Source organism: Heptranchias perlo, chromosome 7, assembly GCF_035084215.1.
Source record: "Heptranchias perlo isolate sHepPer1 chromosome 7, sHepPer1.hap1, whole genome shotgun sequence".
Taxonomy (NCBI): domain Eukaryota; kingdom Metazoa; phylum Chordata; class Chondrichthyes; order Hexanchiformes; family Hexanchidae; genus Heptranchias; species Heptranchias perlo.
The window spans coordinates 15281248-16434680 of NC_090331.1; the positions used below are offsets into that span (position 1 = coordinate 15281248).

The window sequence follows — 1153433 nt, forward strand, 5'->3', positions numbered from 1 at the left end:
TGATGGTGGGGATATCGGGAGGAGGCTGAGATGGATTATCCACTCGACACTTCTGGCTGAAGATGGTTGCAAACGCTTCAGCCTTGTCTTTTGCACTCACGTGCTGGACTCCGCCATCATTGAGAATGGGGATGTTTGCAGAGCCTCCTCCACCCGTTCGTTGTTTAATTGTCCACCACCATTCACGACTGGATGTGGCAGGACTGCAGAGCTTTGATCTGATCCGTTGGTTGTGGAATCGCTTAGCTCTGTCTATAGCATGTTGCTTCCGCTGTTTAGCATGCATGTAGTCCTGAGTTGTAGCTTCACCAGGTTGGCACCTCATTTTTAGGTACGCCTGGTGCTGCTCCTGGCATGCTCTTCTACACTCCTCATTGAACCAGGGTTGATCCCCTGGCTTGTTGGTAATGGTAGAGTGAGGAATATGCCGGGCCATGAGGTTACAGATTGTGCTGGAATACAATTCTGCTGCTGCTGATGGCCCACAGCGCCTCATGGATGCCCAGTTTTGAGCTGCTAGATCTGTTCTGAATCTATCCCATTTAGCACGGTGGTAGTGCTACACAACACGTTGGATGGTGTCTTCAGTGCAAAGACGGGACTTCATCTCCACGAGGACTGTGCGGTGGTCACTCCTACCAATACTGTCATGGACAGATGCATTTGCGACAGGTAGATTGGTGAGGACGAGGTCAAGTAAGTTTTTCCCTCGTGATGGTTCGCTCACCACCTGCCGCAGGCCCAGTCTAGCAGCTATGTCCTTCAGGACTCGGCCAGCTCGGTCAGTAGTGGTGCTACCGAGCCACTCTTGGTGATGGACATTGAAGTCCCCCACCCAGAGTACATTTTGTGCCCTTGCTACCCTCAGTGCTTCCTCCAAGTGGTGTTCAACATGGAGGAGGACTGATTCATCAGCTGAGGGAGGACGGTAGGTGGTAATCAGCAGGAGGTTTCCTTGCCCATGTTTGACCTGATGCCATGAGATTTCATGGGGTCCAGAGTCAATGTTGAGGACTCCCAGGGCCACTCCCTCCTGACTGTATATCACTGTACCGCCACCTCTGGTGGGTCTGTCCTGCCGGTGGGACAGGACATACCCAGGCATGGTGATGGAAGAGTCTGGGACGTTGGCTGAAAGATATGATTCTGTGAGTATGGCTATGTCAGGCTGTTGCTTGACTAGTCTGTGGGACAGCTCTCCCAATTTTGGCACAAGTCCCCAGATGTTAGTAAGGAGGACCTTGCAGGGTCGACTGGGCTTGGTGTTTTGCCGTTGTCGTGTCCGGTGCCTAGTGGTCCGATGCCGGGTGGTCCGTCCGGTTTTATTCTTATTATGACTTTCGTAGCGAGATTTTACAACTGAGTGGCTTGCTAGGCCATTTCAGAGGGCAATTAAGAATCAACCACATTGCGATAGTCACATAATAGAGTGGTTAACGTTTTGGGGCTCAGTGGTTCCTGCAATTGTTTCTCTTCTATGGTAGATCCTATGGATCTGTTAGTGAAAAAATCTTCACAATCATTGCCTTGGTAATGGAAATATTCCGAAATATTGGGCTCTTAGGCCTATACTCACTAGGATTTGGATTGAGCATGGGCAAATTAATTCTGTTGCAGGATCCTAATAGCTTTCAGAGATTGATGCTTTCATTTATTTTAGGCTAGATTTAAACCCAGGTCCCATTGTTCCAACCAATTCCCCTTACTATCAATCTCTATCAATGTGTTACAAAACGGAATTGTTAACTATTCAGCAGAGCAGCTTTGAGACAATACTGTTGAAATTATAGCTGGTGATGTTATTGTCCAAATGCTTAATACTCTCAAACCAAATTTATCTCTTCGCACTTTTAGAGGAGATGTTAACCGGTTTTATTTTAAACGTTTCCATAAAAAGAGCAAATGAATTTGGTAGGTCAAACACTGCTGACAGTAATTTCTATCCGACTATCTTTTCCTCTGAAGATATGAGGAAGAGCCAGTTCACAGATGAGGTAGAAATGAAAGGTTAGCTGATTGCTTTTTAAAAAGGAATTGCTAACTAATCACCTCTCAAAACCATCAACACATCAAGCTGTTAGCAGAAATTGTGTTTACGTCTGGAATTGTGTAACTTCGAAATATTGAAAAAGACACATTCTCCCTTTGACATTCACACTGGTAACAGTTTAGGGCACAACACATTGAAATGTGATCTCAAAATGCATCTTACCAGAAGGAACATTATAAGTGTTAGATTTTCAACAACTCTGCGCAGAGCAAGTTAACCTACCAGTCTTTCCTTTCACAGTAATTAAGCAATACAATTAACAGCAACAAGGCAAGATCATGGAGGGCTTGGGACACAAGGATGAGAATTTTAAATTTGAGGTGTTGTTGGGCCGGGAGCCAGTGTAGGTCAGCAAGTACAGGGGTGATGGGTGAACGGGGCTTCGTGCGAGTTGGGATACGGGCAGCAGAGCATTGGATGAGCTAAAGTTTACGGAGGGTGGAAGATGGGAGGCCGGCCAGGAGAGTGTTGGAATAGTCGAGTCTAGAGGTAACAAAATTAAAGTGAGTCACAATAGTTTAATTGCTAGTCACAGCACACATCTGCTAATTCAGTTGTTACGAGCACAGTGATTGGGATTCAGCTGCAGCCTCCAGATAGTGCTGAGGATCAATACACTGATCTGTACATATCTGAGCAAGAAGCAATCTCACCAGGTGCAAACTAGAGAAAAAAACAGACAGATGATTCATTGCATTATTTGCATATCACGCCACTTACACAGTTTAACTGCAAGTCCACTGATTTAGTAGAACTACCTGGTTTTGGCCCATTAATTTCATGCACAATGCGAATCGTTGGGTCCACTTGGAGCTATTACACTCATTCAATTTTATTCATATCCTATAATGCGGAGATGAATGCTGCTTTCGGAGACCAAGATCCTATGACATTTACTAATCAAATCAAAGAATTCCCGGATGCCGTACTTATTTGAAATTGCCCTGAAGGTAAAATGTAGCTGGTTAAGGCCATATGTCAAAATAATACAGACAAATAAAACGATGCAACCTAGAGCAATCCAGTATCCTGTGTGAAAGGTAGTGTGTTCTGTAGGGTGCATTAGAGCTGCCTTACATAGAATTACATAGAACATATAGCACAGAAACAGGCCATTCGGCCTAACTGATCTATGCCGGTGTTTATGCTCAACACGAGCCTCCTCCCAGCCTACTTCATCTAACCCTATCTGCATATCCTTCTATTCCTTTCTCCCTCACGTACTTCCCATTAAATCGATGCGATTTGCCTCAACTATTCCATGTGGTAACAGGTTCCACATTCTGACCACTCTCTGGGTAAAGAAGTTTCTCCTGAATTCCTCATTGGATTTATTAGTGACTATCTTATATATATGGACCCTAGTTTTGGACTCCCCCACAAGTGGAAACATCTTCTCTACCTTCTACCCTATCAAACCCCTTCATAATTTGAAAGACCTCTATCAGGACACCCCTCAGCCTTCTGTTTTCTAGAGAAAAGAGTCCCAGCCTGTTCAATCTTTCCAGATAGTTATAGCCTTTCCTGAGCACAAGTGATTCCAAGCAGTAATTCAGATCCTCATGTGGTTCTGTTTAGCTCAGGAGCCTCATCATTTCCTTTGTAGCTCTTCAGACGGCACCAACCTGAAGTGAAGAAAATGAATGAAATTCATAGAAATGGGCAGAATCGCTGCTCAAGGTCGAAAGGAGGGTGTCAAACTTGGAAAGAAAAAGATAAAGCTGAGAAACCTGAAATGCTGAAAATCTGTAATCTTGCACCTCAGGAAGGATATATTGGCCTTGGAGGGAGTGCAGCGCAGATTCACCAGAATGATACCAGGGCTGAGAGGGTTAAATTAAGAGGCCAGGTTGTAGAAACATGGCTTGCATTCCCTTGAGTTTAGAAAATTGAGGGGTGATCTGCTTGAGGTGTTTAATATGTTTAAAATGTTAAAAGGATTTGATAGGGTGGATACGGAGAAACTATTTCCTCTGATGGGGGAGTCTTGAACGAGGGGACATAATCTTAAAATTAAAGCTAGGCTGGTCAGGACAGAAATCAGGAAGCATTTTTTCACACAAAGGATGGTAGAAATTTGCAATTCTCTGCCCCAAAGAGGCTGTGAACACTGGGTCAATTGGCACCTTCAAGACTGAGATTGACAGATTTTTGTTAGGTAAGGGGATCAAGGGAAATGGAGCAAATGTGGGTGAATGGAGTTGAGGTACAGGTCAGCCATGATCTAATTGAATAGCGGCACAGACTCGAGGGGCTGAATGGCCTACTCCTGTTCCTATGTTACTAAAGACCCAAAAACCCATGGCCGTGCTGTGGATGCCCTGCTGTATGTCCGGCAGGCTTCCGCTGGAATCGCTGCATGCTCACCCGGGGGCTTGGCTACTCCAGGGTGGCCCTGTCAAGAATTCTCCCTACTAGGCCCTCAGATAAGACCTGGCAAATGATTTCACCTGGCGTACCTGGCCAAAGGGGGTGATGGGGGAACCTAAGCGTTCAGGCTGGACGTCAGGAAGCTACCAAAGCGCCCTGCCCCTCCGCCCCCCACCAAACGTACTTTTGAGCCAATGTTCTGGAAATATACAGTGTAGGTCAGTTTGTATCTGAAAGATGAAATAGATTAATGTTTCAGATAGGAAACATTAACCTGCTTATTTCCTTCAGATGATGATTGATCTGCTGAGCATTTCCAGCAATTTCTGTCTTATGTGAAACTTTTTAACCCATTTGAGTTTTTTAAAAAGTAATATTGATATAGAAACTTAGATATTTCACATAAAAGTTGCACAATAAAAAATAAAGTTATGTTACTTGGGCTGTTTTTAGAAGTTTACAGTCTAACAAGAAATTATTACAAATTTCCACAAGTTGCCATTCTGACAGATCGTGTGAGCTGTGGGTTGAATTATGTTATCTAATATTAGTAATTACTGCATTAAAATAGCACTGCGTATCTTAAATAGGTTAATGCGTATGTTACATGGGATAATGTCTGTATTAAAGGAGTCCTGTGCAGCCTAACTAGGTTAACATCTGCATTAAAGGAGAGTTGTGAATCCTAAATAGGTTAACATCTGCATTAAAGGAGTGCTCTGCATTTCAAATGGGTTAATGCCTGCATTAAAGTAGCACTGTGCATCTTAGATGTGCTAATGCCTGTTCAAAGCAGTGTGGAGTATTGTAATTGGGTTATGTCTGCAATTATTAGTGATATATATTTTAAGTGGGTTAACGCCTGCCAGAAGGTTACATGGAGTATCATAATTGGGTTTACATAAGAACATAAGAACATAAGAAATTGGAGCAGGAGTAGGCTAATCGGTCCCTCGAGCCTGCTCCGCCATTCAATAAGATCATGGCTGATCTGATCCCAACCACAAATCTAAAGAACACAAGAAGTAGGAGCAGGACCCGGCCACACAGCCCCTGGGCCCTCTCCGCCACCCACAGGGCATTGACCGATCCGAACTCAGCTTCATGTCCAATTTCCTGCCCGCTCCCCATAACCCCTAATTCCCTTTACTTCTAGAAAACTGTCTATTTCTGTTTTAAATTTATCTAATGATGTAGCTTCCACAGCTTCCTGGGGCAGCAAATTCCACAGACCTACCACCCTCTGAGTGAAGAAGTTTCTCCTCATCTCAGTTTTGAAAGAGCATCCCCTTATTCTAAGATTATGCCCCCTAGTTCTAGTTTCACCCATCTTTGGGAACATCCTTACTGCATCCACCCGATCAAGCCCCTTCACAATCTTATATGTTTCAATAAGATCGCCTCTCATTCTTCTGAACTCCAATGAGTAGAGTCCCAATCTACTCAACCTCTCCTCATATGTCCGCCCCCTCATCCCCGGGATTAACCGAGTGAACCTTCTTTGTACTGCCTCGAGAGCAAGTATGTCTTTTCTTAAGTATGGAGACCAAAACTGTATGCAGTATTCCAGGTGCGGTCTCACCAATACCTTATATAACTGCAGCAATACCTCCCTGTTTTTATATTCCATCCCCCTAGCAATAAAAGCCAACATTCCGTTGGCTTTCTTGATCACCTGCTGCACCTGCATACCAACTTTTTGATTTTCTTGCACGAGGACCCCCAGATCCCTTTGTACTGCAGTACTTTCCAGTCTCTCGCCATTAAGAAAATAACTTGCTCTCTGATTTTTCCTGCCAAAGTGCATAACCTCACATTTTCCAATATTATATTGCATCTGCCAAATCTCCGCCCACTCACCCAGCTTGTCTATATCCCCCTGCAGGTTTTTTATGTCCTCCTCACTCTCTACTTTCCTTCCCATCTTTGTATCATCTGCAAATTTTGATATGTTGCACTCGGTCCCCTCCTCCAAATCGTTAATATAGATTGTAAAGAGTTGGGGACCCAGCACCGACCCCTGTGGAACACCACTGGTTACTGGTTGCCAGTCCGAAAATGAACCATTTATCCCAACTCTCTGCTTCCTGTTCGATAACCAATCCTCCACCCATGCCAGAATGTTACCCCCAATACCGTGATTTTTTATCTTAAGTAATAATCGTTTATGTGGCACCTTGTCGAATGCCTTCTGGAAGTCTAAATACACTATGTCCACTGGTTCCCCTTTATCCACCCTGTACGTTATATCCTCAAAGAACTCAAGCAAATTTGTCAGACATGACTTCCCCTTCATAAAGCCATGCTGACTTTGTCCTATTAAATTATGGTTATCTAAATGTTCCGTTACTGTCTCCTTAATAATAGACTCCAAAATTTTACCCACCACAGATGTTAAGCTAACTGGCCTATAATTTCCAGCCTTCTGCCTACTACCCTTTTTAAATAACGGTGTTACATTAGCAGTTTTCCAATCTGCTGGGACCTCTCCTGAGTCCAGGGAATTTTGGAAAACTATCACCAAAGCATCCACAATCCCTACTGCCACTTCCCTCAAGACCCTAGGATGGAAGCCATCAGGTCCAGGGGATTTATCCGCTTTGAGTCCCATTATTTTACTGAGTACCATCTCCTGAGTGATTTTAATCGTATTTAGCTCCTCCCCCCGTAGAGTCCCCTGTTTGTCCAGTGTTGGGATATTCTTAGTGTCCTCTACTGTAAAGACTGAAACAAAATATTTGTTCAGCATTTTTGCCATCTCCATGTTTCCCACCATTAATTTCCCGGTCTCATCCTCTAAGGGACCTACGTTTGCCTTAGCCACCCTTTTTCTTTTTATATAACTATAGAAACTCTTGCTATCTGTTTTTATATTTTTTGGTAATTTCTTTTCATAATCTAACTTCCCTTTCTTAATCAATCCTTTAGTTACTTTTTGCTGTCTTTTGAAGAATTCCCAATCTTCTATCCTCCCACTAAGTTTGGCTACCTTATATGTCCTTGTTTTTAGTCGGATACTATCCTTGATTTCTTTACTTAGCCACGGATGGCTGTCATTTCTTTTACACCCTTTTTTCCTCAGTGGAATATATTTATTTTGAAAGTTGTAAAATAACTCCCTAAATGAACACCACTGCTCATGTACCGTCTTACCCTTTAATCTATTTTCCCAGTCCACTTTAATCAATTCCGCTCTCATACCATCATAGTCTCCTTTATTCAAGCTCAGTACGCTTGTTTGAGAATCAACCTTCTCACCCTCTAATTGGATATGGAATTCAACCATGTTGTGGTCGCTCGTTCCAAGGGGATCCTTAACTAGGACATTATTAATTAATCCTGACTCATTACACAGGACCAGGTCCAAGGTTGCCTTCCCCCTAGTAGGATCAGTTACATACTGCTCAAGAAATCCATCCCTGATGCACTCAATGAACTCAATGAACTCGTCCTCAAGGCTGCTCTGCCCAATTTGATTTGTCCAGTTAATATGATAATTAAAATCCCCCATAATTATAGCTGTTCCCTTATTACATGCCCCGACTATTTCCTGATTAATACTTCTTCCAGCAGAGTTGCAATTATTAGGAGGCCTATATACTACGCCCACTAATGTTTTTTTCCCCTTATTATTCCTTATCTCCACCCAAACTGTTTCATTATCTTGATGCTTTGTCCCAATATCATTTCTCTGTATTACAGTGATTCCTTCCTTTATTAACATAGCCACCCCACCTCCCCTTCCTTCCTGCCAGTCGTTGTCACCCTGCAGCCATGTTTCTGTAATGGCCACAAGATCATACCCATACGTAGTTATTTGTGCCGTTAACTCGTCCATTTTGTTACGAATGCTACGTGCATTCAGATAAAGAACTTTCAAATCTGTTTTGTGACACTTAGTTCCTGCTTTTTCCTTTTTTAACACTTTACCTATTACTCCATACCTTCTGTCCCTTCCTGTTACGCTTTCCTCTCTCTCCCTGCTCAGGTTCCCAACCCCCTGCCACTTTAGTTTAAACCCTCCCCAACAGCACGAGCAAACACTCCTCCTAGGACAGCAGTCCCGGCCCTGCCCAGGTGCAGACCGTCCGGTTTGTACTGGTCCCACCTCCCCCAGAACCGTTTCCAGTGTCCCAGGAATTTGAATCCCTATTTCTACTCTGACTAGCACGTGCACTGGCAGCTATCCTGAGATTACTACCTTTGAGGTCCTATTTTTTAATTTACCTCCTAACTCCCTATATTCTGCTTTTAGGACCTCATCCCCTTTTTTACCTATATCGTTGGTGCCTATGTGCACCACGACAGCTGGCTGTTCGCCCTCCCCCTCCAAAATGTTCTGTCGCCGCTCCAAGACGTCCTTGATCCTTGCACCAGGGAGGCAACACACCATCCTGGAGTCTCGGTTGCGGCCGCAGAAACTCCTGTCTATTCCCCTTACAATTGAGTCCCCTATCACTACAGCTCTTTCACTCTTTTTCCTCCCAGCCTGTGCAGCAGAGCTACCCATGGTGCCAGGAAGTTGGCTGCTGCTGCCTTCCCCTGATAAGTCATCCCCCACAACAGCATCCAAAGTGGCATATCTGTTTGAGAGGGGGATGGCCACAGGGGACCCCTGCACTACCTGCCTGCAGCTCTTACTCTTCCTGGTGGTCACCCATTCACTTCCTGCCTGTATACCCTTTACCTGCGGTGTGACCAACTCGCTAAACGTGCTATCCACGAGTTTCTCTGCATCGCGGATGCTCCACAGTGAGTCCACCCGCAGCTCCAGCTCCGAGATACGATCGGTCAGTAGCTGCAGGTGGACACACTTCCCGCACACATGGTCGGCAGGGACACTGGTAGTGTCCATGACTTCCCACATCTTGCAGGAGGAGCATATCACGGGTGCGAGGTCTGCTGCCATGACTTGCCTTAGCTGAGTTACCCCTTTTAAATTACGTTGAAATTAGAAAATGTTAACTATACCAGGGACCTAGGTTCACTAAAAAAACACTATCTGCTATAAAACCTGCAGATCTTTCCTTTCTTATTACTTTACTTACAGTAAAATGGTAGAAATACTCACCTGAACCTACTCACCAATCAGCTGCCTCCCCTGTGCCGCGTCACTTTCTGACTGGTGACATCACCCCGAACTGCCGCTGGTCTCAGAGTCTCGCTCTCAGAGTAAGCTCTGGTCTCGCTCTCTCCGCGCTGTTTATATCCCCGCTCTGGTCTCACTCTCTCCGCGCTGTTTATATCCCCGCTCTGGTCTCACTCTCTCCGCGCTGTTTATATCCCCGCTCTGGTCTCGCTCTCTCCGCGCTGTTTATATCCCCGCTCTGGTCTCGCTCTCTCCGCGCTGTTTATATCCCCGCTCTGGTCTCGCTCTCTCCGCGCTGTTTATATCCCCGCTCTGGTCTCGCTCTCTCCGCGCTGTTTATATCCCCGCTCTGGTCTCGCTCTCTCCGCGCTGTTTATATCCCCGCTCTGGTCTCGCTCTCTCCACGCTGTTTATATCCCCGCTCTGGTCTCGCTCTCTCCCGCCGCTCACCGACTGGACTCTCGCTCTCTCCGCGCTGTTTTTATCCCCGCTCTGGTCTCGCTCTTTCCCGCCGCTCACCGACTGGACACTCGCTCTCTCCGCGCTGTTTTTATCCCCGCTCTGGTCTCGCTCTTTCCCGCCGCTCACTGACTTGTGAATACTTGTGTTTAGTAGTACTGTATATTTAAGAGGTTTCATTCCTGTATTGAAAAGTTGTGAAGGGCACAGCAAACTATAATTATTTGTGGCTCACACTCTGGAGCACACTGTAGAATCCCTCCTGACCTGTCCAGTGAAAGCGTGATGGTCCTCTCCGTGACCAATCTTGTAGAGGCATGTACCTCACTGAAATGCCCCTCTATTGCTATTTGGGCCACTCTTAACGAGGTCATTATCCACGGGGGCTTTGTACCCAAAATCCATCCATTGACGCAATTTCCTTCCCTGAAGAGGTCAGAGGACAAATTGTGAAACATGGTGACAACTTCTAGCATATTGGACATTGAAAGGTAGGATCCTCTGCATGTTGTCACACACAATCTGTATGTTGAGGGAGTGGAAGCCCTTCCTGTTGAAGTAGTTGAGGGGGTGCTCTGTGGGAGTCCACATAGCAACGTGGGTATCATTTATTGCACCTTCGGGAAGCCAGAAACCCCATAAAAATGGACGGCCTTATCTCACAGTGCTTTGCTGTGATGCCAAAACTTGTCAGCTCTCCTGTGGCCCGATAAATATAAGCCCACACCGTAGTCTGGATGATATGGCAGAGATCGCCCATGAGTGGGTTGCCTGAAATATGCCTGCTTCAGATAAATTGAGTCACCTTCATCGCCACAGAGAGAGCAGTGAGGGCAGATGAGTGTGGCCGCTGGAGTTCTCGCAGTAGCTGACAAAGCAGCCTCTTTGGTGAAGCACACTCTTATACACATCTCCTCACTAAGGCCCTCATATGACAGGTGCCACCTATATATTCTATAAGGGGTTGGTTAATATCTGGTGGGCAGCAACCTCCTTAAATGCTGCCTGACTCTCCTTCCTGTGCTGCTCCTTCTCCTCCATGATAGTTGGAAATGCTGTACCTGCTCCTGAACAGCTCTCACTGCGGGTGAGGGATGCAAGGTTCAAAAGCAGTCAGTAGTCAGTGACCTTGTCAGAAGAATTGAGAAGCAGGTTCAGTTGCTGTAGGCAGAATGGCCGGGAAAAAAAATCATAGCAAAAGACATTTCCCAGCTGTAGAAATCGCTATTCAAACTCTCCAGACTCTCCTTTCTCAAGTACTCCTCACTTCAGCTCATCCTGATACTTGCTGCTCCTTATAAGTCTCAGTTATAACTTATCCCGAGTGTTTTATGAGTGAAAAGCAAGCAACTCGGAACTGCAGCGCCACTGGTCTTAAGAACATAAGAACATAAGAAATAGGAGCAGGAGTAGGCCAATTGGCCCCTCGAGCCTGCTCCGCCATTCAATAAGATCATGGCTGATCTGATCCTAACCTCAAATCTACATTGGTCTTCAATGTAAGGAGGAAAGGGAGAGAAAGTTGCTGTACAGTCACCAATTGGGGAAAGTTTACGTGAAACGTGTCATTCCAAAGAAGCTAGTTGGAGAGGCGGATGATCAGGCATAGACTCAAGCCGAATGCAAACCGTCGCGGACTGAGGAAGAGGACGAACAGATGCCAAAGGAAAGTCACGAGGGGAGATAGGAGGCGAGTTGCCAGGAAGGAACTTATGTGGAGGGAAGACCATCACGGTCAGAAAAGCGGCCTTGTCACTTCAAGGACATTGTGATGATCGAGTGAAGCAAAAAGTGAAAGATGTGAAGAATCATATGGTACTGGACTTAATGAGCATGTATGGGTTGTGTGGGGTAAAGGAAGGGATGAAGTGTGAAAGTCAAAGGTCAGATCCACCATTTTATTTGTTCTATGCAGTTACAAAACAAAGTGCCAGATCATACTGGAGTGGAGCATCTCGTGGCGTACGCCGTTAGTTAGCCGTTTTCCTGCACCCTTCAGCTCAAAAATTTTTAGCGCCCTAACTTGCTGGAAGTGTGAGCTGATAACGGCATGGTGAGGGCAATGGGGCATCTGGGACCTTAGTGAATGGTGGGACCAACAGTGTGTCTCCTTAACTAATGAGATTTAAGGATTGAGAAAGAAGCAGAGGAAGGACTGAGAAGGAGAGTGAATTAGAGTCAAATCAGGTGTAGAAAGAGAAATAAAGAGACGGAAAGATTGGATTAAGAGAGAAAAGAAAGAGACAGAAAGGAAAAGTAATAAAAAAGCAATTAAAATGTTAAATTTGACATTTTTAAAATCTCCAACAACAATTCACAACCTGAAGGAATGAGACTCCACAGTTTAAATTGTTCACTTTCAGGGCAAAAGAGGTTGATTGGCAGTCATTAACAATTATCACATCGTTAAAAGGGTACCTATGCTATTAATTACTAGACTTATCTTTCTGTGGCGAGTTTAATGGGCAATTAATGTGCAAATCCAGTTCTTAAAAATAACGGAGCGGCTAAAGACGAGATGCTGTTTGTGCACAATAAGCAGCAGAGGGGCAAAAAATGACCAGCAAGTCCTGGAGATAGGCAGCTCCCGGCGTATCTCTTAATCCCCTGAACTTGCTGGCCGATTTGCACGTTAAGAACGGCGTATGTCATTAACGCACCGTTATTTTTTCAGCAAGTTCCAGCCCAAATGTTTGATCCTCTTATAAACGGTTTGATTACTCTGGCAACACCAATACACTACAAAAATCGCACCCCAAATCTCTGTAAAGACATTTGAATAATATGTAACTGTGCAGCATATTTGGCCTTCTCAATTTAGTAATTTCTGCAAGTTTACAACACTTGACTTAGATTCTTTATCAAGATAATTAATAATGTTGTGAATAGCAGAAAGTCTGGGGCTGATCCCTCTCGGACTATACTAGTCATTGCTGCCCAACTGAAACGATCACAGTTTATAACTATCCTCTGTTTCCTATTGACAAGGCAATTTTCTTCAACTTGCAACTTCTCTCTTGATCCCTTGAGTCTTTACTTTAGCTTCAGTGAGAAACCTTGTCAAATGCTTTGCGGAAGTTAAGATTTATTTACTACATTATCTCTGTCGACTAACTCAGTTACAGTCTCAAAAAAAAATTGTTAGCTAAGAAGTCCCATAAGGAGGAAAGATGGGGAATCCAAAGCTAGAGCTCCCTGGGTGACAAAGGAAATAAAGGTTAAAATAAAACAGAAAAAAGGTTTAGGACAAATGTCAGATACAGAATATAATCAAAAACCAGGCAGAATACAGAGTGTGCAGGGGGGAATTGAAAAACGATATAAGAAGCGCAGAGAGAATGAAAAAAGACTTAATGGGTAACATAAAAGGGAACCCAAAAATACTTTAGAAACATAGAAAAAGTAAAAGGATAGTTAAATGAATGGTGGGACCAATTTGGAACAAAGAAGGCCATCTTCTTGTGGGAGCAGAGGGCATGACTGAGGTACTGAATGAGTACTTTGCATCTGTCTTCACAAAACAAGAGGATGAAATTAATGTCGCAGTAGAGGGGGGAGTAGAGATATAGGATAGGATAAAAATAGATAGAAATGGAGGTGCTAAATAGTTTGGTGTCACTCAAAGTTAACAAGTCACCCGGTCGAGATGGGATGCATTCTAGGTTGCTGAGGGAAGTGAGGGTGGAACTAGCAGAAGTTCTGACCACAACCTTTCAATCCTCCTTGAATATGGGAGTGGTGCCAGAGGACTGGAGGATTGCAGATGTTACACCCCTGTCAAAAAAGGGGAGAGTGGTAACTATAGGCCAATCAGCCTAACCATCATTGGTGGGAAAACTACTAGAGACCATTGTCAAGGACAGAATTAATTCTCACTTTGAGACCACATGGGTTAATAAGGGACAGCCAGCACGGATTTGTTAAAGGCAAATCGGGTCTGACTAACCTGATTGAGTTCTTTGATGAAGTAACAGAGAGGGTTGATGAAGGAAGTGCAGTAGATGTCGTATATATGGACTTTCAAAAGGCATTTAATAAAGTGCCACATAAAGACTTATTTGGAAAATAGAAGCACATGGGATTAAAGGAATGGTGGTAACTTGGGTATGTAATTGGTTAAGGGATAGAAGGCAGAGAGCAGTGGTGAACGATGTTTTTCTGACTGGAGAGAAAAATGCAGTGGGGTCCCCAGGGTTCGGTATTAGGACCATTGCTTTTCTTGTTATATATGAGTGAGCTGTACTTGGGTATTGGGAGTACAATTTCGAAGTTTGCGGATGATACAAAACTTGACAACGTAATAAATAGTGAGGAGGATAGTAGCAGAGTTCAGGAGGACAGAGACAGACTGATGAAATGGACAGAAAAATGGCAGATGCAATTTAATGCGGATAAGTGTGAAGTGATGCACTTTGGGAGGAACAACATGGAGAGACAGTACAATCTAAATGGTATTATTTTGAGGGGGGTGCAAGAGCAGGGGGACCTGGGGGTGCACATACATAAAATCTTTGAAGGTGGCAGGACAAGTTGATAAGGCAGTTAAAAAAAGAGTATGGGATACTTGGCTTTGTAAATAGGAGCATTGAATACAAAAACAAGGAAGTTATGCGAAACCTTTACAAATCACTAGTTAGGCCTCAGCTGGAGTATTGGAACATAGGAACAGAAGTAAGCTATTCAGCCCCTTAAGCCTGTTCTGCCATTCCATGGGATTATGGCTGATCTGTATCCTAACTCCATCCATCTGCCTTGGCTCCATTTCCCTTAATACCAGCAAAAATTTATCTGTTTCAGATTTAATATTATTAATCGAACTTGAATCTACTGCTTTTTGTGGGAGAGAATTCCACACTTCTACCACCCTCCGTGTGAAGAAGTGTTTCCTAACTTCTCTCCTGAATGGCCTGGCTCTGATTTTAAGGTTATGCTCCCTTGTCCGAGACTCCCCCACCAGCAGAAAAAGTTTCTGTCTATCTACCTTATCAATTCCTTTCAAAATCCGAAAAACCTCAATCGAATCATCCCTTAACCTTATACTTTCCAGGGAATACAAGCCTAGTTTGTGTAATCTCTCCTTATAATCTAACCCTTGGTGCCAAGGTAACATTCTGATGAACCTGTGCTACACTCCTTCCAAAGCCAATATATCCTTTCTAAGGTGGGGTGCCCAAAACTGTACACAGTACTCCAGATGTAGTTTAACCAGGGCTTTGTATAGCTGTAGCAAAACTTCATCCCCTTTACATTCTAGCCTTCTAGTTATAAAGGCTAACATTCCATTAGCCTTTTTGATTATCTTTTGTACCTGACCACTGCATTTTAGTGATCCCTAAATCTCTGTTCCGAGCTTTTCACCATTTAAAAAATACTCGGATCTATTCTTTTTTGGTCCAAAATGGATGATCTCACACTTACCTGCATTGAAATCCTCCTGCCACAATTTTGCCCACTCACTTAATCTATCAATTTCTCTTTGCAATTTTATACTCCCATCTACACTACTTACTATGCCACCAATCTTTGTGTCATTAGCAAACTTGGATATATGGCTCTCTATTGTCTTAGGGTTATGAGGGAAAAGCTGGGGTGTGGGACTAAATTGGACAACTTATTTGTGCTGTAAGATTCCATGATTCTATGTCCTTTTTTTTGTTGCTTTTTTTCTTTATTATGTCTAGTCTTGTCAGATTATCCTGACTATAATAATTCTCTACATTTCCTTCTGATATTGATTGTAAAATGACAGGACTATAATTACCAGGGTGATCTTTCCATTGTTTTTTTTGAAGTTTGAAACTACTATTTTCAATTGTTGTAGTGTTACCATATCTTAGAACCATAGAACCATAGAAAAGATACAGCACAGAAAGGGGCCATTCAGCCCATCATGTCTGCGCTGGCTCGAAAAACAACCAGGTGCCCATTCTAATCCCACCTTCCAGCACCCGGTCCGTAGCCCTGGAGCTTACAGCACTTTAGGTGCAGGTCCAGGTACTTTTTAAAAGAGTTGAGGGTCTCTGCCTCTACTACCAATTCGGGCAGTGAATTCCATACACCCACCATCCTCTGGGTAAAAAAGTTTTTCCTCATGTCTCCTCTAATCCTTCCGCCTATCAGCTTAAATCTATGTCCTCTAGTTCTTGTACGAAACCATGTATGACTTCTTCCATTGTATGTTGTATGTTCTCATTTGCTTCATATCTTTCCTTTCCCTCATCTTCTTAAAGCACTGATACACGCTAGAGTATGATTCCAAAGGCATTGGCCACCCTCCAGCACTTCACTCAAGTGGCCATTCTCTGTATATCAGGTAACTGAAGTGCAGGGATATCATAGCCCTGCCTGATCTTGTCCTCAGTTTCACATGCATACATTTCCTAGCAGTGGCATGGTGTGGCAATGAGCAACGATTTTTCCCCTCCATAGACCACAGTTGCTAAGACCAGTTGTAGAATTCCTACCATCACCCTGACTCAGATCAAAGAATTAGGCATAGAACGGTCATAGAAGCACTGGAGAAGGTGCAAAAAAGATTTACCAGGATGATACCAGAACTGAGAGGTTCTAACTATCAGGAAAGACTGAACAGGCTGGGCTCTTTTCTCTAGAAAAGGCTGAGGGGTGATCTAATAGAGGTCTTTAAAATTATGAAGGAGTTTGATAGGGTAGATGTAGAGATGTTTCCACTTATGGAGGAATCCAAAACTAAGGGTTGAAATATAGGATAGTCACTAGTAAATCCAATGAGAAATTCAGGAGAAATGTCTTTACCCAGAGAGTGGTTAGAATGTGGAACTTGCTATCACATGAAGTAGTTCAGGCGAATAAGGGGCAGCTAGGTAAGGACATCAGGGAGAAAGGATTGAAGGATATGCTGATACAGTTAAAGTAGGGTGGGAGGGGACTCATGTGGTGCATAAACACCAGCATAGACCAGTTGGGCCGAATGGGCTGTTTCTATGCTGTAAATTTTATGTAACTCTATGTAACAGGATTAAACCTGGCAGCTTTCTGGTCTCTATAGCTTTGTGCCATGTCGTAACAAACTCAGCTTTGTTGATTTCTTATAGTATTCTCACTGGTAGTACTCATACCTGTGAGTCAAGGTCATGGTTTCAAGTCCCACTGGAGGACTTGAGCACAAAATCTAGGCTGACACTCCAGTGCAGCACTGAGGGAGTGAGACGAGAGAGATGAGATGTTAAACCGAGGTCCCATCTGCCCTCTCATGTGGATGTAAAAGCATCCATGACACTATTCCAAGAGGAGCAAGGGATTTTCCCTTATATCTTGACCAACATTTATCCCTCAACCAACATCACAAAACTAAATTACTCGGTCATTCATTCCATTGCTGTTTGTGATATCTTGCTCTGTGCAAATTGGTTGCCGTGTTTGCCTACAAAACAACAGTGACTACACTTCAAAAATAATTAATTGGCTGTGAAACATTCTGCGACATGCTGAAAATGTGAAAGACGCTACATAAATGCAAATTCTTTCTTCTATCCTTTACAATCCTTACAGTAATTTTCAATATGTTTCTTATACTTTCCAATCTAGTTACATTGCCTCAAACCTTAAAATGTTTAAGCATTCGATTGTCTTTTATGTTGGGAAGTACCTAATTACCATTTGTAGATGGATTTGACCTGGTTCCTTGCTATTTAATAGTCTGTTTAATTTAATACAAATGGATCCTACTGCCCACACAATACAAAATGGGTTTTCTCTGATAATCATATGAAGCTACTTGTGAGGTGACATCTAAAACAACTGATGTGAAAGCACACTTGGGGCCCGATATTAGGAGGGAGGCGGGTTGCCAGTGGGGGGTCGACTGGGAGCGTGGGTAACCCGCCCAGTAAAATCGGTGGGTTCCCCACACGATCGTAAGTAAATTGAAGCCACTTACCTTGGCTTCCGGGTTTCGCGCTGGAAAGCTGCGCAGCGGGCAGACTGCGCACCCGCATCATAGGCTGTCAGCTGGAGGAGCCCTATTTAAAGGGGCAGTCCTCCACTGACTGATGCTGCAGAAAGGAGCCAAAATTACAGCATGGAGCAGCACAGGGGGAAGGCTGCTCCCAGGTTTAATGATGCCTCACTCCAGGTCCTACTGGATGGGGTGAGGAGGAGGGGGAGGACAGAGATCTTCTCCTAGGCGGACAGGAGGAAGTGGCCTGCCTCTGCCACGAAGAAGGCCTGGCTCGAGGTGGCAGAGGAAGTCACCTGCACCACCAACATATCGCCCACCTGCATACAGTGCAGGAGGCGCTCCAATGACCTAAGTAGGTCAGCCGAAGTGAGTACACTTACTCATTCCCCTACACTCTGTCTGCCACATCAACGTCCCCACCCCACATCTCCTTCTGTACTGCCAACACTACTCTATCACATCACTCCTCACACCCACTCAAAGCTCATCCTCATCTTACCTACACTTACTCACCTCGCCAGTACTCATCCCACCACTACCACTCAACCCAATCCACATACAATCTCATGGCTCTATCTCATACTCACCCTCTGATGCATCTCTTTCACGGTCAGCCTCACCCAACTTGCCACTACCTGTGCTGCAGCCACAGGGCATGCATCACATATGTGTAGTAGGAAGCGTAAGGCAAACGTGACGTGAGCATGTAGGGGATGCACAAGGGTATTTGAGGGTTTGTCATGGTTTTTACTTATATTGAATTTCTGATCAACTCACATTACATATTATATTGTCACCACTGCTGCCACATCTCGGCCATTCTTGACTGGCTTGTGCAATAATGCCCTTTCATGAGGTTCTCCGTGAACATCCTTGATGCCACCCATTGGGTCACCCTACAGTGGGTGTATGTGTAGTTGCACGACTACTTTGTGCAGATGCCTGTTGCGCAGCACTGTGTTGTGTAGCTCCACATGGCGGAGGTGGACGGCATGCCTGGCGAGGCTGGTGATGTTGCTCGTCCTCCAATGGAGTGATGAATGCAGCAATGGACACCGCCCCCCCACCCGGTGTGAGTGTGAGGGGGTCCACAAAGTAGGTAATGTGTTTTGTCAGCAGAGATTAGGGTATGATTTAATAATTTGGAGTGTGGAGACAACGGTGGGGCAGGCAAAACTTTGTCTGAGGTGACAGAATGCCCTGCTGCAATGAATGAGGTATTCCCCCCAACTGTCAAGGAATCCTTTGCATCTCCCAATGGCTGCTGACTGAAACACATCTGCAACAACAGGGAGTGTTTCCCACAACATGGGAAACACGCTGAGGAGAGTCCAAAATCACATCCCTGCTAAAATCTCTTCCCAATGACGTCTGTCAATGACATCAAGTACCTCCCTATCTAAACTGTCATCCGGCCGGCTTTGTTTGCCAATGGGAGTCCCGCATGTGGGGGCTGCGCGCGCACGGATTCGAGCCATTGGGGAACCCGGAAGTCGGCGGGTTGGAGCCGGGCTCCGGACCCGTTCCGGGAGTCCCCAATTTTAGGAGCACCCCCGCCACGAACGCACCCGCTCGGCCATCCGAAAATTGACTCCTGGGTCTCCCAATGGTCGTTTATGAATGTGAATGTGAGCTGGTTTAACTACCATATTTCAACTATCCTGGGCCTTTTATTGATTACTCAATCTACTAATTGATTTTCATTCCTTTGGCAGCCATTTGAACTAAAGCCCGAGTATTAACCTTTCACTTCTATAAGCTGCACACTTCATTTATACACTTTCCATTTTATTTTCAAAACTCTTTTCCTCCCATTTAAGAGGCTTACTAGAATGGTACCAGGGATGAGGGACTTCAGTTATGTGGAGAGACTGGAGAAGCTGGGTTTGTTCTCCTTACAGCCGAGAAGGTTAAGAGATTTGATAGGGGTGTTCAAAATCATGAACGGTTTTGATAGAGTAAATAAGGAGAAACCATTTCCAGTGGCAGAAGGGTCGGTAACCAGAGGACACAGATTTAAGGTGATTGGCAAAAGAATCAGAGGCGCCATGAGGAAAACATTTTTTTATGAGTTGTAATGATCTGGAATGAACTGCCTGAAAAGGTGTTGGAAGCAGATTCAATAGTAACTTTCAAAAGGAAATTAGATAAATACTTGAAGGGAAAAAGTTTACAAGGCTATGAGAAAAGAGCAGGGGAGTGGAACTAATTGGATAGCTCTTTCAAAGAGCTGGCACAGGCACGATGGGCCGAATGGCCTCCTTCTATGTTGTACCATACTATGATTCTATGATACTGTGATATACGTCCAATTAATCCTGCCCAGTTCTTCCCTCGTGGCAGGAAATAAAGCCTTTGAAATGTATATTTGATTGGATTATTTGTAATATGAATATGACTTTTGTTCCACCCTTATGTGCTATGACGTAATGTTTTGGTTTTTATTATAATGGATGATTTTTAAAAAATTTATTCATGGGATGTGGGCATCACTGGCGAGGCCAGCATTTATTGCCCATCCCTAATTGCCCTCGAGAAGATGGTGGTGAGCCGCCTTCTTGAACCGCTGCAGTCCGTGTGGTGACGGTTCTCCCACAGTGCTGTTAGGAAGGGAGTTCCAGGATTTTGACCCAGCGACGATGAAGGAACGGCGATATATTTCCAAGTCGGGATGGTGTGTGACTTGGAGGAGAAAAAGAGTGCGAGAGAAAGGTCACAGAGTTCTTTGATAATATAAATATTTATGGTAATCCAAATGGTTATCATCTGTACACTTTTAATTGGTCAGTGAGGCTGCACGGTGAATGGTTCAATTAGAAATAATTTTTAACTTGTATAATTTAAAATATTATGGCAATTATTTGCTCTTGTGCCTCACTTGCCTCCTCCATCTCCAATGATAAATATATGTAAATGGCAATAGTTGGAGACCTAGAAGGATTCTCTCTCTCCCCATTTGATGGTCCCTAGCATGTATTCTGACTGGTTAAAACACTCCCAAGTTACCAATAACTTTGATCAAATACAACAGGCTCACTATTTTGGATCTTGTCTGCTGTGAGTCAAAATCCAGTTTGCAATAAGGTTAACTGGGCATGGAGTAAGTGAACCACTGTAGCATTTAAGACTGTCACAAGCACACAATTTTCTGCAAAAGTTGTTTTAATTTCAAATAAACTATCCCATTAATCAATTGAACAAGTTCTGTTGACTCATTGCATGCTTGGACCTTTGGGCAAGGCCCAGTAGAAATGAAAAGAAAATTCCATTACTGAAAAGGTTATGGATGTTGTATTGTTAGTTTCCATTGTATTACTTTAATTGGAAATGTAAGAGATTTCTTGTAGATGTAAAATACAAGGATGATGACAACCATTGTCTGAAATTACATTTGACCACTTTGAATCCATTATTAGTGTTAACACATCTTAGGATGTTCCGTTTTCTTTTTACAAAAGAGCTATGAATCCTTCACACAGCGAGGTACTTCAAGAAGAATTCAGAACACATAACAGGACTTTACAAAGCACTTTTATAAATATCAGTAAGGCTGCAGCAGTCATTTTAAATTCCGCATCATAGCACTTCAGTCACATTCTAGAAATGAAAAAGGTTTTGATTCTTATAAATTAGTCTATTGTTGGCTTTAAATGTCGGTGATAGCATTTACCAAACAAAGACAGACTATATAATAAAGGACAGATTATATATTATAATGAAAGAGTTGAAATAGAAAACTATCTATTCAGAATGTACTATTACACTTGGTAAATCCAGACCACATTATTAACAATCACATTTTTTATAATTGATATCACATTTATTTGCAGGTTGTTAGTATTGGGGAAGGCAACACTTTCTATTTCAGATACCCAGTACGAGCATCAAGCACTCTCAGCTCAGGTATAGGGTCATTAGGTCAAGGATCAAGTTCCCTCCACTCTGCACCAGCAGTGTGTGAAGCAGCCCCTTGCTGCATCAGTGAGATGTTTTTTAAAATCCCATACCGTTAGGGAACTTTGGGAAATAAATAGTGATGTCTTGAGGAGTGTACATATTACAGAGAGGGAGGTGCTGGAAGTCTTAACGCGCATCAAGGTAGATAAATCTCCGGGACCTGATGAAATGTATCCCAGGACGTTATGGGAGGTTAGGGAGGAAATTGCGGGTCCCCAGCAGAGATATTTGAATCAGCGACAGCTACAGGTGAGGTGCCTGAAGATTGAAGGGTAGCAAATGTTGTGCCTTTGTTTAAGAAGGGCGGCAGGGAAAAGCCTGGGAACTACAGACCGGTGAGCCTGACATCTGTAGTGGGTAAGTTGTTAGAGGGTATTCTGAGAGACAGGATCTACAGGCATTTGGAGAGGCAGGGTCTGATTAGGAACAGTCAGCATGGTTTTCTGAGTGGAAAATCATGTCTCACGAATTTGATTGAGTTTTTTGAAGGGGTAACCAAGAAGATAGATGAGGGCTGTGCAGTAGACGTGGTCTACATGGACTTTAGCAAAGCCTTTGACAAGGTACCGCATGGTAGGTTGTTATGTAAGGTTAAATCTCACGGGATCCAAGGTGAGGTAGCCAATTGGATACAAAATTGGTTTGACGACAGAAGACAGAGGGTGGTTGTAGAGGGTTGTTTTTCAAACTGGAGGCCTGTGACCAGCGGTGTGCCTCAGGGATCGGTGCTGGGTCCGCTGTTATTTGTTTTTTATATTAATGATTTGGAAGAGAATTTAGGAGGCATGGTTAGTAAGTTTGCAGATGACACCAAGATTGGTGGCATTGTGGACAGTGAAGAAGGTTATCTAGGATTGCAACGGGATCTTGATAAATTGGGCCAGTGGGCCGATGAATGGCAGATGGAGTTTAATTTAGATAAATGTGAGGTGATGCATTTTGGTAGATCGAATCGGGCCAGGACCTACTCCGTTAATGGTGGGGCGTTGGGGAGATTTATAGAACAAAGAGATCTGGGAGTACAGGTTCATAGCTCCTTGAAAGTGGAGTCACAGGTGGATAGGGTGGTGAAGAAGGCATTCAGCATGCTTGGTTTCATTGGTCAGAACATTGAATACAGGAGTTGGGATGTCTTGTTGAAGTTGTACAAGACATTAGTAAGGCCACACTTGGAATACTGTGTACAGTCTGGTCACCCTATTATAGAAAGGATATTATTAAACTAGAAAGAGTGCAGAAAAGATTTACTAGGATGCAACTGGGACTTGATGGTTTGACTTATAGGGAGAGGTTGGATAGACTGAGACTTTTTTCCCTGGAGAGAAGGAGGTTTAGGGGTGATCTTATAGAAGTCTATAAAATAATGAGGGGAATAGATAAGGTAGATAGTCAAAATATTTTCCCAAAGGTAGAGGAGTCTATAACAAGGGGGCATAGATTTAAGGTGAGAGTGGAGAGATACAAAAGGGTCCAGAGGGGCAATTTTTTCACTCAAAGGGTGGTGAGTGTCTGGAACGAGCTGCCAGAGGCAGTCATAGAGGCGGGTACAATTTTGTCTTTTAAAAAGCATTTGGACAGTTACATGGGTAAGATGGGTATAGAGGGATATGGGCCAAGTGCAGGCAATCGGGACTAGCTTAGTGGTATAAACTGGGCGACATGGACATGTTGGGCCGAAGGTCCTGTTTCCATGTTGTAAACTTCTATGATTCTATGATTCTATACCGCTTATCATGTGGCCCCTCTGAATGAGATTGCCAGTTCAGTGCCAATTAGAATTGGATTCGGAGCAATTTTGGGTTATGGAAACTGGGTTGAGACGACTAATACACAATTTTGTTTTATTTGAACCGAGTGATGGTTTGTGGTTAACGCTCCATGGTATTAAGATGGTTAGTTGTGCTGTGTATGGAACACATGCACAACAGACTGTGTTCACATTTAGCGTTTGTTTGCTGATGTTTTGTTCACAACACACCAGGTGCAGTTTGTAAAGTCGGTCGTACAAGTTCTGTTTTGTTTTGACTGTTCCAAACGTCAACTTCATCGGAAAATAAAATCTGACCACCTTTCTGGCTATTGCGCTAATAGTAGACCGAATTTTTCCTGGTATATCCCTTTACAATTACAGGCACGCACGGAATGGCCAGGATGTTTTTGTAATATTAACTTGAACGCAGGAGGAAGAAATCAGTGGAACCTTCTTACATAAAACAATCGGAGCAGATCACTGAATAAAAAGAGGGGCTTTCTATCAAAATTGTATTAGTTTAATCAATATTGAAATTACGATGGTCAGAATCTCTGAAGACTCTGATTTAGTTTAATTGTGTTTCTTTGTATGTCACTCAACTGCTTAGGTGGAACTTTCCACTATTTTTATCCAGTCAGCTTTTAAAATAATGCTTCTGAAATAAATAGGATATCTGCTTCGGACCGATTAAAGTAAAGTAAAAGATTTTTACCTTTCAATCGCTGCTTCTAAATCCTTTTGAAATTCTATAAAATTTGTATTTCTACTCCCCTGAGCTCACCCACAGTTAACAGGAAACAATAAATTCTATCCCACCCCACCATGTAAACCAGTCATATGCTGGGTACTTTGAACATAACTTTTGGCCATTCAGCCTGCAGAGTCTGTAGCTAACTCATAGCACAGACAGTGAGTCTCGGCTGTTGTGTTATTAATCTGCTGTTGTAACTGTAGTAATGAGGAGGGCCCGTATCGCTGTCAGATGAAATACTCCTTCTTGCCTTCGCTCACGGAGTCCTGGTAATTGGCATTGTTCTTCAGCGTGGCGTCTGCATTCTCAGCATATTCCGTCCCCTTTGTTTCGTTGGTGCGGTACGTGCCTTTGTGTCTGTACAACAAGCGTCCCATTACAGCAATGATACAGAGGATGACAAAGATCACGATCGCTATCACGCCTGTGGATAAGAAAAAATATTTCAAGATGCAAAGGTAAGTGAGCAGCAGGTATAGCAGCAGATGTATCAGTCCCAATGAAAAGTAAAACCAGCAGTCAATCAGGTAATGGAATAAGTACCAATGTATACAATACTAAAAGCAAATTTTGGGTATATCTTGCTGAAAATGAAGTATTCCAGCACTAAGAAAATGAACATTTGACCACTTTTTGACCCCAACGTCAGCATCAAATACCCTCAGGCAGTGGTGGAATGACAACTTTAAAAGTAGGCACACTGCAGCAGAGCAGCAGCGAGAGACAGCTCACAGACCAGCACCAGCAGACGAGGAGTGAGGGAGAGGGAGCAGACTCAAGAGTGGGAAGAGTCACCTTTCTAGTAGGGAAGGAAAACTAGCAGGCCAGAACAAGCAAAATGACAGTGTAGCTAGAGTGTAGTTGGAAAGATGGAAAAACCAGGTTCGTGAGAGGTGCATTAAATATGGTTGGCTTCCATATTAACTAATGCCACTCTCACGTTCAAGATTTTTGCATCTCTCCCACTGCCGCTTCCTTACTTCTGTGGCAGAGGAATAATTCCATCAGACAGATGACAAAATTAATGCTGATGTCGATAGCAGCCAAAAACTGAGCATTTGCTTGTCTCCAAAATTTAAAATGGACATGCACCTGTATATCCATGACTATACACCTGCTCTGAGGTCATATAAAATGCAGGCCAGATACAGAGTTCACTCTACTTTGCCCAAACTGTCTCCTAACTCCTACTTCAGAATAGCACTATTTCTTCTACTGAGTGTAGCTGAGAATTTATTGTATGTTTGTATCAAATGTTGGAGATTTGTTTTAAACTGGCTGAGAAAATTATGAACTCATGCCCACCGTGAACTGGGTTGAGACTAATGAAGCTAATTTCACATAAGGCCCTGACAGCCAGCAGAGAGAGACTTTCATCCTAATTGTACCTTCTGGAATTAAATCCAAGTCACAGTGGTAAAATGACAGTACATGATTCCATTGTGTCACCTAATCATCCTTTGTCCTTCCCTCCCCCAGAAAAAGCCTCTAGCCAATTGTGGCCAATCTCAAGCAACCACCTGGGTGATGGTTTCATGGGACAAGATATAATGGGCATGATTTTGGCCCCGAGCCGGGAAGGGGGCAGGTGGGTCAAATTGCGGATGGGAAACTCGGAAGTATGGGTTTCCCGGACGTCCTTATGATTTTAACATAAGGACGTCTTTTATTTTTGTTAGTTTGCCATCCAACTGACCGGCCTGATTGACAGGCTGGTCTCAGTCGAGTGGGAGAGCAGCCAGGGAGAGTACTGCTTCAGGTAAGTTTTTGATTGTATGGATGGGGAGGATATGGAGAGGCACAGGGCACTGGTGGGCATGGGTGACTGGTGGGCATGGATGGGCAAAGAGGCACCAGGTCACCGGTGGGCATGGGGGTCACGGGGGAAGTCAGTCATGGGGGGAGGGATCGGGGTTCAGTCATGGGGGGGTGGTGTCGGGGTCGGGGGTCATCGCGGGGGCCCGTGATCGTTGGGGGAGGGGTCGAGGGTCATCACGGGGGTCCGTGATCATCGGTGTGGGGGCCGAGGATCGGGGGGGGATCCGCAATCGTTGCGGGGTGGGGTCGGGGGGTCTTCCGTGCTCGTGGGGGAGGGCGGAGATCGGGGCGGGGGGGGGGGGTGGGAGGCTCGCGATCATTATGGGGTCATTGCAGGTAGGCTTCTTGGGCCTGGGGAAAGCACTCCTGCTCCTCCAGGCCCACAAGCTGTGCCAGAAAGGCACTCGCCTATTAGTGTTGGGCCTTCTCGCCTTCTTTCACATGGCGTGAAGGAGAAGGCCCAGGAATCCAGGCCCCCAGGGGTTGAAATTGAAAATTCTGCAAAAATGGAGGCCTGCAGCCTCCTTGAAAAGTTTTAGTCACCAACCCACCTCCTGCGAGCGGGTTGGTCACCTGTCCCTCATCCCGCCTCAGTGAAAACCGGAAATGGGTGGGTTGGAGACTGGTTGGGGACGGGTCTGAAATGGTTGCGATTTTGAATGCCCCCCCAAGTCGAACCCACACGTTTTTCAATGTTAAAATCATGCCCAATATTTTGGCGTAACAGCATGATGTGTCATGGAGCAGGATGGTACAGAATCCACAAAAGTCCAATTTGTAACTTTGCCTAAAAGTGTGTTGCCAATTTTTGCTAAGTTCAAAACTGAATGGACAAAGAATAGAAGCAGTGCATGGCATTTAATACTAGTGTATCCTTGCTGATGATGAAAATTCAGTGAAAGCCCGAGTAACCTTAATATCTAACGTCTCTACATCATATGACAAAGAAGAGAGGGGGTGTGGGAAGGATTTATGTCATTTTAAAAACAATACTTTATGTCCAGTTTACATTTTGATAATATCTATACAGCTCATTCAAAAAGAAGGCTGTCCTGAACAAAACTGGACAGGCAATAGCATCAGTCTCTACTGTTAAGGAAAGGCCGCAAGCAGAGAATCAGGCCTACAATGCTTTAGCCTTGTATCCGACCCACACTCCCTGCAAGTGCACGTCCCTGCTGGAAGCACAGGATTGTGGAACTGTCCCTGAAGTATAAATGATGGTAAACAGTGCTTAATCGGAAAATAAGCTATTGAGTGACATCAGGACAGCATAGCAAAGGGGCCTTAAGGATGAGTAGATAAGATAGTAGGAGCACAGTACCCTGAGGCAGCTTCGGCTTGCAAGCCATTTGTTTTATACTGCTTGCTGCACTAGAATCGATAAGTAGTCCTATCAGTGGCTCCTGAGAGAAAGCGACCGTTGCTTACGTATGGTATAAAGTTCATCCACTTAAGGTCAGGCCCATTATTTTTCTACATAATGTTTATCTGTGCAAGATATTTACAGGAGAAGGAAAGGCCAAGAGGAACTTTTTCTGCACAAGATATTCCCTCATCGCTCACATCAAGGGCATCTCCTGCATGCGAGGAGGATTCTTGATTAAAGCAATGTATTTTTTGGATTCATGGGAGGTATGTCTTTTTCAGGCCTTCAGCTGCCCTCGTGGCGCAGTTTTCAGGGGGTGTGTTCTCTTAAAATGCTAGAGCGATTTTTATAGGAGCTGGCACTTTGTTTCAGCCTGCAGCACCTGATCATGGAGATACCAGTACAAGTGAGGCACTGGGGATTCTCACGCTACACTGAGCATTCCAGGGTCAGGAACCTCTACTTTGGTTTCCAGGCTAGTGCAAAGCACCAGTTCCTATCAAAATCAATACAGCTGCTCCAGATGTGCGCAGATTGCTCCCATAATACACCTTAAGCAAAACGACTCAGCATGAGAGCAAAGGCTCAAAATAGTGGCTCTTCATGAGGCCAAAGATAGATAACTTCAATTTAGGTACCTTGTAGAACAAAGTCTTATGTGAGAGATGGGAGAGTATTTTTGTCTAAAAAGCATTCCTCCTAGATTTTCCTTTAAGTAAAACCGTGATCCACAAAACAATGTCCATTTAAACTGTCAGTTAACCTGGAACTGACAAGTTAATTTGCTTATGAAATTTGTTGACCTGTACTTTTTTTTGCTTTTATAAATGTCTCCTGTCATTCTCCCTTTCTTTATGCAAGAATCGTAGCATAAATAGCCCCGATTTTATGAAGCCCCACCAGAAGCATGGGGCCTCACATGCCACAGTTGGGGATATCGGGCACTTGACCTCATGTGACCAATTCACAGGACGCCTGATTTTCCGATGGACAATTTGAGCCCAAAATGTGAGGCCATACCACATGCATGCTGAGGTCCATTTTAATATGTAAATATCATCTAACAAAGGTCCCACAGCAGGTCTCGCAATTGTGGGCAAGGATCCACTCACAATGTTCTACTTGCCCATAAAAACTGTGCACAGAGGAAGCCCCGGGCACTGGCCTGCTCAGGTAGGCCACTTAAAGGCAAACGATGATTTCTTTTGATGCAACTTTTTATTTGCACCATGAATTAGTTAGTTTCCCTGGGTCCTCCATTTTGCGTCTTTTAGTCTTTTTTTCTTCGACAATACGTAGCTTCATTATGCTTGGTTGAAAAAACTAAAGTTATTCCTTCACTTGGTTATTTCCTAGTTATCAGCCATGGCTCAGTTGGTGGCACTCTCGCCTCTGAGTCAGAGGGTTGTGGGTTCAAGCCCCACACCAGAGACATAAGCACAGAATCCAGGCCGACACTCCAGTGCTGTACTGAAGGAGTGCTGCATTGTCAGAGGTGCCGTCTTTCATCTGCCCTCTCAGGTGGATGTAAAAGATCCCATGGCTCTATTTTGAAGAAGAGCAGGGAAGTTCTCTCGGTTTCCTGGCCAACATTTATCCCTCAACCAACATCACCAAAATAGATTATCTGATCATTATCACATTGCTGTTTGTGGGGCCTTGCTGTGTGCAAAATTGGCTGCTGTGTTCCTACATTACAAGAATGATGAGACTTCAAAAGTACTTCATTGGCTGTGAAGTGCTTTGGGATGTCCTGAGGTCATGAAAGGCACTATATAAATGCAAGTCTTTCTTGGGATTCTGAATGTGCTGTACATCCAGTGAACAGGGCACACAGATTTAGTTGTGTCGCAGTTTCCCTTGAGTGTATGGTGTCATATCAATGCCAAGGCTTTCATGAACAGAAAAGACTATGGGAGTGAGTGGTAACACTAAACCTGAGAGAATGTCTAGAGCAGACCCAAAATTTGTACCAGTGTTTATAAACAGTATAAAAATATATCACTGGACTCCAAATTGAACTCTGTTATCCATTTCTTATAAGTCAAAGCAATTGACTTGAAATGAGTAATTTTCCTTTGAAATTTTCAACAGCAGATCTTAAAGGACTTCAGTTCTTAGATGTCTTTGTCTGGTGATTATACCAAATCAACTCTTCATAATTTCCTACCGTATTCATGTTCCCTGATTATAAAACAGCTCAAATGCCTACCTAACATCATCATGGGAAGACCATCGCCTCAAGGACTGCAGCGGTTCGAGGACCAGGCCCACAACCATCTTTTATGGGCAACTAGGTTTGACAATGAATGCGGCATTGCTCACATCCCAAGACCAAATAATAAAAAAATTAAAACATTCTTATTGAGTCACTCTGCCCACCTTTATACATTTATTTAGATGTGTAAATACAACCTGGTTTTCAAACTATTTGCCTTACACCAACTTTCAATAACAACAACAACTTGCATTTATATAGCACCTTTAATGTAGTAAAACGTCCCAAGGGGATTCACAGGAGAGCGTTATCAGACAAAATTTGATACCAAGCCAAATAAGGAGATATTAGGATAGGTGACCAAAAGCTTGATCAAAGAGATAGGTTTAAGTAGCACCTTAAAGGAGGGGAGATTTAGGGAAGGAATTCCAGAGCTTAATGCCTAGGCAGCTAAAGGCACTGCCGCCAATGGTGGAGCGAATAAAACTGGAGGTGCGCAAGAGGCCAGAACTGGAGGAGCGCAGAGATCTTGGAGGGTTCTAGGGTTGGAGGAGGTTACAGAGATAGGGAGGGGGCGAGGCCAAGGGTGGATTTGAAAACAAGGATGGGAATTTTAAAAGATTAGAATATGATAGAGTCTCACAGCCAATTCACACCCTTACCTCCAATGACTGCTGAGTCACTTCTGACTGAATTTTTTAATGGTTCCCCCACATCTATCGCCCCCGAATGATCTGTAATTGAAAGGAAAACCAAAGTCAGAATTATAAGAGGTTAACACATTAGGATCAATTTTAAAATGATGGCGGGATGGGCAGCGGGGGGGGGGGGTGAAGGTGCACGTGGCAAACCCGAATAAAAAAAACTTACCTTTTCCGACGCGATGGCGATGTAATTGATGGTGATTAAAGTTGTTTCTGGGTTTCGCACCCGGCAGTCAGCCTGATTGACAGACTGGCTGCCGACAGGAGCTGCAACGCCGAGGGGGAGGAGAGAAAGAGTGAGCGAGAGAGAGAGAGAGAGAGAGAAAGAGATCATCTGAAAGAGATCATCTGCTGCTGGAACAGAGTGGAGGGCGCTGAAGATCGGGGCGGAGAGGGGGAGATCGGGGGGAGAGGAAGACATCGGACATCGGAGCAGGGGTTGCAGGTGACATCAGTGGAAAGGTAGGTTTATTTTGTTTTTTAACTTTGTGCAATGGTTTTTTCATTTAATTCATTTAGTTTATTTTTGCCTGATCCGGCCCTTCATGCCTGGTTTTACTAGGCGTGAATCAGAAGCCGTGGGAAAACCACCCAGGTAAGTTAAAAATCGATTTAATTATGTACTATGTCAGAAATAAAATACCTTAACTACCTCAATGAACATTTGGTTCTTTAACTATCATCCTACTGGCTTTAATTCCCGGCGGGACTTCCGCATTCGGGAAGCGCACGCGCACACAGGCGCAACTGTGGGAAACCCGGAAGCTGGCGGATGGGGGCCGGCTTCCGAACCTGCGCAGGATTTTCCCGATTTTCGCAGCCCTCCCACCCCCAAGGCGCCCGCAATTGAAAATCGGGGCCATTCTAACTCTTTTACTATAATATAAACAGAAAATGCTGGAAATACTCAGTAGATCAAGCGGCATCTGTGGAGAGAGAAACAGAGTTAACATTTCAGGTCGAAGACCTTTTGTCAGAACTGGAAGAAGTTAAAGATTTAACAGTTTTGAAGCAAGTACAGAGCCAGGGAAAGGGGGGTGGGGAGAAGAAGGAGAGGGGAGGAAAGAACTAAAGGGAAGGTCTGTGATAGAGTGGAGGACAGGAGTGATCAAATGACAAAAGGGATGATGGTGCAAGGCAAGGAGGGTGGTAATGGGACAAGTAAAGAAACAAAAGATGGGTCTAGAGGAACTATGAATGGCAACAGCAGAACCATTACCAGCACCTGCTGTCCGCAAAAATGGGAGCAGTGGTTAGGATCTAAATTTATTGAAATCAATGTTGAGTCTGGTAGGTTGCAAAGTCAGTAACTCTTTTACTGACATTTTCTTCTGTCCCACCTCTGTGTAGTATCAAGTGCAAATGCCCTTGGTTATACAGTCCACATCTGTTTGTTTTTTCTTTCTCTTTTCAGATGGCTTTCACCTACACATGGATCCAGAGTAGGATTCCGACCAGTAAATAGGACCAAATTAACCATCAGATCCTCACGTTATTTGTCAGCATTCATTTTCTTCAGATAGCTTCCGAAAGCATAAGGACTAGTTCCAAGCCTTGGCTTAAATGCCATCAATATCCTCACCTTTAGAAGTAGAAGTATTGAGAACTGACCAAACTATAATTAGTAACCTCAGGGCTAAAAATCCCTGGTCTTTATGCTTCACTCCCACCATAAGTCCAGTGGGAGTGCAGCGGAAGGGCCACAAGTTAAGCCGGGATCTAGCTATGCGGATCCTGGCCCTCCCTGGGCAGTTTCCGTAGGGATTTGCTTGGGGCAAATCCTCTGTCCACTCCAAACAGGGCACCTGCTTCAGAGAAGTTTCCTCAGCCCCAGTCTGGGAATCGGCCAGCAGACCGACGTGCCCTGTGAAAAGAAACATACCGGTCGGCGGAAAGAAAATCCGACTGGGAGTCTAGTCTTGGCCTAGTCCCTGGAGATTTTTACCTTTTCTTTGGCTCCCTTTACAAACTGGGCTGATGGGCGGCAGTCCACATATTTGCAGGGAATGGACCCAGCACACGCACCCCTCCCAGAGCAGGCAGCTTCTGCCATATTTTGCGGCCTTCCCCAACTAGTGGGCACCTGAGACGCACCACCACCCAGATTATTAAAATTAGGGAATCGTCCCGTGACTGAAAATTCCAGCAGGATTGAGCGCCAGGGGTTCCTGGCGGACGTATTTTGGCACTTACACAGGTCTTCGTGGAAAGAAGAGGCTTGCACTCAAATTATGCTTCCGACCACAGAAATATCATCATTCAAGACAATCGGGGCGAAATTGAGCTGTGTAGCGCCCATTTTGTAGGCGTTACGTGGACACCTAAGCCCTGAAAATGGTGTCCATTTCTGACGTGAAGTGTGCCATCTTGGTAAAGGGGTTTGCGCACGCGCCCCTAATGAACGCCGGCAGCATGTAGAGTAGGGAGATTATGACGTGAATCAGTGTGCAACTCTGAGTTGAAGCAGCCAGCGACATTTTGGAACTCCACACTCCAGCCAATGCACTGACTTAACCTCGCACAGCTGAACAGGACTTAAATGGCATGAAGGACCCCCAACCAGCGCTATTTAAAGGGGTCATGTAGGAGTTACAGCTTATTTATTACAGATTATTTATTCTGGCTGCTGGTGCAATTGTACGTGTTTTTGGAAGTTTCCTATACTTGACTAAAGTTAAAATATTCTATAGAGAGTGGTCTGGCTGGTCTTGCAGTACTGTTAGTGGAATTTAAAATAGTGTGCTGAAAAAAGTTGCTTCCAGACATGGGTGACTTGCTAGGGCTTCCTCTGGGAATTAAACATGACTGGGAGAATGAAGAGTGGCCATGCAGAGCAGGACAAGCTGCGAGAAGAGGGAGGACAAGGAGCAGGGCAATCAGCAGGAGGCCATATCGGTTGGGGATCTTCAGGGAGCAATTCTCTTACCTCAACTTCAGCGAGGGCCAGTGCATCAGATGTCTATGGTTTGCTAAAGAGGTTGTGACTGAAATTTGTCAACTGCTGCAGCCACAATTGCAGCCCCAGAGCAGGTCAGGGTCAGCATTGCCTGTGGCTGTCAAGGTAACCATGGCTCTTAATTTTTACGGCTCTGGTTCCTTTCAGGCTGCTGCTGGAGATATAAACAACATCTCGGAGTTTGCAGTGCACTGCTGTATAAGGGAGGTCACTGAGACTCTGTACGCACTCAGAAACAGATTCATCTCATTCCTTCTTGCCGGAGACAAGCAGCAGGACCGAGCACAAGGGTTTGCTCGCATTGCAGGCTTCCCCACGGTGCAGGGTACCATTGACTGTATGCATATTGCCTTGCGTGCTCCACATCTCAACTCAACCATATTCATGAACAGAAAGGGATTCCACTCCCTCAATGTGCAGCTGGTGTACGACCACAAGCAGCGCATCATGCAGATGCTTGAGGTCATCCTCCAAAGCCGTCTGAAGTCTCCTCAATTGAAGGTCAGCGACCTTCCACCACCCATGCTCCAGCCACTGGGAATGTGCTCGTAGGAAAGGTAAAGGCACATGAAAGACAGGGACGAAGGGAATGCACAAGGGTGAATAGTCTCATTTTGCATCACCCGCTATCCTGGCAGCAGCCATGACTCCTTCATTCTGCGGGCAGTCCAACGTGCTAACTATATTTCAACCGGCACGGCAAGTCAAAGGCTGGCTACTGGGCGACAAGTGTTATCCCTTCATGAAATGGCTCATGACTGCAGTCTGGAACGCAGGCATACATGCACAGCAGGCCTACAATGAGAGCCATGCTGCCACATGGAACATCATAGAGCACACCATAGGCGTCCTCAAGCAACACTTCGCTGCCTGGACCACTCTGGAGGAGTCCTGCAGTACTCAGCTGAGTGGGTATCAAGATTTGTCATTGAATGCTGCATGCTGCACAACCTCGCCATTATGAGAAAACAGCCCTTGCCACCGCCTATCAGGCGAGAACCTGAGCAAAACGAAGAGGCAGAGGAGGAGGAAGAGGAGGAGGAGGAGGAAGTGCGACAGGAAGTGGAGGAAGAGGCAGGGAGGCTACAAGGTAGACAGGCCCCGTCTGCCAGGGCTCTGCGTGAGCAGATGATTAATGATGATACCAGTAACCTCAACGACACCTCCCCATTCACCAACAGTCCCACACTCCTTACCTTTCCTCTCTCACATGACCATCAAATCGCCCTGTATGATTACACATTGCTTCTTCCCTCAGCTCGTCGCAGAAGTATAAACCACCACCAAATGCAAATTCAAATCCACATTTATAAATGAACACATGAAATGATGCAAACAAAATGAGACTATTCACCCTTGTGCATTCCCTTCGTCCCTGTCTTTCGTGTGCCTTTACCTTTCCTACGAGCACATTCCCAGTGGCTGGAGCCTGGGTGGTGGAAGGCCGCTGATCTTCAATTGAGGAGACTTCAGACGGCTTTGGAGGATGACCTCAAGCAGCTCTGGGCCGGGATGGCTCGGCTTCAGACTGCACCATCCCAGTCTGGACTGCAGCAGTCTGACCTGGCTGGCTGACAGACAACAGCAAGGGCACTGACGGAGTGGCTGGGGTGGGCGCAGGAATGCTGTCATCCTGAGAGAGGACAACAGGTTCGTCTTCCATGGCGCCACTGCCACTCTCCCGGGGCGGCGCCTCAACAATCCTGGTGATCTGTTGGAGAACAGATTGCTGGAGCGCTGTGATGCCCTGGAAGCCCCTTTCAACAGTGGTACTCAGAGTCATGATAGCAGCAGTCTGAGCTTCTAAGGCAGCAGTCAGCGATGGCCCTTCCAATGATCGACAACACTGTCTCCTCCATTGGGGTGAGGACATGTAGGCATGCCTGTCCTCCCCCAGTTCTTTTCTGCTGCCTACTGTTGTGCGTCACCTAATCCTGCAAGAAAGAGGGAAGTATGTCAGTGAGTGTCCTGCAAGATGTTTGGGTGATGTGGCTGTCATGGTTGAATAGCTGCCAGTGTGTGCGATCTGTGAGTTGTGGGTGTGCGGCTTACAACAGTGGTAATGTGTGAGGGTGTGATAAAGCATATGACTTGAAGGGTTGAGTACTGATTGAAAGAGTTTGTTGGTAGGTGGGTGATGGAGGGTGTAGTGCCTGGAGCATGGGTGTAGTGGTGCAGTTGGTAGGATATGCCACTTGAAACTTGAACTCACTCACCTTGAACATTCGTGTCAAATTATTGAACTTCTTCCTGCACTGTATCCATGTGCGTGGTACGATGCTCCTGGCATTGGCCTCATCCACTATTTCCTCCCACTGCCTCTTGAGCATATGTCTGGAGGGCCTCCTGCCCCCCTGCGGATAAATGACGCCCTCCTTCTTTCCACCTCTTCCACCAAGGTCTCTAGTGCATCATCCGAGAACCTCGGTACACGCTCTCTCACAGGCGCAGCCATTCTTCCAAGTATTACAGCTCAGGAATCACTTCTCACGCGACTCTCACCACTTCTTGCAGTCACAGTGCACCTCTCCTTTAAGAGGTCCAGGCTGCTTTAAGTAGCACAAACCACTCCCGATATCGTGGCCCCCTGCTGCTGCGTGCAGCCAATCAACAACGCAGCAAGCTAACATTGAAATCATCAGGCAGCACGAATGTTAAGTGCTGCCTGCATCGCAACCAACGGGCGCGGGTTAATCGCGGACCGCGATCCCAGTGTCCGTTTCCGGGGGTTATCCAATTTAACTCCCGATAGCTGCTATCCAGCAAGCAGGCATTATTGGAACAATGCTATCTATCCTCTGCATTCATTGTTGCTGACCCCTTTGAGAAACTCCCTAACAACAAAGGAGCACATCAATCTTTCTAGATAAACATAAAAGTTTTGGGGGGTGATTTTAAACCCCAAGAAAGGTGGGTTGGGGGCGGGTGGGAGTTGAAAATAGTTGTTTTTTTGAGTTGCAACCGTTAAATTTCCAGACTTGGCATTCCCAGTGGGAAGCCTGTACTTTTCCGTGCCGACGTTAAACCCGGAAATAAATCCGGATTGTGGTCGCGACCCAAAAAACAACTATTTTCAACTCCCACCCGCCCCCAACCCACCCGTTCTTGGGGTTTAAAATCACCCCCTTGATGTGGTGTACCATTTCACAACAAAACTCACTAATTTCTACATTCACCACATGTCGCTCAATTTGCTGTATGTAGCACTGCAATTTTGCATAAAACTTCCAGAGATAGTGAAAAAGCTCATTTCTGAGCCAATTTGAATGTTGCCTAATCACTCGGTGCAACAAATAACCACAGTTTACAAGTTTTTATGGTATAATGTACATATTCATAACCCTTGATGTTCCTTGGCTGAGCTAGATCATCTAACACCATTAGACTGCTGCTGTCATGGATGAGGAAACTCATCAAGTGGCACCAGGTCTCTATTTGACATCAGAATATCAGATAAAAATTGACCTAATCACAATTCTGCCACGATCATTGGGACAGGGTGAGGGCATCTGCTGCTGTCAGGAAGCACTTTTTCACACAAAGGGTAGTGGAAATCTGGACATTTAAAGTAATTGGTAGAAGGATTAGAGGGGAGCTGAGGAGATTTTTTTTCACCCAGAGGGTGGTGGGGATCTGGAACTCACTGCCTGAAAGGATGGTAGAGGCAGAAACCCTCAGCTCATTTAAAAAGTACTTGGATGTGCACTTGAAGTGCCGTGATCTACAGGGCTACGGACCAAGTGCTGGAAAATGGGATTAAGCTGGATAGCTCTTTTTTAGCCAGCACGGACATGATGGGCTGAATGGCCTCCTTCTGTGCCGTAACTTTCTATGATTCTATGATGTATTTTTGTTAGGTCAGGGTATCAAGGGACATGGAACAAAGGTGGTTAAATGGAGTTGAGGTACAGTTATGCCATGATCTAATTGTTTGGCGGAACAGACTCAAGGGCCTGAATAGTGGATGTTTCTATGTGTACAATCCTAGCTTCATTGAATATCTGCACATGCACATGTTCCAATCAGGATTACTGGATATGGATCAGTGGCAGGAACCCTGGCCAGTTTTCCCTTCCTTAACACAGAGCACTGCGACCAATTGAATTACCACTACTGCTGTCCCAGCTAATGCAGAAAACCTGGGACCCTTCTGGTCTATAAATACTATTGAATAAATTCTCTGACCCATAGAAGGAGCCCTTCAAGGTGTTTATTTTAGTTGTATATGGTTAGTATATCAGTTCTAAACCAATTCTCGATAATTGAATGTTTTCTTTTCAACTATAATTATTAGTGGGGTTTTTTTTGCGATGCTACATGGGGTGAAATTTTCACATGGGTTTTTCCCCGGTTGTCTGTCATAACTTCGGCAGAAGATCCGCAGAAACCTCGGAGGAACGGACGTATTGGAAGAACCCCTGAAGAAACTAGCTGGCTTAGAGCCTACTGTCATTTCTCTGGATCTACCGACATTCTAAATGGTAATTGTGGTGCAGAGGGGGGGACTTATTTTAGCGTAGCGTCGGGTAAGCGGTGAGGAAACAATTTAGCGTGGCACACTGAGATTCCTTTCACTGGATAAGTGTAAACAGAGGAAGAACCCTGTTAATCATTGTGCATGAGGATTTGTGGACTGTCAGGAGGTTTTAAATGGTGGAGCTTAACGAATTTTATGGTCTCATGGACAAAAGAGAATTCCAACAAAAGAATCTCATCTTTGTGTTATTTCATGCATGAGGTTCAACCATGAAATAACATTTCTTTTCAATGGTTGCTTCCCCACAATTGGTGGATAACAATGACCCACTCCAGATGGGAAAGTATACATACATTATATCATATTGTTTCTCTGATATTGTCAATCATTGTTGATACCACACAACAAATTGGATTGTCACTTTTTCAGATCTCGCTGTAAGTGATAAATATATTAAGTTAACTTTTAAATCCTCGGCCATTCTTATTGCACAATCCCGATAAGTTAACAAGTTTATTTTTTTTAAATTCGCATATGTTAAAGAATCTGGGAAATAATTAGAACTGCATCAGTTTTGCATTTGTATAAATTAGTCTCCAATGTATTGTTTTATGACAGGGGTCAGGTTGTGTGGGAGGACTTTGTGCAAGGAACGCCTACGTCCATGGAGAGGCCGTAATCTAATTACTAAACAACATTTTATACAGCTAATTATTTTTTGATTAAGAATTTAGTTTGCAGGCAGGTTCCTGATTTGGCAAAGACTTGTAGCTCCAGTTGTCATTTGTTCTGCTTGTCTGTCTTTTCAGTCTGGTTCAATGTCGATGGACAAGGTCTCTGCTTGGCTTCCTCAGCTATCTGAAGACAGGACAACAAATCGTACTCCCACTGTTGGCTAGAAATAGATATATCCTCCACTGCTTCTATCTTCCATATATTTAAATATTTGTTTTTGTTGTCAGCTATATTTTTTGGCTGGAATGTAAAATAGTTTCAGAAGGCAAGGGAGGAAGGTATATCTGAATCTCAAGAACCCAAAAGATAGTGGGCACATACCTGTTTGATGCGCTGCCTGTGATCACAAGCCAGCTGTACATTGAGATTGAGAGAGTTAAATGCCTTTCCATTGATAAAGATGACTGGCTGGTGATAGGGAGTAGACAAGGCAATATGTGTGCAGTCAATGGCACTCTGCACTCTGGGGAAGCCTGCCAAGAGTGCGAAACCCAGTGTTAAGGGACGGGAGAAGGAGGTGTTTCTCCTGGTGTGGAAAGCCTCGGTGACCTCCACGATACAACTATGAGATGTTGCTGATGTCACCTGCCGCAACCTGAAAGGAGCCAGTGACATAAAAATTGAGGGACACAGTGACCTTGACAGCCACAGGCAGTGCTGTCTATGTTCTGGTTTGTGGTTCGAATCATGGCTACAACAGGCGACATAGCTCGGTGACAGCCTCCTTGGTGAAGCAAAGGCACCTCGTACATTGCTCCTCAGTAAACTCGATGTAGGAGAAGTGCTCCCTGAAGACCCTCTGTGGACATGGCTTCCCGTGCAGTTCCCTCCACCTCCTCCTCCCTCTCCTGGCAGGTTTTCCAGCTCTGGTGTCTTCCTTTCTACTTTCCCACATTCTCCAGCCCCAAAGGCAGACCTCTGAGACCGCCCATGTCTGCAGCCAGACTATTTGTGAGGCAAAGTACAACAACAGCGCAAGAACAGCAAAACCTCTCTCTGTACAGACAGACAAAGTGAATTTTGATGCAACACAGCAAAAAGCGGCTAGATGTCAAGCAGCAGCCAGAAATAATAAAGCACCAACTAACCTTTCAGTACTGCATGATGCCTTTAGATAGCGCTGGCTTGGGTGGGGGCCTTCCTGCCGGTTATCGCCATGTTGTGCTGTGTGAGGTCAGCATGTGGCGAAAGAAGCACTGGGCCGATCGAAAATGGTAAATGGGTCCTGCAAGAAGCGCAGGATCCTAATTTACATATATTACGCAGGCCTTAGAATGTTGCCGGCCCCAGACCAAAATGGCGGGCGGCGCACTTCCGGCCTGAAGTGTGCGGCCGCTTCCTGCCCCCTGTATCGGGGGCTTGGTAAGCCCACGAGAAACAGGCGTTGCGCTACCAAATTTATAGGCCAGTATATTTACTGGGTTTGAAGAAGCAGAACTGAATAGAGGAATGCTTGAAGAGCATCACTACAGCCAATTGTATAATGGAGTCTTGAATTTACTTCTGCAAATACATTGAGAATAAAAGATGAATTTCACAGATGGGAAAGTCCAGTGTAAAAAAAAGTCATCACATAAAGAGTATGTAACCCTTTTTATCTCTTTAGGTTATATAAGGATTGACTCGTCCAGATACAGCACCTTACTGTTCCTCAAGACAGTCTCAAAGAATAAATGTTGAACCAAGCACCATTGATAGCAGTGTCACACTCTACAAAATGGCTTTTGTAATTGTTTGTTTTTTTTTACATCTGCTGCTGATCTTGGGCACGATGTCCACTCATCTAGCAGCGTTGACTGGAATTACACTATCTACGAAAGTTGTTTTGGTAGAATTAGATTGTTTCTTCCTAGACCGTAGCGAGGGGAAGTGCACAAAGCTCAGCAGCCCACAGATTCTGGTCCTACAGCCCATGGCCATGGCACAACATTAGGTTTTGGCCCGGCATGAGGCAATAAAAAAGTAAATTTACAATCTATCCTGATATATATTTAAAAGGGTATGGATCAAACACACAGGTTTCATACCCCGGGCATCAGATTCTAGTTGCCACACTTAGTTGCAAAACAATCTTAAAATGCTGGATGCTTCTGACCGACAGCCAGAAATTGGTAAGCGCTTTCCAATTTGCAAAGGTCCCTGGCCAAACATTTCATCATTGATTGACCTGAGCCATGTTTACTTAACAACAATAAGATTTTGTCTCCTTAAATTAATACAGCCTCACATTAACTCTGTGCAATATGTCACATAACATATCAGTCCTTTACAAGACAGTGTATCATCTTACTTATTATCAGCAATGCTGTAGGAGACCTGCTAGTCTAAATAATGAAAAGCCTGCATTTTTTTTTATTCGTTCACGGGATGTGGGCGTCGCTGGCAAGGCCGGCATTTATTGCCCATTCCTAATTGCCCTCGAGAAGGTGGTGATGAGCCACCTTCTTGAACCGCTGCAGTCCGTGTGGTGACGGTTCTCCCACAGTGCTGTTAGGAAGGGAGTTCCAGGATTTTGACCCAGCGACAATGAAGGAACGGCGATATATTTCCAAGTCGGGATGGTGTGTGACTTGGAGGGGAACGTGCAGGTGGTGTTGTTCCCATGCGCCTGCTGCTCTTGTCCTTCTAGGTGGTAGAGGTCGCGGGTTTGGCATGTCACACATTAAATGTGTAAGGTTAAATCTGTAGCACAAAAATAATCAACTGGCATGCAAGAGATGGCCGGTGATTAGAAATGAAGGCTATTTGGAGATTAATGATTATGTTGGGGGGAAGTACTGATCGACTATACTGGTTACCTTCTTTCCTCCAGGATAAACTGCATAATTGTTGGAGCCCAAAATTTGCTTTTACAAACCCTGTTTAACAGAGGGCAACTGTACAGGGATAGTTAAATTCTGACTGTCACTTGGCACTATTTTTGTATGGTGTTTTCTTGTATACATTACTTACAATAAAGTATATTTTTCTGTGTAAAAAAAAAATCAACTGGTATGCTTTTCTGATTGTCTCAAATAACTCCTGTCTGTTAAGTTAACCATACTAATTTGCTCAAAGACACCTCAAGAAAGCTGCCCATCAGGCATGAGGATGCTGCATAAAACCAACCAAATCAATTGCCTATATATTCTCTCTGGTAACCAATCCAGTAGCAGAGGCTACCACATAATGAAGCAATCACATTGTTCAACTTAATTTTTCAAAATGGTTTCAGCTGCAATTTGAGTTTTGATCTAGCTGAATGACCAGTATGTGGAGATCAGATGATGGAGAACTAGCTACGACTAGAGTGTCACTTATGGTTAGGGGGTGAAAGAAGTAGGGGTGTCCAAGTTGGTAACTGGTGGTCACAAATTTAAAATAATTGGTAAAAGAACTAGAGGGGAAATTAGGAGAATTTTTTTCACACAGAGGATTATTAAGATCTGGAACGCACTAGCTGAGAGGGTGTTGGAATTAGATTCCATAGGAACTTTCAAGAGACAATTGGACATGTACTTTAAGAGGACTAATTTGCAGGGTTATGGGGAAAAAGCTGGGGTGTGGGACTAAATTGGACAGCTCTTTCAAAGAGCCGGCACAGTCAGGATGGGCCGAATGGCCTCCTTCTGTGCTGTGAGATTCTATAGTTCTACGCTTGTACTATCAGGGTCTGTTGGTGAATAATTTGAATGGTGTAAGAAGGAAGAAGCTTTGGTGGTTACTTCGAAGTCAGACAAAGACTATGGAGCCAAGCCGGACAAAAGTAGCAACAGCATCAGCCACAGTGGCAAGATCATCCCGCATGGTACCTGAGGCAAGTTTGAGCTCAATGACACTGACTGCAATGACAGCATGCGAACGGGGTTGAGATCTCCCTGCACAACATCTCATAAGTGGCAAACTAGGTAGTCTGGACTGATGTGAAATAGCAGAGGCTCAGTAACGGCAACAAGGAGATTTCTCACATAATTGACCCCAGTTGTTAAAAATACAAAAACAAAAACAATGTGATTCATGTAGCAGATCAAATAATCTCACTGGATGGTCCAGTATTTTTGATAATCTGATACAAATTTTGAAGCTTTGCTTTATTACATAGTAATACATAATAATTACAGCACAGAATCAGGCCACTTGGTCCAACTAATCTATGCCGGTGTTTATGCTCCACACGAGTCTTTGCCCACCCTACTTCATCTCACCCTATCAACATACCCTTCTAATCATTGCTCCTTCATCTATTATCTAGCTTCCTCTTTAATGCATCTATGCTATTCGCCTCAACTACCCCAGAAGTAGCAAGTTACACTTTATACATGTAAAATATATCTTTATAAGTAACTAAAATTAATTTGGTGTGGCAACCTGCGGTGTTCAGCAAGGCTCAGTACTAGGTCCCTTGCTTTTTGTGATACATATCAATGATTTAGACTTAAATGTAGGGGGCGTGATTAAGAAGTTTGCAGATGATACAAAAATTGACCATGTGGTTGATAGTGAGGAGAAAAGCTGTAGACTGCAAGAAGATATCAATGGACTAGTCAGGTGGGCAGAAAAGTGGCAAATGGAATTCAATCCGGAGAAGTGTGAGCTACAACTCAGGACTCCATGCATGCTAAACAGCAGAAGCAACATGCTATAGACAGAGCTAAGCAATTCCACAGCCAACGGATCAGATCAAAACTCTGCAGTCCTGCCACATCCAGTTGTGAATGGTAGTGGACAATTAAACAACTAACAGGAGGAGGAGGCTCTGTGAACATCCCCATCCTCAATGACGGCAAAGACCAGCACATGAGTGCAAAAGACAAGGCTGAAGAGTTTGCAACCATCTTCAGCCAGAAGTGTCGAGTGGATGATCCAGCTCGGACTCCTCCCGATATCCCCACCATCACAGAAGCCAGTCTTCAGCCAATTCGATTCACTCCACGTGATATCAATGGCTGAGTGCACTGGATACAACAAAGGCTATGGGTCCTGACAAGATACCAGCTGTAGTGCTGAAGACTTGTGCTCCAGAACTAGCCACGTCTCTAGCCAAACTGTTTCAGCACAGCTACAACACTGGCATCTACCTGACAATGTGGAAAATTGCCCAGGTATGTTCTGTCCACAAAGAGCAGGTCAAATCCAATCCGGCCAATTACCACCCTGTCAGTCTACTCTCAATCATCAGCAAAGTGATGGAAGGTGTCATCAACAGTGCTATCAAGCGGCATTTACTCAGCAATAACCTGCTCACTGATGCTCAGTTTGGGTTCCGTCAGGACCACTCGGCTCCAGACCTGATTACAGCCTTGGTCCAAACATGGACAAAAGAGCTGAATTCCAGAGGTGAAGTGAGAGTGACTGCCCTTGACATCAAGGCAGCATTTGACCAAGTGTAGCATCAAGGAACCCCAGTAAAATTGAAGTCAATGGGAACCAGGGGGAAAACTCTCCAGTGGTTGGAGTCAAACCTAGCACAAAGGAAGATGGTAGTGGTTGTTGGAGGCCAATCATCTCAGCCCCAGGACATCGCTGCAGGAGTTCCTCAAGGCAGTGTCCTAGGCCAAACCATCTTCAGCCGCTTTTTCAAAGACCTTCCCTCCATCATAAGGTTAGAAATGGGGATGTTTGCTGATAATTGAACAGTGTTTAGTTCCAATCGCAACCCCTCAGATAATGAAGCAGTCCGTGCCCGCATGCAGCAAGACCTGGACAACATGCAGGATTAGGCTGATAAGTGGCAAGTAACATTCACGCCAGACAAGTGCCAGGCAATGACCATTTCCAATAAGAGAGAATCTATCAACCTCCCCTTGACATTCAATGGCATTACCATCGCCGAATCCCCCACCATCAACATCCTGGGGGTCACCATTGACCAGAAACTTAACTGGACCAGCCATATAAATACTGTGGCTACAAGAGCAGGTCAGAGGCTGGGTATTCTGCGGTGAGTGACTCACCTCCTGACTCCCCAAAGCCTTTCCACCTTCTACAAGGCACAAGTCAGGAGTGTGATGGAATACTCTCCACTTGCCTGGATGAGTGTAGCTCCAACAACACTCAAGAAGCTCAACACCATCCAGGACAAAGCAGCCTGCTTGATTGGCACCCCATCCACAACCCTAAACATTCACTCCCTTCACCACCGGCGCACAGTGGCTGCAGTGTGTACCATCCACAGGATGCACTGCAGCAACTCGCCAAGGCTTCTTCGACACCACCTCCCAAACCCACGACCTCTTCCACCTAGAAGGACAAGGGCAGCAGGCACAAGGGAACAACACCACCTGCATGTTCCCCTCCAAGTCACACACCATCCCGACTTGGAAATATATCGCCGTTCCTCCATCGTCGCTGGGTCAAAATCCTGGAACTCCCTTCCTAACAGCACTGTGGGAGAATCTTCACTACACTGAGTGCAGTGGTTCAAGAAGTCGGCTCACTACCACCTTCTCAAGGGCAATTAGGGATTGGCAATAAATGCCGGCCTTGCCAGCGACGCCCACATCCCAAGAGCGAATTTTAAAAAATGCATTTGTGGACGGCAAACAAGACAAGGGAATATACGATAAATGGTAGGATACTGAGATGTGTAGAGGAACAGAGAGACCTTTGAATGCATGTCCACAGACTCCTGAAGGTAGCAGAACAGATAGATAAGGTGGTTAAGAAGGCATACGGGATACTTTTCCTTTATTATCCGAGAAATAGAATATGAGAGCAGGGAGGTTATGCTAGAACTGTATGAAATAATAGTTAAGCCTAAGCTACAGTATTGCGTACAGTTCTGTTCACCACATTACCGAAAGATGTGATTGCACTAGAGAGGATGCAGAGGAGATTTACAAGGAAGTTGCCACGACTGGAGAATTTTAGCTATGAGGAAAGATTGGATAGGCTGGGGTTGTTTTCTTTGGAACAAAAGAGGCTGAGGGGAGATTTAATTGAGGTGTATAAAATTATGAGGGGCCTACATAGATTGGATAGAAAGGACCTATTTCCCTTAGCAGGGCGGTCAATAACCAGGGTGCACAGATTTAAATTAATTGGTAGAAATATTAGAGGGGAGTTGAGGAGAAATTTTTTCACCCAGTGGGTGGGGAAATCTGGAACTCACTGTCTGAAAGGGTGGTAGAGGCAGAAACCCTCATCGCATTTATAAAGTACTTGGATATGCAATCGAAGTGCCGTAACCTACAAGGCTACCTACAAGGCTATGAGCTGGAAAGTGGGATTAGGCTGAATTGCTCTTTTTCGGTCGGCACAGACACCTTGGGCCAAATGGCCTTCTGTGCCGTAAATTTCTATGATTCTATGATTCCAACCCAGATAACAGCCAGAAATGGGTTATTCAATTGGTTTGCTACTGGTCTGGTTGAATGTCATTGTGTTTATAAATATAGTGCATCTCATAATAAATTCCAAACAAATATACTTTCTAGTTTATGACTTAACTGGTGAGTATAGATGTCCTGTAAAAGCTGACATTGGTAAATGTATCATTTCTTATCACACATCATGCGAGCTGTTCACACTTGTATTTAAAGAACTGTTGTACCTATTTTCCTTCCTCGAAACAGTTTGTCATGTTCTGAAATATTTATTTCCACTGCTACTGTGAGGTTGTCTAGTTTACAACATATTATGTGCTTTAGTTATAGATAAACCGTACAAAAGGCTTACAGAAGCAGGTGTAAGTGAAATGTCTGCTTATACTTCTATATGTGATTCTTATCTAACCCATCCCAAACCCTGTCAAGCTAAATATCAGCTCGTAATCTGTGAAAGTGTTAAATTATTGACTTGGCTCATGGGCCAAATTGCAGGCATATAGTTCGAGCTAAGAGGAAAGAGAAAAAGGTATGATAATTAGTTTAAGGTCACTTTTGGGTGACTGCATCTGGATGGTTTAAGTACATTAAAATGGCTGCCTACTATTCACATCAGTTTTGCCTTTCTCTATATGTATAAATATCTTATATTTCTGTGGTAAATAATGTATTTGTAAACAAAAAGAAGCAATTCCATTTTGGTTGGATGTGAGCCTCAATCAATCAGGATCATTACATAGAATGTACATCACAGAGACAGGCCAATCGGCCCATCAGGTCCATGCCAGTGTTTATGCTCCACACGAGCCTCCTCCCTCCCTACTTCATCTAACCCTATCAGCATATCTTTCTATTCCTTTCTCCCTCATGCTAATCTAGCTTCCCCTTAAACGCATCTACGCTAGTCACCTCAAATACTCCTTGTGGTAGCGAGCTCCACATCACAACCACTCTTGGGGTAAAGAAGTTTCTCCTGAATTCCCTTTGACTCTCTCCTTTGACTCCACTCACTTCCTCCAAATAAAAGGTGTCGCTATGGGAAACTGTATGGGTCCTAGCTATTTGTGGGATACGTGGAACATTCTTCGTTCCAGTCCTACTCAGGTCCCCTCCCTCATCTATTTTTCCGTACATCGATGACTGTATCGGTGTTGTTTCCTGCTTTTGCCCCAAACTGGAAAATTTCATCAACTTTGCTTCCAATTTCCACCCTTCCCTCGCCTTCACGTGATCCATCTCCAACTCTTCCCTTCCTCGACTTCTACCAATATCTGCTATAAGCTTACTGACTCCCACAGCCACCTTGACTACACTTCCTCCCACCCCGCTTCCTTTAAGGACTCTATTCCATTCTTCCAGTTTCTCCGTCTCCGTCGCATCTGCTCTGACGATGCTACCTTCCACACCAGAGTGTCCGATATGTCTTCCTTTATCCTCAATCGAGGATTCCCCTCCACTGTAGTTGACAAGGTCCTCGATCGCGTTCGTCCCATTTCCCGCACTTCTGCCCTCACCCCTTCCCCTCGCTCCCAGAACCACGATCGGGTCCCCCTTGTCCTCACCTTCCACCACACCAGCCTCCACATTCAACGTATCATCCTCCACCATTTCCGCCACCTCCAGCGCGAGGCCACCACCAAACACATCTTCCCCTCGCCTCCCCTTTCAGCATTCCGAAGGGACCATTCCCTCTGCGCCACCCTGGTCCACTCTTCCTTCACCCCCAATACCCACTCTCCTTCCCATGGCACCTTCTCGTGCGAGCGCAGGAGATGCACACCTGCCCTTTCACCTCCTCCCTTCCCACCGTCCAGGGTCCCAAACACTCCATTCAGGTGAAACAGCGATTTACTTGTAGTTCTTTCAATTTAGTATGTTGTATTCACTGCTCATGATGCGGTCTCCTCTACATTGGGGAGACCAAACTCAGATTGGGTGATCACTTTGCTGAACACCTCCACTCAGTCTGCAAGCGTGACCCTGGCCTTCCAGTCGCTTGCCATTTTAACTCTCCGTCCCACTCCCACTTTGACCTTTCTGTCCTTGGCCTCCTACACTGTTCCAATGAAGCTCGACGAACAGCACCTCATCTTTCCATTAGGCACTTTATAACCTTCCGGACTCAATACTGATTTCAATTACTTCAGGTTAAAACCATTGCTTCCAATGGTGCTGGTAATGGTTCTGCTGTTGCCATTCACAGCTCCTCTCGACCCATCTTTTGTTTCTTCACTTGTCCCATTACCACCCTCCTGGCCTTGCACCATCATCCCTTTTGTCATTTAATCACTTCTGCCATCCACCTTATCACAGACCTTCCCTTTTGTTCTTTTCTCCCCTCCGCGCCCCCCCCCCCCGCCCACTTTCCCTGGCTCTGCACTTGCTTAAAAACTGTTAAATCTTTCACTTCTTCCAATTTTGATGAAAGGTCATCGACCCGAAACATTAACTCTGTTTCTTTCTCCACAGATGCTGTCTGACTTGCTGAGCTTTTCCAGCATTTTCTGTTTTTATCTCCTGAATTCCCTATTGGATTTATTAGTGACTTTCGTATATTTATGGCCCCTAGTTCTGGTCTCCCCCGCAAGTGGAAACATCTTCTCTACATCTACCCTATCAAACCCTTTCATAATCTTAAAGACCTCTATCAAGTCACCCCTCAGTCTTCTCTTTTCTAGAGGAAAGAACCCCAACCTGCTCAATTTTTCCTGATAGGATTAACGTCATAATCATAATGTCACATGCATAAATCATGAGCATGATAAGGGTTAAATGACACCAAACAATTATTTGCATTGTGCCCATTTTAGAATTTGCCTCCATTAACACTATTGTTATATTTCCTGGGTTAGTTCACTTCACTAAAAAATAACTTATTCTCAGAACTAAGCAATGGAACCATAGCAATAGAGCCAGGGGTTATTTTACTTATAAAACTTAAAAATCATTGGTGATTAATTGTCTTGATCTCTCTTCCTTCTACTAAATCCGAAATTGTATTTCAAGACGTTGAAGGCAGTGGTTTAGCTCTGTCTACCAATTCATTCTCAAAGCTTTTGCTTGAGGCTGTATTGAGGTACACCAAAAGAAAATTACAAAATGCAGTGGAGATTTAATAAATGTCTATCCCTACCCCCAACTTCTGCACAAAATCATTCAATATTATGCACAGGGGATACACAACTCAGGTAAGGTGGCATATTTATAGTATTCTCATAGCAGCTGCACATACCCCAAATTTGTATTGAAATTCCTCAAAAATATTCACCTTGTTCACATCTAGCAGCAATGCAATTCAGCCAATCTTTGAGTTTGGGAAAAGTGGTACCTAAAAGCGTCAACTGAGGTGTAGCTTAACTGATATCTATGCTTATGTGCTACATTGCCCCCCAAAAGAAACACACCAGCCTCACAAATACCTTCTTTCCAGCTTTAGCCTTTAGGCCCCAGAGCACACTCTCCCCATTCCAGCTTCAGGCCTCAATCCTCATTGCACTTCCTCCCTACTCCAGATTTGGGTCTCAGCTCCTGTTGTGCTCTGTGCTTTTTCAGCCTCACCTATGTCCTCCCAGGCCCAGTTTTGGAACCTACTGCTTCCTCATTCCAGGTCCCAGGTCACCACTTCCACCCACAGCCCCAGTTTCTCCATCATCCATGTATCTGAAGCATGAGTTAAACAACTCAAATGGTTGCCCATTGAAAGTGATTTGGTTTGTCCATGTGTATCTTTCTACTTGGGCTCTGTTGGAACATGGGAGCTGTGCAGAGATATCATCAGCCAGGGCTGGGCCATTTAGTTCATATCTTTGAGGGCCCAGATGTCAATTTTTCCTTCTCCTTCAAGGAGCTGTGTTATTTTTGATTGAGTCTGGACTGGAATCCAATTCAACTCTGAGACGTGAAAGGACAATATAACTTACTGTGCTACCCAGTTTCCAAAAATATGAATATTTCTAACATCTCTCTTGATAAGCTGCTTTTTTAATTTCATAATTTTTAGCTGGAATCTTGTCATTCAAGGATAAAACAACACTGGACCTTTTAAACAGAATATTAAAACATCAAAGTAAATTTTCATCTTCATCGACTGGGCGGAGTGGACAGTCCATCTGTTATGGAACTCGTCTGATTTTCATTCTGTTGAAATCAAATCTATAACAAATGAGTGATCCCTTTAGCCAGATTATCACCCATGTGGGGAAGACAAAAATTTGCCCCGTCATCACAAGAACCAGTTTCATAATGATGTTCCTTTCTGCTAGGAACTTATTAAAGAAGTAAATGAAATGTAGAAAATGGTCTTAAAACATTATTAGGTTTCAGGGAAAGAACAATAACGGAGAACTGAACACAACCAGGTGAAAGCCTAGAGATTGAATTTATATTTTAATCATAAAAGATTTTATTATAAAGTGTGTCTTTGTTTGCTGTCATATAGATCAAGAAAGCTTTCATTTTAATATTCGCTTCTTATGGGTTTTTCTTTCTGTGAGTTTTAGAAAAAAGTAAAATATCACAAATCAAATATTTTACTTTAATAAAAAGTAGTACATTTGGGAAATTAAAAGATTGAGCTTTACTTCACCATGGCATTTATACATATCTCTGTCTACTAAGAGTTATAAAACCTTAGGCAAAATCAATGCAGGTTTTTTATTGTAAATAAAATCCTCTGCAGGATCACAAAGCCTTTCCCCCTCACTTAACAATGTAGCTAGGGAGCGACCAATATTTCCCAACATTTTTTCACTAATAGAACATGAGCAGAAGCAAGGAAGTTATGCTAAACCTTAATAAATTACTGGTTAGGCCTCAGCTAGAGTATTGTGTCCAATTCTGGGCACAACACACTATGAAGGATGTCAAGACCTTGGAGAGGGTTCAGAGGAGATCTCACAGAATGGTACCAGAGATGAAAGACTTCTTTGTGGAGAGACGAGAGAAGCTGAGATTGTTCTCTTCAGAGCAGAGAAGGTTAAGGGGAGATTTAATAGAGGTTTCCGATTTCTGGCACTGCACCCGTGCCCTGGAGATGATGCTTCTGGCATTCACTTTTTCATGTTTTTTTTTCCAGGCCTGCTACAGCATCTGCCTGAGAACCTGTCTGCCACCTGAGGGGTACAGGACCTGTCTCTGGCCCCACACCTGCTCAACCAGGATCTCCACCGCAACATCAGTAAATTGTAGTGCTTTGGCAGGAAACAGCTCACCCAAAGATTTGAAATTCACGGAAGAAATAAGTGACAAGTTAAATGACATTTCTCCTTTAAGAGGTTTAGCTTTAAATGATTTTCGGGTCCGCCAGATATCCTACCCTCCAGATCGACGAGCTGCCAATCAGCACTGTAAATGCATTGACAGCTCGTCTATGAGATTCAAATGAGGCCCGATTATTTGGTTCGTGCCTCTCTCTGTTGCCATCGAGCAGGCGTTCCGATCACTCCACACATCACCCATCTGATATGCACCACACATCAAAAGTGACCCCAATATTAAGTCAAAGTATCATGTGGATGTAAGTAGAAAGAACGTGATCCACGTCAATCTAGACTGTCGAGGAGAAATTTGGTTCAACCGAACCCAGCGGATATCGGAAATCGAGTGGGTCGAGTCCATACCTGTGAAGGGGCCCAGCTGATTTTCCTCTATTAACCACAAGTGCAATTCTTCCCCCCACACCCATTATTATCCAGTGGCTCTTACTGGAAAGTATACATGTGCAGTCCTCCACCAACGTTGAAGTGAGAATTCAGTAGAACCTCTGTGGAAATTACTGGCGAATAACTCCTTTTGTAACTGCAACATTCATGGTTCCTCAAGTCAATGTTATCCTTTAAAAAGACTCTGAAATAGAAGGGACGGTGATGTTCCTCAACAGCAATGTGAGGTATTTATAACAATCTCAGCTTCTCTAGTCTCTCCACATAACTGTAGTCCCTCATCCCTGGTATCGTTCCTTCCATGAGCAATAATTAAAACAGTCACTAAAGGCACAAGACAATTAATGTTTCAAGGGTAGTTATTTGACTGTGTGTTGCGGAGTGGGTGCCTCACCTGCCAAGAGCGTATGTTGGAATTTCCAACGCATGTTGTGCATGACTTTGTAACATTAATCGGTTGCAAAGTTGTGAACAGTGTATGGCAGAATTTTCAATAAGCACTCCCAGCAGGCAGGGTATGAATAAAGAAACATACCCCCTATATTTTAAATATTCATTGGCCCTCACAACAGCCAAAGAAAAAACTGAGCATAGATACCGGGGTATCAATAGATACTGTGAGAGGCTCCCTGATCTCCTGCCATAACTTCAGGGGAAGATCAGTGAAAACCCAATGAGAAACGATGGAAATGGTAGGGTGTCCACTAATGTTTCGCCAACGTTACTGGAGAAGATCAGAAGAAATCCCTGTGGTAATTCCAGGCGCCTGTTTGTACTCAAGTTTCCACTATTTTGCATCTTGCAATATGTGAATGACTTTAGTGAGTCTCCATGAGGTACAGAAAACCATACAGTCCTAAAATAAGGTCAGTGTTCATAGTTGATTACTCTCCAGTTGATGGGGGCTGGTTTTCTTTTGTGCCAAAACGTACTTAGTGCTCTGCTTAGTTCCATTCAAAACTACAGACTATAGTAGTGCTGTGTATTTTTGCCTTTTATTTATTAAAATGCTCTTTGTTAAACCTAGACTTGCAGTTTCAGTTATTTTGGCTTTCATTATAAAACAACCTATCACTGTATTATACAATTAATAATGTTTTTGGCAGTTTGGTGTCAGAGTTTTCTGAATTGGATAACATTTTCAATAAAACTCAAAAGCTTCACAGCAAGGATTGTCTTTGAAATCATTCATGTTAATGGGAAAAAAGGGAGACAGTGAGAGGAGTATAAAAGAAATGAAAATATGTAGCCTTTTTGCTTCGATACTTTTAATTTCTGAGCCAGAATCTTAAATTAGTCGGAAATGTTGGCACTGGCTGTCATTCTTTATTTTGCAACCGGAATTTGCAATCTTTATACTTTCTCTGTTTTTTTCCCTCTATTTTGAAAAATGTCTTCCTTTTTTTAACGAACAGTCAAGCAAACATCATCTTAGAGCCTCAATGTCATTTGTTTCATTACAACAAGAAAACAGACAACAGTGAGCGTTTTAACATGATGACATCTTTATGGGAAATTATGCTTATCACTTCGGGACTCAGGTAAGTCCAGACAGCTACAGCTCGGAAGAGAGCAGCCATACCCAAGAGAATCAAAGATGGAGGGAACTTGCAAGAAAATTGCCTTCAGTCATCCGCAAATAAAAAATAATTTTAAAATCATCATGGAAATAAATTTTATTGCAAATTATGCAGCAAGTTGTGAGTGCCTGTCTTGGCTGATTTCCCCAATTTGCTCTAATTGATAAGCCTCATGGAGATGAAGATGAAGATGATACTCTTCTGAGTTCATGAGGAGATAACAATTGTACCTGAGCTATTTGACCACACCCTGGGATCTGTATTTATAAACCCTCCAGCTATACCTGGAGATGTCAGAGAACAGTTGCCTACACTGTCTCCACTTCACAAGAGAAATGTCTATAGTTTTATGCCATCTGTTGTACAATAAGCTGCAGACAATATTTGGATTAAAGACTGGTCTTTCTCTAAAAGTGAAAGGTACCACAATATTTATGAAGTGTTCATGCTACTGCAGCCTTTCCAGTCTCCCCAGGAGACTTCATGCAATCGGGGTAACAGGTGTAGTCAAATTGGGGTTGTAGTCAAAATGGAGGTATAACAATAGCCTCAGCTATTGTTATACCTCCATTTGTTGGCCCTTCACAAACTCCTCTTCCTCGTCCCAGTTACAGGAGTAGAAATTAGTATGCATTGCACCTGTTTTTTGGGCATAAAAACTCAAGAGCCAGCACAGGCACAGTGGGACGAATGGCCTCCTTCTGTACTGTAAGATTCGATGATTCTATGAGATAAAAAGGAATGATTTTAGGAGAATCAATGAGTGCATTTAAACTCAGATTATTTGGCTGGAATGGCTCAGAAAAGCAAGCATTATAGCAATGTTAAGAGAAGATTCACCCGGCTTGCTAGCTCATCTTACGTTTCTCAGCAAGACTTCAAATCAATCTGATTGGAGCAAGTAATACTTTCAAGCGATAGAGAACTCAGTTTGCTATTTCTCAGCTGGCATGGTAGCAAGTTTGAAAGTTTAAGATGATGGTACAATATTCTTGGCTGATGGTCTTGTCAAGATTAATGCCAAGGGCAAGTTGTAGAGTGGCAAAAATGAGGAACAGGCAACGTTTATAGCCTTCCCTCCTAACTTACTTCCTTTTTTTTGCTGCCTAACATAAATGACCTCTTCATTTTATAATATATTAATAAAAGAAATTATGAAATCCTTAACAAAATCAACACACTTACATCCTATATTACGGTACATAATCACTATTAATTAAAACTGATACAGAGGAGATTACTGCAGCGAATGTGTAAATCTTTGGGTTTAGATGATTGGATCTATTTTCACTGTAGGAGATAGTCCATAGAAGCGGTTTATTAAATTATGTAGTTATATGTAATTAAATTGTTTCATTGCTGGTTGTGATCTCTCAATAAGGTTCACTCCCAATGGATTAAATTTGCAGTGTTGAATAGGTGGAGCGAATGGGTATTAGGAGTGATCAAATATTTCAAATAGCAACATTTCAAGAATTAATAACAGCAAAGATTCTTATTGAACGAAATGTAACTTAAGAAATGTAACTGCCGGTCAAACCCACCAACAGTACTATCTCGAGTAACATCAGTAACTGATGTTATTCGATATGTCATCATGAGATGAGATGTCATCATAAAATGTGTAGTGCATTAAACATCCAATTAATTAGAACAAAACACTAGTCCTTTTGAAGAGGAAGCAGCTCGCAAATAATTTATTTTGTAGGAAACACATCTTCAAAAAGAAGCATCGGAGCTGTAAGGGGATAGAAGTGGCCAAAATATATCACTTTTCCTTTAAAAATACTAATGGATCACTGGATGTTTCATTCCTCACACAGTTAAATATTACTAACAAATGTTAAAAGCAAAGGGTTGACATCATGCTGTGTGATATTAATAAAAGACATATTAATGCTCTTAAATGAAATTCACCTGTTTATTATTTTAAAAAATACATGAATCCATTTAAAATGAGCCAGCTAATGCCTTCCTTAAGACAGTGCAGAGGAATTTCATCCAAATGCATCATTACTATTATTGTATTGTGCACTTTCAATTCACAAGAAAATAATCTGGAGCCATACAGGAGATGTATTATGAAAGAGAAATTGGGGGTAAAAGAAAATAATTATTTGTCATCTCTGTTCACTGAATGAAGATTACTCAGATTTTTAATCCTAATAACTGAGTCACTCACCTCCTGACTCCCCAAAGCCTTTCCACCATCTACAAGGCACAAGTCAGGAGTGTGATGGAATACTCTCCACTTGCCTGGATGAGTGCAGCTCCAACAACGCTCAAGAAGCTCGACATCATCCAGGACAAAGCAGCCCGCTTGATTGGCACCCCATCCACCACCCTAAACATTCACTCCCTTCACCACCAGCGCACTGTGGCTGCAGTGTGTACCATCCACAGGATGCACTGTAGCAACTCGGCAAGGCTTCTTCGACACCACCTCCCAAACCCGCGACCTCTACCACCTAGAGGGACAAGGGCAGCAGGCACATGGGAACAACACCATCTGCACGTTCCCCTCCAAGTCACACACCATCCCGACTTGGAAATATATCACCGTTCCTTCATCGTCGCTGGGTCAAAATCCTGGAACTCCCGACCTAACAGCACTGTTGGAGAACCTTCACCTCACGGACTGCAGCAGTTCAAGAAGACGGCTCACCACCACCTTCTCAAGGGCAATTAGGGATGGACAATAAATGCTGGCCTTGCCAGGGATGCCCACATCCCATGAACAAATGAAAAAAACTTTTATAAAATGCACAGATTTTCTGCTATTGTTGATGGAGGTGTTAATCAAGTACCAGATATGTTTTTGTATAAACTCCCACGTTGAGCTATTCCTATCATTGTAGCACAAAAAATTAGTTCAAAAATTGAATTAAAAAATGAAATGTTAAGATCTGATCACATTGACATTCTAATGAATAGCCATCAGTCATCACACTGTTATCACAACTTTTAATCTCCAAAGGTCTCATTAAAAAGGCTAAGAGGAAGCAAAATTAAGGTCATGCCTCATGTTTCATCATTCCCCTCTTCTAACACAGAATTACTTGAAATTGGAAATTATAGGAAACATAGGAACATAGGAACAGGAGTAGGCCATTCAGCCCCTCGTGTCTGCTCCGCCATTTGATAAGATCATGGCTGATCTGTGATCGAACTCCATATATCCGCCTTTGGCCCATATCCCTTAATACCTTTGATTGCCAAAAGCTATCTATCTCAGATTTAAATTTAGCAATTGAGCTAGTATCAATTGTCATTTGACGAAGAGAGTTCCAAACTTCTACCGCCCTTTGTGTGTAGAAATGTTTTCTAATCTCACTCCTGAAAGGTCTGGCTCTAATTTTTAGACTGTGCCCCTTGCTCCTAGAATCCCCAACCAGCGGAAATAGTTTCTCTCTATCCATCCTATCCGTTCCCCTTAATATCTTATAAACTTCGATCAGATCACCCCTTAACATTCGAAACTCCAGAGAATACAACCCCAATTTGTGTAATCTCTCCTCATAATTTAACCCTTGAAGCCCGGGTAACATTCTAGTAAACCGACGCTGCACTCCCTCCAAAGTCAATATGTCCTTCCGAAGGTGCGGTGCCCAGAACTGCTCACAGTACTCCAGGTGCGGTCTAACCAGGATTTTGTATAGCTGCAGCATAACTTCTGCCCCCTTGGGCTCTACTCCTCTGGATATAAAGGCCAACATTCCATTAGCCTTATTGATTATTTTCAGTACCTGTTCATGACACTTCAATGATCTATGTACCTGAACCCCTAAGTCCCTTTGGACATCCACTGTCTTTAACTTTTTACCATTTAGAAAGTACCCTGTTCTATCCTTTCTTGATCCAAAGTGGATGACCTCACATTTGTCAACATTGAATTCCATTTGCCACAATTTTGCCCATTCAGCTAATCTGTCAATATCGCTTTGTAATTTTATGTTTTCATCTACACTGCTTACAATGCCACCAATCTTTGTGTCATCGGCAAACTTAGATATGAGACTTTCAATGCCTACATCTAAGTCGTTAATAAATATTATGAATAATTGAGGCCCCAAGACAGATCCCTGCGGGACTCCACTAGTCACATCCTGCCAACGTGAGTACCTTCCCATTATCCCTACTCTCTGTTGCCTTTCGCTCAGCCAACTTCCTAACCAAGTCCGTACTTTTCCCTCGATTCCATGGCCTTCTATCTTAGCTAACAATCTCTTATGTGGGACCTTATCAAATGCCTTCTGGAAGTCCATATAAATAACATCGATTGACATTCCCCTGTCCACTACTTTAGTCACCTCTTCAAAAAATTCAATCAGGTTTGTCAGGCACGACCGACCTTTCACAAATCCATGCTGGCTCTCTCTGATTAACTGAAAATTCTCGAGGTGTTCAGTCACCCTATCCTTAATTATAGACTCCAACATTTTCCCCACAACAGATATTAGGCTAACTGGTCTATTATTCCCTGGTTTCCCTCTCTCTCCTTTCTTAAAAAGCGGAGTGACATGTGCAATTTTCCAATCCAGAGGGGTAGTTCCTGAATCTAGAGAACTTTGTGAAATTATGTGTTACATTCCTTTATTATTTAAAGAATAAATAGTTAAAAAAAGACTGTTTTTATTTAGAAAACATAAAGGTTCAGTAAGGTCTCTTGTTAAATTTACAAAAGGCTGGGTTTTCCTTTTTCATATTTTGGAAGTATGGAACAAGATACCACATGAAACTAACGATAAATTTAAACTAATAGCTTAATGTCCAAATGTTGTATAATTGTTTTCATCAACAACTCTATAAACACAGTGCATCACTTGTTTGAAGAATACAATCGAAGGAAACTAAGCTTCTTATTCCCCATAATCAATTAAAGAGCGAAATAATTTCTTTGGCTCCAATGATATGATGAACAATTGAAGTGCTTTTACCAAACTGTGTTTTTTTAATAGTCTGTCACTTGAGAAACTTACAGAATAATAAATGGAAAAAAAATGCTTCTGCTGCCAAGAGCAGTTATCTTGGCCTTGATTTTAACTCGCCCTGCCTGGTTTCTGGAAGTTAAAATGGACGGTGGAGGGGCTTACCCACTTCTTTCCCGCCCTGAACTGACCGACTGCAAAAACATTCACTGGGGTAGAGAGTGGAGTGGCAAGGTGCCACACTGAAATTCCGGATCCCTGCGAGGTGGACCCCAAGGACCACCATAAATGGCATGGGTGCTTGCCGATGTTCTCGGGATTTGAGACGGGGCAACACCAAGATAGACAGAAGTCCAGGAATTCAGTAGAAACTTCATTACTCAGAGAGTGGCGAGAATGTGGAACTTGCTACCACATGGAGTAGTTGAGGCGATTAGCATAGATGCATTTAAGGGGAAGCTAGACAAGTACACGAGGGAGAAAGGAATAGAGGGTTATGCTGATAGGGTTAGATGAAGTAGGGTGGGAGGAGGCTCGTAGGGAGCATAAATTCCGGCATAGTTTCTGTGCTGTAAATTCTATGTAATACTTTGTAATAATTTTACCCAACATTTACTATATTTTGAGGATTATTCCTGTAGTTTTGCCACCTACTTTTCAAAGAATTAAATAGTAATAAACCACTAAAGACGTTACATAAGAAATCAAGGCTTACTCTTACAATGTAGGATTTTAAATTATATCATCTTGCATTTCAGGGTACATATTATACTGGATCTTACTAACTCTTCCATCACCAATAAAAAAGCTGATTAATTGAAGAACAGAGCAAAGCAAACCCAAATTCAGATATGTCCTATTTAGGAAGGAAATGCACACAAGTTGATAAGATAGTAACTTTTTCATCGAGGTAAAAAATCTGATTCATTATGAAACCATTTTTCATAAGGCTGCCAATAAACCAGACTATTTTATAAGTTTGCTACTTGTATATAATAAATGGCTGTCATTTCATGGCCTGCAAATTAAATTTAGCTATTTCCTAATCACATTTTTCTGTTTTACAGATTACAGTTGCAATAAGGAGATATGTCACCCACTATAAAGGAATCAAAAGTGATGAACTATCTTGTTGGAGCTTCACAGAAATAAGCCTAAGGTTACATTGAAAATATGCAGTAGATTATTTAGCTAATGACTAGATGGAACTATTAGAAATGTATGTAATGGAGAGAGTGCAGAGGAGATTTAATGGAATGATACCAGGGATGACGGACTTCAGCTATGTGGAGAGACTGGAGAAGCTGGGATTTTTCTCCTTAGAGCAGAGAAGGTTAAGGGGAGATTTAATAAAGCTGCTCCAAATTATTAAGGGTTTCGACAGAGTAAATAAGGAGAAGCTTTTTCCACTGGCAGGAGGGTTGGTAACCAGAGGACACAGATCTAAGATAATTGGCAAAAGAACCAAAGGGGAGATAAGGAGGATTTTTGTTACACTGTGAGTTATTATGATCTGGAATGCACTGCCTGAAAGGATGGTGGAATCAGATTCACTGGTAACTGTAAAAAAGGAATTGGATAAATACTTGAAAAGGAAAAAATTGCAGGGATATGTCGTCGACAGTGCTATCAAGCGGCACTTACTCACCAATAACCTGCTCACCGATGCTCAGTTTGGGTTCCGCCAGGACCACTCGGCTCCAGACCTCATTACAGCCTTGGTCCAAACATGAAAAAAAGAGCTGAATTCCAGAGGTGAGGTGAGAGTGACTGCCCTTGACATCAAGGCAGCATTTGACCAAGTGTGGCACCAAGCAGCCCTAGTAAAATTGAAGTCAATGGGAATCAGGGGGAAAACTCTCCAGTGGCTGGAGTCATACCTAGCACAAAGGAAGATGGTAGTGGTTGTTGGAGGCCAATCATCTCAGCCCCAGGACATTGCTGCAGAAATTCCTCAGGGCAGTGTCCTAGGCCCAACCATCTTCAGCTGCTTCATCAATGACCTTCCCTCCATCGCAAGGTCAGAAATGGGGATGTTCGCTGATGATTGCACTGTGTTCAGTTCCATTCGCAACCCCTCAAATAATGAAGCAGTCCGAACCCGCATGCAGCAAGACCTGGACAACATCCAGGCTTGGGCTCATAAGTGGCAAGTAACATTCGCGCCAGACAAGTGCCAGGCAATGACCATCTCCAACAAGAGAGAGTCTAACCACCTCCTCTTAACATTCAACAGCATTACCATCACCGAATCCCCCACCATCAACATCCTGGGGGTCACCATTGACCAGAAACTTAACTGGATCAGCCATATAAATACTGTGGCTACAAGAGCAGGTCAGAAGCTGGGTATTCTGCGGTGAGTGACTCACCTCCTGACTCCCCAAAGCCTTTCCACCATCTACAAGGCACAAGACAGGAATGTGATGGAATACTCTCCACTTGCCTCGATGAGTGCAGCTCCAACAACACTCAAGGAGCTCGACACCATCCAGGACAAAGCAGCCCGCTTGATTGGCACCCCATCCACCACCCTAAACATTCACTCCCTTCACCACCGGCGCACTGTGGCTGCAGTGTGTACCATCCACAGGATGCACTGCAGCAACTCGCCAAGGCTTCTTCGACACCACCTCCCAAACCCGCGACCTCTACCACCTAGAAGGACAAGAGCAGCAGGTACATAGGAACAACACCACCTGCATGTTCCCCTCCAAGTAACACATCATCCCGACTTGGAAATATATTGCCGTTCCTTCATCGTCACTGGGTCAAAATCCTGGAACTCCCTTCCTAACAGCACCATGGGAGAACCTTCACCACACAGACTGCAGCGGTTCAAGAAGGCGGCTCATCACCACCTTCTCAAGGGCAATTAGGGATGGGCAATAAATGCCGGCCTCGCCAGCGAAGCCCGCATCCCATGAACGAATAAAAAAAAAGATATGGGGAAAGAACGGGGGAGTGGGACTAATTGGAGTGCTCTTTCAAAAAGCCGGCAGAGGCAGAATGGGCTGAATGGCCTTGTTCTATGCAGTATGATTCTATGAGTCTAAGTGGTTTTAGAACTATTTCTCATAACTAAATGAGTATGGATCTTAAAAATAACATTCAATGTTCATTAAAGACTTATTACGAGACTAATCGTATCTATGCCTATCCATTTAATCAACTGGATCTCTGCTGAATTTCACAGAGGCGGTCCATCCATTCATGCATCGTCATTTATGCAATGGGGTTCAGTGGGTATATTCTTACACAATGGGGAAAGCAAACAGCTGCTAGCCGCCCATTTGTCACCTGAAAAGCAAACGACCGGCAGTTAAAAAACTTATGCACCCATTTTCCCATCTGAATAAACTTTCGGGCAAGCCTTTAAATAGACGACCAGCAGTCACACCGAAAACAGCCGGGAGGCTGCTTAGGCAAGCAAATCTGTTTATACCCCTGAGGGGCAAGAACTCTACTTGCCAAAAAAAATCAGCGATGGGCAACTAAAGAGGTAAGGGACAATATAAGACATAAGGAAAGGGCATACAAAAAGGCAAAAAATAGCACAGATTCCTGGCGAATGGGAAAGATACAAAGATCAACAAAGGGTCACAAAACAGATAGTAAGAGCTACAAAAAGAGAGTATGAAAAGAAACGTGCAAGGGATATCAAAACCAATACGAAGAACTTTTATAGTTACATTCGGAAAAAGAGGGTGGTCAGGAGCAGTGTTGGCCCCTTAAAAACTGAAAGTAGGGATATTGTCATTGACGATGGGGAAATGGCGGACATGTTGAATAATTACTTTGCGTCAGTAATTACAGTAGAAAAAGAGGATAGCATGCTGGAAATCCCAAGAAAACTAATACTGAATCAGGGACAGGGACTCAATAAAATTAACATAAGTAAAACAACAGTAATGAAGAGAATAATAGCACTAAAGAGTGACAAATCCCCAGGACCAGATGGTTTCCATCCCAGGGTTTTAAAGGAAGTAGGTGAGCACATTGCAGATGCCCTAACTATAATCTTTCAAAGTTCTCTAGATTCAGGAACCGTCCCTCTAGATTTGAAAATTGCACATGTCACTCCGCTTTTTAAGAGAGGAGAGAGAGGGAAATCGAGGAATTATTGACCAGTTAGCCTAACATCTGTTGTGGGGAAAATGCTGGAGTCTATAATTAAGGATAGGGTTACTGAACATCTCGAGAATATTCAATTAATCAGAGAGAGCCAGCATGGATTTGTGAAAGGTAGGTTGTGCCTGACAAATCTGATTGAATTTTTTGAAGAGATGACTAAACTAGTGGACAGGGGAATGTCATTGGATGTTATTTATATGGATTTCCAGAAGGCATTTGATAAAGAACCACATAAGAGACTATTAGCTAAGATAGAAGCCCATGGAATCGAGGGAAAAGTACGGACTCGGTTAGGAAGTTGGCTGAGCGAAAGGCGACAGAGTAGGAATAATGGGGAGGTACTCACGTTGGCAGGATGTGACTAGTGGAGTCCCGCAGAGATCTGTCTTGGGGCCTCAATTATTCACAATATTTATTAACGACTTAGATGAAGGCATAGAAAGTCTCATATCTAAGTTTGCCGATGACACAAAGATTGGTGGCATTGTAAGCAGTGTAGATGAAAACATAAAATGACAAAGGGATATTGATAGATTAGGTGAATGGGGAAAACTGTGATAAATGGAATTCAATGTAGGCAAATATGAGGTCATCCACTTTGGACCAAAAAAGGATAGAACAGGGTACTTTCTAAATGGTAAAAAGTTAAAGACAGTGGATGTCCAAAGGGACTTCGGGGTTCAGGTACATAGATCATTGAAGTGTCATGAACAGGTGCAGAAAATAATCAAGAAGGCTAATGGAATGCTGGCTTTTATATCTGGAGGACTAGAGTACAAGGGGGCAGAAGTTATGCTGCAGCTATACAAAACCCTGGTTAGACCGCATCTGGAGTACTGTGAGCAGTTCTGGACACCGCACCTTCGGAAGGACATATTGGCCTTGGAAAGAGTGCAGCGTAGGTTTACTAGAATGATACCTGGACTTCAAGGGTTAAGTTACGAGGAGAGATTACACAAATTGGGGTTGTATTCTCTGGAGTTTCCAAGTTTTAAGGGGTGATCTGATTGAAGTTTATAAGATATTAAGGGGAAACAGATAGGATGGATAGAGAGAAATTATTTCCACTGGTTGGGGATTCCAGGAGTAGGGGGCACAGTCTAAAAATTAGAGCCAGACCTTTCACGAGTTAGATTAGAAAACATTTCGACACACAAAGGGTGGTAGAAGTTTGGAACTCTCTTCTGCAAACGGCAATTGATGCTAGCTCAATTGCTAAATTTAAATCTGAGATAGATAGCTTTTTGGCATCTAAAGGTATTAAGGGTTATGGGCCCAAGGCAGGTATATGGAGTTAGATCACAGATCAGCCATGATTTTATCAAATGGCGGAGCAGGCTCGAGGGGCTGAATGGCCTACTGCTGTTCCTATATTCCTATGTTCCTATAAATGATGTTCCTACACCTGTTGTAGGAGCCTGAATTCAACTTTCAACAGGAAATGTGCAGCGTATATCAGTCCCATTTTTCCAGGTGTTGGGAGGTCTAACCGGCAATCTTTAAAGGAACCTCTCCAAAAGGTAACATTTTTGGGTTTGCTCAGGAGGGGCAGGATGTTAATTGTATCCATACAATTTATATCAATTGGTGTTAATTGTATTCCGGTGGTACGTATCAATTGGGAACCCTCTTGTATCCATTTATAAGAGAGCTGATCTAGGGTGTTGTGTGGGGCGCGTGGATTTTCTGTGGATAAAAGCTTGGAAGCAACTGAAAATCAGGCTCTAGTATTGTATCCTTCGCCACCTGGCTATCCAATTTGTAACAGGAGTGCTCCTCCGGACTCCACAAAAATCTTCTGTCCTGCTGCTGGCCTATTCTTGCACCCCTGCCTCCCTTCCCCTCTGCCCCCCCCAATATCCGCTACTCCCCAACAGACCTTAACTGCTGGCCGGTGGGGTGGAATAGCTGTCCGAGTTTTCTCCTGAGGAAACCGGCAGGCAACAGCAGTTTGGCGCCTGCAACTTGCAGAGAAAACGTTAATGAGGCCCGAACTTGAAAGTGGTACAGCCTCCCCGACTGCTGCTTTGGGTGGGTAGCATAGGCTAATATCGCACCCGTTCTGCACCCAACCCGATAGTTACCAAATGCAAAGGTTTGGAATGGAAACAGTATAAAAACTGTCTTATATATTAAATTTGAATCTTCCACTTGACCCTGCTTTAAATATCTTTTGTAAACAATTTTACAACACCAAGTTATAGTCCAACAATTTTATTTGAAATTCACAAGCTTTCGGAGGCTTCCTCCTTCCTCAGGTGAATGTTGTGGAAATGAAATCCTCGAACCCTTCGCATTTATAAATCACAGAACAATGACTGGTGATTACAGATAGTCTTTCCAACTGCCCGTTGCCACGGCAATCACAGTGTGCAGAAAGAGAGGTGTTACCTAAAAGGCCACCGAATATACAAACCACCAAAAAAAGACAGAGAGGCAGAGACATAGAAAAGACAGCAAATGACCCGTTATATTAAAAACAGATAACATATGTTCGCTGGTGGGGTTACGTGTAGCGTGACATGAACCCAAGATCCCGGTTGAGGCCGTCCTCATGGGTGCGGAACTTGGCTATCAATTTCTGCTCGACGATTTTGCGTTGTCGTGTGTCTCGAAGGCCGCCTTGGAGTACGCTTACCCGAAGGTCGGTGGCTGAATGTCCTTGACTGCTGAAGTGTTCCCCGACTGGGAGGGAACCCTCCTGTCTGGCGATTATTGCGTGGTGTCCGTTCATCCGTTGTCGCAGCGTCTGCATGGTCTCGCCAATGTACCATGCTCTGGGGCATCCTTTCCTGCAACGTATGAGGTAGACAATATTGGCCGAGTCACAGGAGTATGAACCATGCACCTGGTGGGTGGTGTCCTCTCGTGTGATGGTGGTATCTGTGTCGATGATCACACGAGAGGACACCACCCACCAGGTGCATGGTTCATACTCCTGTGACTCGGCCAACGTTGTCTACCTCATACGTTGCAGGAAAGGATGCCCCAGAGCATGGTACATTGGCGAGACCACGCAGACGCTGCGACAACGGATGAACAGACACCGCGCAACAATCGCCAGACAGGAGGGTTCCCGCCCAGTCGGGGAACACTTCAGCAGTCAAGGACATTCAGCCACCGACCTTCGGGTAAGCGTACTCCAAGGCGGCCTTCGAGACACACGACAACGCAAAATCGTCGAGTAGAAATTGATAGCCAAGTTCCGCACCCATGAGGACGGCATCAACCGGGATCTTGGGTTCATGTCACGCTACACGTAGCCCCACCAGCGAACATATGTTATCTGTTTTTAATATAACGGGTCATTTGCTGTCTTTTCTATGTCTCTGCCTCTCTCTCTGTTTTTTTTGGTGGTTTGGTGGCCTTTTAGGTAACACCTCTCTGTCTGCACACTGTGATTGCCATAGCAACGCGCAGTTGGAAAGACTATCTGTAATCACCAAGCATTGTTCTGTGATTTATAAATGCGAAGGGTTCAAGGATTTCATTTCCACAACATTCACCTGAGGAAGGAGGAAGCCTCCGAAAGCTTGTGAATTTCAAATAAAATTGTTGGACTATAACTTGGTGTTGTAAAATTGTTTACAATTGTCAACCCCAGTCCATCACCGGCATCTCCACATCATTAAATATCTTTGGTTGACTTGTCTAAGATGGAAGATTTTTTAAAGAAGGAATTGTTTGATCATTAATAGCAACCAAGTGACTTATAATGAGATTAGGTTTATCACTGAATCTTTTTATTCTTAAATGTTATTGTTTGTTGTGTTCAAGCATATAAGCAAATTTTACACTGGATAATCCCATCACTTTCAATCTTCTGATTTAAGTAGATGGAAAACATAGAAGTACATAATTTGCACTTGCTTCACTGTCATTTGGTAAAGAAAGAGTGAGTTAATAAGAAAACATGGATGCAAGCTACATTACTGTCAGTGGGTTACCCTTCTTTTAAAGTTTAGACAAAGCCAATTTTATAATCTCCGCATGCTGCTTCTTTACATATTTGTTAACTGTGTCTAATTTACATTTGTACGGATCAGATCTGTCTGATCAGCTTCGCGCTCCAGGCTCAGAACATCCAAATCATTAACTCATTCTGCTCTTGATGATGGGAATTCCAGAAAGGCATTTGGAGATAAAGCAATCAAAATGATTATCAATGTCACAGTAATCTGTTTGATATTACCAAAGTACCTTCTGGAGAGGCAGATACCCTAAGGCAACCTCAAATCATGTATGGTATCAATCCCACATCAGACTTATACAGCAGAGGATTCTGAATATATCTTACTTGATTTTCTGTGGTGTCATGCATGTACCTTAGCAATATTTGTAGGCTAGTACTTGTAGCAAAATGATTATATTATGTTGCATTATATCAGTTTTTGTGTGCCATAATGTAATTTTAATTCTATCTCTTTTCCCCATCATCCATAAAATATAATGTGTTTATATTGCCATTGTTTGGATGCACTACTTGATAGCTGTGATATTTTATAGGATTCATTTTCAGTTTTAATCTTCAATGTTTTTAGAGGATAATCTTGTTAATAATCATGAATAAAACAGTAATATTTTAAATTGATCAAATATGAAAATGCTTAATGTACAGATGACATTATTAAATAATAATAGTATTCATACGTAAGTAATTTGTAAAGAATCATAGAATCGTATAATGATACAGCACAGAAGGAGGCCATTCGGCCCATCATGCCCGGACTGGATTTTTTTTGTACTGACCAGAAATGGGTAGTAAGAGGAGGGGTGAGGCTGATTAGGGACCAAAAAGGAGACCTATGCATGGAGGTAGAGGGCATGGCTGAGGTACTAAATGTGTACTTTGCATCTGTCTTTACCAAGGAAGAAGATGCTACCAAAGTCACAGTAAAAGAGGAGGTAATTGAGATACTGGGTGGGCTAAAAATTGATAGAGGAGGTACTAGAAAGGGTGGCTGTACTGAAAGTAGATAAGTCACCGGTCTGGATGGGATGCATCCTAGGTTGCTGAGGGAAGTAAGGGTGGAAATTGCAGAGGTACTGGCCGTAATATTCCAATTCTCCTTAGATACGGAGGTGGTGCCAGAGGACTGGAGAATTGCAAACGTTACACCCTTGTTCAAAAAACGGTGTGAGGGTAAACCCAGCAACTACAGACCAGTCAGTTTAACATCGATGGCGGGGAACCTTTTAGAAATGATAATCCAGGGCAAAATTAACAGTCATTTGGACCAGTGTGGATTAATTAAGGTAAGCCAGCATGGATTTGTTAAAGGCAAATTGTGTTTAACTAACCTGATTGAGTTTTTTGATGAGGTAACAAAGAGGGTTGATGTGGTGTATATGGACTTCCAAAAGGCGTTTGATAAAGTGCCACATAATAGGCTTGTCAGCAAAGTTGAAGCCCATGGAATAAAAGGGCAGTGGCAGCATGGATACAAAAATGGCTAAGTGACAGGAAACAGAGAGTAGTGGTGAATGGTTGTTTTTCAGACTGGAGGAAGGTATACAGTAGTGTTCCCCAAAGGTCGGTATTAGGACCACTGCTTTTCATGATATATATTAATGTCTTGGACTTGGGTGTACTGGGCACAATTTCAAAATTTGCAGATGACACAAAACTTGGAAGTGTAGTGAGGAGGATAGTGATAGACTTCAAGAGGACATAGACAGGCTGCTAGAATGGGAGGACACATGGCAGATGAAATTTAACAGAGAAGCACGAAGTGATACATTTTGGTAGGAAGAACGAGGAGAGGTAATATAAATTAAAGGATACAACTCTAAATGGGGTGCATGAACAGAGAGACCTGGGGGTATATGTGCACAAATCGCTGAAGGTGGCAGGGTAGGTTGAGAAAGTAGTTAAAAATCTATAAGGAATCCTGGGCTTTATAAATAGAGGCACAGAATACAAAAGCAAGGAAGTCATGATGAACCTTTATAAAACACTGGTTCAGCCACAACTGGAATATTGTGTCCAGTTCTGGGCACCGCACTTTAGGAAGGGTGTGAAGGCCTTAGAGAGGGTGCAGTAAAGATTTACTAGAATGGTTCCAGGGATGAGGAACTTCAGTTACGTGGATAGACTGGAGAAGCTGGGGTTGTTCTCCTTAGAGCAGAGAAGATTGAGAGGAGGTTTGATAGAGGTGTTCAAAATCATGAGGGGTCTAGGCAGAGTAGATAGAGAGAAACTGTTCCCATTGGCAGAAAGGTTGAGAACCAGAGGACACAGATTTAAGGTAATTGGCAAAAGAACCAAAGGCGACATGAGGAAAAATTCTTTTACACAGCGATTGGTTATGATCTGGAATGCACTGTTTGAAGGGGTGGTCGAGGCGGATTCAATCGTGGCTTTCAAAAGGGAACTGGATAAGTACTTGAAGGGAAAAAATTTGCAGGACTATGGGGAAAGGGCGGGGGACTGGGACTAGCTGGGTTGCTGTTACAGAGAGCCGACATGGGCTCGATGGGCCGAATGGCCTCCTTCTGTGTTATAACCATTCTATGATTCTATGATTCTATTCTATGAAAAACCTACATTTATTGTAAAAAAACAATCAGGTTAGTCTGTTTGCATTCTCAGATGTCTTCAGCCAATAACATCATAAGCAAAAAATTATTTTCCATTTGTAAGGCACATTACAAAGAAGCCCAATGTAATTACTAAAGCTGAGGTTTCTCAAAGGGAACACACTAGCATATATTACAATAGCAATGGTTCAATGGACTTTCTTGATTAAATATTCTGAGATATACCATAATAGTAAAAAGTGTCAGCGTCATTAGGTTGGTAGCACTCTTGCCTTAATCAGAAGACCATGGCTTCAAGCTCCATACCGACTGGAGCAAATCATCTAGGCTGATATTTCAGTATAGTGCTGAGGAAGTGTTATCATTAACAGAGTTGCCACATATTGCACATGAGATGTATAACCAAGGCCTCACTGTTTGCTCAGATGGATATAAAAAATCTTGACCTCTATTTAAAGATCAGTGAGTTCTCCTGGTGGTCTTGCCAACATCCTCCCCCCAACCAATGCCAGCCAAACAGACAGCCTTACTGGTCATTCATTCATTTGCTGTTTGTGGAACCTTGTTATGTACAAATTGGCTGTCATATTTACCTCTATATATCAGTGACAACACTTCAGAAAAGTAATCCATTGAATGTAAAGTGCTTTGAGACGTCCTGAGGATGTCTTCTTTATTTCTTACATAGAATCATGCTTCACTATAAGTGTAATTCCCACAAATTTATACTAACAGAAAAGTGAACCATAGACATTAGCAGTGCAGAAGGAGGCCATTCGGTCCTTCATGTCTGTGCCAGCTCTTTGTGGAGAAATCCACAACTCATCCCATTCCCTCACTCTCTCCCCATAGCCATGTATCTTTCTCTGCTTCAAATAGTTATCCACATTTCCATTAAAAGATGCAATGGTCTCTGCCTCAACCATTACCTGTGGCAAAGCATTCCATGTTCCATTAACCCTCTGCTTAAGAAAATTTCTCCTAACCTTGCTCCTCAACCTTATGCAATCATTTTAAATTTCATGAATCCTCGTCATGGACTCCCCAACCAGAGGAAACAGTTTTTCCCTATTAACTCTATCAAACTCTTTGTAATTTTAAAGACCCATATTAAATCTCCACTTCGCCTTCTCTGCTCCAGTGGAATTAGTCCCAGTATCGAAGTCTCTCATCATAACTATAGTTTCCGATCCCTGGCATCACCCTGGTGAGTCTATGCTGTATAATCCCATTGGCTTTAATGTCTTTTGTATAACGAGGTGCCCAAAACTATACTCAGTACTTTAACTGTGGCCTAACCAATGTTTTGTATAAAATTCATCATTACTTCCCTAGTCCTGTACTCTAGCATATTTATAAAATCCAAAATTCAACTGGCCTATTTATTGCCTTTAGTTACCTGCACTTGCACTTTCAGGAAATTGTGGCCCTGAAAATCCACAGGACACAATCCTGGCATAGCCACCAGGATTGTATCTGCAGGTGCCGTCCAGTGCTATTTCCATCAGAACTGATGAGTTTAGCAGGAAGGCACCAAATTTGCATAATTTGGGCAGGTTAAGTGCTTCTTTAGTACTGGCCTATCCAATGCAGCTGGCTTCCTTTCCTCAGGTTTTCCCCAGACCCCATTCATTCATATTTGAAGATTTACCATTGCTGTGCCCTGAAATTCAACTTCTCCGGGGTGTGAAATGGACAGTAATGGGTCTGCTGCCTGTCATACACCCCACCCGATTTTTCTTTCCATTGACTGCTGTACCTGGCGGCTAATCAACTGCTGTCTGTTTTGCGCCCCCAACAAAGTTGAATTTCACCCCCTCCCATATTCCTAACTAAAAACCTACCACAGGATTATGAAATTACAAAATGGTGCCCACAAGTATGCCAACTTAAGAGGAAACACAATAAGTGGAATGACTCATGGACAGGTAATCCAAACATTGCTAATATGTCATCTCAGTTGCCCTGACACTTTGACCTACTATTGACACTATGATCTGCTATCAAACCGCCCCTCCCCACCATTATAATGACAAAGTGAGTGTACTAGAACAAGAGTGTGCCAAGCAAATTCCAAATACTTTTTTTTTGTTTAAAAGACTAACTTTTGACAACAGTTTTGCAGGAAGACAGACCAAGCCCCAGGTGGTGTTATCTGTTTCTAAGACAGTTATGAATTTTGGGAAACCTGTTAGACAGGCTGGCAGGCAATGCCACATGTGTTATCTGTTTACACAATTATGCTTTGACATCATTTTTTGAGGAGCGACACAGGGAAAGGAGACAAGTGTAATTGACTGTTTAATATACCAAGCTCTGACATATTGTTTGGTAGCTGACAAGTGGACCATATGTGTCATTGTCTGTTTACAAGACCAAGCTTTGACTTATATTTTGTGAGACTGCCATGTAAAAGAACAATTTTTAAAAAATGTTTGTGGCTAAGACTATTACAATATTGTCATTATTGCTGATGTTCCACTATTAATCTTGTCAATTCTTGCAACTGATGCAAAGTAACAAAAAATAATTTGAGAACTGTCAGATTGCGTAGGTTCTACGTTGAATGAGAGTGGCAGGCTGGGCATATTCAGGTTGCCAATTTTTTTAATTAATTAGCACAAAAATCATTTTTGCAAGTATAGAGCTAGGTAGTTGACTACTAAGAGGCATTGACCTGTTCTCTTGTCAACAATCCAATATATTCTTTTCCATTTCCATTAACTACTCCTGCTGTGAATGTTGTGTTGAAGGATTTGATGCTTTCGTCCATAGAGTTGTTTGTCTACCGCCATGCTATGTGCTGTGCTAAAATACCAGCATCCTGATATATACATAGCGTGGGGATGAAATTCTGTGGAGGTTCGTCTGATTGTCCAACCTAACTTTGTTGGAAGAGCCATGGAAACCCAAGAAAAACGATGCAAACGCCGCCTCAGCCTTGGTTCACTGGTAATACTGGTTGTGGGTTCAAGTCCCATCCCAGTGATTTGAGCACATAATCTAGGCTGATACTCGAGTGCAGTATTGAGAGAATGCTGGACTGCTGGAGGTGGTACCTTTCAGTTAAAATGTTAAACCGAGGCCCCGTTTGCCCTCTCAGGTGGATGTAAAAGATCTCATGGTACCATTTGAAGAGCAAGGAGATCTCCTGGTGTCCCAAAGCACTTTACAGCCAATGAAGTACTTTTGAAATGTGTTAGTTATTCTCATTGCTTCACGCAAATTTTCTGCCACATTCCCTTACGACAGTCTTTCTTTCTCTCCCTCTCTCTCCTATGGTTCCGAGGCAAACAGGAAATCATTTACATATTTCAAAGGGAGCGTGAAAATAGCCTGCTCAAATTCATGGCTGGCAGGTGTTCTGGACACCAAGTCCAACGCGCACCCATAAACCCTGCATCTGTTGTTAGGGGTGGATCTTTCAGGAGGGAAGTCATTTCAAAGGCAAAAAATGTAGGTAATTGATTCTGGGCTATTCCTGGACAATTTTTGATCCTGGTTTTACTTTTCTTCCTTGCTGGCATTTGGGTTTGAACGAGACTTTGGGGAAGATATTGGAATGCATCGCATCTGATTTCTGGACACAAAATATGGGTTAGAGTGGCAGTATCCAATGTTTGAACCCCCACCCCCTCCAAATTGCCAGTCAACGACTAAAACAGGCGTTAGACCCCTTGATTATGCTAATCTGGAGTCTAACGTCTGTTTCAGGATCAGGATGCTACATTAGGCAAAAACTGCATGGATCATGTGCTGTACTTGCTCCCCTCAGTTTACAATGGCCTAAACAGCGGTCCTTAAAGGAAAGCTACTGTTTCCTACATTACAACACTTTTTCCTACATTACACCAGTGGCTGCACTTCAAAAGTACTTCATTGGTTGTAAAGCACTTTGAGATGTCTCGAGATCATAAATAAATTCAAGTCTTTCCTTTAAAGAAGAAGTTTCTCTTTTTTACTTACCTGAAAGTGGAGCCAGGAAGGGCAAGAGTGTTCCTTCTGTCCGCAGCACTACTGCGGGCTGCTGACAGCCCATGCTCGCGCACTCCCATTCATCTCCCCTCTCCCAGGACCTACCTTGGGGGCCGCTAGCAGCAGTAAAATTGAAGTCTTATATGGTTCAGTATAATATAAAATGAAGACGCATACACTTTCAAAGTTAATCAATTAGTGGTGAGGTAGTGGAGGTACTCGATGGTGCAACACAAGATTGCTTGCCATATTGTAACCAGGTACATGTTTCAAAAACATTAGCTTCAAACGATTGGTTGTTCCGATGAAAAAAGATACCTGTTAAAGAGTACGATGTGGTGATTGCTGTCGATTCACTCGTCACTGAAGATCCACAATTTGATTCAACCAAATGCCCTTTCACAGAGACTGGAGGAGAGCCTGGATGATGCAATGCAACTTTCAGTGGAGCAATCCCATTAAACTGGACTGATGAGAGGCAGCCAACGTAGCCCGCCGTGTTTGCCCCCAGGACCTCTTTATCTAGATTATCGCTGTCTGCAATGTGAATTAAACATCATGTGGAATTAGTCTGGGGCAGTTGCAGGACATGAAAAAAGTTGACAACTTTTGTTTAATTAGCTTGTTAACACATATGCTGCCCACACATTACTTACCGAAACCAACTACAATTTTCACCAGAACAATTTTTTTAAAGAAATCAAATGACCCCCTCCACTACAAAATGAAATTAGATGTTATGAAGTTTTAAGTAAATCCAGTTTTTAATGAATTTTTTAATTATTCATGTACTTTGTCATCCCTTCCATTGATTCACTCCATTCCCTGAGTGCACAGAGTGCAACTAGAAATTGATTGTTAATTAGACCTAGGGGAGAATAGAAAACATTGAAGTCAATTTTTCACCGGCTGTAGTCACTTAATTGTAAATTCACAGAATTTTAATCAAACGTACCTGTGTGTCATCCTTACTTTCTCAGTGACATCCCTAGACCATCAGCAGATGAAACTAATTACTATCATGAGAGCATTTATCATCAAGTTTACTTCCAGGAGATCAACACTGAGAGTCATAAGTCTTCAGGGAATCCAGCACCGCTCTTTAAATGTTGACACTTTCTAGCTCTCACTTTCTCTGATGTCTTAAATAGATTTTTCCTGATGCTTTCTGACTCTTATTTAAGTAGTTCCATTCTGATCACAGTTGCAAGCATTTAGTAAGTGGCACCTTCGTACATGACAAAGTATTAGGTTAAAAATAATTGCTATCAATTACTACGATGTCAGGCTTGGCTCAGTGGGTAGCACTCTTGCCTTCTGATGTTCAAAAGGCTATGGGTTCAAGTCCCACTACAGAGACCTGAGTACATAATCTAGGCTGGCACTCTAGTGCAGTACTGGGGGAGTGCTGCACTGTCAGATTTTTGGTGGGAGGTTAAACTGTGGCCCCATCTGCCCTCTCAGGTGGATGTAAAGAATCCCATGGCATTATTTTGAAGAAGAGCAGGGGAGTTCTCCCCGGTGTCCTGGCCAATATTTATCCCTCAACCAACACCTAAAAACAGATTATCTGGTCATTATCTCATTGCTGTTTGTGGGACCTTGCTGTGCATAAATTGGCTGCTACATTTCCTACATTACTGTGACTACACTTCAAAAACTATTTCATTTTCTATAATGCGCTTTGGGATGAATGGCGCTATATAAATGCAAGTTTCTTCTTTCTTTCCTTCTTTAAAACTTTGGCACTGCAACGGAGAGCTGAGTAAGAAGGGAGTGCAGGTCAGAGACAGTGGTACAACACTATAGTGCCAATTCTCCGAACTATGTTTCCTTTAAATTCGGTTCCTCCCTGGGAATACATCCAAACCCAATGCCAACACAAGGTACTTGCATACTGTATATTCACTGTTGCTGCTGGCTTGAGCACTTGGGTGGCAGATATCTTCCCTCAGGTTCCTCATTCAAATTATATCCACTTTCTACCTGCCTGCACATAACAGGTGTTACCTAACATATAACCCTTGACTCTTTATGAGAGGAAGTCCCTGGAGGTTCTAGCAATAGAAGGATTGGGGAGGGTGAGGTCCAAAGCTTCACCTAGGTTCATGGCCGACATCATCCTTTGTTTTTCATTCATTGTCCCTTTACTCATTCACTCCCTCATACACAGGGATACACTACAGCACCACAGCATAACATATTGGAATGTCTTCCTCTTTCTCAATAGGGTTTCTTACTGCCAGCATTCTAAAATCTGCTCCTCCGTAAGTCCCCAACTGTCAGAGGTGGGCCAATGCACAGCCTCAGCTAAGCATCTCACAGTACCCTGCATCACCCACTGTTACAGGGTCACGCACCATCAAACACATCCACTCTGTGGGTGGGGCTCAGCTAGTGAGTTGCAGGAGGGGTGGTTGGTAAATCACAGAGCACGAGTGAGGAGGAGCAAGTGGCAGGAGGAGCTGCAACCTGCTGGCCAGAGGGTCAGCTTGAGGGCTTCAGCTGCTGCTGAACCCAGGGATCCGGACCTCACAGAACCTGCTTACCAATGTTGTTTGTTAACTCAGCACCCCCAATAAATCGGGACAGATGTAAAATAGGCTGCCGGTTCGCTATCATACGTTTTACACTATCGCACAAAGTAAAAGTTACCCCCGATGTCTTCTCACTGCCTTTGAAAGTAGCTGAGCTGCGGAGGATTTCTTTTGCCTAATGTTGCTATGGTACTTTGCATACTGTTACAGTATCAGCTATTGTCCCATTCTGGCTGTAATGCAAGCAGTGAGTTCTCACTGCTCACAGTTCGACTAGTGTGACTAGTGGCCCATTCACAGTGCTACTACAGGGTAATGGAGCTGTACACCTGAACAGAATGTGATTTACTGGCCTCTTTTGCTGTCGTCATGCTGCCTGCTGATTGAAAGGAATTCCATCAAGAAAACCTATTGGAATAGTCAACTGCTTTAATTCGCTTTGAAGAGTAAATACCTCCAAAACTGGCTGGAAAATAAAAGTGAATAAAAGCACGTGGCCTAATTTTCTGATGTTGTGCTCCCAATGGGGAATCTTGCCCGTCAGGAGCACATATTTAAAATTCGGGCACAACCATTGATTTTAAGCTATCTGAAAACTGGGCACAGCGCATGTCCAAATTGCCCAGGCTGCCCGCTGGGAGCATGAAGTCAGCAAATGACCCCTATATTGTGCAGTTGGGGCCAGTGAGATGCAAAGCCAAAAACTAAACGACATCTTGGAGGTTATTTTGCTTCCATCAATGCCAGATTTTTGGCACCGCCACGGCATAAGGTTTAGTACGGAACGTGCTGAAAGTACAACTGCCGCACCGGTGAATTCACGACTCTGACCTCTTTCTTCGCAGTAGGAAATGGCGATCACCAGCTGCTACTCCCCAAACCAGTACCCTCATTAATAAACAAGCTGAAACAGCTTGAAACTGACACCATTGAGAACAAGTAGGCATATTTGCATGAGCCAACTTTGATACAAATCCAGCTCAGACCAGCTTTCTTAACGTTCAAACATGTAAATGAGTTGTTATGTTTTGAAAGCTAATAATAACCAAACACTGGCATCCTTAAAACCATGCAGCGTATAAAAAATACTGGGTCCAATTTTGAGATTGTCCCACTACCAGTGTGAAGTGCTGCTTGAGGTCAACTCAAGTCTCAGAATCACCTGTATAATGTCATGTGACCTATCTGTGGCCCAATCTCTGCCAGGAGCTTCTCTTCCCAAAATTATGTACTGCTTCATAGTCACTCACTTGCTACACACCAACCTGCTGTTGTTACTGGGCTTTGTCCAGTTAACACAGAAGCACAAATCGCGCTATTTGGCAAACCTCTGGAATCAAGTCATTGCACAAGGAATATTATCAAATGGAGTATTTAGTGATGAATAGTATGAATAAAATGTGATTGAATCTAAGTTTTGTTTATTAGCACAGTGGATCCTTCATTATGTGCAAGTAACAGGCCCACACTGGTGGATAAAGGAAACTGGAAGATTCGGGGCTGGGGGAGGGGGGTTCTCTAATTTTTATCTTAGAATTCAGCAATACTTTAGCTTAGAATGAAAATAAGTACAAGATTAATTTTTTAAAAACTGGGGGAAGATTTCCTCTGTGCGCTATTGTAGCAAAATCATAAACATATTTATAAAGAACACATTTACGATTTCACTTCACGTAACACACAAAGGCAACCTTTCCCATTAAGTCATTTTATTCACCACGTAAAAGACATCAAACACAAACAACAAAAGTAACATTATGTAGACTTGATGTCTTGCGCAATTTTTTGTCCTGTGCAAATTCTGATGGATGATTGGAAGGGCGGATAATTCAAATTAGATAACGGAGGTCCTGCTATACAGTGAATCTTATTCGCAGAAATAATTGCAGGACCACTAAGGCAGTGCTTGTTAAAAGTTCATCTCAATCAGGTTTGAGAACCTACTTTAGTTGTAATGGAACCAGCACAGGACTGAAGGAAAGGTTTGTTACAATGAATGCAATTGGAGTTTATGCTAATGTAGATTCACGGTGATTTATTTGAGAACCTACTCAAATGAACAGGTAACTGTGATTACCTATAGGGTAATTCAGTGGCTGGAGTGTGTCACAAGGTAATAGCACATTGAGGGGATGAAGTCATGTCACAAAATATATGAAGGAAGCTAGAACGCTTCATTAATAGAAACACTGGAAATTCATAGAATCATAGAGCACCAGAAGGAGGTAATTTGGCCCATCAAGTCTGTGCCGGCTCTTTGAAATAGTTTTCCATTTAGTCCCACTCCCCAGCTTCTTCCCCAGAGCCCTCAAATTTCTCCTTTTCAACGATATATCTAATTCCCTTTTGAAAGTTACTGTTGAATCAGCTTCCACCATCTTTTCAGATAGTGCATTCATAGAATCATAGAATCATAGAGAGTTACGCCATAGAAGGAGGCTATTCGGCCCATTGTGTCCGTGCCGGCCAAGAAACTGCTATCTAGCTTAATCCCACTTTCCAGCACTTGGTCTGTAGCCCTGTAGATCATGGCACTTCAGGTGCACATCCAAATACTTTTTAGATGAGTTGAGGGTTTCTGCCTCTACCACACTTTCAGGCAGAGAGTTCCAGACCCCCACCACCCTCTGAGTTAAAACATTTCTCCTCAGGTCCCCTCTAATCCTTCTACCAATTAGTTTAAATCTATGCCCCCTGTTCACTGACACCTCTGCTAAGGGAAATAGGTCCTTCCTATCCACTCTATCTAGGCCCCTCATAATTTTTATATACCTCAATTAAATCACCCCTCAGCCTCCTCCGTTCCAATGAAAACAACCCCAGCCTATCCAATCTTTCCTCATAGCTAAAATTCTCAGTTCTGGCAACATTCTCGTAAATCTCCTCTGTACCCTCTATAGAGCAATGACATCTTTCCTGTAATGTGGTGACCAGAACTGTACGCGGTACTAAAGCTATGGCCTAACTAGTGTTTTATACAGTTCCAGCATAACCTCCCTACTCTTATATTCTATGCCTCGGCTAATAAAGGAAAGTATCCCATATGCCTTTTTAACCACCTTATCTACCTGTCCTCCTACCTTCAGGGATCTGTGGACATGGACTCCAAAGTCCCTCTGTTCCTCAACACCTCTCAGTATCCTCCCATTTATTGTGTACTCCCTTGCCTTGTTTGCCCTCCCCAAATGCGTTACCTCACACTTTTCCGGATTGAATTCCATTTGCCACCTTTCTGTCCACCTGACCAGTCCATTGATATCTTCCTGCAGTCTACAGTTTTCCTCCTCACTATCAACCACATAGCTAATTTTATCATCTGCAAACTTCTTAATCATGCCCCTTACATTTTGGTCTAAATTATTAATATTTATCACAAAAAGCAAGGGACCTAGAACTGAGTCAAAAGCCTTGCTAAAATCCATGTAGACCACATCAAATGCACGACCCTCAGCGACCCTCCTTGTTACCTCCTCAAAAAATTCAATCAAATTAGTTAGGCAAGACTTTCCCTCAACAAATCCATGCTGACTGTCCTTGATTACTCTGTGCCTTTCTAAATGACAATTTATACCGTCTCCAGAATTGTTTCCAATCGTTTGCCCACCACCGAGGTGAGGCTGACCAGCCTGTAATTACTCGGTCTATCGTTTTCTCCCGTTTTAAATAATGGTACAACGTTAGCAGTCCTCCAATCCTCCTGCACCATGCCTGTAGCCAGAAAAGATTGGAAAATGATGGTCAGAGCCTCCGCTATTTCCTCCCTTACTTCTCTGAAGAGCCTGGGATACATTTCATCCAGGCCTGGCGATTTATCTACTTTCAAAGGTGTTAATCCCCTTAATATTTCCTCCTTCACTGTGTTTATCGCATCCAATATTTCACACTCCTCATTCTTAACTACAATGTCTGCATTGTCCCCCTCTTTTGTGAAGACTGACACAAAGTATGCATTAAGAACCATAACCATTTTTTTTTTTTCGTTCGTGGGATGTGGGCGTCACTGGCGAGGCCGGCCTTTATTGCCCATCCCTAATTGCCCTTGAGAAGGTGGTGGTGAGCCAATTTCTTGAACCGCTGCAGTCCGTGTGGTGAAGGTTCTCCCACGGTGCTGTTCGGAAGGGAGTTCCAGGATTTTGACCCAGCGACGATGAAGGAACGGCGATATATTTCCAAGTCGCGATGGTGTGTGACTTGGAGGGGAACGTGTAGGTGGTGTTGTTCCCATGTGCTTGCTGCCCTTGTCCTTCTAGGTGGTAGAGGTCGTGGGTTTGGGAGGTCCTGTCGAAGAAGCCTTGGCAAGTTGCTGCAGTGCATCCTGTGGATGGTACACACTGCAGCCACTGTGCACCGGTGGTGAAGGGAGTGAATGTTTAGGGTGGTGGATGGGGTGCCAATCAAGCGGGCTGCTTTGTCCTGGATGGTGTCGAGCTTGTTGAGTGTTGTTGGAGCTGCACTCATCCAGGCAAGTGGAGAGTATTCCATCACACTCCTGACTTGTGACTTGTAGATGGTGGAAAGGCTTTGGGGAGTCAGGAGGTGAGTCACTCGCCGCAGAATACCCAGCCTCTGACCTGCTCTTGTAGCCACAGTATTTATATGGCTGGTCCAGTTAAGTTTCTGGTCAATGGTGACCCCCAGGATGTTGATGGTGGGGGATTCGGCGATGGTAATGCCGTTGAATGTCAAGGGGAGGTGGTTAGACTCTCTCTTGTTGGAGATGGTCATTGCCTGGCGTGAATGATACTTGCCAATTATCAGCCCAAGCCTGGATGCTGTCCAGATCTTGCTGCATGCGGGCACGGACTGCTTCATTATCTGAGTAGTTGCGAAAGCAACAGTGCAATCATCAGCGAACATCCCCATTTCTGACCTTATGATGGAGGGAAGGTCATTGATGAGCCACTGGGTACGGTAGCATAGTGGTTATGTTACTGGGCTAGTAATCCAGAGGCCTGGACTAAATCCAGAGTCATGAATTCAAATCCCGCCACGGCAGCTGGCGAATTTAAATTCAATGAATTAATTAATTAAATTCAATTAATTAAAATAAAATCTGGAATTAAAATACTAGTATCAGTCATGATGGCCATGAAACTACCGGATTGTCATAAAAACCCATCTGGTTCACTAATGTCCTTTAGAGAAGGAAGCCTGCCGCCCTTACCCGGTCTGGCCTATATGTGACTCCAGACCCACAGCAATGTGGTTGATTCTTAATTGCCCTCTGAAATGGCCTAGCAAGCCACTCAGTTGTAAAATCTTGCTACGAAAAGTCATAATAAGAATAAAACCGGACGGACCACGAGGCACCGGACACGACAACGGCAAAACACCAAGCCCAGTCGACCCTGCAAGGTCCTCCTCACTAACATCTGAACACTTGTGCCAAAATTGGGAGAGCTGTCCCACAGACGAGTCAAGCAACAGCCTGACATAGCCATACTCACAGAATCATATCTTTCAGCCAACGTCCCAGACTCTTCCATCACCATCCCTGGGTATGTCCTGTCCCACCGGCAGGACAGACCCACCAGAGGTGGCGGTACAGTGATATACAGTCAGGAGGGAGTGGCCCTGGGAGTCCTCAACATTGACTCTGGACCCCATGAAATCTCATGGCATCAGGTCAAACATGGGCAAGGAAACCTCCTGCTGATTACCACCTACCGTCCTCCCTCAGCTGATGAATCAGTCCTCCTCCATGTTGAACACCACTTGGAGGAAGCACTGCAGGGTAGCAAGGGCACAAAATGTACTCTGGGTGGGGGACTTCAATGTCCATCACCAAGAGTGGCTCGGTAGCACCACTACTGACCGAGCTGGCCGAGTCCTGAAGGACATAGCTGCCAGACTGGGCCTGCGGCAGGTGGTGAGCGAACCAACACGAGGGAAAAACTTACTTGACCTCGTCCTCACCAATCCACCTGTCGCAAATGTATCTGTCCATGACAGTATTGGTAGGAGTGACCACCGCACAGTCCTCGTGGAGATGAAGTCCCATCTTCGCACTGAGGACACCATCCAACGTGTTGTGTGGCACTACCACCGTGCTAAATGGGATAGATTCAGAACAGATCTAGCAGCTCAAAACTGGGCATCCATGAGGCGCTGTGGGCCATCAGCAGCAGCAGAATTGTATTCCAGCACAATCTGTAACCTCATGGCCCGGCATATTCCTCACTCTACCATTACCAACAAGTCAGGGGATCAACCCTGGTTCAATGAGGAGTGTAGAAGAGCGTGCCAGGAGCAGCACCAGGCGTACCTTAAAATGAGGTGCCAACCTGGTGAAGCTACAACTCAGGACTACATGCATGCTAAACAGCGGAAGCAACATGCTATAGACAGAGCTAAGCGATTCCACAACCAACGGATCAGATCAAAGCTCTGCAGTCCTGCCACATCCAGTCGTGAATGGTGGTGGACAATTAAACAATTAACGGGAGGAGGAGGCTCTGCAAACATCCCCATTCTCAATGATGGCGGAGTCCAGCACGTGAGTGCAAAAGACAAGGCTGAAGCGTTTGCAACCATCTTCAGCCAGAAGTGCCGAGTGGATAATCCATCTCAGCCTCCTCCCGATATCCCCACCATCACGGAAGCCAGTCTTCGGCCAATTCGATTCACTCCACGTGATATCAAGAAACGGCTGAGTGCACTGGATACAGCAAAGGCTATGGGCCCCGACAATCATCCCAGCTGTAGTGCTGAAGACTTGTGCTCCAGAACTAGCTGCGCCTCTAGCCAAGCTGTTCCAGTACAGCTACAACACTGGCATCCACCCGACAATGTGGAAAATTGCCCAGGTATGTCCTGTCCACAAAAAGCAGGACAAATCCAATCCGGCCAATTACCGCCCCATCAGTATACTCTCAATCATCAGCAAAATGATGGAAGGTATCGTCGACAGTGCTATCAAGTGGCACTTACTCACCAATAACCTGCTCACCGATGCTCAGTTTGGGTTCCGCCAGGACCACTCAGCCCCAGACCTCATTACAGCTTTGGTCCAAACATGGACAAAAGAGCTGAATTCCAGAGGTGAGGTGAGAGTGACTGCCCTTGACATCAAGGCAGCATTTGACCGAGTGTGGCGCCGAGGAGCCCTAGTAAAATTGAAGTCAATGGGAATCAGGGGGAAAACTCTCCAGTGGCTGGAGTCATACCTAGCACAAAGGAAGATGGTAGTGGTTGTTGGAGGCCAATCATCTCAGCCCCAGGACATTGCTGCAGGAGTTCCTCAGGGCAGTGTCCTCGGCCCAACCATCTTCAGCTGCTTCATCATAAGGTCAGAAATGGGGATGTTCGCTGATGACTGCACAGTGTTCAGTTCCATTCGCAACCCCTCAGATAATGAAGCAGTCCGAGCCTGCATGCAGCAAGACCTGGACAACATCCAGGCTTGGGCTCATAAGTGGCAAGTAACATTCGCGCCAGATAAGTGCAAGGCAATGACTATCTCCAACAAGAGAGAGTCTAACCACCTCCCCTTGACATTCAACGGCATTACCATCGCCGAATCCCCCACCATCAACATCCTGGGGGTCACCATTGACCAGAAACTTAACTGGACCAGCCATATAAATACTGTGGCTACGAGAGCAGGTCAGAGGCTGGGTATTCTGCGGCGAGTGACTCACCTCCTGACTCCCCAAAGCCTTTCCACCATCTACAAGGCACAAGTCAGGAGTGTGATGGAATACTCTCCACTTGCCTGGATGAGTGCAGCTCCAACAACACTCAAGAAGCTCGACACCATCCAGGACAAAGCAGCCCGCTTGATTGGCACCCCATCCACCACCCTAAACATTCACTCCCTTCACCACCGGCGCACTGTGGCTGCAGTGTGCACCATCCACAGGATGCACTGCAGCAACTCGCCAAGGCTTCTTCGACAGCACCTCCCAAACCCGCGACCTCTACCACCTAGAAGGACAAGGGCAGCAGGCGCATGGGAACAACACCACCTGCACGTTCCCCTCCAAGTCACACACCATCCCGACTTGGAAATATATCGCCGTTCCTTCATTGTCGCTGGGTCAAAATCCTGGAACTCCCTTCCTAACAGCACAGTGGGAGAACCGTCACCACACGGACTGCAGCGGTTCAAGAAGGCGGCTCACCACCACCTTCTCGAGGGCAATTAGGGATGGGCAATAAATGCCGGCCTTGCCAGCGACGCCCACATCCCGTGAACGAATAAAAAAAAAGATGGTTGGGCCTCGGCCACTGCCCTGAGGAACTCGTGCAGCAATGTCCTGGGACTGAGATGATTGGCCTCCAACAACCACTGCCATCTTCCTTTGTGCTAGGTATGACTCCAGCCACTGGAGAGTTTTCCCCCTGATTCCCATTGACTTCAATTTTACTCGGGCTCCTCGGCGCCACACTCGGTCAAATGCTGCCTTGATGTCAAGGGCAGTCACTCTCACCTCACCTCTGGAATTCAGCTCTTTTGTCCATGTTTGGACCAAAGCTGTAATGAGGTCTGGAGCTGAGTGGTCCTGGCGGAACCCAAACTGAGCATCGGTGAGCAGGTTATTGGTGAGTAAGTGCCACTTGATAGCATTGTCGACGATACCTTCCATCACTTTGCTGATGATTGAGAGTATACTGATGGGGCGGTAATTGGCTGGATTGGATTTGTCCTGCTTTTAATGGACAGGACATACCTGGGCAATTTTCCACATTGTCAGGTAGATGCCAGTGTTGTAGCTGTACTGGAACAGTTTGGCTAGAGGCGCAGCTAATTCTGGAGCAGAATGCTTCAGCACTACAGCCCGGATGTTGTCGGGGCCCATAGCCTTTGCTGTATCCAGTGCACTCAGCCGTTTCTTGATATCACGTGGAGTGAATCGATTTGGCTGAAGACTGGCTTCTGTGATGGTGGGGATATCGGGAGGAGGCCGAGATAGATCATCCACTCGGCACTTTTGGCTGAAGATGTTTGCAAACGCTTCAGCCTTGTCTTTTGCACTCACATGCTGGACTCCACCATCATTGAGGATGGGGATGTTTACGGAGCCTTCTCCTCCAGTTAGTTGTTTAATTGTCCACCACCATTCATGACTGGATGTGGCAGGACTGCAGAGCTTTGATCTGATCCGTTGTTTGTGGAATCGCTTAGCTCTGTCTATAGCATATTGCTTCTGCTGTTTAGCATGCATGTAGTCCTGAGTTGTAGCTTCACCAGGTTGTCACCTCATTTTTAGGTATGCCTGGTGCTGTTCTACACTCCTCATTGAACCAGGGTTGATCCCCTGGCTTGTATGGTAATGGTAGAGGGAGGAATATGCCGGGCCATGAGGTTACAGATTGTGCTGGAATACAATTCTGCTGCTGCTGATGACCCACAGCCCCTCATGGGGGCCCAGTTTTGAGCTGCTCGATCTCTTCGGAATCTATCCCATCTTGGCATGGTGGTAGCACACAATACGTTGGATGGTGTCCTCAGTGCAAAGGCGGGACTTCGTCTCCACGAGGACTGTGTGGTGGTCACTCCTACCAATAGTGTCATGGACGGATGCATCTGCGAAAGGTAGATTGGTGAGGACAAGGTCAAGTAGGTTTTCCCTCGTGTTGGCTTCATTCACCACCTGCCGCAGGCCCAGTCTGGTAGATATGTCCTTCAGGACTCGGCCAGCTCGATCAGCAGTGGTGCTGCTGAGCCATTCTTGGTGATGGACATTGAAGTCCCCACCCAGAGTACATTCTGTGCCCGTGCTACCCTCAGTGCGTCCTCAACATGGAGGAGGACTGATTTATCAGCTGAGGGAAGACGGTAGGTGGTAAACAGCAGGAGGTTTCCTTGCCCATGTTTGACCTGATGCCATGACATTTCATGGGGTCCAGAGTCAATGTTGAGGACTCCCAGGGCCACTCCCTTCTGACTGTATATCACTGTACTGCCCACTCTGGTGGGTTAGGACATACCCAGGGATGGTGATGGAGGAGTCAGGTACATTGGCTGAAAGGTATGATTCTGTGAGTCTGGCTATGTCAGGCTGTTGCTTGACTAGTCTGTGGGACAGCTCTCCCAATTTAGGCACAAGTCCCCAGATGTTAGGTGAGGAGGACTTTGCAGGGTCCACTGGGCTTGGTTTGCCTTTGTTGTGTCCGGTTATATTCTTATTATGACTTTTTTTTTGCGAGATTTTACAACTGAGTGGCTTGCTCGGCCATTTCAGAGGCCCATTAAGAATCAACCACATTGCTGTAGGTCTACGAGTCACATATAGGCCAGACCAAGATGGCAGGTTTCCTTCTCTAAAGGGCATTATGACAAATCCAGTAGTTTCATGACCACCATTACTGATACTAGTTCTTTTTTTAATTCCATTTTTTTAATTCCCCAGCTGTCGTGGTGGGATTTGAACTCATGACACTGAATTAATTAGTCCAGGCCTCTTAGATTACTGGTCCAGTAACATAACCACTATGCTACCGTACCCTTCCACCTCCTCACATAGGTTACCTGTTTGGTCTCTAATAGGCCCTACTCTTTCCTTAGTTATCCTCTTGCTCTTTGCATATTTATGAAACATCTTTGGGTTTTCCTTGATTTTACTTGTCAGTATTTTTTCATACCCTCTCTTTGCTTTCCTAATCTCCTTTTTAATTTCACCCCTGCACTTTCTATACTCCTAAATGCTTTCTATACTTCCAGGTCATAAAAACTAGCTGCATAATTTTGGAAAACTGAAATAAAAACGGAAATTGCTGTTGGCTATTTCCAGTATTTTTGGTCTCAATTTATCAACCTTGAAATATGTTACATCCTTGAAATGCAATTCAACCTGTGTTATTCTATACAAGATAAAATTGAAATTTGTGGGTGGGTGTAATTTTCTGCTGTTGTCAGTAAGTTTTTTTTCTGCTAGGGGAAAGTGCTAGGTGTCGTCACAATAGAATCCTACGATTTGGAGTGGTATTATGCCACGGGAATAAATGAGAATCAATATAGAGGTAATAGCCCCAGACATCCCTATTCTTTCATGAGGAACTCAAATGAACCTTCAGTGCTCTTGGTATTAATCTGTCTTAGTTGTTCCAAAGTTGACTCCCGTCACCCTGGTGATGGATTTTTTTGAAAATTAACAGTGAAGAGAATTCCAGCAAGGCTGGATTAAGAACATGCTGTCTCGGCACCGTCTGGGCATAATTTGCCTGTCTTAAATGCTTTCTTACTTATGCTTTGATTTGACCGCACTGATGTTGGATATTACTTTGTTGCATACTACAGGAGCATACCACACTCTGCACACATCTTTACATTTAATGTTTGAGAGAATTGAGAACCATGGAATATGAAATAGGTGTTTCCCTAGCAAGAAGGAAATCTGAAAGATCAACTGAAAAGTTATGCCACTGGAGTGGTTAGAATGTGGGTCAACTTTTGACCTTAAATAGATCCCAAATAGATTCATTTGAATCTGAAATTCACTATAATGCTGGAATGTTTAGCTTTCATTGTAAGTTTGCATTTGCTGCTTGCTTCAATCTCTAATTTTAATAGCTTTTGGGATAAGAATGTAGAGAAACTTCAAATCCTCTCACAGCTTTGAATTCAAGAGTCAGCTACAAAGATTCTTTAAGGTGTTAAGTAGCAAACAATAGAGTTTGGTTATGTCTATATCAGCTGAAGAGCATAACATGCAGGAACAAAGGACTTGGAGAATCTGAAATCAAAGCAAACTTAAAATGAAATGAAATTTATTTTTGATTTGACAAAAATTGCTGTGAAAGAGGCTGGTTTTCACTTCTGGGTGGCCAAAGGAAGGCACTGGCTGTCCATGGGAAGGCCCCTTTAAAAATGGCAGCAGCGGGAGCATTGGCGGCACCTTCACCTTCACGCTATCTTATTTTTTGGGTTAACTGGCATGGAATGTGATCGCTGGGGAATGCCGCATTTTCCACTATTTTCCAGTCAGTGTTGGCATCTGACTATTGAACCTGCCACATGCAGAGTAAAGCTCTCTCGACTCTGACTTTGTCCAACAGATGCGCCTCAAAGAAAAACTTGTATTTTATATGGCACTTTAACACATCTCTCAAAAATGTCTTGAATTGCTGCATGGAAGGAATTATGTTGAGAGTAATATGTAGTTATGTAGGCAGCCATTTTGCACACAGCAAAATTCTCCAAAAAATGAGTGCGATGAATGACCAGTTGATCTGTTTTTGCTGGTGCTGCTGCTTATTTGTTTTAGTGATACTCATTAAAATAATACAAAAAAATAATATGGCGGAAAAGACAAGAAAAAGAAGAAAGCACTTTTACTTAATTCCAGAGTGGTCGGATCATGACTGTCCTGGCCACATAATGATATGGAAAGCTCTTCATTTTAGTTTAAAGTATCCATATTTTTCAGACCAAAATATCTTACAGACCCTCTAGATGGACAGCAATGGTTTTTCCCGGTCCTGTACATTCCTATTACTTCAATGGTAAGTTGCTGAAATAAAATTAAATATTTCCGAATAACTGCTTTAAACCAGACTGATAAAAATACACAGGAACAGGAGTAGGCCATTCAGTCCCTCGAGCCTGTTCCGCCATTCAATTAGATCATGGATGACCTGTATCTCAACTCCATTTATTTGCCTTGGTTCCGTAACCTTTAATACCCTTGCCTAACAAAAATCTATCAATCTCAGTTTTGAAATTTTCAGTTGATCCCCAGCGTCAACAGCTTTTTAGTGGAGAGAGTTCCAGATTTCCACCACCCTTTTTGTGAAGAAGTGCTTCCTGATATCACCCCTGAGCTGCCTGGCTCTAATTTTAAGGTTGTGCCTCCTTGTTCCGGATTCCCTCACGAGAGGTAATAGGTTCTCTCTATCTACCTAATCAAATCCTTTAATCTGTGCCACAACTCAAAGGGTCAGATTTTTCTGTAATAATAACGGTGAGGCTAACAGTGCTCACCGTTATTTATGTGCAAATTGGACAGTAACTTCCGACGACCTCACATGCGCAGTTAAACGCGGAAATCAGGAAGTTGTTTGTTCTAGATGCGCTGCTCCTCCAAAATTTGTACAAAAATGACATCTCGCTGTCTGACTCACCGTTCAAATATATTGAACACCGTGAAGTTCCTGTACTTAACTCATAGATATGGACTAAAGTCACCACAGAAAGTTAAGTCGAATCATTTCAAGTCTAAGTACCCTTTTAACGGTGCGGTAAGTCTTAATTTTTTTTTATTCGTTCATGGGATGTGGGCGTCGCTGGCGAGGCCGGCATTTATTGCCCATCCCTAATTGCCCTTGAGAAGGTGGTGGTGAGCCGCCTTCTTCAACTGTCCGTGTGGTGAAGGTTCTCCCACAGTGCTGTTAGGAAGGGACTTCCAGGATTTTGACCCAGTGACGATGAAGGAACGGCGATATATTTCCAAGTCAGGATGGTGTGTGACTTGGAGGGGAACATGCAGGTGGTGTTGTTCCCATGTACCTGCTGCTCTTGTCCTTCTAGGTGGTAGAGGTCGTGGGTTTGGGAGGTGCTGTCGAAGAAGCCTTGGCGAGTTGCTGCAGTGCATCCTGTGGATGGTACACACTGCAGCCACAGTGTGCCGGTGGTGAAGGGAGTGAATGTTTAGGGTGGTGGATGGGGTGCCAATCAAGCGGGCTACTTTATCTTGGATGGTGTCGAGCTTCTTGAGTGTAGTTGGAGCTGCACTCATCCAGGCAAGTGGAAAGTATTCCATCACACTCCTAACTTGTGCCTTGTAGATGGTGGAAAGGCTTTGGGGAGTCAGGAGGTGAGTCACTCACCGCAGAATATCCAGCCTCTGACCTGCTCTTGTAGCCACAGTATTTATATGGCTGGTCCAGTTAAGTTTCTGGTCAATGGTGACCCCCCAGGATGTTGATGGTGGGGGATTCGGTGATGGTATTGCCTTTGAATGTAAAGGGGAAGTGGTAGACTCTCTCTTGTTGGAGATGTAAACAATTTTACAACACCAAGTTATAGTCCAGCAATTTTATTTTAAATTCACAAGCTTTCGGAGACTTCCTCCTTCCTCAGGTAAATGTTCAGGATCTCCTTGAAGCCTACGCATTTATACATATAGAACAATACATGGTGTTTACAGACTGCCCCTGCAACTGCCCGTTGCCAAGGCAATCACCGTGTTCAGACAGAGAGGTGTCACCTGCAGAACCCCCGAATACACATTCAACAAAAAAACAAACAGGGAAAAAAAACAGAGAAGAAAAACAGAGAGAGGCAGAAACATCCGGAAGGCAGAGAGAGCCAGCAAATGACCCATTATATTAAAAACAGATAACATTTGTTCGCTGGTGGGGTAACGTGTAGCGTGACATGAACCCAAGATCCCGGTTGAGGCCGTCCTTATGGGTGCGGAACTTGGCTATCAATTTCTGCTCGACGATTTTGCGTTGTCGTGTGTCTCGAAGGCCGCCTTGGAGTACGCTTACCCGAAGGTCGGTGGATGAATGTCCATGACTGCTGAAGTGTTCCCCGACTGGGAGGGAACCCCAGTCCATCACCGGCAACCCCAGTCCATCAACCCCAGTCCATCACCGGCATCTCCACATCATTGTTGGAGATGGTCATTGCCTGGCACTTGTCTGGCGCAAATGTTACTTGCCACTTATGAGCCCAAGCCTGGATGTTATCCAGGTCTTGCTGCATGCGGGCTCAGACTGCTTCATTATTTGAGGGGTTGCGAATGGAACTGAACACTGTGCAATCATCAGCGAACATCCCCATTTCTAACCTTATGATGGAGGGGAGGTCATTGATGAAGCAGCTGAAGATGGTTGGGCCTAGGACACTGACCTGGGGAACTCCTGGGGCTGAGATGATTGGCCTCCAACAACCACTACCATCTTCCTTTGTGCTAGGTATGACTCCAGCCACTGGAGAGTTTTCCCCCTGATTCCCATTGACTTCTGTTTTACTAGGGCTCGTTGGTGCTGCACTCGGTCAAATGCTGCCTTGATGTCAAGGGCAGTCACTCTCACCTCACCTCTGGAATTCAGCTCTTTTGTCTATGTTTGGACCAAGGCTGTAATGAGGTCTGGAGCCGAGTGGTCCTGGCGGAACCCAAACTGAGCATCGGTGAGCAGGTTATTGGTGAGTAAGTGCCGCTTGATAGCACTGTCGACGACACCTTCCATTACTTTGCTAATGATTGAGAGTAGACTGATGGGGCGGTAATTGGCTGGATTGGATATGTGCTGCTTTTTGTGGACAGGATATACCTGGGCAATTTTCCACATTGTCGGGTAGATGCCAGTGTTGTAGCTGTACTGGAACAGCTTGGCTAGAGGTGCAGCTAGTTCTGGAGCCAGTTACTGCCAAACAACCTCTCTGGCACTGAAAATTAATTTTTACAAGTGCGGAGTCTCATTCCTGCAGCTTTTAATTATTGTTGGACATTTAAAAAAGAATGTAAATACTTTTTAAAAACTTTTTCTTTCTGTTTCTTTTACCTCTGTCTCTTAATTCAATCTTTCTTTCCCTCTCTCTATTTTATTCTCTGTACCTGATTTGACATTGAATTCATTATTCCAGCTTACGCTTCCTGGTTCAGACTCTGCGCTGTTATTAACGGTGCTTCAATCTGATTGGTGAAGGAGATACACAGTTGCTTGCCCTGTTCGCACAGGTCCCACCGCGTTGAATGGATCTCTAATTTACATGAACTTGCTGTGTAAAAGCTCGTAGACAGTTTGTGGGCAAGTGCAAGTCTATCAAATGTCTGGTGCCGTTCGCTCACTGCTCACAGCAGAATCCGGCCGACTAGCACACCATCACACCACATTAGCAGAGCAGTGGGATGTGGATTTTGAGCCTGTAATTTCTCAAACAGTGAGGGGTGGAGGATTGGAGGGAAAAGGTATCCCATGCCCCCTCTTGGAAATGGCCAACTTTTGCACACTTCCTAATACTTAGTTACCAAGCGGCAAGAGGAGAGATAACGTGCAAACCACAAATAGTGTAAATTTGAAATAAAAGCAGGAAATGCTGGAATTGAAAATGAGTTTGATCCAACTGGAGTCTTTACTGAGCTGGCTGATCTTAGCTGAGGTGGCCTTACAATGCTAGACATGGCCTAAGCATTCTGGGCTAGGGAGGGGGGGGAATAAAATTGTCCAAGGTTCCTGCTTCTGATTGTGATGCAACGTGCATCCAGCAAGTTCTTAAAAATAACGGGGAGGCTAAGAGCGAGATGCGAATCAAATGGCAGAACGGCGTGAATCGATCATCAAGTTCCGAATATTCACAACTCATGGGGTATCTGTTAATCCCCTTAACCTTCTGGCCAATTTGTGCATCAATAACGGCGTGTGTTGTTAACATGCCATTATTTGTCCAGCAAGATCCGGTGCAATGGCTCCTTCTGGAAAGTGTGTGTATGCACATATCAGGTGAAGACAAGTTTTGGGTCACCTGTGTTGCTGCTCAAGTTCAAGCTCTGTTTAGGCTCACATAGGGAATGACTTCTTGAGTGAAGTCACGTGCACCAGCACAATCCAACGTCTCATTAGGGGAGGGGAGAAAATTGGAGAGGTAACAAAAAACAGAAAAAATTGTGCTTTGCATTGCAGAGATTGCTGGAGTATTTATGTGACGTGAATGTTTTAAATCAATGTCTGATGCATGTCTGCATAGACTTAAATCATGTAAGAATTTTTCTCCTCTCTCTCTCTCTCTCTCACTCTCTCGAAAACCTTTTTTAATTGATGGCACCCAAAGCCAATTTCATCTTGGATGAAATTCATGAGGACTTGCCACTGAATGACCTTAGATGGATGCTGTGGAAGTTCTTCAATTTTAAGGTTAGATTGAGGCTACATCTATCTGATAAAACACCTGCCTTGGTGCTGGTTCATGCTATACCCACTAATTCATTCTTCGGAGTGTCATTTCAGAATTAGATAATTCATTGAAGTAACAAAGGATAAGCCAAATGACTAACAATATTGCTGTTTGTACAGATTTTTACACGTTAAATCTGGTTATAATGCTCTCATCAGCAGGTTGTCTTCTGATTAGCGCTGAGGACTCAAGTGAATTGGGATCATTTAATCTGCAGAAAATGGAATACCAGTGACCACAACTTAAGAAGGTCTCAACACTCACACATTGTAGCTGTAAGCTTATTAAGCCCATGAACCGCTCTCAATTGAATTGAGGTTGTGTAAGAGGACAAAAGTGTTTCTATAAAAACTCCATCATCATGTGGCAGACACCAATCCCACTTGTTTGAAATTAGGTGTCAACTTCCTAACAGAGTTGAAACTCCTTAAACACACTTGTGACTTGTGATTTGAGATTTTGTTGTTATTACCGCTTGTAGATTTTAACACTTCTTGGTTGTGATGTTAAGGGAATGTCTATATTTGGATTTTCAAAAGGCCTTCGATAAGGTACCGCATAGTAGACTCATGACTAAGGTCAGAGCATGTGGAGTCAGGGGACAAGTGGCAGAATGGATAGCAAGCTGGCTACAAAACAGAAAACGGAGAGTAGTGGTTAAAGGTAGTTACTCAAACTGGCAAAAGGTGGGAAGTGGTGTTCCACAAGGATTGGTGCTGGGACTGCTGTTATTCACCATTACATAGTATTATATTAGGTAGAGCAGAGGAGGAGGCCATTCGGCTCATCATGCCTCTACCGGCTCTTTGAAAGAGCTATCCAATTAGTCCCATTCCCCTGCTCTTTCCCCATAGCCCTGTAATGTTTTAGAATCATAGAATCATAGAAAGGTTACAGCACGGAAGGAGGCCATTCAGACCATTGAGTCCGTGCGGGCTCTATGCAAGAGCAGTCCAACTAGTCCCATTCCCCCGCCCTGCAAATTTTTTTCTTTCAAGTACTTATCCAGTTCCCTTTTGAAGGCCATGATTGAATCTGCCTCCACCGCTCCCTCGGGCAGTACATTCCTGATTCCAACCACTCGCAGTGCAAAAATGTTTTTCCTCATATCACATTTGGTTCTTTTGTCAATCACCTTAAATCTATGCCCTCTGGTTCCTGACCCTTCCGCCAATGGGAACAGTTTCTCTCTATCTACTCCGTCTAGACCCTTGTCCCTTCAAGTATTTATCCAATTCCCTTTTGAAAGTTACTGTTGAATCTGATTCCACCACCCGTTCAGGCAGTGCATTCCAGATCATTACAACTCACTGCGTTAAAAATATTTCCTCTTGTCACCTCTGGTTGTTTAATCGATCACCTTAAATCTGTGTCCTTTGGTTACCGCTGCCGCTGGAAACAGTTTCTCCTTATTTACTCTGTCAAAACCGTTCTTGATTTTGAACACTGCTATCAAATCTCCCTTTAACCTTCTCTGTTCTAAGAGGAACAACCCCAGCTTCTACAGTCTCTCCACATAACTGATATCCCTAATCCCTGGCAATGTTCTAGTCAATCTCTTCTGCACCCTCACAAGGCCATGACATCCTTCCTAAAGGGAACAACACCACCTGCACGTTCCCCTTCAAGTCACACACCATCCCGACTTGGAAATATATCACCGTTCCTTCATCGTCGCTGGGTCAAAATCCTGGAACTCCCTTCCTAACAGTACTGTGGGAGAACCTTCACCACACGGACTGCAGCGGTTCAAGAAGGCGGCTCACCACCACCTTCTCAAGGGCAATTAGGGATGGGCAATAAATGCCGGCCTCGCCAGCGACTCCCACATCCCATGAACGAATAAGAAAAAAAATCCTTCCTGAAGTGCGGTGCCCAGAATTGAACACAATACTCCAGCTGAGGCCTAGCCAGTGTTATATAAAGGCTGAGCGTAACTTCCTTGTTTTTGTACTCTATGTCTTTATTAATAAAACCCAGGATGCATTGTGCTTTTTTAGCAGCCTTCTCCACTTGTCCTGCCATCTTCAAAGATTTGTGTATGTGTAGCCCCGATCTCTCTGTTCCTGCTCTCCTTTTAAAATTGTACCATTTGGTTTATATTGCCTCTCCTCCATCTTCCTACCAAAATGCATCACTGCACACTTCTCTGCGTTAAATTTCATCTCCCATGGGTCTGCCCATTTCACCAGTCTGTCTATGTCCTCCTGAAGTCTGTTACTATCCTCCACATTGTTTATTACATTTCCGAGTTTCGTTTCATTTGCAAACTTTGAAATTGTACCATCTATACCAAGTCCAGGTCATTAATATATATCATAAAGAGCAGTGATCCTAATACTGACACCTGGGGAACACCACTTTCCCTCCAGTCTGAAAAATGACCGTTCACCCCTACTCTCTGCTTTCTATCCCTTAGCCACTTTTGTACCCACGGTGCCACTGTCACTTTAATCCCATGGGCTTTAATTTTGCTAACATGTGTATTATGTTGTTACTTTATCAAATCCCTTTTGAAAGTCCATATACACATCATCAACCCCAAAAGCCCTCCCCGTTACTTCATCAAAGAACTCAATCAAGTTAGTCAAAAACGATTTTCGTTTGACAAATCCATGCTGACTTTCATTTATTACCCCATACTTTTCCAAATGCCAATTTATTTTGTCCTGGATTATTATCTTTAAAAGTTTCCCCACCACTGACATTATGTGGACGGGCCTGTAATTGCCGGGTGTATTCCTCTCCCCTTTTTTCAACAAGGGTGTAACATTTGCAATCCTCCAGTCCCCCACAGATGCATTTAAGGGGAAGCTAGATAAACACATGAGGGAGAAGGGAATAGAAGGATATGTTGATGGGGTTGAATGAAGAAAGGTAGGAGGAGGCTCGTGTGGAGCATAAACACCAGCATGGACCTGTTGGGCCGAATGGCCTCTTTCTGTGCTCTACATTCTATGTAACTCTATGTAATAAAAACAGCATCATCATATGGCAGACGCCAATCCCATTTGTTTGAAATTAGGTGCTAAGAACATAAGAACATAAGAAATTGGAGCAGGAGTAGGCCAATCGGCCCCTCGAGCCTGCTCCGCCATTCAATAAGATCATGGCTGATCTGATCCCAACCACAAATCTAAAGAACACAAGAAGTCGGAGCAGGACCCGGCCACACAGCCCCTGGGCCCTCTCCGCCACCCACAGGGCATTGACCGATCCGAACTCAGCTTCATGTCCAATTTCCTGCCCGCTCCCCATAACCCCTAATTCCCTTTACTTCTAGGAAACTGTCTATTTCTGTTTTAAATTTATCTAATGATGTAGCTTCCACAGCTTCCTGGGGCAGCAAATTCCACAGACCTACCACCCTCTGAGTAAAGAAGTTTCTCCTCATCTCAGTTTTGAAAGAGCAGCCCCTTATTCTAAGATTATGCCCCCTACTTCTAGTTTCACCCATCTTTGGGAACATCCTTACTGCATCCACCCGATCAAGCCCCTTCACAATCTTATATGTTTCAATAAGATCGCCTCTCATTCTTCTGAACTCCAATGAGTAGAGTCCCAATCTACTCAACCTCTCCTCATATGTCCGCCCCCTCATCCCCGGGATTAACCGAGTGAACCTTCTTTGTACTGCCTCGAGAGCAAGTATGTCTTTTCTTAAGTATGGAGACCAAAACTGTATGCAGTATTCCAGGTGCGGTCTCACCAATACCTTATATAACTGCAGCAATACCTCCTTGTTTTTATATTCTATCCCCCTAGCAATAAAAGCCAACATTCCGTTGGCTTTCTTGATCACCTGCTGCACCTGCATACCAACTTTTTGATTTTCTTGCACTAGGACCCCCAGATCCCTTTGTACTGCAGTACTTTCCAGTCTCTCGCCATTAAGAAAATAACTTGCTCTCTGATTTTTCCTGCCAAAGTGCATAACCTCACATTTTCCAATATTATATTGCATCTGCCAAATCTCCGCCCACTCACCCAGCCTGTCTATATCCCCTTGCAGGTTTTTTATGTCCTCCTCACTCTCTACTTTCCCTCCCATCTTTGTATCATCTGCAAATTTTGATATGTTGCACTCGGTCCCCTCCTCCAAATCGTTAATATAGATTGTAAAGAGTTGGGGACCCAGCACCGACCCCTGTGGAACACCACTGGTTACTGGTTGCCAGTCCGAAAATGAACCATTTATCCCAACTCTCTGCTTCCTGTTCGATAACCAATCCTCCACCCATGCCAGAATATTACCCCCAATCCCGTGATTTTTTATCTTAAGTAATAATCTTTTATGTGGCACCTTGTCGAATGCCTTCTGGAAGTCTAAATACACTATGTCCACTGGTTCCCCTTTATCCACCCTATACGTTATATCCTCGAAGAACTCAAGCAAATTTGTCAGACATGACTTCCCCTTCATAAAGCCATGCTGACTTTGTCCTATTAAATTATGCTTATCTAAATGTTCCGTTACTGTCTCCTTAATAATAGACTCCAAAATTTTACCCACCACAGATGTTAAGCTAACTGGCCTATAATTTCCTGCCTTCTGCTTACTACCCTTTTTAAATAACGGTGTTACATTAGCAGTTTTCCAATCTGCCGGGACCTCTCCTGAGTCCAGGGAATTTTGGAAAACTATCACCAAAGCATCCACAATCCCTACTGCCACTTCCCTCAAGACCCTAGGATGGAAGCCATCAGGTCCAGGGGATTTATCCGCCTTGAGTCCCATTATTTTACTGAGTACCATCTCCTGAGTGATTTTAATCGTATTTAGCTCCTCCCCCCCGAGAGTCCCCTGTTTGTCCAGTTTGTCTCAAATCACAGGTGTTTAAGGAGTTGCAACTTCCTAATAGAGTTGCAACTCCTTAAACACCTGTGATTTGAGATTTTTTTGTTATTACCTCTTGTAGATTTTAACATTTTTAGGTTGTTGTTATAGGAATATCTACGGATTACTAACAAAAACAAATCACAACTCGTTTGTTGCAAATCTAGAAATGTTTCATCACAGAACAGTTACGTGTCATTTACAAAATAGTTTGACCCACATATCACAAACTCTTGTACAAGTACCTTCTTCCAAAACATCTACATGAAGAATCGATATGATGGCAATTGAAAGAACTTAGAATTGTATGAGGAACAGATAAGAGCTTTTTGTAACTACCTGTGGACGTGTCAAAACACAGTGGAATCATATGTAATGAAATGAGACCAGCCGATAGATAAAACGTATGAGGAGCTAGTCCAAATGGTCAAAGAACATCTGAGCCTTGTTATTGCAGAACAGTTGAAGTTTAACCAGAAGAGGCAAAAGGAATGACGATAATGTTTCTTAGTTTGTGGCAGAACTGAGAAAACTGTCTGAAACTTGCAAATGTGTTTCTTAACGATGTGGGTTGAAGCAATCTTCGAAGCAGAGGAAACTCATGTCTGCTAGAGCTCCTGAAATAGCTCCTGGGATGGAGACTGCTGCCAGGCATGCTAGTGAGTTACAGGCCACAGAGTCCAACAGCTCCGGAGTGAACAGAGTCACTCAACCATGTTAGAGGTATGGTAAAAATAATCATCATCCAGACCGATGGTTTTGTAGGAAGGTTAAATCTCCGAACTGCATGGAATTGGTCTATTTAGCTAAGTGTTGCCCGAAGCCAATAGGTGCTGTTAGATTGAAGGAAGGGAGAAGAAAACAAGTCCCCAAGTCATATCATAACGCTGTGAGCAATCAACAGGAGAAAAAACAAAAATCCAGTGTTCATTATGTCGATTCTGACAAGGAACTTGAGGGAAAAACCGTACCACAAGATGAGACTAGTAAAGAAGAGACGCGTTTTCTTGTATGTTCCATAACAGGAAAGGGGCAATGCAAAATGATGGTCCCCATCTAGATAGAACATATTAAATATGAATTTGAATTGGACACTGGAGCTGCGTTAACTATTATGTCATCAACAGATGCAATGATTGACGTGTCACAGTATATGTTTGCCCGATATAGAAAGACTTCATGAAGATCTGTTCTCTGACAATGGACCACCTTTCTCAGTCATACAACTTTTCTCAATTTTTGAATAAGAATGGTGCGTCACATATTACTTCTCCAACTGGACACCCAAGGTCAAATGGAGAAACTGAGAGGGTTGTACCTACATTCAGAACTTCTCTAAAGTAAGTGTTACAAGATCCTTGCACAAGACATCAGAAATTCACTCTATTCCTTTGGCTTTGTCTTACGACACCTCATACCATTACCAGAATAAAACCTGATGAGTTTTTTTTTATTCGCTCATGGGATGTGGGCGTCGCTGGCAAGGCTAGCATTTATTGCCCATTCCTAATTGCCCTTGAGAAGGTGGTGGTCAGCCCTTCTTGAACTGCTGCAGTCCATTTGGTGAAGGTTCTCCCAGAGTGCTGTTAGGTAGGGAGTTCCAGGATTTTGACCCAGCGATGGTGTGTGACTTGGAGGGCAACGTGCAGGTGGTGTTGTTCACATGTGCCTGCTGCCCTTGTCCTTCTAGGTGGTAGAGGTCGCGGGTTTGGGAGGTGATGTCGAAGAAGCCTTGGCGAGTTGCTGCAGTGCATCCTGTGGATTGTACACACTGCAGCCACAGTGCGCTGGTGGTGAAGGGAGTGAATGTTTATGGTGGTGAATGGGGTGCCGATCAAGAGGGGTGCTTTGTCCTGGATGGTGTCGAGCCTCTTGAGTGTTGTTGGAGCTGCACTCATCCAGGCAAGTGGAGAGTATTCCATCACACTCCTGACGTGTGCCTTGTAGATGGTGGAAAGGCTCTGGGGAGTCAGGAGGTGAGTCACTCGCCACAGAATACCCAGCCTCTGACCTGCTCTTGTAGCCACAGTATTTATGTGGCTGGTCCAGTTAAGTTTCTGGTCAATGGTAACCCCCAGGATGTTGATGGAAGGATATTCACTGGAAGGAAGTTAATTTTGGTACTTTTAAACCTGACTTGAAAACATCAGTGTCGAGAAGGAAACTTTTTAATGCTGAATTGCCAACTGCGAAGAAATGTCGCCTGGGAGAAAGAGTATTATGCCTTGATTTCCATGGGAATGTGAAAAAATGCAGTGTTGGTGTTATTGATCAGAATATTGGAGCTGTTAGGTTTTTAGTTTCAGTGGATGGTTTGCTGTGGAAGTGTCATGAGGTTAAATTCTGAGACTGTGTTGATCTACTGCCTTTGATGTACTAAATGATAATGTTGTATGTGACCTACCCCAAGTAACTGTTACAGTTCCTCAGAAAGCTTCAGATATTTCACCTATTCCCATGTGTAACAAATTCACCACCTCCCAGGACGTTGTTCCTGTTCCTGATTCTGGTGTGAACTCTCCAGCACGTTTTCTGAAGAAAGTTGTGAACCCTGACAGTGTTAAAACTGAAGCTGAGAAGTTACCATCTCTGCTGCTAATATTGGTAAGGAATCTTACAACACCAGACTATAGTCCAACAGTTTTATTTGAAAATCACAAGCTTTCGGAGCTTACCTCCTTCGTCAGGTGAGTCACTCACCTGACGAAGGAGGTAAGCTCCGAAAGCTTGTGATTTTCAAATAAAACTGTTGGACTATAACCTGGTGTTGTAAGATTCCTTACATTTGTCCACCCCAGTCCATCACCGGCATCTCCACATCATGGCTAATATTGGTCCCAGCTCACCCACTGTCAATCCTACTCCTCAAAGGTCAAGGAAACCTCCAAATTGTTTGGGCTTGTAGATAGTTATGAGTGTCACGGTTTTCATTATGATTCTAGTGTTGGCATTACCCATCTTTCTTGCATATTACCGGGAGAGTTCTATGTTTTTTTTTATCAAGTTATTGTAAGATGTGGTTGCTGTCTTTCTTTACCTGATGTTTTTGGGCTGTTAACCAGGCTCATTTTTGAGATGATTATTTTCACTTTGTAATTCTGAGGGAGGCAGTAATATGTAAGGTACTTGCATATTGTTAACTTAACACTACATGGCCTTCTGGTGGGAGAAAGCATATTGTAGCAATTCTAATTCAATGTATTCTCTGGTATTGCATTGTTATTCTTTTGGCGGCATGTTCTAGAGGGTCTGGAAATTTAAACAGCGAGTTATTAACTTCCTCTTTTCCTTTAAGAAATTTCTTAAAATCCATCTCTGACCAAGCTTTTGGTCTCTTTCTTTGGCTCACAAGTCATTTATCTCTGATTACGCCTCTGTGAAGCCCCTGGGGATGTTTTACTACATTAAAGGCAGTATATAAATGCAAGTTGTTGTTGAGATGCAATCTATTCAACATGATATTTATACCAGCACTAGGTTGTTAGTGTGTATCATAGCCTTGACATTGGATTATAAAAGGGTATTAATATTTTTTAATGTCATCTCTGTATGTTTATTGAGAAATAACCTGCAATTGATTACAGGACTGTTCTATGTCTTTTAACTAAGTTACTCTCAAAAGAAGGAATTAAATAGTGATCGCGTGTCAAAAAAGGGAAATACATTTTATCCTGCCATAGATCTGAAAATAATCAAACTAAGTGGCCTGGCTTCAGTTCAAAGGTACTTTAGGTTGTAAACCACCCAATCCACTTGAAATCAAAGCTGACTTGCTGCCACCTCTACAGATAAAGACATCCATTATACTTCAAATCCAAAAGTATTTACTGCTTATGGCAAAAGAGATCATCAAGGCACATGACTTCAACCTTTCACATTGATACTAGTGCTGCATTTACACTGACAAGGCCATCGACCAACCAAAGAATTACATCGGCTCCCTGGTGCAATTAAATTGGACTCGGGCAGGAAATGAGGGAAGTATTTTCTGCCATCTGCATCATTGCAGCGCTGGATGCCAGCTGATCCCAAGTGTTCAGCGTTGCTATGGCAGGGGGACATCTACAATTAATATGTCCCCAGAGTCAATGCAATCAATCATTCAGCAAGTGATTGCATGTACTTAGATGCCAAGTCCCAAAATATTGTTTTTTTTTTGATTTACACAGGCTACTGGGAACGCAACATTGCAGGAAGCCTTGGAGCCAATCTCCACCCCCAATACAGGCCCACTTACTGGTGAGGCCAAGGAGCTAGTCAACGACGCCAAGGCTGGAACATTAGCCAGTGTCAGGGATGTTTCTTTATGACAAGCAGGCGCCCTGCCTTGCTGAAGTTGTGCCCCAATTCTGCAAAAGCAGGTTATCTAGACCCAGGCCTTTCTGTTTCACTTCCTTGCCCACCATTCACACTCATCGCCATCTGGCTAAAGGTAGCCCCTCCCCTCACCTACAGATTACAGTCAGTCAATTTGTCCCTAGCCATATATTCACAAACATGTCACTGACTGGAACGTACTGTTAGAAATGCAATGATTAATCAATCTGTTCATTAACAGCCCGTGCTAATAGATCTGCTGATGGAATAAGCAAAACTCATGAATCACTACACACCTTCAATGGATCTCTTATAAACTACTATAATTTGCTTGGCAAATACACAAGAATCTTTGTGCAGTGAGAAGTGGAACAATTATTCAACTAAAACAGCCAACAGCTGTTTGCATATTTCATTTCTTCTTACTGACAGAGAGAGAAAAAACTGAAGGTGGGAATTTTTTTACATTTTCCTGTTCAACAGAAGATAGCTGATGCCATATTTACATATTAGAAACCACAAGAAACATAGTCACAGAAATCAAATAATTTTTCATTAATTATTCCTTAGAAATAGTTTGTCTGTATGAAGTCTCCATTTATCACATTCCCAGGTACCTGCTGTTTGTGTTGACAGTACTATAGTTTAAATAGTTGCAAGGATGTGTTTATGGAATGAATGCCAACTTAAAATAATGAACACAAGGTCTTTTCTGACTATTGACAGTAGCGAGATTTGCTTAAGAATATTCTTGACAGGTTAAAAATATTGATGGGAATAATGCTACTGCTTTGTCAGATTTTCCATGTTGGATAAACAACACAAGATATGCCTCTGCCTTAATCTTAATTTATAAATAAATTGTTTTTCACTTGTCAGTTACGGGTTTATTTCATTAATTTGAAGCAAACTCGTCTCTGGTGTCTCTGTTTGTGGACTCATTTTAAAGTAGAACAATTAGTGCAAAGCTATGACAGCAATTTCAATTTATTCTTTTGGGTAAGCAAGCTACAGTGTTGATATGGCTGGTTATATTAGTTTATAGTGCTGGTTAAGCTGGTCAATAGTGACCTCAGGAGATTGGTGGTGAGGGACGTTCAGCGATGGTGGTGCCGGTGAAAGCCAGGGCGAGGTGCTTGGAACTTTTCTTGGTGAAGATGGTCATTGCCTGGCACTTGTCAACTCACATCCCATGTTCCTGTCCTCTTGGAAGTCTGGTGGATCTTCACAGCCTGCTACACTGAGAAGAAAGAGGCATACCACCGTCTTTTTTTTCTCTATACCAGCTTCTGAAGGCAGTTGCGAAGGTCCACTCTTCAAATTATTTTTCTTGCTCCTCACTTAAATTGACTTACTAACGTGACATCACATTTGTCCAGCAGCAGCATGGCACTCGAGGTATTAGCATTGCTATTGTGTGTTCAGCCATTTCATGGACAATGGGACCAGATGTTTCTTTTCTCTTCGTGTAGAATTCACTCCAAGATAAGGTAACTGCCGCCAGAACAAGCATAAGCATCTGTCATCACTCCTGAGTACACAGGTGCCAGATCAGATATATTCAGGATGGGCGATAAATGCTGGCCTTGCCAGCGACACCCACATCCCATGAACGAGTAGAAAAAAGTATTCATAGAATCATACAGCACAGAAGAAGGCCATTCGGCCCATTGTGCCTGTGCCGGCTCTTTGAAAGAGCTATCCAATTAGTCCCACTCCCAATAGCCCTGCAATTTTTTTCCTTTTCAAATATATATCCAATTCCCTTTTGAAAATTAGTATTGAATCTGTATCCACCATCCTTTCAGGCAGTGCATTCCAGATCATAACAACTCCATCTTGTGGGAATCAGATAGGAAGGGTCAGGGGGGAGTTCCCGGAGAAACAAATGAGGAGGTGCAAAAGGAGGTGGTTGCAGAGGAGCAAGATCAATCTGAATAGAAGACCAAGCTCAGACGTTAATCTGTTGCAGGGCCCGCAGGCTATTAGCTTACAGGGACTCAATGGAGGTTATTAATGAGGAGCAGTGCTTCAATAATGAGGAGAAGTGCTTCATGCAATGCTTTGACAATATTCCTCTATGGCATGTTGGAATTCTGCAGAAGTGTTGCTGAAATATCTGTGCAGTAAATGCAACATAAAGAAAGAAGTACGAACTTGCATTTATACAGCGCCTTTCACATCCTCAGGATGTCCCAAAGCACTTTACAGCCCGATTAAGTACCTTTGAAGTGCAGTCACTGTTGAAATGCAGGGAGCGTGGCAGCCAATTTGCACACAGCAAGATCCCATAAACAGCAATGAGATAATGACCAGATAGCCTGTTTTATTAATATTGGTTGAGGGATAAATATAGGCTGGGACACCAGGGAGAACTCCCCTGCTTTTCTTCAGAATAATGCAATGGGATCTTTTATGTCCACTTGGGAGGGCAGACGGGGCCTCAGTTTAACCTCTCATCTGAAAGACAACACCTTTGACAATACAGCACTCCCTCAGTACTGCACTGAAGTGTAATCCTAGAGTATTTGCTCAAGACAACTAGGCATGCGTCTGAATGCAGCCTTGCCAGCACCGCTCACATCCCGAGAACAAATACATTTTAAAAAAATTTAATGCCATAACCAAGGTAAACAAAAACAAAAACATTCAATTGCTTACCCATAATCTTGCCCAAAATCAGAGATTTAATGGCATTGAACTCCAGATCCGTAACAGAGGGGAGACTGAATTTCACGGTAGCAAACTGGTCAATCTGTAAATAAAGGGTAGAAATACTAAATGTCACATCGTATTCCTGTGGCACGCTCTCCGTTGATCCTGCATTATTTAGCATTGATCAACATATGTATTAAGACAGTAATTTTAGGAGTGATTCTTCAATGTCGCTAATACTGGTTTTTCATTTTAAAGCAAGACTTCAATTCATCCATCTCTCTGGGTTTTTAAAACTTTCGATGAAAAGACAAAAGCACAACGTCGCTGTAAATCTGAATACCATATCATCTATGGCAGTTGGAATGGCATTGCAAAATATTACATTTAAAGAGCTGAGCCATGCAGGTCTGGGAGCCCCCTGGTTTGTACTGATTTCCGACAGGGTGCTATTTTTGCCTCTGAGTCAGAAGGTTGTGGGTTCAAGTCCCACTCCAGGGAGTTTTCGGATGGCCGAGCGGGTGCATTCGTGGTGGGGGGGGGCTTCTAAAATTGGGGATTCCCGGAGCGGGTCCGGAGCCCGGTTCCAACCCGCCCACTTCCGGGTTCCCCAATGACTCGAATCGGTGCGCGCACAACCCCGCATGCGGGACTCCCACCGGCAATCAAAGCCGGCACGATCCCACTTAAGATCATTATCTGGGTATTTGAGGTCGTTTACAGACCTCATTAATTGGAGATTTTAGGAGGATTCGGATTTTGGACTACCCAGAACGTGTTTCCCATGCTGGGAGAAACACTCCCTGTTTAAACAGACGTGTTGCATCCAGCAGCCAGTGGCAGCTGCAAAGGTCCATTTAACAGGTGCGGGGTAAACCCTCATTCATTGCAGCAGGGCACTCTGTCACCTCAGACAAAGTTTTGCTTGCCAAATTACACTCCAAATTATGAAATCATATCCTAAACTCTGCTGTCCAAACACATTTACCTACTTTGTGGACACCCTCACACTCACACTGTCAGGATGGTGGGGGGGCTCCATTAGAGGACGAGCAACATCACCAGCCTCGCCAGGCATGCCGTCCACCTCCGCCACGTGGAGCTACACTACACAATGTGCGCAACAGGCACCTGCACAAAGTAGTTGTGCAACTACATACACCCACTGTAGGGTGACCCAATTGGTGGCATCAAGGGTGTTCATGGAGAACCTCATGAAAGGGCATTATTGGACAAGCCAGTCAAGAATGGCCAAGACGTGGCAGTAGTGGTGACAATATAATATGTAATGTGAGTTGATCAGAAATCAAATATAAGTAAAAACCATGACAAATCCTCAAACACCATTGTGCATCCCCTTCATGCTCACGACACGTTTGCCTTACGCTTCCTACTACACATACATGATGCATGCCCTGTGGCTGCAGCACAGATAGTGGCAGGTGGGGTGAGGCTGATTGTGAGAGAGATGCATGAGAGGGTGAATATGAGACAGAGCCATGAGATTGTATGAGGATTGGGTTGAGTGGTAGTGGCGGGATGAGTACTGGCGAGGTGAGTAAGTGCAGGTAAGATGAGGATAAGCTTTGAGTGGATGTGAGGAGTGATGTGATAGAGTAGTGTTGGCAGTGCAGAAGGAGGTGTGGGGTGGGGGCGATGATGTGGCAGACGGAGTGTAGGGGAATGAGTAAGTGTACTCACTTCGGCTGACCTACTTAGGTCATTGAAGCGCCTCCTGCACTGTATGCAGGTGCATGATATGTTGGTGGTGCAGGTGACCTCCTCTGCCACCTCGAGCAAGGCCTTCGTGGTGACAGAGGCAGGCCACTTCCTCCCGTCTGCCGGGGAGAAGATCTCTGTCCTCCCCCTCCTCCTCACCCCATCCAGTAGGACCTGGAGTGAGGCATCATCAAACCTGGGAGCAGCCTTCCCCCTGGGCTGCTCCATGCTGTAATTTTGGCTCCTTTCTGCAACATCAGTCAGTGGAGGACTGCCCCTTTAAATAGGGCTCCTCCAGCTGACAGCCTATGATGCGGGTGCGCAGTCCACCCACTGCACAGCTTTCCAGCGCGAAACCCGGAAGCCAAGGTAAGTGGCTTCAATTTACTTACGATCGTGTGGGGAACCCACCGATTTTACTGGGCGGGTTACCCACGCGTCCAGTCGACCCCCCCGCTGGCAACCCGCCTCCCTCCTAATATCGGGCCCCAGAGACTTGAGCCCATAATCCAAGCTGACACTCCAGCGCAGTATTGAGGGAGAGCAGCACAGTTGGAGATGCTGCCTTTCAGATGAGACATTAAACTGAGACCCCATCTGCCCTCTGAGGTGAACATAAAAGATCCCATGCAACCATATACCCCTGCAAAAAGTCAGTGCCTTGAGATTAAGGAAAGAGGGGTTAAAGGAGGGAAAAATTATGGACCACCTCTTGATGCTTCAATACATTATTGACGGAATCTCCCGAAGGTTGTAAGTATACAGGAAAATCAAGAAGAAATAATCTCCATTTTTTCTTCTAGGTACCAGAGAGAAAAAGATTATTTATATCTTATATACAAATAGTCTCAGGCAGAGACAGAAACATGTGCCTTTGGCAATCATTAAGCTACTTGTCTATGAGAGGACTGTTTGCCTGCAGCACTGGTAACCATTTGGTTTCATTTCCTTTGTGCACTAATTTTAAAACAGCACTTAAAATGTTTGCATAAATTACTTTAAGAAGGTTAATATCTGCATTAAAGCACCACAGACAGTAATTTATGCCAACGCTTTAATCAAGAAGAAAGTTGGATGGTCAAGCAATGATTATCTGTTGAAGTCACAGCACTGACATTTTATAGCAGGCCACTGTACCTGCTAATCCTTATGGATTATTAAAATATTTTTTTTACCAATTTTTTTTTCAGGTGGTGGATTCGTAATAGATTAATTTCACCATGAACTTTCCTCAAAACTCCCTGAAAATCCCTATAATTTCCCTGCTCAAAGATAATTCTCATGCATAACCTATGCAGCGGGAAACTGACGGGGTTTTACACCCTGCCCGATATCAGGCGGGGTATGAAGCAGATGGCCGATCGAATGTCGTCTGTTTCCTGTCGGTTAGGTTAAAATGACCCTACTAACTTTTGCTTCGTCTCTCATCTTTATGGTCTGTCCACGCCATGCCTGTCTTGAAGGATGGCCAGACAAAATGTTTCTGGTCTCCACTGTTCATTATGTAACCCAGAAGTGGCCAAGAATAACTTGCCGTTTGGTAAGAAAGAAGAAAGAAAGACTTGCATTTATATAGCACCTTTCACGACCTCAGGATGTCCCAAAGCGCTTTACAGCCAATTAAGTACTTTTTGAAGTGTTGTCACTGTTGTAATGTAAGAAACATGCCTGCATGTGCCCGTATGCAGCAAGATCTGGACAACATCCAGGCTTGGGCTGATAAGTGGCAAGTAACATTCGCACCAGATAAGTGCCAGGCAATGACCATCTCCAACAAGAGAGAGTCTAACCACCTCCCCTTGACATTCAACGGCATTACCATCGCCAAATCCCCCACCATCAACATCCTGGGGGTCACCATTGACCAGAAACTTAACTGGACCAGCCATATAAATACTGTGGCTACAAGAGCAGGTCAGAGGCTGGGTATTCTGCGGCGAGTGACTCACCTCCTGACTCCCCAAAGCCTTTCCACCATCTACAAGGCACAAGTCAGGAGTGTGATGGAATACTCTCCACTTGCCTGGATGAGTGCAGCTCCAACAACACTCAAGAAGCTCGACACCATCCAGGACAAAGCAGCCCGCTTGATTGGCACCCCATCCACCACCCTAAACATTCACTCCCTTCACCATCGGCGCACTGTGGCTGCAGTGTGTACCATCCATAGGATGCACTGTAGCAACTCGTTAAGGCTTCTTCGACAGCACCTCCCAAACCCGCGACCTCTACCACCTAGAAGGACAAGAGCACCAGGCACATGGGAACAACACCACCTGCACGTTCCCCGCCAAGTCACACACCATCCCGACCTGGAAATATATCACCGTTCCTTCATCGTCGCTGGGTCAAAATCCTGGAACTCCCTTCCTAACAGCACTGTGGGAGAACCTTCACCACACAGACTGCAGCGGTTCAAGAAGGCGGCTCACCACCACCTTCTCAAGGGCACTTAGGGATGGGCAATAAATGCTGGCCTCACCAGCGACGTCCACATCCCATGAACGAATAAAAAAAAGCACAGCAGCCAATTTGCACACAGCTAGCTCCCAGAAACAGCAATGTGATAATGACCAGATAATCTGTTTTTTAGTAATGTTGGTTGAGAGATAAATATTGGCCAGTATACCAGGGAGAGCTCCCGTGCTCTTCTTCGAAACAGTGCCATAGGATCTTTTATATCCACCTGAGAGGGCAGACAGGGCCTCGGTCTAACGTCTCATCTGAAAGACTGTACTTCCGACAGTACAGCACTCCGTCAGAACTGCACTGGAGTGTCAGCCTAGATTTTGTGCTCAAGTCTCTGGAGTGGGAACTTGAACCCAGGACTTTGAGCTGGTATCCATTACATTTCTAACACCTGTTCTATTAGGGTAGTGGTATAAAATTGCAACTGGGGAAAAACTTTATCTTACACTTGTGATGAGAGAAAATTCTATCAAGTGGGTAACGTTTCTGCCCAATGCAACCAGTAAAAATAGGTCCTAAGAATATTTAATTTTATTTCTTTCCAAACAAATTATTGTGCAGTATTTACTAGCCATGTACACAGTGTTATTCTTTTCTTTAAAGATATACAGCAGGCTGCCCATCAAATATGAATTGAATCAAGATTATTGTTCAATAAAACAAGTCTGACAAGACCATAAAATATTTAGCCCCTTCTGTCACCACAAAGAAAAAAATCAAATTTTGAAGGCATACATTGCGTAAATTATGTCTACAGCATCTATTCCAAATAGGTCTGTCTTGCCTAAGTTCATGCATTCAAACCAGCTGTCTAATGGCATGTGAGCACTTTGTAGCTGTATTCCTCTAAAAAGGATAGTGGGGTTGACTATCTCTGTTGGAGTGTGAAGAGGCACACATCTGGTCTTCAGTGATCTCCTGATGGTGTTCATTGGAGTCTCTGATGTTATGCCAATGATATTCAGCTCTACCCCTCCCACATCTCCCTCGATCCCTGCACTGCCTCCATGCTGTCAGATTGCTTGTCTGACATCCTATCTCAGATAAGCCTTAATTTCCTTCCGTCAACCATTGGGAAGACCTAAATTATCGTCTCTGGCCAAAACTCCATACCCTCGCCACCAACTCCACCCCGTTACCTGGTCACTGCCTCAGGCTGAAGCAGACGATTCAGAACCTTAGCATCCTGCTTGACAATGAGCTTCCAATCCCAATATTCTCTCCATCATCAAGACCAACTCTGTAGTTTTTTTTATTCATTCATGGGATGTGGGCATCGCTGGCAAGGCCAGCATTTATTGCCCATCCTTAATTGCCCTTGAGAAGGTGGTGGTGAGCCGCCTTCTTGAACCGCTGAAGTCCTTGTGGTGAAGGTTCTCCCACAGTGCTGTTAGGTAGGGAGTTCCAGGATTTTGACCCAGCGACGATGAAAGAATGCCAATATATTTCAAAGCCAGGATGGTGTTTGACTTGGAGGGGAACGTGCAGGTGATGGAGTTTCCATGTGCCTGCTGCCCTTGTCCTTCTAAGTGGTAGAGGTCGCGAGTTTGGGAGGTGCTGTCGAAGAAGCCTTGGTAAACTGCTGCAGTGCATCTTGTAGATGGCATGCACTGCGGTGACGGTGCGCCAGTGGTGGAGGAGTGAATGTTTAGGGTGGTGGATGGGGTACTAATCAAGCGGGCTGCTTTGTCCTGGATGGTGTCGAGCTTCTTGAGTGTTGTTGGAGCTGCACTCATCCAGGCAAATGGAGAGTATTCCATCACACTCCTGATTTGCGCCTTGTAGCTGGTGGAAAGGCTTTGGGGAGTCAGGAGGTGAGTCATTTGCCGCAGAATACCCAGCATCTGACCTGCTCTTGTAGCCACAGTATTTATGTGGCTGGTCCAGTTAAGTTTCTGGTCAATGGTGACCCCCAGGATGTTGATGGTGGGGGATTCGCTGATGGTAATGTCAAGGGAAGGTGGTTAGACTCTCTCTTGTTGGAGATGGTCATTTCCTGGCACTTATCTGGCGCGAATGTTACTTGCCACTTATCAGGCTGGTGTTCTGCGGTCCACTATCCAGGACAAAACAGCCCACTTGATTGGCACCCCATCCACCACCTTAACATTCAGCCCAAGCCTGTATGTTGTCCAGGTCTTGCTGCATGTGGGCAAGGATTGCTTCATTATCTGAGGGGTTGCGAATGGAACTGAACACTGTGCAATCATCAGCAAACATCCCCACTTCTGACCTAATGATGGAGGGAAGGTCATTGATGAAGCATCTGAAGAAGGTTGGGCCGAGAACACTGCCCTGAGGAACTCCTGCAGTGATGTCCTGGGGCTGAGATGATTGGTCTCCAACAACCACTACCATCTTCCTTTGTGCTAGGTATGACTCCAGCCACTGGAGAGTTTTCCCCCTGATTCCCATTGACTTCAATTTAATAGGGCTCCTCGATGCCACATTCTACCCTCCTCTACTCCTACATCAGCCCAACTCCCACTAAAATCCTCATACATGCCTTTGTCACCTCCAGACTCGATCACTCCAAAGGTCTCCTGACCAGCACTCCATTCTACTTCCTCCATAAACATCAGCTCATCCAAAATTCAGATGCCCATATCCTATCCTACATGCTCACCCTTCACTCCTGTCCTCGCTGACCTACATTGGCTCCCAGTCCCCCACCACTTCACATGTAAAATTATTATTCTAATGCTTAAATCCATCCATTGTCACCCCCTTTCCTATCTCTGTAACCTCCTCCAGTCCTACAATCCCATGAACTCTTTACTTTTCTGACACTGGCATCTTGTGCATCTCCCCCTCTCTCTGCCCCAACACTCTCACTGTGCCTGGGTTCCAGTCCCTGGAATTCCCTCCTTAAATCCTTCTGTCTCTTTTATGACCCTCCTTAAAACCCAACTCTTTTCCAAGCTTTTGTTCACTCTCCTAATCAGATTATACCTATCAGGAATGATTGAGCAGGCTGGGGCTCTTTTCTCTAGAAAAGAGAAGACTGAGAGGTGACCTGATAGAGGTCTAAGATTATGAAAGTGTTTGAAAGGGTAGATGTGAAGAAGATGTTTCCACTTGGCGGGGGGGGGGGGGGGGGGCGCAGATCTAGGGGGCTATAACTATAAGATAGTCACTAATAAATCCAATAAATAATTCAGGAGAAACTTCTTTATCCAGAAAGTGGTTAGAATGTGGGACGCGCTATCACAAGGAGTAGTTGAGGCAACTAGCATAGATGCATTTAAGGGAAAGCTGGATAAACACAAGTGGGAGGAAGGAATAGAAGGATATGCTGGTAGGGTTAGATGAAGTAGGCAGGGAGGAGGCTTGTGTGGAGCATAAACACCAGCATGAACCTGTTGGGCCAAATGGCCTGTTTCTGTGCTGTACACTCTATGTAATTCTATGTAATCACTTCTTCTTTGGCTCGGCATCTCTCCTCTTCAAGCCTCTATGAAATTATTTTGGCATGTTTATCTATGTTAAAGACACTATATAAAATCACAGGTAAAGGGGAGATTGAGAGGAGATGGGATTACGGTTTTTAGGATTCAAAAGAGACTGATAATATAGACCATGACAAGCTGTTTCACCTTGTCCAGAACAGCAGAACCAAAGGACACGACCTGCACTTGAAGGAGGGGGGTAATTTCAAAACTAATCAGCAGAAACATTGGTCTCAACATTAACCCCCCACGATGGGCAGGAGAGGGTCGAGGGGAGTTAAAAATTTTAAAACGGGGAACATGTCCCCAACGCATCGTGTGTCGTCCAAGTGTCCTACCGTGGAGAGGCGGGACACTTTATTAACATATTTAAATCAGGCTCCCACAGTGCATTTGGGAGCCTAATTTAAATTTAACAGTTGCCGCACGGGTTTTCCAGAGCTTGGGAAACCTGGCAGTGGAAGGGAGGCGGAGCTGCGGGCTCCACAAGGTAAGTGCTTTTTATAGCATTCCTTGTGGGCCAATAGGAGCAGGAGTGCTCTGCCCGGCCCTTTAAGGAAGCCTTCGGCCTCCTCTCTTACGATCGCGGTCTCTTGCTCCCCCAGGCGCGATCGCAGACCTCCCCTCCCTTCAGCCCCGGTCTCTCGTTTCCCCCCCCCCACTCCTGCGATGGCTGACTTACCCCCACCCCCCCTCCAAGCCCGATCTCTCGCTCCCTCCCCCCTCTTGATTGCCAGGCATCATCCCCAAGAGTACTCGGCTGTGGCCTCCTGCAGCTGGTTTTTCCAATCGGCAGCCGGCCAGCCTGTCAATTTGGAGTTGCAGTCACATGGAGTTTAAGGATCCTGCTTCCACTTTTATTGGAAGGGAGGTGGGTTTACATATACATTGATGCTATTGCCTTTTGGGTGAATCCCTTTTGTTATACACTAAACAGGGAGATGATTTCTACCCTGTAGAAGCTTAACTTGGCAGCAGAGAACCTCCCGTTCAAGAATAATATCCAGATAGATTTATCCTTTGGCGCTTTTTAATCTGTCCTTTTTTTGATGCTAAACATTCAACCCCATTGTAACTTTTTTTCCCCGTTCACTGTTATTTAAACCGGGCAGGAAACGGAAGAAAAAAATTATAACGAGGTCCTGCCGTTAAATTCATTAGGACCTCAACGTCCCCAGCCTTGCCAAGTTTTTCCCACGCTACCGTGTCCCCCGCCCACCACCCCAGGCCCATCCCACCTCCGCATAAATATCAGGGCTATTATTTCAGCAAATCAATGAAACAGACTCTCCAGGGAGATGGTGGAAGCATATAGTATTGATGTATTCAAATGCAAATTAGATTGATTTCTTTCAGAAATTATATTTTGGGAAACAGTATGAGAAATGACATATGGTAAGTGTAGCATGCTTGGGAGGAACAGGTGACTTTGGAAAGCTCTCCACCACTGAAGGTTTTCCTCGTGTCATGTCTGGGTCTGTCATACACTAATTGATAGAGATTGATTGCCATAATTAGTCAACAACTCCATTATCATTGTATCATGCGACCACCAGAATGGCAGAAGGCAAACTAGATGGACTTTGGTCTTATTTATCTAGTAATTCCTATGTTTCAAGCAGGTGCTGTGTGTCTGGAGCACTGTAATTGGGAAAGCCCATAATTTTACTTAAGAACTGAGGTCATAATAAGCTTAGCGCACAGGAGTTGCACCGGCTCTGAGCAACAGAGGCACTTTGGGACATTACGGTGCGCACCAAATGAACGGGACACGAAGCTGGTGTCAGTCGACAACATCCCATAATTCCTGCTGCACAAGTGGCGCCAAGCACTGCATGATCGGTTCAACGTATTTAGAACCATAGAACCATAGAAAAGATACAGCACAGAAGGGGGCCATTCGGCCCATCGTGTCCGCACCGGCTCGAAGAACAACCAGGTGCCCATTCTAATCCCACCTTCCAGCACCTGGTCCGTAGCCCTGCAGCTTACAGCACTTTAGGTGCAGGTCCAGGTACTTTTTAAAAGAGTTGAGGGTCCCTGCCTCAACCACCAATTCAGGCAGCGAATTCCATACACCCACCATCCTCTGGATAAAAAAGTTTTTCCTCATATCCCCTCTAATCCTTCTGTCAATCAGCTTAAATCTATGTCCTCTAGTTCTCCACTAGGGGAAACAGGTACTTCCTGTCTACTCTATCTGGGCCCCTCATAATTTTGTACATCTCAATCAAGTCTCCCCTCAGCCTCCTCTGCTCTAAGGAAAACAATCCCAGCCTATCCAATCTTTCCAATCTTTCCTCTTGATGCAATTTTCAACCCCTGGCAACATTCTCGTACATCTTCTCTGCACTCTCTCCAGAGCAATTATGTCCTTCCTGTAATGTGACGATCAGAACTGCGCACAATACTTCAGCTGTGGCCTTACCAGTGTTTTATACGGTTCCATCATTACATCCCTGCTTTTGTATTCTATACCTCGGCTAATAACGGAGAGCATTCCGTATGCCTTCTTCACAACCTTATCTACCTGTACTGCCACCTTCACGGACCTGTGCACATGCACTCCAAAGTCTCTCACTTCCTCTACCCCTCTCAATATATTCCCGTTTACTGCACATTCCCTTTTACTATTTGCCCTCCTTAAGTGCATTACCTCACACTTCTCCGGGTTGAACTCCATTTGCCACTTTTCCGCCCACTCCACCAACCCATTGATATCTTCTTGGAGTCTACAGCTATCCTCTTCACTATCAACTACACGGCCAATTTTTGTGTCGTCTGCAAATTTGTCAATCATGCCCCCTACATTCAAATCCACATCATTAATATATGCCACAAACAGCAAGGGACCCAAAACTGAGCCCTGTGGCACACCACTGGAAACGGATTTCTATTCGCAAAGACATCCATCGAGTTTTACCCTTTGTTTCCTGTTACTGAGCCAATTTTGGATCCAATAGGCCACATTTCCCTGTATCCCATGGGCTTTTACCTTTCTGACCAGTCTGCCATGTGGGACCTTATCAAATGCCTTACTAAAATCCATGTAGACAACATCCACTGCACTCCCCTCATTAATCCTCCTTGTCACTTCCTCAAAGAATTCAATCAGATTTGTAAGGCATGCCCTTCCCTGAACAAATCCATGCTGACTATCCCTGATTAAACCATGCCTTTCCAAGTGACAGTTTATCCTATCTCTCAGTATTGATTCTAATAGTTTGCCCACCACCAAGGTAAGACTGACCGGCCTATAATTGTTCGGCCGTTCACTTATACCCGTTTTAAACAATGGTACTACGTTTGCAGTCTTCCAGTCCTCTGGTACCTCCCCTGTATCTAGTGAGGATTGGAAAATGATCCTCAGAGCATCCGCTGTTTCCTCCCTGGCTTCCTTCAATAGCCTAGGAAACAATCCATCCGGCCCTGGGTGACTTATCAACTTTCAAGGATTCCAGTCCCTCTCGTATTTCCTCTCTCGTTATGTTTACCTTATCCAATATTTCACACCTCTCCTCTTTAACTACTACGTCCAGATCATCCCTTTCCTTTGTTAATACGGAGACAAAATATTCATTTAAAACCCTACCCACATCCTCTGCTTCTACACACAAGTTACCCTTATCCATGATAGGTCCCACCTTTTTCTTAGCTATCCTCTTGTTCTTATGTACTGATAAAACATCTTTGGGTTTTCTTTAATCTTACTAGATAATATTTTTTCATGCCCTCTCTTTGCTTTCCTTATTTCCTTTTTTACGTTGTCCCTGTACTTTCTATACCCCTCTAAGCTTTCTGTAGTATTTAGTTTTCTGTGACAGTCATAAGCTTTCTTTTTCTGCTTTATCTTACCCCATATACTTCTCGACAACCGGGGGGCTCTAAATTTGGCAGTGCCACTCTTTTTCGTTGAGGGGACGTGTCTGCATTGTACCCGTAGAATTTCACTTTTTAGTTCCTCCCACTGGCTTGCCAGTGATTTCTCCTCAAGTAGTTGTGTCCAGTCCACTTCTGCCACTTCTGTACAGTTCTGTAAAATTTGCCTTCCCCCATTTTGAAACGTTTACTCCTGATTTAACTCTGTCCTTTTCCATAATAATGCTAAAACTAACTGAATTGTGGTCACTATCCCCAATATGGTCACCCACTGTCACTTCACCCATTTGCCCATCTTCATTTCCCAGGACTAAATCTAGAATTGCATCCCTTCTTTTTGGGCTTGTCACATACTGGCTAAAAAATTTCTCCTGGACACCAATCAAGAATTTTGCACCCTCTGTGCCCCTCACACTGTTTGAATCCCAGTTACTGTTAGGGTAGTTAAAGTCCCCTACTATTACTGCCCTCTTATTTTTGCACTCAGAAATTTGCCTACATATTTGTTCTTTTATCTCCCTTTCGCTATTCGGGGGGTCTATAGTACACTCCTAGTCGTGTGACTGCCCCTTTTTTATTTCTTAGCTCAACCCATATGGCCTCGATTGATGATCCATTCAGCATATCATCCCTTCTCACAACTGTAATTGATTCTTTAACCAATAATGCTACCCCCCTCCTTTTTTATCACCCAGTCTATCCTGCCTGAAAACTCTATATCCAGGGATATTGAGCTGCCAATTATTCCCCTCTTTAAGCCAGGTTTCCATTATAGCAATGATATCATGCTGCCATGTGTCTATCTGTGCCCTTAGCTCATCTGCTTTATTTGTAATACTCTGCATTGAAGTATATACCCTTTAATCCTGTCAAATTCCTGTGCTGAACACTATTTAACCTTTGCTTCTTTTTCCTTTCTGAGTCGCTAACTACGTCACTAACTTTTCTACTTCCCATTTCCTGGTCTGAATTTGTCCTATAATGTCCTTGTTTCCCTTTACATCTGCAAACCCACTATCAATGGTCGGATCTGGAACCAGATAACTTTACAATTTCACATAATAAAACCATAAAATGCTGGAGATACTCAGCAAGTCAAGCAGCATCTATAGAGAAAGAAACAGTTCACGTCTCAGGTCGACGACCCTTTGTCAAAACCGGAAAAAGTTGAAGATTGAAGATTTACAATTTCACGTCTGATTGCCTGTAAACTGCTTTCCTAGTCCATATCCTCAGCCAATTGGGAGACAGAGCAGTAAAGTTGCACTGGACATTTGGTGGCGACGGTGACCGTGAGACACCCTGCACGATAGTCACATCCATTAACTTCAAAGGAATTGAATATCGGGTAAGGTGTATAACAGACGGCCGGTTTGATAGCACCCGTTTCTCACTTCTGCACAAGGCGAATTTTAATCCCCTGTTATTTAAATTTTTTTAATCTGGTGTGGCTGGTAGAGGAGGAGATATTTGTGCAGGTAGGAGGATCCACTAAAATCAGTCGTTTCTTTGAGGGGTTAAGAAAGACTAAGAAAGAATAAAACACGGTGAAACAATTCTTTCTGCATCATCTGATTCATAAACTGTCACTAAATGAAATGAAGCTTACTTCTTCAGCCCTGCTTCCATCTTAAAACCTGAATTGGTTATTTTTAACTCATCTGATTGGATGTTGGTGCTTCTGGAGTACCTCAGTGATGTATAGAGTTATATGACATTTGATGCCGCTCATACATGCCTATGTGGATGCTAATTTGTGCTTTTTGACTATTGCTAATTCTGAATTCTGAAGGGACTGGAACATCGCTGTGTGTTCAGTCACTGTAACAAGCCCCATCAAAGCGAATGCCCCAGTTTTCACGCTATCACTTGAACATGGTGCAGGTATCAGATAACTAGCCACTCTAGGGATTGAGGCGGCTGAGATTTCGACAGGGGGGCGGTGCAGGCAAAATTTAGGTTCTTATAGACATGAATGCTGCAACTGTGGGAAATTGTACATCGCAGATGACTGCAGGTAGTTTCATTAGCCCAAAACACCCTCAGGGTATGGCAAGTCAAGTCAGTGAATAGCAGGTTCTCAGAATCGGTACCTGCACCAATTAAACTGGAGCCACTGTTCTCATTACTTAAACATTACCCTGACAAAGCTACAGGGAAACTTTTAGCTAACGGCTTCCTGTAAGGCTTTCAGATCCATTTCAAAAGATCTGGAACCTCTGTAGCAGTCAGAAATGTGGCATCAGCTCACAGAACTGCCAAACTAAAATTCAGGACAAGGTAGTTGAAGGATATAGAACAGGCAGGACTCTTTTTCCAAACTGTGGAAACTTATCTGTAGGAATACTCTCAGTGACAGTGTCGGAAGCCCTTTTGGCATATAGAACATTTCTCTTTATATACAAGGCAATTCCATTAGAAGGCAGCTTTAGTGTAATGTAGGTTTCAAAATCAGACTGACTGCCTATCTCTGTGGAGTTTAGAAGAATGAGAGGCGATCTTATTGAAACATATAGGATTCTGAGAGGTCTTGACAGGGTAGATGCCGAGAGGCTTTTTCCCCCTGGTTGGAGAGATTAGAACTAGGGAGCATAGTCTCAGGATAAGGGGTCGGACATTTACGGCTGGGAAGAGGAGGAATTTCTTCACTCAAAGGGTGGTAAATCTTTGGAATTCTCTACTCCAAAGGGCTGTGGATGCTCAATCGTTGAGTATATTCAAGACTGAGATCGATAGATTTTTGGACTCTAAGGGAATCAAGGGATATGGGGATCGGGAGAGAAAGTGGAGCTGAGGTCGAAGATCAGCCATGATCTTAGTGAATGGTGGAGCAGGCTCGAGGGGCCGTATGGCCTACTCCTGCTCCTATTTCTTATGTTCTTATAAAGAGGGCACACTATCTACTATTTTTATCCATAGATAAATAATCTCTCTATTGAAGAATTCATTGTAGTGATCCTTAACAATTGTTTATCCAAAACTTCAGCATGTATGGGAGGTCTGATGTTGCTGGTATATAAGTTTCAATTCAGCATATGTTATTCTAATGTACAAATTAGTCCGAAGTTCACCTGGTATGCTGACCTGAATTCCCACCCACTGCTCATGCGAATACCATCTAAAAATTGGGCAGTAAGAATAGGTAAATCCAAGCTCTAGTATCAGCATCAAACAGTCCCAGGTAAGCTGCAACACGAACATTTGCAGAGTGAACATCCCTCTGCTCTGCTCCCGATTTCTTTAACCCCATTATTGGTGGCCGTGCCCTCTGCTGCCTAGACCCTAAGCTTTGGAATTCCCTCCCTAAATCTTTCTGCCTCTCCTTCTCTCACTCCTCTTTTAAGACACTCCTTAAAACCTACATCTTTGACCAAGCATTTGGACACTTGTCCTAATATCTCCTGATATGGCTTGGTGTCAAATTTTGTCTGATAACGCTCCTGTGAAGCACCTTGGGACGTGGCATAAGAACATAATAAAGAGGAGCAGGAATAGGCCATACGGCCCCTCAAGCCTGTTCCGCCATTCAATCAGATTATGGCTGATCTTCAACCTCAACTCCAATTTCCTGCCCGATCCTCATATCCATTGATTCCTCTAAGGTCCAAAAATTTATCTATCTCAGCCTTGAATATACTCAACGACACAGCACCCACAGCCCTCTGGGGTAGAGAATTCCAAAGATTCACAACCCTCTGAGTGAAGAAATGCCTCCTCATCTCAGTCTTAAATGGTCGACTCCTTATTCTGCGACTATGCCCTCTAGTTCTAGACTTTCCAGCCAGGGGAAACAACCTCTCAGCCTCTACCCTTGAAAGCCCCCTCAGAATCTTCTATGTTTCAATGAGATCACCTCTCATTCTTCTAAACTCCAGAGAGTATAGACCCATTCTACTCAACCTCTCCTCATAGGACAACCCTCTTATCCCAGGAATTAATCTAGTGAACCTTCGTTGCACCGCCTCTAAGGCAAGTATATCCTTCCTTGGGTAAGGAGACCAAAAACTGTATGCAGTGTTCCAGGTGAGGTCTCACCCAAGCCCTGTACAATTCTAGTAAGACTTCCTCACTCTCATACTCCAACCCCCTTGTAATAAAGGCCAACATGCCATTTGCCTTCCTAATTGCTTGCTGTACCTGCATGCTAAATTTTTGTGTTTCTTGTACAAGGACACCCAAGTCTCTCTGGACACCAACATTTAATAGTTTCTCACCTTTTAAAAAAATTCCTGTTTTTCTATTCTTCCTCAAATTTCCCCACATTATACTCCATCTGCCACCTTTTTGCCCATTCACCTGTCTATATCCCTTTGCAGACTCCTTGTGTCCTCCCCACAGCTTACTTTCCCACCTAGCTTTTAATCTTCAGCAAACTTGGATACACTACACTCGGTCCCTTCATCCAAGTCATTAATATAGATTGTAAATAGCTGAGGCCCAAGCACCGATCCTTGCAGTACCCCACTAGCCTGCCAACCTGAAAATGATCCGTTTATCTCTACTCTCTGTTTTCTGTCCGTTCAATCCTCTATCCATGCTAATATGTTACCCCCAACCCCATGAGCCCTTATCTTGCGTAACAACCTTTTATGTGGCACCTTATTGAATGCCTTTTGAAAATCCAAATATACTACATCCATTGGTTCCAACCTTTTATGTGGCACCTTACTGAATGCCTTTTGAAAATCCAAATATACTACATCCATTGGTTCCCCTTTACGCTGCTAGTTACATCCTCAAAAAACTCTAATAAATTTGTCAAACATGGTTTCCCTTTCATAAAACCATGTTGACTCTGCCTAATCATATTATGATGTTCCAAGTCCCCTGTTACTACTTCCTTAATAATGGACTCCAGCATTTTCCCAATGACTGATGTCAAGCTAACTGGGCTGTAGTTCCCTATTTTCTCTCTCCCTCTTTTCTTGAATAGCGAGGTTATATTTACTACCTTCCAATCCGCTGGGACCGTTCTAGAATCTAGGGAGTTTTGGAAGATCACAACCAATGCATCCACTATCACTGCAGCCACCTCTTTTAGAACCCTAGGATGTAGGCCATTAGGTCTAGGGGATTTATCGGCATTATATAAGTGCAAATTGCTGTTGTTCTTGCAACTCCCAACCTCAAAATAAGCAATCTTTGCTGCACCCTTCCAAATTTTCTGCTTCCTAAACCCCCCCACCCCCCCAACTTCGGCTTCTCTAACTGAGATTGCCAAATTAGTGCCAGACTGTGTGCAATTGGAATTTAGTTGTACTTTGTGAGGAATTTTGTGCTGTTGCCCATCCACTAGAAACTGGATTGATACTATTCACACTCATTTCATGTAGGATCCATAAAGCCTACTTTCGGAGGAAACGATTATCCCGCTAGTCTGGGCTAATTCAAACCCAGGTGCAATCGGAGAAAGTGCAATACTCTAACCCAATAGACTATTGTGATCGCAAAGGAATACGCCTCCATCTAGTGGTGGGGGCTGTTACTTCATGATAGCATCATGAGAAACCATGCAGGGTGGCTTTTCCTCTGACTGTTTTGCCACTGTGGGTTGGGTTCGTCAGTTATTCAGGGCATGCTGAGACCAGTAACCCTGCTCCTAAATGGCTGACAGGGCAGGAAATTCAGTGCAACAGAAGTATTTGAATTGCTGCAGCTGCTTCAAGTGGCAGGTGAGACTTCCAGTGCCGAAGTTGTAGTTTTGTCTCGGAGTCGGAGCGGCTGACGTTATAACAAATTTCAGGTGTTTCCGTGGAGTTTCTTCTCTCTGAGATATTAGCAAGGTGGGGGCCAACTCTTAGGAATGGAAGAAAGGAGACCAAACAGGATTGCGGAGGTGGCAATGGCGATGGATGGTCTCATCTGATTGTTTAGTGTCATTAGAAATGGAATAAGCTCCTGCTTACAGTGTTTCCTTTTCCATCCTCCTAGATGTTCAACAACAAGCAGAGGAAGAAAGTCAAGAGAAACCTGATAGCTGTCCTCACTAGCCAAGTCCTGGGATCTCACTTATTCTAGCATCAGACCAGATACACTCAAGCGGGAGGAACTGCTTAGTGATTCTGAGGGAAGGTCACATGGTGGTGTAAAGAGCACCAGTGACAAGGAGGAGCTGAGAGTGGAGAATGAGAAGAGGCTCACTGACCAGAGGCTCTGGAAATGGCTGCCCTCTGCTGAGAAGCCTTGGGACCAGATTTCAGAGGCCTGGTATTCAAATGAAAATGCTTCTGGAGCATCAAACAAATGTATAGCCAATGAAGATGGTGTCCCAGAATGTGCTGCAGATGGTGAATAAGTTGGAGTAGTTCACTACCCCACCATGAGGGACTTTGTAAAGTCATTCAGTCAACCCTGGAAGGTGTGGCATCTCAGGAGATATTTGTGGCATGAAGGGCAGCTAAGGACTGGAAATGGCAGCTGTGAGTACTCGCATCGATGTCTTGGCAGCCAGACTTGAAAATACTACTTCTCGGGTCTTCAGAGACTTGAGTGAGTCTTCTCTCTCACTGACCATCTGAACCAGTGCTCAGCAAACAGTGGCCTGGTAGGTGTGGGAATGCATGATGACTTTGTCTCTCAGGGCAGTGGCACATTTGTTCCCTCCTTCCAGACCGCTCCGATGTCTGCGCATTGAGAAGGCTAGTCCTTCTAGCACCACACCTTAAACAAGGGCCACCTCAGCCCTTCAAGGCTCCTGCTACAATGCAGCAGCCTACCAGCAAAATAGATAAAAGGCAAGTTCAAGAGTAAGAAATATGACAAACGACACAATCCCTGCTTATTGTGAAACTCATCATAAGTGCCAGTAAAACAGGTGGAGTTGGAGGTGAATGGGCACTGGACATAGACAAGGCAATAGGCAAAGTAAGGCAAGAATGGACATTGCAATGTAACTACATTTACAGGTGAAGGAGGAGGTCAATGGATACTGGGTTTAGAAGTGATTACACACAAAGAAGGAGGAAAATAGATTTCTTTAACACTACAGTTAATTTCAAACTAGATTCAGAAGTACAGGTAAACCTGCAAGGTGTCAACCATGGCGCAGTGGTGGCACTCTCACCTCTCAGTCAGAAGGATGTGGATTCCAGTCCCATTCCAGAGACTTGAGAACAAAATCTAGGCTGGCACTCCAGTACTGAGGAAGTGCTGCGCTGTCGGAGGTGCCGTCTTTCGGATGAGGCATTAAACCGAGGTCCTATCTGGCCTCTCAGGTGGACGTAAAAGATACCTTGGCGCTATTTCAAATAAAATGTCATATTCTGAGAAACCTTAACAAAGTCATAAAAGGGGAGCTTTTTAAAGCTACTCTCAAGTGAGGAAATCATAGTTCAACCTGCAAATTCAGATCTCTTCAGTATATCAGCCGGTTCTCCTCTTCTTGTTGCCAGCTCCTCAGATAAGGGCATTCCGTATGGGAAACACATTGATGCCAGTAAAGTTGCTTGTGGCAAAAAATATAAAAATCGGAACAAAGGCTCTTGGGGACACAAGTGCCAGCAGAAAGAGAAAGAAAACAGACCAGAAGCTGCTAAGAATTGGTTCCTATTAGTGCTAGCAACTCTTGTCGCACTTCCATTGGTGGTAATTAGAAATGACAGGCACCTAAAATAAAGGTTGGAAAATTATGCACAAGGCATAGTTGCATCTCTTCTTGGTAATTATCACATCATTTGCAAGCACCCACTGATTTCAGGTATGGCCGACTTCTGTTTGTCACCGAAATGTATGTCATGCGCAAAATGGGTAGAAATCCAGTCATGTGCCTCCACCCTTTCCTTCATGCCATTAAAGCCTACAATTTGGCACACACGGGTGTTAATGAGAGGAAAGTTAGCTTGCCTAATTTTGGCCCACATTGTGCCAATCCAATTTTCACAGGAACATTTAATGCAATCATAAACTTCATCAAGAAAGCAAACACAGTGATCAAGGTGCGTATTAAGTGTCTTCTGATCTACAGGAGCACACCATTAGATTGTGGTGAATCACCCTCAGAACTGCTCAGAAGTTACAAGGTAAACTGGCCATGAATGAAAAATTTGATTCACTCAGAGGATTTAGAAATCATTAGGAAGAAGCTGGTGCAGAAATACAAAAAAGTGTACTGTGACCCTCCCTGAGGCTAGCAATCAAGTAAAACTTCAGAATCCCAGAGATCAAACAAGGGGGTTGATTTTCTGAATGCGCCTACAGGTAGGAAGCCTCACTACACAGCTGTGCATCTTGTGAAATCATGGGTGCATTGCACATGATTTTCCATGCATTAAAATTAACAAACAGAATATCCTGGGCAGTCCAACTTCGATTTCCCGATATGCACAGCCAGTGGGGAAATCTCCCTGCTGGTAGCGCAAGGCTATCTGCAGTGAAAACCAATGCAGTGGTGAAACTCAAACATCTCAGTAATAATTCTGTTCGGTGAGAGTTGTCAAGAAACCAAACTATTTGATTGAAATGCTCTCAGAAAAAAAATGAGTGATACAGATTCGTCTCAAGAGAAGTGCTGGCAGCCTTTCTTCACACCAATACACTGGATTAGAAAGTTTGTTCGTATAATACTTAAAGTTAGTAATTTGGAAGGAAAGAAAAGGTGGGTGCATGCAAGATAAAGGGCCTGATTTTACCAGGCCTGCGGGTTTCCGGCGGGTTGGGTTTCGGGAGCGTGGTCAACACGCTCAGTGAAATTAGTGGGTTGCCCGCGCGATCGTAACAGGCAATCCACTAATTGGATCCAATTACCTGCTCCTCCGGGCTCCGCGCTGCTGGTCTGCGCGTCGGGTGGGCTGCGCATGCGCAGTACGATCTGTCAGCTGGAGGCTCTCTAGTTAAAGGGGCAGTCCTCCACTGACAGATGCTGCAACCAATAGAACACATTACAGCATGGAGCAGCCCAGGGGGAAGGCTGCTCCCAGTTTAATGATGCCTCACCCCAGGTATCACCAGATGGGGTGAGGAGGAGGGGGAGGAGAGAGCTCCTCCACCCGGCGGGCGGGAGGAAGCGGCCTGCCTCTGCCACCAAGAAGGCCTGGCTCGAGGTGGCAGAGGAGGTCATCTGCACCACCAACATATCGCCCACCTGCATACAGTGCAGGAAGCGCTCCAATGACCGCAGTAGGTCAGCCACAGTGAGAACACGTAGTCTTTCCCCTACACTCCGTCTGCCACAACACTGCCCCCACCCCACATCTCCTTCGGCACCGCCAACACCACTCTGTCACATCACCACTCATACCCACTCAAACCCCATCCTCATCTTACCTGCACCTACTCACCTCGCCAGTACTCACCCCGCCACTAACACGCAACCCAATCCTCATATAATCTCATGGCTCTATCCCATACACACCCTCTCGTGCATCTCCCTCACGGCCAGCCTCACTCAACCTGCCACCACCTGTGCTGCAGCCACAGGGCATGCATCACATATGTGCAGTAGGCAGCGTAAGGCAAACGTGTCGTGAGCATGAAGGGGGTGCACAAGGGTGTTTGAGGGTTTGTCATGGGTGTTACCTATATTGAATTTCAGAACAACTCACATCACACATCATATTGGCACCACCACCGTCATGTCTCCGCGAATCCTGTCTGTTTTGTGCAATAATGCCCTCTCCTGAGGATCACTATGAGGACCCACCACTGATGCCACCCATTGTGTCACTGCAGAGTAGGTGCAGGTGTATTTGCAGGGCTCTTCCGCGCAGACGACTGAGAGACATCGGCCGTGTACCCGGCTGCACCCTGGAAGGATGCGGAGGAGAAGTTGTGGAGGGCAGTGGTGACTTTGGCAGCGACAGGTAAGCAGATGGTGCTGGGGCGAGCCAGGAGCAGCTCGGCATGAAAGAGGCTGCAGATGTCCACGACAACATGTCGAGTGAATCTGCGCCTCCATGTGCACTGCTGCTCAGAGAGGTCCGGGGAGTTGCGCCTCGGTCTGTGGACCCTGTGGCGAGGGTAGTGCCCTCTGCGACGCATCTCTCTCTGCGGTAGCCCTCCCTCCTGCTGTACAGGTGGATGTGTCACAGCACTCTGTTGTGGAGCTCCACGTGTCAGAGGTGGACGGCGTGGATGGCGAGGCTGGTGATGCTGTTCGCCCTCCGAGGGGGTCATGACTGCAGCTACGATGGCCCCCATCCGCAATATGTACATCTGAGGGGGTCCGCAAGGTAGGCACATGTCTCCGGACCCCGGGGTGAGTGTGCAGGTTGTTGACTTTGACCGTCAGGAGGGGGGTGGTGGAGGCCACACTTTGTCCCAAGTGACAGAGCGGCATCCTGCAATGGGTGAGGGTCTCTCCCCCCCCACCTGTCAAATGGACCTTTGCAGCTGCCACAGGCTGACGGCTGCAACACGTCCAGTTCAACAAGGACTGTTTCCCCCAGTGTGTGAAACAGTCCCATGTTCCTCCAAAATCACACACAGTCCCTTAATCAGGTCAGTTAATGATTTAATTGCCTGCGGGATTCCCACCAGCGGGGGCTACGCACGCACCCCCGCACATCATCGGGGAACCCGGAAGTGGGCGGGATCGTGACGCGATCCGGTCATGTGCCTGGATATCGGGATTTTCGGGGCCCCCCCCGCTGGAAACACACACGAAACCCGCCGGTAAAATCGAGCCCAAAGTGACCACACACAAAGTTGGTTTGAATTTATGATTAAGTTTCAGAAGCAAAGCGACTTACCATTAATACCGATGAGCTCAAGAAGTGCAATGCGGAATCATAAAGTAACATGATGTCAAATGGGCACTTGAACTACAATACAATCGGTGTTGTTGAACTACTTAAAGTTTGTTCAGAAAGAAAAGCTTAAACCAAAAATTGGGGGATATGTAGTGATAGCAAAAGAACAGAGTAGTGTCAACTAGCGATGGGAATTGTTACTGAAGGTGTTCCAAATAAGCGTGCGAGGGTAAATTTTCCTCTCTGGGTGCCCAGTGGATGCCTGACACTGGCAGTGTACCTGGAGGTGCAAAGCAACTGTCAGGGGAGAGGATCCTGCTATTTTCCTCTCCCAGGACATTTGCATGGGTCTAGCGGCAGAAAGCAGTGCAGGTAACAGGACTGCAGTTGCAGGCTTGAAAGGTTTGCGGCTGATCTCCTGTTGCCAGCATTGGGGCCTTCTGGCTGTTAATGGAGAGCAGTAATCAAAAGATCCAAAGATTGTTTGGGTGAAGAGATGGAAAAGTAAGCACCTTGCCACTAAAGATCCTTGCCTCTTCTACGATCTTTGGCCTGTCCACGGGACTTCTGCAGGCTCCCCAATGCATGGAGGTCCTGGTGCAAGCTCTAATGCCAGGTTTCTTCAGACATCCCTCCGCTGGGGCATCCAACAGTCTGCTGATGAGGAAATTGAAGCAGGAGGCCAGGAACACCACTTCCTGCCTCATTAGCATTACAAGGCTCGGCCTGCTTTTACTCCGGGCGCAAGGCAAGTCACGTTATTTTGGGAAGCCGCAGGAAATTTCAGGCCAACGTACTGAGGAAGGAGAGCTGATGTAACCAATCTTTGCCCATTTTTCCTCTTTGCTCTACCCGCAAAATGAGCATTCACCAGGTGCATCGAAGAGGAAACTCCACCCTGCTGCTTTGAAGGCGAATAGTCAGCTGTTGTGCCTTGGAACATTTTACTAAGTCAAAGGTGCTATATAAATGCAAGTTGTTGTTGTTTAAAATCCACTTCATCTATAAAGGGCATGAGATCATCTATATAAAATAACAATAGAAAGGCACTTTAAATATTCCCAATAGTCCCATAATGATGCAAAGATTTTCTTGTTCCCATTTTTAGCACCAACAAGAATAACCTTACATTTTCAATATTAACTGCTATCCCGCTGTTCACTTGCACAGTTGTTGTCTTTCCAAGCCTGTTTAATCTGTATGCCTCTCCTCAGGAATGCATCATTTTCCCACAAAGCTTGGCATGATCTACAAATTCAGGAATCCTACTCACAATACCCTTGTCAAGATCATTAATAAATTCTGTGGTAGAAATATTGGTCCCAGACCTGAGCTTCAGGAAACTCTGCTGATCACAGCTACCCTAATATAACTATTATCATTGATAAGTACTCTCTGGTTCATATTATCTACCCAATCATTATTCAGTTTACATCTTCCTTCTTTGAGTTTCTACTTTGATCTCTTGCATGGGATCTTTTAAAAAGCTTTTCAAAAATCAAGATATAAAAGATCAATTATATTACCATCATCCACTAACTCTATTACATCCTCAAAGATTTCCAATAAATTTGTTCGGCATGTCCTGCCTTGCATAAACCTATAATGCCTCGAATTTATTAGCATAATTCTCATTGAATCTGAAATATTTCCATTTCTTAATAAAATCATTTTTGTCCCCATTTTAGATATCAGACTAACACGACTATAATTCCAAGGATCGTGGTTCTGACTTTTTAAAGCCTGAAATAACATTAGTTACTTTTTGGTTTTCTGCTGCCTTCTGTGCCCAACAAGCCATGAAAAAAATGCCCAAGGCTCCTTACTTCATTCCTTCAAATACTCCTGAGTGCACCTTTTGCTGTTCGACATCACCATCACACAAAGTGCAATCACCAATAGCCTTATTGTACCTTAAGGTAATAGGCTATTAGAGTCAGCTATTTGATCTAATCACCCTAAGTCAATGGTTTGCAAATGTCTCTGAGTGGGAGACCATCTGCCAATATTGACCACACCTCTGGAGACTTCCTGTCCTAACTTCCCAATTAAAAGTTTTCCAATTAAAATTAACAACATCCACTGGGCTGTATTTTACCTTTAATAATTCACACTAGCCTTTAAGCTGTACTAGCAACATTGGATCAGATCATGTCTACACCATTACTTAACTGACTTCAGAAAATGGAACAATTAGATTTTGCGTTGTATGAAAGCCAAGATAAGGCCATTGTTTGATGAAATATTAAGCATCCCTTTTCCCCAGTAAGTTCCATGCCAGACTCTGTTCACTGGACTATCTCAATCATGTGACTCGCTCACTCCATGTTCCTCAGGAATATCTTCATTAGTGGCTCTCTGAACCAGTATAGCTATATAAAATTAGTATTGGAGTTGTTTAAATTCATTATCCTTCTCAATCCTAAAAGGATAAATTATTTCTATGCTTCTCTGTACAGTTACTATGTACTAGTAAAGCTTATGAATGTGCATGCTTTAACATGAAAGCTCTTATCTAAGTTCTACATACATTATTTTTGTAGTATAATGAATGCTTATTATCGTATGCAGAACAGCCTGCACATCACTCAGCACAGATCAGGGATCTAACCTGGGATCATTTGGTCTGTAAGGTTCAGAGATGGTGGCTTTTTCTCTGTACCTTCAGGGGACTCTCCTTTTGTCATTTTTTTATATTAAGTAGCATGGTTACAGGGTGCAAGCAGCTGAAGGCAGCTGTCACATTGATAAATGTCTCACAAAGCCAATCTTGGCTGTTGTTGAAAGCACAAAGGCTGTGAGATTTAATGTTTGGGTACAATGGGGTAAACTACAGGAGCCTTCCTGTAGTTTAATCATTATCTGGAACATATTTCAACAACTCTGGATCAGCAGGTGCCAGTTATTTCTATTTTTGAAATTTGGATTACAAAGGATAGAGCTCCAGGCAACCACACTGCCTGAGAGAAAGTTTTACCGTCTTAAAGAAAGAAGGAAGGAAGGAAGAAAAGAAAGACAGACTTGTATTTATATAGCACCTTTCACAACCTCAATACATCCCAAAGCACAAATTCAGTGCATTTAATTACTTTTAGTGCACTAACCCAAGTTGCTCACCCTTCAGGTCTGCCTCAATTATCTGCCGCAAAACCCTAAGGATTTGGAGATTGTACAGCTGACAAAAATAACATCTTATATTATATGAATAACCATTGTATTGCTGAAGCCTGTGGGATCAAATATTCTTTTAAAAATTGTACGACTTATATTATGCATTACCTGAATGTAGACGTCCTTCCCTTCTCGATCGATTTTGACACTGTGAAGCTGGCCATTTGCCCAGTTTCTGGTATCAATGCTGAAGAAAACAGGATCTTTATCATTATCCAGTTTGTATCTTATTTGAAAACTCCCTGGAAGGAAAGAGTTGATTGATTTCAATTGAAGAGAAACTATCCGATTAATAGAATAAACTTAGGTCAAAATTCAATTACCACATCTGTTTTTGTATTTAAAAAGCACAGATAATTATGTTATAAAAACCCAATGCACAAAAAAATGAGTGACATTTAAAATATTCAGCCTGCTTGCTAATATAAAAAGATCTGTCATCTCTGATACTGTAAGATAACTATTTTTAAAATATTTTATATATTTTATATATATCATTTGGCATCTTAATGTGCTTTTAGTTTCCATATAAATGATTTTTCACACTAATAACCTACTATTCAATATTAATATATTAGAAAGTAAAATGTTCAACCACCTTAGCACATTTATTGCACTACAGATAATAAAGTATAGCATGCAGTAATAGTGTCCCTTTAAAATATAGAACGCATAATAAAGTACCCCCTTATAACTTTTTCATATGGCACTGAAAGGTGAAAGTATCATCAGTGGCAGAATGGTGCTTCAAGGCAGAATGGTGCTTTTAATGTTTTGTTCAGCTGTAGTAATATTCAAATGATTGATGAAGAACAGTACTGCACTGAAAGCCCAAAGCAGCCCAAGTTTGGCCACTTGAAGTCTATTCAGGAAGATCTAAATTGAGGCTGCTTGAGAGTTCATGTTCCCTTTTTGAAAATAGCACACAAATGCAATGGGACAAATGGATTTCTGTTTGCACTTGCACCCATTTTCCATACTTCGTAGTAGTGTACATATATATGACTTAATACGATCTTACATGGTTCATTATGAAGCTGTGACAACAATACTAAAGGGAATTAATTTTTGAAAAACATTCTTAAAAGTATTTTCATTAATATTTGCTGATTGCTCCCCTGATAACATAGCGGCATGGTATTAAGCCAGGCCAGAAATTCCAAAACTCGATTCCTAGTTTGTTCTGAGTTGGCATTGCAGTTGTGACGTTGGGAAGGTAAAGAATCAGCCAAGGTTCTGGCTTGTGATCGAAATCCAATAACCACCACATACGTGGATATTAGGTGTGGTCAGGATCTGGCTCAACTGCAATAACTTCTGTGATCGAATGGCCAACACTCACTGTCTAGGCTCATACAGGAAGGAAGGTGCTTTGTTGAGGTAACAGAGGGAGGACAGTGCTAGTGGAACTGTACCACAGCGAGAATCAGCACCTTCTGGAGAAAAAGGAAGACAAGAGACGGGGAAAACCTCGACAGTTCACCTCAGTGTAGCTGGATTCCTGCTTGCTGGGGAAAGTACAAATTAATTTTCTCCTGAACTGGCAGTTTAACGCAAAGGGGAGGCCCATCCAGTGGCCTTGGTTATTGAGATTGACACTTATCTTGAAAGAATATTTATTTCTGAATGTCAAGGTGGCTAAGAATCCCTATTTATAATATATATAATATTTATAACAATAATTAGCCCAGAAATTACTGTTTGTGTTTTACTATTAGGATAAATATTTGTAAAATAAAATTTTAAAAGATTATGGGAAAGAACAGGAAAATGGGACTAAGTGATAACTCTCTCAGAAAGCTATTTTAATGGAGACATTAAATGGTTTAATGCCTGGTTTAAAATAGCGAACATACAAATACCATATGAATGTATTTTAAATAGCAATTTCAAGCCTATTTTCTTTAAATTCTGAGGGCTTGAAATTCTTCACTCTGTTAGGCAATGTACCGACAAGTGAAATAAGGGCCAGCCATCAACAACATTGACAGAGATACGAAAACATGGGCACATCAAAAAAGCCAGATCCAGGAATCCAACTAACACAATAAAATATCCAACTGCAGAGCAAACATCAACCAAACACCATGTGAGGCAGCTGGTGACACCACTAGCTGACAACAGCTGAACATAAAAGTCACAGAATGAAATTAAACAGAAGTAGATTTTTTGGCATTTGAATTATGCTGCTTTTACTGATGGTCCAAGAAGTTCGCATTCTGCCTCTTTAAAAGTAGACAACACCTGAAGTAATTCAAGTTATTATAATATTATTATAAAAATAGAAAACCACCTTCCTTGCTTTGCACCATCAACCCTTTTGTCATTTAATCACTCCCTACCTCCACCCTATCAGACACCTTCCCTTTTGTTCTTTCCTCCCCTCCCCTTCCTTTCCTCCCCCAATTCCCTAGTCTATACTTGCTTAAAAACTGTTTAATCTTCAACTTCTTCCCGTTCTGACGAAAGGTCATCGACCTGAAACGTTAACTCTGTTTCTTTTCCACAGATGCTGCCTGACTCGCTGAGTATTTCCAGCATTTTCTGTTTTTACTTCAGATTTCCAGCATCTGCAGTATTTTGATTTTGATAGTGTAATATTATTGGTTACTTTGGCAATTTAAGACTTGAATTAAAAAGTGCTTTGTATAAAGCTGATAAATCGTTCTTTTTCTATGAATGAAGTATTTCGTAACATATCATCAGCCTCGGGATTAAATCCTGACATTTTTGGATCTGACAGTACGAACTGAGCTGCACAGAATATTATTATGTTCACTTCATCCTCAGCACAGTGTGAAGTGTAATTGAAATAATTGGGCAGATTCTGCTCTGAGCTATCATTTAGTGGACAGGCTACATTTGGGAAGTCAGTATCATGATAGGGGACACAACTGAGATTGCAGCAATTAAATGAGAATAGGGGGAGGGAGAGATGGGGATGTGGAGGAAAAGTACTGCTGGTGAATAGAATAGTGTCAGCCTGGCTCAGTTGGTAGCACTCTCAAAGGGTAATTAGTACTCCAGAGACTTGAACATAAAATCTAGGCTGACACTCGAGTGCAGTACTGACGGAGTGCTGTACTGTCGGAGGTGCCATCTTTCAGATGAGATGTTAAACCGAGACTCTGTCTGCTCTCTCAGGTGGACGTAAAAGATCCCATTGCACTATTTCGAAGAAGGGCTGGGGAGTTCTCCCCAGTGTCCTGGCCAATATTTATCCTTCAACCAACATCACTAAAAACGGATGATCAGGTCATTATCTCATTGCGGTTTATGGGAGCTTGCTGTGCACAAATTGGTTATCACGTTTCCTACATTGCAAGTGACCACACTTCAAAGTACTTCATTGGAAGTAAAGAGCTTTGAGGTTGTTAAAGGCGCTATATAAATGCAAGTCTTTCTTTCTAACACCTGTTTTAGGCAGCCTCCAGGGATTTGTGAAAAATTGTCCGACCCAAATTGGATTGGGTATAGTTCAAGCGGCTTTGAGGCACCTGGATATTTAGACCATTGGTTACTAGGAATTGTGACACTAGTTTCGGTAAATAGAAGGAATTTGTACTTTTGTTGAAAATATTTACCACTTGCATGCGGAATATGAACGTATTATGATTGAGTTAAGTGGTTGAGGTATCTGCGGGTGCAGATCTATTAGTCATATAGTTTGTTGTATTATATTTGTTTTTGTGGTTCAGCACCATGAAATTGGTGCTTTCTGGCCTCCTTCCGTGCACAACAAATGGGCGCAGCGAGATCCAATTTCTCCCCCTTGACGAATCCCATTTTCCTGCTCATTATCCATACCCTTTAATATTCCTCTTTTTCAAACAGCTGTCTAATCCCCTCTGAAAAAAAAAAGATTTATAGACTCTGCTTCAACAACTGTTGGTGGCAGAAAATTTCACATTCCAACCACCCCTCTGTGCAAAACTTTTTTTTATGACTTCCTCTGGAGGTAAAGAGGATATCCATCAGCAGAAGAATCTCCTTCATGGCCTTACTGTCATTGAAATTCAATGATGTCTCCAGACTTCCTTTATTCCATTGATAACTAAAATGGCACCCCATTGTGAAGCCTTCAAATCTGAACCAATTCGTAAAATTTATCAACCATCCTGAAAAACTTCTGTCTGCATACCTATTATAACAGCAGAAGGACATTCTGTACAATGCTATAAATACAGTTATCGGGCAGTTTCCTTCCTGGAGCGAAGCAGGTGCAATTCAAAAAGCTTTAATGGGTCGGGTTTAAAAAAATCTGTCGCTAATGGATGTTAGGAAAAGTTCTCATTCAGCGAGGAATCAATTGATAATAACTTAATACATGGCTGGAGCTGATGATTTGTGGTGCATGAGCACTATTTAGTTATAAACACCTCGATTTATTTTGCTCACCAAGACTTTCTTATTGAACAGTGTTGTTAAGCCATCAGAAATTACTTTAACAAGCAAAATCATATTGGTGGCTACTACTAACATCCATTTAAAGGTCAGCTTTATTACACACTTAGTACCAATGAATAGTGGTTTTGGCTCAAAGTTGATGCAAGCTGTGTAGTGTAATTTAGATGTAAAAGTCACCTAAATTAAATTTTGATGAATGGTGGAAAACCACTAACAGGAGACAGTTGGGTATGAATTAATCATAAAATCATAGAAAATTTACGGCACAGAAGGAGGCCATTCAGCCCATCGTGTCCGCGCTGGCTGAGAAATGAGCCACCCAGCCTAATCCCACTTTCCCACATTTGGTCCGTAGCCCTGCAGGTCACGGATCTTCAGGTGCACATCCAGGTATTTTTTAAATGAGTTGAGGGTTTCTGCCTCTACCATCCTCTCAGGCAGTGAGTTCCAGACCCCCACCACCCTCTGGGCGAAAAAGAATTTCCTAATTTCCGCTCTGATCCTTCTACCAATCACTTTAAATCTATGCCCCCTGGTTATTGACCCCTCCGCTAAGGGAAATACGTCCTTCCTATCCACTCTATCTAGGCTCCTCATAATTTCATACACCTCAATCAAATCACCCCTCAGCCTCCTCTGTTCCAAGGAAAACTACCCCCAGCCTATCCAATCTGTCATCATAGCTAAAATTCTACAGTCCTGGCAACATCCTCGTAAATCTCCTCTGCACCCTCTCTAGTGCAATTACATCCTTCCTGTAATGTGGTGACCAGAACTGAGCGCAGTACTCAAGCTAGTGTTTTATACAGTTCCAGCATAACATCCCTGCTTTTATATTCTATGCCTCGGCTAATAAAGGAAAGCATTCCATATGCCTTCTTAACCACCTTATCTACCTGTCCTGCTACCTTCAGGGATCTGTGGACATGCACTCCAAGGTCCCTCACTTCCTCTACACCTCTCAGTATCCTCCCATTTATTGTGTACTCCCTTGCCTTGTTTGGTCTCCCCAAATGCATTACCTCACACTTCTCCAGATTGAACTCCATTTGCCACTTTTCTGCCCATCTGACCAGTCCACTGATATCTTCCTGCAGTTGACAGCTTTCCTCCTCACTATCAACCACACGGCCTATCTTAGTGTCATCCGCAAATTTCTTAATCTTCCCCCTACATTTAAGTCCAAATTGTTAATGTATACCACAAAAAGCAAAGGACCTAGAACTGAGCCCTGCGGCACCCCACTGGAAACAGCCTTCCAGTCGCAAAAACACCCGTCAACCATTACACTTTGCTTCCTGCTACTGAGCCAATTCCGGATCCAATTTGCCACATTCCCTTGGATCCCATGGGCCTTAACTTTTTTGACTAATCCGCCATGTGGGACCTTGTTAAAAGCCTTGCTAAAATCCATGTCTTGGATGGTTGTGCAAAAATGGGCGATTGTGAATCGGTGGCCTGTTTTACACTCCGCCCGATTTTCTTTTCATTGAGGTCAAATAGCTTGAAAAAAAACCTTCCAAGAATATTATGAATTAAGAAATGTTTTTAGTTGCATATTTCTTCAATTCTACATTCCAATATTTCTCTTTAGAAAGCTGCAGAAATTGATTTTCTGAAATATATTAAAATGTTGGGGTAAATTATTGTCTTCATCAGGTCATTTTAACAAATGGAAAATTGTGGATATGTGAATCAGGGAGCTTTTGAATTCCCAGAAATTAAGGCCTAGAAATTATTGTAATAATAAAGGGTGAACACTTAATATCTTCATCTGACATTGCTCGCTCACTTAATTTAGTGGAGGCATTAACCCATTTAAAGTAATGGGTTAACACCTGTGCTGGATGCTGTGATGGGGATTGTAAGCTGTTTATTCTGGACAGATAAAATAAGGCAAACAAATTGGTCTTCCTACCTGTATCAATTTTGTGATTTTATGTTCCCTTCTGCGTTTCCTGTGTCCAGTGAAGGAATATTGTCTGTTATCACAAGGAAATATTGGGAACATTTGCTGGTCCCACCACTAAATTGTTGGGATTGATGAGAAGTAAGTTTAGCACTTGCTGACATATTAGGATTTCCTGAAGTCGGCCTAATTATGCAATGACAGTGAATTGTCAGCCCAGATTTGGCCTGTCAGTGGGAACTTGCTATCATTGTGGTCACTCACTTGCTCTCGTGCTTACATTCCAGCAAACAACCATGACACAAACGCCGTTCATAGGCCAGCACGAACGAATTTCTACCCCTTACACTCCTATCTGCTCCTACTCACTTATGCTCTTTATATCACTCAGTGGGTGCACCACGTGATACAAGGAGTGAGTGAGAAGGAACAGATGGGGTGGCAGTGAGGGAACAAGAATCTGCTGGCCACAAGATCAACTCACTTCCTTCCTTAGGAACAAGAGTCCTGAGAATTTGAACAGAGTGGTACCAGATCCAATCCCTCTACATCCCCCACCTCCTCCACAAGTGACAAAAATTTCGATAGAAAGCAGGCAGGAGTGGACAGCCACTGAATTATTGGATGTGACACGAGGGGGTAAATTTTAACATACCGGCGGGAACTCAGCGTGTGAGAAACCCGGAAAACATTTTCATGCATTGTCTCGAGCAATTGCGACTCAGTTGAAGGCCCTTAATGTGACCTCCTTCATCTCAGTCCCTTCATCTAAGTTATTAATATAGATTGTAAATAGCAGTGATCTTTGTGGCACTCCACTAATTACAGCCTGCCAACCTGAAAATGACGCGTTTATTCCTGCTCTCTGTTTTCTGTCCATTAATCAATCCTCTATCCATCCTAATATATTAACCTCGACCCCATGAGCCCTTATCTTATATAACAACCTTTTGTGTGACACCTTATCGAATGCCTTTTGATAATCCAAATATATTGCATCCACTGGCTCCCCTATATCTACCCTGCTGGTTACATCCTCAAAAAACTCTAATAAATTTGTCAAGCACAATTTCCCTTTTATAAAACCATGTTGACTCTGCCTAATCATATTATGATTTTCTAAGTGCCCTATTACCACGTCCTTAATAATAGATTCCAGCATTTTCCCAATGACTGATGTCAGGCTAATTGGCCTGTAGTTCCCAGTTTTCTCTCTTCCCTCCTTTCTTGAATAGCAGGGTTGAATTTGCCAACTTCCAATCTTCTGGGACCATTCTAGAATCTAGGGAATTTTGGTAGATCATAACCAATGCATCCACTATCTCTGCAGCCACCTCTTTTAGAACCCTAGGAAGAAGGATATCAGGTCCAGAGGATTTTTTGGCATTTTGTCCCTTCAATTTCTCCAGTACTTTTTCTTTAGTAATATTAATTACTTTAAGATCCTCACTCGCATTAGACCCTTGGGTTCCCCACTATTTCTGGTATGTTTTTTGTGTCTTCTACTGTGAAGACAGGTACAACATATTTATTTAACATCTCTGCCATTTCCTTATTCCCCATTATAATTTCTCCTGTCTCAGACTCTAAGGGACCCAAAGTTACCTTTGTTACTTTCTTCCTTTTTACATACTTGTATAGAATCATAGAAAATTTACGGCACAGAAGGAGGCCATTTGGCCCATCGTGCCCGCACCAGCCGAAAATGAGCCACCCAGCCTACTCCCACTTTCCAGCACTTGGTCTATGGCCTTGTAGGTCAGGCCTCTTCAGGTGCACATTCAGATACTTTTTAAATGAGTTGAGGGTTTCTGCCTCTACCACCTTTCAGGCAGTGAGTTCCAGACCCCCACCACCCAATGGGTGAAAAATATTTTCCTCAGCTCCCCTCTAATCCTTCTACCAATCACTTTAAATCTATGCCTCCTGGTTATTGACCTCTCTGCTAAGGGAAATAGGTCCTTTGTCAAAAGCCTTGCTAAAATCCATGTAGACTACACCAAATGCACTACCCTCATCGACCCTCCTTGTTACCGCTTCAAAAAATTCAATCAAGATAGAAACTCTTACAATCTGTTTTTATATTTCTTGCTAGTTTACTCTCATATTCTATTCTTTCCCTCTTTATCAATTTTTTGGTCATCCTTTGCTGGTTTCTAAAACTTTCCCAATCCTCAGGCTTACTACTCTTCTTGGCAACATTATAATCCTCTTCTTTTAATCTAATACTATCCTTAACTTCTTTAGTTAGCCATGGGTGGATCACTTGACCCATGGAGTTTTTATTCCTCGATGGACTGTACATTCGTTGAGAAATATGAAATATTTCTTTAAATGTTCGGCATTGCTTATCTACTGTTATATCTTTTAATTTAATTTCCCAATCAATCTTAGCCAACTCGCCCCTCATACCTATGCAATTCGCTTTGTTTAAGTTTAGGACTCTAGATTCAGACTTATGCACATCACTCTCGAACTCAATGTGAAATTCTATCATATTATGATCACTCTTCCCAAGAGGATCCCTTAATATGAGATTACGAATTAACCCTGCCTCATTACACAAGACAAGGTCTAAAATAGCCTGTTCCCTGGTTGGTTTCATGATATATTGTTCTAGGAAACTGTCTTGGATGCATTCCATGAACTTGTCCTCCAAACTACTTTTGTTAATTTGATTTGCCCAGTCTACATGAAGATTAAAGTCCCCCATGATTATTGGATTACTTTTGTGACAAGTTCCTCTTATTTCTTGATTAATACACTGACCAACAGTATAACTACTGTTAGGGGGTCTATAAACTACTCCCTCCAATGTTTTCTGCCCCTTGTTATTTTTTATCTCCACACACACTGTTTCTACTTCCTGATCTTCTGAATCAAGATCCTTTCTCACTATTGTCTTTGTCTCATCCTTTATTATCAGGGCTAACCCCTCCCCTCTCCTTTTCCATTTGTCTGTCTTTTCAAAAAGTCAAGTACCCTGGAATATTTTGTTCACAAACTTGGTCATCCTGCAACCCCGTCTCAGTAATGGCGACTAGATCAAACCCATTTATCTCTATTTGTGCCATTAATTTGTCTATCTTGTTATGAATGCTTCGTGCATTCAGATAAAGTGCCTTTAATTTTAACTTTTTACTATTTTATCCTGATTTGACCTTATTCACTGATGCACTATTACCGTTAAACTCTCTGTCCTTTCCTGACACACTCTGCTCATCTTTACCCAAATCACTACACTGCTCTATGGCTTTGACTTTTCTCTTTAGACTTATAAATTTACCCTTACCTGAACCCTCCCCCCCACCCCTCCCCACTCCTTTTTAGTTTAAAGCCCTATCTACTGCCTCAGTTATTTGATTTGCCAGGACACTGGTCCCAGCCTGGTTTAAGTGGAGCGCCTCCCAATGGAACAGCTCCCTCTTTTCCCAGTACTGGTGCCAGTGCCCCATGAATTGAAACCCCTGTCTCCCACACCACTCTTTGAGTCACGCATTTAACTCTCTGATCTGTTTGACCCTATGTCAATTTGTGTATGGCTCAGGTAGTAATCCAGAGATTATTACCTTTGAGGTTCTGCTTATTAATTTGGACCATAGCTCCTCAAATTCCCTCAGCAGAACCTCATTCCTAGTTCTACCTATGTCATTAATTCCTATGTGGACCACGACAACTGGATCCTCCCTCTCATGCTCCAAGTTCTTCTCCAGCCATGAGGAGATATCCATAACGCTGGCACTGGGCAGGCAACACAGTCTTCCGGAATCCCGGTCATTGCTGTAGAGAACAATATCTATCCCCCTGACTATACTATCCCCATAGCCCCTACACTACCACATTCCTTTTTACTCCCCCCACTTGAATGGTCCCCTGTACCATGATGCCGTGGTCAATTTGCCCATCCTCCCTCCAGTCTTTGTTCTCATCCACACAGGTAGCAAGTACCTCGTACCTGCTGGACAAGGTCAAAGGCTGAGGCTCCTCCATCACTGCATCCTGGGTCCCCATACCTGCCTGACTTGCAGTCACATCCTCCTGTTCCTGACCACTGATCATTTCTAAACTACTACCTAACCTAAAGGGTGTGACTGCCTCCTGGATCAAAGTGTCCAGATAACTTTCCCCCTTCCTAATGCATCACAATGTCTGCAGCTTGAACTCCAGCTCAACAACTCTGAGCCGAAGTTCCTAGAGTTGCAGACACTTACTGCAGATTTGGTTGTTCGGGATCTCGCTGGTCTCCACCAACTCCCACTTGCTGCAGTTACGACACACCACCTGCCCTGCCATCTCTATCTAACCTTGTTTTAATTAGTTGAAATTTTTATTCACTCGACCTTCAGTTTGCAGATCTCCTTATCAGATATGAGTGACTCCCTGGCATCACGAGCAGCGTGTGTGCCACTGCTCTGCCAATGGATTGCCCATCTTCGTCTTCCTCCTCGCCTTCTTCAATGATGCCGGCAGATGCGGATACTTCATGAGCGCATGGGAGCTCCTCACTTGTAACCCTCTCTGTCGAGCGATGTTGTGCAGGACGCAACACACGACTATTATTCTACACACCCTCACTGGTGAGTACTGAAGGGATCCCCCAGTTCGATCCAGGCACCTGAAGCGCACCTCGAGCATTCCAATGGCCTGTTCATTGACAGACCTGGTGGTGATGTGACTGTCGTTGTACCACTGCTGTGCCTCATTGGTGGGGTTTCCCACAGGTGTCATGATCCAGGTCTGCAGGGAGTCATCCCTTGTCTCCAAGGAGCCAGCCCTTAAGTCTCTCTTGTGCGTGGAAGAGGGCCAGGGTGTTGGAATCATGCAAAATGAAGGAATCTGTGCAACTGCCAGGGAATTTGGCACACACCTACAGAAACCTCGACCAATGGTCGAAAACCAGCTGTGCATTGATGGAGTGATACCCCTCTTGGTTGATGAGCAGTCCTGGCTCATGTGCAGGTCCTTGGATTGCTACGTGTGTGCAATCAATTGAGCCCTGCACCCGTGGGAATCCAGCCAGAGAGTGGAAACCCACTGCCCTCGCAGTCTGGCTGATGTCATCGCAGGGGAAGTTGACGTAGCCGGATGCCCTGGCAAACAAGCCATCCATGACCTATCATATACACTTAAGTGCACACCACTTAGAGACCCTAGAGATGTCACTGTTGGTGCCCTGGAAGAAATTGTGGCAACTTTTACCACAATGGGGAATGCATGGCCACCAGACCCAGCCGGGAGAAACTCTGCATGAAGGAGACTGCAGCTGTCTGTGACCACCTGGCAACTCAATCTGAGCCTGCGTAGGCACTGCTGCTCAGAGATGTCCAGGAAGCTCAGCCACTGTCCGTAAACCCTCTCATGTGCGTAGTGCCTCTTGCAACGTTGGTACATCCGTTGGTCTCCTCTCTGCTGTTCTGCAGGTCCTTGTGGTGCCCATCTGTCTTGTGGACCTACAACTCCCAGAACTGCACGCCGTGCCTGCCCTGGATGATGATCTGCCTCCTCCTCAGATATACTGTGGAATAAATCCAATGTGCCCCCCCATCCTGATGTTGTCAGTTTGAGGGGGTTCAAAATGTAGGTGAATATGTGTGTACACAAGAATTCTGAGCATGAACACAGAAACCTCAGTCTAAACACAAAAAACTCCCAGCGAAAGGTTTGTCCAAGAGAACTGACTGCCCTGCTGCAAATACTCACCTTTTTTTGACGTGTCAACCACTGGTTTAAAGGTCCAAATGAGGGTCGGCTGCAACTCGCCTCCATTTCCATGGTGTGTTTCAGAGGCCACGGGAGACACATTCAGTAGAAGTTAAAATGGCTTGTGTAGGTCAATACACAAAAAGTTAACAGCTTTAAGGACTTTAAGTACCTCAATTGGCCCTTTAAATATCGTCCCGCCCGCTTTAAGTGTCCCGCATCTGGGTCAAAACCAGAAGTAGAAGCGTTGGAGCTGGGATGCGGTTCCGCTCCGAAAACGCAGAATTTTTATTCCCCACCCACCCCACCCGTTCTTGGGGATTAAAATTTACCCCAAGGAGTTGGAGCAGCATCTTATGACCCAGCACAAGAGGGCAGAAGGTTATCTCATCCCATGAGGCTTATACTGACACCCAGCAACCAGACACCTCATTTACACAAGCCGCTGGAAATTCTGGAGCACACCAAATGTACATCACCACCAAGGAGGACCAGGAACCAAAAACCTTAGCCACAAACACAATTAAGTCACAAATGACATCCTACGTGACCATGATGATGGTAAACTATCCCTCCACATCCTTCTCGACCAGTCTGCAGCCTTTGACAAAGTTGATCACACCGTCATCCTCCAACACCTCTCCTCTGTCATCCAGCTGGGTGGGATTGTACTCGCCTGGTTCCATTCTTATCTATCCAGCCACCTGCAATGGCTTTTCTTCCCGCTCCCGCACTGTTACTTCTGGAGTCCCCCCAAGGATCTATCCTTGGTCCCCTCCTATTTCTCATCTACATGCTGCCCCTCGACGAAATCATCCAAAAACACATCAGGTTCCACATGTATGCTGACAACACCCAGCTCTACCTCACAACCACCTCCCTCCACCTTTTTACTGTCTCTCATTGCTTGTCCGGTACTGAATGAGCAAAAATTGCCTCTAACTAAATATTGGGCAGGCCGAAGCCATTGTCTTCGGTCCCCGTTGCAAACTCCGTTCCCTAACCACCGACTCCATCTTTCTACCTGGCCACTACCTGAGGCTGAACCAACCATTCGCAACCTTTGCATCCTATTTGACCCTGAGATGAGCTGCTGACCAGATATCCGCTCCATCACCAAGGCCGCCTACTTTCACCTCTGTAACATCGCCTGTCTCCACCCCGCCTCAGTTCATCTGCTGCTGGAACCCTCATCCATGCCTTTGTTACCTCCAGACTGAACGATTCAAATACCTTCCTGGCTGGCCTCCCATCTTCCACCCTCCATAAACTTGAGCTCATCCAAAACTTTGCTGCCTGTATCCTAACTCGCACCATGTCCCGTTCTCCCGTCACTCCTGTGCTCGCCGACCTACATTGGCTCCCGGTCTGGGAACACCTCAATTTTAAAATTCTCATCCTTATTTTCAAATCCCTCCATGGTCTCACCCCTCCCTATCTCTGTAACCTCCTTCAACCCTATAACCCTCCAGGATCTCTGCTCTCCTCCAATTCTTGCCTCTTGCGCATCCCCGATTTTAATCGCTCCACCATTGGCAGCTGTGCCTTCAGTTGCCTAGGCCCTAAACTCTGGAATTCCCTCCTTAAACCTCTCCGCCTCTCTACCTCTCTCTCCTCCTTTAAGATGCTCCTTAAAACCCACCTCTTTGACCAAGCCTTTAGTCACCTGTCCTAATATCTCCTTATGTAGCTCGGTGTCAAGTTTTGTTTGATAACGCTCCTGTGAAGTGCCTTGGGACGTTTACTACATTAAAGGTGCTATATAAATGCAAGTTGTTGTTGTTACTAAATGTGGTTGTATTTTATGGCCGATTTTATACTCTCTGGGAGCATTTCACAGCAAATTGTGGACACACAGTGCGTGATTTTCCACCTAATTAACATTTAATAGCTTTGCTTTCTCCAAGCATGGCTCCCCACTCGGATGATGGAACCGGTCTTTTTAATTCCAAGGCTTTTTTTGGGGAATGGTTTTGAATAAGCTGTTAGCAGATGAAAGGAATGGTAGTTGAGTTATTGCAGAGAAAAACTGCCGAAAATAAAAATTCAAATCTCACGCACTCAAAAGTTCACTTTCATAAATGTTCCATATAAAAAATATGGCCTGTCTCCTTACAGCTCAAAACATACCTATCCCTGATTGCCCCCTTTTTATATTTTGCATAGTGATCTGCACACACAGTATATTCTGTGAGAAAATTGGAGAATTGTGCCTGTGCCAATTTTCATCTCATTATTAAACATTGTTACATTAAAATGAATCTCTCGCACAGCTTGTGAAAGAGCACTTCAGGCCACTTCTCAAGACCACTGGCTGTGTTGAACAGAAAATCCACCTACCTATTTTGCACTTTTCGTCTATTAATATCACCGACAGCATTTTCTAGGCTTCAAAAATATAATGGAACTGAACATTTATTTGAAGAACTTTCACATTTAGCAAACAGTGAAGGACTTTATCTGATAAACATACCATGTACGGTGAATGACTACCTGATACTAGATATTATTGTTCTTGTAGATTCTGTCAGCCAATGAATGTCCTAAGTGAAAAGGTCAGGCTTTACATATTACAAATCAGAATTAGAAAAAAAAATGATAAATATTAGTGCAAATTTAAAAAGCAATTTTGTAAAGTAACTGATCATCTTGTAGAGGGCAGTTACATTAAAAAAAATGTGTAGACATTAAGTGAATGTTCTGAATTATTTGCATATAAAATAGCTCAAGCCTATTAACTGCACATTTTGATATATAATTCCTGATCACACAGCGAAAGTGAGCAATCTTTTTGCTAACACTCGCGGGGAAATGTACTTCTATCAGCTGCACACTGCTGAGGTGTCTCAATAAATGGCTTTGATTTCAGAGATGAACTAATAGCTTTCCCTCGTAGTGTAACAGGTAAGAATAGAGAGGGGAAAAAAGGTTTTTTATTTGAACTGGTTCCCTTGGGCCCTTCTTCAGAAAAAGAAACATTTTAACTTGGCATTGTTGCTAATATAACTAGAATCAAACAGCTGATCCTAGTCAGGCTAGACTAGAGTGCCTTCCCTATACAAATTCACACCTTCAGATGGATTTAGATTAACATAAGTTGCCAGTCATAATACAGCATTATCAAGTAGGAGCTGATCAAAGATTCAGCAGGGATTTATTGTAGGGTAGGTCATGTCTGACTAATCTAGTTTAATTTTGTAAGGCAGTCACTAGCATGGTAAGATATTAAACAGTAAAGAGCAGGTAAATCCGGAAGAACACCAGTTAAAGTTAGGCCATGACAGTAACACAAGGGAACATTGGCTCAAACTGGTGAAAAATAAACGTTTGGGTTGATGAGCTGCTGGGACCACTGCCTGTTAGGTGCTGCATTTATATTTGGATGAATGAGCTGACCTCACCCCATAATGCAGGGCCAGCTCATTTAAACATTTTTCTGCTGCCCTGCTGTAATACTCATGCTATGCTGGGAGTGCTGGGAGCAGGGAGGACAGGACACCTGGAGAACTCTCTGCTCTTCATGAGATCTTTTATGCTCACCTGAGTGACAGACAGGGCCTAATTGTAATGCCATCCAAAATAATGGCACCTCTGATAATGCAGCACTATCTCAGGGCTTCACTGAAGCATCAGCCTACATAATGCTTAAACCCACTCAGAGGCAAGACTACTGTCAACTGAGCCCAGCTGACATTTATCTCTTTTCAGAGATGAAGCTCCACTTTGAGTTAAAGTTAGCACAAGTGCTAGGTGCAGTAATTCTCTGTGTTAACAATAAAGAAGTAGTCACTAAGCTTTCCTTTACAATTGCTATCAGGAGTAAACTGGTTTAATGTAAGTTAATGCACAAACCTGTCATGAACAGTTACTTTTCTTTGTTATGGTCTTGTTAAGCAAAATTAATGGTGAATGTGCATACATGTTCATGTTAGCCTTGAAAAGCACGTGGCATTAATGGCATTTACATCAAAGTTCACGTTGAGACAGTGCAGTCAGAAAAGGTCCAGCACCATGTATAGTAGGAAACACTGAAAGGACCATTTCAATTCTTTCAATCCAGACAGCAATATGGGTGCATCACCAAGTCTTATTTTGTTGGAGGAGGAGCAGCTTAGAAGGACTAAATAGGTCTGAGGAGAACCACCAGAAGCTGCTATTATCTTAGACAGAGAGTCCGCTGCAAGCAACAGAATTACCTAATGCACACTGAGAAGTAGCTTGTGAAGAGGTCTTCACATCCAGGGAGCCATTAATGAATTCTACTGTCCCTTGGAAACAGGCTTTCAGGCAAGGAAAAATATCAGCAGTGTGCTGCCAGTAAGGGCAGAAGTGTTGGTGGTACTCAGCATTTTTGCCACTTGCTCTACCAGGCAGATAACAACTAGCCAGTTTGAATTTAATTATTGCATTATTAAGAAAACAGGATGTCCTGTTTTGACGTGCTGGTTACTTTTTTTTTATTCGTTCATGGGATGTGGGTGTCGCTGGCAAGGCCAGCATTTATTGCCCATCCCTAATTGTCCTTGAGAAGGTGGTGGTGAGCCGCTGCAGTCCGTGTGGTGACGGTTCTCCCACAGTGCTGTTAGGAAGGGAGTTCCAGGATTTTGACCCAGCGCCGATGAAGGAACGGCGATATATTTCCAAGTCGGGATGGTGTGTGACTTGGAGGGGAACGTGCAGCTGGTGTTGTTCCCATGTGCCTGCTGCTCTTGTCCTTCTAGGTGGTAGAGGTCGCGGGTTTGGGAGGTGCTGACGATGAAGCCTTGGCTAGTTGCTGCAGTGCATCCTGTGGATGGTACACACTGTAGTCACTCTACGCCGGTGGTGAAGGGAGTGAATGTTTAGGATGGTGGATGGGGTGCCAATCAAGGGGGCTGCTTTGTCCTGGATGGTGTCGAGCTTCTTGAGTGTTGTTGGAGCGCACTCATCCAGGCAAGTGGAGAGCATTCCATCACACTCCTGACTTATGCCTTGTCGATGGTGGAAAGGCTTTGGGGAGTCAGGAGGTGAGTCACTCGCCGCAGAATACCCAGCCTCTGACCTGCTCTTGTAGCCACAGTATTTATGTGACTGGTCCAGTTAAGTTTCTGGTCAATGGTGACCCCCAGGATGTTGATGGTGGGGGATTCGGCAATGGTAATGCCATTGAATATCAAGGGGAGGTGGTTAGACTCTCTCTTGTTGGAGATGGTCATTGCCTGGCACTTGTCTGGCGCGAACATTACTTGCCACTTATCAGCCCAAGCCTAAATGTTGTCCAGGTCTTGCTGCATGCAGGCACGGACTGCTTCATTATCCGAGGGGTTGCAACTGAACACTGTGCAATCATCAGCGAACGTCCCCATTTCTGACCTTGTGATGGAGGGAAGGTCATTGATGAAGCAGTTGAAGATGATTGGCCTAGGACACTGCCCTGAGGAACCCCTGCAGCAATGTCCTGGGGCTGAGAAGATTGGCCTCCAACAACCACAACCATCTTCCTTTGTGCTAGGTATGTCGCCAGCCACTGGAGAGTTTTCCCCCTGATTCCCATTGACTTCAATTTTACTCGGGCTCCTTGGTGCCACACTCGGTCAAATGCTGCCTTGATGTCAAGGGCAGTCATTCTCACCTCACCTCTGGAATTCAGCTCTTCTGTCCATGTTTGGACCAAAGCTGTAATGAGGTCTGGAGCCGAGTGGTCCTGGCGGTACCCAAACTGAGCATCAGTGAGCAGGTTATTGGTGAGTAAGTGCCGCTTGATAGCACTGTCGACAACACCTTCCATCACTTTGCTGATGATTGAGAGTAGACTGATGGGGTGGTAATTGGCCGGATTTAAAATTTACTATTTTAAATTCATCAGGTGAAGAGGCTAACAGTCTTTTTGTGACATTTCCAAGGTAGAAGGTGTTATCAACTGCACCTCTGGAATGTTCCATGACATTCAACAGAGAATGATTCCACTCTACGAACATCCAAATTGTACCCCTAACAAAGCGTGTACAACAAGGCACATTCAAGATGCAGGATGCACATTGGGCAGACATTTGGTTTGCTGAAACAATGATTCTAATGTTTGGACCACACAAAAGGGTTCATACAATATGCCCCAAAGAGAGCTGGCAGAGTGACAATGGTGTGCTATTTGCTGCATAATACAACCACTGAAAGACATCAGAAGGCTGTGGGTTCAAGCCCTACTATAGATTGGATTTCAGCTTGACAAGGAGTGGCACAGGAGAAAGAAGCAAAGCAACTATTGCAGGAAGCAGCAGAGGTTCAATATGTTCTGGTTGAGATCTTCTTTCCTTGAAGTCTGCTATTATATTTAATTGGACATAATCTTCTGTTTTTTTTAAACTAATGATTTCTTATTACTGCTGTTTATCTGAAAAACTTTTATGTCTTTATCACGAGCTGCTTTGCTTTCCCTATACTGGTGTACTGTGATCTTTCTATTGTACTACTTAATATCAGTATCCTAGATTTCCCTTTCTAATGCCATTGAGACAGCACCATCAGCACAAGGACTACCCAAACTGAGCATCAGTGAGCAGGTTATTGGTGAGTAAGTGCCGCTTGATAGCACTGTCGACAACACCTTCCATCACTTTTGCTGATGATGGGGTGGTAATTGGCCAGATTTAAAATTTACTATTTTAAATTCATCAGGTGAAGAGGTTCAAGGAGAAGGCCCACCATCACCTTCTCAGGGAAACTAGGGCTGAGCAATAAATGTGGCCTTGTCAGTGTCACACCCATACTGAGAATAAGATTTTAAAAAATAAATAACATTTAAAGGAATAAGTGTAGATATTTCCTGATGTCTGCTGAGGACCTGTTTGTGATCCCCGTGGCCAAGTAATCCAACAGCTTGTAAACGCTGATGGCCCTGCCTATGTATTAGGAATAGATTGTCCTATTCCAGCTTGCTCGCTTTGTGATCCTTCTCCTCTCATTTATCCAGAGGTGTTGACTCGGAACGGGTGGCTGCTTGAGAGCTCGCTGCCTGTTCTGTGCTCCTGCCCACGTGTCCATGTTGGTGGCCACTGACCTATGGAAGTGTGCGCTGATGCACAGCAATGGAAAAAGAATCTGAGGGATCTGGGAAAATATTGACCAGTTATTCTCACATCAGAACCAAGGAAAATTCTACAATCGATTGTCAAAGTTAAGCTGATGGAACATTTAGGGAAATATATAAGGCAAATTGTGCCAGAGCAATTTAGTAGAAGCTTTATTAAAATAACTAAGGATATATACAGGGATGGCATTGTTTACTTGGAATTTAGTAAAGCTTTTGATGAGATGTCTCACAGAAAATTAACAGGCACAGTTTTGGATACAGTGCATTAAGGCAGATCACATCATGGCTGGATGATAGGAAACAGAAGGTCTGGGTGAACGAGAAGTATTCTGGCTGGAGGAGAGTGACAGATGGTGTCCGGTAGGGCTTGATGTCAGGACATGTAATTTTCAACATTTTCAAAAGGATCTGGAGGAAGGCACCAGTGGCTTTATCTCAAAGGTTGTGGATGACACCAAAATAGCATGAGTGGTTAATATGGTGGAAGATGCAGACAAGCTACATGGGGACTTGGCCTGTTTAGAGAAATGGGTGGAGAATTTGCAGATGTAGTTTACTGTGGATAAGTGTAAAGTCTTGCACTAATGGGTAAAACTAAGCAAATGAAATATCGGATTAATAGACGGCAAAGACGATTCAAGAAAGGGATCTGGAATTCAAAGCTGTGAAGCACTTTGGGATATTCTGAGGTTATGAAAGATGCTATATAAATGCAAGTTCTTTCTTTCCTTACTGTCAAGAAAGCAAATGCCATGTTAGGTTGTCTAAAAAGAGGAACAGAGGGTATATCAAAGAAGCATATCCTGCTACTGTGTAAGAGTCTGTTGAAACTTTCTTCCTAAAACTAACTCACAGTGAGTAAAGAACTCACTATTCCCACTTATCATACCCTAAACAAAACTACAAGAGTTTGCTTATCCTTAAGAAGCATTTCTTTTTTCTTTTTGCAAACACTAAGCAAGATGGTATAGAAAAGTAATGACAGAAACCTACATTATTCACAACTGCTATTTTGTTCAGCTTTATCCACAGAGGGAAATATAACTCAAGGAGAGCAGTAACCAAATGAGTACTCTACATCCAGCTGCAATCAATCAACCTTTGCTACAGCTACCCTGAATAGCGTTGAATAAAAGTTGATCACTGTTGAATACTGCATTGGCTGGTTGTACAGATGGAACATCCAAGGGCTTGAAAAGGTGACACAGTAGGTGAAATTATTCTGGCAGCCTGACAGGCTCACTCAGCTTGATGAGCAGTGTTGAAACCTTCAGCTGGTATTTTCACACCTCAGTGATAACTGTTCAGTTGAAGCATTTGGTTGAACCTTGGCAGAATTCTTGAATATCGCATTAATTGAAATCAAGAATTCTTCTTTGGTTAGATGGCAACTATCTTATGTATAACCTTCAAGTGGTACCCCTGGCTACTCAGGTTGGGTACTTGTAAAAGCTTGGAAGGTGGTAATAAACCTTTTTTGTCTTAAAGCTTCCTGTAAGAGCTGCCTTGTAGCTGCTTAGTCACGCTGAATTCAGCAAGTTCGGTATAGCAAACTACATTAACAAAGACTAGTCTTGTAAGTAGCATGATATCTTTGTACCTGCTATGTTGAATAGATTTTTGTTAGGTAAGGGTATTAAGGGATATGGGACCAAGACGAGTAAATGGATTTAAGATACAGATCTAATTGAATGGCAGAACAGGCTCGAGGAGCTGAATGGCCTACTCCTGCTCCTATGAATAACTCCACTGCAATGAGATATGCTAATGTTTTGGGCGTCAGAACTATTAAATCAGATGAAAGGTTATGGCTAAAATATTAACTTTCACTTTTTCATTTGGACTTGCTTTGCATTTCCAGCATTTTCCTCTTTTCTTTATTTCCAGATTATTTTTACTTTTTATCACTTGCTGTTACACTCTTCTCTTATTGTGGTAATGCCAATCCAAAGCTTGAAATACAACTCATAAAATACTCTTCCAAGCCAAACTAATGTCAGTCGATAGTAAGACTTGAAGTGGGTCGTGTCTGCTCAGTCTGCTATTCTTTCTCTCTGTAATGCACCATTTTTCTTGATCTATATGGCCATGTACAGTTTATGTAGTGGAAATACATTTTGCAGCATACACAAATGCTAAGATTTTTGTGCAATATTCTTGCAAAGTTATTATTTTTTCTTCAGAATTTTTATTGAGGGGTTTCCAGCAAAATTACCCATTTCATTCACTCTTCAATTCACCCTTTCTCTGGAATTTTGATAGAAGCATAGAAATTTCAACATTTGGCTTATTGCACCTGCGCTGGTGATTTCACATTGAAGCTATTCTGAATCCATTCCTGGCTGTTTTCAGCTTTTAATGTAGTTTCTCTGGGATTTCTGCCAGTCTCCTACCAAGGTTATTGCTGGAGATGAATATTAGCCTTGTTTCAGAGCCTATAGGCTGATTTTAACCCTGCTCACCTGGCAGAAACTACTTAGTCGAGTGGTTAAAATCCCCCAGGTCACTTACCTGCCCTGGAGCTCCCGGGAGCTGATCCCCTGGGATTTTCACCGCAGGTGTTACAGACATTTGCCCAAATCAGGCAGAGTTCTTTTTTTAGCATACGCATATCAGGTCCCGATGACGTCATCGGGACCCGACCGCAATATCCGTTTCCCACGGGAATGGATCAGCGCCGGAAGAGGCTCATAAGGGTAAGTTTGATTTTATTTTTATTATTTTCTTGTGGGGCCAGGAAATCTTAGGCTTCCCCTGCCGCGAACTCGCCCCTCCCCTCCCCTTTGCGGGGACCCCCCGTGGGACGACCAGGGAGCTGATCCCGCGGACTTACCCGCTCGGAGGCAGCCTCTAGGCTTCCTGCCAGGGAGTCTTTACCACCTGAACCCGAACTATTGGAACAGGCAGACAGAGCCTCAGTTTAATGTCTCAACCAAAGGACAGCACCTTGGATAATGCATCACTCTTTCAAAACACTCAATTATATGGGGTGGGTTTGAATCTATAATCTTCCAATTCATAGGCTAGAGTGCGACTGAGTTAATAAGAATAATGTTGCAAATTGACAGCAATTTAGAAGATAAATATTATAATACAGAATTTGGCATTGAGCAATGTGGCTACTGTACCTTTACACCGAAATATCCAAGAAGAACCTTAAGAGTTTTAACTGAAAAGTTTATGCATATTTACAGAGCATAATGAAATTACCATGTTTGATCTTGTGAAGGTTTTGCTGAGATATCATTAATGTTTGTTTAAGGCGCAAGTTTAAAAATCCAGGGCTTTGCGTAAGATTATTAGTTAATAATTTGATACATGCTACTAAATAATTCAACGTATTTGATCAGTCTGCAATAAATACAATTCTGTGTTTGATTTTAAAACATAGCCATGAAAGCCAATAACCAGAAGTCCTTTGAAGGTTTGACAAACTTGGACAAATAACGATGGGCCTATTGGAAAAATGTTGATTGCAATAAAATATTTTGGAAATGCATTGGCACTCACAGAAATTACATTGCAACATTCTAAATTAAATTTTGCAGAAATAATGGTTTAAAATAATAATACAGATCCCTTAATATATGTAAACTAAAGGAACAGGTTAAAAATGACCTGGTGGCGGTTTTTCTTTTAATATCTTAACATTCATCAACGTCATGTAAAAGGCTGCATGTTATATGAATTTTGTATAATCCTACATGATTTTTAAGTAAGAGTACAGCAATTCCATTAGATAATTCTATAATGGTGTCATAGAATCTTGAACCTTCATATTTGCCAGTTTGAGGAATGACTCAAGCAGCTAGTTCTTTTTATTAAAAAGGAAATCCCAGTTTAATTCTTGATAACTTCAACCATGGATTGAATATAGCTCAGCTTCTTGGCATCTAATGGGTACATGTCTGAGTTTCCATGCCATCTAGTGGGCAGTCGTCAAGTTCTCTTGCCATCTAATGGGGATGCATCCAGGTTCACTTACAGCCACATGTCCTTTGTCAGGAAAAAAAAAGTTAAATGCTCTTTTTCCAGATTTTAATGACCTCCAACCAAAATGGCTGGTGTATATGATTTTACTGCGAGCAACTTAACGCAACATAATTTTGTAAAGGAATATCAGGAAACTGGTCAGTCAAGGTGCTAATATTTCTTTGACTGCTGTGTGGTTGTTTGACATTTGTTATGGGGCGGTTTGGCACATGATGTGTGGTTTTGATGGATGTCTGAGGTTGTCCAGTAGAGTTTTGGGGTTGTTTGGATATCATTTGGCGGATTCTGTGGAGTAGCATGGATATTTGGGAGGATTTCATGGATGTTAGGGTTTCTGGCCAGCTGTTGGGGTGTTTTGGAAGATATGTTATTTTGGTGGGTATCGTACTTTTTTGATAGACTTTGAGGCAGGGTGTGGTGTGGGGGTGGGGGGAGGTTGCCGACGTTTTGCTGGATATTGCGGGTGATTTACCAGAATTTATTTTGCACAGTTTTTATCTGAAATTTGTTGGTGAATAATTTTTTTTTCAGACATGGTTTGACTTTTCTTTCTCCGATGTCTGTTGGGGGGGATAATTTTCAACAGCCAGACACCCCGTTTATACCATAAATTGGGGTGTTAGGCCCCTGAAAAGAGCATCCTGAATTCTCCTGCCCATTTCAAGCTCGAGACACGACCAACGAAGCGAGTTTTGTTTTAGGTGTCCAATGTGCCCGCCTGACACCTAATATATGCTAATGAGGACCCTTCACCTGCTTCAGGATACAAATGCCATTTTCAGTTGAAGCAACGTTCTTATGGACAGTTCTACAACCTGCCCACAAACCGTGGGTGGGCTTAGTTGGAAGGGCACTGTTTGCAGCGTTAATTACAGAGTTCCTCAGCTGCTCTCAGGTAAAACGCTGGGAAGTACATTTTTACTGCAATTGTGCTGATTTTGGTGATTTTTGTGAGCCAACACTTTGGAGACAACTGTAATATTGAGCCTAGAGTTCTACTTGGAGCAGGGGCGTCTGGCAATACCTCTTTGTACCATTATGGATGTACTGGTAATAATGCCATTGTGACTGGAGGAAGAGGAGCAGCAGAAAAGAGTAGCCAGAGCTGCGACTTCAGGAAGAGGGGGCAGAAGGAGGAGAGCTCATAGGAGCATTACTCCTCCTCCCTCACCAGAGTCTACAGGCCAAGGACCTCCTACCTGCACCTTACAGAGGAGCAGTGTGTGCAGAGGCTTAGGTTCTCCAGGGAGGCAGTCCCTGGGCAGTGTCACCTGCTCCAACAGGACTCCCAGCCAAGTACAAGTTCCTGCCCATTGCTGTCTGAGTAACTGTGGCCCTTAATTTTTATATCTTGGGGTTCTTCCAGGCTGCTGAAGGAAACATTAGTAGTACAAACCAGTCTACTGTGCATGGCTGCGTAGCAGAGGTCACAGATTGCCTATTCCAATTCATATCATTCCATATGGAAGACACAGAATAGCAAGATATAGCTCTGGGCTTAGCCAGAATTACAGGCTTCCCTAGGTGCAGGGCATCATCGACTACACGCATATCGGCTTCTGTGCTCCAGCAACCAGGCCCCGGAGCTTTTATGAATAGGAAGGGATTCCACTCCCTCAATGTTCAACTGGTGTGCAATGGATCATGCAGGTCTGTCATGATGCTTTATATCCTGCACCAGTCCTCCATCCTCTCACTCTTTTATCGGGTGAGAGGCCAGCTACTTGGGGACAAGGGCTATCCCCGAAAACTTGAATCTTAACATATGTCAGGAAGCCATGATCCGAGGCCGAACACAGTTTCAACCAATCCATGCCTCCACCAAGAGCACTCATGCAGCAGACTACTGAGTTCTTAAAGCAACGGCTCCACTGCCTGGATAGGCCTGAAAGTGTCCTGCAGTACAGCCCACACAAAGTGTTACACATCATCGTCATGTCCTGCATGCTGCACAATTTCGCCCTGCAAAGGGGACAACCCATCAAACTACCAGTAGAAGGAGGACACTGTGGTCAAGGAGCAAGAAGACCAGGAGGTACCAGAGAATGGTAAGAGAAGAGCAAAGCCCACCTATCTTGGCAGTTGCACGAGCTTTTTGGTAACAGCTCATCGAGGAATGCTTCACTTAATCCCTTCCTGCTCCTCTGCACCAGCAGTTCTTCCCAACATCACTCCCAGTCCTTCCACACTCCAGCGGACTGCATTCAACCCAAACACCAACGTGAGTACATCTGTTAGTCGCATTGCCCGGTCAACAAATACTCACAAAACAAACTCCGCAAACAAGGTTTCAGAAAAATATAATGTTGAACTGCCGCTAATATGTAACAATTCTAATGTTCACCCTAGAGCCTCTCTTAGATATTCTCTCAACTGATCTTGTGCTCCTCCGAGATGCTTCCCCAGTGGCTTCCGATAAGTGCTCTTGAGATGGCCGTAGTTGGCGGCCTCTAGGAACTTAGGCCTGAGAGGGCCCAGCCGCAGACTGCAGCATCTCGGCTGCTGCTGGGGCAGTCTGACCCAGCTGGCTTCCTGAAAACAGGATGGGCATTGGATGAGGGGGTGGCAGGGGAACAGGCGTCTGCCATCTTGAGAGAGAGTGGCATGTGCAACTCCAAAAGTGTCACTGCCACTTCCACGTGGGCTGCGGCTCAACGCTCCCACTGACGTGCGGGAAAGCAAACTGTAGGAGGTCTGTCATGCGACTGACGTTCCTCTCTATGTCTTCCCCGAAGCTTTGCAAGCTGGTGTAGACCACAGCCTGATCAGGACCAGTTTGAGCATCGATCAAAGTTGCCAGAGTTGCTGAATTGCGGGAACAGCTGCATCTCCATATAAGTGGCCACATGCTCCACAGTTGACTGCAGTGTGTTGATGCCATGTGCCAGGATCCCATGCAAATTGGGACATAGTGCAGAAGCTTCCTGTGAGGCAGTTGAATGCATCCAGTAATTGTTGGAGCACAGCAATCGTTCTTGTTTTATAGACTGGAGCCTGAACTCCACTCATAATGCGCTCCATGCTCAAGCAGGACTTGGGGTATGAATCTCTGCCAAAAACAGGCAAGAACTTCGTTTGAATATTACAATTACATTGACGTTAATGAAAATCAACCCAAGTTATCTTGTTTCATGCGGGAATGTGCTGTGCCCCTAAAAAAACAGGCATCCGGGGCATTAGGTTCTGTTCTGAAAGGATTGAGGATTTAAAGGGTATGGATTTAGAGTTTTTGAGCCTGTGGTATAAGAACAAGGATCAAATTTTCACCTTGGTTACACCAGTAAACCTGGATGGGCCAGGGCAAAAAATGCGTAGTGAGGCGTTCTGCTAATATATTTACCAGCTGTGTTCCAGGGGTCCAGTGTTGTTATGGGGCATTACGTTTTAAAGGGTCACCTTGTCCAGTGCAATTGATTGCAGAATGATTGATCTCATCAGTCAAAGCAGCAAATTCATAAATGAAGAGAAAGCATTCGCATCTTCAGGCAGCATTCAAGGCCCAACGACTGCCCCATTTATGAAAATAAGCCTCTGACCCAGGAAGTCGGGTTTAGGCATGAGGAAGTTCTGCCCACCAAAGATCCGTCACCATTGCAGCAAAGAGGAAAATCCCTCCTTTGTTTTTTTTACTGACTCATTTTAGCCTGCTTCACGTTCTTACTGCTTGTGCCAAGAGTTTTGGCCCTGTCATTTTCATTTGGTGCCATTTAAATTGGTAATATGGGTTTTCCATTGGGAACAGAGTACATTATGTGAGGCAATATTCGCTGGCTGCATGCATGTCCTTACTGGCGGTGCGGGGCCTTGTAAAAACTTATGCCTTTCTCTCTATTTATGTTATGTGGAGAAAGAAGAGGAGGATGAGTAAAGGTTGGATGTTAGGCAGTTAACGTTGTATCCGGGGCATTCTTACTGTACCAGCCATTACCCTTCAACACATATATTTCAACAGAGATTGACTGAACTGTATTTGTTTCTGTGTCTGCATAGGCTGCGATCGACAAGAGAGCCTGTGCCACATGCTACAATCTGACATCCAGCCAAAGCCAATGGCAATGGTTGTCAACTTCACCACACCCTTCAACTTTTATGCCTCAGGCTCTTTCCAGCATGTCACAGAGGACATCAGTCAGCACTACACGGGTGGATAAAGGATATAAATGGTGCATGGTTTGCAACAGTGGACCAGTTCCTCACATTGCCCATGGATAGCTAACACCAGCATGAGAAGGCTCTGCTTTTGTTCCGAATGACAGGATTCCTCAGAGTTCAGGGCATAACTGACAACACCTGTGTGGTCATCTGGTCCCCTGTCCACAATTTGAGCATACTCAAGAACCGCAAGGGGCACCTTTAATCAATGGGCAGCTCGACTGTGACCATCAGGGTAGAATAACGCAGGTCAATGCTTGGGTTTGAGCAGCAGTCAGGGTAGGTTTATCTTGAGTGCCTCCAGTATTTCAGACAGGCAGAAAAATACAAGGTCGGCCCTCAACAAACCATGCTACCCACTGGAGCCATGGCTTATGATATCTCTCAGACAGTCTCAGACATCAGTAACCCACATTTACAATGAGGTGACTTCAGTCAAGTGATTATTACCCATTAGCAACCTTAAGAAGTCAGAGGGTGTGTTCCACTTAAGTCATAATGTTACAGCACAGAAACAGATCATTTGGCTTATCAAGTCTACGCCAATGTTTTTCTCCACATGAGTCATTTAGTCAAATCCCACTGTTCTGCTCCTGTACCAGTCTAATGAAAGTATCCAACATCATTGCTGCACAATTTTTCTATGCAACGAGGCATCAGCATGAAGCAGCTGGAGATGAGCACTGTGCACAGGAAGAATCAAAGGATCTGCCTGCAAAGGAACCTTTATAGGCTGCTGTCTAATTATAACTACCCAACCCACCCAAAACATCAGCAGTCAGCTCTGCCCATACTACACTGTCAATTGATGGATGCAAAATACCATAGGACCCATGCCTTCCCTCTGTTGAAACATTATGCAAAACTATATTGTTACAATTTTAGGGATTTGCCTTACATACTCTGTTGGGTACAGTGGTGCATCCTGTAAGTAGTCTGAGCAGCTAATTCTTAGAGCTATGCCCATACTGCCCGATATCTATCTATATAATAGTGTAAACCAGGAGGGTAAAAAAGCAAGAACTTACATTGATATAGCACCATTTACATCCTTAGAGTATCCCAAAGCCTTCACAGCCAGTGAAATATATTTGAAGTGTAGTTACTGTTGTAATGTAGAGAAACACATCAGCCAATTTAAGCACAGCTAGGTCTCACAAATAGAAACGAGATAAAAGACCAGATAATCTGTTCTGATGTTGTTGACTGAGGGATAATTGATGGCCAGGGCATCAGGAAAATACCCCTCCTCATCTTCAAATAATGTCAAATAATATTTTACGTATACCTGATAGGGCTTTGGTTTAATGTCATCTGAAAGATGGCCCCACTGACAGTGCAGCACTCCCGCAGTACTGCACTGAAGTGCCAACCTAGATTATATGCTCAAATCTCTGGAGTGGGGTGGGTCTTGAACCCATAACCTTCTGATTCACATGAAAGATTTTTTTTTATTCGTTCATGGGATGTGGGCGTCACTGGCAAGGCTGGCATTTAATGCCCATCCATAATTGCCCTTGAGAAGGTGGTGGTGAGCCGCCTTCTTGAACCGCTGCAGTCCGTGTGGTGACGGTTCTCCCACAGTGCTGCTAGGCAGGGAGTTTCCAGGATTTTGACCCAGCGACGATGAAGGAACGGCGATATATTTCCAAGTCTGGATGGTGTGTGACTTGGAGGGGAACGTGCAGGTGATGTTGTTCCCATGTGCCTGCTGCTCTTGTTCTTCTAGGTGAAAGAGGTCACGGGTTTGGGAGGTGCTGTCGAAGAAGCCATGGTAGGTTGCTGCAGGGCATCCTGTGGATGGCACACACTGCAGTCACAGTGAGCCGGTGGTGAAGGGAGTGAATGTTAAGGGTGGTGGATGGGGTGTCAATCAAGCGGGCTGCTTTGTCCTGGATGGTGTTGAGCTTCTTGAGTGTTGTTGGAGCTGCACTCATCCAGGCAAGTGGAGAGTATTCCATCACACTCCTGACTTGTGCCTTGTAGATGGTGGAAAGGCATTGGGGAGTCAGGAGGTGAGTCACTCGCCACAGAATACCCAGCCTCTGACCTACTCCTGTAGCCACAGTATTTATATGGCTGGTCCAGTTAAGTTTCTGGCCAATGGTGACCCCCAGGATGTAGATGGTGGAGGATTCAAAGATCAGATCAAAGCTCTGCAGTCCTGCCACATCCAAGCGTGAATGGTGGTGGACAATTAAACAACTAACGGGAGGAGGAGGCTCTGCAAACATCCCCATCCTCAATCATGGCGGAGTCCAGCACGTGAGTGGAAAAGACAAGGCTGAAGTGTTTGCAACCATCTTCAGCCAGAAGTGCCGAGTGGATGATCCATCTCGGCCTCCTCCCGATATCCCCACCATCACAGAAGCCAGTCTTCAGCCAATTCGATTCACTCCACGTGATATCAAGAAACGGCTGAGTGCACTGGATACAGCAAAGGCGATGGGCCCTGACAACATCCCAGCTGTAGTGCTGAAGACTTGTGCTCCAGAACTAGCTGCGCCTCTCGCCAAGCTGTTCCAGTACAGCTACAACACTGGCATCTACCCGACAATGTGGAAAATTGCCCAGGTATGTCCTGTCCACAAAAAGCAGGACAAATCCAATCCAGCCAATTACCGACCCATCAGTCTATTCTCCATCATCAGCAAAGTGATGGAAGGTGTCGTCGACAGTGCTATCAAGCAGCACTTACTCACCAATAACCTGCTCACCGATGCTCAGTTCGGGATCCGCCAGGACCACTTGGCTCCAGATCTCATTACAGCCTTGGTCCAAACATGGATAAAAGAGCTGAATTCCAGAGGTGAGGTGAGAGTGACTGCCCTTGATATCAAGGCAGCATTTGACCGAGTGTGGCACCAAGGAGCCCAAGTAAAATTGAAGTCAATGGGAATCAGGGGGAAAACTCTCCAGTGGCTGGAGTCATACCTAGCACAAAGGAAGATGGTAGTGGTAGTTGGAGGCCAATCATCTCAGCCCCAGGACATTGCTGCAGGAGTTCCTCAGGGCAGTGTCCTAGGCCCAACCATCTTCAGCTGCTTCATCAATGACCTTCCCTCCATCATAAGGTCAAAAATGGGGATTTTTGCTGATGATTGCACAATGTTCAGTTCCATTCGCAACCCCTCAAATAATGAAGCAGTCCGAGCCCGCATGCAGCAAGACCTGGACAACATCCAGTCTTGGACTCATAAGTGGCAAGTAACATTCGCGCCAGATAAGTGCCAGGCAATGACCATCTCCAACAAGAGAGAGTCTAATCACCTCCCCTTGACATTCAACGGCATTACCATCGCCGAATCTCCCACCATTAACATCTTGGGGGTCACCATTGACCAGAAACTTAACTGGACCAGCAATATAAATACTGTGGCTATGAGAGCAGGTCAGAGGCTGGGTATTCTGCGGCGAGTGACTCACCTCCTGACTCCCCAAAGCCTTTCCACCATCTACTAGGCACAAGTCAGGAGTCTGATGGAATACTCTCCACTTGTCTGGATGAGTGCGGCTCCAACAACACTCAAGAAGCTCGACACCATCCAAGATAAACCAGCCCGCTTGATTGGCACCCCATCCACCACCCTAAACATTCACTCCCTTCATCACCGGCGCACTGTGGCTGCAGTGTGTACCATCCACAGGATGCACTGCAGCAACTCGCCAAGGCTTCTTCGACAGCACCTCCAAAACCCGCGACCTCTACCACTTAGAAGGACAAGAGCAGCAGGCACATGGGAACAATACTACCTGCACGTTCCCCTCCAAGTCACACACCATCCCGACTTGGAAATATATCGCCATTCCTTCATTGTCGCTGGGTCAAAATCCTGGAACTCCCTTCCGAACAGCACTGTGGGAGAACCGTCACCACACGGACTGCAGTGGTTCAAGAAGGCAGCTCATCACCACCTTCTCAAGGGCAATTAGGGATGGGGATTAAATGCCGGCCTCGCCAGCGACGCCCACATCCCATGAACGAATAAAAAATACTTCGACGATAGTAATGCCGTTGAATGTCAAGGGGAGCTGGTTAGACTCTTTAGATGGTCATAGCCTGGCAGTTGTCTGATGCAAATGTTACATGCCACTTATGAGCCCATGCCTAGATGTTGTCCAGGTCTTGCTGCATGCGGGCTCGGACTGCTTCATTATCTGAGGGGTTGTGAATGGAACTGAACACTGTGCAATCATTCAGTGAACATCCCCATTTCTGACCGTATGATGGAGGGAAGGTCATTGATGAAGCAGCTGAAGATGGTTGGGCCTAGGACACTGCCCTGAGGAACTCCTGCAGCAATGTCCTGGGGCTGAGATGATTGGCCTCCAGCAACCACTACCATCTTCCTTTGTGCTAGGTATGACTCCAGCCACTGGAGAGTTTTCCCCCTGATTCCCACTGACTTCAATTCTACCACAGCTCCTTGATGCCACACTCGGTCAAATGCTGCCTTGATGTCAAGGGCAATCACTCTCACCTCACCTCTGGAATTCAGCTCTTATATTGCCTCGCCTCGTTTTACCTACCAAAATGTATCACCTTGCATTTTTATGTGTTAAATTTTATCTGCCACACGTCCGCCCATGCTACCAGCCTATCTATGTCGTCCTGAAGTCTACCACTATCCTCCTCACTGTTTACTACCCTTCCAAGTTTTGTGTCATCTGCAAATTTTGAAATTGTGCCTTGTAAACCCAAGTCCAAGTCATTAAGAAATATTAAGAAAAGCAGTGGTCCTGGCACTGACCCCTGGGGAACACCATTGTACACCACCCTCCAGTCCGAAAAACAACCATTCACCACTATTCTCTGTTTCCTGTCTGTTAGTCAATTCTGTATCCATGTTGCTGCAGCCCCCTTTATTCCATGGGCCGCAATCTTGATGATAAGCCTACCGTGTGTCACTTTATCAATTGTCTTTTGAAAGTCCATATACACCACATGAACTGCATTGCCCTCATCCACCCTCTCTGTTACCTCATCAAAAAACTCTATCAAGTTAGTTAAACACGATTTGCCTTTAAGTAATCCATGCTGGCTTTCCCTAATCAATCCACACTCGTCAAAGTGACTGTTAATTCTGTCCCGGATTATCATTTCTAAAAGTTTCCCCACCACTGAGGTTAAGCTGACTGGCCATTCGTTGCTGGGTTTATCCTTACACTCTTTTTTGGGTGTAAGGATAAACCCAGCAGGGTTCCTCTAAAGGGAAAGAAAAAGAAAATTTAATATGCTGACTACAAATTAATTCAAAGAACAAGGAAATTACACCTAAAGTTGAGTAACTCTTTCAACTTCTTCATTTGTTACTGTGCTACAACAACAAAAACTTGCATTTATATGGCACTTTTAACATAGTAAAATGTCCCAAGGCGCTTTACAGGAGCGATTAGTGAACAAAATTTGACACCGAGCCATATCAGAAGAAATTAGGACAGGCTTAGTCAAAGAGGCAGATTTTAAGGAGCGTCTTAAAGGAGGAGAGAGAGGTAGAGAGTTAGAGAGGTAGAGAGTTGGAGAGGTTTAGGGAGGGAATTCCAGGGCTTAGGGCCTAGGCAGCTGAAGGCACGGCCGCCAATGGCGGAGCGATGAAAATCAGGGATACGCAAGAGGCAAGAATTGGAGGAGCGCAGAGATCCCGGAGGGTTGTCGGGCTGGAGGAAGTCACAGGGATAGGGAGGGGCGAGGCCATGGAGGGATTTGAAAACAAGGATGAGAATTTTAAAATCGAGGCTTTCCCAATGTATGTCAGCAAGCACGGGTGATGATGAACAACACTTGGTGTGAGTTATGATATGGGCAGCAGAGTTGAAATGAGCTCAAGTTCATGGAGGGTGGAAGATGGGAGGCCAGCCAGGAGAGCATTGGAATAGTCAAGTCTAGAGGTAACAAAGGCATGGATGAGGGTTTCAGTAGCGGATGAGCTGAGGCAGGGGTGGAGACATGTGATGTTACGAAGGTGGAAGTAGGCGGTCTTGGTGATATGTTGGTAATTTTCCTTAAGAGTCACTTTTTTAGTGGGTTCCCCTCTGTCTAAGATGCAAGGCAGAGGTCAAATACGCACACGTATTGCAGCCAAATCCAACAAATTTTTAGTGATAGTTTGTGGATTATTCCTTTTGAATGCTTGTTAAATGCTCTCTAGAGCAACTTGCTTAAAACTAAGCAAGTTTAGTTAAAACTAAGCCACATTGTGACTATTGCCATTGTAAAATGGCCCTTATTCCTGTGATGTGGAGATGCCGGTGATGGACTGGGGTTGACAATTGTAAACAATTTTACAACACCAAGTTATAGTCCAGCAATTTTATTTGAAATTCACAAGCTTTCGGAGGCTTCCTCCTTCCTCAGGTGAATGTTGTGGAAAATTTATTCCTGTGGCAGGGATCTTTTACTGCCAGCTAGTAACAATGTAAAATGCATTTCAACAATTAAGCATTTGTCCGATGCTTGATGGGAGATTTATCCAAATTTCAATTCTGCATGATGCAAATATTTATGGCTCTGTTTGCACTATTGCAGAATACCCATCTCGTATTCACATTTCCCAACTTTCACTTTTGTGATGAAAAAAATAACAGCAGAATAGTGATTTCTTGATTCAGGACTGATTCAGACAGTGTTCAACGACTGTGAAGTGTCTTGGGACTTTGTTACTACCTTAAAGGTGCTATATAAATGCAAGTTGTTATGGTTGCTGTGAACAAATTTGCAATGGCACTGAAATTGGCAATACAATGCAAATTGAGTTTGGTCATGCATATAAGTTTTACTGCCAATCAAAGTAACGTTCTGGAACGTAGTATTTCTTGTCAAATTACTGTGGGGAACTGGGACTTGAAAACTTACTCAAGTGGAGAAAGAAGGACAAAATATATGAACAGTGATGTAGCAGTAGGAATGAAATGCCAGAGGGTCAGGAATGAAGTTGTCAAGGAAAGAGCACAACTATCTTCAGAGTCTCAAACGATTAAGCAAAAGATATTGACCTGCTTTAGTCATGTTACCAGAATGTCTGATAACAAATTCTGTAAGAAGCTTTACACATAGATTCCAACAGGAAAGTAAACAAAGGAGACCCGAGGCGACATGGAGGGATACAGTCACTGAAGATGCAGAAGATTGAGTTACAAAGGTTGTAATAGTGAGCAACGGATCACAATGTTTACAGATATATTATTCTCTGGAGGCCTTGAGATAAACATCTGCTGGTTAGGGGAAAAAATTCTTATAGATGGAAATACAATACAAGCAAAACTATCGTAAAACATGGAAGGTAATTTCTAATAAATTAAAATGACAAAAAACTGATACAAATTAAAGTCATTTCTTTAAATTAAGAAGGACATAAGTGTGTAAGTTGCTTGCAGGGCAAAATTGCCTGGACCACCTGGAAAACACTTTGAAAACCCACTAAAAGGGAGATGAGAAAGGCTAGGAAGAACTATGAGTGAAAATTATTTAAACAAAAACATAAAAGGGCCATTAAAAGGCTTTTATTGACACACGGTGAGTAAAATATTACTTGTGTTATTTGTTATAATAGAGAAATATTAGGATAGAGTCGATTTTATGAATTTGAGCTCACAGCACAAAGCTTTACAAGTCTGAGAGTGCATTCTGGAATTTCTGGCACAGTAGTTAATGGGCCATTACATTTTCCATCCATTCATCCATTGACAACTTGCCCAAATTCACTGGAAGCGCAAACTCAAAACATTTACCCTGTAAAGATTTCTTACTGTTACTCTGCCAACTTTTAGGACAGATACAGAAAGACTCCATTCTTTCTGTAAGGCACACCAGAAAAATAGCTGTTTAGGGTCCAGACCTTCAGATATGACATGCATAGGCAGCTGGGATCAAGTAAAGGGGACATGAGATTGCTTTGGCAGATAAGGCAAAGGAGAATCCAAAGAGCTTCTACAAATACATAAAGGGCAAAAGGGTAACTAGGGAGAGAGTAGGGCCTCTTAAGGATCAACAAGGTCATCTATGTGCGGAACCACAAGAGATGGGTGAGACCCTAAATTAATATTTCACATCGGTATTTACGGTTGAGAAAGGCATGGATGTTAGGGAACTTGGAGAAATAAATAGTGATGTCTTGAGGAGTGTACATATTACAGAGAGGGAGGTGCTGGAAGTCTTAACGCGCATCAAGGTAGATAAATCTCCGGGACCTGATGAAATGTATCCCAGGACGTTATGGGAGGTTAGGGAGGAAATTGCGGGTCCCCTAGCAGAGATATTTGAATCATCGACAGCTACAGGTGAGGTGCCTGAAGATTGGAGGGTAGCAAATGTTGTGCCTTTGTTTAAGAAGGGCGGCAGGGAAAAGCCTGGGAACTACAGACCGGTGAGCCTGACATCTGTAGTGGGTAAGTTGTTAGAGGGTATTCTGAGAGACAGGATCTACAGGCATTTGGAGAGGCAGGGACTGATTAGGAACAGTCAGCATGGTTTTGTGAGAGGAAAATCATGTCTCATGAACTTGATTGAGTTTTTTGAAGGGGTAACCAAGAAGATAGATGAGGGCTATGCAGTAGACGTGGTCTACATGGACTTTAGCAAAGCATTTGACAAGGTACCGCATGGTAGGTTGTTACATAAGGTTAAATCTCACGGGATCCAAGGTGAGGTAGCCAATTGGATACAAAATTGGATTGACGACAGAAGACAGAGGGTGGTTGTAAAGGGTTGTTTTTCAAACTGGAGGCCTGTGACCAGCGGTGTGCCTCAGGGATCGGTGCTGGGTCCGCTGTTATTTGTTATTTATATTAATGATTTGGATGAGAATTTAGGAGGCATGGTTAGTAAGTTTGCAGATGACACCAAGATTGGTGGCATTGTGGACAGTGAAGAAGGTTATCTAGGATTGCAACGGGATCTTGATCAATTGGGCCAGTGGGCCGATGAATGGCAGATGGAGTTTAATTTAGATAAATGTGAGGTGATGCATTTTGGTAGATCGAATCAGGCCAGGACCTACTCCGTTAATGGTAGGGCGTTGGGGAGAGTTATAGAACAAAGAGATCTAGGAGTACAGGTTCATAGCTCCTTGAAAGTGGAGTAACAGGTGGATAGGGTGGTGAAGAAGGCAGTCAGCATGCTTGGTTTCATTGGTCAGAACATTGAATACAGAAGTTGGGATGTCTTGTTGAAGTTGTACAAGACATTAGTAAGGCCACACTTGGAATACTGTGTACAGTTCTGGTCACCCTATTATAGAAAGGATATTATTAAACTAGAAAGAGTGCAGAAAAGATTTACTAGGATGCTACCAGGACTGGATGGTTTGACTTATAGGGAGAGGTTGGATAGACTGAGACTTTTTTCCCTGGAGAGTAGGAGGTTTAGGGGTGATCTTATAGAAGTCTATAAAATAATGAGGGGCATAGATAAGGAAGATAGTCAAAATCTTTTCCCAAAGGTAGGGGAGTCTATAACGAGGGGGCATAGATTTAAGGTGAGAGGGGAGAGATACAAAAGGGTCCAGAGGGGCAATTTTTTCACTCAAAGGGTGGTGAGTGTCTGGAACGAGCTGCCAGAGGCAGTAGTAGAGGCGGGTACAATTTTGTCTTTTAAAAAGCATTTGGACAGTTACATGGGTAAGATGGGTATAGAGGGATATGGGCCAAGTGCAGGCAATTGGGACTAGCTTTGTGGTATAAACTGGGCGACATGGACATGTTGGGCCGAAGGGCCTGTTTCCATGTTGTAAACTTCTATGATTCTATGATTCTATCAACTTAACAATTTAATAATCATTCTCACCTCCAATGCCTCACCAAAGTAGCCATTCATCTTGTGTAAGCCTAGAAAATGAGACCTAAATATCCTTGGGTTTCCCCTGGATTTCCGCCATATCTCCAGCAAGACCTCTCGTAAAATGGTGCAATGGGTCTCTGCTGATCTCAAGATTTACCTGTCAGCCTTGTAAGGGGAGGAACTCTGTTTGCTTCTTATAGAGCCAATTACATCATGGGTAACCCCAGGGGCAATGCCTGGGGTAATGCCCCTGGGGTGCCCTATGCTGGGTGTCCCCACTTCCCTACCTCGGTTGGGACCCAGTGCATTACTGGAGGGAAGTACGTCAAGGTGAGACGAGGTATACTGACCTCCAGATGTGTGCAAGTGGGCCCCGCTGGGGTGTGTGCATGGTGGCGGGGGCGGGAGAGGGGGGAAGGCAAGGCAAAAGGAAGACTCTGGACCCTTGAACAAAGTGCAAGTTTTTTCAAAAAGGGATTGGCTCCTTTGCATCGCGGATCAGAAGGGTACAATGGGGAGGGGCTGGGATTTTCTTGTTCAATGGGGCTGGCAGACAGGGGAGATGGGCCCTTCGTGACATGAACGATTGCCGGTCCTACGTAAGTTAGATGCCCTCTCGCTGACACCAAGGCCAACTGTAGAGCTCCAACTGTAGCCTCATTGAGAATAACTAGCTTAGCACAGAGGAGGGATCAACCTAAAGACCTTTCTGATCTGGTTGGCTCATCATTAGAATTTGTGGTACATTTACACAGACTATGCTATTGGCAGTACGGCTTTGAAAATCTGAAATAATTCCATCTAGAAATATTAACTTGTCATTCAATTTTATAGCAATCATAGAATCATAGAAAGTTACGGAACAGAAGGAGGCCGTATGGCCCATCATGTCCGTGCTGGCTGAAAAAGAGCTATCCAGTTTAATCTCACTTGACAGCACTTGATCCATAACCCTGTGGGTTACGGCACTTCAAGTGCTCATCCAAGTATTTTTCAAATGAGTTGAGGGTTTCTGCCTCTACCACCCTTTCAGGCAGTGAGTCCCAGCACCCCCCACACCCACCAGGTGAAAAAAATTCTCCTCAGCTCCCCTCTAATTCTTCTGCCAATTACCTTAAATCTATACCCCCTGATCACTGACCCCTCTGCTAAGGGAAATAGGTTCTCCCTATCCACTCTATCTAGTCCCATCATAATTTTATATACCTCAATTAAATCTTCCCTCAGCCTTCTTTGTTCCCAATGCCAACCTATCCAATCTTTTCTCATTGCTAAAATTCTCCAGCCCTGGCAACATCCTTGTAAATCCCCTCTGTACCCTCTCTAGTGCAATCACATCTTTCCTGTAATGTGTTGACCAGAACCGTACGCAGTACTCAAGCTGTGGCCTAACCAATGTTTTATACAGTTCTACCATAACGTCCCTGCTCTTATACTCTATGCTTCAGCTAATAAAGGAAAGTATCCCGTATGCCTTTTTTATTTACCTGTCCTGCTACCTCAGAGATCTGTGGACATGCACTCCAAGGTTCTTTGTTCCTCCACACCTCTTAATATCCTCCCATTTATTGTGTATTCCCTTGCCTTGTTTGCCCTCCCCAAATGCATTACCTTACACGTCTCTGGATTGAATTCCATTTGCCACTTTTCTGCCCACCTGACCAGTCCATTGATATCTTCTTGCAGTTTACAGCTTTCCTCCTCACTATCAACCATACGGCCAATTGTTGTATCATCTGCAACTTCTTGATCAAGCCCCCCACATTCAAGTCCAAATCATTAATATATACCACAAAAAGCTAGTACTGTGCCTTGTGGGACCCCACTAGAAACAGCCTTCCAGTCGCAAACACATCCGTCAACCATTACCCTTTGCTTCCTGCATCTGAGCCAATTTTGGATCCAACTAGCCACTTTCCCTTGGACCCCATGGGCTTTTACTTTTTTGACCGGTCTGCCATGTGGGACCTGGTCAAAAGCCTCGCTAAAATTAAACGCGTTACCCTCATCGACCCTCCTTATTACCTGTTCAAAAAATTCAATCAAGTTACTCAGACACGACCTTTCCTTAACAATCTCATGCTGACTGTCCTTGAATAACCTGTGCCTTTCTAAATGATGATTTATGCTGTCCCTCAGAATCGATTCTAATAATTTGCCCACCATCGAGGCTAGACTAACTGGCTTATAATTACTCGGTCTATCTGTTTCTCCCTTATTAAACAATGGTACAATGTTAGCAGTCCTCCAATCCTCCGGCACCACACCTGCAGCCAGGGAGGATTGAAAAATGATGGTCAGAGCCTCCGCTATTTCCTCCCTTGCTTCTCTTAACAGCCTGGGATACACATCATCCAGGCCTGGCGATTTATCTACTTTCAAAGATGCTAAACACCTTAATACTTCCTCTCTCACCATGTTTATCCCATCCAATATTTCCTCCTCCTTAACTACAATCTCTGCATCGTCCCCCTCTTTTGTGAAGATAGACGCAAAGTATTCATTAAGAACCATTAAGGTCAAATGTTTTATAGCTAAATACCATTACCTCAATCTGACAACATAGCAGATGTAGGAATATGATCAATAAACAAAAGCAAAATTGAGTCTTTTAAAAAAAATCAACTATATATCTTTGTTTTTAGTATCATAATTGTTCTCAGCAACATAAAAGTATATAAACCTTTGAAATAGACTAATATATTATTTCTAACTATTCATTATATATGTGTCAAACTTACCATTTTTGGAGAGAGTCACAGCCAAATATTCCTCATTAAGAGAAGTGATATAAAGGAGCATACTTGGTGTGTGTGTAGTTCGAAAACTGAATGCAATATTCTCCCTTAAAAGAGTGATATCCGGGGACATGACAGGTGAAAGAACACTTAAATTCTTGACAATGGTGGAAGACTCCTGTAACGTGTAAATCAGCGATGTTCCAGGCTCAAAGAAGGCAGAAATCTCTGAAACCAATAAAAAGAACCCACAAAAAGTCATACTTTGTAAGGTCAAATATTTTATAGCTTAATACCACTACCTCAATCTGACAACAAAACAGTTGTAGGAAAGGAACATGATAAATAAACAAAAGCAAAATACTGCTGATGCTGGAAATCTGAAATAAAAACAGAAAATGCTGGAAATACTCAGCAAGTCAGGCAGCATCTGTGGAGAGAGAAACAGAGTTAACGTTTCAGGTCGATGACCTTTCGTCAGAACTGGAAGAAGTTAAAGATTTTACAGTTTTTAAGCAAGTACAGAGCCAGGGAAAGGGGGTGGAGGAGGGGAGGAAAGAACAAACAGGAGGGTCTCTGATAGGGTAGAGGGCACGAGTGATTAAATGACAAAGGGATGATGGTGCAAGGCAAGGATGGTGGTCATGGGACAAGTAAAGAAACAAAAGATGGGTCTAGAGGAGCTGTAAATGGCAACAGCAGAACCATTACCAGCACCTAATAAAGAAACACTCAGTCCGTTGAGTTTGTTTAATTATAATCTAGATTTTTTTTAGATCGATTGTACAAGCTGTCATTTCTATTCAATTAGTGCTGCTCTGGCTTATAACACAGTACATATACCAGGCAAAAAAAATTTTAGTTTCCATGCTATTCACCCATGTTACTGTGTTTGTGTGTCTTCTTAAGCAATACTGAAGGTCCTACAACCTCACAGTGAGTACAAGTGAACTAATTATAGAATAACAGTTGAGACTGTAACACTATTGAGCAGGTTGTAAATATCATCGAAACCCCCTCATAATTGTGTCATGTCATGACTCACTCCAACTCAACTACTATTTTATACTTTCGTATTTGATGCTCTGCATTCCACTATGGTCATAGAGTCTGCCTTTGTCTGGACAGGTCTACCACCGTGGACTCTTGGTGTTTGTTATATTATGTGACAGGACGAGGTGCTGAAGTAGACATTATAATGAAATCTTCAACATATGAATAACACAAGGCGAAAACACATTATGTGATTGACATTGCAGCATAAGCTTGAGCAGTTTAGCAACAACGGGGGTAAAACTGGCCTTGGGCACTGGCGCAAAGCGGGCGATAGCGAATTGGCAGCTCGTTTTACACCTCACTCGATGACCTGTTCCATTTAAAACAATGGAAAAGGTAATCGGGCGGGGTGTAAAATGGGCTGCCGAATCGTTATCGCCCGCTTTGCGTTACTGCCCAAGTCAAATTTTACCCCCATCATCTCAACCATGAAATTTGTAACTGCCTAGGAACATTTTGTCCTTTATGGTGTAAGAGATAGAGAGTATATCTTATGAATTTGAGCTCACAGCATAAAGCTATATAAAACTGTGAGAGCATATTGGAGGTTCTGACATAGTAGTCAATGGGTCATTAGATTTTCCATCCATTGACCACTTGCCCAAATTCACTGGAAACACAAACTCACAACATTTAACCTACTTTGTTTGACATTTTTTCTCAGTTTGTTGAAATGTTTTCTGTATTCATTGCCAGTGAGGGGAGTCACTGGGTATACTATAATGATTAGACCAGAGATGGTATTGTAACATAGTCTAGAAATTATACTGTGTGATACCAATATGTGAGCATATTTGATATTTGCATGAAATCATTTTATCTGCTATTTTAACGGAGGCATTAACCCATTTATTTTAATGCCTCTATTAAAATAGCAAAATAAGTTCATACAAATGCATTAAGAGTTTCTTATGCTTATTTTGGGCAGCCTAATTTCTAGGCTCATTGGATCTATACCAGAAGTGATATCAGGATCGAGAAACACCATGGCTGTCAAAAGTTACATGTGAGAAAAAGGGCCATGAACACTGGCCCATATTTGCAGCTGTAATCACACAGCCATTGTACATTATACAATATTATTTATGTCACAAGTTTTATTCTTTCTGCATAGTTTAACCAGAAGAGTTTTGTCAACTGTAACTAAGGACAAAACATTTGTCAAGCTAAATATTTCATGTAGACTTTTAAGTTTCAATAGATTGTGTAGGGACAGTGGGAAGCTTGACTGTAACAATTTCATGCCTGTAAATTTACAATGTGTGGCTATACATATATATAAATATATATATCTTTAAATTATGGTGAAGGATAATAGGAAGCAAAGTAATTTAAATAAATTATAGTGCACATCACTTTAGAGAACATGCATCCAATTTCCATCATAAAATAGGAAATTTTAAATGCATTTCCTCAGATGTGGCCCTCACTGTTAAAATGGATTGGGACCTAATGAATCCAGGGAGGCTTTTGTGAAGCAAAATGCCTGCAGCTACCTTAAGACATTATGCCCTTCTTTCCAATGTGTGTAAAATTATAATTAGCAATAAAAGACACATGCAATGTAATGCACTATGTTACTTTGTATTTCAGAAGCTTCAAATGAAGCTTTTGAAAAGAAAATATTAGAAAGCCATCTTCACATGTCACATCATCAAGCACTATCATTTCAGCAGCAATAAATATTCATAGCATTGATAATTGATGATTGTTGTACCATTTGTTCATACAATGTAATATTTAACCAACCATTAATGTGACACAAACATCTTATTGAGGAGCTACATTGATGAAAAGCACAAGATGCTGTGTGAATTTAAATATTTTTGCAAGTGGTGATGAGAATATAATATAAAACATAATACATGTGTTCTGCTTATTTTGTTCTTCCGATCCCGATCAGAGACTTGCTGGAACAGTGTCACTTCTGGATCCAGCTTCACACTAAACACACTTGCATTTTTCTTCAGGTAAAGAACTCTCCCCAGAACTTAACCCTCATTAGGGTCGATTTTCTAGTTGCATCATACAGGAGCCAGGACTGGAACACTGTTAGCACATCACTTGCCGAAATGTTCACACCGTGATCTCAAGCTATTTTGTGAGGTTGGACGACTTAAATCATTCACGAGCCTGCACCTGTAGCCAGTCACTCGCCAGAGATGGAGCCAGGAAATCTTGCAATTTAAAGGGATGAGGCTACTTAAAGTGTCTTCATATGGGACGGGAGGAGGGGGGTGAGTATTGCTTGAGCCTTTAATGCAGCCATTAAAAATGGTGTGTGGGGAGGGGGGGCAAACAAATGGCAAGTAAAAAGCAAAGGAGGGTAAACCCGATATGGAGGTTCAATATACAGCCTGTGGGCAAATGAAAGAGCAACCCAGCACCCAACCTAAAGTACAGGAAAGCAATGCAAAATCAAAAGGAATTACAGGCTCGCTAGGTAATAAAGAACAAGTAAAGACATCAAACACATCTGGAGGAAAAGGTAAGAAAATGGAAGAGGTAGCGAGTCCCACATTCTAACCACTCTCTGGGTAAAGAAGTTTCTCCTGAATTCCCTATTGCATTTATTAGTGACTATCTTATATTTATGGCCCCTAGTTCTGGTCTCCCCCGCAAGTGGAAACATCTTCTCTACATCTGCCCTATCAAACCCTTTCATAATCTTAAAGACCTCTATCAGGTCACCCCTCAGTCTTCTCTTTTCTAGAGAAAAGATCCCCAGCCAGCTCAATTTTTCCTGGTAGGTATAACCTCGCAGTTCCGGATCATCCTAATAAATCTTTTTTGCACCTTCTCCAGTGCCTCTATATCCTTTTAATAATATGGAGACCAGAACTGTTCACTGTACTCCAAGTGTGGTTTAATCAAGGTTCTATACAAGTTTAATATAACTTCTCTGCTTTTCAATTCTCTCCCTCTAGAAATGAACCCCATTGTTTGGTTTGTTTTTTTTATGGCCTTATTAACCTGCATCAATACTTTTAGTGATTTGTGTATCTGTACTCCTAGATCCCTCTGCTCCTCTACCCCATTTAGACTCTTATTATACCAGCAGTACATGGCCCCCTTATTCTTCCCACCAAAATGTCATACCTCACACTTATCTATATTGAAATTCATTTGCCAATTACATACCTATTCTGCAAATTTATTAATGTCTTCCTGTATTTTGTCGCAGTCCTCCTCGGTATTAACTATACCCCCCAATCTGGTGTAGTCCGCAAATTTTGAAATTGTATTTCCGATTCCCGAGTCCAAATCATTTATGTAAATGGTGAACAACAGTGATCCCAGAGCCGATCCTAGTGGAACACCACTTTCCACCTTTTACCAGCCTGAGAAACTATCTTCAACCCCTGCTCTCTGTTTTCTGTTTTGTAGCTATTCATTCTGCTACTTGTTCCCTGACTCCTCATGCTCTGACCTAAGTCATGTGTCCACTATGCAGTTCCTTATCGAAGGCCTTTTGAAAATCCAAATATATTACATCTACTACATTACCCTTGTCTTCCCTCTTTGTTACTTCAAAGAATTCAGCAAGGTTGGTCAAGCGTGACCTTCCCTTTTAAATTCCGTGCTAACTATTCTTTGTTATATTTTCAGTTTCTAGATGTTTTTCTATTACATCTTTGCGTAAGGATTCCATTATCTTTCCTACCATCGACGTTAAGCTAATTGGTCTATATTTCCCTGGCCTGGTTCTATCTCCCTTTTTAAATATAGGAATCACATTAGCTGTCAGTCCTCTGACACAATTCCCTTTTCTAATGAATTTATATATATATATATATATATATATATTTGTAATAGTGCCTCTGCTATCTCCTTCCTAACTTCTTTTAAATGCATAGATGCAATCCATCCGGACCAAGGGTTTTATCCTCTTTAAGTTTGATTACTTTATCTCCACCCTTTCTATCTTAAATGTCTTGATATCTTTTTTGGTCTCTTCTTCTAATGTTGTGCCCACCATATTAGTCTCCCTGGTAAATACTGAGGCAAAGTAATTATTTAATATTTCTGCCATTTCGCTGTCATTACCTGTGAGTTTATCATTTGTATCCCTAAGTGGCCCAATCCTTATCCTGATTTTTCTTCCTTGATAATTTAATTTCCTAGTTTCTCTTTGCCTTTCTAATTGTTTTTTTAACTTCTTTCCTAAACTTTTCATATTCCCTTTTGTTATCCCCTCCTTTGTTGTCTATGTCCTTAGTGTATGCCGTTTTCTTTAGTTTCAATTTTGCCCTTATTTCTTTATTTATCCATGGTGTATCATTACTGGCTAGTTTGTTCTTGCTTTTTAGTGGGATATATTTCTCCTGGACTCTATTGATCACCATTTTAAATGTTTCCCACTGCTATTCTATTTCTTTGTTTGTCAGTAAATTTTTCCAGTTTATTGTCCCTTGTTCCATTCTCATCCCCCAAAAATCAGTTTTTTTCCAATTCATTACTTTGGTCTTTGACTTACTTATGTCCTTCTCAATCTTTATCTTAGACCTTATTATGTTGTCATTGCTATTGCCAAAATGTTCCCTTATGCTTACTTCTCTTATCTGTTCTGGTTCACTTCTCATTACTAGATCCAGCACTGCTTCCTCTCTTGTTGGGCTTTTTACATACTGAGTAAGAAAGGAGTCCTGTTCACATTGTAAAAACTCCATTCCCTGTACCCCTTTACCTAAGTCCTCTCGCCAGTTTATTTGAGGATAGTTAAAATCTCCCATGATTATTATTCTATGACTTTTACTCATTTCACATGCTTGCTTACATATTTCTTCCTCCACCTCCTTTCCACTGTTATGTGATCTGTAGTATACCCCTATTGGTGTGATCGATCCCTTCTTATCTTTTATTTCAATCCATATAGATTCTGTTTCTATCCTTCTGTTAGTCATGTCCTTCATCAGGGCGATTTCCCGATGTAAACACATTTCGAGTTAAACTATATATTTGATTTATCAATATTAGTACTTTTAAGGGAAAATTCTTCAAACCATGCGGGGGGGCCAATGGATTAGATACTTACCGTGTGCCAAGTCTCACCACTGTTTAACAATCCAAAGACTGAGACAAATCTAGGTGGCTGGAAATGTAATGAAAAATAGGCCACATGGTCAGGCAGACAAAGGAACTGAACGAGATTACGTACCAGTTAGGAAAAAAGATTCAGCAAAGGTCATTGTGCTTCAGGACCATGACTGTGGATGGTCACAAAGGAAAGACATCTTTAGTGATGATCGATTTGTTTACCTGAGAAAGTCTAGACACCTGTGTTCAGTGCTGTTTTTTTATTTAGTGAGCATGAGTCAATCTTTTGACCCTTGGAACAAATGATTTTGCAATAATCTCAAAAAGGAAGCTTTCTTTTCAGTTAATGAAATCCAGTATACAACTGTCAAAAGAATATTGCACCTGTTATTTGAATTGAATAAAAATGGAACAAATTTGCTTACCTTTTTTACAGAACGGCCCATCATAAGCGGAGTGACTGCAGTTGCAGGAATACCCGTTGTACTTCTCTATACACCTCCCTCCATTATGGCATAGGTTACCATAACTGCTACAGTGTCCCAGGCATCCTGGCTTCACCCCAGGGGTCATTTTAGCTCTTTCTTCAAGATCAAGGGAGACTCCATTTAACCGTAAAGAGCGAATGCATCCGAGGAATCCCTTCTGTCTTGAGGCAGTTCCTCCTGGAAGTAGATTGACCAATTTTAAGTACATCAGGAGGGGGGAAAAGCTAAAAGACTTCTGTTCTTTCCCTTTTCTTTTTGCTGTATGCTTTGTTAACAGTTAATAAACAAATATCACACTAAGGAAGAGAAAAGTCCCCATACTAAATGCAGTTTCAAATTTTTTGCTATCATTTTCAATGTAAGGTTGACTCCAAGAAGCCACATAAATGATTGCAAGGTACAAAACCACATCTCATCCACCTCGACGGTACAACTGTTTTGATCTAAGAAGGAGTACACACTAATCTTCCAGTTTTTAATACTTAGAACACAGAATATAATCAATTGTCTGCTAAATTTCATCAACAGACATCAGTACATTTTAGAATGAATCACTTTTGTGTGAAATCTCTACGTTATGTGTTCCTCATCTTTAGATTAAATTATACAACAGAATATTAAATATGCAGATTAATTAATCAGGTGCTTGTAATGTCAGGTTAGAGAAATCCTGTTGCAAACACATTTCTTTATAAATGAGCAAATGAGTAAGAATGTAAGAGTAGAAATGACTGTTGTTGATGTTTGCACTGGAAGATTAAACACATTCCTCTGTGCACTATTTTAACACAGGTTTAAATAATCTGTTTATTTTAAATGGTTTAACCGCCTATTAAAATAGTACATAGAGGAATGTCAAATGAATGTCTTAAATGATCATTCACTGATATCAGTAACAGACATTCCGAGGCCTTTTGGGAGTGAAGAGATGTGATATGTTACTGATGTGAGTATTTTTAACGACTTTCTTTTCCTTTACTTTCCCAGCTTTTTTTTTCATACACATTCTCCAGGAAGTGGCAGGTTGGCAAAATATGGCCAGATCTCGTCAATGTCAAAATGACATTGAGGAGATAAATAAGAAAGACCCATGTTTCCAGTTTAAATCAGAATGGGTTTTCGGTCGGTAGAAGGAAGCTGTGGAAGCTGCATCATTAAATAAATTTAAAACAGAAATAGACAGTTTCCTAGAAGTAAAGGGAATTAGGGATTACGGGGAGCGGGCAGGAAATTGGACATGAATTTAAATTTGAGGTTAGGATCAGATCAGCCATGATCTTATTGAATGGCGGAGCAGGCTCGAGGGGCCGATTGGCCTACTCCTGCTCCTATTTCTTATGTTCTTATTAAGATGGGGCGAGTGTGGATCACACACTCTCTAGACTAAATTTCAGGCCTGGGAAATTTTAACTCTTGGGCTTCATTAAAATGGCACCGGTCCACTTCCTGCCCAGAACAGGCAAGTAGATGGCACGGAGCAGCTGCTGGTAGGTGAAGATTTCTGCTAAGGGGATGGGATATTACATCGAGTTACATCAAAACTACAGCACAGAAACAGGCCATTTGGCCCAACTGGTCTATTCCAGCATTTATGCTCCAAACAAGCCTCCACCCTCCCTATTTCATCTAACTCTATCAGGATAACCTTCTATTCCTTTCTCCCTCATGTGCTTATCTAGTATCCCCTTAAATGCATCTATGTTATTTGCCTCAGCTACTCCTTGTGGTAGCGAGTTCCACATTCTAACCACTCTCTGGGTAAAGAAGTTTCTCCTGAATTCCCTATTGGATTTATTAGCGACTATTTTATATTTATGACCTCTAGTTTTGGGCTCCCCTACAAGTGGAAACATTTTCTTTACATCTACCCTATCAAACCCTTTCAATATCTTAAAGACCTCAATCAGGTCACCCCTCAGTCTCTCTTTTCTAGAGAGAAAAGCCCCAGCCTGATCAGCCTTTCCTGATAAGTATATCGTCTCAGTTCCGGTATCATCCTTGAGAATCGTTTTTGCACCCTTTCCAATGCATCTATATCTTTTCTATAATATTGAGACCAGAACTGTGCACAGAACTCCAAGTATGGTTTAACATAACTTCTCTGCTTTTCAATTCTATCACTGTAGAAATGACGCCCAGTGCTTGATTTGCCTTTTTTATGGCCTTAATAACCTGTGTTGCTATTTTTAGTGATTTGTGTATCTGTACCCCGAGATCCCTTTGCTCCTCGACCCCATTTAGACTCTTATTATCCACATAGTATGTGGCCTCCTTATTCTTCCTACCAAAATGCACTACCTCACACTTATCTCTATTGAAATTCATTTCTCAATTACACACCCATTCTGCAAGTTTATTAATGTCCTCTTGCATTTTGATGCATTCTTCCTCTGTATTAACTACACCCCCCAATTTGGTGTAGTCCGCAAATTTTGAAATTGTACTTCCGATTCCCGAGTCCAAATCGTTAATGCAAATAGTGAACAACAATGGTCCCAGCACTGATCCCTGTGGAACATCACTTCCCACCTTTTGCCGGTCTGAGTACATACCCTTAACCCCTACTCTCTATATTGGGAGGCTCTCACAAGACGGAAGGGTGGGGGGGGGGTGTTTCTGGGGCATGGGAGGTCGTGACTTTTCTTGTGTTGCCTGGAAGAGCACTCCTGCTCCTCCTGATCCCACAAAGGAAAGTTTTAGACTTATCTGACAGGGCCTTTTCCATATTCCGACCTGCTTCTGCCTGGCAGGAAAACCGTGGTGGTTTCCCTGCTCAGGTCTTGGTTAAAACTGCATCCGGGTGCCTGTTGACATAATAAGACCCTGCTATGCATGAATTCGTGAGGCTGCCGCCTGCTTTAGAGGGACAGCTCATCCGCCTGCAAAACCCTGCAAGTTAACATCGGAAATGGTCGGATCTGAATGGATAAGTAACCTGCTCATCTTTAAATCCTCACCTTCCATTAATCAAAATCAACCCCCGCACCCCCCCTGCCAACAGCGTGAATCTCTCCCTGATTTTCCCATCCCTCCCTGTAAGGAAACATCTCTGCTTAGCATGTTTCCATAGTGACATAGCTGCGATTAGTAACTTGGGATCGGGGGACTAAATTTGAGGTTCATCACGCTGTGGTGTAATGTAATGGTGAGTCAGTGCACTGGCCTAATGCACTGCTTGAGAAGCAAATCTTCACTACATGAGTAACACAATGTGGAGATGCCGGTGATGGACTGGGGTTGACAATTGTAAACAATTTTACAACACCAAGTTATAGTCCAGCAATTTTATTTTAAATTCACAAGCTTTCGGAGGCTACCTCCTTCGTCAGGTGAACGATGTGAAAATGAAATCCTCGAGATGAAATCGCATTTATAATTCACAGAACAATGCTTGGTGAGTACAGACAGTTTTTTCAACTGCCCGTTGCCAAGGCAATCAGTGTGCAGACAGACAGGTGTTACCTGCCAGGTCTCACCTGACGAAGGAGGTAGCCTCCGAAAGCTTGTGAATTTAAAATAAAATTGCTGGACTATAACTTGGTGTTGTAAAATTGTTTACAATTGAGTAACACAATGGCAGTGAAGGCAGAGTTGTTCTAATTGTCTTCCTCCATGGTACAAGAACCCCATACAAAACTGAAAGAGCTCCGTTACCTCCACTTTTACCCAACTGCATCTGCACAAATGAAAAATGGCACCCAATAAATCAGCACTTTTAAAAGATAAATATTTAAAATTTATAACGCAGCGTTTCAGTTTTAATAACATTTAAACACTATTAAATGTATTGTATTATTAAAACCCTCTGCAGAATTAGTCCAGTAGGAAACTTCATATTCACTAGAAGTGTTACAATCTAAGGAAAGAAAAGCTGAATTCCCCTTTCTGTTGTGTTGATGTATGCAGGTATTTATAAAGCCTAAGAAAGGCAATAAAACTGAACAGCTAAGGCTCAGTGATTAATGTACTCTATTATAAATACTACTACTTTCAATAATCCCTTTAGGCATCCAATGCTTTACAAAACATACTTCAACTGTTTTCTCCTCTGAAGCATTTTACTTTGAGCTCTTTCTTTTGACATGGTTTGACCTTAAATAAACCTATACAAAAGATATTTAAAAAAATAAATATGTCATTAAAAAAACACATTTATAGATTAGGTTATGCTTGGGATTTTTTGTCGCTTTGCAAATAAGCCCTCTTATCCAGCTTTGCTGCATTAAGTCTGTGCTCCGACAGATATCGGGATACCTGCCAATGAATCTTTTGTTATCATGCCGGCAGATATCAGTCCAACAGATAGCAAAGAGAAACTGTGGCACTTGCATTAACCTTGTCAATTCTAGAGGGGCATTTCTTCATCCAGATGCAGTACACTCCTGTTAATTAAGTAAGTAATTTCCCACTGTTTGTAAACCCTTATCCACTTCGGAGGTGTAAACATTAAAAAATACCAGACTGCACAAAATAATTGATCTGAAAACATAAAGGGATATTTTAGCACTTCTCAAACAACTGTCATATCTACAATGGCAAAGCTCCAGAACATAAATAAGCAATTGGGAGAGCAGTGTTTGTAATAATGAGAATGAGGACATGAACCACACAATTATATACTTAAAAAGAAAATTACTAGTGCTATTAGTTTAGGTGTTTGCGCATTAGTTTTAAAGGCACAAAAATTAAGCTGTTATGAAATTAAAGACAGATATGCCAAAACCTGGCCTTCCCATGTTGAATGGAAACAATACATTTTTCTTCTGCTTGACAGCAAAAGGTTAGCAAAAGGGGATTAGTTTATATATTCACTTGACCGTCAGGATTAAAAGAAAAATTTTCATTTATATAGCGCCTTTCATGACCCCAGGACATCCCAAAGCGATTTATAGCTAATAAAGTACGTTTGAAGTATAGTCACTGTTGTAATATGGGAAATGCAGCAGCCAATTTGCACACAGCAAGGTCCCACAAACAGCACTGTGATAATGTTCAGATTATCTGTTTTTTTTATGTTGGTTGAGGGATAAATATTGGCCAGAACACCAGGGAGAACTCCCCTGCTCTTCTTTGAAATAGTGCCATGGGATTTTTTCTTACAGAAATATACAGATGATAGACCATAAGGGATTACATAAGTACACATTATTAGCCTGCCAGGAACATCACCCCACTTACCTCAACTAGACTCACTGGGGCCAGTTACATTCCAGGAGGTTAACATGATTCAGCACATATGCACTAAGGAACCAATGGAGGTAGGATGCATATTCTCTAGACCAGCAGGAAACAAGGCCACACATCCCCTCACACATCCACCCTTCCGCCTTTTGAAACCCTGACCAGTGTTGAAGACAGTGGAAAGGAAAATCAGGTGGGTTGTATATCGGGTGGCTGATCTGCTACTGTCCATTTTGTAAGTCCATCGAAGTTGAATTTCACCCCCCACAGTCTCCACAAGACCATCAAAACTAAGGCCCTGAAAATCCACAAGAGGGCATAAGTGCCGGAAGATGCCCGCCCACAGCATCCGCCACTGAGCCCGGTCAGGGGAAAGGGGCTACAAATAGCGAGCCTATGGTGTTTTTGGGGCTATGCAGCTGCAATTTTATGATAAGCACCCAGCTGTGTGTGAGGCTCAGCTGGTGGTGCAGGGTCTCGAAATACCGTGCCTCTATTAAGGGAATAAGGTATCCTGATGTGTTAATCTTTTGATTAGAAAGTTATTAACGGTTTTTGCACCATAACAGCCATAGTCAAGTAAGGAACCCATTAACTGAGTTCACAAGACTATAAGTTGTTGGATTGTTTTGCGAACAGTTTATTTGTCCTGTAAGTGTATTAGGACTGACTGTCGAGAATTACTGAAAAGGAAACTGCTTCTAGATCCGTAACATTTAGAGGGACAAAGCTAAAATTTAAAGGAATGCAGCAAATTAAAGGTAGATGGCCATAAAGGAGGGAAAAGTTGCTGAAGCCATTACAAAGGTTGTAGATATTGAAAAAGTATATTTCAGCCTTAAAAACAGAAGTAGTGGGCAACACAAGTGGCTGCTAAAGAGGCAATAATGGGAAGATGAGAAATGGGGGGGGGGGTCAGGTTTCCCATCTAAACCTGACCTCCCCCCCCCAGCACACTTCCGGTTTTAACGGAGGCGTGTCGGAGGGGTGGGCGACTAACCTGCTCTCCAGAGACGGGTCCCTAATTAAAATATTTTAATTAGGCTGCATGCCTAAGATTTTAACTCTGTTTCAGGTTTAAAACTGGCCGGCCGGGTTTCCTGGGCCTCGGGAAACCCGGCAACTGAAGGGAGGCGAGAATGGCCGGATCCAAAGATAAGCGGTTTTCCAGCACTGCTTGTGGGCCAGTAGGAGCGAGGTTGCTTCTCCCCGGCCCCCCAAGCAAACCGGCTTCCATCCTGTGATCGGAACCCCGTAATTGGTCCCGCCACCCACCCGATCTGACCCCCCCCCCTCACCGTGATCTGACCCCCGCGGACGGACCGCCCCACTCGCGATCGGACCCCCTGCGTGCGATTGGACCCCCCCCACCCGTGGGATCGGACCCCCCTGCCTGATCAGAACCCCCATGCAATTGGACCCCCCCCGCTGATTGGACATCCGCATGATAGGATTCCCCCCGCAGCATGCGACCAGAACCCCCCCCCCGCCCCGCAATCAGACCCCCCCCCCCCCCCCCAAGATCGGACACCCCTAGCGCACGATCAGACCTCCTCGCAATTGGAGCTCCCCCCACACCGATTGGACCGCCCCCCGGGAACTTTCCGGAACTCCCCCCCACCCCCCACCCCTCCAATGTCCACCCAGACCCACGATCTCTCCCTTCCCCACTGCCTGGTGCTGCAGGCCTAACCGCCCGACAACCAGCCAGCCTCTCAATCTGGCTGTGGCCGGGGAACGGAGTCCAGAAATGTGAATCAGGTCAGACAGGTTTACATCGATTTACAGCACAGAAACAGGCCATTCGGCCCAACTGGTCTAAGCTGATGTTTATACTCCGCACGAGCCTCCCCCCAACCTACTTCGTCCACCCCTATCAACATACGCTTCTATTCCTTTCTCTCTCATGCGCTTATCTAGCTTTCCCTTAAAGGTATCTATGCTATTCGCCTCACGACTCCATGTGGTAGAAAGTTCCACATTCTAACCACTCTCTGGGTGAAGAAGTTTCTTCTGAAATCTTTATTGGATTTATTAATAACTATGTTATATTTAATGCTGTGCACAGTGCTCACAGCAGCTGGGAGGTGATGTGCAGAAGATGGCACACCTTAAGGAAGCTGACGAGGTAAGAATACCCAACAGTATCATTGACCAGGTAGATGTTCCAAGTATGCATGTTATAAAGTGTTGCCTATCGATTGGTTTCGCATTTACTGTTAGCCCATGTCAAATCCAAACACTACCTTTTGGTCTTTCATTGCTTATCATACATCCCAATATTCCAACAGGTCACGCATTCAAAATGCAACTTACAAATGACACCCTAGACGAAGTCATATCTTCAAAGGGCATAAAATCACTGTAACATAATTTACTTTGTGATATATTGTCATTTCCTGACACGAGAAGTATTCCACTGGTGATTAGGGATTCTGTCACGGGGGCTCAATTGAAGATGGCACTGATATTATCACACAATCTATGCTCCACTGTTGTTCTGTTATATAGTCATGCACAACCTCACAGATGTGAGTAATGGACTCCTTCACGGTCACCTCCAGATAGTACCCCATCCACCACCCGAAACATTCACTCCCTTCACCACCGGCGCACTGTGACTGCAGTGTGCACCATCCACAGGATGCACTGCAGCAACTCGCCAAGGCTTCTTCAACAGCACCTCCCAAACCCGCGACCTCTATCACCTAGAAGGACAAGGGCAGCAGGCACATGGGAACAACACCACCTGCACGTTCCCCTCCAAGTCACACAACATTCCGACTTGGAAATATATCGCCATTCCTTCATCATCGCTGGGTCAAAATCCTGGAACTCCCTACCTAACAGCACTGTGGGAGAACCTTCACCACACGGACTGCAGTGGTTCAAGAAGGCGGCTCACCACCACCTTCTCAAGGGCAAATAGGGATGGGCAATAAATGCCGGCCTTGCCAGCGACGCCCACATCCCATGAACGAATAAAAAAAAATGCAAGGCTCTGTGTTTGTTTGTTCTACTCTGTCCCATCCTTTCATATTTTTAAACACTTCTATCATATCACCCCATAATCTGCACTGCTCTAACAAAAAAACGCTCCAATTTCTTCGTATTTGTATTTCCTCATATCTGGCAGCATCCCAGTAAATCTGCATTGTGCCCTCTCTGAAGCGACAATATCCTTCCTGTAGTGTGGAGCCTAATTTTGCTCACAGTACTCTAACTAACTGAGTAAGGTCTTATTAAGGTTTTGAATAGGCTCATCATTATTTCTTGGCTTTTATACTCTGTACCTCTTGAGATAAAACCTAGAATATCATTAGTTTTTTTTACAGCCTTATCAACCTGAGATGTTGCCTTTAATGTCTGGTGAACCTGCATCCCCAAATCCCTCTGCCCTTCTATAGCACCAAGCCGACCTCTATTCAGAGTATAATTATTGCTGTTATTTTTTTAACCAGTCCTGGGTGAAACAGAATTAAAAGTGACTGCTGAGTCTGTTGGTAAAGAGAATCTCTACATTTACTCCTCGTGGAATAGATTGTAGATTTAAAGGGCTTGGCAGTTTCTGCTTTTGGTGGTAATCAGAGCTAGAGCTTTTCTCTATATCCCTGATTTTAACTGGGGACAAGGGTTAAGCGTTAGACCATTTTAACTCCCAGGCCTCACTTAAATGTACCAGGCCTGACTCCTGGTGTCAATGACGTCAAGGCCGGCAGGTGGGAGTTGGGCGAGTATGTCAATCTAATAGGGGCTTTTATTTTTGTTAGAGCAATGCAGATTACGGGACGATGTGATAGAAGGGTCAGACAGGAGGCCGGGGACCTGCAGGAACAGTCCATGGCAGTTAGGTAAGTGGTTGGGGGGGGTGAGGGGTGGGGATGGGCGATCGCGGTCGGGGAGGAAAGCCCGGGGTCCTAGGTTTCCTTCCGGGGCCCACAGGAGCACTCCTGCTCTTCCTGGCTCACAAGGAAACCATTTTTAAAAATTGTACTTCCCTTTTCAGCCCTCTTCCCAGCCTGCTGCTCCTTTGCACCCGGTGCTCCTGGCGAGGCTGGCACTGAGTACCGTAGACGGCTGCCGATGGTTAAAATATAGTCGGCATCCGAATGACTTCATCAGACCCCACCTTCTGATTTTCAAGGAGGCTTTTGCCTGTCTGGTGCGAGGGCCTGACTGACTGTTCATAAACGCGCCTGTTAGAATGACACGCAGCACAAGGATAGGGTAAGTCGCTGGCAATCATTTTAACCCCACGCCCGCATGCCCCATTGTCATCGGGCCCTGAGGGTTAAAATCGGGGCTTATAGGTCTCACTTACTTTATTTCTGTAAATGAATCTCATTAATTAATTTGGTATCTGACGTCCAGCTTGAGTATGGTATGTCGATACTATCGTCTTCCAAAGTGATGTGGAGAGGAATAAAATGCACTTGCAACCTGGAGATCGATAAGTCCTCAAGGGTATGAGGGCTCTGCAGCGCCAGAAAACCACAGGGCTGCAGTTTCTGGATTCAATGGGGGCACAAGATCAGTGGAAGTGTGTCACTAGTATCCCAGATATGATACTCTTGGGCTGCAATTTCACTGCAGGATATTAACTAATGCATTTGTATGAAATTCTTTTATGTACAATTTTAACAGAAATGCTTATTTAAATGTTAAAATAGCTATTTTTTAAAATAAAGGAATTTCATTCTAAATGTGTTAATGCATTCGGCATTAATATCATATTAACGGCACATATTTGCCATAGAGAGAGTGCAGCGAAGGTTCACCAGACTGATGGCAGGACTGTCGTATGAGGAGAGATTGGGTCGACTCGGCCTGTATTCACTCGAGTTTAGAAGAATGAGACGGGATCTCATTGAAACATATAAAATTCTGACAGGGCCAGACAAACTGGATGCAGGGAAGATGTTTTCCCTGGTTGGGAGGTCCAGTCTCAGGATACGGGGTAGAACATTTAGGACTGAGATGAGGAGAAATTTCTGCACTCAGAGGGTGGTGAACCTGTGGAATTCTCTACCACAGAAGGCTGTAGAGGCCAGGGGCCTGATTTTAGCAGGCCTGCGGGTTTCCGGCGGGTTGGGTTTCGGGAGCGTGGTCAAAACGCTCGGAGAAATTAGTGGGTTGCCTGCGCAATCGTAGCAGGCAACACACTAATAGGAATCAATTACCTGCCCCTCCGGGGTCCGCGGCGCTGGCCTGCGCGTCGGGCGGGCTGCGCATGCGCAGTACGATCTGTCAGCTGGAGGCTCTCTAGTTAAAGGGGCAGTCCTCCACTGACAGATGCTGCAACCAATGGAACAAATTGCAGCATGGAGCAGCCCAGGGGGAAGGCTGCTCCCAGTTTAATGATGCCTCACCCCAGGTATCATCAGATGGGGTGAGGAGGAGGGGGAGGACAGAGATCTTCCACCCGGCGGGCGGGAGGAAGCGGCCTGCCTCTGCCACCAAGAAGGCCTGGCTCGAGGTGGCAGAGGGGGTCACCTGCGCCACCAACATATGGCCCACCTGCATACAGTGCAGGAGGCACTGCAATGACCGCAGTAGGTCAGCCACAGTGAGAACACGAAGTCTTTCCCCTACACTCCATCTGCCACAACACTGCCCCCACCCCACATCTCCTTCGGCACCGCCAACACTACTCTGTCACATCACCCTTCATACCCACTCAAACCCCATCCTCATCTTACCTCCACCTACTCACCTCGCCAGTACTCATCCTGCCACTAACACGCAACCCAAACCTCATACAATCTCATTGCTCCATCCCATACTCACCCTCTCGTGCATCTCCCTCACGGCCAGCCTCACTCAACCTGCCACCACCTGTGCTGCAGCCACAGGGCATGCATCACATATGTGCAGTAGGCAGCGTAAGGCAAACGTGTCGTGAGCATGAAGGGGGTGCACAAGGGTGTCTGAGGGTTTGTCATGGGTGTTACCTATATTGAATTTCAGAGCAACGAACAGCACACATTATATTGACACCACCACTGCCACGTCTCCGCGAATCCTGTCCGCTGTGTCTAATAATGCCCGCTCCTGGGTATCACTATGAGGACCCACCACTGATGCCACCCATCGTGTTACTGCAGAGTAGGTGCAGGTGTATTTGCAGGGCTCGTCTGCGCAGACGACTGAGAGACATCGGCGGTGTGGCCGGCTGCACCCTGGAAGGATGCGGAGGAGAAGGTGTGGAGGGCAGTGGTGACTTTGCCAGCGACAGGTAAGCAGATGGTGCTGGGGCCAGCCAGGAGCAGCTCGGCATGAAAGATGCTGCAGATCTCCACGACTACATGTCGAGCGAATCTGCGCCTCCCTGTGCACTGCTGCTCGGAGAGGTCCGGGGAGCTGCGCCTCGGTCTGTGGACCCTGCGGCGAGGGTAGTGCCCTCTGCGATGCGTCTCTCTCTGCGGTAGCCCTCCCTCCTGCTGTGCAGGTGGGCGTGCAACAACACCGTGTTGGGGGGCTCCACGTCTCTGCGGCGGACGGCGTGGACTGCGAGGCTGCTGGGGCTGGTCATGCTGTTCGTCCTCCGAGGGTGTCCACGCACCACCCATCTGGCAGGTGTTGGTCTGAGGGGTTGTGCAGGGTAGGTGGGTGGTTCCTCGGACTGGGGCTGCGGTTTCGTGTCGGTCTGTCCTCTGGCTTGGCGGGGGATGGTGGGGGGCAGGGGTTGCCCTATGTGATGCGGTGGCCTCCTGCATGGGTGAGGGCTCTCCCCCGTGGAGTGCACCTTGGCACCTGCCACAGGCTGCTGGCTGCAACACGCCTGGTTGGAGAGAGACTGTTTCCCCCAATGTGTGAAGCTCACTGCCTTGAACCTAAAATCCCACACTTCCTCTTTTGACAGCTGATTCAGCTCATTAACTGACCTCAACAAGCAAGGTAAGTACACTCAAGTGGAACCCCGCTGGCTTTAATTGCCTGCGGGATTCCCACCAGCGGGGCTTGCGCGCGCAGCCCCGCACATTAGCGCGGTACCCGGAAGTGGCCAGGATTTCGTCGCGATCCGGTCACGTGACCGGATATTGGGATTTTAGGGGCCCCCCCGCTGGAAACCCGCCGGAAACCCGACGCCAAAATCGAGCCCCAAGTCACTGAATATATTTAAGAAGAAGCCGAATAGATTTCTAGACATAAAAAGCATCAAGGGGTATAGGGAGAGAGCGGGAATATGGTATTGAGATAGAGGATCGGCCATGATCATATTGAATGGCGTAGCAGGCTCGAAGGGCCGAATGGCCTACTCCTGCTCCTATTTTCTATGTTTTTCCCAGATTTCTATGAATTTCCCAGATTTTTTTATCCCTAAATTGGCATTTTTTTTTCCATCTGTTTTATTTGCCTCTCCCAGTAGTTTATAGGACTGCTGGAGGAAGGGAGCGGGGCGGGGTGGGGTGTTGGGAATTGTGATGCTAACGGCATTGTGTGTGAGGCAGGCTCGATGGACCAGCTGGTCTTTTCATGTCCATCATTTTCATATGATTTGTATGTTTTCATATTTTCTCGGTTTCTCAAATTCCTTTAAGAATAGGCTTTCACCTATTGTCTTTTCTCACAGGAAGTCCAATTTTGTGATCTGCGCACCCCATTGATGAGACTCCCTCCCTGTGCTGCAGATTCATAAAATTGTTCCCAGGAAGCTATTAACTTTGATTCTATTGCTAACTGGAGTAATACAATCCAGCATAAATGTCCTCTAAATTTTCCTAGCTATATTACCAGATCCTTAATCATCTTATCGCAGTCATTAAAGCAAAATGTTTTCAATAAAATTTACATTTCTGTAGCATTCGTCAAATACAAAGATACGTCCCAGAGTGCTTTGTGGGGCACTGTATATGTAACCAGAGCATTTCCATCAATGGCTTCTCTTCCCACTCCTGTAACCTTTGGAGTCCCCCAAAGACCTATTCTTGGTCCCTTCCTCTTCCTCGTCTACGTGCTTTCCATTGGCGACATCCTCCAAAGGCAGGAGCTCAGCTTCCACACATACGCTGGCAACACCCAACTTTACTCTGCCTCACCTCTCCTGATCCCTCCACTGCCTCTGTGTTGTTAAACTGCTTGTCCAACATCCAGTCTTAGATGAGACGTAACTTCCTCCAATTAAATATTGTGAAGATCAAATTCATCGTCTTTGGCCTTCACCACTATCTCTGTACCCTTCCAACTGATTCCATCCCCCTCCCTGGCCACTACGTCAGGTTGACCCAGACTGCTCACAATCTCCGCATCTGATCTGGCCCTTAGCAGAGGTTCCGACCCCATACCCTCTCCATCACAAAGACAGCCTACTTCCACCTGTGTAACATCACCCATCTATTAATGACCTGGACTTGGATATAGGGGGCATCATTTCAAAGTTTGCAGATGACACAAAACTCAGAAATGTAGTAAACAGTGTAGTAACAGACTTCAGGAGGACAGAGATAGACTGGTGAAATGGGCAGACACATGGCAGATGAAATTTAATGCAGCAAAGTGTGAAGTGATGCATTTTGGAAGTAGAATGAAGTGAGGCAATATAAGTTAAATGGTACAATTTTAAAAGTGGTACAGGAACAGAGAAACCTGGGGGTTCACATCTACAAATCTTTGAAGGAGGCAGGACAAGCTGATATGGCTGTTAAACTAGCATACGGGATCCTTGGCTTTATAAATAGAGGCATAGAGTACAAAAGCAAGGAAGTTATGCTAAATCTTTATAAATTACTGGTTCGGCCTTAGTTGGAGTATTGTGTCCAATTCTGGGCACCACACTTTAGGAAGGATGTCAAGGCCTTGGAGAGGGAGCAGAAGAGATTTGCCAGAATGGTACCAGGGATGAGGGACTTCAGTTATCTGGAGAAACTAGAGAAGCTGGGATTGTTCACCTTGGAGCAGAGAAGGTTAAGGGGAGATTTAATAGAGGTGCTCAAAATTATGAAGAGTATTAATAGAGTAGATAGGGAGGAACTGTTTCCATTGGCAGAAGGGTCGGTAACCAGAGGACACAGATTTATGATAATTGGGAGAAGAACCAAGTGCCCGTATCCTATCCCCCACCAAGTCTCATCATCACTGTCCTTGCTGAACTACATTGGGATCCAGTCCCCAATGCCTCCCATTTAAAATTGTCATCCTTGTGTTTAAATCTCTTCCTAGCCTCACCCCTCCCTACGTCTGTAATCTCTTTTAGCCATACAACCCTCCAAAACTCTGTTTCTCTGACTCTGACCTCTTTTCCATTCCCCTCCCTTTGGCCCACCTTTGACAGCTGTGCCTTTACCTATCTAGGCTCCACACTCTGGAATCTCTTCCAAAAATCGCTCCACCTCACCACCTCACCACCTCCCTCCCCTCCTTTAAGACCCTCTTTAAAACCCACCACCTTGACGAAGCTTTTCGTCACCTCTCCTAATAGCTCCATCTTTGGCTCTGCATCCATTTTTGTCAGCCTTGCCTCAGTGGTAGCATTCTTGCCTCTGAGTAAGGAGGTCATGGGTTCAAGTCTCAGTCCAGAGCACAAAATCCAGGCTGACACTTCAGTGCAGTACTGAGGGAGTGCTGAGGTCACTCTTTGAAGTGGAGCAGAGGCCTTTTCCCAGTGTCCTGGCCAATATTCATGCTTCAACCGACATCGCTGAAGCAGATTAATTGTCTCATTTACCTTATGTCTGTTTGTGGGACTTTGCTTTATGTAAATTGGCTGTTTTGTTTCCCTACATTACAACAGTGACTTCATTAGCTGGGAAGCACTTTGAGAATGCTCTGAGGTTGTGAAAGGCTCTATATAAATGCAAGTTCTTTCTTTAATTCAGGTAATGATCAATATTTAGACTGCTCTGGTCAGATCACACCCTGATTACTGTATCCAGTTCTGGTCGTCAAGAAATAAGAGATACTTTCAAGCACTTGAGGGAGTGCAGAGAAGATCTACTAGGGTATTCCCCAGTGTCAATAATCTGAGTAATGAGGAAAGATTGGACTAATTGGCCAAAATGGGTGGGAAGTCAGCCAGCGGGATTTAAATGTGGCCCGGGGAACAGCGGATAATTTTCTAACTCACATCGCATTTCACTCACTCAGAGTTAAAATCAGGGCCTTAGACTATGAAATCACGATGACTAGCAGAGCAATGTAATAAATCATCTCCATCCCTCACAGCAGTTTATCTACTCCCACGTATGCCACAATGAGCTATATCCAAAGAAAAATAAAGTACTTCTAAATAGGAATCCCTGTTCACTTGATGTTTCTCAAAAGTCGATAAAAAGAACGTTTTTCCTTAACCATCATCAATTCAAAGACATCCGCACAATATTTTATAAACCACTCTTCCAAATTACTATGCTGTACTTACACAACATTGATTCCCAATTTAAATTCATCACTGCACTGCTAATCCTATGAAAAAATACAGTGTAATCATACTCTTGAATCACGTCCTTGGAAAGTTCTTAGTATATGTCACTTGTTTAAAAACCATTAGTTTTATTCAAGGTTGAACACTCTGTCATATCACAACAGTGTACAAAATTAATTTGCTCCAGTGCTTTGAGTGTGAAACTCAATTTGCATTGAATACATTTTCAACATTAATGCATTTATTTTTCCTGTGGAAATAACAAGACAACCTACGGTATGCAAATAAATCTAGGATTCATTCAATTGGATAATGCAAGATAATTGAAAGTATGGTACTTGAAAAATATTTCCTACCTAGAGGCTCCTCTATGTTGCATCAAGAGATAAAGAGCTGTAGGATATCATTTGTATCCTCCAGGAATGCACGAGTGTCAAGTGGGAGGTAAATTGTTTGTCAGGTCCATCAACATGTATTCTATCCATTGTATACATAACCTGATTAAAACTAAAATGAAATGAATCACGGAGCAGTAGTGAGAATGAGGACCTGGGAGTGGAAGAAAGGGAAAGGGCTGTTCCTCCATGGAAAGGTGAAGCAACGAACTAACAGAAAACAAAGAGTCGGGATAAAAGGGTCATTTTCAAAATGGCAATCTGTAACTAGTGGGGTGCCGCAGGGATCAGTGCTGGGGCCTCCACTATTTACAATATATATCAGTGACTTGGATGAAGGAACAGAGTGTCTTATGGCCGAATTTGCTGATGATACAAAGAGAGGTGGAAAAGCAAGTTGCGATGAGGACACAAAGTGTCTGCAAAGGGATATTGACAGGTTGAGCGAATGGGCAAAAATTTGGCAGATGGAATATAATGTGAGAAAATGTGAAGCCATCCACTTTGGGAGGAAAAATAAAAAAGCAAAATATTATTTGAATGGAGAAATACTACAAAATGCTGCGGTACAGAGGGATCTGGGTGTCCTCATACATGAAACACAAAAAGTCAACATACAGGTGCAGCAGGTAATCCGGAAGGCAAATGGAATATTGGCCTTTATTTCTCGAGGTATGGAGTATAAAAGCAGGGAAGTCATGCTACAACTGTACAGGGTGCTGGTGAGGCCACACCTGGAGTGCTGCGTACAGTTCTGGTGCCCTTATTTGAGGAAGGACATACTTGCATTGGAGGCAGTTCAGAGAAGGTTCACTAGGTTGATTCCGGGTATGGAAGGGTTGTCTTATGAGGAAGGATTGAACAGGTTGGGTCTATATTCATTGGAGTTTAGAAGAATGAGAGGAGATCCTATTGAAACATACAAGATTCTGAGGGGACTCGATAGGGTAGATACTGTGAGGATGTTACCCCTCATGGGGGAATCTAAAACTAGGGGACATAGTCTCAGAACAAGGGGTCGCCCATTTAAGACGGAAATGAGGAGGAATTTCTTCTCTCAGAGGGTCGTGAATCTTTGGAATTCTTTACCCCAAAAAGCTGTGGAGGCTGAGTCATTGAATACATTCAAGGCTGAGTTAGACAAATTTTTGATCAGCAAGGGAGTCAAAGGATATGGGGAAAGGGCAGGAAAGTGGAGTTGAGGTAAAAATCAGATCAGCCATGATCTAATGAATGGCGGAGCAGGCTCGAGGGGCCGAATGGCCTACTCCTGCTCCGATCTCTTATGGCCTTATGGTCTTATGGACTGCCCTCAGCTAAGAATCCAGCAAAATCAGATCTCAAAATAATAATGGGTCAGAATTTAATGCCAAAATAATGGCGAGTTTAATGGCGCTCGCCTTATTCATGTGTAAATCGTCCAGCAACTTTTGGTGAGTAAGAGATACCCCGTGAATTGTGAATCGCCACAAGTTGCTGGACGGTTTGTGCCACTCCGCCATTAGCCTCACGAAAATGGCAGCTCACCCTCAATCTCCCTGTGAGTTTCATTAAGTTGCTGCATTTGTGCATTAATTGCCAATTAAACTCGCCGCAGAAAGTTAGGGCTGCGAATTAACAGCGTAAGTACCTTTTTAATGAGAAGATTTATGTTCCTACAATGCCCATCAACCTCTCCGGTCCAGGAAGGGAACAATTTCAACCGTGGAGTCTCATTCCTACAGGTAGTAAATTGTTGATAGTGATTTTTAAAATTTAAAACATTTTTTCTTAATTTTCCTTTTTGTCTCTTTTTTTCTCTCTCTCTTAATCCAATCTTTCTTTCTCTCTCTTTATTTCTCTTTCTGTAGCCGATTTGACTCTAATTCGCCCTATTTCCTTCTCCGTCATTCCTGTTTCTTTCTCAATCCTTAATCTCATTGATTAATGAGATAGACTGTTGGTCCAGTTGTTCACCAAGGTCCCAGTTGCCCCGTTGACCTTGTTATCAACTTGCACTTCCAGCAACTTGCGGTGCAAAAAATTTGAGAGCTGCAGGATGCGGGAACAATTCTAACTAACGGGACACGCCGCGAGATGCCCCTCCAGCAAATTTTGGGCCAATGATTTGGAAGTGCTGGAGGCCGCTCAAAAAAACGTTGAAGAATGTTTTAATTTTTATGGGCCCAGGAGAAGCAGGCGTTCTCCTCCTGGGCCCACAAAACAACTCCGGCCCACTGCCGACACCTTTGCAGTCCCTCCCCATCTCTCTGGGATCGTCTTCCTACCCGACAGAACTGACCTGCCGTCCGGTTCCGCGTGAGTGCTGGCCCATATCTCACCCCTCCCGCCCGACGAGCTGCAGTGGGGTGGGCGTTTGGCGCCCGCAGTTCATCGGCAGCGTTGATACGAGGCCGGAAGCCGGACTTTGTGCCCGTTTTGGGCACCGAGTCGAATTTCTCGGCCTTCATGTCCAGAGTGGTAAGCAGTAGTTTGAGCAGAGCTGAATGAAAGTAGCAACACAAATCCTGACTTATCCACCAAAGCACTTTAAGGAACAGCATGCAGGCAAAGAATCGCCAATCTTCTATATCAGCAGACATGGCTGTACCCTCCAAGCTGTATCCACCTCAAGGATACCTTCTGCAGCCTCTACCACCACATTTATAATTGTGTTAATTATCTGGGATGGAACCAGATGGGTATGGGTTAGAGGAATTGGCCATGCCCCATTTACTCTATTTACCTGGGATCGGAAACCTGGATGAGTGCAGCTCCAACAACACTCAAGAAGCTCGACACCATCCAAGATAAAGCAGCCCGCTTGATTGGCACCCCATCCACCACCCTAAACATTCACTCCCTTCACCACCGGCGCACTGTGGCTGCAGTGTGCACCATCCACAGGATGCACTGCAGCAACTCGCCAAGGCTTCTTCGACAGCACCTCCCAAACCCGCGACCTCTACCACCTAGAAGGACAAGGGCAGCAGGCGCATGGGAACAACACCACCTGCACGTTCCCCTCCAAGTCACACACCATCCCGACTTGGAAATATATCGCCGTTCCTTCATTGTCGCTGGGTCAAAATCCTGGAACTCCCTTCCTAACAGCACTGTGGGAGAACCGTCACCACACGGACTGCAGCGGTTCAAGAAGGCGGCTCACCACCACCTTCTCGAGGGCAATTAGGGATTGGCAATAAATGCCGGCCTTGCCAGCGACGCCCACATCCCGTGAACGAATAAAAAAAAAAGAAGACTGGTGTTTTTTGGGAGAATGCAGGTCCATTTTTTGGAGGCAGATTTGAGGGGATAGCCTTTATAGCCCCATTTTTGTCTTTTTATTGCCCCAAAACAGGCAGTAACTCATAGAGGAATTCCCCCATCCCCCACCCCCCTCCCAGCCAGCACAAACAGGAGAATATCATCCCATTAAATCTCAGCCAGGCTCAAATGAGTCAAGAACTCACCCACATAATGTAAATTAAGATGACCCTTACGCAGAGTCTGCGTGCTGATGGTTAGGTGTGTACTCATGATGCCTCACCTGACTATTACCTGATTAAAGGCCTGGTCAGAAAATTGTTTTGATGATCTTAGTGAACTTTTATTTCAGCACTGATTTCATTCGTTTGTAAATTAGCAAAGAATAATTGCGGGAGAGCGAAAAGCGATTCGTCTGAAGATCAAGACAAAAAAATTAGCTTGCTGGAAGTCAGTATGGAGAGAGAAATTTTACAGCACAGCTAACTAATGAATCTGAATCTCTTAGCTGTGTAAATCTGTTGTGAGACTGTTTCCTTTGGTGCTGCAGATTTTTTATTGCAATCTGCATTTGGAGGTTACTGCTTCAGGGAAGGTATCTTGACTTAATGCATTGATGGGTGTAATTAAAACATGTGAGCTTTGATGGCAATGCTTACTTTATATTGCCCTATATTTAAAACTGTAATTCAGTAACATCAGTTTACTGGCACAGATGGTTCTCCAGCTAATGTGTTTAGCGGCAAGTGTGTAACAAGCGCATATCGAGATAGATCAGAGTCTGAAAGTCGGTGTAAAGAGTTTAGGAGTAATGGGAAGCGTATAATAGGGACAAAGCTGTGACACTGGGAAAAAAGAGAGACAGAGTCAGAAAGAGTGCACCATAACGGCAAAGAATTAAACAATCAGAGGTCACAAGAATGGACAATGAAAGATTTAGAAGGTACGGAACGGAGTCAAGGATTAAGAAAATGAAGGTGAAGGTGAAAGTGCTAGAAAATAAAAGTTTGTTCCCCTGGCAGCTAAATGGTTAAACACATCAGGGAATCTGGCAGTGACCCATATAGATAAGCAAGTCCCCAAGCTCAATCCCTGATTTGTATTAAGTTAGTTGATCTTAACTGGGGTGGTAGTAGTAGCACCAGAAATGGCTTCGATGCCTGTGAGCTAGGGAGTGGCAAAATAATCAGTCAGTCCCTGCTCTTGATCACAATCAGTAATCCCTGCTGAAAACGACACGCGCAAACAAAGAGAGAGCATCAGGCTCGGCGAAGATATCCCTGTTAAATAATCAGCAACATTCATTTTGTCAGCTCACACTTGTAGACGGCCACTCGAGTGAGATAGTGGAGAGCTGTTGGCACGTTTGTGGAACAATACCTCAGCATGAGAGAGTGCCTTTTGAGGGAGGTGAAAGATGGACCTACACCAAACCTCCAACATTGGTATCATTGCTTTTTTTTTCTGCATTAGCATCAATCTGTAAAATTATGCTAGTATAATTAATATACGTTTAATAATAGTCTAATTAATTGTTATTGTTGCTTCTGGAAAATCTTCTATTCTATCTAATGTATATTATTTCTATGAGAAATCTGTTGAATTTTTCTTACTGTGTGAAAATCCGATATATATGTATGTATGTGAATATGTCCACACACATATATCTTATATATTAAATATATATGAGAGAGAGAGAGAGATAGAGCAAAATATATGATTCTATGTGCACCATCTGAATATTTTCCTTTTTTTTCACACTGCTATTTTCTTTTTACAATTTTCTTTTGAATTAAGACATTTTAATTGAATTCCAGAAGAATGTAAGGTAACCAAGGCAGATATGTTTCCTTGCGAATTTGCTACACACCTCCACTTTGGCAGCTTTTCAGTCTGAGCAATCGTCTGCCAAAAGATCAATTTCTGTTTTATTATTAAAAAGTACATAACAATAAGATGCAAACATGCACCAGTGTGTGGCACTTTATTATTAAGTCAACTAATTTGACTACAATCTTGTACTCATATGTTATACATGTATGTTAATAAATGTCAAATATATTGAACTGAGACAGAAGAGAAACAAGTACAATATGTGGCTTCTGTGACATACACGTGCTTTCACAGTGGGAGCTCTTTATTTTCTTCATCAAGGTTCACAATCATTTTTTAATAAGGCTCAGTGTTAAATGTGCTACAGTATAAGAGTGTTCCCTCTTTGGATTATATATAGAACTTAATAACTGTAACCATTTAAGAACTGAATATCTACTACATATTCATAAATGTAGTTACCAAAGAATTTATAGAGCATTCAATATGCAATCGTATAGCAAAGAGCAGTCTAAATAGCATAGAGTATGTCTTCTCTAAAAATTTACAAGCTCAAAATCTGATTACCTGTGACTTTAATCATCCTGTAAAGGAATACAAATTGATGCATTAGTTTCAGGCTACAAGAAGTAATAAAGTTTCATCTTCTTCCCACACTGAAACCAATTTAATCACGCAGTCTGAGTCAGCCATAACACTTCAGTAACAGCCCATTAGTAAAGAGATCCAAGAACAACCTATTGCCTTGATGCATCCTTTTTCCTGATGGTATCTCTTATTGCAGCTTGTTTTCCAGGACATTTGTGGGCTTGGAACCCTGCTATGTCTGCCTGATTGCAGGCAAAGCCACTACTATTCAGAAGACTCTAATATCTCAGGTTGAATGTGTGAAAGTGACAAATAAGACAAGTTAAAAATAAATCATCCAGCTACGCATACAAATTCTAATTATGTGAGAGCTATATTCTGAAGTAAGGCATATTCAATTATTCTATGTATGTTTCTAAGCGGTGTTAATAATATCAGAATCGAGACAAAATAATTCCAATGATGCACCACTTTGATGCACTGGTACATCACTGAATAGTAGAAATTTAATTTCTCCCAATTCTCCATGCAGCAAGATCATGGTCTCAGCCAAGCCTTTTTTTTATTCGTTCATGGGATGTGGGCGTCGCTGGCAAGGACAGCATTTATTGCCCATCCTTAATTGCCCTTGAGAAGGTGGTGGTGAGCCGCCTTCTTGAACCACTGCAGCCCATGTGGTGAAGGTTCTCCCACAGTGCTGTTAGGTAGGGAGTTCCAGGATTTTGACCCAGCGACGATGAAGGAACGGCGATATATTTCCAAGTCAGGATGGTGTGTGACTTGGAGGGGAATGTGCAGGTGGTATTGTTCCCATGTGCTTGCTGCCCTTGTCCTTCTAGGTGGTAGAGGTCACGGGTTTGGGAGGTGCTGTCAAAGAAGCCTTGGTGAGTTGCTACAGTGCATCCTGTGGATGGTACACACTGCAGCCACAGTGCACCGGTGGTGGAGGGAGGTAATGTTTAAGTTGGTGGATGGGGTGCCAATCAAGCGGGCTTCTTTCTCTTGATGTCAAGCTTTTCGTATGTTGTTGGAGCTGCACTCATCCAGGCAAGTGGAGAGTATTCCATCACACCCTTGTACCTTGTAGATGGTGGAAAGGCTTTGGGGAGTCAGGAGGTGAGTCACTCGCCGCAGAATACCCAGCCTCTGACCTGCTCTTGTAGCCACAGTATTTATATGGCTGGTCCAGTTAAGTTTCTGGTCAATGGTGACCACCAGGTGTTGCTGGTGGGAGATTCGGCAATGGCAGTGCCGTTGAATGTCAAGGGGAGGTGGTTAGACTCTCTCTTGTTGGAGATGGCCCTTTCCTGGCACTTGTCCAGCACGAATGTTACTTGCCACTTATCAGCCCAAGCCTGGATGTTGTCCAGGTCTTGCTGCATGCGGGCACGGACTGCTTCATTATCTGAGGGGTTGTGAATGGAACTGAACACTGTGCAATCATCAGCGAACATCCCCATTTCTGACCTTATGATGGAGGGAAGGTCTTTGATGAAGCAGCTGAAGATGGTTGGGCCTAGAACACTGCCCTGAGGAACTCCTACAGCGATGTCCTGGGGCTGATATGATTGGCCTCCAACAACCACTACCACCTTCCTTTGTGCTAGGTATGACTCCAGCCACTGGATAGTTTTCCCCCTGACTCCCATTGACTTCAATTTTACGAGGGCTCCTTGATACCACACTCAGTGAAAAGCTGCCTTGATGTCAAGGGCAGTTACTCTCACCTCACCTCTGGAATTCAGCTCTTTTGTTCATGTTTGGGCCAAGGCTGTAATGAGGTCTGGAGCCGAGTGGTCCTGGCGGAACCCAAACTGAACATCAGTGAGCAGGTTATTGGTGAGTAAGTGCCGCTTGATAGCTCTGTCGAAGACATCATCCATCACTTTGCTGATGATTGAGAGTAGACTGATGGGGCGGTAATTGGCCGGTTTGGATTTTTCCCGCTTTTTGTGGACAGGACATACCTGGGCAATTTTCCACTTTGTCGGGTAGATGCCAGTGTTGAAGCTGTATAGGAACAGCTTGACTAGAGGCGCGACTAGTTCTGGAGCACAAGTCTTCAGCACTACAGCCGGGATGTTGTCGGGGCCCATAGCCTTTGTTGTATCCAGTGCACTCAGCCGTTTCTTGATATCATGTGGAGTGAATCAAATTGGCTGAAGACTGGCTTCTGTGATGGTGGGGATCTCAGGAGGAGGCTGAGATGGATCATCCACTCGGCACTTCTAGCTGAAGATGGTTGCAAACGCTTCAGCCTTGTCTTTTGCACACATGTGCTGGACTCTGCCATCATTGAGGATGGGAATGTTCACAGATCCTCCTCTTCCTGTTAGTTGTTTAATTGTCCACCACCATCCACGACTGGATGCGGCAGGACTGCAGAGCTTTGGTCTGATTCATTGGTTGTGGGATTGCTTAACTATGTCTATAGCATGCTGCTTCCGCTATTTAGCATGCATGTAGTCCTGTGTTGTAATTTCACCAAGTTGGCACCTCATTTTTAGGCATGCTTGTTGCTGTTCCTGGCATGCTTTTCTATACTCCTCATTGAACTAGGGTTGATCCCTTGCCATGACTTGTTGGTCAGAGATGAGAGAGAACATTTGCTCATTAAACCTCTCTGCTTCTCTACCTCTCCCTCCTCCTTTAAGACACTTCTTAAAACCTACCTCCTTGACCAAGCTTTTGGTCATCTGTCTTAATATCTCCTTATGTGGTTCGGTATCAAATTCTGTCTAATGACGCTTCTGTGAAGTGCCTTAGGACATTTTACTACATTAAAGACACTATATAAATGCAAGTTATGTTTGTTGTTTGAACCCCAGATGTAGAAAACTTAACATTACTTCATACATATTTAGAGTTAACAAGAGAAAAGCAAATGTCACAAATACAATGATGAATATCTGTTAGACACGAATACTTTGCATCAATTGTACAAAACTATGCTGAGGAACAAACCATTTGCCTCACATTAGGGGATCAATGTTAATTAAATCAAGGAAATGAACCAGTTTGATCTTTAAACCAACACTGCAAACCTACTGCACCATCAGGGAGTTGAACTCTTCTATTTTTAAATACATTCAGCAGGTAACCAATAATAGATCCAGAAATAGCTCAAAATATCAGCTTTCCCATGACCCAGCTGCAGCAACAGCAGCCAAATTTCAAACAGGGGCTTGATGCTTTTTCCAATAGCTTGACAACAATAGATTGCAACAATAGATATGCCTCCGAGCATCTTAAGAAAATGAAAGCATTTAAATGTGTAACAGGAAAAGTTTTCACTCAGCGACCATGAAGCTGTTATTGCTACTGGCGGCCCAGGGTTGCTGATGGCTAAGTGTTCGGATAGAATCGTGTCACTGTGTGCCAGTTATTGCTTCTCGGTGTAGGATCTAAGAAATCTCGCCTTCCCTCACTATCACAGAATTTTCAATGTTGAGGGCTTTTGAAAATCAAGATCATAGTTTTTAAGCTTCTTTTACCTAAAATAATGTGAACTTTATTATGTCAGTGATGTGAAAAAGACAATTTTTCCAGTTCTAAATCTTGACTATTTAGACCAATTGAAGGGAAATGGTTCCTTTATCAGGCTATTGCATTCATTCTGATGTTCTCTGTCTAGCACCAAACTTTGCCCAGTATGAAGTTCTTTACTGTTTATTTCTGTTCTTTTTTTTATTTGTTCATGGGATGTGGGCGTCGCTGGCAGGGCCAGCATTTATTGCCCATCCCAAATTGCCCTGGAGAAGGTGGTGGTGAGCCGCCTTCTTGAACCGCTGCAGTCCGTGTGGTGAAGGTTCTCCCACAGTGCTGTTAGATTGGGAGTTCCAGGATTTTGACCCAGCAACGATGAAGGGACGGCGATATATTTCCAAGTTGGGATGGTGTGTGACTTGGAGGGGAACGTGCAGGTGGTGTTGTTCCCATGTGCTTGCTGCCCTTGTCCTTCTAGGTGGTAGAGGTTGTGGGTTTGGGAGGTGCTGCCGAAGAAGCCTTGGCGAGTTGGTACAGTGCATCCTGTAGATGGTACACACTGCAGCCACTGTGCGCCGGTGGTGAAGGGAGTGAATGTTTAGGGTGGTGGATGGGGTACCAATCAAGCAGGCTTCTTTGTCTTGGATGGTGTCAAGCTTCTTGAGTGTTGTTGGAGCTGCACTCATCCAGGCAAGTGGAGAGCATTCCATCATACTCCTGACTTGTGCCTTGTAGATGGTGGAAAGGCTTTGGGGAGTCAGGAGGTGAGTCACTCGTCGCAGAATACCCAGCCTCTGACCTGCTCTTGTAGCCACAGTATTTATGTGGCTGGTCCAGTTAAGTTTCTGGTTAATGGTAACCCCCAGGTTGTTGATGGTGGGGGATTCGGCAATGGTAATGTTGTTGAATGTCAAAGGGAGATGATTAGACTTTCTCTTGTTGGAGATGGTCATTGCCTGGCACTTGTTTGGCACGAATGTTACTTGCCATTTACCAGCCCAAGCCTGGATGTTGTCCATATCTTGCTTCATGCGGGCACGGACTGCTTCATCATCTAACTCAAAAGAGGTATTTTGTATTGTTCAACTAGATCAGTACAAAAGAAAAAGAAACCTGCATTTATATAGCGCCTTTCACAGCCTCAGGATGCCCCAAAGCGCTTTACAGCCAATCAAATACTTTTGAAGTGTAGCCACTATTGTAATGTAGGAAACGTGGCAGTCAATTTGCGCACAGCAAGGTCCCACAAACAACAATGAGATAATGACCAGATTATCTGTTTTAGTGATGTTGGTTGAGGGAAAAATATTGGCCAGGACCATGGGGAGAACTCTCAGGCTCTTCTTCGAATAGTGCCATGGGATCTTTTATGTCCATTTGAGAGGGTAGACAGAGCCTCGGTTTAACATCTCATCTGAAAGGCTTTCAAAGATCTTATATTTTGATCTTATGAATCCAAAATGTTAATTTTGGGGTTTGAAAATGCAACCCAAATGGCAGTGTTCATCATAGGTGCCGATTTTCACAAAACATTGATGGAAGCACAACTGAGATTCACATGCACTCTGTTAGGAGTTATTAGGGCCAGTACAATGCGCCCACTCATTAAGAATAACACATTCCATGAAGCCACAATGACTGATGGGACAGTTCCCTGCCCCACAGAAAATTTGAATCCACTGGTTCAAACATAGATAAGTGGGTTTGCAAATTCTTCCTCCCGTAAGTAAGGCACAAGCAATGGGGTGATTGCTTTTGCCTTGCTTGGAGTGGGCTTGTTGCTGGAACGTCCTAGCCCGCAGGCCCACTTGTCCACAGTTGCAGTTAAATCAGTAAGTGCATATTTCCTGTGCCCTGAGGAGCTGCACTGAGCCATAGCTGATTTACTGGCAAACACAGACAAATGGGCCACAGGCCAGCAAGTTCCAATAACAAGCTTATCCTGGCTGAAGCAAAGACAATCATCTCAGAGTGAATGTGTGCTACACCTCCAATATTAACAGTGAGGAATAGTCGCCCTACTGCTCTTCCTCTGTTGGCACCTATAGTATTCATGATTAAAGAAAGAATTTGCAGTTACATAGCACTTTTCATGACCTCAGGATAAACGCTTCACAGCGAATGAATTACCTTTTGAAATGTAGTCATTGTCGTAATGTAGGGAAATGGAGCAGCCAATTTGAGAACAGCAAAGTCCCACAAACAGCAATGAGATAATGATCGGACAATCTGTTTTAGTGATGTTGAGAAGGATAAATGTTGACCAGAACACTGGGAGAACTTCCCTATTCTTCTTTGAATAATGTCACAGGATCTTTTACATTCACCTGAGAGGGCAGATGGGGCTTTGGTTCAATATCTCGTCCGAGAGATGGCATCTCCAACAATGCAGCACTTCCTCAGTACTGCACAGGAGTGTCAGCCAGGATTCTGTGCTCAAGATTTTGGAGTGGAGCTTGAACCCAACACCTTCTGGCTAAAAGCCAAGGCTAACATTTATTAGATTAACATGTGCATCCAACCCAATTAATAATCCAAATCGACATCATAGAAAGGATCCAATGTATCCATATTGGGCTCCCTGCCAGTGTAATATAAATAAAAGCTGTTGCACTACTGATACTCTGCAACTAGATGTCACCATCACATTTAGTGAATAGAATATCATAAGGCGTTTGTGAAGCATTCCAAGGGCTGATAATTAAAATTTGACCAACTTTTTTAAAATAGCAGCTGCATAGTCATTCCTAAATATTGGACTACTTAAAATTGGACATAGAAGTCTAAATAGACTAGCACCTTCAGATTCATAATCATAATCATTCACCATGTCTTGTAATGCAGGTGAAACCGCTGTATGATGTTACACGGTAGGTTGGTAATGTTAAGAATACTTAGGTTTGCAGACTTCATGTGCAATAGTGCAGGTAATACAACTGTTTAACCTGACATAACCGCCTTTACATTCAGCACTCGGCTGTCAGAATTTCCCTTCTACTGCTACAGTCTTTCTTAAAATGTCTTTCTTTCTGTAACAGTCTTTCTTAAAATGTCTTTCTTTCTGTAACAAGCATGTGTGCTGTGATTCTTCAAGGAGTCTATCAAATGGACCTTAAATTGACCTTAAAAAGATCCAGGACTCTTTGGGGAGTTAAACAGCTCATTCAGCAGTACAGTTAAATCTTTGCAGACTTCTCACTCAGGAGAATGTAAAGCCTTTGTCATTTCTCATCTAAGTAGAAAATTTAAAGAGCAAACAGATTCTTATTGAACTATAACTGTTTGATGTATTTTCCATTCACAGAATGGTAGTTGGATGTAATGTTATCAACCGCACACAAAAACCATTAAGACAACTAATTGGATAGTTCTTTCAAAGACACAATGGGCCGAATGGCCTCCTTCTGTGCTGTAAGATTCTATGAAGAGTTGCGCAGACTGTAATTTACATTAGTATTAACTTAAAGGTCTATCATTCAAACTTAAAACAGGTTAAAGCCAATGAGAGGGTTGAATGATTCTCCCAAATTGAGACACAATGGGGCATAAATTCCTTATTGCCCCAATCCAGGCGCAATTCCGGCAATGCACAGCAATGTTACAATTAATTCACCCTTGGGCCTCATCAGAATAAATCAGGCGCGCTGTGGACGCCAATCAGGAAGCAGAGCTCAGTCATGCAAAATATCAGCTAATATCACAATGAGTAATGTCTTGGCTACAGTTGGGAAACAAACAAAAGCAGAAAACCCTTAGCTTGAAGGAATAATGTTCCTTGGACAAAGAACTGGATGAGTTTGCAGTTGAATGTCACCAGAAGTTTTTTGAAGGACCAGTATGCCTCAGACAAATAGCAAAGCGACTTTCCCGCAGGTTTTGTATTTTCTATAGATTCCATTTTCAAGCCTTTCAGAATCGCCTAAGTCCCAAATTTAACCCAGCCCGCGGGCAGGTAGTCAAAATGGCGGTCAGGGGGTTCGCGCCAGGTTCCTGACTCATTCCTGCCCGATGCTATTTTAACTTGACAAATAAATTGCTCTGGGAGGCAGCCCGCCCTCATAGGCGGAAGGCCAGTTAACACACTAAAGTCGCAGCATTGTAACACTATGTTATCTAGGAAGATCGGTAGGCCCACATGGCACCAAAGGCGCCAGTGAATCCTGACGGGAGGCAGCAAAGTCGCCACAAGAGGCCAAGGTAAGTATTTTGTAAAATTTCTGTGAGGGCTCCTTGTGGGCTAGAAGGAGCAGGAGTGCTCCTCCGGGATCCACAATGATTCCTTGGGCCTCCCCAGCTCTGGCCTTACCTCTCCCTCCCAGCACCAGCATCGGTTTGAAAACCATTAGCCTTACATTGGGGTACCATTCCCTTGGGTCCACGGCGGCTTTCGGCTCCTGCGCAAATTCCTGCTCCTGCCTGTCGGCCTTGATGTCATTCCTGCCCACCTCGCATCCCACCCGCCCTGAGTTAAAATTGGGTTTTAGTTTCTATCATGTGCACATTGCCCTCATTAAAGGAGCTGTAGAACAAGTGCTGCTAAATGCCATAGAGTCCATTCTACTTATCTTTATATTCAAGCCCTATTAGTACTGTAAGTGAGGCCGATATCCAAAACATGTTATAACATATAGATTTGTTTGCATCACAGAACATATGAACATCACAAATCTATGACTTTTTTTTAAAAAAGGACCATCAATAGGAGCATTGTTAATTTAGTCTCTCTAAGGAAATGTTTGCGCTTTGCTTGAAGTTAAATCCATATAACAAACCCAGGCCTATGTAAAATCGTTACTATCACTACACTCAATGATCTTGTCGGACCTCTTGTAACCAATAACCATCAGAGATAGAAATTGAAAACAAAATCCATTTCCAGAAACCAAAAGAGGCTGACTGCGCCATTTGAAAATAATTGATCTGCATTTAGGCAGATAAAATGTAATTTTTTTTTAATCTATGGAGTTATTTTAAGGGAACCTTTTTTCAGGGGAGCCGATTTATTATCTTATAGTCTGTGGACTAGTTACAATGGAAAGAGAAAACGGGCTGGGTGTGTAACGGGCCGCCGCTCCGATACTGCGAGCTTTACGCACGCACTGAAGGTGAAAAATTCCCCCCTATATTTCCATAGAGTTCCCTATGTATGGACAGGCATCTCAGAGTACTTTACAGGGCAGTAGACAAAGGATAGACAATTAAAAAAGGGTCAAAGTGAACGGTCTTTTGAGAAGTTTTGACGTGTTGCAGGAAGGAATTTCAGCGGGGAGCAAATTGGATGAAGGACTGTCTACTGATGGTGAAGCAGAGGAAGGGAGGGATGAGGATTAGACCAGTGGTGACTGGGTCATGCGCCTTCGTGTGGTGATGACACAGGCTGTGATATTTTGTATGAATTATAAGTTTTTACTCACCCCACCTAGAGGGAATAGGTGGGGAGGGGCATTTATAATTGAGCAATTTGACTTACCGCCTGATCCCATTTTAACTGCTCACTGCATCCAGGTGGCTGAGGCACTTACTGGAACCAGACAGGAGACTCATAAATTTATGCAAGTCATGCTGCTATTTTGTCAAAGTGACCCCGATTGCATTTTAACTGGGGCTTGAGCAAAGAAGCCTCTGTAGCTTTTATGACCAAGCTGAAACAAGTCCTCAGCGGGTCGGCAGGCAGAAGAGGCCCTCCAAGGTCAGTGTAAAACTTTTCTTTGTGGGATTAGGAAGAGCTTCCCTTGTGCTGAACTCTCTCTTCCCTCCCATGAGATCTTCCAGAAAACCCCTCCCCATGACCTACCTACTTTCTGGCGAGCCTTCCCTTAAGTTAAAATCTATCCCTTTGTTTAGATATATTTTTCCATAATCGGCAAGAAGGTGGGGTCTCTGCTAGAGTTTTATTTGTGGTTGGATGGCAGGAGATGTTTGAGAACAGCCGGGTGATGTATATGCCACATTGGCACCGACAGCACCGTTGTCCTAAATTAAGAGGCCATGTAGTGGGAATTGACAAGGTGTTAAATAATTTGTTACTATTTAGTAACTTGGCGGAATATGTATGGAACTAGACCAAATTGCAAAGCATATTTTGTAAGTTCAGAAGACAGGTCCAATATCTTGGCCTTAAGCACCCTTCCTAGCTTTGTAAAACCATTGCTGAACTGATCTTTTAAGTCAAATCTTTTAACTGGTAAAATTCAATATGGAAGCCCTTTAACTTCACAAGAAAGTAGAAAGTGGTGGAATGTAGACAGAAAACACCAAAGAGCTTTTCACCTGGGACCTGCTGAGTAAAGAGGGCCTATTCTCTCTGGAGTTTAGAAGAATGAGAGGTGATCTCATTGAAACATATAAGATTATTAGGGGGCTTGACAGGGTAGATGCTGAGAGATTGTTTCCCCTGGCTAGAGAGTGTAGAACTAGGGGTATAGTCGCAGGATAAGGGGTCAGCCATTCAAGACTGAGATGAGGAGAAATTTCTTCACGCAGAGGGTTGTGAATCTTTGGAATTCTCTACCCCAGAGGGCTATGGATGCTGAGTCATTGAATATATTCAAGGCTGAGATGGATAGATTTTTGGACTCTAGGGGAATCAAGGGATATGGGAATCGGGCAGGAAAGTGGAGTTGAGGTCTAAGATCAGCCATGATCTGATTGAATGATGGAGCAGGCTCGAGGGGCCATATGGCCTACTCCTGCTCTTATTTCTTATGTTCTTATGTTCTTGCTCTCCAAAAAAGGACCTGGTGTCAATAAGCTTAACAAATAGAGAAAAAGATGGTGTCCATATATCAAAGATGAAGGGACAGGCCAAAAACTTTGATATATTGAAACTTTGCCTAATCAAGATTTTTGCTCCAGTGTCTCTATCCAGTTTGACTTCTCCCAGGCTGCTACCACAGACTGCATTCTGAAAGCGAACCTGACCCTCTTTGTATATATATTTACTTGTGATAGCTGCCTGCATTACTGTTCAGTACGTTCTCCTGCTCACCTGTTTACCTCCCTCTGACCCTGGTTAGCTAGCAGAATGGCCAGCATAAGACTGTAAGTCAGTACAGTCAATGTTACTGGTCTCCGTGACGTTGAGTTTGCTTGATTGAATTTGCCAGTGGCATAGGGAACATTAAGCCTCAATGTTGCCAGCAGAGCTTTGATCATCTAACTCACCACAAACTGGGGTCTGAAACTGAGATCTTCCTGATCTATATGGCTTAGTAACCAAACAGGGAAGAATAATTACCAACTGAACTACCAGAGAACACAAAGACACTTTCTAGACTCTTAATAATTGTAGATTCAAATACGATGTTAACATTTTTTTGATGTTTCATGGTTGCACAGTACAGATGACATGAAACTAGAAGTCGCATGCACCATACAGAATCCAGCATCTTAACACAATAGATATTATTTTGTGCTGGTAACTCTTCTCTCTGTGGGTTAGCCGTACAAGTCATTTCACTTTTAGCAATCATAAATTATACAAAATTTTACTACATCAAATTCTAATGTATACATAAATAGTTCTCAGGGTATGTTATGTACGAATTGGGAATATATCTGGATCACTGGATGTACGCAACAGAAATAAAATAAATCAAGAATGTTAGAATTCTCCGCATAAATTAAAAATATTATTTTGAGTCAGGTATACATTTGACCATATCTACTGTATCTCCATTACTACAATAAATTTATCTTTGGATCAATGATGTACATGTACTCACCTTGTTACATTGCACATTTTGCACTGTCTAAATAATGCAAAAAAAATCATGGTTCTACAAATTGAATGGTATTTGTCATCAGTGTATAAATGTCACAAAGAATGACAGGCCATTTGTAAACAATGGGCTCCTACCTACAAACAGTTGGCTGCTGAGCTGTAAGTGAATGTGTCCATCAGAGGGGGCCTCCTGAGTTTTTCTTGGCAGGTGATCCACTTGAAGGGATGCCTCTCTGATATTTCGTTCTGCTTCAACATAATGCCACTGATTGTCGTTCAAATGCGTGGGCGATTGCACAGTAACCTCAAATGGTCCATTACCCACGTCAAACGAGAGATCCACTTCCATTGGAGCTGAAAATCAGACACAGTATATAAACAGAGTTAACTATCTTTGACCTGAGGAGCACAATTCTGCAAGAGTGTCATAGAGAGAATAATGAGTGTGTGTTTTTTATCACACAAAATGCAATTAGTTCCCACTCTATTAACAATGACCTGTCTTTGAAATATCGCACAAGGCATGGATTTATTATTGATGTCTAACTTGGGTCTCTTCACATATCACAGGTACACTGCGAGTGAAATAAATTTTGATTACAAAGGTAGTTTTTATTTAATTACTCCTAGCAGTCTCTGTGAAAAAGGAGCAAACCGTTTTTGTTGATAAATATATATGCGTCACATTGAAAGGTTTTTTAAAATTCATTCCCAGGATGTGGGCATCGCTGGTAAGGCTAGCATTTATTGACCCTCCCCAGTTGCCCTGAGAAGGTGGTGATGGGGTTTCTTCTTTAAGTGCTGCAAGTAGTTTGATACAATTGAGTGGTTTGGTAGGCCACCTCAGGGGGCAGCTAAGAGTCAACCACGTTGGTGTGGGACTGGAGTCACATAATAGGCCAGACCGGGTAAGGACGGCAGGTTTCCTTACCTAAAGGGCAATGGTGAACCAGTTGGGTTTTTACAACAACCGGACAGCTTAATGGTCACTTTTACTGATACCAGCTTTTTATTTCCAGATTTATTTGTCAAACTGAATTCAAATTCTCAAACTGCCATTGTGGGATTTGAACTCACGTCCTCTGGATTATTAGTCTAGGCCTCTGGATTACTAATATAACTACAACACTTCCATGCTCAATATCATACACATATTACACTGACAGGAAGAATACACAGAACTCTTTTCCCTCCCCCCAAAAAGGTTTGTCAAACACTTTTTTCATGAAAATAGCTGCTTTAAATTGCAATGAACCACATTTCTTACCGTTAGGGCAGGAATTAGAACAGTAATACGGTTTTGAATAAATTCTCTTTGTTGCTGGACATCAGAATAGATTTTCCAATTGGGTCCACTTATTTATCAGGCTTTAATTGAGCTCAATTTGTTCTCAAAGTTCGGTGGAAATCCATTGCACAGAATCTCTGCCCATTTTGCACACGGTCCACAGGTCTGGAGCAAAACTAACAGGAATGGAAAACTCTCACTTGAATTAGGCAGGCACCTTGTCACATTATTGAAATGAAGGGAGAGATGGCATCATTTTGACTTGCGCACAATTTCCTGCCATGTGTGCAAGCAGAACACTGAGTGACATTCACATCATTTATAACGGGAATCCAGATGTGCAAGGGGCTCAACTGTAGACAAGCTCATTTAAAGGGCATAATTATAAGGCTCAGTGAACAGCTTTTTTTTTGCAGTTTCACTTTTTACTTTTTCCTGTTGCTACTTATATTTATAGCTGTGCCAATTATTCTTCTGCCCCCCTATTTTCCTCCAATAGCACCATTAGCGCTACCTGGCGGTTTCCCCATAGGAATCTCCTTAGAGCTGTCCTTTTGAACATTAAGACCAACGGAGGGATGCCAGTCAGATCAGGCAGCACCAGTGGTGTTCTGTGCTCTACTTGCAGAACTCTCATGCCCAAATCTATAGACAGAGGTGCACATATCTCAATTTGGCAGAGGATTAATGCATCTGGAAGTTCCAGTCACTAAAAGATATCAGTGATGGGTGAGCAGAACTTGATGAGTAACAGGATTTGGGCAGCAGAATTTTGGATGCTAAAATTGCGAAACCAGTTGTGCGCCAGATGCACTCAAGTCTGTGCCCCCTGGACTTCAGAAGTAAAGGTGGGGGCCATACAAGGGGGAACAACCAGGGTGTGCTTTACTGCGAACAAGGGTATCAAAGGTGGAGGAGAGGGAGTGAGTGAGCAAATCGACAGTTGCAGAAGTATCGTGAGCGTCAAGTGCTAGGCAGTTGGGAGTTTCAAAGTGCCATTGTAAGTGGCTTGGGGGAGAATTTTTTCCAGGGGCAGACGCAAAGTGAAGTGGCATTGGAATGGGGTAGGGGGATGTGAGTGGTGAGGGATACAAGGAAGTGGTCAGAGATGGCCTTGTCTGTGATCAAGATGATGGGAATAGAGAGACCATGTGAGAAGGCAAGATCATCAATCCTCTTTCCTCTTTGTTAATTCAAGTCAAGTATGAATATGCATCTGTGCTTTTTCTTGTGATGAGTAAGGGGAAGGTTTAACACTTACATTATCTAGATATGGATTATGATGTATCTTAGATTCTTAGGATCCAAACCTGCCCCAGGCACAGGGGACCAAATACATACAAAGTCACACTTGACAACTGCAATTTTACTATCCTTCAATATTCTATTTTCTAAACGCGCTGAGTAGAGATAAATTGGATTGCTAGTGTTGTGACACTCTTATTATCTCTTGTTTCAAGTTCATATCCACTTGAACCTCTTCATTTAACCGTGTAGCCAAGAAACCACAAACTCATTCAAAGCAGGTCAACATAACTTATCTATATTTACTACATATTGACAAGAAAAGGATATCTATTAAACTCTTCGAAAGCCACAATGTAATTGACTACTATTATTTTCTCAGTCTGCAAAGACAACAGTGATATCTATAAAGTCTGGAAGATTAGAACGTAGAATTTTTTTATTTGTAAGATATTTCTCTATTTTCTACTTAACAGAGGCAGTAAACCATTTAAAATAAATAGGTGCTGTCTTCATTAAATTAGCAAACAGGAATGTCATCCGAACACGTAAAGTGCCCATACACTAATATCGCAAACAGTGATTTGTAGGGTTAAGGAAAGAAAAACATGCATTTCTAATTGTTTTAGATAGTCATAATTTAGAAAAAGCTATAGACAGCATTAAATCAAATTATTGCATCTTGCAGCTTAAAGGCCCTAAAATTACAGTCTAGGATACTAACGTACGAACATGTAATACTCTCATCTGAATCCTCTCTCTGTTAGTTTAGCAGAGAGAGGAATTTCAGACAATAGCATCAGTACATTATTGTCCCATGGCATGATTTCAGGACCATCCATTATTAAACACAAGCGATTAAGAAAATAGGATGAAAATCCAGTGGTAGTTGATCCTGTCACAGTAAAGGTTATCACTAATGCATTAAATTATTCTGTTCCTCATTGAAGAAAACAATACAGTTAGAGAACCTGCATGTATCATTTAGCATGAAGGTACTTGTATTCTGGCTGAGGATATTCTTTACAGTCGTATTATTAAGACTTTAGTAAGAGAGCAACAAAATTCAGCTTTAAAAATCACAACAGTCCAGAAAATTTATGGTAAAATAGCAGCATTGGACATTAATTATATTGAAGTATTCATTATATCAAAATACATACAGATAAAGTGGCAACAGTTAATCTGTAATAATAAAAAGACAATGCTTTAAGATAGCTTGTGTAATAAAAATCAGCATCAAAACAAAAATATTGTAATTGAAAATTATTCCACTCTTGATAGTGTTTTGTCAACAATTAAAACAAGGTAAAAAAGAGAAAAAAAGTGTCTAATAGTGTAAATACTAATAAAAACAACCAAGCAGGATTGTTAGGGAACCAGTATGATATAAAATAATGGATAGGTGGGACTGATCACAAAAATTAATCTGATCAAGCAGCTTAGCTGCCTCCAAAAACCATGAGTGAATCTTATAATTCAATAGATCAAAAATGTTCAGGTTCCTATGTTAAGAATTTCCTCGGGCTTCTCCTGCTCCGCTGTTGTAAGTTTGGTGTAAACCCCGTTGATGTACGTTAACAGGGTTTCCACCAAACTTCCGCTAAAGCACTGGTGACGGAGCCGAAGTTCCAAGGAAATTCCTGATGCTGGTCCGTTAAATTAGTCGGGGCTTCCCACCCCTGGTTGCTGTCCAATGACCCTGCTAGAAAGTAAATGCATGGGTGCCAGGTGAGAACAGTATCAAGCTCAGCTGCGATGCCGCTCTGTGGTTCAACAGCCTGCCAGAACTCACTGTCTAGGTTCCGAGATGATATCCCTCTTGGGTGAGGTATGTCATGGCTGCCTTTGATTCATACTCTAGCATGAGCTAGTGTTTCCAGGACAGTAGGGGAGAAAATGGATTAAAAAGTCAATCTCAGTTTAAAACCTTTATGTAGCCATTCTCTTCTATCTGTTATTTATTTTAGTGAAGGTATCTGTCATCAACTGTAGACTGAACATCTTGTGCAACCTTACTGTTACTGTGGAACTACTCCAAGAGCATCGTTAACTCATGTATATTTTGACTTACACAGAGAAATTTAACTAGGCTAAAGATTGCATTTTGTTATATTCGCATCCTACTTACAATTCTCATTGCCATCTTACTTACAATTCAGTTCGATCCTTATGAAGTCCTTAATTCCGAGGTTCTCTAGGAAAACACCCGAGGAAGCAGTCGTTTTGAAGAAAAATGAAATATCTGCACTTAGCTCACCGTGGAACGTAGGGAAGTGGAGATACGAGGACTCGGTGTTAAACGATGCTGCATTCCAGTAATTTCCTGGATGGGTAAAAAGAGGTTTGAGTTGATGATTAATCTTTAAATGTTGAACTCTCGTTTAGAAACTATTTTGATTTTTTTTTTGCTCCAGTTTTCTTCTCTCCTCTACTGAAGAAAGAAAAAGTAAGACGTGCATTTATATATCGCCTTTCATGTCCTCAGAGCGTCCCAAAGCGCTTTACAGCCATTGAAGTACTTTTTTTTTTAAAATGCAGTCACTGCTACAATGTAGGAAATATGCAGCCAATTTGTGCACAGCAAGCTCCCACAAACAACAATGTGACTATGACCAGATATTGTGTGTTTTAGTGATGTTGGTTGAGGGATAAATATTGGCCAGGACACCAGGGAGACTACCCTGCTCTTCTTCGAAATATTGCCATGGAATCTTTTAAGTCCACCTGAGAGGGCAGATGGGGCCTCAGTTTAACGTCTCATCCAACGAACGGCATGTACAAACGTGCAGCATGTCCTCAGTTTCAGCCTAGATTTTGTTCACAAGTCCCTGATGTAGGACTTGAACCCACAACCTTCTGACTCAAGAAGTGAGAGTGCTACTAACTGAACTACAGCTGACACCTAAAGGCACTGATTTATACTGGGATACGGTTCCACGGGCACTGGCCGCGATCAGGTACCCTGCCCATTTCCGCCAAAGCGTTTTTTCTCAGCCAAGACAGGGTGTTGACAGGCCATTCAACTGCATGGGCATTACAGGTGTGCTCACTCCTGTCCTCATCCAACATCCACATATATGGGCATTTTCCATCAGATGTCAGTGGATGGCAATCAGGAGCAGGAACTCTGATGATTTTGTGCGTAAGTCACACAGGCTTCCTGCCCAGGAGTCTCCGGAGGAAACCCGGCTGATATAAACTGCCAGGCCTCATTCACATCCCGCCAACTGGCTGTCTAGCCACTAAGGTAAGTTTATGGGGGGAGGGTGGGGGGGGGGAAGGGAGTATCGGCAGGGTCTCGTGGTGGGAAGGGGGGCTGATTTTGTGATAGTAGAGGTCCAGACTTTCCTGGCCCCACAAAGTTTCCAACCTATCTTTTAGGGCCTCCACTTGTTCCCCGACTGGTTTTACTGAGTGGGGGGGACTTGCAGCGGGTGCCCTTCTCAATACGCCGTTAAAATGCTATCGAGGTCCTGTGTGCGTCATAGGATTCCCATGAGAATATATTAGTGAAGCTGCCACTTGAGCCAGGTTGGTGCCTCACCCACCAGCAAAAACAGCACTGTGGTAAATACCGTCACTCAATTTTAACTGCCGTTCTGCCAGATTTCCGTCGGGCAGGGGGAGTTAAAATTGCTCCCAAGTGGTTTAACATTTTCTGATATGAGAATCAAACTTCATCACACATTTCTACAAGGGCCAATTTTCAGTCTGTTGACGATGTCTGTTAATTTTGTGTTGGACGTTGGTTCAACTAAGGCCGATTTTAACTGCCTGCCCGATAATCATCATTCTATGGCCCGCATCATTTTGATGGAATGAATGCATCTCTTAAAGCAAAGTATCATTCTACTCAGTTTAATTCAGTGATGCTCTGCACATCAACATGACTCAAGCAAGAGCACCTTGCTTCTCTGAAAGAGTGGTGGAGGTGCCAGTGGAGCAGGTGAGGGCACGCAGGTTGGTCCTGTTCCCCTCAGCTAGCAGGAAGGTGCCCAAACAGACACTGTCTTCTGCCTGCACCATCAGCACCAGGACATTAAATGACCTGACCCAGACTGCAAGGGTGAATGTGAGGTCTTCCTAGCTCTCTTTCTCTGCAGTGCACCTGGCCATAGCAATTTCAACTCCTCCCTCCCCCAGCGCTCCAAACACTTCCCTCCCCTTCACCGCCTGCTTTTTCATCAATCACAATGGCTACTGTACCAGCTCTCCTTACTATTCCAATCACATACTTGCCTGTTGCTGCTGCCCTCACAACAGGCACGAACAGTATTCTGCTTTTAGCTGGTAACAACTACTAAGCATTTCACTCCTCTGATGACTACATTCTCATTTCACAGTGGAACCACTTTCTCGCACAAGACCACTTTCCTGTCTTGCTCACAACTTGCTGCTTCTCTCTCTCAGCAGGCACACTTTTTGAAGATGCCCCACACATCCACACAACCCTTTTCAACAACCACTCACCAAATCATTCCCTTGCTTTCTGCACGAGAAGCTGGCTCATACTAATGGAAACCAAAACCAGGGAGGGGCAGGGCTATTCTCCATCCAAGTCCTCACCCACATGAAGAAGGAAGCCATAGACATTGTCGGGACAGGCAGATCAAGGAGCATCGGCCATGGCAGGATTGGAGGCCACACACAGCAGGGTGTGTGCCTATTGCTTGTACCCTTTCTCAATCCTCAAGCAATCACACATACAAGCAACCTGGTACTGCATAGTGCTGCCAACCATGTGCTGTTCCCTAGTGTTTCCATGCCGTACTGACCCTTGTCCATCTTCCATTTTTCTTCGCTGGCTGTTGCCACCTGACATTCCAACGCTGACACTCCTCGCATATCATCAGTGGCACATTGAGATAATGATGTAAATAAGTTGCTACCTTGTGTCATCTCACTAGGTGCCCTCATTTGTGCACAGGTGCACGGATTTCCTGGACACTGTAACTTGCTGATCATGTTGTCCATCCCATTGTTTTTCATTACAGCTGGCTTCAAAATCAACACCCATTCGATCACAGTATTTAAATAAATATACATCGGTGTATGTAGTGAGTGTGTTATTTGCGTTTAATTAATGATGAATTCTCATTTGTTAAAGCGATTGAGTTACCATCATACATTAAATATATGGAGAGCACTAACCATTTTTGTCACCATTTGGAAAAAGGACCCACTAGAGATTGAAACTGTACCCCTGAACACCATGGTACATAAAATAATTTTAAGGCTGTAAACTCAACAGCGATAATGGCATGAAAACATTTGAGTTTCATTCTTATGGTTAATGATGACATTTGAACACTTGATTGGATTGTTGCCTTGTTACCAGCACTAAGTGTCTATTATTATCAACACAACTAAATAGGAAACATGTGGCCAAATAAAACAACAATTTTGGGCATCAGAGAAAATGGCTAATATGTATATTTTAACAAGAAGCAGCACAATGAGTTGGAGACAGTTAAACAAGCAGGAAATGATTGTGAGATATTGTGGATTGCTAACGACAGTTCCTAAACTTTCACGAGTACGATCCTGAAATAGAATATGACACTTACTGTCACCATAGCAACGAAGTGGTCCAAGTCTGTAGGCAACTTCTGAGTTTGTTCTGTTTGTGTCCCCAATAATAATCTGCGTTACAGGCAAATGATCTTTGTATGAAAGATGTCCTGTGTCATTAGTCCTGCCAATAAGTAGAATGTTATAAATATACTTTAAATAAGGATACCTCAATATCAATAACCTGTTAACAGAGATTGGGGTAGATTTTCTACTTACTGCCTAGGTGTAAAACTGATATTGTGGATCAGCTGCTCATCATAGAAACCGCCTGATTTTCATCATCACTGATTTGAATGGAAATTAAAAGTGGGGCGGTTTCTATAACAGACAATAACCAATTTTACGCCGGGGCAGAAAGTTGAAAATCAACCCTCTCGTGGTGGCTGTGCCCCAGAACGCAGGAAGTGTAAATAGAACAACTTTCATGAAAATGTAACTATGATATAAGTCACACACATGGATAACCTATACATATATGGGACGGCTCATGAGATTGTACAATTTAAAAGTGAACCTGATTTTTAAAAAAATCATTCCTTTGTGACTTGCACAATTGAAACCATGTACTTTCTTCAACCTTCTTTTTTAAATGAGGTACCTGGTAATTTTATAATGTACAATAGAGTTACAAGAGGACCTCTGGACAAAAAGGGGTGATTTCAGAAGGACGGGTTCAGAGCTGCATAAATGTTTCTCAAGACTGAAACATAACTACAATTTTTTTTGTTAAATGAAGCATTCCATATTGACTACCTTCCTATAATGTTATACTTTACAAATTTGCATGTTGCCTTATCTGATGATTGCTAACTTGAATCAAGGAAAATCTCTCATTTGGTAGGTTTTCCTGGGTGTTCTGATTAAAAAGTCTACACCCATACTGTTAACTATGTCCTTACTCTTTATGGATGTTGTTAGACCTGCTGTGTATTTCCAGCTTATAAGTCAAGTTCAATCCTTCTCTTCGGTTTTTATTTCAGATTTTCATAATTTGTAGTTTTTCTTTTTGTTTGTATTCAAGCATATGTTATTTTACATTGAAAAGTAAGAGAAATATGAAAAGCACACTAAAAACTATCTCTCTCGTAACCCTAACTTCCCATCATAGCATCTCACTAAAAATTTTGAATGTCATAGAATCATAGAATAATACAGCACAGAAGGAGGCCATTCGGCCCATCGTGTCAGTGCCGGCTCTTTGAAAGAGCTGTACAATTAGTTCTACTCCCCTGCTCTTTCTCCACAACCCTGCAAATTTCTCCATTTCAAGTATATATCTAATTCCCTTTTGAAAGTTACTATTGAATCTGCTTCCACCACTCTTTCAGGTAGCACATTACAGATCATAACAACTAGAGAAGCTGGGGTTGTTCTCCTTAGAGCAGAGAGACCTGGTGATGTAAGTACACAAGTCTTAGAAGGTGGCAGGACAAGTTGAGAAGGCTGTTAAAAAACACATACGACTTGGCTTTATAAATTGAAGCATAGAGCACAAAAGCAAGGAAGTTATGCTAAACCTTTATATAAAACATTGGTTAGGCCCCAACTGCTTACTGTGTCCAATTCTGGGCACCGCACTTAAGGAAGGATGTCTAGGCCTGAGAGAGGGTGCAGAGGAGATTTACTAGAATGGTACCAGGGATGAAAGAAATCAGTTATGTGGAGAGACTAGAGAAACTGGGGTTGTTCTCCTTACAGCGGAGAAGGTTAAGAGGATATTTGATAGAGGTGTACAATATTATGAGGGGTTTTGATAAGGAGAAACTGTTTCCTCTGGCAGGAGGGTTGGTAACCAGAGGACACAGATTTAAGATAATTGGCATAAAATCCAGGGGGGAAATATTTTTTTGTCTCTAGTCCCTGTCAGGAAGATTATTCCAAACTTTTATCTGGTCCAGTTGAGTTTCCTCCTAGCTCCTGCGCCAATTAAGGTAGTCGTCAACAGCTTTACTGCCTTTGTTTGTTTATACTTAAAAAAATACTCCAACAGAAATTACTAAAAATATATCTGTCAATTGAAATGCAAAATAACATTTGAAGTGTGACAGGTAGGAGTTATGACAGGATTTCCCCATAGCTTTGCTCTTGATGAGCTAAAGAGTACTTCCTAGTCATTATGATGCATAATATATCATCCAAGCCACTGATTGAATAAGTCAACTTGTGTTTTTATTGCAAACTATTGTGAGGGTGCTAATGATATTGTCAGGTTAATTTCCCTGATTTAACAGTGTCAGCCATAGCTCAGTGATGGCCAGAAGATTGTGGGTTCAAGTCCCACACCAGAAATTTGAGCACAAAATCTAAGCTGACACTCCACAACAGTACTGAGGGAGTGTTGCACTGTCGGAGGCTGCCGACTTTTGGATGAGATGCTAAATCGAGGCCCCGTCTGCCCTTTCAGGTGGCACTATTTTGAAGAAGAGCAGGGGTGTTCGCCACAGTGTCCTGGCCAATATTTATCCCTCAATAGATTATCTGCTCATTATCACATTGCTGTTTGTGGGACTTTGCTGTTTGCAAATTGACTGCCGTGTTCCCTACATTACAACAGTGACTACACTTACAAGGTACTTCATTTGTTGTAAAGCGCTTTGGGACGTCCTGAGGTCATGAAAGGCGCTACATAAATGCAAGGCCTTAAGAACATAAGAACATAAGAAATAGGAGCAGGAGTAGGCCAATCGGCCCCTCGAGCATGCTCCGCCATTCAATAAGATCATGGCTGATCTGATCCTAACCTCAAATCTAAATTCATGTCCAATTTCCTGCCCGCTCCCTGTAACCCCTAATTCCCTTTACTTCTAGGAAATTGTCGATTTCTGTTTTAAATTTATTTAATGATGTAGCTTCCACAGCTTCCTGGGGCAGCAAATTCCACAGATCTACTACCCTCTGCGTGACGAAGTTTCTCCTCATCTCAGTTTTGAAAGAGCAGCCCCTTATTCTAAGATTATGCCCCCAAGTTCTAGTTTCACCCATCCTTGGGAACATCCTTACCGCATCTACCCGATCAAGCCCCTTCACAATCTTATATGTTTCAATAAGATCGCCTCTCATTCTTCTGAACTCCAATGAGTAGAGTCCCAATCTACTCAACCTCTCCTCATATGTCCGCCCCCTCATCCCCGGGATTAACCGAGTGAACCTTCTTTGTACTGCCTCGAGAGCAAGTATGTCTTGATGTCTTTCTTTTATGATAGCGTGTATCTATGCTGTTTGATAAAGAGAGGATCATATGGGGTAATGGAGATTGTATTATTGTACTGGTACATTTAGGTACTGTTGGAAATGCAAGGAATGTTGGTTATAAATTTTAAAAAAACATAAAATAGAGCTAATGGCAGAGGAAATTAAATAGAAATTTAATTTTAAAAAAATAACATAATTGAAAAACAAGTTGAAATTGTATATTGGAAGTTCTTATTGCAGAGGATTTTGAATAAAGGGAATGACATTAAATAAATTAATGTGAAATACATGAAATAATATATTAAAGCATATTAATATATACTAGTTGATCTCCCCAGCATTACCAGTAAAGATGAAGTAAATTCCCTGAGATTGTAATTGTAAGCACTGATGTGAAAGTGATGTGGAACATCCCATGTCGTAAAATATAAAGCAATGCCAAATTAATATATATAATGATCAAATATGAAATATTAAAATCAATTAAATATAATATCATCAAAACAGAATATTTTGAAATGATCATTTAAGATGAAAATCATCTATCTAATCTAATTCAGTAAATCATCATTCATCTACTTGAAATAAGTAAAATATTGAAATATTCATTAATGCAATTTTATTCAGTGAACATTTAAATCATTCATCCAATTTTACTGGACTATTAATCAAATACAATTTAGTAAAATATTAAAAACATTATTCGTCACTGAATTCATTGAAATACAAAAATAACCACTAACCAAATTTCACTAAAATATTAAAATCATCTCTTATCCCATTTAATTGAGTTTAATACAGAAATCATAATTAATCGAATGTTATTTAGTAAAATATTAATATGAACAGTAATCTAATTTAACCTAGGAAAACGTTAATATAATCATTTTTAAAATTAAGTAGAAATCAGCAATGTTTGGAATGTATTTGAATCTGAATGATCAGAGATTATTTTAATCACATAGCCTTTACGGCACCAAAGCTATTAAAAATACTTATTATTGAACAATTTTTAAAAAATTAAATTAAGGATTCTGAGGAGAGCAAAGAATAAATTATTCATCAAGTGTTCTGAACCTGCCTCTACCCAGGCAGAGAGGGTGCATTGCTGGCTGAGCTGTGGGGATTTGAGCTTATGAAACTTTATCCAGTAGTAGAGGTGAACCTACTGGTGTGACTGGGACTAGGATAGCTAATCGTTGCTGAACTTTACAATGGGAAATCCTATTGAGGAGACATCTCATGACATGACAGTGAATGCGATAGTCAAATGTTGATACTTTAACATGGCAAAACGCCAAAGGAGATGTTTACTTCTCTGTAAAATGAAGTTCACGACACATGTGGAGGGATGCTACAATTGTCCTCAATTGCCCTTTAGTAGGGAGAGGAAAATTGCAGAGCAATCCTATCTCTGTTTAGTATTCAGTGTTGTAAACAATTTTACAACACCAAGTTATAGTCCAGCAATTTTATTTTAAATTCACAAGCTTTCGGAGGCTACCTCCTTCCTCAGGTGAGGAAGGAGGAAGCCTCCGAAAGCTTGTGAATTTAAAATAAAATTGCTGGACTATAACTTGGTGTTGTAAAATTGTTTACAATTGTCAACCCCAGTCCATCACCGGCATCTCCACATCATGACTACCATAGTATTCAGTGATTATTGATAAAAGTGCATGTCTGTGAACAGCAGGCGAAGGCAGGATGGTTTATGATATGTTAAAAATCTTATTTCTTTGAACACTTGCTATCCACAACACTTTGTTTCCCGTCATCAACGTTCCCTATTAAAAACTTTTCCACCCTTTAACCCCACTTTACCTCTAGACTACTCTTGGTCTTAATTCCATGGGCAATTGATTACATAGAATTACATAGAATTTACAGCACAGAAATAGGCTATTCAACCCAACCGGCCTATGCTAGTGTTTATACTCCACACGAGCCTCCTCCCACCCTACTTCATCTAATGCTATCAGCATACCCTTCTATTCCTTCCTCCCTCATGTACTTATCTAGCTTCCCCTTAAATGCATCTATGCTATTCGCCTCAACTACTCAATCAATAGCGTATTGAAAATATTATGCCTGCATGCACTTCCTGCCTATAAAACCTTACTTCCCATTGTTAACTTTCACATTGTAAATTTCTATGTCCATATTTAAAATGGAAACTTTCTATGTAAACTTGGCATGCTGTAATTGCACCCTTCTGCCAGTGGTTGTACTGTAGTACCTCATTTTTGTGTCTGCTCAACCTGTATTGCAGAGATGTTCCGATGTTCCAGATTGCCATCAGTTTTGCTATTTAACTATGAATCATCATATAAAATTAAAGTACTATAGAAAATAAGGACGGAATGTATGACTTTCAGTAAATAAGTACAGAATGATATCTACTTGACCTGGACCAATTATCTCCCACTGCACCTGAAGACTACATTTGCTCTTGACTCCCAATGTGTAACCCACAGTTGATTAGCTGGTGAAGATTTAAATTCCTTGAATTTTTGAGTTGGTTATAACTGTGTCACTTGATGCATTGAAATCAATGGGTAACACTTCAATTCCTTTGGTCTATTTAAATTAATGGTAACGTTGTACAGGGAGGACCAAGGAGGCCATTGATCTCTTGACCAACTCAGCCGGAGCTAAGTATATTCAATAGATCAGCGCAACAGTGAAGCCTAGCATCGGCAGTCAGCAGGACTGAATCAGAGTTCAGTAAAATAAATGAGCAAACTAAAGCGTGGCGAAAAACCATGATGGAAATGTGGTAGCAGATAAAGTGTTACAGAAAGTGTGACACGTACAGGAAAAGCATGCTATAACGACGATAGATAGAGATAGATAGATAGAGAAATAGATAGAAAAATAGATAGAGAGATAGATAGATAGAAAAATTTCCACTGCTTAAATTGAACAGTTTGTCCCACATTTGCTCCATTGAAGAGGTTTAGCCAAAACCCATCTTAATTACACATACTCAGATAGTCAAACAGAAACATTTTTATAATTAGTCCACAGAGACATGTTTATAATTTCAATGCCACTACAACATATGTTAAAGCATTTGAAGCATCAACTTTTATATATGCACAAATGCCTAAATATAGAATTAATTGTTCAAGCGCTTTTAAAAATACTATTTTGTCATTCCAGCAAGAAACAATAAGGTGCATTTTTTTCCACAACAAAGCCTGGCATACCATTTGTCTTTGTCAGCGTCACAGTTACAGTGATAGCTCGTATCCAAACAGTTCTGCTCCAATCCACAGACACATTTTTGAATTCCAGGTGATGAACCACCCCAGTAGGCCTGTTTTTCATTGGTCCTCCCAATCCACCATGTGAATGGTATTCCATCTGAGGGGGAATAAAAAAACAGCAAAGTTCAGTGACTGCTGCGACAAATCTGGAGCTGTGACTTTGGAGTTTTGTTAAGCTCTTGCTTTTAATCATTTTAAAGGGCTAATCATTCTGAAGATTTTGCACTCATTTAGTCTAGTTTTCAAGTCACAACAGTGCAGAATCTGTGGTATAACTTGTTAAAGGCAACTGACCGGAGTGAAAATTGATTTAACAGAAGTGATGTGAAACCATTTCAAGAAGTAGCCTGATGCTGCTTCAACTTCGCACTGGTTCTAATTATACAGTGTAGTGAAACTTTAAAAATACAACCAATGAACCACATTTTACAACCAATGAACCAGTGCTACAAAGGAGCCAAAATGACAGTCTAAAAAATTTCACCAGCGTTCAGATGCTGTTGAGCAGAATTCTGTAAACATAAAGACCTCTGCTTTTCCTGAGCAGGGAGCAGTATGACTCATAGCAACAAAACCTGGTATTATCCGCTTAAACAGCTCTCAAGGCAGCGTTAAGCAAATTAACTATCAAAGTGCAGTACATAAATGGGAACAAAACTCTACTATTAATGTTTTTTTTTGTTCATGCACCAAACCCCACCATTAAGAGTTGGCAACATTAAGAGTTGCCAATTCAAGTTACTGAGAAATCTAACACCACCTGCTTGCCCAGTTTGCAATACACACTCTCCTATGGGGACACATCCCACTTACCTAAGTCCAGAGAGTTTAGGTCCAGGTTGACAAAGATAAGATTTTGGGCCCCCCAGAATGGCACAGGGATTTTGCTAGAGCTTAATTAGCTAAAACCAAGCAGATTACTAGTCACTCACAGACTCTCTCTCAACACCAGTGAAATCAAAATGGAAAATTATTTTTTATTGTTATTTACTTATTGTTAACCTAGACTGGAAGTCACCTGCTGGAATGTTCTCCATCAGACTCTTATAACATTTGCAAACTCCCTCGTAACTCAGTACGTCAATTCACCATATCCTGTGTTATACTGATTCATCAGACCAAAAAGGTCCCAGATTCGATTCCTTGTTTGTGCTGAACTAACTGATCTCAGCTGGGGACGAGGGGGCAGTAGGGGCACCGTTCCTGGCCTTAACACATGCAATCCAGTGTCCCATGCAAAGTATGCATGTATGTCGTCATTCGGTGAGAACTAGACCAAACTCAGCTGTGATGTCCCCTGTTCCCCCATGCCTCATTAGCCAGCCAACATACACTATCTAGGCTCGCACACGAAGAATAGCCACTTGGATGAGATAGCGAAAGGCCACTTGAAGCTTTGGAACAATACTTCATCATGAGTCAATCCCAAAGAGATTCTACCCACTTCACCCCCAAAGATGATACTCACGAGTTGTGTCATCAGACAGATGGCAAGCATTGGTTTGAAACCTCATCAGGTGGACAGCAAGTGATAGGGGCTACTCATAAGCATCATAATGAACAGTGCAACTCATTACAAAATATGTGAGAGCATTGCCATTGTTCTTCTGACCATTGGGTGGATACGCACCATAGCTCATTCAAAGGTGATTCCACCTGTTGGTAGTACAGATTTTCAGTAGCATCGTCTTGCTGCTTTACAACCCAGTCATGGTACATACAAAGTCCTGGATATGTAAATGTGTATTCTCATACCTGGCTTCCAGGTAATGCCTTTTAGGAGCTGCTATCCTAAGACTCAAAGTTTCCTTATCAGTTACACTATAAGACATCTGCCTTCAGCATTGTGGTAAAACCTATGCAAGGCAACTTATATTGTGGTGGCCACTTTGATTTCTAGACATTCAAGTCCAACGCTGCACACCAGGCGTACACACCATCAACTGCTTAATCTAGGTCCTCACATAAGAAGCTTTGTCAATGAGGCAAGCCTGCTGGAGACTGACAGGCCTCCAGAGTACTCAGTGGTGTAGGCAGTCCCCTGCAACTGCTTTCCTTTTTTTCGACAATCTGCTTCACAGCTTGGTACTGGATCTCACACACCAACCAGAGGAAGCTCTTCCAATGCTGCATGCCCTAGGAGTTCTCAACTGTGGAGGACACCACAACCTTAACCTGCACTGGTATTTTGCTGTGCTTGAAAAGATTTGGAAAGACCAGAGAAGCCCTAGTGGCTGAAGTTGACAGGACCTCTTGGTTACTGATATAAATAAAGAATTTGGATAGATGGCAAGTATATAACTCCAGAACACCTTTGTGGGTTGGGGATTTTTTTCAAATAAGTTGTTTTTTTCCACATATTTGTACCACATAACTATGTTGAAGAAACACTGTAAACATGATTTTTTAACACAAGCAGCTGAATTCATGGAGGGGCTCCTTATGGAGTTTATCAATATATATAAGGATTTACCACAAATAAAACTTAGGTACAGAGTTTTGGTCACCATTTTTACGATGCAAGTTACTGTTGATGCATCATGGAGGAGGGTGGGGGGAGAGGGTATTAGGTGGAAATGATGTCCAATAGGATATACATCTGATGCACTTGTGTATTTCTGTTCCCTCTGGATCTTCCAACTGGACTTTTAATTATTTAAGTATAACTAGTTGTTGCCCTTGCACTAGGCAATGGAATTCAGAATGCAGCTGCAACAAGTTAAAGGGCTGCAGCAGTGAAGTGCAGAATGACATTCTTTCCCTCCATACTGGATTAACAGATCAAACAATGGATCTTAAAATGCAGCTGGCAGACCGTACAGTTGCAAAAAAAGTACACAAACAAGAAAAGAGAGTGCACAATTTTGCTTACATTAAAGAATGGCAAATCACAAGGTAGTCAGCACGGTGAACAAAGGCATTTTGCAATGTAACGATGTTGATAGTCCAGCATCTTTCAGTTATTCTTCATTTCCTTAGGTATGAACTTTTAGGACGATGTGATTTCCTTTAAAATCAACCTCTGTAATGATGATTAAGCTGCAGCAAAAGACTTATTTGAGGTTATACCTCATGATCCTACTAATAAAATACATTAATTAAAGAAACAAAAGAAAACATTTGAAATTCAAATCAATAAATCCCCTGAATTAAATTACCATATGAAATGCAGGGAAAGGGTTTAAAGACTCACATTATTTCTCATCAATAGAGGCTTGTTGAAAGCATAGAAGCACAATTATATATTACTGCCCTGGAGGTACTGATGCATGCAGTAAGGGAAAGTAGGGTTGCCCTAGTTGCCATTCAAAGGAGCTCCTACCATAGAATCATAGAATCATATAAAATTCACAGCACAGAAGGAGGCCATTTGGCCCATTGCGTCCGTGCCGGCCAAAAATGAGCTATCCAGCCTAATCCCACTTTCCAGCACCTGGTCTGTAGCCTTGTAGGTTATGGCACTTTTAGTGCACATCCAGGTATTTTTTAAATGAGTCAAGTGTTTCTGCCTCTATTACCTTTCAGGCAGTGAGTTCCAGGCCCCCACCACCCTCTGGGTGAAAAGAAAATCCTCAGCTCCCCTCTAATCCTTCTACCAATCACTTTAAATCTATGCTCCCTGGTTATTGACATCTCTGCTAAAGGAAATAGATCCTTCTATCTAAGCCCCTCATAATTTTATACACCTCAATTAAATCACCCCTCAGCCTCCTTTGTTCCAAAGAGAACAACCCCAGCCTATCCAATCTTTCCTCATAGCTAAAATGCTCCAGTCCTGGCAACATCCTCGTAAATCTCCTCTGTACCCTCTCTAGTGCAATTACATCCTTCCTATAATATGGTGACCAGAACTGTACACAGTACTGAAGCTGTGGCCTAACAAGTGTTTTATACAGTTCCAGCATAACCTCACTGCTCTTATATTCTATTCTTCGGCTAATAAAGGAAAGTATTCCATATGCCTTCTTAACCACCTTATCTAATTATCCTGCTACCTTTAGGGATCTGTGGACATGCACTCCAAGGTCCCTCACTGCCTCTACACATTTCAGTATCCTCCAATTTATTGTGTATTCCCTTGCATTGTTTGCCCTCCCCAAATGTATTACCTCACACTTCTCCGGATTGAGTTCCATTTGCCACTTTTCTGCCCACCTGACCAGTCCATTAATATCTTCCTGCAGTCTACAGCTTTCCTCCTCAATATCAACCACACGGCCAATTTTTGTATCATCTGCAAACTTCTTAACATGCCCCCTACATCCTCGTAAATCTCCTCTGTACCCTCTCTAGTGCAATTACATCCATCCTGTAACGCGATGGCCGGAACTGTACATGGTACTCAAGCACCATGCTCCACAGAAGAGACATCCAAAATACCTAGCAGGAGATAGCTGACAGGGTGTTTGTTTTCTGCAACACCCAGTGCTCCTGGCTGCAAATGTTGAAGAAGATGGCAAACCTGAGGAGAACTGTCAAGGCATTGCCACCCAGCAGATTCCTGCAGCAAGTATCTGTCCCAAGTATGCTTACCACAAACCATGTCCTTAGAATCTGTTATTTTGAAATGTCTCTCTATCCAAGCAATCCGGGAAATTTGAATACTGATTTTACTGATCTCATTGTGTATGTCCTTGGCTGCTTCATCAAATGCAGCCACCCCTCCCAGTTTAGTATTGCTTCCAAATTTCACAAATCTGAATTAGGTTTCTGAATTCAAGACAATGGTATAAATTAGAACTTCCTAATTTTTAAACTTGTGTCCTCTGGTATTTGAATCATAGTGAACAATTTGTCTGCATCAACTTTCATAATATTGAAAGCCACTTAAATAAGCTTGAAGTATCCCTTTTTCCAAAGAAAATAAGCCCAACTTAAATCTCGAGGATCCACTGACACCCAGAAAACAACCAGCGCACATATAGCTGACAGAGCAGAAGCACCAGATTAAGAAGTGGAACACAAAAGATAGAGGTAAAACACATTGAGCACACATACACTCTTATCGGGCAACAAATTGCATTCAATTTATTACCACATTGTCCACAGTCATTTTTTTTAAGTTACTACAGAATAAGGTGCCAGCAAATATCTTCTTTTATCTTGTACCACTTAAAGCATGAAATACTGTAATTGGAGACTTTCAATACAACTACGAGCATTATGTTTGCAATGTCTTGCCAAACAGCAATGGATTCTGTAGCTTCCAGTTAGATGCACTGGTGCCCCCTGAGATGGAACATTGGAACATAACGTAGGAGCATAGGAACAGGAGTAGGCCAATCAGCCCCTCAAACCTGTTCTGCCATTTAATTATATCATGGCTGATCTGTATCTTAAATCCATTTACCCATCTTGGTTCCATGGCCCTTAATACCCTTATCCAATGAAAATCTATCAATCTCAGTTTTGACATTTTTAATTGAGCTGAGCCTCAACAGCTTTTTGAGGGAGAAAGATCCAAATTTACACTCCCCTATATGTGAAGAAGTGCTTCCTGACATCATATCTGAACAGCCTAGCTCTAATTTTAAGGTTATGTCCCCTTGTTCGTGACTTTCCCACCAGAGGAAATAGTTTCTCTCTATCTACCCTATGAACTCCCTTAATCATCTTAAACATCTCAATTAGATCACCCCTTAATCTTCGCTATTCAATGGAATACAAGCCGAGTCTATGCAACCTGTCCTCACAAGTTAACCCCTTTAGCCCCAGTATCCATTCTGGTGAATTTGGGTTGCACCCCCTCCAAAGCCAATATATCCTTCCTGAGGTTTAATGAATGAATGTGGGTACGGTAGGAACAACTTTACAGATCACTGCTTCTTTAAAGCTCTTCCTTTCTGCTGAGCTCTTGCAAAGACTTCCCTTACAGACAGTTTCTATGTATTAAGAAAAACAATTATTCAGCTGCTTATGTACTAACAAACATTTCTTCTGTGCTCTATTCTGAAAAAATCTGACTAATAAAGTCAGTATCTCTTTAACAGTTGCCTTCTATGAAGAATTTACCTGTAACATTTGGTCTGAGTGGACGGAGGGAACATTTGGGCAGTACATCCACATGAAGATTGGCAATATTTAACAAGACATTGAAAGCTCCTCAGTTGCATGCAGGGACTGTAGTAAATTAGAAAGGAGTAAAGATTAAACAGAAGATGGTGTTGGGAGTGTTACCAACAGAGTCTTGGCGAGATTGATAGATGGCTAATTTCTGGACCCTAGCATGCCCAAATATGGTTATGTAAATATCAGGTAGAAAATCATTATTTAGATCGAAATTATAAAATATATAGTACTTTGACTTTCAAAATGCTTCTAATACAGGTAACTTGAAACAACATTTTCATAGAGATGCTTCCAAACATTTGAGATGCTTTTAGTGCATTCAATGCACATAGTTCTTCACAGAAATAATCATACTCTTATGCGGCATTACTGGTCTCAGACTGGTAAATGCATAGAGTGATTTGTATCTGCCAATACTGATTAATGCTACAGGCTATGAGATATGCTAATAGCCAGAAGACACAGAGCTTTGTTCCCAGATGGTATTTTTTTAATATATGTTGGGAGCACAAGTAGGAGGGTCCATTTTCTCAAAACATTAAAAGACTCTGTTTAGGTTTATAAATGCCCACAATGTCCTAGTTGACTGCTTGCTGCATTGATTGCTTGGCACCACCTTCGAATTATACTATCTGCAGTATGAAGCCAAAGGGTGTAAGATAACCCCACCAAAGGCACCTCATATCACTATGTTCTGGAGGCAAATTGGTACTTGGGTCAAAAATTATACTGTTGCTTTTGCGTCACTTCAAACAAAAAAAAATTCACAGAGATGCAAGAGTGACAGTATAACTTAATTACAAATTCTTGTGAGCAATTCACTTTTTGTCCAAAAAAGGTTTAATTCTCTTTTAAATTAGACATCTGTTTTGTTAATTCAGCTCCTCATTATTAACTGAACTAAAACCCTTTTGGCTCAATATTTTTTTAATTCATTCTTGGAATGTGGGGGTCACTGGAAAGGCCAGCATTTATTGCCCATCCCTAGTAGCCTTTGAGATGGTGGTGGTGGGTCTTCTTCTTGAATCGCTGCAGTTCATGTGGTGAAGATTCTCCCACAATGCTGTTATGTCGGGAGTTCCAGAATTTTGACCCAGCAACAGTGAAGAAACAGCTATATATTTCCAAGTCAGGATGGAATGTGACTTGGAAGGGAACTTGGAGGTGATGGTGTTCCCATGTGCCTGCTGCCCTTGTCCTTCTAGGTGGTGGAGATCGCTGATTTGGGAGGCGCTGTTGAAGAAGCCTTGGCAAGTGGTTACAGTGCATCCTGTAGATAGTACACACTACAGCCACGGTACACTGATGGTTGAGAGAGTGGATTTTAAGCCAGTGGATGGGGTGCTGATCAAGCGGGCTGCTTTGTCCTGGACAGTGCTGAGTTTCTAGAGTGTTGTTGAGCTGCACCCATCGGGCAAGTGGACAGTATTCCATCACACTCCAGAATTGTGCCTTGTAAGTGGTGGAGAGGCTTTGGGGATCAGGAGATGAGTCACTCGCCATAGAATACCCAGCCTCTGACCTGCTCTAGTAGCCACAGCATTTATGTAGCAGGTCCAGTTACGTATCTGGTCAATGGTGACCCCCAGGATGTTGATGGTGGTGGATTCGGCGATGGCAATGCCATTGAATATCAACAGGAGTTGGTTAGACTCTCTTTTTGGAGATGGTCATTGTCTGACACTTGTGTGGTGCAAATGCTACTTGTCACGTTTTGTAATAATTTTGAATGAAAATCAATATTTTTGTGACAAATACTTCAAGAGCAAATCTGACATTTTGTGTGACATTCCTTTCAGTCAAAAGTCTAACAAATTTCCAGAGCGTAATTACTGTATGAGAAGTGCTTTAGGATGTTTCGGAGGTCCCTATATAAATGCAAGTATTTCTTTTTTTTTTACAAGGCTGATTGTCTCTTAGCACAGTTGTTGTGTTACCTTTAGAACAATAAGAATTGGTAAACAGAACCATCCCTTTGATTTATGTCTATTGATCTCTTATTTTAATTTTTCTTTCCTCTAAGATGGAATTCAACTTTTTTCCCCCAAAACAGTGCTGTGTTCTAGCATTTTCTTGTGACCTTTTACTTCAGCTAAGGGATATCCTCTCTGCAGTGAAAAGGTTACCAAGATAGCAGAAAATAGTGGCACTGTAGTGAAAGTAGTGGCCCTTGTGGTTTGGTGAAAAATAAATAAATAGCTAAAAAGATCAAAGCACATCACATCAAAGAAACCATTCTCTCTTCATTATTATTATATATTAATGTGATGACTAGAGATAACACCACAGAGTAACTTTATAGGTCATTTCTATTTTTAACATAAAGAAACTTTTAGTGCATAACTTATTCATATTCTCAAAGCAAACTCAAGTAATTCCATGCTTCTCTCTATGTGTTTCGCAAATATAGTCTTGTGACTGTAAAATTAATACATTTTAAAACGTGAAAACAGCCATAAGAGACAGGACAAACCCTTAAATGACTAAAAAAAAAGTACAAATCTGAATTGTATTAACTTTAAGGAAATTCTACAAGAAGTACAAAATTAGTTTAAAACAAAGACTTACTACATCTCTACTACCTTTCCATGAAAATATTCTCAGCAGATCTGGAGGAAGATGTGGGAATCTGCTAATAAGATGTTAATAAGAGAAAGGGACTGATCCCTCGTGTCGGAGGACTCAGTTATGAAGGAAGGTTAGAAAAACTCAAGATGCTTTAGTCTTCAAAGGGGATTAATAAGAAAGGAGCTTATAAATTTATAAAGAATATTAACTGGAATAGAAAAGGTTAAACCAAGCATTATTTCATGCTAAAATACAATCGCAGGACATTGGACCATAGCTCCTAACTATTAAAGGGCAAGTTCAGGACTGATGTCAAGAAGCACTTCCTTACTCAAAGAGTGACTAGTATCTGGAATTAGATCATAGCTGATCTGTGTCTTAATTCCATTTACCCACCTTGTTTCCATACCCCTTAATGCCCTCGTCTAACAAAAATCTATCAATCTCAGTTTTGAAATTTTCAATTGATCCAGCCTCAACAGCTTTTTGGGAGAGAGTTCCAGATTTCCACTACTCTTTGTGAGAAGAAGTGCTTCCTAACACCACCCCTGAATGGCCTAGCTCTAATTTTAAGTTTATGCCCCTTTGACTGCCCCAGCAGAGGAAATAGTTTCTCTCTGTCTACCCTATCAAATCCTTTAATCATCTTATACACCTCAATTAGATCACCCCTTAATCTTCTATGCTTAAGGGAATATAAGCCTAGTCAATGCAACCTGTCCTCTTAATTTAACTGTTTAGCCCCGGTATCATCCTGGTGAATCTGCATTGCACCCTGTCCAAGACCAATATATCCTTCCTGAGGTGCGCTGCCCAGAAATGAGCACGGGACTCCAGTTGTGGTCATTTCAATTCCTTTGGTAAATCAGTAAAACTATTTTTGGTAGTGGCCAACTGCACACATAACAACAAACTTCTGTAAAGCTTTTTCTTTGTTATTCAATTCTGCATTACACCACTGTTCATTTATATCTAAGGCCTAATGTCAGAGATCAGGTAAGTCACCAATTAAAGAAAATTAGTGGGTAGGCAACTTGAGGAGCCACCCTGGAGAGCGTGATATATATTTGGCACAGAACAAACATGTGATCCCTATGCTTCAGTACATCTATCCCACATTCGGCTGTAAATTCTCTCGAGTATTCTGCCAGTTGATAAGGCTGAAGTTGACTTTTATCAAGCTTGTCCGACTATGTTGAAGGAGAATCTCAAAATACTCTAGCACAGTATTCCATGACAGAAGACGTGGATGTTGAAAGGGTAACATTAAACTTTGTAGCTATTTTTGATTTTAATTTTTGTAAAACCTTTCTATTGCTGGTTTCCAGTCTGTGGCAACCCTAATGCAGACTATATGCTATTGTAACTCTTAGGGATTTGATAAGTTAATCTCTTTAAACTCCATTATTGATTTTATGTCTTAATAGAGCAAGTACACTGGACATTGTATTGTGCACAAGCCCTCCGCTCAGCTCAAACCTTCACTGTTTAATATCATGAAGCATCCTGGAATGCAACAAATCACATTTTGGGATAGTGCAATTCATGAAAAGGAAAGGAAATAACTTGCATTCATACAGCACCCTTCATGACCTCAGGGTGTACCAAAGTGCTTTACAGCCAATGAAGTACTTTCGAAGTGAGGTCACTCTTGTAATGTAGGGAAACGCGACAGTTCATTTGTAAACAACAAGGTCCCATAAACAGCAATGAGATGCATGAGCAGACAAGATATTTTAGTGATGTTGGGGTTAAATACTGGCCAGGACACCAGGAGAACTCTCCTGCTCTTCCTCGAATCGTGCTATGGGATCTTTTACGTCGAGCTGAGAGGGCAGACGGGGCATCGGTTTAACGCCTCTTCTGAAAGAAGGCCCCTCTGACAGTGCAGCACTCCCTCAGTACTGCACTGAAATGTCAACCTGGATTATGTGCTCAAGTGTCTGGAGTGTTGCTTGAACCCATGACCTTCTGACTCAGAGGTGAGAGTGCAACCACTGAGCCACGGCTGACACCTGCATGGTTAAGCAGTTAATATTCTAAGTTTACGTTATTAGTGGGCATTTCATGGAAAGTGCTTCAGCCAGTTTGGGGCTTACCCCAGGTGTTTAAATTTGTTTTCTGACTGTAGTTCCTTTTTGTTAGTATTTGCCTTGTTTTCATTTGTTGCATCTGCTTTTGGCATTTTGAAGCAGGAGCCTATTTTCCATCTACAGTGCTCACACCTCCAATGTAATGTGGAACTACCACAATTTCCAAAGATGGCTATCCATCTAGCTATACCAGTATATTTGTGGTTTCCAATGGAGGAACAAGAGAATCCGAGGAGGCATAAGAGAGACGTACATCTCCAGCAGTCCTGTCTAACTTGCCCTTATCCAACCAGCTATTTGCAGAGATCCTCAGCATGTCAGAAGAAATCGTCCTTAGCATGAGGGAGACAGAATACACAGTTCTCATGAGCCACACCTTCAGACCAGTTTTAGAACAGGGATAACTCTGCCAGTAGCTGCCAAATTCACCAGGGTCTTCAACATTTATGCCACTGACTCCTTCCAAGCAACAGCAGGGAACATGGCAAAATATTGTGTGTTATGCTGCTGTGGTTCAGTGTATGCCACATGTGTGAAGTAATGCAGAAATTAATGAGATGGGGATGATAGGATAAAAAGCAAAGGATGATGCTAGACCTCAGTTCAGGGTACATCACTGACAAACTCATACACATCTTCTATTGTTTCTGGCTTCAGAATCTGGAAAGTCCTCTCCGCGTAGGGAGTCAAGGGACCCAATTTGGAAAGTTTCATACTGGGACATATTTCCTTGCAGTTTGAAGGGAAAGCATTTGCAGAGCTATGGGGAAAAGGCAGGAGAATGGGACTAATTGGATAGCTCTTTCAAAGAGTTGGCACAGGCACGATGGGTCGAATGGCCTCCTTCTGTGCTGTGCTTTAAAAAAAATACAGGCTCACTTACAGAAAATAGCCCAGCTTGTTTTGATATAATAGCCCCAGAGTACAGACGTGAGGGGCAATTTTCCTGTCCCATCTGCCCCTCTTATATAGAAACTGGTCAGGCAGAGCACACCGGAAGTGTGCATCGCCTGTCCATGCCTCAGAATTCCTGAATTTTGTCAGTTGGATCATCAGCATGGCCTGGTTTTAGTCTCAAAGCCGGCCCAATCCCTGGCCAGGCCTTGCGCCAGAAAACAGCTTGCAGCTGCAGGACTAGCTGCCAGCCTTGGGGCCCTCTGTCTGCTGTTGGAGAACGGTAGCCACAATGGTCTAAAAAATACTTGCACTTTATTGAAAGAAAGAAAGACTTGCATTTATATATAGTACCTCAGGATGCCCCAAATGCTTTACAGCCAATAAAATACTTTTTGAAGTGTAGTCACTGTTGTAATGTAGGAAATGCAGCAGCCAATTTGCACACAGCAAGGTCCCACAAACAGCAATATGATAATGACCAGATAATCTGTTTTAGTGATGTTGGTTGAGGGATAAATGTTGTCCAGGACACTGGGGAGAATTCCCCAGCTCTTCTTTGAAATAGTACCATGGGATCTTTTGCATCTACCTGAGAGGGCAGGCGGGGCCTTGGTTTAACATCTCATCTGAAAGATAGCACGTCCGACAGTGCAGCACTCCCTCAGTACTGCACTGGAGTATCAGCCTGGATTTTATGCTCAAGTCCCTAGAGTGGGACTTGAACCCACACCTTCTGACTCAGAGGTGATAGTGCTACCCACTGAGCAACAGCTAACAGTTGGATTATCATCAAAGCTAATTTATATTTCATTATACAGCTTATTAGAGTCTATGAACTTTTCAAGGTAGAATGGGAGTACTTCTAAACATATCATTTTACTAAACTACATATTAGGAGGCCAGTGTTCAAAAGAAAAAAAAGGCAATACAAGTTGATCTTGATATGAAATCTGAAACTTTTGTTTGTAAATTGGTGTCAGTACAAGTTTATGTTATAAAGCGAAATCTACTCAATGAAATCCATATTCTGCATTGAGCTGCTCAGTGTAATACACATTTATACAGTGAAATAATCTGAATAAATGTATGAAGGAATATTGAAACAATCCATCCATACATGATAAGACATGATCCCAAATATTCACACTTATTAGTCAATGTGTGCTCAAGTTTATTGTCAGATTTTACTTGCTGGCAATTTGAATTTGTGGTATCAAAACAAGCTCTTTGCTAGCAGAGGTTATGTTGCTGATTGTTGGTCATGACCAGAGACATATGTAGGGTAACCAGTGTGGGATGGTTGAATTATCAATTTGTGTCATGATTTCCGAGTTTTTAAATGTCAGCAGCAACTATGGCAACCATTCAGACATTTTCTAAACAGCTTATTAACTTTTGCATGTGCTGGATTTGTATCCTCTGCAGGACAAGACCTTATCATGTGTTCAAACAACATTCATGTAGTAAAGTTGGAACAAAGAAATTCCCTGTGTTGGTACTGGGTCCCTACTTGTCTACTAAGCTGAAGTTCTCATTCACTTTATACCGTCTACAGTGACTGTATATCGGACTGGAATTCATTGGAAAGTGGTGGTTACTGACAATTGGTAGAAAATACATCAAGCAACACATAAACAGATTATCTAAAACATAATGGAATTAATATCCTCAGAGTTTCAATGATTTCACAAGCCTAACCAGTTTTTACTTGCCTAGCATCCTGGAGGTGCAGTTACAAATTCACTCTTTATTGCATTGGTTCCTTCCTTTGCCACTAATATAATTTGACAATGTGATTCTCTCCACAATGAGTACATAATAGTCTGGTCACTGATATATGCTTCACTTGGATTACACTAAGTAGGGAATACATGAGATGTCTCACATCATATCGGATATTAGGGCATGGGAGTAAGAGTAACGGGTTCCATAATCCTGATTACATTTCAATGATACCACTGCAAAGGAAATCTAATGAGGGCATTTTTATACTGTTTTAAAAAGTGTATTACAACATGGTTTGGATTTTGCACTCACAATATCATACTATTGAATATGCAGTTCAATACTGGTGTAACACTGTAAGTATAAATTCAGTTTTATGATGTAATCTAAAGAACACATCATTTCTACTTCCATTGGTCTTCTATAAATGTAATAACTACCATCAGTTTAAGTGCTAAAACTGAATAATAGTAACAATGTACTTGACACTGGGGCCTATAAAGACAGTCATTACCGATTCCTAACTATCTTTACTATAGGAACAAAACAGCCAGTTAAATTCAAAGAGGGATTGTTTCACACCTAATATGTGAATTTTCTCAAATTCTGGCATTTATCTTGGTTGAGTAATCAGAATATAATTGATCGCAATCATGGTTACATGTTAAAGAGAGATATTGGGCCTCATCTTGCTGGAATGGGGCATCTCGCGACATAAACTGTAAGACTTTTTCCTACACCCATCAGTTTGAAATTTTTTGCGCTATAACTTGCTGGAAGTGCGAGCTGATAACGGTGCGGTGGGGGAATGGGGCATCTGGGACCTTAGTGAACGGTGGGAACAACAGTGTATCTCCTTAATCAATGAGATTTAAGGGTTGAGAAAGAAACAGAGGAACAACAGAGAAGGAGGGTGAATGAGAGTGGGTGAATTAAAGTCAAATTAGGTACAGAAAGAGAAATAAAGAGAGAGAAAGAAAGACTGCATTAGAGAGAAAAAAAAGACAGAAAGGAAGAGTAAGAAAAGACATACTTGCTCTCGAGGCAATACAAAGAAGGTTCACTCGATTAATCCCGGGGATGAGGGGGCGGACATATGAGGAGAGGTTGAGTAGATTGGGACTCTACTCATTGGAGTTCAGAAGAATGAGAGGCGATCTTATTGAAACATATAAGATTGTGAAGGGGCTTGATCGGGTGGATGCGGTAAGGATGTTCCCAAGGATGGGTGAAACTAGAACTAGGGGGCATAATCTTAGAATAAGGGGCTGCTCTTTCAAAACTGAGATGAGGAGAAATTTCTTCACTCAGAGGGTAGTAGGTCTGTGGAATTTGCTGCCCCAGGAAGCTGTGGAAGCTACATCATTAAATAAATTTAAAACAGAAATCGACAGTTTCCTAGAAGTAAAGGGAATTAGGGGTTACGGGGAGCGGGCAGGAAATTGGACATGAATTTAGATTTGAGGTTAGGATCAGATCAGCCATGATCTTATTGAATGGCGGAGCAGGCTCGAGGGGCCGATTGGCCTACTCCTGCTCCTATTTCTTATGTTCTTATGTAAGAAAAAATTTAAAATTTGATGTTTCTAAAATCTCTAACAAAACTCACTGCATGCAGGAATGAGATTGAACAGATTAAATTGTTCACATTTTGGGCCAGAGAGGTTGATTGGCCATTAAAAGGGTACTTACGCTGTTAAAATGTAGGGTTGTTTGTGAGTTATGGTTTAATAAATTCCCGACACAGTATGATGAACATTATATCTGAGGTAGGAATCCTGTTCTATTTTAAATTGCATGGAATTCATTGTGTTTCCTCACTAAGAAGCATTCTCCCCCCCAAGCAAAACTATCAACAAAAAATGCTTCTCCGAGCTACTTCCTGTGATGGTTTAGAGCAGGCCTTGGAATTTAACTAGCTAAAACCACACAACTTACCAGCACAGAGCAGTGGCAAGCTTACTACTGCTTGTCCAGCTAGGACCACCCTACCAAATCGGACATTGGTGTGCAAGGTTCTCCGGAGCAAAGTTTGTACACGCTCATTTGTACACAAATTTCAATCGGGGTCCTACAACCAGCGTTAGAACCACGATTTGTATATGCAAGGTTTCTGACGCCTGCTTCTGTACACCTAAAAGTCGCCGGCTTCCAATTTGGTAGCCAGCACACGATTCAGGGAGGGGTTGAGATCGGGTGTGCGAGATCGTGACCTTAAATTTTCCCCCCGTCCTTCATTTTGCGGCCAAAGCACGGGTGAAACTATTTTAAATTTCTCCCCCATGGGCCCATCCAACTCCTAATCTTAAATACTTGTTCCTTTGCCATGCCTGGCAGTTCTATATGATTTCTTAACAAAGATATACACTAATGTACACAATACATGGGTATGGATGAATCATACATTACCTTCTACTCAATGCATACACTGTACTTGTACATACAAGAGATTGACACTGAACACGTACTAACTAGACAGTTTAAGATATGCATACACAGTGCATACAATGCTTATATTTCTCCTAGCACTTTCAAATCTTTTAGGAATAGCAAGCTGAGAGAAACAAAAGCTAGCAAACTGTATGGTGCAGAAAAAGCTGTTCGTTTTGTATAAGTGGGGCTTCTACTTTTAGATGTTTATTGATATTTCACAGCAGAGGTTGATTTGAAAAAAAACACAGCAAATTGATCCAACTTACTTGCAATCAATAGAGCTTGGTTCAAGAGCATGCATGTGACTATAAGATTAAAGCTCCATTGCACATATTCCTCACTCTATATAGTAACCAAATGAAATGAGCTAAAGATAATCTTGATTTGAAAACTCTTGAAAACAATGTTGTGTGAATTAATGGGTAAGGACTATGGTTCAAATGTAAATTCTTACCTATATATAGAATCATAGAATTTTACAGCACAAGAGGAGATTTGGGCCATTGCAGGGTTATGGGCCAGAGTATACAGGACTATGGGGGGAGACTAGGGCAGTGGGATTAAGTTTGGATTGCTCTCGCAAATAGCTGGCACAAACACAATGGCCCCGATATTTATGGGGAGGTGGGGAGGGAGCGGGGGAGCAAGGGGTTGAACCCGGTGTGTTCAGGGATGCAGAGGTCCTGCCAAATTTAACAGCAGGACCTCATCATAATTCTTTTCTTCTGTCTCTTTCTTCCTGTCAATTTGGCCGGCTGCCGGGTGGGAAAGAGAGAGGCCACGATCGGCAGAGAGGAGGCCGAAGGCATCCTTGGGGGTCTGGGGGCAACACTCCTGCTCCTCCTGGCCTACAGGGAGTGCTATAAAAAGAACATTGTTTCTTGAGCCAGCAGCTCCCGCCTCTCTTTCGCTGCTGGGTTTCCTGAGCCCTGGGAAACTTGGCCGGCAGCTGTTAAATTTAAATCTGGCTCCCAATTTCACTATGGGAGCCTGATTTAAATATGTTAATGAAGTGCTTCGCCTCCAAGATGGGACACTTGCACGCCACACTACCCACCAACATAAAAATGGCAATGGGCGCGTATGCAGCGGGTTGGGGTTGAGAACGCGTTCCCTGTTTTTAAGGTTTGACCCCATCACCTCCGATCTCCTCTCGCTCATCATGGGTGTGGGGTGGGGGAGGAGGGGTTAATATCGAGGCCAATGGGGCATACGGCTTCCTTAAGGGTTGTTAACGTCCATGGTTCTACGGTCCGTGCCTGAGCTGACTCTCCAATTAGTCCAATCTATTTAATCCCATACACCTGCCCTTTTCCCCAGACTTTTCAAAACACTTCCGCTGGAATTATTTATCCTTGTCTTTTAAAAGCTTTTATGGATTCTGCTTCCATTACTGATTCTGATAGGGAACTACCAACCCTCTGTGTGTAAAAAAAATCTTCTGAACCTCTCCCTTTGCTCTTTTGGTGATGATCTGAAATCTATTCCCTCTAGTTACAAACTCACTGACTAGTGGAAATAGTTTTTCTCTATTTACCTTATTAAAACCCCTCATAATTTTGAACATCCAAAATTTATCACATGAATTCAGTAATTTCTGCAAAAATTGACAATGGGTTAGTGCCTTATCCTTTTTTCTTTCAGACTGGGTTAATAGAATAAAAAGTCTTCTTTTTCTGCCAGTTGTAAGATGTCCACATAAGATAAGCTTAGACAATCTCAACAACAAGACCTTGCATTTATATGGCACCTTTAACGCAATAAAACACCCCAAGGCTCTTCACAGGAGCGTCAGCCATGTGAAGAGATTTTATGACAGGTGACCAAAGGCTTGGTCAAAGAGGTAGGTTGAAAGGAACAATTTAAAGAAGGAGAGAGGGAATTCCAGAGCTTAGAGCTTAGGGCCTAGGCAGCTGAAGGCAGCACGGCTGCCAATGGTGGAGCGATTAAAATTGGGGATGCGCAAGAGGCCAGAATTGGAGGAGCGCAAAGATCTCAGAGGGTTATAGAGCTGGAGGAGATTACAGAGATAGGGAGGGTTGAGGCCATGGAGGGATTTGACACAGAGATGAGAATTTTAAAATCTGGTCCCAGTTCTTAGTGTGTTGTAGTCCACAACATAAATGTGTTTGTTACAAAATTAGCAAAGATTTGTCACAGGGATGGCTAGGGTTATATTGGTACAATAGTGACTGTTGTTCTGAGGTCAGTCTGAGGTCGTTGTTGAAGCATAGTGGATAAAGTTTCACTCCACATTTGAATCAGGACTGCTCAATGCTGAATCAAGGTGCTGAAAAAGTGGGAAAGTGTTCCATTCCTCATGATGACAACATGTGGTGAGCACAAAGATTCCCCCCAGAACTATGTAAAATTAGCAAAAAAATATTTGTAGCATTTCTGTGCGAAATCTCATATAGATCTTCCATTTTTAAACCAATCTGTGGAATGGCTTGTTGGGTTAGTGTATTTTAAAAAAATATTTCAAGAGATAAGGCACAGATGTACGTGCTGCAGTAAGATTCTGTTTACTTTGCAAAATACTATGGATGCTGGAAATCTGAAATAAAAACAGAAAATGCTGGAAATACTCAGCAAGTCAGGCAGCATCTATGGGGAAAGAAACAGAGTGAACTGGAAGAAGTTGAAGATTAGGCAGTTTTCAAGCAAGTGCAAAGTCAAGGAAAGAGGGGAGTATTTTGCTTCTGATTTAGTATTTAATTCACTGCCACTTCTCTTCCACCCTCCTCTCCCCTTCCTCTGCCCTTTCCCCAATGGGTAAATGCTTCATTGAATTTTTGGATTGTAAAATACACACCACTGCTAACTTTGATTTATTAAATGAAGTAAATATCAAAATGAAGCTGTTCTGAGAAATGAAGGGCCAGAACTTGCTGTCAAAGTAGTGGCGAGGTTAATGATGCTCGTCGGTATTTATGCACAAATGCTGCAGCAATTTCAGGCGAGGGGCAGATGAACCATTAAACGCGGATATATAAACGTTGCTTCGTGAAAATGGCAGCTCGCTGTCTGCCTCATCATTGAAAGGCATTGATTGGCGTGAAGTTGCTGTATTTGCACGGTAGATAGGAACTAAACTCGCCACAGAAAGTTAGGTCTTGTCTATTTAAGTACTGTTCTAACGACGTGATAAGTGTTAATTATTGCCAGTCAACCTCTCTGGCACTGAAAATTAACTATTACAAGCATGGAGTCTCATTCCTTCAGGTTTTAATTGTTGTAGATTTTAAAAATGTAAAATTTAAAATTTTAATTTAAAACAGATGCCCTGTCTCCCTCACTGCGATTATATCAACTCGCACTTTCAGCAACTTGCCATGCAAAATAATTAAAAACCTAAACATGCAAGGGCTTGTCTAACTAACGGCAAACGCCATTAGATGCCCTGCCACAGCAAATTAAGTCCCCCAAATCACATTAACATGTTTTGTATCAGTTTTTGATTCAGATTCACTCTTCGATTCCCTTCTACTGTACAGCAAAGACAAGCACTCAACATAGACTCGATTGGCACAGATTAGTCACAAGGATCGCTGAATTAGGCTAATTTGGGATCAATGTTTTTATCTCCAATTTGCAGACCTTGCTCAACATTCCCTCACCATCGTGGCTGCTGACAAACAGGCATTAATCTGTAGATCCAAGGCAACTGAGATTTCTATTTTAAAAGCTTTTGTCTCCAATAGTTTCAGCGATTGTCACAGCAGCGTCTGATCTCTGCAGATTAAATGGTGTTTGCGCACCTGTATTCCCTGATAGTCTGCTGGGGTGAGACAGTCGGTGATGAGTAGGTAGATATGCAACTGATATCTGGCTATTTAATAAGTGGATTTTTTGGGGGGAGGCTTGCAAACTAGTTTACATTAAGATCAAAATCCCCAAAACTCAAATAAGCATTCATGCTGTAATAGCTGCTGGTGCAAAAATTAAAAGTGAAGCCATTATGTTTATATTTCTTCAGAGTGAATTTGACAGAGATTTACAATAAATACCAATCATTGTATCACTAGGCAAAATGATTATTCGCTGCTGGCAACCACCCTCAATAAAATGTATAAATAACCACTTGTTTCTAATTTAGTTTCAATTCTCGTCAATGAAAAACTCAATCATGATAGGTTTTTAATCTTTGAAACAGCACTGATTTGTGTCTGGTTAATTAGCCTGCCATTAGATTTCTAATGTTATCCTTATGTAAGGTGAAAAATACACTGACATTTCTTTTTAAACAAAGCTCTCACCAATGTGATTTGCCATTCAATCACAAGGAAGCTAAACAACAACAAAGTATAGTCATTCTGATAGGGGTGCGACTTTAATGGTATTCCTTACTTTACACTCACATCTAATGTTTTTGCTATAGGTAGTGAACAAATATTAATTTCAGTCCTTAGTTTATTGGGAACAGGATGTTCGAGTATTGTCCATTCCAGACTATTGTTTCTAACAGCTATTCCACAATGTTCTACGTCCTGACTGCAATCATATTATCAAGCAAACAGTTTTGCTTCAAGTTCAAGGTATGAGTACATTCTACGATAATTTGAATTATGTGCGAAATGAAAAATAAAATCAGTAGTGGTAGTCTTCCGAGATTGAAATCCACAATAGAGGGAACTTTAATAAGTATCTGATCTGTTTATTATCTGACTTGGGATGTTTGAAGCTGAATAGGAGTTAAAAATGTGAAAAAAGTGCAGTATTCCCAAGACCTGATAGCTTTCCCATCAGGAGCATATGCAAAAAATTGCAAAAACACATTAAAACAGAAGAGCCTCATCCTATCACATATTACGTTTCAGATATTATCCTTTTACTATTTTGTAGCATAGATTGAGATTCTCCAATCCATTCATTGTTCAGTTAAAACTGCGGGCTGACCTGGTCCATTAGTCCCTATAAGGTGGGTATCAGAGGCTTGGCATTGGGGATAAAGGCTGATTTCAAGCTGTAAGGGTGGGGAGGCCAGAAAAAAACATTGTTGGACTCACAGTTAATTTGTTGTCTTTCCCTCAATTGTGTCCCTCCATTTTATTATCTCTCTTCCATCTCTCTTAGTTTCACTGGCCCTTTCTATTGTCTTCCTCCTTCATTTTACATCCCATCTCTTCACACTCGTTTCCCTCTGTGTTTTGATGATTGTATTCTCTCTCTCGCATTTATTATTTGCCCTATTGGTTGTCAAGTCTAAAGAATATATTAAAATTAGCAACAAATCTTTCCTTAACACAATGCCGAATCCTGTCTTTCCTGAGAGTTGCTATCAACATTGACTAAACTCTCCAACCTCATACCACTCGACAAAAGCTCCCATATTTCTGAGCACAAATATTACAATTTGTGGTGCACAAATGAAAAAAGTTAATGTATTCATGTCCTTATACTCTCCAGTGGCTGGAGTCACACCTAGCACAAAGGAAGATGGTAGTGGTTGTTGGAGGCCAATCATCTAAGCCCCAGGACACTGCTGCAGGAGTTCCTCAAGGCAGTGTCCGAGGCCCAACCATCTTCAGCTGCTTCATCAATGACCTTCCCTCCATCATAAGGTCAGAAATGGGGATGTTCGCTGATGATTGCACAGTGTTCAGTTCTATTCGCAAGCCCTCAGATAATGAAGCAGTACGAGCCCGCATGCAGCAAGACCTGGACAACATACAGGCTTGGGCTCATAAGTGTCAAGTAACATTCGTGCCAGACAAGTGCCAGGCAATGACCATCTCCAACAAGAGAGTGTCTAACCACCTCCCCTTGACATTCAATGGCATTACCATCGCCGAATCCCCCACCATCAACATCCTGGAGGTCACCATTGACCAGAAACTTAACTGGACCAGCCATATAAATACTGTGGCTACAAGAGCAGGTCAGAGGCTGGGTATTCTGCGGCGAGTGACTCACCTCCTGACTCCCCAAAGCCTTTCCACCATCTACAAGGCACAAGTCAGGAGTGTGATGGAATACTCTCCACTTGCTTGGATGAGTGCAGCTCCAACAACACTCAAGAAGCTCGACACCATCCAGGACAAAGCAGCCCACTTGATTGGCACCCCATCCACCACCCTAAACATTCACTCCCTTCACCACTGGCGCACAGTGGCTGCAGTGTGTACCATCCACAGGATGCACTGCAGCAACTCGCCAAGGCTTCTTCGACAGCACCTCCCAAAACCCGCGACCTTTACCACCTAAAAGGACAAGAGCAGCGGGCACATGGGAACAACACCACCTGCATGTTACCCTCCAAGTCACACACCATCCCGACTTGGAAATATATCGCCGTTCCTTCATTGTCGCTGGGTCAAAATCCTGGAAGTCCCTTCCTAACAGCACTGTGAGAGAACCTTCACCACACAGACTGCAGCGGTTCAAGAAGGCGGCTCACCACCACCTTCTCAAGGGCAATTAGGGATGGGCAATAAATGCCGACCTCGCCAGCGACACCCACATCCCATGAACAAATTTAAAAAAACTACTTAAAGAAGTGCTTCAGTTCCAATTTTTATTTCAATGTTATCTGGCGGAGAGATTCTTTCAATGTCTCGGTGGGCGGCACTGGGCAAAACAAACCAAGAAGGTCCCAGATTTCGGAGTTAGCTGATCACAGCTAAGGCAGTGATGGGGCACAACCATTGGCTGGAATGTTCAATAGGTCAGGAAACAATAAAAGAAAGAAAATGGCCACAGTTCCTGCTCCAGACTGCTATCCAGTAGCCCCTGCTGGAAGAGGGAATTCATGGATGTCAGGTAAGAACAGGATCCGGTTTAACTGTGATGTGTCCCCCTCACCCCCGCCCCTTTCATAATCAAATAGCATGTTGATAAACACTATCCGAACTGACACAATGCCAGATTTTGCCGGAGTGGGGCACCCTGCGGCAGGACCGGGTAGTTAGACTTGTTCATGCCGTTTAGGTTTTAAATTTTTTGCCCATTATATTGCTGGAACAAGAAAAGGAGATCTTCTTGTGAAGGCAGAGGGGATGGATAAGGCACTAAGTGAATACTTCGCATCCATCTTCACTAAAGAGGATGCTTGTAAACAATTTTACAACACCAAGTTATAGTCCAACGATTTTATTTGAAATCTACAAGCTTTCGGAGGCTTCCTCCTTCCTCAGGATGCTGCCATTGCAGCAGTAAAAGAGGAGGTAGTAGCGATATTCGTTGGATAAAAATAAAGAGGAGGTAGATGGGAACATAGGAACATAGGAACAGGAGTAGGCCATTCAGCCCCTCGTGCCTGCTCCGCCATTTGATAAGATCATGGCTGATCTGTGATCTAACTCCATATACCTGCCTTTGGCCCATATCCCTTAATACCTTTGGTTGCCAAAAAGCTATCTATCTCACATTTAAATTTAGCAATTAAGCGAGTATCAATTGCCGTTTGCGGAGGAGAGTTCCAAACTTCTACAACCCTTCGTGTGTAGAAATGTTTTCTAATCTCGCTCCTGAAAGGGCTGGCTCTAATTTTTAGACTGTGCCCCCTACTCCTAGAATCCCCAACCAGCGGAAATAGTTTCTCTCTATCCACCCTATCTGTTCCCCTTAATATCTTATAAACTTCGATCAGGTCACCCCTTAACCTTCGAAACTCGAGAGAATACAACTCCAATTTGTGTAATCTCTCCTCGTAACTTAACCCTTGAAGTCCGGGTATCATTCTAGTAAACCTACGCTGCACTCCCTCCAAGGCCAATATGTCCTTCCGAAGGTGCGGTGCCCAGAACTGCTCACGTTACTCCAGGTGCGGTCTAACCAGGGTTTTGTACAGCTGCAGCATAACTTCTGCCCCCTTGTACTCTAGTCCTCTAGATATAAAGGCCAGCATTCCATTTGCCTTCTTGATTATTTTCTGCACCTGTTCATGACACTTCAATGATCTGTGTACCTGAACCTCCAGATCCCTTTGGACATCCACTGTTTTTAACTTTTTACCTTTTTTTTACTTAAACAATCGGCAGTACTCAAAGTAGAAAAGTTACTCAGTCCAGATGGGATGGGTCCTAGTTTACTGAGGGAAGTAAGGGTAGAAATTGCAGAGGATCTGGCCACAATCTTCCAATCCTTCTTGGATATGCAGACAGTGCCAGAGGACTGGAGGATTGCCTGGCCTGTCCACAAAAGCAGGACAAATCCAATCCGGCCTATTACCGCCCCATCAGTCTACTCTCAATCATCAGAAAAGTGATGGAAGATGTCGTCGACAGTGCTATCAAGCGGCACTTACTCACCAATAACCTGCTCACTGATGCTCAGTTTGGGTTCCGCCAGGACCACTCGGCTCCAGACCTCATTACAGCCTTGGACCAAACATGGACAAAAGAGCTGATTTCCAGACGTGAGGTGAGAGTGACCGCCCTTGACATCAAGGCAGCAATTGACCGAGTGTGGCACCAAGGAGCCCTAGTAAAATTGAAGTCAATGGGAATCAGGGGGAAAACTCTCCAGTGGCTGGAGTCATACCTAGCACAAAGGAAGATGGGAGTGGTTGTTGGAGGCCAATCATCTCAGCCCCAAGACATTGCTGCAGGAGTTCCTCAGGGCAGTGTCCTAGGCCCAACCATCTTCAGCTGCTTCATCAATGACCTTCCCTCCATCATAAGGTCAGAAATGGGGATGTTCGCTGATGATTGCACAGTGTTCAGTTCCATTCGCAACCCCTCAGATAATGAAGCAGTCCGTGGCCGCATGCATGCAAGACCTGGACAATATCCAGGCTTGGGCTCATAAGTGGCAAGTAACATTTGCGCCAGACAAGTGCCAGGCAATGACCATCTCCAACAAGAGTCTAACCACCTCCCCTTGATATTCAATGGCATTACCATTGCCGAATCCCCCACCATCAACATCCTGGGGGTCACCATTGACCAGAAACTTAACTGGACCAGTCACATAAATACTGTGGCTACAAGAGCAGGTCAGAGGCTGGGTATTCTGCGGCGAGTGACTCACCTCCTGACTCCCCAAAGCCTTTCCACCATCGACAAGGCATAAGTCAGGAGTGTGATGGAATACTCACCACTTGCCTGGATGAATGCAGCTCCAACAATACTCAAGAAGGTCGATACCATCCAGGACAATACAGCCCGCTTGATTGGCACCCCATCCACCACCCTAAACATTCACTCCCTTCACCACCGGCGCACTGTGGGTGCAGTGTGTACCATCCGCAGGATGCACTGCAGCAACTCACCAAGGCTTCTTCGACAGCACCTCCCAAATCCGCGACCTCTACCACCTAGAAGGACAAGAGCAGCAGGCACATGGGAACAACATCACCTGCACGTTCCCCTCCAAGTAACACACCATCCCGACTTGGAAATATATCGCCGTTCCTTCATCGTCGCTGGGTCAAAATCCTGGAACTCCCTTCCTAACAGCACCGTGGGAGAACCTTCACCACACGGACTGCAGCGGTTCAAGAAGGCGGCTCACCACCACCGTCTCAAGGGCAATTAGGGATGGGCAATAAATGCCAGCCTCGCTAGCGACGCCCACATCCCGTGAACAAATAAAAATAAATGTTACACCCCTTTTCAAATAAGAGGAGAGGGTTAAACCCGGCAATTACAGGACTCTTAGTCTAACGCGGTGGTGGAGAAACTTTCAGATACACTAATCGGCACTTGGAAAAGTATGGGTTAATAAATGAAAGTCAGCACTGATTTGTTAACGGAAAATTGTGTCTGACTAACTTGATTGAGTTCTTTCATGCAGAAACAAGAGGGTTGATGAAGGTAGCGCAGTTGATGTGTATATGGACTTTCAAAAGGCATTTAATGAAGTACCACTTAATAGACTTGTTCGCAAAATTAAAGCCCATGGGATTAAAGGGACAGTGGCTGCGTTGATACAAAATTGGCTAAGGGACAGAAAGTAGAGAGTAGTGGTGAACGGTTGTTTCTCAGACTGGAGGGAAGTGCACAGTGGTGTTCTCAAGGGGCCAGTATTGAGACCACTGCTTTTTTTGATATATATATGTTAATGACCTGGACTTGAGTGTAGATGGTATCATTTCAAAGTTTGCAGATGACATGAAACTCAGAAGTGTAGTGAACAGTGAGGAGGATAGTGATAGACTTCAAGAGGACATAGACAGGATGGTGGAATTGGCGGACACGTGGCAGATGAAATTTAATGCAGAGAAGTGCGAAGTGATACATTTTGATAGGAAGAACGAGGAGAGGCGATATAAACTAAAGGGTACAATTCTAAAGGGGGTCCAGGTACAGAGAAACCAGGGGGTATATGTGCACAGGTCATTGAAGGTGCCAAGGCAGGTTGAGAAAGCAGTTAAGAAAGCATACGGGGAATGGGACTAATTGGATAATTCTTTCAAAGAGCTGGCACAGGCACGATGGGCCGCATGGCCTCCTTCTGTGCTGTAACCATTCTATGATTCTAAGGATCGGTAATCAGAGGACACAAATTTAAGGTGATTGGCAAAAGAGCCAGAGGCGACATGAGGAAACATTTTTTTACGCAGTGAGTTGTGATGATCTGGAATGCACTGTCTGAAAGGGTGGTGGAAGTAGATTCAATTGTAACTTTCAAAAGGGAATTGGATAAATACTTGAAGATAAAAAATGACAGGGCTATGGGGAAAGAGCAGGGGAATGTGACTAATTGGATAATTCTTTCAAAGAGCTGGCATAGGCATGATGGGCCGAATGGCCTCCTCCAGCGCTGTAAGTGCAAGCTGATAACGGTGCGGCTCGGGCAATGGGACAAACAGTGTATCTCCTTAACCAATGAGATTTAAGGATTGAGAAACAAACAGAGGAAGGACTGAGAAGGAAATAGGGTGAATTAGAGTCAAATCAGGTGCAGATAGAGAAATAAAGAGAGGGAAAGAAAGATTGGATTAAGAGAGAGAGGAAAAAAGAGACACAAAGGAAAAATTTTTAATTTTTAATTTGATATTTTTAAAATCTCCTAAAACAATTCAGCAAAAGTTGGTCCAAGAAGACTGATCATTTGATTGAGGTTCTGGAGGATGTGCACTGCTTAGAAACATAGAACATAGAACATAGAAAAATAGGAGCAGGAGTAGGCCATTCGGCCCTTTGAGCCTGCTCCGCCATTCAATATGATCATGGCTGATCCTCCATCTCAGTACCATATTCCCACTCTCTCTCCTTACCCCTTGATGCCTTGAAGCTTACTCAAGCTTGTGTCACCAAAGAAGAGAAGGGAGAAGAGAAACAAAATCTATAAATCTATAGGTGTTGAGGAGAAACAAAGACAGACATTGGGCTCGATTTTCAAATGAAAGTCCGGGTGCGTTGGAGGTGGGGGGGGCAGCGAAAATCGATAAAATCCCGAGTGGATAAGGAACCTGGCTCGAAGCCGGCGGGACGATATTTAAAGAAGCAATTGTACCTCATTGAGGAACTTAAGGTACTTTATTTGTTACATAGTAGTTACAACGATTTTCAACTTACCTGGGCGGCTTTCTCACGGCTTCCGATTCACGCCTGATGTTACCTGCATCTCCCGCTCCGATGTCCGATATCTCACCCCCCGATGTCTTTTCTCTGATGTCTCACCCCCGACGTCTCTTCTCCGATGTCTCACCCCCCGATGTCCCCCCCCCCGATCTTTGTGTCCCCTCAATCTTTGTCCCCTCCCACTCTCTGTTCCAGCGCCCGATGATGTCTCTCTCTCTCTTTATTCCCCCCCCTCACCCTTCGACGTCACAGCTCCAGTCGGCAGCCAGCCTGTCAATCAGGCTGGCTGCTGGGCGCGAAACCCAGAAACAATATTAATGAGCATCAATTACCTCGCGATCACGTGGGGAATGGTAAGATTTTATTATCCGGGTTTGCCGCGCGCCCACTGACCCCCCTCTCCACCCCCTGCCCTGCTGCCATCCTGCTGCCATTTGAAAATCCAGCCCAATGTCTTTCCTTTCTCCACCACCTGTAACAGGACTCCAATATTCCCAACAAGGAACCAAATCCTCAAAAGCAGAGATCAATGGAACTTACAAATAAACTATGCTTTGCAAAAATAGTTCAGAATAGTGTGATTTCTAGTAGAAAAGTTTTAAGAAAAAGGGGCGGCAAATTGTCACTTTAACATCTGGGATATTTTAACAGCTCTTTACCACAATCATGCTATTTCGCTTTAATGTGGAATGTCAACTTGTTATAAGTTTGAGGTAAACTTTCGCCTCAGGTCATTTCACATTTCACAATTTAACAAAACAGTAATTTCACAATTCATAGAGATGTAAATCACCGTTGACAATCTCCAAAAGGATAGACTTCAGAAATACTGAACTTGCTGACCCATCCTTTATATGTACAGATGGTGTATTGAAGTTTACCACGGTACTGCAGGGAGAAACGGCCATCATTAACTGAGCTGACAACAATGATTTTAACCATATGTTCTAATTTATAAATGATGTTTCGTGATACAGAATATTAACAGCTTAATAATTGAAGTATTTGGAATTAATCCAGTTTCAAGATATAGTTTGCAATTGTTACTGTTGACCTTATGTTGAAAGATAGGGTTATTACCATTAATTAATGCCACTTCTCCAGCTGTCTGTACTTCTATGTAAGATTTTGCCCTTGGAAAGTGGCTACAAGGACAATGCCAGCATTTACAGAACATTTAAAGGAGCTTGTGCGATGTCTTTAGGGATCTGTTAAAAAATGGTGTCAAGTGTCATTCGTGCTTGATTCAAACCAAACCTCAACATTATTTAACTGGAAAGACATTTGTAAAATGCTTTATCCCTAAACTCTCTGAATCCAGCTTAGAAAGTTAATTAAAGGGACATTGTGACCTTAGTAGGGGAGTCTTTAAATTGGCTGGTTCTAAAATAGCCAATGAGTGAATGATTTGAAAAATGTTTTACAACACCAGCCATGTTGGCTATTGGGAAAATTTTGCCCTGCTTCTGTAACAAAAATGTTGTTTTCATACTTTACACTTGATGTGATAGAATTTTGCATCACATGTTACCCATCGCATCATTGCGCAGGCCTTTGTTCACCAATTTGGTACAGGATTTTACAAATTATAGCAGTAAATTCCTCAATATATTTTGGAAGTCAGGCCAAAATTGACATGCGTAAATGGGAGAAATGATGAATACACCCAGAACATTAAGGTATCAAATACACCGACATCTATACCGGGATAACAAGGCCTTGGAAATCCACGTTAATTAAATGTGAGATTTTTAGAAGAGATTGAGTGGGATGTGCCCCTAAGGAACAAGAGCATGTAATTCACATCAGGCAAACAGAAACCCTACAGGTGGGTGTAAATTTCTCATTAGCTTGTTTTGGAGCCTCTTAAACAAGATGATGGATTCCTACTTGTGTCCCACGCCCAGCTGACCGAAGAAGAAGTAATGATTTCATCTGAAGGATATTTGATTATAAGTCAAAACAACTCATTCTAATCATGTTTGGATCATTTCAGAAACTGAGTTAAATATCGGGTGATTTGACTTCACAAGAGCCAAAATTCATTGCAAAGTGTTTAAAGAGGACTGTCAGGGGAGATTCCAGGACTTAGGTATCTAGGGAAGGACCAAGGAAAATTATTTTCATTGTAGAAAAGTCTGAGCGAGGCCTTGATTAAAGGTGTTACAAATGCTAAGAGGCAAGCGGGCTACTTAATTCTGACTGTCATCAACATTACCAACTGTTGCAATTCCCGTGAATAATTTATTGACGAAGCACGATTTTAATGCGTGCAATTCATGGCACCAGGGGAGAGTGAGAGAAATTTTCTCTCTTCTATCATGTGCAAAGTACACATTAAAACAATTGTGTAAAGTCAATAAATCATGAACCAAATCGTGAGTGTTGGCAATGCTCTATTTCTACAGGAGATGGCACATCTATAACATTAACAAGCTTAAAGTGCGAAAATATAAAGAATCTTTTCTCCCCGAGAAGAATTAGATGTGTGGAGCTCACTCCCAGCAAAAAGCTTTCTTCGTATACATGATTATTTCTGTTATACAGTTCAAATGAATAGTTTTCCAAAATATTTTCTTTCAAAATGACAAAATGGCTACTGGGAAACCAAATTTTACAGAGCCACCCTTTCTGTATCTTGCATTCTCACATAAATGAACATTTCCTTCCCCTTCAGGACAGGAATTCTCTTGTCGACACACTTTACCCAAGGTACACCACGTTTTCTGCATTTTATGCACAATAATAAAAAAATTGACATCAGTTATTAACATTTAAATGACTAGTGCATTCACATGCTGTATGACAATGCCCAAGGGTAATTTGCAATAGTAAAACTTGACTGGTGTTGAAAAAAAAGGCCAAGATTCAATTATATGTGTTTCTCAGTTTTTAAAACAATTTCAAATGGCTGAACCTTTACCAAGTGACTTTGTCCTGTGACTGTATTTTAAGAGAGCATATTTTTCACATAAATGCTCACGAACATTAAGATTGCTTATTGCGGCAATTTGGAAACATAACTGTGTGATGCCTGTCCTACTGTTGCAACTGTTGCATTTCCAGCCGACTGGTTGAAAAAAATAAAGCATGAAACTAATGTTCAACAACATTAGCACAGCAGCATGTGGTGCCAGTTTGGGTGAGGTTACTATTCCCACCACTTGGCACCACTCCCTTGAAGATTGTGGTTAAAAAAACCATCACTGGACTGCATCAGGCATTACTAGAAACTTGGGCTTTGAACTTTCAGGAATTATTTATGAATTCAGCGTATGCTTTCTTAAATATACTTCCAAATAAAAATGAACCGAATGCATAGAATTACTTAGAATTTTACAGCACAGAAACAGGCCACTCAGCCCAACTGGTCTATGCCAGTGTTTATGCTCGATACAAGCCTCCTTCCACCTTACTACATCTCACCCTACCAACAAAAGCTTCATGTACTTATCTAGCTTCCTCTTAAACAAAGCAAATGCAACATTTAATTAATAGTCTGGTAAGTATAAAGAATCATGCGTTATTTAGCATCTCCACATTATGATTCAGAGAAGTAAATGGAAAAATTGACTCATTTTAGAAAAGGCTTTTGGTTTGCCTCTTCCAAGTTTCTTGTAGATTACTGCAAAATCAATAAAGGGGGCAACTGCAGAAAAAGTACAAGTAGCCCCCATTAAAGCAGTGGATTTACTCTATTTCATGTCAAACAAAAATGGCAAACTATACGCTTGGCCATCGTCGTATTAGTTTATAATGATTTGTTTGCTTCTATGCGCTGTTTACAGATTGGGCATGGGATTTCTAGAATCATTATCCAACTGCCTGTACAGCAGACTAGTTTTTATACTTCACTGACTCTGTTCACATAGGAGTTTGAAACAGACGTGCAGCAATTCGGTTGATTTGCACAAATGCATTGAAGATAGATGATTCAGGCCAGATGGATGTATAATAAACTCCAGGGTATTATAATGGACTCATTTAGAATGTACAATCTTCCATGCTAGGTCTACTGGACAACCAATTTACCTCAATGTAGAAACATTTTGCCTCCAAACTGCAGCATACTCTTTAAATAATTTACTTCACAAATATGCAAATTAATCTTTTCATGCCAACTAAAAGTACAAGGAAATGGAATGCCATGTTCAGAACTGGATTCAGACTGTAGATTCATCCAGTTATGCTTCTCTCTAAAAAAATAAGCTGTTTGCAACTGTACATACCCTGGACTTGTGTGAAAAAGTTCAAGTAGGATGTGCATCCTTTTTTATTCAAATTCAGGGCTGCTTTATATATACTAAATAAAGATTGAGATTTTTTTTTAATAAGCAGGTTTTCAACTCTACAGATGCCAACTTCCCATTTGATTGGGTGAATCTTTTTGAAGGTTCGGTTGTACAAACTGCTGCAGCAATCCATGTAAAACGAGGGCAATATTTAACATTCTGTGTGCATTTTCCAGTCAGACTGGATAAAACCAGTTGATCATTCTGAAACCTTTTTTTTAAACTGACATGAATATAAATTGCACTCTTATTATAGAAAATCAATCGCAAAGCACTGGCAAAATAAACTTTTTTTAAAAGCAAAAATGATTACAGTATGATGCTTTCCTCATGGTGCTTTGAAAGTAATTCTAAAACATTAAAGCAACTTTGATTTTGGAATATATATTAAATAAAGAAAATGTTTTGACTGCTTTATAAAAATCAAAAAGCTGTGGAATTACTTTGGTTATTGATCATCTGTTCCATGAATGTCAATGATAAGGCTACTGTCCACCATCCAGATATTTCACTGCAACGCATTAACTTCTTAATGGTCCGAATAATGCACGCAAAAGCTACAAATGAATGAGGCGTGGAATGTACTACACAGGACAGTACCAATGGTGCATCATGTTCTTTCATTCTTGTAGCAGATAATCATAATGCAGTCACACATACAGTACTCATAGTTTATGTGTATTTCATATTTGTGAATGACCTCACACTGCTTTTGAATCATCACTTCTGTGCATACTTGTTACATTACTGTGACCCTCTTGTCTGCGCTGTTATAATGTACATATAATAAACATAACAAATTTCTCTGGCACTCTCAGCATCAAAAACTACTCTCGGAGCACTTTAATGATCAAATAGGTGAAAATGGATGAGGAGAAGGAAAAGATAGGATGGATTGAGGCAGAGCTGAAAAACAATAGGCTTTATAAAGCATAGAGGGAAGAGGTATGGTGAAGGGATTTTGAGATGGAGTTACAGAGAGCAGAAGCAAAATTGCCAGAAGAGTGGCTACCAATAGTGATGATGTGGAAATGCCGGTGATGGACTGGGGTTGACAAATGTAAAGAATCTTACAACACCAGCTTATAGTCCAACAGTTTTATTTGAAAATCACAAGCTTTCGGAGATTATCTCCTTCGTCAGGTGAGTGAGTGGGATTCCTTGAACGTTTCGCATTTATAGTCAGAGAACAATACCTGGTGATTACAGATAATCTTTCCAACTGCCCGTTGTCAAGGCAATCAAAGTGTTCAGACAGAGAGATGTTACCTACAGGACCACCGAATATACAAACGGCCAGAACAAAAGACAGAGAGAGAGAGGGAGAAACATCCGAAAGGAAGAGAAAGACAGAGAATGACCCGTTGTATTAAAAACAGATAACTTTTATTCGCTGGTGGGGTTATGTATAGCGTGACATGAACCCAAGATCCCGGTTGAGGCCGTCCTCATGGGTGCGGAACTTAGCTATCAATTTCTGCTCGACGAGTTTGCGTTGTCGTGTGTCTCAAAGGCCGCCTTAGAGAACGCTTACCCGAAGATCGGTGGCTGAATGTCCTTGACTGCTGAAGTGTTCCCCGACTGGGAGGGAAGCCTCCTGTCTGGCGATTGTTGCGCGGTGTCCGTTCATCCGTTGTCGCAGTGTCTGCATGGTCTTGCCAATGTACCATGCTCCGGGGCATCCTTTCCTGCAATGTATGAGGTAGACAACGTTGGCCGAGTCACAGGAGTATGAACCATGTACCTGGTGGGTGGTGTCCTCTCGTGTGATGGTGGTATCTGTGTCAATGATCTGGCATGTCTTGCAGAGGTTGCCGTGGCAGGGTTGTGTGGTGTCGTGGACGCTGTTCTCCTGAAAGCTGGGTAATTTGCTGCTAACGATGGTCTGTTTGAGGTTGGGTGGCTGTTTGAAGGCGAGTAGTGGAGGTGTGGGGATGGCCTTAGCGAGGTGTTCGTCATCATCGATGACATGTTGAAGGCTGCGGAGAACATGGCGTAGTTTCTCCGCTCCGGGGAAGTACTGGACGATGAAGGGTACTCTGTTGGTTGCGTCCCGTGTTAGTCTTCTAAGGAGGTCTATGCGATTTTTCGCTGTGGCCCGTCGGAACTGTCGATCGACGAGTCGAGCGTCATATCCCGTTCTTACGAGGGCGTCGTTCAGCGTCTGAAGGTGTCCATCGCGTTCCTCCTCGTCTGAGCAGATCCTGTGTATTCGCAGGGCCTGTCCAAATGGGATGGCCTCTTTGACGTGGTTAGGGTGGAAGCTGGAAAAGTGGATCATCGTGAGGTTGTCCGTGGGCTTGCGTAGAGTGAGGTGCTGAGGTGCCCATCTTTGATGGAGATTCGTGTGTCCAAGAAAGAAACCGATTCTGAGGAGTAGTCCATGGTGAGCTTGATGGTGGGATGGAACTTTTTGATGTTATCGTGTAGTCTCTTCAGTGATTCTTCACCGTGGGTCCATAGAAAGAAAATTTCGTCGATGTATCTGGTGTATAGCGTTGGTTGGAGGTCCTGTGCAGTGAAGAAGTCCTGCTCGAACTTGTGCATGAAAATGTTGGCGTATTGGGGTGCGAATTTGGTCCCCATGGCTGTTCCGTGTGTTTGGGTAAAGAACTGGTTATCGAAGGTGAAGACATTGTGATCCAGGATGAAGCGGGTGAGTTGTAGGATGGTGTCTGGAGATTGGCTGTTGTTGGTGTTGAGTATTGATGCTGTTGCAGCGATGCCGTCATCGTGGGGGATACTGGCGTATAGTGCCGAGACGTCCATCGTGGTGAGAAGTGTTCCTGGTTCAACTGGTCCGTGGGTGCTGAGTTTTTGTAGGAAGTCTGTAGTGTCGCGACAAAATGAACGGACGAACGGATGAACGGACACCGCGCAACAATCGCCAGACAGGAGGCTTCCCTCCCAGTCGGGGAACACTTCAGCAGTCAAGGACATTCAGCCACCGATCTTCGGGTAAGCGTTCTCTAAGGCGGCCTTTGAGACACACGGCAACGCAAACTCGTCGAGCAGAAATTGATAGCCAAGTTCCGCACCCATGAGGACGGCCTCAACCAGGATCTCGGGTTCATGTCACGCTACACGTAACCCCACCAGCGAATAAAAGTTATCTGTTTTTAATACAACGGGTCATTCTCTGTCTTTCTCTTCCTTTCGGATGTTTCTCCCTCTCTCTCTCTGTCTTTTGTTCTGGCCGTTTGTATATTCGGTGGTCCTGTAGGTAACATCTCTCTGTCTGAACACTTTGATTGCCTTGACAACGGGCAGTTGGAAAGATTATCTGTAATCACCAGGTATTGTTCTCTGACTATAAATGCGAAACGTTCAAGGAATCCCACTCACTCACCTGACGAAGGAGATAATCTCCGAAAGCTTGTGATTTTCAAATAAAACTGTTGGACTATAACCTGGTGTTGTAAGATTCTTTACATTTACCAATAGTGAAGCAAAGGAGGACAGGAAACAAGGAGTAGACCAGTGTCAGAGAAGCAGATGGTACAAAGAGAGACTTAAGACTGACGGAATCACTGAAATAGGATGGGTCGAGGCTGCGGAAGTATTTGGAGTGAGAATAAGGATCTTAAAATTGATTTGTTGGATCATGGGGATCAAATGGAGGTTGGCAAGGAAATGTGGGGCTTTGAGCAAGTGAGAACATGAGCAGTGCAATCTCACTGTGGGAGGAGGAGCAGGAGGACTACAAGAAGCTGAAGCAAACAGAGCTGCAACCGGAGGGAGAGGCAAATAGAAGGAGGTGTGTTTGCAGGAATAATTCCCCTCCCAACAGAATTTCATTGCTTTCTGTTTCCCTTCTTGTTCACCCTCAGGATTTAGAGGCCCACAACCTGACATTCTCTGTACAATGTATAAGAAGACTTCGATTACCTAGTGACAAGAATTGTGTCAAGAAAACCTGCAGCCAACTGCTGTAGCTAGCACAGCATTGCCTGTTCTAGTCAGGGTCACGGCACCCCTGAACTTCTTTGCCTCGGGATCCTTGCAGGCTGCCACAGACGATATCAGTAACATCAGTTAGCCTGTAGTTCATGCTTGTATTATGCAGGTGACTGATAACTACAATCATAATTTTCCCCATGGACACCCAGAGGCAGCAGGACAGGGTTCTGGGGTTCACACAGAATTCAGAATTGCCCAAGTCTATTGCCTACACCCATATCGCCCCATGTGCTCCTTTACACAATGCAACTACCTTCATGAATCGCAAGGGCTTCCACTCTATTAATGTGGTGGTGAGTAACTGATCGAGCAGGTCTCTGCCTGCTTTCCTGGCAGCACCCACGATTCTTTTATATTGCGCCAATCATCCATTTCTCAATTCTTTGTCCCTGTACAGCAAGTTAAAGGCGGGCTCTCGGGAAACGCCAGGGCTAAATTGGGCCACGCAGCCCCAGTTTTGTAGGCACTACGCGGCCTCCTAAACTCCGAAAATGGCGTCCGGAATACGGGGCACACTTCTAGCATGACGTGCGCCGGACACCATATTGGTAAAGGTATTTACATGTGCGTAGATAACGAACGCCGGTAGCATGTAAAGTAGGGAGAATATGCGGTAGATCAGTGTACAATGCTGATTTAAAGGGACAGATGCGATTTTGGAACTCAACGCTCCAGCCAATGCGTCTTAACCTCACACAGCTGAACAGGTCTTAAACAGCATGGAGGACCCTCTACCAGCGCTATTAAAAGGGATCATGCAGGATTCACAGGTTAGTTGCTGGATTATTGCTTCTGGCTGCTGACACATTTGTACCTGTTTTTGGCGGCCTCCTATACTTGAATACTAGGACTAGAGGATATAGCCTAAAAATTAGAACCTGGACTTGCAGAAGTGAAGTTAGGAAATGCTTCTAAACGCAAAGGGTGGGAGAAGTTTGGAACGCTTTTCTGCAAACGGCAGTTGATGCCAGCTCTATTGTTAATTTTAAATCTGAGATTGATAGATTTTTGTTAACCAAAGGTATTAAGGGATATGGGGCTAAGGCGGGTATCTGGAGTTAGGTCACAGATCAACCATGACCTTGTTGAATGGGGGAACAGGCTCGAGGGGCTAAATGGCCTACTCCTGTTCCTATGTTCCTATAATAAAGTTTCAATACTCTACAGGGAGTGGGCTGGCTAGCTGACAGGCAACAGCAAGGGCACTGGCAGAGTGGCAGGGATGGGACAGGAATGCTGCCATCTTGAGAGAGGACAGGAGGTTCATGTTCCATGGAGCCACTGCCACTCGCTGCCTCCTGTTATGCGCCACCTTCTCCGGCAAGAAAGTGGAATGTGTGTCGGTGAGTGTCCTGCAAGATGATTGAGTGCTGTGGCTGTCATGGTTGAATAGCTGCCAGTATGTGTGACCTGTGAGTTGTGGATGTGCGCCTTGCAACAGTGGTAATATACGAGGCTGAGAGGAAGCATCTGATTTGAAGAGTTGAGTACTGATTGAAAGAGTTTGTTGGTAGGTGGGTGATGGGGGTGTAGTGGGTGGAGCAGTGGATGCGGCTAGTGGTGCAGTTGCTAGGAGATGCCACTTGACAGTTGACCTCACTCACCTTGACTACTCGTGTCAAAGCATTGGACATCTTCCTGCACTACATCCATATTCGTGGTGCTATGCACCTGGCATTGACTTTGTCCGCTACTGCCTCCCACTGCTTTGGGAGCATATGTCTGGAGGGTCTCTTGCCCCCACTGCGGATATAGGATGCCCCTCCTTCTGTCCACCTCTTGCACCAAGGCCTCTAGTGCATCACCAGAGAACCTTGGTGTACGCTCCCTCGCAGGACTGGTACAAACTCAGATCAGCAGATTGGTGGGGTCTGGCGTGCAGATTGGAGGATGTGGGATTTAGTACTGTGCAATCTTTATTCAATGTTTTAAAATAACTCAACAGTTTGTAAACATAGGGATGGGACCTATGTCTGTGTTTTACATGCGCGATGTCTGATCTCCGTTCAGGCTCGGTGCGGACCCATATCTTATATTTTGCAAATATCAGAGTCCTGCAAATGTTGAGCATCCCAGTTGTTGCTCATTAAAAATTCCAGAGTTCCCATCATCACCATGCTGCACTGTTTTGCAGCACAGATTCACTTCCCAATTGACTTCCACCACTTCCCACAGCCACAGTGCACCTTCCCTTTAAGAGGGGCAGGCTGCCTTTAAGCGTTGCTAGCCACTCGCGATATCTGGGCCCCCTGCTGGTGAGCAGCCACTCACCAGCGCAGGTAGGGCTGGCTGCACGCAGCAATCATAGAAATCACCAGGCAGCACGAATGTTACGTGCTGTCTGCATCTCCACGACCGGGCACGGGTTAATCGCACACCATGACCCCCGCGCTCGATTTCAGGAGTTATTCAATATAACTCCCAAGGGCTGTCCCCTGCATATGTGATTCATGACTCCACTTAAGAACCCACGCTTGGATACGGAACTCCCTTACAATCAGATCCATGGCTCAAGTGGAGCCCTCATCAAGCAGTCCGTTGGAGTCCTCAAACAACAATTCATGTTCCTGGACAGGGTGGTGGCTTCCTGCAATACAGATCACAAAAAAAATGCCCTGCATGATTGTGGTTTGCTGTATGCTGCATTACTTTGCTCTTCAATGGCAACAACACTTGGAGCCACCATTGGAGGACAACCTTCAACAACAACAAGAAGCAGCTTTTATATAACACCTTTAATCTAGACAAATGTCCCAAAGGCACTTCACAGAGACAGTATCAGAAATAAATGGATGCTGAGCCAAAGAAGGAGGTATTAGTAGGGGTGACCAAAAAGCTTAATCAAAGAGTGGATTTTAAGGAAGGGCATAGGGGAGGAGAGGCAATGGAGGGGCTTAGGCAGGGAATTCAACAACATGGGGACGAAGTGGCTGGGTAGGCTCTTCAGCCCCTGGGCTAACACATCCTGATCCTCTGCTGAGGAAGTAAGTGTCCTCATCATTCACCCTTCACTCTTCATTCACATTCACGTCCAGTGCTTCACTCTGTGTGATCTCCTCATGCTCATTATGTACTGGCCCATCCCCCTCCCCCACCCCAGATGCCTGTTTCTGGGAGAAGGTGAATGATGGCGAGGGCCATGTAACGCTGGCAGGGCCCTGAAGCAGAGGGGCCTGGTAGATCTATTTCCTTCTTCATGCTGCCTTTCAACTAGAGGAGGATGAGAGGAGGATGAGAGGTTAGAGGGGGTGGCAGGAAAATCAGAAGCTTGATGTTGGATCTCCCACACAATGTAGCCTGTCTCTCCCATTCCATTATGGGTTGTCTTCTCCTGTAATGGAGTATTTTTTAAAGTTGTGAGGCCAAATGCAGCATCTCTACCATTGCCTTGTCTAAATTAACTGACTGAAGATTGAAAAGATGGTTTTCCAACTCACAAACATGCATGTCTGTACTTCATTCTCATCTCATGCAGTAACATTTTGTTTTCATTCAGAATCTTTAACCTTTTTCTTTGTCAAAAAAAAGCACTGCTCTTTAAATACAAAATACAAAATTTACAAAGTATGAATTACAAAGGGTAGCCAACGTCCACCCACTCCTGGAGTCAAATCAACGATTGCTGCAGAAAGTAGGTCTCAGAAAATGGTAATTTAAGAGCTGACGATAGATACTTTGCAAATAGATATGTCCTAGTAAGTCTCGCAGGGATAATGAAGGCACTGGTCCTTGCAACTGCCTTGATTCTGTGAAGTGTGATTTTTAATGCCACAAAGTCCTCTTGACAACAAGCATCTGCTGATTACTAACTGGAGAGGCTGTGGAAAGCTGTATTCAGCAATAAGGGGAAAGGAGTGCTGCAAGAAGAAAAAATAATGAAATTAAATCTCTCTGCCTCTCTACCTGTCTCTCTTCCTTTAAGACGTTCCTTAAAACCTACCTCTTTGACCAAGCTTTCGGTCACCTGTTCTAATATCTCCTTAAGAAGCTCAGTGTCAAATTTTGTTTGATATCACTCCTGTGAAGCGCCTTGGGATGTTTTTACTATGTTAAAGGCACTATATAAATGCAAGAAGTTGTTCTTGTTATACTGGACAGAGACAGTGTGCTGATGAGGGACACTGTGTGATTCCCATATTCTACAGCAACATGAAATTAACTTTAGTTAATTTGTTCTTTTTTCACCTTGCTACAGAATTCATGTCACCTGGTAGATAGGTTTATGTGAAGTTGTCATCTTTTGAATATATTTTATCTTGAAAATGTAAGTCTGGGGGAGGTTGACCGTGATGAGACAGATAAGAGGCGAGATCCTATCCGTTTTATTTATCGGTGTTAGGTATATTAGTTTTTAGATTGTGTGTCATGAAGATCCTGCCAGATATTAAAAAAAACAGGATTGCTCTGAGCTGGTGCTGGGATTTGGTGATCAACCAATAAGGGAGCAAGGACGTTATTAAATTGTCACGATTGTCCCAACTTTAAAGTTGCACCACTAATAACACCACTTTGTCACTGATTTAGTGAAGGCACTATGCATTACAGAACTGGTGGAAGCACTCTCAGCTCTGAGTCAGAAAGCCATGAGTTCAAGTCCCACTGTAGAGATTTGGGCACATAACTTATGCTGACACTTCAATGCAGTACTGAGGGAGTGCTGCACCATCAAAAGTGCATCTTTCAGATGAGTCATTAATCTGAGGCCCTGTGTGCCCTCTCAGGTGCGCATAAAATATACTATGACACGATTTGAAGAATAGCAAGTCAGTTCTCCTGGTGTTTTGCCCAACATTTAGTCCTCAATCAACACCACTAAAACAGATTATCTGGTCATTTTATCTCATTGCTGTTTGTGGGATCTTGCTATGTTCAAATTGACTGCCTCATTTGCCTACAAGACATTAGTGGCTTCATTTCAAAAATAGCTGTGAAGCACTTTGGGACATCCTGAGGATGTAAAAGGCACTACAGAGATTCTCGAAAGTATTTCTGTCTTTTTAAACTCAGTATATAATATGGAGGAAGAGCAGGCAATAACAAGGCGAAATTAGAAAATAGATGACAACCCACCTTGCATTTACACAGTGCCATTAACATGGTAAATAACCTAAGGTGCATTTCACAGCTGCGGAACAAACAGTGAATAGCCGCAGGAGAGAAATTAGGGGAGGCAATTGAAGGAATAATCGAAGAAGCAGGTTTTAAGGAGGTTTTTGAAGGTGGGCTGAAAGCTAACAACGCAGACAGGTGGTCAGAGAGAATTCCATAGTGTAGATCAAAACGGATGAAGGGTCGACCACCAATGATGAAATGGAAGGGGTGGATGCAAAGCAGGCCAAAGCCAGGAAAGTGGAAGGTGCATGCTCCAGTATATGGCTGGAAAAGGATGTAGCAGTATTGTAGGGCAAGGCTTCGTAAATTAAAACGAGGATATTGAGTTCAATGCATAGGTGGATTGAGAGCCATAGGAAGTTGGCAAAGACCTATGGCGTAGCAAGCCACTCAGTTGTACAATCTCGTTACAAAAAATCATAATAAGAATAAAACCGGACGGACCACCTGGCATCAGACGACCAGGCACCGGACACGACAAAGGCAAACCAAGCCCAGTCGACCCTGAAAAGACCTCCTCACTAACATCTGAGGATATGTGCCAAAATTGGGAGAGCTGTCCCACAGACTAGTCAAGCAACAGCCTGACATAGCCATACTCACAGAATCATACCTTTCAGCCAACGTCCCAGACTCTTCGATCACTACCCCTGGGTATGTCCTGTCCCACCGGTAGGACAGACCCATCAGAGTTGGCAGTACAGTGATATACAGTCAGGAGGGAGTGGCCCTGGGAGTCCTCAACATTGACTCCGCAGCCCATGAAATCACATGGCATCAGGTCAAACATGGGCAAGGAAACCTCCTGCTGATTACCACCTACCGCCCTCCCTCAGCTGATGAATCAGTCTTTATCCATGTTGAGCACCACTTGGAGGAAGCACTGAGTGGCAGCAAAGGCACAGAATGTACTCTGGGTGGAGGACTTCAATCTCCATCACCAAGAGTGGGTCGGTAGCACCACTACTGACCGAGCTGGCCGAGACCTGAAGGACATAGCTGCCAGACTGGGCCTGTGGCAGGTGGTGAGCAAACCAACACGAGGGAAAAACCTACTTGACCTCGTCCTCACCAATCTACCTGTCGCAGATGCATCTGTCCATGACAGTATTGGTAGGAGTGACCACCGCACAGTCCTCGTGGAGACGAAGTCCCGTCTTCACACTGAGGACACCATCCAATGTGTTGTGTGGCACTACCACCAAGCTAAATGGGATAGATTCAGAACAGGTCTAGCAGCTCCAAACTAGGCATCCATGAGGCACTGTGGGCCATCAGCAGCAGCAGAATTGTATTCCACTACAACCTGTAAGCTCATGGCCCGGCATGTTCCTCACTCTACCATTACTAACAAGCCAAGGGATCAACCCTCGTTCAATGAGGAGTGTAGAAGAGCATGCCAGGAGCAGCACCAGGCGTACCTAAAAATGAGGTGCCAACCTGGTGAAGCAACAACACAGGACTACATACATGCTAAACAGCGGAAGCAACATGCTATAGGCAGAGCTGAGCGATTCCACAACCAATGGATCAGATCAAAGCTCTGTGGTCCTGCCACATCCAGGCGTGAATGGTGGTGCACAATTAAACAACTAACGGAAGGAGGAGGTTCTGTGAACATCCCCATCCTCAATGATGGCGGAGTCCAGCACGTGAGTGCAATAAACAAGGCTGAAGTGTTTGCAACCATCTTCAGTTAGAAGTGCCGAGTGGTTGATCTATCTCGGCCTCCTCCCGAGATCCCCATCATCTCAGAAGCCAGTCTTCAGCCTATTTGATTCACTCCAGGTGACAACAATGCTTACTTGTTCAACATAATTGTGCCTGTAGTACAGTGTCACACTAAGAACTGTTAAATGAATACAATATTTGGCAAGTGCAAAACAAAGTCTTCAGTTGCTCTTACATTATCAATAGTTGGAAATAGAAGCAGGAAATGTAAAAAAAAGTGTAGAGGGATTCTGTGTAAAAAAGTTTTGTTCGCATTGGACAAAAATGGTGCAGTGGTTATTTGATATACAGATATTAAATAATGTTAATTAATATCTGTATATTAAATAACCACTGGGCTGAGTGTACTGGATGCAGCAAAGGCCATGGGCCCTACAACATCCCGGCTGTAGTGCTGAAGACTTGTGCTCCAAAACTAGCTGCGCCTCTTGCCAAACTATTCCAGTACAGCTACAACACTGGCATCTAACCGACAATGTGGAAAATTGCCCAGGTATGTCCTGTCCACAAAAAGCAGGACAAATCCAATCCGGCCAATTACCGCCCCATCAGTGTACTCTCAATCATCAGCAAAGTGATGGAAGGTGTCGTCGACAGTGCTATCAAGCGGCACTTACTCACCAATAACCTGCTCACCGATGCTCAGTTTGGGTTCTGCCAGGACCACTCAGCTCCAGACCTCATTACAGCATTGGTCCAAACATGGACAAAAGAGCTGAATTCCAGAGGTGAGGTGAGAGTGTCTGCCCTTGACATCAAGGCAGCATTTGACCAAGTGTGGGAATCAGGGGGAAAACTCTCCAGTGGCTGGAGTCATAACTAGCACAAAGGAAGATGATAGTGGTTGTTGGAGGCCAATCATCTCAGCCTCAGGACACTGCTGCAGGAGTTCCTCAGGGCAGTGTACTTGGCTCAACCATCTTCAGCTGCTTCATCAATGACCTTCCCTCCATCATAAGGTCAGAAATGGGGATGTTCGCTGATGATTCCACAGTGTTCAGTTCCATTTGCAACCCCTCAGATAATGAAGCAGTCCGTGCCCGCATGCAGCAAGACCTGGACAACATCCAGGCTTGGGCTCATAAGTGGCAAGTAAAATTTGTGCCTGACAAGTGCCAGGCGATAACCATCTTCAACAAGAGAGAGTCTAACTACCTTCCCTTAACATTCAACGGCATTACCATCGCCAAATCCCCCACCATCAACATCCTGGGGGTCACCATTGACCAGAAACTTAACTGGACCAGCCACATAAATACTGTGGCTACAAGAGCAGGTCAGTGGCTGGCGAATGACTCACCTCCTGACTCCCCAAAGGCTTTCCACCATCCACAAGGTACAAGTCAGGAGCGTGATGGAACACTTTCCACTTCCCGGATGAGTAGCTCCAACAACACTCAAGAAGCTCGACACCATCCAGGACAAGGCAGTCCGCTTGATTGGCACCCCATCCACAACCCTAAACATTCACTCCCTTCACTACCGGCGCACAGTGGCTGCAGTATGTACCATCTACAGGATGCACTGCAACAATGCACCAAGGCTTCTTCGACAGCACCTCCCAAACCCACGAGCTCTACCACCTAAAAGGACAAGGGCAGCAGGCACATGGGAACAACACCACCGGCACGTTCCCCTCCAAGTCACAAACCATTCCGGCTTGGAAATATATCGTCGTTCCTTCATCGTCGCTGGGTCAAAATTCTGGAACTCCCTTCCTAACAGCACTGTGAGAGAAACTTCACCACACGGACTGCAGCGGTTCAAGAAGGCGGCTCACCATCACCTTCTCAAGGGCAATTAGGGATGGGCAATAAATGCTGGCCTCACCGGTGACGCCCACATCCCATGAACGAATTTAAAAAAAACAAGAATGAAGGGGAGCAGGGCTTAGTGTGAGGTAAGATGAGGGTAGCAGAGTTTTCAACAAGTTGTAGTTTATAGAAGATAGAGAATGGAAGGCTGGAGGAGGGGAGTGTTGAATAAGTCATGCCTGGAGGTAACTAAGGTGTGTATTCGTGGTGATGGAGGCAAGGTAAAAATGGAAATGGGCGATATTACAGTGGTGGAAATAGGTGGTCTTGAAGATGGATAAGATTTGGGGTTTGAAGCTATCGACTGACCAAGCTTCCAGGGATTGTGTTCAATGATGTGAAGCTTTTTGTGACAGCCAAATAGCCTGCTTCTAATCTTGCTGATGTTAAGTTGGAGGAAGTTTTCATTCATCCACCACTTAATGTCAGACAAGCAAACACCACAGTGATTATTGTGGAGTGAAAGGTGGTGGCTGAGAGCCGGAGCTGGCTGTCATTAGCATACCCATGGAAGGTGATCCAATGTCTAACAGGGAGGAGCTGGGCATAGGGCCTAAAGTCCTAAATCCAGGAGGAAAATGAGGTGGGAGGCTTGAGAACATCCTTTCTTGCCTCACTTACATAGAGACTTACATAGAGGCCCCTTCATGGGAAGCCACGGAAATCCCTGAGGTGTCCACCCCCTTTTTTCCACCTTTGTGCTTGGGAACTGAACATTTCTCAGGCACATTCAGAAATATGGGGAGGGGGGAATTTTATCCCCCCACAGCAGGCAGGAGAGGGGCAGGGGCGGGGGATAGGTTAATATTTCAAAATTCTAACACCCAACCCCAAGCCACCTTGAACGGGCCCACTTTTGGTTTTAGCGGCGGCAGGTTGGGGGATGGGCGACTAACCTGCTCTCGAGGGGCGCGTCAGTTATTTAAATATGTTAATGAGGCTGCGTGCCTCAAATTTTTACAGACTTCCAGATTTAATGGCTGCGGGCCAGGTTTCTCAGGATTCTGGAAACCAGACAGCTGAAGGGAGACAAGAATGGCTGGATCCAGCAGGTAAGTGCCTTTCCAGCACTGCTGTGGGCCAGGAGGAGGAGGTGTGCTTCAGCCCCCGCCCCCCCTCAAGCAAACCTGCTTCCCTCAATGCGATCAGCCTCCATCCCTGAGAAGCCCCCGACCCGCAATCCAAAGCCCCCGCCACAATCTCCCCCTGCCCCCGACCTCTTCCCCCCACAATCTCCCCGACCCATGGTCTCTTCAACCTCCCCCCCCCCCGCGATCTCCTCCCCTCCACGATCTCCCCTGACCTGTGATATCACCCCCGACTCCCCCCCGACCTGCCATCTCCCCCCGACCCGCCATCTCCCCCATGACCCGCGATCTCCCCCCGACCCGCCATCTCCCCACGACCCGCCATCTCCCCACGACCCGCCATCTCCCCACGACCCATGATCTCCCCCATGACCCGCAATCTCCCCCCGACCCCCCCGACTCATGATCTCTCCCAACCTGTGACCTCCCCCACGATCCGCGATCGTCCCCCGACCCATGATTTCACTCTGACCTGCAATCTCCCCCCGACCCGCCATCTCCCGCTGACCCATGATCTCCCCCTGACCCGCGATCTCCCCCACAACCCGTGATCTCCCCCACAACCCGCGATCTCCTCCGACCCATGATTTCACTCTAACCTGCGATTTCCCCCCGACCCATGATCTCCCACCAACCCGCGATCTCCCCCGACCCGCGATTTCCCCGTGACCCATGATCTTCCCCTTGACCCGCGATCTCCCCCGACCCCCCCGACTCATGATCTCTCCCACCCTGTGATCTCTCCCAACCTGTGATCTCCCCCACGACCCATGATCTCCCCTCGAACCATGATCTCCCCCATGACCCATGATCTCCTCCCGCCTCACGACCTCCTCTCGCCTCACGATCTCCCCTCGCCTTACGATCTCTCCCCAACTCGCGATCTACTCGACCCCTGATCACTTCATGCAATTCTTGGAATGTGGGTTCACATGACCAGGATAGTGAATATGATAACAAAGCGGTCCTTATATATAAATCTGCTGACCTACATTGGCTCCCGGCCCGTCAACGCCGAGAATTTAAAACGCTCATCCTTGTTTTCAAATCCCTCCATGGCCTCGCCCCTCCCTATCTCTGTAACCTCTTCCAGCCCTACAACCCTCCAAGATCTCTGCGCTCCTCTAATTCTGGCCTCCTGTGCATCACCAATTTTAATGGCTCCACCATTGGCAGCTGTGCCTTCAGCTGCCTAGGCCCTAAGCTCTGGAAATCCCTCCCTAAATTTCTCTGCCTCTCGACCTCTCTCTCCTCCTATAAGAGGCTCCTTAAAAGCTACATCTTTGACCAAGCTTTTGGTCACATGCCCTAATATCTCCTTATGTGGCTTGGTGTCAAATTTTGTTAGGTAACGCTCCTATGAAGTGCTTTGGGACGTTTTACTACGTTAAAGGCACTATATAAATGCAAGTTGTTGGTGTTGCTTAAAATGAGTCACAAAAAGCACAACGTAGAGCCTCTATAGTTGATGGGAGCGTGTCATAGAATTGGCTCTATAGTGCTATAGCCCTATCTATTCCCTGCACTGCCATCAAGTGAGGCTCCATGTCAGAAGTAGAATCTCACAAAGATACCCTTATAAGTTTCTTAATAGAAAAGAACCCAGTTACACTACTGCTAAACCTGAAGAGCGTCACTTACCAGGGCACAAACCATTACCACCCCCGCTTAAAGCAGACATTAGCACAAATATACATACTGAGGGAGAGATAAGTAGTGATGTTGATGAGGAAGCACAAGGCGAGTCACCAAACAATGGTGAAGAAGCAGGCAGCAATGGCTGAGAAGGAGCCAGTTGGCACAAAGCGGAGGTCCAGCTCGTTGCAACCCCCTCTTGAGTTGTATGGGCATACACACTATAGTAGGCGTGCTTTCCAATGGTGGCTAGTAAGCACCACGATTGTACTCATAAGTGACTTACTTCCTTGCATCCTATTTTGGAAGGTAGTGTGGCATTATGTAGGAGTCCAATACCAGGTATGTCATGCCATCTCTCATCTGCATGATATATGGAGCAATTGTTATCTGCAGCACAATTTGCCATTGAGCGTATAACAACAGTGACATCTGCAGTGCAGATTTCAGTCATGCAGGCCATATATACAGTAGCAGCATCTCTTCTAACTGCACTAACTGCTTTGGGGTGCAGCCTCCAAAATGCAATGATGTTCAGCTTCAACTCATTTGGAGAACAGTTACAGGTTCCAATACCTGATCGATGTCTACTGTTCGGACAGATCAGTGGCCTTGTGAGGAAAGAAAGAATTTGCGTTTGTACGGTATTTTTCAGGACATGCTAAAATGCTTTAAAGCCAATTACTTTTTTATTTAAAAGTGCAGTGACTGTTGTTTCCTAAGAAAACATGGCAGCAAATTGGCAAAATGCAGCAGCTAATTTGCAAGGTCGCACAAAGAACTATTCAGATAAATGGCCAATTAATCCATTTTTGTTGGTGTTGGTTGAAGGATAAATGTTGACCAGAACAACTGCCCTGCTCTTTTTCATATAATGCCATAGTGTTTTTTATATACACCTCAGGGGGCAGCTCAGGCCTCAGTTTAAAATGTCATCTAAAAGATGGCAGCTCTGACAAAACAGAACTCCCTCACTACCTAACTAAAGTGTCAGCCTAGATTTTGTGCTCAAGTGCAGGAGTGCGGCTTGAATTCACAACCTCCTGACTCAGAGGCATGAATACTACCTTTTTTATTCATTCATGGGATGTGGGCGTCACTGGCAAGGCCAGCATTTATTGTCCATCCCTAATTGCCCTTGAGAAGGTGGTGGTGAGCCGCCTTCTTGAACCGCTGCAGTCCGTGTGGTGAAGGTTCTCCCACAGTGCTGTTAGGTAGGGAGTTCCAGGATTTTGGCCCAGCGACGATGAAGGAATGGCGATATATTTCCAAGTCAGCATGGTGTGTAACTTGGAGGGGAACGTGCAGGTGGTGGTGTTCCCATGCACCTTGTCCTTCTGGGTGGTAGACGTCGCAGGTTTGGGAGGTGCTGTCAAAAAAACCTTGGCAAGTTGCTGCAGTGCATCTTGTAGATGGTACACACTGCAGCCACGGAGCGCTGGTGGTGGAGGGAGTGAATGTTTAGGGTGGTGGATGGGGTGCCAATCAAGCGGGCTGCTTTGTCTTGGATGATGTTGAGCTTCTTGAGTGTTGTTGGAGCTGCACTCATCCAGGCAAGTGGAGAGTATTCCATCACACTCCTGACTTGTGCCTTGTAAATGGTGGAAAGGCTTTGGGGAGTCAGGAGAACATCAAACCTCAGACCTGCTCTTGTGGCCACAGTGTTTATGTGGCTGGTCCAGATTCATTTCTTTTTTTTTATTCGTTCACGGGATGTGGGCGTCGCTGGCGAGGCCAGCATTTATTGCCCATCCCTAATTGCCCTCGAGAAGGTGGTGGTGAGCCGACTTCTTGAACCGCTGCAGTCCGTGTGGTGACGGTTCTCCCACAGTGCTGTTAGGAAGGAAGTTCCAGGATTTTGACCCAGCGACGATGAAGGAACGGCGATATATTTCCAAGTAGGGATGGTGTGTGACTTGGAGGGGAACGTGCAGGTGGTGTTGTTCCCATGTGCCTGCTGCTCTTGTCCTTCTAGGTGGTAGAGGTTGCGGGTTTGAGAGGTGCTGTCGAAGAAGCCTTGGCGAGTTGCTGCAGTGCATCCTGTGGATGGTACACACTGCAGCCACTGGGCGCCGGTGGTGAAGGGAGTGAATGTTTAGGGTGGTGGATGGGGTGCCAATCAAGTGGGCTGCTTTGTCCTGGATGGTGTCGAGCTTCTTAAGTGTTGTTGGAGCTGCACTCATCCAAGCAAGTGGAGAGTATTCCATCACACTCCTGACTTGTGCCTTGTCGATGGTGGAAAGGCTTTGGGGAGTCAGGAGGTGAGTCACTCTCTGCAGAATACCCAGCCTCTGACCTGCTCTTGTAGCCACAGTATTTATATGGCTGGTCCAGTTAAGTTTCTGGTCAATGGTGACTCCCAGGATGTTGATGGTGGTGGATTCAGCGATGGTAATGCCGTTGAACGTTAAGGGGAGGTGATTAGACTTTCTCTTGTTGGAGATGGTCATTGCCTGGCACTTATCTGGCGTGAATGTTACTTGCCACTTATGAGACCAAGCCTGGATGTTGTCCAGGTCTTGCTGCATGCGGACACGGACTGCTTCATTATTTGAGGGGTTGCGAATGGAACTGAACACTGTGCAATCATCAGCGAACATCTCCATTTCTGACATTATGATGGAGGGAAGGTCATTGATGAAGCAGCTGAAGATGGTTGGGCCTAGGACACTGCCCTGAGGAACTTCTGCAGCGACGTCCTGGGGCTGAGATGATTGGCCTCTAACAACCACTGTCATCTTCCTTTGCGCTAGGTATGACTCCAGACTGGAGAGTTTACCCCCTGATTTCCACTGACTTCTATTTTACGAGGGATGCTTGGTACCACACTCGGTCAAATGCTGCCTTGATGTCAAGGGCAGTCACTCTCACCTTATCTGTGGAATTCAGATCTTTTGTCCATGTTTGGACCAAAGCCGAGCGGTCCTGGTGGAACCCTTTGATCTAAAGACTGCGAGAAGTTATGTACATATCCACATCTATTCTCTCCTCTTCCTTCACCAGATTACTCCTCATTCCCCGCACTCTCCACTCCATCATTTGTGATTTTTCTTTTGCTATGCCCCGTTTTCTGGAATCTCTTTCCAAAACCTTCCTCTTTATTAACTCCCTTCCCATCTGTAATATTCCTCTCTTTTAATGTGCTTTCCCTCTTCCCTCCCAAACTTCTGTTTCTTTCCTCCCGTGTTCAGAATCGAACTTTTGGTACAGCATTTTTGACCAGTTGCCCTCCACTTAAACAGAACTATGGGGATGCAAGTTGTTATAATTGACAGTCCATAATCCTTCCTTTGTGAAGAAAAGAAATGCATCAGTGTCCAAACATTTTTTAAAAAGTGGCTGATTTTCAAAGGAAAGAACGTGACATAATTTAATTGAGGAACGTTGAACTGATGAAAGAAGAGGAAACTGATGTGGGAAACAATGTAATAGAATACTCACAAAACGAGCCACAAAATTAATTTAAGCAGAAAGAATAATTCAACTAGACCCTTTTTAACCACGTCTTAGCAAAAATAATAGTCTAAATAATTGCTCAATGTACCGATGCTTCTTGTCCAGGGAACAATTGTCGTCCTCTGGCTCTGGAATGATTTCAAACCATTAAATCTCGTCTGGGTTTGTGCACAGCCAGTGACGTAATTAGATATAAGGAGTGCAGCAGTAGATAAAAACAAGCTGGAGTATTGCTAATCCATAATGAGCACATCTCTGCTAGTCTTATTTACACACAATGTATTATAATGTTTACTTTGTGCGATAGCATAAAACAGACTGATATTTATTTCGACAATGGAAATACACTATCACACAAAGTCACAATTATCCCTCCATGTCTTTATGTTCCTCTCCCCAACTCAATTCCTCTTTCGTTCCATAATACCCAAAGGGGGTGATTTTAACCCCCCAGGATGAGCGGGAGGAAGGCGGCGGGGGGTTTAAATTTTCAAAAATGAGAAACCCCAACCTCGACGTGCCCCCAACGCGCCAACTTTCAGTTTTAACCTGCTCTCCAGAGGCGGGTCAGTAATTTGAATATTTTTTAATGAGGCTGCATGCCTAAGATTTTATCTGTGTTTCAGGTTGATCGCTGGCCTGCCAGATTTCCTGGGCCTCGGCAAACCCGGCAGCCGAAGGGAGGTGAGAACAGCCGGATCCAGCAGGTAAGTGCCTTTCCAGCACTGCTTGTGACCCAGTAGGAGCAGGAGTGCTTCCCCCACCGACCCGATACACCAAGCAAATCTGTTAACTTCCCCACAATTGGACCCCTGCGATCGGCCGGCTCCCCCGTGATTGGAGCCCCCCCCGTGCCATTTGAACTCCCCACCGTGATCGGTCAACCCTCCCCCACCCCACAAACTCTCCGACCCCCAACCGATCTCTCCTGGGCACCCCACCACTCACTCTGATGTCCACCCTGACCCACGATCTCTCCCTCTCTCCCTCCTTTCTTTCCGCTCCCTGGTTGCGGCCTGGAACCACAGGTCTACCCGCCTGACAGCCAACCAGCCTCTCAACCTGGCTGGCTGTGGCTGGGAAATGGATTCCAAAAACGTTAATCAGATCCTACCGTTAAATTCGGCAGGACCTCCGGGAAAATCCGTACTTCCAGGTTTCCCGGCCGCTAAAGCTCCCCCACCGCTCCTTTCCCGCTTCCCCGTAAATATCGATGTCATTGGGGTAATTTTATCCCCCAAGAACGGGGGGTTGGAGGCAGGTGGGCAGCAAAAATAGTTGATTTTCGGAGTGGGCCTGCATCCCAGCTCCAACCCGCCCACTTCTGGGTTTAACCCAGGTGCGTTTGGATGCGGCATGCAACAGAAACCCAGAAGTCCCCACTCAAAGCCGACAAGCCAATACTTAAAGGGGCACTGTACCTCATTGCGATAGTCGAAGCATTTAATTGTTTGTGTATTAAATGCCAAACAAATTTAACCTTAACTCTTCGGGTTTCCCATCGCTTCCCATTCACGTCAGTTGAAAGCAGGCAGGAAGGACTTGATCCAGGAGGTAAGTGCCTTTATTGCACTGCTTGTGGGCCTGGAGGAGCATGGGTGCTTCATCCAGGCTCAACAAGCTCACCTGGTGTGATTGGACCCCTGTGAACAGCTGACCCCCCCACTTCCGAAGGTGAACCCCCCGATGCTGGAACCCCCCCCACATCGGTGGTGGACTCCCCGATCTTCTCCAAGGCCCACCTAATGTCCCTCCACTTCCCCCCACTCCCCTCCGGTTTCTTCCATGGCCCACGATCTCCCTCCCTCCCCCCTCTCCGATTCATGGCTCCTTTTCCTTCGGACAGGCAGCCAGCCTGTCAATCCGGCTGCCTGGCGCATGGGAAACCCAGAAGCACAAATACTTACCTTCGATTGAGTTGCGATCGCAGATTACGACACACTCATTTGGCTTCCGGGTTCCCCATGCGAACACCTACGGATGAGCTGGGTTCCTGGCTCCCGGCTAAAGTCATGCCCATAGTCTCTACCCTTTCTTCATTACAACTACAGCCTATAATTTGATTCAATCTAAAATGTCAAAAGGAGGGGGAGCAGTCAAAGATAAAAGTACCTGACACGAAAGAAAGTAATAAACTAAACTATCGCAGTTAGATTGGAATGAAAAAACGGCAGATATATCGCTAGATAAACAATGAGGATATATATAGGGTGCAGACTAGACTCCCACAAGTAAATGTGATGCAGCAAAAACTATTTTCTTGGATGGGTAGAGAAATTAAAATTGAAATGAGGCTAAAAGAAGACATATGACAAATCTGGTAGTACTAATACCTAAGAAACTTCAATATAGAACTTAAGAAATTTACAGGGCTATGAGGAAAGAGCAGGGGAGTGGGACTAATTGGATAACTCTTTCAAAGAGCTGGCACAGGCACGATGTGCTGAATGGCCTCCTTCTGTGCTGAATCATACTATGATAGAAGATATAGAGGGAGAGCTAAAAAGATTAAAAGGCTAAGTGGGGTATGCAGAAAGCCTGGCAGAGAACATCAAAGGAAATAGTAAAAGATTTCATAAACACAGAGGATGTAAATAAAATAACTAACAAAGGATAAGACCGTTTAGAGACAAAACAGAATCTTCCCTTGTAGGATAAAAAAAAGGCAGACATACTAAAAGAGATACTTTGCATCGGATTTAACATAAGAGTGTTATAGTGAGAATGAAAAGGTATAACAAGAGGAGATGGAGCAAATGGAAAGGATAAGTAAAGATAAAGAAGTAGTACGGAAAATAATTGATGGAATTCAAAGTAGAAACCCTATGATGTGTTGAACCTATACTTCAAAAAGGCATTTGACAAGGTTCCACATAAAAGTTCAGGAACGTTTGGTAAACGGGTGGGTGATGGACAGGGTGTGCATGGCGACTGCACAGAGGGCTCAGCATGGGACCCGATCAATTTTTCACGATTGTCCCTCGTTATAATGCAGTCAGTGAGCTGCCAGTGCGAGACGCGCTCCCAATAAGCAGCTGATCAATTTGCAGACGGGTAGCCGGGTGGTATGGCCACTTGTCAAATGCTCGCAGCAGGAGCTTAAAGGGGAGTTGCATTTAGAATCGGAAAGAGAAAGAAGCAATGTTGTGGAGCATCAGTCAATGAGTGCAGCACCTACAGCAGCAAGTGCATAAGAATTCAGATCTGGTAAAGGTGGAAAACCCACAAACGACTGCCAGAAAAATGCCTCCATAAATAGCTCCATCCATCGTTACCTGACAGTGCCTGAGGATTCCTTTAACTATTGCTCCAAATGATCATGCCCTCAGCATGTATGGTTGGGGGACAAGAGTGGGAATTGGCAGTAGCAAGAGGGGCAGAGACAGAAATGGCACCGAGATCTAAATGATGCCAAATGACCCCTACTTGCAGTTATGCAGAAATCTCTTAGTCTTTTTGATGCCCGTGCTCCCCCCTTGACTGCCTCCCGAACCGTAAACTTCTGGCTCGACTTCGCAAAGGAACCACTGGATTTCCCCCCTGCACCCCCCCCCCCACTATTTTTATATATATATGAGGTTTTTTTTTTATCTTTCCCTTTGAAAGATTCAGAGGAGAAATACTTCTCAAGATCAGTTTATTCAGCTTGAAGAAGACAGATTCAAATCATTTGAAGATGACAATTTTTAGCAAGGAAAACATGAGTGGAATTTATTTTTTCATTTTATTAAAAAGTACATTCGGCCATGAGACTGAAAAAGTGAAAACATGCCTTATAGTTCGTTGCCAATTGAATTAAAACGCACGCACCACTGGGGGCAGAGTTTTTAAATTTGATTTTCAATTTGGCTAACAAATATGTTTACTATTCATTTTGTTCTTTAATATTTGTCCATTCTGGAAAAGTGAACCAGGAAGTAATTTAAGCTATCACTTAGCACTCAACTAATTTTTACATTTTTGTTCGGGTATTAAGAGATATGGAATCAAGGTGGGTAAATGGAATTGGGATACAGATCAGCCATGATCTAATTGAATGGCAGAACAGACTCAAGGGGCTGAATGGCCTACTCCTGTTCCTATATCAATTTCATCTAGCCTTGTAGGTTGTGAAATATAACTTGATTAATGTTTTTAGTGAGTATAAAGGGCAGACTGAAGCTAACTACAGTTACAACTTCATATTAATTACTGAACTGCTCATCTTTAACCTTGGCGCTAGTCCCAGATGTTTTTTTCAACAGATGCCCTGGAATGTGGGAAGACCAAGGTAAGAGTCCATCGAATTAAATGCACAAATCAGTGAGGGCGAGGGGAGAACTGAGTGGTTCAGTGGGTTAGTACGTTATCCTTTCAAATTCATACATAATTCTTCAGTATAAATTTTACAATATACATTCCTTTACCCTAGGTTGGAGCCATCGTTTATTAGCAACAGAATGGCACTGGTGAATACACTATAGGCCTCGGAGCAGGTGCAGAGGAGATTTACTAGAATGGTACCAGGGATGAGGGACTATGAGAAGCTGGGATTGTTCTCCTTAAAGCAGACAAGTTAAGGGGAGATTTAATGAAGCTATTCAAAATTATGTGGGGTTTTGATAGAGTAGATAGATAGAAACTGTTTCCACTGGTAACCAGAGGACACAGATTTAAAATAATTGGCAAAAGAACCAGGGGGAAGATGAGGAGATTTTTTTTTAACGCAGCGAGTTGTTATAATTTGGAATGCATTGCCTGAAAGGGTGGTGGAAGCAGATTCAATAATAACTTTCAAAAGGGAATTGGATAATTACTTGAAAAGGAAAAATTTGCAGGACTATAGGGAGAGATCAGGGGAGTGGGTCTAATTAGTTCGCTCTTTCAAAGAGCCAGCACAGGCATGATGGGCAGAATAGCCTCTTTCTGTGCTGTACAGAAAGATTCTGCACTTGAAGGGAGAACCTCGCCTTAACCTTATCTGCTCTAATGAGAGCAATCCTGGCTTCTCCAGTCTCTCCACATAACTGAAGTTCCTCATCTCTGGTATCATTCTAGTAAATCTCCTCTGCAGCCTTCTCCAAGGCCTACAATGCTACAGTGCTGGGCCATATCGCTGATCAATGCTTTCTTTGGCAGTGTTGAATTGCTTAATCTACCCTAATCCGTACAACAATTATCATTACTTATCTGATACATTCAGCTCTTTGTGTGTTCTACAGAACAAACAAGCAAAGTTCAACAGTCAATAGGATGGGCTAATCAGTTTCTCATTGCTTTGTCTATGTAATTAATTGGTTAACTGAAAATATTTAATTGGCTTAAAACTGGTAACCCTGTGGCACAATCTGAAGATCACCGATTGGTTGTCACATTAAAATTGGACTGCACAATATTACCGTCACATCAAAGTCCAAAAGTGAAATAGGAAAAAATAAGTATTAATTATAACTGCAGAGTTGTTAAAAGGTCATCGATCATTATAGCAAGTTTATGTTTGTGTCTAGCCGAGTGAACCAGCTGGCACCAGAGACTCATGCAGCTCATTTGGGCTTTCAGAACCTTGCCACATTGTGCTGCTCATTCTTCTCAAGTTGTGTTGGCAGGAATGCTCTTATGTAAAGGGTTTTTTCCTCTGCTGGGATAATGGACTATTAATTGTAATGTTCAATCGTTTTTTATGTTTAATTCCATGGAGTAAGATTAATAAGGAAACAGAAGTAAATGGAGCAACATTACTTTGCTTTCCACCTCAGTAAAACTGCAGAGCTGAATTTACTGCTCGCTTCCCGCTCCTGATCCTGAGCCGCCATTTTAAACCAGTTGTGGTTATGGGTGGCCAGAGGGTCTGCCTGTAATATGTAAATTGGGGTGCTATGCCATTTGTAGGACCCCAATTTTTAGGTCGCAATGGGCGGAGTTTGCATTGTGCATGCTGCACCCATTGGCACTAGACACAGAGCGACCTAGTTGGTGGTCCTTAAAGGGATTGCTGCAGGCTGCTCAGAAAACGCGGCAAAGCATCTGTGACACTGATTTCTGGACGCAGAGATGGTCTCCGCCTGTTGTTTGAGTCTAGCTCGGCTTGGGTCAGTGGAGGAGCTGCTGGAAGTCCTATTCCCTCCCCGCCCCCCGATCGACGAGTTACCGATGAGCGCTGGTTCAGCACTCATTCGGAACTTGCTACAAATTCAAGGTTCTAGACCTGCCCAATAGTCTATACTGTTGAGATAAAGCCAAGTATCCATTTCATGCTGTCAGACATGCTGTTTTCTGAGTTCCTACGTGTATTTTTTTTTTGCTTTGCTATGCAGTATGATGCTTGGCTAGGAGAAATTTGGATAACTTGTACCTTCTTTTGGATGAGACATTAAACGGAGACCCGTCTGCCCTCTCAAGTGAATGTAAAAGATCCCAAGGCACTATTTTGAAGAAGAGCATGGGAGTTCTCCCTGGTGTCCTGGCCTATATTTATCCCTTAACCAACATCATAAAACAGATGATCTGGCCATTACCTCAATGTTGTTTGTGGGATCTTGCTGTGCGCAAACTGACCGTCACGTTTCCTACATTACAACGGTGACTACACTTCAAAAGTACTTCATTGGCTGTGAAATGCTTTGACGTGTCCTGAGGTTGTGAAAGGTGCTATATATAAATGCAAGTCTGTCTTTCTTCTAAATGTTAACAATAGTTCTTTGTACCTCGTTCGCAAAAGCTAATTGTTGTACATTTAGCTTTATTTGTTTATGTTTTTAGAGTGTCGTTCCTCAGTCTTGTTCATTTTATTCCATTCAGTCAGTGTCACTTAGAATCTATTTAATCCCTCATTTCATTCCCATACACCGGGCCTTGCTTCTCATATGTTATCAGTTTTTATCAAACAGCATTAACTTTGTGCATTTGCTACATAGTATTATGTACTGTGCAATTTCATACCGATGATATCCCCACTCATTTCACCAACCACAGTATTCATTTTCGACCACTCGGTGTTTCTTCAGTTATAACTTATTGTATCACTTTTCGTCAGTCATAACACATCAAATCACATTTTCGTCAACCCCAGCAAATTTCCCAGTACTACTTTCCACAGTACTAGGTTCTGATTCAGTATTCGCTCTACTGAGTAGATTAGTTCAGTAAAGGATCTGTTTGAATTTTTTTCTCCAGCTTGTAGCATTTGCACAGTTTCATTTAATTTGGATCATCACTTTCTAAATAGTACTAGTCATTTCTCTTAATGTCTAGTACGGGTGAAGGGAACACACATTTCTTGTGGATAGTAGGCAGGTAATTGTTCCCAGTAAAAACTTTATTCATAGAGTCATAGAGTCATACAGCACGGATAGAGGCCCTTCGGCCCATCGTGTCCGCGCCGGCCATCAAGCCCTGTCTACTCTAATCCCATATTCCAGCATTTGGTCCGTAGCCTTGTATGCTATGGCATTTCAAGTGCTCATCCAAATGCTTCTTGAATGTTGTGAGGGTTCCTGCCTCCACAACCCTTTCAGGCAGTGAGTTCCAGACTCCAACCACCCTCTGGGTGAAAAAGTTCTTTCTCAAATCCCCTCTAAACCTCCCGCCTTTTACCTTGAATCTATGTCCCCTTGTTATAGAACCCTCAACGAAGGGAAAAAGCTCCTTAGTATCCATCCTATCTGTGCCCCTCATAATTTTGTACACCTCAATCATGTCCCCCCTCAGCCTCCTCTGCTCCAAGGAAAACAAACCCAATCTTCCCAGTCTCTCTTCATAGCTGAAGCGCTCCAGCCCTGGTAACATCCTGGTGAATCTCCTCTGCACCCTCTCCAAAGCGATCACATCCTTCCTGTAGTGTGGCGACCAGAACTGCACACAGTACTCCAGCTGTGGCCTAACCAGTGTTTTATACAGCTCCATCATAACCTCCTTGCTCTTATATTCTATGCCTCGGCTAATAAAGGCAAGTATCCCATATGCCTTCTTTACCACCTTATCTACCTGTTCTGCCGCCTTCAGGGATCTGTGAACTTGCACACCAAGATCCCTCTGACCCTCTGTCTTGCCTAGGGTCCTCCCATTCATTGTGTATTCCCTTGCCTTGTTAGTCCCTCCAAAGTGCATCACCTCGCACTTTTCCGGGTTAAATTCCATTTGCCACTGTTCCGCCCATCTGACCAACCCATCTATATCGTCCTGCAGACTGAGGCTATCCTCCTCGCTATTTACCACCCTACCAATTTTTGTATCATCAGCGAACTTACTGATCATACCTTTTACATTCATATCCAAGTCATTAATGTAGACCACAAACAGCAAGGGACCCAGCACCGATCCCTGTGGTACCCCACTGGCCACAGGCTTCCAGTCACAAAAACAACCTTCCACCATCACCCTCTGCCTTCTGCCACTAAGCCAGTTTTGTATCCAAAGTGCCAAGGCACCCTGAATTCCATGGGCTCGTACCTTCTTGACCAGTCTCCTGTGGGGGACTTTATCGAAGGCCTTACTGAAATCCATGTATACCACATCCACTGCGTTACCCTCATCCACACGCCTAGTCACCCCCTCAAAAAATTCAATCAAATTAGTCAGACATGATCTTCCCTTGACAAAGCCATGTTGACTATCCCTGATTAATCCTTGCTTCTCCAAGTGGAGACTAATTTTGTCCTTCAGAATTTTTTCCAATAATTTTCCGACCACTGATGTTAGGCTCACTGGCCTGTAGTTCCCCGGTTTTTCCCTACTCCCCTTCTTGAATAATGGTACTACATTAGCGGTTCTCCAGTCCTCTGGCACATCCCCTGTGGCCAGAGAGGTTCTGAATATATGTGTCAGAGCCCCCGCAATCTCCTCCTTTGCCTCACACAGTAGCCTGGGATACATTTCGTCCGGGCCTGGGGATTTATCCATTTTTAGGCTTGCTAAAACCGCCAATACCTCCTCCCGCTCGATGTTAATATGTTCGAGTATATCACAGTCCCCCTGCCGTATTTCTATGTCTACATCGTCCTTCTCCATAGTGAAAACAGATGCAAAAAATTCATTTAGAACCCCTCCTACATCTGCCGGCTCCACACACAGATTGCCATTTTTGTTCCTAATGGGCCGTATTTTTTCCCTAGTCATCCTCTTACCCTTAATATACTTATAAAACATCTTAGGATTTTCCTTTATTTTGCTCGCCAGTGTTATTTCATGGCCCCTCCTTGATCTCCTAATTTCTTTTTTAAGTATCCCCCTGCACTTTTTGTACTCCTCTAGGGCTTCCTCCGTCTTTAGCCTTTTGTATCTGCCAAAAGCCCTCCTTTTTTTCCTAATCTATTCTCGTATATCCCCTGGCATCCAAGGTTCCCTGGAGTTCTTGGAACCACCCTTGACCTTTACGGGAACATGTTGCCATTGTATGGTCTCAATCTCCCTTCTGAAAGACTCCCATTGCTCCGATGCGGATTTTCCTACAAGCAGCTGATCCCAGTCCCTTTTGGCCAGATCCTGCCTTATCCTATTAAAATTGGCCTTTCCCCAATTTAGAACCTTCATTTCCGGCCCCTCCCTATCCTTTTCCATGACCACCTTAAATCTCACCGAATTATGGTCACTGTCACCAAAGTGCTCACCTACTAGCACTTCTTCCACTTGGCCGGCCACATTCCCTAGAATTAGGTCCAGTACCGCCCCCTCTCTTGTAGGACTTTCTACATGCTGGCTCAAAAAGCTCTCCCGGATGCACGTTAAGAATTTTGTACCCTCTAAGCCTTTTACACTCTGAGTATCCCAGTTAATATTGGGGAAGTTGAAATCCCCCACTATTATTACCCTATTATTTGCACAATTTTCTGAGATTTGCCTACATATCTGTTCCTCTATCTCCCCCTGACTGTTTGGGGGCCTATAGTACACTCCCATCAAAGTGCTTGCCCCCTTTTTGTTTTTAAGCTCCACCCATATGGCCTCATTTGAGGAACCTGCTAATATATCATCCCTCCTTATGGCAGTAATTGATTCTTTAATTAATATTGCGACCCCCCCCTCCTCTTATACCTCCCCCTCTGTCTCGCCTGAAGATTCTGTACCCCGGAATATTGAGCTGCCAGTCTTGCCCCTCCCTCAACCATGTCTCTGTGACAGCAACAATATCATACTCCCATGTGTTTATCAACACCTTCAGTTCATCCACCTTATTCGCAAGACTCCTTGCATTAAAATAGATGCCATCCAGCCTTGCCCTCACATATTTGCCCTGTCTTCCAAGCTGACTTGTTTTTTTCTCTATATTTGGCTGCACATCACCCCCTATTGTAGCTCCACTCTGTATCCCATCCCCCTGCCAAGTTAGTTTAAACCCCCCCCAACAGTGCTAGCAAACCTCCCCGCAAGGATATTTGTCCCGCTCTGGTTCAGGTGCAACCCGTCCAACTTGTACAAGTCCCACCTTCCCCAGAAGCAGGCCCAGTGATCCAGGAAACTGAAACCCTCCCTCCTGCACCAACTCTTTAGCCACGCATTCATCTGTTCTATCCTCCTATTTCTATACTCACTAGCCCGTGGCACTGGGAGTAATCCAGAGATTACAACCTTTGAGGTCCTGCTCTTTAATCTGCTACCTAGCTCCCTAAATTCTTGATGCAGGACCTCATCTCCCTTCCTACCTATGTCATTGGTCCCAATGTGGACCACGACCTCTGCCTGCTCACCCTCCCCCTTGAGAGTGCTCAGTGACATCCATGACCCTGGCACCAGGGAGGCAACAAACCATCCTGGAGTCACGTTTACGGCCACAGAAACGCCTGTCTGTTCCCCTTACGATAGAATCCCCTACCACTATAGCTCTTCCACTCTTTTTCCTCCCAGCCTGTGCAGCAGAGCTACCCCTGGTGCCAGGAAGTTGGCTGCTGCTGCCTTCCCCTGATAAGTCATCCCCCTCAACAATATCCAAAGCGGTATATTTGTTTGAGAGGGGGACGGCAACAGGGGACCCCTGCACTGCCTGCCTGCTCCTCTTACTCTGCCTGGTGGTCACCCAATTACTTCCTGCCTGTACAACCTTTACCTGCGGTGTGACCATCTCACTAAACGTGCTATCCACGACGTTCTCAGCATCGCGAATGCTCCTTAATGAATCCATCCGCAGCTCCAGCGCCGCAATGCGGTTTGTCAGTAGCTGCAGCTGGATACATTTCCCGCACACATGGTCGTCAGGGAATTCAGATAAAATTATTCCTCTAAACAGGAGAAGGAAGAGTAAGCACATTGCTATTTTTGAGGAATTAGCTCAGTGATCATTACTATAAAAGTAAGTTATATCAGAATGTTAGTTTAACTAATCACACTGGGGAAGATTACCTCTGTTTGATTTTGTAACAGAAGCTAAACTGTGTTCAGAAAGATTCTTTCTATTCTCTATCTTTAAGGCTTAAAGTTTGGCCCGACAAGCTGTCCCCTTCCAATTCTCTAGGTGGGTGCAAGTAATCTAACTGAAGAGTAATGGATTGTCCAACATCTAAAAGGAAGAAGCTTATAACTATAAGGGGACATTTTGGATAAAACTCTGGAGATGGGAGCACGAATCTTATTGATAATAATGAAGTTCCTCAATAATAAAACCTGAAAGTGTCTGTCCTGCTGAAGGTTCAATGCATGCCAATTCTTCTAAAAAGGGGAATCATTGTATTGGTTAAGTGCAAGCAAGATGTTTTTGACAGCTTACTTTGGTATAGGCATCATCAACAACAACAGCGCCTTTAACGTAGTAAAACGTCCCAAGGCGCTTCACAGGAGCGATCAAACAAAATTTGACATAAGGGGATATTAGGACTGGAAACGAAAAGCTTGGTTAAAGAGCTAGGTATTAAGGAGCGCCTTAAAGGAGGAGAGAAAGGTAGAGAGGTAGAAAGGTTTAGGGAGGGAATTCCAGAGCTTAGGGCCTAGGCAGCTGAAGGCACAGCCGCCAGTGAAGCTCTCTTAGAAAATTCGATCCTTAGATGACTTGTAACATATTTACACCTCCTGTACTGTTTTGATGTGGATCAGAATTGATTTCGGCTTTGGCTTTTAAAGCAGCAAGCTGCCATATTTTTATTCTCTAACAATTGAAATGGAATGAAGTTGAATAAACCTGACTTAGTGTTAATATTTCACTGGGGAGTTTTACACTAAATCCATTTTTTTTGTTGTGATGGATTTGTACCTAATTTAGTTGAATTATTTGCTTATTTTAATTAGTCTAGTTAATGTGGGTATTTTCTGATGGGTGGATAGTCCACTAGGCAAGTGTAGTTAATGCTGAATGAACCGCTAGTGCAAAAATAATCTACAGCAAATATGTTCTGCCCCTTGATTCCCTGACCGAATCAGGCCTTAAATGTTTTAAGCATGATTATACTCCTCAAAGGCAATTTAATTATGCATGGCCCATTAGCCAGTTGTGCTTCACAGGTCTGTCACTTTGCTGCGAAAGATTGGCCACCCCATATCTATAGATTCTCCCAGCTAGTTTGATTAATTAGTTGGTACTGGAAGATGACAACTAAAAACTCAAGATATGCGATGGGGGAAGGGCGACAAAAAAGGAATATGTTTTGTCTATGGCATATTGTGGCTTCATTCTTTATGTCGTGGTACATATGGGATTCACTCACAGAAAATGGCCCAGCTTGTTTTGATGACCAAAATCCCAGAATTTAGTCACTGCGACAGATTTTTCAGGCCTGGGCATATTGGATCATCCAACCACACAAATAGGAGAAAACTGGGTGGGAAGGGTGGATAATGAAACACGCTCTAATTTTCTTCCACTTAAATTAACAAATGGAAAGTCAGGCAGGTTTGTTTATAAGCGTGCGATGCTCCCCACCTGTTTTCTCTCTAAACACTGTACTGAAGCAATCCAATATGCTCAGGCACAATAACAGGAAAACGCATTTCATTATGTCGGGACAGGTGAACGGAAGAGTGACCAAGTTATTCAATTGAGTTACAAGCATCTTGTTGGGTTTTTTTGTATATATGTTTGATTGGTATTCCTTTTTTAAGATAAGAGGCACATATTTAAATTTCCTTTAATCCAGTCAAATTTTGAAACCTATTTCTCAGCCTGTCGTGCTCAAATTAGGTCTGAAGTCATATGAGAGAAATATGTCAGAGAGACTCTGTGGATAGTCAGCAACAAACCACCATGTAAAGATAAATCTTCCAGGAACTTGTGTCCAGTCTAAGTTGCTTCAGCGCAGTAGCCTTTACTGTTTATCAGCAACTTTTGTCCTTCTATCCGAGGAGTGATTGTTAACAATTGAAAATCTACAGTGTCACTCCTTTTACTCAGTTATCCATTTACCGTTTAATGGACAAAATCCAAATACTTTGGATTCAGGAAATGCCCAACGGGTCAGGCAGCATCTGTGGAGAGAGAAATAGAGTTAACGTTTCAGGTCGATGACCTTTCATCAGATTGACCTGAAACATTGGGCTCGATGTTACCAGGGCTGCGGGTTCGCGGCGGGGGGGCTATTGGGCGCATGGGTAACGCGCCCGGTGAAATTAGTCTGCCCCGCGCGCGATCGCAGCCCAATTGGATCCACTTACTTTGTCTTCCGGGTTCCCCACTGCTAAGCTGCGCGGCGGGCGGGCTGCGCATGCGCAGTAAGATCTGTCAGCTGGAGGAGCTCTATTTAAAAGGGCAGTCCTCCACTGACAGATGCTGCAACAAATAGCAAAAATTACAGCATGGAGCAGCCCAGGGGGAAGGCTGCTCCCAGTTTAATGATGCCTCACTCCAGGTGTCATTAGATGGGGTGAGGAGGAGGGGGAGGACAGAGATCTTCCACCCGGCGGGCGGGAGGAAGCGGCCTGCTTCTGCCACCAGGAAGGCCTGGCTCGAGGTGGCAGAGGAGGTCACCTGCACCACCAACATATCGCCCACCTGCATACAGTGCAGGAGGTGCTCCAATGAACTCAGTAGGTCAACTAAAGTGAGTACACTTACTCATTCCCCTACACTCCATCTGCCACATCACTGCCCCCACCCCACATCTCCTTCTGCACTGCCAACACTACTCTGTCACATACCCACTCAAACCTCATCCTCATCTTACCTGCACTTACTCACCTCACCAGTACTCATCCCGCCACTACCACTCAACCCAATCCTCATACAATCTCATGGCTCTATCTCATACTCACCCTCTCGTGCATCTCTTTCACAGTCAGCCTCACTCAACCTGCCACTACCTGTGCTGCAGCCACAGGGCATGCATCACATATGTGCAGTAGGCAGCGTAAGGCAAACGTGTCGTGAGCATGAAGGGGATGCACAAGGGTGTTTGAGGGTTTGTCATGGTTTTTACTTATATTGACTTTCTGACCAACTCACATTACATATTATATTGTCACCACTACTGCCATGTCTTCGCAAATCTTGTCTGGTTTGTGCAATAATGCCCTTTCCTGACGATCACTATGAAGACCCCCAACTGTTGCCACCCATTGTGTCACTGCAGAGTGGGTGTAGGTGTATTTGCAGGGCTCTTTTGTGCAGACGACTGAGAGACGTCGGCGAGTCCCCGGTGGCACCCTGGAAGGATGCGGAGGAGAAGTTGTTGAGGGCAGTGGTGACTTTGACAGCGACAGGTAAGAAGATGGTGCTCGGCATGAAGGAGGCTGCAGATGTCCACAACTACATGTCGAGTGACTCTGAGCCTCCGTGTGCACTGCTGCTCAGAGAGGTCCAGGAAGCTGAGCCTCTGTCTGTGGACCCTGTGGCGAGGGTAGTGCCCTCTTTAACGCATCTCTCTCTGCGGTAGCCCTCCCTCCTGCTGTACAGGTGGATGTGTCACAGCACTCTGTTGTGGAGCTCCACGTGTCAGAGGTGGACGGCGTGGCTGGTGAGGCTGGTGATGCTGTTCGCCCTCCGAGGAGGTCATGACTGCAGCTACGGCGGCCCCCATCCGGAAGATGTACATCTGAGGGGGTCCGCAAGGTAGGTAAGTGTGTCCTCACACCGGGGTTGCGGTTCCAGGTCGGTGAATTTTCTTGTTCGGAGGAGGAGGGTGGTGGAGGCCAACCTTTGTCCAATGTGACAGAGTGGCCACCTGTCGAATGGACCTTTGCAGCTCCCACAGGCTGCTGGCTGCAACACCTCCGTTTGAACTGGGAGTGTTTCCCCCAGTATGGGAAACAGTCTCAGTTCAGTGTAAAATCCCACCCCTCCTAATAAAACAGCTCAATCAGGTCTGTAAACGAACTGAACAAGCAACATAGATACTTTTAAGTGGAATCCCGCTGGCTTGAATTGCCTGCGGGATTCCCACCTGCGGGGGCTGCGCGTGCACGCCAGCGCGTCAGTGGGGAACCCGGAAGTGGGTGGGTTGGAGCCGGGCTCCGAACCCGCTCCGGGATTCCCCGATTTTCGGAGCCCCCCCCCGCCAGGAACGCACCCGATAGCGGGTGCTAAAGTGATGCCCATTAACTCTGTTTCTCTCTCCACAGATGCTGTCTGACCTGCTGAGTAGTTCCAGCATTTTCTATTTTTATATTGTTTAATAGATCTGTTTGGCAGTTTATAACCTGAGCCATGTTCTAGTGAAGTGTTTATTCCAACACCTTCCGAAGTTGAGAAATATTATGTTACGGCGTGTGCTATAACCAGTAAGTCAGCATACAGTAACAAGGTTTTTCAGTTTGATTTGTGAGCACGCTACAAGTTACCTAGATACTGAACAGGCAAAGGCACAATTCAAGCTTTAGGGAGTCACCACTTGCTCACTGGAATGTGAAACAGAGAAAATCATCCAGACTAAAAACTCAAAAAACATTAAGAGAGGTGTTTTTTTATGTATTTGTTCTTGGGTTGTGGCTAATGTTGGCAAGGCTGCATTAGTCAGATAAAATGGGCTCGATTTTTATCTCCGGATCTATACGTGCAGAATTCTACACTCTCGTCTCAGGCATGTACAAGGACATATTTAAGAATTAAATGACTAAAAATCACATGGCCCAACCACACTCATTCTCTTCAACAGATCATAGATAAGTTTGGGTGCTATAGTGTGTCGCAAATTATTTAATAAGGTGTGAACAGCCACAGATAATGCTTCAGATAAAACTTTAGAATTGCTCTTTTACCCACAAGATAACTTTTTTTTTTAAAAGTACAGGTTCAAATATAACATACATTATTCAGCCTTGATCAGTTACACTGCAGAGATGATGTTTCTCTGCAAAGCCATTGTATTCAATAGTATAATTATCTTAAGCCCAAACCTTTCACAATATTCTTGTACTCCATTCATAACCAGATATTTGTCCAGTTATTATTAAAAGGCTTTATTGACATAGCATTAATACACTTTGATGGGAGTTAGCTCCAACATTTTGTAGAAAGAGTTTTTTTCTGATCTTATGCCAACTTTGTACTCGTGAAGGGGCTGGTATGCTTGTTCTTTCAGAACACTAATTTGAATAAGCTAAGTGACAGAGGAAGCTTGGATACAGTCTTGGAACACAGGTGTTTATGCTCTGGACATGTCTGTGAGGTATTACACATGTATAAATTGCAAACACTCATATTTACAAAGGACAAATGTTCTCTCATGTTTTAACAAGCATATTGCTCTTCAGTTTTCCAAATTCAACATTTCTGCCACTTTGCAGTTATTAAATACGCACATATTTCCCCTCTCCTTCCCCACACACAACAATCCAGGACTAGAGCAGGAACCCATCTCTTGGGAAATCACTAACGTGAATTCAAATCCTATGCCAAGTTACTGCACAACTTCACTTATTTTAACTGCATAGCATAATTTCTAAATGTGGATGCTGTGTTCAAAATAGGTTTATGCCAAAGCTTCAGAGTGACTGCATGCTGACTTAAACACTTTCTCAGTCACCGACTTGTCATACAGAAGCATGATACTTTTTGCATTACATCAAGGACGACGCCATAGGCATGATTTGTATCTGGAGCCAATAATTCAGCGGGTGGGTAGATATGTCATGGGAAATCCGGAAGTAAATTGAGCCTGTCGGAATCTGCGATTGCAACTAAATTGAAGGCAATTAATTTTACTTCCGGGTTTCGTGACTCCAAGCTGCACAGCAGGCGTACTGCGCACCAGCATGACGTGATCTGAAGTCCACTATTCAAAGGGCCAATGCAAAAATGGATTTTGGAAGAGAAAGGATGAAACATAGGAATAAATTCAAGAAGAGCAAAGGCAGCACCCAGGTTAACCGATGCTTCACTGAAAGTACTGCTGGGTGCAGTCAAAACCAGGAGGGAGGGAATTTACCCAAGCGATGGGAGGAAGAAACCTGCTTCTGCCACCAAGAAGGCGTAGCTACAGGTGGCAGATGAGGTGAGCAGCAGGAGCATGATGCCCAGGTCTTGGCTGCAGTGCAGGAAGCATTTTAATGACCTAACCAGGTCAGGAAAAGAGAGTACATTTGCTGATTCACCCACATCCTGTGTTACTTACGAACATACGAATTAAGAGCAGGAGTAGGCCATTCGGCCCCTCGAGTCTGCTCTGCCATTTAATAAGATCATGGCTGATCTGATTGTGTCCTCAACCCTACTTTCCAGTCGACCCACTATAACCTTTGACTCCCTTGTTAATCAGGAATCTATCTAACTCAGCCTTAAAAATATTCAATGACCCTGCCTCCACCGCTCTCTGGGGAAGGGAATTCCACAGACTCACAACCCTCTCAGAAAAAATTTCTCCTCATCTCCTTCTTAAATGGGAAACCCCTTATTTTTAAACTGTGTCCCCCAGTTCTAGTCTCTCCCACAAGGGGAAACATCCTCTCAGCATCGAGAACCATACGACCATAGAAAAGATACAGCATGGAAGGGGGCCATTCGCCCTGTTGTGTCTACGCCAGCTCGAAGAACAACCAGGTTCCCATTTTAATCCCACCTTCCAGCAACGGTCCGTAGACATGCAGCTGACAGTACTTTAGGTGCAGGTCCAGGTATTTTTAAAAAGAGTTGAGGGTCCCTGCCTCTACCACCAATTCGGGCACCGAATTCCATACACCCACCACCCTCTGGGTAAAAAAGATTTTCCTCATGTCCCCTCTAATCCTTCCGCCAATCATCTTAAATCTATGTCCTCTAGTTCTTGAACTCTCCGCTCGGGGAAACAGGTACTTCCTGTCTACTCTATCTGGGCCCCTCATAATTTTGTACACCTCAATCAAGTCACCCCTCAGCCTCCTCTGCTCCAAGGAAAACAAACCCAGCCTATCCAATCTCTCCTCGTAGCTGCAATTTTCAAGCCCTGGCAACATTCTTGTAAATCTTCTCTGCACTCTCTCCAGAGCAATTACGTCCTTCCTGTAACGTGGTGACCAGAACTGCGGACAATACTCCGGCTGTGGCCTTACCAGCATTTTATACAGTTCCATCATTAGATCCCTGCTTTTGTACTCTATACCTCGGCTAATAACAGAGAGCATTCCGTATGCCTTCTTCATAACCTTATCTACCTGTACTGCCACTTTCTGGGACCTGTGCACATGCACTCCAAGGTCTCTCACTTCCTCTACCCCTCTCAAAATATTCCCGTTTACTGCGTATTCCCTTTTACTGTTTGCCCTCGCTAAGTGCATTACCTCACACTTCTCCGAGTTGAACTCCATTTGCCACTTTTCCACCCACTCCACCAACCCATTGATATCTTCTTGGAGTCTACAGCTATCCTCTTCACTATCAACTACACGGCCAATTTTTGTGTTGTCTGCAAATTTGCCAATCATGCCCCTTACATTCAAGTCTAAATCATTAATATATACCACAAACAGCAAGGGACCCAACACTGAGCCCTGTGGCATCCCACTGGAAGTGGATTTCTATTCGCAAAGACATCCATCGAGTTTCACCCTTTGTTTCCTGTTACTGAGCCAATTTTGGATCCAATTCGCCACATTTCCCTGTATCCCATGGGCTTTTAACTTTCTGACCAGTCTGCCATGTGGGACCTTGTCAAATGACTTACTAAAATCCATGTAGACAACAACCACTGCACTACCCTCATCAATCCTCCTTGTCACTTCCTCAAAGAATTTAATCAGATTTGTAAGGTGTGACCTTCCTTGAACAAATCCATGCTGACTATCCCTGATTAAACCATGCCTTTCCAAGTGACAGTTTATCCTATCTCTCAGTATTGATTCTAATAGTTTGCCCACCACCGAGGTAAGACTGACCGGCTTATAATTGTTCGGCCTTTCCCTTGTACTCTTTTTAAACAATGGCACTATGTTTGCAGTCTTCCAGTCCTCCGGTACCTCCCTGTATCTAGTGAGGATTGGAAAATGACCCTCAGAGCATTCGTTATTTCCTCCCTGGCTTCGTTCAATAGCCTGGGAAACAATCCATCCGGCCCTGGTGACTTATCAAATTTCAAGGATTCCAATCCCTCTAGTACTTCCTCTCTCGTAATGTTTATCTTATCCAATATTTCACACCTCTCCCCTTTAACTACTACGTTCAGATCATCCCTTTCCTTTGTGAAGACGGAGACAAAATATTCATTTAAAACCCTACCCACATCCTCTGCTTCTACACACAAGTTACCCTTATCATCCCTGATAGGTCCCACCTTTTCCTTAGCTATCTTCTTGTTCTTAATGTACTGACAAAACATCTTTGGGTTTTCTTTAATCTTACTAGCTAATATTTTTTCATGCCCTCTCTTTGTTTTCCTTATTTCCTTTTTTACATCATCCCTGTACTTTGTATACTCCTCTAGGCTTTCTGCAGTATTTAATTTTCTGTGACAGTCATAAGCTTTCTTTTACTGCTTTATCTTGCCCCGTATACTTCTAGATAACCAGGGGGCTCTAAATTTGGTAGTGCCACCCGTTTTCTTTGAGGGGACATGTCTGCATTGTACCCGTAGAATTTCACTTTTTAGTGCCTCCCACTGGCTTGCCACTGATTTCTCCTCAAGTAGTTGTGTCCAGTCCACTTCTGCCAAATCACCTCTTAGTTCTGTAAAATTTGCCTTCCCCCAATTTGAAACGTTTACTCCTGATTTAACTCTGTCCTTTTCCATAATAATGCTAAAACTAACTGAATTGTGGTCACTATCCCCAATATGGTCACCCACTGTCACTTCACCCACTTGCCCATCTTCATTTCCCAGGACTAAATCTAGAATTGCATCCCCTCTTTTTGGGCTTGTCACGTACCGGCTAAAAAAGTTCTCCTGGACATCAATCAAGAATTTTGCACCCTCTGTGCCCTCACACTGTTTGAATCCCTGTTGATGTTAGAATAGTTAAAGTCCCCTACTGTTACTACCCTCTTATTTTTGCACTCAGAAATTTGCCTACATATTTGTTCTCCTATCTCCCTTTTGCTATTCAGGGGTCTATAGTACACTCCTAGTAGTATGACTGCCCCTTTTTTATTTCTTAGCTCAACCCATATGGCCTCGATTGATGATCCATTTAGCATATCATCTCTTCTCACAACTATAATTGATTCTTTAACCAATAATGCTACCCCCCCTCCTTTTTTATCACCCAGTCTATCCCGCCTGAAAACTCTATATCCAGGGATATTGAGCAGCCAATTATCCCCCCTTTAAGCCAGGTTTCTGTTATAGCAATGATATCATGCTGCCATGTGTCTATCTGTGCCCTTAGCTCATCTGCTTTGTTTGTAATACTCCTTGCATTGAGGTATATAGTCTTTAACCCCGTCAAATTCATGTGCCGAACACTATTTAACCTTTGCTTCTTTTGCCTTTCTGCGTCGCTAACTACTTCACGAACTGCTTTTCTGCTTCCCGTTTCCTCGTCTGAATTTGTCGTATGGTTCCCATCCCCCTGCCACACTAGTTTAAACTCTCCCCAACAGAACTAGCAAATGCCCCCACGAGGATATTGGTCCCGGTCAATACCGGGTCTACCCCTTCAAGTCCCCTCAGGTTCTTATATGTTTTAATAAGAACACCTCTGATTCTTCTGAACTCCAATCTATACAGGCCCAACCTGTCCTTATCCCAGGAATCAGTCGAGTGAACCTTCTCTGAACCGCCTCTAAAGCAATTATGTCCTTTCTTAAATAAGGAGATGTGGTCTCACCAATGCCCTGTACAAATGTAGCCCTTTGTAGGTTGTGTAACCCCTCCCCCCCCCCACCATACCCACCCCCACAATCTGTGTTGGCAAGCCTACTCCATCACATCATTGCTCACACCCACTTAAGTTTCAGCATCAACCATCCTTCACTTTCTATGCACTTACTCACCTCACCATTGATGCAACCACCACTGCCACTCACCTCAATCCTGATGCAATGTGATGTATCGTCTGATAGCCACCCGCTGATGCATCTGTTTCATTGTCAACCTCACCCAAAGCAATGCATCCATCGGGTGAATACATCACCTTCAGTCACTCACAAGTCTGATCTTTCCCCCCTTGTAGGAGAAGAGAGCGCAAAACTCAAGGGAGAGGAGGAGGACTGGAGGTGGACTAGGACAGATAGTCCAGCTCACAGATGCGGAGGAGGAGACCATCGAGATAAGTCGCACCGTTGTATGCCTATCCATTGGGGATGGAGAGACTGGCAACCTGCAAATGGCTGGTGACAGAACTTTAACATCTTTCACACACACAATGAATTGATTTTATCAATGATTGAACTGTTTCAGAGCTCAGTATGGCCGGTGGAAAGATTGCCACTTTTCCGATGAATAATTAATATCGGCTTCTGTAGTCTCCCAGGGCCTTCATGCCTTCAAAAGGAAAGTGCTGAGATGGAAGAAAGCGATTCCTCAGAGGATCTCATTCCCTCTGAGGGTGCACCGTCACAGGACATACAACCATGCACCAGCGCAGATACTGGCACTACAGTGGGTCCTGTTAGACAGTTAGAATGGTGAATCACCAGGTGCCACACTAGTTTAAACCCTCCCCAACAGAACTAGCAAATGCCCCCACGAGGATATTGGTCCCGGTCAATACCGGGTCTACCCCTTCAAGTCCCCTCAGGTTCTTATATGTTTTATATTCACCATTCACAAGTGTGCACAAGGAGCAGCTGTGGAGAGTCCGCTTCGGGGGTAGGGGACACTCCTCTCCAAGCTCTATTCAACTGGATGCAGGTGCTGAAACCCAGGAGCCATCGTTGAGAATGAGAATGATGGAGGTACAGCTGCACGTTTGTGAGGTACTGGAAAATGTGTCACGCACATTCTCTACAACAGCAGAAAGGATGGAGGAGTCCAACCCCATCGCTAGTGGATTGGTGGCGCAGGTAATTGTGGGAATGTCTGCGATGGAGAGAATGGTAGCCTCCATTGAGCTTCAAGCACGGCTCACAATCAAGTCCACGCAGGCCATGACAATGGTCGTGTGGACTCTGGATGCCAACATGTCTGCTGCCTTAAACAGGCAGACAAATACTTTAGCTGTGGCCTTAATACATGGCATATCTGCTCACCCACCTGCTGGCCAGCAGAGTAGTGGGAGTAATGTTCCACTGGAGAGGGATGATGGTAAAAGGGGACATGGAAGTGGGGACTCCACTGAAAGAGCTCCCACGTCTAAACCATTGCCTCCTCCTCAACCAATACCCACAACACTGCCTCCTCTCCCGACATCCGAGTCTGCCCCTGCACAGGTGCAGGCGGAGCAGTCTTTGTCGGGGCCCTCATGGGCTCCAAAACCCAGAGGTCGTAGGTTAAGAGCATCTCAGCAGTCAGGGCAGGGATCTGAGCAACCTTCCGTTACCTGAGCTGAAGCCACAGGGGAAGCACCATGTAGAAGTGATTGAAAGAGAAAGGCTAAGCAATTGTAATTCACCAAGAGTTAAACGTTTGATGAGCTGTCATGTTGTTAATTTATATATTTTTTAGTTATAACACGTTAAATTTAATCATTATCACCACAACTGCCATGTCTTGGCCATTATTGAATCCCTTTTGAGTATTCGCTCTTTCATGTGCTTCATCATGAATGCCAAGACATTATGCAGGTATGCAATGGGTGTATGTGTGGTTGAAGGACTGTTTTGTGCAAAATGGGGGCGGGGTTTGGGGGTGGTTGTTGTTCGAGGCGGCCTGAGTATTTCAAAGTCTTCAATTTGCACATCTTATTATGAGAACCTGTTGGAGATGAGGGAATCCCCGATATCACGAGCAGCAATGTGCGCCGCTGCTCTCGCGATGGGCTCCCCATCTTCATTTTCCTGCTCCTCCTACTCCTCTTCCTCTTCTTCAATGTTGCCGCCAGATGAGGATGCTTGATGAGCGCATTTGACCTCCTCCAACTGTAACCCTTGCTGCTGCGCTATGTTGTGCAGGATGCAGCACACGATTATAATTCTGCACACCCTCTCTGGCGAGTACTGAAGGGCTCCCCCAGATTGATCCAGGCACCTGAAGTGCATCTTCAACATTCCTATGGCTTGTTCAATGACAGACCTGGTGGTAATGTGGCGCTGATTGTACTGCTGCTGTGCCTCTTTGTTGGGGTTTCTCACAGGTGGCATGAGCCACATCTGCAGGGAGTATCCCCTGTCTCCAAGGAGCCAGCCCATAAATCTGTCTTCTGTGTGGAAGAAGTCCAGAATGTTAGACTTGCAAAACTGAATGACTCATGACAGCTGCCAGGGAATCTGGTGCACACCTGCAGAAATCTCTTCCGGTGGTCGCACACCAGCTGTGCATTGATGGAGTGATAGCCCATTGGATTTATGAACAATCCTGGCTCATATGGAGGCCCTCGGATTGCTAAGCGTGTGCAATCAATTGCGCCCTGCATCAGTGGAAATCCAGCCAGAGAGTGAAAACCCACTGCCTTCTCAGTCTGGCTGATGTCGTCGCAGGGGAAGTTGGTGTAGCCGGATGCCTTGGCAAACAAGCCATCCGTGACCTGTCGTATACACTTCTTATGTGCAGACAACTGAGAGACCCTGGCGATATCACTGTTGGTGCCCTGGAAGGATCCGGAGGTGAAGAAATTGAGGGCAGTGGTGACTTTAACCGTGACGGGCAACGCATAGCCACCAGATCCAGCCGGGAGCGGCTCTTCCTGAAGGAGGCTGCAGACGTCTGTAACCTGGTGGCTCAGTCTGAGCCTGTGTAGACAATGCTCCTCAGAGAGGTCTAGGAAGCTCAGCCTCTGCCTGTAGACCCTCTCACGTGGGTAGTGCCTCCTGCGACCTCAGCCCCTCGGTTGGTCCCCTCTCTGCTCTTCTGCAGGTCCTTGTTGAGCACTTCTGTCCTGTGCAACTGCAGATCCCAGAACTGCACTCCGTGCCTGTTGTGGATGGTGATGTGCCTCCTTCTCAGATGTACTGTGGAATAGATCCATTGTAACCCCCCCCACCATCCTGATGTTGTCAGTTTGAGTGGCTCCAAAACATTGGTAAACATGTCTGAACACAAGAATTCTCAGTCTCAACAAAGAAACCTCAGTCTAAACACAAATAACTCCCAGCCAAACGTTTGCCTGAGTGCCCTGCTGCAGTACCTCACCTTTTTTGGTTTAAAGGGCCAAATGAGCTTTGGCTGCAACTCGCCTCCATTTCCAATGGCATGTTTCAGAAGCCACATTCAGGAGAAGTTAAATCCATTTCTGTTGCAGAATCCACAAAAAGTTAATTACCTAAAGTGTTTCAACTACCTGAATTGGACCTTTAAATATTGGCCAGCCAGCTTTAAGAGTGTACAGCTGTCAGCTGTGATATTAGTCATGTAGCAGAATCAAAATAGGCATTTAGAAACACTTTCTCCCAATTAGGCAGCTGACTTGTCAAATCTGACGAAAAGTCATCGACCTGAACTCGGTTTCGTTCTCCACAGATGCTGCCTGACTTGCTGAGTATTTGCAGCATTTTCTGTTTTTATGTCAAATCACGGGCCCAATTCAGCCTTGAAATAAAAAAACTACAAGCTATCAAACAATCGAAAGAAGTTGAAAAGATGCAACTTTTTTGTTTCAAGACTAGGATATTTTAGTTCTCAATAATGTCTTGAATTTAGGTTGCACTGTATGCTGAGCAATGCTTTGAGTCCATGCATTTAGCCAGTACAGAATGGCACCTGTGCAACTATGTGTGGGGTGATTTTAAACCTGCCCGCTTAGCAGAAACCTGGCAGTTGGGCAGTTAAACTCACCGTGGTTCTTACCTGCCTGAAAGCCGCCATGATCCCAACATTTGCAATTTTAACCTGCTCTCCTGAGCAGGTGGCAAGGACACCCACCCAAGGCTGGCGGGGTCCTTCTTTACATATGCATGTTGCAGCCTGATGACATCATCGAGACCTGAATGAAATATTAGCTCAGGCCTGAACGGGAGTTAAAATCGGAGTTGTGATCTCATGCTTTCTACCAATCAATAATTTCTTGAATGAGGCACCATTTAATGTATATGAATCGACACGTTACTCCTATCGTGGCAATTCTGACTCTACATCTTGTTGACGATCATATCGAAGGACTTCAAGGGTTAAGTTACGAGGAGAGATTACACAAATTGGGGTTGTATTCTCTGGAGTTTCCAAGTTTTAAGGGGTGATCTGATCAAAGTTTATAAGTCTAAAAATTAGAGCCAGACCTTTCAGGAGTGAGATTAGAAAACATTTCTACACACAAAGGTTGGTAGAAGTTTGGAACTCTCTTCCGCAAACGGCAATTGATACTAGCTCAATTGCTAAATTTAAATCTGAGATAGATAGCTTTTTGGCAAACAAAGGTATTAAGGGATATGGGCCAAAGGCAGGTATATGGAGTTAGATCACAGATCAGCCATGATCTTATCAAATGGCGGAGCAGGCTCGAGGGGCTGAATGGCCTACTCCTGTTCCTATATTCCTATGTTCATAATTCTTTAAATATCTTACAACCTCTTTGCAGAATTTTGGAATCAATCCTGGACAATCCTACATGACAGGTTGTAATGTTCCTTTCAGATATTTTAGCATGTTATATTGAATGATAAAAAGAATACTTCAAAATCCTATAGGATTTTGCGACTTTCGTAAGGGAATAAGAGGAATGCACTACAATCTATATTATTTTAAGTGCCAGGAAATGCATTATGTAGGTTTATTTTTGACAATATAAACATGTAGCCTTAATAGCTTTAAGTCAGAATAAGATACTTTTGCACTGTATATTTTCATGATTTGATAATAAAGTAAGCACGATTTCTGTGAACCATAAAATGAGAGGCTTTCATGGTTTGAGATCCATTGGAAGAATATTCCCTAAACTTGGTAAAATTAGGAGGAAGCTGTGATGTTTCCATTTCAGATAAGAACATTTTATCTTGTTGAAATGACAGAGCACCAAGAAAAACAATACCAAATAATTGTATGACAAGAAAACATGATTAGCTTTGGCAACCAAAGAATTAAAGGTTACCAGCCGAGATTAAAGATACAACGAATAAGATTTACTGTGTGACAGGACTGTGGCAGACACAAAGGAAAATAAAACCTTGAGGAGTTCAATAATGCCAGAAACAGAGGGCTCGAATTTAGCAGGCCTGCGGGTTCCCAGCGGGTGGTCCTCCGGGAGCGTGGAAAACGCGGACGGCTAATTGTGTGCGTCCCCCACGCGATCGCGGGATAATTGGACCCATTAAGCCCTGCTTCCGGGTTCTGCGCTCCCCAGCTGCGTGCCGGCCGGCTGCGCATGCGCAGTACCGTCGATGCGATGTAGGAGCTCCAGTTAAAGGGGCAGTCTCCCAAAGCCCCTCCTGCTGCAAGCAAGAGGTCTGGGAGAATGGCTCAACAAAGGGGAAAGGCTGCGCCCCGTTTTTCAGATCTGGCACTGCAGCTGATGCTGGAGGGCGTGAGGAGGAGGAGGGAAACACTCTTCCCAGAAGATGGGCGCAAGTTCCCTGCCGCCGCAACCAGGAAGGCATGGGCAGAGGTGACGGCGGAGGTGAGCAGCAGGGGCAACACCCCAAGGACTTGGGAGCAGTGCCGCAAGCGCTTCAATGACCTGACTAGGTCTGGCAAGGTGAGTACACCAACGCACCCTCCCACATCCCGTCCCCACCATCACGCCAAGCAGATCACAACCCCCTCCTGCACAGCCACCACTGCGCTCCATCAGCAATCCTCACAGCCACTCATTCACCATCCTCGCCGTGCACGCAAGTACCCACCGTCCCTGACCCCACCCGAACACTACCACACACCCCAATCCCCATGCAATGGGATGGGCACGTGGCCCACGCTTCCTCCCATCCGTTCCGCGCCACGCTCAACCCAACCACACCGATGCTCGATGCGTCTCACGATGCAAGACGCACCCACTCACACATCTGTGTTTTGCCTTCACAGGAGAAGAGAAGCAAGAACAATAGGGAAAGGGCACGCACCGGAGGTGGGCCGCCGCAAGTGGTGGAGCTCACCGACGCCGAGGTGGAGGCGCTCGACCTCGCCCGCACGCGACATTGCCTGTCGGTGGCCGATGGCGAGTGTGTCGCTGGCGAAACGGCCGGTAAGGGAAAGCTGACACTCAACACCCATGATCGCGAGTTACCGTCTCATCACCTGCCATCAGGCGCACTGTCAAGTTGGTCCACATGCCTCAAAGTGCCCTCTGTTCTCTTGCAGGTCCGTCTTTGGGTCAAGCGAGCGTGGAGGGCGATTCCTCAGAGGACATGGCGGTCTCTGAGGGTGCATCGTCACATCAGAGCCAACCATCCACCAGCGCAGAGACACGCACCTCGGTGGGTCCCCCTCGCCAACTAGTTGGGGTAGCACTTGGTGAGTCACCGCGCACGAGTGAGCATGAGCAGACCCTGGTGGCAGGGGCAGCCGCGGAGGGTCCGCGACGGAGGGAGCACTCATCTCCAGGCTCTGCTCAGCCGGACCCAGATGCTGAACCCAGGGGGCCACCAGTGAAAAGGAGAGTCGTCGAGGGCCACCAGCTAATTGCTGAGGTACTGGCAGAGGTGCCGCGCGCATTGTCCACAATAGCGCAGGCGATGGAGGAGTCCACCTCCTGCATGTGGGCATTGGTGGCGCAGGCACAGGAGGGTACCGGCGACACAGTGTCGCGGGTAGGTGCGGGACTGTCTGCGGTGGAGGACAGGCTGGCCTCCCTCGAGCGTCACGCACAGCTCCACTTCGAGTCCTTGCAGGCCCTGACAACGTCTGTACGGATTCAGGGTGAGCAACATTCCGACGCCACCAACAGGCTGAGGGATACACTAGGGGTGGCCTTGCAAGGCCTCACACATGCCATCCAAACTGCCGTCCAGCAGGGTGGAAGGGGTGATGTGGGCCGAGGCCAAGAGAGGGATGATGGTGACCGGGGACATGGAAGCGGGGACGCCTCTCAAGGCGTCCCCACGTCCCACCCGTCGCCCACCTCTCAACCAGTACCCGCAATGGTGCCTCCTCTCCAGGTGGCCGAGTCTGCCCCTGCCCCGGTGCAGGAGGAGCAGTCTGTGGAGGTGCCCTCACGGGCACCGAAACCCAGGGGCCGTCCGCCAAAAGCATCTACCCGGTCAAGGCAAGAAGATGAGCAACCTGCCACTACCTCTGCTGGAGCCACAGGGGTAGCACCACGTAGGGGTTCCCGGAGAAGAATTGCAAAGGCCTTATAATCACAAAGGGAATACACCAGGGTGTTTATTATTTTGTACTTTGTTTCTTATATATTGTCACATTCCAGATATTAAATAGTCTATTCTCACCACTCCTGCCACCTCTCGTCCATTCTTCCGCGGCTTGTGCAGTAGTTGCGTTCCGTGGAGGCCATCATGATGGCGAACACCTGCTGCCACCCATTGGGCACACTGCTGTGGGTGCAGGATTACTGGCAGCACTCTTCAGTGGAGGGGGCTGGTATGGCCACTCGCATGTGCAGGTGAGGAGATGCGAGCGCCTCGCAGTGTCTGACTCTAGGAGAACCGTTGACGTATGAGTGCGTCCCTGGCCCGGCGACCATCCCGGTGAGTCGCGGCTCGGCGCATGGGTCGTCCAACATCCTCTGGCGCGTCCTCCTCCTCCGCCTCCTCCTCCTCCGCATCCTCCTCCTCCTCCTCCTCGCCCTCGCCTTCCTCAATGTGGGTGGCGGGTGTGGATGGGGCCTCCTCCAGCGGCACCCCTCTCTGTTGGGCCATGTTGTGCAGGGCACAGCAGACAACTATGATTCGTCCCACTCTGAATGGTGTGTATTGGAGCGCTCCCCCAGAACGATCAAGGCACCTGAAGCGCATCTTGAGAAGCCCTATGGTCTGCTCAATTGTAGACCTGGTAGCAGTGTGGCTGTCATTGTACCGACGCTCCGGCTCGGTGATGGGGTTCCTCAGAGGTGTCATGAGCCACGTGTGGAGGGGATACCCCTTGTCGCTGAGGAGCCAGCCGTTGCCGGCGTTGGGTGCCTGCAGGATGGGCGGGACGGCGGACTCCCTGAGGACGAAGGCATCGTGGCAGCTGCCGGGGTATCTGGCGCACACATGTAGGAATCTCTGGCGGTGGTCACAGATGAGCTGGGCGTTCATGGAGTGATACCCCTTCCTGTTGATGAACAGCCCTGGCTCATGCGGAGGTGCCCGTATTGCGATGTGGGTGCAGTCGATTACACCCTGCACCCGTGGGAAGCCGGCCATGGCATGGAATCCAACCGCCCTCTCCATCTGGCTGCGCTCGTCCATGGCGAAGTTGATGTACTGGGAGGCCCTGCGGAACAACCCATCGGTGACCTGCCTTATGCACTTGTGTGCAGAGGACTGACAGACCCCGGTGATGTCCCCGGTGGCACCCTGGAAGGAACCAGATGCGAAGAAGTTGAGGGCAGTGGTGACTTTGACGGCGACAGGTAAGAAGATGCTGCTTGGTCCATCAGGGAGCAGCTCGTCGTTAAGGAGGCTGCAGATGTCGGCGACTACCTGGCGATTGACTCTGAGCCTCCGTATGCACTGCTCCTCGGAGAGGTCCATGAAGCTGAGCCTCGCTCTGTACACCCTGTGCGGAGGGTAGTGCCTCCTGCGACGCATCTCTCTCTGCGGTTGCCCTCCCTCCTGCTGTGCAGGTGGGTGTGCCGCAGCACCGTGTTGGGGGGCCCCACCTCTCCGAGGCGGACGGCGTGGACTGCGAGGCTGCTGGGGCTGGTCATCCTGTTCGTCCTCCGACGATGTCAACGCACAACCCATCTGGCAGGTGTTGGTGTGAGGGGTTGTGCAGGGTAGGTGGGTGGGTCCTCGGACTGGGGCTGCGGTTTCGTGTCGGTCTGTCCTCTGGCTTGGCGGGGGTTGGTGGAGGGCAGGGGTTGCCCTATGTGACGCGGTGGCCTCCTGCGTGGGTGAGGGCTCTCCCCCGTGGAGCGCACCTTGGCACCTGCCACAGGCTGCTGGCTGCAACACGCCTGGTTTGAAGGGTACTGTTTCCCCCAGTGTGGGAAACTGACTGCGTTGAACCTAAAATCCCACACTTCCTCTTTTGACAGCTGCTTCAGCTCATTAACTGACCACAACGAGCAAGTTAAGTGCTCTCAAGTGGAACCCCGCTGGCTTTAATTGCCTGCGGGATTCCCACCAGCGGGGCTTTCGCACGCAGCCCCGCACGTCAGCGCGGTACCCGGAAGTGGCCGGGATTTCGTCCGAATCCGGTCACGTGATCGGAGATCGGGATTTTCGGGGCCCCCCCGCTGGAAACCCGCAGGTAACCCGACCCTAAAATCGAGCCCAGAGTGTCTCTCCCGACATAATGTCCAAGTTATCCAACCCTCAAACGCCTCCAGTCGGCAACTGAAATGTAGATACCATAGGCCATTAACATATAGATTTTTCTAGTAGGATCTGCACAAAAATATTGGAATACAATATTTTTCATAGTTGTTTGAATTTGTATTGTTTGAATTTCTTCATCTGTCATTATTAAGCCATTGCCGAACAACTTTGAACTAGCCAAGCAGAAACAGGGAAGCAGACAACAGACAAGTCAGCTTTGACTATACTAGCCCCACTGTGTCTATTGACACCACTGTGTCAGCCAATGAATTCCACAGTGTCAGCCAATGAGTTGGAGGCAGGGCAGGATTTACAGCAGGACTCACAGCAAACAAGTGTATTTTACAGCAAACAAAGTCTATTTACTCAGCAAGCAAAAAGAGTCCATTTAAACAGTGCATTACAGCAAAAAGTCCATTTACTCAGCAAACAGAGTCTATTCAAAAAGAGTCTCTATGAACTACAGCAAACAGAACACATGACTGAAATTACAGCAAAGTCTCCCAATAAAAGCAGGATTATTTCTCCAACAAACATAGAAACATAGAAACTAGGAGCAGGAGTAGGCAATTCGGCTCTTCGAGCCTGCTCCACCATTCAATATGATCATGGCAGATCCTCTAACTCAATACCATATTCCCGCTCTCTCCCCATAACCCTTGGCGAGTGGAGGATAGTTACATAATACGAATTGATTACTGCTCCAGCAAAATGTAGTGCGTGGAGGGTAGTTTCATACAAATTATGTGCATAAAATCAATCCCAGTCACGTACAGCAGTGCGGTCTCCAGGTGTGATTGGTGGGGGAATTATTCAATCATCTCCTTTCTGGCCGGGAATAGTGGTGTCACTATATGCAGCCTGCTAGTTCTGCACCATGTTTTGCATGTCGAATCTGAATAAGCCTTTGTGTCCTGCTACTGCAAGCCTGTTGCAATTCTTTGTTATGTGAATAAAGCTCTTTGAACATTTGACTCAAGCATCATTTTTGTGTTTTACACTGCATAACTATGGAACTCTACAGCTGGATTAACTGCAGTGATTGAGGTCAGGCACACATTGTTGTATTGGGATCGTTCTCCCTATTATATACTTAAAGTTAATCCACTACCTGGTGGTGAAATGGGCTAGATTATTAACACACTGCACCCGAATGGTAGGAAATATGCGTTAAGTATAGAGGCCTTGAAATAGTCTATTTTGTTAGGGAAGGTGGTGAGCAAGCTTGGCTGTGAATCTACAAGGATTAGAGGAAACCCAGCAATGCGTCAAGCCAGGGTGCTGTAGTTACATTATGTGCCTTCCCGCAGTCAGTTACAGGAGACCTAGGAGCCAGGGAATGATGCAGGTTACCAAGTGGAAGGGAAAGATAAAAATACATTCATTCAATTATAATAGTGATTTTTATGTGAATCGAAGTATCTAATGCTTTAATTGTTACAGCACAATCGGTAAGTTTTCCTGATCATTTTTGCATCGCGCTCATGTTCTTTAATTCAATCTCCATCCATCGAGATTTGATTTAGGGCAATCATTATGCATCCTCTGTAAAGATTCCCTGTTTCATAGGATAGCACTGCAGTGTCAAACATAGGTAATGCCTTCTGACTGAAGCTAATTTCACAGTAATCATCTCTTCATCAAACGAGAAGGAAGAGAAAAGTGCAGTCTGACTTTTGAACAGTAACGTTCCATTGTAATTAGATTTGTAATTTGCGGCACTTGTACTTACCAGGCGTGTTTAAAAGGCGAGACTTCTTGCAGTGGTAGGCCACTTTCTGCTCACAATAGTCCATGCTGTTAATCATGGCTTGAAGCTGTTCCATGCTGGCACTGTAGTTAAACTGTACGAGGTGGGGTCTTTCTGCACTAGAGCCTCGCACTTTGGTTCGCTCTGTGTTGTTGTGCTGGATCACAGTCCATGTTTTATCTTCTGTTTTTTCATTTATGAAAGAAAATACAATCATTAATGGCCTAAGAACATTACGGCAGTGATGTGTAAGAACTGTAATTGATTTGTAATGAAATCTGAAAGAGTTTTTTTTATCCCCAATGCGATTTTGCGGCAACTAACACTCGATCTTGAAGAGGCAGAATACATTAATATATTTCACGATTTTTTTGGCCTTTGTTCACATAAAGATTTGGAAAAGAGTTACGTTCAAAGCTTGGGTTTTTAAAGTGAAGTCTATTCACACAAGTTTAAGGAGAAAAAAAGCACTGAGACAAGAGTTAGTTAAAATCATAATGGGCTAGGCCATGGAGTTGTTTCCTCAATGACTGAAAACAGGAAGGTAAAATTGTTGCAAAAGAAAATGTCCCCCTGACGCCACCCTTCATACACCTCATCTCACTTGATGTACCAGCCTCCAAACATGCACCGGGTCCCATTCAGTCAAAGAAACGGGAACTGCCAGAATATTGAGTCCCATCATCTCTGCAATAATAGCCTTATTTGTGAGAGGGGATATCTCCGTCCCCAAGCAAGGCCATAGGAAGCTCCTGTGCAAGGTCAAGATCCAGCATATTCGGGTCCTGGCAGAGTTTCTGGCTGTTCTGCTGGAGTCCCACCAAGTAAATTCAGGGCTACTCATTTAATTAAAAACTCTTTCCACAAAAAAAGGAGCTATTTTTGTCCGGACTACGGGAAACATAACTGCAAGTTACCCTCCTCTTCGCTATGCTTCAGATTGTTCCTATTTCCCAATCAGCATGTAGTGTATGCGTAGACAAGAGGGAGTCTCGTCAAAAGAACCAGATAAGGAGAACTTTTTTTTATGCACCGAGTTGTTATGATCTGAAATACTCTGCATGAAAGGATGGTGGAAGCAGATTGAATAGTAACTTTCAAAAGGGATTTGGATATGTAGTTGAAAAGGAAAAGTTTGCAGGGCTTTGGGGAAAGAGCAGGGGAGTGGAACTAATTGCATAGTTCTTTCAAAGAGCCGGCACTGGCATGATGGGCCGAATGGCCTTCTTCTATGCTGTATGATTCTATAATTCTGAGTCAGTATCACAACAGGCATCCATCCTGGAGATATCAAGAAGCCAGACAGGCAGGACTGCCTGATTTAAGAATGCATGTAACCTCGGTGAATTTGAAACACTATTTAAAATTTAAACTACTTTCTATAAACAGGCCCTCAAGTAAATTGAGAGCTAGTTACAGAAAAAAATATATTTTGCCAGTCCACCTCTTTGAGGCAAGCAATTGGGATTTAAGATGTACCAAGTGTGGAACTTTGACATTAAAGGACCAATCCCACGCTTCCATGGAGGAGATTCACTCACAGGGAGTACAGTGTGAGAAGTTGAGGGCGTACCATTTGTGCTTTTCTGACCATTAAAATAAATGGAAAATCATCAGGTATGTATCCCTAAATATCCCGTGACTTGCTTCTTGTGCGTTTGGCTCCTTGCTGGAAGTGTGGGATCAACCCTGAACGACAGGAATCGATGAAAAATGTGTTGTCACATCCATATCCTGCCCTTTATCTTCTGGGCGACCAGTGTGCTTCTTCTCAGAGGTAGAGGATAGAAGCAGAAAGCACAGCTCTACTCACGTTCAAATTATCACTCTACCAGGGGCTGCTATTTCTCCATTCAAATTGCATGACAGTGTAACTAAATGGGTACGATTCACGTCCAATGACTAACAGAAGGTTCAAGGTGCTTGAGACGGATGTTCTGATAGCAATTCTGTTTACAACACATGGAGCTTAGGCTCCTCCGAGGTGCAATTGCTGAATTATAGCCAGTTTGCGCTGTGCAGTAAAGCACTTTGGGAAATGTACTGTGACAGAAAACATTAATTTCACTCATGACCCATGATAGCAAGGTCTAACCGATTACAGAAAATCATCAGATCATTTCCCCACTCCAAAAAGCACAAAGAAAAATAGCCTTATTTAACATTTTTGCAATTTATACAGGTTTCTATAGGTTCACTAAAGATGATTGGTTTTGTATGCATTTAATGTTCTTTAGGGAAGGAAACCTGCCATCCTTACCCGGTCTGGCCTATATGTGACTCCAGTTCCACACATAGGAACATAGGAACAGGAGTAGGCCATTCAGCCCCTCGTGTCTGTTCAGCCATTAAATGAGATCATGGCTGATCTGTATCCTAACTCCATTTACCCACCTTGGCTCCATATCCCTTAATACGCTTGGCTTGCAAAATCTATCGATCTCAGATTTCAAATTATTAATTGAGCTAGCATCTACTACTTTTTGTGGGAGAGTATTCCACACTTCTACCACTCTTTGTGCGAAGAAGTGTTTCCTGACTTCTCTCTGGCTCTGATTTTAAAGTATGTCTGCTTGTCATAGATACCCCCACCAATGGAAAAAGTTTCTCTCCATCTACCATATCAATTCCCTTCAAAATTCTAAATACCTCAATCAAATCACCCATAGCCTTCTATATTCTCGGAAATACAAGCCTCCTTTATTTAATCTCGCCTCATAATTTAACCCTTGGAGCCCTGGTAATATTCTGGTGATTGACTCTTTACTGCCCTCTGAAGTGGTCTAGCAAGACACTGAGCTGTGTTACCACCTTCTCAGGGCAACTAGAGATGGGTAAAAAAATGCTGGCCTTGCCAGCGACACCCACATCCCGAGAATGAATAAAAAAATAATAATCACTCTAACCTGATGCTTTTGTCAAATCTCACGGTAGTCAGATAAAATAAGCAGGTTCAATGTTAGCATTATATTTCTATTTCTTCATGTAATACAGAGGTTAGTGACCTTTCCTTTGCAGTCATACTTTAAAGTTCTGAATTCTTTGTGTTCATTGAAGTGAGAGATGTCACAATCGGGAAATAGTACATTTTTCTACTTTTTGACACCCGGTATCAACATCCAGCGCTCCCATGTACACGTCAGATGTATGATAGTGCTCTTGTCACTGTCCAAATAATGTGCCTGATCTCAGAAGAGTACTCCTCCCAACTGCACCACTGTGATCTTTCTATTTCTTGTACTAATCTACATTAATGTACGTTGTGTGCGATGGCCTCATGCTGACTATAGACTGGGTAACGAACTGCCCAGAACTCAATATCCTTAAGATACTTAGAGCTGGTCGAAAGGTTTTCTTCGTATCCTGTGCTAGATTCAACCTCACATTCCAACTAGGGGAAGTGTAAAGCTTTCAATTTAGTATGCCATCTCGTTGAAATTTTAAAAACTATATGTAAAGGCATCTAAAAATTGTAACAGAATTTTATTTTTTTTAATTTAAAACTTTATTTGTAATATCAAAAATTAGAATTATGTTTTTTTGGCAAATAAACAAACAGTCATGACATAAAAATCAGAGATCAAAAGAGAAAAAAAAACAGATGCTGGAAAACTGAAATAAGATCAGGAAATGGTGGAAATACACAGCTTGTCACTCAGGAATGAAAAGAAAAAGAAAGGCTAATAGAGGTGATTCTGTGATCTTATGCTCCAAGTAGGGAGCATCATTCATAGGGATTGTGGGTTGCAGAATTGGCGCTATAATGTTGTAGCATTATCTTCAATCATGCTTCCTGTGAGCATAGCTCCCCACTGGGAACACAGTATTACCCCTAATAAACTCACAGGTAATGACAGTGAAATGGCAGAAATATTGAATGGCAAAAATATTTGCCTCATTGTTTACCAGGGAGATTCACAAGGTTGGTATGACATTAGAAGAGGAGATCAAAAAAGGTGTAAAGATATTTAAGATAGAAAGGGGGGAGATAATTCATTAGAGAGGATAAAACCCCTGGTCCGGATGGATTGTATCCATGCATATTAAAAGAAGATAGGGAGGAAATAGCAGAGGCACTAAAACATATGTACAAAAATTCATTAGAAAAGGGAATAGTGCCAGAGGACTGGCGGACAACTAATGTTATTCCTATATTTAAAAAGAGAGATAGAACAAGTCCACGGAACTATAGACCAATTAGCTTAATGCCGGTGGTAGGGAAATAATTGAATCTTTACTCAAAGGTGTAATAAAAAAACAACTAGAAAACAAAAATATAATAAAGAATAGTCAGCACGGATTTCAGAAGGGAAGGTCATGCTTAACTAACCTTATTGAATTCTTTGAAGAAGTAACAGAAAGAATAGACTAGGTTAATGTAGTAGACGTAATATATTTGGATTTTCAAAAGGCCTTCGATAAGGTACCGCTTAGTGGACTCATGATTAAAGTCAGAGCATGTGGAGTCAGGGGACAGGTAGCAGAATGAATAGTAAGTTGACTATAAAACCGAAAATAGAGAGTAGGGGTAAGGGGAGCTACTCAGACTGGCAAAAGTGGTGTTCCACAGGGATCGGTGCTGGCGCCACTGTTGTTCGCAATTTACATCAACAATTTGGACTTGGGAATCAGAAGTACAATTTCAAAATTTGTGGACGACACCAATTTGGGGGGTAGAAAGGAAGAATATGTTAATATGCAAGAAGACATTAATAAATTTGCAGAATGGGTGCGTAATGGCAAATGAATTTCGATATAGATAACTGTGAGGTATTACATTTCGGTAGGAAGAATAAGGAGGTAACATATTGCTTGGGTAATAAGAGTCTAAATGGGGTAGAGGAGCAAAGGGATCTCGGAGTGCAGATACACAAATCACTAAAAGTAGCGATGCAGGTTAATAAGGCCATAAAAAGTCAAACCAGGCACTAGGGTTCATTTCTAGAGGGATAGAATTGAAAAACAGAGAACTTATGTTAAACTTGAATAGAACCTTGGTTAGACCACACTTGGAGTATTGTGCACAATCTGGTCTCCATATTATAAAAAGGATATAGAGGCACTGGAGAAAGGGCAAAAAATATTCACAGGGATGATATCAGAACTGAGAAAATATCCTTATCAGGAAAGACTAAACAGGCTGGGGCTCTTTTCTCTAGAAAAGAGAAGGTTGAGGGGTGACCTGATAGAAGTCTTTAAGATAATGAAAGGGTTTGATAGGGTAGAAAGAGAGAAAATGTTTTCACTTGTGAGGGAGTCTAAAACTAGAGGTCATCAATATAAGATAGTCACTAATAAATCCAATATGGAATTCAGGAGAAACTTCTTTACCCCAAGAGCGGTAAGAATGTGGAACGCGTTACCACAAGGAGTAGCTGAGGCAAATAGCATAGATGCATTTAAAGGGAAGCTAGATAAGTACACAAAGAAGAAAGGAATAGAAGGGTACGCTGATAGGGTTAGATGAAGTAGGGAGGGAGGAGCCTCCTGTGCAGCATAAATGGTGGCATAGAACAGTGGATGTCCAAAAGGACTTAGGGGTTCAGGTACATAGATCATTGAAGTGTCATGAACAGGTGCAGAAAATAATCAATAAGGCTAATGGAATGCTGGCCTTTATATCTCGAGGACTGGAGTACAAGGGGGCAGAAGTTATGTTGCAGCTATACAAAACCCTGGTCAGACCGCACCTGGAGTACTGTGAGCAGTTCTGGGCACCGCACCTTCGGAAGGACATATTGGCCTTGGAGGGAATGCAGTGTAGGTTTACTAGAATGATACCCATATTTCAAGGGTTAAGTTATGAGGAGAGATTACACAAATTGGGGTTGTATTCTCTGGAGTTTAGAAGGTTAAGGAGTGATCTGAACGAAGCTTATAAGATATTAAGGGGAACGGATAGGGTGGATAGAGAGAAACTATTTCCGCTGGTTGGGGATTTTAGGAGTAGGGGGCACAGTCTAAAAATTAGAGCCAGACCTGTCAGGAGTGAGATTAGAAAACATTTCTACACACAAAGGGTGGTAGAAGTTTGGAACTCTCTTCCGCAAACGGCAATTGATACGAGCTCAATTGCTAAATTTAAATCTGAGATAGATAGCTTTTTGGCAATCAAAGGTATATGGAGTTAGATCACAGATCAGCCATGATCTTATCAAATGGCGGACCAGTCACAAGGGGCTGAATGGCCTACTCTTGTTCCTATGTTCCTATGTTGAATTCTCTGCCTAAGCCCCTACACTGCCTCTCCTCCCCTATGTCCCTCCTTAAAATTCACTCTTTGATTAAGCTTTTTGGTCACCACTACTAATACCTCCTTCTTTGGCCCAGCATCCATTTATTTCTGATACTGTCTCTGTGAAGTGCCTTTGGGACATTTGTCTAGATTAAAGGTGTTATATAAAAGCTGCTTCTTGTTGTTGTTGAAGGTCGTCCTCCAATGCTGGCTCCAAGTGTTGTTGCCATTGCAGAGCAAAGTAATGCAGCATACAGCAAACCACAATCATGCAGGGCATTTTTTTTGTGAGCTGTATTGCAGGAAGCCACCACCCTGTGAGATAGATAGCTTTTTGGCAATCAAAGGTATTAAGGGAAATGGGCCAAAGGCAGGTATAAGAAGTTAGATCACAGATCAGCCATGATCTTATCTAACGGCGGAGCAGGCACGAGGGGCTGAATGGCCTACTCCTGTTCCTATGTTCCTATGTTCCTCGGCCAGTTGGGCCGAATGGCCTGTTTCTGTGCTGTAGCATCAATGTAACTCAATGTAACAATGTAATATTATAACACAGTTCTGATGAAGAATCACCCTTCCCTGGCCCCTCAGAACATTATGACTTTCTCCTTCAAATGGTGACTGACTTGTACATATCTGCTATTTTGTGTTTATGTCCTAAACATTAACTCGTGTAAAACTGATCTTTACCTTACAAAGAGAGATTAGAAAAAAATAAAACTGTTCAGCGGGGGTGGAAGGAAATGTGTTCCATGGTTTTTGATTTCCTCTCGTTCTGATTTATTGTCCCTTTAAACCAAAAATGATCCAAAGCAGCTCACCTGTCATGTTACAGTACACAAGGAGCGGTCCCACTGGACCGCTGCCATCTGGATCAATGGAGAAGAAGCCTGATGTATTCCCTTTGTGTTTGTAAGCTTCACATGACTGTTCATGCACCGCTGCAGTCAGGGAAAAGAAAATAAACAGCATTTTTTTCAGTCTAGTTTTTTGACAATGTTATAAAACCAGGATATTAAAGAAGGGAAACATTCTGCCAAACATTGAGAGCAGAGTGTTTTCATTCACCCCATATCATCAAAAATTCATATCAATAATTAAATTATATTTTGAAGAAGGAAAAAAACAATAGACTTAATTGATAACACTGCTCCGTTAAGAAATTTCTTCTAACCTCTCTCATCATTTTCTTAGTGTCAGTGGTGGCTCCAGTTGGTATCACTCTGACCTCTAATTCCAAAGCTTGTGGGTTCAAGTCCCACTCCAGAGACTAGGCTGGCACTTCAGTGCAGTAATGAGGGAGTGCTGCACTTTTGGAAGAGACGTTCAAAACCGAAGGCCCGACTGCCTCCTCAGATGGACATAAAAGATCCCATGGTACTATTTCTTAAATGTAATAACCTCTCATTATTCATTTCCCAACCAGAAGAAATTGTCTTTCGCTAATCACTCTATCAAAAGTTTTCATAATTTTAAAAACTTTTATTAAATCTCCTCCTTGCCTTCTCCGCTCACATGGAAATCGATCCACCAAGATGGTGCTAGGGATGGGAAACTATGGTTATGAAGAGAAACGAGATACTGGAACTATTTTCACGAGAGTAAAGAAGGCTAAGAGGAGATTTAATAGAGGTTTTCTAAATTAAGAAGTCTTTTGATAGAGTTAATAGGGAAAGACTATTTTTGGTTTTAGAAGTCGGTGGTGAGGAGTCATCAATTTAAAATTATTAGCAAGCGAATGAGAAAAGATTTTAGGAGAGATTTCTTTACGTAGAGGGTTGTTGCAGCACGGAATGCATTGCTACATGGAGTGGCTGAGGCAGAGACCATTGCTTCCTTGAAGGGAAAACTGGATAAATATCAAAAGCAGAGAAAGACATAAGCAATGGGGGGAGTGGAGGGCCGTGGGATTAGTTTTGGATTGTGCTAGCAAAGAGGCAGCACAGGCAGGATGGGCTGATTGGCCTTCTGTGTTAGGAACTTTTATGGTTCTATGAACCTATCATTTAGTTTTGAAAATGGAGTTGACTGTGCTCCAACAAGCAAAAAATTGAGATTCAGAGTTAATATATAGCTGTGGCAATGGAATCTTTTGTTTGCTAGTTTGGAAAATGTAAGTATCATGAATGGAACCAATTCTACTTGTCCTTTTTCTAAAGGGTAGGGAACTCGATAGACCAGATAGATTGACAAGGGTAAATCTTACCACTAGATTAGTAAAGAGTTAGGAGAAAGATGTGCCAAATAGATGTCAGGCAGCTTATGAGCCAGGGGAGGGAAAATCAAAGGGAAAGTCATTTATTGTTCTTGTGCTCCATCTAATACCTGGTTCAATAGTGCCATGGCAGAGATCAGGAACAGGTAGTATGTGCCTGAGAGAAAATAAAGGAATTCATATCTTCACACAAAAAATAGAATTTTCATAAATAACATAGATGAAACATGTTAAGTGAATTAAACCATGACAGGATTAGAAGGCACAGGTTTAAAATGATCAGCCTCAAGAAAAACTAGAGGCATTACATATGTGGGAAAGTACGCAGTTGATGTTCTATTGATTAACTCCTTCACAAAGGAATTGGATAATTATCTGGTTGGGAACAGAATTGGTGGTTTTAGGCATTGATATAGATTAAGATAATCAAACATTCCATGGTATAATTTTTATGTGTGTGGAAGAATATTCTCTGTAGAGAGCAGTAGACCAATGCTTAATAATGGAGATGTGGAGGTGGATGAGTATCCTGGAGTTTTGTTTGATTTTCTTCAGAGATCAGGGAATATTTAAACAGAACTTTCCCTTGGAGGATTTAATAGGTCATGCAGAATTCATGATAGAGTGAACTATAGACTTGATAAGCTAAGTAGCCTTGTCTCATTCACCCCTCCTTGTGTTCTTAAAAAGTTACATATTGGTATGCTGAACATTGTCACAACCACAAAAGCTTATAGAAGCAAATGAATGGAACTATAATATAAACCCAAGTATAAAACACAGTGGTTGCCTGAGTAAGATGGTTGACTTAGCAGTACTCTGCAATAAAGATCCAATAATTATAAGAAAGAAGTGGTTCACATGGCATTACTCACAGTTATGGCAGGTGGCACCTGTGTAGTCAGTCCTGGCGCAGTCACAGTAAAAGGTACTCCAGGACTGTGAGCATTCTCCACCATGCTCACAATAATTTGGTAAACACCTACCAAAGAAAAATTGAAGGAAGACACTAAACAAATGTATCTCAAAGCAACAAGAACAACTTGCATTTATATAGTGCCTTTAACGTAGTCAAACGTCCCAAGGCACTTCACGGGAGTGTTTTCAAACAAAACTTTACGCCGTGCCACAAAAGGAGATATTAGGACAGGTGACCAAAAGCTTGGTCAAAGAGGTAGGTTTTAAGGAGCGTCTTAAAGGAGAAGAGAGGTAGAGAAGCGGAGAGGTTTCACAAGGGAATTCCAGAGCTTAGGGCCTAGGCAGTTGAAGGCGCGGCCGTCAACGGTGGAGCGATGAAAATTAAACCTGAATAGAATCCATGCACAATAATGCAAACTCATATTGAAGATGCTTTCAAATAAAGCTGAAGGAATCGCTGCTCTCATCTAGCATCATGAACTTTTTAGGGGAAGTGGGAACCTAAAGTAAATTTCTTAAACCTACTACCCATAGCCGGTTGACACTGTGGGGCCAATTTTGGTTTGCTGTGGTAATCAGATGGTGGCGAGCCTGGCGATTGTGCCGCCTGCTCCACCGCAGCAGCGTGAGGCCCGAACCATCTTGGCGGTGGGTCCTCAAGTAGCACACAGCCAATGAGCTACGAGCGCCAAATGGGCAGCTCGACAGTCAGGGAGGGCGGGAAATTGGCCGAATCCTTTCCCAAGCCGGCCGACAATACATACCAGGAGTGGGGTGGTGGGTGGGGGGATGGGGAGAGGCAATATAGGGCAGGGGCCATGCAGGAACCGGCAGCGGACCAAAATATTTTTGTGGGGCCAAGAGGAGCTTGTCTTGGCCCCGCAAAAATGAAAGAATAAAAAAGTGGCCGTTTTTGGAGCCGCCTACACCAGTCCCTTTAAGGACCACTGGTTAGGCTGCTCCACACCTGGGACCAATGGATGTACCCCAATTTGATTATTTAAATATGGCTCCTGCTTGTTTTGGCTGGGACTGCTTCACACATCAGGTGGGCCTCTCATGAGATCATGGTGGGTTGCAAATCTCGACGATTTTCATGCTCTCACTCATTCTCGATGGGGTGGGCAGCAGATGATAATCGGCCCCTACACAAAAAGCCACTGTGTGGGCAATACAGGGGTAAAACTGATCTTGTCCTCACCCAACACATACAACCACACACACACACACACACGCACATAGACACAGACATACACACGCTACTAGCAGAAGTCACTGGATAGTGTTCTGGGCTGGGACCCCTGGGCAATTTTCTCCTTCCTAGCCCAGGGGCACTTACAAACAATCATAACATCGAACTGTTGAATCCTGCTGAGATCAGCTATCTCAGCACAAATGGAAAATTGGTTATGGGATCTTCCTGGTCTGTGTGGCTCAGATGCTCACTGGCTTATGTCAGCTAAGCGACGGAGAGTTTTTCACCTTCTCCCCTCGATTTTCTCACCTTTCTGCACTTTAGCCTCCACAACTGAGAGAGAGAGCAGGGAGCTATGATGAACACTTTTCAGGATTTCTACTTCTCAAGATGAGATATCCCAACCACAGATATACTGGATCAAAGCCTTGAAAAAGCACATACATGACATCTGGGAAAGTTAAGTAGATTCCAAACAGAGATTGAGCAAGAGTTGAAAATGAACTGAAACTTAGCTCATCTGATGGAGGTACTTCAGTATTTTAATTTGGTGTAAAATGTTATCCTGAAAATCAGATGTAAATGCTGGCACTGAGTTGAAGTTGCTTTTAATTCCTCCACTGGCTCAGATAACAGTTCTTAGGTAGGGATCAGTTTCAATTGAACTGAGCCAGGCCAAGTTCACATGTATGGATTTGAATCCTTTGGAACAGTGTTAAGCTGCACACAGCATGGGGCAGACTTATATTTCTTTTTGTCATTACCTACAGTTCCCAAGCTTTGAAATAAAAGAAACAAACTGTAAAACATGTTATTGAAATAGAAAATGCTGGAAATTCACAGCAAGCTGCTCAGCACATAGAATCATAGAAAGGTTACAGCACGGAAAGAGGTCATTTGGCCTATCGAGTCTCCGTGCCAGCTCTATGCAAGAGCAATCCAGCTAGTCCCACTACCCCGCCCTATCCCCGTAGACCTACAATTTTTTCATTTCAACTACTTATCCAGTTCCCTTTTGAAAGCCATGATTGAATCTACCTCCACCACCACCTCAGGCAGTGCATTCCAGATCCTAACCAGTCACTGCGTAAAAAAGTTTTTCTTCATGTCACCTTTGTTCTTTTGTCAATCACCTTAAATCTATGTCCTCTGATTCTTGACCCTTCCACCAATGGGAACAGTTCCTCTCTATCTATTCCGTCTAGACCCTTCATTATTTTAAATACCTCTATCAAATCTCCTCTCAACCTTCTCTGCTCTTAGGAGAACAACCCCAGCTTCTCCAGTCTATTGATGTAACTGAAGTCCCTCACCCTGGAACCATTCTAGTAAATCTTTTCTGCACCTTGTCTAAGGCCTTTACATCTTTCTTAAAGTGCAGTGCCCAAAATTGGACACAATACTCCAGTTGTGGTCAAACCAGTGTTTTATAAAGGTTCATGTTCATCATGACTTCCTTACTTTTGTACTCTATGCCTCTATTTATGAAGCCCAGGATCCCGTATGCTTTTTTGACCGCTTTCTCAATCTGCCCTGCCACTTTTTTTTTATTCGTTCACGGGATGTGGGCGTCGCTGGCAAGGCCAGCATTTATTGCCCATCCCTAATTGCCCTCGAGAAGGTGGTGGTGAGCCGCCTTCTTGAACCGCTGCAGTCCGTGTGGTGACGGTTCTCCCACAGTGCTGTTAGGAAGGGAGTTCCAGGATTTTGACCCAGCGACAATGAAGGAACGGCGATATATTTCCAAGTCGGGATGGTGTGTGACTTGGAAGGGAACGTGCAGGTGGTGTTGTTCCCATGCGCCTGCTGCTCTTGTCCTTCTAGGTGGAAGGTTCAATGGTTTGTGCACATATACCCCCAGATCTCTATGTTCCTGTACCCCTTTTAGAATTGTGCCCTCTAGTTTACATTGCCTCGCCTCATTCTTCCTACAGAAATGTATCACTTCGCATTTTTCTGCGTTAAATTTCATCTGCCATGTGTCCACCCATTCCACCAGCCTATCTATATCCTCTTGAAGTCTATCACTATCCTTCTCACTGTTCACTACATTTCCAAGTTTTGTGTCATCTGCAAATTAGGAAATTGTGCCCTGTACACCCAAGTCCAAGTCGTTAATATCTATCAAGAAAAGCAATGGTCCTAGTACTGGCCCCTGGGGAACACTACTGTACACTTCCCTCCAATCCGAAAAACAACCGTTCACCATTACTCTCTGCTTCCTGTTGCTTAGCCAATTCTGTATCTATGTTGCTACTGCCCCCTTAATTCAATGGCCCGCAATCTTGATGATAAGCCTACCATGAGGCACTTTATCAAATGCCTTTTGAAAGTCCATATACACCACATCAACTGCATTGCCCTCATCGATCGTCTCTGTTACATCATCAAAAAACTCTATCAAGTTAGTTAAACATGATTTGCCTTTAACAAATCCATGCTGGCTTTCCCTAATCAATCACATTTGTCCAAGTGACTGCTAATTCTATCCTGGATTATCATTTCTAAAGTTTTCCCCATCACCAAGGTTAAACTGACTGGCCTATAGTTGCTGGGTTTAACCTTACACCCTTTTTTGAACAAGAGTGTAATGTTTGCAATTCTCCAGTCCTCCGGCATCACCCCCGTATCCAAGGATGTTTGGAAGATTATGGCCAGTACCACTGCAATTTCCACTCTTACTTCCCTCAGCAACCTAGGATGCATCCCATCCGGACCGGGTGACTTATCTACTTTAAGTACAGCTAGCCTTTCTAGTACCTCCTCTTTATCAATTATTAGCCCATCCAGTATCTCAACTATATCTTCCTTTACTGAGACTCTGGCAGCATCTTCTTCCTTGGTAAAGACAGACGCAAAGTACTTATTTAGTACCATGGCCATGCCCTCTGCCTCCATGAGTACATCTCCTTTTTGGTCCCTGATCGGGCCCCACCCCTCCTCTTACTACCCGTTTACTGTTCACATGCTACAGAAGACTTTTGGATTCCCTTTTATCTTGGCCGCCAGTCTATTCTCATACTCTCTCCTTGCTCCTCTTATTTGCTTTTTCACTTCCCCTCTGAACTTTCTATATTCAGCATGGTTCTCACCTGTGCTATCAACTTGACATCTGTCATATGTCTCTTTTTTCTGTTTCATCTTACTCTCTATCTCTTTTGTAATCCAGAGAGCCCTGGATTTAGTTGCCCTACCTTTCTCCCTCGTGGGAATGTATCTGGACTGTGTCTGAACCATCTCCTCCTTAAAGGCCACACATTGTTCAATTACAGTTTTGCCCGCCAATCTTTGATTCTAATTTACCCGGGCTAGATCTGATCTCATCCCACTGAAATTGGCCCTCCTCCAATTGAGTATTTTTACTTTAGAGTGGCCCATATCCTTTTCCATAGCTATTCTAAACCTTATGATACTATGATCGCTGTTCCTTAAATGTTCCTCCACTGACACTTGCTCCACTGGGCCCACCTCATTCCCCAGAACCAAGTCCAGCAATGCCTCCTTCCTTGTTGGGCCAGAAATGTACTGGTCAAGAAAGTTCTCCTGAATACACTTCTAAAATTCCTCCCTCACTTTGTCCCTTATATTATTATTGTTATCCCAGTCTATATTAGGATAGTTGAAGTCCCCCGATATCACTACTCTATGGCTTTTGCACCTCTCTGTGATTTCCCTATAAATTAGCTCCTCTATTTCCTGTTGGTGGTCTATAGAATACACCCAGTTGTGTAATGGCACCTCTACTGTTTCTTAACTCTAACCAAACAGATTCTATCCTTGACCCCTCCAGGACATCCTCCTCTCTCCAGCACTGCAATATTCTCCTTAATCAATACTGTGACCACCCCCCCACCTTTCTTCCCTTCCCTATCTTTCCTGAACACCTTGTATCCCGGAATATTTAGTACCCAACTTGCCCTTTTTTGAGCCAGGTCTCCGTATCACCACAACATCACATTCCCATGTGGCAAATTGTGCCTGCAGCTCACCAACCTTGTTTACCACACTTTCTGCGTTTACACACATGAAAAAGAAAGATAAGCAGAAGTTTCAGATGTGACTCTTTATTAGAACTAAATATGTTAATTGGTCTTATGCATCACTGTCTATTCTAAGAAATACGTTGGCATGTGCAGTAATAGTGTTTTACTTGTCCAGCGCAATTAAGTATTTTATAGATTTCATGTTTTGATTCAGAATTAAAGCATACATGCCTAATTATCAGAGAAATGGTACTTGTTAATAATATCTGTCTGTTAATTTGTGACTACTTGTGTGTAATCATTCATGACATACCATTACATCCATGTCAAAGGGTTTTTATTACATTATATTTGACAGAATTTTTTCACTTGATGGTGGTGCTGTATTAATAGGGACAACAGTCTCTATAAAACAGTGTATTGAGTCCAAGGGACAAAACCTGCTTCGTTACAGTATTTCTAAATGTCTGTCAATTCAGTCCCTGTTTCTTTACTAGAAAATTATAATAACAGTGGCTTGAAACACCGGTGAAAAATGGATGTCATGTTAAGTTCAGATAAGAAGGGACAAAATGATAACTTACTTAATCTACACAATAACCCTTAAAGTAGTGTTTTGCCAGCACTTAAGATATTCAAATGTTTACTGTTAGAGAACATAGGAACAGGAGTAAGCCATTCACAGCCTTTTGGGAGAGAGAGTTCTAGATTTTCACTACCCCTTTCATGAAAAAATGCCTCCTGATTTCACTCGTAAATAGCCTAGCTTCAATTTTAAGATTATGCCTCCTTGTTCTGGATACCCTCACCAGAGGAAATAGTTTCACTGTGAGCATTTAGTGAATTTTTCACATTGGAATACCTCTGTCTACAATGCACTGTCTAACAGATTATTACAGACATCTTTCACCATTTACATTCAATACCTTGAACATTTGAAAAATCTCGATTAGATTACTCCCAGCTGTCTAAATTCAAGGGAATATAAACTAAGGTTATGCAATGCTCCTCATAATTTAACACTTTAGGTGCTGGTATTCTGTTGAATCTGCCCTGTACCCCTTCCAAAACCAGTATATCTTTCCTGAGGTTTGGTGCCCAAAATTGAATGCAGTGCTCCAGATGGGGTCTGACCAAGGCTCTGTGCAACTGAAGCATCGCTTCCTCACTTTTGATTTCCATCCCCCTTGAGATAAAGGCCAACATTCCATTAGCCTTTTTGATGACTTTTTCTATCTGTGCACTAGCTTTTAATGATTTGTGTACATGGACGCCTAAATCCCTTTGCTCTTCCCCAGTTCCTGGTCTCTCACCATTAAGAAAATATATTGATTTGTGTTTCTCAGATCCAAAGTGCATAACCTCACACTTCCTCACATTGAAGTCCATCTGGCCACTCGCTTAAGTCCATCCATGTTTCTTTGTAAATTCCTGCTCCCACCTACACAATTTACTGTGCCTCCTAATTTAGTGTTGTCTACAAACTTGGATCTGCAACTCTCTATTCCTTCATCCAAGTCATTAATATAAACGGTGAAAAGCTGAAGCCCCAGAACATTCACTAAAACTGATTTTTTTTTTGCAACTAAATTTTTAGACATGAAACTGAGGCCATGGCTGTCTGTCCAAGTAATTATTAAAGATTTCATGGCACTATTCGAAGAAGAGCTGGAGAGTTCTTCCAATGTTCTTGCCAGCATTTATCCATCAACCAACACCACCAAGACAGATTATCTAGTCATTGATCTTATTTGCCGTTTGAGGGAACTTGCTGTGCACAAATTGGCTGCCGTTTTTGCCAAATGACACTTGTTAATAAAATCATTACTCGATGGATACAATTGACAATTATCCAGTGACTGTGACATGGTTTGAGGGTGTGAAAGGCACTATATTGTTTCTTTCTTTAATATAAGAACGAAAGAAAAGTCAAGGATGAGAAAAAGCCATTTGACCTTTGTCTCCTCAGAATTCCATCATCAGCCTAGCTTGTGTATCTTCACATATCTGTTGTGAGCATTTAGTGAATTTTTCACATTGGAATACCTCTGTCTACAATGCACTGTCTAACAGATTATTACAGACATCTTTCACCATTTACATGAAGAAGTTTCTTCAGCTGCCTGATCTAGATTTTCATGAGTTGAATTACTTTGTTATGTAGGCGATTGTGGCAACAATTTTTTCCAAGACAATGTTCAACAGAACAGCAATTAAATTAAATGACCAGCTAATCTACATTTCTGGTCGTGTTGGTTAAGAGAAAAATGTTGGCCAGAACACCAGAAGAACTGCCTGTCCTTCTTCAAATTAGATCTTTTCCATCCAACTGAATAACTGGAACTAGCAGACATCTCATTCAAAATCACAGAATCATAAAATGATACAGCACAGAAGGAGGCCTCCTGGAAACAAGTTTCTCCTTATTTACTCAATCAAAACAGTTCATGATTTTGTACACCTTTTTCAAATCTCCCCTTAACCTTTTCTGCTGTAAGGAAAACAACCCCAGCTTCTCTAGTCTCTCCACGTAACTGAAGTCTTTCGTCCCTGGTACCATTCTGGTAAGTCTACTCTACGCTCTCTCTAAAGCCTTGACATCCGTCCTAAAGTTTGCTGCCGAGAATTGGCCACAATACTCCAGCTGGGGCCTAACCATTTTTTTTAATAGATATTTAGCATAACTTCCTTGCTTTTATACTCTATGGCTCTGTTTATAAAGCTCATGATCCCATAAGCCTCTTTCACAGCCTTCTCAACTTGTTCTGTCACCTTCAAAGACTTGTATACGTACCCCCCTTAAATTTGTACCATTTAGTTTATATTGCCTCTCCTCATCTGCCATGTATCTGCCCATTTCACCAGTCTGTCCATGTCCTCCTGAAGTCTGTTACTATCCTCCTCACTGTTTACTACATTTCCAAGTTTCATGTCATCTGCAAACTTTGAAATTGTGCCCTGTAAACCCAAGTCCAGGTCATTAATATATATCAAAAAGAGCAGTGGTCCTAATACCAGCCCCTAGGGAGCATCATGCACACTTCCCTCCAGTCTGAATAACAACCGCTCACCACTACTCTCTGCTTTCTGTCCCTTAGCTAATTACGTATCCACACAGCCACTGTCCCTTTAATCCCACGGGCTTCAATTTTGCTAAGAAGTCTATTATGTGGTATTTTATCAAACGCCTTTTGAAAGTCCATACATACAACATCAACCGCACTACCCTCATTAACCCTCTCCGTTACTTCAAAATACTTCATCTCTGACAGTGCAGCCTTTCCTCAATATTGAACTGAAGTGTCAGCCTAGATTATGTGCTCCAGTCCTGGATTTGGCTTTGAGCCCACAACCTTCTGAAAATAAAGCAAGAGATATCATTAATCATTCAGATAACTCTAGGTACTGATTTTACCTATAAAATAAATTTTGGTTATTGTAAGTCTGTTGCATGACAAAGTATCGGGCCGGAATTTGCTCAGAAAATAATGTTGTGTGCAAATCGACCAGCAATGCGTGGTGAGGAAGAAATACCCCGTGAATTGCGAATCACCACCACAAATTGCTGGAACATTTGGGCCGTTCCGCCATTAGCTTCGCGAAAATGGCATCTTGCCCTCAGCCTCCCTAAGAGTTTCATGAAGTTGCTGCACTTGCACATTAATTGCCAATTAAACTCGCCACAGAAAGTTAAATGTTGTAATTAACAGGGTAAGTACCTTTTCAAAGATGTGATAATTGTTAATGACTACTAATCAACCTCTCTGGCCCAGAAAGGGAACAATTTAAACTGTGGAGTCTCGTTCCTTCAGGTTGTGAATTGTTAGAGATTTTTAAAATATCAAATTTTAAATTTTTATATTTTTTTTCTTACTTTTCCTTTCTGTCTCTTCTCTCTCTCTTAATCCAATCTTTCCCTCTCTATTTCTCTTTCTGTACCTGATTTGACATTGAATTCACCCACTCTAATTCACCCTCCTTCTCAGTCCTTCCTCTGTTTATTTCTCAATCCTTAAATCTCACTGGTTAAGGAGATACACTGTTGGTCTCATCGTTCACCAAGGTCCCAGATGCCCTGTTTCCCTCGCTGCCCCGTTATCAGCTCACACTTCCAGCAACTTACAGGGCAAAACAAAATTAAGCTGAAGGGTGCAGGAAAAAAAGTCTACCTAACCGGGCACGCTGTGAGATAACCTGCTCCAGCAAATTCTGGCCCGTTATTTTGTTCTTATCCGCAAAATAATAAATGGGATTTGTAATACATTCAAATATCCAGCAGGTGGTACTTTTTAGGGACATTATTCTACGCAAAGAAAGGTGATGCATAAAGTAAATTCATTTCTTTTGTTCATCGGGATTCCTAGGCTAGTTCTTTTGTAATTACATATTTGCTGAATAAAGAAACCCGGATCCCTCCCTTAATATATCTAAACTGCTTATTAATTAACTTTTAACAACCTTCATTGAAAATTTCATTTAAACAGTAATTTATTTTTCTTATAGATTTCCCCAGGCTTCATTCTGAGTGCATATTCAGCTCACCAATACTTCTTATCAGTGCATCAAGACCCTTTGATTGCCTAAGTCATGAACAGGGGTGATTTTCTACTTGCTCACTACACTTTTGGCTCTTTTTTTTAAAAGGTAAACCAGCACAGCTGTTAAGGATGAGTAATTTTGCCTTGTTTTGTGCCTTTAAAGGCCCTGGGTTTTTTTTTGCAGACCATATGCTGCACTTCTACAGCTAAAGGAATCATCCTAGAATCAACCCCTGGCTACTATCAGCAGTAATGAGATGCACTTACGTTCTTACCTTTCACGTGTAATCTCACATACCAAGTTACCTCTTGCATCATGTACCTGCACTTGTTCAGCCATTGTTTCCCCCTGCCTTTAATGCTACCAGCCGAGTTAGCGGGCATGGTATATAACGTTAATGCTCATCTCAGAGCTGTTGTTTAAAACAGAAAAAAAAAATGTCGTTCAATGCGGTTTATTTTTTTTTATTAATCATTTTAATTAAAATTACATTTGGACCTGTTTCTTCACCCACTTCAAATCAGACATTGACAATCCCTTGGGATCTCTCTGATGATTAACATTCTTCTCATAATCCTGCTTCAAATCCTTTCTTTTTATGGAAGAGCAATATCCTTTTTCTCTTATTCCTTTTCTAATGCTTTGTCTCTTTATGTGTGCCCCATTCCTGTTTCATTCTTCCTTTTATGGCCAGAGAAAAGGGAATGCTATTCCTCAGAAGATATACTGGCCTAGACAGTTCCCTACATACAATGCTATATTTCACATGAATATCCAACTTACATCAGGAGAAGAAAAAGACTTTATAATTCCCATCATATAACTACAAAATAATGAGGTGCACGTATCTGCTTATCTTTCAAGTGTAAGCTCACATAACACGGTATTTGTTGTATCGTACATACTTCATTGTACTTGCACTTGTTCAGCCACTGTACTTTAAATTCCAAAATAAAGAGTTTCAATGCATTTCGGTTTATGTAGCAGATTTCATTACATCTGATAAAAATGCCACAAGATGGTATTATTTTAGTGAAAACTTATTTTGAGAAAGACAAAAAAAATGGCTAGTTGAATGAAACACAACAAGCTAGCGAGTCAAATCAGAATTCTTTGATTAAGACAAAACCTTCATGGACACAAAAGACTGCTCATGAAAAACAAAATTCCTAGATTCCTTGATAGCACAGCGGAAAGCGCACTATATGCTGAAGTACTAAGCCATAAAGACAAGGACGATCCCAGGTTTGAGTGTGGTTGCAGTAAATACTGGCTGATCTCAGACAGAGGCCGCAGGTGGGACACAAAAATTGCTCTCAATGTCCAAAAGTTAAAAAGCAAAAGAATGAATCAGTGTGGGACTCTGTGGTAAAGTAGTGGGTGAATTGAAATTAAAATTTAGTTTAAAATTTAACTTAGAACTTTAAAACTTTAAACTTAACTGCAAGTTAGTTATCGGTTAACAGAAACTGCAAGTCAGTGGCAGTTAACAGTTAATCAGTTGTAAGTGACTGCCTGAATAGAGGGTAATTACTGTGAGCTGGAAGCTGATTGAGCAGTTGTAACTGGTGTTCTCAAAAGGTGTTGCTCAGTCGTTGGGTATATTGAAGACTGAGATTGATAGATATTTGGACACTAAGGGAATCAAGGGATATGGGGATAGGACGGGAAAGTGGAGTCAAGGTCGAAGATCAGCCATGATTTGATTGAATGGCGGAGCAGGCTCGAGGGGCCATATAGCCTACACCTGCTCCTATTTCTTATGCTTTTTTTTTGCTACTCAACAATCCCAACTGCAAAGTAGGCATGGATGGAAATTAGGTGAGAACAGTATCAGGCTAAGCTCCAATGCTCTCCACGTTAGAATACCCAGCCATTATAACATTCACTATTTCAATTTACATCAGCAAACTGACTACTTGGGTTAGGTACTGAATGGCACTTGTGCTTGTGGAACCATACCCTAGTACATGCCATTGCCTACAGGAAAGAAGTGGAGAAAAGATGGGCAGGGGAAATCTCCCAGTGACAATAAGAACAAATTGAACTATTAGTCTTCCTGATACATTAAAATATTACGGGTGATATATCAAACAGCTATATTTTTCTCTGTTTTTCTTTCATGATCAATTTGCTTTTGTCTGGCTGATATAGAATTAAGTATAAATAGTCGTGATGTTGCTTATCTGAAAAAGTTGCCAAGTGTCATGGCTAGGTTTTTCCCCCACCCCTTTGACTTCAAACAGGAGATAATAGGGAAGCACCCAGGAAATTATTACTTGCTACCTGGACCAGCAGAGCCCTGAGAGACACAACTCTTTCCATCACTTTCTAGGGGAAGAATATATGCATGGGGTACTATTCCCCTGGTCAGCCAGGTGAATGCACTGTTCCAAGGTCAAACTACAACTGGCTGCTCGTCCTTGCCTATCTTCCTCTAGCTTGGTTGGTTACACTAAGTAGGCAAAAATCTGAAGTGAATATTTTTTTTCTGAGAGTCAGATCATGAAGTAATGTTGGGGAAGTTAATTTGGAGAAAGTAAAGAAAGAAAAGAAAAGCCTGAGTTGTATGACCTTGAAAGAGTGTATCCACTCCAAAGATTCTGCAAACCAGGGGAATTACAATTCGGGTTGATGTTTATGCCCAAGAGGGTGCTGGAAACAGCTGCAGACCGAGTCTCTCAGGGCTAGGATTGATCAGGATGCAACGAGCAAGGGCAGTGACTCCCTTGGCACACAGTTGGGCATGCTCTGCTGGGACAGATATACTAATATTACCATGAGCTGCGTATCCTGATTAGTAGACTGAAGTAGGTCTGCTCCTTAGTGAACTAGGAAGATAAAGACTGTGACAAACTTCTCCTAAAAGGTGCAGCTGGAAATAGCTTACATAAACTGGAAGACTGGAGGGGATCTGGGGAGTTTTCATTAGACTTGGAATGTCAATCTCATTAAAAGTTTATTAACTTTGCTTACGAACTGCAGTCTCTAGAATTAGGGGAACATATGTTACCTGCTGAGTAACACCTGCTACATCCATTATATTCTAAGGATAAGTCTATCTTGGTCATCATAGTGTGGACCTGGCTTTCATTGTCCACTCATGAACCAGAGATATGCTACAACATACACTGCATTTCATTCACTGGTCTGTAAAGCACAACTCATGACTTTCCAATACGAGGGAGGGAAGGAAAAGGGAAAGGAAAGGAAGTGAGGAAAGAACGAAAGAATGACAGGATTAAAGAAGGAAAGGAAGGAAGGAAGGAAGGAAGGAAGGAAAGAACTTGCATTTATTTAGTGCCTTTGATGACCACAGGATGTCCTAAAGCGCTTCACAGTCAATGAAGTATTTTGAAGTGTAGTCACTGTTGTAATTGTAGGGAAATTGGAATTGTAGATACAAAGATAGGGAGCAGCAAGGCTATGAAGAGATATAAACATGAGAATTTTAAACTTGAGGCATTAAGGGATGGGGAGTCAATGTAGGTCAGTAAGGACATTGGTGATGGGCAACTGGGATTTTGTGCAGTGTAGAATGAAGGCAGCAGAGTTTTGGATGATGCTGAAGTTAACTGAGGGTGGAGGATGGGAGGCAGTCAAAGAGAACATTCGAATAGCCCAGCCTGGAGGTGATAAGTTCATGGATGAAGGTTTCCGCAATAGATGGGCTGAGGTAGGGGCGAAGGCGGGCGATGTTACTTCGGTGAAAGTAGGCGGTCTTTGTGATGGAGAGGATATGAGGTCAGAAGCTCAGCTCTGGGTTGAATAGGTCACCAAAGCTGCAAACAGATTGATCCAACCTGAGGCGGTGGCTGGGGAGTGGGATGGTCAGGGTGGTGGCAAGGATGTAGAGTCTGTGACAGGTGCCGAAGATGATGGCTTCAATCTTTCCAATGTTTAACTGGAGGAAATTGTAGCTGATTGGCTATCAGATAAGCCGTCTGACAACACAAAAGTAGTGAAGGAATTGAGAGAGGTGGTGGAGAGATAAGAGCTGGGTATCGTCAGCATACATGTGGATGCGTATCCCATGACATCAGATGATGTCACCAAAGGGTAGCATGTAAATGAGGAAGAAGGGGTGGCCAAGGACAGATCCTTGGGGGACTCTGGAGGTAATAGTAAGGAGGAGGGGAGGGGCGGGTCAGTAAGAGATTTGATGGAGAAGCTCTGTTAACGATTGGATAGGTGAGAGTGTAATCAAGTGGAGGGTAGTCCCACTGACTTGGACAACGGAGAAGAGACATTCGAGGAGCAGCCCCAAATAAGGGGGAGCACTGAGGTAAAACACATGGAATGTGGCAGCACAACAGCAATGGTAAGGTTAATGTAAAAAATTGATTTGGTAGTCCTGATAGTTCTTTAAATACGAGGACGATTCAGGTTGTTGGGGAGAAACAAAATGGGCTTCATGGATGCTCAAGAATAGCTGGGTCCAATGGAAGGAAACTTTATTTGGCATGGTGATTGAGTGCACAAGGCTTGTATTATTATCCAATGGTGGCAAAATTTTATTAGTAAAGGGCTCGTGCAAATTAGATCCTGTCTGATGACTGCTCCAATCTGAGCAGCTCGTTTGGCAGACCATTGATTGGCTATACTGTAGCACCCCCAGCTTACTCCAAACTATTGGAGGATGCCAAAAGCACATTCCACTCTGAGCATGGCGAATACGTGTGCCATACTACACCTCTCTCCTGACCTCTTGTGCTGGGGTGCAGCACTGTGTTCATGAGCCACGGCTGCAGGAATTATCTATCGTTGGTCTCCCAAATGCTATCCTTGAAGTATTCTTGACCCTTCAAATAAGGCTGGTACCGTTTACTGTTGTGGAATAAGTGGACTTTGGGAGCTGCTAGGGTAACGTGCATTCACATTAACAATTTGGTTCCTGTGGTTGTAGGCCATATGTAACAGGATGGAAATGCACCCTTTTCTATTTATGAGTAGCACTGCAGTTGCGATTGGCACCTGTATATCCACATGTGTACATTCAGTTCTACCCTGCATTGAGGGACATAAGAACATAAGAAATAGGCTAAGCGGCAGGAAGCAGAGAGTAATGGAGAATGGTTGTTTTTAGGACTGGAGGGAAGTGTACAGTGGTGTTCCCCAGGGGTCAGTGCTGGGACCACTGCTTGTCTTGATATATATTAATGACTTGGACTTGGGTTTACAGGGCACAATTTCAAAATTTGCAGATGACACAAAACTTGGGAGGGTTGTGAACAGTGAGGAGGATAGTGATAGACTTCAAGAGGACATAGACAGGCTGGTGGCATGGGAGGACACATGGCAGATGAAATTTAACGCAGAAAAAGGTGAAATGATACATTTCGGTAGGAAAATTGAGGAGAGGCAATATAAACTAAAGGGCACAATTCTAAAAGGGGTAAAGGAACAGAGAGATCTGGGGGTATTTGTACACAAATTGTTGAAGGTGGCAGGGCAGGTTGAGAAATCGATTAAGGAAGCACACAGGATTCTGGGCTTTATAAATAGAGGCATAGAGTACAAAAGTAAGGAAGTCATGATGAACCTTTACAAAACACTGGTTCAGCCACTGCTGGAGTACTGTGTCCAGTTGTGGATACTGCACTTTAGGAAAGATGTGAAGGCCTTAGAGAGGGAGCAGAAGAGATTTACTAGGATGATTCCAGGGATGAGGGACTTTAGTTACGTGGATAGACTGGAGAAGCTGGGATTGTTCTCCTTGGAACAGAGAAGGTTGCGAGGAGATTTGATAGAGGTATTCAAAATCATGAAGGGTCTAGACAGAGTAAATATAGAGAAACTGTTCCCATTGGTGGAAGGGTCTAGAACCAGAGGACATAGATTTAAGGTGATTGGCAAAAGAACCAAAGTTGACATGAGGAAATCCTTTTTTATACAGCGAGTGGTTAGGATCTGGAATGCACTGCCTGAGGGGGTGGTGGAGGCAGATTCAATCATGGCCTTCAAAAGGGAACTGGATAAGTACTTAAAGGTAAAAAATTTGCAGGGCTACAGGGAAAGGGCGAGGGAGTGGGACTAGCTGGATTGCTCTTGCATAGAGCCGGCGTGGACTCAATGGGCCGAAAGGCCTCCTTCCATGCTGCAACCTTTCTATGATTCTCTATGATTCTAAGAGTAGGCCATACAGCCCCTTGAGTCTGCTCTGACATTCAATAAGACCATGGCTGATCTTCTACCTGAGCTCCACTTTCTGGTCCTATCCCCACATCCCTTGATTCCCTTAGTGTCCAAAAAATTGTCGATCTCAGTCTTGAATATACTCAATGACTGAGCATCCACAGCACTCTGAGAAAGAGAATTCCAAAGATTCACAACAATCTGAGTGAAGAAATTTTTCCTCATCTCAGTCCTAAATGGCCAGCCCTTTATCTTCAGACTATGACCCCTAGTTCTAGACTCTCCAGCCAGGGGTGGCAACCTCTCAGCATCAGCCCTCGAAGAATTTTATATGTTTCAATGAGATCACCTTTCATTCTCCTAAACTCCAGTGAATATAGGCCCATTCTACTCAATCTCTCATCATAGGTCAAACCCCCTCATCCCAGGAATCCTAATACATGGTAGAAGTGCAGGACACTTTCTTGCTATTGGTTGTTTTACACAGGAAAACCAATGAAATTTCTTCGACCTGAAATGTTAACTCTGTTTCTTCCTCCACAGATGCTGTCTGACCTGCTGAATGTTTCCAGCATTTTCTGTTTTAATTTCAGATTTACAGCATCCACAGTTTTTGCATTTGACCTAAGGTTAAATTCATTTTAATTTTCCAATATACAAAATATTAAGTACCTCAAGTATTTCAGTGAGGTATATTTCCCTTTTAAGTATCGGCCCATCGGCTTTAAGTGGGGGCGGGACTTCTTGGTGTCTGCTGTGCACACGCATACAAGCCTGCCTGGGTTAAACCCAGGAGTGGGCGAGGTGGAGCTGGGATACGGACTCTCTCCAAAAAGCTGTCATTTTAACCTCCCACCTGCCCTTGGGGGTTAAAATTTATCCCAATGAAGGAGCCTCTCACATTCCACGGTTTGAGCACATGGTCTTAACTACATCAAAGAGATCTAGTCCTAGTAACAAATGGAGTAATTGGACAAAAAGAATGATGCTTTCTCCCAATCCTACATCTCAAAACAATATAAAAAGACTCTCTCTCTCTCTCTCTCTCTCTCTATAATCAAAGAGCTTACAGGAAGATCTAACTACTGGAAGAAGAAAAGAATCTCAAATGCCGAAAAACTGATCACTTTAATGGCCTTAATGATGCAAAATCCTTGGTTTCTAAAGTTGAATATATTATGTGATCTGCCTGATGTTTGTATGAATTGTTAAATCATTAAATAATAATTTTGCGAACTACTAAGTATATAATGGGTACAGTAAGGTCGTATGGATGGTTTGGTTTTGCTTCATGCATGCTCGTATGAATTTTAACATAATTAAATAATTGCTTTTGTTTAACAAAACTACTGCAAGTGTGACTTTCTTTGCTTGACTATTGTCCAGGTTCAAGGATCACTGGAAAATCAAGTTTTCCCTACACCATGGCAAGTTTCCATGCCACCAGGGGCACTTCATAGGTGCCTGCCAACCAACATAGGTTAGGGAGTGCTAGAACCAACTCCCAGAAAGAAAAATGAATTTGGTCCTTTGTAACAGGGATGGTTAAAATAATTCTTTATCTTTCTTTGAGTGGGTCCAAGCTGCAACCTAGTCCAGGACCCCCCCACAAGATCTGCCCCACTCCTTCCAATCCTAAGGCCAGTGTACATCTTCCTTTTTGGTGTACAGGCCTCTGCAGATGTGTCAGGCCTCCATGAAGCCCAGGACATGGACACTCCTGGCATAGGTGGTCCCTGCCCTCGGTCCTGTCCCCTCCACATGAGCGGCATTGATTTGGGCATGTGAAGCCTCCACCCCCAAAGAAAACCACAGAGATTTCGGGTATAACTTCGGGACTCATCATACCCGAGTTCTGGTGGAGTTTGCAGCCATTCCAAGCACTTTCAGCCCCAGTCCTATCAGAGATGGAACCAAGTCAGTCCATTATGTGAAAAGCAGAAGGCTAGATTTTTGCTTGTTGACTATGAGGGGTGAGATATGTGGCCTCAACCACTAACGAGTAAACTCATCTGCAGGACTTGGAGCTGTTCTGGTAAGAATTGGTCCTCAATTTATTTCAGTGACTGGTTATTCAAGTTAAATTACAAGCCTATGTTTTGATATCCTAAGCATATAATCAAGTTGTTCATGTCTGTATAATTGTTCATAGGATGCATATGATATGTGATTATAACCATGACTAAATATTACATTGCCTGTGCTCTACACTGTAATGTAGTCAATACAGAGTGTGCAGCCTAGTGGAGTAGTAAAGAGATACTTGGAGTTTTGGGGCTATAGTTAAAGAGGTTCTGAGCAGCTATGTTTATAATGAAATAATTCTGTTTTGAAACTGCCTAATACTGGCCTGATACATCTATTCAGGAGCTCTTGATCAAAATTTGCTACGACAATAACACAGACACTTCAAGATTACACATGGAATTTCATGCAAGTTTACTTTGCCTTGTTCAAATCTAACAGTCTAACAAAATTGATGTTCTATTTGGTGTAGCATGATTTGTGTCTGTATACATTACCTCTATCATATTCATACACAAACATAGACTAATGCACACAATATATATAATTGCATTAAAGCTCTTATTAGAATTGGAAAAGTTATTAAACATTTCTAATGCACCTAATGGATTATCAGACATAATGAACTTTCACAAATGTTAGCTTGTAAGTGACATTTGTGTAGGACCATAGAGAAGGTAGTTTGATTTAACTGAAATCCATTTATTATATGCCCCTCACTTTACCATAAATTTTAACCACTGATGTATAAAATCCATAGTTCTATAAAAGCCGCATCCAACTCTTATTGAGTTTTTATATGTTTTCAAAGTAACTATCATATTACTGTGTTATTCTCCCACCACATACTCTCTACTTTCCTTACATTTGTAAAGCACTTCTGTCAAATCCCTGAACTGCCCTGTGACACACTGTTAAGGTAACAAGTTCAAAAATAGATCTTGGATTGCCAAACATCTCTGCTAATAATTGTTGTTGTTGTTGTTCAATCATTGCCATGACCTGGCTGCAACATCGCCTTGAATCAAACTTCTGATAGAAACTTACCCTGGAACAATGAAGGAAAACATTTAGCCCCTGCACCACAAGTCAATCAATAACTCATTTCAAATCGATACTTCACATTTCAGGATATGAAATATAAACACAATTGTACTTTTATTATTGTAACCTACAATTCAGCCCTTGATTTTAGCAAATCAGCTGAGAGATAGTCAATCTCTATGAAGAAGTTAAGATGCTGAATGATTTAGTCGTTGTTAGTTTGTTAAATGGAACAACTACAGTAATATAAATGCAAATATGTATCGCTGGTAAAAATCTGAACTCCATTAAAAAGTCAACCATAAGAAGTCAATCTCAAGGAAAAATTGAGTGCTCAGTACTATTTGCTGCATTAATCAGACAGAAAACAAGTTATGTTCATGGTTGACTTATTAGAATTAGATGTAAAGTTGTGGATAACCCACATTTTTCAGTGAAAGCAAGAGAAAAAGAGATCTGTCTTAAAAAACTAGGGGCCCGATATTAGGAGGGAGGCGGGTTGGCAGCAGGGGGCAAACTGGGCCCGCGGGTAACGCGCCCAGTGAAATTGGGGTGCTCCGCACGCGATCGCAGCCTAATTGAAGGTACTTACGTGTGCTTCCGGGTTTCCCATTCCAGACCTGCGCAGCGGGCTCACTGCGCATCACAGGCTGTCAGCAGGAGGAGCCCTATTTAAAGGGGCAGTCCTCCAATGCTCCTCCTGCAGCAAACAACCAAATTGGCAGCATGGAGCAGCCCAGAGGCAAGGCTGCTCCAAGGTTCTCAGCCTCATCACTCCAGATGCTGCTCGATGGGTGAGGAGGAGGAGGGAAACGTTTTTACCAGCGGACGGGAGGAAGTGGCCTGCCACCTGCCACCAAGAAGGCCTGGCTCGAGGTGGCAGAGGTGGTCAGCAGCAGCAGTAACATCTCAGGAAGCGTTTTAATGACCTAACCAGGTCAGCCAAAGTGAGTATACTTACGCATTCTCCCATTCTCCGTCTTCCACATCACCTCCACCACCACACAACTCCTTCTGCACTGCCACCACAACGCTCTCGCATCACTCCTCACATCCACTCAACCATCATCCTCACCTTGCCTGCACTTACTCACCACCCCAGTTCCCATTCGAACACTACCATGCAGCCCAATCCTCATACAATCTCATGGCTATGTCTCACACGCACTCTCCCATGCATCTCCCTCACGGTCCCCCCCAGCCACACCAATGCATGCAGTGGGTCACTATGCAACCATCACTCAATCACGCCTCTCTGTGTTTTGCCTTGATAGGAGAAGAGATGCCAGAACGCCCGGGAGAGGGCAAGGAATGGAGGTGGCCGGCCACACCAGGTGGTCCTAATGGACGCGGAGCAGCAGGCAATAAAAATAAGCTGCACGCTGGAGTGCCTGTCCGTGGCAGACGCCGAGACTGGGAGTGCATAAGCGGCTGGTGACAGAAATCTAACACTCAGCACTCATGATAGCGAATGATCTTAACATCACTTGGCATCTGTAGCACCGCAACATCTGTCCACATGTTTAATTTTGCTTTCTCTTCTCTTGCAGGGCCATCTGCGACTGCCGTGACTGCGGAGGGCGATTCCTCAGAGGACCTGCCGGCCTCTGAGGGGGCATCATCACATCTGAGACAGCCATCCACCAGCGCAGATACACACACCTCGGTGGGTCCCCGTCCTCACTTAGTTGGCCTTGCACATGGTGAGTCACCACGCATATGTGAGCACGAGCAGACCCAGGTGGCCAGGGGCAGCTGTGGAGAGTCCGCGTCGGTGGGAGCACTCTTCCCCAGGCTCTGCTCAGCTGGACCCAGAGGCTGAACCCTGGGGGCCAGCCATGGAAAGGAGATTCATCGAGGGGCAGCAGCACATTGCCGAGGTACTGGAACAGTTGCCACGCGCACTCTCCACAATCGCGCAGAAGATGGAGGAGTCCAACTCCTGCATGAGTGGAATACTGTCGCAGGGCCGTGAAGGCATCTCTGAGATAGTGTTGCGGGTAGGTGCGGGAATGTCTGCGATGGAGGGAAGGCTAGCCTCCATTGAGCTTCAAGCACGGCTCAACAATGAGTCCATTCAGGCCCTGACAACGGCCATTCGGATTCAGGGTGAGCAACATTCTGCCGCCTTAAACAGGCTGACAGATACATAACAACTGGCCTTCCATGGCTTCACTCAAGTCCTCCAAATTGTTGTCCAGCAGGGTGGAAGGAGTGATGTGGGCCTGGCCCAGGAGAGGGCGATTATGGGGAAAGGGAACATGGAAGTGGGGACGCCACTAAAAGCACTCCCACGTCTCACCCGTTGCCCCCTTCTCAACCAGTACCCGCAATGCTGCCTCCTCTCCAGGTGGCCGAGTCTGCCCCTGCACAGGTGCAGGTGGAGCAGTCTTTGGAGAGGCCCTCACGGGCACCGAAACCCAGAGGGCGTCCGCACAAAGCATTTCATCGGTCAGGGCGTACACAAGGGCAACCTGCCACTACCTCTGCTGAAGCCACAGGGGTAGCATCACGTAGGGGTTCCCGTAAATGTAAGGCTAAGGTTTTGTGAGCACAAAGGGGATGCACAAGGGTGTATGACAGAATGTCATGTTTTTCATTTAGTTTTGTTTGTTTTGCCAAGCACATTAAAATTTGTTATCACCATTACTGCCACGTCTTTGCAAATCTTGTCTGGTTTGTGCAACAATTCCCTTTCCTGAGGATCACCATAAAGACCCACACCTGATGCCACCCATTGTGTCACTGCAGAGTGGGTGTAGGTGTATTTGCAGGGCTCTTTTGTGCAGATGACTAAGAGACTCCGGCGATGTCCCCAGTGGCACCCTGGAAGGATGCAGAGGAGAAGTTGTTGAGGGCATTGGTGACTTTGACAGCGACAGGTAAGAAGATGGTGTTCGGGCCAGCTGGGAGCAGCTCGGCATGAACGAGGCTGCAGATGTCCACAACTATATGTCGAGTGACTCTGAGCCTCCATGTGCACTGCTGCTGTGTATGCGGACAACACAGTGTGAACTGAGAGTTTGAGCGGCAGTGGATCTGAGAGTAGAAGACTGAGATTGGGGAATAAAAGCAGCAGCAGACCTGCAACAAGAGACAACTACTGTGCGACGTCACAGGTGAAGCAGGAGAGTCCGAGAGGTGAGCACAGTATAAAAGGAGAGACCGAGAGCGGGAGGAGAGTCTGAGAGTCTGAGGCAAGTCATGGCAGCACAGCTCGCACCCGTGATATGCTCCTCCTGCACTATGTGGGAAGTCATGGACAGTACCAGTGTCCCTGGCGACCATGTGTGCAGGAAGTGTGACCAGCTGCAGCTACTGGCTAACCGTCTTTCGGAGCTTGAGCTGCAGGTGGATTCACTGTGGAGCATCTGCAATGCTAAGACTATCGTGGATAGCACGTTCAATGAGGTGGTCACACCGCAGGTAAAGATTACGCAGGCAGAAAGGAAATGGGTGACCTCCAGGCAGAGTAAAAGGACTAGGCAGGTAGAGCAGGAGTCCCCTGGGGCCATCTCCCTCTCAAACAGATATTCTGCTTTGGATGCTGTTGGGGGAGATGGCTTATCAGGGGAAAGCAGCAAGAGCCAGGTTCGGGGCACCACGGGTGGCTCTGCTGCACAGGAGGGGAGGAAGAAGAGTGACAGGGCTATAGTGATAGGTGATTCAATTGTAAGGGGAACACATAGGAGTTTCTGCAGCCGCAAACGTGACTCCAGGATGGTATGTTGCATCCCTGATGCTAGGGTCAAGGATGTCACTGAGCGGCTGCAGGGCATTCTGGAGGGGGAGGGTGAACAGCCAGTAGTCGTGGTCCATATTGGTACCAACGACATAGGTAAAAAAAGGGATGAGGTCCTGCAAGGTAAATTTAAGGAGTTAGGAGATAAATTAAAAAGCAGGACTTCAAAGGTAGTGATCTCAGGATTACTACCAGTTCCACGTGCTAGTGAGTATAGGAACAGGAGAATAGACAGGATGAATGCGTGGCTGCAGGGATGGTGTAGGAGGGAGGGATTTAGATTCCTGGGACATTGGGATCGGTTCTGGGGAAGGTGGGACCTGTACAAGCGTGACGGGTTACACCCGAGCAGGACCAGGACCAATGTCCTCGCGGGGGTGTTTGCTAGTGCTATTGGGGAAGGTTTAAACTAGAGTGGCAGGGGGATGGGAACCTGAGCGGGGAGTCAGAAGGGAATAAAGTTGAGAACAGCAAGGAAGGGGAAGACCCAGGGGAAATCTACAATACAAATAGTACAAACAGTTGTTCAAGAACAAGTGAAAGGGAAAAGCGTAGAGCAGCGGAAAGAAAGTGTACTTTAGGCACGACAGATAAAATAAAAACTAGAAGGCGTAAGGCGATTAACCCAGCATCAAAGCTGTGGCAGGGCGTTGGGAACCTGAGCAGGGAGACAGAGGAAAGCGTGTCAGGAAGGGACAGAAGGTATGGAGTAAAAGGTAAAGTGTTAAAAAAGGAAAAAGCAGGAACTAAGTGTCACAAAATATATTTGAAAGTTCTTTATCTGAATGCACGTAGCATTCGTAACAAAATGGACGGGTTAACGGCACAAATAACTACGTATGGGTATGATCTTGTGGCCATTACAGAAACATGGCTGCAGGGTAACAACGACTGGGAATTAAATATGCCAGGGTATTTAACAATCAGGAAGGACAGGCAGGAAGGAAGGGGAGGTGGGGTGGCTATGTTAATAAAGGAAGGAATCACTGTAATACAGAGAAATGATATTGGGACAAAGGATCAGGATAATGAAACAGTTTGGGTAGAGATAAGGAATAATAAGGGGAAAAAAACACCAGTGGGCGTAGTATATAGGCCTCCTAATAGTTGCAACTCTGCTGGAAGAAGTATTAATCAGGAAATAGTCGGGGCATGTAATAAGGGAACAGCTATAATTACGGGGGATTTTAACTATCATATTAACTGGACAAATCAAATTGAGCAGGGCAGCCTTGAGGAAGAGTTTATTGAGTGTATTAGGGATGGATTTCTTGAGCAGTATGTAACTGATCCTACAAGGGGGCAAGCAATCTTGGACCTGGTCCTGTGTAATGAGCCAGGATTAATTAATAATGTCCTAGTTAAGGATCCCCTTGGAATGAGTGACCATAATGAGTTACATTCCATATCCAATTAGAGGGTGAGAAGGTTGGTTCTCAAACAAGCGTACTGAGCTTGAATAAAGGAGACTATGATGGTATGAGAGCGGAATTGATTAAAGTGGACTGGGAAAATAGATTAAAGGGTAAGACTGTACATGAGCAGTGGTGTTCATTTAAGGAGTTATTTTACAACTTTCAAAAAAAATATTCCACTGAGGAAAAAAGGGTGTAAAAGAAATGACAGCCATCCTTGGCAAAGTAAAGAAATTAAGGATAGTATCCAACTAAAAACAAGGAAATATAAGGTAGCCAAACTTAGTGGGAGGATAGAAGATTGGGAAGTCTTCAAAAGACAGCAAAAAGTAACTAAAGGATTGATTAAGAAAGGGAAGATAGATTATGAAAATAAATTAGCAAAAAATATAAAAACAGATGGCAAGAGTTTCGACAGTTATATGAAAAGAAAAAGGGTGGCTAAGGCAAACGTAGGTCCCTTAGAGGATGAGACCGGGAAATTAATGGTGGGAAACATGGAGATGGCAAAAATGCCGAACAAATATTTTGTTTCAGTCTTTACGGTAGAGGACACTAAGAATATCCCAACACTGGACAAACAGTGGGCTCTAGGGGGGGGGAGGAGCTAAATACGATTAAAATCACTGAAGAATTGGTACTCAGTAAATTAATGGGACTCAAGGCGGATAAATCCCCTGGACCTGATGGCTTACATCCTAGGGTCTTGAGGCAGTAGGGATTGTGGATGCTTTGGTAATAATTTTCCAAAATTCTCTGGACTCGGCAAAGGTCCCGGCAGATTGGAAAACTGCTAATGTAACACCCTTATTTAAAAAGGGTAGTAGGCAGAAGGCTGGAAATTATAGACCAGTTAGCCTAACATCTGTGGTGGGTAAAATTTTGGAGTCTATTATTAAGGAGACAGTAGCGGAACATTTGGATAAACATAATTTAATAGGACAAAGTCAGTATGGCTTTACGAAGGGGAAGTCATGTCTGACAAATTTGCTTGAGTTCTTTGAGGACATAACGTACAGGGTGGATAAAGGGGAACCAGTGGACGTAGTGTATTTAGACTTCCAGAAGGCATTCGACAAGGTGCCACATAAAAGATTATTGCTCAAGATAAAGAATCACTGGATTGGGGGTAATATTCTGGCATGGGTGGAGGATTGGTTATCTAACAGGAAGCAGAGAGTTGGGATAAATGGTTCATTCTCGGACTGGCAACCAGTAGCCAGTGGTGTTCCGCAGGGGTCGGTGCTGAGTCCCCAACTCTTTACAATCTATATTAACGATTTGGAGGAGGGGACCGAGTGTAACATATCAAAGTTTGCAGATGATACAAAGATGGGAGAGAAAGTAGAGAGTGAGGAGGACATAAAAAACCTACAAGGGGATATAGACAGGCTGGGTGAGTGGGCGGAGATTTGGCAGATGCAATACAATATTGGAAAATGTGAGGTTATGCACTTTGGCAGGAAAAATCAGAGAGCAAGTTATTATCTTAATGGCGAGAAACTGGAAAGTACTGCAGTACAAAGGGATCTGGGGGTCCTAGTGCAAGAAAATCAAAAGGTTAGTATGCAGATGTAGCAGGTGATCAAGAGGGCCAACGGAATATTGGCTTTTTTTGCTAGGGGGATAAAATATAAAAACAGGGAGGTATTGCAGCAGTTATATAAGGTATTGGTGAGACCGCACCTGGAATACTGCATACAGTTTTGGTGTCCATACTTAAGAAAAGATATACTTGCTCTCGAGGCAGTACAAAGAAGGTTCACTCGGTTAATCCCGGGGATGAGGGGGTGGACATATGAGGAGAGGTTGAGTAGATTGGGACTCTACTCATTGGAGTTCAGAAGAATGAGAGGTGATCTTATTGAAACGTATAAGATTGTGAAGGGGCTTGATCGGGTGGATGCGGTAAGGATGTTCCCAAGGATGGGTGAAACTAGAACTAGGGGACATAATCTTAGAATAAGGGGCTGCTCTTTCAAAACTGAGATGAGGAGAAACTTCTTCACTCAGAGGGTAGTAGGTCTGTGGAATTTGCTGCCTCAGGAAGCTGTGGAAGCTACATCATTAAATAAATTTAAAACAGAAATAGACAGTTTCCTCGAAGTAAAGGGAATTAGGGGTTACGGGGAGCGGGCAGGAAATTGGACATGAATTTAGATTTGAGGTTAGGATCAGATCAGCCACGATCTTATTGAATGGCGGAGCAGGCTCGAGGGGCCAATTGGCCTACTCCTGCTCCTATTTCTTATGTTCTTATGTTCTTATGCTCAGAGAGGTCCAGGAAGCTGAGCCTCGGTCTGTCGACCCTGTGGTGAGGGTAGTGTCTTCTGTGATACATCTCTCTCTGCGGTTGCCCTCCCTCCTGCTGTGCAGGTGGATGTGTCACAGCACTGTGTTGTGGAGCTCCACATGTCAGAGGTGGACGGCGTGGCCGGCGAGGCTGGTGATGCTGTTCGTCCTCTGATGAGATCATGACTGCAGCTGCGGCGGCCCCCATCTGCAAGATGTATGTTTGAGGGGGTCCGCAAGGTAGGTACATGTGTCTGCACACCGGATTTGAGGTTGCCAGTTGGTGAATTTTAGTGTTAGGAGGAGGGTGGTGGAGGCCAAACTTTGTCCAAAGTCACAGAGTGGCCTCCTGCAATGAGTGAGGGTCTCTCCCCCCAACCTGTCAAGTGGACCTTTGCAGCTCCCACAGGCTGGTGGCTGCACCACGTCTGTTTCAACTGGGAGAGTTTCCCCCAGTACGGGAAACACGTTCAGTTGACATGAAAATCCCACCCCTCCTAAAATATCCTCCCAATCAAGTCTTCAAACGACCTGAACTATCTAATTAATTGCTTTAAGTGGGATCCCACCGGCTTTAATTACCGGTGGGAGTCCCGCAGGCGGGGTTCTCTGTGCTCATTTAATCGCGTCATTGGGGAACCCGGAAGTGGGCGGGTTGGAGCCGGGCTCCGGACCCGCCCTGGGAATCCCCGATTTTAGCAACTCCCCCCGCCATGAACGCACCCACTTGGCCATCCGAAAATCGACCCCGAGGTGTTTAGAAACATCAGATGAGTGCAGGCATTGGGAAGAGCACCAATTTAACACTGGTGATTACTAACTAGTAGTAAGTGCAATACCATAACAAGTCAAATCCACCCAAATGTAACCAATTTAGTTCGGGCAGGTTTCAATTTAGATTGATGGAAGTTAGCACTTGGGAACAAATCAAACCTGGAGAGGGCTTTTCCTGCACCATCGGGACAGAAGGCAGTTTTGGTTATTTCGAGCGAGGTTTGAATCCAAGAAGCAGCAATACTTTAGGGTGAGATGACCTGATCATGTAAAGTATAGCTGCTAATCCCCACCATTAATCACTGTATTGTTGAATGTATACGGCTGTTTTATGACAGCAAGTAGAACAAGTACTTTGAAGCCAAAAGTCTCGATAGCGCAGTCCTCTTAAAATTCAACTAGCTAAAAAAAAAAGTAACTTTTCTACCTGTTTTTGTGTAGTTACTTAAGATTTTAGAATTTTGTTTGCAACAGTCTCCTCCCACTCCTGCTCTATGTCCAATTCTTCCCTACGCCTTCTGTAAAGCACTTTGGTACTTTCCTATGTTAAAGATGCAACATGAGTGAAGGTTAGTGTTGTTTTTAAAGCAACAGTGTACTATTTTGGATCACTACCTTGCCTTAAAATGAATCCTAAAATAACTTATTTCCTTCAAAACATTTAAAACTGTCTACTTGTTCCAGCATTTGAAAGCTGGATGCTCTGCAAAGTCAGAGAGAAAAGATTCAATCAGTTAGAAGCGCGCAAGATAAGTATTTTCGAGCCTAACATTGAAAAAAATGAAAAAATCTTCTAAATTCAGGAACATTTGCAATGACAATTTAATTGAATCATAGAATAGAATCATAGAAGTTTACAACATGGAAACAGGCCCTTCGGCCCAACATGTCCATGTCGCCCAGTTTATACCACTAAGCTAGTCCCAATTGCCTGCACTTGGCCCATATCCCTCTACACCCATCTTACCCATGTAACTGTTCAAATGCTTTTTAAAAGACAAAATTGTACCCGCCTCTACTACTGCCTCTGGCAGCTCATTCCAGACACTCACCACCCTTTGAGTGAAAAAATTGCCCCTCTGGACCCTTTTGTATCTCTCCCCTCTCACCTTAAATCTATGACCCCTCGTTATTGACTCCCCTACCTTTGGGAAAAGATTTTGACTATCTACCTTATCTATGCCCCTCATTATTTTATAGATTTCTATAAGATCCCCCCGAAACCTCCTGCTCTCCAGGGAAAAAAGTCTCAGCCTATCCAACCTCTCCCTATAAGTCAAACCATCAAGTCCCGGTAGCATCCTAGTAAATCTTTTCTGCACTCTTTCTAGTTTAATAATATCCTTTCTATAATAGGGTGACCAGAACTGTACACAGTATTCCAAGTGTGGCCTAACTAATGTCTTGTACAACTTCAACAAGACATCCCAACTCCTGCATTCAATGTTCTGACCAATGAAACCAAGCATGCTGAATGCCTTCTTCACCACCCTATCCACCTGTGACTCCACTTTCAAGGAGCTATGAACCTGTACTCCCAGATCTCTTTGTTCTATAACTCTCCCCAACGCCCTACCATTAACAGAGTAGGTCCTGGCCCGATTTGATCAACCAAAATGCATCACCTCACATTTATCTAAATTAAACTCCATCTGCCATTCATCGGCCCACTGGCCCAATTTTTCAACATCCCGTTGCAATCCTAGATAACCTTCTTCACTGTCCACAACGCCACCAATCTTGGTGTCATCTGCAAACTTACTAACCATGCCTCCTAAATTCTCATCCAAATCATTAATATAAATAACAAATAACAGCGGACCCAGCACCGATCCCTGAGGCACACCGCTGGTCACAGGCCTCCAGTTTGAAAAACAACCCTCTACAACCACCCTCTGTCTTCTGTCGTCAAGCCAATTTTGTATCCAATTGGCTACCTCACCTTGGATCCCATGAGATCTAACCTTATATAACAACCTACCATGTGGTACCTTATCAAAGGCTTTGCTAAAGTCCATGTAGACCACGTCTACTGCACAGCCCTCATCTATCTTCTTGGTTACCCCTTCAAAAAACTCAATCAAATTCGTGAGACATGATTTTCCTCTCACAAAACCATGCTGACTGTTCCTAATTAGTCCCTGCCTCTCCAAATGCCTGTAGATCCTGTCTCTCAGAATACCCTCTAACAACTTACCCACTACAGATGTCAGGCTCACCGGTCTGCAGTTCCCAGGCTTTTCCCTGCCGCCCTTCTTAAACAAAGGCACAACATTTGCTACCCTCCAATCTTCAGGCACCTCACCTGTAGCTGTCGATGATTCAAATATCTCTGCTAGGGGACCCGCAATTTCCTCCCTAACCTCCCATAACGTCCTGGGATACATTTCATCAGGCCCCGGAGACTTATCTACCTTGATGCGCGTTAAGACTTCCAGCACCTCCCTCTCTGTAATATGTACACTCCTCAAGACATCACTATTTATTTCCCCAAGTTCCCTAACATCCATGCCTTTCTCAACCGTAAATACCGATGCGAAATATTCATTTAGGATCTCACCCATCTCTAGTGGTTCCGCACATAGATGACCTTGTCGATCCTTAAGTGGCCCTACTCTCTCCCTAGTTACTCTTTTGCCCTTTATGTATTTGTAGAAGCTCTTTGGATTCACCTTTGCCTTATCTGCCAAAGCAATCTCATATCCCCTTTTTGCCCTCCTGATTTCTCTCTTAACTCTACTCCGGCAATCTCTATACTCTTCAAGGGATCCACTTGATCCCAAGTGCCGATGCATGTCATATGCCTCCTTCTTCTTTCTGACTAGGGCCTCAATCTCCCGAGTCATCCAAGGTTCCCTACTTCTACCAGCCTTGCCCTTCACTTTATAAGGAATGTGCTTACCTTGAACCCAGGTTAACACATTTTTGAAGGCCTCCCACTTACCAGACGTCCCTTTGCCTGCCAACAGACTCTCCCAATCAACTTCTGAAAGTTCCTGTCTAATACCATCAAAATTGGCCTTTCCCCAATTTAGAATTTTAACATCTGGGCCAGACCTATCATTCTCCATAGCTATCCTAAAACTAATGGAATTATGATCACTGGTCCCAAAGTGATCCCTCACTAACACTTCTGTCACCTGCCCTTCCTTATTTCCCAAGAGGAGGTCAAGTTTTGCCCCCTCTCTAGTCGGGCCATCCACATACTGAATGAGAAATTCCTCCTGAATACACTCAACAAATTTCTCTCCATCCAAGCCCCTAATGCTATGGCTGTCCCAGTCAATGTTGGGAAAGTTAAAGCCCCCTACTATTACCACCCTATTTTTCTTGCAGCTGTCTGTAATCTCCTTACATATTTGCTCCTCAATTTCCCGTTGACTATTTGGGGGTCTGTAGTACAACGTGATCTTTCCCTTCTTATTTTTCTGTTCTACCCATATGGACTCAGTGGGAGAACCCTCGGATATATCCCCTCTCACTACTGCCGTGATGTTCTCCCTAATCAAAATTGAGATTTTGCAATTCTTTTTTCTCCTCATTCTCTTCCCAGGGTGCTGATTCACGCTGGGCTGATGATTCCACAGATGCCAATCACCCTCTGGAACCTGACCCAAGTCACCATTCTATATATGTGAGAATAGCCAAAGAAGCTATTTAACCTTGGGAGGAATCTTGGACTAGAAGGAAACTGCATGCACCCAATGTCCACCTGCATGCAGTTTCCAGCAGGAATTACTGCATTGCAATCAGCAGTGAGAATATTTTGCTGATATTTCCCTTTCTCAGCCCAAGGAAACTGAAACTTAGAATCATAGAAAGTTACGGTGCAGAAGGAGGCCATTCGGCCCATCATGTCCGTGCCGGCCGATAAAGAGCCAACCAGCTTAATCCCACTTTCCAGCACTTGGTCTGTAGCCCTGTAGGTTACGGCACTTCAAGTGCACGTCCAAGTACTTTTTAAATGAGTTGAGGGTTTCTGCCTCTACCACCCTTTCAGGCAGTGAGTTCCAGACCCCCACCACCCTCTGGGTCAAAAAAATTCTCCTCAGCTCCCCTCTAATCCTTCTACCAATCATTTTAAATCTATGCCACCTGGTCACTGACCCCTCTGCTAAGGGAAATAGGTCTTCCCTCTCCACTCTAGTCCAATCATAATTTTATATACCTCAATTAAATCTCCCCTCAGCCTCCCTTGTTCCAAAGAAAACAACCCCAGCCTATCCAATCTTTTCTCATAGCTAAAATTCTCCAGTCCTGGTAACATCCTCGTAAATCTCCTCTGTACCCTCTCCAGTGCAATCACATCTTTCCTATAATGTGGTGACCATTTAGAACTGTACCCACATCTTCCGCCTCCACACATAGGTTACCTTTCTGATTTCTAATAGGCCCTACTCTTTTGTTCGTTATTCTCTTGCTCTCTATGTATTTATAAAACATCTTTGGGTTTTCCTTGATTTTATTTGCCAGTAATTTTTCATGCCCTTTTTTTGCTTTCCTAATTTCCTTTTTAATTTCACCCCTGCACTTTCTATACTCCTCTAGGCTTTCTGCAGTATTGGGCTCTTACCACCATCAGCTAACTTATCACAGACCACGAATCATGCCTAGGCTGATTTTGCTTTGTGTGACACACAGCACATTGCATACTGAGCCATCAAGGGAGCTTGTCACATTCTACAAATCTGCATATAAAGACATTGAACTTAGAAAGAGGGACCTACTGTAAAGTGGGATGGTTTCTTCTCTTCCCATTTTATAATTGGTATTGGGAAAAAAAATACTTCCGCACCTGGGAATATCATCCCTTTTTTCTCTTTAAAATACAGCCTTGTTCCATTTGTAACATTTTCTGCGACACCAAATTGCTTAAAATATTACAATAGCTTTACAAGTTGCCTCGTCCCTCTGTCTGCGAGCAGTGTCTCTTCTCTCTCTGATTATCTCTTTTTTTTCTTTCTTTTTTTATGTCCATGTCTGTCCTAATGTCACCTTCTTTGGCTCGGTGTCAATTTATTTCTGACTACGCTCCTGTAAAGTGCCCTGGGATGTTTTACTACGTTAAAGGCGCTATATAAATGCAAGCTATTGTTGTTGTTGTATGTCACTTTTTCACTCTCGCTCCCTCTTTGATTTTGTGTCTTTTCATTCTCTTTAAGTGTCCCCTTGATTTAGTTGGTAGCATTCTCATCTGACTGTCAATACATTGTGGGTTCAAAGGCCTATTCCAGCAGCTGAACACCTAATCTAAGTTGATACTTCAGTGCAGTACTAAGGGAGTGCTGCATTGTCTGAGGTGCCAACTTTTGGATGAGGCCCTGCCTTGAATATTAAATAGTTGTACAATTTAAGAAGTGTTGAAAGTTTTATTCTAGCCAATAATTTCCTCTCAACCAACACCCATCAAAATTAGACTAATTGCTTATCTATCTAATTTCCTTGCTGTGTGCAAAAATCGCTGTTACATTTACAAAAAGGATTCAAACATAAATGAAAGAATTGTATGCAGGAACAATCTGACTTGGTGGAAATCTGTTCTTTGAGTCCTCAAATCATTATTCGATCAGATAGATTGGCAGAGGAGCTTGATAGCATGACAGAGTTGGACTTTTATTGCAACATAAGCCATGTGTTGCAGACTTTATTGTGCTGGCAGACTGCTGTTTCAGTGGTGGACATTTCATTTGAAGCCATCGGGGAAAATTGGTTTGTTATATTGGAGGCTGTTTCAGAGTCTGTGGTTCAGTACAAAAATAATCCACATTTAAAACAAACAAAAAGAAAGTTTAGTGTAGGATTTAAAGTGGAAGGAATATATGTATAATTGTTCAAAGGCATCAAAGGGTAATTAGTACTCCAGAGACCTGAGCACAAAATCTCGGCTGACACTTCAGTGCAGAACTGAGGAAGTGCTGCACTGTTGGAGGTGCTGTCTTTCGGATGAGGCGTTAAACCAAGTTCCTGTGTGCACTCTTGGATGGACATAAAAGATCCCATGGCATTATCTCAAAGAAGAGCAGGGGAGTTCTCCCCGGTATCCCGGCCAATATTTATCCCTCAACTAACATCACAAAAAGAGATTATCTGGTCATTATCTCATTGCTCTTTGTGGGACCTTGCTGTGTGCAAATTGGCTGCTGTGTTTCCTACATTGCAACAGTAACCTCATTTCAAAAGTACTTCTTTTCTGTAAAATACTTTGGGATGACCTCAGGGCATGAAAGGCACTATATAAATGCAAGGTCTTTCTTTCTTTCTTCCTTAAAAATTGAAATTTACTCCCAAATATCTGAACAGGAAGGAGACCTGTCTTAAAAAAAAAGAACTTGCGTTTATATAACACTTTTCATGTCCTGTTTCCTCAGAGGGTTTGCACCTGAAACATTACCTTGTCTGTTCTCTCCACAGACACATAGCGTACTGTGTGTTTCCAGCATTTTGTTTTCATTTCAATACAACTGTCCTTGTATACAGCAAATTTTGCAAATCAGTATAAATAATACAGTAATGTAAAACTCAATGTGCAAAAGTGAGAGGGGGAAAGAATGAAAAAGTCAGAGAGAGATGTGGAATTACTGAGAAGCAGATGCTCAGACTGGAAGTAAATAGCGAGCGGTACAATGAAACTGTCCAGACATTATCAACAGTGCTACCTTCATTACATTAAGTACCTTCAGCTGACAAATAGAATGAAGACATCCATTAATATCTCACCCACCAATTGTCAAATTATAACTGCTGGTTAACATCACACCTTGTAGACCTCCATTATACTGTTGCGTGGGAGTTAAACAAAAAAAATGTCACAGGGTTGTACTATCAAGGGTCTGTTTTCTACAGGAATCATTATTAAGGGAGCTGTAAACAATGCACATTATACAGTAAGTCATGATATAATTGAAGGACATTTCTGGTTAGGGGTTACTATAATTAAGAACTTGAGCCCCAAGTGTGAAGTTGGATTTTGTTCTGATTTTACAGCTGTTTCGCGTCACAGAATGAAACATGTGGATGGAAGTACTCCAGCAGAAACACTGCCTGCCAATTTAAAATGATCGGCAAAGTGAATGGACTTGAAACCAGCCACTGTAAGGGGTCTGCTTTAAATCCGTCATGCCTGCTTGTTCTGCTTAAAAACACCAGCACAGGCAACGGAGGGATAATTTGAAACCATTAAACACAGATATGAGCCACTTCAGGGTGGAGAGTTGGGTGTTAAACACCAAGAGATCACATTAGCTTCAAAAGATTCAAAGTGAATTTGCCAGTGTGAAAGGGGTAATGGAGTCACATGACTGCTCCTTCTACCAGGATGTACCATTTCAACAGCAAAAGAATGAGGCGGTAAAGGTGTAGCTGCTGCTGTACCATGTGACAGGAAATAATGTATTCTAGTAATTGAGCTATGTAATTATGAGCTATGAAACTATTAAAAATTACTTTCATTCTACTAAAGTTATTCATGTGTTTTAAACGCTGGATTATTAGTCTAGGCCTACTGGATTACTAGCCCAGTAAAATAACCACTACACTACTGTACTTTCAAAAAAAAACCTCTCAGCACATCGCGACTCTGTGACTACCTTTGAAATAAAATGATGGCTGTGTTTGCTGATGGTTTTATGTGTATTCAACAGAAAATCTTTTTAAGAACTCATGCATTATGTTTCTTATGGTCATCATTTTCCTGAAATATCCCATGTGCAATATTACTGTCACTCTAGACTATTCGGTGAAATAATAGGAAGTGGTGAAGTAAAATTAGAAACTAATTTGATTTTTCAGAATATGATTTGGACAACTTTCAAATTGTAACATTTTTTGTTATGTTATTCATGATTAATTAAATGAATGATGGTGAATGGAATATTTAGCCTCAAAGCTTTACTAAGCTCTCCTGGTTACATTCTTTGAAGAATAACCAGCAGGTAAAATAATTTGCATAATAGATAATAAAATGTGGCATTCTAGTATATAATAATTTTTTGTTTTGGTGGAAGGGGTATTTTTATGCTCAAGGTGATAATGGCAATGTCTGGAAATAGAAAGTTTTGCTTTTTGTACTTAGTGTCTGAAATAAGTTTTTTTTAAAATTCATTCTCAGTATATGGGTGTCACTGGCAAGGCTGGCATTTATTACCCATCCCTCATTGCCCTCACAACCAAATGGCTTGCTGGGACATTTCAGAGGGCAGTTAAGTGTCACCCACATGTAGGCCAGACCAGGTCAGGACAGCAGGTTTTCTTCCCTCAAGGACATTAGTGAACTAGTTGGGTTTTTACAACAATCCAATAGCTTCATAGTCACTTTTTTTACTGATACCAGTGTTTTATTTCAAGATTTTTTTGTTAACCAAAATCAAATTTTCAAACTGTCATGGGATTTGAACTCACACTTTCTGGATTATTAGTCTAGGCTACTGGATTACTAGCCCAGTAAAATAACCACTACACTACCGTACTCCCACATCAAATATGACTTAAATGCAGAGTAAAAGCTACCACTGCATTGCCCCATCATTGATGCTTTATCCCAACCTCAGAAAAAAATCGCTTACATGTGACAGGTTAGGAATTATTTTTTATATATTCAAATATGTATTTCCCACACCAACTATCCCTGTCCGTCTCTAAGTGAGATTATCAATTTAATGGTGACTGGTGATGAATTATGGGCAGTCTGTGATGCCCACCTGTGCTCATTTGAATTGGGCTGAGGCTAACTGAATTAATTTCACACATAATTTGTACAGGTGGCAGAATGAGCAGGCAATTTGATGGTGAAAGAATGGTATTTTAATCCTCTGCCCCACATAGTCCCCTAAAATTGCTTACATTTTAAAAAGTTATTTTTACTGGATATTATTGGAATCAAAGTAAAATTGTACTGACTAGTAAAGAATAGCTGGTCTCAGTGAAACTGGACTGTAGGCTTTTCTCCCACATCCTTTTATTTATTATTCGATCTCTGAGTGATGCCACCTCATATCCCAACTAGTGCCGCACACCATAGCGCCTTAGAAGAGTGGGTTATCAAGCCTCTGGCCAAGGTGGAGGCGGGTGGGGGGCGGCAATTGATGGCTGGGGGTGATGGCAGTGCCGGCCATGGGAAAGGTAGCGGTGGCCGCACTGTGGGGGGGCTAGTGCTGGCCAGGGGGTAGGTAACGGTGGCCGGGGGCGATTGGTGACAGGACGGGGGGCCTGTGCTGGAAGCTAGATTGGGAACATGTAACTTTGAGAGAGATGGGCATGGAGCTGGGAGACCAACTTTCCATGTGTAAGAGGTAATTATATTCCTTTATTTGTCTAGAGCTAAGTTTGTCTGTGTGTGCTGGCAGACCAGGGAGACTTGCAAAGCATTCTACAGAATAGTTTCTAATGTGGCTTCATAAATACCCAAAGATTGGGATTTTGATGTCAGAACAAAGCCAAGAATAAATGTTAATCCCTAGCCACATTAGAAGATACAACTTAAGAGCTAAAATATCGTGCTCTTTTAAATAAAAAATTTCCTGGATTTTTTTGAAAGAGCAGCTGAATTTGGATCATTGCATTTCCCCTAAATTGTGCCAAGAATGCAGCATCGACTCCACTGAAAGAACTCTTAGTCAGTGCCCCAGATTGGATAATCTTCTCCCCACTTTTATTCTTGGACGTCCCCAGTCTATTACTGATTAATTAGATGCCAAAATGAGGGCACTTACTTGGAGTGGAGTTGCACTCATCGGAGAGCTGAATATAATGATCCAGAAATCAATTCACTGATGACCTTTAACTCTGTGAGAGTACACCATCATCTCCTTTCCCCATGGAATGAACTCAAACTTGTCTCAGCAGAAACACAAGCGAATGTAAACAGTTATCTCAGCCAAGTCCCAAACAAGCTCTGCTCATTTTTCGCGGGCATCGTGAACACTTATTTTATAGCTTGGATAGTTTTCATACACATTGCATGAGCTTCGAGCAGTAATTCCTCGCTATACATGTAGATGTGCGAAGAAATGTTTTAAAATAAATCTAAGTTCCTCCGGTCGCTAGGTATGGCGACATTGTGAACAAACGTAGGAAGATTGTCTCTGGGTGATATTCTTAGTTAAGTGTAAATACTTTGAAAAAGAACATGTTTACCATTTTACTAGAAGTAACAACAACTTGCATTTATATAGAGTCTTTAACGTAGTAAAACATTCCAAGGCACTTCACAGAAGCGCTTTCAAATAAAATTTGATAACAAGCCACACAAGGAGATATTAGGTCAGGTGACCAACAGCTTGGTCAAAGAGGTAGGTTTTAAGGAGCATCTTAAAGGAGAAGAGAGAGGTAGAGAAGCGGAGAGGTTTAGGGAGGGAATTCCAGAGCTTAGGGTTTAGATAGCTGAAGGCACGGCCGCCAATGTGGAGGGATTAAAAACAGGAATACGCAAGAGATTGGAGGAGCGCAGAGATCTCGGAGGGTTGTAGGGCTGGAGGAGGTTACAGCGATATGAAGGGGTGACACCATGGGGGGATTTGAAAACAAGGATAAGAATTTTAAAATCCAGGAGTTCCCCTACCAGGAGCCAATATAGGTGAACGAGCACAGGAGTAATGGGTGAGCGGGACTTGGTGTGAGTTAGGATCCAGGCAGCAGAGTTTTGGATGTGCTCAAGTTTATGGAGTATGCAAGATGGGAGGCCAGCCAGGAGAGCATTGGAATAGTCAAATCTAAAGGTAACAAGTGAATGGATGAGAGTTTCAGTAGCACGAGCTGAGGCAGGGGCGGGGACAGGTGATGTTACGGAGGTGGAAGTAGGCGGTCTTGGTAATGGAGCGGATATGTGGTCGAAAATCTTCTAGCATTTGTTTGCGGTTACGACATAAAGCATTCCCAGTGATTTTTAAACAAAGAAAAAATCTACTTGCAAAATGTTAAAATACTTGCTTTGAGTCTTGAGATTTACATTAGATAAATATTGGGTCAGCATAGATTCTCTTATTTGTCCCCAGCTGTGATAATAATCAGTGTGCAACGTGTTAATGATCTCACTTATCAAACTATTCTGGTTCATCTCAAGTGTCAATGAGATTATTCCCAGTCATTACAGCCCCATTGTTGACTTGCTGATTGTCAAAGAGAGGACAATGCCACTTATCTGTGGCCATGGAGTTGGATAAGCCTTCTCATTTTTAGGCAGGACCTATATGACTTGTCCATTTATTTCCTGTGATGTAATTGGACCCTGATCTGCATGTTTAAAGAAGGACTTTAGAGTTTTGGATGTGCTCAAGTTTATAGAGTATGCAAGATGGGAGGCCAACCAGGAGAGCATTGGAATAGTCAAATCTAAAGATAACAAGTGCATGGATGAGAGTTTCAGTCGCACATGAGCTGAGGCAGGGGCGGAGACAGGTGATGTTACGGAGGTGGAAGTAGGCGGTCCTGGTAATGGAGCGGATGCCAGTGCCAGCTGCCCAGAAGAGCAGGTTAAAATCAGGATCTGCGCGAAGCAGGCAGGAAATCAGTGGGCAAGTTATCTGGGCATTTTAAGTGCCCATTCGCCAGGTTTCCGACGCGTGGGTAGGATTAAACCCCCCTTTCCCCGTATCTTATACTAAGGCCCCAATAACGGCTCACGTAGGTGTGAAAGATCCTATAATGCTATTCGAAGAAAAGGAGAGAATTATCTTGATGTACTGGCCAACATTCCTCCCTGCATTAAAAACATTAACTGGCTGTCATATTTCAGGATTTCACACTATGTCACCATGAATGGTGGGTGGTGGGGGGTGGAGGAAATGACCTTGGTGTAATATATGTTAAAAATGCTACTACTGAGTTAAACTTAGCTCTAAAGGGGTTACATTCACAAGACAGCAGGGGTGGCAGGTTATATATTAGATCTCAAAAGGATGCCTGAAGCAGCATCCTGGAGACAACGAAAGATAATGTGACAGTCCAACAACCGTTCACACTCACGCTGGTGCGACAATCCTATTGATTTGAACTCAGCAAGGTTATTGCCAAGTGAGACTGGTGGACTCCAATCTTGATGTGGATAGTCAGTTTTTGACAAAAAACTGCTGCTGAAAAAAACGGAGACCAATCTTTTTGTTAAGCGAAAATCTGTGAGAGCCTTCGCTGAGGTGAAGAGGTAAGAAAATGCTGGAGGAATAGTTAGAGAACCTCTTTCTTAAGTCAAGCAAGACAAGTGGATTCGGGGACTCTTTATTCACATTATTAAGTGGAGATAAGTTGTATCTATTGAATTAAGTGAATCCGATCGTAACTACACTTCTGTATAAAATAGGTTATGATTTGAACTAAATTTCGCCTCATCTACTGTTAACTCGATCCTTGAAGAATTACACACGATAGGCATGATTACCCAGTCCAATTCCCAAGGGAAAGCAACTTGCTCTTGCAGAGAGCCAGCACAGGCTCGATGGCCTCCTTCTGTGCTGTAACCATTCTATGATTCTATTATGTCCCTGGGTTATGCTACTGTAGATGTAGGTACAGAGCAGTGTGAGTCATTCCCATAAAGGTAAGACGCTCAGTCCATTTTAGGGGGCGACTGATACCATCAAGTCCAAAACGGTATTTGCAGCAGCCCGTATTCTGTTCACCATTTGTGGGACCTTGCATATTGGCTGCTATAGTTAACTTCATAACAGCAGTGACTGCACTTCAAATGTAATCCATTGGTTGTGAAGCGCTTTGGGACATCCTGAGGATGTAATAAGATGCTATATAAAGGTGAGTTCTTTCTTATTGGGAATTTGAAATATTGGGAAGACCGAAGCCATTATCTTCAGTCCCCGCCACAAACTCCGTTCCCTAGCCACTAACTCCATCCCTCTCCCTGGCCACTGTCTGAGGCTGAGCCATAAACTGGTCCGGATGGGATGCATCCTAGGTTGCTGAGGGAAGTGAGGGTGGAAATCGCAGAGAAGCTGGCCATAATCTTCCAATCCTCCTTAGATATGGGGGTAGTGCCAGTGAACTGGAGAATTGCAAATACTTCACCTTTGTTCAAAAAAGGGTGTAAGGATAAACCCGGCAACTACAGGCCAGTCGGTTTAATCTTGGTGGTGCGGAAGCTTTTAGAAACGATAATCCGGGACAAAATTAATAGTCATTTGGACAAGTGTGGGTTAATAAAGGAAAGCCAGCACGGATTTGTTAAAGGAAATTGTATTTAACTAACTTGATTGAGTCTTTTGATGAGGTAACAGGGAGGGCTGATGAGGACAATGCGGTTGATGTGTATATGGACTTTCAAAAGGCGTTTGATAAAGTGTCATATAATAGGCTTGTCAGCAAAATTAAAGGGGCAGTGGCAGCAGGGATACAAAATTGGTTAAGTGATGGGAAACAGAGAGTAGTGGTGAACGGTTGTTTTTTGGACTGGAGGAAGGTATAGAGTGGTGTTCCCCAGGGGTGTACTAGGATCAATGTCTTTTTTGATACATATTAATGACTTGGACTCGGGTGTACAGGGCACAAATTCAAAATTTGCAGATGACACAAAACTTGGAAGTGTAGTAAACAGTGAGGAGGATAGTGATAGACTTCAAGAGGACATAGACAGGCTGGTGGAATGGGTGGACACGTGGGCAGATGAAATTTTACACAGACATGTGCGAAGCGATACATTTCAGTAGGAAGAACGAGGAGAAGCAATATAAACTAAAGGGTACAATTCTAAAGGGGGTTCAGGAACAGAGACACCTGGGGGTATACGTGCACAAATCTTTGATGGTGCAAGACAGGTTGACAAAGCGGTTAAAAATGCATACAGGATCCTGGGCTTTATAAATAGAGGCATACAGTACAAAAGCAAGGAAGTTATGTTGAACCTTTATAAAACACTGGTTCGATCACAACTGGAGTATTGTGTCCAATTCTGGGCTCTGCACTTTAGGAAGGATGTGAAGGCCTTAGAGTGCAGAAAAGATTTACTAGAATGGTTCTAGGGATCAGGGACTCGAGTTACTCCAGTGGATAGACTGGAGCAGCTGAGGTTGTTCTCCTTAGAGCAGAGAAGGCTAAGAGGAGATTTGATAAAAGTGTTCAAAATCATGAAGGGTTTAGATAAAATAAATAAAGAGAAACTGTTCCCATTGGTGGAAGGGTCGAGAACCAGAGGACACAGACTTAAGGTGATTGACAAAAGAACCAAAGGTGGCATGAGGAAAAACTTTTTTAGGCAGCGAGTAGTTATGATCTGGAATGCGCTGTCTGAAAGGATGGTGGAAGCAGATTCAATCATAACTTTCAAAGAAGATTTGGATAAATACTTCAAGCGAAAATATTTACAGAGCTACAGGGAAAGAGCGGGGGAATGGGACTAACTGAATTGCTCTTACAAAGAGCCAGCACAGGTTTGATGGGCCGAATTGCCTCCTTCTGTGCTGTAACCATTCTATGATCCGATGAACCAGGCCGTTTGCAACTTTGGCATCCTATTTGACCCTGAGATGAGCATCCAACCCCATATCCGCTCCATCACCAAGACCGCCTACTTCCACCTCCGTAACATTGTCCGTCTCCACCCTTGCCTCAGCTCATCTGCTGCTGAAACCCTCATCCATGCCTTTGTTACCTCTAGACTTGACCATTCTAATGCTCTCCTGGCCAGCCTTCCATAAGCTTGAGCTCATCCAAATTTCTGCTGCCCGTATCCAAACTCGCACCAAGTCCCGTTCATCCATCATTCCTATGCTCGCTGACCTACATTGGCTCCCAGCCTGGCAATGCCTCGATTTTAAAATGCTCATCCTTGTTTTCAAATCCTTCCATAGCCTCGTCCCTCCCTATCTCTGTAACCTCCTCCAGCCCTACAAACCTACGAGATCTCTGCTCTCCTCCAATTCTGGTCTCATGCGCATCCCCGATTTTAATCGCTCCACCATTGGCAGCCGTGCCTTAAGCTGCCTTGGCCTTAAGCTCTGGAATTCCCTCCCTAATCCTATCCGCCTCTCCACCTCTCCTTTAAGACGCTCCTTAAAACCTACCTCTTCGACCAAGCTTTTAGTCATCTGTCCTATTATCTCCTTATGTGGCTCAGTGTCAAACTTTGTTTGATAATGCTCCTGTGAAGCACCTTGGGACATATTACTACATTAAAGGCACTACATAAAAGCAAGTTGTTGTTCCTAATATCAGTTAATTTAATCTTATGCAAAAGGCACCATTTCTTATTCAATCATCTCTGTGAAAAGTGTAGCATACTGACGAGTTGAACAATTTTGATCCAAAACTGACTGAGGGCACCTCAATGTCACTCAGGATACCTTCATGTGATAGTGGAAACACACAGGATAGGGTCTCTACAAGTTATCCAGTCACCTCCCTCCGGGAAAGAGAAAGACAGACAGACACACACACACACACTGCACTTCAGAGTCTTGACAACTCCCCTCTGTGGGGGGCTTTCATGTTGAATTACCCTATTTGTATCTCAGACTCCTTTCCTCCAAAGCTATCATTGAAAGTAAACAGTCCTAATGCTAGATGGAAGCAGAGGGACAAAAAGTAGGAAAAGCATATCTTCCAAAATACATAGCCTGATCAAATAACAGTAATGGACTTTATTTGCACTTTACTGGGAAATTCAGAATCAGCAGGCTGATTACAGCATTAGAACACGCAATAACATCCTTCAATTGGCCTTCCTTTCAATGGGGTCACAACTGTAAAGGTGACAACCTACAATTACCCAAGTCAAAGTGAATGATGGCAGATGACTTGTGACAAATTTTGTTGTGCCTTTGGTAGGTTTGGCAAATAGATCTTCCTGTTAGTTAAAACAAAAACATAGCTGGACTTATAGACAACAGGTCCACAGGCCCATCAAGTTCACTAAAACTGCAACGTGACCCACTTTTATTGCAACAATTCCTCAGTTTATTGATGATTTTGTGACAGCTGCAGCAGCTCATATCCCGCAGTTGGTGTCAGAAACTTGTAACCTCCATTTCCGAAGGAGGAACAAGTGAAACCATGCAGTATTTGGGGTGTCATTTCCACTTTTGCAGAAACTTCCAAAACCATGAACTTGTTCTAGAAGGTCTCTACACAATGCATTTATTGACTATTAATTATTATATTAAGTTTCACAATTGGCCTTTGACTGAACTCTGAGTATTGATTGGCGTTTCACTGCAGTGCTATTTTGCATCACTTCTATTCTCTTGACTGTTTTCGCACAATAAGAGTGTACAGTTAATCACTCAATATATAACATGAAGTACAGTTAGTTACCTGTCTACAATACCACACAAGTCTATCTGTAGGTCACTGAAGCTTCCTTGCAAGCCTTGCTGCACCAAAATGAGATCTGCTGGCTGATTGTCTATGAAGATGAGTCGCATGCAGCCATGAAAAACACCAAAGGGATTTGCACATCCAGCATTTCTGACAGTTTCAGGGCAGCCTTAGGAATACAACACAAGCATAAAAATTAGTTAAGACTATAATAAGCAAAGGCAAGACATAAAACTCTGTATGTGACAGTAGTCAAACATCAAACACCAAGGAATGAGTAATTGTTTACATTTGAGCTTGGCAACAGAAACAATCAAAAAACATTCTTCAGTAGGTTCCTTTATTGTCATCAGTCCAATGTAAGTAAGAGATAATCATACTCTATTATACTGTTTTGACAATTTATATTAAAGTCTGTCATTATGGTATTTAATGGATGAAGTAAAAGAACAATAAGTGGAATACATTATAAAGTTGTCTGAGTGACCAGCTGTACAACAAAAATTGCTCTAATTATTTAAAATGCTTTCCCAGAACAAACCACAATTGGAACAATACATTCGCCACATTGATTTTATACCACTGGTTATCCGATATCTGACTGCATACCTGTTAACCACACTCTTTGTAGCCTGGTGGTGATAATGCTGGCATTGGTTTGTTCTCATTTAACAAGATGCAAGTGTTTTATTTTCAGATTCAGTACACCAATGAAAAAACTTCTAGGGCTACAGATGCTGACGGATTCATACTTCCAGTTGAGTGGAAGTACTCTCTTGGACTTGCAATAATGAGCCAATCTTTGTTGCTCATGTTTTATTTGGTTCATTCATTGCACACATGTTTTACACTGTTCCATTAGGTATTCTGAATTAGAATCCCTGTCTCAACTAACATTGACATAAAAGCTTCCTTTAGTGGCCAAATCAGCTGCTGAAGGAAGGAAAACTGCCCCTTTGTTGCATTTTTCAGCAGTGATACTTGACAAGTTGATCAAAGAATAGGGGTGATGAAATCCACAGAGATGCCCATGAATGGTCAATGTCATCTTTTAGACCACAGATTTAAGTACAGGGGTTAGAGACTAACTCAAAAGGAGGGGAATAACACTATTACACACTGTTGTATTCAAGGGATTGCATAACCAACATAGGTCAGATGACATTCTCCTCTCTCTGATAACTAATTATGGTCACAAGTGAAAGCACTCTAAATTCATTGGCTGTAAAGCGCTTTGGGACAGCCTGAGGTCGTGAAAGGTGCTATATAAAATGCAAGTCTTTCTTTCAATTAGCTGCTCGGTATAAATGTGTCCACTGCACAATCAAGCCTCAAGGATGGTGCTAGCTGGTACTAGCTTGGGCTAAGTGACACAAATCTGGCAATTTGAGCAGTAGGATCATTCTTCTAAAGCTGGAATCATATCCAATTGTTAGAGCAAATATCCTGACTGATAAATATCCTTTTTCAATCTTTGTCTTTGGACAAAAAGAAATTGACAGAGGACCTGATCCATCTCTTTCAAATGCTGAAAGGTACATGTAATGCAGCTGTTATGTTATGTGGCGACACTAGTGAAGCTGAGATTGTTCTCCTTAGAGGAGAGAAAGTTAAGGGGAGATTAAGTAGAGATGTTCAGAATTATGAAGGGTTTTGACAGAGTAAATAAAGACAAACTGTTTCCACTGGCAGGAGGGTCAGTAGCCAGAGGACAGAAATTTGAGGTAATTGGCAAAAGAACCAGAGGTGAGATGAGGAGTTTTTTTTACACAGCGAGTTGTTATGATCTGGAATGCACTGCCTGAAAGGGTTACATTACATAGAATGTACAGCTCAGAAACAGGCCATTTGGCTCAACAGGTCTACGCCGGTGTTTATACTCCACACGTGCCTCCTTCCTCCCTATTTCATCTAAGTATATCCTTCTATTCTTTTCTCCCTCATGTGTTTTTCTAGCTTCCCCTTAAATGCATCAATGCTAGTCGCCTCAACTACTCCTTGTGGTAGCAAGTTCCACATTCTAATCACTCTCTGGGTAAAGAGGTTTCTCCTGAATTGCCGATTGGATTGATTAGTGACTGTCTTATATTTATGGTCCCTAGTTCTGGTCTGCTTCGCAAGTGGAAACATCTTCTCCACGTCTACCCTATCAAACCCTTTCATAATCTTAAAGACCTCTATCAGCTCACCTCTCAGCCTTCTCTTTTCTACAGAAAAGAGCCCCAGCCTGCTCAATCATTCCTGATAGGTATTACCTCTCAGTTCTGGTATCAACCTAGTAAATCTTTTTTGCACCTTCTCTGGTGCCTTTATATCCTTTTGGTAATATGGAGACCAGAACTGTTCACTGTACTCCAAGTGTGGACTAACCAAGGTTCTTTACAAGTTTAACATAACTTGTCTGCTTTTCAATTCTATCCCTCTAGAAATGAACCCCAGTGCTTGGTTTGCTTTTTTTATGGCCTCATTAACCTGCGTCGCTACTTTGTGATTGTATATCTGTACCCCCAGGTCCCTCTGCTCCTCTACCCCATTTAGACTCTTATTTTCCAAGCGGTATGTGGCCCCCACATTCTTCCTACTGAAATGTAATACCTCACACTTATCTGTATTGAAATTCATTTGTCCATTCTGCAAATTTATTAATGTCTTCCTGTATTAGTCGCAGTCCTCCTCGGTATTAACTACACCCCCCAATTTGGAGTCGTCCACAAATTTTGAAATTGTACTTCTGATTCCCGAGTCCAGATTGTTTATGTAAATGATGAACAGTAGTGACCCCAGTAACAATCCTTGTAGGACACTACTTCCCACCCTTTGTCAGTCTAAGTAACTCTTTTTAACCCCTACTCTCTCTTTTCTGTTTTGTAGCCAGCTTGCTATCCATTTTGCTACTTGTCCCCTGACTACACATGCTCTGACCTTAGTCATGAGTGTACAATGCGGTACCTTATCGAAGGCCTTTTGAAAATCCAAATATATTACAATTTCTGCATTAGCCTTATCTACCCTTTCTGTTACTTCTTCAAAGAATTCAATAAGGTTGTTCACGCATGACCTTCCCTTTTGGAATCCGTGCTGACTATTCCTTATTATATTTTCAGTTTCTAGATGTTTTTCTATTACATCTTTCAGTAAGGATTCAATTATCTTTCCTACTAACGACGTTAAGCTAATTGGTCTATAGTTCCCTGGATTAGTTCTATCTCCTTTTTTAAATATAGGAATCACATTAGTTGTCCGCCAGTCCTCTGGCACTATTCCCTTTTCGAATGAATTTTTATATATATGTAGTAGTGCCTCTACTGTCTCTTTTAATTTGCGCAGAAGCAATCCATCCGGACCAGGAGTTTTATCGTGTTTATCCCCTTAGTGGCCCTATCCCTATCCTGATTTTTCTTTTGTTATTTATGTGTCTGTAGAATATTTTACAATTTCTCTTTATATTCCTTGATAATTTAATTTTGTAGTTTCTCTATGCTTTCCTAATTGTTTTTCTAACTTTTTAACTTTCTAACTTTTTCGTATTCCCTTATCATCCTCTCCTTTGTTGTCTATGTACTTACTGTTCGCCTTTTTCCTACGTTTCAATTTGGCCTTATTTCCTTATTTATTCCTGGTGTATCATTACTGGCTAGTTTGTTCTAGCTTTTTAGTGGGATATATTTATCCTGGACTCCAGATCACCGTTTTAAATGTTTCCCACTGTTGTTTTATTTCTTTGTTTGTCAGTAAATGTTTCCAGTTTATTTTCCCCAAGTCTCATTCTCATCCCCTGAAAATCAGCTTTTTTCCAATTTATTACTTTGGTCTTTGTTTTACTTTTCTCAATCTTGATCTTAAACCTTATTATGTTTAAGGGTGGTGGAAGCAGATTCAATAGTAACTTTCAAAAGGAAATTGGATATATACTTGAAAAGGAAAAAATTGCAGGGCTATTGAAAAAGAACAGGGGAGTGGGACTAATGGGTAGCCCTTTCAAAGAGCTGGCACAGGCACAATGGGCCGAATGGCATCCTTATGTGCTGTATGATTCTATGATTCTATGTTAAGCAAGTTATGTAACTTTGGCTGTGAACACTGAACTAGAGAATGAGAGGACAAATTTAGCAAACCTCAAGGCAGGCTAGAGATTATTACAATAAAGAAAAAGCAAAATACTGTGGATGCTCTTTCCACAGATGCTGCCTGACCTGCTGAGTGTTTCCAGCATTTTCTGTTTTTATTAGAGATTATTATATCCACCTCCCCCACCCCAATGCACAGAACAGTAGATATGTGAAAGAGACCCCAGGGAAAGCAATTAATGTTGGGTCAGTTAAGGTTTTCAAAAAGAAAGCTAGATCGATATCTGGTTAGGAATAGGACAGAAGGGATAAGTGTCGACAGAAATATTCTTAGGCATGTGATGGTTCCTGTGTTGTTGGAACAATGGAAGTGTTTAGAAGACTGAGAGGTGATCTCATTGAAATATATAAGATGCTGAGAGGGCTTGACAGGGTAGATGCTGAGAGGTTGTTTCCCCTGGCTGGAGAGACTAGAACTAGTGGGCATAGTCTCAGGATAAGGGGTTGGCTATTTAAGACTGAGATGAGGAAGAATTTCTTCATTTGGGGTTGTGAATCTTTGGAATTCTCTACCCCAGACGGCTGTGGATGTTCAGTCGTTGAATATATTCAAGGCTGAGTTTGATAGATTTTTGGACTCTAGGGGCATCAAGAGATATGGAGATTGGGCGGGAAAGTGGAATTGAGGTCGAAGATCAGCCATGTCGGAGCAGGCTCGGGGGGGCCGTATGACCTACTCCTGTTCCTGTTTCTTATGTTCTTGTGGTCTTATGTCACCTGTAGAAAACATCCAGCTGGATTTGAATAATGGAGTGATTGAATAAGTAAGTGACAGAAGATTATTCCTGGGGCTCAAGAATATTTTTCTTTCAGAACTTTCCCTTTGGGTTATTAACGGAATGGATAAAATAATCTGTACATGGTCTGTGGAAAGAGTAGCCTTGATAGCTTTTCTTAATGTGAATTTTATAGATGCCTCAATTGAATATTGCTGATTCTCAAGGCTATAAAACAGCAATACTTTAAATAAAATGGCTAGTAAACATAATTTATAGATATAGAGCAAGGGGATCTGTCTTACCTCCGAAATAATAACTGTTTCCTGAATCAATCTGTGTAGTTGAATGAACATTTGAGGCAGGATCATTGTCTAGTGTGATGCTAACATGGTTCCTCCTTGCATTGAAATGAATAGAGTGCCACTGTCCGTCATTCAACGCTGTACCTGCAAAATGTAAATCAGGTCATCATAAAATCAAAGACATTGCTGTTAGCAGCAGGTTGAAATAAGCATGATAAATAGGGGCACTATATCTTCCACATTCAGTTGTGTCATCACCATTCACAACAGTTATTTACAAGAACCCTTGTTCAGATACCAGCATCTTTAATATGTACAGAATAACAAATGAACAGTAATGCACTTCTGAGAGGTTTGCAGTCTTGAATTGATTTTGGGCTGATGCATGTAGATACCATCTGTTGTTTTATCTAATATGTACATTGCTAAAAAAAACATGAAAATCTTAAATTGTTTCTTAAAAGGTGTTTGGTATCTATCACACTGTGTGATATTAGTAACAAACACATGAATGGATTAATTGAAAATTTATCTGTGCTATTTTACCAAAGGCATTAACCCATCTATAATATATCTAAATTCTTCCATCATTGTGCACTTTCTACATTTGTAACATAAAAATTACAACTTAGTGTATGTCTTTAAAATGGGAACTGAATTATGTCTACGTACCCTAGTCCAATTATCCTCCCCCCCACCCCACCCCCCCCACCAACACCCCTCCTCACCAACACCCCTCCCCATCCTCTAACCCTGTTTTGCCTGAACACTACACTTAGTCTCGACTCCCCACGTGCAATGTCATGGGATATCAACTTATTTAACGTAAATGGGTGAACGTAATGTGCTTGATACTAACAATGCACAATGCAATACCACCCCCGATAAGTAGGCTTCAAAGAGCAGCAGGTGGTTTGTACTTGAAGATAATAGGGTGGAAATTGGGCTGCCAGGCATGTAATGAGGTGGACCTTCAGTCACTTTACTCAAATCCTGGGTCATTGGTATCATACAGATGGGCACCTGTGCCAGCTGCAATGTAACGGGAAGCCCACCCATTAGAGCAGTTGGAATCTCAGAGTGGCAGACTGTCATCCAAGAGGGGGAGCCATGGGCCAAAGACTGATAGCAGTTACAAACGTCTTTAAAGTCACTCCCTCTAGGCCCAGAAATGAACGGTAATCAATTATCATTTAATTTCTTCTTTGTGGGTCCCACATGTGGCCCCGAATGGCACCTATGTCTGCTCACAGATGTAGGAACTGCTGAGCCTATTGGAAGCGTACGTGCCAGGATCCTCAGGTAGGAACATAGGAACAGCAGTAGGCCATTCAGCCCCTCGAACGTGTTCAGCCATTCAATTAGATCATAGCTGATCTGTATCTTAACTCCATCTACCCACCTTTGATCCATATCCCTTGATGCCGAATACTGTACTAAACTTTGCTTGGGTTCAGGGTGATGGCATGACGTTCTCTCTCTGCCAGTGCTCAGAAATTGAGTTTGAACAATCTTAATTCCTTTCCAAAATTGTTCATAATTCTCCAGTAATTGCCATTAAATTTTCAGTTTCGCTCAGGGAGACCACAGATATGATGGATGGTTGGTGTGGGACTGGAAATCAGGCTAGCGCAGTAGGGTATGCTGTTCTGAAACTGGGGCTAAGGCACAGTGCTGGGGCAGAGCAAAAGGATCTTTATTCTCCACTTTCAGGGCTCTAGGCTCTTGATTGATGTTTTCTGAATTTTAAATACAATCTCAATGGATTGCCCTGACATTAAAAATTTTATGTGCTAGAATATGACAGGGACTAGAAATACTAGGATGATGATTGTGTGTTTTAGTAGATGTTCTAATGTTCTGACTTACAACACAAAAGATACAACATCATTTAAGTGAATATTTTTAGTTATGGCACCCATCAAATTTTGTTACGTTACTGCTGCACTCTTACATGTAAATATGAACTTGCACATCAAGCTACTGCCATAAAAATGTTAATTGTATGATTTGTATCAATTGGGGTTAATTGTATTCAGGTGATGGGTATCGATTGGGGACCCTCTTGGATCCTTTTCATAGGAGAGCTTAGCTAGAGTGTGGGGTGTGCAAGAGGAAAGTCTGTGAATAAAGGCTTGGAAGCAACTAAAGACCAGGCTCTAGTATTCTTTCCTTCACCGTGTGGCTATCCAATTTTTAAAAAATCTAACAACACTCAACAAAATAAGAGATGGGCAAAAATGTCTGAAATACTCACTTATATCACATCTCCTTGATTGTCAGTCAAAGTTCAACCCGAATGTGTCCCTCTTCCCAATCAATTGGAATGCGTTTGTCACTAAGGTTTTCAGGTGGCATTGACAACAAAGTGCAGTTCAAAGTAATGGGGACTAATGCAGTATGGACTTGATCCTGGAGCTTACACTGGCCAGGAAACCCAGAGCCTTCCCATGGCTAATGAATGTTTCAATATCTCTGGTTCAGCAACTGAACATGTGCACTTAATGACAGCGTTACAGCTCAACACACTGCCTGGGAGGAAGTTCCACAGGCAACAGCAGCAGTGGAACATAGGAACAGGAGTAGGCCATTCAGCCCCTCGAGCCTGTTCTGCCATTCAATTAGATCATGACTGATCTGTATCTTAACTCCATCTAACCGCTTTGGTTCTGTAACCCTTAATACCCTTGCCTAACAAAAATCTATCGATCTCAGTTATGAAATTAACAATTGACCCCCAGCCTCAACAGCTTTTTGGGGGGAGAGAGTTCCAGATTTCCACTACCCTTTGTGTGAAGAAATGCCTCCTGACATCACCCCTGAACGGCCTAGCTCTAATTTTAAGGTTATGCCCCTTGTTCTGGACTCCCCCACCAGAGGAAATAGTTTCTCTCCACCAACCCTATCAATCCTTTAATCATCTTAAACACCTCAATTAGATCACCCCTTAATCTTCTCTACTCAAGGGAATACAAGCCTAGTCTATGCAAACCATCCTCATAATTTAACCCTTTTAGCCCAGGTATCTTTCTGTGGTCTGTGAAGTATTGTTGCCAGTACTCTGCGCAAAGGATTGACATAACGTTCCATTACGACATCAGTGTGCACCTTGCCCACGGTCTCATGGATTTTGGGTGCTATCTTAGGAAACATTGAGCAACCAATTTGAAATTTCTGTTATATGCAATTATTCTATTTTTCAGTTTGAGAACGTAATAAATCAAAAATAGTCAACCTTCAAAATAAAGTATCAGATTAAAGAAATTAAATTCTTTTCACAATATCAAAATAACAAGGTACAAGGTTAATATCCCACTGCATTGAAATAAAGGAATCATTTCCATTTGAAAAAGTGAAATTAATGACTCCCCTGCAGCTATTTTATGTTGTAGTCTTCATATTGCAACTTGAGGGAGATTTATGCTGATGACATCACTCTCAAAACAGATATTTGTTCTTACAGTGTAATATGGGATTTAATTTCCTTTGTAAGCTTTTTAACAGTTATTAACAGTTATCAATTGGTTCTTAATACATTTAAAGCTATAATGTAAAAAATGTCAGCGTAATACAGTGAAACCTATAAATTATGGGCACCTTAGGGACGAGGCATCAGCTGTCCTTTTTTTGCATGTGCCCTTATTTTCAAACTGGTCATTGCATGTGTTGTAAAAAATGTTAGTAGAATGGGGATTTCTTTACCCAGCATCCATAGTGGCAGAGAAATTGCTCTATCCTTGGCATAGAGCTGTGCATTCATTCAATCCCAGAGATAGAGTGGTTTCTCTGCTACTATGCATGCTGGGTAAAGAGCTCCCCATTCCACAAAAAAAAGTTTATTTTACAAAAACCGCTGCCGCCTCGCACTGACTGGCATACATTGACCTCACGAGAATTTAGGGCCAGAAAGGGAGCAAGCTACAAGGGGAAGAGCCAGTGATCCTGACTCAGTGAATGTTCCAGATACAGCAGCTTAGCAACAGGCTGCATTTTAAGTTGTAAAAGGGGCTTGAAGGCTGTCCGGAGTTCATAATTTGCGAGTGTCCGTGATTTCAAAAGGCCTCTTATATATTTTACCATGTAAATTATTTGGGTCTCTTAATAAGTGTCCGATTTTTACATTATCCAGGTTGCACTGTACTCAAGAATTCCAAATTAACGTCTACGATGTGTTTTTACATTCTACTGATTGATTTCTTGAGGTTTTTTTTAACAATTGATTTGTTTTCACTCAGCAGTTATGGACTTCAGTGAATTTCAATGAGTAATGTGCGCAGCAAGCTGTGGTAACGATAAACAGATGGGAAAAGTGAAGGGGCAAAACAAGCTGAGTAAATTAATCCAAGTGGCAGTCCTTTGACTAGAAAATAATGCTCACTATTGATGTCCCTGAGTTATTTCACTCACTGCTCTGCCTCCAGATCCCTCCCAGTTTTGGCAGAGCCCTTAGGGATAATTTTACGAGGGAGACCCACCTGCTGGCAATGCACATCGGAAATCCAGGCACATGCTGCCCACAATTTTCTCAACATTAGGGTCACAAAATCATGAGAACCTTTCACCTGAATTTCAAATATGCGATGCTGGGTTAAAAAATTATGGAAAGCATATGTTTCCCATATATACTGATAGCACTAGTAAAATGACCCCTTTTAAGAGCAAAAAAAATAGCCCGACTCTTTAAATGCTGTGAGTGTGCTACGAGCTATGGGCCCTCTCCTTCTTTAAAAACAAAAACCCATGGGGTAGATTTTGATCCAGGTCCGGTTTTTGAGACAGGTGCACGGCCAAACCGAGAGGCCCGAGGATCGTTGGAAATCCATGCTTGGGCCTCATCAGCATACTGGCCAAGCACGGCCCTCAGTTAAGTCCTGGGAGGGGGAATTGGAGCAGGTTATGGGAAAGGGAGTGATCGCGATTCCTGTGGAGTCGGAGGAACACTCCTACTCCTCCTGGCTCCACAGGAACGTTAACTTACCTTTTGTTAACGGCCGCAGGAAAATCTTGAGCACGCCCAAAGCACACTCATCGCCTAACTATTTTCTGGATGGAGTCCTTCAACAGGCATCAGGCCCCTAATTTACACCTGGGACACCTAAAAAAAAAGGGCCCCATGAATTTAGCAGTGCGACCAATACTTGCACAGATTGGGCGCAGGCTATCCCACTGCTAAATTGGTAAGCTTTGCAACTTATTTTACGCCCCAAAAATGGGCGCGATGTATCCCTATATATAAAAAAATTGAAATGATACACCAAAAAACGAATCAGTTTCTATACCTACAAAAATAGGATATGTACAAAAGTTTGTTTTCCAGTCGGGCTTACTGGATAGCAATCAGAATGATTTCCCCTATCCTCACCATAGCAATACTAAGCACAATTATAACACCCCTGGAGTTGCCTCAAGTGAAGTTGGCTAATACAACACAGACCAGGTGTTGAACCTGGAATCCTACTGATCTGTGTGTCCATGAGTTTCCATTGAACTGAGCTCATTAAATGCAAATCAAATGTCAGACATTAAACAGCTGGATCATTAAAATTGCTCTTTACTTGAAGGAGGTTGAAAATTGACCTTAGCTTGAATCATCGATGGACCACTCTGCACTTGCATGACTATTATAGATAGGATTGCCATCTGGACACTTTTTCACCAGTCTAGTTAAGATTTTGACATTGTCACCGACTGTTGGTTGACAGTTTTAAGCAGCATTATAATGGACAATATTTTTAACACTGCACATTTTAATGAATCTATTTCCAGTTTTTTTTAAGAAGGCTTGCCTTTACATAACACCTATCATGGCCTCAGGACATCCCAAAGTGCTTTAAAGCCAATTAAGTATTTTTGAAGTGTAGTCACTGTTGTAATGTAGGAAATTCGGCAGCCAATTTGCGCACAGCAAGGTCGCATAAGTAGCAATATGATAATGACCAGATAATCTGTTTTAGTGGTGTTGGTTGAGGGATAAATATTGGCCAGGACACTAGGGAGAACTGCCCTGCTCGTCTTCAAAAGAATGCCATGGGATCTTTTACGTCCACCTGAGAAGGCAGATGAGGCCTCGGTTTAACGTCGCATCCAAAAGATGGCACCTCCGACAGTGCACCCCTCCCTCAGTACTATACTGGGGTGCCAACCTAGATATTCTATCTGCACATGCACTTTCAGCAGGAATCGCTGGATGACAATCAGGAGTAAGAACCTTTTTTCTCTACCTTACAAATGAGTGTTGAGGACAAATGTAGCATCCTTCTGCTGACCTGGCTAACCTAGCGCAGACAGGAGTTCAGACTTAGAACCCTCTGGGTCTGTATATCATAGAATCATAGAAAGGTTACAACACAGAAGGAGGCCCATCGAGTCTGTGCTAGCACTATGCAAGAACAATCCAGCTAGTCCCATTCCACCGCCCTATTCCCATAGTCCTGCAAATTTTTTACTTTCAAGTACTTACCCAGTTCCCTTTTGAAGGCCATGATTGAATCTACCTCCACCACCCCCTCAGGCAGTGCATTCTAGATCCTAATCACTCGCTGTGTAAAAAGGTTTTTCCTCATGTCACCTTTGATTTTTTTTTGCCAATCACCTTAAATCTATGCCCTCTGGTTCTTGATCCTTCCACCAATGGGAACAGTTTCTCTCTACTCTGTCTAGACCCTTCATGATTTTGAATACATCTATCAAATCTCCTCGCAACCTTCTATGTTCCAAGGAGAACAGCCCCAGCTTCTCCAGCCTATCCACGTAACTAAAGTCCCTCATCCCTGGAATCATTCTAGTAAATTTCTTCTGTACCCCCTCTAAGGCTTTCACATCTTTCCTAAAGTGCGGTGGCCAGAATTGGACACAATACTCCAGTTTTACATAGGTTCATCATCACTTCCTTACTTTTGTACTCTATGCCTCTATTTATAAAGCCCAGGATTTCAAATGCTTTATTAACCACTTTCTCAACCTGCCCCGCCACCTTCAACGATTTGTGCACATATCCCTCCAGATCACTCTGTTCCTGTACCCCTTTTAGAATTGTGCCCTTTAGTTTATATTGCCTCTCCTCATTCTTCCTACCGAAATGTATCACTTCGCATTTTTCTGCGTTAAATTTCACCTGCCACGTGTCTGCCCATGCCACCAGCCTATCTATAGCCTCTTGGAGTCTATCACTATCCTTCTCACTGTTCACTACCCTTCCAAGTTTCGTGTCATCTGAAAATGTTGAAATTATGCCCTGTACAATCTCAGTTACTCACTAGATAAACTTGCTGAGATATCAGGGGAGCTCTTGAGTTATATTTTACGGAAATGAATAAAATACAATAACTTTAACAATTTCATGAGCTATCAGTTCATTAGTCACAGTTACAGTAGAATGATAAACTAGCAATAGTTATAACAATGCAATTCTCCAACATTTTTATATCTATCTGTTCAATCAGAGAATGAAACATAAAATTCATATTGTAATTTTCAAAGTGTGTCAGTAAAACCAAAAGGATCGTTTCTTCTCAGGATAGATGTCAATGTTAAAAAAAACACTCACAAATTGCATTTTGAGTTATGAGTTAAATACATGCACATTTTTAAGATCTACATTACAGGCATTCCAAATTGGAATCAAACCCAGTTGCAATATCAACATGAAAGAAACTGGGCACAATTTAGGGATAGGGAAGGAAAAAAGATAGGTGGCAGTATTGATCAAGGATAATATTACAGTTCTACAGAGAGACGATGTACTAGAAGGTTCAAAGACTGAATCTATTTGGTTAGAGTTAAGGAACAGAAAAGGAGCTGTTACATTGCTGGGTGTTTACTATAGACCCTCAAATAGTGAGAAGGAGATAGAGGAGCAAATCTGTCGGTAAATTTCAGAGAAATGTAAAAATAATAGAGCTGTAAAGTAGGAGACTTCAATTACCCTAATATAGACTGGGGGGAAAAAAGTGTAAATGGCAAGGTGGGTGAAGAATTCCTAAAATGTATACAGGAGAACTTTCTTAATCAGTGTGTTTCTGGACCAATGAGGAAGGAGGCAGTGCTGGATCTATTTCTGGGGAATGAAGTAGGACAAGTGGAGTGTGTTTCAGTGGGAGAAGGTATGGGTAATAGTGATCATAATATAATTCGGTTTCAAGTATGGAAAGGGACAACAAAAAAATCAAAGGTGAAAATACCCAACTGGAAGAGAGCCAATTTCAGTGATTTGAGAAGGGATCTAGCACCAGTCGACTGGAAACAAAGATTGGCCAAGAAAACATGAAATGAGCAATGGCAGGCCTTCAAGGCGGAGATAGTTCGGGTACAAACCAAGCATATTCCCATACTAGAGCTCTCTGGATGACAAAGGAATTAGAGGATAAAATAAAACAGAAAAAGGAGGGTTATGACAAATGTCAGGTACAGGATACAGTTGTAAACCAAGCAAAATACAGAGTGCAGGGGGAAATTGAAAAAGGATATAAGGGCGAAGAGAGAGTATGAGAAAAGATTAGCAGGTAACATAAAAGGGAACCCAAAAATATTTTATAAACATAGAAAAGTAAAAGGATAGTTAAAGGAATGGTGGGGCCAATTAGGGACAAAGAAGGAAATCTTCTTGTGGAGGCAGAGGGCATGACTGAGGTACTGAATGAGTACTTTGCATCTGTCTTCACAAAAGAATGATGTGGAGATGCTGGTGATGGACTGGGGTGGACAAATGTAAGGACTCTTACAACACCAGGTTATAGTCCAACAATTTTATTTTAAAATCACAAGCTTTCGGAGATTATCCCCTTCGTCAGGTGACGAAGGGGATAATCTCCGAAAGCTTGTGATTTTAAAATAAAATTGTTGGACTATAACCTGGTGTTGTAAGATTCCTTACATTCATAAAAGAAGAGGATGAAGTTAATATCGCAGTACTGGAGGGGGTGAGTAGAAATATTGGATAGGATAAAAATTGTTAGAAAGGAGGTGCTAAATAGGTTGGCATCACTCAAAGTTTACAAGTCACCCGGTGCAGATGGGATGCATTCTGGGTTGCTGAGGGAAGCGAGGGTGGAGTTAGCAGAAGTTCTGACCACAATCTTTTAATCCTCCTTGGATATGGGAGTGTTACCAGAGGACTGGAGGATTGCAGATGTTACACCCTTGTTCAAAAAAGGGGAGAGGGATAAACCTGATAACTACAGGCCAATCAGTTTAACATCAGTAGTGGGAAAACCACTAGAGACCATTGTCAAGGACAGAATTAATTCTCACTTGGAGAAGCATGGGTTAATAAGGGACAATCAGCACGGATTTGTTAAAGGCAAATCGTGTCTGATTAACATGATTGAGTTCTTTGATGAAGAGAGGGTTGTTGAAAATTGTGCAGTAGACGTTGTATATGTGGACTTTCAAAAGGCATCTGATAAAGTACCATATAACAGACTTATTTGGAAAATAGAAGCACATAGGATTGAAGGGATGGTGGTAACTTGGGTACATAATTGGCTAAGCAATCAGTGAGAAGTGGTGAACGGATGTTTTTCTGACTGGAGAGAAGTATGCAGTGGGGTCCCTCAGGGGTCGGTATTAGGATCATTGCTTTTCTTGTTATATATAAATGACCTGGACTTGGGTGTAGGGAGTACAATTTCAAAGTATGCAGATAATACAATGCTTGGCAATATAGTAAACAGTGAGCAGATAGTAGCAGAGTTCAAGGGGGCGTAAACAGACTGGTGAAATGGGCAGACACATGGCAGATAGAATTTAATTGGATAAGTGTGAAGTAATGCACTTTGGGAGGAACAACATGGAGAGGCAGTATCATCTAAATGGTACTATTTTGAGGGGGGTGCAAGAACAGAGGGACCTGTGGGAGCACGTACACAAATCTTTGAAGGTGACCAGAGCAAGTTGATAAGGAGGTTAAGAAAGCATATGGGATACTTGGCTTTGTAAATAGGGACATTGAATACAAAAACAAGGAAGTCATGCTAAACCTTTACAAATCACTGGTTAGGCTTGCAATTCTGGGCACCATAATTTAGGAAGGATGCCAAGGCCTTTGAGAGGGTACCAGAGGAGGTTTAGCAGGATGATACCAGGTATGAGGGACTTCAGTTATGTGGAGAGATTGGAGAAGCTGGGATTGTTCTTCTCAGAGCAGAGACGGTTAAGGGGAGACCTAATAGGGGTATTCAAAATAATGAGAGGTTTAATAGAGCAAGTAGGGAGAAACTGTTTCCTCTGGCAAGTGGGTCAGTAACCAGAGGTCAAATAAATGTAACTGACAAAAAAACTAGAGGGGAAATCAGGAGAAATGTTTTCACACAGTGGGTTCTTAAGACCTGGAATGCACTACCTGAAAGAGTGGTGGAATCTGATTCCATAGGAACTTTCTAAAGGCAATTGGACATGTACTTGAAGAGGACTAATTTACAGGGTTATGGGGAAAAAGCTGGGGTGTGGGACTAAATTGGACAGCTCTTTCAAAGAGCCGACACAGGCACAACGGGCCAAATGGCCTCCTTCTCTGCTGGGAGATCTATGATTCTATATCTAAAACAATCTAGTAAAAGAGCATTATTTCTACCAGCTGGGAGAAGATTAATTTATGCTTCATTTTGGATCACACTAGACTTCCAGGATTCTATAATTAAATATCCGAGATAATTTGCAAACAAACCAGAGTATTAAATTCGGGGTATTTTTACCACAAAGATGTTCTAATCAATTTCACAGATATGTAACCGAATTGGAATATATCTGAACTCGGTTTGGCTTTTATAACAGAAGCAACAGCTGATGGAATATATATTTTAAAAATTGTCTATCGGGCACACCTCCCTGCAAGTATCATATTTATTTCCTGTAAAACTTTCCCTGTCACACTTTCTCATTGCTATTTGTGGGAACTTGCTGTGCCCAAAGCGGCTGCCATATTTGTCTGCGTGACAACAGTCACTGCACTTCAAAATGATTTAACGTCTGTTAAATACTTTGAGGTGTTTCTAAGAAAACATGATAAGGCATTATATCAATACAATATTTTTTCTTTCCAGTTTAACCTTTTGCCATTGCAACTTGTTTTTATTTACTGTGCCAGATCTTTTCTCTGTCGTTTGACTATATTACCTCTCCTTAAAACAAAAAATGAATAACAAAAGTTATGATTTTTGCCAAACATGAGGGCAGAAATGTGGACTTCAGTGCAACACCTACTATGCAACTTTTGTCACTAACATTGCTTCTTCACTGACATTGCTTCTCGGCTGTAACCTTGTTTATTAATTATTCATCTCTCTTCAGAGGATCATTATTGCTGAATAGTTTTTAAAGTAATTGTTCAGTGGGTTTTTTGGCTTTATTCAAGAGGGGAAGCAGGGGAAATACAGAAATGATTGGTGAAGCATTACAGATAAGAGGCTCAGAATATAATAGTTTTGTTGCAGAATAGCATAGAATTAATTTAAATGTTAAAAACGAAGTTGCAAAGCTCTATTTAGCGTTACAGAACCACTATCATCTTTATTTAAAATATTTGTTTTATTGCACATTTAGTTGTAAAAGTATGCGTACACTTTATGCAAAATAACAGCAAGTATTCCCTATTATTACTCTATACCCAGTGAAACGCTGTGTCGCAATAATCTATTTTACATTGTAGAAGACAGATTAATGGTTTATATGTCTGTAGAATACTACCTCAAATGCAATATACCTGCTTATAATTTTAATTCAGACCTCCCAGTTGTTTACTTAGATCTGCAACACCTCACCTCTTTTAAAAAAAAATCGGAAAATCAAAGAGTTATTTTGTCAGCTTTGATACTGGCTTGTAGAAGAGTGAGGGGGAAAAGAGAGACTGGAACTTGAATTTATGCTGCATTATGATTGGGATTTCGATTTAAAGATTACTGACAATTGTACGGATGCTGGTCCCTTGCTTAAATCAAGGCATTTGTGTTCCATTTTAAATGTTACTCACACATTTTTGCCCATGGTTGTTGTTTGGTTGCTATATAGCATAGAAAGTTGAATTAGCCATTGATGACACAATGGGGGTTCATTAACCCCCGAAACAGGGCGCGGGCATCGCCATCCGCGATTAGCCCATGTCTGGCGCAGGCAACATGCGAGTTTCGCGCTGCCTGATCATTAACATGATTTCTCCGTGCAGCCTCTCAGCAGCGCCGGTAGCGCTGGCTGCAGGAGCTGGACAATAGGAGGCCCCGAAATGGGGCGTGGCCAGCACGTGTCACAGGCAGCCTGCACAGTCTACTGAGAGCAGTGCAGGGTGTCAGGAAGGATTGCTGGACCGGCAAGAGAGCGCACCCCAAGCTTCTCTGACGACGCATTGGAGGCCCTGGTGAAGGGAGTGGACAAAAGGAAGGCCATCATGTACCCGCAGGATGGCAGGAGACCCTCCAGACACCAGCTTCGCAAGCAGTGGGAGGCAGTGGCCCAGGAGGTAAATGCCAGGAGCAATGCACGACGCACGTGGATGCAGTGCCAAAAATAGTTCAATGATTTGTCAAGAGTGGTCAAAGTGAGTGAATGCAAGTGTCAAGTGGCACATCCTACCAACTGCACCATTGCTCCGTCACCCACCCACCAACAAATGCTGCCCATCCGTTTGCAATGCTGCACTTGGCATACTGCATCTCATCCTCACATAGTACCACGCTTGCAGGCCACACAGCCACCACTCAAGGTCACACACACTGGCAACTATTCAACCATGACAGGCACATCATCCATACACCTTGCAAGATACTTACTGACACACTTCCCTCTGTCTTGCAGGAGAAGGTGGCACATAACAGCCGGCATCAGGAGAGACTGAAGGAGGTCAGGCACACCTACATATCCTCACCCCGCTGGAGCAAACGGTGCTTCGGATCATTGGGCGGGTAGTCGCTGTGGCTGTGGCTACTGGAGATGCTGCTGAAGGGGGGTTTCTGCATATGTAATGCCCCTTCTCGTTTCCCACACCTCCCTCATCCCGCATTATTGATCTCACTCACGGATCAGGCGAGCACGCAGAGCCCTTGTAGACAAGGCCTATGTTCCTTGTTGCCCCCTTGCGTCTTCCTCCACATCCTCTTCCTCCTCCTCAGCCTCGAACTCCTCTTCCTCTTGCTCAGGATCTTGCCGGATAATTGGTTGCAGGGGCTGGTCCCTCATAATGGCGAGGTTGTGCAGCATGCAGCAAACCCCGATGAATCTTGACACCCGCTCAGCTGAGTACTGTAGGGCTCCAAACGAATGGTCCAGGCAGCGGAAGCATTGCTTCAGGTTGCCTATGGTATGCTCAATAATGTTGTGTGGCAGCATGACTGTCGGTGTAGACCTGCTCTGCACGTGTGCGGCATGCCGCACCGAAGTCATGAGCCACCACGAGGGGATGGCCCTTGTCACCCAGTAGCCAGCCTTTCACTTGTCCAGCCAGTTCAAAGATAACAGGCATGTTGGACTGCCGCATAATGAAGGCTTCGTGACTGCTCCCCGGGTATGGGACATTGATATTCACGATGGGCTGTGTGTGGTCACAGACCAGCTGCACATTCAGGGAGTGGAACCCCTTTCAGTTCACAAAGATGGCCGTGTTGAAATGTGGAGCACGCATGGCTATATGCGTGCAGTCAATGGCACCCTGCACCACGGGGAAGCATGAGATAAGGGTATTGTTAACCGAAAGCCCGCATAGTGTCCTGTGCTGCCTCCTCCTCCTCCTCCCTCTCCTTGCAGCTTGACATGCTCGGTGTGGCCTCTCTGCATGCTCTCAGTCGTGTTCTATGCCCAGCGGGAGCCCTAGCAGACCACCCATGGTTGCCAGGAATCTGCTTCAAACACTGTTGTAAAGTACATCAACTGTAAGGCAGTACCAAACCGCTCTCAAATATATTCTAGCAACTCTCTGTAAGTATAGGAAGCTTCAACAAACATGTCCTATTCTACCAGAAGCCAGAAGCAATAATCCAGCAACTAACCTGCAACACCTGTGTGGTCCCTTTAAATAGCTCTGGTGGAGGGGACCTCCAGGCACTCTAAGACATTGTTTAGGTATTCGTGGTTAAGACAATGCGTTGAGTGGTGCCAAAATGGTGTCTATCACTTTAAATCAGCATTGCACACTAATCTAACGTCTATTCTCCTTACTTTACATGTTGCTGGCGTTCGTTATCTGTGCATGCATTAAACCCTTTACCAAAATGGCGTCCGGCGCATGTCACGCTAGATGAGTGAGCGTGCATCCCAGAAACCATCTTGGACCTTCGGGAGGTCGCGTAGCATCGAAACAACGGGCGCTACACGGCCCAATTTCTAGCCTAGTTACTCTTTTCCGTACTGCAAATGGGAGATATCACAAAGCACTCGAGTGACTTAGTCCTCTCATTGCATGAATGTGGTATCAGTAGTCGCTGAATGTTTTATTTATGATGATTGGTTTGTTGTATTGTTCATTTCTTAGGTTTATTTTTTTGACATCTCTGGGATTTGTATCTGCCCCTGATGTTTACTATCATTAATGTAATATTGCAACTATTTACATTCTATGCCAGTGTGCAGTCCAACGTCTCCCCATTTCATTTTGTATTGTTCAGTGACACCTCTCATGCCGATGCGTAATGTGGATATAAGCCAGAGACTGCTAGTGACAGATTGGGGTAGATGAGTGTCAATTGTTCGTGCTGATCAATTTGATCAGTGATATCTTGTGACAATCCATCTAAAGCATTGGATTCTGTGCCTCTTCCTATTTGTTTCAGCTGTTTCTGTTTTCATTATAAATGATTCCAATTCATCTTCCAAATCTTGGTTGTTTATTTGTGCTGTATGAATAGTTATTTAGATGTTTGTTTTTACTGAATAAAATTCCACTCAGGGCCAGTTATACAGCAGATTTTGTGTCAATTCATGGTCACCAATGCATCAAATCAATACAGAAACCGTAGTATTATTGCAGAGATTTAAGCCCAGACTTAGTTCAACAGAAGTGGTGCAAGACCATCTCGAGAAAGTAGGCTCACATTGCATTAGTTGCACACCAGTTGCAATATAGGGGTAACTGATATGAGGCAAATTTTAACAGAATCGCAGCTGCTCCAAATCTTGAAACTCTTAGGATAGATTTTCCGCTTTGTTGCAACTGGGGAATGCTCAGTTCCCAGGCACAGTGTAGACGGAATGAGGGTAGAGGCCTGTTTCGTGCCACGCAAGTGCAGGGTATTGACCATCTCAAACAAGAGAAAGCCCAGCCATCTTCCTCTGACCTTCAACGGCTCCACCATTACTGAGCCCCCACCATCAACAGTGTGCAAAATTATGAGGGGCCTGGATAAAGTGGATAGGAAGGACCTATTTCCATTAACAGAGGGGTCAATAACCAGGGGGCATAGATTAAAAGTGATTGGTAGAAGGATTAGAGTGGAAATTAGGAAAAAAAATTTCACCCAGAGGGTGGTGGGGGTCTGGAACTCACTGCCTGAGAGGGTGGTAGAGGCAGAAACCCTCAACTCATTTAAAAAATACCTGTATGTACACCTGAAGAGCCATGACCTGCAGGGCTACGGACTAAATGCAGGAAAGTGGGATTAGGCTGGGTGGCTTGTTTCTCAGCTGGCACGGACACGATGGGCCGAATGGCCTCCTCCTGTGCCGTAAATTTTTTATGATTCTATGATTAACATGTTAGTCGACTGACCAGATGTTGAACTGGACCAGTCATCCCTACACTGTGGCTACAAGAGCAGGGCAGAGGCTGGAAGCTCTGTGATGAGTGGTCACGACCTGATCCCTCAAAGCCTCTCCACCGTTTACAAGGTTCAGGTCAGAAGTGTGCTGGGTTGCAGCTGCACCATCACTCAAAGTTCAACACCATCCAGGACAGGGCAGTTCGCTTGATGAGCACCCCTGCCACTGGACTCAGTATCTATCCCCTCCATCATTGGCGCATTGTGGCTGCAGTACGTATGGTCTATAGAATCCACTGCAGCAACTCAAGTATCAAGGCTTTTTGGACAGCCGCTCCCTCCTCTGTGACCTGTACCACCAAGAAGGACAAGAGCAGCAATGTCGTGAGAATGCCATCAACTCCAAATTCCCCTCCAAGTCACACACCATCCTGACTTGGACATGTGTCACTCTTCTGTGTTTCGTAGGCCAGGAAAAATAGCCAGCCAGCAGTGCCAGTGACACAGAATAAGATGGCAACTCACAACACCGAGCTAGCACCCCAACTGCCACAAGCACAGGTACACTCAGCCTGCGGATTTAGATCGTTTGAGGAATTAGAACTGGGTATAAAAGTTCACAAAATCACTGACTTTAACACACATTTTATATTATAGTCATAGTGTCATGATACAGCACACCAGTATCAAAGTGTGATATTCTATCCCAGAGGGCTGTGGATGCTCAGTTGTTGAGTATATTCAAGGCTGAGATCGATAGATTTTTGGACTCTAAGGGAATCAAGGGATATGTGGATCAGGCGGGAAAGTGGAGTTGAGGTTGAAGATCAGCCATGGTCTTATTGAATGGCGGAGCAGACTCGAGGGGCCGTATGGCCGACTCCTGCTCTTATTTCTTATGTTCACAGAAGGAAGCCAATTGGCCCATCGTGCCTGTGCCGGCTCTTTGGTAAAGCTATCCAATTAGTCCCACTGTCGTACCCTTTCCCATAACCCTGTAAATTGTTTCCTTTCAAGTATTTATCCAATTCCCTTCTGAAAATTATTAATGAATCTGCTTCCACCGCCCTTTCAGGCATTGCATTCCAGATCATTACAACTCGCTGCCTAAAAAAGTTTTTCTTCATGTCGCCTCTGGTTCTTTTGCCAATCACCCTCAATCTGTGTCCTCTGGTTACTGATCCATCTGCTGCTGAAAACAGTTTCTCCTTATTTACTCTATCAAAACCGTTCATGATTTTGAACACCTCTATCAAATCTCCCCTTAACCTTCTCTGTTCTAAGGAGAATAATGCCAGCTTCTCCAGTCTCTCCACATAACTGAAGTCCCTCATCCCAGGTAGCATTCTAGAAAATCTCTTCTGCACCCTGTCTCAGGCCTTGACATCCTTCCTAAAATGTAGTGCCCAGAATTGAACACAATACTCCAGCTGAGGCCTACCCAGTATTTTAAAAAGGTTTAGCATAACTTTCCTGCTTTTGTACTCTATGTCTCTACTAATAAAGCCCAGGATCCCGTATGCTTTTTTAACAGTCTTCTCAACTTGTCCTGCCACCTTCAAAGATTTGTGTATGTGCACGCCCAGGTCTCTCTGTTCCTGCACCCTCTTTAAAATTTTACCATTTAGTTTATATTGCCTCTCCTCATTCTTCTTACCTAAATGAATTACTTCTCATTTCTCTGTATTAAATTTCATCTGCCACGTGTCTGCCCATTTCACCAGGAAGTCTATGTCTATTACCATGGGCCAAGCATACAGCACATTCCAAACACAAAGGCAGTGAAATCATTTGGTAGAATCATTTGAATGTGCCTGAAATAGACCAGGTAGGAGTTACTCTCTCATATTCTGTGCCAGTGCACTTTAGGTCAGGCCAAAAATGCCAGTCAGAGATAAAAAGAGCAGGAGTCGGAGGCCCCAATCGGAGATAAAGAGCAGGAGTCGGAGGCCCCAATCGGAGATAAAAAGAGCAGGAGTCGGAGGCCCCAATCGGAGATAAAAAAGAGCAGGAGTCGGAGGCCCCAATCGGAGATAAAAAAGAGCAGGAGTCGGAGGCCCCAATCGGAGATAAAAAAGAGCAGGAGTCGGAGGCCCCAGTCGGAGATAAAAAGAGCGGGAGTCGGAGGCCCCAGTCAGAGATAAAAAAGAGCAAGAGTCGGAGGCCCCAGTCGGAGATAAAAAGAGCAGGAGTCGGAGGCCCCAATCGGAGATAAAGAGCGGGAGTCGGAGGCCCCAATCGGAGATAAAAAGAGCAGGAGTCGGAGGCCCCAATCGGAGATAAAACGAGCAGGAGTCGGAGGCCCCAATCGGAGATAAAAAGAGCAGGAGTCGGAGGCCCCAATCGGAGATAAAAAGAGCAGGAGTCGGAGGCCCCAATCGGAGATAAAAAGAGCAGGAGTCGGAGGCCCCAATCGGAGATAAAACGAGCAGGAGTCGGAGGCCCCAATCGGAGATAAAAAGAGCAGGAGTCGGAGGCCCCAATCGGAGATAAAAAGAGTGGGAGTCGGAGGCCCCAATCGGAGATAAAGAGTGGGAGTCGGAGGCCCCAATCGGAGATAAAAAGAGCAGGAGTCGGAGGCCCAAATATTCAGAGATAAAAAGAGCAGGAGGGAGGGCTTTAGATTCCTGAGGCATTGGACTGGTTGTGGGGGAGGTGGAACCTGTACAAGGTTCCATCTCAACAGGGCTGGGGCCAATATCCTCGCAGGGAGGTTTGCTAGTGCTTTTGGGGAGGGTTTAAACTAGCTTGGCAGGGGGGTGGGAACATGAGCACAGATTCAGAAGGGAGAGAAGCAGAGCTGGAAATGGAAGGTAGAAAATTCGTAAGCGAGTTTGGAAGGCAGAGGAAACAAAGGTTAGAAAATAGACAACAAAGGAGTTTGGCAGCGCTTAATGCTATATACGTCAATGCAAGGTGTCCAGGGAATAAGGCAGATGAGCTGAGGGCACAGATAAATACGTGGAAGTATGATATCTTAGCTATTACTGAAACATATTTTAAAGAGGGTCAGGAATGGCAGCTCAACGTTCCTGGTTACAGGATTTTCAGACGAGATAGAGAAGGGGATAAAAAAGGAGAGGAGGTGGCAATATTGGTTAAAGAAACAATTATGCTGTGAGGAGGGATGATAGGTTAGAAGGATCATCAAATGAGGTCATATGGGTTGAGGTAAACAACAAAATAGGGGCAATCACACTGCTGGGGGTGCACTACAAACCCCAAAACACTCAGAGGGAGATAGAAGAGCACATATGCAGGCAAATTTCTGAGAAGTGCAAAAACAATAGGGCAGTAATAGTAAGGGATTTCAACTACCCTAATATTACCTGGGATACATGCAGTGTAAAAGGTATAGGGGGTGCAGAATTCTTAAAATGCATTCAGGAGAACTTTTTTAGCCAATATGTTGCAAGCCCAACGAGAGAGAGGGCATTTCTGGATTTAGTTTTAGGGAATGAAGCTGGGCAGGTGGAAGGAGAATCAGTAGGAAAGCATTTTGGTGGTCGTGATCATAATTCAATTAGATTTAGCATAGTTATGGAAAAGGACAAAGATAGATCAGGAGCTAAAGTTCTCAATTGGGGAAAGGTCAATTTTACTAAGCTGAGAAGTGATTTAGCAAAAGTGGACTGGAAACAGCTTCTTGCAGTTAATCAGTGTCAGAGCAGTGGGGGGCATTCAAGTGGAAGATAGGGAGGGTTCAGAGCAAATATGATCCCAGAAAGAAAAAGGGTGGGACTGCCAAATCCAGAGCCCCCTGGATGACCAGGAGCATACAGGGTAGGGTAAGACAAAAAAGGGAAGTTTATGTCAGATATCGAGAGCTCAATACTGCAGAAAGCCTAGATGAGTATTGGAAATATATCACCGTTCCTTCATCGTCGCTGGGTCAAAATCCTGGAACTCCCTTCCTAACAGCACCGTGGGACAACCGTCACCACACGGACTGCAGCGGTTCAAGAAGGCGGCTCACCACCACCTTCTCAAGGGCAATTAGAGATGGGCAATAAATGCCGGCCTCGCCAGAGACGCCCACATCCCATGAACGAATAAAAAAAAAGTGCGGGGGTGAAATTAAAAAGGAAATTAGGAAAGCAAAGAGAGGGCATGAAAAAATACTGGCAAGTAAAATCAAGGAAAACCCAAAGATGTTTTATAAATACATAAAGAGCAAGAGGATAACTAAGGAAAGAATAGGATCTATTAGAGACCATAAAGGTAACCTATGTGTGGAGGTAGAAGATGTGGGTATGGTTCTTAATGAATACTTTGCACCTGCCTTCACAAAAAAGGGGCACGATGCAGACATTGTAGTTAAGGAGGAGGAGTGTAAAATATTGGATGGGATAAATATAGTGAGAGAGGAAGTATTAAGGGGATTAGCATCTTTGAAAATAGATAAATCGCCAGGCCCAGATGAAATGTATCCCAGGCTGTTAAGAGAAGCAAGGGAGGAAATAGCGGAGGCTTTGACCATCATTTTCCAATCCTCCCTGGCTACAGGCGTGGTGCCGGAGGATTGGAGGACTGCTAATGTTGTACCGTTGTTTAAAAAGGGAGAAAGGGATAGGCCGGGTAATTACAGGCCAGTCAGCCTAACCTCAGTGGTGGGCAAATTATTGGAAACAATTCTAAGGAATAGTATTAATCGTCATTTAGACAGGCACAGATTAATCAAGGACAGTCAGCATGGATTTGTTAAGGAAAGGTCGTGTCTGATTAATTTGGTTGAATTTTTTGAGGAGGTAACAAGGAGGGTCAATGAGGGGAGTGCATTTGATGTAGTGTACATGGATTTTAGCAAGGCTTTTAACAAGGCAAATTGGCCAAAAAAGTAAAAGCCCATGGGATCCAAGGGAAAGTGGCAAGTTCGATCCAAAACTGTCTCAGTGGCAGGAAGCAAAGGGTAATGGTCAACTAGTGTTTTTGTGCCTGGAAGGCTGTTTCCAGTGGGGTCCCACAGGGCTCAGTATTGGACCCTTGCTTTTTGTGATATATATTAATGATTTGGACTTAAATGAAAGGGGCATTATTAAGAAGTTTGCAGATGATACAAAAATTGACCATGTGGTTGAAAGTGAGGAGAAAAGCTGTAGACTGCAGGAAGATATCAATGGACTGGTCAGGTGGGCAGAAAAATGTAATTCAATCCGGAGAAGTGTGAAGTAATTTGGGATGAGCAAACAAGGCAAGGGAATACACAATAAATGGGAGGATACTGAGAAGTGTACAGGAACACAGGGACCTTGGGGTGCATGTCCACAGATACCTGAAAGTAACAGGACAAGTAGATAAGGTGGTTAACAAGGCATACAGGATACTTTCCTTTATTAGCCAAGGCATAGAATACAAGGGTGGGGAGATTATGCTGGAACTGCATAAAACACTAGTTAGGCCACAGCTTGAGTACTGTGTACAGTTCTGGTAACCACATTACAGGGAAGATGTGGTTGCAATAGAGACGGTACAGAGCAGGTTTACGAGGATGTTGCCAGGATTGGAGAATTTTAGCTATGAGGAAAGATTGGATATGCTGGGGTTGTAGGGGCTGAAGGGAGATTTAATTGAGATGTATAAAATTATGAGGGTCCTAGATAGAGTGGATAGGAAGGACCTATTTCCCTTAGCAGAGGGGTCAATAACCAGGGGACATAGATTAAAACTAATTGGTAGAAGGATTGGAGGGGAGCTGAGGAGAATTTCTTTCACCCAGCGGGTGGTGGGGGTCTAGAACTCACTGCCTGGAAGAGTGGTAGAGGCAGAAAGCCTCATCAGATTTAAAAAATACTTGGATATGCACTTGAAGTGATAGGACCTAGAAGGCTACGGGCCAAGTGCTGGAAAGTGGGATTAGGCAATGATAGCTCTTTAGGCCGAATGGCCTCCTTCTGTGCTGTAAATTTCTATGATTCAATGATTCTATCATGCGTCGTAAATCGAGCGAGAATCCAGGAGGTGGAAACATTCCAGATTCATCACTCCGATTCCGTGGGATCGATCCTGTCAGGTGGAACATCCACCCTCCAAAAACAAAGGCAGGGGACAAACATTTATACAAATTCTGAGCCATGACAAGAAGCCAAAGGCGCTCGGGGTGAAATTAGACTTGTGCAGGGGGATGCAAAACAGCTGGAATCGCTTTTGTTGCCTGTTACACGACAGGCCCAATATTCAATTCCGTTGCAGTCAATGGAATTGGATACCAGGCGGAGCGTATAACAGGCGACTGATGCGATATCACCTGTTTTGCGACCCCCGCTTGCATCTAATTTCACCCCCGCTGTATCTAAATCTGCAGCATCCACACAAACAGCTGATAAAGAAGGAGGAGCCAGGAAATCCAAGAACAGAGATTGCAATGAAATGAATATATGTGAACCACAGGAATGATGAGGCCATAAAGCAATTTAGCGTAACATAATCTTTAAAGAGTTTCTTTTTTCTTCAGCACCTCCCCCCACTACATCTGTTCTCTGTCTGGTTTGGGATTTGGTAAAAGGTGGTAACCCCAACTCTATCATTTGATTTTGTTGTCGTCGACAAAACTAACAGAAGGGGAGGTCCATGTTGTGTATTTAAGAACTTAATGATTTTCTGCAATGCTCTGATGAGCTGCAGTGCAACGCCTTCTAAATTCTAGATGGTGAAAGGTTCCCTTGATTCATCTAACTCAGTTGTGAACAAATGAGGCTAATATTCGATCCAAAACAATACTACAAACAGCACGGTGAATGCTATAAAATAAATCCACCAGCCTTGAAAAACAAAACAGTATCAGCCTCTTTTTTTTTAAATTGTGGATGTAACACAGATACAAAATGTGAGATGCTGAGGGTACCTCGGGGGAATGATTCATAACCATCCTTCATAGCCATGTTAATGGATTATTATAAACAGATGTTTCATCTGGGGAGAAGTTTTGCTAGTGCATAACTAAGTTGTGTTCACATTAAGGAAATTGTCATAACGTTGTCATGCTTGGAATCAAAAGTATTTGTCATGTTCTCTTAGGTTCATCTATTGTATTCTGTTGATGTTTTATGTAAAACATCTTTTTTTTAAACGTTGTGTTCCTGAATGCTAACTGGAGATTAGAACTGCTGTGTCATCAAATCAGCCTGAATTAAAAACTCCGGGCTAGAAACTGAACTTCGTAAAATGGGCACAATGAGGCCCAATTTCGGGGGTCAAGGTCCTGAACCCCAGTGACACCTTAAAGACTTCAGACCCAATATCGGGTCATGCCTTTGTTCAGGCACAGGGCCACCATTAAAAACAGGTGTTCGCCCATTTGCATAAGAGGGCCCTATTGCCTGTTTTTGGACCCCTCTGGGAAATTGGGCTGCCCCGAGCAGAGCAGATGCTGAGCCTGGTGGTCCCAATGTAGCAGCAGGAATAATTACCCTGTTATTTTTAGTTTTAAAGTCTATTGGCCCGTAAATTACTCCGAGCAGTGAACCAACCGTGCTCGCCGCTCATTAGAGTTAAATTGACTCGGTAAGTTACTGCGTTCTTTTTGCCGGCAACTTCCTTGAACTGCAACTTCAAATAACATTAGCTATCGAAGAAGCCTTGGCGAGTTGCTGCAGTGCTTGTAGATGGTACACACTGCAGCCACGGTGCACCGGTGGTGGAGGGAGTGAATGTTTAGGGTGGAGGATTCGGTGCCAATCAAGCGGGCTGCTTTGTCCTGGATGGTGTCAAGCTTCTTGAGTGTTGTTGGAGCTGCACTCATCCAGGCAAGTGGAGAGTATTCCATCACACTCCTGACTTGTGCCTTGTAGATGGTGGAAAGGCTTTGGGGAGTCAGGAGGTGAGTCACTCTCCGCAGAACACCCAGCCTCTGACCTGCTTTTGTAGCCACAGTATTTATGTGACTGGTCCAGTTAAGTTTCTGGTCAACGATGACCCCCAGGATGTTGATGGTGGGGGATTCAGCGATGGTAATACCGTTGAATGTCAAGGGGAGGTGGTTAGACTCTCTCTTGTTGGAGATGGTCATTGCCTCGCACTTTTCTGGTGCGAGTGTTACTTGCCACTTATCAGCCCAAGCCTGGATGTTGTCCAGGTCTTGCTGCATGCGGGCACGGACTGCTTCATTATTTGAGGGGTTGCGAATGGAAGTGAACACTGTGCAATCATCAGCGAACATCCCCATTTCTGACCTTATGATGGAGGGAAGGTCATTGATGAAGCAGCTGAAGATGGTTGGGCCAAGGACACTGCCCTGAGGAACTCCTGCAGCAATGTCCTGGGGCTGAGATGATTGGCCTCCAACAACCACTCCCATCTTCCTTTGTGCTCTGTATGACTCCAGCCACTGGAAAGTTTTCCCCTTGTTTCCTAAATTCCTCCCCGACCCCCTCAAGTGATCGAAACCAATCCAGGAGATCATACTAAATAAATGCACATAGACATCTCTACGCATCCCCTGTCAATGTTCTCCCCCTGCTGCATCTGAAAGAGGAAGGCCAGCAGATAATTGCAATCCCTAACTAAACATCATGAAGTGCACAAGAAGAGTTCAATAGAGACGATTCCCACCTCTGCACCCTAATTTAGTTTTTCTTCCTTACTGTAGGAGCTTCTTGTTATCTCATCACAAGACCACAGCCGGGATCAGGAACTCAATGGTATGGGAGACTGACTCTGAACCCACAACTTCATGGCAGCACCTGTTGGTTCTCCAGCCTGCCTGACCACTGTCCTATGACCTTAGTTCATACTCTATAGTAAATTGGGTACGTCCAGATTGGGTCAAACTACCAACTCACATTTAAATCAACTGAGACGTTTTGGGAGATGTGCGGACCACTCCTGTAATACACACAGCTACTGCAGCTTAGGAATACAAGTGGAGATAGAAAATGAGTAAGAATATACAAACATACGGAAACGATGGACAGGAAAAGATCACCTGTTTCATCAAGCCTGCCCCTACATTCATAATGCTTGGAGCATCATGAGTAGACACTTCCTACCTGCCAGCTGCCATGTAATCTCCTGGAAGCGGCAAAGAAAGGGCCAAAAAGGGAAAGAAAAAAATCAGGAAGATTCCTCCCCGACCCCCTCAGGTGATCGAAACCAGTCCAGGAGATCATGTTGGCCATGCTTATGCTAACTGGTAAATCGCGTACCTTTTATAAGACGCGATCTCTGCCCCAGCCAAGAACCGATGCAGCTCTCTTTCGAAGGTGTGCAGAGAATCAGCACACACCGCATGAACTGGCAACTTATTCCAGTCCACTGGTCTGTGGTAAAGAAGAATTGCCTACCATCTAGCTTATTTCCACTCTTGTGTAGATTAGACCCCTGATCCTACCCAGTCTGTCAAACTGAAATAATTTATCAGTGGCTACGCAATCCAGCCCTTTCATTATTTTATATACCTCTATCAGGTCACTCCTCAGTCTATGCTGCTTTAAAGAAAATACACCCAGCTTTAAGCCAACTAAGTAACTAAGATTCTTTAAGCCGGGAAACATTCCTGTCGTTCTCCTCTGAACCTTTTCCAAAGCCATAATGTGAGGTGACCTAAACTGGACACAGTACTCTAGATGCGGTATAACCAAGAACCAATATAAGGACAGAATGTTGCCCTTTGACTTACATTGAATGGTTCTATTAATACAATACAATACCTGTTTGCTTTAGTTATGGCTTCTCTGCCTTGGTCGTGAATCTTGAATGATCTGTGCACAATAACACCTAGATGCTTTTCTTTCTCAACCGATTTCAGTATTGGTCCCTCTAAATTGTAAGTATTTTCTGTGTTGGTCCTTCCTACATTCATCACATTGCATTTGTTTAGGTGAATTGCCATTTGCCATTGTTTGGCCCATCCCATCAGCACATCTAAATCTTTTTGCAGAAGATTTTTTTTTTATTCGTTCATGGGATGTGGGCGTCACTGGCGAGGCCGGCATTTATTGCCCATCCCTAATTGCCCTTGAGAAGGTGGTGGTGATTACTCCACTACAGTCTTAATACTTGCACATATTATTGTATCATCTGCAAACTTGCTGCCCATAACACCAACACCAATATCCAGGTTGTTAATGGAAATTGTGAAAAGTAATGCTCTAACACTAATCCCCATGGGACACCACTGGAAACCTGCCTCCAGCCTGATCCACAACCACTGACCACAACTTTCTGTCTGCAGGATTGGAGCCAATTCCTAACACAGTGTATCAAATTCCCACTTATACCACAAGATTCTACTTTGTGGAGTAACCTGGTGTGAGATACCTTATCAAAGGGTTCCTGAAAATTACCCTCATCCATTAACCTAGTAACTTCTTCAAAAGACTTAAGCCTTCTTTTTCAGGAGTTGGTTATCTTTAATGGCCCCTTCTTTCCACAGTGATTATAAAGAACATCTCTTGATCCCTTCAAGCATCTTCTCTATGACCGATGTCAGTCTAATTAGCCTGGCTCTGATTTGTCCCATATTTTGAAAATCAAAACTACATCAGCTACCTTGCAATCTAAGGGAACAATCCCTGACTCTATTGAGCTGTGGAAGATATGGGCAAGGGGCTCACATAGCACCTGTCCCATCTCTTTAATCACCACTGGGTGGGTGTCATCTGGACCTGAAGCCCGATCTATTTCCTATCTTATCCAAGATGACATCCCTATCTATTTTATTATTTATAATTTTATTGGCTGCAGTACATCCCACAGCTGGAAACTGAGCATCATCTATTGGAGTGTAGACTGATGTAAAGTAATCATTTACCAGCTCTGCCGTCGCCTGGTGGGGGCGTGGGTTGGCAGGCAAAGTGCACTGCTAAAAAAAAAATCTGCTATCAGATGAAATGTAGTTTGTTCATTTTGTTTTAACAGAGGTAAGGGAATACTTTGCACATGAAATTGAATTCCAGCCATTCTACCTCCTTTAAATGTGCTTGCAAACATCTGTTAAACACTAATCTATTCAACAACTGAACTGTCAATTGGTTTGTGAAATTCTGCCCATCTGATCTTTGAATCTAAACCCTCCAATTGAATAGTAAGAACCTCACAAACAGAACAGCTTTATGTTTGGAGATTTTTAATCAGAGAGTTTCCACTCAGAGCAGTGCTGAGGGAGTGTTGCATTCAGGTAGGTGACATCTTTCAGTTGAGATGTTAAACCCAGGCCCTGTCTTTAAAGGATTTCATGGCACTTTTTGAATAATGGTCTCCTTGCCAACATTCCTCTTCAACTAAAAACAGATTAACTGGTGATTGTCTCCTTTGCTGTTTGTGGGACCTTGCTATGAGCAAATTAACTGCTGTCACAACATTGACTATATTTCAAAGGATAATTCATTGGCTGTGAATCACTTTGAGACCTCCTGAGGACATGATAAGGTACTGCATAATACAAGTTTTTTTTTCTTTAATAGATTAAGCTATTATAGGGAATATATCTACAGAAGTTCTACTGCCAATTTTTTCATCCCTCTGAATGAAACTTCCAGTTTGTATGCTGCAACAAGCAATATCCTCAGCAACAAACCCAGATGTGGAATGGGTATTGAAATGTTTGATGGCTGAGAAAGGGGAAAAGCAAAACAGATTACGGATATTGCATTAAAACTGAGGCAACTTTCTGACGAACTCAATCGCAAGGAACATGCAGGAAAGTAATGTGGCAAATCTGAATTGTTTGGGATTTAGATTAAATTACAAATACTAGTTATTTGAATTTTTATTGAAAATAAAAAGTAATTGTTATAAAATTTGGTGATAGTTATGATTGAATAAGTTGAGGTGTGGTAGCTTGGTTTGGTCCAAGTAAAACTAAAAAAGTCAAATTAATCAAATACCAAAAATGAAAATTCCAAATCTAAAAGCTTTCAAAATGTTCATATCTAGAGTGCTAATTCTACTACAACATACAAAGACTTCTATCCTTGTACTTTAAACAACAACTAAAACTGTAATTTGGCATTGTCCTTTTTTGGGACAAATCGTGGATTAGTTGTAATGGTGAGAATGAATCAAGCCTAAACTTGGATTATTAACCTAGGAACATAGGTGTCAGTTGTGGGTCAGCTGGTAGCACTCTTGCCTGAGTCAGAAGATTGTGGGTTCAAGTCCCACTCCAGAGACTTGAGCACAAAATCATGGTTGACACTCCAGTACAGTACTGAGGGACACGGCACTGTTGGAGGTACCGTGTTTCGGATGAGATGTTAAACCGAGGCCCCGTCTGCCCTCTCAGGTGGACGTAAAAGATCTCCACTGCACTATTTGAAGAAGAGCAGGGAAGTTCTCCCCAGTGTCCTGGCCAATATTTATCCCTCAACCAACACCAAAAAAACAGATCAGGATCTCACTGTGGTTTGTGGGTCCTTGCTAGGCACAGATTGGCTGCCATGTTTCCTACATTACTAGAATCATAGAATCATAGAAGTTAACAACATGGAAACAGGCCCTTCGGTCCATGTCGCCCAGTTTATACCACTAAGCTAGTCCCAGTTGCCTGCACTTGGCCCATATCCCTCTATACCCATCTTTCCCATGTAACTGTCCAAATGCTTTTTAAAAGACAAAATTGTACCCTTGTACTCTTCAAAAGTACCTCATTGGCTGTAAAGTGGTTTGGGACATTCTGAGGTTGTGAAAGGCGCTATATAAATACAAGTTATTTCTTTTCTTTCTTTCAGCTCAATGTGTTCCTTGCCAATGATTTCCTGGATGGAACTTTCCCTTAGATTCAGTAATTCCTGATTTAAGTTGACTCTGGACTCTACAGGTATATGTTCCATCCTTTCTCACAGCCAGGATATAAGAGCTTATTGCCATCCAATAATTAGCTCGATGCACAGACATTGCAGGCTGGGTCCATGATTGACATTCTAGACCTCCCAAATTGATGCCCCAAGCTCCAGGTATTGAAGCCGCAGGCTTCCACAATAAATAGTTCTCAGACCTTCAAAAAACTCAATTTCTGTAAAGTACTGAAGCATTAACACAGAACCCAATGACATTTTCACAACCCCTAGGAAGAAAAATAAATTGTCTGCCAAAACGCCTTCCTAAAACCTATGAGATTTGTCCGACTTTCAGTTCCAATATTTCTGCTCTCACTGAACATGAAGTAATCAACTCTTGCAATTACCTGTAGCAATGTCAGTTTGGGTCCTTGACGGTTTCAGAATGGTTATTTTCAGCTTTCCATCACCGAGGTGAATCTGTAGACTTCCAGATGCTGCGTGAAGTTCATTGTACAGCAGCAGCCCATCCTTGTTCCATGTGCGGAATTGGAAACTGAGAGACAGTCCGTCCATTTGTAGTGTGCCAGGCAGCAGCAAGTAACTACTGGAACTCATGAATGTGACTGGAATGATATGTGGCTCTGAACATGAAAAAGTTACATTGCCCTGAAAGAATATGCAGAGAAAAAGAAACATATAGTAATGATTGTTTTGTTTTTTAAAATGCTGATTGAGTAAACTTATGTCGAGAGTCTTTGTAATCCAAGTTTGAATGAAAAGGAAGAGCATTTTTTTAAATCAGGTTTAAATACACTGGGGCTGATTTTAAGTTGCTTTGCCGGACAGGAAGGCGGCGGTCGTGGCCCAAAAATAGCTGTGTTGTGTTTACTGCCCCATTCCCACTCCAGTCCTGCCTGCCTCCATTGGGGCCTCTGCATATGCAGTCCAGGCACCCACCTGTTTTAGGTGGAGGGGCTTATTCCAATATGCTGAATGGACTCCTATGGCGTACATGGGATCCCGACCAAATTTGTAGGTACCGATAGGCAGAGCGTGTGCCATATGAATGTTCCTCCTGGCTCCACAGAAGTCTTCTGGCCTGTTTCTGGCTCATTTGTACCTCCCGCCCACAGTGGAACCTTCGGAATTCCCATCCCTCTCCCGACCAGCGAGTTTTGAGCACCCGAGCAGCATTCGTAGCTCACCGTGATTATGGAAATCAGGCCCAGCGCTCGGGCCTCTTCCCAGGGACTTTGGGCAGGTGGCGGGAGTGCTTCCCTTCCATCCTCCCAAAGTCCATCCTTGGTTAAACCTAATCCCATTATATACAACAATATTCCAGGTTTTGGTACAGACTGGAGCAGTGTACATCAAACAGGTTGCTAATCGATACATTATCACTTACTGATTGTTAAGGAAATGTCTTTACATTACAAACTCAAACTGATATGAACTACTAAGGAACATGTGTAAGTACTCATCGCATAATGTTACAAATTGGATTCAACCAAACCTTCACATTTAAAAAAAAAGTGCGAACTGGCTCTGCCAATGACATACATGATTATGCCAAACATCATTAACCCAGCATATCTAGTTGATAGTGCCCAAAATATTAGTGCCAAAATGGGACCAGAAATCAGAGTAAAGAACAGTTATGATGATCCTCTATACATTTAATGGCACATGGAAAGTTTCATCAACATTTTCCTTTGGTACCAGTGGTGTTTGATGCTCAAATATCTTCCTTACAATTTTTACAGCTCCATCAACCTGCCAATATAAATTGGTTTTCCAGGGTTTCTAGTATCATAGTATGTTACAGCACAGAAGGAGGATATTCGACCCATCATAACTGTGCCGGCTCTTTGAAAGAGCTATCCAATTAGTCCCAACTCCCCCGCTCTTTCCCCATAGCCCTGTAAATTTTTTCCCTTCAAGTATTTATCCAATTCACTTTTGAAAGTTACTATTGAATATGCGTCCACCAACCTTTCAGGCAGTGCATTCCAGATCATAGGTCTTTTGCCAATCAGCTTAAATCTGTGTGCTCTGGTTACCGACCCTTCTGCCACTGGAAACAGTTTCTCCTTATTTACTCTATCAAAAACATTCATGATTTTGAACACCTCTATCAAATCTCCTCTTAACCTTCTCTGTTCTAAGGAGAATAACCCCAGCTCCTCCAGTCTCTCCACATAACTGAAGTCCCTCATCCCTCGTACCATTCTAGTAAATCTCTTCTGCACCCTCTCTATGGCCTTGACATCTTTCCTACAGTGTGATGCCCAGAACTGAATACAATATGCCAGCTGCAGCCTAACCAGTGTTTAATAAAGGTTTAGCTTAACTTCCTTGCTTTTGTACTCTGTGCCTCTATTAATAAAGCCCAGGATCCCATATGCTTTTTTTAACAGCCTTCTTAACTTGTCCTGCCACCTTTACATACACCCCCATTTAGTTTATGTTGCCTCTGCACATTCTTCCTACCAAATTGTATCATTTCACACTTCTCTGTGTTAAATTTCATCTGCCATGTGTCTGCCAAATTCACCAGTCTATGTCCTCCCAAGTCTGTTACTATCCTCCACATTGTTTACTACATTTCCAAGTTTTGTTTCAACTGCAAACTTTGAAATTATACCCTCTATACCATGTCTGGGTCATTAATTTATATCAAAAAGAGCAATGGTTCTAATACCGACCCCTGGGGATCACCACTATATACTTCCCTCCAGTCTGAAAAACAGCTGTTCGCCACTGCTATCTGCTTTCTGTCCCTTAGCCAATTCTTGGTCCTGAGGTGCTGATGGAAGTGCTTTTAAAGTCCCCTACCTGAAGACTGAAGAATAATTCACACCTTTTCTCACTTCTGTTATCATTTTGGGAGTTTAGGATCTTTGTGGCAAACCTTGGGCGACTGGCATTTTTGCACCAAAACTCACAATGGATTTCTCCAAAGGAATTGCCATTACTTGTGCTTTTTGGGATGAAGAAGAGAACCGAGGGTAGTCACAAAACCTTGCTGATACCAGATTGAGAACTTGAAAGCCTGTTTTGGACTTTACCTTTGAAGAAGCTCATAACAATGTCAGCTCACAAATATTTATGAGGCCGCCTGTCAGGTGAATCCCAGTGATTAATTGCCCTGAGAATTCTAAAGCTAAATTCTTATTGCATTCGTGATGTTGTTCAATGGAATTAGTAGCAAAGTCATAAGACTCGATTTTCGGACCTCCGAGCCGGCGGGTTTGTGGCGGGGGGGGCTCCAAAAATCGGGGATTCCCGGGGCGGGTCCACAGCCCTGCTCCAACCCGCCCACTTCCGGGTTCCCCAGTGACGCGCTTACATGCGCCCGCAGCCCCCGCATGCGGGACTCCTGCTGGCAATTAAAGCCGGCGGGATGCCACTTAAACTAATTAAGTAGGTCGTTAGCAGACCGGATTGACATGATATTTTAGGTGGGATTTTCAACTCAACTGACACTGTTTCCCGTACTGGGGGAAACACTCCCAGTTGAAATGGACGTGTTGCAGCCACCAGCCTGTGGCAGCTGCAAAGGTCCATTTGACAGGTGCGGGGGGAGACCCTCACTCATTGCGGGAGGCCACTCTGTCACTTTGGACAAAGTTTGGCCTCCACCACCCTCCTCCTAACAATAAAATTCACAAACTTGCAACCTCAACCCCGCTGTCCAGACACATTTAGCTACCTTGCGGACCCCTCAAAAGTACATCTTCCGGATGGGGGCCGCCATAGCTGCAGTCATGACCTGCTCGGAGGATGAACAGCCTCACCACCCTCACCGGCCCAGCCGTCCACCTCTGACACGTGGAGCTCCACAACGGAGTGCTGTGATACATCCACCTGTACAGCAAGAGGGAGGGCAACCGCAGAGAGAGGTGTGTCACAGAAGGCACTACCCTCGCCACAGGGTCCACAGACTGAGGCTCAGCTTCCTGGACTTCTCTGAGCAGCAGTGCATACGGAGGCTCAGAGTCACTCGATATGTAGTCGTGGACATCTGCAGCCTCCTTCATGCCGAGCTGCTCCTGGCTGGCTCGAGCACCATCTTCTTAACTGTCGCTGTCAAAGCCACCACTGCCCTCAACAACTTCTCCTCCGCATCCTTCCAGGGTGCCACCGGGGACATGGCCGGTGTCTCTCAGTCGTCTGCACAAAAGAGCCTTGTAAATACACCTACACCCACTCTGCAGTGACACAATGGGTGGCATCAGTTGTGGGTCTTCATTGTGATCCTCAGGAAAGGGCATTATTGCACAAACCAGACAAGATTCGCAAAGACGTGGCAGTAGTGGTGACAATATAATATGTAATGTGAGTTGATCAGAAATTAAATATAAGTAAAAACCATGACAAACCCTGAAACATCCCTGTGCATTCCCTTCATGCTCACGACACGTTTGCCTTACGCTTCCTACTGCACATATGTGATGCATGCCCTGTGGCTGCAGCACAGGTAGTGGCAGGTTGAGTGAGGTTGACCGTGAAAGAGATGCACGAGAGGGTGAGTATGAGATAGAGCCATAAGATTTTATGAGGATTGGGTTGAGTGGTAGTGGCGGGATGAGTACTGGAGAGGTGAGTAAGTGCAGGTAAGATGAGGATGAGCTTTGAGTGGGTGTGAGGAGTGATATGATAGAGTAGTGTTGGCAGTGCAGAAGGAGATGTGGGGTGGGGGCGGTGATGTGACAGACGGAGTGTAGGGGAATGAGTAAGTGTACTCACTTTGGCTGACCTACTTAGGTAATTGAAGCACCTCCTGCACTGTATGCAGGTGCGCGATATATTGGTGGTGCAGGTGACCTCATCTGCCACCTCGAGCCAGGCCTTCGTGGTGGCAGAGGCAGGCCACTTCCTCCCGTCCGCCGGGGAGAAGATCTCTGTCCTCCCTCTCCTCCTCACCCCATCCAGTAAGACCTGGGCTGCTCCATGCTGTCATTTTGCCTATTTTCTGCAGCATCAGTCAGTGGAGGACTGCCCCTTTAAATAGGGCTCCTCCAGCTGACAGCCTATGATGCGGCTGCGCAGCTTTCCAGCGCGAAACCCGGAAGCCAAGGTGAGTGCGGAGCGCCCCGACTTCACTGGGCGCGTTACCCACACGCCCAGTCGATCCCCCGCTGCCAACCCGCCTCCCTCCTAAAATCGAGCCCATCGTGTTTACTCTATTTAAGAGGATGCTAAATTAATGCTTTATTTAAAGCTTTTCATTAATAGTGGTGCAGGATTTCCATGGAAACCTGCAATTGGAGAGAATTAGGAGATGAAATGGTACATGAATGCAATGTCACAAGTGCATGGAACACTTTTAATTTGTTTTGGTGATTTTTTTATGATCAAGCAGATGAGCAACATGAATGTTAGCAATTGAAATATGTTTCCATTTTAGCTCCCACTGAGCCAAGAAAAGAAGGGCTTGATGCAGATTAAAGCTTCCTCGACTCTGCCCTAGCAATATGCCTTTCCCAATCTCAGAAAAGCGCCACTTCAATGAGAATTTTTTGCTTCCTAAATCCCTGTGTCTTCTATGGGGGGCGGAGTGGGGGGGGAGTGGGCGGTGAATGAAAAGGAAAATCAGGCAGGTTGTATAACGGGCAGCTGATCCATCACTGCCAAAAGTTCAAATCAGTCCTGAGATTTCTTGAAATCTGGGGCTTCCACTAAGTGAAAGGTTCAGTTTTCACTCCCTAATTAAAGGATACCATAATTTAATACAGAAAGTTTTACAAAAGAAAATTAAATTGATTGAATTTGCCTTGCCAGAATCCAATACATTAGAGAATCAACAGAGCCTCTTTCATTCAACACAAAAATGGGTCTGACAGAATGTACTTGATGCATTACAGCCTTTCTCATTGTATGCATCGAGTTACATCGAAACTACAACACAGAAACAAGTCATTCGGCCCAAGTGATCTATGCCAGCGTTTATGCTCCACACGAGACTCCTCTAAACCTTTCAGCATACTCTTCTATTCCTTTTTTGCTCATGTGCTTATCTAGCTTCCCCTTAAATGTATCTGTGCTATTTGCCTCAACTACTCCTTGTGGAAGCCATTCCACATTCTTACTATTCTTTGGGTAAAGAACTTTCTCCTGAATTCTCTGTTGGATTTATTAGCAACTATTTTATATTTATGACCTCTAGTTTTGATCTCCCCCACAAGTGGAAACATTTTCTCTATGTCTACCCTATCAAACTCTATCATCAACTTAAAGACCTCTATCAAGTCACCCCTTCTAGAGAAAAGAGTCTCAGCCTGTTCAGCCTTTATTGATAAGTATGTTCTCTCAGTTCTGGTATCATCCTTGTGAATCTTTTTTGCACCCTCTCCAATACCTCTATATCTTTTCTATAATATGGAAACCAGAACTGTGCATAATACGCCAAGTGTGGTCTAACCAAGGTTCTATACAAGTTCAACATAACTTCTTTGCTTTTCAATTCTATCCCTCTAGAAATGAACCATAGTGCTTGATTTGCCTTTTTATGGCCTTATGGGGGTGTCGCTACTTTTAGTGATTTGTGTATCCATACCCCTGGATCCCTTTGCTTCTCTATCCTGTTTAGACTCTTATTATCCAAGTAGTATGTGGCCTCCTTATTCTTCCTACCAAAATGAATCACCTCACACTTACCTATATTGAAATTAATTTGCTAATTACACGCCTATTCTTCTAGTTTATTAATGTCCTCTTGCATATTAACGCATTCTTCCTTTGTATCAACTGCACCACCCAATTTGTTGTCGTACGCTAATTTTGAAATTATATTCCGATTTCGAATCCAAATCGTAAATTGTGAACAACAGTGGTCCCAGCACCTATCCCTGTTGAACGCCACTTCCCACCTTTTGCCAGTCTGAGCAGTTACCCTTAACCCCTACTCTCAGTTTTCTTTTTTGTAGCCAACTTGCTATCCATTCTGCTACCTGTCCCCTGACTCCACATGCTCTGATCTTGGCCATGAGTCTACAATGCGGTACCTTATTGAAGACCTTTTGAAAATCCAAATATATTACATCTACTACATTACCCTTGTCGACTCTTTCTGTTACTTCTTCAAATAATTCACTAAGGTTGGTCAAGCATGACTTTCCTTTCTGAAATCCGTGCTGACTATTTTTTATTATATTTTTGTTCTCTAGATGTCTTTCTATTACATCTTTGAGTAAAAATTCCATTATCTTTTCTACCGCCGACATTAAGCTAAACTGGTCTATAGTTCCCTGGACTTGTTCTATCTCCCTTTTTAAATTTAGGAATAACATTAGCTGTCCGTCAATCCTCTGGTACTATTCCCTTTTCTAGTGAATTATATATATGTAATAGTGACTCTGCTATCTCCTCCCTAACTTCTGTTAATATCCGTGGATGCAATCCATCGGGACCAAGGATCTTATCTACTGTAAGTTTGTTTAATTTATCAAGTATCTCCTCCCTTTCTATCTTCAATGTTTTAATAACTTTTTTGATCTCTTCTTCTAATGTCCTGTCCACCTTGTTAGCCTCCCTGGTAAATATGGAAATAAAATAACTACTCAATATTTCTGCCATTTCGCTGTCGTTACCTGTGAGTTTATCTTGTGCATCCCTTAGTGGCCCGATCCCTATTCTGATTTTTTCTTTTGTTATTTATTTATCTGTAGAATACTTTACTATTTCTTTTTATATTCCTTGATAATTTAATCTTGTAATTCCTCTTTGCTTTGCTAATTGTTTTTTTGACTTTTTTCCTAACCTCTTCATATTCCCCTTTGTCATCCTCTCCTTTATTGTCTATGTGCTTAGTGTATGCTTTTTTCTTTAGTTTCAATTTTACCCTTATCTCTTTAGTCAACCATGGTGTTTCATTATTGGCTAGTTTATTCTTGCTTTTTAGATGAATATGCTTCTCCTGAACTTTATTGATCACCATTTTAATGCTGTTCTATCTCTTCGTCTGTCAATTTTTTTTTCCACTTTACCTTCCTTAGTTCCATTCTCATCCTCTCAAAATTAGTTTTTTTCCAATCTATTACTTTGGTCTTTGTCTTACTTATGTCTTTTTCAATCATTATTTTAAACCTTATTATCGATATTGACTAGATATTCCCCTACACTTACTTCTGTTATGTGTTCTGGCTCATTTCCCATTATTAGATCCAACAGTGATTCATCTCTTGTTAGGCTTCTCACATACTGGGTAAGAAAGGAGTCCTGCACAAACTCCATTCCTTTTTCTCCTTTCCCTACCACTTCTTGCCAGTTTATTTGGGGTTAGTTGAAATCTCCTATGATTTATTATTCAATGTTTTTTACTCATTTCATTGATTTGTCTATATATTTCATCCTCCACTTCCCTTCCACTTGTGGTCTGTAGAATATCCCTATTAACATGATCGACCCCTTCTTATCCTTTGTCCCTATCCATATGGATTCTGTTTCTATTTTAATGTTACTTATGTCCCTTTCTTCTATTGCCATTATTGTGTCTCTAATTAGTACAACTACGCCACCTCCCCCCCCACTTCTTCCTTCCCTATCCTTTCTAAAAATATCCTGCAATATTTAACTGCCAATCCTGTTCCTTATGTAACCATGTTTCAGTTATCCCTACCACTTCAGGTTCCTCGCTATGAATTATTGCCTTCAGTTCCCCTGTTTTGTTTCAGTTGCTGTGCACACTGCTGTACAGGTAATTTCATTTGTTTTTAGTAATTGTTCCCCCCCATTTGTTTTTAACAGTCATTTTGTAACTGTATTTGTTCCCTAACTGTTTATGTTACCCTATTCCTGAACTTGGTCTGACTTTTACTCTCATTTCCTATTTCATTTTTCTTCAGATTTATGTTAACTTCCCCATTTCTCTCCACATCATTACAAGTTTAAAGTCCTATTGACAGCCTTATTTATCCTTTCCACTGGTGCCATTCCAACTCAGGTTGAGCCCGTCCTGGGCATTTTTATATATTGATATTTGTGCCTTTCGTTACTATTTAATTGTAAATAAAGTTATTCATAGAATCATTGAGCACAGAAGGAGCACATTCGGCCCATCGTGCCTGTGCCGGCTCTTTGAAAGAGCTATCCAATTAGTCCCATTACCCTACCCTTTCCCCATGCCCCTGCAAATTTTTCCCTTTCAAATATCTATCCAATTCCCTTTTGAAAGTTATTATTGAATCTGCTTCCCTTTCGGACAGTGCAGTAGTTTCTTTGGACTGTAAACCTCTAGTTTATGTGTAGTACCTGCTATTTCAAAGAAAGGTTGGTAGAGTAACATTAAACTATGTTAAATACTTGAAGTGGGGCAATTCTGGAAAGTAGGGGATATAATTCACAACTTTCTGAATGTTCCTGATGGTTACAGTTACGAGGCATGGTCAGTGGAGAGGGAGTAAGGAGCACAAAGCAATTCTTGCAGGCGGCCCCCAAATCTCTTAAACTGGCTCTGCCAGTGCGAGCTGTCAACGGGGGTAATGGAATCAGGGGCTAAGGTGCAAGATTTGATCTGCTATTTGAGGGTTAAGATTCACTTCGCACCTTTACTGCCATCAGTTTCAGTCTGCTTGTGAGTTCCATTAGTTTTAGATAGGCTGCCAAATGGAATTTCTTGAGGTGCCATCTGTCTTAACAGATTGATGAGTGATATACTGAATGTGCCTTCCTTCAGTTGACTGCACAAAACCACTGCTCTTAGCAGTCTCAGGAGAGTCCATAATTCCTTCATCCATCCTTCCAAACAAAGAGTGATGTCTCGAAGCAGGAAGCCACGAAGGGAGAAAATAAAACTGGATACAAATAAATAAAAAGTTGGGCAAGTTTTAAAATAGCAATTGAATAATTTTAAATTAAATTTCTCTGTTTTTGAATAGAGCTTTGCCCCCTGATATCCATGAAAGTGACAGGATACATAAAGTGAATGGACACAGTTTTGATAATCAAATTAATTCAAACTTTGAACCAATGTTCATGCAGATTGGAAAGTAAAATAATTGGAAACCCTTTATGAACTCTCTGTTCCTCCAACTCTATCCCCTTGTGCATCCACCACTTCCTTTGCCCCACCATTGGTGGCCATGCCTTTAGTCGGCTAGACCCTACGCTCTGGAATTTCCTCCCCAAACCTCTTTGTCTCTCCACTTCTCTGTCCTCCGTTAAGACACTGCTTAAAACCTACCTCTTTGACCAAGCATTTGGTCACCTGTCTGCTTCTTTGACTTGACTGAAGGGCCGAATGGCCTACTCCTGCTCCTATTTTCTATGTTTCCATGTCAGTTTTTGTCTGATTACATTCCTGTGAAGCGCATTGGATCATTTTACTACGTTAAAGGCGCTATATAAATGCAAGTTATTGTAAAATAAGATGTAACATGAAGTAATTATTTTTGTTAAGTTTCTTTATATGACACATTTTGCCAGAAATTCAATCTCAACATTTCATGACCTACAAACCAATTAATTTTAGGATTCAGGAAATCGCTTTCATTTGGCTGAGGACTTTATTTTTCTCAGATCCTAAAATATATGTTTGCACTACTTTATGGTCTAATATAACTAGGAAAAAGAGCAATAGTACAATATCTAACCAGCTGGGTTTCTCCATTTTACTTTGCCTAAGTGGTCTGATGCTATTACAACACCAATAATTTGTTCGGTGCCCTGCAGATAAAGAATGGTTGACGGCTTAGTCATAGCTAAAGAATCACACCTATTTGACAGGGCAAGTGCACAATAAAATAAACTCATGTTCGATAGCATGGCGAATGCTAATGACTTGGTTCTTGAAAGTGGTATTTGATGTCAGCCGAAGTGATAAGGGAGAACCAAATTTTTAAGCAATCAATAGGAACTGAGAATGGTGACTCTGACGACTGTTGAGCATTATGAATGGCCTTTTCCCCACTGTGGCAGGTGATTCTTTCTAATACCATGACCTGTAAAGGACCCCACCCATTTTCCTCCATTTAAATTGATTCACAAATTAATTAAAAGGAGGAAAATCAGGTGGGTTCCTTATAGGCACGTGTTCCATCACAAAGACTGCCCACTTCCATCACAGTAACTGTGCCCGTTTCCCCTCCAGCCTCAGCTTATCTGCTGCTGAAACCCTCATCCAAGTTTTTGCCATCTCCAGACTCGTATATTCCAGTGCTGTGCTGGCCAGCCTCCCATCTTGAGCTCCAAGATGGAGCTCCATAAACTTGAGCTCATCCAAAACTCCGCTGCCCATATCCCAACTTGCACCAAGTCCCGTTCACCCATCACCCCTGTGCTCACTGACCTACATTGTCTCGCGCTCCACCAATGCCTCAATTTTAAAATTCTCATCCTCATGTTCAAATCCCTCCATGGCCTTGCCCCTCCGTATCTCTGTAACCTCCTCCAGGCATACAACCCTCTGATCTCTGCGCTCCTCCAATTCTGAACTCTTATGCAACCACCACTTCCTTTGACCTACGATTGGCGGCCGTGCCTTCAGGCTTCTAGGCCCTAGGCTCTAAAATTCCCATTCTGTACCTCTTCATCTCGCCACCTCTCTCCCCTCCTTTAAGATCCTCCTGAAAACTTAGCTTATTGACTAAGCTTTTAGTCACCCATCCTAGTATCTCTTTCTTTGGCTCGGTGTCAATTTTTGTCTGATTACGTTCCTGGAAATTATATGAATTTCCTACATTAAAGCCGCTACATAAATGCAAATTATTGTTGTTGTTGAAAAGAGAAAAGACGAGTTAGCATATCGGGTTGAAAACCTTCATCAGGACAATCCTTTTATAACTATTTTATATTCTACTGCCTTTTTCACTTGTTTCTTTTCCTCCATCGTTATTTAAGTTTTTTTATCCCCATGCCATTTGTAAAGAGCTGCTGACGTGTCACCTGATCATGATGCTTTCGATCAGGTATTCAGTGCCCAAGCTGTAGATTCCTCTTTAGCTCCCCAAGCATTTGTGTTTGATTAGTTGGCAGATTAAAGATGCATAAGACCGTAACTAGAAGCACAACCTTGTTAGATGTTGTTTTCCGTGATGATACATTTGACCAAATGGTTGCCTGCATTGTGGTTAAAGCCTTTCAGAACATTTGTTTTTCTCTAGGGCAGAATGTATCGGTCCCTTTAAAGGCTCTATTCAATCCCAAGGGCATACTCTTCCTCTGTTTTATCCTCAGAGTGAATATGTTGAAGATCTTACCATAATGTGTATCTGAGGTTTACGTCTCTTGGCCAGATCAATAATATTCACTCCATTGTAATAGAGATTTTCAATGCAGCCATGAAAGTTCTTCCTTAGAAAAGTCACTGCTTTGCCTGGAACTGGAATCCCTCCAAAGCTGAGCTTTGAAAGAAAAAAAAGGATAGATAAAGAAGAATGATTATTACAGCATTTCTTCACAAGATAAAAAGCAAAAACACACACAAAAAATATCGATCCTAGGTTATTGTGAGTTTGAACAATTCTACAGCTTTAATATAGCAATTCATCCCTCATAATCTTAAACTACTTCATCAATTTTCAATCGCACTGCAATAGTTGGCAGAGAAACAAATAAATGAAAATAAAACCTTTTGCTTACTAAGAAATAATTAATCTAGAACTCATTTGTGAATATTTTTTATTGAAGCGTCTGGAATATTTTGGTGTTAGTGTTGCAAACGTTTAAAATCAATGCACTGAGACTAGTTATCCACAAAGTAATCCACAATTGTTTAACCCTACAGTATCAGTAAAATATTTTAATATGTTGGGCTGTATTGTTCAGCCCATGAGATGCAATTCTTGCAGGACAATTAGTCCCTTCCTACCCAAATATGTGTGTAGCAAAACCTCTTGGGCCTGATTTTAGCAGGCCTGCGGGTTTCCAGCGGGTTGGGTTTCGGGTGCGTGGCCTCCGCCCAGTGAAATTAGTGGGTTGCCCGCGCGATCGTAGCAGGCAATGCACGAATTGGAATCACTTACCTGCTCCTCCGGGCTCCGCGCTGCTGGCCTGCGCGTCGGGCGGGCTGCGCATGCGCAGTACGATCTGTCAGCTGGAGGCTCTCTACTTAAAGGGGCAGTCCTCCACTGACAGATGCTGCAACCAATGGAACAAATTACAGCATGGAGCAGCCCAGGGGGAAGGCTGCTCCCAGTTTAATGATGCCTCACCCCAGGTATCATCAGATGGGGTGAGGAGGAGGGGGAGGACAGAGATCTTCCCCCCGGCGGGCGGGAGGAAGCGGCCTGCCTCTGCCACCAGGAAGGCCTGGCTCGAGGTGGTAGAGGAGGTCACCTGCACCACCAACATATCGCCCACCTGCAAACAGTGCAGGAGGCGCTCCAATGACCGCAGTAGGTCAGCCACAATGAGAACACGTAGTCTTTCCCCTACACTCCGTCTGCCACAACACTGCCCCCACCCCACATCTCGTTCGGCACCGCCAACACTACTCTGTCACATCACCCCTCATACCCACTCAAACCCCATCCTCATCTTACCTGCACCTACTCACCTCGCCAGTACTCACCCGCCACTAACACGCAACCCAATACTCATACAATCTCATGTCTCTATCCCATACTCACCCTCTCGTGCATCTCTCTCACGGCCAGCCTCACTCAACCTGCCACCACCTGTGCTGCAGCCACAGGGCATGCATCGCATATGTGCAGTAGGCAGCGTACGGCAAACGTGTCGTGAGCATGAAGGGGATGCACAAGGGTGTCTGAGGGTTTGCCATGGGTGTTACCTATATTGAATTTCAGAGCAACAAACATCACACATTATATTGGCACCACCATTGCCATGTCTCCGCGAATCCTGTCTGTTGTGTCCAATAATGCCCGCTCCTGGGTATCACTATGAGGACCCACCACTGATGCCACCCATTGTGTTACTGCAGAGTAGGTGCAGGTGTATTTGCAGGGCTCTTCCGCGCAGACGACTGAGAGACATCGGCGGTGTACCCGGCTGCACCCTGGAAGGATGCGGAGGAGAAGTTGTGGAGGGCAGTGGTGACTTTGGCAGCGACAGGTAAGCAGATGGTGCTGGGGCCAGCCAGGAGCAGCTCGGCATGAAAGAGCCTGCAGATCTCCACGACTACATGTCGAGTGAATCTGCGCCTCCCTGTGCACTGCTGCTCGGAGAGGTCCGGGGAGCTGCGCCTCGGTCTGTGGACCCTGTGGCGAGGGTAGTGCCCTCTGCGATGCGTCTCTCTCTGCGGTAGCCCTCCCTCCTGCTGTACAGGTGGAAGTGTCACAGCACTCTGTTGTGGAGCTCCACGTGTCAGAGGTGGATGGCGTGGACTGCGAGGCTGCTGGGGCTGGTCATGCTGTTCGTCCTCCGAGGATGTCAACGCACCACCCATCTGGCAGGTGTTGGTCTGAGGGGTTGTGCAGGGTAGGTAGGTGGTTCCTCGCACTGGGGCTGCGGTTTCACGTCGGTCTGTCCTCTGGCTTGGCGGGGGGTGGTAGAGGGCAAGGGTTGCCCTACGTGACGCGGTGGCCTCCTGCGTGGGTGAGGGCTCTCCCACCCGCTGTGGAGTGCACCTTGGCAGCTGCCACAGGCTGCTGGCTGGAACACGACCGGTTGAAGGGAGACTGTTTCCCCCAGTGTGTGAAACTCACTGCCTTGAAGCTAAAATCCCACACTTCCTCTTTTGACAGCTGCTTCAGCTCATTTAATGACCTCAACAAGCAAGGTAAGTACTCTCAAGTGGAACCCCACTGGCTTTAATTGCCTGCGGGATTCCCATCAGCGGGGCCTGCGCACGCAGCCCCGCACGTCAGCGCGGCACCCAGAAGTGGCCGGGATCTCGGCGCGATCCGGTCACGTGACTGGATATCGGGATTTTCGGGGCCCCCCCGCTGGAAACCCGCAGGAAACCCGACGCTAAAATCGAGCCCCTTAAAACCAATTGTGATAATCTCAGCCTGGGTGGTGGTTTTAATGCTACAACTGGCCTTGATGCCCTGGGGTAGACAGGAGAAAGTCCCGGTATCTGTTCTTCATTATAATCTAATTACCTTTGGTGGAAAGTATATGACGCAGATGTCTGTTAAGAATAGGATTCAGCTTAGCTGTGATGTTCTCCACAGCCAATATCCCACCAGCAATCATTGTTTATTCTCCTACATGAAGATTGACCACTTTTTTATTGGTTCATGGGATGTGGGCGTCGCTGGCGAGGCCAGCATTTATTGCCCATCCATAATTGCCCTTGAGAAGGTGGTGGTGAGCCGCCTTCTTGAACCGCTGCAGTCAATGTGATGAAGGTTCCCCCACAGTGCTGTTATGAAGGGAGTTCCAGGATTTTGACCCAGCGACAATGAAGGAACGGCGATATATTTCCAAGTCGGGATGGTGTGTGACGTGGAGGGGAACGTGTTGGTGGTGTTGTTCCCATGTGCCTGCTGCTCTTGTCCTTTTAGGTGGTAAAGGTCGCGGGTTTGGGAGGTGGTGTCGAAGAAGCCTTGGCAAGTTGCTGCAGTGCATCCTGTGGATGGTACACACTGCAGCCACAGTGCACCAGTGGTGAAGGGAGTGAATGTTTAGGGTGGTGGATGGGGTGCCAATCAAGCGGGCTGCTTTGTCCTGGATGGTGGCAAGCTTCTTGAGTGTTGTTGGAGCTGCACTCATCCAGGCAAGTGGAGAGTATTCCATCACACTCCTGACTTGTGCCTTGTAGGTGGTGGAAAGGCTTTGGGGAGTCAAGAGGTGAGTCACTCACCATAGAATACCCAGCCTCTAACCTGCTCTTGTAGCCACAGTATTTCTGTGGCTGGTCCAGTTAAGTTTCTGGTAAATGGTGACTCCCAGAATGCTGATGGTAGGGGATTCGGTGATGGTAATGCCGTTGAATGTCAAGGGGAGGTGGTTAGACTCTCTCTGGTTGGAGATGGTCATTGCCTCGCACTAGTCTGGCGCGAATGTTACTTGCCACTTATCAGCCCAAGCCTGGATGTTGTCCAGGTCTTGCTGCACGTGGGCTCGGACTGCTTCATTATCTGAGGGGTTGCGAATGGAACTGAACACTTGCAATCATCAGCGAGCATCCCCATTTCTGACCTTATGATGGAGGGAAGGTCATTGATGAAGCAGTTGAAGATGGTTGGGCCTAGGACACTGCCCTGAGGAACTCCTGCAGCAATGCCCTGGGGCTGAGATGATTGGCCTACAACAACCACTACCATCTTCCTTTTTGCTAGGTATGACTCCAGCCACTGGAGAGTTTGGATGAGGCACCAGCAGGCATCTGACATCCATTGAACCATATCCTAGATGGCAGTCTAAGGCATGGGCCATAGGCTGAATCCACTTTGCAGGCTCCTTTTACGCAACTTTCTGTCAGTTCACCCCAAACATGGCCAGGGGAGGAAATTCCCAGGCCAGGAATTTCCTCATCCCTGATGTACCGACTGCTCAGATATATCAGGCTCAACCAGGACTACCGGGCTTTAGTCAAGTATAAGTGGGTCCCACCTGAGGGTCCAGGCCTGGGTCCTGGCCTAGAACCTCATCAAAAGTGCCAGCTCATAAAGGTGGCAGATGGCACTTCAAAAAATTACTGTAGTGCTGGTGGTGCCGGCAGGTCTACAAGTGGCTGCCCGGTTCTCCATTTCTCCTTTTGGTGGGTACTCAAAATGTGCCCATAATGGCACAGGCACCCATCGGGACTATTAAAAATAGGGCATCTCCCTTGAACCCGGATACTCCCGTAGCATCAAGTATAGCAACAAAAACTTACATTTACATAGTGCCTTCAATATAGAAAAATGCCCCAAGTTGTTTTACAGAGAGGTAATGTAGAATAAAAGGAAGAACAAGCAGAGATGGCAAGACAGGAAGCTGAAAGATCTGGCCAGGCTAAGAGACCATTCCATTTCCCAACAGCATGAGCAGCGGATTGCCATCCTATTGGGCCTGCATTCTGTTCGGAGTTAATGCAGGAGCAAAAGCCATTTGCAGGTCTCCTTTGAGTCTGCCTTGAGCAGCCTGCAATAGCTGTCAGAGAATATGTATCAGTGCAATTCTGACTTCACTGCAGTGCTGCAGGCGATACATTGACATGCAGAGGATCATGAAGCAAGTGGCATCTCAGCAGCCCTCTGTCCCAAAGCAGTAAAGGATAAAGACACAGAAAAGAGTTCTGTCATGGATGCTGTGGCTGGTACCATTGAATTCTTGGGCACTCAGTTACAGGAGGTTGTCACGTTGAGTGTCGTACACTGGTTGATTGTTTGGAAAGAGCAGTGACACAGGACTTGACAACCAGAGACACACTACAAACTGTCTACATGCAGATCACAGGGGCATCCAACTGGGAGACCTAGCACGGAGGCCATGGCTGAAGAAGGGTCAGAGGTGGTGGTGTCCCCTCAAGGAGTTGGCACAAATTCTTGCGCCAGTCAGGCTTCTCACCAGAGTGTTTGCTTTTATAGCAAATCACAGCTGGACAGTGTCAAGGGGCATCCACCATGGAAAGTATTACACTTTACTCCACTTTGCCCACTTGCACATCAGCTCTCTCCATCTGGGCCTTCTCCTTCCTCTCCTCTCTCTGGGGACTGCAGTTCTCTGTTCCCCTGCTGCATAGCCACTGCTTTACTTTTGGTTAAATCGTAAAGAGTGCAGCGCACAGTGATGATCACGCTCGCCTTGGCTGGACCGTACAGCTTAAGCTGTCCAAACAAAGGAAGCTTTGCCTGACCATGCCTGTGGTGAGCTCTCTAGTAATTCTGGTGGTGGCATTGGCTTCATTGTATTGGCAAGCTGCTTCTCTGTGGAGATTCCTAATGTGTGTCATCAGTCAGGACCACAAAAGGCAGCTTTGGTCCCCCAAAAGTAATGGGGCCTCCAGGGGAAAGGGGCATTGACGTGCCAGATGATGCTTGTGTGGTCAGCAGTTTCCTGCACATGTATTGAATAGAATGCCTTTCTGTTCATATAAATACTGCAGTTCACATGTGATGGCATTCTTGGAAACTCTTCTCCTCTGAAAAAATGTACTCTGCCCTCTCCAGTTTTATGGATCCTTTTCTAGGAACATAGGAACATAGGAACAGGAGTAGGCCATTCAGCCCCTCGTGCCTGCTCCGCCATTTGATAAGATCATGGCTGATATGTGATCTAACTCCATATACCTGCCTTTGGCCCATATCCCTTAATACCTTTGGTTGCCAAAAAGCTATCTATCTCACATTTAAATTTAGCAATTGAGCTAGTATCAATTGCTATTTGCGGAAGAGAGTTCCAAACTTCTACCACCCTTTGTGTGTAGAAATGTTTTCTAATCTCGTTCCTGAAAGGTCTGGCTCTAATTTTTAGACTGTGCCCCCTACTCCTAAAATCCCCAACCAGCGGAAATAGTTTCTCTCTATCCACCCTATCCGTTCCCCTTAATATCTTATAAACTTCAATCAGATCACCCCTTAACCTTCTAAACTCTAGAGAATACAACCCCAATTTGTGTAATCTCTCCTCGTAACTTAACCCTTGAAGTCCGGGTATCATTCTAGTAAACCTACGCTGCACTCCCTCCAAGGCCAATATGTCCTTCCGAAGGTGCGGTGCCCAGAACTGCTCACAGTACTCCAGGTGCGGTATAACCAGGGTTTTGTATAGCTGCAGCATAACTTCTGCCCCCTTGTACTCTCGTCCTCTCGATACAAAGGCCAGCATTCCATTTGCCTTCTTGATTATTTTCTGCACCTGTTCATGACACTTCAATGATCTATGTACCTGAACCCCTAAGTCCCTTTAGACAGCCACAGTTTTTAACTTTTTACCATTTAGAAAGTACCTTGTTCTATCCTTTTTTGATCCAAAGTGGATCCAGAATACAGCACACAAGGGAAAGTTATCAAAGAATTTCCCTTGCCTTGAATCTGTGAACAGCAGACTAGCTGATTTAGCTGATGTCCCTAGAGGCAGCCTAGAAGGATCCAATAGCATATAAAATTGAACTCTGAAGAATACGAGTCAAAAGGGTCAGGAATGTTCCCTCCCGCCTCATTAACATTCTGGCGCTGGGCCTTTCCCTATTGCAGGAGTGAGCCCTGCTCTATCCATTTAAAATAACGCTGGAAATCCCGGGGCAGCATAATGGGGTTAGAGACCTGACCTTACCCGAAGTCACATTTGATGCAGCATCTATTTTACATCATTTAAATATTGAAATGAGGTCTGCACCTGCCAACAGTGAGGCCTCATTTTTTGGCCCCAAATTTTCCATAAGAAAATAAGACACATGGACACTGAGTCGGACAAAGTTGCATGGCCAATTTTCTAACCCGCGTCCACATCAGTGAGGCTTTGCGCTACAGGCCGAGCGTCAAAAACTCAGACCTAGTGTGTAAAAAGTTGAAAAACGTTCTTGCCTTCCCCAGCACTGACATTTTTTGTTCTCCTCTGTTGATTCTTTTTGTTCAAATTCAAAAAGTCCATTTATGATCTGGAAGATCCATGTTTTCTATATTAAACTGTATCTCAGATTCATTACAGTGCTAATATATCGTTTAATATACAATTCACAAATTAAAAATGATTATCCAGCCTCATGCATGCTGTTCCCAGCTTTACATGTGCTATACTTAACCAGACTCATTTCTGTAGCCCTTCTTCCTTTGATGGCTGTGATCTCAACTACATACCAAAGTCTAACTCAATGTTTTTGTTCATTTATCTGTGCAAACAATACCGTCAAAGGCATTTCAAATGATACTGGAACAAGAATATTCAGAAACTAGATGATTGAACACAGAAGTACTTGAGGGGAAATACTGTTAGTGGAAAGTATTTTCTTCTTTAAGTATTTGTTTTGAATGGGACTCCAATATTTGAATAATAATCATTGGCTGACAGTCTTGTTGTCACAGTCTGGCAAACTTACATAAAATGTTGACAAGTTAGGTTTTATGGAAAAGCAATCATCCAAAGGCTATTTTTCTACAGTATGATTCCATTAAAAAGAAATGCAGGAGTCAATAGTTTATGTTATTTATACTTTCCCATAGTACTACTGACGACATTATCTTCACAGTGCAAGAAGAATATAAGGACTGCCACCTCAATAAAGATAATGGGAGTAATTTTAAACCCCAAGAAAGGGTGGGTTGGGGGCAGGTGGGTGGTTAAAGTAACAGCTTTTCGGAGTGGGATCGCATCCCAGCTCCAATGCGCCCACTTCCTGGTTTAACCCCGGCATATTTGGATGCACGCCCGGAAGTCTTGCCGCCACTTAAAGCTGGCAGGCCGATATTTAAATGAGCAATGTACCTCTTTGCGATAGTTGAGGCAGTTAATTTTTTGTGCATTAGAAATGTCAAACAAATTTAACCTTACCTGTTCGGGTTTCCCTGGCTTCTGATTCATATCAGGTGAAAGCAGGCAGGAAGGGCCAGTTCTATGAGGTGACTGCCTTTATTGCACTGTTTGCGGGCCCAGGGGAGAAACAGGCCCAACAAACTCACCTGGCGTGATCGGACCCCAGCAGCCGCACCCCTCCCCCCATCGACTGTGGCCCCCCCCCCACTGATGCTGGACCCCCCCAGCGATGCTAGACACCCCTTCCCCCTGATGCTGGACAACCCCGATCTTCTCCACGGCCCACCCGATGTCGTCCATGTCCCTCCACATCCCCTCACCTCTCCGTTTTTTTCCAGTGCCCACCATCTCTCTCTCCCTTCCTCCCCCTTCTCTGACTCGCAGCTTCCGACAAGAGGCCAGCCTGTCAATCTGGCTACCTGGCGTGTGAAAATCCCGGAAGCACAATTACTTACCTTCAGTTGAGTTGCGATCGCAGATTGCGACGCACTCATTTGGCTTCCGGGTTGCCCACACGAATATCCACAGACGCGCTAGGTTCCCAGCTCCCAGCTAAGGTCATGTCGAATAAGTCACAATGAGCCTAGTTACTGAGTTTGGGTTTTTGATATTACAATGTAATTATGATACTGATTTAGCATCAACGTGGATTGGTTTAAGAGGCCTACTGAAGTGAAAGCAACTCTGTAACTCAGAATTTAATTCAGCAGCCTGACTCAATGAATTCACTAAAGGAACGAGGTGCAAGACTTCCATAAGGAGGCAGTCTTCATATCGGACCATAGGATAACACTAGCCGTATTGGGAAAGCCAATTTTAATAAGTTCCCAGGGAGGATGAACTGCCATTCAGGTACAGGTGCCTAACGTATTGTATATTTCTTCCTTAGTTTGTTTAGGAACATAGAAATGTACAGGACCAGAAAAGACCAATTTGGTCCATCTGGCCAGCTCCAGAATTGAAACCAAGCACACAATTCATTACATATATCCCTCAGTTGATTTTATTGCCAGCTGCCTGTCTAACTCTGACTGAAAACAATCAATGTTATCAGCCATGATTGCCTCCCTGGGCAGTCAATATCAAATGTTCAGCAACCGCTGCCTTTCATCTCTTTGCGGTTCAATTTCCTCTGGTAAGCACACTGCTTAAAGCATTCACATCAAATTCCTTTGTATGCTATTTCAACACAGTTCTTAATCCATTCACAGTGGGTTAATGGTGTGTTGAAATAATGCATTTTACGCAAACATGTTAAGCAGCATGCTACTAAGAAAAATTAAATCCCTTTCTGTTTGTGTATTTTGCCTGGAATTAGAGGCGAGATGAGGAGTCATTTTTTTTTAACGCAGCGAGTTGTTATGATCTGGAATGCACTACCTGAAAGGGTGGCGGAAGCAGATTTAGTAATAACTTTCAAAAGGGAATTGGATAAATATTTGAAGGGGGTAGTTGGACAATAGGGAATAATTGTTGAGGATGGATTATTTGAAGAAAGGGCAGAAGATGCCAGTTTTTAAGGATGGGGAAAGAATTCCAAAGGAAAAATAGCCCTTGACTTTGTCAGTGAACACAGGGTCACATAAAGATCCTTTTGTAGTCAGGAGTTTGGCTGAGAGGGAATTGGCAGAGCAAAAGGTGGGTCTCAGGAGGAAATGAGTTTGATAAGGGCTAAGGAGAAATGGGAGCAAAGATACAGAGCGATATATGGTTGGAGCAGCTTTACGGAGAGGTCTATGGAGGTGGAGGGGTGATGGCAGAGGGCGATGGGTGGGGGGAAGAAAGCTGAGGAAGAGGATGGGAAGGTTAAGGCAGCTGAGCTGATATTTTAATACCAGCTTTTGATCTCTACCACTTTGCTGGCCATTTACTTACTCCCATTACTCTATTTATGAGCTCTTCTTTTTTCAAACAAAATGGTAAGATCAACAGCGGGAGCCTCACTGATCAATGTAAATCAGGGTCCTATCACCTACATGGGACCCCAGAGGCAATTTACTCCCCGCCTGAGTGGGACACCCACCCACCCACCCACCCCGGGAATCCAGTGAGACCCGCTAAGGTAAGTAAACAAACAACTTTCCTTAGTGGAGCCTGGAGGAGATGAAGAACTCCTCCAGGCCCCACGAGAAAAATCCAGGCCTCTGCTGCACCAAACTCCCCGCTACCCACTTCTCCAGCTGGCACCGCGCGGAAGTTGACCAAATTTCTGCCACACCAAATCAGCGAGCTGCAGTGGGACACTCGAGTGGCACCCGCAGCTCACCAGCAAAATTTAAACAAGGCCCAAACCTGAAAATGGTTCTGGCCTCCCGACTACGGCCTTGGGCAGGCTCCACAGGTGCACCGGCAATACTGTGCCCCTTTTAGACCTGCCTGTATTCCTTTCAATAGTGCTGTCTGAAGTCTTGACCTCTGGCAATTGTATATACATAGGGCAGTGCCCACAAACCATTGCTTTCTTCTCACTTTAAAAATCTGTGTGCAACTGGGACCCTGATCTAAATAGATTGTAAACTTCTCAGATAACGTTAAATATCTTTAAAACAACTGAAACAATTTTTAATTCCTCCTCTTTAAATCTGTAATGCTCCCACTAAATTGAACTGCTCGGGGTAGAAATTTGTCTTAGGCCAATAGTGAATTGGCTGCCCATTTTGTACTCCGCCGATTTGTTTTCCACTGTGGTCAGTATAAAACGGGCTGGCAATTAGCTGTGGCATATTTTGCACTACCACTCAAGACAAATTTTTAATTCCTCCTCTTTAAATCTGTAATGAGCCATCTCTGCCCCTGCTGCCTGAAATTAAACCAATGTAGCTGTTACTCTCTATTTACTCAGTTATTATTGCATGCTTGGATATCTTGCACCCACTTCCAGCAGAACTCTTGTGTCTCGCACAAGAACTTTTGTTTTCACCTACATTAAGACCAAGTCCCATAGAGTTAAGATCCAACACAATGTTACATTGCAGCATTAAATCTCTCTGAAGCAAAGAGTGACTTTTATTTTCATCTAATATTCATTTGGCGTTAATGAAACTACAGATATTCTGTTCTTTATTATACTGCACTTGTGGAACATTAAGTTGAGACAAGAAGTGAATTACTCATGATTGACTTGGATTTGAACTGATAAACACAGCTTTCTCATCTTCCCTGATGCTGCATGAGTAAACGTGGTAGTGCATCTAGAAACGAGCAGTGCAATTCTGAACCATGTGGACCAGGTAGATTCTAGATTTGATCCATGGTCTGTACTGAGTTAGGTAATCTCAGCTGGGCTAATGATGAGGGCCACAGCATTCTACAGCCAAAAAGGGGAGGGGGGGAAGCACAGTCAGGGTACCAACACCAGCTGATGTTCCAATGACCCCATCCTGAATTAATGGCTTTATGGGTGCTGGAGGACAGGATCAGGCTCAGCTGAGATAGATACCGGAGTCAAGTACCCTTGTGCTACTCACGATCTGCATTCACAAATGAATAATCAAATTGGCATGCGTAAAATCATAGAATCATAGAAATTTACAGCACAGAAGGAGACCATTCGGCCCAACATGCCGGCCGAAATAGAGCTATAATGCCTAATTCCACTTTCCAGCACTTGGTCCGTAGCCCTGTAGGTTACGGCACTTCAGGTGCATATCCAAGTACTTTTTAAATGTGATGAGGATTTCTGTCTCTACCACCCTTTCAGGCAGCGAGTTCCAGACCCCTACCACCCACTGGGTGAAAAATATCTCTTCAGCTCCCCTCTAATCCTTCTACCAATTACTTTAAATTTTTGCCTCCTGGTTATTTGGTTATTGACCTTTCTGCTAAGGGAAATAGGTCATTCCTATCTACTCTATCTAAGCCCCTCATAATTTTATACACCTTAATGAAATCTCCCCTCAGCCTCCTTTGTTCCAAAAAAACCCAGCCTATCCAATCTTTCCTCATAGCTAAAATTCTCCAGTCCTGGCAACATCCTCGTAAATCTCCTCCGTACGCTCTCTAGTGCAATCACATCTTTCCTGTAATGTGGTGACCAGAACTGTACGCAGTACTCAAGCTGTGGCCTAACTAGTATTCTACTAACTAGTAGAACCATAGTCCAGTTTAAGCCTCTATGTGAAGGATAGGAAGGAGAAAATTGGGGGGAAAAACGTAAACGCCTGGAATCTCATTCTATGTTTTGTTCATGATCTTTGAGAATTGTGATGAAGGTTAATCATAGAATAGAATTATAGAAAGGTTACAGCACGATTCGGCCCATCGAGTCCACACCAGCTCTATGCAAGAGCAATCCAGCTAGTCCCACTCCCCCGCCCTATCCCCGTAGCCCTGCAAATTTTTTCCTTTCAAGTACTTATCCAGTTCCTTTTTGAAGGCCATGATTGAATCTGCCTCCACCACCCCCTGACAGTGCATTCCAGATCCTAACCACTCGCTGTGTAAAGAAGTTTTTCCTCATGTCACCTTTGGTTCTTTTGCGAATCACCTTAAATCTATGTCCTCTGGTTCTTGATCCTTCCACCAATGGGAACAGGTCTCTCCATCTACTCTGTCTAGACCCTTCATGATTTTGAATACCTCTATCAAATCTCCTCGCAACCTTCTCTGTTCCAAGGAGAACAATCCCAGCTTCTCCAGTCTATCCATGTAACTAAAGTCCCTCATCCCTGGAATCATTCCAGTAAATCTCTTCTGCACCCTCTCTAAGGCCTTCATATCTTTTCTGAAGTACGGTGCCCAGAACTGGACACAATACTCCAGTTGTGGCCGAACCAGTGTTTTATAAAGGTTCATCAAGACTTCCGTACTTTTGTACTCTATGCCTCTATTTATGAAGCCCAGGATCCCGTATGCTTTTTTAACCGCTTTCTCAACCAACCCTGCCACCTTCAACGATTTGTGCACATGTACCCCTTGATTTCTCTGTTCCTGTACCCCTTTCAGAGTTGTGCCCTCTAGTTTATATTGCCTCTCCTCATTCTTCCTACCAAAATTTATCACTTCGCATTTTTCTGTGTTAAATTTCATCTGCCACGTGTCTGCCTATGCTACCAGTCTGTCTATATCCTCTTGAAGTCTATCACCATCCTCCTCACTGTTTACTACCCTTCCAAGTTTTGTGTCATCTGCAAATTTTGAAATTTTGCCTGTACACCCAAGTCCAAGTCATTAATATATATCAAGAAAAGCAGTGGTCCCAGCACTGACCCCTGGGGAACACCACTGTACACCTCCCTCCAATGCTGTATCCATGTTGCTACTGCCCCCTTTATTCCATGGGTCGCAATCTTGATGATAAGCCTACCATGCGGCACTTTATCAAACGCCTTTTGAAAGTCCATATGCACCACATCAACTGCATTGCCCTCATCAACCTTCTCTGATACCTCATCAAAAAACTCTTATCAGCTTAGTTAAACACAATTTGCCTTTAACAAATCCATGCTGGCTTTCCCTAATCAATCCTCCCTTGTCCAAATGACTGTTAATTCTGTCCCGGATTATCGTTTCTAAAAGTTTCCCCAACATTGAGGTTAAACTGACAGGCCTATAGTTGCTGGGTTTATCCTTACACTCTCTTTTGTTGTGAGGATAGGGTGCAGTGGCCTCAGGAATTGCAATCGTGGCATTGGAGCAAGCCCTGGATTGAGAGATGCTTTAGTAGGTCCTATCATTCAACCAGGTACGATTTGTTATGTTCCCAGTTATACCAAACAAATGTGACAGTTATCGATAAGGAAATTTTAAGTAGTTTTGTTGTGCCTCCTGACTGGTAAAAGTTATTGTCAATTGTGTATGAGCGATTATACTTAAAAAGTGGAAGCGTTATTGAAGAAGTAATTGTAATATCCAATCCTATTTTGTACAATTCCAAGAGTTATTTTACTACAAGTTTGACAATGGGACCTGCTGATGGAGATAGACGCAGATGACAGATGTCCTGAGTTATGTTGCCAGGCCCACGTGACTCTCTGACGAGGGAAATAGAAATTCTCTGTCTACCATTGTTGAAATGCCAACTGAATTTTAATGGTAGCAGAAGGTCAACTGTCCCATTAGCTTTCTGTTAATGTTAAAAAGATTCAAAATGAAGTTCAAAAAGAACTTTTTAATTTAAGTTGACAGTGTCAGCTGTGGCTCGGTGGGTAGCACTCTCGCCTCTGAATCTAGAAGATTGTGGGTTCACGTCCCACTCCAGGGACTTGAGCACAAAATCCAGGCTGATACTCCAGTGCTGCACTGTTGGAGGTGCTGTCTTTCAGATTAGATGTTAAAAACGAGGCTCTATCTGCCCTCTTGGGTGGATATAAAAGATTCCATGGCACTATTTCAAAGATGAGCAGAAGGATTCTCCCCAGTGTCCTACCCAACATTTATCCCTCCACTAAAACAGATGTCCTGGTCATTGCTGTCTGTGGGAGCTTGCTGTGCACAAATTGGCTGCCATGTTTCCTACATTACAACAGTGACCACACTGCAAAAAAGTACTTCACTGGCTGTAAAGCACTTTGGGCTGTCCTGGGGTTCAAAACCCCTTTAACAAAAGACATTTGAAGGAAAGGGTTAACTGTACACCTTTTAAACAAAGACATTTGAAAACCCGCAAACACAGTAATGTGGTAAACTCTGTTCTCGCAAATCCTGTTTTTCTCTCAATGATGCTGATGGCATTGGAGAAGTGTGAGTTTCGGGATCAAAGTCATCGTACTGCGGATAGATATCTAGATTATTAAATAAATAAGCTAGATGGATAGTATTGATCTTAAAGCGTTGTCAGGCTTTCAAAACACATAGACTTTTGGAAGCACAAGCTTTTCAACACAGCAGGGGGTAATGTAAGAAAAGGCAACAAGGACATACATCAAAGGCTTCGGATCAGGAAAGCAATGATAGGTGTGAAAAAAAGCATGGGCCTCTCATTCCTATCTGGTAATCTGTTCAAAAGAACTGGGATTCGTAAAACATCAAATAGTATTGCATTCAGCATATGGTCAAATGGTATAAAGAAAGGATTTGAAGCCAATGAAGCAATCAAAATTGGAGACATAAGGACCATTAAGAATGTCTGTGCATGGAAATGTAAGGGGCTAGCTCTACATGAAAGGCCATAAACAGTGACAGTAGAGGGACCTTTTACGTTCCATGGTTCGAGCACATGGCCTTTTCCACATCAAATGGTCTCCAGTCACATGATCAAAGCCTAAACTGTCAATCATTGAAGTATGTTAATGATTGAGGCATAGCAACAGGGAGAGATTGGACAAAAAGAATGACCCTCCCCAATCCTACATACTATTGGTGAAAAAACAATATAAAAAGACTTTGAGAGAAGAACAGTCTCTTCTTCACCATTCGGCAGTCACAGGGAATGCACACTGCAGTTGAACATCACGCTAGAAGAAGAGGACCTCGAGTTCTAAAGAGCTGATCAACCTTCCAGGCCGATGAGCAAAAGCCTTGGTTTAATGGTCGTATACGTATTAATGATTTGCCTGGTGTGTGTATGAATTGTTAATGTTATTACATAATAACGTTGTGAATTATTAAGTGTATAGCGGGATTTTATAAAGGAGAGTGATTTGTATGGTTTGATTTTGCTTCATGAATGCTCGTATGAATGATAACATCATTAAATAATTAATTTTGATTAACAAAACTATTGTGAGTGAGGGTGACTTTCTTCGCTTGACTATTCGTCCAGTGTCCAAGAATCACACAAAATAAGGAATTCCCTACTGTGAGGTCATGAAAGGCGCTATATAAATGCAATTCTTTCTTTTACAAAGTTTTACTGTAACTGATGCAATATCGATGGGGCATGAGGCGTGTAGGTGACATCACACGCTTCAATACATTAGATTCAGCTCACTTCATTCTTTGGTTATGCTAAGCAGTGTAAGCTGATTTAAAATTAAAACCACTTGACATCCATCAAACTGTAGTACAAGTGATCCGCAATTGAATTAACAACAGAAATTGTAACATAATTGTTTAAACATTTCCTTTCAATGTTTGATTAGGCTTCTTCTTTCAGTACATGTCTCACCTCATAATCAATATCCAGATAGTCAAACTCTCCTCTAGTTCGAAAGTGCTGTGTGTGCTTATCCACAGTGAAATTCACTTGCTTGTTGTAGCGTTCGATTGTAACGGAGTGCCAGTGCTGATCATCCAGCAGACTCCCCAATGAGACTGAGGTGTGACCATTGATGGAATGCAACTTTGTGTCACCTGAAATATAGAATGTCCACTGTACAGTTACATTTTCCCAAATCAATGAAACATCCAACAACCACCTCCTTTGAAAGGAATGCATGAAGGTATTGCCTAAGAAATGGAAATCCAGCTAAGCTATTTAATAAAGATGAAAAAAAATATGGATACTGAAACTGTGAGATCAGTAGAGAATACTGTTTTGAAAAATTTCGAATGGTGGGTATCCACCTGAAACATTGAATTTTGCAGCATAGAAGGTCATTCATAGAATCATAGAATCTTACAGCACAGTAGGAGGCCATTCTTTCCATCGTGCCTGAGCCGGCTCTTTGAAAGAATTATTCAATTAGTCCCACTCCCCCGCTCTTTCCCATGGCCCTTATATTGTTACCTTTTCAAATTTATATCAAATTCCCTTTTGAAAGTTACTATCGATTCTGCTTCCACCACCTTTTCAGGCAGTGCATTCCAGATCATAACAACTCACTGCATTAAAAAAAATTCTCCTCATTTCCCCTCTGGTGCTTTTGCCAATTATCTTTTATCTATGTCCTCTGGCTATGGACCCTCTTGTTAGTGAAAACAGTTTCTACATATTTACTCTATCAAAACCCCTCCTGATTTTGAACACCTCTATTAAATCTCCCCTTAACCTTTTCCACTCGAAGAAGAACAACTCCAGCTTCTCCAGTCTCTCCACATAACTGAAGTCTCTCATGCCTGGTATCATTCTGTTAAATCTCCTCTGCACCCTCTCCAAGGCCTTGACATCTTTCCTAAAATGTGGTGCCCAGAATTGGACACAATACTCCAGCTAAAGCTAAAGCAGTGATTTGTGAAGGTTTAGCTTTTGTACTCTATGCTTCTATTTATATATGATGTGGAGATGCCGGTGATGGACTGGGGTTGACAATTGTAAACAATTTTACAACACCAAGTTATAGTCCAGCAATTTTATTTTAAATTCACTATTTATATAGCAAAGAATCCCATATGATTTTTAAAAATCTTTGTCAACTTGTCCCGACACCTTCAAGGATTTGTGTATGTGAACCCCCAGGTTTCTCCATTCCTGCACCCCCTTTAAAAATGTACCATTTGGTTTATTTTGCCTCTCCTCATTCGTCCTCACAAAATGCATGTTGTAACTTCTATGATGCATCACTTCACACTTCTCTGCAGTAAATTTCATCTGCCATGTGCCTGTCCATTCTCTCCATTGTGTCTGTGACAGTTATCTGTTTTGTCTCTTTCTCTTGCCCTTTCCCAATACTGTCTTATATCCACATCCCTTTTTAAAGCCATTATGGGTTCCGCTTCCAACACGGTAGGAGCATTTCATGACCTTACAGCCGTCTGTGTAAAAAAAAGATTCTCCCAATCTTTTCCTTCACTGTTTTGGTAATGATCTTTAAATTAATGACCTCTACCAAACAGTGGACATAGGATAGATGGGGACAAACTATCAAAAGCCACATAATTTTGAACTTGAATCTATTTTTCTCTTTCAGATGCTGACTCACCTGCAGTACATTTTCTAACCCTTCCCTCCAGACTGCACGTTCGTTCCCGAACAAGTCCCTTGCCATCTACAAGTTTTTTGTAGATGATTGCATTGAGATCCTGGCTTTCATTGAAACATGGCTTATGGGTGACGACACCTTGCCCCTTACCTACGTCTCACTACCTGGCTATATTTTCTACCACATGCCCCACCCAAACTGCTGTGGTTACAGTATGGGCCTCATTACCAAGTCACACCTTGGTCTCTTCCATCTCACTTCCTTCAAACACATTACCTTGTTCGATCTCTTTCGTCTCTCCTTTAAAATCTTCATTGTCAACCACTCCACCAGACCTCACCACAAGTTTCTCACCAAGATATCCTGCCTCTCTTCGTCCTTCAGCCTCTGCACCAAACAACTCCTCATCCTCGATTATTTCAATCTCCATCTCAGCTACCCTTGTCCTCTCTCCTCTGATTTCACCGTGCTCCTCTCCTACCTAAACCTTTTCCTCCATATAAATCCTCCTACTCATTTTCATGGCCACCCCCTCGTCCTTGCATTCTGCAATGGCATCTCTACTCCCATGGTCTCGATCAATGACGAGGCCATCTCCAACTATTTCCTTGTATTTCCCACCCACATTCCCCAAGTGATATAAAACTGCACTTGCAAAGCCAACTGCCTGGCCTTTGGTTTTCCATTCATCACAATACTTCTGCAGTCATTGATTGCATGGTAACTTTCTCACTATCATCTTTCATACCCTTGTCCCCAGCAAAATATTTATTCTCTCCCATCCCAATCATTACCCCAGTATGGCCCCAACTTCATTCCTTTTTGTCCAAGAGGTGCAAGTCTGAGGGTATCTAGAGCACAACTGGCTTGGGCATCCATCACCACAGCTGACTGGACCATATAGTGATATTGGGCCTCAATCTGCAAAAATTGTCCACTATTCCATGATCATCCTGTAAACAAAGATAACCCACAGCTTCTTTTCTCCACTGCCAACCATCTCCTTAAAACCTCTCCCCTGCCCCCTTTAATCACACCTCCAAAAACAAGTTTGAGGTGCTCATGGATTTTTTTGTCAATAAGATTGAATCCATCTGTTCAGCTGCCTCTGCTGCTTTTCTCTTTCCTCTTGTGCATCAAGCTAAACCTTCAGCAAGGCTCTCCCATTTTAGCCTGAACCTGCATCTCTCTCTAATGTTTCTCTTATCTCTCTTCATATACTGTCTGAGTTCATTTTGTCCATGAGGCCCAACTTTGACCCCATTCACACTAAACTGCTGACCACTCAACATCTGTCCCTAGCTCCCATGCTAGCTAACATTGTAAATGGTTCCCTTTCCTCAGATACTGTCCACATCTCGTTCAAAACTACCATCACTCGCTCTTCAAAAAATTACAGCCTCGTTTCCTCAGTCCTTGAAAACGCTTGTACCATCATCAACCTCCCTTTCCTCTCTAAAATCATTGAACATTTAGTCCCCGCCCAGATCCATGCACATCTTTCCCACAATTCCAGGTTTTAATCTCTCCAATCATGTTTACACTCCGATAACAGCACTGAATGTAACCAAAGTCAATAATGACATCCTCAGTGACCGTGTACATGCTGTATTCTCCCTCCTCACCCTGCTCGAATTCTCTGAATCCTTTGACATGGCTAATCATACTCTCCTCCTTTGATGTCAACCTCACTGGCACTGCCCTTGCTTGGTACCACTCTTATCTATCCAATCGTAGCCAGAACATCTCCAGCAAAGGCTGCTCTTCCCACCCCCGCATCGTTACCTCCAGGGTTCCCTAAAGATCTATCCTTGGTCCTTTCCTTTGCTTATCTATATGTTGCCCCTTGCTGACATAATCTGGATGGATTAGTGGGTTATGGGTAACTATTATTGCCAATTTAAGTACTTAAATACTTACCTAAATTGATCTGCAACGAGAGTTTGCCTTTCTTTAGCTCCAGTGTGATGTAATCTCCCCGTTGTCCCTCGCCATGCAACATAACTCCATCACTTTGCATCGTCTTGAACTTCAAAGAAATGATGTCTTTGACTGTGCTCATGCTCTTTTGATTGAATCTGTAAAGTAGGGAACTTCTGCCATCAAAGTCAGCTACATCAGATTCTACAGAGGAAGAAAAAATATGAATGTAAAATTTGTAAAAGTTATTTTTTGTCTTGTGGCACAGCTGAAATGAAGGGGTTGAATTTCCATGTGGCTTCGGCCACTGTGACGTCCGCGGCTGAAGATCCGTGGAAACCCCGGAGAAACAGCGTAAACACCATCTCCAGGATTTCTATGGATCTCCCGCTGAAGTTACCATGGCCAATCAGGAGAAATCCCTACGGTAATTCAACCACTAAGTGCCAAATAAGTGTTAACTTATTTCCGTTGACAGCATACTCACATCTGATTGTAGTGGGATCTAGCCCCCTATGGATTTGAGCACATAATCTAAACTGACACTTCAGCGCACTACTGGGGGAGTGCTGTAATGTGGGAGACGGTGTCTTTCAGGCAAGAAGCTAAACAGTCAGTCTGCTCAATTGGACATAAAAGATCCCACATCACCATTTGAAGGAAAGTAAAAAGTTCTCCTGGTGCCTTGAGCAGTGTTGGATGTTATAACTGGAGAGCCTGGTGGTAAAGGATAGAATACTGGAGCCTGGTCTTCAGTTGTTTCCAAGCCTTTATTCACAGGGATCCCATTACACACCGCACTATAAATGGATGCAAGAGAGCCCCAATTGATACCCACCATCTGAATATAATTAACACTAATTTTTTTTAATATTCATTCATGGGATGTGGGCGTTGCTGGCGAGGCCGGCATTTATTGCCCATCCCTAATTGCCTTTGAGAAGGTGGTGGTGAGCCGCCTTCTTGAACTGCTGCAGTCCATGTGGTGAAGGTTCTCCGACAGTGCGATTAGGGAGGGATTTCCAGGATTTTGACCCAGCGATGATGAAGGAACGGCGATATATTTCCAAGTCGGGATGGTGTGTGACTTGGAGGGGAATGTGCAGGTGGTGTTGTTCCCATGTGCCTGCTGCCCTTGTTCTTCTAGGTGGTAGAGGTCGCGGGGTTGGGAGGTGCTGTCGAAGAAGCCTTGGCGAGTTGCTGCAGTGCATCCCGTGGATGGTACACACTGCAGCCACGGTGCGCCGGTGGTGAAGGGAGTACATGTTTAGGGTGGTGGATGGGGTGCCAATCAAGCGGGCTGCTTTGTCCTGGATGGTGTCGAGCTTCTTGTGTGTTTTTGGAGCTGCACTCATCCAAGCAAGTGGAGAGTATTCCATCACACTCCTGACTTGTGCCTTGTAGATGGTGGAAAGGCTTTGGGGAGTTAGGAGGTGAGTCACTCGCCACAGAATACCCAGCCTCTGACCTGCTCTTGTAGCCACAGTATTTATATGGCTGGTCCAGTTAAGTTTCTGATTGATGTAAATCACATGGATACAATTAATATTGGAGAAGGATGACATGGTCGACCGTGTCAAAGGCTGAAGGGAGGTCAAGGAAGATGAGGAGGGATAATGCACCATGGTTACAGTCATAGAAATATGTCATTTGTGACTTTAGTTAGGGCTCTTTTGGTGCTGTAGCAGGAACAGAAAGAAACCTGTTTGAAGAAATTCAAACTTGGAAATGTAGGGAAGGTGGGCTTGGATTAGGGAAGCGACAATACATTCAGGTACCTTGGAGAGGAAAGTGGGGGTTGAAGATGGGTCAGTAGTTTGTAAGGAGAGAAGAGTTGAGGGTGAGTTTTTTTGAGGAAAGCATGATAACAGCAGTTCTGAAAGAAAGGGGGAGAGTACCTAAGGAGAGGAAATTATTTACAATGTCGACTAGCATGGGGGCCAGGTAAAAAAATGGGGAGGTCAGCAGTGTAGTAGGAATGGGGTCAAGGGAGCAGGAAGTGGCACTCATGAATTAGATGAACTTGGAGAGGAGATAGGAAAGAAATTACAGAGCAATGTAGGGTCAAGGCTATTGCAAAGTAGGTGGATATAAGGAGACCTTTGGGCCCACCTAAGTTGTTAACCGACAGTGGAGACAAAGAAGCAATCTACGAGGAAGGAGAACGCAGGCTTGCGGGGGGAAGCCTCCAGAGATTGAAGGAGCCGATCACTGCTTGATTCTGGGTGTAGACCAGTCCAAACAAAGATTATACGTATTTGGCTACTGAATTTTATAGTAAATTGAGTTAGTAAATCTTGTTAAAACCTGTAGTAGAAATTGGGATTGTGTAGTGAGTATTCATTTTTGTTCTAATAAAGTGATCAAAAATGGGACTATTCTTTGTGTCTGTGGCTAAATTTATCACTCCACTCAGTAGCTTGTTTAAGCCGAACCTCAAAGGGTTAATGAGAAAATCCTACACCAGAATGCCACTGGTAAAGACTAGAATACATGGCATAGGATGAACTATTAAAAAGGACAGGAGACAATACAAAATAACTGACAAAAAATGCTATTGGAAGATACTTCAATATCCATGAGAACTACTAGTTCAGAATGCTCTCCTTTACAAAGACCATTTAACCAAGCAGATGCCTGTAAAGTCTACTTTTAATAATTCTTCTTAGCATTTATAATTCTCTTACCATTTTTGATTGATGAGATATATTTACCTTTATATTTAATATTAACTATAAAAAAGACTCAAAATATAAGATAGTGAACCATGAGTTTTTTTTACCATAGTTTGAATTGTTCATGACATGAGATATTGCCCATGAGCTACAATTTTCATAAAACAAAGTAAATTCCATAAAGGACATTCACCATACGAACAGTGGACTGCTGTTCTCCTTTATTTATATCCTGGAGAAAATTATGCACCAGATGATAAAAAATCTCCCTAGCAACTGCTCTGCCACTAAAGAACAGAAGACTGGAGACTAAATCAATTGAAAATATCACAGCTATGATCAAAGCAGAGCCAATTATTTTCTTGCTTTTGAAAATGCATTGTGTGTTACTGTGCCCTGCATCACCTTAAACCGCATTAACTTTTATTGCTATTTCTTGATCTATTCAAGTTTAAGAAAATATTTTTTTAAATCTGTAACTATAGAAATATGATATGGTAAGAATGGAAATTATATCAAGTTTTTCTATTGAACTTGGCATTTAACGCACGGGCCGTCTCATTGTCACATCATTCACCATTGGATGAATATTGTATCCAGTGGATCTCTGATTTGTATCCTTTGTATATATGCAAGATGGGAAAAAATTAAATCATTGATAATCTTTAAAGGTGTTTCTGATTACTGAATCTTACATACTAGAGGAAAAGGTCACTGTGACTGTTTTTATGGAATGGAAAATCTTATTACATGCCAGTTATGATGAAGGTTCTCACCCAAAATCTATCTTTTTAGTTACCGTTATTTTTCTTGTCGGTGTGCCAGCTTTGACCTTTCTTGCCTGGCCTTCATTACTACAGTGACTTCAGTTGAGCAATACTTCATTGGCTGTGAAGCATTTTGGGATGTCCTACGGCCATTCAAGGTACTATGGAAGTACAAGTTAATTCTTTCCTTCGTTAAAAGTGCTTAGATAGTATGAAATAACTTTGATAGCTTAAAATTTAATGCTGGCTAAGCTACTAATCTCAGGAACTGTCCTTCACCTTTGAAACCTTGATTTAAATCCATTTGGGGAAAGGAGATGAATGTCTCCTCTCACTGACAGCTGTTAAGATTCCAAAAAATAAATGGAGTAGTAGCCAAGTCTGCAATGACCTTCTGTCCGCCTAATCTCCTGGTCTCAGGTCTTCAGAGAGCTAATGGTTTGATATGTGACAATGCAGACAGAGCAAGCACACAAGACAAAATCTGATTAGCTGCAATCCTAAAAGGAGGTTGCATAGCATAATGGCAATTTATAAAAAAGGGGGGAAAAAATCCCTCTTCCTAAGCCACTAATTACATTCAGTACTAACAAGAAAAATGGGTAATTATTCTGACGAGATAAATTCATGGAGTCAGTGACTCAATAAAGATGTAAGGAAAGCTCACCAACAAATGATGTTATTCACCTGACTGATTTTTTCCTCAAAGAAATCAATAGGGACTGTCTATTTACTCAATATTTATTTTACCATGGCAATTTGTATGCTAACCCTGCATAGGTCCTCTTTCAACACACTTCAATACGTGAGGATTATTATTTATTTCCCTTAACATGTCTGTACGCTGACTCGTGAGATTGCATATCAAAGTTTTCGATAAAAACAACAGTGGTTTTTTCACAGAGCTTTGGTAGCAAAATTGTACTATTAACCACATTTTCTGAAAATTATGGAATTGTTGAAATGGTACTGAATGTAAAGATTTAGCCGAATAGCTGCAATAAAAGGAAAGATCACTGCAAGAGACGCACTTTGAATGTAAAATGCATGACTGGAAAAGATCATTGTGGTGCCCCCAGAAATTATCATGCACTCCTTTTTTTACAATCCTCAGTCACATCCCTCACCAAATATCTATCTGGCTCCCTCTTAATTTTTTAACTTTACAGGTGCAATTGGCACCTGCAATTCCCTCCTCTCTTATTTTGTCCACTTTTGTTTCCGATTGCTTGTGATCCCTGTCACCAATTTGATATCATCTGCAATCTTGTCAGCTTTATTTTCATCCTCATTTCCAAGCACAGGGGTAATTTTCACTTCCAGTGGGGGTGGAAAACTGACAGTAGCGGATTGGCTGCCCACTATACACCCCGCTCAATTTAACTCTCCAGTAATGGCAAGGGAAATCGGATGGGGTGTATAATGGGCGGCTGATCTGCTACCGCAAGTTTTCTGCCCCTGCCACGTGTGAAAATTACCCTCAATTCATGTACATTGTAAACAGCAGCAGTAAATACTGGTCCCTGAGACACTCTGATGGTCAGCTCCTTCCACACCAGTGCAGCTCCATTTACAATGATTCCTCTGATTCAGCCAATCTCCATCCACTTCAGAACCCTCACCTCCCCGTTCAATGCCTTTCAACTTTACGTATAACATCCCCTGAGTTCTCCATTTCCACCAAGTCCACTATTTCCTTAACGGATTCCAATAAATTTGTCAAGAATAACTTCCCTCCCAATGGGTTTTGCTCTTATTAATCTTATGATTCATAATTTGTGGCTACACAAAAGGTAGTGGAAATCTGGAACTCTCTCCCTAAAAACCTGTTGAGGCTAGGTCAAATTTCAAAACTGAGATTGATAGGTTTTTGTTAGGCAAGGGTATTAAATGTTAGCTGTGGCTCAGTTGGCTTCAATCTTGGCTCTGAGTTAGAAGATTGTCAGTTCACGTCCCACTGCAGAACATAGGAACAGGGGTAGGCCATTCAGCCCCTCATGCCTGTTCCGCCATTTGATAAGATCCTGGCAGATCTGTGATCTAACTCCATATACGTGCCTTTGGCCCATATCGCTTAATACCTTTGGTTGCCAAAAAGCTATCTATCTCACATTTAAATTTAGCAATCGAGCTAATATCAATTGCCGTTTGCGGAAGAGAGTTCCAAACTTCTACAACACTTTGTGTGTAGAAATGTTTTCTAATCTCGCTCCTGAAAGGTCTGGCTCTAATTTTTAGACTGTGCCCCCTACTCCTAGAATCCCCAACCAGCGGAAATAGTTTCTCTCTATCCACCCTATCTGTTCCCCTTAATATCTTATAAACTTCGATCAGATCACCCCTTAACCTTCGAAACTCCAGAGAATACAACCCCAATTTATGTAATCTCTCCTCGTAACTTAACTCTTGAAGTCCGGGTATCATTCTAGTAAACCTACGCTGCACTCCCTCCAATGCCAATATGTCCTTCCGAAGGTGCGGTGCCCAGAACTGCTCACAGTACTCCAGGTACGGTCTAAGCAGGGTTTTGTACAGCTGCAGCATAACTTCTGCCCCCTTGTACTCTAGTCCTCTAGATATAAAGGCCAGCATTCCATTTGCCGCCTTGATTATTTTCTGCACCTGTTCATGACACTTCAATCATCTATGTACCTGAACCCCTAAGTCCCTTTGGACATCCACTGTTTTTAACTTTTTACCATTTAGAAAGTACCCTGTTCTATCCTTTTTTGATCCAAAGTGGATGACCTCACATTTGTCTACATTGAATTCCATTTGCCACAGTTTTGCCCATTCACCTAATCTATCAATATCCCTTTGTAATTTTATGTTTTCATCTACACTGCTTACAATGCCACCAATCTTTGTGTCATCGGCAAACTTAGATATGAGACTTTCTATGCCTTCATCTAAGTCATTAATAAATATTGTGAATAATTGAGGCCCCAAGACAGATCCCTGCAGGACTCCACTAGTCACATCCTGCCAATGTGAGTACCTACCCATTATCCCTACTCTCTGTCGCCTTTCGCTCAGCCAACTTCCTAATCAAGTCCGTTCTTTTCCCTCGATTCCTTGGACTTCTATCTTAGCTAACAGTCTCTTATGTGGGACCTTATCAAATGCCTTCTGGAAGTCCATATAAATAACATCCATTGACATTCCCCTCTCCACTACTTTAGTCACCTCTTCAAAAAATTCAATCAGGTTTGTCAGGCACGACCTACCTTTCACAAATCCATGCTGGCTCTCTCTGATTAACTGAAAATTCTCGAGGTGTTCAGTCACCCTATCCTTAATTATAGACTCCAGCATTTTCCCCACAACAGATGTTAGGCTAACTGGTCTATAATTCCCCAGTTTCCCTCTCTCTCCTTTCTTAAAAAGTGGAGTGATATGTGCAATTTTCCAATCCAGAGGGACAGTTCCTGAATCTAGAGAACTTTGAAAGATTATAGTTAGGGCATCCGCAACGTGCTCACCTACTTCCTTTAAAACCCTGGGATGGAAACCATCTGGTCCTGGGGATTTGTCACTCTTTAGTGCTATTATTTTCTTCATTACTGTTGCTTTACTTATGTTAATTTTATCGAGCCCCTGTCCCTGATTCAATATAAGTTTTCTTGGGATTTCCGGCATGCTATCCTCTTTTTCGGCTGTAAATACTGATGCAAAGTAATTGTTCAACATGTCCGTCATTTCCCCATTGTCAATGACAATATCCCCACTTTCAGTTTTCGGCCAACACTGCTCCTGACCACCCTCTTTTTCCTAATATAACTATAAAAGTTCTTCGTATTGGTTTTCATATCCCTTGCGAGTTTCTTTTCATACTCTCTTTTTGTAGCTCTTACTATCTGTTTTGTGACCCTTTGTTGATCTTTGTATCTTTCCCATTCGCCAGGATCTGTGCCATTTTTTGGCTTTTTGTATGCCCTCTCCTTATGTCTTATATCGGCCCGTTACCTCTTTAGTTGTCCATGGCTGTTTTTTTTGGCAAGTAGAGTTCTTGCCCCTCAGGGGTATAAACCGATTCTGTATCACGTTAATTGTTTCTTTCAACATTTCCCACTGATCATTAGTCGTTTTACCCATTAACATATTTGCCCAGTTTACTTAAGCACAAAATCTCGGCTCACACTCTATTGCAGTACTGAGGGCGTGCTGCACTGTTGGAGATGCTGTCTTTCAGATGAGATGTTAAACCGAGGCCCTCTCTGCCCTCTCAGATGAGCATAAAAGATCCCATGGCACTATTCAAAGAAAAGCAGGGGTGTTCTCCCTGGTATTGCTGGCCAATATTTATCCCTCAACCAACATTATTAAAAATTATCTGGTCATTATAACGTTGCTGTTTTTGGGACCTTGCTATGTGCCAATTGTCTGCTGTGGTTTCTACATTACAACAGTCACTACACTTCAAAAGTACTTCATTGGCTGTAAAGTGCTTTGAGGCATCCTGAGGTTGTGAAAGGCGCTATATAAATGCAAGTTCTTTGTTTCTTAAGGTTTACGGAACTAAGGCGAGTAGATGGAGTTAAGATACAGATCAGCCATGATCTAATTGAATGGAGGAATAAGCTTGATGGATGAATGGCCTACTACTGTTCCTATATTCCTACTTTATTATTCTCTCCTTCAGGATATCCATTCAATATTGTATCCCTTGGAGCTGGTTGATATGGAAAATGCGGTAGGAGTTGCTTTCCACATGTGGTGGGCAGAACAGTGATCATGCTTTAGTTTTCATTTCATCACGCTGTATCTAATTTGAGAATGCTTGATGTTAACACTCATTGTCCAAAGTGCGAAAAGTGTTCCGTTGCCCAACACTGACAACTTTCATCGTCAATACAAACTTCAGCAATTTTTTAAACATGCCTCAATTTTGTTTTCAGATATCGCAGAAATGAGGGCGGTATAGTTTTGTTGACAGTAGCTGTGAATGATGCCACCATTTGGGCATCTGTAGTTTAGGCAGGAGCAAAGAAATAAACCTCAGATATATTGTATGTGATCTAATTTATGAATGCTGTCATTATTTGGAGAAAGGACGAGTCAGTTAAGAAGTGGATGAAGTGTTATCTGATCTTCAACATGATTTCTCCCAATGACTTCTGGTACCACAGGTAGTTGGAGTAATGTCAACTGCAGCTGTTCCTAGCCATACCACAGCAGGGATTCTATCTCCTGGGGCCGACACAACAACAGTACACTGTCGAATCCTGTTCTTGGTACAACATTACTCCAACCATGTAATCGGAAAATTAAATACCTTTAAAAATGCACCTCTGAGAAATGCTTTCCCAGTCCCACTCACTTGTAATGACTGAAGAAAATGGCCAATCACACATGCTTCTCCCCACAATCTTGCTCCCATCAAGTCCTCTTCCCATTCGCCCTCCTATGACCCAGTCCCCTTTCTACCACACCTCACTTCCATCACAACCCCATAACTCTTCTTCTTTGAATAACCCACTCAACCCTTAGAACCATAGAACCATAGAACCATAGAAAAGACACAGCACAGAAGGGGACCATTCAGCCCATCGTGTCCACACCAGCTCGAAGGACAACCAGGTGCCCATTCTAATCCCACCTTCCAGCACCCAGTCCATAGCCCTGCAGCTTACAGCACTTTAGCTGTAGGTCCAAGTACTTTTTAAAAGAGTTGAGGGTCCCTGCCTCTACCACCAATTCGGGCAGCAAATTCCATACACCCACCACCCTCTGGGTAAAAATGTTTTTCCTCATGTCCCCTCTAATCCTTCCGCCAATCATCTTAAATCTATGTCCTCTAGTTCTTGAACACTCCGCTAGGGGAAACAGATACTTCCTGTCTACTCTATCTAGGCCCCTCAGAATTTTGTACACCTCAATCAAGTCACCCCTCAGCCTCTTCTGCTCCAAGGAAAACAACCCCAGCCTATCCAATCTCTTCTCGTAGCTGCAATTTTCAAGCCCTGGCATCATTCTCGTAAATCTTCTCTGCACTCTCTCCAGAGCAATTACGTCCTTCCTGTAATGTGGTGACCAGAACTGCGCACAATACTCCAGCTGTGGCCTTACCAGCGTTTTATACAGTTCCATCATTACATCCCTGCTTTTGTATTCTATACCTTGGCTAGTAACGGAGATCATTCCGTATGCCTTCTTCACAACCTTATCTACCTGTACTGCCACCTTCAGGGACCTGTGCACATGCACTCCAAAGTCTCTCACTTTCCTCTACCCCTCTCAATATATTCCCGTTTACTGCATATTCCCTTTTACTGTTTGCCCTCCTTAAGTGCATTACCTCACACTTCTCCGGGTTGAACTCCATTTTCCACTTTTCCGCCCACTCCACCAACCCATTGATATCTTCTTGGAGTCTACAGCTATCCTCTTCACTATCAACTACATGGCCAATTTTTGTGTCAACTGCAAATTTGCCAATCATGTCCCCTACATTCAAGTCCAAATCATTAATATATACCACAAACAGCAAGGGACCCAACACTGAGCCCTGTGGCACACCACTGGAAACAGATTTCCATTCACAAAGACATCCATTGATTTTTTTACCCTTTGTTTCCTGTTACTGAGCCAATTTTGGATCCAATTCGCCATATTTCCCTGTATCCAATGGGCTTTTACCTTTCTGTCCAGTCTGCCATATAGGACCTTGTCAAATGCCTTACTAAAATCCATGTAGACAACATCCACTGCACTACCCTCATCAATCCTCCTTGTCACTTCCTCAAAGAATTTAATCAGATTTGTAAGGCATGACTTTCCCTGAACAAATCCATGCTGACTATCCCTGATTAAACCATGCTCTTCCAAGTGACAGTTTATGCTATCTCTCATTATTGATTCTAACAGTTTGCCCACCACCGAGGTAAGGCTGACCAGCCTATAATTGTTCAGTCTTTCCCTCATACCCTTTTTAAATAATGGTAACTACATTTGTAGTCTTTCTGTCCTCCGGTACCTCCCCTGTATCTAGTGAGGATTGGAAAATGACCCTTGTATCAATGACCCTTGTATCAATGCAATGAAAGTAGGGCAGGTTCTACAACGGGCGGGCGATCTGCTCTGACAGGATAATGCACAGGCAACAAAATTGAAAATGATTCCCACTCAATATAAATTTTACCGCAGTAAACGTTTGAAATTTGTCCTCTTGTTTTTGAAAATTATTTGAAGTAAAGACACTGGGCAGAAAGTGCTAGGAGCTAAAAAAAATTACCATCAGTACAGCTGACCGAACAGTACTGATGTATCCTGGGAAATTAGGTACATTGCACATTGTCAGGCTGTAAAATATAAATTCAGCTTTCAGAGTGACATCTTCGAGCAGAAGTATCAAGTCCAAATCCAGGCTTTTCGGGACAGTCTGAGGTCTTCAAGTAGGAACTTTCATGAAGGCATTAAAAGACACAATAGACAATCAATGTTTAAATTGAAACATGTTATTGGGAATTATGTTTTTCTTTTTGAATTTAAAAAATTGGTTAAAACCCTTATTTTGCATTTTTGAAATTTTAGTTCCTGAGAAAAAGCACGACAGGCAAAAGAAAAATCCTGAAATCCTGAAGTTACATTGCGCAATCTCAGGTTAATTTACACCGAGGGTAATTTTGACTGGGGGGTAAAACGGGCAATATCGGCTCGGCCACCCGTTAAACACCTCTCTCCATTTTTTTTTTCCCATTGACTTCATTGGTACAGCACAGGATGCATAAGCTTGGGATCAACACGTGTTTATCCAACTCTGTCTCTCCCCAATTTCAAAAGACTAATTAAAGCCTACTACTTCAACCAGATATTCAGCCAGCTCTGCTAACCTTCTGCCTACTCCTGCCACTTTGTGAAGTGCCTTGGGACGCTTTGCTACCCTCGAGGCAGCAAGGGGTAAAATTCAACTTCGGCAATAACGCAAAACAGAAAGGAAAATCCGGCAGGATGTACACACTTGGAATATTGTGCACTGTTCTAGTCTCCATATTATAAGAAGGATATAGATGTATTGGCAAAGGTGCAAAAAAGATTCACAGAACTGAGAGGATATACTTTTCAGAAAAGGCTGAACAGGCTGGGGCTCTTTTCTCTAGAAAAGAGAAGGGCAGAGGGGTGACCTGATAGAGGTCTTTAAGATAATGAAAGGGTTTGATTGGGTGTACGTAGAGAAAATGTTTTCACTTGTGGGGGAGTCCAAAATACTAGAGGTCATAAATATAAGATAGATGCAAATCCAATAAGATAAGATACAAATCCAATAGAGAATTCAGGAGAAACTTCTTTATCCAAAGAGTGGTAAGAATGTGAAACTCGCTACCACAAGGAGTAGTTGAGGCAAATAGCATAGATCCATACAAAGGGAAGCTAGATAAGCACATGAGGGAGCATAAATGCCGGCATAGACCAGCTGGGCCGAATGGCCTGTTTATGTGCAGTGGATGCGATGTAACAGGTGGTCGATCCACTACCACACAGTTTGTGCCCCGTCTGGAAGTTCAACTTTCCCCTTTATATGAGAGTTGTTGTTGACACTGGGTGCACAAAATGGAAACATGTTCGATTGCCAACCATTGATATTTGGTCAGCACAAAAAAATAATTTAACTTGAGATGAAATGTAAATGTGAAATTCTGAATAGATGTTTTGAATATTATGGGCTAATTTATTTTGTGCTGCCATTCTTTATACACTCTTCCATTGAGGTTGTCAGGAGTTGATTGAACCAATGACATTTACATTATCTTTTCAATTTCAGACATCATGCGTGTGAAATGAAGAGAACATCACTTCTGTAAAACCATTCATTGTGAAGATTGATAATGTTGAACTTTTGCACACTGGGTTTTAATGACTGATTTAATGAATCTCTTCAAGTGTTAAGTTTAGACTATTGGATCAACACTTTATTTAAATCACCAGGGCAACAACCACCTAAAAATTCTGGTTGACAATCTTTCCATTTCTCTGATTATAATCTCCCAGCATTAAAAGAAAACAATGAATACACTATAAACAATGTTCTTTCATACTTTTTTTCCCTGTGGTGTTAATCTGTAATGAGATGATGGTGTTCATGAACTGAGTGTAAGTAACAAGGAAATTCTACCCCTTGGTGCTTATTTCTTAATTAAAGTGAGCAGTTCTGCATGGGAGAAACAAGAGCCATAAAGGACCAATATGATAATGAGATAATCTTTCAGCTGAGAGCTCTGTAATGGGGACAGACTGAACAGGGTCAATTCACCAAACCAGCACGCCCAGCAGCAAACCGCAAATAAAGGGAGGATGAGTCAGAGAATTTGCACTACTAAGGCTGATTTTCCTCTTATTGCATTTATTTGTGAAGGATCACCTTTGTATAATTCATGGAGGAAAATCAAGCAGGGAGGACCCCACATCTGTAACGGAGCCTGTCTGATTCTTCATCTATTAATTTAAATGGTCGAAAAATTGGACAATTCTGTTATGAGTGTGCTATCCTCATAAGAGGAGGGAAGTAAATTTGAACAGGAGGAGGCTCGGCTTTCCTCTGTGCACTAAACCCAAGTAATCCATCGTGCCTAAGCACAGTAAGAGAGAAATCTGCCTCAAAGTCTTGTAGCCCTATCCCTGGCCTATGCTCACTGACAAGAAGAAACATTTTTGACCCGAAAATCTGCAGCCATTCTGGCAGTAACTTTGGCACAAGCCCGTCAGAACAGCTAGAAACTAGACCCAGTTATGGCAGACCTCAGCCACATGCTGAAGACTTGGTTAGCATTGCGGGACACCACCTTTGTCCACACCTGTCAAAGCCGTCGACCACTCTAAAGCTGTATGGTCAGCACAGCTTTGCTTGGTTAGATCAGGTGTACCAGCCAACCCACCAGCGATTGTGGGGCCCACCTTGGGGTCTAGGCCATGGTCAAGGTCTAGATACCAAAACATGTACAAGCTATATATTTTTGTCTTTTATGTTTGAAGTGTCCTCCTTTGTAAGGCTCGAGGGGCCTATTTCTGATGTTCTTATGTAAGGTCAAAACACTTGTACATCTTTGGCCAGTGGATCACCCAGATACTCCCTTAACCCACTGAATGCATACAAATCATGATACCTCCCCTGACCCCGTGAACTTTAGCACGGAATGGTGCAGCTTAGCACTTGTGTTGAGATGCGCCACCCTACACATTTTCGGGGCCTTTATCTTTTCCCACAAAACCCTGACAACAGTGTTCTATACCTCTTGATTATAAGAGATACTTCGGACTGTCCACTCAGAACAGTGTGTGACTCTCCTTGACCCCAACATTGTCTCCCAATTACTTAGCCCACTAAACCCTATGGATATTGTCAGAGAGAAAAATTTCCTCTCACAAGATGCAAGTCTGAATCGAGGAGGGATGGGTCACAGATAGTGATGGCGTATCATGCATTTAGTAACAACTCTGATCTGTCACATCATTCTTCTCAATCTCTGTTATCAACTTGATGGAAGAATGGACAGAGCTCAGATGTTACAAAGACATTGTTTTATGTTAATTTGCAATCTATTGCCGCTGTTGCTGTTTTAGCAACTATTTTTTGTTTCTTAACCGTGTATTTTATTAGTTTTTGTCACATCTATAGAAAAAATACTATCTTTTAACATTACTGTCTTGACCCCTTTTACAAATAATTCTGAAACCAGCAGTGCATAGCCAATTTTGATGTTTCTCTTAAACAATGATTAACGCCTGCCAAGAAACCATTTACCTGACGAAGGAGGAAGCCTCCGAAAGCTTGTGAATTTAAAATAAAATTGCTGGACTATAACTTGGTGTTGTAAAATTGTTTACAAGAAACCTTTAAGAATTCTTAGTGAAAGTAAGGCCCTGAAATTAGCGGGGAGGCAGGTTGGCAGCATGGGGGGCAATGGGGCGCGTGGCAAACCCGCATGAACCAAGCTTACCGTTTCCGACACGATCGCACGTTGATTGATAGTGGTTAACGTCCTCTCCAGGTTTCATGCCCGGCAGCTAGCCTGATTGACAGGCTGGCTGCCATCAGGAGCCGCAACACCAGGAGAGGGGGGCAGGAAAGAGAGAGAGACAGATGTCATCCGGCGTTGGACTGGAAGACCGGGGGTGGGGGAGGAGAGGGGAAGACCAGGGAGGAGAGAGGAAGATCAGGGAGGAGAAGGAAAGATCGGGGGAAAATCGGGAGGGTGAGATAGGGGGGACATCGGGGGGACATCGAGAGGGTGAAGACGGGAACATCGGAGCGGGAGACATTGGACATCGGAGCAGGTTTCAAAGTTAGGTGCATTTAGTGTTCTCATTCGTTGCATGTTTTTTTAATTTAATTTATTTAGTTTCTTTCTCCCTGATCCGGCCCTTCACGTCTGGTTTCAGCAGGCGTGAATCAGAAGCAGTGGGCAAGCCGCCCAGGTAAGTTAAATATCTTTCTAATCATTTCATCTGTCACAGGTAGAGTGCCTTAACTGTCATCCCGCCGGCTTTAAAGCCGGCAGGACTTCCGGATTCGGGTCGCCCGTGCGCACACAGGTCGATCCCTGGGAAAATCGGAAGCCGGCAGGTTGGAGCCAGCTTCTGAACCCGAACGGCATTTGCGTGATTTTCGGAACCCCCGCGCCCAACGCATGTGCATTTGTCTCTGAAAATCACCCCCGAAGTTTCTAGATATTATTTTCCATCATATCATCTGCCAGTTCATAAGCAAAGGTTCGCAAACGCAATTTCCATGAGTTTTCCCCATAACATTCTTTTAACAAACATGACCAGTGAAAGTAGTAGATTTGGATTTCCAAAAGACATTTGATAAGGTGTCACACAAAAGGTTGTTACACAAGGTAAGGGCTCATGAGGTTGGGGGTAATATATTAGCATTGATAGAGAATTGGTTAACGGACAGAAAACAAAGAGTAGGAATAAATGGGTCATTTTCAGGTTGGCAGGCTTTAACTAGTGGGGTGCCTCAAGGATCGGTGCTTGGGCCTCAGCTATTTACAATCTATATTAATGACTTAGATGAAGGGACCGAGTGTAATGTATCCAAGTTTGCTGATGATACTAGGCTAGGTGGGAAAATAAGCCGTGAGGAGGACACATAGGGCATCATTTTAGCACCCACTATCGGGTGCGTTCCTGGCGGGGGGGCTCCAAAAATCGGAGAATCCCGGAGTGGGTCGGGAGCCCGACTCCAACCCCGCTGGTGGGAATCCCGCAGGCAATTAAAGCCAGCGGGGTTCCACTTGAAGCTATTTAGTTTGCTTGTTCAGGTCATTAACTGACCTGATAAAGGGATTATGTGAGGAGGGGTGGGATTTTATAGCAAACTGGGATTGTTTCCCACACTGGGTGAAACACTCCCAGTTCAAATGGACGTGTTGCAGCCGTCAGCCTGTGGCAGCTGCAAAGGTCCATTTGACAGGTGGTGGGGGGAGACCCTCACTCATTGCAGGAGGCCACTCTGTCACTTGGGACAAAGTTTGGCCTCCACCACCCTCCTCCTGACAGTCAAAGTCACCAACTTGCACACGTACCCCGGGGTCCAGAGACATGTACCTATCTTGCGGACACCCTCAGATGTACATTTTCCAGATGGGGGCCGCCGTAGCTGCAGTCGTGACCTCCTCGGAGGGCGAACAGCATCACCAGCCTCACCAGCCTCGCCATCCACCTCTGACATGTGGAGCTCCACAACAGAGTGCTGTGACACATCCACCTGCACAGCAGGAGGGAGGGCAACCACAGAGGGAGATGCATCGCAGAGGGCACTACCCTCGCCACAGGTCCACAGACTGAGGCTCAGCTGCCTGCACCTCTCTGAGCAGCAGTGCACATGGAGGCTCAGAGTCACTCGACATGTAGTCGTGGACATCTGCAGCCTCCTTCATGCCGAGCTGCTCCCGGTTGGCCCGAGCACCATCTTCTTACCTGTCGCTGTCAAAGTCACCACTGCCCTCAACAACTTCTCCTCCGCATCCTTCCAGGGTGCCACCGGGGACATCGCCGACGTCTCTCAGTCGTCTGCACAAAAGAGCTCTGCAAATACACCTACACCCACTCTGCAGTGACACAATGGGTGGCATCAGTTGTGGGTCTTCATTGTGATCCTCAGGAAAGGGCATTATTGCACAAACCAGACAAGATTCGCAAAGACGTGGCAGTAGTGGTGACAATATAATATGTAATGTGAGTTGGTCAGAAATTCAATATAAGTAAAAACCATGACAAACTCTCAAACACCCTTATGCATCCCCTTCATGCTCACGACACGTTTGCCTTACGCTGCCTACTGCACATATGTGATGCATGCCCTGTGGCTGCAGCACAGGTAGTGGCAGGTTGAGTGAGGCTGACCGTGAAAGAGATGCACGAGAGGGTGAGTATGGGATAGAGCCATGAGATTGTATGAGGATTGGGTTGAGTGGTAGTGGCGGGATGAGTACTGGAGAGGTGAGTAAGTGCAGGTAAGATGAGGATGAGGTTTGAGTGGGTATGAGGGGTGATGTGACAGAGTAGTGTTGGCAGTGCAGCAGGAGGTGTGGGGTGGGGCCGGTGATGTGGCAGATGGAGTGTAGGGGAATGAGTAAGTGTACTCACTTTGGCTGACCTACTGAGGTCATTGGAGCGCCTCCTGCATTGTATGCAGGTGGGCGATATGTTGGTGGTGCTGGTGACCTCCTCTGCCACCTCGAGCCAGGCCTTCTTGGTGGCAGAGGCAGGCCACTTCCTCCCGCCCGCCGGGGGGAAGATCTCTGTCCTCCCCCACCTCCTCACCCCATGTATTGATACCTGGAGTGAGGCATCATTAAACTGGGAGCAGCCTTCCCCCTGGGCTGCTCCATGCTGTAATTTTTTCTATTTGTTGCACCATCAGTCAGTGGAGGACTGCCCCTTTAAATAGAGCTCCTCCAGCTGACAGATCGCACTGCGCATGCGCAGCCTGCCCAACGCACAGATCAGCAGTGGGGAACCCGGGTGACAAGGTGAGTGGATCTAATTGGGCTGCGATTGCGCGGGGAGCTGACTGATTTCGCCTGGCGCGTTACCCACGCGCCCGATAGCCCCCCCGCCGAGAACCCGCAGCCCTGGTAACATCGGGCCCATAGAGTCTGCAAAGGGATATAGACAGGTTAAGTGAGTGGGAAAGAGGGTGGCAGATAGAGAAAATGTGGGGAAATGTGAGGTTATTCACTTTGATTGGAAAAATAGAGAAACAGAATATTTTTAAACGGTGAGAAACTATTAAATGTTGGTGTTGAGAGAGATTTGGGTGTCCTTGTCTACGAAACACAGAAAATTAACATGCAGGTACAGCAAGCAATTTGGAAGGCAAATGGTATGTTGACCTTTATTGCAAGAGGGTTGGAGTACAAGAGTAAGGAAGTCTTGCTACAATTGTACAGGGCTTTGGTGAGACCACACCTGGAGTACTGTGTACAGTTTTGGTCTCCTTACCGAAGGAAGGATATACTTGCCTTAGAGGCAGTGCAACAAAGTTTCACTAGATTGATTCCTGGGATGAGAGGGTTGTCCCATGAGGAGAGATTGAGAAGAAAGGGCCTATGTTCTCTGGAATTTAGAAGAATGAGAAGTGATCTCATTGAAACATATAAAATTCTTAAGTGGGCTTGACAGGGTAGATGCGGAGAGGCTGTATGCCCTGGTTGAAGAGTCTAGATCTAGGGGGCATAGTCTCAGGATAAGGGGTGGGTGATTTAGAACTGAGATGAGAAGAAATTTCTTCACTCAGAGGGTTGTGAATCTTTGGAATTGTCTACCCCAGAGGACTATGGATGCTCAGTTGTTGAGTATATTCAAGACTGAGATCGATAGATTTTTGGACTCTAAAGGAATCAAGGAGTATGCGGATAGGGTGGGAAAGTGGAGTTGAGGTCGAAGATCAGCCATGATCTTATTAAATAGGGAGCAGCCTCGAGGGGCCGTTGGGCCTACTCCTTCTACCATTTCCTATGTTCTTATGACTTCCTGTACAAAACACAAGCTGAAATTGTTCCTCAAAATCAGTATCCTTCCTGTCTCTAATACTGTTTAATGTAACGCTAAATGCAATTATGACAATTCAATTAGGTGACACAAAGTAGCTGTTCAATTTAAGTACCATTCTGTAAACAATCTTAGATTCACCAGTGATGTTAACATTAGAATTTCCTCAACAGTTACTCCCGCTCCACCGTCATAACGTTGCTGGGAACAGTGTTTCTGGCAAAGTTGTGATGGTGCAGTGAGAGCAGCTCCGAGGAAATTCCGGGCCAATTGCTAATATAGGGATGTTCTGGTAGAGCTAACAGCAGAATTAATGTAATGCAGGACAGTCTCAGTGCATCAGGGAGCCCACAAGAGTTGACAGTCTTCTGGACTTTGTTCTTGTGACAGGCCCAAACACTATTCTGGGGATAGAAGTAGCTAAACTGCTGGGCAATATTAACCCCAGCGTGATAACTTTCAATCTGACTTGGGAGACAATGCAGTCACAGAACCAGATCTGGGGTGGGGTGAATTTCCCTGGGGGTTCTCCCACTCGCCTGCTGTAGCTTTGGTGGAAGAGGCACAGAAACTCCCAAAAGATGGCATTAACCATGCATTTTCTGTCTCAGAAATTCACCCCCTCAGTGTTCTATTTCAGATAGGCAACTTCAGAGGGTAGATGGGAGGGTTGCTACAATAATGAATTACAATGGGCTAAGGGGTTTTCTTCATCTGAACTCATCTTGTGAGTTTGGGCAGGCTCCATAGATTTACTGAATGCTCCAACAGTTCTAGTGCAATAGCTAATGACTAATTCTAGATGATAGTGTAATACAACTTAATATTAAGTTACGGTTAATTCATTTAGAATCCCAGAGACATAGATCAGCCATCTATATAGTACAGGGGCAGATCTTCAAGTTACCGCCCGGGCTTAAAACCAGCATTGCGGATCGGCTACCCATTATAGAAACTGCCTGATATTCATTCCTAACTTACCTGGGCAGCAAGTTGAAAATCAACCCTACAGGGTCTTTAATATATACTAAGAGCATGCAGTTCCCATACAAAATATGCAATGTGCATAGTGATAGCTTTTGCCTAGTGTATACTGTAATTGATTAGCATCTAGTTCTATCTCCTTGTCCCCTGGGCCATTTAACTTTTGTTGTTTAAATGTATTTTCATCAGTTTTACACCAATATACTATTTGTTGACAGATATAAAAGGTTTATTGATCACAAATCTGAACTCTTTAAAGTTACAAGTAGCAATATCATTTACTTTGGGGAAAAAAAACACATTGATTGATTTCGGTTATAAAATGTAGTTTTATCAAAAGATTTTATACGACATTGATCCTACTTTAATGAGAAATATTGACAAAATAAACAGAGACATTACATTGTTTCCACAAAAAAATGACAAACCACTAGAAGCCAAATAGCATAACAATGACAGCCCAACTCCATTCCGCACGGCTGGAATAATGATCCTATCCGATATTTTTCTGCAACTGTTGTATTAAGTGGTTCATAAATTTCTATGATTCTATAAGTGCTGAAAGGTGGGATTAGACATGATAGCTCTTTTTCGGCTGGCAAAGACACGGTGGGCTGAATGGCCTCCTCCTGTGTTGTAAATATCCATGATATTCTATGATTCTATGATTCACTTAGAATGATTCTTTGTTGCAGGAATATGGTAATCCTGAGCATAAAGCATATTCTAGTTTTATTGCCTCCCTCCCTGGTTTTCTCTCCTTTTCTCAAGCTGTTAACTCATGTTATGGTTTAGTTCCACAGGCAATGCTGATCCTCCAGTACCTCACCCAAGTGACTGAACTTCAGATATGAACCTAGGTAGTGAGCAGCGTTGGCGAGTGTTTGAATTTTTTGAGCAGAGGGGATGGGGGGTTGAAATCATAAGCGAGACTGATTCAATCCTTATCTAACATCCACACATGCATGTTCTCCAAGAAGGGTCATTCGACAGTTATCAGGAGCAGGAATTCTGCCTGATAGTTCCCCTCCCTAGTCTAAAGACACTTTGGCCAATTGTAGTGCCCACACCACTTCCTTTGCTGAGATCAGTTATCTCAACCTAGATCAAATCAACTACCTCGCTGCTGTGTAAGTCTAGATCACAAGGTTGTGTTTACTCACAGGGCCATTGTGGAAGCCATTCTTGATTGCTAGTCTACAGGAAAGTGACACCTAGTGGAAAGTGTGTGTGGGTCTGTGGCCTGGAAATTGCTTTTGGTGCACTATTAATCAGCTAATTGAAAGTTCCCTTTGGTTTATGAGCATTTGAAAAAAACGCTACTTAACTCATGATTTTACTGCATCAAAAAGATGACGAATACATTGGTCAGCACGGCCAGCTCCTTTACCACTGAACACCATGGCACAAATGCCCAATTTCACCATAGGAACAGGATTAGTCCATTCATCCCCTCGGGCCTGTTCCGCCATTCAGTTTGATTATGGCTGATCTCTACCTCAACTCTATTTACCTGCCTTTGTTCCGTATCACCTGCTACCATTACTCACCAAAAACCTATCGACCTCAGTCTTGAAAATTTCAATTGAGCCCGCATCCACAGCTTTTTAGAGGAGTGAGTTCCAGATACCCACAACTCTTTGTGTGAAAAAGTGCTTCCTGATTTCACTCTTAAATGGTGTAGCGTCTAATTTAAGATTATGCCCTCTTGTCTGGATTCCCCCACCAGTTGAAATAATTTCTCTGTATCTACCCTATTGAATCCCTTTATTATTTTCAATATCTTGATTAGATCACCCCTTAACCTTTTAAACGCAAGAAAATACAAAACGAGTTTACGTAACCTGTCCTCATAATTTACCCTTTAAGCCCAGCTATCATGCTGGTAAATCTGTGTTCTACTCCTTCCAAGGCCAATATATCTTTCCTGAGGTTCATTGCCCAAAATTTAATGCAATACTCCAGATGAGGTCTGACCAAGACTTTGCACAACTGAAGCAGCAGTTCCTTACTTTTGAGTTCCAACCCCTTGAGATAAAGGCCAATATTCTAGTAGCCATTTTGATTACTTTTTGAACCTGTGCACTAGCTTAAAGTGATTTATGTACATGGGCTCCTGATTCCCTTTGCTCCTCCACAGGTTCTAGTCTCTCACCGTTAAGGAAATATTACAATTTGTCTTTCTCAGATCCAAAGTGGATAACCTCACACTTCCCCAAATTGAACTCCATCTGGCCACTCACTTAGTCATTCTACTTTCCTTTGCAACTTTCTGCTCCTATCGACACAACCTACTATGCCTCCTAACTTAGTGTCATCTGCAAACTTGGATATACAACTCTCTATTCCTTCAGCCAAGTCATTACTATTTATGGTGAAAAGCTGAGGCCCCAGTATGGATCCTTGGGGAACACCACTTGTCACATCCCACCAGTCAGAGAACAAACCCTTTATCCCTATTTTCTATCGCCTATCTCTGAACCAATTCCAGACCCGTATCATAAGGTTACCTGCAATTATGTGCAATCTCATTTTTGCTAATAATCCCTAACTATAGTTCACCAACCCTGGCATATGCTGTATGCTCTGTGTGGCTTTAACGTCCTTTCTATAATTGGACGTCCAAAATTGCACTAAGTACTCTAACAGTGGCCTAGTCAATGTATTATAGAATCATAGAATGATACAGCACAGGAGGCCATTCAGCCCATTGTGCCTGGGCTGGCTCTTTGATAGAGCTATCCAATTAGTCCCATTCCCCTGTCATTTCTCCATTGCCCTGCAAATTTTTCCCCAATTTATCCAATTTCCCTTTGAAAGTTATTATTGAATCTGTTTCCACCACCCTTTCAGGCAGTGCATTCCAGATCACAACAAATCGCTGCGTAAAAATAATTCTTCTCATCTCGCCTCTGGTTATTTTGCCAATTTCCTTAAATCTGTGTCCTTTGATTACCAACCCTTCTGCCATTGGAAACAGTTTCTCCTTATTTACTCGATCAAAACCCTTCATGATTTTGATCAAACAATTAAATATCCCGGTAACCTTCTCTATTCTAAGGAGAACAATCCAGCTTCTCCAGTCTCTCCACATAACTGAAGTCCCGCATCCCTGGCACCATTCTAGGAAATCTCCTTTGCACCCTATCTGAGGCCTTCACACCCTTCCTAAAGTGTGATGCACAGAATTGGAGACAATACTCCAGCCAGTGATTTATAAAGGTTTAGCATTACTTCCTCGCTTTTGTACTCCATGCCTTTACTTATAAAGCCAAGGATCCCGTCAGTCATTTTAACAGCCTTCTCAACTTGTTCCACCACCTTCAAAGACTTGTGTACGTATACCCCAGATCTCTTTGTTCCTGCACCCCCTTTAAAATTGTACCATTTAATTTATATTGCCTCTCCTCATTCTTCCTATCAAAATGCATCACTTCATACTTCTCTGCGTTAAATTTCATCTGGCATGTGTGTGCCCATTTCACCAGTCTGTCTCTGTCCTCCTGAAGTCTGTTACTATCCTCCTCACTGTTTATCACATTTCTGAGTTTCGTGTCATCTGCAAACTTTGATATTATGCCCTCTATACCCAAGTCCAGGTCATTAATATATATCAAAAAGAGCAGTGGTCCTAATACTGACCCCTGGGGGACACCACAGTATACTTCCCTCCAGTCTGAAAAACAACCATTCACCACTACTCTCTGCTTTCTGTCCCTTAGCCAATTTCGTATCCATGCTGCCACTGTCCCTTTAATCCCAAGGCATTCAATTTTGCTAACATGTCTATTATGTGGTATTTTATCAAACACCCTTTGAAAGTCCATATGCACAACATCAATCACACTACCTTCAACATTCCTCTATGTTACTTTATCAAAGAACTCAATCAAGTTAGTCGATCACGATTTGCCTTCAACAAATCTGTGCAGGCTGTCATTTATTAACCCATATTTTATACAAGTGGCAAATAATTTAATCTCGGATTACTGTTTCTATGGGCTCGATTTTCGCACCAGCGATCGGGTGCGTTAGTGGCAGGGGGGCTGCGAAAATTGGGGATTCCCGGGGCGGGTCGGGAGCCCGGCTCCAACCCGCCCACTTCCGGGTTTCCCACTGACGCGCTCACATGTGCGCTCAGCCCCTGCATGTGGGACTCCCGCAGGCAATTAAAGCCGGCGGGGTGCCACTTAAAGTAATTGAACAGGTACTTCAGGTTGTTTACAGACCTGATTGACCTGTTATTTTAGCAGGGATGGGACTTTGCAACCGACTGAGACTGTTTCCCGTACTGGGGAAACGCTCCCAGTTCAAATGGATGTGTTGGAGCCATCAGACCTGTGGGAGCTGCAAAGGTCCATTTGACAGGTGGGGGGGCGGGGGAGACCCTCACTCATTGCAGGAGGCCGCTCTATCAATTTGGACAAAGTTTGGCCTCCACCACCCTCCTCCTAACAATAACATTCACCAACTTGCACACTTACCCCGGTGTCCAGACACATGTACCTCAGATGTACATCTTCCGGATGGGGGCCGCCGTAGCTGCAGTCATGACCTCCTTGGAGGGCGAACAGCATCACCAGCCTCGCCGGCCACGCCGTCCACCTCTGACACGTGGAGCTCCACAACACAGTGCTGTGACACATCCACCTGCACAACAGGAGGGAGGGCAACGGCAGAGAGAGATGCGTCACAGAGGGCACTACCCTTGCCACAGGGTCCACAGACTGAGGCTCAGCTTCCTGGACATCTCTGAGCAGCAGTGCACATGGAGGCTCAGAGTCACTTGACATGTAGCCGTGGACATCTGCAGCCTCCTTCATGCCGAGCTGCTCCCGGCTGGCCCGAGCACCATCTTCTTACCTGTCGCTGTCAAAGTCACCACTGCCCTCAACAACTTCTCCTCCGCATCCTTTCAGGGTGCCACCGGGGACATCGCCGACGTCTCTCAGTCGTCTGCACAAAAGAGCCCTGCAAATACACCTGCACCCACTCTGCAGTGACACAATGGGTGGCATCAGTTGTGGGTCTTCGTAGTGATCCTCAGGAAAGGGCATTATTGCACAAACCAGACAAAATTCGCAAAGACGTGGCAGTAGTGGTGCCAATATAATATGTAATGTGAGTTGATCAGAAATTAACTATAGGTAAAAACCATGACAAACCCTCAAACACCCTTGTGCATCCCCTTCATGCTCACGACACGTTTGCCTTACGCTGCCTACTGCACATATGTGATGCATGCCCTGTGGCTGCAGCACAGGTAGTGGCAGGTTGAGTGAGGCTGACTGTGAAAGAGATGCACGAGAGGGTTAGTATGAGATAGTATGAGATTGTATGAGGATTGGGTTGAGTGGTAGTGGCGGGATGAGTACTGGCGAGGTGAGTAAGTGCAGGTAAGATGAGGATGAGGTTTAAGTAGGTGTGAGAAGTGATGTGACAGAGTAGTGTTGGCTGTGCAGAAGGAGATGTGGGGTGGGGGCGGTGATGTGGCAGACGGAGTGTAGGGGAATGAGTAAGTGTACTCACTTCGGCTGACCTACTTAGGTCATTGCAGCGCCTCCTGCACTGTATGCAGGTGGGCGATATGTTGGTGCTGCAAGTGACCTCCTCTGCCACCTTGAGCCAGGCCTTCTTGATGGCAGAGGCAGGCCACTTCCTCCCGCCCGCCGGGGGGAAGATCTCTGTCCTCCCCCTCCTCCTCACCCCTGATACCTGGAGAGAGGCATCATTAAACCTGGGAGCAGCCTTCCCCCTGGGCTGCTCCATGCTGTAATTTTTCCTATTTGTTGCAGCATCAGTCAGTGGAGGACTGCCCCTTTAAATAGAGCTCCTCCAGCTGACAGACCTTACTGCGCATGCTCAGTCCGCCCGCCGCGCAGCTTAGCAGCGGGGAACCTGGAAGACCAGGTAAGTGGATCCAATCAGCCTGCGATTGCGCGCGGAGTAGACTGATTTCACCGGGCGCGTTACCCACACACCCAATCGACCCCCCGCCGCGAACCCGCCGCCCTGGTAATATCGGGCCCTATAAGTTTCCCCACCACTGATGTTAGGCTGACTGATCTGTAGTTGCCGGGTTTGTCCCTCTCCACTTTTTTGAACTGAGGAGTAACATTTCCAATCCTCCAGTCCTCTGGCACCACTACCGTATCTAAGGAGGATTGGAAGATTGTGGTCGAAGCCTCCGCTACCTCCACCCTTACTTCCCTCAGCAACCTAGGATGCATCTCATCCAGACCGGGTGACTTTTCTACTTTGAGTGCTGCTAACCTTTCGAATACCTCCTCTTTATCTATTTTTATTCTATCCAATTTTTCTACTACCTCCTCCTTTACTGTGACATTGGCAGCATCCTCTTCTTTAGTGAAGACAGATGCAAAGTACTCATTTACTACCTCAGTCATGCCTTCTGCCTCCACACGAAGATCTCCTTTTTGGTCCCTAATCAGTCCCACCCTTACTTTGACCACCCTTTTACTATTTATATGTTTATAGAATCTTTTGGGTTCATTTTATGTTCCCTGCTAATCTATTCTCATACACTCTCTTTGCCCCTCATTTCTTTTTTCAGTTCTGCTCAGTACTTTCTGTATTCAGCAAGGTTCTCTACTGTATTATGAGCCTGACATTTATCATAAGCTTCTTTTTACTGTTTCATTTTAATCTCTATATCTTTAGTCATCTAAGGAGCTCTAGCTTTGGATGCCCTTCCTTTCCCCCTCATGGGAATTGTACAATTTTATTATTTTTTTCTTTACATTTTACCAACAGAGGATTCAGATCCTAAGCCATTCCATCACTTGCCTATAGGCTGTTTGCTGCCTTTACATTTGTTTTGCATTCCCATGGTTTTTGTCAACCTTGTCTTCACCGCCCCCTGCCCCCTGCCACATAACCTTTGATAAAACTGAAAAATACATTTAAAATATTTGCAACTTATGGAGAGGCTGAAATAATTTTTGACCTCATATATGACCAGTTCTTTTTAAATGGCCAGAATACTTTTGACGTTGGCACAGCCCCACTTAGGGAAGCACCAACACAAGGCCCATTGTGGACTGGCAACTTCCATGTAAAGCTAATTATGGGTGACCCTTGGGAATCTCATGGGATGTTGGCAGGCATCAGACTTGCGTTGTTCAGGTCCCAGCGCTTTTGGAAAAGTGGCCCTATTGTCTTATTGGCACATCGAATCATCATGGAGAAAGTGATACGTCTCCTCTTCAAATAGAACACAATGTTTGTCAAACAACATCCTCATGAATTTTGCCCCATTTTCAAATGGTGATAAAAATATTGTTTTAGCGGCAAATGTGAGCCTTCTCCTTCTTAATATGATGTGGAGATGCCGGTGATGGACTGGGGTTGACAATTGTAAACAATTTTACAACACCAAGTTATAGTCCAGCAATTTTATTTTAAATTCACAAGCTTTCGGAGGCTTCCTCCTTCGTCAGGTGAACGATGTGAAAATGAAATCCTCGAGATGGTAACCTTCTTAATATGGTAAGCTGCTTTGGAAGACATTACAAGAAAAAAATGGTCTATTTATCCACAAAAATGCAATTAAAAATTGGACTTTTTCTATCTGGATATCTACATGGTCAGGTAGCTGTCCCTGAAATTGGCCATTAGTGCAAAAATCAACGTTTGGCCATCACACAAATACAAACACATATTTTTTTTAAATGCTGGATAGTATGGATCATTTCTAGGTCAAGATTTCATCCAAAACCACAATTTATATGGACCCCAGCCCTCTTTATTGTAAGAATCTAGAACATTATCTGTTATAAGAACTTTGTTTATTGAATTTGACATGCTACATTCATTATTAGCATTATAATAGGCAAAAGGTATAGCATTAAGATTTTCTATGTGTTAAAAGGACTGTGAGGTGCAAATAGATCAGCCATTTGTGTTGTATTGTCTGGTATTGTGACAAATAGTATTTGTGGCCAATCAGCAATGTGACATGAACAAAAGCAAATCAATGAATAATTACTTGTTAAATGTTTTTTCACTTCATGAAAAGTCTTCCTTTGAGACTCCCTTCCACAGTTATATTTTCACGTGGACATTATGCAAAGATGAATTGAATAATATCTGCTGATTTATGCAGAATTGCATCAAAACTCAAAGAATATTCTAGATTCCCATGCTGTCACAGAAGAAAAATGAACAGAAATGTGAGGGAGGTCCATAAACGCAGCCCTCAACAGGCACGGTGATTAAAAACAACCATAAATCATAACCGTGCTCAAAATGCTGCTGCTGTTCAGCAAACTCAGAAAACATCCATCTGAATGAAAATAATTAGGATAAATGAACAGTCCCTCAAGAGGACAGTGATTAACGTTATAGATCTTAATCCACAGTAATCACCACCGGTGAGCACTCTTTGCTAAATTTAACCTAATACGACTACTGAAAACTTTAATTTACGTGCAGCCAGTTCCATTGAGATACGATGTATAATTCCCACATGACAAATATTGATAGAACCAGAGCTTTGTAATATGAGCCCCGATTTTAACCACCATCCTCCCACCCCCCACCCCCTACGATGGGCAGGAAAGGGTCAGGCGAGGGGTTAAAATCTTAAACAGCAAAATCCCGCCTCCAACCCGCTGCGTTCCCAGTGACGATTCAGGCCCCGGACGAGGCTCCTGCTAAAAGCAGGTAGGGACCTACTTAAGATTCAAAAGTCACGGCCTGATGATGTTATCGGCACCGCATCGTAATTTTAAGGGAGTCCCGCGCTGTCTGACACATGGCAGCAGCAACACAGGGGCAGGAGCCAACTGGCCGGAAGAGGTCCAGAACTTTGCCAGCCTTTGAACTCCTTGTGGGCCAGGAGGAGCAAGGGGGTGCTCCCCCCAAGGCCCCGCAAGGAGTCCTTGGGCCTCCTCCAGCCCCGGCATTCCCCCGAGACCTCCGCCTCGGCATTCCTCCAATCTTCGAGGAATCTCCAGCTCTGGCCTCCCCCCCCCCCCCCCCCGATCGGCAGCACAAAAACCGGAATCCCCAACACCCCCCAGAAAGCCGATCTCGACAGGAACAGTCCTCCTTAGTTGTCCTGGAACCCCTCCACACACTGAATGCTGGGGACCTTTCCCACGAGTCCCCGGCTGGGTCTTCCTGCGGCCAAATTCCAGCTTCTGGCCACTGGCCAGGTAGTAAATGTGGGCGGGTTTCGGGTGGGAGTTTGGGAAGTTTTATTTAAATGGAGCCCTGCGTTAAAATCAGCCAAGGATGTGCTGCCAGTTACCGGCCTCAGGTGCACCCTTCCCATAAAAATCGAGGTCAAAATGTCTGACCATGCAGTTTCTCTTCTTCCTTCCACTCCTTTATATCTCCCTGTATCATGCTTCATTCAAAATAATCTGATTCCATGATTCTTCCAAAACTACACTTGATCGAGCTGTTAAGAGATTTAGCGGTGAAGCACTGAGTCATCGATCAGTACCTCCCTGCAGTGGCGCATCCAGTTGGAGAACACACTGCCGGTGAATCTCCGCTGTAACTTCGGCGGCAGAGCCAGGGAAGAACCCACAGAGAAAGAGCATAAACAACCTCGAATGCTGTTTGTTCCACAGTTCTTTCACCAAAGTTACGAGACAGGTGGGAGAGCCTCCATGGAAATTCACCCCCGCTATGTGTGGAGTCACACAGTTACAGACACAACATGCTGTGTCACCCTGTTTTTCCTGGTTTTCAATCTATGACAGCAGGTCAGCTAATATTTAAAGGGTGGTAGGACATCCCAAAGCGCTTTACAACAAACGAATTACTTTGAAATGTAGTCACTATTATTAGGTCAGCAAATGTGACATCCAACTTGCCCACAGCAAGTACCCAAATGAATGATTACCCCATTAATTCGATTTTGGCAAGACAGTGGTAGAATTCTCTGCTTTTATCTGAATAGAACCATGAGTTCTTTTGAGTCCACCTAAACAGGCAACCCATCCAAAAGACGGCACCTCCAACAATGCAGTATTCCCTCAGTGCTGCACTCAGGTGTCAGTCCAGATTCTATGCTCAAGTCCTGGAGTGGGGCTTAAATTATAGAATCTTAGAATCATAGAATGATACAGCACAGAAGGAGGCCATTCAGCCCATCATGCCTGTGCCGGCTGTTTGAAAGAGCTATCCAATTAGTCCCACTCGCCTGCTCTTTCCCCATAGGCCTGCAAATTTTTCCCCTTCAAGTATTTATCCAATTCCCTTTTGAAAGTTATTTTTGAATCTGTTTCCACCACCTGTTCAGGCATCACATTCCAGATCATAACAATTCACTGCATAAAACATTTTTCCTCATGTTGCCTCTGGTTCTTTTGCCAATTACCTTAAATCCATGCCCTCTGGTCACTGACCCTTCTGCCACTGTAAACATATTTACTCAATCAAAACCATTCATGATTTTGAACACCTCCATCAAATCTCCACTTAACCTTCTTTGCTCTAAGGAGAACAACCCCAGTTTCTCTAGTCTCTCCACACAAATGAAGTCTTTCATTCCTAGTACCATTCTAGTAAATCTCCTCTGCACCCGCCCTAAAGCCTTGACATCCTTCCTATAGCGTGGCGCCCAGAGTCGGCCAAAATACTTTAGCTGGGGCATAACCAGTGTTTTATAAAGATTTAGCAAAACTTCCTCACTTTTGTACTATATGCGTCTATTTATAAAGCTAAGGATCCAGTATGCTTTTTTAACAGCCTTAAATAAATTTAAAACAGAAATCGACAGTTTCCTAGAAGTAAACGGAATTAGGGGTTACGGGGAGCGGGCAGGAAATTGGACATGAATTTAGATTTGAGATTAGGATCAGATCAGCCATGATCTTATTGAATGGCGGAGCAGGCTCGAGGGGCCGATTGGCCTACTCCTGCTCCTATTTCTTATGTTCTTATGTTCAAAATGTCCCTTCACCTTCAAAGACTTGTGCACGTACACCCCCAGGTCTCTCTGTTCCTGCACCCCCTTTAAAATTGTACCATTTAGTTTATATTGCCTCTCCTCATTCTTCTTACCAAAATAAATCACTTCACACTTCTCTGCGTTTAATTTCATCTGCCATGTGCCTGCCCATCTGCAACTTTGAAATTATAACCTGTATACCCAAGCATATATATCAAAAAGAGCAGTGGTCCCTACACCGATCCCTGGGTATATTGAACCCACAATCTTCTGACGAGACGTGCGACCAACTGAGGCAAAATGGGTACAAACATAAAAATAACTTTAACAAATTGCATGCTTAAAACTTCTGAGCACCTCAGTGCGAGTTAACTGCATACAAAATGAATATGTGGTATAAAATGAACAACTGTGGGCACTAATTCTGATTTTTATTACAAAGACTAAATTTACTACAACCTATCGTCATGCTATAGACATCGAGGAAATTAAGTTACCTGCCTCGATATTAACCCCTCCATGACGGACGGGAGCGGGCTTAAAGGGGGGGGGGCGTTAAAGACTTAAATATGGGGAACGCGTCCTCAACACACCATGCATGTGCCCACCGCCTTTTTTATAGCAATGGATATCGGGGCGTCCGTGCGTCCCACCGTGAAGAGGTGGGATACTTAATTAACTTAATTAAATTGGGCTCCCCCCGGCCCCTCAAGGAAGCCTTCAGCCTCCCCCCTCCCAATTGCTGACCTCTCTTCCCCCCTCCCAATCACCGACCTCTCTTCCCCCTCTCCCAATCGCCAACCCCTCTTTCCCCTCTCCCAATCACCGACCTCTCTTCCCCCCTCCCAATCGCCAACCCCTCTGTCCCCTCTCCCAATCACCGACCTCTCTTTCCCACTCCCAATTGCCGACCCCTTTGTCCCCTCTCCCAATCGCCGACCTCTATTCCCCCCTCCCAATCACCGACCTTTCTTTCCCCCCTCCCAATCACCGACCTTTCTTTCCCCCCTCCCAATCACCGACCTCTCTTTCCCCCCTCCCAATCACCGACCTCTCTTTCCCCCTTCCCAATCACCGACCTCTCTTTCCCCCCTCCCAATCACCGACCTCTCTTTCCCCCCTCCCAATCGCCGACCTCTATTCCCCCTCTCCCAATCGCCAACCTCTCTTCCCCCCTTCACGATCACCGACCACTCTTCCCCCCTCTCGATCGCCGATCTCTCATCCCCCCTTCTGATTGTCCCCTGACCCCCCCACCATCGCCAACCTCTTTTCCTCCCTTCCACATCGCAGCCTCCCTCTCCCCCTAGCCCAAATCGCTGACCTTCTCCCTCTTCAAATTGTTGGGGATCATCCCCAAGTGTCCCCAGCTATGGCCTCCTGCCGCTGGTGTCCCATCCTGGCCACAGGCCAAGCTGACCATTTGGTCGGCTGTTGGACGGGTAACGTATCAAAAGGATGATAATGAGATCCTGCCACTAATTTCAGCAGAACCTCGCCATCCCCAGCCTTGTCGGGTTCTTCGGCTGTTTTCGGCCTCCCCCGCGCTCTCCCCGTAAATATCCGGGCCACTATGTCAGGAGCTCCTGATTGTCATATTGGAACTTTGAAAAAAAGCACAATGCTTTATAACAGGGACAGCACAACACTTATCAAGATAAGTTCAGTTTTTATGTTAGTGTACATTCGGATGAATGTCGATGTTGCTGCAGTATGAAATATTATCCCGTTTCCATCAAGTAACAATTTAATCTGGTTGGCTATCACATAAATCAGCAGTTAGCACTTAAACTTGAATTGCAGATGAATCTCCCCTCTCTCCGATACTTTCTAGACCTCCATCTGAATCTATCAAAGTTTTGACTATTGTATTTCACATCAATAAATACAGAACACCTTTGTGGCAGGAATTCAATTCCACTGTGCAACTAACTTTATGCCAGAACTTCACCTAATTTCTGTGGACTACATTCATTCCAGATCTTGAAAAAAATTCCATGGCAAAGTCTTGAGACGCAACATAACCCAGTTTTCTATTCTAGCCTCAGCGTCTTGAAAATATTCACAATAAAGAGAGAGAGACTCATGAGGTGCAAGACGTCACAAAAGTAGTTTGGGCAGCTGTTGCCCCCGCCGCCCCCTCTTCCGTGTTCCCAAAACCCTCCGGGCTGCCTAATATTTGGCCAGTCCATAAGAATGTAACAAATAGGAGCAGGAATAGGCCACATGGCCCCTCGAGCCTGCTCCGGCATTCAGTAAGATCATGGCTGATCTTCGACCTCAACTCCACTTTCCTGCTTGATCCCTATATAAGAACATAAGAACATAAGAAACAGGAGCAGGAGTAGGCCAATCGGCCCCTCGAGCCTGCTCCGCCATTCAATAAGATCATGGCTGATCTGATCCTAAACTCAAATCGAAAGAACACAAGAAGTAGGAGCAGGACCCGGCCACTCAGGCCCTGGACCCTCTCCGCCACCCACAGGGCCTTGACCGATCCGAACTCAGCTTCATGTCCAATTTCCTGCCCGCTCCCCGTAACCCCTAATTCCCTTTACTTCTAGGAAACTGTCTATTTCTGTTTTAAATTTATTTAATGATGTAGCTTCCACAGCTTCCTGGGGCAGCAAATTCCACAGACCTACTACCCTCTGAGTGAAGAAGTTTCTCCTCATCTCAGTTTTGAAAGAGCAGCCCCTTATTCTAAGATTATGCCCCCAAGTTCTAGTTTCACCCATCCTTGGGAACATCCTTACTGCATCCACCCGATCAAGCCCCTTCACAATCTTATATGTTTCAATAAGATCGCCTCTCATTCTTCTGAACTCCAATGAGTAGAGTCCCAATCTACTCAACCTCTCCTCATATGTCCACCCCCTCATCCCCGGGATTAGCCGAGTGAACCTTCTTTGTACTGCCTCGAGAGCAAGTATGTCTTTTCTTAAGTATGGAGAACAAAACTGTATGCAGTATTCCAGGTGCGGTCTCACCAATACCCTATATAACTGCAGCAATACCTCCCTGTTTTTATATTCTATCCTCCTAGCAATAAAAGCCAACATGCCGTTGGCCTTCTTGATCACCTGCTGCACCTGCATACTAACTTTTTGATTTTCTTGCACTAGGACCCCCAGATCCCTTTGTACTGCAGTACTTTCCAGTTTCTCGCCATTAAGATAATAACTTGCTCTCTGATTTTTCCTGCCAAAGTGCATAACCTCACATTTTCCAATATTGTATTGCATCTGCCAAATCTCCGCCCACTCACCCAGCCTGTCTATATCCCATTGTAGGTTTTTTATGTCCTCCTCACTACTTTCCCTCCCATCTTTGTATCATTTGCAAACTTTGATATGTTACACTCAGTCCCCTCCTCCAAATCGTTAATATAGATTGTAAAGAGTTGGGGACTCAGCACCGACCCCTGCGGAACACCACTGGCTACTGGTTGCCAGTCCGAGAATGAACCATTTATCCCAACTCTCTGCTTCCTGTTAGATAACCAATCCTCCACCCATGCCAGAATATTACCCCCAATCCAGTGATTCTTCATCTTGAGCAATAATCTTTTATGTGGCACCTTGTCGAATATCCCTTGATTCCCTCAGAGTCTAAAAATCTATCAATCTCAGCCTTGAATATACTCAACAACTGAGCATCCACAACCCTTTCGGGTAGAGAATTCCAAAGATTCACAACCCTCTGAGTGAAGAAATTCATCCTCATCCCCTCAGTTTTTAATGTCTGACCCTTTATCCTAGGACTACGCCCCCTAGTTCTAGACTCTCCAGCCAGGGGAAACAATCTCTCAGCATCTACCCTGTCAAGCCCCCTCAAAATCTTATATGTTTCAATGCTATCGTCTCTCATTCTTCTAAACTCCAGGGATTATAGGCCCATTCTACTCAATCTCTCATCATAGGACAACGGGCTGCCTCTGGACACCTGTCTGGGGCGGACAACTTGCCGACTCCATCAAAATGAGGACTGACCGTTAGAATGGACCAACTGCCCAGGAGTTAAAATTCCCCCTATTAAGTGTTTCTCTGCTAATAGGGTATGGCAGTCTGTTGATTATGATACTAAAGTAACGGCCTTGAGGTCATGAGTACAAATCTCACCAAGGTAATTGTGAAATTAAATTCTGTAAATCTGTGCCAGATTATAGTACAAATACAACTGGTTCACTGGTGTCCTTCAGGGAAGAGAACCTGCCACCTCTACTCAGTTTGACTTACGAATGACTCTGGTCCATATTATGTGGTCGACTCTTAATGCCCTCTAAAGTGGTCTATCAAGCTGGTCAGTAGCTCAGAAGAAAAGCTGCCACTACTTTTCATGGGTATCTTGAGGTGGGCAAGAACACATATAAAAAACTGACAACCAGTAACATTCAGCCTCATTTCATTCATGTTGTCGTGTATGTCAGTAAGATTCCGAGATTACGAAGCTGTTGGGTGTTCAAAATTGGAAAGTAACATTATTTTCAGGTGATGTTCAGTGCGAAAATGATCCAAATTTTTCAACATGGGAAGAAAATGTTAGAAAGACTGTTAAAACAAAGGGTTTTGGGCTCACTGGCTGCACTACAGTATAAAATGTTCTTAGGTTTTTTTTAATGATTGAGAAAAGTAAGTTATGTCAGATGGCACATGCAACTTTTCACTATTTACCAAATTTGATGCACCATACTGCATTGCGAGCGTTAGACGAATCGTGATGAGAGTAAATGGATTATGGTATCTATAATGGTTGCATTAAATCTCAGCTGTGCTTTTTTATTTAGCAACATATTCTACTATTGAAACCAGCTGTCACCGTAGGATGCCTCACAACAAGATGGCCATAGATCAATGACTCAAATTTTGATTGTCACTTTAGCTGGCCACACACCACACCCACTGATATTATGGGAGCAATTTTAACCTAACTCCCCGGGCAGGAAACCCATGGGATTGGGTGGAATGTCGGTTTTACACTTCGCTCAATTTTACTCTCCATTGACATAGCAATCCTACCATGGGGCATCACACCTGGGATCTATGGCTGAGTTATTCACTGGATAAGTTCATTAACCCATGAGGGAAGCCTAATTCTTCCATCTTTGAATACTATTTTGCAAGCTTGTTATGAATTTTAGGAGCAGAATTTTAATGCAAACGAGTGTTCCTTTCTAGGCATAAATTCTGCACGATCCCTACGTCTCAAACCAAGAAGTGACAATCATCCCGAGAGTTTTAAAAAAAACATTTCCAAGGTATGGTGTAATGTTTCACTATCTGAACTCGAGGTTCAAAATGCCAACCCTCCCCAGTGGATTCAGATCTACAAAGAGAAAGACAAGAGAAGAATATAATAGAAGGAAAGTAAATCAAAGGAACGATTATTACTAAATTCATAAAACTTGCCACTCAGCATGAAGACAATTGGAGCTGTAAAATGAGGCCAATCAGGTCTCTTTTGTGCACAAATGCTAGTCACTTTTACTGTGTGATTATTCCTCTGAAAATGAAATAGCTTCAAAGTGGAGGTTACTTAGATTTCAATAGGAGTGAAAGTTTAAAGTGTCTAATATCTTCTCTCAGAATGGAATTGCTTTTAAAGGCTGCAGCCACATTTATTAGCTCGAATATTGATATATCCAGTTTTTTTCTTGTGAAACAAATAAACTGCCCCATTTCCAAGTCAGTATTTTAATTATATGTTACTCTTTGTTTAGTATGTTAGCCAATACAGTTGGGGAGAGAGTACAATAGAAGTAATGCACTTATTAAGTGTGCATTAATGTCCATTAAGTTGGGGTGTTAGCCTTAATGGAGTATTAGCACACTTTTGCTCACATTTCCAAAGCTCCTCCTGGGACTGAACCAGATTAGCGCTCTTAAAACTCAGATCAAGCTTTCGTTTGTTTTGGCTTGTTAAGGGTTTGTTAATCACCAATACATCTGCGATGTCTGCTATAAAATTGGTGTTAAGTCAACGGCAAAGATATCAGCATAGAGCAAAGCAGAGCATCTTGCGAACAGCGACTCAGCTGTTTCAATCCCAACAGCAGCACGGGTGGATCGGCAAGTGTGCTTTTGCTGAACACAGAGGAGGAGCAAGAAGAGGACAGGCAGTAGAGGAAGCCCTATAGAGAGGACCACCAGCATCCACTAGAACCTCAAGCATAGTGTGCACCACCAGAAACAGGCTACCTTGATCTCGCTAAGAAGCAAAGTGTCAGGAGGTTATGGCTGAGGAAGGAAGCTGTAAATAATTAGTCATATCGCCTGGAAACAGACGTGCTACTAAAGAGCAACATCACGTCCACTAAGAGTAAGCATGATAATAGCACTCAACTACTTTTTATTGCCACAGGCTTCTTCCAGGCAACAGCGAGGGACTTAGCAAGAATATAGCCTGTTTATGATTCACTACTGTATTACTACAGATCAAAGGTGTCCGGTTTCAACATATCTGTGAACACATTAAAACCAGTGCCAGCATGCAGCAATAACAATAAAGGCTGGGAGAGTTTTCAAAAGACGGGGAATTTCTAGAGTACATGGTGCCTACTGACTGCACCCATGTAGCCTTAAGCACTGAGGTGCGGTTCCTGCAGAATGTGGGAGTTTCGAGGAGCTGATGCCAACTCGGACAAAGATATCTGCGGGAAATGTCTCCAGCTGGAATTACTTGAGCCGAAGGTCTCAGAACTTGAGGTGGAGTTGGAGATAATCCAGCGCTTCTGCTGGATGCTTACCTCAGAATGTGTCGGACCCAAATATCAATACCTGTTTCTCAGCAATGGCATGTCCTGATCTGACTGTGCACACTTAGTTCCAAGAGCTTTTTAAGTTGCTTGTCCAGAGGAAGCTTCAGGCAAGATACTGGTGGTGACCAGCTTCTAACTGCATATCCTTGCTAAAGGTTGAGACCTCACAACAGAGGACTGCTCTATTTGTGTAAGTAGCAATGCACTAGCATGGGTTTCCTAAACCCCTCACCAATGATTTCTCTGAAGTCTGTTTCTCAATGCTTTTCAGTTGACTGTTATGCAATACGGACTGGACTTCAACACCTTAAAGCACCAGTAGGAGCATTTATGAGGGATACTGCAATTGGGCCTCTCTCCCATCTGCATATCTGATCTTTCTCCCACAGATGCCACTCATGCTCAATGGCAGTTTGCAGAGGAGAGCCAACCCTTGCTGCAGAACATCGCCCAACCATAAACTATTTGAATCATGTTCTGCAAGGAGGCAAATGTACGGTAGATCCACTTGTGCTCCTGAAGTAGCTTCCTTTTTATAGCTTGTTCTGTAAGATTGGAATCACAAATCAATTACTATATCTCTGCTCAGGAGCAGCTAGTTTTTCTTCAGTCATCAGCCCTCTGTTCCACCATTATGACTCACCCTGTGCTTCTTCTAAATCATTAAAATTCTCATGAGTTTGTTAAGGGAACATGCAGAACATGATAGTTTATGGTTGGGCGATGTTATCATGTCTGACTAACTTGATATAATTTTTGAGGAGGTAACAAGGAGGGTCGATGAGGGTAGTGCATTTGATGTAGTCTATATGGATTTTAGAAAGGCTTTTGACAAAATCCCACATGGCACACTGGTCAGAAAAGTACAAACCCATGGGATCCAAGGGAAAGTGGCAAGTCGGATCCAAAATTGGCTCAGTGGCAGGAAGCAAAGAATAAAGGTCGATGGGTGTTTTTGTTACTGGATGGTTGTTTCCAGTGGGGTTCCGCAGGACTCAGTACTAGGTCCCTTGCTTTTTGTGATATATATTAATGATTTGGACTTAAATGTAGGGGACATGATTAAGAAATTTGCAGATGATACAAAAATTGGCCGTGTGTTTGATAGTGAGAAGGAAAGCTGTAGACTGCAGGAAGATATCAATGGACTGGTCAGGTGGACAGAAAAGTGGCAAATGGAATTCAATCTGGAGAATTGTGAGATAATGTATTTTGGGAGGGCAAACAAGGCAAGGGAGTCCACAATAAATGGGAGGATACTGAAAGGTGTAGAGGAAGTGAGGGACCTCGGAGTGCATGTCCATAGATCCCTGAAGATAGAAGGACAGGTAGATAAGATGGTTAAGAAGGGATATGGAATGGTTTCCTTTATTAGCCGAGGCATAGAATATAAGGGCAGGGATGTTATACTGGAACTGCATAAAATACTGGTTAGGCCACAGCTTGAGTACTGCGTACAGTTCTGGTCACCACATTACAGGAAGGATGTAATTGCATTAGAGAGGGCACAGAGAAGATTTACGAGGATGTTGCCAGGGCTGGAGAATTTTAGCTATGAGGAAAGATTGGATCGGCTGGGGTTGTTCTTTTTAGAACAGAGGAGGCTGAGTGGTGATTTAATTGAGGTGTACAAAATTATGAGGAGCCTAGATAAAGCGGATAGGAATTTTTTTTTTCGTTCATGGGATGTGGGCGTCGCTGGCGGGGCCAGCATTTATTGTCCGTCCCTAATTGCCCTTGAGAAGGTGGTGGTGAGCCACCTTCTTGAACCGCCGCAGTCCGTGTGGTGAAGGTTCTCCCACAGTGCTGTTAGGAAGGGAGTTCCAGGATTTTGACCCAGCGACGATTAAGGAACGGCGATATATTTCCAAGTCGGGATGGTGTGTGACTTGGAGGGGAACGTGCAGTTGGTGTTGTTCCCATGCGCCTGCTGCCCCTGTCCTTCTAGGTGGTAGAGGTCACGAGTTTGGGAGGTGCTGTCGAAGAAGCCTTGGCGAGTTGCTGCAGTGCATCCTGTGGATAGTACACACTGCAGCCACAGTGTGCCGGTGGTGAAGGGAGTGAATGTTTAGGGTGGTGGATGGGGTGCAAATCAAGCAGGCTGCTTTGTCCTGGATGGTGTCGAGCTTCTTGAGTCTTGTTGGAGCTGCACTCATCCAGGCAAGTGGAGAGTATTTCATCACACTCCTGACTTGTGCCTTGTAGATGGTGGAAAGGCTTTGGGGAGTCAGGAGGTGACTCACTCACTGCAGAATACGCAGCCTCTGACCTGCTCTTGTAGCCACAGTATTTATATGGCTGGTCCAGTTAAGTTTCTGGTTAATGGTGACCCCCAGGATGTTGATGGTGGGGGATTCGGCGATGTTAATGCCGTTGAATGTCAAGGGGAGGTGGTTAGACTCTCTCTTGTTGGAGATGGTCATTGGCTGGCACTTGTCTGGCGCGAATGTTACTTGCCACTTATCAGCCCAAGCCTGGAATGACCTATTTCCCTTAGCAGAGTGATCAATAACCAGGGGGCATAGATTTAAAGTGATTGGTAGAAGGATTAGTGGGGAGCTGAGGAAAACATTTTTTAACCAAGTGGGTGGTGGGGGTCTGGACCTCACTGCCTGAAAGGGTGGTAGAGACAGAAACCCTCAACTCATTTAAAAAGAACCTGGATGTGCACCTGAAGTGCCGTGACCTACAGGGCTACTGACCAAGTGCTGGAAAGTGGAATTAGGCTGGGTGGCTCATTTTCGGCAGGCACGAACACGATGGACCGAATGGCCTCCTTCTGTGCCATAAATTTTCTATGATTCTATGCATGTCTCTGATGTGCTAAAAGTCGAGTCCTCACAGCACTGGACTGCTCTGTTTGTGTAAGGAGCACTGCACCAGCATGGGTTTCCTTAAATCCCTCACCAATAATTTCTCTGAAGTCTGTTCCTCAGTGATTTTAAGTTGACTGTTATGAATTATGGAGAGTATGCGCTTCATGTGGCAATTCCTGCTGAGTCCCACCTAAGCCCTTTGTTTTCTGTTGATGGCAGCCTTTTTCCTGATAAATAAGCGCTGAATAAGCAGATATTTTCTGGTGTGTACTTTGGGCAGAGGCATGGATTTGTGGCATCTTGCAATGTTTAGCCGGAACGTAAAATTCCTTGACATCAAAATGTTTGAGAGCCAACTGAAAGCTTTGTAATTGTTAGTTGTATATGTGACTAATTATAGTCAATTTTCAATCTTTCTCAACTGCATCATTCTAGGTTCTCTCTTTTCGATTCCACTCTACTCTAATTCTCAATAATGTGTATTATAAGCAAATCTGAATGAGACCTGTAACTTACTTTGATCAATATCGGCGGCTACCTACCTTTAAGTCTGCTTCCGTATATGGCAGGCTATATATATTCTTATCTTGGCACTTTTCTTCAAGTTTAACACCTTCTGCCAGATATCGCTCTAGATACTCCTGGTATGTGACTACATGCGTAACCTCCTGTTTGATGGCATCCCATGCCTACCTTACGTATGGACATTGATGATTTGCTCATTCTCTCTATGTATATGTTATGGTAAACCTTTATGCATCACTGATTAGGCCTCAGTTAGAGTACTGTGTCCAATTCTGGGTACCACACTTTAGGAAGGATGTCAAAGCCTTGGCGAGGGCGCAGAGGAGATTTACCAGAATGGTATCAGGGATGAGGGACTTCAGTTATGTAGAGAGACTAGAGAAGCTGGGATTATTCTCTTTAGAGCAGGGAAGGTTAAGGGGAGATCTGATTGAGGTGTTAAAAATTATGAGGGGTTTTGATATAGTAGATGGGGAGAAACTGTTTCCATTGGCAGGAGGGTCAGTAACCAGAGGTCACAGATTTAAGATAATTGGCAAAAAACCCAGTGGGGAAATTAGGAGAATTTTTTTTATGCAGCGAGTTGTTATGATCTGCCTGAAAAGGAGATGGAAGCAGATTCATTAGTAACTTTCAAAAGGTAAATGGAAATATACTTAAAGGGGAGAAATTTGCAGAGCTATGGGCAAACAGCAGGAGAGTGGGACTAATTGGATAGCTCTTCCAAAAATCCGGCACAGACACGATGGGCCGAATAGCCTCCTTCTGTGCTGTATAATTCTACGTATAGTACTTCACTGCACCCTCACAATGTTTACTATTGTTGATCTAACTTGATGCCTTCTGCTCCCTCCCTCCATTTCTCACAGTAACGTGCTCCACAACTGGAATGGTCCGTAGTGTGCTATTCATTTCGGTTAAGTCGTTATTTGGTTAACTGAATGCTATTTTTATAGGTATCTTCCAACTGGCCACACAGTTGTGTGTTATTTTTAATGCACTCAAATGCACTCGAGCTTCCAGAAAGCCCACAGTGTAAATTTGGGTGTTCCTGTGAATATGGTAAATAAAATGGCCAAAACTTTTAACTCCTATTTAATACAATGCTTGTGCACTAAGAGTAATTCCATCTCTTTATTTTTTGAGCATTATAAGAGTATTCTTATATTTATAGTAACAATAGGACTGAGAGTTCAGTGTTTTGATTTTTCTCACTGTACTACCAATTAAGTGTTGCTCTCTCTGATAATAGCCTGACAAGAAACAGACGAGGCATAGAATATAAGAGCAGGGAACTGTATAAAACACTGGTTAGACCACAGCTTGAGTACTGTGTACAGTTCTGGTCACCACATTACAGGAAGGATGTAATTATACTAGAGAGGGTACAGAGGAGATTTACAAGGATGTTGCCAAGGCTGGAGAATTTTAGCTATGAGGAAAGATTGGATAGGCTGGGGTTGTTCTCTTTGGAACAGAGGAGGTTGAGGGGTGATTTAATTGAGGTGTACAAAATTATCAGGGGTCTAGATAGAGTGGATAGGAAGGACCTATTTCCCTTAGCAGAGAGGTCAATGACCAGGGGGCATAGATTTAAAGTGACTGGTAGAAGGATTAGAGGAGAGCTGAGGAAAAATGTTTTCACCCAGAGGGTAGTGGGGGTCTGGAACTCACTGCCTGAAAGGATGGTAGAGGCAGAAACCCTCAACTCATTTAAAAAGTACCTGAATGTGCCGTAACCTACAAGGCTACGGACCAAGTGCTGGAAAGTGGGATTAGACAGGGTGGCTCATTTTCGGACAGCACGGACACGATGGGCTGAATGGCCTCCTTTTATGCCGTAAATTTTCTATGATTCTATGATTCTAAATTGATTAATTGTCAATTATTCAATCTGTATGAAAAAAGACATGCATGTGTTAAAACATGGTTGGAAAAAAGTAACTGATAGTGTTAACAGATGAAGAACTACTGTTCTACAAATCACTAGTAAAAGTATTATGGCATATGGGACTTGGTTGTTTAGTTGATTATTAGTTCTCTTTTACATGTGGGAGGGACCTGGGCTCAAATCCATTCCAGGCTGATGGAATCTCTGCTCGTTGTACCAATCATATGTGAAATAATGATCTGGCAAGTCTCAACTTGGTTCCTCGTAGACAAAGAAAAGTTTCAAAACACAAGTCTGCCCATAAATCAGCACTAATTGGTACCAATTTGGGAGATTTGCTCAAATGGGCCGTTAGAATGGCTGGTTTGGGAAATGCACAAATTCATACTGGTGCAGCAGAATTGCTACACTGACACAAGGGTCAAGGCATACTGTGCGGTCCGGTAGAGAGAGATTTATTTAGTACCTGGTCCTGCTGGACCTGACTTCAGAATGTTCAGTACTGACACATCCCTCACCTTGAGCACAATAATCAGTAGAAAATATACACGTAAATGTTTAGGGAGTGTTGAGGTTTTCAGAATTAATTCTCCAGTAGGCTCAGCTAGCAGTGGAGTTTCAAACCCCAAACCAGACCATGTTACCAGGTGAAACTGGAAAAGGAGGAGGGGTAGTTTTATTGATTAAAGATACTGTTACAACATTAGTAAGAGAGGATGTAGGTAAGGGAAAGTAATTAGCGGAGATTCTATGATTAGAATTGAGGAATAAGAGAGGACTTAAAACTGTAATGACAGTTGTCTACAGGCCTCCTGATAACATCAATGAAGTGGCAGAGTATATTAATTCAGAGATTAGAGAGGCTTGTAGCAAAAACAGAGTTGTTTTAATGGGAGATTTTAATTTTCACATAGATTGAGAAGAGCAGAGTAGCTCAAGTCAGAAAGGTAATTTCTTGAGTGCATTCAAAATAGTTTTCTGGAGCAATGTGTTCTAGAACCAACAAGAGGGCAGGCCATAGTAGATTTAGTAATGAGTAATCAGCCAGGCTTATTTAATAATCTAACAGTAAGGGTATATTTATCTAACATTAACGATAATATGATTGAATTCAATGTTAAGTTTGAAAAGAAGAAACGTAACACAATCACTAAGACTCTAGGTTTTGGCGCGGCTAACTTTAACAGGATGAGGCAGAGACTGACTCAGAAAACTGGTCAAAACTGTTATCGGGTAAAACTACAGGTGAACAATGGGAGGTGTTCAAAGAAGAATTTAGCTTAATACAGGACCAGTGTATTCCCCTAAGGGGCAAGAGCTCTACTTACCAAATAAAACAGCCATGGTCGACAAAAGAGACAAGAGTTAACATAAAACTAAAGGAAAGAGCATATAAAAGTGCAAAGGATAGTGTAGATCCAGGGGACTGGGGGAGACAGCAAGGAAAGACAAAGACAAGATAGTAAGAGCTGTAAAAAGGAATACAAAAAGAAACTTGTGAGGGATATCAAGATTAACTTTAAAAGTTTTTAAAATTATATTAGAAAGAAAGGGTAGTCAAGGGTAATGCTGGCCCTTTAAAGACAGATGTGGGTAATATTGCAAATGAAAATAAGAAAATGGCAGACTTGTTGAATAATTACCCTGTCAGTCTTCACATTAGAGGAAGAGGATAATATACCTGACATTGCAGGGAAACTAATAATGAATCAAGGATTGGAACTCACTAAAGTTAACATAAGCAAGAAAACAGAATTAGAAAAAATAATGGCACTAAAGACTGACAAATCCCCAGGACCTGATAGTTTCCACCCCAGGGTTTTAAAGGAAGTAGGTGAGGAAATTGTAGATGCTTTAGCCATAATCTTCCAAAGCTCTCTCGATTCAGGAATTGTGATGTGGAGATGCCAGTGATGGACTGGGGTTGACAAATGTAAGGAAACTTACAACACCAGGTTATAGTCCAAAACAGTTGGACTATAACCTGGTGATGTAAGATTCCTTACATGATTCAGGAATTGTCCCTTTAGATTGGAAAATTGCAAATGTAACTCCATTATTTAAGGTGAGAGGGAGAAACCAGGAAATTACAGACTTGTTAATCTAACATCTGTTTTGGGAAAGTTATTGAAATCTATAATTAAGGTCAGAGAAATCTGAGCTGATTAGAGAGAGCCATATTGATTTGTAAAGGGTAGGTCATGACTAACGACCCTAACTGAATTTTTGAGGCAGTAACTAAAGTAGTAGACAGGGGAACGTCTATGGATGTAGTTAATATGGACATCCAGAAGGCATTTGATAAGGATCCACATAAGAGACTGTTAGCTAAAATTAAAGCTGATGGAATTGAAGGCAAATTATTGACCTGGTTAGGAGATTGGTTACGCAGTAGAAGCCTAATAATGGGTATGTACTCGAATTGGAAGGAAGTGACTAGTGATGTCGCACAAAGGATCTGTGCTGGGGCCTCAACTGTACATTATATTTATTACTGACACGTAACACATTAGAGAGCCATATATACAAGTTTGCCGATGACATAAAGATTGGTGGCACAGTAAGTAGTGTAGTCAGGATCATATAGGCATTGATAGATTAAGTGAGTGGGCAAATCTATGGCAGATGGATTTCAATGCAGGAAGTGTGAGGTGATCCATTTCAGACCAAAAAAGGATAGACTGGAGTATTTTTTAAATGGTGAAAAGCTAGGAACAGTGGAGGCCCAAAGAGATTTAGGGATCCATGTACACAGATCACTAAAATGGCATGGTCAGGTGTAAACAATAATCAAAAAGACTAATAGAATATTAGCCTTTATATCTGGAGGGCTAGAATATAAAGGGGAGGGAGTTTTGCTACAGCCATGCAAAGTTCTGGTTAGACCATATCCAGAGTACTCTGTACAGTTCTGGACACTGCACCTTAGAATGGAATATTGGCCTTGGAAGGAGTGCAGTGCAGATTCACCAGAATGATACCAGGACTCCGAGGGTTAAATTATGAGGAGAGATTACATAAACTAGGTTTGTATTCCCTGGAATACAGAAGGTTAAGGAGTGATTTGATTGAGGTTTTTAGGATCTTGAAAGGAATTGATAGGGTAAATAGACAGAAGCCTTTTTCCACTGGTGGGGGAGTCTAGGACAAGGAGACATAACCTTAAAATCAGAGCCAGGCTATTCAGGAGAGAAATTAGGAAACACTTCTTCACACGAAGGGTGATTGAAGTACGGAACTTTCTCTCACAAAAAGCAGTAGATGTTAGCTCAATTAAAAATTTTAAATCTGAGATCTGAGCCAAGGGTATTAAGGGATATGGAGCTAAGGCAGGTAAATGGAGTAAGGATACAGATCAACCATGATCACACTGAATGGCTGAACAGGCTTGAGGGGGTGAATGGCCTACTCCTGTTCCTATGAAATGGCTTCCATGCCTTGTTTTCAAATTTGCCTCCATTTGTTGGTGAAGTTGCCATTTTTTAATCATATTACTAAATAGGTTTTTGTGTATCAATACAGCATTCCATCTCAGGTTGAGAAAAAAGACCATGCCGACCTCAGAGAATTGCACTTCCTGCTGGACAAATAGTCTAACTGCTCTAACAAAAGCCAACATAGAGCTCCTTGCTTTAGCTAATTGTAAACCGGACAGAGGCAAATACCTTCTAGAATCACAAATCTTTAATAAGCCTGCCATGGGTTTCCATGATAAACTACCCCCAGATGTGAATAGCAGACACTATTTTTCAAAAAAAAAGCTAGATTATTGTTTCTGTTTTTTTCTCTCGTCGTCAAATTTTGTTTTTCACTTCAGTTTTAGGTCCACCTACACTATGCCGAATTGACGAGAAAGACTGGTGAATATTGCAAGGACTCTGCCAAGTGTTTGACAATTATAAACAATTTTACAACACCAAGTTATAGTACAACAATTTTATTTGAAATTCAAATAAATTCAAATTTGAAATTCAAATGTTTGACAGATATCATGACATATATACTGTGTGTGGAAACAACATGCATTGGGTTGGGACTCACAAGTGACTATTATTGGGCATGTTGGAGAGTTGAGAGTTAATAATCAAACAGATCATTGCACCAGCAGGTTGTCTGGAAACACAAGGAAATATGGAACATGAACAGGGTGGGGGATGAGTTCTTTTCCGCTCCAGATGTCTTCTTGTCTTGCAAGGCAAGGGAGTGTGTGGCTAGAATGGACATCAACCATGAGTGATTAATTAATGTATAACTATAGTACTTACTAATTAGCCATAGTATAGCAAGAATACAGGATGCTTTGGAATAAACCTGGTGGTCCTTGATAGAGTCTGGAGACAGCTAATCATGAGGGAGTTTGAAAGAGTTGGAAGTCTGAAGGTCTGTCTATCTATGAAATATAATCTATGTTGCTTTTGTAGTAAACAACTAGTGCATACAAGGGAGAGGTTGCAGGGCTAAGATAGGTTGCTGGAGCGAGAGGAACCCTTTCTACTGTTTGACTGATCATCTATATTGTATAAATAAAGTCTGTTCCGTACACTCAACTGTCTAATGCTTTCTCGAAGCATGTTGCTAGAATGACAGAAAGAAGGAGGTTGAATCAACTATGCTTCCCTCATTACTGTGTACAATACCATCCAGGATATGTACATTGGCAAAGCCTGTAATACTCTCACCCCACAACCACCCCCCACCAAATGAATGGCTTGTTTCTTTAATCCTATTTTTGAAGTGCCTTGGATCATCTGTTTGCATTAAAGGCAATTTATAAATGCAAGTTGATCTTATTTTTACTAATGTCAATCATTACTTGGCTTCGTGGGTGGAATGCAATTGTCACTTTACTGGCCGTTATCATATCTTTTCCTGACCTTAACTGTAAATGGATCCAGCTCCTTAGGCACTGTCCCCCTCTCTTTCAAAACTTCCATCATAATTCACCTCCTCAAAAAAAACCACCTTTAACTCCTATGTCCTTACAAATTACTACCCCACCTCCATACACATTTTCCTCTCCAAAGCCTTCAAATGTCTCCCAGATCCAAGCTCATCGCTCCCACAACTCCGTGTTCAATCCCTCCTATCAGATTACGCACCTCGCACAGCACCAAAACCTCCCTAACCAAAATCACAAACAACATTCTCTGTAAGTATAACCATGATGCAGTTTAAAATAAATTTCACTTTCAACATACAATATTCAAAGTATGCCAATAGGAGGCTTTTTTCTGCATTATAAACTAAGGTAATGCACAAATTAAAAAATATATTTCTAAAAATATCTATAATTTAGAAATAAAGAAAAACTGTGAATTCTGGAAAACTGCAAAAAATAAAGCAGAAAATGCTCAGAATACACAGAAGCTCCGAAAGAGCAAAGACGGGTTAACCTTCTGGGTGGGACCTCATGTCAGAAAGGACAAAAGTTATCCACTTGAAAAATGAACCTGTCTTTTGTGTTTTTTCATGCTGACAACCCAGTGCATGCCCAGCATTCTGTGGAACTGTACACTGAATTGAAGTGAAAATTGGTCTGTACTCTGCGCTTCAGTGCTCCTCTGGGACTCGCAAAGCAAAGTCTGAGCCTCTGATGCCCTGGCTCCTTCCAACTCGAGAAACGGCTCCGAATACTGCACCCCCCCCCCCCCCCCAACCCCCCAACAAATTACCTTGGTGCCAGTGGGTGGCCTCCAGGCCGCATGATTTTTACCTGCCCACAGACAGCCAGCTGCCTCTTTCCATCCGTTTCTGGTGGATAGCTGGCTGGCGGGATGTAAATGAGGCCCGGGAATTAAAATTATCCGAGCCTCGAACTGATGACGTCGGGCCGGTTTGACACTCACTCCGCCCTGCCCCCGCGCCAGTACGAAACCCACTCCCAGCTGAAATCCTACCCCACAGAATCAGGCAAAATGTTGCTTTGTTTGAAATGATTTCAAAATAAATGCAAATTCCTTTTAAATGTGATAGCCACAAAGCTGTAAATAATGTGAAACCACAGATTGGAATTATTAGTTATTCTAATAAAAGTTTGCTTTCAAGATGAATTATCATAAATCCTTTACGTTTTATAACTATAGGCTCTTGCAGTAAAGCTGATAAAAATTCTGACTTAATTTTCACTGACCTTTATTATAAGACAGATCTCATCCTGTGTTGGTTGATGCAACCACTGTCTTTCAATTAACTTTTAATAAGATTATCCCCAGGACTGTTCATTTAAATTTTTACAGCATTAAACAACAAAATGTCAGTTGAAACGCTATGCTTACCCAGATGATAGCGGTATTTGAGAAATGCACTTTTAAAACAGAATCCTTTGCTTTGTTAGCTCGTACTTACTGTATGAACAGCCATAAACTTCAACTCTCATTCCTATTCTACCATGAGGGTTCCATTCAAGAGGAACAAAACGAAGGAGTCTTGCTTTAATGGAATGCTGCAATTTGTGCCGCACAACACCGTCCGCATTGGCGTTTCCTGTGAAAGCCTATGGAGGGAAAGGAAGAAAAAAAGAAATCAGAACAGGAAAGCAATAATGCCCAGTAACTGATTTAAGGGGAGCAAGTCCTGTATTAAACTATAACAGGAACTTGAAAGCTCCCTAGAAAAAAGGGGTTCTCCAAACTGCAGCGCATCGACCTAGTCCTGACAATTAGATCCTTGAAGCACAGGCAGCTTAGTCCTACGTGTGCTTATATTTCTTATTAACTGCTTTGTCCTGTGTGAATTAGGTGGGCCAGGAGTACTGGAATGAGGCTATTCTCAGCATTGTTACCTCAATGGTGGACAAATCCTAAACCAGTACACTGTTCAGATCAGCAGTTTGAGATACAGACAAATTAATGGGAACATGGATTTAAACTTTACATGTGGCCCCCAAAATTCCGTGGTACACACCTATGTGGCCCATCAAAACAAAGCATTTGAACAAAAAGAAAGAAATTGGATTTTTATAACGCCTTTCACAACCTGAGGAAGTCCCAAAGCGCTTTACAATTAATGATGTATTTTTTGAAGTGTAGTCACTGTTGTAATGTAGGAAACGCGGCAGCTAATTTGCTGCTTGTGCGAGCTTGCTGTGCACAATGTGATAATGACCAGGTAATCTGTGATGTTGGTTGAGGGATAAATATTGGCTGGGACACCGGGGAGAGCTCCCCTGCTCTTCTTCAATGGGATCGTTTACGTCTACCTGAGAGGGCAGATGGGGCCTCGGTTTAATGTCTCATCCGAAAAACAGCACCTCTGACAGTGCAGCACCCCCTCAGTACTGCACTGCAGTATCAGCCTGGATTAGGTGGAGGTCTCTGCTATAGAGTATCGTCCAATAATAAAAGATGATGCAACAGCAATGCTCAACAATGTTTTTTTAATCTTTCTCCAATTTTTGCTGTTGAAGGAAAATACTTGCTCCTGTGGGCATTTTGCCTTTTCGTCATTATCTATACAAAGTTTCAGTAACTGCATCTTTTAATAAATAATGCAGGATGGATTAGCTCAAATGAGAGCTCTCCTGAGATCAATTTGTAACATAAAAGGATGACTAACTTGTACAACACTGAGCTTTGCAGTTTTGAAGGTTCCCGAGTTCAATCCTGGTCAGTGCCATGTTAGCTGATTTTAGCTTACAATTGACCTTAGTATCCTCAGGTCTGGGGGAGGGAGAAGAGTCGGACAGGATTTCTTGGCCTAGAAATTGGGTCGCGCTACAGTGCACCTGGGCTAAGGAGGGAACAAGTCAGTCATGATTCCTGCTGCTGACCACTATCAGATGATTCCTACTGGCAAGTACTTTGGGATGTCTTGAGGTTGTGAAAGGCTCTATATAAATGCAAGCCTTTCAATATTTTTAAAAAATCAATAGAAATGAAAGTAGGGCAGCTTCTGTAACAGGCGACCGATCCGCAATGTCAGATTTACACCTTGACGGTAAGTTCAATATCCACCCCACCGTCCTTTTTTCCTCATGTGTTTTTTTCCTCCTCCTCTATTTGCTCGTTCTCTCTGGCCACAGGGCTACACATCATCATTTTTGAGTGTGGGGACGGGAGAATATAGCTACATGGTTAGGCAAGAACACCGTAAGTAGGAAAGGGAAAGAAGAAATGAATTTATTACAGCGGTTTATCACTTCTTGGAAATGTCTCAAGGCACTTCAGAATGAGTTACTTTGAAATGCAGTGACTGTTATGTAGACAAATGCAGGAGCCACTTTTTCAGAAATGATGACTGCTGTTAGGTTTGGAGGAAAATATCAGCTTTCTCTCTGCCTGTCTTCCCCGCCAGGGCGAGTAGATGCTTCTATAATAGAAAACATTCAGGGACTGACATAACTGGATTTAAATACAGGTAATAGAAAGCCAAATTAAATTACTCTCTTATATGGAGCAACACGCCCATCCCCTAGCCAAAACTACCCCCTCCCGCACCCCACCCTCACCCTCCCAGCCCTCCCGACCCTCACTGAAATGTTCACTTTAAGCTGTCATCTTTATCTTGACATTCCACGCAAAACTACAAATGTGGTGCATGTAATATCAAGTTGCTTCATTTTGTTTCTGTTTGTTTATGTCACTTATCTGCTTACATTAAATTTTAATTGCACAATCTTCATAAAAGCATTGTTGTACCAGCGTACACAAAATAACATGGCTTGCACAGCGAGCTATATAAATATCTAGAAAAGTGCCTAAGTATCAATGAAGAAAAATAATTTGCTGCTGCAGATAATACAATAGTACAGTTTTATAGAGTCTGGAATATTGTGCAAAAATTTCCATTTCCAGTGGATTTATATTACACCTAATTAGTGTACTGTGATTTATTCATGGTGATATATAACTATAATCAAGAAAGTGTTTGCAAAGGCTGTGATTTAACTCATATCTAATGTGTTCAGCTATTAATAAGATATTAAAGGTCATGTATAATCAGTTTATCTATGATTTATGTGGAACTTCGGTTATGATAATATTAAATGTATTCATCATAAAACAAGTGAATGAATGATGTGTTTTTTATTCTTTAATATAAGGCACTAACAGTTTGTACCAGGCAATGCTGTTGATTTTTCTTTTCATTCTTTTATATTTGTGCCTTACTTAATGCAACTTCAAAACAATTGGCTTTAAATTGTAGGCAATGCTCTGAAAAATGTCCGCTTTACTTTGGAAATTGATTCCAAGCCAGTTTAAAAATGAGCAATTTTCACTTGGTAAATAAAAAACAAATACACAATGCAATTGATTAGCAGCTCACCAATTTACAAACTGAAGTTTGAGGAGGGGAAAAAACATCAATTTTATTGCAGAGCTAATAAAAACTGCAGCTCATAAAACAGGAAAAACAGAAGCTCCTGTAAATACACAGCACTGGTATCTGAAAGAGAAAGATAGGCATGTTAACATTTCACGTCCAACCCTTCAGCAATATTCAATGTTAAGGAAGGGTTGCAACTGAAATGTAATCCCAGCTTTCTCTTTTAGATGACGATTGACTTTTTTGTGTATTTGCAGCATTTATGTCATATATCTGACATGTTATAGTATCTCCCTCACAGCAAGTTGTTTGAAGTGCTGTTTTATAAGAACTATATTATACCATGTAATGCAAAATATATTGGCCCGGAATTTGCTCTAAAAGTAACGGTGAGCTGCTCACTGTTATTTCAGTGCAAATGGTAGTGGAACTTCCAGCGACTGCACGTTAAACGTGGAAATCCAAAGTCCTTCTACCAGATCCCCTGCTCCTGCAGAAGCTTCGCAGGAAGGAGATTTCACCGGCTGACTCACCGCTCAAATGGCTGGAACGGCACAAAGTTGCTCTCCTGCCAAGCCATAAACCAATTATTTTCACCAGAAAAAGATGCATCCAGTTTTTTTAAGCTAACCAAAATTTAACGGTGTGGTGAGTCTTAATGACTCTCTGGTACTGAAAATTTACTTCTACAAGAGTGGAGTCTCATTCCTTCACATTTTAATTGTTGGACATTTTTTAAAAATTTAAAAAACATTTTTACTTTCTGTCTCCTATAACTCTGTCTCTTAATACAATCTTTCTTTCCCTCTCATTTTGCTAACTGTACCTGATTTGACATTTAATTCACTATTCTAACTTACACTTCCTGGTTCAGTCCTTGCGCAACTCATTAAAGATGCTTCAATCTGATTGGTTAAAAACATATTCAGTTCCTTGCCCTGTTCACACAGCTCACAGATGCCCGGGAGAGGACGCTGTTCCGATTTACAGCAAGTTGGTGCCCAAAAGCCCGTGGATAGTTTGTGGGTAAGTTTGAATCTAACGGGCGGCAGGCGCCGCTCATTTGTCGCTCAGTGCAAAATCCGGGCCATTATTCTGCTGCTAAGGTGAAGCCTTCCTTTTAACATCACAAAGTCTAATTGCTGTTGGCTAAACACAGGGCAAGTTCAAGAATTTAAATGCCCTTCTATATATATATATATATATATATATGGATTGACAGACTAACAGACAGAGTATACACTATTTGGCATGCTGAATCTTTTAAAAAGCTACAGTAATTATTTTGATTTATCCTGAGGGGGAAAGGAAACCTTTTAATAATAATAAAAGAGGAAAGAAGCTCTATCCACAGCTTGTATCTATACCTAGGACCATTGGCAACAGATCAAGGCTTAAGCCTAAATAGATTAATATAACTAATTGCCCTACTTTCACATTTCATACTTTCATAGTAGTTGTAGTTTCATAGTATGGTACCCCACAGACGGAGGCCATTTGTCCCATCGTGCCTGTGCCGGCTCTTTGAAAGAGCTATTCAGTTAGTCCCACTACCCTGCTCTTTCCCCATAGGCCTGTAAATTTTTTCCCTTCAAGTATTTATCCAATTCCATTTTGAAAGTTATTATTAAAGTTATTACAGGGCTATTGGGAAAGAACAGGGTAATGGGGCTAATTGGAAAGCTCTTTCAAAGAGCCGGCATAGGTACGATGGGCTGAATGGCCTCTTCCTGTGCTGTACCTACTATGAAATGATGCTATGATAAATCTGCTTCCACCACATTTTGAGGCAGTACATTCCAGATCATAACAACTCACCGTGTAAAAAAATGTTTCCTCATGTCATCTCTGCTTCTTTTGCCAATCATCTTAAATCTGTATCCTCTGGTTACCAACCTTTCTGCTACTGGAAACAGTTTCTCCTTATTTATTCTATCAAAACTGTTCATGATTTTGAACACCTCTATCAAATCTCCCCTTAACCTTCTCTGTTCTAAGGAGAACAACCCCAGCTTCTCCAGTCTCTCCACGTAACTGAGGTCCCTCATCCTTGGTACCATTCTAGTAAATCACTTCTGCACTCTCTCTAAGGACTTGACATCCTTCCTAAAATATGGTACCCAAAACTGAACACAATACTCCAGCTGAGGCCTAACCTGTGTTTTATAAAGGTTTAGTATAACTTCCTTCCTTTTGTACTCTGCGCATCTATTAATAAAGCCCAGGATCCCATAAGCTTTTTTAACAGCCTTCTCAACTTGTCCTGCCACCTTCAAAGATTTGTGTACGTATGCCCCCAGGTGTCTCTATTCCTGCACCCCCTTTAAAATTGTACCATTTAGTTTTTATTGCCTCTCCTCATTCTTCCTATCAAAATGTATCACTTCACACTTCTCTGCATTAAATTTAATCTGCCATATATCTGCCCATTTCACCAGTCTGTCTATGTCCTCCTGAAGTCTGTTACCATCCTCCACATTGTTTACTACATTTCCGAGTTTTGTATCATCAGCAAACTTTGAAATTATACCCTGTACACCCAAGTCCAGCTCATTAATATATATGAAAAAGAGCAGTGGTCCTTGTAAGAATATGGGTTTAAACAAGAATAGTCAAATATCCTGGCTCGCATAGCGCCAAAACATTTAGCAAGAGGGCGATGTTGAGGGGAATCGTGGTTTAGCATCTCCGTGAGAAAGACATCTTACAGAACAACCAAGAAGTCATTGAAAGAATGCTGAGGCATTTGAATGATGAAAACAGCTTGTAAGTCAAGAGATAAGAGATGTGGTTACTAAACGACCAACATACCTAAGTACTGATAGCATTGAAAGGCTACATAAACAATAAACATGGAAAAGCTGTGCAAAGGCATGAGTGGGTCTACACTCAGATAAAGGGATCCTACGCATGAAAGGGACAAACTGTTGACGCAGCAGAGATAAAGGATGAGGTAGCCACGTTTACATTTTACGGCTCATCTCTGGTTGTTTAACACAGAGTCAGCTTGGGAGGGGCGGGGTGATTTATAACCAGGAGATAAGGAGAAAGATGCTTACGTACAGAACATAATAGCCAAATACTATAAAGATAGGGCATGCTCCCTCCCAAAGGTTAGAGCTCTCGAGAGGACAGTCAGATGTCCACTGCCCCAAGCCATCACAGAGGTCAGATCTGATCAATCTGAGTCCACGTGCAAACCAGAATGTATTAATTGTTTGTCATTTAACGTAATCTGAAGACAATTGTAAATACTGTTGTGAGTCAATCTATTAAAGATTGTTGTTTAATAACCACTCGGGCCCGAATCACGTACGTAAGTTATTGTTAAAGGGTTAACAACCCGTTGTTACGCCAGTAACGACGAAAATCTGTTAACAGTCCTAATGCCGACCCCTGGGGACACCACTGTATACTTCCCTCCAGTCTGATAAACAATTGTTCACCACTTCTCTCTGCTTTCTGTCCCATAGCCAATTTTGTATTCACGCTGCCATTGTCCCTTTAATCCCATGGACTTTAATTTTGCTAACAAGTCTGTTATGTGGTACTTTATCAATTGCCTATTGAAAGTCCATATACACATCAACAATATCAACCCTCTCTGTTACTTCATCAAAGAACTCAATTAAGTTAGTCAAACACGATTTTTCCTTTAACAAATCTGAGCAGACTTTCAATTATTAGCCCATACTTTTCCAAGTGCCAATTAATTTTGTCCTGGATTACTGTCTCTAAATGTTTTCCCCACCACCAACGTTAGGCTGACTGGCCTGTAATTGCCGGGTTTATCCCGCCCCCCTTTTTTGAACAGGGGTGTTACATTTGCAATCCTCGAGTCCTCTGGCCTGGCCCCCATATCTAAGGAGGACTAGTAGATTGTGGCCGGAGCCTCCACAATTTCCACCCTTATTTCCCTCAGGAACCTAGGATGCATCCCATCTGGACCGGGTGACTTTTCTACCTTGAGTACTGCCAAACTTTCAAGTACCTCCTCTTTATCTATTTTTATCCTATCCAATATTGCTACTACCTCCTCCTTTACTGCTACATTTGTAGCACCCTCTTCTCTAGTGAAGACCAATGCAAAGTATTCATTTAGTACCTCAGCCATTTCCTATGCCTCCTCAAGAAGATCTCCTTTTTTGTCCCTAGTCAGCCCCACCCTTCCTTTGACTACCCTTTTACTAGATATAAGTTTATAAAAGACTTTTGGGTTCCCTTTTATGTTAGTTGTTAATCCATTCTCATACTCTCTCTTTGCCCCTCTTTTAGATCTCCTCTGTACTTTTGTATTCAGCTTGGTTCTCTACTGTATTATGAACTTTACATTTGTCATAAGCCTCCTTTTTCAGTTGCATTTTTAATCTCTATATCTTTAGTCATCCAGTGAGCTTTGGATGTCCTTCCTTTCCCCTTTGCGGGAATGTGTCTACTCTGTAGCCGAACTATCTCCTCCTTGAAGGCCTCCCAATTACTGTTTTTGTCTACCAATTTATAATTCCAATCCAACTGGGCAAGATCCCTTTTTAACTCACTGCAATTAGCCCTCACCCAGTTAAGTACTTTTATTCTTCCTCAAAAACCTGGAGATGATGTAAATATCTTAGCATCCCTACAGGTACAAATGTTATAATTAAACCTTAATATTGACAATGCAGCATAGTGCAATGCCTTAGAAATTAACATCAAATGGATTTCAAAGGGAGTTGTACAGATTTTCTGCTATTTACTTCCAAAGCCTGGGGAAAATGATTAATAACTTTGCTGGGTTCCTTGGTTGAGTATGTGGTAGCTTGATTGGATTACTATTAGCAGAGAGATATTCAATTCTATCCATGCAGTTCATGCTGATGTTAATCCTGGCTTTCTCTACATGTAATAGTGAAATCTTTAGTGCACACTTTACATGGAAAGAACTGATTTTACTCCATACCAGATTTCTGGTGTAAAATCAAATTGAAAAACTCTACAACACAGATAACATTTTATTTTATTAATTTTGCCAAGTATGTTTTATTTGGAATCTTCATTCTGTAGGTAACCATACAGAATTAATCATTTTTAAAAAAAAGTTACCTAAATATGAAAAGCTAAGGTACTTTTATGATATACAGCTGCTGTTAAATTTGATTTTTCATTTGCATTGTACATCACAGTTTATTGGGACTGCCCATGTTGATAAATGCATAACGGTAAAATCAATATAAATTTCTGTAGAAGCACATTTTAGGCGTTAAGAGCTCGATTTAGCTGTCAGTGGGCATCATGGATTTACTTCCACAGATAAACTGCTACTATCATAGTCAAAGATTTTTTTTATTCATTCATGGGATGTGGGCGCGCTGGCAGGGCCAGCATTTATTGCCCATCCCTAATTGCCCTTGAGAAGGTGGTGATGAGCTGCCTTCTTGAACCGATGCAGTCCGTGTGGTGATGGTTCTCCCACAGTGCTGTTAGGTAGGGAGTTCCAGGATTTTGACCCAGCGACGATGAAGGAACGGCGATATATTTCCAAGTCGGGATGGTGTGTGACTTGGAGGGGAACGTACAGGTGTCGTTCCCATGTGCCTGCTGCCCTTGTCCTTCTGGGTGGTAGAGGTTGCGGGTTTAGGACGTACTGTCGAAGAAGCCTTGGCGAGATGCTGCAGTGCATCCCATAGATGGTACTCTCTGCAACCACGGTGCGCTGGTGGTGAAGGGTGTGAATGTTTATGGTGGTGGATGGGGTGCCAATCAAGCGAGCTGCTTTGTCCTGGATGGTGTCGAACTTCTTGAGTGTTGTTGGAGCTGCACTCATCCAAGAAAGTGGAGAGTATTCCATCACACTCCTGATTTGTGCCTTGTAGATGGTGGAAAGGCTTTGGGGAGTCAGGAGGTGAGTCACTCACCACAGAATACCCAGCCTCTGACCTGCTCTTGTAGACACAGTATTTATGTGGCTGGTCCAATTAATTTCTGGTCAATGGTGACCCCCAGGATGTTAATGGTGGGGGATTCAGCGATGGTAATGCCATTGAATGTCAATGGGAGGTGGTTAGACTCTCTCTTGTTGGAGATGGTCATTGCCTGGCACTTGCCTGGCGCGAATGTTACTTGCCACTTATCAGCCCAAGCCTGGATGTTGACCAGGTCTTGCTGCATGCGGGCACGGACTGCTTCATTATCTGAAGGGTTGCTGTATTTTAAAACTGTTAGCAGTAAATCATTTTATTTTAATATAGGAATTTCTCACCAGCAATACTTGGGCATCATAATACTTGAAATGCTCCATACCAACATAACGATTTGGGCTTCTTTTCTCGTCCAAATTGTCATTGAGATTTAAAATGGGTAGTTAGTCATTTCCTCCACCCTCCATCTGGACTTAACACACTTCTCCCACGCAGACATTTCTGCCTGTAGGGGTACAACTGCGGAGATCAGGTGAATTAATTCCAAATTATCAAAACTAATTTCAGAATCGACACTCCTGGAAAAAAATGAGTTTTAAGACCCATGCAAGCTGTATTTTCTCATTAGATGGGAAGTAACGAATGGCAGGGAGACATTACAAGGCAGTAATCTCATCTCTCAGCCTACACAACAGCTCAAACTACGAGAGCTAAGCTTTGAGTGCTTCATAACTGTCATCTGAAACGAGACATGAGATTGCAACCTTGAAATAACTCCCATGCATCTTTTTTTTTTCCTAGTATATATATATACAATATAAATATTGTGGTGTTCAAGGAGGTAGCTTTATTCTGACTTTGGATCAATTCTTCTGCAGGCAAGTGAAGCAATTCGCGAAGGACTCTGACAGCCAGTACAATCCAGTTAAATGACACACGATGATCTCCTCAATGAAGGATTACTAGTTGCGCTGCGATATCAGCACTTTTAGAAAATGACAAACAGCACTCAATTACAAGAAAACATTATGGCCACTACCTGTAGCCTTTACATTTAGGGCTGGATTTTCTTTTGATTTGCTGCCTATTGTTGGGCAGTTTTGGGGCACTGAACAAAGTAAAATGAGGCGATAAGGCCCAATACCTCAAATTCGTCACTAAAAAAAACTGCACCAAAATTGTCCTCTGACAAAAACAATGCCTGCCGAGAGCTCTTCTTGCCATGTTTGAATGGGTCATTGGCATGGCTAACTCTCCTGCTCCATTTTTCCCAATTTTAACTCTAAGTGCAACGCTAATGATATGAGTAGCAGAGTGGTATGCCTGAGGTGGATACCATACTGAGAGGAGGATATTTTGTTTGCTGAAGGTTTGTCTTACACTATCTGCACATCGACTTTAGTTGATGGAGGTTCGATTAAGACTTTTACTGCCCTGTTCAGCCAGCTCTGCAGAAAATACCATTAAGCACTGGGGACATGGATTTCCCAATGGGAATCTCTTTATTCCTATGGTTTGTGGGGAAGGATGATGAGGAGATGAAAAACGCTAGATTGGAGGAATGGCAAGTGAAGCATCACAGAAGACATTTGGCATTCGATTAGGTGCCACACAAAAGGTTGTTACAGAAGATAAGGACTCATGGGGTTGGGGATAATATATTAGTATGGATAGAGGATTGGTTAACAGAGAGAAAACAGAGAGTAGGAATAAACGGGTCATTTTCAGGTTGGCACGTTGTAATAGTGGAGTGCCTCAAGGATCAGTGCTTGGGCCTCAGCTATTTACAATCTATATTAATGTATTGGATGAAGGGACTGAGTGTAATGCATCCAAGTTTGCTGACAATACAAAGCTAGGAGGGAAAGTAAGCTGTGAGGAAGATACAAAGAATCTGCAAAGGGATATAGACAAGTTAAGTGAGTGGGCAAGAACATGGCTGATGGAGTATAAAGTGGGGAAATGTGAGGTTATTCACTTTGGTAGGAAGAATAGAAAAACAGAATATTTTTTAAATGGTGAAAAACTATTAAATGTTGGTGTTCAGAGGGATTTGGGTGTCCTTGTACATGAAACACAGAAAGTTAACATGCAGGTACAGCAAGCAATTAGGAAGGCAAATGGTATGTTGGCCTTTATTGTGAGGGGTTAGAGTACAAGAGTAAGGAAGTCTTGCTACAATGTACAGAGCTTTGGTGAGACCACACCTGAAGTACTGCATACAGTTTTGGTCTCCTTATCTAAGGAAGGATATACTTGCCTTAGAGGCAGTGCAACGAAGGTTCACTAGGTTGATTCCTGGGAAGAGAGGATGTCCTATGAGGAGAGATTGCTTAGAATGGGCCTATATTCTCTGGCATTTAGAAGAATGAGGGGTGACCTCATTGAAACGTATAAAATTCTTAGAGGGCTTGACAAGGTAGATGCTGAGAGGCTGTTTTCCATGACTGGAGAGTCCAGAACTAGGGGGCATAGTCTCAGGATAAGGGGTCGACCGTCTAGGACTGAGATGAGGAGGAATTTTTTCACTCAAAGGGTTGTGAATCTTTGGAATTGTCTACCCCAGACAGCTGTGGATGCTGAGTTGTTGAGTATATTCAAGGCTGACATCGATAGGTTTTTGGACTCTCAGGGAATCAAGGGGTATGGGGGTCGGGCGGGAAAGTGGAATTGAGGTCGAAGTTCAGCCATGATCTTATTGAATGACGGAACAAGCTCGAGGTGCCATATGGCCTGCTCCTGCTCTTATTTCTTATTTATTCCGTACAAGTAGATAACCACTCACCCGGGTTTACAGAGCAAGATAGTCTTACTTAAGAATTTTCTGCATGGGGGGCAATTGGGGAAATATGTTAACTGCTGGATGAAGACCTGCAGCCCTTTCCACCAGAAGAACAGCATTGTCTGTAACAGCCACCACTACCCTGAACCTGTTTGCAACTGAACCCTTCCTGGCAGCATTGCTGACCTTTGCCACATTAGTCAGACAACAGCTCACCACTGCATAAAGAAACTGACTGATGCTCTCATCAAGTACACCAAGCATTTCAAATTCTTCCCAATGGAATGACAGAAACAATGATGGAGTACTATTCAGTTTTACAGAGTTCCAACTGGTGACATGAAAGCCTGGTTGTCAGCTCCCTCAATTTCTAGTACAGGAACGGCTTTTATATGAACCGTCTGGGCAAATCTGGTGGAGTCCAACAAAGGTCTCCAGAATCATTGTAGCTTTCTGCCTATTATATAACATCACAATGAAGAAAGGCTTTCTGCTTCCTGAAGCTGAAGAGAATGATGATGGAGGGATAGACCCCTGTCCACCCAGCATGAGTAGAGTGCACAGAAAAGGAAGGATGTGGAACAGGGCGGCCGATACTCAGAGAAAGGAGGACACAACTTACAGGCAAATGCTTTCAATGAAGCTAACATACCAAATGAAGTCACTTTACATCTGCCTGATCTCTCGCCACACTCTCACAAAGCCCATCAGTGCCAAACAATCCTGCCTATTTCCTTTGTCAGAAAGAATGCTACCTCTCGCCTGCCATTATCCAGCTTCGACAAGTTGCAAGCAAATGCAGGAATGAACTCAGAACTCTTAAGTGGCCAAGCAGAACAATGTTCACCAAAAGATGCTAAAAAAGCTATTCATCCTATGTACAACTACTTCGCAACACTGAATCTACTCTTGTGACACATGTTTTCCTTCATATGAGCACATGCACCCCATGATGACGAGAGGTGCAGGGTCATAGTCCTTTTAAATTAATTATACTTCAAGACCGAACAAGTTGTGAATTAATATGGTGGTTGAATTTCCTACATTACAACAGTAACTACACTACAAAAGTACCTCATTGACTGTAAAGTGCTTTGGGGCATGAGGTCTTGAACGACGCTATATAAATGCAAGTCTTTCATTTTTTTTCTTTTGTGTGCTTGCAGAGACTTCTCTTTGCACGTTTAAGTTTTTCATACCCAGCTGATGGCAGAGAAAGAGTAGGAGAGGTAAGGAGGTGAATGAAGCCTCTGTCATTGGTACAGGATGTGAATTGGCAACAGTGCCTTGACTTATTTTGGCCATCATTGTGAGGTCAACCTCATCCTGCACTGTGTGGCAGTTCTTGGGGTGGTGGAGATTCTACTGAGTGCTTCAGCAAACTCATTCCATCGCGCCCTCTTATAGGTTTCCTGCCCGTGGCGCCCAATAGTCATAGTATCGTTGTAGCTACAACACAGGTGGAGGCCATTCGGCCTATCGTGCCTGTACTGGCTTTTTGAATCCCTTTTAGCCCTTACTTCAGCCCTTACTTCATCCATAGGTGTATTAGAGAATCTGGAAGCCTGTCCTGCTGCTGATCCCTCACCCCCAAGGCTGATGCTCATTCATACACCTTGTGCTTGCATTTCCTGCTGTTGAAAAATTGATCTCTTTAAAAATCTCTCTTTAACAAGCAGCAGACCTTTAAAGGCTGCAACAGCATTCTATTTCCCTCATTCCAAGTGGCAGTAACCCAATGAGGAATGGTATTAATGCTCCTTACCTGCCCTTCTTTGACAATGTGAACCACAGGAGGAAAGTTCAACGAGTTAAGAAAATAAGAACATAAGAAATAGGAGCAGGAGTAGGCCATCCGGCCCCTCGAGCCTGCTCCGCCATTCAATAAGATCATGGCTGATCTTCTACCTCAACGCCATTTTCCTGCACCATCCCCATATCCCTTGATGCTTTTAATATCTACAAATCTATCGATCTCTTTTTTGAATGTACTCAATGATTGAGCCTCACAGCCCTCTGAGGTGGAACATTCCAAAGATTCACCACCCTTTGGGTAAAGAAAGTTCTCCTCATCTCGGTCCTAAATGACCTACCCCTTATTCTGAGACTGTGACCCCTGGATCTAGACTCCCCAGCCAGGAGAAACATCCTCCTTGCATCTACCCTGTCGAGCCCTGTAAGAATTTTGTATGTTTCAATGAGATCACCTCTCATTCTTCCAAACTCTAGAGAATACAGGCCTAGTCTATTCAATCTCTCCTCACACGACAATCCCGCCATCCCAGGAATCAGTCTGGTGAACCTGCGTTGCACTCCCTCTATGACAAGTATATCCTTTCTTAGGTAAGGAGACCAAAACTGTACACAATACTCCAGGTGCGGTCTCACCAAGGTCCTGGAGTGCAGTGTAAAGCTTAGCCGCCAACCTGTTCTGTCCCTTTAAAGCCACTACTCATTCTGTGGAAGTGGGAAGTTTGCAGGTTGCCTGATGCTTGTGAATTCCTGGTTCCAGGTCAAACAGCATGACCTTGTTTCACTACATTTTACACTTTTGACATTGAAGTATAAAGTCTGACATACACTTTCAAAAGCTTTGTATGAATAGATATGCCTGCTTAAAACTTGGACAGTACCCAATATGGATGGAAAAGTTTCTTAAACATTGTTTAGTTATTTAATTATCTTTTCTCTAGAAAAGAGGAGGCTGAGGGGTAACCTAATAGAGGTCTTTAAAATTATGAAGGGGTTTGCACTTGGATACAGAAAAGGCTATGGGCCCCGACAACATCCCAGCTGTAGTGCTGAAGACTTGTGCTCCAGAACTAGCCGCGCCTCTAGCCAAACTGGTCCAGTACAGCTACAACACTGGCATCTACCCGACAATGTGGAAAATTGCCCAGGTATGTCCTGTCCACAAAAAGCAGGACAAATGCAATCCAGCAAATTACTGCCCCATCAGTCTACTCACAATCATCAGAGAAGTGATGGAAGGTGTCATCGACAGTGCTATCAAGCGGCACTTACTCACCAATAACCTGCTCACCGATGCTCAGTTTGGGTTCTGCCAGGACCACTCAGCTCCAGACCTCATTACAGCCTTGGTCCAAACATGGACAAAAGAGCTGAATTCCTGAGGTGAGGTGAGAGTGACTGCCCTTGACATCAAGGCAGCATTTGACCGAGTGTGGCACCAAGGAGCCCTAGTAAAATTGAAGTCAATGGGAATCAGGGGGAAAACTCTCCAGTGGCTGGAGTCATACCTAGCACAAAGGAAGATGGTAGTGGTTGTTGGACGCCAATCATCTCAGCCCCAGGACATTGCTGCAGGAGTTCCTCAGGGCAGTGTCCTAGGCCCAACCATCTTCAACTGCTTCATCAGTGACCTTCCCTCCATCATAAAGTCAGAAATGGGGATGTTCGCTGATGATTGCACAGTGTTCAGTTCCATTCGCAATCCCTCAGATAATGAAGCAATCTGTGCCCACATGCAGCAAGACCTGGACAACATCCAGGCTTGGGCTGATAAGTAGCAAGTAACATTCGCGCCGGACAAGAGCCAGGCCTTCTCCAACAAGAAAGAGTCTAATCACCTCCCCTCGGCATTCAACGGCATTACCATCGCCGAATCCCCCACCATCAACATCCTGGGGGTCACCACTGACCAGAAACTTAACTGGACTAGTCACATAAATACTGTGGCTACAAGAGCAGGTCAGAGGCTGGGTATTCTGTGGCGAGTGACTCAACTCCTGACTCCCCAAAGCCTTTCCACCATCTATAAGGCACAAGTCAGCAATGTGATGGAATACTCTCCACTTGCCTGGATGAGTGCAGCTCCAACAACACTCAAGAGGCTCGACACCATCCAGGACAAAGCACCCCTCTTGATCGGCACCCCATTCACCACCATAAACATTCACTCCCTTCACCAGCGGCGCACTGTGGCTGCAGTGTGTACTATCCACAGGATGCACTGCAGCAACTCGCCAAGGCTTGTTCAACAGCACCTCCCAAACCCGCGACCTTAACCACCTAGAAGGACAAGGGCATCAGGCACATGTGAACAACACCACCTGCACGTTCACCTCCAAGTCACACACCATCCCGACTTGAAAATATATCGCCGTTCCTTCATCGTCGCTGGGTCAAAATCCTGGAACTTCCTACCTAACAGCACTGTGGGAGAACCTTCACCACACGGACTGCAGCAGTTCAAGAAAGGGGCTCACCACCACCTTCTCAAGGGCTATTAGGGATGGGCAATAAATGCCAGCCTCGCCAGTGACGCCCACATCCCATGAACAAATAAAAAAAACTTGTGGGGAAGTCCAAAACTAGGAGCCATAAATCTGAGATAGTCACTAATAAATCGAATAAAGAATTCAGGAGAAACTACTTTACCCTGAGAGTGATTAGAATGTGGAACTTGGTATCACACGAAGTAGTTGAGGCGAATAGATTAGATGCATTTTAGGGGAAACTAGATAAGCACATGAAAGACAATGGAATAGAAGGATTTGCTGAAAGGGTTAGAAGAGGGGTGGGAGAGGCTCATGTGGTGCATTAACACCAGCATGGATCAGTTGGGCTTAATGGTCTGTTTTTGTGCTGTAAATTCTATGGAACATGTAATAGGGAATTGTCCAATATTAAGAATCAAGCCTTGATTTTAACGGCCAGCACCAGGTGAGAACAGGGCGTGCAGGGGATTAAAAACGCCCTACTAACTGGATCCATGCTGTACACGAGCAATGTGCGAAGCCCTCACCCCAGGCCTCATTGACATTCAATAACCGGGGTCTGATGATGTATCCCGACCTCACCAGGCACCAAGGAACCGTGGGCCAAGAAAAGGGCCGAAAAAGTTAGTTACTTTTATTTCATTAAAGAAAGTTTTCCTTCAAAAGGTCATGTGGTGCCAAACACTGATGTACCAGTGCATTATGATACAGATTTATACCCCTGATTCTCCATCTGGTAAATTTCTCTTTTTCAGATGAGCTGTTAAAGATTACATTAAACAAAGGCAAGTGCATCCCTCAGAGGGAGGGAAAATCAGACCAAGCTTGCCTAGCCTGTCTCACAACTCAGAGAGACAACTATAGAACAGCAGGGTATAAAAAGGTGAAAAAGAATGGACATAAAAAAGAATACATCTTTTTTTATTATCTATCTACAGGGCTAATTCCACACTCCCAGTGTAGAGCTCTGCTTGGTGGAAGTGCAGATTGGAGAATCTTAGCTACAATATTGTAGCTCAATCTCCTTCCCTCACTTCCTTTAAGCACGGCTTCCCTGCTCGGAGCAGGGATTTGAGAAATAAATTCTTAGATATATTTTTTAAAACATTATGATTTCATTAAGGCCAAATCCTTTTCTGTTTAATTCAGAATAATTCAGAATAATGTTTTTGTTGCAATCAGTGATTTGTAATTTAGCACCATTTGCATTCCTCATAATTATACACCCAAATAAGCGCTTACTCTGCCCTGCTTTCACCAATTATCAATTGGATGAGAGTGGAATACAAGAGTTTAGCTTTTTCAAATATTGGGCCAAATCTTGCTGGAGTGAGGCATCTCGCAGTGTGCACCGTTAATTAGACTATTTCCTGCAGCCATCAGCTCGAATATAATTTGCTCCGTAACATGCTGGAAGTGCGAGCTGATAACGGCCCTGCGTGGGCAACAGGGCATCTGGGACCTTAGTGAACGATGGGACCAACAGTGTATCTCTTTAACCAATGAGACTTAAGGATTGAGAAACAAACAGAGGAACAACAGAGAAGGAGGGTGAATTAGAATCAGGTACAGAAATAATGAGAGGGAAAGAAAGATCGGATTAAGAGAGAGAGTAAAAAGAGACAGAAAGGAAAAGTAAGAAAAAAAATGTAAACATGTAAAATTTGAATTTTTTAAAATCGCCTAAGAATAATTTACTACATGCAGGAAAGAGACTCACAGTTTAAATTGTTCCCTTTCTGGGCCGAAGAGATTGATTGGCATTGCATTAATAATTATCATGTTGTTAAAAGGGTACTTACGCTGTTAATTATGAGTCCTAACTTTCTGCAGTGAGTTTGATGGGCAATTAATGTGCAAATCCAGCAAGTTCTTAAAAATAACAGGGAGGCTAAGAGCGAGATGATGTTTGTGCGAAGCAAACGGTGGAGCGGCTAAATTGACTTGTAAGTTCTGGAGATTAGTAACTCATGGTGTATCTCTTCTTGTCCTGAACTTGCTGGCCAATTTGCACGTTAGTAACTGCATGTTAGTAACTGCATGTGTCGTGAACTCAGTTCGATCATAGCTGCTCTGTACCTCAACTCCATTTACCCGCTTTTGCTCCATATCCCTTAATACCCCGACCAAACGAAAATCTCTCGATCTCAGATTTGAAAATTTCAATTGAACCCCACCATCCACAGCTTTTTGATGGAAGAGAGTTGTAGATTTCCACAACCCTTTGCATGAAAAAGTGCTTCCCGATTTCGCTCCTAAATGGCCTAGCTCTAATTTTAAGATTATGCCCTTTTTGTTTAAGATTTCCCCCCATTTGGGTCCTGACACTGAAAGGACACTATAATGACCAAGTGTACCAACCTGTCCCCAGAAAAGGTTTTAGTTTTGTTTAAAAGAACTACTCTGGCAAATAATACGAGGGCAGAGTTCTAAGGAGGGGGTTTCAAAATAATTCTGCGTGCTGGACGCTTCCATCTGTTCTGCTATCAAATGTTGTAAATACAGAAATATAATATTGGAACTGGAGGATAGCATTTTGGCCAATCCAGCAAAAATGATGAAAAAAAAATCCCACAAAAGTAAGTCAAATCACCTTGATCTGTTGTTTAAATTATGCATCAGATGCTCTGAACGTACACAGTCAATCAAAGATAAATACAACACTGCAACGACTGACTGTCAAGGGATAAAACTCAAGCATTTTGAAGATATGGCAGATGAATAACCCAACAGCAAATATTTGACTACAGAGTTTGAAAAACAGATGAATCTTGCAAAAACCAGTTCAGGAGAATTAGGGATTCCATCCCTTCTCTGAAAGTTGTAAACAATTTTACAACACCAAGTTATAGTCCAGCAATTTTATTTTAAATTCACAAGCTTTCGGAGGCTTCCCCCTTCGTCAGGTGAACGATGTGAAAATAGCAGATGTATGTTACCAGAGGGAAAATTAATAATTGTTCCCCTGAATCTATTCACAGAGAGCAAATTCTTATGACATGGTGATGATTATTCTATGCCAGAAGTATAAATAGGCGCATTAAATAGTTAAGTAGGGATTCATCACCTATTGTATCCATAGTACCAATACTATCCAGGCCCGATGCTAAAGCATCCAAAGTGAGTGCACCTGACCACATATCTTTCAACATTTAAGTTTACAAGTTACGCTAGATTATTCAAAAGGGAACCTTCTATGGATCTGGTTTTATATTGGTGGGTGATCCAGTTTATGTTTTGTTCTATGCTATAGATTTCTGGGCCCATTATTCCTCACATGGTGCATTTTGGAAAGGTACAAAGCAAAAGCTTTGTCCTTCCTTTTGGCAGGGGAATTGGGGGTAGCTTTACCCCTGCGAAGTCTGGTCATCAGAGGTAAGTAGTCAGGCAGTGAGAAGTTTTATATATTTAGATTTTGGTGGAATTCTGTAGGCACAACAAAGACTAGTGAATAATTATGGTGAATCCCTTTCCTGATATGTTCTCAATAGTTTTCTCTAGTGGGAGTAATCTGGATCTGTCCGCTATGGGAATACTCTGGATCTGCCTGCTATGGCGAAGCTTTGTATCTGTCCAATAGAATACATGCAAGAGCAACGCAGGGGTAAAGCTACCCCCAATTTCCCTGCCAAAAGGAAGGACAAAGCTTTTGCTTTGCACCTCTCCAAAATGCACCATGTGAGGAATAATGGGCCCAGAAATCTATAGCATAGAACTGAAGCCCCAGTACACCATACTATCAAGTCATACCTCTATTCATTTTTTAAAAGTAGCAAGGAGCATTTGCCCCTACTGCCCCTCCCTGCTGCTGGAGGAAAATATTAGCATTGGAAGATCTTAACCGTTTATTGTATTTGGTGAGTACTAACATAAGTCTCTTGATGATCACTCCCCCATTTAAATCAAAAGAATTTTCATTCAGGGAGTAGTTATCAGCAATCATTTCTAGTACTGCAGCAAGAATGTAACAAGTAGCATTGGGTTTCATAGTGCAGTTGCTATGGTACTGGATTAGTAACTCAGAAGTCAAAACTTCAAATCCTACCATGACAAATTGTGAAATTAAATGTGTGGGCTTAGCACTATGTTGTTAAAATCCTAATTCCTTCAGGGGAAGGGAACTTGCAACCCCTAACAAGTCACTCGGTTCCGCACTCACTACTCTCAAGAAAAAGGGCCACCACCTTCTCAGAGCAACTAGAGATAGCCACTGTCAGCCACATACTGAGAACAAATAACAGCAAGAGCTATTTTCAAAGTGCCAAAGAGAAAACTGAATGATATATGCAGGAGACTCTGTATCCTCACTGTGGTGCAATGACGTGAGCAGATAATCCAAGCTGACACTCCAGTGCAGTACTGAGGGAATGCTGCATTGTTGGAGGAGCAGTCTTTCGGATGAGACATTGAACCAAGGCTCCGTCTGCCCTCTTAGGTGGACGTTTAAGATCCAATGGCACTATTCCGAATAAGAGCGGAGGAGTTCTCCCCGGTTTTCTGGCCAATTTTTATCCCTCAACCAACACCACTATAACAGATTATCGGGTCATTATCACATTGCTGTTTGTGGGACCTTGCTGTGGTGCAAATTGGCTGCCGCGTTTCCCTACATTGCAACAGTGTCTGTACTTCATTGACTGTAAAGCGGTTTGGGATGTCCTGAGGTCGTGAAAGGTGCTCTATTAAAGCAAGCTCTGTCCTTTCTCTGATGAACATTCACCACACTATCTCTCACTCTAACTCATTCTTTGTCAAGACCATAGAACTCCTTATCCCAACCCAGTCTCCCATTCCTTCTACAATCGACAGATTTGTAATTCTCAGCTTAGGGTCACCTAACCACTATTCCTGGAATTATCATATTTTCTCCTTCACTGGGCTTCTTCAAAAGCAAAAACAAAATTCTGGTATGGGAGCGCCTGCCCCCCGGTAGCTAAGTGGGTAACTACACCATGTAATGTGGTACTAAGCCAGGCAGACGAGAAGGTCTCAGGTTTGATCCCAGACTGTGTTTTGTTAGTCTCAGCCAAGGCAGCAGGTGGGGTACTACAACAGGACTCAGTGGCCTGAGTTAGGTAGTGGCCAGATTTCCCGTTCTTGATCAATATCCAGTACAAATGTGTAGATGTTGGGCAAAGACATGATAGGGCAAGGATGCCAGGAAGAATGACCACTTAGGCAGGCAGCACCTGTGGAACTGTACACAAGGAAGAGTCAGGAGAGGAGAGGTAGGGTACAGTAACATAGTGGTTATGTTACTGAACTAATAATCCAGAGGCCTAAACTAATAATCCGGAATCATGAGTTCAAATCCCGCCACAGCAGCTGGGGAATTTAAATTCAATTAATTAAATAAAATCTAGAATTAAAATACTAGTATCAATAATGGTGGCCATGAAACTACCGGATTGTCGTAAAAACCCATCTGGTTCACTAATGCCCTTTAGGGAAGGAAACCTGCTGTCCTTACCCGGTCTGGCCTATGTGTGACTCCAGACCCACAGCAATGTGATTGATTCTTAATTGGCCTCTGAAATGGCCCAGCAAGCCACTCAGTTGTAAAATCATGCTTAAAAAAAGTCACATATAAGAATAAAACCCATCGGACCACTAGGCACCGGACATGACAAAGGCAAACCAAGCCCAGTCGACCCTGCAAAGTCCTCCTCACTAACATCTGGGGACTTGTGCCAAAATTGGGACAGCTGTCCCACAGACTAGTTGAGCAACAGCCTGACATAGCCATACTCACAGAATCCTACCTTTTAGCCAACGTCCCAGCCTCTTCCATCACCATCTCTGGGTATGTCCTGTCCCACCGGCAGGACAGACCCACCACAAGTGGCGGTACTGTGATATACAGTCAGGAAGGAGTGGCCCTGGGAATCCTCAACATTGACTCTGGACCCCATGAAATCTCATGGCATCAGGTCAAACATGGGCAAGGAAACCTCCTGCTGATTACCACCTACCGCCCTCCCTCAGCTGACGAATCAGTCCTCCTCCATGTTGAGGAAGCACTGAGGGTAGCACAGGCACAGAATGTACTCTGGGTGGGGGACCTCAATGTCCATCACCAAGAGTGGTTCGGTAGCACCATTACTGGCCGAGTGCCAAAGGACATAGCTGCTAGACTGGGCCTGCGGCAGGTGGTGAGCGAACCAACACGAGGGAAAAACTTACTTGACCTCGTCCTCACCAATCTACCTGTCGCAGATGCATCTGTCCATGACAGTATTGATAGGAGTGACCACCACACAGTCCTCGTGGAGATGAAGTCCCATTTTTGCACTGAGGACACCATCCAACGTGTTGTGTGGCACTACCACCGTGCTAAATGGGATAGATTCAGAACAGATCTAGCAGCTCAATACCGGGCCTCCATGAGGCGCTGTGGGCCATCAGCAGCAGCACAATCTGTAACCTCATGGCCTGGCATATTCGTCACTCTACCATTACCAACAAGCCAGGGAATCAACCCTGGTTCAATGAGGAGTGTAGAAGTGCATGCCAGGAGCAACACCAGGTGTACCTAAAAATGAGGTGCCAAACTGGATGAAGATACAACTCAGGACCACATGCATGCTAAACAACGGAAGCAACATGCTATAGACAGAGCTAAGCGATTCCACAACCAACAGATCAGATCAAAGCTCTGCAGTCCTGCCACATCCAGTCGTGGATGGTGGTGGACAATTAAACAACTAACGGGAGGAGGAGGCTCTGTAAACATCCCCATCCTCAACAATGGCGGAGTCCAGCACGTGAGTGCAAAAGACAAGGCTGAAGCTGTTTGCAACCATCTTCAGACAGAAGTGCCGAGTGGATGATCCATCTTGGCCTCCTCCCGATATCCCCACCATCACAGAAGCCAGTCTTCAGCCAATTCGATTCACTCCACGTGATATCAAGAAACGGCTGAGTGCACTGGATACAGCAAAGGCTATGGGCCCCGACAACATCCCGGCTGTAGTGCTGAAGATTTGTGCTCCAGAACTAGCTGCGCCTCCAGCCAAGCTGTTCCAGTACAGCTACAACACTGGCATCTACCCGACAATGTGGAAAATTGCCCAGGTATGTCCTGTCCACAAAAAGCAGGACAAATCCAATCCGGCCAATTACCGCCCCATCAGTCTACTCTCAATCATCAGCAAAGTGATGGAAGGTGTCGTCGACAGTGCTATCAAGTGGCACCTACTCATCGATGCTCAGTTTGGGCTCCGCCAGGACCACTCGGCTCCAGACCTCATTACAGCCTTGGTCCAAACATGGACAAAAGAGCTGAATTCCTCAGGTGAGGTGAGAGTGACTGCCCTTGACATCAAGGCAGCATTTGACCGAGTGTGGCACCAAGGAGCCCTAATAAAATTGAAGTCAATGGGAATCAGGGGGAAAACTCTCCAGTGGCTGGAGTCATACCTAGCACAAAGGAAGATGGTAGCGGTTGTTGGAGGCCAATCATCTCAGCCCCAGGACATTGCTGCAGGAGTTCCTCAAGGCAGTGTCCTTGGCCCAACCATCTTCAGCTGCTTCATCAATGACCTTCCCTCCATCATAAGGTCAGAAATGGGTATGTTCGCTGATGATTGCACAGTGTTCAGTTCCATTTGCAACCCCTCAAATAATGAAGCAGTCCGTGCCCGCATGCAGCAAGACCTGGACAACATCCAGGCTTGGGCTGATAAGTGGCAAGTAACATTAGCGCCAGACATGTGCCAGGCAATGACCATCTCCAACAAGAGAGAGTCTAACCACCTCCCTTTGACATTCAACGGCATTACCATCGCCGAATCCCACACCATCAACATCCTGGGGGTCACCATTGACCAGAAACTTAATTGGACCAGCCATATAAATACTGTGGCTACAAGAGCAGGTCAGAGGCTCGGTATTCTGCAGCGAGTGACTCACCTCCTGACTCCACAAAGCCTTTCCACCATCTACAAGGCGCAAGTCAGGAGTGTGATGGAATACTCTCCACTTGCCTGGATGAGTGCAGCTCCAACAATACTCAAGAAGCTCGACACCATCCTAGACAAAGCAGCCCCCTTGATTGGCACCCCATCCACCACCTTAAACATTCACTCCCTTGACCACCGGCGCACAGTGACTGCAGTGTGTACCATCCACAGGATGCACTGCAGCAACTCGCCAAGGCTTCTTCGACAGCACCTCCCAAACCCGCGACCTCTACCACCTAGAAGGACAAGAGCAGCAGGTACATGGGAACAACACCATCTGCACGTTCCCCTCCAAGTCACACACCATCCCAATTTGGAAATATATCACCATTCCTTCATCGTCGCTGGGTCAAAATCCTGGAACTCCCTTCCTAACAGCACTGTGGGAGAACCTTCACCACACAGACTGCAGCGGTTCAAGAAGGCGACTCACCACCACCTTCTCAAGGGCAATTAGGGATGGCAATAAATGCCGGCCTTGCCAGCGATGCCCACATCCCATGAGCGAATCAAAAAAAATTGGAAAATATATGGCATGCACTTTGGTATGCAAAATCTCTACCGTTACCATTGTAAGGGTTTTTTTTTACTCTTTCTCGGGCTTATTATAGGTCAGCCAGTTATGTTTTTCCTGAGCTGCCCTGCCCGCTGTGCGGTTGCGAATCGCTTACCCCTTCCTGATTCTGAGCTGAGGACTTATCGGGCGGTAACAAAGACAGACTAACAGACCAGTGGATTGGTACAAGGAAAACCAATGTTTATTAATAAGAAAACTAAAAACTGCAAGGTAAACAGTATTATACAGAAGATAAAGAAAAGAAAGAAATCGCTATGGATGTAATACAGTCTTACACTTAACGGGGTGGAAGAAATGGACACATCGAGGGAAAATTCTAAAATCACAATTTTAGCAATCCCCTTTGACCCCCCACCCTTAGACCTATGCTAGGTTGTCTTGTGGCAGCCAGAAAATTAATGCTCACCGGTGAAACAGATGAAAAGGCCTGGCCTCCTGCTGCTGCCGTCGACATGTGTTTGCGAGGTTTACTGGATGGCCTTCCTTCTTGGTTGCTAGCAAGCAGCAGGACCCCGGCCACCAGGCGAAGAGAGAAGAGAGAGAGAGTAACTGGGCAAGCCCCAGTTATAGTCTCCCTATAATGGGTTATTCCATTGTCCGATTTGGGCTGAAAACGTAAGACAAAAGGGGTCCCAATCTCTGGCCCATTTACATAATGGCCGGTTCCTGTCCATAATTGCTTTAAGACAAAGGACCCCAATCTCTGGCCCATTTACATAATGGCCGGTTCCTGTATTGATCTGTTCCATAACTGCTTTACCATTGTATCGAATGTTCCTTGATGGTCTATCTTTTGTCCTGGGATTTCTCCTGCTCGAATTTTGATGTGTAGGCCGGCCATGTTGATGGTTTGCCTCAGGGCTTGAATGCAACGGCATTGTTTAAAGAAACCTGTCTGAAACACGAAGCCTGCCAAGTTGTTGGAGAATCCAGCAGGCTTTTAGGCCATGTGTCTGACCGCAGCCATTTTGAGAGACCCTGGATTTTCCAAGGATCTTGGTACGGGATGTGTTCTCGCGGTGGGGACTACCCCAGTTTGTGGAGTCCGACCAGGGAAGCCACTTCACCTGCCAGGTCATGCAGAACACACTTATGCTGCTCGGTATTCAGGGGAAGTGGCACGTAGCCCACAATCCACAGTCCTCAGGGATTGTGGAACGCATGAACCGCACCGTCAAAGAAAGGCTGAGGAAGGAGACAGCGGACTCACCCCGAAAATGGGCAGAGGTCCTGCCCCTAGTCCTCATGGGGATCCGGAGCAGTCAGTCAAAGAGTACGGGGTATTCCCCGCACGAGCTCATGACCGGTAGGGTCATGAGAACTCCCACCCATGTCCTAGCCCCAGTTCTTACTGAAGGGCAGCTTCGGGAGGTAAACCGGGATAAATTCGCCCGAACACTCCTCGAGCGCCTGAAGCAGATTTACGAACAGGCAGCAGGTAGTATGGGGAAGCAGCATCGGAATAACCGATTGCTGCTCGAGCCTAACAAAAGTCATCAGTGGGAGATAGGGGACCAGGTAATGGTGAGGAACTACGCCCGAGTGGGGAGTTTGGAGCCACTGTACATGGGACCCTATAGCATAGTAGATAAAGCCAGCCCCATGGTTTACACTGTAAAATTGCCCCGGCGGACGAAATGGTTTCATATAAACCAATGTAAGCTGTTTAGATCGGAGGCGAAAAAGCAGGCAGCTGGGATCCAACCCGAGGTTAGAAATCCCCAGCTCCCAGCAGGTCACAGCTCACAGGCAGCACCTGCAGGGGCAGTCGCATGTATCAGGGGAGGAGTCACCCAGGCCCCTGTCCAAACCACTCCCCCTCTCTTCTGGGACTCAGGTGGGGAGGAGGAGGAGCCTGAGGCAGGTAGCCCCGCCCCCGACCCAGGTTTTGAACCTGGAGAGCAAGACTCTCAGCCACCGGCAGCAGGCAGCGAGGGGTTGCCTGTCCCCAGCTCAGACTTGGGAAGGGAGGAACAACAGGGGAAAAGCCCCCAGCCAGCGAGGACTGCGACCCACAGCAAGGGTCCGCTCGCCAGGGTAGCCCCACCAACCGCACTTCCTAGGAGGTCCCCTCGGACACCCCAGCCTAGGAAGACATGGTCGCCGGCTCCCCAGTTTAAAAGGGCTACCTCCCGTGCTAAAGTTAAGTCGAAAGACAAAGGTCCTCAGCCAGCAGTCGCGGGCTGTGAGGGACCGGAAGTAAAGGTCAGTACAGCCACGCCGCAGGGAGCAGCCTGCAGCAGTCTTGACAGAATTTGAGCTGGCCGCTCGGAGATGGGCGGCGGATGTATATAACTTTAGCAGTTAAGTTTGTAGTTTTAAGTTAAGATGTATAGGTTTATTATAAGGTGTGGAACCGTAATGTAATTTTAAGATGGAACCGTTCCAGTATTGTCTACGTGAGCCGAGGTCGAGGGACCCGCTCACACTTCACCCGAGCCAGGCAGCCTGTATGGGGCCCGGCCAGATGTTAAATTTTATCAGTTTGATTTTTCAGATGGTGACGGAACCAGACTAAACACCCACGAGCTTTTGGACGGGATTGGGAGACAAAGAAGGGGTGTTTTTAACGATGTCTTAACTGGTTTTAACACGGGGTCTTCTGTCATCAACAGCTTAGATGACATCGAGCTGCAGACCCAGATTAATGGTTTAAAAACGCAATTTAAGCCGGTGTACAGGGTGGAGAACATTGGTGTCATTCAGGGGGGTGCACACGTTCGTTTCACAGCGGTCCCGCCCTACGTCATAAAGTGGGAGCATGGTATGATTGGTACTGACCTCTCGGGGTGCCAGAGCCGGGGATCACACATAATCCTGTGACCCCAGCACTTGAACGCCTATTCCAAACCGCAGTGCGGGTTCAGAGCTGCTGACGCGAAGCCTATAAACTGCACCATGGAAGCCATGGCACATGGCCATGTTCCACCACAGGTGGCATATATAGGAGGTGGGACATATTGCGTCACCACAGCAGCGTCTCACTACCAGCATGGTCAACACAGCTGGTGCGCGGTGAGTGACAGCAGTTTCTGCTTTAAACCCCGAGGCAGAAGTTCAAGTGGCACAGATACGAATTGTCCCCATCCCTGAACCATCCACTGTTCACCTCACTGTGAAAGAGAATTTCACCAACCTCCAAAAGTATGTAGCCCACTTCGGCTACCAGATCCCCCATCTCCCAGAACACCTCGATAAATTATTAAAAGCAGTAGGGGTGTCCCAAAAACACTTTTACACGCTGGAACAGAAGACTGTCCAGATAGGGGCCGATATTCTGAGTATTACGACCCCACCCTGGTGGGACATCTTTGAGAATATAGAGGTCCCCTCCTGGATTCGTCTGGCATCACACGTGCTAGTAATCTGTCAGCTCGGGATCATCCTCTACCTGGTTTGCGTCCAGTGTAGGAATAGGGGTCTCGAGGTAGTAGTTAGAACACAAAGGGTATGGAAGGACCAGTATGCTCGGGTAGACGAAACACCCGCGTGAGTTCGGGGACGCATCCCTTGCGAGTGATGGCAGCCTGTTTCATTATTTTAATAAAGATGGTCACTTCCGTTTGTTGTTTTCAATAAAGTAAGTTTTTGTTCTGATGTTGTTTTGAATAAAGATTGTTCATTGTTGTGTTGTATAGTATGCGAAACATTGTTTCATCCCAAGTGGTGCAGGGGTATTTGGACCCCTCCGTGCTGGGATTGTTGTAATTCAACCTTGTTTTCTATCCGAATGCCTGCCATACACTGGGGTTCTCTCCAAGTAAGGGAAGATATGGCCATCTCCATATCAGGCTCTGCTTCTCTAGGAAAGTTATACTGCTTCTGGGGCCGGGCCATGGGGTCTCCGTCTACCCTCAAGGTAAATATCGCGAAAAAGTGGGTGGGTGATATGTTAAAGGCCGAGCGTCCCATAGATGCAGCCATCCAGTGGACAGCAAGTAAACAGTATAAGAAAGGTATTGAGAAGGCAGGTCTTGGTACTAGACCGTGCTGTAGCAGCGCGAGCAGCCAAGATTAAGCAGTTGACCCGAGAGCTGCAGGAAAAGACAGCAGCCGAAGAGAAAGGGGTAGCAGCGCTCCAGGCAATAAGCCAAGAAAGGGCGCAGATGGCAAGGGACCACCAGGCAAAGGTACAGCGCCTGGAATACCAGATCGCTGAGCTCAAAAGTAGCGCTAGTGGTAGAATGGAACACCTGGAATACCAGGTCAGAGAGGCGAGAGGCAGTGAGGTTATGTTAATGGATAAGATCCACAGCCTCACGCAAGAACTAAAAGAGCAGGAGGAGAAAGTAGGCGAGGTAAAGGCAGCATATAAGCTGGCCTGCGCCCAGAGGTTTGAAGACACAGATCATGGCCCCTGCAGGCAAGAAATAGAACGTTTGGGCATGGCCTTAGCGAGGGCGAAGGGCATGGTATGCCTCCTTAGCCCGAAGGCGGGCCAGTCGGATTTTACCGGCAACCCAAGCAGGAAAGTCCCACAGGCAGCTCCCAGAACGACACTGGTTAGGGAACCAGAGGCTTCACGGCCACTACCCATAGCCCCGAGTTTTCAGGAGGTCTGGCAGCAAGGGGGGGTGGAGGATGAAGCATTAGGGGAGACCCAGCAAGCCCTGGTAGATAGACTAGGACCGGGACCAGTGTACCCCCTCCGACAACGGAGGTACGGCCCGCCCGCCGATGGCGAGGACCTAGGGGCCATCCAGAACCAGTTTGTAGTGCCGCATGGCACCCCACAGCTCAGGGCCATGGTTAGCCATATCCCTAAGCTTACAGTGAGTGGAGACCCCTCTCTACACTTCCGTGAGATAGAGCAGGCAGCGTGCGTTAATGACTGCGATGAAGCAGAACAAGCAAAAATGCTGCTGTTTTCTCTGGGTGGTGACCTCCTCCAAACCTTATCAGATGAGTGCAAAAGGGGGCAGAAAGATTATGAGGAGTTAAAGGATGAGATATTGGAGGCCATGGGACTAAATGACGGGAGTCCGTTCGCCCGGGTGGAAAAAACAGTACAGCTTCCCGGGGAGTCCCCACAGGCTTTCGCAGACAAGCTGTGGCCAGTCTACCGGAGCGCATGCACGGGAATGCCAGGGCGGACACTCCTGAACAGAGAGCAATCGGCCCACTGGCTCCGCTGTCGCATGACAAACTGCCTGCCCCAGATTCGTACTCGAGCTGCGGCCTGGTTTGACCCCCGTAGCCCCCAGACCACCGAGGAAACGGTGATCCGTCAGCTCACGATAGCATTTAAAAATATCAGGGGTATCGAGACGCCCCAACCCAAGGGGAAAGTCCACGAGGTTAAATCAGGGGCCCAGCATAAAAGGGAATGGCACCAGGAAGGGAATCGTCCCGCCCAGGCTAAGTTAAACTGCTATGGGTGCGGGAAGGACGGCCACTGGTGCAAAGACTGTAAAAACCCCTGGAAGGACACCAAGGGAAAGAATCCCACCGTCCCAGCCCAAAAGGCAGCGACGGGGGAGGCAGAGACAGGAATTGCCCCCGCTGCCATGGAGTCATTTTTTGAGGCCATGCGATCTTTTATGGCCAGCCAGGGAAAAATAGCTGTGTCTGACCGCAGCCATTTTGAGAGACCCTGGATTTTTTAAAACAGTCACACCGGGGTTTCTTTAATAACTCCAATAAAATCTTCGAGGGGGGGTGGACATGTGAAATTTTGCGAATCCCTTCACCATGGAGAATGTTTTGATGTTGTGCTGAAAATACTCAGTATATCATGTATTTGACGACACTCTATTGTGGTAGACGATGGTTCATTTAAGTAGTATGTAGTTCACCTTTTACTGCAATGTTTCAAGTATTAGTTTTAATCAAAACTAGTTTTACAAATACAGAGCCATTGGCCCCGATATTTACGGGGAGGCAGGGAGGGTGTGGGGGAGGCCAAAAGTGGCCAAAGAACCCGCAAGGCCAGGGACGTGAAGGTCCTGCCGAATTTAATAGCAGGACCACATTCTAATTTTTTTCATCTATTTCCTGCCCGGCAGCTGGCCAAATTGGCAGGCATAAATTTCACCTGGAATTTCAAGTTACTGTTGACAAATTATGTGTGCATGTATTTGTATTTGTGCGAGAGAGAGAGAGAGACATATAAAGAAAGAGAGCGACACATCATGGGAATTATTTCACCCGACTCTCATGGAACTCCAATTGCCATTGAACAACACGACAATCTATGACAACCAGGCAGAATGGACCAGGGAGCTTCTAGCCTCTGTGAAGAGAGTTATGTCATGTGAGTTGCAATTTCGTGCTCTTCCTGTGAAACTATGCTGCAGTAGCATGTACTGTGATGCAGACAGAAAATTTGCAAGCAACATCTCTTAAGATGCAAATGGCAAAAAAGAAATGAGAAGATTTTATTTTAGCCATTTAAAAAAATGAGTTGATGGTGTTGTTTGGGGTGAGATAGGTCCTAGTCATGAAGACTTGACAGTGGGAAAAACTTCCCTTAGTAATGCTACAACAAAGACAGCTTCCACAAGAACTACAAATCCACTTTAGGAAGTAAAAGGGTCAATTACCTGTAGAGAAAGGAGGGGTTTGAGGAGGGAGAAAGAAAGAAGAAACAAACAAATAAATAAGGTACTTTCATCTTCAATAAGTACTGCAATTCCACTGTTAAAAAAAATATATTACAATGTGACTAATTGGACATAAGAAGTTATGAGAAGGGAAGAACAAAATTGCTTGCCTTAAGCAAGTCTTGTAAATTTCTAGGTAATTTGTATTACAAGTATTATATCTGTGAGGCTAGTATCTTTCAGTATAGCAAAGTATGTGAGACTGTTTCTTGAGTCAATCATGTGATACATTTCTTCAGTAATTTTGCTGTATCACAGCAAAGGCCTGTCACATTTAAACTGGAATGAGACTACAAAAAGTGTTAGCTTGGCATGGCACCTAATCTCTGAGTTAAAATCCCACTCCAGGACTTGAGCTGACTTGAGTCTAGGCTGACACTTTTGTACAGTGCTGAGGGAGTGCTGCATTGCCAAAGGGGCCATATTTCAGATAAGATATTAAACTAAAGCTCCATCTGCCTATTCAGGTGGATGTAAAAGATCCCATGGCACTATTTGAAGAAGAATAGTGGAGTTTCCCCATTTTCCTGACCAACACTTATCTCTCAACCAACACTACCAAAACAGATTAACTGGTCATTTATCTCATTCCTGTTTGTGGGATCTCACAGTGTGCAAATTGACTGCCCTTTTTGACTACATCATAACACTTCAAAAACCAATTCATTGGCTGTGAAGTGCTTTGGGACATATGAAAGATAATATATAAATGCAAGTTCTTTCTTCTTTTCTGAGTCTTAATATCAACGGTTATTTCATTGCTTTTTTAAAAAATAAAAATTCAGGTCCACTCTCTTCCTGGAAGCCAGTAGATACGAGGTGTGAATCAGACTCCATGCAGAGTCAAAAGCAATTATGTCTTATCAACATGTGCTGTTTTGCCTCAGTTGGCAGAGTCTACAGTCAAACAAGGCCTGTGAGCTTGTGTGTACATTCACACAGTGTAAATGTGAAGAGGTACAAGACAGCACCCACATGCACACACGTAGAATTACACAGAATTAACAGCACAGAAACAGGCCATTCGGCCTGTGCCAGTGTTTATGCTCCACACGAGCCTTCTCCCTCTCTATTTACTTCATCTCACCCTACACTATAAGTAGAATGGACTGCAGTGAACATTTTTCCATAGGATGTTCCAAAACTGCCAGTCTTGCCAAGATTGAGTCTTAAAGTCATCAATATTAATGTATCAATTAAAGGTGCCAGCCTTAAACTACCTCCGGTGAGCTGAGCAGCATTTTTTTGCAGCTGAGGCTGATGGGTTACCTTGACATATCTTGAAAGGACTGGAGTCAGCAGAAACATGCAGCGCACTTTTTGAACTGGTTTACAACTGTAGTTAACCACAGCTTGTTTACAAAACAGTGACTGAGCAGACTTAAGGGGGTCGATTTTAGGATGGCTGAGCGGGTGCGTTCATGGCGGGGGGACTCCAAAAATTCGGGATTCCCAGGGCAGGTCTGGAGCCCGGCTCCAACCCGCCCACTTCGTGGTTCCCCAATGACGCGCATAGATGCGCGCGTAGCCCCCGCAAGCGGGACTCCCACCAGCAATAAAAACCGGCGGGATCCCTTTTAAAGCAATTAATCTGATAGTTCAGGTCATTTGCAGACCTGATTGGGAAGATATTTTAGGAGGGGTGGGGTTTTCATCTCAACTGAGCGTGTTTCCCGTACTGGAAACACTCCCAGTTGAAACAGACGTGTTACAGCCACCAGCCTGTGGCAACCGCAAAGGTCCATTTGACAGGTTGGGGGAGAGACCCTCACTCATTGCAGGAGGCCACTCTGTCACTTTGGACAAAGTTTGGCCTCCACCACCCTCCCCCTAACACTAAAATTCACCAACTTGGAACCTCAACCCCGGTGTGCAGACACATTTACCTACCTTGCGGACCCATCAAACGTACATCTTCTGGATGGGGGCCGCCATAGCTGCAGTCATGACCTCCTCGGAGGACGAACAGCATCACCAGCCTCGCCGGCCACGCCGTCCACCTCTGACACATGGAGCTCCACAACACAGTGCTGTGACACATCCATCTGCAGAGCAGGAGGGAGGGCAAACGCAGAGAGAGATGCGTCGCAGAAGGCACTACCCTCGCCACAGGGTCTACAGACCGAGACTCAGCTTCCTGGACCTCTCTGAGGAGCAATGCACACGGAGGCTCAGAGTCACTCGACATGAAGTCGTGGACATCTGGAGCCTCCTTGATGCCGAGCTGCTCCCGACTGGCCCGAGCACCATCTTCTTACCTGTCGCTGTCAAAGTCACCACTGCCCTCAACAACTTCTCCTCCGCATCCTTCCAGGGTGCCACTGGGGACATCACCGGTGCCTCTCAGTCGTCTGCACAAAAAAGCCCTGCAAATACACCTACACCACTCTACAGTGACACAATGGGTGGCATCAGTTGTGGGTCTTCATGGTGATCTCAGGAAAGGGAATTATTGCACAAACCAGACAAGATTTGCAAAGACGTGGCAGTAGCAGCGATAACAAAATTTAATGTGGTGGCAAAACAAACAAATCTAATTGAAAAACATGACATTCTGTCATACACCCTTGTGCATCCCCTTTGTGCTCACAAAACCTTAGCCTTAAATTTACAGGAACCCCTACGTGGTGCTACCCCTGTGGCTTCAGCAGAGGTAGTGACAGGTTGCTCTTGTCCATGCCCTGACTGATGTGATGATTTGCGCAGACGCCCTCTAGGTTTCGGTGCCCGTGAGGGCCCCTCCAAAGACTGCTCCACCTGCATCTGTGCAGGGGCAGACTTAGCCACCTGGAGAGGGGGCAGCATTGCGGGTACTGGTTGTGAGGGGTCAACGGGTGAGACGTGGGAGCGCTTTGAGTGGCGTCCCCACTTCCATATCCCCTTTCGCCATCTTCCCTCTCCAGGGCCTTCTGGCATCTCTTCTCCTATCAGGGCAAAACACAGAGATGCATGATTGAGTGATGGTTGCATAGTGATCCGCTGCATGCATTGGTGGGTGGGGTGACCGTGAGGGAGATGCATGGGAGGGTGCGTGTGCAGGCAAGGTGAGGCTGATGGTTGAGTGGATGTGAGGAATGGTGTGAGAGCGTTGTGGTGGCAGTGCAGAAGGAGTTGTGTGGTGGTGGAGGTGATGTGGAAGACGGAGTGTGGGAGAATGCGTAAGTATACTCACTTTGGCTGACCTGGTTAGGTAATTAAAGTGCTTCCTGCACTGGACCCAGGTTCGGGAGATGTTACTGCTGCTGCTGACCTCCTCTGCCACCTCAAACCAGACCTTCTTGGTGGCAAAGGCAGGCCACTTCCTCCCGTCCGCTGGGAAAAATGTTTCCCTCCTCCTCCTCACCCCATTGAACAGCATCTGGAGTGATGAGTCTGAGAACCTTGGAGCAGCCTTGCCTCTGGGCTGCTCCATGCTGCCAATTTGGTTGTTTGCTGCAGGAGGAGCATTGGAGGACTGCCCCTTTAAATAGGGCTCCTCCTGCTGACAGCCTGTGATGCGGGTGCGCAGTGTGCCCGCTGCGCAGGTCTGGAACGGGAAACCCGTAAGCACACGTAAGTACCTTCAATGAGGCTGCGATCGTGTGCAGAGCACCCCGATTTCACTGGGCGCGTTACCCACGCGCCCAGTCGACCCTCCGCTGCCAATCCGCCTCCCTCCTAATATAGGGCCCAAGGTTTCAGAACAAAGGATGTGATGTGCCAAAGATAAGGAGAGCTGGTATTGAGAGACAGAAACTGAGTAACAGTTACTGGAAAAAGTGTTAAAGCACACCCAAGGTAACCTACCAGGAGAGGCAACCCCTCAAACAACGAACAAAGATTTGTTAAAGAGGACATCATGCCAGCGATCATGCACTGTCCATGCCTCTAAGGAAATATAGAAACATAGAAAATAGGAGCAGGAGTAGGCCATTCGGCCCTTCGAGCCTGTACCGCCATTCAATATGATCTTGGCTGATCATGTACCTCAATACCATATTCCCGTTCTCTCCCCATACCCCTTGCTGCCTTCTGTGACGAGAAAACTATTTATCTCCTTAAATATATTCAGTGACTTGGCCTCCACAACCTTCTGTGGTAGAGAATTCCATAGATTCACCACCGTCTGAGTGAAGAAATTTCTCCTCATCTCAGTCCTAAATGTCCTACCCTGTATCCTGAGACTGTGACACCTCGTTCTGGACCCCCCCAGCCAAGGGGAAACATCCTCCCTGCATCCAGTCTGTCTGGCCCTGTCAGAATTTTATAAGTTTCAATGAGATCCTCTCTCATTCTTCTATACTCTAGTAAATACAGGCCAAGTCGACCCAATCTATCCTCATATGACAATCCTGCCATCCCAGGAATCAGTCTGGTGAACCTGCACTGTACTCCCTCTATGGCAAGTATATCCTTTCTTAGGTAAGGAGACCAAAACTGCACACAATACTCCAGGTGTGGTCTCACCAAGGCCCTGTATAACTGCAGTAAGACATCCTTGCTTCTGTACTCAAATCCTCTTGCAATGAAGGCCAACATACCATTTGCTTTCCTAACTGCTTGCTGCACCTACATGTTTGCTTTCAGTGACTGGTACAAGGACACCCAGGTCCCTTTGTACATCAACATTTCCCAATCAATCACCATTTAAATAATACTCTGCCTTTCTGTTTTCCCTTCTGAAGTGGATAACTTCACATTTATCCACGTTATACTGAATCTGCCATGTATTTTTGCCCACTCAATCAACTTGTCGAAATCGCCTTGAAGCCTCTTTGCATCCACCTCACAACTCACAAACCCACCTAGTTTTGTGTTGTCAGCAAACTTGGAAATATTACATTTGGTTCCCTCATCCAAATCATTGATATATATTGTGAATAGCTGGAGCCCAAGCACTGATCCCTGCGGTACCCCACTAATCACCGCCTGCCACCCTGAAAAAGACCCATTTATTCCTACTCTCTATTTCCTGTCTGTAACCAATTTTCAATCCATGCCAGTATATTACTGCCAATCCCATGTGCTTTAATTTTGCATACTAACCTCTTATGTGGGATTTTATCAAAGACCTTCTGAAATTCCAAATACACCACATCCATTGGTTCTCCCTTATCTATTCTACCACTTACATCCTCAAAAAAACTCCAGTAGGTTTGTTTAACACGATTGCCCTTTCATAATCCATATTGACTTTGTCTAATCCCATTGATATTTTCTAAGTGTCCTGTTATCATATCCTTTATAATAGACTCAAGCATTTTCCCTATTCTTGATATTGGGCTAACCAGTCTATAGTTCCCTGTTTTCTCTCTACCTCCTTTTTTAAATAGTGGGGTTACATTTGCCACCCTCCAATCTGCAGGAGCTGTTCCACAATCTATAGAATTTTGGAAGATGTCAACCAATGCATCCACTATTTCCATGGCTACCTCTTTTAGTACTCTGGGATACAGATTATCAGGCCCTGGGAATTTATTGGCTTTCAGTCACATTAATTTCTCCAGCACTATTTCTTTTACTAATAATAATTTCCTTTAATTCCTCCTTCTTACTAGTCCCTTGACTCCTTAGCATTTCTCGGAAGTTATTTGTGTCCTCTTCCATGAAGACAGAACCAAAGTGTTTGTTTAATTGCTCTGTCATTTCCTCGTTCCCCATTATAAATTCTCCCATTTCTGACTGTAAGGGACCTACATTTGTCTTCACTAATCTTTTTCTTTTTACATTCATAGAAGCTTTTACAGTCCACTTTTATGTTCCTTGCAAGTTTACTCTCATACTCTATTTTTCCCCTCTTAATCAATCTCTTGGTCCTTTTTTGCTGAATTCTAAACTGCTCCTAAGCCTCAGGCTTGCTACTTTTTCTGGCAACTTTATATGACTCCTCTTTGAATCTAATACTATCCTTAATTTCTTTTGTTAGCCATGGTTGGGCCACTTTTCCTTTTGTGTTTTTGTGCCAGAAAAGAATGTAGAACTGTTGCAATTCATGCATTCTTTCCTTAAATGTTAGCCATTGCCTATCCACTGTGATGCCTTTTAATAAAGCTTCCCAATCTATCATAGCCAACTCACTCCTCATACCTTCGTAGATTCCTTTACTTAGATTCAGGACCCTAGTTTCGGATTGGACTACTTCACTTTCCATCTTAATGAAGAATTCTATCATGTTATGGTCACTCTTCCCTAAAGGACCCCACACAACAAGATTATTAATTAACCCCTTCTCATTGCATAATCTAGGATAGCCTTTTCCCTTGTTGGTTCCTCAAAGTACTGGTCTAAAAAACCATCTCGTATACACTCCAGGAATTCATCCTCCACAGTATTATTGCTAATTTGGTTTGGCCTGTCTATATGTAGATTAAAGTCATCCATGATTACTGTAGTACCCCTGTTACATGCATCTCTAATTTCCTGATTGATCCAAACCCCTACATTACCACTACTGTTTGGAGGCCTATAGATAACTCCCACTAATGTTTTCTGCCCCTTGGTGCTTCTTAACTCCACCCAGGCTGATTCGACATCTTGATTTTCTGAGCCAATATCCTTTCTCGCTATTGCTCTGATTTCATCCTTTACTAACAACGCCATCCCACCTCCTTTTCCTTTTTGCCTGTCCGTCCTAAATATCGAACACCCTTGGATCTTCAACTCCCAGCCTTGGTCATCCTGAAGCCATGTCTCTTTAATTGCAATTATATCGTATAGATATATTACATCTATTTGTGCTGTTAATTCGTTTACCTTATTACGAATGCTTCGTGCATTCTGATATAGTGCCTTTAGATTTGTCTTTTTAACATTTTTAGAAATCCTAACATTTTTTTGAACTATGGCCCTATTTGTCTTATTACCATTTTTTCTTACCCAGACCCTATTTTTTAGTGCACTCTTTTATTTGTACACTCTGTCCCTTCCTGACACAATCTGGTTATCCTTACCCCAATCACTTTCCTGCACTGCTTCCTTGTCTTTTCTCTTGAACATTCTAGATTTCTCTCCACCGGGACCCTCCCCCATAATTTAGTTCAAAGCCCTATCTACCTCCCTGGTTATTCGATTCGCTAGAACTCTGGTCCCAGCATGGTTCAGGTGTAGTCCGTCCCAACGGAACAGCTCCCTCTTTCCCCAGTACTGATGCCAGTGCCCCATCAATCGAAACCCACTTTTCCCACACCAATCTTTGAGCCACGCAGTCATTTCCCTGATCCTACTGAACCTGTGCCAATTTGCTCATGGCTCAGGTAATAATCCAGAGATTATCACCTTTGTGGTTCTGCTTTTTAATTTAGTCCCTAGCTGCTCAAACTATCTCAGCAGAACCTTTTTCTTAGTCTTACCTATGTCGTTGGTACCTACGTGGACCATGACAACTGGATCCTCCCCCTCCCACTCCAAGTTCTTCTCCAGCCCAGAGGAGATGTCCTTAACCCTGCCACCGGGTAGGCAACTTAGCCTTCGGGACTCATGCTCCTGGCTGCAGAGTACAGTTTCTATCCCCCTAACTATACTGTCGCCTAACCACCTTCCTTTTTACTGCCCCCTGCTCTTCCTCCCCCCAATCCCCGCACTTGTCCACAAGGGTTTCAAGAACCTCAAAACTATTGGACAAGCGCAGGGACTGAGGCTCCTGCAATCCTACCTCCTCGATCCCTGTACCTGCCTCACTCGCAGCCACACCCTTCTGTCTCCGACCACATGTCAATCCTAAAGTATTTAATCTAAGGGGTGTGGCTGCCTCCTGGAGCAAAAGGTACAAGTAGCTTTCTCCCTCCCTGATGTCTCGCAACGTCTGCCGCTCGGACTCCAGCTCCTCAACTCGGAGCCGAAGTGCCTCGAGCCGCAGACACTTACCGCAGATGCAGGCGCCCTGGACAAGGAAGGATAAAAGAAGTTAGGAACGAATTTTGATTGTGCACCAACACACCATCCAAGAAAATAAACGTCAGGAAAACCTTTGTGGACGAAGAGACCGAAGGCAGTGCAGCCTAGTAAAGGTTGTATTTATCTAATCTGTTACAGTTGAAGGAACTGTGTAGTAATATTACACCAAGAATTGTATTAAGAATTGTAGGACTTAAACTAAAAATTATAGAGGATTGTGAGAACTGTTGAATTGATTTGTGACTAATTACTCCACTCAGTATATTAAGACCGAGAGATAGTTACAAGGCATAGTTAGTACTGCCCTAGCAATTAGAAGACAACAGTGAATGTACATTTTTTTGCCATTAAATTTGAAAATCATCATGTTTGTATTCTAGTGGGTTCCACTGAGGCGTTGTTTAAATCTGTTACCCAGGAATAAAATTTGTACCTTATGGAGCAATCCACAGTATGTTCGAGCATTAGCAGAGCTGTATCAAAGCTGGATTGTCCCTTTTGCCAGCTGTCTGTCTGTTATTCCGAGGTCAACTTAATACATTCAGAATCTCTGTGCATTCAACCTGATTTACATGTGGGGCAATCAATAGCTATTGACTGAAATAAAATTTGCAGGACTTTAAAAAAGGAAAAATGGTCAGGGTACATTCATTGTAAAACTAAAGGAAGTTTTTTTTAAAATTTTAGTATCTTTGTCAGTGAAAGCATCTAAAAGGCAGAATACTGTTTTCTGCGACCTTAATAAAGAAATGTAATTGGGTGATAGTCATTTTTTTTACAATATTCTGCATGATAGCTGTGGCTCATCTAATGTAAAGATATTTCTAAGATGATCTAATGGTGAAACTTCTTGTCACAAAGTAATAGAATAAGGTGGAAACAGCACAGCTTGGGAGAAGGACAAGGGTAGCAGGCACATGGGAACATCACCACCTGCATGTTCCCCTCCAAGTCACACACCACCCTGACTTGGAAATATATCGCCGTTCCTTCATTGTCGCTGGGTCAAAATCCTAGAACTCTCTTCCTAACAGCACTGTGGGAGAACCTTCACCACACGGACTGCAGCGGTTCAAGAAGACGGCTCACCACCACCTTCACAAGGGCAATTAGGGATGGGCAATAAGTGCTGTTCTTGCCAGCGACGCCCACATCCCATGAATGAATAAAAAAATGGTTGGTTACCTACCCTGTCAACTGTGACGGTAATAAAAAAGGTCGAGATTAGCCTCAGTGCTCCTGTGCTAGTGAAGGGAACAAGGCAGGGAAAATAAATTATTTTCCCTCCTGAAGTGGTCCCTGCTGGTAATTGGATGTGTGTGTGTGTGTGTGTGTGTGTGTGCATGTGTGTGTGTGGTTAAAATTTCAGCTGTGTAAAAAAACCTCATAACCCGCAAAAAACAAAATCATGAGTATATTGTGTAGACAATCCCCAAGAATGAGGCATGGATACAGCAACAGATGGTTGGCAGTGAATTACAATATAGTAATCAAATCAAGTGGTTTTTGATGAAGTTATAAATTGTGAAAGAAGCTGAAGAACTAAGACTATGAAATAGTGGATAGATTTTGGTTTTGGTTTTACTTTTAGTTTTAAATGTTAATGTTTGACCTTTCAGTTGCCAATTTGCATTGTTACTTCGACTGCATCAGAAAAAGTCCTTGTTGCACTTCACTCCTGGAATTATTATCTGATTCTTCAGTAAGATATGAAAGCCTAACATCACAAATGCTACTTGTTATACTGCATCTCTTGAATTAATGTCAAACAATTTTAAGAGAGAAACAATCCCCAGGAGAAACTATATGCCACTGCGTGCCACTCTGAGAATCTCCCTTTTACCCCAACTCCTTATCTTCCAATCTATAAATTTTTATTCACGCCATAAGGTTGCCTCCAATTCCATGCACCTTCATTTTAATTAGTAATCTCTGGTGTGAACTTTACAATATTTTCTAAAATTAGATTCGTAGAACACCCATTGACCCTCTTCCATCTACCATAATCAAAGCTTAGGATCAAGGAACTCCATTAGGCTAGTTGAGCACGATCTACTTTTCAGAAAATCATGCTAACTCTCCCTAGTTATCGTCTACTTTTCCAAGTGACCATTTACTCTGACGCTGATAATGGATTCGAGAGTCCCAAATTCCTAAGGCTGGGAGAGCATTATTCTGGTGTTCTAGTATCATGATGCGGAGACCAGGTCCAGCAGAGTTCCAATCCTTTTTGGCCCTGTCGTACATCCCAGCACTATTGGGAGTGAGAGTATTGTAATGCAACTTAAAAGAGGGAACTATGTCATATTTCCCTCAGTTACGACCTTACCAACATTTGAGGCCAGGGCCACTGATGTCCCTGGCATGCAGCTTTGCCATGATCATGGTTAGTTTAAAAAATTAAAGGCCAGTTTTGTAATTCAATCAATTGTATTGTCGAAACTGGCCGAAAAAGTCAGAAGGGCATTTAAAACGTTTTAGAAGTTGGTTCTGAAGCCCTGTAGGCCCGCTGACCCTGCGACACCTGCTACCAACCGTAGGTTAGGCAGGCGCCCCATCTGTGTCAGTACTTTGCATGGATACCCATGCAAAATAGTTAACAGAGCTTTTTTTTTTTTTTATTCGTTCACAGGATGTGGGCGTCGCTGGCAAGGCCGGCATTTATTGCCCATCCCTAATTGCCCTCGAGAAGGTGGTGGTGAGCCGCCTTCTTGAACCGCTGCAGTCCGTGTGGTGACGGTTCTCCCACAGTGCTGTTAGGAAGGGAGTTCCAGGATTTTGACCCAGCGACAATGAAGGAACGGCGATATATTTCCAAGTCGGGATGGTGTGTGACTTGGAGGGGAACGTGCAGGTGGTGTTGTTCCCATGCGCCTGCTGCCCTTGTCCTTCTAGGTGGTAGAGGTCGCGGGTTTGGGAGGTGCTGTCGAAGAAGCCTTGGCGAGTTGCTGCAGTGCATCCTGTGGATGGTGCACACTGCAGCCACAGTGCGCCGGTGGTGAAGGGAGTGAATGTTTAGGGTGGTGGATGGGGTGCCAATCAAGCGGGCTGCATTATCTTGGATCGTGTCGAGCTTCTTGAGTGTTGTTGGAGCTGCACTCATCCAGGCAAGTGGAGAGTATTCCATCACACTCCTGACTTGTGCCATGTAGATGGTGGAAAGGCTTTGGGTACTTCTGAAGGGGCAGGAACATCAGCCATGGGTGTGTGGAAATTCCCCTCTGTCCCCAAGGCCTCGCCAGGAATTTCATGCTGTGGTAATTTTTTCCATTCCTGATATTAAACTCAGTGGTCTGCGGTTACTTTGTTTTTCAGTTCCAATCCTCCAGTATTATCTCCAGGTTCCTGGTCGACTTATTTTTATACTCTACATCGAAACACTTCGAACAGAGCAATTAAATGGCTGTGAAGTGAGTGAGGACATTGTGAAGATGTGATCAAGTACAATATCGATTTCTTACTTTTAGGTGGAAACCATTCAGGTCTGGAAATTTGTCTGGATTCAATCCTATTAGTTGATCCATTTTCTGTTTATACTAATCCTTGTTAGCTTTTCCTCCTCACTAATCTCTAGATTTGCCTGCACTAAAAAACTTTTAGCTAGTAATAGGTTTGAGGAGGTATTATATCCTTCTTTTTCCATTGTAAAAACCAAAGCAAAATATTACTTTAGCAATTCAGCCATATCATTATTCTCTGCTATTATCATTAGTAAAATCTGATTTTAATGGGTCTACTTTCTCTTTTACCGCACTTTTTTTTTCTTTAGATACTTATAACAACCTTTGCTATTAGCCTTGATACCACATGCCAGTTTTTTTCTGTACTCTGTCTTTGTCCTTATTATCTTGGTTTTCTTCTGTTGCTTTCTATAATCCTCAGGTAGACAAAATGTTAGATCATCAAAATACCCAGTGACCTTTATTCTCAGTTGGAATTGTAAGTTTTTGAATCAAAATGTTTCACATTTGTTAATACAGTTTCCCCAACAGACATAAACTGACTCTACTTCACTTTGTAAAAAGCTATTTGTAAAAATTGTAAATAGTTTTGAGCATAAAAGTAAAGAAAAAAAACAGAATCCCATTGCAGCTTTCAAAATAGCACAATCTATAATTTTTTTGCCTTATTATCATGTTATAAACACAAAAAAAATTATATAAATTAAGAGAACGAGTCAGATATTGTTTCTAAAATTGTTGGAAAACATTTCTGCGCAAGTATGTGTGGATATCAATGTGGGGGCACCGAACACTTATAGTGCTGATGTACTACCACTTTTTGCATTAATGCAAAGTACTAAAAATCAGGAGAGATGTAAAACGGGCTGCCAACTCGCGATCACTCGTTTTACACTTTTGCACAGTCAAGATCTACCCCTTAGAGTGCTGATATGCAAAGGACTTTCCAATGCACACTAGCATCTGAAGTATAACTCATGAGTCAGACCAATAATTTGACTCCCAAATGCATTATTGCTGTATGATAACAGAGGCCATAACAATACAAGTCAACATCCACCTGGAACACAACTTTATAGATCACTAAATAACTCCACACGGTCTAAGTTGGTTGTGTATCAGCATGCCTCAGCACGAAAAATACTGTACAGCTAAAATGCAAATTAAAATCTTCCACTGCTTTTTTCAGTCGCCATCTGGCTAGAAACATACTGGGGGGCATTTTACCTCTCCCCAGTTGGTGGGATCGAAGCGGGCAAACCCTTAAAATGGAGCAGTTCCATTTCTGCTGATCTCTGATTTTAACACCAGTGGTTTTGGCAGCGGTATGAGCCGCTGACCGGACTCAGGTGGAAGCCTCATGTATAAACACTATTTGGGGTCCTATGATGTCAATAGGATCCCGATGGTATTTTAACTGGGGCCTGAGTGGGGAAGACCCGCGGCAGCTGGTAGGGAGGATGAAGAGGCCCTCCAGGTAAATGAAATATTTTCCTTTGAGGGGCCATGATCATCGCCTGTGGGCACTCACTCTGCACCCTCTTCCCGCCTGTTCCAAGCAGGAAGCGGACTGGTGGCTTTTACATGATGCCCAGCAGTTAAAATACCCCAGTCACTAAGGCTAGTGAGTGTGTGTCGCATTCACCCCGCCCCCCCAGCCTGCCCGAAACTCGTTCAGGATTAAAATCAACCCCACACTTTAGTTTTTTGAATACCCATGTATGTATGTGTGCATTAAAGTTCAGACATACTAGTACCATAACACAGATGTTCTTATCCTGCACATGCCCATGAGACCAGCGACAGCTTTCCTATCATCAACACAGGCTGTGTAAAAGGAAAGCAGAATTCTGTTCTGTCTGGCTACTGCACACTAAAACAGGTACCTGTCTCAGATCTCTAGTTTAGCAGCACCCTCCATATCAGCATCAAGGGCACCTGGGGTGGGAGGGGTGGGCATATTATGGGGTAGATAGGCAGCAACACTACAAGTTCCAGAATGAGTCACAATCCCAAATATCAATGAACTGTGGGCATTGCTGTGCTATGCGCCCGTACTCAAAATGTATTTCACTTGGGCTCCTTATAACCAGCGACTAATAAAGACAGACTATCATTCCATCGCACCAGACCAGATTCAAATCCACACCTCAGAGCTGAAAGGACAACAATCTAATTCATCATGGCACCTCGTCCCCCATTTCTCAATTGCTTGCAATAAAACAAACACCATAATCTTGTTATATTTCAGACAATTGTCACAGAAATATTACTACAGCGTTCAAAAGGTCAGTTGTCTTCCATAAATACCTTTAATATAATTATGCTGAACAGAACATGAAGTAGTTCATGATCGGTATACAATCTCGGTTGTGGGAGCTAATAAATACTAAAATTGGCTTATTTCTCTGATCACCCCCTGCCAATAACAGCAGCACCGATGTAAGTGCATTACACAGAAGCATGCTTTGAACTAATCAATGCAAAGTTCCAAAACGTCCTCTTTATTAAAACCTTAGGGGATTAAAAAGCAAGAACTCCTGCAAATAAGTGTCCATCATCTTCAAGGACAACATTTGTTCAGTTTAAGTGTAATGATTTGCAAATCCAAAAATTAAACTCACATTTGCACCTTGCAAGTGTATTGACAAGCTGTCAAAGTCAAAGACTGAATGTTGTTGAAATTGATCACTCTTTACTGCAAGTATTAATGGTGTTATTCTTACTGTAAAACATCCATATGTATGATGAAAGGCATCCATTTGTATTTGTAGGATGAATGAGTTATAAGAGTGTAAGTCAATATCCATTTACATGTTGTGCAAAGACCAACACAGATTTACAGATCATTGCAATTAAAACAGAAAATTCTGGAAATACACAGCAGGTCAGTCATCATTTGTGGAGATAAGACAGGTTATGATGTTCCAGGATGTTCCAAATTAAAAACCCGGAAGGTTTTTTAATTTCATATTTATTTCGTATTTTTCCTTTTTATTTTCAGATCACTGTGTAATTCCAGGACAGGTAATGTTTTCGGTGTCTTAATGTTGAAAAACTCAATGTACAGTGCACCTTGATCTTGAGCTTCATTATCTATTTTCTTGTTGTATATTAATAAAACTATACTCTCTATCTGGTCTTAGGGTGTTGGCGTGGTGCAATGTATAATATAATTTCAGGGGTGATAGAAATAAAGGGGTAGATTTTCAATTTGCTGCCCAGGTGTAAACTGGAGTAGTGGATTAGCCACTCATTACAGAAACATCCAGGTTTTCATTTCCATTGTGATTACTACAACAGAGGGCCAGTTTGCAATGCCTGTTTTACAGTCGGTGGGGGGGGGGGGTTGGAAGGCACGGGAACAGGTTGAAAATTAATTTAGCCCATCGTGTCTGTGCTGTTAAGAAAGTATTGGACACATACTTGACAAATAAATACACCTTGATAGGGACAGAACAAAGGGTAAGGGTTAGCAGTATTAAGCAGAGATAATTGCCCAGAAAATGCATAGATTGCGATCTCGGCATTTATGTTAAGATCACGGCCACTGGTGACTCTAGTGCTGACCCTGCTGGAGTTTGTGGGGTCGGTCGGAGATCACCCCATTTGAATGGCCCCAGCGGGCACTTGTGTCACTAAGAGTGCATCTCAGGAAAAACTAGCACCCCGCATTTCAGTCAGAGTTACGGTGGGAGTGGGCCGGAAGGGCTGAGAATTATCAGTCCCAATATCATGGCACTAGAGCATAAATAAAGGACTTGGATTTATGTAATGCCTTTTACATCCTTACTATATCCCAGAGTGCTTCATGGACAATGAATTACTTATGGCATGTAGTCACTGTTGTTTTGTAGGTAATGTAGCAGCCAATTCGCTCAAAGCAAGGTCAGACAAACAGCAACGAGATGAATCACCAGTTAATCTGTTTTGGTTAAGGGATGAATGAACCCAATAGTAAAGCATCACAGGAAGGGGCTGGGGGGGGAAGAGTATTATTTTTCTATATGCCTGTTCTAGTAGGGCAGACTAAGGCTTCAGTTTAATGTCTCATATGAGGAATGGCACCTCTCTCAGTACTGTTCTGAAGTGTCTGCCGAGATTATGTGCTCTGAAGTTGGGCTTGAACGCATGATCTCCTGGCTCGAAGGCAATAGTGCCACCACAAACCCAAGGCTGACACCAAATGGTCCATATGATCATTATGTGTAGCCCAATTCTCTTCATTGTCTCGCGCTGCTATCCCTTCCTTCACCATCTCTTATGGCAACTCACTTATCCTGCCTGCCAACCCACGCATTTTCCGTGCCAAATGCCCACATCTCTTGACTGTCTCCCACAGCTTCCTACTGCTTCCCTTCTCTTCACCATCTCTCACACCATGCAGCAACCTACAGGACTACATGCCTCCCCATTCCAACAGCTTGTTGCCCTACCCTGCCTCTTGCAGGTTTCTGAGCTTCCTCTATCTTTTTCTTTGGTCCAGATTGCTCCTGCTTTTCCTCCATCCACCACCTAGTATGTCTCACCCTCCCCAAATCAGACTATTACCCCACTCACCACCACTCCCACTTTTCCTTCGCTTGCCACTTCCATCTCCCAAACCTCCCACTGTCCAAGTTATCAAACCACTGCTCCTTATCCGCTAAAATTACCAACTCTTTAGCTTCTCACCATCCAACCCCACCAAAACACCACACACCCTAAAACACTGTCTAACCCCTATTCAATCCAGATCCTCACAAAAATACATCTCGTCGTAAATTTGACTTCACCCCGATTTTTTCCTTCACCTCATTAAGTTACCGTATCACCACAGGCAATTTATCGGCATTCTTCAAATCTGGTTCTTTTTCTGCTGCTCATTTTTATAGAAAAGTTAAACTTTCTGCTGTTTTGATGAATGCCTCCTCAGTATAAAGATTTTTATTTGTGCTTATCAAAACATTGGATTTCAGCGTTGAAAGGAACATTGTTTCCACTTTTTATGCCCGATGTCAGCATCATTCACCACAAGAGCTCATTGTCTCTAAAAGGACACATGACAACACTTGGATGGTGAAAGGATGAAGGCCATTTCTATTTCATATCTTTTTTAATTTCCGACACACAATGAGATTCAAGCATTGCTTTGTTGGAAAACCTTTGGTGATGATACAATTGTTCCATGTGGGCGAAAATAAACACACAACCCACTTATGTGTAACATAGCCTAAAAATTAGAGTCAGGACTTTCAGGAGTGAAGTTAGGAAACACTTCTACACACAAAGGGTGGTAGAAGTTTGGAACTCTCTTCCACAAATGGCAGTTGATGCTAGCTCAGTTGTTAATTTTAAATCTGAGATTGATAGATTTTTGTTAACCAAAGGTATAAGGGATACGGAGCTAAGGTGGGTATATGGAGTTAGATCAGCCATGATCTCATTGAATGGCAGGGAAGAGGCTCAAGGGGCTAAATGACCAACTCCTGTTCCTATGTTCTTATGTTGCATGCCGTCAACTACTCAAAGGCACACTATGGGATTGCGTGTTTATAGTAACCTGAGCCCCATATGACTACAACCATTGTTGTAATTTAAATGTCCTATCCTTTAGAGAAGGAAACCTGCTGTCCTTACCCGGTCTGGCCTATATGTGACTCCAGATCCACAGCAATGTGGTTGATGCTTAATCGCCCTCAATTGTAAAATCTCCCTATGAAAAATAGTAATAAGAATAAAACCAGAAGGACCACCCGGCATTGGACCACTAGGCACCGGACACGACAAAGGCAAACCAAGCCCAGTCGATCTTTCAGAGTCCTCCTCACTAACATCTCGGGACTTGTGCCAAAATTGGGAGAGCTGTCCCACAGACTAGTCAAGCAACAGCCTGACATAGCCATACTCACAGAATCATACCTTTCAGCCAACGTCCCAGACACCTCCATCACCATCCCTGGGTATGTCCTGTCCCACTGGCAGGTCAGACCCACCAGAGGTGGTGTACAGTGATATACAGTCAGGAGGGAGTGGCCCTGGGAGTCCTTAACATTGACTCTGGACCCCATGAAATCTCATGGCATCAAGTCAAACATGGGCAAGGAAACGTCCTGCTGATTACCACCTACCGTCCTCCCTCAGCTGATGAATCAGTCCTCCTCCATGTTGAGCACCACTTGGAGGAAGCACTGAGGGTAGCAAAGGCACAGAATGTACTCTGAGTGGGGAACTTCAATGTCCATCACCAAGAGTGGCTCGGTAGCACCACCACTGACCGAGCTGGCCGAGTCCTGAAGGACATAGCTGTCAGACTGGGCCTGCGGCAGGTGGTGAGCAAACCAACATGAGGGAAAAACCTATTTGACCTCGTCCTCACCAATCTACCTGTCGCAGATGCATCTGTCCATGACGGTATTGGTAGGAGTGACCACCGCACTGTCCTCGTGGAGATGAAGTCCCGTCTTCGCACTGAGGACACCATCCAACGTGTTGTGTGGCACTACCACCGTGCTAAATGGGATAGATTCAGAACAGATCTAGCAGCTCCAAACGGCATCCATGAGGCATTGTGGGCCATCAGCAGCAGCAGATTTGTATTCCAGCACAATCTGTAACCTCATGGCCCAGCATATTCCTCATTCTACCATTACCAACAAGCCAGGGGATCAACCCTGATTCAATGAGGAGTGTAGAAGAGCATGCCAGGAGCAGCACCAGGCGTTACTAAAAATGAGGTGCCAACCTGGTGAAGCTATAACACAGGACTACATGCATGCTAAACAGCGGATGCAACATGCTATAGACAGAGCTAAGCGATTCCACAACCAACGGATCAGATCAAAGCTCTGCAGTCCTGCCACATCTGGTCATGAATGGTGGTGGACAGTTAAACAACTAACGGGAGGAGGAGGCTCTGTAAACATCCCCAACCTCAATGATGGCGGAGTCCAGCACGTCAGTGCAAAAGACGAGGCTGAAGCGTTTGCAACCATCTTCAGCCAGAAGTGCTGAGTAGATGATCTATCTCGGCCTCCTCCCGATATCCCCACCATCACAGAAGCCAGTTTCCAGCCAATTCGATTCACTCCACGTGATATCAAGAAACAGCTGAGAGCACTGGATACAGCAAAGGCTATGGGCCCCGACAACATCCCGGCTGTAGTGCTGAAGACTTGTGCTCCAGAACTAGCTGCGCCTCTAGCTAAGCTGTTCCAGTACAGCTACAACACTGGCATCTACCCGACAACGTGGAAAATTGCCCAGGTATGTCCTGTCCACAAAAAGCAGGACAAATCCAATCTGGCCAATTACTACCCCATCAGTCTACTCTCAATCATCAGCAAAGTGATGGAAGGTGTCGTCGACAGTGCTATTAAGCAGCACTTGCTCACCAATAACCTGCTCACCGATGCTCAGTTTGGGTTCTGCCAGGACCACTCCGCTCCAGACCTCATTAAAGCCTTGATCCAAACATAGACAAAAGAGCTGAATTCCAGAGGCGAGGTGAGAGTGACTGCCCTTGACATCAAGGCAGCATTTGACCGAGTGTGGCACCAAGGAGCCCAAGTAAAATTGAAGTCAATGGGAATCAGGGGAAAAATTCTCCAGTGGCTGGAGTCATACCTAGCACAAAGGAAGATGGTGGTGGTTGTTGGAGGCCAATCATCTCAGCCCCAGGACATTGCTGCAGGATTTCCTCAGGGCAGTGGCCTAGGCCCAACCATCTTCAGCTGCTTCATCAATGACCTTCCCTCCATCATAAGTTCAGAAATAGGGATGTTCGCTGATGATTGCACAGTGTTCAGTTCCATTCGCAACCCCTCAGATAATGAAGCAATCCGTGCCCACATGCAGCAAGACCTGGACAACATCCAGGCTTGGGCTGATAAGTGGCAAGTAACATCCACCACCCTAAACATTCACTCCCTCCACCACTGACGCACAGTGGCTGCAGTGTGTACTATCTACAGGATGCACTGCAGCAACTCGTCAAGGCTTCTTTGACAGCACCTCCCAAAACCCAAGACCTCTACCACCTAGAAGGACAAGAGCAGCAGGCACATGGGAACAACACCACCTGCATGTTCCCCTCCAAGTCAAAGACCATCCCGACTTGGAAATATATCGCCGTTCCTTCATCGTCGCTGGGTCAAAATCCTGGAACTCCCTTCCTAACAGCACTGTGGGAGAACCTTCACCACACGGACTTGCATGGTTCAAGAAGGTGGCTCACCACCACCTTCTCGAGGGCAATTAGGGATGGGCAATAAATGCTGGCCTTGCCAGCAACGCCCACATCCCATGAACGAATTTAAAAAAAAGAATGTACGGAAAATTGGACGGGTGCACTTTGACACAACTGATTTTCCATTACTCACTGCACCCATGTGATCTAGAGTGTCTGGGCAAAGACCCAGGAAAATCTCCCCAGCTGTTTATACCCAAAACCGCTCACAAAATGATGTGGATCTTAGAACAGCAACATGACACAATATGCTCAGACACTTTGCTGCAGAGTGATAGAATGCAGGCTCGCATGCTTGCACCCATGTGCCTTTTGTTATGTCCAAATAATTCTTTTAAAAAACTATCTTTATTGATGCCTGCAATGATGCTAAAGTTCTGAAAATTAAGGACCGCCTGTTAGGCCACATGTCAGCCTGGTTTTCTTGAACGCAGCCATTGCAGGCTGCCTCAAGGCAAACCAATCTTGCAGAAGGGGCCTCAAACAATCATTAGGTGCCTTATTGGCATAAGAAAAGGACACAACGCCTGTTTCAGGCGTAGGCCCTGGACGCCTTTTTTAGGCCTGTATTAGAGGCTTAAGCGCCTGTTTAGCGCCCGAATTTCTAGGCCAGTAAATGTTTTGAGGGCTGCCTGAGAAGCATCATTTAAGATGACCATTCAACCTCAGATAATGGTTTGCCATTATCTTGAAATAGTGTGGAGTTTTTGTCATAAAAGGTAGGATATCAGTTTTCCCACAGTGTGAGGAAGTTGCTAATTTCCCTGTTGAATCATATCCTTTTTTAGCAAGCAAAAAACTAATGGGCAGGTCAGGCCATGGAAAGTGAGATGGGCAACAAAATTTAGAATCAAACCAAATTAGACAGTCATGTGTGGGAGAAGCATCTGTTTAGATCCTCTTTAGCACTGAATTTAAAAAAATTCACAATGACTATTCATTCAAAGTCAATCTCAACAGGTATATAAAGAACATTTTACTTACGTTTCCACAAATGGACACTACAGGCAAGAATGTCCAGCTGAGCCAGATATGCCCGTCATCCAGTATAAGGCACAGAGAATTCCATTTCGAAGTGACCATGGAGCTGATTTTAGCAAGAGTGGAAGGCAGGCACAGTGGGACTAGTGTCTGCTGGAGTGGGCCAGAACTGAACCTGGCCAATTTTCTGGGCTCAGTCTCATCTACATATTCCCTATGGGATTTCTGGGGCCTCCCCAGAGAGTCGGACTTGGGCATGTGCCTACAACAGATGCAGAGCTAGGGCAGCCATAGATATGAGGAGGAAGTTGATGTACCCAGACCTTCCCTCTTCAGTTACCCCTCTGAGCAATAGAAAGGTGCACAATTTCAGGAGCAGCCAAAGAAACTAGCATTAGAGCTTATTTTTAGACAGACTCAGATCAGAGGGTCTGAAGGGGCCGCAGCAAGAAAAGAAAGGTCTGCGTAGGTAAATCCTATCTCCTCTTCAGCTGGGAGGCCCACTAGTTGCTATTGGAGACCAGCGGCCAGAAGGCCCTGAGGCCTTGGCTTCTCCCACATCTACAGGCTTCTCAGGCCTACGGCTGCACATGTGTTCTTGTCCCCATTTCTAGGCACAGGAGCCTGCCAGGGAGACAGCCTGTGCCAGGGGTACAACCAGGCCAAGCAAATATCCCAACTCACCAAATTCAGGAGGTCTGAGGCCTTAACGGCTGCAGGCCACTTTGGACAGTTCCCATAGCAACTGTAAGAATCCTGGTGTGCTAATAATCTAATTCGCCCACTGGAAAGTTACAGCTGACTTTGATTTCTTTGCCATCAGTAGCAAACAAAGTGCCCAGATTCAGATGTGGCTGTGATTGTCACTTTTTGGGTAGGAAAGAATGAGCTTACAGGAGTCTCATGAATGAAGCACTAGCTTTGGTTCATGCAAGTTACATAAGAACATAAGAAATTGGAGCAGGAGTAGGCCATCCGGCCCCTCGAGCCTGCTTCGCCATTCAATAAGATCATGGCTGATCTTCTACCTCAACGCCATTTTCCTCACCATCCCCATATCCCTTGATGTCTTTAACATCTAGAAATCTATCAATCTCTGTTTTGAATGTACTCAATGATTAAGCCTCCTCAGCCCTCTGGGGTACAGAATTCCAAAGATTCATCACCCTCTGAGTGAAGAAATTTCTCCTCATCTCAGTCCTAAATGGCCGACTCTTTATTCTGAGACTGTAACCCCTGGTTCTAGATTCCCCAACCAGGGGAAACGTCCTCCTTGCATCTACCCTGTCGAGCCCTGTAAGAATTTTGTATGTTTCAATGAGATCACCTCTCATTCTTCTAAACTCTAGAGAATACAGGCCTAGTCTACTCAATCTCTCTTCATACGACAATCCCGCCATCCCAGGAATCAGTCTGGTGAACCTTCGTTGCACTCCCTCAATGGCAAGTATATCCTTTCTTAGTTAGGGAGACCAAAATTGTACACAATACTCCAAGTGCGATCTCACCAAGGCCCTACCTTTTTCGGTCCTCCCCTTCCCATTGAAATGAATAGATAACAGCTCCTTGTTAATTGAGGCATGGTGGTGAGATAGATAATGGCATTCTGCAGCTATGCTTCAGTGAGAGAATAGTTGCTCCAGGAATTACTAAGACAACATCGGTTACGGTCATGGGTGAAGTTAAACTCATTTTGAAGCCTCGTAACAACATAGTAAAATGTCATAGTTGATCAGTTTTTCATTGGTTTGTATGTTAAACTTTTGTTCCCGACAATGCTGCCAGCTGTGTGTCTAGCTTTTCAAATATAATGAAATGAGGCACAACAATGTGTGCTGAATTGACAGGATAATTATTTCTGCAAAGAAAGACTAATTAGCAAACATGGTACTCTGCCATGATCTAGGCTTTCCTAAGACAATGCTCTTTGTTGGAATGCAATTATCATGGTAAGTATGCTAACCTACTGGGACTTCACCTACTCAATTATGCTGCTTTTGCTTATAGACACCTCATAAAATGGAAAATGTTCTATTATTAGAAAACAAGTTGGACTATCTGAACACAACATTTATTTGGCACTTTGCACATTATTATAGGAAGAAAAGCACAGGACAGCAAACTTATTTTCAGAATGTCAAACATAAAGGTACTTGAGACCACGGACGGGGATGTGTGCTATTGCGCTTGTTAGCCCAAAACTTTCTGATCGTTAGCGAACATGCAGAAAATTGCATGCTGGTGAGTGCAGAAGTGCTAAATCCTGTCCCCTGGTTTTCATATTGGGCCCTTGAGTCCAGAGTAGTTCATGAGAGGATTCCAGGGATCATTGATGTCATCAGATTTTTGTCCCACCATCAATCCATGCTTTTCTGTATTAGTTGACTGATCAGCATTTTATTTTTGCTGCTGTATACTAATAAAAAAAACATTTTTACAATGATAGCTTTGCTTTTGTTTGGATGACCGACGTTGTCTTTCGCAGATTACCTAGAAACACAGCAACATAGAGGAGCAGAAAATACCATCGTATCCATCTGGCCAGTCCCAATGTCCAGTGTTATCATATCTCACAATGCCTCTTAAAACCCTCAATCAAATTTTTTGCCAAGCACTTATCCAACTTCCTCTTGAATTTGCTGATACAATCAGCCCCCATTGCCTTCCTTGGCAGCCCAATGCATATATTTACCACTCTCTGCGTAAAGTAGTTAAATATAAACAAACTTTTTTACCCTAAGTTTGAGACTATACCTTCTCGTTGTAGAATCTGTGATTATGTTAAATGTTTTGATGTTTATCTTTATTCTATTTAGGATCTTCGCCATTGTTAGTATTTGAAGTTCTACAACATACCTTCATAACTCATGTGCCTAATCCTAACTCAATTTAGTTATCTTTCATTGTATCACCCACCACCAATGCCTGGATGTCTTTCACAAAACACAGCCAAGACTTCATTGGAACTATTTGGTCTGTGATGACATCGATCAGTAGCACCTCTCAACCTGTGCGCAACACCAGCAGTCTACAGGGACTGGGCAGAGATGTCACTGTCTCACCGGAGCATGGTACATTGGCGAGACCATGCAGACGCTGCGACAACGGATGAACGGACACCGCGCAACAATCGCCAAACAGGAGGGTTCCCTCCCAGTTGGGGAACACTTTAGCAGTCAAGGACATTCAGCCACCGATCTTCGGGTAAGCGTTCTCCAAGGCGGCCTTCGAGACACACGACAACGCAAAATCGTCGAGCAGAAGTTGATAGCCAAGTTCCGCACCCATGAGGACGGCCTCAACCGGGATCTTGGGTTCATGTCACGCTACACGTAACCCCACCAGCAAAAAGGGGGAAAAAATTTATATGTTTTTTAAAATTCTCTCTCTCTCTCTCTCTCTCTGCCATTTTGAGTTTCTTTCTGCCTGCCTGTGTAATAGACACAATGTATATCGAGTGTACTGGGACGTGCTGTTCTCCGTGACTGGCCTGTTTGAATAACAACGACACCTTTTGATTGGTGTGATGCTGTCCCAACATAGTATAAGATATGCGATTTGAGAACCTTTTCATTCATTCATCTGACGAAGGAGATAATCTCCGAAAGCTTGTGATTTTAAAATAAATTTGTTGGACTATAACCTGGTGTTGTAAGATTCCTTACATTTGTCCACCCCAGTCCATCACCGGCATCTCCACATCATCACTGGAGAGTGGCAGTGTGCCCATTTCTTTAAGATCACCTCCAATGCCCTTACGAGGAAGCTTTAGACATGGGTACGGAACCCATTGCTAAAGCAAGTGCCGGAAGCTAGTCCCTCTTGGACAGCAGCTACCCTGAGATGAGAGTCACCTCAAGTCTCTAAGACTCCAAGGAATTATTGCAGTCACCCACTGCTCAACCTCAGGCCAGTCAGGGAGCACTTCATAGGAGTTGTAGATTGGGAACTAAAGTAAGGTAGCTGACACAAAGGTAGTCATAGTGTTAAGAAGTATTTGTAGAAAGAGAGAATGGCACTTTCTGGTGAATGTTAGGGCTCGATTTTGGCGTCGGGTTTCCGGCGGGTTTCCAGCGGGGGGGCCCGGAAAATCCCGATATCCGGTCACGTGACCGGATCGCGACGAAATCCCGGCCACTTCCGGGTACCGCGCTGACGTGCGGGGCTGCGCGCGCAAGCCCCGCTGGTGGGAATCCCGCAGGCAATTAAAGTCAGCGGGGTTCCACTTGAGTGTACTTACCTTGCTTGTTGAGGTCAGTTAATGAGCTGAAGCAGCTGTCAAAAGAGGAAGTGTGGGATTTTAGGTTCAAGGCAGTGAGCTTCACACACTGGGGGAAACAGTCTCTCTCCAACCAGGCGTGTTGCAGCCAGCAGCCTGTGGCAGGTGCCAAGGTGCACTCCACGGGGGAGAGCCCTCACCCACGCAGGAGGCCACCGCGTCACATAGGGCAACCCCTGTCGCCCACCACCCCCCGCCAAGCCAGAGGACAGACCGACACGAAACCGCAGCCCCAGTCCGAGGAACCACCCACCTACCCTGCACAACCCCTCAGACCAACACCTGCCAGATGGGTGGTGTGTGGACACCCTCGGAGGACGAAGCGCATGACCAGCCCCAGCAGCCTCGCAGTCCACGCCGTCCGCCACAGAGACGTGGATCCCCCCAACACGGTGTTGTTGCACGCCCACCTGCACAGCAGGAGGGAGGGCTACCGCAGAGAGAGACGCATCGCAGAGGGCACTACCCTCGCCACAGGGTCCACAGACCGAGGCGCAGCTCCCCGGACCTCTCCGGGCAGCAGTGCACAGGGAGGCGCAGATTCGCTCGACATGTAGTCGTGGAGATCTGCAGGCTCTTTCATGCCGAGCTGCTCCTGGCTGGCCCCAGCACCAACTGCTTACCTGTCGCTGTCAAAGTCACCACTGCCCTCCACACCTTCTCCTCCGCATCCTTCCAGGGTGCAGCCGGCTACACCGCTGATGTCTCTCAGTCGTCTGCGCGGACGAGCCCTGCAAATACACCTGCACCTACTCTGCAGTAACACGATGGGTGGCATCAGTGGTGGGTCCTCATAGTGATACCCAGGAGCGGGCATTATTGGACACAACGGACAGGATTCGCGGAGACATGGCAGTGGTGGTGTCAATATCATGTGTGCTGTTTGTTGCTCTGAAATTCAATATAGGTAACACCCATGGCAAACCCTCAGACACCCTTGTGCACCCCCTTCATGCTCACGACACGTTTGCCTTACGCTGCTACTGCACATATGTGATGCATGCCCTGTGGCTGCAGCACAGGTGGTGGCAGGTTGAGTGAGGCTGGCCGTGAGGGAGATGCACGAGAGGGTGAGTATGGGATGGAGCAATGAGATTGTATGAGGATTGGGTTGCGTGTTAGTGGCAGGATGAGTACTGGCGAGGTGAGTAGGTGGAGGTAAGATGAGGATGGGGTTTGAGTGGGTATGAAGGGTGATATTACAGAATAGTGTTGGCGGTGCCGAAGGAGATGTGGGGTGGGGGCAGTGTTGTGGCAGACGGAGTGTAGGGGAAAGACTTTGTGTTCTCACTGCGGCTGACCTACTGCGGTCATTGCAGCGCCTCCTGCACTGTAAGCAGGTGGGCCATATGTTGGTGGCGCAGGTGACCCCCTCTGCCACCTCGAGCCAGGCCTTCTTGGTGGCAGAGGCAGGCCGCTTCCTCCCGCCCGCCGGGTGGAAGATCTGTGTCCTCCCCCTCCTCCTCACCCCCTGGGAGCAGCCTTCCCCCTGGGCTGCTCCATGCTGCAATTTGTTCCATTGGTTGCAGCATCTGTCAGTGGAGGACTGCCCCTTTAACTAGAGAGCCTCCAGCTGACAGATCGTACTGCGCATGCGCAGCCCGACCGACGCGCAGGCCAGCGCCGTGGACCCCGGAGGAGCAGGTAATTGAATCCAATTAGTGGGTTGCCTGCTACGATCGCGCGGGCAACCCACTAATTTCGCCGAGCGTGTTGACCACGCTCCCGGAGGACCACCCGCTGGGAACTCGCAGGCCTGCTAAATTCGAGCCCTTAATGTTTAAAGTAAACACGCCTTGGTTACATAGAGTAGTGAGCTCATTTCTATATCTGCTTTCAACTTTTGGGAGTTGCATGATGGCAGTGACATGTAGACTTTTGTTTTATTCAGGATCTTGGCAGAAGTTTTGGAATGGAGGGACTTTTTGAGAGAATATGGGGGAGAATAGGCAAATTTGAAGTTACTTTATTTGGTGAGTCAACTTCTATTTAAAGAAAGTTCTGGGTTCTCATTTGTGTTCTCCTTGTTCTGGCAGTGGGATGCTGGCTCTCCTGTTTCATTTCCTCCCCTACTTGTGCACCTTTCTCAAGTTGTGGGAATGCTTAAGTAAAACCTTCTTTGTCTGTAGACTCTGGTGAGTGTAGGGAAGCCATACCGGCCAGTGATGTCTAATTCTAAGCTTCTTCCATGTGTTCCGCCTCCTCCATAACATCAAAATAAAGGTATTCCCATTAAGATCTAAGTAAAAGCAGCAGAAAATTTTCTGACAACCCTCAAAGTACTAAAAACATCACCACGTAGGTGAAGAACCAACCACCTTCAGTAGTGGCACAGAAAATGGGCTCCTCAGCATAGCATCTGCCTCAGGGATACCTTCCAGCAGCTCTTACCGCCACTGCTATATTGCTAGTATTTATTTGGGGTGGAGAAGGAGAAGAATTACATGGAATTTACAGCATAGAAACAAGTCAGTCAGTCCAACTGGTCTATGCCGGCGTTTATGTTCCACATGAGCTCCTCCCTCCCCTCTTCATCTAACCCTATCTGCATATCCTTCTATTCCTTTCTCCCTCGTGTACTTATCTAGCTTCTCCTTAAATGCATCTATGCTAATTGCCTCAACTACTCATTGTGGTAGCGAGTTCCACATTCTCACCACTCTTTGGGTAAAGAAGTTTCTCATGAATTCCCCATTGGATTTATTGGTGACTATCTTTTGTTTATGGCCTCTAGTTTTGGTCTCCCCCACAAGTGGAAACCTCTTCTCTATGTCCATTCTATCAATCCCCTTCATAATTTTAAAGACCTCTATTAGGAGACCCCTCAGCCTACTCTTTTCGAGAGAAAAAAAAGGCATGTAACTTTATCAAAATGTGGCAGAACAGACTTACGGCAGGCACTAAATGGAACTCGCGTTTTTTTGGGGGGAAAATTCACATGCAGTTTTTTGTGGCGAGTTTGAGGTAGTTGTCTCATTAATGGATAATTTCTAAATCAGAACTTCAAGGTTTCTTACTAACACCAACTTGAGATGTATGCAAATTTTGCATGGATTTAAATTTCATTTGTGGCCCACAAAGATAAAAAACTTGGACATCCCTGATGTAAGGACTTTAAAATATCAAAAAATGCCACAATTACTTAGGTAATGCATTTATAATTAGCTCAATTGGAGTTTTTAATCCACTGGAAGTAATTATTTAATGCTAAGTTTAAGCCCATGTCAGAAAAAGGGACTTGTGGTTGAAACGATCAAAACAAACTTTTAACGCCGAGGCTTATTTCTGCTCATTGTGAGATTGGCTTCAAAATACTCAGAAAATAGGCCATTATATTTGGTAAGATTGCAATTTAGTTGTGTTTATAAAGAATATAGAAATGAAGTATGCAACACAGATAATTATTAATAGAATTTTCTGTAACTTTTTTTTCCAGAAGGAAAAGATTAACACGAAAGCATATCTTTGATTGAATTTGACTAGTGGAGCACAGCTGTAGCTCACAATTAACTAAGCACTGAGATTATGAATAATGCGTTCCCATGAGTGATTACAAAACGGTGGTCTCCTTGAGAGGATCACTTACTGTTGTATGCTGCGGAGGAAGTATCTTAAAATCCAATTACTACCCTGTAATCACTCCCAGGTACCAGACTTTAAAAAAAAAACGATATGCCCAGGGAGGGGGAGTAGAATATAATAACAGAAGGGGAATTACATTCTGGTTATTGGATTTTTGTTCTGTGTTGGATGCCAGTGTATTCTGTGCGGTTTTACCTTCATATTGACGAATCAATGATTGGAACATCACCACTGTGGGTTTATCAAGTGACAACCTACAGCATAATGTTATGAATTGATTACAAAGCTGTAAACAATCAGCATATGTTCCATGGAGGTAGGTCAGATTGCAATTGGAATATAATTTTTATATTATATTATAAAAATTATAAGGATGTAAGTAAGGATGCGTGAATTCTGGCTGATGAAGCCATAAATGCATTATGGAGATCTTGCTCACAAGTGGGCTGAATTGGTACATCTACTGCTTACTCTATTTAAATAAATAATGAAGAAAACATCTTAAAATAGCTTACATTTAATTTTACTGGGAACAAATGGAAGTGTGAGCTTCCCAGCTCGCATTCCCTCTCTTCAAATTGCTGTACGGCAGCCAAATAAATTTAGGCCCAATAAGTTGAACTGCTACAGCTCAAAAACAAGGCAGCTGTCTGGCTGGCCAAGATATTAGTTAAATTATTTAGCTCCTTGATTAAAATTTACATGAGAATTCAAAATGTTCTCCACATTTTTCCTGAAAATGTAAATACAGTTAGTGGCAGTAATGAAAGCTGGGATTTAGAGTGCCTGCATTGGAGAGGATATTAGAGAGCTCATTTGAATCAGGATTTCTGCACTTTGGGGGAATATTTAGGAGATTCAATCTATTTGTGAGATTCCCAAAGTGATAACCAAAGTGGTGTGTGAGGTAGGAGGAGTGAGGAAAACAGATTCCGTCGTGACGTCTCATTATGAATGCCATAAATGTATTTGACTGAGTTGAATTGCCAGTGAATTGTATAAACACTGTCTAGTATATGGAGCGCTGCCTTAGTGTGTTATAGTAAACACTAGAATAAGGTCTCTAAGAGTAAAGGCTTTCTGACCAAGCTTTACTAAAGAAGGTATCCGAGTTTATTTGTCAAGACATTTTATCAACATGGTACATGGGTTGTGTCTTTGGATTAAGAATGTTGACTTTGTAAATGGATGGGCATAACATAGATGCTGACCCTTCAGGAAAAGAGACAGATTATCATGACTGCTGCTGAAGAAAGATATTGGCTTCACAATGTTTTAGTTTTGCTAAGTTTTGAGGTTGTTTGTGGAAGAGTGAAACTATCAGCACTATCAAATTACAAATGAACATTCTTTAAAAAAGTATACAATAAAGTCACTTTCTGCTAATTTTCTGACTGAGATAGAATGATAGAATCATAGAAAGGATTCAGCATGAAAGAAGGAGGCCATTCGGCCCATCGAGTCTGTGCCGGCTGTATGCAAGGGCAATCCAGATAGTCCCACTCCCCCGCCCTATCCCATAGCCCTGCAACTTTTGCTTTCAAGTATTTATCCAGTTCCCTTTTGAAGGCCATGACTGAATCTGCCTCAACCACACCCTCAGGCAGTGCATTCCAGATCCTAATCACATGCTGCGTAAAAATGTTTTTTCCTCAGGTCACCTTTGGTTCTTTTGCCAATTACCTTAAATCTATGTCCTCTGGTTCTTGACCCTTCCGCCAATGGGAACAGTTTCTCTCTATCTACTCTGTCTAGACTCTTCATGATTTTGAATACCTCCATCAAATCTCCTCTCAACCTTCTCTGTTCCAAAAGAACAATCCCAGCTTCTCCAGTCTATCCATGTAACTAAAGTCTCTCATCCCTGGAATCATTCTAATAAATCTCTTCTGCACCCTCTCTAAGGCCTTCACATCCTTCCTAAAGTGTAGGGCCCAGAACTGGACACAATACTCCAGTTGTGGCCGAACCAGTGTTTTATAAAGGTTCATCATGACTTCCTTGCTTTTGTACTCTATGCCTCTATTTATAAAGCCCATGATCCCATATGCTTTTTTAACCACTTTTTCAACCTGCCCTGACACCTACAATGATTTGTACACATATACCCCCAGGTCTCTCTGTTCCTGTACCCATTTTAGAATTGTGTCCTTTAGTTTATATTGCCTCTCCTCATTCTTCTTACCGAAATGTATCACCTCGCATTTTTCTGTATTAAAATTTCATCTGCCACGTGTCTGCCCATGCCACCAGCCTGTGTATATCCTCTTGAAGACTATCACAATCCTCGTCACTGTTCACTACACTTCCAAGTTTTGTGTCATCTGCAAATTTTGAAATTGTAACCTGTACACCCAAGTCCAAGTCATTAATTGAGATCAAGAAAAGCAGTGAACCTAATAACGACCTTTGGGGAACACCACTGTACACCTCCCTCCAGTCCAAAAAACAACTGTTCACCATTACTCTCTGTTTTCTGTCACTTAGCCAATTCTGATTCCATGCTGCTATTGCCCCTTTTATTCCATGGGCTTCAATCTGGATGACAAGCCTATTATGTGACACTTTACCAAATGCCTTTTGAAAGTCCATATACACCACATCAACTGCATTGCCCTCATCTACCCTCTCTGTCACCTCATCAAAAAACTCTACCAAGTTGGTTAAACATGATTTGCCTTTAACAAATCCATGCTGGCTTTCACTATTCAATCCACACTTGTCCAAGTGACTGCTAATTCTGTCCCGGATTATCGTTTCTAAAAGTTTCCCCACCACCAAGGTTAAACTGACTGGCCTGTAGTTGTTGGGTTTATCCTTACACCCTTTTTGAACGAGGGTGTAACATTTGCAATTCTCCAGTCCTCTGGCACCACCCCCGTATCTAAGGACGTTTGGAAGATTATGGCCGGTACCCCTGCAATTTCTACCCTTACTTCTCTCAGCAACCCTGGGTGCATCCCATCCGGACCGGGTGACTTATCTACTTTAACTACAGCTAGCCTTTCTAGTACCTCCTCTTTATCAATTTTTAGACCATCCAGTATCTCACTTACATCTTCCTTTCCTGTGACTCTGGCAGCATCTTCTTCCTTGGTAAAGACAGATGCAAAGCATTCATTTAGTACCTCGACCGTGCCCTCTGCCTCCATGAGTAGATCTAATATTTGGTCCCTAATCGGCCCCACCCCTCCTCTTACTATCTGTTTACTGACTTTTGGATTTCCTTTTATGTTGGCTAACACTCTATTCTCATGCTCGCTCTTTGCCCCTCTTATTTCTTTTTTCACTTCCCCTCTGAACTTTCTATATTCAGCCTGGTTCTCACTAGTGTTATCAACCTGACATCTGTCATATGCCCCTTTTTTCTGCTTCATCTTACGCGCTATCTCTTTTGTCATCCAGGGAGCTGTGGCTTTAGTTGCCCTACCTTTCTCCCTCGTGGGAATGTATCTAGACTATACCTGAACTATCTCCTCCTTAAAGGCCGCCCATTGTTCAATTACAGTTTTGCCTGCCAATCTTTGATTCCAATTTATCCGGGCCAGATCTGTTCTCATCCCACTGAAATTAGCCTTCCACCAATTGAGTATATTTACTTTAGAATGGTCCATGTCCTTTCCATAGCTATTCTAAACCTTATGATACTATGATCACTGTTCCATGAATGTTTCTCCCACAGACCCTTGCTCCACTTGGCCCGCCTCATTCCCCAGAATCAAGTCCAGCAATGCCTCCTTCCTCATTGGGCCAGAAATGTACTAGTCAAGAAAATTCTCCTGAACACACTTCAAAAATTCCCCCCCCTCTTTGCTCCTTATAATAATGTTATTATTGTTATCCCAATCTATATTAGGATAGTTGAAGTCTTCCATTATCACTACTCTATGGCTTTTGCACCTCTCAGTAATTTCCCTGCAAATTTACTCCTCTATATCCTTCCCACTAGTTGGTGGCCTATAAAATGCACCCAGTAGTATAATGGCACCTCTATTGTTTCTTAACTATAACCAAATAGATTCTGTCCTTGACACCTCCATGACATCCTCTCTCTCCAGCACTGCAATATTCTCCTTAATCAATACTACCACCCCTCCTCCATTCGTCCCTTCTCTATCTTTCCTGAACACCTTGTATCCAGGAATATTTAGTACCCAATCCTGCCCTTTTTTGAACCAGGTCTCCGTTATCTCCATGACATCAATTCCCATGTGGCTATTTGAACCTGCAGCTCACCAACCTTGTTTACCATGCTTCAAGTGTTTACGCACATGCACTGTAAATCAATCTTAGACTTTCTTGTACTCTCTCTTAGTCTGATCCCACCTAATACCATATTATTTCTTATTCTAGTGCTATCTTTCTCTCCCACTCGCTTGTTAATTTCTTTCCTAACTCCTCAAAATCTGCCTGCAGGATCTCATCCTTCTTTCTACCTGTGTCGATGGTACCAATATGGACCACAACCACTGACTGTTCACCCTCCCCCTCCAGAATGTTCTGCAGTTGCTCAGTGACATTCTTGACTATGGCACTAGGGAAGCAACATACCATCCTGGAATCACGTCTGTGGCCGCAGAAATGTCTGTCTGTTCCCCTAACTATAGAATCCGCTATCACTATTGCTCTGCTGACCTTTCTCCCCACCTCCTGTACAGTTGAACTACCCATGGTGCTATGGTCTTGGCTCTGGCTGCACTCCTCAGAGGAACCCCCTCCCCCATCAGTATTGAACTGAATACTAGTTAGAGAGTGAGATGCCCTCAGAGGACTCCTGCACTATCTGCCTGGTTCTCTTTGTCTGTCTGGTGAGATAACCTTGATTATCCCCCAAAGAGAGCTGCCAAGCACCTGGCAATCTGGAGAAAATTCCGGGAACATTACTCATCATAGAATCATAGAATCATAGAATGGTTACAGCGCAGAAGGAGGCCATTTGGCCCATCGAGCCGGTGCCGTCTTTTTGTAAGAGTAATCCAGTTAGTCCCATTCCCCCGCTCTTTCCCAGTAGCCCTGCAAATCTTTTCCCTTCAAGTATTTATCCAATTCCTTTTTGAAAGCCACATATGAATCTGCTTCCAACATCCTTTCACGCAGCGCATTCCAGATCATAACTACTCGCTGCGTAAAAAAGCTTTTCCTCATGTCGCCTTTGGTTCTTTTGCCAATCACCTTAAATCTGTATCCTTTGGTTCTTGACCCTTCCACCAATGGAACAGTTTCTCTTTATTTACCTTATCTAAACCCTTCATGATTTTGAACACTTCTACCAAATCTCCTCTTAACCTTCTCTGCTCTAAGGAGAACAAACCCAGCTTCTCCAGTCTATTCACGTAACTAAAGTCCCTCATCCCTGGAACCCTTCGAGTAAATCTTTTCTGCACCCTCTCTAAGGCCTTCACATCCTTCCAGTTGTGGCAGAACCAGTATTTTATAAAGGTTCAACATAACTTCCTTACTTTTGTACTCTATCCCTCTATTTGTAAAGCCCAGGATCCCATATGCTTTTTTAACCGTTTTCTCAACCTGTCCTGCCACCTTCAAAGATTTGTGCACATATGCTCCCAGATCTCTCTTTTCCTGCACCCTCTTTAGAATTGTACCATTAAGTTTATATTGCCTCTCCTCCTGCCAAAATACATCACTTCGCACTTCTCTGCGTTAAATTTCATCTGCCATGTGTCCGCCCATTCCACCAGCCTGTCTATGTCCTCTTGAAGTCTATTACTATCCTCCTCACTGTTTACTACACTTCCAAGTTTTGTGTCATCTGCAAATTTTGAAATTCTGCCCTGCACACCCAATTCCAAGCCATTAACATATACCAAAAAAAGCAGTGGTCTTAGTGCCGACCCCTGGGGAACACCACTGTATCAGCTTCTAACTGAGTTCAAGATGTGCCTCTTCAGACAATGTCCCCCGTAGGGAATACTGGAGCAGTGTCCTTAACGGGACAGGCCAAATTAGCAGCTAAATTTGACAAGTATATTGCAAACCCCAGAGTATCGATCAGTAACACAATGAGAGATCAGTTACTTTTGTCAATGATAAATTATTATGCTCAGGCACCTTTTTATTATGGCACATGAGAATCACATCACCATTTCTCCCCATAAACAAATGCAGAGAATTCAGGATTTTAAAAAAACAACCTTTTGGGTGCATTTAGCTCACTTTGAGTTTCCACCAGTGTGCATTCTGGCAGACTTCAAACACATTCACCACCCGCCAACTCTGTATCGTCCCGATTTTACCAGAAGACATTTATAATGGTTTCAGTGGGGCCTACATTGTATATATTTCCTTAGCAAAATTCAAAGCATAACCACACATAAAATGTATTTAGTATATGCATTACAGTGGAGCTCTTTTTGAAACCACTTGAAGGCTATTCAGGGCTGCCACCCCTCCAGGATTGCTCTGGAGTCTCTAGGAATGAAAGATTAATCTCTAGGACACCGCTGCGAGCTCCCCGGGAGAAAAATCATACAGGCATTAATAAACATATGTGGGTTTTTTACATTTTCTTTGAACACTTGTTTATTGGTTATAAAAATATTGGAGTTGGGGAAAAGGCCGTTTAACTCACATTCAAGAATCATTTAAGCGGATGTCAAAGGGCTGGATATTAACTCGGAGCCTGGAAGTGGGGGGTGGGGGGAGGACTTTTGGACGGGAAACCTGGAAGTGAGGGTCACTCACACATCATGACGATTTTGACGGTAGGACGTCCTTTAAATTTTTCAACAGGTTTTGCGCCTGATAGCCAGACAGATTGGCAGGCTGGCTAGCTGTCGGGCAGGAAAGCATCCAGGGAGAGATCGGGCTCTATGAGATTTGGATGGGGAGGTTCGGGAGAGATTGGGGTCTTCGGGGTTTGGATGGGGGGGGGGGGTCGGGGAAGGGCCGGAGAGAGATCGGGGTCTTTGGAGTTTGGATGGGGGGAGCCGGGGAGAGATTGGGGTCTTTGCAGTTTGCATGGGGGTGCCGATCGTGAGGAGGCAGTGGGGGGAGTCGGACATCGTGGGAGGGGGTTGGGGCACTTCGGATATGGTCGGGGGCAGGGGGTCGGCTGATCACTTGGTGAGCCGCGGGGAAGCACTCCTGCTCCTCCTGGCCCACAAGCAGTGCAATAAATGCACATACCTCATGGATCCGGCCCTTCTCTCCTCCTTTCACCTTGTTGTAATTCCCACGGCGTGGGAAACCCGTGCTGGAGGCATTAAATTCTAATGCCTGTTGAATTCAATTTAAAATCACCAAATTAACATCTGCTAATCATCTAAATTGCTCTGATAATTACCGACCCGCCTGCACTAATTATCGACCCACCTCCGTCAAGTAGGTTACTCGCACACAGCCAATCATGCCTCCGTTAAGCCCGGAAGTGTGCGCGTTGGAGCCGGGTTGCGGTCGCGCGTCAAATTTCTATTATTTTAACTTCCCACCCGTCCCCAACCCACCCATTCTTGGGGGTTAAAAATCCCTCCGAAGTGTTTGTTTGCTTTCCAATTGACCTGCCTCATGAGGATGGACACGTCAGGCATGTCACCACACGGACTGCAGCGGTTCAAGAAGGCGGCTCACCACCACCTTCTCAAGGGCAATTAGGGATGGGCAATAAATACTGGCCTCACCAGCGACGCCCACATCCCATGAACGAATAAAAAAAAAAGGCAACCAACAGCGGTAGCGTTGGAGGCAGGGTGGTCTGAGGTCATGTGATGAATCCTGCAGGAAGATGTCCAACCCTAAGGCCAATCTGGAGAAAGCAGAGGCCATGAGGCAACTACCAACCATATTTTCTCAGCACTGCTGCTATTGGGAAACTCTGAGTTCCCAAAATCAGACGCCTAATGCAGTGAAATCATTAAGCATAAGATAAATCACAGAAAACATTTTAGGAAAGTGTCCTTAAGCAGTTCATTGGGGCCAAGATATTACGAACCATTGCCCTGGTTACTCCACTAGCATGATCAGGTCAGGGATGTTTTACTTAGTTATTCCCATCTCCCTCCCACCCCACCTCACTCCCAATAAAGGCACAAGTATATATTAAAAGAATTACATTAACACGCTCAACGCCACAAAATTGCAACGATTGTCAGATGGATTGAATATAAATCAGGTGTTAATTTGATAGCAATCATTTACCATGTAATTCTTAGTACAAACATAAACCATACAAAGTAAACACTGAACAACAAACTGTTATATTAATGTCACTTCCTCAAGCTGTTGTATTCATTTTTAATGCAATGGTACAATATTTAAGAAATAGAAGATGAGAATTTTTTTCAATTACAGCTAAAAAATATAGTGTACATAAGCAACAGATCAAATCATGCGAAATACATCAAATGTTATTGACTTCATAAATTAGTTTTACATTTTGTATTCCTGTGCAGGTTATAAGAACTTGCCTTTACTCACTTATAATTGATTACTCATGTTTTATTAACAAAAGTCATAAAGCTCCTTTAGTTTCTGGATTCTTTATGTGGAGATTAAAGTAATATAACAACAACAACTACTTGCATTTATATAGCGCCTTTAATGTAGTAAAATGTCCCAAGGCGCTTCACAGGAGTGTTTTCAAGCAAAATTTGACACCGGGCCACATAAGGAGATATTAGGACAGGTGACAGTCACAGAGGTAGGTTTTAAGGAGCGTCTTAAAGGAGGAGAGAGAGGTAGAGAGGCGGAGAGGTTTAGGTAGGGAATTCCAGAGCTTAGGGCCTAGGCAGCTGAAGGCACGGCCACCAATGGTGGAGACCACAAGACCATAAGAGATAGGAGCAGGAGTAGGCCATTCGCCCCTCAAGCCTGCTCCGCCATTTAGTGAGATCATGGCTGATCTGATTTTTACCTCAACTCCACTTTCCCGCCCTTTCCCCATATCCTTTGACTCCCTTGCTGATCAAAAATTTGTCTAACTCAGCCTTGAATGTATTCAATGACTCAGCCTTCAACAGCTATTTGGGGTAAAGAATTCCAAACTTTCACGACCCTCTGGGAGAAGAAATTCCTCCTCATTTCCGTCTTAAACGGGCGACCCCTGATTAAAATCAGGGCTGCGCAAGAGGCAGGAATTGGAGGAGTGCAGAGATCTCGGAGGGTTGTAGGGCAGGAGGAGGCTATGGAGCTAGGGAGGGGCGAGTTTATTTTCATAAACTAAAAATAAAGTTACGTAGGTCAAAGTACCGACCGTTAATGAGTAACAAAAGTCTCCCTGCATTGCTCATATTACCTCAACATCCTGCTGCTCCTGACCCCAGGAGATTCCGTGGCTGTGGGGGTGGGTGCAAGAAGGTGATGGGGGGAGGCAGGTAGGGAGGGGTGTGAAGAGAAGAAGTGTTTAGCCATAATGCTCTGGCCATCATGGTGTGGGGCAGGCTTGTTGGACCAGCTGTTCGCTTCCTGCCCCTCAATTTTGCATGTTCGTATATTGAAGTAAGCTAATAAAAAACTTACATGCAGGCTTCTTTTGCGGCCTCCAGCGGTCCCTTTGAGGACCCCTGGTTTGGCCATTGTAGAGCCTGAAAAAGTAGTCCGAATACTTTGAACAAATTTCACAAATGGGTTTGGAATTGGCAACAGGAGACTCATTTCAATATTAAAATGAGGCCTACGTTCATTTTGTCATTAATTGTGAACTAATATTAAAGTTTTTTTTAAAGAAGTGTGCACTTAGTCAGCTTCTTGAAAGCTGATAGACATTAAGCATGGATGGAAACAAATCATAAAAAGTGTGCACTTGAGCAAAGGAAAATCACAGCAGCTCCCAGCTAAACCAGGTGTTCACAGATTCTTGGACATACTCACTTATGTGACTGCTGCTCTTTGTCTGAATCGCACGCTTCATTCATCACTGTCACAAGAATTAAACCATTCCAACCATGCGATCATCTGGGGGATTGCTAAGCCAAAGGAAATCTAAACTGCTGAACTTCTGAATTTGAGTGATATAAACAGACCAGTCATTCATTGCAAAAAAAAAATCAGGCATTTGTGAAAGATTAAATGTGAACATAATAACATTCAAAGATCTTTATGCCTCTCTGGCCCACGCTACAATAGATATTGTAGACAGCTAAGTGGCAATCTGTCGGATATATTTTAAACACTGCATTCCTGTTTAACAATTTGTTCATTCAGACCAAATAACTGTGGCAAGAACAAAGAAAATTGCATGTTATATTTTTTTCATATTAATCGTAATCATAAAATTACAGAAAAAAACTATTATTTATATATGTCCTAACTTCTTGCAAATTATAACAGAACCTATTTTATATCACAATTTTTCAAGAAACCCAGAATCTGTCTGTGGTCTCCTTGTCCACATGACAGGAGCCAGGAGATTTGAGACATGACGAGCACTAAAATTGGGCCATGTAGCGCCGTTTTTTTCAGCGCTATGCGGCCTCCCGAAGTGCCAAGATGGCGTCTTGGATGTGCACGCATGTTTCCAGCGTGACGTGCGCCGGACGCCATCTTGGTATAGGAGTTAGCGCAGGCGCAGATAACGAACGCCATAAGCATGTAAAGTAAGGAGAAAATGGATACAATCAGTATGCAACTGATTGATTTAAAGTGATAGAAACCATTTTGGGACTTAATGTTCAACTCAACGCACAGTCTCAACCCCAAACATCTGAACATGTCTTAGAGTGCGTGGAGGACCCCCACCAGCGCTATTTAAAGGTGCCATGTAGGATTTACAGGTTAGTGGCTGGATTATTGCTTCTGGCTGCTAAGACTGTTTTTGGAGGTCTCCTATACTTGAATACTAGGTCTAGGGGACATAGCCTAATATTTAGTGCCAGGACATGCAGAAGTGAAGTTAGGAAATGCTTCTACACGCAAAGGGTGGGAGAAGTTTGGAACGCTCTTCTGCAATCGGTATTTGATGCTAGCTCACTTGTGAATTCTAAATCTGAGATTGATAGATTTCTGTGAACCAAGGGTATTAAGGGATTTGGGGCTAAGGCGGGTATATGGAGTTAGGTCACAGGTCCACCATGATCTCATTGAATGGCGGAACAGGCTTGACGCGCTAAATGCCACTGCCACTTGCTGCCTCTTGATATGCGCCACCTTCTCCTGCAAGAAAGCGGGATGTGTGTCTGGGTGATGTGCCTGTCATGGTTGAATAGCTGCCAGTGTGTGTGGCCTGTGAGTTGTGGGTGGGCGGCTTGCAACAGTGGTAATGTGTGAAGATGAGAGGAAGCATCTGATTGGAAGAGTTGAGTACTGATTGAAAGAGTTTGTTGGTATGTGGGGGATGGGGGGTGTAGTGTCTGGTACAGTTGATAGGAGACGCCCCTTGACAGTTGACCTCACTCACCTTGCCCACTCATGTCAAAGCATTGAACTTCTTCCTGCACTGCATCCATGTTCATGATGCTGTGCGCCTGGCATTGATTTCATCCCCCGTTGTCTCCCACTGCCTTTTGAGTATATGTCTGGAGGGCCTCTTACCACCCCCCCACCGCCCCCCCCCGCCCCACCGTGGTCCACCTCTTGCACCAAGATCTCTAGTGCATCAGCAGAGAACCTTGGTGCATGCACCCTCGCAGGCCTGGTACCAACTCAGATCGGCAGATTGGTGAGGTCTGGTGTGCAGATTGGAGGATGTGGGATTTAGTAGTGCTCAACATTTATTCAATGTTTTAACATAACTCATCAGTTTGTAAAGATAGGGATGGGAGCTGCATTTGTGTTTTACGTGTGAGATGTCTGATCTCCGTTCAGGTTCTGTGCAGACAGCAGACTATTATTTTCAACAAATAACAGGTACCAGCTACCTTTAAGAGATTTTTAAGAGACAGCCTGCCTTTAAGAGATTGGAACTCCCCCTGCTGGTGGAAAGTGTGAATTGCATGGAATCCTCATTCAACGCTGATTTCCAACGCAGATTGCAGGTAAGTCCTCAGGCCTGACAAAAGTCTCATCCTGCCTGCGCAGGGGCCATTGGGGGCGGGGTAATAGTGGATTGTGCTACCCCCACCCACAAATAGGCCCTATCCAATATTTCCCCCGACATGTGGTAAGTGTAACATACTTGGGAGGAACAGGTGAGCTTTGATTTATGGTTCCTAAAGCTCTCCATCACTGGGGGTTTTTCTTGTGTAATTTCTGGGTCTGTCGTACACTAATTGATAGAGATTGATTGCCATAATTAGTCAGCAACTCTATTATCATTGTATCATGCAACTACCGGGACGGTAGAAGGCGTGCTAGATGGACATTGGTCTTTTCTCGTCCAGCAATCCCTCGGGGTTCCTGTGAGATGGACCTGCTCCAGGGTTCCACCAACATAGATTCCAACCTGGAAAATGAGCTGCAGCTAGCCGACAGCTTCAAAACAAAACTGACATAGCCACCAAAAAACTAACAATACAAGAATGGGCCTGGTATATGAAAACAAGTAGTTTAATGGGCTTTGTGCCTTAATTCGGAGTAATACTCATTTCTGCACTTGTATTAGAGGAAAAAAAAAACAAGGTCGTGAAAGGCCGAAAGGCAAAATCCAAATGCTGAGGGCACAAATTGGTGATGTATTTTTAATGGGTGCTGCTGGTCAGGAGCCATGTTCCCTGGACAAATTTTGAATTTTCACACAGAAAAATTATGTATTTTAAGCACTTTTATCATTCACAATCAATAGATTTTTAATTTAAAAAGGAACAACAAAGTGATACTAATTTTCAACAGACCAACCAAACCATGGGCTCGATGTTACCAGGGCTGCAGGTTCGCGGCGGGGGGGCTATTGGGCGCGTGGGTAACGCGCCCGGTGAAATCAGTCTGCCCCCCGCGCGATCGCAGCCTAATTGGATCCACTTACCTGGTCTTCCGGGTTCCCCACTCCTGATCTGCGCGGTGGGCGGGCTGCGCATGCGCAGTAAGGTCTGTCAGCTGGAGGAGCTCTATTTAAAGGGGCAGTCCTCCACTGACTGATGATGCAACAAATAGAAAAAATTACAGCATGGAGCAGCCCAGGGGGAAGGCTGCTCCCAGATTTAATGATGCCTCACTCCAGGTGTCATTAGATGGGGTGAGGAGGAGGGGGAGGACAGAGATCTTCCCCCCGGCGGGCGGGAGGAAGCGGCCTGCCTCTGCCACCAGGAAGGCCTGGCTCGAGGTGGCAGAGGAGATCACCTGCACCACCAACATATCGCCCACCTGCATACAGTGCAGGAGGCGCTGCAATGACCTAAGTAGGTCAGCCGAAGTGAGTACACTTACTCATTCCCCTACACTCCGTCTGCCACATCACTGCCCCCACCCCACATCTCCTTCTGCACTGCCAACACTACTCTGTCACATCACCCCTCATACCCACTCAAACCTCATCCTCATCTTACCTGCACTTACTCACCTCGCCAGTACTCATCCCACCACTACCACTCAACCCAATCCTCATACAATCTCATGGCTCTATCTCATACTCACCCTCTCGTGCATCTTTTTCACAGTCAGCCTCACTCAACCTGCCACTACCTGTGCTGCAGCCACAGGGCATGCATCACATATGTGTAGTAGGAAGCGTAAGGCAAACGTGTCGTGAGCATGAAGGGGATGCACAAGGGTGTTTGAGGGTTTGTCATGGTTTTTACTTATATTGAATTTCTGACCAACTCACATTACATATTATATTGTCACCACTACTGCCACGTCTTTGCGAATCTTGTCTGGTTTGTGCAATAATGCCCTTTCCTGAGGATCACAATGAAGACCCACAACTGATGACACCCATTGTGTCACTGCAGAGTGGGTGGAGGTGTATTTGCAGGGCTCTTTTGTGCAGACGACTGAGAGATGTCGGCGATGTCCCCGGTGGCACCCTGGAAGGATGCGGAGGAGAAGTTGTTGAGGGCAGTGGTGACTTTGACAGCGACAGGTAAGAAGATGGTGCTCGGGCCAGCCGGGAGCAGCTCGGCATGAAGGAGGCTGCAGATGTCCACGACTACATGTCGAGTGACTCTGAGCCTCCGTGTGCACTGCTGCTCAGAGAGGTCCAGGAAGCTGAGCCTCGGTCTGTGGACCCTGTGGCTAGGGTAGAGCCCTCTGCGATGCATCTCTCTCTGCGGTTGCCCTCCCTCCTGTTGTGCAGGTGGATGTGTCACAGCACTCTGTTGTGGAGCTCCACGTGTCAGAGGTGGAAGGCGTGGCCGGCGAGGCTGGCGAGGCTGGTGATGCTGTTCGCCCTCCGAGGAGGTCATGACTGCAGCTACGGCGGCCCCCATCCGGAAGATGTACATCTGAGAGGGTCCGCAAGGTAGATACATGTCTCTGGACCCCGGGGTAAGTGTGCAAGTTGGTGAATTTTCTTGTGAGGAGGAGGGTGGTGGAGGCCAAACTTTGTCCCAAGTGACAGAGTGGCCTCCTGCAATGAGTGAGGGTCTCCCCCCGACCTGTCAAATGGACCTTTGCAGCTGACACAGGCTGACAGCTGCAACACGTCCATTTGAACTGGGGGTGTTTCCCCCAGTATGGGAAACAGTCCCAGTTGTCCATAAAATCCCACCCCTCCTCACATAATCCTTTAATCAGGTCAGTTAATGACCTGAAATAGCACAACAAATACTTTCAAGTGGCATCCCGCTGGCTTTAATTGCCTGCGGGATTCCCACATGCGGGGGCTGCGCGCGCACGTCGGCGCGTCTGTGGGGAACCCGGAATTTGGCGGGTTGGAGCCGGGCTCCGGACCCGCTCCGGGATTCCCCGACTTTCGGAGCCCCCCCCCCCGCCAGGAACGCACCCGACAGCGGGTGTGAAAATGAAGCCCATGCATATGTGGGTAAAAGGGAGATCTTTGTTTCAGTTTGCATTATAATGGTGGTATAAGTGGTATTGTGGGGAGCGGAAGGGAATTAAGCCAGGTTCTCTGTCACTCCATGGAGTAGAGCAGTATGTGATGGCAACAAAAATGCACTGAGGGTGCTAGTCTAAGCCACAGAACTTGCAACATAGTCTAAATGAGCTTTTCGCTTTCTTATAAGAACTTGAATTTATATAGTGCCTTTACATAAGCTCAGGCCATCCCAAAGTGCTTCACATCCACTTTTTGAAGTACACAGACTTAGACAAATTCAACAGCCAATTTGTGTAGATCAAGGTCCCACAAACAACAAATGAGATGAATGACCAGCTAACGGGGCAGATTTTATTGCATCGGAATTTATTGGACAGCCTGGCTTTAGCACTGAGAAAGATCAGATGGGAGGGTCATAGGAACAGGAGGAGGCCATTTAGCCCCGCGAGCCTGTTCCGCCATTCAATGAGATCATGGCTGACCTAACTCCAGATACCCGCCTTAGCCCCATATCCCTTAATACCTTTAGTTAAAAAATATCCATCAATCTCAGATTTAAAATTAACAATTGAGCTAGCATCAACTGCCATTTGCGGAAGAGAATTCCAAACTTCTACCACCCTTTGCGTGTAGAAGCGTTTCCTAACTTCACTCCTGAAAGTCCTGGCTCTAATTTTTATACTATGTCCCCTAGTCCTGTACACCCCAATCAGAGGAAATAGTTTCTCTCTATCTACCCTATCTGTTCCCCTTAATATCTTATAAACTTCGATCAGATCACCCCTTAACCTTCTAAACTCTAGAGAATACAACCCCAATTTGTGTAATCTCTCCTCGTAACTTAACCCTTGAAGTCTGGGTATCATTCTAGTAAACCTACGCTGCACTCCCTCCAAGGCCAATATGTCCTTCTGAAGGTGCGGTGCCCAGAACTGCTCACAGCACTCCAGGTGTGGTCTAACCAGGGTTCTGTATAGCTGCAGCATAACTTCTGCCCCCTTGTACTCTAGTCCTCTAGATATAAAGGCCAGCATTCCATTAGCCTTATTGATTGTTTTCTTGCACCTTCATGAAACTTCAATGATCTATACCTGAACCCCTAAGTCCCTTTGGACATCCACTGTTTTTAACTTTTTACCATTTAGAAAGTACCCTGTTCTATCCTTTTTTGATCCAAAGTGGATGACCTCACATTTGTCTACATTGAATTCCATTTGCCACAGTTTTGCCCATTCACCTAATCTATCAATATCCCTTTGTAATTTTATGTTTTTATCTACACTGCTTACAATGCCACTAATCTTTGTCATTGGCAAACTTAGATATGAGACTTTCTATGCCTTCATCTAAGTCGTTAATAAATATTGTGAATAATTGAGCCCCCAAGACAGATCCCTGCGGGACTCCACTAGTCACATCCTGCCAATGTGAGTACCTACCCATTATCCATACTCTCTGTCACCTTTCGCTCAGCCAAATTCCTAACCAAGTCTGTACTTTTCCCTCGATTCCATGGGCTTCTATTTTAGCTAACAGTCTTTTATGTGGGACTTTATCAAATGCCTTCTGGAAATCCATATAAATGACATCCATTGACATTCCCCGACCACTATTTTAGTCACCTCTTCAAAAAATTCAATCAGGTTTGTCAGGAACGAACTACCTTTCACAAATCCATGGTGGCTCTCTCTAATTAACTGAAAATTTTTGAGGTGTTCAGTCACCCTATCCTTAATTATAGACTCCAGCATTTTCCCCACAACCGATGTTAGGCTAACTGGTCTATAATTCCTTGGTTTCCCTCTCTCTCCTTTCTTAAAAAGCAGAGTGACATGTGCAATTTTCCAAACTAGAGGGACGGCTCCTTTATCTAGAGAACTTTGAAAGATTATAGATTTCAATGATCTATGTACGTCGACCCCTAAGTCTCTTTGGACCTCCATTGTTTCAAGCTTTTCACCACTTAGAAGGTACTCTGATTTATACTTTTTAGGTCCAAAATGGATGACCTCACACTTGCCTACATTGAAATCCATTTGCCACAGTTTTGCCCATACACTTAATCTATTAATATCGCTCCTTAATGTTATGCTTCCATTTATACGGCTTGCAGTGTTGCCGATCATTGTGTCATTGGCAAACTTAGATATGTGGCTCTCTATCCTCTCACCTAAGTCGTTAATTAATCCAGTGAATAGTTCAGGTCCCAATACAGATCCCTGTGGGACACCACTAGTCACATCCTGCCAATTTGAGTACATGCCCATTATCACTACTCTCTGTCTCCTGCTGCTTAGCCAATTTATTAAACAGGTCAATAACTTGCCCTCAATTCCATGAGCATCTACCTGACAAAGTGGAAAATTGTCCAGCTATGTCCTGTCCACAAAAAGCAGGACAAATCCAATCTGGTCAATTACCACCCCATCAGTCTACTCTCAATCATCAACAAAATGATGGAAGGTGTCATCCACAGTGTTATCAAGTGGAACTTACTCACCAATAACCTGCTCACCGATGCTCAGTTTGGGTTCCGCCAGGACCACGTGCCTCTAGACCTCATTACAGCCTTGGCCCAAACATGGACAGAAGAGCTGAATTCCTGAGGTGAGGTGAGAGTGACTGCCCTTGACTTAAAGGCAGCATTTGGGCGAGTGTGGCATCAAGGTGTCCTAGTAAAATTGAAGACAATTGGAAACAGGGAGAAAACTCTCCAGTGGCTGGTGTCATACCTAGCACAAAGGAAGATTGTAGTGGTTGTTGGAGGCCAATCATCTCAGCCCCAGGACATCGCTGCAGGAATTCCTCAAGGCAGTGACCTAGGCCCAACCATCTTCAGCTGCTTCATCAATGACCTTCCCTCCATCATAAGGTCAGAAATGGGAATGTTCACTGATGATTGTACAGTGTTCAGTTGCATTCACAACCCCTCAGATAATGAAGCAGTCGGTGCCTGCATGCAGCAAGACATGGACAACATTCAGGCTTGGGCTGATAAGTGGCAAGTAACATTCGCATCACACAAGTGCCAGGCAATGACCATCTCCAACAAGAGAGAGTCTAACCATCTCCTCTTGACATTCAACGGCATTACCATCGCCGAATCCCCCACCATCAACATCCTGGGGGTCACCATTGTCCAGAAACTTAACTGGACCAGCCACATAAATACTGTGGCTACAAAAGCAGGTCAGAGGCTGGGTATTCTGCAGCGAGTGACTCAACTTCTGACTCCGCAAAGCCTTTCCACCATCTACAAGGCACAAGTCAGGAGTGTGATGGAATACTCTCCACTTGCCTGGATGAGTGCAGCTCCAACAACACTTAAGAAGCTCAACACCATCCCAGACAAACAGCCCGCTTGATTGGTACTCCATCCACCACCTTAAAGATTCACTCCCTTCACCACTGGCGTACTGTGGCTGCAGTATGTACCATCTACAAGATACATTGCAGCAACTCGCCAAGGCTTCTTCGACAGCACCTCCCAAACCCGCGATGTCTACCACCTAGAAGGACAAGGGCAGCAGGTGCATGGGAACAACACCACCTGCACGTTCCTCTCCAAGTCAGACACCATCCCGACTTGGAAATATATCGCCATTCCTTCATCATTGCTGGGTCTAAATCCTGGAACTCCCTACCTATCAGCACTGTGGGAGAACCTTCCCCACACGGACTTCAGCGGTTCAAGAAGGTGGCTCACCACCACCTTCTCAAGGGCAATTAGGGATGGGCAATAAATGCTGGTCTTGCCAGCGACGCCCACATCCCAAGAACGAATTTAAAAAACTGTTTTTGGAGGGACCTCCTTAATCGGGACCTCCAGTGTGGCATGTGGTTACAGCTGCAGCGATGGCCCGCTCAATGATCTGAAGCACGGCCTCTCCTGCTGCCGGCTGTGATGCGCCACCTTCTCCTGCAAGACAGAGGGAAGTGTGTCAGTGAGTATCCTGCAAGGTGTTTGTGTGATGTGCCTGTCATGGTTGAATAACTGTCAGTGTGTGTGACCTGTGAGTGGAGGTTGCGTGGCCTGCGAGTGTGGTATTATGTGAAGGCGAGATGCAGCCTGCCGAGCGCAGCATTGTGTACAGATGGGCAGCGTTTGTTGGTGGCTGGGTGACGGTGGGTGTCGTGTGTGGAGCAGTGGTGCAGTTGGTCGGATATGCCACTTGATACTTGCATTCACTCACCTTGTCCATTCTTGTCAATTTGTTGAACTTCTTTTGGCACTGCACCCACATGCATGGTGCCATGCTCCTGGCATTGACTTCCTGGGCCACAACCTCCCAATGCCTGCGGAGCTGGAGTCTGGAGGGTCACCTGCGGGTACAGGTTGGCCCTCCTTTCATCCACCCCCTCCACCTGGGCCTCCAATGCATCATCTGAGAAGCGTGGGACGCGCTCTCGTACCGGTCCCACGATCCTTCCTGCCATCTTTCCCTCCTCCTAGTGAACTGTGCACCTTCACCTTTAAGAGGAGCAGGCTGCCTGTGATGAGTGCTGTCCACGCCCAATTTTGGGCTTCCTGATTCTCCGTGCAGCCTCTCAGCAGTGCTGGTAATGCTGGCTGCACAGAGAAATCATTCTAATTAGCAGGGCAGCACAAAGTTCACATTCTGCCTGTGCAGCAAGCACCGGGCGAGGGTTAGTCGCGGACTGGGGTACCCACGCCCGGTTAGTGGCCTAATCCAATTTAACTCCCATGACCTTTTATTCAAATGGTTAGACAGAGGCATGCATGTGGAAAATAACAGCCTAAAAAGCCACATAAATGTCTTGGTTACTAGGGCAGGTCAGAGGCTAGTTATATTGCGGCAAGTGGCTCACCTTCTGACTCCACAAAGCCTCTCCACGACCTACAAGGCACAAGTCAGGACAGTGATGGAATACAGTCTTATGTGTTGTTGCAGCTGCGCCCATCCACACAAGAAGCTCCACACTATCTAGGACACAGCTATCCACTTGATCGGCACCTCATCGACCAGTCTAAACATCCACCCCCTCCACCACCAGCGTACCATAACTGCAGTGGATGCACTGCAGCAACTCGCAAAGGATTCTTTGGCAACACTTCCAAAACCCACAATCTCCACCAGCTAGAAGAACAAGGGCAGCAGGTACACGGGAACATCGTCACCTCCAAGTTCCCCTTCAAGTCACACTTGGACATGTATTCCCTTCCTTCATCATCGCTGAGTCTAAATCCTGCAATTCCCAACCTAAGAACATTGTGGCAGCACTTTTGCCACACAGACTGTAGCAATTTCAGAAGAATGCCCACCACCACCTTCTCAAAGTCAACCAATGATGGGCGCTCAATCGCGGCCTTGCTAACGATGCCCACATCCCAATAATGAATTTGTAAAAATGGCATCAGTAGCTTGCAATTTTGCTGCTTTCAGCCTTTCGTCTTTTCTCAGCTGTTAGCTGTTTCAGCATAGCAATTATCTGTGCTAACGTATGGTGTCAATTCTGCAGGGATAGAGAAAAATATTTTGCAATGATTACAGAAAATTCAGTGCAGCCGGTGGTCCATCTCCGTGTAATATCATCATGCAAATGCTTGGTGCATACATATCAAATTCCTTTGTCTGCTACTTAACAGAGATGTTGACCCATTTAAAATAAAATTGATGGGCCGAAGTGCTTGTTTCTTTCCTGTAGCCTCCATCAAATTTTTTTTTTATTGGTTCATGGGATGTGGGCGTCGCTGGCGAGGTCGGCATTTATTGCCCATCCGTAACTGCCCTTGAGAAGGTGGTGGTGAGCCACCTTCTTGAACCGCTGCAGTCCGTGTGGTGAAGGTTCTCCCACAGTGCTGTTAGGAAGGTAGTTCCAGGATTTTGACCCAGCGACGATGAAGGAACGGCAATATATTTCCAAGTCGGGATGGTGTGTGACTTGGAGGGGAACGTGCAGGTGGTGTTGTTCCCATGTGCCTGCTGCTCTTGTCCTTCTAGGTGGTAGAGATAGCGGGTTTGGGAGGTGCTTTCGAAGAAGCCTTGGCGAGTTGCTGCAGTGCATCCTGTGGATGGTACACACTGCAGCCACTGTGCGCCGGTGGTGAAGGGAGTGAATGTTTAGGGTGGTGGATGGGGTGCCAATCAAGGGGGCTGCTTTGTCCTGGATGGTGTCGAGCTTCTTGAGTGTTGTTGGAGCTGCACTCATCTAAGCAAGTGGAGAGAATTCCATCACACTCCTGACTTGTGCCTTGTAGATAGTGGAAAGGCTTTGGGGAATCAGGAGGTGAGTCATTCGCTGCAGAATACCCAACCTCTGACCTGCTCTTGTAGCCACAGTATTTATATGGCTGCTCCAGTTAAGTTTCTGGTCAATGGTAACCCCCAGGATGTTGATGGTGGGGGATTCGGCGATGGTAATGCCGTTGAATGTCAAGGGGAGGTGGTTAGACTCTCTCTTGTTGGAGATGGTCATTGCCTCGCACTTGTCTGGCGCAAATGTTACTTGCCACTTATCAGCCCGAGCTTGGATGTTGTCCAGGTCTTGCCGCATGCGGGCTCGGACTGCTTCATTATTTGAGGGGTTGCAAATAGAACTGAATACTGTGCAATCATCAGCGAACATCTCCATTTCTGACCTTATGATGGAGGGAAGGTCATTGATCAAGCAGCTGAAGATGGTTGGGCCTCGGACACCGCCCTGAGGAACTCCTGGTGCAATGTCCTGGGGCTGAGACGATTGGCCTCCAACAACCACTACCATCTTCCTTTGTGCTAGGTATGACTCCAGCCACTGGAGAATTTTCCCCCTGATTTCGATTGACTTTAATTTTACTAGGGCTCCTTGGTGCCACACTCGGTCAAATGCTGCCGTGATGTCAAGGGCAGACACTCACACCTCACCTCTGGAATTCAGCTCTTTTGTCCATGTTTGGACCAAGGCTGTAACGAGTGGTCCTGGCGGAACCCAAACTGTGCATCAGTGTGCAGGTTATTGGTGAGTAAGTGCCGCTTGATAGCACTGTCGATGACACCTTCCATCACTTTGCTGATGATTGAGAGTAGACTGATGGGGCGTTAATTGGCCAGATTGGATTTGTCCTGCTTTTTGTGGACAGGACATACCTGGGCAATTTTCCACATTGTTGGGTAGATGCCAGTGTTGTAGCTGTACTGGAACAGCTTGGCTAGAGGCGCAGCTAGTTCTGGAGCACATGTCTTCAGCACTACAGCTGGGATGTTGTCAGGGCCCATAGCCTTTGCTGTATCCAGTGCACTCAGCCGTTTCTTAGTATCACGTGGAGTGAATCGAATCGGCTGAAGACTGGCTTCTGTGATGGTGGGGATATCGGGAGGAGGCCGAGATGAATCGTCCACTCGGCACTTCTGGCTGAAGATGGTTTCAAACGCTTCAGCCTTGTCTTTTGCACTCACGTGCTGGACTCCACCATCATTGAGGATGGGGATGTTTGCAGAGTCTCCTCCTCCTTTTGGTTGTTTAATTGTCCCCCAACATTCACGACTGGATGTGGCAGGACTGCAGAGCTTTGATCTGATCCGTTGGTTGTGGAATCGCTTCGCTCTGTCTATAGCATGTTACTTCTGCTGTTTAGCATACATGTAGTCCTGAGTTGCAGCTTCACCAGGTTGGCACCTAATTTTTAGGTACGTCTGGTGCTGCTCCTGGCATGCTCTTCTACACTCCTCATTGAACCAGGGTTGATCCCCTGGCTTGTTGGTAATGGTAGAGTGAGGAATATGCCGGGCCATGAGGTTACAGATTGTGCTGGAATACAATTCCGTTGCTGCTGATGGCCCACAGCGCCTCATGGATGCCTAGTTTTGAGCTGCTAGATTAGCAGGAAGATTCTGATATGAGCACATATTGCAATCTTATCATAATATTGCACAGTGCAGCTTCCAATATAATATATTTATTAGCTATTTTCTTCCATTTTTGATTGAGTATTTTTAATTTTCAAATTTATTTTGGAAGTCACTATTAACAATTTTGACTTCCACTAAAGATTATGGGGCCAAAGTTCCTTGGAGGTCAGCTGAAAAATGTTTGAAAAAAAATTAATCATTAGTCCTCTACAGCATGAATACTACTAACACAGTGGTGAACATCATCAGCCTTCCGGGCACTGTTACAGTGCATATGTTATAGTTGTCGTTGCACACAAGTATGCATGAAAACATTTCACAATCTGAATAACAAAATAAAAATTGGGGATTTCTGTAAGTTGTATGGATCATTGCCTGTTATACACCCTGCCTGGTTTTCATTTCCATTGATTTCCATAGAGAGGGAAATCAGAGTGGTGTCTAATGGGTGGCCGATCCACTACTGCCAGTTTTCCAGCCCGGCAGTGACAGTTAAAATCTGCCTCAGTAACTCACAGAATGTGGTCACTTTCTTAAAGGAAAAAGGAGAGAGCCACAGGTATATATATATATAGGGACAGAAGAGCTCTATAGATACACACGTACTGCAGCAGAAAGGGAACTACAAATACACACAAACGTAGTGGCAGATAGAGAAAATCATGCTGGAACAGATACAACCACAAATATACACAGGGACAATGTAAGAACCATTGGTATTCATTGGAAAAGAGAGAGAACCACAGTTACATAATGGGACAAAGAGTGCGAGAGATACTCAAGTACAGAGCGAGAACCACAGACATACACATGAAAGAGAGGGAGTGAAAGAGAAAAATAAATACAAACATGGATAGAGAAGGATAAAATTACAGATACATAGAGGGATATACACAATACCACAAGCGAGAGAACCTACCAATACACACAGAGCTGAAGAGATAGAGCCACAGGTTTACACATGAAGGAACAGGGAGTGTAGTTTCAGTTGGTTACTGTCAAGGAGGGACTTGATACGTGACCAAGTAATACACAATGGTAGGCTTATAGTATAAAAATAAAAGAATTGCCCTAGATCTTCAGGTTTTTGCTCCAATAAGGTGTGCCACTTCTATCTAGAAAACTAACGGGAAACAGTCAAATGTTATTAGGATGGCCAAATCCATTGGAGAAGGTCTGGAACAGCAAAGTACTACAAGAGTTAGAGTTTTGTTTCCTATTAATCACAGAGCCCAATTTTATTTCCACACGCAACCTGCAACATAATTGCACCTCTTTCATCAGTTAGACTCAAGGTATAAGATTACTTGTCCTGCCACTGCCATGCCAAATACAACAGGTACGCTGTGTAAAACCTATCTGTGCAGTAGTGGCCAATGTTGCAGCTAGCTCCTCGAGTAGCTGTAGTAAATATCCGGAATTTGCCCATTGTTTTTCACCATTAAATGATTTTGAATCCTGGTTTTGAAATGTATTTGTTTCATTCGTGCTTTCAGTTTTGAAAATCAGCTGTAAATCACATTATTCAAATAGCTAGATCAAGATGTTGACAAAGAGAAATGAGAAACTGTTTACAGTGTGCTATGTCTAATCTCTTTGAAGTCAATGCATAGCTTTGAATTTCTGGGGATTTTTTGTGATTACATACCATAAAAAGGGATTCATTAAGTATTCAGTAATGAGGTCCATGTTTCAATTTCCTGTGTGTGCTCTCTCTCCAAGAAATCATTACTCAGTTCATATGGACCAACAAACATGTAAGGGTAAAAAGATTTAATCCAGTACACAACAGATGCCAGATTTACCCATGGAGAAGGAGAGTGCTTTTTTTTGAAGATTTTTGCTACCGTAAATGGGAAAAATTGCATAAAGTGATTGAACCAAACAATATGATATTGAACTGTATTATACTGATTTAAAAACTTTTTGTTATGTAATCTACAATAGTGACCATTATCAGACAGTTTGCATTTCTGAGAAGAGGGTTTACATTTTATTGGGCCTGACGTGCGCACTGGGAGATTGGCTCCCCATGGATGAATGGTCATGAATGTCAAAGAGTTATGTTAGCAATAGTGTCTAATGATAGAACTGCTCTACTATCTACATCAATGGTATTGCTCTACCGCAAATACATTGCAGCATCCATACATGCCACAGTGTATTTTCCCCCCTTGTGCTCTCTTAGCAATTGAAAGCTGGAAAGAATTAGAGTGAGAGCTGCAAGAAGTACACACCAAAGGAGGTAACCACAGGGTGATCCTTTACATTGGATTCATTATGTCTTAAGGATTTGGTGTTCCTCTTTAACACACTGCATGTGCCTTATGTCCTGTATAGCCATCATGTATTTTGCACTGCTTACTGGTTTTGTGGGCGGGATAGTTGTCGATAGTCGGATGGCTAGCCTATTTCAAGCAGGATATGAGATCAGTGCCATCCCACAACAACGTTGCCATCAATTGTTGGGGAAATATATGGCAGCTTTCGGTTCCAGCCAAGAACCATACTTTCCCTTTGAGCTGCAGGGCAACATCAGCATTGGAAAAGACAAGAGGGGGCAGCTATTATTGGCCCAAGGACATTTCAACAGTGAGTACCACACTCAGGTAAAGAATGTGGCAATTATCTGTTGATGCTTCTAGTTACCTGGCAATAGTGCCATGATAACAGCACCCTTCTTGAGTCCCTCTTCATCTTGTTTATTCCCTTGATGCGGCAGCTCATTGGTGACCTGCTGATCCTTTCTCAATCACAATATTATGGAGCATACAGTATACCATTATTATCTTGTACAATTTCTCTGGGGCATTGTATAATGTATCCCCCAGAGATACAGGCAGCAAGATTGCAAGACATTGATCAGTGAGCACCTTTGCTTTGGCGTGACCCTCATTATAAACATCCTGAGCACTGTTGGCTGTCTCCGTGACTAGTGTCATTAGCCAAGGTTGAAGAGAATAGCTGAAATCCCCCAGGAGCCACCCATCTAATTTGTCACCTCTGTGAAATAGATCATGAATGTTGGGCTGCTGCAGCTCCCAGTATACCTAATATTAATATGAAAGATGTGCAAGCTGATATCACATACCATCTAGATTTTGACTGAATAATGTGCTTTTTTCCACTTTTGTAGGGCATGGCTTACTCTAATGAAGCACAGTTGGACATATGTCTGCAATTTTGATGCTCTCCACCGTTAGGAAGCTGTCAATATCAAAGAGGCCTTCAACCTGGTTGCCTGCTGCTGTGGCTTGGTGGAAAAATGCACTTTGTGGGTATGTGCCTTAGCAGAGCCTTGATAACATTGGGGATGCATCAGTGCATCCTGACATGGCTCATTCCTTTCTGTGACAGCTTGGAAGATTCTGAAGAATAAAAATTGAGGGTTGTGGCCCCTTTAAGAGCCACAAGGAGTAATTTTCTGACTTTGCGCGGCAGAGGGAAGTCTCGCCGATCAAGTGCGAAATTGGAAAATTTCCTCTCCAGCTGAGATGCCACACAAATGTACCACTCAACAACCATCTCCTTGGATATCCGCAAGTGCTGCATGCAGTTCTAATTGAAGCTGGCCTTCCCTCTCCCTCCCACCACCAACAGCTCTTTGGAGACCCACTCGCAGCACTAACCAGAACTGAGAGGTTGTAACTATCAGGAAAGACTGATCAGGGAGGGACTCTTTTCTGCAGAAAAGAGAAGGCTGAGTGATAACCTAATAGAGTTCTTTAAAATTATGAAGAGGTTTAATAGAGTAGACGTAGAGAAGATGTTGCCACTTGAGTGGAATCCGAAACTAGGGGCCATAAATATAAGATGGTCACTAATAAACCCAATAGATAATTCAGGAGAAACTTCTTTACCCAGAAAGTGGTTCGAATGTGGAACTTGCTACCACATGGAGTAATTGAGACAAATAGATTAGATGCATTTAAGGGAAAGCTAGATAAGTACATGAGGGAGAAAGGAATAGAAGAATATGTTGATCGGGTTAGATGAAGTAGGGTGGGAGAAAACTCATGTGGAGCATAAATGCACGGCATAGATCAGTTGGGCCGAATGGCCTGTTTCTGTGTTGTAAATTCTATGTAATTCTATGTAACCTTATACTGGGGACCATTCCCTTGAGTCCCCTGCAGAAGTAAACGCTTCTGCCCGTTGGCTCTTGCATCATACCTGCCAGCTCCAAGCAGGAAACAGTCTGGATTTAAGTGAGGCCCTGGAGTTAAAATGGCCCTGCACTCCCGCCTGCCTCGAACTCACTCTAGGTTAAATAGGGGGCTTTAACCTTGAGTACCAGCATCAGCTAGTGTTTTTATTCCATGACTGTGGGCCACTGTATGAAACAAACCATCTCTCCTTTGAGAGTAGGAAAATGATCTGCTGCTAGGCGTCCACCAGTATTATGGCAGCAGCATGTAAACTCACCATTAAATTTACCCTCCCTCTAGAAACAATACAGTCTGTGTTCAGTATCTGTCTGATACTCCCACCTGAGTTTGGGGACTCAAGTAGGGAATCACTGATGCAAGTGAGTGTTCTGCCACTCGCGTGCAGTGGGTTAGTATATCATGCTACTTGGCCACCATTATATTTTGGTTGATTTTGTTCTTCCTTTTCGTCACTCTTCCTTATTCCATATTTAGTTCTAACATCTTTCTCTTCCTTGATTTTATTCAAAAATAGATTTTTGTTGGTTAAGGGCATCAACCGATATGGAACAATGGCGGGTAAATGGAGTTGAGGTACAGGTCAACCATGATGTTTCCTACATTACAACAGTGACTACACTTCAAAAATACTTCATTGGCTGTAAAGTGCTTTGGGACATCCTGAGGTTGTGAAAAGCACTATATAAATGCAAGTCTTTATTTATCTAATTGAATGGCGGAACAGGCTTGAGGAGCTAAATGGCTTAGTCCAATTCCTTAAAACAAATTTTCAGAAGGCATGTTCAAATCTTGGGCATTGCCACTTTTTTTTAAAATTTTCTTTATATGCATGCTTACCTATAATTTTCTATGTTTTTTCTACCTTACCCTTTATCTTTTACATTCTATTTTAATGTTTCTTATTTAATTCTGTTCTTTTTTTTTAATCTCTTTTTGCCAGAGTATCAAATTTCTATTTTTCCTGAGTGTTCTGTGGCAGAGAAGGTGGGCAAACCAGCTCCCAGACCTCCACCAGTGCCATTCTGAAATGTCCATTAGAAATCACGTGATAACAGCTAGAGAAGAAATATGATTTAATGTTCTCCTCGCCTCTGCCCCATCCTAGTTCAGCTCCAATAAATCATCTCTCGTTCAAGAGTAATAATTCCCCATGTGCAGAACTATTGTGATTCACTAAAATATGAAAGCCAAGTTCCGTTCAACAGGATAGGATACCACTTAAGATCATTTCAGGCCACCTAAATTTAGATAATTTGACAGCAAATAAAGTTGGGAGAAAGAATTTTACTGACAGTTTCACGTTGACTTATATCAACAACATTAATCATGTGCTGGGATGCACCTCAAAGGCATTTGACTACATATTATAGAATGCTCATACCATGGAAACAGGCCACTTGGTCCATCAAGTCTATGGGATGTTTTTCTCCATGAGCCACATAATCTAATTCTATTCTGTTTGCACCCCGTACTCTTTAATATTCCTATTTTTCAAGAATTCTATTTAAATTTGTGCTCTCTCGTTAACATCTCATTGACCCATGCAAATAATCTATCAAGATTTACCCTATCATAATCTTGAAGACCTTTATTAAGTCACCTCTTAACCTTCCCAACTCTAGCAAAGAAGCCCTACCTTCTCAATTCACTTCATAACTGCAACCCCTCCTCCCTAGTAACATCCTAATGTGTGAATCTAAGCTACACCTTTTCCATTGTTTTGTATCTTTCGCATAATAGGGTACCCAAAACTACACAATATTGTAACTGGTTGTAACTGTGGCCTAACTAAGGTCTGCTATAGCTTGAACATTACCTTCCAGATTTCATGTATTATTCCTCCAGATACAAAACCAAGGATTCCGTCTCCCTTTTATTGCCATATACAATTGTGCTGCTTTAATAAAAGAAAGAAAAGAAAGACTTGCATTTATATAGCGTCTTTTACATACTCACGATGTCCCAAAGCACTTTACAGCCAACAAAGTACTTTAGAAGTGTAGTTACTGTTCTAACGTAGAAAGCATAGCAGCTAATGTGTGCACAGCAAGATCCCACAAACGGTAATGAAATGAAGGACCAGTTCATATCAGCGGTGCCTATCTGTTGTAGTGAATTCATAGAGTGATTGGTATTCCTGAAATTTTGCATCTGTTTTAGGTGTTGGTTGAGGCATATATCTTGGTCAGGGCCACCAGGAGAACTCCCCTGCTCTTCTTCGAATGGTGCCCTGGGATCTGAGAGGACAGACAGGGCCTCAGTTTATCTCATCCAAAAGACAGCGCCTCCAACAGTGCCGCACGCCCTCAGTAATGCACTGAAGTGTCAGCCTAGATTATGTGCTCAAGTCTCTGGAGTGGGACTTGAACCCACAACCTTCTGACTCAGAGGCGAGACTGCTTCCACAGCTGACACTAAATGGCCTGTGCATTTGCACATCAAGGTCCCTCTGCTCAACTTCATTTAAAATCTTACCATTTAAAGTGTATTCCTTCACCTATTCTTACTTCCATAATGTATTGCTTCACATTTCTCTATAATGAACTGCACCTGCTTCCCACCTGCCTATTGTGCAAGCCCATCTATGTCTTGCTGACATTTTTCAAAGTCTTGGTCATAATTTGCCACACTCTACAATTTGGTGCGATCAGAAAATGTTGATATTGTTCTCTTAATTCTGAAGTTCAGATGATTTATTTATATAGTAAAAAAAAGTAGGCCCAGCACAGACACCTGTGGAACACGACTCCCCACACCTTTTCATTCTGAGAAACTTTCTTTTACCTCTGCACTCTGCCTTCTACCCTGCAACCATCTCTTTATCCATTTGATCACATTCTCCTTAATTGCATGTGCTGTTATCTTTGCCATTAGTCTGTTATGTGGCACGTTATTAAATGCTTTTAGAAAATCCATTCAAAATCACATCCACTGCATTGCCTTTATCTATGCTTCCTGGTATTTTTGTTCAGAAAATTTTATAAGGTTGCTCAAGCCTGATAAGCTCTTCAGACATCAATGCTGGCTGGGCCTGATTAACTCGTGTTTCTCTAAGTGTTTAATAATTTCCACTCATATTACAGACTCTAATAGTTTATCGCAACCTGAAGTAAGTCTAAATGTTCTATAATATACTGGCCTATCCTTGACTCCTTTTTTGAAGAGGGGTGTCACTTATGCCACCATCCACTTCTCTGCCACAAATTTCCTTTCTACAGAAATTTAGAGAATTATAGACAGAGCCTCCACTTCCCCGGCTTCTCTCGTGCCTGTAGGGGGTGATGGTGTGTGTCAGCTTAACCTCTGACTTCTGAGGGGTTCGAATCACTCCCACTCCCTTGGTTCTAGACCTTGGACTTATTTGGGGGTTGTGACAAAAGTGCAGCAGACAACTTTGATCTTTATTCAAGCGAGAAAATACAACACAACAATCTTAACACTCTAATAAAATGGGGAACACTACGATACACACGTAGGAAATTACAGTAGAAAGATACCCCAACCCTCCCAATCCTACTTTACTAGCTAAGTTAGGCTCTAAAGGACCAGGGATAATGCTCACCAAACGAATCCTTGACAGTTGAGGTGGTTCGCGATTTCGGGGTTCGCTCTATGTGTTGGTTGGTGTCTGCCGTACCCCAGACGCGGTAGAGGACTTCAACTGCGTAGCTGGTCAGTCTTTGCGAGTCCGCTGATGCGGTAGGGTTCGTATTGGATCTATCGGGTGAGTACCCACTTTTCTTCGTAAAAGGATACGATTTAGAGTCTTTTGAGTAGAAAACTCACCCAGGGGTAAGTCAGGAATAGATTGTAGAGTGGAAACTTTGCGGATCTTCGGTTTTCTCCTGAGTTGGTTTTCTTTGGTCGCGGTGTCCCAATATTACCCGGTTGGTTGGTGGTAATATTCGGTTGGTTGTTTCATAAGGCCCTTGTTGCCGCGAGGTGTCTGATGGTCACTGGGGCTGTTGCTCTAGTTTCTTCTTGTGTGTCGGCCTGCTTCTAGAGCTGCTGACCTTCTCTGTTGAACTTCTTTCTGCTGCCCCCTCGCCTTGTTGAACTGTCGTCTTCCGAGCTGTCGAACTCCTGGCTCGACTGCCCTCTTGAGAAAACGGGCCTTCAATTATACTAATTGAAGCCTCCTTATCTGCGCGCCAAATCTGACCCGGTTTATTGTAAGATTTTGGCGGGCTCGTTAAGAGTAACTTGTTTGCGAATGTGTGAAGTGGTTTCGGGATGGTTTCATGAGTTGTTGAGCGCTTGCTTGATTGTGGTCGTTGTGCTCAGGTTTTGAGTTTCCTGACTGGGCCTGAGATTTCTGTGGAGTGGGGTGATTGGATTTGTTTTATGCATGTTTTGGATGGGTCCTGTAATTTGGATGGGGACTGCTCTTCCATGGGTCTATTGTCTGAATGTAAATATCTGATAGGGGCTGAGTGTGGTCACATAGTTCCCCAGACAGTTTGATTAACTCCAATACTTAAACCGTCTATGATGTGGAGATGCCGGTGATGGACTGGGGTTGACAATTGTAAACAATTTTACAACACCAAGTTATAGTCCAGCAATTTTATTTTAAATTCACAAGCTTTCGGAGATTTTCTCCTTCCTCAGGCAAATGTTTCAAGATCTCCTTGAAGCCTACGCATTTATACATATTGAACAATACATGGTGTTTACAGACTGCCCCTGCAACTGCCCGGCAACGGGCAGTTGCAGGGGCAGTCTGTAAACACCATGTATTGTTCAATATGTATAAATGCGTAGGCTTCAAGGAGATCTTGAAACATTTGCCTGAGGAAGGAGAAAATCTCCGAAAGCTTGTGAATTTAAAATAAAATTGCTGGACTATAACTTGGTGTTGTAAAATTGTTTACAATTGTAAACCGTCTATTACAGAGGTTGATCCCAACTTTTGTTGCAGCCTTTTCCTTTGCAAGCCCAAACATGCCTTTTTTTTTAAATACCAAATCTTGTTTTTTGACCTTGAATCACCCTCTGTTAGGCCCAATACATTTCATCACCCTGAAATGGTTAGAAAAGAGTCCAAAGTCCTTTTCTTCAGGGTTTTTCTCCGAGTTTTGGGGATCTGTGAATTTTGAGAATCTTACAGGACCCCCGGGTGTAAACCATCAGATTCCTGTAATTTGTCTACTTTAACTTTGAGTAACTTCTTCAGTACCATTTCCCTAAAAAATAATAACCTCCACTATAAGTTCTCCACTGTACTGTGGTGGTTGTACAATCTCAATATCTATCTCCTCTATTAAAACTAAGGCAAATACCTTGAAATATAGCACATTTTAAGAACTGCAAAGGCAATTTGGTCTATCAAGCTTGCCCCTTTTATGATTGATCTCCCTATCTTCTCATCATTTTCCTCTGCCCCTTCTTTCTCCAGCAAAAAAATGTTGAATCTACTAATACTATTTGCATAAATAGATTCATGAACAGATTTCACTTGTTGCTTGATTCTCTTACCCTTTGTGTGAAATAGTTCTTCCTGAATTCCCTATTAACTCCCAATTTTAAAACAATTTGTCTGGACCAATTTATTCAACGCTCTTCATAATGTTGAAACCTTCGATTAGGTCATCTCAAAGTCTTCTCTTTTCCCATGAGAACAAATCCAGCTTCTTTAATCTTTCCACATGAAGTAGATTCCTAAGACTGTGTATTGTCTTGGTTGTTCAACACTGCATCCTCTCAAGGGCTTATGGTTTCTTATTTTCTTACATGTCTTTTCCTACCCTCTAATAATCCAAAAAACACAATTCAAAACGGGCTATATGTTTGTAATTTTCATAATAAGGTTGCTCACTGAACACTATGAAGAGTAATGGGCCCCTGTAGCAATGATAGTAAGTAGTATAGTGCCAAGAAAAATAGCAATAATAAAATATTACCTACTCTCTTCCATCATTCTTGTGCATTGCATAACAATTAAAAGCCCTTTACTAATTTCTGCTATTTGGCAAAATCCAGAGAATCTTGGCTCCATTCAATGTATGATTTTGTTTTAAAGAAGATATATGCCTCTTTTATCATCTTCCTTCGATTCACAAGAACAACGTGCATAAAGGACAATTATAATCATCTCCTTGAGCGAGTCTGAGCATGTTTTCATTTGGCAAAGGAAGACAGAGAGGATTTGATCCAGATTTTAAAATGCTGAAAGCAATTTGATGCATGCAGACTACTTAGCTTCAACATAGGAATGGATGTAATGGCCCAAAATTTGCTATGGCAGGGCAACGAATGGCGCCCACTGTTAGTTAGACTTGCCAACGCCCGTTTAATATCGATGATATTTTGCCCTGCAAGTCGCTGAAAGTGCAAGATGGAAACAGTGTGGCGCCCTCTGTAGGGCATCTGTGATCTGAGTGAACAGGACAAACAACTGTGTATCTCCTTAACCAATCAGACTGAAGGTTTCTGAAACTATCAGCGCAAAGACTGAGAAGGAAGTGTAAGTTAGAATGGTAAATTCAATGTCAAATCAGGTACAGAAAGAGAAATAAAGAGAGGGAAAGAAAGATTGACCACACTTGAATTACTGTGAACAGTTCTGGTCTCCATATTATAAAATGGATATAGAGGCACTGGAGAAGGTACAAAAAAGATTTACTAGGATGATACCAGAACTGAACCTGTCAGGAAAGATTGAGCAGGCTGGAACTCTTTTCTCTAGAAAAGAGAAGACTGAGGGGTGACTTGACAGAGGTCTTTAAGATTATGAAAGTGTTTGATAGGGTAAATGAAGAGAAGATGTTTCCACTTGTGGGGGAGACCAAAACTAGGGGCCATAAATATAAAATAGTCACCAATAAATCCAGTGGGGCATTCAGGAGAAACTTCTTTACCCAGAGAGTGGTTAGAATGTGGAACTCGCTACCACAAGGAGTAACGACTAGCATTTAAGGGGAAGCTATATAAACACATGAGGGAGAAAGGAATAGAAGGATATGCTGATAGGGTTAGATGAAGTAGGGAGGGAGGAGACTCGTGTAGAGCATAAACACCAGCATGGACCTGTTGGGCTGAATGGCCTGTTTCTGTGTGGTATGTTCATTGTAATTCTATGTAAGATTGGATTAAAAGAGAAAAAGAGACAGGAAGAAAAAAGTAAAAAAAGTATTTTAATTTAATTTTTTTTAAATCTCCAACACCAATTAAAACCTGAAGGAATGAAACTCCACACTTGTAATAGTTTATTTTCAGAGCCAGTGTGGTTGACTGGCAGTAACTAATACTTATCACATCATTAAAAGGGTACTTAGGCTTGAAATAGACAAGACTTAACTTTCTGTGGCGAGTTTAGTTCATAATCTACAGCACAAATACAGCAACTTCAGGCCATTCAATGCATTTCAATGGTGAGGCAGATGGAGAGATGCCGTTTTTCGCTAAGTTAACTGCGCATCTCGGACAGCAACTTTTCGATTTCCGCATTTAATCGTGCATCTGCCCTCTCCTGAAGTCGTTGTGCGATTTGTGCATAAATAACGGTGAGCGCCGTTAGCCTCACCAATATCTTGACAGCAAATTTTGGGCCATTTATTATGAATACTCAAGCAATATTTCAATTCAGAAACATTTTTGTTTTTTTTCCTTACAGAGCTGTGGATAATTTGAAATTGACTCTCAGTTAATGCTCTTTAGATTAGCTTCATTTCGAAGTATTGGGTGAGTATGTTGGTTGGAAATGGGATTGGAAGTTATAAGAATAAGTACAAATGGGTAAATCAAATGCTGGATGGAACATAATGGTTCCTGAGCTGCCAGAACCATGAAAAGAACACAACTGGTCTTCAATGTATAATGTAGGACTAAATGAAGAATACTGGAAAATATATATATTATTAAATTGGGTACATGGATGATTGGAAACATAAAATGAATACCTGTAGCACCTGTTACTTCTGTAGACTGAGCCTGTGATAACCTTTTTCAATGTTGATGGTCTTATTCTGTGTGACACTATTAGTGGCTATTTTATAGTGAAAGTATATTATCCTGTGATTGAACAAAATGGCCATCAGGTTCGCACCAATCTTTTGAAATGCATTCTTAATTTTTTTTCATCTGCAATTTTTTTCCTCAGTAACTGAATTTTTATGTTCAAAATGACGGCTTTAAAAAATATATATTTTTAAGTTACTTACTTCACAATAACATAATTAAATTTATCCACTAAATTGTCTTTTAATGCCTTCCTTAGAGTTTTTGCTTGAAGGCCTCAGCCTTTTCCAAAAGCCTGGGTGTGGACTTGATATTTTTGCCCAGATTTGTGACTCTGTGAACTGTTTTCTTTTAACAAATACTCCACTGTACATCTCTTTTCCATTACATCGCCTTTATGTTACTTTGCTCTCCCTTTTTATTTCTATCACTCATAACCAGACTTACAGCGTAAGAAGCCTCAAATGAGAAACCTATTAACTTACAGAGGTTATTGCAAGCAAGGAACCCAAAATACAAGCCAGAACATATATAACAAGTCCAATTAAAATGGGGATCATAAAAAACACCAATAACTAGATGGATGACTGGTGAAGAAAGTGCAGCTGCAGCGAAACATCATTAAAGTGATCTGGCAAAAGGTGAGAGGCAGTGACAAAAGGGCAAAACTATAGTAGTAATACCAAAAGTATCGATACATTATGTAATTATATCAGCTTTGGCTCAGTGGTAACACTCTCACCTCTAAATCAGAAGGTGTTGGGTTCAAGTCCTACTCCAGAGCCTTAAGCACAAAATCTAGGTTGACACTCCAGTGCAGTACTGAGGGAGTGCTGCACTGTCAGAGGTGCTAGCTTTCAGATGAACACCTACCCTCTCAGGTGGACATAAAAGATCCCACAACACTATTTTGAAGAAGACCAGGGGAGTTCTCCCCAGTGTCCTGGTCAAAATTTATCCCTCAACTAACATCAGTAAAAACAAATGATCTGGTCATTATCTCATTGCTGTTTGTGGGATCTTGCTGTGTGTAAATTGGCTGCCACGTTTCCTACATTACAACAGTGACTATACTTCAAAAAAGTACCTAGTTGGCTGTAAAGTGCTTTGGGGTGTCGTGAAAGGTGCTATATAAATGCCAGTTCCTTCTTTCTAACAGGCACCTGTAAATGAGTTAAAAGGTTGTACTTCCTTCAAGCAGTTCAGACGGTATCATAAATCACAAGAGCAAAGCTTAAATACCTCATGATGCACAACAGTTTATTAGACCCTAATGGAATTAAATCTTGGAACTCACTCCAAGATAACTATTTTATTATATTTTATTTTTGTAAAAGTTGTTCATTAAAAATAAGATTTTATTTATTATGGCTATCTAGCAACATTAAAACATTGTGGTATCATGGTGACGTGAGACAAATAGTATTAGTTTTGATTGTGACCCTGGACCTGAAGACCAGAAATTGCAGAGTCAACTAAATTAATTATTCAGAGGCTGTCAGGCATCGCAAATCCAGTCTACCTCACTGCCGTTACACCGGGCGGGGGGAATCTCGTGCTGATGGGAATTGTGTGCTACGTCACACAATTTATCTGTTTAAAACTTCACTTTCATTTATTACAAAAATATTTTCTTATATATTGCAGCCATGTCACCATAAACTGTGAACATCATTCAATAAGAATGTTAGAGAAGGACAAAAAGAGACTACTTGGCCCATCAAAACTTAGCACTCTAATATCTTAACTCTCCTATCATAACATCCAACTATATTTTGAATGGCCCCAATGTTTTTGCATCTACTGCCTTCTTTGGCAGATTATTTAAAACACTTACCATTTTTTGTATAACATGCAATATTTTCTTGACACTACTGAACACTCCTTGGAACAGTAAAAAAAACACCAAGAACTTTCATTAAAACTATAAAATTTCAACTTACAATTGTGTACAAATAATTTATATATTATTAAAACTCTTGCACACATTTCCTGTCCACATATCATAATTCCTGTTGTCACAATTTTTGGTCAGACATTTCTGTCAACATTTCCTATTCTTTTGCTATGTGAACTGTCACAATATAATGCAGGCTCTGGTCACTCGGTGGCTCCATGGACCGAGTTTTTTAATTTTCTCTCCCAACTCCATCATCATCTTATAAATGAAAACAAAACTTCTGTTCATCAAATGACTCTGGACAGGCAATTTACTGGTATATATAACAAATACCAAGGACCAAATCAATCTCAGGATACAAATGATGTAAATAAACTGTCTGAATTTTACTCTCAGTTTAGAGAATTAAACAAACCAATGGGATACAACTGAGATACAGCCTTGTATCCAGAGGGAGACAAAACAAGTGTGAGACAAACAGCAAGACAGAGAATGGAAGGAAAAACATGAAATGAGAGAATGAGACAGTTACAGGAAGAAAGATACATATGTTTTTTAGTCTATCGGCAATAGCACAGGAGATTAAATAAACTTAAACTTAAATGAAATATAGTACTGCTGTTTCATATCATAAAACTACCTTTATACAAAATAAGAAAAACTGTAAAGTGCTGAGCCATCCTTTAAAGCAATCTATGCTTAACTGTTCATTTTGCGAAACTCTCAATTCATTACATACACGCAAAAAAAGTATTTCATTTCCTGTAAAGTGCTTTGGGACGTCCTGAGGTCATGAAAAGCGCTATATAAATGCAAGTCTTTCTTTTTCACATTGCCCAATGAAAATGTAAAACATTAGAAGAATGTGGAAGCACCATTTTTCATGTCCACACAGTGCAGTAATCTCTCTTCTCATGAACATGAATAAATTACAATTAAAGGTCAAAAGCAAAATAATTTCAATGCAACCATTGCCAGTGCCAATCTGAATTATAGAAAGTATACATAATTATCAATATAAATTCAAATAGTACACTTTGTAAAATGCAAGTTCTAACTATTGAAGGCAGAAAATCTGTGTGCTATCAAAACTAGTCAAGCCATTGCCTGCTTTGAACTGAATGGAATAGAGGTCACTATCTCAACAAATAAAAAAAAGGAAATGTTTGAATTGGTAACCAATATAAGAGATTATTTTAAAAATACAAAAGTTGAAATACTTGCTCACCTTGATGACATGACACACATTAATGTCAGTACTTTTCTCCCATCATATTTACATACCTATATCCTGTCATTTGACACAGTCCGGTTATAATCACCACACTCTGGACACTCCAAGCTATTTGGCCAGCCAGGTCGGACTGCTGCAGCCCAGGCCCAGATGGTGCAGTCTGAAGCCATCTCGCTGTCTGACTCACTATTCAAATGCATTGAACAGCGTGAAGTTCCTGTACTTGCACAGTAGAAACGAACTAAGCTCGCCACAGAAAATTAGGGCTTGTCCATTTCTACCCTTTTTAATGGTATAAAACATGTTAATTACTGCCAATCAACCTCTCTGGAAAATTAACTTTTACAAGTGTGGAGTCTCATTCCTTCAGATTTTAACTGTTGGAGATTTTTTTTTTAATTTAAATTACATTTTTTTTTACTTTTTCTTTCTGTCGCTTTTTTCCTCTCTTTCTTAATCCAATCTTTCTTTGCCTCTCTTTATTTCTCTTTCTGTACCTGATTTGACATTGAATTTACTATCCTAAGTGACACTTCCTGGTTCATTTAACAATCCTTCAATCTGATTGGTTAAGGAAATAAACAGCTGTTTGCCCTGTTCACTCAGATCCCAGATGCCCTGTAGGGGGCATTTCCATCTTGCACTTCCAGCAACTTCCAGTGCAAAATCACATGGAGAGTAAACGGGCAAGAGCAAGTCTAACTAATGGCGGGCGCCATTCGTTGATCAGCTACAGCAAATTCTGGGCCAATATGCAAGTACCATACATATCAATACCTACTTTGAAATGCCAAACAAAGACACTTGACCTTAGACATGATCACTAAGCAGTTCCATTCATGAAGGGGAAAGTATTTAACCTGAGACTCATCAATCTGGTAAATATGTAGTGCAAGGAAATTAAAAGCACTGTTTATAATAGCAATTTTAAAGTAATCAATTTCCTTGACTAAAGTTCTATTTTGTAATTCCTCAGATCCCTGAAACTACATTAATTATTCTGTCACTTTCTGACATCTGTAGTAATCACTCTACAGTTCAAGTTCATGTTTTCATTAATGACTTTGTATTACATATGTCCTTTGTGTCCATATAGATGAGTCATCTTCATCCAGTTCCATTGCATCCATTCCTGAGGCTATAAGAATCCCAAAGGAGGTGAATGATAATAGATAGAGCAACAATGGAGAAAGGAAAAGAACATCAACCAACAAAGATGTGTTGCCCAGGGACCAGAGTCCAAACTGAGCAGCAAGAAGACAATGGCCTTGAATTTCTGTAGGGTTCTCCCGACCTCCTGCCATAATTTTGGTGGGAGATCAGTGGGCCCCTGGGGAAACAGCATAAGCGGTCATTTTTAGATGTTTACACCATTTATCTGGAGGTTCCGCTGATCTCCCACTGGAGAACCCTTAGGGAAATCGCAGGAGCCTTTATGCATCTTCTACAGGATGTTCTCTAGGGTCCATCATACAAGTTAAAGGGTTTACAGCAATGCATATAGGAACATGTCAGTCACACAAGACAGACGCTGGCACATCAACAGCCCCGTTATCATCCCAGTCTTCTGAAGAAGGCTGAATGCCTCCATCATCCAGCTAATAACAACAGTCCATACTTGTGCGCAGTCTGGTAACAAGCAGATGCATGCTGACATACAGACCTTCATAATATTTTGCAATTGAACTGGGAATAGTTAAAAGAACATATCAACTCTCTGGCAACTCTCCTGTTGCCTGCTTCAAGATGTTACAATTCAGAGCTCTCTCTCGAGTTATCTGAAGGTCGTTCTGTAAGGTTTCATAGGTTAGCGTTCATTTCACCTATGGCTGAGATATACCAGGATAGAACACACTCTATGGAGAATCTTTAGAGTGCTGTGTGCTCCCAAAGTTCAACAGTTAGCATTCTATAAATCTATAAATTGAACAAAGTGCCAAAAAATATATACATTGACATAGTGCTATTGTTTTTGTCTTGAATGTTTTAGTTCTGCAAAAATTGATTCAGTACTGAATAGAATTATTATGGCACTGCAAAAACGGAATCCCCAACCCCCCCTCGGAACTCTGATTTCAACAGGAACATGGAATCCCCAGCCGCGCCCCCCCCCCCTCCAAGGTTGCCCTGGAACCCCTCCACACACTGAATGCCGGGGACCTTTCCCACAAGTGCCCGGCCGCGTCTTCCTGTGGCCAAATTCCAGCTCCCGGCCACCGGCCAGGTAGTGAATGTTTTATTTAAATGGGGCCCTGTCTTTAAAATCCGTCAGGGATGCGCCGCCCGTTACCGGCCTCAGGCGCACCCCTCCCGTAGAAAGCGAGGTCAAAATGTCTGACCATGCAGTTTTTCTTCTTCCTTCCACTCCTTCACATCTCCCATGTATAACCTTTCGAAATAATCTGATTCCATGATTCTTCCAAAACTACACTTGATCCAGCTGTTGAGAGATTTAGTGGTGAAGCACCGAGTCATCGATCAGTACCTCCCTGCAGTGGCGCAACCAGTTGGAGAACACACTGCCGGTGAATCTCCACAGGGGGTTTTCTTACTCGTCCATTGTAACTTCAGCGGCAGAGCCAGGGAAGTGCCCCGGAGAAAGGGCATAATCGGCCTCGAATGCCGTTTCTTCACTCAGAGGGTTGCGAATCTTTGGCATTCTCTACCCCAGAGGGCTGTGGATGCTCAGTCGTTGAGTATATTCAAGACTGGGATCAATAGATTTTTGGACACTAAGGAAATCAAGGGATATGGGGAGAGGGCGGGAAAGTGGTTTGAGGTAGAAGATCAGCCACGATCTTACTGAATGGCGGAGCAGGCTCGAGGGGCCGTATGGCCTGCTCCTGCTCCTATTTCTTATGTTCTTAAAACCAAATCAATGATTAATTAAACGGTAAATGTTGTTTCACTTAATGAAAAGTCTCGCTTTGAGACTCCCTTCCATTGTTATATTTTCATGTGGTCATTATGAATAATATCTGCTGATTTATGCAGAATTGCATCAAAACTCAAAGAATATTCTAGATTCCCATGCTGCCACAGAGGAAAAATTAACAGAAATGTGAGGGAGGTCCATAAACGCAGCCCTCAACAGGCACGGTGATTAAAAACAACCATAAATCATAACTGTGCTCAAAATGCTGCTGCTGTTCAGCAAACTCAGAAAACATCCATCTGAATGAAAACAATTAGGATAAATGAACAGTCCCTCAAGAGGACAGTGATTAACGTTATAGATCTTAATCCACAGTAATCACCACCGGTGAGCACTCTTTGCTAAATTTAACTTAATACGACTACTGAAAACTTGCATTTACGTGCAGCTAGTTCCATTGAGATACGATGTATAATTCCCACATGACAAATATTGAAAGAACCAGAGCTTTTTAATATGAGTCCCGATTTTAACCACCAACCCCCCCAGATCGATAGATTTTTGGACACTAAGGGAATCAAGTGATATGGGGATAGGGCAGGAAAATGGAGTTGAGGTAGAAGATCAGCCATGATCTTATTGAATGGCACAGCAGGCTCGAGGGGCTGCATGGCCTACTCCTGCTCCTATTTCTTATGAGAAAGGCTCTACATGAATGCAATTTTGTTTTCTTTTTTCTAAAGGGGGTTATATATTAAACCAAACAAACAGTACTGCAAACAGTAGCACAGAGCTGTTGGAAAGATGAAAAGTTCCTCATGTACACATATATTCTTAAGAAGCAGAACAATGCGAATTCTAGGTTTTAATTCAAATATTGCCCTTTCTCACGACAGTAAAGCATTGTCTGAACATAAGCAATGAGGGGGGTGTCCAGAATTGCTCTCGGACACCACCACTCTGTCGACGATTCTTTGCAACATGAAGGGCGCTTATCACACCTTCAATGCATAGTGGGTTTAAACTTTATTTGAAAATATTATAAATGTTAAACTGATTCTTTGCTTCTAACAATAAAAACTGATAACGGAAAGAATGCAACACTCAGTGGAATTTCTAAGTATTGGAAAAGCCTGCATGTGTTCTATTGCTGTCAACAAGTGAAATGGCTGCTACACTTCACTCCTGGCTGCCTCTGGATGCTTTATTGCACTGAATAAACTAAACTGACAGCATCTATGAGGAAACTAATAACATTTTCATTCAAGAAGACAAACTGCTTTCTATTGTACTTCAAATAAACGTACTGCTGAGCCTCGAGTACAGAGAAATTACAAGCAGTCAACCTTCACCATTGCAAATACATGGATATGTATTGGGCCGGATTTTGCTGTGAGCGGCGAACGAACGACATTAGCGGTTCGTTGACTTGCACTTGTACATAGATTTTCAATGAGCTTTTGCACGGAAAGTTACTGGCAACAGGACATCCAAACAAAGTCGCTCCCCCTACAGTGTACCAGTGTGGACAGGCCAAATAACTGTGCATCTCCTTAACTGATCAGATTGACGAATCGTTGCTAACTGTGCAGTCTGAACCAGGAATTGTAAGTTAGAATTGTGAATTCAACGTCACATCTGGTACAGAAAGCGAAATAAGGAGAGGGTAAAAAAAAATGAATTAAGGGACAGAGATAAAAGAGACAGAAAGAAAAGACAAAAAAAAATTACATTTTTTGTTTTTCAAATGTCCAACAATAATTAAAATCTGAAGGAATGCGACTCCGCACTTGTAAAAGTTAATTTTCAGTGCCAGAGAGGTTACTTGGCAGTAATTAAGACTTACCGCACCGTTAAAAGGGTACTTAGACTTGAAATGACTTGACTTAACTTTCTGTGCCCGTTGCCAATGCAACCAAAGCGTTCAGACAGATAGGTGTTACCTACAGGGCCACCGAATATACAAACGGCCAGAACAAAAAAAAACAAAAAAAAAACAGAGAGAGAGAGGCAGAAACATACAAACATCCGGAAGGAAAAGACAGCAATTGACCTGTTATATTAAAAATAGTTAACTTTTGTTCGCTGGTGGGGTTACGTGTAGCATGACATGAAACCAAGATCCCAGTTGAGGCCGTCCTCATGAGTGCGGAACTTGGCTATCAATTTCTGCTCGACGATTTTGCGTTGTCGTGTGTCTCGAAGGTCGCCTTGGAGTACGCTTACCCGAAGGTCGGTGGCTGAATGTCCTTGACTGCTGAAGTGTTCCCCGACTGGGAGGGAACCCTCCTGTCTGGCGATTGTTGCGCGGTGTCCGTTCATCCGTTGTCGCAGCGTCTGCATGGTCTCGCCAATGTACCATGCTTTGCGGCATCCTTTCCTGCAACATATGAGGTAGACAACGTTGGCCGAGTCACAGGAGTATGAACCATGCGCCTGGTGGGTGGTGTCCTCTCGTGTGATGGTGGTATCTGTGTCGATGATCTGGCATGTCTTGCAGAGGTTGCCATGGCAGGGTTGTGTGGTGTCGTGGACGCTGTTCTCCTGAAAGCTGGGTAATTTGCTGCGAGCGATGGTCTGTTTGAGGTTGGGTGGCTGTTTAAAGGCGAGTGGTGGAGGTGTGGGGATGGCCATAGCGAGGTGTTCGTCGTCATTGATGACATGCTGAAGGCTGCAGAGAACATGGCGTAGTTTCTCCGCTCCGGGGAAGTACTGGACGACAAAGGGTACTCTGTTGGTTGCGTCCCATGTTAGTCTTCTGAGGAGGTCTATGCGATTTTTCGCTGTGGCCCGTCAGAACTGTCGATCGAAGAGTCGAGCGTCATATCCCGTTATTACTAGGGCATCTTTCAGCATCTGTAGGTGTCCATCGCGTTCCTCCTCGTCTGAGCAGACCCTGTGTATTCGCAGGGCCTGTCCATAGGTGCCAACAGAGTACCCTTCGTCGTCCAGTACTTCCCCGGAGCGGAGAAACTACGCCATGTTCTCCGCAGCCTTCAACATGTCATCAATGACGACGAACACCTCGCTATGGCCATCCCCACACCTCCACCACTCGCCTTTAAACAGCCACCCAACCTCAAACAGACCATCGTTCGCAGCAAATTACCCAGCTTTCAAGAGAACAGCGTCCACGACACCACACAACCCTGCCATGGTAACCTCTGCAAGACATGCCAGATCATCGACACAGATACCACCATCACACGAGAGGACACCACCCACCAGGTGCATGGATCATACTCCTGTGACTCGGCCAACGTTGTCAACCTCATACGTTGCAGGAAAGGATGCCCCAAAGCATGGTACATTGGCGAGACCATGCAGATGCTGCGACAACGGATGAACGGACACTGCGCAACAATCGCCAGACAGGAGGGTTCCCTCCCAGTCGGGGAACACTTCAGCAGTCAAGGACATTCAGCCACCGACCTTCGGGTAAGCGTACTCCAAGGCGGCCTTCGAGACACACGACAACGCAAAATCGTCGAGCGGAAATTGATAGCCAAGTTCCGCACCCATGAGGACGGCCTCAACTGGGATCTTGGGTTCATGTCATGCTACACGTAACCCCACCAGCGAACAAAGGTTAACTGTTTTTAAAAAACGGGTCAATTGCTGTCTTTTCCTTCCGGATGTTTCTATGTTTCTGCCTCTTTCTCTCTGTTTTTTTTGGGTATTTTTTGTTTTTTTTTGTTCTGGCCGTTTGTATATTCGGTGGCCCTGTAGGTAACACCTATCTGTCTGAACACTTTGGTTGCCTTGGCAACGGGCAGTTGAAAAGGCTATCTGTAATCACCAGGTATTGTTCTGTGATTTATAAATGTGAGAGGTTCGAGGATTTCTTGACATTCACCTGAGGAAGGAGGAAGCCTCCGAAAGCTTGTGAATTTTAAAATAAAATTGTTGGACTATAACTTGGTGTTGTAAAATTGTTTGCAATTGTCAACCCCAGTCCATCACCGGCATCTCCACATCATAACTTTCTGTGGGGAGTTTAGTCCGTAACTATGAGGTAAGTATGGGAACTTCACGCCGTTCAATACATTTGATGTCCTTTGCGAGCAGCTTTTAGAGGAGCTGGGCATCTCGAACAACAACTTCTGGATTTCCACGTTTAACTGCGCATGTGAGATCGCTGGAAGTTACTGTTCGATTGGCACATAAATAACGGTGAGCACTGTTAGCCTCACCGTTATTTTTACAGAAAAATCCGGCCCAATATGTAAGGCACAGGATGGTAAACGATAGCATGTCCAATTTGTAACAATAATGACTCTTTGGACTTGTTGGCTAAATGGAAAATAAACCAGCCTGTAAGCTGTTGAACGGGCAATTTTGTTCAGATAACCACATTCCACAGACATTTGTCTGTTGATAAGAAGCCGGAATAGACTGCCATCAGCTAGATGACAAAAAAAAACTTTTTTACAGTAGTCAGAAGCCACAAGGCTAAAACAAAGAAAACCTCATTCTTCACTCACATTACCTCAAAACTGTATAAAAAGGGAGAACAAATTGATCTAGTCTCGGGGGAGGAGAGGCAATCGTCAGGGAGAGGCAACATGAAGAGACGACATGAAGAAGAGGCAGAAGACGAAGAAGAATCACATTGGTGGACATACCAGGGCACCCTCCTCCACAACAAAATGGTTTGGTCAACCTGCATTTTGAACTGTATTTCTTTTGAGTATTGTCTAGATCTGTTGCTTGTTGTTGCTTGGCAATTAATCAAGTGCTCAGTAATCTTAGTACCAGTTTCTGTGGTTGTTGTCTCCGCTCAAGGTTAGCACTAATAATAGGGTAATTTCCCTAAGCATAGGGACAAACGCAAATAATAATAATCCTACATTATAGATGAAGAAGGTCTAATTTGAACTAATTTAGATTAAATTCATGTTGGTAGGACAGAATCAGCAGAGTTTGATCTTTTTAAGTCTAATGGATCTATCTGTCCAATTCTGCCCGTATATAAAAAGAGACTTCAATTTCTTTGATAGTCTAACCATCAGTTAGGGGTACATTTCCATAGGTTCTTACAGGAAACAGTTAGGAATCAAGAAATTAGGCTAGCAGTCATTAGTACCTAATTAGCCCAATTCTCCAACAGCGATTTCTGCTATGAAAAAGAGGCCACAATGTATAGGCCTTACTACCATTGTGAAATTATGGCAATGTGATCCCTCACCAGAATGCCCACCTGTGGGGAAAAAAATGCAATAAATTCACCCAGAAACTCAAACAATTTAACTATGGACTGGTCATGTAGTACCTATCGTTAAGAAGCCTACTTAAGCAGGCTATGTCCCAAGGTCCAGGACGAGGGACTGCCCATGGCCTACCACTAACCCAGTTGAAGTTGGCACGCATGTGACCAGTTGGTAGTTAAAAGCGTTTGTTTTTCCAGGATAATTTCAATAGGTTCTGCTCCATGTTGGTTTTGGTGTGAATTCTGCCATTTTTCCATTTTTGGCTAGCAGTGTTTCCCTTCGTTATTTAAATGGCATCACAGAAAGTGGTGAGGTTCACATTTCTTTTGGGGTTCTGAATGATGAGGAAGGAAGTTCATAAGATGCCACCTAATGCATTTGCAACAAAATGGTTTTTTATCTGCACCTGTCATAATCCAGGGGGCCTCCGTTTATAGACCTCTCCACACACCTGGGCATGTCAGAGACTGGTCTTCATTGCCTCCACTACAAGACACAATGTCATAAACTTGTATCATATGATGACCTGTGGACAACATCTGAAAAAAGGTCAGCTCTTCTTTTAGGAGTGAAGGTTACCACTGCATGAAGTTCCCAGTCCAGACCACCTGAGGAAAATGCACCATATCAGGCAGTCTGTAGTGCAAGAATCAAGCTACTGACAGCTGTCATGTTTGCAAGTTGGCAACACCTTCATCAGCTGGACAGGACACAGAACTGTCACGAGTGATAGGTTTCACTTAAATGCAAGATGTCACAGGTGGCAACCACATGGGCATCAGGGTACCTCTTACTGGCCCAGTAGTTTACATGCAAAGAAAGGGTGTGCACTCAAATAATGTTCAGATAGTATGTGACCACAGAAACATCATTACACACATCATTGGCCATTATACAGTAAACAGCTATGATGTACAGTAAGTAGCAGTCCACAGTGGCCACATTTTTGGATGGAGAAGAAACAGGGCTGTGGGGTGGGCGGGGGAAAAGCTCTAGGGGGCAAGAGCTAACTTCTTCATTCATAGCTGTTAATGCCACTGAGAAACCCCCTAACAGCAGGAAAGGGCTTTTGGCGGCAAGCCAGAGCATCTAGTTGCTGCTCTATGTCTGCCACTTCTACCTGCGAAAAAGTGATGCGATGAAAGTGTATGCAAAATGGCATTGGTTGTGTATAGTGCTTGAAAGGATATCTCCCAGGGGGTGTGAGAGTTCCCAAAATAGGTTTGTGCCATGCTTGATGGACCCTCAGAAGAAATGTGTACAAAGGTGAGAGGAGCACCTTTTTCTCTTTTGTGGCGAAATGCAAGGGGTCTGGGTGACTGCATTTACTCAGTCCCCAACCTCCCTTGATGCAGCTTGCGCCTGTTCTTTTACTGGAAGGTGGTCTTCATTCCCAAATAGGACCACTCTCCATTGGCACATCTCTTAGAGCAGGACTCGAACTATTCAACATCAAAGGGAGCAATGTTGCTCACCTAGCTCCGCTGTGCCACTGTGATCAACTTCTCAACTTTCCTGTCTCCATCACAAGACAAGCACCTAGTATATTACAAAGCAAACATTTCTTTCATTCCAAGCAAAGGCTGTGGATTATTGTGTCTATGAGGATAAAACTGCCAGTTAAGGAGTGTGTGGTAATTGTGATAGGAGAGGTGAAGTGCGAGATGTGGGGGTGTGAGGGTGTTAGAGTGGAGGAAGGAGTTTCGGGGTCATGGAAGGCAATTGGTGTGCATTAGGGGAATTGTAAATGCCCTTACCAAGAGTGTAGTGCGAAGGCTTAGTAATGTGAATGTTGCTTTAAGAGGGTTAAGAGTGTAGTGGTGGCCAGAGTGGGCAGGGAGGAAAGGGAGAGAGTGTGATGACATATTACCATTGGCTGCTTTTGTGGAGTGTTTTCACTTCTTTCTGCACTGTTGATCAGTCCTGGGTGTGATGCAGTTGGGAGTCAAAGCCAGCTCACAGCGGCACGATTGATGTTGGTAGTCCGCTGGGCTTCTTCTGCCTGCTGCCTTGGTGTGGTGCCCTTAGTTGGCACCTGAATGGGCATGATAGCGCCAATCTGGGCTGATGCTGTGGGTGAGAGATGCATCAAAAGATTTAGCGCTTACCTTGCTGTCGGCGGTGCTCTGCTGCTGCCAGACATCTATAGAGTTCCTTTAAAGAGTTACGCCGTTGTTACATGGAAGTTTCCTGGGCGGGGGAGGTTAGCAACTTACATAATTTCTACCCTCAAATTTCACCAGAACTGCACCAAACGTATTGGGGGTTATACTGGATGACCCCCGAAACCAGGCACGGGGGTCGTGGTGCGCGATTAACCTGCGCCTGGTCGTTGAGATGCAGGTAACACATAACATTCGTGCTGCCTGGTGATTTACCTGATTGCAGAGAGCAGCCAGGCCTAGCTGCGATATCGTGAGTGGCTAACACCACTTAAAGGCAGTCTGCACCTCTTATTTGCAAAATATAAGATACGGGTCCACACGGAGTCTGAATGGAGATCAGGCATCACACACGTAAAATACAGGTGCAAGTTCCATATCTATGTTTACAAACTGTTGAGTTTTGTTAAAACATTGAATAAAGGTTGCGCACTACTAAATCCCACATCCTCCAATCTGCACACCTGACCCCACCAATCTGCTTATGTGAGTTTATACGTGCTAGAGAGCATGCACCAACTTTCTCTACTGGTGCACTAGAGGCCTTGGTGCAAGAGGTGGACAGAAGGAGGGGCATCATATATCCGCAGGGGGGGGCAAGAGGCCCTCCAGACATATATTCCCGAAGTAGTGGGGGGAAGTCAATGGTAGGCGCATAGCACCACGCACATGGATACAGTGCAGGAAGAAGTTCAATGCTTTGACACGAGTGGTCAAGGTGAGTGAGATCAACTGTCAAGTGGCATCTCCTACCAACTGCATCACTAGCCGCATCCACTGCTCCACACACTACACCCCCCATCACCCACCTACCAACAAACTCTTTCAATCAGTACTCAAATCTTCCAATCAGATGCTTCCTCTCACCCTCACATATTACCACTGATGCAATCACACACCCACAACTCACAGGTCACACTTACTGGCAGCTATTCAACCATGACAGCCACAGCACTCAAACATCTTGCAGGACACTCACCGACACACATTCCGCTTTCTTGCAGGAGAAGATGGAGCGTAACAGGAGGCAGCAAGTGGCAGTGGCTCCATGGAACATGAACCTCCTGTCCTCTCTCAGGATGACAGCATTCCTGTCCCACCCCTGTCACTCTGCCAGTGCCCTTGCTGTTGCCTGTCTGCTGGATAGCCCACTCCCTGTTAAGTCATTGAAACTTTATTATAGGAACATGGGAAGATAGGAACAAGAGTAGGCCATTTAGCCCCTCGAACCTGTTACGCCATTCAATGAGATAATGGCTGATCTGTGACCTATCTCCATATACCCACCTTAGCCCCATATCCCTTAATACCTCTGGTTAACAAAAATCTATTAATCTCAGATTTTAAATTAACAATTGAGCTAGCATCAACTGCCTTTTGCAGAAGAGCGTTCCAAACTTCTACTACCCTTTGCGTGTAGAAGCGTTTCCTAACTTCACTCCTGCAAGTCTTTGCTCTAATTTCTAGGCTATGTCCCTAGTCCTAGTATTCAAGTATAGGAGACCTCCAAAAACAGGTACAAATGCGTCAGCAGCCAGAAGCAATAATCCAGCAACTAACCTGTAAATCCTGCATGATCCCTTTAAATAGCGCTGGTCGGTGTGGGGGTGGGGCGGGGGTCCCCCATGTTGTTTAAGGCCTGTTCAGCTGTGCGAGGTTAAGACAGTGTTTTGGCTGGAGCGTTGAGTTCCAAAATCGCACCTGTCCCTTTAAATCAGTGATGCACACTGAGCTATCGCATATTCTCCTTACTTTACATGGTGCCGGCGTTCGTTACCTGCGCGTGCGCGACCGCCTTTACCAAGATGACATCCAGTGCACGCCACGCTAGAAGTGCATGCGCGCATTCTGGACACCATTCTGGGTCATTAGGAGTCTGCGTAGCGCCTATACAACGGGTGCCACATGGCCCAATTTAGAGACCATTTAAATTTACTTACACCAGGAAACTTGTGTGTAACTCCCTCTGGCGGTCAATGGCGTAACTTTGCAGCACAACAGTAGCATAGTAACAGCATAAGTGACATCGAGGAAATTCAGGGCCAAGTGGAACAGATTAAGTGACGTAATAGCTTGACAACCCAAATAAACTATACATCAAGTTTGAATGTAGTCATTTCAAAATGTATCATTGAGATCGCAATTTAATACTCGTCTCAGGTCAAGCACTTCCTAGATTGCAGCCTGAACTATTAAAATTATTCCCATGAAGACCAATAGATCAGTTAAAATTGGATGTTACAATATGCAGTTGAGTAAACCCGTTGCCACTGATGTGACAGAGGTTGAGTACTATAGTGACATCTGAGCAGAGATCACTAGGGGACATTGTCTAAAATACCTTTTTCCACTTGAGATAAACTATCCATGTCTTGTTACTTTCTATTGTGGAAGTTAAAATTTAATACTAGCAGGCAATATAAGTGTTTTACTAATACAATGCATGCAATTAGTCATGGACTAGGTTTTCCAGAGTTTCAGTGCAAGAGCTAAATTTCCATCATATTAAAGTGTAAGTCATATCTCCATTTGTTGGACTTAGTTTGTTATTTTATATTAACTTTTGAACATCATATTATTAAATGATAACATGATGGTTGTATTACCCATAAGCATGAACACAGAGTGTTTCAAAAGCCCATTGACAGTTATTTTTTTTCTATATTCAGTTAAAGCACAAATGGTTTTCAGGATTGTAATATTTTACAATTTATAAAAGCACACGTTATTAGCTTTATAAAATGCACCGATCTACTCCACTTTAAAACAATCACTGGTCAAAATGATTTCCAGACGTAAAACATTATTTCAGTGAGAGCATTGCAAAATTAGATTTAATTTTTTAGACCAATACATTACACGTGTCCTCCATTCCAGCAGTGAGTACACTTCAAAAAGTAATTCATTGGCTGTAAAGCATGATGGGATGCCCTGAGGTTGTGAAAGTCACTATATAAATGCAAGTCTATCTTTATGGGGGGGAGGGGAAATCATACACTGCTGCAAGCTACACAGAAGACACTTACAATGAATATTACAGTTAATAATTTGTTATATGTGGTGTGGAATATTTCATGATACAATTCAGGAACCGTAGAAGGCCATTATACCAAATAAGACCTTCCCCTTTTGATAGATCAAAATGAGCCATCAGCCTTCTCACCATACACAGTTTGGTTACAAGAGGCCAGTGGAGTAAGAAGACAAATGAGTGACTGGAATGAGTGGCTGAGAATCAAAGTATGTATAATGACATGAGAGCTCTTTAACTCGTGCTTGTTTTTGCAAGTAGTGGCTGGACTGATTTGACTGAGAAATCAGCTATTAATTGGGTATGAAAGTACTCTTTGCGAGTGTGATTTTGATTGGTTGTATAGGAAATGTTGCACCTGTGTTTGAATTGGCTGATGGGGCTGACTAAGCTGCTTGAAATGGGTTTAAGTAGGAGGTAGAAGTGAGAGATAGTTCAGTTGCCAGAGACTAGTAGAGTGAGAAGGCAGCTGTGTGAGTGGAGGGTGTTTGGCATAAAAGTGTAGTTGGCCAGTCTATTTTGTATGCCTGCATAGTGAAAACAAGTGTTGGGAGGGACTTGCATGATGTGGCAGTTTCTGCAAGCAGAGTCTAGGACAACCACAGGTGCAGAAAGTATCTCCATGTGGAATCACTCAAACTTAAAGTTATTGTACTTCAGAAACAGTTAAAGGTGCCATGCACTGCCTTTGAGGAGGAAGGATTCTTGAAAGGCACATTGTAGGTTATCACCAAATAGCTAGGGAGGACTGGTGAGGCAGAGGAAAGGAAGTGGTTAACTATTCATAGGAGGAGGGGGGAAGGAGATCTTGAGTAAAGGCACTGCAAGAAACTGCTGTGGGTCTGAAGATGTCTAATACAGTGCTGGATACCCATGATTAAGATAATGGTGACACATGGGAGGGAAATCACAAGTGACACTGTGTAGAGCAAGTGGTGATCTGGGAAGGGGAAAAACTGGTGTCAAGAAAAAGTTAGTAGTTGTAGTGTCTGTTAAAGTCAGCCCATAACAAATTAAATATTTCAGAGTTTGAAAATGAGGGTCCTGAATTTCTGTGGGGCCTAAGGTGCAATGTAAGGGTAAAGGGGGCAGAAAAAGCCTTTTAGGGGTGAAACATTGGGTAAGATCTGGGGAAATGTCAGGTCTGCAACCAGCAAAGCTTCTGCTGGGGTCTAAGACTGGCAGAAGTATCACTTGCCCCATAAAATGCCCTTGATGTTACAAAGAGTCAGGGCTGGTGGAAAGGCCTCACCTGCCAGAATTCCTATGGCTGCTGCCTCCTATGCACCATTGGTTTATTTCAAGCAACCAATGTCCAGGTGCATGGAGGAGCACAAGTGGGGCCCACAGGTGTGTCAGATCCTGGACATTTCAAAGCTGTCAGCTGCATTGTAACAAATCATCATCATACTTTTTTTTCATAATCTCCAATTACCAACACTTTAAAACCCTTCAAAGCTGTTGTGGCCAGTTCACCCTTCAAGCAGCTTGCTAGTGCTGTATCGTCTGCTTCCTCTGTGTGTAAGGTGTTCACGTTCTGCCCATACTGGTGCAGGTGCCTGTTGGTAATATTCAAATTAGCTGACCCCAGATATTCTGGCATGGTCGGGCGGAGAGGTCAGCTGCACAGTGGGCTTCCCACTTTGCTGCACTTATGGCAGTGGAGCAGGTAGAAGGGTTTTTGGTCCTGTGTGTTAATGTTCAACCATTTTCAATCACCCACAAAGTTACACCAATAATGATGTTTCTCTTGGGGGGAAATCTTTGAATAAGAACAACCAATCTCTATTGACTATAATGTCCAACAGTCCCAGTTTTAACAGCTCAAACAAAGTCACTCACAGATTAAAAATGCTGTTATGTGGTTTTTGTATACTCTACCACTCCTTATTGTGAGGGTAGCAAGTTTGTTATTTGCGTATTGATGGGAGCCTTTTCCGTCAGAAGTTTCAAATGCTGTTTAGATTGAAATTGTTTGCTTTTTTTTTCCCCCACCTGATGTGTGTGACTCTAAGGGAGTATGAGAGATGGTTGGGGTTTCTCTCAACTGAACTATTAGAATATTCAAATGACATGGGAGTGATGTAGTAATGCCTCCCATGCATTCTTCTGACTTTTATACCACTTCAAAATCTCACCCACTTAAAATGAGTGGCCAGAGTTGCAAAGCCCTAAGTTGTAAGTAGAAGTAAGTTTAAAGAGTCTAATACAAAAATTCCTTCTGCGGTTTTAAGGCCATTTCTGCACCATTTTCCTTTTTTGGTATTTGGGGTCTCATGAGCCTCTGTGACAAAGCTGAGACACTAATCATAGTGCCATAGAGTGGCACAGATGGCAACCCAACTCATATCCACTTTGTGCAATACTACCTCCACTTCAGCACCCATCAAATGGTGCTGGGCTGCTCAGCTTGTGTTTTTTTTTTGGTACTCTGAACACAATTACTGGCATCAATGGGCTTCCCAATAGGAACCTCCCCATTTCACATGTTTGGAAGAAGAGGTGGAACAATGGAGGTATGCCAGGTGGATCCACGTGTGTGCAAGAGGTGCAGTGCATGCCTCCACCAGTATCCACACACACACATCTGCAGAAAGAGGTGAACATGACTCACCTCAAGAGGTGAGAATGCGGAGGTTCCAAGTCTCAAAATAAGTTGTAATTGCAGGCCTGATGTCACAGGTATGTCTGCAGACCTGACTAACCATTAGTTAGTGTGGTTCTTAAGGGTCACAGCATGTCAGGCTTTATGTGGTGCTGCACAAAGGGAGGAATGCCTAGGTGATCACCAGTCAACAAAGCCTGACTGGTCGCACCCACTAAGATGATCCCACATTGAAGGCATTGTCGCCGCCTGCCTGGCAACGACTGTGGGGATCTTTCTTCATCCGGTCTGGGACGGTACAGTCTCGCTGGAGAGTTATATCATCTACTGTAAAGACACCTAGTGTACAGCATAAGAGTTAGCATGATCAAAGACAGCACCTGCCAGCTGTGACTTCAAGCCTGTCTCCAACTCCTTTCAAGTAATGTGGATTTATGGGCAGCGTGCTGTAAAGTGGCATATAAGATAACTCTCCTCACGATGATCTGAAGCTGTGTCATCTCAACTGCAGCAGCCATCAAACATGGACTCTGTGGCAGAGCATCTCTGTCAATTGCCTGCAGGTTTCTGCCTGAACATTGAGTTTCTTTTCCCTTCATTTCCCTTCATTTTTGTGTATCACAAATAGTAAAGGGGAAGTCAAAGGAAGAGTGGGAGCGATTAGGGACAAAAAAGATGATCTTGTGGAGACAGAGGGCATGACTGAGGCACTAAATGAATACTTCACATCCATCTTCACTAGAGAAGAGTATGCTGCCACTGCAGCAGTAAAGGAGGAGGTGGTAGTGATATTAGATAGGATAAAAATCAATAAAGAGGAGGTACTTAAGAGGTTGGCAATACTCAAAGTAAAAAAGTCACCCAGTCAAGATGGGATGCATCCTAGTTTACTGAGGGAAGTAAAGGTGGAAATTGCAGTGCCTCTGGCCATTATCTTCGAATCCTCCTTAGATATGGGGATGGTGCCAGAAGACTGGAGGATTGCAAATGTTACAACCCTGTTCAAAAAAGGGGAGAGGGATAAACCGGGCAATTACAGGCCAGTCAGCCTAACATAGGAGGTGGGGAAACTTTTAGAGACAATAATCTGTGACAAAATAAATTAGCACTTTTGAAAAGTATGGGCTAATAAATGAAAGTCAGCACGGATTTGTTAATGGAAAATTGTGTTTGACTAACTTGATTGAGTTCTCTGATGAAGTAATGGAGAGGGTTGATGAGGGGTGTCAGTTTAATGTTGTGTATATGGACTTTCAAAAGGCATTTGATAAAGTACCACGTAATAGACTTGTTAGCAAAATTAAAGCCCATGGGATTAAAGAGCCAGTGGCAGCGTGGATGCAAAATTGGCTAAGGGACAGAAAGCAGAGAGTAGTGGTGAACGGTTGTTCTTCAGATTGGAGGGAAATATACAGTGGTGTCCCCCAGGGGTCGGTATTAGGACCACTGCTCCTTTTTTGATATATATTGATGACCTGGACTTGGGTATAGAGGGTATAATTTCAAAATTTGCAGATGACACGAAACTCGGAAATGTAGTAAACAATGTGGAGAATAGTAACAGATTTCAGGAGGACATAGACAGACTGGTGAAATGGACAGACACATGGCAGATCAAATTTAACGCAGGGAAGTGTGAAGTGATGCATTTTCGTAGGAAGAATGAAGAGAGGCAATATAAACTAAATGGTGCAATTTTAAAGGGGGTGCAGGAACAGAGACACCTGTGGGTACACATACACAAATCTTTAAAATAGAGCACAAAAGCAAAGAAGTTATGCTAAACCTGTATAAAACACTGGTTGGGCCTCAGCTGGAGTATTGTGTCCAATTCTAGGCACTGCACTTTAGGAAGGATGTCAAGGCCTTAGAGAGGGTGCAGAAGAGATTTACTGGAGTGATGCCAGGGATGAGAGACTTCAGTTATGTGGAGAGACTGGAGAAGCAGGGGTTGTTCTCCTAGAACAGAGAAGGTTAAGGGGAGATTTGATAGAGGTGTTCAAAATCATGAACGATTTTGACAGAGTAAATAAGGAGAAACTGTTTCCAGTAGCAGAAGGGTCGGTAACCAGAGGACACAGATTTAAGGTGATCAGCAAAAGAGCCAAAGGCGACCTGAGGAAACATTTTTTTACACATCGAGTTGTAATGATCTGGAATGCACTGTCTGAAAGGGTGGTGGAAGTAGATTCAATAGTAACTTTCGAAAGGGAATTGGATAAATACTCGAAGGGAAAATGTTTTCAGGGCTATGGGAAAGAGTAGCGGAATGGGACTAATTAGATAGCTCTTTCAAAGAGCCGGCACAGGCACGATGGGCCAAATGGCCTCCTCCTGTGCTGTACCTACTATGATACTATGATTTTTCAGTTCCCCGCACCTTCAGCCTTGGGTGAAGAAGAATGCAGAAGATTGCAGGAGTACATTCATTTCTATGGTTCCTTACCCTTCAAACTGTGAAACTACCTTCACCACATGGACTGCAGCAGTTCAAGAAGGTGGCCCACCACCACCTTCACATGGGAACTAGGGATGGGCAATAAATGCCAGCCTTGCCAGCGATGCCCATATTCCAAAAATGAATTTTTAAAAAATCTCTCTCCAGGTATCAGCAATCTTTTCTCTTTAATTAATTTATATTCTCTTTCAATAGCTTGCCCTGATAACTTGTCCCATAATGTTATTAAGATTTGGATGCAAAAGTTTGGTCTAACTTCCTTTCTTATCTCTAACCCCTTTGAATAACTGCATACAATTTATCAAACAGTCATCATATGGAAAGATTTTGAGAAATGTTGTGAATCACCTCCTATACTTGAAAAATTCAAATGGGTCAATCTGAAGGATTCCTCTGTTTTCCAAATAAAGCAGATCCAACCTGCTTAAGCATTCTTCATAACTTAAATTCTTGACACCCAAAGCCTCCAATATTGCTTGTTTCTGTACTGTCTTAGGGGCATTAATGTCCTTCCTTTTGATTAGGTGACCAAACCTAGTCATCATAATCCAGATGGGGTCTGAACAACATCTTAAGCATCAACAACGCTGCCTTTTTAAGTTTATATTTTACCCCTTTGCTAATGCAACCCAGCACCTATTTGTCTATTTTACCTCAGCTGTGCTAAGCACTCTGCTGATAAGTTTATCCATTAAAACCCCAACACCTCTTTCCTGATCAGCACTCACTCTGGTGCGTTACATTAGAAATCTAAATCTAGAAGTACCTAGATAACAGGCGGGTAATTTTAACCCCAAAGAATGCGTGGGTTGGGGGTGTGTGGGAGGTTAAAATAGCAGCTTTTTGAAGTGCCTCCACAACGCGGCCACATCCAGGTATAACACGGGCATGTTTGGATGCGCCTGCGCAGCTGAAACCCAGATGTCGGGTCTCCAATTAATGCCGGTGAGTGGATTGTTAAAGGGGCAATTCACCTATTTTAAATGCGTGACGTAGGCAATATGTTTTGATTGTGATCCTGAAATGAATTTTATTTCACCTGTAAGGGTTTCCCATGGCTTTTAAATCTCGCCATTAAAATGGCGGCTAGATGCAGTCAAAGTTGATTTGGCCCCTTAAACCTGCGACTGACCCATATTGATAACAGCTCAGGTATTGCTTCTGGTCTCTCAGTTCTCTCAGGCAAACGTTTGGCTGAGAATTCAGTGTGTTGGGTCTCTATTCACTCTTCCAGTCATCACTCAATTAAATTAAAGATTCAGAAAATAATCAATTGTTAACTACCTGAACCAATCTAGAGTATGTGCGCAATCTTATATTTTTAAGAATAATGACAAAATCTAAAATATTGGAATATTCTGCAGTCAAGTTATTTGAAAGAATCATAAAATGTTATAAGAACTTGGCTATTTTGCTAATATAAATTATAACATTCTAAATGTTTCCAATTATCATCCATTATGAGAAAGCATATGAGAATAGACTGGTGGTTAACATGAAAGGGAATCCAAAAGTATCCCTTAGGCATATAAATAGTAAACGGGTCATAAAAGGAGGAGTGGGGCCAATTAGGGACCAAAAAGGTGATCTACGTATGGAGGCAGAGGGCATGGCTGAGGTACTAAATGAGCACTTTGCATCTGTCTTTACCAAGGAAGAAGATGCTGCCAAAGTCTCAGTAAAAGAGGAGGTAGTTGAGATACTGGATGGGCTAAAAATTGATAAAGAGGAGGTACTAGAAAGGCTGGCTATACTTAAAGTAGATAAGTCATCGGTCCGGATAGGATGCATCCTAGGTTGCTGAGGGAAGTAAGGGTGGAAATTGCAGACGTGCTGGCCATAATCTTCCAAACATCCCTAGATACAGGGGTGGTGCCAGAGGAATGGAGAATTGCAAATGTTACACCCTTGTTCAAAAAAGGGTGCAAGGATAAACCCAGCAACTACAGGCCAATCAGTTTAACCTCGGTGGTGGGGAAGCTTTTAGAAACGATAACCCAGGACAAAATGAATAGTCACTTGGACAAGTGTGGATTAATAAAGGAAAGCCAGCAAGGATTTGTTAGAGACAAATCGTGTTTAGCTAACTTGATTGAGTTTTTTGATGAGGTAACAGGGAGGGTTGATGAGGGCAATACGGTTGATGTGTATATGGACTTTCAAAAGACATTTGATAAAGTGCCACATAATAGACTTGTCAGCATTCAAAATCATGAAGGGTTTAGATCAAGTAAATAAAGAGAAACTGTTCCCATTGGCAGAAGGGTCGACAACCAAAGGACACTGATTAAAGGTGATTGACAAAAGAACCAAAGGAGACATGAGGAAAGATATTTTTACGCAGCGAGTAGTTATGATCTGGAATGTGCTGCCTGAAAGGGTGATGGAGGCAGATTCAATCGTGGCTTTCAAAAAGTAATTGGATAAATACTTGAAGGGAAAAAATTTGCAGGTCTACGGGCTCTCTCTCCATCTTTGGCAATAGACTTTCCACATATATTTATTACAAGCTCGGACTCCCATAACTATTTGGATTGTGTTTCTTCCCACCCCACTTTCCATAAATATTTCATCCCTTTCTCTAATTTTCTCCTTCTCTGTATTATCTGTTCTAATAAATCTACCTTCCACAATGGAATTCCTAAAGTTCCTAATTTTTTCTCAGCTGAGTCTTCCCTCAGTGAAGGTTGACAGCCCTTTGAATCCACCACATTTCCCATATGCAGCAGAAAATAATTGCCAGGGACATCTGTTAAGCTTTTCATCTTTTACTGCTTATGATAGTGCCGGTCCTGTTAGGAAGTTCAAAATATGAATGTTACTTATATTGCACTGATCATTAAATCGCTTCTCTCCTGCTCACCTTGGTATATATTCCTTATTCCTGGCTTGAATCAGGAGCCAGCTCTTCATGCCCTCTCTCCCCTCCCCATTCCTCCCCTTCGCTGCCTCCCACTTCCCTTCCCTTCCTCTTCCCCTCACTGAGTCTGCCTTCACTGTTCTTACCCTCTCCCTTTCTCTCACCCCTCCACTCCCTGTCTTGGTTCAATTATCTCCCTTGGTTGACCTGAGAAGTTTTCCTTCGGAGATCAACTAGCAAAAACTGCAACCAATGAAAATAAATCTCTTCCCCCACAGCACCACCATTGCATCACTTTCTACATCCCCTGGTAGAATAATAAACGTGGCCCCCATTCAACTAAGCAAAAGAAAAACAAATCAAACCGCAAACAATGAGCAAAAATTGGGAACCAAACCAATGAGTATATATCCGAGAACAACCTCCCAAAAAATGACTATAAGGCCAAGTGCATCCCCACAGCATAGGGCCACAAACACACAGCAGAAATTCCAGGAGAGGACAACAAACCTTCTCCTCCCCACCACTGAGCAGAAATTCTGGCCTAGGATCATAAGAACTTAAGAACATAAGAAATAGGAGCAGGAGTAGGCCAATCGGCCTCTCGAGCCTGCTCCGCCATTCAATAAGATCATGGCTGATCTGATCCTAACCTCAAATCTAAATTCATGTCCAATTTCCTGCCCGCTCCCCGTAACCCCTAATTCCCTTTACTTCTAGAAAACTGTCTATTTCTGTTTTAAATTTATTTAATGATGTAGCTTCCACAGCTTCCTGGGGCAGCAAATTCCACAGACCTACTACCCTCTGAGTGAAGAAGTTTCTCCTCATCTCAGTTTTGAAAGAGCAGCCCCTTATTCTAAGATTATGCCCCCTAGTTCTAGTTTCACCCATCCTTGGGAACATCCTTACCGCATCCACCCGATCAAGCCCCTTCACAATCTTATACGTTTCAATAAGATCGCCTCTCATTCTTCTGAACTCCAATGAGTAGAGTCCCAATCTACTCAACCTCTCCTCATATGTCCACCCCCTCATCCCCGGGATTAACCGAGTGAACCTTTTTTGTACTGCCTTGAGAGCAAGTATGTCTTTTCTTAAGTATGGAGACCAAAACTGTATGCAGTATTCCAGGTGCGGTCTCACCAATACCTTATATAACTGCAGCAATACCTCCCTGTTTTTATATTCTATCCCCCTAGCAATAAAAGCCAACATTCCGTTGGCCATCTTGAACACCTGCTGCACCTGCATACTAACTTTTTGATTTTCTTGCACTAGGACCCCCAGATCCCTTTGTACTACAGTACTTTCCAGTTTCTCGCCATTAAGATAATAACTTGCTCTCTGATTTTTCCTGACAAAGTGCATAACCTCACATTTTCCAATATTGTATTGCATCTGCCAAATCTCCGCCCACTCACCCAGCCTGTCTATATCCCCCTGTAGGTTTTTTATGTCCTCCTCACTCTCCACTTTCCCTCCCATCTTTGTATCATCTGCAAACTTTGATATGTTAGAATCATAGAAGTTTACAACATGGAAACAGGCCCTTCGGCCCAAACATGTCCATGTCGCCCAGTTTATACCACTAAGCTAGTCCCAATTGCCTGCACTTGGCCCATATCCCTCTATACCCATCTTACCCATGTAACTGTCCAAATGCTTTTTAATTACACTCGGTCCCCTCCTCCAAATTGTTAATATAGATTGTAAAGAGTTGGGGACCCAGCACCGACCCCTGCGGAACATCACTGGCTACTGGTTGCCAGTCCGAGAATGAACCATTTATCCCAACTCTCTGCTTCCTGTTAGATAACCAATCCTCCACCCATGCCAGAATATTACCCCCAATCCAGTGATTCTTTATCTTGAGCACTAATCTCTCAATTACCCCCAACCACCCAGAAATTGCTGGTTAGGATTTAAACCAACATTCACCCCGAGATCACCCCCACCCCCACCCCCGATGGCCAAAAATTCCCCCCCCAACAATGGCCGAGACACCATCCCCCCGCCCCCGATGGCCAAGACCCCACCACCACCGATGTTCCCCTCCCCTCCCCCCCCCCCCAACCCATGCATGTGAGCTGCCAACTTACATCAACAACGTTTCTGGTATATGGCACAGAGAAACTTTAAAAGTACTTATGGCACTGATTCCAAATTTTAGCCACATAATCTAACCCCTGAGACCTTCGTTATCACAAGCTTCTATGTAATTGTAGCAATTTGTCATCCTAATAAGATCACAAACCCACGCACATCTGGTAAGATGAATAACAAGCTTCTTTGAGGGGAGGTTTGATGAAAACACAAGTACAAAAAGCGATTGAAATAGAAGGCGATCCCTTGAAATCTCAGCTGATAGGTTCAATGCCTACTGTGGAACTAAGTTAGATACAGCAGAGAGTCCTAAGTGTAAACCCCAACCTGTGCTGAGTTGATCTCAGCTGGGGAAGCACTTGGGAACAATACAGTTAGTCTCTGAGTTGGGAGGAGAAATTAGGATCCCCGTTCTTGATTGTTTTCCAGGGGCTCTTGCTGGGAAGTACTTTATGCGTGAACGTCAGATGAGTGCAGCTCCAACAACACTCAAGAAGCTCGACACCAGGACAAAGCAGCCTGCTTGATTGGCACCCCATGCACCACCCTAAACATTCACTTCACTCCTTTCACCACCGGTACATTGTGGCTGAAGTGTGTACCATCCACAGGATGCACTGCAGCAACTCGCCAAGGCTTCTTCGACAGCAGCTCCCAAACCTGCGACCTCTACCACCTAGAAGGACAAGGGCAGCAGGCACATGGGAACAACACCAACTTCATCGTCGCTGGGTCAAAATCCTGGAACTCCCTTCCTAACTGCACTGTGGGAGAACCTTCACCACACGGGCTGCAGCGGTTCAAGAAGGTGGCTCACCACCACCTTCTCAAGGACAATTAGGGATGGGCAATAAATGCTGGCCTCGTCAGCAACGCCCACATCCCATGAACGAATAAAAAAAAGAATAGGATCTGACTTGGCTATGATGCTTCTACTGCCTGACACTTACTGATTAGACTCACACATGAAGAATGGCCACTTGGACAAGGTACTATTGGGTGACGGGCCTGTGGAGCCATACTGTGTCTTCAGGAGGATGGTGGGAGGGGGGGGGTCTCAAGGTGAATGTTGGTTTAAATCCTAATCAGCAATTACTGGGTGGTTGGAGTGAATGAGAGTTTGTAATCCTAGGCCAGAATTTCTGCTCAGTGGTGGGTGTTAATCCATATGATTTATATCAATTAGTGTTAATTGTATTCTGGTAGTGGGTATCAATTGGGGACTTGCTTGCATCCATTTATAGGAGGGAGCTTGCCTAGAGGGGGCACGATGTGTAAGGGTGATCTCTGTGAATAAAGGCTTGGAAGCAACTGAAGACCAGGCTCTAGTGTTCTATCCTTCATCACCTGGCTATCCGACTTTTTACAGTGGGGAGGAGAAGGTTTGTTGTCCTATCCTGGAACTTTAAAAAAATACTCTATAATCAACTAGAAATTCAGAATGTGAACAGCCCATCCTATAACTTGGAAGTGCAGAGATCTCTGTAGCTAAAGTAAGATATACAAATACATTGGAAACCCAGAATTTGCTGCCAAAATAACAGCAAGTTTAATGCCGTTCGCTGTTATTAATGTGTAAATCGTCCAGCAACTTGTGGTGAGGAAGAGATACCCTGTGAGTTGCGAATTGCCACAAGTTGCTGGACGATTTGCGCCACTTCCCTGTTAACCTCACAAAAACGGCAGCTCGCCCTCAACCTCCCCGTGAGCTTCGTGAAATTGCTGCATTTGTGCATTAATTTCCAATTAAACTCGCTGCAGAAAGTTAGGGCTGGTATTTAACGGCATAAAGACCTTTTTAATGATGAGATTTATGTTCCTGCCACTCAACTTCTCCGGATTAGAAAGGGAGCAATTGAAACTGTGGAGGCTCATCCCCACAGGTGGTAAATTGTTGTTAGAGATTTTAAAATTTTAACTTTAAATTTATTAATTTTTTTCTTACCTTTCCGTTCTATCTCTTTTCTCTCTCTCAATACAATCTTTCTTTCCCTCTCTTTATTTCTCTTTCTGTACCTGATTTGACTCTAACTCACCCTATTTCCTTCTGTCGTTCCTCTGTTTCTTTCTCAATCCTTAAATCTCATTGGTTAAGGAGATAGACTGTTGGTCCCATCGTTCACCAAGGTCCCAGGTTCCCCAATCCCCTGTTGTCAGCTCACACTTCCAGCAATTTTCTTGCTGAAGGGTGAGGGGAAATGTTTAATGGGGCACGCGAGATTCCCTGTTCCAGTAAATTCTGGGCCATTATTATTTTAATCCAGAAGATAGCCTGTTTATTTTAGATGGAAAAACCTCTGCTAAAATAATAGATAAAGGAATATCATACAAACACAAGTTTTCATCCATTAATATTGCCAATAGCAATTTCTTGGTTCATACATTTGACTGTTATAATTGCAAGTTGTTGTTTTGCCAAACTGCGATAAATTTCGTATCCAGAAATATTACGGTTAGCATTTCCCAGTTTTCAGTCTGTATTTTCTGATGTGTTTGACATTTGTATTACTTGTGTAATATTAAACACTTATTTCGATTATAAAGGATACACGGCAATATATGTATTGTTTATAATAAATCACCAAATACATTTACATTGCATATATTGTCAAATCGAGCTGATTTTGACCTCCACCTACCCATCAATTAGATTTAAAATTAGACGTTTTAAATAACAGGAATATCTAACTGAATTGTAAGCCCCTTGTCCAATTTTATATGGGTATATTATTTTAAAATTACTTTTATTTAAAGCATACTTCAGGCATTAATTACAATTGAAGAGTACTCTAATTCTGGCCTCTTGCTCAGCCACGATTTTAATCGCTCCACCACTGTAGGACGTGCCTTCAGCTGCCTAGGCCCTAAGCTCTGGAATTCCCTCCCTAAACCTCTCTGCCTCTCCTCCTTTAAGATGCTCCTTAAAACCTACCTCTTTGACCAAGCTTTAGGTCACCTGTCCTAATATCTCCTTATCTGGCTCGGTATCAAATTTCGTTTGAAAACGCGACTGTGAAACGCCTTGGAACATTTTACTATGTTAAAGGCACTATATAAATGTGAGCTGTTGTTGTTGTTGTTGTTGTTGTTGTTGTATATAAAGTTGAGATGCCTTCCTTGGAACTAAGCTGATATTCTTTCATTCTCGATATAATTTTTATGTTGAAGTTTAAATTACAAAGAAAGATGCTTTAGCCCCTTCATAGAAACATAGACAATAGGAGCAAGAGGCAAGAGAAGACATTCGGCCCTTCGAGCCTGCTCCGCCATTCAATATGATCATGGCTGATCCTCTATCTCAATACCATATTCCTGCTCTCTCCCCATATCCATTGATGCCTTTTGTGTCTAGAAATCTATCCAGCTCCTTCTTAAATATATTCAGTGACTTGGCCTCCACAGTCTTCTGTGGTAGAGAATTCCACAGGTTCACCACCCTCTGAATGAAGAAATTTCTCCTCATCTCAGTCCTAAATGTCCTACCCCGTATCCTGAGAGTGTGACCCCTCATTCTGGACGCCCCCACCACCCAGCCAGGGGAAACATCCTCCCTGCATCCAGTCTGTCTAGCCCTGTCAGAATTTTATATGCTTCATTGAGATCCCTCTCATTCTTCTAAACTCGAGTGAATACAGGCCGAATCGACCCAATCTATCCTCATATGACAGTCCTGCCATCTCAGGAACCAGTCTGGTGAATCTTTGCTGCACTCCCTCTATGGCAAGTATATCCTTTCTTTGGTAAGGAGACCAAAGCTGCACACAATACTCCCAGGTGTGGTCTCACCAAGGCCCTGTATAACTGCCGTAAGACATCCTTGATCCAATACTCAAATCCTCTTGCAATGAAGGCCAACATACCATTTGCCTTCCTAACTGCTTGCTTTCCACACATAAAACTACAGTGTACCTTTTTTGCCCCATTATTTAAAAAATTCAACTTCAAGATGGGAGCTACAGATGTCTACTTTGTTTTCAACACTGAGGTCATAGGGGAGTTCAAATTCAGGAAAAGCAATTTTTTTTGTTCAATCCACTGGCCTCAGCCCTTTCTCCGTGTTCTGGTCAAATACACACCAGAATGCAGCATTATCGACTCTCAAATCAGCCACTTCCCACTTTTGGGCTTGGTTGCAAAAAGCTGACTATCTTCTCAAAGAATGATGCGGCAAACACCACAAATCAAGTGCGGCAGAGTGGAACTGTAGCACCATGCCTTGGACCCAGCGACGGGGTCAATTGCATGGCCAGAGCCGGCCACCAGTACCTGCAAGAGTGCATCAGGAAGAGAATGATGCCAATTCCTGCAGTCAGACCTGGTGATGTAGTCAAGCACCAGTACCGCTTTAACTGTGGCAGTGAAAATGTTGATTGCACTCACATCTGGCTCCAAGATATAGTGATGTGAGCTAGTACTCTGTTAACTACAGTACTGTGGAGTTCATAGATACCCTCTCCTCACATCACACCATTATTTCTATTTCATTAAGGACTGTCAGTAGCAGCGGGAGTGCATGTACTGAATGGAAATATTGTAGCGAGTTCCCCAGAGTGCATGGCATTGTTGACCATTTGCGCGCAGCCTGTTTGCATGCACACGTTTGTGTACACACACACACACACACACACACACACACACACACAGAGTTATTCAATCACCACCGCACTGCTCTGCAATACCATATCTCAACAGAAAGGAATTCTACTCCACCAGTGCAGATAGTCTTCGACCACCATCTAACTGATACAGTTCAAACCACAACTCTTTCAACAAAAGGACCGTTTGGAAGGAGACCCTGCTTATTCACTGCAACTTTGGCTCCTGACACCCATAGATTTTTTTTTAAACTTTGTTCTTAGAATGTAAGCAACGTTGGCATGGCAGTATTTATTGCCCATACCTAGTTCTGCTGAGGGTATTAAAAGTCAATCATGTACTGGATTCACATGTAGGCCATACTGGGTAGTTCCTTCCTGAAGGACATTAGTAATCCTGTTGGACTTTCACAGCAATCCAGCAGCTTTTGTGATAATTTTTTCTGTTGCCAGCCCACATGTTGCTGCATTTACTGAATTCAATTTCACAACTTCACAACTTGCCATGTGAACCAATGAACTCTGTCTGGGTTGCTAGTCCAGTTCCATAATCACTAGGCTATCATTCTCGTTTATTAGATGACCCTTAAATTCCAAAAGAGAGAATTGCTTCTCCATTAAAAAAAAAAGCAAAGTCCAAACTAACAATTTGTCAAAGTGTTACTGAAGAAGTAAATCTAACCTTCAGTACACCCTAAGAAAAAAGCAACTGGCTACAAAATATTAAGATTAAGTTTATTATTTTTTTATCAGAAGCAGATAGAAAAAAAAGAGCATTAAAAATATTATTTAATAATTTGAGTTTTGTAAAGGATATTCATGCAAAGACTTTCCTTCTAAAAGTACTTTCCTTCCACAGATGTATGTTGTATGCACCTCAATACTGTTTCGAATCTAGTTTTGCTAACATCAACACACGTCGTCCTATAAAGGTCCATGTAGTTTGTTTGACTTTAGTACAATAGTGATCACATGTAAAACTGAGTAAGGATAAAGAGTTTTGAGAAGCACAGTACAAAAAGATGCAATAATAGCAGGTGGTCAGAAATGAGACGCAAACTGCTTAACCTGGCTTGGAAAGATAATAAATCTGAGGTTTTAAAAAAAATTGATTTTCACAAGGTAAAAGAGTTGGGTATTTGTGTATGAACAGTAAAAAGGTTTATTAATTAGTCTATCCAATAATTATGATAGCTGTTTGCAGTATACATTTTTGGTTAAACGTATTTCACAATAATAATTTTTATCCTTATCCCACATTTTGTGCTTGGCACTGACAGTGTTAAAATAGAATTGTGAAGCACATACCCAAATGCTGTCTTCTTGACGATACTGCTTCCAGTTCCTTCCAGTATCACTGAATATCAACAGGTAACTTATTACCCAGTCCGAACTACCATATCGACCTTGAGTTGCTAGAGCTGTGATTTCTGTTCTCTCACCAAGATCTATCTGCAACCACTGGTATTTGTTAGATTCCCGTGGGGACCATCCACCAGCCCCTGAAATACAATTTTAAAAAGCCATTGGTAAGAAAAAATGTTACTGAATTCCCTTAAGTGTGGTTAATCAAATCTCAAATTAGTTTGGATAACTGCACATTTTATATTAAATCAAAATTCTTCATTATCAATAAACAATGCAAATACTAACTTCAGATGATTAGAAAGAAGACACAATCATTCTATATGAACTAGTGGTGAGAATGTGGAACTCGTTGCCACATGGAGTGGTTGAGATGAATAGCATAGGTCATGTCTAATGAACCTATTTGAATTGTTTGAGGCAGAAACTAAAGTAGTAGACATGGAAATGTCTACGGATGTAGTTTATATGGACTTCCAGAAGGCATTTGATAAGGTTCCACATAAGAGACTGTTAGTTAAAATTAAAACTCATGGAATAGAAGGCAAATTATTGACCTGGTTAGGAGATTGGTTAGGAGGTAGAGGACAGAGAGTACACGTAATGGGTATGTACTCGAATTGGAAAGAAGTGACTAATGGTATCCCACAAGGATCTGTGCTGGGGCCTCAACTATTCACTATATTTACTAATGACTTAGGTAACGCAATAGAGAGCCATATATACAAATTTGCCGATGACCTAAAGATTGGTGGTGTAGTAAGTAGTGTAGATGGCAGCATAAAATTACAAAGAGACACTGATAGATTAACTGGTCAAAACTATGGCAGATGGATTTCAATGTAGGTAAGAGTGAGGTCATCCATTTTGGATGAGAAAAGGAGAGATCCGAGTAGTTTTTTAAATGGTGAAAATCTAGGAACAGTGGAGGTCCAAAGAGATTTAGGGGTCCGTGTATACAGATCACCAAAATGTAGTGGTCAGGTAAAAAAAAAATCAAAAAGGCTAATCATCGAATGGTTACTGCACTGAAGGAGGCCATTCGGCCTATCGAGCCCGTGCCTGCGCTTTGTAAGAGCAATCCAGTTAGTCCCATTCCCCCACTCTTTCTAAGTAGCCCGCAAATTTTTTCCTTTCAAGTATTTATCCAATTCATTTTTGAAAGCCACGATTGAATCTGCCTCCACCACCCTTTCAGGCAGCGCAGTCCAGATCATAGCTACTCGCTGCGTAAAAAAAAGTTTTTCTCATGTTGCCTTTGGTTCTTTTACCAATCACCTTAAATCTGTCCCCTTTGGTTCTCGACCCTTCTGCCAATGGGAACAGTTTCTCTTTATTTACTTTATCTGAACTCTTCATGATTTTCAACACTTCTATCAAATCTCCTCTTAACCTTCTCTGCTCTAAGGAGAACAACCCCCGCTTCTCCAGTCTATCCATGTAACTGAAGTCCCTCATCCTTGGAAACATTCTAGTAAATCTTTTCTGCTCCCTCTCTAAAGTGTGGTGCCCAGAATTGGACACAATACTTCAGTTATGGCTGAACCAGTGTTTTATAAAGGTTCAACATAACTTTCTTGCTTTTGTATTCTCTGCCTCTATTTGTAAAGCCCATGGTCCTGTATGCTTTTTTAAAATGCTTTCTCAACCTGTCCTGCCACCTTCAAAGATTTGTGCATGTATACACCCAGGTCTCTCTGATCCTGCACCTCCTTTAGAATTGTACCATTTAATTTATATTGCCTCTCCTCATTCTTGCTGCCAAAATGTGTCACTTCGCACTTCTCTGCGTTAAATTTCATCTGCCATGTGTCCGCCCATTCCATCAGTCTGTCTATGGAATGTTAGTCTTTATAACTAGAGGGCTAGAATATAAAGGGGAGGGGGTTTTGCTACAGCTACAAAGCCCTGGTTAGATTGCATCTGTAGTACTGTGTACAGTTCTGGGCACTGCACCTTAGAAAGGATTTAATGGCCTTGGAAGGAGTGCAATGCAGATTCACCAGAATGTTACCAGGGCTCCAAGGATTAGATTATAAGGAGAGATTATATAAACCAGGCTTGTATTCCCTGGAATATAAAAGTTTAAGAGGTGATTTGAATGAGGTTTTTAGGATTTTGAAAGGAATTGATAGGGTAGATAGAGAGAATTTTTTTTCCGCTGGTTGGCGAGTATAGAGGACACAACCTTAAAATCAGATACAGGCCATTCAGGTGAGAAATTAGGAAACACTTCTTCACGCAAAGGGTGGTAGAAGTGTGGAACTCTCTCCCACAAAAAGCAGCAGATGCTAGCTCAATTAATAATTTTACATCTGAGATTGAGAGATTTTTGCTAGCCAAGGGTATTAAGGGATATGGAGATACAGATCAGCCCTGATCTCGTTGAATGGCAGAGCAGCCTCAAGGGGCTGAACGGCCTACTCCTGTTCCTATGTTCCTAAGCGCATTAAATAGGAAGCAAGTTAAGTACATGAGGGAGAAATGAATAGAAGAATATGTCAATAGGGTGAGATGAAGTAAGGTGGGAGGAGGCTTGTGTGGAGGATAAGCACTGGCATAGTCCTGTTGGGCCGAATAGCCTGTTTCTGTGCTGTAAATTCTATGTAATTCTGCGAATGTACTCTAACACTCCCCTAACATTGTTTTCAGTGAGTCGTTAAGTAGCTGACCCGTACACACCAGGATGGCACAAGTTCCTATCTCAGTCAGATCCTAGCCTGGGCATCATAGGAGCTCTACAATTGGCCTCAGTGCCCACGGGTTAGGAAGGGGATAATTGGACAGTATTTCCGCTCCTGATTGAATTCTGCTGAAAGTGCACAGGGATGATTTTCCTCTGCTTTTCGTCCAAACAATGCATATTTCCTGGGCACAAAGCAGAGGAAAAGGATGCAGAAACTTGTTACACCAGGTCTCAACCACCTTTTTCACTGCCCTAGTACTTCCAAGGTTGCCCCCGAGGGCAGCCACGTGACTTTTTGCATCTGCTCTTCTTTCTTTCTTTCTTTCTTGCTCCAGATACATTCAAAGTCCATGCAAATTAGATGGGAATGACTCCCACCTCATTTTTCTGGGTCTGCGTCTGGCGGATGTTCGGACGGAGTTGTGCCCACAATTAGTGGGCCTTTAGCACTTGTGTCCAGCCCCGCTCAGATTGCCATCTAGTCATGCCCATGAGAGTGAGTGTTGGGAGCAAGCCCGAACTTGTAATAATTGGTGTCAGCTAAAATGGGTTCAATATAATTCGCAGGCCAGACGGGCTATTTAAACTTTAAAGTTAAAACAAATTATCAGAAGAAAATAGCAGATACAAGGAGCAGAGGATTTCAGAAGAAGGTAGATAAAGAGTTAAAGTTGACTCATCTGAAAGGAGATGTAAACTAGCACAAGTATAAAGCTGAAATACATAGACTGACATTAAAGGGAAACAAAACAGTGAAGTTATGAGGAGCGACACTGATACAAAGCTGATGAGGAGAACCAAAAGAACCAGCACAAGGTGGAGGATTAGGAGCGCTGGACATGCCAGAGCAACGCAAACAACAGGCAGAGGAAAACAAGAATCAGCACTGGTATCAGCACGGCCCTGAATTAGCAGAAAGAGCCTGAATGATTATGAGATTAGTGAGTGGGGTCTAGTTTACTCAGCCCATACTTTTGTACTAAATGTAGTCTTACTCCAAATGAGAAAAAAAAGGATGACAGAGACACGTTCTTAAGGCATTTAAATCATTCACAAAGTATCATTGGTGGGGAGAGAAGTATGGAAAGGAAGGCTTGTAGCATCATTTAACAGCAAGGTATTAAATGCTTTTCTCCAGTGGATCCTATGTTTTGTGCAGATTACAATGTAGTAAAGTCAGTGACTCTCACTGCTTTTGACTTCACAGCAAATGATGTAGGCAGAAATTTAAAATGTTCCAAAAACTCAGGATCATCGTTAGTCAGAGCCAGTGATATAAAATGTAAGGTGTATGAAAATTGTAGTTGGAGGGTGAAAAGTGTAACAAATGATATTGAGGTGTGTGAGTTGGTGTTAAAAGATCATTCTCTGAAAGTTGTCCCAGACAAGTCGAGGATTTGGTTGCTTGAACAAGAGGCCAAGACCAAGAAGAGCAAGGGAGTTCCTAATTACTCTCATTTATTTTATGTTCACCAATTGTTTATTGGCGATTATCCTACAATCGTGTGTTGTTAGTGCAAATATTAATTTCCACACTTGATTCCAGGGAACCATGCAATATATACCGTGCACAAAATATAGTAGTTTTGCATAGAAAATATTAAACTACTTTGGCAAGATAGACTCAGAATATTACTTCAAAAGTATAGACAGGGAAATAGGACTTCAAAGCATAAACGAAAATAGTTTACTGGCATTTATAAAGATCCTTCCACATCAAAACCTCTCAAAGTGATTCACGCAATGAATTACATTTTGAAGTGCAGTGACTCATTTTGGTACCCTACTGTTTCTAATTTGCATGAACAACTTTTGATTCAGAAATGTAAAATGGTCAAATTTGCAGATGATACAAAACTGAGGGAGTGGCTGGTTGAATCTGAAGAGACAGCTAACCACCTGAAAATGAATTTGATAAAACATGAAAGAGGGTGGAACAGTTGCAGATGAAATTTAACATGGGTAATGTAGAGTGTTGTACATGGTAAAATTTGCCAGCAGATAGAAAGATCGAATTCATAGCAGGATCAAATTGAAAGGGATCTATTGTTATTAGTGGATTCAGCCCTTAACGTGTATAAACACTGATGAGTAGCAATTAACAAAGCAATTTGAACACTAAACTATATTGAAATATATAGCCACAGTAGAGTACAAGTCAAGATCATGGAATTGTTACAGCACAGAAGGAGGCCATTCGGCCCATCGAGCCCATGCTGGCTCTTTGTAAGAGCAATCCAGTTCGTCCCATTCCCCCACTCATTCACCGTAGCCCTGCAATTTTTTTCCTTTCAAGTATTTATCCAATTCTTTTTTGAAAGCCATGATTGAATCTGCTTCCACCACCCTTTCAGGCAGCGCATTCTAGATCATAACTACTCGCGGTGTGTAAAAAAATGATTCCTCATGTCGCCTTTGGTTCTTTTGCCGATTACCTTAAATCTGTGTCCTCTGCTTCTCGACCCTTCTGCCAATGGATTGAATTTTTTGAAGAGGTGACTAAAGTAGTGGACAGGGGAATGTCAATGGATGTTATTTATATGGACTTCAAGAAGGCATTTGATAAGGTCCCGCATAAGAGACTGTTAACTAAGATAGAAGCCCATGGAATCGAGGGAAAAGTACGGACTTGGTTAGGAAGTTGGCTGAGCAAAAGGCGACAGAGTGTAGGGATAATGGGTAGGTACTCACATTGGCAGGATGTGACTAGTGGAGTCCCACAGGGATCTGTCTTGGGGCCTCAATTATTCACAATATTTATTAATGACTTAGATGAAGGCATAGAAAGTCTCATATCTAAGTTTGCCGATGACACAAAGATTGGTGGCATTGTAAGCAGTGTAGATGAAAACATAAAATTACAAAGCGATATTGATAGATTAGGTGAATGGGCAAAACTGTGGCAAATGGAATTCAATGAAAGCAAATGTGAGGTCATCCACTTTGGATCAAAAAAGGATAGAACAGGGTACTTTCTAAATGGTAAAAAGTTAAAAACAGTGGATGTCCAAAGGGACTTAGGGGTTCAGGTACATCGATGATTGAAGTGTCATGAACAGGTGCAGAAAATAATCAAGAAGGCAAATGGAATGCTGGCCTTTATATCTAGAGGACGAGAGTACAAGGGGGCAGAAGTTATGCTGCAGCTGTACAAAACCCTGGTTAGACCGCACCTGGAGTACTGAGAGCAGTTCTGGGTACCGCACCTTCGGACGGACATATTGGCCTTGGAGGGAGTGCAGCGTAGGTTTACTAGAATGATACCCGGACTTCAAGGGTTAAGTTACGAGGAGAGATTACACAAATTGGGGTTGTATTCTCTGGAGTTTCGAAGGTTAAGGGGTGATCTGATCGAAGTTTATAAGATATCAAGGGGAACAGATAGGGTGGATAGAGAGAAACTATTTCCGCTGGTTGGGGATTCTAGGAGTCGGGGGCACAGTCTAAAAATTACAGCCAGACCTTTCAGGAGCGAGATTAGAAAACATTTCTACACACAAAGGGTTGTAGAAGTTTGGAACTCTCTTCCGCAAACGGCAAATGATACTAGCTCAATTGCTAAATTTAAATGTGAGATAGATAGCTTTTTGGCAACCAAAGGTATTAAGGGATATGGGCCAAAGGCAGGTATATGGAGTTAGATCACAGATCAGCCATGATCTTATCAAATGGCGGAGCAGGCACGAGGGGCTGAATGGCCTACTCCTGTTCCTATGTTCCTATGTTCCTAACAGTTTCTCTTTATTTACTTTATCTAAACCCTTTATGGTTTTGAACATTTCTATCAAATATTAACCTTCTCTGCTCTAAGGAGAAATTTGATCCTTCCAGCCTTGAAATAGAGGATTTCATAAAGGTATATAAAACAGTAAAAGACATAGAAAAGGTAAATTCAGAACACTACTTCAAACGAAACTGTTATAGTCGGACCAAGGGGCACTCGTAAAACTAGTGAACAGGCAAATTTACCACTGACATCACAAGGTTTGTCCTCACACAACGATTAATCAATCCTTGGAGCAGTAGCAGAGGGGAAAGATTTGGAATGATTTAGGAAATATTTGTATGCTGTGATGGGAACCATTTTAACCCCCCGGGACAGGAGGGAGAGGGATAAAAAGAGCCTTATATTTAAAACTAAACCTATATTTTAATGAGGCTCCATGCCTCAGATTGTATCTCTATTCCACATTTAACGCTGGCCGGCTGGGTTTCCCACGACTTGGGAAACCTGGCAGCTGAAGATATGCAAGAATGGCTGGATGTCACAGATCAGTGTCCTTCCAGCACTGCTTGTGGCCCAAGAGGAGCAGGAGTGCTTCCACATGGCCCCCAAACAAACCTGCTTCCATCGCCGTGACTGGACCCTCCGCTCGCCCGCTTCCCTCCCACCAGCGATCGGTCCCTCCCACCCGCAATCGGACCCTCCCCCCCGCAACCGCGATCGGACCCTCCCCCCACCCCACCAACCGTGATCGGACCCTCCCCCCCCCCCACCCCACAATTGGACCCTCCCCACCCCCCCCCCCCCCGCAACAACCGCGATCAGACCCTCCCACCCAACCACGATCGGACCCTCACCCCACCCCAACTGCGATCGGACCACGCATTCTGACAGTGTGTGTCAGGAAGGGACAGAACGTACAACCATAAGGCTGCACTAGCAAATGGGGCCGGGGTAGGAAAGAATGGTAAAAAGACAAAATTAAAGGTTCTTTATCTGAATGCGCGCAGCATTCGTAATAAGATAGATGAATTGACGGCACAAATAGAAACAAATGGGTATGATCTTGTGGCCATTACAGAGACGTGGTTGCAAGGTGACCAAGGTTGGGAGCTAAATATTCAGGGTTATTTAACATTTCGGAAGTAGAGGAAAAAAGGTAAAGGTGGTGGGGTGGCTCTGTTAATAAAGGATGAAATTGGTATAACAGTGAGAAATGATCTTGGCTCAGAAGATCAAGATGTCGAATCAATTTGGGTGGAGGTAAGAAATAGCAAGGGTAAGAAATCACTGGTGGGAGTAGTATATAGGCCCCCTAACAGTAGCTACACTGTAGGGCTAAATATAAATCAGGAAATAAGGGGGGCTTGTAAAAAAGGTAATGCGATAATCATGGGTGATTTTAACTTTCACATAGATTGGACAAATCAAATTGGCAAAAATAGTCCTGAGTTCATAGAGTGTATTAGGGACTGTTTCTTAGACCAATACGTCGGGGAACCAACCAGGGAACAGGCCATTTTGGATCTGGTAATGGGTAACGAAACAGGATTAATTAATGATCTCAAAGTAAAGGATCCCTTGGGAAGCAGTGATCATAAAGTGATAGAATTTCACATCCAGTTTGAGAGCGAGGATCTTGGGTCTAAAACTAATGTATTAAACTTAAATAAGGGCAATTATAAAGGAATGAGGGCGGAATTGGCTAAAGTGGACTGGGTAAACAGATTAGATGGTATGATGGTGGAAAAACAGTGGCAAACATTTAAAAAGATATTTTATGACTCACAACAAAAATATATCCCTGTGAGGAGGAAAGACTCCACAAATAGGGTGAACCAACCATGGCTAACTAAGGAAGTCAAGGATGGTATCAGGTTAAAAGAAAAAGCATACAACATGGCAAAGATTACTGGTAAGCCCGAAGATTGGGAAAACTTTAAAAACCAGCAAAGGATGACTAAAAGAATAATAAAGAGGGAGAAAATTAATTATGAGAGTAAATTAGCAAGAAATATAAAAACTGACAGTAAAAGCTTCTACAAGTATATAAAAAGGAAGAGGGTAGCTAAAGTAAACATTGGTCCCTTAGAGGATGAGACTGGGGAAATAATAATGGAAAACAAGGAAATGGCAGAGGAATTGAACAGATATTTTGTATCTGTCTTCACAGTAGAAGACACTAATAACATACCAATAATAGTAGAAAATCAAGGGGCAAAGGGGAGGGAGGAACTAAAAACTATCACCATCACTAGGGAAAAAGTACCAGGTAAACTAATGGGTCTAAAGGCTGACAAGTCCCCTGGACCTGATGGCTTGCATCCGAGGGTCTTAAAGGAAGTGGCTACAGAGATATTGGATACATTGGTTGTAATCTTCCAGAATTCACTAGATTCTGGAAAGATCCCAGCGGATTGGAAAACCGCAAATGCAACACCCCTATTCAAGAAGGGAGTGAGACAGAAAGCAGGTAACTATAGACCAGTTAGCCTAACATCTGTCATTGGGAAAATGCTAGAATTCATTATTAAGGAAGTAGTAGCAGGACATTTGGAGACTCATAATACAATCAAGGAGAGTCAACATGGTTTTATGAAGGGGAAATCATGTCTGATAAATTTATTAGAGTTCCTTGAGGAAGTAACAGGCAGGGTGGATAATGGGGAACCAATGGATGCAGTATATTTGGATTTCCAAAAGGCATTCGATAAGGCACCACATAAAAGATTACTGCACGAGATAAGAGCTCGTGGTATTGGGGGTAATATACTGGCATGGATAGAGGATTGGCTAATTAACAGAAAACAAAAAGTCGGGATGAAAGGGTCATTTTCAAAATGGCAATCTGTAACTAGTGGGGTGCCGCAGGGATCAGTGCTGGGGCCTCAACTATTTACAATATATATCAATGACTTGGATGAAGGAACAGAGTGTCTTGTGGCCAAATTTGCTGATGATACAAAGATAGGTGGAAAAGCAAGTTGCGATGAGGACACAAGGGGCTCGAATTTAGCAGGCCTGCGGGTTCCCAGCGGGTGGTCCTCCGGGAGCGTCGAAAACGCGAACGGCGAAATTAGTGGGTTGCCCACGCGATCGTAGCAGGCAACACACTAATAGGAATCAATTACCTGCTCCTCCGGGGTCCACGGCGCTGGCCTGCGCGTCGGTCGGGCTGCGCATGCGCAGTACGATCTGTCAGCTGGAGGCTCTCTAGTTAAAGGGGCAGTCCTCCACTGACAGATGCTGCAACCAATAGAACAAATTGCAGCATGGAGCAGCCCAGGGGGAAGGCTGCTCCCAGTTTAATGATGCCTCACCCCAGGTATCATCAGATGGGGTGAGGAGGAGGGGGAGGACACAGATCTTCCCCCCGGCGGGCGGGAGGAAGCGGCCTGCCTCTGCCACCAAGAGGGCCTGGCTCGAGGTGGCAGAGGGGGTCACCTGCGCCACCAACATATGGCCCACCTGCATACAGTGCAGGAGGCGCTGCAATGACCTCAGTAGGTCCACCACAGTGAGAACACGTAGTCTTTCCCCTACACTCCGTCTGCCACAACACTGCCCCCACCCCAAATCTCCTTCGGCACCGCCAACACTATTCTGTCACATCACCCTTCATACCCACTCACACCCCATCCTCATCTTACCTCCACCTACTCACCTCGCCAGTACTCATCCTGCCACTAACACGCGACCCAATCCTCATACAATCTCATGGCTCCATCCCATACTCACCCTCTCGTGCATCTCCCTCACGGCCAGCCTCACTCAACCTGCCACCACCTGTGCTGCAGCCACAGGGCATGCATCACATATGTGCAGTAGGCAGCGTAAGGCAAACGTCTCGTCAGCACGAAGGGGGTGCACAAGGGTGTCTGAGGGTTTGTCATGGGTGTTACCCATATTGAATTTCAGAGCAACAAACAGCACACATTATATTGACACCACCACTGCCATGTCTCCGCGAATCCTGTCCGTTGTGTCCAATAATGCCCGCTCCTGGGTATCACTATGAGGACCCACCACTGATGCCACCCATCGTGTTACTGCAGAGTAGGTGCAGGTGTATTTGCAGGGCTTGTCCGCGCAGACGACTGAGAGACATCGGCGGTGTAGCCGGCTGCACCCTGGAAGGATGCGGAGGAGAAGGTGTGGAGGGCAGTGGTGACTTTGCCAGCGACAGGTAAGCAGTTGGTGCTGGGGCCAGCCAGGAGCAGCTCGGCATGAAAGAGGCTGCAGATCTCCACGACTACATGTCGAGCGAATCTGCGCCTCCCTGTGCACTGCTGCTCGGAGAGGTCCGGGGAGCTGCGCCTCGGTCTGTGGACCCTGTGGCGAGGGTAGTGCCCTCTGCGACGCGTCTCTCTCTGCGGTAGCCCTCCCTCCTGCTGTGCAGGTGGGCGTGCAACAACACCGTGTTGGGGGGATCCACGTCTCTGCGGCGGACGGCGTGGACTGCGAGGCTGCTGGTGCTGGTCATGCTCTTCGTCCTCCGAGGGTGTCCACACACCACCCAACTGGCAGGTGTTGGTCTGAGGGGTTGTGCAGGGTAGGTGTGTGGGTCCTCGGACTGGGGCTGCGGTTTCGTGTCGGTCTGTCCTCTGGCTTGGCGGGGGGTGGTGGAGGGCAGGGGTTGCCCTATGTGACGCGGTGGCCTCCTGCGTGGGTGAGGGCTCTCCCCCGTGGAGCGCACCTTGGCACCTGCCACAGGCTGCTGGCTGCAACACGCCTGGTTGGAGGGAGTCTGTTTCCCCCAGTGTGGGAAACTGACTGCCTTGAACCTAAAATCCCACACTTCCTCTTTTGACAGCTGCTTCAGCTCATTAACTGACCACAACGAGCAAGTTAAGTACTCTCAAGTGGAACCCCGCTGGCTTTAATTGCCTGCGGGATTCCCACCAGCGGGGCTTTCGCGCGCAGCCCCGCACGTCAGCGCGGTACCCAGAAGTGGCCGGGATTTCGTCGCGATCTGGTCACGTGACCGGAGATCGGGATTTTCGGGGCCCCCCCGCTGGTAACCCGCCGGAAACCCGACCCTAAAATCGAGCCCAAAGTGTATGCAAAGGGATATTGACAGGTTAAGCAAATAGGCAAAAATTTGGCAGATGGAATATAATGTGGGAAAATGTGAAGTCATCCACTTTGGGAAGAAAAATAAAAAAGCAAAATATTATTTCAATGGAGAAATACTACAAAATGCTGCGGTACAGAGGGATCTGGGTGTCCTCGTACATGAAACACAAAAAATCAACATACAGGTGCAGCAGGTAATCCGGATGTCAAACGGAATATTGGCCTTTATTTCTCGAGGTATGGAGTATAAAAGTAGGGAAGTCATGCTACAACTGTACAGGGTGCTGGTGAGACCACACCTGGAGTACTGCATACAGTTCTGGTGCCCTTATTTCAGGGAGGACATACTTGCATTGGAGGCAGTTCAGAGAAGGTTCACTAGGTTGATTCTGGAAGTGTTGTCTTATGAGGAAAGATTAAACAGTTGGGTCTATACTCATTGGAGTTTAGAAGAATGAGAGGAGATCTTATTGAAACATACAAGATTCTGAGGGGACTCGATAGGGTAGATGCTGAGAGGATGTTACCCCTCATGGGGGAATCTAAAACTACGGGGCATAGTCTCAGAATAAGGGGTCACCCGTTTAAGACGGAAATGAGGAGGAATTTCTTCTCCCAGAGGGTCGTGAATCTTTGGAATTCTTTACCCCAAAAAGCTGTGGAGGCTGAGTCATTGAATACATTCAAGGCTGAGTTAGACACATTTTTGATCAGCAAGGAAGTCAAAGGATATGGGGAAAAGGCAGAAAAGTGGAGTTGAAGTAAAAATCAGATCAGCCATGATCTCATTGAATGGCGGAGCAGGCTCGAGGGGCCAAATGGCCTAATCCTGCTGCTATCTCTTATTATGATCTTATTATATGATCGTCCCTCCCCTGCAATTGTACCCTCCCTCCCTGCTATCCTCACCCCTGTGATTGGACCCTTCCCCCCCACCCCGGCGATCAGACCCTCCCTCCCTCCCCCTCCCATCGCGATCGGACACTCCTCCCTCCCCTCCCCCGAGATCGGACCCTCCCCGCCCCCCCCCCCTCCTCCCCGTACGATTGAACATCCCCTCTGATGGCGATACCCCCGCCCCGGTGTCTGACTCACCTTTCTCCCCTCCAATGGTCCACCCCCTTGATGTCTGATGTCCAACTCCACCCCCCCACCAAAGTTGTCTGACCGCACCGGCTGCAGCCTGGAGCCGCAGGCCTACCCGCCCGACAGCCAGTCACACTCTCAATCTGGAAACCGATTCAAAACATTTAGATCAGGTCCTACCGTTAAATTCGGCGGGATCTCCGGGAATCCCATATTTCCGGGTTTCCCGGCCACTAAATCTCACCACCCCCTCCCCCACCACCAGCTCCCTTCCCACCTCCCCATTATTATCGGGGCCTGTAGGCTCCTTCTGGATGGTTGAGTTGAATGTCCTCCTTGATTTTATGTATCTTGTGATATTGTGTCATTGTTATTGGGCCTCAGCTATTCACAATCTATATTAATGACTTAGATGAAGGGACAGAGTGTAATGTATGTTGAAGATCAGTCACAATCTGATTGAATGGCGCAGCAGGCTCGAGGGGCTGTATGGCCTACTCCTGCTCCTATTTCTTATGTTCTCATGTATCCAAGTTTGCTGATGATACAAAGCTAAGTGGGAAAATAAGCTGTGAGGAGGATGTAAAGAGTCTGCAAAGGGATATAAGTGAGTGGGCAAGAAGGTGGCAGATGGAGTATAATGTGGGGAATGTGAGGTTATTCACTTTGGTAGGAAGAATAGAAAAACGGAATATTTTTTAAATGCTGAGAAACTATTAAATGTTGGTATTCAGAGGGATTTGGGCATCCTTGTACACAAAGCACAGAAAGTTAACATGCATCTACAGTAAGCAATTAGGAAGGCAAATGGCATGTTGGCCTTTATAGCTAAAGGGTTGGAGTACAAGAGTAAGGAAGTCTTGTTGCAATTGTATAGGGCTTTGGTGAGACCACACCTGGAGTACAGTGTACAGTTTTGGTCTCCTTACCTAAGGAAGGATACACTTGCCTTAGAGGCAGTGCAACAAAGGTTCACTAGATTGATTCCTGGGATGAGAGGGTTGTCCAATGAGGAGAGATTGAGTAGAACAGGCCTATACTCTCCGGAGTTTAGAAGAACGAGAGGTGATCTCATTGATACGTATAAGATTCTCATAGGGCTTGACAGGGTAGATGCTGAGAGGCTGTTTCCCCTGGCTGGAGAGTCTAGAACTAGGTGACATAGTCTCAGAATAAAGGGTCGGCCATTTAAAACTGAGATGAGGAGGAATTTCTTCACTCAGAGGGGCGTGAATCTTTGGAATTCTCTACCTCAGAGGGCTGTGGATGCTCCGTCATTGATTATATTCAAGGCCAAGATCGATAAATTTTTGGACTCTAAGGGAATCGAGGCATATGGGGATCGGGCGGGAAAGCGGAGTTGAGGTCGAAGATCAGCCATGATCTTACTGAATGGCGGGGCAGACTGGAGGGGCCGTATGGCCTACTCCTGCTCCTATTTCTTATGTTCTTTTTTGAGCAAATGCAACAGGGACTTTGCATCAGCAAACACTCATGAGATGAAACTTAGAAACAAATAGAAACCAGTCAATCTGTTTTTAGGCAGTGCTGGTTGAGGGAGGAATGTTGACCCATCCATCAGGAAAAATTCCTGCTCTTCTTCAAATAGCACCGTGCAATTTTTAACGTCCATCTGAACCAATGGAAATGGCAGACTGGATCAAGGTTTAAAATCTCATCCAGACAATTATCATGAAGAACATCTTTACTCGAAGAATGGTAATTAACTGGATATGGATTGGATTAGTAGAGGCGAAAGCACTGGGATAATTTAAAATACAGTTAGATATTATAATGGGAGGCTAGGGTATCAGAAGGATGGGCTTTAATGGGCCAAATAACATCAGGCTCACTGACTCTTCTCAGCCAATTCTCTCTTGAAGTTGTCATTAGCAATCACTGTTTAAATTTTTTTTTATATCTGAAAGACAAACACAGGAAGACAGCTCGAAACAGAAGAATGCTGCTGTCGATTACAATCCTCCATATAAGGGTTTAGAATTTTGAAAAAGGAGTACTGAAGGAGGGAACCACTGTCTAACTTCATCCCATGCATAGCATGAAGTACAAGTTATAGCATCTGACCTATCGCACTTGATCATTAAACTGACAAAAATGAATAGATGTCTTTTCATTATCATTCAAGACAGGTAGCATGAACATGAATAGTTGTTGATCAATAGCCTGTGTCTTACCATCTCGTCTGTTCAACTTTGCAAAGCCAGGGTTATGACTGCTAGACAACTCAGAGGAGGAATCGAACACCAACTGAGGCAAATCAGACACCAAGTGATCATCACAGTCATCTGCCAGATGAAGAAAAGCATTACATTTAAATCAATTAGCTGCACAATATGGTTCTGCTATTTGCAAGTGCAGCAGAGAATTTTAACAAAGCCTTTAGAGAGCTAGAAGGTTGTCAAGCTGAAATCTGACATATTGCGAATCAAAAATCTGTCCAATTCTTTAGACTAAGAGCACATAAAATGCTCTCTTACTTACTAAAGCAATTTATACATGTTTTTGTTCACACATTTTCCCTTTTTGTTGATTCATTTTGAACCTCTCTTTTGTTTCTCCTCTCCTACAGTACACACCAGCCCAAATGAGGGGTAGGAAAGTGACCGGCCCGCAGACCACTGCCAATAAGAGGTGAATGAGAACGGAGCAGGTTAATTCACCTTCCGCTTCGTTCCCACACTAAAGTTAGGTTGTAACTATCAGGAAAGACTGAACAGGCTGGAGCTCTTTTTTTCTAGAAAAAAGAAGGTTGAGGTCTATAAGATTATGAGGGGGTTTGATAGGGTAAATGTAGAGAAAATGTTTCCGCTTGTGGGCGAATCCAAATCTAAGGGTCATAAATATGAAATAGTCACTAATAGAAATCATAGAAAATTTACGGCACGGAAGAAGGCCATTCGGCCCATCGTGTCCCCGCCGGCTGAGCAACGAGCCAACTTTCCCGCATTTAGTCCGTAGCCCTGCAGGTCACGGATCTTCAGGTGCACATCCAGGTATTTTTTAAAAGAGTTGAGGGTTTCTGCCTCTACCACCCTCTCAGGCAGGGAGTTCCAGACCCCCACCACCCTCTGGGTGATAAAAAAAATCCTCATTTCCGCTCTAATCCTTCTACCAATCACTTTAAATCTATGCCCCCTGGTTATTGACCCCTCCGCTAAGGGAAATAGGTCCTTCCTATCCATTCTATCTACGCCCCTCATAATTTTATACACATCGATCAAATCACCCCTCAGCCTTCTCTGTTCCAAGGAAAACAACCCCAGCCTATCCAATCTGTCATCATAGCTAAAATTCTCCAGTCCTGGCAACATCCTCGTAAATCTCCTTTGCATCCTCTCTAGTGCAATTGCATCCTTCCTGTAATGTGGTGACCAGAACTGTACACAGTACTCAAGCTGTGGCCTAACTAGTATTTTATACAGTTCCAGCTTTTATAGTCTATGCCTCGGCTAATAAAGGAAAGCATTCCATATGCCTTCTTAACCACCTTATCTACCTGTCTTGCTACCTTCAGGGAACTGTGGACATGCACTCCAAGGTCCCTCACTTCCTCTACACCTCTCAGTATCCACTCATTATTTGCCTTGTTTTCACTCCCCAAATGCATCACCTCACACTTCTCTGGATTGAAATCCATTTGCCACTTAGCTGCCCATCTGACCAGTCCATTGATATCTTCCTGCAGTCCACAGCTGTCTTCCTCACTATCAACCACTCAGCCTATCTTTGTATCATCTGCAAATTTCATAATCATGGCCCTTATGTTCAAGTCCAAATCGTTAATGTATACCACAAAAAGCAAAGGACCTAGTACCGAGCCCTACGGCACCCCACTGGAAACAGCCTTCCAGTCTCAAAAACACCCGTCGACCGTTACACTTTGCTACATGCCACTGAGCCAATTTTGGATCCAATTTGCCACATTCCCTTGGATCCCATGGGCCTGTACTTTTTTGACCAATCTACCAAGTGGGACCTTGTCAAAAGCCTTGCTAAAATCCATGTAGACTACATCAATTATGCTACCCTCATTGATCCTCCTTGTCACCTCCTCTCAAAATTCAATCAAGTTAGTCAGACACGACCTCCCCTTAAATCCACGCTGACTGTCCTTGATTAGTCCGTGCCTTTCTAAGTGACAGGTTATCCTGTCCCTCAGAATTGATTCCAATAATTTGCCCACTACCAAGGTTAGGCTGACTGACCTGTAATTACTCGATATATCCTTCGCTCCCTTTTTAAACAACGGTACAACGTTAGCAGTCCTCCAATCCTTCGGCACTACGCCTGTATCCAGTGAAGTTTGGAAAATGATTGTTAAAGCCTCTGCTATTTCTTCCCTGGCTTCTTTTAACAGCATGGGACACATTTCATCCGGCCCTGGTGATTTATCCACTTTCAAAGATGCTAATCCCCTTTATATTTCCTCTCTCACTATGTTTATCCCATCCAATATTTCACACTCCTCCTCCTTAACTTCAATCCCTGCATCATCCATCTCCTTTGTGAAGACAGATGCAAAGTATTCATTAAGAACCATACCCACATCTTCCGCCTGCACACATAGTTTACCTTTTTGGTCTCTAATAGGCTCTACTCTTTCCTTAGTTATCCTCTTGCTCTTAATGTATTTATATAACATCTTTGGGTTTCCTTTGATTTTACCTGCTAATATTTTTTCATGCCCTCTCTTTGCTTTCCTAATTTCCTTTTTATCTTCACCCCTGCACTCTGTATACTTCTCTAAGCTTTCCATAGTATTGAGTTGCCGGTGTCTATCATAGGCTTTCTTATTCTGCCCTATCTTAACCTGAATGCTTCTTGACATCCAGGGGGCTCTAGGTTTGGCAGCCCCTCCCTTTTTCTTTGTGGGAACATGTTTACCCTAAACCCCTTGAATCACCCCATAATAAATCCAATAAGGTAGTCGGGAGAAACTTCTTTACCCAGAGAGTAGTTAGAATGTGGAACTTGCTACCAGATGATGTAGTTGAGGTGAATAGCATGGATGCATTTAAGGGGAAGCTAGATAAGTACATGAGGGAGAAAGGAGTAGAAGGATATGCTGATGGGATTAGATGAAGTAAGGTGGGAGGAGGCTCTTGTGGAGCATAAACACCGGCATAGACCAGTTGGGACAAATGACCTGTTTCTGTGCTGTAAATTCTATACAATTCTATGTAAAAGTGCCATGTCTTGAACCAGTGCTTCCCCAGAACAGCTCAACTGAGATAGAGAACCCACCACATGAGGTGAGGAACTTGGCCGTCACCAATCTCAGGTAGAACACACTAATACAATAATACGCTGCACCAACAGAACATGCCGAAAGTGATTCTTAGTTTACACCAACAAATCAAACCGTGACAGTGGAATGAAGAAATGAAAAAGATTGCATATCTCTCTTTTGTTTAGAGATTAATTTTTGTACAATAGGAGCTGCAGGTAGAGAAAATTGTAACATAGACAGATGTCTCAAACAATTACCCAAGTAGTTTCTATGAGCCCAGAATGACTTGAAAAAATTGTACTGGGCACAAGAGGGAGATCACAAACTTCCCATTGCCTAATATACACGCGAGTAATTCATTAATAACAACACTTTAAAGTACTGATGTTCATCAGATCATAAACATTCACCACACTCACAGCTTCTGTAGTGACAGATGGCTTATAGTATACACACTCATTCAAAATGGGTAACAGGTTCAAAACAAATTATGCTGATTTATTTCATCTGTAAAATGATCCCAAATTGTGTCATCCCATTAAGAAATAAAACATGATGAAGAAAGCATTAAGTACAATGGAAAATAATAGTTTCATTCCACTCTAATATGTTGCTTTGCAAAACATTTTTGTTCTAATTTTCAGGTTTTATTTTGTTTCATTAAATTATTATGGAAGTAAGGCAGTCTTTTTTTACATTTTGTCCAATTAGTGCTATAGTCTTATGGTACCGCAGGATCAAAGTTTTATTGATCTCTAAGTTTCACCAGTTTGTGTGTTTTTAATATATATATTAGCAGCCCGCTTAATTGGCACCCCATCCACCACCCTAAACATTCACTCCCTTCACCACCGGCGCACTGTGGCTGCAGTGTGTACCATCCACAGGATGCACTGCAGCAACTCGTCAAGGCTTCTTCGACAGCACCTCCCAAACCCGCGACCTCTACCACCTAGAAGGACAAGAGCAGCAGGTACTTGGGAACAACACCACCTGCACGTTCCCCTCCAAGTCACACACCATCCCGACTTGGAAATATATCGCCGTTCCTTCATCGTCGCTGGGTCAAAATCCTGGAACTCCCTTCCTAACAGCACTGTGAGAGAACCTTCACCACACGGACTGCAGCGGTTCAAGAAGGCAGCTCACCACCACCTTCTCAAGGGCAATTAGGGATGGGCAATAAATGCCAGCCTCGCCAGCGACGCCCACATCCCATGAACGAATATAAAAAAAAATTATATTAGATATTCATTACACCCTTGGTAATAGTGATTAGCTGAAGTGCCACATAGTAGAAAAATCATAATTTTCTGCTAAATATATACAGGGTATGTTATGTCACTATAATTTACTTTCTGTCAATAACTCAATAGCACAGCATTACAAGTCATGTGGTACGACTGCACCATCATAGGAATCACAACATGAATCATGAACTGTATTTGAATTATGTGACTCAGTCACTGTAGGCCACAGATGTACTGAATCACAAGTATTTCTTTCACTCTTGTTTTCAAATGAATTACTTTTTTTGAATAGATATAAGTTGGATGCTTCAACTTTGAGTTCAGTGGTTCATTAATACACCCACTGATCTTCACCCTCAATGCTTATGTTATCTGGGCCAATTAATGTGTTACTTACTGGGAATACACCCCAAATTAGGTATTATTTTATATTTAACAAGCAGTGTTCTGTGAGTAATGGCAGAGGGAAATAGAACAAACAATTGCTTTCTAATATCACAAATGAGGTAATAACTGCACTTCAATTTTGCAGCACATTGATTGCCAATATATGAGGAACCTGTATTATTTTTGTTCTCCCTTCCCATCAGTCTTTAAGCAATAAGGCAACATATCCTAACGAGTAAATCAGGATGGAAAGAAAAATAGGTCATGAAAAATTCTGTTCAATTACATTATGCATTTTATAGTTCCACATTCGATTAAAACTATTGATGAGAATTAAAAGTCGGATAACTACCTCAGACTTCTAAGAAGACAAGTGATCACATTTTCCTAGGTGAGGGTGACCAAAGGTGTATTCAATACTATAAAAAGGTAGCTAATTACGAGGGAGAGAATTCTCAAGGCCAAAGCACAGAAGACCAGAAAAGCTACTTTTCTCGAGGCCAAGGAATGCTATAGGGGTGAAAAGGCCACAAACATCATGGAACTCATCATTGGACCTATTTAAATTAGTATGGCTTAAGTTAATCAAGCCCGGGCACATGCTAGTGCAACCTCCAAATAGCTGTTAAATATTTTGATTCAGGAATTTTGTACCTAATGAATCGAGTGTTCAGGTCTACATGCTCGATCCCAACATGCACATTTGCAGAATGCATGCGTGCGCTCCTTGATTTAACCATTGGGAATCATCCCTTATATATTCACAGGCTTCTATAATAACCCCCATGCTTTTTTGTGAAGGAACTCTGTCCACAAGAGTTTTAAAATTACATTACCACATAGTAAAGAAATGATAGATAGAAAAATTCGAATGAGCTGCTTTAATCTACTAGTTTTAATCTTCCGTTTAGAGTGGCGCTGAATCATAGAAAAATATAAATTAGTTTTAAAGGTATCCAAAGGAGTATGGTAAGTGATAATTACTCTTCACTTTAGAGCACTGCCAGTTACTTGTCTCAGTAAAGTAATTTCTTTGGACAATATTCAATATGTCAACAGAACGGTGCATATACTCTGCTTTATCAAGCAAGGAGTTGAGTGAATGCATCAATGGGAGTTGAGCCACAGAAGACTCCTTAAAATATAACATTTTTTGGAATAAATAAAAAAGACCAATATGCTTCAAGCCTAACCTTTTTGATTCATATCCCTCAATCCCTTCTTTCTCTAAATCTACTCACCTCTTGTATCAATTTACACTATTCTGTTCAATAGCTTTGTCTGCTAACTTGTTCTGAAGCTCAATTCCCACTTTAAAAAAATGTTCCTTCCAATTTCCTTACTCACAGCTCACTTCCTAACTTTAAAACTTTCCCGCCCCCCGCCACCAACCATATTTGAATCTTTTGTCATAATAAACATATGGGAAGAAAATTGGCCGGTATACATAGTGCATTGGGGGGTGGGGGGGCGGATGAGGGAGAACTGTGGGTTATGTCCAGATGGAGGAGGTAGGATCAACTCAATGGGCATCATTTTAGCACCCGCTATCGGGTGCGTTCCTGGCGGGGGGGGGGCTCCGAAAATCGGAGAATCCCGGAGTGGGTCGGGAGCCCGGCTCCAACCCGCCCACATCCGGGTTCCTCACTGACGCGCTGGCGTGCGCGCGCAGCCCCCCGCTGGTGGGAATCCCACAGGCAATTAAAGCCAGCGGGGTTCCACTTGAAGCTATTTAGTTTGCTTGTTCAGGTCATTAACTGACCTGATTAAGGGATTATGTGAGGAGGGGTGGGATTTTATAGCAAACTAGGACTGTTTCTCATACTGGGGGAAACACTCCCAGATCAAATGGACGTGTTGCAGCTGTCAGCCTGTGGCAGCTGCAAAAGTCCATTTGACAGGTGGGGGGGGAGACCCTCACTCATTGCAGGAGACCACTCTGTCACTTTGGACAAAGTTTGGCCTCCACCACCCTCCTCCTGACAATCAAAGTCACCAACTTGCACACTTACCCCGGGGTCCAGAGACATGTACCTACCTTGCGGACCCCCTCAGATATACATCTTCTGGATGGGGGCCGCCGTAGCTGCAGTCATGACCTCCTTGGAGGGCGAACAGCATCACCAGCCTCACCAGCCTCGCCATCCACGCCGTCCACCTCTGACACGTGGAGCTCCACAACACAGTGCTGTGACACATCCACCTGCACAAGAGGAAGGGCAACCACAGAGAGAGATGCGTCGCAGGGGGCACTACCCTCGCCACAGGGTCCACAGACCGAGGCTCAGCTTTCTGGACCTCTCTGAGCAGCAGTGCACACGGAGGCTCAGAGTCACTCGACATGTAGTCGTGGACATCTGCAGCCTCCTTCATGCCAAGCTGCTCCTGGCTGGCCCGAGCACCATCTTCTTACCTGTCGCTGTCAAAGTCACCACTGCCCTCAACAATTTCTCCTCCGCATCCTTCCAGGGTGCCACCGGGGACATCGCCGACGTCTCTCAGTCGTCTGCACAAAAGAGCCCTGCAAATACACCTGCACCCACTCTGCAGTGACACAATGGGTGGCATCAGTTGTGGGTCTTCGTAGTGATCCTCAGGAAAGGGCATTATTGCACAAACCAGACAAAATTCGCAAAGACGTGGCAGTAGTGGTGCCAATATATTATGTAATGTGAGTTGATCAGAAATTAACTATAGGTAAAAACCATGACAAACCCTCAAACACCCTTGTGCATCCCCTTCATGCTCACGACACGTTTGCCTTACGCTGCCTACTGCACATATGTGATGCATGCCCTGTGGCTGCAGCACAGGTAGTGGCAGGTTGAGTGAGGCTGACTGTGAAAGAGATGCACGAGAGGGTGAGTATGAGATAGAGCCATGAGATTGTATGAGGATTGGGTTGAGTGGTAGTGGCGGGATGAGTACTGGCGAGGTGAGTAGGTGCAGGTAAGATGAGGATGAGGTTTGAGTGGGTATGCGGGGTGATGTGACAGAGTAGTGTTAGCAGTGCAGAAGGAGATATGGGGTGGGGGCGGTGATGTGGCAGATAGAGTGTAGGGGAATGAGTAAGTGTACTCACTTTGGCTGACCTACTGAGGTCATTGGAGCACCTCCTGCATTGTATGCAGGTGGGCGATATGTTGGTGGTGCTGGTGACCTCCTCTGCCACCTCGAGCCAGGCCTTCCTGGTGGCAGAGGCAGGCTGCTTCCCCCCACCCGCCGGGGGGAAGATCTCTGTCCTCCCCCTCCTTCTCACCCCATCTAATGATACCTGGAGTGAGGCATCATTAAACTGGGAGCAGCCTTCCCCTTGGGCTGCTCCATGCTGTAATTTTTTCTGATGTGGAGATGCCGGTGATGGACTGGGGTTGACAATTGTAAACAATTTTACAACACCAAGTTATAGTCCAGCAATTTTATTTTAAATTCACAAGCTTTCGGAGGCTTCCTCCTTCCTCATTTACCTGAGGAAGGAGGAAGCCTCCGAAAGCTTGTGAATTTAAAATAAAATTGCTGGACTATAACTTGGTGTTGTAAAATTGTTTACAGTAATTTTTTCTATTTGTTGCAGCATCTGTCAGTGGAGGACTGCCCCTTTAAATAGAGCTCCTCCAGCTGACAGATCTTACTGCGCATGCGCAGCCTGCCCGATGCGCAGATCAGCAGTGGGGAACCCGGAAGACAAGGTAAGTGGATCCAATTGGGCTGCGATCGCGCGGGGGGCTGACTAATTTCACCGGGCGCGTTACCCACGCGCCCGATAGCCCCCCCGCCGCGAACCCGCAGCCCTGCTAACATCGAGCCCAATGACTTTCTCATCTGTATTGCCTTTGCCAAGACTTCATAGTCTTGAAGATCTCAATTAGGTCAACTCTAATTGTTCCCTTTTCCAAAGAGAAGTTCAACTTTCTTAACCTTCGCTCAAAACTTAGATTCCTGATGCACAGAATCATATTGGCTGTTCACTCCTCTCCATCCTTCTTACAGTTTAATCATCGGAACTGTACACATGCTCCTGATTGGGATCTAATACAGCAACAAAAGATATTTTTGATGTATATTTTATTCCTTTGCTAATGTAATGCAGTATCTTATTTTCTTTTTAACTTAGATTTATTAAACTATTTGTCAAATGCTTGGCTATCAACAATAACCTCTCAATTTAGCTCAAATGCTGCCTCATGGTTTCTTACTCCTACGCTAATTACTTCACATTTGTCATATACTGGCCCAATTACCTTAAGGATCCAAATCCTTCTGAATCTGGCTGCACTTTTTCTCAGTGTTTGCAGCACCTCTTATTTTGGGATCATCTGAAAAGATCAATATTTAGCTTACAATGTCCTTATCTAAGTGTTTTTTATGCTTCCAAAGTCCCAAAATAGACCCCATTTTTCCCTGCATTTTCCTTTGTATGCCTACAATAACAAAACAAAAATCAACATGGAAAAGACAATTAAATTACTATATTTTGTCAAACAAATAAGAAATACATTAACAATTGCTTGTTACTGGCACGCCTCATTAACTCATAAATGTAATTTCCCACACACTGAAAATTACCAGTTTGGCAATACTTGGTTAAACCCCCACACAGAGTGTGCATAGCTCACATGTTCAGTTTTGTGAATCCTGTAATGTCCTGGTTCTAAGATCACTACATTCTATCAATAAGCTATAAATTGAATACCAGAAGACACCTGTTTTACTCTCCCTCTTTCTTGTTTCACTGTAGATTACCAACTTTCCTTAATTTCCATCCTGTATCCATTATTTATTCCTGTACAAAAATGAAATCTCCGTAGATATGGAAATAATGTCAAACACAAATCCCAAAGTCAAACTGTACTTTTTTTTACCACTATTACAAATTCATGTCCTAAAGGTTCAGTGTTTTGGTCCCCCCTCCCTTCACTCCGCCATTATTGGCACAGCCTTCAGGCCCCTCATCTCTACTCTTTGGAACTCCCTCCTTAAAGCACTCAACCTCTCCACTGCTTTCCCCATCTTTTCAAAACCCCATCCTTTCAATTAAGCTTTCTGTCACCTCTCCAAAATATCCCATCATTGATCCATGCTATTCCTTTCTTCCATTTACCCATTTTATTTTTTTGTTCCCCGCCCCCATATAAAGTACCTTGGAAGATTTCTGTTGTTGAAGATGTTACATAAACACAAGCTGTTGTTGCTGCATTCTGATTGCACTATAAAACTTTAATACTGTTTTGCACAAACAAGTAGCAGAACTACAAGACGAGTATAAAATTACCAAGATAAAAGATTAAAAGTATTTTTCCCTCACAGTATAGTGGATACGTGATATAGATTCCCTGATAAAGCAGTAAATGCTATCAACAAACGTCTTTCAGAAAGACCTGGATGGATATCTGTTTAGAAATGGAATTTCAAGTTATAAAACATAGTATAAACATTGATAATTGAAGGCTATATGTAACTTGACAGTTCCTAAGGTGCTAGGATTATGGAAATGTCATGGCAAACAAAGCAACTGGTGTGATATGTGCACCATAACTTTTAAAGTTTAATAGGTAAGCTGGAGTTTTGTTCAATTTACCTCTGGAGGTGAAAGGTAAAGTTTATAGAGCCTTTTCTCAGGAGATCAAATGGGTCGGGTGGAGTTCATGATAGAGCTGGTCTATGGAAGAAAAAAGCTTGATGGCTCCAAATATCTAATCTCATTAAATCGCTTAAGAGTTCCTAAAGTCAAAGTTTGAATGATTCATATTATTGATTTGTGTTATATTAACTGGCTACAAAAGTATATTAAAATAAAACAATCGATCTGAATAATGTAAAACAATTGTAATAAAATAAAGCATAGTCAAGCATTTCCATAACTAAATTACGATCGCTACAACATTGCATTTACTAATAAAACATTTTGCAGCAGTCGGGTATTACAATGATCTGGTAATTTATACAAAAAGCAAGACAAAAGGTCAATGCTAAAACCTTACTTGATGTTAAAAATATGTTTAACTACATGTTTAAAAAGACCATGAGAAAAAAACAAAGCAATTTACAGTAGCATGTAGGATGCTATCTGGATATATGTTTGGTCTGCGCTTCACTGTATTTGAAAAATTGGCCTGTGGCATTTATGGCACATTAAAAGAGAGATTATTGTAAAGGAATGAGCAGATTTTGTTCCCTGTTCCAACATAAAATAAAGTGGAACATTAATTACATCCGCAATATACTTCGCCAACTTGGAAACACTTCTCTTCAATAAATACCAGCTTGTTCATTCAACAATATATACTCCATGCAATCATGTATCTATTAAGAAACAATTAAACAAGAAACAGTAGCAATAAAACCACATCTCCTGTAGCACTGTGCTGAAAATAAATTCTCCTTATTGCCACCCAATAAATGTTTCACTTTTTCCTTCTATTGTTACTTCTCCTGAAAGAACCTGAAGGTAATCTAATTTGCATTGCTTAATTGAATGTGCGGATCATTACGATTATTATTTTGACATTAAACATTAGATGCAGTAGAATTTCAATCCAAATAATTCATTACCTGATTAAAATCTTCCAAAGTTTAGTTAACATCTTTCTGTAATACAAGCATAGCATTCAGAACTAATAAACCTTTAGATTCAGGTAAAACAAATGGTGGAAAAAGCTGCACAGTCAAGGGTGGCAATGATATGTTCTTACCAAAAGGATTACTAATCGTCTTGCCATTTAATGTCACAATTTTAACAAAAGCAAAAAAAAACTTGGTACCTTGGTTTAAATCCAACCTAAACTGCTGAATTGAAGGTCTCCTTTCTCTGCTAGCTGCAAGGTCCTACATGAAATGAGTTTGGATAGTTACATCGAGTTACACTGAAACTACAGGCCATTCGGTCCAAATGGTCTATGCCAGCATTTATGCTCCACACGAGTCTCCTCCCTCCTTACATCATCTAACCCTATCAGCATACGCTTCTATTCCTTTCTCCCTCATGTGCATATCTAGTTTCCCCTTAAATGCATCTATACTATTTGCCTCAACTACTCCTTGTGGCGGTGTATTCCACATTCTTACCACTCTTTGAGTAAAGAAGTTTCTCCTGAATATCCTATTGGATTTATTAGTGACAATTTTATATTTATGACCTTTAGTTTTGGACTTTCCAACAAATGGAAACATTTTCTCTATGTCTACCCTATCAAACCCTTTCATTACCTTAAAGACCTCTATCAGGTCACCCCTCAACCTTCTCTTTTCTAGAGAAAAGAGCCCCAGCCTGTTCAGCCTTTCTTGATAAGTTCTGGTATCATCCTTGTGAATCTTTTTTGCACCTTCTCCAGTGCCTCTATATCCTTTCTATAAGATGAAGACTAGAACTGTGCACAGTACTTCAAGTATGGTCTAACCAAGATGCTATACAAATTTAACATAACTTCTCTGCTTTTCAATTCTATCCCTCTAGAAATGAACTCCAGTGCTTGATTTGGCTTTTTTATGGCCTTATTAACCTGTGTTGCTTCTTTTTGTGATTTGTGTATCTGTACCACGAGATCCCTTTGCTCCTCTATCCCATTTAGACTATTATTATCCAAGTGGTATGTGGCCCCCTTATTCTTCCTGCCAAAATACGAAGGAGAAAGCCTCCGAAAGCTTGTGATTTTCAAATAAAATTGTTGGACTATAACTTGGTGTTGTAAGATTCTTCACATTCTATTTCAAGGGAATGCAACCTGTCCTCATAATGTAACCCTTTTAGCCCTGGTATCATTCTGGTGAATCTGCGCTGCACCCCCTCCAAGGCCAATATATCCTTCCTGAGGTTCGGTGCCCAGAACTGAATGCATTACGCCAGATGGGGTCTAACCAGAACTCTGTAAAGCTGTAACATAACTTCCACCCTTTTATATTCCAGCCCTCTTGAGGGCATTAAAAATCTAGATTTTTAATGTGATGTAAGTTAAGCACATCATAAGTTAAGCCATCATAAGTTAAGCCACTACACACACATATATATCACTTGGCCAATCGTTGATATATTGCTGTGCATAAAAACATGGTAAATTAAAAGCATCATCGGCATGAAGTGGCTCCTGAAATCTGCTATCTCCAACAGACCTCCGTGTGACCACAATTTGACCTTTGGAGTGGAGACAACAACAGCTTGTATTTTTGGAAGAGCTCAGTGATCAAAACCTTCTCATTGTTCTCCCCACACTGCTGGCTCCTTCCGGTTTCACCCCCATTAAAAATATAACTTTCCTGACCGTAAAATTGCCAGGATTTTTTAAAAAAACTCATTCTCAGAGCCCACCCAATAAGCACCCTGGAAATGTTATTTTTCGACTAAGCTTTGCACAACTGACTTGTAGTGAGTACCACAAGCAGGTGTACAAATATAGCATTGAATCAAATGTGGTTTCTACATTTCAAAATTGAACAACATAGCCACATCTTTGCTACAAACAGACTTTGAAGTCTGCCAGCAGAGTCTGTTGTATTTATGTGTTGTATAATGTGTTTTCCAATGCTTTTGGTTTAAAAAGAAGTTACATTCTCTCTGTGGATGAGGATGAGCTTGACTAAATCCTTTGACATTTTTACTTTAAATGCACCTGAGTTTTATTCCGAGTTTCCTTTAGTCAACTGAAATTATAACAGAAATAAACAAAATACTGCAAATGCTGGAATCTCAAACAAAAGCAGAAAATGCGAGAAAAACTCAGCAAGTCAGACAGCATCTGTAAAGATAAGAAAATATCAAATGTTTCAGGCCTAGCCCGTCATCAGAACATGAAGATATTACAGATGAACAGCTAATAAGAAGAAACAGAGCTAGGGAAAGGAGGGTGGGGATAAAAGGGGACCACAAGAAAAAGTTTGAGCCGTTAAATTGATTGGGTAGAAAACAGAAGATGGTTGACTGTCAGAACTGATAGTGGCGTAAGGCATGTTGAGGTAAAATAGAGATAGAAAAGGCATATGTAATATCCAGAGAATGTGTGAATTGTTAAAGCAGATTATCTAAGTTGGAGGCGGAAGCATGAAAACCTGGCAAAGTGGAGCATGAAAGCCTGGCAATGCGCAGCATGAAAGCTTGGCAACGCGGAGCATGAAAATCTGGCAAAGTGGAGCATGAAAGCCTGGCAACGCGGAGCATGAAAGCCTGGCAACGTGGAGCATGAAATCCTGGCAACGCGCAGCATGAAATCCTGACAACGCGCAGCATGAAATCCTGGCAACGCGCAGCATGAAATCCTGGCAACGCGCAGCATGAAAGTCTGGCAAAGCTCCAGTGGCCCAGGAATCTGCTTGAAGTAAATAGCAGGTTAACACCAGGGGTGCAGGCCACCCCACCGGTACATGTAGCAATGCAGTAACATTTGTGAGTTGCAGCAAATATCATGCGATCAAATGTCACATGATCAAATGTCACGTGATCAGATAGAGTCATAGAGTTATACAGCACGGATAGAGGCCCTTCGGCCCATCGTGTCCGCGCCGGCCATCAGCCCTGTCTACTCTAATCCCATATTCCAGCATTTGGTCCGTAGCCTTGTATGCTATGGCATTTCAAGTGCTCATCCAAATGTTTCTTGAATGTTGTGAGGGTTCCTGCCTCCACAACCCTTTCAGGCAGTGAGTTCCAGACTCCAACCACCCTGTGGGTGAAAAAGTTCTTTCTCAAATCCCCTCTAAACCTCCCGCCTTTTAACTTGAATCTATGTCCCCTTGTTATAGAACCCTCAACGAAGGGAAAAAGCTCCTTAGTATCCATCCTATCTGTGCCCCTCATAATTTTGTACACCTCAATCATGTCCCCCCTCAGCCTCCTCTGCTCCAAGGAAAACAAACCCAATCTTCCCAGTCTCTCTTCATAGCTGAAGCGCTCCAGCCCTGGTAACATCCTGGTGAATCTCCTCTGCACCCTCTCCAAAGCGATCACATCCTTCCTGTAGTGTGGCGACCAGAACTGCACACAGTACTCCAGCTGTGGCCTAACCAGTGTTTTATAAAGCTCCATCATAACCTCCTTGCTCTTATATTCTATGCCTCGGCTAATAAAGGCAAGTATCCCATATGCCTTCTTTACCACCTTAACTACCTGTTCCGCCGCCTTCAGGGATCTGTGAACTTGCACACCAAGATCCCTCTGACCCTCTGTCTTGCCTAGGGTCCTCCCATTCATTGTGTATTCCCTTGCCTTGTTAGTCCCTCCAAAGTGCATCACCTCGCACTTTTCCGGGTTAAATTCCATTTGCCACTGTTCCGCCCATCTGACCAACCCATCTATATCGTCCTGCAGACTGAGGCTATCCTCCTTGCTATTTACCACCCTACCAATTTTTGTATCATCAGCGAACTTACTGATCATACCTTTTACATTCATATCCAAGTCATTAATGTAGACCACAAACAGCAAGGGACCCAGCACCGATCCCTGTGGTACCCCACTGGCCACAGGCTTCCAGTCACAAAAACAACCTTCGACCATCACCCTCTGCCTTCTGCCACTAAGCCAGTTTTGTATCCAAAGTGCCAAGGCACCCTGGATTCCATGGGCTCGTACCTTCTTGACCAGTCTCCTGTGGGGGACTTTATCGAAGGCCTTACTGAAATCCATGTATACCACATCCACTGCGTTACCCTCATCCACACGTCTAGTCACCCCCTCAAAAAATTCAATCAAATTAGTCAGACATGATCTTCCCTTGACAAAGCCATGTTGACTATCCCTGATTAATCCTTGCTTCTCCAAGTGGAGACTAATTTTGTCCTTCAGAATTTTTTCCAATAATTTTCCTACCACTGATGTTAGGCTCACTGGCCTGTAGTTCCCCGGTTTTTCCCTACTCCCCTTCTTGAATAATGGTATTACATTAGCGGTTCTCCAGTCCTCTGGCACATCCCCTGTGGCCAGAGAGGTTCTGAATATATGTGTCAGAGCCCCCGCAATCTCCTCCTTTGCCTCACACAGTAGCCTGGGATACATTTCGTCCGGGCCTGGGGATTTATCCATTTTTAGGCCTGCTAAAACCGCCAATACCTCCTCCCTCTCGATGTTAATATGTTCGAGTATATCACAGTCCCCCTGCCGTATTTCTATGTCTACATCGTCCTTCTCCATAGTGAAAACAGATGCAAAAAAATCATTTAGAACCCCTCCTACATCTGCCGGCTCCACACACAGATTGCCATTTTTGTCCCTAATGGGTCCTATTTTTTCCCTAGTCATCCTCTTACCCTTAATATACTTATAAAACATCTTAGGATTTTCCTTTATTTTGCTCGCCAGTGTTATTTCATGGCCCCTCCTTGATCTCCTAATTTCTTTTTTAAGTATCCCCCTGCACTTTTTGTACTCCTCTAGGGCTTCCTCCGTCTTTAGCCTTTTGTATCTGCCAAAAGCCCTCCTTTTTTTCCTAATCTATTCTCGTATATCCCCTGACATCCAAGGTTCCCTGGAGTTCTTGGAACTACCCTTGACCTTTACGGGAACATGTTGCGATTGTATGGTCTCAATCTCCCTTCTGAAAGACTCCCATTGCTCCGATGCGGATTTTCCTACAAGCAGCTGATCCCAGTCCATTTTGGCCAGATCCTGACTTATCCTATTAAAATCGGCCTTCCCCCAATTTAGAACCTTTATTTCCGGCCCCTCCCTGTCCTTTTCCATGACCACCTTAAATCTCACCGAATTATGGTCACTGTCACCAAAGTGCTCACCTACTAGCACTTCTTCCACTTGGCCGGCCACATTCCCTAGAATTAGGTCCAGTACCGCCCCCTCTCTTGTCGGACTTTCTACATGCTGGCTCAAAAAGCTCTCCTGGATGCACGTTAAGAATTTTGTACCCTCTAAGCCTTTTACACTCTGAGTATCCCAGTTAATATTGGGGAAGTTGAAATCCCCCACTATTATTACCCTATTATTTGCACAATTTTCTGAGATTTGCCTACATATCTGTTCCTCTATCTCCCCCTGACTGTTTGGGGGCCTATAGTACACTCCCATCAAAGTGCTTGCCCCCTTTTTGTTTTTAAGCTCCACCCATATGGCCTCATTAGAGGAACCTGCTGATATATCATCCCTCCTTATGGCAGTAATTGATTCTTTAATTAATATTGCGACCCCCCCTCCTCTTATACCTCCCCCTCTGTCTCGCCTGAAGATTCTGTACCCTGGAATATTGAGCTGCCAGTCTTGCCCCTCCCTCAACCATGTCTCTGTGACAGCAACAATGTCATACTCCCATGTGTTTATCAACACCTTCAGTTCATCCACCTTATTCGCAAGACTCCTTGCATTAAAATAGATGCCATCCAGCCTTGCCCTCACATATTTGCCCTGTCTTCCAAGCTGACTTGTTTTTTTCTCTATATTTGGCTGCACATTACCCCCTATTGTAGCTCCACTCTGTATCCCATCCCCCTGCCAAGTTAGTTTAAACCCCCCCCAACAGTGCTAGCAAACCTCCCCGCAAGGATATTTGTCCCGCTCTGGTTCAGGTGCAACCCGTCCGACTTGTACAAGTCCCACCTTCCCCAGGAATCCAGGAATACGTCCAACCGCAGTTGGCAACCCTAGTATCCATGCTCAAGACACAAATTTACCATTGCCTACTGCATTCTCCAGCAACTCGAGTGCAGCAAATGATATTTAGGTCTCTTTTAAAACTTTGGTGCACAAGAGATTGATCCAGGCAATTACAGTTTATGCGTGGGAGTTCCCATAGGCAACAGACCACGGCAAGAAATTGAGTCAGTGCTACTCTATTTTGACAATTTTTGAATCGATGCAGAATGTTGCGTTGCAGATGTAGCAGTGCAGGTGTTCCTGGCATAAACATGGAAGATCTGGCTTAAGTGCAAGCAACTCTTGGGTGTTGCTCCAGTTCCAGATGACTGTAAATGGCGGACAGCAGCATCTGCTCTCTGATTTTGCACAGTTGACTTCAGCATAGAGCAGAATGTTCTCATCAGGTCTACATATGACCAAATAAAAAAGAAGAATAGACCAGATCCAGCTCTTCCACCACCCCCCATCCCCCCTCCACTACTGCAGCCGCACAATATCCTAGGAGAGGGAAAAAAAAACTTTAAGCCAATTTAGGAAAAAAAACGTTGGAAAATTCCACTCTGACCCCCACAGTCAAGCTCCAGGAAGCCACTCGGACTGTATCACTATCCCCGTTAACCTACCCACCTTCTATATCTCTAGGTGCCCCCCGTTCGCAGGAACTCGTCCATTTCCATTTCGAACGCTTGCAGCAAATCCACACTCACCTCTGGCGACGCATTCCAGAGGTCGCCAACTCTCTGCAGAAGGAAATACTTCCTGGCATCTAACCTGACCATGATTTCGTAACTTGTACTGATGTCCATTTGTTCTCACCTGAACAACTTTACACTGTATGGACTTTATTTTAACCCTGGGCGGACATCAGACAAGTGCTGCGATTGCACAACCTACCTGATGTCCTCAGCATGAGGCCCAATCCAGGTTGAGCACTGGGACTCTATGACCCCAATATTACCAGGGAGGCTGGTTGGCAGCGGGGTGCGGGGGGCGACTGGGGGTGTGGGTAACCCATCCAGTGAAATTGTTCCGTTCCCCACGCGATCGCGGGCAAATTGAAGGCACGTTCCGTGGCTTCTGGGTTTCCCGTCGTCAACCTGCGCAGCGGGCGGACTGCGCACCCGCATCACAGGCTGTCAGCTGGAGGAGCCCTATTTAAAGGGGCAGTCCTCCAATGCTGCTCCTGAAGCAACCAACCAAAAGTGCAGCATGGAGCAAACCAGGGGAAAGGCTGCTCCCAGATTTAACGATGCCTCACTCCAGGCCCTACTGGATGGGGTGAGGAGGAGGAGGGAGATTTTCTACCCAGCGGTCGGAAGGAAGTGGCCTGCCTCTGCCACCAAGAAGGCCTGGCTCAAGATGGCAGAGGAGGTCACCAGCAGCAGCAACGTCTCCCGCATCTGGATCTAGTGCAGGAAGCGCTTCAATGACCTAACTAGATCAGCCAAAGTGAGTACACTTACTCATTCTCCTATACTACGTCTTCCACATCACCGCCCCCACCCCACAATCCCTTCTGCACTGCCAACACTACTCTATCACATCACTCCTCACACCCACTCAAACCTCATCCTCAACTTACCTGCATTTACTCACCTCCCCAGTACTCATCCCACCACTACCACTCAACCCAATCCTCATACAATGTCATGGCTCTGTCTCATACTCACCCTCTGATGTGTCTCTTTCATGGTCAGCCTCACCCAAACCAATGCATTCAGCGGCTGGCCACGTCACCATCCCTCACTCACGCCTCTCTACTTTCTCCTCTTATAGGAGAAGAGAGCCCAGAATGCACGAGAGAGGGCGAAGACCGGAGGGGGGCCGCAACATCTGGTCGTCCTCACTGACGCGGAGCAGGACGTTCTTGAAGTGAGCCGCACCCTTGAATGCCTATCCATCGGGGACGCCGAGACTGCCACCCGACAAACGGCTGGTGACAGAACTTTAACATTCAGCACTCACAATAGCAAATGATGTTAACATGCCTTGCCATCTTCAGCACCTCTACATCTGTAATCATGCTTAATATTGCCTTCTGTTCTCTTACAGGGCCTTCAGCGGTCGCTGTGATGGCGGAGGGGGATTCCTCAGAAGACCTGCTGGCCTCTAAGGGGGCACCGTCACATCTGATCGAGCCATCCACCAGTGCAGATACACACACCTCAGTGGGTTCCCGTCCTCAGTTAGTTGGGGTCGCACATGGTGAGTCACCACACACATGTGAGCACAAGCAGACACTGGTGGCAGGGGCAGCTGTGGAGAGTTCGCTACAGTGGGAGCACTCATCTCCAGGCTCTGCTCAGCTGGACACAGATGCTGAACCCTGGGGGCCATCCTTTAAAAGGAGAATGATCGAGGGGCAGCAGCACATTTGCGAGGTGCTGGAACAGGTGCCACATGCACTCTCCACAATTGCGCAGAGGATGGAGGAGTCTATCTCCTGCATGATTGGAATGGTGGCACAGGTACAGGAGGGAATCTCTGAGATACTGTCACAGGGACGTGAGGGCATCTCTGAGACAGTGTTGTAGGTAAGTGTGGGAATGTCTGCGATGGAGAGAAGGCTAGCCTCCATCAAGCTTCAAGCACGGCTCACCAATGAGGCCACTGAGGCCCTGACAACAGCCCTTCGGACTCAGGGTGAGCAACTTTCTACCACCTTAAACAGGCAGGCAGATACAATAGCAATGGCCTTACAAGGCTTCACACATGTCCTCCAAACTGTCGTAGGAGTGATGTGGGCCTGGCCCAGGAGAGGGATGATGGCGAAAGAGGACATGGAATTGGGGACCCCACTCAAAGCGCTTCCACGTCTCACCCGTTGCCTCCCTCTCAACCAGTACCCGCAATGCTGCCTCCTCTCCAGGTGGCTGAGTCTGCCCCTGCGCAGGTGCAGGTGGAGCAGTCTTTGGAGGGGCACTCATGGGCATCGAAACCCAGAGGGTGTAGGCCCAAAGCATCTAATCGGTCAGGGCATGAACAAGAGTAAGCTGCCACTACCTCTGCTGTAGCCACGGGGAAGCACCACGTAGGAGTAGTCGGAAGCGTAAGGCAAAGATTTTTCAAGCACAAAGGGGATGCACAAGGGTGTTTGAAGGTTTGTCATGTTTTTTATTTATATTTGATTTTTGTTAATGGCACATTAAATATCATTGTCACCACTACTGCCACGTCCTGGCCCTTCATGACTGGCTTGTGTAATAAGGCCCTTTCATGAGGTTCACCATGAACATCCACACTTGATGCCACCCATTGGGTCACTCTACAATGGGTGTATGTGTAATTGCATTTCTATTTTGTGCAGGGAGCGGGGGAGGGGGCTGGTGTGGCCGCTCCCCTGTCCAGGTGGTGAGGACTGGACTCTTCACACTGTCTGATGTTAGGAGAACTGTTCACGTATTAGTGACTCCCTGGCCTCACGAGCAGCCAGGTAAGCTGTTGTTCTGCTCCTTTTCCTGGTCCTCGTCCTCCTCCTCCTCAATATGGGTGGCAGATGTGGATGGGGCCTCCTCCAGTGGCACCCTTCTCTGTTGTGCCCTGTTGTGCAGGGCACAACAGACGACTATAATGCATCCCACTCTGTCTGGTGCGTAATGAAGCGCTCCCCCAAAAAGATCAAGGCACCTGAAGCGCATCTTGAGCAGCCCTATAGCATGCTCTATTGTAGACCTAGTGGCGATGTGGCTGTCGTTATATCAACGCTGTTGCTCGGTGGTGAGGTTCCTCAGTGGTGTCATGAGCCACGTGTGCAGGGGGTATCCCTTGTCCCCGAGGAGCGAGTCCTTGTGGGCGGAGGGGCGGGATGTTGGACTCTCAGAGGATGAAGGAATTGTGGCAGCTGCCAGGGTATCTGGTACACACGTGAAGGTATCTCTTGCGGTGGTCACAGATGAGCTGAGTGTTGATAGAGTGATAGCCCTTCCTGTTGATGAACAGTCCTGGCTCGAGAGGACAAAGGTGTTGCAGCCAAACCTTTGTCTGAAGTGATAGAGTGCCCTGCTGCAATAAATGAGGTATTCCCCCCAACTGTCAAATAATCCTTTGCATCGCCCACTGGCTGCTGGCTGAAACATGTCTGCTCCAACAGGGAGTGTTTCCCACAGCATGGGAAACATGCTGAGGTTCCTTCAAAATTGCACCCCTGCCAAAATCTCCAGTCAATGAGGTCTGTCAAGTACCTCAACTACTTAAATAACAACGTAAATTATCATCCCGCCGGCTTTAATTGCCGGTGGGGGAGTCCCGCATGTGGGAGCTGCGCGCGCACCCAAACGCGTCATTGGGGAACCTGGAAGTCAGCGGGTTGGAGCCGGGCTCCAAACCCACTCCGGGATTCTGACATTTTAGGAGCCCCCCGCCCCCAACACACCCGCTCGGCCATCCAAAAATCGGCCCCTATTACATTTGATCGGCAACCTGAGAGGGCTGAACCAATGTTCACAGGGAGTTGGGGTGAGTGGAAAATCTGGCAGCTCCTCCATGGAGCCAAGTCGAAGGTAATGAATTAAAGAGGAGCAGGCAATTGTGGGCGGTGGAAAGGGAGGCGGATGAGGGGCAGTAGCCAAAAATATTTTTGTGGGGCCAGAAGTACTCACCTTTTTCTGAGGAGCCTGCCTCACAGGGTTAGGGTTAGGGTTAGACCTGTCAGCGGGGGCTGAAATTCGTCCCATTTGGTTCCAGATAATGTTGCAAGCCGTAGCTGTAGGGGGAAGGCTGGTCCTGCCACGACTACCGATGGGAAGCTTACCAGTGCCTATGCTGGTTGGCGGTACTGTATTACCTGATTAAATTACCACAGTGAGTATTGACACCACTGTGTCATCCAGTGAATTGGAGGCGGGGCAGGATTTACCACAGGACTTACAGCTAACAGAGTCTATTTAAACAGCCTACTACAGCAAACAGTCTATTTATTCAGTAAAGAGAGTCTATTTAAAAAGAGTCTCCACGAACTACAGCAAACAGAACTCATGACCAAAACTACAGCAAAGTCTCCCGATAAAAGCAGGATTATTTCTCCACTAAAATGCAGTGAGTGGAGGATAGTTACATAATATAAATTGATTATTTCTCCAGCAAAATGCAGTGAAGGGAGGATAGTTACATTATACAAATTATGTGCGTAAAATCAATCCCAGTCACGTGCAACAGTGCGATCTCCAGGCATGATTGGCGGGGGATTTACCCAATCATCTCCATTCTAGCCAGGACTTGTGGGGCTTAATTTTGAACTGGTGGCAGGTTGGCAGTGAGGGGGTGAAGGTGCGCGTGGCAAACCCAAATAAAAAAAAACTTACCTTTTCCGACGCGATCGCGATGTAATTGATGGTGATTAAAGTTCTTTCCTAGTTTTGCGCCCAGCAGCCGGCTTGATTGACCAAGACGTCATCCGGCGCTGTAACAGAATATCGGGGGGGGGGGGGGGTGGGGGGGAGAGGGGAAGATTGGAGGCTGAGAGGGGCATTGGGGAATATCAGAGGGCAAAATCGGGGGCTGAGAGGGACATGGGACATCGGAGAGGGACATCGGGGGCTGAGGGGGAGATCGGAGAGGGAGATATCGGACATCGGAGCAGGGTGGAAAGGTAGGTTGACTTTGTGAAATCGTATTTTATTTAATTTATTTTGTTTATTTTTGTCAGATCTGGCCCTTCACTCCAGGTGAAACCAGGCGTAAATCAGAAGCTGTGGAAAAGTTGTCCAGGTAAGTTAAAAATAGTTCTAACTCCCTAATATGTCACAAGTAAAGTACCTAAGTACCTCAATGAGGTACATTTGGCTCTTTGACTATCATCCCGCCAGCTTTAATTGCCAGTGGGACTTCCGGATTCGGGACGCGCGCGCGCACACAGGTGCGTCTGTGGGGAACTCGGAAGTCGGCAAGTCGGAGCCGGCTTCCGAACCCACTCTGCATTTTTGCAATTTTCGCAGCACCCCTGCCCCCAACGTTCTGCAATTTAAGTTTAAAATTGAGCCCGTGGTGTCACTATATACAGCCTTAAATTTCAGCAGTCCTCCTGCATTCACTTAGATTCCCTATGACTTGCTTCTGTTAACAATTACATAAGCTCGCTTGACTTAGGTATCTGAGGCATGTCCCTAGGCGAAGAGAGTTGTGCGCTCAATATTGGGCCTGTTTCATGTGTAGATTCTTAAGCATGGTGATGGGTTTCTGCATATCTCAGGTGTCCATCTGAGTTTTAAAAAAAAGACATCCAAAAGGTCACTGATAAAACAAGATACAGGGTTTGTTTTAATAATACCTTCCTGAGGGGCCCCTAAATGATTTTTTAATTAAAAAGATCACTCATACCCAAATGGCTGCATCCTCTGAGAAAGTCAAGATACAGTACAACAGAAAAAGCCACTTTAATCCATCTTTTCAACAAGGTTGGGATGCCTTATTCTATTGCTCTGACTTCATGCTGGGAATACCAAGAATCGCTGCATTTCTGAACCATGAAATTGAAAGTCAGAAGCTGACAGATTTGCCAAAGGCAATTCTGGTGACCAGATAAAAGGTTGCTGTCACTGAGATGTTGCAACAGTTTTTCATTCATTTTGGACACAATTGGTTATAAAGTCCTGGTGAGTTGTTATTGGGGATCTGGCTTTGATCACTGCTTGTGGATAGGCATGATTTTTGCTACTCACATAAGAAAAAAATAGGTTAGCAGGAATAAACTAAAATAGGTAAACCAGGGTAGGACACGGTAGCAACCAATTGTTTGATCAGGGTGTCAAGAAACCAAGCGCCTTTGCGAAGAGGGCCAGTAGTTTTTCTGGAATCAAGCTAATGAAGCAGATATTTAATTATATTGGGCTTGATCTTGTTTTGGTTGATTGGTTAGATCACTTTTAAGGGACATTTGATACCTAACCATGGATTTCAGATATCATTTAGCAAATATGATGTTCGACTTCTCCAGAGAAGCACGGCATGTAACTCTATCCTCCTCCAAACATTTAGTGCTGCAAATCATTGACTTTTGACTGTGAGATTGAAACGGATTATATCACTTGCTTACATATTCCTATCAAAAATGCCATCCCAAATTACACAAGCTCTCTCTTCAGATTTCAATGAATGCTGAGTTGGAAAGGAATGATATTGAAATCATTTTTAGTCCAAATAATAATACATATATTCTTTATATCACTTAATTAAAAAGAATAAAGTGCACTGGCTGTGTTTTTTCAGATGATTTTTTTTCTTGAGGTGTGAGCACCAGTGGCAAGGCAGCATTTATTCGCCATCCCCAGTTGCACTAAGGGCATTATGAGTCAACCACATAATGTTGCACTGGAGTCACACGTAGGCCAGGCTGGACAGAGGTGACTGGTTTCTTTCCCTGAAGGACATTAGTGAACCAGTTGGGATTTTATAACAATCCAGCAGCTTTCATGGTCATTTTTCTTTTGCTAATTACTAAATTACAACATTTATTGAATTTAGTTTCAGAACTTGCAATGGTGCGATTTGAACTTATAACCTCTAGGTTGTTAGTCGAATAACATAATCACTAGGCTGCCATTTTTCATAACCATGCACGCTATGTTTAGAATTTTTTTGAAGTATTATATTGCAAAACTGTGAGAAAATATCATGTTGGAACTTTTTTGTTGAGACAAGTGTAAAGATCTAATTAGGATCAGTGCTGGAACAATGCAGATTATGAGACTCCAGTTTCAAAAACGTTTTCTTTATTTGTTCTTGGGCATATGAATGGCATTGGCAAGGCTGCATTAATGGTCCACCTTGGTTGCCCTAAGAAGGTTATGGTGGACCTTCTCCTTGATCCAGTGCAAACCTTCAGGAGATGTTGCTCCCGCAATGATGTTAGGTAAGGTATTCCAGGAAACTTACCCAGAGCTTTCAAGGTAATCTTTCTGGTGCTAGCAAATTACCAGATTTATTGGGGTAGATAAATCTGATTTATTAGGGATGGGATATCTAGCAGACTCAAGACATCCCAAAGCGCTTTACAGCTAATGAAGTACAGTCACTGTTGTAATGTAGGAAACCTGGCAGCCAATTTGCGAACAGCAAGGTCCCATACACAGCAATGAGATAATGACCAGATAATCTGTTTTTAGTGATGTTAGTTGAGGGATAAATATTGGCCAGGACACAAGGGAAAACTCCCCTGCTCATTTTCGAAATAGTGCCATAGGATCTTTTACATCCACCTGACGGGGCCTCGGTTTAATGTCTCATCCAAAGGACAGCACCTCCGTCAGTGCAGCACTCCCTCAGTACTGCATTGAAGTGTCAGCCTAGATTTTGTGCTCAAGTCTCTGGAGTGGGACTTGAACCCACAAACTTTTGACTCCGAGGGGAGGGTGCTACACACTGAGTCACAGGTGAATAAAATAGAATGGAAAACATTACAGTACAACATGGAGCAACATTGGAGGTGGATATTACATTTTTGGGTCTTTTCTACCCTTTTTACTCCAGATTGTTTTGACTCCTGTATCTTAGATCATGCTCATAGATGAGTCCCCACTCCGATGTTCAAGGGTATCTTCACTAGCCTTGATAGCTAGGTAAGCTTTGGTGACATGCCTACTATTACAAACAGAACGACCTTTCCAATAGCTGCTGAAATTATCCTATGTCTTCATAGGATCTTTTTTCCTGCCTTCAACAAATGGTAGAGCATCATGACATCAGACCTTGCTCATAATCAAATTTATTTGACGAGCAAACTAATATAGAGTTTTACGGTAGAAATCCTTCAATTTAGCTCCTTCAAAAGGAAAATAATAAAAGGTTGCAATCTAAATGCTAAGCATTTTTTTATAAATACCTTCTAAATATACAATGTTTCTTCTCTTGTATTTCTTACTGTTGTGGAACTGACTCTCAAACAGCTCCAGCTCTTTAAATATTCTCAAAAACAATAACCAGACTCCCTGGATTTGAATAACTGTTGAAATTATTCCAAATATCTTGCTGTGAAGCAGATATCTGAACAAATCACATAATCTGTGTTTGTTGAAACTTGACTCCTCTCTCAAGCTTTGCAGAAGCCCATGAAACTTGCAACATCTTCATCGAGTTAAGCTTGGGGCAAGATTACGTTTGTAGCTAATATGTTTTTTAAACTTAAGACTAATGACTCAATTAAAGGAACCGTTACAACAGTAACAAATTGCATTTATATAGCGCCTTTAATGTAGTAAAAATGTCCCAAGGTCCCAAGGCGCTTCTTAGGAACGTTATCAGACTAAATTTGACACCGAGCCACATAAAAAGATATTAGGACAGGTGGCCAAAAGCTTGGTCAAAGAGGTAGGTTTGAAGGAGGATAAAGAGGCGGAGAGGTTTAAAGAGGAAATTCCAGAACTTAGGGCCTAGGCAACTGAAGGCACAGCTGCCAATGGTGGGGCGATGGAAATCAGGGATGCACAAGAGGCCAGAATTGAAGGAACGCAGAGATATCGGAGGGCTGTAGGGCTGGAGGAGGTTACAGAGATAACCTAGGAAACCCGTGCAGCAGCATTCAATTTTAAATTGGGCTCCCAATTGCACTGAGAGAGCCAGATTTAAATATGTTAATGAAGTGTCTCGCCTCTCCACGGCGGGACACTCGGACGCCCCGATATCTGCCGCCATAAAGCCGGCGTGTTGGGGAAGAGTTCCCCGTATTTAATTCTTTAACCCCCGCCTCGACCCTCTCCCGCCTGTTGTGGGGGGTTAATATCGAGGCCTTAATACATTGGTGCTAAATTACTCTGTTATTTTAACAGAGGCATAATTAATTTGATACAAACATATCACGGATTTGTATAATAATATTGCATGCATAATTTCTAGGCCTTACACCTTGTTCATTTTAAATTATTTACTAGCGTATTGCACTGTTTAAACAGCAACACAAACTGCACATGACTGAATTCAGCATAACATCAAGGAATTCTCAACTGAATTCAGCTGCACTACATTGATCATACGTTTCAGCCATTGTCCAAATAAGATTGTGGACTGAATATGTCCCTCTGCAATAGCTTATTTCCAGGGGCAATTTTACGATTACACAAACAACACTAACACTTACACAATGCTGTGTGAGTCAAATTGCATTTTTATTAATCATCATAAATCAATGGCCCCAATAAATGTTACCTGTGATAAAACAGTGCTGACAGTGAAGCGTCTCGCAGTACATATCAGAAATTCAGGCTCACATTATCCATGATGTTCTGGCCATAACATGGGCAGATTGTGGCCAAATTTCTGATATGCCAGCAGGTGAATCCCTGCCAGCAAGGCAGATGTGTAAAACCAACCCTTATAACTAATCAGCCCAGTCACAAATTATAACCAACCTCATGCAAGGAAATGAAAAGTGACATTACATGAGAAAACATGTTTCTAGCAGAGATAAAAAGAAAGAAAAAAATCTGCAAATGCTGACGTTTCCAGTACGCAAAGGAGATTCATTTTTTTTAACATAGTGAGTTTTTACGACATGGAATGCCCTACCGGAAACAGAATTCATAATGCCTTTTAAAAGAGAAGTAGATAAATATTTGAGTAAGAAAAATGGAGAAAGGGCAACAACAACAACTTGAATTTACATAAAACCTTCAACATCGGAAAATGTCCCAAGGCACTTCACAGGAGTGTAATCAGACCAAAATTGACACCGAGCCAAAGAAGGAGAGGTGTCTCAAAGCATGGTCAAGATGTAGGTTTTAACAGGGGTCTTAAAGAAGGAGAGGGGTGGAAAAGCAGAATGTTTTAGGGAGGGAATACCAGAAGTTAGGGCCTAAACAGCTGAAGGTACAGTTGCCATTGGTAGGGTGAAGGGAGTAGGGGATGCATAACAGGCCAGAGTTGGAGAAATGCAGAGTTCTCGTTCTAGGGTATAGGCGCTCATGGTGGTGGGGCAGGTGTGGAGAGAGTCAGTAAGAGAGATCAGGAAGGCAGGGAAAGTATGGGTACTGTGGGCAGGTGGAGGTGAGAGCAGGGAGGAGAGCCTGAAGCAGAATTAATTGCTTTCACTCCCCAAAAGTGTAGAAAAATAATGACCAAACTACTCAAAATATATACGGCTGAATATTTATATTAGATAACACAGGTTTCCCAAGTCACTGCTGAGGGAATCCTTTTCAGAAATCCTGCTCTTGATGCTATTTATGGACAGCAGTGAGAAGGGCTTGAAGCCTGTGGTCATTATTACAGCAGTGGTAATCCCCACAAGTGATGAGATTTCGTGCATGGAATTGTAGTCCTGGGAAAGTGCTAATCCAGTGACAGGCTGGTTTTAATGAAGTAATGGACTAACATTCCTTGTTTTTATACCAATTCCTGACATCAGTATTAACCAAGTAATTACAAAGCAACAGAAAATTTACCTTGTACCATTTCTCCTGAAAAGTCTTTTTTTATTTAACTGAAATACAGATTAATTTTAAATAACAGCAGAAGTGACATTTGAATGTACATATGAAATTCATGTTGCTGTCATAACATTGGCATTAAAATTAACAATTTCATGTCAGTTACAAGGCAGGTGTGCCAAAACATAATGTCAGCCAGCAAACATCAAAAATGATTATTGCTGTGCAGTCATCCGTTTTGTTGACTAAGAGAAGGAGCACAAGAGAACAAGAAAAAGTGCACCTTGCCCAAAATAGAGTAATTTATGTCTCACTTTTCTTTCTTTCCTGGCCTAGGCAATTTATTTTGGCTAATCAAAGTTATTGAAGACAGTGCTGGGAATGAAACATATTTTTACTTTTGGCACTCAGTATCAGGATCAAGCACTCTCATGAACAGCATTTAAAAAGGAACACACACACACACACACACACACACACACACACGCACGCAAATAGAATTACCTATAAACTGCTTAAGTGGAGAAAAGGAGATGGTGGAATAGCAGATGCGATGTTAGCATCGCTTCTGTCATTTAACCACCTCCTGTTTTTCACTAAAGCACGTAACAGGCTTTTGTATTTCTTTTCTCATGTGTGCTTTTTCCATTCCCAATCCTTTTGTTCAGTTCCTCTTTAAATACAGCTAATCTATAATATCTTCCAGTTGTGACAAAGGTGCTCACCCAAAACGTCAACTCCTCTGTTCTCTCCGCAGAAGCTGACTGACCTGCTCAGTGTTTCCAGCATTTTCTGTTTTTGATTTAGGTTTCCAGAGGCTGCAGGTTTTTGGCTTTCTTGTCAAGCACTCTCATGTCAGAGTGACTACACTTCAAAAGGTACTTCATTGGTTGTAAAGCACCTTAGGATGACCCGAGGTCATGAAAGGCACTATATAAATGCAAGTCTTTCTTTCTTCTTTCTTTCTATAACAGGGGACAATCATTGCAACACTGTTTCCCAACAACATGCCTTAAGCTCCAACTCATAACAGCGTCCCCTACATGTTATTTCCTATACTGTCCATCCTTGTGGCCTCTCTGAGTCAGATTGCCATTTAATACCTTATTATGGGCAGTTTTAAGGTCGAATCTTACTTCAGTGAGGAACTCTGCTGCTGGTGTAGAGAGGTGGTTTCTCACCCCATTTTTCTGGGCTGGATTCAAACCTCTGCCACAACCGAAATCAAGTCTGTAATCTATTAAAATACTCTCCTCTTACCCAAACACGCAGCTCTTGATTAAAGTATCACCCACACAAACTAATCTGCTCTCAAATCCCAACTAAAAGTAGCATTCAGACAATTAGTATTCAGAAGAGGTGTGGCTGAATAAACAGTTGAGAAGAAGAAGAGAGTCTGGTGGGATTGTCAGTAATGTTACAGGCTGATGTATCTACACCTGCTACGTCTTGCATAAATATACAGGGCATCAACTGAAGGGTGCTTTGTGCTATTTATATCAATTTTATCGGCATGAGATCCTGTCAGGTATGGTGTTTGACAGTCATACTAATCCACAAATCACCACCAGGATCAGACAGGGCTCTCCAATCTGGGCCAAATCTTGCCCAACTAGAAGGACAACATTTAAAAATACTCCCAACAAGCTTAATATTAGTTCTCCCAATGGCTCAGGGTAAAAATAAACTGGACCCGGCATTCCTGGGCCTAGAGGGAAGGGGAGCCACAATGACACTGCGATCCATGCAGGCGGACTTGAATTTGGGGCGGGACCAGGTTCTGACCTATTTCGCAAAGCCAAATTCCGCCGGAACTGGGGTGAATGCTTCCTGCATCTCCCCCTCCGCCTCATGCTGATGTCACCAGGAAAGGTGAAATCCTGCCCGGTCCACCTCAGTTCCCCCCAACACACAGTGCACTGCATAATGCAGACATACTAGCATGTTAGGACCAGGTCTTTTGTGGAAATAGGGCCCACAACTGTTTCAAGTGCCTTCAGAGTGATTGGTTGTCATTGGGAAAGCAGCTACTTTGATTTTTTAAAAGTCCCACTCTAGAGACTTGAGCACATAATGTAGGCTGACACTTCAGTGCAGTACTGAGGGAGTGCTGAAGAAGAGCTGGGAAGTTCTTTGCAATATCTATCCCTCAACCAACACCACTTAAAAAAAGATTATCTAGTCATTATCACATTGCTGTTTGTGGGACCTTGCTGTGCGCAAATTGGCTGCCACATTTCCTACATTACAACAGCGACAACACTTCAAAAGTACTTCATTGGCTATAAAGCGCTTTGGGACGTCCTGAGGTCATGAGAGGCGCAGCGTAAATGCAAGATTTTTTCTCAGCAAGGTGCCACAGCAAAATTCCTGACTTTCTGATCCCCACCCCCATCCCACCCCCACTGAGACAGCTGCCCCAGTAATGTCACAAATAGGGCAGGCACCACCTCCTGTATACAAATAGCCCTCACCCCGGGATTTGGGATGAGGTCAGGTATACAGCAATCTAGTGGCCCAAAGTCTCCCCCACCAGCAGCAGATCAGGGCCCCAGGAATTTCAGGCCCAACTGTCTTTGAGCCGTACAGACCAGAAGGTCCCAAGTTCAATTCCCATTCACTGCTGAATTCGCTGGTGTCAGTGAGGGCATCCACAGGGACCTTACACTTAGCCTCAGTACCTTGGGTTATGAAAAAAATATATCTCAGCTAAAGGTTCTGCTAGGCTAGCTATCCAATAATTCCCAAAGCAGACATGCATGTGTGGATTTCAGGTGAGGACAAAATCAGGATTGGCTCAGTTTTCCTCACAGTTGGACAGGCTAGTGAGTAACTATCAAGGAATAATGGATGCTTGTGTGAAGTGTCAGGAGGGAAAAGCTGCCCATGGAACTGTCCCCTACAAAGGAATCAATCTGGTCCAGAATTTGCTGGAGGGGCATCTCACGGCATGCCCCGTTAGTTAGACTTTTTCCCTCACACTTCAGCTCGAGAAATTTTTGCTGGAAGTGTGAGCTGATAACAGGGCATCTGGGCATCTGGGACCTTGGTGAACGATGGGAAGTATATCTCCTTAACCAATGAGATTTAAGGATTGCAAAAGAAAGAAAGGAACGACGGAGAAGAAGGGTGAATTAGAGTCAAATCAAGTACAGAAAGAGAAATAAAAAGAGGGAAAGAAAGATTGGATTGAGAGAGGGAAAAAAAAGAGACAGAAAGGAAAAGTAAGAAAAAAAATTGAAATTTAAAACATTTCTAACAACAATTTATTACCTGTAGGAATGAGACTCCACAGTTTAAATTGTTCCCTTTCTGGGCCAGAGAGGTTGAGTGGCATTGCAGGAACATAAATCTTCTTGTTAAACTGTTAAGTATCAGCCCCAACTTTCTGCGGCAAGTTTAATTGGCAATTAATGTGCAAATGCAGCAATTTCTTAAAACTCACGGGGAGGTTAGGGGTGAGTTGCTGATGGCGGAGCGGCGTAAATCGTCCAGCAACCTGTGACGATTCGCAATTCACGGAGTATCTCTTCCTCGCGACAAGTTGCTGCATGATACACACATTAATAATAACGAGCGCCATTAAACTCGTCGTTATTTTGCCAGCAAATTCTGGGCCATTATCTTCAGGAGGGAAGGAAGGGGAGAAAAAACACACCAACATATAGAAACATAGAAAATAGGTCATTCGGCCCTTCGACCCTGCTCCGCCATTCAATATGATCATGGCTAATCCTTTACCTCAATACCATTTTCCCGCTATCTCCCCATACCCCTTGATGCCTTTTGTGTCTAGAAATCTATCCAGCTCCTTCTTAAATATATTCAGTAGCTTGGCCTCCACAGCCTTCTGTGGTAGAGAATTCCACAGGTTCACCACCCTCTGAGTGAAGAAATTTCTCCTCATCTCAGACCTAAATATCCTACCCCGTATCCTGAGACTGTGACCCCTTGTTCTGGACCCCCCCCCCCCACCACCCCAGCCAGGGGGAACATCCTCCATGCATCCAGTCAGTCAGAATTATCTACGTTTCAATGAGATCCCCTCTCATTCTTCTGAACTCGAGTGAATACAGGCCGAGTCGACCCAATCTCTCCTCATACGACAGTCCTGCCATCCCAGGAATCAGTCTGATCTATATAAGCATATAAAAATAAAACCATTCTCCTATTAGTTCCTGCCCTAGGTCAAACCTTTCTCAGTGACTCTAGGCTATCCATTGCTTCAGAGAATTCCCAACTACCTTTACAACAACCTTGGTTATCACAGCACTAGCCGTTTGCAGCCCCTGAGATTATCCACACTTGACTGCATGACACACAAGAATGCGCAGGAAAGCATTGATGTGTATCTGTGGATACTGCACCACTTCCAACAAAGAATTAGATCAAAAGCAAAACATTTCAATTTTTTTTAAAAATCAATTTTAAGCCATGGTATAAATTGAACATCTGCTGATACGCAATAGAATATGATTTTTCTGAAACTCAAGGCCCTGACCAGGATAATGAATTTGTGCGTTATTTTTTTATTTATTGTGCAGTTAATATTATTTGTGATATGAAGTCTGCAGTTCAGCTAATACCCTCCACCTTTACATACATTTCGAATAGAATTTATTTAGCTAGTATGGTGTGTGTAAACAAAATATACTGTAGAACTGGTAAGGGGAGTCAAGCAACGTTAACATAAAAATCCACTTAGGTCTGGGCTGTATGAATACATCAGCAAATTCAAGTAATGCCGTGAAATTCAGATGCTAGCTAACAGGTACGAATGCTTAATGCATTTGTGAAAATTCCTCTCCCACTATTTTAGACATGATGTGGAGATGCCGGTGATGGACTGGGGTTGACAATTGTAAACAATTTTACAACACCAAGTTATAGTCCAGCATTTGAAATCGAGGATTTCATTTCCACATCGTTCACCTGACGAAGGAGGAAGCCTCCGAAAGCTTGTGAATTTAAAATAAAATTGCTGGACTATAACTTGGTGTTGTAAAATTGTTTACTATTTTAGAAGAGGTGTTAACCCATTTCAAGTAAATTGATAATAGCAAGGAAGGGGATTTCAATACACTCTAAACCTTCATGTCCATTACCCAGTTTGTTTTTTAGGAAATAAATAGTTCTTTGAATTTATATTTAGCTTGCAACCTTCAAAAGTATCCATGGCTTAAGGAACAGCAGTAAAACGTACTTGGCATTCTTTAAGTAAGTTCTTGGATTCTGACACAAAAGTACTTGACGTGCTTGATGCCACATTAATGTTTAGAGCTATTTTAAGAGCTGTTCTACCTTTTGTAAGTTTTAAATGCATCAAATCGCAGGCGATGGTCTGATCACAAATACTACATGCCTCATCCTAATCCACAGTTTTTTATCCATTGCATGGCACCATTTGTATTAGAGAATTTGTAACGGTCTTGCAGAAAAAGGAAAAGTAAATAATAATTAAGTAACAGCTTTTTCCAAATAAAATATTAATTTAAAAGACTCTGGTAAAGAATGTAAGTTTCACTCAGCCTAACCCATATTTCAACATTGACAAAACCCCTAATTTATACTTTTCCTGAAGTAGTCTATCCTCACTATTGATTTTGTCTTGTAAACATTTACCATTGATGCTGCTTATCGACTTTTACAAGTGTAGCTGTAGAAAGCAAACTTGATATCTGACTTGAACATCCCTTCAATTTCTTGAGGGACTTTTAGAGCAACTATCATACATTTGCTCACACAACTGAGCTGCAGTCTTTCCCCCATTCTATCTCAGACATAATCAGAGGGTCCTTCCCAACGTTGATACGTATTGACCTTCATTACCTTAACCGGTCACTAAATATTTGGGCCTAGAAATTCAGCCACAGAGCACCCATTTTTCAGGTGCTAAACGGCTGCCTAAGCTTCCAATATGGCGGGCAGGAAGCGCGTGCCCATTTCCGACCGGAATTGTGCCACTCGCCATATTGGATAAGGTGGCAGCGTTGGCGGCATGTCAGGAACATTCAAAGGTGGAAATAATTTATTTAAATTAGGTCCCTCCGCTTCTTGCAGGACCCGTTCTCGATTTTCAAACAAAAATTTCAATTCGCCACGTGCTGAACTCACATAGCACAACTTGGCGCTAACCGGCAGAAAGGCCCAATACATACCTGAATGTGGAACTGGGAGGAGCGACAGTGCACTTCCTGACCCCATATTAAAAGAACACTCGCCCCTCCACACCCCCCATACCCCCCCACCCCCGAACGCTACCTCTCCCCCAGCTCAAAAACCAATCTGTCTCCGCCACCCGACCCCCCCCCAACGATTTGCACCCACCACCGATTTGCACCCACCACCCCCACCATGGTCCCCCCCAGCCACCGATCCCCCCCAGTCAGCCTGCTTCCACACTTACCTGAGGGCCGCTGCTAGCATCGTGGAAATGAGGCCCGAGGGACAATATCGGGTGCCTCAGGTCTCACCATTCAGGCACAGGGATTGGGCCATGCGCCCCTTACGAATAGGCGTGCCAGAATTTCTAGGCCAAGTGCTCTTAGGTATAAGAACCTAGTTTCTCTTCTACTTAATATGCTGAAGTTATGTATAAGTGACTAGTTTATTAATACTAGCCAAGTTATCGGGCCAGATTTTGCTGGAGTGGGGCATCTCACGGCGTGCCCGTTAGTTAGACTTACAATTGCAAGTTTAGGTTTTAAAAATTTTTGCTCACAAAGTTGCTGGAAGTGCAAGCTGATAACGGGGCAGCGAGGGAAACAGGGCATCTGGGACCTTGGTGAACAACAGGACAAACAGTGTATCAGCGTGATTGAAGGATTGAGAAATAAACAGAGGGAAGACTGAGAAGGAGGGTGAATTAGAGTGGGTGAATTCAATGTCAAATCAGGTACAGAAAGAGAAATAAAGAGAGGGAAAGAAAGATTGGATTAAGGGAAGAGAGAAGAGACAGAAAGGAAAAGAAAAAACATTCTTTTAATTTAAAATTTGATATTTTTAAATGCTCCAAAAACAATTCACAACCTGAAGGGATGAGACTTCACACTTCTAATTGTTTACTTTCAGGGTAAGAGAGGTTGACTGGCAGTCATTAACAATTATCACGTTGTTAAAAGGGTACTTATGCTGTTAATTACTAGACTTAACCTTCACAAAGCTAAGGGCGGAGGAGAGCAAATCAGCCAGCAACTCTCATCCTCACTACAAGTTGCTGGCCGATTTGCACATTAATAACGGCATGTGTCATTCAGACGCCATTATTTGTTCACCAAAATCTGCCTATCATGTTTATTGGTTACAAGATGTTGGATATGACTTCTTGATTTTTCTTTTAATGTATTGCCTGCTTTGCCTTACTGACATAGGAACCAATTTTGGTCTCGGCCTAGTGCCCTAGGGTAAGTCAGGCTGTGTGATATTTGTATGCAGCCAGCATGGTCTGTGTTGAATCTGCCTGCATTTCAGCACATTTGCATAGAGTGAGCAAGCACCAGATGTGATTAACATCTGACATTTGTTGCTTGCCTGTTCAGGGGCTGAAAAACGCAAGCCTTAAAGGCTGTATAGTTTAAAGAGGCAGTGCTGCAGTTGTGGTGGGGAAGAATAATTTAGTGACTTAAAGAGAGAAATAAAGCCTTGCATTTATATAGCACCTTTCACAACCTCAGGACATCCCAAAGCGCTTTGCAGCCAATGAAGTACTTTTGAAGTGCAGTCACTGTTATAATGTCGGGATGGTCTCATCAATATCAATAAGCATTAATAATAACCTACAATCCCAATCAACTTTCTTTTCACAGGCTAATTTCCTATTATTAGCAACAATACAAGATATAATGATATGCCAACAAAAAACATTTGCCTTTCTTGTTTTATCCTTTCTTGTTCCAGTTACATCTGATACACAATGGGGCTTTGGATTATATTCAAGTACTTTGTTTGTCATTGATGTTGCCCACTTGTGCATCAAAGAAATTCAACTTTTGCATCAATTTTCTATCTGCTTGCATTTTTATTATTACAACATTAATAAAATTACCTACCACTGAAAATACTTCGTTACAAAGTTATGAGCCTACATTTTCCAAATGCACAATGCAGTGAGTTTATCAATGATGGTATCATCAGTTGTCCTGATACTAAGCTTGTTAATGCCTGACTGCTTTCCCTTTTAAGGGTGGCAAAAGCAGCATTTTAAATATGCAAATGTTCAGTTCATGCATTGCAATGGCATTTTCACTGCCCCCCCACCTTTGGGGTACAGTAATGGAATTGTGGACTAGGTTAGATGTATTAGTGAAAGACTAATCTTCAGAGACAGGCGCACAGGGATGACAAGATCACTGGATGATTACAGATGTGGAAAATGATTCGACCCATTTAGCTGATCCATCCAGAAGCACCCGAGAGGCCCCTGTTTTTGCTTCCGTCACTCCACTGAGAAGTCCATTCCAGATGTTACTCACTGTCTGCGTGAAGAGGAGGCACTGGGGAAGGTGCAAAAAAGATTTACCAGGATGATACCAGAACTGAGAGATTATACCTATCAGGAAAGATTAAGCAAGCTGGTGCTCTTTGCTCTAGAAAAAAGACTGAGGGGTGACCTGATAGAGAGAGGTCTTTAAGGTTATGAAAGGATTTGATAGGGTAGACGTGGAGAAGATGTTTCCACTTGCGGGCGAGATCAGAACTAGGGGCCATAAATATAAGATAATCACTAATAAATCCAATAGGGAATTAAGGAGAAACTTTTTACCCAGAGAATGGTTAGAATGTGGAACTCGCTACCACGTGGAGTAGTTGAAGCAATAGTGTGGATGCATTTAAGAGGAAGCTAGATAAAGATATGAGGGAGAAAGGAGTAGAAGGATATGCTGATAGGGTTAGATGAAGTAGGGAGGGGGGAGGCTCATATGGAGCATAAACACCAGCATGAACCTGTTGGGCCGAATGGCCTGTCTCTCTGCTGTACATTCTATGTAATTCTATGATATTTTGTTTCAGGCGTTAACCCAAATTTGTTGGCAGTAGTCCGAAAACTAAAGTGCCATTTGTCCTATATACAAATAAATGTGAAAAGTACTATATTTTCAGCTAAAATTCTTCAAACTGAGATATAAAATATCCTTTAAACTGTACAGTAACATCTCCCAGTGCCTTGGTTTTCCAATTACTGATCATGGACAGACAAGCGTTAGAAACTGAGATGAAGAAAGCAGGTTGAAGAATTGTATTGCATAAAAGTCAGCATTATTATTGATTGATAACAAGTAACAAATAAATGACTCATTCAGATTCCAAGGAGACAGCTTGAGGAAAGGGAGATTAAAAATGTTTTGTGATATGCCATAGCATACTTGCACAGCAGGTCAGGAAGTGGTACTGACATTCGAAAGTCTGTGGATAAGGTGGCTTTATTGCTTTCTGCACCATCTTGTTGCACGAATGATGGAGCTTCATTGCGACTGCTGAGGCCACTGTCTGAATTGATGAGTCCCTCCTTATGCTGATTAATCTCACACTGGAAGCATTAGATGACTGCAATAGTTTGTTGTTCTTCATCCTTTCAGATACTTGTTTGCATTTTTCACAAGTCAAATGGCTAAAGAAACCAGCATGTGAACTGTTTAAGCTCAAGGCACAAACAGTTTGAGATGATGTTTGAGCTGCCAAACATTAGGTCCATGTACAAACTGTCCAAGAATTTGTATTTTGCTTTCACCGCCGAGGTTTGATTTTCCTTCTGCAGTGCACAGGTGCACATTAGCAGGCATAGAACAAGATATTTAGGGTACAAATAAACAAAGCAATCATGTTATTGTTCATAGCAAATTGTACAATATTCAGATGTGTTTCATGCACAGTGGGCATGTGTTTCATGCACATGCACAATTCTGAACAGCAATTGTGCCTGTGATGTGCATTCAAGATGGAGCAAATCCCCAGCGGAGTCCTTCAATCGACTATTTTGATAATTTACTTTTAATTGAGCGCATCCATCTGGGTAAGTAGTTGGGTTTTTTTCTTGATATAAACTGAAGATTATTTTTTTTCCACATATGTCTGGTTAAAAAGCAAATTAAAGTTCCATACAGTTTAGACATGGGTCACCCCAAGTCCATAATGGCCCCTTAGCTGTGCGGGGGCAGGGAGACAACTGGGTGCAAACAGTGAACTCAACCCCTTTGCACATTTATTTTCTAAAATTCAAATTAGCTGTTCATTCTGTTGTTTCAACAGCTGATCAGATTGCACCAGTAGACAAATTCAAAATGATCAGAACACATTGAGTTACGTCGAAACTACAGCACAGAAACAGGCCATTCGGCCAACTGGTTTATGCTTCAAACGAGCCTCCTCCCTCCCTACTTCATCTAACCTTATCAGGATACACTTCTATTCCTTTCTCCCTCATGTGCTTATCTAGTTTCCCCTTAAATACATCTATGCTATTTGCCTCAACTACTCCTTGTGGTAGTGTGTTCCACATGCTCACCACTCTTTGGCAAAAGACATTTCTCCTAAATTCCCTATTGAATTTATTAGCAACTATTTTACATTTATGACCTCTAGTTTTGGACTCCCGCGTAAGTGGTAATATTTTCTTTCTGTCTACCCTATAAAACCCTATCATTATCATAGAGACCTCTATCAGGTCATCGCTCAGCCTTCTCTTTTCTAGAGAAAAGAGCCCCAGCCTGTTCAGTCTTTCCTGATAAGAATATCCTCTTAGTTCTGGTATCATCCTTGTGAATTTTTTTTGCACCTTCTCCAATGCCTCTATATCCTTTCTATAATATGGAGACCAGAACTGTGCACAATACTCCAAGTTAGTCTCACCAAGGTTCGATACAAATTTAACATATCTTCTTTGCTTTACAATTATAACCCTCTAGAAATGAATTCTAGTGCTTGATTTGCTTTTTTTATGGCTTATTAACCTGCATCGCTACTTTTAGTGATTTGTGTCTGTACTCCTCGCTCCTCTATTCCATTTAGACTCTTATTATCCAAGCAGTATGTGGCCTCCTTATTCTTCCTACCAAAATGCACCACCTCACACTTATCTATATTGAAATTTATTTGCTAATTACAGGCCCATTTTGCCAGTTTATTCATGTCCTCTTGCATGTTGATGCATTCTTTCTTTGTATTAACTATACATCCCCCCCCAATTTGGTGTCATCTGCAAATTTTGAAATTATACATCTGATTCTCGAATCCAAATTGTGAATGTAAATTGTGAACAACCGTGGTCCCAGCACCAATCCCTGTGGAACATCACTTCCCTTTTTTTGCCAGTCTGAGTAGCTACCCTTAACCCTACTCTCTGTTTTCTGTTTTGTAGCCAACTTGCTATCCATTCAGCTACCTGTCCCCTGACTCCACATGCTCTGACCTTAGCCATGAGTATACAATGTGGCACCTTATTGAAGGCCTTTTGAAAATCCAAATATATTGCACCTACTACATTACCCTTGTTTACTGTTTCTGTTAATTCTTCAAAGAATTGAATAAGGTTGGTCAAGCATGACTTTCCTTTTTGAAATCCAAACTGACTATTCTTTATTAGATTTTCATTCTCTAGATGTCCTACTATTACATCTTTGAGTAAAGACTCCATTCTCTTTCCTACCACCGACGTTAAGCTAACTGGTCAATAGTTCCCTGGACTTGTTCTATCTCCCTTTTCAAATATAGGAATAACATTAGTTGTCCGCCAGTCCTCTGGTACTATTCCCTTTTCTTGTCAATTCATATATATATGTAATAGTGCCTCTGCTATTTTCTCCCTAACTTCTTTTAATATTCACAGATGCAATCCATCCAGACCAGGGTGTTATTCTCCATAAGTTTGATTAGTTTTCAATTATCTCCTCCCTTTCTATCTTAAATGATTTAATATCTTTTTTGATCTCTTCTTCTAATGTCCTGTCCACCTTGTTAGCCTCCCTGGTAAATACAGAGGCAAAGTAACTATTCAATACTTCTGTCATTTCAATGTTGTTAATTGTCACTTTATTGTGTGCATCCCTTAGTGGCCCTATCCCTATTCTGATTTTTCTTTTGTTATTTATATGTCTGTAGAATATTTTACTATTCCTTTTTATATTCCCTGATAATTTAATCTTGTAGTTCTTTGCTTTCCTAATTGTTTTTTTGACTTCTTTCCTAACCTCTTCGTATTCCCCTTTGTCATCCTCTTCTTTATTGTCTATGTGCTTAGTGAATGCCTTTTTCTTTAGTTTCAATTTTACCCTTATCTCTTTATTCATCCACGGTATTTCATTATTGGCTAGTTTGTACTTGCTTTTCAGATGAATGTATTTCTCCTGAACTCTATTGATCACCGTTTTAAATATTTCCCAATGCTGTTCTATTTCTTTGTCTGTCATTTTTTTTTCCAGTTTACCTGCCCTAGTTTCATTCTCATCCCCTCAAAATTAACTTTTATCCAACCTATTATTTTGGTCTTTGTCTTACTTATGTCTTTCTCAATCATTATTTTAAACCTTATTATGTTATGATTGCTATTGCCTAGATGTTCCCCTACGTTTACTTCTCTTATCTGTTCTGGTTCATTTCCTATTACTAGTTCCAGCAGTGATTCCTCTCTTGTTGAGCTTCTCACATACTGGGTAAGAAAGGAGTCCTGTACACACTGTAAAAATTCCATTCCCTTTTCTCCTTTCCCTACCTCTTCTTGCCAGTTTATCTGGGGGTAGCTGAAATCTCCTATGATTATTCTTCGATGTCTTTTACTCACTTCATAGATTTGTCTATATATTTTATCCTCCACTTCCCTTCCACTATTCGGTGGTCTGTAGAATACATCTATTAACGTGATCGATCCCTTCCAATCCTTTGTCTCAATCCATATGGATTCTGTTTCGATATTAATGTTACTTATGTCCCTTTTTTCTCTTGCCATTATGTTGTCCCTAATTAGTACAGCTACCCCACCCTCTTTCTCCCTTCCCATTAATTTCTAAATACATTATACCCTGCAATATTTAACTGTTCTTTATGTAGCTATGTTTCAGTTATCCCTACCACATCTGGCTCCTCGCTATGAATTATTGCATTCAGTTCCCACGTTTTGTTTTGGATGCTGTTCACATTGCTGTACAGGTAATTTCCCTCCCTTTATTTTTAACAGTCATTTTGTACTTATGTTCTATAACTGTATTTGTTCCCTGACCGTTTATGTTACCCTATTCCTTAACTTGGTCTGACCGTTACTCTCATTTCCTATTTCTTTTTTTTTATTCGTTCATGGGATGTGGGCGTCGCTGGCGAGGCCGGCATTTACTGCTCATCCCTAATTGCCCTTGAGAAGGTGGTGGTGAGCCGCCTTCTTGAACCGCTGAAGTTCGTGTGGTGAAGGTTCTCCCACAGTGCTATTAGGAAGGGAGTTCCAGGATTTTAACCCAGCGACGATGAAGGAACGGAGATATATTTCCAAGTCGGGATGGTGTGTGACTTGGAGGGGAACGTGCAGGTGGTGCAGTTTTCTTCAGAATTACATTATCTTCCCCACATCCCTCCCCCTATCTTACTAGTTTAAAGTCCTATTGACAGCTGTATTTATCCTTTCCACCAGTACACTGGTCCCATTCTGGTTCAAGTCGAGCCTGTCCCAGTGGTGCAGCTCCTTCCTGTCCCAGTACCAGTGTCAGTGTCCCATGAAATGAATATTCCCATGCACAGGGAAAAATATACTCCCTTAGTGGCCATCCTACATTCCTTGTGAAGAATTTGTTTCCAGATACAGTGACATTTCAGCTAGTGTCTATGCATCTCTGGTCAAATCTCTAGCTGTAAGTATTAATAGAGAAAAAGAATTAGTGAAACAAAAGGCACAAATTGGAAGGAGAGCAAGGGAAAACAAAAGGAGAGGATAGTGAAAAGAAAAAAATATAACTAGGATAAGGATGACATTGAAAAGATTATTTTTGTTTTCATCATTTATGAAAGGTATCCTTTCTCCTGATACAGAAGAAACATATGATTCATTAAGATTACGTAGAAATAGCCAACCGGAATGTAATTATTTTTCTCCTCACAAAACCTTAAGCAGGCCCATGTGTTACAAAATCATATACTTATACAGTGCCTATAACAAAGTGAAAAAGCCAAAGCACTTCACAGAGGCAAAAATGCAAGATGGGCAAAAGTAGAAAAGTTCAGGAAAGTGAACAAAGGCAAGAACAAAGATGTAGGTTTTGAGGAGCCTGTTGAAGGAGGGGAGAGGTAGTAAGAATCATAGAATCATAGAATCATAGAAGTTTACAACATGGAAACAGGCCCTTCGGCCCAACATTTCCATGTCGCCCAGTTTATACCACTAAGCTAGTCCCAATTGCCTGCACTTGGCCCATATCCCTCTATACCCATCTTACCCATGTAACTGTCCAAATGCTTTTCAAAAGACAAAATTGTACCCGCCTCTACTACTGCCTCTGGCAGCTCGTTCCAGACACTCACCACACTTTGAGTGAAAAAATTGCCCCTCTGGACCCTTTTGTATCTCTCCCCTCTCACCTTAAATCTATGTCCCCTCGTTATAGACTCCCCTACCTTTGGGAAAAGATTTTGACTATCTACCTTATCTATGCCCCTCATTATTTTATAGACTTCTATAAGATCACCCCTAAACCTCCTACTCTCCAGGGAAAAAAGTCTCAGTCGATCTAACCTCTCCCTATAAGTCAAACCATCAAGTCCCGGCAGCATCCTAGTAAATCTTTTCTGCACTCTTTCTAGTTTAATAATATCCATTCTATAGTAGGGTGACCAGAACTGTACACAGTATTCCAAGTGTGGCCTTACTAATGTCTTGTACAACTTCAACAAGACATCCCAACTCCTGCATTCAATGTTCTGACCAATGAAACCAAGCATGCCGAATGCCTTCTTCACCACCCTATCCACCTGTGACTCCACTTTCAAGGAGCTATGAACCTGTATTCCTAGATCTCTTTGTTCTATAACTCTCCCCAACACCCTACCATTAACGGAGTAGGTCCTGGTCCGATTCGATCTACCAAAATGCATCACCTCACATTTATCTAAATTAAACTCCATCTGCCATTCATCGGCCCACTGGCCCAATTTATCAAGATCCCGTTGCAATCCTAGATAACCTTCTTCACTGTCCACAATGCCACCAATCTTGGTGTCATCTGCAAACTTACTAACCATTCCTCCTAAATTCTCATCCAAATCATTAATATAAATAACAAATAACAGCGGACCCAGCACCGATCCCTGAGGCACACCCCTGGTCACAGCCCTCCAGTCTGAAAAACAACCCTCTACAACCACCCTCTGTCTTCTGTCGTCAAGCCAATTTTGTATCCAATTGGCTACCTCACCTTGGATCCCGTGAGATTTAACCTTATGTAACAACCTACCATGCGGTACCTGTCAAAAGCTTTGCTAAAGTCCATGTAGACCACGTCTACTGCACAGCCCTCATCTATCTTCTTGGTTACCCCTTCAAAAAACTCAATCAAATTCGTGAGACATGATTTTCCTCTCACAAAACCATGCTGACTGTTCCTAATCAGTCCCTGCCTCTCCAAATGCCTGTAGATCCTGTCTCTCAGAATACCCTCTAACAACTTACCCACTACAGATGTCAGGCTCACCGGTCTGTAGTTCCCAGGCTTTTCCCTGCCGCCCTTCTTAAACAAAGGCACAACATTTGCTACCCTCCAATCTTCAGGCACCTCACCTGTACCTGTCGATGATTCAAATATCTCTGCTAGGGGACCTGCAATTTCCTCCCTAACCTCCCATAACGTCCTGGGATACATTTCATCAGGTCCTGGAGATTTATCTACCTTGATGCGCGTTAAGACTTCCAGCACCTCCCTCTCTGTAATATGTACACTCCTTAAGACATCACTATTTATTTCCCCAAGTTCCCTAACATCCATGCCTTTCTCAACTGTAAATACCGATGTGAAATATTCATTCAGGATCTCACCCATCTCTTGTGGTTCCGCACATAGATGACCTTGTTGATCCTTAAGAGACCCTACTCTCTCCCTAGTTACTCTTTTGCCCTTTATGTACTTGTTGAAGCTCTTTGGATTCTCCTTTGCCTTATCTGCCAAAGCAATCTCATGTCCCCTTTTTGCCCTCCTGATTTCTCTCTTAACTCTACTCCGGCAATCTCTATACTCTTCAAGGGATCCACTTGATCCCAGCTGTCTATGCATGTCATATGCCTCCTTCTTCTTTTTGACTAGGGCCTCAATCTCCCGAGTCATCCAAGGTTCCCTACTTCTACCAGCCTTGCCCTTCACTTCATAAGGAATGTGCTTACCCTGAACCCTGGTTAACACACTTTTGAAAGCCTCCCACTTACCAGACGTCCCTTTGCCTGCCAACAGACTCTCCCAATCAACTTCTGAAAGTTCCTGTCTAATACCATCAAAATTGGCCTTTCCCCAATTTAGAATTTTAACTTTTGGGCCAGACCTATCATTCTCCATAGCTATCTTAAAACTAATGGAATTATGATCACTGGTCCCAAAGTGATCCCTCACTAACACTTCTGTCACCTGCCCTTCCTTATTTCCCAAGAGGAGGTCAAGTTTTGCCCCCTCTCTAGTCGGGCCATCCACATACTGAATGAGAAATTCCTCCTGAATACACTCAACAAATTTCTCTCCATCCAAGCCCCTAATGCTATGGCTGTCCCAGTCAATGTTGGGAAAGTTAAAGTCCCCTACTATTACCACTCTATTTTTCTTGCAGCTGCCTGTAATCTCCTTACATATTTGCTCCTCAATTTCCCGTTGACTATTTGGGGGTCTGTAGTACAATCCTATCAAAGTGATCTCTCCCTTCTTATTTTTCAGTTCTACCCATATAGACTCAGTGGGCGAACCCTCGGATATATCCCCTCTCACTACTGCCGTGATGTTCTCCCTAATCAAGAACGCAACTCCCCCTCCTCTCTTACCTCCTGCTCTATCTTTCCTATAGCATCTGTACTCTGGAGGGATTGAGAAAGAAACGTGTCAGAATACCTGCCCAAGATGGCTGAAGGCACTGTGACCAAAAGCGGAGCTGAAAGAGGGAGCAGAGCAAAGGATGCCAGAGTCACAAATACAGAAGACACGTGCCAGCAAGTTCGACTAGAGGTGGCTGCAGAAATAGAGAGGGACAAAACTGTGGTGGGATTTGTAAATGAGGACAAGGATTTTGAAAGCAATGCATTGGAAGGATGGGGAGCCAATGGATTCTGACGAGGAATGGGCATTGGGGAGCAAGTTTTAGTATGGGATAAGATGTGGGCGTGGAGTTTGGACTAGTTGGAATTCATGTAGAATGGAATTTGGAGCCATTGGAGCAGTTGAGCCTGGAAGCGATGGTTGTACGGATGAGGGGTTTTAGTGATGATTGGAGTGAGCTAAGGGCTGAGGTGGGCAATGATGCAGAGGTGAAAATTGCCGATCCTGGTAATGGACTGGATATAGGATTTGAAGCTCAGCTCAGGGTGAAACAGGGCAATGAAGTTGGATATTATTGGATTCCACATAAGCAAGCGGCCAAGGATGGAATCAGGGATTTGGGTGCGGAGCTTTAGCTGGAAGATGAACAGATTGGCTTCAGTTTTCTCAATTTTAAGTTGGGGGACATTCATGCTCTTCTAGGATTCGTGTGTTAGGCCCAGTGGTGACAATAAGCTATGTAAGGAAGTTGAAGGTCATCATGTAAATGAGGAAAAAGAGGGGGCCAAGAATAGAAGTTTCTGGCATTTTTAAACTACATGTTAAGACTGTAGAAGACAATATGCATCAAAACATTTTACAGGGCAACAGTTAAAAAAAAACTTGGCCAAATTCCGTGACTTTGTTAGATGTGGATGAAAAGCTAGCCTTGAATATGTATTAATATTTATTATTCAAGACAGCTTATTGAGCTCAGGTTTCTGTGGAGCCTTGGCAATGGGGTTCCACTGAAGCTGCAGATTCTGGATTTCAATAGACTAATTAAATGAGTCAGATGATTTTTTAAAGGGTCTGATTTTCACAAAATTTGGCACATTTTGGCAATTGAGCTAATACTCTTGGATTTTGGGGAATTGGTGAATTTTATGCTGCAGACGAGCATGGCTACCTTCCTAGAATGGTGGGAAATACAGATGTATTATGTACATTATACTGATTAGGCATATGAATGCCAATTCATGTTTAGAAGAATAAATATCCAGAAAGAGGAGCACAAGTACGGACAGGGACAGAAAGAGACAAAAAAAGACACACACACACACACACACACACACACACAGGTCGGGGGCAGAGAGAGAAGGGGGAGAGACAGAGAGAGAACCCCACCATAGATACGTGAGGGCAAAGGCAAATATGTGAGGGCAAGGCTGGATGGCATCTATTTTAATGCAAGGAGTCTTGCGAATAAGGTGGATGAACTGAAGGTGTTGATAAACACATGGGAATATGATATTGTTGCTGTCACAGAGACATGGTTGAAGGAGGGGCAAGACTGGCAGCTCAATATTCCGGGGTACAGAAACTTCAGGCGAGACAGAGGGGGAGGTATAAGAGGAGGGGGGGGTCGCAATATTAATTAAAGAATCAATTACTGCCATAAGGAGGGATGATATATTAGCAGGTTCCTCAAATGAGGCCATATGGGTGGAGCTTAAAAACAAAAAGGGGGCAAGCACTTTGATGGGAGTGTACTATAGGCCCCCAAACAGTCAGGGGGAGATAGAGGAACAGATATGTAGGCAAATCTCAGAAAATTGTGCAAATAATAATAGGGTAATAATAGTGGGGGATTTCAACTTCCCCAATATTAACTGGGATACTCAGAGTGTAAAAGGCTTAGAGGGTACAAAATTCTTAACGTGCATCCAGGAGAGCTTTTTGAGCCAGCATGTAGAAAGTCCTACAAGAGAGGGGGCGGGACTGGACCTAATTCTAGGGAATGTGGCCGGCCAAGTGGAAGAAGTGCTAGTAGGTGAGCACTTTGGTGACAGTGACCATAATTCGGTGAGATTTAAGGTGGTCATGGAAAAGGACAGGGCGGGGCCGGAAATAAAGGTTCTAAATTGGGGGAAGGCCGATTTTAATAGGATAAGGCAGGATCTGGCCAAAATGGACTGGGATCAGCTGCTTGTAGGAAAATCCGCATCGGAGCAATGGGAGTCTTTCAGAAGGGAGATTGAGACCATACAATGGCAACATGTTCCCGTAAAGGTCAAGGGTGGTTCCAAGAACTCCAGGGAACCTTGGATGTCAGGGGATATACGAGAATGGATTCGGAAAAAAAGGAGGGCTTTTGGCAGATACAAAAGGCTAAAGACGGAGGAAGCCCTAGAGGAGTACAAAAAGTGCAGGGGGGTACTTAAAAAAGAAATTAGGAGATCAAGGAGGGGCCATGAAATAACACTGGCGAGCAAAATAAAGGAAAATCCTAAGATGTTTTATAAGTATATCAAGGGTAAGAGGATGACTAGGGAAAAAATAGGGCCCATTAGGGACAAAAATGGCAATCTGTGTGTGGAGCCGGCAGATGTAGGAGGGGTTCTAAATGATTTTTTTGCATCTGTTTTCACTATGGAGAAGGACGATGTAGACATAGAAATACGGCAGGGGGACTGTGATATACTCGAACATATTAACATCGAGCGGGAGGAGGTATTGGCGGTTTTAGCAGGCCTAAAAATGGATAAATCCCCAGGCCCGGACGAAATGTATCCCAGGCTACTGTGTGAGGCAAAGGAGGAGATTGCGGGGGCTCTAACACATATATTCAGAACCTCTCTGGCCACAGGGGATGTGCCAGAGGACTGGAGAACCGCTAATGTAGTACCATTATTCAAGAAGGGGAGTAGGGAAAAACCGGGGAACTACAGGCCAGTGAGCCTAACATCAGTGGTAGGAAAATTATTGGAAAAAATTCTGAAGGACAAAATTAGTCTCCACTTGGAGAAGCAAGGATTAATCAGGGATAGTCAACATGGCTTTGTCAAGGGAAGATCATGTCTGACTAATTTGATTGAATTTTTTGAGGGGGTGACTAGGCGTGTGGATGAGGGTAACGCAGTAGATGTGGTATACATGGATTTCAGTAAGGCCTTCGATAAAGTCCCCCACAGGAGACTGGTCAAGAAGGTACGAGCCCATGGAATCCAGGGTGCCTTGGCACTTTGGATACAAAACTGGCTTAGTGGCAGAAGGCAGAGGGTGATGGTCGAAGGTTGTTTTTGTGACTGGAAGCCTGTGGCCAGTGGGGTACCACAGGGATCGGTGCTGGGTCCCTTGCTGTTTGTGGTCTACATTAATGACTTGGATATGAATGTAAAAGGTATGATCAGTAAGTTCGCTGATGATACAAAAATTGGTAGGGTGGTAAATAGCGAGGAGGATAGCCTCAGTCTGCAGGATGATATAGATGGGTTGGTCAGATGGGCGGAACAGTGGCAAATGGAATTTAACCCGGAAAAGTGCGAGGTGATGCACTTTGGAGGGACTAACAAGGCAAGGGAATACACAATGAATGGGAGGACCCTAGGCAAGACAGAGGGTCAGAGGGATCTTGGTGTGCAAGTTCACAGATCCCTGAAGGCGGCGGAACAGGTAGATAAGGTGGTAAAGAAGGCATATGGGATACTTGCCTTTATTAGCCGAGGCATAGAATATAAGAGCAAGGAGGTTATGATGGAGCTGTATAAAACACTGGTTAGGCCACAGCTGGAGTACTGTGTGCAGTTCTGGTCGCCACACTACAGGAAGGATGTGATCGCTTTGGAGAGGGTGCAGAGGAGATTCACCAGGATGTTACCAGGGCTGGAGCGCTTCAGCTATGAAGAGAGACTGGGAAGATTGGGTTTGTTTTCCTTGGAGCAGAGGAGGCTGAGGGGGGACATGATTGAGGTGTACAAAATTATGAGGGGCACAGATAGGATGGATACTAAGGAGCTTTTTCCCTTCGTTGAGGGTTCTATAACAAGGGGACATAGATTCAAGGTAAAAGGCGGGAGGTTTAGAGGGGATTTGAGAAAGAACTTTTTCACCCAGAGGGTGGTTGGAGTCTGGAACTCACTGTCTGAAAGGGTTGTGGAGGCAGGAACCCTCACAACATTCAAGAAGCATTTGGATGAGCACTTGAAATGCCATAGCATACAAGTCTACGGACCAAATGCTGGAATATGGGATTAGAGTAGACAGGGCTTGATGGCTGGCGCGGACACGATGGGCCGAATGGCCTCTATCTGTGCCGTATAACTCTATGAGATGCGCACTTGGATAGATGAAACCACAGATACACACAGCAAGTGAGAGAAAATCAGAGCTGCCAAACAAATAGGAAACCACAGGAACAAACAGAGCAAGAGAAAACCACTGATTACACATGCAGGGAAAACCATAAATGTATACAAGGAAAGGAAAGAGAAAGAGAGAGAGAAAATGCACAGACAAACACAAAGAGCAAGAGGGACAGACAGCAAAGGATTACTGATGCATACATCCACAGAGAGCAAGAGCAGTTTTGGTCACTGATTGCCAAGGATGAACTAGTCACGTGAGCATGATAGCTCTCCAAAATGTAAAAAAATCATTTTTCTCGGGAACTCACCCCCATGGTGTTGCACAAAAAGCAAGTCAATGCTGGCGGAGAGGTTATGGTAGAGGGGGCATGATAGCGGAGGGAGAAGTATTGCAGAACATTCCCATGTATTTAAATTCATGTTTATGAATTAAAATTCCTACATCATCTCATGGAATGACACAGTCCACATCAAATTGATGCATAATCGTCATTGTGGCACACAGCAGTGACTCCATGCACTTATCACAGTGGTACATTAATAATTATATACGATTGTACATATGTAGAGATTGTCACGGTGTGTGAGATTGTGCAACTCTTCTAAATGGAGAATTTGTTCACCTGATCTTTCCTTGGCAATAACTTTATAAATTTATGCTTTAAAAATATCATCCCCAGTTCAATCCACTATTTCTGCAGTTAGGATTATCACCTAGGATATAGAAACATTTCATTTGACGGCACACAAAGGGAACTCAAGTGCAGTCAGCTCCTAAGTAGAAAGTTAAAAGCTATAAATTGTTCAAATAAAAAAAGAAACCTTGTACATTGCAATAAATAATAACAAAATATTTAAGGATAAAATTGAAAAAGTATATTTAACAGACAATATTGTTAGTGAGACCATAGCTAAAGATGTGAACCAAAAGGCTTTGAGTCTCATGTTAAATGTTGCATATTACTTCTAGCGATGCTACTTCTGTTGAACATGTTTTGTCAGATCCCAGTCAGACCACTGGATGGAGCATCATGCAGAACTGAAGGAACCTATTTTTGGCATATTTGGGGTAGAGACACTTCAAACAGATTTGTGACAGTAAATATATATGTTACATCCATCTGTTAACGCTGCATATTCAAATCCACAGTATTTCAACTTCATGGCAAAGATAAGTTAAGATAACTGCAATAATCCCTATTAAAGACTGAACCACACTGGAAATGGAACATTCAGACCCATCTGGTGACGCCAACAGAATGGATCAAAATACGACAACTAACCAAAAAAAATACATGGGCAGCGTCACTGACCCATAGATGGACCTTGTGCTATAAGAGGTAATAGTATGGAGGTTAGTCATTTCTTAGGCACTAGTTTAAACTTTTCAAATCTGTACATTTGGAAAGAGGTCTGGTAGGAAATTATACAGGGTTGAATATCATCTCTGAAGCTAAATGCAAATGGCAAAAAGATTCCAAGGTGACCTAATTCACATTTTTAAGTTTATGAAAGGGATTGACAAAATTGTTTTTTATGATGAAGAATTGAAATACCAGAGGACATAAGTAAAAACATTAGTTAAACAATGCAAAGTTAGACCAAACTTTGTCACTCAAAGGATAACCAATTTGGGGAATAAGTTACAAGAGAAGGGTTAAGGAAGTAATTAAATATCAAAAAAGGAATGGCTTGTTGGATCTAATGTGCCCACATCTCCCATTCATTCAGCCTTTCCTCATACACCAATATGGCTGCTGGGAGAGTACTGAAGCCATTAATCAATTGTTTTTCACATATCACTATTTAGTTTGCTGCAATCAAAAGCCTGGTCCAAGAGTGACTTCTAAAGTTCAGAGTATGCAATGTGGCATCTGAAAATGAAATCTGCTCTCTAACAATTGATAAGGGTGATTTTATTAACCTGCCGTTAAACCTTCATCGGAATATATAGCTTGCATTCAAGCAGACGGTAAGTCTAGTGGGAGTACTCTTTATGTTCAAAGTAATCCCCGTTATCCAGTTCAAAATATACATAGAAATATTTATTAATTTGAAAAAACAGAAGTCAACCTTCTTATCCAAATAAAGGCTCACCCTTGTTTGAGTCTCCTTGCCTCCAGATGATGGGATTACATAACTAATGCAAAGGGGCCCAGGGCATTCCTAACAGCTTCAGATTTGAATCAACCTAGTAACAAAAGTTAAAATCTCCTCCCTCGCTGTTCTACAGTCTCACCGTAGTTATTTAGCTCTTAGTGGATGTAGTTCACAGCAGAAAAATGCTCGTAATGTGATACAATGCAGCAGTAAAATGGCCATCTTGCCCAAAGAGACCAAAAATATAACTGGTGTGGGAAGTGAAAACATTCACACTAGTATGGTGGGAGGCACTATTTTGAAGCTAGGGTTAAGGCAAATTGTTTGGACAGAGTAAAGGGGAGCTTGACTATGTATTTGGTCACACAATACCTGACCTGAGACTGTTCTATAGTGGCAGTGGGTGACAAAAGTGGTAAACATGCTCAAAGTCATGAAAAATCCCTGCACACACTTAAAAACTAGATTTCCATCATTTTAAAGTTTGTTTCTTGTCATCAGTACACAGCAGGATTATTTCAGGACAATTTGGTTTGCTACCTGTGACCTTCCTCATCTACAACAAAATTCAATATGCAAAGTTATACAGGCATCCTCGTGTGCTCCCTGTTGCATAATTGAATTGCTGAGCTGTGAATTAATCATTTGAATGACAGGTGGAAGTATTCATCTGTCTGTTAGTGGGTTGTCTGTCAGAATGGTTCATATATGATATGAGAGCCCTTCATAATGTTGTTGAAGCTTTAGTTCAATAGTAACTTTCAAAAGAGAATTGAATATATGCTTCAAAAAGGAAAAATTTGCAGGGCTGTGGGGAATGAGCGGGGGAGTGGGACTAATTGGATAGGTCTTTGAAAGAGCCAGCACAGGCACGATGGGCTGAATAGCATCCTTTTGTGCTGTATGATTCTATGATTCTTGGCTTCCTAAGTATTCTCAAGCTCCTATCTTTGATCCTGGTCTGCTGTAGCAAAAGTCAAGGCACCAGTGCTGGGGAGAGGTTTTTGAAATTCATTTCCAATTCCATAATTGCATGATTGTCAGCAGGTGTGAACACATCCTGGAATTGAGTGTGTTGGTATTGATCCATCTGTTGAGGTCTGCCTTCTGTTCCATTACCAATCCCTCAGACGTGTGATTGCTTTGATCACTGTTCCTTTGGGCAATTGTTGTTTTGTAATTTATTTTTATACTATTGTGGTGCTCAATATATAACTTTATCTCAAACAGAAAGTAAGAAACAAAAACAAAGACCAGACATTGAACCAACTGCCAGAATATACGAACAGCAATTACCATTACAAGAAAAAAATTATAAAGAGAAATACTGATGATGGGGTGTATTTCTTCATCCCACCATCTCATTGCTGTGAGTCCTCACTTGCATAAATCGCAAAATAAGAGCAATCCACGTTTTTTATTCAAAGTTGGCAATACAAACTCACCAAATGGGGGGGGCAGGAAATTCAGCATTGCTTCAACAACTCTTTAAAGGGCTGCAGGCCAGATTAAAGGGATGCAGAGATACAAGCAATTTTCAGCCTTTCCAAAGTGGCTAACAAATATCAGTGGTTGATAAAGCAAATATGAAGGCAGAAAATGTGGGTAAGTGATTGAACCACTAAACTACATGCCCCTCCCCCCACACCACTACCACCCCAGGCAACACTGACGGCTAGCAAAGTGCAACTACTGTTGCATGAAACGGATGGAAGGGTGATTGCCCTGTTTGCCATTCCAGGGCACCTTCCACAGAGAACAACAATGCAGCATGGCTGACAAGAGCTATCGGCCAGGGTCAACAGTGTGTCCACTACCCGCAGGACCTGAGGACAGATGCACCCCTTTAAGGAAACTCGTATGGTATGCATGAGACCAAGTGTTGTCCATCAACCTGTTGGCCCATGCCAATCCCTCACACAATCTTCTCGCTCTTCAAGTTGTTCCATCTTCGTTGTTTAACATGCCACTCTTAGCATTCCAGCACGGTGCAAATTCAAACTGCAGCTTACAATTCAAACCTTGGCACGTTGACATCTTCAAAGGGCTTAACATATTTAATTAATGTTATACATATCCAGCTGCACAATATACGGGCACTGGTACCCAGGATGGGTTGCAGGTTGAAAACATGTCTTGTCACAATGTGTGCTGCTTCGATTCACAACATTTGACGAGTACATCTCTGCTTGAATGACACATTAGAGCCAATTTACGAATGTACCTTCACTGCAGGGAGCCTTGCTCGCTGGGAGTGCATGTTAGGAAATTGCAGGAACATTTCCTATGATTATCCATCCATTAGAATTAATATCCTGATAGGAGCTCCCAGCAAGAAAAACTTCCACTGGGAACACAAGTTCATAAAAATGGCCCTATAAAAGAGAATAGACTCGAATTTGAGGAAGCTTCAAAAATTACAAACCACTGAATCCCTTTATAGGAAACCACATCCTTGCATATAACAGCATGGAGGGAGTAACTAAAGGTGACGTGATAGGTCTCCCCAGCTTAGGGCTTGTACAATACCATCTTATACCTTGATCTCTTTCTTACACACTCCCACATAGGCATAACACAACAACACAAACATTATACACAGTAGCCAGTAATGCAAACTCTGTATGAAGGTATCGCTGGGAACCAACATTTTAACATTTGTACAAAAAGACTTTTGTGTATCTGTGACCAACTTAATAATGATGACTTATTGACCGCTAGTTATTCTTATCAGGGATTTGTCTTATTATTTTTATTCTCGGGGGAGTAGGGTTAGCCACACGACTAACAATCATGGAAATCTATTACCATGCTTGAGTGTCTCATACCAAAGCTAGTGAGCAATTCACATAGTAGAGTTGCTGTTTGCCTAGTATGGAGTGCGCATTCTCTTCCCATTGGGAAACTTAATGGCCTAGAAATTTGTGGGAGCCACACCCGTTTTTCAGGTGCAAAACTGGCACCTAAGCATCCAATATGCATATTGGTAAAGGCAAAAAATGAGGTGTTCGGGGCCCACTCCTTCAACAGGTCTTAGGCTTTTTGCATATGCAAATAGGGAGACTCATGTCTGTTTGCAAAGTGGTGCCACCACGAACACAGTCAGTGCAGGATAGTCACAAGTTGGTTCAGGAAAACGTGGCCTACATATGGCCTAACCAACGATACTTAAAGGGAGCGCTGGAGGTCGCCAAGAAAACAGTAAGTTTAAAAAAATACTTACCTGAATGTGGAGCCAGGAGGAGCAGGAGTGGTCCTCCTGGCTCCACCGCAGTGCCGAAGTCTGTTGTCAGCCAGAGCTTGGTTCCCTCTCATCCTCCGGATCGACCAGCTCCATCCCTCCCTCCCTATCACTTACCTCCCCTCCACCCCCGCAGTCCTCTCCCAGGACCTAGCCAAGGGCCGCTGCCAGTAACGCAGCAGCCCAAAATTGAAATCCTCTTTGCTGGCGAGCTGTCCGGGGATGCCTAGCTCGCGTCCGCAGCTCGCTGACCTTCTGTAAATGCAAATGAGGCCTGAGGGCAGCACAAACCAAATTTCTAAGCTGCTAAATTCAGAGTTTTAAGTGTTTTGGTTTCGCTGGAGGTTAAACCATGCAGTTTACCCATTAGGCCATTGGCTCGCAGGGCTTTCTGGAGCTGCATGGGAAGAATTCCAGCCCTTAGTGACAGCTCTACCTATCCAAATCCCATTAATGAGGCAGGCTGGAGTTTTGAGAACCTGCCTGGCTCTGATATCAGATTACCAAGACTACCACTGAAGGTTAACTTTGTTCCAGTTCTCTTTTGTCGGAAGTATCACCTTGGAGTCATCTCAATCCCAAAGACACCTCACTTATTTCCTCTTCCAAAGAGGAAAGTCACAAATTGGTTATATTAATACCTCCAAGCATTTAAAGTAGTGAATAATGCTTTGCTCTGTAAACACACTTCTCATTTCTACATTATTTCAATACTTTCTGATTTATTTAGATTCAATAATGTTAGTGAAGTTTGGGTCAAAATTTATGATATGATGGAGGCAATTTTAACCCTACCTGCCTGAAAGAGCACTACTCCAAGCCCTACAAGGAAAGTTGGCGCCTCCCCTGCCACGGACTACCCAATTTCCTCCCGAAACCTCCTCCCCACCACCTCCCTGGAAGCCAGCAGGCAGCCAAGGTCCGCCCGATCTCCACCTGCCAGCAGCTGCTTTGCTCTCTCTTTACACCTGTTCTGGCGGCATTTGAATCAGGCCTGGCGGTTAAAATTGCTGTGGCCCGCTGCTGTCTCTGCCGGGTGAGAAATCAACTCGCTGGCAACCAGCTGCGAGTTATAATCCGCCCCCACAAGAAATCATAGTTAACAATACAAAATTTCAAGTAGATTTAGTAGCAGGCAAATATTGGGCAGACATTCAGGATTTCTTATGTAATAACATATCACATTCTGTAGATTAAGACAATACATGTCTGAGGTTTGTCATTAAGGACATTATGTAAAATGCCACCTCTTGTTCCACCTACACATAATCTGCATATCAATAATTCCACTAATTAGTGTAAGCAAGACTAGGGTTACTGATCTCACTGAAACTGTAGTACCCGGTGTATTAAAGCTGCACATTATGCTTCCTTTCATACGTGACAATAACCTTCTCACACAAAAGTCATACTCTGTCTAAATATCCATTATAGTATGATAAAGCTTTTGTAGGAAAATATTTTACTGATTTCTCATCACATCCTTCACCACCCATCATAGGCGCTCTCATTCTCACTTCAAACAGATACTCACCTCTTGTTTGTTGCCTTCACAGCTGCCACTAACAGTATTCCGTTCTCACAAGGGTATTGAGGGATATGGAACCAAGGCAGGTAAATGGAGTTAAGATGCAGATCAGCCATAATCTAATTGAATGGTGGAATAGGCACGAGGGGCTGAATGGCCGACTCCTGTTCCTATGTTTCTGTTTCTATGAGACGGCATGTAAAAGGAAGTTCTGCAGTCACCATAAACAAAAATGGAAGGATTCCTGCTTGTGAGAATATAATACTATATGTAGACCAGGCAAGCTAGGAAATGGATAAAGAATCACACAGGATATACTGATGGAAAATTAGCTTTGCTATTTTGTCCAGCTCCAGCTGTTATACGATTTAGATTCAAATAGGTGACCTGATTGTTGTGTGCAGAGGCAAACAGATTTGGAACGTCATATACCCATAGATTATACCACACTAGGTAAGAGTGACAACACTCTCCACCTACACAACACCTCTTGTTGGAGATGGTCATTGCCTCGCACTTGTCTGGCGCGAATGTTACTTGCCACTTATGAGCCCAAGCCTGGATGTTGCCCAGGTCTTGCTGCATGTGGGCTCGGACTGCTTCATTATCTCAGGGGTTGCGAATGGAACTGAACACTGTGCAGTCATAAGCGAACATCCCCATTTCTGACATTATGATGGAGGGAAGGTCATTGATGAAGCAGCTGAAGATGGTTGGGCCTAAGACACTGCCTTGAGGAACTCCTGCAGCAATGTCCTGGGGCTGAGATGATTGGCCTCCAACAACCACTACCATCTTCCTTTGTGCTAGGTATGACTCCATCCAGTGGAGAGTTTTCTCCCTGATTCCCATTGACTTCAATTTTATTAGGGCTCCTTGGTGCCACACTTGGTCAAATGCTGCCTTGATGTCAAGGGCAGTCACTCTCACCTCACCTCTGGAATTCAGCTCTTTTGTCCATGTTTGGACCAAGGCTGTAATCAGGTCTGGAGCCGAGTGGTCCTGGCGGAACCCAAACTGAGCATCGGTGAGCAGGTTGTTGGTGAGAAAGTGCCGCTTGATAGCACTGTCCACGACACCTTCCATCACTTTGCTGATGATCGAGAGTAGACTGATGGGGCGGTAATTGGCCAGATTGGATTTGTCCTGCTTTTTGTGGACAGGACATACCTGGGCAATTTTCCACATTGTCGGGTAGATGCCAGTGTTGTAGCTGTACTGGAACAGCTTGGCTAGAGGCGCAGCTAGTTCTGGAGCACAAGTGTTCAGCACTACAGCTGGGATGTTGTCGGGGCCCATAGCATTTGCTGTATCCAGTGCACTCAGCAGTTTCTTGATATCACGTGGAGTGAATCGAATTGGCCGAAGACTGGCTTCTGTGATGGTGGGGATATCGGGAGGAGGCTGAGATGGATCATCCACTCGGCACTTCTGGCTGAAGATGGTTGCAAACGCTTCAGCCTTGTCTTTTGCACTCATGTGATGGACTCCGCCATCATTGAGGATGGGGATGTTTGCAGAGCCTCCTCCTCCCGTTAGTTGTTTAATTGTCCACCACCATTCACGACTGGATGTTGCAGGACTGCAGAGCTTTGATCTGATCCGTTGGTTGTGGAATCGCTTAGCCCTGTCTATAGCATGTTGCTTCCGCTGTTTAGCATGCATGTAGTTCTGAGTTGTAGCTTCACCAAGTTGGCACCTCATTTTTAGGTACGCCTGGTGCTGCTCCTGGCATGCTCTTCTACACTCCTCATTGAACCAGGGTTGATCCCCTGGCTTGTTGGTAATGGTAGAGTGAGGAATATGCCGGGCCATGAGGTTACAGATTGTGCTGGAATACAATTCTGCTGCTGCTGATGGCCCACGGTGCATCATGGATGCCCAGTTTTGAGCTGCTAGATCTGTTCTGAATCTATCCCATTTCGCACGGTGGTAGTGCCACACAACACGTTGGATGGTGTCCTCAGTGCGAAGACGGGACTTCATCTCCACAAGGACTGTGTGGTGGTCACTCCTACCAATACTGTCATGGACAGATGCATTTGTGACAGGTAGATTGGTGAAGACGAGTTCAAGTAAGTTTTTCCCTCGTGTTGGTCCGCTCACCACCTGCCGCAGGCCCCGTCTGGCAGCTATGTCCTTTTGGACTCAGCCAGCTCGGTCAGTAGTGGTGCTACCGAGCCACTCTTGGTGATGGACGTTGATGTCCCCCACCCAGAGTACATTCTGTACCCTTGCTACCCTCAGTGCTTCCTCCAAGTCGTGTTTAACATGGAGGAGGACTGATTCATCAGCCGAGGGAGGGCAGTAGGTGGTAATCAGCAGGAGGTTGCCTTGCTCATGTTTGACCTGATGCCATGAGATTTCATGTGGTCCAGAGTCAATGTTGAGGACTCCCAGGGCCACTCCCTCCTGACTGTATATCACTGTGCCGCCACCTCTAGTGGGTCTGTCCTGCCGGTGGGACAGGACATACCCAGGGATAGTCTGGGACATTGGCTGAAAGGTACTGTGATCGATTCGGAGCTTCCCTCCAATCCCTCAGCTGCATTTGAAGTAACTATTTGAAAGCTCTATCACTAGCATCTCTGGATTTCAAGATGCAACAACTTATTATTTATTGGACAACTTGCACTTTATTGAACAAAACTACATTAAATGTTTATTTTCCCAAATCTTTTGCAGTTATGTTTTCTCTTTTAAAACAAAACAATGGAACTTCTGGATCTATTCGATAACTAGATGACAGGCAGCTGATCCATTTCCACTCCTCAACCTGCTTGACAAGTTCAACCAAATCCAACTTATGGTGATCCTTATACATAAAATGTGATTTAAACAGGTCAAGGTCGCCAATATGTATGAGATTATGTCACTATCGAGAGTACAAACCTCATTCAAAGACCCCCCAGCTGTATTTGTGGGTACAGCCCATCTAATTCAGTTGGAGGAATGAGGGCGAGCCTATCTCCCATAGGATGTAGTGGAATTAGGTTTATTGGCCTTTTTGCTGTCCTCGATTATTTCTAGAAGCTAGTTCAAATTTTCAGAAGAATTAATTTTTTCCACAGTTTCCAGGGTACAAATTACCTACTAATTGTGTCTCCTGCAAATTTGAATTTAATAGCAAGAAATGTTAGTATCAAATCATAACACGGCCCTTTGCCTCCATGCAGTAAAATTACAAATGAGTTACCAAATTTACCAACTAACCTGTGCAGAGCACCTTTTATGTCTGCGCACCAGGTTCCTCTAAAATGGATAGGGCGTATTCTCGAACGCCGTGCATTCTGGGTAGGTGTATCCACCATTAGCCCATCAGGTTCGCAGATCGGCCGGCGGGAATCGCGTTTGGACCAGGGAGTGTGGAGCGGGGCCAGTCATAAGTAAAATAAATAGAAACTGAAAGCCTCGGGTCGATGAACTACCGACCGCCCCGCTCCCACTTTGGTAAACTTAAGAGAAGGTTTTCAAATTGAAATCGTTTTAATTAATATTTTTTATTTGGAGTTTTTCAATCGATAAATCGAATGAATTATTAGTTTGAGTTCTCTAGCTTCAGTTTGGGCCCATCACTGAACCGTGAGAAATGAAAGTACACAGGCGCATACTGCCAAAGCGAAGTACATTTTCTCACGGGTTGCTAGCAGCAGTACCTGGAATGTCAATCTTCCATGTCTGGAGACTCCGGACAATCCGGGAAAATTGACTACCGTATTACCATTATGTTTACACTAAAGGGTGTAATTCCTCCACCCTTCCCTCGCCTTCACATGGTCCATCTCCGACTCTTCCCTTCCCTTCCTCGACTTCTCTATCTCCATTTCTGGGGATAGACTGTCAATCAATATCTACTGTAAGCCCATCGACTCCCACAGCTACCTTGATTACACTTCCTCCCACCCCGCTTCTTGTATGGACTCTATTCTCTTCTCCCAGTTTCTCCGTCTCCGTCGCATCTGTTCTGATGATGGCACCTTCCACACCAGTGTTTCCGAGGTGTCTTCCTTTTCCCTCAATCGAGGATACCCCTCCACTGTAGTTGAGAGAGCCCTTGACTGTATCTGTCCCATTTCCCGCACTTCTGCCCTCACCCCTTCCCTTCCCTCCCAGAGCCATGACAGGGTTCCCCCTTGTCCTCACCTTCTACCCCACCAGCCTCCACATTCAATGTATCATCATCCGCCATTTCTGCCACCTCCAGCGTGATGCCACCACCAAACCCATCTTCCCCTCCCCTTTCAGCATTCCAAAGGGACCGTTCCCTCCGCACAACCCTGGTCCACTCTTCCATCACCCCCAACACCCGCTCACCTTCCCATGGCACCTTCTCGTGCGAGCGTAGGAGATGCAACACCTGCCCTTTCACCTCCTCCCTTCCCACCGTCCAGGGTCCCAAACACTCCATTCAGGTGAAACTTGTACTTCTTTCAATTTAGTATACTGTATTCACTGCCCACGATGTGGTCTCCTCTACATTGGGGAGACCAAACGCAGATTGGGTGATCACTTTGCTGAACACCTCCACTCAGTCCGCACGCGTGACCCTGACCTGCCGGTCGCTTGCCATTTTAACTCTCCGTCCCACTCCCACTCTGACCTCTCTGTCCTCGGCCTCTTACATTGTTCCAACAAAGCTCAACGTAAGCTCGAGGAACAGCACCTCATCTTTTGTTTAGGCACTTTACATTCTCCTGGACTGAACATTGATTTCAATAACTTCCGATCATAACCACTGCTCCCATTTTTTCGGACAGCAGGTGCTGGTAATGGTTCTGACGCTGCCATTTACAGCTCCTCTAGACCCATCTTTTGTTTCTTCACTTGTCCCATTACCACCCTCCTTGCCTTGCACCATCATCCCTTTTGTCATTTAATCATTCCTGCCCTCCACCCTATTACAGACCTTCCCTTTTGTTCTTTCCCCTCTCCCCCCCCCCCCCACCCCGCCAACCCCCACCACTGCCCCCTTTCCCTGGCTCTGTACTTACATAAAAAACATTTAATCTTCAACTTCTTCCAGTTCTGACGAAAGGTCATCGACCTGAAACTTTAACTCTGTTTCTTTCTCCACAGATGCTGTCAGACCTGCTGAATATTTCCTGCATTTTCTGTTTTTATTTCAGATTTCCAGCAGCCGCAGTATTTTGCTTTTGATTGCACATTATTTATGCTCTGAGTAAACACACTGCACAATCCGGAATTAAAATATTAAATTTCATAGAATGATACTGCACAGAAGGAGGCCATTCAGCCCTTCGTGCCTATGCCGGATTGATGATGTTGGTATGTTATTTTATTTTCCTTCAGTTGTGGCTTTGTGAAATATTAGAATGTTACATTGAAATGTTTTTTAAGTAATCTGCCTGTGAAAGTGGAGTTGTTATATATAGATATAGATACATAGATAGATATAAGTAGATAGATATGTATAAATACACAGAAATGATCAGCTCTATGTGTGTGTGTATATATATATCTATGTATGTATATATACATACACACACATATAGTAGAGCTGCTCGTCTGTGTATTTGTAATTGGAGTTACTCACTGATCCCTCTAGAGCAAACCTTTGAAGTCTTGCCAGATATGTTATAACTCGCAACATCAGAGAAACGGAACCTCAACTGCCATACATCAACAGAATCACTGATGTTTTGGCATCACATGTCTCAGCATCCTTCTCCAACTTAACGCTTATTTTAATTTATACCTTGCACAGTTGGCGCTATCTAAGAAGGAAGGGAAAATTAAAGTAAAGGTGACAACTTTGAAATGCAGTGATCCAAACTGGTAACAGATAATAAATTTCTCTTAACTTTTAATTTAGATTTAGATAAGCATCACGCTGATTTGAGAAGAACAGGACAATTATATTGTGCATTTTGCATTGCTCCGAAGCAGGCTTTGCAGCAATCTAAAATATCCAATCTAACTGAAGTGAAAATGGCAATTGTTTAGGTTTGGGAGTTGGGCTTGTAATCTCACATTTATTTGTTGAGTTTATATTTCCTCACTGTTCTGCTAAGTGAAGGTTGCAGTACAATGTGAACTTTAAAGTTTAAAAAGTTCCCAAGTGGTCCACATGGCATCTAAGGTTTTAATTTTCAGGGTGACCAACAGCAGTCAGTTTTTCATTGAATAAAGCATTATTTTCATGCTATGCACCTCAAAATCTAAAGCATAAGAATTGCTGTTGCTGCTATTAGTGGACAAATAGTTAACATGATTGCATGATATTCTTCAGCTATTTTAATGCAGCTCTTAAGCATTTTTATTTTAAATGAGTTAACACTTGTTAGCAAAATTAAAGCAAGATTAAAGGCAGCGTGGATACAAAATTGGCTAAGGGATAGAAGTAGAGAGTAGTGGTGAACAGTAGTTTTTCAGACTGGAGGGACATATACAGTGGTATTCCCCAGGAGTCAGTATTAGGACCATGGCTCTTTTTGATATTTATTAATGACCTGGACTTGGGTATAGAGGGTTTAATTTCAAAGATTGCAGATGGCACAAAACTCAGAAATGTAGTAAACAATGTGAAGGATAGTAACAGACATCAGGAAGATATAGACAGACTGGTGAAATGGGCAGACACATGATAGATGAAATTTAAAGCAGAGATCAGCCATGATCTTATTGAATGGCGGAGCAGGCTCGAGGGGCCGATTGGCCTATTCCTGCTCCTATTTCTTATGTTCTTATGTTAGAAGTGTGGTGATGCATTTTGCTGGAAGAATGAGGTGAGGGAATATAAACTAAATGGTACAATTTTAAAAGGAGTGCAGGAACAGAGAGACCTGGCGTTGATTGTAGACAAATCTTTGAAGGTGGCAGGACAAGTTGAGAAGGCTGTTAAAAAGCATACTGGATCCTGGGCTTTATTAATAGAGGCATAGAGTACAAAGGCAAGGAAGTTATGCTAAACCTTTATATAACACTGGTTAGGCTTCAGCTGGAGTATTGTGTTCAATTCTGGGCACCAAACATTAGGAAAGATGTCAAGGCCTTAGAGAGGGTGCAGAAGAGATTTGCTAGAATGGTACCAGGGATGAGGGACTTCAGTTACATGGATAGACTGGAGAAGCTGTGATTGTTCACCTTGGAGCAGAGAAGGTAAAGAGGAGATTTAATAGAGGTGTTCAAAATCATGTACGGTTTTGATAGAGTAAATAAGGAGAAACTGTTTCCAGTGACAGAAGGATCAGTAACCAGAGTTATCCAAATTGGCAAAAGAGCCAGCGGTGACATGAGAAAACATTTTTTTATGCAGCGAGTTGTTCTGATCTGGAATGCACTGCCTGAAAGGGTGGTGGAAGTAGATTCAATAATAACTTTCAAAAGGGAATTGGATAAATACTTGAAGGGGAAAAATATTTATAGGGCTATGGAGAAAGAGCAGGGGAGTGGGACTAATTGAATAGCTCTACCAATGAGCCGAATGGCCTCCTTCTGTGCTGTATCAAACTATGATACGGTGTGACAGTGGATAAAGTAATGCCACAGGAATACATTTAGCATGCATCTGTTAATATTGCCAACAGTAATTTCTTGGCTCATTATTGCTAAATTAATTTACCATGCAACATGCACTTTCCCTAAACCATTGTACATTTTTAATCATCCTTATTCTAATCTTACAAATGTTGTTCTTTGCAGTTGCTGCAATTGTCTAACACAATGCTATAAAAAATATCTACTGACAGAACAACATTTTAAAATACTTTTGATTTTATAACACAAAAACTACAAGTTAATCCATCTAACTGTGCACGTTACTAAAGAATGAGTGTCCTATCAGTATACATTCTGAATAAATAGGTTACAAAGTAATAAACTTCAGCTCATCCAAAACTGTGCTGCCCGAATTCCATCCAGCACTAAGTCGCATTCACCTATCACCCCATATCCTTGCTGATCTATATTGGCTCCCCATGCCCCAGTGCGTTAAATTTAAAATTCTCATCCTCGTGTTTAAATCCCTTCTAGGTCTCACCCCTCCCTATCTCTGTAATCTCCTACAGCCCTACAACCGTGCCCCCCCCCTCCCCAAACTCTCCATTTCTCTGACTCTAGTTCTCTTGTGCATCTCCCCACCCCCTCTTCCCTTTGCCCCACCATAGTGGCCGTGCCTTCAGCCGTCTAGGGCCTATGCACTGGAATTCCCTTCCTAAACCCCACCGCTTCCCCAACTAACTCTCCTCCTTTAAGGCCCTCTTTAAAACCCACCCTTTTGATCAAGCATTTGGTCACCCCTCCTAATATTTCCTCCTTTGTCTCAGTATCTATTTTTGTCTGATTACTCCTCTGTAAAGCACCTTGAGATGCTTTTCTATAGCAAAGGCACTATATAAAAGCAAATTGTTGTTATCAAGTTTAAAATCCTTCCTCATCCTCGGTTATTTCCAGCTTCACTTAAACTCACCCTCCCCTGCCCCATTGTCTTCCTTGCCCTGCATGCCCCTCGCCACCTTCCCTCCACAACAAATATGCCCTAGAGATCCCCAGTCTCTATTGTTGACGAGGCTTTCTCAAAACACTTCCTTATCTCCATTCTCCAACACACCTTCCTGCCTGCTCCTGACCCCTCCACTACTACTTTTCACTCTTCCAAAGAAAACTACCCTCAAACTTTCCCTTGGTGCCTTAGCACTAATCTACCTATCCTCAGTCCTTCTACTTGCAATGACACTGACACCTATCTCAAACTTGCCCTTCACCAAAGTCCTGAAACACAATGTTATATTTCAACAGGAGTCCATCCAGAAACAATACTGCACTGATCAAAGTCACTGCGTGATTGTGTCTTCCTATCTGGTGTCTCTTCCATTAACACAAAGGTTGTAGCCACACTCTCAAATTGCCAAACTGATCTCAACATTTCCTCCAGCATAATGTGTGCAAAATTGATGCCATCCTCTTCAGCTTTCATCAATACCTCCATGCCTCTGACCTGAATTCCATCAGCCTCCCCTGCAGGTATCTCAAACTGAGTCCTGATCAACCTCGAGCTCAGTTTCGTCGCCCAGATCCTCCCCATTACCAAAACTGCTTTCTTCCACTTCTGCAACATTACTGAAACCGTAGTCCATATCTGTATCACTTTTAGGCTTTAATTTCCTTAGTAGCCTTTCTGTCTCATCCCGCCAGACTTTTTCATCCAAAACCTTGCAGTTCATTATCATATCTGTACTAAACTGCACTCTCCTATCACCCCTGTCCTCTCCAAGCTCATCTGATTCCCTATGTCAATTTCAAAATTCTGATTCTTTCAAATCTCTTCATGGCCTCACTCCAAGCCAACTTTGTGATGTCCTCCTACCTTACATGCATGTGCACACGCTCCGTTCCTCTGACACTTGACTTCTCCTCATCCCTCTCACTCCTTCTGCTCCACCACTGGAGGCCACTATGCTCCTATCCTCTGGAACTCTCTCTTCAGTTCTCCCTGCTTTCATACCCCCCTTCCCTGCTTTCAAAAACCTCCTCTTCAACCATTCTTTCAGTTTCTCATCCTAGCCTCTCCATTTTTCCCTCTTTCTCTGTGCTCAGAGTTCACAGCATCTTCTTCTTCCTTTTTATAAAGTGCCCCAAGGTGTATTCCAGCATCTGAGGGATATGTTGATAGGGTGAGATGAAATAGAGTGGCAGGAGTCTCGTATAGGTTATAAACGCCGGCATAGACCAGTTGGGCCAAATGGCCTGTTTCTGTGCTGTAAATTCCATGTACTTCTATGAGGAGTGCGATATGAAAGCAAATTGTTGTTTTTATTAAACAGCAAGTACTGAATGACACAATAATGCAGTCCCTGTAGCCCAATTACTGTACGACACCGGGGGCCCATATTGTTGAGCACGGAGTGAACCTCTGGTGCATAATGTGCTGAGCGCAAGGCAATGTGCATGGGAAGCTAGGAGTCTGTAAACTAACTGTGTGCAAAGTTCATCCAGATACTGCACCCGGACCACATTATCTCCCCATAACTCTGACAGCATGAAACATTGAACTAGCATCAGTTGTAGTTATTAACCCAAGGTATTTGACTTTAAATCTGCAGATTAATTCAGGTCCCTCACATTGGTTTAGCTTAATAGCACCTCCATGCCAAATGTTTTCATTATGTCATTATCATTTACCACTTAAAAACAAACTCAAAACCTCCAGGGCAATCAAAATAAGCAAAAACATGTTAAGGATAATCTAATATTGTAGTTTTGTTTATATTCTCCTTTTCTGCCAATTTCCTTGCCTCTCCATTCCCCTGACCTCCACTTGGAGTATGACTTCCTTGCTGTGGTGCAGTTCTAAAGGTGTCAGATGTCTTGTCCAACTAGTCATCCTTCATGTGTGAGCCTGAACAGTGAGTGTCGGCAACTTGTTTGACAGAGGGGGCATCAAAGTCAAGCTCAATCCTCACCCAATGCCTTAACTTGTACATTTTCAGCAGCAGTTGCTGGACACAATCAGCAGTAGGAATTCTGGCCAATTTGCCTTTACTTAGCCCAAGAATGCTAAGTACTCCAACTGTCACCCCAGCTGAGATCCACTAAACCAGTAGATCTGGAATTGAATCTGAAACCCTTCCCCATTCCATATGGCTGAGCTGTTCACCAGCTTAATCAGGGGAGCCCCAGTTATTTTATTTTTTAAAAGGATATTGATAGTTGCATTAATTTTAATTTACCTTGTCTATTCCCTCTTCACCTCCAATCCCATTACATTGCACACACATACACACACACACATATATATATATACACACACACATTTATGTTGAATTAAGCTAAAATATTGTCCTACCTATAAAGTTGGATTTTCATGACTTGGTTTAACCGTGTTTCCAATCTGTTGTTCTGCGGACTTTAAAAACCTCTACTTTTATTGTACCTCAAATACCATAAATAAAAAATGAGTGTAATGTATATGTGGAGTCAGATGATAAACATTTGTTTTTAATTGACTGCTGGCTCTCTCAGTTGTATCTCCTCTGGACTTCAGAAACAATATCAGAGGGCAATACACCGGAAGAAAATGCTTTTGTGATGTTTCTTTGTATTAAATCTGACTGCAATTGATACACGTCAGAGTAAAATATTGCCACAAAGATTATAAAACTGGAGCTATGCCCAGTACCCACTGGAGAGGGATTGGGGGGACGGGGATGCAGGTTAGTGTGTTTAGGACTCTGATCAGAATCTAACTCCCGAGTTATATTAACACATTTGCATCAATATACACCCAAAATAGTTTTACACAGATGCGAGAGTGGCAGTGTAACTGAAATCTATAGGTGACCAACTGACTGTTGTAAGAAATTAAAGGCTAGAGATTCTTCAGCCAAGACATTTGCTGAACCCCATAGCTAATATGTGACTAATTAGATGCAATCGTTTGCAGTCAGTTTTTTTACATCTACTGACTTAAAATTATTTAATAATAAAGGAGAAAAGCATTCAGAAATGTTGATGTGCAATCCTTTCCCCTGTGTGGCTTTAACAGGTGATAAAAATAATATAATTTGTGTTACCGTGCCAACTGATAGTTTACCTCTATCCACCTCAACCCCACTCCCCTCCTCTCCCCCCTCCTCCCACATACACAGGGCATACACGGGCATCATAATATATTTGCCACTATGCATTAAGGTACTATTTATTTTACAAGTGAGTTATGAAAATAGAACTATCAATGCCTCACTTATTCAGTGGGGATTGCTGAAGATTGTTCATGTCGAGTTAAAAATAATTTCAGAATGATTGCTCAGCATTTTTAATGGTGACATGCACTAGTTACCGATTAAAATAGCTAGGTTAGGACAATGTGACGTGTTATAACCGGGCTATTTAACCATTAATAACGTTTGTGAAATAAAACACCATTAACATTTAGAGATACAGCCAGTACGTATTGTATAGTATCCAACTCAGAGCCAACACACGGTGATATGTTGGTGGTCTTGTTGCTAACTAGTTTCCGGGTCCGCGAAACAACTCCGAGATAAAGCATCAACTATTATTATAAGTACCTGTTAATGTCCGATTCTGTTTCAAGATACTGATCTGGTTTCAGAACCAGAGACTTTTTACATAATGCGCATAAAATCACAAAAGCAGTTTAAATAGTTATAGTAGATGACAAGATTTGCCCAATAGAAACTTATGTACTCTGTAGTTGTTATTTGTGGTTGTAAACAATTTTACAACACCAAGTTATAGTCCAACAATTTTATTTTAAAATCCACAAGCTTTCGGAGGCTTCCACATTCACCTGAGGAAGGAGGAAGCCTCCGAAAGCTTGTGGATTTTAAAATAAATTTGTTGGACTATAACTTGGTGTTGTAAAATTGTTTACAATTGTCAACCCCAGTCCATCACCGGCATCTCCAAATCATCGTTATTTGTGGTGTCATTATATAAAGTATTATATAACAAACTAATCACAAAATATTGTACACACATGTCGAATTGCCTGATACATAACATGCTGGAATTGTGTATACGAATAAGTACAGTAGAGCTTCTTTTTAATTGGTATTATAAAATCCAGCCACCGCGCTGCAGTACCGTTGGAATATTTCTATGACCGTTACCTCAACATGCCCTTTCTGTGTTTATTTTATTTTAATCGGATGCATTCCATCCACCGATTTGTTCCAATTCACTTTCTCAATCACCACCGCCCCCCCCCCCCCCGCCCCTCTCTTTCTCAATAACAAACCGAAACTGTGTACTTACGGGAATAAACAGTTACCAAGAACACCCACAGGCTGAGGACGGAGAGACAAAAGACGAAGGAGCGGTTGCTGCAAGTGTGCGAGTCCATTTTTTTTGAAACAATATAAATTATCTTAAGAGTGGCGAGCTCAATACTGCTCCGCTCTTGACCATGTCAGCGCACATTCTGCTTTGCCTGTCTCTCCCCCGCCCCCCCCCCTCCCTCTCTCTCCCCTTCCCTCCCCTCCCTCTCTCTCCCCTTCCCTCCCCTCTCTCTCTCTCTCCTTCTCCTTTCTTTCCCTCCTCCTCTTAAAAACCACGCTGACCTGCCACACAACACGTTTCCCTGCGCCAACTATTCTGTACCGGGAAATCCGGACGTAAGAAAAGAGGAGCCGAGCGGTTCAATATCACTTAGAGGAAATGTCAGAGCTGCGAGCGAGATCACAACTCGGTGTGAAAGAGCCCGAACCACAAACTACTGAGCTAGAACCGCCACACAGCGTCTCCTCCCTTCTTGCCAGTTCACGGAGATTGGCTGCAAAATGTGTGTGTGTATATAGGCAGCATTTATAAAGTTTCAGCCGTCCTTATATCCCTGTAACACAATCTTGAGGATGAATGGGTGAGTCTACATAAATGATTATTTTAAAATCCACCTTGTCACCTTCCATAACCCACTTTTCTTCAGTGCTAAACCTCCCCGTGAAAGTCAAAACGGGTAATATATATAAATAAATGTGTTCAGTGCATTTCAGGGATTGCTTTTCGCACAAGGTTTTGAATGCGACTCGTTATTTAAGATTGATTCTGCCGTCCTCGTCTGTAGAAAGTGCAAAGATCAATATTTTTTTGCCCATATGTTTCGAGATGTCATTAAAATAATCCGCACAAGTTCTACTTTTTTTTCCGTGTCTGGGTCGGAGGGGCTAATGGCCATTTGCTCGGCTTTTCTCAATCGCCTCTTCTTTTAGCAACAGTTCAGAATGCAACTTTTAAAATGTTGTTTCCCCTCGTGGAAACCATCCATTAACGATACATTTCAGTGTTTTGCAAAACATGTTACTTGAATTCATCAGAGTACTTCTCAGTACCTGCGTGTATAATTAGAGCAATGACACAAATATCATGATTTTTCTTAACACTTATATTACAAAAGTTAGTCCTACCTATTTCAATACAAAATAAGTTGCAATTTGTTTTAAAATAAAATATGAGCAAGTTCCGTCTAATTTTTTTCTTGACGGTAGTTCTTTTGGGCTGATTTTTCAAATCTCTACTTGTAATCCGCTCGGCATTGGTCAGATACGGGCTTTACTAACATCATCGTTAACCCAGACAGCAACAACAAATATGAAACGGATTAACACACATCCAGCTGAATTAAAGCCCGCACTTCGGGTGGACTTCCATTCCTCCCCCTCCCCACCTCCCCTCTCTCTTCCCCTCTCCCCTTCCCCCTCCTCCCTTCCACCTCTTTCCGCTCTTCTCCGTCCCCCTTTCCCCCTTTCCCCATCTGTTCCCCTTCCCCTCCCCCTCCCCTTTACCCTTCTCCTACCCTCCCCTTTACCCCTTTCCCCTCCCCTTTACCCCTTTCCCCTCCCCTTTACCCCTTTCCCCTCCCCTTTACCCCTTTCCCCTCCCCTCCCCTTTACCCCTTTCCCTTCTCCTCCCCTTTACCCCTTTCCCTTCCCCCTTCCCCTCCCCTTTCCCCTTCCCCTTCCCCCTCCCTTTCCCCTCCCCTTTACCCATTTCCCCTCCCCTTTACCCCTTTCCCCTCCCCTTCTCCTCCCCTTCTTTACCCCATCCTCCCCCCTTCCTCCCCTTCCCCTTCCTTCCCTCTGCTGCCTTCCTTCCCTCTCCCCTCCCCATTCCCCTTCTCCCCTTTCCCCTTCCCCTTCCTTCCTTCCCCTCCTCCCCTTCCTCTCCCCTCCTCACCTTGTTGCATTTAAAAATGTTGCATTTTTGTGTTAAAATTGATGTATTCTTGTTAATTCTAAACACTTTTGGACTTCACAATTGATAGGTTTTTTTTAATCTTGAAAAAAAACCAAAATGACATTTGGGTTTTAATCAGACTAACTAAACTTGGCTTTCCCAAAAGCCACCTCAACAGTCACTGCCTCCTCTCTAACCCCTCCCCACCAGCTCATAGAGACCAAGGGGCTTTGTTTCTAATACGCTCAAAAAATGGGTGTGGATGGTGTGTAACAGTACACTAAATTAGACGAAAATTAGTTCCGCCTGAATTCTGCAAATTTTGGGCCGTGCTCAAGTTTCCAGTCAGCTCTGGGGTGAAAGTGGAAGCACCTGTCCAAAAGAGACAGGAGTTTATGTAAAAGTGGGGCATAAAAATCCCCATATGCAATTTCCCAGAGGTGGGCTAGAGGCTAAGACCAAATCATGCTCAGAAAACTTGGGATCCAGGGGTGGACCTTTCAGAGAGATGGTCATTTGAAAGGCACAGCATGTTAAAGATAGGTGTTTTTAGGCCATTTCTGCACTCATTTTCTTTCTTTCTGCTGGTACTTAGACTTGCACGGGCCTTTGTGACAATTGTCCTTAATTATTTTTTACCCCCAATCTCATTACTGGCATCAATTAATTTTCCAATGGGAATCCTTTGAGCTGACAATGTTCCAAAGAGGAGGACTAATAGAGCGATGCAAGCAGGTCTGGCTTTCCAAGAGATGCTCAGGGACCTTTCACCAACACCCACACATCCATATCTACAGAGATAGGTTAAGTCCCCCACTATCAACATCCAGAAGCTGAACTAGACCAACCATAACAATACTGTGGCCACAAGACCAAGGTAAAAGCTGGGTATTCTGTGCTGAGTGGCTCATCTCCTGAACCCTCAAAGCCTATAAAGCATCTACCTAAAGGGCTCAAGTCATGAGTCTGATGTAATACTCACCATTTGCCTGAATGGGTGCAACAACACACAAAGCTCAACACGATCCAAGATTTGCACCCCTGTCATCAGGCCCAATATCCATTCCTTTCATCACCAAGGCTACTTTGGCAGCACCTCCCTTCCCATCCCTTCCTGTCTGATCTCTACCTCCGAAAAGGACAAGAGCAACATGTCATGAGAACCTCTAAGTCACACACCATCCTGACTTGGACATATATCACCGTTCCTTCATCGTCACTGGATCAGTATCCTGGAATTTCCTAGCTAACGCCATTGTGGGAGCACCATCACCACAAGGACTGCAGCGGTTCATGAGATAGACCACCATCACCGTTTTTGGTCAACTAGGGATGGGCAATAAATGTCACCTTGCTTGGGATCTTGAGAACCTGTCTCAGTGTCAGCAGAGAGGCAGATGCAGAGCTGCACCATATACAGCAAAAAGACACGTGGCCACCATGTCCCTTAGAGCTGGCACACGCAGGAACAGGAATGGCCTGAAATTTGGCTATGGCTCCTTGCTGCAATGCTGACAGGACTGGTTGGGTTGAACGGCCTGTTTCCTTGTTGTAATTTCTATGTAGTAGGTGGCTCAGGTCTTATTCTCCCTGAAAATAGGTGGGTTTGTGAGTGTTTTCCAAGGTCTGAGGTGAGTTTATGCAGTTCTCTTTCTAACACTGTAGCATTCTGCCCCTGACAAGAAACAGATTCTTACAAGTCTATCTCTGACGATAGGTAACATTTCTCCACTTTCTGGCAACAGTTGGGTTTGTGTGACACTCTCCCTGATAGGAAGCAGGTTTGTGCCACTATGTCCATGGTATTAAGTGGTTTTGTGCTGCACTCTCCCTGGCCATAGATGGGTTTGCTCCCATCTTTCTCCAGCAATAGACACGTTTGTGCAGTGTTCTCCCTGACCGTTGCGATGTTTGCACAATACTGTCCTTGACAATAGACAGGTTCTTCCCACACTTTTCAGGTGAGTTTCTGACATGTTTCCCCTCACATTAGTCAGATTGTCACACTGTTCTTTTTGACTGTAATTGAGTTCACACAGGAATTTCACAAAGTTGGAATGACAATGTCAGCCAACGTCCCAGACTCTTCCATCACCATCCCTGGATATGTCCTGTCCCACTGGCAGGACTAACCCACCAGAGGTGGCGGTACAGTGATATACAGTCAGGAGGGAGTGGCCCTGGGAGTCCTCAACATTGACTCTGGACCCCATGAAATCTCATGGCATCAGGTCAAACATGGCTAAGGAAACCTTCTGCTGATTACCACCTACCGCCCTCCCTCAGCTGATGAATCAGTCCTCCTCCATGTTGAACACCACTTGGAGGAAGCACCTAGGGTAGCAAGGGCACGGAATGTACTCTGGGTGGGGGACTTCAATGTCTATCACTAAGAGTGGCTCGGTAGCACCACTACTGACTGAGCTGGCCGAGTCCTAAAGGACATAACTGACAGACTGGGTCTGCGGCAGGTGATGAGCGAACCAACACGAGGGAAAAACGTACTTGACCTGGTCCTCGCCAATCTACCTGGTGCAAATGCATCTGACCATGACGGTATTGGTAGGAGTGACCACTGCGCAGTCCTCGTGGAGACGAAGTCCCGTCTTCACACTGATGACACCATCCAACGTGTTATGTGGCACTACCACCGTGCTAAATGGGATAGATTCAGAACAGATCTAGCAGCTCAAAACTGGGCATCCATGAGGCGCTGTGGGCCATCAGCAGCAGCAAAATTGTATTCCAGCACAATCTGTAACCTCATGGCCCGGCATATTCCTCACTCTACCATTACCAACAAACCAGGAGATCAACCCTGGTTCAATGAGGAGTGTAGAAGAGCATGCCAGGAGCAGCATCAGGCGTACCTAAAAATGAGGTGCCAACCTGGTGAAGCTACTACTCAGGGCGACATGCATGCTAAACAGCGGAAGCAACATGCTATAGACAGAGCTAAGCGATTCCACAACCAACGGATCAGATCAAAGCTCTGCAGTTCTGCCACATCCAGTCGTGAATGGTGGTGGACAATTAAACAACTAACGGGAGGAGGAGGCTTTGCAAACATCCCCATCCTCAATAATGGCAGAGTCCAGCACATGAGTGCAAAAGACAAAGCTGAAGCGTTTGCAACCATCTTCAGCCAGAAGTGCCTAGTGGATGATCCATCTCGGCCTCCTCCTGATATCCCCACCATCACAGAAGCCAGTCTTCAGCCAATTCGATTCACTCCACGTGATATCAAGAAACGGCTGAGTGCATTGGATACAGCAAAGACTATGGGTCCCGACAACATCCCGGCTGTAGTGCTGAAGTCTTGTGCTCCAGAACTAGCTGCACCTCTAGCCAAGCTGTCCCAGTACAGCTACAACACTGGCATCTATCCGACAATGTGGAAAATTGCCCAGGTATGTCCTGTCCACAAAAAGCAAGACAAATCCAATCCGGCCAATTACCGCCCCATCAGTCTACTCTCGATCATCAGCAAAGTGATGGAAGGTGTCGTCGACAGTGCTATCAAGTGGCTCTTACTCACCAATAACCTGCTCACCGATGCTCAGTTTGGGTTCCGCCAGGACCACTCGGATCCAGACCTCATTACAGCCTTGGTCCAAACATGGACGAAAGAACTGAATTCCAGAGGTGAGGTGAGAGTGACTGCCCTTGACATCAAGGCAGCATTTGACTGAGTGTGGCACCAAGGAGCCCTAGTAAAATTGAAGTCAATGTGAATCAGGGGGAAAAATCTCCAGTGGCAGGAGACATACCTAGCAGAAAGGAAGATGGTAGTGATTGTTGGAGGCCAATCATCTCAGCCCCAGGACATTGCTGCAGGTGTTCCTCAGGGCAGTGTCCTAGGCCCAACCATCTTCAACTGCTTCATCAATGACCTTCCCTCCATCATAAGGTCAGAAATGGAGATGTTCGCTGATGATTGCACAGTGTTCAATTCCATTCGCAACCCCTCAAATAATGAAGCAGTCCGAGCCCACATGCAGCAAGACCTGGACCACATCCAGGCTTGGGCTCATAAGTGTGAAGTAACATTCGCGCCAGACAAATGCGAGGCAATGACCATCTCCAACAAGAGAGAGTCTAACCACCTCCCCTTGACATTTAACGGCATCACCATCACCGAATCCCCCACCATCAATATCCTGGGGGTCACCATTGACCAGAAACTTAACTGGACCAGCCATATAAATACTGTGGCTACAAGAGCAGGTCAGAGGCTGGGTGTTCTGCGGCAAGTGATTCACCTCCTGACTCCCCAAAGCCTTTCCACCATCTACAAGGCACAAGTCGGGAGTGTGATGGAATACTCTCCACTTGCCTGGATGAGTGCAGCTCCAACAACACTCAAGAAGCTCGACACCATCCAGGACAAAGCAGCCTGCTTGATTGGCACCCCATCCACCACCCTAAACATTCACTCCCTTCACCACCGGCGCACAGTGGCTGCAGTGTGTACCAGCTACAGGATGCACTGCAGCAACTCGCCAAGGCTTCTTCGACAGCACCTCCCAAACCTGCAACCTCTACCACTTAGAAGGACAAGAGCAGCAGATGCATGGGAACAACACCACCTGCACGTTCCCCTCCAAGTCACACACCATCCCGACTTGGAAATATATCGCCATTCCTTCATCGTCGCTGGGTCAAAATCCTGGAACTCCCTTCCTAACAGCACTGTGGGAGAACCTTCACCACACGGACTGCAGCGGTTCAAGAAGGTGGCTCACCACCACCTTCTCAAGGGCAATTAGGGACGGGCAATAAATGCTGGCCTCACCAGCGACGCCCACATCCCATCGAACGAATAAAAAAAAATTTTTTAAATGACAGTTGCGCCATAGATTGTGCTGTGTAAAAACTTTTTTGAGTAGTAGGAACCTTACTTTAGCATCAAAAGTCTTTTGAAACCTTCTTTTTCTTTATTTTGCATTGGCAGGATTTAGGTTAGTGTGTATTTTATTGCATGGGTTTAGTTGTACCTTTAGTTCTGGAGCTAGGTTAGGTATTCCCTGTCTGTAAATTAATGTCAAATTTTGCATGAGGTGTTTGGTGGATTGAAGTGTTGCTTTATATGTCTCTCAATTACTTTGTTAATATAAAACTGAAAATTTCCCTCGTTTTGAGATTATTTTTTAATAATATTTAGATAAAAGCCTAATTGTTTTCCTCCTAGCACCAACTAGAATGAAGATACTGCATTTTTCAATTTCACAAACCTGCAGGTTGTGTATTCATGCTATTGACCCACGCTGATTGTTCTAGTTTCATTGCCAGTCACGGAGACAGAACCAAGTGGTAAGGAGCGAAGGTTAATGGAGTAAGTACACAAATCTCACATTATTGAAATTTCCCTGTTGTCAACATCATCTCTCCTTAATGGAATGCATTTTTGAATAGGCTTTTTAAAATCTCCTGCATGGGAATAACAATCACGCAATAACTGATATCCAGCTCCTCCAAAAGACAAGGATCAACAGAATTTTAACTGAATTACGAATATGATTAGAAACATGAATTTTCATATCAGTAATCATGGGTTTCATACTTCTAGAGTACTAGGATCAGAGCAAGGCTTTGATCTAATGAGGTGGTGGAATATGCCATTACTGTTACTTAACCACTCTGGTGTCCTTTTAATGAGCTTTAAAAGGTACGTGACTGCAATAGTTTAACTGTAAACTCTAAAGATCTTGGACTCCTACCAAGAGTGAAGCCACCATCGTAAGTGATTACAATATCAATAAACTGTTTTTACAGGAAGTCATTAAGTGACCCCATTGCTTCTGAGATGTAAGACCATTCAGCCCCTCAAGCCTGTTCCACCATTCAATTAGATCGTGGTTGACCTGAACCTTAACTCCATTTACCTGCCTTTGTTCCATGTACCTTTATAGCCTTACATAGAATTACATAGAATTTACAGAATAGAAACAAGCCATTCAGCCCAACAGATCCATGCCGGTGTTTATGCTCCACATGAGACTCCGCCCACCCTACTTCATCGAAAAGCGTATCCTTTTAGTCCTTTCTCCCTCATCTGTTTATCCAGCGTCTCCTTAAATCTACCCTATTGAATCCCTTTAGCATTTTAAACACCTCAATTAGATCACCCCTCAACCTTCTAAACTCATGGGAATACAAGCCAAGCTTATGCAACCTGTCCTCATAATTTAACCCTTTCAGTCCTGGTATCACACTGGCGAATCTGCATTGCACTCCTTTCAAGGATAATATATCTTTCCTGAGGTCTTGTAGGATCCACTTCCCATCCCCTGACCATGCCTGCTCTTTGTTTTCATCAGTGAACACTGGATCTTTGCTCAAATTTGGCTTTCAGAATCCTGGATTTCTCTGCCATCAAGATTATGTTACTCCACTGGACTATACAACAGGACTCAGCTGCTGTGACTCTGATCTGCTATTCAATTGCTTAAGTTTTACAGTAACGTTGTCTAGTCTATAGCCCATCCTCCACCGCTGCTGCTATATCTGTCCTGCTGGTCCTGCTGGTTTTTCGGCTTTATTTTGCCACAGTGTGGTTCCTGGCCAGTAATTCACTCTCCTGGGCCGTCGTCCATTTCTCTGCCGCTTCTGGATCTTATATTGACCTCAAACTTCGCTACCGTTTTTCTGCCCCTCGATCGATTCTGCCCACTTCCTGGCTCTTCATTCCCACGGAAATAGCTCCAGCAGTGCATCCTCCGACACTACCCTTCAAATAGCTTCTGGACTTACTTGCCCTTCACGCCTGTCTCCGAACCTGGACACAGTTTGTCGATACTCCAAGCTGGCTCCACCCTACCCCATCACAACCCCTCAAATAATGCAGCAGTTTGTGCCCGCATGCACCAAGACCTGGACAACATCCAGGCTTGGGCTCATAAGTGGCAAGTAACATTCGCGCCAGACAAGTGCCAGGCAATGACCATCTCCAACAAGAGAGAATCTAACCACCTCCTCTTGACATTCAATGGCATCACCATCACCGAATCCCCAACATCAACATCCTGGGGTCAGCATTGACCAGAAACCTAACTGGACCAGCCACATAAATACTGTGGCTACAAGAGCAGGTCAAAGGCTGGGTATTCTGCAGCGAGTGACTCACCTCCTGACTCCCCAAAGCCTTCCCAACATCTACAAGGTACAAGTCAGGAGTGTGATGAAATACTCTCCACTTGCCTGGATGAGTGCAGCTCCAACAACAATCAAGAAGCTCAACACCATCCAGGACAAAGCAGCCTGCTTGATTGGCACCCCATCCACCACCCTAAACATCCACTCCATTCACCACCGGCGCACCGTGGTGAAGGGAGTGAATGTTTAGGGTGTTGGATGGGGTGCCAATCCATGCACTGCAGTAACTCGCCAAGGCTTCTTCGACAGCACCACCCAAACCCGTGCCCTCTACCACCTAGAAGGACAAGGGCAGGAGGCACATGGGAACAACACCACCTGCACGTTCCCCTTCAAGTCACACACCATCCCGACTTGGAAATATATCGCCGTTCCCTTATCATCGCTGGGTCAAAATCCTGGAACTCCCTACCTAACAGCACTGTGGGAGAACCTTCACCACACGGACTGCAGTGGTTCAAGAAAGTGACTCACCACCACCTTCTCAAGGACAATTAAGGTTGGGCAATGAATGCTGGCCTTACCAGTGACGCCCACGTCCCATGAACAAATAAAAAAATGACCAGGGGATCTCTGACTTTAGTTTGGACTCCCTCATATTATCTCCTCTCTATTCCCTGTTTATTACCAGGAGATACCTATTCTAATCTTTCTATGTAACCATGCCTGTATAACTTGAGTTTTCCTGTGTCCATTCGCATTCGCATTTTGGCTGCTGCTCCAAACCCAAGCCCATTGCTTCTATTTCCCCTTTTTCTTCTTTTCTCTTTACCCCTCCAAGGCCCCTCCCTCATGTCATCATGCCTCCTTTCATTTCTCCCCTCATGTACTCTGCCCCCCCAAATTCCTACCCCAACCCTTCAGCATTCCTCGACCTTCCTACTCTCCTGCTGCCATCCCAGCCTTAACTCCCCCTAAGATAAGCCTACAGCCTCCCTCTGTGCCTCTCTTGGCATCCTCCGAAAGGTCCTGCGAGGCACTCGTCACTACCTCCTTACAAGCAGCAACCCTAACTGCACCAACCAACTCTCTCACCGACTTTCCCACCCAGTGAGCCCGCTGGGGGCTATTATTCCCAATCTCCTTCCTGTCCCACTCACCCCTCCCAGCACTGAACCTGTGGACTCTTCCAGTGGATTAGCGCATCTCCCTCCAGAATGTCCGTTCACTTGTGAACAAGGTCCTTGCCATCCATGAGCTTATTGTGAATGATCGCATTGACATCATGGCCTTGACAGAAACCTGGCTGATGGGTGATGACACCATTCCCCTTAATGAAGCCTCCCCGCCTGGCTCTATCTTTCATTACTTGCCCCGCCCGAACCACCGCCGCCGCTGCCGCGGTGTGGCCCTTTTCACCAAATCACAATTTAGTCTGTCCCCCTACTCCTCTGGCACCTTCTCCACCTTAGAGCATCGCACTTTGTCCCACCCCTCTCACCTCTCCTTTAAAATCCTCATTCTCTACTGCCTGCCCAAGTACCACGTAAAGTTTCTCACCGAGATATCTTCACTGTTTTCCTCCCTCAGCCTCTACACCGAGCGATTTCTCATCCTCAGTGATTTCAACCTCCGTCTGAACACATCAGGCTCTCTCTCCTCTGAGTTCGCTGCCCCCCATCCTCCGTTAATCTATCCCTCCCTAGAAACTCCCCTACCCATATTCACGACCCCCCCCACCCCGACCTTGCCATCTCACGTGGCCTCTCTACTCCCATCGTGTTGATCACAGATAAGGCCATCTCTGACCACTTCCTTGTATCCCTCTCCACCCACATCCCTCTTCCCCCTCCCAACTCCATTTCCTTCTGTGTCTGCCCTGGAAAAAAACTCTCCCCCAAGTCACTTATAACTGCACTTTCAAAATCCCAACTGTCTCGCATTTGGCCCTCCATTCACCACAACATTTCTACAGCTACCGATCTGCTCAATCACACCCTCACCTCCACCTTTGATGCCCTTGTCCCCATTAAAACCATTACTCTCTATCACGCTGGTCATTCCCCTAGTACGGCCCTCATCTCCGCTCCCTTAAGTCCAAGGGGCGCAGACTTGAACGTTTATGGCAGACAACTGGTTTAGCCATTCATCGCCAGGTTTGGCTGAACCACACAAAGTACTATCAGGTCTTGCTCTCCTCTGCCAAATACGCTCACTACTCCAGGACCATCCTGGAATGCAAAGATAACCCCTGGCTTCTCTTCTCCACTACAAACCATCTTCTTAAACCCTCCTCCCCTGCCTCCACCACCCTTACCTCCAACAACAAATGCAAGGAGCTCATGGACATCTTTGTCACTAAGATTGAGCCCCTCCAGTCAGCTGCCTCTGCCATTTCCCTCCCTTCCCCTAGGCTACCAAGCCAAACTTCCCCTAAGGTTCCCCCCTGCCCTAGCCCTGAACTCTCCTCTCTCCCCTCATGCGCTCTCCCAGCTCATCTTGACCATGAGACTCACCTCCTGCTCCCTCAACCTTATTCCCACCAAACTGCTGATCACCGAACTTCCCTTCCTGGCCCCCATGTTAGCTGATATTGTTAACGGTTCCCTCTCCTCAGGTACTGTCCCCCTACCCTTCAAATCTGCCGTCATCACCCCACTCCTCAAAAAAAACATCCTTGACCCCTCTCTCCTTGCAATCTACTGCCCCATCTCCAACCTCCCTTTCCCCTCCAAAGTCCTTGAACGTGTTGTCGCCTCCCTAATCCGTACTCATCTTTCCTGCAACTCCATGTTTGAATTCCTCCAATCAGATTTCCACTTCTGCCACTTTAGTGAAACGGCCCTTATCAAAGTTACAAATGTCATCCTATGTGACTGTGGCCATGATAAACCATCCCTCATCATCCTTCTCGACCTGTTTGCAGCCTTTGACACAGTTGACCAACCATCCTCTTCCAAAGGCTCTCCTACTTCGCCCAGCTGGGTGGGACTTGCCTGGTTCCATTCTTTTCTATCCAGTCGTAGCCAGAGAATCACCTGCAATGGCTTCTCTTCCCACTCCCGTTACCTCTGGAGTCCCCAAGGATCTATCCTTGGCCCCCTCCTATTTCTCATCTACATGTTGCCCCTCGGCAACATCATCCGAAGACACAACATCAGGGTCCACATGTTTACTGATGACACCCAGCTCTACCTCACCACCTCCCTCGATGCCTCCACTGACTCTTATTTGTCACACTGCTTATCCGATATCCAGTACTGGATGAGCAAAAATTTCCTCCAACTAAATATTGGGAAGACCAAAACCATTGTCTTTGGTCCCTGCTGCAAATTCCATTCCCTAGCCACCAACTCCATCCCACTGTCTGAGGCTGAACCAGACTGTTTGCAAACTAGGCATCTTATTTGATCCTGAGATGAGCTTCCGACCACATATCCGCTCCCTCACCAAGACCGTCTACTTCCACCTCTGTAACATTGTCTGGCTCCGCTCCTGCCTCAGCTTCTCTGCTGCTGAAACCCTCATCCATGCCTTTGTTAACTCCAGACTGGGCTATTCTAATGCTCTCCTGGCCGGCCTCCCATCTTCCTCCCTCCATAAACATGAGCTCATCCAAAACTCCGTTGCCTGTATCCGAACTCGCACCAAGTCCCGTTCACCCATCACCCCTGTGTTCGCTGACCTACATTGGCTCCTAGTCCGGGAACGGCGCGATTTTAAACTTCTCATGCTTGTTTTCGAATCCCTCCATGGTCTCGCCCCTCCCTATCTCTGTAACCTCTTCCAGCCTTACAACCCTCCAAGATTTCTGCGCTCCTCTAATTCTTGCCTCTTGCACATCCCCGATTTTAATCACTCCACCATTGGCGGCTGTGCCTTCAGCTGCCAAGGCCCAAAGCTCTGGAATTCCCTCCCTAAACCTCTCCAGCCCTCTACCTCTCCCTCCTCCTTTAAGAAGCTCCTTAAAACCTACATCTTTTTTGGTCACCTCTCCTAATATCGTCTTATGTGGCTCGGTGTCAAATTTTGTTTGATAACAGTTCTCTTGGGCTGTTTTACCGTATAAATGCAAGTTGTTGTTGTTGTTTGGCGCCCAAAACTGAACAAAGTACTCCAGATGACCAAGGCTCTGTACAACTGAAGCATAGCTTCCTCACTTTTGAATTCCAGCCCCCTTGAGATAAAGGCTAAAATCCCATTAGCCTTTTTGATTACTTTTTGTACCTGTGCACTAGCTTTTAGTGATTTGTGCCCCTGGACACCTAAATCTTTTTACTTCTCCACAGCCCCTAGTCCTCCACCAGAGAATAGTGGTGAACGGATGTTTTTCTGACTGGAGAGAAATATGCAGTGGGGTCCCCCAGGGGTTGGTATTGGGACCATTACTTTTCTTGTTATGTATAAATGACCTGGACTTGGGTATAGGGAGTATAATTTCAAAGTTTGCGGATGATTCAAAATTTGACAATGTAATAAATAGTGAGGAGGATAGTAGCAGACTTCAGGAGGACAGAGACAGACTGGTGAAATGGGCAGACAAATGGCAGATGCAATTTAATGTGGATAAGTGTGAGGCATTGCACAATTTAGAGAGGCTGTCTAACCTAAATTGTACTATTTTGAGGGAGGTGCAGGAGCAGAAGGACCTGGGGGTGCATATTCACAAATATTTGAAGTTGACAGGGCAAGTTGTTAAGGCGGTTAAGAAAGCATATGGGATACTTGGCTTTGTAAATGTCTGTCTGCACACTGATTGCCTTGGCAACGGGCAGTTGAAAAAACTGTCTGTACTCACCAAGCATTGTTCTGTGAATTATAAATGCGATTTCATTTCGAGGATTTCATTTCACATCGTTCACCTGACGAAGGGGGAAGCCTCCGAAAGCTTGTGAATTTAAAATAAAATTGCTGGACTATAACTTGGTGTTGTAAAATTATTTACAATTGTAAATAGGGACATTGAATACAAATATAAGGAAGTCATGCCAAACCTTTACAAATCACTGGTTAGGCCTCAGCTGGAATATTGTGTACAATTCTGGACACCACACTTTGGGAAGGATGTCAAGGCCTTGGAGAGGGTACAGAGGAGGTTTACCAGGATGATACCACAGTTGAGGGACTTCAGTTATGTGGAGAGATTGGAGAAGCTGGGAATGTTTTCCTTATAGCAGAGAAGTTTAAGGGAAGACCTAATGGAGGTATTCCAAATTATGAGTGGTTTTGATAGAGCAAGTAGGGAGAAACTGTTCCCTCTGACAAATGGGTCAGTAACCAGAGGTCATAGATTTTTTTAAATTAGCAAAAAAACTGGAGGGGAAAATGAGGAGAATTTTTTTCATACAGGTAAGATCTGGAACGCACTACCTGAAAGGGCAGTGGAAGCAGATTCAATAGGAACATTCAAAAAGCAATTGAACATGTACTTGAAGGGTCTAATTTGCAGGGTTATGGGGAAAAGGCTGGGGTATGGGGCTAAATTGGATTGCTCTTTCAGAGACCCGGCACAGGCACAATGGGCCAAATAGCCTCCTACTGCGCTGCAAGATTGTATTTTGATTTATCTTTCTCCGATTCAAAGTGGATGACCTCATACTTGGCCACATTGAACTCCACCTGCCATAGTTTTGTCCACTCACTTAGTCTGTCTATGTCCTTTTGTAACTTCCTGCTCCCATCCACACAACTTACTGTACCTCCTAACTTAGTATAATTTGCGTACTTGGATATACAACTCTCCATTCCTTCATCCAAGCTATTAATATATATGGCAAAAAGCTGAGGCCTTAGTGCAGAACACTGGGGAACACCACTTGTCATATCCTAACAATCAGAGAACAAACTTTTTATCCCTACTCTCTGTCTTCTACCTCCCAACCAATTACCAACTCATATCACAAGGTTACCTCCAATTTTGTGTACTCTCATTTTTGCTAATAATCTCTTGTGCGTTGCCTTGTCAAATGCCTTCTGGAAGTCCATACAGACAACATCCATAGACACTCCCTAGCCACTTTGTTAGTGCCTTTCTGAAAAAATTCAACTAGATTAGTCAGAAATCCATGCTGACTCTCTTTGATCAGCTGATGCTTGTCCAAGTGCTCAGTTACTCTGTCTCTGATGATAGATTCCAGTAACTTTCCCACAATTGATGTTAAACTGTCAGGTTTGTAGTTACATTGTTTCTCCCTCCCTCCCTTCTTAAATAATGGAGTGACATTTGCAATTTTCCAATCCACAGTTCAGAGTTTGATCTGTATGGGAAAGCAGTAATGTTATTACACTAGAGAGAGCAAGATTGTGACAGAGAGAGAGACAGTCTAGGAGCTTCTAGACACTGGAAATATTAAAACTGACAATAAAGCATATACAGAAACTCCGGGGGAGATTTAAATGTCACCAGAACAGAAAAACACCAACAAGTTGGAGTGTGGGATCTGTAAACAGAGAAATACAGGGAGCAGACGTTCCTGAATTAGAGAAATACGCACTTGAGACCAGTGAGAATTTTGAAGAGAGAGATTATTGGAAAACATTAGAGGACAATAGAAATTCTGAGACATACCTGTAAAAAGATAGATGAATTAATTGCACAAATAGAGATAAATGGGTTTGACCTAATAGCCGTTACAGAGAATTGGTTGTAAAATGACCAAGGTTGGGAAGTAAATATTCCAGGGTACATGACATTTAGAAAAGACAGGGAGAATGGAAAAGGAGGGGGTGCAGCCCTAATAATAAAGGATGACATATGGACAGTGGTGAGAAAGGATCTTGGCTCGGAAGATCAGGAAGTAGAATCAATATGGGTGGAAATTAGAAATAATAAGGGGCAAAAAACACCAGTGGGAGTAGTTTATAGGCCCCCTAATAGTAGCAATACCGTTGGACGGAGTATTAATCATGAAATAATAGGAGCTTGTAACAAAGGAAATGCAGTCATCATGGGGGACTTTAATCTGCAGAAAGACTGGGCAAATCAAATTAGCAAAGGTAGTTTGGAAGATGAGTTCATGGAATGTATTCGAGATGGTTTCCTAGAGCAATACACCATGGAACCAACCAGGGAACAGGCTATTTTAGATCTTGTATTATGAAATGAGATAGGGTTAATTAGTAATCTCACAGTAAATGAACCTCTGGGGAAGAGTGATCATAATATGATAGAATTTCACATTCAGTATGAAAGTGACATATTAAGTCAGAAACTAGAGTCTTAAACTTAAAAAAAGCCAATTACATAGATATGAGGGGTGAGTTGTCAAAGGTTAATTGGGAAATTATATTAAAGGGTTTGACAGTTGAAAAGCAATGGCAAACATTTAAAGAAATATTTCAATATTCTCAACAAATATACATTCCATTGAGAAATAAAAACTCCATGAGAAAAGTGATCTACCCATAGCTAACAAAAGAAATTAAGGAGAGTATTAGATTGAAAGAAAATGCCTATAATGTTACCAGGAAGAGTAATAAGCCTGGGGATTGGAAGAGTTTCAGAAACCAACAAAGGACAACCAAAAAATTGATAAAAAGGGAGAAAATGGAATATGAAAGTAAACTAGCAAGAAATATAAAAACTGATTTATAAGAGCTTCTACAGGTATGTAAAAAGGAAGAGTGTAGCAAAAGTAAACGTTGGTCCCTTAGAGGTTGAGACAGGAGAAATTATAACGGGGAATCAGGAAATGGCAGATGTGTTAAACGAATATTTTGTATCTGTCTTCACAGTAGAAGACACAAAAAGCATACCAAAAATAGTAGGGAACCAAGGGGTAAATGAGAGTGAGGGACTTAAAACAATTAATATCACTAGAGAAAAAGTACTGGACAAACTAATGGGACTAAAAGCCAACAAATCCCCTGGACCTAATGGCCTGCATCCTAGGGTTCTAAAGGAGGTGGCTGCAGAGATAGTGGATGCATTGGTTATGATCTTCCAAAATTCTCTAGATTCTGGAATGGTCCCAGTGGACTGGAAGGTAGCAAATGTTACCCTGCTATTCAAGAAAGGAGGGAGAGAGAAAACAGGGAACTACAGGCCAGTTAGCCTGACATCGGATGTCGAGAAAATGCTGGAATCCATTATTAAGGAAGTGCTAACAGGACACTTAGAAAATCATAACATGATTAGGCAGAGTCAACATGGTTTTATGGAAGGGAAATCGTGTTTGACAAATTTATTAGAGTTTTTTGAGGATATAATTAACAGAGTAGATAAAGTGGAATGAGTAGATGTAGCATATTTGGATTTTCAAAAGGCGTTCGATAAGGTGCCACATTTTTTTTTATTCGTTCATGGGATGTGGGCATCGCTGGAAGCACCAGCATTTATTGCCCATCCCTAATTGCCCTTGAGAAGGTGGTGGTGAGCCGCCTTCTTGAACCGCTGCAGTCCGTGTGGTGAAGGTTCTCCCACAGTGCTGTTAGGTAGGGAGTTCCAGGATTTTGACCCAGTGACGATGAAAGAAGGGCGATATATTTCCAAGTCAGGATGGTGTGTGACTTGGAGGGGAACGTGCAGATGGTGGTGTTCCCATGTGCCTGCTGCCCTTGTCCTTTTAGATGATAGAGGTCGTGGGTTTGGGAGGTGCTGTCGAAGGAGCCTTGGCGAGTTGCTGCAGTGCATCCTGTGGATGGTACACACTGCAGCCACGGTGCGCCAGTGGCGAAGGGAGGGAATGTTTAAAAGGTTGTTACAAAAGGTAGGCGCTCATGGGGTTGGGGGTAATATATTAGCTTGGATAGAGGATTGGCTAAAGGACAGAAAACAGAGAGTAGGGATAAACGGGTCATTCTCAAGTTGGCGGTCAGTAACTAATGGGGTGCCACAAGGATCGGTGCTTGGGCCTCAGCTATTTACAATCTATATTAATGACATAGATGAAGGGACCGAGTGTAATGTATCCAAGTCTGTTGATGATACAAAGCTAGGTGGGAAAGCAAGCTGTGAGGAGGACACAAAGAGTCTACAACGGGATAGAGACAGATTAAGTGAGTGGGCAAGAAGGTGGCAGATGGAGTATAATGTGGGGAAATGTGAAGTTATTCACTTTGGTAGGAAGAATAGAAAAACAGTATATTGTTTAAATGTTGAGAAATTATTAAATGTTGGCACTGTAAAAGGAGATTCCGAGAGCGAGAGAGTCCGAGAGCAGGAGGAAAGTCCGAAAGGTGAGCATAGTGTAAAAGGAGAGTCCGAGAGTGGGAGGAGAGTCCAAGAGGTGAGCGCAGTGTAAAAGGAGAGTCCGAGAGCGAGAGGAGAGTTCAAGAGGTGAGGGCAGTATAAAAGGAGAGTCCGAGAGCGGGAGGAGAGTCCGAGAGCGGGAGGAGAGTCTGAGAGGTGAGCGCAGTGTAAAAGGAGAGTCCGAGAGCGGGAGGAGAGTCTGAGAGGTGAGCGCAGTGTAAAAGGAGAGTCCGAGAGCGGGAGGAGAGTCCGAGAGCGGGAGGAGAGTCTGAGAGGTGAGCGCAGTGTAAAAGGAGAGTCCGAGAGCGGGAGGAGAGTCCGAGAGCGGGAGGAGAGTCTGAGAGGTGAGCGCAGTGTAAAAGGAGAGTCCGAGAGTGGGAGGAGAGTCCGAGCGGTGAGCATAGTGTAAAAGGAGAGTCCGAGAACGAGAAGAGAGTCCAAGTGGTGAGCGCAGTGTAAAAGGAGAGTCCGAGAGCGAGAGGAGAGTCCGAGAGGTGAGGGCAGTATAAAAGGAGAGTGCGAGAGCGGGAGGAGAGTCCGAGAGCGGGAGGAGAGTCCGAGAGCGGGAGGAGAGTCCGAGAGTGGGAGGAGAGTCCGAGAGCTGAGCGCAGTGTAAAAGGAGAGTCCAAGAGCGAGAGGAGAGTTCAAGAGGTGAGGGCAGTATAAAAGGAGAGTGCGAGAGCGGGAGGAGAGTCCGAGAGTGGGAGGAGAGTCCGAGAGTGGGAGGAGAGTCCGAGAGTGGGAGGAGAGTCTGAGAGGTGAGCGCAGTGTAAAAGGAGAGTCCGAGAGCGGGAGGAGAGTCTGAGAGGTGAGCGCAGTGTAAAAGGAGAGTCCGAGAGCGGGAGGAGAGTCTGAGAGGTGAGCGCGGTGTAAAAGGAGAGTCCGAGAGGTGAGCGCAGCGTGAAATGAGAGTCCGAGAGGTGAGCGCAGCGTGAAAGGAGAGTCCGAGAGGTGAGCGCAGTGTGAAAGGAGAGCCCGAGAGGTGAGCGCAGTGTGAAAGGAGAGCCCGAGAGGTGAGCGCAGTGTGAAAGGAGAGCCCGAGAGGTGAGCGCAGCGTGAAAGGAGAGCCCGAGAGGTGAGCGCAGTGTGAAAGGAGAGTCCGAGAGGTGAGCGCAGCGTGAAAGGAGAGCCCGAGAGGTGAGTGCAGTGTGAAAGGAGAGCCCGAGAGGTGAGCGCAGTGTGAAAGGAGAGCCCGAGAGGTGAGCGCAGCGTGAAAGGAGAGCCCGAGAGGTGAGCGCAGTGTGAAAGGAGAGCCCGAGAGGTGAGCGCAGCGTGAAAGGAGAGCCCGAGAGGTGAGCGCAGTGTGAAAGGAGAGTCCGAGAGGTGAGCGCAGCGTGAAAGGAGAGTCCGAGAGGTGAGCTCAGTGTGAAATGAGAGTCCGAGAGGTGAGCGCAGTGTAAAAGGAGAGCCCGAGAGGTGAGCGCAGTGTGAAAGGAGAGCCCGAGAGGTGAGCGCAGTGTGAAAGGAGAGCCCGAGAGGTGAGCGCAGTGCGAAAGGAGAGCCCGAGAGGTGAGCGCAGTGTGAAAGGAGAGCCCGAGAGGTGAGCGCAGTGTGAAAGGAGAGTCCGAGAGGTGAGCGCAGTGTGAAAGGAGAGCCCGAGAGGTGAGCGCAGTGCGAAAGGAGAGCCCGAGAGGTGAGCGCAGTGCGAAAGGAGAGCCCGAGAGGTGAGCGCAGTGCGAAAGGAGAGCCCGAGAGGTGAGCGCAGTGTGAAAGGAGAGTCACGAGAGGTGAGCGCAGTGTGAAAGGAGAGTCATGAGAGGTGAGCGCAGTGTGAAAGGAGAGCCCGAGAGGTGAGCGCAGTATGAAAGGAGAGTCACGAGAGGTGAGCGCAGTGCGAAAGGAGAGCCCGAGAGGTGAGCGCAGTGCGAAAGGAGAGCCCGAGAGGTGAGCGCAGTGTGAAAGGAGAGCCCGAGAGGTGAGCGCAGTGCGAAAGGAGAGCCCGAGAGGTGAGCGCAGTGTGAAAGGAGAGCCCGAGAGGTGAGCACAGTGTGAAAGGAGAGCCCGAGAGGTGAGCGCAGTGCGAAAGGAGAGCCCGAGAGGTGAGCGCAGTATGAAAGGAGAGCCCGAGAGGTGAGCGCAGTGCGAAAGGAGAGCCCGAGAGGTGAGCGCAGTGCGAAAGGAGAGCCCGAGAGGTGAGCGCAGTGCGAAAGGAGAGCCCGAGAGGTGAGCGCAGTGCGAAAGGAGAGCCCGAGAGGTGAGCGCAGTGTGAAAGGAGAGCCCGAGAGGTGAGCGCAGTTTGAAAGGAGAGCCCGAGAGGTGAGCGCAGTGCGAAAGGAGAGCCCGAGAGGTGAGCGCAGTGTGAAAGGAGAGCCCGAGAGGTGAGCGCAGTGCGAAAGGAGAGCCCGAGAGGTGAGCGCAGTGTGAAAGGAGAGTCACGAGAGGTGAGCGCAGTGTGAAAGGAGAGTCCGAAAGGTGAGCGCAGTGTGAAAGGAGAGTCCGAAAGGTGAGCACAGTGTGAAAGGAGAGTCCGAGAGGTGAGCGCAGTATGAAAGGAGAGTCACGAGAGGTGAGCGCAGTGTGAAAGGAGAGTCCGAAAGGTGAGCACAGTGTGAAAGGAGAGTCCGAGAGGTGAGCGCAGTATGAAAGGAGAGTCACGAGAGGTGAGCGCAGTGTGAAAGGAGAGTCCGAGAGGTGAGCGCAGTACGAAAGGAGAGTCACGAGAGGTGAGCGCAGTGTGAAAGGAGAGTCACGAGAGGTGAGCGCAGTGTGAAAGGAGAGCCCGAGAGGTGAGCGCAGTGTGAAAGGAGAGTCACGAGAGGTGAGCGCAGTGTGAAAGGAGAGTCTGAGAGGTGAGCACAGTGCGAAAGGAGAGCCCGAGAGGTGAGCGCAGTATGAAAGGAGAGTCACAAGAGGTGAGCGCAGTGTGAAAGGAGAGTCCGAGAGGTGAGCGCAGTACGAAAGGAGAGTCACGAGAGGTGAGCGCAGTGTGAAAGGAGAGTCCGAGAGGTGAGCGCAGTACGAAAGGAGAGTCACGAGAGGTGAGCGCAGTGTGAAAGGAGAGCCCGAGAGGTGAGCGCAGTGCGAAAGGAGAGCCCGAGAGGTGAGCGCAGTGTGAAAGGAGAGCCCGAGAGGTGAGCGCAGTGTGACAGGAAGCCCGAGAGGTGAGCGCAGTGTGAAAGGAGAGCCCGCGAGGTGAGCGCAGTGTGAAAGGAGAGTCCGAGAGGTGAGCGCAGTGCGAAAGGAGAGTCCGAGAGGTGAGCGCAGTGCGAAAGGAGAGTCCGAGAGGTGAGCGCAGTGTGAAAGGAGAGTCACGAGAGGTGAGCGCAGTGTGAAAGGAGAGCCCGAGAGGTGAGCGCAGTGTGAAAGGAGAGCCCGAGAGGTGAGCGCAGTGCGAAAGGAGAGTCCGAGAGGTGAGCGCAGTGCGAAAGGAGAGCCCGAGAGGTGAGCGCAGTGTAAAAGGAGAGCCCGAGAGGTGAGCGCAGTGCGAAAGGAGAGTCCGAGAGGTGAGCGCAGTGTGAAAGGAGAGCCCGAGAGGTGAGCGCAGTGCGAAAGGAGAGCCCGAGAGGTGAGCGCAGTGCGAAAGGAGAGCCCGAGAGGTGAGCGCAGTGCGAAAGGAGAGCCCGAGAGGTGAGCGCAGTGTGAAAGGAGAGCCCGAGAGGTGAGCGCAGTGCGAAAGGAGAGCCCGAGAGGTGAGCGCAGTGCGAAAGGAGAGCCCGAGAGGTGAGCGCAGTATGAAAGGAGAGTCACGAGAGGTGAGCGCAGTGTGAAAGGAGAGTCACGAGAGGTGAGCGCAGTGTGAAAGGAGAGCCCAAGAGGTGAGCGCAGTATGAAAGGAGAGTCCGAGAGGTGAGCGCAGTGTGAAAGGAGAGTCCGAGAGGTGAGCGCAGTATGAAAGGAGAGTCACGAGAGGTGAGCGCAGTGTGAAAGGAGAGTCCGAGAGGTGAGCGCAGTGCGAAAGGAGAGCCCGAGAGGTGAGCGCAGTGTGAAAGGAGAGCCCGAGAGGTGAGCGCAGTGCGAAAGGAGAGCCCGAGAGGTGAGCGCAGTGTGAAAGGAGAGTCCGAGAGGTGAGCGCAGTGCGAAAGGAGAGCCCGAGAGGTGAGCGCAGTGGGAAAGGAGAGCCCGAGAGGTGAGCGCAGTGCGAAAGGAGAGCCCGAGAGGTGAGCGCAGTGCGAAAGGAGAGTCCGAGAGGTGAGCGCAGTGCGAAAGGAGAGCCCGAGAGGTGAGCGCAGTGCGAAAGGAGAGCCCGAGAGGTGAGCGCAGTGCGAAAGGAGAGCCCGAGAGGTGAGCGCAGTGCGAAAGGAGAGCCCGAGAGGTGAGCGCAGTGCGAAAGGAGAGCCCGAGAGGTGAGCGCAGTGTGAAAGGAGAGTCACGAGAGGTGAGCGCAGTGTGAAAGGAGAGTCACGAGAGGTGAGCGCAGTGCGAAAGGAGAGCCCGAGAGGTGAGCGCAGTGTGAAAGGAGAGCCCGAGAGGTGAGCGCAGTATGAAAGGAGAGTCACGAGAGGTGAGCGCAGTGTGAAAGGAGAGTCCGAGAGGTGAGCGCAGTGCGAAAGGAGAGCCCGAGAGGTGAGCGCAGTATGAAAGGAGAGCCCGAGAGGTGAGCGCGGTGTAAAAGGAGAGTCACGAGAGGTGAGCGCAGTGTGAAAGGAGAGCCCGAGAGGTGAGCGCAGTGTGAAAGGAGAGTCCGAGAGGTGAGCGCAGTGCGAAAGGAGAGCCCGAGAGGTGAGCGCAGTGTGAAAGGAGAGCCCGAGAGGTGAGCGCAGTATGAAAGGAGAGTCCGAGAGGTGAGCGCAGTGCGAAAGGAGAGCCCGAGAGGTGAGCGCAGTGCGAAAGGAGAGCCCGAGAGGTGAGCGCAGTGTGAAAGGAGAGTCACGAGAGGTGAGCGCAGTATGAAAGGAGAGCCCGAGAGGTGAGCGCAGTGCGAAAGGAGAGTCCGAGAGGTGAGCGCAGTGTGAAAGGAGAGTCCGAGAGGTGAGCGCAGTGCGAAAGGAGAGCCCGAGAGGTGAGCTCAGTGTGAAAGGAGAGCCCGAGAGGTGAGCGCAGTGTGAAAGGAGAGCCCGAGAGGTGAGCGCAGTGCGAAAGGAGAGCCCGAGAGGTGAGCGCAGTAAGAAAGGAGAGTCCGAGAGGTGAGCGCAGTGCGAAAGGAGAGCCCGAGAGGTGAGCTCAGTGTGAAAGGAGAGCCCGAGAGGTGAGCGCAGTGTGAAAGGAGAGCCCGAGAGGTGAGCGCAGTGTGAAAGGAGAGCCCGAGAGGTGAGCGCAGTGTGAAAGGAGAGCCCGAGAGGTGAGCGCAGTGTGAAAGGAGAGTCCGAGAGGTGAGCGCAGTGCGAAAGGAGTCCCCGAGAGGTGAGCGCAGTGCGAAAGGAGAGCCCGAGAGGTGAGCGCAGTATGAAAGGAGAGCCCGAGAGGTGAGCGCAGCGTGAAAGGAGAGCCCGAGAGGTGAGCGCAGTATGAAAGGAGAGTCCGAGAGGTGAGCGCAGTGTGAAAGGAGAGCCCGAGAGGTGAGCGCAGTATGAAAGGAGAGTCACGAGAGGTGAGCGCAGTGCGAAAGGAGAGTCACGAGAGGTGAGCGCAGTGCGAAAGGAGAGCCCGAGAGGTGAGCGCAGTGCGAAAGGAGAGCCCGAGAGGTGAGCGCAGTGCGAAAGGAGAGCCCGAGAGGTGAGCGCAGTGCGAAAGGAGAGCCCGAGAGGTGAGCGCAGTGTGAAAGGAGAGTCACGAGAGGTGAGCGCAGTGTGAAAGGAGAGTCACGAGAGGTGAGCGCAGTGCGAAAGGAGAGCCCGAGAGGTGAGCGCAGTGTGAAAGGAGAGCCCGAGAGGTGAGCGCAGTATGAAAGGAGAGTCACGAGAGGTGAGCGCAGTGTGAAAGGAGAGTCCGAGAGGTGAGCGCAGTGCGAAAGGAGAGCCCGAGAGGTGAGCGCAGTATGAAAGGAGAGCCCGAGAGGTGAGCGCGGTGTAAAAGGAGAGTCACGAGAGGTGAGCGCAGTGTGAAAGGAGAGCCCGAGAGGTGAGCGCAGTGTGAAAGGAGAGTCCGAGAGGTGAGCGCAGTGCGAAAGGAGAGCCCGAGAGGTGAGCGCAGTGTGAAAGGAGAGCCCGAGAGGTGAGCGCAGTATGAAAGGAGAGTCCGAGAGGTGAGCGCAGTGCGAAAGGAGAGCCCGAGAGGTGAGCGCAGTGCGAAAGGAGAGCCCGAGAGGTGAGCGCAGTGTGAAAGGAGAGTCACGAGAGGTGAGCGCAGTATGAAAGGAGAGCCCGAGAGGTGAGCGCAGTGCGAAAGGAGAGTCCGAGAGGTGAGCGCAGTGTGAAAGGAGAGTCCGAGAGGTGAGCGCAGTGCGAAAGGAGAGCCCGAGAGGTGAGCTCAGTGTGAAAGGAGAGCCCGAGAGGTGAGCGCAGTGTGAAAGGAGAGCCCGAGAGGTGAGCGCAGTGCGAAAGGAGAGCCCGAGAGGTGAGCGCAGTAAGAAAGGAGAGTCCGAGAGGTGAGCGCAGTGCGAAAGGAGAGCCCGAGAGGTGAGCTCAGTGTGAAAGGAGAGCCCGAGAGGTGAGCGCAGTGTGAAAGGAGAGCCCGAGAGGTGAGCGCAGTGTGAAAGGAGAGCCCGAGAGGTGAGCGCAGTGTGAAAGGAGAGCCCGAGAGGTGAGCGCAGTGTGAAAGGAGAGTCCGAGAGGTGAGCGCAGTGCGAAAGGAGTCCCCGAGAGGTGAGCGCAGTGCGAAAGGAGAGCCCGAGAGGTGAGCGCAGTATGAAAGGAGAGCCCGAGAGGTGAGCGCAGCGTGAAAGGAGAGCCCGAGAGGTGAGCGCAGTATGAAAGGAGAGTCCGAGAGGTGAGCGCAGTGTGAAAGGAGAGCCCGAGAGGTGAGCGCAGTATGAAAGGAGAGTCACGAGAGGTGAGCGCAGTGCGAAAGGAGAGTCACGAGAGGTGAGCGCAGTGCGAAAGGAGAGCCCGAGAGGTGAGCGCAGTGCGAAAGGAGAGTCACGAGAGGTGAGCGCAGTGTGAAAGGAGAGTCCGAAAGGTGAGCACAGTGTGAAAGGAGAGCCCGAGAGGTGAGCGCAGTGCGAAAGGAGAGCCCGAGAGGTGAGCGCAGTGCGAAAGGAGAGCCCGAGAGGTGAGCGCAGTGCGAAAGGAGAGCCCGAGAGGTGAGCGCAGTGCGAAAGGAGAGCCCGAGAGGTGAGCGCAGTGTGAAAGGAGAGTCACGAGAGGTGAGCGCAGTGTGAAAGGAGAGTCACGAGAGGTGAGCGCAGTGCGAAAGGAGAGCCCGAGAGGTGAGCGCAGTGTGAAAGGAGAGCCCGAGAGGTGAGCGCAGTATGAAAGGAGAGTCACGAGAGGTGAGCGCAGTGTGAAAGGAGAGTCCGAGAGGTGAGCGCAGTGCGAAAGGAGAGCCCGAGAGGTGAGCGCAGTATGAAAGGAGAGCCCGAGAGGTGAGCGCGGTGTAAAAGGAGAGTCACGAGAGGTGAGCGCAGTGTGAAAGGAGAGCCCGAGAGGTGAGCGCAGTGTGAAAGGAGAGTCCGAGAGGTGAGCGCAGTGCGAAAGGAGAGCCCGAGAGGTGAGCGCAGTGTGAAAGGAGAGCCCGAGAGGTGAGCGCAGTATGAAAGGAGAGTCCGAGAGGTGAGCGCAGTGCGAAAGGAGAGCCCGAGAGGTGAGCGCAGTGCGAAAGGAGAGCCCGAGAGGTGAGCGCAGTGTGAAAGGAGAGTCACGAGAGGTGAGCGCAGTATGAAAGGAGAGCCCGAGAGGTGAGCGCAGTGCGAAAGGAGAGTCCGAGAGGTGAGCGCAGTGTGAAAGGAGAGTCCGAGAGGTGAGCGCAGTGCGAAAGGAGAGCCCGAGAGGTGAGCTCAGTGTGAAAGGAGAGCCCGAGAGGTGAGCGCAGTGTGAAAGGAGAGCCCGAGAGGTGAGCGCAGTGCGAAAGGAGAGCCCGAGAGGTGAGCGCAGTAAGAAAGGAGAGTCCGAGAGGTGAGCGCAGTGCGAAAGGAGAGCCCGAGAGGTGAGCTCAGTGTGAAAGGAGAGCCCGAGAGGTGAGCGCAGTGTGAAAGGAGAGCCCGAGAGGTGAGCGCAGTGTGAAAGGAGAGCCCGAGAGGTGAGCGCAGTGTGAAAGGAGAGCCCGAGAGGTGAGCGCAGTGTGAAAGGAGAGTCCGAGAGGTGAGCGCAGTGCGAAAGGAGTCCCCGAGAGGTGAGCGCAGTGCGAAAGGAGAGCCCGAGAGGTGAGCGCAGTATGAAAGGAGAGCCCGAGAGGTGAGCGCAGCGTGAAAGGAGAGCCCGAGAGGTGAGCGCAGTATGAAAGGAGAGTCCGAGAGGTGAGCGCAGTGTGAAAGGAGAGCCCGAGAGGTGAGCGCAGTATGAAAGGAGAGTCACGAGAGGTGAGCGCAGTGCGAAAGGAGAGTCACGAGAGGTGAGCGCAGTGCGAAAGGAGAGCCCGAGAGGTGAGCGCAGTGCGAAAGGAGAGCCCGAGAGGTGAGCGCAGTGCGAAAGGAGAGCCCGAGAGGTGAGCGCAGTGCGAAAGGAGAGCCCGAGAGGTGAGCGCAGTGTGAAAGGAGAGTCACGAGAGGTGAGCGCAGTGTGAAAGGAGAGTCACGAGAGGTGAGCGCAGTGCGAAAGGAGAGCCCGAGAGGTGAGCGCAGTGTGAAAGGAGAGCCCGAGAGGTGAGCGCAGTATGAAAGGAGAGTCACGAGAGGTGAGCGCAGTGTGAAAGGAGAGTCCGAGAGGTGAGCGCAGTGCGAAAGGAGAGCCCGAGAGGTGAGCGCAGTATGAAAGGAGAGCCCGAGAGGTGAGCGCGGTGTAAAAGGAGAGTCACGAGAGGTGAGCGCAGTGTGAAAGGAGAGCCCGAGAGGTGAGCGCAGTGTGAAAGGAGAGTCCGAGAGGTGAGCGCAGTGCGAAAGGAGAGCCCGAGAGGTGAGCGCAGTGTGAAAGGAGAGCCCGAGAGGTGAGCGCAGTATGAAAGGAGAGTCCGAGAGGTGAGCGCAGTGCGAAAGGAGAGCCCGAGAGGTGAGCGCAGTGCGAAAGGAGAGCCCGAGAGGTGAGCGCAGTGTGAAAGGAGAGTCACGAGAGGTGAGCGCAGTATGAAAGGAGAGCCCGAGAGGTGAGCGCAGTGCGAAAGGAGAGTCCGAGAGGTGAGCGCAGTGTGAAAGGAGAGTCCGAGAGGTGAGCGCAGTGCGAAAGGAGAGCCCGAGAGGTGAGCTCAGTGTGAAAGGAGAGCCCGAGAGGTGAGCGCAGTGTGAAAGGAGAGCCCGAGAGGTGAGCGCAGTGCGAAAGGAGAGCCCGAGAGGTGAGCGCAGTAAGAAAGGAGAGTCCGAGAGGTGAGCGCAGTGCGAAAGGAGAGCCCGAGAGGTGAGCTCAGTGTGAAAGGAGAGCCCGAGAGGTGAGCGCAGTGTGAAAGGAGAGCCCGAGAGGTGAGCGCAGTGTGAAAGGAGAGCCCGAGAGGTGAGCGCAGTGTGAAAGGAGAGCCCGAGAGGTGAGCGCAGTGTGAAAGGAGAGTCCGAGAGGTGAGCGCAGTGCGAAAGGAGTCCCCGAGAGGTGAGCGCAGTGCGAAAGGAGAGCCCGAGAGGTGAGCGCAGTATGAAAGGAGAGCCCGAGAGGTGAGCGCAGCGTGAAAGGAGAGCCCGAGAGGTGAGCGCAGTATGAAAGGAGAGTCCGAGAGGTGAGCGCAGTGTGAAAGGAGAGCCCGAGAGGTGAGCGCAGTATGAAAGGAGAGTCACGAGAGGTGAGCGCAGTGCGAAAGGAGAGTCACGAGAGGTGAGCGCAGTGCGAAAGGAGAGCCCGAGAGGTGAGCGCAGTGCGAAAGGAGAGTCACGAGAGGTGAGCGCAGTGTGAAAGGAGAGTCCGAAAGGTGAGCACAGTGTGAAAGGAGAGCCCGAGAGGTGAGCGCAGTGCGAAAGGAGAGCCCGAGAGGTGAGCGCAGTGTGAAAGGAGAGCCCGAGAGGTGAGCGCAGTGCGAAAGGAGAGCCCGAGAGGTGAGCGCAGTGCGAAAGGAGAGTCACGAGAGGTGAGCGCAGTGCGAAAGGAGAGTCACGAGAGGTGAGCGCAGTGCGAAAGGAGAGCCCGAGAGGTGAGCGCAGTGCGAAAGGAGAGCCCGAGAGGTGAGCGCAGTGCGAAAGGAGAGCCCGAGAGGTGAGCGCAGTGCGAAAGGAGAGCCCGAGAGGTGAGCGCAGTGCGAAAGGAGAGCCCGAGAGGTGAGCGCAGTGCGAAAGGAGAGCCCGAGAGGTGAGCGCAGTGCGAAAGGAGAGCCCGAGAGGTGAGCGCAGTGTGAAAGGAGAGCCCAAGAGGTGAGCGCAGTATGAAAGGAGAGCCCGAGAGGTGAGCGCAGTGCGAAAGGAGAGCCCGAGAGGTGAGCGCAGTGCGAAAGGAGAGCCCGAGAGGTGAGCACAGTGTGAAAGGAGAGTCCGAGAGGTGAGCGCAGTGCGAAAGGAGAGCCCGAGAGGTGAGCGCAGTGTGAAAGGAGAGCCCGAGAGGTGAGCGCAGTATGAAAGGAGAGTCACGAGAGGTGAGCGCAGTGTGAAAGGAGAGTCCGAGAGGTGAGCGCAGTGCGAAAGGAGAGCCCGAGAGGTGAGCGCAGTATGAAAGGAGAGCCCGAGAGGTGAGCGCGGTGTAAAAGGAGAGTCACGAGAGGTGAGCGCAGTGTGAAAGGAGAGCCCGAGAGGTGAGCGCAGTGTGAAAGGAGAGTCCGAGAGGTGAGCGCAGTGCGAAAGGAGAGCCCGAGAGGTGAGCGCAGTGTGAAAGGAGAGCCCGAGAGGTGAGCGCAGTATGAAAGGAGAGTCCGAGAGGTGAGCGCAGTGCGAAAGGAGAGCCCGAGAGGTGAGCGCAGTGCGAAAGGAGAGCCCGAGAGGTGAGCGCAGTGTGAAAGGAGAGTCACGAGAGGTGAGCGCAGTATGAAAGGAGAGCCCGAGAGGTGAGCGCAGTGCGAAAGGAGAGTCCGAGAGGTGAGCGCAGTGTGAAAGGAGAGTCCGAGAGGTGAGCGCAGTGCGAAAGGAGAGCCCGAGAGGTGAGCTCAGTGTGAAAGGAGAGCCCGAGAGGTGAGCGCAGTGTGAAAGGAGAGCCCGAGAGGTGAGCGCAGTGCGAAAGGAGAGCCCGAGAGGTGAGCGCAGTAAGAAAGGAGAGTCCGAGAGGTGAGCGCAGTGCGAAAGGAGAGCCCGAGAGGTGAGCTCAGTGTGAAAGGAGAGCCCGAGAGGTGAGCGCAGTGTGAAAGGAGAGCCCGAGAGGTGAGCGCAGTGTGAAAGGAGAGCCCGAGAGGTGAGCGCAGTGTGAAAGGAGAGCCCGAGAGGTGAGCGCAGTGTGAAAGGAGAGTCCGAGAGGTGAGCGCAGTGCGAAAGGAGTCCCCAAGAGGTGAGCGCAGTGCGAAAGGAGAGCCCGAGAGGTGAGCGCAGTATGAAAGGAGAGCCCGAGAGGTGAGCGCAGCGTGAAAGGAGAGCCCGAGAGGTGAGCGCAGTATGAAAGGAGAGTCCGAGAGGTGAGCGCAGTGTGAAAGGAGAGCCCGAGAGGTGAGCGCAGTATGAAAGGAGAGTCACGAGAGGTGAGCGCAGTGCGAAAGGAGAGTCACGAGAGGTGAGCGCAGTGCGAAAGGAGAGCCCGAGAGGTGAGCGCAGTGCGAAAGGAGAGTCACGAGAGGTGAGCGCAGTGTGAAAGGAGAGTCCGAAAGGTGAGCACAGTGTGAAAGGAGAGCCCGAGAGGTGAGCGCAGTGCGAAAGGAGAGTCCGAGAGGTGAGCGCAGTGCGAAAGGAGAGCCCGAGAGGTGAGCGCAGTGTGAAAGGAGAGCCCGAGAGGTGAGCGCAGTGCGAAAGGAGAGCCCGAGAGGTGAGCGCAGTGCGAAAGGAGAGTCACGAGAGGTGAGCGCAGTGCGAAAGGAGAGTCACGAGAGGTGAGCGCAGTGCGAAAGGAGAGCCCGAGAGGTGAGCGCAGTGCGAAAGGAGAGCCCGAGAGGTGAGCGCAGTGCGAAAGGAGAGCCCGAGAGGTGAGCGCAGTGTAAAAGGAGAGCCCGAGAGGTGAGCGCAGTGCGAAAGGAGAGCCCGAGAGGTGAGCGCAGTGCGAAAGGAGAGCCCGAGAGGTGAGCGCAGTGCGAAAGGAGAGCCCGAGAGGTGAGCGCAGTGTGAAAGGAGAGCCCAAGAGGTGAGCGCAGTACGAAAGGAGAGCCCGAGAGGTGAGCGCAGTGCGAAAGGAGAGCCCGAGAGGTGAGCGCAGTGCGAAAGGAGAGCCCGAGAGGTGAGCGCAGTGCGAAAGGAGAGCCCGAGAGGTGAGCGCAGTGCGAAAGGAGAGTCACGAGAGGTGAGCGCAGTGTGAAAGGAGAGTCACGAGAGGTGAGCGCAGTGTGAAAGGAGAGCCCGAGAGGTGAGCGCAGTGTGAAAGGAGAGTCCGAAAGGTGAGCACAGTGTGAAAGGAGAGTCCGAGAGGTGAGCGCAGTATGAAAGGAGAGTCACGAGAGGTGAGCGCAGTGTGAAAGGAGAGTCCGAGAGGTGAGCGCAGTGCGAAAGGAGAGTCCGAGAGGTGAGCGCAGTGTGAAAGGAGAGTCCGAGAGGTGAGCGCAGTGCGAAAGGAGAGTCACGAGAGGTGAGCGCAGTGCGAAAGGAGAGTCCGAGAGGTGAGCGCAGTGCGAAAGGAGAGCCCGAGAGGTGAGCGCAGTGCGAAAGGAGAGCCCGAGAGGTGAGCGCAGTGCGAAAGGAGAGTCACGAGAGGTGAGTGCAGTGCGAAAGGAGAGTCCGAGAGGTGAGCGCAGTGCGAAAGGAGAGCCCGAGAGGTGAGCGCAGTGCGAAAGGAGAGTCCGAGAGGTGAGCGCAGTGTGAAAGGAGAGCCTGAGAGGTGAGCGCAGTGTGAAAGGAGAGTCCGAAAGGTGAGCGCAGTGTGAAAGGAGAGTCCGAGAGGTGAGCGCAGTGCGAAAGGAGAGCCCGAGAGGTGAGCGCAGTGTGAAAGGAGAGCCCGAGAGGTGAGCGCAGTGTGAAAGGAGAGCCCGAGAGGTGAGCGCAGTATGAAAGGAGAGTCCGAGAGGTGAGCGCAGTGTGAAAGGAGAGTCAGAGAGCGGGAGGAGAGCCCGGGAGCGGGAGGAGAGTCTGAGAGGTGAGCGCAGCGTGAAATGAGAGTCTGAGAGGTGAGCGCAGTGTAAAAGGCGAGTCACGAGAACGGGAAGAGAGTCCAAGAGGTGAACGCAGTGTAAATCTAAGGCAAGTCATGGCAGCAAAGCTCCCCCTGCACTATGTGGGAAGTCATGAACACTACAGGTGTCCCTGGCAACCATGTGTGCAGGAAGTGTGTCCATCTGCAGCTACTGGCTAACCGCATTTCGGAGCTGGAGCTGCAGGTGGATTCACTGTGGAGCATCCGCGATGCTGAGATTATCGTGGATAGCATGTTCAGTGAGGTGGTCACACCACGGGTATAGGTTAAGCAGGCAGAAAGGAAATGGGTGACCACCAGGCAGAGTAAAAGGACTCGGCAGGTAGAGCAGGAGTCCCCTGGGGCCATCTCCCTCTCAAACAGATACTGTTGGGAGAGATGGCTTATCAGGGGAACCACGATGTGGAGATGCCGATGATGGACTGGGGTTGACAATTGTAAACAATTTTACAACACCAAGTTATAGTCCAACGATTTTATTTGAAATCTAGATAATAAAATCGTTGGACTATAACTTGGTGTTGTAAACTTGTTTACAATTATCAGGGGAAAGCAGCAAGAGCCAAGTTCGTGGCACCACGGGTGGCTCTGCTGCACAGGAGGGGAGGAATAAGAGGGGCAGGGTTATATTGATAGGGGAACAGATAGGCGTTTCCACGGTTGCAAACGTGATTCCAGGATGGTATGTTGCCTCACTGGTGCTAGGGTCAAGGATGTCACGGAGCGGCTGCAGGGCATTCTGGAGGGGGAGGGGGAACAGCCAGTAGTCGTGGTCCATATCAGTACCAACGACATAGGTTAAAAAAAAGGGATGAGGTCCTGCAAGGTGAATTTAAGGAGTTAGGAGATAAATTAAAAAGCAGAATCTCAAAGGTAGTGATCTCAGGATTACTACCAGTGCCACATGCTAGTGAGTATAGGAACAGGAGAATAGACCAGATGAATGCGTGGCTGCAGGGATGGTGCAGGAGGGAGGGATTTAGATTCCTGGGACATTGGGACCAGTTCTGGGGAAGGTGGGACATGTACAAGCGGGACGGGTTACACCCAAGCAGGACTGGGACCGATGTCCTCGCGGGGGTGTTTGCTAGTGCTGTTGGGAAAGGTTTAAACTAGAATTCCAGGGGGCTGGGAACCTGAGCAGGGAGACAGAGGAGGGGGAAACAAGGATAGAAACAAAAGACAGAAAGGGAAGAAGCAATAGTGGAAGGCAGAGAAAAAAAAGGGCGAAAAACAAATAGGGCCATAGTGCAAAATAAAACTAAGATGACTAGCAATCTTAAAAAGACAACTCTAAAGGCATTGTGACTTATTGCGCGGAGCATTCGCAATAAGGTAGATGAATTAACAGCGCAGATAGATATTAACGCTTATAATATAGTTGCGATAACAGAGACATGGCTGCAGGGTGACCAAGGATGGGAACTGAACATCAAGGGGTATTCCATATTTAGGAAGGACAGGTAAAAAGGGAAAGGAGGTGGTGTAGCATTGTTAGTAAAGGAGGAAATCAATGCAATAGTGAGGAAGGATTTTGGCTCGGAAAATCACAATGTGGAATCTGTATGGGTGGAGCTAAGAAACACCAAGGGGCAGAAAATGTTGGTGGGGGTTGTCTATAGGCCCCCAAACAGTAGTGGAGATGTAGGGGAGGGCATTAAACAGGAAATTAGAGACGCATGCAAGAAGGGTACAATTATAATCGTGGGTGACTTTAATCTACATATAGATTGGTCAAATCAAATTAGCAATAATACTGTGGGGGAGGAATTCCTGGAGTGTGTACGTGATGGTTTTCTAGACCAATACATTGAGGAACCAACTAGAGAACAGGCGATCCTAGACTGGGTATTGTGCAAAGAGAAAGTTTTAATTAACAATCTTGTTGTGCGGGGTCCCTTAGGGAAGGGACCATAACATGATAGAATTCCTCATTAAAGAGTACGGTAGCATAGTGGTTATGTTACTGGACTAGTAATCTAGAGGCCTGGCTTAAATATCCGGAATCATGAGTTCAAATCCTGCCACGGCAACTGGGGAATTTAAATTCAATTAATTAAATAAAATCTGGAATTAAAAAAAAACTACTATCTTTAATGGTGACCATGAAACTACCGGATTGTTGCAAAAACCCATCTGGTTCACTAATGCCCTTTAGGAAAGGAAACCTACAGTCCTTACCCGGTCTGGCCTATATGTGACTCCAGACCCACAGTAATGTGGATGATTCTTAATGCCTTCTGAAATGGCCGAGCAAGCCAATCAGTTGTAAAATCTCGCTTAAAAAAAGTCATAATGAGAATAAAGCCAGATACAACAAAGACAAACCAAGCCTGTCCCACCCGCAGGACAGACCAACCAGAGGTGGTGGTACGGTGATATACAGTCAGGAGCGAATGGCCCTGGGAGTCCTCAACATTGACTCCGGATCCCATGAAATCTCATGGTATCAGGTCAAACATGAGCAAGGAAACCTCCTGCTGATGAATCAGTCCTCCTCCATGTTGAGCACCACTTGGAGGAAGCACTGAGGGTAGCAAGGGCACAGAATGTACTCTGGGTGGGGGACTTCAATGTCCATCACCAAGCATGGCTTGGTAGCATCACTGCTGGCCTAGTCCTGAAGGACATAGCTGCCAGACGGGGCCTGCGGCAGGTGGTGAGCGAACCAACACGAGGGAAAAACCTACTTGACCTCGTCCTCACCAATCTACCTGTCGCAGATGCATCTATCCATGAGTGTATTGGTAGGAGTGACCACCGCATAGTCCTTGTGGAGATGAAGTCCCATCTTCGCACTGAGGACACTATCCAACGTGTTGTGTGGCACTACCACCGTGCTAAATGGGATAAATTCAGAACAGATCTCGCAGCTCAAAACTGGGCATCCATGAGGCACTGTGGGCCATCAGCAGCAGCAGAATTGTATTCCAGCACAATCTGTAACCTCATGGCCCGGCATATTCCTCACTCTACCATTACCAACAAGCCAGGGGATCAACCCTGGTTCAATGAGAAGTGTAGAAGAGCATTCCAGGAGCAGCACTAAGCGTACCTAAAAATGAGGTGCCAACCTGGTGAAGCTGCAACTCAGGACTACATGCATGCTAAACAGCGGAAGCAACATGCTATAGCCAGAGCTAAGCGATTCCACAACCAACAGATCAGATCAAAGCTCTGCAGTCCTCCACATCCAGTCGTGAATGGTGGTGGACAATTAAACAACAAACGGGAGGAGGAGGCTCTGTAAACATCCCCATCCTCAATGATGGCGGAGTCCAGCATGTCAGTGCAAAAGAGAAGGCTGAAGCGTTTGCAACCATCTTCAGCCAGAAGTGTCGAGTGGATGATCCAACTCGGCCCCCTGTCAATATCCCCACCATCACAGAAGCCAGTCTTCAGCCAATTCAATTCACTCCACATGATATCAAGAAAAGGTTGAGTGCACTGGATACAGCAAAGGCTACGTGCCCCAACAACATCCTGGCTGTAGTGCTGCAGTCTCGTGCTCGCAAAACTGTTCCAGTACAGCTACAACACTGGCATCTACCCGACAATGTGGAAAATTGCCCAGGTATATCTTGTCCACAAAAAGCAGGACAAATCCAATCTGGCCAATTACCGCCCCATCAGCCGACTCTCAATCATCAGCAAAGTGATGGAAGGTTTCGTCGACAGTGCTATCAAGCAGCACTTGCTCACCAATAACCTGCTCATCGATGCTCGGTTTGGGTTCCGCCAGGACCACTCGGCTCCAGACCTCATTATAGCCTTGGTACAAACATGGACAAAAGAGCTGAATTCCAGAGGTGAGGTGAGAGTGACTGCCCTTGACATCAAGGCAGCATTTGACCAACTGTGGCACCAAGGAGCCCTAGTAAAATTGAAGTCAATGAGAATCAGGGGGAAAACTCTCCAGTGGCTGGAGTCATACCTAGCAGAAAGGAAGATGGTAGTGGTTGTTGGAGGCCAATCATCTCTGCCCCAGGACATTGCTGCAGGAGTTCCTCAGGGCAGTGTCCTCGGCCCAACCATCTTCAGCTGGTTCATCAATGACCTTCCCTCCATCATAAGGTCAGAAATGGGGATGTTCGCTGATGATTGCACAGTGTTCAGTTCCATTCACAACCCCTCAGATAATGAAGCAGTCCGTGCCCGCATGCAGCAAGTCCTGGACAATATCCAGCCTTGGGCTGATAAGTGGCAAGTAACATTCGTGCTGGACAAGTGCCGGGCAATGACCATCTCCAACAAGAGAGAGTCTGACCACCTCCCCTTGACATTCAACGGCATTACCATCGCCGAATCCCCCACAATCAACATCTTAGAGGTTACCATTGACCAGAAACTTAACTGGACCAGCCATATAAATACTGTGGCTACAAGAGCAAGTCAGAGGCTGGGTATTCTGCAGCAAGTGACTTACCTCCTGGCTCCCCAAAGCCTTTCCGCCATCTACAAGGCACAAGTCAGGAGTGTGATGGAATACTCTCCACTTGCCTGGATGAGTGCTGCTCCAACAACACTCAAGAAGCTCGACACCATCCAGGACAAAGCAGCCCGCTTGATTGGCACCCCATCCACCACCCTAAACATTCACTCCCTTCACCACCAGCGCACTGTGGCTGCAGTGTGTACCATCCACAGGATGCACTGCAGAAACTCGCCAAGGCTTCTTCGACAGCACCTCCCAAACCCGCGACCTCTACCACCTAGAAGGACAAGGGCAGCAGGTACATGGGAACAACACCACCTGCATGTTCCCCTTCAAGTCACACACCATCTCGACTTGGAAATATCTCACTCTTCCTTCATCGTTGCTGGGTCTAAATCCTGGAACTCCCTTCCTAACAGCACTGTGGGCGACCCTTCACCATACAGACTGCAGCGGTTCAAGAAGGCGTCCCACCACCACCTTCTCAAGGGCAATTAGGGTTGGGCAATAAATGCTGGCCTCGCCAGCAACGCCCACATCCCATGAATGAAAAAAAAGCATTTGAATCCGAAACTAGAGTCCTGAATCTAAATAAAGGAAATTACAAAAGTATGAGGTGCGAGTTGGCTATGATAGATTGGGGAGCTTTACTAAAAGGGATGACAGTGGATAGGCAATGCCTAATATTTAAAGAACGTGTGCAGGAATTCCAACAATTATTCATTCCTGTCTGGCGCAAAAAATAAAACAGGAAAGGTGGTTCAATCGTGGCTTACAAAAGAAATTAGGGATAGTATTAGATCCAAAGAGGAGACGTATAAAATTGCCAGAAAAAGTGGCAAGCCTGAGGATTTGGAACAGTTCAGAATTCAGCAAAGGAGGACAAAGAGATTGATTAAGAGGGGAAAAATAGAGTATGAGAGTAAACTAGAGAGAGGAAAATAAAAACTGACTGTAAAATCTTCTATAAATATGTCAAGAGAAAAAGATTAGTGTTGGTCCCTTACAATCAGAAATGGGGGAAATTATAATGGGAACAAAGAAATGGCAGAACAATTAAACACATACTTTGGTTCTGTCTTCACAAAGGAGGACACAAATAACCTCCCAGAAATGTTAGGGAACCAAGGGTCTAGTGAGAGGGAGGAACTGAAGGAAACCAGTATTAGTAAAAAAATAGTGCTAGGGAAATTAATGGGGCTAAAGGCTGACAAATCCCCAGGGCCTGATAATCTACATCCCAGAGTACTAAAGGAAGTGGCCCTGGTAATAGTGGATGCATTGGTGATCATCTTCCAACATTCTATAGACTCTGGAACAGTTCCTACAGATTGGAGGGTGGTAAATGTAACCCCACTATTTAAAAAAGGAGGGAGAGAAAAAACAGGGAATTACAGACCGGTTAGCCTAACATCAGTAGTGGGGAAAATGCTCGAGTCTATTATAAAAGATGTGATAACAGAACACTTGGAGGGCATTAACGGGATTGGACAAAGTCAGCATGGGTTTATAAAAGGGAAATCTACTAGAGTTTTTTGAGGCTGTAATTAGTAGAATAGATAGGGGAGAACCAGTGGATGTGGTGTATTTGATTTTCAGAAGGCTTTTGATATGGTCCCACACAAGAGGTTAGTGTGCAAAATTAAAGCACATGGGATTGGGGGGAATATACTGGCATGGATTGAGAATTGGTTGACAGACAGGAAACAGAGAGTAGGAATAAACAGGTCTTTTTCAGGGTGGCAGGCAGTGATTAGTGGGGTACCGCAGGGATCAGTGCTTGGGCCCCAGCTATTCACAATATATATCAATGATTTGGATGAGGGAACTAAATGTAACATTTCCAGGGTTGCAGACGACACAAAGCTGGGGTGGAATGTGAGCTCAGAGGAGGATGCAAAGAGGCTCCAATGTGATTTCGACAAGTTGAGTGAGTGGGCAAGAACATGGCAGATGCAGTATAATGGGGATAAATGTGAGGTTATCCACTTTGGTTGTAAAAACAGAAAGGCAGATTATTATCTGAATGGTGATAGATTGGGAAAAGGGGAGGTGCAACGAGACCTGGTTGACCTTGTACGCCGGTCGCTGAAAGTGAGCATTCAGGTGCCGCAAGCAGTTAGGAAGGCGAATGGTATGTTGGCCTTCATTGCAAGAGGATTTGAGTACAGGAGCAGGGATGTCTGACTGCAGTTATACAGGGCCTTGGTGAGACCACATCTGGAGTATTGTGTGCAGTTTTGGTGTCCTTATCTGAGGAGGGATGTCCTTGCCATGGAGGGAGTGCAACGAAGGTTTACCAGACTGATACCTGGGATGGCAGGACTGATGTATGAGGAGAGATTGGGTCGACTAGGCCTATATTCACTCGAGTTTAGAAGAATGAGAGGTGATCTCATCGAAATATATAAAATTCTTACAGGACTAGACAGACGAGATGCAGGGAGGATGTTCCCGATGGCTGGGGAGTCCATAACCAGGGTTCACAGTCTCAGGATACGGGGTATGCCATTTAGAACCAAGATGAGGAGAAATTTCTTCACTCAGAGGGTGGTGAACCTGTGGAATTCTCTACCACAGAAGGCAGTGGAGGCCAAATCATTAGATGTATTCAAGAAGGAGATCGATATATTTCTTAATGCTAAAGGGATCAAGGGATCTGGGGAAAAAGCGGGAACAGGGTACTGAGCTAGACGATCAGCCATGATCATTTTGAATGGCGGAGCAGGCCAGAAGGGCCGAATGGCCTACTCTTGATACTATTTTCTATGTTTCTATGTTTCAGAGAGACTTGGCAATTAGGAAAGCAAATGGCATGTTCAGCTTTATTGCAAGAGGATAGGAGTACAAGAGTAAGGAAGTCTTACTACAGTTGTACAGGGCTTCAGAGAGGTCTCACCCAGAGTACTGCATACAGTTTTGGTCTTCTTATCTAAGGAAGGATATACTTGCCTTGGAGGTGGTGCAACGAATATTCACTAAATTAATTCCTGGGATGAGGGGGTTGTCCTATGAAGAGAGGTTGAGTAGAATGGAACTATACTCTCTGGAGTTTAGAAGAATGAGAGGTGATCTTATTGAAACATATAAGATTTTGAGGGAGCTTGACAGGGTAGATGCTGAGAGATTGGTGTCCCCTGGCTAGAGAGTCTAGAACTAAGGGGCAGAGTCGCAGGATAATGTGTCGGCCATTCAAGACTGAGACGAGGAGGAATTGCTTCATGCAGAGGGTTGTGAATCTTTGGAATTCTCTACCCCAGAGGGCTGTGGATGCTGAGTCATTGAGTATATTCAAGGCTGAGATAGATAGATTTTTGGACTCTAGGGAAATCAAGAAATATGGGGATTGGGCGGGAAAGTGGAGTTGAGATCAAAGATCAGCTGATCCGATTAAATGGTGGAGCAGGCTCGAGGGGCCGTATGGCCTACTCCTGCTCCTATTTCTTATGTTCTTATGTAACGAAGGGTGCAGTTATACTGTCACTTTTGTGTCAAAACAAATTGGTTTTTAACTCTGCATTGTAGCAGTGTAACTCAGGTGTCAGGTTCTGACCTGACGCTCAAATACACTAAAGCCATTAATTGTGAGGCCTCACCTAAGACGTGTCTAACAACAGCAACTTACATTTATGCAGTGCGGAAGACGGAAGTAATAGGGGAGTGGAACTTAGTGTGGTACAGAATACAGGCAGTGCAATTTTGGGCAAGTTGGAGTTTTTGTAAAGCAGAGCTTGGGAGCTTGGCATGGAGATTGTTGGATAAGATGAATCCGGAGATGATGAAGGGATGAATGAGTGTTTCAACAGTGGTGGCAGAAAGATAGGGGCAAATGTGGATGACGTTGTCAAGATGAAATAAGTGGCCTTGATGATGGAAACAATATGGGGTTTGACGCTCAGCTCAGGGTCCTTCAGGGCACTGAAGATGTGCATTGTTGATTCAGCATGAGCGAGCAGTCAAGGAGCAAGATGCAATCAGGGTCTAAGATGTTGAGTTTGGTGGGAACTGAACAAGATGGGTTTGATGTGACGTTGGTTAAGGTTTTAGTGGATCCACAACCTAATTTTGGAAAGCAGTCTGACAGCACAGTGATGTCAGCATACATATGGAAGCTGATATTGTGACTACAAATGATTTTGCCAATGGGAAGTATGTGGACAATGAAATAGGAGGGAGTTGGGGATGGAACCCTAGAAACTCCCGAAGTGATGGTGCAAGGTTGTAAGGAGAGCCATTGTAGGAGATGTGCTGGCTACATTGGGAATGGTAGGAGTGGAAACAATTGGGCTTCAAATAGTATGTAGTATAACTCCAGCCAGGTGTGAAGCAAGATTTCAAAAGCTCCCAGTGCGTCTTTTTGAGACTCTGGGAACTTATAACATTTTGAATGAATGTTTTTAATCACGATATAATATGGGTGTCTGTATATGCACTCCGAACATTAAAACTATTGGCAGGGAGCAGAACTCTACTTGCATGTCGAATCACCAATGTGCAGAGCTCTATTATCAGTGCACCTGGATATCATATCAAAGGACTACTGGCTGTACATCAAAGTCAGCAGATACTATATCCAGGTCATCAGCTGCAGTATAGCAGCAGCCTCGAGCTCTTAAATAATGCTGTTGGATACCAGTGTACCAGCACTTAATACATTTCCATGAGTCCCTTGCTCCACTATTATAGTAAAGGGGATAACCCATTTGTTTTAAATAGTTTAACACCTCCAATAAAATAGCAGAGGGCAGAATCTCAGATAAATGTATTTGTATGCAGGTATAATTTTGGATATAACTTCAGGCCATGAGAATTTCTCTGAGGCAATGAGTTCTCTAGTGCAATGTTGCCTCCCTAAGACCATGTTATTTTCAGTCGCTTGGCACTTTGAATGAAGAAGTTGTTGCTAACAATAATCCCAAGCGGCAAAAAATAAATTAATTTGGTTACTTCATGATTTACTGGAGTGCAGTGCGATGAGTTTTGATGACCAAGTACTGCAGATCAGAAGACAGATTTCACTGTACTGCAGCTTGTTCATGAAAGAAAAGTACCAGCCCCTCTTTGAAGTTGTAAGTATGTGAGCAAAAGATTATTAACATTAAAGTATTTGTTTTTCTAATATGCCACCAAAGTGTTGTTTCATTTATGTCTCACAAAGCACGGATGTGCAGATAGTATTTGAGGGAAAATATTGGTCTTCACATTTGTCTTTACCTGCAGAATATCAACTGAATTGAGATCATGACTAGGTCATACATTAAAGGTCTTGAAATAACTCAGATAAGGCTAACTCATCATCTCTCAATGGCTCTCACCTTCAAGCATCGTCCTCTTCTTCTAATTTATATTTTTGGTGGATTTCTTGTGCCCACCAAGGTGAGGGACATTAGTGCAGGCAATGGAATTTTTTTTTCCTCTTTCATCATTCAGGCTCAGCATCAAGCACTTGAGAAACAGTTGCATGGTAAGATGCAAAGTAAAGACCCAGAGATAGAAATTGGACCTTTGCGCCCATTTTACCGACCTGACATTGGTTGGATGGTTTTTCAATTGTTAGGTCTCTTAAATATGTAAGAGGCTTAACGCCTGTTTTAGGCCCCCCCTCACCAATGTTCAATATTGTAGAACGGAGCAGAAGTCAGGCTAGTTCCGCTCAGGATTTTCAAGCGGTCGCTGGGCAACTGCCACCGTAAGGTAAGTGGTTTTTAAAAAAAAACTACAAAATAAATTGTTGCTGTGGAGCCAGGAATTGCACCCCCACCCCCCCCAACCTCCCCACCCCCCCAACCTCCCCACCCCATTACTGCTCCACACACTCCACTCCCACGATTTACCTTTGGGCTGCTGTCAAAGAGGCAAGAGGCCTGAAATTCATTTCTTCAAATGGGCGAGCTGCCTGTGGAGGTGCGAGAAGTGCCAGCAGCTCACCTAATGAGGCTCGAGGCCCAATTCCAGGCCAGCCTCAGGCCTCCCAGTCTGGGCGCGCATTGCGGACGTATCACTGCCTTCGTGCCCAAAACCAATCGATGAATTTATATCCTCCACTTTTTCAAACTTGATGTGCCCTAATCCCAATCTCAGGAAAGCATCCTGATGGATCAGTGTAAATGTTTCTATCTCCCCAACATGCATTCTTATGTCCTCCCGGGTAAGATCCTAAATTGCCAATTTTGTGACAAATTGTGGACATGCTGTCCAGAAGCTGGATTGAAAGTGCTCAAAGTCAATTTACTTAGGACCCTTATAATCAGCAGAGAGAAAAAAGCAGTAATTCTATCCGTCTGGGCTGGATTCAACCCCAAGTACCAAACATGAAAGAACAGTTTGCTAATCCATTGTGATTCTTATAGGTTTCCCTTCAAATGGGTGAATGGACAAGTTACCCACGGTCTTCTGAAAGACCTCAATATGAATGGTGCACTGTAATCAGACAGGAGGAAATAAATCAGAAGGTGCAGAGCATCATTTTATGAGCCTGCACTGTTGGCAGGAAGCCTCACTTGTCCAAATTGGAAAATTGGGTCTACCCTGCCTATGATTTTCTGACCAATAAAATGAATGGTCTGAAAAGAGCAGGCATGTTTGAATTTCCAGTTTGCACCTTTGCAGACAAGGCTCCCCACCGGTAGTACAGGCCCACAAGATGTGTAGGTTTATTCCCCTCCTTTGTCATCTAGAAAATGGCCAACAAATTTCCTTGTTGGGCAAATTTGGATTATGTATATTGGAGGGCTGACAAGACAGGACAGGGAAAAATATTCCAGAGCTCAGAACTAAAGAAGGCTTTAATTACAATAGGAAAGCAATTAGTCTGACATTTGTTCCTGAATCCTGATGACTCCTTTGTAGCTGTGTAAATTTACCTAGAAAGTAAAGATTGTCCGTGCTTTCATTGCAAATTAGATATTTTCTTAAAATGTCATTTAACATATCATTTAAGCACGTGGGAAATGTTTTCTACATTAAAGGTGCTAAATAAGTGGAAGTTATTGTAGTTGCTGTCACTAATATGTACACAAATTGACAGGAAGAATGACCCCTAAATGAAATTACATTTTTTTTTTCAGTAGCAGCCCAGTTAAATGCAGACATTGGAACTTCTGATAATGGAGTCTCCTCTCATCTTTGACACAGCACTAATAAAAATGTTTATAAAATCCTTCAAATTTCCCTCTTTGTGTGCTGCAGGCTTCATGCTTTGTTATAGTTCTGTGAGTGCAGGGTACCTCACTCAAATGCCATATTTCATAGCCCCAATTTTGCGAGACTAGCAAAATATGTTTCGGGAATGTCTGGCTGCCTGGCCCAAGCTAGATTATAGTGGACTGTGTAAGGGGTTTCTTTTTTTTTACTGTTTCTCGGGCTTATAATAGGTCAGCCAGTTATGTTTTCCTGAGCTGCCCTGCCCGCAATGCGGTTGCGAATCGCTTACCCCTTCCTGATTCTGAGCTGAGGACTTATCGAGTGGTAACAAAGACAGACAAACAGACCAGTGGATTGGTACAAGGAAAACCAATGTTTATTAATAAGAAAACTAAAACTACAAGGTAAACAGTATAATACAGAAGATAAAGAAATCGCGATGGATGTAATACAGTCTTACACTTATCGGGTTGAAAGAAACGGACACATCGAGGGAAAATTCTAAAATCACAAGTTTAGCAATATCCCTTAATCCCCAACCTTACACTTATGCTAGGTTGTCTTGTGGCGGCCAGAAAATTAATGCTCACCGGTGCAAACAGATGAAAAGGCCTGGCCCCTGTGCCTGCTGTTGCCGTCGACATGTGGTTGCGAGGTTTACTGGATGGCCTTCCTTCTTAGGTGCTAGCAGACAGACAGGACAGGGCCAAGAGGCGAAGAGAGCAGCTCAACGAGAGAGATATACTGGGCAGCCCAGTTATACCCTCTTGGTAACAGGTTTTTTTCATACCTTATCAGCTTGCTTCATTGTTTGATTTAAGCACGAAACGTAAGACAAAGGACCCCATCTCTGGCCCATTTACATTAATGGCCATTTCCTGTATCGATCTGTTTGCTAACTGCTTTACCATTGTTCCGAATGTACCTTGATGGTTCACCTTTTGTCCTGCGATCACTTCCTGCTCGAATTTTGATGTGTTGGCCGGCCATGTTGATAGCTTGCCTCAGGGCTAGAATGCAGCTGCATTGTTTAAAGAAACCTGTCTGAGACACGAAGCCTGCCAAGTTGTTAAGAATGCAATTTCAAATCTGCCGGTCCTCGGCCATGTGTCTGACTGCAGCCATTTTGAGAGACCTTGGATTTTTTTAAAACAGTCACACCAGGGTTTCTTTAATAACTCCAATAAATCTTCGGGGTGGGGGGAACATGTGAAATTTTGCGAATCCCTTCACTCCCCCCTGTGGATACTTAAACTTGCTTGAAGTGTCCATGCAAGGTGAGCAAAGATTTCTGACCGTCGCAAACAACCTTCCCCTTTATTTACCTATCCCTAATCCCTCGACACATACATTCCCTTACTTGGAGAGAACCCCAGTGTATGGCAGGCATTCGGATAGAAAACAAGGTTGAATTACAACAATCCCAGCACGGAGGGGTCCAAATACCCCTGCACCACTTGGGATGAAACAGTATTTCGCATACTATACAACACAACAATGAACAATCTTTATTCAAAATAACATCAAAACGTAAACATTACTTTATTGAAAACAACAAACGGAAGGGACCATCTTTATTAAAATAATGAAGCAGGCTGCCATCACTCGCAAGGGATTCGTCCCCGAACTCACACGGGTGTTTCGTCTACCCGAGCATACTGGTCCTTCCATACCCTTTGTGTTCTAACTACTACCTCGAGACCCCTATTCCTACACTGGACGCAAACCAGGTAGAGGACGATCCCGAGCTGACAGATTACTAGCACGTGTGATGCCAGACGAATCCAGGAGGGGACCTCTATATTCTCAAAGATGTCCCACCAGGGTGGGGTCGTAATACTCAGAATATCGGCCCCTATCTGGACAGTCTTCTGTTCCAGCGTGTAAAAGTGTTTTTGGGACACCCCTACTGCTTTTAATAATTTAACGAGGTGTTCTGGGAGAGGGGGGATCTGATAGCCAAAGTGGGCTACATACTTTTGGAGGTTGGTGAAATTCTCTTTCACAGTGAGGTGAACAGTGGATGGTTCAGGGATGGGGACAATTCGTATCTGTGCCACTTGAACTTCTGCCTCGGGTTTAAAGCAGAAACTGCTGTCACTCACCGCGCACCAGCTGTGCTGACCATGCTGGTAGTGAGACGCTGCTGTGATGATGCAATATGTCCCACCTCCTATATACGCCACCTGTGGTGGAACATGTCCATGTGCCATGGCTTGCATGGTGCAGTTTATAGGCTTCGCGTCAGCAGCTCTGAACCCGCACTGCGGTTTTGAATAGGCGTTCAAGTGCTGGGGACACAGGATTATGTGTGATCCCCGGCTCTGGCACCCCGAGAGGTCAGTACCCATCTTACCATGCTCCCACTTTATGACGTAGGGCGGGACCGCTATGAAACGAACGTGTGCACCCCCCTGAATGACACCAATGTTCTCCACCCTGTACACCGGCTTAAATTGCATTTTTAAACCATTAATCTGGGTCTGCAGCTCGATGTCATCTCAGCTGTTGATGACAGAAGACCCCGTGTTAAAACCAGTTAAGACATCGTTAAAAACACCCCTTCTTTGTCTCCCAATCCCGTCCAAAAGCTCGTGGGTGTTTAGTCTGGTTCCGTCACCATCTGAAAAATCAAACTGATAAAATTTAACATCTGGCCGGGTCCCATACAGGCTGCCTGGCTCGGGTGAAGTGTGAGCGGGTCCCTCGACCTCGGCTCACGTAGACAATACTGGAACGGTTCCATCTTCAAATTACATTACGGTTCCACACCTTATAATAAACCTATACATCTTAACTTAAAACTACAAACTTAACTGCTAAAGTTATATACATCTGCCGCCCGTCTCCGAGCGGCCAGCTCAAATTCTGTCAGGACTGCTGCAGGCTGCTCCCTGCGGCGTGGCTGTACTGAGCTTTACTTCCGGTCCCTCACAGCCCGCGACTGCTGGCTGAGGACCTTTGTCTTTCGACTTAACTTTAGCACGGGAGGTAGCCCTTTTAAACTGGGGAGCCGGCGACCATGCCTTCCTAGGCTGGGGTGTCCGAGGGGACCTCCTAGGAAGTGCTGTTGGTGGGGCTACCCTGGCGAGCGGACCCTTGCTGTGGGTCGCAGTCCTCACTGGCTGGGGGCTTTTCCCCTGTGGCTCCTCCCTTCCCAAGTCTGAGCTGGGGACAGGCAACCCTTCGCTGCCTGCTGCCGGAGGCTGAGAGTCTTGCTCTCCAGGTTCAAAACCTAGGTCGGGGGCGGGACTACCTGCCTCGAGCTCCTCCTCCTCCCCACCTGAGTCCCAGAAGAGAGGGGGAGTGGTTTGGACAGGGGTCTGGGTGACTCCTCCCCTGACTGCCCCTGCAGGTGCTGCCTGTGAGCTGTGACCTGCTGGGAGCTGGGGATTTCTAACCTCGGGTTGGATCCCAGCTGCCTGCTTTTTCGCCTCCACAGTACTGGGGACTGGTAGCTCTTGGACCGCTTCCCTCCTAGCCTTGTCTATGGCTCGTTCCCCTGCGCGGACGGTCAGGCCCAGGAATTTCACCTCCTGCTGGCCGATCTGCGCTTTCCTAGGGTTCACTTTAAAACCTTTCCTCTGCAACAGCTCCAGCAATTCGGCCAGTAGCGGGCCATGCTCCCCGACTGAGTCGGTAAACAAGAGCAGGTCGTCTACATACTGCACCAATTGCCTGGGCTGGCTAAATTCCTTTAAACTACTCGCCATGCACTGGTGAAAGATGCTAGGGCTGTTATGAAAACCTTGCGGCAAACAGTTCCAAGTATACTGTTGCCCCTTAAAAGTAAAAGCGAACTTATACTGGTCTTCCCTCCTCAAGGGGATTGACCAAAACCCATTCGAAATATCCAGCACCGTGAACGTAGTCGCGGATGCTGGAATGCTTCCGATGAGGTCGGCAACTGCTGCCACTGTGGGGGCGCACGCGGGGATATTGCTGTTGAGCACCCGATAGTCCACCGTGGCTCTCCATGAATTGTCCGGTTTCTTGACCGGCCAAAGCGGAGAATTAACATGAGTGGCTATGGGCCTCAGCACTCTCTGCTGCACCAACGAGGATATGGCCATCTCCATATCGGGCTCTGCTTCTCTAGGAAAGTTATACTGCTTCTGGGGCCGGGCCATGGGGTCTCCGTCTACCCTGACCTCAAACCCGGTGACCCTCCCGCAGTCGTGTTTGTGCGTGGCGAACGCAGCCATGCGAGCCTGCACGACTGCTTTAAATTCCTCCGGGACACCCTCTACCATGAGCCCGAGGTCATAACCTCCTTTCGGCTTCAAAGTACAGAGGGTTCCCTTCCCTTCTTTTCCTGGGATAACGACCACGCCATTCTCCTCACCCGTGTCGGCTCCCCAAAGGCAATGGTTGCGGAGATCCACGAGGATCCCGTGGCCCACGATGAAGTCGGCCCCTTGGATCCCCTTTCCTCCCTCCGCTTCCCACCTCGCCAGGACACACGTCCACTTGGTTTGGAGTGGGCCCAGGCGGACTGAGAGCGGCTTGGAGAATGCTCCCGCCTGTTCCTTGCCGGTGAACCCCGATAGAACGTATGGAACTCCGCTAGACAGAGGTGAGGTGGTGGGATTAGCTGCGTGGATCACGGTGCATGATGCCCCCGTATCCAGCAGATAAGTCCCTTTAACCTTCTCTACCTCCATCTGCACGAGCGGTCTTTTCCATCCATCATACCTGAGAGCACACAGGTAGACAGGCTGTGCGGGCTTTAGTCATAGCGGGGCATTGTTAGGGGGGGCTGAGGGAGCGCCCACACCGGTAGTGGCTGCTATTCTTCCCTGGCTGGCCATAAAAGATCGCATGGCCTCAAAAAATGACTCCATGGCAGCGGGGGCAATTCCTGTCTCTGCCTCCCCCATCGCTGCCTTTTGGGCTGGGGCGGTGGGATTCTTTCCCTTAGTATCCTTCCAGGGGTTTTTACAATCTTTGCGCAAGTGGCCATCCTTCCCGCACCCAAAGCAGTTTAACTTAGCCTGGGCGGGACGATTCCCTTCCTGGTGCCATTCCCTTTTATGCTGGGCCCCTGATTTAACCTCGTGGACTTTCCCCTTGGGTTGGGGCGTCTCGATACCCCTGATATTTTTAAATGCTATCGTGAGCTGGCGGATCACCGTTTCCTCGGTGGTCTGGGGGCTACGGGGGTCAAACCAGGCCGCAGCTCGTGTTCGAATTTGGGGCAGGCAGTTTGTCATGAGACAGCGGAGCCAGTGGGCTAATTGATCTCTGTTCAGGAGTGTCCGCCCTGGCATTCCCGGGCATGCGCTCCGGTAGACTGGCCACAGCCTGTCTGCGAAAGCCTGTGGGGACTCCCCAGGGAGCTGTACCGTTTTCCCCACCCGGGCGAACGGACTCCCATCATTTAGTCCCATGGCCTCCAATATCTCATCCTTTAACTCCTCATAATCTTTCTGCCCCCTTTTGCACTCATCTGATAAGGTTTGGAGGAGGTCACCCCCCAGAGAAAACAGCAGCATTTTTGCTTGTTCTGCTTCATCGCAGTCATTAACGCACGCTGCCTGCTCTATCTCACGGAAGTGTAAAGAGGGGTCTCCCCTCACTGTAAGCTTAGGGATATGGCTAACCATGGCCCTGAGCTGTGGGGTGCCATGCGGCACTACAAACTGGTTCTGGATGGCCCCTAGGTCCTCGCCATCGGCGGGTGGGCCGTACCTCTGTTGTCGGAGGGGGTACACTGGTCCCGGTCCTGGTCTATCTGCCAGGAATTGCTGGGTCTCCCCTAATGCTTCATCTTCCACCCCCCCTTGCTGCCAGACCTCCTGAAAACTCGGGGCTATGGGTGGTGGCCGTGAAGCCTCTGGTTCCCTAACCAGTGTCGTTCTGGGAGCTGCCTGTGGGACTTCCCTGTTTGGGTTGCCGGTAAAATCCGACTGGCCCGCCTTCGGGCTAAGGAGGCATACCATGCCCTTCGCCCTTGCTAAGGCCATGCCCAAACGTTCTATTTCTTGCCTGCAGGGGCGATGATCTGCGTCCTCAAACCCCTGGGCGCAGGCCAGCTTATATGCTGCCTTTACCTCGCCTACTTTCTCCTCCTGCTCTTTTAATTCTTGCGTGAGGCTGTGGATCTTATCCATTAACATAACCTCACTGCCTCTCGCCTCTCTGACCTGGTATTCCAGGTGTTCCATTCTACCTCTAGTGCTACTTTTGAGCTCAGCGATCTGGTATTCCAGGCGCTCTACCTTTGCCTGGTGGTCCCTTGCCATCTGCGCCCTTTCTTGGCTAATTGCCTGGAGCGCTGCTACCCCTTTCTCTTCCGCTGCTGTCTTTTCCTGCAGCTCTAGGGTCAACTGTTTAATCTTGGCTGCTTGTACTGCTACAGCACGGTCTAGTACCAAGACCTGCTTTTTAAAACACAAGAGCCAGACCGCCTTCTCAATACCTTTCTTATACTGTTTACTTGCTGTCCACTGGATGGCTGCATCTATGGGACGCTCGGCCTTTAACATATCGCCCACCCACTTTTTCGCGATATTTACCTTGCCGCACACATAGGCAGACAACCTTATCTCCATTGCGGATTCCTCCTCCGCACCACTGTCTGTCTTGTTACACACTTTCGCCTCAGCTCCTACCTGGCTCGCCATTTCTGTAAGGGGTTTCTTTTTTTTTACTGTTTCTCGGGCTTATAATAGGTCAGCCAGTTATGTTTTTCCTGAGCTGCCCTGCCCGCAATGCGGTTGCGAATCGCTTACCCCTTCCTGATTCTGAGCTGAGGACTTATCGAGTGGTAACAAAGACAGACAAACAGACCAGTGGATTGGTACAAGGAAAACCAATGTTTATTAATAAGAAAACTAAAACTACAAGGTAAACAGTATAATACAGAAGATAAAGAAATCGCTATGGATGTAATACAGTCTTACACTTATCGGGTTGAAAGAAAAGGACACATCGAGGGAAAATTCTAAAATCACAAGTTTAGCAATATCCCTTAACCCCCAACCTTACACTTATGCTAGGTTGTCTTGTGGCGGCCAGAAAATTAATGCTCACCGGTGCAAACAGATGAAAAGGCCTGGCCCCTGTGCCTGCTGTTGCCGTCGACATGTGGTTGCGAGGTTTACTGAATGGCCTTCCTTCTTAGGTGCTAGCAGACAGACAGGACAGGGCCAAGAGGCGAAGAGAGCAGCTCAACGAGAGAGATATACTGGGCAGCCCAGTTATACCCTCTTGGTAACAAGTTTTTTTCATACCTTATCAGCTTGCTTCATTGTTTGATTTAAGCACGAAACGTAAGACAAAGGACCCCATCTCTGGCCCATTTACATTAATGGCCATTTCCTGTATCGATCTGTTTGCTAACTGCTTTACCATTGTTCCGAATGTACCTTGATGGTTCACCTTTTGTCCTGCGATCACTTCCTGCTCGAATTTTGATGTGTTGGCCGGCCATGTTGATAGCTTGCCTCAGGGCTAGAATGCAGCTGCATTGTTTAAAGAAACCTGTCTGAGACACGAAGCCTGCCGAGTTGTTGAGAATGCAATTTCAAATCTGCCGGTCCTCGGCCATGTGTCTGACTGCAGCCATTTTGAGAGACCTTGGATTTTTTTTAAACAGTCACACCAGGGTTTCTTTAATAACTCCAATAAATCTTCGGGGTGGGGGGAACATGTGAAATTTTGCGAATCCCTTCAACTGACCTGGTCAATTCTGCAAAGTGAGCTCATTTGAATAATTAGCAAAAGCTCCCAGTGCAGCTTTGGTCTGGTGCTGGCAGCTGGCGAAATTATTTGCAAAAATCGAACAAGCAACTATAAATTTAAAGGAATGCTGCTTTTAAATGCCTACATATAGGGGTAAATATTATTTCAGCCTTCCTTTTATGTAATCTTTTTTATCCAGGACGAGAAATGGCCATCATGCATGCCTACTGATGCCCGTTCTTTGTCTGAATTCATTAATGTGCATTTACTATTCCTCTTCCTACCTCCTGGGAGAGGCAAAAAAACAGAGTATTCAGGAAATGCATAGAAAGTGAAGGATGGTTGATGCTGAAACTTAAGTGGGCGTGAGGAGTGTTGTGATGGAGTAGGCTTGCCAACGCAGGGTTGGAGGAGGGTCTTGCACAACACAGGATGTGGGTGAATCCACAAATGTACTCACGTTTCCTGACCTGGTTAGGTCATTAAAACTCTTCCTGCACTGCAGCCAAGACCTGGGCACCGTACTCCTGCTGCTGACCTCCTCTATCACTCCAGCCACGCCTTCTTGATGGCAGAACCAGGTTTCTTCCTCCGATCACTTGGGTAGATGACCTCCCTCCTGCTTCTCACGGCATCCAGCAGTGCTTCAAGTGACACATCCTAGAACCCGGGTGCTGCCTTTCCTCTATGTACATCCATCGCTTCACGTTCTCCTTTCTCCTCCAAAATCCATTTTTGCATTGGCCCTTTAAATAGTGGACTTCAAATTGCGTCATGCCATGCACAGTACGCCTGCTGCGTGGCTTGGAGTCACGAAACCCGGAAGTAAAATTAAATGCCTTTCAATTTAGTTGCGATCGCAGATTCCAATGCGCTCACTTCACTTCCGTGTTTCCCATGCAATTAACCACCCATCCGCTGAGTTCCCAGCTCAAGTAAAAATCATGCCTCAGGTCTCAGAGGTGAATGATGAATGTCCAGCCCACTATCTCATCCAGTTCCTCCCACCTACTATTTTCATTGGCAGTTATTAAAATCCACAAACTAAAAAAGGTTGGCTCATTTTTTGAAAAGGGGGAAAATAGACCCTTTAATAGCGACATTTACCATTGCACATTGCTATGTCAACATTTCCCATTCAATATTCTTATGCCAACTATCATGGCATAGTGCAGGATCAGGCCCTTAGGTGGCTCTGCAGAGAGACTTTCTGATGTCTCTCTCTCAGTTCCATCACCATTTGGATTTTAAAAAAACTTGTATTCATCATCTGACCATGGGCATCACCACAGACAATTTACATTTCTCTACCTTAATCTTACCCTGAGGGGCAAGAACTCTACTTGCCAAAAAAAACAGCCATGGACAACTAAAGAGGTAAGGGACAGTATAAGACATAAGGAAAGGGCATACAAAAAGGCAAAAAATGGCACAGATCCTGGCGAATCGGAAAGATACAAAGATCAACAAAGGGTCACAAAACAGATATTAAGAGCTACAAAAACTCGCAAGGGATATCAAAACCAATACGAAGAACTTTTACAGTTATGTTAGGAAAAAGAGGGTGGTCAGGAGCAATGTTGGCCCCTTAAAAACTGAAAGTGGGGATATTGTCATTGACAATGGGGAAATGGCGGACATGTTGAACAATTACTTTGCGTCAGTATTTACAGTCGAAAAAGAGGATAGCATGCCGGAAATCCCAAGAAAACTTATATTGAATCGGGGACGGGGACTCGATAAAATTAACATAAGTAAAGCAACAGTAATGAAGAAAATAATAGCACTAAAGAGTGACAAATCCTCAGGACCAGATGGTTTCCATCCCAGGGTTTTAAAGGAAGTAGGTGAGCACATTGCGGATGCCCTAACTATAATCTTTCAAAGTTCTCTAGATTCAGGAACTGTCCCTCTAGATTGAAAAATTGCATATGTCACTCCGCTTTTTAAGAAAGGAGAGAGAGGGAAACCAGGGAATTATAGACCAGTTAGCCTAATATCTGTTGTGGGGAAAATGCTGGAGTCTATAATTAAGGATAGGGTGACTGAACACCTCGAGAATATTCAGATAATCAGAGAGAGCAAGCATGGATTTGTGAAAGGTGCCTGACAAACCTGATTGAATCTTTTGAAGAGGTGACTAAAGTAGTGGACAGGGGAATGTCAATGGATGTTACTTATATGGACTTCCAGAAGGCATTTGATAAGGTCCCACATAAGAGACTGTTAGCTAAGATAGAAGCCCATGGAATCGAGGGAAAAGTACGGTCTTGGTTAGGAAGTTGGCTGAGCGAAAGGCGACAGAGAGTAGGGATAATGGGAAGGTACTCACATTGGCAGGATGTGACTAGTGGAGTCCTGCAGGGATCTGTCTTGGGGCCTCAATTATTCACAATATTTATTAACGACTTAGATGAAGGCATAGAAAGTCTCATATCTAAGTTTGCCGATGACACAAAGATTGGTGGCATTGTAAGCAGTGTAGATGAAAACATAAAATTACAAAGCGATATTGATAGATTAGGTGAATGGGCAAAACTGTGGCAAATGGAATTCAATGTAGACAAATGTGAGGTCATCCACTTTGGATCAAAAAAGGATAGAACAGGGTACTTTCTAAATGGTAAAAAGTTAAAAACAGTGGATGTCCAAAGGGACTTAGGGGTTCAGGTACATAGATCATCGCAGTGTCATGAACAGGTGCAGAAAATAATCAAGAAGGCAAATGGAATGTTGGCCTTTATATCTAGAGGACTAGAGTACAAGAGGGCAGAAGTTATGCTGCAGCTATACAAAACCCTGGTTGGACCGCACCTGGAGTACTGTGAGCAGTTTTGGGCACCGCACCTTCGGAAGGACATATTGGCCTTGGAGGGAGTGCAGCGTAGGTTTACTAGAATGATACCCAAACTTCAAGGGTTAAGTTACGAGGAGAGATTACACAAATTGGAGTTGTATTCGCTGGAGTTTCGAAGGTTAAGGGGTGATCTGATCGAAGTTCATTCAGATATTAAGGGGAACAGATAGGGTGGATAGAGAGAAACTATTTCCGCTGGTTGGGGATTCTAGGAGTAGGGGCACAGTCTAAAAATTAGAGCCAGACCTTTCAGGAGTGAGATTAGAAAACATTTCTACACACAAAGGGTTGTAGAATTTTGGAACTCTCTTCCGCAAACGGCAATTGATACTAGCTCAATTGCTAAATTTAAATCTGAGATAGATAGCTTTTTGGCAACCAAAGGTATTAAGGGATATGGGCCAAAGGCAGGTATATGGAGTTAGATCACAGATCAGCCATGATCTTATCAAACGAGGGGCTGAATTGCCTACTCCTGTTCCTATGTTCCTATGAAAATAGTCTTTCAAGAGTGCAGTAATTGAGTGATTGCTACGCCAATGATAGAGAATTTTTGCAATGTTTATTGGGCAGACCTGGCCTTGACAAAGCCTGCTTTTCTCAGTGATAATCAGTTTGGGGGATATCTTCTGCTATTGCCACAATTTAAGCTTTTGTGTTGCACTTCTCAGTGATCAGCTCATTTGAATAATTAGCCTGTGTAGCTTTGATCTTGTGCAGGCAGCAAGTTTGGAAATCTAGTCATCTGGTCCAAATTAAAAGACTGTGTACACTTAAAGGTATGTAGCTACATAGGGGGACAAGCATTGTTTCAGCTGTATTCTTAAAATTTTAGCTTTTATAAAGACTCAGATATATCGGATAATTCAGTGGGCTCTCACTTGAGCCGGGATCTTGCATCAATTACTTAAACCATCTGTGCTTGGAATATCGCACAAAGTCATACTTTCCAAACTCTGTGAGCATTTTACTCGCTACAGCAAATTCCTGTCAGGTCTGAACCGGGACAGGAAAGTCTATCCTGGAAGGTTTTCTTGGCCAAGGCCCTTCTCGTACGCCTTCTACCATTGTAGTCACATGATACAATCATAATGGAGTTGTTGACTAATCAGAGCAATCAATTTCTATCAATTAGTCTACAACAGGAGGCCTCTATTAAAAATAGTGATCAGAGGGAATATCCTCTTGGCTGATTATTCCCCTCTCCCAGCTGGAAGACACTGAGGCCAATTCTAGTGCCCCTGGTTAATGCAGCTGAGATAAGCTAACTCAGCACAGACTAGGGATCTGCCTGGCTTTGTGCAATAGTTCAACACCAGGCAGTGTCTTTATTAAATGAGCCACGGAGCAATTGAAGGAATTGTTCACCCCTTGATAATTACAATTTTTCTGTAATTCTCCTCAATCACCAAAGCAGTCAGTGAAATTTATCTAAAGAAAATGAATTCTAAAAAGTAACATAGTCGGTAGGTTAGATTAGTGCAGTGAAGAACTGCAACAAGTCACTAAGAATTTGATCCAATAAAATCAGAAAAGGAAATTATGAAGGATTGGAGACTTAAGGCTACATTACATGAGTCTCTGCATTGCTGGGAGATGTCATTTGGAAAGATCGTGGTGCCCAGCAGCGAGCGCCTCGCAAAATTTACTTTATAGTGAACAACACACTAGTGTTATTTGCAAGCTGCCAAGTTTGCTTTATTTTTCAGCTCACCAAACTGGAAAGTTACTAATCTCTGGCTCGTTCACCTGACGAAGGAGGAAGCCTCCGAAAGCTTGTGAATTTAAAATAAAATTGCTGGACTATAACTTGGTGTTGTAAAATTGTTTACAAATCTCTGGCTAGTTAGTAAATTACATTTCTCTACCTTAATCTTACTCAATTATGAAAATAGTCTTTCATGAGTGTAGTAATTGAGTGATTGCTACACCAATGATAGAGAATTTTTGCAATGTTTATTGAGCATCCCTGGCCTTGACAAAGCCTGCTTTTCTCAGTGATAATCAGTTTGGGGGATATCTTCTGCTATTGGCACAATTTAAGATTTTGTTTTGCACTTCTCAGTGATCAGCTCATTGAATAATTAGTCGTAACTGCCTGTGTAGCTTTGATCTTGTGCAGGGAGCAAGTTTGGAAAATCTAGTCATCTGGTCCAAATTAAAAGAATGTGTATACTTAAAGGCATGTAGCTAGATAGGGACACAAACATTGTTTCAGCTGTTGTCACACTTCAAAATGAATTTTAGATATTTGTAGGCCTTTGAAAAGGCTCGGGGGTGGGGAGGGGTAGGCGTAAAGATAAGAAATGTCAGACATAACTGAAGTGAAAGGAATCCCAACGTAGAGGCACAGACAAATTCTGTGGCCAAGTGATGGAATGGTACAGAACCTGGCTCCCTGTTTGGTGTATTGCTAAATGCCCAGTAGCTGCATGAGGTGTCAAGAGGGTTGCCCTATTTAACATTTCAAGGCACTATCGAAGAGGACAGGAGTGCACCATTCCTGGCACCATTCCTTCGACCCAGACCAACTGGTATCAGGCTGGCTCCTTGGAGACAGGGGTATCCCCCCTATACCTGGCTCATGACTCATGTCAGGCACAGAGGTGGACCGCGGACACAATGAGAGCCACACTCAAACCAGAGCTCTCATAGAGCAAAAGATAGGCATCCTCAAAGAAAGGTTCCAGTGCCTTTTCCCATCCGGTGGGTGTCCTGCAGTGTAGCTTCGAGCGAGTCTCCAGATTGGTAATGGTTTGCTGCATGCTACACAACTATGCCATTCAGAGGGGCCAGGCCTTGCGGCCACCACAGGAAGAAGAAGTGCAGGAGCAAGATGAAGACCGGGACGAGGAAGAAGATGATGATGATGAGGAAGAGCAAGCGTTGGGCCCTTGAAGTATCTGCTTGTCTTGCCATCTCCTGAGTTTGCCTTCTGGTTGCTTGCAGCCAAAGTGCACCTCCTCTTTAAGAGCTGCATGCTGCCTTTAATTATCATCAGGAACAAATATTAAAGCACCCTGATTAGGTGAGATGCCAATCAACAGCGGGACGAGCGCTGGCAGACGCCTATTTCATGATAAGGAGGGCCCCTGACCAATTTGTCTAGTTTCATCCACGTGATTAGGCCGATTCTGGGCCGGGAAACAGGCCTACATGAATTTCTATCCTATGGTAACCATTAGAGTGAGATGTGTTTTTTCAGTTACTTCATACTTGAATACAGCCCAATGGAATGACCTGCCCACCCATGTGGGTTCAGAAAGGCAATTTTGAACTATCTGTACAGGTAATGATTATGAATATTTTAGCCCTGTTCTACACTTTGATTTTCTAGAGATGTGGAATATAGCAATATCATAACATCAAATGTTCAATAAATATGGTGCTCCACGTACGAACCCAGGCTGATTCCCTTTAGAAAAGTATTCATTAAATATACCCAAAAGAATAAGAGATGAGGATTCATGCTTCTTTTCAAGGTCAAATGCCTCGAGTGTTAAGGAATTATATTCACCCTATGTATTTTATATCACATCAAAGTGATCGTTATTGTGTGTCTCCTCAAGACCGGACCAGAACAAAAAATTACCTACTGCTTTCAAAACTAACCCTCTCTGTGCTGAAAACTCTGCTGAATAGAATTTGTATTCCAAAAATTGTTCACATTCTCATTGATTATTTTTATTATATTTTATCATTATGAAATATATAAATATTATTTCTTTTTTTAAAAATAAAATCTTGTGTCTAGTGCATATCTGTCATAAATGAGATGTGACACTTCCAAAGTGTTAAAATGTATTCAAAAAGAGAGAGAAATAGGCAGTAATTTCCTGCTGGTATCTTCTGGTTCCTGCTGGTCACTTCTGACCTGAAACTGGGAATTTATAAGCACCTCCCAATCGGGAACCTTCCCTCAACAGCAGCAATTAAGTTAATTAAATATTAGACTTTGTGGTCACTTAAACACAGCTCAACTGAGCAACAAAATAATATGTTGTCATACAGTATAACATTCCTATCATCGTGCAGCATACCATCCAACTTACTGTTAGCGATTTCATGGGAGATACGCTAGTACATATAAAAAGTTGTAAATATGGTTATCATAGCGAAGTACAGACGAGGCAACGGAACTACACTGCCTACATGAAAACCAAGAGCAGGAAGCTTGAGAAACTCGGCATCACCACCAGCATCAACCAAGCCTCCCCCGGTACCACGGTTACAACCACAGGGAAGTCTATCATCAATTTGTCCGACCACACCCTTCAACCAGACGAAATCGAGGTTCTCAGCCGAGGGCTCAATTTCTGCCCCACCACCAAAATGGACCGCATTTGTCTCGCGGCGAACACAGAGGAATTCATCAGGAGAATGAGGCTCCGGGAATTCTACCACAAACCCCAAGATTTCAACAGCGAACCCAATGAGACAATCAATGATCCAGAACAGCAGACAGAGGGATCCACGGTACAGCAACCGAAGAGGAAAGAGTCAAACTGGACTCCTCCGGAGGGTCGCTACCCTCAGCTTGACATGTATGCCCAAGCTGTCAGGAAATGCGTCAATGCCAGATTCATCAGGCGCACTCAGAAGACAGTCCAGAATGTCACCCGAGCACAACGCAACGCCATCAACGCTCTCAAGACCAACCGAAACATCGTCATCAAACCAGCGGACAAAGGAGGAGCCATTGTCATACAGAACAGAACGGACTATTGCAAAGAAGCATACCGACAACTGGACAACCAGGAACACTACAGACGGTTACCCGCAGATCCGACCAAAGAACACACCCACCAGCTCAACAAACTGATCAAGACCTTCAATCCAGACCTTCAAAGCATCCTACGCACTCTCATCCCACGTACTCCCCGCGTGGGAGACTTCTACTGCCTCCCAAAGATACACAAAGCCAACACACCCGGACGTCCTATCGTATCAGGCAACGGAACCCTGTGTGAGAACCTCTCTGGATACGTCGAGGGCATCCTGAAACCCATCGTACAGGGAACCCCCAGCTTCTGTCGCGACACTACAGACTTCCTACAAAAACTCAGCACCCACGGACCAGTTGAACCAGGAACACTTCTCACCACGATGGACGTCTCGGCACTCTACACCAGTATCCCCCACGATGACGGCATCGCTGCAACAGCCTCAGTACTCAACACCAACAACAGCCAATCTCCAGACGCCATCCTACAACTCATCCGCTTCATCCTGGATCACAATGTCTTCACCTTCGATAACCAGTTCTTTACCCAAACACACGGAACAGCCATGGGGACCAAATTCGCACCCCAATACGCCAACATTTTCATGCACAAGTTCGAGCACGACTTCTTCACTGCACAGGACCTCCAACCCATACTATACACCAGATACATCGACGACATTTTCTTCCTATGGACTCACGGCGAAGAATCACTGAAGAGACTACACGATAACATCAACAAGTTCCATCCCACCATCAAACTCACCATGGACTACTCCTCAGAATCGGTTTCTTTCTTGGACACACAAATCTCCATCAAAGACGGGCACCTCAGCACCTCACTCTACCGCAAGCCCACGGACAACCTCACGATGCTCCACTTTTCCAGCTTCCACCCCAACCACGTCAAAGAGGCCATCCCCTATGGACAGGCCCTGCGAATACACAGGATCTGCTCAGACGAGGAGGAATGCAATGGACACCTACAGACGCTGAAAGACGCCCTCGTAAGAACGGGATATGACGCTCGACTTGTCGATCGACAGTTGCGACGGGCCACAGCGAAGAATCGCATAGACCTCCTCAGAAGACAAACACGGGACGCAACCAACAGAGTACCCTTCGTCGTCCAGTACTTCCCTGGAGCGGAGAAACTACACCATGTTCTCCGCAGCCTTCAACATGTCATCGATGACGACGAACACCTCGCTAAGGCCATCCCCACGCCTCCACTGCTCGCCTTTAAACAGCCACCCAACCTCAAACACCATCATTCGCAGCAAGTTACCCAGTTTTCAGGAGAACAGCGTCCACGACACCACACAACCCTGCCACGGCAACCTCTGCAAGACATGCCAGATCATCGACACGGATACCACCATCACACGAGAGGACACCACCCACCAGGTACATGGTTCATACTCCTGTAACTCGGCCAACGTTGTTTACCTCATATGTTGCAGGAAAGGATGCCCCAGAGCATGGTACATTGGCGAGACCATGCAGACGCTGCGACAACGGATGAACGGACACCGCGCAACAACCGCCAGACAGGAGGGTTCCCTCCCAGTCGGGGAACACTTTAGCAGTCAAGGACATTCAGCCACCGATCTTCGGGTAAGCGTTCTCCAAGGCGGCCTTCGAGACACACGACAACGCAAAATCGTCGAGCAGAAGTTGATAGCCAAGTTCCGCACCCATGAGGACGGCCTCAACCGGGATCTTGGGTTCATGTCACGCTACACGTAACCCCACCAGCAAAAAGGGGGAAAAAAATTATATGTTTTTTAATATTCTCTCTCTCTCTCTCTCTCTGCCATTTTGGGTTTCTTTCTGCCTGCCTGTGTAATCGACACAATGTATATCTAGTGTACTGGGACGTGCTGTTCTCCGTGACTGGCCTGTTTGAATAACAACGACACCTTTTGATTGGTGTGATGCTGTCCCAACATAGTATAAGATATGCGATTTGAGAACCTTTTCATTCATTCATCTGACGAAGGAGATAATCTCCGAAAGCTTGTGATTTTAAAATAAATTTGTTGGACTATAACCTGGTGTTGTAAGATTCCTTACATTTGTCCACCCCAGTCCATCACCGGCATCTCCACATCATAGCGAAGTATGACTAGGGTAGATCCTATGAAGGGGAAAGGACATCGATTAAATAAATATCGCACAACTTTTTTTATGCTCAAGTATATAAACTGTACAATTTGGTAATACAACAAAATGATTCACCCAGTAGTCCAGTCTAAACCAAAAGTTCAGAATTAGAGACCAGTCACATAATTGATTGAAACCGGACAGTAAGACCTACTTTAAAAAATATATACTTAGAAATTGTTTTGCATTGGCCTGCCGGCATTAACTGGTTACAGGGAAGGATCCCTGGGCCGGAAAGAAAATATGCATTTTGTCATTTGCTTGGAGTGTAGTGGATTCTTTCTCACAGGTGCCTTTAAAGGTGTGCAGCGTAAAAGTGTGATTATGTTAAACTTTACAAACATCTCCTAAATTCTCAAAGGCCCAAACCTGAAGACCACTTTTCTGCATAAAGATGTTCTTTCCTACTCCAAAGTTCAGCCTTCAATTAACAAATCGCACCTATCTTCACCATTGCCTATGCCAGTTTGATTGCTTCATGGTCTTGCCCCACGAGGCTCATGTTTTAAAGAAAGTGTATGGGAAAGACTTTTGGGGCTATAACTTCCATCCCTTTACTGCCCATTTTCGAGCAGTATCAAGCAGGTGGGGGAAAATATTCCGCTGGCTCGTTGCTACTTCTGGAATTCTCTTCCCAAAGTGTCGGCTGATGCTGAATGCTTTTGCTTATATTTGGAGGGTGTGATCAAATGCTAAGTTAATCATCTGAGGTATTTTCTTTCATTAAAGCGTTATCATTGTTAGGCATCATGAACACTGTTGCATCTTGCTAATGAGGCTAGGGGGGGCGTGGGATGGTGTTAAAGGTTAAAGGTCTACTTTAACAATCAATCAGCTAATCTTCAGCTGGCACTGCTGGTCATGATATCTGCAAGAAGAAAAGAAAGAAAGCCTTGTATTTATATAGCGCCTTTCATGACCTAAGGACATCACAAAGCGCTTTAGAGCCAATTAAGTACTTTTTGAATTGTATTTAATGATGTAATGTGGGAAACACAGCAAGATCCCACAAACAGCAATGTGATAATGATCAAATAATCTGTTTTTAGTGGTGTTGGTTAAGGTATAAATATTGTCCAAGACACCAGGGAGAACTCCCCTGCTCTTCTTTGAAATAGAGCCCTGGATCTTTTACATCCACCTGAGAGGGCCTCAGTTTAACATCTCATCCAAAAGACAGCACCTCCAACCATGCAGCACTCCCTCAGTACTGCACTGGGAGTATCAGCCTGGATTATATGCTCAATTCTCTGGAGTGGGACTTGAACCCACACCCTGTGACTCAGGGGCAAAGGGTGCTACCCACTTGACCTAAATTGACAAAGCAATTTCCCTCCCCCATCTGAGGCAAACATTCCTGCTGCTCCATAAATGTCGCCAGCACCCACCCCTCATATGTAAATTATCCTGATTCCCACATATAGGTTGGGGTCAGGCGCAGGCAAGGAATGGACAGACATCCCACCGGAAATCTGTTGCCATTGCAACAAGAAAGGTAAAAGCCCATGGGATACATGGAAATGTGGCGAATTGGATCCAAAATTGGCTCAGTAACAGGAAAGAAAGGGTAAAAGTCGATGGATGTCTTTGCAAATGGAAATCCATTTCCAGTGGTGTGCCACAGGGCTCAGTGTTGGGTCCCTTGCTGTTTGTGGTATATATTAATGATTTGGACTTGAATGTAGGGTGCATGATTGGCCGTGTAGTTGATAGTGAAGAGGATAGCTGTAGACTCCAAGAAGATATCAATGGGTTGGTGGAGTGGGCGGAAAAGTGGCAAATGGAGTTCAACCCGGAGAAGTGTGAGGTAATGCACTTAGGGAAGGCAAACAGTAAAAGGGAATACGCAGCAAACGGGAATATATTGAGAGGGGTAGAGGAAGTGAGAGACCTTGGAGTGCATGTGCACAGGTCCCTGAAGGTGGCAGTACAGGTAGATAAGGTTGTGAAGAAGGCATACGGAATGCTCTTCGTCATTAGCCGAGATATAGAATACAAAAGTAGGGATGTAATGATGGAACTGTATAAAATGCTGGTAAGGCTACAGCTGGAGTATTGTGCGCAGTTCTGGTCACCACATTACAGGAAGGACGTAATTGCTCTGGAGAGAGTGCAGAGAAGATTTACAAGAATGTTGCCAGGGCTTGAAAATTGCAGCTACGAGAAGAGATTGGATAGGCTGGGATTGTTTTCCTTGGAGCAGAGGAGGCTGAGGGGAGACTTGATTGAAGTGTACAAAATTCTGAGGGGCCTAGATAGAGTAGACAGGAAGTACCTGATTCCCGAAGCGGAGTGTTCAAGAACGAGAAGACATAGATTTAAGCTGATTGGCGGAAGGATTAGAGGGGACATGAGGAAAACTTTTTTACCCAGAGGGTGGTGGGCGTATGGAATTCGGTGCCCGAATTGGTAGTAGAGGCAAGGACCCTCAACTCTTTTAAAATTACCTGGACCTGCACCTAAAGTGCTGTAAGCTGCAGGGGTATGGACTGGGTGCTGGAAGGTGGGATTGGAATGGGCACCTGGTTGTTCTTCGAGCCGGCGCGGACATGATGGGCCGAATAGCCTCCTTCTGTGCTGTATCTTTTCTATGGTTCAATGGTTCTAAGAGAGGAAATCTACACCTCATTATCTCCTCCATCTGGTTAATGGAGAGAAATCATCAACAAACTTCCACCCAAAATTAGTACCTCACATTTCAGGAGGCTATTTGACTTTGGGGCCATCTTCACAGTCAGATTTCAAAAGTAATTTTAATCCTGCATTTGCCAGGAGCAAGGAATTTGAAGATCTAATTGTAAAATTTTGATTGCAAACAGGAGAAAGGAGAATATTCTTTAATTAAAACTATCTGATGTAAGGTATGACTAGTACAAGGTTAGTTTCAAAAACAGGCATGCAGAGCACCAAATCTTGACTTCACAATATTTTATATTGAAGAAATAAATCTTGAACAAGGACTGTAAGTCATCATAAACTACTAAATTACATCTGCATGATGGTGCTTCCTAGCTCAAACGTGGAAATTTTATAATATGGACTAATTCACTTTTAATCCTATATGATCACCTATGCTGCATTGCTGCAGGAGTTCCTCAGGGCAGTGTCCTAGGCCCAACCATCTTCAGCTGCTTCATCAATGACCTTCCCTCCATCATAAGGTCAGAAATGGGGATGTTCGCTGATGACTGCACAGTGTTCAGTTCCATTCGCAACCCCTCAGATAATGAAGCAGTCTGAGCCCGCATGCAGCAAGACCTGGACAACATCCAGGCTTGGGCTCATAAGTGGCAAGTAACATTCGCGCCAGATAAGTGCCAGGCAATGACCATCTCCAACAAGAGAGAGTCTAACCACCTCCCCTTGACATTCAACGGCATTACCATCGCCGAATCCCCCACAATCAACATCTTAGAGGTTACCATTGACCAGAAACTTAACTGGACCAGCCATATAAATACTGTGGCTACAAGAGCAAGTCAGAGGCTGGGTATTCTGCAGCAAGTGACTTACCTCCTGGCTCCCCAAAGCCTTTCCGCCATCTACAAGGCACAAGTCAGGAGTGTGATGGAATACTCTCCACTTGCCTGGATGAGTGCTGCTCCAACAACACTCAAGAAGCTCGACACCATCCAGGACAAAGCAGCCCGCTTGATTGGCACCCCATCCACCACCCTAAACATTCACTCCCTTCACCACCGGCGCACTGTGGCTGCAGTGTGCACCATCCACAGGATGCACTGCAGCAACTCGCCAAGGCTTCTTCGACAGCACCTCCCAAACCCACGACCTCTACCACCTAGAAGGACAAGAGCAGCAGGCGCATGGGAACAACACCATCTGCACGTTCCCCTCCAAGTCACACACCATCCCGACTTGGAAATATATCGCCGTTCCTTCATTGTCGCTGGGTCAAAATCCTGGAACTCCCTTCCTAACAGCACTGTGGGAGAACCGTCACCACACGGACTGCAGCGGTTCAAGAAGGCGGCTCACCACCACCTTCTCGAGGGCAATTAGGGATGGGCAATAAATGCTGGCCTCGCCAGCGACACCCACATCCCGTGAACGAATAAAAAAAATGCAACATTTCTCAGATGCCATTTTATCACAATGGCTTTGACGCCTTTAAAGCAAAGATTGTGCTGGTAGGATAAATTTCCCTTAATTTAATTATTCCTATTAAATAAACACTCTTACACATATAGGCAACAAATCCACATGTACTGCAGTGGTACAAGAAGGCAGCTCACCACCACCTTCTCAAGGGCAATTAGGGATGGGCAATAAATGCCGGCCACCCCAGCGACGCCCACATCCCATGAACGAATAAAAACAAATCATTGCCTAAGCAAATGTTACATTTTACCTAATGATTTTGCCAGCGTCCCAATGGCTCAATTGCCAAATGCACTGCCCAGTTGGGAACGAATCATCAAGGAGTTTCCCGTTCTAGCTGAGGCATGACAGAGGCACTGCAAATGCCTCAGCCCTCCTGGGCAAGGGAAACTTTGAACAGACACAGAGAAGTGAGGAAAGAGGACAATAGGAAAAAGCATGGAAAGAAAGAGATATCAAACAAGATTGAAACTAGACTTTCAGATACTACGGCAAATAGAAGTAAAAAAGGAGAATACGTTGCAGTTGTCAGTTTCGGATTTCAAACCAGTCCAGCACACAAAATAAGTTAATCAAGGCAACTCTCAACACAGAGATGCTTCTGTCACAGTCACAGTAAAGGAGGAGGTAGTAGAGATATTGGATAGGATAAAAGTAGATAAAGAGGAAGTACTAAATAAGTTGGCAGCACTCAAAGTAGAAAAGTCACCTGGTCCAGATGGGATGCATCCTAGGTTGTTGAAGGAAGTAAGGGTGGAAATTGCGGACAGTCTGGCCACAGTCTTTCAATCCTCCTTAGATATGGGTGTGGTGGCAGAGGACTGGAGGATTGCAAATGTTACCCCCCCGTTCAAAAAAGTGGAGAGAGATACACCCAGCAACTACAGGCCAGTCAGTCTAACATCGGTGGTAGGAAGTCTTTTAGAGACAATAATCCAGGACAAATTTAATTCACACTTGGAAAAATATAGGTTAACAAATGAAAGCCAGCATGGATTTGTTAAAGGCAAATCGAGTTTGACTAATGTGATTGAGTTATTTGATAAAGTAACGGAAAGGTTTGATGAGGGTAATGCGGTTGACGTTGTGCATATGGACTTTCAAAAGGCTTTTGATAAAGTACCACATAATGGACTGCTAGCAAAATTTAAACCCATGGGATTAAAGGGGCAGTTGCAACGTGAATATGAAATTATCTAAGGGCCAGAAAGCAGACTAGTGGTGAACAGTTGTTTTTCAGACTGGAGGGAAGTGTGCAGTGGTGTCCCCCAGGGGTCGGTATTAGGACCACTGCTCTTTTTGATATATATTAATGACCTGGACTTGGGTTTACAGGGCATAATTTCAAAGTTTGCAGATGACATGAAACTCGGAAATGTAGTAAACAGTGAGGAGGATAGTAACAGATTTCAGGAGTACATGGACAAGACTGGTAAAATGAGCAGACACGTGGCAGATGAAATTTAACGCAGAGAAGTGAGAAGTGATTCATTTTGGTAGGAAGAATGAGGAGAGGCAATATAAACTAAATGGTACAATTTTAAAGGGGGTACAGGAACCGATACACGTGGGGAGTACGTGCACAAGTCTTTGAAGGCCACAGGACAAGTTGAGAAGGCTGTTGAAAAGGCATACGGGATCCTTGGCTTTATGAATAGAGGCATGGAGTGCAAAAGCAAGGAAGTTATTCTAAACCTTTATAAAATACTGGTTCAGCCCCAGCTGGAATATTGTGTCCAATTCTGGGCACCACACTTTAGGAAGGATGTCAAGGCCTTAGAGAGGGTGCAGAGAAGATTTACTAGGATGGCACCAAGGATGAAAGACTTCTGTTACATGGAGAGACTAGAGAATTTGGGGTTATTCTCCTCAGAGCAGAGAAGGTTAAGTGGAGATTTGGTAAAGATGTTCAAAATCATAAAGGGTTTTGATAGAGTAAATAAGGAGAACCTGTTTCCAGTGGCAGAAGGGTTGTTAACCAGAGGACAAAGATTTAAGGTAATTGGCAAACGAACCAGAGGCGACATAACGAAAAAAGATTTTATGCTGCAAGTTGTTATGATTTGGAAAATTGCCCAGGTATGTCCTATCCACAAAAAGCAGGACAAATCCATTCCGGCCAATTACCGCCCCATCAGTCTACTCTCGATCATCAGCAAAGTGATGGAAAGTGTCGTCGAAAGTGCTATCAAGCGGCACTTTCTCACCAACAACCTGCTCACCGATGCTCAGTTTGGGTTCCGCCAGGACCACTCGGCTCCAGACCTGATTACAGCCTTGGTCCAAACATGGACAAAAGAGCTGAATTCCATAGGTGAGGTGAGAGTGACTGCCCTTGACATCAAGGCAGCATTTGACCGTGTGTGGCACCAAGGAGCCCTAGTAAAATTGAAGTCAATGGGAATCAGGGGGAAAACTCTCCAGTGGTTGGAGTCATACCTAGCACAAAGGAAGATGGTAGTGGTTGTTGGTGGCCAATCATCTCAGCCCCAGGACATTGCTGCAGGAGTTCCTCAAGGCAGTGTCCTAAGCCCAACCATCTTCAGCTGCTTCATCAATGACCTTCCCTCCATCATAAGGTCAGAAATGGGGATGTTCGCTGATGATTGCACAGTGTTCAGTTCCATTCGCAACCCCTCAGATAATGAAGCAGTCCGAGCCCGCATGCAGCAAGACCTGGACAACATCCAGGCTTGGGCTTATAAGTGGCAAGTAACATACACGCCAGATAAGTGCCAGGCAATGACCATCTCCAACAAGAGAGTGTCTAACCACCTCCCCTTGACATTCAACGGCATTACCATCGCCGAATCCCCACCCATCAACATCCTGGGGGTCACCATTGACCAGAAACTAAACTGGACCAGCCATATAAATACTGTGGCTACAAGAGCAGGCCAGAGGCTGGGTATTCTGTGGCGAGTGACTCACCTCCTGACTCCCCAAAGCCTTTCCACCATCCACAAGGCACAAGTCAGGAGTGTGATGGAATACTCTCCACTGGATGAGTGCAGCTCCAACAACACTCAAGAAGCTCAGCACCATCCAGGACAAAGCAGCCCGCTTGATTGGCACCCCATCCACCACCCTAAACAGTCACTCCCTTCACCACCGGTGCACTGTGACTGCAGAGTGTACCATCCACAGGATGCACTGCAGCAACTTGCCAAGGCTTCTTCGACAGCACCTCCCAAACCCGCAACCTCTACCACCTAGAAGGACAAGAGCAGCAGATACATGGGAAGAACACCACCTGCACGTTCCCCTCCAAGTCACACACCATCTCGACTTGGAAATATATCGCCGTTCCTTCATTGTCGCTGGGTCAAAATCCTGGAACTCTCTTCCTAACAGCACTGTGGGAGAACCTTCACCACATGGACTGCAGCGGTTCAAGAAGTTGGCTCACCACCACCTTCTCAAGAGCAATTAGGGATGGGCAATAAATGCCAGCCTCGCCAGCGACGCCCACATCCCATGAACAAAAAAAAAGTATTTGAATCCGAAACTAGGGTCCTGAATCTAAATTAATGAAAAAAAAGAATGCACTGCCTGGTGGATGTAGTTATATATAAATAGAATACTTTCAAATCAGACATTAATATAAGTGATAAAATGGGATAGATTTAATGCATTTAGCTCGTTATGTACTTGGGAGGGTTTTGAAAATGTTGATCAAAGTTGAACTCCAACATTGTATTCTCTGATCTGAGGGTTTCCATGGATGCAGTCTGCTTGAAATTGTACATTTCCAACGTCTCTTAACTCATTGAAAGTTTCTCCTGACATCACAAAATGGTGTCCCGATTGGGGCAGGAGTGACGTGACTATTTATAAATTGTTATTTTGCTATACTCTTTGTACTTTGTACGATAACTGTGAAATTTAAAGTCCTAATCCTTGTATCTTGCAGTTCGCACCATCTGCTCAAAGAAATAAAATGTTTATTGAATTGTTTTCCAGTTTTAACACACTAATAGCTTTGTGTGAAGCCTATTAAGAAAGAATTAGAAACAACTAATTGCTAATTCACACTCTTCACCCTTCAGCACATTGAGAACAAATGAGGATAGGAAACAATCGTTGCTACTGTTCAAATCTAAATTGTGCATTTGGACTTGTTTCAGTTAACATAAAATTTTAATTTATAGTGGATGTAATTAATTGCTTTGCAGTTGAACGCAGCAGCAGTAAACTGAATTAACTGAGACAATGAATGGATGCTTGCCCATGTATTAAAGATATGCAGATGTTTGAAAGATTGCAGCCATGTTGTGTAGCTCTAACACATATAAATGTGGATGTGTAAAACAGAGCAATGCAAAAGCATGAAATGGAGCAAGAAAAAGTAACAGAGATGCCAAGAAATTAACAGTTAAGTTCAGAATATGAGGCAGTTCATTAGAATTTACCTTCGCTTTAAAGAGCAACATTAGCAGGTTGGCTGCCTGCTCTGTCAGTTGTGAATGTTGTGTGGCACAATCCATAGAAGAGGCAGGGGAGAAAAGTAATAAATAACTCATTAAAATAAAAGAAAGTGTTGGATAAGTTCCCTCACAGAAGACATCGCTAGAGTGGGAGTTTGTGGAATCTAAGATGAAGTTGCAAATTGAACTATTAATTAGCTAGACAATAAGAAACATGGGTGGATTATCAACAGTAATTTATTCCTAATTCATCTTTTGTGACTAGTGCCTCAAATTCCCAGTTTCAGGCACCATGAGCATCCACAGCACTGCTCCGTGTTAAAAGTAATGGCACCTGGTGGTACTTTGTTCTGGACCATGTTCTCTGCCAGATGCTGAGATTGCTCCCTGTGCCACTACCAAAAGCAGCAAAAAGAACTTAATCAATCAGCAGCCAGGCCATTTGGCACGTCGTGAGTGCCTTACCAGCAATAGCTAATGAAATTAAAATTGGCAGTGGAGGTTTGAATGCTCTAATGGCATAAAGCACAGCAGGAAAGAACGTTTCATGGACTATTTTTTGTCGGAGCTGATGGGCCTTGTAATGGACCAGCACCAGGCAATCTTTGGGTCAGTGGGCTGAACAATGAGAGCTGCAAACACCATCATGTATGGGAGGAAGTAACCCAGAGAATCAAGCTGGTGTCTCCAAACTAACATACTGTTCAGGAGTTATAGTAAATCTGTGGCATTGAGGATGTCACCAAGTGAATGAAATGCAAACAGTACTCTGCACTTGTTGCATATTATCTATAAATCTGTTATGATAGTAGGATGTTATTTAACTAATATTAACCCGGTATAGATTGGCTATCCATAAAGTTTAATTTTGAAAGGGATCCTAAGAACAGAGGAGGCAGAAACATAGAGGAATTTTTCTTTCACTTTTCCTTTATGTATGTCATGCTTATTCGATTACAAACCATTTGATAAGTATATATGTACCACCAGTTATTAAACAGATAATCTCATGATAGCACTGGTTTAATCTGAAGAGAAGTCTTCTTTCTTTGTTTGGTGGTCTTCTGCCCTTAGGATAGGACACGATCTTTTGAAGCTTCTTCCACCAAAAGGTCAAAAGGTTGGATGCTGTTCAGCTAAATGATTAGCTCTATTTATTCCTATTTATTTATTACAAAGTTCTATCACCCTAGACAGTCTTATTTTCTCTTTCTTAGAGCAGGCATAAATTCCTAGAAATTCCTTCAGGCCATTTTTAAAGCAACAAATAATCCCTGCGACCAAAGACGGATGTCCCAAGATCGCAAAAATTTGTTTCTCGGGCCTCATCTAAATATTCAGGGTGAGCTGCTGGCATCATACACTTCCTCCCATACATGTTGCATTTCCACAGGCAGCTGGCTTGACGGAAGTATGTAATTTCAGGCCGTCTGCCTCACCGGCAGCAGCCCTCGGGTAAGTCCTGGGGGGGTGTAGGACAGCCGGGAGGAGGGTGGGGCGGTAACCATGTCTGGCATTGGCTGTCCAAAGTACCTTCTTGGTGGCAGCTGCTGGTCAGGTTGTATCCATGTCCCAAACACCTGTGCGGAACAGGCCCGAGGGTAACCCAGCATCAGGACAGCCCAATTTCTGGTAAGGGTCCTTAAGCAGGCATTGGACACTTTATTAGCATTTGCAAGGGGCTTCATGCCTGTTTTAAGTGGTCGTCTCAGATGCCTGTAAAATGGGCCACCCCACTCTCAGATCGGACGATTTTCAGGTGTTTTTGGGGCAAGTTACACCCCAAAATTGCTCCTTTTTGTGCCTGTTTTATGCATATAAGGACCAATTTCTATCCCATATGTTCTAATTATCAAAGTTTCAACATGGACTTAGCTCAACTCAGACATTCGCAAGTGATGCATCTCTCTTCCTTGTCAATCTTTCTCAAGGTTTCTTTTTGATTGAATTCGTGGCTTTGACAGTGCTAATTAGTTTTTCTTTCAAGCTTGTTTCTAAAAAAACGTTGTTTTGTTAGTATATTTGTATATATTTATTTGTATATGTGTTATATTTAATGTAAGATGTTTGACTTGTAATAGTGTAGGGTTACCAGTTTTGTGGATTCTTGCAATTTACGACCAGCTTTAAGTAATAAAATTATGTTCAGCAAATACAAAGTACTCCTATGTTAAGTGATACAAAATACATTAGGTGATTTAAAAAGATGAAACAGTGTACAATTATACATCCTAACACATTGGATAGTGAGCCCATCTATGGCCTGCCAATATAATTGGAAATATCCTGTTGCTATAGCCATGGCTAAAAAATATTGGATCTGTTAAGGGAAACAACAATAAGGTGAGTGAAGCTGCTATCACAAAGGCAGCTCCCCATATGCCTGGCATTAACGTGAGGCGTGCTTAGACCATAAGACCATAAGAGATAGGAGCAGGAGTAGGCCATTCGGCCCCTCGAGCCTGCTCCGCCATTTAATGAGATCATGGCTGATCTGATTTTTACCTCATCTCCACTTTTCCGCCCTTTCCCCATATCCTTTGACTCCCTTGCTGATCAAAAATTTGTCTAACTCAGCCTTGAATGTATTCAATGACTCAGCCTCCACAGCTTTTTGGGGTAAAGAATTCCAAAGATTCACGACCCCATGGGAGAAGAAATTCCTCCTCATTTCCGTCTTAAACGGGTGACCCCTATTCTGAGACTATGCCCCTAGTTTTAGATTCCCCCATGAGGGGTAACATCCTCTCAGCATCTACCCTATCGAGTCCCCTCAGAATCTTGTATGTTTCAATAAGATCTCCTCCCATTCTTCTAAACTCCAATGAGTATAGACCCAAACTTAGGTTGACATCACATACTACCTGCACACTGATTGATTGATATTCTTCCCTATTTCTATTAGGGCTGTTCATGCCAGGGCTGATGATGTCCAAACGGGCATATGGGTGTGATTAATGATAACCTGCATCCTTACGAAATTGATGATTTCAAAGAAGCCATGCTGTCTGGATGTCTACAGCTGAGGGTTGGTCACAAAGTCCACATATTGGGTTGTGTGCCTTCACAGAGCTTTGGTGACAACCTGCATGCAGTACTGCATTAAGAAATGGCTCACACCTGGCAGTTTCCACGTACCAGCATGAAATGACCCTGTAGCCTAAAAATTCAGGGTTGGGGTCACTTTAAGAACTACTGGCAGAGCTACAAACACTCTAGAATTGCCCTGTAGCACAGGTCCCAGAGCAAGCCAGTGTGTGTCATGCAGTCACGTCCAGGTAGTTGGTCCTGAATTGGTGTAATGCTGCTGTGGGTGTCTGATGGCGATGGCTGCCAGCATACTATGCCATGAGCACTCTTCTTCAGCTCTCTGCCTTCTGCACCAATGTAATAAAAAGAATCAAACATTGGCAAAGCTCACCATCCTGCAAACTCTGCAACAGTTGCTGCACTGCTACTGTTTCAACTCAGGTTGAAACAGAGGGCTGACAATGACTGGAGTATTTTAACATGAAGAAGTGGAGGGCACTAACTGGTCGAAGCAATTCTGTGGCAATTAGGCCCTAATTGCACAGCTTGCAGGTGGCGTTGCCAAGTTAAATTTCACTGTTCTTCATTGGGTTCAGCAACAATGTCAGTGATTGCGAGCTCGAAATCATAGTGGCGAATAGGGCTCCTGAGGTATCTGTCAGGAATCAGTCCTAAGGACCATGCTGCTGATAATGTTATCAATGAGCTCGATAAATGCATCATAGGGATAATTTTATGAATTCGCACTGTCAGCGAGAAGCCTTGCCCATTAATTTTAATGGTTGGAAAAATTGCAAGCAGCAAGCTCGAATTCTTAATATGTGCTGCTGACAGGCAAGGATCCTTGGCAGGCAAAGGTACGTTGTGTGCCACTGACCAGTGCAAGTTTTAGTTTAATACCAGAACCATTCAGATCAGGTTCCAGGCCAGACACTCCACCTAGCACATGGAAGGGGGTCAGAAAATTGTGTGCACGTGCAGCTCCTAAAGGGCCCATTTTCCTAACACCCGCAGTACAAGAACATCTCAGTCTATCCTTCTCCCTATCTCATTCGTAACAGACATTTATCCAGCTCCTTTTTCAGAATTATTCATCCATGTATTTACTGCTCCGTGAGAGAAAATAATTGTTTGAGGCTCGTTAATTTTAAATCTGTCCCTTAGCTTAATGCTCACAACCCAAGTCAAACAGCATGCTACATCTGCGTTATCTATGCTTCTCAGCAGGTTGGCTCAGTTTGTAGCATTCTTGGCACTGAGGCAGAAGGTTGTGGGATCAGAGTCCCCTTCCTGGACTTGAGCTGACGATCCAGTGTGGTACTGAGTGAGTTGGCATTGCTAACCTTCATTAGCAATGTTAAATTGAGTCCGATCTGCCTCTTAAGGTGGAGGTAAAAGATCCCAGTGGTATCACTCAAAGAGGGGCAGGGAGCTCTCCCAGCTTCCCTTCTCCACTACCAATGGTCTTCTTAAACCCCCCTCCCCTGTCCCCTCCACCCTCACCTCCAACAACAAGTGTGAGGAGCTCATGGACTTCTTTGTCACTAAGGTTGAGACCATCCGTTCAGCTGCCTCTGCTGCATCTCTCCATTCCCCTTAGCCCACCAAGCCAAACCACTAAGGTTCAGCCCTGAACTCATAACTCTAATTTCTCTCCTATCTCCCCTTATGCCCTCTCCAAGCTCATCTTGTCCATGAGACCCACCTCCTGTTCCCTCGACCCTATTCCTACTTGTCAGCTAGGGCCTTACCGGCCCCCACGTTAGCTGATATTGTAAACGGTCCAGTTTTGTCTGGTACTGTCCCCCTCCCTTTAAAATCAGCCATCGTCACCCCCTCCTCAAAAAACCTAGTCTTGACACCTCTGCCCTTGCAAGCAAACACCTCATCTCCAACCTGCCTTTCCTCCCAAATTCGTGCCAATCTTTCCCGCAACTCCATGTTTGAACCTCTCCAATTAGGTTTCTGCCCCTGCCACAGTACTGAAACAGCCCTAGTCAAAGTCACAAATGACACCGAATGTGACTGTGATTGTGGTGCACCATCCCTCCTCATCCTTTTCGGCCTGTCTGCAGCCTTTGACACGGTTGGCCACACCATCCTCTTCCAACGCCTCTCCTCCGTTTTCCAGCTGGGTGGGACTGCGCTCGCCTGGTTAAAATTCTTCTCTATCCGGTCATAGCCAGAGAATCACCTGAAATGTCTTCTCTTCCCGCTCCCGCAACATTTCCTCTGATGTCCCCCAAGGATCTATCCTTGGCCTCCTCCTATTTCTCATCTACATGCTGTCTCTCAGTGACATCATCTGAAAACACAACGTCAGATTCCACATGTACGCTGATGACACCCAGCTCTACCTCGCCACCACCTCTCTCGAACTCTCTAGTACCTCTGATTTGTCTCACTGCTTGTCTGACATCCAGTACAAGGTGAGCAGAAATTTCCTCCAATTAAATATTGGGAAGACCAAAGTCATTGTCTTTGGCCCCCACTAGAGACTCTGTTCCTAGCCACTGATTCCATCCGCCTCCCTGGCTCAGGCTGAACCAGACTGTTTGCAACCTCAGCTTCCTATTCAACCCTGAGCTGAGCTTTGGATCCCATATCCTCTCCATCTCTCACCGCCTACTTCCACATCTGTAATATCGCCCGTCTCTGTCCCTGCTTCAGCCACCTGCTGCTGAAACCATCATCCATGCTTTTGTTACTTCCAGACTTGACTATTCTGATGCTCTCCTGGCCGGCCTCCCATCTTCCACCCTCCCAAAACTTGAGTTCATCCAAAACTCGTCCATATTCAAACTCGCACCAAGTCCCATTCACCCATCACCCCTGTGCTCCCCAAGCTGCATTGGCTCCCAGTCCAGCAACACCTCGAATTTAAAATTCCCATCCTTGTGTTCAAATCCCTCCATGGCCTCCCCCCCACCCCACATCTGTGTAACCTCCTCCAACCCTACACCCCTCCGAGATCTCTGCGTACCTTCAATTTTGGCCTCTTGTGCATCTCTGATTTCCTTCACCCTACCATTGGCGGCTGCGCCTTCAGCTGTGTAGGCCCTAAGCTCTGGAATCCCCTCCCTATTCTCCACCTTTCTCTCCTCCTTAAAACCTACCTCTTTCACCAAGCTTTTGGTCATCTGTCCTAATATCTCCTATGTGACTCAGTGTCAAATTTTATCTGGTAACGGTCCTGTAAACCCTTTGGGATGTTTTACTAAATTGAAGGCACGATATAAATGCAAGTTGTTGTTGTTGTTGTTGTTGTTGTTGTTGTTGCTGCTCAGTGGGGAAGAAGGTGAAAGTGTTGGCCCTGTTGGTCACTTCTCTGATGCACCTATGAACAGCAGATAGTGCTGATGTGCTCCTGGAAGCAGCTCTGGGTATAAAAATTGAGGATTGAGGTGACGTTGCTGACTCCTGCAGTGTTGTCCCAAAGTTTTGAGGTTATCTGCAGGCCTTGTTTAAGCAGATGGCACAGCTCTATAACTGACTTCCTACTAAACCTGCTCCTCTGGAGGCACGACTCCTCAATCATGGCCAGGCTGCTGTGCCTGGGCCTGTAACTATGGTGGTTGGCATATTAATGGGCATGGACAATACTCCTCTGGTGTCACCAAACATCTCTGCCAGCCTTTTTCTGCTCCTGCTCCCCAAATATTTAGTGACAGAGAACCACTGAAAGCTAACCCCATTACTGTAAAATCTAATTCACACTGCTGCAGTTTACTCCTGATTCCTGATGTAAGAACCTGCCTTAGTTTTAACTGCCATTTCATACGTGTGATGCATAAATACAGCAACTTAGTAGCCCCCCCCCCTACCTCCCCTTAACAAGTTACAATCCCCCAATTTGGATGAAGAATAATCTTAATGCCTCAGAAGAACTTTGTGACAGGTGCTCGATGGGGAAAATCACCCACAAACTACGGAACCCTAACAGTAATTTCTAGCCTTAGCTTACTTCTGGCCACTTTATTTATCCATTATAATCTAGGTTTTATAATTGCTTGTTTTTTTTTTCTTTCCATCTCCTAATATGGTATTTATAAAACTTAATTCTTTATCGGCTGTTTTACCTTTTAGTCCTGCACCTCACTGAATTCCCCCTGGAACCAAATGGGACCAACCTAATTGTGCTAGCATGGGGCTGATGTCGTCTAGAATTAGGCAGAGAATGAAGCTGGAAGTGCATTCTGCACGCATTTAACGGCAGCAGACTAAGAAATAATACTATCCTGCCTTGCCTTTATTGCATTTGAGTTCCCTGCTGGGAATTCACTTATCAGAGCATTGCATCAGTGGTCAAGAAGTCTAAAGTTACTCTTAATAGAATTTTCCTAATAAAGTGATACATTCTCACTCATCAAAGAAAAGTGCAACAATATTTTTGATGATGAGAAAATTGTCATAAAGCAATGGTAATTTGAAAGATCTGTAAGTTACACATCCATGCTCCCAGTCTTTGATCTATCATTTATTTACTGTGTACTCCATTATGTTGTTTGTTCCTCTTGCGCCTATTAGGATTTCATGTATCTGTCATCAGTGGAAAAAAAAATCCATGGAAGATATTGTTTAACACAGAATTTCATGACTTCAAATTACCTTTGACAGAACTGACGGAACTGTGTTGTTCTAAAGCCAGCCAAACCCCTACAAAATGTAAATATAAATAGGCAAAATGATGCATGATATAAGACAAATGGATAAAATAATTATAGGAATGGCAGAGACTGTGTGGATGACAAGTAGAGGAGAAGAGAAATGCACTGAATGAAAAATCATGAAGCTGCAATTTGTAAATCAGTGTGAAGCTAATATTTATGCTACGAAAGCATGTCTACAATAGTAAATTGATTTCAATTATGTCGTATTTCCATTTAGATTGGTATTTAAAGTCCTAATTTAAGCCATCCTGAGACATTCATGTAAAGTAGATTAATTCTTATGCTTACTCCAAATTAAATTCATTTTAACAAACAATAAATTATCAGTTTCAAGATGTGCAGGAAAGTAGAGCACCTTGAGCTATTAATATGAAGTTTCTTTTAGTGTAGTAACATTATAATCCAGTTAAAATTTTGATTAATTAGCCATTGGTTAATTATGTACCACAGCTAACTGAATGAAAGAGCTTTACTTGTGCGACCCCAATAAATTTTCTAATAGAAGATTTCAGGACCATAACACTAAATGGTATTTGATTTCTGTTTATTCCAAGCATAATGACCTAGAATTAGTAACTGCTGTTGATGTGCTATCCAGACCATAAACTATGAGCTAGTAAAATTTTCCAGGAGAATTTACTTCTGCTGGTTTACTCCTGATATTTCTGTTTTCGTTCTTTGGACTAAAATGCATAAAAGAAAGAAAGAAAGACTTGCATTTATATAGCGCCTGTCACAAACTTCAGGACGTCCCAAAGCACTTTACTGCCAATGAAGTACTTTAGAAGTGTAGTCAATGTTGCAATGCATATCACTATATCTCCCACTCAGTGCAACAGTCAATAAAAAGGGAAAAGCTCTAATCCTCTTAATCAGCTATGGACTGCAATAAGAAGAAGCTCATGCACCTGAAATAGCTTGGGAAAATAAAGTCAATTGTGCCCCCCGGAAGTGGAGCCAGGAGTTCCCACTTCCCCATCTCAGTCAGGTCCACATGTATGACTGATGTCTGGTACGTTAAGTGAGATGAGGCATATCAGCTTCCAGATGGGTGGAAGTGGGTCCCACCTGGGTGGAGCGGGGGTGAGGGGGTCTAGACCTGGGAAGCATAGGGCTGATGTCGTCTAGAATTAGGCAGAGAATGAAGCTGGAAGTGCATTCTGCACGCATTTAACGGCAGCAGACTAAGAAATAATACTATCCTGCCTTGCCTTTATTGCATTTGAGTTCCCTGCTGGGAATTCACTTATCAGAGCATTGCATCAGTGGTCAAGAAGTCTAAAGTTACTCTTAATAGAATTTTCCTAATAAAGTGATACATTCTCACTCATCAAATTGCAGCTTCATGATTTTTCATTCAGTGCATTTCTCTTCTCCTCTACTTGTAATCCACACAGTCTCTGCCATTCCTATAATTATTTTATCCATTTGTCGTATATCATGCATCACTTTGCCTCTGAAGACTGAACAATTTCTTTTATAAATTGTGATCAGCCCCCTTGCACAGGTGGCTGAGGGAACACTCCATTGGTTCTGGAGAGGAAGCCGACAAACTCCAGGATCTTCAGGTGGAGATTGAAGATCCCACAGCCCTTCTTCTTCTCTTCCACACCTAGCAGCACATAAGGCAATCCATTTATTCCCCAGCTATTACACACAGCAGATCGTGCTCTGGGTAGTTTCCCTAGACTTTTTTTTATGTGATCAGGTTGTTTGTCTGACTCACAACCCCTTACCAGGAGGATTGGCTAGATACGCTCCACTCCCAATTTACACAAGTACCCCTCTACATGTCAACCCAGGATTCAGAGACCAGAACTCTCGTCTCCGCTCATCGAGGCTGTCTGGAGTGGGACTTGAACCCATAAACCTTCGACTCAACGGCAGGAATGACACCTTCGAGCCAAGGCTCACTCCTCCTGTGGTCCGACTTGAAAGAAGAACAGGGAGTTCTCCCGGTGTCCTGGTAAGCATTCCACCCTCAACCAACACCACCAAAAACAGTCATTCATCTCATTGCTCTTTTTCGAACTTTGTTGTATGCAAATAACTGCTGCATTGGCCGACATAAAATCAGTCACTGCAAAGCAATTCATTGAATATCAAGGCCTTTGAGATGTTTCTGAGAGATGTGGTAAGGCACTGCATTAATACAAGTCTACTTTTCTTTCTCTAGTCAAGTTGGAGCAATCTCTGTGTTTCCACTTGCCCAGCTACCTCCCCTCAGTGGCCATTACCAATAAAACAGCCTGATTCTGAAGCACGTAACAGTAATAGAATATGGGGGAAAAAAAATTGGATAGGGCCTGTTTTTGGGCGGGGGTAACGCGATCCGCTTTTACCCCGTGCCCAATGGCCCCTGCGCAGGCTGGACGAGACATTTGTCAGGCCTGAGGACTTATCTGCAATCTGTGTTGGAAATCAGTGTTGAACAAGGATTCCATGCAATTCACACTTTCCACCAGCTCCAATCTTTTAAAGGCAGGCTGTCTGTTAGAAATCTCTTAAAGTTAGCTGGTGCCTGATATTTGCTGAAAATAACAGTCTGCTGTCTGCACGGAGTCTGAACGGAGATCAGACATTGCACACGTAAAACACAGTTGCAGGTCCCATCCCTATGTTTACACACTGATGAGTTATGTTAAAACATTGAATAAAGGTTGCGCACTACTAAATCCCACATCCTCCAATCTGCACGCCAGATCTCACCAATCTGCCAATCTGAGTTGGTACCAGGCCTGCGAGAGTGCATGCACCAAGGTTCTGATGCACTAGAGATCTTGGTGCAAGAGGTGGACAGAAGGAGGGATATCCTATATCCGCCGGGGTTGGGGGTGGGGGGGGGCAAAATGCCCTCCGGACATATGCCCAAAAGGATTGGGAGGCAGCAGGGGATGAAATCAATGCCAGGAGCACAGCATCATGAACATGGATGCTGTGCAGGAAGAAGCTCAATGCTTTGACATGAGCGGTCAAGGTGAGTGAGGTCAACTGTCAAGTGGCATCTCCTACAAATACACCACTAGCCGCATCCACTGCTCCATGCACTACACCCCCCCATCACCCACATACCAACAAACTCTTTCAATCAGTACTCAACTCTTCCAATCAGATGCTTCCTCTCACCCTCACACATTACCACTGTTGCAAGCCGCCCACCCACAATTCACAGGCCACATGCATTGGCAGCTATTCAACCATGACAGACACATCACCCAAACACACGTCCCGCTTTCTTGCAGGAAAAAGTGGCGCATATCAGGAGGCAACAAATGGCAGTCGCATTTAGCCTCTTGAGCCTGTTCGCCTTTCAATGAGATCATGGTTGATCTGTGACCTAACTCCATATACCCGCCTTAGCCCCACATCCTTTAATACCTTTGGTTCACAGAAATCTATCATAGGAACATAGGAACAGGAGTAGGCCATTCAGCCCCTCGTGCCTGCTCCGCCATTTGATAAGATCATGGCTGATCTGTGATCTAGCTCCGTATACCTGCCTTTGTCCCATATCCCTTAATACCTTTGGTTGCCAAAAAGCTATCTATCTCACATTTAAATTTAGCAATTGAGCTAGTATCAATCTCAGATTTAACTTTCACAAGTGAGCTAGCATCAACTGCCATTTGCAGAAAAGCGTTCCAAACTTCTCCCACCCTTTGTGTGTAGAAGCATTTCCTAACTTCACTCCTGCATGTCCTGGCTTTAAATATTAGGCTGTGTCCCCGCATCCTAGTATTCAAGTATAGGAGACCTCCAAAAACAGTTACAAACATCTCAGCAGCCAGAAGCAATAATCCAGCCACTAACCTGTAAATCCTACATGGTCCCTTTAAATAACACTGGTGAGGGGTCCTCCACGCACTCTAAGACATGTTCAGATATTTGGGGATAAGACTGTGTGTTGAGTTGAGTGTTAAGTCCCAAAATGGTGTCTATCACTTTAAATCAGAGTTGCACACTGATCGTATCCATTTTCTCCTTACTTTACACGCTTATGGGGCCTGATTTTAGCAGGCCTGCGGGTTTCCGGCGGGTTGGGTTTCGGGTGCGTGGCCTCCGCGCCCAGTGAAATTAGTGGGTTGCCCGCACGATCGTAGCAGGCAACACACTAATTGGATCCAATTACCTGCTCCTCCGGGCTCCGCGCTGCTGATCTGCGCGTCGGGCGGGCTGCGCATGCGCAGTACGATCTGTCAGCTGGAGGCTCTCTAGACAGATGCTGCAACCAATAGAACAAATTACAGCATGGAGCAGCCCAGGGGGAAGGCTGCTCCCAGTTTAATGATGCCTCACCCCAGGTTTCATCAGATGGGGTGAGGAGGAGGGGGAGGACAGAGATCTTCCACCCGGCGGGCGGGAGGAAGCGGCCTGCCTCTGCCACCAAGAAGGCCTGGCTCGAGGTGGCAGAGGGGGTCACCTGCACCACCAACATATCGCCCACCTGCATACAGTGCAGGAGGCGCTCCAATGACCGCAGTAGGTCAGCCACAGTGAGAACACGTAGTCTTTCCCCTACACTCCGTCTGCCACAACACTGCCCCCACCCCACATCTCCTTCAGCACCGCCAACACTACTCTGTCACATCACCCCTCATACCCACTCAAACCCCATCCTCATCTTACCTGCACCTACTCACCTCGCCAGTACTCACCCGCCACTAACACGCAACCCAATCCTCATACAATCTCATGGCTCTATCCCATACTCACCCTCTCGTGCATCTCTCTCACGGCCAGCCTCACTCAACCTGCCACCACCTGTGCTGCAGCCACAGGGCATGCATCGCATATGTGCAGTAGGCAGCGTACGGCAAACGTGTCGTGAGCATGAAGGGGGTGCACAAGGGTGTCTGAGGGTTTGCCATGGGTGTTACCTATATTGAATTTCAGAGCAACAAACATCACACATTATATTGGCACCACCACTGCCATGTCTCCGCGAATCCTGTCTGTTGTGTCCAATAATGCCCGCTCCTGGGTATCACTATGAGGACCCACCACTGATGCCACCCATTGTGTTACTGCAGAGTAGGTGCAGGTGTATTTGCAGGGCTCTTCCGCACAGACGACTGAGAGACATCGGCGGTGTACCCGGCTGCACCCTGGAAGGATGCGGAGGAGAAGTTGTGGAGGGCAGTGGTGACTTTGGCAGCGACAGGTAAGCAGATGGTGCTGGGGCCAGCCAGGAGCAGCTCGGCATGAAAGAGCCTGCAGATCTCCATGTCGAGTGAATCTGTGCATCCGTGTGCACTGCTGCTCGGAGAGGTCCGGGGAGCTGCGCTTCGGTCTGTGGACCCTGTGGCGAGGGTAGTGCCCTCTGCGACGCGTCTCTCTCTGCGGTAGCCCTCCCTCCTGCTGTACAGGTGGATGTGTCACAGCACTCTGTTGTGGAGCTCCACGTGTCAGAGGTGGACGGCGTGGATGGCGAGGCTGGTGATGCTGTTCGCCCTCCGAGGGGGTCATGACTGCAGCTACGGCGGCCCCCATCCGCAATATGTACATCTGAGGGGGTCCGCAAGGTAGGCACATGTCTCCGGACCCCGGAGTGAGTGTGCAGGTTGGTCACTTTGACCGTCAGGAGGAGGGTGATGGAGGCCACACTTTGTTCCAAGTGACAGAGCGGCCTCCTGCAATGGGTGAGGGTCTCCCCGCCCCCACCTGTCAAATGGACCTTTGCAGCTGCCACAGGCTGACGGCTGCAACACGTCCAGTTCAACTCGGACTGTTTCCCCCAGTGTGTGAAACAGTCCCATGTTTCCCCAAAATCACACACAGTCCCTTAATCAGGTCAGTTAATGACCTGAACAAGCGAAATAAATAACCTCAAGTGGCATCCCGCTGGCTTTAATTGCCTGCGGGATTCCCACCAGCGGGGGCCACGCACGCACCCCCGCACGTCAGCGCGGAACCCGGAAGTGGGCGGGATGGTGGCGGGATCCCGTCACGTGACTGGATATCGGGATTTTCGGGGCCCGCCCGCTGGAAACCCACAGGAAACCCGACGGTAAAATCGAGCCCATGGTGTTCGTTATCTGCGCCTGCACTAACTCCTATGTCAAGATGGCATCCGGCACAGGTCACACTGGAAATGTGCGTTCGCAGCCAAGACGCCATCTTGGTATAGGAGCATATGGCGCTTCGGGAGACCGCGTAGCACCGAAACAATGGACGCTATACGGCCCAATTTAGCGCCCTATACGCTCTCAGCAGGCGAGGCACTGAGTTATGAGTGTGCATATGGAGAATTGGTCCTTTTGAAGCAATGTGTGTTTTTGGCATATGTAAATCAGTCTAAAGTTCTGCAAAAAAATGTTTTTAAAGAGTTGTCGGTTAACAGTGTGCACGATTGAGGTTTTGCATAATTTGTAAAAATCCTTCTAATGTGCTCATCCCTGAGCTTGCCCCATGCACTTCTGAGGACAAAAGAGGTCCATTGGCCTCCTGCTTTTAGGCCTGCACCAATGCCACACTGAGAAAACAACAGCAAGGTGCACAAGAGCAGGCTGGGATCTGTTGATTATTGTAACTTTTCTTCATGCGAATCAGTTGTAGAAAGATGGTTAAACAAAAAGCAGAGGCTGGAAATCTGAAACAGAAGCAGAAAATGCAAAAAATACTCAGCAGATCAGGCAGCCTCTGTGGAGAGAAGAGATGAGTTAACGTTTCAGGCATGGAGCCTTCATCAGATCATTTCCCCTTTGTCTCCCTCCGTCCACTACTACCAGTGAACTAACAGATCATTGAGTTTTCTATGACTTTTATCATCTGTGCAGAACTGTGGCAATCTCCAAACACATGGGGCATGATTTTTATATGGACCCTGGAAGAGAGCAATGGGGTGGAGGAGGGGGGCTCAGTGGCAGGGAAGGTAATTGGACGCGAAACCCAGAAGTAAAGTTGGTGGGTCGCAATTTGCAATCGCGACCTCGTTGAAGGCAATAAATTTTAATTCCGGTTTTCGCGCACAGCAGCCAGCTTGATTGATTGATCCTCGGCCTTCCTGCCCGAGAGCCTGAGAGGAGGGAGAGATGGTGGGCCATGGCAGAAATCGGGAGGTGGGGGGGGGTCGGGGGAAGGACTGATTGCAGAACTTATCTTCAGGAGCCTCAGACTATGTATGGTGACTTCCGAATGCGTTTAGAACCCAACAGAAAAATCAGATTCAGGAATGATTTAAAAGAGTTGCTTAAAGTGATAACTTGGGATGCAATCCTAGAAGCCACCAAAGGGTATCCTTTGGCTGAAAATGGATTTTAAGCTCAGCTTTGCAGTTTGTAAAAAAAAAAAGTTTTGATTATGAGATCGTTGTTGTCGCAGCAGGGCTGAAATCGAATCGTGAATGTGAAAAATCACCAAGAAGCACAAGTGAATCGGTAAACTCTGTTAGCTGTAAACATTGGATTCATCTTCTGTACCGTGGAGGATATCAGAGGTCAGCAGAAGATCGGAGGTCAGCAGAAGATCAGAGGTCAGCAGAAGATCAGAGGTCGGGAGGAGTCAGAGGTAGGGAGGGGGGTCAGACATTGTGGGGTGGGGGGGCAGTCTCCCATCGGAGGGTGGTCTACCATCAGAGGGTGGTCTACCATCGGAGGGTGGTCTACCATCGGTGGGTGGTCTACCGTCGGGCGGTCTACAATCGCAGGGAGTCTACCATCGGGGGAGTCTACCATCAGGGAAGCCTACCATTGGGAGGTGTCTACCATTGGGGGTTTGCCATCCAGGGGGAGGGGGCGCGGTGGTCGGCCGATCGCGGGGGTCTGATCACACCAGGTGAGCTTGTTGGGCCTGGATGAAGCAATCCTGCTCCTCCTGGTCCACAAGTAGTGCAATAAAGGCACTCACCTCATGGATCCGGCCCTTCTCACCTCCTTTTACCTGATGAGATTCAGAAGCCGTGGGAAACCCATGCAGTTGAGGTTAAATTAGTTTCAGACTTAGAATCAACAAAAAATTAAGTACCTCAACTATTTCAATGAGGTAAATTGCCCCTTGAACAATCCAACCGCCGTCATTAAGTGGGGACGAGACTTCTGGATTTCGGATGCGCACGTATCCAAACGCGCCTGGGTTAAATCTGGAAGTTGGCGCGTTGGAGCCGGGTTGCAGTCCCTCTTCAAAAAGCTGTTATTTTAACCTCCGACCCACCCCCAAGCCACCGTTCTTGGGAGTTAAAGTTACCCATGGTTAAGGAATTAAGTGTTTGATCTACACAACACTTAAACTCTTTTAGCCAGTTAAGAACATAAGAACATAAGAAATAGGAGCGGAAGTAGGCCATATGGCCCCTCGAGCCTGCTCCGCCATTAATGAGTCACCCACTGCCAATATGAAGGTAGTGTCTACCTCTGTTCTCCTAAATTGCCACCATGCTGATGAACATCCTAATGCAGTGACATAATTCTAGACATCATCAAGTCGTCTAATGCTCATATACATCTGGAGAGGACAGGGTTGTTCATATCAGTGCTACAGGAATTGTCATATTGTTATTATCGCCATCGCGGAAACAATTTGAAAGGTTAAAGGGGTCTCATGAATGCTCCAAATACCAAGTGAAATAACTCATTACCATTAGATTTAATTAAGACTGCTATTAATTAAAATTATAATCTATGACATTGAAGAGCAAATCTTCCAGATTGCAGATGAAAAGGGCATGTGGGTTATTTTCATCCAATTCTAAGAAGCATCTGCTGGCCTTTCTTTACCACATCGTCAAGCACGATGACATTAAAAATGTCACCAGTGGATGACTATTCCCACGAATAAAAGTAAGCAAACTAATGAGAATTCATCCTCTTTAATAGCTTAAAAGAGGCTTAACTACCTTGCTTTAAGCACGTGAGCTTTTTCCCTACTCTGCACTGGCAGCGAACAGTGATAAATGCTGTGTGGACACGAGCTTAGATTTCCCGAGTATGTACCTTGCTTACAGGCTGCTTCAGTGGCGAAAGTGGAACCCACCTGAAGCCCAGGCTTGAGTCCTGGCCAGGAACCCCCATTAAAATAACAGGAGTATGAGTACTGTCTCTCCCTTAATAAAGCAGACCAGTTGGGCAGCTGTGAACAATTCTTCAGAGGATGGACAAGGAGCAGCTTTTCCCCCTTCTCTCGTAGCATGTACCCAAGATACACTCATATTGACATGAGCAGCCATGGCACTGTTCAAATTTTATTGACACCAACCCCCCTCCACCCCCACCCCGGCTTATCTAGCTTCCGCTTAAATACATCTATACTTTTTGCCTCAACTACTCCTTGTGGTAGCGCATTCTACATTCTTACCACTGTTTGGGTAAAGAAATTTCTCCTAAATTCCCTATTGGATTTATTAGCGACTATTTTATATTGATGACCTCTAGTTTTGGACTCTTCCATAGGTGGAAACATTTTCTCTACGTCTACCCTATCAAACACTTTCATTATCTTAAAGACCTCTATCAGGTCACCCCTCAGCCTTCTCTTTTCTGGAGAAAAGAGCCCCAGCCTGTTCAACCTTTCCTGATAAGGATATCCTCTCAGTTCTGGTATCATCCTTGTGAATCTTTTCTGCACCCTCTCCAATGCCTCTACATCCTTTCTATGATATGGAGACCAGAACAGTGCACAGTACTCCAAGTGTGGTCTAACCACAGTTCTATACAAGTTTTTAACATAAATTGTGGCAAAGATTTCAAGGATTTTCTATCATTTTTTGCAGAGAAATTTTGGGCTCTTACATACATGTATTGACACTCTCTGTTGCTAAATCTGATTGTTAAATTGTTTTAAAATTATTTCTACATTGATTATTGCTGTAATACAGGGGCACTCTTCTCTAGCTCTCATTTACAAAGGCACTCCTCACATCTCCCTACTCAAGCATTTCATGAAGGCACTCCCCCACCTCCCCCCCCACCCCGCAAGATCCCCAGTCTACAGAGGCACTCATGCTCTCTGAGAGGAACTTCCAAAAAAAAATTCCCCTAAATTGGCCTATAGTTTTTTTTCTCTAGTCTTTTGCCTCTCCCAGGCAATTATGTGGCTCGTTGATGGGGGGCGGAGTTGGGGGGGGGGTCATGATGTGCATAGGTTGCACTACGTAAGTATGTGACAGGCTTGATGGACCAGCTGGTCTTTTTCTATCCTTTTTCATATATTCGTATATATCTGTCACTGTCGATGTGCTCCTTCAGCGTACATCTCAAGACTACTTCTCTGCTCGCAGGACAGATTGCCACTTAATCGAAGGGAACAGTACTGAACTGGAAGAGAGTTCTGAAATCACAACCCTTTGAGTGCCTTAGAGGAGGCCATCCTGGATGGTCTTGCCTATAAGAGCTTTAAGGGTATGAGAAATGATGAAGCCATAGGATTCTCTATGAGGGCTGGCAGTACGCAGTTCTGATTTTTTGCCTCCCTTTTCGCTCACTCCCACACAGACATGCACACAACCACATTCACAGAACATGCAATGTAAGCTCTGTTGATGTCTTTTGGAGTCTACATTGCAACATTAGTCACTTTTCTGTCATTCTAGGCCTGTCAACACTGCCACTGGGTCAGGATGAGACAAGGACCTCACAATATGCTGCATCCCACTCACCAATCTTTGCAGGTAGTAGCATAGCTACACACATCTTGGAAGATGCAGTTAGTGAGCTGGAGGAGTTAACACTGTGCGACTCACAGGGTATAAGTGAGCAGGGACAAACAGTGGTGTCAGAGGAGAAGCAAGAACTCGCTGTCAATACCAAGGACTCCCCTTGTGAAATGCAGCAGTGCCGTGCCATTGGGCAGCTGTGAAATGCTCCATTGCTGCTCTGTAGGAAAGATGAAATCAGTTAGTTCTCTCATACCTGTGTGGGCAGCACATTGGTTGATGGTGCAGGTGGCACCTATGCTTGATTGAAAGGAGGAAAAGCCAAAAATGTTGCGTGCACTGGTAAACCTGACTGCCAACCCAATGGCACAGGTTATCTGCAGGTTTCTGACGCATTTCTGACGCAGCCTCCCTGAGTATTCTTGGCTTATGCAGGCACTGTTCCTTGGACGAGTCCAGATAAATCTACCTCTGCCTGTAGTGTTGATTTGGAGGGTAAAAGTAGTGGCCACAGCCCTCATCAAGAGCAATCTCACCTGCCTGGCATCCTCCAGAATACATAACTATAATGGGATTTCCATAGGGAAATGCACTGTTCATATTTCTAGCTTTAAGCAAAATGTGGTATGCCAAGAACCATGGCACAAATCCTTTGGAAACAATTAAATGAGTCAAAAATGGGGGGAGAAAGCAGAAACTCATATATAAAGCATGCTTCAATACCATTACTTTGACTTCCCCTGTCCCTTTAAATCTTCACTTCTACATTGACCAGCTGCCTAGCAGCTCTTGGCACCTATGGCACACGGTGTATACCTGAGTGTATACCTGGCTGACTCCAGGTCTGGCATAAATTGTGTGGACACCTATATGCCCTCATCAAAATATTGCAAGTAATGTCCCAACTCCTTCTGGATGGAGCTTCCTGCACATTGCTGGCGGAGGTGGGGGACAGATGATCTTTACCAATACTTCGGGTTGTTACGCCCCAATTATGTCCATTTATGGAGCGTTACTGACATGAAAATCCACCCCCTGCTGAATGTTCACATGAAACACGGATGGTTGGGATTTATTACTATTTGCATAGTCAATAAAAGCTCCTTCTTAAGTATTTTATAAACAAGGTGAAACTTACTGGCAAAAATATATATTATGTATATTTATCATAGCTGATATATATAAAAACATTTCACAGCTTATTATACATTGATAATTGAATTAGAAAGTTGTAAAATAACATTGTGACAACTGGTTACCATGTGCTCAAACACACAGAATATTTATGACAGGGAATACCTTTCTAAGGCTTATCATTTATTAATTAAATCAGGTCTGCATCACAAGTTGAATATTTTTTCATAAATTACTGCTCCAAAGTTAATTTTATTGAAACAACACCTCCTCTGTAGACATACATGTGTACAGAAATAGTAAATCGTTTACAATACTGAAGCTCTCTTGTTCGCTCTGTTCTGACACAATTAAAAACGTGTCCTGTGTACTCATCAAATATTTTCAATCATGAAGTGCGTGTGAGATCTGCAATGATGAAATAGCTCAGAAGCTGCTCGGGTGAAGAAATTGTGTCAATAATAAACTACAGTATGTTTCACTGCAAGAAAAATGTGTGATTTGATATAAACACTTTCAAGAGCCATCTGATTGGCATTTTATAAGTTCTGTTGCTTTATTCAAAATTGGGTACATTTTATAATAGAGCTGGAGGAGCTGTGCATTTTTGCGATTAGAAATTGCAGAAGGTGTCTTATTTTAAAATGTTTAGTTTTATTACGTCCGTACATCTTCCAGTGATGCAATATTATTGCATGAGAGAAAAAGGGATCTGAGTGGGAGAGGGACGAATTATATACTGGAACAATCTAACTCAGTGGGTAAGGTGCAGGGGACTGCAACATAAAAACTAAAATGATTTTGCATTTTATTGCATTGTAACTCACTAGAATAATGCTGCTTATTGCAATGAGCCTGCTATAATGTTGGGTTTTATTTCGGCATCTGCGCTGGGAGACAGATGTTTCAGTGACAGCTGTTTCGTGTAACCCTTCAACACGGCCGTTTGGAGAATTTTCAATTCTTTCAATTGTTTTGATGCCTTTAAGTGAGTCAAGGTTATTGTCAATGGGAAAAAAAAATTGGGCTCAAACCCCCACCCCCCCAACAAGCACTTGCCTGACTGCTGGGGACAGTCCCTTCGGATCCCCAGCAACGGCCTCCTACTGCTCAAAATCCCGCTCGCATCTGCTGACCAGCTAGGGCTTCCCATTGGGTTTTAGGTGGGAGACTGATGAGGCCCATGCAGATGAGGCCCACAGGTGTCATTCGGTTTCTCATCCCCCTCAGCCTCTGCCCGGACGACTCCCATCTGTGCTAATGTGTGCAAAGCCTGTGGTTTAATGTCAAAATATTGCACTGTTTTTTCATAATGTCAAACACCAGGGTGTAAATTTTAACCCCCAAGAGCGGGTGGGCTGGGGGCGGGTGGGTCGTAAAAATCAGCCGTTTTCAGAGCGGGACCGCATCCCGGCTCCAGCGCGCCTACTTCCGGTTTTGACCCCGACATGTCTGGGCGCGCACACGCTTCTGACACCGGGAAGTGCCGGCAGGTCGATATTTAAAGGGCCGATTGAGATATTTAAACAACTTAAAGCTGTTAACTTTTTGTGTATTGACACACACAAACCATTTTAACTTCCCCTGAGTGTGTCTCCCGTGGCCTCTGAAACGCGCCATGGAAACGGAGGCAAGTTGCAGCCGACCCTCATTTGGACCTTTAAACACGTGATTGAAACGTGTGAAGAAAAGGTGAGTGTTTGCAGCAGGGCACTCAGATTCCTTGGACAAACCTTTGGCTAGGAATTTTTTGCGTTTAGGCTGAGGTTTCCTGGTTCATGCTCAGAATTCTTGTGTGCACACATATTCACCTACATTTTGAACCCCCTCAAACTGACAAAATCAGGATGGGGTGGGGGGTGCGCAATGAATGTATTCCACAGTATATCTGAGGAGGAGGCACATCAGCAACCGTGGCAGGCACGGCGTGCACTTCTGAGAGTTGCAAGTCCACAAGACAAAGGTGCGCCACAAGGGCCTGCAGAAGAACAGAGAGGAGAGCAACGGAGGGGCCAAGGCCGAAGGAGGCAGTACCCTCGTGAGAGGGTCTACAGACAGAGGCTGAGCTTCCTGGACCTCTCTGAGGAACAGTGTTTACGCAGGCTCAGATTGAGTTGCCAGGTGGTCACAGACAGCTGCACACTCCTTCGTGCATGAGAGATGCTCCATCTGGGCCTGGTGGCCACACATTGCCCGTCGCAGTTAAGGTCACCACCTCAATTTCTTCACCTCCGGATCCTTCCAGGGCGCCATTGGTGACATCACCAGGATCTCTCTGTCGTCTGCACATAAGTGTAAATGACAGGTCACGGATGGCTTGTTTGCCACGGCATCCAGCTACGTCAACTTCCCCATCAACAACATCAGCCAGACTGAGAGGGCAGTGGGCTTTGCATCAGCCACCAACATTGAAGAAGACAAAGACAAGGAGGAGGAGGAGGACAATGAAGATGGACAACCCATCGGCAGAGCAGCAGCTCACTTAGCTGCTCGTGATGCCAGGGAGTCACTCATATCTAATAGATTCTCAAAAGGAGATCTGCAAACTGAAGATAGTGAACTACTCAGACCACCTGGAACAATGACCACCACCACCAACACCAGCCCTATCCCCCCTCTGCTTGCACAAAACAGTCCTACAACCACACATACACCCATTGTAAACTCGCCCAAGAGGTGGCATCAAGTCTTGGCGTTCACGATGAAACACATGCAAGGGAGCTTTCACAAGAATGGACAAGATGTGGCAGTGGTGGTGACAATTATAAATTTAATGTGCATGTAAGAAAAAACAAATGTAAATGAAAAACATGACATCTTGTCAGATACCCTTGGTGATTACAAAACCTTAGCCTTCCTCTTCCTACTGCTTCTACATGGTGCATCCCCTATGGCTTCAGCTGCAGCAGAGGTAGTGGCAGGTTGCTCAGGTCCCAGCCCTGACTGCTGAGATGCTCTTGGCTTAAGCCCTCTGGATTTTGGAGCCCGTGAGGGCCGTGTCAAAGACTGCTCCACCTGCACCTGTGCAGGGGCAGGCTCGGCCATCGGGAGAGGAGGCAGCATTACGGATACTGGTTGGCCCGGGGGGGGGGGAGGAGTTGGTGGAGGACCATGGGTGAGACGTGGGAGCACTTTGAGCGCAGTCCCCATTTCCATGTCCCCTTTCACCATCATCGCTCTCCAGGGCCACGGCCACATCACTCCCACCACTCTGCTGGACAACAGCTTGGAGGACATCTGTGATGAGTAGTAAGGCCACTGCTAAAGTATCTATCTGCCTTTTTAAGGTGACAGACATGTTGGCATTGAGAGTCGTCACGGCCGTGGTCATGGCCTGAATGGACTCGTTTGTGAGCCATGCTGGAAGCTCAATGGAATCTGCCATTCTCTCCATCACAGACATTCCCACACTTAACTGCATCACCAGGCCACTAATGCTGGAGGTGGAATCCTCCATCCTCTCTGCTATTGTGGAGAATGAGCTTGGCAAGTCTTCCAGTACCTCGCAAAGGTGCAGCTTTACCTCCTTCTCCTTCTTAATGTTGGCTCCCAGGGTTCAGTATCTGCGTCCAGCTGATCAGAGCTTGGAGAGGAGCGCGTACCCCAATGCAGACTCTCCACAGCTGCCCCACTAGTTAGGCCACAGCTTGAGCACTGCATACAGTTCTGGTCACCACATTACAGGAAAGATGTGATTGCATTAGAGAGCGTACAGAGGAGATTTACAAGGATGTTGCCAGGACTGAAGAATTTTAGCTATAAGGAAAGATGGGATAGGCTGGGGTTGTTTTCTTTGGAACAGAGGAGGCTGAGGGATGATTTAATTGATGTGTATAAAATTATGAGGGGCCTAGATAGAGTGCTCAATAACCAGTGGCATAGATTTAAAGTAGTTGGTAGAAGTATTAGAGAGGAGCTGAGGAAAAATGTTTTCACCCAGAGGGTGGTGGGGGTCTGGAACTCACTACCTGAAAGCGTGGTAGAGGCAGAAACCCTCATCGCATTTAAAAAGTACTTGGATATGCACCTAAACTGCCATAACCTGCAGGGCTACGGACCAATTGCTGGAAAGTGGGATTAGGCTGGGTAGCTCTTTTTCGACCGACGCAGATACGATAGATCGAATGACCTCCTTCTATGCCGTAAATTTTTCTATGTTTCTATGCCACCAGTGTCTGCTTGGGCTCAATTGTGAGTGGTGAATCACCAGGTGACAACCTAACTAACTATCTAATAGGACCTCACCAAAATGCGAGTATCTGCGCTGGTGCATGGCTGGGTGTGATGTGACGTTGCGCCCTCAGAAGCATGAGCTCCTCTGAGGAATCGCCCTCGTCCATGTCGCATGCATCTTCATCAATCCATAAAGCAATATTAAGAATCATCGCAGAAATGAGTTTGCAATGAGCATGTTGAGGTGTGCAACAGGTCAATCATTGATAACTTCAATTCATGTTTTGTGTAAGGGATGTTAAATTCTGTCACCAGCCATTTGTGGGGTGCCAGTCTCGCCATCTTCGATGGCCAGGCATTCCACCATGCAGTTGAGGTCCAAAGCCTCCTCCTCCACCTCTGTCAGGAGGAAATGCACTATAGGTGCACAATTTGTGGTGGCCCCACTCCAGTCCTACTCCTCTCCTGTGCATTTTGCGCTCTCTTCTACAAGGGGAGAAAGAACAGACGTGTGAGTGACGGGGTCACTCGATGGATGCATTGCTTTGGGTGGGGCTGTCAATGAAAGAGATGCGTCAGAGGTTGAGTATCAGACAGACTCATCACATTGCATCAGGATTGGGGTCAATGGGAGTGGTGGGTTCACAAATGGGGAGGTGAGGAAGTGCATAGAAAGTGAAAATAAGTTACTACTGAGACTTAAGTGGGTGTGAGGAGTGATGTGATGGAGGAGGCTTGGCAAGACAGAGTGAGAGGTGGGGTAATGTGCACCACAGAATGTAGGTGAATCAGTAACTGTACTCACTTTTCCTGACCTGGTTAGGTCATAAAAGCGCTTCCTGCACTACACCCAGGTCCTTGAGATGGTGGTCCTGCTGCTTAGCTCCTCTGCCACCTCGAGCCAGGCCATCTTGGTGACAGAGGCAGGGTGATTCCTCCTATCCCCCAGGTACAGTATGTCCCTCCTGGTCCTCACACCAGCCAATAGCAACTCAAATGAGGATTCAGTAAACCGGGGTGCTGGTTTCGTCCTTTGTTGCTCCATGTCTTTAATTTCCTCCTCGCTCCCTCAAAATCCATGGTTGCATTGCCCCTTTAAATACTCCAGCTTCCAGCATGTCATTCGGATATGCAGCATGCCCACTGTGCAGCTTGGAGACCCGAAACCCGGAAGTAACATTAAGGGCCTTCGATTGAGCTGAGATTGCTTGAGACATCACATGCAAAATTTATCTGGGGTTCCCACACGCGTGTTCACCTCCCCGCAGAGTTCCTGCTGGTACATTAAAATTTACCCCCAGGAACCTATAACTGACTCCTGTGGAATTCTACAAATCACTGCCCTTTAATATAATCACTCATCCATTCATCAACAAAGAAACTTTGAGCATCCCAGTTTCCCTCCCTCTGATCGTGATGCCCTCCTAACCCCCCATCCAGGTATCTTTGTTATCTATTGCTGATTTGTTATTAATTTCACATACTTTTATCATTTTTAAAAGCTATAGGTGAGGAACTTCATCAAATCCACAGTGGATCAAAAGCTCAGCTGAATTATCCAGGATACTATTAATGTTCCTTAAAAGAAGGCGGAGGCCATAATCATTAGACAACATTGAAAACTATGCTTTCCAAATGTGCCAAAATTCTTTGAAGAAGCAGTTAAATTATTTATGTGGAGATGGCGACTTTTAAATGGATAGAATTTGGTTGGATTTGCAGCCATTTGGTAAATGCTCACATCTGAAGCTTTTAAAGAAGCTTACATCTCATGGAATTAATGGCGCAATAATTAGTTACATTGGAAACTGGCATGGTAAGAGAAAGCAGATGGTGACAAATGGAGACGCTCATTCTGGGGGAGGGGTACTGATTAATTCTGTGATTGTCTCTACTCAATCTCTTGTGGTTTTCACGATTCATATACGATTTGCAGGAGAATACTCCTTGTCATATTGTAATATTGAATCATTAACACATTGACCAAGTGATGAGAGATCCTGATAGCATTTAAAAGGATAAGGACCAGTTAAGTGAATGAGCTATGGAATAACAGATGAATTTTAATGTGCATAAACGTAAGGTAATGTATACTGGAACAGGAAACGTGAAATTTGCACATAATAAAAGGTTGGGCATTAGTAAAGCGATTTGGCCATTCACTGAGAGTTTCGATTCAATGTGAAACTATAATCAAAAAGTACTGGAATACTTCTCAAGTGCACTTGATTATAGGATGAAATAAGTTATTCTAACTTTTTATGGATCACTGGTGACACCATATTTGGAATAGTTGTTTGCTTTTGGGCACTACACCTTCAAAAGGACATGAATGCATTGGAAAGATTAAAGAGGCAGCAACAAAATGTTTGATTCAGAAGAATATTCATTTGTGAAGGGAACTTATTTTCATTTGAATAAAGAAGATTGAGGGTTACATGCTCTAGGTTTCCAATGTAGAATATTGAACTTGGACTCTGACTGTAGAAGTGCAAAATTATTCAGCTTCAAACAAAATGGGAGGATTAATGGATAAATGGAATAGATTCCATACAGCTCTCCGAGATCTCTGCGCTCCTCCAATTCTGGCCTCTTGCACATCCCTGATTTCCTTCACCCCACCTTTGGTGGCCATGCCTTCAGCTGCCTATGCTCTAAACTCTGTAATTCCCTCCCTAAACCTCTCCACCTCTACCTCTCTCTCCTCCTTTAAGACGTGCCTTAAAACCTACCTCTTTGACCAAGCTTTTGGTCACCTGTCCTAATATCCCCTTATGTGGCTCAGTGTCAAATTTTATTGATAATCGCTCCGGTGAAGCATCTAGGGGGGATGTTTTATTATGTTAAAGGAGTTTTATAAATGCAAGTTGTTGTGAAAGAAACTTATATTGTTCTGGCTAATTACGTTTAAAAAAATTGGATATTTGGTTAGAAATTAAACTCAAGGTAAGTAGAAACAGAGATAATCGAATGCTCCATGGAACATCAGGGATGCTTTGCTTCCAGGACCAAGAAAATGTTATCTGTGGGCAGCAGCTGATAAGGTTAGAATAGAGCTATAGGAATATATAGATAAACATTCCCGAGTTCTGTTTGATTGCCGTTAAGGGTTCAGTGAGAAGTTGTGCAGAACTTTCCTTCAGGGGATTAATAAGTGAGATAGATTTTGCAAGGATAAACTGTACCCATTATGTCAAAAGGATGGGCTTGTTGGACAGATCTTTTTCTGTTTCATGCTTTCTTACGTTATATATTTATGGAATTCCTCAAAATATTAATCAGAGCCTAATCTCATTCTTTACTTGAGAATTCTAGGAAATATCTATTCCGATCTAGGTGCTCCAAAGATATTTAAGATTTTGATATTATCCATAAGTTCCAACGATCTGACCTCAATGTATTTTATCAATTTCCAGACCCATTTCACTGTGTTCTTAATTTGTAAAGAGTGATGAGAAGAATAGATTTAACGCATTACTCATTTCTGATGCTTACGATGTTTCTGGTCAAGTGCTCTTTAATTATCTGACCTTTATATCAGAGCATGAAGGACCCTTGACGGCTTCCCCGCTCATGCCCCAGTTAAAGTGCAATCGGGGTCCCATTGACATAATAGGACGTCGAATGCACAAGTTCATGAGGGCCACACCTATTTTAGGTGGGCGCCTCATCTGTCTGCAACAACCTGCAGGTTAAAATCCCGGAGGCTCGAGATCTAAGCGGGTAAGTAATTTGCCCATTTTTAACTGTCCACCTGCCCGGTTTCGGCCGGCCAGGTAGGATTAAATTTGACCCCGTGGTGTCAGCTGATATGACCACCAGTGAATAGGTCTCCTGAAGGAGAGATAGCAGTAACGGAAACATGAAACAGCATCCTGTCGACCTCAGGTGTGCTGATTGGGCATGTGGAAATATGTGGGAGAACTTCCTTCTCTTTTATTGGCCTTAATAGTCATCAGCGCACTGATCAAGACTGATTCTCTTTCTAGCAACTGTTGTCATCTTTCAGTATGAAGGACTGTCACTATTAGATCAATCATGCATGCCTAAAGCTGTTTTCATTTTCTTATTGGCTTCCAGTTAGCAGATCTGCAATATAAGCAAAGTTCTTCTGTGCCTCATTCGAAATTTAACTGCACCTCCATTTACCTACCTAAATTGAAAATGTTGAGGATTTTCTCTATAAATTTTGCCTGTGGGTTGTACATCACTGTTTTTAGTTTACTTGCAGTAATGGCTGTTGACAATTCTATTACTTCAGCTGTGAATAGTTCACTAATGGCCTGTGAATACCACGGAGACCAGTTTTTCAAGTATGACTTGAATTATTGTTACTGGAAAGCTGGGAATCGGGTTAGTGATGCTTTCATATGAGAATTGATTTGAAATAGTTCTGGGGTAATGTTTCTAAAAGTATTTTATTCTTCAAAATGAAGACCTTTCACAGGAGAAATTATTCCATTTCTCAGCTTGCACCTGCCAGTTTTATCAGTTGCATTTTGCATTCTCACTAAACCACCTGTTGTGGTTTATGAACACAATGGGTACATTTTGTGTTGGTCCAACTTTTCAGCACATTTAAAAAATGAAATCGTAAATCCGAAAACATATTATTGCTTATGAAAGCATCACCTGCTTATATGATAGTTTGACACACTTTGAGTCTTAATTTAAATAAATAAAACACCGATTAATCCATATCTTTTGTTCCAGTCGAATTTCATAGAATAATAGAATCATGTAGCACAGAAAGAGGCCATTCGACCCATCGTGCCTGTGTTGGCTTTTTGAAAGAGCTATCCAATTAGTCCCACTCTCCTGCTCTTTCCTCGTAGCCCTGCATTTTTTTCTTTTTAAGTAGAGGTCCAATTCCTTTTTGAAAGTTACAATTGAACCTGCTTCCACCACTCTTTCAGGCAGTGCATTCCAGATCATAGCAACTCACTGAGTAAAAAAAATGTCTCCTCATCCCCCCTTGGCTATTTTGCCAATCATTTTAAGTCTGTCCTCTGGTCATCGTCCCTCCTGCCAGTGGAAACAGTTTCTTCCTATCTACTCGATCAAAACCCCTCATAATTTTGAACACCTCTATTAAATTTCCTCTTAACCTTTCCTGCTCTAAGAAGAACAATCCCAGCTTCTCCAATCTCTCCACATAACTGAAGGCGCTCATCTCTGGTACCATTCTGGTAAATCTCCACTGCACCCTCTCCAAGACCTTGACATCCTTTCTAAAGCATGGTGCTCAGAAATGAACACAATACTCTAGCTGAGGTCTAACCAGTAACACTTTCCACCAGTCCGAGAAACAACCTTTCACCATTACTCTCTGCTTTCTGACTCGCAGCCAATTTTGTATCCATGCTCCCACTGCCCTTTAAATCCTATGGGCTTTAATTTGCGGAGACAAATCGTACATTTACCATTGCTAAACAAAGGGACCAATTCCATTTATCCTATGTCACCTTAATGTGTGCATTTGTGCACAAAATAAAGCAAAATTAGGTACAACAGTATAGTGGTTATTTTACTGGACTGGCAATCCAGGGGGTCATGTGTTCAAGATCCCACAAAAACAAATTGCAAAATTGAATTTAATAAATCTGGTTGTTTGTGAGCTGGCAGCTGGAAAGATGCCCATGACAGCTGTCGGATTGTTGTAAAATCCCAAGTAATGTCCTTCAGGGAAGGGAACCTATAATCTCCTTTAGCCAGTTTGGCCTACAAATAACTCTAGTCCTTACTATGTGGTTGATTCTTAGAGGTCAATTTTCCTCTCCTATTCCACCTGAGGTTGGGCAGGATAGTGATGGATAAAAGGGTGCAAATGGGCATTGAGGCCTTACCACACCAACCTTATTTTCCCACCAATCAATGGCTGGGACCATCACTGGATGCACCTTGCCCGCCCACCCACCACATGCAAATTCTGGGGTGGAGGGTGGGGAGGGGGGTGGTGACATGGCAGTTGCCCAGGATAATGGCAGGAATGGCCTTAAATGCTCCAAATAAGAACATAAGAAATAGGTGCAGGAGTCGGCTATCAGGCCCCTCGAGCCTGCTCCGCCATTCAATCAGATTATGGCTGATCTTCAACCTCAACTCCACTTTCCTGCTCGATCCCCATATCCCTGATTCCCCTAGAGTCCAAAAATTTATCTATCTCAGCCTTGAATATACTCAAGGACTCAGCATCCACAGCCCTCTGGGGTAGAGAATTCCAAGGATTCACAATCCGCCCAATGAAGAAATTCCTCCTCATCTCAGTCCTAAATGGCCGACCCCTTATCCTGCGACTATGCCCTCTAGTTCTAAACTCTCCAGCCAGGGGAATCAACCTCTCAACAACTACCCTATCACGCCCCCTCAGAATCTTATAAGTTTTAATGAGATCACCTCTCATTCTTCTAAACTCCAGAGAGTATAGGCCCATTCTACTCAATCTCTCATCATAGGACAACCCTCTTATCCCAGGAATTAATCTAGTGAACCTTTGTTGCACCGCCTCTAAGGCAAATATATCCTTCCTTAGATAAGGAGACCAAAACTATACGCAGTACTCCTGGCGAGGTTTCACCAAAGCCCTGTACAATTGTAGTAAGACTTCCAACCCCCTTGCAATAAAGGCCAACATGCCATTTGCTTTCCCAATTGCCTGCCATACCTATATGCTAACTTAATGTGTTTCTTGTACTGGGACACCCAAGTATCTCTGAACACCAACATTCAATAGTTTCTCATCATTTAAAAAATATTCTGTTTTTTTATTCTTCCTACCAAAGTGAAGAACCTCACATTATACTGCATCTGCCACCTTCTTGCCCATTGACTTAACCTGTCTACATCCCTTTGCAGACTCTTTGTGCCCTCCTCACTGCTTACTTTCCCACCTAGCTTTGTACCGTCAACAAACTTGGATGTATTACATTCGGCCCCTTCATCCATGACATTAATATAGATTGTAAATAGCTGAGGCCCAATTACCGATCCTGGTGGTACCCCACTAGTTACAGCCTGCCAACCTGAAAATGACCCGTTTATCCCTACTCTCTGTTTTCTGTCCGTTAACCAATCCTCTATCCATGCTAATATATTACCCCCAACCCCATGAGCCCTTATCTTGCGTAACAACCTTTTATGTGACACCTTATCGAATGCCTTTTGAAAATCCAAATATACAACATCCACTGGTTCCTCTTTATCTACCCTTCTGGTTACATCCTCAAATAATTCTAATAAATTTATCAAACACAATTTCCCTTTCATAAAACCATGTTGACTCTGCTTAAGCATGTTATGATGTTCTAAGTGCCCACTTCCTTAATAATGGATTCCGGCATTTTCCCAACAGGCTAACTGGCCTATAGTTCCCTGTTTTCTCTCTCCCTCCTTTCTTGAAACGCGGTGTTACATTTGCTACCTTCCAATCCGCTGGGACTGTTCTAGAATCTAGGGAATTTTGGAAGATCATAACCAATGCATCGACTATCTCTGCAGCCACTCTTTTAGAACCCTTGGATATAGGCCATCAGGTCCAGGGAATTTATCAGCTTTTAGTCCCATTAGTTTCTCAAGTACTTTTTCTCCACTGATAATAATTACTTTAAGTTCCTCACTCTCATTAGCCCCTTGGTACCCCACTATTTCTGGTAAGCTTTTTGTGTCTTCTACTGTGAAGACAGATACAAAATATTTGTTCAACACATCTGCCATTTCCTGAATCCCCATTATAATTTCTCCAGTCTTAGCCTCTAAGGGACCAATGTTTACTTTTGCTACTGTCTTCCTTTTTACATCTTTGTAGAAGCTCTTACAATCTGTTTTTATATTTTTTGCTAGTTTACTTTTATATTCTATTTTCTCCCTTTTTATCAATTTTTTGATCGTCCTTTGCTGGTTTCTAAAACTAAAATGGAGAGAAATAACTTAGTAGAGGGCTTCTCTCACTTTAACTTGCTGCAATTTGCCTTGGGCTGAGTCAAGGCCTTCAGTGGATGACGCCTTTTGGAGTCTTCAGAGCTGTGTGACCCCTTTCATTCTTCGGGCCTCTTCCTGGCGCTGTAGTGAGGTACTGCCTGTATCTTCCTGGCAGACACTGGCTGACTCCCACTTGCTGGCAAGAGTGCTGCCAAGAGCCTGCCATGAATAAATAATGACCCCTGAGCCAGGAAACTGGGCTGGGGATATGGTGGGATTTGAGTAACTGGGCAGAAGTCCCTGCTCAACCCTGTAGGGGTAGGTTCAGGTAAATCCAGCCCTTAAAGTCCTCTGAAATATGAGTAATTGATGCTTATTAAGGCTACTTATTCCTAGAGTTACTTTTTCCCTTAATATATAATAACTATCAACAACGTTCAAACTATCATATTGAACAAACTATCAGGACAATTTTTCATGCTGCTGATGGCCACCTTTCCAGTGTGCCCACAAGGAATGCTTGCTTATATAATTATGTTCTGCAAATGCAAATGGTTGCAAAATCCTCAATTTTCATGGTCAACATTGTCCATGCAAAAACCACATGCCAACTTCCCTAAACTACTTTCAGAAATGAAAAGGGAACATATTGCCAATTAAATCTGCAATCAATTAAATGCAATTTTCGGTTAAAATAACAAAGACAAATTAGATGGCCGGTTTGGACCAACTTCCATCCTAGTCTAAAGAATGGCCAAGAGCTATGCAAAGTGGGTGCATCAGCGTGAAACCCGCAGATATAAGAAGGGTCGTGTATCAAATAGATGACTTTGTGGATGTGGAAGAGAGACCAGCAAAAAGGAAAATTGTATATTCACTTCACCGAATATATGAACCATGCTTCAACTTCCTGGCTTTTACAGACAGGCAATTTCTTCAGCATCACCATCTCAGCAAGCAGACAATAATAGATTTTTGTCAGGTCTTACAGATTGATTTAGAGGGGCATCCTTAGCGACAGCCGACTGGCTGGTGGCAATGAAGGTGACCACAGCACTCATCTTCCATGTCACTGGCTCTTTCCCAATTCCAGCAAGAAGCACCACAAACATCAATCAGTCTGCAATATTAAACTGAATTAGTGAGGATATCACCGCACAATTTGGAGTGGCAGATCCTTATAGTTGTGTACACTGCAGCAACAAGAGCAAATAAAACATAAATTCCATGCGATATTTGTTTACCCCAAAGTTCTAAAGGCCATAAATTATATTAGGAAAAAGATGATGGTCAAGAGCAATGTGGGCTCCTTAAAAACTGATAATGGTGATATTGTAAGTGAAAATTAGGAAATGGCAATGTTAAATAATTACTTTAAGAACCATAAGAACATAAGAAATAAGAGCAGGAGTAGGCCAACCGGCTCCTTGAGCCTGCTCAGCCATTCAACAAGATCATGGCTGATCTTCTACCTCAATGCCATTTTCCTGCACTATCCCCATATCCCTTGTTCCCGTTAATATCTAGAAATCTATCGATCTCTGTTTTGAATGTACTCAATGACTGAGCCTCCACAGCCCTCTGGGGTAGAGAATTCCAAAGATTCACCACCTTCTGAGTGAAGAAATTTCTCCTCATCTCAGTCCTAAATGGCCTACCCTTTATTCTGAGACTGTGATCCCTGGTTCTAGACTCCCCAGCCAGGGGAAACATCCTCCCTGCATCTACCCTGTCGAACCCTGTAAGAATTTTGTATGTTTCAATGAGATCACCTCTCATTCTTCTAAACTCTCGAGAATACAGGCTAAGTCTACTCAATCTCTCCTCATATGACAATTCCGCCATCCCAGGAACCAGTCTGATGAACCTTCGTTGCACTCCCTCTATGGCAAGTATATCCTTTCTTAGGTAAGGAGACCAATATTGTACACAATACTCCAGGTGCGGTCTCACCAAGGCCCTATATAATTGCAACTTTATATGCCTCTTCCTTTGATTTAATACTATCTTTAATTTCTCTTGTTAGACACGGTTGGACTACTTTTCTTGTTGGGTTTTTGTGCCTTAAAGGAATATATATTTGTTGCAAATTATGCATCAGTATTTACAGTAGAGGAAGAGGATATCATGCCAGACACTCCAAGGAAACTAATTTTGAATCGGGGCGTGGACTCACCATAGTTAACGTAAGCAAATTAACAATAATGAAGAAAATAATGGCACTAAAGAGTGACAAATGACCAGGACCAGATGATTTTCATCCCAGGGTTTTAAAGGAAGTGGGTGAGCACATTGCAGATGCCCTAACTATAATCTTCCAAAGTCCTCTCGATTCAGGAACCGTTCCTTCAGATTGGAAAATTGCACATGATACTCCGTTATTTAAGAAAGGTGAGAGAGGGAAACCAAGGAATTATAGACAAGTTAGCCTAATATCTGTTGTCAGGAAATTACTAGAATCTATAATTAAGGATAGAGTGACTGAACGCCTTGAAAATTTTCAGCTGATCAGAGAGAGCCAGCATGGATTTGTAAAGGGTAGGTCATGCCTGACGAACCTGATCGAATCTTTTGAAGAGATGACTAAAGTAGTGGACAGGGAAATGTCTATAGGTGTTGTTTATGGACTTCCAGAAGGCATTCGATAAAATCCCTCTTAAGAGACTGTTAGCTAAAGATGAAACTCATGGAATTGAGGGCAAATTATTGATCTGGTTAGGAAATTGGCTGAGCGGCAGGAGTAGGGCTAATGGGCAGGTACTCAAATTGGCATGATGTAACTAGTGGTGTCCCACAGGGATGTATGTTGGGGGTCTCAACTATTCACTGTATTTTTTAACGACTTAGATGATGAGATAGAGAACCACATATCCAAGTTTGCCCATGACACAAAGATCGGCAGCATTGTAAGCAATGTGGATGGAAGCATAAAATTACAGAGAGATATTAATAGATTGGGCAAAAATGTGGCAAATGGATTTCAACTTAGGCAAATGTGAGGTCATCCACTTTGGACCTGAAAAGGATAGATCAGAGTAATTTCTAAATGGTGAAAAGCTCGAAACAATGGAGTCCAAAGAGACTTCGGGGGTCCATGTATATGGATCATTAAAATGTCATGGATAGGTTCAGAAAATAATCAAAAAGGCCAATGGAATGCTGGCCTTTATATCTAGAGGACTAGAATACAAGGGGGTAGAAGTTATTCTACAGCTATACAAAGCCCTGGTTAGACCACATCTGGAGTACTGTATTAAGTTCTGGGCACTGCACCTTAGAAAGGATATATTGGACTTGGAGGGATTTACTAGAATGAAATCTGGACTTCAAGGGTTAAGTTACAAGGGGAGAAAACACAAACTAGGATTGTATTCCCTGGAATTTAGAAGATTAAGAGGTGATTTGTTTGAAGTTTTCAAGATATTAAGGGGAACTGAAAGGGTAGATAGAGAGAAACTATTTTTGCTGGTTGGGGAGTCGAGGACTGGGGGACATTTCCTAAAAATTAGAACCAGGACTTTCAGGAGTGAAGTTAGGAAACACTTCTACACGGAAAGGGTGGTAGAAGTTTGGAACTCTCTTCCACAAATGGCACTTGATGCTAGCTCAATTATTCATTTTAAATTGGAGATTGATAGATTTTTGTTAACCAAAGGTATTAAGGGATATGGGGCTAAGGCGGGTATATGGAGTTAGGTCACAGATCAACCATGATCTCATTGAATGGTGGAACAGGTTCGAGAGACTAAATGGCCTAGTCCTGTTCCTATGTTCCTAAGCTTCTGCAGAACAGCCACAAATTTGCATTGATCAAGGAAATGCCCATTGCTTGAACATGCAACTAATTTACGATGACAGCAGTATCTTCATCTGTACATTTACTATTTAACTGGAGTCATGACGTGACACTTATCTATTCTATTTCAGTCAATATAACCCATTCTGTTTGAGGCAGAAAATTGGATGGATGTGTGTGTATGTGTCGGATTCTCCCTCATTGTGCTGAACCATATGGTGCTGGCTTTCCCTTCAATTTTTTTGTTGTAAACCTTCTCTTACATCCAGCACAGGTGGAATTTCAATAATCCCACGTGCTATTGTATTCTGCTATTGTATTGTACAATATACCATGGTGATAATCGATCATTTGTAACATAATGACGATGTCAAATTTGGACATTAGAATCATAGAATCATAGAAGTTTACAACATGGAAACAGGCCCTTCGGCCCAACATGTCCATGTCGCCCAGTTTATACCACTAAGCTAGTCCCAATTGCCTGCACTTGGTCCATATATAGAATCATAGAATTGCATAGGCTTTTTTATTAAATGTAAGTGGCTCTTGTCATTTTTTCCTCGTGGCACCAGTTCCAATATCATTTAATTAGTGTTTTTACAAAACTACATACAATGATTCACCAGTACTTTATGGAATGCCTCCATCACTTGAATGTTTATTCTAGGTATACTGAATTTTTTTTTAACTTTTTTTTATATCTTAGCATCATAGCACAGGAGGAGGCCATTCGGCCAATCGTGTCTGTACCAGCTCTTTGAAAGAGCTATCCAATTATTCCCATTCCCCTTCTTTTTCCCCATAGCCCTGTAATCTTTATCCCTTCAAGTATTTGTCCAATTCCCTTTTGAAAGTTACTATTGAATCTGCTTCACCACTCTTTCAGGCAATGCATTCTAGATCATTACAATTTGCTGCGTAAAACAATGTTTCCTCATGTTGCCTCTGGCACTATTGCTGATCACCCTAAATCTGTGTCCTCTGGTTACCGACCCTTCTGCCACTGGAAACCATTTCTCCTTATTACTCTATCAAAACCGTTCATGATTTTGAAGACCGCTATCAAATCTCCCCTTAACCTTCTCTGTTCTAAGGAGAACAACCCCAACTTCACTAATCTCTCCATATAACTGAAGTCCCTCATCCCTGGTACCGTTCTAGTAAATCTCTTCTGCACCCTATCGAGGGTCTTGACATCCTTCCTAAAGTGTGGTGCCCAGAATTAGACACAATACTCCAGTTGAGGCTGCATATAACTTGCGTGTTGAGGGTACCTATACCTGTTCTGCAGAACTTCTTATGTTTCCCAACTTGCTATTTGCCTTACAGTGTTATACCTTTAGCATTCACGCCAATGTTTTTTCAGCCCTCATTACTTCATGATGTATCATTCAATATGGAATCATGCTTGCTGCTCTTGGCACCTTACATTTGCAGTATTCAATTACATGCTTACAACCTTGAATTAAATCTTTTCTGGCAATTCCTCCAGGTCCTTTTCACCTGGGAGATTGAGGTTTTCAGCAATTTCAATTCAGGCAGTGTAGACAGTTGTAACATTAGGACGCCTTGTTTTGATGCCAAATTTTTTTTTAAAACTTAATGTTCTTTAGGCCTTAAAGTATTATAAAGTCTTGACAGTACCTCTTGAGTAAAAAATATTTAACTTGCCTGAAGTTCCACATTGTAGTTATCATTGATTCCTTATGCTTTGCATCAGGTTCCTTGTGGCTACAAAATTGTTCCATATTGGACAGATTTCTTAAGGTGAATGCTGGGGCTTTGGGAATAATGTGTGGTGTGCTGTGAGCCTGCTCATGCTCTGCATGCCCATTCCCACGGAAACTCCTTCAATCTAAATACATACTCAGTGTGAGCTTCCAGTATGTAATCTGTCTGCCCTGGGAGCTTGTTTGGTGGAGAGCAGGATTTTCTGTGCTGCTGTAGCAATGCAAAGGGCTGCAGCAGCTGTTTAAAGACAAAGGAGCCACTTAAAGGTGAGTGGCTGAATGTGGAGGGCAAAAAATATATTTGGATAGCAAAAATAACTTTCTAGCAAAACAAAATGACTGGCAACAGAAAAGCGGAGATCCAAAAAATGGAAGCAGCAAATGGGAGTTTCTGGGCAAGTGATAGAGCAGTCCTCCAATTCTCCCCGGTGACAGCCGTGGTGTCGAAGGATTGGAGGACTGCTAACGTTGTACAGTTGTTTATAAAGGAAAAAGAGATAGACCGAGTAATTAAAGGCCAGTCAGTCTAACTTCGGTGGTGGACAAATTATTGGAATCGATTCTGAGGGACAGCATAAATGGCCATTTAGAAAGGCACAGGTTAATCAAGGACAGTCAGCATGGATTTGTTAAGGGAAGGTCATGTCTGACTAACTTGATTGAGTTTTTTGAGCAGGTAACAAGGAGGGTCGATGAGGGTAATGCATTTGATGTAGTATCCATGGATTTTAGCAAGGCTTTTGACAAGGTCCCACATGGCAGACTGGTCAAAAAAGTAAAAGCCCATGGGATCCAAAGGAAAGTTGCTAGTTGGATCCAAAATTGGCTCAGTGGCAGGAAGCAAAGGGTAATGGTTGATGGGTGTTTTTGCAATTGGAAGGCTGTTTCTACTAGGGTACTGAAAGGCTCAGTACTAGGTCCCTTGCTTTGTGTGGTACATATTAATGATTTGGACTTGAATGCGGGGGGCTTGATCAAGAAGTTTGCAGGTGATACCAAAAATGACCGTGTGGTTGATAGTGGTTGAAAAGCTGTAGACTGCAGGAAGATATAAATAAGAACATAAGAACATAAGAAATAGGAGCAGGAGTAGGCCAATCGGCCCTTCGAGTCTGCTCCGCCATTTAATAAGATCATGGCTGATCTGATCCTAACCTCAATCTAAATTCATGTCCACTTTCCTGCCCGCTCCCCGTAACCCCTAATTCCCTTCACTTCTAGGAAACTGTCTATTTCTGCTTTGAATTTATTCAATGATGTAGCTTCCACAGCTTCCTGGGGCAACAAATTCCACAGACCTACCACCCTCTGATATCCATATCAATGGACTGGTCAGGTGGGCAGAAAAGTGACAAATGGAATTCAATCCAGAGAAGTGTGAGGTAATGCATTTGGGGAGGATAAACAAGGCAAGGGAGTACACAATAAATGGGAGGATAATGAGAGGTGTAGAGGAACAAAAGGACCATGGAGTGCATGTCCACAGATCCCTGAAGGTAGCAGAACAGGTAAATAACGTGGTTAAAAACGCATATGGGATACTTTCCTTTATTAGCCGAGGCATTGAATATAAGAGCAGGAAGGTTATGCTAGAACTGTATAAAATATTGGTTGGGCCACAGCTAGAGTACTGCATACAGTTCTGGTCACCACATTACAGGAAAGATGTGATTGCACTAGAGAGGGTACAGAGGAGATTTACGAGGATGTTGCCGGAGCTGGAGAATTTTAGCTATGAGAAAAGATTGGATAGGCTGGGGTTGTTTCCTTTGGAACAAAGGAGGCTGAGGGGAGATTTAATTGAGGTATATAAAATTATGACAGGACCAGATAGAGTGGAGAGGGAGGACCTATTTCCTTTAGTAGCGGGGTCAGTGACCAGGAGGCATTGATTTAAAGTAATTGGTAGAACGATTAGACGGGAGCAGGGGAGATATTTTTTCACCCAGAGGGTGGTGGGGATCTGGAACTCATCACCTGAAAAGGTGGTAGAGGCAGAAACACCCAACTCATTTAAAAAGTACTTGGATATGCACTTGAAGTGCCGTAACCTACAGGGCTACGGACCAAGTGCTGGAAAGTGGGATTAAGCTGGATAGTTCTTCTTTGGCCGGCACGGACACGATGGGCTGAACGGACTCCTTCTGTGCTGTAACTTTCTATGATTCTATGAAAGGACCTGAACTTGTATGTGATAGATGGAGAAGTAGAGGTGCTAATGCATGAGGTGGGTGCCCTGATTGGAACTCCAGTCCACCCACATAAAGGTGAGCAGTGTATGATGCCTGACACGAGGTGGTGACAAGGGTCAGTGTTGTGTACAGTACCTGCAGTAACTGGGAACAGATACAAAAGAAGATGGCACCCTTTAAGGGAACCAACAATGTCCCAAGTATACATGCCACAAATTGTTGCTTCTCAACCTGCTGTAAATTTAGTGGTGCCCTATGCACAGCCCTCAACAGCCTTACAGCTTTCTCTTTGCTTAGTGTGCTTGTTCATATTCTAGTGGGCAAACATTCAAGCTGCAACTTACAAATGATGCCATCGGCATACTAACATCTTATAAGGGCTTCACACAGCAAATAATTGCATGATGTGTATTCATTTATTCACACACGTGCTCAAATGGAGGATGGACACTTGGGTGCCCTTAATGACCTGTCCCCTTTTTCTTTCCAATATTCTTTCTGTTCTCATCTTTTCTGCACTTTTTATTTTCTTTTTGTTTTCTATATTTGACTGTGGATGAGAAAGCATCTCTTTGGGTCCTAGAAAGAGCAGATGTATGTAGCTGGGTGTGGGAAGGAGATGGAAATTATATGCAGCTTTGGGCAGAAGAAGGGGAAATTCAGCAGGTCAAGGAGGGTAGGTGGTATATTGAGGGGGAAAGAGGACGAGTTTGCGGATCCAAGAAGTAAATTGTTGATTAAGAGAACAGAGGGAGCAAGTTGCTGGGTTTGAGATTAAGGGAAAATGTATTGGCTGAATAAAAGAAAACGTTAAGAACATTACATGTATCAGGAAAAGAACACTGGTTTATAAATGGAGGGCCCCATTCTTATAAAATGCGTTGAGATTAAATTACTTTGTTTAACAAGATGTATAATTTACTACTAATAAACAAAGAAACAAATTAATACAAAGTACCGTTGTCCTATTGTAGGTTATGTATAAAAATTTAGCATCAATATCATAATTTACAATTTAATACATTTTATTATAAATAAATTAAAATATGATAAATTTACCATAAGTACATATCTTCTTACAAAGTGTAAAAACAAAAATTACCAAAGAAAGAAATGTGTCTCACTTCTTACAGGAAATGCTTTCAAGCTTTGAATTTTCTTCAATTACCTGGAAGCTTTTGAAGGAACTGTTGACTTTGTAATATACTATGGTGTGTGTACAGCTATCAGAGAGAAAAATTCCACTTAAACTGAGAAGGATTTGAGTTAAAGATTTTTATTGTTGCTGATAGGGCAGTCTGCCCTAACACAAGAAAGTTCACTAAAATAAATGACTCAAAAACTACATTCAGCAGCTGCTCTTTGGCTTTTCTGGAATATGGACAGCAAGACATTTATTTTTCAGCAATAAACAGAGAGAGTGCTCTTTTGGGTTGAGATGTGTTGTCAAGATATGTAGAGGGAGCTTTTATTACAGTCAATCTCCATTTCACCAGAAGAGTGTTTGATGTTGCAAGACGTGGCGTTCCATTTCTCTGCTCTTATATTTCTCACACTGATGGGTGCACGTACATTGCAAAAACATCAAATGCAGAAAATGTGTTACCCACCACTGTGACTGTACATAAGCTTAATGAGTCTTCAATTTCACATGGCAGTGGTGTACTCTGTCATGTAATTGTAGATTAATCTGATTGGCAAGGCTGCATTAACTCTTTAGAACTGCTTGATAAAGGTAGTCGCTCCCCCTTGTTTCTGTAACACAAGGAGTGGAAACATTTTATCGCATCCTTTTCTCCCCCATATTTGTACTTCATAATAAATGAAAGTTCACCACATGTGTCATAAAAGTAAAATTCCCATCTTGGAGGAAGATGCAAATGTCATTTGATGCATGATAACAAAGTGAAGGTCAAAAATGAATAGGTCCAGATTCATACAAATGACATTGGGCAGTTAGGAAAAATGTAGATAAGATGCAAACAGAAAAGAACAAGAAGAAGACATGAGTTAATGACGGTTGGGAACTGGGAATAGTTCAATTGAAAGGCAATTACTTCGAGAAAGTTGGCAGGTTCACATGCTCCAGGTGTCAGAGAAGCAAAGATGGTGAGATGGGTCTGGAGCTTTACACTGCTTTGATAGAATGAATGATATGATTCCATTCAATAAAAAAACATGAAGGAAACATCAGTCTGAGAACCAGGATTGAAATGTACTACTGCAGCATTTTGTCCACTTTATTACATGTTTTTAAAAGGAACTCCTGAGTAGTTGACAGCTGATCCCAGTAGCAGATATTAATAGCTATAATAATTGGTTTTCACCAGAACCTATGAAGTGGGGTTTACAGTTACTACTGTCACTTCTCACCATCCATTATAAATATTCAAATCAGGCTCACAAATCTGTGTTGAATAAATGGTTGCAGTATATTCCACAAATCAGAATCTTGTTACTCAAGTTATTCATAATCTCATTGCCACATTTAGATATTATTAATTATTAATATAATCAGATATTTATATAATTGCTAATTGCATCAAATACAAACAATCATTGCATACATCATACTCTTCAGAATTATTCACAGTAACACGCAGTTAAGTGATACTGAATCCTTTAGCTTATCTTTATTTAATGTGGCTCCTTTGCTGTGGAATGCTGTGCTTATCAGGCTTAAGTCATCCTTCCTGTCACTGACACAGCTCAGTGCAGTCACTGTTAGTTGTTCTTGCTGCATTTGTTTGCTCCATCTTTCAATTGTGGTTGTACAACTTTTATCTTTTCTGGCTTCTGTTTTCCCCTCCTGTCAAATCATATTCTCTGTTCTCCTTCCATGATCCTTTTTTCCCACGCACAGTAGACCCTTTACTACAGCTTTCAGAATTTATGCATCTCTTAAAGTCTTTCCCCAAGCTCGCATCTGGCTTCTAGCCACCAATCGCAAGACACAGGCTCCCAATACAGTTGTGAATAAAGTAAATTTGTGAACAAAATAAATAGATTTACATGCAACAAAGCAAAGTAGTTATTGTGTACTGCACAAGTTCAAATAAAGATCAACCAGGTGCTCATATCCACCATATTTTGTAGAGGGTAACCAGAATGGTTTGGCCATCTCATAAATCTGTTGAAAATAAAACAGAAAAATCAAGCTGGGAATTGAGTTGTAGAAGACAACCCAGAGGTGAAAAAGCATATAGCCCAGCATCATTAAGTATAATGGTGCAGTGATAGAGTGCAAATCATCAAGCATCCATAGATTAAATGCCTACAGAAATTGCAAATGGGATTCGTATGCACCACAAGCAATGAAACGACCGAATTCCACCCCAATCTTCGCTCGCACCCCCCCACTAAGCTACACTGCCATAGCTGCTAAAAAATATATGGATGTCATAACTCAGGTTGTAAAGCTATGTTTTTCAGCTAGTGGAAGAAGTAAAAATGTGGCTGGATATTATGAGCGTAACTGAGTTTCAAAGAGGAGACATGAGGTTAAAATCATGGATAGTTTGTCAAAGTCAGAAAACAGAATTGAGCCGGACAGGGCTTTCTAAATGCCCATTAATGAAGACTTGAAGCTTTGAGACTTCAATACAATTATAGCCATAACATTACAACATTCAGCAATTCAAATTCACTCCTTTTTTTATCAACAGTCATACACAGGGTTTTAATGGCAATTTTGCACCACAATAAAATGGGTTCAATACTTTATCACTATCATTTTATGCACTACCATGTAATTCGGCCACTGACTGACAGTAGGTCTTAAGCACTGAAATAGCTGGTTACTACTTTGTGGTCAAAGCTATCCAAATTACTGTATTTAATTTTTCAAGTCCCAATAATGATGTTATGAAAAGACACCAGTTCTCCCCAGTAATCCAATTTTCACTTGAATATCACTGTCATGGACAGATGTCTTGTAATATAATTATAGGTTTTTATAATTCAGTTTTGTGGAGTATTTCTGCATCGTTCTAATAATCACAAAACTAGGATTTTTAAAAAAAAACTTTCATGTACTATTTAGCAGGTTTTTGTTATAAGCATAGAAATTGCTGTTGATGCACTATTCAGGAGTTACTGAATATTTTTGGGCACGCCAGTTAACCTGTTAACTAGGCAGCTTAGAAATTCGAGACAATACACTCACAAGTGAAGTTAATTTATCCAAAGTATATTAACTTAAACAAAGTTAAGTACTTAAAACTAAGCAAGCTTAGTCAGAGAAAGTCTTTTGATTTACAATTTTTGAGCTCAATCTTCCTGAGTCAAATCCAAATTCCCGTTACGTTACGCTGACTTATATACATTAGTTGCTCACAATTTTCTTATCAAAATGTCCTTTTATGACATGCTTAACTTGGCATGATCATATCTTTTTTTATTCATTCATGGGATGTGGGCATCGCTGGCAAGGCCAGCATTTATTGCCCATCCCTAATTGCCCTTGAGAAGGTGGTGGTGAGCCACGTTCTTGAACCGCTGCAGTCCATATGGTGAAGGTTCTCCCACTGTGCTGTTAGGAAGGGAGCTCAAGGATTTTGACCCAGCAACGATGAAAGGATGGCGATATATTTCTAAGTCGGGATGGTGTGTGACTTGGAGGGGGACGTGCAGGTGGTGTTGTTCCCATGCGCCTGCTGCCCTTGTCCTTCTAGGTGGTGGAGGTCACGGGTTTGGGAAGTGCTGTCAAAGAAGTCTTGGCAAGTTCCTGCAGTGCATCTTGTAGCTGGTACACACTGCAGCCACGGTGCGCCGTGGTGAAGGGAGTGAATGTTTAAGGTTGTGGATAGGGTGCCAATCAAGCAGGCTGCTTTGTCCTGGATGGTGTCAAGCTTCTTGTGTGCTGTTGGAGCTGCACCCATCCAGGCATGTGGAGAGTATTCCATCACACTCCTGACTTGTGCCTTGTAGATGGTGGAAAGATTTTGGGGAGTCAGGAGGTGAGTCACCCATCGCAGAATACCCAGCCTCTGACCTGCTCATGTAGCCACCGGATGTGGGGTCACCATTGGTGGGGGATTTGACGACGATAATGCCGTTGAATGTCAAGGTGAGGTGGTTCGACTCTCTTGTTGGAGATGGTCATTACCTGGCACTTGTCTGACGCGACATGTGTTGCTCACATGCAACCTTATATACATATACATACACTAGATTAATTCCTGGGATGAGAGGGTTTTCCTATGAGGAGAGATTGAGTAGAATGGACCTATTCGGTCTGGAGTTTAGAAGAATGAGAGGTGATCTCATTGAAACATATAAAATTCTGAAGGGGCTTGACAGGGTAGATGCTGAGAGGTTGTTTCCCCTGGCTGGAGAGCCTAGAACTAGAGGGCGTAGTCGCAGGATAAGGGGTCGGCCATTTAACACTGAGACGAGGAGGAATTTCTTCACTCAGAGGTTTGTGATTCATTGGAATTCTCTACCCCAGAGAGCTGTGGATGCTGAGTCATTGAGTATATTCAAGGCTGAGATCGATAGATTTTTGGACTCTAGGGGAATCAAGGGATATGGGGATCGGGCGGGAAAGTGGAGTTGAGGTTGAAGATCTGCCATGATCTGATTGAATGGCGGAGCAGGCTCGAGGGGCCGTATGGCCTACTCCTGCTCCTATTTCTTATGTTCTTATGTTCTAAACTACAGTGTTCGTGATACAATGGATCTATTGATATGGATGAAGCTGACTCAACCTTTAATCATCACGTTATCCATTCTCCTACTTACAAAAGTAAGCAAGTTCCTTTTATCTTTCCTTTCCCAAGGTCTCTAGACCATTCTTTAATTAAGTATTAATGAGATTAGTAACAGGCAATACCCTGTATGGATATTTCCAAGGTTCAGAAAATGATAAGAATGCCAGGCGGAATCTGCCTTTCCTCAAAAAGACACCAAACCGATTATCCAGACTGAGGATTGAATCTTCAGTCTACATTTGTGTGCTGTTTATTTTACTGGACATGATGTGGAGATGCTGGTGATGGACTGGGGTGGACAAATGTAAGGAATCTTACAACACCAGGTTATAGTCCAACAGTTTTATTTGAAAATCACAAGCTTTCGGAGGCTTTCTCCTTCGTCAGGTGATGAAGGAGGAAGCCTGCGAAAGCTTGTGATTTTCAAATAAAACTGTTGGACTATAACCTGGTGTTGTAAGATTCCTTACATTTTACTGGAGTTCTACATTTTAACCCTTTTCACCAATGTCATCTAGAAAACCCCTAATACAGCGGTTCTTAGCTACATGTATAAACTCATGTGATTTTCCAAGCTCACAGCGAGCTGTCCAATGGAACATTGGAAATCATTGTCACGCAGAGCAACAGTTGGCTTAAGCAAGCATCTAAACCATTGCATTTGCACAAGGTGGAAGAACCATTTTCCTGTAGAATGAATGTTGTGAGAGTGAGAATGACAAGATTAAATGACCAAGCGCTGAAGATACTAATTCACCTAGTTCAGGTAAGGAAAGCTTCCTGTATGAAACAGAAGGGCACACTCCTCAGAAATGACTGCTTCAGCAAGTTTGTGAGTGGATTAATGACTGAGCTATTGCTGGGTGCAGGACTCAGCAGACCCATTACACTGGCCTGCGAGAAGATGGCTGACTTGAAGGAAGCTGCCAAGGTAAGGCTAAAGCACAGCTGAGCGCAACAGCAAATGGTCATGCTACAGAATGTATCCTCATAATCTGTAAGTCATTTTATGCTGAAACATCCTAAGAAGGTTATCTTGTGCAGTCCTGCCATAAGAAAAGAGCCCACTGCATGCCTTACCATGCATGGCCATGCTGCAACATGGGAGAAATACAAAAAACAACTTAAAACTATGGTCACAAAGAAGTCTTAAAGGGGTTGACCAGGAAATCCTTGTAAGGCAACCAAGCTACTTGATGCATGTTCACTTAATATCAGACAGGATGGGCTAGAGGATTGGCAGCAGTATATCACCGCCTGTGCCATTTAAACTTGCAATGTCTCAAAACTAATTATGCGCTTGCAGGAAAGAGCAAAACATTCTAAAAGTTAACAGGATAAAATTGGAGGTGAAGCCAAACATGACATCATTTGAAGAGGCTTCCCTGATTATTATTGGCCATGATGCCATTGAGGAAGTAGGCGAGGGTGAAGCTTAAGACTTCTCAAGCTTAGGGCTAGTACCATGCTGGGCTTGCTATCTCTTGTCCGCCTGCTCAGTCTCTCGGACACTGAGGCACAGGCATACGCTGGAACCTCAGAGACATCACACATAATACATTGCATTGTAAGGACTGTGTGAATCTTTGAAGCCACATTTTGTCATATGTTCCCCTTCTGTTTTTGTAGGGCTGGAAGAACAGATTGCCAGCACGGCCGGTGTCCCCAAGCAAGCCAGCACCATGTTGCACTCTCACTACCTTTGCCAAGCACCAGCACAGCTGTAGAGGTTGCAGGTAATGAGTTTGAGGAGGTAGCACCAAGTGAGTCACAGTTCATGAGTATGGATGAGTAAGTGGTAGATAAGAGTAGGCACCTGCTGCCCAGTGGGACAGCTCAGTTCCATCCATAGTTGCAGTGCTTAGGGATCCTGCTTCTAAAAGTAGATTGCTGTCTGAGCAAGATCATTCAGAGGAGTCATTTAAATCCATGCAAATCACTATGCTAGGTCCAAAAAGGAGTCCATTAGCCAGAACTGTGCAATCATGGATGAATGATTGTCTGCACTGCAGTCTACCATGGAATATGTAGCAACGAAGGGGTGTCTGCAGTAGAGCTGAGGTCCCACACCCAGTGGGAGAATCTCTCATGAATGCTTAAAGTGCTACAATAATGACTGTGAACCACATGCTGTCCAGTCTGGCTTCAATATGCCTGGTGATCAGATTTTTTTTAATTTTTTTTATTCGTTCACGGGATGTGGGCGTCGCTGGCAAGGCCGGCATTTATTGCCCATCCCTAATTGCCCTTGAGAAGGTGGTGGTGAGCCGCCTTCTTGAACCGCTGCAGTCCGTGTGGTGACGGTTCTCCCACAGTGCTGTTAGGAAGGGAGTTCCAGGATTTTGACCCAGCGACAATGAAGGAACGGCGATATATTTCCAAGTCGGGATGGTGTGTGACTTGGAGGGGAACGTGCAGGTGGTGTTGTCCCCATGCGCCTGCTGCCCTTGTCCTTCTAGGTGGTAGAGGTCGCGGGTTTGGGAGGTGCTGTCGAAGAAGCCTTGGCGAGTTGCTGCAGTGCATCCTGTGGATGGTACACACTGCAGCCACAGTGCGCCGGTGGTGAAGGGAGTGAATGTTTAGGGTGGTGGATGGGGTGCCAATCAAGCGGGCTGCTTTATCTTGGATGGTGTCGAGCTTCTTGAGTGTTGTTGGAGCTGCACTCATCCAGGCGAGTGGAGAGTATTCCATCACACTCCTGACTTGTGCCTTGTAGATGGTGGAAAGGCTTTGGGGAGTCAGGAGGTGAGTCACTCGCCGCAGAATACCCAGCCTCTGACCTGCTCTCGTAGCCACAGTATTTATATGGCTGGTCCAGTTAAGTTTCTGGTCAATGGTGACCCCCAGGATGTTGATGGTGGGGGATTCGGCAATGGTAATGCCGTTGAATGTCAAGGGGAGGTGGTTAGACTCTCTCTTGTTGGAGATGGTCATTGCCTGGCACTTATCTGGCGCGAATGTTACTTGCCACTTATGAGCCCAAGCCTGGATGTTGTCCAGGTCTTGCTGCATGCGGGCTCGGACTGCTTCATTATCTGAGGGGTTGCGAATGGAACTGAACACTGTGCAGTCATCAGCGAACATCCCCATTTCTGACCTTATGATGGAGGGAAGGTCATTGATGAAGCAGCTGAAGATGGTTGGGCCTAGGACACTGCCCTGAGGAACTCCTGCAGCAATGCCCTGGGGCTGAGATGATTGGCCTCCAACAACCACTACCATCTTCTTTTGTGCTAGGTATGACTCCAGCCACTGGAGAGTTTTCCCCCTGATTCCCATTGACTTCAATTTTACTGGGGCTCCTTGGTGCCACACTCGGTCAAATGCTGCCTTGATGTCAAGGGCAGTCACTCTCACCTCACCTCTGGAATTCAGCTCTTTTGTCCATGTTTGGACCAAGGCTGTAATGAGGTCTGGAGCCGAGTGGTCCTGGCGGAACCCAAACTGAGCATCGGTGAGCAGGTTATTGGTGAGTAAGTGCCGCTTGATAGCACTGTCGACGACACCTTCCATCACTTTGCTGATGATTGAGAGTAGACTGATGGGGCGGTAATTGGCCGGATTGGATTTGTCCTGCTTTTTGTGGACAGGACATACCTGGGCAATTTTCCACATTGTCGGGTGGATGCCAGTTTTGTAGCTGTACTGGAACAGCTTGGCTAGAGGCGCAGCTAGTTCTGGAGCACAAGTCTTCAGCACTACAGCTGGGATGTTGTCGGGGCCCATAGCCTTTGCTGTATCCAGTGCACTCAGCCGTTTCTTGATATCACGTGGAGTGAATCGAATTGGCCGAAGACTGGCTTCCGTGATGGTGGGGATATCGGGAGGATGCTGAGATGGATTATCCACTCGGCACTTCTGGCTGAAGATGGTTGCAAACGCTTCAGCCTTGTCTTTTGCACTCACGTGCTGGACTCCGCCATCATTGAGAATGGGGATGTTTGCAGAGCCTCCTCTTCCTGTTAGTTGTTTAATTGTCCACCACCATTCACGACTGGATGTGGCAGGACTGCAGAGCTTTGATCTGATCCGTTGGTTGTGGAATCGCTTAGCTCTGTCTATAGCATGTTGCTTCCGCTGTTTAGCATGCATGTAGTCCTGAGTTGTAGCTTCACCAGGTTGGCACCTCATTTTTAGGTACGCCTGGTGCTGCTCCTGGCATGCTCTTCTACACTCCTCATTGAACCAGGGTTGATCCCCTGGCTTGTTGGTAATGGTAGAGTGAGGAATATGCCGGGCCATGAGGTTACAGATTGTGCTGGAATACAATTCTGCTGCTGCTGATGGCCCACAGCGCCTCATGGATGCCCAGTTTTGAGCTGCTAGATCTGTTCTGAATCTATCCCATTTAGCACGGTGGTAGTGCCACACAAGACGTTGGATGGTGTCCTCAGTGCGAAGACGGGATTTCATCTCCACGATGACTGTGCGGTGGTCACTCCTACCAATACTGTCATGGACAGATGCATTTGCGACAGGTAGATTGGTGAGGACGAGGTCAAGTAAGTTTTTCCCTCGTGTTGGTTCGCTCACCACCTGCCGCAGGCCCAGTCTAGCAGCTATGTCCTTCAGGACTCGGCCAGCTCGGTCAGTAGTGGTGCTACCGAGCCACTCTTGGTGATGGACATTGAAGTCCCCCACCCAGAGTACATTTTGTGCCCTTGCTGCCACTCAGTGCTTCCTCCAAGTGGTGTTCAACATGGAGGAGGACTGATTCATCAGCTGAGGGAGGACGGTAGGTGGTAATCAGCAGGAGGTTTCCTTGCCCATGTTTGACCTGATGCCATGAGATTTCATGGGGTCCAGAGTCAATGTTGAGGACTCCCAGGGCCACTCCCTCCTGACTGTATATCACTGTACCGCCACCTCTGTTGGGTCTGTCCTGCCGGTGGGACAGGACATACCCAGGGATGGTGATGGAAGAGTCTGGGACGTTGGCTGAAAGATATGATTCTGTGAGTATGGCTATGTCAGGCTGTTGCTTGACTAGTCTGTGGGACAGCTCTCCCAATTTTGGCACAAGTCCCCAGATGTTAGTAAGGAGGACCTTGCAGGGTCGACTGGGCTTGGTGTTTTGCCGTTGTCGTGTCCGGTGCCTAGTGGTCTGATGCCGGGTGGTCCGTCCGGTTTTATTCTTATTATGACTTTTCGTAGCGAGATTTTACAACTGAGTGGCTTGCTAGGCCATTTCAGAGGGCAATTAAGAATCAACCACATTGCTGTGGGTCTGGAGTCACATTTTGGCCAGACCGGGTAAGGGCGGCAGGCTTCCTTCCCTAAAGGACATTAGTGAACCAGATGGGTTTTTACGACAATCCGGTAGTTTCATGGCCATCATTACTGATAGTAGTATTTTAATTCCAGATTTTTATTTAATTAATTGAATTTAAATTCACCAGCTGCAGTGGCGGGATTTGAACTCATAACTCTGGACTTTAGTCCAGGCCTCTGGATTACTAGCCCAGTAACATAACCACTATGCTACCTTACCATAGATTGAGAGAACCTAGTGTCAGGGATTCACAGACCTCATTGCTGCCTAGAGATCTGTTTCCACACAGATCAGTGAACATGCTGAGGGAGTGTCCAGAAGCTGTGGCATGGCTGGAGAAGATACAAATGAGGCTGCTGCCTCTCAGGATGACACCGCATCTGGCCTATCCAGCATTCCTGTATAGGTAACAGAAGATATTCCAGAAAGCGGACAGCAGAAGGCCAACCACAGCACCAACAAACATGACTTCATTGTATGAATCAGTAGAAGGAGACACAGGACCACCTGAATCCCAATTGGCTGGCACTGAAACCCTGCAGCTAGTGAACCAACATTCAAAGCTTCTCATACTATATCAATTTTAATGTGATTTTTCTTTAAGTCACAAACTTGTGGCTAAAATGATGCTGCTGAAGTCACTAAATGCAACTGAGAAACTCGAATCACAAAGGTCTCTAGAAAGCAATGACCAGGGAAACCCATTTGCTAGCACTGTCCCTTGTCCAGTAAAATTTATGCACATTAACAACAGACGTTATCATTTGCAGTAATGCTTCACTTATAGTAGTTACTGCTGTTTTACATTTTCCACATTAAATCATACAGTAATGGAAATAGGTTGACTAAGGGTACATTTGTACAGCAGCTGCCTCTCTGAGATGAGTAGCTCCAGTTTGAGTTCTTGACGGGTGCTATCATGCTTGCGTTCTTGACTCCTGCCTGACTGGATTTTTAATTGTCGTTCCAGGAGACAGCTCTGTGCATGCTTGGGCACACACATCCACAAAGCCCTTTCCCAACAAATATAAATTTTAGGCCCTGAAAATCCAAGGGTGGGGAGAGCAACCCAGCATAAGTTGCTGAGAGGCCCCCGCACAAGACCTTCATCACTGACCCCGCCAAAGATCAGCAGGGGTTCTCCATCCCTTGGAAACATCTTTTAATTGCCCTCTGCAGTGTTAATTGTATCCATGTGATTTATATCAATTAATGTTAATTGTGTTCAGGTGGTGCGTTTAATTGGGAACTCTCTTGTATCCATCTATAAGAGAGCTGATCTAGGGTGTGGTGTGGGTGTGATATGGAGCTCTGTGAATAAAGACTTGGAAACAACTGCAGATTAGGCTCCTGTAGTCTATCCTTCACCAATGGGCTATCCAATTTGTAACAAGCAGTGGTCCCTTTTGATGGCCAGACACTCGCAAGGCATTCCTCTTTGGGAGCTCAGGCAACAATCCTAGCCTGATCTAGCTGGTGGGCCCACATCTGCCATTTGGCAGATAGGTTCACTAGGCCCATCTAAGAGCTGAGAAAGTGGAAACTCCCTATGTTGGGAGTCCCTGTCCTCAGCACTGCCTCCTCTGATGCCAATGCTCTTATTTGGTGCAGGTGGAAACTCTGCTCCCAATGTGCCATCCTGAAATCCGTGGCATTTCTGGGTCCAGCCTTGACTGTTGACCTTTCTTTTTTTTTTATTCATTCATGGGATATGGGCGTTGCTGGCAGCATTTATTGCCCATCCCTGATTGCCTTGAGAAGCTGGTGGTGAGCCGCCTTCTTGAACCATTGCAGTCCGTGTGGTGAAGGTTCTCCCACAATGCTGTTAGATAGGGAGTTCCAGGATTTTGACCCAGCGACAAAGAAGGAATGGCGATATATTTCCAAATCGGGATGGTGTGTGACTTAAAGGGGAACGCGCAGGTGATGTTGATCCCGTGTGCCTGCTGCCCTTTTCCTTCTAGGTGGTAGAGGTCGTGGGTTTGAGAGGTGCTGTCGAAGAAACCTTGGCGAGTTGCTTTGTCTTGGATGTGGCTGGCCCAGTTAAGTTTCTGGTCAACGGTGACCCCCAGGATGTTGATGGTGGGGGATTCGACAATGGTAATGCCGTTGAATGTCAAGGGGAGGTGGTTAGACTCTCTCTTGTTGGAGATGGTCATTGCCTGGCACTTGCCTGGCACAAATGTTACTTGCCACTTATTAGCCCAAGCCTGGATGTTGTCCAGGTCCTGCTGCATGCGAGCACGGACTGCTTCATTACCTGAGGGATTGCGAATGGAACTGAACACTGTGCAATCATCAGCGAACATCCCCATTTCTGACCTTATGATGGAGGGAAGGTAATTCATGAAGCAGCTGAAGATGGTTGAGCCAAGGACACTACCCTGAGGAACTCCTGCAGCAATGTCCTGGGGCTGGGAAGATTGGCCTCCATCAACCACTACCATCTCCCTTTGTGCTAGGTATGACTCCAGCCACTGGAGAGTTTTCCCCCTGATTCCCATTGACTTCAATTTTACTAGGGCTCCTTGGTGCCACACTCGGTCAAATGCTGCCTTGGTGTCAAGGGCAGTTACACTCACCTCACCTCTGGAATTCAGCTCTTTTGTCCATGTTTGAACCAAGGCTGTAATGAGGTCTGGAGCCGAGTGGTCCTGGTGGAACCCAAACTGAGCATCGGTGAGCAGGTTATTGGTGAGTAGGTGCCGCTTGATAGCACTGTCGACGACACCTTCCATGATTGAGAGTAGACTGATGGGGTGGTAATTGGTCAGATTGAATTTGTCCTGTTTTTTGTGGACAGGACATACCTCGGCAATTTTCCACATTGTCGGGTAGATGCTAGTGTTGTAGTTGTACTGGAACAGCTTGGCTAAAGGCGCCAAAGTTATGGTTAGTGTGTGCAGGAAGTTCGACGGAATTTTGGCCCCTTAATATTTAGAAAGCACGATGAGAAAAACCTTAACACTCCAAACACTTAAATTAAGATCAGGCAAGTTTAAAAAGTACACAAGGGACCCCCCTGAGCACTTTCTAAACCAGGTTTGACACTGCACTGGATTTACACTCCATGAGTGTCAAAGCCAAATGATGTAACTCTAACCTTCTCACTTCGCTTCACTCTGGAGCCTGATTCTGGATTTAGTTTGTAGGTTTAGCAAAGTAGAAATCACTTGCATCATAAATGAACCCTAAAACATTGATTAAGCCAATTCTTGCGTTGATTTCTTTTGAATAAGATAAGCTGGTATTCCTGGAGTTTATGAGGTGCTATACCTGTTAGATTTGAAATAACATCTTCTCTCCTTCCTGCTCCTTGACCTCTCCTCCAAATTACTGACTCTTACTGGAGTATGGTTCCATGAGTGCCAGCAGCCCCTCAATAGATGGACACATAGAAATTACTGGACGAGAAAAGACCAAGGTCCATCTAGTTCGTCTTCTTCCATCCTGGTAGTCGCATGATAATAGAGTTGTTGACCAATCATAGCAATCAGTCTCTAAGAGATACCGAGGAAAACCCCCAGTGGTGGAGAGCTTTGGGAACCATAAGTCCAAAGCCACCTGTTTCTCCCAAGCATGTTACGCTTGCCACATGTCATGTCTCAAATTATTCATATGCTGTATCCCAAATGTTATTTTCTGAAAGAAATCAATCTAATTTTGTATTTGAATGAATTAATACTAAATGCTTCCACCACCTCCCTTGGGAGTTTATTCCATAGATTGACCACTTGCTCACTTAGTTTCCGCAGATTAGTTTTGAATTTATTCGCCAATACCTTGCCAGAGTGTCCATTCTTCATGAGCTGAGACAGTGATTGTAGAGGGGATTACAGTGAAAGCCAATCCTACACCCTCCCAATGATCACACACCACACATTTTTCCAGCAGTGTTTACGAGGAGGAGTTGATTTTTTTCTCCCCCATAGTCCAGATGTGCCAAGGCCAACTGTAGTTTTTCCGTTGCTGCTTCAGTGGAAATCAGTAAACTCGGGGCAAGAATTGTATTCGGGAGTTTCAGCTTTGTTTGGGCTGGTATCACAGCTGGTAGTGCCTTTACCCAAAGGTCATCAAGGGATTAAAAAGGGTCGCCATCATATGAAATAGATCGCAACAGCTTCTCTCAAGGTAGGCTTGTATTTTTGCACAAATGTTCCATAATTATTCTAGCCCACTTTAAAATAAGAAAAGTGTCCCAATTTAACCTAGGAACTAGAATAGGTCATTCAACAACCCCCCCCAGCTTGTTCCACCATTCAATTAGATCATGGCTGATCTGTTTCTTAACTCCATCAACCCGCCTTGGTTCTGTAACCCTTAATACCAACATACAAATAAAAGGGAAAGAGTCACAAATACACCTAAACAAATTACTGTACATTTCAGGTAGCAGTCAGAATCTTAGAGGGAACCGTTAGGAGATTTCTACCTTTAATCCCGTTTTTGAAAAAAAATGACAAGGAAGAAAGAAGTGGAAAGATCAAAGCCTACAGGGAGTGAATTTCCTCCCTCAACATCCCCCAGTGTATTTTCATCAATGTACGTTTCATGTACGTTCAACTTCACCTTCACTGATCCCGCCCACATTTCTGGGTTCACTTCATTATCATGTTCTAAACAAGCAGTGGTGGGGACAACCACCTGGGATTGGGTACATGCATAACGCAGGGGGGAATCCCTTAAAGGCCTGTAGCAGTTTGAAGAGGAAATCACTGTTGGCTGGAGAAATAAGCTGAGCAGCTGAAGATAAAAGTGGTAGCACTCTGGGATGGGGGGGGGGCGGTGAGCAGGAGGAGGAGCAGCACACTCTGCTTTGACGAGGAGGTCAAGTGCAGCTCAAGAGGGACATCTTATTTCCCTGAGATTGGTCATTGGGTAAGTAATACATTGGAGTAGACAGCTTGACAGCAGTTGGCAAATTCAATCAATGCAAACAGCAATGTGCAGAGTACATTGATTTAGTGTCACAAGAAATTCAGTGACTTTACCAGGTGACAAGGTAGCAGACTGCAGCGTCATCTCATATATAGGTACTATTCCCATCATGAACTTCTCAGAATGACCATTATACTTCCCTATGCAGTCCCCAGCACTTCCCTTGCCCCGCATCGCCTCCTTCAGTAAAAGCCTGCACAGGTCAGTCCCGTGCCAACTTCTTCTGTGTCCAGCATCTGCATGTTGCATGTTTCTATCTTTACATTATCTACAGAGAGCACTCTGACATATGGCTGAAGGGAAATTCCATGCTACCAACATCAGCTAACCAATGCATGCATCGACTTTTGTATGAGAGAATGATAAATGGAGGAGGCTGGTCCACGGCACATCTTCCGGCGCTCCAAATCCAGGAATGTAACTTGGATGAGGAATGGCCCCCAGCTTAGCATTTCTATACACTTAACCTTCCTTTACTTTCCATCCCATTCAGTCAATCACTGACACAAAAGCTTGCATTGGCCTCCAACTCCATGTCAACACATTGGCAACGGATGTTTGGAAGCAAGTTGTAATGAAGGCATGTTACTACACCTTTCCTCTTTCTGTGTCTCAGGGACTTCTGAGCTGAGGTCACCAAGCATCTCACATGACTCTAGCAAGCTACAACATAGGTATATCTAGCCCAGGAAGTTTAGGTAGTTAGTTTAAGGAGAGGACATCAAATGAACCACTGAGCACAAATGAACATGATGTGGAGATGCCGGTGATGGACTGGGGTTGACAATTGTAAACAATTTTACAACACCAAGTTATAGTCCAGCAATTTTATTTTAAATTCACAAGCTTTCGGAGGCTTCCTCCTTCATCAGGTCGTTCACCTGACGAAGGAGGAAGCCTCCGAAAGCTTGTGAATTTAACACAAATGAACAGGAACAGGTGGAGATAGCACAGGAGCACATGGTCGCAAGCTCATCTAGCATTCCCATTCAATGCTGAGAGTGAAGATCCGGATCTTAGGGCCAGACTTTTAAAAGAATGAGAGATTCTTAATTTGGAACTTTCAGCACGCAGCAGTTATTATGGAGGATTCCACAAACTGCATTTGTGAGGTTTACATGCATGCCATTGAAAGCTTGCTACCATCCTAGTGGCACCTCCAGGGACTTTGATACCACAGCCTTAGTCTTTGCATTTCTCTGAATGCTCAGATTGCTGCCTTACAGGCCTTGATGTTGCAATCTCACCGCTTCCTTGAACAATTTAGCTGCTCAGCTTGGCCTAATGGAGAGAGACAGACAGAGAGAGAGAGAGGGGCTTCACGAATGTCATTGGTGCGATAGTGTCTGCATCAACTACAGTTGGCAACCAGTGATCATGGCGACATGGATTCTGGGAGCAAGGGCAGGCAGACTTGGCCCACACCATTCCACTATCTCTCTCCAATGACCCCACATGTGTCAGAACGTGGCCAGGGCTAGGCCGCCCCACTCCTGGGGAGCCTGAAACTTTCAACCCCTGTCCTTCTGTTTCCCCCTGTGCTACATTTTGGTCACTGTTTCCACTGGCAGGAGGGTCGGTAACCAGAAGACACAGATTTAAAATAATTAGCAAAAAAGCCAGATGGGGAGATGAGGAGAATTTTTTTTACTCAGTTCGGCCCATCGTCCCATGGCTGCTCTTTGAAAGAGCTATCCAGTTAGTCCCACTCCCTTGCTGTTTCCCTATAGCCCTGCAAATTTTTCCTTTTCAAGTAGATATTCAATTCTCCTTTGAAAGTTAATTTCTGCAAATTTTAATGTTTAGTAATGGCCCAGATTTAGCTGCCAAAGTAACAGCGAGTTTAATGGCGCTCGCCGTTATTAATGTGTAAATCGTTCAGCAACATGCAGCGAGTAAGAGATACCCCGTGGATTGTGAATCACCACAAGTTGCTGGACGATTTACGCTGCTGCGCCATTAGCCTCACGAAAACAGCAGCTCGCCCTCAACCTCCCCGTGAGTTTCATGAAGTTGCTGCATTTTTGCATTAATTGCCAATTAAACTCGCCACAAAGTTAGGGCTGGTATTTAACAGCGTAAGTATCTTGTTAATGAGGTGATTAATGTTCCTGCAATGCCAATCAACCTCTCAGGCCCAGAAAGGGAACAATTTAAACTGTGGAGTCTCATTCCTACAGGTGGTAAATTGCTGTTGGAGATTTTTAAATTTTTTAAATTTTTTCCTTGCTTTTCCTTTCTGTCTCTTTTTATTCTCTCTCTTAATCAAATCTTTCTTTCCCTCTCTTTATTTCTCTTTTTGTACCTGATTTGACTCTAATTCACCCTATTTGCTTTTCCGTTGTTCCTCTGCTTTTTTCTCAATCCTTTAGTTAAGGAGATAGACTGTAGGTCCCGTCATTCACCGAGGTCCCAGATGTCCCATGCCCCTGTTATCAGCTTGCACTTCCAGCAACTTGCAGGACAAAAATTTTTTCGAGCTGAAGGGTGAGGGAAAAAGTCTAACTAACAGGGCATGCCACGAGATGCCCCGCTCCAGCAAATTCTGGGCCAGTGTCTTTGGGTAACACGGGTCTGGGCGGGGAGATGATTTTCAAAGATCTCTGAATTTTTCCTCAATGTTGAGCTGACAAATGAATGTGTCAGACTTGACATTTACATTCCACGCTGAGCCTTACTATTGCCATACAAACATGCAATAAATCCCAGAAAGTACTACATGCTTCAGCACCACCAGATAGTACAAGTTGTTTATTTTCCTCATTTCATAGAAAGGTGGTGGGTGTCTTCAACTCCCATCTATTTTGCAAGGTCAGTCCCCTCATTCATGGTGTCACCAATTACCAGTGACTTGAGAAACATTTAAGATGTGCCAATTATACAATAGAAATAATATAGAATATATGATTGGATTTATCCAGGACTGCTATTGAAGTTGTGGAGATTTTCATTGTAATGCCCACTATGAAACTGTAAGCAGATCAATCTAACTGGTATGATTTTATGATATATATACAGATATATTACACCCATTTTGTATTTAAAACATGACAATAAGATTAGCAGAAAATGCTGGAAACACTGAGCAAATCAACATTTGTGGAGTGTACAGACAAGTTAACGTTTCAGGTGTGAACCCTTCATCAGTTTCTGAGGAGGAATCCACATCTGAAACATTATCCAGCATTTCTGTTTTTGTTTCAGATTTCCAGCATCTGCAGTTTTTTTGGTTTTTGTTTAATAAATTAGACTGATCTTGGGAAAACTCAAACGGGGATCCATTGGAAAAAAAACTAGCAGAAGTGACGAAGTAATTGGACAAACATTGCTTATTTTGTTGTAAGACTCACTTTCATGGAGCACTGTTAAAGTAGAGGTCACATAGGGGTCAATTTTCGGATGGCCAAGCGGGTGCGTTCATGGCGGGGGGTCTCCTAAAATTGGGGATTCCCGGAGCGGGCCCAGAGCCCGGCTCCAACCCGCCCACTTCCGGGTTCCCCAATGACGCGAATCGGTGCGCGCGCAGCCCCCGCATGCGGGACTCCCACCGGCAATCGAAGCTGGTGGGATCCCACTTAAGATCATTATCTGAGTACTTGAGGTCGTTGACAGACCTCATTAGTTGGAGATTTTAGGAGGATTCGGATTTTGGACTACCCAGAGCGTGTTTCCCATGCTGGGGGAAACACTCCCTGTTTAAACAGACGTGTTGCAGCCAGCAGCCAGTGGCAGCTGCAAAGGACCATTTAACAGGTGCGGGGTAAACCCTCATTCATTGCAGCAGGGCACTCTGTCACCTCAGACAAAGTTTGGCCTGCCACACCGTTGTCTCCACACTCCAAATTATTAAATCATACCCTAAACTCTGCTGTCCAAACATATTTACCTACTTTGTGGACCCCCTCACACTCACACTGTCAGGATGGGGGGAGGGTCCATCGCTGCATTCATCACTCCATTGGAGGACGACCAACATCACCAGCCTCGCCAGGCATGCCATCCACCTCTGCCACGTGGAGCTACACAACACAGTGCTGCGCAACAGGCACCTGCACAAAGTAGTCGTGCAACTACACATACACCCACTGTAGGGTGACCCAATGGGTGGCATCAAGGGTGTTCATGGAGAACCTCATGAAAGGGCCTTATTGCACAAACCAGACAAGAATGGCCAAGACGTGGCAGTAGTGGTGGCAATATAATATGTAATGTGAGTTGATCAGAAATCAAACATAAGTAAAAACCATGACAAACCCTCAAACACCCTTGTGCATCCCCTTCATGCTCACGACACGTTTGCCTTACGCTTCCTACTGCACATATGTGATGCATGCCCTGTGGCTGCAGCACAGGTAGTGGCAGGTGGGGTGAGGCTGACCATGAAAGAGATGCATGAGAGGGTGAGTATGAGATAGAGCCATGAGATTGTATGAGGATTGGGTTGAGTGGTAGTGGTGGGATGACTACTGGCAAGGTGAGTAAGTGCAGGTAAGATGAGGATGAGTTTTGAGTGGGTGTGAGGAGTGATGTGACAGAATAGTGTTGGCAGTGCAGAAGGAGATGTGGGGTGGTGCGTTGACGTGGCAGACGGAGTGTAGGGGAATGAGTAAGTGTACTCACTTCGGCTGACCTACTTAGGTCATTGAAGCGCCTCCTGCACTGTATGCAGGTGCGTGATATGTTGATAGTGCTGGTGAACTCCTCTGCCACCTCAAGTCAGGCCTTCGTGGTGGCAGAGGCAGGCCACTTCCTCCTGTCCGCCAGCGAGAAGATCCCTGTCCTCCCCCTCCTCCTCCCCCCATCCAGTAGGACCTGGAGTGAGGCATCATTAAACCTGGGAGCAGCCTTCCTCCTGGGCTGCTCCATGCTGTAATTTTGGCTCCTTTCTGCAGCATCAGTCAGTGGATCTGGGAACTGTGAGCCAATATCAATACCAGCCGACATGAAGGCATTATCAACAGGACTATTAGGTAATGGGATACATCTTGAGAACATCTGATTATAAATCAAAACATTTCAACCCACATTTAAGGGGAAGCTGGATAAGCATATGAGGGAGATAGAAATTGAAGGCTATGCTAATAGGGTCAGATGAAGAGGAATACATTTGTGTTTTGCCCGCATAGACCAGTTGGGCCAAATGGACTGTTTCTGTGCTGTAAATTCTATGTAATACATAGCTCATTGGTCAGGTTGCGTTCTGTGCAATTTTGGGCACCTATCTTCAAAAGGACATTGATGCATTAAGAAGGGTACAGGAGAGAACTACAAAGATAATTCTATGACTCAGTGCTCTAAAATCATAATAGACAAAGATGATTAAATAGCCTGCAAAAGTACATTGTGATACTGAACCATTTAGACTAAAAATGTCTCGAGTTCAATCACTGCCCAGGCTCACAATGATGAATAGCCACCTGGACAAGATACTGGAGGGCTGCCAAGTAACCATGCCCCAGCAAAGATGGTTCATTCAGGAGAGAAGGGGAGAAGGTTAGAAGCAAAGTACTCTTTGAAACATATTGGCTCATGTACTCCCGGGGCCATTGATTATTCACCCTGTGGAAAACAGTGGCATAGAACTCTAGATATAGACTGCAAAATTGGGTTGCAAGGGATGATTTTGTAATCCTGTGCTTTCAAAGGTGAACTGCACTCATATGGAGCATGGGTCAGTGAATTAGGGCTGTCACGTTGTAGCCCTATTTCTCACTTGTATTTCCTGCAAGTGTGGTTCCCTGTTGGAATTTGACCCTACGGGATTTTGCTTAATTACTCTGGATGTGGGAAGGGCATAGGGAGAAATTTCAGAGCTTTATCATCTTTGAGGTCGCCTACAATTAGTTGCCTCCCTCAAGAGATTGAATGGGTTGGCTCAATAGGGGAAATTGCATGTGGCTGGTGGAGGGAGTTGACTATCCTTTTCTTGTTCTGTGATTTCTCAAGTTCCCAAGATAGACTCAAAGAACTGAAATAGGTTTTCACTGAAGAAAATCAGATTGAGAGGGAAAAGTTTTTTTAAAAGCTGAGAGAAATTGAAAACTATTATCTTAGACAGTAATTGCAGAGCGAGAGGGCATGAGGACAAAATTAACATACCTCAATCTAGACTTTTGATGGCACAGAAACTTAGGTGTGGAATAGAATCTCAAGAAAAGCAGTTAATGCCATGTTGATTCTTTTAAAAACAGCTTGCTAAAATTCTAATTAAAAACATGAAGGAAGTTTGCAAAGACAAATAGAGACACAGGGCATCAAATATCCTAGGCAACATGATGATGATGAGACCATGGGAATGTTGCCTGTGGAAGGCAGCTGTTCAAGGTTGAAGAATGTAAGCTGCAATGATACGTTGCGTTCACAAGTTTTACTAGATTATCTTTGGGATCAGGGAGAAAATTCCCAGAGCGTTATCTTGGAAGTTTTCCCTAAGGTTAGTTTCCTCCCTATAGAAATAAAGTGGGCCATTGGAATTTGAGTAGTCCATGAGAGGGCAAATTATGCATGGACTGCAAAAGGAACAGGCATGAGGATTAATGGTCTCTTGGTCCACGTATTCTGATGTTCTGATATGAAGGATTCAATGTAATATTTCCCCTCCAAGTTTTTTGAATCATGCACTGTTGTGAGCAGCTTAATATATTTGACAATGGTAATGCCATTGAATGTCAAGAGGAGATGGTTAGGCTCTTTTTTGTTGAAGATGGTCATTGCCTGGTACTTGTGTGGTGCAAATGTTACTTGCTACTTATCAGTCCAAGCCTGGATGTTGCCCAGGTCTTTCTGCAGGCGGGCATGGACTGCTTTATTACCTGAACAATTACAAATGGAGTTGAACACTGAAATCATTAGCAAACAGCCCCATTTCTGACCTTATGATGGAGGGAAGTTAATTGATGAAGCAGTTGAAGATAGTTGGGCCTGGGATGCTGCCCTGAGGATCACCTGGAATGATGTCCAGGGGTTGAGATGATTGGCCTCCAACAACTGCAACCATCTTCCTTTGTGCCACTGTTCCAGCCACTGGAGCATTTTCTCCCTGATCCCCATTAACTTCAGTTTCATTCGGGCTCCTTGGTGCCGCATTGATCAAGTGCTGCCTTGATATCAAGGACAGTCACTCTCACCTCTGGAAATCAAATCTTATGTTCACATTTCGACCAAGGCTCTAATGAGGTCTGGAGCTGAGTGGCCCTGATGGAAACCAAACTGAGCCTCGGTGAGCAGGCTATTGGTGAGTAAGTGCTGCTTAATAGCACTGTTGACATCTACTTCCATCACTTTGCTAATGATTGGAAGTAAGCTGATAGGGTCATAACAGATTTGTCTTGCTTTTGTTTGCGGACAGGACATACCCAGGCAGTTTTCCACATTATTGGGTCGATGCCAGTGTTGTAGCGGTACTGCCACAGCTTGGCTAGAGTGAAGTACTTAGAAAGATGGTGGGAGGGGATTTTTTTTTTCATTTACACTATTTCTATAAGGCCAACTTGTGACAAGGAAATTAAGCTTTATTGAAAAAAAATCTGTTCCAGCCGTAAAATTCTAGGTAGAAAGCATTTTTGAACCGTTCTTAGATGCTTTGTGACAGTTGAAAATAGAACTGTAAGAAAGTGGCATTGCACTGCTGTTATCAAGCTGAGCCTGAAGCCTCACCCATTGTATAAATCCCTTACATTACTGCAAATACACAACTAAGATTTTAAATGAAACAGGTTTTACATAGCTTCGGATTTTCTTTTAAAAACCTAAACCCAATTTATGAAATGAATGTTGGTTTGCTAGCAATGCATAATATATGGGTCAAAATCCTGGAACTCCCTTCCTAACAGCACTGTGGGAGAACTGTCACCACACGGACTGCAGCAGTTCAAGAAGGCGGCTCACCATCACCTTCTCAAGGGCAATTAGGGATGGGCAATAAATGCCGGCCTCGCCAGCGACGCCCACATCCCATGAATGAATAAATTTAAAAAAATATAAGAATCCTGAGAACAACATGAGCACTTGTCAAAGCACAACAAGTAAATTGTGATTGACGATTAACAGTGTTTGCAAATAAATTATTGAGCAATGTTATAGAAGTAATGTAAAACAAATCCTGCCATAAAAAGAAAGAAGGAAGACTTGCATTTATATAGTGCCTTTCACAACCTCAGGACGTTCCAAAGCGCTTTACAGCCAATTAAGTACTTTTTTGACGTGTAATGCAGGAATCGTGGCAACCAATTTGCACACAGCAAGGTCCCACAAACAACATTGTGATAATGACCAGATAATCTGTGTTAGTGATGATGGTTGAGGGATAAATATTGGCCAGGACACTGGCAAGAACTCCCCTGCTCTTCTTCAAATTGTGCCATAGGATCTTTTACGTCCACCTGAAGAGGGCAGACAAGGCCTTGGTTTAACATTTCATCCAAAAGACAGCACCTCCGACAGTGCAGCACTGGAACATTAGCCTAGATTATATACTAAAGCCTCTAGAGTGGGACTTGAACACATAACCTTCTGACTCAGAGACGAGAGTGCTACCACTGAGCGACGATTAACACCACGCTCAGTCACATTTGAAATGCTTTTGGGTAAAACATTTCTGTATTTTATTTACAAAAAATAATGCAGTCACTGTGATAAAGTGTATTTATGTTAAAATATGCAAACGAATTAAATAAAAAGCCAATTTTTCCTGTAAATGTAAACTTTTTTTCTAGAGGCAGCCTGAGGGGTCTTTCTTGTGAGGCCCCTTACAGAGAGTCCCCTCAGGCTTAGGCCTTGAAGTTACCTCATGGCATGGAGGCACTAACCCATTTAAAGTGCACTATTATCCCAAAGCATAATTTAGCGTTGGCCCTAGAGTTGGTTAAAGTACGAATCAGTACATGCTGGTGAAGGGTCTGTGATAGAATAAACATATAGTGGGCTCCATTTTAGTACCTGCTATCGGGTGCGTTCCTGGTGGGGGGGCTCCGAAAATCGGGGAATCCCGGAGCGGGTCGGGAGCCCGGCTCCAACCCGCCCACTTCCGGGTTCCCCACAGACGCGCTGACGTGTGCGCGCAGCCCCCGCATGTGGGACTCCCGCAGGCAATTAAAGCCAGCAGGTACCACTTGAGAGTATTTATCTTGTCATTTCAGGCCATTAACAGACCTGATTAAGTGAATATGGGAGGAGGGGTGGGATTTTAGAAACAACTGGGACTGTTTCCTGTACTGGGGGAAACACTCCCAGTTGAAATGGACGTGTTGCAGCTATCAGCCTGTGGCAGCTGCAAAGGTCCATTTGACAGGTGGGTGGGGAGACCCTCACTCATTGCAGGAGGCCACTCTGTCACTTGGGACAAAGTTTGGCCTCCACCACCCTCCTCCTGACAAGAAAATTCACCAACTTGCACACTTACCCCAGGGTCCAGAGACATGTACCTACCTTGCGGACCCCCTCAGATGTACATCTTCCAGATGGGGGCCGCCGTAGCTGCAGTCATGACCTCCTCGGAGGGCGAACAGCATCACCAGCCTCGCCGGCCAAGCCGTCCACCTCTGACATGTGGAGCTCCACAACACAGTGCTGTGACACATCCACCTGCACAGCAGGAGGGAGGGCAACCGCAGAGAGAGATGTGTCGCAGAAGGCACTACCCTCGCCACAGGGTCCACAGACCGAGGCTCAGCTTCCTGGACCTCTCTGAGCAGTAGTGCACACGGAGGCTCAGAGTCACTCGACATGTAGCCGTGGACATCTGCAGCCTCCTTCATGCCGAGCTGCTCCCGGCTGGCCCAAGCACCCTCTTCTTACCTGTCGCTGTCAAAGTCACCACTGCCCTCAACAACTTCTCCTCCGCATCCTTCCAGGGTGCCACTGGGGACATCGCCGACGTCTCTCAATCGTCTGCACAAAAGAGCCCTGCAAATACACCTACTCCCACTCTGCAGTGACACAATGGGTTGCATCAGTTGTGGGTCTTCATTGTGATCCTCAGGAAAGGGCATTATTGCACAAACCAGACAAGATTCGCAAAGACGTGGCAGTAGTGATGACAATATAATATGTGATGTGAGTTGGTCAGCAATTAAATATAAGTAAAAACCATGACAAATCCTCAAACACCCTTGTGCATCCCCTTTATGCTCACAACACGTTTGCCTTACGCTTCCTACTGCACATATGTGATGCATGCCCTGTGCCTGCAGCACAGGTAGTGGCAGGCTGAGTGAGGCTGACCGTGAAGGAGATGCATGAGAGGGTGAGTATGAGATAGAGCCATGAGATTGTATGAGGATTGGGTTGAGTGGTAGTGGCGGGATGAGTACTGGCGAGGTGAGTAAGTGCAGGTAAGATGAGGATGAGGTTTGAGTGGGTGTGAGGGGTGATGTGACAGAGTAGTGTTGGCAGTGCAGAAGGAGATGTGGGGTGGGGGCGGTGATGTGGCAGATGGAGTGTAGGGGAATGACTAAGTGTACTCACTTTGGCTGACCTACTTTGGTCATTGCAGTGCCTCCTGCACTATATGCAGGTGCGCGATATGTTGGTGGTGCAGGTGACCTCTTCTGCCACCTCGAGCCAGGCCTTCTTGGTGGCAGAGGCAGGCCGCTTCCTCCCCCCTGCCGGGGGGGGAAGACCTCTGTCCTCCCCCTCCTCCTCACCCCATCTAATGATACCTGGAGTGAGGCATCATTAGACTGGGAGCAGCCTTCCCCCTGGGCTGCTCCATGTTGTAATTTTTCCTATTTGTTGCAGCATCAGTCAGTGGAGGACTGCCCCTTTAAATAGAGCTCCTCCAGCTGACAGACCTTACTGCGCATGCGCAGTCCACCTGACGCGCAGCTCAGCAGTGGGGAACCCGGAAGACCAGGTAAGTGGATCCAATTAGGCTGCGATCGCGCGCGGAGCAGACTGATTTCACCGGGCGCGATACCCACGCGCCCAATAGCCCCCCGCCGCGAACCCGCAGCCCTGGCAATATTGAGCCCATTGACTCAAAAGCAAAATACTGCAAATGCTGGAAATCTGTAATAAAAACAGAAAATGCTGGCAACACTCAGCAGGTCAGGCAGCATCTGTGGCGAGAGAAACAGAGTTAATGTTTCAGGTCAATGACCTTTCGTCAGAACTCATTATTAATGAGCTCATATTAAGTTCCACTATCTGCAATTTTAGCAGAGGCATTAACCTGTTTATTTCAAACTGCAGAACACATCTGCTAAAATAGTGGGGAGAGGGATTTGATAAGAATGCATTAAGCATCCATACAATAATATCATCAACAGTAATTTCTAGCCAATTATATTTTACGCAGGCTACTTTTAAACATTGACATAAAATGCTCGAAATGAACAGCAAAAGGTTGATTAGCACTTGAAAGAGTAGATTATCTCAGATCTCACCCTTCATCAGAAGTGAACTCACTTAATCTTTCTCTTTCAGATGCTGATGACCCACTGTATATCTCCAGTATTTTCTCTTTTTGTGTCATACTTTCAGCAGCCATTGTCTTAACTTATAAATAGAGGGTGTAATTAAGTAAAAGAACAGTTTAACTCACTTGCTGTGGTTCTCATCAGAACAGTGCTTGGTGTGAATGAAAATTATTTAAGAACTGTCAATTATTACCCGAAAGAATCATTTTGGTAAAAAAGAGTTCTTATTTTCAGTGTAATAAAATTCATCTTAATTAACTTTAGATAAAAAAATCATAAAATGCAACTGAAATGTGGTGAATTAGAACTGAGTGTGCAACAGATTAAATATGGAAGGTTGCTGCTGGAAAGCAACATATATATGTATCATAGTATCATAGTAGGTTCAGCACAGGTGGAGGCCATTCAGCCCATCATGCCTGTGCTAGCTCTTTGAAAGAGCTACCCAATTAGTCTCACTCCTCTGCTCTTTCCTCATGTAAATTTTTCCCCTCAAGTATTTATCCAATTCCCTTTTGAAAGTTAATATTTCAGGCAGTGCATTCCAGATCATAACAACTCTCTGTGTAAAAAAACGTTTCCTCATGTTGCCTCTGGTTCTTTTGCCGATCACCTTAAATCTGTGTCCTTTGGTTACCTTCTCCCACTGGAAACAATTTCTCCTTATTTAGTCTATCAAAATCGTTCATGATTTTGAACACCTCTATCAAATCTCCTCTTAATCTTCTCTGCTCTAAGGAGAATAGCCCCAGTTTTCCTGTCTCTCCACATAACTGATGCTCCTTGTCCCTGGTACCATTCTAGTAAATCTCTTCTGCACCCTCTCTTAAGGCCTTGAAATCCTTCCTAAAGTTTGGTGCCCAGAATTGAACTCAATACTCCTGCTGAAGCCTAACAAGTGTTTTATAAAGGCTTAGCATAACTTTATAACATGCCCCTATTTATAAAGCCCAGGAACCCACATGCTTTTTTAACAGCCTTCTCAACTAGTCCTGCCACCTTCAAAGGTTAGTGTACATACACCCCAGGTCTCTCGATTCCTGTATGCCCTTTAAAATTGTACCATTTAGTTTATATTGCCTCTCCTCATTCATCCTACCAAAATGTATCACTTTATACTTCTCAGCGTTAAATTTCATCTGCCATGTATCTGCCCATTTCACCAGTCGGTCTACGTCCTCCTGAAGTCTGTTACTGTCCTCCACATTATTTACTACATTCCAAAGTTTGTGTCATCTGCAAACTTTGAAATTATACCCACTAAACCCAAGTCCAGGTCATTAATATATATCAAAAAGAGCAGTGGTCCTAATACTGACCCCTGGGGAACACCACTGTATACTTGCCTCCAGTCTGAAAAACAACGGTTCACCACTAGTCTCTGCTTTCTGTCCCGTAGCCAATTTTGTATCCACGCTGCCACTGTCCCTTTAATCCCATGGGCTTTAACTTTGCTAACAAGTCTATTATGTGGGACTTTATCAAATTACAGATCATAACAACTCTCTGTGTAAAAAAACGTTTCCTCATGTTGCCTCTGATTCTTTTGCTGATCACCTTAAATCTGTGTCCATTGGTTACCGACCCTTCTCCCACTGGAAACAATTTCTCCTTATTTAGTCTATCAAAACCGTTCATGATTTTGAACACCTCTATCAAATCTCTTTTGAAAGTCCATATACACATCAACCCCATGACACTCATCAACCCTCTCCATTACTTCATCAAAGAACTCAATCCAGTTAGTCAAGCACGATTTGCCTTTAATAAATCACTGCTGACTTTCATTTATTAGCCCATACTTTTCCAAATGTTAATTAACTTTATCCTGGATTATTGTCTCTAAAAATTTGCCCACCACCGATGTTAGGCTGACTGGACTGTAATTGCTGGGTTTAGCCCTTTCCCCTTTTTTGAACAGGGGTGTAATATTTGCTATCCTCCAGTCACCTGGCACCGCCCCCACATCTAAGGAGGATTAGAAATTGTGACCAGAACCTCTGCAATTTCTATCCTTACTTCCCTCAGTAACCTAGGATGCATCATAGAGTCATAGAGTTATACAGCACGGATAGAGGCCCTTCGGCCCATCGTGTCCGCACCGGCTATGGCATTTCAAGTGCTCATCCAAATGCTCTTGAATGTTGTGAGGGTTCCTGCCTCCACAATCCTCTCAGGCAGTGAGTTCCAAACTCCAACCACCCTCTGGGTGAAAAAGTTCTTTCTCAAATCCCCTCTAAACCTCCCGCCTTTTACCTTGAATCTATGCCCCCTTGTTATAGAACCCTCAACGAAGGGAAAAAGCTCCTTAGTATCCATCCTATCTGTGCCCCTCATCATTTTGTACACCTCAATCATGTCCCCCCTCAGCCTCCTCTGCTCCAAGGAAAACAAACCCAATCTTCCCAGTCTCTCTTCATAGCTGAAGCGCTCCAGCCCTGGTAACATCCTGGTGAATCTCCTCTGCACCCTCTCCAAAGCGATCACATCCTTCCTGTAGTGTGGCGACCAGAACTGCACACAGTACTCCAGCTGTGGCCTAACCAGTGTTTTATACAGCTCCATCATAACCTCCTTGCTCTTATATTCTATGCCTCGGCTAATAAAGGCAAGTATCCCATATGCCTTCTTTACCACCTTATCTACCTGTTCCACCGCCTTCAGGGATCTGTGAACTTGCACACCAAGATCCCTCTGACCCTCTGCCTTGCCTAGGGTCTTCCCATTCATTGTGTATTCCCTTGCCTTGTTAGTCCCTCCAAAGTGCATCACCTCGCACTTTTCCGGGTTAAATTCCATTTGCCACTGTTCCGCCCATCTGACCAACCCATCTATATCGTCCTGCAGACTGAGGCTATCCTCCTCGCTATTTACCACCCCACCAATTTTTGTATCATCAGCGAACTTACTGATCATACCTTTTACATTCATATCCAAGTCGTTAATGTAGACCACAAACAGCAAGGGCCCCAGCACAGATCCCTGTGGTACCCCACTGGCCACAGGCTTCCAGTCACAAAAACAACCTTCGACCATCACCCTCTGCCTTCTGCCACTAAGCCAGTTTTGTATCCAAAGTGCCAAGGCACCCTGGACTCCATGGGCTCGTACCTTCTTGACCAGTCTCCTGTGCGGGACTTTATCGAAGGCCTTACTGAAATCCATGTATACCATATCCACTGCGTTACCCTCATCCACACGCCTAGTCACCCCCTCAAAAAATTCAATCAAATTAGTCAGACATGATCTTCCCATGACAAAGCCATGTTGACTATCCCTGATTAATCCTTGCTTCTCCAAGTGGAGACTAATTTTGTCCTTCAGAATTTTTTCCAATAATTTTCCTACCACTGATGTTAGGCTCACTGGCCTGTAGTTCCCCGGTTTTTCCCTACTCCCCTTCTTGAATAATGGTACTACATTAGCGGTTCTCCAGTCCTCTGGCACATCCCCTGTGGCCAGAGAGGTTCTGAATATATGTGTTAGAGCCCCCGCAATCTCCTCCTTTGCCTCACACAGTAGCCTGGGATACATTTCATCCGGGCCTGGGGATTTATCCATTTTTAGGCCTGCTAAAACCGCCAATACCTCCTCCCGCTTGATGTTAATATGTTTGAGTATATCACAGTCCCCCTGTCGTATTTCGATGTCTACGTCGTCCTTCTCCATAGTGAAAACAGATGCAAAAAAATCATTTAGAACCCCTCCTACATCTTCCGGCTCCACACACAGATTGCCATTTTTGTCCCTAATGGGCCCTATTTTTTCCCTAGTTATCCTCTTACCCTTAATATACTTATAAAACATCTTAGGATTTTCCTTTATTTTGCTCGCCAGTGTTTTTTCATGGCCCCTCCTTGATCTCCTAATTTCCTTTTTAAGTATCCCCCTGCACTTTTTGTACTCCTCTAGGGCTTCCTCCGTCCTTAGCCTTTTGTATCTGCCAAAAGCCCTCCTTTTTTTCCTAATCCATTCTCGTATATCCCCTGACATCCAAGGTTCCCTGGAGTTCTTGGAACCACCCTTGACCTTTACGGGAACATGTTGCCATTGTATGGTCTCAATCTCCCTTCTGAAAGACTCCCATTGCTCCGATGCGGATTTTCCTACAAGCAGTTGATCCCAGTCCATTTTGGCCAGATCCTGCCTTATCCTATTAAAATCGGCCTTCCCCCAATTTAGAACCTTTATTTCCGGCCCCTCCCTGTCCTTTTCCATGACCACCTTAAATCTCACTGAATTATGGTCACTATCACCAAAGTGCTCACCTACTAGCACTTCTTCCACTTGGCCGGTCACATTCCCTAGAATTAGGTCCAGTACCGCCCCCTCTCTTGTACGACTTTCTACATGCTGGCTCAAAAAGCTCTCCTGGATGCACGTTTAGAATTTTGTACCCTCTAAGCCTTTTACACTCTGAGTATCCCAGTTAATATTGGGGAAGTTGAAATCCCCCACTATTATTACCCTATTATTTGCACAATTTTCTGAGATTTGCCTACATATCTGTTCCTCTATCTCCCCCTGACTGTTTGGCGGTCTATAGTACACTCCCATCAAAGTGCTTGCCCCCTTTTTGTTTTTAAGCTCCACCCATATGGCCTCATTTGAGGAACCTGCTAATATATCATCCCTCCTTATGGCAGTAATTGATTCTTTAATTAATATTGCGACCCCCCCTCCTCTTATACCTCCCCCTCTGTCTCACCTGAAGATTCTGTACCCCGGAATATTGAGCTGCCAGTCTTGCCCCTCCCTCAACCATGTCTCTGTGACAGCAACAATATCATACTCCCATGTGTTTATCAACACCTTCAGTTCATCCACCTTATTTGCAAGACTCCTTGCATTAAAATAGATGCTATCCAGCCTTGCTCTTACATATTTGCCCTGTCTTCCAAGCTGACTTGTTTTTTTCTCAATATTTGGCTGCATCCCATCTGGACTGGATGATTTTCCTACATTGAAAACTGCCAACCTTTTAAGTACCCCTTCTTTATCTATTTTTATCCTATCCAAAATCGCTACTACCTCCTATACTGCTACATTGGCAGCATCCCCTTCTCCAGTGAATAGCAATGCAAAGTATTCAATTAGTACCTCAGCCATACCCTCTGCTCCTACAAGAAGATCTCCTTTTTTGTCCCTAATCGGCCTCTCCCTTTCTTTTACTATTGTTTGTGGTTATATATACGTATGTGTGGTTTTTTTATTCACTCATGGGATGTGGTCATCGCTGGCAAGGCCAGCATTTATTGCCCATCCCTAATTGCCCTTGAGAAGGTGGTGGTGAGCTGCCTTCTTGGGCCGTTGCAGTCTGTGTGGTGAAGGTTCTCCCACAGTGCTGTTAGGTAGGGAGTTCCTTGATTTTGATCCAGCGATGATGAAGGAACGGCGATATATTTCCAAGTCAGGGTGGTGTGTGACTTGGAGGGGAACGTGCAGGTGGTGGTGTTCCCACGCCTGCTGCCCTTGTCCTTCCAGTGTGTGTGTGTGTGTATGTGTGAATATGTGTGTGTTTTATATGTATATATACGTGTGTGTTGAAAAGTCCTCTGTCATGTACTGTCTATGGGAAGCTGTGTTATAACAGCAACAGCAATATCAACTTACGTTTATATTGCGCCTTTAACGTAGTAAAATGGCCGAAGGCGCTTCACATGAGCGATTATTCAACAAAATTTGACACCGAGGCACATAAGGAGAGCTTGGTCAAAGAGATAGGTTTTAGGGAGCATCTTAAAGGCAGATAGAGAGGTAGAGAGGTAGAGAGGCAGAGATGTTTAGGGAGGGAATTCCAAAGCTTAGAACCTAGGCAGCTGAAGGCATGGCCGCCAATGATGAAGCAAGTTAAATTGGGGTTGCACAAGAGGCAAGAATTGGAGGAGCACAGAGATCTTGGAAGGTTGTAGGGCTGGAGGAGGTTACAGAGATAGGGAGGTGGCGAGGCCTTGAAAACAAGGATGAGAATTTTAAAATCGAGGCTTTCCCGGACCGGGAGCCAGTGTAGGTCAGCGAACACAGGGGTGATGGGTGAACGGGACTTGATGCGAGTTAGGATACAGGCAGCAAAGTTTTGAATGAGCTCAAGATTATGAATGGTGGAAGAAGGGAGGCCGGTCAGGACAGCATTGGAATAGTCAAGTCTAAAGGTAACAAAGGCATGGATGAGGGTTTCAGAGCAGATGAGCCAAGGCGGAGTGGAGACACGTGATGTTACGGAGGTGGAAGTTGGCGGTCCTGGTGATAGAGCGGATATGTGGTCGGAAGCTCATCTCAGGGTCAAATAGAACACCAAGGTTGCGAATGGTCTGGTTCAGCCTCAGGCAGTGTGCCAATGGGCTGAATTTTGTTGTGAGCGGCAAATGAACCGCGTTAGCCATTCGTTAGACTGGCTCTTGCCCATAGACTTTCTATGGGATTTTGCACAAGTTCCTCTAAATTAGAGAAACATTCAGCACTGCGCCCTCTACAGGGCATCTGGGACCTGTGTGAACAGGGCAAGCAGCTGTGTAACCCCTTAACCAGTCAGACTGGAGAATCGTTAATGAGCAGTGCAAAGACAGAACCAGGGAGTGTAAGTTAGAATAGTGAATTCAATGCCAAATCAGGTGCAGAAAGCAAAATAGAGGGAAAGAAATATTGGATTAAGAAACAGATAAAAGAGACAGAAAGAAAAAGTAAGAAGAACATTTTTTATTTAAATGTGTTTTTAAATGTCTAACAATAATTAAAAGCTGAAGAATGAGACTCCACACTTGTAAAAGTTAATTTTCAGTGCCAGAGAGGTTGTTTTGCAGTAATTAAGACTTAGCATGCCATTAAAAAGGTGCTTACACTGGAATGGAATCCCTAACCTTTTCTGATGAGTTTAGTCCGTATCTACGACATCAGTACAGGAACTTCACACCGTTCAATTCATTTAAATGGAGAGTCAGACGACGAGATGCCGTTTCCGCGCAGCTATTGGAGGAGCAGAGCATCTCGGACAGCAACTTCCGTTTTTCCGTGTTTAACTGCATGTGTGCAGTGACTGGAAGTTACTGTTCGATTGGCACATAAGTAACGGTGAGCGCTGTCAGTCTCAGTCACACCTGTAGGTGGCACAGTGATAGGGTTTTTCAATGTAAAATTCCATGTTACATTAGCTGCTAAAACAGTAGCAGCTCTACAGTAAATTGAGAGCAGGTCAATGAAGCCTCTCCCCAGCCCCCTTCCCCCGCCCCCCCTCCCTTACCCAGCCGAGCCCAAATTCGGGTCTTGGGGATAAAGAAAGATTACTTCCCCACCACCCCCCCCCCCGACCATTGCTTCCCCCATGTCAACCCCTTCCTGTAACCTGCCATCTCCTCACCCTCTATCTCTTTCCCCATCCCCTCTCTTCAACTCCTCTCCCTACAACGGGAGGATGGCTTGCTCCTCCCATACCAGGAGGAATTTGGACCCTGTTGGGAGGTGTAATGTGGCCCAGCACAACCCCCCCACCCACTGAGAGCAACTGCAGTGCACTCAGATGAAAACCACCGCTCCATGCTGAGGTACTTCCCTGTCTGTACCCCCCTCTTCCCCTATCTCCATACTCTCCTCCTCTCTCAGTCCTCGTTCCCTTACTCCCGTCATCCTCCTCTCCCCCACTCCCTTTCCCTCTCCTCTCCAGCTCCCCTCTTCTTCCACTCTTCTTCCCCACCTTCTTCCCTCCTCCCCCCCACCTTCTCCTCTCTCCTCTCCTGCCTGCCTCCGCCATCTTTCCTCCTTTCCTGTCTCGTTCCCTTCACCTTCCCCTGCCGAGTCCAGTTATCTACCTGCCCTCTAACCTTGTTTGATCTGAATACTGCATTTGGTTTTGACTCCCCATGTGTAACACCACAGGAGATGGACTAAGATATATAGAGACAGCTGCTGGGGGCCTTTTAGCATGTGATGAAATGAATTCCAATAGTGTGCTCTTTGATCCAGTTACATGATTCAGATGTCAGAGTTAGTTGTCTACCGATGTCACCATGCACCATCCCCCCAGATGACAAAAAAAATTGAAAAACAAAATACAACAGTAAATAATAAGTTTATATATATTGGGAGCAGGAAACAGAATGGTACAATGGGAATAACATCGACCTTTTGCCTCTGCGACCTGGTTTAAAATACAACCCAGATTGATGGGATGAAAAGCTCCTCTTTCTGTTGGTTGTAAGGAGCTTATGTGAAATAAATTTGAGTAGACGCAACATAGTTCCTAGCTGACATAGCCCCAAAGCAGTCTCTCATTTGACCCGTCTTGACAGTCTTACAAAGAGAGCCGTAACTTGTATTGTTGGGAATTAACAACACACACAGTTCGAGCAAGAAATATTCTGCTGAGGTTGGAGCTACAGAATATTGTTGAGGCAGAGTAAGGCGAGCTTTATCCTACAGTTGGCTGAGCGATACCTGATCTGGAAGTGCTTGATGGTAACACTGGGTGACAAAACGAGAAAATTTGTTTCATTTCTCACAAAATCCACCCAATCTTTTGCTCCAACAACTTTGTGTATATCGTGTAGAGTAACAAAATCTCTCTTGCTTTCAAACGCAGAATCACATCGTGGACTGACGACATTGACATAATACTTAAGCATTGCTCTCGTGTTTAATGGTATCATTTCAACCCCTCGGTTTGTTACTTTAAGGAGCCAAAACAATTCATGGCCCTTCTGCCATAAGTCTAGAAAGAATGCAGCCGGAGGGCTATGAATTAGGCCGGCCCCCGTCCTTCCCTAACTGTTTCTGTGGGACTTTGTCAGCGATGTTGGAGAAGGCATGGCCAGGGGAGAGGACTCCCAGTTGGGGAGTTTCCTCGGCTTGGATCTGGTGGGACGGTTGCGATCCGGTATGCTGAGTGGGACCAGGTGTACCAGCCAGGCGAACGGCTGCATTCATGAAAACATGGCCAACATGCGGCCTAACCAGTGGTCCTTAAAGGGACTGCTGGAGGCCGGTACCAAAAACGTAAGTTTAAAAAAATGCTTACCTGAATGTGGAGCCGAGAGGTGTGCGCTTGCCAGCACAAACCAATTTCTCTTTTTTTTAGCCTTGCAATTTTCTACCCTCCTCTCCCAAAGGAGTCACAGGGTGCAGTTCTATAGCCGCCCATCATCCTATGGTATCTTTTTGCATGTATACACTTAGACAGTGAGTGTTGATAGACCGATTGGCTGTGGAAGTATCACAACTGACCCCAATCATATCCTCACCCAGTGTCCATACTTAGAAGCCAGGGTTACTGGATGGTGATCAACGGTGGGAGCCCCAGCTATTAATTCCATCCGGTGCCCAAGGGAGCTGAGGTCAATTGTACTGCCAGCCTCAAATCAACAACCTCAGGGCAGAACGGAAATCCAAACCGCTACCTTCCTGGTCTGACTGGCTGAGCACCACGTTTACCGACTAAGCCATTAGAGCGAGGCAACATCCTTCTAAGAAGAACTGAAAATTCAGATTTCTTTTCAACTCTATTCCGAAGAACAATCTTCATAACAAATGAGCACCCCTGGCTCTCAAGTTATAGGTGGCTTGCACTGATGAAAGAAAGAAGAACTTGCATTTATATAACGCTTTCCACGACCTCAGGATGTCCCAAAGTGTTTTACAGGCAACAAAGTACCTTTGGAGCGTAGTCACTCTTGTAATGAAGGAAATGTGACAGCCAATTTGTGCACAGCAAGCTCCCACAAACATCAATGTGTTAGTGACCAGATAATCTGTTTTAGTGATGTTGGTTGAGAGTTAAATACTGGTCAGAAGGAATGATTGAAATACTGATGTGATGTATCATATGCCTCCCAGCTTAATTTGCAGTATTCTTTCAGGGCTATCAAATAAGCTGATACTATTGTAACACTGCCAGGTTTTGTCTTGCATTTCTGCTTTTACGCTACGCACTCTTTTTGTTGTGATTTTGGGTTTCCAGTAGAGCTAAGAAAATACAAGCCACGTATAGAGGCAAAATACAATTCCAGCACAAATGGGCCTATCCTGCAATGCAAAGTGTCCATTGAAGCCAGGGAACTCATTATTTTAACTTTACTATATTTACTGAAGAAAAACAAAAGAAAACACATTTTGACATTTTGATGACAACAACAACAAGAACAACTTGCATTTATATAAAGCTCCTTCAACATAGGAAAACATTCCAAGGTCTTTCAGTGAAGCACAATCAGACAAAAATTGACACCAAGCCAAAGAAGGAGATATTAGGAGGGTAAATAAAAGGTTGGTCAAAGAGATAGGTTTTAAGGAGTGTCTTAAAGGCAGAGAAAGATGTAGAAAGATGGAAAGGATTAGGGAGGGAATTCCAGAGCTTAGGGACTTAGACGGCCGAAGGCACAGTGAAGGGATTGGGTGATACAAAAGAGGCCAGAGTTGAAGGAACGCAGAGTTCTTGGAGGGTTGTAGGACTAGAAGAGGTTGTAGAGATAGGGAGGGGTGTGAGAATCCCTACGTGGTCAGTTTTCGGTAAAATATTAAAATGTCTACGTGGCAAAGAAGCAGAATGCAAAATGGTTAGAAAGGGTTAATTAGTTAGTAACTGAGATTGGTACAGATGGCCTGGCCTCCTGCTGGGCCATATGTTTGCGTAGTCAGCAGGTTTGCATGGTCTTAGCAATGTAGAGTCTTTGATGTGATTCAAGGACTGGTCTGAATGTCTCCATGTTTATGGCAGATCAATATAGGTAACGAACTTAGCCAAAGTTGAAAGACATTCCAGGTTGGGAGATAAGGAACAGGGAAGAACATTCCAGGTTGGAAGGTGAGGAAGTATCCCCTTTGATGTCTAACAGCAACATGGTCAGCACATGATTATCTATGATTGGCCGGCAATAATGTAACCTCGCATGGCAACCTGTGCCCGGCTTATGATTGGTGTTGACTCTCGTTAAGTATGTTCCAACCCTATTGATTTGTATAAAAATGTGTGGATTTCTGTATGTTTTTGTTCTTGCTCTGCCAGCATAGAGGGACTCTATCAGGAGTCCAAATCCATGCTGCAGACTAAGAACCCTGCTATTAAAGTTGTGATGAACTTTAAAATGTATTCGACTTCAGTTTTTACTGAACCAGACTGAGGGGAAAGAATCCGGATCGTCAGGTGAAGCCCTGAAGTGATTGGAACACGAGGATGAGAATTTTAAATTTGAGGCGTTGGTGGACTGGAAGCCAATGGAAGTGGACTAAATTTGAAATAAAGTAAATTAGATCGATTGTACATTAATGGATGAATTGTAACCTCTTATCATGGCCATGACTGCTTCAGAAGCATGCTTTCCCATTTTAAAGAATTTATTAACTTGCAGTGTAATGAGAATTTTAAAATGCTAGCAAAGGAGACAAGACATAGAGTTTGTGCTCCTTGCATCTAGAAAGCTAGTCTCCCCAAGGCCAATTGATTGGACATACCTATCCACTAATGGGATCCTGGAGTCGTAAATTGTACTTTCTTCACATCTGGTCAGTGATGCATTTAGCAATGGCAGAAAAAATGGAAACATGTTCTATGAATTTCTCAATCTCTATTGGTCATTTATGCATGAGGTGCAATTTTATTTTGTCTTTTAATTTCTGTTCTAGTGAATAGCGAGCAAATAATATTAGGAGTATAAAACATTAACCCATGAAGGATTTTAAGTACATTCCTGGCTTAAGTTAAACAGTCATAAGCTGTCCTGTTAGATTATGGATTCTCTAGCATGATCATCCATTTACTTGTTCCAGTTCAGAGTCCGTCATTTTCAATGTCTATGAGTACAAAGACCAGAGATAACATGCTGACAGAATACGCCATACATTAATTAACAGGAGATAATCATAACCAGTGGGGTGGATATATATTTTTCCTTGGCAGCTAAGTCACAACAGTCCTTCCTATCAGGTTAATAATACTGCATGAAGAAGTGTCAGAGCAAATGGCCTCCAGATGGAGATTTAAGTCTGTGTGCTTTATCATTATAATGGCAGAAAGATACACTGAGCTAACTTCAAAAAATGAATGGCTGAAGAGTTCTTGACTACATAGAATAATGATCAGCAAGGAGTAATTACATGGCTGGAGATTTAATTGAGGAGTCCAGATTGCACCATAAGCCACAAGAACAAAACTTTTTGAGATTTATGAGCATCAGCTGAAACTCAAAATTAGATTAAATTCCTTCCATCCAGCTTATTTATTTTTTAGGTCTAATGAAGTCACTGGAAGAAAAGATCGGGCGGGATGTATAATAGGCGTATACATAATATATTATATAATGTATAATGGGCGGCCATTTCAATATTGCCCATTTTTACACCATCGCCCAAAGTTAATATTACCCCCACTGTGTTATTCAGAGTTAGGATTTTAATATTGTACTGTTAGGTTTTCACAAGGATTGCTCTGGAGCAAAGACTATTAAAAAAAAATTTAGGACCATTTTATGTTTATATCCGAAAATCAAATGACGCAAATTTGCGTAAGATCCCTGGACCCAATTGGGAATAAGGATCATTGCCTAACTTTTTAAAAAATAAACAAACAAATTGTTTAAATCTAATCAACTGTAGTGGCACAAGAACCTTTACTGCATCCCCACAAACATGATGGTCCTAAGTGAAAAGAATTTGTATTTGCTTAGTGCCTTTCATGTTCTACAGCAATTTACATTCAGTGGATTACTTTTGTACTATTGTTATGTAGGCAAATGTGGCACTCAATTTACATACACGGTCCTACAAACAACAAATGAATGAATGACCAGATAATCTGTTTTTGGTGGTGATAGTTGAGGGAGGAGTGTTGAGAGAAGAATGTTGGACTAGAGAATTCTTTGCTTTTCTTCAAATAATACCATGGGATTTTTACATCCACCTGAAACAGGCAGACGGTGCCTCGGTTTAATGTCTCATCCAAATGACAGCAACACTGATAATCGCTCAAGACTGCACTGAACTCCCAGCCTAGTTTACGTACTCAGCTTTGCAACGCACCACCTTCTGACTCAGAGGTAAAAGTGCGAGCGAATGAGCCAAGGTGACACTTAAAACTCAATGAGGCCTAAAACCCAAAGCCTATTTTGCACTAAAAATAACCTGATAAGTGATGGCAACACTTATGTTACACTTCCTCGTCTTTTCCACAGTAGCTGAGTACAAAACCCATTACAACAGGCAATGGTGGGTACAAGATAGATTTCATATGATGGGGTTAACAAAAATGGTTTAATACAGTTGTAAACATATTAAATCATGCTCAACACTTTCAATAAAATTATTTTTATTTAAGAACATAAGAAATAGGAGCAGGAGTAGGCCATACTGCCCCTCGAGTCTGTTCCGTCATTCAATAAGATCATGGCTGATCTTCTACCTCAACTCCACTTTCCCACCTGGTCCCCATATCCCTTGATTCCCTTAGAGTCCAAAAATCTATTGATCTCACCCTTGAATATACTCAACGACTGAGCATCCACAGCCCTCTGGAGTAGAGAATTCCAAAGATTCACAACCGTCAGAGTGAAGAAATTCCTCCTCATCTCAATCCTAAATGGCCAACCTCTTATCCTGAGACTATGCCCCCAGGTTCTTGACTCTCCAACCAGGGGAAACAGCCTCTCAGTATCTACCCTGTCAAGCCCTCTCAGAATTTTTTATATGTTTCAATGAGATCACCTCTCATTCTTCTAAACTCCAGAGAGTATAGGCCCATTCTACTCAATCTCTCCTCATAGGACAAACCTCTCATCCCAGGAATCAATCTAGTGAACCTTCATTGCATCGCTTCCAAGGCAAGTATATCCTTCCTTACATGGCTCACACTGCTAAATTTAGTCCCTGGGAGCTATAATTTCCATATAGGTATGACTAAATTGAATTCAGTTCTCATTAGAAAGGAGCTTGCAAACCATCCTTTTCTTGAGAGATGGTCAAGGTACAAAATCATTCATCATGCCACGCAGCCAAGAAAATACAATCTGAATGTAATAAGGGTCTCGCTGGTCCGGTGCGGACCTCCATTATATTTTGTTCTCTTGCTTTCCATAATTCTTTTCCCTCCCACCCCCCCCACTGTATAAATTTGAATGGAGTACAAACAAAGCACCAAAGCTTTCACATGGCTTTGGACAGTAGGCCACACACTCTACTATCAATCATTCACAAATACATAATACCTCACGTTGACTTAACATTCCACATTCTCAGATAGGTCCTTTCAGGTTTCACTTTGATGTACATTTATGCATGCCAGTTCAATTGAACAAATACACAGTGCTTTTGAAAGCAGGCCACTTTGCTACAAAAAGTTCATCTGGCATATTCAGGCCTGAAGCAATGACATTCACTTAATACCCAGCACAGTTATAGAGACAGGAATAGAGAAAACAACGAGGGCGAAAGCAGCTAGAAATAAGAGCAGCAGAGAGGAGAAAGTGAAAAAGGTGAGTGAGCAATAATAGAGAATGAATTTACCCCGTGGCTGGCTCAGAAAAGGACTGAACGTCTATCCTCCAATCCAAGAATCATCATCTTTCGAGCCAATTTTGCACTGGCAGCTATTAGTTTCCCATTAATCACTGTTGACTGGGAAGCTTTTCCTCTTTGTCTCTAAATTGCCTTTTGTAGGCATTATTAAGCACAATAACTGTCTTCTCGTTCACAGCCGAAAACCATTATACGATATTTCTTCGAAATTCAGGTTATGAATATTCATACTTTATGACTCATCTCTCCAAAGTATTACATTTCAAATGCAAGTTAACACCAATTATAGTTATAGACCATTACGTAAAGACACCACACAGAATTTATTATACCCTTATCATTGGTAACAGGCTTACTCCATTGTCATATGTCATGCAGTCTGGATGATTCTCAATATTTCCCCAGCAGTGGGAAAAAAACCTTAGATTATATTTTCTCGGGTGCAGTAGCCAAGACGGGAACATAATGTTTGGATGTTGGAATGCAAAAAAATTAGGGCCCCTAACATTTCATTTTGACAATTTCCATAGTCACAGAGCGCTATAAAATTCAAACCTGACCTTTTTCTTCCTATTAATCTGGCACTTTATTACATTATATATGTGCAAGTGAGTCACTGCAGCTAGTATTACTCTTCATTACCGACACAGTGACTTGCTAGCACTTGAATATTGGTGTCTTAGACAGGTGATCTTATGGACTAACTAAAATTGAGGGTGAAATTTGAAGCAGCTTATTTCAAATATGTCAACATATTGTTTATATTATTTCATATAGGTGCTTCTTACATTGTTATATTACGGTATCTTGTTTCTAGCTAACTCACACTGTAGTTGAAATATCACATTTGTTGGGCAAATTCGCCCTTTCCCAATGTTCGGCGTGACTCCAATATGGTACATTGGTGTTTTATTAAGCTTTACACAATGATCAGCACCTATACGTGCCTAAGCAGTAGCTAACAGTACAGGACGAGAACTATGTCACCCGTTTCGCGCTGGGTAGAGCTCGTGCCCACTTTGTAGGTGTCTTGAAGGAAGCTTCGGCCCCGTCTGGGGTCTCTTCTGTCAGTCGGCCCTTCCCCGCCTGGGGTTTCCTCTGATTGTCGGCCCTTCCCTACCTGGGGTTTCCTCTGATTGTCAGCCCTTCCCTACCTGGGGTTTCCTCTGATTGTCAGCCCTTCCCTACCTGGGGTTTCCTCTGATTGTCAGCCCTTCCCTGCCTGTGGTTTCCTCTGATTGTCAGCCCTTCCCTACCTGGAGTTCCCTCTGATTGTCAGCCCTTCCCTACCTGGGGTTTCCTCTGATTGTCAGCCCTTCCCTACCTGGGGTTTCCTCTGATTGTCAGCCCTTCCCTGCCTGTGGTTTCCTCTGTTTGTCGGCCCTTCCCCGCCTGGGTTTTCCTCTGTTTGTCGGCCCTTCCCTGCCTGTGGTTTCCTCTGATTGTCAGCCCTTCCCTACCTGGAGTTCCCTCTGATTGTCAGCCCTTCCCTACCTGGGGTTTCCTCTGATTGTCAGCCCTTCCCTACCTGGGGTTTCCTCTGATTGTCAGCCCTTCCCTGCCTGTGGTTTCCTCTGTTTGTCGGCCCTTCCCCGCCTGGGGTTTCCTCTGATTGTTGGCCCTTCCCCGCCTGGGTTTTCCTCTGATTGTTGGCCCTTCCCCGCCTGGGTTTTCCTCTGATTGTTGGCCCTTCCCCGCCTGGGTTTTCCTCTGATTGTCAGCCCTTCCCCGCCTGGGTTTTCCTCTGATTGTCAGCCCTTCCCCGCCTGGGTTTTCCTCTGTTTGTCGGCCCTTCCCCGCCTGGGTTTTCCTCTGATTGTCGGCCCTTCCCTGCCTGGAGTTCCCTCTGTTTGTTGGCCCTACCCCACCTGGGGGTCCCCACTCCTTGTTTGGCCACTGTTACCTGGCTCTTCTCCAGGGTGAGCCCTTGGTCCTGTTGTGGTTCTCTACAATCTAACTTTCGCAATGGGTCTCTCTTTTATGCCACTTTTGAGGGCAGGCATAAGGCTATATTGACATGGGTCATCACCCTATTGGGGTCTTTCCAAAGGGCGAGATGACCAGTAGGACATCGTGTACCTTCTTGAGAAAGGGAGAAGAGTCGGCCTACTCCTTGACTCTGCCTTTCGTGGGCAGAGTGGCGCTCAAGATGCCATACCCCTTAGTTGGCCAATCGTCAGCTTACAACTTCAGAAAGGGGCTGTCTCTCCATCCTATCTCGTTATGCTTTTCCCAAGGCTGGAGTTAGCAACTTTGGGCCTGTTATTTCACATTCTATGTCTGTTCTCAAGCTAACAATTCTAAGGCCCCATTGTCATGTTCAGGTTGACCATTGGACAGCTATCTCATCTTATGGCTAGAACTACATCTTGTTAGTGCAGCTACAGCTACTGCTACATTAGCAATTTCACAATTCTGTTCATTATATTAGAATCAAAATGCTTCATTTCTCATGTGTACACTCAAAGGCTTTGTAAAACTTAAAAAACACACTTGAAAACACACTTGTGTAAGTTAACTACTATATTAGTACAAAAGGCGATCATATAAAAACAGTAAAGGTTGCAAGTCAAAGATACATGTGGTACATTGGGTCAAAATATGTTAACGGTCATCTATGCTTGATTAAAAAAGGGTGACTACACAAAATACACGTGATACAGGTTTGACACATAGTGGTATCATCTTTCACATTGGCTCAGTGACTTATAGGCCAGCTACACTACAGAGTTTGTGTGGATGATTTTGGCTTTGTTCTGACACAAATTGTGGTATAATTCAGGTGTGAAGTTATTCAAAGTGTTCTTAGGCAACAAGTAGGAAACCATCTCCACAAAGTAATCTCACACAGCTTGGGGTTCATACCAGGTGTGTTCTAAAACTTAAAATATTCTCAGGCAGCTCAATGGATCAATTCGGAACTTTGTAAAATGCAATTTTGATCTTTTCATTGTTGGCAGACAGCTGACTGTTATGTAAGCTGCATACTGATATTAAAGGTTAGACATTCTAAGATGTGCTCTTGTGACTAAAGAGGGGGAATTGTTGCGAGCTATGGAGGAGGGGGGTCAAAAGAATGTTTTGAGATGCTGTTGGGAGAAGTGGAGAAACTAAAAGGAGTGCTCACCCTTGCTGCTCCTTAGAGGTCCTAGACCTCTTCCTAGACTGAAGCCAGATCCTGGGGGTGATGCTGGAGACACCGACCCTGTCAGTCACCTCTGTACCCCTGTTTTTTTCCTGGCCTTGGAGATGCTCATGCAGCTTCTGGGGAAGAGTTGCTCCCTCCTGCCCCTCAATTCCTCAATTAAAACCTCCAGGCAGGCATCAGAGATTCGTAAGGTAGCCTTTCTGCTCATCCTGGCTGCAAGAAAGCATTTTCTATACAGTTTTTTTTTATTTGTTCATGGGATGTGGATGTCGCTGGCAAGGCCAGCATTTATTGCCCATCCCTAATTGCTCTTGAGAAGGTGGTGGTGAGCCACCTTCTTGAACCGCTGCAGTCCTTGTGGTGAAGGTTCTCCCACAGTGCTGTTAGGAAGGGAGTTCCAGGATTTTGACCCAGCGACAATGAAGGAACGGCGATATATTTCCAAGTCGGGATGGTGTGTGACTTGGAGGGGAACGTGCAGGTGGTGTTGTTCCCATGTGCCTGCTGCCCTTGTCTTTCTAAGTGGTAGAGGTCACGGGTTTGTGAGGTGCTGCCGAAGAAGCCTTGGTGAGTTCTGCAGTGCATCCTGTGGATGGTACACACTGCAGCCACAGTGTGCCGGTGGTGAAGGGAGTGAATGTTTAGGGTGGTGGATGGGGTGCCAATTAATCGGGCTGCTTTGTCCTGGATGGTGTCGAGCTTCTTGAGTGTTGTTGGAGCTGCACTCATCCAGGCAAGTGGAGAGTATTCCATCACACTCCTGTCTTGTGCCTTGTAGATGGTGGAAAGGCTTTGGGGAGTCAGGAGGTGAGTCACTCGCCGCAGAATACCCAGCCTCTTGTCGCCATAGTATTTATATGGCTGGTCCAGTTAAGTTTCTGGTCAATGGTAACCCCCAGGATGTTGATGGTGGGGGATTCGGCGATGGTAATGCCTTTGAATGTCAAGGGGAGGTGATTAGACTCTCTCTTGTTGGAGATGGTCATTGCCTGGCACTTGTCTGGTGCGAATGTTACTTGCCACTTATGAGCCCAAGCCTGGATGTTGTCCAGGTCTTGCTGCATGCGGGCTCGGACTGCTTCATTATCTGAGGGGTTGCGAATGGAACTGAACACTGCAATCATCAGCGAACATCCCCATTTCTAACCTTATGATGGAGGGAAAGTCATTGATGAAGCAGCTGAAGATGGTTGGGCCTAGGTAACTGCCCTGAGGGAAAGCAGGGAATACAACCTTGCTTTAAGAGGTGTATCCCCCCTTTAAGTAGGGAGTCCTGCCAGAAATCGCATGAGGCAGGGGTCGGGCTGCCCGATTCTACAGACAGTGCGGTGAGCAGCCTGCCCCTGATATTCTAATGCAGCCCAGGAATTAAAATGGCCCAGGCCTCACGTTCAACTGTCTGTGGTGAATTTCTGGCTGGCCTGCACCCTGTCCGCCCCAAACGCACCCCAAGTTAAAATCAGGGCTTTTGCTTCAGACATTAAGCCTGCCTGGAAACTCTTGAGGCAGCAAATGGCCATGTCCTTTGCAGGAAGTGGAGATTTTCCATGAACTGGTTTCGAAAATCTACTGTAAAGTATCTTTTAAAACTATTTGCTTTCAGAAGAAAAATAAAATTAAGTTATTGGTAATGCATCATAGTTTTAAGCAGTCACAATAGTTTGCTGGAAGAGAAGGCTTTGGGAATTTAAATAGATTGCCGATCATGGAACAAATTGAGGTTTCGGCCTAGGTTCTGTTTAAAACAGATCAGGTATATTGTGCATGCTGCTCATTACAACATGTCCTTCAGCCACATGCTCCTAGCTCATAATCTTTCTGAATGTTTCCTGGTTCACCTGGTTCCCTGCGCCAGTGGCAAAAAAAGAAACTGATCTATCACAAAATACGGAACAGATGTGTACAGCGTTACTGCAAGTAGCGATGAAATGACACAACGCAGTTGAGTTCAGTGATCCAACATTAAAGTTTATGGAATGAGGAAGTGGAGATCAAGAAAAAGATGCCAAATACCTTTATTTATAAAGGACAGATAATATTACAGATTGTGGTATGAATCCACATGCCATATTTTGTGTGAACATGATTTTATTTCAGAGCTAAATGTCTCATAATTATATTACTTTCTGTTCCCATAGTAAATGTAATTGAATCCAGGCAAGGTCTTTCAAGAGGCTATTTTTCTTGCAATACAGGACATTATTTGACTCAGCATATATGCTTTACTGCATCCAAACCCAATACATCATCAAATTAAATTCAGATTTAAAAATAAGTTATGGATTATTACCTAAAATATGCATTGCCTTGCTTTGAGAGGCCAGTTCTGCTTATGGTAATTTAAACTTTCTAAACAGCATGTCATCACAATTTAAATCGACAGTGAGTCTGACTCCTAAGGTTTGATAATATATTCAACTGCCAGGATTATGATTAATGTAGTCATCGTCAAAGCCATGTGGAATATGATCAAATGTTCTATCTTTTAATTTTAAAGGTTGAGTTGACCCACTGTGCGTGTGTGTTGCATAAAGTGCAAGATCTAGAAAATGATCACAAAAATTTACAGTTGGAAATTATTTAGATATGTTGTGTCAAGCAGAAAACACGGTATAAAAATGTGGGCACTGGAATTCCTTGGACTTCTTGCCACAGCAATGCCGGAACATTGTCAAACATACAGCAGAAACCCCGCCTAAGTGTGCAATCAGGATTTGCGTCGCACTTCCGACAAAGTTACGGCAGCGCGCCGGCAGAAAGTCCAAGGAAGTTCAAGGTCAGATGGTCCTTCTTCATGTTTTTCAGTTGAAATGCATTATTTATAAGAGAGCCCATGTACAAAATTGGCATCTAGCAGAAACAGTAATGTTGGATTAGATTTTCTTTCTCAGCTGTCATGGGTGCTTAGACCAGTAGTGCCTGCAGCAGCAGGTTTACAAATTACAGCACCAACAATAAAGCGGCCAGCATTAGGGATGAAGAGAGGTCAAGCCTAGGGTCAGGCCAGCACAAGAAATCCGCAACATTCAGATTATTCCAAACCACACAAGGGATAAAGAAGCCTATAATAAGCCTTCTAAGCTCCAAACACACAATCCTTCTTGTATCTCCTCCCTACCTCTTGACTGCATTGAAATTAAGACTCAACACACATCACACTCCTTACCTCCCTCAGTTTTCACTTTGTTCCAGAATCAACACATTTTTTAAAACCAAAAATTGCGTCTCGATTTACTTCAGCATTCCATTCTTGATGATATCCCGCACTATTGTTCTTGGCCGTTCATCTTGGTTCTCCTCAGTAAAACAGCCAACTAGATTTCCTTAATAATGTAAAATATTTTAGAGCTGTATGTAAGGAAGAAAACAAAACAATCCTAACATTGGGGTGGGGAGGGGCATTCTGAGTACTGTATTGTTATTGAATCAAAACTGTGTGAAGCGCACGTTGTTCCCTCTGACCTGAAATTGTTTGTATGATTGCATTGTTTGAAGTTGCGGTGTAGATTTAAGATGTCTGCACGGTATACAGCACATTTATTTAGCTATGAAGTCTTTGTTGTTTATTTTTGATTAATAACAAACATCGCATTGTATTGATATTTCTAATGGTGGTAACTAGGGTAGAACTGATCTACACATGATGTACCTTAAAAAGATATGTAAATAAGTATCTGAAGCACATGACACACTCATCTTAATTTCTGGCAGGTCCTGTTTAATTCGCTTTTATTCACATGCTAGGAGTTTCCCTTTTGAAAAACACTGCGACACCACAAGGCTATTTACAACTCACTAATCAGCTTTGTGACTTTATTATAGAATCATAGAATCATAGAAGTTACAACATGGAAACAGGCCCTTCGGCCCAACATGTCCATGTCGCCCAGTTTATACCACTAAGCTAGTCCCAATTTCCTGCACTTGGCCCATATCCCTCTATACCCATCTTACCCATGTAACTGTCCAAATGCTTTTTAAAAGACAAAATTGTACCCGCCTCTACTACTGCCTCTGGCAGCTCGTTCCAGACACTCACCACCCTTTGAGTGAAAAAATTGCCCCTCTGGACCCTATTGTATCTCTCCCCTCTCACCTTAAATCTATGCCCCCTCGTTATAGACTCCCCTACCTTTGGGAAAAGATTTTGACTATCTACCTTATCTATGCCCCTCATTATTTTATAGACTTCTATAAGATCACCCCGAAACCTCCTACTCTCCAGGGAAAAAAGTCCCAGTCTGTCTAACCTCTCCCTATAAGTCAAACCATCAAGTCCCGGTAGCATCCTAGTAAATCTTTCTAGTTTAATAATATCCTTTCTATAATAGGGTGACCAGAACTGTACACAGTACTCCAAGTGTGGCCTCACCAATGCCCTATACAACTTCAACAAGACATCCCAACTCCTGCATTCAATGTTCTGACCAATGAAACCAAGCATGCCGAATGCCTTCTTCACCACCCTATCCACCTGTGACTCCACTTTCAAGGAGCTATGAACCTGTATTCCTAGATCTCTTTGTTCTATAACTCTCCCCAATGCCCTACCATTAACGAGTAGGTCCTGGTCCAATTCGATCTACCAAAATGCATCACCTCACATTTATCTAAATAAAACTCCATCTGCCATTCATCGGCCCACTGGCCCAATTTATCAAGATCCCGTTGCAATCCTAGATAACCTTCTTCACTGTCCACAATGCCACCAATCTTGGTGTCATCTGCAAACTTACTAACCATGCCTCCTAAATTCTCATCCAAATCATTAATATAAATAACAAATAACAGCAGACCCAGCACCGATCCCTGAGGCACACCGCTGGTCACAGGCCTCCAATTTGAAAAACAACCCTCTACAATCACCCTCTGTCTTCTGTCGTCAATCCAATTTTGTATCCAATTGGCTACCTCACCTTGGATCCCGTGAGATCTAACCTTATGTAACAACCTACCATGCGGTACCTTGTCAAAGGCTTTGCTAAAGTCCAAGTAGACCACGTCTACTGCACAGCCCTCATCTATCTTCTTGGTTACCCCTTCCAAAAACTCAATCAAATTCGTGAGACATGATTTTCCTCTCACAAAACCATGCTGACTGTTCCTAATTAGTCCCTGCTTCTCCAAATGCCTGTAGATCCTGTCCCTCAGAATACCCTCTAACAACTTAATACGTGGAACTTATTTTCTGTTATTGGCTTTCAAACACTAGTCATGGGAGGCAGGAGGTACAAATTCTGTCAGTGTTGGAGATTCCCATGTAGTGATTGAGGACCATGTTCAGGACCCGTACAAACCCCCTTTTTTAACCTCCCTGCTGCCTTCAGGCCCTGGTTATATTCCTTTCCTGTCAGATGCAAAAATACTGCAAATCCTCCTATTTCCATCAACTGAGAACTTCAAAACTGGAGATAGGAACATGAGAAACAAAGGAACAGGAGTAGGCCATTCATCGGGTCTGCTCCGCCATTCAATTAGATCATGGCTGATCCGTACCTCAACTCCATTTACCAGCCTTTGCTCCATATCCCTTGATACCCTTACTTAATGAAAATCTATCGATCTCAGTCTTGAAAGCTCCAACTGTCCTAGCATCCACAGCCTTTTGGGCAAGAAAGTTTTCTACTACATTTTGTGTGGAAAAATGCTTCCTGGTTTCCCTACTAAATGGCTTAGCTCTAATTGTGAGATTATGTCCCCTCGTTCTTGATTCCTCCATCAGAGGAAATCGTCTCTCCGTATCTACCCTATCGAATCATTTTAACAGATTAAACTGTGAGCATGGTCTAAATAACCTCACTTATTTTAAATCAATTCTTCTTTATAGTGGGGGAATCCTTGCTTGCCTCCCTGATTTTCTTGGGATCAGAAGCAAGGGAACATAGAGATATTTTTACTTTACACTCCAGTTACACTGGGCAACTTGAATCAGGGTGGCATGGTCTTGTGCCCCACTGCTATGCGAAACCCATAGTACAACTCTGTTTATGTGACATTGCAGCAGCACTTGAGACATTGCCTGCAAAAGGTGGACCCATGGCACTGGTGATGTAGGTATTAATACTCGCAGTGTAACTTTGGCTTACGTAGAGTGGGTTCTTTCAAAATTACTAACGATTGTTAGTATTTCTGAGATTTTCGCTGACATGGCATTTTCAATCAAACTATCTGAGCGGAGGAAAACTTCAAGGGTAAACCTGCCTGTGGTAGATGAGATGGTTCTTTGCCAGGTGCCTGAACTGAATTATTTGGCAGAATAACCATGAAATGGTATTAACAATGTCTATGGGGATATCCATAGGCTAGGCCAGTCTGCCATGGAAGCAGACAATTTGCCTTTTTTTGTATTCGTTCATGGGATGTGGGCATTGCTGGCAAGGCCAGCAATTATTGCCCATCCCTAATTGCCCTTGAGAAGGTGAGCCGCCATCGTGAACCGTTGGAGTCCATGTGGCGAAGGTTCTCCCACAGTGCTGTTAGGAAGAGAGTTCCAGGATTTTCACCCAGCGACGATGAAGGAACGGCGATATATTTCCAAGTCGGGGTGGTGTGTGACTTGGAGGGGAACATGCAAGTGGTGTTGTTCCCATGTGCCTGCTGCTCTTGTCCTTCTAGGTGGTAGAGGTCACAGGTTTGGGAGGTGCTGCCGAAGAAGCCTTGGCGAGTTGCTGCAGTGCATCCTGTGGATGGTACACATTGCAGCCATGGTGCGCCAGTGGTGAAGGGAGTGAATGTTTAGGGTGGTGGATGGGGTGCCAATCAAGCGGGCTTCTTTGTCCTGGATGGTGTCGAGCTTCTTGAGTGTTGTTGGAGCTGCACTCATCCAGGCAAGTGGAGAGTATTCCATCACAGTCCTGACTTGTGCCTTGTAGATGATGGAAAGGCTTTGGGGAGTCGGGAGGTGGGTCACTCGCCACAGAATACCCAGCCTCTGACCTGCTCTTGTAGCCACATTATTTATGTGGCTGGTCCAGTTAAGTTTCTGGTCAATGGTGACCCTCAGGATGTTGATGGTGGGGGATTCGGCGATGGTAATGCCGTTGAATGTCAAGCGAGGTGGTTAGATTCTCTCTTGTTGGAGATGGTCATCGCCTGGCACTTGTCTGGCGCGAATGTTACTTGCCACTTATCAGTTCAAGCCTGGATGTTGTCCAGGTTTTGCTGCAAGTGGGCATGGTCTGCTTCATTATCTGAGGGGTTGTGAATGGAACTGAACACTGTGCAATCATCAGCGAACATCCCCATTTCTGACCTTATGATGGAGGGCAAGTCATTGATGAAGCAGCTGAAGATGGTTGGGCCAAGGACACTGCCCTGAGGAACTCCTGCAGCAATGTCCTTGGGCTGAGATGATTGGCCTCCAACAACCTCTACCATCTTCCTTTGTGCTAGGTATAACTCCAGCCACTGGAGAGTTTTCCCCCTGATTCTCATTGATTTTAATTTTACTAGGGCTCCTTGGTGCCACACTCGGTCAAATGCTGCCTTGATGTCAAGGGCAGTCACTCTCACCTCACCTCTGGAATTCAGCTCTTTTGACCATGTTTGAACCAAGGCTGTAATGAGGTCTGGAGCTGAGTGGTCCTGTCGGAACCCAAACTTAGCATCATTTTCAATCAAACTATCTGAGGGGAGGAAAATTTCAAGGATAAACCTGCCTGTGGTAGATGAGATGGTTCTTTCCCAGGTGCATGAAGTGAATTATTTGGCAGAATAACCATGAAATGATATTAACAATGTCTTTGGGGATGTCCATAGGCTCGGCCAGTCTGCGGTGGAAGGAGAAAATTTGCCTGTTCTCTCCACAGATGCTATCTGGCTTGTTTTAATATTTTCACCATTTTTTGTATTTGTTTCAGACTTCCAGCAGTTTTGTTTCGTGTTTTGCCATGGAAGCAGACTGGGAAGGAGAGACAAACTTTGGCATTGGGGAACAGAGAAGGAAAACAAGTACAAACAATAAAATAGCATAGTCACATAGCTGTAACTGGATTCAAAGCCTGTCTGCTTGAATTGTCAAGGAATCCATTTACATTTACACTTACAATATGCCACATGCAAAGCACTTGATTATTAAAAGAAGATATAAAGGGCGCTGAATTGGGCCGTGTAGCGCCTGTTATTTTGGCGCTGCGTGGCCTTTCGAACATCCAAGATGGCATCTTGGCTGCGCGCGCACGTTTCCAGCGTGACGTGCGCCGGATGCCATCTTGGTATAGGAGTTAGCTCATGTGCAAATACCGAACGCTGGAAGCATGTAAAGTAGGAAGGAAATGCGTGCAATCACTGTGCAACGCTGATTAAACGTGATAGACACCATTTTGGATCTTAACGCTCAACACAACGCACAGTCTTAACCATGCACACCTGAACGTGTCTTAGCATGCCTGGAGGACCTCCCACCAGCCCTATTTAAAGAGACCATGCAGGATTTACAGGTTAGTTACTGGATTATTGCTTCTGGTGGAATAGGAAGTGTTTTTTTGAAGTTCCCTATACATACTGAGAGTTGCTACAGTACATTTGAGAGTGGTTTGGCAGGTACTGCCTTACGGTTCGGAAAGTTACAACCATGGTTGAACAACATTCCTGGCAACCATGGGTGGTCTGCTAGGGCTCCCGCTGTGCATTGAGCATGACTGGGAACATGCAGAGAGGCCACGCTCAGCAGGTCAAGCTGCGAGGAGAGGGAGGACGAGGAGGCGCAGGGCACTGAGCAGGAGGCCGTATCCAATGAGGGCCTTCTGGGACCAATTCTCTTACCTCAACATGACCGAGGAGGATTGCATCCAATGCCTGAGGTTCACCAAGAAAGCCGTGATGGAGATCTGTCAACTGGTGCGGCCACAACTGCAGCCTTAGAGCAGGGCAAGGACAGCATTGCCTGTGGCTGTGAAGGTCACCGCTGAATTTCTACAGCTCAGGATCATTTCAGGCTTCTGCTGGCGACATGTGCGACATCTCGCGGTATGCAGTGCACTGCTGCATAAGGGAGGTCACAGACGCACTGTACCACATGAGGAACAGGTTCATCACCTTCCATCTTGACAGAGACAAGCACAATGAGCGAGTATAGGGGTTCGCTCTCATTGCTGGCTTCCCCATGGTGCAGGATGCCACTGATTGCATGCACATTCCCCTGCTTGCCCCGCATATCAACTGGGCCATCTTCATCAACCGGAAGAGCTTCCACTCCCTGAACGTGCAGCTGGTGTGCGACCACACGCATCGAATCATGGAGGTCGATGCCCACTATCCTGGGAGCAGTCACGACGCCTTCGTCATGCGGCAGTCCAACATGCCAGGTATCTTTCACCCGCCTCGGCAAGTCAAAGGCTGGCGACTGGGTGACAAGGACTATCCCCTCACGCCGTGGCTCAAGACTCCGGTCAGGAACCCACGCACACGTGCACAGCAGGCCTATAATGAGAGCCATGCTGCCACACGCATCATGGAGCACACCATTGGCCTCCTCAAACAAGGCTTCCACTGCCTGGACCGGTCTGGAGGAGCCCTGCAGTACTCCACTGAGCTGCATGCTGCCCAACGTCGCCATCGTGAGGGACCAGCCTTTGTCACCAATGATTGAAGAAGACCCTGAGCCAAAGGTGGAGTAGGAAGAGACTGAGGAGGAAGAGGCTGAGGAGGAGGAGGGGAGGAGCTGGAAGAGGAAGTGGAGGAAGACGCAAGGGTGCAACAGGGACCACACGCCTTGTCTGTGTGCTCGCCTGATCTGTGCCAGCTATCAATAATGTCAACTACATCCCCCAACTGACCGACAGTCCTACACTCCCCACCTTCCTGTTCCCACAAGACAATCAAATCATCCTCCATCTGATTGCACATTGATTTCCCCCCTCAGATCATCGCACAAATAAAAACCACCACAAAATGCAAATTCAAAGTCACATTTATCAATGAATAAATGAAATTATGGAAACAGAACAGATTTAGTCACCCTTGTGCATTCCCTTAGTGTCTGTTGTTTGTGTGCCTTAACCTACGCTAATGCTCCTAAGAGGTGCTTCCCCAGTGGCTGGAGCATGGGTAGTGGAAGGCTGCTGGCCTTCAATGGAGGAGTGTGCAGATGGCTTTGGAGGACGACCTCGAGCAGCTCTGGATCGGGAAGGCCCGGCTTCAGACTTCACCATCTCAGCATGGGCTGCAGCAGTCTGGCCTGGCTGGCTGATAGGCAACAACAGGGGCACAGGCGGAGTGACAGGAGTGGGAGCAGGAATGCTGTCATCCTGAGAGAGGACAGCAGGTCCGACTGTCATGGCGACACTGCCACTCTCCCGGGTGGCGCCTCAGCAATCCTGGCGATCAGCTGGAGAACGAATTGCTGGAGTGCTGTAATGCCCTGGAAGCCCCGTTCAATAGTGGTCCCCTGAACCACGATAGCAGCCATCTGAGCTTCCATTGCAGCAGTCTGAGCTTCCATTGCAGCAGTCTGAGCTTCCATTGCAGCAGTCTGAGCTTCCAAGGTAGCAGTCTGAGCAGCAACCGTAGCTTGCAGACTTTTGATGACATTGGTCTTCGCTGCAATGGAAGCCGCGGTATTGGCCATCAGACGCTGCCTCATGATGGGTTCCACAGATGCACTGATGGAGGTGATCACCCGTTCCATGTTGGAAAGGATGGGCTCCAAGCTCTGCCCTGTGCCAATTTGGAGCTGGACTCCTCCATGCCCTTTCTCATTGTGCGCAAGCTTTCTGGTAGGCTTTCCAGTGCCCCAAGCATTTGTTGGTGTACGCCCATCAGCCGTCTTCTGTAGCCTGGCCCATCAAAGTCTCCATCTGACTCCTCTGCAGCAGAACTAGTGGGCGATTTCGCCCTCCGGTGAGCTGGCACCTGTAGTGTCCATTCCCTCCGCCCCGGCTCCTGCTCACTTGTGCTTGGTGTCTCACCACGTGCAGATCCCTCCTCTAACCTAACCTCTAAAGGACGTGCAGTGTCAGTCTCTGTGCTGGTGGAAGCAAGTGTCAGATCGAGTGATGGTGTAGCTTCAGTGTCCCCCTCCTCCTCCTCCTCCTCCTCGGACGGTGCCGCCACGTGTTCTTGGGTATCTGCAATGACAAAGGGAAACAGGTTGAGTTGTGGAGTGGGGAGAGGAGCAATTAAGACGTGCGAGCCGACAGCATCTGCAGCACGTGCGTCAGAAAAGGTTATGGGAGGAGGGAGATGTGGGAAATGAGAAGGAGCATTAGGTATGCAGAGACCCCCCCCCTCCTTCATTTGGACCTCCAGTGCAGCATGTGGTCATGGCTACAGCGACGGCCCGCCCAGTGATCGGAAGCACTGTCTCCTCTGGGGAGGGGGGGGGGGGGGGGGTGAGGACATGTAAGTGTTCCCGTCCACCCTCAGGTCTCTCCTACTGCCAGTTGTTATGCGCCACCTTCTCCTGCAAGACAGAGGACAGTGTGTCAGTGAGTATCCAGCAAGGTTTGTGGGTGATGTGCCTGTCGTGGTCGAATAGCTGCCGGTGTGTGTGACCTGTAAGTGGTGGTTGTGTGGCTTGCAAGTGTGGTGCTATGAGCAGCATTGCGTATGGATGGGCAATGTTTGTTGGTGGGTGGGTGACGGAGAGTGTGATGCGTGGAGCAGTGGTGCACTTAGTCAGATGTGCCACTTGACACTTGCATTCACTCACCTTGACCACTCGTGTCAAATCATTGAACTTCTTTTGGCACTGCACCCACGTGCATGGTGCAATGCTCCTAGGATTCACTTCCTGCACCGCAGCCTGCCAATGCCTGCGGAGCTGCAGGCTGGAGGGTCGCCTGCCACTCTTTGGGTACATGTTGGCCCTCCTTTTGTCCACCCCTTCCAACAGGGCCTCCAGTGCGTCATGCGAGAAACGTGGGGCTCTCTCTCACGTAGGGCCTGCCGTCCTTGCGGCCATTTTTCCCTCCTCCTAGTGGACTGTGCATGTCCCATTTAAAATGTGCACCTGCACCTTTAAGAGGTGCAGGCTGCCGATGCTGTGTACTGAGCATGCCCCATTTCCGGCTTCCTCACTCTCCGTGCAGCCTCTCAGTGGTGCGGATAGCACTAGCTGCACGGGGACATCGTGGTAAGTAGCAGGCAGCTCAAAATTCACGTGCTGCCTGCAAAGGGGCCACCGGACAGGGGGTAATAGCGGATCACACTACCCGCGCCCGAAAATGGGCCCTATCGATTTTTTTTTTCCCCCCCAAAATGCTGGAAGTCCACAACAAGTCTGTCAGCATCTGTACAAGGTTGATGATTTGGGCGTGGTTCTGACAAAGGATCTACACTTAAATCATTAACTTATACTTTCTCTTTGCAGTATATTTACTGGTATTTTTAGTTTTTATTTCATTTTTTAGCACTGCAGTTTTTTTAATATCATCTTTACCTTGATCATTAACACTTTAATAAATCCATTTGGGATTGCACCAATCCTCTTTAAATGACCATGCATACATTTTTCCCCATCTGCAGCAAAACTATTTGGACCAGTACCTACCCAGTGAAACAGGCCAGTCTCTGCAACCAGTCCAAACCTTGTTACTCGTGATTCTGATTGTGCCTGTCCTCTCAGAGGTGTTGCCAGTCAAAATCTTTTCTTTGTGAGATGTGTGAGCTTAAATCTATTTCTAATTATTTCTGACTGTGATGTTGTTGTAAGTTCGAACAATAGAATCAATGTGGTGTAAAAATTTGTCCAAGAAAGGTTAAATGATGACATCCATGTCAGAATCCATGCCTAACCCTGCTTCCACTGAACCAATTTTTTTTAAAGACCCAACTCCACAAAGTTGTTTCTGGCTGAAAGGTCTCTGATCCTTAGTTCTTACAATTTGCGCCCTATATACACAGCAAGACAGAAGATCAGGAAAAGAGAAATGCTAATCACTCAGCCTACAACAACAGAGGAGGTATGGTGGTAATTCAATATCCACCACAATGAATTTTTTTATTCGTTCTTGGCAAGGCTGCATTTGTTGCCCATCCTTGGTTGCTCTCAGAAGGTGGTGATGGCTCTTCTCCTTGATCCCATGAAGTCCTTGTGGCGACAATGCTTTCATAATGATGTTAGGAAGGGAATTCCAGGATATTGACCTAGCAAAAACAAAGGAATGACGATATATGTCCTGGTCAGGTGGAACCTGAAGGAGAACATGGAGAAATAGTGTTCCTATAGCCCCGTATGCTTCTTTTTTGACACCCCCTCTTCGCTAAATTGTAACATCTGTACCTGTGCCCCTGTATTGGCTGTAACAATTGAAGATCATTTCATCCAGTATAAATGCAGGAGTTCAGTATTGGCCCCACAAACTATGAGATTGGACAAAAAACTTAGGCTTAATTGGGCCAACAACATGTGCATAAAATTTTCGCAGTGCTTCTTCCAATCTCCCACCATAACTTTGGCAAAAGATCGGCAGGAATGGCGTAAATGACTGTTTGCATTATTTCTCTAGGGTTTCTGGTGATCTTCTGCCAAAGTTATGGTGGGAGATCAGGAATATTCTGCAGAAATTCTACCTCATAGTTCTTATATGGAAGGATTCCATTCAGAGGCTTGGTTAATTGTCTCAGGAATTCATGACCCAAACTCACTTAATTAGCCAAGTCAGCAGCCATACCTGTAGACAAAGATGCCTGTTTTTTCCATAAGGTTTTTCTGATGTCCCACCATAACTTCAGCGGAAGATTGGCAGAAACCCTGGAGAAACAATGTAAGTGTCCATTTCCACTGTTTCTCTGGGGTTTCCACTGATCTTCCTCCCAAGTTACAGCAGGAGATTGAGGAACTCCTGTGGAGATTCTATCCCAGAATGTATACTTTTGCCATTCTGTCCCTAAGTGGTATACATAGCCTTTAACTAAAACCTCCAAGTCATAGACCCAAAGACTGGTGTGAGATACAATATGCACAGAGTAAAAGCTGAAGACCATTCCTGATCCAACCATTCATTGCACAAAGATCACTATATCACCAGGGAATATGCATGTATCACCCACTATAATGCTAAACAATACTGATGCAATCTCAGCTCTGCATTGACAGGGATTGGACACAGATGCCACCAAACCATGAGGGATAGGATACAGATACCTTGTTCCCCAGACATGGGCATTCGATAAAGTGCCACATAAAAGATTGTTACACAAGATAAGGGCTCATGGGGTTGGGGATAACATATTAGCATGGATAGAGGATTGGTTAACGGACAGAATACAAAGAGTAGGGATAAACTGGTCATTTTCAGGTTGGCAGGCTGTAACTAGTGGGGTACCGCAAGGATCGGTGCTTGGGCCTCAGCTATTTACAATCTATATTAATGACTTGGATGAAGGGATCAAGTGTAATGTATCCAAGTTTGCTGACGATACAAAGCTAGGTGGCAAAGTATGCTGTGAGGAGGACACAAAAAGTCTGCAAAGGGATTATAAACAGGATAAGTGAGCGGGCAAGAAGGTGGCAGATGGAGGATAATGTGGGGAAATGTGAGGTTATTCACTTTGGTAGGAAGAATGGGAAAACAGAATATTTTTTAAATGGTGAGAAACTATTAAATGTTGCTGTCCAGAGAGACTTGGGTGTCCTGGTACAAGAAACACAAAAAGTTAGCATGAAGGTGGAACAGGCATGGAATCTGAAACAGTCCAAATTAGACCATTAGTTTGTGAAATCTCAAATTGTGACTATTTTCAAATCAACACAAAAAATGTTGGAAATGCAGGATGTGAAAGAGAAAGCTGGGTTAGCATTTAAAAAACATAAGAACACAAGAAATAGGAGCAGGAGTAGGCGATATGGCACCTCGAGCCTGGTCCACCATTCAATCAGATCATGGCTGATCTTTAACCTCAACTCTACCTTCCTGCCTGATCCCCATATCCCTTGATTAGGAAAACAAATGGCATGTTGGCCTTTATTGCAAGTGGGTTGGAGTACAAGAGTAAGGAAGAGTTCTACAATTGTACAGGGCTTTGGTGAGACCTCACCTGAAGTACTGTGTACAGTTTTAGTCTCCTTATCTAAGGAAGGATTTACTTGCCTTAGAGGTGGTGCAACGAAGGTTCACTAGATTAATTCCTGGGATGAGAGGGTTGTCCTATGAGGAGAGGTTGAGTAGAATGGGCCTATACTCTCTGGAGTTTAGAAGAATGAGAGGTGATTTCATTGAAACATATAAGATTCTGAGGGGGCTTAACAGGGTAGATGCTGAGAGGTTGTTTCCCCTGGCTGGAGAGTCTAGAAATAGGGGGCATAGTCGCAGGATAAGGGGTCGGCCATTTAAGACTGAGATGAGGAGAAATTTCTTCACTCAGAGGGTTGTGAATCTTTGGAATTCTCTACCCCAGAGGGCTGTGGATGCTCAGTCCTTGAGTATAAACTGGGCGACATGGACATGTTGGGCCGAAGGGCCTGTTTCCATGTTGTAAACTTCTAAGATTCTATGATTCTATATTCAAGGATGAGATAGATAGATTTTTGGACTCTAGGGAAATCAAGGGATATGGGGATCAGGCAGGAAGGTGGAGTTGAGGTTAAAGATCAGCCATGATCTGATTGAATGGTGGACCAGGCTCGAGGGGCCACATGGCCTACTCCTGCTCCTATTTCTTGTATTCCTTTATTCTCAAATGCTAACCCAGCTTTCTCTTTCACATCCTGCATTTCCAACATTTTCTGTGTTGATTTGAAAATAGTCAAAATTTGAGATTTCACAAACTAATGGTCCAATTTGGACTGTTTCAGATTCCATACTATAGAATCGAGACATTCTCTGTTGCCAGGATCTTTTACGTTAATTCAGAAAATGCTCAGACTAATTTAGGTGCCTACAATCCTATGGTTATTTTCACATGATAGGTCTTCCTTTTGATATTACAGAATTTAACTCTAAACAATTTTAGACTCATTTCCTCTCAGCAGGTTATATTTCTCATTTATTTACCATAGAAGAGTATTAAGGTCTGGCTTACGATGCTCCAAGGTGCATTTCTGGATAAATTGTCAGTGGAACTCTGGATAAAAATTGCCTCAAAAGCGATAAGCCGAGGATTGCAATGTGAGCCTTGGTCCTGAGTGCTGTGATTAGGAATGGAATTCAATGGTCTTTATGAGTGCATTTATAAATAATGAAAAGCTTTATCATTACATTTCTTCGAACACTAATTTTGGATTGTAAAGCATATTTTTCATGCTTATTAACTGCAATTCACCCCACTGAATTAAATAAAGACAGCAGTTTTTTTTTGTTTTCTGGATCGTGCTAAGTTTAATCTCTTTTGATATTACATTTTCAGATTTTAATTTGTAGTGATATTTCTGATTTTTGAATTTTAAAGAAGCTAAGAATACAGGATCACAGAATTAACAGTAATGTCATCTCTAGTGACAGTAAGAAATCATATCACATCATGGCAGTAGAAGTGGATGCAGACTAAAGCAACTAAAAAACAAATGAGGCGGTAAGGAGCCAAATAAATGGTAATATCCTTTACATACCATCTATGGATATCAAAGGCGGTAACATTTCTCAACCATTTAGCTTGACACATGAACGTATAGCAAAAATAAATAAATGAATGTTATAATAATCGTGGTGCCAGTACATCAGAAATATGTTACTCCACTTAGAGTAAGTGATCTTAGTATACATACAGTTAGACTATAAATTTGCTGCATGTTGCACAGGCTTCAACTATTGTCCTGGCTAATACTTATGCCTCAACCAACACTACTAAAAACAGACTATCTGGTCATTTACATCATTGCTGTTTGTGGGATCTTGCTGTGCGCAACTTGGCTGTCCTGTTTCCCTACATTACAACAGTGACTACACTTTAACAGTACTTCATTGGCTGTGAAAAACTCTGGGACATCTTGAAGTTCTGAAAGGCACTACATAAACGTAAGTTTGTTTGATCATATTGTAACTCAATGCACACAATTGTATTTGATTTCGAGGAGAAATTGGTCTTAATTACTAATCCAAACAGATAGATACACCCACAGTTGAAACATCTCATTTCCTATGATGAAGGCATTATTATGTTTATAGCAAGAATATTCAAATCTGATATAAGGAGATGTTGTAGGATTGCCCACTCTAGAATGTGAACATTTCAAAGGTAAAAAGAAAAGTATGACAGGTAATGGCAGCTGTGTGTTGATGGTTAATAGTTATTTGAACAAGTAATGGTCATAGGGTTCAATGGTGAAAGATTCTTGGATCAAGGTTTAGTGAAACTATCTTCCATGATCAAGCCTCCATCAACAGTGGTTGTCCCTTGCCTTCCCCTTCATTCAGATTTTCTATCTATACAGGAGGTACCTCTGTCTCTCACAATGTCATGCAGCAGACCATGACAATTATCCCAACATGTTCTGGAGCATATTGTAAAGTTCCCCCTGAACTGTTTTGGTAGCAGAAACATTGGGGTCGATTTTAAGTCAATGGGAAGAAAAATTAGGTGGGGTGTAAAATAGATGATTGACCCACTGCCCCTTGTTTCCCAGCAAGAACAGTTAAAAATTGACCCCATTGCTGAAGAATCCCAAAAGTCTGGGTCTGATATGGGCCTTGTTGTAAAGGGTCTTGGTGTGCTATTGGGCTTCCTTATTGGTGATATGAGCCACGGTTGCATGAGATACAACGTGTTGCCAAGAAGTTAGCTTTCCATTTCATCCTTGCCACTGAAAATGAGAAGCACAGTGGATTGCTATAGAACATTATGGGCATTGCAGGAAAATGGGCACTTGCGAGCATTATGTGCTGCTGGTGGTCACAAAACACTTGTATATTAAGGGAGTGGAATCCCTTGCATTGGATTGTCGATGGGGGCTCAAATGGCTACTTGGGTGCAATCAATCATTCCCTGCACTCTGAGAAAGGAAGACATATGGAAAAAAACAATGTTCCTATTATACTGCTTCCAGGAGGAAATTAATATAGGTTGTATACAACTAAATACACCATCCATCATTTCGCTGATGCAGTGGCAAACAGCAAATTGCATCATGGGACTGATGTCTCCTGCAGGGGATTGGAAGGACCCAATCATGAAACATTGATGGACAGTAGTCACCCATTCTGAGCCACTTATGGAATTTGAAGAGCAGAAGCAGAAATAACAATATCTTCTAACTGCAAAAATCCAAGACCACCTGCCCTTTAAACTGCCTATCCAAAAGGTACCCCACCATTGTCTGATCCAGCTCAAAACATCCCATTCACAGTGGTGGAGTGCGGCTGTAGATCGTCCTGTAATAGGTGACTGAAACCTGTCATCGCAGCCCTGGTTAGCCCCAGCTTCCTCAAAGGCTCTTCCTCAGATGGGTTGAGGTAGATCAGACATTGGTGGTATATTGTTTGGATAGGTAGTTTCAAATGCAGGTAGATTACCTCTTATGGTCTTGGATTCCTGCAGTTCGAAGTTGTGGTTGTCTCTGCTTAAACAAATGCTTGAATGATGCTTTTAATGATGTCTGCTGTTGTCCATCAGACCTAGTGGGCAGGTTTACCATCTAATTGATAAATTGTTTGAGATCTGAGTTCAGAGATGGAGTCCTCTAATGACAGTGATGTTAGATTAGTATCATGAACAGCAGAACCTTCTATTATCAAAGTATCATGATATGGTACAGCGCAGGAAGAAGCCATTCGGCCCATCGTGCCTGTGCCGGCTCTTTGAAAGAGCTATCCAATTAGTCCCACTCCCCTGTTCTTTCCCCATAGTCTTGTAAATTTTTTCCTTTCCAGTATTTATCTAATTAGTGATAATGCAGATGACACAAAATTCGGAAATGTAGTTAACAATGTGGAGGATAATAACAGACTTCAGAAGGACATAGACAGACCGGTGAAATGGGCAGACACATGGCAGATCTAATTAGTGTTGCCTCTAGCTTTTTTGCCAATCATCGTAAATCTGTATTAGGGCTTGATGGCCGGCGCGGACACGATGGGCCGAAGGGCCTCTATCCGTGCCGTATAATTCTATGACTCTATGACTCTCTATGACTCTATGACTCTATTTATCTAATTCCCTTTTGAAAGTTACTATTGAATCTGCTTCCACCACCCTTTCAGGCAGTGCATTCCAGATCATTACAACTCACTGCATAAAAAAATGTTTCCTCATGTTGCCTCTGGCTTTTTTGCTGATCATCGTAAATCTGTATCCTCTGGTTACCAACCCTTCTGCCACTGGAAACAGTTTCTCCTAATTTACTCTATTAAAACCGTTCATAATTTTGAACACCTCTATCAAATCTCCCCTTAAACATCTCTATTCTAAGGAGAACAACCCCAGCTTCTCCAGTCTCTTCACATAATTGAAGTCCCTCATCCCTGGCACCATTCTAGTAAATCCCTTCTGCACCCTCTCTAAGGCGTTGACATCCTTCCCAAAGATGCCCAGAATCTCAGCAATACTCCAGCTGAGACCTAACCACTGTTTTATAAAGGTTTAGCATAACGTTCTTGCTTTTGTATCTATTCCAGGATCCCATATGCTTTTTAACAGCCATTTCAACTTGTCCTGCCACGTTCAAAGATTTATGTATGTGCACCCCCAGGACTCTCTGTTCCTGCACCCCCTTTAAAATTGTACCATTTAGTTTATATTGCCTCTCCTCATTCTTCCTACCAAAATGTATCACTTCACACTTCTATGCATTAAATTTGATCTGCCATGTGTCTGCCCATTTCACCGGTCTGTCTACGTCCTTCTGAAGTCTGTTATTATCCTCCACATTGTTAACTACATTTCCGAATTTTGTGTCATCTGCAAACTTAGAAATTATACCCACGATACCCAAGTCCAGGTCATTAATATATATCAAAAAGAGTAGTGGTCCTAATACAGACCCCTGGGGAACACCAATGTATACTTCCCTGCAGTCTGAAAAACAACCGTTCACCACTACTCTCTACTTCCTGTCCCTTAGCCAATTTTATATCCACACTGCCACTGTCCCTTTAATCCCATGGGCTTTAATTTTGTTAACAAGTCTGTATTGTGGTACTTTTAAATGCCTTTTGAAAGTCCATATACACATCAACCGCACTACCTTCATCAACCTTCTCCATTACTTCATCAAATTAGTCAAACACGATTTTTCTTTAACAAATCTGTGCTTTCATTTATTAGCCCATGCTATCCCAAGTGTCAATTAATTTTGTCCCGGATTATTGTCTCTGAAAATTTCCCCACCACCGACGTTAGGCTGACTGGCCTATAATTGTCGGGTTTATCCCTCTCCTCCGTTTTGAACAGGGGTTTAACATTTGCAATCCTCCAGTCCTCTGGCACCATCCCCATATCCAAGGAGGATCCAAAGGTCATGGCCAGAGCCTCCGTAATTTCAACCCTTACTTCCCTCAGCAATCTAGGATGCATCCCATCTGTACCAGGTGACTTTTCTACTTTGAGTACTGCCAATCTTTTAGGTACCTCCTCTTTATTTATTTTTATCCTATCCAATATCGCTACTACTTCCTCCTTTATTGCTACAATGGCAGCATCCTCTTCTCTAGTGAATTTGGATGTGAAGCTTTCATTTAGTACCTCAGCCATGCCCTCTGCCTCCACAAGAAGATCTCCTTTTTTGTCCCTAATCGGTCCCACCCTTCCTTTGACTACCCTTTTAATAGTTATATGTTTATAAAAGACTTTTGGGTTCCCTTTTATGTTAGCCACTAATCTATTCTCTTAGTTTCTCTTTGCTCCTCTTATTATCTTTTTTAGATCTCCTTCGCACTTTCTGTATTCAACCTGGTTCTCTACTGCATTATGAACCTTATATTTGTCATAAGCCTCCTTTTTCTGTTTCATTTTAATCTCTATATCTTTACTCATCCAGGGAGCTCTAGCTTTGGATGCCCTTCCTTTCCCCCTTGTAGGAATGTGTCTACTCTGTAACCTGAACCAACTCCTCCTTGAAGGCCTCCCATTGTTCAATTACTGTTTTGCCTGCCAATTTTTGATTCCAATCCACCTGGGCAAGATCTGCTTTTAACTCACTGAAATTAGCCCTCCTCCAGCTAAGTATTTTCACATTTGATTGTTCCTTGTCCTTTTCCATAACTATTCTAAACTTAATGATATTTTGATCACTGTTCCCCAAATGCTCCCTCACTGAAACATGCTCCACCTGCTCCATTTCACTCCTCAGAACTAGATCCAGTACCGTTTCCTTCCTGGTTGGGCTGGAAACACAATATTCCAGTAAATTCTCTTGTACACATTTCAGGAATTCCTCCCCCTCTTTGCTCTTTACACTGTTACTGTCCCAGCCTATATTGGGATAATTGATGTCCACCATTATCACTAGTATATAGTCCTTGCATCCTTCTGTAATTTGCCTACAAATTTGCTCCTCTATCTCCTTCCCAATATTTGGTGGCCTATAGTATACACCCTGTAGCATAATAACTCCTCTATTGTTCATTAATTCTAACCAAATAGATTCTGTCTTTGACCCCTCAACTACATCATCCATTTTCGGTGCTATAATAGTTTCTTTGATACAGCCATCCCGCCTTCTTTCTTTCCTTCCCTATCTTTCCTGACTACCTGGTAGCCAGGAATATTAAGTACCCAATCCTCCCCTTCTGTGAGCCAGGTCTCTGTTACTGCCACTATATCATAGTCCCATTTGGCAACTTGAGCCTGCAGCTCACCATCCCTATTTACCACACCATGTGCATTTACACCACAGTTATCAACATTGGCAATATAAGAGCGGCCTGTTTAATGCTATGAACATTAAATTATTTAATAATTAATGTATTTATAAATATATATATATACTTGAAAATGTAGTAAACAGTGAGAAGAATAGTAACAGACTTCAGGAGGACATAGGCAGACTGGTGAAATGGGCAGACACATGGCAGATGAAATTTAACGCAGAGAAGTGTGAAGTGATTCATTTTGGTTGGAAGAATGAGGAGATGCAATATAAACTAAATGGTACAATTTTAAAGGGATGCAGATCACAGAGACCTGGGGGTGCATATACACAAGTCTTTGAAGGTGGGAGGACAAGTTGAAAAGGCTGTTAAAAAGGTATATGGGATCCTTGGCTTTATAAATAGAGGCATAGAGTACATAAGCAAGAAACTTATGCTAAATCTTTATAAAACACTGGTTAGGCCCCAGCTGGAGTATTGTATCCAATTCTGGGCATTACACTTTGGGAAGGATGTCAAGGCCTTTGAGAGGTTGCAGAGGAGATTTACTAGAATGGTACCAGGGACGAAAGACTTCAGTTATGTGGAGAAACTGGGGTTGTTCTCCTTACAGCAGAGAAGGTTAAGGGGAGATGTGATAGAGGTGTTCGAAATCAAGAAGGGTTTTGATAGAGTAAATAAGGAGAAACTGTTTCCAGCGGCAGAAGGGTCAGTAACCGTGGAACACAGATTTAAGGAAATTGGCAAAAGAACCAGAGACAACATGAGGAAATTTTTTTTTACACAGCAAGTTGTTATGTTCTGGAATGCACTGCCTGAAAGGGTGGTGGAAGCAGATTCAATAATAATTTTCAAAAGGGAATGGGATAAATACTTGAAGAGGAAAATATGCAGGGGGAAAGAACAGGGGAGTGGGCCTAATTGGATAGCTCTTTCTGACACAGGCACAGTGAGCCAAAAGGCCACCTTTTGTGCTGCTTCATTCTATGATTCTATTCTATGATTTACCACGGTGCAGTTGTATTGCTGTAGCATTACTGCGCATATCCCTTAAAATAAAGTGTTACTAAATTCAAGTAAGGAAAAACAAGCATCCATTGCTCCAATTACTAACTGGGGAGCAATTTACAAACTCTAATTGTCCTTCCTACCCATCATCTTGCTGATACAGTGTTACTTTGTGAATGTAGCATTTAAAATCATGTTGGAAAATTCCATTTTCACTGCGACTTTAAATGCTACATGCAGCAAATTAACACACTGCACCAACTAAATGCCAACAAAAGAGCATTGGAATCTGTTACTTGTTCCCCAGTCAATGACTTGAGAAATTAAGCTTTATATTTTCAGCAGAAGTTTTAAAAAGAAAAAAATGACTTGTTTTTATAGAAGTTTACAACATGGAAACAGGCCCTTCGGCCCAACATGTCCATGTCGCCTAGTTTATACCACTAAGCTAGTCCCAGTTGCCTGCACTTGGCCCATATCCCTCTATACCCATCTTACCCATGTAACTGTCCAAATGCTTTTTAAAAGACAAAATTGTACCCGCCTCTACTACTGCCTCTGGCAGCTCGTTCCAGACACTCACCACCCTTTGAGTGAAAAAATTGCCCCTCTGGACCCTTTTGTATCTCTCCCCTCTCACCTTAAATCTATGCCCCCTCGTTATAGACTCCCTTACCTTTGGGAAAAGATTATGACTATCTACCTTATCTATGCCTCTCATTATTTTATAGACTTCTATAAGATCACCCCTAAACCTCCTACTCTCCAGGGAAAAAAGTCTCAGTCTATCCAGCCTCTCCCTATAAGTCAAACCATCAAGTCCCGGTAGCATCTTAGTAAATCTTTTCTGCACTCTTTCTAGTTTAATAATATCCTTTCTATAATAGGGTGACCAGAACTGTACACAGTATTCCAAGTGTGGCCTAACTAATGTCTTGTACAACTTCAACAAGACATCCCAACTCCTGTATTCAATGTTCTGACCAATGAAACCAAGCATGCTGAATGCCTTCTTCACCACCCTATCCACCTGTGACTCCACTTTCAAGGAGCTATGAACCTGTATTCCTAGATCTCTTTGTTCTATAACTCTCCCCAACGCCCGACCATTAACGGAGTAGGTCCTGGCCCGATTTGATCAACCAAAATGCATCACCTCACATTTATCTAAATTAAACTCCATCTGCCATTCGTCGGCCCACTGGCCCAATTTATCAAGATCCCGTTGCAATTCTAGATAACCTCTTCACTGTCCACAATGCCACCAATCTTGGTGTCATCTGCAAACTTACTAACCATGCCTCCTAAATTCTCATCCAAATCATTAATATAAATAACAAATAACAGCGGACCCAGCACCGATCCCTGAGGCACACCGCTGGTCACAGGCCTCCAATTTGAAAAACAACCCTCTACAACCACCCTCTGTCTTCTGTCGTCAATCCAATTTTGTATCCAATTGGCTACCTCACCTTGGATCCCGTGAGATCTAACCTTATGTAACAACCTACCATGCGGTACCTTGTCAAAGGCTTTGCTAAAGTCCATGTAGACCAGGTCTACTGCACAGCCCTCATCTATCTTCTTGGTTACCCCTTCAAAAAACTCAATCAAATTTGTGAGACATGATTTTCCTCTCACAAAACCATGCTGACTGTTCCTAATCAGTCCCTGCCTCTCCAAATGCCCGTAGATCCTGTCTCTCAGAATACCCTCTAACAACTTACCCACTACAGATGTCAGGCTCACCGGTCTGTAGTTCCCAGGCTTTTCCCTGCCGCCCTTTTTAAACAAAGGCACAACATTTGCTACCCTCCAATCTTCAGGCACCTCACCTGTAGCTGTCGATGATTCAAATATCTCTGCTAGGGGACCCGCAATTTCCTCCCTAACCTCCCATAATGTCCTGGGATACATTTCATCAGGTCCCGGAGATTTATCTACCTTGATGCGCGTTAAGACTTCCCTCTCTGTAATATGTACACTCCTCAAGACATCACTATTTATTTTCCCAAGTTCCCTAATATCCATGCCTTTCTCAACCGTAAATACCGATGCGAAATATTCATTTAGGATCTCACCCATCTCTTATGGTTCCGCACATAGATGACCTTGTTGATCCTTAAGAGGCCCTACTCTCTCCCTAGTTAGTCTTTTGCCCTTTATGTATTTGTAGAAGCTCTTTATATAGCATCTTAACACATCACTCAGGACTGAGTCAAAGCACTTCACATACAGTGAATTATTTTGAAGTCCAGCGACTTATTTGTTATGTAAGCAAATGTGGAAGCCGTTTTGCACACAGCAAGATCCCACAGGCAAGTGTTGGATGAATGACCTGTTAATCTGTTTTTGTTTTTTTGTTTTGGTTGAGGGAGGAATGTTAGCCAGGACACTGGAAGAACTCCCTGCTCCTCTTCTTGGTGCAATTGGTTAACACACTGGCCCAGAAATTGCTACAGGGGAGCATCTCGCAACCAGTGGCGTGAATTGGATTTTTTACCTCACCCTTCAGATCGCACTATATTTGTGCCGGTCCAGGTGCCCCATTGCTCTCACCACGCCGTTATAGGAACATAGGAATATAGGGACAGGAGTCGGCCATTCAGCCCCTCATGCCTGCTCCGCCATTTGATAAGATCATGGCTGATCTGTGATCTAGCTCCATATACCTGCCTTTGGCCCATATCCCTTAATACCTTTGGTTGCCAAAAAGCTATCTATCTCAGATTTAAATTTAGCAATTGAGCAAGTATCAATTGCCGTTTGCGGAAGAGAGTTCCAAACTTCTACAACCCTTTGTGTGTAGAAATGTTTTCTAATCTCACTCCTGAAAGGTCTGGCTCTAATTTTTAGACTGTGCCCCCTACTCCTAAAATCCCCAACCAGCGGAAATAGTTTCTCTCTATCCACCCTATCCGTTCCCCTTAATATCTTATAAAGTTCGATCAGATCACCCCTTAACCTTCTAAACTCTAGGGAATACAACCCCAAATATCAGCTCACACTTCCAGTAATTTGCGGTCCAAAATAATTTAACTAAAGGGGCATGCCGCGAGATGCCCCACTCCAGCAAATTCTGGGACATTATGTATGCAGTTAACTGGGATAAAAGGAGGGTTGCAAAATGGTTAATGGATGCAAGGGAGGAACTAAATAAATATACCATTTGTTTCATCTCGGAAGATTGGCTGTAACTTAATGCAAGCATTGCTGCTCCAGTTACTACACGCTGTTCAATCACGCTTCTCCTGGCCCAGAAAAATCTTTACCAAAAACTTGCTGGGGCTGTTTTTTTTCAGCGGCCTGCAGCAGTCCCTTTAAAGACCACTGGTTAGGCCGCCCAACGCCTGGTACCAATGGGCGAAGCACGCGCGGCCATTGTTACCTCAAAATTGGGGTTCTATGGATAACATGGGACCCCGATCAGCATGTCACAAGTAGGCTCCCGCCTGAAGCAGGTGGGCACCTGGGCTGCCCATGCGAAGGCGTCAGTGAAAATGACGATGGCTGTAACAGGACCGAGAACCCGGCCCACCGTCGCCCCATTCCCAATGTGCGGATGCCATGAAAATTAGACTCAGAATCTCTGATAAATCTAAAATATTACTTAAAACTGAGGCAGCATCACAGTGGGGCACTGCTGATCCTCCCCTGAGTAAAGGGGAGTGGAGCGTCTGAACTGAAAACACATACTGAGTTTTCTTTTCTACAAAGGGACCCGATAAGATTTGACGTGCAGTGAAATGCTGCGCTGTCAAAAACTGTCGAGAGTCTCATTCTTTCCTGGACCTTTTTAGGAATAAAATCATTTTAATAAGGCACTTTAGATCAAAATGTTGGAATACAGGAATCATTAACATTTGCTTCAATTATGAGACTTGCAGTTAGAGGTCTTCCATTAGTACTGGAGATTGAAAGAACACGTGAAGCTCAATTAGCTTAGGAAATATGAAGATCTACCAATCTTATTTAAAATATATCAGTTAGAATCATAGAATCTTACAGCACAGAAGGAGGCCATTTGGCCCATCATGCCTGTGCTGGCTTATAACCCAAGTTATAAGCCGTTGAGATGAAATCACATTGTGCGATCAGTAATTGTGCGTTAACACATTTTTTATGAAATTTCTTTATCTGCTGTTTTAATAGAAGCATCCTTCGCTAAAACAGCAGGCAGAATGATTTCATGCAAACACATTAGCAAATTTGTTACTAATATTGCACAACTCATTTTCAACCCACACTAGTTAAACATTCACAGTGGAGTAGATGCTCCAAAAAGTTAAAATATCTCATTCCCGAGCATGGATTCATTTAGAACCAGCAATCTACACAGGACTTAGTGCAGTTTGATGGGACCAACCAGACGCCACCTACAATTTGTACAGTTAAAATCAAACACGATTGTTTGTACCTATGTCATATTGTGATACAGCCTCTGAATAATAAATCCTTTCATGCTTTTCCTCTGACAGGAATTTATCGATTCTATGGTTACCAGGGTGAAAAACAACTTTCAATCATCTATAAAACCAAGACAGAAGATGTTGGAAATACTCAGGTCAAAGGTGTTCGGCCTGAAACGTTAACTCTGTTTCTCTCCCCACAGATGTTGCCTGACCTGTTTAGTGTTTCCAGCATTTTCTGTTTTTATTTCAGATTTCCAGCATCCGCACTATTTTGCTTTTGATTTATAAAACCAAACTGAGATGACTGGGATTTAGATGAGGAGGACAGAGTCTCAACGCCGAGTCATAATGGGAATTTGGATTATTTCTGATGTACAAAATACCTTACGATCACTTACTTTTTACACTTTGTTCTGCGTCACAGCTTGCAGGACATAACTGTGATGAATATCTGATGCTTATTGTTCCACTCTGATAATTTAAAATCCACATTACCTTATTCATCATTGTAATTTTTTCATTTCACAGTGTAACATTACAATCTTCAGATTATAGAAGTGTTTTTAACCTAAGTATCTTCCCTTCCATATTTCTGTTATTTTTTTTGTTTGGAAAGGGTAGGGGGGAAAGCAACGGAGGCAGCTGAATGGATGGTCTAACCTCAGTGGCAAAGAAGTCCATGAGTTCCTCATGTTGGAAGTGAGAGGGAGAGGGCAGGGGAGTGGGGTTTACAAAGATGGTTAGCATTGGAGAAAAGAAGCCAGGGGTTATTTTTTGCTACCGAAGATTATCCTGAAGTAGTTGGTGGTTTTGGGCAGAGATGATTGAAGACCAGTAATGCTTGATGAGGTCCAGACAGATCATATGATGGCTAAACCACTTGCGCACCAGACACACTCAAGTCTATGCCCCTTGGACTTGAGGGGGTGAAGGTGGGTATCACACCAAGGAGAACAACCAGGATTGGAGAGAGCAAGGATTTTGCTGGGGACAAAGGTATCAGAGGTGGTGGTGAGGGAGTATTCAAGCAAATCAACAGCAGCAGAAGTATTGTAGCGAATGGAATACCAAAGTGTCGGTAGTTGGGAGTTTGAAAGTGCAGTTGTAAATAATTAGGGGAGGAGTTTTTTCCAAGGATGCATACAGAAGGAAGTGGGGTTGGAAGGGGGATGGGGGATGTGGGTGGTCAGAGATGGCCTTGTCAGTGAGAGTAGATAGGTCTCATGAGATGGCAAGGTCGAGGGGGTGCTCATGAATATGGGTTGGAGAGTTTATATGGAGGGAGAAGTTCCGGAAGGACACAGGAGCAGTGAATTAAGAGGAATGAGGGAAAAGGGAGCTGAGATATTCTATATTCCATGGAATACAAGCCTAGTTTATGTAATCTCTCCTCATATTTTAACCCTTGGAGCCCCGGTAGCACTCTGGTGAATCTGTGCTGCACTCAAATATATCCTTTCTAAAGTACAGTGCCCAGAACGGTACACAGCACTCCAGATTTGGTCTAACTAGGGCCTAGTATAGCTGTAGCAAAACTTCCTCCCATTTATATTCTAGCTCTCTAGATATAAAGGCTAACTTTCCATTTGCTTTTTTGATTATATTTTGTACCTGACCATTACATTTTAGTGATCTATGTACACGGACCCCTAAATCTCTTTGGACCTCTACAGTTCCTAACTTTTCACCATTTAAAAAATACTCCGATCGATCCTTTTTTAGTCTAAAATGGATGACCTCACACGTGTTGAAATCCATCTGCCACAGTTTTGCCCTCTCACTTAATTTATCAATGTCTGTAATTTTATGCTCCCGACTACACTACTTACCATGCCACCTATATTTGTGTCATTGGCAAACTTGGACATATGGCTCTTTATTGTGTTATCTAAGTCATTAATAAAGACAATGAATAGTTGAGGCCCCAGCACAGATCCTTGTGGGACACCACTAGTCACTTCCTTCCAATTCGAGTACATACTCATTGGGGGGAAAAAAATTGGATAGGGTCTATTATTGGATGGGGGTGGCACGATCCGCTATTACCCCGCACCGAATGGCCCCTGTGCAGGCAGGATGAGACTTTCGTCAGGCCTGAGAACTTACCTGCAAGCAATGTTCCGAATCAGCATTGAACGAGGATTCAATGCAATTCACACTTTTCACCAGCAGGAGGACCTCCAATCTCTTAGAGGCAGCCTGTCTCTTAAAAATCTCTTAAAGGTGTCAGGTACCTGTTATTTGTTGAAAATAAAGTCTGCTGTCTGCACGGAGTCTGAACGGAGATCAGACATTGCACATGCAAAACACAGATGCAGCTCCCATCTCTATGTTTACAAATTGATGAGTCATGTTAAAACATTGAATAAAGGTTGCCCACTACTAAATCCTACATCCTCCAATCTGTATGCCAGACCTCACCAATCTGCCGATCTGAGTTTGTATCAGGCCCGCAAGAGTGCGTGCACCAAGGTTCTCTGCAATAGAGGCCTTGGTGCAAGAAGTGAACAGAAGGAGGGACATCCTGTATCCATGGTGAGGGGCGGGGGGGGGGGGCATGAGGCCCTCCAGACATATACCCAAAAGGCAGTGGGAGGCAGCGGGGGACGAAGTCAATGTCAGGCGCACAGCATCATGAACATGGATGCTGTGCAGGAAGAAGTTCAATACTTTGACATGAGTGGTCAAGGTGAATGAAGTCAACTGCCAAGTGGCGTCTCCTACCAACTGCACCACTAGCTACATCCACTGCTCCACACACTACAACCCCCATCCCCCACATACCAACAAACTCTTTCCATCGGGTACTCAACTCTTCCAATCAGATGCTTCCTCTCACCCTTACACATTCCCACTGTTGCAAGTCGCCCACCCACAATTCACAGGCCATATATACTGGCAGCTATTCAACCGTGAAACGCACATCACCCAGACACACATCCCGCTTTTTTGCAGGAGAAGGTGGCGCATATAAGGAAGCAGCAAGTGGCAGTGACATTTAGCCCCTCGAGTCTGTTCCGCCATTCAATGAGATCATGGTGGACCTGTGACCTAACTCTGTATACCCACCTTAGCCCCATATCCCTTAATACCCTTCGTTCACAGAAATCTATCAATCTCTGATTTAGAATTCACAGTTGAGCTAGCTTAAACTGCCATTTGCAGAAGAGCGTTCCAAACTTCTCCCACCCTTTGCATGAAGAAGCATTTCCTAACTTCACTCCTGCACGTCCTGGCTCTAAATGTTAGGCTATGTCCCCGCGTCCTAGTATTCAAGTATAGGAGACCTCCAAAAACATTACAAATGTCTTGGCAGCCAGAAGCAATAATCCAACCACTAACCTGTAAATCCTGCACGGTCCCTTTAAATAGCGCTGGTGCGGGTCCTCTGGGCACTCTAAGACACGTTCAAATGGTTGGGGTTAAGACTGTGCGTTGAGTTGAGTTGAAATGGTGTCTATCACTTTAAATCAGCATGGCACACTGATTGTATCCATTTTCTCCTTACTTTACATCTTCGGTATTTGCATATACACTAACTCCTATACTAAGATGGCGTTCGGTGCACATCATGCTGGAAACTTGCGTGTGCAGTCAAGACGCCATCTTGGATGTTGGAGAGGCCATGGAGCACCCGTTCTTTTGCCCACAATCCCTACTCTGTGTGTCCTACTGCTTAACCAATCTCAGATCACTAATTTGCCTTTAATTCCATGAGCTTTAATTTTAGCTAACAGTCTCTTATGTGGAAACTTATCAAATGCCTTCTGGAGGTCCATATAAACTACATCCAAAGACATTTCCCTGTCTACTACTTTAGTTACTTCCTCAAAAAATTCAATGAGTTTTGTCAGCCATGACTTACCCTTTACAAATTGATGTTGGCTCTCTCTAATCAGCTCAAATTTCTCTAAGTGCTCAGTCACTTTGTCCTTAGATATAGATTCTAATAACATCCCCACAACAGATGTTAGACTAACAAGTCTATAATTTCCTAATTTCTCTCTCTCACCTTTCTTAAATAATGGAGTTGCATTTGCAATTTTCCAATCTAAAGGGACAATTGCTGAATCGAGAGAGCTTTGGAAGTTTATGGCTGAAGCATTTACAATTTCCTCACCTACTTCCTTTAAAACCCTGGGATGGAAACTATCAGGTCCTGGGGATTTGTGCCCTGCAATTCCATGGAATTTATACTGGGGCTCATTATACAACAGAACTCCAGCGTACACTGGCTCCATCAAAACTTCCTTGACCCACAAAGGTTCATTTGTCGATGTATCCCCTAATCCAAGAATTTTGGGGTCTTGGTGCCAAAAGTGGCTCTGCCATAGCACCGATATTCCTCACCTTGATGACCACAAATATCATCCCAACTGTCCAAATAATTAAATACAAAATCTTCCCAGAATCCAGCTACTAGCACTGAATTAAGCCATTCCACTGCTAAGCTTCACCTAAAGACATAAGGACATAAGAAATAGGAGCAAGAGTAGGACATCCGTCCCCTCGAGCCTGCTCCGCCATTCAACAAGATCATGGCTGATCTTCTACCTCAACGCCATTTTCCTGCACTATCCACATATCACTCGATGCCTTTAATATCTAGAAATCTATCAATCTCTGTTTTGAATGTACTTAATGACTGAGCCGCCACAGCCCTCTGGGGTTGAGAATTCCAAAGATTCACAACCCTCTAAGTGAAGAAATTTCTCCTTATCTCAGTCCTAAATGACCTACCTCTTTCACGTTTCAATTAAATGCATCTGTGTCATTTTGGTTCAGACTGATTTACCTGCTGAGTGAGTGGATACATATGCAAGCAGATGACTTTTATCTTCAATTTATAAAAATTCAGTTATGTGCCTATCACAATTCCATTGCTGCAATGAAGATGTACTCGGTGGAAAAGATACAGCGGCACATATCTGAACTGGAGGAAAAGCAATTTAGTTGTGAATGTAGTTGCCTACTTTGAAGACCATAATGTTCTCCAGCCTGGCCTTTGGGATCACTGGCAATGGGGATACCACCTATTTCAGCAATTAGATTAAATCGTCTCTCATTTTGGTATGCAAAGCATGTCTCTTCCTAACTTTTGTGCTAATAGGTTAACCACCATTTAACAAGTGTTGGCATCAGCTATGCAAATCCTACATCTTATTTCTTGTACTTATCTTATTGCATAGATTAGCAAAATTTAAAAATTGAATCCTACAATGTTGTAAGGAAATCATCAGATTAGTCATGCTGACTTTGAAATTAATTTTTCTCAGTACAATTACACATATGGATTTAAATTGCATTGCATTCTGGCAATGACATATAGTGGAGGTTATATTTCTGTTTTAACTTTGGTTTCCTTCATAATTAATGACTGCTCATTAAATAGCATACTTAGAAATCACACATTTCAAAGACACATATTCCACAATTTAGTCAGCAGGCTTTAATTTAGAAGAAAAATAGTTTTCCTGCCATTTTTCATTCAAAGAGGAATTTCACCTCCAGCTTATCTGCCTTTCAGATGAATCGTTAAACTAAGGCCCCGTCTACCTTCTCAGATGGACATAAAAGATCCCACGCACTATTTCGAAGAAGAGCAGGGGAGTTCTCCCCGGTGTTCTGGCCAATATTTATCCCTCAACCAATATCATTAAAACAAATTATCTCTATGCTGTTTGTGGGACCTTGTCTGTGCGCAAATTGGTTGCCTCTTTTCCTACATTATGGCAGTGACTACACTTCAAAAGTATTTAATTGGCTGTAAAGTACTTTGGGATGTCCTGAGGTCATGAAAGGTGCTAAATGCTTTTTCTTTCTTTCTTTATATTATTCACATAAACCACTTATTGCCACATATACCATAATCTCTGATATACTATATATTGCTTATGATTTCCTCTTCAATACAGGAATCATTAAACATACCCAGGGCCTCTATTTGTTAACTTTATTGAAAAAGAAACCTATGTAAACAATAGTGCAATGCCAATAGAATGCATCAACTGCTGATTCCCGATTGGCCATATTTTAAGTGATAATAATACAACCTGTTTTGTATTACTGCACCTAGTGAGGCGCAATATCATCTAAAAGGCACCAGTCAGGAGTGTGATGGAATACTCTCCACTTGCCTGGATGAGTGCAGCTCCAACAACACTCAAGAAGCTCAACACCATCCAGGACAAAGCAGCCTGTTTGATTGGCACCCCATCCACCACCCTAAACATTCACTCCCTCCACCATTGGCACATCATGGCTGCAGTGTGTACTATCTACAAGGTGCACTGCAGCAACTCACCAAGGCTTCTTCGACAGCATCTCCCAAACCCGCGACCTCTACCACCTAGAAGGACAAGGGCAGCAGGCACATGGGAACAACACCACCTGCACGTTCCCCTCCAAGTCACACACCATCCAGACTTGGAAATATATCGCCGTTTCTTCATCATCGCTGGGTCAAAATCCTGGAACTCCTTTCCTAACAGCACTGTGGGAGAAGCTTCACCACACGGACTGCAGCGGTTCAAGAAGGCAGCTCACCACCACCTTCTCAAGGGCAATTAGGGATGGGCAATAAATGCCGGCAACACCCACATCCTATAAATGAATAAAAAAACCCTCGAGATTTAGCCTTCCTTATCGTTCATGTTAAATATTCAAAATATAGAAGAATTGAACACTGCTTTTAACAATGGTGGAAAAATGGCTGAGGGTCACTTGGCCCGTGGAAATTCTTTCATTGAGTATATTTTCTTCGCCATCATGTGAATTGTAACTGCATAAACCTGCTTAATTAACTTCCTTGCTACATCCTTCTTTACCCTTTATTGTGTAATACAGCATTTAATTTTTAAAAAAAAATAATGGTAATCAATTCCCTCTGGATCGATTGTCTTTGTCTTGGAAACTTCTGGGACCTTCCCAAGGGCCTCAGTGGAACATTGGAGACATTCAAAGTGCAGTTAGATGCCACAGTGCGGGAGAGTTAGGTAATGAGAGGGATGAGCTTCAATCAGCTGAAGGGGTTTTATTTGTCTTCGTCTTTTCTGATATTTTGAAGTAGAATATAGATTCAGGAGTTTTTGTAACCTAATACTGATGTTAAAGTACCTGAGCAATTCTACTGGAGCATACAGTTTTTTATAGTGTTTGCCAAATGAATACTACTGTCCTTCTACATCATGAGTGTGTTCATAAATATCAGGGTGTAAGATAAAAACTCACCACTAAAAAGATCAGATTTTATTTGCAATTTAAATTTAAATGTGATATATGTGATACATTGGACCAATATCATTCGTAATCAGTTCAGTGCAAATTTGTTTTGAAATCACGTTGTTGACATTTTGGTGAATACCCAAAAAATGAAAACTGCTGGGACAGATGCATAAATAGTTGTTTCCACTTGCCTGTTAGGATTCTGATTAACTCTGGCCTTCAGACGATAAGATGAATCCTTCAGAGGAATGCCTGTCAGAATGTGGAAGTAATACCAGAGGTTTTTTAATCACTGTCTGTGCATCAGCTTGGTGAAGGCCATGCTACTATGAAGGAATGTGCGTTTTATGTTTCATGACTTTAAACCTACAGCCAATTAACTTGATACCTGAAGGAATTGTCTCTTGCCTGTAAGCTTGCAACACTGGAAGCATGCAGCAATAACATAAGGGGGCTCACCTGTAACTTTGGGGTCAATTTTCGGATGGCCGAACGGGTGCGTTCATGGCGGGGGGGCTCCTAAAATTGGGGATTCCCGGAGCGGGTCCGGAGCCCGGCTCCAACCCGCCGACTTCCGGGTTCCCCAATGTCGCGAATTGGTGCGCGGGCAGCCCCCGCATGCGGGACTCCCACCGGTAATCAAAGCTGGCGGGATCCCACTTAAGATCATTATCTGGGTACTTGAGATCATTTAAAGACCTCATTAGTTGGAGATTTTAGGAGGATTCGGATTTTGGGCTACCCAGAGCATGTTTCCCATGCTGGGGGAAACACTCCCTGTTTAAACAGACGTGTTGCAGCCAGCAGCCAGTGGCAGCTACAAAGGTCCATTTAACAGGTGCGGGTAAACCCTCATTCATTGCAGCAGGGCACTCTGTCACCTCAGACAAAGTTTGGCCTGCCACACCGTTGTCTCCACACTCCAAATTATTAAATCATACACTAAACTCTGCTGTCCAAACATATTTACCTACTTTGTGGACCCCCTCACACTCACACCGGGTGGGGGGAGGGTCCATCGCTGCATTCATCACTCCATTGGAGGACGAGCAACATCACCAGCCTCGCCAGGTATGCCGTCCACCTCCGCCACGTGGAGCTACACAACACAGTGCTGCGCAACAGGCACCCACACAAAGTAGTCGTGCAACTACACATACACCCACTGTAGGGTGACCCAATGGATGGCATCAAGGGTGTTCATGGAGAACCTCATGAAAGGACATTTTTGTACAAGCCAGTCAAGAATGGCCAAGATGTGGCAGTAGTGGTGACAATATAATATGTAATGTGAGTTGATCAGAAATCAAATATAAGTAAAAACCATGACAAACCCTCAGACACCCTTGTGCATCCCCTTCATGCTCACGACACGTTTGCCTTACGCTTCCTACTGCACATATGTGATGCATGCCCTGTGGCTGTGGCACAGGTAGTGGCAGGTTGGGTGAGGCTGACCGTGAAAGAGATGCATTGGAGGGTGAGTATGAGATAGAGCCATGAGATTGTATGAGGATTGGGTTGAGTGGTAGTGGCGGGATGAGTACTGGCGAGGTGAGTAAGTGCAGGTAAGATGAGGATGAGCTTTGAGTGGGTGTAAGGAGTGATGTGATAGAGTAATGTTGGCAGTGCAGAAGGAGATGTGGGGTGGGGACGGTGATGTGGCAGACGGAGTGTAGTGGAATGAGTAAGTGTACTTACTTCGGCTGACCTACTTGGGTCATTGAAGCGCTTCCTGCACTGTATGTTCATGGTGCTGGTGGCCTCCTCTGCCACCTCGAGCCAGGCCTTCTTGGTGGCAGAGGCAGGCCACTTCCTCCTGTCTGCCGGGAAGAAGATCTCTGTCCTCCCCCTCTTCCTCACCCCATCCAGTAGGACCTAGAGTGAGGCATCATTAAACCTGGGAGCATCCTTCCCCCTGGGCTATTCCATGCTGTAATTTTGGCTCCTTTCTGCAGCATCAGTCAGTGGAGGACTGCCCCTTTAAATAGGGCTCCTCCAGCTGACAGCCTATGATGCGGGTGCGCAGTCCGCCCGCTGCGCAGCTTTCCAGCCCGAAACCCGGAAGCCAAGGTAAGTGGCTTCAATTTACTTATGATCGCGTGAGGAACCCACCGATTTTACTGACCCCCCGCTGGCAACCCGCCTCTCTCCTAATATCGGGCCCTTTGAGTCTCTTAAGTGCAGCAGGCTGCGATGAGAGTTTCGCAGGAATGCGTCTTGATGGTGCAATATGACTGTTGGAATATATATTGTTATTGATTGGTGCTGCTTGGCAAGAACTGTTATCTTTAAATTCACCAAATTAAATAACACTTGCTAAAAACTGTTACTCACATTTCACTGTTGGCGCATATTTGGTAGGGGCTGAACACAGTCGGTTCACGTACATAATTCCTGAAAGTGTGAGTGCAGGTACATAGAGCCTAGATAAGGACCAACAGCATTTTTGGTTTTATAAAAAGGGGCAGAGAGTAAAAGTGTCAGGAAGTAATGATAAATTTGTACCAAACATTGGGAGTAATTTTCACCTTCACTGCTTGGGCAGTAAACTAGTGGAGCAGATCGCCCGCTCCCTATAGAACCCACCCAATTTTCATTTCCCAAGCAGTGAAGATCAAAATTAACCCCATTGGTTAGGCTACACTTAGAGTACTGTGTGCAGTTTTGGGCTTTCTATTATAGAAAGAACATTAAAGTTATAGAGAGCATAAACACATGGTGCCAGGGATGGGAAACTATAGTTATAGAATCATAGAATGATACAGCGCAGAAGTAGGCCATTCAGCCCATCATGCCTGTGCCAGCTCTTTGAAAGAGCTATCCAATTAGTCCCATTCCCCTGCTCTTTCCCCATAGCCCTGCAAATTTTTCTCTTTCAAGTATTTATCCAATTCCCTTTTGAAAGTTATATTGAATCTGCTTCCACTACCCTTTCAGGCAGTGCATTCCTGATCGTAACAACTCAATGCATAAAAAAAATTCTCATCTCGCCTATGGTTCTTTTGCCAATCACCTTAAATCTGTGTCCTCTGGTTACCGACCCATCTGCCACTGGAAACAGTTTCTCCTTATTTACTCTATCAAAACGCTTCATGATTATGAAGGAACAATTTACAGCATGCATACTGAGGCAGCTACTTGGTTAAAAAAACAGTTCTATAGCCTCATCTTGGCAGCTTTCTTTGGGGCAGCGTTCATCTTGCTAACCTAGGTTGTGCGGACACCATTAACCTAGTCTACCAGGCTTCTGTACCAGATAGTTTTTGGGAGGGTACTCTTCAGTCCCATGTAAAACATGTGATCACAAGATAATTTCAGATGGAGAAGGCCATCTTAATTCATCCATCCAGAAAAATCTTACAATACAACCATTGTAGCATCTTAAATGATTTTGAGGTTTTTGCCTCCACTACTTTATCTGGATGTCTATTCTGCACATTAAGTACTCTTTTTGTGAATCAGAATTTCTTAATACCAGTCCTAAATATACCTTTTACTTGATCGACTACCACAATTTCAGTTAATTGCATTATTGCATGTTTATTTTCTCCATTCTTTTGACAATCTTACATACCTCAATGAAATCCACTCTCAGGCCCTCATTTCTAGGCTCAAGAGCCCAGTTTCCCCATCCTGTCCTCATAATTCAGACCCATGGCACCAGAGATTAGCTTTGTGGTTCTTCTCTGCACTGCCTCCAGTGCTTGAATGTCTCCCTTGTTTCTTGGCGACCAGAACTGGATGCAGTATTCAAGCCATAACCTAAGCACTATAAAGTTTGATCAAAACCCCCTTTGACTTTGAATTTTACTATTTTTGCTATCTACTTCAACATTAAGTTGACTTCCTCAAAGAAGTCAAAGAGGTTGATCAGGCAGAACATCCCACTTCTGGATTCATGCTGACTGCTGTTTACTAGGTTATTGTTGTACAGATAATCCTAACATTTACTTCTGATAATCAAATCCATTACTTTAAATAGAATAGAAGTAAGATTAAAGGGTCTAACGTTGCCTGTATTTGTTTTGCTACCCTTTTTGAATATGGGCAACATGTTAGCTTATTTCCAATCTCGTGGTACCTCCCCAGTGTCCACTGACTCCCTCATAATGATTTGTCAGTGCTTCACAAATCTTCTCCCTAGTCTCTCTCAGCACTCTGGGATGAATACCATCTATCCCATGGGGTTTATTTCTTTTGAGCCTTTTTAGCCTTTTTCAGACTTGGGATATCTTTTGTTTGGGGAGGACAAGTTGCTCATGTCTTCACTTGTGAATAACTGGAGGTAGTAATCATACAGAATATTGATTATTTTGTGCTCATCTTTAGTTTTGAGTCCATTTGCATCGTTTAATAGTTTTCACCACTTTTCTGACTGCCTTCTCACTGTTGTGGTGCTGTTTTTTTTCTTTAACTGTGATGTTCAGCCTCAGCAGCTATACTTTTTTCTAGGTCTCGCCCCGTTCAACAGCCTTTCAATATGTCGACCTGCAACATTAACTTTGTTTCTCCCTCCGCAGATGCTGCCTGACCCAGCATTTTCTGTTTATATTTCAGCTTTCCAGCATCCGCTGTATTTTGCTTTTGTTTTAGCCTTTCAACATGTTTCTGCTTTTTCTTGCAGTCATCCCAGTGAAGGCCTCCTCCTTTCTCCATGTCGAAGAGTTCATCCTCTGGTGAAATGATGGTTCTGTTATGGATCAAGGTCACGGTGGAATTGTTCTTTGAGTGCTCCATCATTTTGGCGTCGATTCAGTGGGACAAAAAGACACAGATCCAGCTCAATGTCTAAAATCTACCGTCATCTCCGCGCTGTGAGCCTTAGGCCTGCTACGCAGAGCAGATAGTGAGCCACCATTTGCAAAGGGTGAAAGTCAATGGGTGGCAGTTGTGCAGCAGAAAAGGAGAGGAAGGCTTGTCTGAAAGCTCAACCAGCCACTGCTAACTAACAGCATGACAGGTTTTTCATGCAGCTTCAGTAACCGCCTCCAACTTGACCTGTGACTTCTATCAGTGCCTTCATCAAAATATATGTGTGTACTACCACAACACATTACAATTTATTACAACTGCAATCACCAGGAGGCTTTAACGTATGTCAAATTGTCCTCAAAATACATCTTTTATAAAAAAGCAAAAAAAACCAAAGCCTGTTAAAAAGACAAGACTGTCAACACATAAATGAACGGTTCTTTTTCATACTGGAGGGAAGTATACGTGGTGTTCCCCAGGGGTCAGTATTAGGACCACTGCCCTTTTTAATATATATGAATGACCTGGACTTGGGTATGCAGGGTATAATTTCAATGTTTGCCGATGACATGAAACTCAGAAATGTAGTAAACAATGTGGAGGATAGTAACAGACTTCAGGAGGACATAGACAGACTGGTGAAATGGGCAGACACATGGCAGATGAAATTTAATGCTGACAGGTGTGAAGTGATACATTTTGGTAGGAAGAATGAGGAAAGGCAATATTAACTAAATGGTACAATTTTAAAGGGGGTGCAGGATCAGAGAAACCTGGGGGTGCACATACACAAATCTTTGAAGGTGGCAAGACAAGTTGAAAAGGCTGTTAAAAAAGCATACTGTATCCTGGGCTTTATTAATAGAGACAAGGAGTACAAAAGGAAGGAAGTTATGCTAAACCTTTATAAAACACAGGTTAGGCCTCAGCTGGAGTATTATGTTCAATTCTGCACACCACACTTTAGGAAAGATGTCAAGGCCTGAAAGGGGGTGCAGAAGAGATTTACTAGAATGGTACCAGGGATGAGATACTTCAGTTAGATGAGAAGATACTGGAGAAACTGGAATTGTTCTCCTTAGAACAGAGAAGGTTCAGGGGAGATTTGATCATGAACGGTTTTGATAAGAGTAAATAAGGAGAAACTGTTACCAGTGGCAGAAGGGTCGGTAACCAGAGGACACAGATTTAAGGTGATGGGCAAAAGAGCCAGAGGCGACATGAGGAAACATTTTCTTTTTTTAATTCGTTCATGGGATGTGGGCATCGCTGGCAAGGCCGGCATTTATTGCCCATTCCTAATTGCCCTTGAGAAGGTGGTGGTGAGCCGCCTTCTTGAACCGCTGCAGTCCGTGTGGTGAAGGTTCTCCCATGCTGTTGTTAGGTAGGGAGTTCCAGGATTTTGATCCAGTGAAGATGAAGGAACAGCGAAATATTTCCAAGTCGGGATGGTGCGTGACTTGGAGGGGAACGTGCAGGTGGTGTTGTTCCCATATGCCTGCTGCCCTTGTCCTTCTAGGTGGTAGAGGTCGTGGGTTTGGGAGGTGCTGTCGAAGAAGCCTTGGCGAGTTGCTGCAGTGCATCATGTGGATGGTACACGCTGCAGCCACAGTGCACCGGTGGTGAAGGGAGTGAATGTTTAGGGTGGTGGATGGGGTGCCAATCAAGCGGGCTGCTTTGTCTTGGATGGTGTTGAACTTCTTGAGTGTTGTTGGAGCTGCACTCATCCAGGCAAGTGGAGAGTATTCCATCACAGTCCTGACTTGTGCCTTGTAGATGGTGGAAAGGCTTTGGGGAGTCTTCCTTTGTGCTAGGTATGACTCCAGCCACTGGAAAGTTTTCCCCCTGATTCCCATTGACGTCAATTTTAGTAGGGCTCCTTGGTGCCACACTCTATCAAATGCTGCCTTGATGTCAAGGGCAGTCACTCTCACCTCACCTCTGGAATTCAGCTCTTTTGTCCATGTTTGGACAAAGGCTGTAATAAGGTCCGGAGCTGAGTGGTCCTGGCAGAACCCAAACTGAGTATCAGTGAGCAGGTTATTGGTGAGTAAGTGCCGCTTGATAGCACTGTCGAGGACACCTTCCATCACTTTGCTGATGATTGAGAGTCGGCTGATGGGGAGGTAATTGGCCGGATTGGATTTGTCCTGCTTTTTGTGGACAGGACACACCTGGGCAATTTTCCACATTGTTGGGTAGATGCCAGTGTTGTAGCTGTACTGGAACAGTTTGGCTAGAGGCTCGGCTAGCTCTGGAGCACAAGTCTTCAGCACTATAGCCAGGATGTTGTCGGGGCCCATAGCCTTTGCTGTATCCAGTGCGCTCAGCCGTTTCTTGATATCACGTGGAGTGAATCGAATTGTCTGAAGGCTGGCTTCTGTGATGGTGGGGGTATCGGGAGGAGGCCAAGATGAATCATCCATTTGGCACTTCTGGCTGAAGATGGTTGCAAACGCTTCAGCCTCGTCTTTTGCACTCACGTGCTGGACTCCGCCATCATTGAGGATGGGGATGTTTACAGAGCCTCCTCCTCCCGTTAGTTGTTTAATTGTCCACCTCCATTCACGACTGGATGTGGCAGGACTGTAGAACTTTGATCTGATCCGTTGGTTGTGGAATCGCTTAGCTCTGTCTATTGCATGTTGCTTCCGCTGTTTAGCATGCATGTAGTCCTGAGTTGTAGCTTCACCAGGTTGGCACCTCATTTTTCGGTATGCCTGGTACTGCTCCTGGCATGCTCTTCTACACTCCTCACTGAACCAGGGCTGATTCCCTGGCTTGTTGGTAATGGTAGAGTGAGGAATATGCTGGGCCATGAGGTTATAGATTGTGCTGGAATGCAATTCTGCTGCCGCTGATAGCCCACAGCGCCTCATGGATGCCCAGTTTTGAGCTGGTAGATCTGTTCTGAATCTATCCCATTTCTTACATGTGAGTTGTTATGATCTAGAATGCACTGCCTGAAAGGGTGGTGGAAACAGAATCAATAGTAACTTTCAAAAGTGAATTAGATAAATACTTGAAGGGAAAAAATTTACAGGGCTATGGGGAAAGAGCAGGGGAGTGGGACTAATTGGATCTCTCTTTCAAAGAGCCGGCACAGTCGCAAAGGGCCGAATGGCCTCTTCCTGTGTTGTACCTGCTATGATACTATGATAAATATAAATTGGGACAAATATATATTTCTCCCTGAATGAACTTTTTAAAAAAAATCTCTGGCATGAAGAGAACCCGTAGGTTACTGACATTTGTTCAAGTGCCAGGAGGAAAAAAACCTCTATTTCTAACACTGATTATTTTTTTTGCTATCGTGCTCATCTGCAAGTTAATCAAGTTGTCACCAGTCATTTAATTCATTGTTGCTTCATCATGAGAAATGCTGCAATTCTTTTTCTTTTTGAACCTCTTTCCTCAGCTGTGGCTGTCAGATAAGCTCCTGGCCCTGATGGCATAGTTGCTTGGGTTGTCAAGCCCGATGTGAGGAACTTGCTGCTCACCAGGCTTATCTGTTTCACTTGTCATTGTCAACCATTGTTGTCCCATCTCAGCAGAAAGCAGCAACAACTAGATCTATCCACAAGGAGGAATAAAAGTCAGACACCAATAATTACAGGACAGTATTGTTACTGCCAATTGAGTCAAAGCTCATGGAAAGCATACAGAATGCAGAACTGCTGCAACATTTCAATCACAACAAGTTGCTAACTGGTTGCTAATCAGGCTTGGGAGCAAAGGTAGCTAATCTGGTTGCAGAGTAAAACAGTCAATTTGTGACTCTCTCAATCTCATGGTTTGGAAATGGAGCAATTCTCCTGATACCAAATGCAAAATTTAAGCAGTAGCAATTGATATTTCTAACTCAATTTATAGGGCATGATATAGGAACACAGGAACAGGAGTAGGCAATTCAGCCCCTCATGCCTGCTCCGTCATTTGATAAGATCATGGCTGATCTGTGACCTAACTCCATATACCTGCCTTTGGCCCATATCCCTTAATACCTTTGGTTGCCAAAAAGCTATCTATCTCACATTTAAATTTAGCAATTGAGCTAGTATCAATTGTCGTTTGCGGAAGAGAGTTCCAAACTTCTACCATCCTTTGTGTGTAGAAATGTTTTCTCATCTCACTCCTGAAAGGTCTGGCTCTAATTTTTAGACTGTGCCCCCTACTCCTGAAATCCCCAACCACCGGAAATAGTTTCTCTCTATCCACCCAATCTGTTCCCCTTAATATCTTATAAACTTCGATCAGATCACCCCTTAACCTTCGAAACTCCAGAGAATACAACTCCAATTTGTGTAATCTCTCTTCGTAACTTAACCCTTGAAGTCCAGGTATCATTCTAGTAAACCCACGCTGCACTGCCTCCAAAGCCAATATGTCCTTCCGAAGGTGCGGTGCCCAGAACTGCTCACAGTACTCCAGGTGCGGTCTAACCAGAGTTTTGTACAGCTGCAACATTACTTCTGCCCCCTTGTACTCCAGTCCTCTAGATATAAAGGCCAGCATTCCATTAGCCTTATTGATTATTTTCTGCACCTGTTCATGACCATTCAATGATCTATGTACCTGAACCCCTAAGTCCCTTTGGACATCCACTGTTTTTAACTTTTTACCATTTAGAAAGTACCCTGATCTCACCTTTTTTGATCCAAAGTGGATGACCTCACATTTGTCTACACTGAATTCCATTTGCCACAGTTTTGCCCATTCACCTAATCTATCAATATCCCTTTGTAATTTTATGTTTTCATCTACATCCTAACTTAATTCAAAAGCTGGCCTTTCTAGTACATCTGGCGAACTGCTCCATTGGATATGTGATACAAATAACATTCATGATAAATGGGTGTTCATCTTCTCATCACAACATCTATATGGGGATCTCTTAAGGATGTGTGCTTGGCCCTATTTTGTTTCTTCTCTTTGCTAGGCTCCTGGTAGATCACAAGTGACATAATTTTATTTTGATGTCCCCAACTTTAAGTCCAGTCTTTTGGGATAGGCTGAGGCCTGCAAGTAAAAACTTTGACGAAGGCATTAAAAGAGACAAGAGTGGGTAACATAATCATATCATTGTGAAATATGTAATGTTTTGAATGTTTTCACCCTTACTTTAGATATTCAAAGTTTCAGTTCAGAAAAAAAAATGGTGAATGAAAAAAAATTCAGAAAGCAGTGATTTGTGTGGACCTGGTGGTCAAATTATACAATCACCGGGTGATATACTCGCACTGTAAAATAACAGTTATTGTGCATCACACAGTGTGGCACCTTTAACATTGAAAATACCAATCACAGCACCAAGTACATAGGTAACAGGTACTGACTGATAAGAAGTGTTCAATGAAACACACGCCTCATGTACTGAATTTACTATATAACTAGTAGATAGGAACATAGGAACTGGAGTAGGCCATTCAGCCCCTCGTGCCTGCTCCGCCATTTGGTAAGATCATGGCTGATCTGCGATCTAACTCCATACACCTGCCTTTGGCCCATATCCCTTAATATCTTTGGTTGCCAAAAAGCTATCTATCTCAGATTTAAATTTAGCAATTGAGCTAGTATCAATTGCCGTTTGCGGAAGAGAGTTCCAAACTTCTACAACCCTTTGTGTGTAGAAATGTTTTCTAATCTTGCTCCTGAAAGGTCTGGCTCTAATTTTTAGACTGCCCCCCCACTCCTAAAATCCCCAACCAGCGGAAATAGTTTCTCTCTATCCACTCTATCTGTTCCCATGGTGTTGCTCACAAGGACTCAAGACAAAGTGCAGTATTTAGGTCAAGCAAGTTTAGATGGTGGGGGAATAATTGGACTCAGGCAAGGGAGGGAAAGGGGTGAAGATGAGATAAATGGAAGATGGGAAGGAGAGAGAGGAGTGGATGGGGATAGAGGGAGAAAAGGGGAGAGGGAAGAAGAGGGGAACCGGAGGAGGAGGAGGAAGGCAAGGAAGAGAAGGAAGGAAAAGAGGACAGGGAGTGGAAGATAAAGCGTGGAGGAGAAGAGGGGAATGGTAGGCAAGGAATCAGGAGCAAAGGCAGGGAAACTATCTCACTGCTCAAGCCTTTGATCCTGCTCTGAGGAGAAGGTGGGGAATGGGGTTGTGGTGAACGCCCACTGGCTGTTTCTGCTTTCGATTCTTACTCCAGATTGATGAAAAGCACATCTTCTCTGCTGACTAGAGGGCAACTTCAGCAAGGCTGGGCTTCCTGAGCAGAGCCTTTGGAAATGGAAACATGAATTGGAATAGGGTTGTAATATTAGAACCCCAATTCTTCGACCTTCACTCACATCCAGGCAGTGTTCCAGGAGTGGAGCCGCACTGAATTTGCTGTTACGTGATATGTTTAGGAAATTTTAACACAGTTGCTAGTGGTTATGAATCCACAAAATAGAAGCAGCACAATTTGATGCTAAATTGGCAATCGCACCCAGAGGGCCCATAAGGATAATTAGTGTAGAAAACATTCACTCTGTTGCAGACTGGAATACTCTTCTAATATATTGGTTAAGGCACATTGTAGAGGGTGTGTAAAGGGAGCTTTACTTGGTGTCTTTCCTGCTGTATACCTAACCTATGAGTGTTCGATTCTGATACCAGGTGCTAAAATGGAAACTGTTCCGCTCTCAATCATTATCGTTCCTCAACATGTTGAGTACAAGTAGCTCACCCAAATAAACAAAAGTGAATAATTTAACAAAAGGTGTTACAAACCACAACAACCATTAACTTTGGGACATAGAATGGGCCATGATTAAAAGGTCTGTCAGAGACAAGCACAGATGAATATCCAGTCATATATTGAAAAAAGGAATTGCATTTATATCCTCAAGACGTCCAAAGTGTTGTACAACCAATTAAATACATTTGAGGTATAAGTTATCAGGCTTGCATACTTGTAGAAATCTACACCAGTGAAATGGTGGTCTGGTCTATATTTCCATCAGAGCTTAACTCTTTTAACAAGGTTGTAAATGTTTCAAATTATTTGTAAGTATATCACTATTCTGCAGCAGAGACCATCAATTGTGATACTGTTGTTTTGTAATCAAATGCAGCAGCCAATTTACACAAAGCAAGATCCCACAACCAGGAAATAAGAACATAAGAACATAAGAAATTGGAGCAGGAGTAGGCCAATCGGCCCCTCGAGCCTGCTCCGCCATTCAATAAGATCATGGCTGATCTGATCCCAACCACAAATCTAAAGAACACAAGAAGTCGGAGCAGGACCCGGCCACATAGCCCCTGGGCCCTCTCCGCCACCCACAGGGCATTGACCGATCCGAACTCAGCTTCATGTCCAATTTCCTGCCCGCTCCCCATAACCCCTAATTCCCTTTACTTCTAGGAAACTGTCTATTTCTGTTTTAAATTTATCTAATGATGTAGCTTCCACAGCTTCCTGGGGCAGCAAATTCCACAGACCCACCACCCTCTGAGTGAAGAAGTTTCTCCTCATCTCAGTTTTGAAAGAGCAGCCCCTTAGAAATGAGATAAATGACCAATTAATCCTTTTTGGTGGTATTGGTTGGGGAATGAAAGATGGCCAGTACATCAGGAAAACTCCCTGCTCTTCTTCAAATAGTGCCATGGGATCTTTGACATCCTCCTGAATCATCAGAAAAAGGCAGACAGGACCTTGGTTCATCATCTTATCTGAAGAATGGTACCTCCAACAATGAAGCATTTTTTTCAGTGTAGAATATATAATTAAAACTTGGATTGGGCTTAACTTCACAACCTTCTGACTCAGAGGCAAGAATGCTACTAAATTAGCCAACCTGACAGGAGCTCTTTCTAATCATCAGCCCAGAAGTCAGTAAACACCAAGTTTACCATAACTATTTTGCTACAGTTTAATTATTATGACTATCCATATGATTATCTTCATTCCAGTCAACAGTATAGCATAATGAATTAACTTGGAAGAAATAATTTCAAATGTTATACACCGGGATTGTTCCCAAATTAGTTTTCATCTGCCTCTAGTAATACTTGCCTTGTAATATGAATGAAATGTTTTCATCATTTTTCTTGCTGCAGGGGTCTCCATTTCTCAGGAGGATAATCATGGTGGTCTGAAATTTGCATTTCCATCAGAGCTTAACTCAATGTGGCTGAAAATGTTTGACATTGTTTCTAAGTATTTGATTGCACTATTCTGCAGCAGAGACCTCCGATTGTGATACTCCTTACCACGATTCAGGTGAAAATGGAGAAATTCCCCCAATCATATGTGACCGTACCCATGAGAACATAGCTCCTTATTACAAGCTCCCAGTGATCAATTTCATCCAATTTCCCTGGTCAACAAGAAATGCGATATTCTGCATTCGTGAAAACTGAATTCCTTCTGAACAGAAACTAACATCCTGGTTTATTTTCCCCATGATCCAAACAAGATAGGGACAGGTAAAGCATTTGGAGATAACACTCCTAGTGGATCAGTGCACTGACCATGTGTAACTGAGCTACACAATACAGAAACATCCAAGACTCAATCCCCAATCTGTGTTGACTTAGACGATCTCAAATGGGAGCTGGTAGGCCCTTACAATTAGCCCTACACTAAAAAGGGGAAACATCAGAGTTCTCGCTCCTACTTGCTATCTAGGACCCTTAATGGAAAGAGCACATATATGGACACTGGGCCAGGCATGGCTGTGTTGACCCTACTGTGACTCACTGGCTGGACTCCCATGGGAAGAATTGCCACTTGGAGGGAGTTTAGAGCGGAGGATTTAGGAACATTGCACATTGTAAAAAATTTAAAACCAAAGACTCTTTGCCACACACGTGAATTTAGAAGGCTACTATGTATGCTAAGGTTATGACATACTGGATGTGGGCCACCCAAATCCTCAAAGGATCCCTCAAGAAATTATTATCCAAACTCAGGGATCAATTAGCTACACATTAAATGTAAGGAAACGTTTCTGGAAGGGACTTTCCATGAGATTGTCACCACCAAGTTAAAGGGAGACAGTGCAGCAAACAGGAAGATAAAGGTAGCAGCACCTAGGGCATGTGAAACGCATAGGCAAAAACAGAGGAATTCGAGTTGCCCAACACATTTCCAGTACTGGATGTGGACAAGGATGGAACCATAAGCACTGAAACCTATTTTAAGGAAGAGGATGAGTAGGCTATGTGTAATTCAGGAAGGATAGAGAAAGGACTAAAGGGGATGGATGGCAAGGTTTATCAGGGAAAGTTTACACATTGCTGAGAGAAAGGAACTGGGAATTGGCACAAAATCTGTCTGGATAAGTTTGGAAGGTGGAAAGGGGATAATGTTAGTCTCAGGAATATGTTACCGGTCTCCACAAAATAAGAAGGAGGCCGATGTACTGCTATGGGAGGCCACATAATTAGTATTAAGGCCTCGATTGAAAACAGGAGGAGGGAGGGATTTTAATCCTTTCAATATTCACTGGGACTTACTGGGGGCAATCTGTATATGTGAGGCAGTTTATTGAAGTACTTCATTAATCTTTTTTTAAACACCGGCTGAGGTAACTTACAAATGGGAAGGCAGTGTTGGATTTTCTCCTAACTAATGAGGAGAGACTAATCAGACAAATAGAAATTAGCAGACATTTGAGGTCCAGTGATCATAAAGTTGTTAACTTTAAGGTTGATATGAGGAAAGCACATAATAAAAAAAAAATAAGGAATTAGATTTCAGGAGAGACTTTGAGGCGTTGAAATGCTGCATGAAAAGATTAACATAGGAATAACTATCTAAAAGGAAATATGTAGAATGAAATTGGGAGCGCTTTATGGAGATAAATTCATATTGCAGGGCAGTTTATCCCAGATACAATACAGGTGAATCAAACTGGTATGGATGAAGAGGGAAGCCAGGGAAGGCATAAGAGCAAAAGGAGATATAAAATTCTGGAATATACAGTGAAGGAACAGACTAGGGAGAACTAAACTCAATGGGAGAAATTTGACTTTGTACGATAGTGTAAAATGGGTGATAGAGAAACAACAACCCGTTTTACATCTCTCCTGATTCTTATTTCCATTGACTTCCAGTATCTTAGTATCATAAGGAAAGGCTCGCAGAATTGTTTATCTCTATCTCTGTGACCTCCTCCAGCCCAACAACCCTCCAAGAACTTTGCATTCCTCCAATTCTGGTCTCTTGTGCATCCCCGACTTCCTTCGCTCCACCATTGGTGACCCTGCCTTCACCTGTCTAGGTCTCAAACTCTGGAATTCCCTCCCTAAACCTCACCACCTCTCCATCTTTCTCTCCTTTAAGACTCTCCTTAAAACCTATCTCTCACCGAGCTTTTGGTCACCTGCCCTAATGTCTTCTTCTTTGGCTCGGTGTCAATTTTTGTCTGATTATGCTCCTGTGAAGCACCTTGGGACATTATACTACGTTAAAAGTGCTATATAAATGCAAGTTGTTGTAGGAAGCTACAGATAAACAAGGCTCTGGGCAACAATTTCATCCATGGGTGGTGAGGAACTTGGCAGATGAGATTGCAAGTCCCCTCACCAATGTCTTTCAAAGCTCATTGGAATAGGATAGCACCTCAATGGATTGGAAAGTAGCCAAATAACCCCATCATTGAAAAAGAGGCAAGGGATAAACCTTTAAATTACACACTTGTGAGCTTTGCCTCGATTGTGGGGAAAGTGTTTTAGATGTTGATGAAGGATGGCATAAAGGATGATCTGGAAGGACAAGGTCTGATTAAAGAGACAGCATGGGTTCAGAAGGGGCAGGTAATGTCATGTAATGGATACACCTCTCACTCTCTGGTGGTGTAGTGAAAAGTACATGTTTTATCCCTGATGGTCTTAGTGATGAGTATGTGACAGTTCCTGACAGCCGACTGATAGTATGCTTCTGAGTCCCTTACAGTCTTGTGATGAATACATGTCTCACTCCCTTGTAGTCTAAGGAGTGGGGGGAGGGGGTACGAGTTTGAGTCTCTGCTAGCTCAGTTGTTGATAAATGTCCGTCTCTGGTGGTCCAGTGGAGACACCTTCCTCCTCATGCAATAACCTCATTCAATTCATGGTTTGGATCCAACAATCAACATTTTGGTCCCTGTGAATCTGAAGACTGAAAATTTTCCAATGCTGTTCCCTATAGCACAACTTGTATTTCTGATCCAGATCTTTCCTCACCAGATAGAACAAATAATACAATAGGCTCAGGTTCTGTTTCACTGAATTCATTAAATTCTAACATTGCTAAATTGTCCCACTTTTAGAACCTTCAGCTATCACATCATTCCACACCTTTATTAGGATCGCAGTGCCTGCTAGAGATTTTATTGAGTGTTCAGGATCCATTAATGATTAATAATCTCTTAATTAGTCCACCATTATATTTAGTTAGAAGGGAGTGCAAGCCTCTTGAGCTCTGCAGTTATATTTTAATTGAATGATAGAAACAGTGAAAGCAATAGGCAGCTCATGAATTAAAAATGGAAAGTGAATTTTAATTTAAAAAATTGCACAGCTGTCAAAATTCTATGATTTCTAAATAAATGCTTTGCTTTCAATCAAAAAGCTGTTCAAATTGTATTTCCTTCATTCCACAATTGAATGGACACAATCTGCTGCTTCTCACAATCATGTGCACTATATATGATTCATTTCCTGAAATAAACAAAAGTATAATCATTTGCGTTATTACAAATATTGATGTTATAAGACATTCACAATGTCGTTTTCCGGGGAAACTTTCATTTCCCTTTGCATCTCTGCTATATAATATTAGCATTATTAGGAGAATAAACAGCAGGTATGTGGAACAGCAAGCAAAGCCAATGGTGTTTCTAAACATTTACAACATATGCGATTGAAAATGGGTGCTTTGAAAGGAGTACAAACAGGCAGAAATTACTTGTCCAAATATTGTACAGTTCTTCAACTCCCACTCCCTCAACCACACTGTTTTGTTCCTTTTTTCTCTCTTTTATAACTGGGTTGGGACAAAGGCAGAACCATTGCTTTAATGTTGACTCCCTGCTTTATGGCTGGTCATTCCTTCTTCACGCACTAGTGCCAAAGGCTGAGCGACTATCCGGTAGAAGAATATTGCAAATTCAACCTTCTTCAGTACTGCTTCATAGCAATTTACAGGGGATCCTGTTTTCTACTTTATAGAATTATAGAGTGATACAGCACAGAAGGAGGCCATTCAGCCCATCGTGTTTCTTTGAAAGAGCTATCCAATTGGTCCCAATCTCCTGCCATTTCCCCATAGCCCTGCAAATTGTTCCCCTTCAAGTACTTATCCATTTCTCTTTTGGAAGTTATTGGCCCAGAATTTGCTCTCAAAATAACGGCGATGCTAACAGTGCTCATCGTTATTTCAGGGCAAATGGAAGAGCAATATTGGTGAGCGCACATCTGCAGTCAAGCGCAGAAATCCATAAGTTGCTCTACCAGATGCCCTGCTCCTCCGAAAGCTGGGTGGGAAGGACAGCCCGCCGGCTGACTCACCATTGGAATGAATGGACCAGCGGGAAGTTACTTTCCTGCCCAGCAAGAAACGGACTAAGCTACGTAGAAAAAGTTACGCTTAATTTTTTAGGTCTAAGCTAACTTTTAACGGCGTAGTAAGTCTTAATGACTGCCTAACAACCTCTCTGGCACTGAAAATTAACTTCTAAAGGTGTGGAGTCTCATTCCTTCTGATTTTAATTGTTGCTGGACATTTTTAAAAAATTAACATTTTTATTTTTTTACTTTTTCTTTCTGTCTCTTTCATCTCTGTCTGTTAATTCAATATTTATTACCCTCTCTTTATTTCGCTTTCTCTAACTGATTTTACGTTGAATTTATTGTTCTAGCTTCACTTCCTGGTTCTCACTCTGCGCGGCTTGTTAAATATGCTTCAATCTGATTGATTGAAGGGACAGACAGTTCCTTGTCCCGCTCACACAGCTCACAGATGCCTAGGAGGGGATGCTGCACTTTACTTGGCTCCCCATTGCAGCAAATTGGCACCCAAAAGCCCGTGGATAGTTTCTGGGTAAGTTTAAATCTAATGAGGAGCGGGTGCTGTTCATTCGCCGTTCAGTGCAAAATCCAGGCCATTATTGAATCTGCTTCCACCCCCTTTCAGGCAGCGCATTCCAGATCATAACCACTCACTGCCTAAAAATATTTCTCCTCATGTCGTCTCTGGTTCTTTTGCCAATTACCTTAAATCTGAGTCCTCTGATTACCAACCCTTATGCCACTGGAAACAATTTCTCCTTATTTTCTCTTTCAAAACACTTCATGATTTTGAACACCTCATTTAAATCTTCCCTTAATCTTCTCTGTTCTAAGGAGAACAACCCCAGCTTTTCTAGTGTCTCCACGTAACTGAAGTCTCACATCCCTGGTACAATTCTAGTAAATTTCTTCTGCACCCTCTCCAAGGCCTTCACATCCTTCCTAAAGTGTGTTGCCAAGGACTGGACACAATACTCCATGTGGCCTTAACCCGTGAGTTATAAAGGTTTAGCATAACTTCATTGCTTTTGTACTCTATGCATCTGGTTAGAAAGGCAAAGATTCTGCATGCTTTTTTAACAGCTTTCTCAACTTGTTCTGTCCCCAGGCCTCTCTGTTCCAGCATCCCCTCTAAAATTGTACCACTTAGATTATATTGCCTCTCCTCATTCTTCCTACCAAAATGTAACACCTCACACTTCTTTGTGTTAAATTTCATCTGCCATGTGTCTGCCCATTTCACCAGTCTGTCACCCATCTTAGGTCATTGTCAAAGGGTAAAAATCAAATCCTGGGACAGTTTCTCTGCACTTACCTTCAACCATTTTTAGATACGACAGAGCAGATCTCAAGGCAGTAAAGGCAGCCTTGCTAGCTTGCGAAGGATTCTCAGCTTGGTAAAGATACAGCCTGTTACACCACACCCTCTTAAGGCCCCATTAGATGTTGTCAAATTGCAGCAGCATTCCAATAACACAGTGGCTAGATCTGAGTAAATGGGAAATTGTTTCCCAACATTTTAAAATCACCCCTCAAATGAGAGTGATAGAGAATTAAAACTTTAGCTTGTGAAAGAAGTACTCTTAAGGAACATTGATCTCACTCTGTTGGGTGGGTCACAGCATCTTGATGCCAACATCCAATGAAACCTTTCGATTTGCAATTACAGATAAAGAAAGAACTTGCAGATCTATGGCGCCTTTCATGACCTCAAGACATCCCAAAGTGCTTCACAGCCAATAAATTACTATTAAAGTGTAGTCACTGTCACAACGTAGGGAAAGGTGCAGTGCATGCTTAAAATTTATCCTGACCTGATCTTTGACACTGTAAAGGATGGGGCGAGAGGGAAGGAGGGGCAGGGGGAAGGGGGGAGAAGGAGAGAAATGGATGGATGGATCAGAGGGATAAGAGGTAGAGTGGAAAGTAATACCTATCACTGTCTGGTTCATCGCTGTAAGTAAAGGCACACTGTGGGCGAATAAACCTCACTTGTTTGAAGATCTAGGCCGCATGTCTAATTGACCATTGGGTCCTGGGCCTGCATCAACTTTTTACAGGTGGTGTCAGAAATGGGATCTTGACACTCTGAGAAAGGTCAAGGCCCACCATCATGGAGGAAATGCTGACAGCATTCATACAGTCCACATTGGCACAATGGAAGCAGCTTCACAAGATTTTGGAACTCCAACCAGAAATGAATCAGATCACAAGGGTAAAAGTGGAAGATGAGGCAGTAGACTTTCAAAAGACACTTGATAAAGTGCCGCATAATGGGTTTGTCATCAAGATTGAAGCCCGTGGGATAAAGGGGGCAGTAGCAGCATGGATATAAAATTGGCTAAGTAACAGGAAGTAGAGAGTAGTGGTGAACAGTTGTTTTTCGGACTGGAGGGAGGTGTACAGTGGTGTTCCCCAGGGATCAGTACTAGGACCATTGCTTTTCTTGATACATATTAACGACTTGGACTTGGGTGTACAGGGCACAATTTCAAAATTTGCAGATGACACAAAACTTGGAAGTGTAGTGAACAGTGAGGAGGATAGTGATAGACATCAAGAGGATATAGATAGGCTGTTGGAATGGGTGGACACATGGCAGATGAAATTTAACGCAGAAAAATGCAAAGTGTTACATTTCGGTAGGAAGAACGAGGAGAGGCAATATAAACTAAAGGGCACATTTCTAAAAGGGATACAGGAACAGAGAGATCTGGGGGTATATGTGCACAAATCGTTAAAAGTGGCAGGGCAGGTTGAGAAAGCGGTTAAAAAGCATATGGCTTTTTAAATAGAGGCTTTATAAATAGAGGCATAGAGTACAAAAGCAAGGAAGTCATGATGAACCTTTATAAAACACTGGTTCGACCACAACTGGAGTATTGTGTCCAGTTCTGGGCATCGCACTTTAGGAAGGATGTGAAGGCCTTAGAGAGGGTGCAGAAAAGATTTACTAGAATGGTTCCAGGGATGAGGGACTTTAGTTACGTGGATAGACTGGAGAAGCTGGGATTGTTCTCCTTGGAACAGAGACGGTTGAGAGGAGAACTGATAGAGGTATTCAAAATCATGAAGGGTCTAAACAGAGTAGATAGAGAGAAACTGTTCCCATTGGTGGAAGGGCCAAGAACCGGAGGATATAGATTTAAGGTAATTGGCAAAAGAACCAAAGGTGACATGAGGAAAAACTTTTTTACGCTGCGAGTGGTTAGAATCTGGAATGCACTGACAGGGGATGGTGGAGGTAGATTCAATCATGGCTTTCAAAAGGGAACTGGCTAAGTACTTGAAAGGAAAGAATTTGCAGGGCTACGGGGATAGGGCAGGGTAGTGGGACTAGCTGGATTGCTCTTTGGCCAGCGAGCATTAACGGGGAAAATCATGCATGCGGAAAAGAAATTGAGGTAAATGGGAATTGTATGGCAAAGGAAAAAGTTGCAGATGAATCTTTCAAAAGACTCGACAGTCGCAAGTAATGGTGTTATCCCAGGACAAGCAGGTGAACCTGGTCAAGAATCTGAACCTCCACTAGAATCTGCGATAGATTCACCCATTGCACAATCTGAAGAACTGAAGTTGACTAATGGTCTGGAGCTTTCAACAGAGCAGAATTCAGAAGTTTCAGAAGCTTAGCAGGAATCTGACCTCAGCCTAATTTCTGAACCTGAAGCAATAAAAGTTGAAGAAAATCCTATAGTCTTCGTGCCTTCTGAGGAGAAGGATTCTTCAAAAAGTTCCATAGGCAACAAGCTCTCGGACAAGGCAGCACCTAGAAAAAAAACTCCAACGTTTCAACAAAGGAATGGAGGAATTTACATACAAGGTGCCGTCGAGGAGAGCAAGAGCATCCCTGAGGCAACAGGTGCCAGAGGAAGAAGCGCTCCTGGAAGTTGAGCAGGGGGGTAGAGAATCTGGAGGCCAAGCACAGTGGAGTAAGATGCTTACGGAGCTCACTGAGAACATCCAAACCCACGGTGAAAGCGACGGAGAACCAGGAGGAAAAAGCGGAGACTGTATGTGAGGAGACCATGGAAGCCACTCCAGTAGAGGATAGGGGAAAGCTAAAGGCTACATATGAAGAGCCTGCTGAAGCTACTTGAGCAAGCGGCATGGAAAAGGTTCAGGCAGAATGTGAGGAAGCCGATGGAAGCCATTCCTGCAGAGGCTGCTGAGAAGGTGGGAGCAGAGCAAGTTGCTGGACGCAGAGAGACCATCGAAATCACTCCAGCAGTGAGAATGACTGAGGTAGTACATAGTGAAGAGGCCATCAAAGTCAGTTCAGTGGAGGTGGCAGTAGAAGAGAGAAGTCTGTGCAGGAAGGCAAAGGTGACCTTGAAATTACAAAGCAGGAGGAGATTGAAAGAACTGACGAGGAGCCGAGTAAGAAGGGTCAAGTACTTGAAACATCAATTCCAGCAACTGAAATTATAGAGCAAGAGCTAAGTATTGAAGGGCTATGCAAAAAAATAATTGGAACTACCATAACTGAGGTTGTACAGAAGGTGGAAACAGAAATAGTTGAGGCCGTTTGTGATGAGTTGAGGTCATGCAGTCAGTGCAGCTTCAGGGAATCAAAGAAGTAACCTAAATTGAACTCAGACAAGATACCGATGTATCTGTACCTAAACCGTGTAAAGACACCGAAAGGGCTGATAAGGCACAAAAAGAGGATGATGTGGAATTAGCAAATGGAATGACTGATAAACCCGAAATCAAGTTGGACTCTCCTGGCAGTTGGGCCTCCACTAAAACTTCAATTAAAGGATGCAAAGAAGAATCAGCACCTCCGGAGCCAGATAAAGGTGAAAACCAGAGAAAGATGGAGAAAGATTCCTCTGGACCAAGAGGGGCAAAGCGCATGGGTAAAGCTAGCAGGAGGGCCAGATGGACCAAATCAAGGGGCAGGCACAAACAGCAGGAATAGAGCGGAGAGAGCGACAGTTGCTCCAAGATGGAGGATGAAGCCAAGCGCTCGCAGCTGACAAAAGCGCCACAGCCGCTCGTCGTCCCACGGAGCGCGGCCGAGGAGCTGCGGCTGAAGCTGGAACGGTTGGTGAGAAACCCCGAGAAACAAGTTCCAATCTCTGAGAAACCCAAGGGATAGGCTCAATGGCCAGCACCAGAATTTGTTTTCGATGTTATAGGATCGAGTGCCGGTGTGGGCAGTGGAGAGTTCCACTTTCTACAGACACCTACATGGAAGGGAGTGCAGGACAGAGGAATTCAAGGAAAAATACAAGGAGAAAAAGTCCAATGGTATAACAACAATGGAGGTTGTTAAGTAGTGGAAAGAGGAGAAGAAAAAGTAAAAGCCTGCTCCAGACCAAGAAGCAGTTCAGGTGGAGACACTTTCTTCCCTCTGGCCTATGTTTGGTGGCTGACTGGGGAGGCTGTGAGGACTGTGGTTGGCTGAGAGCACTATGCTGTATGATGGGATCCAGCTGTCAGCAGTTTTTCGAGAGTACATTGTCTACATGAAGAATTATGGCATGAAATGTGAAGGCATTTATAGGGTGTCAGGTACCAAATCAAAGTTGTGTATGATCATGAAGAGTCTCCCAATCTGGAGGATTATGATGCAAACACGGTGGCCAGCTGATTGAAACAATACCTCCATGAGCCGCCTGAAAATGTTGTTACCAAGAAACTCATGATGCAGTTTGAGGATGAAAAAGTCCAGGAATGCCAGCGTCTAGTAAAGGAACTGCCTCCTGTGGAACAGATTCTGTACAGGTTCAGCAGAAGCCACCTCGAGGCTTAGACATAAAGTCAATCGAACGCAGCTGCTCATTTGACAGTGATGCAGACAAAATGGTAAACTACTATATCGATGAATCTGAAAGCTTCCCTTTCTGGATGGAGAGAAGCTCACAACTTTAATTACCACATTTCTAAAGGAGCTTCTTGCCAAAGCAGATTTGGACTTGCAGATAGCAGTGGTACAGACTGCCTATTCAAATAGAAGCTCAAATAAGAAACAACAATTGAGAATGGAGCCAGGTCGGCATATGGGAATGCGGATGCCCTCTCTCAAACATCGTGCCTCACGACAGGAGTTGTTGGAGTCCCTGACTCTTTGTTGACGAGGGGGATATGTAACAAATTGAGAGAGGGACGATAAATAAGCCATAGGACATTGAGAGCTCTGTATCCGAGATAGGGATACAACTTTAAAAAGTTATAAAAAAGGCGGTATAGTTTTAAGAAATTGTTGACCTTAATTGCCTTTAACTACTCCCAGGCTGTAAGAATAAAAGGCTGGGAAATGGTAAAGATCGGGGCATGAGTATGGAAGGAACTGAGTGGGATAAAAAGTAGGATGGACAGCACCTCCCAAACCCGTGACCTCTACCACCTAGAAGGACAAGGGCAGCAGGTACGTGGGAACAACACCACCTGCACCTTCCCCTCCAAGTCATACACCATCCCGACTTGGAAATATTTCGCCGTTCCTTCATTATCGCTGGGTCAAAATCCTGGAATTCCCCACCTAACAGCACTGAGTGAGAACCTTCACCACACGGACTGCAGTGGTTCAAGAAGGCGGCTCACCACCACCTTCTCAAGGGCAATTAGGGATGGGCAATAAATGCTGGCCCTGCCAGCGACGCCCACATCCCATGGACGAATAAAAAAAACTCTCTGGTTCATCGCTGTAAGTAAAGACACACCGTGGGTGAATAAACCTCACGTGTTTGAAGGTCTAGTCTGTGTGTTTGATTGACCACTGGATCCTGGGAGTGCATCAACTTGTTACAATGCCTTCAGGCATTCCAAATTCTGAGTTGCTACAACAGCTGTGGTTATTTAAGTTTTTGCATCTGTCCATTGAGCCACCATCACGTGCCAATGAGCATTCCATCCTCACTGTATCCAACAGCACATTGATCATTGTCAGTTAATCTTGCCCCCATTTCCACTAAGCCTTTTTCTGCACTTTCTATTGCTGTTGGAATGATTTTGACCTCTGATCTCGCAGAAATAATCACCACCAAAATATCCATTTGTAAAATTCTTAATCTCTTCAACTATCCTTGCTATGTCTGTCAACATTGGATCTCTAGCACAAAGCTACTCTTACCTCTGTCAGATATTTCTCTGAGCTGCCTTGGAGGTCAGTTGGTTTGCACTTTCCGTACGTTCAGTGATAAATTCATTCTTTCTTGTTTGCAGATCGTGTCCTGATTTAAATTCTGTAGCAGTGGGGGAGCTATAAGGGATTTTGCTCACATGAAATAACTAGTTTGGGAATCAGTTTCCAATAGCTTATATCCTGTGTGCCTCTAACAGAAGATGACACTGAGTCTTTGGTAAATAGGTTTGAGATCTAGAGACTGAAGAGATATTTACATTACCTCATATTCCATGACACACTCATCAAAAGTTGATGAACAAGGCAACAAACCTAATAAGGGTCCACTGCATATTTAAAAAGTCTATAATTTATAGAAGTTTGGAAAGCATACCAAATTTTGATTGATTTGGTTATTAACCATCTAGCAGTCACAGGGCAGTGAGGAATACAGTAATACCTCAGAAATAACCTGAACATGGAACCTGAAAAAGGATTATTAGAACATTCTGCAATTCAATACCAGCAAGATGACTAATAACATCTGCCCATTAAATGGCTACGTGCATAAACACCAGTCATGAATTGAGAATAAATTAAACAACACAAGCACGTTTCTATGGAGGTGACACCATGCAAAATTTAAACAGAGTTTATTTCTAGAAGAACTAATATCAATTCAAAAGAAGTATGAACAACTACAGCCCACGAGACTGTGTAATGCAGCAGCACAGTACTTTCACTTCAGGGATCAGTATTTGAATCCGGATTGAAAGGATAAAAGTCTCCCTGTACAGGGTGTCAGGGTCCAAGCTGAAATGTGTTTGAGCAGGTGCTGTTGGGTTTAGATCCACTGCATTAAACAAAATGGTATTACGCTGGCAGTTTTATTGAGAGAAGCCATAAGGACATCTGCTGTGCAAAATGCAAAAATCGCACTTGGAAAGTGGAGGGAGGGAGTGGGCTCCTGTGATGTTAAGGTTAAAGCACATTAGGGCCGATCTTCCCAGTTCGAGATGCCAACCAGGAGCCTCACCTGCTGACTGGGCATATCAGGAAATCGCAGTCACTGACCTCGATTCAGCCATGATCTTATCAAATGGCGGAGCAGGCACGAGGGGCTGAATGGCCTACTCCTGTTCCTATGTTCCTATGATTCTCCATCCATTATTAATCATGGGCAACAAGCTTGTAATTTCCTGACAAGCCAAAGGGCAAGGATCTCAGCTGGCAGTGCAACGTTGGAACATTACCCCAGTTCAAGAAGTGTAGAGGAAGCTTTACTTTTAATACTGAACAGATCGAAAGGACTTGAAGTCCAACACATTCCCACAAAACTGTGACTGTGTGTGTTAATTACCCAGTGATATCTGATAAATGCACAAAGTAGGTCCTTACTGAATATTTCACATGTCTTTATTAGGACCAAAGGCCCTTTTTTGTTTGTGACTATCTTTGTTCCATGCTGCTCGTTGTTCATGAAGTGTAATCTACTGGTCACCGATATATTTCCTGTGATTTCTGCAACAAGAGCACATGATGGAGCATCTGCTGACACTCAGGTCTGTGTTTCAGAGTCATAAGGTGAATGTATCAGTTCACTTTTTATTTCCTGAAATGTTTGCTGTTGAGCACTGATCCAACTTGTTTTTACAAAGCAGACAGCTGGGAGGTTTTGTTTTCTCTGTTTTATGAATTTTCCAGTTGATTCAACCAATGCCCAGTAATCATCACACTTCAGAGACATGTTGCTGATTGCCATTATCCTCTAAGGGTCAGCCTTAACTACTGATTAGTTCATCGCATATCCTAAAAGTTTTACAATGGGTTCCAGAATTCATATTTGTCATTCAGGGTAATTCTTTCATCTTGGAGCTTTTCGAGGATTGGCTTAGGTCAGCGATCATTTTCTGCTTGCATCTCTCCATATATCAAGACATTATCCATTTAGCATACAATCCTTCCAAGAACTAATACATGCACTTCTAAAAATATTCCAGTGCTGAGGTAATAGTCTCTTGCAGTGGAATCACCTGAACGGTTTAATCAATGTTGTTAACAGATCTAAATTTTGAAAGTGGTATTTGCAAAAACCTTAATTGGCATCCCATTTGGAGAACACGTTTGCTTGACGCAGCAAGGCTAAAGCCTGTTCTACTGACGATATTACACATTTCTCATGGCATTAACTTTCATTTAGCTTAGTCAAATCTGCACAGATTTGTACTCTGCTATTTTGTTTTAGGACTATGTCAATAGCACTACACCAGTCTGAGGGTGCTTCTAACCCCCCAAAAAAATCACTTTTAGATGTTCTGTTCTGGCATGCTCCTCTTTCAGAGTCATAAGGTGAATGTATCGCCTCAACTCCTCAATAGCATTGGAATGGTTATATGAAGGGGAAGAGAGATAGAGAAGGTCTGTGCACTGGGCTTCAGTTTAACCTGATTTCCACAAGAATTAGGTAAGGATATCATGGGATATGGAGCAAAGGCAGTTGAGGTACAGATCAGCTACAATCTAATTCAATGGCAGAACAGGCGCGAGGGGCTGAATGGTTTTCTCCTGTTCCCATCAGAGTTGTTCAGACCATTCAATAGTTTGGGATTTTAGTCAATGAGGGTGAAATTCTATGGAGTTCCACCCATCTTCCGCTGTAACTCCGGTGGAACACCTGTGGAATTTCAGCCCCTACTTTCCTCATTTGTACTCAATGAACCCTGGACACCAATCCAAGAGGTGGAAGTGCAACATGGCCTAATTGTGCTTGCTATAAACTTTCACTGCATTTTTTTTATTTTCCTGCTATCTCTTCCTTAGACAAGTAACTTGTGTGATCTAGGGAATTATCCCTTCAAAATTTCGATGAGCTCGCTCCTCAAAAAATTGTGCACTCCCAGCCCATTAACTTTAATGCACAGAAGATTGTGGACTGGGAATGTGCAATTTTACAGTATGTGCTCCCAATGCACAGCAGGAGAGGATGCAATGGATATTTTATCTCTACATCTTGTTCCATACCTGATATTGGTGGTTTTCTAAAGTGCAGTCCTTAGTTTTTCCAGGTGCTGGGAGTCTTGAATTACTGTCATGTGCTCCATGGTGTCAATGTTGGAATCAACTGGAATGTTATTAAGGAGCAACCTCATTGTCCATAGTTTTTGTCTTTTTGTTGCCTTTCCTTCAGGATTACATATTCTTGTACACTCTCTTAAATGACGCTTATGCCTTTCTTTTTCTGGCATGATGCCTTGAAACGTCCTGTCGTCAGACACACGTGGAAGTTTGAGTCTCCAGCAAAGGCGCACATCTTTGAGTTGTGTTGGTGAACAGCCGCACTTGTCATCGGCTTTTATTCCATCAGTGGGCTTCTCTCTACGTTTTGTGGCTTTACTTCCGAGGTACCCAAACAAATTTGGCCTTTTGAGGTCAAATGCTTCGCATAAAGGTAAGCTGAGTGACCCTTGTGCAAGGTCAAGGTAATCCAGAGAACACAATAATTTTTAAATTGTGCCTCCCCTTCAGGTGAGTAGCTGGAATGATGCTCAGGCATTCTAACTATATAATGGGAAGTAGCCCTAATTTACCTAGATTCTGTATCTTTAAAGAGCCTAGAACACTGTTGATGTGGAGGCTCCCAGCGCACTACGTGTTGGCTGTTTTGGGGCACACCAGGCATATCAACTATGAAGTAGGCCTCAGGCCTGATGTGTCCTGATGTGTTGCCACCTGATGTGGTTCAGCTCAATGGGTGCCCATCATCACGTTATCAGTCCCATAGAGTGTTTGACTGGTGAGCAAGTTATAGAAGTAAATACCAGGAAAAAATATTTGAAAACACATATTACCTGCAACCCACTCCCATCCTTCTATGATCAGTCTGATTTTTGTGTAAGTAAAATTCTATGTATAGAATTTGAATGACTAATGTGAAAAAATATATTGCATATTCTCCACCCCCCAAAAAAAAGCAATCAGATAAACATTTAATGTTAAAATTGTAGATTTATGGAAGCTTTAATTTAAACAATTTTCAAAAAAATAGATCACAACCCCTGTAATTAACGTCACAATTTTTTTTTAAAATTAGCTATTCAGTTGAAGAGCAAAGGTTTGTAGTGCAAAAATAATTTTAAAAAGGAGAAAAGATGGGATAAATCAAGAAGTATTGGTTAGATAATGCCACTCTGGAGTTTAATAACCAAATTTTTAAAATTGAGAGCTGTGTAGGATATAATGTACAGGTCATTGAGTTCAAATAAGTAAATATCTTGACAAAATATTTTTCTATTACAGATAAATATTAAGCGCACATAAATCTGATTAATTTAGTACCATTGGATGCTTTTGATATTCATTTTATAGCTCTCAGTAGACTCATTCGCCACTAATTGGCAGTGCTACAACAGTGTGTTTCATTGTAAGGCTGGTTTTAGTGTCGAGTGATGATGAGTAATGACTTGCCTGCTTATACTGAAAGTGCCTGAACACTGATAACATGTCATACTGAAAGATAGCTATCCCCGGATGTTTGCAAACATTCAAACCTTCAACGAGCTGTATGTAAACAGGAAGAGTAGTGAGAAGAGCTCGTGGTTATCCATGCTTATGTGCACTGTACCTTTCTCTGCTTTTTATCAATAGCAATGCAAAGCAATTTACTAAAACTGTCGTATCACTTCCAGCAGACCAGTAAAAACAACGTTCACAAACCGTTAAAATTTAACAACACAAATTAATATTTTTCACATACTTTTTAATTAGAAAGTTAGAAACAACCATTGGTGATTGTACGAACAGGGCTAACACCTCTATTAAAATAATGCAGAGAGGAAAAACAGAGAAGTTGCAACACAGAAACAGGCCATTCGGCCCAAGCACTCTGTCAGCGTTTACTCTTCACATGAGCAAATAGTTTCAATCACATTTACTCACCTTGTTCCTATATCCCTTCAATCCCTTTTCCTTCATCCACCTATCAAATCTAATCTTGACTGTTGACCTAGTTTCTGTCTTAACCATTAACCCTAGCTATGAATTCCACAGCCTCACAACTCTGTAAGAAGTACCTCCTGCTTTCTGTTCTAAATGACTAGAATTTAATCTTGTATCTATGACCCCTTTTTCTTGACCCCTCAACTACTGGAAACAGCGTGCTTCTATCTATGCAGTCCCATGCTTTCATAATTTTAAACACTTCTTATATATCATCCTATAATCTGCATTATTCTAATGAAAATCAAACAAACTTTGAAGTATTCTTACTGGTATTTCCTCATACCATGCAGCATCCTAGTGAATCTGCATTGTATCATCTCTAAAGGCTTAATATCTTTCTTACAGTGTGGAGCCCAATACTGCACGAAGTATTCTAACTGAGGTCCTATTTAGTTTTATATAGGCTCATGGCCTCTTGGCATTTATATTCCATGCCTCGGAACTTGATACGAGCACTTTAAATGTTCCTTCAATAACATTGCAAAAGTGAATCTCAGGCTAAAACATTTCCTTAGGAAATAAGTACATTATCATCTATTTAAAAAACACCATGACAAATCTGTAGTGATTTTTAAATAACACTTTTAAGCCCCTATTTATTTATTTATAATTTTAGTCAGGTGAGTTGCCTTAAGCAACATGGATTTGTACAAGACAGAAACATAAAAAATGCAAACAATTCCATAGGAATAGAATTGAACAGCAGAGAGGTTATGTTAAACTTGTTTAGAACCTTGGTTAGACCACACTCAGAGTACTGTGCACAGTTCTGGTCTCCGTATAATAGAAATGATATAGAGGCACTAGAGGAGGTGCAAAAAAGATTAACAAGAATCATACCAGAACTGAGAGCTTATAACAATCAGGAAAGACTGAACAGGCTAGGGCTCTTTTCTCTAGAAAAGCGAAGGCTGAGGGGTGACCTGAAAGAAGTCTTTAAAATTAAGAAGGTTTGATAGGGTAGATGGAGAGAAAATGTTTCTGCTTGTGGGGGACTCCAAAACTAGGGGTCATAAATATAAGACAGGCACCAATAAATCCAATAAGAATTCAGGAAAAACTTCTTTACTCAGAGAGTGTATAGAATGTGGAACTTGCCTGGAACTACTTGGTGTAGTTGAGGGGAATAGAACAGATGCATTTAATGGGAAGGGTAGATAAGTACATGAGGGAGAAAGGAATAGAAGGTTATAGAGTTAGATGGTGGAGGCTCGTGTGGAGTATAAACACCAGCATAGACCAGTTGGGACAAATGGCCTGTTTCTATACTGTAAATTCTGTGTTTATTGGATATCTCATGCTGGGCTGAAAAGAATAGGTCATTCTAATGATGATAGATATGGATGTTTGTAGGAAGCTTGAAACGAGATATCAATTTAACTATTGTGCCAGTCATTGTGTAAACACATCTTCAGTGCCTGACTCATTAACACATTGGGATGAAATTGTCTTGGGCGATAGTACAAAACAGGTGATATTGACAGCCTGTTTCACACCCCACCTAATTATCTTTTCCAATGGAAAAATTGAAGTTTTGTGCTTGCCCCGAGACCAATTTCACTCCCATTAACTCCTCTTTGTTTCAGCAGCTGTAACATACGGCTGTAAAGAGAATGATAAACCTGTGAACCCATTTTTTTCATTAAAAATGCACTCAAATGTAACTCTTCATAAACCTTTCTGTGGAAAATTCCTGAAATGTGACACAAGGTCAACACAAACTTCAGGAACAGTGGGATACTTTCATCTTCAGTACTCCCGACATAGAGATTGCAGTTCATATCCAGAATTTGGTTGCGTGTTCCTCCGTGATTGTCCATCGATTAGAATAAAAATAAATGGATTGAAAATTTTCGGAGGCCGGCAACTGGATTCCTGATATACACTCTCAGTGCGAGAAGCTCTATTCACAAGCACTGAAGATGAAAATTTGCTGCAGTATCTCATCTTTCTCCCAGGCATTTTTCAGCCCTCTAGCCTGTAGGAGAACTTCAACAAGTATCAGCTTGGCTCAGTTTTTAGCACCCTTGCCTCGGAGTTGAGGAGTGTGATGGAATACTCTCCACTTGCCTGGATGAGTGCAGCTCCAACAACACTCAAGAAGCTCGACACCATCCAGGACAAAGCAGCCCGCTTGATTGGCACCCCATCCACCACCCTAAACATTCACTCCCTTCACCACCGGCGCACTGTGGCTGCAGTGTGTACCATATGCAGGATGCACTGCAGCAACTCGCCAAGGCTTCTTCGACAGCACCTCCCAAACCCGCGACCTCTACCACCTTGAAGGACAGGGGCAGCAAGCGCATGGGAACAACACCACCTGCACGTTCCCCTCCAAGTCACACACCATCCCGACTTGGAAATATATCGCTGTTCCTTCATCGTCGCTGGGTCAAAATCCTGGAACTCCCTTCCTAATAGCACTGTGGGAGAATCTTCATCACACAGACTGCAGCGGTTCAAGAAGGCGGCTCACCACCACCTTCTCAAGGGCAATTAGGGATGGGCAATAAATGCTGGCCTTGCCAGCGATGCCCACATGAACGAATAAAAAAAAGCCCTGCTCCCGGGAACACATATTCTAGGCTGAGACTTTAGCACAGTACTGAGGGAAAGACATCTTTTTGGATGAGACATTAAACTGAATCTCCAAAGTTCCCATCGCACTTACAGGAAAGGAGTAGGAAGCTCTCCTGGTGGCCTGGCCAAAAGTCCTCCCTTAATTGATGCCATCAAAATTAATTAACATGTCATTCATCTCATTACTGTTTGGCTGGATAACAATGGTGATTCCACTTCAAAAGTAATTTGTTGATTGTGAAGCACTTTTGGGCATTATTTCTATATTAAAAAAAGTTCTTTCTTCAACAGTTTTAGTCTATATTTGGATACTGAATTTGCACCATTCACATTCCACTAACTGTTTTCCCTTTTGTTTTGGAGCTGTTTAACTCACTCTTTGCCTTTCCAATGCCTTTGACATATCCAACTAATATGGCCTTTTCATTTAAAATCTATTCATTGGCTATTAAACTATTCAGCTGCCTTTTTGTGAATGTAATTAACATGTCCATACTCTGGACCTCTACCCATCAATTTTTCTCTTTGTTTTGCTCATTCCTTTGATGGGATGTTGCCCCAGACAGCATCAGTGGTGATGAAGGCCCTGAAAATGCAATCTATTTTTCTCTTTCGGGTGCTAACTGAACCTTCTGTGTATTTCTAGGATTTTCCATTTTTATCTTAGTGCTTTAGCTTACACATTGGATCAGAAAAGAAAATTATAATTACTATACTTCAAAGGCAGACATAAAATATGCTGGCCCAGATTTGCTGAAAAATAACGGCGTATGATCGACGCAAAACACCATTATTAATGTGCAAATCGGCCAGCAACTTGAGAGGAAGAGATACCCTGTGAAATTGAATCACCACAAGTTGTTGGCCGATTTACCTAACTCCGCTGTAAGTTTCACGAAAATGGCATCTCGCCATTAACCTCCCCGTGATTTTCATGAAGTTGCTGTTTCGCAGACTAATTGCCCATTAAACTCACCAGAAAGTCAAGTCTGGTAATTAACAGTGTAAGTACCCTTTTAACAGCGTGATAATTGTTAATGGCTGTCAATCGACCTCTCGCCCAGAAAATGAACAATTAACTGTGGAATCTCATTCTTTCCGGTAGAGAATTGTTGTTGGAGATTTTAAAAATGTTAAATTTTAAATTTTTAAATATTTGTTCTTACTTTTCCTTTCTGTTTTTGTTTATTCTCTCTCTTTTGATCCAATCATTCCTTCCCTTTATTTCTCTTTCTGTGCCTGATTTGACATTGAATTCACCCTCCTTCTCAGTCCTTCTGTTCATTTCTCAATCTTTAAATCTCATTGGTTAAGGAGACATACTGTTTGCCCTGTCATTCACCAAGGTCCCAGATGGCGTGTTACCCTCGCTGCGCCATTATTAGCTCGCACTTCCAGCAACTTTGTGGGTAAAAAAATGTAAAAGCTAAACTTGCACGAACAAGTCTAACCAACAAGGCACACCGCGAGATGCCCCACTCCAGCAAAATCTGGGCCAAGATTTGTTTGAACATACTCATAGATGTTTCTTCACCACAACAATGCCCAATACGCTTTATAACTGGAAATTAATGCTTCATGATCACCACAGTCAAAGTATCTAGAGTGTCCCTAACTATGATATTCTAAAGTTTGATGCTTCCATGATACAAGGCCTTAATTTATTCAAGCAATAGCATTCACTGAACTTTGTAAAAGTTTACAGTGCTTCCTTTACCACTGGGTCCTTTATTCCCAGCAAATTACAACACAGCACGATGAGTGTTCTTTAAAAGTTGTTAATCATCTTCTGCCACACTTCCATTGTAAGATAAAATATGCCAAAATTAAGACTCTAGGAACAAATATCTGCCTCAACAGATTGTTGTATGTGTGCATTTTGCAATCCTTACCCTTGCTAAAGAAAATCCTGAAACATGACCTTTTCCAGTGCTCACAGGGTAAAGGCTCACAGTTGTGGATTATTCAAATTTCTCCCTTTTACATCTGTTAACACTAACCAACCATCTGCTGCTGACAATGAGGGATGTCATTTGGCTCATTTGGAAGTCTGTGTCCCTCTGGACTGTAAGATTTTTTTGGGCCTTGGCATCAAGCCCGTATTGTGCAGTGTGGGGAATCATCATTCAGAAGTTGCGTTACATTTATAGGTACCAGGGAGTGGGTTACTAATCCCATGGGGTGGGAGGTAGATGATGCCCTCAACTGTGATAATGAAAGATGAGAAGTTAATGAACGTCATGCGAACCTCCTCGGTGGGATTGAAGTCTTTAATTCACTTACTATTATAATTATGCATAATGTATCAAAATGTGTTCTTTATCAATTGAATGAGCTTATTTTATTACTTGGAGCTGCACCGATTGTTATCTCTGCAGAAGATCAATATGTGGCATGATAGTGTTGGGAAGCAAAGGTTTAAGGGCCATTGTTGTTTGAAGCAACACTATCAGTTGAACAACTACTGTGACATAACAATATGCTCCTGGACAGATTACTATAAAATAACACAAACAATAGATATACCAATATTGTGTGTGCCTGTGTGGAGAATAAGTAAAGTATGAGAGGGACTAGTGAGAATTTTCTTGATGCTCCAATGTTCCCCCACAGGAAGCCTTCCTTCCTTCTCATTCCAGCAGAAAAAGGGGAATGCGTGTTGCTTGACTACTCCAGTCAAGATGCTCTTTTGTTGCAATGATAAGGAGAGTGGGCTGGATAGTTTCCCAAACTAAGGAAAGCACATCCAATACAATGAATGAATTTTTTTTTTAAGTAAGTCATTTTAGCAGCCATTTTTGCCGGCAAATTCCTCAGAGCTGCTCCCGCTCCACTGGCATTACTTCACCAGAAGTGCAGTGTAAATGGGGTTCAGCAGGAACAGCTTTGAGGAATGTTCCAGCAAGGGTATCACAAATAACAATGAGACCAATCAATCTGCTTTTAGTGGTTTAGGTTGAGGAAGGAATGTTGGCCCAGAGTGTTATGGGATCTTTAGTAGCCAGCTGAACTACCAGGGCCTCAAGTTATCATCTCATCTGAAGGCCGGCACCTCCAGCATTGCAGCACTCCTTCAGTAATACACTGAAGTGTCAGCTTAGATTGTATGCTTAAGGCGTAGATGAATCTTAAATCCACACTCTTCGGACTCAGAGGCTGTAGTACTACCAACGGAGCCAAGATGAACTGGTGCCTCATCTAGAATGATCTCAGCTGTTGATGAAGTTGTCATCAAGTGATGATGAATTTTCATTAGGAAATGGTGGGTTCAGTTAGCGTGTGTGGTCATTGAAATAAATAACAGCAATTTTCTTCTACATCTGCTGTAGAAGTTCTGTAATGTGTCAAAGAAATACCCTTCATCATTTGACCTATGTTCAAATGGCATATAATTGCTATTTAAATAATCAAATGAAAATGGATAGGTACTCTTATTTTTGTTGACTTGCCTTGAAGCTTATTTACATTTTTGTCAAAGGTAGCACAATAAGATGTCATAATTATTTTATCAAGGGAGTGGTACATTGATAACTTACTATAAAACATACTAAATGTGAGTTGATGAGTATAACACTCAAGGTAAAATTGCTCTTGGCATTTAAGATGTTTGTTGTCATACACAGTATTATCTTTTAATTTAACATTGAGTTTCTGGTCAACAGCAGTCCTTTTTATAATTTCGTTCAATAGCAACAATTACAATTAAGAGCGATACACAGTTATGGACTTTCAGCTTTTAACTATTTATGTCCTATATGCAGTAAAAGTTGAATTAAGTAGAAAATTTGCCACTGCTTTCAATGCGCTCTTCACTATCAGGTAAAAAGATGCCGTATGTTAACTACAAATTGGGAATCCAAATTACACCCAAAAAGGTTGATGTCTCCGTTAACGTAACAGATGAAAGAATTTCATTCATGTGTCAGTGAATTCCTTATTAATATTGCATGTCTCTATTTCAAACCAAAGTTTTAATTATATATTTTTTTATTCGTTCATGGGATGTGGGTGTCGCTGGCGAGGCCAGCATTTATTGCCCATCCCTAATTGCCCTCGAGAAGGTGGTGGTGAGCCGCCTTCTTGAACCGCTGCAGTCCGTGTGGTGACGGTTCTCCCACAGTGCTGTTAGGAAGGGAGTTCCAGGATTTTGACCCAGCGACAATGAAGGAACGGCGATATATTTCCAAGTCGGGATGGTGTGTGACTTGGAGGGGAACGTGCAGGTGGTGTTGTTCCCATGTGCCTGCTGCTCTTGTCCTTCTAGGTGGTAGAGGTCGCGGGTTTGGGAGGTGCTGTCGAAGAAGCCTTGGCGAGTTGCTGCAGTGCATCCTGTGGATGGTGCACACTGCAGCCACAGTGCGCCGGTGGTGAAGGGAGTGAATGTTTAGGGTGGTGGATGGGGTGCCAATCAAGCGGGCTGCTTTATCTTGGATGGTGTCGAGCTTCTTGAGTGTTGTTGGAGCTGCACTCATCCAGGCAAGTGGAGAGTATTCCATCACACTCCTGACTTGTGCCTTGTAGATGGTGGAAAGGCTTTGGGGAGTCAGGAGGTGAGTCACTCGCCGCAGAATACCCAGCCTCTGACCTGCTCTCGTAGCCACAGTATTTATATGGCTGGTCCAGTTCAGTTTCTGGTCAATGGTGACCCCCAGGATGTTGATGGTGGGGGATTCGGCGATGGTAATGCCGTTGAATGTCAAGGGGAGGTGGTTAGACTCTCTCTTGTTGGAGATGGTCATTGCCTGGCACTTATCTGGCGCGAATGTTACTTGCCACTTATCAGCCCAAGCCTGGATGTTGTCCAGGTCTTGCTGCATGCGGGCTCGGACTGCTTCATTATCTCAGGGGTTGCGAATGGAACTGAACACTGTGCAGTCATCAGCGAACATCCCCATTTCTGACCTTATGATGGAGGGAAGGTCATTGATGAAGCAGCTGAAAATGGTTGGGCCTAGGACACTGCCCTGAGGAACTCCTGCAGCAATGCCCTGGGGCTGAGATGATTGGCCTCCAACAACCACTACCATCTTCCTTTGTGCTAGGTATGACTCCAGCCACTGGAGAGTTTTCCCCCTGATTCCCATGGACATCAATTTTACTAGGGCTCCTTGGTGCCACACTCGGTCAAATGCTGCCTTGATGTCAAGGGCAGACACTCTCACCTCACCTCTGGAATTCAGCTCTTTTGTCCATGTTTGGACCAAGGCTGTAATGAGGTCTGGAGCCGAGTGGTCCTGGCGGAACCCAAACTGAGCATCGGTGAGCAGGTTATTGGTGAGTAAGTGCCGCTTGATAGCACTGTCGACGACACCTTCCATCACTTTGCTGATGATTGAGAGTAGACTGATGGGGCGGTAATTCGCCGGATTGGATTTGTCCTGCTTTTTGTGGACAGGGCATACCTGGGCAATTTTCCACATTGTCGGGTAGATGCCAGTGTTGTAGCTGTACTGAAACAGCTTGGCTAGAGGCGCAGCTAGTTCTGGAGCACAAGTCTTCAGCACTATAGCTGGGATGGACAGTTATTCAGATTTTCCAGCCTAAAATGTGGAGAGACTGTAGAAGTTGGGGTTATTCTCCTTGGAACAGAGAAGGTTAAGGGGAGATTTGATAGAGCTGTTCAAAATCATGAACGGTTTTGACAGAGTAAATAAGGAAAAACTGTTTCCAGTGGCAGATGGGTCGGTAACCAGAGGACACAGATTTAAGGTGATCGGCAAAAGAGCCAGAGGTGGCATGAGGAAACATTTTTTTAATGCAGCGAATTGTATTAATCTGGAATGCACTGCCTGAAAGGGTGGTGGAAACAGATTCAATAGTAACTTTCAAAGGAAAATTGGATAAATACTTGAAGGGAAAAATTTTACAGGGCTACAGGAAAAGAGCCGGGGAATGGGACTAATTGAATAGCTCTTTCAAAGAGCCGGCACAGGCACGATGGGCCGAATGGACACCTCCTGTGCTGTACCTACTATGTTAATATGATTTTCCGGGGTTAGAAGACAGTCCAACATCACTGGAGATCTACTCGGATTTTGCGGACTTGATACAAGGGAGGGAGTGCTGCATTGTTCATAGAATCATAGAACATTTACGGCACAGAAGGAGGCCATTCGGCCCATTGTGTCCATGCCCGCTGAAACTGAGCTACCCAGCCTAATCCCACTTTCCAGCACTTGGTCCATTGCCTTGTAGGTCACAGCACTTCAGTTGCACATTCAGGTACTTTTTAAATGAGTTGAGGGTTTCTGCCTCTACCACCCTTTCAGGCAGTGAGTTCCAGACCCCCACCACCCTCTGGGTGAAAAAAAATTCCCTAAGCTCCCCTCTAATTCTTCTACCAATCACTTTAAATCTATGCCCCCTGGTTATTGACTTCTCTGCTAAGGGAAATAGGTCCTTCCTATCCACTCTACCTAGGCCCCTCATAATTTTGTACACCTCAATTGAATCACCCCTCAGCCTACTCTGTTTTAAAGAGAACAATCCCAGCGTATCCAATCTTTCCTCATAGCTAAAATTCTCCAGTCCCGGCAACATCCTCGTAAATCTCCTCGGTACCCTCTCTAGTGCAATTATATCCTTCCTGTAATATGGTGACCAGAACTGTACACAGTACTCAAGCTGTGGCCTAACCAGTGTTTTATACAGTTCCAGCATAACCTCCCTGCTCTTATATTCTATGCCCTGGCTAATAAAGGAAAGTATTTCCCATGTCTTCTTAACCACCTTATCTACCTGTCTTGCTACCTTCAGGGATCTGTGGGCATGCACTCCAAGGTCCCTCACTTCCTCTACACATTTCAGTATCCTCCCATTTATTGTGTATTCCCTTGCCTTGTTTGCCCTCCCCAAATGCATTACCACGCATTTCTCCGGATTGAATTCCATTTGCCACTTTTCTGCCCACCTGACCCGTCCATTGATATCTTCCTGCAGTCTACAGCTTTTCTCCTCACTATCAACCACATGGCCAATTTTTGTATCATCTGCAAACTTCTTAATCATGCCCCCTACATTTAAGTCCAAATCATTAATATATTATCACAAAAAGCAAGGGACCTAGTACTGAGCCCTGCGGAACCCCACTGGAAACAGCCTTCCAGTCACAAAAACACCCGTCGACCATTACACTTTGCTTCCTGCCACTGAGCCAATTTTGGATCCAACTTGCCACTCTCCCTTGGATCCCATGGGCTTGTACTTTTTTGAGCAGTCTGCCATGTGCGGCCTTGTCAAAAGGCTTGCTAAAATCCATGCAGACCACATCAAATGCATTACCCTCATCGACCTTTCTTGTCGACCTCCCCAAAAAATTCAATCAAGTTAGTCAGACATGACCTTCCGTTAACAAATCCATGCTGGCTGTTCTGATTACTCCGTGCCTTTCTAAGTGACGGTTTATCCTGTCCCTCAGAATTGATTGCAATAATTTGCCCACCTCCGAGATTGGATTGACTGGCCTGTAATTACTCAGTCTATGCCTCGCTCCCTTTTTAAACAACGGTACAACGTTTGCAGTCCTCCAATCCTTCGGCATGACGTCTGTATCCAGTGAGGATTGGAAAATGATGGTCAGAGCCTCCGCTATTTCCTCCCTTTCTTCGTTTAACAGCCTGGGGTACATTTCATCTGGCCATGGTGATTTATCTACTTTCAAAGATGCTGGTCCCTTTAATACTTCCTCTCTCACTAAGTTTATCCCATCCAATATTTCACACTCCTCCTCTTTGACTACAATGCCTGCTTCGTCCCTCTCTTTTGTGAAGACAGACGCAAAGTATTCATTAAGAACCATACCAACATCTTCCACCTCCACACATAGTTTACCTTTTTGGTCTCTAATAGGCCCTACTCTTTCCTTAGTTATCCTCTTGCTCTTAATGTATTTATAAAATATCTTTGGGTTTTCCTTGATTTTACTTGCCAATATTTTTTCATGACCTCTCTTTGCTTTCTTAATTTCCTTTTTCATTTCACCCCTGCATTTTCTATAATCCTTTCAGCTTTCTGTAGTATTGAGTTCTCGGTGTCTGACTTCAGCTTTCCTTTTCTGCCTTATCTTAACCTGTATGCTCCTTGACATCCAGGGGGCTTTAGGTTTGGCAGCCCCACCCTTTATCTTTGTGGGAGATGTTTACTCTGCACCCCTTGAATCTTCCCCTTGAATGCCTCCCACTGCTCTTTTGTAAACAATTTTACAACACCAAGTTATAGTCCAGCAATTTTATTTTAAATTCACAAGCTTTCGGAGACTTTCTCCTTCCTCAGGCAAATGTTTGCCTGAGGAAGGAGAAAGTCTCCGAAAGCTTGTGAATTTAAAATAAAATTGCTGGACTATAACTTGGTGTTGTAAAATTGTTTACAATTGTCAACCCCAGTCCATCACCGGCATCTCCACATCCCACTGCTCTGACATTGATTGTTGGAGATACCATCTTTCAAAGGAGACATTATACTGAGGCCCCGTCTGCCTGGTTCAGTAGATGTAAAAGATTCCACATAATTATTTGAAGCAGAGCAGGGAGTTCTCTTGGTGGGCTGGCCAATGCTCTTCCCTCAAACAATACCATCAATAGAATAAATTATCTGGTCATTCTTTGATTTGCTGTTTGTGGGACAAATTGTGCACAAATTGACTGCTGCGTTTGCATACATAGCAACAGTGGCTATATCTCAAGAAGTAATTAATTGGTTATAAAGTGCTTTCAGATTTCCTGACAATTTGTTCTTATACAGTGGAGCGGTTAAACAGTGGGAAAGGTCCCCACGATCAAACCTACTGGAATTTAAAAGGGCAGGCCAAATGGAATGTAATCCCAGTGTAAACACGTTTTGCCCCAAATCAAGCTTTGCAGCCTCACCAGCCCCAATAATCTGGGACCTTGGCATTTTGACTAAAACATCTAAAACAAAATTCAACTCAAATCTATAATTTTCTTCTATAATATGGGAACGTCCTTTAAAAAACAGTTTACCACCTTGACTCTCCCAATCTAAAATTTTATTTCCATATAGGGGAGGGGCTTTTTGGTGATTGGCTATATGCTGCAGCCTGGGCAGCTTGACTGAAAGATGACAAAACCTCAACATTACAACATTCACTCAGAAGAAAAAACCTGGTTGTAATGGTTAGCAGTTGATAGGCACAATGGGCCCGATTTTAGCACCCGGTCCCGGGTGCGTTCTCGGCAGGGGGGCCTCTAAAATCCCGATTTCGAGGAGCGGGACCGGATCGCGCCTCGATCCCGCCCACTTCTGGGTTCCGCGTTGACGTGCGGGGGTGCGTGCGTTGGCCCCGCTGGTGGGAATCCCGCAGGCAATTAAAGCCAGTGGGGTTCCACTTGAGTGTATTTATCTAGGTATTTCAGGTCATTAAATGACCTGATTGAGCTGTTTATTTAACAGGTGTGGGATTTTACAGTGAAATGAGACTGTTTCCCATACTGGGGGAAACACTCACACTCTCAACGGACGTGTTGCAGCCAGCAGCCTGTGGCAGCTGCCAAGGTGCATTCCACAGGTGGGGGGGGGGAGAGCCTTCACCAACGCAGGAGGACACTCCGTAACATTGGGCAATGCCTGCCCTCCACCACCCTCCTCCAAGCAAGAAGATTCACCGACGTGGAAGTGCAACCCCTGTGCGAGGACACACTTTTCTAGCGTGCACAACCCCGCAAACCTGCCAGATGGGTGCTGCGTTGACATCCTGGGAGGACGAACAGCATGACCAACCTCAGCAGCCTCGCAGTCCACGCCGTCCGCCTCAGAGACATGCATCCCCACAACACGGTGCTGCGGCACATCCACCTGCACAGCAGGATGGAGGGCATCCGCAGAGAGAGATGCGTTGCAGGAGGCACTACCCTCCGCACAGGGTCTACAGACCGAGGCTCAGCTTCATGGACCTCTCTGAGCAGCAGTGCATACGTAGGCTCAGAGTCACTCGCCAGGTAGTCGCCGACATCTGCAGCCTCCTCAATGACGAGCTGCTCCCGGATGGACCAAGCAGCATCTTCTTACCCGTCGCCGTCAAAGTCACCACTGCCCTCAACTTCTTCGCCTCCGGATCCTTCCAGGGTGCCACGGGGGACATCACCGGGGTCTGTCAGTCGTCTGCACACAAGTGCATAAGGCAGGTCACCGATGGGTTGTTCCGCAGGGCCTCGACCTACATCAACTTCGCCATGGATGAGCGCAGCCAGACGGAGAGGGCGGTTGGATTCCATGCTGTGGCTGGCTTCCCACGGGTGCAGGGTGTAATTGATTGCACCCACATAGCAATACGGGCACCTCCACATGAGCCAGGGCTGTTCATCAACAGGAAAGGGTATCACTCCATGAACGCCCAGCTCATTTGTGACCACCGCCAGAGATTCCTACACGTGTGCGCCAGATACCCTGGCAGCTGCCACGATGCCTTCGTCCTCAGGGAGTCCACCGTCCCGCCCCTCTTCCACGCACCCAACGCCGGCAACGGCTGGCTCCTCGGCGACAAGGGGTATCCCCTGCACACGTGGCTTATGACACCTCTGAGGAACCCCATTACCGAGCCACAGTGTCGGTATAATGACAGCCACATTGCTACCAGGTCTACAATTGAGCAGGCTATAGGGCTGCTCAAGATGCGCTTCAGGTGCCTTGATCGTTCCGGGGGAGCGCTCCAATACACGCCACTCCGAGGGGGACGAATTATAGTTGTCTGCTGTGCCCTGCATAACATGGCACTACAGAGAGGGGTGCCACTGGAGGAGGCCCCATGCACACCCGCCACCCACATTGAGGATGACAATGAGGAGGAGGTGGAGGAGGAAGAGGAGGAGGAGGAAGAGGGAGAGGAGGAGGAACGACCCATGCGCCGAACACCGGCTCACCTGCGTGCTCGTCAGGCCAGGGAGGCACTCATATGCCAACGGTTCTCCTAACATCACACTGTGTGAGGCGTTCACGTGTCATAACGTGCACAGACGAGGGTCCATACAGGCTCCCTCCACAGAAGAGTGGTGCCTGTACACCTGCACCCACTGTATTATGCCCAATGGGTGGGACGGGGTGGTCGTCGTCATGATGAGGCGCACGGAAGGGACATATTGCACAAGCCGCAGAATTATGGACAAGAGGTGGCTGCATTGTTGAGAAAAAGTGAGTTTATTTTGTGGTGACATTCAAAGAGTGGAAATTAAAAAAAACCAAATAGACAAACACCCTGGTGCAATCCCTGTGTGCTCACGGAACTTTAGGCGTTCGTTTTCGGGACCCCCTACGTGGTGCTACCCCTGTGGCTCCAGCAGAGGTGGTGGCAGGTTGCTCCTGTTCGTGCCCTGACCGGGTAGTTGCTTTGGGCCGACGCCCCCTGGGTTTCGGTGCCCGTGAGGGCACCTCCACAGACTGCTCCTCCTGCACCTGTGCGGGGGCAGACTCGGCCACCTGGAGAGGATGGACTATTGCGGGCACTGGTTGAGAGGGGGGCAACGGGTGAGACTTGGGGGCACCTTGAGTAGCGTCCACACTTCCATTTCCCCGTTCACCATCTTCCCTCTCATGGCCAAGGCCCACATCACCCCTTCCACCCTGCTGGACGGCAGTTTGGATGACGTGGGTGAGACCTTGCAAGGCCACCTCCAATGTATCTGTCAACCTGTTGATGGCGGCAGAATGTTGTTCACCCTGAATCCGAACAGCCGTTGTGAGGGCCTGGATGGACTCATTGGTGAGCTGTGCGTGACGCTCGAGGGAGGCTAGCCTGTCCTCCACCGCAGACGTTCCCACACCTACCCGTGACACTATCTCAGAGATGCCTTCACGTCCCTGCGACACTATCTCGGCGATACCCTCCTGCACCTGTGTCACCATTCCCCTCATGCAGGAGTTGGACTCCTCCATCCTCCGTGCGATTGTGGAGAGTGCGCGTGGCACCTCTCCCAGTACCTCAGCAATGTTCTGGTGCCCCTCGACGACTCTCCTTTTGACAGGTGGCCCCCTGGGTTCAGCATATGGGTCCGGCTGAGCAAAGCCTGGAGAAGAGTGCTCCCACCGACGCGGACCCTCCGCGGCTGACCCTGCCACCAGGGTCTGCTCATGCTCACGTGTGCGCGGTGACTCACCATGTGCAATCCCAACTAGCTGAGGGGGGGGACCCACCGAGGTGTGTGTATCTGCGCTGGTGGATGCAAGGCTCATGTGTGACGATGCACCCTCAGAGACGGGCATGTCCTCTGAGGAATCGCCCTCAACAGAGACGTCGATCGCAGACGGTCCTGCAAGAGAACAGAGGGAAATATCAGGCATGTGACCAAATGTGGCGGTGCGGCATATGCCATGTGATGCTAAGATCATTCACGATCATGAGTGATGAGTGCCAGCTTTCCCTTACCGGCCGTTTCGCCAGAACCAGACTCGCCATCCGCCATCGACAGGCAATGCAGCGTGCGGCTGATCTCCAGTGCCTCGACCTCAGCGTCTGTCAGAGCCACCTCGTGTGGCGGGCCCCCTCCGGTGCGTGCCCCATCGCGTGCGTTCCTGGCCCTCTTCTCCTGTGAGGGCAAAACACAAAAACGTTATTGAGTGATGATTACAATGTGAGACGCTTCAAGCATTGGTGTGAGTGGGTTGAGCGTGTGCCAGATGGATGGGAGGATGCGTGTGCCACATGGCCATCCCATTGTATGGGCATTGGGGTGTGTGGTAGTGGTCGAGTGGGGACAGGGACGGTGGGTACGTGCAGGCACTGTGAGGCTGATAGTTGGGTGGCTGTGAGGATTGGTGCGGGAGCGCAGTGCTGTCAGTGGAGATGGGGTAGTGAGGTGTTTGAGGTGATGTGGAAGACGGAGTGACGCAGAGTGCGTTAGTGTACTCACTTTTCCGGACCTGGTGAGGTCATTGAATCTCTTGCGGCACTGAATCCAAGTGCGGGTGGTGTTTCCCCTGCTTGTGACCTCCGCGGCCACCTCCTCCCATGCCCTCTTGATGGCGCTGGCAGGGCACCTCCTTCCATCCGTGGGGAACAGCGTCTCCCTCCTCATGCGGACCCCTTCCAGCAGCACCTGGAGGGCGTGGTCCGTGAAACAGGGAGCAGCCTTACCCCTGTGCTCCTCCATCCTTGATGGAGTATAGTTTGTGGCTGGAGGGGCTTTGGTGGACTGCCCCTTTAAATAGAGCGCAACCATCGCTCAGACGTCAATGCGCATGCGCAGGCCGCCGGCACGCAGCTGAGAAGCGCGGAACCCGTAACTGCCGGCTAAGTACATCAATCATCCCGCGATCGCGCGCGCAACGCACTCAATTTGGACGGCGCGTTTTCCTCGAGCCCGACTGACCACCCGCTGCCAACCCGCACCCCTGGTAAAATCGGGCCCAATGTCTTTCTAATTTCTGGTCAGGCTTTACACCTTAACCTCTGGTTAAAGCCCTCTTAGCAGTTTTTCATTTTTTCTTTATTAACGGCTGAGTCATCCTTCACTCTTTATCAGAGTGCTTTAGTGGTGCCATTTTACGCTGGTTAAATCCTTACTCTTTTCTTCAAACTCTCTTTTGTTGAGCTGCAGGCTGACGGTTATACGTTTGCCATCGGAATTGAGAATACTTCAAATGTGGTCATTGAGCCATTTCCTACTGTTGAGCAATTTGTACTGCTCACTCACTGACCCATTGTGCCTCCAAGCCAAGGTTGCTCATTCTGTACACAAGCAATGCAAGCCTTTTCTCTTCTGATCCCTTGCCTCTAGACCTGAACAGTAGTTAACTGTCCACAAATAATTTCCAGTAACTTGGTTTATTTTCTCCTTTTATAAGTTAGATTCTTAAGCAGCTTTTCGTGAGTGGCTTTTCTATCCTGTTTCTGGGTAGCACTGTGCTAATGCTTGTTAGAGTCAATAGACAAATAGGGGATGATTTTAATGATTAGCGAGATCGGTGGGTGGAGCCAGGAGCTAAGGCAGTCTGTCAGACATCCGCAGCATGAGGCCTTGGAGATTTTTAATTCCCGGTCCTCATCTACATAATCCTGGGCAATCTCCCGTCCAACCCCAGCGGGAAGAGCAGAATTTCGGGCAGCACTAAGGCGAGTGCTTGGATAGCATTCGGAGAAGGGAAGGAAGCCCGGGGCAGGGGTGCCCCAAGGTTTCCTTATGGAGGCCCGATGGAGCACTCTTGCTCCTTTTGGAAACGGGAAAAAATTGAGAATAACTTACCTTGATGGGCCTCTTCTGGCTCCAGGCTTCCCCATGCAGGCCTGGGGTTAAGGTTGCATTTGGGCCCCGATGTATCATCTGCATATTTAAACAAGGACCCCTCTTGCTTCAGGTGGATGTGCATGGTACCTGAAATTTAAAATTGCAGTTGGCAGGATCAGAGCGGGAGGCCAGCGGATAAGTCTGCCTCTCCATAGTAACTGTCCCCCCTCCCCCACAACTAGGTTTCTGTCAGGCAGGGGGAGTTAAAATTCCTCTCATAATCTCTGTAGCAGTAAGGGCTGGTTTGATTATTCAACCTTTATTTTGGGGCCATTCTCACCCATTTAAGCTCTAGCCTGTAGTTATATCCGAGCCTCTGGAGTCAGATAAAGCCTTTGATAGTTAATGTTGGAATTGGCAACTTTGTTTTTCCAGAATCTGCTACTGCTTTGACTGTTAGGTGCAGGTGTTACACTTTATTGCTTGCATGTGAAATGACCTCAAGGGAACCACTTATCCAAAATGACAGCTCAGAGTCATGCCTTGATTCTTGATTCAAACTGTTGCTTTTCTCCAATACTAAAATATAAAAGTCTCTTCCGTGAAGCACAACTAATTCTTTGGCAGTCTCTTGGTATGCTCGAGTTCTGCTCTGACACATTTGGCAGTTGTCTCATTATTGCACGTTGCATTATTTCAACTTTCTAAAATAAAATTTTCACTTCTTCCTTAACTCCACAACTCAGATCAATTCCCAGTCAGGAAAGTGTGGAGGTAATTTGCCTGGTGTGCAAGAGTGGCCTAAGCCATTTTCTCCAGCCTCCTAGGGAGAGGCAGCCTAAGGCTTCTCCCGAGTCCCATTCCCACCTACGGGGTGACCTGAAAGAGATAATAAAGAAGGTTTTCCTTTTCAGCACTCCCAACACCAAAACAGAACCTCTCCTCTGATGTGCTAATTTGTGAGACAAGACCATTTTCTACCACTTTAACTGTGGCACAATACATCCACTGTTGTAATGTGTTTTTCTCCAAGATGCATTTTTAAATAATTTGTTCTTTGGGATTTGAGTGATGTCATCAAGGCCACATTTATTGCCCAGGTCTATTTTCCCAGAGGGCGTTGTGTAGACTGGAGTGGCATGTAGTCCAGAATGGGTAAGGGCGGCAGGTTCTCTTCCTTGAAGGACATTAGTGAACCATTTGGTTTTTAAAGATGTCCAGCAGCTTTTATGGTCATTTTTCTGGTGTTAGCTCACAAATTACCAGATTTATTGAATTTAGTTTCACAACTTGCTATTGTGGGCAACTATATATCTTTTGACTTAATATAGCAATTCATGGTCATTTTTTGTGAAGGGTGCCAGTATTGAAGAAAGAAACTCTTCCCATTTCAGCCACCCAGTGTCAGCATCAAGCACTTTCCAGATCAAGTATAGCACAGCAGGTGCAGAGTAAATCCTACCCCCGCAGCCCCCCCTGAATCTGTCCCAACAACATGCTTCATCTTCAATCTCAGAAGAGGACAACCGAATGACATTTGTTGTCTTTTCCCACAGCATCCATCCTGTGGCCTCTTTAAGTGAGACTGCCAATTAGTGCCAAATAAGGAACAGCTTTGCGCTTCAAATAGGTCCTTATTTCATTTCAAATGGAAGGATTGTCGCATTTTATTTAGTGGATGCAAGGATGCCAGGTGAACTTTCAGGAATTCTTTTGACATCCTATATGAATTACATTCTTCTGGACTTTGTACCTTTTTAATTAGTAAGGTTTTGTGAAAGAGAAATTAAATATCTAGTTCTACTGTGCAGACTATTCTTTATTTCTTGTGACTTTTTTCACACTCACACTTCTACTCCTGTCATTATTAGAATTTAAGCATCCTAATAATTGTGTGTGTAACATAACCTTCATGTAGGTTCCCATTCTATTGTGCAGTTTTTAACCATTGTTTTGCATCTCGGTTCTTTAAAGCTACTGTCTTTCATACAGATGTTTCTTTGTAAATTGAAGGAGTTATTATTGAGCAGAGAAAGGGATTCATGTTTTGAAATGGTGCAGAATTTTGATCTGATCCACTTTGGATAATAAACTGATTATTGATTATTGGTTATTGTGGAGCTTTGTTTAATTGAGAAACCAAGTTCCATAGTACAGAACGTCACCAATGTTAAAAAGAGTAAAAGAAAAGACAAACTAAAGCAGGCAATATTGATTGGGTGATGCTAAGCTTGGGTTTTAAAGTTCCGATGATGGTAGAATCATACAGCACAGAATGAGGCCATTCGGCCCATTGTGCCTGTGCTGACTCTTTAAAAGAGCTATCCAACTAGTCCCACTTTAATTGTAGGAGAAGGGAATTCCACAGTCTTGAGGTCCTGAATAAAAATGAGTCTGAGTCTTCATTTCAGCACAATCAGGATGTAGGGAGTTAAAGAGCATGTGGAATGGTGAATTTTCACCATAGGAGAAACAAGAAAAATTCTGAAAATGATTGACCATCGATTTAAATAAAAACTCACAGGGGATTAGGCACTTCAGCTTTCCAGTTTGAGTAAAAATGATACATTGTGTTTTAGCATTTGTTACCTTTCTTTCTCTCTTTCTATCTCAATGATGCACAGGAATCAGCCAAGTGTGATTAAAAACACCTTTTATTTGCCACTCAATTGAGTTCATCAAGGTGATCACACTACAAAAATCGAAGAGACTCGTAGAAAATGATCATTTTCCCAGTGAACCAAACCAATAGTCACAGAACTTAAATAATCTGGGGTGGGGGGGGGGGAATTCCAGTTCTCCGCTGTTGAGGCATGACAAAAAATGCACAGCTCAAGATCATACACAAGTCAACTGGTGATCATGGGCTGGGGGAGGTTGAATTTTGCCATCTGTGCTCTTGGCATATGCTGGGAACAGAGAAGTGGAATTTTATATGCTTCTTATATCTTCTAAAATGTTCTGAACAAAATTAATGCAAATTATTACAATACATTCCAGTGAGAATGAACAACCTGAGCCCTATATACAAAAGCCAAACAAACAGACTGATCCATCAGGCTGCAGGATAAGTTTTTATACTGAAAATCAATAACCCCAAATGCACGAAAATATTAAACTGACAGTTTTTCTTCCTCACCAACATTTCTGCAACAGAACATATTGGTATTAAACTGCTTCTGTTTAGGTGCCAGGCTTAAATGCAATGGGCGGCAAGTCAGTGGAGCGAATGCCCCCTGTGCCAGTCTGAGACCTGAGCCAAATTTGGCATCGAGCCTCACTTGAAATGGTGAGCTGCGGGCACCAAATGGGCATCCTGATGCAGCTCACCGGTCAGGGCCTGGCGAATCCTGGCTGGCTCCGATCTCGAGCCCTCTGCTGGTAGGTCCTTGGTGGGGGGGGCGGTGGTTATGGGAGAGGTGAGGTTGTGGGGTTGACCCTGGGTTGGCAGCGGCCGGCTGTTATTTTGTGGAGCCAGGAGGAGCACAAAGTTTTGTGGCCACTTTTTAACCGTCCCTCCAGCGATCCCTTTAAGGAATGCTGGTTAGGCCACTCAACACCTGGTACAACTAGGCGCAGCTTGCATGGCACAAGATCAGCCCATGAGCACCCAAATTTTGCATTGCTGTCCTCTAACTGGCTTAGGGACCCGATTTGCTTAGTAAACAACAATACCAACAACAACTTGCATTTATATAGTGCCTTTAACATAGTAAAATGTTCCAAAGCGCTTCACAGGAGCGATTATCAAATGGAATTTGACACTGAGCCACATTAGGACAGGTGACCAAAAGCTTGGTCAAAGAGGCTAGTTTTAAGGAGCATCTTAAAGGAGAGAGAGGCAGAGAAGTTTTGGGAGGGAAATCCAGAACTTGGGGCCTAGGCAGCTGAAGGCATGGCCGCCAATGGTGGAGCGAAGAAAATCGCGGATGCGCTAGAGGCCAGAATTGGAGGAGCGCAGAGATCTCAGAGGGTTGTAGGGCTGGAGGAGGTTAGAGATAGGGAGGGGGCGAGACCATGGAGGGATTTGAAAACAAGGATGAGAATTTTAAAATCGAGGCATTGCCGGGCCAGGAGCCAATGTAGGTCAGCGAGCACAGGGATGATGGTGAACAAGGCTTGGAGCGAGCACCAAACGTATTAAAGCAGCATTACGCCTGTTTCAGGCAGGCAGGCTGCTCGGTAATTTATTAGCCCACCTGAATATGGCATCAGGCTGGCCTAGGTATCAATGGAGTGGCCGGGGTGACCGCACCTCCGAGCCCCCCCCCTCCCAACCCCCCCACCCCAATTTTCAACTCCTGGTCGTTCGTTTTTCAGATGTAAAACGGCTGGCCGAAAGTTGAATTTCTCCCTAGCACTTCTTGTGTAGACTTCCCCTCTCCTTACTTGAATGATGATACAATCCATCTAGGATTTCTTTCTTTTAAGTTAACCCTGTCTTTGCTGTTCTTGTTTTTGTCTTCTCTCTCAGATATACAGATGAATATATATACGCACAATTGAAAGATTTAACCAACCCATCATATTAAATGGAGAAGCAATGCAAAATTTCATTTGTCAAAAGAACATCATAAAGACAGTTGCAGTGGAGAGAGACAGAGATTGCAGGCTCGAGGTGAGAGAGCCATTGTTCAGGGGATGTATGAGAAATGTTAGAAGCACCTTGCTAAATATGAGAGGAATATTCAAGAGTTAGGCTTTATAGAGGGTTAGAAGTTATTGCCTGTCACTTCCCCCCAATAGAACACTGGCAAAATGTTTTATGTTTTTTTTTTATTCGTTCATGGGATGTGGTTGTCGCTGGCAAGGCCAGAATTTATTGCCCATCCCTAATTGTACATTTTGGGCCGACATTAAGTTAATATTTGACAATAAAGTAGAAATTATTATAAGGTACTGCAATCTCTTTAAGGTTTAACATAACTTCTGAAATATTTATTTCAAAACAATTTTCAATGAAACTTTGGAGAATGACCTTCTGTTATGAATGCATTTTGTCACATCCCTGTCGGTATTGTTCGTGGATTTTTCCCATATCTAGCCAGCGATCTCTAACTCAAATTGCTAGACTTTACAACAGAGCTATCAAAATTCTGTTCTGTGAACCTTTGTGACACATCCCACTGGAAAATTTATATATTTGACTCATTCCTCTGAACTCCAAAGAGGTATTCTTCATTTCAGCTGTGGCTATCAACTTGGTGTGTCATATCTGTCAAGGAAAATAGTTGTGCTTTCAGATCTTTCTAACTGTGGAACAAGGGTTATTTTAGAAAGAAACAGTGTATACCTCCCTACCCTGCGTAAAAATAGAATTTGTACAAAGAACATTTTGTACTCAGCCACGCAATAATGGTTTTTTTTAATCATTGTACATTTAAGGGTAGATTTTGCAAATTCATGCTCACAGCTTGGCATTAATTGTAAAGGATGGAAAATCATACAGGACCGACTGATTTCTATGCTCGAATTCCTGGTATGTGAAGCTCCATGCTGGGAGTGTGAAACTTTTAGTGCCATGATGCTTCGCCCACATAATTAAGCATTAAAGATTTTATGCTTCACCTATAAAATTATTATGTCGCGTGTATTTGTTAAATAGATACTGATTGATCAATCAGTAATTTCAAAGTTGCACAGTTTAGTTTGAGCTACATCTCCCCCATTTGAGAAAAACAAGGAAAAATATCTGTATTTCATCAAAATTTATGACTTACTAACAAAATTGCAGTAAAGCATGGTTTTAAAATATAAGATTCCTAAGACGACATATTCAGTTATGGTATTGAAAACCAGCAGCCAACCATGATGCACCTGCAATAAAGATCCTTTTACGCAGGGGTGCCCAGTCCGTGGTCCTGCAGCCGATGTGGCACTAGAGCCCTGACAACTTAAGCCTCAAAACCCATGCAACTGAGTCCTATTTATGCCTATATTCCTGATTTGCCCTGTCTGAATTGTGTGCGCCTGGGGAGTTTTTGAAAGGGGTGTTTTTCAACACTGTCAGAACACCAAATTCTGTTATTATCAGCAAGCTAAGATATATACAAATTAATGAGAATATGGATTTTGTAATATAGCTGTAGTCCAAACAAATGATTTAATTCCCTCACATGACTAATACTAAGGCAAAATGGCAGTTCGTTACATGTAGAAGCCGATGGTGTTGACCAAACAAAGGAGGGTTCTTCTCATTTAGGTCAAGTGGCTGTGGCTTAGGGTATAAACTATGAATGAACAGTCTTGTGCCCGAAGCCAACATGTAAGTGTCTTTGTGACTTTATTATCAGTATAGCACACTAACTTGCTAATGTTCCTACAGGCTGACAGTTACAACCTTCGAAGACTTATCTGCATACTTTAGTTTAATGATATCTGAAAAAGGGGTCTGTGTAACCAGATTGGTCTCTGGTCAAATAGTATCCCCCTTAGCGTGATTTAAGGTATTTTAATTCAGATACTGGCCACCTAATCGGAGAGAGTTTCTGGAATTTAGTGGAAGATTTAGGGAAGGATCACAAAGGCTTTCAGGACTAAGGGCATGGCAGATTAGAAGTTGAGGGAGAATTTAAGAATGTAAAGTATTGATAGCATAAGCTTTAAGCGCTAGATAAGGCTCCACATAACAGTCAAAAGAGAAAGTTACAGTGGCCAGTTTAGCTAAACCAGCATGGAACAATTAGTGGATAACATAATATGAAAGAATTCAGTAAACACAAGCAGGCAATAGTTAATTTATTTGGGAGGAAGAGTCTAAGTGGCAGAACTAGTGCAACAATATTGGTTATATATTCAATGATTTGCATGATATGTTACAACATGTGTGATTATGCACTTATGATGTGAACATAAGAACATAAAAACATAAGAAATAGGAGCAGGAGTAGGCCAATCGGCCCCTCGTGCCTGCTCTGCCATTCAATAAGATCATGGCTGATCTGATCCTAACCTCAAATCTAAATTCATGTCCAATTTCCTGCCCGCTCCCCGTAACCCCTAATTCCCTTTACTTCTAGGAAACTGTCTATTTCTGTTTTAAATTTATTTAACGATGTAGCTTCCAGCGCTTCCTGGGGCAGCAAATTCCACAGACCTATTACCCTCTGAGTGAAGAAATTTCTCCTCATCTCAGTTTTGAAAGAGCAGCCCCTTATTCTAAGATTATGCCCCCTCGTTCTAGTTTCACCCATCCTTGGGAACACCCTCACCGCATCCACCCGATCAAGCCCCTTCACAGTCTTATATGTTTCAATAAGATCGCCTCTCATTCTTCTGAACTCCAATGAGTAGAGTCCCAATCTATTCAACCTCTCCTCATATGTCTGCCCCCTCATCCCCGGGATTAACCGAGTGAACCTTCTTTGTACTGCCTCGAGAGCAAGTATGTCTTTTCTTAAGTATGGGCACCAAAACTGTATGCAGTATTCCAGGTGTGGTCTCACCAATATGTGCCAGCAATTCTCTCCCGTGTGATCAGATGAGATCCAAGACGATCACCAGTGTATCACAAAATTCTTTTGGAACAAGATTAATTTGAAGTTATTCTGTCAGTAGATCACAAGCTAACAAGATAGGTTCACATGAAGAAGCCATTCTGCTCACTTGAACACATCCTTCTAGGAAACCAACTGTACCATGTCCCCATTACAGCTTTTAATGTCCACCTGTACAGGCAAATGGGATCTTAGTTTTTTTTACTTTATGCAAGCCAATTTTAACCTTTTTGGAAAAGTCTTAATATTCAGATTAATGCTAAACATGGACAATCATCAATATGCACGTTCTCTCAACCTTGCACCACTTTTTACTGAGGTCTACTAAAATTAGCAAAAACAGGAATGTAGGGCACTTCATGTCTATACATATACATGAGCAATTTTCTAAAAAGTAGGTCACCCCAAAATCTTGAACTGGACAAAATTCAATCATTAGCAAAGAAAAGACCAATTTGATAAGGATGCCATCCTTCATGGCATGGTGAAACAGAGGAAGATGGATATGGGGAAACAGCAGGGAAGTGAGATTCATTTTGGATTGTTCCAGCAAAGAGCTGACACAGAAGCTTCTATCAAAAGTAAAATACTGTGGATGCTGGAAATCTGAAATAAAAACAGAAAATGCTGGAAATACTTAGCAAGTCAGGCAGCATCTGTGGAGAAAGAAACAGAGTTAACGTTTCAAGTCGATGACCTTTTAACAGAAACTTCTATGCTGCCTATGTCTCGTCCAAAGGACAGTTCTTGCCAAATCTTAAATATGACTTCATGTTTGCAAAATCTTGTATTCTCTGTGTACCAGTGTGGCTAGATAAAATCAAAGATAACTGTTACTATTGTCTTGTCGACAGTATCTGATTATTTAACATTCAATTGACTGTCACAATGTGATAGAACACAAAGACAGACTGCATGAAGAACAGAAATGTCACACAAATGCAGTAAAGTGAGTTTGAAGATATTGTTGGAGTAGTGTAGTATCCTCGATGTTCTCGATGTTGATTTTGCCTGTAAAATGGGAGAAAATATTTTGTTCTGTAGAACCTTAATCCTCATCTTTATTGATACTCAGCCCACCCCTCAAAATAGCAAAATGTAAGATTGTGCTTTAAATATTTTCTTATTATATATCCTATAGTATTACCAAATATAAAAATATTTTTGCTTTCTTGTGATTTAATTTTGGTTGATTTCGTTAAAATTTTTAAATAGCTATCAATTTTCTGCTTATAAATTGGAGAATTATTAACACCTCTTGAAAAAAGTAAGGAAACCTAAAACAGCATAAGAGCTCTCAATTCTTCAAACGTTTCATCATTATCTCTTTTAAAAAGCAGTTATAAAGAATCTTGAGCCATTTAAAAATCTTTCTGGGGGGAACTATCTGCTTTTTCTTAAACATGTTTGATTCAACGGTGTGTACTGCTGACATCATTAGGGCAACCAGTTTGGAGCAGTTATCAAAGGTCAATTACTGATTTGGTGCTGCCGGCAGTGGAGCCTCACTTACCAGAAATTCAGATGCAAATACGATCATACGAACAATGAAGAACAGGAAAAGACCCTTTGGTCCATCCAGCCTATTCCACACAATTGTGATACTTTATGCATCACATATATATAATGGTCAGAAAGTCGTGCACAACATGTGCTTGAGTTTCCAATATGTCCTCCCGAAGGGTGATGCTCTAGAAGCTCAATATCATACAATTACCCTCTGCCGTGTGAGAGTCAAATTCAAGTGACTAGCTCAGTGAAGCACCTTGGGCTGATGATTGATCTATTGATGTTAATTCAGTCAACTCTCAAGAGTCAGCAACTCTTCCCAGATAATTTTATCACTGTGGCATCAGAATGTACTGCATCAAAAACAAAAATCAAATGAAAAATCAACATATGCTCAGTTTTATGACTTATTTTGTTTTAATACGGTCTCTGTGGCGAGAATTCCTCTTTGATCGATACTTTGTTATACCTGTATACCTCTGTATGTTAGTTAGTTCACTAAGTAATGGACTTCTTTACTGATTTTCTATTGTAATACTGATTTCAGGTGGAAGAATGGACAGAATATTGCACTTACAGCATCCTATAGATTTGTAATTGAAGATTCTGATGGACCATAAGACCACTTCACAGAAAATGCAGAGCAGCCCTAAGCTCCAAGTTTCCACTAACTAATCACTTTTTTAATGTTGTGATTCTTCTGTAAAATTCAATGTGAGAACCTTCCATATATGTCAGGTGGAGGGAAACAACCCATTCTCCAAACCTACCCCCAACAAAGAAAAGAAGTATCTGAAAGTGTGATTGCAATTTGATGACAATGACCCTTATCTCTCCCAATTGGGCAACACTGCAGAGAGACTTATGTGGTAAAGTAGCATTTTATAAAGCAGCTTTAACCTCCTCAAGCTTATATAAGTAGAACCCCAACTGCCATTTTGGAAGACAACCTTTCCATAATGGAAAGAAAAATCGGGTGGGATGTATAACCAGTGGCTGATCCGTTACCGCCAGTTTTCTGACCGCATCGAAGTTGAAAATTATCGCCTAATTAATGAACGTGGAAGATGTTCAAAGGTTGGAAAGTTTGCAGACACACACACAGTATCAATAGATTAATAATATAGTGGTTTTCTCAATTGCTCCAGGGATGTCACAATGTATATATTCAAATAAATGCATAGGAGGTCTTTTAGTATGACCCACAATCCTATTTAACACAATGGACTGCAATATTGTGTTTCTCCAAGAGGCCCACTTGTCAGAGGCAGAAGTGCAGAAACTATAGAGAAAGCTGGATTCGGAAAGTAATGGCAGGAAGTGCTGCAGGAACTAGTAGTTCCATTTCAGCTAAACCTTTCCTGTCTTGAATATCCGCTCTTATGATGCCCAGAGTACAGTCCAGTAAAGCTAGCAAGCTGAATATTGTCAATGAATATGCTGCACGATAAAAAGAGGAGTGGCTTGACAAACAAGTCCTTAGATGGTAGGGGTCCAATAGATGTATTCAGCTAGCAACCCTGGAGAACCTGACTACTATTGTTCTCTCATGGGAAGCTTGCTTCCAAGCATACTGCACCTTAACATAAACAATGGCTGAGAAAGAATTAGTCAAATATGCCTCTTGATTTATTAGTCAAATATGCCTCTTGATACATTTGGCTGGATGTGATAATGCAAATTCAAGAACATAATTATGAATACATTAGAACTGGCCCCAAGGGACAGAATCTACAAGACAGATACAACTTTTGTTTTGAAAGCGCTTGATTTACACTGTTTGTTATAGAGAAAGATGACTTACAAGGGCCAATTTTATGAATGCGGTGTACTGTCAAGTTGCTTCACCCACCACCCACGTACTTTGGGACATTGTGGCTGCATTGCCTGTGATTTCCCAGCTAGGAACTGTTACTTTTGTCTCCCCTCCAATTTTCTTCATTATTCTCCTGAAGCTGCTGACCGTGCTAGGGTATGATTGCCTTCTGAGTCTTCATCCATATAACCTTTCTCAATGCATGAGCCTGGATTGTATCAATGGACTGTGCATGTGCTAACCACACATCCAGCAAGACTCACTGCAGAGGGATCCAATTCAGGAAACATAGATGATTCTTCCCTTCCCTAACCCAAGGACATTAGGACCAATTGTAGCCCACCTACTGCCACCTAGATTAGTTAATTCAATACAAACATGGGTTCAAACCTCAGGCCTCCCTGGTCTATATGGTTCTGCCCCACATTAGGCGGTGCACTACCACTGGAGCTATCAGAATAGCTTATGCCACCTGTGAAGGTAAAAGTTTAAAATGAACCTCGAAAATGAGGCGCATTAAGTTTAACAGTATAATTCAATAGTACTAGCTAGCCTTCAAGGCAAACTTATTACAATACAATTGCATAATTTCAGTCACTTTACATCTGTCTTGTTCATTTTCTTTGAGGGTAGTGATAATTACAGGTAAAGACAGTCTTCTCAGGTCTGTGCTTAGCATTAGACAATGTAAGTTCCAGGAGCTCTCTGCTTTATTGCAGTAAAAAGAACAACACAATGCTCCCTGTGGGTAAGCTCTGGCAGAACTAATGGACTGGAAATTGGGAATCTAATGCATGGGCTTCAAAAAGCTCCCAGACTGATAGTAAGTAATGACTGCTGCAGTAAGCTATAGAAAAGTCGATCTATACAACACGCTATGCATACGTGCTCAAATACACAGGAAAGCAATGTCAGTTACAAAATGAAAGAAAGAGAAATCTTACTAAAGGTTATGGAACCATTTCCCCAAGGAATGGCTTTCCCAATGGGATGAATCAACCTCTCGTTTATTTATATAGTCTACTGCACTTGCACTAAATTTAGCATGACAAGATACCCTTCACATAATGAAAACCCATTAAAACCACACTTGCATAGAAGATAACATTTCCCAGTATTCAAATACTGCCTGCAACAATGGGAAAATAATTTCATCAAAAACTTTACGAACAGGAAACAATTCATCATGACTGTTGTCACTAGGCATGGGCAATTGAGATCCTAATGTAGAAAATAGTCTGGGAAAAGAATTCCTCTGGTTGCTATTTGTAGTAACATTGTAAATATGCGAGGATTTCTAAAGGAACACATTTATAATTCCTCTAGAAATACTGAATAGCAAACTTCTTCACAAAGATTAAATCAAGGCCCTGTTTAATGGTTCAGATGGACATTAATGATCCTTGGCACTATTGTGGCGGGGTGGGGGGTGGGGAGGTGGAAGCAGAAAGTTCTCCTAGTGTCCTGGCCAGTATTTCTGTCTCAACCCCAAACCACCAAAAATAGATTAATTAATTAATTATTTATTGATCCTACTGCAGCTTATAAGACCTTGCTGGATTCAAAATGGCTGCTATCCTCGCCTGTGTAACAGCAGTCACAGGACTTCAAAATAGTAACAAGGCATAATAAGAATGCAAATTTTTTTTTACCAAATTTCTGTGAAATATTTCACTTAGAAACCTGATAGATAACCTTAGGGACTGTTGAAAAGAGACATTCAGCACTTGTATTTAATTTTGTATTTTAACACAATGTGGGGGGGGGGGATAAATTTGGCTCGGGCGATAGCACATAATGAGCGATAGTGAATCAACGGCCTGTTTTACATCTCACCTGATTTTCGATAATCGGGCTGCCGATTCGCTATCGCCCATTTTTGCACTACTGCCCAAGACCAATGGCACCCCCAAGGGATCAACCGAACAGATAATAAGTTCTATCACTTGTCCTTCTTATTTGTGAAACCTATATTGATGTATCTACTCACTATACCGGGTCTTAATTAAATCAAAGGCCCCAACTACATCATTGAATAAATTTAAAACAGAAATAGACAGTTTCCTAGAAGTAAAGGGAATTAGGGGTTACGGGGAGCGGGCAGGAAATTGGACATGAATTTAGATTTGAGGTTAGGATCAGATCAGCCATGATCTTATTGAATGGCGGAGCAGGCTCGAGGGGCCGATTAGCCTACTCCTGCTCCTATTTCTTATGTTCTTAACTAAAATTTAATTTCAAATGGATATCAAACACATTTTAACTTTTAATGAAATAACTGCTATACATTTTAATCATTATCCAATTAAACAAATGGATAACCTTAGCATAACAAACACTATAAGAGGTGTCCATAAAGGTTAAAAATGACTTCCTCTCCAGTAACTTCTTTTTGGTTCTCACACATCTTAAAATAATGACTGCTGTTTCTAAGACAAAGTGTGCATGGCTTAAGATGTGGATTCCTCAAGTGCTGGGAAATATTTTGACACGTACAATCCTGATTTTGTTGATTTTGTTATGCTTTGAGTGACTTGTATAGGTCACCGAAGGTCAAGATTTTAGACTTGTTTCCATTGAGACATGCTGCCGTTCAAAGTTATTCCATGTTCTATTGCTCATAAGAATTGTATGTATACTATGGAATCAGCATTTCACATCAACTCAGACAGAGGTCTGCCAAAATTTTCAATTATCTTTATGAACATTTTACTACAATTTTGCATTACAATTCATAGCGGTAATGAAAATCATATCTTATGTCAAGCAGACTTAAGATTGTAGCTATCTGAGATTTCAGATATTGCTTGATCATAGCTAGTCTGGAGTGCATTGTAACACAGAAAGGGATTTAGATGACATCATAAACTGCAAGAAAAAGGCTTGAATAGCTTATGGACATTTTCCAAATGCCAAGAATTCATTCCTTGCTGAGCATAGTCCTATTTTGGGAAAAAGAGTGAAAGGAAAGGCATTTCTGTGCATTGAACTTGTACCTGCCCACTATCACCCACTCTGCTAACTTACATCCTCCTCCATTCTCCTTCTTTCATCCTCACAATTTGCCATTGCCCTTAATTAAGCATCATCAGCAAACTTTGATATCATTTCACTTTTGCCCATGTCCAAATCATTTATATAATTAGAAAACAAAAGATGTCCCAGCACAGATCCCTGGAACACACCACTACCCCACCCTGCCAATCCAAAAGACATCCACTTACCCCTATTTTTTGCTTTCTTTCCTCTAGTCATCCCTCTACCAGTGCAGCTACACTCCCTTTTAATACCACGTGCCTTAATTTGTGCAACAAGTCTCTTAAGTGGCATCTTATCAAACCCTTTTGAAAATCCATATTTACAACACTCACCGCATTCCTTTCAATTATAAAATCTATAATTTCCTCAATCAGTCAAGTGTGACCTGTACTTTACAAATCCACATTGACTGCCCGATTAGTCGATACCTTTTTTTCTTTAAAAAGATATTTGTGCTCATCAAGTTTAGGGATGCTGGAGAATGAAACTCAATGGCACCAATTGTCAGCATTAAGCACACTTAAGACAGTATAGCACGGCCAGAGTAAAGTTCCTCTACTCTCCCCCAACAACATGCTTCAGCCTCAACTTCAGAAGAGTATCCCCTACTACACCAGAACAGGCTAAAAAGTGCCAGGTTTGTGCTGTCAGGCAGAGGAGACTTTCATCTTATTAGTCTGTGCTGAATTTGAATTCTGCTCCCTGTGATGAAAGGCCAGTGTCTAACTCATTGCACCACCCAAAGATTTGCCCATGTCTGTTTAAATATCATTCTGCGTTACATATTAAAGAGGAACAACTTTCCAAATTTGGACTCGGTACATTGTTCATCAAGCAAGATTATCAGAAATACCTATGCATGATTTTCCAACCATTATTTAAAATCATGCAGTGTGTGCTAGAATTTGCGATATGCATTCTTGCCAGACCAGGCTCCATGCTAGTCAAAAAATTACCTTTTAGAAATTTACCTACAAGCAAAATAAGAATAATTGGCCTATAATTTCCTGACATATCCCTTTTCTGGAACAAAAATGCTATATTTGCAAGCCTCCTGTCTTTTGGTAGAATTCCCACTACAAAGATTTTTGGAAAACTGTATTTAGTGCCTCTTACTCAACTTCCCTCACTATTCTATGACGCATACCATCTGGGCCTGGTGTCTTTTCTACTTTCAGTCCCAGTAATTTTTTTTTATTTTTAATATTTATGTCCAATAGTGGGACTTCCACTCCTCAAGTACTTCTACAATCACACTTTCACTTTCCTTTGTAAAAACAGAGATAAAATATTTATTGAGTATCTCCACCATTCCCTCACTCACAAGATGGTTCTAATCAGATCTAAATAGTCCTACCACATTATGACGATCCATACATTTTTCAATACCTTTAATTCTGTAACTGTGGAATCTGACTGCACAAAAAGCAGCATTCACATTGGAAAGCAAATATTAGTCGAGAGCAAAAGTAGGAAAAACTGTACTGTATTAATAATTACCCTGCTTAGTCTACTGCACCCAGTGAGTGATGATTTTGGTAATGAGAACTAACATAATACTGCACTTGAACAAAGTTGTGATAGGACTCAAGTCAAGAAGTACTAAGTAATTCTGAAATTGAAAAAATACCATAGGAGTACCAGCAGTAGGTATTTAGTTACAGAGGCATTTAGTTACATGTTTTCCTTACATTTAACTTTCCATTTTCATTCCTTTTATGCCTATAAAGCAGAAAATTGACAATTGACCAAAACATAATAAGAGCAGGCCAAGTTCTGTTGCTTCCAAAATTACACAGCTCATTGATATCTGCTAGCTCTTAACCTCCAAGCACATTATATTGTAGAGGATAAAAGGTTCCAAGGATAGATTGCATTTTCACAATTGAGATCCTCTATTCCTTGGAGATTTTCCTACTCTAGGTATCAGAAAAGTGCTTATATTGATAAAAGAGGTGGAGAAGATGTTATTCACAGGGTCACTGACATGTAGACTAGCTGTTCAGAGAACTACTTGTCGTTAATGACTCCTCATTGTGTCACTGTCCAGCCACAGTACACGGGATCTTTTAGCAATGATTAATGAGGATTGTTTCAGTTCAATGTTACCTCATTTAGAAGGGCAACCCTCAGGAGAACCAGAGTCCAGCGTGTACCACAGCTATTGTGGGTTGAATCTGGTCGTGCTTTCGTTATTCTGTGAAACTCACAGGGCAGCTGAAAACTGTTCTTTTTAGAATTTTAAGAGATGTTACTACCAGATGAAACTCATGTTGGGGGTGTTTAGTGGCCAATTAAAGGCCATACATTACACAGCAGGAGGGTAGGAAACTTTACACTTCCGCATTATGTGAAAGACAATTTCTTGATGCACTTCTTCAGACCCTTGTAAAAAGAGTTGATATGGGCTTAGTCTCCTCAGCCAAATTATTCTGATGACAGACACACTTCAACATGTGATAGATGATTTTGGAAGGAAAATTCCTTCGATCAATACTGTGGTAATCAGTGCTAAAAGTGGAATTTGTTAATATGTGTTACTGATCTTCCACCCACCCTTTGATCCCATTACTTTGATCCTGGCTGCTACATTTGACCCCACCACCCCAATGTATGATTTTGTCAACACTGGTCGTAGTCATATAATATCAATGGATTAATTTTTTGGAAAATATAACTAGTTCTTCTTTACATTTTTCAAAACTGCTTCTCTACATCCCAAAATCCTTAGATTGAACTGAACTTGTTTTGTCCCTTTCTTTCTGCTCTGCTGTGATGGGTCTTTGATTCGTCCGATATCCAATTCCTGACTTTCACTCTCCCGATTCCTCTCTCCCCCTTTACCCAGAGAACCCAGGCCATGACAGTCCCAACATTGCCACCACATTTGCTTTTCCCATTCAGGGAGCACTTCGTCATGGTCTTAGGTTAAAGAGTAGGACAAGGTGAGGAGCAGGATTTCTACATAGAGGGAGCTGATGTGCAGGCAAGTTGACTGGAAATAAACTCCCTGATTGCCAACTACTTTCAGTGAAAGACAGCTTTAGGCACTGTGAAGCTGGAACTCAACAATGAAAGGACACATACTCTAAACCCGATGAAGACGTCACACATCCTGTTCTTGCCCACACAGTCTCAACCTGGTCCTGCCAATACAGTCAATAATAAACTTTTAATCCCCGTCCCCAAAAAACACACCACTTAAAATCGGCTAATAAAAAGATAGATTTATTGGGTTCTTCTCACATATCTCTACATGCTCTTAGCCCTACACCTCTGCTTCCCCTTGATTTAGCTATGAGGTGTGGGATATCAGCAAAAATGGATGCAACCTTTGAAGTATCTTTACACCTGAAGATGGTGTGCCCTCATAACCTGGATGAAGAGGAGAATTTTATCAAGCATAAGCCTCAAAGGGATTCCTGTGCTCCAACGTTCCTTGGCTGCACTTGGGACAGTAAAATTAATAGCTGACACAGTAGGCAATTACATCGAATTTACAGCACTGAAACAGGCCATTCGGCCCAACTGGTTTATGCCGGTGTTTATGCTCTACACGAGCCTCCTCTCACCTGCTTCATCTAACCCTATCAGCATATCCTTCTATTCTTTTCTCCCTCACGTACTTATCTCGCTTCCCCTTAAATGCATGTATGCTATTCGCCTCAGCTACTCCATGTGGTAGCAAGTTCCACATTCTAATCACTCTCTGGGTAAAGAAGTTTCTCCTCAATACCTTATTGGATCTATTAGTGACCATCTTTTATTTATCACCCCTAGTTTTGGACTCTCTCACAAGTGAAAACATCTTCTCTATGACTACCCTATTGAACTCGTTCATAATTTCAAAGACCTCTATCAAGTCACCTCTCAGCCTTCTCATTTAGAATCATAGAATCATAGGAAGGTTACAGCAAGGAAAGAGGCCATTTGGCCCATCGAGTCCGTGCCGGCTCTAAGCAAGAGCAATCCAGCTAGTCCCACTCCTCCGCCCTTTCCCCGTAGCCCTGCAATTTTTTTCCTTTCAAGCACTTATCCAGTTCCCTTTTGAAGGCCATGATTGAATCTGCCTCCACCACTCCCTCGGGCTGTGCATTTCAGATCCTCACCACTCGCTGTGTAAAAAAGTTTTTCCTCATGTCACCTTTGGTTCTTTTGCCAATCACCTTAAATCTATATCCTATGGTACTTGACCCTTCCGCCAATGGGGACAGTTTCTCTCTATCTACTCTGTCTAGACCCTTCATGATTTTGAATACCTCTATCAAATCTCCTCGCAACCGTCTCTCTTTCTAGGAGAACAACCCCAGCTTCTCCAGTCTATCCACGTAACTAAAGTCCCTCATCCCTGGAATCATTCCAGTAAATCTCTTCTGCACCCTCTCTAAGGCCTTCACATCTTTCCTAAAGTGCAGTGCCCAGAACTGGACACAATACTCCAGTTGTGGCCGAACCAGTGTTTTATAAAGGTTCATCATGACTTCTATACTTTTGTACTCTATGCCTCTATTTATAAAGCCCAGGATCCCGTATGCTTTTTTAACCATCTTCTCAACCTGCCCTGCCACCTTCAACGATTTGTGCACATGTACCCCTTGATTTCTCTGTTCCTGTACCCCTTTTGGAGTTGTGCCCTCTAGTTTATATTGCCTCTCCTCGATCTTCCTACCGAAATGCATCACTTCACATTTTTCTGCGTTAAATTTCATCTGCCACGTGTCCGCCCATGCCACCAGCCTGTCTATATCCTCTTGAAGTCTATCACTATCCTCCTCACTGCTTACTACCCTTCCAAGTTTTGTGTCATCTGCAAGTTTTGAAATTGTGCCCTGTACACCCGAGTCCAAGTCATTAATATATAATCTGTTTTCTAGAGAAAAGAGCCCTAGCCTGTTCAGCCTTTCTTGATAGTTAGATCCTCTCAGTTCTGGTATCATTCTTGTAAATCTTTGTTGCATCTTCTCCAGTACCTTTACATACAACCTGCAGAATTTCGCCCTTCTGCCAAAATAACCAAAATTGGAGCCTTCGCAAGTGGTCAGGATCTCTACTGCTGGTGGACAAAAATGCTGAGCCGATAGAATCACTACAAGACAAGCTGCGGCAAGTCAGCTTTAAGGCGTGCTTCAAAAGCAGGCCAGCCCACTTTCAGAAGGTTGCATGCATTTTTTTTTGCAGGCAAGCAGCTTGCCCAATGTCAAAAAAAAATCAGCATGGGACCTGATTAACATAATTTCATCATGCAAAGAATAATTTGGCAGACCTAGAGCGAGGAACTCTTTTATTCAGATGGAAAATGTCCATCAGGTAAATGAACGCGGGACGAAAGCACTCTGGGGGTCAAATGCATGAATTTTTGGATTCTACATCAAATAACAGGGCACGGGGTAGAAATTTGTCTTGAACTGTATTGCAAAGCAGGTGCTAGCGCATCGGCTGGCCGTAATGTCTCCTGCTCAATATTCAGTTCCATTGTATTTTTTTGTCCCATCGCTACGTCTCGGTTTATCTCCAACAACACGCCAATCTCCAGCATTCAGATTAGCACGCAATGCCAGTCCCTAACCAGGAACCAGAAGGTCTATAATAGTGACTCAAGCCTGGGGCACTCATTCAGTGAATTCCTTTTGCGGAAGTGCCTGGGCTCCGCCAGCATTAACTCACTTCCTCCACTCCATGTCAAGAAACTACCATGTGCCACGACGGCAGGTTGCACATAAAACAGCCTCCGCAAGATAGAAAGTAGCCGTCGGCCCCGCCTGCATTAGCAAATGGAACAAAATGCTAAGACAAAAACTGTTTGGCCTGTCTGCACAAATCAAAAGCGGAAGTAAAATTGCAATCCATTCTATAATTTTTGTTGACTCCAGTCTGCTATTTTGACCCACCTGTCAATTCACTTGGTCTGCATCACTAAACATTTGAATTGTCATGCAGCCAAGGCTGGATCAAACCATCAGAAAGCAGATGGAAAAGAGCCTCCATAAATGCTCCAAATATTTGTTTTATTGCTGGTTGGGCTATTTTTATGGAAATGCCAGTTTATGGGATTATTTCTTGATAAGAATATGGAGCAATGGTTTTCATCATAATTTTATGTAAATTATACTGAAATATTTCACTAATTGACTTTGATGTAGCCCTTTTGAAACAGGGAATATATCTATATTATGTTAAAAATTTTACATTGGCACATATTTCTTTTCTGTGCCACTTGATTTCCTATTTTTGTCACACTTTTTGTGTCAACATTTACCATTATAAATTTCCTATGTTCAAATTCATAATGGAAAGTGCCCATGTAAACTGGTCACTCTTCCACATTTCTCTCAATGTTTTCTGAATTCCTTTTCCATTTACCATGTTTTTCCTCAGGAAGAGAAATTTCTAATTTAGCCAAAATAAAAGAATCACAAACCATATTTCACACCAACATGTTTAAATTCTTCCATTGAATTGCCTTTTGTATCTTGATTTCATTAAAGTTTTCACCTGAAGGCCTCAGCATCTCCCAAAAGCCTGGTATTGGAGTAGATAATTTCACACAAAGTTGAGATTCTATGAGCTTGGGCTGATAAGTTGCAAATAACATTTGCGCCAGACAAGTGCCTGACAATGATCATCTCCAACAAGAGAGAGTCTAACCACCTCCCCTTGATATTCAATGGCATTACCATCGCCAAATCCCCCACCATCAACATCCTCGGGGTCACCATTGACCAGAAACTTAACTGGACCAGCCATATAAATACTGTGGCTACAAGAGCAGGTCAGAGGCTGGGTATTCTGTGGCAAGTGATTCACCTCCTGACTCCCCAAAGCCTTTCCACCATCTACAAGGCACAAGTCAGGAGTGTGATGGAATACTCTCCACTTGCCTGAATGAGTGCAGCTCCAACAGCACTCAAGAAGCTCGACACCATCCAGGACAAAGCAGCCCGCTTGATTGGCACCCCATCCACCACTCTAAACATTCACTCCCTTCACCACCAGCGCACAGTGGCTGCAGTGTGTACCATCTATACGATGCACTGCAGCAACTCGCCAAGGCTTCTTCGACAGCACCTCCCAGACCCCGCGACCTCTTCCACCTAAAAGGACAAGGGCAGCAGGCACATGGGAACAACACCACCTGCATGTTCCCCTCCAAGTCACACACCATCCCGACTTGGAAATATATCACCATTCCTTCACCGTCGCTGGGTCAAAATCCTGGAACTCCCTTCCTAACAGCACTGTGGGAGAATCTTCACCACACAGACTGCAGCGGTTCAAGAAGGCGGCTCACCACCACCTTCTCAAGGGCAATTAGGGATGGGCAATAGACGCTGGCCTCACCAGCGACGCCCACATCCCATGAACGAATTTTAAAAAACATTTGTATTGTGCAGTCTGAGCGTGTGCAATGTTACTAATTTCTCTCAGGCTGCATCAGTATCAATCAGCTGTACAGAGGAATATTTGCCTTTATGCTTGAGCAATTTCTGCTCAAAGGTTTTTCAAAAGTATTTGAAGATAAACCACAGGATAAATTTCACACTTTAGTGAAGTAAAATACATATTGATTATATTTTTAAAAAAACAGATATGTGACTTTAATGGACTTCCAGAAGGCATTCGATAAGGTTCCACATAAGAGATCGTTAGCTAACATTAAAGCTCATGGAATTGAAGGCAAATTATTAACCTGGTTAGGAGATTGGTTAAGCGGTGGAACAGTAGGGATAATGGTACTCAAATTGGAAGGAAGTGACTAGTGGTGTCGCACAAGGATCCAGGGCCTCAACTATTCACTATAATTATTAATGACTTAGATAACATAATGGAGAGCCATATATCCAAATTTGCTGATGACTCAAAGATTGGTGGCATAGTAAGGAGTGTAGATGGGAGCATAAAATTACAAAGAGACATTGATAGATTAAGTGAGTGGGCAAAACTGTGGCAGAAGGATTTCAATACAAGTATGTGTGAGGTCATCCATTTTGGACCAAAAAAGGATAGATCCGAGTACTTTTTAAATGGTGAAAAGCTCGGAACAGTGGAGGTCCAAAGAGATTTAGGGGTCCGTGTACACAGATCACTATAATGTAGTTGTCAGGTACAAAAATAATGAGAAAGGCTATAATGGAATATTAGCCTTTATATTTAGAGGGCTAGAAAATAAAGGGGAGGAAGTTTTGCTACAGCTATACAAAGCCCTGGTTAGACCACATCTGGACTGCTGTGTACAATTCTGGGCACCGCACTTTAGAAAGGATATATTGGCCTTGGAAGGAGTGCAGTGCAGATTCACCAGAATGTTACCAGGGCTCCAAGGGTTAAATTATGAGGAGAGATTACATAAACTAGGCTTGTATTCCCTGGAATTTAGACGGTTAAGGGGTGATTTGATTGACGTTTTTAGGATTTTGAAAGGAATTGATAGGGTAGATAGAGAAACTTTTTCCACAGGTGGGGGAGTCTCGGACAAGGGGACATGACCTTAAAATCAGAGCCAGGTCATTCAGGAGAGAAGTTAGGAAACATTTATTCACGCATCAGTAGTTGAAGTGTGGACCTCTCCCACAAAAAGCAATAAATGCTAGCTCAATTAATAATTTTAAATCTGAGATCAATAAATTTTTGCTAGCCATGGGTATTAAGGGAAATGGAGCCAAGGCGGATAAATAGAGTTAAGATACAGATCAGTCATGATATCACTGAATGGCAGAAAAGGCTTGAGGGATTGAATGGCTTACTCCTGTTCCTATGTAATGATCTCCCAGCTCCACTTTGCATAAATTCGAACTGATCCCTATGGCCTGTGTTCTACCATGCACATGTCGCGCATACCCATCATCCTGTCCTCACCAACCGTCACTAATTCTCTGTTTCCCAACAGTTTTAAAATGATCCTCCTCATCTTCCAACCCCCACCCCCATTGCCTGTTGCATTTTAGGTTTTTGCACTAGATATTCTCTTTGGGTTCAGTCACTGACCATTACTGTAACCGGAAGGCCCTGGGGAAAATGGCGATGGGTGGGATTGGAGTGGGAATGGGGAAGTAAGTGCAGTACAACAATGGCTACTGCGCCATCCCAGTCAGGTGGACTAAGTTAAAATCAGCCGAAATGACTCTAATGTTTCTGGACTTAGCAGACATTATCATATTAAATCATTCTTTTGCCCCACAGGAACAGACCTTTTGAAACACATTGATGCATATGGCACATGAAACTGTGAAGTGTGTTTTCTGCGGCTTGCAGAAATAGCTGCTAAAAAACGATTTAATCCTGTGCAAGCTGTGATCAGCAAGAAGGAATCCAATAAATAATCCATCATAAACGAAAAAGCTTTATTTTCGTCGTAGCCTTCGGCAATCTTCTCTGATCCTCCATTTTTTTTGCCTCTGGTCTGCTGTTTGCTCTCATCCCTTGTTCTCTCCATTGCAACATTAGTGGCAGGGCTCAGCCACACATGCCTGGGCGGGCCACAAAATGGCCAGCTATTGCTCTCACCCAAAATGTTTTAATCAGACTCCTATGCCAGTTGTAGGATCTCGACACAAATTTCAGGTACCAATCAGTGTGCGTGCACTGCGTACACTTCCCCCAGTGGCACTAGATGTACAGCGACCTAACCAGTGGTCCAAACTCAGGCCACCAATGGAAATGCACTAACAGAAATGCACAAAGCCATGAACAATTTAATGAATCAGCTTCTTAGGAACATAGGAACATAGGAACAGGAGTAGGCCATTCAGCCCCTCGTGCCTGCTCCGCCATTTGATAAGATCATGGCTGATCTGTGATCCAACTCCATATACCTGCCTTTGGCCCATATGCCTTAATACCTTTGGTTGACAAAAAGCTATCTATCTCAGATTTAAATTTAGCAATTGAGCTAGTATCAATTGCCATTTGCGGAAGAGAGAACCAAACTTCTACCACACTTTGTGTGTAGAAATGTTTTCTAATCTCGCTCCTGAAAGGTCTGGCTCTAATTTTTAGACTGTGCCCCCTACTCCTAAAATCCCCAACCAGCGGAAATAGTTTCTCTCTATCCACCCTATCTGTTCCCCTTAATATCTTATAAACTTCGATCAGATCACCCCTTAACCTTCAAAACTCTGGAGAATACAACCCCAATTTATGTAATCTCTCCTCGTAACTTAACCCTTGAAGTCCGGGTATCATTCTAGTAAACCTACGCTGCACTCCCTCCAAGGCCAATATGTCCTTCCGAAGGTGCGATGCCCAGAACTGCTCACATTCTCCAGGTGCGGTCTAACCAGGGTTTTGTATAGCTGCAGCATAACTTCTGCCCCCTTGTACTCCAGTCCTCTAGATATAAAGGCCAGCATTCCATTTGCCTTCTTGATTATTTTCTGCACCTGTTCATGACACTTCAATGATCTATGTACCTGAACCCCTAAGTCTCTTTGGACATCCACTGATTTTAACTTTTTACAATTTAGAAAGTACCCTGTTCTATCCTTTTTTGATCCAAAGTGGATGACCTCACATTTGTCTACATTGAATTCCATTTGCCACAGTTTTGCCCATTCACCCAATCTATCAATATCGCTTTGTAATTTTATGTTTTCATCTACACTGCTTACAATGCCACCAATCTTTGTGTCATCGGCAAACTTAGATATGAGACTTTCTATGCCTTCATCTAAGTCGTTAATAAATATTGTGAATAACTGAGGCCCCAAGACAGATCCCTGCGGGACTCCACTAGTCACATCCTGCCAATGTGAGTACCTTCCCATTATCCCTACTCTCTGTCGCCTTTCGCTCAGCCAACTTCCTTACCAAGACCGTACTTTTCCCTCGATTCCATGGGCTTCTATCTTAGCTAACAGTCTTTTATGTGGGACCTTATCAAATGCCTTCTGGACGTTCATATAAATAACATCCATTGACATTCCCCTTTCCACTACTTTAGTCACCTCTTCAAAAAATTCAATCAGGTTTGTCAGGCACGACCTACCTTTCACAAATCCATGCTGGCTCTCTCTGATTAACTGAAAATTCTCGAGGTGTTCAGTCACCCTATCCTTAATTATAGACTCCAGCATTTTCCCCACAACAGATGTTAGGCTAACTGGTCTATAATTCCCCGGGTTCCCTCTCTCTCCTTTCTTAAAAAGCAGGGTGATATGTGCGATTTTCCAATCTAGAGGGACAGTTCCTGAATCTAGAGAACTTTGAAAGATTATCGTTAGGGCATCCGCAATGTGCTCACCTACTTCCTTTAAAACCCTGGGATGGAAACCATCTGGTCCTGGGGATTTGTCACTCTTTAGTGCTATTATTTTCTTCATTACTGTTGCTTTACTTATGTTAATTTTATCGAGTCCCTGTCCCCGATTCAATATTAGTTTTCTTGGGATTTCCGGCATGCTATCCTCTTTTTCTACTGTAAATACTGACGCAAAGTAATCGTTCAACATGTCCGCCATTGCCCCATTGTCAATGACAATATCCCCACTTTCAGTTTTTAAGGGGCCAACACTGCTCCTGACCACCCTCTTTTTCCTAATATAACTATAAAAGTTCTTCGTATTGGTTTTGATATCCCTTGCAAGTTTCTTTTCATGCTCTCTTTTTGTAGCTCTTACTATCTGTTTTGTGACCCTTTGTTGATCTTTGTATCGTTCCCATTTGTCAGGATCTGTGCCATTTTTTGCCTTTTTGTATGCCCTTTCCTTATGTCTTATACTATCCCTTACCTCTTTAGTTGTCCATGGCTGTTTTTTTTGGCAAGTAGAGTTCTTGCCTCTCAGGGGTATAAACCGATTCTGTATCACGTTAAACATTTCCCACTGATCATCAGTCATTTTACCCATTAACAGATTTGCCCAGTTTACTGTGGACAGTCTCTGTCTCATCCCATTGAAGTCGGCCTTGCCCAAGTCTAGAATCTTAGCAGCTGATTCACTTTTTTCCCTTTCAAACACTACATTGAACTCGATCGTGCTATGATCTCTATTGGATATATTTTCACGCACAGTTAAGCCGTTAACTAAATTTGGTTCATTACTCATTACTAAATCTAGTATGGCTTGCCCCCTTGTTGTCTCTGGGACATACTGCTGTAGAAAACTATCCCGGACACACTCAAGAAATTCACTACCTTTCTGACAGTTGCTAGTCTTAATCCTGCATTTTGTTTCAACAGTTATATGAGAGCTTGGAGACTTTGCCATTATTTTAAGAAATCTAATTAAAATAAAAAGGAGGAACTGGACCGATATTTGGCAGAGAAAGGAATTCGGGGGAGTGAGATGTGAGAGTGTTTTCGGACTGGTCAAATGGACCACAATGGACTCTTCCAGTCCTGTACATTATGTTGCCATTTTTCCGTGCCCTAATTAGTATGGAATCTAACAGTTAGCAACAGAAATATTTTAATTACAAAACGTTTTGGTCAATCATGTTAAATAATATTCCATCCCTGGTATAACATTGCTCTGCATCAATCCCTGTACAGCTGACAGCTTTTGCCAATCTGTATCCATTCTGCATAACCTGACTTTTCTCAATTAAAATGCGAATGCTTTGTTTTTTTTATTTTAAAAGTTAAAGCATTTCAAGTAAAGCTCCCTGACTTGATTTTGTTTTATTTTTTCCAAAGCTTGCAGTCTCTCAATCCTAGATGTGATAATAGCTGAGATTGCTTTTTCCTCCTACAAAAAATACCTCTTGTATTATTTTAGTGCCAAGCAGATCTGGGAAACAACTTGAGACTTTAATGTTATTTGCTGATCATAATTTTCCATTTTTACAATTCTGCACATCTGAAGGTCACTTAAAATATTTTTTTAATCTGCACATTTGCAGCAAATCTGTTACATCTAAGTTTAAACGATTAGTTTGAATCAGAGCTATTAGCAGGGAAGGACATTAACAGTTGGCCATTACACTGTGTTAATTGTTTGATTAAGAGCGTGACATAATTTTAGTAACCTAATATATATTGTGAGCATTTCTAAGGAAAAGTGCTTTTCACATCTGTAGCTAAGCAATGCCTCATGTCATTTCAATTTTTGCCATAATGTGACATTATTCCATTTCTGAAGAAACATGATGTTGAGGAGAGTTGGGGGGTGGGGGAGAAGAGAAGGGGAATCACTTAGTTGTAGGAGGGAGCACTTGGCGAAGCATAGAGCATGAATGAGGGGGAGCAAATGTATTTGGAATTGGAGAAGCTACAGCTTTATTAAGGTGTTAAAATACAAGAGCACAATGAAACATGTAAGTAAGATGAATACAACCTGACAAATGTTATCACTGTCCAAGACCTCGACATGCACTTTCGAAGGTCTTGATTAGTTGAGCGGTCCAGCCTCGCTCCGAGAACGTCCTAATTAATACGAAGAAGCACCCACCGTTACGTGTTTTAGACACAATTAGCTCTATATGGGACTCCCATTAATCATCCTCTCTGTCTCATGGGGCTGCCATCAGTCCTACTCCCTTTATACACACAATATCTGACTTTACCACCTCCCTCATGGTTAGTTGCCTCCGCATTGTCAATAACTCTTATCTCTGTCTAAAGCATCTCGTACTACTACCAAAATATTGTTAACTCCCTCTACCCATGTTATGAACAAGAAATGAGCATTCCCTTCCCCAGAGGAAATCTGCAACTTTGGGGCAGAGATCCGAAGTTTTCAAGTCCCCACCCATTTCCCCCCCCACCCCACATGTCCTTGCTTGCCCCAGTTACAACAACTGTTTGCCCTAGGCCATGAGGAATATTCATAAAAAAGCTTGTTTGGAAAGACAGAAAGCCTTTGTTCACAGGGAAAACTGGCATAATGTTTTTCCCTAACAAGGTTTACAATATTATACAGACAGCTTGTATAATGCTTTTCTTACAACCAGCAAGCAGTATGTTGCTCCTGCTGCAATACCTAAGTATCATGGTGGTAGGAATCCAATGCACATGTGATGTGTGCGCTTTGCAATATAGTGTGCTTTTCCCCTAATTACTTATTATGCCGACAACAACAAGCTAAACTATTCTAAGACACGTCTTCGTGCTGTAATGGATGTAAGTCATGAACTCTGAACACTGATTTCGGCACGCAATGAACGGTTGTTAAGATCTGCGCTACTCCATCCTCCTGAAATTATTGCTCAGTAACCCCAAATAATGCAGGACAGTTAATACCAACTCTAATATCTAGAATATATTGTACTACAGTATGATATAGTAAACAATTCTTCCTCCGTTTCCCTTTGACAAATCTATAAATCACACTACAAGGCAGAATTTTGCTTGATTTGTCAAAATGGCACGAAACAACTTAGAAAAGACATCATTTGAAAAACAAAATATTGATGTTGGGATCATGCTAGAAAGTTTATTTCACAAAGTAGACTTTGCTTTGAAAATAACATCCCCAATCCTATATTGCCCCAAGCTAGGCTTTTCTGGTTGACAGATAGATGGAAGGTATGTAGAATTGAAGGAAAGCCATTTAATTCAGAATTATAGTCTACATTGGAAAAAAGAATTCTACATAGAAAAAGGGCAATGGCACCTCCATTATCACATTAATTACCAATAATTTGGTAAATATTAGAAGATTGTTCCTTCATCTGTATTCTCCAATCGCGCTCTCCACTGCAATCTTTCTAGTCTTTCCCTCTATTATGATTGCTGTTCCTCTGAACCTTCCTCTCTTGTTCCTTCTAAGCTCCAACCTAACTGTGTTGAAATTAAAGCTTATTGCAACTGCTACTTTAACTCATTCTTTCCCATGACTTTGAAACTTTCCTTAACTCTGACAGGTCTTCCCCTCCTCTCATGATCTACAGTTTGGTATCATGAAATTAAAATTTATTTATTTATTTAACCATGAATATTCCTCATGGCCTAGGGCAAACAGTTGTTGTAACTGGGGCAAGCAAGGACAGGAGGGGAGGGAAATGGTTGGGACTTGAAAACTTCGGGTCTCTGCCCCAAAGATACAGATTTCCTCTGGGGATGGGAATGGACAATAGTTGCCTGGGATGCTAAATGGAGGTGGAAACACCGAGATGCTGTTATCCACTGGAGTTCCCGCTAGCTCTGCCTCCTGACCCCCAAATGTACAGGTTCACAGTATGACTGGAATGGGACCTGCAAGAGTGTTCTTGGCTGGGTATATGGACTAGAGCACTCCAAGACCAAAGCTTATAAGAGGGCTGATGTCAAACCTTTTCAGCTCCATACTGTGACTCATTGGTGCTAGTTTCTCAAGCTCAGTAACGACACCTTTTGAGATGTGTGCAGCTGTGCTGGTGCTTGTAAAGGTTGGTGAGAGGGTACTGTGAGGTGCTATCTTTTCCTCCAACATTGGCAGTGCTGACATACTCCTGTTCCAAGTCTACATCAGTAGAAAAAGGACAGATATTAGAATGCTGGTTCCAGGACACACCTTCCAACACAGACTGAATACTAACTGTGTGTAATGGTTTTGTGTGTGTCTGCATGAGAGGGACGTGGAAACAGACATAAGAACAGGACAGTACAAGCCTTGAGTTTTGGCTTATCATATTCCTTTCATGCTCATTCAAGAATGTGGTCTTCTGCAAAGGAATATAATGCTTGTCATTTCACAGCCCTCCTCCAGTTTAGCTATGTTACTTTGTTACTTTCTCTTCTGTGTCATCTTAAGCAGCGTAGAATTACTCTTCAGCAGCTGTAAGTTGAAGTAGCACATGTACAATGACAGACATACGCCCCACCTATAGGCTATTCAATGTATCAGTGCAGTTGGGCAGCCTATCCAATCTTTCCTCATAGCTAAAATTCTCCAGGCAACATCCTCGTAAATCTCCTCTGTACGCACTCTAGTGCAATCACATCTTTCCTGTAATGTGGTGACCAGAACTGTACGAAGTACTCAAGTTGTGGCCTAACTAGTGTTTTATACAGTTCTAGCATATCCTCCCTGCTCTTATATTCTATGCCTCGGCTAATAAAGGAAAGTATCCCATATGTCGTTTTAACCTCCTTATCTACCAGTCCTGCAACCTTTAGGGATCTGTGGATATGCACTTCAAGGTCCCTCACTTCCTCTACACCTCTCAGTATCCTTCTATTTATTGTGTACTCCCTTGCCTTGTTTGCCCTCCCCAAATGTACACTTCTCAGGATTGAATTCCATTTGCCACTTTTCTGCCAACCTGACCAGTCCATTGATATCTTCCTGCAGTCTACAGCTTTCCTCCTCACTATCAACCACATGGCCAATTTTTGTATCATCTGCAAACTTTTTAATCATGCCCCTTACATTTAGGTCTAAATCATTTATTTATACCACAAAAAGCAAGGGACCTAGTACTGAACCCTGTGGAACCCCACTGGAAACAGCCTTCCAGTCACAAAAACACCCGTTGACCTTTACCCTTTGCTTCCTGCCACGGAGCCAATTTTGGATCCAATTTGCCATTTTGCCTTAGATCCCAAGGGCTTTTACTTTTCTGACCAGTCTGCCATGTGGGACCTTGTCAAAAACCTTGCTAAAATCCATGTGGACTACATCAAACGTGCTACCCTCATTGACCCTCCTTGTAACCTCAAAAAATTCAATCGTTAGTCAGACACGACCTTCCCTTAACAAATCTATGCTGACGGTCCTTGATTAATCCATGCCTTTCTAAATGACGATTTATTCCATCCCTCAGAATTGTTTCCAATAATTTGCCCACCACCGAGGTTAGGCTGACTGGCCTGTAATTACTCGGTCGATCCTTTTCTCCCTTTTTAAACAACAGTACAACATTAGCATTCCTCCAATCCTCCGGCACCACGCCTGTAGCCAGAGAAGATTGGAAAATGATGGTCAGAGCCTCCACTATTTCCTCCCGTGCTTCCCTTAACAGCCTGGAGTACATTTCATCCAAGCCTGGCGATTTATCTACTTTCAAATATGCTAAACCCCTTAATACTTCCTCTCTCACTATGTTTATCCCATCCAATATTTCACACTCCTCCTCCTTAACTACAATGTCTGCATCGTCCCCCTCTTTTGTGAAGACAAACGCATAGTATTCATTAAAAACCATACCCACATCTTCTGGCTCCATACATAGATTACCTTTTTGGTCTCTAATAGGCCCTACTCTTCCCTTGTCAGTATTTTTACATGCCATCTCTTTGCTTTCTTAATCCCCTTTTTAATTTCACCCCTGCACTTTCTATACTCCTCTAGGCTTTCTGCAGTATTGAGCTCTGAGTGTCTGACATAAGCTTTCCTTTTTTGCCTTATCTTACCCTGTATGCTCCTTGACATCCAGAGGGCTCTAAATTTGGCAGTCCCACCCTTTTTCTTTGTGGGAACATATTTGCTCTGAACCCTCACTATCTCCCCCTTGAATGCCTCCCACTGCTCTGACACTGATTTATCTTCAAGTAGCTGTTTCCAGTCCACTTTTTCTAAATCACTTCTCAGTTTAGTAAAAAGGGAAAGGTGAAAGTAATCTTGACTTTGGACGATAATGTAAAACACATGATATTGGTTTAGCTACACGTTATTTTATCAATTTTAATATATTTAAAGCCACCATATAGAGTGAAAAGATTGTTCCTCCCATATATGCGGCCACTTATGTTTAAGTTGATTCATCCTTTAACAGGCTGATGACATGCAATCTCCCACCCCTTCTTTGACAAGCACTCATTACCAGGCCCAATACAGGCCAGGCGAGTGCTATAAATGCTTAAATAGCGAGAATCCATTCCAATGGGCACAAATCCCACTCTACTCCTCTCGTCCATGAATATCACACAGAATCCACCCCAGGTGAATGTGAACGGTTTCAGCTGCTTTCAATTAATGCAGAGTTGGAATTATCCTGGAAGAGCTAAGTGGAACCCTGGCCATCACATTCCAGTAACAGCAACTGAGACCCTCTCCAAAAAAAAATGCTAACAGATGTTTTAATTAGCAGTGATATTTTTACCAAAGCCATGTATATTCATTTTTTCTATTTGTAGATGTGGCAGCCTGAGTTTCTTTTCTATAACCTTTAAATGTCAATTCTTTGCAACGCCCTTCTTACATTTTTGTATAGAAAACAGATGGATATGTATTCCTTCTGCTTCTTACAATTTATTGTGCTCTGAAAGGTTTTGTTTTTTTCCCATCAAATTTAATAAATTCTTTGCATTGTGTTCTGTTTCTTAGAATTTTCTTGTAGGTATTCCTGACTCAATGTTGACTTTATCAAATAAAAATTGGCTATTTTCTTCACGTCCTCTCCTAAAGGTCTCCATTCTTCAGTACTTCAACCAAATGGCCATTCATGTCTGAACATAGACAGAGAATGTTGCCAGGCTATTCAATCATTGTTGGGGAATGGTTACAGCTGAGCCCAATCTTCAACCAGCATCCACATACATACATTTTCCAGTGGGCATCACCGGATAATGATCAGAAGGGAAGCTTGACATTATCCAGGACACAGTAGTCTGTTTGATTGTCACTGGATTCAATATCCACTTCCCCCACTACTGATGCACTGTGGCTGCAGTATATATCTACAGGATGTACTGCAATAACACTCCAAGCTTACTTCAACAGCACCTCCCAGCCTCACAACCTTTACCACCGAGAAGGTCAAGAGCAACAATATCTTGGGAACTTCTTCACCTCCAAGTTCTCCAAGTGACCAACCATCCTGACTTGGACATATATCGCTGTTCCTTCATTGTCACAGGGTCAAAATTCAGGAATTCCCTACCTAGCACCACAGTGGGAGCACCATCAGCATAGAGGATTGTAATTATTCATGCAACAGGTCTACTACCACCTTCTCAGGACAAGTAAGGATTGGTAATAAATGCAACTTTATCTCATCCACATCCCAAGATCAATTTTTTTTGAAAAAAATCTATCTTTGCTAATTCTAGCAAGAAAATAGATGGAAGTAGAAAATGTAATAACATTAATGAATCCACAATCTCCTCCAGGTATCACTGAGAAGTCAGTCTGGTTTTGGTTCAGTAGCCACGTAATGACCTTTTTACTTAAATTAAAGGCAAGAATTTTGTTTCCATTGTACTACACATTATAATATCTGAGTGCTGAGCTCAAAGTTACATTTCCCATATTCCTGTGGTAAGGCTCTCAATGGGCAAAAAATCTAGCCCACCTGGTCTTGCAGAAATATTCCTGGGAATTACAGTGAGTGATATCATATCACTGTTATCACAACATGTTTTCATAACATGTTTTTATTCAAACTAAACAGGTTAATGCATTGGTTAAAGTAGCACAGACAGGAATTTGATGTAAGCCCATTAAGCTTTCATATGGTAAAATCGCTCATGGTGATTTCCAGGTTACAGTTGCAGAAATCTACAATAATCGCAGTGTGCACAGCAGCTTAAGACATTCAGTTATGAACAGATGAGAGTCCGATGTATTCAGAGAGCTTCCACGTTAAACAACAACATCGTTACTGCAGTGAAACGTCCTAAGGTGCTTCACAGGATTTAATCAGATAAAAAAAATTGACACCGAGCCAAAGAAGGTGACATTAGGACAGGTGACCAAAAGCTTGGTCAAAGAGGTAGGGTCTAAGGGGTATCTTAAAGGAGGAGAGAGAGGTGGAGAGGTTTAGGGAGAGAATTCCAGAGCTTAGGGCCTAGACAGCTGAAGACACGACCGCCAATGGTGAGGTGAAGGAAGTCAGGTATTTTGAGTTCAATTGTCTAGATGAACATATAAATGAAGCTTCTTTATGTAACCATGTGACCTGAGCTCCAGCAGGCCCAAAACCAATTTCAATGTTGACCATGGACCTTTGTGAAAAGTGCTGATTGGATTTTTCCTAAAGAAAGCATAGCAAGTGCCAATATTTAGCAAAAATGCCTATTTTTGCCATATGAGAGTTCAGTGCTACACCATGAGAGTACAAGTTTGCACCCTGTTATTATCAAATGTAATACTATTGTTGGAAGTGGATTCATAACCATGAATTCTTAAGAATTCACAAAACACATTACTGTTGAGTTATTATTGAGTTTTCAAGATTATGAAAGGAATTGAAAAAAATTGATCCAGACAAATTCTTTACTATAGTGAACATTTCAAATAGCAGGGAACACAAATTAAAAATTATGAAGGAATGATTTAAAAAAGGGTTATCAGGCTGATGGTTTTCACCCAAGAGTAATGAAATTGTGGAATCAGTTGGCAAGTACGGTCCATGAAGTGGGCAGAATAGCCATGATTGAATCTGCTTCCACTATTCTTTCAGGCAACGCATTCCAGAACATGACTGCTCGTTGCGTAAAAACGTTTTTCCTCATGTCGCCTTTGGTTTTTTTGCCAATCACCTTAAATGTGTGACCTTTGGTTCTCAACCCTTCCGCCAATGGGAACAGAACACTTCTGTCAAATCGCCTCTCACCCTTCTCTGCTCTAAGGAGAACTACCCCAGCTTCTCCAGGCTTTCAAAAAGGAATTGTGCAGATATTTGAAGAGAAAAAGTTTGCAGGGCCACGGGAAAAGAGCGGGGGAATGGGACTAGCTGGATTGCTCTTACAAAGAGTCGGTACAGGCTCGATATGCCGAATGACCTCCTTCTGTGCTGTAACCATTCTATGATTCTATTATTTCAGGGGATTAATGAGGCTCTTACAATTTTTCTGTGAGACCACTCTTAGCCCATTTAACATCCCCATCGGAAAATCCACATAACTTAAGTCCCTCATCCCTGGAACCATTCTAGTAAATCTTTTCTGCACCCTCTGTAAGGCCTTCACATCCTTCCTAAAGTGCGGTGCCCAGAATTGGACACAATACTCCAGTGTTTTAGAAAGGTTCATCATAACATCCATGCTTTTATAATCTATGGGCATGATTTTGACCACGAGCCAGGAAGGGGGTAGGGTGGTCAAGTTGCAGAAGGGAACCACGGAAGTACGAGTTTCCCGGATGTCCTTACGATTTAGACGTCAGTGACGTCTTATATTTTTTTCTTTCGGTTTACCGTCCAACTGGCCAGCCTGATTAACAGGTTAATCTCAGTCGGACGGGAGAGCAGCCAGGGAGAAGACATGTTCAGGTAAGTCTTCAGGGGGCACAGGCTGGCACAGGGGCACGGGTGGGCATGGGTTGGCATGAGGGCATAGGTAGGCATGGGGGCCGCGGGGGGAGTCAGTCATGGGGGAAGGGATCGGGGTCAGTCACGGGGGGGGTGTCGGGATTGGGGATCATCGCGGGAGTCCACGATCGGTGGGTGTCGGGATCGGGGGTCATCGCGGGTGTCCGCGACCGTTGTGGGGGTGATCGGGGGTCATCACGGGGATCCACGATTGTTGGGGGAGAGTCGGTGGTCATCGTGGGGGTCCACTATCATTGTGGGGGGGGTCGGAGATCGGGCGGGGGGGGTCCGCGATCGTTGGGGGGGTCATTGCAGGTCGGCTTGTTGGGCCTGGGGGAAGCACTCCTGCTCCTCCGGGCCCACTAGCTGTGCCAGAAAGGCACTTACATGTTCGTCTTGGGCCTTCTCACCTCCTTTCATTTGGCATGAAGGAGAAGGCCCCGAAATCCCAGCCCCCCCAGGGGTTGAAATCAGAAACTCTGCAAAAATGGAGACCTACAGCCTCCAAGAGAGGCTTTAATCACAAACCCGCTTCCTGGGAGCGGGTTGGTCACCTGCCCCTTGACCCACCTCCGTGAAAACCGGAAGTGGGTGGGTTGGAGGCGGGTTGGGGGCGGGTCTTACTGCAGTTATACAGGGCCTGGGTGAGACCACACCTGGAGTATTGTGTGCAGTTTTGGTCTCCTTACCTAAGAAAGGATATACTTGCCATAGAGGGAGTGCAGCGAAGGTTCACCAGACTGATTCCTGGGATGGCAGGACTGTCGGACGAGGAGAGATTGGGTCGACTCGGCCTATATTCACTCGAGTTTAGAAGAATGAGAGGGGATCTCATTGAAACATGTAAAATTCTAACAGGGCTAGACAGACTGGATGCAGGGAGGATGTTTCCCCTGGCTGGGGGTCCAGAACGAGGGGTCACAATCTCAGGAAACGGGGTATGCCATTTAGAACTGAGATGAGGAGAAATTTCTTCACTCAGAGGGTGGTGAACCTGTGGAATTCTCTACCACAGAAGGCTTTGGAGGCCAAGTCACTGAATATATTTAAGAAGAAGCTAGATAGATTTCTAAACACAAAAGGCATCAAGGGGTATGGGGAGAGAGCGGGAATATGGTATTGAGATCGAGGATCAGCCATGATCATATTGAATGGCGGAGCAGGCTCGAAGGGCCCAATGGCCTACTCCTGCTTCTATTTTCTATGTTTCTATGGGTCTGAAATGGTTGCAATTTTGAATGCTCCTGCGCCCCCAACCCACCCGTTTTTCAATGTTAAATTCATGCCCTGTGCCTCTATTTATAAAGCCCAGGATCCCGTATGCTTTTTTAACCGCTTTCTCAGCCTGTCCTGCCGCCTTCAAAGATCCATGCAGATTGAAGACAATTGCTGTCAGCCACGATTTCCCAGGATTTTTCTTACCATGCGTTTGCTGATAGATTTGAAATGGGTACTAGTATGTAAATGGCTCCCACTCCTCAAATACTGCCATCATCACCTCCCTGAAAAAACCTACCCTCAACCCCTCTCTTCTTGCAAACTACTGCCCCATCTCCAACCTCCCTTCCTTTTCCAAAATCATTGAATATGTTGGCGTCTCCCAAATCCATTCCCATGTCTCCCACGGTGCCCCTGTTTGAAACTCTACAATCAGGGCTCCACCCCTCCCTAAGCACTGACACAGCTCGAACCAAAGTCACAAAAGATATTCTCTGTGACAGTCACCATGGTGCACTATCCCTCCTCGTCCTCCTCTACCTCTCTGCAGCCTTTGATATGGTTGAACACACCATTCTCCTCCAATGCCTCTCCTACATTGTCCAGCTCGTTGGGACTGCCCTTATGCTCTTGATGGTTCCACTCTTATCTATTTGATTTGTAGCTACAGCAATTACTTCTTTTCCAGCCCTTGCACTGTTAAGTCCAGTCCTGCAAGGATCCATCCTTGGACCCCTCCCTCTTCTGCTTCTGCATGCTGCCCCTTGGTGACATCATCCACAGACATGGGGTTACCCTCAACATATATGCTAATGACACCCAGCTCTTTATCTCCACCAGCTTCTCTGTGCTTTCAGACTATAGGTCCAACATCAAGTTTTGGATCAGCTCCAATTGCAAGGATGGAAGGTGGAGGGGTGGTGATGGTGGTGGGGAGGAGGAGGTCCTGTAAACCAAGAGGAGTGAAAGTTGAATGTTTACATGTGTCCAGCGGGAGGCAGATCCATCCAAATCTATTGTGGCTGATCCAGAAGGACAAGGTTGTATGAAATTCAGGAAGCACATCTTCAAAGCTATCAGCAATACACTGACATAGACTTTAAACATACCGAGATAGAATTGTTGCCCAAAGCTGTTAAGCTATATAGGGAATCTAATTGTAAAAAGTCTTGCCGAATTACTGAATTAATCTTTGACATTGAGTATAACTCTATTATGTATTAAGTAGAATCCAGCTGATGCTGAGTTATTATGATACACTTAAACTATGTCTGAGCCTGTAACGATTGAAATTCTATCAGTTAATATCTACCCAAGTACTCTGGGTACTGTTTAATGCTTTGTCTTATGATGGCATTAATTGTGTTTCCAAAGATGTGTTAACAAAGTGGTGTTAATTCATGTACATTTGTGGATGCTTTAATTTATGATGATGCAGTCAAGAGCAAGTTAGTTAATTTACTTTTTTTTTATTCGTTCACGGGATGTGGGCGTCGCTGGCAAGGCTGGCATTTATTGCCCATCCCTAATTGCCGTCGAGAAGGTGGTGGTGAGCCGCCTTCTTGAACCGCTGCAGACCGTGTGGTGACGGTTCTCCCACAGTGCTGTTAGGAAGGGAGTTCCAGGATTTTGACCCAGCGACAATGAAGGAACGGCGATATATTTCCAAGTCGGGATGGTGTGTGACTTGGAGGGGAACGTGCAGGTGGTGTTGTTCCCATGCGCCTGCTGCTCTTGTCCTTCTAGGTGGTAGAGGTCGCGGGTTTGGGAGGTGCTGTCGAAGAAGCCTTGGCGAGTTGCTGCAGTGCATCTTGTGGATGGTGCACACTGCAGCCACAGTGCGCCGGTGATGAAGGGAGTGAATGTTTAGGGTAGTGGATGGGGTGCCAATCAAGCGGGCTGCTTTATCTTGGATGGTGTCGAGCTTCTTGAGTGTTGTTGGAGCTGCACTCATCCAGGCAAGTGGAGAGTATTCCATCACACTCCTGACTTGTGCCTTGTAGATGGTGGAAAGGCTTTGGGGAGTCAGGAGGTGAGTCACTTGCCGCAGAATACCCAGCCTCTGACCTGCTCTCGTAGCCACAGTATTTATATGGCTGGTCCAGTTAAGTTTCTGGTCAATGGTGACCCCCAGGATGTTAATGGTGGGGGATTCGGCGATGGAAATGCCGTTGAATGTCAAGGGGAGGTGGTTAGACTCTCTCTTGTTGGAGATGGTCATTGCCTGGCACTTATCTGGTGTGAATGTTACTTGCCACTTATGAGCCCAAGCCAGGATGTTGTCCAGGTCTTGCTGCATGCGGGCTCGGACTGCTTCATTATCTGAGTGGTTGCGAATGGAACTGAACACTGTGCAATCATCAGTGAACATCCCCATTTCTGACCTTATGATGGAGGGAAGGTCATTGATGAAGCAGCTGAAGATGGTTGGGCCTAGGACACTGCCCTGAGGAACTCCTGCAGCAATGCCCTGGGGCTGAGATGATTGGCCTCCAACAACCACTACCATCTTCCTTTGTGCTAGGTATGACTCCAGCCACTGCAGAGTTTTCCCCCTGATTCCCATTGACTTCAATTTTACTAGGGCTCCTTGGTGCCACGCTCGGTCAAATGCTGCCTTGATGTCAAGGGCAGTCACTCTCACCTCATCTCTGGAATTCAGCTCTTTTGTCCATGTTTGGACCAAGGCTGTAATGAGGTCTGGAGCCGAGTGGTCCTGGCGGAACCCAAACTGAGCATCGGTGAGCAGGTTATTGGTGAGTAAGTGCCGCTTGATAGCACTGTCGACGACACCTTCCATCACTTTGCTGATGATTGAGAGTAGACTGATGGGGTGGTAATTGGCCGGATTGGATTTGTCCTGCTTTTTGTGGACAGGACATACCTGGGCAATTTTCCACATTGTCGGGTAGATGCCAGTGTTGTAGCTGTACTGGAACAGCTTGGCTAGAGGCGCAGCTAGTTCTGGAGCACAAGTCTTCAGCACTACAGCTGGGATGTTGTCGGGGCCCATAGCCTTTGCTGTATCCAGTGTACTCAGCCGTTTCTTGATATCACGTGGAGTGAATCGAATTGGCCGAAGACTGACTTCCGTGATGGTGGGGATATCGGGAGGAGGCTGAGATGGATCATCCACTCGGCACTTCTGGCTGAAGATGGTTGCAAACGCTTCAGCCTTGTCTTTTGCACTCACGTGCTGGACTCCGCCATCATTGAGAATGGTGATGTTTGCAGAGACTCCTCCTCCCGTTAGTTGTTTAATTGTCCACCACCATTCACGACTGGATGTGGCAGGACTGCAGAGCTTTGATCTAATCCGTTGGTTGTGGAATCGCTTAGCTCTGTCTATAGCATGTTGCTTCCGCTGTTTAGCATGCATGTAGTCCTGAGTTGTAGCTTCACCAGGTTGGCACCTCATTTTTAGGTACGCCTGGTGCTGCTCCTGGCATGCTCTTCTGCACTCCTCATTGAACCAGGGTTGATCCCCTGGCTTGTTGGTAATGGTAGAGTGAGGAATATGCCGGGCCATGAGGTTACAGATTGTGCTGGAATACAATTCTGCTGCTGCTGATGGCCCACAGCGCCTCATGGATGCCCAGTTTTGAGCTGCAAGATCTGTTCCGAATCTCTCCCAATACTTGCAGTATTCCTGTTGTGATTGGCTTCGTTTGTTAATATGTTTTGGACTGGCTAATGTAAGGCACATCACATGAGCTGAACTTTAGCCATCTAATAAACCTTGGGTATGAAAGGTAAATCTCAAGACTGTTCTCTGACGTGAAGTTGAAGGAAAGGGATTAAAGATTGATTCAATACCCTTTGATTAATGATCTTCGAATTGTCCAAAGTGTTTTAAAAAATTAAAACAGCTGAAAGTGTTGAATATTCCAGCCAATTAAGAAATAACTAACTTCACTGCAAAATTAGAGAAGAAATGCATTGCAGAATGAAGATTGAGGTGAACAAAAGAAGAATTGAAATAAAAACAGGAAATGCAGGAAACAGCAGGTCAAACAGCACCTGTGGAGAGAGAAACAAAGTTAATGTTTCGAGTCGATGACCTTTCATCAAAACTGGAAGAAGTTAGAGATTTAACAGTTTGTAAGCAAGTACAGAGCCAGGTAAAAGGGCGGGGGGGGGGGGGGGAAGAACAAAAGGGAAGGTCTGTGATAGAGAGGAGGGCAGGAGTGATTAAATGACAAAAGGGACGATGGTGCACGGCAAAAGATGGTGGTAATGGGACAATAAAGCAACAAAAGATGGCTCCGGAGGAGGTGTAAATGGTTGCAGCAGAACCATTACCAGCACCTGCAGGCTGAGAAAATGGGAGCAGTGATTATTATCTAAGTTTGTTGAAATCAATGTTGAGGCCAGAAGGTTGTAAATCAAAAGATGAGGTGCTGTTCCTCGAGCTTGCGTTGATCTTCATTGGAACAGTGTGGGAGGCCGAGCACAGAAAAGTCATAGTGGGAGTGGGATGGAGGATTAAAGTGGCAAGCAACCAAATGCTCAGGGTCACACTTGCGGACTGAATGGGGGTGTTAACCAATCTGCGTTTGGTCTCCCCAATATAGGGGAGACCGCATCGTGAGCAGTGAATACAGTATACTAAATTGAGTTGAGTTATTCTCTCATACTTAACCACACAAACTCCTAGTGACTTTCAATTAGTAGAGATGATACATTAGTATTAATTTGTTATAAATACAAGTTGTGGGTTGTGTCTGGCTTTGTACTAAGTCAAAAATTATTCTGAAATTATCTCATAAAATGAAACATGTATCTATGTTTCTCGTTGCATGGTACCTTTTTAATTATTTTAACAAGTAACCTGGAAAGTGAGAGTCTCCCAGTAGGGAATCAAACTGTAAGTATATGGTATAATATTGCACATTTGAGGTACAGATCCACGCAATAGATTTTCTTTCGTTGCCTGGTCACAACAACAACAAAAACAACTTGCATTTATATAGCACCTTAAACGTAGTAAAACGTCCCAAGGCGCTTCTCAGGAGCGTTATCAAACAAAATTTGACACGAAGCCACAAGGCGATATTAAGACAGGTGACCAAAAGCTTGGTCAAAGAAATAGGTTTTAAGGATCATCTTAAAGGAGGAGAGAGAAGTAGAGAGGCGGAGAGGTTTAGGGAGGGAATTCCAGAGCTTAGGGCCTAGGCAGCTGAAGGCACGGCCGCCAATTGCGATGTGATTAAAATTGGGGATGCACAAGAGGCAAGAATTGGAAGAATGCAGAGATCTTGGAGGGTTGTAGGGCTGGAGGAGGTTATAGAGATAGGGAGGGGCGAGGCCATGAGGGATTTGAAAACAAGGGTGAGAATTTTAAAGTTGAGGCGTTCCCGCACCGGGAACCAATATAGGTCAGCGAGCACAGGGGTGATGGGAGAACGGGACTTGGTGCAAGTTAGGATACAGGCAGCAGAGTTTTGGATGTCACAATTCAAAAAGTGTGTGCCAAGGGCTTGAAATTCCGGTACAGGCCAAGATCTTCTGTCCCCCCACCCCCCACACACATCAATGCACTGTATCTGGGTGAGTTCCTGGGTTATGCTAGGAATTCTGTCCCTTACACCCTTAAAAGGTCGCGACGGAATCCCTGCCAGATGAGAGCTTGTGTAAGTCCCTTGGAGATCTATTGAAAGGCCCCGAGCCTTACCCAGTTTAAGATAAGCAACCCCAAAGGTGATCAACTGCCTACTGTCTTGAGGTAAAATGGTTCCCATTGAAGCTGAAGACTTCAAATGCTGGTTTTTATCTTCAGCCCACAGCCTTACCAGAGAGAATCGGGACAGGCACTGCTGAGATGCCCTTGCAGGCACCAGTGCCTTCCCTGACCATGCAAATGACCCCATGCCTGCAATTAGGGACAGTCTGGGGTTCCAATCCATCATTGCCACTGGTGGAGCAACCCCCATAGAAGTGCTGGGCCAAAATCTTTATCTAACTCCATTAACAAATCAAGAAGTAAGCTCAAGTGCATGAATAAAGACAATCCATTGAAAACCTCCAGAGAAAGAAAAAATCAACACGAATGTCTGCATAACATGGAAACCATATTACAGTCACTCACTCAATTAACAATTTACAATAGATTGATAAGTTCATGCACTCACACAATGCAATTACAGAATGCAATAAAGGAAATATATCTGCTGAATACAACAAAATTAAAATTAAGATTTCACAAGGCTAAAAAATTTTTGACTTCAAATATGTTTTAAAGCATTGTGACATATGCACTTGTATCCAAAAAAAACTGTGGTGAATTAGATAAAGCTGAAATGAACCCATAGTTCATAAGTGGTTCATTAGATTACAGGAAATGTGATTCTCACAGACTCATAGTCGTTGCTAGAACTACTCTTCATGGGAGTGAGGAATAAACACATCTTCAAACTGATTCAACTTTAAAAATGCATTCCGTTGACATGGCTGTCCCAGGCTCTCTCCTCTCGCCAATTTTAGTGTTGACCACGGTTCATTCAACACATACTAAGTATGGTCTCCATTACCTTCTCCCTGCAGCTTAGGAATAATCATTTTCTAAGTGCCCATTCTCCTCACCTCCAGTTCTTTGAAGCTTATGATTTGTGACTGTTATTAATGATGAAGTGATTAAGTTATTTTTGATTCATCTGTCATTGCCTGTATTCATAGTGTTCAGGACTACTTTTGAATGGAGTTTTTTTTTCCACATATCTTCTGTGAGGAGGGGAAACTCTTCTAATCTTTAGTTTTGACTGAGACTTGGATATTTATACATTTATCCAAAGCAGTTATCATACCCTCATAACGTAACATTTTAGGTCCCAGGATCATCCTTCCTACATCTGTCTGAAATCTCTCCAATGCATTAATCTTCTTTTGAGGAAAGCGGTATCCAAAATTATGCGCAATGTTTTAAATGTAGTCTAACTGGAACTAATGTGGATCTGGAATGCACTACCCGAGGGGGGTGGAGGCAGATTCAATTATGACCTTCAAAAGGGAACTGGATAAGTACTTGAAAGGAAAAAATTTGCAGGGCTACAGGGATAGGGCAGGGGAGGGAAGTGGGACTAATTGGATTGCTCTTGCAAAGAGCCGGCTCGGACTCGTGGGCCGAATGGCCTCGTTTCGTGCTGTGACCTTTCTATGATTCTATAAACCAATGAGATGAACAGGGATACAATAATCTGTTTTGACACGAATTTGAATGGCTATGTCTTCACTTGTCAAGCCTATAAACGAAAAATCAAAAGTGGCAGGTCTATCAAGAATCTGTGCTGCTCAAAGGTTGACATGGTGATCTGTAATACTTCAGTGTTGGATAAGATTGATTTTTAAGATGAGATTGATTTTAAACATATTTTTCCTACTGTATCGGATCACTACAATATTTGTAATTTTAGTTAAGATAAACACTCCTTTGGAGTACGATTAGCTGGCAAGATATGATGCAACATCGGTAAACAGAGACGTGTGCAAAAATAAGAAGGTTGACACAATAATATCACTCCATTTGTTAACAGTAAAATAAAATAAAAATTATGCAGTAATTATGGAGTTATTTCATCAGCTCTACTCCCATGCAGAGCCTTGCTAGTGTCAAATGCAGATCAGAGAATCATGGCTGTCGTATTTTAACCATATTTCTGACCAGTGTTCATGTCTAGTACTGGTAGTGTATCCCCATGGAATTAACCCAAGTGTCTAGAGTAACTGAACTTCCCCAACTGTGAAAAATCCCTTGCCAAGTATTATGTTTAGAACTTCCTTCCACTTATAGTTTGGCAGGATCAGCAGTAGAGATGAGCACTTTAATTATTAGGTAATTTTTCAAGTGTCAGCTTGACACATTTGATAGTATTCCTTTCTGAATTCTGAAAGGTGTGGGTTCAGCCCCACTCCAAGCTGGAGCACATAATCTAGGCTGAGGGAATGTTGCACTGATGAACTTGCCATCTTTTAGGTGAGACATTAAACTGAGGCTCCGTCTGCCTGTTTTGGGTGGGATGTAAAAGATCCATGTGCCATCTTTTTAAATAAAAGTGTGGAGTTCTCCTGGTATCCTGGTTAACATTCACCCCTTAACCAACACTACAAAAACAGATTAACTGGTCATACTCACAGAATCATACCTTTCAGCCAATGTCCCAGACTCTTCCATCACCATCCCTGGGTATGTCCTGGCCCACCGGCAGGACAGACCCACCAGAGGTGGCGGTACAGTGATATACAGTCAGGAGGGAGTGGCCCTGGGAGTCCTCAACATTGACTCTGGACCCCATGAAATCTCATGGCATCAGGTCAAACATGGGCAAGGAAACTTCCTGCTGATTACCACCTACTGCCCTCCCTCAGCTGATGAATCAGTCCTCCTCCATGTTGAACACCACTTGGAGGAAGCACTGAGGGTAGCAAGGGTACAGAATGTACTCTGGGTGGGGGACTTCAATGTCCATCACCAAGAGTGGCTCGATAGCACCATTACTGACCGAGCTGGCCAAGTCCTGAAAGACATAGCTGCCAGACTGGGCCTGCGGCAGGTGGTGAGCGAACCAACACGAGGGAAAAAGTTACTTGACCTCGTCCTCACCAATCTACCTGTCGCAAATGCATCTGTCCATGACAGTATTGGTAGGAGTGACCACCGCACAGTCCTCATGGAGACGAAGTCCCGTCTTCGCACTGAGGACAACATCCAACGTGTTGTGTGACACTACCACCATGCTAAATGGGATAGATTCAGAACAGATCTAGCAGCTTAAAACTGGACATCCATGAGGCACTATGGGCCATCAGCAGCAGCAGAATTGTATTCCAGCACAATCTGTAACCTCATGGTCCAGCATATTCCTCACTCTACCATTACCAACAAGCCAGGGGATCAACCCTGGTTCAATGAGGAGTGCAGAAGAGCATGCCAGGAGCAGCACCAGGCGTACCTAAAAATGAGGTGCCAACCTGATGAAGCTACAACTCAGGACTACATGCATGCTAAACAGCAGAAGCAACATGCCATAGACAGAGCTAAGCGATTCCACAACCAACGGATCAGATCAAAGCTCTGCAGTCTTGCCACATCCAGTCGTGAATGGTGGTGGACAATTAAACAACTAACGGGAGGAGGAGGCTCTGCAAACATCCCCATCCTTAATGATGGCGGAGTCCAGCACATGAGTGCAAAAGACAAGGCTGAAGCGTTTGAAACCATCTTCAGCCAGAAGTGCCGAGTGGATGATCCATCTCGGTCTCCTCCCGATATCTCCACCATCACAGAAGCCAGTCTTCAGCCAATTTGATTCACTCCACGTGATATCAAGAAACAGCTCAGTGCAATGGATACAGCAAAGGCTATGGGCCCCGACAACATCCCGGCTGTAGTGTTGAAGACTTGTGCTCCAGAACTAGCTGCGCCTCTAGCCAAGCTGTTCCAGTACAGCTACAACACTGGCATCCACCAGACAATGTGGAAAATTGCCCAGGTACGTCCTGTCCACAAAAAGCAGGACAAATCCAATCCGGCCAATTACCGGCCCATCAGTCCACTCTCAATCATCAGCAAAGTGATGGAAGGTGTCGTCGACAGTGCTATCAAGTGGCACTTACTCACCAATAACCTGCTCACCGATGCTCAGTTTGGGTTCTGCCAGGACCACTCGGCTCCAGACCTCATTACAGCCTTGGTCCAAACATGGATGAAAGAGCTGAATTCCAGAGGTGAGGTGCGAGTGACTGCCCTTGACATCAAGGCAGCATTTGACCGAGTGTGGCACCAAGGAGCCCCAGTAAAATTGAAGTCAATGTGAATCAGGGAGAAAACTCTCCAGTGGCTGGAGTCATACCTAGCACAAAGGAAGATGGTTGGAGGCCAATCATCTCAGCCCAGGACAATGCTGCAGGAGTTCCTCAGGGCAGTGTCCTAGGCCCAAAAATCTTCAGCTGCTTCATCAATGACCTTCCTTCCATCATAAGGTCAGAAATGGGGATGTTCGCTGATGATTGCACAGTGTTCAGTTCCATTCGCAACCCCTCAAATAATGAAGCAGTCCAAGTCCACAGGCAGCAAGACCTGGACAACATCCAGGCTTGGGCTGATAAGTGGCAATTAACATTCACCAGACAAGTGCCAGGCAATGACCATCTCCAACAAGAGAGAGTCTAACCATCTCCCCTTGATATTCAACGGCATTACCATCACCGAATCCCCCACCATCAACATCCTGGGGGTCACCATTTAGCAGAAACTTAACTGGACGGTCTGCATCTGGGCAGGACTGGAACCAATGTCCTAGGGGGAGTGTTTGCCAGTGCTGTTGGGGAGGGTTTAAACTAATGTGGCAGGGGGATGGGAACCGATGCAGGAAGTCAGTGGGAAATAAAGTGGTGACAGAAACAAAAGGCAGTAAGGGAGAGTGTACAGAACATGACCGGACAGATGGTCTGAGAAAGCAGGGCAAAGACCAAGGGAAGACTAGATTAAACTGCATTTATTTCAATGCAAGAAGTCTGATGGGCAAGGCAGATGAACTCAGGGCATGGATGGGTACATGGGACTGGGATGTTATAGCTATTACTGAAACATGGCTAAGGGAGGGGCAGGACTGGCAGCTCAATGTTCCAGGGTACAGATGCTATAGGAAAGATAGAGCAGGAGGTAAGAGAGGAGGGGGAGTTGCTTTCTTGATTAGGGAGAACATCACGGCAGTAGTGAGAGGGGATATATCCGAGGGTTCGCCCACTGAGTCCATATGGGTAGAACTGAAAAATAAGAAGGGAGAGATCACTTTGATAGGATTGTACTACAGACCCCCAAATAGTCAACGGGAAATTGAGGAGCAAATATGTAAGGAGATTACAGACAGCTGCAAGAAAAATAGGGTGGTAATAGTAGGGGACTTTAACTTTCCCAACATTGACTGGGACAGCCATAGCATTAGGGGCTTGGATGGAGAGAAATTTGTTGAGTGTATTCAGGAGGAATTTCTCATTCAGTATGTGGATGGCCCGACTAGAGAGGGGGCAAAACTTGACCTCCTCTTGGGAAATAAGGAAGGGCAGGTGACAGAAGTGTTAGTGAGGGATCACTTTGGGACCAGTGATCATAATTCCATTAGTTTTAAGATAGCTATGGAGAAGGATAGGTCTGGCCCAAAAGTTAAAATTCTAAATTGGGGAAAGGCCAATTTTGATGGTATTAGACAGGAACTTTCAGAAGTTGATTGGGAGAGTCTGTTGGCAGGCAAAGGGACGTCTGGTAAGTGGGAGGCTTTCAAAAGTGTGTTAACCAGGGTTCAGTGTAAGCACATTCCTTATAAAGTGAAGGGCAAGGCTGGTAGAAGTAGGGAACCTTGGATGACTCGGGAGATTGAGGCACTAGTCAAAAATAAGAAGGAGGCATATGACATGCATAGGCAGCTGGGATCAAGTGGATCCCTTGAAGAGTATAGAGATTGCCGGAGTAGAGTTAAGAGAGAAATCAGGAGGGCAAAAAGGGGATATGAGATTGCTTTGGCAGATCAGGCAAAGGTGAATCCAAAGAGCTTCTACAAATACATAAAGGGCAAAAGGGTAACTAGGGAGAGAGTAGGGCCTCTTAAGGATCAACAAGGTCATCTATGTGCGGAACCACAAGAGATGGGTGAGATCCTGAATGAATATTTCACATCGGTATTTACGGTTGAGAAAGGCATGGATGTTAGGGAACTTGGGGAAATAAATAGTGATGTCTTGAGGAGTGTACATATTACAGAGAGGGAGGTGCTGGAAGTCTTAACGCGCATCAAGGTAGATAAATCTCCGGGACCTGATGAAATGTATCCCAGGACGTTATGGGAGGTTAGGGAGGAAATTGCGGGTCCCCTAGCAGAGATATTTGAATCATCCACCGCTACAGGTGAGGTGCCTGAAGATTGGAGGGTAGCAAATGTTGTGCCTTTGTTTAAGAAGGGCGGCAGGGAAAAGCCTGGGAACTACAGACCAGTGAGCCTGACATCTGTAGTGGGTAAGTTGTTAGAGGGTATTCTGAGGGACAGAATCTACAGGCATTTGGAGAGGCAGGGACTAATTAGGAACAGTCAGCATGGTTTTGTGAGAGGAAAATCATGTCTCACGAATTTGATTGAGTTTTTTGAAGGGGTAACCAAGAAGATAGATGAGGGCTGTGCAGTAGACGTGGTCTACATGGACTTCAGCAAAGCATTTGACAAGGTACCGCATGGTAGGTTGTTACATAAGGTTAAATCTCATGGGATCCAAGGTGAGGTAGCCAATTGGATACAAAATTGGCTTGACGACAGAAGACAGAGGGTGGTTGTCGAGGGTTGTTTTTCAAACTGGATGCCTGTGTCCAGCGGTGTGCCTCAGGGATCGGTGCTGGGTCCGCTGTTATTTGTTATTTATATTAATGATTTGGATGAGAATTTAGGAGGCATGGTTAGTAAGTTTGCAGATGACACCAAAATTGGTGGCATTGTGGACAGTGAAGAAGGTTATCTAGGATTGCAACGGGATCTTGATAAATTGGGCCAGTGGGCCGATGAATGGCAGATGGAGTTTAATTTAGATAAATGTGAGGTGATGCATTTTGGTAGATCGAATCGGGCCAGGATCTACTCCGTTAATGGTAGGGCGTTGGGGAGAGTTATAGAACAAAGAGATCTAGGAGTACAGATTCATAGCTCCTTGAAAGTGGAGTCACAGGTGGATAGGGTGGTGAAGAAGGCATTCAGCATGCTTGGTTTCATTGGTCAGAACATTGAATGCAGGAGTTGGGATGTCTTGTTGAAGTTGTACAGGGCATTGGTGAGGCCACACTTGGAGTACTGTGTACAATTCTGGTCACCCTATTATAGAAAGGATATTATTAAACTAGAAAGAGTGCAGAAAAGATTTACTAGGATGCTACCGGGACTTGATGGTTTGACTTACAGTGAGAGGTTAGACAGACTGGGACTTTATTCCCTGGAGAGTAGGAGGTTAAGGGGTGATCTTATAGAAGTCTATAAAATAATGAGGGGCATAGATAAGGTCGATAGTCAAAATCTTTTCCCAAAGGTAGGGGAGTCTATAACGAGGGGGCATAGATTTAAGGTGAGAGGGGAGAGATACAAAAGGATCCAGAGGGGCAATTTTTTCACTCAAAGGGTGGTGAGTGTCTGGAACGAGCTGCCAGAGGCAGTAGTAGAGGCGGGTACAATTTTGTCTTTTAAAAAGCATTTGGACAGTTACATGGGGAAGATGGGTATCGAGGGATATGGGCCAAGTGCAGGCAATTGGGACTAGCTTAGTGGTATAAACTGGGCGACATGGACATGTTGGGCCGAAGGGCCTGTTTCCATGTTGTAACTTCTATGATTCTATGATTCTATGGACCAGCCACATAAATACTGTGGCTACAAGAGCAGGTCAGAGGCTGGGTATTCTGTGGCGAGTGACTCACCTCCTAACTCCCCAAAGCCTTTCCACCATCTACAAGGCACAAGTCAGAAGTGTGATGGAATACTCTCCACTTGCCTGGATGAGTGCAGCTCCAACAACACTCAAGAAGCTCGACACCATCCAGGACAAAGCAGCCCGCTTGATTGTCACCCCATCCACCACCCTAAACATTCACGATGTGGAGATGCCGGTGATGGACTGGGGTTGACAAATGTAAAGAATCTTACAACACCAGGTTATAGTCCAACAATTTTATTTGAAAATCACAAGCTTTCAGAGGCTTTCTCCTTCGTCACTCACCTGACGAAGGAGAAAGCCTCCGAAAGCTTGTGATTTTCAAATAAAATTGTTGGACTATAACCTGGTATTGTAAGATTCTTTACACTAAACATTCACACCCTTCACCACCGGCGCACAGTGGCTGCAGTGTGTACCATTCACAGGATGCACTGCAGCAACTCGCCAGGGCTTCTTCGACAGCACCTCCCAAACCCGCGACCTCTGCCACCTAGAAGGACAAGAGCAGCAGGCACATGGGAACAACACCACCTGCACGTTCCCCTCCAAGTCACACACCATCCCGACTTGGAAATATATCAACGTTCCTTCATCGTCGCTGGCTCAAAATCCTGGAACTCCCTTCCTAACAGCACTGTGGGAGAACCTTCACCACACGGACTGCAGCGGTTCAAGAAGGCAGCTCACCACCACCTTCTCAAGGGCAATTAGGGATGGGCAATAAATGCCGGCATCGCCAGCGATGCCCACATCCCATGAACGAATAAATAAAAATTAGCTCTTTGATGTTTGTGGGACCTAGTTCTTTGAAAAAATCGGCTGCAATGTTTGTCTGCATAACAACAGTGACTGCACTTCAAAAGTACTCAATTGGCTGTGAAATGCTTTGAGACATCATGAGGATGTGAAAGGTGCTATATAAATGTAAGTTCTTTCTTTTTTTCCCCACAGTTTGGAAATTTGGAGCTGCGGTGAGCACAATTTTCTACCCATTTCAGAAAAACATGGGCAGCATACGCCTGAATTTCCAATTATGTGCTACTGATGGGGCTACTCTTGGCATCCCCCCACCTCTGCCGCCGCCGGACGTGTGCAGTAGGAAAATTGCCTCTTGTTTGTAACACAGATGTTACAAGCTTGTGACCTATTTGTATTTTCATTACCATTGTTGGAAAGCAGGTCCATTCAACAATACAACTTGAGAGTGTTACATTTATCTATGGAACACCACTGCCCTAAATAGTTGTAGAAAAGATTACTTAATATGTCAACAGTTAAAATTCACCTGGGTTGGAGGAGAACAGAATAACACAATTTGATTTTGTCTTCCACAGCACGGTAGGGAACAGGGGTTGATGTGCTTGGAGATTACCTAATGGCAAAAAAGGAGTGTTTTTCTTCTGATTTGGAAATTGTCTTGGAGTTTCTTCGGAAGATAGGATCAGGAATAGGCTATTCCGCCCCTCAAGCCTGTTCCGCCATTGAATTAGATCATGGCTGAACTTTATCCTAATTCCACCTATCTGCCTTGGTTCCGTAACCCTTAATACCCTTGCCTAATAAAAAAACTATCAATCTTTTTTTGTGCCTCAGAATTCATTCTTTGCAAGAAACCTTTCCCAATAACCTAACTGGCTTGTGCCAAGGAAGTTGTGACAGATTTATGGTGAAGAAGTTGCAGGAAGATCCATCCTCCTGTGTAACACTGCAGGAATCTGTGAAACAGCCCCGAGGAAATGATCATTATTGCAGATACTCATGCTGACAACTCAGGATAACAGCTCTCTTCTCTAGTGAATTAAAATACTGCAGACAAGTAATGATAATTTGTCCACATCGTGCCTGGACTTATCTGGGGTGTCTGGAAGTGCTGGAAAGAGGCAAAGCATTTCCACCGAGGAAGGGACGGAAGATCACAAGGTGTCTCCAGACTTCCATCATTGCAAACCTTTTGGTTGCTGGTTCTAAAAAAACTATTGGCAGAGATCAGGGAATAAGTTAGTTGGCTGCATTTTCTGTTTGAGAACAATATTATCCATTTTCTGGTTCTTGCACTTAGGGACCAGTGCATGGCGAGCTTTGCACTTGCACTTGCACAAAGGAGGAACGTCCAGTCTCGTCAGATATTCCAGTAGCAGCCTAATTATATATTCAATGTGAGCTCTGGCATGGATTGAGCCTGGCGCTAGAGCTGCAGCTCTGAAAAGGCTACAGCTGTCACTTAAAAGGAAAATGGCCACTGTGGAGACCAAAAATCTGCTGATGGACATAACACAGGAGATGGCAAAAAGAAGGGAGGACACGTACCAGGATCACAATACCCAGTTCGTATAACAACGGGGTTTCAGTGTTACACCCCTGGGTTACGGTATTGGGATATTGGGTATCAATACTAAGTTCCTGGTTGTGAGTCTAATTATGAGGGAGACAATAGCTAAAACAGAGCGAATATCCAAGGCAGACCAAAATTTGTAACAACAATAGTTCGTGTTGGCGAAGGTGTACTGGGCCAATGCACTGTGCGCATGCGGATAGAACTGTTAGTGAATTGGATAGGTCATGCCCTTAGACAAAAGTCTCATCTATGAGAACCCACTGTATAACTTCTCCTGGTTGTTAAGGTATGTCAGCTGGAGTATCTTTTGGATCCTGCTCTGCCCTCGTCTTCCCTCACCTGCTCCATGGTCAGGCATGTTTAGATGGCAAAGTTGTGTAGATTGCAACAGAAAACAATAATCTTGAAGACCCTGGTGGGGCTGTACTGTAATATGCCCTGATCCCTTCAGTCATCAGGTGTACTGCATCAACACCACAACGGTATCCTTAATAATTATCCTGGTCATATGGGCTTTATTGTGTCTTCTTTCAACTGATGTTCTTGGCTGTCATGTTTGTGTCATGAGACAGAGCTGAAGAGGGTGGCTTTTGTCTCCTAGAATCTGTCCTTCCAATCAGGCTTCTCCTTGAAATACCCAAGCACAAAGAATTGTCTTAAAATAAAGAAATCATAATGATGAAGCAGGCATTGACCTGCATGATCCAGTGCTCCTGGCCACTGAAAACCATGGGATTGTATATCAGGGTGCAGAGGGTCATTTGGGTGCCATCAATAATGCTCTGCACTTTGGGGAATCCTGCAATGCAGAAAGATTACCGTGCCTTCTCATTCTATTGTCAGTTTTCCATGAGGAAAGTGATAATGGTACTTGACCTAGTAAACAATGCTTGATGCATCTGATGTGGAGATGCCGGTGATGGACTGGGGTTAACAATTGTAAACAATTTTACAACACCAAGTTATAGTCCAACGATGTTATTTTTAATCCCACAAGCTTTCAGGGGCTTTCCCCTTCCTCAGGCGGTGTGGAAATGACATTTTCGAATCCTTCGCATTTTAAGATCACATAACAATGCCTGGTGATTACTGCCCGTTGCCAAGGCAATCACAGTGGGCAGACAGAAAGGTGTCACCTAAAAAGGCCATCCCCACACCTCCACTACTCGCCTTTAAACAGCCACCCAACCTCAAACAAACCATCGTTCGCAGCAAATTACCCAGCCTTCAGGAGAACAGCGTCCACGACACCACACAACCCTGCCACGGTAACCTCTGCAAGACATGCCAGATCATCGACACAGATACCACCATCACACGAGAGGACACCACCCACCAGGTGCACGGTTCATACTCCTGTGACTCGGCCAACGTTGTCTACCTCATACGTTGCAGGAAAGGATGCCCCAGAGCATGGTACATTGGCGAGACCATGCAGACGCTGCGACAACGGATGAACGGACACCGCGCAACAATCGCCAAACAGGAGGGTTCTCTCCCTGTCGGGGAACACTTCAGCAGTGATGGACATTCATCCACCGACCTTCGGGTAAGCATACTCCAAGGCGGCCTTCGAGACACACGACAACGCAAAATCGTCGAGCAGAAATTGATAGCCAAGTTCTGCACCCATGAGGACGGCCTCAACCGGGATCTTGAGTTCATGTCACACTACACGTAACCCCACCAGCGAACAAATGTTATCTGTTTTTAATATAACGGGTCATTGACTGTCTTCCTTATCTCTCTCTCTCTCTTATTTTTTGGGGGTTTGTATATTCGGTGGCCTTTTTAGGTGACACCTTTCTGTCTGCCCACTGTGATTGCCTTGGCAACGGGCAGTAATCACGAGGCATTGTTATGTGATCTTAAAATGCGAAGGATTCGAAAATGTCATTTCCACACTACCTGAGGAAGGGGAAAGCTTGTGGGATTAAAAATAAAATCTTTGGACTATAACTTGGTGTTGTAAAATTGTTTACAATTGATGCATCTGCGCATTGCAGTTTATCTGATGTTACTGATGCCCCCTATGGTTGCTTGGAATGAGTTGGACGCATAAAAGCTCAGAGCTGCAGGAATCGTCACTGCCACTTGCAGCGCCAATCTTGTGGTTGGCGTTGTCTATTGGTCACATTCCAGAAGATGACACAGTTCTGTCACTGCCTCCCCGTATGAAGCAGAGCCCGTGAAGGTCGTTGTCCTTGGACGTTCCAAAGTCGGTGGCCGTGGATTTGTAAACACGGCTGCAGAGGTGCTTGTAGGAGCATGGGGGCGGGGGGTCTGCTTCTGGTGTGAGTGAACCTGTCTCGAATAAAATTAATGGGGGGGAAAATCACACGTAAGCACTTCAGTGGAAAACCCTAGGCATTAACATCCCACACTGCAGGGACGCAGTGCATATGTTAACTCGGTTGATTCCCTATACTGTTTTTCCCAATTTCGGATGACCCATATGGAGTGCAGTAAGTGGAAACAAGGACTTTTCCAAAGAGAAGGTGGAGAAACCAGGATGTGGATCAATCTATCTGGTCCTCATGCACCTTCAAATGTCTGGACCAAGAAGTGAATTGCCAAAGATTGGATCAGGCTGATTAACTACCCTCTCAGGCAGAAAATGATGTATGGCATAGGGTGATTTAAAAAAGGAATAAAAATGCCTTACCAGCACAGTTGGAAATGTACTTACAAGGGCCAATAGCTCTTGTCAAGGTCAAAAAATCTAAACTTTATTTAGTGCATATTGACTTGTCAGTATTGGATTTCCGTCCTAAGGTACTAAATGATCAAGTAATCATTAGGCTGCTTGTGAACACTTACAGAAACTTAAAGACTACTAAAGATGACGAGCAAGCATTGTAAATTGTTGGTTGGTTAGAATGCCAAAGTATGTCTATTTTTGTACAGTGGTTGCCCTGCATCCATCTGAAGAATTGCCAACAATTAAACATCCTCCTGCTCAACTGACAAGGTAATTTGTTAAGCTGTCAGGAGGACTAATTTGTTATTTATTATTATTATTATTATTATTATTAGTAGTAGTATGTTAACAGCGAATTTAAAAACCATTTCATAATTAAAATTGGCATTCTATCCAGTTTTAGAGTGTCAGTATTCACAAAACCTATGTATAATAGAACTGTTAAGCCTGTAGCCTGGACGTTCTAACCCACTGCCCCAAAACTCACACATTTCTATAACTATGTGGCATATCTGTTTTGTCATTATAAATATATTCAATAATATCTTGTTCATATTAACAATAAATAATATTAAAATGATATTTGGTTACAGGATGAAACAAGTTGCTTTGATTCTTTTTAACCCACTGATATGAAAACATTTGGAGTAGGTTGTCCAATTTTAGGCATGTTGTCTTCAAAAGTACATTGGCGCATTGAACAAAGTTCATTGAAGAGTGACAAGGATGATTCTTGTAGGCAGAATATTAAGTTAAATAGGAAAGCCTGAGAGAATTAAATTTTCTCTCAAATTACAAAATAAGACTGAGGGCCATTAACATGCTGAAAGGCATGGATAATATAAACCTAAGGAGAAGGTATTTAACTAAACTATTAACATGGGTCTAAGGACCAGGAGTACAATTATACCCATAGATGATTATATGCTTTGAAGAGCATTGTGGCTGCTGTCACTTTCTTAATATAGCAGTATGGTTGTGGAATGCATGAGGTTGGGATTAAATAATATTGGAATGATATTGAAGAATATTTCACTCAATTACTTTCAGGGCTAGGGAAAACATTTTATCTTCTCAGGAGGCTGAATAAATTGGGGAGAAACTACAGCAATGCAAATTATACTTGACCTATTTGCAAGGGTGGCTTTATTGGGTCCAATGCTTTTTTATCTAATGCTCTTATGTAAAATTGTAATATTTGTGGTTAAATCCAAAGTAATAGCTAAACTTTCTTGATTATTTCCTTGCCTGATTTAAATAAGCATTAGTGATCTGAAGTATAGTTTTACCATAATCACCCAAGGAAAGATGGCAAAGTGGATAAGGCCCGAAAGAGATCTGGCAGTTCTAATAGATCAACGTTGATTATGTCCAATCATTGCAGAACAACAATCAGTAATTAGAGCTGGTAACTACTTTAACAGCTGGCAGAAACACATTGGGATAGAGTTTCCACTTGAATGCGCTGGTTTTATTGGTGCAATCCGGCCGAACCAGCCCAAAAGAGCGCGAGAAATCTGGGCCAGCGTAATTCGAGTTTCTGCGATCTTTCGCTGAAGCCAACCCCGGCCACAAAATGGCCACGCCCCCGATTGAAATAACGAGGATGGCAAGTTACCACTAATTGTGCCCGTCTAAGGCCATTCAAGGAGAGCCTTCAAATTAAGCTCGTTTTCTTAGGTGCACAGGCAGAGGTAGGCATCATTTAAACTTTTTTACATATCAAAAAATACTTAGTAAATTAAGAAGCTGACTAGCGTACACCAATGAAAGTAGTAAATGGTTCAGTATAGATTTTTTAAAGTAATTTTCAGTGATTTTAAATCTGGTTACTCAAAGGTGGAAGACTAGACACTCTTATTGAAAATGCTTATTTTTTGTGATAAACTCATTTTTAGCTGTATTAATAAAACTGTAGCAGGTTACCACTCTTAAATATATCAATGAATATTTTTTATTGCATAGAAAAAATAATAAACAATTACACTCTATTAAACTACCGAAGTGCGCTGGTTCATGGAAGATTTTACATTTGTGATTTTGCAAATGCATTTGAGCAGAAACTTGAACCGTAACCCAACCGGCGCAATTTTCGGGCGCAATTTGTGCCCAATTGCCGATTGTGCCCAAAGTGGAGACTCTAGACCATTAATTAGACTGGTGACGTATTTATCTTGAATTGAGATCAGAGTATTTATTTAAAGAAATGAAGAAAGGAATTAATCCCACTTTCTTAAGGGTGAATATGCCATCTGCCTAGCTCTGAATGCAGAGCTATATTGTGAAATCAGTAGAGTATGAGGCTCGGTCCATTATTCAGAGGCTGTATTGAGATCTAATAAGGCCAAGCTCTGAGTACTGTGTTCAGTTCTGGTCACTGAAGCACCAAACCTGGAATTGGTGTAGAGAAGATCCACCAGGCTGATTCCTAGTGTCAAAGTGATGAGTTTTGAGGAAAAGTTCTTTAAAAACTCAGGCAGGCGGAAAACTGGCAGTAGCAGATCGGCCGCTTGTTATACACCGGGTTTGATTTCCCTTTACACCCGGCAAGGTTTAAAATTACCCCTTCAGACTCTTCACTTTGAAAGAAAGCGAATGAAATGCTGGTATAGAAGATACAAAGGGGTTGAAATTGTGATGGCTGTGGAGGGCAGAGAGCAAGCGTATTATCTGCCGAGTGGGCGGACTTTAAGGCAATTCTACTTGGTTTCCAGTGCATATTCTGATGGGGGAGGGAGTGGGTGAGTCTTTTGCTTGCCCCACAATGTATTGGAGGTGTGTCTGGGGGAGTTCTTGCAATTCCATCTATTACGCCCTCATCAGGCCCAAATAATCTCTCATTAACTGAGAGGGCGTGAGTCCTTTTGAGGACCTAGTAAAGGCCCCTGGACTGCACTTGAGAGAGGGAATCCATCCCCACTCATTTGAATGGGTGAATGAGCAATAAATGCGACCTTGCCAGGGTTGCAAATGTCTCGAACAAACAAAAAAAAATTCAGCCTCATTAAGAAAGTGGAATCTTTGAGTTAATCCCTTGATTTCTTTAAATAAATATTCTGATCTCAGTTCATGATTAATGCATTCCCAGACTAATTATACTCATTAATAACATGTTTTATGCCAGCTGTCAAGTTAGTTAATGTTTATAATTACTGATAGGCAAACCTACAAAATGATTTATAATTATAGTGCAAATTTACTAACTACTCTCGCATGTATTTCAATCTAGTTTAGAATACAAAGTTTCCAATATCATTGGAGAGATCAGACAGGGGGTAAATTTGAGGCAGTCTAAGATGGGTTTGTAGTGCATGTGCGTAAATGCACGGAGCATGGTAAATAAGGTTGGTGAGATGCAGGCACAAGTGGCCACATGGGACTATGATAAAGTGGCAATAACAGAGATCTGGCTCAAAGAAGGTATTCAGGAAAAAAAGGAGGGGGCTGGCAATATTGATCAAAGAGGCTATTACAGTATTAAAAAGGGATGATGTAGTTGAGGGGTCAAAGACAGAATCTATTTGGTTAGAATTAAGAAACAGTAGAGGAGCTATTACATTACTGGGTGTATACTATAGGCCACCAAATAGTGGGAAGGAGATAGAGGAGAACATTTGATGGAAAATTGCAGAAAGATGCAAGAACTATAGAGCAGTGATAATGGGGGGCTTCAATTATTCCAATATAGACTGGGATAGTAACAATATAAAGGGCAAAGAGAGGGAGTAATTCCTGAAATGTGTACAAGAGAACATTTTTGATCAGTGTGTTTCCAGCTCAACAAGGAAGGAAGCAGAGCTGGATCTAGTTCTGGGGAATAAAATGGAGCATGTTTCAGTGGGGGAACAGATGGGGAACAGTGATCAGAATATCATCAGGTTATGGAAAAGAACGAAAAATGTTCAAGAATGAAAATACTTAACTGGAGGAGGGTTCATTTCAGTGAGTTGAAAAGGGATCTGGCCCAGATGGATTGCAATCAAAGATTGACAGGCAAAACAGTAATTGAGCAATGGGAGGCCTTCAGGTACAAACTAGACACATTCCCACGAGGAGGAATGGAAGGACATCCAATGCTGGAGCACCCTGGATGACTAAAGATGATGGGGGTACTGTAGAGGCTGGATAGAGGAGGGATCTGCATATGGTGAGACACCAGGCACAAATGCGCAGGAGCCGGGGCGGGAGGAAAGGATACTGCAGGTGCCAGCACGCCGGAGGGAGAGGTCGCACACTAGTTCTTCTGCAGAGGATTCAGGTGTGGATTTCAATGGCCCAGGCTACAGATGAAGGCTGATGGGCGAACACAGCCAGATGTTTGGTGCACTGGAAATCCTACCAGAAAGTCTGTGCACAATGTCAAGGAGCATGGAGGAGTCCAGCTCCAACTTGGCACAGGGTTTTGCGCAGAGTTTGGAGCCCATCCTTTCCAACATGGAAAATGTGGAACCCACCATGATGCAGCATCTGATGACCGATGTCACAGCTTCCATCAAAACTCCGACTGCTGCCTTTGAAGCTCAGTCTGTTGCTATCTTGGCTCTGGGTATCACTGTGAAATGGGGCTTCCAGGGCGTTACAGCAGTCTAGCAGTCTGTTCTCCAACAGATCACCAGGATTCCTGAGGTGCAGCCCCGGGAGAGTGGCAATGGCGTCATGGAAGAGGAACCTGCTGTCCTCTCTCAGGATGACAGCATTCCTACTCCCACCCCTGCCACTCCGCCAATGCCCTTATTGTTGCCTATCAGCCAGCCAGGCCAGCCTGCTGCTGCCCAGGCCGAGATGGTGCCATTTGAAGCCAGGCCCTCCTGTTCGAGGTTGTCCTCCAAGGCCACCTGTAGTCTCTTCAAATGAAGGTCAGCAGCCTTCCACCTCCCATGCTGCAGCCACTGGGGAAGCACCTCATAGTAGCATTAGGAAAGGTAAAGGCACACGAAAGCACCAAGGGAATGCACAAGGGTGAATAGTTTAATTTTGTATGCATTATTTAATGAGTGAATTTATAAACGTGGATTTGAATTTGCATTTGGTGGTGGTTTTTATTTCTGCCGTGAGCTGAGGGAGGAACCAATGTGTAATCATAAAGACGACAATGTAGCGGTCAGTGAGAGAGGAAAGGTAAGGAGTGTGGGACTGTTGGTGAATGGGGAGATGTAGTTGAGGTTACTGGTAACGCTCATGAATTATCTGATCATGTAGAGCCCTGGTAGACAGGACCTGTCTATGTTGTAGCCTCCCTTGCTCTTCCACTTCCTCCACTTCCTCTTGCACTTCCATCTCCTCCTCCACTTCCTCCACTTCCTCCTCTTCCTTCTCCTCCTCCTCCTCCTCTTGCTCATGCTCCTCAGTCTCTCACCTAATAGGCGGTGGCAAGGGCTGTTCCCTTATAATGGCCAAGTTGTGCAGCATGCAGCACACAATGACAAATCTAGATACTTGCTCAGCTGAGTACAGCAGGGCTCTTCCAGAGCAATCCAGGCAGCGAAGCATTGCTTGAGGACGCTGATGGTGTGCTCTATGACGTACTTTGTGGCAGCATGGCTCTCACTGTAGGCCTGCTGTGCGCGTGTGCGTGGGTTCCTAACCGGAGTCAATGAACCATGTCATGAGGGGATAACCCTTGTCGCCCGGTAGCCAGCCTTTGACTTGCCTTTGACTGTATCTGGTTGAAATACATGTACAACAGAGAACTGCCGCAGAACGAACGAATCATGACTGCTGCCAGGATAGCGGGTATTCACTTGGATGATGCACTGCCTGTGGTCTCACACCAGCTGCACATTGAGGGAGTGGAATCACTTTCTGTTGATGTATAGGTCCGAGTTCAAATGAGGAGCACGCAAGGCAATGTGCGTACAGTCAATGGAACCCTGCACCATGGGAAAGCCTGCCATCCGTGCAAAACCTCATGCTCATTCCTCCTGCTTGTCTCAAGCAAGAGGGAATGAGATGAATGTGTTTCTCATTGTATAGACAGTCTCAGTGACCTCCCTCATAATGCAGTGTACTGCAAACTGTAAGATGTTGCTTATATCTCCAGCAGCAGCCTGTAAAGAGCCAGAGGTATAAAAATTAAGAGCCAGTCACTTTGACAGCCACAGGCAATGCTGTCCTTGCCCTGCTTTAAGGCTGCAGTTAAAGCTGCAGCAGTTGACAAATTTCAGTCACGACCTCTTTACTGAACCGTAGATGTCTGATGCACTGATCGTCGCTGAAGTTGAGGTAAGAGAATTGCTCCCTGAAGATCCTCCGCGGAAATGCCCTGCTGATTGCCCTGTTCCTCCTCCACCTCTTCTAGCAGTTGGTCCTATTCTGCGTGGCCTCTCTTCATTCTCCTAGTCATGTTCAATTCCCAGAGGAAGCCTTACCAGGCCACCCATGTCTGGAAGCAACTTTTTTCAGCACCATATTTGAAATGCCTCTAAAAATACTGCAAGACCAGCCAGACCACTTCCTGTAAAGTATTGACACTTCAGCCAAGTTGTCAGCTGTGGCTCAGTTGATAGCACTCTTGTCTCTGAGTCAGAAGGTTGTGGGTTCAAGCCTCACCCTAGAGACTTTTAAGTTAGGCTGACACTCCAATACAGTACTGAAGGAGTGCTGCACTGTCTTTTGGATGAGACATTAAACCAAGGCCCCTCGAGGTGGATGTCAAAGATCCCATGGCACTATTTCATAGAACAGCATGGGAGTTCTCCCCTGTGTCCTAGCCAATATTTGACCCTCCACCAAATTCAAAAAAGGGTGTAAGGATAAACCCAGCAACTACAGCCAGTCAGTTTAACCGCAGTGGTGGGGAAACTTTTAGAAACGATAATCCGGGACAGAATTAACAGTCATATGGACAAGTGTGGATTGATTAGGGAAAGCCAGCACAAATTTGTTAAAGGCAAATCATGTTTAACTAACTTGATAGAGTTTTTTGATGAGGTAACAGAGATGGTCCAAAGGGGCAATGCGGTTGATGTGGTGTATATGGACTTTCAAAGGCATTTGATAAAGTGCCACATAATAGGCTTGTCATCAAGATTGAAGCCCATTGAATAAAGGAGGCAATAGCAGCATGGATTCAAAATTGGCTAAGTAACAGGAAGCAGAGAGTAATGGTGAATGGTTGTTTTTTGGATTGGAGGGAGGTATACAGTGGTGTTCCCCATGGGTCTGTGGTGGGACCACTACTTTTCTTGATAGTGTAGTGAACAGTGAGGAGGATAGTGATAGAGTTTAAGAGGATATAGACAGGCTGGTGGAATAGGAAGACATGTAGCAGATGAAATTTAACGCAGAAAAATGCGAAGTGATATATTTCTGTCGAAAGAACGAGGAGAAGCAATATAAACTAGAGGGCACAACTCCAAAAGGGGTACAAGAACAGAGAGATCCGGGGTTATATGTGCACAAATCATTGAAAGTGGCAGGGCAGGTTGATCAATCCACGCTTGTCCAAATGACTGTTAATTCTGTCCCAGATTATCGTTTCTAAAAGTTTCCCTACCACTGACTGGCTGTAGTTGCTGTTAAAAAAAGCATACAGGATCCTGGGCTTTACAAATAAAGGCATAGAGTATAAAAGCAAGGAAGTCATGATTTATAAAACACTGGTTCGACCAAAACTGGAGTATTGAGTCCAGTTCTGGGCACCGCACTTTAGGAAAGAACTTAAGTCCTTAGAGAGGGTGCAGAAAACATTTACGATAATGATTCCAGGGATGAGGGACTTTAGTTATGTGAATAGACTGGAGAAGCTGGGGTTGTTCTCTTTGGAACAGAGAAGGTTGAGAGGAGATTTGATAGAGGTATTTAAAATCATGGAGGGGCTAGACAGAATAGATAGAGTGAAATTGTTCCCTTTGGTGGAAGGGTCAAGAACCAGAGGACATAGATTTAAGGTGATTGGTTCTTTTGTCAAAGGCGACATGAGGAAAAACTTTTTTACGCAGCGAGCGGTTAGGATCTGGAATGTACTGCCGGGGGGGTGGTGGAGGCAGAGTCAATCGTGGCTTTCAAAAGGGAACTGGATTCGTACTTGAAAGGAAAAAACTTGCAGGGCTCCGCGGATAGGGCGGAGGAGTGGGACTAGCTGGATTGCTTTTGCATAGAGCTGGCATGGACTCGATGGGCCAAATGGTTTCCTTCCATGCTGTAACCTTTCTATAATTCCATGAAAACAGATTATCTGGTCATTATCACATTGCTGTTTGTGGGACCTTGCTGTGTGCAAATTGGCTGCCGAGTTTCCTACATTACAATAGTGACTGCACTTCAAAAAGTACTTAATTGGCTGTAAAGTGCTTTGGGATGTGAAAGGTGCTATATAAAAGCAATTATTTCTTTCTATATGAAACCTCCATAAACGCATACAATTGTACCAGCAGCCAGAAGAAATAATCCAGCAACTAAACTGTATGTACTTCATGATCCGTTTAAATAGTATTGGTGGGGAGTTGGGGGTCCTTCATACCGGTTATCGTCATGTTCAGCAGTGCAAGGTTAAGACAGGGCATTGGCTGGAGTATGTAGTTGCAAAATAGCAGTGGTGCCTTCAAATCAGCGTTGCACACTGATTCGCGTCGTCCTATCCCTACTCTGCACGCTATCAGCGGTCGTGAGGCATGCCGCAGATGCCTTTACCAAGATGGCGTCTCGCGCACTTCCAATTGGAAATGTGCACCCGCGTCTCGGACCACACTTTTGAGTCTTAGGTGGTTGCGTAGTGCCTAAAAAACAGGCGTTAGACAGTCCAACTTAACCCCCACAGAGATTAAAATGAAACAGAAAAAGAAGGATTTTGACAAATGTCATATTCATAATACAATAGAGAACAAAGCCGAATACAGAGGAGAACTGAAAAAGGAAATTAGAGGAGCAAAGAGAGTGTATGAGAATAGATTAGCGGCTAACATAAAAGGCAATCCAAAAATCTTTTATAAACGTATAAATAGTAAAAGAGTAGTCAGAGAAAAGGGGGGCCGATTATGGACCAAAAAGGAGATCTTCTTGTGGAGGCAGAGGACATGGCAGAGGTACTAAATGAATACTTTGCATCTGTCTTCACTAGAGAAGAGGATGCTGCCAATGTAGCAGTAAAGGAGGAGGTAGAAGTGATATTGGATAGGATAAATATAAATAAAGAGAAGGTACTTAAAAGATTGGCAGTACTCAAAGTAGAAACATCACCCGGTCCAGATGGGATGCATCCTAGGTTACTGAGGGAAGTAAGAGTGGAAATTGCGGAGGATCTGGCCACAATCTTCCAATCTTCACTAGATATGAGGTGGTGCCAGAGGACTGGAGGATTGCAAATGTTACACCCCTGTTCAAAAAGAGGGAGAGAGATAAACCAGGAAATTACAGGCCAGTCAGCCTAACCTTAGTGGTGGGGAAACTTTTAGAGACAATAATCTGGGACAAAATTAATCGGCACTTGGATAAGTATGGGTTAATAAATGAAAGCCAGCACGGATTTGTTAAAGGTAAATCATGTTTGACTAACTTGATTGAGTTCTTTGATGAAGTAATGGAAAGGGTTGATGAGGTAATGCGGTTGATGTTGTGTATATGGACTTTCAATAGGCGTTTGATAAAGTACCACATAATAGACTTGTTAGCAAAATTGAAGCCCAGGGACAGTGGCAGCATAGATATGAAATTGGTTAAGGGACAGAAAGCAGAGAGTAGTGGTGAGCGGTTGTTTTTCAGACTGAAGGGAGGTATACAATGGTGTTCACCAGGGATTGGTATTAGGACCACTGTTCTTTTTGATATATAGAGGTGTTCAAAAACATGAACGGTTTTGATAGAGTAAATAAGGGGAAATTGTTTCCAGTGGCAGAAGTGTCGGTAACCAGAGGACACAGATTTAAGGTAATTGGCAAAAGAACCAGAGGCAAAATGAGGTAAAAGGTTTTTACGCAGCGAGTTGTTATGATCTGGAATGCACTGCCTGAAAAGATGGTGGAAACAGATTCAATGGCAGCCTTCAGAAGGGAATTGGATAAATACTTGAAGTGGAAAAATTTGCAGGGCTATGGGGAAAGAGTAGGGGTGTGGGACTAGTTGGATAGCTCTTCCAAAGCTGTATTATTCGAACAGAAGTTAGCAAAATACAGCACTGGCACAATGGGCTGAATGGCCTCCTTCTGTGCTGTATGCTTCCATGATTCTATGATTTCAAATAATCCCATGTTATACGTTCTTACCTAGTAATTTAATTCCAATGAAATCTCCTGTGACCATTTTATTGGGTTATTTAATTTTTGGGTGAGGACTGACCCAAGCCAAAATGTAGATCTAATCTTTGGATTAAAGCATTAAGGGAACAATTCTAAAGTTTGCTGATGACACATAAATGTGTGAGGGAATTAGGAATGCAGATGAAAATAAAAGGAGTACAAACTGATTTATATACATTGGGGAATTGGCCTATGTTCATCAATGTGGCTATGTAGCTGATGCATTTAGATTCCATGCATGTGTATACCATGCACAGTTACCCACTAAAGGATGCAGAAGAGGAAAGAAACGTGCAGGCTTGTAATGAATAAAACACTTTAAACCTACACACAATGTTGCAAGGCCATAGGAAAGCAAATATGGTGTTTGGGTCTATTGCTAGGACAATATAGTATAAAACTAGGAACATAATAGTTTATACAAGACCTTGGTATAGCCACATTTAGAGTACTGTGTCCAGTTTTATTCTCCTCCCATGGCTGGGGATATTGAGGCCCTGCAGGATAGTCTCAAAGAATTAGGTTTTTAACATTGGAGAAACAGACTTCAAGGAGACATGACTGAAGTTCTTAAAAGGGAATAGATTCTGTCCAGATGAATAGATCATTTGAGATCGATAAGCAGGAGAACACTAGGGAGTATGAGAATAAATTATAAAAGCAAATTTAGGTTAGATGCCAGGAGTCACAGAGAGTATCTCACCAAAACATTTGGGCCTGGAGTTTCTGCTAGGGGCACAATTGTTGCTAGTTTTGCTGAGATGAAATTACTCCCAAGTTTCCGCACAAACTAATTAGCATAAGTCCGAATGTAAAATCTCAAAAGAAGCAGTGCAACCAGGCAATGTTAGTGAAAGTAATCGATTTGTGACTGGAACAGGGCCAATAGGGCCTCAAGGTGCTAGCGTGGGATAGTATCAAAGTATTAAAATATCCCTACACAGTGAGGCTGGAGATCACAAAGCAAGCAGCACTTTTCTTTCTTTTTAAACTAATTGATGACTTCTGCAGCAGTAGGGCAGACCTGTGGTTCCAATTGACTGTTGGTCACCGTTGGTCAGGTGATTAACGCTGGACCAATGTGATCACGGGTGCCTGTGTGCCTAGGAATCTGGGTGCAGTGTGATGGACCTCCCTGAACGAGCGCAGTCGGTGGAAACTCGCCAGTCCAACCTGGGGACATGGCCAGTTTTTTTGGGCGAGGACTGGTTCAGGCAAAACAATTGTTGAACTAGCATAAAAGATCGCGGATACTTGAGCATAAAGTAGTTATGGGCACAGCTCACTTGCGCTTAAAATTCCACGATCTTTTGCACTATTTGATTTGATTCTGCCCAGATTAAACTGGAATCATGCGGAAATTCCAGGCCATGGTACGTGCTCACTGCAGTCCTTCAAAAGGAATGGAATGAGTTCCTGAGAGGGGCGGACATCTTGGGTTGTAGAAATTAGACGTGGGGGGGAAGCTATATAACCAGGAGCAGCACTAGACGTACCTAAAAATGAGACGCCAACCTGGTGAAGCTACAACTCAGGACTACATGCATGCTAAACAGCAGAAGAAACATGCTATGGACAGAGCTAAGCGATTCCACAACCAATGGATCAGATCAAAGCTCTGCAGTCCTACCACATCCAGTCGTGAATGGTGGTGGACAATTAAACAACTAATGGGAGGAGAAGGCTCTGTGAACATTGCTAACAATGATGGCAGAGTCCAGCACGTGAGTGCAAAAGACAAGGCTGAAGTGTTTGCAACCATCTTCAGCCAGAAGTGCCGAGTGGATGATCCATCTCGGCCTCCTCCCGATATCCCAACCATCACAGAAGCCAGTCTTCAGCCAATTCGATTCACTCCACGTGATATCAAGAAATGGTTGAGTGCACTGGATACAACAAAGGCTATGGGCCCCGACAACATCCCGGCTGTAGTGCTGAAGACTTGTGCTCCAGAACTAGCCGCACCTCCAGCCAAACTGTTCCAGTACAGCTACAACACTGGCATTTACCCGACAATGTGGAAAATTGCCCAGGTATGTCCTGTCCACAAAAAGCAGGACAAATCCAATCTGGCCAATTACCGACCCATCAGTCGACTCTTAATCATCAGCAAAGTGATGGAAGGTGTCGTCGACAGTGCTATCAAGCGGCACTTACTCACCAATAACCTGCTCACTGATGCTCAGTTTGGGTTCTGCCAGGACCACTAGCGCCAGACAAGTGCCAGGCAATGACCATTTCCAACAAGACAGAGTCTAATCACCTCCCCTTGACATTCAATGGCATTACCATCACCGAAACCCCCACCATCACCATTGACCAGAAACTTAACGGGACCAGCAACATAAATACTGTGGCTACAAGAGCAGGTCAAAGGCTGGGTATTCTGTGGCATGTGATTCACCTCCTGACTCCCCAAAGCCTTTCCACCATCTATAAGGCACAAGTCAGGAGTGTGATGGAATACTCTCCACTTGCCTGGATGAGTGCTGCTCCAACAACACTCAAGAAGCTCGACACAATCCAGGACAAAGCAGCCCGCTTGATTGGCACCTCAACCGCCACCCTAAACATTCACTCCCTTCACCACCGGCGCACCGTGGCTGCAGTGTGTGCCATCCACAGGATGCACTGCAGCAACTCGCCAAGGCTTCTTCGACAGCACTTCCCAAACCCGCGACCTCTACCACCTAGAAGGACCAGGGCAGCAGCTACATGGGAACAGCACCACCTGCATGTTCCCTTCCAAGTCACACAACATCCTGACTTGGAAATATATCGCCGTTCCTTCATCATCGCTGGGTCAAAATCCTGGAACTCCCTTCCTAACAGCATTGTGGGAAAACCTTCACCACACGGACTGCAGCAGTTCAAGAAGGCGGCTCGCCACCACCTTCTCAAGGGCAATTAGGGATGGGCAATAAATGCCGGCCTCGCCAGCGACGCCCACATCCCATGAACAAATAAAAATAAAATGTTAATAGGATGAGATGAAGTAAGGTGGGAGGAGGCTCGTGCGGGACATAAACGCTGGCATAGACCAGTTGGGCTGAATGGCCTGTTTCTGTGCTGTAGTTTTAATGTGACACAATGTAAAATGCTGGAAATTTACAGTAGGTTGGTTAGCATCACAAAAAAAATGACAGCCTAGAAATTGCTGTTGGCACACAGTTACTCATTCCTTTGACGTTCCTTTGTCTGCTATATTAAACAGGCATTAAATGATTTAATTTTAATGGGTTACTATCTCTGCTCAAATAGTGAACAAAGGAATATCAACTGCTCTTGTTAAACATTCATCCACTAATATCACCAACAGTCATTTCTAGGCTGATGACACTTCATCAGAACTGAAACATTGATCTATTTTTTGTCTTTCAGATGTTGGTCAGCCTGCCTTGCTGTTTTAACATTTTCTGGTTTTATTTCAGACTTCCAGCACGTGTAATTTTATTTTCTTTGTCTTTCGGATGAGATGTTAAACCAAGTCTGCCCTCTCAGGTGGATGTAGAAGATCCCATGGTACTATTGCGAAGATGAGCAGGGGAGTTCTCCCAGCGTCCCGGCCAATATTTATCGCTCAATCAACATCACTAATACAGATGATCTGGTCATTATCACCTTGCTGTTTGTGGGACCTTGCTGTGCACAAATTGACTGCTGCGTTTCCAACAGTGACTACACTTCAAACGTACTTCATTGGTTGTGAAGTGCTTTGGGACCTCCCGAGGACGTGAAAGGCGCTATATAAACACAAGTTCATTCGTTCGTTTGTTCTTTCTTTCTTACTATTATAAAGAAACAAATGAATAAACATTTTTATTTATGTGTATATCCAAACTAGGGAAAAGAAAGGAAAATAAAATATTCAAAGGTAAATGTGAAGACCAGAATGAGTTTGCTGTTATTAGTCTGAGGGGATGCAATTAATACTTTAATGAAAAAGGATAACTGCCTGAGTTAATGACCCACTAACAAAAACACATTCTCAAAAATGTCACATTTTATAACTGTGAAGTCCTGGGGTTTCGACAGTGGATCATTAATTACTGAGAAAAGGGGAGATTCTCCCATTTTTGGTTTGTTATTAGCTTTATATAATTTCATTAAAGTGCATCTTCATTTACTGTCCCTTCTTTTGCCCTTTTGTAAATCTCTCCAAATGTGTGCACCATCCCAGCAGAAAGAGAGAACTTGCCTTTCATGACTTCAGGACATCCCAAAGCACTTTATAGCCAATGAAGTCATTTTGAAATGCAGTCATTGTTATAATGTAGGAAATAAGACAGCCAATTTATGCAAGGCAAGAGCCCACAAACAGCTATGTGATAATGACCAGATAATCTGCTTTTTTTTGGTGGATGTTGGTTGAGGGGTAAATATCGGCCAGGGGAGAACTCCCCTGCTCTTCTTCCAATTGTGCCGTGGGATCTTTTATGTCCAACTGAGAGGGCCTTGGTTTAACATCTCATCCGAAAGACGGCAGCTCCGACAGTGCGGTAGAGCAAGTGACCTTCTCCCGGTACTATGCTACTTTGAAACTAGCTACAGGGGAAGAGGATATTCAGAATGACTCACCCTCCTATTTTTCCTTGTTCTGTGGGAAAGCACCCAGGATCGAATACAGTGGTCCCACAGACCTATGGGTGGGAACTCACTGTTGTGTGTGCAATCCTGGGTTGTACTATGCACAGAGCACTGCACTGCCCCGATCATTAAAAATTAATGGCGGCTGGTCAGAATGTAAAGTGCAATTATTTTACTTTGACTTACTTGGGGCAAAAGAAAAATGATTTTTTTTAAGTATTCATTTTATTCTTAGAGGATTTTCTTTATTAAAATAATGTATTTTCTTCAGACTGGAGAGTTGTAGGCTCGTGAATTTTATTCATTTCTTTTTGTTTTCAATGTAGCAAGGCATTAGGAATGGTAAACATTGTGGTCTCTATACATCCAGGAAGCTGCAGTGTCATCAAAATTGTAATAACATCTAGTATTAGGTAGCTCACTTGGCAACTACCCTCAAGGCCAAGCCGTTTAATGTTACTTTCCATACCGAGGGAATTATTCTTTAAAATGCTCAGGCTGAGGTTTAGAAATCAGCTCTAATTTGCTGTCAGAAATTGCATCAGAATCTATGCTCATGAAAAACAGTAAAAAGGTCACTGCGTTTATTCCCATTGACAGTCGCCTGTACTTTAGTTGTTTGTAATGGTTTTACTAATCAAAGCCACCGTGCTAGTACACCTCAATCTGATCCAAGGAACCAGCATGGGAGAGATTTTCTGTGGGCCCAATTGATAGCAGCTGATAGTTCAACGTTGTTATCTAGAGCTACACCAATTGCTCTGTTGGTAGGTGCACCATCTAAGTATAGAATAGAGCTAATACTGAGCTATTAGGTGTCAGCCGTGGCTCAGTGGTGGCACTCTCACCTGAGACAGAATGTTGTAGGTTCAAACCCCACTCCAGAGATTTGAGCACAAAATCTCAGTTGATACTCCAGTGCAGTACTGAGGGAGTGCTGCACTGTCAGAAGGGCCGCCTTTTGGATGTGACATTAAACTGAGGACCTGTCTGCCCTCTCAGGTGGACGTAAAAGATCCTGTGGCACTATTTTAAAGAAGAGCAGGAGAGTTCTCCCCGGTGTCCTGGCCAATATTTATTCCTCAACCAACGATCACTAAAACACATTGTTGCTGTTTGTGGGACCTTGCTGTGTGCAAATTGGCTGGCGTGTTTCCTACATCACAACAGTGACTACACTTCAAAAAGTACTTCATTGGCTGTAAAGCGCTTTGGGATGTCCGAAGGTCATGAAAAATGCTATATAAATAAAAGTCTTTCTTTTTCTTTTTATACAGAATATTCTCTGTTGAATTAGTTGATCTTAGCTAGAGTGATAGTATTGGTACTCCAACTGGCCTCAGCAATCCTGGCCTAGGAAAGGGAAAAAAAATCAGCCAGGATTTCCACTACTTACAACTACTGATATGTTTTAGAAAATATTTATGTATGGACAGCAGGTGAAGATAGGATTGGACTTCATTGTGACCCTCCTCACATTCGAACGGTCAGCTGACACTCACTTGTCTAGGCCCACACCTGAATAATGGTCACCTTCTAAATGTCACTGGGGGACGAGAAGGCTCTTCCACTTTCCACTACAAAACTGAGCATTTTGCCTTTCACATAAGCATTCTGTGTTGTGTTTCTGCAGCTTTTTTACTATCGTTCTCTTTATACTACACAGGCATATCACCCACATATAAATGGACATGAAAGTCAGTTGGATGTGGATGAAACAACTACTTTTATTCAGATGGTTTCATTGAGGCCAAGCCAACTCTGATCAGCCAGAATATCAAAGAAGCAAACTGCCCTTTAGAAAAAAAAGGCATTTTCTCAGGAAACCAAAGGCCACAGAAATAATATAAAATAGTACACCTAGCTGCTCTGTATTACATAAATCAAAATATGTAAGCCCACTAGCAATTGTCTGTTATAACCAAGTTTTTGTTTCCATTTTAAACACAGATTTAAACATTAATATTCTCCCTTATAGTTCCTTCCTGTTACATTCCTATTACAAGGGAACCAGATAACTTGAAAGGAAAAAATTTGCAGGGCTACGGGGATAAGGCGGGGGAATGGGACTAGCTGGATTGCTCTGGCATAGAGCCAGCACGGACTCGATGAGACGAATGTCCTCCTTCCGTGCTGTAACCTTTCTATGAGTCTATTATTTTCTTCACTTTTAGAGATATAAAGTACAATGTTTGAGCAAAAAAAATACAAATTATTATATTTCCTTTCAAAGGTTTTCTAGAAGAGGCTGAAAATAGCAGTTCCTTATCTAGATATTCAAGTTAGCAAATTGTGACATCTATTCAGGGTGCACATTTTTATGCTAATAACCAAGAAATATAAAGCTTTAAAAAAGATTAAATTGATTTGCATCTTTCCTTCTTCATCAAATACTTCTACAACAGTACTTAGAGTTACCAAAAAATTTTGCAGAAAAACAATTTTCTATACAGGATTTTTGCCCAGAACCTCTCTCTAAACTCTATGATACAGCCCTTTCATAATTTTACACTCTTAAATTAACACTGTTTTTGAGTTGTCATTTGGAGAAGCCCAGCTACTCTAATCATTTAAAATACATTACAATGTATATTTTGTTTATACATATATATATATGGCAAAATTTCAAAGCATAGGGTTTCACTTATGAGACAAGGTGATGACCATGATACATACCCACACAAGAATAAATGTCTTCAGAATAGGAGGGGAACCTAAAGACAACACCTGACCTAGTCTGGTGTACCAGTCTCCAATGTGCATCATAGGATCAATAATGCCTTACAGCCTCTGATATTATTTTAAGTGTGGGATGTTTGGCAGCACTCAATACTGATTTTCAATTTATGACATGCTGTCGTAATAAGGGAATCAAACAGAACCCTTCCATGTTAGAAGTTTTCTTTTAAATGGTATGCCCCTTTAAATTGTTAGAGTCTTGTCTTCAGTGAGGCAGAATTCCTGTCAGTGAACTCATAACAATTGCATGCCCAGAGACCTTGTTTATTATTAAAAATGAACCCAACATTAGTGAACGTTCTCCCCTGTGTCCTTGAATACCGCCGGCAAGAAACTAAAATATTCAGATTGCTCCTTTACTGCCAGGACAAGAAAATAGCTGGAACAGAGACAAGGCCAATTTCTTCTGACGGTAAGCCTTATTGCATATCAATTGGAAAATTTCCCCTCTACCTCCCATTTTACCTTTTATCAAAGTAGGAGAGAGGCACAGAGCTCCCAAAGAGTTTAATTTTATTGCAATGCTCAGTATGATAATAAAAAAACAGAACATTAATTTGGTTCTTATTTTCCAAGGTCTAGTCTATACACTTCCTTCTCCAAATTGTTCTTTTCATTATCTCACTTAGTTAATATGGAGATTTTAAATTTGCATTCCTGATTTTAAAAGTTAGAGTAAATAGTGGTGACTTGGTTACTGAGAACATTGAGAGCGTTTTGTGCAATGGTGACTATTTGGTATTGAGCGATAGTTCATTGGAAAGGCTTAGACACTACTTCAGCTCGTTAATCAATGATATTTGTAGCTGACAATCAGTTGGGTGCAAAATTTTAGTAGTCAACCAATTATTAGAACAATGTATAATATTCCCCAATAGTTTATCTAGTTATCAAGTCCTTATATTAATGAACGGGAGATACTTTTATCTGATTCCTCATTGTAATTGGTCGTGAATTTCCTGGAGCGACACCATCTGTGGCTTACGCCACAAATTACGCCGTTTCGTGCCCCAATCTTCCTGTTGCAAACTTACTCCAAAAATTCCTGGGAAAGTAATGTGAATACGCCACAGATTAATATTGGCATGACTTGAGTCATAGAATTCTGAATTTCAAATCCCTTCATTGTGCTGTGCTTGATCACTTGCAGAAAATCGTTTGAATTATAGACACACTCGGCTGCTGCATTCAGTTTTCAGGAACATTTTAAGTTATGGATTTTTTCTTAACCATTTATTTAGAAGATGACATTAGTAATTTAAGCTATCTAAAATATCTCAGGTTAAATAAATCAGGGGAAATTTGGACCTCGTTTCAAGAAAGAGCAGAGATTTTATTTTACTCTAATCGATTATTTTGAATTCTAATGCATTCATCTGAGCCATTATTTTTCAGTCTAAGTGGCTGCAGCGAGAAAACGAGCATAAATTCAGGAAATTTGCAATCACCATTGACTGGACTGGGGTGGACCTATGATAAGCAATTTTGCATGGTTTTGGCAAAAGTATTGGCAGAGCAGTCCCAGGAAATTATAGCGCGGTGTAAAAAATGGCATTACTCTTTTAATGTGTAAAATGAACCCAACACCGTAATGCCGCAAGTCTTCAGATATTCGGACCATTGCTGTTTTTGATATATATTAATGACCTCGACTTGGATATACAGGGTATAATTTCAAAGTTTGCTGTTGACATGAAACTTGGAAATGTAGTAAACAATGTGGAGGGTAGTAACAGACTTCAGGGGGACATAGACAGACTGGTGAAATGGGCAGTCACATGGCAGATGAAATTTAATGCAGATAAGTGTGAAGTGATACATTTTGGTAGGAAGAATGAAGAGGGGCAATATAAATTAAACGGCATAATTTTAAAAGGGGTACAGGAACAGAGAGACCTGGGGGTTTATGTACACAAATTGAGAAGACTGTTAAAAAAGCATATGGGATACTGGGCTTTATTAATAGAGTCATAGAGTACAAAAGAAAGGAAATTATGCTAAGCCTTCATAAAACACTAGTTAGGCCTCAGCTGGAGTATTGTTCAATTCTGGGCACCACACTTTAGGAAGGATGTCAAGGCCTTAGAGAGGGTGCAGAAGAGATTTACTAAAATGGTACCAGGGATAAGGGACTTCAGTTGTGTGGAGAGATTAGAATCATAGAATCATAGAAGTTTACAACATGGAAACAGGCCCTTTGGCCAACATGTCCATGTCACCCAGTTTATACCACAAAGCTAGTCCCAATTGCCTACACTTGGCCCATATCGCTCTATACCCATCTTACCCATGTAACTGTCCAAATGCTTTTCAAAAGACAAAATTGTACCCGCCTCTACTACTGCCTCTGGCAGCTCGTTCCAGACACTCACCACCCTTTGAGTGAAAAAATTGCCCCTCTGGACCCTTTTGTATCTCTCCCCTCTCACCTTAAATCTATGCCCCCTCGTTATAGACTCCCCTACCTTTGGGAAAAGATTTTGACTATCTACCTTATCTATGCCCCTCATTATTTTATAGACTTCTATAAGATCACCCCTAAAACTCCTACTCTCCAGGGAAAAAAGTCTCAGTCTATCCAACCTCTCCCTATAAGTCAAGCCATCAAGTCCCGGTAGCATCCTAATAAATCTTTTCTGCACTCTTTCTAGTTTAATAATATCCTTTCTTTACTGTACACAGTATTCCAAGTGTGGCCTTACTAATGTCTTGTACAACTTCAACAAGACATCCCAACTCCTGTATTCAATGTTCTGACCAATGAAACCAAGCATGCTGAATGCCTTCTTCACCACTCTATCCACCTGTGACTCCACTTTCAAGGAGCTATGAACCTGTACTCCTAGATCTCTTTGTTCTATAACTCTCCCCAACGCCCTACCATTAACGGAGTAGGTCCTGGCCCGATTCGATCTACCAAAATGCATCACCTCACATTTATCTAAATTAAACTCCATCTGCCATTCATCGGCCCACTGGCCCAATTTATCACGAAGAACAACCCCAGTTTCAATTGGTGAAACTGGGGTTGTTCTTCTTAGAGCAGAGAAGGTTAAGGAGAGATTTGTTAGAGGTGTTCAAAATCATGAACGGTTTTGATAGAATAAATAAGGAGAAACTGTTTCGAGTGGCAGACATGGCATAGGACACAGATTTAAGGTGATTGGCAAAAACAACCAAAGGTGAAATGAGGAAACATTTTTTTACGCAGCGAGTTGTTATGATCTGAAATGCACTGCCTGTAGGGGTGGTAGAAGCAGATTCAAGAATAACTTTCAAAAGGGAATTGGTTAAATTCTTGAAGGGAAAAAAAATTACTGGGCTATGGGAGCAGAGCAGGGGAGTGGGATTAATTGGATTCCTCTTTCAAAGAGCCGGCATGGGCAGAATGGCCTGACTGGCCTCCTCCTGTGCTGTAACATACTCTGATACTATGAAATTCTGGGCCGTACAGTTCTGGCAGTGAGTCATGTTTGCATTAGAGTTGAGGTTTGTGTGATGTCTTGCTACACTTCTGTACTCAATTTTGAGTGGGAAGCAATTCAGCCTCCTAACTCTCTGAAATTCTGCACCATTGATGCTTCAGATTGTTAAAGTGAAGAATATTTACTTATTGTCTCATTTTTAGGTTCCCTTTGCACCACATATCATTCCTCCTCGAGATGAATGCAGCAATGTCACTAAAAAATGTGGAAAGGTTTCTTTCGATCGGTATTTCTAGTGAAATCATTAAGAGGTGTTTGCAATTTTTCAAGTAACAGTAATCACAGGAAATCTTGCAGACAGGTATCCTGTTTCCAGTGGCTGCCACCTACCATTAAATGCACAACAATATAAATCATGCTCCAAGTTTCCCTTTCTATTTCTTTTTCTCTGTCGCTGTCTCTGTAAAAAAAATGCCTAGATATTCTAGTATCTAAGCAGCACCTTGCCCTGATGACAAAGCCAGAATGAGCACCATACCATGTAGAGAATCATGGAGATCAACCCACTTTCTACTTCTCCATTAGAACTTTGTTAGGGCGCCAAGATCCTGGAACATAAGAAATAGGAGCAAGAATAGGCCATATGGCCCCTCGAGCATGCTCCACCATTCAATAAGATCATGGCTGATCTTCTATCTCAACTCCACTTTCCCGCCCTATCCCCATATCCCTTGATTCCTTTAGTGTCCAAAAATCTATCGATCTCAGTCTTGAATATACTCAATGACTGAGCATCCACAGCCCTCTGGGGTAGAGAATTTCAAAAATTCACCCTCTGAGTGAAGAAATTTTTCCTCTTCTCGGTCCTAAATGGCCGACCCCTTATCTTGAGACTATGACCCCTAGTTCTAGACTCTCCAGCCAGGGGGAAACAAACTCAGCATCTACCCTGTCAAGTCCTCTAAGAATTAAATAAATTTCAATGAGATCACCTCTCATTCTTCTAAAGTCCAGAGAATATAGGCCCATTCTACTCAATTCCTCCTCATAGGACAACACCTTCTAAGGCAAGTATATCCTTCCTTAGGTAAAGAGACCAAAACTGTACACTGTACTCCAGGTGTGGTCTTACCAGAGCCCTATATAATTGCAGCAAGACCTCCTTACTTCAACCCCTGTACTCCAATCCCCTTGCAATAAAAGCCAACATACAATTTGGCTTCCCAATTGCCTGCTCTACCTGCATGTTAACTTTCTGTGATTCATGTACAAGGACACCCAAATCCTTATGACTACCAACATTTCTTAGTCTCTCACCTTTTAAAAAATATTCTGCTTTTCTATTCTTCCAACCAACGTGGATAATTTCACATTTCGCCACATTATACTCCATCTGCCACCTTCTCGCCCACTCACTTAACCTGTCTATATCCCTTTGCAGCCTCTTTGCGTCCTCCACACAGCTTACATTCCCAACTAGCTTTGTATCATCAGCAAACTTGGATATATTACACTCAGTCCCCTTAACTAAGTCATTGATATACATTGTAAACAGCTGAGGCCCAAACATTGATCCTTGAGGCACCCCACTAGTTACAACCGGCCAACACGAAAATGACCCCTTTATTCCTATTCTCTGTTTTCTATCCTTTAACCAAACCTCAATTCATGATAATATATTACCCCCAATTCCATGAGACCTAATCTTGTGTAACAACTTCTCGTGTGGCACCTTATCGAATGCCTTTTGAGAATCCAAATATACCAGATTCACTGGTTTCCCCTTGTCTATCCTGCTAGTTACACCCTCAAAAAACTCAAATAGATTTGTCAAACACAATTTCCTTTTCATCACATCGTGTTGACTCTGCCTAATCATATTCTGATTTTCTAAGTACCTGTTACTGCATACTTAATACTAGATTCTAGCATTTTCCCTCCTACTGATGTCAGACTACCTAACCTATAGTTCTCTGTTTTGTCTCTCCCTCCTTTCCTGAATAGCAGGGTTACATTTGCTACCTTCCAATCCACGGCTACCATTGTAGAATCTAGGGAATTCTGTAAAATCAAAACCAATGCGTACACTATCTCTGCAGCCACCGCTTTTAAAACCCTAGGATGTAAGTCATCAGGGCCAGGGAATTTTTCGGCTTTTAGTCCCATTAATTTCTCGGCTTTTAGTCCCATTAATTTCTACAGTACTTTTTCTTTACTAATCTCAATTACTTTAAGTTCCTCCCTCTCATTGAACTCTTGGTTCCCCACTATTTCTGGTATGTTATTTGTGTCTTCTACCATGAAGACAGACACAGAATATTTGTTAATGTCTCTGCCATTTCCTTACTCCCCATTATAATTTCACCTGTCTCTGCCTCTAAGGGACCCACGTTTAATTTTGCTAATCTCTTCCTTTCTACATACTTGTAGAAGCTCCTGCAATCTATTCTTTATTTCTTGCTAGTTTACGCTCATATTCAATTTTCTCCCTCTTTGTCAATTTCTTGGTCCTCCTTTGCTGATTTCTAAAACCGTCCCAATCCTTAGGCTTACTACTCTTTTTGGCAACATTGTAAGCCTCTTCTTTTAATCTAATACTATCCTTAACTTCTCTAGTTAGCCACGGTGGGATCACTTTTCCCATGGAGTTTTTATTCCTTAAGGGTATGTATAATTCATTGAGAATTATAAATTATTTCTTTAAATGTTCCCCATTATTTATCTACCATCATATCTTTTAATCTAATTTCTCAATCTACCTTAGCCAACTCACCCCTCATACCTACGTAATTAGCTTTGTTTAAATTTAAGACCTTAGTTTTGGACTTAACTACATCAGTCTCAAACTCAATATGAAATTCGATCATATTATGATCACTTTGCTTGAGAGGATCCTTAACTATAAGGTTACTAATTAACCCTGTCTCTACACAATACTAGATCTAAAATAGTCTGTTCCCTAGTTGGTTCCTCGACATATTGTTCTAGGAAACTGTCTCGAATGCATTCCATGAACTCGTCCTCCAAACTACTTTTGCCAATTTGGTTTGCCCAGCCTATATGAAGATTAAAGATCCCCATGATTATTGCATTACCCTTGTTACATGCTCCTCTAATTTCCTGATTTATACTCTGTCCAACACTATAACTACTCCCACCAGTGTTTTCTGCCCCTTGTTATTTCTTAGCTCCACCCATATTGATTCTACATCCTGATTTTCTGAACTAAGATCCTTTCTCACTATTGCCTTTATCTCATCCTTTATTATCAGGGCTATCCCCACCACCGGTCCCCACTTTTCCATTTTGCCTATCTTTTGTAGAAGTCATGTACATTGGAATATTTAGTTCACAACCTTGGTCACCCTGCAACTACATCTCAGTAATGGCTACTAGATAAACTACCCATTTATCTCTATTTGTGCCATTAATTCATCTATCTTGTTATGAATGCTTCGAGCATTCAGATATGTCGCCTTTAATTTTAATTTTTTGTTAGCACGTGTCTGCTACCCTCCTCTTTATCATTTATAGACAGAGAAATTCGATCTTTAAAAGATTATATTATGGAAAGCTCATTGTATTGCACACAGTAAGTCAAATGATGTGCAGGTTTATAAGCACAGCAGCATTGTACCATGTAATGCACAAGGTATTATTCTGCTGCTAAATTAATTTGTTCCTTAAAGACCACAGGTGTAATTGCTTAAATCAATTACAGCCTTAGCGTACCCTGTGATCAATTAGAGTGTCAGCCATGGCTCAGTTGGTAGCTCTCTCGCCCCTGAGTCAGATGGTTTTGGGCTCAAGTCCCACTCTAGAAATTTGAGCACAAAATCTATGCTGAGATGTTAAACCCAGGTGGATGTAAAAGATCCCATGGCATTATTTTAAAGAGGAGTAGGGGAGTTCTCCCCAATGTTATGACCAATATTTATCTCTCAACCAACATGACTAGAACAGATTATCTCGTCATTATCACAGTTCTGTTTGTGGGATCTTGCTGTGTTCAAATTGACGCCGTGTTGCCTCCATTACAACAATGACTACATTTCAAATGCACTTCATTGGTTGTAAAGCGCTTTGGGAAGTCCTGAGGTCGTGAACGGCATTATGTAAATACAAGTTCTTTCTTAGAGGATAATTGTCTCAATGTAGATTGTCAGCTGCTTGTAAATCCCCAAGTTTTTTTTATATACAAAAACGTAGGGATCAATTTTGGTTTGGGGCGCGCATCAGACTGGCAGTAGGTTGAGCAATTGCACTGCCCACCCCATTGGCTGCAGCAAGAGGCCTGAAGAGGTATCTTCATGGTCAGGCCTTATTACAATAATATTGTGCTGAACGAGAACTGACAGACAGCTTGCCAATCGGAAAGAGGGGTGGGTGGGACCTGGAGATCCGGCAGCTCCTCCACGGTGCCTAGCCAAAGGTAAGTTATTAAAAGGGACGGGGAAGGGGGCACAGAGGGACCAGCAGCCGGTGGGAAAATATGTGTGGGGCCGGGAGGACCATTCACGTGACACAGCTTTTTATGGGGGTTTTAGTGAGCGCTTTGCTTTAAGGACTGTTGGTTTGGCCGCTGAACGCTCAGTTCTGCCCGTAGAAGACCAAAATTGCATTGGCGTTCTTTCTACAGCACAGGACCTAGCTTTAAATATTTTAATAAGGTTGTTGCCTGTTTTGAGTGGGAACACTGCTTGCCTGTTTCCCGGCCCATTCCAGAAAGGCAGTAGGCCGGATGTCGTCAGGAATGGGGCACTAAATGTAGCACCGTGATTTTCAGTCCACTACTGCTTCATTCCTGCCCGAAATTGGTGGCCATGATGTGGAGATGCCGGTGATGGACTGGGCTGTACAAATGTAAGGAATCTTACAACACCAGGTTATAGTCCAACAGTTTTATTTGAAAATCGCAAGCTTTTGGAGGCTTTCTCCTTCATCAGGTGAGTGTCGGATTCATTGAAAATACTGCGTATATAGTCATAGAACAATGCCTGGTGATTACCAATAATCTTTCCAACTGCCCGTTATCAAGGCCATCAAATGAATTGAATAGTGTTCAGACAGAGAAACCTTAGATACCAGACAACTGAATATACAAACGGCCAGAACCAAAGACAGAGAGGGAGAGAGAGAAAGAAACATCCGAAAGGAAGAGAGAGAGAATGACCAGTTGTATTAAAAACAGATAACTTTTTTTTCTCCCTGGTGGGGTTACGTGTAGCGTGACATGAACCCAAGATCCCGGTTGAGGCCGTCCTCATGGGTGCGGAACTTGGCTATCAATTTCTGCTCGACGATTTTGCGTTGTCGTGTGTCTCGAAGGCACAATTGGTGGGGGTGATATTTTAACTACCGTGGAAAATTTGTCTTTTTATTGTTGCTAGAAGTAGGTTAAAAATGAACCCCACTGACTGTTCGTAACTATGCATCATTATGTACCGAATCAGGAGAGAGCTATTAATCTAGCAATCATCTCGCTGTTTAGACTCCATCAAATTCTTCTGCATTATGTCGAATTGAGCTGCATCTCTCAGTGATGATGTTGTTGTTCTGTTAATTGCCTTATGTTCCATGATTGCAACTATGCTGATAACATCTTTCGTTTTTCAGCACTGTTAGCAATAATATGTGTTTTTGTGTTGTGAACCACTATAGCAGCCCTTTTATTCAGAGTGCTAACCTCCATACAAAGAAACGTTTTTTAGCCTCCAAAAACATCAATAGTAAAGGAGCTGGCCGATTAAATAGAAATCCATGAGAATTAGTTTTGTCCTCTGCAATCAATACACAGCTGCATCGCACTTTTTAAAAAAAAAAAGTTTGTTACTTCAGAGATTTTTTTTTAGTATACTGAAAAGCTCAGATTCCATGAGCTCCACCTGGAATGCAGCCAGCTCGGCCACTGTTCCCTTTGTGGTCCTCGAAACTCATGCAGCACTTTGTGCTTCTGCTCACAAGGTTGCTTCCTGGATTGTGTCTGCTTCAATGCTGAAACCCAGAGACATCACCAATAATCATATATAAAGAGTGACAGTTTGTTATTGATTTGGCCTTGACTCATGTTTGTAGCTGTTTTTTTTTTTTGCTGGGCTGATATTCCACACTGTTTCTGTATTTCTGGCGGCCTGTTTTCCCCTGTCTCCATAGGGGTGATGTTTCAAACTGCAAAGGAACCGTTATGTGATGGTAATATAATTTACTATCCCCCAAGCGGGAACGCTGCTATTTCCAACAAAGAGAAGCTTACCGCTAGCAATAAGTTAAGATACCTAATCAGTACGCAGTTGCAATAGCTGCAATTTTGCACTTGACCCCTACATGACCCCAAGTAGCATAATTACAGCTGTGCTAATCAGAAAATGCAAAATTACATAGAATGGCATCGAATTTACAGCACAGGAACAGGCCATTCGGACCAACTGGTCTATGCTGGCATTTATGCTCCACACAAGCCTTTTCCCACCCTACTTCATCTATCCCTATCAACATTTCCTTCTATCCCTTTCTCCCTCATGTACCTATCTAGCTTCCCCTTAGATGCATCTATTCTATTTGTCTAAACTACTCCATGTGGTAGCAAATTCCACATTTTAACCACTCTCTGGGTAAAGAAGTTTCTCCTGAATTTCTTATTGGGTTTATTATGACCATCATATTTATGACCCCTGGTTTTGGACTCCCTCACAAGCATCTTCTCTATATCTACCCCATCAAACCCCTTCATAATTTTAAAGACTATTAGGTACCCCCTCAGCTTTCTCTTTTCCAGAGAAAAGAGCCCCAGCCTGTTCAGTCTTTCCTGATAGTTATAACCTCTCAGTTCTGGTATCAACCTTGTAAATCTTCTGTAAAACTAGGGTGAGAATAAGACAGAAATGTGATTGCCTTGATGTGAAGGGCAGAGCGGTGATATTCAGTTCATTCATCTCCATTGTCCATAGTCCTGGAGAGAGGTCTGGGAGTTGATAGATGATAGTTGACATTATCTCTTTGGGAGAGGGAGCATGCAGTGTCCACCGGTACACTTGAGCCTTCCGCGTCTAGTGGGCACCGCAGGGAATACAGCGTCTAGTAGACACACGCAATAATATTATGATTTAGTTTCATCAGTTTCCTTTTGGTCCTGTTGAAATAGGACTTTATGTTTCAATTCTATTATCAGTTGTGCCTCCTGAGAACAAAGAGTCACATGTAAATTTGTTTTTCTCTGTTGCTGGGGCAACCCAGTATCCTCATCATGGAAAGTTACGGCACAGAAGGAGGCCATTCAGCCCATTGTGTCTGTGCCGGCACCTTTAATGGATCAATTAAATAAAGGCAAAAGTGGATGCGACAAGCAGCTCAATTACATAAAGAACATCACTAAGGAAGGGATGGTTTTAAACACAGCAACCAAAAGATCTCAGAAATAAGAGCCAGTATCATGGCCTGGCCTAGTGTGGAGGGGACGATCAAGGCAGAGGGTCATCTGTCAGTGCAAAGTGTGAATGTGCTTGCCAGTAAGGCCGTGCTTGGCTGGGTTGGCTCATGCAGTCAAATAGCCTACTTCACATTTTCGGTCTCGATTCACAAATGAAGAATAGCCCTTGGCTGAGGTACCTCAAGGTGCCCAGTGGCACTCCCAGCAAGGCCTTCATGAGGGGAAGAAGTAGGGTGAAAAAGGGAGGAAAATTGCCAAAAAAAAAATGCAAACTGCATAAATAGTACCAAAGTAGCACTTGGCACCTACACACCTATTTCCTACATGGTACAAAGTCAGCAGATGCACAAAGTCACCTCTTTGGTGGTGCAGGGTATCTCTTCCCCTCTTTTCTCTTCTCGTGTTTCTCTGGCCTTTTATCTTTCTCTTTTCCCTATCTTTATAGTTCTGGATGCTTCTTTTCCCTTCATCTGAATCTCTGACCATCTCTTTTCACCATTTTCTTTCTATAGCCTAGATATTACTGTGGCGATATTACAGACACATACTTAACGCATTAATATGACATTCCTTTATCTGCTATCTTAACGCAGGTGTTAACCGATTTATTTCAAATGGGTTAACACCGCTGCTAAAATAGCCAACACAGGAATTTTGTAGGAATGTTTAAGGAATCATCTGCTGATATTGCCAACAGTCATTTCCAAGCTTATGGGGTCGATTTTAGCACCCGCAATCGGGTGCGTTCCTGGCGGGGGGGCCACAAAAATCGGGGATTCCAGGGGCAGGTCAGGAGCCCGGCTCCAACCCACCCACTTCCAGGTTTCCCACTGACGCACTGACATGCGCGCGCAGCCCCGGCATGTGCCACTTAAGGTATTTATTTTGGTATTTCAGGTCGTTTACAGACCTGATTAACGAGATATTTTAGGAGGGTTGGGATTTTACAAACAACTGGGACTGTTTCCCGTACTGGGGGAAACACTCCCAGTTCAAATGGACGTGTTGCAGCTATCAGCCTGTGGCACCTGCAAAGGTGCATTTGACAGGTTGTGGGCGGGGGAGACCCTCACTCATTGCAGGAGGCCACTCTGTTAACTTGGACAAAGTTTGGCCTCCACCACCCTCCTCCTAACAATAAAATTCACCAACTTACACACTTACCCCGGTGTCCAGACACATGTACCTACCTTGCGGACTCCCTCAGATGTACATCTTCTGGATGGGGGCCACCGTAGCTGCAGTCATGACCTCCACGGAGGGCGAACAGCATCACTAGCCTCGCCGGCCACGCCGTCCAACTCTGACACGTGGAGCTCCACAACACAGTGCTGTGACACATCCACCTGCACAGCAGGAGGGAGGGCAACCACAGAGAGAGATGCGTCGCTGAGGGCATTACCCTCGCCACAGGGTCCACAGACCGAGGCTCAGCTTCCTGGACCTCTCTGAGCAGCAGTGCACACGGAGGCACAGAGTCACTCGACATGTAGTCATGAACATCTGCAGCCTCCTTCATGCCGAGCTGCTCTCGGCTGGCCCGAGCACCATCTTCTTACCTGTCGCTGTCAAAGTCACCACTGCCCTCAACAGCATCTCCTCCGCATCCTTCCAGGGTGACACTGGGGACATCGCCAACGTCTCTCAGTCGTCTGCACAAAAGAGCCCTCCAAATACACCTACACCCATTCTGCAGTGACACAATGGGTGGCATCAGTTGTGGGTCTTCATTGTGATCCTCAGGAAAGGGCATTTTGCCCAAACCAGACAAGATTCGCAAAGACGTGGCAGTAGTGGTGACAATATAATATGTAATGTGAGTTGCTCAGAAGTGAAATATAAGTAAAAACCATGACAAATCCTCAAACACCCTTGTGCATCCCCTTCATGCTCACGACACATTTGCCTTACGCTGCCAACTGCACATATGTGATGCATGCCCTGTGGCTGCAGCACAGGTAGTGGCAGGTTGAATTAGGCTTACTGTGAAAGAGATGCATGAGAGGGTGAGTATGAGATAGAGCCATGAGATTTTATGAGGATTGGGTTGAGTGGTAGTGGCGGGATGAGTACTGGCGAGGTGAGTAAGTGCAGGTAAGATGAGGATGAGGTTTGAGTGGGTGTGAGGGGTGATGTGACAGAGTAGTGTTGGCAGTGCAGAAGGAGATGTGGGGTGGGGGCGGTGATGTGGCAGACGGAGTGTAGGGGAATGAGTAAGTGTACTCACTTTGGCTGACCTACTTAGTCATTGCAGCGCCTCCTGCACTGTATGCAGGTGCGCGATATGTTGGTGGTGCAGGTGACCTCCTCTGCCCCTCGAGCCAGGCCTTCTTGGTGGCAGAGGCAGGCCGCTTCCTCCCGCCCTCCGGGGGGAAGATCTCTGTCCTCCCCCTCCTCCTCACCCTATCCAATGATACCTGGAGTGAGGCATCATTAAACCTGGGAGCAGCCTTCCCCCTGGGCTGCTCCATGCTGTAATTTTTCCTATTTCTTGCAGCATCAGTCAGTGGAGGACTGCCCCTTTAAATAGAGCTCCTCCAGCTGACAGACCTTACTGCGCATGCGCAGTCTGCCCGCCGTGCAGCTTAGCAGCGGGGAACCCGAAACAACAGGTAAGTGGATCCAATCAGCCTGCGATTGCATTCGGGGCAGACTGATTTCACCGGGCGCGTTACCCACGCGCCCAATCGCCCCCCCACCGCCCTGGTAATATCGGGCCCTGTTTTTCCAACAATCCCTTTGTTTCTGTAATAAAAACAGAAAATGCTGGAAACACTCAGCAGGTCAGGCAGCATCTGTGGAGAGAGAAACAAAGTTAACGTTTCAGGTCGATAACCTTTCATCAGAACTGAAAGAAGTTAGAGATTTAACAGTTTAGAAGCAAGTACAGAGCCAGGGAAAGAAGTGGGGGGTGGGGAGGAAAGAACAAAAGGGAAAGGTCTGTGATAGGGTGGAGGGCAGGAGTGGTTAAATGGCAAAAAGGTTGATGGTGCAAGGCAAAAGGGGGTGGTGATGGGACAAGTGAAGAAACAGAAGATGGGTCTAGAGAAGCTGTAAATGGCAATAGCGGAACCATTACCAGCACCTGCTATCTGTGTTTGTCTTATATAATCATTGGAGCCTCTTCATATAACCTCTGTGTAAACAATACATTGATCTAAATTGAACAGTGTAAGCTGACAGTTGTCAATTTGCAGAACTTGAAGGCATATCCAAAAAGCTAAATAATTTTGCTAGATATTTGGCAGCAACTCAGGATCGTTCCCATGGAAGAATATTCTCAGAAATTAAAAATGAACGACCAGTGAGAATCTCGCTTCTCGGCCTTTTGGCTAAGATCAAGTGTGTTCCTTTTCGGGCTTATTTGGATCTGAGCGGACTGGAACGCTGGCCGCGACCTCATGCGCTGGTAAAGTGCGGACTTTGCTGTGATTGGTCGTTTGTGTGCTGGCTCCGCCCCTAAATTTGCATAAGGACCACATCAACATTGCAATGGCAGGGAAGGGCACCCGGGCAGTCGGCCATGGTGTGCCAAACACCGTCAGGGTGACGGTAACGACAGTCGAATGTGTTTCGCCGGTGGATCGGGAGGTTTTCGTCAAACGCGTTTTGCTCGACTGCTGTGGATTCAAAGCGACGGACATCTTCTGCTCCAGGATTTCCCTCAAAGCGGACATTTTGACGTCACCTTCAAGACCGTCGCTGGATGCCAGAAGCTTCTTCAAGTCTTCAAGGAGAAGGGGAGCGTCGGACTGCTGGCCATGCTCGCTGCGGAGCCGCTCTTCACCCTCCCAACGCAGAGGAATCGGAAGCTGATTGTACACATGTACAACCCACACGTCCCGGTCGCCGATGTGCTGACGTTCCTCGCCAGATACGTCGACGGGGCGCAGAACAGCGTCGACGTCACCGACCAGTTTGGGATCTGGACCAGCAAGAGGGAGGTCACGGCAACGTTGAGACTGGACGCCCACGGCAACATCGTCCACCCTCCCTCCAGCTTCGCCATCGGAGGAAGTCGAGGATACATCACGTACGTGGGGCAGCCCAGAGTCTGTCGCACCTGCGGCAAATCCGGCCATCTGGCGAACACCTGCACTGCAACCGTCTGCAAGAACTGCAAGCAGGAAGGACACCAGACTAAGGACTGCAAGGAGAGCAAGCGCTGCAACCTGTGCGGGCTGGAAGGCCATCTCTACAGGGTCTGCCCCGAACGCAACCTCAGCTACGCCCAGGCGGCCAAGAACAACACAGCGGAGGAGGAGGGGGCAACAAGCAAGGATGCCCCAAAGAAGGCCAAGAGTCAGCGCCCGGCCGCGACCTCCTCCAAGAAGCCCCTAGCCCAGGAAAACAATGAACGAGGAAAGGGTCAAGCCGAAAACTGCCAGACCCCGACACCCAGCTCCGAGCCTCCCCACCAGACGACAGAGTCCATGGACGAGGAGGCAGCAGAGGGAGGATGGCAGCTGGTGGTCAAAAAAACCAAAAAGAGGAAGCCAGAGGAAAGGAAACAAGCCCCTGCCGACACTACACCAGGGGTTAAAAGAGCACTCGAGTCGCAGTCGGACTGCAGCGACTACCCCGTGTCTGACGAGGAGGGACGACAGGAGCGAAGTGGTCAGCCGTCCCACCGAAAGCGGCAAAATACCCAAGGTGACACCGACGCGATCGGCAGCCCCCATCTCCAGAACACTGGGAGCGACAACGCCTCCAGTGCCCTCCAGCTCCGGGAAGCCGGCAGCATCGTAGTGCCCAGCGCACACCAGCTCCGGGACACCGGGAGCAGCACTGCAGAGAGCGAAGAACAGCTCCGGGAAACCGGGAGAAGCGACAACGAGGAGCCCCAACCGATCGAGGATCGCACGGACTCTTCACCCGACACCAGGCCGCCGATGTCACCCCGGCGGAACGACGACCCCCACTTTGAGGCAGAACAGAACTCATACCTCAGCTCAGGGATCGTGGAACACTTTACACAGATCACCGGGATGCAGAGACACGGCCAAGAGCTGGAAACAGCAAACGGACTGACGGGTGAGACTTTAAACAGTTGTTAAAATGGGTCTGAAAGTCGCATCCATTAACGTGCGTAGCGTTAAATGCACTACGCGATGTGTGTCGTCCTTGGACTACCTGGCCAAGGTCAAGAGCGACCTGTTGTTCTTACAGGAGTGCAGCCTGCCGCATCTCAGCAATTACAGGCAATGGTCGCAGCGCTGGGCCCACGGGCCGTCTATCTGGTCGGGAGGCAACGATAACCGTGCCTCCGGCCTGGGGATTCTGCTGCGGGGGGGCAACTTCACCATCACCGAAGTGAAGGAGGTGGTGGGGGGCCGTCTCCTCGTAGCAGACGTAATGTACAAAAACGCTCCGCTCCGGCTGATCAACGTGTACGCCCCGGCTCTGAAGGACGAGCGGCTGGCCGTCTTCCAGCAGCTCCCACTGCTGCTGGCGACGTCCAAGCCAGTCATTCTCGGCGGTGACTTCAACTGCATCATCGATGCGGCTGGACGATCCGGCAGAGCCGACAGCAAACTGGACGCCACGTCCAAACTCCTGATGGAAGCGGTGAAAGACGCCAAGCTGTGCGACGTCTTCAGCAACCCTGCAGACGGAGCGGCGCGTCAATACACCTGGTCCAGACCAGACGGGTCCGTCCGTTCCAGGATAGACTTCCTGTTTGTGTCCCCGAAGCTCAAGGTCAGATCCACCAAGGTCACACCGGTGTTCTTCTCTGACCACTGCCTCCTCCTGGCCGACTGTGACCTACAGGACGATCAGAGAGTGGGCAGGGGGACATGGAAGCTGAACGTGAAACTGTTGACCCCGGGAAACATTGAGGAACTGAAGAGGGATTACAAAGGTTGGAGAACCGTAAAGCCCCTCTTTGATTCCCCAGTGCACTGGTGGGAAGCCATCAAGGCGAACATCAAGAGGTTCTTCATCCTCAAAGGTGTTCAGAAGGCGAGAGAGAGGCAGAGGGAAACGTCCCGACTCCAGAAAAGCATGCAGAATCTTCTCCTGCTGCAGTCGATGGGGATCGATGTCGGGGAGGAACTCAGAGAGGTGAAGGACCAGCAAGCCTCGCTCTTTGCCTCCGAGGCCTCCAAGATCATCTTCCGGTCCAGAGTCCGCTCCGTGGAGCAGGACGAGACTTGCTCGCGCTTCTTCTTCCAAAAGGTGCACAGCGAGAGCTCTGTGATCAGCAGCCTGAAGGAAGAGAACGGCTCGGTCACGTCCTCGCAGCCCGACATACTGAGGATCTGCAAATCCTTTTATGCCGGACTGTACGACGCGAAGCCCACAGACAGCGCGGCCTCCCATTCCTTCTTGTCGTCTATCACGGAGGTTCTAGACGACAGCAAGCGGGAGAGTCTGGATCACCCGCTAACTCTGGACGAACTGACAAAGGCCGTCCGATCCTTCGAGAAGAGTAAGACTCCCGGAAGCGACGGCTTACCGATGGAGTTGTACTCGGCTCTGTGGGACTGGATAGGCCCAGACCTGCTGGAAGTGTACGGGGGTATGCTTCTGGCAGGCAGCATGTCAGACTCCATGAGGAAAGGCATCATCACCCTCATCTACAAACGGAAGGGGGAGAGGGAAGAAATCAAAAATTGGCGACCCATCTCACTACTTAACGTGGACTACAAAATTCTGTCCAAGGTCATCGCCAATCGGGTCAAGTCAGCCCTGGAGGTGGTGATCCACCCCGATCAGACCTGCACCGTACCCGGCAGGAAGATCTCTGATAGCCTGGCGCTACTCAGGGATACGATTGCCTACGTACAGGACAGGGGGGTGAACACCTGCCTGATCAGCCTGGACCAGGAGAAGGCCTTTGACAGAATATCCCACACGTACATGATGGACGTGCTCTCCAAAATGGGGTTTGGGGAGGGAATCCGCAATTGGATCCAACTGCTCTACACAAACATCAGTAGCGCAGTTTCAATCAACGGGTGGGAATCAGAAAGCTTTCCGATCAAATCTGGAGTCAGGCAGGGCTGTCCTCTCTCCTCCGTCTTGTTCGTGTGTTGCATCGAACCCTTTGCCGAGTCCATCAGGAGGGATGCGGGCATAAGAGGGGTGACGATCCCAGGCAGCGGAGGCACTCAGGTCAAGGCCTCGGATCAGCTGTCGGTCCGCAGATTGATGAGCATCTGCGACCAGTTCGAACTGGCCTCGGGGGCCAGGGTAAATCGTAGCAAGAGCGAGGCCATGTTCTTTGGGAACTGGACCGACCGATCCTTTGTCCCCTTCACCGTCAGGTCGGATTACCTGAAGGTGCTGGGGATCTGGTTCGGGGGGGCCGGGGCGTGCACCAAAAACTGGGAGGAGCGTATCTCCAAGGTTAAGCAGAAACTGGGACTGTGGGATCAACGATCCCTCTCGATCGTTGGCAAGAACCTGGTCATCAGGTGCGAGGTGCTCTCGGTGTTGCTGTACGTGGCGCAGGTCTGGCCCATACCTCGCTCCTGCGCCGCGACAGTCACCCGAGCCATCTTCCACTTTGTCTGGAGATCAAAAATGGACCGTGTCCGCAGGGTCACGATGTACAAATCTCCAGAGAAAGGGGGGAAAGGCGTGCCCAACGTGGCCCTCATCCTGATGGCCACCTTTGTGTGCGGCTGCATCAAGCTGTGCGTAGACCCTCAGTACGCAAACACAAAGTGTCACTACGTGCTGAGGTTCTACCTGTCCCCGGTGTTGAGAAGGATGGGCCTGGCCACGCTGCCACGGAACGCTCCGTCCAGTTGGACCGTTCCGCCCCACCTGTCCTTCGTGGAAAGGTTTGTGCAGGAAAACACCTTTGACCACAAGGCGATCAGCAAGTGGTCCGCACGTAACGTCCTCGAGACCCTGCGGGAAAAGGAGATGGTGGATCCTGTCGGTTGGTTCCCCGAGCAGACTGTCAATGTCATTTGGCAGAACGCCTCATCGCCAGAGCTTTCAAACAAGCACCAAGACCTAGCTTGGCTGGTGGTGAGAAGGGCCCTTCCCGTCAGATCCTTCATGCACTCCCGGGCTCTCAGCGCCACCGCGCGCTGTCCCAGAGGAGGCTGCGGTGGAGACGAGACCGTCACCCATCTCCTTATGGAATGTGCCTTTGCAAAGAAGGTCTGGAGAGAGAGATGCAGTGGTATCTGTCCAGGTTCGTCCCGAGCAGTTCCGTAACACAGGTTTCTGTGCTCTACGGGCTGTTCCCGGGGACGCACACTGAGACGGACATCACCTGCTGCTGGAAGACCATCAACTCGGTGAAAGACGCCCTTTGGTCTGCCCGAAACCTGCTGGTCTTCCAGCACAAGGAGCTGTCCTCGACCGAGTGTTGCAGACTGGCACATTCCAAGGTCCAGGACTACGTGCTGAGGGACGCACTGAGGATGGGTGCGGCCGCCGCAAAGGCCCTGTGGGGAAAGGCAACCGTTTAGAGCCTTCCCGCCATTGTAAACCGAGGGGCTGCAATCAGGGAAAAACCCCCTCGGGCAGAATGTAAAATTCAAATTGCTGTAATGTACCTGTAATGAATCTGAAATGAATCTGTAAGCAATAATCTGTGTTGAGTATGATGCAATGAGACACCCTAGAGTGTCATGAACTGTAATTATGTCCAATGTGTTCATTGAACTGTACTTGACGTAACCTGCAAATTGTATAATCTGTATTGTGTACGTTTGGAAAGTGATATGACAACTGTATTGTATGTACTGCTGCAAATTTTATGAATAAAGTATATTTTTGGAAAAAAAAAGTGAGAATCAAAATTGGAAATTCTCTGTGGTAAGGATTCAAATATTTTCTTTATTTGAAAAGCTTGACTTCAGATGTAAACCTAAATATCTGCAGGGCATATAAAAAATATTAAGGTGCATTCTTAATGCTAAAAGTGATGCACTTTCATATTTCAATCTCAGTTCTATTGAAGCACCCTATTGGGCTAAAAATTTAAAATGTTTTCTGATTTTTTCCATTTTTGTTTGCTGAAATGTCTTGTCCACAGGAGTTAATTTTTGCCCACAGGGTCAAACATTTGATCAGGTACATAGTCCATAGACAAAGTGCATAGGCACTTTGGGCTCGATTTTCGGACGTCCGAGCGGGTGCTTTCGTGACGGGGGGGCTCTCAAAATTTGGGCATTCCCAAGGCCGGTCCAGAGCCCGGCTCCAACCCGCCCACTTCCAGGTTCCCCAGTGATGCGCTTAGATGTGCACGCAGCCCCCGCATGCGGGACTCCCACCGGCAATTAAAGCCGGCCGAATCCCACTTAAGGCAATTATTTTGATACTTCAGGTCATAAGCAGACTTGATTTGTAGGATATTTTAGGAGGGGTGGGATTTTCATCTAAACTGAGACTGTTTCCCCGACGGGGGAAACACTCCTAGTTGAAATGGACGTGTTGCAGCCATCAGCCTGTGGGAGCTGCAAAGGTCCATTTGACGGGTGGTGGGGGGAGACCCTCACTCATTGCGGGAGGCCACTCTGTCACTTGGGACAAAGTTTGGCCTCCACCACCCTCCTCCTAACACTAAAATTCACCAACTTGCAACCTCAACCCCGGTGTGCAGACACAAGTACCTACCTTGCGGACTCCCTCAAACGTACATCTTCCAGATGGGGGCCGCCGTAGCTGCAGTCATGACCTCCTCAGAGGACAAACACATCACCACCCTCGCTGGCCACACCGTCCACCTCTGACATGTGGCGCTCCACAACACAATGCTGTGACACAGCCACCTGCACAGCAGGAGGGAGGGCAACCGCAGAGAGAGATGCGTCGCAGAAGGCACTACCCTCGCTACAGGGTCTACAGACCGAGGCTCAGCTTCCTGGACCTCTCTGAGGAGCAGTGCACACAGAGACTCAGAGTCACTCGACATGTAGTCGTAGATATCTGCAGCCTCCTTCATGCCGAGCTGCTCCCGGCTGGCCCGAGAACCATCTTCTTACCTTTCGCTGTCAAAGTCACCACTGCCCTCAACAACTTCTCCTCCGCATCCTTCCAGGGTGCCACCGGGGACATCGCCGGCATCTCTCAGTCGTCTGCACAAAAGAGCCCTGCAAATACACCTACACCCACTCTGCAGTGACACAATGGGTGGTATCAGTTGTAGGTCTTCATGGTGATCCTCAGGAAAGGGCATTATTGCACAAACCAGACAAGATTTGCAAAGACATGGCAGTAGTGGTGATAACAATATTTTATGATTTTTTTGCAAAACAAACAAAAGTAAATCAAAAACATGACATTTCATTTTACACCCTTGTGCATCCCCTTTGTGCTCACAAAACCTTCGCCTTACGTTTACGGGAACCCCTACGTGGTGCTACCCCTGTGGCTTCAGCAGAGGTAGTGGCACGTTGCTCTTGTCCATGCCCTGACCGATGAGATGCTTTGCGCGGACGCTCTCTGGGTTTCGGTGCCCATGAGGGCCCCACCAAAAACTGCTCCACGTGCACCTATGCGGGGCAGACTCGGCCACCTGGAGAGGGGGCAGCATTGCGGGTACTGGTAGAGAGGGGGGCAACGGGTGACACGTGGGAGCGCATTGAGTGGCGTCCCCACTTCCATGTCCCCTTTCATCATCATCCCTCTCCTGGGCCAGGTCCACATCACTCCTTCCACACTGCTGGACAACAGTTTGGAGGACTTGAGTGAAGCCTTGGAAGGCCAGTTGTAAGGTATCTGACAGCCTGTTTAAGGCGGCAGAATGTTGCTCACCCTGAATCCGAACGGCCGTTGTCAGGGCTTGAATGAACTCATTGTTGAGCCGTGCTTGACGCTCGATGGAGGCTAGCCTTCCCTCCATCGCAGACATTCCCGCAGCTACCCGCGACACTATCTCAGAGATACCTTCACGTCCCTGTGACAGTATTCCACTCATGCAGGAGTTGGACTCCTCCATCCTCTGCGCGATTGTGGAGAGTGCGCGTGGCAACTGTTCCAGTACGTCGGCAATGTGCTGCTGCCCCTCGATGACTCTCCTTTTCACGGCTGGCCCCCAGGGTTCAGCATCTGGGTCCAGCAGAGCAGAGCCTGGAGAGGAGTGCTCCCACCGACGCGGACTCTCCACAGCTGCCCCTGCCACCAGGGTCTGCTCGTGCTCACATGGGCGTAGTGATTCACCATGTGCAAGCCCAACTAAGTGAGGACGGGGACCCACCGAGGTGTGTGTATCTGCGCTGGTGGATGGCTGACTCAGATGTGACGATGGACCCTCAGAGACTGGCAGGTCCTCTGAGGAATCGCCCTCCGCCGTCACGGCGCTCGCAGATGGCCTTGCAAGAGAACAGAAAGCAATATTAAGCATGGGGAGCGTTGTTGAGGTGCTGCAGATGCCAAGTGATGCTAAGATCATTCGCTATCATGAGTGCTGAGTGTTAGATTTCTTAGCCGCTTGTGCACCAACCGCTTGTGCACTCGGCGTCCGCCACGGACAGGCACTCCAGCGTCCGGCTTATTTCGAGTGCCTGCTGCTCCGCATCTGTTAAGGCCACCTGGTGTGGCGGGCCCCCTCCGGTCCTTGCCCTCTCCCAGGCATTCTGGCATCTCTTCTCCTATCAAGGCAAAACACAGAGGCGTGATTGAGTGATGGTTGCATGGTGACCCACTGCATGCATTGGTGTGGGTGGGGGTGAGCGTGAGGGAGATGCATGGGAGAGTGCGTGTGAGACATAGCCATGAGATTGAATGAGGATTGGGTTGCGTGGTGGTGTTCGAATGGGAACTGGGGTGGTGAGTCAGTGCAGGCAAGGTGAGGATGATGGTTGAGTTGATGTGAGGAGTGATGCGAGAGCGTTGTGGTGGCAGTGCAGAAGGAGTTGTGTGGTGGTGGAGGTGATGTGGAAGACGGAGAATGGGCGAATGCATAAGTATACTCACTTTGGCTGACCTGGTTAGGTCATTAAATCGCTTCCTGCACTGGCCCCAGGTTCTGGACACATTGCCGCTGCTGGTGATCTCCTCGGCCACCTCCAGCCAGGCCTTCTTGGTGGCAGAGGGAGGACACCTCCTCCCATCCAATGGAAAAAAAAATTCCCTCCTCCTCCTCACCCCATCGAGCAGCACCTGGAGTGAGGAGTCAGAGAACCTTGGAGCAGCCTTGCCTCTGGCCTGCTCCATGATCCAAAATTGGTTCTTTGCTGCAGGAGGAGCATTGGAGGACTGCGCCTTTAAATAGTGCTCCTTCTGCTGACAGCCTGTGATGCGGGTGCGCAATGTGCCCGCTGCGCAGGTCTAGAACGGGAAACCCGGAAGCCAAGGTAAGTGCCTACAATTAGGCTGCGATCGCGTGCGGAGCACCCCGAATTCACTGGGCACGTTACCCACGCGCCAAGTCGACCCGCTGCTGCCAACCTGCCTCCCTCCTAATATCGAGCCCTTTGTATCATGTATAACTTGTATAACTTCCATTATTATTTCAGTCTACACTATTAAAGTGCAGCAAGTTTAAGATACTAATATATAAAAGAGTTCATGTTTTGATAAAACTTTCCATTGTCTACGGCCAGAGGTACAACCACTGGGGTGGGAGATGAGGAAAGCATGTCCTCCCAAACCTTTTTGTCATCAGTTATAACCTCCTCCCCTCGGTGCTCCAAATTCTGGACTTTTTCTACTTGGTTGCACCTTCTCATATAGGATAATGCAAAGCAGCGTATGATAATGTGGTTGTACTCTATGAGTAAGCTTTCAGAGACTCCGCCGCCAGCATGGAGTCTTGTGAATTGGAAGCTCTGACCAGCGCTCCCAATTTTCCGATCTCTTGCACCCTGATTTTCAGTTCATTAAATGTAACTACCAGAAAATGGAACCCTCGCTCCCAATGCTATGACCTGTTGAGCAAGACTCCGCACCAGACACGGAATCTTCAAGAATTTCTTTGCCCAGACAATGGTTAGAATGTGGAACTCACTACCACAAGGAGTAGTTGAGGCGACTAGCACAGATACATTTAAGGGGAAGCTGGATAAACACATAAGGGAAGAAGGAATAGTAGAATATGCTGATTGGGTTAGATGAAGAGGGGTGGGAGGAGGCTCACTTGGAGCATAAACACCGACATGGACCAGTTGGGCCAAATGGACTGTTTCTGTGCTGTACATTCTATGTAATTCTATGTAATTAACCCCCTATCCTCTGGTTTTGGATAATATTATAAACTATGGAAACAAATCTCAAGTTGTTTTGGATATCCTGAAACCCAATAATGACATTGCAGCTATGAAATAGTTCTCTTCTATCTACTATTACTTTTTCAAAATATGTATTTAAATTTGGGAAGTCATATGATCTCCTTGATGCAGCATTGGGTTTTCTGCGGTAATTCGTTACCATCAATATCTTATGTTGAACTTGGGGAAATGAAGTAGAGTACAACCATTTTTGTCGTGCAATATAGCTTAAAGAACACATGAAAAATATCTCTGCAAATCCATACTGTCACATTTGAAAAATATGGATCTTCGCCCATCACATCTGAAGGCCATAATCACAGAACTCCAAAGCGGACTCATTTTTTTTCCCCTTTGCTAAATGTAAGTATTTATCAAGGTGAGGGATGTCAGTGATGAGAAATGGATTCATTTCTCCAATTTTGTTACTCAGTGTCAGCATCAAACAGTCCTAGGTTAGAGAAACAGCCAGATGCAAAGTAACACTCCGTTTACTTTGAGCCAATGATATGCTTTAATCCCAGTCTCAGAAAAGGACCCCCTATATCAAGAGTTTTTATCCTCATGGTGCATATCATGGGGCTTGGGGACACATAAAATTCAGATCCAAATTCCCATTAATTTACGAATATCTCAAGCTGCAGATACCAAACAGAGCTTGGTGTTCTGAGTTTAACCATCAATGAGCCAATATTGCACATACTACCTTAGAGAGGGTTCAGAGGAGATTTATCAGAATAGTACCAGGGATGCGAGAGTTCAGTTACGTGGAGAGACGAGAGAAGCCAAGGTTGTTCTCCTGAGAGCAGAGAAGGTTAAGGGGAGATGTAATGGACGTGTTCAAAATTATGAAGGGTTTTGATAGAGTAAATAAGGAGAAACTGTTTCCAGTGGCGGAGGGGTCGGTAACCAAAGGACACAGATTTAAGGTGATTGGCAAAAGAACCAGAAGCGAGATTAGGAGAATTTTTTTTCTGCAGCCAGTTGCCATGACCTGGAATGCACTGTCTGAAAGGATGGTGGAAGCAAATTCAATAATAACTTTAATAAGGGAATTGGATAAATACTTGAAGGGAAAAATTTTGTCGAGCTATGAGGAAAGCCAGAGGAAGGGGACTAATTGGATAGCTCTTTCAAAGAGCTGGCACAGGCAAGATGGGCCAAATGGCCTTCTTTTGTGCTGTATCATTCTATGATTCTATGATAACAACCCTTTGCATACCTCCAAGTCCACAAAATTCAAACTGCAACCAGCGAATAAATAGATTAATCAAATAAGATTAAATTGCCTAGGCTTTGAGGGGCCGATTGGCAGTAACCAAGGGACCACAGATTGGTCACTAATGATTCCACTCCCCTGACCTGCTATTCCCATATCCTCTCTGAGTGACATTGCCAATTTTGTTGTCAAATTGTTGCGGACAATTTTGTGCTACGAGCTGATGGAACTAATTTCACATTGTGCTGTTATAATCAGCCGAGTGACCACTCTGGATTCAAATGTGGCTGCTAGAAATAAGATTATGGAATGTTACTCACTGGGGTCTAAATTTAACATCGTTGTGCCCATCTTATGGGCCTAAAACAGGTGCAACGCTAACCAATTTGATAGTCCAGATGCTTGCGTCCAATCTGCATGAGCATTCGGGCCACTGCTAAATTGGTCGGGGCCTTTTTTTAGGCGCCCCTGGCAGGAGCCTGAAATTACCACAGGCCTCATTTCAATATTAAAATAAGGCTTCACGCCCATTTCAGACACCGATTCTTAAATTTCTTTGCCCTAGTCAAAGCTTGCGATGCACAAGGTATGACTGGTATTTCTGGATCTTTAGCAGCCAAGCCAGTGGTTGTTAAAAGGACCCTTGGAGGCCGCTCAAAAAAAGGCACCAAGACTTCCAGGAATGAGGTATTTTTGGAGTTGGAAGGAGCAGGGGTGCTCCTCCTGTTTCCACAAAACAACTGCAAGTCCCACCCGATCGCTTCCCCCTCCCTTGAACTTATCTGTAGACCTCAGCGGGGGGGTGAAAATGGTAAGGCCTGCACAGGCAAGCTGCATCAGGTACCCGCAGCTCATTAATATTACTCTAATGAGGCCTGAGAACAAATTTAGTTCGGTCCTCAGGCCTCTCCGTTGCGGCGCGTTGTCGCTGGGCGCCGTTGGAATCATGCCTGTTTTAGGGCGCTAACAAATTTAGGCCCCAGTGTGCCATCCATCCGGTAGTGGCCACACTTCTATTAAGATTAAATTTTTCATCATTTGTATGGTCATAGTTGAAGAATAGATTACAAACAAATTCAGGAAAATATATAAGAACGATAAACAACCATAGCAAGATGACCATAACAAGTTGAAAAATTAACCTGTCGAGGCACATAATGAAGACCTTGAAGGTTGCAGTCATGCTGCAGAAAGCTGTCTCAGACCATTCACAACAATGAACTGTCTCAGACAGGAATCTGTGGAGTTCAACGTATAGATCGCAGAACTGTGCTACACTGCCAACTGAGGTAAGTGAATGGGTACTCATGAGCAAAGCTCTGCACTCAGGGCAGCTCATTTTTTATGTTAGAAGAGAGTGGCAGGGCGTTAAAAACATCAATACATTTATGAAGTGTCCTGATGCAAACTCAAGATGGTGCGAGATGCCCTCCTGTAGGGGATTTGATACCCCTTGACTTCAGTGCACTTGGGTGGCAGATTGGGACCCAACTCCCAAGTTATATTGCCACATTTATGTTTTGATGCATCTGAAACAGGTTCACATCAACCAAAGAAATGGTGGTATAAGCCTCCAGAGTCTGTATCCAACACAAGGTAAGTTAATGACTTTGTAGAAAGATAGCATACAATTAAATGCCATATTATCTAACCCATGAAATTGCCATTGATATATTCGAGATTGGCCATGCTCGTCAGATTAATTCACAGAAACAAAGCACAGCTACTAAAATCCTGGTTATCTGTTCCTTGATCTCATTGATAATATGTCAATTATATAAAACAAACCAGATAAGGAAGAACTCTCAGATAAAGATCACCTATTGTACTCGAAAGATCAGGGAGATGATCATTTTTATTTATATAAAATATTGTACAGGGAATATCAACCTCTTCGCTTCTCCCAGCGGTGTGCTTTGCACTCTTGTAAAAGTAAAATGTCAATTTTTCTTCCCCCTCCCCCACCTTGGTGCTGGACAAGAGTGATTTATCTGAATTGCACTGCTATTGTCCAGCCCCAGCAACACCAAGACTTTCAATACTGGGTCTACCCTTTTAAACTTTTCATCCGGTTCCTGACTGTGATTCTAGAACTATACTGATCAGATCAAAGTTCTGCAGTCCTGCCACATCCAGTCGTGAATGGAGGTGGACAATTAAACAACTAACGGGAGGAGGAGGCTCTACAAACATCCCCATCCTCAATCATGGCGGAGTCCAGCACGAGTGCAAAAGACAAGGCTGAAGCGTTTGCAACCATCTTCAGCCAGAAGTGCCGAATGGATGATCCATCTCGGCCTCCTCCCGATATCCCCACCATCACAGAAGCCAGTCTTCAGCCAATTCGATTCACTCCATGTGATATCAAGAAACGTCTGAGTGCACTGGATACAGCAAAGGCTATGGGTCCCAACAACATCCTGGTTGTGGTGCTGAAGACTTATGCTCCAGAACTAGCTGCGCCTCTAGCCAAATTGTTCCGGTACAGCTACAACACTGGCATCTACCCAACAATGTGGAAAATTGCCCAGGTATGTCTGTCCACAAAAAGCAGGACAAATCCAATCTGGCTAATTACCGCCCCATCAGTCTACTCTCAATCATCAGCAAAGTGATGGAAGGTGTCGTCGACAGTGCTATCAAGCAGCACTTACTCACCAATAACCTGCTCACCGATGCTCAGTTTGGGTTCCGCCAGGACAACTCAGCTCCAGACCTCATTACAGCCTTGGTCCAAACATGGACAAAAGAGCTGAATTCCAGAGGTGAGGTGAGAGTGAATGCTCTTGACATCAAGACATCATTTGACCGAGTGTGGCACCAAGGAGCCCTAGTAAAATTGAAGTCAATGGGAATCAGGGGGAAACCTCTCCAGTGGCTGGAGTCATACCTAACACAAAGGAAGATGGTAGTGGTTGTTGGAGGCCAATCATCTCAGCCCCAGGACATTGCTGCAGAAGTTCCTCAGGGCAGTGTCCTAGGCCCAACCATCTTCAGCTGCTTCATCAATGACCTTCCCTCCATCATAAGGTCAGAAATGGGGATGTTCGCTGATGATTACAGTGTTCAGTTCCATTCGCAACTCCTCAGATAATGAAGCAGTCTGTGCCCGCATGCAGCAAGACCTGGACAACATCCAGGCTTGGTCTGATAAGTGACAAGTAACATTCGCGCTAGACAAGTGCCAGGCAATGACCATCTCCAACAAGAGAGAGTCTAACCACCTCCCCTGGACATTCAACGGCATTACCATTGCCGAATCCCCCACCATCAACATCCTGGGGGTTATCATTGACCAGAAACTTAACTAGACCAGCCATATAAATACTGTGGCTACAAGAGCAGTTCAGAGGCTGGGTATTCTGCGGCAAGTGACTCACCTCCTGACTCCCCAAAGCCTTTCCACCATCTACAAGGCACAAGTCAGGAGTGTGACGGAATACTCTCCACTTGCCTGTATGAGTGCAGCTCCAACAACACTCAAGAAGTTCGACACTATCCAGGACAAAGCAGCCCGCTTGATTGGCACCCTAAACATTCACTCCCTTCACCACCGGCGCACTGTGGCTGCAGTGTGTACCATCCATAGGATTCACTGCAGCAACTCGCCAAAGCTTCTTCGACAGCACCTCCCAAACCCGCGACCTTGAAGGGATTCGCAAAATTTCACATGTTCCCCCCCCCCCCCGAAGATTTATTGGAGTTATTAAAGAAACCCTGGTGTGACTGTGTTTTAAAAAATTCAGGGTCTCTCAAAATGGCTGCGGTCAGACACATGGCCTGAAAGCCTGCTGGATTCTCCAACAACTTGGCAGGCTTCGTGTTTCAAATAGGTTTCCTTGAACAATGCAGTTGCATTCAAGCCCTGAGGCAAGCCATCAACGTGGCCGGCCTACACATCAAAATTCGAGCAGGAGAAATCCCAGGACAAAAGATAGACCATCAAGGAACATTCGGAACAATGGTAAAGCAGTTATGGAACAGATCAATACAGGAACCGGCCATTATGTAAATGGGCCAGAGATGGGGTCCTTTGTCTTACGTTTTCGTGCTTAAATCGAACAATGAAGCAAGCTGATGAGGTACGAAAAAAACCTGTTACCAGGAGGGTATAACTGGGAGCTTCCCAGTATCTCTCTCTCTTTCTCTTCGCCTCCTGGCTCGGGGTCCTGCTGCCTGCTAGCAGCTAAGAAGGAAGGCCATCCAGTAAACCTCGCAAACACCTGTCGACGGCAGCAGCAGGGCATCAGAGGCCAGGCCTTTTCATCTGTTTCACCGGTGAGCATTAATTTTCTGGCCGCCACAAGACAACCTAGCATAGGTGTAAGGGTGGGGGTTAAAGGGGATTGCTAAACTTGCGATTTTAGAATTTTCCCTCGATGTGTCCGTTTCTTCCACCCCGTTAAGTGTAAGACTGTATTGTATCTATAGCGATTTCTTTATCTTTTGTAATAATACTGTTTACCTTGTAGTTTTTAGTTTTCTTATTAATAAACATTGGTTTTCCTTGTACCAATCCACTGGTCTGTTAGTCTGTCTTTGTTACCGCCCGATAAGTCCTCAGCTCAGAATCAGGAAGGGGTAAGCGATTCGCAACCGCACAGCGGGCAGGGCAGCTCAGGAAAACATAACTGGCTGACCTATAATAAGCCCGAGAAACAGTAAAAAAAAACCCTTACAACCTCCACCATCTAGAAGGGCAAGGGCAGCAGGCACATGTGAACAACACCATCTGCACATTCCCCTCCAAGTCACACACCATCCCGGCTTGGAAATATATTTTCGTTCCTTCATCGTCGCTGGGTCAAAATCCTGGAACTCCCTACCAATCAGCACTGTGGGAGAACCTTCACCACACAGACTGCAGCGGTTCAAGAAGGTGGCTCACCACCACCTTCTCAAGGGCAATTAGGGATGGGCAATAAATGCCGGCCTCGCCAGCGACGCCCACATCCCATGAATGAATAATAAAAAAAACAATTACTAACATGAATCCATCCATTCTTTTTTAAAACCTGCCATGGGTTTCTTTTCCACCAGCCTCTCTGTTAATCTGTTCCACAATTCTATCAATTTCTAATGAAAAAATGTTAACTAGATTTCTTATTTTCTTTTTCCACCCTTAACTTTAATTTGTGTCCTCAGTCCTTGAATCCTGTGGCCAAAAGTATAACTTTCCTGGAAGTACTTTCTCCATACTTCTGAAAATGTTAAGTACCTCGATCAAGTTTCCCCTCAACCTCCTCTTATCCGGAGAATAAAGTCCCAAGAAAGACAATATTGTCTCATAACCAAGCCTTCTTAACTCAGGAACCAACCTCATCACTAGGCTTCCTCCAATCAGTCCACATCCTTCCTGTACTACCAGAGACCAAAACTGAACAGAGTACTCTGAATGTGGACTCAATAAGACCAGGTACAACTTCAATTTCTTTGACATTTAAGTCACAACTTAGCTATACAACCCATCATCTTATTTGTTTTTTTGATCATCTGTGAGCAACGAACTGATGGCTTTAATGACCTATCTACCCTAACACCCAGATCTCTCTCCAACTCTGTTACTTCATCCGTTCCTTTTTAAAACCCACAATGGTTTTTTTTCCCCACCACCCATCTGGTAACTGTTCAACATTCTCGTTTCTTTTACTGATCACTTTACACTTACCTGTGTTGAATTCTAACTGCCACCTCTCTGCCCATTATCCAGGCCCCTTTGGATTATTGCACGTGGGTCAGCTTCATTGGCCACTGCACCCATTGTGAGGCCATCTGCAGGCTTACACGGCTGTGAAAATATTCCATCCTCTGAGACTGGGAATTTGCTTGAAGCTGCTTCCGCTCTACCGCTGTAATTTTGTTAGACGTGCAGTGGAAACCCCATCGCGAGAGCAGCTTTAAGCAAATTCCCAGCCTAAGTCATTTATAAAAAATCATGATCACTGTCCACATCGAAATCCACTACACAGGCGAACTTACAAAACTTAGAAAAGTTGACAAGCAGCCTCAAAAGAGCTGACCGAGCCCCACAAAAAACTGTCACCTCAAAAAAAACTGTACAACTGAAAAATAGCACTGAATAAAGCCCTAAGACCAAGATTACTGTTTCAAGGTGACTCAATAATTTAGATTCCTTTTTATGCATTGGGATTTTAGAAGTTTTTTAGTGCTTTGGGATCATCCTCTGCAATTCAGTTTGTGATTCTGTGAAAATTAAACCCAGTTATAACACTTCGCGTATAACATGTGATAAGAAGTAGTTGCAGTGAGAGTGCAGTAGGACAGGAACTTGTCATGATTTAAACTGCAATTATACCCTATCAAGTGAATTATAAGTGCAGGGGAGGGAGGAGGAAATGATACCATTCTTGATTCATGCCCCAGAAATGAACCTCACACCTATTATACATTTCTGACTATAAGTGTGTAGGATCTAGCATAGTATAACTGTCACAGAAATTCTTTATAATTTGGGGCACAGACGCAGGTGAGAGAAAGAAATACATTCGAGGATAAAAACATGCAATAGGCATAATTTCTATATAAGGTGGTGAGTGGTGACATGGAAGTAAAAGAAACTTGTAAATGAACCTATCCATGTTAAGTTGTACTATGTGTCACAGGCTTCAATCCTCCTTACCCATCACCTTGAAAGCAATTAAGCAATATGACAAACCTCAGGAAACATAATCTCTTCCATCCAACTTCAACAACAAGTTATTATGTAAGTTATTCACATTGAATAAATTCTAGGAAAGGATGGAAAAATAGATCATCCAAGAGCAGTACTGGAATTCAGCAAATGGTGCAGATTGTAGGGTCAGATAATTCTCTGGAAAATAATGGATTCATGATCAAAATACACCATGTTGCAAATACTGAACTGGCTCCAAGATTATTAGTGCTGTGCGAATAAGGGAAATCACACAAGTTACTTTTTCTCCCAACTCACAACCCAAACAACAATCTATATTCTACTAAAAAAAGGAAGAGTTCCGCTTATCATTCAATATGTCATTCACAACTGATATCCCTTCTCAATACCGGTCGTAAAGTACTACCAATAACATTGTAACTTGGCTAGAGGATGTAGTGAGAACACAAACCTATATGGTTTTTAAAGAGAGAGATTTGCTTGATAAACAATGGTTCATCGGGGTTTCGCATTAATCCAGCTATCTCTACCATCTCCCAGGATTAAATAAAAGGCATTTTAAGAAACAGAATAATGGGTTTATATTCTACCAAAGGATCAAAACAACCCATTCATTGTTGTGGATTTCACCAACTGTTTGAAATTTCCTTAACCAGACCAGATTTGTCCCTAAAGCTTTTTGGGCAAAGAGTCTCAGGCACAAATGATCTGTGATCTATGGAGTGGTCGCAGTAAATGACAATGACTATAACAAGTTAAACATAGATCTACTTCTTATGGCAGCCAATGCCCAACTAGCATGCAACAAGTTGAGGAATTTTCACTAACCTCCAGAAATAAAGTCAATTAGTCAAAATCTCTGATGTTTCACTTCCATCGAAGAACACATTAAACATTTTACTGTTAGCACAGGCAATCCTCTCACATACAAGTCTTTTGTTCTTGATTTACTGCACATAACAGGGCTCCACCTTTTAATTCTTTTAAAATCACGGTTTATTAAAGGTTTTCTTTCATTACAGAAATATAACACAGTCAGAAAAATATCCAATCATTCATATAGAAGAAAGTGGAGGTGGTCACCACTAGTGATGATGGAAGGCCTCAGATTCTTCATATTTATTTCTACATGTGCAGCACCTTTTTGCCTTTTCACTCCGAGATTCCTTAGTCAGCCTCTGTGGAGCAGGCACGGTAGGTTAAGAACTTTATGGGAGGTTAGAAATTGACCCTTTTTTTTCAGATGCACAGGAATCGGGTGTCAAGGACCTGGTTTCTCCTCAAGACTTCAAACTGCATGGGTCTGGATCTGTATCTGAACCAATTCAGAGTTTAAAAGCTCTTACAGAATAATTTACTAAGCTGACATCTAAATTTATATGCAAATCTGATATCCTTCTGCTAAATTGAAAATAAAACCTATGAGATTATCCTTAAATAATCCACTGCAGTTTTACAGAGTTTCATTCATAAGGTAGATTTGTTTTGTTCATCCAGAAGCAATAACACAATCTAATTTGAGTTCAATAAATGTGGTTGAATTACTGAACTACTACAGTACTTGCTTCCTGTTAGCCTTTGGTAATAGATTAGAAGAGTATGCTTAACCTAATGCTCTTATGGTATTCAAACTCTCTCAGGTTTAAAACTATTAGGAGAGAAATTCTCGGGATCGTGCTCACTAGAGTGTGCGAGATCATTGGGGAGGGCATCTAATCTAGTACTGGTCCACCAGCTCCCCTCAGCCACTGCCAACCAGTAATTTCCTTTTAAAATAACTGCCCCTTTCTTCAGGAGTTCATGCAGCTTGCCTGGCCTGGACTCTACTGGCAGGTCCATTTCATCCATCTGGAAGAAGGCGTGCCTTGACTCATTCGGTGTACCAGCCTCCAGTGATACACTTGGTCCTGACTGAACCAGTGCAGCGTGAACTCCCACCATAGGGAGTCCGTACTCCTGGCTCTGTCCTTCTCCCTCTACCGTCCCCCGCCTCCCCATGCCATTTGCTTTGTAATAGAAGGGTGGAGATCATGGAACAACCAGGTCTCTGTCCTTTTCCGGATGGTTCCACCAGATTTACATATTGGAGCCCAGCAGAACCCCCATGGAATTTTGGCCTCATGGTCTTTGTGCTTGTGGGATTTTTTTTACGAGTACGGTGACTGCAAGTCTTTTAAAGAATATAAACAAAAGCAGAAAAGAGGACACACCATTGTGCCCATAAAAATATTGGAATTTCTCAGATTTTCTGAATGAAAGAAATCCAATTTAAAGCGATTTGAAATTGTGTTTGTGAAGCTATTACTGCAAATTGTGACCTAATCATATGTGTTCATGCTGACTTGTCATTGCAGTGTAAAAACCGTTTGAAGCATTAAGATGCTGATTTTTTAAATCCTTGCAGAAAATACAATGGTTATTTTAAGAGTTTGCTCCAAGCAGATTATTTTCATAACACTGGTTATTTTTATTTTCTTTGAATTTTTTGAAGGTGTCAGCCTTGGTTCAGAGATAGCACAATCGCCTCTGAGTGATTTAAATGCATAAACATAAAATGCTGGAGAGACTCAATGCATGCAACCTGACCTGCTGAGAAAGCCCTTTACCTAATTTCCCACCTTTGCACTTTACAGGTCGTTCTATGGGCAGGATTTTAACTGGGAAAAACGGGTGGGTTGGGGGCAGGGGAGCATTGAAAATTGCAACAATTTCAGACCCGCCCCCAACCCACCTCCGACCCGCCCATTTCTGGTTTTTACCGGGGAGGAATGAGCAACCAACCTGCTCTCAGTTGGGGTTGGTCACTAAAACCTTTCAAGGAGGCTACGGGCCTCCTTTTTGAAAGGTTTTGTGATTTCAACCCCTGGGGACTGGGATTCCTGGCCTTCTCCTGCACGCCGCGTGAGAGGAGGCGAGGAGGCCCGAAACTGAAGGTAAGTGCCTTTCTGGCACAGCTTGTGGGCCTGGAGGAGCAGGAATGCTTCCCACAGGCCCAACAAGACTACGTGCCGCGACACTCCCCCCTCCCAATCGATCGCGGACCCCCCCAACAATTGTGGACCCCCGATCCCGACCCCATCCCCTCAGTGACTGACCCCCCCTGGTGACTGACACCCGATCACCCCCCCTTCCATAACTGCCCCCACCCCCCCAGTGACTGATCTTCAATGACTAACCTCCCCCCGCCCCAATGATTGACTCCTCCCCCCATGAATGACCCCCCCAGTGACTGACCTCCAATGAACCCACAACCTGTTGAGTTAGAAGTGAAAGTGCTACCCCAGAGCCAAGCTGACACTTGCAATTGTTATTAAAGATTGTCAAAAGTTTCAGTATTTTTTTCATTTTATCTCTAAGCTCACACCGTCTTACTATTTTGGGCACTGCTACAATTCTTAGACGATTCTCAAGCAATGAGTGGAGGAAAACCAGATGGAATGCTAGTTTGGTTTCACTTACATAATTAGTATTCATATGTGTCAACAATATCTTTTGGAGAATAGTACCATGTGGTATTTACAGAATGATATCAGAGGTCTTTGATACATGTTCGCTACAATTTACAAATGAATAGTCTGTAGTTGTTAGTTTAGAAATTCTATGGAGCTAATAATGTAATGGAGAGTGTGGAGGCCTGGGGCCTTCAACAGGCCTGAAGTGCACTGCACACCATAGTGCAGCCAGCCAGCACATAAGGTACTAGGAATCTGTGCCCAAAATACGTTAAAATTAAGGAGCTTCCCAATAAGGTGACCGCCATGCCTGAGGAGCAATTTGTTCATACAACACTGATTTAGGGTTGCCAACTCTCCAGGATTGTCCTGGAGTCTCCAGGAATGAAAGATTAATCTCCAGGACACTGCTGCACGCAATCCAGGAGAAAAATCACAGGGACATTAAAAATAATTGCGCGTATTTTCAATTTCTTTGAACACTTTTGTTTATTAGTTGTAAAAATATTGGACGTGGGAAAAAAGGCTGTTTGACTGGAGGCAGGGGGTCATGTGATGAGATCTCCAGGAATACATCCAACCAGAGATGGCAACCCTACGGTGATTTGGAATGGCTGCTGAAGGGGGAGAAAATGGTACATTATGAGCTATATGCTGCAGCACCATAACATTCTTTCAATGATAATTTAATACATCATGGATATAGGGGTCAATATACCGAGAATGCATCCTCGGCTCCTATATAATTAAAATGTGTAGCAAAATGTGGAACATAAAATCCATTTTAATGTCATACTGTGCATTCCTTGTTAATGAATACAATTTCATGCCCAAATATTTAAGTCTAGAAGTTCTGTTGGTGATATTAGTAGACTAATCTTTAATGCATTTGCATGACATTCTTTTGTCTGCTAATTTATTGCTGGCAATAACCATTTTTTAAAAATGATTTAACGTCTCTGCTAAAAAAGTGGACAGAGGAGTATCATTTTAAAGTGCCTGATAATATCGGCTGCAGTAATTTCTAGGCTTTACTCACCTTACAGGAAGGGACCATATCCAACTTCAGCATAAGTCTATATTTGAAGGTGTGGCTTTTGTGAGGTATCCCACCATGTTAGAAATGATACCAGTGGGAGCTGAGATGCAACAACAATGCATCGCTTTTGAAGTTCAATCATTATTAAACATTGTTTTTGAAATGCCCTTAAAAAGTTATTTTTCCCTGGTTCTACTACATTCTAGTACATTATACAATATCCAAGTCATAGGTGCATTCATGGGATGGAAAGGAATCGGTGTACTAGTGTAATATGACACACATATTTGTCCTCCAAACCACATGAACAGTACTTGTTGTGTGCCCATTCCAGAGTCCTCCAGGTACTGCAAAAATATTTTATTAAAATTCCTTTTGCTCTACTTTTTATGAAGAATTAAAATCACTATAACTGCATTTTCAGAATTCAACCGCCTCTATTTAACTGTCTATGTTTGTGTCATTGTTTTCCAAAATAACAAAACTGAAGGATTTGCAGTGAATTCAGTGTTGTCCTGAGAGTCCTTGGGAATCAGAAATAAATGGGTATTAGCTGCAATATAATTAATTAGGAGAGACTAACATACTATGGCAGTAGTAAAATATGGTGACAGAGAGCAGGCAGTTGTCATTTTGGAAGTGCAACATCAGGACAATTGGATTACCTGACAAACTTGTCTCATCCCATTCACCTCTCTGTATAGGGAATTTTAATAGTTTTGGTCAGCCCCAGGATTTGAGAATTCCACATCAAACTGATCATCTGAACACAAGCCAGTTTGCTCAGCCCCAGTTTTTCTTTTCGCTACCTTTGGCACAATGTGCTTGTGGATCTCAGTTTTTCAAAGTGGACACACGTGGAGTCAAACTGTAGCATTAGTTGAATAATTGCCACAAAACTGCTGTTACCACCACCGAGTCCTTCCGAACATAGGTTAACGAATTATACAGCACCAGATTTCAAATGACATCTGTTTTTCAGCCTGCACTTTACTGCTGAAAAAGATCAGCACAGATAATGCAGTTTAAAGCTATATATTTTGGCTAAGATTATAGTAACCTCACCTTTAGCCCATAAGGGTGCTGCAGCCCTCACAGGTATCTACCCTGATCTTCCATCCATATGCTGCTGCTTCTGCTCTTCTCTACCTGATCCCTTCAGTCCAACTAGTATGAACTTTGTCTCCCAGCAGGCTTTGCATAAAGAACTCAACCCTTGAACTGTCAAGTTGTAAATAAAGCTTTTATTTCCCCTCTTTTGCACAGTCAACAGAAATTCAAAATAATAGCAACCATGGAAAAAAGGTTGAATATTAACAAAATGTCTGTGAGCTCAGCATTGAAATAATTAAATCAAAACATAAAGTAAAAGCGATACAGGATAGGAAGCCGATATTCAGTTGATTCCCATTTCAACAAATGCATCTATCTTGGCACCACAGGCATCCTCAACCCTGCTCACACCCCCACCAACAACATAAAAGGAATATTAAGCTGCTGCAGTGGATCTAAAATCAGGTGGTCTACAGTGGCTGGGCAATCTGCTCCACCAGGTAAATGCCCAGGCAGTGACATTGAAAATTACACCTCCATTGACTCTCAGAACAACTCTGGTATTTGAAGAGAGTATGGATCTGACAATCAGGTAAATACAGCTAATAATGCTGACAAAGCAGATTAGCTTTTTATACTTTATTCCAAAATATTCTTCAGTGTTTAAATTCAATACAATCCTTAGTGAATTGGGTATCTGTTGGGCTCAGTTGATAGCACTCTTATCTTTGAGCCAGAAAATTGGGCGTTCAAACCTACTCCATGGCTTGAGCATAACATGTAGGCAGACATTTTTGTCAAGCATTTGGGAAAGTGCTTTGGCGTAACAACAAGGCACCCAGTTTTATCACATTGTTGGGTTCCTGAAATTGGAAGATGCAATAGATAGCACCCATTTACCACTGTGAGCTCCTACAGTTAACACCCTCAACATTCTCAGCAGAAAGAGATACCACTCACATACTGGGCATGATTTTAGCCCCTAAGATCGGGTGGGTTGGGGGTGAGGGGGGCAGACATCCCGGCTCCAACCCACCCATTTTTGCATTAGACCCAGGCAGATCTGTGTGCATGTGCAAAGCAGTCACCAGGAGGTCCCGCCCCCACTTCAATCCGGCAGACCGATACTTAAAGGGGTAACGTACCTAATTGAGATACTTAAGGTACTTTATATTTTGTGTATGGGATACTTAAAATGACTTTAACCTTACCTGTTCGGGTTTCCCATCGCTTCAGATTCACATCAGGTGAAAGCCGGGAAGGGCCGGATCCATGAACAATACTGCAAATAAATTAAATAAAATGACATATTCCATGCTAAAAAAGTTAACAAACATATAGGGCTCGATTTTCGGACCCCCGTGGCGGGGAGGCCCCGAAAATCGGCGATTCCCGGGGCAGGTCCAGAGCCCGGCTCCAACCCGCCCACTTACGGGTTCCCCAGTGACACGCTTACATGCGCGCGCAGCCCCCACATGCGGGACTCCCGCCGACAATTAAAGACGGCAGGATGCCACTTAAGGTAATTATTTTGATACTTCAGGTCATTCGCAGACCTGATTGACATGATATTTTAGGAGGGGTGGGATTTTCATCTCAACTGAGACTGTTTCCCGTACTGAGGGAAACACTCCCAGTTGAAATGGACGTGTTGCAGCCATCAGCCTGTGGGAGCTGCAAAGGTCCGTTTGACAGGTGGGGGGGGGAGACCCTCACTCATTGCAGGAGGCCACTCTGTCACTTGGGACAAAGTTTGGCCTCCACCACCCTCCTAACAATAAAATTCATCAACTTGCACACTTACCCCGGGGTCCAGACACATGTATCTACCTTGCGGACCCCCTCAGATGTACATCTTCGGGATGGGGGCCGCCGTAGCTGCAGTCATGACCTCCTCGGAGGGCGAACAGCATCACCAGCCTCGCCGGCCACGCCATCCACCTCTGACACATGGAGCTCCACAACACAGTGCTGTGACACATCCACCTGTACAGCAGGAGGGAGGGCAAAGGCAGAGAGAGATGCGTCGCAGAGGGCACTACCCTCGCCACAGGGTCTACAAACCGAGGTTCAGCTTCCTGGACCTCTCTGAGGAGCAGTGCACACAGAGGCTCAAAATCACTCGACATGTAGTCGTGGACATCTGCAGCCTCCTTCATGCCGAGCTGCTCCCGGCTGCCTCGAGCACCATCTTCTTACCTGTCGCTGTCAAAGTCGCCACTGCCCTCAACAACTTCTCCTTCGCATCCTTCCAGTGTGCCACCGGGGACATCGCCGACATCTCTCAGTCGTCTGCTCAAAAGAGCCCTCCAAATACACCTACACCCACTCTGCTGTGACACAATGGGTGGCATCAGTTGTGGGTCTTCATAGTGATCCTCAGGAAAGGGCATTATTGCACAAACCAGACAAGATTCGCAAAGACGTGGCAGTAGTGATGCCAATATAATATGTAATGTGAGTTGATCAGAAATCAAATATAAGTAAAAATCATGACAAAGCCTCAAACACCCTTGTGCATCCCCTTCATGCTCACGACACAGTTTGCCTTACGCTTCCTACTGCACATATGTGAAGGATGCCCTGTGGCTGCAGCAAAGGTAGTGGCAGGTTGAGTGAGGCTGACTGTGAAAGAGATGCATGAGAGGGTGAGTATGAGATAGAGCCATGAGATTGTATGAGGATTGGGTTGAGTGGTAGTGGTGGGAAGAGTACTGGCAAGGTGAGTAAGTACAGGTAAGATGAGGATGAGGTTTGAGTGGGTGTGAGGGTTGATGTGAGTGTTGGCAGTGCAGACGGAGATGTGGGGTGGGGGCAGTGATGTGGCAGACGGAGTGTAGGGGAATGAGTAAGTGTACTCACTTCGGCTGACCTACTTAGGTCATTGAAGCGCCTCCTGCACTGTATTTTGGTGGTGCAGGTGACCTCCTCTGCCACCTCGAGCCAGGCCTCTGTGGTGGCAGAGGCAAGCCACTTCCTCCCGTCCGCCAGGGCGAAGATCTCTGTCCTCCCCCTCCTCCACACCCCATCCAGTGAGACCTGGAGTGAGGTATCATTAAACCTGGGAGCAGCCTTCCCCCTGGCCTGCTCCATGCTGTAATTTTGCCTATTTTCTGCAGCATCAGTCAGTGGAGGACTGCCCCTTTAAATAGGGCTCCTCCAGCTGACAGCCTATGATGCGCCTGCGCAGTCCGCCCGCTGCGCAGCTTTCCAGCATGAAACCCGGAAGCAAAAGTAAGTACCTTCAATCAAGCTGCGACTGCATGCGGAACACCTCGATTTTACTGGGTGGGTTACCCAAGCACCCAGTCGACCCCCCCGCTGCCAACCCGCCTCCCTCCTAATAACGGGCCCATAGTCTTAAAACCGATGCTGCCTGGAGCCCCCAATCTCTGATCTCCGATGTCAGCTGGAAGACACTCCCCCTACCCCAATCTCCAATATTTCCCAAAGCCCAATGATCTCTCTCTCTTTCTTCCGCCCCCCTTCCCCTCTTTCTGATGTGCAGTTCCTCTCACTGCCGGGAGCGGAACCTGGAAGTATCATTAATTGGCCTCATTAAGGTCGTGATCTGCCCACTTACCTTCCGGGTTTTGTACCTGCAAATCCCCCCACCCACTCTCTTCCTGCCACCATTATGCCCTACATCCAGATTGTGTGTAGCCACTTGCAAAGAAAACTTCACAATGCCGGACTTGCCGGAAGTTGCCATGATGCAATCATCCTTAGGGCTTCCGCATTCGCTTCAGTGCCCCTTGCTGCCATGGATAATGATCCCTCTAAGGAGTTCAAGAATAGCAATTGAGGAGTACCACAATGAGGCAAATGCCTCTACCAAAGTAATCATTGAGGACCATCAGGGTCTTGAAAGGATTCTTTTGCTGCCTTGATATTTCATAAGGGATTTTGTAATATACTCTGGATCAGGTATCCCATATGGCTGTAGCTTCTTGTAACCCACACAACTTTACAGTCCTAAAAGGCATGGAGATGGAGATTCCTGAGGAGGTTGCCCTAGCTGCATTGGAAGCAGAACAGCATGAATTCGAACATCAGAAAGACTGTAGCAATCCTCAGCTGTTGTTCTTGCAGCTCCTAGTGGGGTCATTATCCATGGCAGCAAAGGAGCTCGCTTTGTCACCCTCAAAAATCCCCTCACTATTGTCTAACCTTATAAGTTCCTATAACTTGCTACGGCCATAACCCTTTCTTTAAGTTTACTGGTCATCAGACAGCTATCACATCTCATTGCCCTTTTAATGTGTCTAAGTTTCTGTACTTCCACAGCAAAAACACCTCATAGATTCCATCTTAATTTCATTTCTGTTAAATGCTGCCTTTTCAGTCATGTTTCTCCCATTTGACTTCTTTTAGGTAATCTTTATTATCTCTGGTGTTCCCATTTTGTTTTACTGATCACTGCTGTCCCCTTGTGATTTTTGCTTCCTTCGGATATCCTTTTTAATTTTGACTTGCCTCAGTGGGCCCCTTTAATAGTTTTAACCTGCCCGGGCTCTCTTACAGCTTAGCACCTCTCCCCCTCATAACAATTTATTTTTAAATTGTTGTCTTTCAAAAATGTATTATTGTCTATGTTGCCCCTTTAGGTTAAGAAAAAAACTCAATCCTTTGTTTACCTGAGTGCTATATCCGCACACTGTTCACAGAGCTGTACAGAGAGGAGCTCTCTCTGTGAGAGGTATTCCATCATTTCACTACCATTCCCACTTGAAATTCTTACCCATACTGTTCGCTCCCAATGGAGAATATCAGGCACTTCCAATTTTACCGATCTTCAGCGTCTAAGTGCCAGGATATTGTCTGATACTTATGCAGTCGCAGGAACACTCCATAACAAGAGTTTCTAAGCGTGTAAGTTCCTGTAACTCACTCACTAAAGTCATAACCCTTTCTTTAAGTTTACTGATCAACAAACAGTGGGCCCCTTTAATAATTTTGACCTGCGTTTTAGTTTTAATGGATGCCAATGAGCTGGCCTTGCAATTTAGAGTGGGACAGGGCTGGAGGGGATCGGCAGGTGAAAATCCCACCTCCGGGGTGCAATGTTGGCATAAATGCCCCTGCGGATTTTCGGGGCCAATCTCTTGCTAGTTAGATCTAAAAACTTACTTTCGAAAACAACGCCTCAATTAGGAATGCTCTTCGAGAGTAGTCTGATCTAATCTAGACAACACATTGGAAATGTTATGGGATTTGCATTGTGTCATATAACGGCTCAGCGGCCATAATAAATATGCAAATTTAATAATGATACATTCACTCATATAACGCGTTTATTCAGCAAACATCTATCTCTGAAGATTGATCGCATAAAGAGTGACCTTATCTCAGAGATCCTTGTTTAACAAAATTAAAATGACAGGCTGAAATAGTTGTTTGATTCCCCATCCCCCAACCCACAAAAGTCATTTGGGAAAAATTGTTGGGAAATTGTGTAACTAACCCATACATATTTAATACAGTGTGAATCGACAGTGCAGAAAAAGTCAAGCAGGACATTTAGAGTCATGACATTTAGTGCCACCCATGCAGAAATGCTGAATGATGCCTTTCTTCGCATATTTGTTAAGTATATAATCTGGCCTCACACACTAAAAGGTTCCAACAAAAGATAACATTGTTTTAAAGATTAATTCATTATCCCATTACCTTCATCCACTGTTTGATGTACATAATTGAATAAAAAAGTGCATAGTTTTGTTTTGACCCGTTAGTTCTGGGTCCCACGACTCCAAAGCCACAGGCAGCCTTCTCCTCTGGCTCCCTCATGCTCTGTGAACCACTTAGTGTCACTTTCATACCAACACTTTCTAATTGCGCCCCCTAGGAGAAAGTATCTGAGATGGTGCATGGGAGTGAGGAAGCAAGTGACATGGGGTGAGTTGGAGGGGATTGGAGGCAGAAGAACACAGAGCAGGAGGTCTCTGATTTAGTTTCTTTCATCTCCCTCTTCATCATTATTCTCCTCATCTTCTTCATCATCATTATAGTTCACAAGGAGTTAGTAATAGTTCTTCCTCCTCAGCATCATCATCATCACCTTCCTTCTCCTGTGCCCCCTGTTGCCATGGTGGATGATAGAAGCCAAGAATGGCTGAGCATTACCCACTTAGAATTAAGGAGATAGAGAAGGGGGTAGAAGCTTACAAAGAAAGAAAGTACTTGCATTTATGTAGTGCCTTTCATGACTTTGGGATGACCCAAAATGCTTTACAGCCAATTAAATTTTTCTTTGAAGTGTAGTCACTGTTGTAATGTAGGAAGCAAGGCAGTCAATTTGCGCACAGCAAGGTCCTATAAACAGCAATGAGATAATCTGGTTTAATGATGTTGGCTGAGGGATAACTATTGCCCAAGACACCCGGAAGAACTCCCCAGCTCTTCTTCGAATAGTGTCTTGACATCTTTTACCTCCACCTGAGAGGACAGACAGGGCCTCAGATGGCACCTCCAACAGTGTAGCACACCCTCAGTACTTATGTGCTTAGATCTCTGGAGAGGAACTTGAACCCATGACCTTCTAACTCAAAGACAAGAGTGCTACCACTGAGTGGCTTTGAGGTGCTTCACAGGAATGCTAGGGTAACAATTCTGATGTTCAGGTACTAACCTAACACTGGCAATACACCGTAGATCTCAACATCTTCCATAGCAAGAGCAGATTACCTCCCCATGAGCTCTCTGGCCTCCTCCTCAATGGGCCTGATGTGTATAAGGTTGGAGATGCCCCTTCGGTGGCCTGCCTGTCGCGGGCATTGTGCGTAATATTTACCTGCACTAAGATTGAGTCAATTAAGGGAAGACTAGCAACTGCAAAGTGTGTGCCAAGTATAATGGGTGAGCTGAAGTAAGAGATATAGTGGCCTGTTGAAGTGGAGGAAGGGGTTTTAGGGTTACCTATGCAAGTATTTGCTGTTAGAGGAGATAGGTAGCCATAAGATGCCACATTAGGGCCCCTCTTAATCAAAGGATATCGTAAAGGATTAGTTGAATGGTCGGGTAGTGGTTATGCAATGTACTAGTATCCAGAGGCGTGTCTTAATAATTCAGAGAACTTGAATTAAAATCCCACCATGAGAATTTAAATTCAGTTTTTTAAAAATCTGGAAATAAAAAGCTGGTTCCAGTAAAAGTGACCATGAAGATATCAGATTGTTATAAAAACCACAACTTGTTCACTAATGTCCTTTAGCAAAGGAAACCCACCATCAAACCTTACCCAATCTGACCTATATGTGATTCCTGTCCCACATCAATGTGGTTGATCCTTTGAAGTGGCCTAGCAAGCCCTACAGTTGTATCAAAATTGCCACGACAGCTGTTCAAGAAGACCCACCTCCCTCTCAAGGGCCAGTAAAGGGGGACAAAAATGCTAGTCTTGCCAGTGATGCCCGCATGCTGAGAATGAAAAAAAAAGCAATTATGTTTAGAGGTTGAAGAGTGTGCTGGTGCACAAGGAAAGAAACGGGCGGACTTGCCTGTCCTTGTCATGTCATTGAACATCATCTGGCACTGGGGGTAAATGAGTTAGGACTCAGTGCTAGTGCCACCTCCCTCCATGTGGCACGAGTTTCTGCCACGGAGACCCGAGCCGTCTGTGTCTTCTGATCTCAATATCATCGAGGGGTGCTTGTAGGCCAGACTCCGTGAAAATGTGGCACCTTCTTCGCTGCCTGTGTGTCACCCCCTCGAGCCTGGTTTGGCCATTTGTGCCAGCTGCTCCTAAGGAAGGTATTCTTCAAAAGTGGCAGAAGAATATTTGCTGACAGTCAAGTCAGCGAGCCAAGCACCGTCCTTACTTACCAGCTGCTGCCCCAAGCTGCTGCTGCAATCTTCACGCAGAACTGGCTGATTAAAGGCTACACTTTAATTTCAATGCACCACGACTGAGTACACCCATTTTACACAGAATTTACACCAATGAAAATGCCAAAATCTTTTTCTATTAGCATAAATACAGTGCAACTCATCCTGTGGAAATTTTCCCCCACTGAGTTGTTTTTTAATGTCTTATTTTAGCTCTTTTTTTATTCAAGAATCGCACGAATAGTAATGAAATCAATGCTAACAGTAACCCTACATAATTAAGGGTGGTACGGGGAGGATGCGATCACAAAAAAATGGAATCTAGAATCTCAGACTGTCACAAGGCAGGATCAGGCCATGGCTTTACATAGCTAGTCTCTAGCGAGAGACCAATCCTATACATTGAAAGGGACTGAAGAAACCAAACAGATCCCCAGAGTTAAGCCTACTGAAAGTTTGGGCCAACACACCCCATATATGGAGATGTAACAATTGCTCTCTTGTCTTGGTGGCAAAGTTTCCCAAGTCTTAGCAGGTACTGATATTTATGCTACAAAGCTGCGTCAAATACAAATCATTGTCTATCTGTTTGTACTGACTACTTGCCTATGTAACTCACTGGATGTAAAATGCTTTATGACATGTCCTGTCCACAAAAAGCAGGACAAATCCAATCCGGCCAATTACCGCCCCATCAGTCTACTCTCAATCATCAGCAAAGTGATGGAAGGTGTCGTCGACAGTGCTATCAAGCGGCACTTACTCACCAATAACCTGCTCACCGATGCTCAGTTTGGGTTCCGCCAGGACCACTCGGCTCCAGACCTCATTACAGCCTTGGTCCAAACATGGACAAAAGAGCTGAATTCCAGAGGTGAGGTGAGAGTGACTGCCCTTGACATCAAGGCAGCATTTGACCGAGTGTGGCACCAAGGAGCCCTAGTAAAATTGAAGTCAATGGGAATCAGGGGGAAAACTCTCCAATGGCTGGAGTCATACCTAGCACAAAGGAAGATGGTAGTGGTTGTTGGAGGCCAAGCATCTCAGCCCCAGGGCATTGCTGCAGGAGTTCCTCAGGGCAGTGTCCTCGGCCCAACCATCTTCAGCTGCTTCATCAATGACCTTCCCTCCATCATAAGGTCAGAAATGGGGATGTTCGCTGATGACTGCACAGTGTTCAGTTCCATTCGCAACCCCTCAAATAATGAAGCAGTCCGAGCCCGCATGCAGCAAGACCTGGACAACATCCAGGCTTGGGCTGATAAGTGGCAAGTAACATTCGCGCCAGATAAGTGCCAGGCAATGACCATCTCCAACAAGAGAGAGTCTAACCACCTCCCCTTGACATTCAACGGCATTACCATCGCCGAATCCCCCACCATCAACATCCTGGGGGTCACCATTGACCAGAAACTTAACTGGACCAGCCATATAAATACTGTGGCTACGAGAGCAGGTCAGAGGCTGGGTATTCTGCGGCGAGTGACTCACCTCCTGACTCCTCAAAGCCTTTCCACCATCTACAAGGCACAAGTCAGGAGTGTGATGGAATACTCTCCACTTGCCTGGATGAGTGCAGCTCCAACAACACTCAAGAAGCTCGACACCATCCAAGATAAAGCAGCCCGCTTGATTGGCACCCCATCCACCACCCTAAACATTCACTCCCTTCACCACCGGCGCACTGTGGCTGCAGTGTGCACCATCCACAGGATGCACTGCAGCAACTCGCCAAGGCTTCTTCGACAGCACCTCCCAAACCTGCGACCTCTACCACCTAGAAGGACAAGGGCAGCAGGCGCATGGGAACAACACCACCTGCACGTTCCCCTCCAAGTCACACACCATCCCGACTTGGAAATATATCGCCGTTCCTTCATTGTCGCTGGGTCAAAATCCTGGAACTCCCTTCCTAACAGCACTGTGGGAGAACCGTCACCACACGGACTGCAGCGGTTCAAGAAGGTGGCTCACCACCACCTTCTCAAGGGCAATTAGGGATGGGCAATAAATGCCGGCCTCGCCAGCGACGCCCACATCCTGTGAACGAATAATTTAAAAAAAACATCCTGAGATGCATTCGAAGTGCAAGTTCTTTCCTCACTTGCTTGCTCTTTTTAAAGCATTTCTGATTCATGTCTAAAGATGTTTTTTTTTATTCGTTCACCTCTGACTTCTGAGCGGTTCGAATCGGTCCCACTACCTGGGTTCTAGACCTTGGACTTATTTGGGGGTTGTGACAAAGTGCAGCAGACAACTGGTTTTGGTGCAAGAAACTTCGATCTTTATTCAAGAGAGAAAATACAACACAACAATCTTAACACTCTAATAAAATGGGGAACACTTCGGTACACACGGGGGAAATTACAGTAGAAATCCCACTTTACTAGCTAAGTTGGACACTAAAGGACCAGAGATAATGCTCACCAAACGAATCCTTGACAGTAATTCACCCAGAGGTAAGTCAGAAATAGATCGTAGAGTGGAAACTTTGCGGATCTTCGGTTTTCTCCCGAGTTGGTTTTCTTTGGTCGCGGTGGCCCAATATTACCCAGTTGGTTGGTGGCAATATTCGGTTGGTTGTTTCGTAAGGCCCTTGTTGCCGCGAGGTGTCTGATGGTCACTGGGGCTGTTGCTCTGGTTTCTTCTTGTATGTCAGCCTGCTTCTAGAGCTGCTGACCTTCTCTCTGTTGCCCCCTCGCCTTGTTGAACTGTCGCCTCCCGAGCTGTCGAACTCCTGGCTGAACTGAACTGAACAATCCTTTGCACTTGCAGGTCTGGCTGACCGGTTCTCTCACGGATGGTTCGTTGGTTTCGCTGGAAGCTGCTCTCCTTCCAGAGACAGGCAGAACAAGAGAAGCAGAACACAAGAGCCAGCAAGAGCCAGAGAGAGCGAGAGAGGTTTCGAGTTTCCACTTCTATCCCTCTCTTACAATGGTCTTCGTCACTTAAAAAAAAGCACTTCATGTCTGTTTAAACAGTTCTTACAAAATCCTTAAGAATCTTTGATGGCTTTTGATGGTCCCTCATCATGTTGCAATTGCTTCTCCCGATGGGTCATTGTTTTAATTCCGATTTGCTGATCACCTGGTATACAGACTTCCTTTTGTATCCAATGTCCTAGGTGTTGATTGGTTTTGCTTTAAAACAAAGACATGGCCCTACCATGTCTGGAGCAGTTGCCTCTTTCAATGGCCTACTGCCTTTTGAATTAGTGCTGCGTGTTGACCACCTGCTGTAGGTTTTGCATCAAAACAGAGACATGTCTGAAGCAGTAATTCTCCCACATTCCACTGTGTGTGTTGTTGATTCGTCTGGTGACCTCTCACCTATTCTTCCATCTTAGGATTTTAGTCAATGGCCAAAGTTTTCCATATTCAGGGAAAAGGTGAATTCCCAGAATTCTTACAGTCACCCCTACGAGGAAGCGAGTCCCTTAAAGGACGTGGATTCCTCGAAAAGTACTTTTCCCTGGTTGATTCTTCCTGGTGCGGCGCGTGTGTGAGTCAGCCCAATATTTCAACGCCCTGAAATGGTTAGAACAGAGTCCAAAGTCCTTTTCTTTTGGGTTTTCCTCCGAGTTTTGGGGGATCTGTGAATTTTGAGAATATTACAGGGATTGCGAATGGAACTGAACACTGTGCAATCATCAGCAAACATCTCCATTTCTGACCTTATGATGGAGGGAAGGTCATTGATGAAGCAGCTGAAGATGGTTGGGCCTTGGACATTGTCCTGAGGAACTCCTGCAGCAATGTCCTGGGGCTGAGATGATTGGCCTCCAATAACCACTACCATCTTCCTTTGTGCTTGGTATGACTCCAGCCACTGGAGAGTTTTCCCCCTGATTCCCATTGACTTCAACTTTACTAGGGCTCCTTGGTGCCACACTCGGTCAAATGCTGCCTTGTTGTGAAGGGCAGTCACTCTCACCTCACCTCTGGAATTCAGCTCTTTTGTCCATGTTTGGACCAAGGCTGTAATGAGGTCTGGAGCCGAGTGGTCCTGGCGGAACCCAAACTGAGCATCGGTGAGCAGGTTATTGGTGAGTAAGTGCCGCTTGATAGCACTGTCGATGACACCTTCCATCACTTTTCTGATGATTGTGAGTAGACTGACAATTGGCCGGATTGGATTTTTCCTGCTTTTTGTGGACAGGACATACCTGGGCAATTTTCCACATTGTTATTGTTCCGATGGCAGCAGAGACAGAGATTTTCCTGAAGTTTTGCGAGCTGCTGTTGAACCTGCACCTAAAAGTAAAAGTGCAGAGCCAGATTCCATTAGCAATGGGGATCGTGGGTCTCCAGCTCCCAACAGGTCTTCATTAGAAGTTGTGATACCAGGTAAAGTAAACAGGGGAGAGTGGAATACAGAGTTCACAGGTCTCCTTTTGAGTGCCTACTTCCTTGATATCGTGTAGAAAATATAAAAGTTTCGTAACATTTTATACTGTTGTCATATAAACATGTACCTTCAGCAGCAGCATACCTTTAAGGGAGCTAATCAGGCTGTGCTTACTACCAATCACTAAACAGAGCCTTCCAACCGCTAACGCTAAAGAGTGGGATGTTTTTCATTATATAGAAAAAAAACCAGAGTCTGCACCATCTGGTTACAAATTCAATCACATCTCATTAAATCTTTCTATTGCTATAAGCAAGGAAGGTTTATTATGGCTTGGCCAAGGGTGAATTTTGCTTGTGGATCAGATGTAACATGGGAGACTGGGCACTGTAATGAGTTATCATTGGGACTAAGATTTGAATCTAGCTGACACTGATGAAATGGATGTCAACTGCAGTGATCTTATGTGAGTGACAGTTTTGATAGTCTTAATCTGTTTCTTAATAAACATGTGTGACCAAGCTCCGTGCTGCCCATCTCTCTTGGGTCATGGTCAGAGTCCCTCCGCATTCTAGGTACAAATGGAATATTGAACACAATTGAGTAAGACAAAAGAAGTTTATTAAAGCTGCTGTTATATTGCTGGTCGGATCATGGGAGTAACCTGAATGTGCTGCTCTCTCACTTTTGCATTTAAACAGAGCTGCTGCTCTCCATGTAAACCATCAGTAAGTTTACACGGCGCATGCGCAGACTGGCTATGACTATTGAGCCAGTGCACACACATGAAGTACTAATGTCGTAACATCAATGGGACGGTGGGCAGGCTAAACAACAATGTACTAATGCCATTACAGGAACGTAGATCAGAGGGTGACAGGAAGACCCAGTTGAAAACTGGGCTTTCCCAGTGTTCAGTCTTAGCAAATCCAGCAAGTTTACATTGGGACTGGCACTGGGTGTGTCAGGAACTGCCATTGCAAGGACCCCTCTAAAGTCAATACAAAAGCTATGCCATAGGGTGCATAGCTTCCAGACTTTTAGACTATTGCTCTGTACTCAATGTTATTGTAAACTGCAGGACTTGAGCCTTTGCCTATGTAATAGGCTCATTGTCACTTACTTCCCCAGCATTCTTACATACATGACTGAGTTAATTCATCCCTATTTCCAGATGCGAATGGGGATGATCGACACCTATTTTCAAATAAAAAGCAAAACGCTGCAGCTGCCAGAAATCTGAAACAAAAATGGAAAATACTAGAAAACACACCGTAGACCAGTCAGCAGCTGTGGAGAGAACGGTAAAGTTTGCCCGTCTGGTGAAGAACAATCTGCACACAAAACATAAACCTGTCTGTTCTCCCCATAGATGCTGACTGACCTGCTGTGTTTTTCCTACATGCTTTTTTGTTACCCAGTTTCAATGCTAAGTTTAAAATACTTATTAGAAAATCATAATTTCTCAAAAATGCGACATTTACTTGGCATACCATGATGCAACTTCATACTTATATAGTGCTAATTTTTCAAATTTACTTTATTATATGTGAACCCACAGCACATAATTGCCTATAACTTTGTTACAAATTGTCAGCTTCACTCAGAGAATAGCTGTTGTAGAAAATGAACTGGAAATGGATAAGAATGATGTGGAAAATTTCACAGTTGGGCAATAGGGGCCCCTTCCAATGTGTAGTAAATCTTATATTTTGTACTTCTTCAATTTATTTATATATTGGTGAATGTTTGTGTTCAACAAGTTAAAGGATGTCAGCAATAAGGAACAAAATATTCACTTTTAGCTCTCAATGTTACCATCAAATACCCTCCAGCTTGATCATAGAACATCCAGTTGCATGGCAAAGCCCCTTCTGTAACTGCAATGTATCTTAGCCCAGCCTCAGAAAAGCACCAGTTATCTCATCACTGTGAATTTTCCCACTTGCTGAAAGTGGTCAGATTGGGTGCCAAACCAAGACATGGATGAGAGAGCAAGCTGGATGAGCTGAATGGATTTTCATCATTCTTATGTTCCCACATCAACTATCCTTATGTTCCTGAATGTGGCGTCAATCTAGTAACAATTTGTGTTGAGTTGGTTGAAGCTGCTCATACCCATCTCAAAGAAAGCCAAAGACAGAAGTCATTAATCTGGGAATGGATTCAAACCCAAATCCCAAAGGAGATAGGGCAGTAGTGTCGTCAAAATGTAGATTTTTAAAATGCTCCTGCCAAGAACTCCCAACACTGAAGGATGTGTATATGTTGGGTGAAAGGGCATGTCACTCCCTCTTGATGATAAACTATAACATAACTTTAGATCAACTAGGGATGAAAAGGTTAAGAATAGAGGGAAAGCTGCAAAGTAAAGGGAAAATATTATAATACACTGTCAACAATCCACAAAGGCAAGTGGATTTATGTTCAATCAAATGATTTCTTCCAGGTTAAATACTGAAATCTGAGTTAATGAATGGTACATTAAATCCTCAACTATTGACTTTGTCTTTAGTGATTTATGCAGTCATCTCATTTATACAAATAAAATTACAAAATGCCTTCCAGTATTTATATTACATTATTCTACTGTTTATTTTACACTCTGCTACAGACCCCTGAACTGATGAGCAAATAACACAGAAGCAGATTGCTCTCCAAGCAGAACGCTTGGTCGTGCTAACCTCTTCTTTGATCCTGAATTGAATGCCTGATTCGTTCCTGAATATTTGAATGTGACAATACCTTGGGTATTGTGAAAGCCACTGCAACTTTCCTAATCCCAGCACCATCCTTTTCCCTTCACTCCCTGAGTTCTGTTATTGATACTGGCGCTCTGTTGAATATAGTAAAGTACTTCTGAATTATTACATTTTTCAACTGTTTAACTACTAAACTACAAATGCACTTTTATCTGCTTTAGGTTGCTTTCTGAGTTCCTGTTTGCTGATTGCTTTGGACACTTCTGAGATTTACTAGTTTTGCCTACTAAAGTCTAAAAAAATCTTTGACCTTAAGCAGAAAATAGCCATATAGTGCTGCCATCTCCAGGGCTGGGCTGGCTTTTCTTTAGCACTTTTCCTCACATACTGCGTGCCTCAATAATGTCTTAATGTTACACTATATTAGCACTAGATTTATTGCTGTGGTAGCATTATATACAATCATTAAATGTGCATTCAAAAAAATCTTTTTAAAAAATGATTACTTTTGTCTGTGTTTTCCCCAATTTCTTTCCACCTCTCTTGAAGCTGCAGATTCATGCCAAGGGTTGGTTCCACAGGCTACACTCCAGTATCTCACTCATGTGCCACCAGGCGATGTCATCAACATTGATTCTAATCCTGTGTCACCCAATGTCCACATACACACACTAAGCAGGGGCCGCTTATAGCGATCAGGAATTGAAGCCCTGGCTGATTTTCCTCTCCCTCGCCTAGGAACACTAAGGCCACTAGTAATAGTTCTACAAGTGCTGTGACTGAGGTCAGCTAACTCAGCATTGACCAGGGGCTCAACTTGGACCTTCCTGATTTCTGTGTCTCAATCACCCATTCAGCCATTGGAGGAGCTCCACTGTTAGTATTTCTGAGGATGTCATAATTGCTGAGACTATACCTGAGGGTTGGCTATTTGGAAAAAGCAGGTAGTCATTAATCAGATTAGCTAACATCAGTACCAGAGTGAATGTTTCAGGATGTTCCACAATATCGTAAGAGTATTGAACAGTCCTGTAACTTCCATCTGCACCTAATTCTGAGGTGCCTATATTAATGCCAGGGATCTCTTTTGCTTGAATTGCTGTGGGCTCTTTGCTTTCTGAAGTGCTGTCTAATGTCATTTATTCAGGGCTGCATGATGGCACAGTGATGGGTGTGAATCAGTCTCAACTCTACTGTGTGAGCACTGAACTATTGGCACCAATGAGGTTTCTGACTCCTTTCCTCCTGGTTGTCCATAACCATTGCCCATTGTGTTGAAACCATCAATAGTTGCTTCTTCAAATATCAATTTGCCTCAGTTATAGTACTCTTACTCTGATTCAGAAGCTTGTGGACTAAAGCAATTATATGGTGCCTTTAACATAGCAAAATGTCCTGAGGTGTAAGGAAAGTACAAACAGATACCAAGCCCAAGAAGGAGAGATAAGGAGGGGTGATCAAAAGCTTGGCCTCAAATAAGTGGATCTTAAAGAGGTTTTTAATGAGGAAGAAGGGGGTGGAGGGGCAGAGGGGTTTAGGGAGGGAATTCCAGAGAGTAAGACTGTCATGTTTCAGGAATTTTTAAACCATTTTTCCACAAAAAGGATTTAGGAAAAGAGTTACTTTTACTTTAGTGTTTTAAAAGCATATTGCAAATTTAAAAAGGGGGTCTGAGAGAGTATGTAGCTAAGATGCTGATCAGCTAGCCTTGATGTTGTTTCTGAGCCAACTATCACTCAGCGGTAGCACTTCTGCCTCTGAATCAGGTGATTGTGGGTTCGAGTCCCAGTCCAGGGACTTGAGCACATATTCCAGGCTGACACTTCAGTGCAGTACTGAGGGAATGCTGCATTGTCAGAGATGCCGTCTTTCGTATGAGACTCTCAGGTAGATGTAAAAGATCCCATGGTATTATTTCAAAGAAGAACAGGGGAGTTTTCCCCGGTGTCCTGGCCAATATTTATCCCTCAACCAACATCAATAAAACAGATTATCTGGTCACATTTCTCATTGTTGTTCATGGGACCTTGCTGTGTAAAAATTGGCTGTCGCGTTTCCTACATTATAGCCGTGATTACACTTCAAAAGTACTTCATTGACTGTAAAACATTTTGGGATGTCCTGAGGTCATGAAAGGTGCTATATAAATGCAAGTTCTTTCTTTATTTCTTCTTTCTTTCTTCATGGACTGTAAATAATAAGCAATTTGATGGAATTGATAAATAGCTCACACCCATTGTGCTGGAAGGTTTTGATCCCTTTTTGACTGTGAACAGTCGGGAAATAAAATAGAATGTCAGACATCTAAAAGACAGTCTAGCTTTTGCAACAGAAGCTGCAGCTGAGGTAGAAGAGCCCCAGAAAAGGCAAACTCAAAAGGTTGAATGCAAAGAGATTAGTCTGTTTAAGTCAAGCAAAATGACCGACTTAAAGTAGGGTAGTTTAGCATGTACCAATTGAACTAAGTGATCCTGATCATAACCATTGCTCTGAACATTCACCTTACAGTGGAATAAAGCAGCTTAATGATGTGAACCAAGCCTCGCCTCACTCAGTGTTAACTTGTTCCACCTTCGGAGATATTAAATAAATACACGTGCAAAAGACATGGCTATCTGGTTCAGATCACAAGGGGATTCCACTGTTAAATCCCTGGGTCCTGCTATTGTATAAGTAAATATAGAGAATTATGAGTCGACTCCTTTAAAAGTAAGATGCCCAGACTGCTTACAGGAGTGGCTGACACCACTGAACCTGGGTAGGTGGCTGCAACAGACCTAAATTTCGTAACAGGGACCTGGGCAACTGAAGGCATGGCCAAAAATAAATACATGTAAAAAATAAATGAAATTATTGGATTTTCAGAAAAACCCATTTGGTTCCCAAATGTCTTTTAGGAAAGGAAACCTGCTATACTTACCCAGCCTGGCCTATTTGTCCAGTCCCACACCAATGTGGTAAACTCTTAACTGTCCTCTGAAGTGGCCTAGCAAATTGCTCAGTAGTAACAAACCATTAATGGAGCACCTTCACCACATGCACTGGAGCGGTTCTAGCAGGCAGCTCACCACCACCTTCTCAGGGCAACTAGAGATGGGCAATAAATGTTGGCCTTGCCAGCGATGTCCACATCCTGAGATGAATTTTTAGAAAAAAGTCATTCTTTCATCTTTCGTGCAGTTTGAACTTCAAAGCAGCAATGGAAGCATTCATGAAAGATACTTCTAGTATGGCCTGCAACACTAAGGTGCCACTGGTAATGTTAGGCTGCTAAATGGCAGACTGTAATAATCACATGCTCAGGATACACAAACTACTTTACATCCAGTGAATTCCTTTTTATAAGTGTTGTTATGTAATGTAGGCAACCATTTGTCCTACTTATCCACATCGGGTTTCACTGCCATGTATGGAATTAAGTAACTATTCAAGCTGGACGACATAAAAGAAAGACTTACATTTGTATAGCCATTCATGTCCTCATCAGACAGACATCAGACCCCTTGTATAAGTTTTTATTTTTATTTTACCTTCATGTGGAGCCAGGAGTGCTCCTCCTAGATCCACATCACTCTTGAGGGCCACTGTCGGCATGCGACTGTCCCCTCCTGTTATCCTCCTCACTCCACGTCCTACCTGAGGGCCGCTGCCAGTGAGGCAGCTGGCCCAAATTTGTCCTATTCAAACTGGCGAGCTGATATGCTGATGCGGCCCAAGGCCAAATTACAGGTGAGCCTCGGGCCTCCGTCAGATGCCGATGACACGCTCTCCCATCATGCCAATGGTTCTGTGTCTGAAAACGGGCCTAAACAAATTTCTACGCCACAAAGTTTTATCTATTTCACCAATCACAAACCTCCTAGTGACATGTTTATTTGACTGGAAATTAGACATATCCACCTATAACAATAGAAGAACAAAGAATTTCCCAAGCCATGCGATGTGGACCATCAATGTGTACTGACTGATACATTAACAGGACTGAGAGACAACAGGAGGGGCTTCAGGTTAAACTGATGAATCAGGTCAGAGTTCCTCTATGAGTCATATTGCAGAAAGGTCAAAATCCAGGTATTTACAGCAGCGCTTTACAAATGCTGTGAATGTGGCTATCCAATAAAGTTCAGCACCATTAAACAGACAAAGCTTTCGAATGCCTTCGCTTCGGCCTTGTAGTGTCTTGTAATTAACTGGTGTAGAATAGGATTAAACATGAAATATTCATAGTGACTGCATTTCTTTAATTACTGATATATCCCAGTTGCCAAGCACTCTATTTTATGATTTCATGATCCTGAATAAACCAATATTTATTGGGTAAGGGGTAATTTGGCTTTATATTCATTAATTGGCTTTATGATTAAAGTAGATTTCCATACCAATTCATAATTTTTAATAAAATTTATTCTTCTCGAGCATTAGCCATCCCATAAAATAACAAGTGATGTTTTCTTTTGACAGCATCACTAAATCCACATATAATAAGATTGCCGAACTGAATATCGGTGGCTTTTACGACGTAGAATTGTATGCTTGTTTGGCGTAGTAGGCGCAGGCCTGTCAGAGGCATGTTGCCAAAGTGGGAGGGACATTCCTGGCCTCCCGCTGCACTTCCCTAATCATTTGCATCTTGGTTGCTCCAAGGAGGGGTGCCCAGAAACAAGGCTCTGTAGCCTGGCCCTTGAATAGATTCTGGTGCAAGCCCCACCACCAGCTTTTTTGGGGGACCCTCTCTTTGGGCATTCCATGTCAGATGCAGGCCCAGTTCTGTTTATTCGGAGAACCTCTGGAAATTCCAAGGCAGCACTGTGGGAACAGAGGCCTGATGAAATAGTCTCCGCCCCCAGATTCTCTTCAATGAGTTTTCCCCGGCACAACAAAGAGGAGAATCACGAGTCAATCAGCTTTTCACTTACAGGAGACAAAATGCCCTGTGCTGGGGCTGGTGTTAGATGACAGATTCAAGTGTCAGTCCTGCTGGGGCTTAGGATTTCTACGAGACTGTACCACAGAAGGATGAATCACTACACCATCATGTTCTTCTTTTAGGCATCAATTTTATGGATTAGTGAGACAGTATGTTTATTGAGACAGTCTGCTAGGACTGAATAGCCCAGTGGTAGTAATCAAGGAAGCACAATGCAATACTTATGAACTGAAGTAATTAATTAGCTACTCTAATAAATGTTTAAAGTGTTTCCTTCACTGATGATATTCAACCCGAAGCATGGAGAAAGAATTATATGTTTACAAGAAGTGCTTGCAACAGGAATGGTTTGTCCATTATAAGCGGCCAAGTAGAGTAATTTATTGCCCAAACCATGGCAGTACGTTAACACTACCAAAGTTTATTAACCTGTAATCTTAACAACGAACTGCAAGCACTACATTTTACTCTTGTTGCCTGAGATGGAATGAATGAGGCAACAATGTTAAAAGGCAATGTTCCAAGACATGCTTCTCCACCCTGCCCTTAAGATATCAGCATGTTTAAAGAGGCTGTTTCATCCTGATGGAGAGTTTTACAGGTGAATTTTTTTTTTTATTCGTTCATGGGATGGGGGCGTCGCTGGCAAGGACAACATTTATTGCCCATCCCTAATCGCCCTTGAGAAGGTGGTGGTGAGCCGCCTTCTTGAACCGCTGCAGTCCGTGTGGTTCTCCCACAGTGCTGTTAGGTAGGGACTTCCAGGACTTTGACCCAGCAACAATGAAGGAACGGGATGGTGTGTGACTTGGAGGGGAAAGTGAAGGTGGTGTTGTTCCCGTGTGTATGCTGCTCTTGCCCTTCTAGGTGGTAGAGGTTGCGGGCTTGGCAGGTGCTGTCGAAGGAGCCTTGTCGAGTTGCTGCAGTGCATCCTGTGGATGGTACACACTGCAGCCACGGTGCGCCAGTGGTGAAGGGAGTGAATGTTTAAGGCAGTGGATGGGGTGCCAATCAAGCAGGCTGCTTTGTCCCGGATGGTGTGGAGCTTCTTGAGTATTGTTGCAGCTGCACTCATCCAGGCAAGTGGAGAGTATTCCATCGCACTCCTGACCACTCCTGATGCCTTGTAGATGGTGGAAAGGCTTTGGGGAGTTAGGAGGTGAGTCATTCGCCGCAAAATAGCCAACCTCTGACCTGCTCTTGTAGCCACAGTATTAATGTGGCTGTTCCAGTTAAGTTTTTAATGGATGTTGATGGTGGGGGGTTCGGCGATGGTAATGCCGTTGAATGTCAAGGGGAGGTGTTTAGACTCTCTCTTGTTGGAGATGGTCATTGCCTGGCACTTGTCTGGCTCAAATGTTACTTGCCACTTATCAGCCCAAGCCTGGATGTTGTCCAGGTCTTGTGGCATGCGGGCACCAAATGCGTCATTATCTGAGGGGTTGCAAATGGAACTGAACACTGTGCAATCATCAGCGAACATCCCCATTTCTGACCTTATGATGGAGGGAAGGTCATTGATGAAGCAACTGAACATGATTGGGCCTAGGACACTGCCCTGAGGAACTCCTGCAGCAATGTCTTGGGGCTGAGATGACTGGCCTCCAACAACCACTACCATCTTCCTTTGTGCTAGGTATGACTTCAGCCACTGGAGAGATTTCCCCCTGTTTCCCATTGACTTCAATTTTACTAGGGCTCCTTGGTGCCACACTCGGTCAAATGCCGCCTTGATGTCAAGGGCAGTCACTCTCATCTCACCTCTGGAATTCCGCATACTAAACAACGGAAGCAACATGCAATAGACAGAGCTAAGCGATTCCACAACCAACAGATCAGATCAAAGCTCTGCAGTCCTGCCACATCCAGTCGTGAATGGAGGTGGACAACTAAACAACTAATGGGAGGAGGAGGCTCTGTAAACATCCCCATCCTCAATGATGGCAGAGTCCAGCATGAGTGCAAAAGACAAGGCTGAAGCGTTTGCAACTATCTTCAGACAGAAGTGCCGAGTGGATGATCCATCTCGGCCTCCTCCTGATATCCCCACTATCACAGAAGCCAGTTTTCAGCCAATTCGATTCATTCCACATGATATCAAGAAACGGCTGAGTGCAATGGATACAGCAAAGGCTATGGGCCCCGACAACTTCACAGCTGAAGCGCTGAAGACCTGTGCTCCAGAAATAGCCGCGCCTCTAGCCAAACTGTTCCAGTACAGCTACAACACTGGCATCTACCCGACAATGTGGAAATTTGTACAGGTATGTCCCGTCCACAAAAAGCAGGACAAATCCAATCCGGCCAATTACCGCCCCATTAGCCTACTTTCAATCATCAGCAAAGTGATGGAAGGTGTCGTCGACAGTGCTATCAAGCGGCACTTACTCACCAATAACCTGCTCACCGATGCTCAGTTTGGGTTCTGCCAGGACCACGTGGCTCCAGACCTTATTACAGCCTTGGTCCAAACATGGCTGAGGTGAGAGTGACTGCCCTTGACATCAAGGCAGCATTTGACTGAGTGTGGCACCAAGGAGCCCGAGTAAAATTGAAGTCAATGGGAATCAGGGGGAAAACTCTCCAGTGGCTGGAGTCATACCTAGCAGAAAAGAAGATGGTAGTGGTTGTTGGAGGCCAATCATCACAGCCCCAGGTCATTGCTGCAGGAGTTCCTCAGGGCAGTGTCCTAGGCCCAACCATCTTCAGCTGCTTCATCAATGACCTTCCCTCCATCATAAGGTCAGAAAAGGGGATGTTCGCTGATGATTGCACAGTGTTCAGTTCCATTCACAACCCCTCATATAATGAAGCAGTCCGTGTCCGCATGCAGCAAGACCTGGACAACATCCAGACTTGGGCTGATAAGTGGCAAGTAACATTTGTGCTAGACAAGTGCGAGGCAATGACCATCTCCAACAAGAGAGAGTCTAACCACCTCCCCTTGACATTCAACGGCATTACCATCACCGAATCCCCCACCATCAACATCCTGGGGTTCACCATTGACCAGAAACTTAACTGGACCAGCCACATAAATACTGTGGCTACAAGAGCAGGTCAGAGGTTGGCTATTCTGCAGCGAGTGACTCACCTCCTGACTCCCCAAAGCCTTTCACCATCTACAAGGCACAAGTCAGGAGTGTGATGGAATACTCACCACTTGCCTGGATGAGTGCAGCTCCAACAACACTCAAGAAGCTCCACACCATCCAGGACAAAGCAGCCCGCTTGATTGGCACCCCATCCACTGCCTTAAACATTCACTCCCTTCACCACTGGCGCACCATGGCTGCAGTGTGTACCATCCACAGGATGCACTGCAGCAACTCGACAAGGCTCCTTCGACAGCACCTCCCAAACCCGCGACCTATACCACCTAGAAGGACAAGGGCAGCAGGCACATGGGAACAACACCACCTGCACGTTCCCCTCCAAGTCACACACCATCCCGACTTGGAAATATATCGCTGTTCCTTCATCGTCGCTGGGTCAAAATCCTGGAACTCCCTTCCTAGCAGCACTGTGGGAGAACCTTCACCACACGGACTGCAGCGGTTCAAGAAGGCGGCTCACCACCACCTTATCAAGGGCAATTAGGGATGGGCTATAAATGCTGGCCTTGCCAGCGACGCCCACATCCCATGAACAAATAAAAAAAAATTCAGCTCTTTTGTCCATGTTTGGACCAAGGCTGTAATGAAGTCTGGAGCCGAGTGGTCCTGGCGGAACCCAAACTGAGCATCGGTGAGCAGGTTATTGGTGAGTAAGTGCCACTTGATAGCACTGTTGACGACACCTTCCATCACTTTGCTGATGATTGAGAGTAGACTGATGGGGCGGTAATTGTCCGGATTTGATTTTTCCTGCTTTTTGTGGACAGGTCATACCTGGGCAATTTTCCACATTGTCGGGTATGTGCCAGTGTTGTAGCTGTACTGGAATAATTTGGTTGTAGGCGCGGCTAGTTCTGGAGCACAAGGCTTCAGCACGACAGCTGGGATGTTTTCAGGGCCCATAGCCTTTGCTGTATCCAGTGCACTCAGCCATTTCTTGATATCACGTGGAGTGAATCGAATTGGCTGAAGACTGGCTTCTGTGATAGTGGGGATATCGGGAGGAGGATCATCCACTTGGCACTTCTGGCTGAAGATGGTTGCAAACGCTTCAGCCTTACCTTTTGCGCTCACGTACTGTACTTTGCCATCATTGAGGATGGGGATGTTTACAGAGCCTCCTCCTCCCGTTAGTTGTTTAATTGTCCACCTCCATTCACGACTGGATATGGCAGGACTGCAGAGCTTTGATCTGATCCGTTGGTTGTGGAATCGCTTCGCTCTGTATATAGCATGTTACTTCCGCTGTTTAGCATGCATGTAGTCCTGTGTTGTAGCTTCACCAGGTTGGTACCTCATTTTTAGTTACACCTGGTGCTGCTGCTGGCATGCTCTTCTACACTCCTCATTGAACCAGGATGGATCCCCTGGCTTGTTGGTCATGGTAGAGTGAGAAATATGCCGGGCCATGAGGTTACAGATTGTGCTGGAATTCAATTCTGCTGCTGCTGGCTCACAGCGCCTCATGGATGCCCAGCTTTGAGCTACTAGATCTGTTCTGAATCTAACCCATTTAGCACGGTGATAGTGACACACAACACGTTGGATGGTGTCCTCGGTGCGAAGATGGGACTTCGTCTCCACGAGGACTGTGCGGTGGTCACTCTTACCAATAGTGTCATGGGCAGATGCATTTGCGACAGGTAGATTGGTGAGGACGAGGTCAAGTAAGTTTTTCCCTCGTGTTGGTTCACTCACCACCTGCCGCAGGCCCACTCTGGCAGCTATGTCCTTCAGGACTCGGCCAGCTCGGTCAGTAGTGGTGCTACCGAGCCACTCTTGGTGATGGACATTGAAGTCCCCCACCCAGAGTACATTTTGTGCCCTTCCTACCCTCAGTGCTTCCTCCAAGTGGTGCTCAACATGGAGGAGGACTGATTCATCAGCTGAGGGAGCACGGTAGGTGGTAATCAGCAGGAGGTTTCCTTGTCCATGTTGGACCTGATGCCATGAGATTTCATTGACTATGTTGAGGACTCCCAGGGCCACTCCCTCCTGACTGTATATCACTGTACCGCCACCTCTCGTGGGACAGGACATACCCAGGGATGGTGATGGAAGTGTCTGGGACAGTTGGCTGAAAGGTATGATTTTGTGAGTATGGCTATGTCAGGCTGTTGCTTGACTCGTCTGTGGGACAGCTCTCCCAATTTTGGCACAAGTCCCCAGATGTTAGTGAGGAGGACTTTGCAGGGTCGACTGGGCTTGGTTTGCCTCTGTTGTGTCTGATTTTATTCTTATTGTGACTTTCTGTAGCAAGATTGTGCAACTGAGTGGCTTGCTCGGCCATTTCAGAGGGCGATTAAGAATCGACCACATTGCTGTGGGTCTGGAGTCACATATCGGCCAGACCTGGTAAGCAACAGCAGGTTTCTTTCACTAAAGGACGTTAATGAACCAGATGGGTTTTTTTTTAAATTCCAGATTTTATTTAATTAATTGAATTTAAATTCCCCAGCTGCCGTGGCGGGATTTGAACTCATGACCCTGGATTATTAGTCCAGGCCTCTGGATTACTGGTCCAGTGACATAACCACTATGCTACCGTACCCAATTTCTAGAACAGTGCACAGCGCATTGCCTCGCTAAGCCAGATGGAGGCTATGGTCCCTATTGTCCCCTCATTCCCTGCTATATGTGTCCTCAGGCGGGTACCTGTGAGCTGAGGATTGTCTGCATTGTGCAGACTTTCTCAGTTGCCCTCTGATGGCAGTGATAAAATACGTACCTCAACTGTAGTGCAACCAAGTCCCCTCACTGTGAACATGTGGACACAATGCCTGCTAGCTGTAATAGGTGGTTGTTTTATGTTGAAAACTGGAAAGCCACCCCAGCACCTTAACCCCCTTCCTTATCACCTCTGGCTGACCACCTTACCCATCCCAGACAGACCAAGGCTTCAGGAGAACAGGAAGATACCAACTCCCCATCAACCTACCACATCCCACTGACACCGCCCCCCCCCACCCTATCCACTGCTCACACCCAATAAGTAACACATCCCCATCACACCTTCCCCATGCACCTGCCAAAAATCGATTCTATTCCAATGTGTAGTGTTAGCTGTACATAACTGTTTATATACCTTGTTGTGCATTTATATGGACCATGATCAAAAAGCCACCATTATCAACTCAAGGAACTGACTGTGCTACATTGACTGCTCTATCTACAAGAAATCCAGTGAGCGTAAATTTTATGAATATCTTTTGCAACTGACCTCCACATGTACTATTGAGGCATTCACTACGTTCACGATTTGCAGCTGATGACTAAGGGAATATATTTTGGAAATGGCAATCCCTTTAATGAAATAATAGGATAATTCAACATTTGTGATATTAAGTTACGATCAGCATTAGATTATTTTATTTTACCTTATTGAAAGTACACAAGATTATTCTCCTGAAACGTATTCTATGGATCTGACAGACAGAGCACATCCTTCATACCTTGACAAAAACGAATGTGATGCAGCCAAATGTCATCCCTATCTGAAGTGGTATCACCACAGTATCAAATTTATGATTGTCTGGCACTATCAGAATTCTTTCCTGCTCCTCATCACATTGATAATAGGTTGAAACTTTGATATGTTTTCTTCTGGGTTGCACATTTGTCATTTCATATTTTTTTGATGTACAAGTCACATCTGGTTCTGTCTAGATCTCAGCTCTGATTTCAGCCTCCGCTATACCTCATCAATGAGCACAATCAGGGCCTAAAGGAACAGAAATATAGGTGAAGATCAGTTGCTCTTGATCTCCACCTATAAATTGTATCTCATGTGCATTTATGGTCAGGTTTCCATCGGGTACAGGAAGCTGCTGCTAGAAATAAGCAGGAACTTCAGTGCAATATGATAATGCGGAAATGGTATAATTTAGCGTCAATGCCATTCCTTGGCCTCAGCACTGGAAATACACTGGGATAAAAATTGGACCTCATTGCACCTGTTTTATGGCCATAAAGTAGGCAGGACGAGTCCCAATTTCGGGGATCAACGTTCTGCATCCTAAGGATACCTTGAAAGATGTCCCACTCAAAATTGGGTTGAACTATTTTTGCAGGCATCCCTGGCAGCTGTCTAAAGCAGGCATTAGGTCCCTTACATATATAAGTGAGGGGCCTAATGCCTATTTTAGGCCCGATGTGGAGATGCCGGTGATGGACTGGGGTGGACAAATGTAAGGAATCTTACAACACCATCTATTTTAGGCCCAGTTACAGAAAATGGCCTGTGAGGAACAGGGTAGCTGTTCTTCAGCGGCCGCTGCAATTTAAGCAACGGCTGCCAATAAAGGACTATTTTTTCTAAAAAAAAAGCTTTCCAAAAGCATTTTGGAGCGAGGAATCCGCATTATTCGCGATTGCTCCATTCCATTGCCTCTACCCACCCCCCCGCCGCCCCACCCCTCCCTCATCCATTCCATGACTTAGTTTCAGGCCGCTGCTGGTCAAGCAAGTGAGGCCCAGTTAGTTATGCACCTGAAAATAGGTAATAACAAATTTCTACCCCACTGTCTCTTAATTCCAGCCAAATAAATTCAGTGTTCCGGGTTGCTAGGCTGTGCTTTTGAATATGAAGTTATTTAAAAGGATAACCCCTGATGGTGCCAGGGATGAGGATCTTCAGTTATGTGGACAGATTGGACAAGCTGCGGTTGTTCTTCTTAGAACAGAGGAGATTAAGGGGAGATTTGATAGAGGTGTTCAAAATCATGAACAGTTTTGACAGAGTAAATAAGGAGAAACTGTTTCCAGTGGCAGAAGGGTCAGTAACCAGAGGACACAGATTTAAGGTGATCAGCAAAACAGCCAGAGGTGGCATGAGGAAACATTTTTTTATGCAGCAAGTTGTAATAATCTGGAATGCACTGCCTGAAAGGTGGTGGAAGCAGATTCAATAGCAACTTTCAAAAGGGAATTGGATAAATACTTGAAGGGAAAAAAATTTACAGGGGAAAGAGCAAGGGAATGGGACTAATTGGATAGCTCTTTCAAAGAGCCGGCACAGGCATGATGGGCTGAATGGCCTCCTTCTGTGCTGTACCTACTATGAAATTATGAGCATCATATATGCTCTTTGGAACTCTTTTTTTGTTGGCTAACTCCATGGCAGAAGAGGGTTTGGGCCACCTATTTTTTGTTAGCCAGTTACGAATTAGGACGATGGATATCCCCATGGAAGTCCCTCCATATTTATGCTGTTTGGAGGAAGAAGAGGAGGAGCAATGGAGGGATGCCAGTTCAGATTGGATCACAGGAGAACTGCCCCCATCGGCCATTACTTTTTAAAGCTTTGATATGTTTCTGGGGTTGGTATCATATACTGGAGATTCTCACCTCCTCAGCAATGCTTTTCAGCTGGAAGACTAAAGGTGACTTTATGCTGTTCTGACTTAATATTTGAGACTAGAACTTGACAGATGCTTTTGGTGACTGCTTGTGTATCTTAGTTGGATAAGTGACAATCAATGAGCTTTAGAGCCAGTTAAGTGATGACTAAAGTTCAATACACCAGCCATTCTGAGCTACTGTGCCTGTTACAGCAGGATGAAGGCTTGAAGTGAAGATTCTCAAATCTAAGGCTTTCAGAAACATTTGAAGGAAATGTTCTTATGATGGGGGCAGGCTACTCTAAAAAAAGTGATTTAACTTGCCTTTTACTCTTTTCAACTTTGGTGGCGTCCTGCTCTATGGACCTTGGCTCTTTATCAAGGTTTCTCAATTAAAAGAAAAACTTGTGAAAAATGACAGATCACAAATAAAGAAAAACACTATTACCATTAATTAATGACAAGAAAACAAAATTACTACTTTACAACATTTTTTAAAATGTAGATTAAAAAATTGCATTGCATTTATGTTAGCAGCCTTTACTCAAGTATAAGACAACAGCTATAACCTCAATTTATCCAGTGTCCTTGGCAATAAATAGCTCTCATAATCTGATTAATCACATTGTATATTCCAGCTAAACAGAAATTACCATTTAATTAAACCTGCACAGCAGTCCATTTCATATATACTAACAAATGATATTCAATTGTAAATGACTGATTTATTATTTCTTATCATTCTGAAATTGTCTTGGTTAGCCAACAAAAATAGTAATCTGTTTATCATTTCTTCAGTTCATCATGGTTCATATAACCTAAACCGATTTGTAAAAATAGCTGAAAAATATTGGAACATGACCAAAATTCTCTTGCACAGTTATAGATATTAGTGTAGTAAATCTATCAAAAGGAAGTCTGCTGTTTCAGATAGTTTCACCTTTAAGTCTTCTGCACTCAGAATCGCTAAAAACAGACATTGTTCCCAAAGGAGCCATGAACAGCGTCCAATAGTCGCACAGGTTGTCTTTCCTAACTTTTAGAATCAATTATTATTTCCCCTCCGATTTTCTGCCCTCCCCTCCTGAAGCCACTGACTCATGCAAAGGCCAATTACACAGCCGCCAGCCGTTCTCTAATTCTTGGTTGATGTGATCATTCTTCATGCATGAGCCTAGATAGCACGAAGGGAGGGAGAATAATGGCTTGAATACACATAATGCCTTTAATGTAGTGAAACACCCTAAAAATACTTCGTGGGGGCAAATTGAGCACGAAGCAAGAACTGAGTGAAGAGTAGGAGAGGGCACCAGAAACAAGGCCAAAGAGCTATATTTTGAAGAAGTTTTTGAAGAGGGGGAATTGTAGCAAGGGAGACATGCCTAAGAAGAGAATTCCGGACTGTGTGATGGCTAAAGGCTCGGCCACCAATGGTGGAGTGGAAGGAGTTAGGGATGTAGGGTAGATTAGAGCTGGAAGAGTTTGAGCATGCCAATTTGGTACATGTAGCTGGAGGAGGTTGCATGGAGTGAAAACATGGAAGAATGTGTAAAAAAGGAAAGTGGGATTAGGCTGGGTGGCTCATTTTCGGCTGGCCCATACATGATGGGTGCAAATGGCCTCCTTCTGTGCCATAACTTTTCTATGATTCTATGATTTCTAAGGACAAGGATTTTGAAATCAGCATAGACCTCACCCAGAGCCTTGTTTATTCACACATTCTCTGTATTTCATAAACGTCTTTACTTTCTTTCTTTCATTATGCCTCACTTCAGCCTTTAACCATCTCCTATTTTCTATTTAAGCACTTATAGATCATTCTACTTCCTCTCTTGTGTTGTGCGGGTGTGTGTTTTCCGTCCCCCTTCCCTTTGTTCTGTCCCTTTTTAAATGCTGTTCATCTGTTACATCCTCCAGTTCTGATGAAGGGTCTACACCTGAAACATTGACTTGCCTGTTCTCTCCACAGATACTGCCTGATCGGCTGAGTCTTTCCAACATTTTCTATTTTTGTTACCAATTGTATAGGTAGCTTCAACTTTGTGTCACTGCAATGTATGACTTTTTAGTTTGCTTTCCTGTGTATTTGCATCAAAGCACATATTGAGCGATCTAAAAATCACAAGAAAGCCTGGATGATAAGAAGAGAATGGAACAGAAAATCTGAGTGCGAGAAGGTTAATAAAAATAATTCCACTGCAATAATCCATCTTCAGAAATTGTCTCGACTAATAGCATTATAGCCGAGAAATTATTGTTTGTCAGTGTTAAAATAGCAGAGACAGAAATGTCATCTGAATGCATTAAGCGTCCGTACACTAATACTGGAAACAGTCACTTCTAGCCTTATATTCATCACTCATCTAAATGGTTCAGGATATCTGTTAACAGTGAAGCAATCACATTTATCATTCCTATTGTGTTAGACAAATTTCTAATATCATGAAAGTTGATGAAGCAAATGAAGGACGGAAATAGAACTCAAAAAGGAATGAAATGAAGGGGAGTGAATCTACAGAGATGAAAAGTGTGTCATATGCACAATAAGAAGATGAAATAGACAAGAAGAATAATGTTTCTAAATTCTGCAAACCAGATGAGATGGTCACACATAATCACACTCTCTTTTTAAAATACTTCGGCATCAAATTTTTCTCCTCTCGCCATACAGGAAAAGGCCATTAGACGCAATAGGGACTGGCACTTTTTAATGGATCTCAACCTTACTTACCATCTCAGAGGGTAAACTTCATAGAGGGTTGACAGGGTAGATGCTGAGAGGTTGTTTTCCCCTGGCTGAAGAATCTAGAACTTGAGGTCAAAGTCTCAAAATAAAGGGCTGGCCATTTAGGACCAAGATGAGAAACATTTCTTCACTCAGAGGGTTGTGAATCCTTGGAATTCTCTACCCCAGAGGGCTGTGGATGCTCAGTCGTTGAGTATATTCAAGACTGAGATTGATGGATATTTTGACACTAGGGGAATCAAGGGATATGGGGATAAGGCGGGAACGTGGAGTTGAGGTAGAAAATTAGCCATTATCTTATTGAATGGCGGAGCAGGCTCGAGGGGCCATATGGCCTACTCCTGCTCCTATTCCTTATGTTCTTGTGTCTTTTCACCATATTCCCCAATCTCCTCTTTCTTCAGAAACACATCCAATTACCCCTTAGGCCCATTTATAGTGACCAGTTCAATGGTGTTCCCTGAAAACTTGTTGCACAAGATGCTGACTGGTGCCAGAGCATGTTTGTATGGGGACCAGCCGCCCTTCACTACCTCACCAAAGTGGCCATTAGACAGTAAGTGTTAACAGGTGGTGATGTGCATAGCTAGATTCTATCTTATCCTCAACTGATGCCCGCACACTCACAACAACAACAACAACAACAACAACAGCAACAACAACAACTCTTCAAGAAGCTCGACATCATCCAGGACAAAGCAGCCCGCTTGATTGGCAAAGTACGGACTTGGTTAGGAAGTTGGCTGAGTGAAAGGCCACAGAGAGTAGGGATAATGGGTAGGTAGTCACATTTTTTTTTATTCGTTCATGGGATGTGGGCGTCGCTGGCGAGGCCGGCATTTATTGCCCATCCCTAATTGCCTTTGAGAAGGTGGTGGGTGAGCCGCCTTCTTGAACCGCTGCATTCCGTGTGGTGAAGGTTCTCCCACAGTGCTGTTAGGAAGGGAGTTCCAGGATTTTGACCCAGTGATGATGAACGGCAATATATTTCCAAGTTGGGATGGTGTGTGACTTGGAAGGGAACGTGCAGGTGGTGTTGTTCCCATGTGCCTGCTGCTCTTGTCCTTCTAGGTGGTAGAGGTCGCGGGTTTGGGAGGTGCTGTCGAAGAAACCTTGGCGAGTTGCTGCAGTGCATCCTGTGGATGGTACACACTGCAGCCACTGTGCGCCGGTGGTGAAGGGAGTGAATGTTTAGGGTGGTGGATGGGGTGCCAATCAAGCGGGCTGCTTTGTCCTGGATGGTGTCGAGCTTCTTGAGTGTTGTTGGAGCTGCAACAAACATCCAGGCAAGTGGAGAGTATTCTATCACACTCCTGACTTGTGCCTTGTAGATGGTGGAAAGGCTTTGGGGAGTCAGGAGTTGAGTCACTCGTCGTAGAATACCCAGCCTCTGACCTGCTTTTGTAGCCACAGTATTTATGTGGCTGGTCCAGTTAAGTTTCTGGTCAATGGTGACCCCCAGGATGTTGATAGTGGGGGATTCGGCGATGGTAATGCCTTTGAATGTCAAGGGGAGGCGGTTAGACTCTCTCTTGTTGGAGATGGTCATTGCCTCGCACTTGTCTGGCACGAATGTTACTTGCCACTTATCAGCCTAAGCCTGGATGTTGTCCAGGTCTTGCTACATGCGGGCTCGGACTGCTTCATTATTTGAGGGGTTGCGAATGGAAATGAACACAGTGTAATCATCAGCGAACATCCCCATTTCTGACCTTATGATGGAGGGATGGTCATTGATGGTTGGGCCTAGGACACTGCCCTGAGGAATTCCTGCAGCAATGCCCTGGGGCTGAGATGATTGGACTCCAACAACCACTACCATCTTCCTTTGTGCTAGGTATGGCCCCAGCCACTGGAGAGTTTTCCCCTTGATTCACATCCTGACATTGGCAGGATGTGACTAATGGAGTCCCGCAGGGATCTGTCTTGGGGCCTCTATTATTCACAATATTTATTAACGACTTAGATGAAGGCATAAAAAGTCTCATATCTAAGTTTGCCGATGACACAAAGATTGGTGGCATTGTAAGCAGTGGAGATGAAAACATAAAATTACAAAGCGATATTGATAGATGAGGTGAATGGGAAAAGCTGTGGCAAATGGAATTCAATGTAGGCAAATGTGAGGTCATCCACTTTGGAACAAAAAAGGATAGAACAGGGTACTTTCTAAATGGTAAAAAGTTAAAAACAGTGGATGTCCAAAGGGACTTAGGGGTTCAGGTACATAGATCATTGAAGTGTCATGAACAGGTGCAGAAAATAATCAAGAAGGCTAATGGAATGCTGGCCTTTATATCTAGAGGACTGGAGTACAAGGGGGCAGAAGTTATGCTGCAGCTATACAGAACCCTGATTAGACCGCACCTGGAGTACTGTGAGCAGTTCTGGGCACCACACCTTCGGAAGGACATATTGGCCTTGGAGGGAGTGCAGCGTAGGTTTACTAGAATGATACCCAAATTCAAAGGTTAAGTTACGAGGAGAGATTACACAAATTGGGGTTGTATTCTCTAGAGTTTCGAAGGTTAAGTGGTGATCTGATCGAAGTTTATAAGATATTAAGGGGAACGGATAGGGTGGATAGAGAGAAACTATTTCCGCTGGTTGATGTTTCTAGGGGTAGGGGGCACAACCTAAAAATTACAGCCAGACCTTTCAGGAGTGAGATTAGAAAACATTTCTATACACAAAGGGTGGTAGAAGTTTGGAACTCTCTTCCGCAAACGGCAATTGATACTGGCTCAATTGTTAAATTTAAATCTGAGATAGATAGCTTTTTGCAACCAACGGTATTAAGGGATATGGGCCAAAGGCAGGTATATGGAGTTAGATCACAGATCAGCCATGATCTTATCAAATGGCGGAGCAGGCTCGAGGGGCTAAATGGCCTACTCCTGTTCTTATATTCCTATGTTCCTATGTTCATATGACTCATTGGGAGGATTAGATGGGTGTTGGAAAACTCACCAGCAGGATCGTGAGGGGGGATTTGGAGTGGAGAAGGAGATAGGATGGAGTTGGAGAAGTAAAAATGCGCAGCCAACAGGATAAGCAGTGGAAGAGGGGTGTGAGGCAGCTGCAAGAGGGGTGGGTCACACAATGGCATAATGAAGGATGCTCAGGCTGAACCAGAGAAGGCTGTGACCCTATCCAGGAGGTACAAGAGCAAGGATGGGGTCGCGAGATAAAAATTCAGCAGAAGAGTAGTGAAGAGTGCAATCATAGATCAACAGGGACTTGGTGCAGTGAATTGGGGAGAGGGAAGGAGGAGTATGGAGGGGGTGCACAAAGCCAATTGATCAGCTGATTGCTGTTCCAGCTGTCAGTGGTGCTGACAGTGAGTGCTGCAGTGATTTAGCACTCCACCTTTTTTTTTACCTATGTCTGCAGGGCCGGCCGAGGAGCTGGAGCAGGCAATTTAAACAGGCTTTGTGGTCCTTGGATCTTGCCCATGCACGTTGATTGAGGGGGGGGAGGCCAGAGGCACCTTCTGGGCTCCTGTTGTCTTTCTTTAAGGTGTGTTTTCTAGGCTTTCTTTTTGTGGCTGTCCCACAGTAATGTGTGTGGTGCAGCAGTGACTTGTTTTATTCCTGTTTTTCTTCCAATTCCATGGTGGAATAATAGTGCAAAAATCAAAGCTTGGATCTCGAGCTCCCCGATATCATCAGCAGTCTCAAATTCTAACAGACCCATGGTACGATTCCCAAAGTTTAATTACAGGACTACACATGATTTACATTAAGATTCAACACAATCACAATCAGATTCAAACGCTATTGTAAATCTTTCGTTCTGATTTTTACAGCTGCAATCTTTCACATCTTGGTTGTTTTTCTACTACAGCTTCAGGGTGTTTTGAGTTACAATATTTCTGTTCAGAAACCCAGAACCTAGACTCAATTGTACGTGCCATCCAAAGTCAGACTTATACTGATGGATTACTTGCCCTTGTGCTACGGTAGACAAATAACAAGAGACACAGTAGATTGGCTCCATTTAGTCTGCACGCTTTACTGGACGGCACTGTTGGGTCTAATAACAATGGTCAATTGATGCTGCTACAACGCTATGTATCCTGTGCAATTTTTCATTTTGATGTATGCCATCTACCTCTTTTTTTTGTTCTTTTTATACTCATTCTTTTTTCTTTAATCGTGAAATGTTTTTTTCAATTCAATGAGGTCCGAATTAATCCGAAGTGAAAGAAACTTAAATTCTTCATAAATTAAGCAGATTCTGATAGCTTTAGATTTTGAAATGATTTTGCAGTTTGTGTGTGGCTCAGATATTAAACTGAGGTTAATTAATTAGGCTGTTTGAGGCTTTAATCTGGAAAACGCCTAGAAACAGGATACATTCTACAGGAATGGTAAATGTTTCAGTGTTATCCATTTCTACAGTTGTAACAGGATCACAAGATCAAATAGTAGCCTGAATAATGAGTTTCATTACATTTAAAACCTCTTTAAATGTGTCTATTAGGAACTGTCAGACTTAAAATATCACAAATCCACTCTGTTTTATGACATTTATGGTGATGATCCCCTATTTCAAAGATTAAAAAGAGAACGCAATCTAATTTAGATTATACCATATTAATAAAGGAGGAAACTAATTGAGAACTATACTAAAAGCTAAAATGAACGATGAGCTCAAGAATAACGAAACTCACGGTCGAAGGGTCACTTAAGCTGAATTATACTGCCGGCTCTTGTCTAGTAAGTGACAACGAGCTCCGTGTATGCCTGCTTTTATGTTGGAGGTGTCACCTTTTCCTAAGCTCAAAACTAGATAACAACGAAGAATTACATAGAATGTACAGCACGGAAACAGGCCGTTCAGCCCAACTGGTCCATGCCGGTGTTTATGCTTTACATGAGCCTCCTTCCAACCTCCTTCATCTAACCCAACAGCATATCCTTCTATTCCTTTCTCCCTTATGTGTTTATCTAGCTTCTCCTTAAATGCACCCATGCTATTCGTCTCAACTGCTCCTTGTGGTACCAAGTTCCACGTTCTAATCACTCTCTGGGTAGAGAAGTTACTCTCTGGGTACAATTGGCATAATTGAGCAGGGTTGGTGGGGGCGGGGGGGTTGATGGTGTAGGTTCATGGCTTGAGTCCTGACATTTGCTTTGCTGTGAAAAACCTCAATAGCTAATGTCTCGAGAAAAATGTGGGGGATATGGACATCCATTTTAAAATCAAACTTTGGCTTTTAGTTTAGAAATTTGTGAGCACACCAATCAAAAGAACAGAATGTCCAGTCCAAAAATAAAGTCAAAATTACACAGAGCTCTACTCATTAGCTTCCACATGTTAGTAACATCAAAAATATTCAGAATTAAATTATACTACGGCCAGTGTGAAGTCCAAGTGCTCTCAAACCACTCGCCTTTAGCCTGACTGCTGACTTGGCTCCTAAGTTATACGTCCAGTTTCACATCAGTGAACATCCAGAACAGCTTTGCAACAATACCACAGTCATGGTATAACTAGACGATAATTACAACTATGAACTTGTTTTGAGGTTTTAGCAAACCTTTTAGAAGCTGGCTTTCTGCAGAAATAAGCAGAGCATTTTCAAAACTATTAACAAAGAAGAATATCTGTCACTGCCCATTGTTTTTTCTGCAGTTGCCTCACATGCAAGAAATGCATCATATTTTCTTTTGTTTTGTTTTGTCAATTTATTCCCCCATTCTCCCCTCCTCCACCTCCTGAAGTCATTGTTCTCTACTGGGGTAAAGGCACTCAATGCCGTCTGGTACCTAACACAAGTAGCCATTCTTCATCTGTGAGTCTAGGCGGTGAGTGTTGGCAAGCTATTTCACTGTGAGGGGCATCATAGACAACCTTATCCTTTCCTCACTTGGGCTAATTCAGCAGGAGTCATTGGATAGTGCTCAACAATGTGGATTCTGGTTGATCTCTCATTCCTTCGCCCAGGGGTTGCACTGAGTGATCCTTTACGTCAGGAGCAGAGCTTCACCGAACCTGCCCTCGATTCTCTTCATATGGGTTGCCTTGCTGGATCATGATTGAAGGAAAAGGGAATAAAGGGGTACAGAAAAAGAGTGGGCACATGGGATTGGGACTGCTGCTCATGTGGAGGATTAATACCAACACAGATTGGTTGGGCTGAATGGACAGTATACATGTTGTGATTTCTATGTAATATAATGGTCTCATGTTAATACAGCGATGAAGCATCTTAGGCTGTACTGCACTGAAAGAAACATCACAGTACCTCCTAAGCAACAGAAATAGAAAGAAAACCCAAGTAGACTTATGAACAGTGACTATTAATCAATAATGGACGTACATGTTTACTTTCTTGCCAACTTGCAAACAAGCTGGTTATTTCAAGGATGAGATGGAAAATCAAATCCATCAATCTTTGTAAAGTCAGTAAGCAGAACAGACACAATACACATCAACAACAGCAACTTGCATTCATATAGCACCTTTAACACAGAAAGCATTCCAAGGCGTTTAACAGAACAGAGAGAAAAAATTTAATTAAAAGGAAAAAAGGAGATGAGAGCAAGCGCTGGTGTGAGGGTTAAAAGTGGTGGTCAAAAGCCTGGTTGAGAAGATTTTGAAAGTCAGAGAGATCAGACAATCAAATTATGTGATTGGTGCCGTAATCTGGACATCTAGGGAAGTGGTCTATACAAATGTATTCCATGTAAATCTAAATTCATAATCAACACTTTAGGTTTTTTTTTCAAATGGGGAAATTTGGAAATACAGCTGTTATAAGGAATTTGAGCATTTGTACAGCACAATGTTTACTAAATTTAATGAGAAAGCATTTATCTATTTTTAATATTGGAATAAGTAACTTATATTTCTGGTAAAAGATTTGTAGCCAATTGATAAAGGTTTCTGATAATTGAAATTGACAAGCTAAATGTCCTTTCTTGACCAATGTAATAGAGGCAATTGGACTGTGAACTTGCAGCACTGTTGTATTGGCCCTTCTTGTACTAACGCTCTAGAGGCAGATTTTCCTCTTTTGCCCTTAATGGGTGTAAGATCATTAAGGGCTCCATTATAGTGTGTGATCCTCCCTGTCTGAAAGGGGAAAGTGCGAAAGGGAAAAATGTGCCCTTATGTGCAGAAGAAAACTGCTACTCAATCGTATTCTTTTTAGTCTTTTTTGTACAGTACTAGCTGTTTCACTAAACAAGTGCCAATGATCTAGCTCCTCTTCCCTGTAATTAGACACAATCACTATCCTGTAATCAGGAAAAGTAGAGGGACCAAAAAAATCCACCTGGTCAGGTCTAAAAATGTAGATGAACACATTGACTTTACCGGGTAAAAATTATTTGATTGCTACATGTAATGACGTGATAAAGATGTTTTGTGAATATTTCCACCAATTGGTATTTGTACTGAAATTGTAAACACATTCAAAAAGAATGCATTTACAATTTTGCTGCAGTTCTTCGGGAGAGGAGATCCTCAGGAGTACATTTGCGACGTCAGTACACGTAACAACCAGAGGATTTTTCACTGCCATATCATCAGGATCACATGATCTCATCAAGGTAGTTTGCTCTATCAAGCTGAATGGTCTTTAATTGACAATTAAAGACACATTTCAGCCAATCAGCTTTTCAAATGAACTGTGACTGAATCTCTTAAAAAAAAAGTCAAGAAATTGAAAGCAATAACAGGAGGCAACAATGCACCTGATGAAACGTGCCCCTTTTAAATTCTACTTGCTTCTTTAACTTATTACTGTCAGCAGATCTGTTTTCCATAAGAAGGTTTTATCTCGCTGCCTTTGTTTGAGAAGCATTCCTTCTGTTTGCCATTGCTGGAGAAATTCTATGGCCTAAGTTAATATTTTCTCTATAAGAATGAGCTTATATGGTCCAGTAACAGTAACCTTTCAGTCAACCAGATCTCGAGAATGGCTGTGACATGATTAATACATGGACTATTTCAAGGCATTGATGAAAAAACACTCTACTGCTGTACAGCATTGCAGAGAAGTGTCACTGCATCCAATACCATTTTCAGCAAAATCCCTGACATGCTATGACATACAGTACATACATTTAATACACTATACAACAGTCTGTTGTTGCAATCAATTTGCAATCCTATTGACATGATTTAGCACTACAACCTAAAAGGCATTAAAAAAAAACCTTGTCAGTATTGCTTCACATGGCACCATAACATGATTTGCCTTACTACTGTAGCACTATATGGCCATAAAATTGAGCGAAACACCATCATGCTGTCCTTCAAAATGGGCCTGACAAAAATGATGAATCGTGTAAACTATGTTGACCTTCCTTAGTTCCTTTCTTTTATTGAATGCCATCTAGTTAGATGATGCGTGAACATATTGCTAGTAGCAGGGCACTCATGATTTATGGAGTGAGCTTTCTCTAATACTCTCTGTAACAACCTTTACAAGCATCCATTGTCCATTATTAAGCTCCCATTTAACAACAAAGCAAAGGGTTCACAGCAGTAAATGTCCATGTGTCTGTCATACAAATATTAGTATTGCTTGATGAGTCGCCTATAATTCTCAGGTTTGTTGGAAGGAGGAGGAAATGCAGCTAATTGATAATTGGTGATTTAAAGAGGTTGTATCATTTGACAAAAAAAAATACAACACAGAAAGTAATAGATATAACTATTAGAACATTCAGAGGTATTTGCATATAATGTTGTAAGTTTAACATCTGAACCTATCAAGCTTATGAAGGAAATTGCGAAAGCTGATCCAAGCAAATTGTCCAAAATGGTGAAAGGTCCAAATAGTAAGGGATACACATTTTAAGAGTAGAAAGCTACAAGTCAAAATGGAAGTTGGGTAGAACTTTTGCACCCAATGGGTAATACAGCTGTGGAATAAGTTACTGGGGAAGGCCACTGAAGCAGACCCTACAAATGGGTTTGATTAGATGCAATTAGGAACGTAGGAACATAGGAACAGGAGTAATCCATTCAGCCCCTCGAACCTGTTCCACCATTCAATTAGATCGTGGCTGATCTGTATCTTAACTCCATTTAACCCCCTTGGTTCCATATCCCTTGGTACCCTTGCCTAACAAAAGTCTATCAGTCTCAGATTTGAAATTTTCAATTCACCTAGCCTCAACAGTTTTTTAGCAGAGAGAGTTCCAGATTTCTGGAAAGAGAAGTTGAATTAGATATTGTGAGAGCAGTTATGTGGGGTTGATCTATCAAAAAAGGAGCAGTAGTGAGGTAAGTTGGTTGGGCCTAATGGCTTTTTTCCTGTTCATAATAATTTGGGCGTTCTTATTATGATTATTTATAATGCTTTTGAACAATTTCAAACCAAATGTTGACATTTGTTATAACACAAATTACAGCAGACTCTGGTTATTGCCAAGTTCAATACCTCAGAGCTGGTACTATTCTTAATCACCTTGTTCTGTCTGCCAAAAAAAAATTCTATGAGCTCTTTTAAACAGCTGCTTATTTTCTTTTAAATCCTCATCCTCTGCAAAATCTATATTCAACCATTGATAGATGGATCCGGTATCATTACAGGAGACTTCATTGATGTCAGCTTACATATATTTCAAATCAACCCATCAAGCATTAAGTCTGTTGTCAGGATACCATTTGTATTGGGATATAAGGAAAATCTAAATCCAACCAAAGTAACACAAAATATGGTATGTGTACCTGTTAGGTTCAAAAGGTTCAGTTTTGGAAACCTTTATCAGAATGCAGGAAATTTAAACTAAACGAATCATTACAATAGTTTTCTTTAAATTGTGTGCTATATTCACTTTCGATATGCTTTGTAAAAGTGTAAAGAAAAAATATTATTTTTTTCATCAAAAATAAAGGAAGGAAGGCTGGGAGGGGCCCGATTTCCATCAACTGGTGTAAATAAATTCTAATTGATTAAGAACTGGTGCTGATCTGACCAGAATGGTAAAGTGCTAACTCACTCAAATTTACTGATGATGGCCTGGATCAGCGTAACCAGCAAGTTACGCCGTTATTCTGGACTTGCTGATCTTGCCAACTGGGACTTCCACCAAAATTTCCTGAGAAAATAATTTGAATACGTCACAGCATATAAACGGCGTAAAACAAGGAGCTCATTCACACCGCAACCGGGAATCGAGGGCGTGCAGTATAAAAGCTCAGCACAGACGTCATTCCTCAGAGTGAGGCTTGGGAGTTGCACGTACGTGGCAGCATGCTTTCCTCTCTTCAATCCTCTCTGGATAATAGGAACTTTAAAGTTGTTCCTTGAGTCTCCACAGCATCTCCATTTCACAGAGATGTCCACTGAGGAGATGTGTGCAGAGGAGAACCCCACCAGGAAGAGGGCCAGCAATTTCCTTGCTGAATAAGTCAGTGATGGTGGAATGGCAAAGGATAAAGGTGTCTTTGCAGCTTCCCAGGTGCTTTGTGTTGACGTGTAGAATCCTTTGCTGGGTATCGAGAGACAATCTGCACATTTAAGGAATGGAACCCCTTCCTTTTAATGAATGTGACTGCATTCTTATTTGGAGTTTTAAGAGCCACGTGTATTCCATCGATCGCCTCCTGCACCCTGGGAAGCCAGCGAGCCCGTAGAAATTAATGACCTGTCTCTTTGCTGCACAGAAGATGTGCCATATTAGATTAAGTCAGATGCTCTCTGGAAGAGGGTATCTGTCACCTGTCAAACGCAGGTAAATGCAACTCCCTGGCTGGCATTGCAAAGATCTCAGGTGGATGATTGGAAAGATCCGGATCCGTACAAATTGAAGGCCATGGTGACCTTCACCTCCATTGATAAGGCCCTGCAGGAAGTAAACTGCAGCTTCAGATCTTCCTGCAGAATGTCACACAGCTAGCCAATTGCTTCTGTCATGAAGCACCGTCTCCACACGTACTGCTCCTCTAACAGGTCCTGATAGGACCTTCGCATCTTGTACACTCTCTACGGGAGAGGGAATAGTGAGTGCACCACAGTCTCCTGCTATGGTGCCTCACTCACTTGGTCTCCTGTCACTGTTCCTCCTCTTCCTCCCCCATTAAAATGCTGAATAGGGTAATGCCCATTGGTAAATCACTGACTTATTCAGCAAGGATATTGTTGGCCCTGGTCCTCCATTTTCATCCTGAACATGTTGAGAGGATTAGTGGTCTGAAAAATCTTGGGTTCAGGACTTTGGTCATGCAAGCTGCAGGTACAAGTAAAAAAACAAATTAAAATCAATTGTGGAAAAAAGGATATACAGAGGGTCAGTCGGTCTAGGGTGTTGCTAAAGTTGTGATTGCTTATGCCTAAGTCTGGACGTAAACTATTGGCAGACCATTCGGCAACTAGTGCATCACAGCCTACTCCGACGTTGTCCTCGCCTGATGGCCACGTGTGCACATCTCTCGTAGGGAGCACTTAACAGCAATCAGAAGCACAAATCCTGGTTGAGGTGTCCTCTCCCCAGCTTGAAGACACGGAAGCTAATTCTTTTTTTTATTCGTTCATGGGATGTGGGCGTCGCTGGCAAGGCAGGCATTTATTGCCCATCCCTAATTGCCCTTAAGAAGGTTGTAATTGTAGCACTCCTTCCCGTAGTGGAGATAAGCTCACTCAACACAGATCAGGGATTGAACTTGGGGCTGTCTTGTTCACTCCGTACACTACTAAGCAGTGGTTATATCCATTGAATTATTTAGTCATAACTTTGTGTAAAACTTTTCATTTTTTAAACTGATACTGACGTTGGTAGTCCCACTCAGTATTTTCCTGGCTCCTCTATTTTTCTTTACCTGCTCTATTTTTATAATTTACCCAGTCCTCCTGTTACCTTGTGTAGTGTAAAGGACGAGGCTCATTTTTTAAGAAGATTGGATGGAATGACAAGCACTTACGAACGATGTGTTAAAATGAGTGCATTGCTATAGTGAGTCATCCTAACTATCACAATGAAGCAAGAATAAAATAAACACAAAAATAGGAAAACTTCAACCCATTGGCCTTGAAACTACACTGTGCAAAGCTTAGCAAAGGAACGTCAGCCGTGGCTCAGTGGCAGCACTCTCGCCTCTTAGTAAGAAGGTTGAGGGTTCACATTCCACTCCAGAGGCTTGAGCACACAATCTAGGCTAACACTCCAATGCAGTGCAGAGGGAGCACTGCACTGTTGGAGGTGCTGTCTTTTGGATGAGATGTTAAACCGAGCTCCATTTGCCCCTTCAGGTGTAGGCTATGCCTTATTTCCTGTGATTCTTGGAGCTGGATGAATAGTCAAGCAAAGAAAGTCTCACTCATGGTAGTTTCATTAATCAAAAGTAATTATTTAATAATGTTATAGTTCCTATGAGCATTCATGAAGCAAAATCAAATCATACATATGACTTTACTCTATAAAATCCCATTATACTTAATAATTCATAATGTTATTATGTAATGATTTAACGATTCATACACACATCAGACAAATCATTGATACATATGCAACCTTTAAACCAAGGATTTTGTTCATCGAGGCCTGAGGGTATTTCAGCTCTTCAGTACTCGAGGTTCTCTTCTTCTTGCATGATGTTCGACCACAGTGTGCGTTTCTTGTGACTGCCAGGTGGTGAAGAGACTGTTCTTCTCTCAAAGTCTTCCTTTTATATTGTTTTTTACCAATAAGACGTAGGATTGGGGAGGGTCATTCTTTTTGTCCAATCACTCCCTGTTGCTATGCCTCAATCATTAATATACTTCAATGATTGACAGTTTAGGCTTTGATCATATGACTGGAGACCTGTTGATGTAGAAAAGGCCATGTGCTCAAACCATGGAACGTAAAAGGTCCCTCTACTATCTCTGTTTATGGCCTTTCATGTAGAGATAGCCCCTTACATTTCCATGCACAGACATCCTTAATGGTCCTGACGTCTCCAATTTTGATTGTTTCAATGGTTTCAAATCCTTTCCTTATACCATTTGACCATATGATGGATGCAACACTATTTGATGTTTTACAAATCCCAGTTCTTTTGAACAGATTACCAGGTAGGAATGAGAGGCCCATGCGTTTTTCACAGCTATCATTGCTTTCCTGATCCGAAGCCTTTGATGTATGTCCTTGTTGCCTTTTCTTATATTAACCCCTGCTGTGTTGCAAAGATTGTGTGTCCAAAAATCAATGGAGGTTAAATTCGATAACCCTGAAACCGCGTGCTGGCATTGCGGTCCGCGATTAATCCACGCCCGGTGCTTCCGGCGGAGGCAGCACGTAAGCTTCGTGCTGCCTGGGCATTAACATGATTTCTAGGTCCAGCCAGCGCTACCCGCGCTGTTGAGAGGCTGCATAGACAAGCAGGAGGCCCGAATGAGGCCTGGCCAACGCTAGGCAGCCTGCACCTCTTAAAGGGGAGGTGCACAGCCCGTTGAGAGCAGTGCAGGACGGCAGGAAGGATTGCTGGACCGGCAAGATCGCGCACTCCAAGGTTCTGTAACAACGCATTGGAGGCCCTGGTGGAGGGAATGGACAATAGGAGGGCCATCCTGTGCCGGGAGGGTGGTAGCAGACCCTCCAGATGCTAGCTGCGCAGACAGAGGGAGGCTGTGGCCGAGGAGGTGAATGCCAGGAGCACTGCACTGCGCACGTGGGTGCAGTGTCGAAGAAAGTTCAATGAATTGGCCGAGTGGTCAAGGTGAGTGAATGCAAGTGTGAAGTGACACATCCTACCAACCGCAGCACTGCTCCACACATGACACCGCCCCCCCCACCCATCACCCACCAACAAACACTGCCCATCTGTACGCAACACTGCACTCGGCATGCTGCATCTCACCCTCACATAGTACCACACTTGCAGACCACACAACCACCACTCACAGGACACACACACTGGCAGCTATTCGTCTATGACAGGCACATCACCCAGACACCTCGCAGGATACTCACTGACACACTTCCCTGGTTGACAGGGCCAGTGTTCCTGTTGCCCCCTTGCGTCATCGTCCACTTCCCCCTCCATCTCCTCCCCCTCATCCTCAGCCTTGTCCTCATCCACCTCTTCCTCCTCTTCCTCTGGCTCAGTGTCTTGTCGGATAATCGGTGGCAAGGGCTGCTCTCTCATAATGGCGAGGTTGTGCAGCATGCAGCAAACCACGATGAATCTTGTCACCCGCTCAGCTGAGTACTGCAGGGCTCCAACAGAATGGTCCAGGCAGCGGAAGCATTGCTTTGGGATGCCTATGGTGTGCTCAATTACGTTGTGTGTGGCAGCATGACTATCGGTGTAGGCCCGCTCTGCACGTGTACGTGGGTTCCTGAGCGGAGTCATGAGCCACCTCATGAGGGGATAGGCCTTGTCACCCAGCAGCCAGCCTTTCGCTTGCCGAGCCAGTTGAAAGACAGCTGGCACATTGGACTGCCGCGTAGTGGAGGCGTTGTGACAGCTGCCAGGGTAGCAGGCATTGACATCCATGATGCACTGCGTGTGGTCGCATAGCAGCTGCACATTCAGGGAGTGGAACCCCTTTCGGTTCATGAAGATGGCCAAGTTGAGATGTGGAGCATGCAAGGCAATATCCCTGCACCATGGGGAAGCCTGCAATGCGAGCAAACCCTCGTGCTCACTCGTTCTGCTTGTTTCTATCAAGAGGGAACATGATGAACCTGTTGCGCCTCTCGTATAGTGCCTCCATGACGTCCCTTATGCAGCAGTGCACTGCACACTGTGAGATGTTGCACAGCTCGCCAGCAGAGGCCTGAAAGGATCCAGAGTCGTAGAAGTTCAGCACCACGGTTACCTTTACAACCAGAGGCAATACTGTCCTTGCCCTGTTCTGAGGCTGTAGTTGTGGTTGCAGCAGGTGACAGATCTCCATCACAATCTCTTTGGTGAACCTCAGCCATCAGATGCACTGATCCTCGCTCATGTTGAGGTAAGAGTATTGTTCCCTGAAGGCCCTCATGGGATATGGCCTCCTGCTCAGTTCCATCCCCCTCCTCCTCCTTATCCCTCTCATCACAGCTTGACCTGCTCTGCATGCTCCCAGTCATGTTCTATGCCCAGCGGGAGCCCTAGCAGACCACCCATGGTTGCCACGAATCTTGTTGAAACACTGTTGTAAATTACACCAACCGTAAGGCAGTACCTGCCAAACCACTCTCAAATATATTATAGCAACTCTCTGTAAGTATAGGAAGCTTCATAAACATGTCCTATTCTACCAGCAGCCAGAAGCAATAATCCAGTAACTAACCTGCAACACCTGCATGGTCCCTTTAAATAGCGCTGGTGGGGGGTCCTCCAAGCACTCTAAGACATGTTCAGGTGTTCGTAGTTAAGACAATGCGTTGAGTGGAGCGTTAAGTGCCAAAATGGTGTCTATCACTTTAAATCAGCATTGCACACTGATCTAATGCATATTCTCCCTACTCTACATGCTGCCGGCGTTCCTTATCTACGCATGCGCAAGACCCCTTACTAAGATGGTGTTCGGTGCATGTGCGCGCGCATTCCAGACGACATTTTGGAACTTCAGGAGGCCGCGTAGCGCGGAAAAACGGGTGTTACACGGCCCAATTTCTAACCCTATGTGTTTTAAAAGCCTGACAGCCCTCCAAGCTCTATATTATCCATCTAGCTTATTTATTTAATAATCTAGATATCTATCCGCAGTACGATGACTTCGATCCCGAAACTCATATTTCTCCAATGCCACCAGCATCACTGAGGGAAAACAGGATTTGCAAGAACACAGTTTACTATATTACTGTTTTCACAGGTTTTCAAATGTCTTTGTTTAAAAGGGGCACAGTTAACCCTTTCCTTCAAATGTCTTTTGTTAAAGGGGTTTTGAACCTCACACGGGTGGACACTGTTTGAAGAAGAGCAGGGGAGTTCTCCCCGGTGTTCTGTCCAATATTTATCTCTCAACCATCATCACTAAAACAGATTGTCTGGTCATTATCACATTGCTGCTTATGGGATCACGCTGTGTGCACATTGGCTGCTGCATTTCCTACATGACAACAGTGACTACACTTTAAAACTACTTCATTGGCTGTAAAGTGCTTTGGGCTGTCCTGAGGTTGTGAAAGGTGCTATATCAATGCAAGTTTTTTCTTTCTTTCTTCTAATGTTTCAAAATTAGCATATGAAATTCAAGGTTGCCCTATTTTAGTGAAGGCATGAAGATATTTAAAATAAACAGGGTAATGCCTCTGTTTATAATAGTGGATCAAATCATTTCACAGGACTGTGGTAAGCATTCTGACGTTAATCTTCACACAACTCAATTTCAAGGTGACAGGGTTTTATAACAATCATTTAAATTCTACATTTGCTGATAATTAGAATAGGCTAAAGCTACAGTAGTCTTTTCCCCTTTATTTCCTAGGTTTTCTATCACTTACATGGAACACACCGTAATGTGCTGTCAGGCAATGACATATGACTTTAATTTCACTTTTTACAAAGACCAAGATATCTTTCTGGTGCTATCCTTCCCACTCATGAAACAAAAGGCACATTACATTAGCAACTTTATATTGGTCTGATATAATTTTCTCACTCTACAGGGTAAATTCTCGTTAATAAAATGTATCCATATAAATCTAGTATAGATAACACACTGCCCCTCTGGTTCATTACCACTTTAAAACTAGCATTGCTGCAGTGTAAGCTAAGAATTTGATCTGAGTAACTTAAAATATTAGGAATTGTTTTTCTGCTTAAGTGTCAGCTTGGCAGAGTAGGTTATCACTTTTGATGCCTCGTCAATACATTCTGGATTCAAGTCTCATACCAGCACCTGACTCTATGGTTTAGGTATGTGTGCGATAGCTGGACCACTTACAGTCATCACATCAGAAAACTCAATCATCTCCATCTAGGTTGCCTCAGAAAGATCATGAAAATTTGATGATGCACAAGATTCCTGAAACTGAGGGCCTCAGAAAAGCAAATAAGCCGGACATAGAGGCAATGATAGTAAAGGCACAACCAAGGTGGGCTGGTAACTTAGTCCGAATGCCTGATATCAGACTACCGAAGAAGGTATCCTGCGGTGAGCTGTAATTTGGTAAACGCTCTCGTGGTGGTCAGTTCAAAAGATATAAGTATTGCCAAAAGACCAGTCTAAAAACACGTGGCCTCTCAACTGTCAGGAAAAAGTGGCAAAAGATGATTCACCATGGTACGACAAAGTTTGAAGCTGAAGAAAAGAGAGCCCAAGGAAATCAAGGAAAGATCAGCCCATAGATCAATTTGACTTCTGATGACCTGTGTGTGGGAAATCCGTCCTCGCCTAAAACAGATCTTATAGTCATATGAGAATCCACAACCTGTATTAATAGGAGATGAAAAATCATAGGCTATCATCATTGACAATGATGGACAAACCATCAGATCAGACATCAGGTTGACACTCAATTGAAGGACTGCTGCCGCAGAGATTGGGGCAGATTTTCCTTGGTATATTGGATTGCCTGAGCACAACACAGAGGAAAAAGTTGGACGGGGAGGATTGCAAGCTTATAAGGGAGCTTACTTGACATTCCATCCATTTAAATTAATGAACGTAAAAACAAGCATGCCCAAAGTGGTCCTCCCCACCTGATCTTCTTCTATGTGCTGCCCAGGCATTTCAATACACCCAGGGTTCAAAACCACGAATATCTGACCCATGGTGAGAGACTTGAGGTACTGTTTTCTGCTCAGGTACATGTTAAAGCTAACATGGAGAAGACAGCTTCTGTGGTTTTCTCTATAGTAATAAACAAAACACTAAAAGTTGTTTCTTGATGACTTTAAAAGAACATTGCCATCTAGTAAAATTTTTGCAAGCATTTCTATGATTTGCAAGCAAGAGGTGGATATAATAGCATGATAGAAATGATTGAACAGCAATATTGTATCTGACCCAACACATTTTTTTAAATTAATTCAAAGCTCGTCATAATGTGTCAACTGTCAGCTTGGCCTTTCATTTCCAAATTAGCAGGTTGTAGGTTCAAACCCCTCTCCAGCAATTAAAGCACTTAGTCTAGGCTGACACTTCAGTGCAGCACTGAGAGAGCGCTGCATTATTTTTTTTTTATTCATTCATGGGATGTGAGCGTCGCTGGCGAGGTCGGCATTTATTGCCCATCCCTAATTGCCCTTGAGAAGGTGGTGGTGAGCTGCCTTCTTGAACCGCTGCAGTCCGTGTGGTGAAGGTTCTCCCACAGTGCTGTTAGGAAGGGAGTTCCAGGATTTTGACCCAGCAACAATGAAGGAACGGCGATATATTTACAAGTCGGGATGGTGTGTGACTTGGAGGGGAACGTGCAGGTGGTGTTGTTCCCATGTACCTGCTGCTCTTGTCCTTCTAGGTAATAGAGGTCGCGGGTTTGGGAGGTGCTGTCGAAGAAGCCTTGGCGAGTTGCTGCAGTGCATCCTGTGGATGGTACACACTGCAGCCACTGTGTGCCGGTGGTGAAGGGAGTGAATGTTTAGGGTGATGGATGGGGTGCCAATCAAGCGGGCTGCTTTGTCCTGGATGGTGTCGAGCTTCTTGAGTATTGTTGGAGCTGCACTCATCCAGGCAAGTGGAGAGTATTCCATCACACTCCTTCAAACTATTGGAGGTGCATTCTTTCCAATGAGATGTTAAACTAAGGCCTTGCCTGTCTGTTCAGTTGGATGTAAAAGATCCCATGGCACCATTTGAAGAAGAGCAGGGGAGTTGCCCTAGCCAACATTTATTCTGCAATCAACACCTTAAAAACAGATTAACTTCTAATTGCTATTTGTGGGACCTTGTGTGCAAATTGGCAACTGTGCTTCCAGACAAATCTACATTTTGAAGCATGTTGGGACATCTGGAGGACATGAAAGGCACTATATGAATGTAAATTCTTTCTTTCTTTCTTTAAACATTTGTATAATATAAGATCCACTTTGGTGGAAATTTATCACATGGTCAAAATGGCAAATGTTTAGAGAATTTTTAGAGTGGGTGATTCAACAACAAACAACAACAACTTGCACTTATATTGCACCTTTAACATAGTAACATGTCCCTAGCCGCTTCACAGGAGCGATTTTCAAACCAAATTTGACACCGAGCCACATAAAGAGATATCTTGCCTATTGCAGTGAAATGGGTAAACGTTACAACCACAGAAAAAGGCCATTCGGTTCAACCGGTCCATATTGGCGTTTACCCTCCACGTGAGCAGGAAATTAATCTCACCAAAAAATTCCCATGTCCCCTTTAAAAGTCAATTGGGTAAGAATTCCCTGAGTGACTATGTGCAGTAACTTTGTGAATGCATTAATGAAGATTTCCTCTTTTCAGTATGTCTAGACAATCCATAAATATTCTTCTTACAGAACAGAGGACATCTTCATTTACGACATCACTCAGGTTCAAATGTGTGAGTGAGAGATTCTTCTGGGAGCCTTACTGGGTACAGACATCACTTGTGGTACTGAGCAATAAAGACCAGGAATATATTAGGACCGATCCAAAGTCTAAGCTCAGTTAACTGATCTGAGCAAGGGAGTCTTACAATCAGACTTGAGGTCCCTAGGCTGGGGTAGGGGAATAAAATTAGCCAATGTTTCCACTCCTGATTACCATATATTGAACCATGCTGCAAAGCGTGCACACACATGGACACCAGAGAGTACAAAAGCAAAATACTGCAGATGCTAGAAATCTGACATGAAAACAGCAAATTCTGGCAACACTCAACTGGTCAGGCAGCATCTGTGAAGAGAGAAAGGGAGTTAACGTTTCAGGGTGTGATCTTTCATCAGAACTGGTGTTGACACCAGGGAATAGGTTTTCCTCTTTGTTGTGTCTGGGGAACATTCAGTTCCCAGGAGCAGTGTTGAGGAAATTGAGGTAGATGCCTGATGCATCAGATTGCTGCCCCCACTACGCTGTACCAGGATTTCCAGGGATCCCAAAAACAACATAATCGAGTCTGCACCTGCAGTAAAGGAAGGCTCAGTTGAGGATGATAAGGAGGCAGGTCCTCTCACCTCACTTTCTTCTCACTGCGCCAATGGGATGCCCAAACAGATGGTTGGGCCTTGCACCAGGACCCTCTGCAGAGGGTCTGTGGGGGTCCTAGTAGCACCCCAAAGATCAAAGTAGGCAAAAGGTTAGTAAAGAATTCCTTTTCCCCATGCACAATCTTCAGCTGAATGTGATGGGGCCAGACTGTAATGGTGTGTCAGCTGTGGCTCAGCGGTAGTAGGTTCAAGTCCCACTCCAGAGACTTGAGCACATAATCCAGGCTGACACTCCAGTGCAGTACTGAGGGAGTGCTGCATCGTTGGAGGTGCCATCTTTCGGATGAGACGTTAAACCGAGGTCTGGTCTGCCCTCTCAGGTGGACATAAAAGATTCCATGTCACTATTCAAAGGAGCGCAGGGGAGTTCTCCCCGGTGTTCTGGCCAATATTTATCCCTCAAACAACATCACTAAAACAGATTATCTGGTCCTTTTCTCATTGCTGTTTGTGGGAGCTTGCTGAGCACAAATTGGCTGCCATGTTTCCTACATTACTACAGTGACTACACTTCAAAAATAATTAATTGGCTGTAAAGCACTTGGGACGTCCTGAGGTCATGAAAGGCTCTATGGAAAATGCAATTCTTTCTTTTTCCTTTTAATATTTTTCTGGCCTATTTTTTCTTGATTCCTGTTGCATTATCATCTGCATCTTTCCTATTTCTTTTATATTGCTTTTTGTTCATTCTGTCTTTAGAATTTTTCATATACTTTGATTTACCTTTTTTATTTCCTTTCTCGTGTAATGCATAGAATATAACAATTCATATGTAATGGTGACTCTACGTAAAACCTTAGTAAGATCACAATTGGAGTACTGTGTACAGTTTTGCACTCCACACTATAGGAAGAATGTTGAGGCAGTAGAACGGATACAGCATAGATTCACCAGGATGTTGCCTGGTATGAGGATATACAAATACTAAGAAAAACTTGAAAAATGGGGCTGTTTTTGTTAGAACAATGCAAGTTACAATGTTAAATGATAGAAGTGTTTAACATTATGAAGGGAATGGATAGGGTAAATAGCAGCTGACTGTTTGCAGTGGTTGAGTGGTCTAGAATGAGGGGGCATAGATATAAGATTCAATGCAAGATTCAATGTTAGTGCAGAGAGCAGGAGAAATTATTTTACACATAGGTTTTGTGAGTCTGTGGAATGCATTACGAGAGTTAGTGATTGATGCAGAGATGTTGTCAACATTTAGGAATAGGTTAGATAGGAGGTTGAAGGAAAGGGGGGAAAAGGGATATGGGAGCAAAGTGAGCACGTGGTTTAGGACTGCTGCTCGTGTCGAGGATAACACCAACACAGACTGGTTGCGTCAAACAGCTTGCTTCCATGTGGTAATGACGATACCGGATTCTTTACTCTTAGTCTGGTTCAGCAAAAACTGAAAGCGAATACACTTGAAAGTTTTAACACAATTTATTAGCTGCAGCTGGCCGTATCTATAGAATTGATTTCAACTCTTGACAGAGTCTGGTCAATCTCATAGAACAGGCAATTTACACAGTCAAAGTTCACACAATTATACATTTTCAGAGTGGGGAGGGACATGAGTAGCAAGGGGTTAAAACCAATCATAAGCTGAGTCTGGGCAAGCCATACTAACTGACATAATGACCGACCACTCACAGGTGATACCTGTTCATACGTTGGTCACAGGAAAGGGAGTCTCACTTATCTCAGGCCTGGGATGTTTTTCGACCTTGTCCGAAATAAGGATCCATTCATTAGGTAGCTGCAAAACAACACTCCCTACACCTGCTTACCCCAGAATTCATAATAAAGCATACATTTTCATACAGGAAATTAATAACATAAACGAATGGTCAAGGATAAGCTCATTTGAAAAGCTCATTGTTCTAATTCTAGCTAGCAAAATGGGCCACTTATATTAACCCTTGGTTTACCATACTGCCATTTTGTTATGGAGGCATCTTATTGAGCTACTGAAAGCTTACTACATATGCATTTCATTAGAGGGGCACCTCGTAGGTATTCTCAGTAATTTCAATGTAATTCGATTCAAAATCTCAGTTTCCGTGTTCATGAATACTTTCATTTAGCTGATTTTTTTTTCCATTACTTGTCATGCGCAGACTATCACAGGAACATGGGTGGTGTTACACAAGGTCAATGGGTAGCTGCTTCCCTTTTGATGGTTTTCGGTCTGTACCAGCTCTGGAGAGGGAACTGCTGCTCTCAAGACACCTCGCCATCAACATCAGTTCAATATCAGTAACCTTGTCACAAACTTTGCAATTGCCTACCTGCTTATAGTCTAATCTTCCTACATTGTGCCTCGGGAAATCAAAAAGGTGTTGACCGGAGGTCACCGGTTACAGTTACTGGCTTAGTCCAAAGAGGAGAAGAGTCAATTCTCTCTTAACTCTCAATTCACTTTATTCATGGCGTTAGATCATATACATATAGCTTATGTGTCTGGTTAGATATAGGCATGCAGTTTACACCAGGTTATACAGTTTTATACCCAAACTAGGATCGAAACACACACCCACTAGGTTTCTCTGACACTCCCTGAGTGGTCACACAATTTAATGGATAATACCCGAAAAGGAGAGCTGACGCTGGCCAGGCGTTCCATTCTCTCTTTCTTTCGACATCGTCTCTACGTCCCTGACATAGGGTCTTCCACTTCCGCGATGGTTGGTCTGGACTCTTCACACTGTCTGATGTTAGGAACCGTTTACACATCAGTGACTCCCTGGCCTCATGAGCAGCCAGGTGAGCCGTTGTTCTGCCCATGGGTTGCTCCTCTGCCTCCTCTTCCTCCGCCACGTCCTCCTCCTCTGCCTCCTCCTCCTCCTCATCCTCAATGTGGGTGGCAGATGTGAATAGGGTCTCATCCAACGGCACCCCTCTCTGTTGTGTCATGTTGTGCAGGGCATAACAGATGACTATAATGCATCCTACTCTATCTGGTGCGTATTGAAGCGCTCCCCCAGAACGATCAAGGCACCTGAAGCGCATCTTGAGCAGCCCTATAGCATGCTCAATTGTAGACCTAGTAGCGATGTGGCTGTCGTTATATCGACGCTGTTGCTCGGTGGTGGGGTTCCTCAGATGTGTTATGAGCCATGTGTGCAGGGGATATCCCTTGTCCTTGAGGAGCCAGCCCTTGCGGGTGTTCGGTACGTGGAAGAGGGGCAGGATGTTGGATTCCTGGAGGATGAAGGAATCTTGGCAGCTGCCAGGATATCTGGCGCACACGTGAAGGTATCTCTTGCGGTGGTCACAGATGAGCTGAGTGTTGATGGAGTGATAGCCCTTCCTGTTGATGAACAGTCCTGGCTCGTGTGGAGGTGCTCATATTGCTATATGGGTGCAATCGATTACACCCTGCATCCGTGGGAAGCCAGCCACAATGTGGAATCCCACTGCCCTCTCCATCTGACTGAGGTTGTCCATGGGGAAGTTGACGTAGGGTGATGCCCTGCAAAACAAGCCGTCGGTGACCTGCCTTATGCACTTGAGTGCAGACGACTGATGTCCCCCGTGGCACCCTGGAATGATCCGGAGGCAAAGAAGTTGAGGGCAGTGGTGACTTTGACAGCGACAGGTAAGGAGATGCTGCTCGGGCCAGCCAGGAGCAGCTCGGCATGAATACCTGGCGACTGACTCTGAGCCTCCGTATGCACTGCTCCTCAGAGAGGTCCAGGAAGCTGAGCCTTGGTCTGTTGACCCTGTATCAGGGGTAGTGCCTCCTGCGACATCGCTCTCTCTGTTGTTGCCCTCTGTACTGTTGTGCAGGTGCCTGTGACGCAGCACTGTGTTGTGGAGCTCCACGTGGCGGAGGTGGACGGCGTGCCTGGCGAGGCTGGTGATGTTGCTAGTCCTCGGGTGAAATGATGAATGCAGTCATGGCGCCCCCCCATCCTGACGGTGTGAGTTTGAGAGGGTAAATATGTATGCACAGCAGAGTTTTGGGGATAAATTAAGAATTTTTAGTGAAAAGACAAAGGTTTTGCAGCCAAAACCTTGTCTGAAGTGACAGAGCGCCCTGCTGCAATAAATGAGGTTTTCCCCCCACCTGTCAAATAATCCTTTGCATCTCCCACTGGCTGCTGGCTGAAACACGTCTGCTACAACATGGAGTGTTTCTCACAGCACGGAAAACACGCTGAGGATCCTTCAAAATTGCATCCCTGCCAAAATGTCCACTCAATGAGGTCTCTCAAGTACCTCAACTATCTATGTAAATGATCAACCCGCCGGCTTTAATTGCCGGTGGGAGTCCCGGAAGTCAGTGGGTTGGAGCCGGGCTCCGAACCCGCTCTGGGTTTCTGCCATTTTACGAGCCCCCCAACGCACCCACTCTGCCATCCGAAAATTGGCCCCATTATTAACATAAATTGATACAATGGTGCGTAAGTATTAATCAAGTCATAGCATATCAGCTATTTAGGAGTACAGCAGGCACTTTAGATTAACATATCTGCTCCGTTTCTGCATGGGGCGTCTATTAGTTACGGCTGTTAAACACCTTTTATATTTTATGCTATAACCTTGTTTTTTTGCATACATGCAGAATGCAAACTAAAAATAAACAAATTCACAAACTTTCAGGTCTGTGCCATCAGATCCACTTTGCCACTGAAATCGAATCCCATTCTATGTTTTTACTGTGACTAAAAACCTAAATGTATTGCATTCAATGTGGATATAAATTCTGGCTGAAATCTTGCTCACAATAAAGCTAATTTATATTTTAGATGATCACCAGTAAAATCAGAGAATGATCTTCCTCGAGGTGTTTAAGCGATGGTCTTTGAAGAGTGGATGTTACTCTTTGAGGTTTTCTGTGTATTTTCTCTATGCATTAATTATCGTGGATCTCCGTGTCTAATGGGGTGCAACTGGAACAAACAAATTAGCCTCCATAAAAAGGGAAAGAAGCCAAAGGCAATGCAAGACATTTTCAACGTGATTAAAACCTAGCTGAATGTTTTTGTAAATGCTCCGGTGATCTGAAATGGTATTTGTAAAAGGTCACCTTGTGCAGAATGTTGCAGGAGTCCTTTGGATATAATTGGTGTTTGTGATCAATATCTGTGAGGAGCTTCTCTTTCAGGGCTCAGAAATTAAAACATGGGGCATCTCGCGGCATGCCTGGTTAGTTAGACTTTTTCCTGCACCATTCAGCTCAAACATTTTTTTGCCCTGTAAGTTGCTGGAAGTGCGAGGGCAACGGGGCATCTGGGAACTTGGTGACCGACAGGACCAACCGTCTATCTCCTTAGCCAATGAGATTGAAGGATTGAGAAATAAACAGAGGAAGGACTGAGAAGGAGGGTGAATTAGAGTGGGTGAATTCAATGTCAAATCAGGTACAGAAAGAGAAATGAAGAGGAAAAGAAAGATTTTCAGTGTGAATTACGTGGTGATAAATCACTCATCTATACAATGGCTAACCAACATGACCAGACGTTAGCCATTAACTGTTGACAATTATTGATGATCGATTGCTACAAAGTCAAAGTCTGTTTTCCTGATCCTTTCTACTATGATTCAGTTTTACTTAAAATATTTCTCGTACTGTAAATTCCATGGTATTAAGTACAATATCAATCTTATAATTCAGCAAACTATATTAATGACAGGACATTCTTTACGGCCTAACCTTGTATATGATATAAATATACTCATCTCAACTTGCCAACCCAATCTTTTGACATAGTGGGGGAAAAGTTGGATGGGGCCATTTTTGGGCGTAGGTAGCGTCTCGTTCTATTACCCCCCGCCCAATGGGCCATGCGCAGGCAGGACGAAAGTTTTGGCCCACCCGAGGACTCACCTGCAGTCAGCATTCCATTCCAGGCCCTGCACATGGAATCAATGCAATTCGCACTTTCCACCACCAGGGGAGCTCAATCTCTTAAAGGGAGGATGGTTCTTAGAAATCTCTTAAAGGTAGCTGGTACCTGTTATTTGCTGAAAATAACAGTCTACTGTCTGCGCGGAGTCAGAACAGAGATCAGACATTACACGTGCATAACAGAGATGCGGGTCCCATCCCTATGTTTACACGCTGATGAGTTATGTTAAAACATTGAATAAAGGTTGCGCACTACTAAATCCCACATCCTCCAGTCTGTACACCAGACCTCACCAATCTGTCGATCTGAGTTGGTACCTGGCCTACGAGAGTGCATGCACCAAGGGTCTCTGCTGATGCACTAGAGACTTTGGTGCAAGAGATGGACATAAGGAGGGACAACCAATATCCTCAGGGGGGTGGGGGGGTGCAAGAGGCCCTCCAGACATATATCCAAAAGGCAGTGGGAGGCAGCGGGGGATGAAGTCAATGCCAGGCGCACAGCATCATGAACATGGAGGCAGTGCAGGAAGAAATTCAATACTTTGACATGAGTGGTCAAGGTGAATGAGGTCAATTGTCAAGTGGCATCTCCTACCAACTGCACCATGCACTACACCCCCCATCACCCACATACCAACAAACTCACTCTTTCCATCAGTACTCAACTCTTCCAACCAGATGCTTCCTCTCACCCTTACACAATTCCACTGTTTCAAGCCGCCCACCCACAACTCACCGGCCACACACACTGGGAGCTATTCAACCATGACAGGCACATCACCCAGACACACGTCCCACTTTCTTGCAGGAGAAGGTGGCGTGTATCAGGAGGCAGCAAGTGGCATTTAGCCCCTCAAGCCTGTTCCGCCATTCAATGAGATCATAGTGGACCTGTGACCTAACTCCATAAACCCGTGTTAGCCCTATATCCCTTAATACCCTTGGTTCACAGAAATCTATCAATCTCAGATTTAACTTTCACAAGTGAGCTAGCATCAACTGCCGTCTGCAAAGAGCGTTCTAAACGTCTCCCACCCTTAGAGTGTAGAAGCATATCCTAACTTCACTCCTGCATCTCCTGGCTCTAAACTTTAAGTTATGTCCCCGCGTCCTAGTATTGAAGTCTAGGAGACATCCAAAAACAGTTACAAATGTCTCAGCACCCAGAAGCAATAATCCAGCCACCAACCTGTAAATCCTTCATGGTCCCTTTAAATAGCACTGGTGGGGGGTCCTCCAGGCACTCCAAGACATGTTCAGATGGTTGGGATTAAGTCTGTGTATTGAGTTGAGCGTTAAGTGCCAAAATGGTGTCTATCACTTTAAACCAGCATTGCACACTGATTGAAGCCATTTTCTTCCTACTTTACATGATTCCAGCGTTCGTTATCTGTGCCTGCGCTAACTCCTATACCAAGATGTCATCCAGCACACGTCACGCTGAAAACGTGCGTGCACATGCACGACGCCATTTTGGATGTCGGAGAGGCCATGTAGCGATGAAATAACGGTCGCTACATGGCTCAATGTAGCGCCCAGTACCTCATTCATTGTGCCTGGGTATATTTCTCAAATCTACAATGCAACCAGGTGACAATTACTAAGCCTTCTTAAGAAAGTCAAAAACACACATAAACCTCTTTTCCCCACCCACCCTACAGACACACACACCCTCCAGTTAATTCTAAGTGTGCGAAAACATAACTAGTTTATCTTAGTATAACAATATTACAGTTAATGGCCTGGAAACTTGTTGAGGACGCTCCCATTTTATAGGTGTAAAACAGGCACCAAAGTGTCCAATATGGCAGGTGGCGTTTGCGTACATGTTCAGCATCGGAAGTGCGCCGCACGCCATATTGGTGAAGGCAGTAAAAGAGGCATGCAAGGCCTGCGCTTGAAAAAGGCATTAGGTCCTTTGTATATACGGGTAATGGGCCTAATGCCTGTTTCAGGTCCCGTTCCCGAATTTGGTCTGCCTTGAATGCTACAGAGGCCAACATGGAAACAGGCTGTTCGGCGCAACCAATCTGTGTTGGTATTTACCATTCACACGAGCAGCAATCCTAATCCCGTATTTTTTTTTTATTCGTTCATGGGATGTGGGCATCGCTGGCGAGGCCGGCATTTATTGCCCATCCCTAATTGCCCTTGAGAAGGTGGTGGTGAGCCGCCTTCTTGAACCGCTGCAGGCCGTGTAGTGAAGGTTCTCCCACAGTGCTGTTCGGAAGGGAGTTCCAGGATTTTGACCCAGCGACAATGAAGGAACGGCGATATATTTCCAAGTCGGGATGGTGTGTGACTTGGAGGGGAACGTGCAGGTGGTGTTGTTCCCATGTGCCTGCTGCCCTTGTCCTTCTAGGTGGTCGAGGTCGCGGGTTTGGGAGGTGCTGTCGAAGAAGCCTTGGTGAGTTGCTGCAGTGCATCCTGTGGATGGTACACACTGCAGTCACTGTGCGCCGGTGGTGAAGGGAGTGAATGTTTAGGGGGGTGGATGGGGTGCCAATCAAGCGGGCTGCTTTGTCCTGGTATGGCCTGCTATGTCCGCCCAATTCCTATATCCCTCTTTATTCCTCTTTCATTGAATCACCAATCTAATCTATTCTTAAATGTTGACATGATCTCTGATTCATTCATTAAAATTCCAGACTCACAACCCTCTGTGTAAAAAAATGTTCTCCTGCTCTCTGTCCTAAATGTTTTACATTTAATCTTATATCTATGTACCCTCATTCTAGACCCCTCATCCACTGGAAACAGCCTTGTTTCTATCCACCCTGTACCATCCCTTTATAATTTGAAACACTTCCATCTAATCATCTGTAATCTTCTCTTACGACAAATATATCCCCAATTTTTCTGGCAAGGTCAGTGCTGATGGAGACAAAGAGAAGGGCAAGAAAATGTCATTGGGCCTATTACATCCTCAACCATCTGTAAGAGAGTGTGACCTTGTGCATCACCCTCCCCAGTCGCAAGTAATTGTAACTCCTGGGGGAGGCAAAAAGCCAGTGAAAAATCTCATGGCCAATTTCGGGAAAACCATAGGAAGTTCCTCCTCCTCGCCCCAAGGCAATCAAGCAGGCGGCAGGAGTCTATGGTTAACCATGACACATTGCTGCATGTACTTAGCTATCTTCCCCCACTCCCCTCCTCATCTCTGTTATGTCCCCGTATCCTTAGGAACATATGAATGCATAGGACCAGAAAAGACTATTTCAGGCTGGTCCTAAAAGTCACACACATCTCCCCTCCACTTTATTTCTAAAACCTGTCATCAGCCCTTTCTGCCAAAAAATTTGTTCATCACCCTCTAGAAAATTTAGAACTTACCCCCTTCCACTGTCCTTGGATAGGCTCTTTCACATATTTACCGCCCTCTGCATGAAAAAAGTTTGTCATAATTAAATATTTATCTTTTCTCATCTAAGCTCAAATCCATGTTCCCTTGTCCTGGAGCTTGTGTTAATATTGAACATCTCTCTGGGATCCAGCTCATCTATCCCCTTAAGGATGGCTTGGCTGTAAGATCACATCCAAGCCATCCTTATTCTAAATATCACTAGTATCTAAAATTTTTTTTCTCATATCATCTATGCTCAATTCCATTTGTCCTCCTGTCCTACGACTCCTCTCCATTTCTCTGAATCTGGCCTTTTATGCAGTCCCCCCCACCGTTGGCAGCCAAGCATTCAGTCCTCTAGGCCCAGGATCTCCAACTCCTCCTCCCTCACTAAACCTCTCCAACTCCTTCTTCTCCTTTCAGGCCTTTCTTAAAATCCACCTCTTTGATGATTGCTCTTGGGCCAGGTGCCTTGGTCTCTTGTAGTGTCCTTCATCTGTCTACCATGTTTCTGTGGGTAATTTCTGTATCTATCAGTTTTTGTTCCTCTTGCCCTTTAAACCGTGAGCCTATATGGGGAAGGTAGTCCTCAGATTTAATTTGTAAATATTCATACGAAGAAGTCAATGAGGACATCTGTTTTTCTCGACCCTTTGTTATGCCTGCCTGGGTGTCTCAGAGATCCCAGAGTTTCCTTTGCCAGCTGCTGACCCAGGATATATCTAAATCCTTAAATCCTAATCTTGATGGGCTGGAAATTGCTCGTAAAATAACGGTGAGTCTAACAGATCATAAAATAACGGTGAGCCTAACATCGTTACTAATGGGCAAATCGAAGAGCTAGTTCCGGCGACTGTACATGTGCAGTCCACCGTGGAAATCCGGAACATGCTTTTCTTGATTCAGCGGTGATCTGAAAGCTCCGCGGATTGACAGCTCACCGGCTGGCCCTCCATTGAAATCAATGGAGGAGTGTGAACTTGCTGCTGGAACGAGGTAAGTAGCCACTGAAATAAATTGAAAAAGTTCGGTCTGCTCCGAACTGGCGCTAGGAGCCTGTCCTGCCGCCATGTTAATCTCATGCATTATTAATGAAACCAGCTGGAAGGAGCTTTTTAGCTGTCAGAGAGTTGTTTAAAAAGTCTGAGAGCTGGGTGTCGGAATTTTCAAATGTAGAGACTCATTCCACCTCCTTTAATGGTTTTTGGACATTTATAAAAACATTTTTAAAAAATTTAAATTTTTATTTTTTTTACATTTCCTTTCTGTCTCTTTTACCTCTGTCTTTTAATCTTACCCTCTCTTTTAATCTTACCCTCTCTTTATTTTGCTTTCTCTATCTGATGTTATAGTACATTTACTGATCTTATCGGTCAATTCCTGGTTCTTAGTCTGCGCGGTTTGTGAATGAGATCCACTTCCTGGTTCTCACAGCGTAGCTTGCTTCAAGCTGATTGGTGGAGAGGACAGAGAGATCTTTTCCTCACTCTCACCACTCAGAGAAGCCCGGGATCGACCGTTGCTCTTCCTGCAGCTCTCAATTAGATCAAGTTGACAACCAGAAGACCACGAAAAGTTTGTGGGTGAGTTAGTTACTTACCAATGGCAGGCAACATGTGTTTGCCGCTCAGAGCAATTTCTGGCCCATTATCTATTTTGACTCTTCTAAATGACTTCTTTATCTCTTTCACCTATTTTCCATACTTAACCATGACATAGGTGTCCTGAATAATGCTTATAAAGGGTTACCCTTTTCTATGTTGCATTAGCACTCCTTTTAAAATACCAGAGTCTGTAGTTAGACAAATTCTGCCTGACTTTCTAGTCCTCATGGCCCTGATGATGCTTGGATTTGAAATGTGACGTATATAATTATGCACCTCAAGCATCTGTATTTGCCCCTTCAGTGTTTTACAATCAACTAATGGACTGTAAATCCAGGCCAGTATTTAAACTGAAACTTCTCTGGTGTCCAAAATTATAAGCACACTTAACGAACGAATCGCTACTAATTTCATTGAGACACTAAACAATGTGAAGCATTTTACCTGATGGGTTTATGCATAACAGGCAGCCATTTTTAACAAATAAGTTCAATCGTAAAATCCATTCATATCTGCAGAAAAGAGAAGCAAAATTATTCGTCAAAACAATGCTCCAGACAACTGGATTGATGACCAAACAATTTACCGAAGAAAACCAATTAGCATTTGACAGACATAGAAACCCAAAACGTTGTTTTTACCTCATACACATTCATTAGCATTTCAAACAGCAAATGGATTTCAAACATAGATCAGGAACTTTCTTATTGATATTCTGACCAGGATAGTGCTGGCTGCCATTTTAGATTTAAAGAGACATGCTACGCCATAATTTTCCATTTTCATTACAGATGCCATCTGTAGTTGAGGCATTTTCCCTTTCCCTGTCTGCTACTCAAATTTGGAACAATTTGTTGCTGTATAATATTCACAACAGTAATTTTGAGTTAAGGGAGTACTATTAATTGCTCCAGTCTTGCCTTGTGCTGTTGCTTATCTGACAGCTGCTGTGTAATCAAAATAAAGAATGCTATGGATGTGCCAGCTACCACAATTCCTCTCTACTGGCAGATGGTCTTGGTTAGTGTTTCCCACCAGCGTTTAGAGAATCAATATAAAATGGATGAATGTTAGCTGTGTCACTGAGATAATATGACATCCTGACAGACTATATTGAAAAGCTGACTGTTTTGCATAGCTACTGGGATAAACCCTTCCCCTCATGCCTCTATGATTACACTTGCTGTTTACATCAGAGCCTTCATTGAATATGTAGCTCTTATCGTGTTGCTTGGTTAGAGTAACTTGACAGTCTGAGGAGGGACCAAATTTTCGATCATGAACAGCTAACAGACCATATTGACCTGTCACGGTTTTGCTAAGTTGTATGCTGTGGCAAACATGCATCGTTCTAGTTTCACAACTTGTCTCATTCCTTGGTTGAGACATTAAAATGAGGCCTGCCTGCCTGTTCCAGCTGTTCAAGTGGACATTGAAGTGTCCTATGGCAGAGCAGAGAATTCTCCACCAACCAACACAAAGTCACCAAAGTAAAAGAGGTGGTAGTTGAGATACTGGATGGGCTAAAAATTGATAAAGAGGAGGTACTAGAAAGGCTAGCTATACTTAAAATAGATAAGTCACCAGGTCCTGATGGGATGCATCCTAGGTTGCTGAGGGAAGTAAGGGTGGAAATTGCAGAGGTACTGGCCATAATCTTCCAATCATCCATAGATACAGGGGTGGTGCCAGGGGACTGGAGAACTGCAAATGTTACACACTTGTTCAAAAAAGGGTGTAAGGATAAACTCGGCAACTACAGGCCAGTCAGTTTAACCTCGGTGGCAGATGAAATTTAAAGCAAAGAAGTGCGAAGTGGTATATTTTGGCAGGAAGAATGAGGAGAGGTAATATAAACTAAATGGTACAATTCTAAAGGGGGTGCAGGAACAGAGAGATCTGGGGGTATACATGCACAAATCGTTGAAGGTGGCAGGGCAGGTTGAGAAAGCAGTTAAAAAAGCATACGGGATCCTGGGGCTTTATAAATAGAGGCATAGAGTACAAAAGCAAGGAAGTTATGATGAAGCTTTATAAAACATTGGTTCGGCCACAACTGGAGTATTGTGTCCAATTCTGGGCACTGCACTTTAGGAAGGATGTGAAGGCCTTAGAGAGGGTGCAGAAAAGATTTACCAGAATGGTTCCAGGATGAGGGACTTCAGTTAATGAATAGACTGGAGAAGCTGGGGTTGTTCTCCTTGGAACAAAGAAGATTGAGAGGAGATTTGATAGAGGTGTTCAAAATCATGAGGGGACTAGACAGAGTAGATAGAGAGAAACTGTTCCTATTGGCGGAAGGGTCAAGAACCAGAGGACACAAGTTTAAGGTGATTGGCAAAAGAACCAAAGGTAACACAAGGAAAACTATTTTACACAGCTAGTGGTTATGACCTGGAATGCACTACCCGAGGGGGTGATGGAGGTAGATTCAATCATGGCTTTCAAAAGGGAATTGGATAAGTACTTGAAGGGAAAAAATTTGCAGGGCTACAGGGAAAGGGCAGCGGAGTGGGACTAGCTGGATTGCTCTTGCAGAGCGCCGGCACGGGCTTGATGGGCTGAATGGCCTCCACCTGTGCTGTAACTATTCTATGATTCTATGATTCTAACACCGCCCCCAAAAAAAGAGATCAACTGGTCATTAATCTCATTGTTAATGATGAGATCTTGCTTTGCACAAAATGTTGCTTTTACCTACAGGACAACAATTTGCATTTATACAACACCTTTATCATAGAAAAACACCCCAAGATGCTAGCGTAATCAGATGAAAATGGATGCTGAGCCGAAGCAGGTGATGTTATAAAGGAGTGACTAAAAGCTTGGTCAAAGATGTGGGTCTTAAGGAGGGCCTTGGAGGAGGAGGGTGAGGTGGAGCGGCCGAGAGGTTTAGGGAGGGAACTCCAGAGCATGGGGCATACACTGCTGAAGGAATACCGCCAATGGTGGGGTGAAGGGAGGGGGAGATGCAGTGAAGGCCAGAGTCCAAAGAATGGAGAGTTCTGGGGGAGTGGAAATTGTAAGGCTGGAAGAGGTTACAGAGATAGGGAGGGGCATGGCCTTGAAAGGATTTAAATTGGAGGTGTTGCTGGAGTGGGAGCCAAAGTAGGTCAGCAAATATAGAAAAGATAGGTGAATGAGACTTGGTGCAAGGCAGGATATGGGCAGCTGAGTTTTGGATGAACTGAAGTTTACAGAGCATGAAGGATGGGAGGCATGGATGAGATTTTCGGCAGCAGATGAGCTGAGGCAGTGGTGGAATTGGACGATGATACAGAGGTGGAAGTAGACAACCTTTGTGATGATGGGGATATGGGGTCAGAATCTCAGCTCGGGATTGCTACAACCTGAGAAAGTGACCGAGCAGTGGGATGAAATCAGTGACCAGGGTTATGATCTTGTGGCAGGGTCGAAAGACAATGGCAGTTCAGTGATAGTTGATGTCAGTCATTGCACTTCAAAGTATTTTATTTTATGTGAAATACTTTGAGAAGATTTTGAGATCAGGTACTACATAAATCCAAGTCTTTTTTTTCTTGAAAAAGAAATACTGCAATGTTTATGCGTAGTCTATTAATTGTCTCACTGATCTGTGAAAATGTCTTCTTTAAAAGATTCATTGAACTGAGGCTATGCATGTCTTAGATAATAAAGATCCGATAGAACTAATTGCAAGCAGAGGGGGACAATTTCCTCCTGAAAACACCCTGTAAACCATCTTATTGAGTTACCCTGATAAACATTTTAAAAATATAAACAAATTATGCCTGATGAGTCAGTAAATCACAAACATTGTGCCTTCTATATTCTGTAGCTTATTTTGATCTTTGTTCTTACTGCACTGATTAACACGTTGTTTTCACTTCCAATCAAAAAATCACTTAAATTTAATCCCAACCTTAGAATGCATCAAGTCAAGTGCAAGTAAAGAAGCAGTCCTTAAAGGCTAATTCATGTATGCAGAGTCAAAACATTCAGCAATTTTAGCAACTTTTTTTATTTCGTAATACTGGTAGCCTTTACTGAAGAGAGTTTTATAATGGAAATATGTGAACATCTATTCACAGATCTGAATAAAACTTGAAACAAACAGATGAATGAGAAAAAGTGAAAAAAAAGCAATCCAGCTATTATTACCAAGGTTTTGCTATGTTGTATGATGTGGCAAACATGCATTGTTATAGTTTCACAACTTGTTTCATTCCTTGGCTGAGGCATTAAAACTGAATTCTAAGCCTGTGTTCAAATGTAGTTAATGGGCTCGATATTAGGAGGGAGGCGGGTTGGCAGCGGAGGGTTGACAGGGCGCGTAGGTAATGCGCCCAGTGAATTCGGGTTGCTCTGCACGCGATCGCAGCCTAATTGTAGGCACTTACCTTGGCTTCCGGGTTTCCCGTTCCAGACCTGCGCAGTGCACGCACTGCGCACCCACATCACAGGCTGTCAATAGGAGGAGCCCTATTTAAAGGGGCAGTCCTCCAAAGCTCCTCCTGCAGCAAACAACCAATTTAGGAGCATGGAGCAGGCCAGAGGCAAGGCTGCTCCAAGGTTCTCTGACTCCTCACTCCAAGTGCTGCTCAATGGGGTCAGGAGGAGGAGGGAAACGTTTTTTGCAGCGGACAGGAGGAAGTGGCCTGCCTCTGCCATCAAGAAGGCCTGGCTCGAGGTGGCAGAGGAGGTCACCAGCAGCAGCAATGTCGCCCGAACCTGGGTCCAGTGCAGGAAGCGCTTTAATGACCTAACCAGGTCAGCCAAAGTGAGTATACTTACGCATTCTCCCATACTCCGTCTTCCACATCACCTCCACCACCACACAACTCCTTCTGCACTGCCACCACAACGCTCTCGCATCACTCCTCACATCCACTCAACCATCATCCTCACCTTGCCTGCACGTACTCACCGCCCCAGTTCCCATTCGAACACTACCACGCAATCCAATCCTCACACAATCTCATGGCTATGTCACACACGCACCCTCCTATGCATCTCCCTCACGGTCACCCCCACCCACACCAATGCATGCAGTGGGTCACTATGCAACCATCACTCAATCACACCTCTTTGTGTTTTGCCTTGATAGGAGAAGAGATGCCAGAATGCCCGGGAAAGTGCATGGACCGGAGAGGGCCCGCCACACCAGGTGGCCTTAACAGATGCGGACCAGCAGGCACTCGAAATAAGCTGGATGCTGGAGTGCCTGTCCGTGGCAGACGCCAAGACTGGGTCTGCACAAGCGGCCGATGACAGAAAGCTAATACTCAGCACTCATGATAGCGAATGATCTTAGCATCACTTGGCATCAACAGCATCTCAACATCTGTCCACATGCTTAATATTGCTTTTTGTTCTCTTGCAGGGCCATCTGCGACCGCCGTGACTGGGGTGGGCGATTCCTCAGAGGACCTGCCGGCCTCTGAGGGTCCATCGTCACATCTGAGCCAGCCATCTACCAGTGCAGATACATACACCTCGGTGGGTCCCCGTCCTCACTTAGATGGCCTTGCACATGGTGAGTCACCACGCACATGTGAGCATGAGCAGAACCAGGTGGCCGGGGGCAGCTGTGGAGAGTCCGTGTTGGTGGGAGCACTCTTCCCCAGGCTCTGCTCAGCTGGCTACAGATGCTGAACCATGGGGGCCAGCCGTGAAAAGGAGAGTCATCGAGGGGCAGCAGCACATTGCCGAGGTACTGGAACAGTTGCCACGCGCACTCTCCACAATCGCGCAGAGGATGGAGGAGTCCAACTCCTGCATTAATGGAATACTGTCACAGGGACGTGAAGGCATCTCTGAGATAGTGTCGCGGGTAGGTGCGGGAATGTCTGCGATGGAGGAAAGGCTAGCCTCCATTGAGCGTCAAGCACGGCTCAACAATGAGTCCATTCAGGCCCTGACAACGGCCGTTCGGATTCAGGGTGAGCAACATTCTGCCACCTTAAACAGGCTGAAAGATACCTTACAACTGGCCTTCCAAGGCTTCACACAAGTCCTCCAAACTGTCATCCAGCAGGGTGGAAGGAGTGATGTGGGCCTGGGCCAGGAGAGGGATGATAGTGAAAGGGGACATGGAAGTGGGGACACCACTCAAAGCACTCCCACTTCTCACCTGTTGCCCCCCTCTCAACCAGCACCTGCAATGCTGCCCCCTCTCCAGGTGGCCGAGTCTGCCCCTGCAAAGGTGCAGGTGCAGCAGTCTTTGGAGGGGCCCTCACGGGCACCGAAACCCAGAGGGCTTCTGCGCAATGCATCTCATCGGTCAGGGCATGAACAAGAGCAACCTGCCACTACCTCTGCTGAAGCCACAGGTGTAAACAATTTTACAACACCAAGTTATAGTCCAGCAATTTTATTTTAAATTCACAAGCTTTCGGAGGCTACCTCCTTCCTCAGGTGAACGATGCCACAGGGGTAGCACCACGTAGGGGTTCCCGTAAACGTAAGGCGAAGGATTTGTGAGCACAAAGGGGATGCACAAGGGTGTAAGATGAAATGTCATGTTTTTGATTTATTTTCCTTTGTTTTGCAAAAAAATCATAAAAAATTGTTATCACCATTACTGCCACATCTTTGAAAATCTTGTCTGGTTTGTGCAATAATGCCCTTTCCTGAGGATCACCATGAAGACCCACAACTGTTGCCACCCATTGTGTCACTGCAGAGTGGGTGTAGGTGTATTTACAAGGCTCTTTTATGCAGACGACTGAGAGACGCCAGCCATGTCCCCGGTGGCACCCTGGAAGGATGCGGAGGAGAAGTTGTTGAGGGCAGTGGTGACTTTGACTGCGACAGGTAAGAAGATGGTGCTCGGGCCAGCCGGGAGCAGCTCGGCATGAAGGAGGCTGCAGATGTCTACGACTACATGTCGAGTGACTCTGAGTCTCCGTGTGCACTACTGCTCAGAGAGGTCCAGGAAGTTGAGCCTCAGTCTGTAGACCCTATGGCGAGGGTAGTGCCTTCTGCGACACATCTCTCTCTGCGGTTGCCTTCCCTCCTGCTGTGCAGGTGGATGTGTCACAACACTGTGTTGTGGAGCTCCACGTGTCAGAGGTGGACGGCGTGGCTGGCGAGGCTGGTGATGCTGTTCGTCCTCCGGGGAGGTCATGACTGCAGCTACGGCGGCCCCCATCCGGAAGATGTACGTTTGAGGGGGTCAGCAAGGTAGGTAAATGTGTCTGCACACCGGAGTTGAGGTTGCATGTTTGGGAATTTTATTGTTAGGAGGAGGGTGGTGGAGGCCAAACTTTGTCCAAAGTGACAGAGTGGCCTCCTGCAATGAGTGAGGGTCCCCCCCCCCCCCCCCACACCTGTCAAATGGACCTTTGCAGCTGCCACAGGCTGTTGGCTGTAACACGTCCATTTCAACTGGGAGTGTTTCCCCCAGTACGGGAAACACTCTCAGTTTAGTTGAAAATCCCACCCCTCCTAAAATATCCTACAAATCAGGTCTGCTAACGACCTGAACTATCAAATTAATTGCCTTAAGTGGGATCCCGCCAGCAATTAGTCCCGCATGCGGGGGCTGCGCACGCATCTAAGCACGTCACTGGGGAACCCGGAAGTGGGCATGTTGGAGCCGGGCTTCGAACCTGCCCCCCTGCCACAAACCCGGAGCCCCCCTGCCACAAACCCGCCGGCTCGGGGGTCCAAAAATCGAGCCCAATAAATACAAATATGGTTCACCTCAGTCAAAAACAAATCCCTGATTTCAGTAAGTTGGTTACAATATTACATCTGTTCTCTGCAGCTTTATACATTGTTAAGGTTCATTAGCAATCCAGATTAGTGTGCTGTTTGTTTGGTAATTTTGAAGCTATCTTTCAAATTTATTTCATGTGCTCTTTGGCTTCTTAATGACCTAGTGTTACGCACTATGCATATATGTCTGCTGGCCTGTCCATTGGCAATGTATTTTTTGTAGTATAATAATGCAAATGCAGCTTTATTGTGACATAAAAAAAAGCTATTGAACTGAGTTTCTGGTTGTTCTGGTCTAATTGGACCTGAAAACAGCACTACAATAAAACAAATGTTAGGTGTGGACAAGGTTTCTGATTTCCAACATAGATTTACAGCATCGTCAAAAGGCTTTTGGTGCATCCAGAAAAACTGCAATTAAGGCCACTAATTGATGGACAGATCCAATTAAATGTAGTTTCAGAATTGACTATAATCTCTCTGCAAGATCTCAGCACAGAGCTCCTTAGAAATTAGACACTAATGTGAGTCAAAATAATTTGGAGTGTTGCCTCCAATTGCTCATTCCCCGTGTTACAGAAGAGTTCATTGCAGACATGCTTTGTTAATGTTCTTTTCACTTTGGGCTACAATGTAGCTAATTGTTGGTCTGGAACATTGTCCACGTCAATGAAGACGTTCATCTTTGGGATAGATCTCTCCATGCTTTCCATGCTATCGTACATCATGCAACAGACGGTGATCTCAGAATTGTGGATATCTTGATGGTCCTCCAATACTTTCATTTGGAAGGAGGGCATGATAAAGTCTACAGCTACCACTTGGTTTGGGTTTCAGTTCTAGGTTGCCTTTAACTCCTCCTTGGCTTCTCCAATGCACCTTCAACCAGTGGAAGTGCTAAATCCACTGTGCCCAGTGAGTGCTATTTTGCTAATAATAACCTGTGGAACTGCAAGTTACTGCATATCTCTGCTGGTGGCTTGTAATGGTGGTTGTTTGGTTCTGTTGTATACCAATTGATAGATATTGATTGCTCGATTAGTCAACAACTCCATTATCATTGTATCTTGCGACTACCAGGATGGTGCAAGGTGAACTAGATGGACTTTGGTCTTTTGTCATCTAGCAATTCCTATGTTCCTATGCTGTGTGAATGGATTTGGTTATGATGTGCGATGCCACCATACTCTGTACCCTAAATGGTCCAGGTTTTCTGTGTAGAAAAATTGTAGATATTAGGGCTGATCCGAAGCTGAAATTGGAAACCTATTGGCCAGTAGCTCATGTACACTGAAAGACACTTTAGTGCACGTGAAATAGGATTGTTGTGTTTTTTTAATCCATAGCTTCTGATCAACACATCCTGGTTACTGTATAGTTTGTTTGTTATAGAAGGCAATTGCCTCAATGTCACGATGCTAAATTAAAATGATTGCAACTGGACTCTGTTTGTTGTGTCTTACATTCCAGAACAGTAAGTATTACATGGGGTTGCTGAAGGGGAACAGCTGTATCCCTGCAAGGTTGCTTATATGACCATATTCCTAGTAAAGAAAGAAAAACTTGCATTTATATAGCACCTTTCACGACCTCAGGATGTTTCAAAGTGCTTTCGAAGTGAGGCCGCTGTTATAATGTATGAAACACAGCAGCCAATTTGCACATAGCAAACTCCTACAAATAGCAATGTGATAATGACAAGATAATCTGTTTTGATGATGTTGGTTGAGGGATAAATGTTGGCTTGGACACTAGAGAGAATTCCACAGCTCTTCTTTGAAACAGTACCATGGGATCTTTTACATCCACCTGAGAGGGCAGACAGGGCCTCAGTTTAACATCACATCCAAATGGCAGTACTCTCTCAGTACCACACTGAAGAGTCAGCCTAAATTTTGTGCTCAAATCTCTGGAGTGGGACTTGAACCCTCAACCATCATAACTCATAGGTGAGAATGCTACCACTGAGCCACAGCTGATACTACGGACTAGGATGATGCCTGAAACCTCACCCCAATGTTATTCAAGCCTGTGTCATGTGCTTAACAAAGTGTCTTCCACTGCAAGATCATTAGGTCACCAGAGTGGAGAAAAGATTTGGAATCTTAAAGATTTGCTTACTTTCTAAATCATTTCATTAATTAAAGAATGAAAGAAAAACTTACATTTCTATTGTGCCATTTGACATCCTCGGGTTGTCACAAAACACTTCACAAGCAATGAATTACTCTTGAAGTGCAGTCACTGCTGTTATGTTAGGCAAAAACTGTTCATCGCAAAGTGCTGTCATTCTTATGCTGTTCAATAATCAAACTTCTTAAAAGTGAAAATGGATAACAAAAACCGGGGTCGGAGATGCAAATTCAGTTGTTGGTTGATGATTGTCTCACATCTCGGAACATAGGAACAGGAGTAGGCCATTCAGCGCCTCGAGCTTGTTCCGCCATTCAATTAGATCATGGCTGATCTGTATCTTAACTCCATCTACCCGCCCTGGTTCCGTAACCCTTAATACACATGCCGAACAAAAATCTAAAAATCACACGCGTACATTGGCAGCCAGACAAATGTGAAAGGTATTTTATTAACTACTCACCTTGGCTCAATTGGTAGCAATCTCACTGCTGAGTCAACAGGTTCAAGCCCCAATCCAGAACTTGACCACATAATCTAATCCCACAGTTGAATGCAGTACTGAAGAAACAGTGCATTGCCACGGGCCACAGTCCTTCAGATGAGATGTTAAACTGAGGCACCATCTTCCTGTTCCACCGATTTAAATGGATGTTAAAGAACATCTTGGGATAGATTTTCCTCTCCACCCCCTGGGCAGTGATCAGGCGGGGCAGACTGCCCGCCCTCTATTGATTACAATGGAATGAAAATCAAACAGGCTGCATAATGGACATGAGATCAGTTCCGCCAGATTACCTTCGTGAAGAAGAAAATCTACCACTTTATTTAAGAAGAGTAGAAGGTTCTCCCAGTGTCCAGGCTAATGTTCCCTCCTCAACCAACACCAATCGCTAAGCGACTAGCTGGTCACCCATCTCTTTGTGGGTTCTTGCTGTGTGCAAAATTCCTGCCGGTTTCCGATAGCAAAATAGTTAATTGCATTTAAAGTACTTTGATACATTTCTGAGAGATGTTTTAAGTTACTATACTGCTTTTCACACATCCAGTCCAGGATCAGCCGCAATTTCCTCGAGTTAAACACTTGGAAGACCGAAGCAACCTTCTTTGGCCCCGCCTGAAGCACTGGACCATCACTACCAATTCCATCCCTACTTACGGCTACTGTCTCAGGTTAAACCAGACTGTTCGCAACCTTGACCCAGAATTAAGCTTCTTACCGCATATCCTCTCCATCACAGTGACTGCCTACTTTCACCTCTGTAACATCGCCCATCTCAACCCCTGTCTCAGAGGTGACGAAAGTAGTGGACAGGGGAATGTCAATGGATGTTATTTATATGGACTTCCAGAAGGCATTTGATAAGGTCCCACATAAGAGACTGTTAGCTAAGATAGAAGCCCATAGAATCGAGGGGAAAGTATTGACTTGGTTAGGAAGTTGGCTGAGCGAAAGGCGTCAGAGAGTAAGGATAATGGGAAGGTACTCACATTGGCAGGATGTGACTAGTGGAGTCCCGCAGGGATCTGTCTTGGGGCCTCAATTATTCACAATATTTATTAACGACTTAGATGAAGGCATAGAAAGTCTCATATCTAAGTTTGCCGATGACACAAAGATTAGTGGCATTGTAAGCAGTGTAGATGAAAACATAAAATTACAAAGCGATATTGATAGATTAGGTGAATGGGCAAAACTGTGGCAAATGGAATTCAATGTAAACAAATGTGAGGTTATCCACTTTGGATCAAGAAAGGATAGAACAGGGTACTTTCTAAATGGTAAAAAGTTAAAAACAGTGGATGTCCAAAGGGACCTAGGGGTTCAGGTACATAGATCATTGAAGTGTCATGAACAGGTGCAGAAAATAATCAAGAAGGCTAATGGAATGCTGGCCTTTATATCTAGAGGACTGGAGTACAAGGGGGCAGAGGTTATGCTGCAGCTGTACAAAACTCTGGTTAGACCGCACCTGGAGTACTGTGAGCAGTTCTGGACACCGCACCTTCGGAAGGACATATTGGGCTCGATTTTACCGGCGGGTTTCCTGTGCGTTTCCAGCGGGGGGCCCCGAAAATCCCGATCTCCAGGCACGTGACCGGATCGCGCCACGATCCCGCCCACTTCCGGGTTCCCCGATGACGTGCGGGGGTGCGTGCGTAGCCCCCGCTGGTGGGAATCCCGCAGGCAATTAAAGCCAGCGGGATGCCACTTGAGGTTATTTATTTCGCTTGTTCAGGTCATTAACTGACCTGATTAAGGGACTGTGTGTGATTTTGCAGAAACATGGGACTGTTTCACACACTGGGGGAAACAGTCCTAGTTGAACTGGACGTGTTGCAGCGTCAGCCTGTGGCAGCTGCAAAGGTCCATTTGACAGGTGGGGGGGGAGAGACCCTCACCCATTGCAGGAGGCCGCTCTGTCACTTGGGACAAAGTGTGGCCTCCACCACCCTCCTCCTGACGGTCAAAGTCACTAACCTGCACACTCACTCCGGGGTCCGGAGACATGTGCCTACCTTGCGGACCCCCTCAGATGTACATATTGCGGATGGGGGCCGTCGTAGCTGCAGTCATGACCCCCTCGGAGGGCGAACAGCATCACCAGCCTCGCCATCCACGCCGTCCACCTCTGACACGTGGAGCTCCACAACAGAGTGCTGTGACACATCCACCTGTACAGCAGGAGGGAGGGCTACCGCAGAGAGAGACGCGTCGCAGAGGGCACTACCCTCGCCACAGGGTCCACAGACCGAGGCGCAGCTCCCCGGACCTCTCCGAGCAGCAGTGCACACGGAGGCGCAGATTCACTCGACATGTAGTCGTGGACATCTGCAGCCTCTTTCATGCCGAGCTGCTCCTGGCTGGCCCCAGCACCATCTTCTTACCTGTCGCTGCCAAAGTCACCACTGCCCTTCACAACTTCTCCTCCGCATCCTTCCAGGGTGCAGCCGGCTAAAACCGCCGATGTCTCTCAGTCATCTGCGCGGAAGAGCCCTGCAAATACACCTGCACCTACTCTGCAGTGACACAATGGTTGGCATCAGTGGTGGGTCCTCATAGTGATACCCAGGAGCGGGCATTATTGCACAAAACAGACAGGATTCGCGGAGACATGGCAGTGGTGGTGCCAATATAATGTGTGATGTGAGTTGTTCTGAAATTCAATATAGGTAACACCCATGACAAACCCTCAAACACCCTTGTGCATCCCCTTCATGCTCACGACACGTTTGCCTTACGCTGCCTACTGCACATATGTGATGCATGCCCTGTGGCTGCAGCACAGGTGGTGGCAGGTTGAGTGAGGCTGGCCGTGAGGGAGATGCACGAGAGGGTGCGTATGGGATAGAGCCATGAGATTGTATGAGGATTGGGTTGCGTGTTAGTGGCGGGGTGAGTACTCGCGAGGTGAGTAGGTGCAGGTAAGATGAGGATGGGGTTTGAGTGGGTATGAGGGGTGATGTGACAGAGTGGTGTTGGCGGTGCTGAAGGAGATGTGGGGTGGGGGCAGTGTTGTGGCAGACGGAGTGTAGGGGAAAGACTACGTGTTCTCACTGTGGCTGACCTACTGCGGTCATTGGAGCGCCTCCTGCACTGTATGCAGGTGGGCGATATGTTGGTGGTGCAGGTGACCTCCTCTGCCACCTCGAGCCAGGCCTTCTTGGTGGCAGAGGCAGGCCGCTTCCTCCCGCCCGCCGGGTGGAAGATCTCTGTCCTCCCCCTCCTCCTCACCCCATCTGATGATACCTGGGGTGAGGCATCATTAAACTGGGAGCAGCCTTCCCCCTGGGCTGCTCCATGCTGTAATGTGTTCTATTGGTTGCAGCATCTGTCAGTGGAGGACTGCCCCTTTAACTAGAGAGCCTCCAGCTGACAGATTGTACTGCGCATGCGCAGCCCGCCCGACACGCAGACCAGCAGCACGGAGCCCGGAGGAGCAGGTAATTGGATCCCATTAGTGGTTTGCCTGCTACGATCGCGCGGGCAACCCACTAATTTCACCGAGCGTGTTGACCACCCTCCCGAAACCCAACCCACCGGAAACCCGCAGGCCTGCTAAAATCAGGCCCATTGGCTTTGGAGGGAGCGCAGCGTAGGTTTACTGGAATGATACCCGGACTTCAAGGGTTACGTTACGAGGAGAGATTACACAAATTGGGGTTGTATTCTCTGGAGTTTAGAAGGTTAAGGGGTGATCTGATCGAAGTTTATAAGATATTAAGGGGAACGGATAGGGTGGATAGAGAGAAACTATTTCCGCTGGTTGGGGATTCTAGGAGTAGGAGGCACAGTCTAAAAATTAGAGCCAGCCCTTTCAGGAGCGAGATTAGAAAACATTTCTACACACAAAGGGTGGTAGAAGTTTGGAACTCTCTTCCGCAAACGGCAATTGATACTAGCTCAATTGCTAAATTTAAATGTGAGATAGATAGCTTTTTGGCAATCAAAGGTATTAAGGGATATGGGCCAAAGGCAGGTATATGGAGTTAGATCACAGATCAGCCATGATCTTATCAAATGGCGGAGCAGGCACGAGGGGCTGAATGGCCTACTCCTGTTCCTATATTGGCCTACTATGTTCCTATCTGCTGCTGAATCCCACATCCATGCCTTTGTCACCTCCAGACTCGACTAGTCCAATGTTCAACTAGCCGGCCTCCCATCCTCCACCCCCCACAAACTTCAGCTCATCCAAAATTCTGCTGCTCGTATCCTATCCCACATCAGGTCACCCCTGTGCTCACTGACCTGTATTGGCTCCCATTCCTCAGCACCACCAATTTAAAACTCTTATACATGTGCTCAAATCCCTTCATGCCCTCAACTCCAGCCCCCCTCCCCACAACCAATTCTGTAACCTTATCCAGCCCTACAGCTCTCTGAGAACCCCGTGTTATGCAAATTGTGGCCTCTCGTGCATCGCCCACTCCTTCGCCCCACCTTTGGCGACCATGCCTTCAGCCATCTGGGCCACATGCTCTGGAATTCCCTCCTTAAACCTCCTCTCCATCTCCCCTCCTTCAAGACCCTTCTTAAAACCCATCTCTTTGACTAAGCTTCCTAATATCTCCTTCTTTGACTCGGCGTCAATTTTTCTCGGCTCGCCCTTCCGTGATGCACCTTAGCAGATTTTTCTACATTAAAGGTGCTATATAAATGCATGTCATCGTTGCATATAAATTAAAATCTGTCTGTCTAATTTTCCTAGGGCAACAATTCTGGCTTGACCTTAACTATTTCTGACAGCCTTAATTTCAAATGATTGAAAAATAGCTTCAGATCTGAGGATTGTAGTATGCTTCTGCTTATAATTTGTGTAGACTGCTCTTTGGACCCATGTAGGGAAGGAAGTACTTAAACTACACATGACAGCATTTTAATAGTTTAAATTCTACTATGCTAAATGCAAACACTAACTGGTAATTAAGGAATGCAGAGGAAGCAGTTTACAAAGCATAGTGGAAATGGTGATTTATAGGTCATAAATCGCCGGGAGACATTAGGCCATTCAACGTTCCCTCATAGACGCACAAGATAAAAGTTTAGTTTGTAGAAAAATGAAGTTCATTTCAGAAGAGTTCAGAAAATTTAAAATTGAAGTTAATGAGCATTTTATTTGAATAAGATTTTTTTTCTTATTTGAGAACCTTTAAAAACATGTAAGAAAGGCCATTCAGCCCATCAATCCCTACTGCTTAGAATCATAGAAGGTTACAGCATGGAAGGAGGCCACTCATCCATCAAGTCCGCGCCGGCTCTGTGCATGAGCAATCCAGCTAGTCCCACTGCCCCGCCCTATCCTCGTAGCCCTGCACATTTTTTCGTTTCAAGTACTTATCCAGTTCCCTTTTGAAAGCCACGATTGAATCTGCCTCCACCATCCCCTCAGGCAGTGCATTCCAGGTCCTAACCAAAGTTTTTCCTCATGTCACCTTTGGTTCTTTTGCCAATCACCTTAAATCTATGCCCTCTGGTTCTTGACCCTTCCGCCAATGGGAACAGTTTCTCTCTATCTACTCTGTCTAAACCCTTCATGATTTTGAATCCCTCTATCAATGGCCTCCTTCCGTGCTGTAACCTTTCTATGATTCTAAGCCCATATTCCTCTGCTCCAAGCTGATTCCGCAATTGAGTTTTCATTTCTTTAGGGTATTTTGTTGTACTAAGTGGCGACTTGCAGAAGAACGTCAAAGAAATACTTGCATTTGCATAGTGCCTTTTTACATCCTCAGGTTGTTTCAAAGCATCTCACATCCAATGAATTATTTTTGAAGTGGAGTCACTTTTAATATGCAGACAAGCACGCAAGCCAATTAATTATTCCCAGAAGTCAACGGTTCGAAACAACAATTAAAAAAATGGGTCGTTGTGACTTCTTTAACCTACAAAGATGTTTTCTAGTTTTGGACAAAATACCTCTCTACATTTACCGTATCTTACAATTTTCAAAACTTGGTTCAGTTCCCCCTTGTTCTTCTTAACCAGAGAGAATAGATTCAGTTTCCTTAGGCTCCTCACAGCTTTATAATCCAACAATCATCTTTGTTGATTTACTTTGAATCCTTTGCTCTCTCTCCAAGGCCTTGAAACCACTCTGTGTGAATGTTCACATATGAATACCTAATGCATTCATATGATATTCCTTTATCCACTATTCTAACTAATTAAACAATTAATGCCTCTGTTAAAATAGCAGATACAGGAATTTCGTATGTTAATATTCACACAGTGTAATATTAGGTGCAATATTATTTTGAAAGAACAATGGCCACAACCGAACACAATACTAAATCTGTGGCCTCCTCACCTCTTTATAAATTATTACTATCATTTCCTTGCATTCATATCTATTTATGTACTCAATATTTAAGAACATAAGAACATGAGAAATAGGAGCAGGAGTAGATCATACGGCCCCTCAAGCCTGGTCTGCCATTCAACAAGATCATGGCTGACCTTCGACCTCAACTTCATTTTCCCGCCCAATATAAGAATAAAACCGGACGGACCACCCGGCATCAGACCACTAGGCACCAGACACAACAAAGGCAAACCAAGCCCAGTCGACCTTGCAAAGTCCTCCTCACTAACATTTGGGGACTTGTGCCAAAATTGGGAGAGCTGTCCCACAGACTAGTCAAGCAACAGCCTGACATAGCCATACTCACAGAATCATACCTTTTAGCCAACGTCCCAGACTCTTCCATGACCATCCCTGGGTATGTCCTGTCCCACCAGCAGGACAGACCGACCAGACGTGGCGGTACAATCAGGAGGGAGTGGCCCTGGGAGTCCTCAATATTGACTCTGGACCCCATGAAATCTCATGGCATCAGGTCAAACATGGGCAAGGAAATCTCCTGCTGATTACCACCTACCGCCCTCCCTTAGCTGATGAATCAGTCCTCCTCCATGTTGAACACCACTTGGAGGAAGCACTGAGGGTAGCAAAGGCATAGAATGTACTCTGGGTGGGGGACTTCAATGTCCATCACCAAGAGTGGCTCGGTAGCACCACTACTGATCGAGCTGGCCAAGTCCTGAAGGACATTGCCGCCAGACTGGGCCTGCGACAGGTGGTGAGCGAACCAACACGAGAGAAAAACCGACTTGACTTCGTCCTCACCAATCTACCTGTCGCAAATGCATCTGTCCATGACAATATTGGTAGGAGTGACCACCGCACAGTCCTCGTGGAGATTAAGTCAAATCTTCGCACTGAGGACACCATCCAACGTGTTGTGTGGCACTACCACCGTGCTAAATGGGATAGATTCAGAACAGATCTAGCAGCTCAAAACTGGACATCCATGAGGCGCTGTGGGCCATCAGCAGCAGCAGAATTGTATTCCAGCACAATCTGTAACCTCATGGCCCGGCATATTCCTCACTCTACCATCACCAACAAGCCAGGGGATCAACCCTGGTTCAAAGAGGAGTGTAGAAGAGCATGCCAGGAGCAGCATCAGGCGTACTTAAAAATGAGGTGACAACCTGGCGAAGCTACAACTCAGGACTACATGCATGCTAAACAGCGAAAGCAACATGCTATAGACAGAGCTAAGCAATTCCACAACCAACGGATCAGATCAAAGCTCTGCAGTCCTGCCACATCCAGTTGTCAATGGTGGTGGACAATTAAACAACTAACGGGAGGAGGAGGCTCTACAAACATCCCCATCCTCAACGATGGCGGAGTCCAGCACGTGAGTGCAAAAGACAAGGCTGAAGCGTTTGCAACCACCTTCAGCCAGAAGTGCCGAGTTGACGATCCATCTCGGCCTCCTCCCAATATCCCCACCATCACAGAAGCCAGTCTTCAGCCAATTCGATTCACTCCATGTGATATCAAGAAACGGCTCAGTGCAATGGATACAGCAAAGGCTTTGGGCCCCGACAACATCCCGGCTGTAGTGCTGAAGACTTGTGCTCCAGAACTAGCTGCGCCTCTAGCCAAGCTGTTCCAGTACAGCTACAACACTGGCATCTACCCGACAATGTGGAAAATTGCCCAGGTATGTCCTGTCCACAAAAAGCAGGACAAATCCAATCCGGACAATTACCGCCCCATCAGTCTACTCTCAATCATCAGCAAAGTGATGGAAGGTGTCGTCGACAGTGCTATCAAGCGGCACTTACTCACCAATAACCTGCTCACCGATGCTCAGTTTGGGTTCCGCCAGGACCACTCAGCTCCAGACCTCATTACAGCCTTGGTCCAAACATGGACAAAAGAGCTGAATTCCAGAGGTGAGGTGAGAGTCACTGCCCTTGATATCAAGGCAGCATTTGACTGAGTGTGGCACCAAGGAGCCCTAGTAAAATTGAAGTCAATGGGAATTAGGGGGAAAATTCTCCCATGGCTGGAGTCATACCTAGCACAAAGGAAGATAGGAGTGGTTGTTGGTGGCCAATCATCTCAGCCCCAGGACATTGCTGCAGGAGTTCCTCAGGGCAGTGTCCTAGGCCCCACCATCTTCAGCTGCTTCATCAATGACCTTCCCTCCATCATAAGGTCAGAAATGGGGATGTTCGCTGATGATTGCACAGTGTTCAGTTCCATTCGCAACCCCTCAAATAATGAAGCAGTCCGAGCCCGCGTGCAGCAAGACCTGGACAACATCCAAGTTTTGTATGATAAGTGACAAGTAACATTCGCACCAGACAAGTGCCAGACAATGGCCATCTCCAACAAGAGAGAGTCTAACCACCTCCCCATGACATTCAACGGCATTATCATCACCGAATCCCCCACAATCAACATCCTAGGGGTCACCATTGACCAGAAACTTAACTGGACCAGCCATATAAATACTGTGGCCATATAAATACTGTGGCTACAAGAGCAGGTCAGAGACTGGGTATTCTGCGGCGAGTGACTCACCTCCTGACTCCCCAAAGCCTTTCCACCATCTACAAGGCACAAGTCAGGAGTGTGATGGAATACTCTCCACTTGCCTGGATGAGTGCAGCTCCAACAACACTCAAGTAGCTCGACACCATCCAGGACAAAGCAGCCCGCTTGATTGGCACCCCATCCACCACCCTAAACATTCACTCCCTTCACCACCGGCGCACAGTGGCTGCAGTGTGTACCATCCACAGGATGCACTGCAGCAACTTGCCAAGGCCTCTTCGACAGCACCTCCCAAACCCGCGACCTCTACCAGCTAGAAGGACAAGAGCAGCAGGTACATGGGAACAGCACCACCTACATGTTCCCCTCCAAGTCACACACCATCCCGACTTGGAAATATATCGTCGTTCCTTCATCGTCGCTGGGTCAAAATCCTGGAACTCCCTTCCTAACAGCACTGTGGGAGAACCGTCACCACACCGACTGCAGCGGTTCAAGAAGGCGGCTCACCACCACCTTCTCAAGGGCAATTAGGGATGGGCAATAAATTAGGGATCGCCAGCGACGCCCACATCCCATGAACGAATAAAAAAAAAATCTCTGTATCCCTTGATTCCCTTAGAGTCCAAAAATTTATTGATCTCCGCCTTGAATATGCTCAATGACTGAGCATCCACAGCCCTCTGGGGTAGAGAATTCCAAAGATTCACCACCATCTGAGTGAAGAAATTTCTCCTCATCTCAGTCCTAAATGGCCGACCCCTTATCCTGAGACAATACCTCTTAGTTCTAGACTCTCCAGCCTCTCAGCATCTATCCAGTCAAGTCCTCTCAGAATCTTACATGTTTCAATTAAATCACCTCTCATTCTTCTAAACTCTACAGAATATAGACCCATTCTACTCAATCTCTCTTCATAGGATAACCCTCTCATCCCAGGAATCAATCTAGTAACCTTCATTACACTGCCTCTAAGGCAAGTATATCCTTCCTTAGGTAAGGAGATCAAACTGTACACAGTACTCCAGGTGTGGTCTCACCAAAGCCCTGTACAATTGCAGCAAGACTTCCTTGCTCTTGTACTCCAACCCCCTTGCAATAAAGGCCAACATACCACTTGCCTTCCTAATTGCTTGTTGCACAAGCATGTTAAATTTCTGTGTTTCGTGTACAAGGACACCCAAATCCCTCTGAACACCAACATTTAATAGTTTCTCACCATTTAAAAAACATTCTGTTTTTCTATTCTTCCTACCAAAGTGAATAACCTCACATTTCCCCACTTTATACTCCATCTGCCACCTTCTTGCCCACTCTCTTAATCTGTCTATATCCCTTTGCAGACTCTTTGTTTCCTCCTCACAGCTTACTTCCCCACCTAGCTTTGTATCGTCAGTGAACTTGGATACATTATTCTCAGTCCTTTCATCTGAGTCATTAATATAGATTGTAAATAGCTGAGGCCCAAGCAATGATCCTTGTGGTACCCAACTAATAACAGCCTGCTAACCTGAAAATGATCTGTTTATTCCTACTCTTTGTTTTCTCTCCATTCACCAATCCTCTATTCATGCTAATATAGTACCCCCAACCCCATGAGCCCTTATCTTGTGTAACAACCTTTCAGGTGACACCTTATCGAATGCCTTTTGAAAATCCACATGTACTACATCCACTGGTTCCACTTTACTTACCCTGCTAGTTACATCTTCAAAAATCTCTAATAGATTTGTCAATCATGATTTCCCTTTCATAAAACCATGTTGACTCTGCCGAATCATTTATGATTTTCTAAGTGCCCTGTTACCACATTCTTAATAATGGATTCCAACATTTTCCTGAGATCTGATGTCAGGCAAACTGGCCTGTAGTTACCTGTTTTCTCTCTCGCTCCTTTCTTGACTAGCGGGGTAACATTTGCTATCTTCCAATCCATTGGGACTGTTCTAGAATCTAGGGAATTTTGGAAGATCACAACCAATGCATCCACTATCTCTGCAGCCACCTCTTTTAGAACCCTAGTATGTAGGCCATCAGGTCCAGGGCATTTGTTGGCTTTTAGTCCCATTAGTTTCTCCAGTACAGTTTCTTTATTAATATTAATTACTTTAAGTTCCTCACTCTCATTAGACTCTTGGTTCCCCATTATTTCTGGTATTTTTTTGTTTGTTCTACTGTGAAGACAGATACAAAATATTTGTTAAACGTCTCTGCCATTTCCTTATTCTGCATTGTAATTTCTCCTATCTCGGCCTCTAAGGGACCCAAGTTTACTTTCACTATTCTCTTCCTTTTTACATACTTGTAGAAGCTCTTACAATTTGTTTTTAAATTTCTTGCTAGTTTACTCTCATATTCTATTTTCTCCCTCTTTATCCCTTTTTTGGTCATCCTTTCCTGGTTTCTAAAACCTTCCCAATCCTTAGGCTTACTACTCTTCTTGGCAACATTACTGGCCTCTTCTTTTAATCTAATACTATTCTTAACTTCTTGAGTTAGCCACAGATGGATCACTTTTTCTGTGGAATTTTTATTTCTCAATGGAATGTTTCTTTAAAAGTTTGCCATAGCTTATCTATCATCATATCTTTTAATCTAATTTCCCAATCTACCTTAGCCAACTCACCCCTCATACCTATGTAATTGACTTGTTTAAGGTTAAGTACATCACTCTCAAACTCAATGTGAAATTCTATCATATTATGATCACTCTTCCCCAGAGGATCCCTTACTATGAGATCATTAATTAACCCTGTCTCATTACACCAGTCAAGATCTAAAATAGCCTGTTCTCTGATTGGTTCCATAATGTATTGTTCTAGGAAACTATCTCGAATGCAATCAATGAACTCGTCCTCCGAACTGCTTTTGCCAATTTGATTTGCCCAATCTATATGAAGATTAATGTCCCCCACGATTATTGCATTACCTTTGTTACAAGCTCCTCTTATTTCTTAATTAATACACTGTCCGACAGTATAACTATTGTTCGGGGGCCTATAAACTACTCCCACCAGTGTTTTCTGCCCCTTGTTATTTCTTATCTCCACCCATTCTGAATCTACTTCCTGATTTTCCGAGCCAAGATCCTTTCTCACTACTGCCCTTATGTCACCCTTCTTTAATATCAGGGCTACCCACCCCTCTTTTCCACTTTGTCTGTCGTTTGGAAAAGTCAAGTACCCTGGAATATTTAGTTCCCAATCTTGGTCACCTTGCAACCATGTCTCAGTAATGACTACTAGATCAAACCCATTTATTTCTATTTGTGCCATTAATTCATTTATCTTGTTATGAATGCTTTGTGCATTCAGATAAAGCGCCTTTAATTTTAGCTTTTTACTATTGTTCCCTGATTTGACCTTATTCACTGATGCACTATAACTGTTAAACTCTCTTTCCCTTCCTGTCACACTCTGCTTATCTTTACCCAAATCACTACACTGCTCTATGGCCTTGACTTAGGTGTTTTTGAAACTTTTGTCACAGTCACTTTTATCTTTTTCCTGACACATCTTACTTAAGAACATACTTCCCATTTTGTAATTTTATTTGCTATTTTAGTATCAGTATGTTTTATTTTTAATTTCTCAATATTAAATGCCAATTTTGATTCAACTATTCAGCTGTTAAGTCACTCTAAACTCTTTCAATTTTCTCCATTGGCTTTGAGTATCCTGCTCTCCCACATATTATATTATCTACATATTTAGACATTCTACTTTTAATATGTTCATCAAGATCATGTATTGTGAATAGTAATGATGTCAAGATTGATTCATGGTCTACTCATCTCATTACAGCTGTCTAATTAGAACTAATGGCATTGATTACTTCCATTTGTTTCTTATTGTTTAATCAATTTATTATTAAGTTTACCACTTCATCGGTTATCCTAACAGCTATCCATTTAGCCACAACTCTGCTGTGAAGTACTTTAATAAATCCCTCTTGTTCTCCCAAGGATATTCAGCCTTGGCTCAGTGATAGTCAGAACGTTGTGGGTTCACGTCCCACTCCAGAGACTTGAACACATAACCTGGGCTGACACTCCAGTGCAGTGCTGTCGGAGGTGCCATATTTTGGATGAGACGTTAAACCGAGGCCCCGCCTGCCCTCTCAGGTGTATGTAAAAAACCCTATGGCTCTATTCAAAGAAGAGCAGCGGAGTTATCCTCAGTGTCATGGCCAATATTCATCCCTCAACCAACATTGCTAAAACAGATTGGGGGGAAAAATTCGATAGGGGCTGTTTTCGGGCATGGTAGGGTGATGTGCTATTGCCCCAAGCCCAATGAGCCCTGCGCAGGCAGGACGCAAGTTTCGGCCCACCCGAGGACTTACCTGCAATCAACATTCCATTCCCGGCCTTGCACATGGAATCAATGCAATTCTCACTTTCCACCACCAGAGGGAGCTCAATCTCTTAAAGGGAGGCTGTTTCTTAGAAATCTCTTAAAGGTAGCTGGTACCTGTTATTTGCTGAAAATAACAGTCTACTGTCTGCACGGAGTCTGAATGGAGATCAGACATCGAACACGTAAAACACAGATGCAGGTCCCATCCCTATGTTTACGCACTGATGAGTTATGTTAAAACATTGAATGAAGGTTGCACACTACTAAATCCCACATCCTCCAATCTGCACGCTAGACCTCACCAATCTGCCGACCTGAGTTGGTACCAGGCCTGCGAGAGTGCATGCACCAAGGTTCTCTGCTGATACACTGGTGTAAGAAGTGGACAGAAGGAGGGACATCCTATATCTGCAGGGGGTGGCGGGGGTGGCGGGGGTCGGGGGGGGGGGGGGGTGGTAAGAGGCCCTCCAGACATATATCCAAAAGGCAGTGGGAGGCAGCGGGGGACGAAGTCAATGCCAGGCGCACAGCATCATGAACATGGATGCAGTGCAGGAAGAAGTTCAATGCTTTGACATGAGTGGTCAAGGTGAGTGAGGTCAACTGTGAAGTGGCGACTCCTACCAACTACACCATGCACTACACCCCCCCCAACAAACTCTTTCCATCAGTACTCAACTCTTCCAACCAGATGCTTCCTCTCACCCTTATACATTACCACTGTTTCAAGCCGCCTACCCACAACTCACAGGCCACACACACTGGCAACTATTCAACCATGACAGGCACATCACCCAGACACATGTCCCGCTTTCTTGCAGGAGAAGGTGGCGCATATCAAGAGGCAGCAAGTGGCAGCGGGATTTAGCCCCTTGAGCCTGTTCTGCCATTCAATGAGATCATGGTGGACCTGTGATCTAACTCCATACACCCGCCTTAGCCCCATATCCCTTATTACCCTTGGTTCACAGAAATCTATCAATCTCAGATTTAACTTTCACAAGTGAGCTAGCATCAACTGCCATCTGCAGAAGAGCGTTCCAAATGTCTCCCACCCTTTGCGTGTAGAAGCATTTCCTAACTTCACTCCTGCACGTCCTGGCTCTAAATGTTAGGCTATGTCCCCGCGTTCTCGTATTCAAGTGTAGGAGACCTCCAAAAACGGTTACAAATGTCTCGGCAGCCAGAAGCAATAATCCAGCCACTAACCTGTAAATCCTGCATGGTCCCTTTAAATAGCGCTGGTGGGGGATCCTCCAGGCACTCTAAGACATATTCAGATGGTTGGGGTTAAGACTGTGCATTGAGTTGAGCGTTATGTCCCAAAATGGGGTCTATTACTTTAAATCAGCGTTGCACACTGATTGAAGCCATTTTCTCCCTACTTTACATGATTCCAGCATTCGTTAACTGCGCCCACACTAACTCCTATACCAAGATGGCGTCCAGCGCACGTCACGCTGGAAACGTGCGTGCGTGTCCAAGACGCCATTTTGGATGTCAGAGAGGCTGCGTAGCGCTGAAACAACGGCCGCTACACGGTCCAATTTAGCACCCATTATCTCATCATTATCACATTGCTGTTTGTGGGATCTTGCTGTGTGCAAATTGGCTGCCGCGCTTCCTACCTTGCAACAGTGACTACACTTCAAAAGTACTTCATTGGCTGTAAAGCACTTTGATGTCCTGAGGTCGTGAAAGGCACTATATAAATGCAAGTCTTTCTCTCTTTCATTATTAAGCCATTTAAAATGAACAGATTAACACCTTTGTTGAAATAGTGAACAAAGGAATTTCACACAAATTTGTCACTAATTTCACACAGTGCAATTTCAATCCTAAAGCCTTTGGTCCATTTTTGATCACTTATCACAAAAGGGAGCGCAAAAGGCTTAGGGTCCAGCCACTATAACAGAAAATGTGTACAGGTGGTAGGTTTGTACAGGCTTGTTCACATTCCCCAGGTCATTAACACGGGTCCGTACAAATCACTGCTTGTACTTGCTCCTGCTCCATTGACTCTTCATCACTCTCTAGACAGAGAGTTTGAGAATTGGCTCACCAGTATCTAAATGATGGTTACATTTATCATTAAAAACAAAGGGCAGGTCCCTTGACTCTTTATAAAAGGTTAGAAATTAAGTTTTTCAAGTCCATTTTACACTGACTGCAATTATGCTGTAGCTGCTGTATAATAAGCAGGAACCACGATGATTTCATCGGCTGGGCCTCATTTCAATTAATTGGCCTGTAATTACTCAGTTTAGCTCTGCCTCCCTTTTGGAAATAGATAGTTTTAGCACTTTCCAATCCTCTGGCACACACTTAGTCTCACTAGTGCCCTGAAATACGATTTCTAAGGTCTTGACAATTTCCTCCCTCATCTTTATTTAAATGGTGATAGATTGGGGAATGTTGATGTACAAAGGGACCTGGGTGTCCTTGTACACCAGTCACTGAAAGCAAATATGCAGGTGCAGCAAGCAGTTAGGAAGGCAAATGTCAAGTACAGGAGCAAGGATGTCTTACTGCAGTTATACAGGGCCTTGGTGAGACCACACCTGGAGTATTGTGTGCAGTTTTGGTCTCCTTACCTAAGAAAGGATATACTTGCCATAGAGGGAGTGCAGCGAAGGTTTACCAGACTGATTCCTGGGATGGCAGGACTGTCGTATGAGGAGAGATTGGGTCGACTCGGCCTGTATTTACTAGAGTATAGAAGAGTGAGAGGGGATCTCATTGAAACATATAACATTCTGACAGGGCCAGACAGACTGGATGCAGGGAAGATGTTTCCCCTGGTTGGGGGGTCCAGAACGAGGGATCACAGTCTCAGGATATGGGGTAGGACATTTAGGACTGAGATGAGGAGAAATTTCTTCACTCAGAGGGTGGTGAACCTGTGGAATTCTCTACCACAGAAGGTTGTGGAGGCCAAGTCACTGAATATATTTAAGAAGGAGCTAGATAGATTTCTAGACACAAAAGGCATCAAGGGGTATTGGGAGAGAGCGGGAATATGGTATTGAGATAGAGCATCAGCCATGATCATATTGAATGGTGGAGCAGGCTCGAAGGGCCGAATGGCTACTCCTGCTCCTATTTTCTATGTTTCTATGTTTCACCTCCCTCAGGATCCGAGGATGTATCCCGACAGGCCCTGATGCTTTGTCTTCCTATAGTCTAAGTAACTTACCTAAAATTTTCCTTTTATCATCATAATATCACTCATCTCACTCTCAACCACTTCAGAATTCATATCTTGTCCGATATCCTTCTATGTTTCCACTAGTGGGGGAAACCAAAACTAGGGGCCATAAATATAAGATAGTCACTAATAAATCCAATAGGGAATTGAGGAAAAACTTCTTTACCCAGAGGGTGGTTAGAATTAGGAACTTGCTACCACCTGGAGTAGTTGAGACGAATAGCTTAGATGCACTTAAGGGGAAGCTATATAAACACATGAAGGAGAAAGGAATAGATGGATATGTTGATAGGGATAGATGAAGTAGGGTGGGAGGAGGCTCGTGTGCAGCATAAACACTGGTATGGACCAGTTGGGCCGAATGGCCTGTTTCTGTGCTGTACATTCTATGTAAGACCAATGAAAGTGCATATTAACTACCTCTGCTATTTTTTGATTATTATCTACTAATTGACAATCCTCTCCTCTCAGGAGTTCCACCTCACTTTTATCATTTCTCTTTTTACTGATACACTTGTAATCTAATTTACTGTTCCTTTAGATGTTTTTTGAAATTCTTTATAGGCCCTCTACTTTATTTTTAATTGATTTCTAACCTCTCTTATTTATTCACTGCATCCTCAGACAACCAGTAGTTTACCTTTTGAATGGTATATACTTATTCCGTACCTTTCCAATCTTTTTTTTAAAACACCCCACTGTTGCTCCACGGTCCCGTCTGCCAATTTCTCCTTCCACCTCACCTCAGATAGCTCGCTCCTCGTCTTTCTAAAATCTGCCCTAATCCGATCCGGCGTTCTAGTTTTTATACCGACTTTTTCCCTTTCATAGAATCATAGAATCATAGAAGTTACAACATGGAAACAGGCCCTTCGGCCCAACATGTCCATGTCGCCCAGTTTATACCACTAAGCTAGTCCCAATTGCCTGCACTTGGCCCATATCCCTCGATACCCATCTTCCCCATGTAACTGTCCAAATGCTTTTTAAAAGACAAAATTGTACCCGCCTCTACTACTGCCTCTGGCAGCTCGTTCCAGACACTCACCACCCTTTGAGTGAAAAAATTGCCCCTCTGGACCCTTTTGTATCTCTCCCCTCTCACCTTAAATCTATGCCCCCTCGTTATAGACTCCCCTACCTTTGGGAAAAGATTTTGACTATCGACCTTATCTATGCCCCTCATTATTTTATAGACTTCGATAAGATCACCCCTTAACCTCCTGCTCTCCAGGGAAAAAAGTCCCAGTCTGTCTAACCTCTCCCTGTAAGTCAAACCATCAAGTCCCGGTAGCATCCCAGTAAATCTTTTCTGCACTCTTTCTAGTTTAATAATATCCTTTCTATAATAGGGTGACCAGAACTGTACACAGTACTCCAAGTGTGGCCTCACCAATGCCCTGTACAACTTCAACAAGACATCCCAACTCCTGCATTCAATGTTCTGACCAATGAAACCAAGCATGCTGAATGCCTTCTTCACCACCCTATCCACCTGTGACTCCACTTTCAAGGAGCTATGAATCTGTACTCCCAGATCTCTTTGTTCTATAACTCTCCCCAACGCCCTACCATTAACGGAGTAGGTCCTGGCCCGATTCGATCTACCAAAATGCATCACCTCACATTTATCTAAATTAAACTCCATCTGCCATTCATCGGCCCACTGGCCCATTTTATCAAGATCCCGTTGCAATCCTAGATAACCTTCTTCACTGTCCACAATGCCACCAATCTTGGTGTCATCTGAAAACTTACTAACCATGCCTCCTAAATTCTCATCCAAATCATTAATATAAATAACAAATAACAGCGGACCCAGCACCGATCCCTGAGGCACACCGCTGGACACAGGCATCCAGTTTGAAAAACAACCCTCTACAACCACCCTCTGTCTTCTGTCGTCAAGCCAATTTTGTATCCAATTGGCTACCTCACCTTGGATCCCATGAGATTTAACCTTATGTAACAACCTACCATGCGGTACCTTGTCAAATGCTTTGCTGAAGTCCATGTAGACCACGTCTACTGCACAGCCCTCATCTATCTTCTTGGTTACCCCTTCAAAAAACTCAATCAAATTCGTGAGACATGATTTTCCTCTCACAAAACCATGCTGACTGTTCCTAATTAGTCCCTGCCTCTCCAAATGCCTGTAGATCCTGTCCCTCAGAATACCCTCTAACAACTTACCCACTACAGATGTCAGGCTCACTGGTCTGTAGTTCCCAGGCTTTTCCCTGCCGCCCTTCTTAAACAAAGGCACAACATTTGCTACCCTCCAATCTTCAGGCACCTCACCTGTAGCGGTGGATGATTCAAATATCTCTGCTAGGGGACCCACAATTTCCTCCCTAACCTCCCATAACGTCCTGGGATACATTTCATCAGGTCCCGGAGATTTATCTACCTTGATGCGCGTTAAGACTTCCAGCACCTCCCTCTCTGTAATATGTACACTCCTCAAGACATCACTATTTATTTCCCCAAGTTCCCTAACATCCATGCCTTTCTCAACCGTAAATACCGATGTGAAATATTCATTCAGGATCTCACCCATCTCTTGTGGTTCCGCACATGGATGACCTTGTTGATCCTTAAGAGGCCCTACTCTCTCCCTAGTTACCCTTTTGCCCTTTATGTATTTGTAGAAGCTCTTTGGATTCACCTTTGCCTGATCTGCCAAAGCAATCTCATATCCCCTTTTTGCCCTCCTGATTTCTCTCTTAACTCTACTCCGGCAATCTCTATACTTTCTAGTTGAATTTTAAACCTTATATTGTGGTTATTCCTCCTGAGGTGCTCAACCACATTTAGCTCATCTACCTGATCTATTTCACGACTCATAACCAGATCGAGCATCGCCTCCACCCTTGTAGACCTAATAACATACCACTTGAGGAACATGTCCTGTACACATTTTAAGAATTCCATTCCCTTTTTGTCATTTGCTTCCTCACCGTCCCAGCTGGTAAGTGGATCTCCGAAAACAATAATTTTGTTATTCCTACTCATCTCTAATCTGACTGCAATTTTCCTCTTCCATTTCCATCATACAATTTGGAGGTCTGTAATACACCCCTATTAATGTAACAAGCCCTTTTTTAAAATCTTTGAGTGCCAACCATATAGTTTGTACCCCTTGTCAACATCAACTCGCTCTACAGCATATATTCCTTCTTTTACCAATATTGACACTCCGCGTCCTTTCTCATCGTTCCTATTCCCTCCTAAATATATTATATCTTGATATGTTTACTTTCCATTCTTGTCCAATTTAAAGCCAGGTTTCTGTTAATGCTAGTAAATCTAAATCTTTCTGTAAAATAATTGCTTACAGTTCCCCCAGTTTATGTCCCACACTCTGCACCATAGATACATTTTAACACTTTCTTGTTGCTTTTTTAAGCATTACACCTTTTCCCATGTTTTTTTTTGCTCTCAACTAATTCAGTCTTTAGCCAGTTCTGGGATGGGCCTCAAACATGCCGACAGTGGGCTGAGGTTTTATTGTGGGCCCAGGAGGGACAGTGAGCCCCCAAATGCTCTGATGGGCACTATGTGCGATGGATCCAACTATGTTTTGTAGAAGATAAGCCTGTTACTAAATGAACTGTAATATCATGGGGTCCAGTTGTCAAAGCACATCTTCTCTGTAATCAACAATGATGCACACATTTATAGGACTCCAAAAGTCTTCCACCTTATTATTATGCAAGGGTGCCACTATACAGACCTCTATAGAACATTGAAGGGAAACTTTGGAGTATTGTCTTGTGGTACAGTGGCTAATGACCCATTCCACCCATTTCCATTACATGTTCAAGAGGCTGGCCTTAGAAGTGTCAGGTGAAACTTGTGCTATACTTTCCATTGTTCTCAGTTTCCATAGCTCGCTAACTATTTTTCAATTGAAATTTTTTGATAAGTTAACACCGGCATGGACACAATGGGCCGACTGGGCTCCTTCTGTGCCGTAACTTTCTATGATTCTATGACTAAAGTTGACCTTCATTTTAGATTGAAAATTTGAGTCTTTTGAATTATTTGCATAGTTAAATGAGAAAAAGATTGCATTACATTGATTTTTACTTTTTTAATTCAGTTGTTCATAATTCAAAGTCGCAATTGTCTCTTATTTTAATAGTAGTTCATTTTCGATAATAGAACAATTCTTTCTTCATTCATAGCACTTTAAAATAGCTTCAAAATTATATTCAGTTACATACAGAGATGAACCCAAGTAATGGCTTTTTGTTTCCAGCAGTAACTGCTGCTCCTTTTTTACACCAATCCTCCCAACTCAATGATCAGAGAGTTCCTGCAGGTCATTCTTTTCACATAGTTTACCTTTACCCTCTCTGTGGGGAGCCTCACTCAATGGCAGCACAGATCAGAGATAGGACTACAACTCTAGCACCATTACCTACACCATGTTCCCAGTGAGCGAGGCCTCGCTCTGGGAGTGAAAGAAAGAAAGACTTGCAAGGGGGAGGATATTCACCAAGAAGAGTATGGTGGGTTTATTGAAGAATCAGATAAGAAAAGTTTGCTTTTTTTCCGGGGGGGGGGGGGGAGAATAGAGAATTCGATGGAGTTGATATTCTCATCAGTAAAGGTATTGGAGTGGAGCTTCAAGTTAAAGTGTACATCATCTAAATTTGTATCATTACGTTGCACAAGTAAATGCTAGATGGAGCTGCATTAAAGTTTTGGCTCCTAAAAGTAAATTGAGCAATGCTGCACTCTCTGTGGGGAGCCTCACTCAATGGCAGCACATATCAGAGATAGGACTACAACTCTATCACCTTTACTACACCATGTTCCCAGTGAGCGAGGCCTCGCTCTGGGAGTGAAAGAAAGAAAGACTTGCATTTATATAGCGTATTTCACAATCTCAGGACATCCCAAAGTGCTTTACAGCCAATTAAGTACTTCTGAAGTGTAGTCACTGTTGTAGGAAATGCGGCAGCCAATTTACACACAGCAAGGTCCCACAAACAGCAATATGATAATGACCAGATAATCTGTTTTAGTGGTGTTGGTTGAGGGATAAATATTGGCCAGGACACGGGGAGGAACTCTCCCGCTCTTCTTCAAAATAGCAGTAGGTCTCTAGGATTTTAAGAAATTTTAAATCATGCAATAGTACATGAGTGGATGGGGTTTACCTAAAGTAATAACATTTTGATAAGGAAGATTTGAACCAAACTGTTACAGAATGAAAACAAGTTTACTAATTCCTGGACAAATATGGTAACTGCAGTAAAGGGTACTGGCGTGTAAAAGGGAAAGGACAATCCAGTTGCTGGGATATATCAGAAGAATAGGAAACAACAACAACAACGAGCAACATACATTTACATAGTGTTCCTTATGTAGTTGAATATCTCAGAGCACTTCACAAGGGCGGAAGGTAAACACCAAGTAGGATGTGTGTGGAGTGGGGGAGGGGGAAAGAGCCAAAATTGGTCACTGCACCATAGGAAGGATATTATTGGCCCAGAAATTGCTCAGAGCGGCGAACCAACAGAGAGAAGCAAGAGGATCGAACTCTCCCCTTGACCAATCAGATTGCAGCATTTTTGACACGTTGCAAAGAGTTTCTGCAAGCTGGAACGTAAAATCCAGGAAGTGAAAGGTACAACACTGAAATCATTTGTAAAAACAGTTATAGACCGTGGGTGAGAAATAATCAAATTAAATAAAAGAGACAGAAACAAAAAATAAAAAACATTTTTAAAAATGTTTTAACTTTTAAAAATAAAACTTTTGATGATCAAAATCTATTAACATAAGCAGCAATGAGACTCTACATTTTAAAAAGTTAATATTTAGTTGTTTGGCAGTCATTAAGTCTTACCGCTCTGTTAAAACTTATAACCTGGTATTTTGAAGCGTACCTGTTTTATGGCGATATTACTTACTTTCCAGCTGGGCAGATGAGCAATTTGGCGCTGGTCCGTTGTTTCTACTAATTCCAGCCCGTGATATCCCTTTAATTCGAAGCTGTCATATCGCTGGAGAACCAACAGGAGCAAGTTCCAGATTTCTGCATTTCACTGAGCATGTGTGAACTCCAGAACTTGCTCCTCCATTTCGCCACTAACAACGGTGAGCGCTATTGTGCTCACCGTTCTTTTTTAAGCAATTTCTGGGCCATTGTCTTTGAGAGGATGCTAATAGGGTGAGAAAGATAATGCCGGAGCAAGATTTCCACTGGGTGCTAGGTATAGTACAGTAGAAAACCTGTTCTCTTTAAACGGTTTTGTTACACCTAACACGCAAAGGAAATCTCTCCGGGAAGATTCATCAGGAATCTAAATAATGAGGAAAAGTTAAGAAAGTTGCTCCTGGCCCTTAAAATCTCCAGGACAGTGTATCTCGATGTAGCTGCTGATAGGTGCTTGCTCCGAACCTCCATCGATAACCCTGCCAATGGCAGCTGCCTGCGCAACTCAATGCAGATGTAGGGCATCCGCCATTGGCATAAGGCTGGAAAGTCTGGTGGAGCACTACTGGACCTGAGGGTCTGCAGGGTTCCCCACCCCCATCCAAGAAACTTGAAGATGCCCCCAGGGCCTCCTGTGGAGTCGCAGGCCTCAGTTCCGGCCTGGAACCCCCAGCGGTCCCCACATCACTGGTGGGCTGGCCTGACCAGTCATACACTAACCTGATACCGAGACTTTCCGAAGGCCCAGGGAGCAGAAACTCCCAATGTAGGGAGTCTATGCCTCTGGCCCAATCTTTCTCCCCCCACCCCCACCTCCCCCCACTCCCACGCTGATGGCCTTCTAAGGGGTAGGCAGATGATCTGCCTCCACTAGGCCATTCCAGAAAGTTTGTCACTAGATTGGGTCCAGGCATCACGAGATCCAAGCTTAATTTCCAAATCCAAAGTTCTGGCAAGAGTATATTGGAACAATCACAGATTTTCAAGGTCCTTGTTCTCACTGGAAAAGAGGGGATCTCAAGGTGATGCAAGGCATTTCATAATTCTAAAGCAGGCTTTTAAAGTTAATATGAACAACCTGTTTGCACTGATGGAGGGTTAAAAACAGGAGCATAACTTAAAAATGATGATTTTAGCATTAAATGGAAAATTTATATTTGACGAATGATATCCCACAACTTAAATCCGTCGGCCTGCCAATTTTGGGCTGCTGTCCAGCTTGTTGTCTTAGCTTCCCTGTCGTTACCAAAGCAGGAGTTCGATTCACAGAGAGTGGCAGAGCTCGCAGTCTGCTCCCCTGACGACTGTTATCTGCTCATCCCTGAAACTGCTGATACATAAAGCTGCATTAAACAGATGTGTAACTGATCCGAGAGCAGTGATCAGTCAGCGCGGGGAAACAAGCTGGTGCCTCATGTGAAACTTCTGCAGTATCCCTCAGTCGATATCTATACTCTGTGCCAGACTTCTCTATTGATCATGATAATGGGGACATTTGAGGTTCCTGTTGGATGGTGTTATGAATATAAAATTGCAGCATTCTGGTAGATAGCATTCTTTATATAGAACTCATCGGTAGGATCCAAATTCCAAATTGTGCAACAGCAAATGCCGCTGCCATACTTTGTGCGACATTATGGCTCACTGTCATGATATACAGGGAGATAATGTGGTTTATGGTTACAATGATGAATTAATCCAACCTAGCAAAACAACCACAAAGATGTAGGACATTGTTCTATTTATACCATTTGTGGGACTTCAAGCAATATTTAACACCATAATAGCAGCTGTCCAATTACTTGTAAATTCTCAAACACCTGAGGAGCATTTTAGTTAAATGTTACACCCCTAGAAATAGTTGTGAAATTTTACTGGCCAAGTGGACCTGCTTCTGACGCTGAGCTGCAGCACTAATGGGTCTCAGACTCTGAAACTATGGTTTAGAATTTCCATGGGGTGGGTGGGGTGGGGGGTTGTTAGCCGATCTCCTACCAAAACGTTGGCAGGAAGGTTGGCCCAAACACCGGAGAAACAGCATTAAACAACTGTTTACACCATTTCTCCCTCCAGGCTTTCCACCGAGCTCCCAAAAATGTTACAGCAAGAGAACAGGATAATCCCAGCAAAAATTCCAGCTGGATGAGTCCAGTCAAACTTTCACGGCCGGTTTTCTGAAATGCATTGTTGGATTCAGGAAGCCACAGTGAAAGGCAAAGTTGATGCACTGATAACAATCTATTAACATGAATTGTAATCATATAATAGCCTTTACTCAGTGTGTTAGCAACATCGAGAGACAAAACAGCAATATTTTACATTTTATATTTAACAGCAAAACAACCCTTATTTTTACCATAACTCATCCAATTTGGATACCTTGGATTCCTTTTAATATTGTCCATTAGTTGATTGGGAACATGATTACATTTTCCACTGCCATACATTGCACATAATATAAAATTTCCCATACCTAGCTGAGTACTATAAGACTCAGTTCAAATAACCATATGCTACAATCATCAAAACCCCTGAGATTGGATTACAGCTGATCTACACATGATTCTCATCCCACGTTATATGGTTGGAAGTTCATGCCTTCTGATGTGATGTGATCTAGCAAGCAACTCAGCTGTAAAAAAATTCCTCAAAGAAGGTCCACCCCCATCTTCTCAGTGCAACTAGGGAGAGGCAATAAATGCAAGAACAAATGAAAAAAAACTCCCAATAGAAGATTCTGTCACTACTTTTTATTTATGAGAATAATAAAATTCAGGAGTGTCCCGTATGCTTAGGGATGCTTATCCTGGTGATCCTCAGAGATACCATAATAGTATAGGAGATGGAAAAGTCATGTTGGTGCAGTGAGATCCACTTTGACATTTTGCTATGTGGATATAAATGCAAGTTGTTGTTTCCTGAGATTTATGTGCATTGACACATATTGCCATGGTAATAAGAGGAAGTTCTGCACTGCATCTGGGACATCCTTTAGCTAACCCAGAGCATTTGATGCTGTCATTGGGTACTAAATGAATCCTCAGCAGCTCCACCTTCTTGACTGTATTAAAATGGATCTTTTTAAAGAAGTGTTAAAATATAAAGTAAAATTGGACCCGAATTGTAGTCCCTCATCAGCCTGGCCATATTGAGAGGTGCAAGGACTGTTACATAACGCATGGATCATGAGGATATCCAGCTTTTTCCTTTGACTGGCTTTCTTTCCCTCACAATGGACACAATTTTAAAAGGGAAAAACGAGTGGGTTGGGGGGCATTCAAAATCGCAATCATTTCGGACCCGCCCTCAACCCATCTCCAACCTGCCCACTTCTGTTTTTCACCGGGGTGGGACGAGGGGCGGGCAACCAACCCACTCCCAGGAGGAAGGTTGGTGATTAAAACCTTTTAAGGAGGCTGCGAGTCTCCATTTTTCCAGAGTTTCCAATTTCAACCCATGGGGGCCGGGATTCCAAGGCCTTCTCTTTCACGCCAAATGAAAGAAGGTCCAAAACTAACAGGTAAGTGCCTATCTAGCACAGCTTGTGGGCCCGGAGGAACAGGAGTGCTTCCCCCAGGCCCAACAAGCCTATCTGCAGCGACCCCCACCCCACCCCATACGATCACAGACCCCCCTCTTGATCTCCGACCCCCTCCAACAATCGTGGAATACCCTCCCCCCGATCTCCGACCCCTCCCCCCAATGATCACAGACCTCCCCCCCCCGATCTCCAACACATCCCCAGTGATTACTGACTCCCCCCCTCCGATCTCCGACTCCCCCCCCAATGATCGTGGACCCCTGCAATGACCCCCGATTTCCACCCGCAATGATCACGGACCCCTACGATGACCCCCGATCCCGACACACACCCCCCCTCCGTGACTGACCCCCAATCCCGCCCCCCATGTCTGACTCCCTCCCCCGTGCCCCATGTCCACTGGTGCCCCCATGTCAATGCATGCCCCCATGCCGACCCATGCCCATGTGCCCCCCCCATGCCCACCCTGCCCCCCATGCCCACCCCCATCCATACAAACAAAGACTTACCTGAACACTCCTACTCCTAGCTGCTCTCCCGTCTGAGTGAGACCAGTCTGTCAATCAGGCCAGTCAGTCGGACGGGAAACCGACAAAAAAAAGATGTCCTTACGTCAAAGTCGTAAGGACATCCGGGAAACCCGTACTTCCGGGTTTCCCATCCGTAGTTTGACCCTCCCCCCGCCCCCTTCCTGGCTCAGGGTCAAAATCATGCCCAATGTCTCATCATTAACTTGCATTGAAACAGCTTATTGTAGAATTGTAAAAGAAAAAGAATTGCAGTAATAACATGTAAACTGCACCTTTATATCTATTTTTAAGTTGTGTAAAAAGTCAAAACAGAGATAGATAGATAGATAGATAGATAGGTAGATGGAGAGATAAATAGGTAGATAGACAGACAGACTGAGAGACAGATTGGGCCAGATTTTGCTGTGACAATAACAGCGAGGCTAACAGTGTTCACTGTTATTTATGTGCAAATTGGACAGCAACTTACGGTGAGTGCACACGCGCAGTTAAACATGAAAATCCGGAAATTGCTGTCCAAGGTGCGTTGCCCCTCCGTAAGCTGCGCAAAAACGGTACCTCGCCGTCTGGCTCCCTGTTCAAATGTATTGGACGGCATGAAGTTCCTGTACTGACGTTGTAGATACGGACTAAACGCATCATAAAAATTTGGAGGTTGTCTATTTCAGGCTAAGTACCATTTTAACGACATGGTAAGTCTTTATTACTGCCAAACAACCTCTCTGGCACTGAAAATTAACTTTTACAAATGTGGAGTCTCATTCCTTCAGCTTTTAATTATTATTGTTTTTATTTGTTATTTAAAATTTAAATGATTTGTTTTTACTTTTTCTTTCTGTCTCTTTTACCCCTGTCTCTTAATTCAATCTTTCTTTCCCTCTCTTTAATTTGCTTTCTGTACCTGATTTGATATTGAATTAATTATTCTAACTTACACTTCCTGGTTCAGACTCAGCATTGTTTATTAATGATTCTTTAATTTTGGATAAGGAACTTGCCTGTTCACACAGGTCCCAGATGCCCTGCAGACAGCGCGCACTGTTTGGATGTCCCGCTGACAGCAACTTGCCGTGCAAAACCCCATGGAAAGTCAATGGGCAAGTGCAAGTCTAATGAACAGCTGGTGCTGTTCATTTGCCGCTCACAGCAAAATCCGGTACAATTATTTTTTTGATTTTTCAGTGTTAATACGAGAAGATGGATCATTTTCTCGTGAATGTGCCCACTGAAAATATCAAGCATTGTGAGGTTATGTGCAACATGAGTTTGAAGAGAAATAAAACTCTCTTTACTCATAAGCTCAATGTCAGATGAAAGCCCCCTTGCTTCCATTTCCAATCCCCACCTTGTTACTTCCTGCAGTAAGATAACTGCCTAGTGTTGAAAGACTGGCACGTTTTTGCTGCACAATTGTTGGGTTCAGACTGCTCCAACATATTCTACTTTGAACCCTTACAAGCAGCTGGAGAAGACTTTTATTCCATCGGTCTAGGCTGGATTCAAACCAAGTAACATAGGTAAAAAGACAATGGCCTGTACCTGGGTAATACTCATTTCCCAGCGATATAGAGAGGAGAGAGGGACCGAAACCTATTATTTTGACTCATCTCCCACTTTACATTGCCCCAGAATTCCCAGGGCTTCCTCAAGTGGATGCACCTGGAAAAGGTTGGAGTGTGGGAGAATGCGCAAGTATACTCACTTTGCCTGACCTGGTTAGATCATTAAATCTCTTGCGGTTATATCCAGTGTTGGATGTAAATGAGGAAGGAGGGGACATTCCTGAACCCCCTGCCTCAGTTTCCTCATCTTGCATCCCATGGGCAGCCATCTCCGGGGGCACCTCAAATAGTGGTGGGCTTTACACCAGGCCCCTCCTCAGATTAGAGGGTCTGAGCGGGCACAACAGCAAGACAAGGAGGACAAAGCAGGTAATTGCCTAACCTTTGATAGCAGGACACAATGTTTTTTGGTCCCTCAAGACTTTCTGGCTGCTGTTCTTAGCCTGCCCCTCAGCTGCACGCCTGATTCTGCCCCCAATTCAAAGCACAAAACCCTCCCAGGCAGGAGGGAAGGCGGCGGGGGTGGGGTGGGATGCTTGTACCAGAGATGCAACTGGACCATGCTAATGGTCTGGCTCACTAAATTCATGTGCATGGCTTCCTGGAGAGGCTGAACACACTTTTCTCTGGTATTTTAAACAAAACAAATGATTGTATTATTAGGAAAATGCCAGTAGACCCTTTCTGTATGTATATAGCCATATATAATATGAATGTTTGTGCATATATATATTTGTGTGTGTGTGTGTGTCCTGGACTGTATTTGAACAATTGCTGCAGTAATATCTGTTGCACTGTTGTATTGGTATATGTGTGCATTAAAAAAGGGAACAGTGTTTCCAAAATCACTCTGTATGCAACTTAGTATTCAACTTTCATTTGACCTTAGGGCTGTACAAACACATTAATTACTATGGGCTTATCACACAGATATTTGAGTGATAATAATGTTAATACGTTTTATTCATTGAAGCCACAATTAGACACACTGCATAAACAAGGAAGGTGCCTTGTAAGATAATCAGGCACCAAATTAGAGTCAAGAGCATACGACTAAAATGTAATAGTATTCAAATCTGAACGAGATTGCAGCAAAAAAAAATTGTTAAACATAAAATGTAGCCAGTAGTGTGATTGATTGAGCAGTTGACATTCAGAAGTAATTTTGCAGATGACGTTTGATAAAAGGGATCAATTATAGTTGCAATGTAATGGAATAATTTCTGCAAAATGACTAAGATAATAGGCTGCCTTTATCATATCATTTTAAACATTGAAGCAATAATACGTATTAATTTTTCCGAAGTAATTTATTAAACTCATTAACGTCACACTTATTAGAAAAAACAGTTTATTTGAGAGTGACCTAAAAACTTTGAACTTTTGTTATTAATGGAAGTACAGTACTTGAACACAGCAATATGATGCTGTATTCAGCAGTGCTACAATTTCTTATTAATATATTTGCATTATGAAGATGTATGGCCGATGGAACATTGACTTATTAATAGAATCTAGAGCGATATGCTGGGGGAATTCTCTGAAGCGAATATTTTTTATCAGTGTGAATTAAATTGTTTGCTGTTTCAGACAGAATATAGGTGAAAAATTAATTGAACAAAACAAAAATTACAATTGGCAACTTCTTGTTATGTCCATGCAAATATTTTATGTTCCAATAATTCATGTATTTACTAATCTTTTCATGTTAGTTCGGGAATTGATTCACTTTTGTTCCAAATGCTTCAGGGTAACCTTGATCATAAGTCTATAAAGAACAGATTGCATCAATACCCTGATATATAAACCAGCAGATCAAAGCCATTCAAAAATAACACATTTCCCAACAAGGACTTGGTTGTGGAACATAAACTGGTACAGTGCTGAATACCAAGTGGATCCAGTTAAGATCAAAGAAATTTTAGGTGTAAAACTGTAATGTACTTCACTTATATAATAGGAAAGGGATCGATTTGTGACAACAAACGCAAAAAGAAGAGCTTTCTAAAACAAATGTTCAATTGGCAAGTATATTATGGTGACACAAGTAATTCAAAAGCATATACTGAAAAACAGTAAATTAAAATAATATTTCAGCCATGATGGAGCCTGTATTCTGTGGGACTTATAGAAAACAGAATGGAAATATTGAGATATGGAGTCCACCACAGGTCTCTATGGAGGATAGAATAATAAACTACCATGCAAAATTTCAAGGTGTTTAACAGCATGAATAATGAGATATTTTAAGTTGGTAAATAGGACAGAGGCATAGCGATGGCAGACAGAGGTGAAGATCATTAAGGAAACAAATATGGTAATTAGCATAAAGTGAGAAACACTGGTGGGAAGAGAGCAAAGGAAAAAATGAAGAGAGACAGAGTTATATGGAAGGGGAAAAGGTGTAAATATGATACAGTCATTTAACATGATGGATTGTCAGGTGAAAGTGGGATTGCTTTCTGCTATTTTTTGATGATACCATAAAAATCCTGGCCAAAGACAAGAGAAAGGTGGTGAAAAATGTGGGTGGGTGAATCAAAGTCAAAACTAATCAACTTGGAATTAATGGTATTCATCACATTCTTGAGATAAATATTTGTGGGGGAGAAAAGGAATTGGGCGGTGCAGTGAATCAACCACTGACCTTATTTTTTTAGGTTTGGGTTCAAATCCAGCTCAAACCGATAGGATGTAAGTGTGACAAAAATTAAGCTTTTTTATCTGGGACCTACCTTGGTATAATCGTCTTTAATTTTGTCACAGCACGTAAGAGTTAAGAGCCAGCTTCACTCACAGAAGTTCCAGCTCATTTTTGATACATTTGTTACAACTTTAAGTCGGTTGACTGAAGACACGTGTCCAAGGGAGAGGCCAAGCCATTCATAGAAACATAGAAATTTATGGCACAGAAGGAGGCCATTCAGCCCATCGTGTCTGTGCCAGCTGAAAAAGAACTATCCAGCTTAATCCCACTTTCCAGCTAATGGTCCGTAGACCTGTAGGTTACGGCACTTCAAGTGCTTTTTAAATGAGCTGAGGGTTTCTGCCTCTACCCATCCTTTCAGGCAGTGAGTTCCAGACCCCCACCACCCTCTGGGTCAAAAATTTTCTCCTTAGCTGCCCTCTAATCCTTCTACCAATTACTTTAAATCTATGCCCCCTGGTCACTGACCCCTGTGCTAAGGGAAATAGGTCCTCCCTATCCACTCTATCTAGTCCCGTCATAATTTTATATACCTCAATTAAATCTCCCCTCAGCCTCCTTTGTTCCAAAGAAAACAACCCCATCCTATCCAATCTTTTCTCATAGCTAAAATTCTCCAGCCCTGGCAACATCCTCGTAAATCTCCTCTGTACTCTCTCTAATGCAATCACATCTTTCCTGTAATGTGGTGACCAGAACTGTATGCGGTACTCAATCTGTGGCCTAACCAGTGTTTTATACAGTTCCAGCATAACTGCCCTGCTCTTATATTCAATGCCTCGGTTAATAAAGGAAAGTATCCAGTATGCCTTTTCAACCACCTTATCTACCTGTCCTGCTATCTTCAGGGATGTGTGGACATGCACTGCAAGGTCTCTTTGTTCCTCTACACCTCTCAGTATCCTCCCATTTATTGTGTATTCCCTTGCCTTGTTTTCCCTCCCCAAATGCATTACCTCACACTTCTCTGGATTGAATTCCATTTGCCACTTTTCTGCCCATCTGACCAGTCCATTGATATCTTCCTGCTGTCTACAGCTTTCCTCCTCATTATCAACCACATGGCCAATTTTTGTATCATCTGCAAACTTCTTGATCAAGTCCCCCACATTCAAGGCCAAATCATTAATATATACCCCAAAAAGCAAGGGACCTAGTACTGAGCCTTGCAGAACCCCACTGGAAACAGCCTTCCAGTCACAAAAACACCCGTCGACCATTACCCTTTGCTTCCTGCCACTGAGCCGATTTTGGATCCAACTTGCCACTCTCCCTTGGATCCCGTGGGCTTTTATTTTTTGACCAGTCTGCCATGTGGGACCTTATCAAAAGCCTTGCTAAAATCCATGTAGACTACATCAAATGTGTTACCCTCATCGACCCTCCTTGTTACCTACTCAAAAAACTCAATCAATTTAGTCAGACAAGAACTTCCCTTAACAAATCCATGCTGACTTTTCTTGATTAACCTGTGCCTTTCTAAATGAAGATTTATGCTGTCCCTCAGAATTGATTCCAATAATTTGCCCACTACTGTGTTTAGACTGACTGGCCTATAATTACTCAGTCTATCTCTTTCTCCCTTTTTAAACAATGGTACAATGTTAGCAGTCCTCCAATCCTCCGGCACCACGCCTGTAGCCAGGGAGGATTGAAAAATCATGGTCAGAACCTCGGCTATTTCCTCCCTTGCTTCTCTTAACAGCCTGGGATACATTTCTTCTGGGCCTGGCGAATAATCTACTTTCAAAGATGCTAAACCCCTTAATACTTCCTCTCTCACTATGTTTATCCCATCCAATATTTCACACTCCTCCTCAACTACAATCTCTGCATCGTTCCCCCTTTTTTGTGAAGACAGACGCAAAGCATTCATTAAGAACCAGACCCACATCTTCCATCTCCGCACATAGATTACCTTTTTGGTCTCTAATAGGCCTACTCTTTCCCTAGTATCCTCTTGCTCTTTATGTATTTATAAAACATTTTTGGGTTTTCCTTAATTTTACTTGCCAGTATTTTTTCATGCCCTCTCTTTGCTTTCCTAATTTCCTTTTTAATTTCACCCCTGCTCTTTCTATACTCCTCTAGGCTTTCTGCAGTATTGAGCTCTTGGTGTCTGACATAAGTTTTCCTTTTTTGCCTTACCTTAACCTGTATGCTCCTTGTCATCCAAGGGGCTCTAGATTTGGCAGTCCCACCCTTTTTCTTTGTGAGAACACGCTTACCCTGCTCCCCTTGAATCTCCCCCTTGAATGCCTCCCACTGCTCTGACACTGATTTACCTACAAGTAGCTGTTTCCAGTCCACTTGTGCTAAATCACTTCTCAGCTTAGTAAAATTGGCCCTTCCCCAATTTAGAACTTTTACTCCTGTTCTGTCTTTGTCCTTTTCCATAACTATGCTAAATCTGATGTGGAGATGCCGGTGATGGACTGGGGTTGACAATTGTAAACAATTTTACAACACCAAGTTATAGTCCAGCAATTTTATTTTAAATTCACAAGCTTTCGGAGACTTCCTCCTTCCTCAGGTAAATGTTTACATTTATTTCAAACATTTACCTGAGGAAGGAGGAAGTCTCCGAAAGCTTGTGAATTTAAAATAAAATTGCTGGACTATAACTTGGTGTTGTAAAATTGTTTACAAATATGCTAAATCTAACTGAATTATGATCACTACCACCAAAATGCTCTCCCACTGATACTCCTTCCACCTGCCCAGCTTCATTCCCTAAAACTAAATCCAGATCTGCTCCCCCTCTTGTTGGGCTTGCTATTTACTGGCTAAAAAAGTTCTCCTGTATGCAATTTAAGAATTCTGCACCCTCTATACCCTTTGCACTGATTGCATCCCAGCTGATATTAGGGTAGTTGAAATCCCCTACTATTACTGCGCTATTGTTTTTGCACTTCTCAGAAATTTGCTTACACATTTGCATTCAATTTAAATACAAACATTCTGTGCAATTTGTTCAAATATATTAGGATTGACAACTATTGTATTCAATAGAAAATTATCTAAATTCTGTTTGCTCCTGAACGTATTTATTAGCCTGTATTTTTCAAATTGGTGATTCTGTCTGGAGTCTTCTGAGAGACTTCAAAAGGCCTGATGGCTTCTGTAATTGATAGAAAAGTAAAAGAATTACTACATAAAATAAAACTCACGAGTTTAGTAAAGCAGTTGTGAACTACTTATTATTTTCTATTATGAGGAGTTAGCTAAGCTTAACAACTTCTGTAAGAATGCATGTTGTGTTAATGCTACTATCTGCTAATAAGTTTGTTGGATAGTTAAAGCCTAAAACAAGGTATATTGCAGTGTGATTCTGCCACAAGAGCTGGATGATACGAGCACTAAGCTTGGGTGAAGCATGCAGTTACCTTCCCAGACGCCTTCCAGTCTCTTACATGTAAGAACGTCCACAGCAGCCTGCTTCAGAGGAACGTTAGGCTTGCAATTTCTGAACCATCTTGTCATACAAGCAGAGATGTCCTGAGATGTTGTTAAGTAAAAGAAAACACATACAGTGAAGGAGCACATACTGGGGGCAATTTATATCCCCTCTGTTAGGCGGGAATGTGATTGTGATTAAAAGAGCAGAGCAGCACCTACTGTCCCGTTCCAACCAATATCCATTGCTATTTTGGTTGGGGCTTTGAACTAGGTGGCCTAGGCCTGATTGATGTACCAATGGGCAGAACGTGCATTCAGCGGCCTAACCAGTGGTCCTTAAAGGGACCTCTGCAAGCCGCAGCAAAAAAAGTTAGAATAACAGGTTGGTACATGATTTATCTCTTGATATTGACTCTCCCCCCCTGCCCTCCACCCCCCACCCACCCTTACCTTACCTGCATCAGTTGAGGTCCACAGTGGAGCCACCAGATTTCCTGCCCCTTCCATGGCACTCACTTTTAGATTTTAGCTGCAGCTGATTTAATGGTTGCTGGCGTGCAATTTCCCACCCCTTCCTTTTGTAAGCTCACTGGGCCAGGCCCATTATTACCTGTAAGGTCATCATACATAAGAAATTAGGGCAGACCCTGGAAAAACCACAGAGGTCAGCCAAGTGAGAAGTTGAACATGGTTAAGATCACCGTGCTCCAGTCCCATCACTTTAGTAATAAGACACAAAGATTTTATCTAGAAAGTCAAGTAGGAGCCACCCACAATACAGTATGAGTGAAATGAAAAGTAATTCATTCTCTCCCAGCAACATTTTTGACAAAAAAAAAGTTTATTAATTGATGGTTTGACAAAGTCATAGGTTGGCCAGCACTGAGCAAGCAGATGAGAAATAAAATATGCAAACAATTTAAAAATTATTTTTTTATGGGCTGTGGATGATGCTATCAAGGACACATTTGCTGCCCATCTCTGGTTGCCTTGAGAAGGTGGTGATGGGCTGCCTTCTCGAACTGCTGCAGCTCTTGTGGTGATGGTGCTCCCACAGTGGTGTTAGATAGAGAATTCAACTGCAGGACCATAGTACACATAACTTTTCAAGAGTAAAGGAAAAAGCAGAAGGGACACAGAGGTAGAAAATGATTAACCATTGATTTCCATGCCTATTGAACACATTGCTTGCAGTCATCTAAAAACTAATAGTCTGGAATCAGTTTCTGTGGCAAATAGTTTTGGACAGTCCATCACCAATAGTGATAGGTGACTTTTTACTTAATGAACAAGATAGCTTTTCAGCAGAATTTTTATTTATAAACAGAAACCACTATCAATCTAGGTAAAGAAAAGATATTATGGACATATGATTGCAGAAGCTTCCTGGTCGCTCAAAATAGTTGTTGGATCAGATGCTGGGTTTTTATATTTGAGGCTGGGTTCATATGCAGCCCTAAGTGTTGGAACATTAGTCTGTTCTGTCTGTTGCCTGGAAGGGCCCTACATGGAATGAGGCTGGGCCATTTTGTGTCGGCCTTGGCTCAGTGATAGCACTCTCATCGCCAAGCCAAGGGGTTGTAGGTTCAATCCCCCTTCCAGAGACTTCAGTATATAATCTAGGCTGGCACTTCAATGCAGTACTGAGAGAGTGCTGTGCTGTCAGAGGCGCTGTATTTTGGATGAGACATTAAACTGAGGCCCCATGTGCCTGTTCAGGTAGACATGAAGGATTCCATGGGACTATTCAAAGAAGATCATGGGAGATCTTTTGGCAATATTTATCCCTCAAACAGCACCACTAAATCAATGTCACAGATCTTGGTTCCCTCTTCCTTGCTGCTGTACAGAAAATGACGGATTTGGTTATGCAGCTTTGAGAGGTTACAAGTTTATGTATATTTTGTTCAAAAATAGCAGTCATTACATCAAGGTCATTTATTTTTTTCAACATATAGTCGGCCAGCCTGATCACTGCTTTGTTGATGTTGTAGCCTTGGAAATTACTGTTTGTGATGTTAACAATCAATGTGTTTGTAAGATATTTCTTTATTTAAACAGAGGCGTTAATCCTTTTATTTAAATTAACAGGCAAAGGAAGGACATACAAATGTTTTAAATGTTTACATGCTACTGTGGCCAACAGTAATTTCTAGGCTTATATCTGGATGGTCAAATAGCAACCGATAGTCACTATTATATATAAATAATTTTATTATATTTTATTCAGTTAAAAGTGGAGTAAGACTTAATGGGCATGATGTTAGCCTGGAAAAATAGGTGGGTTGGGGGCGGAGGGGTCAGTAATAATTGCAAGAATCTGAAACCCACACCCAACCCGCCTATTTCTGGTTTTCACGGGGGCGAGATGAGGGGAGGGAAACCAACCCGCTCTTAGGAGGCGGGTCGGGCATTAAAAGCTGTCAAGGAGGCTGCGGGACTCCTTTTTCAAAGCTTTTTTGTTTTGAACCCCTGGGGGCCGGGATTCCTGGGCCTTCTACTTCACGCCACGTGACAGGAGGCGAGAAGGCCCGAAACCGCAGGTAAGTGCCTTTATAGCACTGCTTGTGGGCCCGGAGGAGCAAGAGTGCTTCCTCAGGCCCAACAAGCCTACCTGCAGTGACCACCCCACTACGATCTCCGACCCCCCTACGATCTCCGACCCCCCTACGATCTCCAGCCCTCCCTACGATCTCCGACCCCCCACCACGATCTCCGACCCCCCACCATGATCTCCAACCCCCCTTACGATCTCTGACCCTCCCTATGATCTCAGACCCCCCCCCCTCACGATCTCCGCCCTCCCCCCCAACTCGATCTCCAACCCCCCTCCACGATCTCTGACCAATCTAGGATGCCCCCCCCCCATGATCTCCGACCCTGCAATGACCCCCGATCCCATCCCCTTTCACCATCATGGTTCATAAATATGTCTACCATGAATATTTTACAAGACACCATCATCCAACAATCTCCACAACACAAGGATCTTGGGGAGCACTGATTACCACTAACATAGGGATGTTCATCATATAGGAGGAGGAAACTCTGAGGTTTGGAATAACAGTTGTGGAAGCCATTATTTGGAGGCCATTTCTGCAAACACACTCACATTTTTGCAGGATTTGACCCTACATTAATTGGGTTGCAGAGAGCACACTGTGATGAAGATGATAGTGACAATGAACTCACACATTACTGCCCACCACGCTGCTCAGAACTTGTTCCTGATATCTGCTCAAACCTACGTTTCTCAGTTGCCTACGAACCAATCTGAGATTATTCTCCTTTGGGAGTGGGCGAGGAGAAGGTAGGTGGTATGTACAAGATGGAGCTAGCTCCAAGGTGACACAATTGGCAATCAAAGATTGGAACAGAGCTTATCGTCTGTTGCAGACTCACTAATCCAATGCAGAAGCCATGCAGGCCCACAATACTCCAGAGCGTAGTTAATCATTGCCCAACCCAGCCTACTTCATTGATGGGACCTGGAGGGCAGACCTGTTGCTAAAGGCTGGGATTCTTGTATATGTGTGTTGGCACCAAGGCACCAAATTTCCGCAATTTGTGCCAGACCTGTGCCAATGAGATGTGACTTGTGCCCACCAATGCTCTGCAGCACTGATCCTGCCATAATTTGTGGGGCCAGCTCATTTAAATATCCATTGGCAGTTCTCCAGCGCAAATCCTGTGTAACACAGGAGTGCTGCGCTGGGTGTGCTTGGAAATGAGATAGCCGCGTTTAAAAAGTAAAGTCTGGCTGAAGATTGAAGGTGCAAGATGGAGGAGCAGCGGATGAGCAGGCTAGCACTTGGCTCACTGAGTTGACTGTCAAGTAGCTGTAATGGATAGCTCATTTGTGATTTTGTCTCAATTTTCAATAATTTCTTCTACTGGAGGATCTGGCACAGACAGCTGAAGAAGGGACAAGCGCATTGTAAAGAGGCTAAAGAGAAAAATACACAATTTCAGTGAGACTGACTTCCAAATATTCCTTGACGAGAGAGACCGCTGGGTCTCCATAGGAGGAAACCACAAAAAAGTGCCTCCTAGTGGTTGCAATTTCTCTGATATATGTGTACATTGCAGATTGATTAATGTGGCAGATGTCTCCAGGGGTGGCTTGGAAGGATGTGGTAATATGAAAGCTTCATAATCTGGTAACCTTCACTTCAATGGAAAGAGCTGTGTCTGATCCAGATGTTGTGTGCAGATCATGGTGCAGCAGATGGCTGTCTGTGGCAGACTATCTAGTGACATGTCCAGATACAGGTCGTGGGTATGGAATGATACAGCTCTGTTGCGGCCTGTCTTGTGAAGTGAAAGCAGGTCTCCTCTGATATGTCCAGGTACAGATCCTAAGGTAGTGATGAGTGTGGCTTAAATGTTTCAGGGGTTGATCCACCTGCATTTGTTGGCCCCACATGAGCTCATCTTCCTCATCTCAATTATCAGCACCTTCATAACCCTCAAAGAAACACCCATCTTTGTAAGATGCAATCTCAATCCCAGTAACAACAACAGCAACTTGCATTTATATAGCACCTTTAACGTAGTAAAACATCCCAAGGTGCTTCACAGGAGCGTTATCAAAGAAAATTTGACACCGAGCCACATAAGGAGATACTAGGACAGGTGACCAAAAGCTTGGTCAAAGAGGTAGGTTTTAAGGAGCGTCTTAAAGGAAGAGAGAGAGGTACAGAGGTGGAGACGTTTAGGGAGGGAATTCCAGAGCTCAGGGCCTAGGCAGCTGAAGGCATGGCTGCCAATGGTGGAGCGATTAAAATCGGGGATGCACAAGAGGCAAGAATTGGACAAGCGCAGAGACCGCAGAGGATTGTAGGGCTGGAGGAGGTTACAGAGATAGGGAGAGGCGAGGCCATGGAGGGATTTGAAAATAAGGATGAGAATTTTAAAATCGAGGCATTCCCAGACTGCGAGCCAATGTAGGTCAGCGAGCACAGGGTGATGGAAGAACGGGACTTGGTGCAAGTTAGGATACGGGCAGCAGAGTTTTGGATGAGCTCAAGTTTATGGAGGGTAGAAGATGGGAGGTCAGCCAGGAGAGCATTTGAATCGTCCAATCTGGAAGTAACAAAGGCATGGATGAGGGTTTCAGAAGCAGATAAGCTGAGGCAGGGGCGGAGACAGGTGATGTTATGGAGATGAAAGTAGGTGGTCTTGGTGATGGAGCGGATATGTGGTCGGAAGCTCATCTCAGGGTCAAATAGGATGCCAATGTTGCGAACGGTCTGGTTCAGCCTCAGACAGTGGCCATGGAGATGGATGGAGTCAGAGGCTAGGCAACGGAGTTTGCGGTGGGGACCAAAGACAATGGCTTCACTCTTCCCAATATTTAGTTGGAGGAAATTTTTCTTTATCCAGTACTGGATGCTGGACAAGCAATGTGACAAATGACAGTCAGTGGAGGGGTGGAGGGAGGTGTTTGTGAGGTAGAGCTGAGTGTTGTCAGCGTACGTGTGGAATCTGATGTTGTGCTTCTGGATGATGTCACCGAGGGGCAGGACGTAGATGAGAAATAGGAGGGGGCCAAATGAAAAAAAATGGAGGCCAATTCTTTATTATTATTAATAATCATAAAAATAAAGAAAAGTGAACAAAATGGAGGGCTAACCAGCAAAACCAACTAATGTAAGGAGCACAGTGCAGCAAATGAAACATTTAAATACAAATATAAAACAAAAAAAACTTCCTAAAGCCTACCTTCTCCCTTTGAGAATCCTGATTCGGCTCACAGGCTACTGGGACTTCTGTGCACTCAATTGATGGGTGAGGCTGACACAGTGGGCAGAAACTTTTGAAAGGCCAAACTTTTAAATGAGACTGCACATGCTGGCAGCATGGCATTATTATTGATCCCACAACGGCGAATCGTAAAAATTATGCTTACAACTCCTGACTATGATGCAAGGACCCCAGTGGGACGGTGCCTTGCAAGATTTACCCTTTTATCATTATCTGACTAACATCTTTAGGCAATTTAGGTTTTTAACCCAACACTCTTGGGCAAGACGTACATTATCAAATGTATTTCCTAAGGCAAAAAAAAAGAACAGTTTCAATAAAAGCTTTTTTGTGCATCTAAAATGTAATTAAAACAGATTACTTTTTGCAAAGGAACTACTTTGGAAGAGCAGGATCTGTTTGCATTGCCTGTATTTCAGTACTTGTCCAGATCCAAGTACATCTAGGCAATTGGTCAAATAACATTCGGTCTGCACAATCAAGCCCCGAGGACTAACAAATGAAGTGAAACTCTGTATCTTGTTTGAATTGTGTTAATGGGAATCATGAATAGGTTTCACTGGAAAGATGTGAAACAGTTGCTGTGTGAAAATTCTGAGACTAGTTGTAGAAACCACTTTCCTGTCAATGCCAAGCAGTTTTGCGTGCATTAATGAGCATGTTAAACCAAAAGACCATTTCCTGATCGTTAGTGTCACGCTGCATGACTTCATACAGGGATGCGGGGATGGGGGTTTAGTAATTTGGACTTTATGCGATAGTGTAAAAAGGGAATCGGCGGCCCGTTTTACATCTCTCCCGGTTTCAATGGAGATAAAAATCGGGAGAGATGTAAAACTGGCTGCTGATTCGCCATTTTACACTATCGCACAAAGTCAAAATTACCCCAAGGGCATGGGATAACTTTTACTCCAGTCTGATCAAAGTTACATTTTACAAGTGCCCCACTGGTCAATTCAACCTTCTTACTTTGGACTCTTTTTAATATCATTAGAGACTCATCCTTGCACAGAGCTGCTTTGTCACTGAGCTCAATGTTACCCACAGTAATTTGCTGCCAGTAGTACAACTTGGATTTGCCAGCTGCACATTACACAACACAAGTACTGGCCTGAGAGCACTATCTATAATATAGCTTCAGCTTTTATTTTATAATGTGCCAATGGCACAAATCTGAACTTTCTTTTACTTTGCATGTGCAACAGACAGGAAAGGAAAGAAATAGTATTGTTGGCTCTGTTGTCATAAATACCGTTACATCTCAATTTATTCCCCAGACAACAGTGCTGCTGTTTTTATGCAAGCTGAAGGATTCATAAGTTAGATTAGTTAAACTAGATTTTGCTCTGTAATTCAGAAATGGATAATCCTGACGTTCTGATGAAGGGTTAAACCCAAAACATTAACCGATCCTTTCTCTTTCCAGATGCTAACAGGTCCTGTGGTGCATTTCCAGCGTTATCTGTTTTTACTTCAGTTACATTAGAATGAGTTGGAATATTCTAAAGGTATCTGGTAGTAATTGGGAAATGTTTTGGAAATTTCTAGATAAAAAGCAGGGAAACGTTTATTAGGCCTGTTAGTCTGTGTGATAATATGACTTTTCATGTTTAAGTAAAGCATTCTTCCATGTCATCTCATTGATGCAGATTGATTTTGAACTTTGGACAATTCTTTTCCTACATTATATAAAGCCAAATATGTTCAGCTGAACAGAAAAGAGTTAATGTGGGTTGGAAATGCAACCGATTATTCATAAAGCCGTGTGATTCAGCACTGGTTCTTTCTCTACAGATCTTCCGAATCAAAGGAACACCATTGCACTATTTTAGAACTGAAATACACTAAACTGCCTTTTGAAACACAGGTTGTTATATATTTTTGTGTATTGCTGAGGAGTTATGTTGTGATTAGTTACAGTGAGAGGCTAGTGTATATCGTTTACACATTGAATTTATGTATCTCATGCCTCAATTGCTATAGTTTTCACAGTTACGATCAAATCTACAATCTTGATATAAGTGTTTATCTTGGCAGTGCCCTGATATCTGCACACTCATTGCCTGTTTCCTTCTTCATATAACACGTGAAACTTTGATTCTCCCCTCCACTTCCCCCATCTATCTCAACCTATCATCCGTAAGAGAATTACCATCCAGCCCAATCTATTATCTAGGAGAGAACTCTATTATACTAATGTAATGTAATTTCTGTACCCCATTCAAATGATCCTGAAGGCAGACAGATCAGTAATTGGCATGCTGATTTGTTTTTATGAAACAGACTTGAAATTAACCAACGGATCACTGAAAAGAATTTTGAGATAGATAAGTGTGAGGTGGTGCATTTTGGTAGGAGAAATAAGGAGGCCACATACTCCTGGGAAAATAAGAGTCCAAATGGAGTAGATGAGCAAAGAGATTTAAGGGTACAGATTCACAAATCATTAAAAGTAGCAACACAGTTTAAAAAGGCCATAAAAATGCAAATAAAGCACTGGGGTTCATTTCTGGAGGAATAGAATTGAAAAGCAGAGAAGTTATGTTAAATTTGTATAGAACCTTGTTTAGACCACAATTAGAGTACTGTACACAGCTCTGGTCTCCATATTACAAAAAGGATATAGAGACACTGGAGAAGGTGCAAAAAAGATTTACGTGGATGATGTCAGAACTGAGACATTGGGCTCGATTTTCGCACCCGCGATCAGGTGCGTTCCTGGCGGGGGGGCTGCGAAAATCGGGGATTCCCAGGGCGGGTCGGGAGCCCGGCTCCAACCCGCCCACTTCCAGGCTTCCCACTGACGCGCTCACATGTGCGCGCAGCCCCCGCATGTGGGACTCCCGCCAGCAATTAAAGCCAGCGGGGTGCCACTTAAGGTATTTATTTTGGTATTTCAGGTCGTTTAGAGACCTGATTAACGAGATATTTTAGGAGGGGTGGGATTTTGCAAACAACTGGGACTGTTTCCCGTACTGAGGGAAACACTCCCAGTTCAAATGGACGTGTTGCAGCCATCAGCCTGTGGCAGCTGCAAAGGTCCATTTGACAGGTTGTGGGGGGGGAGACCCTCACTCATTGCAGGAGGCCACTCTGTTACTTTGGACAAAGTTTGGCCTTCACCGCTTTCCTCCTAACAATAAAAGTCACCAACTTGCACACTTACCCCGGTGTCCAGACACATTTACCTACCTTGCGGACTCCCTCAGATGTACATCTTCCGGATGGGGGCCGCCGTAGCTGCAGTCATGACCTCCTCGGAGGGCGAACAGCATCACCAGCCTCACCGGCCACGCTGTCCACCTCTGACACATGGAGCTCCACAACACAGTGCTGTGACACATCCACCTGCACAGCAGGAGGGAGGGAAACTGCAGAGAGAGATACGTCGCAGAGGGCACTACCCTCGCCACAGGGTCCACAGACTGAGGCTCAGCTTTCTGGACCTCTCTGAGCAGCAGTGCACACGGAGGCTCAGAGTCACTCGACATGTAGTCGTGGACATCTGCAGCCTCCTTCATGCCGAGCTGCTCCCGGCTGGCCCGAGCACCATCTTCTTACCTGTCGCTGTCAAAGTCACCACTGCCCTCAACAACTTCTCCTCCGCATCCTTCCAGGGTGTCATCAGGGACATCGCCGACATCTCTCAGTCGTCTGCACAAAAGAGCCCTGCAAATACACCTACACCCACTCTGCAGTGACACAATGGGTGGCATCAGTTGTGGGTCTTCATTGTGATCCTCAGGAAAGGGCATTTTGCACAAACCAGACAAGATTCGCAAAGACGTGGCAGTAGTGGTGACAATATTATATGTAATGTGAGTTGATCAGAAATTAAATATAAGTAAAAACCATGACAAACCCTCAAACACCCTTGTGCATCCCCTTCATGCTCACGACACGTTTGCCTTTCGCTGTCTACTGCACAAATGTGATGCATGCCCTGTGGCTGCAGCACAGGTAGTGGCAGGTTGAGTGAGGCTGACTGTGAAAGAGATGCACGAGAGGGTTAGTATGAGATAGAGCCATGAGATTGTATGAGTGGTAATGGCGGGATGAGTACTGGCGAGGTGAGTAAGTGCAGGTGAGATGAGGATGAGGTTTGAGTAGGTGTGAGGAGTGATGTGATAGAGTAGTGTTGGCTGTGCAGAAGGAGATGTGGGGTGGGGGCGGTGATGTGGCAGACGGAGTGTAGGGAAATGAGTAAGTGTACTCACTTTGGCTGACCTACTGAGGTCATTGGAGCGCCTCCTGCACTGTATGCAGGTGCGCGATATGTTGGTGGTGCAGGTGACCTCCTCTGCCACCTCGAGTCAGGCCTTCTTGGTGGCAGAGGCAGGCCGCTTCCTCCCGCCCGCCGGGGGGAGGATCTCGGTCCAGCTGACAGACCTTACTGCGCATGCGCAGTCCGCCCGCCGCGCAGCTTAGCAGCGGGGAACCCGGAACAAGAGGTAAGTGGATCCAATCAGCCTGCGATTGCACACGGAGCAGACTGATTTCACCGGGTGCGTTACCCACGCGCCCAATCGACCCCCCACTGTGAACCCGCCGCCATGGTAATATCGGGCCCATTATAATCATCAGGAAATGCTGAACAGGCTGGGGCTCTTTTCTCTAGAAAAGAGAAGGCTAAGGGGTGACCTAATAGAGGCCTTTAAAATTATGAAGGGGTTTGATAGGGTAGATGTTGATAAAATGTTTCCACTTGTGGGGGAATCCAAAAGTAGAAATTCTAAATATAAGATAGTCACTGATAAATTCAACAAGGAATTCAGGAGAAACTTCTTTACCCAGGGAATGGTTAGAATGTGGAACTCGCTACCACATGGAATAGTTGAGGCGAATAGCTTGGATGCATTTAAGGGGAAGTTAGATAAGCACATGAGGAAGAAAGGAATAGAACGATATGCTGATGGGGATAGATGAAATAGGGTGGGAGGAGGCTCGTGTGGAGCATAATCACCGACATAGACCAGTTGGGCCGAATGGCCTGTTTCTATGCTGTAAATTCTATCTAATTCTGTTCTATGTAAAAGAGATACTGCAAAATTAAAGAGGCATCAGCACCTGTAAAATGTTGTTGGCTAGATTTTTTGGTCAGCTGGGTGCATGACATAACAGAAACCCTAATAAGTCCCCAAATATAGTTGTTGAGAAACCCTAAAGAAGAGTTTCCATTTACCTGATACGTAGCACACACTCTCTCCGCAAAGGGTTACACCAATTTACCTGAAAACTTTGGCACAGCTTGAAAATATCCAAGGCTTAGGAGCCCCAGTTTTGCACAGGGGGCACTGTTTGGCAATTTAACTGGCTAAAATGACACAGATTATGAACACAGGATTCTGATACGTTTTCCACTGCTTTGCCCATCTGAAATAAGACTAGAGCTTATAGAGATTATCTGAAACAAAGTTAGAAGAAGCCCAGTCCCCCACAACAGTTCTACCCCTCCAGAACCCATCAATGAGCCAGAAATCCTGGTCAACCACGAGTAGCTCTACTCATCCTGACCTCATCAATGAGCCAGACATCCTGGTCAATCATGAACAGCTCCCTGGAGTGCTACAAACCTGCAGAGTGCTGTTAATGACAGAGCAGCTAAGTTTCTCTTACATTACATTAACATCAAACACAATGTCATAGTACATTACGTTCATCAGAGGTGTTCACCGTCCGCTTGAGAAATAGTCCTGATTCCCCTTTAAGAAAAACACCAGTCATAAATGCCTTCAAGCAGTAAATCTCCCAAACAGTTCAATTCTCAAAGGAACTAAGGAAGCAGCAGCAGAGTGTTAATTATAATCCCACTGAAGGCTATCAACGGAGTTCTAATTTTTAATATAGTATAAGATGCACATCTAGGTCCTAATTTACCAGCCAATCTTTTATTTAAGCCTCCAGATAACTAGATAGAAAATTCATTGCAAGTAAATCAGTGATGCAATTTAAATTCTTCCATGGTGAGGGAGACAATTCCTTTCGATACCAGTTTGTTTACTCACACTAATGGCATGTCAATGTGTTTTAAAGAACAAATAATGTGCACTACGGGCAACTAATTGCTAATTGGAAAGAAAAAATATTACAATGTCCTTGCAAAAAATATTCTTTGGGATGAAATTAAAAAGCCTTTCCACCAATTCTACAGTCCTTCAAGGTTGTGGGTTCAAGCCCCACTCCAGAGACATGGGTACAAAATCTAGGCTGACACTCCAGTGCAGTACTGAGGGAGTGCTGCACTGTCGGAGGTGCTGTCTTTTGGAAGAGATATTAAAACGAGGCCCCGTCTGCCCTTTCAAGTGGAAGTAAAGGATCCAACAGCACTATTTTGAAGAAGAGCAGGGGAGTTCTCCCCAGTTTCCAAGCCTATATTTAACCCTCAACCAACGTCACTAAAACAAATTATCTGGTTTATTATCACATTGCCGTTTGTGGGATCTTGCTGTGCGCAAATTGGCTGCCATGTTTCCTACATTACAACAGTGTCTACATTTCAAAAAGTACTTCATTGGCTGTAAAGCGCTTTGGGAGCTCCTGAGGTTGTATATAATCTTACTAATTTAATTGCCATATAATCCCACTAATTATATATATATTTGCTATATAATCCCACTAATTTAAATACTCATTGATCATCATAAGGTTATTACACAAAACCTAGAATATTCCTGCATTCTCAAGTTTCTATTATTGAACTTGAATCTCCAGCCTCCCAGAGAAACATCCCCACTCCCGCCACAGCAGCACTGTATCCAGTGGAATGCTTGATTATCACAATCTATATCTATCGTCACCAAATCCCATTCCCGGCCAGGTATTTATTCTTCTCCTTTTTTAACAGTTGCTTTGGTGAGTATTCACATATCCACCCCTTTGTGTTGTATTAACGACCTTTACAATTCATACCAGGTGTTGCAATGACGTCACCTACTTGATAAGCGATCACATGCACAATGCTGTCAAATGTTTTGAAGTATGTTACACAATGCTAATATACCTCTATATGGTGCATTTTACAGTTATCACACAGTGCACATGGACTCCTAATTTTAACTATGCCAATGTCAGACTATATCAAGGCAATGTATTAAAAAATCAAACTGACAGGTTTGCCTCTGTCTCTCATTGCCTTGCTAACAGTGCAGAGAAAAACGCATAAGAAATGAGTAAATCAAGGAATTTATTGATTATTTTCCCTTCCCATAGCAGCAGGCGAGGGGTGCGGGTTGATATTCAAATTGGACCTGATCCTTTTTAGATTGGGATGATAAATATGGAACTTTAATGCGTTTTCTTTACACAGATAACATTTGTATTGGAGCCCTTCAATGGCTTTTTAATGAACTGACCCACTGTAAAGTTTGGTGCGGCCCATTAGATTAACAAAGGTGTGAAGTAGATACATAGTAATGCGTTGCTGATGAGATTGCTTTAAGTATTGTAGGGTTGGGAAATATTCTAGATGTGGATGAATGTTTTTACATAAATTAGACAGAATTAAAGTCACATTTCACATTTTATTTTTGAATTTGAATTATGTTAATGCACATTTAATTAAACACTATGAGATCTTTTGTGGTGCTCCACATCATGAGTAACAGGATACAATATAAGTTCAGTTAACATTGAAATAAAGATCAGAGGTGGCATGGAGACCAGGGATTTGATATGTGAGACATTCTCAGAGGCAGTGAAGTAAATGTTAAAGTGTTTTTTGATGGTTCTTAGGAAAGGCAAGCCCATCCAAAATTTAAAGTATTTCATGCTATATGAATAATTTTAATATATTATATAAAGAAATATATGGCAGTAATTTCCACAGGGATCCTCCCGATCTCTAGTTGTGTTAACCATGGCTCTGTGGCAGCACTCTCACCTCTGAGTCAGATGGTTGTGGGTTCACATCGCACTCCGGGGACTTGAGCACAAAATCTAGGCTGACACTCCAGTGCAGTGCTGAGGCAATGCTGAACTGTTGGAGGTGCCATCTTTTAGATGATCTGTGAAACCAAGACCCTGCCTGCCCTCTCAAATGGATGTAAAAGATCCCATGGCACTATTTTGAAGACGAGCAGGGCAGTTCTCCCTGGTTTCCTGGCCAGCATTTATTCCTCAACCAACATCACTAAAACAGATTATCTGGTCATGATCACATTGCTTTGGGACTTTGCTGTGTGTAAATTGGCTGCCGCATTTCCTGCATTACAACAGAGACTACACATTAAAAGAACTTAATTGGCAATGAAATGCTTTGGGACGTCCTGAGGTTGTGAAAGACGCTATATAAATACGTTTTCTTTCTTTACACCGTTTCTTTGGCGTTTGTGTCCATCTTCCACTGAAGTTATGGTGGGAGATCGGGGAGCCTCCATGGAAATTCTATCCCTATTAATCTATATACACTTCTCTTTGAGGTGGCATCACAGTGGGATTTGGTAATAGAGGGGAGTGTAACCAAGTCTGGAGATGATGCTAAGCTAGATGGTACAGCAAACTGTGAAGAAGAGAGCAGAAAGTTACAGAAGACTTGGAAATATATTGCCGTTCCTTCATCGTCGCTGGGTCAAAATCCTGGAACTCCCTACCTAACAGCACTGTGGGAGAACCTTCACCACACGGACTGCAGCAGTTCAAGAAGGCGGCTCACCACTACCTTCTCAAGGGCAATTAGGGATGGGCAATAAATGCTGGCCTTGCCAGCGACACCCATGAACGAATAAAAAAAAATCAATGGATTAAACAAGTGGACAAAGCTATGGGGCTCGATTTTCAAATGGTGGCAGGATGGCAGCAGGGAGGGTCAATGTGCGCGCGGGTAACCCGACTAATAAAATTTTTCCTTATCCCACGTGATCGCGAGTTGATTGATAGCCCTTAACATGTGGTCTGGGTGTGCCGGTCAAAAGCTGCACAGCGGTGGGACTGTGCACCCCCATGACAGGCTGTCAGCTGGAGCGGCTCTATTTAAAGGGCCATTGCTCCAAAGGCTTTTGCTGGAGCAAAGACCAAAAAGGCACAATGGAGCAACACAGGGGCAAGGCTGCCCCAAGATTTAATGACGCCTCACTGCAACAGCTACTGGCCGGGGTGAAGAGGAGGAGGTTTTACCCCGTGGATGGAAGGAAGTACCCTGCTTCTGCCACCAAGAAGGCCTGGCTCGAGGTGGCAGAGAAGGTCACCAGCAGCAGCAACATCCACCGCACCTGGATCCAGTGCAGTAAACGCTTCAATGACCTAAATGGTCAGCAAAAGTGATCACACTTACTAATTCCCCTGCATTCCGTGTTCTGCATCACCGCCCTCCACCACCCCCCAACTCATTCTGCACTGCCAAGACTACTCCATCACTCCTCACACCCACTTAAGGCTCATCCTCAACTTACCTGCACTTCCTCAGCACTTCCTCACCTCCCCATTAGTCACCCCACTACTACCACTCACCCCAATCCACATCCAATGTGATGGCTCTGTCTCATACTCACCCTCTGATGCACCTCTTTCATGGTCAGCCTCACCCAAAGCAATGCATTAATCGGTTGGCTACTTCACCATCACTCACTCACATGTTTGTACTTTCGCCCCTTCTAGAAGAGAGTGTAAAATGCACACGAGAGGGCGCGAACTGGAGGGGGTCAAAATAAATAGCGGTCCTCACATACGCAGAGCAGGAGGTGCTGGAGATCAGCTGCACCCTCGAGTGCCTGTCCGTCGGGGATGCCGAGAGTGGCAACCCCACAAACATCTGGTGACACAATATTAACATTCATCACACACAACATGTTAACAATGCTTGCCATGTTGAACACCTCAGTATGCTCATCGCAACATGACACATCTGTGATGAGTCACCACACACAAGTGAGCACGAGCAGACACTTGTGGCAGGGGCCGCTGCGGAGAGTCTGCGTTGGTGGGTGCACTCCTCTCCAGGATCTGCTCAGCTGGACGCAGATACTGAACCCCAAGGACCATCCTTTAAAAGAAGCATGATCGAGGGACAGCAGCACATTTGCGAGGTACTGGAACAGATGCCAAGCTCACAGTCCACAATAATGCAGAGGATAGAGTCCAACTCCTGCATTAGTGGAATGGTGGCACAGGTAAGTGCAGGAATGTCTGTGATGGAGAGAAGGCTAGCCTCTGTTGAGCTTCAAGCACGGCTCACAAATGAGTCCATTCAGGCCCTGACAACGGTCGTTCGAGTTCAGAGTGAACAACATTCTGCCACCTTAAACAGGCTGACAGAGACTTCAGAAGTAGCCTTCCAAGGCATCACACATGTCTTCCAAACTGTTCTCCAGCAGGGTGGTAGGAGTGATGTCGGCCTGGCCCAGAAGAGGGATGATGGTGAAAGGGAATATGGAAGTGGGGATGCCACTCAAACCGCTCCCACGTCTCACCCGTTGACCCCTTTCAACCAGTACCCACAATGCTGCCTCCTCTCCAGGTAGCCAAGTCTGCTCCTGCACAGGTGCAGGTGAAGCAGTCTTTGGCGGGGCCCTCACGGGCTCCAAACCCCAGAGGGCGTAGGCCCAAAGCATTTAAGCAGCCAGGGCATGAACATGAGCAACCTGCCACTACCTCTGCTGCAGCCACAGGGGATGCACCACGTAGAAGTGGTTGGAAGTGAAAGGCTAACGATTTGTGAGCACGAAGGGTGTGCACAAGGGTTTCTGACAGACTGTCATGTTTTTCATTTATATTTGTTTTTTGTTACATTCACGTTAAATGTTATCATTCTCACCACTACTGCCACGTCTGGCCAATTCTTGACTGGCTTTTGTGATAGGGCCCTTTCATGACCTTCACCATGAACGGCAACACTTGATGCCAGCCATTGGGTCACTTTACAGTGGGTGTATGTGTAGTTGTAGGACTGTTTTGTGCAGGGTTGGGGTGAAGGGGCTGGTGTTGACGCTGCTCTTTCCAGGTGGTCTAGGGACTGGACTCTTCACGCTTTCTGATGTTAGGAGAACCGTGCACATATCAGTGACTCCCTGGCCTCACGAGCAGCCAGGTGAGCCACTGCTCTGGCCATGGATTTGTCGTCATCCTCCTCCTCCTCCTCAATGTGGATGTCAGATGTGGATGGGGCCTCCTCAAGCAGCACTCATCTCTGTTGTGCCATGTTATGCAGGACCCAACACACCACTATAATGCGTCCCACTCTGTCTGGCACGTATTGAAACCCCCCCCACCCCAGAACGATCAAGGCACCGAAATCGCATCTTGAGCAGCCCTATAGCATGCTCAGTTGTAGACCTGGTGGCGATGTGGCTGTCATTGTATTGACGCTGTTGCTCGGTGATGGGGTTCCTCAGAGGTGTCATGAGCCATGTGTGCCGGGGTTATACCCTGTTCCCGAGGAGCCAGCCCTTAAGGGTGTTCGGTGCGTGGAAGAGCCCCGGGATGTTGGATTCCCTCAGAATGAAGGAATCATAGCAGCTGCTGGGAATCTGGCGCACACGTGAAGGAATCTTTTGTGGTGGTCACAAACGAGCTAAGTGTTGATGGAGTGATACCCCTCTCTGTTGATGAACAGTCCTGACTCGTGTGGAGGTTCTCTGATTGCTACATGGGTGAATCGATTGCACCCTCCACCTGTGGGAAGCCAGCCACAGAGTGGAATCCCACTGCCCTCTCCGTCTGGGGAAGTTGACATATTACGAAGCCCTGCGGAATAAGCCGTCAGCAACCTGCCTTATTCACTTTTGTGCAGACAACTTAAAGACCCCGGTGATGTCCCTGGTGGCACCCTGGAATGATCTGGAGGCGAAGAAGTTGAGGGTAGTGGTGACTTTAACAGCGACAGGTAATAAGATGTCAGCCCAGCTGGGAGCAGTTCGGCATGAAGGAGGCGTCAGATGTCTGCGACCACCTGGCGACTCACTCTCAGCCTCCGTATGCATTGCTCCTCAGAGAGGTTCAGGAAGCTGAGCCTTAGTTTGTAGACCCTCTGGCGAGGGTAGTGCCTCTTGCGACATCGCTCCGTCTGTTGTTCCCTCAGTTGTTCCCTCTGTGGCGCAGCACTATGTTGTGGAGCTCCAAGTGGCAGAGGTGGATGCCGTGCCTGGCGAGGCTGGTGATGTTGCTCGTCCTCGGATGTAGTGGTGAATGCAGCCATGGCGCCCCCCATCCTGATGGTGTCAGTTGGACAGGGTCCAAAATGTTGGTAAATATGTGTAAACAGAACAATTCTGAGTGGAAACTAAGAATTTTCAGTGTGAACACAAAGATCTCCCAGACAAAAGTTTGTCTGAAGAACAGAGTGCCCTGCTGTAATAACTCACCTTTTATCCCCATCTGTCAAACAAGCATTTCAATGTCCAACTGGCTGCTGGATGAAACACATCTCCTAAAACATGGAGTGCTTCCCACGGCATGGGGCTTTAATTGCCGGTGGGACTTCCACATTTGTGAGGCGCGCGCACACACAGACGAGTCTGTAGGGAACCTGGAAGATGGCGGGTTGGAGCCAGCTTCCTCACCCCCTCAGGATTTCCCCGATTTTCTTTGCCCCCCGGCCCCTAACTCACCTGCACTTCAGCTTGAAAATCGAGCCCATAATATCTAGGGTATAATTAACAATATGAGGGAATGCACTTTTGAATAAGACTGATAGATGGGAGTATAGTCTAAAGGGGGAAGTCTTAGATAAGCAGATAAACAAAGGGATTTAGTGGTACAGCTAGATAAGTCATTTAAAAGCTCACTCATAGGTGCAAAAAGCAATCAAAAAAGCTAATGGGATGCTGTGTTTCTTCACAGGAGGTTTAGAACATTAATGCACGACTTGTACAAGTGCAATTATATTGAGCACTGGTCATACCTAATTTGAAATACTGGGGAAGATTTTTGCTTCACTTTCTCCCAGTTCATCAGCATGAGAGGAAAATTGGAAAAATAAACTTACTGCAGAGTTTCCTCTGCAGTAAGTTTATTTTCAATCAAGCCTCTATTTAGACAGCCAGCACTCCTGCTGGAAACAGGCAGGAACCTTGTGCACATATTTAAATCAGGGTCCAATGACATATTTAGGACCCTGATGCAATTTTGGGCTGCACAAGCCTCTCCCTGGGTAACTGAATGTAGCATGGCCAAACTAGCAGTTCTTAAAGGGACCGTTGGAGACTGCCTCAGAAAACATGATGGTAAGGAATTTTTTACCAATCTCAATTGGCCCGAAGGAGCATAAGTGTGTTTATGCCATTTTGCCTGTCCCGCCTGTTAGGGTCTTCCTGCCAGCTCGGATTCACAGAGGGCCTGCCGGGTCTCCTGCCTCTCCTCTCACTCCCCACACCTCGATCGGCGAGCTGCCGGTCAGGGGTCATTTAGTGCAGGAAGCTCACCAATTTTATTTAAATGAAGTCCAATCACCAAAATTGATTGGGCCTGACACTGGTTGACAGTGGGTGGGCAACATGATAACTCCGCTCATGGCCAGCCTGAGGAATGCTCAAAATAAAAATCGCCCCCATTGTGCTTAACCTTGGATGCCTACCTTAGAATGGATATAGTGGCCTTGGAGAACGTCCAACAATGATTTGTCAGGATGATACCTGGGGTGACGGGACTGAGTTATGATGAGAGACTGAATAATATTAGAATTTGAGTTAAAATGGTTAAAAACAAAGTAAGGAAAAACATTTTCATGTAGAGGGCTGTGAGAATGTAGAATGCACTGCACCAGAAAAAGCTGCAGATACAAAGTCAGTTGAGGTCTTTAAAAGGGAGATTGATACTTACTTGAGAAGTAACAGAAGTAAGCAATAATAATAAGAAAAAACAAAAATTGGGATTAAAATGATGTGTACCGTAGTTAACAAAAATAGTAGAGTAGGCTTAACGGATCGAATAGCCATCTCCTTTCCTTGGTTCCTAATGTCATATCCCTCAATAACCAATTATGGGATAATATGATCCAGATCTCTACAATCTAAATCATTCTACTCAGCTGTTTATGAGCTATAGAATATTTATACTGGTTAGTCTGGGAAAAGGTAAGACAATCTAAATAAAATGCTTTTGTTGTATAATACCTCCCTAAGGACAAGGAATGATGGCAAATTTAACAGGAGGACTAACAGTACTGATGATAGTTTACAGTTTCATTCCCTTCTAAGTCCTGTTAATTGTGCAAACATACGCACATCCATCATATCGATGTTCCTATCTGTTGCTAAAACTTATATAACTCAGACTTGTAGAACTGATGCTTTGAGAACTGTAGTACAGTAACACATTGGTTTTAAGCTCAACAACAACAACAACTTGCATTTATATAGCTCCTTTAACGTAGTAAAACATCCCAAGATGCTTCTCAGGAGCGTGATGAAAAAAAATTGACACTGAGCCACATAGGGCAGGCTTGGTCAAAGAGGTAGGTTTTAAGGAGAGTCTTAAATGTGGAGAGAGAGGTAGAGAGGTAGAGAGAGGAATTCCAGAGCTTAGGGCCTATGCAGCTGAAGCACGGCCGCCAATGGTGGAGCAATGAAAATCAGGGATGCACAAGAGGCTATAATTGGAGGAACGCAGAGATCTTGGAGGGTTGTAGGGCTGTAGGAGGTTACAGAGATAGGGACGGGCGAGGCCATGGAGAGATTTGAAAACAATGATAAGAATTCTATATTGAGGCATTGCCAGACTGGGGGCCAATGTAAGCCAG

The 1153433-nt window shown here is 44.0% G+C and overlaps 1 protein-coding gene across 1 annotated transcript; it reads right to left on the reverse strand.

Annotated features, from left to right (window-relative positions):
• Nucleotides 1-24335: 24335 nt before the first annotated feature.
• Nucleotides 24336-614889, reverse strand: LOC137323447 (contactin-associated protein-like 5). The gene is made up of 24 exons (XM_067986921.1): nt 614880-614889; nt 614117-614227; nt 599293-599486; nt 472769-472916; nt 424085-424288; nt 420472-420656; nt 404315-404458; nt 392522-392783; nt 363728-363871; nt 358577-358748; nt 315142-315248; nt 312873-312992; nt 305799-305999; nt 222978-223134; nt 216570-216697; nt 213155-213325; nt 208602-208820; nt 175592-175831; nt 169077-169301; nt 129439-129572; nt 103965-104058; nt 73085-73303; nt 30436-30507; nt 24336-24792 (listed from the first exon to the last, which is right to left on the reverse strand). Exons 1-24 carry the CDS (start codon nt 614887-614889, stop codon nt 24596-24598), a joined length of 3858 nt encoding a protein of 1285 aa, XP_067843022.1. The 3' UTR covers nt 24336-24595.
• Nucleotides 614890-1153433: the final 538544 nt, after the last annotated feature.

Excerpts from the sequence above, each read along its gene's own strand:
- LOC137323447 (XM_067986921.1), bottom strand. Across the intron at positions 599,487-614,116 it reads AAAGTTGAACAGACGAGATG|GGGCTGGTGGATGGTCCCCA; the intron begins GTAAGACACAGG and ends ATTGTATTTCAG. Across the intron at positions 424,289-472,768 it reads AGTTTATGGCTGTTCATACA|AATCTGATGTAGCTGACTTT; the intron begins GTAAGTACGAGC and ends CTTCCTCTGTAG.